Source organism: Canis lupus, chromosome 20 (assembly GCF_011100685.1).
Source record: "Canis lupus familiaris isolate Mischka breed German Shepherd chromosome 20, alternate assembly UU_Cfam_GSD_1.0, whole genome shotgun sequence".
Classification (NCBI taxonomy): Eukaryota; Metazoa; Chordata; class Mammalia; order Carnivora; family Canidae; genus Canis; species Canis lupus.
In genome coordinates this window covers 10,277,909-11,431,341 of record NC_049241.1, presented here as the reverse complement: position 1 = coordinate 11,431,341, position 1,153,433 = coordinate 10,277,909, and the positions used below count along the sequence as shown (strand labels likewise).

Below are 1,153,433 nucleotides of genomic sequence, written 5' to 3'. Positions count from 1 at the left end.
CTCCCTGGGCAGAAGGCAGGCGCTAAACCGCTGAGCCACCCAGGGATCCCCCCTCCTACACTTTTAATTATAGATCTCTGTTGCTTTTAGCCAGTAGCTTTTGTGATTTTGTTTCCTTACCTGTAAATCATGACAGTGATTACAACAGTATCATAAGAATAGAATAGGTAATTTTTAAAGGAATGACAAAATTAAAAGGACTGATAAAGTATTTGGCACTCAGTAAGGAAAATGCACCAATCTCTCTCCCCTTCTCTCTGATAGTCACGTTTAAAACCACTTAAGGAACAATTAAAATGGTGCAATGGACACATATGCTTTTTTGATAGAGGGGAATGGTATCTTTCCACTATTACCCAACTCATATACTACAGTGTAAGGAAATGACATTGTAACTCCAAATACCATATATATATATTTAAAGCACTTACTTTATTTAATCATTTGAGTTTTGTAGGTGCTCCTACTTTATCATTCTGTCCTCATGGCAGTTTCTTAGCCCTCTTCATGTGCCAGGTGGATACTATCAGCTTCAGGTATGATACACTGTCTATTTTCAGTGACAATAAATTCCTGCATATGATGCCATCTGCAGATGAGAACTAAATAACTTCAAAAGCTGTCCATTTATTTTGGTTTCCTCCTTTGAATTCCCATGGCATATTCTTCATAGCTCTAGGACACTTTGCATATTGTATTCCTTAAAAATAATGATAATTGGTGTTTCTGAACCAGGAAATAATACAAAGCCTCAGTAAAATAAGATGTAGAGAATATAAGAACATAAATATGTATGTAAAAGTGTGTTTATTATAGAGCTGTAGAGGCAAAACAAAAAGAAAATTTTGGAAACAAGTTAAATATCCATGTTTAGGAGAATTACTGAATAAATTATGGTTCATTCATACAGTGGGACAGGATAAGCATCATCATGGCAGCAACTTACTTCTTTTGTTCATGCTATATGTAGCCTCAAGGCTACAAGAGTTCCCAGTGTATAGTAGACACTAAATAAATACTTCCTGGGATTATTAAATGTAATGAATTAAATCTATATCTTTTGGTTTGGAATAATGTTCATAAAAAGTGAGGTATGTGAGGTGAATAAAAACATGAAGATAAGTCAAGAAATCATGTATACTTCATAACTGTACCTGTCTGGAGAGTGAAAGGTACAGAAGAGTATGTACTAGCATAGTAGGTCATTTGGTGGGGTTGGGGTGGCAATGGCAATGATACAAAGATACATGTAGAAGAAAAAATGTTTAGAGAAAACAAAGCTCAAGTTCTATGTTAAATAAAAATGAGGAATGTAAAGCTCCCTTTCTAATTTTTTTATATATGTAAAAATTAAATATTCATATGGAAAAGGACAAGAGATAAAAAACAGAAACTACAGATTTTGTTTGGAAAATGGATTGTAAACAATATTTGTCTAGAATTTATTATTTAATTTACTTTTGTAATAATGTTATGCATTATTTATAAAGACAATAAAGTACAAAGAATAAATAAAAATACATGTAAGTTCACAATTCAGTTATAAACACTGCTAACATTGCTTCCTTCTTTCCAGCTGCCTCTTTTCTTTCTCTCTGCTTTTTTTTTCTCTCCTATTTTTCTTCCCTTTTCATTCCTTTTTTTCTTCTTCCTTCCCTTTTCTCTTCTTCCCTCCCTCTTTTCTCTGCTTATTTTCCTACCTATCTAATAGAACTGGGCTCACACTGGGCATACAGTTTTGTGTTACTATAATGGTATTATAGTGGAAATACTTTTACGTAATTTTAACGTCCTTTAATGCATGATTTTGTGTTAGCTGCTGTGTTGTCATATGGAGATTCCATAATCTCTTAACTTTTTAATCTTCTAAGGTTTAAGCATTTGACTTCTACCACGTTGTGTTGAATTTCTACTGTTTTGCACATGGCCAAGATCCTCCTCAAGACGGGGGGAGTCTGATTCATCATGAATGTTTTGTGTCTTCTGAATAGTAACCGTATACTTTAGTGCTCACTATTCCTTTGTTTAAATACAGAAATAAGTTGGCATATTGTCCTGCCTTGAATTTCAACTGTGTCAAACATGAAGATTTATGGAATTCACAATTCACAGTTGTGTTTGCATGTCTATCAACTGCAGTGCTTTTTTGGAAGAAAACGCTATTGGTTAAAGTTATACATGCTTTTTAGTAAAAAATAATATTTGCATTTCTTCATTGATGTTTTAATTTCATACATCCTGTATTTCATCAGGAAGATCTGGTTTAAGGCAACAGTTGAATTTCTGTCATTTATAATCAACAAACATAGTCTGTCAAAATAGCAAAATATGTAAAAAATAGCAAAATGTAATTTCCTTTTCTATCAATATATAAATGTTTGTGATTTATGAAATATATATTTATGCTATCAACATGAGCTCGTATCTACCCTTTGTCTTCTCTGTGTATATGTAAGCATGTATAATATTTATTCCACCATCTTTACTGAGCGGCAAGTGGCTGCTATTATTTACGAAGAACAGACAATAAAGACAAGAAATGTTTTCACATTGTAACAAAGGGGGAACTTAGACTGTCAGAAAGTTATTAAGTGAGGAAAGAAATATGTTACAAAAACTGTATTGAGTCATGGTTTTACTGTTAAAGCAAAGGGTTGAAAATAATTATTTGAAAACTTTCAAGAGGAATAAACCATTTACATGTATTTACAGGACTTGAATTACTCAGATTACTTACCTACATAGTGCTTATTCTCTGGATATTGGTTCAACTTTCTACTCTGCTTGATAACCATTTCATTCTCAGCCTGACTATATTGAACTGGATACTGAGAATTCAAAAGATTGTCACATCTCAATTTTTGTCAAAAGAGAATAAAATAATGGAAAGCTTATTCAAATACATAAGAGGTTCGTTCATACCAGAGACTATATACAATCTATTATTATGTAAGAATTCATTGTCCTGAGGGAAATGAGAATGGGATACAGACCCTCAGGGCAAGGGACCAGTAAATATATATTCAGCTCTGTAACATTTAGCTGCACTTGGACAAAAAAAAAATTTTTTTAAGTTGTATTGCCAGTTTTTGTTAAAATTGTCAGTGAAATGAGTTAGTTATCCAAGCTTCTCTGTTACTCAGAACTTTTGAATTATGTATTCATTTCTATTCTTTATTGTTTTGTATTTTTTCGGCAGATTGATGAATCATAATATCTAAATTTCTAAGACTGGTTTAACTGAAATTGAATAATGTATATGTTCATACTAAAATGCAAAGTGTAGTAAATATTTAGGCATCCTTACTTCTTATCAATGTGTGTACTTTATAAACAAGTGTATAATTCAAATACTGTAGCCAGTCCATAGCCAATATCTGTAGTTATTTTAAATGCTACATAGAAAATATTAACACTCCAAACAGAATACCCTTGTCTATGAGATGCAGATCAATGGCAAAGAATCAGTGGCTAGCCAATGCCTACAACAAAGAAAGACAATGAGAAAAATCTGCCTTCTGTGCATTTGTCTACTATTCTGTTGCCAAGGTTAATAAAAATATCCTCAAAAGCATAGTTTTATATACTGACTTGTTGCTCTCACACTATAAATGTGACCCAACATATTTGTTTAAGCATTAAGTGTTTTATCCCATCCAATAATAATTTAAATTGTAATTGATTCAGAAAATACATGGAGAAGCAGAAAAATTATTCAAGAATTTAAATTATTTCCATTTCTGTGAACCTTAGCCATGTTCAGATTTAGCTGTCCAGAAGGTGTCCATTTTTGTGCTCATTGTCTTCCAGTAGGTTTCTTGACATTCAGATCTTATCAGTCTCCTACAATTATTGACTCATATGGGTCAGATACAATTTTAAACTTTTAATAAATTTTAAAAATTGGAACTTGCTGTGAAAGACAGAAATAATGCATTCTACATTTACATTTTACTTATTTTCTGTTTGGAAAAATATGAAGAACCATTTAGAAACAATTGTCAGCTATTTGTGTAAACATCCAAGTTCTCAAAATAAAGCCTACTTATGAAAGAAAAAAAATTAAGAAACCAAATCAGATAAACATATAGAATTTTATATACATATCTTTAATTGTGTTATTTCTCTATATATCATATCTCTGTTGGTGTTTTTTTTTTTTTTTTTTTTTTTGGAAACCGGACGTAAAGTACACAACATTAAGATGAATTGTTGCCACTATGTCTTCAGTGAAAACTATGGGAAAGCAGATAATCCTGTGTTGATTTACAGAGCAGCAGCTATCTTTGCAACCAGAGGGCTAGAAGTAAAAACTTTATCTTATCTTAAGTAATAAAAATTCCTACATATTTACAGAATAAATCAAAACAAAGCATCTGAAGAGAGGACCTAAGCTCCCAGCCATAATATCCTTCTTGTTGGCCAGAATTCCCACTGTTGATAACGAGCTAGAGTCTTTCCACACTTGCCTGGCAGGTTATCAATTTTCTTCACTGGTTTGAAATCTGCTTCAGATACCAGCGGATACCAATGGAGGCAAAATGACTGCACGTGAAGGGTCAGATTATGAATACTGGAAGGAGACATCAAATACCACCCAGGGCAGAAACCATCAATTATATCTTTTATAGTTATGAGTAAGGTAGATAGTGCCCAATTAGCAATGAACATAACTTTGATTTTGTGTATATAATGCAAGATTCCTAGGTGTGTTGTATTTTGTAATTCTTTTCAGGACTAGAATGCAAAGAAGAGGAAGCCAGATAATTTCCCCCTTTCACCCATGGTAATCCTAAATGTAATTTGACAGCTTCCCTACCATTCCTCCACTTAGAAAAGGGAAGAACTCAAGAAAGATCAAAGGAGAAAAGAAGGAAGGAGTGTTCAAGTCAAATACCCTGAAGTAGATTTCACTCGCTTAGCATCCCAAGAGGTTTTGAGAGATTTTTGTACCCATCACTTACTTTTAGGTAGCTGGCAAAGCCAATGTGTAGAATGAATTTAAAATGCTCACAAGCCTTGGAGTCAAGCTGTTGTGCAACGTGGGGTGGGTATGGACACACACAGCACAGTGCCATGGGGTATACATATAAAACAGAATTTATTGTGAGGAAAACCTAGAAGCGGGAAAACAATACACAAGTTCCCCTGAGATCTCATTATTTCACACAAGGATGTGCTTAGGCTGGGTGTGGCTGAGCTGAATGCAACAAGAAAAAGGGCTCCAACAGATGGATCTTGCCCAATAGTGCTCCTCATATTTAAAAGAAAATAGGATAGTAGGACACATTTATTCAATTCTGTAACAGTGGGAGTTACCTGGGTAAAGAAGTGTCCTCATTAGTGAGAAGAAACCTTGGGAAAACTGGCTGGTACCAGTCTGATCTTCTGTTAATCTAGTTTAGCTATGCTGAGCCCGCTTTTTGCTTGACCACCGAAATGGGGAGGAATTGAAGTTTCAATGCCATATGGATTTGTCTCTCCTCAATGTCCTCACACCTTGGCACATTCTAGTGTAATGAAAAAAGCTTTAATTTGGAGCACATCTCAGTCAACAAGGCAGCTGTGAAAACAGCTCCCTGCTTAAAAGGATGCTGTCTGTATTCTATCCACAAGTCCTCAGAAGCCCTGGCCAGCAATGGAAAGCTACCCTGTACAGTTTGGAAGACAGCTCTTGAAAACCCATTCTCTGTGTCACAGTGATACATCACCTTATCTCAGGGATGGAGTCCTGCCAGGACAACCAGTTGCTGAGAGGCAAAGCTCATCATTTTTGAAGGGCTAGGTAAAGGCAAATTTAATTTCCTCCAGGAGAAAAATGTCACTACCACCATTGGTAAGCACTGAGGATTCAGAGGGAAATTTGGCTACATCTTCACATAAAGTTGCTTCTGCAAGAGAGAGACAGGAGTTATGCCCAAAGAGCCAACACATTTCCCAAAGGGGTTTATTTCATTTATGAAGAAAAAGCAAGGATATTTAAACAAGATATTTTCTAGTTTTGTTGATTATCAGAAAATCTCCCCTGCCATTTTGGCTGTAATAAAAAAAAGAAACAATTAAAAAACAACTTTTGATTTCTATGCCAGTGACTGAGAGGCAGCTGATTAACATCTCCCCAAACAAGATCCACTAATAATGCTTCCTTCCCCAAACCAGAGAACAGTCCTTGGTTTCTAGATACCAGATTTTATTTCAAATATCTTAATGAACAGTGAGTTGCAGGTCAACACACACACAGACACACACACACACACACACATTCACACACACACTAATCTTGCATGTGGTTAGAATTATTAAACAAGTGCCCTTAAGTCAAGGAGCACTTCAAAAAATTTTATTTGGAAAGTCAAAAATCTGTTATTTTATGTAGGGTATCTTTTAGAATAAACAGATGTTTTTGAATTAAACAAATTCAATAAGGCAAATGGAAAATAAATAGGAACATCTTTTTTCTTTAGTTATGATTTGATTAGACATTTACGATGTTTTATAAAAATGCATTGGTTAAGTGTGCTCTTAATTTGATAAAGCATCATGTAAGCTCTGCTTTCATCAAGGAGACATTTTTCTTCAAGTCAGTTCCCACAGATATGCAGTCAGCATGCATATGTAAAATGTAGAAATATAAGCCCTATACTCTTCTCACTGTGTTGTTACAAAGGTTAATACATTTGCATTTGCTTAAGTGATAGTACCTGCTATTATTACTACTCATTTTTTCTGGAAGTTCAACGTATTGTTCCTCAATTAAGTGTCATCTTATTGTATTTTTCTCATTTATTCCAGTTTGCACAATCTGATTTTAATTCTTATTTCCAATCTGTTAGCATGTCTCCTGGATTTATGCTGTTTTCCCTTTCAATGAGAACTGCAAAAAGGTCATGTTGTACAGACAGTACTAAGATAGTGCTTTGTTAAGTTGAGGAGGCTCCTTTATCCTTACCTGCTAATCAGCATTACTTTGATATATTCATTCAACATGTTTTAATTCACCTACCTATCTGCATTCTTCTCCATGCCATATCATTATGAAAACACCATCAAATTCATGTACATTGGGACTTGACATTCTTCTACTCTGCCATTTTAATAACTCCTTATACACACAGACGAACAACACTAAACTAAAAACAACCAAACAAAGGTCGGGAGGGACTTGCTTGAAGCAAGATATGCAAAAACTATTTAAATAGTATTCAGTTCACAAATTTAAATTCAGTTCAATAAATATTCATTGCATTCTAGAAGGTGGGGAACCTCAAAAAAAAAGAAAAAAAAAGGTGAGCCCACCCAAGAGTCTAAATCCTTCTGAGCCTCTCCTTCTGGGCCTAGCTCCATCTGTCCTACTTTCTGTGCAGTATCTGGCACCAGCTTGTTTTTGGCCATGTTATTTCCTGTTTGTATTCCTTGTACATCACTTCCTGTTGTTATCCAGTGACACTTGAGGCAAATGTCTTGGCAGCTCCCACTGTATTTTCTTAGCACCTTCTTCACTGTCTTATATAGTTAATGGCCTTAACAGACATGGGAAGTAGCCCATTTCCCAAGGGATTGTATTACACAGTGGATGGATGGGCTCTCTCTGAATTCTGATTTGAAATCTTGCTGAGCCTGTTTTCAACAAGTTGATAATATTTTGTATTATTCAGACTGGTATAATCAAGCCATGATAACAATGTAAATACTTGGAAAATGTGGAATAGGTAAATTTAGCACCAGACTCAGTTATATTTTGTGCAGGTGGTAAGTAGCCCTTTTGAAATAAGGCAAAACCAATCACTTCATTATTTGATTAGGTTGTTCTACATATATACAGTTGATCAATTAATTCTCTGCTGAGTCTGAAACACATTTAGAAAATCAAACTAGGACGCAAAGAATAGAAACCAAACAACACTTGCCTATTTTGTACGTAGAGTGCTAATCGACCTTTCTCTTGTTACATTCAAGATAATTAAGGAAGATAATTGTATCTTAAGAAACTTATAATAAACTAGAGGGACAAGTAACAGAACAGATGGGGACAGAGATATATTTTTTCCTTGAGCAAGTGGAGTTATATAATTTGTGAATGGGCCCCCACAATGCTGGGAGTGGCAGGTAATTTTTACAAGTACAGTGGCCTACACGACATTTTATATAGGTTATAGGAAGTTCAGATTTCTCCCACTGTGTGGGAGAACTTTTATCATAAAAGCTAGATCCATGATCCCCTTTTATTTATTTCAAAGACCAGAAATGTGGCCCCTGTCATGGAATATTTCTGAGGGGCAAACTACACATTCTTCTGAATTGAGGCCATGGCAGACAAATCATCCTATTTTTAAGGGAAAATGATAGATGTTTCCTTTAGGTACTATGGTATTTACCTCGTGCACTTCACGGTCTTGGGTCTTGAACACTGAGAATCTGCACAACACTTGGTTTCAGAGTGCAGTGGACTGAATCACACTGACAGGAAACCGTATTCACATATTCCTTTGTGTTTAATCTTGAAACAGGCAAAGTGACTCAAGTTGTTTTGGTGCTTTTGGATAGAGGGCTTTTTTCTCCCTTCAGGCCTGGGATGATGTGGTAAGTCTTCCCTGGCTTTAGAGAACTGTAAAGTTCTGTCATGCTTCTAGTCTTTCCAGATAATGCTAATTTGGGAAGATCAGCAAATTTTTGGTATATATTTCTTAAGTGAATGGAGATAATAAACTCAAGAGTTTTATGAGTGTGAGGATGGGTGGGATAGGCAGGCACATTAAAAAGAAGGAAGATCAGGGATGCCTGGGTGGCTCAGCAGTTAAGCTCTGCCTTGGGCCCAGGGCATGATCCTGGAGTCCTGGGATCGAGTCCCACATCAGGCTCCCTGCATGGAGCCTGCTTCTCCCTCTGTCTGTGTCTTTGCCTCTCTCTCTCTCTCTCGAATAAATAAATACAATCTTTAAAAAATATATTCAAAAGACTGTTAAAATGAAGGGCACCTGGGTGGCTTAGTGGTTGAGTGCCTGCTTTTGGCTCAGGTCATGATCCCAGGGTCCTAGGATCGAGTTCCGCATCAAGCTCCCCACAGGGAGCCTGCTTTTCCCTCTGCCTATCTCTCTGTGTCTCTCATGAATAAATAAATAAATAAAATCTTTAAAAAAAAAGGAAGATCAGAAACAAAATGATGCTGGGGGATGTGGTATCTACTGAGAGACAAGCAAGGAGAGGTTTGTAATTGGAAACTTCATTAACAAGAAATAAGCAATGACAGCTTCCTTGAATTCCTCCCCCTTCTTTTAATACCTCACTGGAGAAATGTTCAGACTAAGAAATATAGCCCCAGAGAGCTGTGGATAAGAAAGAAAGGCCTTTTTTAAAAAAATGACTTCATAAATTATTTGGAAATCAAATTTGCAAAACAAGTGCCCATTGAAGAGGTATCCTTTGTTGCGCCAGGTGCTATTGTGGAACTTAGCTAAGTTGCCAAATGTCTCTGTGACTCAGTTTCTTCATCTGAAAAAGGGGCTTATATTAGCTCCCTCACATGATTGTTGATGTCCACCTAACACTAAACTCATAATATGCATGCATTTTAAATACTTATTATTACGGTTAATTTCTCTCATTTATGTGATAATGTTATGGGGTGCCTAGGTGGCTCAGTCAGTTAACCATCTGCTTTTGGCTCGAGGTCATGATCCCAGGGTCCTGATATTTTGCCCCACATCAGGCTCCCTATTCAGTGGGAAGTCTGCTTCTCCCTCTCCCTCTGCCTATTGTTCCCTCTGTTTGTGCTCTCTCTCTTTCTCTCTCTCTCTGTCAAATAAAAAAAAATAAGATCTTAAAAAATAATAAAGCAAAATAAAATAAAATGTTATAAATAAATCTTGATAAAATATATACAACCATTAATAATAGTTTAAAAAGTACTTCAACTGATAATTGCTGAGCATCTAATATTTGCTAAGCATGGCCATCTGCTGCAGTTGCAAATAAAAATGAGTCATGGCCCTCTTCTTAAGAAAGACATGGCCTAGTAACATATGTTAGCATTTGTCATTTCCTTCGTTTTCCTTCTTCTTATCAATTTTTTAATATAGTACTGAACATTCTGTGCAGATATTTTTTCTTTGCTTTTATAACTTTCTATTCCTCCTTTACCTCCTACCTATTCTTTGAACAAAGGTAGCTTCTTCCTCCTTGCTAATCACCTGATGTTCCAATTCTGAGTGTTCCAAGTGTTAACAACAAGGTACAATCCTTGATCAACCCAAAATATCAAGAGATACAAAATTATTAATTTGGTATTTGAAATTTTATCAAGATGAAATAATTATATTTTTTTAAAGATTTATTTATTTATTTATTCATGAGAGACACACAGAGAGAGACAGAGATAGGCAGAGGGATAAGCTGGCTCTAATGTACGACTTGATCCTGGGATCACGCCGTGAGCCTAAGACAGAAGCTCAACCACTAAGCTACCCAGGCATCCCAATATTTCTATTCCTTTAGGAAAAAACTATTCCAAGATGAGTTGTGAAACAGAATGATACAGAAAATGTTTTTAGTTTTCACTTCATTTGTCCTCTCACATGCTAAGATAGCATAACCAATTGGCCCAAACATGAGAATTAAAAGCAAAAATTATTTGGAATAATTTCAGGTTTTTAAGAAAACAAATATGGGAATTTTTGAAATAAAAAAATTAATAAACATTTGTCTTGGCATGCCAGATTCCAAGCATTAGGTAATTCATAAATGTTTTAATGCCTAAAGTTATTTTACAAACTAAAATCAGTACACAATAAACTTTCTGAAAGAGCCTTATTATTTACCTGGCAGACTTAGTCTCTTATTATGATAGATAAGCCTTAGTCTCACAATATGAACAAATCATTTCTATTGTTTTTATTAAAAGTCAATTGGCCTTCTAAATGACATAAGACCACCTTCTAATTCCTTTCCATTTTCTCTCTAGGAGGACCAAACACAGACAGAAATCAGAACTTCTTCAAATATTCCAATGGCCATTATGAGTTCTGCTAGTATAGAAATATTTACTTTGTATCATTCCTGATCATTCAATTTGGAAAATAATGCAATGATTACATCACTACTTATAAAATTACAATAAAAGTATTCATCATGAAAAATTTCTGGAGATCATTAAATATGGAGTTTTCAGCCACCACATACATGGGCTCTAATAAATTGCATGAGTTTAGTACCCATTGTGTATAATTTAAATCTATTGTGTGGCACTTTTTTCCCCAAAAAATGTAGACCGACTCAATCTTAAGTTTGTGAGGTCTTGTTAACCTTTTGCCTGCAGAGTAAAATAGGATAGTCATGATTCTTGCTCATTATCATATCTGAGGCCCAGGGTGGGTTTTTTATTCTCAGTTGAGTGTAGAATTATTGTTGAAAAATCCAGCTGATAGTTCAGGCAACCCCAGCTCTGCCATTACCTATCTGAGTGCATTGGGCATGATACTCAACCTCTCTGAGTCTAATCTTCTCATTGGTAATAATGGTTTTTAACTCATGATTTTGTTAGAAGGATGGCATGAGACAAGAGCATAATTCTTAGATCAAAATAATGTTTCTGGCTACCTTTGTAAAAATTGTATTCTTACAATTCCTATGCACAGGAAAAACATGGAATTCAGAAAATGAGATCAACTTGAACAGATGAATATCCAGAATTAATTTTATATTTATGTCTAAAAATATGTGTTTAATGGAAAAAGAAAAATCTCTACCATCAAGTCAACTTGCTCCTTTAATTCTATATAAGGTGGCGTGGGTCATATAAGATCTTTGAGTTAGAATTTTCTGATCAGGAAAATGTGACTAATAACTTGTGTCTCATGGATTTGTTACAATGACTAAATGAGGCAATGCATGTAAAGTGGGTAGTATGGTATCTGATGTATGATATGCACATAATATGTTCTTTTGAAGGGTTGTAGTATAGTCACATGCATGGCTCCAGCACTCTTAAAATGAAGGCTGGACTTCAGATGAGGGACCAGCCTTTGAAGACATAAATTTGGGAAACTAGGAAGGAAGGCATTAATAAGAAAACTGTGATAGGGATCACAGTTAGCTGTGGTTAGCTAAGTGGGTAGCTCAGTGGTTTAGCAACTGCCTTCGGCTGAGAGCATGATCCTGGAGTCCTGGGATTGAGTCCTGCATTGGATTCCCTGCATGGAGTCTGCTTCTTCCTCTGCCTGTGTCTCTGCCTCTCTCTCTCTCTCTCTCTCTCTGTGTGTGTATGTGTTTGTTTCTCATGAATAAATAAATAAAAGAAAAGAAAAAGAAAAAGAAAAGAAAACTGTGATAACATGTAAGTCTTTGAGAGAGGGGAAAAGTGGTTCCCAATCCATGGTTCCCAATGGTGGCTATGTATCTTCATCTCACACAGAATCCACAAAAATGAAGATTCTTAGGTTCTTTCTCAAACCCATTGAATTGAAGTCTCCAAGGTGAAGATCATAGACAATGCCTATATAGTTTTGTATTTGGACATTAAGGGAGAGTTTCAAGGATGATCTCTAAATTCAGTAGAAATCCTAAGAAGAATGCTCAGGAGGCTAAAAGTGTCCAGATGTTTTTGGGGCAGACAGCAAGAGAGATGAAGTTCAATTACAAAATGGACAGCAAAATTATATTTTGTTTTAAAAAGGGCCAAAAATGACTAAAATGAAGCAGAAGATTTAACTAGATTTTATATGACACAACATTTAAAAAATAGTGTAAATAAATCAAACGTGTGGATGAGTTTCCCATGCCAACACAAGGGGGGAATTCGATAGAAGAAAATGTGTTTGCCAAAAAGATGCTTTAAAAAATCTCCCTTTTTTAGGATTGGGCCATGAAAACCACTTGATAAAGAAGATGGGATATGCAGTGACCCTTAAATGCATCTGAATTGTGAATTCATATATCAAAAAAGGGAAACTATCAGAAAGTCCATATAACTGTATCACATAACAGCTAAGCAGTGACTGTTGATAAAGTATGGAAGAAATAGAAGTATATATTTTTTTGTAGTGCCACACAGGATATTTATTCTCCTGGCTATTTGAAGCACACAGGGTTAGAATACCAATAACTCCTATTTTGTTATTTGCACATGTTCAAAGAAGGATAGAATGAAATGACCCATTCAAAAATGCAAGAATCAGAAATCCATTTGATGGTCTGACTTTAAGAAAATAATTTAAAGGGATGAGGTTTTAAGCATAAAACCCCCTATAAGAGGGAGATTAAAAACGATTAACTTTCGTCACTGTTCCTCTTCTTTTCTAGGAGGATGCATATACACTCACATTCTATCATTGATTTATCCATCTGTGGAAACATAGTGCTGACTCCAGTACAGGCCTCTCTGTGACCAGAATGCTCAACCAGCACCTTGACAGTTTCCATGTTTCAAGGTGGATCATCTAGGACCCTTGGGAGAATGTTTAGTTTTCTTAAAATTAGCATGAATTTTCACAGAGATTACTATCATGCCAACCAAAAACAAATATCACAGAGAGCACTAGCTTGCGTAAAAAGTTAATCCTTTAAACCTGTCATTGTTCTGATAATGCTGATTCAGTATATAGGCTGTGAGAAAATACTGTTATTAGTTCTGGAAAAATATCGGCAATGCTCCCTAGAATGTGAATTCTAAATGATCTCTGGAGCATAGTTCAGCTTTTTAAAGTTAAAAGGGGTCTGGATGGAGCTCATAACCATCATTTGATTGGTCAAGTTGTAGATTATCTGATTTATGAAATACATTTCGGGGGTTATGAATTGTTCAGTACCAACACAGGGTGCTCTGAGGCTGTAGATATGTTGGAGGTTTGACTGACTAGCTGTATTTTTCCCTCTTGTCAAGGGGAAGGTGACATAGTAGAGCCTGCTCTAGATGGAACTTCTTTCTGGACAGCCCTTTTGCTCTTGCCAGAAATTGTGTTACCAAAGTCAAACCTTGCTTTTTAAGACATTGAGGTTTTTGCTGCCATGTTTGTTGGCAAAGGTTGGGGTTGAGTATCAAAATGGTTTCGATGAGAAAAAGAATAAGAATTAAACATAATAGATCAATTAGGATTATGTCTTCTGTGAATTTATATATCTTTCTATTGGAACATACCAAATTATGTTTTGACTTTTGTTTAAGGCTGCTGCCTGAGCACATTTTTGTAACCTGTAAGTGCTTTGTATGAAGTAGGCACTTAATAACACTTGATACATTTATCAATTTGTTATTCATTTTATTCTATCATTTAAAAATATTTGGTACATACCTATATATTGGAAATCTAGCAACAAAATATATAGCCCTGAACTAATCTGACAATGTTCCTGTTTTCTTGAATTTTCCATTCAGTGGTAGTGAGGTGGAAGTAGAGGAATACAGAGTGACAAATAAACAAAATAAATATGATAAATTCAGGCAGTATAAGAATTAGAAAGAAAATATGGACTGAATGTGAATAAATAAATGAGTATACGCACGAGTGAGTGATCTGAAATGGTCTGATGGACACTTTTAATACAAATTGCCTCCTTGAGTGAGGGTAAAAACAAGTGAAACAAGATGAAAAGAAAAAGCTAAGCTTAAGTTAGAGATTGTTTTCTTTCTTTCTCTTTTTTGAGCTCATTTTCTTTTTTATTTACTTTTAAAAAATAATATTCACATTCTTGTTCTCCTTCTAGTTATTATTTTATATTATGTTAAAGTTAGGCATAGGGACAGCGTGGTAAACATTAAACTGGGTTACCAAAGTGGTTACATAATGCTGATTCTTGAGCTATTTAAAAATAGACAGTACTTTTCTAAGTTGCTTGGTTTAGGTGCTAATCTGCCTGGAGGCAGGGAGATAGGCAGGGTGACCTCAGAAGGACTCCTCCAGCCAAGGCTTCTCATTTCTGCACTCACCATTCAACCCAATTGCAAACTTAGATGATCTAGTAGCACCACGTGACCAAGGAGGCAAAGGATTCACATACCAGGTAGAGTGAAATCCTCTGACATCAATGTGTGTGATAAGGGGCAGCACCCTTTCTTTCTATACACCATGCAAAAATCAATTAATTTGGGGGCCTTTTCACTTTTTTTTTGCCAATGTACATTTTGTTTAGAAGAAGATTCTGCAGCATAGAGCAATAATCCTTAAGATTAGTAGGAAAGGGTCTTCAAGGAACTAAGCTTTAAACTTTGACTTTCTTGATAAACCTCACTGATAATAAAATCCAAAGACCATAAAAATGTGAAGGGATGTTCTATAGGCAAATGTTGGCTGACTTTGTTTACAACAAAGGCCGCAGGGTTTCCCTCCTTTCATGATCTTTAACAATAGTTAAAGAATCATCATGAATACATCATGATCATCTACAAACAGGAAGATGTGGCCAACTCAAATCATAGTCTATAGTCTCAGATGTTCCAAAACATCTTTTATTCATTTTTTTAAAATGAAAAAAAATGAAAATCATTCTGACCCCATGGTTCCCTACCATCAGCTAGTGTGAAAAGTAATATTAAGTATTATTGGAATTGGCTTGCCCAGAGGTGTGCAACTGTCCTAGAGATTCTTTAGTGTCATGGCACTCGACATGTCCATAGGACCATTGGCCATTGGCATCCATCCACAGTGCCAATAAGATGCACTTATAAGATATGTCCCATTGAACCATAGGACTTATCTTTCATGCCTTGGTTCTTTGCTTGGGGAAAAAAATAATTTTGGGAAAGCTGAAAATCCCTGTTTCTGGTCTCTTAGCTTTTTAGAAACACCATAAAACCATTGCTTTTCAGTTTTTGTTGATCAACTGAGATATTGATACCATGACCTAAAAGTACCCATTTCTTTTGTAGTATAGCTGGAAGGTATTTCTTCAGTCTTCAATGTCTTTATAGCCTTAGTAAAATCTCTTTATCTTTCTTCTTCCTGTCCTTGAAGACATTCACTTACATAATTATTTAAAAGTTTTTATAAGTGACAGGAAAGGGATTTTAACTCTAAATGGCTTCTGATTTCCACTCTGTAAACATCTGTGACTAAGGACCTGTCTTCTAGCTTGTAATGAAGGAATCAGAAAAGAGAGGAAGAGCCAGTACAAGTTAACCTCTCAGTAAATTATTCTTGCACAAAAACATTGTGTCAGGAAAGGAAAAGAAAGAGAAAGAAAGAACATTTGGTTCAGTTTAAAAGGACTAAGAGAATATAATAACAGCATCTTAATAGTTCATATTCCCCTTCTTGACTGTTTTCAACTATATTATCCAGCCAAATCAGAACTGCACACAACTCACCTTTTCTTTTGTAGGTATGCTTTAAAAAGTACTAGGACAGGAAAAACCTAATGCAGGTTTTCATTGAGGTAAATCACCCAAAAATATCTATTTGCAGTGGAGTGAAAAGCCCTTCTATGCTGAAAGCAGGCATGTTTCCAGCCAGTCTTCTTTAGCTGCAATGCAGTGGACCATTTTCTCAATACTTTATACCAAAATGTTGGGATTGGCCGTGATGGTTTGGCTGCTGAGACAGAACCACCCATGGATGGGTACCCATCTGTTAGCAGCAGAAGTAGCTGGGGAAAGCTTGGTGGTGGCCAGGATCCTGTGCTTGATGAGCTTTGTCTATACCTGGGAAAAGAAGTTACCACTAAGCAGGTAAGTGCAAAAAGAAGTACAGCTGCCAACACTCAGGTTTGCACTCTAGTCATGTGAGCTGGGTCAAAGAAGTCTTCTGATTATATTTCTTGAAGGTTTTCAATGTAATGTGGACCAACAGGCACAACAGAAAGAGATAAATCTTTGGCTGCCATGAGCAGAATGCTTTTTAGGAGAGAAGAGGAGGGAAAAGAGAGAAAATACGATGAAAGCAAGAGATTACAAGCAGCCTACTATTTACCACTGACTGACTGAGGCTGAGATCGAAGGAGAGGTAGTCAAGGTTGAATGAAGGTCAGAAAGGAATGCAGGTCTGAACGGAGTCTTGCTCTGAGGTGAGGGTAATGTAGTCCTGACTCTCCAAGATCAAGACATCAGCCTGACAGAGTTCTTAAGACCCTACTGCGCTTTGTTAATAGTGAGTCTAGATGTTAAAAAGGTAAGGACACTAACTTTAAGATACTCTAATAATTGTTCTTTGTCAGGAAGACTCTGAAGAATATATTTCTCTAAAAATGGTTGAACCTATCCAGACCAGGGATTGGCATACTTTTTTTCTATAAATGTCTAGACACTAAACATTTTAGGATTTGCAGGGTACATATATATTAGCAAAAACCCGCCACACTGCCCCCCTTCTCGCTTACCTCCCTGCTCCCTCCCCCTGCCCTCCCCCTTACCACTGGTTGCATATTCTGTGTTTATTTTTATTTATTTTGTTTACAACTCTTTTAAAAATGTGAAAACCATTCTTAATTTGAGAGCTTTACAAAACCAGGCCCTGGACAGAGTTTTTCAGCCCCTAATCTAGAGCATTTCAAACCTAGACTGTATGAGGCCTTAAAAATACACATGGTTAGGAGGATACAGTGAGGAATGAGAATGGAAGGAAAGCCAGAAAATTCTGGAAGGCCACACTTCAGGGGCAAGTGGGGCACAACTAGTGCTATGCCAGCTCCTTTCAAATGCACAGAGCATCTTGGTTTTCATAGCATGAAAGACAGCACAGAAGCAACAGCCCCAAACTGAGGAGACAACTCTATGCACATTGATGAAGGGAAGGTCAGATGTTGTAATAGACATACAACATCAGGTTGGCTGTAGGTCTCTTATTCACAGGGTGATCTAGTTAATTTCAATTCTCATCTTTTCATTTAAAATTCCCATCACATATTTTTGCTGGCATCTCATCAGGCACAGATAAACCTGAGTCTGGGTGGACCCTACATTTCCTACTCGAAAAATGAGCATCCTGACAGAAATTATCCTCCTGGAATTAGCCCATTTTCCTTCTTTTTGTCACTCAAATCACATTTTTCCCACTGTTCAATTAAAGACCCAACAAAATTCCATATTTTCTTTTCCTTCTCTAGACAAGTCAACTAACTTTTTTACCTGAATTTGAAGATGACTCCTCTCTGTATCTTTTCTTGTCTGCCATATGCAACTGTAGTTTGTGAGGCCCAGTACAAAATAAAGACTCTGTTCAAATATTATCAAGAATTTCAGGGTAACATCAAAGCATTAAACTAAGCCTAGGACCATTCTAAGCCTGGGGCCACATGCCACTGCACACATACCATGTCCTTGAACCTGGCCCTGAATGGAACTCATGACACCTATCTGCTCTAATAAGCATCAAATAGAAAGATGTATATGAAAATAGTAAAGCACAATGTGAAAAAGTATTTTAGCAGCCTTTGTTAAATCTCTCAATAAAGAATTTGTTGTTCAACCTCTTTAAATGTTTTCACAATTTTTTTGAAACTATTTTTATCTCCCAGTTTTGTAGATAAACTAAAAATTAGGAAACCAACCTTTCATTTCTTCTAATCCTCCTTCCTCTAGGCTCATGTCTAACACGTTGTCATCTGACAAGTATTCAATAAATGGGCTATCTAATATCTAAATGGTCAGAGAAAAAAATTCTCTTGTGATGTGTTTAGATTCAGGCAATATGGAAATGCACTCAACTTTTTATGTTTTTGATCATAAAATTTTTATAACCTTTTCTAGAATTAAATTAATATAAACACCTCTGTTTATATTTGACTTAATTTTTTACAGTAGTGTAAATATTAAACAAGTTCTTCTCAACAGTCAGAGGGAATTACTGTAGTTCATTTATTGTGTTATTTAGATGAAATAAAACTCAATGACTAATGAAATTACTGGCCCCATTAAAGCAGGTATTTGGTGTGGGTTTCTGTGAAAGTGATTCCTATCCAAACACCACAAGTCTATTTGAGAGGTTGAGGAAGGAACTAAATAAACCAAAGTAACTTTCAGTTCGTTTAAATCAGTTATGTGCAAATAAGAATGTAGCTAGTGTCAAAGGTCTATGTTTGTCAGGAGAAAATTGCTTTTTCCCTTTTAATGCTTGTCGGCAGAATTGCTGAAGCACACAATAACCATTCAAAGTCTAATTTGCTATTAAATACAAATGAGCTATAAATATAGACTAGCAATTCCTTTTCAATAATCCTATCGGCTTTCCTGATTCTGTTATTGCTTTATTATTATTATTACTATTATTATTATTATTATTCTGTAGCCTGCCTCAGGAATAATTTCAAACGGGTATCTGCAAACACAGGAATTTTAACGCAGTGTAGACTAGTTGGAGGTGCTGTTAAAAGCAAGTACTGGTAATCATTTCCATATTGCTAATGCTTTGAAGAAATAAGGCAGTTGTATGTATCAGAGACCTGCAGGATTTATATCAATTTAGAATGTTCAGGTTCTTAAATTAATAAAACTCTTTTGTGAGGTCTTTTTAAAATACAACATGAGTGTGCTTTCCACATTTAAAGATTAATATCAATAATTTAGAGTGTGGAAAATTCCTTCCTTAACATAGATTAAGAAATAAAAATACAAACACCTGAAGACCTTAATTTTTTTATTTTTTGTTTTTTTTTTTTATCTTGGTCTCTAGAACTCAAGGGATATAAAGGTAGTGAAAGTGCTTTCCTCCCAATATATTTATTGAGCATTTTAAAAGTATAGAACTGTATGGTGCATTTCCATAATGTCACAGAAGTAAAAGAGATGGTGCTTGTCTTCATAGAGTTTAAAATCTCACTGGAGTGACAAAACAGGCCAAATAAAAGCTAAATAACCTTTTCAAGTGGTGGAAAAATTTAAATGTCAAATAAGTGAGTCAGTCATATTTGTGACAATTCTGAAGTAGATGCTTTCCAATTTACCTTAAGCAGTTAGCAAAGTGGCCATTTGCATCTGTTATTGGATACAAATTCATCTCTTTTCATTTTTTGTACTTCACTTTTAGATACTCATATTTTTTGGACATATGGACATTTTCCAGACATATGGGCAATTTACTTAAAAAATATTATGTGTCCATTACTCCGGCCCCCCCTTTCATAATGTCTGTCTATTGCATTACCAGTCAGGTTAGATAAGTTTGTAGGAAGCAAGAATAATATTTACCGAGTTTCTTTCCTGTAAAATCTAGCCTAGAGACTTTTGAATTCCTGACATTTTTCCTCCCTCTCCTTTTGGAGTAGGCATCACGACAGTGACCATGAAGAACTGTTAAAACGAATTCAGCCTAACTCCCAAAACAACTGCTCCAAAACCCAGCTTTCCCATGGGTTGTGCTTATTTTGTAATGGTCATAGGACACACACACACACACACACACACACACACACACAGAATGGCATCAGAGGCTATCTGGGAGGAATTTTTCAGGGCAGTCCTCTCAAGTGACAGAACTCGAGGAACTGACTCGTGAGCTTGACGCCTTTTCCTCCAGGACAGGTGGTGCGTGGGGCGGGAAACAGCGCCTCGCAGGAGCCCAGCACTCTTACCGGGGGATCCTGGGAGTTCCCACGTGACGTGACGTTCCCTTTCCGTGGGATCTTGGGAGTTCCCACGTGATGTGGCATTCTCTTCCCACGGGATCTTGGGAGTTCCCACGTTACATGGCATTCTCTTCCTGCGGGATCTTGGGAGTTCACGTGAGGTGGCATTCTCTTCCCACGGGATCTTGGGAGTTCCCACGTTACATGGCATTCTCTTCCCGCGGGATCTTGGGAGTTCCCACGTGACGTGGCGTTCTCTTCCCGTGGGATCTTGGGAGTTCCCACGTGACGTGGCGTTCTCTTCCCGTGGGATCCTGGGAGTTCCCACGTGACGTGCCGTTCATAGCCTTCCAGGCAGCTGCTGGGGCAGCAGGACGGTATTGGCTGCAGTTGCCGGTCTGACCTTGTTTCGAAAGCTTGAGGAATGAGGAACCTGGACTGTGGAACCTGGAGTTGGATGGCGCTTGGAGGGCTGGCTGCCCGGTTATTCCGCGGTTCCAGCTCCGAGTAAAAGAACCCCGGAAGTGAGGTGTGCTGAGGCGGCAGTCAGCGGCGGCCCCGTCCTGGGCTTACGGGTTTATTTGAGCGGTTCCCTCAAACTTTTATTCACATATTCCACGTGCATCTGTGGGAGACTCACTGGCTGGGTCTGCGGGGACGATGCGGAGCTGGACAGTTTCGGGCAGCTGCGGGGGCGGGGGGTGCCTTCAGTCCTGTCCTGGAGACAGACATGTAACCAATTAACTGTAACACAGAGGCAAGTCCATCCGGCGATGAAGAATGTACTTCGGAGGCTCAGGAGCAGGACTGATGAATTCTTCATGGAGAGGTCAGGAAAATCATTACAGAGGAGGTAATATTTTGAAATAGGTTTGGAAGAAGGAGTGGAATTTCACCTAGCAAAGATTAATGGCATTTCAGTTCCGACTGAATCATGCGGGGCACAGGCAGGAGACCTGAAACGACGTGATCTTTTTCTTGATTCTAAGTCTGAAAGTTTCCTTTATTGATAATCTGGGCTTTCTAAGCCTAGGAGAAAAGGATTTAAGAAAAATGGGTGGGTCTGGGAGGGGGCGGTCAGAGAGGAAGTAAAGGTCTGTGTCCACCCGGGATGTCCCATTCTGGTTCCGGGTGGGACGCACTTGCACTTTTGCCTTCTGCTGCCTAGACTTCTTCCAGAGGGGTGGGCCAGGTGGCAGCAAAGTAGGATGAGAAGGTACTGGCTCCTAGAAACCCAGCCCTTGAGTGTGACACCAGAAGGAGGCACAGGGAGGAGATCATTCATCAGGTCGGTTGTATCATCAAAAAGACCATCCGTTTCTGCTTCCTAGAAGGTCGGAGCCCTCAGGCTTTTTCTACTCTTTTGGAGCCTCATTTCACCTTTTCCTAACAAATTGTGTTGTTTGCTGGAGTTAGCCAGAGTTGCTTTTTGTTGTTTGCAATTCTGGTAGAGTGAGGAATGAGAGAACTTCCTCCAGCAAGCTAGAAGGAGGTGAGGACAAGTTATGACTAGTTATGTGTAGAAGCTTAGAAGGGATGAGGTTATGGCTAAGTCAACCTTAAGGTGAAGGCTTGAAGCAAAATCGTGGCCAACCAAGGTGGTAGTTGCTGTTTACTGGAGTCTCCTGTTTAATTTTCCTTTTGTCTATTATAAAGCCCGTTTAGTGGCTCCTGATTAGAGCTGTGGAACTGTATATGAGGCTCAGGTATGCATTAGATGCCTCTATTGAATAACTCAACATGCAGCCTTGATGAATGCTGATAGTCTTTACATAAAAAAAAAAAATCGTCTCTAAGTTTTGGTGCAGTTTAGCATAACTCGCTGAAATAATTTCAAAATAAAGCTAGAGATTATGAATTAAATGTGTAATTTCTCTCAAAACTTTAGCACTTACTGGCTTTCATTTTTCCTCTGACTCTTCCAGACAGACTAAATGAGTCTAAATGTGACTTTCATCACTGTTAATTTGTCTTAAATCAATTTTTGATTGAGTCATTAGTTATTAATGTCATTGTAATTTTTTTCCTTCTGTTGGGATTCCAGTTTGGAACAAAAATCTCTATTATGTTTGTCTTAAATTGTTTGGGTGGCTTTTGAGTAAATGCATGCATACAAAGGGGTGGAACTTTTAAACATATACAAGTAACAAGCAAAGCTAGCCATTTGAAAGTAACCTGCTAACTGCTATGTATTTGCCAGTTTAGAGAATAATTTACCTTAGTTTATACAAATATGCTTTGTTTTCCAACAAAATTTATTAAAAAGGTAGCTGTAGGAAATTCCCAGTGTAGAGTGGGTCTTTATAAAGGCAATTCCTTTGTTGATTAAATGTGTTCCTTTCATAGACAGTTATTTTTCACTTAAAGAGACCGAATTGTTTTTACCACATAGATTTAAGTTAATTTTGGGGGCATACTTTTTATTTATTGCATGATGTGATGCATCAACGTTTCGCTGAATGCCTACTCATTATGAAATGCTTTTGCAGATGTAAAAATTGAACAAGGCACAATCTTGTCCTCAGGATACTGTGTAGTAGGAAAAAAATATGAATCAATTGATTATAACACATGAGAATGTGACATCTCATAAGACAGCTGAGCATATACAGTAGTGACTCAGAAAAGGCTAAAAAACATTGGATTGAGGTAATTAGAAATGACTTATTGAAAGGAATCACATTTGAAATTGTCCTTAAAGGAATGGTAGGTTTTCCTCTAGTAGAGAAAGGAGAATAGACAGTCTAAAAGGAGAGCACTAAACAGGCTCTCTTTTGGTAGTTATAACCTGACAGGTATTGGTAAGGTAAGAGAGAAGTTGAGACATTTAATGTGTATCTCAGGCAAGCTTTCTTTGCCATGGGTCCCAGCATTTGTAAGGGAATAGAATAGTGTCATAACACGATCACCATCAATACCTCCCTGTCATCTCTCCTAATTCTATCCACAACATCTGTGCACACTGGATTTAGCATATAAGAATAAGCAGATTTTTCCTAGCCTTGCCACAGACCAAATCCTAACAAGTTGGATTCAATTTGAGGATACTGCTTAGGGACAAAGAATGTACAACATTTGGATTGAGGACCGCCGGGGTGGTTCAGCGATTTAGCGCAGGCTTCAGCCCAGGGGCTGACCCTGGAGACCTGGGATTGAGTCCCACGTGGGCTTCCTGCATGGAGCCTGCTTCTGCCTCTGCCTGTGTCTCTGCCTCTCTCTTTCTGTATCTCTCATGAATAAATAAATAAAATCTTAAAAAAAAACAAAACACTTGGATTGAAAATACAGAGTGTTTTAAAAAATTATTAAAGGGAAGCTTGTTTTGTTGTTTATTTTTAATTGGGCAGGGTCACTATGAGCCTGGAAAGTCAAATGCATGACATATCTCAGGATTTTGTAGGCAGATTCATGTTAAGATTTGTGATTCAGAAAGACTCATTCATCAACAAAACGTTGGTTGTATTGGAGGGGAACAATAATAGGAGTGGTTAATATTTGATGTGTTTCCATTTAGACAATATCAAAACACTAAGCATCAAAGCTCTATAATACAGATCTCATTTTGTCTAGCATATTATAGTTCATAATGGATCTTTCTGTGCATTTCCTTATTTCATCCTTATAATATTATAAGGTGGGAAAGATAGCTTGCTCTCCTTTAAGATAAATACTGAGACTTGAAAATAAGAATTGAACTAGTTACTGAACTAGTTAATGGTGGAGACAAATTGCTAAATTGCAAATCTAGCTCCATTTTTCCTATTCTCTTTCCTCCAGAAATATTCTATGTGTTTACAATCATATTTATGTGTCTTTTCCACACAAAGTATCTTGTTTTCACTTAACAGCACTTGGGAGGGCATTCCATAATATTACATCCTTTTAAATGACAGAGTAATTTGCCTTGGTACAGATGTAGCATGATTTATGTAGCCAATCCCTTGTAATCACATTTAGAGTTTTGCTGGCCTTTTGCTAATATAATCAATGATGAAATGAATGTTTATTCACACTGTCATTTGTGTACATGAACTAGTCTATCTGCAGGTGAAAATTATTTTTAAAACGCAAGTTCTGCGATCCTTTTTAGTTAATGGCTTTCAGCTAAGTGAGTTAGTAGTTCGTTTTTATGCTGTGTTTTAGTAGCAATAAATACATGGCTGGTAGAACATTTTTAGCTCAAAATTGCTATTTTTCCTGTCTTCCGTATGAAACCAATAAACTCTTGTGTTCAGCTTGAAGCATAAGACTGACAGCGAGCATCACATAGTTATTTTGGCCATCCTAGCCTCCTTATACAACAGGTTGAAAGTATATTACTTCGTGCTTCTCAAACTTCAATGTATAAAGAAATTATTTAGAGATGTTGTTAAAGTGCAGGCAGTGCATCAATGGAGCTGGTATGGGGCCTGAGTCCCATATTTCTAACAAGCTATAGTGTCGACTAGACCACAGGGTACTGAGCAAAAAGGATCTATGGTGAACTGTGGGTGTTGGAAGGATTTGGTGGGACAGTGGGCCAGAAACAAAAAGCTGGGTTTTAGATTTAACTTTCCTACCCATTTGAACTATAGCTTTTCCAACTGGCCAGTGAAGTCTCTACCCATCTGTTAAATCGGTATAAAAATTCCAGTGTGCTCAACATGTATCAGAGAGTTGAATTGAGACTTACTAGGAATACACACACATTTGATTTGTGACATGCTGGAGAGTTAAACAAACGTGCAGAGACAATAATAGTGATTTTGTATGGCACCTTCTGAAAAAAGATTATATATGTTAAATCTTAACATGAAAAAAATGTAACCGCATACAAAAGTATGAAAGTAGAGTTCAACCCTATGGATATTATTGCATAGAAAAAAAAAAAAAGAAACTAGAGGAAAGGAATTGCTATTAGCAATTATCTGTGGGAGAAAGAATTATAGTTGCAGATTTTCCTCATATTTATGATAGTTATAGTTTTATGGATTCTATAAATGAGTATGTATGACTTTTATAATAAAGAAAATCAATTAAAACTTAAATAGAAAATGTGATCATTCTTCTTTGGGATTTGAGATACATTGTTTGGGATTATAGATTTGGGATGCATTGTTGTTGCAAGTCATCATAACAAAAAGAGATAATGATGAGCTAATATTTATTGAATTTTAACTATGTACCCAACATTGAGTGTAGACCTTAAGTATGTGAACTCTTTAGTATAGCTCTGTAAGTTAGCCCCATGATAGCATCCCTAAGCTTCAGAACGAGGTCTTTTTAATGTACAAATAAATTCTCATTTCCCTGTGTGAAACACTCCATCATCTCTCACCTTTTCATCGTCTGTAAAGTCTGGTGGAAAGCTAGCCTCAGCCTGTCACCTACCACATACCTTCTTAACAGTTCTGGTCCAGCTACAGTGTCCTTTGTTTCTGTTCCTAAAATCCCATTAACTTCATTCTCATCTTGGAGCCCTTGAACCAGCTACTGCATCTGCCAGGATACTTTACCTCCCCAGCATGTACAATTTAGATACCTGTTCACTTGTGGCCTTGTCAAAAATAGTTTGATGGGGTTCAGAATATGCTATTCCAGAATATGGCTCCTTGGCATATTGAATATTTGAAGCTGAAGGAATCTGAGAAATAGTAGTACCAGTGAGGACTCTCTGGCCTCCCCTTTCTCTCCTGAAGCAGGTCATAAGATCACATGTGAGAGGTGTCTTTCTTATACCTGGAGAAAAGGAGCATTGTCTCCAAAGACAGTAATGCCAAGGAGAATCTGAACTAGGAGGCCTTGCTAAGTTTTCCCCAGTTTACTATCCTTAGCTTATACCCTTTTGCCTTATCACATCTTTGCATGACTTTTCCATTCTTCATCAAACACGGTATAAAAATGTTCAGGTTTAACTGTCTCTTTAGGTCTTCATTTCCTTTTGAAGGCTCTTGTGTCATGCAGAACTCACATTAAATAAATATGTATGCTCATCTCTTGCTAATCTGGTTTTTTGTTGTTGTTGTTGTTTTATGTTTTTTTTTTTTTGGCCAGTCCTATTTACAAGGTTCCATCCTTGGTTCCCAGGGAACCTTAGAATAGGAAAAAGAATCTCTTCTTTCCTTCATGGCCTTACTTTTGAAGATAACATTCCGTTCTCCTTAGTGCTCTTATAGTGTGTGTGTATGCATGCGTGCGTGCTTATCTAAGTTATAGGAGTTAGAGCCATTTAAAATGGAGTGATTTGTTTGCTTTGATATCTTTACACTCCACAAAAATGCGAACTTCTGGAGATCTCAGGGACTTTATTTGCCTAATAAAGTCTGGATTTGCTGGACTCAGAACCTGTGCTGGCCTTTGCTTATCATGGCTTCCAGTCAGTGTAGGACCCAGCTTACCATGCATGTGTGCATTTGGTGCAGTCCTTGGGAAAGCTCAAATGTGCTATGTTTCCAATGGAAGTGTATTGTCAGGATCAAGAAGGTAGGGTAATAGAGAATAACTTACTTGATCATCTCAAATGTTGTATTTCAACATTACTGGGGTGTAGAGAAATAAAGGTGGTGGAGAGAAGAGCATAGAGTCTGAACATTTGTAATACCTCCTTGCATTCACCTTGCCATGTTGGTGTCAGGAATATACGTGCTCTGCATACTTCTGGATAAAAACAATTTTAAAAATTGCTTATTCTTAACATTTGAAATACTTTCAGGCAGAATTAGTAAATCCAGTTGCCTTTAAATTTGGAATATCCTCCTCTTACCCTTTGGTGTGTTCTGAGTACTATACAGCATGAAAATGGATAGCTGAATATAATAAAAATTCTACTTAGGTTGTTTAGGGAAAGAGTTGACAAAACTCCAGTGAAAAAACTATCGTAATTGCGACTCTTGTATTCAGAAAACACATTGCTCGTTGGGTTTTCTGGGGCCTCTGGGATGCTCTAGAATAGAAATAATTCCTTCTAAACCTTATGGTGTACACACTAGGGATACTGATGAAATTTTAATATAAAAAGAGCTTTGTAGATATATTTAGGAGGTGATTCTTATATTTATAGGTCTTGAAGTGAGTTGATCAGGGGAAGAATTTTTTTTACCTATATTTAAATCTGTGGTTTGTAGTAGAATAGAGGAAAGAAACTTTAAGGTAAAAAAAAAGGAGAGGAAAATTGATGGCTATAGGACTGTTTCCTTGAAACTCAGAAATCTCCAAACAAAAAGTTTCAAGCAGTGGAAGGTACCTTTGCCTTTCTGCAGTGGACATCACTTCAGATTTCATTCAAAAATGAGTTTCAACCAGCCTGTTTCCTTTAATTAGCAGCATAAGAAAAATGAAGAGTGCTAACATTAATTTAACAAGAATCGATAGACCGGCTCTCCAAAGTATACCAGATAGTGGACTCCCATATTTCAGAGCTGAATGATAAATTTAGTATCTATCACAATATCAGTTTCCCTTGGCTTAGTAAATTGCCTTAAGAATTATGGGTTATTATTTTAAAGATTTTATTTATTTATTCATGAGAGACAGAAACATAGAGGGAGAAGCAGGTTCCCTGCAGGGATCCTGATGTGGAATTCGATTCCAGGACCTCAGGATCATTGCCTGAGCTGAAGGCAGATGCTCAACCACTGAGCCACCCAGGTGCCTCAGCATTATGGATTTTTTTTTAAATCATGATGGGATGTATCTTCTAGACAGTTCTTAAAGCCTTCACAATCCATAAGACACAATAAAATTCTCAGGTTTTTTTTTTTTTTTCTGCAAATCCTCCATTAAATTCAATAAACCTTTCTCATAGTCTTTAAACATCTAATAAGACATTGGTGGTTGTAATTGCCTTGAAGATAAGTCATTTGTATTAACCCACTTCAATTTGCTGCTGGTACAGTTTCTGTTGAAGAGTATACAAATTAGAATGCAAGATAATCATCTCCTAACCTATTCAGCAAAATAAAGTTTTAAACCTTAATGAAAGTTGTAGATAGACTCAGTCTTTGCAGCTTTTTTCAAAACAAGGCTTTTAAAGAATGTATTTACTACATGTGTCAAACAGATAATAATCTTGCCTCCCTATTACTGTTTTTACGACATTGAATGAAATAGAATAAGTATATAGGTTGGGATTGTCTTCAGTGGCAAGCAATTATAAAACCAGATAAATTGTGGTTTAAACACATAGAACTTACTTTTCTCATACAACAAGAAGTCTAGTAGGCTGACTGCTGTAGGTGCTCAGTGGTGCCATCAGAGACCCAGCTCTTATCTCTGTCTACTCTGCTGTCCAAAAGACTGTGGCTTTTGAGTTCACATTCTCAACATGGATGCTTCACTTCCTGATGCTGTATGTGTCTTTCAGATAGAAAGAATGGTGAAGAGTGGAGGACAAAAGCAGTGATGCCAGCTGAGTTTATCCCTTTCAAAAGTTTTGCTAGATGCTTCATTAGTTGATTTCCAATAACTTCTCATAGCAAGAAGTATGCTACTTAGTTTTCTCTTGCTGTAAGGTAGTTTTATGTCTCTGAATAGAAAAGTAAAAAGAAGGGGGTTGAAAATGGCTTTCAGATGTCAAATCAGCCTAGAGCCCGGCTCAGTTTTCACTAATGTGTCAAATGCCTATTAAGACAAGCGTGTTGACAATGGTGTTTGTAACTCTACTGTATAATTGATACCAGCAGTGTCTTAATTCAGATCCCATGTCTAATAAAATATAAATGATTTTAAATAAGAATGTAAGTAAACAATATAATAATGTATGCTGAATATTTACTGTGCAATACTCATTTTTTCTAAGTATTTTATATGCATTAACTGAATAAATCTTCACTATAACCTATGATATAGGTAAGGTAATTCCAGTATCTCCATTTTGTGGATCAATGGGCTGAGGCTTTCAGAGGATATGACAGGTGCAGAGCTTGGATTTTACATGGAGACAGTCTGGATCTGAAGTCCTTACTCTTAACCACTACACTAAACTGTATTATAAGACCATATCCTGTGACTTAAAAATTCATAGAACTTTGAATAATGTGAGAAATAAATTACTGAAACTTACCATATCAGTGGAAAAACTGGGCTCTGAGAAGAAATTGTGATAGACAGTGTCACTGAGCTTTTTCAATTACACATGGTTTGAATATGTAAGTGTGGATCCTTAGGTATAGTTAGTTCCCTATCCTTTTTCTCTCCAGTATGCAGCTTCCTCAGTTAAACCAGCTTAGCTGTGGATGGTCACACCCATTCCTAGAATGATTAATCACTGTTTCAAGTTTACTTACAACCTAAAAAGATCTATTTTTATCAAGTTGTAATTATGAGATTATTTCATCAAGCACCTAATTAGAATAATTCTTTATGTAAAAGAAAAAAATGTTTGGCAAGATCCTTTCATTTGAGATACATGTATTTTACATTGTGTCCTACCAAAAGGGCATGAAATCAGGCTGCTTCAGTATTAGTGGTGCTAAGTTTGATCATATGAATTAAGGTGGGCCAATTTTTTTTTCTAATTTTTATTTTTTAGAGAGAATGCAGGTGCACAGGGGTGGGGAGGGGCAAAGGGAGAGGGAGAGAGAAAATTTTAAGCAGGCTCCAAGCCCAGTGAAGAGCCCAATGGGAGATCATGACCTGAGCTGCAATCAAGAGTCAGATGCTTAAAGGGCTGAGTCACCCAGGTGCCCACACCAGATTTTTCTATTTCAAACTGTATTTTTTCCTTTGTAATGAATAAGTACCCTGGAAGAGGGTGAGAGATTTCCTTGGTACTAGACTGCTGGCTCTCTAACAACTTTTCATCTAATCTTTTTAGCATCTGTAGGTTGTCTTTTCCTTGATCAGTGATTCATTGGGCACTGTAGAATGGTGATTTTCTAATTCTTTCTTTCCATCTACAGTTATTGACTGGAAATTCCTATGAAGAAGCACTTTTTCTCATCAACCTGGCATAAAATACAGTTCTTTCTTTAAAAAAACAGGCTGAATGCTTATTTTCCTTTAATTAGAAGTTTTCAAAGTAAAATATTGATGTAATAATCACCTCCAGTGATCTGAAGAGTCTTAGTTTGTTTTTTGCTTTTGCTGTCCTCCCCCCCCCCGACATTATTATGGGCCTATGAGATTTTATTTATTAAATATGTTCCAATCAATTAAATTTCCAGGAAATACAAGAAAGAATGAACACAATAAAAGACACAGAATGAGACAATTCCAGGTATAGAATGTTTTTCACAACACTGTCTTGGTCTGTCCAGAAAGTCAATATAATAAAAGAAGCAAACAAGTATAATACTTACCATAATAAAAAACAGAGGGACATAAAGAAATTCAGTGCATGAGTTTGAGAGTTGTAATTCAAATGGGTAAAATTTGAATGTGCACTATATATTAGGTATTAGAGAAAATTGTTGCTAATTATTTTTGTGATGTGGTGATGGTATTGTGGTTATGTAAGAGAACAACTTTAAGAGAGGCATGCTAAAGAACTTGAGGATGAAGGAGCCTGTTGCCTTCAGATTAGATAGAATTAATTATGTAAAAGAAAAGTTTATAAACATACAATTGCACTATTAAAAAGCAAATATGGCAAAATGTTAAATGTTGAATTTATTTGTAGAACATATTGGTCAGCATTATATTATTAATGCAAACTTTCTGCATAGAAACTTTATAAAAAAGTTTTAGGGGGAAAATAAATGGCCATGACTCCTTTGGAAATGTAGAATGTCATTTTATTCTTGAATTCTAGAGCAGTGTTTTCCAAAATATTTGTTCTGCCTAGAAGGATTGGTTCAGTATTTAGGCAGAGATCTGGGCCTCTTTTCTTCACTTTAAATAGGGCACTCTATTTCATTCTGATACATATTTTGGGAGTCTGCCTTAAATTTTATTTGAACAAAGTCATCAGGTGACCTTCAAAAAATTGTAATATCTTAGGAAAGAAGTCTCAACATCAATCACAAGTTCCTTCATGAAATTTGTCCAAAAGTGCCCAAGATTTTGCAAAATTTGGCAATTTCATTAAAGCAATGTTTTTTATACCTGATTAAAAATCTATTAACAGGATTTGGAAGGGCCAGATGGGAAATATTTTAGTCTCTGTAATTGTACAGTTTTGGTCACAGTTACCCAGCTCTGCCTTCTTAGTGGGTGGAGCAGCTACAGAAAGTATGTCAATGATGGCTGTGGTTGTGTTCTCATAAAACTTTATTTACAAAAACATTGGGAAGTTCTAATTAAATTTGGAAAAATAGTCTGCAGACCCTCTCAATCATATCAAATGTATTAGTTCTATTATGAAAAATATAAGGAGGTGTTTTTTGATGTGATACAGTGACCTCTCTCTCCTCAGGACCTATGCACATTATTAAAGTAAAAACAGACTGATAGGAGTTAAAGCAGTAAAAACAGATTGCAACAGGGGAAGAGAGACTTAGGATAGAATTCATCTCTACCTGGGTGGCTCAGGGGTTGGGCGCCTGCCTTTAGTTCAGGGTTGTGATCCTGGGTCTGGGATCAAGTGCCGCATCAGGCTCCCCTTGAGGAGCCTGCTTCTCTGTCTACCTGTGTTTCTGCCTCTCTCTCAGTCTGTCTCTCATGAATAAATAAATAAATCTTTAAAAAAATTCACCTCAATTCTGAATTTAATGTGGAAAAGTGGGAATTTACAAACATGAAGCAGGTTTGGGATCAGTGGTTGGAAAATTAGTAAGTAGAAATGTGGGTAAGGGAGGATTCTGGAAAAACCATTTTAACAGGATTCTGACTGAAGCCATGTGAGGGTGAGCAGACATTACCTGAAGGATGGTGGATAATGAGGAGTTTTATTAGGTACCAAGGTGGGGTTCTAACTAAACTGACTTAGTTGGATCTTTGTTAAAACTGGGGTCTTGAGGACATACCCAAAGGCTGGTGCTAGTCAGGCTTAGAAGAGCCTATCGAGATTTTAGTCAAGGAGAGTGTCAGTATACTGTTTTCTTTCTGTGGAAATTTCCCTCCTCCTCCTCCTCCTCCTCTTTATTATTATTATTATTATTATTATTATTATTATTATTATTTTGGAGAGAGAGAGAGGTTTGAGCACCTGAGCTGGGGGAATGGAGAAAGGACAGAAGAGGGAGACAGAGAATCCTAACCAGGGTCCATGCTCAGCACAGAGCCTGACACATATAGGTTTGATCTCATGACTCTGAGATCATGATCTGAGCCAAAATCAAGAATTGAACACTTAACTGACTGAGCTACCCAGGTGTCCCTTAATTATTTATTTTTAATTTCTCTCTTTAAGCATCACGTTCTCAGCAAATATTCCTTAAGGTCACATTCTGAACTGCAAGATGCATTTCTTATTTCTAATAATTATGTGTTTACATGATTAGATTGTTAATTGTTAAAGTTGTTGACTAATGATCATCTTAGAATATGAGTCATTGAGGACAGGAACAATTTCTGTTTTATTGTGGTGGCATTGATTTGTTTTTGCCTTCTTTCTCACTATTTTATCCCTAATCTAGCAAGGTACCTGATATTTAGTAAGCACTTATGTATTCGTTGAATGGATTAATCAGTTACCATTTAGACTTAGTTGTTATTATAACATCAATATGAAGAATAAGACAAGTTCAAAAAATATGGTTAATGAACACATTAATTTATAAGCTGGGATGTTATTTTTCTTTTCTAATCCATTGCTTTTAAGTGCTGGTAAAACCAGATCATAAGAAATAAGATATAAAGAATATTATTAGCGTCTTAAGCATTTAGCTTTATGTCTTTGGGAATGTTCTAATTTCTCACCATTTTTGAAAGTAGTTTATAAGCACAAGTAATGAAATAGCCAGATGAATTTTTGTGACTGACATGTAACTTAACTCATTTGAGTCCCCTTTTTTGAGAACTTTTTTGAGAATCTAAATTCTACAGAGCAGTTTATCAGGCCCCCTAATATCTTGTTCCAGTATTTCTAGTTTTTAACTATTTATTTTGTTATCCTACTACTTTTGTGAAAATGATTTATTTTGGATTTTGGATCTCATTTTTGTTTTTTTCTGTTAGTTTCTATACTCTTAATTTTTTAAGGAATTTATTACCTTAATTACTTTACACTTTCTACATTAATTATACTGTTCCTTTTTACTGCGAATATTTTTCAACCAAAACATAAATTGATTTCATATTATTATTTTATATTTCCCACAGTCTCCCATGTAATATATGCTATGTAGTGAACACTTAATGAAAATATTTTGGATATTGAGATGCTTTGGGAGGGAGATCTAGATGACAAAGAGAATTTTTAATTGCTCCCATCTACAATATGTGTAATAAATGTGCCTCACTGATACGGGCCACCCTACAATGAAATCGTAATTTGGTCAGAGGTTTCCATTTAGTTTAACTTACATAAATATCTATCAACTGATTTTTATATTTTTAAATAAAGTTAACTAAGATTTTGTGTTGGTACATTCTAGGGCAGTGAACATACAAAAAGGTAGCATTCTACAGTTTATCTGCTTAGATTTGGTGTTCCAGATGAGGGATGATTAAGATATTTCCTCAGAATAAAGTTTGTATTTGTTTCAAAACAAGATACCTATCAAAATGAAGGAAAAAGGTCAGCCTCATTAAACTGAACTCAGTTCAAATGAGCTAAATTTCATTTTCTACCACACTTATTCTTTAGTGAACAGAAAAATAAAAATGTATTTCTTGCTGTATCCTAATGGGGCATGAAAAAGAAAGGGAGACAAAAATCCAGAGCAGTTTATTTTCATATTCCTTCACTGAGATGAGGTGATCCATCTCTGATTTAAGCTACTTTACTGATTGGGGTTGGGTTTGGTGCTAGAGCCAGGGAACAGGGGGAGGGGAGTGTTGGTTGTAGATAGGTGCTTTTGTTGAGTTTTCTGAAATGACTTGATTGAATTCTGGTTTTAGAAGAGCATTTTGTATTTGTTGACTCAGATTCTGTATCTAAGAAGAAATTATGGCAATAATTTGAGGTGATTTTCTGAATAATTCAAGCCAAAGCACCAGCTAGTGAGAATAGTATAGTATTAAGGTAATTGATAACTCTTCGATCCTTGTTTTTCAAGAGAAACTTTAATAAGGTGTGTGTGTGTGTGAATTCATTACCATAAATCTGTATGTTATTCTGTGGGTTTTAGTTTTCTCTCTTAAAACAGATGTCATTGCGGGCAGCCCGGGTGGCTCAGCGGTTTAGCGCCACCTTCAGCCCAGGGCATGATCTGGAGACCTGGGATGGAGTCCCACATCGGGCTCCCGGCATGGAGCCTGCTCTCCCTCTGCCTGTGTCTCTGCCTCTCTCTCTCTCTCTCTCTCTCTCGAATAAAAAATAAATAAAATAAAATAAAATAATAAATAAATAAAATAAAATATAAAATAAAAATAAATAAAATAAAAAAATAAAAAATAAAATAATAAAATAGATGTCATTGCAAATTGCTTTAAGGAATGGTAAACAAAGGCTTGAACTTGGGATTTATAAGGTTTGATTTTAGGATATGGTGATAAAAATGGCCTAGTAAGGGGCACCTGGGTGGCTCATTCAGTTGAATGGTTGAGCATCTACCCTCAGCTTAGGTCATGATCTTGGGGTGCTGGGATTGAGCCCTGGGTCTGGCTCCCTGCTCAGCAGAGTTGGGGGGGCCTCAGGGATGGTGTCAGCTTCTCCCTCTGCCCCTCGCCCTGCTCCTGTGTGTGTTCACTCTCTGTCACTTTCTCTCTGAAATAAATAAAATCTTGAAAACAGTGGCCTAGTAAGAGTTTAGTATATGAAATCTGAGGTAGAGGGAGATAAACTTGAACAAATAAAGTAAACTTGTTCAGTCAGAGCTCTCTGACACCAACACAGACCCTAAAGTCAACACGATTCTGTCTCCACTCTTCCACATCTCTAGGCAATTCAACCCCAAAACAAACTTTTCCCAAACTCCATGTAATATCATTAGTTATGCTAAATGAGACAATTCCCAACTGCTGTATTTAATCCTTAAGTAAGCCATAAATATGGTTTTATAGTTTCAGATTTTGAGTGGTACTCTTTCTTGACAGAAGTTTCCCTATTTTATCAATGCCTTCTCTCATTCCTCCTTTGTCCTTTGAATTTTCATCTTAACCATTCCTTTTAATCACTGAACTTCTCAAAAGACTGTTGTGTAGTTGATGCCTTTGTTTTCTTAGAGTTTATTTCCTTCTCTTTTATGGAGTGGAGGGAGCTGCCTAAGTCAATCTAAAAGTTTAATTCTTGATGGTTTGCATTAAAAATCTTCTAAACCAACTTGGATCTACTCTTCACCAACTTTAAAGCTCACTATATCCTTTAGTCAAGCTAAACTAGGCTCATCTTTTGTGTTTTAAGATTCCATACAGACTAGCCTGTTTGTTTTCTACCAGCATTCTTTATATCTAGAATGCTCTCTACCTGATTTAAAACCAGTCCATCTTATTTACTCCTTTCCTTGAGGCTGCCTCTGACTCCCCAGATCCAAATAACTGTTACTTCCTAAGAAGTAGAACACTGTTGTTTTTTTGTTTTTGTTTTGTTTTGTTTTGGAGCCTCCTATATTCCCATCCTGGGCTATTGGTACTCTCCATTTTTAATTTTTGAAACTGAGGGACAAAGGTGGAATGCTTATTTTTGAACACTCTCTGCTTCTTTCCTTTTTCTTCTTCCATGGAATAAAAATGGTATCAAAACATCAAGGAATAAAATCACATTTTTTAAGAAGGAAAATATATTGGGAGATATTTTTAAAACATTATTCCTGTTATTTAATTTTAGATTTGTGTATTGTTAATTATTTTATGTTCCAAGAAAAGTTTACATTCATTATCTTTGTTGTTTATCACTAGAAACCATAAATAATGATTTGTGCTTCTTCATACTCATCCATGTCACTATGGTACCTTGGATGAAGAAGGAGCTCAGCTAATGTGGGTTGAGATTAGGGTGCTAATAATGATTGTAAAGTAATGACATCTGACTTTTTGGGTCAAAAATCTGAAATATAGTGTCTGTGTAACTATATGCTGTGTGAGGAAATAAATTCCCATTTTCCTTATCTTTATAATGGGAATAACAACTATTCACAAAATTTCATATCAGAGAAATGAAATAAATATATGAAAGTTCTTTTAAGCTACACTTGACATTCAAAGTATATATAACAATGTAAATGAAATAAAGCAAATATTAAGGAACTACACTAATGAATCATATTAATATTTTTAATGATTTTTATTTGGGCAATCACATAGTGCTTTTCAGTTTACAAAGCAGTTGTTTCAAAGGAAAATGGTTTTATTTTGTATCCACTCCATAATATGGTTTCCATTTGAATTTTGCATATTTTTAGCAGTTTTCAGAAAGCTAAACTGGTATGTTTTGTTATTGCCATAGCCCGGGAAAACTGGACCTATGTCGAGTGACCAAAAGGAAAAAGATATTGGGATAAGAATAAAATACCAGTGCCTCCTTTTTTATTTGTTCATTGAAGCTTTTTTTTTTTTTTTTTTTTTAAATTCCACAAGCCATTTTTCAGATGTCGCGAAAATTTAAACTGCTACTCGGTATAGAACTTAAGATAATTGGCCTTTGGAAAATTCAAAATAGTGTAGTATACCTTAGATGGATCCAAAAATAGGTTTCAAAACATTGGTTGAAAAATTGACTTTGAATCCAGGGATGTGGTTGCATGTGTCTTTTAATAACTTATTTTAAAAATTTCCTTTGAAATAATGTTTCTTAATCTTTCACACTGCAAATGTTCTTGTTGTGGTGTTGGTGATGATGATTTTGGTATCTGCCTATGATCCAGATTTGTTAGAATTAATAGATTTGTTAGTTATGGTTCTTCTGAGAAACAGAACCAATGTAGTGTTCACACGACCAAACAGTTAACTCAGTTCTAACACTACTGGGAGAAGTGTCAGATCCCACAGGTTAAGGGCTCAGTTCCACAAAACAGTCCCACTCAGACACAGTTTAGGAATCAATTGCAAGTCTAGGCTGTTACTAGAGCTTCTAATTGACCAGATTTAGGTCTGGGATTCCAGTGACGACCTCCTTGGGGTCATTTAATTTGCTAGAGCAGTTCACAGAACTCACGGGAACATTTTACCTACTAGGTTGCTGGTTTATTATAAAAGGATATAACTCAGGAGTAGACATAAGGAAAAGATGCATAGAGCAAGAAATGTGGAAAGAGGTGTAGAGCTTCCATGCTCTTTGAGTGTGTCCCTCTCCTCAAATTTGCATGAGCAAACCAGACCGGATGCTCTCCAAACTTCTAGTCTTTGGGGTTTTAATGGAGCTTCATTACATAAGCATGATTGAATAAATCATAGCCATTTGTGATTGATTCAACCTCCAGTCCCTCTCCTTGCCAAGGAGCTCAGGAAGGTGAGACTCAAAGTTCCAGTTTTCCACTCACATGGTTTGTTTCCCTGGCAACCAGCCCTCATCCTTAGGTGTTTTCTAAAGTCACCTCATTAACATAAGCTCAGGTGTGATTGAAAGAGGTTTGTTAGTATCAAGACACTTTAATCACTCTTATCATGCAGAAATTCCAAGGGTTTTAGGAGTTTTGTGCCAGAAACTGGGGTAAATATAAAATATATTTCTTATAAATAACAGTATCACAGTGGTTATCCTACATGTAAAGAGGCTTACGCTAAGGAATTGGCTCAGGTGATTATGGAGGCTGGAAAGTCTAGATTCCTACAGTCTGGGCCAATACGCTGGAGACCAATGAGTGCTAATGCTTCAGTTCCAAACTGAAAACTGTCAGGCTGGAGGCCTGGGAGAGCTAATATTCCCATTTGAGTCTGTAGACAGGCTGCTGTAGAACCAGTAAGAGCCATGTTGCAAGTGAAGTTTGAAGACAGTCTTCTGAGAATTGTCTCTATCCTAGGGCAAGCAGGTCTTTTTGTTCTTTTCAGGACTTCAGCTGATTGGACAAAGCTCTCCTACATTATGTTGGGTGAGGGGCTTTATTCCATGTTCACCAACTTAACTGTTAACCTCCTCTAAAACACCTTCACAGAAATACCCAGAATGATATTTGACAAAATATCTGGGTACCACATAGTCCAGCCAAGTAGACACATAAAATTAACCATCATAGTAACTAATATATGATTTCGCAGGTACATGTTACATGTCTGTCAGAAAGCAATGAAATATTTTATTTTCCAGCACCACAATTCATAAGGTCAGTTCCAGATGACACAAAATCATGTTTTGAATGACTCTCTGGTCTTTGGAAGAGTAGATTTGTTTTGAAGAGACAGTGATGGCAATTTTGTCTATATTGCATTTTACAGTTTGCAAGGCATTTTTACATACATTAGCACTTTTGATCAATCGGCACCATTCTTTTCAAAGCTTTGGCTGCAGATCCTGCCACCAAGTTATTTACAATGTCTAATACAAGCAAAGTGAAGCCAAGGGTCAAATAATTATGCAGTGAATCTGATCAATACTATAAGCCAGTATGAGCAATTTAGCCAAATGCAATCCTGTCTTTAATTGAAACTCCTTTTGTCTGAATTATGTGGACAAATGCTTCATTTTAATGTGCTGTTGTGCTGTTTTGCAGAAGACTGTGATATCCACATTGTAAGAGCTTCTTATTCACCTTGGAATTTCCAACATCTAGAATCATTACTGGAACATAGTAGCTAAATAAAAGTATTTTTGATGATAGTGAATCAATCCATAATCAAATCAAATTCTCCTTAAATAAGCTCTAGACCTAAAATAATACTAGTTCAAGGTGTGTGGGAGCACCTGTTCTCTTATTAAATTGCTAAGTAGTGAATCCTTTGCCTCCCATTTGATTTCTTTTATAATTTTTTTCCATTTTGGGTTTGAAACATCTACTTTTCTTTTAAAGATTTTATTTATTTTTTTATGAGAGACACAGAAAGAGAGACAGAAACATAGGCAGGGGAAGTAGCAGACTTCCTGCAGGGAGCCTGACGTAGGACTCAATCCCAGGACCCCAGGATCACGGCCTGAGCCAAAGGCAGACGCTCATCTACTAAACCACACAGATGCCCCTGAAATAGCTGCTATTTTAGAATGAGCCATGATCTCTCAGTGTCCACTTAAGTGGCTTCTTTTTACTCAGTGTCTCTCTGACCAACTCACCTCACCTGTCTTCCTGTCTTGTAGCATATGTACTGATATATATACCTTATGTTTTTGCTTTAGTCCTTCCCAGTAGCCTGTCTCTAGCATTCCTGTGTTTAATTCATTCTACACGCTGCTTTCATGAATATCTTTCTGAAGCACGAGAATTATCATTACTCTCCTACTCAAAATACTTAACAGATTAAAAAAATAATAATATTACTTCATTATGAAGTAGGGACAAATTTGTAGAAATAGAGTAACACTTCTGTTACCAGTAGTGGACACACAAAACATATTTCATAAGATGACAAGGCCCTAAACTTTTGACCTTACTTAGATCAATAAGTTGTATCTGGCTAGAGGTATTCCACAACCCAAGTTAATACTGATCTAGAAATAAAGGGGTAACTCACCTCTACAATGAAGTGTATAAGAATTATGGGTCAAGAATAAAGAATGACATCATGTTGTTGTATGAGCTGATACACTAAATGATCTACCATAATATGGTAGTGATGATCCAACATACTAAAGTATACTGTTGATTCAAATGTGAATCTGAAACTGTTTGAGTTTCACCTGCTTTGCCATATCCTAACTGTAGTTTCTTGAGTTCATATAAATCTTAAATGATTTTAATTGAACTTTTGATTATACTTCAGAAATGTAATCAGATATTGTCCAAAGCCAAAACTAATTTAATGAAGAATTTAAAGTCACCAAAATCAGTATTACTTCTCAATGGGATTCTTAATTTTGCTCTATTCTCCACCTTTTAATAGAACCATGAAATAAGAATTTCACTTGTATCAGCTACTCTTTATCCTATAGTATTTATCCTTCTAAATTCTTCCTACTTATAGTATTTGCTACCTGTTATGATCACTAAGGAATATTCATTTTAGCTGAAGAATCCCGGTGTTCTCTAAGCCCACTCCTGTCCAGCCTCACTAAAAATTCTCTGTGTCCACTGAGTAAAAAGCCAAGAGCTGATCATTTTGTGCCTTTGCTGCTAGGTGAGAAAATGCAACTTCAAGAACAGCATTGCCTGGTCTTAAACTACCTATAGCATAAATAAGAGCCTGGAATATCTGCTCAACTCCACTGGAGTCATTCTTACATTAAAACTAGATTTTCACAATTCTAGCTGTCTCACTTAGCTCCATTTTATAGCAATTAAAAAGTTAACGATCTTATTTGTCACAAAATATAGCATGAAATGTAAATAAGCCAAACACCAGATCAAGGCAGAAATAAGAATATGACATGGCAACCAAAAGAAAAAAAAAATGTTTTTTTAAGAGATGCTACAGTTGTCTCCCAAGTTTATTATTGCCATTGATCACACTTATGAAAATAACAGTTATAACACAAGTAAGAAGGTTACAATATAATGTAAAGAATTCTTTCCATATACTATTTGACAACTTTATTTCCACTACAAACTGGTGTTATGGTACACATAAGTTATCCTGCAGCAGGATACCACTGGTGGGTTATGTTACTATATGTTATTTGTTATAAGAATAACAATAATGTTGCAGACTATTTATTGAAATATCTAAACTTAACTGGAAAAAAATGACTTCTGCTAGGCCAGCTCTATTTTCCATACTCATCTTGACCATTACTTCTCACTATTAGGTTTCTGGGAAGATTATTCTCCAGCTGACAGGATTTCAGAACTGTAATTTGGAGGAATAAAACTAGATGACAAATGACTACGTTTAAATGTTGTAGCACATAGTCCATTCTCTTCATTTCACATGGTAAACATTCTCTTTCAATAAAAAGGATTCTTCTGGGCCTGAAATGTTTCTTTGTTCCTGATGTATTAGACCTCTTAAGAGTATAACACTATTTAAATTTTAAAATGTAAATGCTACTTGATGATGCTGAAGACCATTACTGAGTTTTGAGTTTTCATTACATCTACTTTTGTGTATTTCTTTATCTAATTTTCATAACAGCCAGAGGAGCAGAGACTTAGAGACTTACCTACAATCACAGTGAGCAATGTATGAGCATGATGTGTCTAAATTTAGAGATCCTTCATTGAACCCCCGTCCCTCCCTCCCTTCCTCTCCCTCCCTCCCTCCCTCCCTTCCCCTCCCTCTCTCCCTCCCCTCCCTCCCTTCTCCTCCTTCCCTCCCTCCCTCCCTCCCTCCCTCCCTCCCTCCCTCCCTCCCTCCCTCCCTCCCTCCCTTCCTTCCTTCCTTCCTTCCTTCCTTCCTTCCTTCCTTCCTTCCTTCCTTCCTCTTGGTATAATTGCCATGGAACATTATATTAGTTTTAGGAATACAACATAATGATTTTATATTTTATATATATTGAAACATGGTTACTGTAATAAGTCTAGTTAACATCTGTCATTGTACATTTTTTTTTATCTTGAGAACTTTTAGGATTTACTCTTTTTGTGACTTTAATATATGCAATACAATATCAGCAAATATAGTTGCCATGCTCTATGTTACATCCTCATAGCTTGTTTGTTTTATAACTGAAAGTTCATACCTCTTGATTCTACCCATTTGACATAACCTCCACCCTCTGCTTCTGGTAACCATCAATCTATTTATAGCTGTGACGTGGTTGTTATTGTTGTTGTTTTGGATCCCACATTTAAGTGAGATTACATGGTATTTTTTTTTCTCTTTCTGACTTATTTCATTTAGCATAATCCCTTCAGGATCCACCCATGTAGATGCAAATGGCAAGATTTCATTGATTTATGGATGAATAACATTCCATTGTGTGTGTATGTGTGTGTGTGCATGTGTGCACACGTGCACATATGTAAACCACATTTCCTTTATCCATTCATTCATCAATGTTTACTTAGGTTGCTCCCATAGTTTGTCTATTGTAAACAATGCGGCAATGAGTTTGAGAGTGCATATATTTTTCTTAGTGTTTTTGTTTTCTTCAGATAATAGTCAGAAGTGGAACTGCTGGATGATATGGTAATTCTATTTTTAATTTTTTGAGGACCCTACAACTGTTTTCCACGGTGACTGAATCAATTTATTCTTTGACCAGCAGTGCACAGGGTTTCCTTTTCTTCACAGCTTTGCTAACACTTTCTTTTTTTTTTGTCTGTTTGGTGTACTATATAATAGTATATAATAGTATATAATACTATATTAGTAATATAGTATATAATACTGTATTATAGTATATTATATATATATTATATATACTATATAGCCGTACTATAGGTATGGACATAATAGCTCATCATTGTTTTAGTTTGCATTTTGCTGATAATTACTGATGTTGAGCATCTTTTCTTTTCTTTTTTTTTCTTATTTATTTATTTATTTATTTATTTATTTATTTATTTATTATTTTTTGAGCATCTTTTCATGTACCTGTTGGTCATCTGTATATCTTTGGAGAACTATCTGTGCAGATCTGCTTATTTTGAGTTGGATTGTTTGTATTTTGCCATTGAGTTGTAGGAGTTCTTTATGTATTTTGAATATTAACTTCTTGTCAGATCAATGATATTTAAATATTTTCTCCCACTCAGTAGGTTGCCTTTTCATTTTGAGGATGGTTTCCTTTGCTGTGCAAAAGCTTTTTAGTTTGATGTAGTCCCACTTGTTTCTTTTTGCTTTTATTGCCTTTGGTTTTGGCATCAAATCCAAAAAACTTTGCCAAAACAGATGTCAAGGACCTTAGCTTACTGCCTGTTTTTTTTCTAGAAATTTTATGGATTCAAGTCTTACTTTCAAGTGTTTAATCTATTTTGACTTAACTTTTTATTTTTTTTTATTTTTTATTTTTTATTTTTAAATATTTTTTTTCAATTTTTATTTATTTATGATAGTCATAGAGAGAGAGAGAGAGAGAGAGGCAGAGACATAGGCCGAGGGAGAAGCAGGCTCCATGCACCGGGAGCCCGATGTGGGATTCGATCCCGGGTCTCCAGGATCGCGCCCTGGGCCAAAGGCAGGCGCCAAACCGCTGCGCCACCCAGGGATCCCTTGACTTAACTTTTTAAATAATTTCCATTCTTTTTTGGTTTGTCCAAGTGAGTGAGACTATCCTCTGCATAGGTTTATTTATCAGAAGTTCTGAAGCCTACGCCTACCATTTTGTTATGCACTGAGAGAGAGGACTTTAAAAGTGGGTTAGCTATAGGTAGCGTTACTTGGAAACTGTTCATTAGCAAGTGTAAATTACCGTTTGTACATCTGGGTGAGTAGAGTAAGCCACCACATGCCACTAAGACTTCTTTCAGTGATGGCATGCCATAACTGCTTCATGCCATGGTACATTCATATATATAAATTATATATAAATTATATATATTATATATTTATTATTTATATAATTTATTATTATATATTTATTTATATATAATTATATATAATTATATATAAATATATATTATATATAAATTAATATTATTATTATTTATATATAAATTAACATGATTATGGAAGCCAGTAAGGAGCCAACCAAACCTACACGACATGCATGTAAGAGCAACTGTACATTAACATTTTATGTCAGTCATATTTAAGGACAATTTTACATTTAGTTCTGATCTTCATCTGCCTCTTCTTTCTATGAAAATATGATTTTGATGCTCAGTAACACTTTACTATCTAGTCTGATTTTGTACATTCTCTATTTTCTACATTCAACATACTTGTTTTCTGGATCAGTATCTGCAGCTTACAAAAACATATTGTTACATATAATTAAAGATCACTAATTATGTAAAACAATACTGTATGTGTAATAAAGCTCTGCATGTGTGACAGAAATCTAGAAGCTTAAAGTCTATAAAAGTGCCTTGAGAAAGATGTACTATTACTATTTGCATTTTTAAACTGTAGGTGTCATGCAGATTCTTACTGATATTTTGAGTAGTTTGGAAAAAGCATGTAGAAATGAGGACACACAAAAATAAAATTGAAGCCAAAGAAGAAAAGAAACACATACTGGATAAGAGAAATTCTATTTCATTTTGATGAAGTGTTTTCGAAGTCCTAGGGAGACTTTTTCTTCTAACCTCCTATGTTATATTTATCTCCTGGGTTTCTGAGGTAACCAAGAAGAAAAAGAAGATAGAGGAGAGAACAGAGAGATGTATTTTCTTTTCTCCTTGAAGTCTGTTTCTTGGTTACATATAAATGCAGCACAATAGCCAAAAGAATCATCACATTTTAAGGGGAAGTAGATTTTAAAAGAAAAGATAGATTCTTTCCCAAGCTCTATTTCTGTCTCATCAATAGTAAAGTAGGTTTCTAAAAGGAGATTTTTTAAAAACAGAAGATAGTAATAATAATAACAGTTATTAGTAGTAGTAGTAGTATTTTTAGAGAGGGAGAGAGAGGTGTGCAGAGGCAAAGAGACAGAGAGGGAGAAAGAGAATCCTAAGGAGGCTCTCCACCCAACATGGAACCCAACTCCATGCTCAGTCTCACAACACTGAGACTGTGACCTGAGCCAAAATCCAGAATCAGATGCTTGACTGTCGGGGCCGCTGTTGGGGCCACTCAGGCACTCCTAAATAGGAAGTTATTAATACGTTGCTTTGGATACTTTTGTGAATGTATACTATTGTTATATTTTGAGACCTCAATATTTAAAGTGTGTCTGTGTTTCATTAGTTCTTTGCTTGAGAACATATAAATTAAAATAACCATTTGACATTATATAATTAAAAGAAGTTCATTTTCATGGCAAAAATGACTTTCATTTTTGTGATTTGAGTTCTCTCACAGGTCATTTCACATTTTAAGTAATGCTTATTTAATGTACTACAGCTGTATTTATGGACCCCTTCACTATTTGTTCATCAGCCATTCAGCAATCGTTTGGTAAATCACTTCCAGGAACCTGATATTTTGTTCAATGCTGGGAATATAATATAATATTTTCCTTTCCTCTAAAAACTTATGGCTTTATAGAAGGTGCTTATTGGAATTAGGAAAGTGAAGATCTTCTCTTTGATATACACCAAGGATTATATATGTGTGGAGAATGACTCCTTCCTTTAATAATCAAATCTAGACCCAACTTGGTCTTTCTAAAGCCCATTCTCCCTGGCTTATTTGGGATTAATGTTAATGCTCTGATTTTTGTGGGCCAGTAGAGAATATTCAAATCTTATACTCAGGTACTCTCATTTTTTTTAGCATAAATTTTATCTCAAATTTGATCTCCAACACAATTTGTCATCAAATTGTTGAAATGAGGTTGGCAAAGAAGAAGAAATTCAGCTAGTTTCTCAGTCCTCCATTTTTAATTGCCAGGGTTAAAATTTGGCATAGTTTTATACAAGATTTTAGATTTTTTTCTTTTTGTGTCTCTGTTATTCTATGTTTCTTGAAATAAATTTTTATTAAAAATTGGAAACTTGGCAAGCCTTCATCAAGAAAGCTTTTACCAAGTTTGAAAATTATTTTTTGGAAAAATAAATGTTACAGGCACACAAAATAGTTCAGCCAACTAAGCCAACTAAGCTTTGCATTGAAGTGCAAAACACCTTGTGTATGTGTGTATATGTATGTAAATAAAACTAAAACTCTTTGATAGAGGAGTAAATATAAACTTAGCAGTTTAAGAGAAAGTGTTCTAGTTTATGAGTTTAATGTATTTGGTTCTGCTATGTTGCCGTAACTCCAGTTTGGTGACTATAGTGGTTTGAAAAATTTAAAGTTCTTAATATTGTTTAAACATCTGCTCTTGAGGAAATATATCCTTTCCTTTTTCAGATATAATACATATAAAATACCCCATCTGGGCTGAATGCCAGGGAGGCACCATGCTTAAGTAATAAGCCCAATTATCTCACTAATAAACAGCAACTAGAAATTGAACTCTTGTTGGCAGATATACAGGATACTTAAACACTAAATGGGATTAATTAAACCCTAAAAGGACTTACATTACAAACAAATATAATAATAAATCATCATATAAATATTAAGTATGGCAATTATCTCATTTTCTCCTCTTTTTTAGTTAATGGAGTTTATGCTTTTGAACTATCATGAAAAAAGGTTTTAAAAAATAGTAGAGAGGTTACCTTCAAGGATCTGCTGAGATCTAAATTTTCAATTCCAAACCAATGAAAGATGAATGTGATGATAAATATTTCACTCCCAATGCCAAACGATATGATTTCTTTTTTATTTTTTAATTTTTATTTATTTATGATAGTCACACACAGAGAGAGAGAGAGAGAGAGGCAGAGACATAGGCAGAGGGAGAAGCAGGCTCCATGCACTGGGAGCCTGACGTGGGATTCGATCCCGGCTCTCCAGGATCGCACCCTGGGCCAAAGGCAGGCGCTAAACCGCTGCACCACCCAGGGATCCCCTGCCAAAGGATATGAATGTAATAATGTGTCAAGTAAAGTTTTGGGGGGACATGGTAGAGGCAATTGAGATGGTTGAAGTCAAGCACATACAAAAGTGGATTTATGATCAGTATAACATATTTTACTTAGAAAGGTATTGTTGACTTTCCTATAATTTCCTTTCTAATCATTTCAGAGCAAATAATTTTTTTAATAAATTAATTTTTTATTGGGGTTCAATTTACCAACATACAGAATAACACCCAGTGCTCATCCTGTCAAGTGCCCCCCTCAGTGCCCGTCACCCATTCACCCTCACCCCCCGCCCTCCTCCCCTTCCACCACCCCTAGTTCGTTTCCCAGTTAGGAGTCTTCATGTTCTGTCTCCCTTTCTGATATTTCCCACACATTTCTTCTCCCTTCCCTTATATTCCCTTTCAGTATTATTTATATTCCCCAAATGAATGAGAACATATAATGTTTGTCCTTCTCCGACTGACTTACTTCACTCAGCATAATAGCCTCCAGTTCCATCCACGTTGAAGCAAATGGTGGGTATTTGTCATTTCTAATGGCTGAGTAATATTCCATTGTATACATAAACCACATCTTCTTTATCCATTCATCTTTCGATGGACACCGAGGCTCCTTCCACAGTTTGGCTATTGTGGACATTACTGCTAGAAACATCGGGGTGCAGGTGTCCCAGCGTTTCATTGCATCTGAATCTTTGGGGTAAATCCCCAACAGTGCAATTGCTGGGTCGTAGGGCAGGTCTATTTTTAACTCTTTGAGGAACCTCCACACAGTTTTCCGGAGTGGCTGCACCAGTTCACATTCCCACCAACAGTGTAAGAGGGTTCCCTTTTCTCCGCATCCTCTCCAACATTTGTGGTTTCCTGCCTTGTTAATTTTCCCCATTCTCACTGGTGTGAGGTGGTATCTCATTGTGGTTTTGATTTGTATTTCCCTGATGGCAAGTGATGCAGAGCATTTTCTCATGTGCATGTTGGCCATGTCTATGTCTTCCTCTGTGAGATTTCTGTTCATGTCTTTTGCCCATTTCATGATTGGATTGTTTGTTTCTTTGGTGTTGAGTTTAATAAGTTCTTTATAGATCTTGGAAACTAGCCCTTTATCTGATAGGTCATTTGCAAATATCTTCTCCCATTCTGTAGGTTGTCTTTGAGTTTTGTTGACTGTATCCTTTGCTGTGCAAAAGCTTCTTATCTTGATGAAGTCCCAATAGTTCATTTTTGCTTTTGTTTCTTTTGCCTTTGTGGATGTATCTTGAAAGAAATTACTGTGGCCGAGTTCAAAAAGGGTGTTGCCTGTGTTCTCCTCTAGGATTTTGATGGAATCTTGTCTCACATTTAGATCTTTCATCCATTTTGAGTTTATCTTTGTGTATGGTGAAAGAGAGTGGTCTAGTTTCATTCTTCTGCATGTGGATGTCCAGTTTTCCCAGCACCGTTTATTGAAGAGACTTTCTTCCAATGGATAGTCTTTCCTCCTTTATCGAATATTAGTTGACCATAAAGTTCAGGGTCCACTTCTGGGTTCTCTACTCTGTTCCATTGATCTATGTGTCTGTTTTTGTGCCAGTACCACACTGTCTTGATGACCACAGCTTTGTAGTACAACCTGAAATCTGGCATTGTGATGCCCCCAGCTATGGTTTTCTTTTTTAAAATTCCCTGGCTATTCGGGGTCTTCTCTGATTCCACACAAATCTTAAAATAATTTGTTCTAACTCTCTGAAGAAAGTCCATGGTATTTTGATAGGGATTGCATTAAACGTGTAAATTGCCCTGGGTAACATTGACATTTTCACAATATTAATTCTGCCAATCCATGAGCATGGAATATTTTTCCATCTCTTTGTGTCTTCCTCAGTTTCTTTCAGAAGTGTTCTATAGTTTTTAGAACTATAAAACTATAGTTTTACCTTATAAACTTACCTCTTTGGTTAAGTTTATCCCTAGGTATCTTATGCTTTTGGGTGCAATTGTAAATGGGATTGACTCCTTAATTTCTCTTTCTTCAGTCTCATTGTTAGTGTATAGAAATGCCACTGATTTCTGGGCATTGATTTTGTATCCTGCCACGCTACCAAATTGCTGTATGAGTTCTAGCAATCTTGGGGTGGAGGCTTTTGGGTTTTCTATGTAGAGTATCATGTCATCGGTGAAGAGGGAGAGTTTGACTTCTTTGCCAATTTGAATGCCTTTAATGTCTTTTTGTTGTCTGATTGCTGAGGCTAGGACTTCCAGTACTATGTTGAATAGCAGTGGTGAGAGTGGACATCCCTGTCTTGTTCCTGATCTTAGGGGAAAGGCTCTCAGTGCTTCCCCTTTGAGAATGATATTTGCTGTGGGCTTTTCATAGATGGCTCATAAGATGCTGAGGAATGTTCCCTCTATCCCTACACTCTGAAGAGTTTTGATCAGGAATGGATGCTGTATTTTGTCAAATGCTTTCTCTACATCTAATGAGAGGATCATATGGTTTTTGGTTTTTCTCTTGCTGATATGATGAATCACGTTGATTGTTTTACGAGTGTTGAACCAGCCTTGTGTCCCGGGGATAAATCCTACTTGGTCATGGTGAATAATTTTCTTAATGTACCTTTGGATCCTATTGGCTAGTATCTTGTTGAGAATTTTTGCATCCATGTTCGTCAGGGATATTGGTCTGTAATTCTCCTTTTTGGTGTGGGTCTTTGTCTGGTTTTGGAATTAAGGTGATGCTGGCCTCATAGAACGAATTTGGAAGTACTCCATCTCATTCTATCTTTCCAAACAGCTTTAGAAGAATAGGTATGATTTCTTCTTTAAACGTTTGATAGAATTCCCCTGGGAAGCCATCTGGCCCTGGACTCTTGTGTCTTGGGAGGTTTTTGATGACTGCTTCAATTTCCTCCCTGGTTATTGGCCTGTTAAGGTTTTCTATTTCTTCCTGTTCCAATTTTGGTAGTTTGTGGCTTTCCAGGAATGTGTCCATTTCTTCTAGATTGCCTAATTTATTGGCGTATAGCTGTTCATAATATGTTTTTAAAATCGTTTGTATTTCCTTGGTGTTGGTAGTGATCTCTCCTTTCTCATTCATGATTTTATTAATTTGAGTCTTCTCTCTCTTCTTTTTAATAAGGCTGGCTAATGGTTTATGTATCTTATTAATTCTTTCAAAGAATCAACTCCTGGTTTTGTTGATCTGTTCCACAGTTCTTCTGGTCTCGATTTCATTGAGTTCTGCTCGAATCTTAATTAACTCTCTTCTTCTGCTGGGTGTAGGATCTATTTGCTGTTTTTTCTCTAGCTCCTTTATGTGTAAGGTTAGCTTTTGTATTTGAGTTCTTTCCAGTTTTTGAATGGATGCTTGTATTGTGATGTATGTCCCCCTCAGGACTGCTTTTGCTGCATCCCAAAGATTTTGATCGCTTGTATCTTCATTCTCATTAGTTCTATGAATCTTTTTAATTCTTCCTTAATTTCCTGGTTGACCCTTTCATCTTTTAGCAGGATGGTCCTTAACCTCCACGTGTTTGAAGTCCTTCCAAACTTCTTGGTGTGATTTAGTTCTAATTTCAAGGCATTATGGTCTGAGAATATGCAGGGGACGATCCCAATCTTTTGGTATCGGTTCAGACCCGATTTGTGACCCAGTATGTGGTCTATTCTGGAGAAAGTTCCATGTGCGCTTGAGAAGAATGTGTATTCAGTTGAGTTTGGATGTAAAGTTCTGTAGATATCTGTGAAATCCATCTGGTCCAGTGTATCATTTAAAGCTCTCATTTCTTTGGAGATGTTGTGTTTAGAAGACCTATCAAGGGTAGAAAGAGCTAGATTGAAGTCACCAAGTATAAGTGTATTATTATCTAAGTATTTCTTCACTTTGGTTTTTAATGGGTTTAAATATTTGGCAGCTCCCACATTCAGGGCATATATCTTGAGGATTGTTAAGTCCTCTTGTTGGATAGATCCTTTAATTATGAGATAGTGTCCCTCTTCATCTCTCACTACAGTCTTCGGGGTAAATTTTAGTTTGTCTGATATAAGGATGGCTACCCCTGCTTTCTTTTGAGGACCCAAATGGTTTTAATGTCTTTTTGTTGTCTGATTGCTGAGGCTAGGACTTCCAGTACTATGTTGAATAGCAGTGGTGAGAGTGGATATCCCTGTCTTGTTCCTGGTCTTAGGGGAAAGGCTCCCAGTGCTTCCCCTGGGAATGGTAAATGGTTCTCCAACCTTTTATTTTCAGGTTGTAGGTGTCCTTCTGTCTAAAATGAGTCTCTTCTAGACAGCAAATAGATGGGTCCTGCTTTTTTATCCAGGTGACACCCTGCGCCTTCTGATGGGGTCATTAAGCCCGTTCATGTTCAGAGTTACTATTGAAAGATATGAGTTTAGTGTCATCATGATATCTATTCAGTCCTTGTTTTTGTGAACTTCTTTTTAACGGGGAATTTTAAGAGTCCCCCTTAATATTTCTTGCAGAGCTGGTTTGGAGGTCACATATTCTTTCAGTGCCTGCCTGTCTTGGAAGCTCTTTATCTCTCCTTCCATTTTGAATGAGAGCCTTGCTGGGTAAAGTATTTTTGGTTGCATGTTCTTCTCATTTAGGACCCTGAATATATCCTGCCAGCCCTTTCTGGCCTGCCAGGTCTCTGTGGAGAGGTCTGCTGTTACCCTAATACTCCTCCCCATAAAAGTCAGGGATTTCTTGTCTCTTGCTGCTTTAAGGATCTTCTCTTTATCTTTGGAATTTGCAAGCTTAACTATTAAATGTCGAGGTGTTGAATGGTTTTTATTGATTTTAGGGGGGGGATCTCTCTATTTCCTGGATCTGAATGCCTGTTTCCCTTCCCAGATTAGGAAAGTTTTCAGCTATGATTTGTTCAAATACATATTCTGGCCCTCTGGCCCTTTCGGCGCCCTCGGGAACCCCAATTAAAGGTAGGTTTTTCTTCCTCAAGCTGTAGTTTATTTCCCTTAATCTGTCTTCATGGTCTTTTAATTGTTTGTCTCTTTTTTCCTCAGTTTCCCTCTTTGCCATCAACTTGTCTTCTATGTCACTCACTTGTTCTTCCACCTCGTTAATCCTCATTGTTAGGACTTCTAGTTGCATTGCATCTCATTCAATTGATTTTTAATTTCTGCCTGATTGGATCTAAATTCTGCAGTCATGAAGTCTCTTTAGTCCTTTATGCTTTTTTCTAGAGCCACCAGTAGCTTAATAATGGTGCTTCTGAATTGGCTTTCTGACATTGAATTGTAATCCAGATTTTGTAACTCTGTGGGAGAGAGGACTGTTTCTGATTCTTTCTTTTGAGGTGAGGTTTTCCTTCTAGTCATTTTGCTCAGTGCAGAGTGGCCAAAAACAAGTTGTATTGGGAAAAGGAGAAAAAGAGAGGAGAGAAAGAAGGAAAGAAAAGAGAAAAAAAAAAAAAGGAAGCAAAAGAAAAAAAGAAGAAAAAGAGAAAGAGAAAGAAGGGGATAAAAGGGTGGGGGAAGCAATCAGAAATCAAAAAAAAAAAAAAAAAAAAAAAAAAGGAAAGAAAGAAAGAAAGAAAAAAAGAACCACGGGGGAGTATCTGATTCTGTATACTTTAAGTCCCTTGCCTTCCCCTGGAACTTGTCCGTCCAGCTGGTCTTCTGGGGTAGGGGCCTGTTGTGCCGATTTTCAGGTGTTAGCACTTGGGGGAGCTGCTGTGCCCCTGCCTGGTGCAGGGCTCAGGGGGGGTTGTTTACCCCGTGAGGCCGCAGGAGGAACAACCGCAGTGGAGGCTCCGGGGCGGCGCCGCTGATCTGCTCAGCTGGGGCTGGAGCGTCCTTGAGGTCCTGGGCCCTCCCGGCCTCTGCCTGCCCGGGGGGGGAGGCCGGATCCTGGGTTGTGTCCCGGCGCCCTGTGCTCCCGGTCTGTGCTGTTGGATTCGCGCTCCCGCCCCACAGCCCCCTCCGCGGAGCCTCTTCCTTCGCCCGAGCCCCCCGAGCTGCTCCGGGTCCTGCCGTGCGCGCTGCAGCCCTTAGGGAGCTCGGCGCACTCTCCCGGGGCGCAGGTGTCTGTTACTGTCCCTGGGAGCCCGAGGGCATCCTCGCCCTCCTGGGTCCTGCTCCAGCTCCCTGCGAGCCCCTTTCTGCCCGGGAAGGTTGGTGCAGCTCCTGCGTCTCCGGGGCGGGGCTCTCCTGTCCTGGGGACACTCGCCCCGGCCTCAGCCCGGCTCCTCCTGGGCCCTTCCCCCTTGGAGGCCTTTTGTTTCTTTATTTCTTTTTCCCCCGTCTTCCTACCTTTGTAGAAGCGCGAACTCTTCTCACTGTAGCGTTTCAGCTGGTCTCTCTTTAAATCTCAGGCCGAATTCGTAGATTTTCAGGATGATTTGAAGGTTATCTAGGTAATTTGGTGGGGACAGGTGATTTGGGGACCCTATTCTTCCGTCATCTTGCCCCTCCCCTCCAGAGCAAATAATTACCAAGGTGAAAAGTTGTTTTTTTAAAAAAAGATTTTTTTTATTTTTTATTTTTTCATGAGAGACTGAGAGAGAGGCAGAGACACAGGCAGAGAGAGAAGCACGCTCCATGCAGGGAGCCCGATGTGGGACTAGATCCCGGGACTCCAGGATCAGCCCTGGGCTCTGTGAGGTCTCTATTAAAAACACTAACGCCATTCATGAGAACTCCAACCTCATGATTTAAGCAGTTCCCATATGCCCCACCTCTCAGTATCATCACATTGGGCATTAGGATTTCAACATAAGAATTTTGGGAGGACACAGTCAGACCATAGTAGTGGCCAAGGAAATATAGGAAATTTCAGGGCAGAATTGTGCTATATTTAGTCATGATACCATATTTTGCATCTGCATTGATGAATTGACAAAATCCTCAAAATTCTAATAACCTTAAATCTAAAGAGAAGGAAGTATTTCCCTCCCTCTTATTATATAGAATGTTGCGGGGCTCATATTAACTGATGATGGGTAGGGAAATGTAAACATCAATATCAACAAGTAGATCTGAATATTTCTGAAAAAGTATAAGTTCTTAAATTAGTTACAGCTTTGATGTTGATGATGGTGGGTGAGGTGGGAGCAACATTCAGTTAGAACAAATGTCAGAGGTTATCTAAGTCATCCGAATATATGAGACATCTAGTCTTCCCACAAAGAATATCCAAGATGCCAGTGCGGATCTTATCTCTTCCTTATGCCCTATCCACACTACATACTATGGAAGAGTGGAGTGTCTGCAATACTCATCTATTAAATTATAACTCAGAAAAGACAAGTAACTGCCAGGTAAATTATAAATGTAATAAATTAATCTCCACTGTATCAGAATAGGTATAAACTCTGGACAAAGTTGTACATGTTGGGTAAGAAAAAATGAAATATCATGAAAACTAAGCCAACATGCCAGAGGAGAAGGAGAGTAAAAGCAGAACATAGTATGCAAAGATTTGTAAAGTTTTCAATCTGGAATAAAATATAACTCAAGTACTTAAATAACTTCCATGTGAAAGATTTACACAAGGATAGAACTTAAACAGGAAATATTTTCAGTAAAATGACTTTCACAAATGAGGTGACATAATAACTAACACAGTGGTTATTGTGTTTCTCTTCTAAGCATTCATATGTGTTGACTTTATTCTCTTTTTTTTTTTTTTTTTTTTTTTTTTTAATTTTTATTTATTTATGATAGTCACAGAGAGAGAGAGAGAGAGAGAGAGAGAGAGAGAGAGAGAGGCAGAGGGAGAAGCAGGCTCCATGCACCGGGAGCCCGACGTGGGATTCGATCCCGGGTCTCCAGGATCGCGCCCTGGGCCAAAGGCAGGCGCCAAACCGCTGCGCCACCCAGGGATCCCGACTTTATTCTCATGACAGCCCTACAAGGTAGGCTGTATTCTCATTTTACAGATGAAAAAACTGAGTAACAGGTAGTTTTAGCATGAGGCACAGAGCTTTACAGGGAGTAAGTGGTGGAGCTGGAATTTTAATTTAAACAGTCTGGCTCCAGGGTCTGTGCTCTTAGATATAATGCCTATTAACAAAATTACACAGACAAAAAAGATACATTGAAGATGTCAGAAAATAAAAATGTTGAGTAAGAGGAACTAAGACACAAAGTTGAAACAGCAAGTAGGAGCTAATCACCCTGAAGCTGAAGAATAAAAGGTAGAGACAATTTTGGTCATCTCTTCCTACATAATGAACCACTCTGCAAAGCATAGTAGTTTAAAATCATAATCATTTTAAAGCATGCGGTTCTGTTAAAGAGTAGTTCAGAGATGGCTCTGTGATTTTTGGCTTGTCTCAGTTCTGCCTTGGTGTCAGCTGGGAAAGTTCAGTGGGGGATGGAAGATACTGAGTGGCCTTATTTACATGAGTTGGACCTTGATGGCTTCTTCATGACCCCTCTCTCTCTTCATATTGTTTCCCATAAATCAGCAACTAGATACTAACAGAGTGAAGCTTAAAGCTGAGGCAAAGAATTAAATCCTGTCACTTATATTCTGTTGCTCAGAGTTAGCAGGGGGTAAGTCAGATTCAAGAGAAGAAGCAGACACTGCCTCTTGATTGAAGGAGTGGAAAAGTGGCATTGAAAAATTGATGCAGAATGACTGGTATTGTTCATCAGTCTTTGAAATAACTCAGCAGATAGTTAATAGCTAGCACTCAGTAAATGTTAGTTAGCTCTTATTTTCCAAACTCTGTGAAACATGGCATTTATGAATTCATTTGATCCTCACTAGAACCTTAACAGGTTGATAATGTAATGTCTATTTCCATTTTGCACTTTAAAAAAAAATTTATAAGGAACACGAAACTTGTAAGTGATGGTGGAGATGTAAAACCAAAGCCTTCTGACACCAGAGTCTCCACTATTAATCTGTCCTATTGCTGCACTTCATAAGACATTCTTCCTGAAATATAGAAAGAACTGAATCTATGCATTGAAAAAACACACTAATTCTATTCATTAGTACAGTGGCTAGTGAGACATAATCTAGTAAAATGAATTAGCCTAAAAGTTGAAGAGGGAGTTATTTAGTTTTCCAGGCAACAAAAGCAGACCTATAAGGAGAAACATCAGGTTGGCCTAAGGAATTTGCGAAAGAATATCCATGCCAGCAGACAATGGAATAAGGTCAATAATATTATAGGCAATTCAAAGTGCAATGAAAAAAAACCCCATTATATCAGTTTAAATAAAGTATAAGTGGCCAATTAGCCATGAAAAAATACTTAACATCACTAATCACTAGAGAGATAAAAATCAAAACCACAGTGACATTTTTATCTTACCCCTATTACAATGGCCACTATAAAAGAGCAGGCAATAAGAAGTAGTGGTGAGGATGCAGAGAAGTTGGAAACCCTGTGCATTGCTGGTGGGACTGCAAAATGATGCAGGCATTAATTAAGGAAAATAGTAAGAAGTTCCTAAACAAGTTAAAATATAATTATCATATGATCCAACTATCCCACTTCTAGGTATATATGCCAAAGAATTAAAAAAAAAAAAAAAACACACTCTTGAAGAGATCTTGGCATATCAGTATTACAGCAGCATTATTCATAATAGCCAAAAGGTAGAAACAACCCAAACAGCTATTAACAGATGAATAAATAAAGAAAGTATATCAGAATAATTTTTGCAGGAATTTATGATGGCAAATATTAAAAAGAAAGTATAAGCTTTATTAACTAATCTTTTATAGCAACCATTTATATATAGAAATATATATAATAAGCATTACTTTTAGGTGTGAAATATAAGAAGCAGGAGTTGGTACTATAAGAGGAAGTTGTTGTTTGGGGTCACAGGGATCTCTCCGAGCCTATATGCTAATACTGATTTGTTTTGTTTTGTTTTTCAACTGCTGCGACATAGGTTGTCTTATTTCAGGAAAGTTACCTCTTGGGTGTACATAGAAATCCAGAAGTGACTTGTGAAAGAAAAAAACAAGTATTTTTCATTATTTGCCAAATTCTTTAAGTTTTATTTACATTAGTTCATCTACTTTATACAGTAGTCCTCAGGCAAATAATAATATTCCCAGTAATTATGTAATTTGTTAATGGAATATTACACTTTTTTCTCAAGTTTTTGTTTTTTAAATGTAAGCTTTTTTTTTTTTATTTTAAAGATCTTATTTATTTACTTGAGAGAGAGAGAGAGAGGGCAAGTGGTGAGGAGGGGCAGAGGGAGAAAGCAACAGAAGCAGACTCCCTGCTGAGTAAAGAAGGAGCCTGATGCTGGGCTCAATCCAAAACCTAGAGATCATGACCTGAGCTGAAGGCACACACTTAACTGACTGAGCCACCCAGGTGCCATGTAAATGAACTTTTAAAAATACCAAGAGACAGCTTATATAACTCCCCAAATTTTCCCGTACTTTAAAATTTGTATTTTTTTTTTTTTTTTTTTTTTACATTTCAAACTTTATTTTTTCTGAATTTGATAAGTTTTATGGCATGGGGAAAGAATTGAGATGTTCTTGTGTCTGTATGTTTACATTTTTTTTTTGTTTGTTTGTTTGTTTTTCCAGAATGGACAACCAATTGTTCATTTACTATGTATTGAATAACTGTTCTTCCTCACTGGTTGAAAAGTTAACTTACATTTTGTAAGATTAAACTATTTGGATGAATAGATGGATATCTAGATTCAGTGTCTCAATATGCAGCAGATACTTAATAGATATTTAAACCTTTTTTTAAAAACTGAACTTCATGTCTGTGGGTCTACACAATCTCATCCTTAATTATTATAGCTTTATGGGGTTTTTTTGGTTACTTTATTGGACATAATTGCTTTTTGATATTCTTTATTATTCTGGTATGTTCATTTTTGAGATGTCAACTTTAAATTGGCTGTATTTTCCTTCAAATAATTCCTTTGGGAGTTTGATCAAAAGATTGTTAAATTCTTAAATAAATATGAGGAGAAATAACATTCCTACAGTATTAACACTTCCACTTAGGGATTATGGTATATCTAACAAAAATGACTTATCCTTTGCTTTATATTAGTTTGAATATTTTGAGGTAAATTTTAATTCTTTGTATTTTGAAGTTCTGTGTACTATTTGGATCATACTTTGTTTCTAATGCATCACTTTGCATTTTTTATTGCTGCTCTCTATAAAAAATACTGCTTTAGTGAATGCTTTTCAAAATATCTTATTAAATTCTTACCAATATTAATGCTTTCTTCAGTTATTCTCAGGAATTTAATGGACCTAATCTGAAAATACTTATACGTTCTTACATTGTTTACCCAATTTCTTACTCTTTGGCATCATAGTTGCTAGACATGACAAATAATGTTGAATAATAATAATTTGATCTTTGTCTTGTCTACTACCTTTAGCTTAATGTTTTCCCTTTGAACTTTATATATTCTATTGGTTTTGTATTAATAATTTTAATTACAGTTTTACCTGGTATTTAGCCAAACTAATAATAAATACTAAATTTTATAAATTATTTTACTCTTTTAAAAAAGTCTCAGATTTTTTTTCTCTTTTAATTTAATTTGATTGGCCTTATCGACTTCTTAATGTGAATTTGTCTTCACATTCCTGGAACAAACATTTCTTTTGCATGGCATATTATTCTTTAGTGTTCAATTTATTTACTATATTTATATGTGATTTTTATTCATACTCCTAGATTAAACCAATGTTACTTGGTTATATGATTTCCTTTAGGTATATATGCATTTAGAATTGTTATCTTGTTAATAATTTGACATATCTATCATTACGAAATATCCCTCTTTCTGATAATATTCTTTGTCTTGATATCTATTTTGTTTGATTACACATAGCCCCTTAATTGCATGGTGTATCTTTTGTACAATACAGTTCTCTGTGTTACTAAGATGCCTTTCTTGGAGACAATACACAGTTCTTTCTTATTCTTTTATCTAGTTGGATACTCTGTCTTTTCTTTGGAACTACTTAAATGTAACCATTGATGTGGTTGGTTTAAAGTCTCACACTATACAATAATAAACTGATGGATTGTTGACATAAATTTAAGAGCTAAAAGTAGAAAATTTCTGGCAGTAAACATAGGAGCAAATCTTAGTGACCTTGAATTTGGCAAAGATTTCTTAAGATAGGACATAAATAGTAAGAAGAATAATAGACTGTAAATTAGTAGGTTGAGCTTCAATAGAATGAAAAACATGTTATTCAAGTTATTGTTAAAAAAATGAAAAGGTTGTTGGCAAATTGAACTCCAATTAAAAATAAATAAATAAATAAAAATAAAAATAAAATAAAAAAATGAAAAGGCAAGTCATGGACTGAGAGAAACAAATTATAACAGATATTTTTAAAACAAATATCTGGCAAAGTACTTACATTTAGATTATAGAAAATCTTTTAAACTTCAATACAAGACAAGTCAATTAAAAATGGGTGAAACATATGAATACACATTTCATCCAAGATAATATGTGAATGGTACATAAGCAAATGAAAATATGCTCAACGTTGTTAAGAAATTACTAATTAAAATCCAATGAGGAACTCCTGTAACCCTCTTAGAATGTCTAGAACTTTAAGAAGCCAACCAAACTAAGTGTTGGGCAAGATATAGGGCAAGTAGAATTCTCTTGGACTGCTGGTGGATACAGTAAACCTTAAAACCATACTGGAATCAGTTTGACTTTTTTTTTTTCTTTTTAAGAGAGAGAGACAGAGTGAGCAGGGGCAGGTTGGGGAGAGGCAGAGGGAGAGAATTTCATGTGGGCTGCATGCCCAACACAGAGTCTGATACAGGCTCAGTGTCATGACTCACATCGTAACTGAGCCAAAATCAAGAGTCCAGTGTGTAACCAACTGAGCTGTCCAGGTACCCCTTAGTTTGACAGTTTCTTAAGTTAAATTTACCTCTGCTTTATGATTTAGCCATTACATTTTTAGATATTTACCTTGAGTAAAGAAAATATGTATTCATATAAAAACATTCATGAACGTAAGTGTTCATCATAGCTTTATTTATAGTAACACAAATTGGAAACAACCCAAATGTCAATCAATAGACAAATGAATAAACCTATTATTATATATTCATGTAATGAAATTCTAATCAGCAATTATAAATCATGTTGAAGTAATGCACACAATAACATAGAAGAGTACATATCATACAACTACATGCTCCAAACTACTAAATTTTAGGGTGTTTTGTTACATAGTAGCTAGATGTCAGTTGCATCTCTGGAAAAAATTTCTTTATGTAAATGGGCATGAGGAAAATTGTACACCTGTATATACTGCTTGATTTTGGATTTTTGTAACAAATGAAGTAACATGAATGTCCTCCAAAAATTATAAGATTGAAAAAATACTTTGTAAATTTATTTTGTTTACTTTTTTATTATAAAACCCTACAGGAATACCTGTCAGTAGTGTGGTTACAACATATTAGAGTTTAGGTTCTGAAATTTGGGAATCACATTTCATCAGGTTTACCTTGAGCCCTTGATATAATGATGCCAGTGATAAGATAAATACAGCAAGCTAGCATGATCAAAGTAATGTTAAATTGTAAAGAGAAACAAAACTATTGTGTTATTCTATTTCAGAGATGCTAATAATAATACAGCCAATTAAAGTGTTGTATTAATAGAAGATAATTCAGTAATTAAAACCCTTCTCGGATTAAAAAGTATGGTATGAAAACTATGCTTGTCATTGGGGGAACTGAACACTGAGAATTTTCATTAAATTTATTTTAAATGAAGCAAGAAACTTGCCTGAAAAAGTTCTTACATGTGAACACATATAAAATAATAGTTTCAATTTTAAAGCACAAATATAGTTTTTCATTTGTTATTCTATATATAAGAAAACCTTATGCAAGCTTCAATCACTGTTTTTCTATATAAATAATGAATACAACATAGAAGTACAGTCTCTCAGCTTTTGTTCAAAGATAAAAGGTTTATGGGTCCTGGTTCTAAATTAAGCTTGTCAGGATACTTGGGCATCACATAGTATGTAATGCTTACAAATGTATTTTAAGTTATTAAAATCCATTAATTTGCTGTGATATAGTAATAATATAAGTACCTTTTAACAGGGAAAAAATGAGCTTCAGGCAAATTTACTTTCTCAATGTTATGTAGCAAGTAGGATTTACTCAAAGAAGTAATTTAATTTAGACTCAGGTATATTGATTACTCCAGAATTCTGTCTTTGCCAGCAAGCTGAGTATGTATTCATTCTTTTTATGCTCATTTTGATCACTTAATCAACAAAATGTATTAGGTTTTTAATAGAAACAGTATTCATTTTTAGCCTAAATGGTAAATACAGGACAGAATAAGGATCCGGATGTCAAGAAGATCCACATCTCAATGGAGATAGAGGATACAAACATAAGCAGTCAAATAACATGGTACAGAGTAGGAGAAGATGGCCAGATGTTTGGTAAATCTATAATTTCTTCCTGGATATGGGGCTAAGTGATGTTTCCATAGCCCCTTGCATCCATCTGGGGCTAGGCTATGTAACCAGAATGTTCATGTTAGAATATGATCATGAGTAGCGTGCACCACTTATGCCTAGAGAGTTTAAGAGAAGGCATACATTTACCTCTCTTTTTCTTCCTCTTTTTCTCCCTCTCTGTTTCCCATCTGCCAACTGCATGTCATTTCCTAAAAAAATTGGCAGGTACATGTTGAAGATGATGGAGTTTCTAACATCTCCACTGATCTACCTTGGGCTGTTACATGAGCCAGGAATAAAACCATTTTTGCATTAAGCAATTGAAGTGTGGGGATGATTTGTTATTTTGGCCTATTCTGACCAATTCTTAAACACATTTACTTCATGCACTTAACAAATATTTACTACATATCTACTAGGTGACAGGGACTATACTAAAAACCCAGGGGGACAAGTGAAAACAAGACAGAATTCTACATTCACAGAGCATGCATTTTAGTGTCAGAGACACAATTAAACATATGTTTATATAATGGAAATGGTATTGATTATGACTTGAACTATGAAATAAGTAAACTAGATTATGTGACTGAGAGTAAATGAGGGCTATTTCAGGGGGAAGTGGTCAGGACCTACTTATAGAAGGAGGTAGTAATGAAGCTAGACTTAAAGGATTATTTACGAAAAAACAGTAAGGCAAGGAATCTGGGGAAAAGACTTCTAGTAGAGGAAATATAGGACACAGACAACTGTGTCTGGAAGAACTTGGCAGGTTCTGAAAATTGAGAAACGTGCATGAATTGAGAATAAGAAGAGAGGGCTTATTGATTTGAGACTGGTGAGGCAGGCACTGGCTTCTTCACGTAGGATACTGTCTTCATGTAGGATTTTGAGGGGGCATTTATTCACTTTTATGTTTATTCTAGGTGCCATTGAAATACATGGAAGAGTTGTACTCAGGAGCATGCATGGGTTAGGGTAATTTACATGAGTTAACATGGAAAGTGTACAGATATGTTAAATGCTATATACATGTTAGTGATGGTGGTGGTAGCTATTGTTATCTCTTAAATTATAACATTGGGTACTGTGGAAATACAAATGGAGTATGGAAGTTAAAAGGAAACTAGAAAGACCAGTTAAGTTAGTCTGGTGTTGCAGGTGATGACAGAAGCTTGATGTAAGGTGGTGGGAGAAATGGTGAAAAGTCAGTGGATTGCAGATAGAGCATGGCAGTGAATGTGGGAGCAAGGGAAAGGGAGAAATGAGGAAATGTTTTCTAGACTTCTGTTGTTATTGTCGAGAGGTGATGCTATCCTTTTTTTGGAGAGGGAGTCATAGATTCTATTTTAGATGTTTTTTAAAGGTGCCAGTGTGACGTCCAAATGGAGAGGTCAGAAATATTTCAATATTTGCTCAGAAGGGCAATCTGGGATGGAGATCAGTATTTGAAAAGTCTTAATGAAAGCATAAGCTTAAAGCCCTGAGACAAATTGAAATCTCTAAGAAAAGACTATGGACAGTAAAGAAATGTAAGCCAAGAACTAGTTCTAAAGGAAGTCACGATTCAGAGGTCTTGAATAAAAGGAAAAGGAAATACTGAAACTTTGTCCTTCAGTTTGTGCCTACACAAGATCTAATTACTGTTAAGTTTCTGAAGCAAGCTAAGCAGCTCCATGGCTTTTGAATATACCATTCCATCTGTCCACGGTTCTTTACCCATCCATGCCTCTTCCTTCTCAGTCATTCCCTGTGGGTTTACAAATCTCTTTTTCACCTTTCTTTTGTTTCTCAATATCTTCTTCTTTCTTGTTAAGTTTGCCTGTCTGGTGTTCTCTGTTCTCCAGACAAGATCCCAGAGGTAACCAGTATATTTATTTAGTCAAGATAATTACCATCATTCTGATTCCCAGGGAGAGCTTTTTGTGGCAGTCCGCCTTGTCAATCACCTAACTAGTGTGTGAACACTAACTATGTAATAATCAGTTCTTGTTTCTGCATTGAGTAGCCCAGTATTTTATTTAAAGATTTTATTTATTTATTCGAGCGTGGGGAGGAGCAGAGGGAGAGGCACAAGTAGATTCCATGCTGAGTGCAGAGCCCCTATACAGGGCTCTATCCTAGGACCCTGAGATCATGACCTGAACTGAAATCAAGAGCCACATGCTCAACTGACTGAACCCTCAGAGACCCCTCAATATCTTTTGCTTAAACAAATTGATTCTTTAGCTACAGAAACTTTGAAAATGGCATTTATGTGACAAGTCTAGGAAAATAAATATTTACTGAATTGAAATAAGTTCATCCCACCTTTTCATTTGTACCGAGTTACATCTTTCAGACTTTTCCTCACTTTCTCTTTTCATCTATATCACCATTCTGAGAAGTGATTAGTGATTATTTTCAGAAGTTTTGCAGAAATTTAAAAAGAAGTGATAGGTAAAATGTAAGTGTCCAGTATGGGACACATTAGAAAAATGTTGAAATTTGGCCATTTTTGCCAAACTTCCCCAGTTCCTCAGATATTTCTGTTTGAAATCCTGGGCTTAGCTAAAATGGTGAAAGGAAGGCAGGAGGGTATAATTTTGTGGTTACAGAGGTAAAATAAATGCAGTCCCGTTTGTGAAGTGTGAGAATTTGCCCTCACTTTTATTTTTAACTATATAATTTTCATTTAATTTTGTTTATTTTTATTTCTATTATATTCTTACCACTTTGAACTGCCATTTTGGGGACTTTCATATGAAATGTTTGGAACAGAAAGATTTTAGTTACAGATGGGAATGATTTGTTTTCCTTATCCTGGAGAGATTATTACTTAAAATATTATCTTATATTTGGACCATCATGTTTGTAAAGCCAATGACCATTGTTATAGAACTTTGACATTTGGATACAGGTTTTATTTTTAAATGCTATTTTATGGAAAGAATAAGAAACATATTATTGCATTGCTGATTAGAATTTGTGGTCTTCCAGGACTCCTGGTGGCTCAGCAGTTGAGCATCTGCCTTCAGCTCAGGACGTGATCCCAGAGTTCTGGGATCAAGTCCTGCATCGGACTCCTGCATGGAGCTTTGCTTCTCCTCCCTTTGCCTATATCTCTACCTCTCTCTGTGTCTCTCATGAATAAATATATAAAATCTTTAAAAAAAAAAAAAAAGGAAAATCATTTTACCAGTTAGCTCAAAACCAAGTCTTAGCCTTGTTGCCAATAAGTAATACACTCTATAAGAATTTTTAAAATATTTTTTAACCTGACAAAAGTGTTATATTAAGTATAAAAAGTTGTTTTAAATCAGTTTTTATCCTTGCAATATTGAGATGAACACTATAGTCCTCCCAGCAAAGAATATTGCCTTTCTTGGCAAATATGTTCTATTTTTCTGGTAGTGTATGAATATTTATTCATGAATATTTGATAGTTACAGTGTATTTAGAATGCTCATTAAATATTCATATATTATCCATTCATCATATGATAAATGTACTACAGGTACATGTTAAAATCAATACAACTTTCAACTGAAATAAACTACCTGCGGGTCTTATCCAGAAGCTTTCGTTTTATAGATTGCCAATTTAAGAGGAAAAATCTCAGACTGCTTGTGGATTCATGAATGTCATAAATTTCACTGTGAAGAACTATTCAAGCCTCTGCCTGTGGAGTTAATGGTTGGCCTACTCCTCAGCTCCTGCAGTGCTAACTCCTCCAGCCCCCAGGCTACTGTGTTCACAGAGTGGGTCTTTATGGAACATGTAAGTAGACCTTGAGCTCTTGCTGTGGGCAGCCTTGTAACACAAAAGCTTTTCCTCAGACCCAACAAAAGACACTGGTATGAGGAAAGGTGTTAAGAGGTAGGAGATCTTGGAGTTTGATAGGGTAGTACAGCTCTTTGGATGATGGTCATGGGGTTTTCTTGTTTTTATTGTTTGCCTTTTCTTATATAATAATTGAATTCCTTATTTTCTTTTAGGAACCACTCTTCCACCCATGCATCATGTGGTTTGTTTGGCAGTCCCCTGCTCCTATGGCTCATAAGTAGAAATGTGACTCAGGCCTGGCCAATCAGCTCACGAAACTACAATGTCCATGGTGATTAGTCTTGGGTATTCAATCAGAGCAATATCATTGAAAATCTAGAGAATAGTTGTCTTTTTTTTTCTTTTTTCCTTCCTTCCTTCCTTCCTTCCTTCCTTCCTTCCTTCCTTCCTTCCTTCCTTCCTTCCTTCCTTCCTTCCTTCCTTCCTTCCTTCCTTCTTTCCTTCCTTCCTTCCTTCCTTTCTTTTTTTTTTTTTAAAGTAGGCTCTATGCCCACCATGGGGCCCAGTGCAGGGCTTGAACTCATGACTCTGAGACCAAGATCTGAGCTAAGATCAAGAGTCAGATGCTAACCAACTGAACCACCCAGGTGCCCCTAGTTTGTTTGCTTTTTAAATTTCAATCACAAAAAAAAAATTATTTCTGTATCTCTCCATTCAGTCTTGGCTGTCACAATCAGAACGTGTGAGGACACTTCTTTCCTTGACACTTTTTTCCTTGCTCTCTAGTGAAAACCTTAGCAGCAGACAGTAACTGCTCCTTGTCTATCAGATGCATTTTAATTTTTATTTTTTTCTAGAATTATTAGGAGACACTCTGAATCTCTTCACTAATATCACTAGCTGTAAGGATCCCTTAAATCTAGGAGGCAGTGGGCACTTTGTTACTGCAGGGGTTGTAAGTATCTGAAAGGATGAAGATAACACAGAGAAAAACAGATTCAAGAAAGAGACAAAGATGAAGTTCTGTGACATAGTTGGAATCCATAGATCCAAAGTACCTGAAATTGCTCCTGTTCCCTATCATTTCTGTTTAGTGTATGTGCTCTATTACCTGCAATTGAAGCAGAATTGTTTTGTTGCCTCTTCTTGAAACGAGATTAGAAATAGAGCAGTGTTTTCTCTTCAGTTTTAGATTATTATTTTACTATTTCAGAACACTTTCAAATTTACCAAATTTGCAATAATAAAAATAGTATGAAGAAAAATCATGCAGTTTACCCAGATACACCTACGTTAATACTAGCTAATTTGCTTTGTCATCTGTTCTCTCTCTCTCTTTCTCTAATATATATGCATGTGTATATATGTAAATAATTCTACATATAACTTTATATGTGTAAATAATTACTTTAGAGCTATTTTAGGGTAACTTACATATATAGTTGTGGTCTTTACCCCTAGATATATCAGTATATATTTCCTAAGAATAGTGATATCCTCTTACCACATCACAGTACAGTTATCAATCTTGCAAATTTGAATGGGTATAATTTCTTAAATTACAGTGCATTTTCCAATTTTTAAAAAAGATTTTATTCATTTTTTTTTTTTAGAAAGAGTGAGTGGGAGGAGGGGCAAAGGGAGTGGAGGAGAGAATCTCAAGTCGACTCAGCACTGAGTACAGAACTTGGTGCAGGGCTTGATCTCAGAACCCTGAGATCATGATCTGAGCTGAAATCAAGAGTCCAATGCTTAACCGACTGAGCACCCCAGGCACCCCTGTATATTTTCCAATTTTGTCAGTTACTCAGTAGTATCCTTTATAGAATCCACCCCCTACCCTCTCTTGCCAAGAGCCAGTCCAGAATCAGGTATTACATTTCTTTGCCTTGTTTCCTTAGCCTCCCTCAGTCTGAAACATTTCCATGCCCTTTGTTTTTTTTATAACACTGACATTTTGAACAGCACAGTTCCCTTTCTTTTCTTGTAACAGAACATTTTTTGTTGTTGTTTTTTGTTTGTTTCTCATGGTTAGATTGAGTTTTCATTCTCAGCTGGAATACCACATCAGGGATGCTGTGTCCTTCTCAGGTACACAGTATCCATCTGAGATTCATTTTTGATGATAATTTTGATCACACAGTCAAGGTGTTTCCTGGTTTTTCCAATATGTAGTTACTGTTTTTCACCTTGACTTGCAATTGCAAGTCAGTCTGTGAGGAGACACTTTAAGACAATGAAGCTATCCTGCTCCTCGTTAACATTTCCCAGTAAACTTAACATCTTGATCTTTTCCGGATCTAATTTTTATCATGATGAGTGCATACTGACAATTTTGTAGTTCTAGGCCTACATTCATGTTTACTAATCAGATTTCTGGAAGTAAATAATTTATTTCACTTAAACTTTTTTTTTTTTTTTTTGGACATCATTGTAGATTAACATGCAGTTGTAAGAAATAATATAAAGAGAGCCCATATATCCTTTATCCAGGCTCTCCATTGGTAACATCATTCAATATAATATAACAAATAGGATGCTTACATTATACAGTCAAGATACAGAATACTTCCATCACTTCAAGGACCCCTGATGTTGTCTTTCTATAGGCACACCCATTCTGTTCACATTTCCTTACTGTACTTAACTCTTAGAAATCATGAATCTGCTCTCCATTTTTAGAATTTGCTCATTTCTAGAATGTTATGTAAATAAAATCATGCAGTTTGTAACTTTTTTGGATTGACATAGTCCTTAAACCTAACTTATGTGGTGAAGTAGTATTCCACGACATGAATGCACCATGGACATTTGGGTTGTTGCCAGCATTTTTATTATGAAGAAAGCTACTATAAACATGCATGTACAGGTATCTGTGTGAACATGCCTTTATTTTAATGAGATAAATGCTCAGAAATACAATTATTGGATCATATGGTAGTTGCATGTTTGTTTTTCTAATAAATGGCCAAACTCTTTTAAAACATCTCCACCAATGTGTGAGTTCTAGCCTTTATATAGCCACTATTTTTAGTGAGCTATGCTCACAGGTGTGGAGGGGCAACTCATTATAGTTTTAATTTGCATTTCCTCTATGTACATTTAGAATTATATCAGGCAGAGTTTTAATTTTGCTTCAACCATGAAATGTAACTAGAAACTCAGTAGGAAAAGGAAATTTTTTTTATTTAACCCCTGTTTTTGCTTACAGTGTTCTTTCATCCTTTCTGATGTCCCAAGCTTTCTCCTTTATTTCTTTTCTGTTTGGAGAATTGTTTCTTTTCTGTTTGGGGCTATTTTTGTAGAGTATGTTGGCTGGCAACAAATTCGTTCAATTTTCTTTCATCTGAGAATGTCTTGGTTTCCCCTTCCATCCTGAAGGATATTTTTACTGAGTATAAGATTCTGGATTGAGTGTCCTTTTCTCTTAGCATTTGAAAAATATTGTCCCACTTCCCGCTGGCATCCATGTTTTCTGATGAGAAATTCAAGTTATTTAAATTTTTTTCCTCCTAGAGTATGATGGTTTTTTTCTAGGTGATTTCAAGTGTTTTTTTCTTTGTCTTTAATTTTCAGAAGTTTAATTATGACGTGTTCTGTGTGTATTTATTAGGTTCATCCTCTTTGGGCTTTGCTCAGCTTTTTGAATCTATAGTTTTATGTCTTTTACTACATTTAGGAATTTCTCAGCCATTATTTCTTACAATATTTTTTCAATGTCAGCCTCTTTTTGTTATCCTTCTGGAACCCTGATGACATGAATATTAGATCTTTTGTTATAGTCTCCGTGTCCCTGAGACACTGTTCATTTTTTTTCAATCTACTTTTTTCTCTGTTGTTCAGATTGGGTTGTTTTATCCCCCAGTTTATGGATTCTTTCTTATCAATGTCTTTTACATTCTGTTCTGAGCCCATTCACTGAGCTTTTCATTTCAGTTATTAAGAAATTCTAATATTTTTACTTGTTTTTCCTTAATATCACCTTTTTTTATTTCCTGAGATTTTCTGTTTCTTTGCTGTTTTTCTGTTTATTTCAGGTGTGTCTTTTGCACATTGAAGCATTTTATCACAGCTACTTTAAATGCACTGTCAGATAATTCTCTGTCATCTTGGTGTTTGCATCTATCAATTTTTTTTTGGCATTGAGCTTTAGATTTTTCTGTTTCTTGGTATGATGAATGACTTTTTTTTTAAGCTGGGATATTTTTATATTATGTTATGAGTCTCTGGATCTTATTTACACCTTCTGCTTCCATTGGCTTTTTTGACACAGCTTCACTGAGAGAAAGGGGAGAGGGCACTGTTTCATTACTGTCATGTTGAGGTAGTAGTCCAGGTTTCTAATTTCAGGTTTCTCAGTTTCTGTTGATACATGAAAAGTGTGCTTATTATTACTGCTTAGGTGCAAGTTGGAGTTGGGCAGCCCCTATGGTCTCCACTCACTTTGTGTTGAAGGTCACTCTGTTAGTGCTGGGTGGTTATCAGCATGCAGTAGAGAATTTGCTGATTGGCCTTTGGGTGTATATATATATATTCCATTTCATAGAATAAGGAGGGAATAAATGGATAGTAGGGCAGGATTTGTTCAGAGTGCAGTGTTTGCTATTAAGTTCCAAGAGAGCAGAGGAATTTTGTTTACATTTCTGCTAGGTTTTTACCTCCTAGTGAAGTTCCTAACATACAGTAGAAACTCAGTAAATGTTTTTGGAGAAGTTACTTGTCTTAGAAATATCTAAGGACAGAGACATGCAATTCCTATTTGTTTTTTTTTTACTTGACCCCCAGCTATCAGTATTGGATTGTGGACCTCAAATACTTCTAAAATGTTATAAACTTAAATTTGGTTATACTGATATTGCCTTTAAGGGGTAAGTTATATGATTAAATTGCTTATTACAATTTAAAATGAAGGATTATTATTGAAACACAAACCTATTTTTTTTTGTTCTGAGGATATTTTAATAGTTCTCTCCAAAAGACATGAAGATGCACACTATGTGATGATCTGCACTACTGGGTAACTTAACAGCAGTTTTGGGCAGAACCTTTTTGGCTGTGGGTCTTATTACCTTGTTGCTGGTGCCTTCCTGACTTTACAAAGTAGTGGGAGCAATTGGATATGTATGATAAGACATGCTGTGTTTAAACCAAATTCTAACCTTGTATAAACCACCCTTGGAGACTTTTCATACAATAATATAGGAAGTACTTAAGAAATAGTTAATTTTTTTCCACAGTGAATCTTGCTAGTAATAGTAAGGGAAGTGCTACTAAAAAGAACAGCACACTGAAAAATGATTCAAACAAATGTGCTATTAAAAACATGCAATTAAAATAAATTAAAGTGGTGAGTAAAGATGTGATGGTTTATTTCTTATAATCCATCTATGAACATCCATACTTTGGAACCCATAAAAAGGATAAATGAGTTTTCTTTCTATTTTGTTAAATATGTAAGTCATTGGAAAATACACAGACCCACACTTTTTTGCTTGTATCCCTTTCATCTATGAGAGAGGCTAAAAGTAATGGCTCAAAAATATTTCCATCTTTGTCAGAGTCATATAAGGTTATGTATCGATTGCTTGTTTCTAACAAATGGTGATGAGCCAACAACTCTGAAGCATTCCACCTTCTATCTCCACACCACTCTCCTTTTTATAACTCACAAAAGCAGATCCATTCTATCTGCTTTTGTGTTTTCTATCATTAGTTTGTAACCTTAATACCACCCATTTAGCTCTCAACAAGGTATGTAAGGGATTTTTTTTGAGAAAGAAAAGTGAACAGTTTATATTCTGAAATCATGTTTAATAATTTAGAACCACACATGGGTTTCTGTTCTTAGAAACTGCAACCAAATCCCATATCAGTAGATTTGATTATTGAAAGCACAGGATAAAAGTCACATTGCAATGTATAAAAATGCTGATGAAGAGCAACTAAATGCTGTGTGGCACAGCTTTGATTTACACATGAACTTGGGTGGCTTGTTTTTGATCATTACCTGTGAATTATTGATACCCTTAGATCAATGAATTGGTTTCCTTTCAGCTTGTTCAATTTGCATTTCTTTCAAAGAATGATATTTTATTGGTTGCACCTTTGTTTGACCTCCCTGAAGCCTAATGGTTCAAAATCCATGAGAAGTTTCCATTGCATCTTGATATTTTAGATAAATAAAAATACCTCCTTGGAAGGTTAGGCTTTCCCTTTAATGCAGTGGTATTGTCCATTTGTATTAGATTCTTGTAAACACCTGGTTTTTTAAAATAAGAATGTGCCTTTATCCTGTAACTGTCTTTCCTGTTTTCCTTGACTATTTGACATTAGGGCTATTCAGGTAAAAGCATTTTTTTCCTTTTTTCCCCCTCCTTCCCTCCCTCCCTTCCTCCCTCCTTTCCTCCCTCCCTCCCTCCCTCCCTCCCTCCCTTCCTTCCTTCCTTCCTTCCTTCCTTCCTTCCTTCCTTCCTTCCTTCCCTCCTTCCTTCCTTCCTTCCTCCCTCTCTCCCTCCCTCCTTGCTTCCCTTCTTTCCTTCCTTCTCTCTCTCTTTCTTTAACTCTTATATGACAGAGTTGTCAAGTGATAATTAAAACCAACATTATTTCCCCTAATATCAAAACCTTGGTGTCATTTTTGAATATACGCTCCCCTTACTCTTCATGTGCAATCAGTTATCAAATTGTGTTGATAGTTTTCCTATGATATCTCATCAACCTGTTTCCCCTATTCTAATTGTTGCTACCATAATTAAACACTTGTAATAATCACCTATTTTCACTGCCTCCAATCTTGACTGTCTATAATCCAAAGCATTCTTTACTTATAAATGTCAGGGGTTCAGCTGCAGAAGTTGAATGTAAAATGGTACAGTTTTCCAGGAAGAAAGTACACGTGTTTTGATCTGATTTTCAGAGGGAATCTATGATTTAAAAAAATGAAGAAAAGTTAAGGATTCCTGTTATAAACTGTCATCTGGAGTATAACTTTAAAATTTTTAATGTTGTTCTATTCAAGTCTGTATGAATGTCCAGTGGGGACAGTTCATTTGTGCAAAAGGATATTTTTTTCCTAGATCAATTACACACTAGTTACCACTCTTGGAGATATTTTAACATTATATCTCAACAGTTGTTTTCTTTAAAATTTTTGTTGCTTGTCTATGCAGAATCTTCAGTGAAACCAAATGCCAATCATTAATGTACTGGTTGAATCCATAATGCTATATCTACAAAATAGAAGACTATGTAACGATATAAAGCAAATCTACTTGGCTTAACATAGTAAAATGGCCAACATGGAATTGTTTAAAAAATAAAGAACTGTGGAAAGGATTTAGAGTAGATACACAGTTTTGTTGAGGAAATAATTATATATATAATGTTAAAAAACAAAATTCAACTTAGTAAATTTTAAAGGTCTTACTGGTTTTATTCAATGATTCAGGAATTGACAGGATCCCATCTAACAGAACAGAGCTTTGAGAAGCTGTACAAAGTGAAGTAGTTTCATGGGCAAATGGGAACAGGGACAAGGGAGTTACACTGGCAAAAGTGGATTGGTTGGAGCAAGGTAACTTTCCTTTAAGAGATAGCAGGGGTCTATCGGGCAGATTACCTCACCAGTGCTGAGTAGTTACTGATAAACAGGTTTAAGAATTTATTTCTAGAAGACAAAGTTGTAATTAAATCTTAGTTTGGTGACTTGGTCGTAGCATAAGTGGTCTATTTTGGGCCATTTGTCTTGTTTTTAACAATATATACATATATGTCTTTGAATAGAAAATGCCTGGAAGGCTTTACCTCAAACTTTTAGTTTTCCTTTAGAAGTAAATGTAAAAAACAGAGGTGCCTGGGTGGCTCAATCGATTAAGTGTCTGCTTCTGGCTCCAGTCATGATCTTGGGGTCCTGGGATCAAGCTGGTATGTTGGTGTTGGGCTCTCAGCTCAGTGGGGAGTCTGCTCCTTCCTCTCCCTCTGCCCCTCCTCCCTGCTCCTGTGTGCATTCTCTCTCAAATAAAATCTTGAAAAAAAGAAGTAAATGTAAAAAACAAATCTAAAAAATTATGCATTAATTACTGATTGCAGTCTTCATTAAGAGTTTAAGAGTATACAACACTTTAACATGCAAAATTGAAATTTGAAAAATGTTATCTATAAGTAAAATATATAAACAAGTCCAAAATTAATATGCAGGCTCCTCACAATTGGCCTCAGCCAATATTTCTACCATTATTGCTCACTTTGTTAGGTTGAGTGTGAGATAAAATGATCTCCAAGGTTATTTGCAACTTGCTTTTATAGCTTACTAGTTCTGTTTTGACCAATGTGCTCTTGCCTTTTCCTGAATGTACTTCATGTGAATGTGTGGTGATGTCTCTGAAGACCTCTACTTACAAGGGGGAGTCTCAGTTTCCTTTAAACACCAGAATGTGTCCTGTATCTTCCATCATATTTTGCAGGTCCCAACACTTCTACCTATCAATACTGAGTGGAGTTTTCTGACCTTTAGAGATTGTTGTCGCATAGTCACAGTTTTTGCAACCTTTAATATTACATTATTTATTTAGATTGGCCCTTATTTTCATTAATGAGGATAACTTTGTACAATTAGCAGTGAAACCACTGACATGATGAATCAGTTTTGTATTTACTCTAGTGGGCATTAGTAAAAAATAACTTTAAATATTTCACATACTTTTTCTCAAAAAAATATAAATATTTCACATACTAAAAGTAATTTTTTAAAAAGATTTTATTTATTCATTTTGAGAAAGAGTGAGAAATTAAGAGAGCACAAACCAGGGGTAAGAGCAGAGACAAAGGGAGAAGCAGTCTCCCCACTGTGGAGGGAGCCTAACACTAACACCAGGCTTGATCTGAGGACTTTGAGAACATGACCATAGCTGAAAGCACATGCTTACCCAAACACTTAACAGACTGAGCCACCCAGAAGCCTAACTAGTTGTCTCCTAATCTGATAACATATTAATGATTCTGATACCAATTCAAATGTGTTAATTTTTTCCCAACACCAGGAAATTCTGTGACACTAGCTGGGAGTCCTGTAATTCACCTCAGTTCTGACACTTTGTACTTGAAAATAGCATGGTATCCCATATGTTAAGGGCTCAGTCCTATAAGACCTCCCTCCTGCCATTCAGATGCCAAACCCAAGTCCAGGTTGTCACCTATGCTTCTGACCCACTGCCTATATAGATCAGAGGTTGCAATGACAATTTCCTTGTATTCAGTTTGCTAGAGAGGCTCACAGAACTCAAGAAAACATTTCCTTACTGTATCGCCAGTTTATTGCAAAAGAATAAAATTGAGGAACAACCAGAAGGAAGAAGTACACTGGGTAAGGTATGGGAAGTAGCAGGAGCTTCCATGCTCTCTGGGCATACAATTATCTCTGAATTTTCTTGTGTTCACCAATCCAGAACTCTCTTCTAAACCCTGTTCTTCAAGTTTTTATGGAACCTTCATTGCATAGGCACTATTGATTAAATCATTTCTCATTGAGGATTTACTCAACCTCCAGCCCCTCTTGTACTTCCTGGAGGCCAAGGTAACCCTCTGACCTTCTAATTGGTTCTCCTGGAAACAGCTCTTACATACTTTCCAAAAGTCATCCTATTACCATAAACTCAGGTGAGATTGAACAAAAGCCTTGTTATGAGTATCAAGACACCTTTGATGCTCTTATCGCTTAGGAAATACCAAGGGTTCTAGGAGCTCTATGTCAGAAACTGGGACAAAGACCAAATATATATTTCTTATTATAAATCACAGTATCGCACATAGCCTTTTGCACAGATGAGCTGTCCACTTTGGACACTCATATAGCCATGTATAAAATAACTTTAACCATCTTTTAAAAAAATATCCTTTATCCTTTGTTAGTTTCTAAGAGCTGAAGGTCAATGGCATATTAAAAAAATACTTCATATAAGTCTACAGATAACTTTTCAACACTTCATCTTTATATGTCTCAGTTCTTCATCAGGCCATAATAGTATTTCCTACCTGATAAAATTGTTAAGGGATTATATGAGAGAATGGTATTTAAAATGAGCTTAGAATAGTGCTTTGCATATATTAGTGTTATTTGATTTAATCCTCACTGAGTCACTGGGGACTCATCTTGAGAGTTTAGTGAAATCATTTAAATACAGCCCTTAAAACAGTGCCTAGCACTCGGTAAGTATTCAGATATTATAGAGATGGTGGTGATTATGTGACGATGATGATTACTACTAAATCTAGAAAGGCAGTGTTGAATGTTTGGACAAGTAAGCATGACTCAGAGCTGGAAACCAACCCACTTTAGCTCATCAAACCATAAGCCTTTGGGTAGAGTTGTGCCTCGCCTAAGAAAAAGCAACTAATTTTATTTTTCAATCCATATAGTGCCTCTTGTACTTTTGTCTACCCAAAGAAAACCTTTTCCATTAAATTTATAAGAAATTGGCATCTAAGTTAGCGGTAACCTTAGAAGCACAGTATTTGTAGCCCATGTAAACATGTTTGAAGAATAACTTAGGGAAATATTCCTTTTTTCTTTCTTTTTTCCCCCTCTTTAAATCTTCCCCTGCCACATTTCACAAAAGTATCTAGGCATCTTTTATGCGTTTCTGTCTCAGGGACTATAGATTTTCCTACAGAATTTTCCTATAAGAAATTTTCCCCACTGGATTTTGGTTTCTAAAGGCTGAGCATCCTAAGTGTCTGTGTTGAAGACTGGGGTTTTAGACCCTGTCAAAATGGGACATGAACCTAATAATCTAGAAGGATGGTTTAATATTTAATAATCTGAGCTCCCAGATTTATTATTCATCTTATAGCCACTCTGGAGGAAATGTGAATGGATTTTTACTAATCTTCATTCAAGAATGAGATTTAAAAAGTTCTGGAAACAGTATGAGCTCCACTGAGAATAATGCAGAGCAAACACACACTAAATAGTAAACTAGAAGTAATCTGAAAAAGTAAATTGTGCTCATTTTGAAGTGAAAATTCTAAACCTAGTGATGGGCAGTAGAACAACAAATGAAACATCATCTGGTCACTGTAGACTCCCTGATGAAGCATAAACCTTAGCTTTGTTGCAAGGATGAGAGCAAAAATATCCTCCCATAATGGGAGCAGCAGACCAGTGGTGGTTAATCACCTCTTCCAAGTGTAAAATCACTGGTGATAAAATCACCTCATCATCCTTATGGAAGTGAGGATCATTTACACAAACTTAAAGTTACCCTTGACAAACAGGCTCTTTGTTGATTTCATTAAGTGCCAGACTTTGCTCACCCAGCTTGCCTCTGGATACACACATTTCATTTCCACGAGTATTCTGGGAGTATAGTTCATGTCATTTGCCAACGTCTGGGCCAACATCCACATAATAAAATGCAAGCACCATGGAATGTGGACTGACAAACAATCCATCCAGTCTTTAATGAGTAACATTAGCATGCTCTTAAAAACCCTAATAACAAGTTTAATTACTGTTCATTTTAGTATGGATGGCAGCTATCCAAAATCCAACTTCTTTATTCATTTTAATAAAAGCATAAAACAATAAATTTTTTTAAAAATTGCAATTGCAAGTTATTTCCAGAACTTAGACTTATTTTAACATGACATTAACTCAGAAAATAAACGTTTACTTTTTTTCCCCCCAGATTATAGATTTTTAGAGAACCTTCCTCTTCTACTCTTTCAATCTGATATTGTTTTCAAGTTAATTTTCATTGTTTTATTTTAGAAGTGTTTAAGTGTTCTGGACTCAATTCCAGCATGTGTGTGTTGGATTGGGGTGAGGAATTCCCAAATAGCCAAATAGTTCTCAGATACCAGTTAAATTTGACTCAACTCAAATGCTATCTACCTGGAAATAGTATCAGATCCCCTAGGTTAAGAGTTCAATTCTACAAGACTGCCCTCCAGCCCCTAATTAAGATGCCAGTAGCAAGCCCATGTTGAATCCTTATTGTCACCTGTGCTTCTGGCCGACCAGCTATATATATTGTAGATTTCTAGGACCCCCTTCTTGGATTCAATTAAATTTGTTAGAGTGGCTCAGAGAAATCAGAGAAACATTTTACTTACTAGATCATGAGTTTGTTATAAAAAGATATAATTCAAGAATAGCCAGATGGAAGAGTTGCAGCAGGCACAGCATGGATAAAGGGCAAGGATCTTTCATGCCCTCTCCAAGTATGCCACTGTCCCCAAATTTCCATGTGTTCACTAATCCGGAAGTTCTCCAAACCCTGCCCTTTGGATTTTAATGGAGGCTTCATTACATACCCATGACTGAGTAAATCATTGGCCACTGATGGTTGATTCAACCTCAAGCCCCCTTCTCCTCCCTAGAGGCTGGGGATGGGATTGAATATTCCAACCCTTTAATCACTTGGTTGGTTCCACTGCAACTAGGCCTCATCCTTAGGTGCTTTCCCAAAGGTACTTCATTAATATTACAAAAGACACATTTATCACTCTTAACACTTAGGAGATTCCAAGGGTCTAGGAAGCTATGACCCAACCAGAAAACCAAATATATATGATAAATATATTTTGGTTATCTAAATTATCAAATATATATTCTTCTTAAAAATCACAGTATTGCAGTGATGTTATGCCTTTTAGAGTTTGTTCCCAAAAGATAAAATATAGTTTAAAAAGCATTTTTAACTTTGTAAAAGTTATTGAAATATATAAAAAGTGCCTGATCTATAAAGTGATTGTGGTAAGTTTTAAGCTTTTGCTATAATATTTCAACTGCCTTTCTGTACATTTTACCTTTCCAGCATTTAGAGTAAATTCTCTGCTCCCTGGTTCTGCAGATCACATACACTGTATTATTTGGGACTTGGATTTGGAACTTGAATTGTTTTTCTGGTGCAGATTCTGGCAGAAGTGGCTCAGTTGATTCTGGAACTAGCAGCTATGGTGAGGTTTCCTGATTTGAGGAGCTGCTTCCTCACCGTTGCAGAGTCAGTCCCTGAGGTGGCAGCCAGGAATGGCCAGAACCTCTTTCTAGAATCTATCACTTCATCTCTCTGATTATAAGCTTTTTCTTCTTCAGGTATAAAGGAAAGATTCTATTCTCTACAGGTGAACCTTGAATAAAACTATGTTCATGTCTACTTCATACATTGCAATCATTTTGGTGATTAAATGGAATCATCAATTACAGGAATTAAATGGAATACTTCCATATAGATTGCATAGCCAAATATTTGGCACAAAGTAGGTAATGGTAAGAAATGTTATCTTTTCTTCCCTCCTGACTGTGATTCTTAGGGAAATTCGGTGCGAACCTGCTTGATAGAGAAATTAAATCACCTCAATATACTTTTTAGTTGTGTGGTGGCTATGTATAGCTCAATACAGAAAGCTGTAGAGACCATGTTTTATAATGGTTGGGGCAAAGAATAGTAAACAATATTTAGAGTCAAATGATCTAGGTTCAGCTCTCAGAACTACTTATCATTTGGCCTTGTGCACAGTTTTCTAGGATTTCTTTTTTTTTCATCAATAATGGGAGGTAGACTGGGTCATCTCTAATGGTCCCCAAGTCTTTACAATTCTGAGACTCATATTCCAGCTTCTTTTGCTTCTAATTTTTCACTAATGATTTGAAACACCAGGAAAATTTTCTTCTTTAGAAGACTAATTGTTTTAGGGGTGTGATATCAAATGATGAAAATATTTTCTTTTTAAAGTCTTGCCTATTGCTTGTAGTCATAAAAGGCGAATGAAGCTATGCAAGGAAGAAAACAAAGTGGAGGTGAGTGAGGTTGGTACATTGAGTGTGTTTTGAAGGGTAATAGAACAAAGTCCAGTTGGCTTAGTTTGTCAGATTAATGGGATTTTTCATGGTGGCATCTGGTTATTATTCTAAAATATGAACTTGAGGCCTATTTAGTTTTGTTTTGGGATCTTTGTTTAGTTTTGTTTTTTACAATTAGTAACCTTGATTATAATGCTACAAGTTAGAAAATTTAGAAAAGATACTCTGGGGGACTGAAAATATAGAAGATAATAGAATCCTTTAAATATGTAGGAGATGGATACAATCTTAGAAGAGAAAAGAAGATTTCACTAAAATGCAGTGGAAGAGGATAGTCAAGTGAACTTATTATAAATGCACCTAACTAAAAGGGAAGAAAAATCATTGGAGGAAAGGAAATTATCTCCTGGTCTTACAACTATTTAAGGTCTTGGTGGATGTTAGGAAAGATGTAGAATATTATGTATGATATTCATTCTCTCTCCAAGATGCTTTAAAAATACATAAGAAAATCAAGACTGTCTTTAGATATTAAAATTGAATTTAGGGATCCCTGGGTGGCACAGCGGTTTGGCGCCTACCTTTGGCCCAGGGCGCGATCCTGGAGACCTGGGATCGAATCCCACGTTGGGCTCCCGGTGCATGGAGCCTGCTTTTCCCTCTGCCTGTGTCTCTGCGCCTCTCTCTCTCTCTCTCTCTCTCTGTGTGACTATCATAAATAAATAAAAATTTAAAAAAATAAAATAAATAAAATTGAGTTTAAAAAAATGACATGAATTCAGATGTAGATTGACATTATTGACTAGATATTTTTCTTTCAAAACAAATTATAGCAGTATTGGTGTTTGAATCTGGCCCATTGGTTGTAAGAAAAAAGAATTCAGTTGGATTATTTCAGGGAACAAATAATTTTGTTATATGGTTTTGATAATACGGACTTTGATTTGAACTGGACAATTAGGCATAGAGGTCAATATTTTCCTGCCTCTCTCTTTCTCTGTGTTGCCCCACTCTATTCCCCATTCCAACCTATGGAACTTGTCTGCTCACTCTGACTTTCTGCATCTTCATTGTCCAGCTTGTCTGCATGCATATTTTACTTCCTCTAGATTATCTTTCCTTTCTAGAGCATCTTCCCCCCACCCAATTTATGTTTTTATCTCATTTGTTAAAGTGAGAACTCTTGCCTTTTCTTGGGGAAAGGAAAGCACTTTAGTCTTCTTTCCTCAGATCGGCTCCTTAACTTGGCAATATGTGACTAATATGATTTAGGAAATGGAGACCGGGGCTGTGGAGCATTTACCATTCAGTCGTAGTCTCATTTTTGTGTTTTATCTACTTCTCTGTAGTTTCAGTTCTGAGGCAAAGAAAGAAATCTTGATTTTCAATTTCAAGTTATATTTGGTTTCACTAGACTGAAAGCATTAAATTTTTCCTTTCCATGTCTGTGTATACTCATCTGGTTCAAGATCCATGGGGCAGTGGTTCTCATCTGGGAGTGTTTTTGATGGGGGATGTTTGATGATGTCTTAAACATTTTGGATTATCAGGACTAGAGAAGGAGATCTACTGACTGGCTTCTAGTTGGTAAAGTCCAGGGATGCCACTAAGCATCATATGATGTATAAGATGAAACCCACATTAAACAAAACAAAAACTGGTCCAAAATGTCAGTAGTGCAGAGGTTAAAAAATCCTATCATAGGGGAAGTGAAAAGTTTGAGGTTAATTACTGCCTTTATGTTTAAACTCTCTTTGATTACCTTTTCTATCTAATCTCTCAGTTACATTCTTCCAGATTACCATGATGAGATATGATTGACAAAGATTTTTTCATTTGTTTTTTATTATTTAAAAAAAATTAAATTTCAGTATAGTTAACATTTAGTATTATATTCGTTTCAAGTGTACAATATAGTTATTCAACAGTTCTATACATTACTCAGTGCTCAGCATGATAAGTGTACTCTTAATCCCCTTCATCTATTTCACCCATCCTTCCACCCACCTCCCTTCTGGTAACCATAAGTTTGTTCTCTGTAGTTAAGGATCTGTTTTTTCGTTTGTCCCTTTTTTCTTGGTTCATTTGTTTTCTTTCTTAATTTCCACATTGAATGAAATTACATGATATTTGTCCTTCTATAACTAACTTATTTCACATAGCATTATTCTCTCTAGTTCCACCTATGGCTCAGTAATATTAAATTTTATATGTATACCACATCTTTATCCATTCCTCTGCTGAAGGACAGTTGGGCTGCTTCCATAATTAGGCTATTGTAAATAATGCTGCAGTACACATAGAGGTGCATACATCCTTTCGAATTACTGTTTTCATATTATTTGGGTAAATACCCCATAATGGAATTACTGAATCATATGGTAATGCTATTTTTAATTTTTTGAGGAACCTCCATGATGTTTTCCACTGTGGTTACATCAGTTTGCATTCCCACCATCAATGCACAAGGGTTCCTTTTTCTCCATATACTTGCCAACACTTGTTTCTTGTTTTCTTGATTTTAGGCATGCTGACAGATGTGAAGTGATATCTCACTGTGGTTTTGATTTGCATTTCTCTGATGATGAGTGATGTTGAGCACCTTTTCATGTGTTTGTTGGTCATCTGTATGTTTGCTTTGGGGAAATGTGTCATCTGTCCATTTCTTAGATTGTTTGTCATCTGTCCATTTCTTAGATTGTTTGGGTTTTTGGTTTTGAGTTGTATAAATTCTTTGTATATTTTGGATAATGACTCTTTATTGAATGTCTTTTGCAAATATCTAATACTATTCAGTAAGTTGTCTTTTGGTTTTGTTGTTTGCTTTACTGTACTGACACTTTTTTTTTTAATTTTAATGTAGTCCCAGTAGTTTGTTTTTGCTTTTGTTTCCCCTGCCTCAGGAGACATTAAAAAAAAAAATGTTGCTGTGTCCAATGTCAGAGAAAGTACTGCCTGTATTCTCTTGTAGGGTTTTTATGGTTTCAGGTCTCACATTTAAATCCTTAATCCATTTTGACTTTATTTTTGTGTATGGTGTAAGACAATGGTCCAGGTTTATTCTTTTGCATGTATTGTCTAGTTTCCCCAACACCATTTGTTGAAGAGACTTTTTCTCATTGCATATTCTTGCATTCTTTGTCAAAGATTAACTGACCATATAATCCTGGGCTTATTTCTGGGTTCTCTCTTCTCTTCCATTGATCTCTGTGTCCATTTTTGTGCCAGTACCATACTGTTTATTGTCGCTTTGTAGTATATCTCAAAATATGTGATCATGATACCTCCAGTATTGCTTTTCTTTTTCAGTATTGCTCTGGCTATTCAGACTTTTAAATGGTTCCATACAAATTGTAGGATTATTTGTTGTAGTTCTTTGAAAAAATACTTTGATATTTTAAATCTGTAGATTGCTTTGAGTAGAATGGCCACTTTAACAATATTTGTTCTTCCAGTGCCTGAACATGAATATCTTCCCATTTGTTTGTATTGTCTTCAATTCCTTTCTTTGGTGTATTGTAGTTTTCAGAGTATAGGTCTTTGGCTTCCTTGGTTAAGTTTATTCCTAGGTATTTTATTATTTTTGGTGCAATTGTAAATGAGTTTTCCTAATTTCTTTTTCTGTTACTTCATTATTAGTGTATAGAAATGTACCAGATTCTTTATATCGATTTTGTATCTTGTGACTTTATTGAACTAACTTATCAATTCTAGAATTTTTTTGGAGAAGTCTTTAGGGTTTCTATATATTGTATCATGTCATCTGCAAATGTTGAAATTTTTACTTCTTTCTTACCAATTTGGATGCCTTTTATTTTTCTTGTCTGCTCTGTCTAGGACCTCTAGTCTTATGTCGAATAAAAGCAGTGAAAGTGGATACCCGTGTCTTGTTCCTGACCTTAGGGGAAAAGCTGTTTTTCCCCATTGAGTTTAAATATTAGCTGTGGGTTTTTCATATATAGCCCTTATTATGTGGAAGTGTATTCCTTCTAAACCCACTTTGTTGAGGGTTTTATCAGGAGTATATGTTGAACTTTGCAAATGTTTTTTCTGCATCTATTGAAATGATTATATGGTTTTTATCTCTTCTCTTGTTCATGTAATTTATCACATTGGCTGATTTCTGAATATTGAAACATCTTTGCATTCCAGGAATAAATCCCACTTGATCATGGTGAGTGATTTTTTAAAAATGTATTGTTGGCCTTGGTTTGCTGGTATTTTGTTGAGGATTTTTGCATTTATGTTTTTTAGAGATACTGGCCAGTAGTTCTCTTTTCTTGTAGTGTTTTTATTTGCTTTTGGTATCATGGTAATACTGGCCTCATAGAATGGGTGTAGTAGCTTTCGTTCCTCTTTTTTTTAGAATGGTTTGAGAAAAATAAAAGAAAAATAAATATTAACTGGCCATTAAATGCTTGGTATAATTCACTTGCGAAGCCATGTGTTCCTGGACTTTTGTTTGTTGGGAGTTTCTTGAATACTGATTCAGTTTCACTGCTGGTAATGGGTATGTTCACATTTTCTGTTTCTTCCTGATTCCATTTTGGGAGGTTATATGTTTCTGGGAACTTATTCATTTATTCTAGGTTGTCCAATTTGTTGCCATGGAATTTTTCATAATATTCTGTTGTATAATCCTTTGTATTTCTATGGTGTTGGTTGTTACTTCTCTTTCATTTCTCTCTTTCTCTCTCTCTCTCTGAGTTCTTTTTCTTTCTCTACGAGTCTAGCTAAGTTTTATTAATTTTGTTGATTTTTCAAAGAACCAGCTCCTGGTTTCATTGTTCTGTTTTTGTTTTAGTTTCTATTTTGTTTATTTCTGCCCTAAAGTTTATTATTTTCTTCCTTCTACTGGCTTTGGATTTTGTTTGTTCTTTTTTTTCTAGATTCCTTATATGTAAGTTTAGGCTATTCATTTGAAATTTTTCTTGCTTCTTGAAGTAGGCCTTTATTACTATAAACTTCCCTCTTAGAACAGTTTTTGCTGCGTCTCAAAGATTTTGGATCATTGTGTTTTCATTTTTTCCATGTATTTTTTAATTTCCTATTTAATTTCTTGGTTGGCCCATTCATTTTTCAATAGCATGTTGTATAGCCTCCATGTGTGGCTCTTTCCAGATTTTTTCATGTGGTTAATTTTTAGTTTCATAGTGTTGTGGTTAGAAAAGATACATTGTATGACTTTGATCTTTTTGAGTTTGTTGAGACTTGTTTTGTGTTCTAATATATGATTTATTCTGGAGAATGTTCTGTGTGCACTTGAAAGGAATAATTATTCTACTGTTTTAGGACAGAATATTCTGAATATATCTGTTAAATCCATCTGGTCCAATATGTCATTCAAAAGCATTTTTTGTTGTTGTTGTTGTTGTTGATTTTCTCTTTGGATGATTTGTTCATTGATGTAAGTTGGGTGTTAAAGCCTCCTAATATTGTATCACTATCAATTAGCTCCTTTATGTTTGTTATTATTTGCTTTATGTATTTAGATACATAAACAATTACAATTGTCATATCTCCTTGTTGGATTATTTCATTTGATTATATACTGTCTTTCTTTGTCTCTTGTTATGTCTTTTTTTTTTTAAGATTTATTTATTTATTCAGAGAGAGAGAGAGAAAGGCAGAGACACAGGCAGAGAGAGAAGCAGGCTCCATGCGAAGCCCGACGTGGGACTCGATCCCGGGTCTCCAGGATCACACCCCCGGCTGCAGGAGGCGCCAAACCGCTGCGCCACCGGGGCTGCCCTGTCTTTGTTTTTTTAAAGAGATTTTATTTATTTATTTATTTAAAAGAGACAGAGATAGTGACAGAGATGGTGAGAGAGCACACATAGGAAGGAGAGATAGTGAGAGAGAGCACAAGGGGGAAGGAGAGAGCCTTGATGCAGAGTTCTATCCCAGGACCCTGTGATCATGACCTGAGCTGAAAGTAGACACTTAACCAACTGAGCCACCCAGGTGCCCTAGTCTTTGTTTTATAGTCTGCTTTATCTAGGGGTGCCTGAGTGGCTCAGTCAATTAAATGTTTGACTCTTGATTTCAGGTCAAGTCATGATCTCAGGGTCATGCAATCAAGGCCTGCATCAGGCTCTGAGTATAGCAGGGAGTCTGCTTGAGATTCTCCCCTTCTCCATCTGTCCTTCTCCCCATGTGCACTCTCTTTCTCTCAAATAAATAAATCAGTCTTTAAAGTCTGTTTTGAGATGTCCATTGAGAGAAGAATGGATAAGGAAGATATGGTATATATATGCAAACACAGTATGGAATATTACTAGGCCATCAAAAAGAAATCTTGCCATTTTCAATGACATGGATAGAACTAGAGGGTATTATGCTAAGCAAAATAAGTCAATCAGAGAAAGATTCATATATAGAATTTAAGAAACGAAACAGAGGATCATAGGGGAAGGGAGGGAAAAATAAAATAAGACCAAATCAGATAGGGAGACAAACCATGAGACTCTTAACTCTAGAAATAAAACTGAAGGTTGCTGGAGATGGGTAACTGGGTGATGGGCATTAAGGAGGGCACATGATGTAATGAACACTGGGTGTTATATGCAACTGATGAATCGCTGACCTCTACCTCTGAAACCAATAATATACTGTGTTAATTAATTGAATTTAAATAAGATAAAGTTAAGCAAGCAAACCAAACCAAAACAAAAAGTCTGTTTTGTCCAATGTAAGTATTGCTACCCTGGCTCTCTTTTCACTTGGATTTGCATGATGAATGCTTTTCCCTCCTTTACTTTCAATCTACATGTGTCTTTAGGTCTGAAATGAGTCTCTTATAGGAAGCATATGTAGAGAGAGTCTTGCTTTTTTATCCATTCCTTTACCCTGTCTTTTGATTGAAGTATTTTGTTCATTTACATTCAAATTATTATTAATAGGTATGTATTTATTACCATTTTGTTTTATGGTTGTTTTTGTAGTTATTCTCTGTTCCTTTCTTTTCTTGCACTCTCATAGTTTTCTGGCTTTCTTAAGTGATGTACTTAGATTTCTTTCTCTTTATTTTTTGTATATTTATTACTAGTTTTTGATTTGTGCTTATTAGTTTTGTATATATGATATCATCTGCATATAGCAGTCTATATTAAGTTGATATTTAGTTTTGAACCCATTCTTTACTTCTCCACCCTCTCTACATTTTAGATATATGTTTTCATACTTGACATCCTCTTATTTGGTTAATCCCTTGACTTATTTGTGTAGATATACATAATTATACTGATTTTGTGCCTTATATCTTTCTTACTCCTATTTATGGTATTTCTTTTTCTATTCAGAGTCCCATTTAACATTTCCTGTAGGGCTGGCTTAGTGGTGATAAATTCTTTTAACTAGTGCTTGTCTGGGAAACTCTTTATTTCATCTTCTATTCTGGATGCTAGCCCTACTGGATAAAGTATTCTTGGCCACAGATTTTTTTTGTTTGAGCACTGAATATATCATGCTACTCTCTTCTGGCCTGCAGAAGTTCTGCTAAAAATGTAATTAATAACCTTATGGGATTTCTTTTGTATTTAGCTATTTTTTTTTCTCTTGCTACTTCTAAAGTTCTCTCATTACCTCATCTCTTTGTCATTTTAATTAGTATGTGTCTTGGTTCAGATCTCCTTGGGTTGATTCTGTTGGAGTCTCTGTGTACCTGCCGGATCAGGACTTTTCTTTCTCTTCCCCACATTCAGGAAGTTTTCAGCTATTATTTTTTTCACATAATTTTTTTTGTCCCCCTTTCTCTCTCTCTTCTCTTTATGGGATCCTTATAATGCAAACGTTATTACTCTCAATGGAGTCACTGAGCGCCCTAAGTCTATGATCATTTTTTATTATGTTTTCTCTCTCCTGTGAACTTGATTGCTTTCCGTTACTCTCATGTCCTTCTGCTTCCTCTAGTCTACTACCATCTAGTCTATTTTTAATTTCAGTTAGTGAGTTCTTCATCTCTGCTTGGTTCTTTTAAATGTTTTCTATCTTTTTTTTAAGGGTCTCACTGAGGTCCTCCATTCTTTTTGCAAGTCCAAGTGTATCATTATGATCATTACTTTATTTTTTAAAATAAATTTATTTTTTATTGGTGTTCAATTTGCCAACATACAGAATAACACCCAGTGCTCATCCCATCAAGTGCCACCCCAGTACCCATCACCCATTCACCCCCACCTGCCCGCCCTCCTCCCATTCCACCATCCCTAGTTCGTTTCCCAGAGTTAGAAGTCTTTATGTTCTGTCTCCCTTTCTGATATTTCCCACACATTTCTTCTCCCTTCCCTTATATTCCCTTTCACTATTATTTATATTCCCCAAATGAATGAGAACATATAATGTTTGTCCTTCTCCGACTGACTTCCTTCACTCAGCATAATGCCCTCCAGTTCCATCCACATTGAAGCAAATGGTGGGTATTTGTCATTTCTAATGCCTGAGTAATATTCCATTGTATACAGAAACCACATCTTCTTTATCCATTCATCTTTCGATGGACACCGAGGCTCCTTCCACAGTTTGGCTATTGTGGACATTACTGCTAGAAACATCGGGGTGCAGGTGTCCCGGTGTTTCATTGCATCTGAATCTTTGGGGTAAATCCCCAACAGTGCAATTGCTGGGTCGTAGGGCGGTCTATTTTTAACTCTTTGAGGAACCTCCACACAGTTTTCCGGAGTGGCTGCACCAGTTCACATTCCCACCAACAGTGTAAGAGGGTTCCCTTTTCTCCGCATCCTCTCCAACATTTGTTGTTTCCTGCCTTGTTAATTTTCCCCATTCTCACTGGTGTGAGGTGGTATCTCATTGTGGTTTTGATTTGTATTTCCCTGATGGCAAGTGATGCAGAGCATTTTCTCATGTGCATGTTGGCCATGTCTATGTCTTCCTCTGTGAGATTTCTGTTCATGTCTTTTGCCCATTTCATGATTGGATTGTTTGTTTCTTTGGTGTTGAGTTTAAGAAGTTCTTTAAAGATCTTGGAAACTAGCCCTTTATCTGATACATCATTTGCAAATATCTTCTCCCATTCGGTAGGTTGTCTTTTAGTTTTGTTGACTGTATCCTTTGCTGTACAAAAGCTTCTTATCTTGATGAAATCCCAATAGTTCATTTTCCTTTTGTTTCTTTTGCCTTCATGGATGTATCTTGCAAGAAGTTACTGTGGCCGAGTTCAAAAAGGGTGTTGCCTGTGTTCTCCTCTAGGATTTTGATGGAATCTTGTCTCACATTTAGATCTTTCATCCATTTTGAGTTTATCTTTGTGTATGGTGAAAGAGAGTGGTCTAGTTTCATTCTTCTGCATGTGGATGTCCAGTTTTCCCAGCACCATTTATTGAAGAGACTGTCTTTCTTCCAAAGGATAGTCTTTCCTCCTTTATCGAATATTAGTTGACCATAAAGTTCAGGGTCCACTTCTGAGTTCTCTACTCTGTTCCATTGATCTATGTGTCTGTTTTTGTGCCAGTACCACACTGTCTTGATGACCACAGCTTTGTAGTACAACCTGAAAACTGGCATTGTGATGTCCCCAGATATGGTTTTCTTTTTTAAAATTCCCCTGGCTATTCGGGGTCTTCTCTGATTCCACACAAATCTTAAAATAATTTGTTCTAACTCTGAAGAAAGTCCATGTATTTTGATAAGGATTGCATTAAACGTGTAAATTGCCCTGGGTAACATTGACATTTTCACAATATTAATTCTGCCAATCCATGAGCATGGAATATTTTTCCATCTCTTTGTGTCTTCCTCAGTTTCTTTCAGAAGTGTTCTATAGGTTTTAGAACTATAAAACTATAGTTTTACCTTATAAACTTACCTCTTTGGTTAAGTTTATTCCTAGGTATCTTATGCTTTTGGGTGCAATTGTAAATGGGACTGACTCCTTAATTTCTCTTTCTTCAGTCTCATTGTTAGTGTATAGAAATGCCACTGATTTCTGGGCATTGATTTTGTATCCTGCCACGCTACCAAATTGCTATATGAGTTCTAGCAATCTTGGGGTGGAGGCTTTTGGGTTTTCTATGTAGAGTATCATGTCATTGGCGAAGAGGGAGAGTTTGACTTCTTCTTTGCCAATTTGAATGCCTTTAATGTCTTTTTGGTGTCTGATTGCTGAGGCCAGGACTTCCAGTACTATGTTGAATAGCAGTGGTGAGAGTGGACATCCCTGTCTTGTTCCTGATCTTAGGGGAAAGGCTCCCAGTGCTTCCCCATTGAGAATATTTGCTGTGGGCTTTTCATAGATGGCTTTTAAGATGTTGAGGAATGTTCCCTCTATCCCTACACTCTGAAGAGTTTTGATCAGAAATGGATGCTGTATTTTGTCAAATGCTTTCTCTGCATCTAATGAGAGGATCATATGGTTCTTGGTTTTTCTCTTGCTGATATGATGAGTCACATTGATTGTTTTACGAGTGTTGAACCAGCCTTGTGTCCCGGGAATAAATCCTACTTGGTCATGGTGAATAATTTTCTTAAGGTACCTTTGGATCCTATTGGCTAGTATCTTGTTGAGAATTTTTGCATCCATGTTCATCAGGGATATTGGTCTGTAATTCTCCTTTTTGGTGGGGTCTTTGTCTGGTTTTGGAATTAAGGTGATGCTGGCCTCATAGAACGAATTTGGAAGTACTCCATCTCTTTCTATCTTTCCAAACAGCTTTAGGAGAATAGGTATAGTTTCTTCTTTAAACGTTTGATAGAATTCCCCTGGGAAGCCATCTGGCCCTGGACTCTTGTGTCTTGGGAGGTTTTTGATGAGTGCTTCAATTTCCTCCCTGGTTATTGGCCTGTTAAGGTTTTCTATTTCTTCCTGTTCCAGTTTTGGTAGTTTGTGGCTTTCCAGGAATGCGTCCATTTCTTCTAGATTGCCTAATTTATTGGCGTATAGCTGTTCATAATATGTTTTTAAAATTGTTCGTATTTCCTTGGTGTTGGTAGTGATCTCTCCTTACTCATTCATGATTTTATTAATTTGAGTCTTCTATCTCTTCTTTTTAATAAGGCTGGCTAATGGTTTATGTATCTTATTAATTCTTTCAAAGAACCAACTCCTGGTTTTGTTGATCTGTTCCACAGTTCTTCTGGTCTTGATTTCCTTGAGTTCTGCTCGAATCTTAATTAACTCTCTTCTTCTGCTGGGTGTAGGATTGTTTGCTGTTTTTTTCTCTAGCTCTTTTATGTGTAAGGTTAGCTTTTGTATTTGAGTTCTTTCCAGTTTTTGAATGGATGCTTGTATTGCTATGTATTTCCTCCTTAGGACTGCTTTTACTGCATCCCAAAGATTTTGAACGCTTGTATCTTCATTGTCATAGGTTCCATGAATCTTTTTAATTCTTCTTTAATTTCCTGGTTGACCCTTTCATCTTTTAGCAGGATAGTCCTTAACCTCCACGTGTTTGAAGTCCTTCCAAACTTCTTGTTGTGATTTAGTTCTAATTTCAAGGCATTATGGTCTGAGAATATGCAGGGGACGATCCCAATCTTTTGGTATCGGTTCGGACCCGATTTGTGACCCAGTATGTGGTCTATTCTGGAGAAAGTTCCATGTGCACTTGAGAAGAATGTGTATTCAGTTGAGTTTGGATGTAAAGTTCTGTAGATATCTGTGAAATCCATCTGGTCCAGTGTATCATTTAAATCTCTCATTTCTTTGGAGATATTGTGTTTAGAAGACCTATCGAGTATAGAAAGCACTAGATTGAAGTCACCAAGTATAAGTGTATTATTATCTAAGTATTTCTTCACTTTGGTTATTAATTAATTGATATATTTGGCAGCTCCCACATTTGGGGCATATATATTGAGGATTGTTAAGTCCTCTTGTTGTATAGATCCTTTAAGTATGATATAGTGTCCCTCTTCATCTCTCAGTACAGTCTTTGGGGTAAATTTTAGTTTATCTGATATGATGATGGCTACCCCTGCTTTCTTTTGAGGACCATTTGAATGGTAAATGGTTCTCCAACATTTTATTTTCAGGTTGTAGGTGTCCTTCTGTCTAAAATGAGTCTCTTGTAGACAGCAAATAGATGGGTCCTGCTTTTTTATCCAGTCTGAAACCCTACGCCTTTTGATGAGGTCATTAAGTCCGTTCACGTTCAGAGTTACTATTGAAAGATATGAGTTTAGTGTCATCATGATATCTATTCAGTCCTTGTTTTTGTGGATTGTTCCACTGGACTTCTTCTTAAAGGGGAATTTTAAGAGTCCCCCTTAAAATTTCTTGCAGAGCTGGTCACATATCTTGCAGAATATGGTCACATATTCTTTCAGTGCCTGCCTGTCTTGGAAGCTCTTTATCTCTCCTTCCATTTTGAATGAGAGCCTTGCTGGATAAAGTATTCTTGGTTGCATGTTCTTCTCATTTAGGACCCTGAATATATCCTGCCAGCCCTTTCTGGCCTGCCAGGTCTCTGTGGAGAGGTCTGCTGTTACCCTAATACTCCTCCCCATAAAAGTCAGGGATTTCTTGTCTCTTGCTGCTTTAAGGATCTTCTCTTTATCTTTGGAATTTGCAAGCTTCACTATTAAATGTCAAGGTGTTGAACGGTTTTTATTGATTTTAGGGGGGGGGGTCTCTCTATTTCCTGGATCTGAATGCCTGTTTCCCTTCCCAGATTAGGAAAGTTTTCAGCTATGATTTGTTCAAATATGTATTCTGGCCTTCTGGCCCTTTCGGCGCCCTCGGGAACCCCAATTAAAGGTAGGTTTTTCTTCCTCAGGCTGTCGTTTATTTCCCTTAATCTATCTTCATGGACTTTTAATTGTTTGTCCTTTTTTCCTCAGTTTTCCTCCTTGCCATCAACTTGTCTTCTATGTCACTCACTCGTTCTTCCACCTCATTAACCCTTGTCGTTAGGACTTCTAGTTTGGATTGCACCTCATTCAATTGATTTTTAATTTCTGCCTGATTGGATCTAAATTCTGCAGTCATGAAGTCTCTTTAGTCCTTTATGCTTTTTTCTAGAGCCACCAGTAGCTTTATAATGGTGCTTCTGAATTGGCTTTCTGACATTGAATTGTAATCCAGATTTTGTAACTCTGTGGGAGAGAGGACTGTTTCTCTCTTTTGAGGTGAGGTTTTCCTTCTAGTCATTTTGCTCAGTGTAGAGTGGCCAAAAACAAGTTGTATTGGGAAAAGGAGAAAAAGAGAGGAGAGAAAGAAGGAAAGAAAAGAGAAAAAGAAAAAAGAAAAGAAAAAAAGAAAAAAAGAAAAAGAGAAAGAGAAAGAAAGAAAAAAAAGGGTGGGGGAAGCAAACAAATCAAAATGCAAAAGCAAAAAAAAAAAAAAAAAAACCCACGGTGGGAGTATCTTCTGATTTTGTATACTTCAAGTCCCTTGGCTTCCCCTGGAACTTGTCCGTCTAGCTGGTCTTCTGGGGGAGGGGCCTGTTGTGCTGATTTTCAGGTGTTAGCACTTGGGGGAGCTGCTCTGCCCCCCGCCTGGTGCAGGGCTCAGTGGGGGTTGCTTACCCCGTGAGGCCGCAGGAGGAACAACTGCAGTGGCGGGGCCAGCTCTGGAGCCCTGGAGTCAGCTCCCGCAGTAGCTCCAGAGCTCTCCGTCTGCAGGGCCTGGATGCTCCGGGGCGGGACCTCTGATCTGCTCAGCTCGGGGCAGGAGCGTCCTTGCTGTCCTGGGCCCTCCCGGCCTCTGCCTGTCCCGGGCGGATCCTGGGCTGTGTCCCGGCGCCCTGTGCTCCGGAGCCTGCGCTGTTGGATTCCCGCTCCCGCCCTGCAGCCCCCTCCGCAGAGCCGCCGCCCGAGCCCCACCCCCCCCCAGCTGCTCCTGGAACCGCGCAGCCCCCTCCGCAAGGAGCCTCTTCCTCCGCCCAAGCCCCCGGAGCTGCTCCCGGCCCGCAGCCCCCTCCGCGGAGCCGCCCCCGAGCCCCCCCGAGCTGCTCCGGGTCCCGCGGTGCCCGCTGCAGCCCTTAGGGAGCTCGGCGCACTCCCCCGGGGCGCAGGTGTCTGTTAGTGTCCCCGGGAGCCCGAGGGCATCCCCGCCCTCCTGGGTCCTGCTCCACCTCCCCGCGATCCCCTTTCCGCCGGGGAAGGTCGGTGCAGCTCCTGCTCCGGGACGGGGCTCTCCTGTCCTGGGGACACTCGCCCCCGCCTCAGCCTGGCTCCTCCTGGGCCCCTCCCCCTTGGAGGCCTTTTGTTTCTTTATTTCTTTTTCCCCGTGTTCCTACCTTGATAGAAGCGCGAACTCTTCTCACTGTAGCATTCCAGCTGGTCTCTCTTTAAATCTCAGGCCGAATTTGTAGATTTTCAGGATCATTTGAAGGCTATCTAGGTAATTTGGTGGGGACAGGTGATTTGGGGACCCTACTCTTCTGCCATCTTGCCCCTCCCCTCCTGATCATTACTTTAAATTGTCGATCAGACATATTACTTACTTCAGTTTCATTTAGGTATCTTGCTCTATCTAATTTTGTCTTGTTCTTTTATTTGGATTATATTCCTCTGTCTCCTATTTTTTTCTGATTCTCTGTGTTTGTTTCTGTTTGTTAGGAAAGTCAGCTACATCTCCTGCTGTTAAAAGTAGTGGGCTTGGGACGCCTGGATGGCTCAGCAGTTGAGCCTTTGCCTTTGGCTCAGGGCGTGATCCCGGGGTCTGGAAGCAAGTCCCACGTCAGGCTTCCTGCACGGAGCCTGCTTCTCCCTCTGCCTATGTCTCTACCTCTCTCTCTGTCTCTCCTGAATAAATAAATAAAATCTTAAAAAAAAAGTAATGGCCTTATGAAGAAGATATCCTTTATTGCCTTGCAATGCCATGTGCCTGTTCACCAGAATCTAGTGTTTCCAGAGTGTCTCCTGTGTGTGTTGCATGCACCTTATTGTGGCTGGGTGACTTTTGCCTTCAACCCTATCATTTGGAATGGCTCTTTTTGCCTGTTATTATCAGGGTTTGGACCAATCTGAGGCCACCTTGGTTTTGAGGTGAGTCAGATCAGCTATAGTAGTGCTTAACTACAGGGCACTTACCCTGTATTGTCTTCTGAGAGGCTTTTGTTGGTGGGCAAAGCCTGCAGACCAAATGTCTGACCCCAGTGCACTCCTGGGGCCACAGTCAGAGTGGTATGAGTTGTTATCTTCCCCTCTCCCCAGAATAGGAGTCACTTTGGAGTGATGCTGGCTCCTGTTGAGGGTGCTTGCATGCTGCCATTATTCTGGCATTGCTTTGGAGGGGCTCTGACCAAGGGTGTATTGGGGCGGGGTCAGGTTCACCGCAGAATATGGGAGTGGGGCATATAGTGCCAGTAAGGTCTGTATTTGTCTGCTGTGGGAAGGGACCTGCAGCTGCTGGGGACCGAGGCAAGCAGGGATGGAAGGGGCAAATCTGCAGAAGTGCTCAGGAAGGGCACATAGTGTTAGCAAAGTTTGCACAGATCTGCTATGACAGGGGACCTGGAACAGAGGCCTGGCTGGAGAGGGCATGTCCACAGGTGAATGCAGGGGACAGGATCCGCTGTGAGCAAGTTAGGTAGCTAGTGTTGGTGCTGTGCTGGATCCCCCAGCTGTCATGTGTCCATTCAGGGGAGAGAAATGGTGCCTGCCAGCCCTTTTGCTTCTGGAGAAGTCTGCCAAGGATCCTTGCCCCTTTAGGGCTTGCACTTAGGTTAGTAAACAAATTTCCCTTCCCAGCAGTTTTCAAACTGCTGCTTCTATGCTGTATCTCTGTGAAGTGTTTGTTGTCCTGCCTCCTTAAGGGCAGGGACCCAGTTTCCTTTCACTCTCCTGGGTCTATCAGAGCCCAGCCTCTGATTTTTAAGATTCCAGGTGGTAAGCTCTGCTGATTGTACCAACTCTCGAAATATGACCTCTCTGGTTTTCAAAGCCACATGTTATGGGGATTCGTGTTTCACATGTGGGCTCTCTAGTGTGATGCTATCTTTTTTTTTTTTTTTTTTTCCCCTCTGCTCCTGTGGTGTCCCTCTCTCCTGTTGATAGTTATGCACATTGACGTAACTCCCAACTGTCTCCTCCCTCCCTACCCTCATCATTGTAGCCTGCATTCATTGTCTCTTCATTCAGCTGTGGAGAGACTGTTCTACCAGTCTTCAGGTCTTTTTCTGGGTTGTTTATACTGACGTGGATACTGATATAGATATATGGTTGTATCTATGGGGCCAGGTGATCTTAGGGTCCTCCTCCTCTGCCATCTTCCCTGGAAGTCAAGACTATTTTCGAGCTGGGCTCCACAGAGCATAGATATTTGCCAGTCTATGGATTCAAGTTCCTTAGTCCAGCAAGGACTAATAAGTATGACCCAGCAAGGTACCAGCTATGATGTGTAAAACATAGACATGTTAGTATTCATCTCTAAAAAAGGCAGAGCAAGTTTTATAAAGGGGTATGGTTAGGCAGGTATCATAAGACATCTTAGAAAATCAATAAAATATTAACTACCTTAATATTTAATAACTTTATTGATGACAAAAACACAAGTGGGTTTTCTGACATATATTTTAAGGCAATGTGATTGAAGAATAATTTTTCAGATAATTAGTTTTCATATCTGTGAAAACTCTTAAATTTCATTAGCTCTGAGAAAAAGGAAAAAAAATACATAATAGATTAATTTGTGAGTTTCTAGTTCCTTGGGTACCCTAGGTGTCCATGATCCTTATCCTAGGAACTCTTAGTAAGCTTTTTTTCTAGAAACAAGTTTCAGAACAGGCATGCAGAAGCAAAGCAGAGCAAACATCTTAGATGCTGATATTCAGTAAAAGAGGAGCAGGGGACCTATTTTCCAGGGAGTGAGAAGGTGTTTCCCACACAAATCCTTTTAAGACTTGAACAGAGCTATTGTGTGTCACTTCCAGACAGCTTGTTGAGTACTTGCCCTTGAGAATATAGTGATTAAAATGGATGATGAGCTAGAATGAAAAACCCTTCTGTTTGTTACTGTGTGCTGGGAAACACTTGCTGGTTCTAGCCCTGGTTTCTCTTATGATTAGACAGAAAGCAGCCACTTTACTGAGGAGACAGTGGTAGTGATAATCTCACGATAAATACAAAGCTCCTGAAGTATGTGGAAGAGCCCTGAATGTGAATTGGGAAAGAATCACCTTAGAGTTGTTAAAAGAAAATTTCTCACAATTTACTCATCTATTAGGTTTTTATTCAGCGATTCATGAATCAGGCAGCATCTAGTAGATGGAAAGAAGCTCTGAAGATACGTACAAAGTGAAAGATTTTTATAAACCAAAGTGAGCAAGATCAAGGAAGTTATACTGGGCTTTTGCTAATTGGTTAAAGCAGGGCTCCATTTCTTATAAGGAGGAAAGGGAAATCCTGGAGCCATATTAGGGTAGGGAACTTGTGCTCAGCAGGCAAGCACTGATTAGTTGACCTAGGCCTTTCTTTTCTGGGAGAGCCCAGGAGAATAATTTAGTTATGTTTTGGTTTCCCAAAGAGTAGCTTAGCATGAGGGACTTCATCTTGGGCCTACTCAGTTTACTTTAAGAGAGAGTCCTTGGTCTCTCATAATAGTCTTGGGCTATGCAAATAGGCCACTCGCTCTGAAGCATTTTGAACCTTAATCTTGCTATCTTCATACTGAAAGCAAACCTGCTTTTCAACATTGTGGCAGGACTTTTAAGACCTTCTGTCACAGCTTCACTGCTTCCAATTACAAAAACTGGTAGCAGTAAAGCTATGAAGGCTATTATGCTGTGTATACTGTTTAGTTCTAGAATATTATTGTGCCTCAGTTTTCTCATTTGTAGATTGGAGAAGGTTGTATCTGCCTCACAGAGTTTTTGAGAAGTAAATGAGTTGATGCCTGCAAAGCACTTGTAATAGCATCTGTCATAAATATTATCTATCATTATTAATGCATGTTGAGCTTTTAGTACAGTGCTTGACACCTGGCAATCATTCAATCAGCGGTACTATTTTTATACAAAGTCAGACATTATTATTGCTAGAAACAAAGAAAAATAAGGATTTATGGCAAAGTAGAACTTTTTTTTTTTTTTTTCCAAAGGAGAACTTAATAAATGAGTGTGAAGTTCTGCTATTGCCTAAGCCAGTATACATTTTGGGATGGTGGTTAGGCTGCATAGGGAGCCATCAGTCAAGCAGGAAGAATGAGGCAAAGGAAGAAACCTTTTTAGTAGACATCTGAATGATTTGATGAATCTGATGATGTTTTGGCTGGAGATGTAACTTGACAATAATTGAGCACTTTCCAAATACCATTTGTAAGGTAAACTTACCTTATTGCTGTTAATTGGCAGCATAAATTTCCTCTCTGTGGATGTTCTGCACATTTGTGGATCTCATTGCAGGATAAAACCAAATCAACAGAATCCTTCCATCTCATTAATTTCTAATGCAGCCTCTATAGAACAAAATAGAAAGCTGATATTTCTCTCTCCATGTATACTCAGCCTACAGTCAGTGATTCTAGCTCTCATTGCTGGGTATTCTTAATATTATCATGAAACCTAGAGTATTCCCCCAGTAAGGGCTTTAATCTTCCCCCTTTAAAATAAACTGCTTCGGGATCCCTGGGTGGCGCAGTGGTTTGGCGCCTGCCTTTGGCCCAGGGCGCGATCCTGGAGACCCGGGATCGAATCCCACATCGGGCTCCCAGTGCATGGAGCCTGCTTCTCCCTCTGCCTGTGTCTCTGCCTCTCTCTCTCTCTCTCTCTCTGTGACTATCATAAGTAGATAAATTAAAAAAAAAAAGTGTAAAATAAACTGCTTCTGGTCATTCTTGGATTAGATACTGATAGACCCAAAACAATAATTCAAGTTATTCTTCCCTATTTTAGATCTAAAGCTAATTGTACCTACAGATCTTTGGAGTTATTCTTTAAATAAAACTTACCCTCAACATATCTAATCTGTCTATCATGAATTCTAGATCTTTTAACTCATAGTCTCCAGAAAAATATAATTTATCTACTTCCCAGGGTGGTGGTGGTGGTGGGGGGGAGCAGATAGCCTTCATTCATTCAACTAAAATTGACTGATGACCAATAGTATGAAAGTCTTTTCTGTGTGTTTATGTGCAACCATGAACAAAAAGATAAGATCCCTGGGATCCCTGGGTGGCACAGCGGTTTGGCGCCTGCCTTTGGCCCAGGGCGTAATCCTGGAGACCCGGGTTCGAATCCCACATCCGGCTCCCAGAGCATGGAGCCTGCTTCTCCCTCTGCCTGTGTCTCTGCCTCTCTCTCTCTCTGTGACTATCATAAATAAATAAAAATTAAAAAAAAAAAGATAAGATCCCTGGTCTTAGGTAATTTGTATATTAAGGCAAAGGAAATAAGTGATAGTTAAGAAATTAAATAATTTTACTTTATTCAACAATAAGTTTCCATAAAAAGAGGATTTAAAATAAAATAAAGAGAATTTCCTAGAGAATTATATCATATTGAATGGGGCAAGAATTCCTCACTGAGGAAGTTGCCTTGGAATGACAAAATAAAACAAAACAAAACAAAAACAAACTAGATATTTAAAAATCTAGGGCAGGGGAGAGGGGAAAATAAAGGAAATAGCTAGGGTAAAGGTAGGAGCCAAGCTGGTGTGCTCAAAAAATAAAGAGAATTTCAATAAATGTGGACTAAGTGGATCAAGGGGTAAATGACAAGAATGAAATTAAAGATGTGAGTTGGGGGACAGATTATATGGGTCCTTATAGTGCATAGTTAAGGATTTACATTTTATTCTAAATATTAATGATTTAGAATATTGGTTTTATTCATGGAAGGACTTGATCAGAAAAACAGTTTTTAAAATATTAAATTGGCTGCTTTCTGGACAATGGATTGTAGGAAAGCAAGAATAGAGGTTGGAAACTAGTAATTTATCCAATGAACAAAAATAAAAGGAAAGAGAAGAGGTTATACTTTTCACACTGAGGTTGATATAGTGGACATTGAAATAGATCAATTTGGGGTGCCCGGGTGGCTTAGTCAGTTGGGTGACTGACTGTTGATTTTGGTTTGGGTCCTGATCTCAGGGTCCTGGGATCAGCCCTATATCAGGCTCCGTGCTCAGGAGTCTACTTGGGATTCTCTCCCTCTCTCTCTGCTCCTCCCCACCTCATAATCACATGCTCTCTTTTTCTCTCTCTCTCAAATAAATAAATGAATCTTTAAAAAAAAATAGGTCAATTCAGATAAGTTATTTAGCTGCCAGGACTCGATAATGCATTTCTTTATCTTAGAGCTGGGGTTGGTAGTAATTGAAAGAGAAAAAAAATAGATGCTACCTTGTTGGTGGATTTGAGTAGCTGGGTGTTCATTATTGTCCTTACCAGAAATAATGAAGACTCAGGGTGAGAGACGGTCTTGAAGCTGGAGTAAGAATGGATATTTCTGTTTTAAAAAATTTTACTTCTAGAATTCATGTTTTAGGTGTGTCCTTAGGAACTTGAGCCCTTATTTTTATTATGTCAGTTTCAGTTGTAGTTTAGCAATGTGTGTAGAAAAAATATATTCATTGGGAAAATATGTATCCTATTTAGATTACCCTTCCTAATTTTAGTTTTATTCATTGTCTTTCAGCTATTTTGTAACTCTTTGTAAGTTGTAGGTGGCTGAGAGTTTTATACATTCCTCTCTATCCAGTAGTGATATTAACTGATTCCTTCTCTCCTTCAGAAAAAAACAGTTTTGTCCCCATTTGCAATTCATCTTTGACATTGCTTTACTCCATATGAATTTTTGCTCTTTTGACTCAGTCATAACATGTGCTTGGTTTTCTTATATTATGTGAATAAAATAAAATCTTTAACGCATGTTCATTTCTGTATCCCTATGAGAGTCATGGTTTTATGTTTTCCTGAAAATTATGTATTAACACATCTCATCAATGGTGCATACAGCTCTCATGGTCAAATGAACATGCCTTTTTCACATGAACTGCTTTCAGGTTGTGTCTCCCAAATCCTGTGTTTAATAATGTGATCTTTAACACATTTCATTTCTTATGACGCTAATTTCTCTGGCAAATTCTGGACTTTCATGTGCAAAGCTAGAATAATTTTCACTAGTACAATGACAAATTCAAAAGTCAAATGATTTATATTATGCCTCAGCACCAAAAACATTACATCTTCCAGGTGGAAGGAAGAATGGTTTTAGCCGTTCTTTTTTTTTTTTTAAGATTCTATTTATTTACTCATGAGAGACACAGGCAGAGATATAGGCAGAAGGAGAAGCAGGATCCTTGCAGGAAAACTGATGTGGGCCTCGATTCTCAGACCCCACTCAACCAAAGACCGGCACTCAACTGCTGAGCCCCCCAGGCATCCCTTTAATCATTCTGATCATCAAACTTTGTCTTTCCACAAGCCTTTTCATAAAATTTCAGATATTGGTGCACAACAGAATTAGTTTGCCAATAATGAAAACTATCACTTGAGTGTTTTCAAGCAAATTCACATGTTGCTTCTGTTCTCAGAAGTATATACTTTAGTGACTAATGTTCTGAGAGATTGTAACTCATTTTTTAGAAGAATTCTACCTTAAGCTATAATCTTAAACTATCTTTTAAAAATGATGAGCTTCTGACTCATAAATTGGAATGGTTCAGTTTTTTCATGTTGTCAAGTAAGAAAAAAACAGACTTCACTGACAAAAAAAAATATTGCATTATTGGCACAATAAAGTTTAAATATTTAGAAACGTGATTCATAACTAAAAAAGGTAAGATCTAATATGATTTTCAGACCAGTATCTGGGCAGTTTTTCCACTTATATAACATTAATTGATTTTATGGTATCCTTTAGTTATTATATTTAAAATATTAAATCATGACCAATAAATAAGAGACACTTAATTAACAAAGACTAATCAATGATTTATTTTATAATGCCTTTTTAAAAATATTATGCCAAGCCTGGCAAATTTTAACAGGTGTTTTAATATCTTATAAATCAATTTTTGAATGTGACTCTTTGAGAGGAACTATAGATGAAAACAGAATTTTATTATAAAATGGAAATCTTAATCATAGATTTAATGATAATATATCTAATGTACTTGTGGCATTTATGAGAACCATATACCAAATATCGTGTGAAATGAATCAGTGGTTGCCAATTTTGTTCTGACCTTGTAAAAATGCAAACTCAAATATTTCACAAAACTTATTCTTAGCATTAGGATGGGTGGTGATTGAAAGAGAGGATTAGATGCTCCCTAGTTTGGGGATTTGAGTAGCTGGATCAGCACTATTGTTCTTACCTGAGATAGGAAGGACTCGGGGGAGAGAAAAGGTCTTGGGGCTGGGATAAGAAGGACTATTTATTTATTTTTAGAGCTCACATGTTGTTTTAGGTGTGTTCTTAGGTGTATGCACTACAGGGTGACTATAGTCTCTCTTGAACTTGAGCCTTTCTATTTGTCAGGCTCGGGTTGTAGTTGTTTGTTTAGCAACATATGTAGTAAAAAAAAAAAAAAAAAGAATCATTCATTGCAAAACTATGCATCTTCCTTAAGTTACCAACTGCAAAATACATACTTTAAAAAATCTTAAATATGATTTTTCAGAATGGGTTGACATTTTTGGCTATATATATTTTAAAGATTTTATTTATTTATTCATGAGAGACACAGAGAGGCAGAGACAGGCAGAGGGAGAAGCAGGCTCCATTCAGGAAGCCCGACATGGGACTGGATCCTGGAACTTCAGGATCATGCCCTGAGCCAAAGACAGATGCTCAACCACTGAGTTGCCCAGGCTTCCCTCGCTATATTTTAAACAATTACAAAACAAAGGATTTCATTTGTCATTGTGATATTATACACCAGACCTGGGGAGATGTGGAGGCTATCCTGGCAAGGCCTCTCGTTTCTTCTTCTTATCTGTAAAAGATAAAGTAATAAGTTTCTGGAAACTTGGAGCTCTCTACTTCCATTATGTTAGACTATGCTTTGTATTGACTTTATATTTCCTTCAATGAAACACCAGTCAATAAATAGGTATTTTTCATACTTCTGTAAGCTCTCTACTTGAAGGAGAGATCTCTTATAATATATTCATTTTGGCTCCAGAACGTACATTGTTCTTATGATTATAGGTAGATACCACAGAAGTGTCTGCCTTAAAGAGGAGTCTTTATATATCTTATGGATTACAGTTCCAAGCTCAAAGGGAAAGAGGTAGGACCCCATTCCTAACATTTCTCAAGGTCCTATGGTGATAAAGAATCATAACTCTCTTAACACATTTTGTATCCTAAGAGGCAGATTTTTCTTTATTCTGCATGAGAAATATTTTAAAAAGAAGCAAGCATCATTTCTAATCACAGAGAGATTTTTCAAAGGAATTCTTCAAAACTTACATGTTCTTTTCCTTTGGGACAGTATATAAGAACTATATTTTGGAAATATGCATCCACATCAAATCATGTAGTTCTTCCTTAAGGAAAAAAAAAGTCATGTTTGGTCAATCCTGTTTGCTTTCCAGAGGAAAAATTAAATCATTACTTGTAATGTCCAGAGAGCCTTAGTACCATAATGAGTATTTTATGGAAAATTTCTTATAGTTGAAGATTGAACTGAAGTCTGGTTTATGATTCAATTTCAATAATCTCTAACATATTTATTTTTAACCTGTCCCATAAATGGGGATGATATAAGTTGACTGAAATAATATAAGAAAGATTTTATATTTGAAGGATTTGGGAAAAGGGAGGAATATAAAGTTCTGTTGTAGAAATGATTAAATCTATACCAATCTTGATATAGATCTTTTCTCTTCTACTCAGCAGTCAAATTCCAGGAGAGGCTATAGGTGGGGACAAGGAAGAAAGAGAGAAGCATAGTTTCCCTGGAGGCTACTAGGATTCCTAGAGCCTCTTGCCCCGTTGGAAGTAAAGTAGCTTATATATAGCCTAAACTTTTGAGACTGTATGGAAAGAAACTGGTACAAGATTTCTGCAAAATAAACCCCTTGTTGCTATTGTTGGAACAAAATACATGCCTAATCTGTATTATTATATATCTCTTATCTTCATATGCCTTTTACTAGGAAAGGCATTTAATTTCAGTTTGCCTGATTCCTAGCAAATGGCTGTGGGTCAATTACTAATCTATTTAATATTTTTAAAACAGTATTTTCCATTAACTCAATATTTTCCATTGGCATTATTTAGGGCATAAATGGTTTGAAAATTAGAATTAAAATAATAGTGATGTTTCATAAATGTAAAAAAAAGTCAGTGATTTTGTCTGTTAGGTAAATTTAGAAAATACTTAATGAGTGTATTCAAAAGTAATTTTAATCTTCACAGAAATGAAGTGACCCAGGGTTGATTTTAGCAATGAGAAAATTAGACAATGAGCTGTATCAATCCAGATGGTATTGAGCAAATGATTGAATACCAGTGTTTCCTTCAAGACTGGTATAGATTTTATCATTTTGTGTTAGCATATGAGACAGAGACCAACAAAATCAAAGAATAGTTACCAAAAGCATATATACCTCATCTTTAAATTTTAGCTGGACTGAGAAAAACTGTTTCCCTTGGTAATGAATGCCCAAATAGCAACTCTAGAAGATATTGGAATGATCCATTGTATTATAGGCACAGTTATTTTTCAGAGTAACTTAAATCCAGAAATCTTTGCTTATCAAACCCAGATTTTTTGGATCTTATAACCTAATATTTTACTAATTTTTGGAGGAAGGGAACTAGAAAGTTTCTTGTATCAAAATCCTTTCCAGCTTAATTGATTTTAAAAGCAAAATCATACATTTTCAAAGTATTGTTTTAATCTTTGAAAAAGACTGTCAGTAGCACTTTGCTATTATCTGAAGAAGAAAAAGTCAATATGATTTTTGGCATCATTTTCAGTTTTGAATTTTAAAAAACTGACAACATTCTGAAACAAATTATTTTTTTCTGTATTATTTTAAAAATATGTATTTAATAATTAAACATTTTTGGTTGGAAATTGTTGCTGTAATTCTATAAATGGACATCATTTAATCATATTTTTCTATTTGGGTTTAGGAAAATTAACCTCTTCTAAATTTTCACGTCTATGATAGTAGCAGTTAATATTAAAATACTCCTTTAACTGTGCTGGTATATTATAATTCTGAAGTATGAGAGGAAAGTAAAGTTAAATACATATATATATGTTATATATCCTATATAAGTATGTATATATATATGCTATATATAAATATATAAACTTATACAAATATATAAAATATATATAATGCCCATTTTTATTGATAGTACATATTTATTTCAAAAGTAATAATAATGATATAATAAGTAATAATACAAAATACGTTGTCAGACAAAAGTGTGGTAGCCATGAGAAATCTAAAAATGATTTTTTGGTATATAATATTGCTTAAAGTATTAGAAATGGTATGAATTGGAACGTGGAATTTTGTAGGTACTCCCTGGTGATGATAGAACTCTTATAACTTAGTAAGTTTTTTTAAATGATCATTTTAAAATACATATGTGCACCCTAAGTATCAGTTTTCTATTTTATCACTATTTAAGAAAGCCTTTCCACTAGTTTTCCTTTGGGTTGTCATTTTCCAAGGGCAGAAACTGTGACAAATTATCCAATTCAACACAACTGAAGCTATTGCACTGTTCTCTATTCAGTCGAAGGCACAATTCATCTATAAAGTGTTCTCACTGTGTGTTTCATGTAGAGAAAGAAACTTCTGTGTTGGAAACATGCTGCAGTTATTTTCCATTTCTTCTTGTTTCTGCAGCGATAAAAGGAGAAAGAGAGTTAAACATTTATTTACTTGTCAGAGTGGACAAAATTCTTCAAAAAGAAAAATTATATGCTACCTTAACCACTTTAGCAATTTTAGCAATCTAAAAGGAAAAAAAAAAAAAAAGATTGATTTCTGTTTAGCCACTTTAGTTTTGTATTCTGTAACAGTTTTTTTTTTTTTTACTTTTGTTTTTCGGTTTATTTCTTCGTTTTTGTTTTTTCCTAGACATTTCCCTCCCTCAAAATTAAAGGGTTATTTTAAAACCATTTTATAGTGTTTCTTGAAAAACTAAAGTTCTCTAAGAGACTGACTATTCTGTATTTGAAACACACAACTACTGGCTATGTCTGGAGGTATTGAGGTGATAGATATATTTTATTGAGGTGCTTTTAGTAACTTGATGTTCTTAAGCCTGTAAGATGCTGCTACAAAGAACATGCAAATGGATAATTCAGTCAATAAGCTGCAAAGAGGGGAGGTGTATTGTTTTTGGCATTTATAAGGTATAATAACATTGTGTTAACTTTTTAAAGATCTGGTAATCATACATTGTTTGGAGAATAATACACTAATTCTAGACGTGGAAAAAAAGAAGAGGCACATTGCCTTCCTTTCAAAGTATTCACTTTTCTGTTGTGGAGAATAACTAATTCAAAAAATCCCCACAAAATTTGTACATGAGGTATGATACCTTCCATAGCTAGCAATAGTGTGAGACTTTCTAGAGAAAGATTCTTCTAGTTCATTGAGGTTCCTAGGGCCTATCAAAAAGCATCCTGCAGACAATTTGCATCTTTAGATAGTTTCGACATTCTATGGTATGTGGGTTCCTGGTATTATCAAATGTCAGGCCTTATTAATCAGAGCGTTTCTTGCAGACTGACATCTGCCAACACAACAGGTCTATAACTGCGTCAGCATTGTTCTGATTAAATTATCCTATTTTCCTTTTCCAGCATGGAGTGTGAAGACTCAGGTTTATGCGAGTATCTGAATTCTAGATCAATATTACTGAAAATGGCATTTCCAAACTGATTCTGAAATATAATTGGCCATTGGTTTCTTACATAGAATTTCAGATGCAAAAACATATAAATTATATGTGCCAGTTTTTCTTTTTTGAGGCAAAGAATAACAAATCATTTAATGTTCACATAATAATGTTAATCCACTCTGTCAGGAGTAGGCAATCTATGATCTGTGAGCCAAATCAAGACTGCAGCCTATTTTCCTATAACTTGTAAACTCAGAATTATTACAAAAAAAAAAAAAGAACATGTGGCAGAGATATAATGCACCAAGTATTTATTATCTTGCCATTTAAGAAAAAGTTCAGCAGACCCTTGTTGTACATGAATTTATAAAAAATAGATTTTAAAAAAGTATATACACAAACATACAAGTGTTCCTCTTTTGTAAATCTCTAATTTTCAGCTCACACATTTTTGCCATAGGCTTGCATCTTATTACCTCTTTCTTGTTTTTGAGCTCTCCTTTTTGAGTTCATATACATAATCACACTCTTCTAGGGTATAAATTAAGAGGTATTTAAAAGGAGATATGGTATGAGCACTAGAGAGGAATGTGTTGTTTATGTTGCTTATGTATATGATCACATGAATTTAAATACAATAATATATTCCCTTTATTTTTTTAGTTCTTTGTGTTTCTTACTGATCTTTGTGACTTATTTCATTTTGTCTAGACAGCAAATATTAATAGACTATGTGTACAGTGAATAAGAGATAGTCTGTGACCTCATATGTTTATAGTTTGTGAAAAAGACAGAAAATAAGATGGGCATTATAGTATAGAATCATTACTACTTCATACTACTCCATAACATAGGTCATAGTAGTGAGACAAAATTAAATGATAAATATTATGGAAGTGCCTTGGGAGACTTGTGCTCTGCATCCTGGAGACCTACTTAAAATTGTCCAAATGTAGGAGAATTTAGAGAGGGGAAGCAGCTTATATGATTCCAGGGGTAATAGAGAGATGGTCCATTCTAGAGCAAAAATGATATAATGTATGATTGGAAAGCTGGCCATTGATAACCAAATTTATAGCTTCATGGAGCCCTAAGCAGAGATGCTGTGATTATCATCTCAATATTTTCAAGAAAAATTGAGTAACTTTCTGGTAGTTGTAGCCTGTTACTGCTTGAGAGAGAGAGAGAGAGAGAGAGAGAGAGAGGGACAGGCAAAACATATATTTTCATGACAGCAAATCTTTAGACCTTTTGAAAAGCCCCTTTAACCAGAAAGCAATTGTTCGATTTGAAAGTAAAAGCTTGCTAGCAGTGTCATTTTGAACTTAAAAGCAATGTCAGTTTTCTTTTCTCAAGCGTGAAGGGTCAGTCATGTAGGCCTTATGAGCAGTAACAAGGCACTTCAGACTGGAGTACCTAAGGACCAGAGTGGAATTTGTTTCATTTTTTTTAAGTAGGTATAATTTTATTAACTTGAAAATTAACTCAACACATACTAGCCACATATGACTAAATTAAATTAAATTGAAAACTCAGCTGCTTCATTTCACCAGCCACATTTCAAATGCTCAATAGCTTTATACATGTGGCTGGTAGCTACTGTATTGGACAATAGATGTGTAAGACATTTCCATCATCACAGGAAGTTCTATTAGAAGGACTGACAATTAGATTAATCACTGTAAAGTCATAGATGTTAAGTTCTCTAAAGGGCAGTTGTCATATACTCATTTTTTTTTTTTTTTTTTTTAGTAATTACACTTTTAAGGATAAATCTTTGAACTTGACTCTTCTTGTCTTAGCTACATATTAACTTTTCTGAAGTTTTCTTCAAATGGAATCCCTATCATGCAAAGCACTTGCAATCCTATTTACTTTTTAATATTTAGATTTTGAATTTTTTTATCACAGTTAACATGAATACAGAAAAGTACATGTAGCTCAGTAAATCATCTTGAAATGAACACACTCATGATCCCTCACCAAAGTCAAGATGTTACAACATCATTTATTATAATTTAACTTACTGAGTAATTAATGCATTTGAAATAATAGATTTTTAGGAATAGATTTTTCTTTCTATTTTTAGGTGATTAAATGTTTCATAGAGAAAATTTTGAGTTCTTTAATAAATAGACAACTTATAAATTATCACTTTACATTTTCTTCTTTTTCTTCTTCATGATATTCATGATTTTGGCCTCTCATTAATTAAATTAACTCTCCCATCTCAGCCATATTTGTAGATATGTCGAAATTGAGGGGGAAATAGCCAAGGGACAAATAATAAAAAATGAAGTAACCATATTTTGCTACTTGATGCTTTGACTGCCATTTTTTTATTGGCATCCCATATTCTGAAAATCTGAACTACACGTCTAAGTGATAAACTAGACGTTTATTATATATACTAGAAACTAGATGTTTCTGTATATCCCACACCCAATTTCTTCTATTAACATTTCACATTAGTGTAACACATTTGTCACAATTAATAAGCCAATACTGAAATGTTATTATTACATACTTCATCCAGATTTCTTTAGTTTTTATCTAATGTCCTTCTGTCCCAGGATCCTGTTGAGGATACCATATTACATTAAATTGTCATGTCTCCTTGAGATCCTCTTGGCTGTGGTGAGTTTTCAGACTTTCGTAGTCTTTGATGACTTTGACAGTTTTGGAGAGTACTGGTCAGAAATTCTGTAGAATATCCCTCAAATGCAGTTTATATGATATTTTTTATTTATTCTTTTTATTGAGATACAATTGACATAAAACATTGTATTAGTTTTAGAACATAATAATTTAACATATATATTTATTCTGAAATGATTACCACAATAAGTTTAGTTAACATCTATTACCACACATAGTTACAGACTTTTTTCTTATGATGAGAGGTTTTAAGATCTACTTTTTAAAGCAACTTTCAAATATACAATATTGTTAACTATAGTCACCATGCATCCGACATACTTCTTACACCTGAAAGTTTGTAAGTTTGACCACCTTCACCCATTTCACCCACCTCCAACCCCTGCTTCTGACAGCCACCAATCAATTCTCTGTATCTGTGAGTTCATTTCTTTGTTTTTGTTTTGTTTTTAGACTCTTTTTGGTTTGTTTGTTTTGGCTATTGCAAATAATGTGAACACAGGGAGTATATATACCTTTCCTTTATTTTTTTAAAAAGATTTTATTTATTTATTCATGAGAGACACAGAGACAGAGAGAGGCAGAGACACAGGCAGAGGTAGTAGGCTCTATGCAGGGAACCCGATGTGGGACTCGATCCTGGGACTTAAGAATCACGCCCTCAGCCCAAGGCAGATTCTCAACCGCTGAGCCACCCAGGCATCCCAGATACCTTTCTGAGATAGTGATTTTATTTCTTTTAGATAAATACCCAGAAGTAAAATTGCTGGATCATATTGAAGTTCTATTTTAAGTCTTTTTAGAAACCTTCATACTGTTTTCCATAGTGCCTGCACCAATATATATACCCAGCAGTACTGCACAAGGCTTTACTTTTCTCTACATCCTCACCTGGATTATTATTATTTTTTCTTTCTTTAATTTCTACATCATTGCTATTTAACAATAAATGGTCAACATGGCTTTGAATATATTTTTGAGTTTGGATGTAATAAAATTTATAAATAGATATATTTTGTGTTATTTGTAAAAGTTTTTCATAAAATTGACACACATGACTCAGAATTTAAAATATCTCTGTCTGCAGACTCAGGTACATAAGTTTCCTATTGCAGATCTTCAGTTAACTAGGCATTAAAGACAGGTCATTGACTAGATGGCCTAGATCTACTCCATTTAGCTTTTTCATGAATCAGTTATGTGTTTTGTTTTGTATTTTATGAAAGGCAAGCTGCTGTGTTCCTTGTGAGGATGTCATAATGAGTGATAATCTTTGTTCAATAAGAAAAAAATATACTTCTATTTCTAAGAAACTATATCTGAGTCAGTTTGAGAATTAAGTCAGTTTTCGTTATTAGGTGTTCAAGACCTAATAGGTGTTCAAGAGCAGCACTAGTTTAATAATTTCAAGTCAAAATTAATTACAACTGACTCCCACAGGTATTCATCACAGTTTAACTTAGTATAGACAAAGGATCTTTAATTGGGTATTCATAGACTCTTAGGATGAGCTTTAAAATATTTAAACTTCCTGAAATAGTATGCAAAACTTTATGGTTGTATATATATTGGGATGGCTTGTATCTTTCATCATGTGGATTAATATTATTATCTTTTCAATTTTTTCATTATATTTGATCTCTGCTACATACTGTCCTTATTTAGGGCCTCAGCATCTTTTATACAAACTATTCTGTTGGGTAATAATTTGTTCCACTAAAGCCATGTCATATGACTATTAAGCTCTAGCACCTTTCAAAAATAAAAGATGGAGATGAATAGAAGCATTTGATTTGATTACCTTGTCAATTCTTTCTAGTAGGTCACATCTGAACTCTTTAGCAGGTGAAAACAGGTTAACTATCGTCTGTTCCAGCTGGCAAAATTAATGTCTTGCCTGTCTTTACTTTGAACTCAGAGTCTTCCTGCTTATTGGAATGTTCTTGCTTTTCCCTGTTCACCTAGGTGACTCTATTTATACTATATAATCTAATTAAGGCCATTCTTTTTCCTCCTTTAGGAACCCTTTGCATGTTGCATATATTACTTTTCTTTTTTTGCCTAATACCTGGGCATATCATCATTGTAATTATCACAACATAGGTGTGTAACTTCAGTGAATGTGTGTGTGTGCCTGTGTGTGATGTTTCACTTGATGGTGATCTTATCAAAAATAGGGCTTATTTTATCTATTCATAGCATCAAGCACAGAGCCTAGGGCACCAAGAGTCCTCAATAAATGCATGGCAAGTAAGTGAATGAATGACTAAAATGAAGAATTTTCAGGTCTGCTTGTTAATTAAAACTGATTTATTTTAATGAGAACTTAGCACACACACACACATTAAATACTTGATTATTTTAATTACAATAAGATGAATTCTAATAATAAAATTAAATAAAATAAATTTAAAAAGATATTTAAGTAATAATAACTAGTTCACAGAAAACCTCTTTTATCATTTTGGTAAATTTCCTAGGATACTTGCTCCAGTATTGTTTTTGGTTTTGTTTTTTTGAATTAAAATGGGGAAGAAAAGGAAAGGAAACTGAAGAGGTGGGGAAAAAAAGAATTAAAACTACAAAAAATTACAAAAATAGTTGAATATAGTATTTAATGTTTTCTGTTGTACTGTTTTCTCTTTTTAAGTGTGGTATGGACTGCATAGTATTCCTTCACATCTATGTACCAAATTTATTTAACTGCATCCCGTTTTGGGGCATTAAGAAGTTTCCATTTTTATCCAACTACATGCAATGTGGCCTTGTATCCCCTTCCTGTGTTTGGAGTCATTTCCTTGCTAAGTTGATTTCCAGGAATGGAAGTTTCTGATCACATTCTCAGGGCTCTATTTGCTGTCATCAGCAGCATATTGCCCTCTCTTCCACCACAATTCTAACAATTTATCACATTTTAGAGTAGCCATCTTCTAAGAGTGAAGCTTCAGCACCCTTCCTAGACTATTTGGACCTTCTTGTCATTGTGAGGAGTTTTCAATAACTATATCTATCGATAGTATATCTATCAATATACTCCTGAAGGGGATCCAGTTAGCTGGCATTTCTGACATCCAACCAGGAAACAGCTATATTTGAAATGATGAAGCTCATGGCTGAGACAGATGCTCTCTGGAAATGACTCAAGTTCTTTGAGAACTCGAGCAGTGGCAGTCATATATAGTAGACAAGTTTATGTGTAAATTGATATGTGGTTATCTTTCCCATACACTCAAAATCTTATTTATTTTGACTATGTTATACAGATGCTGCTATCCACAGGGTGCGGAAAGGATGCTATGTAATATGTCAGCCTCGACACCTTAATGGAAATAACTTATTTGTTCCCCATGTTATACATATTGGGCCACATTTCTCCATAATATGAGTTACTTCCTTCCAGAGAATTTCCCACTTGGGAGAATCATTAACTCTTTCAGGGTGCCAGCACAGCAAATCACCTCTTTAGTGAACTAAGTATTAAATTCAAAAAGGATAGTGAAAATTCTATATTCCATCTCTCCCATCCTTTGTAGGGATTATCTCAGAAGGTATGATTAAGGGTATGAATTCTAAGGAGGAAATTCCTGAATTCAAATACTTAATCAACAAGGTATAAAACTTTTCTATGACTCAGTTTCTTCATAGGTAAATAGTATGTAATAAATTTTATTGTGAGGATAAAATGAGTTTATATGTATTAGGTACTTAGAACTTAAACTAATAAAATAAGTGTTAGCTATTTTATTATTATTATTATTATTGTCATTTTTATTTTGATGAGATTCAGAAGAAATTATGTATCTGTCTTTCATGCTTTTGAGTCTTGAGTTCCTCTAAAATCTGCTACTCTCTCAAATAGTAACTAATTCAGTTAATAAATAAGAATTATGTCAATTGTATTTTTTTAAGGTAAAAATGCCATTGAGTACCTAGGAACATAAAGTTTTAGATGTTTCATCTAAAATAGTAAATTGTTTAAGCAAGAAAATGGCTGCATTGCTCAGGTCCTGATTAGCTTATTGGCATTTGGCTTTGTGGATGCAAATGCTGACCTAAGATTTAGGAAAACTGTATTCAAGATCACCTGTGTCTCTTAGTAGGGTGACTTTGGAATACTTGATGCCTCTATTTTTCAGGTTCTTATCTGTATTATAGGACTCAGGAATCTCTGAGGAGATGCTCATTAGAGTTAATATTCTGTTATTGATTCTGAAAGGAATCATGCCTCAAAAAATGGGGAATGGGTTCTGCTCTCAGCTCTTCAGGTAAACAGAGCATTATGATATAATAAATTGTCAGGAAAATTATCCTAATTGTATTTGCCTTTGAAGAGATATGCCACTGAAGCATTTTGGATGGGGTATGGATTGTCTGGACAGTACCTTAAACCCATCACTGGCTAAATTAAGTTCCTGAAGTATATTAAGCTAATAACACAAAATTTTATCAGAAGTGATTTAGCCACACAAAGAATTGGCAGATGCAATCAGTATCAGTAAGTTTTGTTTGATAAATAGTGTTTCTAAAGGAATCACCCAGTCGGGTTGCCTTTGTTCCTGAAAAGTCAGTCTCTCTATAGCTTTGGGAAACTCACTTCTTGGTATAGCCAAACTTTTTTATATTCAGTGTGTCTGCCTTCATTTGAGAAGAGCTTACACCATGACTTCTCATGTCCATTTCTATGACTTTATAATATTTTGCACTTTCTGAGTCTTGGAACAAGCATTGTGTCAACAAAGCCATTTCTTCATCCAGGAAAAAAAAGGAGTTGCCCAGCTATTGCTGGTGAGCAGTGCCTCTGCTTTCAGTTTTTCAGTATCCTGGCATGCCTACATTTACCTTGGGAACTAAGACATGCAGCTTTAATCTCAGAGATCACTCTTAACCTTGCATCTCTTCATTCACTATTGCTTATGAGTGAAGACTAAAAGTTACTTTTTATCTGAATCTCTTGTTTAAAGTAAATAGTATCGTGATGTTCCAATGACACATGGAGTACAATGGAACCATGTCTGACTCAGCAATTAGGGTTTAGAGTCAGCACTTAGGGTGAAATCCATGTCTAGTAAAAAATTGCGCTTAGGAATCCATTAATCCATTAAGTTAGACATAAAGTGCAGTGTTTTAAATAGATTTGTGTACAGCTTTTTGCATTAAAATATGTATATGGAAAAATGTGTATCTGTAAACTAGAATCACACTTTGCACAGACTGTAAGATGGCTGGACTAAGAGAGGTTCCCTGGAGCTGATACCCATTATAGACACAGTTAATTTGTGTCTACCTGTTCATGACTCTTGGTTATATTCAGTGCATGGAAGAATAATCAGACTTACTCAAACTCCTTAAATTCTGGTTTCTCTTCTTCTCTCTGTCTCTTCAAATGTATAAAGGTAGAATATTGTAAGCCAAATGCCCAAATGGTGTGGCTTTTCTATAAACTCTGTAAGTTTCTGTTAGGTCTGTATTCACAGAAGGACAAGATAGTTGAAAGATGTTTCAATAATAAGTTGCGGTAGAGAATCAGTTTAAATTACTTTTTGACACATTAGAGAACATTTACTGAATACCTATGTTATGGACTGAATGTATCCTCCCTCCAAATTTATATTTTCAATCAGCCAGTTCTAGCTGTGATTCAAGAAAACTCCCAAATATATGAGCAAAGAAACATTACAGACTTAATTGTGGATACACACACACACACACACACAAACACATATTATATATATATATATATATATATATATATATATATATATATATATATATATTTTTTTTTTTTTTTTTTTTTTTTTTTTTTACTGATGGCTTTTAATGTTTTGGTATAGGAAGTTTCTCTCCAAATTATTTAAGGAGGAGGTTCTAGAGACTAGATACTATGGAGAAGAGTGTTTCCACATACAACAGGTGTTAGCAAACGCTATAGACATAATTCATTTCCCACATAATTTGGACTAAATTGGATTCTTCCCAAATCAGAGAGCAAAACTCTAACATCTCTCTCCCCACTCACATGGGAGTTATTTATATTTAAAAAAATTAAATACAGTAGATAAGCTTATTTGAAGGTTTTCCTTTTATTCTTTCATTTATATATGTATTTTGTTATTCTTTTATTCATTCATTTATTTGGTTTATATAGTCTGCATATTTTATCACTTTGAGACCACAAACATTATATCATGTCTGTTAAATAGAACCAACACTGCTGGTCATCTTTAAATTACAAGAAAAAAAAGCACCTTTTCCAACCCAATATTTTACAAAACCAGTAAGCAAGCCATGGGGAATCGTCATAGAGGCTGCACCCTGGAGGTATAGCTGGATGCTGGGACTTGCTAAGGGAAGAGAAAGAAAAAGGTGATTTGAGGTAGGAGGAGCTTGATTGTCTTTGTGTCATACTTATATGGTAGAGCCTAATAGCAGAGCTAAAGTGAATTAATCAGAACTACAGGTATCAATATTATAAATTTATTTATTTGTTAAAGATTTTATTTATTTATTCGTGAGAGACACAGAGAGAGAAAGGCAGAGACACAGGCAAAGGGAGAAGCAGGCTCCATGCAGGGAGCCCAACGTGGGACTCGATCCCTGGACCTGGAGATTACACCCTGAGCTAAAGGCAGATGTTCAACCACTGAGCCACCCAGGCATCTGACATTATAAATTTAAAATGTATTGTCAAAAGAAAAAAAAAAAAAAACATGTGGTATGGCAAAAAATTTTATTGATTATTTATTCTATGCTGGGCATATTGTAAGTTTGGTTTATATAAAGTTTAAAGAAGTAAGCAAAATGTTACTATATATTATTTAGGGAAAACCTTTGTAAAAAAAATAAGATACACATGGGAATGATAAGCACAAAATTCAGGAGAGTGGGCACCTGGGATAAGGATGATGGGGCTAGGGAAGAGTTGTGAGATTGGGCAGTAATTCACAGAAAACTTTAGCTATATCTGTAAAGATCTAGTCATTTTAAAAAAGTTTGAAGCAAAAAATAAAGCTATGATGTATTGAATATATGAATATACATTACTTTTTTCCCTAGATAACTTTTGATATATTTGGAATATTCCAAATGTTTAGAAATTTAAAAATTGCCATTGCAGTTATTTTTGCAATATATTAACTTAGCATCTCTATGAAATATATGACAACGACAGAGTAAAATATGCTATACTTAATATCTCAAATGGCAACAATGCATAATTTAAAATTTTCATGCAGAATTTACCTCCATAAACTCTGTAGTAGCCACATAGTTAAGTTCAGGACTTTTATATTGATCAGCATTACTTTGAATGTAATCAAAGATTCATGGTAGAGGAAAAACGCATCTCTGGGAATGCTAAGTAAAAGGACTCAGATCCTGTATGGATTCACTGCATATTTACATTGTTATATATTTACAGTAAAAAAGAAATTAAGCTACACAATAGAAGCATTAAGAAATATGCTTAAAACTTCCTTTTCAATAAAAAGCACTACAAACTTAGTTAAGTCACACATTGATCTTAAAATCAATAAAGCTGAAGACATTCTCTCCATCTTTTGAGTTTAGTTAAGACAAGCCTGCTTCATATAAATTTCGAGATTTAAAATGGAATAAAGGGAATTAATGGAGAATATGTACAAAAAAATTAATAGGTATATACAAATTTTATTTTTCTGCTTTTTTTGTAGTTACACATAGGTACCATCTTAGGAAAAAAAGAAGCAAATATTTAGAATGGAAAACAAATATTTTTTCAAATGAGAGAACTCACAACTTTATGATCAAATAAATATTCATTCAAGCAGTAGTTCATTTATGGAACATCTGCAACGTGCCAGGTATAGATCAAAATGCTGAGAAAGTAGCAGTGAACATAATAGAAAAGACCCTGCCCTTCTAGAGTTTATATTATAAAGGGAAAGGGAGGAGCTTACTTTCTTATAATCTAGTATCATATAGTAGGATGACCTCCTAAAAGGTAATTATGAATCTTTTTGGCTTTAGGAAGAAAAGAAGGGTCCATTGAATGGATTCTTTGATAACCTTAATGGAAGTTAAAATTTTTAGAAAGAAAACACTTAACTGGCTTTTCATTTTATATAAATAGAAATGTTTATAGTAATTTTACTGGGAACAGCAGCCTCAAGTGTTTTTTTTTTTTAAGTGTTTCAAATGCAGAAGAAAAATAAAGGGGGATCCCTGGGTGGCTCAGCGGTTTACTGCCTGCCTTTGGCCCAGGGTGCGATCCTGGAGTCCCGGGATCGAGTCCCACGTTGGGCTTCCAGCATGGAGCCTGCTTCTCCCTCCTCTTGTGTCTCTGCTTCTCTCTCTCTCTCTATGTCTATCATAAATACTCTCTCTATGTCTATCATAAATAAATAAATAAATCTTTAAAAAAAAAAGAAAAATAAAGGGTGGAGTCTGCTTTTCAGCTTTGCTAAGAGTGACTATTTAACTGTTTTCTTTGCCAAGTCTTTTGAGCTTATTACTTAATTGATGGTTTTCTTCTTTTCTTCTAAAAAAGCAAATTATTAGTATCTTTATTCAGTAAAGAATCCAAATAAAATTTAAAGCACTCTTTTCTTTAATGGACTCTTTACTTTTTTATTAAAACCTTCTGTGTCAGGCATGGCCTTGGGATCTGTGTATTCAGAAATACACACCTCCTTCTCTAGAGAGTACAGGATCTCACAGAGTCAACTGCCAATACCAATTGTCATGTAATAGGGTAGGTGTTCTTACAGAATATAAACAGTTCTGAATAGGATTTTTCTACCTAGGATTAGAGAAGTTGGAAGATTTTTAAAAATATTTTTGAGGGGCAGAGATGGGAAGGGAAGGCTTAAAAAATAACCAAGTTTTTGCCAAATGATGAAATATGAGGCAGGCATCTCAAGTAGCTATTAACCTAATGATTTCTGTTAATTACCCAATACATTTTTTTGTCTTTATGTTAACTTCTGCGTGCCATTCATTCTCTTGGTCACTTGTTTATCCATTGATATGGATCATCAAAATTATTGTATTTATTAAACACCCTGTGTTGGCACTTTGCTAAGCAATGGTAAAAAGAATGAGCAAGACAGATGCCATACTTACCTTCATTTTATATGTCAGCCCCAATGGCTGGAGTTATAGACATGCAACTGTTTCAATCCAGAGGTTATTAAATTGCAGAATAGTTGAGTTATTATAGTTGGGTGGGTAACATGATTTGGTTTTGAACAAAAGTACAAGTCTTATTCTAAAGTGATTGGAAGCACTGGGGGTTATACAAGTCATTGGATCACAGTGTATATAAAAACCGGTTAGAAAAGCAAAGCAGAATTCTTCAGGAGCTTGATTTATGTACTTGTTTCCACACCATCTAAAAAAATTCCCTTTAACTACAACTTTGGAAGAACATAATAACACTATACAGAACACTTTTAGATATGGTATCTTGTTTGATCCTGACAGCATCCCTATGAATCATGAATATAGATTCCATGACCTTCCTAAAATACAGCAGTAGTATTTGCAAAATTTGGTATTCATTCCAGCAACTGTGATACACCTTGAGAAAGCTCTGGAATTCTTAGATGCCTCCCAGACCCATTTTTTAATAATTGTTTCTCTGATATATGTTTTTATTATTTCAAAACGACCTTTTCTTATTTAGCTTTCCCTTAACTAGAAGGCAAAGGTTTTCTTTCTTCCTTCCTTCCTCCCTCCCTCCTTTCTTTCTTTTTTTCGGGGGGAGTGGAGGGAGGTGATGTGCAGGGGAGTGAGGAGTGGAGGTGAGGGGAGGGGGGAAGGACGGAGTGGAGGGAGCGGAGGGAGGATGGAGTGTAGGATGATGGAGTGCGGTGAGGAGGTGAGTAGGGAGGGGTGTGGGTTGTACAGGACGTCATTCTTTTCATTCTTTTTCTGTCGTTCTTTCTTCTTTCTTTCTTCTTTCTTTCTTTCTTTCTTTCTTTCTTTCTTTTTTCTTTTTCTCTTTCTTTCTTTCTCTTTTTTCCAGTAAAATACGTAAAACAGTGGTATAATGGTGCTACCAACATAGAAAGGTTTATTCTCCCCAAATAAAGTTGATTTAGGATGCCTGGGTGGCCCAGTCTTTTGTGTTCCATTCTTGATTTTGGCTCAGGTTGTGATCTCAGGGTTCTGGGATTGAGTTCTGCATTGGGCTCTGTCTGCACTCAGTGGGGAATCTGCTTGAGAATTCTCTCTCTGCCTCTCCGCCTGCTCATGTGCGCACGTGCATGCTCTCTCAAATAAATTTAAAAAACAACAAAATAAGGTAGATTTAGGCAATATAAGTGTATTTTTTTTTGTCCTGGAAACAGAACTTCAATAAATTAGATGTAGTCACAAATGTAAAATTATATTTCTAAACATTGATATTTCACTTCATTATATGCTGTAAATGAGTGCTAAAAATGAAAACAAATTTGGGATTTCAAAGATACACAAAAACATAATCAATCAGTGGTCTGAATTCATCCTTCTGGTGAATCTCTTCCTTTTTTAGGATATTTGCTTTTTCTAAATCTGTGGACTTAAGGGATGTCAATGCAAAACCTAAGTGAAGAATTTAGAGCAACTTAGTTTCACTAGTGGAATAGATGGGGAGTAGAGATTAAGGAGGCAAGGAGCCTTTGACAAAGTTAGGCAGAGCTGGGGAGGGGCTTAATGTAGCTTAAGGGACATGGACTTTCAAGAGAAGTCTGAAGTCTGATGAGTGGAAACAAGAATATTGTAAAGAACTGTGATGAAGGGTTAGCAATTATTTATTAAACCTGTGTTCCTGCAAGACGCATTGCTTGATCTTATGAACTCAGTGGTGTTCTTGTGATTTCTTGAGGTTTGGAAAAACACAATTGCCAAAGGAGATAAGATGAGCTTGAAAGGAGGTAGAAAAGAGACCCTGAGAGGTGGGTAGAAATTTGAGGTTTAGGACTATTATTGTTAATGCCAGACTGTGGGCAACCTTTTTGAGCAAAAATAAACTCTAGCTTTTTCAGAAAAACTACTATAAATTAAAAAATAACTGATCATAAATTCAGACCCAAGCATAAGTCTTATCAGAATGACCATAAAATGAAGAGAAGGGAGAGCAATGATGCTAATCTTGTCGACTTCAAAATGCCACAGAGCTGGCAAACAGCAATAGTGCTGTGTGTCAGTATTTTAGAAAACCATCTTAATTGTCTTGCCAGCATAATCTCAGGATTTTCACTTTAAGGCAGCGCATGTATTCCTTTGTGAATGAAGAACAGTTTATTTAATTCAAGTAGCTTTTGTTGAGCATGTACTAAGTGAAAAAACAGTATCTAGTCTGGAAATCCTAGAGTTCTCCACCCCATAACCACTAGAGGCTGCTGATGTTTCAGCACACTGACTGAGGCAATAAATCTTCAGCAGCAAAAGGATTCAGACCAAAATGAATTGGTAAAAGATTTCTGGGACTAAGTTTTTTGTTGTTGTTGACATATGATTTGTACCCAATGAAATGCACAGTTGAGTACTCTCTTCTCTATGAGTTTTTTTTTTTTTTTCCCTGAATTCCTTGAGATCATATTATCCCTGGTCTTCCTCCTGCATCTCTGACTGTTCTGTCTCCAGTATGAGTACCTATCACTTCCCTAAATGTTGTTGCTCCTATATCATCTGCCTGATCATTTCTTCTCTTTTCAGGTTACACATTCTCTTTGTATTACGTTGTTTACAGTAAGCATTTGTATGCTCATTTATCACCACATCCATGTATCTAGACTCTGGTCTCCCATCTGCCTCATTCCTATGTATCCAACAAGCAATGGAACATCTTCACTTAGTGTTTCCATCAGAACTTTGAATTTTTCAGGTATACAACTGAACTTCTTGCCTTTCACTGCAAATATGCTTTTAATCGTGTTTTCATTATTTGTGCTAGTACAAACTATTCAAAACAATTCAAGCAATTGAGCACCTTTGTGTGACTAGAGATATGCCTAACATTATAGATCGGGTGACCCTGCTTTTGAGGAACTAATAGATTAGCCATTTATTCAAGACAAACCTGAACATCATTCTGGAGTTTTATTTCATCCTCACTGTACCCATCCAAAATCCCCCCCAAAATGCTACACCCCCCACATCATCAGGAGCCCTTCATTCTTCCTCTGGAACCTCTCAATTCCGTGCCTTTCTTCAACCACTACCTTGGCAAAATCTTTCTACTTTGTTTCCAGGATTCCCGTGCAGAAGGTAGTGTTATAATAGATTCAGACTCTGTACCTTGGGCATACAGGTAAGGAAAATATGAATTCTGATTGGCAGATCTTAGACTTTACTCATCAACTACTTATTGCTTTTCTTTAGGCATAAAGTAAATATATTAAAGTAGTAGAACATAGGGGGTAGGAGCAAGATGGCGGAAGAGTAGGGTCTCCAAATCACCTGTCTCCACCAAATTACCTAGAAAACCTTCAAATTATCCTGAAAATCTATCAATTCGGCCTGAGATTTAAAGAGAGACCAGCTGGAATGCAACAGTGAGAAGAGTTCGCGCTTCTATCAAGGTAGGAACACGGGGAAAAAGAAATAAAGAAACAAAGGCCTCCAAGGGGGAGGGGCCCAGGAGGAGCCGGGCTGAGGCCGGGGCGAGTGTCCCCAGGACAGGAGAGCCCTGTCCCGGAGACGCAGGAGCTGCACCGACCTTCCCGGGCGGAAAGGGGCTCGCAGGGACTTGGAGCAGGACCCAGGAGGGCGAGGATGCCCTCCGGCTCCCTGGGACAGTAACAGATACCTGCGCCCCGGGAGAGTGCGCTGAGCTCCCTAAGGGCTGCAGCGCGCACGGCGGGACCCGGAGCAGCTCGGGAGGCTCGGGCAGAGGAAGAGGCTCCGTGCGGAGGGGGCTGCGCGGTTCCAGCAGCAGCTCGGAGGGGCTCGGGCGGCTCCGCGGAGGGGGCTGCGCGGCCCGGGAGCGCGAATCCACATGGAACTTTCTCCAGAATAGACCACATATTGGGTCACAAATCGGGTCTGAACCGATACCAAAAGATTGGGATCGTCCCCTGCATATTCTCAGACCATAATGCCTTGAAATTAGAACTAAATCACAACAAGAAGTTTGGAAGGACCTCAAACACGTGGAGGTTAAGGACCATCCTGCTAAAAGATAAAAGGGTCAACCAGGAAATTAAGGAAGAATTAAAAAGATTCATGGAAACTAATGAGAATGAAGATACAACCGTTCAAAATCTTTGGGATGCAGCAAAAGCAGTCCTAAGGGGGAAATACATCGCAATACAAGCATCCATTCAAAAACTGGAAAGAACTCAAATACAAAAGCTAACCTTACACATAAAGAAGCTAGAGAAAAAACAGCAAATAGATCCTACACCCAAGAGAAGAAGGGAGTTAATAAAGATTCGAGCAGAACTCAACGAAATCGAGACCAGAAGAACTGTGGAACAGATCAACAGAACCAGGAGTTGGTTCTTTGAAAGAATTAATAAGATAGATAAACCATTAGCCAGCCTTATTAAAAAGAAGAGAGAGAAGACTCAAATTAATAAAATCATGAATGAGAAAGGAGAGATCACTACCAACACCAAGGAAATACAAACGATTTTAAAAACATATTATGAACAGCTATACGCCAATAAATTAGGCAATCTAGAAGAAATGGACGCATTCCTGGAAAGCCACAAACTACCAAAACTGGAACAGGAAGAAATAGAAAACCTTAACAGGGAGGAAATTGAAGCAGTCATCAAAAACCTCCCAAGACACAAGAGTCCAGGGCCAGATGGCTTCCCAGGGGAATTCTGTCAAACGTTTAAAGAAGAAACCATACCTATTCTCCTAAAGCTGTTTGGAAAGATAGAAAGAGATGGAGTACTTCCAAATTCGTTCTATGAGGCCAGCATCACCTTAATTCCAAAACCAGACAAAGACCCCACCAAAAAGGAGAATTACAGACCAATATTCCTGATGAACATGGATGCAAAAATTCTCAACAAGATACTGGCCAATAGGATCCAACAATACATTAAGAAAATTATTCACCATGACCAAGTAGGATTTATCCCCGGGACACAAGGCTGGTTCAACACTCGTAAAACAATCAATGTGATTCACCTTATCAGCAAGAGAAAAATCAAGAACCATATGATCATCTCATTAGATGCAGAGAAAGCATTTGACAAAATACAGCATCCATTCCTGATCAAAATTCTTCAGAGTGTAGGGATAGAGGGAACATTCCTCGACATCTTATGAGCCATCTATGAAAAGCCCACAGCAAATATCATTCTCAATGGGGAAGCACTGGGAGCCTTTCCCCTAAGATCAGGAACAAGACAGGGATGTCCACTCTCACCACTGCTGTTCAACATAGTACTGGAAGTCCTAGCCTCAGCAATCAGACAACAAAAAGACATTAAAGGCATTCAAATTGGCAAAGAAGAAGTCAAACTCTCCCTCTTCGCCGATGACATGATACTCTACGTAGAAAACCCAAAAGTCTCCACCCCAAGATTGCTAGAACTCATACAGCAATTTGGTAGCGTGGCAGGATACAAAATCAATGCCCAGAAATCAGTGGCATTTCTATACACTAACAATGAGACTGAAGAAAGAGAAATTAAGGAGTCAATCCCATTTACAATTGCACCCAAAAGCATAAGATACCTAGGAATAAACCTAACCAAAGATGTAAAGGATCTATACCCTAAAAACTATAGAACACTTCTGAAAGAAATTGAGGAAGACACAAAGAGATGGAAAAATATTCCATGCTCATGGATTGGCAGAATTAATATTGTGAAAATGTCAATGTTACCCAGGGCAATATACACGTTTAATGCAATCCCTATCAAAATACCATGGACTTTCTTCAGAGAGTTAGAACAAATTATTTTAAGATTTGTGTGGAATCAGAGAAGACCCCGAATAGCCAGGGGAATTTTAAAAAAGAAAACCATAGCTGGGGGCATCACAATGCCAGATTTCAGGTTGTACTACAAAGCTGTGGTCATCAAGACACAGCACAGTACTGGCACAAAAACAGACACATAGATCAATGGAACAGAATAGAGATTCCAGAAGTGGACCCTGAACTTTATGGGCAACTAATATTCGATAAAGGAGGAAAGACTATCCATTGGAAGAAAGACAGTCTCTTCAATAAATGGTGCTGGGAAAACTGGACATCCACATGCAGAAGAATGAAACTAGACCACTCTCTTTCACCATACACAAAGATAAACTCAAAATGGATGAAAGATCTAAATGTGAGACAAGATTCCATCAAAATCCTAGAGAAGAACACAGGCAACACCCTTTTTGAACTCGGCCATAGTAACTTCTTGCAAGATACATCCACGAAGGCAAAAGAAACAAAAGCAAAAATGAACTATTGGGACTTCATCAAGATAAGAAGCTTTTGCACAGCAAAGGATACAGTCAACAAAACTCAAAGACAACCTACAGAATGGGAGAAGATTTTTGCAAATGACCTATCAGATAAAGGGCTAGTTTCCAAGATCTATAAAGAACTTATTAAACTCAACACCAAGAAACAAACAATCCAATCATGAAATGGGCAAAAGACATGAACAGAAATCTCACAGAGGAAGACATAGACATGGCCAACATGCATATGAGAAAATGCTCTGCATCACTTGCCATCAGGGAAATACAAATCAAAACTACAATGAGATACCACCTCACACCAGTGAGAATGGGGCAAATTAACAAGGCAGGAAACAACAAATGTTGGAGAGGATGCAGAGAAAAGGGAACCCTCTTACACTGTTGGTGGGAATGTGAACTGGTGCAGCCACTCTGGAAAACTGTGTGGAGGTTCTTCAAAGAGTTAAAAATAGACCTGCCCTATGACCCAGCAATTGCACTGTTGGGGATTTACCCCAAAGATACAAATGCAATGAAACGCTGGGACACCTGCACCCCGATGTTTATAGCAGCAATGGCCACGATAGCCAAACTGTGGAAGGAGCCTCGGTGTCCAACGAAAGATGAATGGATAAAGAAGATGTGGTTTATGTATACAATGGAATATTACTCAGCTATTAGAAATGACAAATCCCCACCATTTGCTTCAACGTGGATAGAACTGGAGGGTATTATGCTGAGTGAAGTAAGTCAGTCGGAGAAGGACAAACATTATATGTTCTCATTCATTTGGGGAATATAAATAATAGTGAAAGGGAATATAAGGGAAGGGAGAAGAAATGTGTGGGAAATATCAGAAAGGGAGACAGAACGTAAAGACTGCTAACTCTGGGAAACGAACTAGGGGTGGTAGAAGGGGAGGAGGGCGGGGGGTGGGAGTGAATGGGTGACGGGCACTGGGGGTTATTCTGTATGTTAGTAAATTGAACACCAATAAAAAATAAATTAAAAAAAGTAGTAGAACATAAATATAATTAATAAAGTAGATAATTCATTATGAGGAAATCTGCTAAGTAATGCCTATTTATAATCCATGGATTTTCCTTTTATTAGTTAAGTCTATGCTAATCTTCTCAATAGATTGTTATTTGAATATTCACTTCTGGTTCACCTTGGATTCCACCTCAGGTTTAGACTCTCTTGATACTGTTATTTTCCTGAGTTTAGGCTACTTTGACAGAGACATTCTCTAGGCTGCTTTTTCCAGTTGTTCTCATCTTACCTCTGTGTTTCTCTCATGGTGCCTGCCTGCCCACAGGCCCAAATTGCTGCACTTGAAAATGTTCACTCTACTTAGTTTAAATTAAAGGGATTGCTTTATTTTTTTGCTTTTCAAGCTCATTGCATCACAAAAATCTTAGTTAACTGGAAATTTTGAAAACACCTAGTTAAATTTCCCAATCAGTACTGGAGATGCTCTGAGCTCTGAGTTGCTGTCTTTTTGCTCACATGGCAAAAGAGGCAAAAACAGCTGAATGATACAGCTGAGAAACATGTGTACATCACCTAGCTATAAAAGGCATTCAAAATAAGCCTTATGCTTTCTCTGGTGTTCTCTTTCCCACTTTGTTCATTTCCACTGTTTCTCATCTCATATCCCTGTGGACAGTGATGCTTAGAACATCCCTCCGTGCATTTTCATGAAGGGATAGGATTTTTACTCTTTCCCTTTGAAGAGAAGGCATTTGTCTGCTCCCTGAATTCTACCCCTTACATTTTTTCCCTCTTGGAAGAGGAATGGATAATACTGGTGAGAAACATTCAGTAGTCTCTCTGAAGACACTTTCATTGGTTTCTTCTGTCTCTTCTTGCCTTCCCTTTTCTTGGCACCAAAGTACCTAACAGTAGACTCAGTTCAGCCTCAAGGCCTTTCTTGCTAATAAAGACAGGCCAGAGTCTTCTAGTAGCCTTTAGATCCACTCCTCCACAAAGGAATACCAGGATTCTAGGTTTGAGGGTAAAGAAAAAAGGACCAAGCCAAATTTGGGCCATGCTTCAAGGTACATTCTAAAATACAGCTTTACAGGTAGTAAAGTTCCTGTTTTGGCAATGGGGCACTCCTCCCTATTACTCTTTGTTTCACTTAGGTTGGGATTTCAGGGAAGACTAAATATTGTTCCTTCTTCCAGATTCTGAACCAATTAGGCCTGTAGGCAGCTAAGCAAATAGGAAAGAGAGACAGAGAGAAAGAGAGAAATCAGTCAATCAAGGTTAAGATCCATACATGCAATATTGCATCAAACCCATTAACCATTCCCAACTGGGAGCTGTGGATATGACATATCCTCAGTGGTTTATATTTATTTAATATGCATTTAGCTGGGCCATAACTCTATGATAAACATTGTGCTAAGCATCAGAATTTCAACAATGAATACAGGAATACATTCCTAGTTTCATGGGACCTACATATTTACAATCTAAATGGGAGGATAAAATGAGTAATTTAGAATGAGCTTTATAATCAGCCAGACCTGAAATCAAATTCTGACTGCATAAAGTATTAACTGTGATAAAATACATTTGGTTGGTTATTTTCTTAACTCTTTATTATAATGCGTAGCCCTGGGCATTTTATCATTTCCTATTATGGAGTCAGAATGAATTAGTAGGAAGAAGATTGGATTAGGAGTCAAAAGACTTGAATGCTGGGGCATTTGGCTGGCTCAGTCAGTAGAGCGTGAAATTCTCAATCTTGCGGTAATGGGTTCAAGCCACACTTTGGATATAGAGATTACTTAAAAATAGAATCTTTAAAGAAAAAAAAAATTCAGTGCCAATTCAGGCCCATGAACTACTTGTCTTTTGCCTTTGCAAAAGTCATTAATTTTTCTGAAGTTCTCTTTCCTTGTCTGCATTTTGGAGAAATTCAGAGTGTTTTGGTGAAGATTATAGGAGATCGTGAAGTTAAGAACCAAACTTTGGCACATCTTAGCTGTGTAGTGATTGTCAGCTCCAGCCTGTTGCACTGGTTAAGTGTCTCCATTCTTACACAACTAGCCCTAGACTCCTTTGGACTTTTCCAGAGGTGATGATTTGAAGTTTTATATTTTTTGATCTTTTAAATTTTTATGTCTTTATATGAGTTGCCATTAGGGAAGAAAATAGAGCCCTTCTTCCAGAGGGAAATAGATCTTGTGACATCTTCTACTTATATCCATCAGCCTGACAATGTTTTCACATATATAGCTTCTACAGTTGGAAAATAAAAGCTTTCTCTAGACTGTTAAGGTACTTTAACTGTAACTTACATTTAAACTAAATATACCAGGTCTTTACAGAATGTGGGAAGTGTAATTTCATAACCAAACTATTTGATATTCTAAATAAAAGAAGATATTTCTAACATGCAAATTGCTGACATTTGCCAATATATTTGCAAAATACCAGTGTAGCCAGAGGGAATTTGTCTATAAATGTTCCACATGATGTTCAAGTAATGAATTCCTTGTATTAAGCCACTCTAAAACATAGTTACTTCCCAGTTATGATCCCAAGGTTTTGCCTGTTTTAACAAATATTTTTTAATCCCCAATGTGGAAAGAGAAATTAATCTATTTCAGTTGGAATTATTCATGATACTCACCCAATTTATAATTCAAAAAGCCTATTAGAAGCCTATACTTTCAGATATAATAGAACTTTATTTTAAGGTATTTCATAGATTAAGTTATAAAGATTTATAGTTGTTCAGATCATCCCTAACACACTTTTAAAATTATAGTTTTTGAGAATATTTTATATTCCAGACCTTGTTGTAGGGTCTGTAACATAATTTAGTTTTTCCTAATCATATGTGTATAAATTTGCAAACTTTTTCTGCCCTCCTTATCATCTAGTTAGTTATGAACAATAATGGACTCTTAAGGTAAGTCAGTCCTAGAGGTCAGCTTAAGTGTAGAATTTCAATTTACCAAAACTATATAGTTTATAATAGTCTCTTCTCTCTAATTAACAGTTGCTCATTGATTTATTCTACGAGTTCTCAGTGCCCACTATGTGCGAGGAAGAGAAAGAAAGCATACACTTGAGACACAGGTAAGCAATATTGTTTTGATCTATAGCACTTACCGTTCTTTTTTTCTTTCTTAAGATTTTTATTTTTTCGTGAGAGAGAGAGAGAGAGAGAGGCAGAGTTATAAGCAATTGATTCAAGTTTATACAAACTTGAAAATTGAACAAGAGCAGTCCTGAAGCCGGTGTTTGCCCTCGCTCTAATCTATTCCTATTTCCAAAAAAAAATATGATACTCTCCTAAGACTGTGTGTTGGCTAAACTTTATGTGTCAACATGGCTAAGCTGTGGGGCCTAGTGGTTTGGTCAAATGAAAGTCTAAATATGTCAAGATGTTTTATAGATGTGATCAGTTGTTTTTAAGTAAATCAGTTGTCTTTAAGTAAACAGATTATCCTTTAGAATGTGAGTGGGCTTCATTCAGTCAGAGACCATAGGAACAAAAACTGAGGTTTCCAGAGAAGGAATTCTGCTTTAAGATTGTAATAAAAATCCTCACTTAATATCCAGCCTGCCAGCCAGCCCTACAAGCTTCAAACTCAGCACTATATAGTATCAACCTCTGTATGAGTTTCTAGCCTGCTGGCCTGCCCTATGAATTTTAGACTTGTTATCTCCACCATGTATGAGCCAGTTTCTGTTGGTTCTGTTTCTCTGGAGAACCCTGTTAGAGTGTACACAATATCTTTTTATTAAGCTTAGCTTAGCTTAACTTCCTTCCTTTATCATTTTATTAATTGGTCAAAAATAACTAATATGGAGACGTCTGGGTGGTTTAGTGGTTGAGCATCCACCTTCGGCTCAGATTGTGATCCTAGGGTCCTGGGATGGAGTTCCACATCGGGCTTCCCGTGGGGAGCCTGCTTCTCTCTCTGCCTGTCTCTCTGCCTCTCTCCCTGTGTGTCACTCATGAATAAATAAATAATCTTTTTAAAAATAACTAATATATTTTCTTTGTGGTTGGCATATTTGTACTAAGTGCTAGGTCTTATTTTTTTTGTCAAAAGTAGGTATAGTTAACTCTAATGAATGGTTATAAGTGGGAAAGAAGTATAGGAAACATTACTGTCCCTCATTCAAAATATAAATATTTTGCTTATTTTGGTTGTATACCTGAAGCTAGCTTCTGAACAGTTTTTCACATCTATTTTGTTGCTAATTTAATTGTGTTATATATTATTTAAGTTGGAAATTTTTGTGTGCTGGGACCAATAGAAATATTTCTTACCACCCCCATACCTATAGGACACTATACCACACTTTGAGCTATACAGTTGCAGAATAAGCTAATCCATTTATAATCTAGTTCAGCATTTTGCAAACTTTACTATTTGAATACTATGTTACTTTTTTGCCATAATTTTTGCCACCTATGCTCTCATTTACTTAATATTTTAATATAATTTCACATTTTATGCAAATAAACTTATTTAAAAAGTAAACTTTAGATCACTATCATAAATGAAAATCTAATATTTTCCTTAAGTAAAATGTAAGGATGAAAAATGAGTATGAACATAACAAAACAATATACAAGTATACCTTGTTTTGTTGTGCTTTCTAGAATATAGTGTTTTTTACAAATTAAAGTTTTGTGACAACACTGTATTGAGCAAGTATATTGGTACCATTTTTCTAACAGCATTTACTCATTCTGTATCTCCGTGTCACATTATGGTAATTCTTGCAATATTTCATACTTTTTCATTATTATTATTATATGTTACACTGTTTTGTGTTCAGTGATACGACTCTCTGAAAGCTCATGTGATTAGCATTTTGGCAGTATTTTAAAATTAAGGTATGTACATTGATTTTTTTATTTTTTATTTTTATTTATTTATTTATCTATTTACTTATTTATTTATTTATTCATGACAGATATATAGAGACAGAGACAGAGACACAGGCAGAGGGAGAAGTAGGCTCCATGCAGGGAGCCTGACGTGGGACTCGATCCCGGGTCTCTAGGATCAGGCCCTGCGCTGAAGGCGGTGCTAAACTGCTGAGCCACCAGGGCTGCCCCTGTACATTGATTTTTTTTTTGACATAATGCTATTGCATACTTAATAGACTACCATATAGTGTAAACATAACTTTTATATATGCATTAGGAAACCAGAATATTTATTTGACTGACTTTTTTGTAATATTCACTTTATTGCAGTAGTCTAGAACTAAATCTGCAGTAACTCTGAGGTATGCCCAGTGGATTATGGTTGTCCCTTAAATACTGAGTCTGAGGCCTGTATTCTTCTGGTTAAAAAGAAGATTATGAAGTGTTAGTCATACTAACTCTGAGCTGAATTTTTCTCACAATGGAACTCAAGAATGAAGAATACCTTTGTTATTATTATTATTATTAATATTATTGTTTATTATTATTATTATTATTGTTAATATTATTATTAATATTATTATTATTATTATTATTATTGTTATTATTATTTAGTTGAAGTTATTTAATGCTACCAACTAAAATTATCTCACACTTTAATAAAAAGAAACCTAATCCGCTTCTCTTCCCCGTTGTTGACTTTCACTTGAATGTACTTGGTAAATGGCTAGTCTGTCAAACAGACTTCATGAGAAATCACATTCTCATTTACTAAATACTTTAGTTGAGAGAACACTTCGTCTTCCAGTGAAGTAACATCTATTCCTTTAGCCATTGGTCTTGGATCAGCCATCTCTACCTAGACCATAAAGTCTAATCTCTCATTCATAAAATATTTTTCTCTTCATTATCATCTTCATTTCCTATCTTAGGCTTTGTCATATTGACATATGACACTGCTTTTACTGAATTCACATGCACATGTATCACAACATTCACAGTGGTTAAGAGGACAAAGAAGAGCAATTTCTTGCAAAGAGAAATTCTTTTAGGAGGAAAAAGTCAAAGAAGTTTTACTTTGTTGTTTTCCTGTAGCAGAGATACTATTTTTATTGTTTTTGTAGCATTATTTGTGAACTACACATAACCCTAAAACACTCATCAAATGAGTTCGGTTTTATTTAATGAAGAATTTTAGAATTTCCCTGTGTGAAATACTCTTAAAGTTATCTGTTAAAAACAAACAGAAAGTCTAAAGTAAATCATATATATTTGTTTACTGTAGAAAACATGGACACAATGGGACAGGTAATTCACGGATATAAGACAAAAATTCAGTTTGGGATCATTATTGGTCAAGAGTTCTTATAGTCTTCTTGGGAAAGGGAAGGAAAGAGGGATAGATCTTGATATTAGTGGATGCTAGGAAGTTGATAGAGATGAAGTTGCATGGCTATTTGAAGATAATTTCTGAAACAAATCTCTGAGTAACAATTTGTTTATGGTTTCAAGTGCCCTTGTCAAAATATGTGATTTAAAAAATTAGAGTTGTGATGATTTTTAGGCACAACACCAAAGGTACAATACTTGAAAGAAATAATTGATGGGCTGGACTTCATTAAAAAACAAAACCACCAAACTTCTGCTCTGCAAAAGACAATGTCAAGGAATAAGAAGCTACATATTGGGAGAAAATATTTCCAAAAGCCACAAATAGAAAGATGTCCTATCATATGTAATCAGGGAAATGCAAATGAAAACAACAATGAGATACTACTGTACACCTATTACAATGGCCATATCCAGAATACTAGACAACACAAAAGGCTGGTGAAGATGTGGAGCAACAGGAATTTTCATTCAGTTTTGGTAGGAATGCAAAATGCTACAGCCACTTTCAAAGACAGTTTGGAAGTTTTTTATAAAACTAAACACACTCTCATCATATGGTCCAGCACTGACACTCCTTGGTATTTACTTAAAAGAGTTAAAAGCTTATGTCCACACAAAAACCTGCACACAGATATTTATAGTAGCTTTACTCATAATTGCCAAAGCTTGAAGGCGACCAAGATGTTCTTCAGTAGGTGAATGAATATGTAAGCTGTAGTACAGGCAGACAATTGAATATTATTCAGTGCTAAAAAGAAACAAACTATCAAGGCATGAAAAAACATGGAAGAACCCAAAATGCGTATTACAAAATGAAAAAAGCTGATCTGAAAAATCTACAAATAGTATGATATTCTGGAAAAGGTAAAAGTACAGAGACAGTAAAAAGGTCAGTGGTTCCAGGGGTGAGGGTGAGGAGAAGGATGAATAACTGGAGCACAGAGAATTTTAGGGCAATGAAAATACTCTGTATGATCCTGTAATGATGGCACATGTCATTATATATTTCTCCAAACCCATGGAAAGTACAACACCCAAGGTGAACTGTAATGTGGACTTTGGGGTAGACAGTGATGTTCCATGTAGGTTCACCAGTTCCAACAAATGTACTACCCCAGTAGGGGTTGTTAATAGTGGGGAATGCTGTGCATTTGTGGAGGCAGAATAATCTATGTTCTCAATTTCTCTGTGGACCTAAAACTGCTCTAAGATTTTTTTTTCTTTAAAAAAATTAAGGGAGCTTTATAATTTGAGTTACAACCTAATATTTTTGTCTTGGTTTTACTCTATTTGGGTCAAATAAAAACTTGGTTTATTAATCTATTTGCTACCTAGTGAATATAGCAGTACGGACTTGATACAAAGCCTCTTGTCATAGAGTAGAGGATGCTAATCACTTACTCTGTGATCCCTTTGAGTCCTAAACAATTGTGATATCAGCATAAGGAGTTTTAGAAAGTACAATTGGTATCTGTGGCTAAAACAAGGTTTCTTATAACTCTTTTTGAGTTTAGGATATTCAGGGCCCCAGAGAACTCTCTGTAAAAATCTATGCAGTCACAGGTAGAGACTAGCTGTGCTTTAAGACACTCCCTAACACAGACCTCTTTACTTCCCATGGGGTAGAGTGCTCTTCCACTTGGAGAGGAGATCTGCTGTTTTGGTTTTAGTTCATCACAGTTCTTATGTCATGAAACCCCTCTTGCACTACCAATGTGTCTTAGAAGTGCAATACAAACCCTGATCATAGTAATTTGCATACTATTAATCTGTGATGCAGACATATGGAGGAAAAGTAGTGTTCTTAATAGCAAGACTGGTTTCCATGAAGAATATCGATTTTCAAATCTGATGTCAAAAGATTTTTCTAAAGGGTTTCTAATATCTGTGTAACTTTTAAAGAATCTTACTATGGCTTCACAAGTGGGAGGTCAGCATCAAATTTTGAGGGTTTTGATGTCTCTATGCAAGTAGCATAAGGCAAGTTTTTCAAGGTGGAAAACTGATTAGGAGAGGATAAAGTTCATAATGTAAGAGTTTATCATTGGTAATCATCACAGCCCAAGTTGAGAGTCTTGAAGTGAGTTTGACGAATGAGCTGTTTGCCCATATGAGCAATCTAAGGTCCCAATAGGAAATCTGTTTACCCAGGTGAGCAATGTGTTTGTTCACATGTATTGCTTTATAGGAATTTATAGAAGCAACCAGGGAAGATACCTGTTGGTTTACAATCTTATCTTTCTAGGCAAGATTTCCCCAGAACAAATAGTTATGTTGGTGAAAGTGTTCTCATTTCTCAGTCATATTAGTTAAACTGTGGATGCAGATGGCCCCAATTCTCATAACTGTAATTTCGTATCTGTCACTGTTCCTCATTCTGATAAAACATTTCTTGTGTTGGGAGATGACTCTTTCCTTTGTAAAAAGTTTATCTTCTCTTTTGTAGTTACTTACATGTCAAGCATAGGTACACTTAGATTGTGTCTTCTTAGAGGTTAGGGATAATGATTTTTTTTTTTTTTGATTTCCACCTTTTAGATCAAAGTTTAACCTAATCCATAGAAGATCCTTCAGAATTTTCCTTTTGCATTTAAACTTGGTTATTTGTTTGCTTCTTATCAGTCCCTGATCTTGTGGTTATCTCTTATTCTTTTGTGGTGAGTTCTTCTTTGTAGTCATTTTGCTCAGTGCGGAGTGGCTAAAAACAAGTTGTACTTGTTAGAAGCGCAAACTCTTCTCTCTGTAGCATTCCAGCTGTTCTCTCTTTAAATTTCAGGCTGAATTTCTGGTTTTCAGGATGATTTGAAAGTTATCTAGGTAAGTTGGTGGGGACAGGTGACTTGGGGACTATCTTCTGCCATCTTACCCCGCCCCCTCAATTCTTAAGCTAGTCTTCCTTTGATACAACAAATGCTTCTTGAGCATCTATTTATATCTAATATTAACCTTGAATAACATTTGAAACATGAAAGCTTTAAAAATAAGGTATTAGGAAGGGGTTTTTTTATGTCTTTGTTTTTCTTTGTTTTTTAAGGTCTCAGTGAGTTAAAGGAGAGAACACATATGTGAGTGAAATGAAGTGGAATAAGGAGATGATCGATGGTAGTATAATGCTTATAGTAAGTAAGCAGGGGCTAACTCATTTGGGGAGTTGTGGGGCAGTGAATGATTTTTGACTATATTTTAAGGGTAATGGGAAACTGAAGGTGGATACTTGATTAGAAATATATTTTATAAAGCTCCCATAATCAGCAAACTATAGACGTGATAAGTTTTGGTGAGGGGTGTTGGACCAGGAGCGGCTGTGGGAGCTAAGATCTAAGGATTGGAAGCTATTATAGAGCAAGTGGGAACTTCCAAATTTTGGCAGGTGGAAGTGGTTATGGAGACAAATGGGAAGATTTGAGCTGTTCTTTGGTGATATAATCAGGACTTCTCGATATCTTGGGTATGGCTATCCAGTAATAACTGGACTGATAGTGTGAGCACCACTAATTCTAGCACTCTTATTCTATAATTATATCATTTAAAAAAAAATTATATCATTTTAGTTCGTTCAAAAAATCTTGAGTTGGACATACTAAGGCATGACTTAGGTTCATTTAAAAGTTCTTGAGAATTCCAGATATTCCAGTCACTGGGTCAGTAAGTCAATAGAATTTTTTGAATGTATTCGGGGGGAAAAGGGAGCTTGAGAAGCTAAAACTCTTTATGAATATCTGATATAATTCTGAATTTTTCTTTTTAATGCAAGCCAGTGCCAAGAAAGTTGTCTCTTTTGCTACATTCATATATTCAAAGTGAGCTCACCATTGTGAGCATACTAGGTTGCTTAGATGCCTGAGTGGTCTATCACAAGAGATTTTAGATTAATAAAGATCATTTTGCTACAAATTAATCTCTTTAGTTGAACAATTTTATTTTTTAAAAGAAAGCATAATGAAAAGGTCATTCTCCCATTTGAAATAAATGCAAAATTTAATCTTTACCTTGCTACATTAATGCTCACAGGTTTGTAGTGAACAAATAATATTTACTAAAACAAATTAATATCTAGCATAGGAACAGTTTAGATTCACTGTTGACTCCCATGAAAAATTCATTATTTATATGTTTAAGTATGTTTACTTAATATTGGAACATTGTATACATTTCCTGAAGCAGATCTTAAAATAATATTTAGAAATCTAGTGAAGGTAGTCAAAGCTATACTTTTGGTTAGTACTGACTGTTTTTACACATTTTTATGAATTTCTTCTGAAACATTTCATTAACTCTATTTGGCCCAAGATTTTGTACCATGGTAGATGCACTATCTTCTAAGGCAAATTCTAGTCAGATTTGCATTTGCTAACACAAAAATAGAATATATATGTGAGCAATAACTATAATGATGCATATGTGCCATTATTTATTTGTCGAAATCCACAGAATGTACGATATGAATGAACTCTCATGTGAACTGTGGACTTTGGGTGATAATGATGTGTCACTGTTGGTTCCTCAGTCATAACAAATGTACCATTCTGGTGGGGGATAGTGGAGGAGGCTGTGAGAGTGGATATATGTAAAATGTCTGTACTCTGTACTTTCTGATTAATTTTGCCATGAACTTAAACTTCTCTAAGAGGTAAAATCTATTAAAAATGCAGGAAATTCAAACTCAAGTGCTCTATTGAAAAGTTTGCTAATGAGGTAGAAGTCGGAACTAAGAAACACATAATGGAATACAGGTATCCCAATCAAGAAGTTACAGGCCAGCCTTGGCATTATGCTATGGTATTGAAGCCTGATATATATCTGTGTGAGAATGATATTCCTAGACTATCTCTAATTGCTTATTTTTGTCTTGGCACTGGATTTTTATTTAAAAATCCATAATTCCATAAAAAGGAATGAAATCTTGCCATTTGCAACATGGATGGAGCTAGAAAGTATAATGCTAAGCAAAATAAGCTTAAGACTTTAAGAGAGACAAATACCATATGATTTCACTTATATGTGGAATTTAAGAAACAAAATAAATGAACAAAGGAATAAGAGAGAGACAAACCAAGAAATAGACTTAACTATAGAGAACAAACTGATGGTTACCAGAGGGGATGCAGATAAGGGGATGGCTGAAATAGGTGAAGAGGATTAAGAGTACATTTATTTTATTTTATTTTATTTTATTTTATTTTATTTTATTTTATTTTATTTTATTTTATTTTATTTTTTTTTAAGATTTTATTTATTTATTCATAGAGATGCAGAGAGAGAGAGAGAGGCAGAGACACAGGCAGAGGGAGAAGCAGACTCCATGCAGAGAGCCTGACGTGGGACTTGATCCAGGGTCTCCAGATCACGCCCTGGGCTGCAGGCGGCGCTAAACCGCTGCGCCACCGGGGCTGCCCTACATTTATTTTAATGAGCACTGAGTGAACATATAGAATTGTTGCATCACTGTATTGTACACCTAAAACTAACACTGTATGTTAGCTCTACTGGAATTAAAATTTAAAAAATAAATGCTCAGCCAAGATAAATCTATAATTCTTTTGACCCCTTCAATGATGTACTATGCAATAGAACTATATTATGTTCTTGGAGAGGTTGACATGGTGTATGTGTGTGTGTGCGTGTATGTGTGTGTGTGCATGTATGCGTGTGTGTGTATGTGTAAGAGAGATTTTGTAAAGATTAAAAGAGAATGGACTCAGAATTTAGATAGTTTCATTTTAAATCGTAGCTCTGCTATTTTCTGCCTGCTTCCTCAAGCAAAATTAGTTAACTTCACTTAGATGCTTTTCTTATAGATAAGATTGTGATAATATCACTACTTCTCAGGGTTGTGTTGAAAATTAAGTGATAACTGATTATATTTGACTTAGCATAGTGGGTGGTATAGAATCAGTGTCATTCACTGAGTGACCTTTGATAAGCCCCTTCACTACTTGAGGCTTCCATTTCTTATTCTGAAAAGAAGGTCATTGTATGAAATTATGGTTTGATCCCTTACAGCTGTAAAATGTCATGATTCTTTTCAGTACTAACTAGAACTTCTGGGAAACAGTCCTGTAACCTACTTTCTCATTAATACCATTCAATAGGGCTAAATATTCTACTAGGCTGGAAAAATCAAAACATCATTATTTTACAGGTAGGTTTTCGTTCCACTCCTGAAAGTCTGGCAGATATTGGAATACTGGGAATATAGAGAAGGCAATTTTTGTTACATTTCCTGTGGGGTAAGAAAGGGAGAGCTTATTTTACTCTCAGATAATTGTACAAGTGTAGCTTCCCAAGTCTCAAATTAAGACATAGTCCAAGACATGGACTTCCAGATAAAATTCAGTAGGCTCAGTTAAATTTGTATTCCAGATAAACAATAAGTAATTTCTTAGTATAAATATTTTCCAAATAGTGTATGGGATATATATTAAAAATTACTATTTGCAGGGCAACCCAGGTGGCTCAGCAGTTTAGCACCTGCCTTCGGCCCAGGGCCTGACCTGAAGACCCGAGATCAAGTCCCACATCAGGCTCCCTACGTGGAGCCTGCTTCTCCCTCTGCCTGTGTCTCTGCCTCAGTCTCTCTCTTTCTCTCTGTGTGTCTCTCATGAATAAATAAATAAAATCCTAAAAAAAAAAAAACAAAGAAAATTACTATTTGCTTATCTGATATAAAAATATAATGGGGGAGCATCTGAGTGGTCCAGTTGGGTAAGCGTCAGACTCTTGATCTCAGCTCAGGTCTTGATCTCAGGGTCCTGAGTTCAAGCTCTGCATTGGGCTCCACACTGGGTGTGGAGCCTACTTCAAACCAAACCAAACCAAAACAACTGAGACTTCTGTATTAGTTTTACTAAATCTGACAGCATTGTAACAACATAATTCACATGACTATTATATTAAATCTTTGCCAGAAGTAAAAAATTCACAACGACCCTCAAATCTGTCTCCTCCTCAGTATCCCTACTACTGCCCCATGGTTAAGACTGTGTTATGGACTGAATGTTTGTGCCCTACCCCCATTCGTATGTTGAAACAGTCCCCACTTTCCACCCCCCCCCCCACTATCCCACTTCCCCTGCTGATTGTAATGGTATTTGGAAATGGGACCTTTCGGAGATAATTAGGGATAGATCAGGTCATGAAGTTGGGCTCTTCATGATGAGATTAGTACTTTATAAGAAGAGACCATAGAGTTCTCTCTCTTTCCTGCTTGTGAAACTCCAAGAAAGAAGGTTATCTGCAAGACAGAGGATACTCACCATTAACTGAATCAACTGGTATACTGATCTTAGACTTCCAGCTTTCAAAACTATGAAAAACAAATACCTGTTGTTGAAACCACATTGTTGTGGTATTTTGTTACAGCAACTGAAACAGACTAAAACTCACTGTATCATCTCTGAGACTAAAATCAGTAATAGCTTCCTAGTCTTTTTACTTTCATTTTGTTTTCTGTTTTGTTTGATGGAAGTTTTTAATAAAAAACAGTATGAGGATGAATATTTCAAGCCTTAATAAAATCATATAATTTTACTCCTTTATATCCTTCAGTTCTTCCTCATTGTCTGCCAAATTCATTAACATAGCATAAAGGTGGTAAATGGTTATGGGAGACAGTCACCTTTCAGAGTTTTGTAATAGAGTCTTTGAAATAACAATATTTTTATCTAGGGTCTGCCATTTCCTATCCCTGGGAACTCTTAATTTTTTTGAGCCTCGGTTTCCTTATTTGTAAAATAAAAACAATAGTATTTCCTAACATATATTCCTGTTATCATGGTTGAATACATGAAACATTATTGGTATAGATAGGAAATACTGAATACAGGGCTTGACACCAAGTAAAGAGTTAAAAAATATTATCTGGGATGTCATTTTCATGGTGCCCCTGCCTCTCCTCCTACCACATCACTGTCCTTTCCAAGTTCATCTGTCATCTTATCTCTCTGCTCCTAGAACAGTACACTGCTGCTATGCTTCTCATCCTTTTCAGATGCTGTTATTGCTATCTGACATGCCCTTTCTCCTAGAATTGTTTTCCAGACACTAAAATATCATATTTGGGAGATCTTTTCTTGACCTTCCATGAATATTAGTCTCTGTCTAGAAGTGCACTGCTAAAATGTCTTACCTCTAAAATCATGAGAAAAAAATTATTAAGTCTTCTAGAATGCTCATTCTGATAAGTCATCAGCAAGATATAGCATCTGAGTTCTTAGATGCAGAGCCGAGGCAGATATTTGGGTGCATTATAACCATTGAAGAAGTTCTTTTCAGGAAGTGAGGAGTGAAGGAAGCAGGATAGGTAAGAAGTAAATCCAAGAAATTATGTGGACTCACATAAAGTCTGGACTTAGTCTGATGCCCTGGGAGTAAGGAGGTATTTTGGAACATAATTTGTACCTGAGTTATCTCACCATAAGGCAAGAGGCTCAGTTGTTGGTGCAGCCATCACAAACTGTCTGAATAGGTGAGGACCAGGATATGGGACTTGTGTAACCTCCCAAGGAGTGTCTCCCCTCTTTGGCAAAGGGTGATTTTCCAAAGAAGGTTATGGAATTATTTGCAGGTTATCTGGAGGATGAGTACACCAGCCTCAAAAGAGGATGTGGGCAAGGCACCAGATATCTACTAGAGTCTTTTGACTGGATAAAACTTAAAGCCCTCCAATCTAATAGCTTTATTTTACTACCAAGAAATGAAAATCTAGAATGACTAAATGGTTTGCTCAGCTCCAACTGTATATTAAATCTGAGCTGGGGCTAGAGTTTGGGTCCCCTATTTTCAAAATCAGAGCTCTTTCCACTACACAAAAGAACATTTACTTCTAGGGTGTTTTCTATTAATGAATGGGACTGCATATCCATTTATGTACTGATGTATTTTTACTCAGACTCTGGGTTCCCAAGGCATACTAGCTGACCTGTTGAAAGGTATAGCTTTTGACCAAGGAAAGGAAACTAAACTACCTGCCTGAAATATGAGTTAAGTTCACAATGCTTGTGGAGGATAGTTTCAACTTGTTATTATTCCAAGGTTAATACCAACCAGGTTAATGAGGTCAAAATTGCATTTGTTGGGTCAGAGAATGAAGTGGTGTTTAGATGAAAAGAAAATTGTTAAAACTGACAAAGAGCTAATGATAATGAGATGCTTAATGGTGTGATGGAGGAGAGAGACAGCTGTAACACTCTCTTAATGGAAGTTCAAATGATTTTTGCTGAACTTTCTCTTAATTCCTTTGCTCTTGCATAATGTATGATTTATCACAACTGAAACCCTGAGCACAGTGGATAAGCCAGGATTTTGAGATATGCCTTCAGACACTCTTTAATCAGTTTCAAGGTTTTGTTATTCTTGAGCTCCCTTTTCTCTTGAAAGTAAATTTAGGTAGTACTTATCAGTAAGTACTGAGGGAAATTATATTAGTGAATGATATAGTGGAAAATGACAAATATTCATTGTTAGGCAAATTATTAGATTCACTGAAAAAATATTTTTATAAATTATTGCATTGCTGGAAGGAAATATCAAAAAACAAACAATATAATACTCTTTAAGATTTAATTGATCTGACAGTGTCTCTTTTCTTCATAAAATGGCACAACCTATCACTTATTCCCATTCACCACCACCTCAATCTCATAAATTTATTCTTCTGACTGTGTCCTTTTCAGGAAACTAACATCTTTTTTTAAGATTTTTTATATATTTATTAGAGACACACACACACATACACACACAGAGACAGACAGAGAGAGACAGAGAGAGAGGGAGAAGGAGGTTCCATGCAGGGAGCCTGATGCAGGACTCCATCCTTGGTCTCCAGGATCACTCCCTGGGCTGAAGGTGGCGCTAAACCGCTAAGCCACCAGGGCTGCCCAGGAAACCAACATCTTAATGCATTTAGAACTCCAGAATCAGAGATAGGTTGCTACTTAATAACTGTTTGACGTTGTGTTGCTTACCTTCTCTGACCCTCAATTTCCCTTTTTATACATCTATAGATAATGTGTATACAATCTGCAGCTCAGTATGTAGTAAGGACTTCGTGGGTTGTTTGCATACAATTCTTAGTGCATAGTAAATTTCCATTATTTTGAAAGAAAATAATTGTTAGTTTAGGGTTAAATGTGTAATATAAAATAATACTAGTATTAGAAAAAAATGGGTAAATTCTGCTGTAATCTTGAGGAGGGAAAAGCTGTCTTATTATGGCTGAAAATGAAAAACAAGAGACTGGTAAGTTACACTTAAAAACAAAACCTTTGCTTGGCAACAATCAGCATAATGAAAAAAACAAACAAATGAAAAACTGTCAAACTTGAAAAAATACCAGTTTTAGTCAGGGAATACCTCTAGCCACATGTTTCATTTCCTTCTTCAGGCTTTGACCTACCACCCACATGCTTCCCTCTTTCTTGTTCCATCTGCCTGGAACAGTCCTGTGCATTGTATCCTTCTCTTTCGAGAAGTGAGTTATATCCACCCCTCTTTCTCCCATCCTAAACCTCGTCAGAATATATCCCTCAATCCCAAAGGAAAAAGAAAAATCTAAATGGGAAGGTATGCATTTTATAAATAGCATATGCTTTGTCCTTGGCTCAGGAAATTTCCAAGAATATGGCCAATTTGTGTCAGAGTTATCAGGTGTTATGTGTTTTTCTTCTAATTCTGACCCATATTTGCAGAGAAATAAGAAAATAGAGGAAAAGGGAGACATGTTTAGTACTTCTCCTGGAAGTCCCAAGAATCTTTCTGTTTCCAGAAATGGAATGTCCTTAGATGAAAGCATGCTCAGAGAGCTCCCCAGATTGGATTCTAACAACCAGTTCCTCAATCTGAGTTGTTCATCTGTTGTTGTCTTTGTACCTCAGAGGTAATAAGTACTGGGGACTTAGCTTAAATGCTGGTCAAGAAGCATTTGTATTACATCTCATTTTAGCTTTCCTTTTTTTAAAGTCAATCTCCCCATTTAGCACCCGCATTTTATATTCATACTCTACCATGATGATGATGATCCCTTGGAGTAATTATGTGCTGACTGTTCCCAAGAACTCAGACTTGCCCTTTACCTGATCATATGGGATTTTGATTGCACAAACACCAAAGATGGCAGAGAATGAAGAATCTAACTTCTAAAATATAATTAATATCCACCTGTTAAATCGCCATTTAGGTGCTTGGAGATAATAGGGAAAAAAACGCTTAATAATCAACTATATTGGTAAATATTTTTAGGCAAATAAAAATGTTGTTTTTAGTATGTAGACAACTTGGTGAGGACATATTTTTTGTCTTATTTTCAGATTAAAAACATTAATTTTTTGATTTTACAAATCAAATAATTTTTTGCTATTATTTAGTTTCTCTTATGTGCTGCAGGCACTCTTCTAAATGATGAGAATATGTCAGAGAACCAAACAGATTAAGCTCTCCTATTTCTGCAGAGTTCATAATACAGTGGGGAGAGTTACAGTATCTGTATTATATTAATATCATATAATATGTGAATGTAATATATACTAAGGATAAAAAAAAAGAGAAAGAAAGAAAGGAAAAAGTTAGAATAGTATGACACAGGGGAGTAGGACCAGATTGCTGTATTTTTTTTAAAGATTTATTTATTTATTTATTTATTTATTTATTTGGGACACACACAGAGAGAGAGAGAGGCACAGAGACACAGGCAGAGAGAGCAGTAGGCTCCATGCAGGGAGCCTGATATGGGACCCAATCCCGGGTCTCTAGGTACACGTTCTGGGCCAAGGCAGTGCTAAATCACTGAGCCACCCGGAATTCCCAGATTGTAGTATTAAATATGGAAGTTGGAGAGATCTTAATAAAAATGAGAGATCTAAGAAAACACTTGAAGAAAGTAGAGGAGCAAGCCCTATGTTTGTCTGGAGATTAAGCAGAGTCCATTAGGGAAGAATGTGCTAGCACATTTGGGCATGGCTGGAGAAGTGTGGGCAAGGAGGAGGAATTGAGAACAGACTGTAGAGTGAGAGCAAGGATAGTGGTTGTAAATCAGTTAGGTGCATTCTCCATGTCACATGGCAAGAAGGTAACAAAATGGGAATTCAAATCAAAATTTCCCTCTCTAAAGGCAGTTCTTTCTACAAGGTTGAATTGTATGTATAATGTTGTTCTTCTGTGTCAAGGATTTTGCTGAGTCAAGCTTTGTAATATTTGAGATGGAAAAAGGATGGAAATACTCCTCACCAGACTGAACCTACTTCCACATTCCTTTTCTTTTATCTTCCTGCCACCCTCTCCTGTTTCTAGCTTGATTCAAAGACAGGGCTAATGAAATCTCTGGAGTTGCTTCTAAATGGATATAAAATTACACCATAAGTAAGATCTTGAGTTCAATTATCTTAGTCTTTTCTATTTCAATCTGTGCTTCAGATGCCTGTCAGAAACTTCCCCACCTTGCTCTCCGTGATTATATTTTATATTAAAATATTGAACTTTATATCAATCCAAATGATTTTGTGGAGCCAAATCCATAGATTACTCCCAGTGAGAGAAAAGTAGTCTGGTACCAGGGTCACTTCCTTTTCTGTTATCCTTAGTATTATGAAATAATTTAAAGAAAAATTTAAATGAAGTTTGAAGGAAAGCATGGAACTTCAAGAGAATATCTCTAATTATGGCAGTAATTGTAATGAATCTTTGGCTGGATTCTAATGTAGGTTAGATGTGGGAGTATCCTAATAGGATATATTAGTAGAGGAATGCCCAGAGCTCACTGGTGCTTAACATAGTATGTAGTTCTTAACTTCCTTGGTAACTCATGGGCCCATGGACCACAAATTAAGAAACAATCCTAGGAGATCAACCCTGGAGAGATCATAAATGTCTTGTGCAGTTTGTTTATTATCTCTTTGAAATTATGTGAAAATTGCATGCATGTGTATATTCATTATTTTGGGGAATAAGGTCTACAGATTTTATTAGTTTCTTGACCTCAAATAAAGGAAGAATCACAGACCAAATAGTTTCCTACCACTTGCTGCTTTGTAAAAAATTTTAGATTTTTGTGGTAGTTTACAAAACATAGATATATTTATTTACCCCAGTGTTCAAAGATCCCTGTTCAGACACCACATGCATAGTGTTTTGGAGTGGGGCAAATTATGAGTAGTATAAGAAAACCATATGACAACATGAATACTTAGAAGTTTTATGGAGACTGGAATGTTTCTATTACTATGATTAGGCTTCCTGAAATAGAAAATCAGACTCAAACTAGTTTAAGAAATAGAATTGGCTTAGATAACTGAAAACTACAGAGATAATATTGCATTTACGTGTAACTTTATCCAGAAGTTTATTTTGTTATTAGGGCTTCAGCTTAACCACTCTTTCAGCTTTGCCACCTCACTGGGTCAGCTCTGTCTTCAAGTTGGCTTCTGTTTATGGAAGCAAGTGTACATAGCAGGTCTGTACATTGTGTTGTCTCAGCACAGTGAAAAGGAAGAGACCTCTTGATTGCAGCATTCCCTGGATAGCCCCAAGACTCTCACTCTCTTGGGCTAGCTCATTAGTTCACATGCCAACTACTGAACCTACTCATGATGAACAGAGGGCTACACACACACACACATACGCACGCACACCTGTGCACACTCCTTGGTTTAGGTTGCTCACAGACTATTCTGGAGATGCTGGGAGTAGAATAATTTTCCCTGGGGCCTCCTAGACACCAGAAGGGAAAACTAGTGGTCTTAGAAGAGAGAGGGAGATGTATGAATGCTGTGGGGTATGGGAAGGTGCTCACTAACTGAGGCTATGGGCACATGGAGGAGACAAAACATCAATAGCAAGGACAAGGAAAAAAAATCTGGTGACATAAGTAGTAGCATGGCTATTTTAAATGAAAAAATGGAAGCCCAGAGAATTAGAATAGTAGCCAGAAAGCATACAGCTGTTAAGTAGAGGACCTGGGGCTCAACCCCTGAACCTCTATCCTCAAATCTATTGCACTCTCTAATATATACTGTTACTTTTACAGTAACCCTCAAAGCAGCTTTGGCTATAATCCTGTGAATAAACTGTGGGGTAATGTATGGCATAGACCAATGGCAGCTGCTAATTTTAGTTTCAGTTCCAAATACAGAGAGAGTTCAGGCAGTGGTGTGGATTTCACTTGCAGGGCACAGTAATACTCTGCACTTCTCGGAGGCTTTTCAGCTGAGACTGTCAAAGGTCTCCATAGAGATGAATCATCTCCTACTCAGTAATTGAGGAGCCAGAGGCAAAGGGTGGTGAATTAGCCAAGCCACCCCTCGAGCTACCCAGATGGCCTTCGTCTCCAATGAACGTTTTACTGTTGTTTTCTACTATAAATAAGTACATGCACTCAGGAGCCTGAGAGTCCAAAGACCAGGGGTGACCCAGGGAAACTGTGATTAACTTTTCTCTGGCTGGAGAGAGAAAATAGAAACATTCAGTAGCAAAGTATATCTTTGCTAACATGAAAGTGCCCATGACTTGGGCAAATTGAGTTCTGCTCCTAGCTCAAGAAGAATCTGACCTTAAGCATATTACTGTTCCCCTCACTTTAAGATGAGGTGTTTGGATTAGACCACCAGAGAGGCCCTTTTTAGCTTTAATAGCTTCTGTTCCTCATTGTGGATCTTTATTCCTATCTTAGCAATTGGAGTTTGGAACAAAATATCATTCAAAGGATAGTTCAGTGGCATTGGATCAGTGCTGCTCATACTTAAGGTTGAAAGGGGTCAATCAGAAATCTTGTAAAAATGCAGAGTGCGATTGATTGATCAGGGTTCAGGGGAAGCCCAGGAGTCTGCATTCCTAACCAACTTCTGGTTGATACCACTAGGGCCCATTCCTAGCCTATATTGTGCACACTAGGAGTAAAAATGGTTTAGAGTTCAGTATGCTTCCAGCAAATGCATCCAGAGAAAAGAACAGAAGATGAGGATGGGTACAGAAAAAGTGGGACCGTCAACACAAAATTACAGCATTTATGAGTTGAGACCTGTAGATTAAAAAACAAAACTATAGTTTGATAAAAGCATTAATCCAAACCAAAAGACTATAGAAATTAAATGAATTATTAATGTCTTCGCAGCTGCTTGTAGTGATAGCTTACAAGGAGAACCACATCTGCTTCTCTCTTTAATTGGTACAACACTGTTTGAGAAATATGAGATAGGCTTTAAAGGCTTCCTGCACTGGGCAGATGAGGGCACTCCCCAGTGCAAAGATTTTATTTCTTAAGTGGTCTGGGATTGTACTGCCAGTTAAAGATGTATTAAAACTCCCACCAGGATCCCTAATTCCTGGTCCAGGATGGTTCCTATTACATGGCACTGCCCCACAAACTGAGTCCTCCCCTCTATGACCTACATTATTTTTTTTTGTTTGTGTTAATGGAATTGTTATATCCCTGCAATGAAATGCAAATAATTTTCTTTTAAGTAATAACCATGGTGTTCCTGCAACTATTTGTATGGGCACCCTTCATTTATCTTTCACTATAATTTCAGTAATGAGCATGAAAAGATCTGGAGAAAAAATTGTGTGAAAATACCCAACATAAGATCTAGCAGTGACTCATTTCACAAGCCATCTTTATTTTCTACTATTCTTATTCTCTGGGTCATTGATGATCTCACAATGAAGTTGCAACCTTTGCTTCATATGTTCCCTCTTGCATGTGTCTCAGTATTAATAATTAGAGCTTAAAATAAATGCATATCCTAGAATGAATGGTCTGTTCTTTATTCATTAGACCAAAGTATGATTCAGGACTCTCAATTTTTTTATCACCATTTTTATTCTGCACATCCCCTTTGTTCTCTGCAATGTTTTATCGACCCCTGTCAGGTTGAAAAGAAACAGATAAGACAGTCAGCCAATCAGGATCTGGGAAGCATGTGCTGTGTGAATGCCACCTGGTTCTGAAGGAGCAGTAAGCTGCAAGCCTGGGCATTGCTTTCTCCCTTGTTTCAGTAGATTGCAGAAGTACATTAAGTTACATATTGACTTATAATATCACACTCACCCCCTTAATTTGAAAGGACACTGGGAGGAATATCATTTTTTGGCCACTTTCAGGTATCCTGGTTACTAATTCTATGTCAGTTTGATTCCAGGGGAATATTTTCAGTCTTTTAAAACTATTATATTTATGTCATAGGAAGATGGTTGGTAGTTCTCAAATACAACTGAACTCCTTAAGCATACATATAATATTTAGTCCTGCCCCTAATAATAGCAGTTGTTATAATAATAGTTGTTAATATAAATGTAGTTGTTAATAATAATAAAATTATAGCAGCTAACATTTATTGAGATTTTATAATATCCAGTTATGTAGTTAAAAGTATTATCTCAAATAGTTTTCTTGATGAAAGTATAAAGCAGTTCATATTATTATTATTACCACCATTATTATTATTATTATTTTTTACCACCATTATTATTATTACTATCCCTTGTCTGTAGATGAAAGATACATAGCCTCAAGGAGATTAACTCATCAAAATTCAGACACTTATTGGTTCTAAAGCCAATATTGAAATTGAGCGCCAGAATTCATGCTCTTAAATCCTATAGTTGGGCTTCCCTAGTTAAAGCCTAGTATTGCTTGTTCTATTAAATATTCTTCCTCATTATAGGGACCTCCTGAGAGTGGAGGCCCTGACTGTTCTGTTCCTTGTAGTGATTCCAACACTTAGAATTGCACTTACTACATAGCAAGGACTTAATCTCTAAGTGGAGACACACACACACACACACACACACACGCAGAGGCGGGAGGAGGGGGAAAGAGAAGGAGGAGAAGAAGAAACCAAACAAGGAAATATATGAAGTATTGAAAGGCAGGTTTCATTGTTTTTTGATTGTATATCCCAGGAAGCCACTAAAGGAAGGGCAGAAAGAGGACATGATAATGATAATACTTGAAAATAAAATCAACCTGGCAAACTTATTGTAATATTAAGTTAAAGCAAAATATTTTATAAAATATTCATTTAAAATCTGTCACCTAGGGATCCCTGGGTGGCGCAGCGGTTTAGCGCCTGCCTTTGGCCCAGGGCGCGATCCTGGAGACCCGGGATCGAATCCCACGTCGGGCTCCCGGTGCATGGAGCCTGCTTCTCCCTCTGCCTATGTCTCTGCCTCTCTCTCTCTCTCCCTCTCTGTGTGACTATCATAAATAAATAAAAATTAAAAAAAAAATAAAATCTGTCACCTAAATTGGGAAGATATTTCAGAATGCTTTATATTTTAGATATATATATAAATACATATATATTTATATATATACACACATACCTATTATATATATTATATATATACAATATATACATATATATAAATATACAATATACATATTATATACTATATATATATATAAAACCAAGGGATTTTTGATTAGTTGGTATTTTAAAAGGATAGATGAATAAGTTTATATTATCAGTAGTTTAATTTTTCTTTTAAAAATACAATTAAGATGAGAACTAAATAAAGTTATTTTATATGACATAAATGTACTTTTATTATTTTACTTATGTTACTTTCTCTCTCTCTGTAAATTTGACAATACATATTATATTTCATTAAGGTATAATGACCTCACTTCCTGTTCCTCTTAATAACTAGTCTAGGAATAAAGATTTGGATTTATCCATCACCCAAAGCGAAGTGCAGTGAGACTGTCTGCAATGATCCAGGAGCTTGGAAAAAGGAAAGGAGAGGAAGGATGTATATATATATCTATATATAGATATATAGATATAGATATATAAAACTCTTCCCTTCTTTATACCATTAAAATGTAATCTTTTATGTTTCTAAATTCACCAGAGAGGATAATATTAGCTTAGCTCCTCTCCATATGGGAATGTGATATCCAGCTGTGTTTTCATGATGAACTTTCATCACAGCAAACATTCCAGATGCCCTAAAGGTTTAGATGTAATGGGATTTGATCTATATCAATTTTTCACAGTGTATCCCATATTGAATTTTTAATCCCTCCCCCCTAAAAAACATTGGGATGTACTCCACCCTGTCTGACTTTCATCTGAGCCACTGTTTTGATACAGTTATAGAAAGAAATTACTCATCATGTTTTCAATAATATAAATCTATTTGTTTTGATTACCATAATCAAGTGAAAGTTGTCAGCAGTAAGCATATAGGTAAATTAAAACCTTTAAAGACCTCCAAAAACTATAAGCATTGTTAATTCTGAGTTACGAGTCACATACAAAGTCAGCTTGAGATAATTTGATATAAAAAAACTAAAGAATTAGATGTAGCTGGAGAGTTTGAGCTCAAAAGACACTTAGTGCTGCTAACTCAGAATGGACAGAGTATAATCTATGTTTTTATTCAATTTAATCTTTCATTGTTCAACAAATATTCATTGTTCTGAGTGCTGGGAACCTAAGAGTGAACAGGAAAAACAAAAAACAACTCCTGCCCCCATAGAGCTTGTGTTAATATTAGACATTGTATAAGAAGAATGTGTGTATACATGTAATCAGTAGAGAAGTGTTTGTGCTCACTCATACACATGCATGCACACACAAGTCCAGTTGATGTAAAAATCTCCTTTGTATCTTCAGAAGATTTTTGAAGTACAATTCTTAGTAGGAATATGGTTTCCAAAACTAACTCTAGAAAATCTATTTTCTCATTATTTGTCAGTTAGGTCAAAGAGTGATAGGGTTATAAGAAAGGGAATGAAAAGGATATTTTGATGAAGCTATACAAGTGAACATGATTTGAGGAACTCTTATTTGGAGGCTCTATTGGTTTTTTTATTATTATTATTATTGATGCTCCAACAAATTGCCACAAATGTAGTGGCTTGAAAGAAGATAAATCTATTATCTTAACATTTCTGGAGGTCAGATATTCTAAAATCAAGGTGTTGGCAAGGTTGTGTTCCTTCTAAGGATGCTAGGGAAAATCTATTTGCCTTTCCAGCATATAGAGGCTACCTGCCTTCCTTGGCTTGTGATCCCTCCCTCATACTACACCTGTCCTGCTTCTGTCATATCTTTTGTGACTCTGACCCTCCAGTATCCCGCTTGTGATTACATTGGCCCCACCCAGAGAAGCTAGGCTAATCTCTCTATATCAGAATCTTTAACATAACCATGTGTGCAAAGTCCCTTTTGCCATGTAAGATAACATACAGATTTGGGGGGTGAGCATGTAGACATCCTTTGGGACCCATTTATTCAACCTGGTACAGAGTCTGATGCATTCTATGAAATATGCAGGTTTTGACTTGAATATTTGTTTGTTAATGTGGTGCAAGTTTCTAGGGTCATGAATGCCACCTCTGAAGCCTCAGGCTCCCTGGAGCTATATATCCTCTTTTAAACAAAACCACCCTTTGTTTGCATTGCTGCAGATGACATGACAATTAGAGAACTTCCTTGTTTCATCATAAGCAAGAATGCCATTACATCCATCAGTTAAAAACAACAAATGCATGTCATCCTTTACATTTGCTATGAGGAATTGTATCCCTATATATACACAAACACATATACACAGATGCACACATTTTTTTTCATAAATTGTTTTTATTTTTCTATATAGTCCTTTCTAGTAATGCTCTCAAATGAGATTTGTTAGGTTGCTTAGCTCTGACCATCTTTTAGACTCAATTAAAATTGCTAGTAATATAGTAATTAATTATATTGTATGTTGTATGTCATATTAACTTATTACACAAATTCATGTTTTCTTCTTTTGTCTGAATTTATTGCCTCACTCATCTGGGAGAATAAAATGCTGAGTTACATAATAACAAAGTTAACTGCTTTTTGTAAAGAACTTTAAGATTCTTCATTGTGAACTTAATTATATAAACGGCCCTTTCTCTTGACAACTCTAAAATATGATGGAAATGAGTGGGAAAAGCTGATGCTGTATGGTTTTTCCTATCCAGCTTACATATCATGTTTACAGACATTCAATTTTAAAGACTGAGAACAGTTTTCAGACTGGAAAAAGCGTTTTCAAAATGTATTATGGACTTACTAAGATCAGGACGAGATGGTATAGAACCATTTCTTCCTGCTTCTCTCGTAATTTAGAAATTTTAGGGACAACTAAATACAATTATAAATCCTGACATAGCACAAGAAGCAACCAACAGAGACCTCTGAAAGATGGTAAGAAGGCGAACTAAAATTAGGGACCCTAGGCCTGAAAGATAAACACAGCTACAGAGTATTATTATGACTCCCCTATTCAACAAAAGAAGGGAGCTTAGATTCAGCATTTCCTGACCCCCAAACTAACAACAGAAAGTAGCTCAGGTAGCCCTCTCCCCTATCCAAACTGAACCAGAGCCCCATGGGAAACACAGAACCTGCAGGATTGGAAAGGGGATCAATTTGGAGGTCCACTAAGAATAAGCAACCAGAGAAACACTCCTTCTCACCACACCAGAGACTCTCTCCTTCACAAAGAGATGCTAAAGCTGCAGTTGCTCATTTGCAAGAGAAACATAACAAGCAGACTAAATTGAGGAGCATTCTTGTCAAAATGGGCCTGAGATACCATCTCTTCCAGTGACATCAGGAAAAGTGAGGGGCACATCTCACCACCTAATCCAGGAAGCAAAGCACTCCCCAGATTCCTGCAGGCAGGAGGTCCTGCTATAGCAACCTTCCAACTAGGATGTCCTCTGTAGGCCTAGGAATGCCGACCTGCCCAGGCAGACACCAGTACAGACAGACTGAGAGGAAAGACATAGCTATAGAAGGTGTCCTGACCCACAAGGCCTCTTTTTTCCTGTAGGCCTGAGACTCTTCTTTTCCACTCAGAGTAGCTGGAGGTGGGGAGCACCAATAGAGCGATCCAACCACAAATGGGCATCTGGCCAGGGAACATATCCTTTGCTGAGCTGGTAATCCTCTCCTCTATCAAGGGATACCTAGTGGTCCCACCTGAGTAAACCTCCTAAATTCTCCTCAGGCAGCACCAGTAAGAGCCAGTGGGATCCTCAGGGCATCCGATGAAAATAACAATAAAACCAAGATAACACCACAATGGCTGTGAAAATTAAACTATTTAGGAACTCCAGTCCACAAAATAGACTAGGATTAGTGTGTTACAGCTAGACAGGGTGACTGCCTACTCAAATGAAAGATTTAAACAGGAGCCAGAGTCTCCTAACCCAGTAGACAACATGTCTAAGATATAACCGAAGATCACCCATCATGCTAGGAACCAAGAAAATGGAAACTTGAATGAGAAAAGACAAATGACAGACATCATCATTGAGATGAATCAGATGTTACACAGAAAAAACATTTGACAAAATTCAACACTCTATTCATGTTAAGGAGTCCAGCATGTAAGTGGTAGAGGAGAATTACCTCAACTTTATAAAGAGCTTTACCTTAAAATACCTACAGCTCACATTATATTTAATTGTGAAAGACTGAATGTTTCTCCCTTAAGATTGAGAACAAGGCAAACATTTTTCTCTATCATCATTCTTGTTTTTAAAGATTTTATTTATTTAGCCATGAGAGAGAGAGAGGGAGAGACACAGACAGAGGGAGAAGTAGGCTCCTTGCTGGGAGCCCAATGTAGGACTTGATCTCAGGACCCGGGATCACAACCTGAGCCAAAGGTAGACGCTCAACCGCTGAGCCATCCGGGTGTCCCACTCTATCACCATTCTTATTCAATATACTACTGGAACTTCTAGCCATTATAGTAAGGTATACAGATAGAAAGGAGTATATAATAATACCTCTATTTACAGATGACATTATTGTTTTGTGAAAATCCCAAATAACCTACAAACAAAGGAGCCCCTCTATAAATAATAGTGACTTCAGCAAGGTTTCAGGATACAGTGTCAACTCAAAAACTAATCATTTTTGTATACTAACAATGAACATGCAGAAACTGAAATTTTTAAAAAGTAATACTATTTACAATCACTCAAAGATAAGGAAATAGGTATACCCTAAAACAGGTTCAGGTTCTGTATGCCGGTTATTATGAAATATTTCTAAAAGAAATTAAAGAAGACCTAAACAAATAAGTGGAGAAACACTAAGGATTGGAAGATTCAACATAGTAAAGATGACAGTTATCCCTAAGTTTAGATACAGGCTTAATACAATCCCAAGAAGATTTTGTTGTTGTTTGGTTTTGTTTTTATAGGTATGGAGAAGCTTGTTCTAACATATATATGGGAAGGTATAGATCCCAGAATAGCTTAAATAATCTTAACAAAGAAGAAAATGGTACCTGATATATAGGGCTATTATGTTGTTACAGTAGGCAAAGCAATGTGCTATTGGCAGAGGGATTGATGTATAGATCAATAGAACAGAATAGAGATTCCAGAAATAGTTCCATACAAATTTGCCCAGCTGATTTTTGACACAAGTGCAAAAGCAAATCAATGGAGGATAGATAACCTTTTAAACAAATGATGTTAGTGTAATTGGACATCCATAGAGAAAATAATAAACCTCAACCTAAGTATTACATCTTATACAAAAGTTAACAAAAAATGGATTGCATACTTAAATACAAAACATAAAATACAGATCTCTTTGGAAAAAAAATATAGGAGAAAATATTCAAGATTTGAGTCCAGGGAAAGACTTCATAGACTTGGTAACAGAATTACAGTCAATCAAAGGAAAAATTTACACATTTTATCCCATAAAAATGAAAAGCTTTTGCTCTATGAAGGTTCATGTGAAGAGGATGAAAAGCTACAGACAGGAAGGACATATTTGTAAAACACATTTGGCAGAGGACTAGTATCTAGAATATATAAAGAACACTTGCAACTCAACATTAAGAAACAACAGAACCACCACAACAAAACAATTCAATTAAAAAAGAAAATATCCAGTCATTTCACTGAAGAGTACATGAAGGTAGAAAATAAGAATATGAAAAGATGGCCAACACCACTAGCCATGCAAACTGAAACTACAATGAAATATTACCAACCTAAAAAAAAAAGACTAAATTTAAAGAAAAATGACAATAAGTGTTGGCAATAATGCAGAGGAATCATTATATTGCTAGTGGGAAGGCAAAATGGTACAGCCATTTTGGAAAACAGTTTATCAATTTGTTATAAAACCAAACATATAACCATATAATCCAATAATTGTACTCTTGGTGTTTATCACAGAGAAATAAAAATTCATGTTCACACCAAAGCTTATACACAGTTTAATTTGTAATAGCCCCAAATTGAAAACAGCTCAGATGTCCTTCAACACATGAGTGGTTTAAAAAAAATGTGGTACATATATTCCATGCAATACTACTTAGCAATGAGCAAAAAACAGATATACTGACTTAAGTAACAACTTAGATGATTCTCTAGGGAATTACACTGAATGAAAAAGGCTAATTCCTAAAGGTTACAAGATCATATACTATGATTTTATTTATATTTAAGATTTTTGAAATGACAATTTTTTAAAATGAATTAAAAAGTGAGTTATATTAAAGGAGAGTCAAGAGAGAGGCTGGTGTTATACATGAACAATATTAAGGATCCTTGTGGTGATGAAACTCTTCATTGTCTTGACTTTGATTGTGGACAGACCTAAATTAGTGATAACATTGTATAGAATTAAACATACATGACTATAAGTAACACTGGAGATCTGAATAAGATTGGTGAATTATATTAATGTGATAGTATACTGTAGTTTTGCAAAATGTATCATTAGGGAACATCAGGAGTAGTAGGCAGACAAATGCCTCCTGCCCTATCTGTGTCCTAATCCCTGAAACCTGAATATGTCAAGAGGTTGAATGACAAAAGGGACTTTGTTTATGTGATTAAGGATGTAGGACAGGGAGATTTTGTAAATTATTTAAGTAAGCCCAATGTAATTACAATAATCCCTATTAGGGAAGGAGGGAGACAGAAGAGTCAGAGAAGGGGATATGAGGATGTAAGCAGAGAGTAGTGATGTAATTACTGTCTAAGAAATGTGGACAGCCTCTAGAAGCTAGAAAATTTAAGGAAGCAGTTTCTCCCCCAGTCTCCAGAAGGAATGCAATCATACCATCACTTTGGATTTTTAGCCCAGTGAAACCAGTTTTAGACTTCTGACCTCCAGAATTATCAGGTAGTAAATCTGTTCTGCTTTAAGCCATAAGTATGTGATCATTTTTTACAACAGCAGTAGGAAAATCATATACTGGTTAAGTCCATATGTGCCCATGTTAGTCCTCTGTATTATTTGTTATAATTTCATGTAAATCTACAATTACCTGAGTGCAGTTTTCAATTAAAATATTATGAATCTCATCTGTCATATGAGCAATGCCAATTTGAGTTTTCTTGAAGCATGAAACCAAGAAAAAAAGATAATGAAGAGGCAGAAAAGAAATCTCTTGTTTAATAAGATTTATAATACCTAAGCATTTTTTTAATCTGTATATTGGCAGTTGAATAGTTACCTTTCTACAATACTTCCTTGTTTCTTCCTTCTAGTATACTAGTATGGCAATAACATAAGGGTCATTGGTTTCAAATGCCTCTGTTCATAGGCCAGCATCACTCAAAGCTTCTGAACTCTTAGACAAATTCTAGGTTTTTTCATTGTAAATTGGAAATGATAAGAGTATCTCCTTCAAAGGGAAATTCTAAACAAATATTTCTGGGAATGTGACGGTGGTATCCAGTTCTATGTATTTTTCTAAATTCTTCACCCAGACTCCTCAACTCTTCCCTCTCTAGCTCCTCATCCCCCAAAATGTGTCCACCTCTACTAGAAGGCTCTGAAATGGCTCTCAGTGATCCTATCTCCTGGTATTCATGTTTTTTTAAATAATCTGCTGCCTTAGAGCATATGTGAGAGTTATTACATTTTATTGAATGGAATAGCAAAATAATAGGATGTCACTTCAAATGTTAAGTTACAAAACAAAACAAAACTAATGGCTTAAATCATGGGTGCCCTCTTCCTGGATTTTTTTCACCTGCTTGATGTCAAAAGTCTAAATAAGCATTTATGGTAAGTATGAATATGTGAATAAATTCCTGATAAAACTGCTAGAAGCATTTTTCAAGAAACAGTTTATTAACTCAGATTAATCTATTTTTTTGTGGGTATTTATTCATAATAACAAAATGAAATGAAATATTTTAGGCAAGGTTGATGATAAGGGTTTAGGAGTAAATAAGGAGAGTGCTATACATTCACAGATCTTCCCAGAATAAGTCTCTTTAAACTATATTCCTTCACATTCTCTACTTTTTTAATAAACTTAAGAAACCACAGATTTTTCAAAAGGATAAGTAGATAACTTATCTTTGTATGTGGTAGTAGTGTCTATACTGGGTGTAGAGTATGGGAAGTAACCATTGGCTATCTTGTTTGTAAAATGCATGCTGAAGTTAAATATTAGATAAAAATATGCATTCTTTCCTCTTTTTTTGCTGTATAACAAGATTTGTCTCTGAAATACCTGTTCCATTTGTCCTACCTAGGGCCCCACAGATTTAAGTCTGAGAACTTGCACCATTCTAAATTCATACTCTATTTCTTTCTGGAAAATTTTTTTAAAAAGTAAAATAAGGTTATTCACCCAAGATCCTTCTTTCTTCTTTGTTGTTGTTACTGTAGCACTGATACCACTCAGCAAGGTCTCCTTTGAAAATAATAATGCCTACCAGTGCAGCAAACACTGATGCTCTGACTGCAAATACAGAGATGAAGATTTTGAAATAGGCTTTAATGTTAATAATAATTTCAGTTAGCATTCAAATATGGTTCTATATGCCAATGGCAAGAAATATGCAAGGATTGAAAAACAGCCATTGGTTGGATCTCTTCCCTCATCTGTTTTCAGTGTTTCGCGAGAGCCCGGTCAAGTCTCCAGCCTCTGACCAGTTCCATGCTTGGTATAGTGCATCTGTGGCCTTATGTTACTGGATGCCATCATGAAATTTTGTGGTTGAAAGAAGAGTGTCTAAGGGGAGACAGGCAATTTCTTAGTATTTATAACACTATCTAAAGGAGATATTTACAAACTGTTAATTAGCAAACTGAGCAATTGTTAAGTGAATTTAGTAATAAAAGATCTCTGTAAAATACCTCCAGTGGCTGAGGATTGTAATTAACATACTGTCTTTTCTGGCCAAGGACCATTGGCCAAGTCAGATCTTAGGCATAGGGCAGTCTGAATCCTGAATCTGGAGAACAGAAGCTAAAACTTACCTTTCCTCCTTATTTGATGGTTGAATTTATAGGAGTGTGAAATATTTACACAACTGTATCAACTATTCACCACTCACTTGCAGGAACCATAAAGAAAGAAAGATAAAATTGACAATACTGGCCAAAATGACATTTGAAATTATCTACGAATTTTATTTACACCTTGTCACAAATAAAGAGAATGCTGCTTCAAACTCCCAAATCTGATAGCTGCCTGAATGTGTAGAGAACATTTTCTAAATTGCCTAATTAATTTACTTTCAGTGCACAGTCTGTATACAGGAAGATCTGAGGCCTTGTTTGAACAGCATTCTTATTAAAGGTGTTATATCACACAAATAAAGTATTGTGCTAATTATGTTATAAAATATACTGCAACTTGGGATGCCTGGGAGGCTCAGCAGTTGAGCATCTGCCTTCGGCCCAGGGTATGGTCCTGGAGTCCTGGGATCGAGTCCCGAATCGGGATCCCCACATGGAGCCTGCTTCTCCCTCTGCCTATGTCTCTGCCTCTCTCTGTGTCTCGAATGAATGAATGAATGAATGAATAAATAAATACTGCAACTTAAAGCTAGTGAACTTTGTGTAGTCATTTTGTCAATAAAATTAAGCTAATGAAAATGAAAACAGATCAAATGCACATTAATTGAAAGTTATTTATAAAAATAGTTTTGGTTTCCCCTAATTTAGTGTTACTGTTCTCATCATATTTATCTTAATGATGAAACTATACATAAATTGTTTAGATAATTCTGTGAACTCTTAGTGACATGTGTTATCAAGCTGTAAAAGAGGACTCAGTGCTCTGTTACATGTCTTATATTAAGTTTTAGTAACAATAATTACTTACAAAAATCTTTAACAGCTTTATTAAAGGATAATTGACGAGCAAACTGCATATAACTAGTGTACAACTTGATAATTTTGATCTATGTATAAGTCTGTGAAACCATCATCAAAATTAAGAGAGTGAACATGGTCATCATCCGCAATAGTTTCTGCAGTCCTTCACCCTGCTTGGAAATAACTGTGTATCTGCTTTCTGTCCCTACTGTTTATATATTTTAGTGTTTCATCTAGATGAAATTATGAAGTATATTGTCTTAATTGTCTGGCTTCTTGCGTTCTGCATAATAATTTTTAGAGTCATCGAGGTTGTTGCTTGTATCAACTGTGGTCCATTCATTTTTATTGTTGAATAGTCTTTGTCTGGACATGTGCTTTCATTCATTTTGGGTGAATAAATAATAGTGGAATGGCAAAAAAAAAAAAAAGAAAAAAAAATATTTCTCCATATAGACCAATGAACTGGTGAATGATAGCCAATCTTATAGCCTCTACAAAATATTTTATAAATTGATTTTTGTCACCATCTTAATACCATGTTTGTATGATGTTAATTATATTAGTGTCCTAATACCTCATTAGTATATAATATGTGAGAGACTTTCTTTCATTATCACAACTCTACAACTTAATCTTAGAACCATCCATTTCTCCTTTTCCAGCCAGCCAGGACACAATTCAAGTCCCATTGAAATGAATGAATGGACAAACCACCATTCTAGGCTATTAGGGCAAGAGAAAAGAGGGAAAATTTATCCCAGATCTTTCTCAATTGTCTTCTTCTTCCAGCCTCATTTTATAAGCTTGAATAAGGATGCCAACACAACATCTGGAGGCCAGAGAATTATGCTGAAATGTGTTATTCCCAGATTGCTTTGTGTTTTCAAAAGCATAGATACCCTATTTCCCATGTGTTTTCTTACATACTCCTCTTTATTTTTTAAAAAAGATTATTTATTTATTCATAGACACACACACACACACACACACACACACACACACACACACAGAGGCAGAGACACAGGCAGAGGGAGAAGCAGGCTCCATGCAGAGAGCCTGACATGGGACTTGATCCTGGGTCTCCAGGATCACGCCCTGGGCTACAGGCAGCGCTAAATCGCTGCACCACCAGGGCTGCCCACATACTCTTCTTTAAACATGAAGCACCATCTTCAACATTTTCAAATGGACAGATTCTGTTTATCTATCATTAAAAGCAAAGCCACCTGCAGTCCCCTCCCAAGGTGGTTGTAACTGTTTTCTAAATGTCTGTGTAATTTATGTGTGTGTGCTATATTGGTTAGATTTTATAAAGATAATATTGCATAACAAATTTCTCTAATAGTGAATTAAAACAATAATTATTTATTATTGCTTATGTATTTATGGGCCTATTGGATTTCAGCTGGTGGAGACAGCATTTTATTTTTTTTAAAGATTTTATTTATTTATCCATGAGAGACACACAAAGAGAGGCAGAGACATAGGCAGAGGGAGAAGCAGGCTCCCTGCAAGGAGCCCAATGCTGGACTCAATCCCAGACCCCGGGATCACTCCCTGAGCCAAAGGCAGATGCTCAACCACTGAGCCACTCAGGCGTCCTGAGACAGCATTTTTCTTACTGCAAATGTATAGGTTAGCACATGTTGTTCTTGTCTTCCTCCTTCTGGGACTATTGGATTAACTATTACGTATAATCCATGTGATAATTACTGAGTGGCCATCCAAGTATGGTTCTAAATGAGGCACAAGAGGACAAGTAGAAACATAAAAGACCTCCTGAAGCCTATTCTCAGAATTGTCATGCTCTCATGTCTGCCCATACACTTAAGCAGATCACAGGCCAAGTGCAAAGTAAAGAACCCAAAGTTACTTGGCTCCAAGGCTATGATGAGGCAATGGCAAGGCATGGATTCAGAAACAAGTGACATTTTGGTGCCATTAATATAACTTACCACTGGCCTCTCTTAAGCAGTTTGATAATTATGATAGTTATTTGGATACTTATTTTTCTCTAAGTTAGTACCTATTTCTATTGCTTATTTTATTTGCATAGTGTCTTCCACATAGTATGCTCTCAACACTAAAGAAATACACAAATCTACTGACTTTATTCTCTTTACACATAAGGTCATATAACCTATTCTTTCTACAAAGACAATAACGGAAGACCCTGAAGTTTTTGCATAGTGTTGCTCTTCAATCTCACTTCTGGGAATCATTGTGTGGAATTCAGGAAAATTAAAATGTAAGTGAGTCTTGTAATAAATATTTATTTTCTGAATTAACGAAGTTACACCACAAAGCTTGTGAATTTTTAATGACTAATTTCTACCTCTTATGTATACTTTAGCTCAATTACTGTATATTAACGAATTTTGGTGGTGGAGAGAGGAGGACAGCTGCCAACACTGAACTCATTTAAAGTTACTGATTCATGGCCATACTCGGGACTTTATTCTCATTAACATTAACTGATCTGTTTCTGTTTATATACCTCTTACTTTTACCTCTCTTTCCCCCTTGATAGGTTGTTCAGAGTTCTATGTCAAAAGTGATATATAATTTTATCAGACTCATAGAGAGGTATCTGGGTGAAATATCCACTGAGAGAAACTTCAACTAATTTTCTGTGTATTCATCCAACAACAGAAGAAAAATTTTTAAAAAATACTTATGGAAGTTGAGGTCAGTATTACTTTTCTTGATCTTTTCTGAAAGAACTCTACATTATCTTTCCCTGGCCTAATATTTTATTTTTGGCATGCTTATAATTGTTAACAAATTTGAGGAGCTATGCTAATACATTGGAAAGCTTTAGAAACAACAAAAAGAATGTTAAATTTAAGGAGAAAACTTATTCTTTGTATTGGATGGTTTGCAGTAATTGAATAACTTTTTAAATTAATAGGAGGAGATTAAAAATTAACTTCTGTCCATAAAGTATTTGTTAGTCTAATGGCCAAACAATGAGTATTTTATGAGGCTAAATAAAACATTAACAACACAGACTATCCTAAGCTGTGAATTTTAATTCTTTTTTCAATTTTAGTGTCATGGTGGTATATACTAGTCAATAAAGACATAGATGTATAAGTGCTGGAAAACTGCATAGTGTATTATTCTTCAAATTCTTTCCTTTTTCTCTCCTATAAACCTATTTCCACTAAGTATATTATTTACCCTGCATTACCATAAGATTAGACTCAATATCATTAGGACAAACTGATTACTGAACAAAAATAAACTTCATATAAATTACAGATACAGGGAATCCCAGGGTGGCTCAGCGGTTTAGCACCTGCCTTCGGCAGTGATCCTGGAGTCCAGGGATCGAGTCCCATATCAGGCTCCCCACATGTAGTCTGCTTCTCCCTCTGCCTGTGTCTCTGCCTCTCTCTCTCTGTGTCTCTCATGAATAAATAAATAAAATCTTCTAAAAAAATTACAGATACAGATCTTCAAATTAAATTCCACTGTCTACAAATACTATACGTGGTGAGTAATATAACCAAAGGGAAATTTCCACCTGATTGTACTGTCTTCCAAATCAAAAATGTAAAAGGCTGGCTTGCTGGTTAAAATAATGTTCTCAGATAAAGTTCTGTACTATTTGAACAAATTCATTTCCGTGCCATAATATTCTTGATAAAATAAGCAGGTTGGACTTTTGCTACTTGGTCTTCAGTTTCATCATTTTATGCACACTTCTGTATCTAAAACCGTGGACACTGAAATGGCATGGATTGTGCCTTACTTATCTTTGTGTTTCCACACATTCAGGAGCACCCGGCATTTAAGAGAAATCCAAATAATATCTGTATAAAGAATATGTTCTGTGGTCTCTTGTTACTTTCTTTTTTGCCTGTTGTGTATCATTTAATCCTTCTGACCATCTTAGCAGACACTCTTGGTTCTTACCTAAAACCTTGCTTTGCTCCCACCTTATTTTTGAAAGAATACTAGTTTGGTTCATTTCTGCCAGACCGTGTGACCAAGAAAATGGATAATCTTTCTCAAGTTTAAAGTGAATCAGAGGTGAAATCTGTTCTCTTTACCTCTGATTGGTTTGGGAATAAGCATGGACTACGAGCATGGCCAGTATGAGGTGAAACAGTATGAGGTGAGCAGTTGAACCATGGGCAGTTGCCAGGAGAGGGTTGTGTGGGGAAGATTTTCTGTGGATAATAAGAGATATAAATGAAACATGCCTCTCTTTTCCCTGGGCATTGTGATGTAGACATGTTACATCTGGAACTGGGGCATCTGAAAGGCACTTACGTGCTGAAGTTGGCAGAGTAGAAATTTCACAGAACTTGAATCACTCCCATTTTTAAGTTTTTTTAAGTATAATCAATTACAGAACTGATCTATGTGCAATTTCTATAAAATTCCTCATGACTAAACTAATTTAAGTTGAATTCTGTTTTCTTATAGTCTGATGTATAACCATGCGCCTTTCTGAACTCTTCATTCTTCAAGTTTATATGACATTGAGTTTGCTCCTTGTAATTCTTTAGTTGAAGCTTTTCTCTTTGTGTCTAATATTTTGTTTTTAGGCTTATCCCAAAGTTTCCTTCTTGGTCCCCATCTCTGCTGAATGTTCTTGGTGACTTCATCCCACTATTTTATTTACCAGCTCTATTTTGATAATTACTAAATCTTTTCTAAAGTTTTACTTCTCAACTTAGCCTCAGGGCTCCAACGTCTTATAAGACAAATTTACTTGAAGTTTTGCAGATATTCTCACATTCCTGAGTTCATTTAAGAACTCATGATCTTCCGGGGATGCCTGGGTAGCTCAGCAGGTTAAATATCTAAATGTTGGTTTCAGCTCATGTCATGATTTTGCAGTTGTGGGACTGACCACCACGTTGGGCTCTGCATTCGGAGTGAGGCATTTCTTCCTCTCCTTAGGCCCCTCCTCTCTTGCAGGTGCCTCTCTCTCTCTCAAATAAATAAATAAAATCTTAAAAAAATAATAACTCACAATCTTTCCAACCTCATGCTGTTTCTGCTCTTGCCTTAAACAAGAGCTTCCTGAGTATGTTTGCTCAAAACTCGGTGGTCATTTTTGGTGACTTATTATTTCTGTTTTCACTCTCTTTAGGTAATGAGCCACCAAATGCTGATATTTCATCTGAACTGTTTTCTGAATCATTCTCTTCATTTTCATTGTTACTATACTACCAAGTAAGTGTTGCAGATACACAGTATCTGGGATAGTTGTACAAAGCAATCTAATATGGGTTTAGTTTTCTTGCCTTTGAAATTCAACTCTTATTTTCTCTGATTGTTTTTATGATCTGTGAGGTATTCTGAAGTTTCTCTGTAATATAGAGTCTAGATTTGAATTACTTTTTGTTTTTCATGCTTGGAATGTGTTTTACACCCTGAATCATAAAATACATATCTTCACCTCCATATGATTCCTTAATATTTGCTCATCAGATTCTTCTTACCCTTCATTCTATTATTTTCTTTTTGAACAAGATAGCACTTGACATTTTTTTCATTTCTACATATCACTGTATGAGTGTCCTTTTAACATTTTTCTCACAATAATATTTACTTAAGTGAAGTAACTTTATAAAAACCTACCACAAATGGAAATGTAATATCAGAAGCCAAATAAACAATAGCTGTACCAGGTAGTGCTCTAAGTATTTTTATAAGTTAATGCAGTGTATTCTCATAACAGATCTTTGTAACACTATTGTTGTGCCTCTTGTTTTATATTTTTAAAAAAAGGAAATGTGATACAGAGGGATGAAATGACTTGTCTTTGGTCATACAGCTCATAAGTAGTAGAATCAATATTTGGAAATAGGCTTCAGAATTTACTATTTTTAAGGACTGCATTCAGTGATAACACTTTTCACTATTCCAGTGTGTTCATCCTTCAGGGTTCTAAAATATTTCTTTATGAACTAAATAACTAATTTAGTAACCAGAATTCAGTTTTACTTAATTAAAAAATATAAATGGAATGCATAGCAATGAACTAATGAAGAGACTTGGAGATAAATTGTGTCAGTATAAATAAATAAAAATAAAAATCTGCATCTAAAATTAGGAAAAGAGATACTTCCAGTTAATACATCGTTTTGTCTTTAACAGTGTTTTAGGAAGTTTGTACTATGGTGTCATTAGTATCCAGGCACTCAGAAAAATAAGTATTTCTTGTCCTCTTGCTACATGGTACAACTCAGTCAAGCAAGGAATACATTTTAGTATTTTTATATCTAAAATGTAAACATTACTTTGAAGTACAAATGAAGTGTATTTTTAAGCTTATTAAAAGTAATGATCATTACTGAATCTGTTATGTAATGTTAACATGATGCTACATCCTACTTTGAAAATACAAAATCCTTTCCCTGCTTGGAGAAGGTGCATTTGGAGTCCTGGTTGGCCTTTATGTAATTTTTAGAAGATTGGGCACTTCTGCTTCTTCCATTCATGATAAGAGAGGTAGTAAGCTGACAGAAACAATTTCTTTTTATTTACTGGCCATTATGGTTATAAAATACTGCAGACACAAGCTTAACATAAATCAGTTTCCCTCAGATGAATGTGCCTTCAGAGAGGCTTTCTGCCAAGGTTCCTCACCTCGACCATATCTCTCTGGAGTACTCTTGCTCTGTCTTTGGCAGCCCTTTTGAATTTATTTTGCTTTTAATTCTGAATAATCCTCAATCAGAAGACAAACAGAGGCTTGAAACTTTAGAGTTGAAAGGGACTTTAGAGGTTATATCAGTTAGATCATTTGTCTCAGGACTCTTTCTGCTTCAAACGACAGAATACATGACTCAAACTCACGTAAGTAAAAAGGGGATTTATGGTCTCTGGAAATTAATGATCTGAATATAAGGTAAGCATCAGGGAAGGCTTGATATAGTGGCTCAAAAATCTCATCAAGAACTGTATCACTTTCCATTTCTCCACTCTTTGTTTACAGTATGTACTTCATTCTCAAGTTTTTTCATGATTTCCTTCATAAGGAGTTGGAATGCACTGATTTACTTTAGTCAGAGCCCACCCTTTCACTTGGAGTGTAGAGCCAATACTCCCCAAACGATAGGACTTCTCTACAAATGGAGATTCACAATGCTAAAAGAACTGGGAAAAAAATGGATGTTAGGAAGGAAGTCAAAAGATATATATATTATCAACCCTGTTATTTTATAGATGAGGAAGAGAGGTCTCTGAGCCACAAAATGGGGAAAGAAAAACATTTATTAGACAAACTAAATTTCTGTGACCAGAAATAAACATTAATTTTATTAAGCCAGTGAGATGTCAGGGTTAACTCCCAATTGTGGGGAAATACAGATTTAGTCCATTTGGTCATCTTTTCAACATTAATTTTGAGTTTCAGTCATTAAGCTAGGTACTGGGGATGAACATACTCTCCAGGCTGTCACTCATCCAGAACACATGCTTTGAATCTTAATCTCTGGTGTTTAGACTTCTGAGTGATCAAGGTTTTTCCCTCAGCAAAATAAGGACAATGATCAATGTATATAATGATGAAACAAACCATTCATTGGTTAGTTGGATAGCACATGAAGATATAGAGCTCCAGCCGCATTTCCTCCTGTGTTGGGTACATTACTTCTCATGTACTCCTTGAAGTAGTACAAAGAAGCTTGTTTGTTTATTTGTTTTTACAGATGAATAATAGACTGACATGCATTTTCAGATGTTAGGTTACCCTTTCAGGAGATACCTTGTTCAACTAATGTCTGAAGCTGTCAGCTCTTTTGTATGGGACTCATTTATTCAATAATATTTATTGATGGTCTGTTATATGTCAGGCAGTCATCTGGGCAATTGGAGATATATGTGAACAAAATGCAGATAAATTCTGCCCTTTCTTATATTTACATAACATTATAATGATATGGTACAGAAAGAACATAAACACAGAACACAGAAAGTGTTAATATGTGTCTAGGTAACCTTGTTTTTTAAGAAGATACCTTCATGACCTCGCTCCCCCTTCAAGTCTTTTTAAGATGTCATTATTTCAAGATGTGTATGATGACCAGTTCATTTACAGTGGTATTACATTACCTGCCCTCATTCTCCTCAACCCCCTCCCCTGCTCCAATTTTATTCCATAGTGCTTATTACTTTCTAACATACTATATAACTTATACATTTATTACATTTCATGGGTATTTTCTCTCTCTCCATATAAGAATTTAAGTTCCACAAGATAGGGACAATAAATTCCTTTTTATTGCTGCATCTCCTATACCTAGAACATAATATGCACTCAATAAATACTTATGAAAGGAAGACCAGGAGAGACAGAGGCAGTGGAGTATAATAGTAGAAGCACATGTTTTGGAGATTCACATTATTGGTTCAGGCATGCCCTTAGTTAGTCAATACAACCTCCTTAAGCTTTAGTTTATTGATACAATGTAATTTTTTCCTGAAAAAAAATCATTATAGGAATGACACAAAATAAGTATGTAAAGCTTGTAACTTATTTCTTACCCTAAATAAATAATAGATGTGGCTGTTGCTGTTGATCATATTGTGCTAATGCAATTGTTTTATTATTTGACAGATATTTGTTGGATACCTAATAATGTTCTAGGCACAGTGCTAGGCAAATGCTAAGATCAGCATATGGTGAGAACCTCTCTTCTAGCCCTGTAGTTCTGGAGCTCTCCCTGTTCCAGAGTTCTGTTTCCAGTTGTGTTATCATCTAAAGCAATGAATCTAGGGCACCTGAGTGGCTTAGTCTGTTAAGCAGTCAACTCTTAGTGTTGGCTCAGGTCATGATCTCAGGGTTGTGAGATTGAGCCCAGCATCGGGCTCCAAGTTCAGTGACGAGTCTGTTTAATATTCTTTCTCCCTCACCCCTAGCCCCTCCCCCACATTCATGTGCATGTGTGCATGTGTACACACACTCTCTCTAAAATAAATATAAAAAAATAAAGCAACAAATCTTATATCTGGCTATGAATTTCAAGACCTCAGAGGATTTGCTAAATACATAGATCTGTGGGATGGAGAAGCCCACCTGGTAATTCTAACACATCAGGTCCAAAATGGAGAAGGGTAAAAGTGTGTTTTCAGCAGTTTAGGGATGCTCTGTTTTCGAATGTAGCTGATCTTTAAAACAAAGTTTTAGGAAATCTAAACCTACCCTAAAACATACCTAATGATTGTTTTAAAATTGTTTCAGAAAGTTGTATTTTCACTCTGACCGTGAGCTTCTGGATTTTGATGCTTATTTGAAGCAAGGAATCAATCTTAAAGATTCGTGGAAATAGGGGAAGTCTTTAAGAAGATTTGAAGTAGGGAGAAGCAAGGTATAGAAGACTTTCTAAACCTTTCAAGTAATATTTGATAAAAGATCACCTTCTTCTATCTGGGTGTTAGTTAACTATCCATATCTTTTCCAATTTTAAGGGTTTTTGAACACGGGGAAAAAAAGAGAGAGAGAGGGGCAAACCAAGAAACAGACTCTTAACTATAGAGAACAAACTGATGGTTACCAGAAGGGAGGTGGGTGAGGGGATGGGTCAAATATATGATGGGGATTAGGGAGTACCCTTGTGATGATCACCTGGTGTTGTATGGAAGTACTGAATCACTATATTGTACACCTGAAACTAATATTACATTGTTTGTTAACTGGAGTTTATATAAAAACTTAAAAAAAAAAAGAAAAGAATCTATGATACCTCTGAAAATAATTCTGCAAAGAATTTGAAAAAAAAAAAAAAACAACAACAAACCTTCCTGTTATGCCAAGTGGTAATCTTTCATGCTTACTTAGGCAATTTGTCTCTAGGGCTGCAGACACTATGGGCCCTCCTGGAAACTGCTAAGAGCCAGAGAACTGAAGGGTGTTTACTTTTCATATCTTGGACTTGGCACAGTGCAGCCTTGGGGCAAATACATCACAAGTCAACCTAAAAGTTTTGTCTTAACTTTGGTGTCTTCCAAAATTCTATTTCAAAAGAGACTCTACAAGATATTTCTACTCAATTAAAACTTTTATCAAAGGGGATACTTCTGGGTAGCTCAGTCAGTTAAGCATCTGCCTTCGGCTCAGGTGTGAACCTGGAGTATCAGGATCAAGCACCACATCAGTCTCCCTGCTCAACTGGGAGTATGCTTTGCCCTCTGTTCCCCACCCTAATTGCACTCTCTCTGTCACTGCTCTCTTTCTCTCAAATAAATAAATAAAATCTTTAAAAAATTTATATCTAGGGAAACTACATGGAAGGAAATGTCAGCTGAGAATTCTTTTTTAAAATTATTTTAAGAATAAGTTCTCTATCATCTGTCTACCTATAGATACAGATATTAAGATGGGTTATTACGTCATGAGAGAAGTTAGTAATTGGGCATTCAGTTTTGTCATAGTAAGAAAAAGGTAATTTTTTGGTGGAGCAAGAACCTATGAGCAGAAAAACAAAATGAATATGGGAATTTTGTCTCCACAGAAGAAATGGGAACTTTATAAAGAAAGAATAAGATGATGCAGGTGATAAGGAAATTAGGGAAACTGACTTGTAATGTAATTACAGAACCAAGAGAATTCCCACTATTGAGAGAAGAATCTATGGAACAAAAATTTGGCTAACATTTAGAAGATTTTTTTAAAAAATGCCAGAAAGATAAAAATCTAATTATCATCATTGTGTTAGAAGGATTTAATAACGATGAAGAAACTTGATGCCAGTTTGGAAAATGCCACATACTCTGGGACCTTATTACACTGTGGAGCTCCAATTATAATGTTGTGCTGTATATCCAGAGATGAAATTACAGGCCCACCATCTGTTTTACTGGTGATGGGGATTCATTTGGAGATTTTAGTTTATGCCAATGCTGCATATTTGCAAGGCAAGAGCTGGTGGCTCCTGTCTGTTTCCATGACCCATGCCAAGTCATTTGCACTAGCTGGTTTCACCAATAAGAGATAACGTATCATGTGATAAAGATGGTGGCTTTTTAGGAAGGGCTTAGCAATTGATGATACATGATAAGTCTTAAACCATAAAGGCATTATATTTGAGAAGCATCTATGTCTAGATAGAAAACTGAAAACACTAACTTTTAGCACTTTATATGCTGTGTGGGTTTCCATCAGTAGTTCTCAACAGGGTACTTTTGTCCCATAGAGGATATTTGGCAATGTATGTAGATATTTTTATTTTTGCAGCTTAGAAGAAAGATATGCTACTGTATTATAGCATGTGGAGGCTATGGGTGCTGCTAAACATCTTACAAAACACAGGTCAGGCCCCACACAGCAAAGAATTATTTGGCCAAAAATATATGTAGTGTCAAGGTCAAGAACCCTAGTTTAGACTAACAGTTTTTCTGAGTCCTCCCCCCTTTCCTTATATGAGAATAATTTCTTACAGTTAATCAAAGAATTAATGAGATGACACATATACAAATGCCTGAGAAATGGTAGATAATTACTGAATTTTGAATATGAACATTTAAAACTAACTAAAAAGTGATTCTAAAACTTTATGAAGTTGTTTGGAATAGGATTCTGAGTGTAGACAATGGGCATCATGTTGTAAGTGACACTGACCTACACCAATTGGAGCAGAAGTGTATGAGGTATTTATTTTATGTATTTTATGTCTCTTTATTATAATTATGTAATTACTTCCTATTGTGTAGCAGAATTTTTATAAGAACTGTGTAGTTTTTATAAAGAGAGGGCTGCTCCCATTACAGTTCAAAGTGGTTTTTTTAGTCTTATGTTTATGGACAATTTAATATAAATAGAATTATGACATTTTAGGGTGGATACTTGACACTGTGCATTTCTCAAAACTCACAAAATTTTACAGCTCAAACTCTGAACTCTACTGTATGCAAACTTAAAATACTGAGTAAGATATCAGAGTCACAAGATAGGATGATGACTGTAAACAAAGACTCTAACTGTATAATGAACATATAATCTTACTGAATAAGGTGGTGGGAAAGGTGCTACACTAAAGTAACTTTGGAATTGAGAGACTAAGGACTAAAGACAATACAAACTGTACAGAAACACTGCATTCTAGTTGGTAAAGTTAGTTTCTACAGAGGCGCAGGTTAATAATACTGAAATTGCTATACGTATATAGTCTGAACCATTAAGTAAATAGATGGGGAATGATTAGAGCCAATTTTTTCATTACTGTAGGGAGGGTTTTAGATAAGGAGGGGGAGAAGGCTGGAATGATCCATGGGGTAAGGAGTTAATGCTGAAGACATCTGCATGAACTCATGTTTAGTTTAGTATAGATATATGCATATTTGTGGGTTAGTAATGCACACATGTAATTTCTAGCTCTGTCCTCTGAGATGTCCTAGAAGCAACACCACCTCAGAAGCAGTGGACACACTGTACTCCCGGTTGTTGATTTCTAATACCATGTGCTCCACTAAAAGGAACCGGAGCTTCTTAGAGAAATAGTTGACTATTATAAAAAACAAAATGACAGGGATGTGTAAAGGGGACAGAGGAGCCAAATGAAAGAGCTCTCAATAGCTTATCTTGCAACAATTAGAACAGTAAAGTAACATAATATTGGAGTATAAAGTAAATGTCCTTGAGTCAGTACTGACAGAATTAAATAGCTACATGACTAAATGAATAAATACATACATACATAAATAAAAAGGGACAAACTTCCTGAGCAGAAGAATTCAAAATAACTTATGTATATTCCACCTTTCAGAAGGTAGAACATAACTACTTTCTCTGTGTGGGCTGTACATAATGACTTTCTTCTGAAGAGTGTGGCAACAAAAGTGGAAGAAGTTGTACTTTTATAGCATGAAATCTGATAAACAGTTATTTCACTCAAATGAATCAAGGTCAGTGTCAACAGTAATGTCATGTTGATGACATATACTCATGATGAGAATGGCACTTTACTTCTGTGGTTTTTCTCTCAAAAGCCTGTAACTTCAGTTCATTCTCAGAAAAAAAAAAATTAGGCAAATCTCAAATGTGGGGCATTCTACAAAGTACCTGATCACTATTCCTCAAAACTGTCAAAATCATCAAAAACAAGGAAAATTTGAGAAACTGTCATAGCTGAGAGAAGCCTAAGGAGACATGATGACAAAATGTAATGTGGTTTCCTGGATGGGATCCTGGAACAGGAAAAAGGACATACGGTAAAAATCAGAAAAATCTGATTCAGGTATGGGCTTCAATTAATAGCCATAAATCACTTTTGGTATACTAATTATAACAAATGTATCATGTTAGTGTTAATGTAATATGATAATAGAGAATAGTGGAAATATATCCATTATTATAGATAATAAGAAGAGAAAGTGGGTGTGGGATATAGGGAGATTCTAAATTATCTTTGAAACTTTTGTTTTAAAATTATCTTTTGTAAATGTACAACTATTTTAAAGTTAAAAGTTATGTAAAGAAAACAAAACACCTATGTCTTAGGACATCTCTATAGACTCAGATTTAATTTGTTGGGGTGGAGCTTGAGTTTATGTATGTTTTAAAAGAGCCCGGGGTAGATTCTACTAAGCATCAAATGAGGATTAAAATCCATCAATTTAAAAAAAAAATGTATCAAATCAGTACTGTGGCACAAATTTCCTTTCCAATAGATCCTAAAATTTGCCTTTTCAGTTCAGAGGTCTGCCCTCTTCCCTAAAGATTCTTTCACAGTGATCAGTAAAAACATCTCTTTTTTTTTGAGTCAGAGTTTGAGCATCCAAGCCTGAGCACTCTGAGAAAACTCCAATGATATTTCTAAATTTAGCAGTATGTCCTATGTCACTTAACAACAACAACAACAAAATGTAGTCTCTAAATTATAAAAAAAACAAGATTTAAAATTTATTAACTGAGGTCATGGTTCAGAAGGATGAGTTAGTACCAGATTATGGTGCCTCCAAAGTGGCAACTGAAATGACTACCTGTTTTCCTTTGAGTTACATGTGGAAAACTTGTTTTTTTCTGTGCATAAGTTTGGTTCCGAAGTCACAGCAGGTCAGTATAACAGACATCAGTTAAAGGGATAGGATCATAAACCTTTGAGATTATCTAGTCTAGTGGTTTTCCTCTGGGCCACATATTTCTTGGGAGGCTTCCATGGTGTTTATGTAGGATAAGTTCCAACCGCTCCTCTGTATCAATCAGATCAGCTCTAGTATAACCAACTTTATTTTTTTCTGGTGTCTACACATAGTATTCCGTTTTTAAAAAGATTTTTGATGCTAAGGAAAAATTAATCACCAAACTAGTCCAGGCACTTGCAGGTAAGTTATCTAAAATCCAAAAGTGTCAAGGTTACATGGTTCTAGTACCCAGTTATGTCTACAATATGTATGTAATTATGTCTAACCTTGATCTCAACGTGACAGTGATGGCAGCAAATCCAAACTTTGTAAGGTCTGGTATCTATAGCTTTCTGATAACCAGGTGAGTTCAGTTCATAAGCTCAAAAATATTCAAGCACTGATAACAAATTATGTTATTTATGACAATCTCCCTTCCTTCTCAGGTATCAGATGATGTTTTTGGTCTTCCTTTTAAAGGGCAGGTTCCATTTTGTTTCTTTGGCTGTAGATACCTGTTTCAGTTGGATCTTGAACCCATTTGAAGTGAGACCTACCTTTATGTGACTCCTGCATATCTGACTTTGCTGATTCCCAGTAAAACATGGCTTACTATCTTCCTAGCAGTGCCTGGGAATTGTTAGCAAGTGCTGAGCTCAGGTTATGTTCTTCATAGGGAAGTCTTTTCAGCACCACTTTTTTTTTAAGATATTTAGACTAGACTTAAGCCAATTGGCTGCAAAATTGTCAGACTGTATTGCAGGAAACTCCAGGCAAATGGCATCCTAGAAATATAACGTATTCAGCACAATAAAGTTTGAAGCTAATCAACTCCAACAAGATGATTCAACTACTTTTAAGTGTCACCTTGTCTTAACTTTCAACAAACATACCATTGCACACAGAGCTTTGGCCTGTCTGGCGGGTATACTTCAAAAAGCTTTAATGCTTGAAAAACTCAACTGCACAAACACAGGTATGCTTTTATTATTACCAGTTTCTGAATATGGCCACAAAAAGAAAATGCCACTGTTATTTTCTTTTAAAAGCCTGTAATAAGATAGAACTAGCAGATAGAGTATGGCCCTGAGGTGACTTAACTGTATAACTCTTTTAAAAGTTCTCAAGACTAAATTACGCTTAGTGTCTGACTCAGCATTTTACAAGCTAATATCAGAACATCTACTTAGACCTTATTAAAAACCCTTGAGAGAAGTGTAACCGTGTTTCTGGAAATTTTTTAAAGAATTTAAAGTGGAAAGAAAAATACTGGGTTGTGTAAGTACGTTTTGTTGAAAATCTCATTCAGTTTTATTTGACATGAATTGTGTTTCAACTTAGAAGTAAAAATTAGTGATCTAGTGGAGAGAAATAGCATTTTATTGATTAGAAAACATGTACCCACATATGTAGGTTTTCTGGCTAACTCAACCTTATGTCCTTATGCATTACCTCTTTTACCTCTTTTTAACACAAATAATTTTGTAAAGACTCTGCATACTTTCTGGTACAAAAGATATTAATTAATCACAGTTATTCCATTAATATGTTGAACACAGCTGTCTGGATGTCTGAATTTGAATTCTAGTTCTGTAACTTGCTAACTCTCTGACTTTTGGTACATTGTTTACCTTCTCTGAGCATTAAAGTCCTCATATAAAAAAGGGGTAATAATTATACACATTTTACAAGTTTGAGAATCAGAATAAAATAATCCATGCAATCCTTACTGACTTGTATATAGTATAAAGGATAAAAGAAACATGTAGTAAATATTAGATATTATTGTTTGCTATTTTTTATGGTGATAATTTAGTACACAGCCCATTTCTATTTTTACCTGTCTTTCAAACTGTCAACTATTGCTTTTCTTTTATTTTCACCACTTCCCTCCCCACACCTCATATCCTTTCCCCAAATCCTTCTATCCTCTACTTTTAATCTTCTGTGGACTGGAAAACTAGATAAGAAAGTTTATAGAGTATAATAAGCTACCAAAAAGTTAATAGACTGTAAAGTAATAGTTAAACCTTTGGCTTTAGCATAGGAGTTTGGAGCAAGATTTGGCTCTGAGTCAATTTCAGAATTTGAGGATCTGTTATATGGAAGTAGAAATCTGATAGACATCTATAAATATATAGATATATATTTCTAATATAGAAATATGTTTCTAATATAGAAATATAGAAATCTGATACATTGTTAAACATGGTTAAATTGTACATATTCAACTTAATTCTATATGCTTTCTCATACACATAGCCTACATGTTTTATTTTAGTAATATAGAATAGCTATCATTTTCTTTTAATATATAATAATTACTTAATTATTGTTTTAAGGCAACTATTATACATTTGTATAACATTACATACACATAAATGTTTAGGAATGAACATTTTTAGACTTTTGAGTAATATGACAAATAGAGTTTGTTTTTCATATAAAATCAATATTCCAACAACTTTTAAAATGGTCTGACAAAAGAAGGGGAAGACCTCACTAATTTCAGCATTCAAAGACATGGGTTATTTCCAGTTTTGTGCATTCCCATTTATTTATGTATTTATTTTATTTTTTAAGAGAGAGTTACTGGGGTGCACAAAGTGGGGGGTTGTGTGGAAGGAGGAGGTGAGGGAGGAACCCACTGAGGGAGAGAGGAAAGAGAGCATCTTAAGCAAGTTCCTTGCTCAGCATGGAGCCCAACACAGGGCATGATCTCATTACCTTGATTTCATGACCCTGAGATCATGACCTAAGCTGAAATCAGGAGTTGGTCACTTAACAGACTGAGCCACCTAGGCATCCATGTGTATTCACTTTTAGTTCTTAATTATAAACACATATACTCTTATATCATTATGATAAAAGAATAAATTTATAAAGATTAAGAATATCATGCTTCAGTTGTTATGTCTGCAAAACTTTAACCTGGGCATAATAGATTTAAAAATAAAGAATTCTTATCAATCATGAACTCAATATTTAACCAGCAAAGAAACCAAGATATTCCCTTCACAGTAGATGTATTAGTAAATTACAAAAAAAGAAAAAAAAAAGAAAAAAAAGTAAGAGTGGGAAAGATATATATTAATTTATAGAGGATGATGATGACAAGTATTTCAAATGAAAGCATGTTCAGAACTTTTTCCTTTCCAATCATCTCCTCCCTGATTATGCATATTTTAATCACATACTACAACCCATTATCCGATAAAGAACCAGAAAATCATTTTTCTTGAAGGTTATCAGCATCAAGCAGTGTTTAACCAAACTATGAAATAAATTAAGATTCTAGGAAGTGATTATAGTCAGCACATATACACACATGAACTGCAACCCTAAAATTTTAAATTATTTAAAGATTTTTTTAACCTAATAGAATTTTTCCATGACCCTTTTTTCCCCAGTAATCATAGTTTATTGTCACTGAGTTGGAAATGGATTTGACTTGAGTAATTGTGTTAATAACATTTTCTCTGGAATACTAAATATTCTAGAAGAACAAGGTCCTGAGCTAGAAATTCTCATATATGCATTAAATGGGAAGAGATTGAGTCATACTGTTGTTTTAGTGTTACAGGCATGTTGTTTATAAGAACAAACAATGGAGGAAGTCTCATTTTTCTTCAGATATTGAGGCTTTCTTAAATATTTTATGGTTATTAAACAAAAAGGTATATGATAATTTTATACAAAAACTGTGAATGATTAAGAAGAGTTATTAAGTAAAGTTTGTTTCATATTATTGTTAATAAGCCCTAAATATTTTTACACGTTGTATCATCTATATATTGAGTATCATTTATTCTTGATTTAAATGTTTGTACCTTTAACAGTTGACATTTAGGTGGCTAATATGGATCATTGATAAGATCCGTAATTCTACGAATTGTGAATGTCTTTACTATTAGTGCTAAAGATTTCAGGGTAGGTGCCTTGTCTGCCCTGACTCTTAGGGACCACAGAGAGTTTGGGACTGAGAAGTGCTTGTTTGTATTAGAAATCTATGAAGCACATTTTTTCCTAGGCCTCTTCTTCCAGGTTCTACTTTTGCCCTTTTCCTTCTTGACGTCCATCTGTCTTGACTACGGCCAAACTACATTATCATGACCATCTTGATTCCTGACTGGGTCTTCAGTTAGTAGTTTTACTTCTCTGTTTCTGACTCTGAGTCGTTACCAAGTTACCCACTCATCACTGTTCAAAAAGAAAAAGCTTCAGCTCCTCTCTAGCAAATTTCTTCTTTAAGTTATTGGTCATAAATCTGTTTTCTTCTTTGGATAATAAAAGACATAAAATTCACTTGTATCCCTGAAGTTCACATCAATGATTTGCCAGTCCAGCTGAAAACGACTCTCTGGTTCACCATGATAAATCCATTAAGCAGGCATATTTCAGGTCACAAGTTTCTGATAAAGTGAGTTCACAATGAAAATATAATTAGATCTGAATTGTTCAGATTCCTGAGCCGTCCATAAATTTAAAGTGGCTGCTTTCCCAGCTCCCAGTCTTCTACCTTTCTATATTGGAATTGACAGCTGCTATACAATCCACAAATGAAATAACCAGGTTTTGGTAACACCTATTCTTTTGAACTTTGTCCTAAGAAAGACTGCATTAAGCATTATCATTGGCTTGGCACTTAAAAAAGCTAATTTGATTCTTTCTTCCAGGTTACTCTGCATCATCTTATCTCAGCCTTGACTTGGGGTTTACTAAAGGGATCATACTACAAGGTTCCTCTCCCCTTACATTTTATTTTAGAAATCATGGTTGTCAGTGGTGTCGTCAGCACACCTATGTCATGATTTCTTTCCATCTTAGGGACTTACTGCATATTCTACTGGATTTTACTCTGTTGTCACTATCAAGCCATTAGTTTTATTTTCCATCTAACTTAGCTGCCTACCTCTTCGCTGCATTCTTCATGTTAAGGTCATTTTAGAATCATTTATTGTATGTATGGTTGTGCTCATGCCAAGATGGAAGCTCATCCAATGGCAGAAAGGGGAATGCAATACATGACTAAAACTTAGAGGATAATGAAGCTACTATTATTTGATCTTGTTCATTCAGGCTTAGAGACCAAATAGGTAGGTGGTGCCCAGTTGGTAGAAAATGCAAAAGTGAGAAATAATCAGAGGAAAATCTCACATCAAAAAGGTCCAGCATGACCATAACAAGCAAATCACAGAGGCCGGATTTGGAGGGTAGACTTTTGTATTTGGACTGAGCAATGGCAACTTTGCAGGAGAAACTAGTCTCTCAGAATAAAGTGTCAAGATAGAATCATAGGCATGAAATAAAATAAGGTGTCATGTGGAAATTGATTGAAAAAACTCACCACAGTTGTTTTCTTCCATGTTTACCCCATCAAGAAGTGGAGTCTATCTCTCTATCTCTTGAAGCTAGGCTAGCTTTGTGGTTTGGAACTTACTTTGGCCAACAGAATATGGCTGAAGTGATCCATGGAGCTGTTTTAAACCAAAGTATCAAAAGACCTTCCATGTTTCCTCTAAATTTCTTGGATCCCTGCATGCTCAGGTACACAAGTACACTGGAGAGTGAAAGGCCATATGGAACAAGGGCAGCTGCGCCTGCTGAAATCATCATAGACCAGCTAGTTTTTAGCTGACCTGTAAGCTGATAACCTGCCCATCGGTGTAAATCTAATGAGAACTAGATGAAGCACCTATTCCAAATTACCAACTTACAAAATCATATGCTTAATAAATGTTGCCTTTTCATATACTTAACAAATGTCCAGTAAACCACTAAATATGAAGATGATTTGATACACATAAATAGCCAACCACTATAACTCCATTTACTGAAATGGGTTGTACAGAGTTTGGATTTCATGTTATAAGACAAGATGCATTCAAGCTCACTATAAGACTAAATTAATATTGACCAACAAAGGTACTATTCCAGAAGTCCATTTCTTTTTGCATAACATGGGACTTATTATAAATTTGGTATGGGCTTTAGAGCCATAACTCTAGATTCTAACGTGTAGAAGAAAAAGAGGTTATTACTGGAAGAAATATTTTGAAAAAATCAAGTCAATTAAACTACTTTCATTTATTAAACACTATGTATTAAAAAGGGAAGACAGCCCAAAAGAAGAAGTGAAATAGAAAATTTTTTCCAAAATTGTTAAAATTAATTAAGGATTTTGCTAATTAAAAATTCTTAGAAAACAAAAGATAGCAAGTTTTAACAATGATGTGGAGAAATTGGGATGCTCTCATAGTGTTGGGAATGTAAAATAGTGCAACCATTATAGAAGACTGTATGGGGAGTCCTCAAAAAATTAAAAATAGAATTATCATATGATCTAGCAATCCCACTTCTTGGATTATATCCAAAAGATCTGATACCAGGATCTTAAAGAGATATCTGCCCTACCAGTTCATTGCAGTATTATTCATAATAGCCAACATATGGAAACAACCTAAGTGTCTAGTGGCAGAGGAATGGATAAAGAAAATGTGACCTATACATATTGTGGAATATTATTTAGCCTTTAAAAAAGAAGGAAATATTGCCATATGCAATGACATGGATGAACTAGGAGGACATGCTGAATGAAATAAAGCCAGTTACAGAAAGAAAGGATAGCATGATTCCACTTATACTAGGTATCTAAAATAGTCAAGCTGATAGAAACAGAATGGGATTGTGGTTGTCAGAGATTGAGGAGAAGGGGAAATGGGGAGTTACTATTCAATGGCTGTATAGTTTTATTTATGCAAGATGAGTAAGTTCTAGAGATCTGCTGTACAATATTATGCCTACAGTTAACAGTACCGCATTGTGCACTTAAAAATTTGTCAAGAGGATAAAGTTATATATTAAGGGTTCTAACCACAATAAAAAAAATTCAAAGGAATATAATACAAACTATAGTATAATTTTCAGTTGAATTTTTTTCCAGATAAATTTAGATAGATGAGATTTAACAGAACTATTTAATCGTTAAATTTCAGAAGAGAAAAGATAGATTATGTAGTGCAGTTTTGTCATTTTTGTAGTTGCTAAAAAGGGTCTTGGATAGGTCCTATAAATAGTAAGCAGCAGAACTTACTACGTAACATTCATTCATTTCTTCTCATCTGGTGCTTTGCCTATTTAATGAGTTCTTTCAAAAGTTATACTAGTAGAAAATATCTATCTTCAGGGCCAATGTAAAAACAGATACAGCTTTAATTTTATAAAAATTGTCTACCTTGAAAATTTTTGCATTTTTCCTTAAGCACCATTATTATTGGTATTCTGATGGCATATTCCATTGCTAAGACATTTTTTCCCTACAATAAATTTAAGAGCCTGAGGATCTATTGCCTACTAATTGGTAAGAAAGCCACATTTAGATTAATCTTGGAAAGAAAGAACTAGGTAAAAATGTCATCAAACTTTTTATTTTCAACCTAAAGATGAGAAAGTTGATGGAGAAATTTAATAATGTTCTTACAAATCATAAAGAATTTCTACATTAGCACTGGTGATCAAATTTTGCTCATTTTTTTGGTGGACATTAGCACAGTCTTAGGCACAAAGAGCCTAAGAAAGGAAAATAAGTATGAGACTTATTTACTGTCCTCTGGTATTTTGTAAGTCAGTTACTGGCAGCATGAAGACAAACACAGGAAAACGTATGCTGCTGTCATCAGCAGTTCAGACTGATACAACAGAATACCATAGACAGCAAACATTTATTTCTTACTGTTTCAGACTCTAAGATGTCAGAGATCAGAGTGCCAGCAGATATGATATCTGGTGAAGGCTTGCCTCCTGGTTTGCAGATGGCTGTCTCTTCCTTGTGTCCTCATGATGAAGAGCAGAGAGAAGGGAAGCAAGCTCTCTTACCTTCTTTTTAGGGCAAATCCCATCCATGAAGATTCCACTCTCATTACCTAATCATCTCCCAAAGACCCCACCTCCCAACTAGGGGAGGAGGGTTAGGATCTCAGCATGTGAATTTTGAGGATTCAAACATTCATTCCATAGCAGCTACTATATACAACTTTATGTATGGAACATTTATAGAGACAAAACAGTGCCCCAAGATAACATGGGATTGATATAACCTAGAGTGGCTTGTGAAATCTTTTTTTTTTTTAAAGATTTTTAATTTATTTATTCATGAGAGACACACAGAGCAGAGACATAGGCAGAGGGAGAAGCAGGCTTCCCTCAGGGAACCTGATGTGAGACTTGATCCCAGGACCTCAGAATCACAACCTGAGCCAAAGGCAGACACTTCACCACTGAGCCACCCAGGTGCCTGGAAAATCCCGTTTAAAAATGTGAGATTTGAGCTTGAAGGAAGGATGGAGAGGAATGCTAATTAAGGAATAAAGACCAGAATGCAATTCCAGGAGAAGGGAAAAATAAATACAAAAGTTTGGTCTGTCACTGCTGAATATTCAGTGAGGTAATATGGAGATCTGTGTGATTAGAGCAGTATAAGGAGAAATAAAGTCAAATTAGCTAGAATAGACAAGATTAATGGGACTATTTCTATGCTAGCATGAAGAAATTAGAATATTATTCTGTAAGCAAACATGATCCAACCAAATGGGACTATAAACCAAATTAATCTCATCATTGGCAGACAACTATCTTCTCATCACCTCTGACATACCCCAAGCTTCACTGATATTTTAGTCTCTAACTGTGAAAGACTATGGCATATGATTTTTTCACTCTCATCAAACCTATTCAGTCTAAATATATTAACTCAATAGGAAGGTCACAGCTCCGAGGATAATTGGCTGAACCATTTCCCATAGTGGACCATGATACTTGCTGAGAAAGAGAGAACCCCTTATTTCTAAAAGGCCCCTGCTGGAATTCCCTTAATTTGGATAAGCTCTTAGCTTTGTCAGCCTAGGAAACCAGGAAACTCACTTTAGACTTTCCGGTATTTCATTGGCACTTCATATATTTCACTGTCCTGTCAGTTCTTACTTCTTTAAACTCTAGTTTTGCTCTAAACTGTATCATTGCAGGACACTTGGCTGGCTCAGTCCATTAAGCATCTACTTTAGGCTTGGGTCAGGATCCCAGAGTCCCAGGATCAAGCTAGCCCTGCAGAGGGATTCTGCTCCTCCCTATGACTCTTCGCCCCCCTTTCATGCTCACTCACTCTCTCTTTCTCAAATAAAAAAAACACACACAAACCCCCCCCAAAAACTGTAGCATTGTATTTGGTACAAAGGAGATACTTACTAACCTCCCCCCTTTCATATTCTATCTCACTATCTCTCCCTCAAATAAAACATACACACACACAAAAAACTCCAAAAAAAACTGTAGCATTGTATTTGGTACAAAGGGGATACTAACTGTTAATCAATGAATAAATGCATGGACTCTTTTGATGGTGCTTTACTAAGAGTAGCTGTAGTAGTAGTAGCTGTGGTCTAATGTAAGCTTTTTGAGGCAGGCATGGTGTATCTACTTTTGCATTTTCCTGGGCACTTAACATACTGCTGCATAGATGGTAGGGACTTATCTGATACTTGTTGAACTGAATTGGCTTAGTGACCACAGGATGTTAAATTGGAAAGAAAATAAGGTTCTGACCTTTCCCTTAATGAGCTTTAAGAATAATATGACACACAGGAGCATCATTATATATTTATCTAAGTAAAGTCCTATTATTAGAGAAGTACTGATGAAATTATCTGGTTTATCATGGATGCTTATTTCCTGGCATTCTTTGTCTTAGCTCTTTAAAAACACTCTGCATTAATTCATAAAGCTATAGAAACAACCTATGAGATAAAAATGCAGGTTTTATTGTAAAGACAAAGAAGTCCAGTGTTTTTGTTGATCACTGGTTTTCCTCAGTCTCTTCACTGTGCTCTGCACTTCTTATTGCTCTCTCTAGACTCATGATTCAAATGTTCTATGTGATTTAGGCTACCCAGTGACTCTGAGTTTCTGAGACTGCTTAGGGGAAGCTGAGCCATCTTGTCATGTATTAACATTGTATCCCACAAACCATAAGTGCCAGCCTATAAATAACACCACCAAACTAGGTTCACTGGTCACTTAGTAGTTAATAATCACTCTTAATCTCAGAAAAATAGCCAAATTATACAAAGAAAGCTTTCCCTGATACTGCTGTGTGGCTACTGCAGTCGTATATAATTATCACACTACTTTTTTTGTGTCAAACTTTTTAGAAGCCACATTATAAGTATTATCTGATAATGAGGGCAGTATAGTGTCACAGTTAAAAATGGTAGTTCAAGAGTTAGGATCCCAGATGTCATTAAAACTGGACTTCAAAATATATTAGTTGTGTGACCTTGAGTAGGTTGTTCAAATTTTCAGTTTTTTCATATCTATCACAGGTACAATAATAATTGTTGTAAAGACTAAATGAAGTGTTTGGTACATATTAAGTATTCAGTAAATTCCAGCTAGTACTGTTTTTATAATCTAATCTTCAAAAAGAATTATATAACTTAGAAGTCAAAGAATCCTGCTGCTACTTTTGAACCTTATGATCATTTTTGCATTGATGGCAAAGGCAAAGGTGAGCACAGGGCGATTTGTATAATATTGCCAACTCTCTTTAGAGAAACATATTACATGGAGTTACCAGGGTGAATATTTTAGCTAGGCTGCTCAATATATGAGTAGTAGATATTTACATTTAGCATTATTCATTTTGGTTGGTCATTGCTCTTATTGTACTGATTATTTAATAGAATGTTACACCAAGACATAAAGTATCGAATTATTTGTTATTGTTGCTGTTTTTATATGGATATAAACAGAGATATTCAAGAAACTTCAGAGGAAGAATAAAGTTACTGTGAATAAAGTTACCGTGTTACCTATACATGAAGTTTCAGAAACTGGCAATTCTGTGAATCAGCTATTCTCATTTTTTCTTGGACCATATGTGGATTCTTTCCATGGAGTTCTTCCGTCTTGTTTACACACTACCTATGTGTCACAGCTTCCTCAGAGTTTTTCTTTCTTGTGTGTGTGTGTGTGTGTGTGTGTGTGATAGAGAAAGAGAGAGTGAGAGAGTAAGTTTTGGGGGGCATTTTCTGCTCTCTTGTCTCCTTTTATGCCTTTCTGTTACTATTAATTGTTCCTATTTCTTTGTGTGTCCTAGTTCAAACCCCTGAGGAGATGATCAGATTACCCACCTCATTTCTTCTAGATGCTGACTGATCTACAGAAAGCTCATCTTTTGCTAACTACGCACCTCAATTCTATAGTTGAGGCACGGAGTGGACTGTGTCACAAGCTATAAAACATGGCTCAGATATGATGAGGGTAGGCATGTGCAGTTCCCCTTAAAATCTGTGTGACTGGAACAAGCATGATGACCCCTGTCAATTGGTGATAATGCCCATAGATGCCATAACTTACTTTTGTTTGACATTTCAGTAGTTTACTTATTGCAGCAGTTCTGCTGAAGACCATGGTTTCTGATTCGTGTTGCAGCAAGGATATTAGAACCTAAAATAAATTAAATCACGTACAGTATAAATGATCAAGTGAGAGGAAACATCTAAGGAGGATTTGGGCCACTTCTTTTAAAACACTGTTATGTGTAATTAAAAGAAAACATCAGTCTAAGAATGAGCCTTCTTTAAATTTATTTTTTATTGGTGTTCAATTTACCAACATACAGAATAACCCCCAGTGCCCGTCATCCATTCACTCCCACCCCCCGCCCTCCTCCCCTTCCACCACCCCTAGTTCCTTTCCCAGTTAGGAGTCTTTACGTTCTGTCTCCCTTTCTGATATTTCCCACACATTTCTTCTCCCCTCCCTTCTATTCCCTTCCACTATTTATTCCCCAAATGAATGAGAACATATAATGTTTGTCCTTCTCCGACTGACTTACTTCACTCAGCATAATACCCTCCAGTTCCATCCACGTTGAAGCAAATGGTGGGTATTTGTCATTTCTAATGGCTGAGTAATATTCCATTGTATACATAAACCACATCTTCTTTATCCATTCATCTTTCGATGGACACCGAGGCTCCTTCCACAGTTTGGCTATTGTGGACATTGCTGCTAGAAACATCAGGGTGCAGGTGTCCCGGCGTTTCATTGCATCTGAATCTTTGGGGTAAAAATCCCCAACAGTGCAATTGCTGGGTCGTAGGGCAGGTCTATTTTTAACTCTTTGAGGAACCTCCACACAGTTTTCCAGAGTGGCTGCACCAGTTCACATTCCCACCAACAGTGTAAGAGGGTTCCCTTTTCTCCTCATCCTCCTCTCCAACATATGTTATTTCCTGCCTTGTTAATTTGCCCCATTCTAACTGGTGTGAGGTGGTATCTCATTGTGGTTTTGATTTGTATTTCCCTGATGGCAAGTGATGCAGAGCATTTTCTCATGTGCATGTTGGCCATGTCTATGTCTTCCTCTGTGAGATTTCTCTTTATGTCTTTTGCCCATTTCATGATTGGATTGTTTGTTTCTTTGGTGTTGAGTTTAAGAAGTTCTTTATAGATCTTGGAAACTAGCCCTTTATCTGATATGTCATTTGCAAATATCTTCTCCCATTCTGTAGGATGTCTTTAGTTTTGTTGACTGTATCCTTTGCTGTGCAAAAGCTTCTTATCTTGATGAAGTCCCAATAGTTCATTTTTGCTTTTGTTTCTTTTGCCTTCGTGAATGTATCTTGCAAGAAGTTACTGTGGCCGAGTTCAAAAAGGGTGTTGCCTGTGTTCTTCTCTAGGATTTTGATGGAATCTTGTCTCACATTTAGATCTTTCATCCATTTTGAGTTTATCTTTGTGTATGGTGCAAGAGAGTGGTCTAGTTTCATTCTTCTGCGTGTGGATGTCCAGTTTTCCCAGCACCATTTATTAAAGAGACTTTCTTCCAATGGATAGTCTTTCCTCCTTTATCGAATATTAGTTGACCATAAAGTTCAGGGTCCACTTCTGCGTTCTCTATTCTGTTCCATTGATCTATGTGTCTGTTTTTGTGCCAGTGCCACGCTGTCTTGATGACCACAGCTTTGTAGTACAACCTGAAATCTGGCATTGTGATGCCCCCAGCTATGGTTTTCTTTTTTAAAATTCCCCTGGCTATTCGGGGTCTTTTCTGATTCCACACAAATCTTAAAATAAATCAAATAATAACCAAAGTGAAGAAATACTTAGATAATAATACACTTATACTTGGTGACTTCAATCTAGCTCTTTCTATACTCGATAAGTCTTCTAAGCACAATATCTCCAAAGAAACGAGAGCTTTATGATACACTGGACCAGATGGATTTCACAGATATCTACAGAACTTTACATCCAAACTCAACTGAATACACATTCTTCTCAAGTGCACATGGAACTTTCTCCAGAATAGACCACATACTGGGTCACAAATCGGGTCTGACGGATACCAAAAGATTGGGATCGTCCCCTGCATATTCTCAGACCATAATGCCTTGATGAAATTAGAACTAAATCACAACAAGAAGTTTGGAAGGACCTCAAACACGTGGAGGTTAAGGACCATCCTGCTAAAAGATGAAAGGGTCAACCAGGAAATTAAGGAAGAATTAAAAAGATTCATGGAAACTAATGAGAATGAAGACACAACCGTTCAAAATCTTTGGGATGCAGCAAAAGCAGTCCTAAGGGGGAAATACATCGCAATACAAGCATCCATTCAAAAACTGGAAAGAACTCAAATACAAAAGCTAACCTTACACATAAAGGAGCTAGAGAAAAAACAGCAAATAGATCCTACACCCAGCAGAAGAAGAGAGTTAATAAAGATTCGAGCAGAACTCAACAAAATCGAGACCAGAAGAACTGTGGAACAGATCAACAAAACCAGGAGTTGATTCTTTGAAAGAATTAATAAGATAGATAAACCATTAGCCAGCCTTATTAAAAAGAAGAGAGAGAAGACTCAAATTAATAAAATCATGAATGAGAAAGGAGAGATCACTACCAACACCAAGGAAATATGAACGATTTTAAAAACATTATGAACAGCTATACGCCAATAAATTAGGCAATCTAGGAGAAATGGACGCATTTCTGGAAAGCCACAATCTACCAAAACTGGAACAGGAAGAAATAGAAAACCTGAACAGGCCAATAACCAGGGAGGAAATTGAAGCACTCATCAAAAACCTCCCAAGACACAAGAGTCCAGGGCCAGATGGCTTCCCAGGGGAATTCTATCAAACGTTTAAAGAAGAAACCATACCTATTCTCCTAAAGCTGTTTGGAAAGATAGAAAGAGATGGAGTACTTCCAAATTCGTTCTATGAGGCCAGCATCACCTTAATTCCAAAACCCGACAAAGACCCCACCAAAAAGGAGAATTACAGACCAATATCCCTGATGAACATGGATGCAAAAATTCTCAACAAGATACTGGCCAATAGGATCCAACAATACATTAAGAAAATTATTCACCATGACCAAGTAGGATTTATCCCTGGGACACAAGGCTGGTTCAACACCCGTAAAACAATCAATGTGATTCATCATATCAGCAAGAGAAAAACCAAGAACCATATGATCCTCTCATTAGATGCAGAGAAAGCATTTGACAAAATACAGCATCCATTCCTGATCAAAACTCTTCAGAGTGTAGGGATAGAGGGAACATTCCTCGACATCTTATGAGCCATCTATGAAAAGCCCACAGCAAATATCATTCTCAATGGGGAAGCACTGGGAGCCTTTCCCCTAAGATCAGGAACAAGACAGGGATGTCCACTCTCACCACTGCTATTCAACATAGTACTGGAAGTCCTAGCCTCAGCAATCAGACAACAAAAAGACATTAAAGGCATTCAAATTGGCAAAGAAGAAGTCAAACTCTCCCTCTTCACCGATGACATGATACTCTACATAGAAAACCCAAAAGTCTCCACCCCAAGATTGCTAGAACTCATACAGCAATTCGGTAGCATGGCAGGATACAAAATCAATGCCCAGAAATCAGTGGCATTTCTATACACTAACAATGAGACTGAAGAAAGAGAAATTAAGGAGTCAATCCCATTTACAATTGCACCCAAAAGCATAAGATACCTAGGAATAAACCTAACCAAAGATGTAAAGGATCTATACCCTCAAAACTATAGAACACTTCTGAAAGAAATTGAGGAAGACACAAAGAGATGGAAAAATATTCCATGCTCATGGATTGGCAGAATTAATATTGTGAAAATGTCAATGTTACCAGGGCAATATACACGTTTAATGCAATCCCTATCAAAATACCATGGACTTTCTTCAGAGAGTTAGAAGAATGAGCCTTTTAAGCTACAATGGTGCAGTGACTGTACTGTTTACGGTATAGTGAATGAAATATAATAGAATGAACATGCAAAAAATTATTAGGATGTGCCATTAGATGCTACAGTTTTGACCTGTGTATGTTTATTTACTGATTATTAAAGGATATTTTCAACTGTCCAGTAAAATTTAGCTATAGGTTTTCAGCATCTCTGAAAGATTATTGTTCTTCAATCATAGAAAAGTAACACTGCTATAGTCATATGCTAATGCAGCACAGGATAATTAAATACTTAAATACTTAAACCGTAGAAGAATGAGAATCAATTATTTCATTCCTGTATAGTTCCTTGGGCAAGGCATTTGAGTTTTTTAAGAGATTTACCTCAATCTTTTTTAGCTTTAAATAATCTTTAGTCACCAAAGTGGATTTTGGAGAACCATCACAATACCAAACTTCCCTGTTTGACTTTCTAATATTCAACAAAGCACCAAGCCAGCCCCATGTTTTTAAGTTAATAAATGAATAAATAGCTCCATAAGGCAGATGGAAGAAAATAATAGGTTCTGTTCATTGTGTCAATTTGTATAGGTCTTGGCCATCACTGATCTTGTTATAAAGATTTTTTTGCCTTTTTAGAATTTGATTTTCCCTTATTCTAACTACAATAGTAATTACTTCATAACATCAGTATTTAAGATGAGCTTCTGTGGTGTCAAAGACCGACTTAGGCTGTGTCGGACAGCCTTAGAAAAACAGCAGACTATGAGTAGACTTGCTTTACCCACTAGAGAATAGCTGATTGTAGGTGACACTTGGTTGGTTAGTAGTTTTTGTGCTTCACACACTGACCTACAAAAATAGGGGTTTTCTTACACATATTAATTTTGAGAAAAAATGAAACTAAAAAACACAACCAAAAGTTTCAAGCTAGTCTTGTTTTTGCATCTTAAAAACAAAGTTTTAGATACTTTTCTTATTTCATCATAAGTGACTTGGGTTATTTAATATGCACTTGGCATTTTGCCAATTTAACTTCTTAAAATATTATTTTAATACTGTTTGTGTTGCTTAAACAAAAAAATAATATGTAAATCATTCTTAATCTTATAATCTACTCATTGAAATATGAGATATTTAGGTGTTTTCAAATGTTTTAAGCAAAGAAAACATCTGGATTGTGCCAGGAGGATCACATGAAATTGCTGTGTGTTAATAGTAGCAGGGCATAGCACGGATAGGTTTCAGCAGAGTTAAGAAGAGTAGAAGCATAAAATACGACCATGAGAATTTTCCAGACATGATTTATTTGAGGTTTGAAACAGAGTGAAGACCTATGAATGGGGAAAAAATGTGGTTTCTAAGTCTCTGTGCAGAAAATTTAGCATTATTTGCTGATGGATAGAGTGACCAAAGGACATATAAAGATTGCAGTTACTTCCAAGATACCAGGTTAAGAGAATCTCAAGCAATACCCATTAAGCATTTAGGGTAAATGTGTCATGTGTGTGTCTGTGCATGTTTGTCTGTGTGTATGTTTTATAAGATACGATAACTGATGAGAAGTATCACTATAGGTAAATGCTTAGTTCTGCCTTATCTGGACTCTGGTGTCTGGCAATCAAAAAGAGAAGGTTATGACCTGAGCTTGACTTTGAAGAAAATAGGATGTGCATACTTTGGGAAATGCTCCATAAGGCACCCCCCAATGAGTCACTCCTGTGTGATCCTATCCCTTGAGTGTGAGCAGACCTGTGACTCACTTGCTTCTAACACACATATACAAATATATCTCTCCACTGAGCAAAATGGAGTGAGATGTGAGGTGAGCATCCTCCCTTGCTGGATCTGAAGAAGTGGGCTATCATGTTGTCAGAGGAACTGTCACTGCCCCCTTGGAACTGAGAGTAGCCCCCAGCACATGGGCAGCAAGGATATGGCCACCTCGGCTCCACAGTTGCAAGGAACTGAATCCCACCACCAACAACATGAGCTTGGAAGAGGATCCAGAAAGGAGTACAGCCCAGCTGACACTGTTGTTGCCTTTTGAAACCCTGAGCAGAAATTGCAGCTCAGCTGTGTTTGGACTTCTAGCCCATGGAAACTGAGATAATGTGTTGCTTTAAACCACTAAATCTGTGAAAATCTGTAAAGTAGCCGTAGAAACTAATACAGATGGATAAGAAAAAAAGGTGAATATATTCTAGATGTGTAGAGCCACATGCACTAAGATTCAGAGATCAAAATGGGGTTGATATATTCTTTTATTTACTCATACATTGAACAAGTATTTTCTCAGTGCTGAGTATGTGCTAAAGCCCTATCAGGGAATAAATAGGGAAACTGAAGTTCAGAGAGTTTGAGTGACTTGCCCAGGGCTACAAGGAGAGAAGTATAAGAATATAAGAATACTATTGGGAAAATAGTATTCATGTAGCGTGTTCATGTAGCATCACGACTAGTAGGGTCTCTGAGCCCTTACTTTCCATCTCTGGGTATGCATTGTTTTATTTCCTTTACACTATAATTGAAATTTTGTATACAGGCTGCCTGAAAGCACTTGGTTTTCCCTAGTGTCTAGGGAAACATTAGAATAATTAAAGAATAAATAACTGGGATTATCTCTGTGAAATATTTGGAGTTTTCTAAAACAAAAATACACTGTTTCTCTACTAAGTTTCCCAGAGGATAGAATAGAATATTGAAAATTGAGAAAATAAATAGATCCTGAAGAACAGTAGGAATAGGAGCTAAATCATTGTTTTGATCTTATAACTAAAAAGCTTAAATCCATAAAATATTAAGAACTTTGAACTTTGACTGAATTTGAAGCTGTTAAATTGTTTGCCTTTCTGGGAATTCTTAGAAACCTCTCTAAACTAGAGCTGTTGCTTCTTCAGCTTTGTTGACTTGTAATTTAAAAAAAAAATGTTTTTGGCCTATTGTGCAAGAACAGGAAAAGTCCTTTGTGCAATTCAATATTTTGAACAAATGAAGAAGTATTTGTAAGTAAAATAAAATCTAAGGGGCCCAGATACCTTCTTAAGTGCTTGCTGAAATAGTAAATTTATCAATTCAGAGTTACCTAAGTAATAGGCATAAAAAAAAAAGATGTTTTAAAATAGGTAGTTGACTTGAATTTTTGTCATTTTAATAGCATTTTTTTCTGGATAATAAAAGTAGTCACATCAGATGTTGAGTTAGAAATAAAATGAAGTGAATTAAATTATCCATACTTGGGGATGCCTGGCGGGCTCAGTTGGTTAAACATCCTACTCTTGGTTTTGGCTCAGGTCATGATCAGGGTCATGAGATGGAGCCCTGCATGGGCTCTGTGCTGGGCATGGAATCTGCTGGGTATTATCTCCCTCTGCTCTTCACCCTACTCAGTGCTCTCTCAAATAAATAAATAATTTTTTTAATTTTTATTTATTTATGATAGTCACAGAGAGAGAGAGAGAGGCAGAGACACAGGCAGAGGGAGAAGCAGGCTCCTTGCACCGGGAGCCCGACTGGGATTCGATCCCGGGTCTCCAGGATTGTGCCCTGGGCCAAAGGCAGGAGCTAAACCGCTGCGCCACCCAGGGATCCCAATAATTAAAATTTTTAAAAAGAAATTGTCCATAGCTGTTGTTCATATCTTGGTAAAGGTGAATTTAGAAAAAAATCTGCCTCTTGTGTGTGCAAAGCCCTAGTTTCTCACAAATCCCTCCCTCCCTAACATCCTTACTTCTCTCTCAAAATATTGTCTTGGTATAAGTGAATGGGGCAGATTATGTATCCTTATTTAAAATGTTCATTATTATAGCCAGATTGTCCTACAGCAAGTTGCACTAGCAAATATTCAATCTAACAGTTTAGATATTTAGATTTTTTTAGATAGCACTGAGTACGTCAATTTTTATATTTGTAAATAATTAACCAGCTCATCTTTAATTTTATAGTGCTATTTGCCATATAGGAGTTTAATCCCTTTTCCTAAAAAATACTGTTTTTTTAATTAAATTGAATTTTAATATTATTTAATTTTATTTGATTCTCTTATCACTTCTGGCTTTTATTTCATTCTTGAAGAAGTGTGCTTTCTCCAAATAATATATATTTTTTCTTTCAATATTTTATTTTATTTATTTATATATTTATTTTGAGAGAGAGAAAGTGCACCTGCTGGTGCACATGATCCCTGGGGGAAGGGCAGAAGGAGAGGGAGAAAGAGAATCTTTTTTAAAAAGATTTATTTATTTATTTATTTATTTATTTATTTACTTATTTATTTTAGAGAGAGTGAGAGTGAGGGGCAGAAGGAGGGGGAGAGAGAAACTCAAGCTGACTCTCCACTGAGCATGAATCCCAAGGCAGGGCTCAATCTCATGACCCAAGATCACGACCTGAGCCAAAACCAGAGTTGATGCTTAACTGACTGAGCCACCCAGACTTCCCATATTTCAGTATTTTAAATTTTATTTTCCCTCATAAATTCATCTGGAATTATATATGCGGAGGAGGGGGATGCAAGGTAGTCATCTAACATTTTTTTCCCCACAAGATGACACTCTACTATAGATAATAACTCATGCTACTGGATGGTCCATCTTCCACCTGATTCAGAATCAAATATTTTCATTTAAGAATGTGTATGTATGTGGATATTCATATATATGTATGTCTATTCCAGACTCTTCTCTGTTGCCCTGATGTCTCATTTCCACTTCAGCACTGTACTGATGTTGCAACTTTAGGATACATTCGCAAATGCAGTAGGACAAAATCTCAGGCATTATTCTCTCACTTCAAAAGTATTATAACTAACTTCCTCCATTTATTTTTCCTTCCTGTTTCTGTTGCTCTATGTATCCCAGACCTCTTGGAGAAATCCATGTTTTCTATCTTGATAATCTGATTCTAAACTCAATATATTTGGAGATGTTTTGTAAGGTCTAGGAAACATGCAAATGTAAACAATGCACAGCTTATGAGTAGTAACATTTCTCAGATAATTCTTTTTTAATTCAGCTATAGAGAGAAAAATGCAACTTTCATGTTGTCTGTAACTATATTTGCCTCCTCCAACTTGATCTGCAAGTTATTAATAAAAATTTATTCAATATGTAAACTAAGGCATTTTGAAATTGTTTAGATTATTTAAACATAATCCCCTACTCTGTCTCAAAGACTGTTCTACTTCCAATATCCCTGGTTCTTTCCTAAAGATGATGTTTGGGTACAGGGAGGGATTGCTTTTGTTTCGTCTTGCCACTCTTCTCTTGCCCTGGCTTCCAGAGTGATGTTCTTTGTCCATCCTGGAGCTATCAGTCCTGTTGGCTTTTAGGTCTATAGTCAACATCTTTTCTCTGGTTGTAGATAGGGCCCTGTGATACTTTCTGGCTACCTCAGCAACATGTGAGCTCTTGCTGGTGCTTACCCATGCCCTGATTGTCTGACTGTGAATCCCGCTTGGTCTCTAGCCTTGGGAGCAGAACCCTAATGTGAACTCATCTGCTCAGCATCCCAGCCACATGTTCAAGTGCTCCACATATACCTTAGCCATATCAGATCGAAGGGCCACCCAAGAATAGTTTCTCTGCAGCCCTCTGCTTTTATGTGCCTGTCCTCCACATGGTTGTGAGAGCAGCCTACAAATCAGTCTCCTTCCAGATTAATAGGTGGGTGAAAAACCAGAATTCCCATCACCCATAATTTCTTAAACTATTGAATGTGCTTCCCCAACTGGGACACCTGTATCTCCCCCTTTATGAACTCCTCTGCCCTGACTTTCTCTCCTTTTCATCATCTAAGTGGACAGGAGAAATTGTTTTCCTTGTATTTCCCTTCCATCTTCTTGATTCCATCTGTCTGACTCCACCTGACTTTAATGTGAAATAGAAGTATCTCCTTGAATGTTATTCAGATTGTATTCTATATAATGGCATCCTCTGGAGAAAATCTTTGAATATAGTGAGGATAGTACCTTCTTGATCTCTACACAATGGAGGGATTTTTGCAGTGAGTCCAACAAGGTCAGTCATGTGAAGTGAAAACAAGAGAGACAATAATTCAGCAAATCTCTTATGAAGACAGTAACATGTTTTTCAAGGCTGTTATCCTTCTGAATTTTGACTGTCAGTGATAGTGTTTCCTTTTGGCATTTTTTCTGTAGTAAATTGTGTCAGGCAGACTACTTAGAAAAGACTGGCAATAAGATGAAAAGACTGGCATGTGGGTGGCTCAATCTAAGTGGCTGTCTCTGGCTCAGGTCCTGACCTCAGAGTCCTGAGATCTAGCCCCACATGGGGCTTCCTATTCACAAAGACTGCTTCTCCTTCTCCTCCCCACCTATGTTCTCTCTGTCTCTCTCTCAGATAGATAGATAGATAGATAGATAGATAGATAGATAGATAAATGAATAAATAAAATCTTTTTTAAAAAGATGAAAACTGGGTATGATAAAAAGTGTAAGAAAAATTAAAACAATTTTTAAACATCGCCCTCATTATTCATACAGAATATGTAAGACAGTATCAGTATGAGAAGGAAAACATTGATCTCAAAGTCATTGTCACCCCAAGCCTCAGGTTTTATATATAGAAGAGAGTATAACATTACCTTTTCTAACTGTTCATTAGATTTTGAGATGAGCCTTCAAAGCACCATGTAAACTATAAAAAGCCTGTAATCGTATTTCTCATCACCTCCCCCTCCCTTTTGCATTTCATCTCAGAGACTGTTTTTTAAACTCAAAGGCAACAACAGTTCAATTAAAATCAATTCATATTTGTGCAGCCTCTAGAAGTTACAGTGTAACAGGAGAAAAAGAGAAATTAACAGTTTTTGGAAAGTTAACGGATGTGCTTATATTTTAGCTTAGTTACATTCACAAGACTCATCTCCATTTTACAGATGAGGAAACTGAGGTTCAGGGGAGTCTGGAAGTCGTTCCAGCTCACGAACTAGCAAGCAACAAAGAGCTGAAATCCAGCCATGACAAGCTATAAAGGTATTCATTCCTCTTTCCAAGGCACTTTTTACTATCAAGAGAATATGTTTCAAAAAATTTTAAAAAAAGGTGACTTTGTGCTTGTTAAAGAGCTATGTGAGTAAGTCAGAGGTCTGTGTGGGATAAATGTCATGCTGCTCTGTGATTCGATGTCAGTAGGTTTTTGGCAATTTCAATTCCTTTGGGTTTTGCCCTTATAATTTCAAGGTGAGATGTAAGAGTAGGCCAGTAAGTAAGTCAGACTGTGTTTTACAAGAATAAGTATCTATCGTTCTTTTAGCCCTGTTTTACTGCTGCCAGATGCCCCATCTTATCTCTTTCCTCTCAAATATACACAATGCCAGTGTTTCAATTTAATCATGTCCATGTTCTCACTTTATTTTTCATTTAACCTTGGATTAGATCTAAGTTATTTCCAGAGAAAAGGTGGCCCACATTTTAGGAATACCTAGATAGATTTAGGAATGATATATGGTACACTCAGCCATGTTTAATATTCAGCTTTACTTGCCAGTTAATTCCCCTGTCATTTCCAAACACTTTGGGTGACTGGGACTATGCAATTTGTGTGTTCGTTTCACATTTTATATTGATCCTTCTGACCTTCTGTATCATGCTTCATGTTTTTATTTCATCTTATCAGACCCAGTCTTATCATCAGACGTTTCATTTTCCTCTATAACTAAGATTTACTGTGTCCACAGGTTCTCAAATTCTAGAGGCTATTTCATTTTAATTTTGTGTCATTTTTTGAAATTAGCTCCATAATATATATGTAGCTTTAACCTGCCTCAAATTGAAGTTTATTATTAATTTCCTTTTGAAATTGGGGCCAGCTTATCTGATACCAGGTAAATGGTTACTTGAACAGTAAATTGGAATGTCTTATTTGTGTCCTAAAAAGCAAAACCTTTGTTGTAAAAAAAAAAAAAAAAAAAAAAAAAAAAAAAAAATTTGCAGGTACCAAAGGTCATAATGGTATTAACTGGTGTCGTGGTCCTTATATGCAATAGATATTCTATTTTTATCTGCATTAATTTTTAACAGGTTGTTTTTTTGTTTGTTTTGTATTGTTTTCTGTTTTGTTTTTTAATAGGATAAGCCTTCTCATTGACCTCTGAGCTACCCTAAACCAGATCATGGCTGTTCCAACATTTAGGAGTTGCTGAAATGAGACTACTTATAAATTTAATAGATAAACTTATAGGTCTATTTTTAAAGTTCTGGTGGAAATAATTTCCAGTGAAGTTTCTGCATTTTAACTAGCTGAAGGAACCCTGAGAGTACCCTGCTTTAAAAACAATGGCAGACTTTAAAAATAGATAAATCAGGAGGAGAGATAATCATGTTCAGAATGGACCTTTGTTCCTATAACCTCAAAGTCTCATTTCTAGGAATTTAACTGAAAGGAATAATCAGACATAACTTAAGGATTTATTAAGGATATTTCTGTGGTCTTTTTTTATAGTAGCAAAAGGGTGAAACACAAAATACCCAATAATAAGAAACTAATAAAATATGGATTTTCCATAATAAGCTCCACAGTCTTTAAAAATTATGAGTTTGATGACAAGTAGTGACATGGGAAAAGTTGCACAAAGTGAAGTTAAAAAATAAAAGAACAGTAACATATGAAAAACTATTAAAATTATCTACAGATAGGATACCAGTAAAAATACTATTTTTATACAGAGATAAAGAGATTAAAAGGTTCACCCCAAAATTATAGTAGTGCAGAGGACATGTTGGTAGAATTAGGGCAATTTTTATTTACTTTTTATAAAATTATGAGAAAAAGAATCTGTAAGTTTTTTTTAACATGAGAAGCATACTATGCACTTTCCAAAAATAGGATGATTCTATCATCCAGAATAGTCCTAATTCTTGGTTTAAAATTTTTTTTAAAAGGCAGAAAACAAAGGCTAAGAGAACACCAAAAGGTTGCTATATTATACCATTGTTGTCTACTCAAAATAATACTTGTTTCATCTCCTGTGAGATGCCCTTACCACACACACACACACACACACACACACACACACTTCCTCTCTGTCTCACTCTTGTCTCACTCTCTTTCTCTCTCTCAGGTCTGAATTTCTCTTTGCCTAAGTAGAATCCTGTAGTGCTCACCATAAGAGTCATTTGGTGAAAGAGGGGAAAAACTTGAGATTTTAAAAAAATCATTATTTGGGCTCAAGGATAAGTAGTGATGGCATTCAACCATTAGTACATTTAAGATGGCTCCACTAAATGACGCCTGAGTGGCTCAGTAGTTGAACGTCTGCCTTTGGCTCAGGGTGTGGTCCTGGAGTCCCGGGATCAAATCTTGCATCAGGCTCCCTGCATGGAACCTGCTTCTCCCTCTGCCTGTGTCTCTGTCTGTGTCTCTTTCTGTGTCTCTCATGAATAAATAAATAAAATCTTTAAATTTTTTTTTAAAAGATGACTCCACTAGGCAGGTCCTCCCCTGTTCCTTGGTAGCATTAATAAGCAGTGAAGTGGCATCGTTTGTGAACTCAGAATTCTTCCAGAAACCTTGGATGATTTATTTTTAATTGAATTTGTTGTATAGAGTGAAATTTATATATTTAGGAAAATATGCACCATTCCTGATGCAACTTCCTTGAGAAACTTTGTTAGTTGCCAGTGGTTAATATTGTTCAGATCCAGTCTGCCACCCCTTTGGAGCCCCCTAGTCTTTCCACTGTGCCCACTGGTGCTCACTGTCCATTGTTGATAAACTTGCCTATTTAGTTAGTCACATTTACTCTTACTGAAACCTGATGTCCCTGGGTCTCCCTGCTTTCTCTGTATTCCTCTACAGTGGCCTTCATTCTTCAAAGAACAGGACCTAGGAGTGGGATGGATAGGCTCCTTTCCTCTAATTGCAGCTGGACCGTCTCAAAGCCACTGTTCCTTCTCCCTTTTTGTTTGTTTGGTGGGTTAAGGGCATGTAATCTGTCTACAACACCTGCTTCACCTGCACAATGTTTCATCAAAGGCTTTAGCAATTGTCCCTCATACTTTTCTTCCCCTTCCCCTTTCCAGTACAGATTTCATGGCCCTCAGAATACCCATTTGTTTGCACACACCTGCAATTCCCTTGAACCTTTCTTTCTCTATTGTATTCTCTTAGCAAGATGCCAACCCTCCCTGCATCTAGATTTCTACTTATACTGCGTGTACATCTGAGGAGTGAACAACTTGGGTGACTGATACCATTTAAATTTCTATCCATAGACGTCAACTAGGTCCTTAGCTGTCTTGTCATATTTTTTTGGTGATCTGTTCTTTCAGAGGACACACTTATATTTTCTCTTTTTCTGACTCATTTTTATAGAGAAACAGCATTTTATTTCATCTTCTGTGTCACTGCCTCCTCTTCTTCCACACCGTCCCTTTACCAAATCTGCCCCTGCACCTGCCTCCCCTCCCATTATAATGAATGGATTTCTCTATGCTCCAAGTACAGCCAACATTAATACATTGCCCCGGTCCACTGTGCTTGTTCACAGAAAGCTGCAGACTCTCATTCTCTACTCCTTTTTCATTGCCATCAACATGCAATCACAAAAAAACTAACTCTTATATTTAAAAATAAATCCCATTCTAGACCCCACAACTTCTTCCAACTATTATCCCATTTCCCTGTTTTGATTGATAAAAAAAAAATCTTGAAAATATTGTCTGTACCTGCTGTCTCTACTCATTTCTCCCCTTTTTTATTTCTCAGTCTCCTCCAGAAATGTTTTGGGATTCCCCATGCTACTGAAACCACTTTTGACAAGGCTAACAAATTTCCTTATTGCTGCAATTATTTCATTTTTAATTTTAGTGCTACTCCATTTTGTAGAAGTTATATATTGCCAAATAGGATGTTTCATTTAAATTTTACCCAGATTAGGGATGCTCAGCAGTTGAGTGTCTGCCTTTGGTCCAGGGTGTGATCCTGGAGTCCTGCGATCGAGTCCCGTCTCAGATTCCCTGCATGAAACCTGGTTCTCTCTCTGCCTGTGTCTCTGCCTCTCTCTCTCTCCCTCTGCCTCTCTCATGAATAAATAAATGGAATCATTAAAAAAAAAATTTTACTTTTACTCGTTATGCCATTTGACCTGACGAATGGACACATGGCCCAAGGCAAAGGCCAGAAGAGTTTTTCATATCAGAATAAGCACAGGAAATTTAGTTCTGTTTTGCACAATGAGTTCTTAATATGGGAGCCTATAGTTCTTGCCACGTGGAGATCATGGGAACAGGAAGTCTGAGAGGCAAAATCCAGAGTTAGCAAGAAGCAGTGAAAGAAGAGAGCAGTCAGGGGGCAGTGGGATGACAAAATAGAGACAGAAAAGTCTGATGGTGTTTTGTCTCTGAATCTAGTTTCCCTTTGTTCTTTCAGTAGTCTAGTACATTAACCAGTAAATACTCATAAAAGCCAGTTCCAGTTGGGTTCATGTTTTTTGTACAAATAGAATACCCTGACTAATGCAAGCTTCTTTATAAGGATCTATATGATAACATTACAACTATTTATAGTACAACATTAAATATGAAAATCATGATGTAACATCCTATATTGAACACTATTATAAGTGGCCTAGAAGAGACAATTAAAAATATATACTTATACATAAAAAGAAAGAAACATATCAAAAAATGAAAAATAGCTATCTTTGTGTGGTGGGGTTAAAGGGAATAATTTTTTTGAATTTATTTTTTATTTTCTGTCTTGTTTTATATATATATATATTTTTAAAGATTTTATTTGTCTATTCATGAGAGACACAGAGAGAGAGGCAGAGACAGGCAGAGAGAGAAGCAGGCTCCATGCAGGGAGTCCGATGTGGGACTCGATCCCGGGACCCCAGAACCATGCCCTGAGCCAAAGACAGACACTTAATCACTGAGCCACCCAGGTCCCTTGTTTTATATTTTAAAGACTATTTTAAAACTGAAAAATGAAATCATTAGTAGAAAAAATATGAAACTTTTTAATTTATAGTGTTGCTTTTAATAAAGAGATATCCTAAAGCAATGATACAGAAGAAAATTACCTGGAAGTCACAGATCACTGGGCTCCATCCCTAGCCTGCTCCGTTACAGACCCTGGAAATGGGGCCCAAGGATTCACATTTCTTCCCAGTTTCCAGAATGAGAATATCTGGACCTAGAACAAAGATTGTATAACGTGAAGGCTGGGAGTATCGAGGTGGACATTTGACAGACCTAGATTTGAACTTCGGTCTGCCATTAGTAACTAACAATAACTTTGAAGAAGTTATTTGTTCCCTCTAAGCCTTGACTTTTTTTATCTCTAAAATGAGGCTAATTATTTTGATTACGAGCCATAGATAAAACAATGTTTATATGTCATATAACACAATAATCACTAAGCATTCAAAAAAACAAAGTATTATTTAAAAACAAAAATGAAGGCAGCCCGGGTGGCTCAGTGGTTTAGCGCTGCCTTTAGCCCAGGGCCTGATCCTGGAGACCTGGGATCGAGTCCCACGTCGGGCTCCCTGCATGGAGCCTGCTTCTCCCTCTACCTGTGTCTCTGCCTCTGTGTGTGTGTGTTTGTGTGTGTGTGTGTGTGTGTGTGTGTGTGTGTCAGGAATAAATAAATAAATAAATAAATAAATCTTTAAAATGAATAAATAATTTTAAAAAACAAAAATGAAATATATAAATAAAAAATTTTAAACACAATAAAAAATAATAAGCCCATTAGCACTATTATTATTATCCTCTTATTAGCCTAGCATGATGATAATGCAAGTCAATAGAAAAAAAAATAATTCAATTACCTGAAATCATTTTATATAAAGTTTTCAGGTTCATTCTGGGTGAAAATATTCTGTCATCTACTCTCCAGGGCATACTCCCAAATGGCATCATTTTCTGTCAAAAATCACCTCCTCATTTAAAAAGAAAAATTAGTAGAAAGGGAATTGAATTTCAAGAGTCAGTGCTGATGTACTAGTCTCAGAAACAAAAGTAAACAAACAAAAATCACCTCCGGTGTTCTTTGAAAGTGAAAAAAAAAAAATAGCAAGAGGACATTACTAAAGTTGAATTGCTAGGGACATGTACTTGCATCCCAGAGCTACAAGGACATTTCTAGATGAAGCCAGGTAGTCCAACACACAATCTGAGTTCCAGCCAGCCCTTTAATTGGCAGGAAAATTAAAATAATAGGCAAATAAACCCAAGTAAAGTCATCTTAAGGAAATCTAGGTTTTTGTATCCTGGAGATTTGACAGCTGACAAATCAAAATGCATTAATATCTGATACGAAAAAAATTATTATTCATATTATAGCTATTTGAATATAGGATACTTGAATATATTTCTTTTTTTAAGATTTTATTTTATTTTTTTTGACAGAGAAATAGCATGAGCAGAGGGGAGGGGCAAAGGGAGAGGGAGAAGCAGAATCCCCATCCCCACTGATCAGGGAGCTGATGCAAGGCTCAATCCCAGGACCCTGAGATCATGACCTGAGTCTGAAGGCAGACACTTAACCGACTGAGCCACCCAGGCACCCTTTTATTTCTTTTCTTTTTTTTTTTAATCCCATACATTATTTGCTGTTCATCTCCTACTCTATGATTATTCCCTCTGGAAAAAATAACACAATTTTCAAAATTATTTTAAATGTACTTTTAAACAGAGAAATGAGTTGCATGCTAATATATTTCTGACTGTTATTTCAAAGATAGATTTTTGGGAGATTAAATTGGAGTCAGGGATATTAATTAGAAGTCTATTACAGTATTTTTGCTGGACTAGTCTTTGTATGGGTGTGTTTGTAAATTTTCCTTTACTGAAACTATTTTATACAAGCCGAGTAAAATACATGGAGAGCAGAGGGCATCATGTAATTAAATGATTTATTTATGTTAATTAGCCATTCTTAGTTCATAAGGGCAGAGATACGGGATATATGTCAGTTTCATTGGTTTGTTGCTTTGTTTTTTCCTACTGCTCTGCTGTCAGCCACTAAAGAAGTGCCTGGCTTAGAGTGGTATTCAGTAGATGTGTTGGGCATTTTACGTAGGGATATCAATAAGATAATGTATACAGTGACAGACTGAGGATAACTGTTTTGTTTTTTTTTAATTTTTTATTTATTTATGATAGTCAGAGAGAGAGAGAGAGAGAGAGAGGGGCAGAGACACAGGCAGCGGGAGAAGCAGGCTCCATGCACTGGGAGCCCGACGTGGGATTCGATCCCGGGTCTCCAGGATGGCACCCTGGGCCAAAGGCAGGCGCTAAACCGCCAAGCCACCCAGGGATCCCCCTCTGTTTTTTTGTTTGTTTGTTTGTTTTTATCTGAAACGACTCTGAAAACAAAAGAGACTAAAAAAGAACAAACTAACAGATACCTGAACATTTCAAATCACAAAATCATAGGTGATTAGAAAGAAGTGCCATGGGAAGAAAGGATCTGGTGAGATGCCAAAAAGCACTGAAGAAAACCACTCTTTAAAAAAAATCATTAATTTATTTGAGAGAGAGAGAGAGAGCAGAGCTAGGGGTAGGGTCAAGAGAGACAGAAGCAAACTCCCCACTGATCAGGGAACTCTACTGATAAAGTGGGGCTCAGTCTCAGGACCCTGGGATCATGTCCTGAGCAAAAGGCAGATGCTTAACCAGTTGAGCCACCCAGGTACCTCTTGAAGAAAATCACTCTTGCAGCAGAATGCAGCAAAAATTAAGAAGATATCAAATTCCCAAAGCTTGTGCAGACCAAGGGGCCTGAGCAGCAGTAGTTTGTAACAAAAGATCAAAATGCACAGTCTGCTACAAAGACTCATCTAATTAAAAGTAAATAATATTGCAAAAGGAACCAGCATATTTATGTAAAGGTAAAGGACAGAGGTTGGGGGGCGAGGAGGGGGGGAGGTAGGGGGTGGGGAGAAAAGGAGAAATGGATCCAGAAAAGCAAAGGCAAAGAGGGAACATACTTCAGAAAAATGTTGCTATGGGGTGGGTAAATATTGCAAGCAAACTTATTGCCATGGACTTAAATAATTTAAAGAAAATCCTAAAGTTAAAAAAATTGATGCATAGATATGATATCTAGTAAGAAATTATAATTATCTTCAACAGAAATAGGGGGAACTAAGTTGACAGAGCTCAGGAAATAAGTGAACAATAAAATTATCACATAAATGAAGACACTATCTGAAAGCAAAACAACATCAAGCAAACAAAACCTTGGGGACTATTTAAAACACAATAAAAATATAGAAGAGAAGACAGATTGAATAAAGTAAACACATAGACTAGAAACTGATAATGGATTTAATAGAGTTACTGAAAACAAGTAAAGGAATATCAATTTACGTTTAGCATCCTTGAATAAAATAACCTCCCACCAACCACCAACATGGAAACTGAAAACATTCTAAAATACCATTTAAGAATACATTCTAGAAATTAAAATGTGAAATCATATCAGGACTAAAGAAAAATCAGTAAGGTAGGTTTAAAATCAAAACACAGCCTAGTAATATTATGTTTTAAAAGTAAGTATATAATTATTTGAGCATTCCAGCCAGAGGTCAGATAACTTACGAGGGGAAATACCAGGCTATGCTTAAAAATTCCCAACAGTATATATCATTAGAAAACAGTGCTGGGATAAACACACAATCATCCAGAAAATAAAATGTTAGCAAAATGTTTTATCTAGGCAAGTTGTTGAAGTAGAAAGAGAAGAGTAAGGGACACCTGGGTGGCTCAGTCAGTTAAATGTCTGACTCTTAATCTCAGTTTAGGTCTTGATCTCAAGCTAATGAGTTCAAGCCCCATGTTGAGTACTATCCTGGGTGTGGAGCCTACCTTAAAAAAGGCAGAGGGGCAAGAGCAGGTACTTTTGATTATGCAAGTACTATGAGAAGTTACTTCTTATAAATCCACAATGGCAAACAACAACAACAAAACAGAGGTGAACATAAAATGCAATTAACTTTAAACTAAGGAAAGAACAACTCTTGGAATCACAATTTCAGTACATAATGTGAATAGAATGACAACAAAGAAATAATATAACTGGTTAAAGTTGGGAGGGGAATCAAACAGTTGTCTAAGAATATAGATTATTTCATGTAGTATAATCAGAAGTTTAAAAATATCATTTAGCAGGTTCTCTTCCATCGACCACCTGAGTCTCACTGTAAGAAGCAACAAATTCTCCTCTTCCTTTCTGCCATCTGCTTGACAACCAAAAAGCAGCACCACGAGTGAATGAATCTCCATACATGTTGGCCAGTCTGGTGTTCATATTAACAATGCCTGCTGAGAGCTCTATTTCCTAGAACACAGCATCCAGCCCAATGGTCAGATGTCAGGAGACAAGACTGTTGGGGAAGATAACTCTTTGAACACCTTCTTCGATGAGATAGGTGCTGGCAAGCATGTATGCAGGGCAGTGTTTATAGACCTGGAACCACAGTCACTGATGAAGTTCACACTGGCACTTCCTGCCAGCTCTTCTACCCTTAGCAGCTTATCACAGGCAAGGAAGATGCTGCCAGTAACTACACTCAGGGGCACTACACCATTGGCAAGAAGGTCATTGGCCTTGTCTTGGACCAAATTCAGAAACTGGCTGACCAGTGCATAGTTCTTCAGGGTTTCTTGGTTTTCCATAGCTTTGTAGGGACAGCTAGTTCCAGATTCACCTCCCTGCTGAGGGAACATCTCTCTGTCTATTATAGTAAGAAGTCCAAGCTGGAGTTCTCCCATTTACCCAGCCCCTCTGGTTTCTACAGCTGTAGTTGACCCCTACAACTTCATCCTCACTACCCATACCACCCTAGAACACTCTAATTGTGTCTCCATGGTAGACAACAAGGCTATCTATGACATCTGTTGTAGAAACTTCGATATTAAACACATAGCCTACATTAACCTGAATAGGTTGATAAGTCAGATTGTATTCTCCATAACTGCTTCTGATGGAGTTCTGAATGCTGATCTGACAATTATAGAACAACCTGGTGCCCTATCCTCCCATCCACTTCCCTCTGACTACATATGCTCCTGTCATCTCTGCTGAGAAAGCCTACCATGAACAGCTTTCACTGATGCCTGGGCTCACCTGGAACACAAGTTTGACCTGATATATACCAAGTGTGCCTTTGTTTAATAGTATGTGGGTGAGAGTATGGAGGAAGGAGAGTTTTCTGAGGCTGTGAGAATATGGCTTCTCTTGAGAAGGCTTATGAGGAGGTTGATGTGGATTCTGCTGAAAGAGAAGGTGAAGAAGAAAGAGAGAAAGACTAAAGTTAAAATGAATAACAGTGCTGCTTTTACAGGGAAGCTTATTCTGTTGTAAACATTGGAAAATTGTGCTCTGATCATTTAATTTGTGTGTAGCAGTGTATACTCTCATATACAATTACTGACCTGTGATTTAAAACATACTTTGTAACAGACTCAAGCTGTCCATTTCTCTGATGGGTTTGAAGTATTCCCTGTCTTAAAGAAATCATTTATAGCTAATAATTAGAACAGTTGGTGTTTGAGTATAGTTTAAGGTATAGAGTAAGCATTAGGACAACTAATGACTATAGCAATACCTACTAAACTGGTATTGGAGAAAAGGAATTGGAGATACCAGTCCATTATTGTTCCTAGTGTCTACAAAATAGAAGATCAAGTGTACAAAAAATGTTTTAGACATAAAATAAAACATTAAAATGACCCAAAAGAGAAAAGAAAGTTTCCAGAGCATAGTAAGCTACCCAAGTCATGCATGACAAAGTAAAGAAATATACAGAATACAGAAAAAATAAAGCAATAAAAGAGAAAACTTAAAATATGATAGTGGAATGAATATAAATAATATATTTTAATATAAATGGGATACACTTATTGAAAGAAAAGTATCTCAGACTGTATTAGAAAGCACAAGTAAAGTGGTACTGTATGTATGTGATAAATCCAAAGCAGAAAGATTAAAAATAAAAGGACTGTAACAGCATACTGAGCTCACACATAAAAGAAAACAAGACCTATGCTCTTATTATAGACAGATATAAGTAAGGGCAAAATGCATTGAATGTGAATAAAGGTATTGTGGGTTCAATCATGTCCTCCAGGAAGACATGTTAAGTCCTGACCCCTGTACCTGTGAATGTGACTTTACTCACTGGAAGTAAGGTGTTTTTGGTGTAATCAAGTTAGGATGAGGTCATAATCAATTAGGGTGTGCTCTAATCCAATGATTGGTGTCCCTGGAAGAAAGAATAGAGAGGAGATGGATATGCGAAGATGGAGGGCAGAGATTGGGTGATGCTGCCACAAACCAAGGAACACAAAAATTTGCCAGCAACCACCAGAATTTGTAACTAGGCAAGGATGAACCCTCTCCTGGAGTCTTCAGAGAAAGTGTGGCGTTGTTGACACCTTGATTTTGGACTTCTAAACTCCCAAACTGAAAGGCAATATACTTATTTTGTTCTAAATGACCATATTTGTGGTACTTTGTTAAGGCACCACTAAAAATACACCAGGGAAACAATATTACAATTAATACAATTCATAAACAAAAAGTAGAGTAAATAAAATGAGGCTAAACACATCGGTCATAGGGAAGTCATTTACTCCTCTCAGGCCATGGAAGATCCAGTATATGAAAGGTACCACAGAAGGCTAAAGGGCAAATTGAAGTAGATGGAGTAGATGTAATGTACCCTGAAAGAGAATGAACATAATTTCCTGTGCCAATTAAATATTTACTAAAATAATAAATAACAAAATATAGAAGTATTAGACAACTATATCTAATCCCAATGCAACAAAACCAAAAATTAAGATCAAAATTGTAAACCATGCCTGACTGACTACTAAAGTAAATGAGAGAGAGCAAAGGAAATAGAGAAGGAAAAAAAAATATAGCTGGCAAAGATATGATAGATGGAAATGAATGAACAGAAAAAGAGATCAGGTGAGCATGTTACCTGAATGTTGGTTTAGCAAAAAAAATCAAAGTAAAAATTTCAGGATATATAAAAAAAGTGATAAAGAAAATAATGGAGTATATGAGATTCAACTAAAGTGCTCAGGGAAAATAATCTTAAAACATTTACGTTGTAAACAGGTGGAATGAAAATCAATGCTTTGAACATGCAATTCAAAGTATAGAATTAGTATATGCAAATGTATCTTCCTCCAAAGTCTATATTTGTCCTAATTGGAAAATATTGTAATTTTCCAATGAACTTATGATCAAAAACAAGGATGGTGCCTATTAGAAATATAAATATGTCATTAAAGATTGGAAAGAAGAGGACACAGTATTATTATTTGCAAGGACTACAGTATGCCTGAAAAGCGTAAGATAATCAGCTGGGAACTTATACCAAATGAGATAATGCAGTAAAATGAGAACAAAATTAATATTAAAAACCTGTTTGTGTCCAAACAGCTGTACTTTAAAGTGGCAGAAGAGATTCCATTTCTGTTAGAAACAAAGATAAAATACTATGGCTAAACTAAAAAATATACATATATTGAAGGCATATTTACTGAAGAAACTGTAAATGTTATTGATACCTAAAAGGAAACATGAATAGAGAGAAAAGCATACTGATTCCAGATAGATAGACTCCGTGCAAGGAAGATTTCAGTTTGCCCTAAATTGGTATATACATTTAATGCAATTCCAATAAAAATACCAAAAAGCTATTTTTCTCTCTGGAATTAGAGAATCAGATTCTAAAGATCACATGGAAAAAAAGTCATGAGGTAACAGAAAAGTTCTAAAACTGACGACTAGAAATAGATGAAAATCAACTCTCCAAATCACACTGGAGATATTATCTAACTGATGTAATGTCAAATGCATTATTGAAACAGAACAGAGTCCATATATAGAACCAAACAAATAGGGAATCTTTTATATATAAAAAATGGAGTGAATATTAAGGAAGAAAGGATAAATCAGTTGATAAACAACATGGAGAAAGTTGGATGAAATATAAAAAAGATAAAAATGAAACCATAAAAATACTTGATGAAACCATGGAAGTGCTACTGTTTTGGAGTGAGGTAGACTTTTCTTGGAATGGCTTAAGTCATAAAAACCATACCAAAGAATTGATCCATTCAACTATATAAACATTTTGACTGGAAAAACACAAAGAAGCCCTATTAGCAGTGTTAAAAAAAAAAGAATACAAACTAAGAAAAAGATATTTCCAACAAATAGCATAAATATAACTAATTTTCATTTTTACTACCTAAAGATCTTTGTATGTATCAGAAAATAAACCAATGGGGAAAAATAGGCATAAGATAAAAAAATTTAGAGAAAAATGAAATATGGCTTTTAAATACTTAAAAACATGCTAAGCTCTACTTATAGAAATGTATATAAAACTATATTGAGATACCATTTTCCATTCATCCATAAAGGGCATAGAAAAAGAAACATTCTTTTTCATTGTTACAACAGTTTCAATTGTAAAGCTTCTGCAGGAGGTCAGATTGATAATAAATTCAGTAATAGGTACCAAAGTTTAAAATGTACTTATGTTTTGATTTAACAAATTCTAAGTATTTTTTCTTCAAGCACTCTAAAATTTAATAGGTACTACAGAAAGGCATATGTATAAGAATAGTCACTCAAACGTTGGTTGCGGTACTTAGAACTATTTTAAGTGTTGAATAATAAGATACAGAATTCAATCTTCTGCTATAGCTTGATTATATCACCATTGTGCACTGGTGTAGGCTTAGATTGTATTTAGAAGAATTCATACAAAAATGATAATAGTGTTTGTATATTGGGAATGATACACGAAAATAAAGAAGACGGAAAGACTTACTCTCCCTGGATGCACATTTGTAACTTTTGATGTATACTGTGTGCATGTTATTAGCCATTCAAAAGAAGTAGAAAAAATAAAACGGGGTGGGTGGGGCAAGATGGCAGAGGAGTAGGGTCCCCAAGGGGTCACCTGTCCCCACCAACTCACCTAGATAACTTTCAAATCATCCTGAAAACCTACTAATTCTACCTGAGATTTAAAGAGAGAACAGCTGGAATGCTACAGAGAGAAGAGCTTGCGCTTCTAGCAAGTACAACTTGTTTTTAGCCACTCTGCACTGAGCAAAATGACTAGAAAGAAGAACTCACCACAAAAGAATCAGAAACAGTACCCTCTGCCACAGAGTTACATAATTTGGATTACAATTCGATGTCAGAAAGCCAATTCAGAAGCACAATTATAAAGCTACTGGTGGCTCTGGAAAAAAGCATAAAGGATTCAAGAGACTTCATGACTGCAGAATTTAGATCTAATCAGGCTGAAATAAAAAATCAATTAAATGAGGTGCAATCCAAACTGGAGGTCCTAACAATGAGAGCTAATGAGGTAGAAGAAAGAGGGAGTGACATAGAAGACAAATTGATGGCAAGGATGGAAGCTGAGGAAAAAAGAGAAAAACAAAAGACCAGGAGGAAAGGTTAAGAGAAATAAATGACAGCCTCAGAAGGAAAAATCTACATTTAATTGGGGTTCCAAAGGACGCTGAAAGGGACAGAGGACCAGAAAGCATATTTAAACAAATCATAATTTCCCTAATTTGGGGAGGGAAACAGGCATTCAGATCCAGGAGATAGAGATAACCCCCTAAAATCAATAAAAAGCATTCAACACCTCAACATTTATTTGTTTTAAAGATTTTACTTATTTATTCATGAGAGACACAGAGAGAGAGGCAGAGATACAGGCAGAGGGAGAAGCAGTCTTCATGTAGGGAGCCTGATGTGGGACTCAATCCCAGGTCTCCAGGATCACACCCTGAGGTGGAGGCAGCGCTAAACTGCTGAACCACCTGGACTGTCCCAACACCTTGACATTTAATAGTGAAACTTGCAGATTCCAAAGATAAAGAGAAAATTCTTAAAGCAGTAAGAGACAAGAGATGCCTAACTTATAGGGGGAGAAATATTAGATTAACAGCAGACCTCTCTACGGAGACCTGGCAGGCCAGAAAGGGCTGGCAGGATATATTCAGGGTCCTAAATGAGAAGAACATGCAGCCAAGAATACTTTATCCAGCAAGGCTCTCATTCAGAATAGAAGGAGAGATAAAAAGCTTCCAAGATAGGCAGAAACTGAAAGAATATGTGACCACCAAACCAGCTCTGCAAGAAATATTAAGGGTGACTCTGTAAAAGAAAGAGGATGCCTAAAGAAATAATCCACAAAAACAAGGACTGAATAGATATCATGATAACACTAAACTCATATCTTTCAATAGTAACTCTGAACATGAATGGGCTTAATTATCCCATCAAAAGATGCAGGGTTTCAGACTGGATAAAAAAGCAAGATCCATCTATTAGCTGTCTATGAGAGACTCATTTTAGACCTAAAGACACCTACAGCCTAAAAATGAAAGGTTAGAGAACCATTTATCAATCAAATGGTCCTCAAAAGAAAGCAGGGGTAGCAATCCTCATATCAGATAAATTAAAGTTTATCCCAAAGACTGTAGTAAGAGATGAAGAGTGACACTATATCATACTTAAAGGATCTGTCCGACAAGAAGACCTAACAATCATGAATATTTATGCCCTTAATGTGGAAGCTGCCAAGTATATCAATCAATTAATAACCAAAGTAAAGACATACTTAGATAATAATACACTAATACTGGGAGACTTCAACACGACACTTTCTGCAAATGACAGATATTCTAAGCACAACATCTCCAAAGAAACGAGCTTTAAATGATACACTGGACCAGAGAGATTTCACAGATATTTACAGAACTTTACATCCAAACACAACTGAATACACATTCTTCTCAAGTGCACATGGAACTTTCTCCAGAATAGACCACATAGTGGGTCACAAATCAGGTCTTAACCGAAACCAAAAGATTGTGATTGTCCCCTGCATATTTTCAGGCCATAATGCTTTGAAACTTAAACTCAATCACAAGAAGAAATTCAAACACGTGGAGATTAAGTAGCATCCTGCTAAAAGACAAAAGGGTCAACCAGGAAATTAGAGGAGAATTAAAAAGATTCATGGAAACTAATGAGAATGGAGATACAACCATTCAAAATCTCTGGGATACAGCAAAAGCAGTCCTGAGAGGGAATACATCACAATACAAGCATCCCTCAAAAAATTGGAAAAAAACTCAAAAACACAAGCTAACCTTGCACCAAAAGGAACTGGAGAAAGAACAGCAAATAAAACCTACACCAGGCAGAAGAGAGTTAATAAAGATTTGAGCAGAACTCAATGAAATAGAGACCAGAAGAACTGTAGAACAGATAAACAAAACCAGGAGTTGGTTCTTTGAAAGAATTAATAAGATAGATAAACCATCAGCCAGCCTTATTAAAAACAAAAGAGATGGGATCCCTGGGTGGCTCAGCAGTTTAGCGCCTGCTTTTGGCCCAGGGCGTGATCCTGGAGTACCAGGATCGAGTCCCACATCAGGCTTCCTGCATGGAGCCTGCTTCTCCCTCTGCCTGTGTCTCTGCCTCTCTCTTTGTGTGTCTCTCATGAATAAATAAAATCTTAAAAATAAATAAATAAATAAATAAATAAATAAATAAATAAATAAATAAAAAGAGGAAAGGCTAATTAATAAAATCACGAATGAAAATGGAGAGATCACCACCAATACCAAAGAAATACAAATGATTTTAAAAACATATTATGAGGAGCTATACGCCAATAAATTAGGCAATCTAGAAGAAATGGATGCATTTCTGAAAAGCCACAAACTACCAAAAGTTGGAAAAGGAAGAAATAGAAAACCTGAACAGTCCAATAACCAGGGAGGAAATTGAAGCAGTCATCAAAAACCTCCCAAGACACAAAAGTCCAGGGCCAGATGGCTTCCCAGGGGAATTCTATCAAATGTTTAAAGAAGAAACAATACCTGTTCTACAAAAGCTGTTCTGAAAGATAGAAAGGGATGAAATACTTCCAAACTCATTCTATGAGCCAGCTTCACCTTAATTCCAAAACCAGACAAAGACCCCACCAAAAAGGAGAATTATAGACCAATATCCCTGATGAACACAGATGTAAAAATTTTCAACAAGATACTAGCCAATAGGATCCAACAATACTTTAAGAAGATTATTCACCATGACCAAGTGGGATTTATCCCCGGGATGCAAGGCTGGTTCAACACTCATAAAGCAATTAATGTGATAGATCATATCAACAAGAGAAAAAACAAGAACCATATGATCCTCTCATTAGATGCAGAGAAAGCATTTGACAAAATACAGCATCCATTCCTGATCAAAACTCTTCAGAATGTAGGGATAGAAGGAACATTCCTCAGCATCTTAAAAGCTGTATATGAAAAGCCCACAGCAAATATCATTCTCAATGGGGAAATACTGGGAGCCTTTCCCCTAAGATCAGGAACACGACAGGGATGTCCACTCTCACCACCGCTATTCAACATAGTATTGGAAGTCCTAGCCTCAGCAATCAGACAACAAAAAGAAATAAAAGACATTCGAATTGGCAAAGAAGTCCAACTCTCCCTCTTCGCAGATGACATGATACTCTACATAGAAAACCCAAAAGACTCCACCCCAAGATTGCTAGAACTCATACAGCAATTTGGCAGTGTGGCAGGATACAAAATCAATGCCCAGAAATCAGTGGCATTTCTATACACTAACAATGAGACTGAAGAAAGAGAAATTAAGGAGTCAATCCCATTTACAATTGCACCCCAAAGCATAAGATACCTAGAAATAAACCTAACCAAAGAGGTAAAGGATCTCTACCCTAAAAACTACCAAACACTTCTGAAAGAAATTGAGGAAGACACAAAGAGATGGAAATATATTCCATGCTCATGGATTGGCAGAATTAATATTGTGAAAATGTCAATGCTACCCAGAGCAATTTACATGTTCAATGCAATCCCTATCAAAATATCATGGACTTTTTTCAGAGTTGGAACAAATCATCTTAAGATTTGTGTGGAATCAGAAAAGACCCCAAATAACCAGGGGAATATTGAAAAAGAAAACCAGAGCTGGGGGCATCACAATGCCAGATTTCAGGTTGTATTACAAAGCTGTGATCATCAAGACAGTGTGGTACTGGCACAAAAACAGACACATAGATCAATGGAACAGAATACAGAACCTAGAAATGGGCCCTCAACTCTATGGCCAACTAATATTCGACAAAGCAAGATACATCTATGAAGGCAAGGAAACAAAAGCAAAATGAATTATTGGGACTTGATCAAGATAAGAACCTTTTGCACAGCAAAGGATACAGTCAACAAAACTAAAAGACAACCTAGAATGGGAGAAGATATTTGCAAATGACATAGCAGATTAAGGGCTAGTATCCAAAATCTATAAAGAACTTATTAAACTCAACAGCAAAGAAACAAACAATCCAATCATGAAATGGGCAAAAGACATGAAGAGAAATTTCACAGAGAAAGACATAGACACAGCCAACAAGCACATGAGAAAATGCACCACATCAGGGAAATACAAATCAAAATCACAATGAGATACCACTTCACCAGTGAGAATGGTGAAAACTAACAAAACAGGAAACAACAAATGTTGGAGAGGTTGTGGAGAAAGGGGAACCCTCTTTCACTGTTGGTGGGAATGTGAACTGGTACAGCCACCATGGAAAACTGTGTGGAGGTTCCTCAAAGACTTACAAATAGAGCTACCCTGTGGCCGGCAATTGCACTGCTGGGGATTTACCCTAAAGATACAGATGCAGTGAAAAGGCAGGACACCCGCACCCCGATGTTTCTAGCAGCAATGTCCACAATAGCCAAACTGTGGGAGGATCCTTGGTGTCCATTGACAGATGAATGGATAAAGAAGCTGTGGTCTATGTATACAATGGAATATTACTCAGCCATTAGAAATGACAAATACCCACCGTTTGCTTCCACGTGGATGGAACTGGAGGGTATTATGCTGAATGAAGTCAGTCAATTGGAGGACAAACATATGGTCTCATTCATTTGGAGAATAGAAAAAATAGTGAAAGGGAATAAAGGGGAAAGAAAAGAATATGAATGGGAAATATCAGTGACGGCGACAGAACATGAGAGACTCCTAACTCTGGGAAACAAACAAGGGGTAGTGGAAGGGGAGGTGGGTGGGGGGTTGGGGTGACTGGGTGACAGGCACCGAGGGGGGCACTTGACGGGATGAGCACTGGGTTTTATGCTATATGTTGGCAAGTTGAACTCCAATAAAAAAATACAAAAAAAAATGTATATAATGGGAGTGAAAGTGTTGTAGGAGGTATTTCATAAGTATTTTTATACTGACTTATACTTGGTGTGAAGTTTTCCTTTAAAACTTTAATATTATACTATTTTGTGTATTAGAATAGTTCTGCTTAATTTTTGGAGGCGATTATACATACTGGATTGTTTGACTACACACAAGCTTCCAAATATTTACACTAAGTTAGAAGTTACCAGTTTTTTCCACCATTGATCTGGTGGCCCATTTATGCTCAGTAAGGTAGGAAAAAATTAGAAATTATTTTTCCCCAAACTAGAGTTATCAAATCACCATTTCCTGCAAGCTTATGTATTTAATATTTGACTCAGAGCTGTTGAATGCTGCCCATTTGCATAGGCCAGTTAATAGGTCCTCCAAATATTTAATTTGTATGTGAGATACATCTAACCCAGAGGCTCTCATCTGTCTTGATTTAATTTGATACTCTATTTCTTTATTTTAGAAGTCTTAATATTTACTACAAAGATTTTAGTTTCCACTAAAATTCCGTCATGGACCTTTTTATTCACTTTGCAAATATTTACTTAAGTTGTGAGAGTATAAAATACGAGGGGTATGTGTATAGAAGATAGTGGAACAGAAAATTACATGTAAACATCATATTCTGAAGTGCCTTAATAAGCCTCTGATATTTTGCTGTAATGTGAAATATTTATTTACATTTGCATTCAACTTACATTAATTGGATGGCAAGCACCGGAATATAAAAATAAATGAGCCATGGTCACTGATAATCTAGAAGTGTAGAGATATATATGAATGATTAATTATAATACAATGTGGCAGATGAAGTACAGAAAGATATACATGAGCCAAGAGGAAAAACATATACCCCAAGGTGGAGAATGGAAAAGTAGAAATCTTGCTGGATTTGGTGACTCTGAGTCTGAAGCAAACAGTTGCCCTCAACAAGGGAAAATACAGAGAATATTGCCTAGTGGTGAAGCAGTAGTTTTGAATCCTAGAATCTAAAACATACTAACTGCATGACCACAGGAAAGTTATTTAATCTCTTTAAAATGGTGATCATAATAGTCCATTTCTGTCAGCATTGACTGACAATTAAATGAAATAATTAGAACAGTAGTACCTGGAGTATAGTAAGAATAGTATAGATATAAACTACTACTTTTTTAAATTATTAATTGGAGGAGAAAGGGAGGAGGAAGAAAAGAGCCTTGCAGACAAGAAGGAGAAGGAGAAGAAATAAAAGTGTACTGAGGCAGGAGAAGAAATAAAAGCTCTGTTACAGGATGAAATTCAAGGGAAGAATGGCAAATGATGTTGCTGGAGGCATAGGCAGAGACCGAAGCACTGTGGCCTTGAATATGATCTTTAGGCACTTGGAAATCATGCTGATGTGGGGATAGATAGTCTTTGCAGGGGAATATTGTGGAGATGTGATCCATGGGTCTCATGGATTCCATCTTGGAACCAGGTTATTGGCAAAGAAGAAAGCATCTGTATAGCAGGGAGATGATAATTTAGGAGGTGAGGCATTATTCACAACCCCTTTTCCCATTTTTTGAAATCCAGAACCTCTCCTTTTAAATAGTTAAACCTTTCAATTTGCTAAAATGTCAGCTCAGTTGAACATTATGGAGAATAAGGAAGTATAAGAGTCTCTCCTGACAAATCATGCCTTTTCTCTGTTGATGTAAATGCTCCCTTAAATCACCCTTAAATTCTCCTCTATTCCTGAGGAACTGGTTGGGAACCGAAGCAGGTTATAATAATTTAATCTCTACATAAATTCATAAAATGGAAGTGACAGGACAAAGTTTCACCCTACTATATTCTGAATGTTCACATCTCATTTCTGGGTGCCATTGAATCTTTATCCATTAAAAGAACATCAGATTCTTAAAAGTCTAGTAACTTTCTTCTTATTTGATTCGATGTGGCATTCTGAAGAGATTCAGGACATTTTCCATTTTTGCTTTTACACATTTGAATTCTGTGTAGATGCTTCCAAGGTCTTAGTTGCTGAATCTGCATTGTTGAGATGAAATCATGAGCCTTTTGATTTAATGTAAGAGCTTCATTATTCTCAGCTGTGTCATTTGGTGCCTGTATCTCTGCTGCCTGAAAATGCCATTAGGATTCATCTAAATAAACAAAACTCTCCTAAAATTTACTTTCCATCTGAGAACAATAGGAAAAATAGCAGGAAGGGTACAAAGAAGCTTAAAGAGGATGCACAATATAAGTGGGGGATTTGAATGAGAATAAAATATGTACATATTTTTTGTCTCATGCCAACATTTTGAAAATTTATGATAAATTCAGAGAACAAAACCCCATTTCCTTCCCGTAGAAAAGTTAAGATTAAAGATGTTAGGATATTTTCTCTTTTAGGTCATGGTTATTTTGTATTTCACAAAGCTGAAATGGATGCTTAATCCTATGACATTCATGTTTATATTAATTATGTACTTTCTACAGACAGATTAAATTTAGTGTATCAGAGAAGGTGGAAAAAGTATCCTGTACAACCTTATCTGTGAAATCAGGCTTTGAAATAAACAATTACCTTTTCCAAAGCAAGACCTTACTACTAAAGTGCCAATTAAAGGGAAAAAAATGAGAGGTAGAGCCTGGGAGATCACCTAAGACTTATGTTTTCCAAAGTGGGGGACATATAGCACAGTGATAAGGTAATATAGTTTTGGACATAATACTACAATGGAATTAAATTACATGGAAACAAGTAATGAGGAACATGTTGCTGTTTCAGTTCTCTTTTTGGTGCTTCTGATTACTTCAGGGCTGTGTTGTGTTGAAGCTGAAGTTACCAGAGCTGATGTTTTGCCTCTTCTCTCAGTATGTTCAATAACGTCACCTTAAGACCTTGAAATTATCCATGGTATGAGTATTTACACCACAGAAATCATAAAATACTACAAGTCATCCTCCCTCAGTGGTTAGGCATTGACCAGTACCTGTCTCTTTAAAGACCAGGGCCTGAGGCTCTGAGCCCTCTGCACACACATAGACTCTCTTAACATAATTTTCCTTTCATTGTCTTTGATTTTAGAGTTGCCTTTAATTTATACCAGAATTATGCTGGCTTTGCCCTTAAAGTAATGAGGTGTATGAATATATGAAGTATCTTTCTTTAAATATATTCATTTAAATCAATCCAATAAAAAGTATGAGCCAGTTTTTAAAAATGGTAATAATATAGATGATATGTAAAGAAAACCAAATAAGAAAGTGGTACCGGTAAATCTAAATTTGGAGGCACACTGCTCTGGACAATTTTCCATTATTTATTACTGTACATTCAATGGCTTTTAGTTTCCAGTCATAATTTCTACCCTGATAAACTAACCTGGAGGAGTAGGGCCAGGGTATCAAAGAAATATGCTTGCTTTCTCTTTTTATCTTTTGTTTTCTCTTTATCTTCACCCAATTCAAGGTTCTGTGAAAGCTAAAAGCTTTAAATGAGGATTTCTCTTTAGCTGAGCCTGGCCCTCTTTTGAACGGTCCTATTTGAATGTTTGAAGTGATTCTGTAGTTTTCTATCTAAAACATAAAACTCTTGCCTCTTGGTTCTTCTGTTAGGTCTTGGATGTCTTCCCAGGACTTATGTTGTGAATATTGGGGGAAGGATTAATGGCTGAGGTGGGGGCGGGGAGAGACAAGTAGAAAACTTTGTGGCTTCAGAGACTTTATTTGTGGTTTGTTTTCCTATGTGTTTGAGAAGAAAGGGGAACAGATAGTATGGAGGTCGGAAGAGACTGTGGCAAGTATATTATCACTGTAATGTTGACTTTGATGGCCTTCTTTTGGCCATTTTACTGATATCTAAGATATATAAACAAGACCAATTCCTTCCCATAACTCAAACCAACAGCTGATTTATACAGCTCTATATAGTCTCTTGCTGACATGAACATCAGTAGTCAGAAAGAAATGTGCTCTTTAATCCCTTTTCTGACTGTCATTCTCTTCAAAGACAGTATTGCCAGGAAAATATAAAGGTGAAAATGTAAGAAAATGTGGAAAACAGTTTTAAAATTTGTCATTGTTCAATATTTAGAAGTCAGGAATTAGTTATTTCTTTTTCTCCTTGCTGAGGAATTTTTTTTCTTCTGTGTTCAGTCTCCTAGACAAGCCCAGGATGGAGACAAAATATTTTAGAAGATTTTAAATACAGGATAAGATTAAACCATTGTTCAAATGGTTTTTTAAAAGCAATAAGGTTTACTCAAACATTTGATCTTGATTTCCATTTGCTCCTTATATAAAAATAAATCCAGGTAGATAGAAGCTGAGTCACCACTCAGGCAAAAGACATTTTATGTTGTCTTTCAAATACGAATGCTATTATAGTGACAATTACACATGTAGAAAATGCCTACGTTGCCTTTTGTTCCTGTGTAGCAGACAGCTGTTATGTGCATGCATGTGAATGTGTGTGTATGTGCCTATGTGAATATAGTACAGCATCATAACGTCCATTTGTTTTTCCACTATACCATGTTCTGTGAACCTCTGTCTTTAAACAGAACAACTTCCATTTCAAGATAAATATTTTGTTAGGGATAGCTCTCTGGACTGGAGAGCCTGTGGGGGGTCTCTGGAGAGACCCATGGAGGAGGCTTCCATGGTAAAGCCATCCTGTGCCTTTATTTACCAGCAAAATAAGATGCCAGTCTCAGCGAGAGAAACACCTGGGCCTGTAGGAGAAGGTTGATAGGTGGGCAGGAGGCAGGCCTAAGCCTGTGGGTGCAAGACAGTAGTTTGGGCATGAGGACAACAATGGGTAAAAGAGAGAATTTCTGGGAAGAAGACCTCTGCCCCTTATGGGGCAGCCCCTTTGTATACTAACACAAGTAGCATATACATAGATAAAAATGTAATTGAAAGACCTAGAGTTCTGTCAATAACCAAGCTTCAGGGACTTACAGCTGTATGAATGAATGAATGAATGAATGATATATATATATTATATATATATATATATACAATCAAAATATTTTTTAAAGATTTTATTTATTCATGAGAGACAGAGAGAGAAAGAGAGAGAGAGGCAGAGACACAGGCAGAGGGAGAAGCAGGCTCCATGCAGGGAGCCTGATGCAGGACTCGATTCCAGGACTCCAGGATCACGCCCTGGGCTGAAGGCAGGCACTAAACCGCTGAGCCACCCAGGGATCCCTACAATCAAAATATTTTATAAATGAATGTAGAGAAGTTATAAGTGGGCATAATTTCCAGACACTCAATGTTTTTTCCTAAAGCATTGTCCAAAAATTCATATGCTTGGATGAAAATGTTATTTAGGAAAGGGAGAATGGAAACTGAGCAAGAGGGAAGAAAAGAAAAGGAATTAACTCTGTTTCTAGGATCATAAAATGTTACATCTGACTTCACAAATAATTACATATTGCTGAAGTCATAGGTTCTTCTTTTTATAGAACAGGACACTGGGACCCAGAGCAGGATTTGAATAAGGCCACACAGTTCTTCTAGGCCCTAGACTAGAATCCAGTTTCCCTGTATCCTCTCCTTGTGGGCATTTTGCTATTCCTATATGTAAAAAAATACAATAAAAAAATACAAATTGACCACAACCAACAGCAGTTATATATATTACTTAGTCATCAACAAAATATATTTACCATGAGTATTTATATGCTAAGGCATAAATTTACTTGATTTTATTTTACAAACCTTTGCATAAATGAATAGCATTCAGAACGTATACTAAAATCTGTGTGTACTGACTCTACACATATTTTAAATATATTAAATGTTTAAATGAATTCATACACAAGGGTGGCCTTTCTGCCTTTTACTTCCCAGAGACTGTAGTTAGTGTGGTCTTGAAGGGATGTTTCCAACCTATGCAAATTTGGGCTCATATTCTCCTTCTGTTCATCTTAGAGAAGTGGACAGAAAAACACTAAAGATGAGATGGGTCTAAACAGAATCTTTCTACAGCCACACACCACTTCATCATGTAACTACCTCTTTCCCAAGCTCAACTGTAATTTCCATGGGACACCATTTCTGACCAGGTGGATACCTTCAGGCAGGTTAGATGATTAGATGACCCTTCCCCATTCTACAGTATCTTGGTCTAAGTCTGTATTGAACTAGACTCCAAATTCCTTGAGTATACCCAACTAGCCACTATAGCTCCAGACACAAGGTAAAACTCAGGTAGTGTTGATAAAATGATTATATCTAAACAATATCCCCCAATATAAAGTTTCCCCATGCCCTGTCATCTTTTTGTCATCTTTGGAGAGACACTTGCACTTTCTAGCTTGATTTCTCAATATGTAGTCTTTAATTAAATGATATAATGCAAAGCTACTTGAGATCCAAATCTTTAAAATAAGTATTTTGAAATATAGTAACAAATATAAGGCCATGATAGTGCAGACACTTCATGGTTGCTGAAATAGATGTGTAGCTGAATCTTTAGTTAAGCAAGACAAGAGCTAACATGGTAAAATCCAAGATATATTGTCCCTGTGGAAGGAGGAGGAAAAGTGGCTGAGAAACATATATGAAGGGGGTATGGTGAGGAGGTGTGCTTGGCTAACAGAGTTAGAATTACATCCTTTGCTACTTACCTGGTTTTACTTCAGGGGTATTTTTCAACCTAGAATTCCCATTCTAACCTCTGATTCTTCCATTCTCTGCACATTCACCTCCTACTACCTTCTCTTACTAGGTAGAAATCGGCTCCTTTGAGGTTTAGTCTAAGAACCACCTCCTGATTTATCCTTGGGTTTCTGAATTACTGCCTTCCAAATTAATCATTTCTTCTCTGATCCCACAACCCCTTGCTGTACCACTATTTCAAGGTGTCTTAGTATGGCATTCTTGATATTTTTGACTAGAAACTCTTTGGTTTTGAAGACCGCTCTTCATTATAGGATGTTGAACAGCGTCTCTGGCCTCTACTCTTTGGAGGCGGTAGCACTTCCTTCCCTAGTAGTGGCAATCAAAAACGTCTCCAGACATTGTCAAACATCCCCGAGGTGGCAAAATCACCTTTATTTGAAAGTTATCAGTCTTTTAACTATTGTCACCCAATTTCTGAGAGGAGTCCCATACCTAAGCATATTGTTCCAGTTTTTACTTTGGAAAATATTCTTCTGTAACTCAGTATTTCTTAGATTTTATGAGCATTGTAGTCATCTTAGGGGCTTATTAAAACCCAAGTCACTGGCATCCTCCTACTCTTCCTCTTGTTTCTGATTCAGGTAGGGTCCTTGTGTTGGGTCCCAAGATACTCCCTTTCTAACACATTTCTTAAAATGATGTGTATGCTCCTTTTCTGGGGACCACACTTTGAGAATCATTGTCAGTACCATTGCTCAGCACTTCTGCTTCGGCTTTTGCTGGTTAGATTCCCATTAAGGAGGACCATACTTTCTATGTGGTTTCTCTCTGCTCCAACCCTATGCTTTGCACATAGTAAGCCTACATTGAATTGAACAAATAAATCAATGAATCTGAAAGTACTTTGCCAAAGATTAAAAGGATCTACAGATATAAAATGTCATTAGTAAGGTAATGGGATATGCAACAATTTGGGGTCAGGTGAAGACAGTTCTGTTTCCAGAAGTGTTTTGACAGAGTGCTAAATGAAATGCCTCCAGTGAATTTGAATTCATTGTGAGTCAGACAAAGGATTGCTGTAAATTATTCTGTTGTCATGGCATATCAAGGAAGTTGATGGATAAAGGGACATGCTAATGAGACTCTAAGTGACAATGTGAAATGAAATCAATGGTCTCTGAGAGACTTCTTTTGAACAAGAGTTGGGAAAGCATCTATTCTCATCATTGCCAATTATCAGGATCACTAAGCTTTTTAGGAGGTGCATTAACTTGCAAAGAATCTGTTCTTCTGGACCATATCTGCCCAGATATTAGGAGAAAAGTGATGAGAAATGGTCTTGAGGAGTGTAAAAAGGGAGAAGAGTTATTATGCTTCATGATATATTTCATTTCTATGCATTCTATAGCCATGCTTACATTTTCCAAATATATTCACAACTAATACCTTCTGCAATCCCATATAACCCCTTGAAGGTAAGTAAGACAAACATTTTTTTCCAAGTTTAAAAAGAGAGGTTGAGTCACATAAACTTTACTGAAATATAGAAACTCTTCTAGGTGAAAAAGAGAAACAGAGGCATAGGATCTTTAAGGGCAAAAATAAACTTATAAATGAAATACAATGTTTAAAACAGAGCTGAGAAAATAAGTATCTTGAATCTTAGAAGGGGGTCCTTCAAAAAAGACTATACCATGCACATTGAATACACCTGCATTTTTTCAGCTAAATCTTTTATTCCTTCTTTCATTTGTTCCTGCTTTCTTTTCCTCGGGAATGCCCTTGTTTAAAGCCTGGAATCCTTTTGTCCAATTGTTACAAGACTACATTTTTACTCTTCAGGTGTTAGTCAAATGTTACTTCTTCCAAGAGGCCATTTCTCAGTACTCTCTTTTAAGTTATCCCCAACCCTTCAGACATAGCACCCTGCTGATTTCATTCATAGAGCTCATCACAATCTGATACTAGCTTGTGAAATTGTTTCTCTATCTCTTATTGGTCTTCTCTCACTGGAATGTAAACTCCTTAAAGGTAGGGGCGTTGTTTGGCTTATCTATCCTTATATTGAAAGCACCTTAACACAGTGGTTGAAAATAACAGACACTTAGTGCATATTTGTTGACTGAATGGATTCATCGTTCATTGAGTTCCTGTCATGGTCCATGTGCCAATAACAATAATAAACACAGTTTTTGCCTCAAAGAAACTAATCCCTGATGCCTTGAGATCATTTGAAGCAGGGCCAATCTCTGTTTTCCCTTGGCTGCACATTATGAGTCTTTTATTACTGTTGCATTAATAGTCTTACAGTAGCTAAAAGATACCAATGATCAATAGATCATTTAATAAGAAGAAATAGAGCATAATTATTAACAGACTAGGTGTTGCAGCCAGATTTCATGGTTCTGCCATTTACTGACTGTATGGCTTTGGGCAAGTTACTTAACCTCTCTGAGGTTCAGCTTCCTCATCTGAAATACAGATAAAAATATCACCTTTGTTCTAAGGACTTAGTAAGTAGTATGTGTAAAGTGCTTAAAGTAGTGTCTCATCAATACTAGGTATATTATTAATGTAAGTTATAATTATATATAGCCAAGGTGAGAATGCCACTCAAAATCAGATTCCATATAGATCAAGTTAGTGCAGTTCAAGAGATAACCCTCAAAAGCCATGATCACCAGTTGAGAATATTAAGGGATGCAGGGCAAAGTTATCTTAGACATATACATGTTAAGCTAATATATTTTACCTTTACCCTCAAACCTATTTAAATTTCACATGGAGAGTATATTTAAATTTCTTTTTTAAAAAAGATTTTATTTATTTATTCATTCATGAGGCACAGAGAGAGAGAGAGAGAGAGAGAGACACGCAGAGGGAGAAGCAGGCTCCATGCAGGGAGCCCGATGTGGAACTCGATCCGGGGACTCCAGGATCATGCTCTGGGCTGAAGGCAGGCCTAAACCGCTGAGCTACCCAGGAATTCCCCAATATATTTCAATTTCAAGGAAAACAGAATGAACTTAAGAAAATTAATAGCTCTCATAAGATGTCATGTGATAAAGCATTAAAGCCACCTGTGATAGTCTGTGCTGAAAAGGGTGACATATGGTTCCACACATTCTAAGCATGCTTTCATTTAAAGGGACTTAAAATGTTTCCATACAGATCCAACAGCAAAGGGAGGAATAAGTAAAGAGAAGAGCTACATCTCAAATAGGAGTTATACATATATCATAAGTGCTGCCTTAGCAGCAATAGCTTTTGGCTCAAAGGATTACATTAGAATCACTAGAATCACAACTGAACAGAGATGAAATCAAGTTAGAAATTCAACGTGTGAGAAGAAAGCAACAAGATTGGTCAGTTTAAAGACTAATAACCCCACACAAGCCAGAAATGAATCCATGTAAACAACTCCCTTTTAAAACAATAGCAAAGATCTTTTTACATTATTTTATTAATGTATCATTTCTGTTGTGTGAAAATGTTTGACATCTCTAAAAATTAAGGATCTTAAGAAAAGGTAACAGCAGTAATAATTTAAGTTATACAATGCAATAACAGTGCACTTGAGATGTGTATGTTCATGTTAACCAGAAAGTAAATTTTCTGAAAACCTTAATTTTGCACATAAAGTATGTGTCTTTGGTTAAATGTCCCCAAAACCTTTTCCAGATTGTTTAAAGAAGTCATCATGCTATCACTTGAGCTATTTAATCTCGTTTATGTTCTCTTTATATAGCAGCCACTAGCTGTTTCCGCTTTCTCATTTTCAGACCTTTCACAATTATTGCCAAAAAGCATATCCATTTGACTGCTCTGTTGTAATTTTGCTAGTTCTTTTATTATACCGCTCAATCTTATTCCTACTTCTGTAGAATTCATACTGTTAATCTGTGTCTTTTAGATAGTCTGTTAACCTACAGATGACATTATTTTTTCAGCTTTATGTCTAGACTTCACCATCCTACCTATTGACTCCCAAATGTCATCTTATCTAGCTCACTGAAAAATCCCATGCTGTCACTTCTACAATAATTTAATATATAAGTATCCTAATGAATGACACTTTTATTTTCCTTGTTTATTTTTCAAAAGCAAAAATATCAAATTATAATTTCTTGGCATGAAAATATATCAGAGACCTAGTGTTAACAACAGTGACAACAGAAAGGCATTATGAGGAATATGATCCTGTTTTTTATTGAAGTAAAAGATGTATTTTGTGCATAGAATAGCACTAAAGGGCTAGATCAATCCATTCACTGATTATCTCTTAAGACTGAGATTTTAGGAAGATTTCAATTTGTATCTATTTTCTTTCTGTACTTTTTCTTGATGGTCAACATCCACTAGCTTTATTATCAGAAAAAAAAAAAAAACAATAAAGTCTTGTTTTCTTATTGACCAAAGAAAAATATCTATTTTACTGAAAGAAAGGAGATAGCTGTGATATAAGCTTGATGGGTTTAATGGTAATAAATGTTTAGTACCAATTATGTGTAAGTCATAAGAGTAACAGAATAGAAAAAAGTGAAAGATGAGCCTCAAACCTTAAGGTGCTTCACATTAACCTAGACATTGCAATAAATGATTAAAAAATCATGACACTCTATTTATTTTTTATTAAAAAATATTGAAGCCCTTTTTAATCAGTGTCAGGAATTCTTGCATGGAGATATCTTTAAACTATCAAACCCTTGTATTTTTGTAGCTAACATTTTAGTGGAAGAGACAGGCTACCAGCAAATGAACATCCTGCATGGCAGTAGTAAGTGTGAAGTAATACAATACAGGCTAAGCATAGAGAGAGTGACAGAGCGATGACATTTCAGATAGGGCATTAAGGAGCATCTTCTCTTAGGAAGAAAGATTTTAGCAGAGACAGACCTAAGGTGTCTCTCTCAGAGGACAGCAGAGGGAACTACCAGTGCAAAGGCCCTGAGGTAGAACATGTGAACAGCATTTGAAGTAACTCAAGAACCACTGTGGCTGCAGAATGAAATCAAGAGGCAATGTGATAGAAAATGAAATCAAAGAGTTGGGGTGAGGTGGGAAACAAATCAATACAACCTTACAGGTCAGACTAAAGATTTTTAACAACTTGTAAGAAGCAATTGAAAGGTTGAGGGAAATAGAGTGATATAATCTTATTTATAGTATAAAAGAATCATCTGGCTCTCCTATAAAGAATAGTTTTGGAAATTGAAAAGGAGGAAACATGACCTCTTTCTTGAGAGATGATAGTTTAGGCCAGTGGCTGGCAAACTACAACCCATGACCAAATCCATTCCATTGACTGCTTTGTGATTTAGTCTGAGAGCTAATAATAGTTACTGCATTTCTTAAAGATTTTATTTATTTATTTATTTGTTTGTTTATTTATTTATTTATTTATTTATTTATTTAAGAGAGAATGAGAACATGCACAGGGGGCAGGGCAGTGGGAGAGGGAGAGGGACAAGCAGACTCCCCGCTGAGCAAGGAGCCTGGTTCAGGGCTCAATTCCAGGACCTTAAGATCATGACCTGAGCTGAAGTAGACACCCAACTGACTGGGCCACCCAGGTGCCTCTCTGCATTTTTAAGTGGTTATATAAGTACCAACATAAAATCCTTGGTTTTGCCTCTTGACTACAAAGTTTAGGATATTTACTCTCCAACTTTTTAAGAAAAAAATTGCCCATTTCTGACATCAGTAACAATGTTCAGCCTTAGGCCCATGCAGTATAATCATTTATTATTTCTCCATGCAAATTTTTATTCTGGAAATAAGATGACAGATGGAATGAAGGACAGGGCATGGGGAAGAAATACATAGTTGAATTTGGGAGGTCAAGTGACAAGATTTGCTTTTGACTCAGATGATGTGAGAGGAGTCAAGATGATTCTAGGAGTTTTGGTTTGAACAACTAGGTTGGATGATGATGTCCACTTTTGAGCTGGCAATAAATGGGAAGGAAGATGTTGCCAGGTAGAGGGAATTGAGAGTGTTGTTTTGGACATGTTAATTTCAGGGTTCCTATTAGATGTCCTCATAGAGATGTCTAATGAATGCCAAGAGGTGATGCAAGCAATATGTGCCATAGAATTTCAGAAGAGGGCTGGGGACATGGGGGCTGCTACATAGTGTATTTGGCATATGAAAAAGACTAGTAATTATAATGAAGATAGTAATAATTATTTTTAATAATAATAAGGCCTTAATCTTTTTGAAACATTGTGTATAGTACATGGCAGCCATGAACATGAATCTGGCAGACCTCCAACTATGAGGAACATAACTGATCAAGGGCCCCAGCTGGTGAGCTCTGAAATCCATTGCGTGGGAGCACTGAAGCTGCACCTCCCATGGATGACTCCTAGTGGAGGACTGAGCACAGCAGGGATTCTAAAGCAGGTGGGACTCCTTTAATGACTAACTATAACTCCAGGACACCCCCTCAGCCTTGCTGAAACTTTGTGAGACTGTATGGCAGTTAAGGGCACTTCCACCCAACATTTCTTCTAGAGTCAGGCTGGCATCACAGTCCTATAGCTCCATTTTTTGAGTCTTGTCCCTTTATCTGTCACATGGCCATTTCCCATATCAAATCCATGCAAGTTTAATCTTCTCTGATTTCTGTTTTAGATACCTGAACTAAACCCAGTCACTGATATATGCCATTGAACTTTGAGTGATATAGGCATCAGGGACACTGATCCCTGTGCAGCTGAAAATCTACATATAACTTTTGACTTCCACAAAACTAAGTTGCTAATGCCACCTGTTGTCCAGAAGACTCATCAATTATGTAAACAGTTAATGAATATTCTGTTTGTTATACATACTATATACTGTATTCTTATAATAGAGTAAGCTAGAGAAAAGAAAATGTTATTAAAAAAATCATAAGAGAAAATATATTTATAGAACTGTACTGTATTTATTTTAAAAATCCACAAAAAGGTAGAACTGTACAGTTCAAATACATGCTGTTTGAGGATCAAGTATATTATCTCACTTAAATCTCCTCAAGCATTGTTCAAAAACTCTTTAAAATAAAATAAGTTCTTTTATTATTCTCATATTAGAGACCAGGTAAAGAGGTAAAGTGTTTTTTTATAGTTTTCAGCCATTATGTTCACAAGTTATTTTTGTATGCCTGCTGTTGTCAAAACCCAGAGATGGAGGTGATTTTCCTATTCTAAAGCTTGTGGTTAACCAATATGTTATAGTAGTCTTCTCAGTTGGGAGCAGTTTTTCCGGGAGATATTTAACAGTGTCTGTAGACATTCACACAAGTGGGTGGGGTGCTGCTTAGCATCTAGTTGGTGAAGGCCAGGAGTGATGCTAACCATCCTGTAATGCACAGGACAGCCGAATCAACAAAGGATTATCCAGCATCAAATAACAGTAGTTCTGAGGCTGAGAAACTCTACATGACACCAATCAAAACTGCTACAGATGAAAAAGTAGTCAGATCCCCGAGATTTATATGAGTATTAGGACAAGCAGGGCAGTGAAGGGTAGAAAAGTAAAAATAAATAAATGAATAAGCTCACTCTTCGTATCTAAATAAAGAAGAAGTAGCAAAAATAACTTTAATTAATTAAATTGTAAATGTCTACTGTGTGAAAAATCTCACACTCTGCATGGCTAAGGAGAATGGGAGCCAGAAAAAAAATAACTGGTTTGGGCTAATTTTAAAATAAGTTGACTTTTGCTGAGCAAGTACCATTTGAGCATTGCCTAGAAAAACAAAAACAGTTTATATGTAACATATATATTTGCATACTTAGTTATGGGCCAGGCATTTATGCTAAGCATTTTATAAGATATATATTATTATTGAGCTGACTTTAAAGATGAGAAAACTGAGACTTTTAAGTAATTGAACTACAGGTGGAACCTAGAGCCTGAACCTGGAACCCTGTGCTCTAAAACTTTATTCTGAATGAGAGACATGATGTGGTTATTAATAAGAACACTCTTCAAATTTCAAGAGAGTTGATGTTAATAAATCATAAGGCAGCTGTCATTTAACTGATGACTATCCATTAATTTGATTTTTTTTTTACTACCATTTTCTTTTACTTTTTTTTGTATGTAATCCTTGGTAGCTCTAGTACTTGAATGCAGGGTTTTATTAAAAACAAACAAGCAAACAAAAAAAGCAACAAGGAACAAACAACCCCTGTAGGTTTCTTTATTTTGACATGTATATGTGTTGTGTTGTATATACTAAATATGGATAATAATATGTTGTGGGTTGAGCAGGTGGTGCTAACGAATGGTAAAAGCACATTATGTTGATTACTTTTTTGTATCACATGGACAATACAGATTGGCAGTTATTTTCATTTGCATTTTGGATATCAGTTGGTTAGCAGCAGCTTCACTTTTAATTTATACTTTTGTAGAGATAGGTATTTTATTGATTGGATCCATACTTAAGAGTTTCATAAAACCATCACTTTCTGCAGGAAAGAGTTTCCCTAGAGAATTTTAAAATTCTGCTTTTCAGAACAATAAACAATGGCTTTGTCATTTCTTGTTATAGCATTTATATAGTATTCCATTGTAGAGAGAACTTAATAATCATTAATAAAGATATTTGCTAAGATTTTTCTAGAGAACTGAGCTGCTTGATAAAAATCAATATCAAGTAGCGAGGGAAATATTTTGGTCATTTTTTTTCTGGGTACATTTTCCCTATTACATTGGTACTTAATTCTCTTGCATGAGTTTTATTGGATGTTGGAAATATTTCTTGGAAAATACACTGGAAAAAATATACAAACACACACCTGGAAAATACACTTGGAAAAAATATGTATATATTCATTCTGGAGAAGAAATGAAAGAAATGAAGACTGGCAGTTTGCACAGAGAACAGAAAACATTTTGAAGAAAGTTCTATTATAGGCTATTTATTTATTTAGAAATAGACTCGACTGATAAGGATACTATTAATCACAGTGGCTAAAATTTATTAAGCATTATCTATGCTAAACATTTCATCTTTAGTGAGTCTTCACATCACACATCCTGAGAGGTTGCTTCTAAATTTCCCATTTTACAAATAAGGAAAGAAATATATAGTTAGGTTAAGTAACTTGTTCATTTAGTAAGTGGCAGAGCTTACTAACCCAGGTGATCTGCTTCCAGGTAGGAAAATCTTAGCCAAAAGAATTGCAAACAAGGTTGTCCTTTGCTGCATCTCTCATTGAACCCCATACAATGACCATTCAGTAAATAAGCATTGAGCAGAATGACCCACTGCACCAACTATATGGAGTTAAGGACCCAGTAGACCGGGTGCTAACTTACAGTATTAAAAGTTTTGGAGAACAATTAAGTCTACCTCTTTGTGTTCATTGTAAAATTTAATGGACCACATTATATAATCTCTGCCGCCCTTCTTTACAAGCTCAATAAATACTCCAAAGGAAAATGTCATTGGGTTCAGTATTGTTCATGTCTCTTTTAGGTGCATTCTGAATGCACAGAACTAAAGCCATTTCTTGAAACAGAAGTATGAAGATATAAAGATCTTCTTTCATAGATGGGATGCTCTTCTATGCCTTCTATTTAGAAGCACAGAAATAAAAGTAGGTATCCACTCTGTGGGTCTCACATAATTGACCTGATACCAAAAGAATATATTAAATATGAGTTAGTAGGAGCAAGTTCAATAAGTATAATTTATTATACTTATAGTATATACTTATAGTATACTTATAGTATAAACTATTCCTGCATCTTCAGGATTAGTGCCACAGAACATGAATGAGGATGGCCATAGTAGAAGGTCAGGTTTATCATGTGAGAGAATCTTCCACATGCTGGACACCTGAATGTGTCTTATGGTGCATCTACATTTTCCTAAATTGAGCCATACAATAATTTAATATAGTGAGCTAATAAGGACATCAACATAGTCTTATTATTTATAACATTTGGATAAGGAAAATTCCCCCTCAATGAAAAATAGTTAGAATCTTATCATTCAAAAACTGGTGAGTCAAATACCCTGGAAACTGATTTTACACTCCAAATGGTGGAGTTGGTTGCACTGGTGAGAAGAAGTACTCATCTCTCTGCCTCACAGTTAGTCTTAATTTTTTGACATTGTCTGGACCACATCCCTCTTACAAAGGTAACAGTCTCAGATTTCATCCAATTACAGCATGAGCTCCTGACTTGTTGCCCTGACCTGTTGCCTAGGAATTCTCTTATAAATACAAGGTTACTGTTTCTATCTACCTGATAAAGTACTAATGTAAATCTGTAAATGAAAATGTGTTTGAAATTGTGTATTTGTGCATGAGGTTCATATATGTAGGACTAGAACCCAACACTTGACATAGTCCAAACTGACTGCTTGAAGCTCCTTTTGAGGCTTGCACAAAGAAGCTTAAAGGCTAAAATCTTATAGGTAAAAAGTGAGCTACAGTGTAAGATTATTTTTTTAAGAATAATGGTGCACACCATATTCAAAATCACATAAAATTGCTAAGAAAGAAATCTTGTAGCAACATTCTTATATAGTTTAATTTATCAGAAACTTTTCTCTGTAGGATGTGTGTTTGTCAAAGTATACATGCTTCTATAAAAACTACATCGTCCTTTAAAGGTGGCTAATTAAAAAGAAAGTAGAGCCTTAATTTGTTATTTTTTCCATCTTCAATATTATTGACATAAAGTTAGGATGCTCATAAAAATTGCTTTCCATGTTTCTTATGACTAAAAACAGTTTTTCAGCAATTGGATTAATCCTCATTCTCTGAAATGTTTTCCAGAATTCTGAGATAAAAGGAAAAACATTCTTGTTATGTACACTTCTTGAGAGAGCAGTAGAGGCAAGATTGGAGTCCAAAATTATTCATTTCTGCTTCAAATCTTTCTTGAAACATTTTCCATGACTGTGATGTGCAACAAATAGCTGGAGAATTTTTATCTCCACCCCCTCAAGTAACACAAATCATCTGCTCTCCTTTTTCATACAAATATGAAAGAGGGAAACTGTCCATGATGATTTGTGGAGAGTAGGTGTGTGTGAGATCTGCTATTTCCATGGTTGGTTCTGAAGCTGATGTCACGATTGCTTCCTACACAACAATATGGGAAACCACATTAGCAGCAGGAATCCCAGTTGGCAGAATTGCCAATTGTACCTGTTAAGTAGACAGTTTTTTGGGGGTGGAATCCTCAGGACACCTTACAGAAGTCAGTCATTGTTTTATTTAGAAATTAGAAGCTCCTAAAATGGGATTATATATTTCAAAGTCTTTGAGAAGTGAGTACAGTATGACACAACAGTAAGTGATTACTATTAATATTACAGTGTTTATTACTTTCTTTTTTTTTAAAATGCAGTTTTATTTTATTTTATTTTTTTTTTATTTTATTTTATTAATTTTTTTATCCATGAGAGACACAGAGAGAGAGAGAGGCAGAGACACAGGCAGAGGGAGAAGCAGGCTCCATGCAGGGAGCCCAACATGGAACTCGATCCTAGGTCCCCAGGATCATGCCCTGGGCTGAAAGCAGCCCTAAAACTGCTGAGCCACCCGGGCTGCCCTTGTTATTACTTTCTTACAGCTATGTGCAAGCCTTTCCTCAGACACAGAATAAGTTTGTTAGAGAGCAAGAGTTTTGTTAATAACCTCAATGTTAATGAACTTCAGTATTAAAAATTTAACATTTCAGAAGTTGCCTGGAAGAAATTTGGGGTAGGAAATGACAATTTGAAGGTAGATTAGGACATGACGGTCTGGATTCTGAGGGAACCAAGGTAACTGTGAACCAGTAAGGCATTAAGACTAAAATACTCATCTGAAATAGCTGGTACTATGTAGATGAATAATGGGTGTTAGTGTGATAGTAGCAGAGCTTGGCTTTGAAAAACTCCAGGGGCTTGTTCATTCATCTATTCATTTATTCCCCAAAGTACCATGGAATCGAAGATACTGCAAAGAAACAGTAATTTGGAAAGACCATCTTAAGAGATCCTTCATAAAATCAGAGTCCTGGTTTATAAGGTATGCATTGAAATCAGTGTCATTTGGTTCTTGTTCTCAGCACTTCTGCACTGATGTCTTTTCTCCCTTTTTCTCCTATATCATAATGACATCAAAGTGGATTTTCCAAGGTATCAAGCTTCTCTATTCCTGTGGAGGCAGATTTTCTCTTCTTAGAAAGATGGCAGTTGTTCTTATCCAGTCAGTGTACCTGTTATAACAATAATTTGTTACTAATTTCACTTCCTATCTTATTATTCTAGTGGTTCCTTGGAGGTGTCCCCTGAAACTAAACATGGGCTGAACTTGGGAACTACTCAGGTTCCAAATATAATGGCTTCCAGACTTCACCTTGACTGAACAATTCTTTGCTCAAAGAGGAACTTACAAAGATGCCCAGTAAATGAAGTAAAGAAGAGGAGCTGTTCTTGCTGAGATTGGGAACCTTGTCTGCTCATTGCCTACTGCTTGTTCCACAGTAGCCACTGAGATGATTCCAAGGACCATCTAAGGTTCTGTCCTATCCAATGTGAAAAACACTGCTTGGGAAAATGTATTCCATTGTCTTCACCTCAATTTCTGGAGGACTATCATCATGTTATTTGAAGATATTCTCTTCCTCACTCTAAAAGTAATCTTGGATTCTAACTCAAAATCTATAACAAGCAGTACAATATTGATCTCTATCTGTAGAACTGTATATTCCAGGGGTCTTTTGGTTACAAGTGGCAGAAAATCCAACTCACTGTGACTTAACAGGGTTCTGTTGGCCGACATTATTGAGAGGCCTAGGGTTAGGGCTGAGTTTAAGCACAGCTGCCCTCCAGAATGCTGATAAGATACAAATTTCCATCTCATTCTCTGTCTCTTTTCTTATCATTCTCCTCATTTTACTGATACTGGCTTTATTTATGTGCAGGCTTTCTTCGTGCAGTAGCCCCCACATAGTCTTTAATGTACTTCTCTTTTCCAGTAATTCTAACACAGTTTTTGGGATTGTGATTCATTGTACCAGTTGTTGTTTTTAATGAATAAACTTTATTTTTTTTTTAGAGCAGTTTAGGTTAACAGATAAGTTGAACAGAAAGTACAGAGTTCTCATACTATTTCTCATACATGAACAGTTTTCCTATTAACATCTTGCATTGGGGATCCTGGATGGCTCAGCGGTTTAGCGCCTGCCTTCAGCTCAGGGCATGATCCTGGGGTCCCGGGATCGAGTCCCACATCGGGCTCCCTGCATGGAGCCTGCTTCTCCCTCTGCCTGTGTCTCTGCCTCTCTCTCTCTCTGTGTCTCTCATGAATAAATAAATAAAATCTTAAAAAAAAACCATCTTGCATTAATGTGGTAGATTTATTACAATTGATGAGTTAGTATTTTTATATTATTATTAAAGTCCACAGTTTGTTTATATTACAATTCGCTTTTTGTGTTATAGGGTTGCATGGGTTTTGACCAATGCAGTGTCACATATGTGACATTACAGTATCACGTGGACTAGTTTCACTGCCCTAAAAATTCCCTGTGCTCCACTTATTTACCCTTCCTTCCCTCCTGTTAGACCTCTGGCAACCAGTGATAGCTTCACTTTTTACAGAATGCCGTATAGTTGGAATCATAGATTATTTAGTCTGTTCAGACTTGTTTATTTCACATAGCTATGTATATCTAAGGTTCTTCCGTGTGTTTTTGTGGCTTGACTGCCCATTTCTTTTTATTGCTAAATTAGTATTCTATTGTATATACCAGTTTGTTTATCCATTCACCTATTGAAGGACATCTTGCCAAGTTTTGGCAGTTTTGAGTAAAGTTATTATAAACATTTGTGTGCAGTTCTGTGTAGACATAAGTTTTCATTTGGATAAATACCAAGGAGTGTAATTGCTAGATCATATTGTAAGACTATGTTTAGCTTTGTAAGGAGCTGCTAGACTATTTTCCCAAGTGGCCATACCTTTTTGTGTTCCCACCCTCAATGAATGAGAGTTCCTGTTTATCCATGTACTAGTGAGTATTTGTTGTTTCAGTGTTTGAGATTTTAGCCATCCTAAAAAAAAACAAAACAAAAAAAACCAAAAACAAACAAACAAAAAACGTATAGTGGTATTGTTGTTTTAATTGTCAGTGCCCTAATGAGATTGGATCAATTTGAATTGGTCATCTCTGAACCAGTCTCTGCAGTCAGAGAGAGTCAGAATATGTTGATTATATAGGTTTATGTCCTTGGTCTATCAGTCAAGGGTTGATAGTGATTTGCACTTACCAAATTCACAAAGGAGAGATGATTTGCAGTTATCTAAGAAAGTGAATCAGATTCCACACTAATAATCACGTCAGATAGTACACACACATATAAATCTCCTGACAAAAATATAATAATATTAGAAGAAATGTTCATGTTTAAATAATTATCAGATGAAATATACATAGTGAATTTCAAAGGTCAAGGAAAGAGGCGGTGTCCATTTGCAACAGAGGTTGGGATAAGTGGTAGTTGGAGTATTGGGCTCAATTTCTACAATTTAAAGCAAAATAGAATAAAATACATGTATTTTCAACATTAATTCTTGGTTATACATATTGATTCATGAGTATGTATAACTCCTTTCTGTGTGAAACATATCACATAGTGGAGAAGAAATAAACAATCCACCAGAGGTCTTTTATGATTTAAATTAAGCTATTATTCACTGTAATTACTAGTCTGAATGTTTTAAAGTTTCCTAAATAAGAAATATAGAGGTTGTTTACATGATGGTTCATTGCACAATTATGAATAATCAGCAATGACTGTGAGTTGATGATCATAGCCTATGTTTTACTTGAGAACATATTTTTTGGCAATGAATATATAATGGCTATTAATTCAGTCATAGAGCTTTTTACATATGTTGATTCAATAAGCGTTCTTTGAAAATTACTGTATTGGCCAAATAACAGGTTTCCAGTCTAAATCCAATTGATGAGATGTAATCTTGCAGTAGGAAGGACTGAGCATGGGTTATATGTACATAAGTATTGGCACAAGTTAGTGATGTGACTTCAAGAGAAAATAAGGGAGTTAGTGTAAACATTTCATAGTTTTATAATATTTGTCCAATGATTGATTTAATCCTGGGATTGATCATTAGCAAAAATGTGAGCCATATGGCAACTGACGTTTATAAATGTGCTTTTGTCTATTAGTTTTATTCATTGAAGACAACAATTTAATGATTCAACATTCTGTACATTTTTAATGCAGTGTTCTGAAGACTTAATTCAGTAATAAATACATTGTTGGAAAGATTCTACTATGTACTATGTAAGATCCTTGTAGTATCATGGAAAAACAGTGTTAGAAAATAATTTAAGTTGATAGATTGTTTTTATTTCATTCAAAGACTTGTTTTTATTTCATCCAAAGTTCTTGTAACATAAGCAGTTAGTGTTTTCAGGAAATGCATTGGCAAAAAAAAAAAAAAAAAAAAGAAAGAAAGAAAGAAAGAAAGAAAAAAGAAAAGAAAAAGAAAGAAAAGAAGAATATATTTAAATGGGGAATATAGATTTTTATATACTCCATGAAAAACTATATTCAACTTAAATGGCCAAGAAATGATGAGATTTGCTAAAGAGATAAAAATCTTATGTATTTCTATAAATTTAGTCAATTCTTGTCTTTGGTTTTTGATCTATTGAGGTGATAGGATGTGGAAAAGAAGGTAACTGATTAACCATTCATTCCACTAAAATCTGTCACTATTTGCATAGGCCTATTCAGCCCACCTTTGTATTAGCGAAGAGACTAGCTATTTTTGCCTCTATAACAGCACGTATAAGACCAAGGGCCATATTTCCTGACTATGAAATGGAGAAGTAGGTTCTAAGTTCAGTCATTTATTCAAGTGGTTTAAGATTAAATCTAACTGTAATTTATCATTTAACTATCAACTTCTGATAATGTAGTACTTTACCATAACATTGTATTTCATTATTATTTTCCTGATCATAACTATTATTGTTGTCATTTTCATCATCATCAACATTTAATTTCCATAGCATTTTATAATTGTCAGGTGAGTGGCACACTGCCCAAGATAATCAAATCAAACATGATGCCCTATTTTGGTCACAGTTATTTTTGGTTTTGAATTTACAGGAGAAGAGAGAAAAAGAGAGTCTAGATTGAAATGAATGGATTTAAAGATGAAGTCCATCAAATAGACAAAACTACCAGAATAGTTATTTGGATCACTGTGTTTTACTGTAGGTACAACACTGGATTGAGGATAGTAAGATATGGCTCAATTATTAAGTGATTTTCCAAAACCCACATATTGATTCTGAGCCTTCATTTCCTCAGCTGCAAAACTGAGAGAGGAGAGTAGAACTTGAGGTCAATGCAAATACTTAGTTTGTATAGCCATTGTCTTTCAAAATATTTGGATTGTGTCAGTGGAATGTCACTTCACTTCTTGCTGACATCTTTGTCACTATTTCAGTTGCCAAAGGAGTTGCCATCTCTCTACCCAACTTATTCTGGGTTGTGTAGCAAACTGGCTTTGGTTTTCTGTTCAGAGTAAGATCAAACTTTATTCTTGGGTGCTTTATTTTAGAAGATTTCTCCTGTGGAAAAAGAAATTTAAAAAGACATATCATCAGAACTTTTCTTTTAATGCTTCCAATCTTGAATGTTTCTAGAAAAGAGTGCTCTTAAAACTTGCTGCTCGTATTTGCCCAGATTCATTTATTCAGCTTGGTCCAGAAAGAAGGGAGGTAGCTATTTTAAGAACAAATATAGGACTCAATATTTCATTTATTCAGAAGGGGGCACACTTGTGCTTTTAATAGCAGACATATTTAGATTTGCTAGTATATGAAATTTATACATAAACCTTTAGGAAATGAGAGAACCATTACTGTCAGTTTCTTAAATATATATGTATATGTATATATATATGTATATATGTATATATGTATATATATATACACACACACCAATTTAACACTTTAAAAATTCTTAGATATGGATAGAATTCAACATGCAGATTTCTTTTGGGAAAAGAACTGGTTTTTAATAAATCTAGACTCCTATTAAGTTGAAAACTTTGCAATTTGGTCTGATGATTATTCAAAGTAATTAGGTTTGTTTTTCATAAATGCCTCTGTGACCATGGAAATAACATGCTTTTGACAAACTCTGAGAAATTTTAGTTTAGTTTCTGAATTTTGGCAAACATATAGCTCTAAAAATATTTTCCCCACTGGTCTTTATTAATAGTGTGTCATATTTTATACGTGAAGATGACACAAGCTCACTTGGCTGAAGAAGACTTTATGCAATGAGGTATCTTTCTACAGCTGGGCTTGCTTGTTTGGACTCATAATCATCTTTTTTGACACAAGGTGGTCCTTGGGATGGTGTTTGCCTAAGATTAGGAGCTTCCTCTGAGGTTTTTGAAAATCATGTCTAGCACCCAAAACTTTGACCTCATGACTGGTACTCTCTACCTAATTTAAGCATTTGGTCAAGAGCCATAAAGCCCAAACACTTGGGATCCCTGGGTGGTGCAGCGGTTTAGCGCCTGCCTTTGGCCCAGGGCGCGATCCTGGAGACCCGGGATCGAATCCCATGTCAGGCTCCTGGTGCATGGAGCCTGCTTCTCCCTCTGCCTATGTCTCTGCCTCTCTCTCTCTCTGTGTGTGACTACCATAAATAAATTTAAAAAAATTAAAAAAAAAAAAACTGTTCAAAGAGAAAAATCCTTTAAAAAAAAAAAAAAAAAGCCCAAACACTTTAAATCATACAGGAATATCTGTGATACATAGAGAGAATACCAGAAGATAGGATATAATTAAATTTTGCTTTGAGATTTTGTTAAAAATTATGTTGCTTGTATCTTGATGACAATATATATGACAAAGGAAAGTCTATTTAAAATGTAAAGAGTTTTTACAAATTATAAAGAATATCTAAAATAGTTCACTACAAAAACTGAGCAAGAATAAAAATTGTTGTTAGACAATTTATGGTCAAGGATGAATGGGAAATTATTGTTATATATTTAATATCTATAGGAGAATTGAGTTAGTCTATATTGTAATCTAAAAACTGCATGCCAAACAATGAGATTGAGTTTTGGAACTGTGTGAATATCTAAGATTATTTTAATATTAATAACCAGTGTTGATTTATATGTGATAAAGAGGTATATATGTAAATATATACACTTATACATAAATACATATTATAAGGTAAAAATATTTCTCTTTAGTGTATGTCACAATCAAGACTTTTTAATTATGTGACCAAAAAGAGAGAGAGAGAGAAAGAAGAATGAGATTGCTTAGCTTTTGGTTCCTAGCTGAGTAGGAGTTGTGCATAAGTAACCCCTCTTTCTCAATTCCCAAGGCTGGTATTTATTACCTCTCTCCTTCCTTCAACATTTTCTCAATCTTCTGTGTTCACAAATACTTCTCTCTAAGACTGATAATGTAGATGCAGGTGTAAATTGGAACTATCTTCCTAGATGGCAATCTGGCAGTATATATCACCAATTTGAATGAGTATAACCCTTGACTACCATTCAACATCTCTCTCAAGGAAATAATTGAGCATTTTAAAGAGGTAACTGCACACATGTTTATTTCTGTGGTTCTTAAAGTAGTGAGCAGTTGGCAACCACATAAGTGCCCATCAAAGTGAATGACCTAAGCAAATTGTGGTGAAATCCTTCAAATAAATATTTTGTAACTATGAACTCCAAAATTATTTTAATAATGATTCCCTTGGTGGGAACATATATTCTTTATAATCTATTTTATAATATCTGATATTTGAAAATCATGTTAACTTACATTCAGAAACTCACAAAAATGTTACTTAAAACACAACTAGTCTTAAACTCAAATTACTTAAAGTTTCATTTAGTGAAAAACAAACCAAAAAAAAATAACTTTGTAGTGATAGGAGAGATGAAGAGAATAGCAGTAAGACATATGAGGAGAAATATAAGTAGGTAAGAATTTAAAGACCCTGATTCTAAACCTTTCTCTTCCATCAGATGGTCTTCAATTTCCTCTAAACTCCCAACAAAATGAGAAGGTTGAATTGTAATGATCTCTAGGTTCCCTTCTAAGTTTGACTTCTGATGACTCCATGTATAGAAATTAGTTTAGTTCATGCATATTCAACATCTGTAATGAGGTCTTTTATCTGTAAGAAAAGTAGTAAAGATTCTTTGTGGGTGAGCATTGGTGTCTTCCATAGCCATAAAATATAAGATACATCTCAATCTTTTAAGTTTCCTTCTTAAATCATTATAGGCTTAAATATATCTTCTTTTCAGGGTCCTTAGGTGGCTCAATTGGCTAAGTAAGCATCTGCCTTGGGCTCAGGTCATCATTCCAGAGACCTGGGATTGAGTTTCAGGTCAGGTTCCCTGTGTAACAGGCACCCTGCTTCTCCCTCTCCCTCTGCTCCTCCCCCAACTCGTGCTCTCTTTCTTGCTATCTCTATTACTATCTCTCTCTCTCAAATAAATAAATAAAATCTTTAAAAAAAATAAATATTTCCTCTTTTCCTACATAAAGTCATAGGGAACAGCCTCAGCTGAGGTTAAGGAGGATTGGGAAAGTATCCATAGGTGGCATGATAGAATCTTCTGATACACCTTTTGAAAGAGTCCGTTAATATGAAATATTGAAAGTCTTATGGTCAGCATGGACTAGATCAACAAGATTCTAGATACTGGCCTACTTTATCTTTTCTAACCAGACTACAAGGTCCTTAAAGAGAATGACAGTCCCATATGCAACAGGTTATCTGTCACCCTCACCCTCCAGTACTCAGCAAAGTAATTATTCAGTGAATGTTTATTGAATGAATAAATAAGTGAAAGATTGAATGTGTAAATTAGTGACTGATTTGTTGAACCAATGGTCACATGCATATATAGATGGATAAGGGGATGCTTTAAATTGGTGTGTGACAAACAAATCTAATTCTGGTTATGGCATATACTGCTTGTATGTTGCAAATGAAGTCACTTTCTGCTCCTGAACTTCAGGTTCTTCAGATGCAATATAGATTGGTAGGACTACATAATTTCTAAGCTCTTTTTCAATTCTAAGATGGCAAGATTCTATAAATATATGTACACCAGGCAGTTTTTCTGATATATTTTCTCTCATTCCTCACAACTAGTCCATCGATCATTTCTGTTTTGTAAATGGGACCTGAACATTTCCTACTACTGCCACCATCTTGGTCTGCACCATCATCTTTCACCTGAACTCCTGTAGTTCACCTGCATGGTTTCTCTGCTTTATTACATTTGCTTCCGCAGAGTCCATTCTTTACATACATAGCCAACAGAGTAACAAGTTTTAGAAAATAACTTGGATCATGTTTTTCTCATGTTCAAAACCTTCCAATATTGACCATAGCAATTTTAGTAAAATCTATATCTTGCCCTGGTTTATAAGGTCCTAGATGGGGATCCCTGGGTGGTGCAGCGGTTTGGCGCCTGCCTTTGGCCCAGGGCGCGATCCTGGAGACCCGGGATCAAATCCCACATCGGGCTCCCGGTGCATGGAGCCTGCTTCTCCCTCTGCCTGTGTCTCTGCCTCTCTCTCTCTCTCTCTGTGACTATCATAAATAAATAAAAAACTATAAAAAAATAAGGTCCTAGATGATCTAGATCCTGTTTAATTCTCTTTTATATCATGCTCTTCTGTTGGTTATCATAGATCTTTCTGACCACTGGACATAGCAAACTAACTCCCACCTTTGGGTTTTATAATTGATCACTCTATTCTTCAAGTCACCTTTCTTAGAACTGTGCATTCCTCCTTCCTTTAGTCACTTAGAACAGAACATAAATATTACCTAAAAAAAGATTTTCTTGATCATCCTAGTGTTGTTTCTCTAAGACATCCTCATTTCTTCTGTCTCATTAAGCTGTTTTATTGCCTTCATGGTGCCATTTCCCTCTCCTAATGACCTAGTTTATTATTTAGATGACGTGTGGTCTTTCTCCACTTTCACTCACATGTAAGTTTGCTAAGTACAGGAATGTGTTCTCTTTTGTTCATTGCTCTATGCTTCTTGTGTACAGAATGTTGATAACATATAGTAGGTGCTCAAGAAATGTTTATTGCATATTAACAGATAATTTTTTCTCCAAATATAACCAGTCTTAAATGAGAGTTTTTGATGGTGCAGTGATTCATATTCACCTCCCTAGGGTATTTGTATAACACCATTATAAAATTCTGGTGAGTGTGTTATCTGCCTCACAGGGATAGAGAATGTAAGAAGGATTAAAAATGAAATGTTTATGAAAGTTACTTTGTTAGAGAAAAAAAAAAAGAAACAACCTTCTAATAGTATTTATTATCACTATCCTGATTTCACAGTGAGGAACCTAAAGCCCTAGTTGGTATACAACTACCCACAATCATAGATATGAGTTCTTCTGTTTTCTACAGAACACCACAGAGGCACTTTTACATAGTTTTTTGTTTTTTCTTTCTTCTTTTTATTTATTTTAGGCTGAACATCCCTTACAAAAAGGTCACAAAGATCACAAGGATGTCTCCTGAAAATTAGGAAGAGCAAAATAAAGCTACTCTTGATGAGGAATGGCATATAAATCAGTAAAAACAGCCAAAGGGAATATAGGAATAAAAGAATCAGGGCAGAATTTGGCCTACTGGCCCAGATGATACAGGAATAAACTGCTTGTGATGTTTAATGTGAAACTATAGAAAAGATAATAGGTTTGTGAACAAATGTCCCAAACTCTCAGTTCAGGGTATTAGTTCCCAATTCAAGAAACTTTTCTACCTTGAGGATAACAATTTTTAACTCTGCTTTTGTGCAAAAGCAACTATCACTATTTCATATTTTCTTTTCTTTTCCTGTTTCCTTAATAAAAGTGTTGAGTATTACTTGGTGGAATTCTTCCCCATTGTTTGATATCATGACACTTTCTTCCAGGCAGTAAATGTGTTAGAATCATTGGTGCTAACCAGAAAAGTGTGTGATACCAGGAAGTATACTAGTATATTAAGTTACGTCCTGTATTCTTATATAATTCGCAAACCATGAAATCTGTTTCAGAGCTGTGAGATTTCATTTGTAGCATACTTAAGTCACATTTCATTGTCCATTAAAAATGTGCATTATTTTACGTGCTTTTACATCATACAACTAGTAAGTGAAGGAACTCATTTTCCAGTCTGCATTATTTGAATTTTTAAATTATTCAGCATTTATAGTAGGACAAAACTTTATTTTGCAGCTATCTCATCAATTTCCATATCCAAATGGATATACCAGTGTATTCTGAAATTGTGCAGCTCTGATTTGCCAGTATGTGGCAATGTAACAACACCTTGATTGGGATTTACTGCTCATTGTAATGATGGACAGTCTGATGGAGCTGTCCAGAGCTGAACTTGCCACCAGATGGCCACTGAGGGAAGAAGGAAGAGAACAGGCTCATAGGCTTTGAATATTTGATTTTATGCATATCCAATCCAAGTTTCTAATTAAAGAGGCATCATGTAGCTTCCTAAGGAACTTGCTCTCTTGATTCCAAATACAAAAAGGTTCAGAGGGGTCTAGTTCCATTTTAAAAGTCTGCATGAAAAAATAAGTGAAGTACCTTGAAATTGCCAGTGAGAGGTCACCCTGAAAACTACAGAATAAAAAGCATAAGCTTTCCAGGAGGAAAATCTGTTTTCAAATAAGAAAATGGATATTACAGCTTCTTAAATTCCATTCATTCAGAGAAGGTGAATCAACAAGTATAAAAGACCTTGAACAAGACACTTTTTTCATGTCTATTTAAACAAGAATTTTATTCAATTTGTGATACTATTAAATAGCTTAATATTTATATGGCATTTCTTGTTTCCACATATGTCAAGATGATTTTTTATATAATGTTTCATGGTTCATGCTGAGGTGGCTCTGAAATTGTGAACACTTTATAATAGTTTTACCTAAAATATCAGCAAACTTATTCATTCTTAAATATTCAGATATTACATTAAAATAATAACCATACTATAATCCAAAAATCTAGAATGTAAATGTGCAATCTTGATTTTTATTCCAATTAAATAGGAGCTACAAATATGAGATTGTAACACTTTATTTTTTAGATAGTAGTTTTATTTAAGTTATTCACCTGTTGAATCCTTAAGGATTGGCACATTCAATAGATATATATTGGCACCTTCAAAGTTCTGGCCACTTGATTCCAGCCTCCGTTAAACCTACAGTCTACTGGAGGAAAAGTTAAGTAACCAAAGAGTTTAAATGCAGTCTAATAAAGTGCTCTAATGGCATCAGTGCAGCATATTATAATTACATATTGCAGGATCCTCTTATTTGAACTTGGAGCATCAGGGAGAGTTTCCAGGGAAAGTGACATAGAAGGTGATACCTGATATATTAGTAGGAGTCAGCCAAGTAAAGCAATGGAAAAGAATACTTTAGTTGCAGTGAGCATCATATGTGAAGGTATGAAGGCAAAAGAGGATTGATAATGTTCTTTGAAGAAGCAACAGAGTTTAATGTGACTAGAAGTTATAATTCTTGAACAAATGAAATAAGAACTGGGCATTATAAGTAAGGCTGAAATGATAACTGATGTTGCATCATGGAGGTCCATTATCATCATTTTAAGCAATCTGACTTTCCTTTTAAGAGCAGTGGGATTCTTAGATATTTTTTTTTTTTTAAAGAAAGCAAAGGTTCAGATTCACATTGTAGAAACATTATAGTGTGAAGCAAAGACCATGGGCATATGAGCGCAGAGAAACTGGATACTGAAGGTCTTATTTAGAGTCTGCTTTAGAATTCCTGGCAAGAGACACTGTTGGCCTCAACTAGAATACCACTAAGGAAGGATGCAGAGAAGTAGATGGTATCATCAGATTTTTTAGAAGATTAAATTGAAAGGGCTTTGGAGTTGTTTGTAAGTGGAGGAGGGTGAGGGTGAGGGGGCAGGGAACCTAACTTAGATTTCTGGAATCTACAACAGTGGTTACTGGTTCCATTTCCAAAGATAGAAAACACAGGAGAAGCTTACAAGTGAAGGCCATGCGATTGCTTATGGGCATAAAAAGTTTTGTGTTTCTGTAGTATTCCAAATGAGATGGCCAGCAGAAATTTGGGTCTATGGATTTTGAAGCTCAGGAATGAGATCTGAACTTGAGATATAAATTTTAGACTTTTTAGCAAGTAGGTGGTAAGTGAACATATAGAAATAGATATTACTCAGGGAAGATATTTAAAAGGGTGATTCTCACTCAAATTTAATTCACTTCAGGTGAATTACCCAGGAGACCTGATAGAATTCAAGGTACCAACTCCGGAGTGTCTTACTGAGTAGGTTTCGGATGTAGTTTACAAATCTATGTTTCTGACAAGTAGAGTCCCATCCCCGATTTTGATCAGATGATCCTCTGACCCCACTCTGAAATAAGGTCTTAGTAGGATTAGCACATAAGAGATGGGCAAAATAGCAGGAATCCAGAAAGAAGACTGTGAAGAAGTAACCAGAGGCATTGAAGAGAAACCCAGGAGAAACAAATGACACAAATTCTATGGAAAGATAGTGGGTACAAGAGAAGGAATGGTCAACAGGGTCAAAAGTGTTGACAGATTAAGTAAAGATGAAGGCTGAAATACACCCACTATATGTAACAAAAAGGAGGTCGTAACAAAGTTGGCAAGAACAGCTTCAGTAGAATGTGGGCTGAAGCCAGATTGCAGTGGGTTGAGGGCTGAATATAAGATGAGGATTCAGAGACATGAAGCAGAGACAAAGTCTTTTAAAAGAAGTTAGTCTTAGAAAAGGGAAGGAGGTTGATGCAGCAGAGCACAGGGTGGAGGCTGAATGATTTAGGAAAGAAACAACTTGAGTAAAAGTCTTATCTCACACCTGACATGATCCATTCCTAATTTCTTGGAATTTTTTTAACAGATTCACTGAAGTATAATTTACATTTTATAGAATTGATTTAAAGTATACATTTCATTGGCATTAGTAAAATTACAAAGTTGTGTAATCATTGCCATAATCTAGTGTTAAATAATTCCATTGCCCCAAAGATATCCCTCATGCCCAATTAATCCCAAATCCCACATCCAGCTCAAGGCATACACTAATGTACTTCTTGTCTCTATAGGTTTACGTATTTCAGACATTCTGTATGAATTGTACAATATGTAGTCTTTTATGTCTGGTTTCTTTGACTTAGTATGTTGTTAATGATGTTCACTCATATTGTTGCATGCAATTAGTATTTCACTCCTTTTTATTGCTGGATCATATTCCACTTATGGATATACCAATTATTATATATCCATACATAAATTGATGGACATCTGGATTGTCTCTACATTTTGACCATCATCCATGAATGGTGCTACTGTAAACTTTCACATGCAAGTCTTTTTTGAAAACCTATGTTTTCATTTCTCTCGGCTACGTATCTAGGAATGAGATTCCTGGATTGTATATTAAGTTTATGTTGAACTTTCTAAAACACTGCCAAACACTTTCCTGATGTGCCTCCACCATTTTAGATCTCCACATTTCTTTTTTTTTTTTTTTTTTTTTTTTTTTTTTTTTTTTTTTTTTTAGATCTCCACATTTCTATAAGCTGATATTTCATTTACATTTGTAACTGGATTCGTTTACTTAGCCTAGAAGGAAAAAGAGCTGTGTTCCTTTAAAAGTCTTAGAAATGACTTTTTTTACTCCTTCCATCACATGCTCTGTCACTCTACCTCTGTCCTTTCCTGCAAACACATGACAGTGGACAGCTGGTTTAACTACACCCAAGCAAAACTAGATGGTATATTCTGGGATCTAGTGGGGCAGGAGGATGAAGTCCCTACATCCTGCCATCACAGCTTAAGCATCACATGCAAGGGATTTTGGGAATGACACTGAATTTCATTTAAGCTCAATGTCTTCATCTTTACAATCAAGATTATAATAATACCTACCTTATAGGGACACTATAATGGATTAAAAGAGGTTGTATATGTAAGCACCTAACACGGCTCAACCTAGAGTTGGCATTCAAAAAATGCAGGTGTTTGTATTTCATAGTGATAAAAATGATCAAAAAGGTAGTCAGATACTACTATGCAGTTATGTTTACGAAATTTATTTGTTTTATATGGTTCTCATTTGCTCATATCTTATGTTAATATTACCTATTTCAAATGGAAATCTTAAATTTAGAACTAGATTGTTTTTACTTGATATAGATAAAAATCATAATAGTAACAACCATAATGCCCTTCATTATTTTAGAGTATTGATATATCAGGACATTTGCTAAAATCTTCCTTATGTAAAATTTAATGCTGAAACGGTTTTATGAGGTAGGCAAAGATCCCAGATGGTCTGTGTTGGAGAAAAGATTTTCAGCTATATCTTTTTTCACCATGACTCTATATCTTGACTACTTGCTATGTGCTGGCCCAGCCAGTGGGAATGACCATATCATTTTAACTGGTCAATATTGAGAAGTACGAAGACCAGAAAAGTTTGTGAGATGTAGCTCAGGCTCATCTCATGCATGTTTTTTTGCTCTGACAAAGTGGCAAAGACCAGAAATCACCTATATCCGATGATTATAATCAGCTATTTGGCAACATAAGATAACTCGATTCTCCTTCTCACCTCAGTTCAACACTATCTACTTTGTTTTTCACCTTAATAAGCTGAATTATGCCCTAAAATAGCCAAAGTTAACTTTTAACAGTTTGTCTATGTAGATTGAATGCTTATTCTTTTTATCTCTTAAAATTACTGCAGACTATATTTGTTTAGGACTTATTCTCCGATGGCAGTTACTAAGTTGCTCATTTTACTGGGCTGTTTTATAACTTGAAAGGGAAAGCTCTCCCTTAAGCAAAGAGCATGCCTCTAATATGGAAATCAGGTGTTGGGAGAGAAGAACTATTAATAAAACACTTTGGATAGCCTACCACAGTGTTCAGACACATAGTTCCTATGTGGAAAATATGAAAGCACCTCCCTGGCCAGATGTGATCGGCACCATTGAGGCACATCACATACCTTGGGAGGTGTGGATTTCTTCAGTATTCAGTTGTCTTGTGAGGGAAATGTGTAAATTAAAGTCACAGCCATCATGTTGACATGTATGCTAGGCAGCAAAATAGATGGCATTGATACAGATGGTGTCATTAGTTGTTGTTTTCAATGTGGGTCCACATTTGGAAAATAATTTTTCTTTCAGTGTCATCAGTTTTAATGTCATCTATTCCATCTAATTTTTAAATTTGTAAATATATTCCAATATTTGAAGAGAAGATCAAAGTGACCCTAATGATGGCAACTAAAACTAATTTAGAATGCCAGCAAAATTAGTCTTCAGTTTATATGTATCTAAATGCTCAACTAGAGGTTCACAAATATACCCACCCATAATTTAGGCTAGAATTTATCAGTTAATAGAAGCCAATGTAAGAATAAATTTGTTTCTCTGATATGATTTTTTAAAAGTCTATAGATACAAATTTAAATATCAGGGGATTCCATATAAATATTTTCACGTGGGCTTCTTTGATAAAGATTTGGATGTCTTTCTTTAAACCTGAGTAGGACTATGGACAAGTGATACACACTTAAACTCTCCTATTTGTCCAAGTGCCCTTGCATACTTTTGACTTTTAATTAGTATAAATTCATATTTAATCTACTAAAATATTTTAATCCATCTTTTCCCATAGGAATTTGAACCTAAATTTAAAATGCTCTTTCTTTTTTTTATGCACTTCAAGCAAAGCTATATTAATTTAAAGGTAGTTTGGGGACTAATTTAAAAGTGTATAGATGGCATGGCAAACATTTATTTAATTTTCTGTACTGCTATAGAAATGATAATACCTAAGAAATATTAAATATTGTGTCACTTGCTGTGGTTTACATATATTACCTCATTTAATTCTTGCAACAAGCCCTAAAGTGGATGCTAAATGCTATTATTAGTTTAACAACAGCCTGAACCTTAGAGAAATATGCACATTGCCCAAGGTCACAAAGCTTGTAAGGAGTTCAGCTGAGAAAATCTTTTCTCTAAAAACCTTGTTTTTAACCACTCACTTTCTACTTTATCTTACTGTGACATTTATATCCTAAACTATTTTCAAAGGTATCTTTAAATTTTTAAATATTTTAAATATAGATACTTAAAAACATGACTATATAAATACTTTTCCTCATACTAAACCACGTGCTCCAGATACTCTGCATCCTATGTCCCCTTTAGGTCACAGGAGGCCCTCTCTTTAGGAATCACTCATCAAAGGGGTCAGGGTTGTGTAGCGTTCTCCCTCAGTATTTTCCTTTTTTCCCCTATTGTAAATGAATTATGTATACACCCTGAAGTAATTAGCAAAGACGCTGTTGTTTAGCTGAATTTTAAACTAATTAATCTGACCTAATTCCTGTCAAAAATAATTAGGATGAAATATGTCCTCCCTAAGCAACTCTTTTAAGCTAAGTTGCTAAAGCACAGTATCTCCTGTGTATTCACTTTGCTAAAATTAAGACGGCTATTTATTCAATGGTTTTAGAGGAAATGCTAAAATGCTACTCATGAAATGCCACCTGAGCATCACCTCCTCAGTTTCTGTATGTAAATAATAAACAAGAAGCTGAACTAACAATGAAGATTGTGCCATGCACAATATCAGTGACCTCTTATTTTTTTTTTTGTGGTTTTAGTTTGCATTTTATTTTATTTTATTTTATTTTTTAATTTATTTTTTATTGGTGTTCAATTTACTAACATACAGAATAACACCCAGTGCCCGTCACCCATTCACTCCCACCCCCCGCCCTCCTCCCCTTCTACCACCCCTAGTTCGTTTCCCAGAGTTAGCAGTCTTTACGTTCTGTCTCCCTTTCTGATATTTCCCACACATTTCTTCTCCCTTCCCTTATATTCCCTTTCACTATTATTTATATTCCCCAAATGAATGAGAACATATAATGTTTGTCCTTCTCTGACTGACTTACTTCACTCAGCATAATACCCTCCAGTTCCATCCACGTTGAAGCAAATGGTGGGTATTTGTCATTTCTAATAGCTGAGTAATATTCCATTGTATACATAAACCACATCTTCTTTATCCATTCATCTTTCGTTGGACACCGAGGCTCCTTCCACAGTTTGGCTATCGTGGCCATTGCTGCTAGAAACATCGGGGTGCAGGTGTCCCGGCGTTTCATTGCATTTGTATCTTTGGGGTAAATCCCCAACAGTGCAATTGCTGGGTCGTAGGGCAGGTATATTTTTAACTGTTTGAGGAACCTCCATACAGTTTTCCAGAGTGGCTGCACCAGTTCACATTCCCACCAACAGTGTAAGAGGGTTCCCTTTTCTCTGCATCCTCTCCAACATTTGTTGTTTCCTGCCTTGTTAATTTTCCCCATTCTCACTGGTGTGAGGTGGTATCTCATTGTAGTTTTGATTTGTATTTCCCTGATGGCAAGTGATGCAGAACATTTTCTCATATGCATGTTGGCCATGTCTATGTCAGTGACCTCTTAATATGCTATGTTTGCAGTTAAAACTTAAAAACTAATTCCTCCTTTTCCAAAAGGCTTTTGGATGAAGACGTGTGTCCCATTCCTCAGCCCATTCAACTTTCCAAATCTAAAAGCTATTCGATTGTCTTCTAACTCTCCCATTCCTTACCTGTCCATTTTTATTTTTTAACATCCTAAGTGTTCTAATGAAATGGGGAAATGTCTCCTGTAGGAAGCAAGTCCTGAGCTGTATGTAGGAAGATAATTTAGGAAAAGTAAATAAGCAAGCTTTACTGACAGATGCAGTTTGTCAACATTTGAGATGATCTCTGGTTACAGTGACTGCAGGTTTGAATGTGATGATGGTGTTTGCTATTTACTGGTTGCCTGAAGCCTTAACTGCTGTCCTGTCATTCTATAGCAGCTTCTTCTGCATGCCCTCTAACCCGGCTCTCTGATACATTGAGGAGCTCTCAGGAGAAGAGAGCACTGTCGAACATATATATCATATCGCCAAGCAGTTCAGAGTTAATAATCTCCTTATTAAACCTATGAACCCTTCATGTTTTGTAGTCTTCCCTCCCCAACCCCCTTCCAAGTTAGTTTCTAGGCAACCAATATGCACTGAATTACATTAAGCTCTTTATTTCAAGGCTGCAGTTCAGGATTTTGCTGCATATTTGTTGGATCATTTATGGAGACTGCAGCATAAAATTCATTAATTCTATTTAATCTTCAGTACTTCAGTGATTTGGTTCTAAACCACATTGCCTGTACCTGTTCTTCATGTTTAAATCACCCCATGCTGTGATGCTGTTTTATATGTTGGTGATGTCAGAGGTTCTGCAAGTTCTAATTTGGCACCCCAGAAGCAGAATTCCCAAAATTTCCAGTTCTTGGTGATCATTCATCATTTTAGGTAGCCTAATAGGAATGTAAAATTTTCAAAATCTCCTGTCTTGAATGGCAAAAGTGTCTACTGACTTCTAATAACAAAGAACATACAGTTTAGGAAATGCCTGAAAATGTAGTAAGCTTTTACGAAAGAGAAAGTATTTGTTTTAATGCACTAAGATTTTGATGTGGAACAGAGGTTCTTGGAAATATTCTCTTGTTGGTGTGAATCAAGAAATCAAGGTTATACTTTCAAATTTCACCCAGAACTGTGTGAGAATGAAGATTAATCTCTCAGCATAACTGTTCTGTTTTGGATGTTGAATGTTTTGAGAGTCTCTCAAAAACTCTAAGCAAGGCTTCTGCATGTGTGTGTGCGCGCATGTGCACATGCATGTGCGTGCACGTGAGCATGTGGGCACCTACATTTACATCCTCACAATTGAGCAAAAATATAAATGCTTGTTTAGTCTGGTTTCTTAAAACACAAAGTAATCATCTGCATTTGTCACCCTAAAGGATGGCTTGAAGAGGAGAAAAGTCAAATTCAAACTCTGATCCAGTCCTTTTCCCTTCATCTGCTTAGAGTCTAGCTAGTGGAATAGAAGGCTGGTTGAAAAAAATGAATTGAATAGTTTAATAGTAGGCTCTGCAAGTTGTCCACCTCAAGTTCATGATGAACAAACCTTCCAGAGAACCTTTTTGCCAAGATGGAGCTTTTGAGACAAGATGTACATTGCCCAGTTCCCTTTGCATGTATAAGGTGCCATGTTACTGGATTTTCCTCAGAAAATGTGAGAAGTGATGTATGCCTTCTCAGGCTTGTGTCCCAAAAATCTTCCTCCATATACTTCTGTGTATCTTTCTTATCCCCCTCTGCCAACTGGATATCAGTAGCTACTCAACCTGAGGCACAATTAAATATCTTGGCAGACTCTATCATCAGTGACCACAGGTGAACACCACCTCTCTAGACCTTGCTAGTAAGACTGTTACTAATCGCTGAGAATCTGGGTGTATCTGTTCCAACAGCTATTATTACTTTAATTTATAAAAGTACCATGAGCCCTGAGATAGTAGGACCTTAGTCAATAGAACCACACTCTTCATTGCCTGTTATGTGCCATATACCACAGATGTCAAGGATGCAACAGTAACCATGTCGAGAATGGCCTCTAATCCCATTCATTTGTTACTAGCAGACTATTCAAATTATTGCATTATCCATTAATTATATGCATGTAGAGAAGTAGAAAAGAGAAATCAAATAGCTATAGAGCACATAAGATAATAAGATCTAACTGACTTAGCACTGACAACTTTCTTTCTTTCTTTCTTTCTTTCTTTCTTTCTTTCTTTCTTTCTTTCTTTCTTTCTTTCTTTCTTTCTTTCTTTCTTTCTTTCATTTCCGAAGAGTGTGGACGAAGACACATCTGGATTTAATGTTATATTCAGGGAACTGAATCCAGAGTAAAGTAATAGACTTAGTAATTTAAACTCTTTCTTAAAATAGTTTTTTTTTTCTTTCCTCCAAGTTGTAAGGGCACTTAGAAAATATTTCACTTACTCCTTCCTTTCACAAATGAAGAGAAACGTTTTTTCCAAACTAATAATACCATTTGCTTTAATAAATGGGATATTTACTGTGTGCCAGGAACTATGTTATTCTCTTTTTAACAATTTTTTTATTGTTAAATACTGTATCCATATAGATGAGTCTGCCTTAAAAGCATAGGTCAGTAATTTACCATAAAAAGGGCTCCCATGTAATGCCACTCAGGCCTTAAATTGATAACTGCCTGCTCCCCAGAATCGCTAAACAGCCCACCCTGATGAGGGAGCAGAAGGCAAGCTAAGGGCAAAGCACAAGCTGACACCCCATAACCTACCACCCTCCCAGATGGGATATGTGTAACATTCCTCAGGCACTCCTGGCTGCCCTAAAACTAAGGGAAGGGGAAAAACAAATGGTTAATAGAGATCACAGTCCTGCCAGACAGGAGTCTCTTTCAGTTTACCAATGTCTTAGTGATTTACAAGGAAAAAGCATTCTCATCAATAGCCTAACTTTAAAAGACCCATAACTCAATTTTCTGGCACAACATGAGCTTGACAATAGCAAGGCTTCAGGTATCCTGAGAGTCGTCTTTAGCAAGTGAGAGTTCTTTTAGACACCTCCCTTTGTTCTTACCTTCTCCAATTCCCAAGTATGTAATCAGCCACCCCTCACAATCCCAGTGCAGAAGCTCTTTCTGCCCATGAGTCCTGGCCTGTGTTTTAATAAAATCATCTTTTTTGCACAAAGACATCTCAAGAATTCTTTCTTGGCTGTGGGTTCCAGAACTTACCAACATTCCAAAACTCCATCAATTCCCATTCCAATTCCAATTCCTTTCCTTCTCACCTCTTTACTACCATTCCTTGTAAGGTCATGACTATTACTTTGCTTTTCTTTATAGTTTGAGCACAGTCACATGCATCTAGAAATGATGGTTTATTTAGTCTGTTTTTAAGTTCAGGTAACCTGAATCATAATACTGTGTATGCTTTTATGTCTGGTTCCTTTCATGCAACTCTACATTTGTGATATTCATTCATGTTCTTGTTTGTAACATTACTTGGGTCATTTTCATCCTATTGTATAAATATGCCACAATTTATTCTACTGTATAAATATCCTAAAATGTCTCCATTTTAGAAAGAATAGCGTTTGGTTGTTTGTTATGAATAGCACAGTACTCTTGTACCTGTTTCATGGCACACATGTACATATATTTCTATCTCTTAATTCTCAAACTTTGTTTGGTGTGGTGTTGTATCAGGCAAGCATGCTTCTGTAGAATTTGAAGATACTGTCTTATGAAAAGAGGTGGGAAGGAAAGGCTGAGGTAAAATAATAGAACCAGATATACTGAGTTAGTTCCCTAATGGCAGTCTCACAGATTTTTTATTTCAGTGATGAATGAATTAAGATGAGTTCTGTGTATATTGAAAAATGAATAGAGAAAATAGATGATCATTGTCTTCTTTAGAATGTCATTACTCATTGTCTGGTAACATGGGTGAGATGCAGGGCCAAACTCTTAAATTTGGCTTTTACCATTTTTATTGTATTATTTCTGTCCTTTTATCAAGCCAAATTTTTCGCCCCACCTCATGACATATGTTGATCCATTGGACTGAAATGTTCTTATTGTAAAATTTTGCATGACTGATTTTTTGTCTTATTGTGATCATTCCAACTCAACTTAGAAGTCTTCTCAACTCAGAAGTCCCTTGTAACTCTGTTACATTACCCTTTATAATTGCTGTTAGAGTTCATCAATGTTGATGGTTATCCTGTTCATGATATCTTTTTCTTCTTCCTCTCTCTCTGCCATCTCTTCCTTTTTCCTTTCCCTTCCTTCCCTACCCTTTCCTTTCTTGTGATGTCCTTTCCTTTCCTTCCCTCCTTTCCTTCCTTCCTTTTTCCCCCTCTCTTCCCTGCCTTTCTGAAATATAAGCACTAGACATCGCATCTCTTTTGCTGAGCAAGCCCAAGTGTCTGGGACAATACCTGATTCATAATAGGTGTTCAATAAATGTCTAATAAATAAATGGAAGGAAGTAAGGAATAGGGAGGGAGGGAAGGAGGGAGGGAGGCCAAGCAGTAAAGAGACCATCCATATTTATAAAAATTCTGTAATTCTGCATTACAGGTATAAACAAGAGGAGATTTGTGGGCTCAGATCTTATTAGGAGGCTATAAGCAACCTGAAATGTACCAAAAAATGAAGCATTAGAAAGACACAGTGAGCCCAATGCTTCCACACAATGAAGCAGACTAAATGCAACAAGGGAAACCAAAGACACAGGACAGTGTGTGACCATGATTCCAATTTTCTGTGTATATCTCTCTGCCAAGTTGTATATGTATGAATTCCTAATGGTCTGACTAATGTTCATCTCAAAGAAAGAATCTGAGTCTAAAATGACCTCGAGGTTACTAGCCATGGAAACAGAAAAGAGAGAGTGTATCATTAGATGCTGTTGTCAAAGAACAAAAAGGGACAAAAATAATAATAATAAAATAAAGGAAAAAAAGAACTCAGTAAGCAAGGGTTTGGTAGTCTCTCACATTCATTTGGAATAAATTGGCTGATATCCAAAGTTTAATGTTAGTAAGGCAATTGGGTAACCCTGGGAGAAAAAGTCTTGGAAGGCTTCACAAAATTGCTTGTCTTACAGTCTTGTGATAACAGACACAAAAGGTCAATATTTACAAAGGTCCATAAGGACTGGCCTCTATGAAATCACAGAGCAATAAAGCTCATAGCAGAGGTATAAATTCAAGGAATTTACCAAACTTTTAGCGATAAAGTAAATGTGTATTTGACACCATAAGGAAAAGAGAAGCACATGCTACTGGAAGTAGACTTAGCAAGAATGTAATATAATACTTGTGCTTCTGGACAGGGAAAATGTTTAAATATCTATAGTGTCATAGTGCCATATATTAACCCTTTAATTAAAAAAAAAGTTTTCTTCTCATTTAGGCTATTTTCTTCCCACCCAAAGGTGACAACTGTAATTTTACCATGTTAATGAGCAAAAGAAATAACTCATTTTACAGACAACTTGACAAGAATATGAAGTAAGAAAAGGAGGGCATATGAACTGTGTCCTATAGATAACAAATTCCTTTTCTAAAGTCATTGCTGAGAAAATAGTAGAATGGAACAACCCAGGAAACTCAGGGAAATTACATAAGAGAGTAGTCAATAGATTGCAGAGGGGGAGAAATATGAACATTTCTAAGAAAAAAAATGACTTTGATGAGATGGCTATGACACCTAAATGGAGCAGAGAATCTGGGACATAGATCCCCGTCTCTCATTTAAGAGAGCTCAACAGGGGAATTCTATGCTGAGTAATTCTGCTTGGCAATGAACTTAATACAGCCCTATCCTTCCCCCAATTAAAAAAAAATGCAAAATTAGACCAAGTTTAGCCGAGCTAGATCATCTCCCTTCTAAAGCTGACTAAGCATTCCATAGAATCTATATATCAAATTCCAAGAACTAGAATATAAAAAGTAGAGTTCATTTTGCTACCTTGCAAGAGGAGCTTTGGCTTCCCATTTCTCCTACTTGTGGTTCACATGGTGAGGAGTCCTACGTGGGTTGTTCCTTAGGACCAAAGAGACCCAAAAGAGTGATAATGGCATCCCAACTCTGACCTCTTTCTGCCCTTACTGTAAACTGCCAAGTGCTGTGGGCACTGAGGACTTTTATATTTTCCCACCAATCTCTAAGAACAAAGGTATGACTCTTTCACCTAGATGTCTCTCAAGGATCCAGAGTGTATGATCTGTTTCACTAAAGTAGTACAGGAAATCCCCAATGCTAAGAAAAAAAGGCAGTCTCAGTACAATCCTATGAAATTTTATTATTTTCTAGTCTGGGGATAGGTAAAATTGAATGAAAATTCTTGGTTCCAGCTTTACTTAGAGGTGGTTCAGGTCAGAGAATCATACAATTTCAGAGCTGAAAAAGATATTTCTGACCATCAAGATAAACTGCTTATCTTCCCAATGAGGATATTATAGATTAGGGAGGAGAAAGTGACTTATATACTTCATTCTTTCATGTCTTTAGGTAATAATTATTTACTGGGCACCAAGCACACATGTGCCAGGCACTTCATTAGTGGTTACACACATAAAATGGCGACTAAGACTCAATTTTTGCCCTCAGGAACTTGCAAGAAACTGGGAAGTTAAGATGAGTAAACCGGTGAATAGTAGCCATCACCACTGCTCACCACAGCACAAAAGATGACAAGATATGCAGTCTTTAAGAATGTATGCTGTGGATTGAGGCTATCTGAATTTACATATAACACTATTATTCACATGTTGTATGGACTTGGGCAATTGAGTTCACTTAATTATGCTTCAGTTTCCTTTTCCATGAAAATCCTATAGGATTGCTTGATGATTACATGAGAAAAAATATATATTATATATAATTATTATGTTATATAATTATATTATATATTATATATTATGTTATATAATTATATATAATGCTTAGTAAAATATTTTATAATTAGTAACTGATCAATAAATGTATCAGTAATAATTGTTGAAGTAGCATAGTAGTATCATTATTATTATTAGAATCCAGACTTGGAAGTTAAAAAGAACTCTTCCCAGCAGTAGGATTTGTCAGTCATGATTACATGAAGGCTTAGGAAGAGTGTTCTGTCAAAAGGCATTAAATTATTTTCTGGGGTTCTGGTTCTGGTTTCCTGGACTTTATTCCTGACTTTTTGGGGCTTTTTGAATGCCATATTTCTGCCTGGGCGTAACTACACTACACATATAAATTTAGGGGTGCCTCTCATGTTCCTGATGATACTAGATTAGTATCTTGTATGCCCCAGTAAGTAACAGTGAAGTTCATGAAGAAGGAGTAGCTATTTCTAATTCACACAAACTTATTGTTTCAGTTGGAAGTGTGACTTCCAGGAGTCTAAGTTCTTATCCACTAACCCAAATATGGTACACTATATGGAAACATTATGTATATCATAGAATGTATTATAAATGAAAGTTGGTAACATTTTCTGTCTTCCATTATAGGCTGTAAATGAAGTCTAAGATGTATCTATTACCTACCTCTGAGTAACAAAGTGCTCCAAAACTCAGCTACTAAAACAAAAATAATTATTAAATCTACTATTTGGTCAGAGGCCAACCAGGATGACTTGCTCTGCTCCATGAAGCATCGGCTAGGGTGGTTTGATTTGAGACTGGGGATGCATTTACGAGATGGCTCACTCACTTGTCTGGTGAATTGGTGAGAGCTATTGTAGTGAACTCAACCAAAACTGGAGGCCTCATTTCCTCCTGGCTGCTTATTTGGACTTCCTCACAGTATGGCTGCCTCAGGACAGATTGCTTACCTAGTAGCTAGCGTATGGCTTCTAAGTGAGTGTCACAAAAAAAAATCCAGGCAGTTAAAAATAAAAATCCAGGCAGAAACTGTAACTTTTTTGGTTTAGCTTCAGGAGTCAAATGACATTAGTTCTGGCACAGTGGCAAGCCCATGCAGATTTTGGGGAAAGAATATAGACCATCATTTCTATATAGGGAAAGTACCAAAATTACATAATGAGAAGGGCATGTGAGCGCAACCACATTGAAAATATACAGTCTTCAAAAAAAAATTGCTATTTCTGCTTTGCCAGCATAGGGTCTGACACAGTATTGGTACTTTAATAAATATTTGCTTATTGAATGAATAAATTCAGTGAATGAAAATAAATTAAGAAACCCATGTGATTATCCTAGTTCCTGCTTTTTTCTGACAGAGATTTTTTATATTAGACTTGGCTACCTGCTTGAAATTTACTTTTTTAATCTGGGAATTTACTTTTGTATGGCTTCAGTTGATATTGGAGTCTTAAACTCCTTTGGGGAATAAGGAAATGATTACAAAGAAAGATTGGTAGTGCCTTTGAAGAATAGTAATTTGAGTAAACGAGGTGGAATTTAATTGTAAAGATTTATCAAGTCATAAAAGAATATTATAAGAGAGGAATATAATTTTGAAGGAGGGAAATAATTGATGGTAAACCAATGTGGTTGAGATGAAGGACACAATCTGATGACAAGCTATTGGCAGCTTCTGGGAGAACAGCAGCCAAGAGAAGTATCAGCAGAACTATGTTTAATTAATGAACGGCGGCAGAAGAGGGTGCTCTAAAAAAGATTAGAGATAGCAATTGAGGCTGTGCCTCCTGGGAAATATTGGATGACTGAAGTACTTCTCTGTGTGATGTGATTAAAATAATCAACGAGAATGTTGAACATCGAATCATGAATTTAAAAGATTTAGTGCCCTATCTAAAGCTGTAGGAAACATCAAACAGTAATTTCTGATTAATCTTGGAGTATGGGGAAGACCACCGATACAACGGCTGTTTTCAGATTTAGTGGAAATGTCTTATCCTTTGTCCATAACAACCTGGTATATTATTTGTCCATCAAGATTTTAGTTCTGTGTCCTTATTATGAAACATATTCAGAGCTGGAAATTGCAACTTGAACTCTGTCACTTAGTTTACCTTACAGGATAAGTTATAGGTTGTAGATTCCTCACCTGTATCATCTATAATTATTTCTATTTTTAATGAAAATAAAGCAAATAGTTTGTCCAATCTTCTTAATAAGTGGAAACCCTCAAATTTTGGAATAGGAAAAAAAAATGCTGCTGACCATGTCACTCTTGATTGTTTTGCATCAAGTGTTTCTTGAATTCTCCTATAATGGTTGACATTTTACCAACTTTGATTGAAATTAAAGGAAAAGGAATCTGATTTTTTAATTACCATTTTATCATCCTTTTCTAAATTTTGTTATAGGAGAATAACACACACACACAGGGATTTGGATATCAGGTTTCTGACTATCATGAATTAATATGAGAGCAGTATCATTCCCATATCTTTTGACTGAACCAATCTGCCAGAATCCTATATTGTAGGAATGACTAATAATTACATTGTTATTTTTTACCATTATTTCACTGTACTTCAATAAATACCTGTGTTGCTGAATGTGGTTGATGTAAAATGTGCTTTCAATATGTGACGAAATTTACATTTATTTACATATTAATGAATAGGATTTGGACATGATAATGTTATCACTGGCTTTAAAAATCCTTAGAATATTCTTGATTTAGCTTCATATTAATGGGTAGGATTTGGACATTATAATGTTATCACTGGCTTTTAAAAATCCTTAGAATATTCTTGATTTAGCTTCATTTTAATGAATAGGATTTGGACATCATAATGTTATCACTGGCCTTAAAAAATACTCAGAATATTCCTGATTAATTTCAGATTTACTATGAGAGATTTAAAATATAGTATTTCTAAATTCAAGGGCTGAGTAAAGACATTATACTGTATATCGTGCTTTCATTGACATTGCTTGCTAAGTAGAAAGTTAATTTATGTTTTGTCGTATGTAAACACATTAGAATTTAAAAGTAAATATATATATTTTCTTTGGCATCATTCAAACTCTCAAATTAAGGTATCTCAAGCAGGCTAGTCATGAATCTAGTGATGGAGATTCCAGATATGGTAAACACTTACAACAGAAAAAAAATATTGCATACAAATACACTGGCTAAATCTTCAAAATGACATCAAATGTCACCACATAGTTTGTGAAGAAGATCTTATATGAGGGAGAAAAACATTCAGATGGGACTATGGCTACACAATGAGACACTGGCCCACCACTCTGAAGTAGTTTATCTTAGTGATTCTCACTAGCTCCTCATTTACCACATCCACCTTTGATTATAGTCCTAGTCATCACTTATAATTAGATTTTTATTTGTGCATTAATATGCTTTAACATGTGTCTTCCTCACTACTCTGGGATCTTCTTATGGAAGACTATGGATAAGTTGTGTTTCCCTTTGGATCCCTGGTTAGTATAGGATACTGCATGTAGTGGGCACTTCCATTAGGTTTTATTGAAAGATTAAAGTTACCATTTTGGGAAAGACATTTCTCATTTAATTTTAAAAAGCATCACCAAGATCAGTCCCAAGCATAGTTTCAAGGCCTCAACTTAGGCTTAAATATATGTTAAGTCACCTGCATTGCCTTCTGTCTGGCAGCAGAGTCAGAGTTCAATTCAGGATCTGTGTTCATCTTTACATTTTCTCTCTACATGTCCCATAGAGATTCTGTTCCTCTGGACAGCCTCAATATATCAAGGCATGCTATAAAGTTTTTGATAGGGTCCTGAGGCATCTGGTAGAAAGCTATGACTAAAATCTAGCAATAAAATAAAATAAAATAATAAAATCTAGGAAATAGTTTCATCTTTCTGTTAGTGGCATGGCCCTCCAGGGCAAAGAGTAAACATTTGGCTGGACCAGGTTGTCAGTCAAAAAAAGGAGAATGGCTATCTCTGTTGATTTATATTCCTCTCGTTGGAGACTTCTGACTAATGTAAGACTAGCTCCACCATTATTTGATTGTGCATTTCTTTTTTTATCCCCTGTTCATGTTCATAGCATCTGACACTTAATCCATGGAAGCCTCTCAACAATATCTATTGACTTGAATTCAATCACTCTATTTAGTCATATGGTGGCTGAGGATGGCAGAGGTAGGCTAAAAAACAAAACAAAACAAAACAAAAAACCAACCAAATAAACAAAAAGGAATAAAGGAATTAGAATTTCCCACCATTCAACCATGAGAATTTAATGTTGACACTAGCACTTTTAGAGCTATGTAATCTTGGTTTAGTTGCTTGAACTCTCAAAATCTTAGTTTCTTATTGTATTTGATAAAATGGTGCAATTTTTGTGAAGCTATTGAAATAGTACTAGTGTAGTGTGTGAATATACCTTCCCAGAAAAAAGAAAAGAATATTTATTAGCCAATACAAAGTAAAACTTAACCCTGCAATATAATCCCCTAAACCTTCACAAACTGCCAAAACCAATAGAGTCATAGTACACTAAACTCCTCCATAACTTCAGCATAAAAAGAAGATCAGATCTGGTTTGAACTAAATCATGGAAGATTTGCCAATGACATAAAGAGAAGGATTCAAATCAGAGCCCTTTGTTTCCTATAATGTAGTCTTACTTATCCTGAACAGCATTATAGAAAGACACTAACATATTTGTACCTCTCAGTACTTATTTAAAGGATGCCTTAAAAATGTCTTTTTTTTTTTTGCAATAGCCATAACACAAAGAAGGTGAGACTCTCACAAGCTTAACAAGAGAAATAGATCAGAAACTTTTTTTTTCTAAATAAAGATCTTATTTTCATGGTGTCTGGTCTCTCTGACCTAAATTGCAGTAATTCAGTATGTGTGAAATTACCTTTTCTAGGACAGGAAGATCACAGCAAAAAAAAAAAAAAAAAAGGAAAAACGGTGGGAGAAAAGAGAATATACAATATAGGCAAGAGTTCAGGCTGTCTGACAAAGAGTCTGAGACTAACAAGAAACTAAATAGTTTTAAGAAAAACTCAGAAAATGTAACTACTAATAAGGACTAGCAATTATCTCCATTCCTCAGCCATGTTTAGGGGGGTGAGAAGATCTTTTAAGAACTAAAATAAAATGATGTTCAGGCCAAAGAATGGCATCTAATTGAGTTTTATATTTTTGTGGCTTATTTTATTAAACTTTTTTATCACTTTCAAGTTCATGGTGATGGCATAGCAGATTTATTTCTGTAATTAAATGGATGGTTATTTACCAGGAGAAATAAAGCTGGCATAAAAAGACACATGATCAGTAACATAGTTTAGACTTTATGAATTATTACTTAGGGGTGATGAATGGGATCATTATTTCTTTCTGAACAGGTTAGCGTGCTGTGTCCCAGGTCTGAACACTGGAAGCAAATCAGAAAAGCCCAGTAACCAGCAACTGGTGATCAACCATGTTTCTTTTTTTCACTGCCTCCTTTGTGTCAGAATAAGTCATAAAAATATCACAAAATAAAATCTTTTCATAATGCTGTGGTCAGCATTTGAACAACGTGAGTTACAGTCATAATAGTATTGCTGGCAGGTGTTATATTGTGGGTTGGATTTTGTAAACCAGGATTTGATATGTGGGAGCCTCCAATTTGGTGTTGGAGTCCCATATGTTAGGGGTGTATGGTATATGAACAGACAGGTTCTAAATGAGTCAGCATGATACAAGCTGGGCAGTTTTACATGCTTGAGGAAACTTCTAGAAGAATATAATGACTTGATAAGTCTAACACTCAAGGACCTGGGGATCATTACATCTAGAAGGATCTCTAATTGGGCTAAAGAATATTATAAAGGTGTGATTCAGTCTTCATGGCCAGAAGCAGGGATAAAAACAGGGGTTCTGGTCCAGGATCTACAATAAATTTCTGCTGAGTTTTTACAAGCCATGCTGGACCTTCAGAGTATATATTTAAATGATACTACTCATGAAGTCTACCCAAATTGACCAAATTCAGTTTAAGAATGGAAGATAAAAGAACATTCAATTTTCAGTTTGAGAAGTTTACTAAACCTCTGGCAAGCTGTATATATCATAAGATCAAATATCTTTTTTGTAATAGTCATGGACTTGTAGGAGTCAACCTTTTGAACTTACATACAAAGGAGAGAGAAAACAAGACAAGATTTATGGGTAATACAGTTTAGGCAGGGTGATATCAATCAAGGTGGATATGTTTATGCTGTGTTAACAAACACAGAGGCTCAAAACAGTAGTCTTTCTCAGGTCATATGTCCATCTCAGGTCAGCACGAGCCTCTGCTTTTCACTATCTCCACTCAAGCTACGCAGGTACCCTGTGGGCCTAACTTCAGGTGCAATCTGACCATACTTCCAGAATGAGACAAAAAACAAGCAAACATGGAAATACTTGGTAAACAGCTATAGTGACTACCACAGCACCCATCTTTCCTTAATTAACATTGTTCCTCTGAAAATATGTATTTTACTATTATGCATTGCTCTCCTTCCCTCCCTTACTGTTTGAAGTTATACCAACAAACATCCCTGGAGTAGATGAAGACTGTAGTTTCAGAAATGCTGAGTTTTGGTGTTAGAGAGATATTAAAGAATATATGATTTGTCCTCTCATTTTACAGTTAAAATTGATGAAGAAAATATGACCTAGCTATGTTAAATTACCTACGTAACTTATAAACTAAGTTAATGTCAAAGGTACACTCTGATTCTCAGTTGGCATCTCTTCTGTTACATTATGCAATATCCTTTGGGATACTATAACAATAACTGAAGTTGTTGAATTTCAATTGGGATTTCAATAATATTCTACATAGAAAGCAAAGCATTTTCATTTTTTAAATTATGCACTGCATATGTTTCTCTTCTAGCACCTCATACCTTCTTTGATAGAAGTACACGAGAGTAGAACATTTGTATTTTATTAGCTGTTAGATTACCAGTACCCATAAGGGTATCTGGCACGTGGGAGGTATTGAATTAATATTTGCCATTTTTTTAATCATCTGTTTTTCTTTTGCATATCCACCTACCCAGCTATCCAGTGAGTTGAAGAGGAAATATTTCAATTTCATTGGTTTGTGTAGTTTCAGTGCTTAGCAAAATACGTAATGATCAGTAACATATAGTTAAATTTTATGCTGAATGGATAAATAAAATAAATGGTAATGTCATTAATTGTGCTAATTATGAGGACTACAGGGCAAATTTGAATTAGGGGAAGGGCTGAACTGCAATTTATTTTTTGAAAAAATCTGGTTTTATTTAAGTTCACATAAAAGATAAGAGAGCTAACAATATCACTCAAAGGATTCTCTTTCTCAAAGTTATAGCTTACATGTAGAAATTTACCTGCCCACTTGTGAATTAGAATGAAGATTTCATAGATTTTCCAGTAAATCTGCTTTTTAAAAGTTATTGTCCTTATCTTCATTCTGAAATAACTGCCATGTACCCCATTTTAAATGTTTTTTAAAAGTTTGGAATGTTGCACCAAATTGATCATTGTCTAGCAAATATGGCAAGTGGACTTGATTTGAATTTATCATATTATCCTAGTAATGTCTGTCTTTAAGCTGCTGACTTACACATGCTTAAATGTAGCATTCTTAAGAAGTTACTACAATTCCCTTTTAAAGGAAATTTTATTTTCAAATGATATAAATTGCTCATTTCTTCAGCAAAACATTCAGACCCTAAGTCAAATAGCTGAAGTATTAGGTTGATGCATATACAAAAGATTAAAATATAATTGCAGGTATCAAAACACACACTCCTTTTGGATGAGTTTCCTCCACCCCACCTCATTTTATTTAAAGTTTCTTGGACATCCAGCAGATTTTTTGTGAAAACTCTGCTTGTGTTCTCTGACCAGCTGGTCCCTCTATAGGAATATGTTGGTTTAGTATTATGGTGTACTGAGATTTCTGTGTGTGTGGTGGGGTGGAGGGGCCCCAAGGAAGGGTGATTTAGTACTTTTTATTTCCCTATTGAAGAATGCTAAAAATCAAAAGAGCTGATATAAAAGGCACATGAGCTTGGCTTCTGCGGGATTGCCTGGAGCAAATAGCACTGTTAGCATCTATAAGCAGGATGTGACAAGCTCCTCACTCACCACCTTCAGAGAAGCAAAGCTCAGCATTTTGACATATCCTAGGAGCAACCAACTCTACATTTTATTAAAGAGAAATTAGTATTTTTACTGTTTCATGAAGACCCATGAAAAACAGTCTATATCAGACACCGCGTGACCAAACTTTAAGAAAGCATCCAAATTTCCTTCCAATTTCTTATTTTACCTCCCCTCTACACAGACAGTCCTTTTCTCCCACTCTTTCTCTGAGCCTTTTCAGTCAAGCTGGTTTCCACTTTCATTACCCTCCCATCTCTCTCCCAACACACACACACAAACACACACCTGTGTGCACATACAAATGCAAGCACATATCACACTCTATTTATTCTTATCTGAAACAAATGATCTCTCTTGGCTTCCTTAGTAAGGATTTTGGTTCTCATTCTATTCAGAAATATAAAAGGTAAAAAAAAAAAAAAAAAAGAAATATAAAAGGTCTCTTTAGGAAGCAAGACTGTCTACAGCAAAGAATTTTTCTCCTGTCTCTCATACGGGAATTAGTCCACTGTTCTGTGTTCAACTTTTTCCTACAGTTGAATCAACATATTCATTCATTTAGTAAACAAATATTTATTGAGTGACTACAGGTGCCAGACATTTTCCAAAAGACGAGCTCAATATTTAATAATGACTCTCATATTCTTGTTTTGTTTTACTAAAACCTTCCTGTCATTCTCAGTAAATATTTACTGTGTAGTAATGGTCACAGAGCATTACTGTAGGTGGTATTTAGAAAGAGAGAATGTTCATGATGCTAAGAAAAGGCAGCCAGCTCTTGGACCTGTGCAAATGATAGAAGGAACTTTATTTTATTTATTTATATATTTATTTATGTATTTATTTATTTTTAAAGATTTCATTTATTCATATGAAAGAGAGGGAGAAGGAAAGAGAGAGAGAAAGCATGAGCGGGGGAGGGGAGGCAGAGGGAGAAGCAGGCTCACTGCTGAGCAGGGAGCTTAATGTGGGGCTTGATCCCAGGACCCTGAGATCATGACCTAAGCCAAAGGCAGATGCTTAACTTGCTGAGCCACCCAGGGACCCCATAGAAGGAACTTTAGAAAAATGAAAACAAAGCCTAGGAAATGCACATCAAAACACAATGAAGTATATCACCTCACACTTCTCAAAATGGCCATTATCAAAAAGGCAAGGAATAACAAACTTTGGTGAGGATGTAGAGAAAGGAATCCTTCTACACTGGTAATGAGGTACAACCACTGTGGATAACAGTAAGTTCCTCAAAAAATGAAAATGAAACTATCATATGAGTCAGTAATTCCACTTCTGGGTACTTACCCAAAGAAAAGAAAAACATTTATCCAAAAAGGATATATGTACCCCTATATTTACTGCAGCATTATTTACAATAGCCAAGATATAGAAGTAACCCAAGTATTCATCAGTAGATGAGTGGTTAAAGAAGATGTTTGTGTGTATATATAATATAATATATATATATATATATATATATATATATATATATATATATATTACTCAGCCATAATGAAGAAAGATATCTTACCATTTGTGACAACATGGGTAGACCTAGAAGGTATAATGCTAAGTGAAATAAATCAGTCATGGAAGGACAGATATATGATTTCACTTATATGTGGAATCTAAAAAACAAAAGAAAAGAACAAACAAAATAAGCAGAAAGAGACCCATAAATATAGAGAATAGAGGGAAGGGAGATGGGAGGATAGGTAAAATGGGTGAAGGTGAGTGAGAAGTATGAGCTGCCAGTTATTAATTGAATAAACAATAGCTACAGCATAGAAATCTATTCAATGGCATTGTAATAGCATTGTATGGTGACAAAAGGTAGGTACACCTGTGGTGAGTGAGCATAGATAACATACACAATTGTTGAAATTTATGTGTTGTACATCTAAAACTGATGTAACATTGTGTCAATTATACATCATTTTAAAAGATTTATTTATTTATTTATTTATTTATTTATTTATTTATTAGAAGAGAGAGAGAGAAGTCAAGGGAGGAGGAGAGGAGGGGAAAGAGAATCCCAAGTAGACTTCCTGTTGAGCACAGAGCCTGATGTGGGACTTGATCTCACGACCCTAAGATCACAACCTGAGCTGAAAACAAGAGTTGGACACACAACCAACTGAGTCACCCAAGTACCTCAATTATACTTCAGTTTTTTAAAAAAATCCTAAATGGCCACTTTGCCACTGGATACTTACTTCTGGCTGGAAAGTAAAGTTTTACAGATCCAAGGGTAGATATCAAAGAGTAAGTGAGCTAAAGCATCAGACTAAATAGGAATGACAGGAGGTCAGAGTTGGAATGGAGCTAGAAATATAATGTCCAGTGTCCTTATTTCATGTTGGTGAGAACTAGAGAGTAATACAAAGCAAAGACAGTATTCTAAATTTGGTTAGGTCTTTCCAGGTTTAGAACATGCAATCATGGCTTCTCTTTGGTTATTTGAAGATCTATTAACAATGTTACCTATCACCTTTCCAGGTTGAGCACAACTATCAACTTGCTTTTTCAGTAAAGCCTTTTGTGATCTTTCCCAAGTCTCACAAAACATTTTGAATATGGTGGAATTTCAGTGATTTTTATTACATTATATTATATATTAGGTATTTGTCAGCCTAGAACAAAAACACATCATCCTGCTTGGCTTTATAATTTTAAGCTGCTAAATGTCCAACACTTTATGTATTAAGCATTGTAATGTTGTACTTGTATACAACCACATGTACTACTGTTGATGTAAGCATTTACATTTCCATCTTATAAGTGAAAAAGGACTCTCAGAAAAGTTTAGGATCACATAGCAAGTAGAGATGTCAGTACTCAAACCTAAGTTCTTCTATTGCCAATGTTGGTTTACTTTGTCATAATCTATACTTGTTTATACAATAATGGTGAGATCACTGGGCATTAATCTTTCATATATATGCAGTTATACATATATACACAGGCACAAGTATTCACAAGTATTATATACATATAAGTAATTATATACAAACGACTCAGTATTTATACGTAGAAAAATAATTTATTAATGTAAATAACTTGTATTAATTTGTTTCATCTTTCCACATACTCTTCAGTTTTAAACAGGGTATATGGGAGTCTTATCATTCTTTTTGGACATCCAGCATCTCTCCTTCCTTGCTAGATTTAGAGAGGCCACCCAGGTGAAGAAGTAGAACCTACTTTCTACTGTTTGCAGCTAAAATGTCTAAATACAAGCTTTGCCAGCTTAATTTTCAGCCAGTGGGTGGCAGACTGATTTTAGGTGTCATTTCTAGTGTTACAGTCACTGGCCTGGATTGCCAACGTTCTAGAAGTCCTAGAAGACTCCTAACATTCTCGTAATAAATCTAATTAACCAGAAAGGTTTCTGTGGTATGGACATCAGAACTCCCAAGTGTATAATATAGTTGAAAGGTTTTGGAATTTTTTTGAGGTCTGAAAGTGACTTTTCTTTCTGAATCTTAGCTTTTAAACTATGGAAATTGGGAAAGTAATAATTAGCTCACAAGGTAATAGTGAGAATTAAGTCATGTGATAATTGTCAAGTTTGAAGTGCTATCTGGTAACAGAAATAGAGTTGCATATAGTTGTAGGATCTGGTAACAGAAGTAGATTTGCATACAGTTCCTACAACCCAAGGAATTCTTGGCGAAAAAAAATAGGAAAGTCTTCACAAATTTTCAGAGAAAATAAAAATTAAACACTGACTTTATTTTGTAAGAAATGGATTACAAATCTCTTTCTTACAGACGAAAATCTGCTTTTGGTAAATGATCTTCCTTGGGAGACAATATGCCATTCTTAAAGTAATTTTCTCTACTCTTAAAAGATCATTTTTAGTGAATAGAATCCTAGAGTAGAAATCAGCATTAAGAAGTATTTATTGTACATAAGTTTGGTTAACAGATATTTTACATGTTATTTTAATCAATCCCTAAAACTAGTATAAACTTGCTGAAAATACCCATTTATGAGATCCAAAGAGATAAAAATCTACCAGCTGAAGTTTTAAAATCTGACACACAAGCCTACTGGAAGCCATATCTTTTAATTTCTTTTTTTTAAGTCTTTTTTTTTTTTTAAAGATTTTATTTATTCATAAGAGACACAGAAAGAGAGAGGCAGAGACACAGGTAGAGGGAGAAGCAAGCTCCAAGCAGGGAGCCCAATGCGGGACTGCAAACCCAGGAATCCAGGATCATGCCCTGAGCCAAAGGCAGTAAGCTCAACCACTGAGCCACCCAGGTATTCCTACCTTTCCTTACAATAACAAAATACTCCCTCTTCCTCCCACTTCTTTCCCTGTGTGAGAGGCAAAGACCAAGCTTGCTGAATTCCTGAGAAATTAAAAAAGAAAAAAGAAAGAAATGGGTGTTATTTCATTGATCTTTGAAATGCAGTGTAGGTTTAGTAGTTTGTTGTTGTTCCTATGTAGTAGCACGATAAACTCAACATAAGTCAAATGGGAAAGGGGAAATTCATTTCAATTTTAAGTGACCCTCAGGTAGAAATGTTTTTGATACATGTAGTTTTCCTTCTTTACTATAACTTTTTACATTTTCTTGGCACTTCATTAGGCACATGTAAACACCATTTTATTCCTAATAGTTAAGCAGATCACCTTAAATTTCAACTCATCCAATATCTAGCTTTCTAAGCCTAGGCAAATCATTTAAACTTTCTGTGTGTTGATGTCCTCATCTATAAAATGAGGATTAATGTCAGCACAGACTTCATAGGGCTGTTGTAAGAATTAAATACTAGAAACTTTATATATAATGCAAAATGTCTGTAAAGCATGTAGTGCTCAGATCATATTAACTTGTGTTTCTAAAAAGAAAATATTAACTGCTTTCAACAAATAAATATAGTATGAAATATAAATATATTAAGTATGTAATTTGTATGTATATTAAATATATTTACATAGTTGATTAAATATTATATAAGAACATGTCTTATAAAAGGTAATATGTATATAAAGGTAAGATTTATATAAATATATATCTTATAAAAGGTAAGATATATATATATATATAAAGGTAAGATAAGATATATATATATAAAAGTAAGATATAGATAGATAGAGAAATATACATAGCACCCATGACATCTTTCTAGACATCTTTCTAAGGTCTACAATAAATTTGCCTCTGTGAGTCACAAAGTTTGACTTTGGGGTAGGGCTGTCTGTGTGAGTACAGTCTCTTTCCATCACTATCAGATACAATTGACTCTTATTAAGCCGATTCTAGGCCTCAACCACATGTACCAAATTGGAATTCCTCAAGATAAATCTTGGAATTTGCATTTTTCATAAGAACCAGGTGATTGCTATACACACTTGAGTTTGACATCTCGAGATTTTTTTCTTGTCCTTGCTTTGCCAGTTGCCTTAAGCAAGTCATATAACCCTTCTGTGTCTTAGGATTTGATGGGAAAAAACTTTGGTCGTGGAGACAGAGACTCAAAGCCAACTCAAAGTTGAATCTGCCAATTTTTCATTATATGCCTTAAAGAGCACTCTAACAAATTTAGTCTCCTTCTTATCATATGTAAAATGTAAATATTAATGCCTGTTCAGCCTCACATGCAGGTGTTATGAAGATAAAATTAGATAATAGGAGTAAAATTTGCAAACTCTAAGAGCTATAGAGATGAGAATGTTTTCCTTTTCTGTAAAATAGAAGATAAAGATTTCACAGATGTGAGGTGAGGGCAAATAAGATTATTTTGAAAGCATTTTGAATTTTTTCAAAGTTATGTGTTTTTAAAAGATTATGACTTGGATGAGTTACCTATAATCCTATTAGGTTGTATTATTTTACATTGGACAATGGCAATAATGTAGAAAGTAGCTCAGAATTCTCAAATGAAGAATATTATAAATATTCCTATGTTTCCCTTATAATTATGTTCATAATTACTAACTACATAATAGTATAAATAAATGGTAGTGGGTTTTTTCTTTTTTGGATATAATTGCCTGTTAATGGACTGCAGTTTTTATGTACTGAAATAAAGGACAACCTATATATTATTACAACAAATAATAGCTTGTGCTCATTGAATGATAAATCCCATTTGCACATTATTCTGCTCCCATTACTGTCTAAGCTTGGTACAGGACTAGAGGATTATGGGTTCATTTATCAGAATGAGATCCAATCTAGCAACTAATTCTAATGATTTTTTTAACTAAAAAGGATTGTCCCTTCTATTGTTCTGATGATTAAGCCAGATTAGATAAACATTCCTCTAAATCTATTGTTTATACCAGGAACTGGACTCTTGATTCACAAAAATCCATTAGAAAGCACTGAAAATTGGAGTTGTTGTCCTTGCTATATGAATATAATCACCTGGACCTCTAATTCTATACCTTTTTTTCTCATTAATAGTTTTTTACATGAAAACATATTGAAATGATATTTCAGATATATTAGGTTATTAAAACTTTTCTTTTATTTATTTTTTCTTTTTATTTATTTTTTATTGAAGTATAGGTGACAATACAATATTATATTGGTTTCAGGTGTACAACATCATGATTTGACAATTCTATGCATAATGAAATACCACATTAAGTGTAGTAACAATCTGTCACCATATAATGTTATTACAATAATATTAACTATATTTCCTGTGCTCTGCTTTTCATCTCGATGACTTTCATTTTATAAAAGAAGTTTGTGCCTTTTAATCCTCTTTGCCAGTTTCACCCATTTTCCACACCCTGACCTAGGGCAACCACTAGTTTGTCTCTGTATCTATGGGTCTATTTTTGTGTTTTGTGTTTTTATTTTTTAGATTCCACATGGTATTTGTCTTTCTCTGTCTGATTTCACTTAGCATAATATCTTTTGCTGATTGATGCTAATGGTGAGGAATACCATCACAAGGAAATTCAGGGTAAGGAAATCCCACCTCATTCTCAAAATGCATCTGAGATACTAACTGTGGTTGAGAAACTAAATGGAATTAGGACATGAAAGTTAATAGCATCCCACTTGTCACTTATTTCATGCTTAAATTTTGTTTTATTTTGTTTTTCTCTCACTGAATTCTCTTTCTCTTCCCCTCCTCACTCTATTCTTTTTTTCTTTCCATTTCCCTTTTATATTCCACTACCTCCTTTCCATTCTCTATGCTTTCTTTCATTAGAAATTAGAAGACAGATTCTTAAATGCGTTCTTAATACAAGCATATATTCCCTTGGCTGAGAAGACATAATGACTTTATATTACTGAATGATTAATAGCAACTCCTTTTCAGAGGGAAGATTTTTTAGGGTATTTAGCAAGTTAAAGGGCTTTAAAACCAGCTTAGAATTAAGACAACTTCAGAAAAAAACATATTCTTCTAGACACCTTTCTTGCAAACAAATCTTTTTGAAGTTTATCTCTAAGTGACTATGAATGAGGTCTCTACCTCAAATACACTTGGGTTTATATTTTTGGACCCAAATTGTCATTATCTTTGCAGCACCCAAGGCAGAAGTTCTAATGATATTGTGTACGTTATTTCATCTTATAAAATTAGAATGGCAGCCTGTTTCTGGTGAATAGTGAAATTTTCCAGTTTCTAGTGGAAAACCACCCACAGAAACTGGGCTACTACTCCTTTCAACAAATGGAAGGGAATTTCTTAAACTTTTAGCTCATCTCAGGGTTCATGACAGAACTAGGAATCAGAGATCAGAGTTTTGCCCAACACAGCCATTAAATGTTGCTCTACTCTCAGTGTCATATACCATGACACCTAGATCTCTGCTTCTCCTGATTCCAGCCAATAGGAATAGGACTTGCTATAGTCAAGCCTAGGTGTGGAATACGCATTGACTTCCTATTGGGACCCATACTCCAAGAGAGTTACCAATGCCAACTTTGCTTCTAATGTGGTGGATTTGGGTTTTTTATTTTGTTTTGCTATTAATTCTTGACATGAATTATTCCTCACCCCTTACGATTTTTGGAATAACAAGAATCCATGATACAATTTATTTGGAACCTTCTTTAGAGATACATATAGATTGTGGAACAGACAAAAGCAACACATGCAAAGGACAGGCATGCTTGCTGAGGCTCAGCATACTATTTGCTCAGTTTTTATTTAATGTATTACTAATTGTAATTTCAAGAATATATTCCTCGCTGCATATCTGAAATGAAATTAGCTTGGCTGAACTCATTCTAAGAGCTTGAAAAAGTTTATCTTCTGTTGGATTAAAACTTAAGCAATGTGCTTGAAGGAAAAGGAGGGAAGAGAGCATGTCTCCCAAAATGAAATGTCTCCATTAGTAAAAGTTTGAGCTACCTCACTCATCCTTTTAGTATGTTGTAATCTGACCTAACAAAAAATAAATAAATAATTTAGTGAAATATTACTAAACTCTCATGATTATTAACTGCAAATATAATTAATGAATACAAAGGTCTTTTGAAGCACATTCTATTTTATAATTATTTATAATTAGAATAAAGATAATAAAAACTTTGGATGATTGAACTTTTATTAATTGTAAGATTTTATAGGCCTTGCAGTTATTAGATATTGTTTTATTTTTCTCAGAAACAGCTTGATACCTCTCATTTATTTTATAAAATGCCAAATTTTACAGAAGGTTATGAAATCATGATTTGCCCCCCACCAGAATTTTATGTATTTCTCAGAAATGAATTCCACTTAAAACTTTCTGAATTAACACAATTACTTCTGAGTGTTCTTGGAAGTAATTTAATAATTTCTGCTTCGGAAAAATGAGATTTGGAAAAATTTTAATAGTTAAAATCATTAAGTGTATAAAATAGGTTTGTTAGTGTACTTCAAAGGGTGTGGGAGATTGAACCATGGACTCAGAGTTTGTAACAGAGGAGGAAAAGAGTAATGGAAACAGGCATTATAACTACAGGGGTACACAGTTGTTAGAACCCATGGCCTGTGGCTATTATGGTCCACAATTAGGATAATAAGAAGAGATCTGGGAGGTAGACCAGGTGTGTGTCCCAAAGTAAATTTGTTCAACGGTATGTGCCCACACTCTTGGACCTCAAAAAATTCTTATTCCTATTGTATAAAACTATTATGGCTGGAAAAAATACATACTCTACAGTGCTTGTACAATTGTCATCTTTGCATTACTAGGAATTGATGTTACGGACAGAGCAAAGCCAGACAGCTAGGGAAGTGTTTTATGATGGTAAGGATTTCAATAGTTTAGAATGCAGCTGCCGTCACAGAATTCTTAAATCATCACAAAGAACTCATTACTTTCTGCCCTGTTGGGCATTTGATATTTCAAAAATGAACAGCACTTATACTTTTGCAGTGACAACAAGGCCTTCCCATGGCTATGATGTCCTGGCTACTGACCAACACTCCAACTTTGTCTAGTGTCACTTTATACCTTGCTTACTGTGTCATAGATACACTGTTTTTATGTTAGATTTTCTATGCTCCATACTCTTTCCAACTCCTAGTCTCACATTTTCCTTCAGAGAGAAGTGTCTTTCTTTCCTTCCTTCCTTCCTTCCTTCCTTCCTTCCTTCCTTCCTTCCTTCTTCTTCTCTCTTTTCCTGTTTTGTAATTAGTCACTTCTGGCTTTAAGGCTCTGCCTGACATGTTGCTTATTTAGAGTATGACCTCCCTGCCCACCTCATCTAAATTAGGTTTCTCCATCTCATCTTCAGGTATATCTGCCTCAATATCCCATTTTCATCAAAGATCTTTTAAAGTAAGAAATTATTATTATTTATTGTATACTTCTTTTTGCCCTTCTCCTCCATTTGAATGTAAATTCAATAAGGACCAGAATGGTTCTCATTTCATTCAAGAATGAATTGGCACATAGTAGAATTAGAAAGCCTAACTTTGGGGGTGGGGCGGGGAGGGGGCGTTGGTGATGGTGGAAAAAAAGTTATGATTGGATTTAACAGCTTTAATGAGAAGCAAGTCAATACAACAAAGCTATACTTTTGTGCTATTCTAGTGACCTCACAAGAAATCATGACTACCTGAGAAATATTGGTGAAAAAGTAAACCTTTATTTTCACATTAGATCAGGGAATAAACTGTGTGTGGGAAGAAAATAAAATTCAACAAGAGAATATTCTATCTACTATTGTCTAGAAAGATTGATAAAAACATAAAAGAGTGAATGAGCAAATCCTTCTAGCAAAATTAACTTTGTTAGAAGAACTTTACTCTCTTTGGATTTTTCTGGAATTAATCTTGGATATTCACTTATGTTTGATAGGGTGGGCAAAATTAGGAATTTTGAGATTCTGTTATTGTTGTTGACATAGTAAAGGTATGAAGATAAGTTTTACCCATGGGGGTAAAACAAGTCCACGGCAAAGTCTTGAAATTACACAGTGACTGTGTTATTCTGGGCTGAACTTGTCCTATTTTTACCTGAGGTGATAAGCTTCATGGTCAAACCTTCATTGTAGAAATGGATACAAAGAAAGTAATCAGTTTAGGAATAAGGAGAGGTAATAGACTTCTCTAGCATACATTGTTTCTGAATTTATTTCAAATTCACTGCTGCATTTCTCTGATGGCATTGTATGGGAGATTTGCTTTAGAAAACAATGGGCAATTTTAGAAAAAAAAAAAAGAAAGAAAGTAAAGTTGGAAACTTGAGCATTGAAGTTCCACTACTATGACTCTAGAATAGAATTTGCCATTTTTTGCTTTCAGATAATCAAGAAAAATTTATTTTTTGGGAAAAAGTCAAATTGTTTTGTACCATAATGATAGAGCTATTGTCTTGCTAAACATTTGGTTCTTTAAAATGTACTTTAGTGTTCTTGTGAAGACAGACTCTGATTCATTAACAATATGTTATACATTTCATCAAAAACAGAACTTTTCAATAAAATGCCTCCCTATAATATGGTGTTATTCTTATTAAATGTATTGGTCTGATTCATCAGCCATGAGTTTTAAAAATGAGAAAACAAGGCTACAATTAATCTCATACATAAAATAATTCTCCACAGCTCTAGGGCTGCCATATGTTTTTAGGCTACTGATATTTGCATATATCAGAATAATTAACTCTGGTACATGAATTCTTATGACTGTCTAAAAACATTTTGAGGGTGTATACTAAAGAGTTTCTATTTTCTAAAACTGCCCATGAATCATTTTAATAAGTAAAATAAAGATGAAAACTACACACTTTCATTCATTTCAATTTTCATTAGAATCAATGGAACAAATCTTGCTTTCTCTGCAAAAAGACCAACATGGTTTCTTCTTAGGCAATTTCATTTTCTATTTTTAGATTTGTGTGTACATATGTTTGAGTGTGTATATATGTGTATAAGTTAAAATGTATATATAGACTTCTCGTAGCATACATTATGTTTGGTTTGGATAGAAGTCTTCTATTTACCATGATTGATCTGATTGGTCAATTAATGACAAAAATAACTTAAAGGAGTCATTTAAAAATGCTTAACATTTTTAATGCACTGCTTTAATTGCCATTCATTTTCCAATACTTTGAAGTAGGGTTACATTTTTGTTGTTTTTTGTTTTGCTTTTTTAACATGAGTTTGCTGATTGAAAGACTATCTGTTCCTTATCTTTTATAAACTATAGCTGTAATGCATTGTCTTTAATTTCCTGGTTGTCTTTTTTAAGTGAAATGAGAACTCAAACATATTTGCAAAACAATCTGAGACAAAAACCTTATAGATTTTACAGTCTCCTTCCCAATCTTTTACATTTGTGTTTTTCTGTACATAATTCAGAGCTTTTCTTTTTTTTTTTTTAACAACTTGCTTTAAGTATTTTGAAACCATTAAGTATAGTTTTCTAAAGAACTGTTCTCTTCCCATGCTCATATTCCATTAGTTGTATAAATAATGAAAGAAGTAACAAAAAGTACACCTGGAAAAAAACAGATTTGGGAAAAAATACAAATTATTGTAAGTAAGCATGAAGCTTATCTGGTAGTAGCAGAATTCAGAGAATATTAGACCATAATTTAGTAGCCTTGAGCAGTGCTTGGGTGATGAGCATAAATTCTGAGTTTTGCAAAGGAAACTGGGATTCTTAGTTAATCCAGTAGGTTAGTTAAGTAGAGGCCAGTCAAAAGGGTTTCTGCATTTACACACTTTTTTTGTATAGTAATATCAATCACGCATATATTATATATTTATTTCCTTTTTTCTCATAGCTTAGTTGAATTCAAGCACTTTCTTGTGGACGCATACTCAGTTACATATTGGGAATATAAAGATGAATGAGGACTGGACCCTGAACGCAAAAAATCATCCAAAGGAGGATAGAAACGTTCATCCATCTTTTCCACCAAGTGAGAAAACAAATAATGTATGGCTTTACCTATTAGAAATAGGCTCCCATGCAACTTATTTTTATATCAGCTTTTTTCCCCAGTATTTTCTGGAATGTTTTACTGTATAATTTAGAGCAAATGTTAAAGACATAAGAGCAACTAGATGAAAGGGTGTGCCCTCATCACTAATTGTTAGTCTATATTAGTTAAAATTCTTTTAAATATTCTTCATACCAGTGTGAGGAGGGTTAAATTTAAATCTTTTTCAATCTCCTGAGATTTCTGAATCATATATGTAGCTCTGAAAAACTGAGCAGGATAGCATCCAGTGCTTTAGCAGATGGCTTTTTACTTATGAACTTCTATATGCCATATGCCCTATTCATAACCTCTTTTAACTGATAATGATTAGATACCATTATTTGGCCTGCCAGTACTTCTGAGCAATATTTGGCCAATGTTATTTTTTTCTTATTTTCCTTCATCTTTTTGAAATTTGTAGTAAACACAAAATGGAATAATTATTTGATAGTTAACATAGCACAATTTTTAAGTCTTTGCAACTAGATTCAATTTTATTACATTTCAAAATTAGGAAAGTATTTTACCATTACAGATTTTTTTTTAAAGATTTTATTTATTTATGTATTTACTAGAGAAAGAGAAAGAGCATGAGAGGGAGGTGGGAGAAGGAGGGAGAAATAATCTCAAGCAGAATCCTTGCTGAGTGTAGGGCTCATTCAGGGCTCAACTCTAATCTCATGACCTGAGTGGAAGGCCAACCCTTACCCAACTGAGCCACCCAGGTGCCCCAAGAGAACATAAGACTTTAAAAGGAAATATAAATCACATTCGTTAGCATCCTCATTCTGCTTATACGTAGGATTTTTTTTTTCTTAATAAAATTGTGAGTCCATTGCCTGACATATACTTGGAACTCAGAAAAGTTTGTTACATGAATGTAAGTAAAGTTACAATTGCTTATGTAAGATTTCTCTTGGTTTAAGTGGCTTTTTAAATAAGATGTTTTCCATTTTTAAAGAGACATAATAGAGAATTTTAGAAACAAAAAAGCTTTGTGGTTTTTTAAAGATTTTATTTACTTATTCATGAGAGACACAGAGAGAAAGAGACACAGGCAGAGAGAGAAGCAGGCTTCCCACAGAAGCCCCATAAGGGACCAATCCCTGGACCTGAGGATCATGCCCTGAGCCAAAGGCAGAGACACCCAACTGCTGACTACCCAGGCAGGCATCTCAGGAACAACAAAGTAATGCTAATAGGAACGGCAGCAATTATCTAGTCCATCTTTTCCAATTTTCAGATGAAACTGACAGCCAAAGAAATTAAGTAATTTAACCAGTGGCAAGTTAAACTGATTTCAAATTTTTAGATATATTACTAAGCCACATGGTTTATTTAGTTCAAAGTTTTGTTTCAGTCAAGATGTATGAAGTATGTATAGTGATGAAAGCACTCCATTTAAAGTCCTGAGCCTTAAAACCAAACCAAAACAAAACAAAAAAAAACAAACAAAAAAGGGAGTGAAATACAAAATTCCTACCCACAAAGAGTTTGTAAACTCTGGACTATTTATTTGGGAACTACGAAAATTTAATTCTCAGACTCAGGACTGGAGTCTGGGTTAGAGATATACTGATTTGAGAGTTGCTAACATCCAGTTGTTATAACTGAAGGCATGTGGTAAATACAATCACACAAAAAAAGGAAATAAAAGAAAAGAAATAATTGAGCTAAGGGTAGAGTCCTAGTGAAGATTTATTTATAAGATGATACAGAATCAAGGGGGGGGCCACTTAGGAGGAGGAGAATCAGGAGATAATAATAATTCTTTGAAAATCAAGGGACTCAGAAAATCAAGGAGTGAGGGATGACAATGGGTTGTCACATTGCAGGAAAGCTAATCAGGATGGAGACTTAAAGACAACATTGAAATCAGAAATTTGGAGTTCTCGAAGATTCTTGGAGAAGTGCTTCTACTACTGAGGGTATACAATGCAGGCCTGAAGGGCTACAATGCAGATTAAAAAGAATTTTTAAAAGAAGAGAGGGAAAGGAAGATACAAGTCAAAGATCAACATTTTCTAGAATTTGTTCTGCTAGCTTTATAGGTTTGTTAGTTTTTAAAAAGATTTTATTTATTTATTTGAGAGCGAGAGAGAGTGAGAGCACAAGCCAGGGGGGGGAGGGCAGAGGGAGAGAGAGAGAAGCAGACTGCCTGCTGAGGAGGGAGCCAGACTCAGGACTCAATCCCAGGACCCTGGGATCATGACCAGAGCCCAAAGCAGACCCTTAACCAGCTGAGCCACCTAAGTACCCTGCTTCATAGGTTTTCATAGCTATTACTTGAAAAATATAAAAGAGAAGGTTGGGGCAGAGTTTAGTTGTGAAATATCTTAAGGAAATAATTTTAAAAATTAATTTTGCTGCAAGATTTTTCAGAAAATTTACTTGGCAGTGGATAATATCCACAAGAGGGTGTATTTGATTATGTACTTTCTTATATAAAAAAGAAAAAAATAATACTTTTTGATATTAATATTCTACATTAGTCACTTGGGAAATTTTGTTTGGTTATGAAAAGAAAAAAAACAAAATGTTTAACACTAAACGAGAGGGAAGGGAAGGAAAGAGCAGGACTTAGAACAAACTTTTCCTCAGTTTTATTGAGATATAGTTGTGCAGCATTTAAGGTATACAGTGTTGATTTGATACATTTATATCTTGCAAAATGATGATCCATAGTGTGAGCTAACACTTCCTTCACATCACATAACTACCATTTCTTTTTTGTGGTGAGAATATTCAAGTATGCTAAACAGTGTTATTAACTATAATCAGCATGCTGTACATGAGATCCTCAAACAATTTTCATTTTATTTTGTTTTGGCTTTAATATTTTATTTATTTATTTATTTATTTATTTATCTATCTATTTATTTATTTATTCATTCATTCATGACAGACATAGAGAAAGGCAGAGATATAGGCAGAGGGAGAAGCAGGCTCCCTATGGAGAGCCTGATGCAGGACTCGATCCCAGAACCCCAGGATCACAACCTAAGCCAAAGGCAGACAGTCAACCACTGAGCCACCCAGATGCCCGAACATTTTCATTTTAAAACTGGAAGTTTGTACTCTGGTTATAATCTCCCCTACCCCCTACCTCTGGTAACCACCATTGTAGTCTCCGTTTCTGTAAGTTGTTTGTTTGTTAAGTTGCACATATGAATGAGATAATACCATATTTGTCTTTCTGTGTCTGGCTTACTGCATTTAGCATTATGTCCTTAAGGTCTATGCATGTTGTCACAAACTCTGGGATGTCCGTCTCTCATGACTGATTAATATTCATATGTATCCACCGCACATCTTCTTTCTCCATTATCTGTGGAAGGACACTAGGCTATTTTCATGTCTTGGCTATTATGAATAATGCTACATTGAACATGAGAGTGTTGACATCTCTTCAAGATCCTGTTTTCATTTCTTTTATGTATATATACTGAGAAGTAGTATTGCTGGATCATATGGTAGTTCTATTTTTAATTTTTTGAGGAACTTTCATATATTTTCAATAGCAGCTACACAATTTATGTTCCTGCCAACAGTGCACAGGACTTCCCTTTTCTCCACATCCTCTCCAACACTTGTGATCTCTTGTCTTTTCAATATAACCATTCTAATGTGCAAGGTGATATCTTGTAGTTTTGATTTGCAATTTTCTGATGATTAGTGATGTTGAGTACATTTTCATGTGCTGTTGCCCATCTGTGTCTTCTTCAGAAAAATTTAAGATTGAAATCATATAAAGCACCTTTACTGATGATAATAGTATAAAACTAGAAATCAATTATAAGGAGAAAACTGGAAAATTTGCAAATATTTGGAGATTAAACAACATGCTACAGAACAACCAGTGGGTCAAAGAAGATACAAAAGAGAAACAAAGGAAAATCTTCAGACAAATGAAATTACAAAATACCAAAACATGGAATATAGTAAAATGCAACATATTATAACTTATAGTATGCAGTTCTAAGAAAGAAGTTTATATATTGGGAGATACCCACAATAAGAAAAAGGAAAGATCTCAAATAAAAAACAACTTTACACCTTAAGGAACTAGAAAAAGAAGAACAAACTATGCTCAAAGTTAAAAGAATAAGAGAAGTAATAAAGATAAAAATAGAAAGAAATGAAGAAGAGACTAAAGAAAGTAGAAAAGATCAATGAAACTAATAGCTGGCATTTTGAAAAGAAAAGAAAATACGCAAACCTTTAGCTAGTCTTACGAAGAAAAAAAGAGAGAGGATTCAAATAAACAAAGTTATAAATGAAAGAGGAGACATGAGAACTGATACCACACAAATACAAGGGAACTTCACTACTGAGAACAGTTATACACCAACAAATTGGGATAACTAGAAGAGATGGATAAATTCTTAATAAGTGCCTTTGCTTGTCTTATATCCTTGCTCATTTTCTGGTTCTCTAAAAGCTTATTTGCAAATTTTAGTTTAAACATTGTTAGAAAAATCCTGTTAACAGTGAAAATATTGTTTTGTACTTTTTTCCTTTTTTTAAAAAAAATCAGAAGTATTTTTCTGTTTATGAGACTTTTTTTTTTTTTTCTATATCAAGTGGTTGCTCTAGGGAGTGACCTTCCATCACTTGTCTTTGTCTCTGGAACATCGTTTGCTCTGTGGCCTATCATTTTAGAGCTGTCCTTTTGAGGCAAGTCTTGAAAAAGCTATCTTTTCACATTATTTGACAGAAATAAAATGGTACCCTCACCTAAAATGTCACCTGCACTAGATGGGCATTATGCTTGAGATTATAAGTATTAGAATAATTCTCAGAGACCTCTCTGTATTTATCTCTAAAATATTTCTACATGATGGTACCTAAAAGGATAGATGTGGTTATTTTATTAGGTCAAACTTTAATCCCTGATAGAGAGCAAAAAATATAAAAATGGGGCCTAGGACAGATAAATTTTGCTTTGTCATTCAACATTAGTGCTGGAAAGGAAAATAAAGTTAATTGAATTCTGTGGTGAGTAGAATGAATTTAGAAGAATCCACCTTCTGGTACCATTGTGGAGGAAGGAGGTGACCTAAATTAGCAGGGCTCTTGGTTCTTCAATTTTCTTCCCCCATGGCATTTGTTTGAGTTTCTTTTTACATTGTGATCTTCTTTATAAGATGAAAAATTTGTTTGAAACCAATGATTTAATCTAAATATTTTATACTGAAAAGGTAGAAAATTAGTTTCTAAGGGACTAAATGATTTTCCCAAGTCATAAGCCTAATAAAAGACATAATTGGAACTAGGACCATGGTTTTTTGAGTTTTAGTGCATTGTATTTTTATTTAATTTTTTTATTAAGGATCTAAGAACCCAATTGGAATGTCATGATGTATTGGACATGATGCCTTGAAAAAGAAAAAAAGAATAGAAAGAAAAAAGGAAAAGAATTATAAAGAAGATTGACATTCTTTCTCCATCTGTTTGAGTATATTATAGATATTGAAAGTGACAAAAATTTAAATAATAAAATTTTGTCCAAAATCCATAGGCTATTAATCCAGATCAAGATTTCTCAACCTCAGCACTACTGAAATTTCAGGCTATATCATTTTTTATTTTTTGTTTTCCTGTGCATTGTAGGATGTTTCGTACCATCCTTGGCCTCAACCAACCAGATACCAGAAGAGATCTCTCAGTTATGACAATTGAAATTGTCTCTAGACAATGACAAACAGCCACTGGGGGGCAACATCACCTATACGTGAGAACCACTGATCTAGATTATCTAGATCCAAGTTGAGAGACTTAATTGAAATATGTTACCATATGTTAATTATTGTGTATGGACATTTGTTCCATGATTTTAAACGGTACTGTCCAATATTTTGGAAATTCTAGGGAAAATAATTGGGGCAATAAGAAGTGAGGTAGATGTGAGTGTCAAGGCTAAATGTAAACAGATGAAGAAGGCTGCATGTGAGTTGACTATATGCTTGGTGAGTATGGTGAGTCAACAAAAATATTTAATAGAACTCAGTTACCACTAACATTTGTGTGGCCCCACCTGGCAAGGCAGTCAAACTTGAGAGCATGGTGATGGTGATGGGATTTCCTTAAGTTTGCCATTTTGATGCAAGGGTGTGTTTCAGAGTGGAAAATGGAAAAAGTCATGAAGAAGGTCGGTCTTGAGGAACGGACTTCGATATTCTATGTAACTTCTGTCTAGAACTTACTCCTTTACTACCTAAAAACAAGATCTGTAAATTGGCTTCCCAGAATTACAGTAAAAAAGGAGTTATATGTTGGTTTCTCTTCTTCTGCTTCCTGTTTGTATTTAGTGAGCAACTCTTATTTCCAGTTTAATTTTGCTTTTCTGTTATCTACATAGTTCTATTGAGTTTTTCAATCACAGTGGCTGATCACTTCCTGCCTGATCTAAAACATGACTCAGTTTTGCTCAACATTATTACTTTCATGATATTTTTTGTATTTGTTTTATGGACATTAGCATAGTGATCTCTCTATTACTTCTGGATTTTGACCTTTAACAATCCTGTAGGGTGGCTGGATCTGTGATTGTCTTATCTGCCAATGCAAGAAGCCTGGCCCCAAAAGGAGAGAATAAAGCCAACAAGCAGAGAGATGCAAAGGCAAACAAACCCTGAAAGATGAACAGCCCCAAGACATTTTTAAGTACCTGGATCCAGCCATATCTGAAGCTAGTTTTTCCCTTTGGACATCCAACAATATGGCTTAACAAAATTACCTCTTTTTGCTTCATCTAGTTTGTGTGGTTTCCATCACTTAACAGTTGAAAGAGGTTATTTATTATAGTGAATATTCTCGATTAGCAAATGTGGGCAAGGAATTGCAAATACAGAGACAGCTGAGTAGCAGCTGAAAAGATGAAAGATCAACGGCATAACAGCAAAGGGTAGAAAGCCCCTTGAACTTTAATGTAGGAATAATGAACACATAAAGAGTGAGTATGTGAGTTATCTTGCAAGCTTCTTCCTCAAGGACAAGCAAAGCATCAGAGAAAAATGACCTCATAACAGATTGAAATAGAGACGATAATGGAAGAGGAAAATGTCCAGAATCAAACCAGCAACTTTGTCCTTCTATTCACCTATTCTCTGTAAATTCTAGTGATGGAGGACAAATAATTCAACTCACCTGTGTAAGAACTGTAAAATTTATTTATTCAACCAACATTTCCAAGTCAACAACCAAGACGGAGGGATTCTAACTTGATAAAGATTGAGTCTCTGGGCTACAGTCTTTATCAGAGATTTCGGCTAGGGAGGAAAAGAAGACAATTCAAGAAGTCATGCAAAGTATGATAGCTACTGCAGTATAGGCAAGCACAGAATGTATGGGAAATTAGCTCTATGGTTTGTGGCTTCTTTGGTTGTATGTGACAGAAAACAATTCAAATCAGCTTAAGTAGGAAAAAAACTCTTGTGTGGGGGATGCATTCAGGTACAACAGAACTCAGGAGTTCAAACCACGACACTAGAACTCTGTCTCCTCTCTGTCTCTCAGTTTTGTTTACTTCTGCATTGGCTTTACCCTCAAGAAATGTCTTTTCATGTTGTGGAAAGGACCATTTGTAGCTCTGGAATGACATCATTAGAGGTCATAAATCCAAAGGTAAAAGTTACCTCTCTTCCTCAAATGACATTAGGTGACTCTGCTTTAGTCTAAGACCCATTTCTGGACCAATCGCTGTATCTAAGAGAATGTGTGGCAGCCTTGTCCATGTTCTGTTTCTGCAGTTGGTTGCTGGGGCCATGAGACTAAAAGACCCTCCAAGATAAGAAGTGAGAGAGTTATCTAAAGAAAAAGAAGCTGTAGAGTCAATATCATTTATTTTTGTTTTAATGTTACCATGTTAATTATCATCACTATTGTACATGTGCTTCAGTCTTAACACATCTTGGGTGGGACCTAGGAGATATTAGGTGACATCTGACCTAACTATTAAGCAGTATAATACTTATATGAACACCATTGGATTAGGGTGAAAAACAAAAGGACACATTAATGTAGAAGATGCAGTGTAATTAGGTAGGCATGTTTTGGAAAAATTCACTGATGTCTACATATGCACAAATAGTATCTACAATTTACTATTGTAGGAATTTACTAAGTAAGCTCTTTAATTTGATCATCTCATTCAATTCTTCCAAATTTTATTAGGTAAATATTCCTTTCCTTCTCAAATTGCAAATGAAGCTCAGTGAGGTTAAATTTACCCAACGAGTAAGTGGTATAGAATGGATTGAAACATGGGAAGCATGAAATAAGTTATTAATAGTTAATAAATTAATTAATTAATTAATTAATAAATTAATTAATTAATTAATTAATAAATAAATTAATTAATAAATAGTTATTAATAATAACTTGAATATTTAATATGACTTTGTACTTAGGGTGACCATATATCTTAGTGCATGCCTCTTCATATAACTATTAATAGCCTCCCCTTCTACTCAAAAAAAAAAAAAAAGTCCAGATTTGGACAGTAAATTATATGATCACCCTAATACTGCCTCCCCTATTGATATGTATGAACTCCCATATATTTTTATATACACATCTTTTATTAAAAATGATTTTGGTAAACTTTTATTTTAGGAAAAGAGCTTCAGATCTGCAGAGAAGTTGCAATGATAGTACGGAGAGTTCTAATGGACCCCACATCCAGTTTCCCCTATTATAAGCATCTTATGTAATTTTTCACAACTAATGACCAGTATTGACATATTTTTATTAAGTAAAGTCCATTTTCATTCATTTTTTCTTAGTTTTCACCTAATGTTTTTTGTTGTTCTTCTTCTTGTTGTTATTACAAGATTCCATCCACGATCCTGCATTATATTGAGTTACAATGTCTCCTTAGGGTCTTCTTAATTTTGACAGTTTCTCGGGATTTCCTTGTTGTTGTTGTTTTAAATATGTATTTATTTGAGAGAGGGAGTGGGCTGGGGAGGGGCAAAGGAGAGAGAATCTCCAGCAGACTCTCCTCTGAGCTGAGTTCAGAGTCTGATGCAGGGCTCTATCTCAGGAACCTGAGATCATGACCTGAGCTAAAATCAAAAGTAAGATGCTTAACCAACTGAGCCATCCAGGTACCCTGGGCTGTTCTTGTTTTTGATGACATTGACAATTTTGACTCCTCAGGTATTTTGTAGACTATCTCTTAATTGGGATTTTTTAAAATATATTTTTGACACTATTAGAACGGGACTGTGAGTTTTGGGGAGGAAACCACAGGGGTTAAATGCCAATTTTATTACATCAAATCTAGGGTATCTACAATCCACATGGCTTACCACTATTGATGTTAACCTGGATTACCTGGTTGAGGTGGTGTTGGACATGTTTTTCTACTGTAAAGTTACTCTTTTAAAATTATTATTAAGCTTTTCAAGGTATATGGAGAAAATGCACACATTTTAAGTGTATGAATCCATTATTTTTGACAAATATATGAACCCATGTAACCACTATCACAATCGAGGTGTGGAACATTTCCATTGACTCTAAAATTATCTTAACTTCGCTTAATTCAAGAATCCTTTCAGTTATAATTGAGCCAGAAATGTTCCAACTGTAGCAGACATATCACACAATTTTGAATTGCTCTGGAAACAAATAGCTGGGTTGTTAACTATATTTGATTTTTACCAGGTTACTTTTTATAGACTGGCTATCTCTCCATGTATCTTTTCTGAATGGATAACTAGGACATGCAGATTTACCATTCCATGGTCTTAAAACTTTATTCCATAGTAGAAACATGAGTATGAACACATCTCATAAGAACAGGAGATTAAAAAAAAAAAAGAAAAACCATAAGGAACCAACAGCTTCCTTTATAACTGCTGAGTGTATGACAAGATATGAAGTCTGATATGACTTTGACATCTCTAGCATAGAGAAGACTATTTTGGATAAAAATATGGGATACCACTTCCTGAAAAGCGAGGATGTCAGGCAAGAGAATCAGATGATATTTTATACTTAAAAAATTTCTAACAGTAAACAGGTCCACTCCACTCCACAAGTAGAAGTGAGACTGTCAGTGTTGGAAAGATAATTTTCATTTTCTAAAACACTTTTATCAATGCCTTTTTGAAAGTGTTAGTTATAACATTAACCAGTGTTTAATTTATGGGAAAATAATTTTTTACAAACAACACAAATATAAGTATAAAAATTCATGAGGAAACATTATGCAAGTTTATATTTTACCAATAATTATAAAAATAATGGGATATACTTAGAGCTGAGAGAAATGTTAAAATTCAAAGAGTAAAAAGACTCCTCAGTTTATACATGCTAAAAATAGATAAGAGAAGAGCTGAATCTAGATCATAGGATCTGAATCTGTCCAGATCATAGGATTTTTTAACCTTTTATATAAACTTTATTGGGGTATAATTGAGATAAACAAAAATGCACACGTATTTAACATATATGTTGATGAGTTTATAAACATATAGACTAGGTAAAATTTTATATAGGAAACACCACCACAATCAACATTTCATTCACCCTGGAAATATCCCTTATTCCTCTGTATTCTGAATCTAGTCCCTGTTGCCAGACCCAGGCTGATCTATTACTATACTTTGATTTTAACTCTTCTATAAATCAATATAAAAGTATATGGAATGCACTCTTTTTTTTTTTTTTAAATCTTTCTTTTTTTTTACTTGGTATAATATTTTTAAGATTTGTTTGTGTAATCTGTTTCAACGGTTTGTTTCTTTTTATAGCCAAATAGTATTCCATTGTATGGAAATTCCGTATTATATCTTTTTTTTTTTAAGATTTTATTTATTTATTCATGAGAGACACAGAGAGAGAGAGAGAGAGAGAGAGGCAGAGACACAGGCAGAGGGAGAAGCAGGCTCCCCTCAGGGCGCCTGACATGGGACTGGATTCTGGGTCTCCAGGATCACGCCCTGGGCTGTAGGTGGCGCCAACCGCTGAGCCACCCAGGCTGCCACATAGTATATCTTTTGATGGTCATTTGGGTTGTTTCCATTTTATAATTTTTTTGGAAAACACCATCACAAATGTAAATTTCTGTGGACATACATATTTCAGTTCCTTGGGTGGAAGTGGAAATGTAGGACTGCATATTGAACTAAGAAACTGAGAAAGACTTTTCTAAAGTAAGTTACACCATTTTACATCCTGACTAGCAGTGGATGAACCTAGATGAACCTACCTCTGTGTCTTTGCCAACACTCAAACATCCAGTCTTTTTAAATTTTAGCTATTTTAATAGGTAGTAGGATCTCATTATGGTTTTAATTTTGCTTTTCCCTGATAACTGATGCTGTTGAGCATCTTTTTGTATGCCTGCTGCTTTCTGTATATCTTCTTTGGTGAATATTTGTATTTCTTATCCTGTGTGTTCATGTAATCTTCTTTGTGTATAAGTTATTTATCAAATACGTGTTTTGTGAAACATTTCTGCTCTCTTCTTTTCTGTTTTCTGAAAAAGTCTGTGTAAGATTGATATTTTTCCTTAAATTATTGGTTAAATTCACTAGGAAAGCCATACAAATCTTGGATTTTCATTGTGTGAAATAATTTTTACATATTATTTTATTAATCTTACACAGAGTTTTCGAGATATATTTTACTTGTAAATTCACTAATTTCAAGTATATAATTTAATCATTCCTGGTAACTATACCATCAACATAATTGTACAGCCATCAACATAAATCAGTCTTAGAACATTTTCATTTCCCTTATAAGATCCTTCATACACATTTCCAGTTAATCTTCATTTCTACCACCTGCCCCAGGCAATCATGGGAAGGTTTTAATCATTAAGAAAATTTAAAAGACACAAGCTTTTTTAGGTTTGCTCCTTCTTTTTGAGTCAGTTTTGTTGTTTCTTAAAACGCATTTATCCATTAAACTATCAATTATTTTATATAAAATTTTCATGACATTTCCCTATTCTTTTCATGAGTCTAGGATCTAGAGTAATCTTTTTATTTTTATATTAATCATTTCTTTCTTCTTTTTTTTTTTTTATCTGCCCACCTAGACACGTAATTTTTCTGATCTTTACAAGAACAGCTGTGGTATTATTGATTTTTCTCTTTTTGCCCTTTTCTATTTAATTGATTTATGCTCTTTATTCTTTATTTCTTTCTACTTACTGTGGCCTTAATTTATTTTATTTTTCCAGTTTCTAATGCAAAATCTGATGGTTGAATTTAAAATATATATGTATTTTCTAATATAAGTATTTAAGTATTTAAATCTCTCCCAAAGGCCTGCTTTAGCTACACTCAATAAATTTTGACAGGATGTTTTTGTTATCAGTTGTTTAAAAATATTTTCTAATTTACCTGGATATTTATGTTTTATTTATTTATTTTTTTTTATTTTTTTTTTAAGGTATTTATTTATTTATTTTATGATAGTCACAGAGAGAGAGAGAGGCAGAGACACAGGCAGAGGGAGAAGCAGGCTCCATGCACCGGGAGCCGGATGTGGGATTCGATCCCGGGTCTACAGGATCGCGCCCTGGGCCAAAGGCAGGCGCCAAACCGCTGCGCCATCCAGGGATCCCGATATTTATGTTTTAATTATTATTTGGAAGTGTATGGTTATTTTTCAAATATTAGGGGATTTCAAGATATTTTGTCCGTTATTTTTAAGTTAAGGCTAATTAGAATGAATTCAATACTCTACATGTACTGTGACTTGTTTGTGGAACAATATATGGTCTATCTTGATTGATGCTTTGTGTTTCTTCAAGTCCATCTCTCCTGTCTCATACAGTGTGCACCTGCTGTTACCCACATGCAGTGAAGTTCAGATAATGTATTCCTCAGCTCTAGACATTCCATTCGGCTCATTTTATATTTTTTCTATCTGTCTCCTCATTGCTTTCATGTTTCTCTCAAATTCTTGAACATATTCACACTAGCTGTTCATATTTATTTCTATTGGTGTGTCACAAACTACCACAAATTCAGTGGCTTAAAACAGCACTCATTTATTTCACAGCTCTGTAGATATGGGTGAGCTCAGCTAGGTTGTTTCCTGAGGCTATCACAAATCTGAAGTCAGAGCATCAGTCAGTGGGGCTGGTTAGTCACCTAGAGGCCAGGGGGAAGAATCCACTTCCAGGCTTATTCAGGTTATTAAGAGAAATCAGTTCCTTGCAACTGTAGGGCTAATGTCTCTCTCTTCTTGTTGGCGATCATCCAGTGGCCAGACAGCTGCTAGGGCCACTCTCAAGTCTCTATGTGGCTTCCTCCGTTTTAGCAGCAGAAAACCTCCATCATATTGAAGCCCTCCCACACTTACAGTCTCTGTGATTTAATCTTTTACAAGCGATCAGATAAAATTCTCTACCTTTAAAGGACTTGTGTGATTAAATTAGGCTCACCTGGATAATATTCAAGGGCACAAAAGTTCATTTAGATGGCTATGTTCTGGGATTGTGAAAATAGAGCTGTTATAAAAAATAAAACACTCAGTTAATATTTACTGGAACATAGTATACCTTGGTAGATTGGGTTAAAGAGTACAATAATACCATAATAAAAGGGGTACTTGGGAACCAGAAAGGAGGACTCTTTTATAGGTTTTGCACAGAGTTTAAATGAGTCACTGCACATGTACTGCCCATTCTAACACCTAACATTCTGCTTAATAAAACAGCATAAACCTCACACATTGGTCATGGTTGAGTCAAGAAATCCAGGAGATTCAACTGTTAGGTTCAAATGCACCATTGCTCATAGATAAGCAGTTGGGAATATAAGGATGTGATTCTTCCAAATAAGCAAACTCTACTACTTTAAAATTACTACTAGCTATAGATAGGTAAAATAACACACCCTATATGTTCAACACACATGCAAAAACTTGTACTGTTGCTATACATTTTATCATGAGATGAACATTAAATTGTTTTTTGAAGATAATTTAAAAACCCATTAGTTATACTCAAGCCTTCTTAAATTTTAATTTTACTTTTCATTCAATAGGTCATTAGAAATCACTGTCATTTGGAGTTTGGTATCATATGGTCAAGGTCTGGATTCCCATCAAGAGCTAACTCTAAAATTAATATACTTTCATATCAGAGTTCAAAACTTTCTATAGATTATTCTTATGGGTATTTAAGAATCAGTAGCTGTTTTTCTTTTAATTATGTGCTTACCTTTAAGCAGTAATGATTTAAATTAGCATCCTCAATTTTGAGATACCCAACTAAGTTGAATTATTAGCCTAAGCAGAGAATGGGATAAATTGGGTGACTAATCCAGACATTGCTGGATTTAGGGTTCCAAATGATCTCATCATGGTTCTACCTTTTTCCCTATATCTTTAATCTGCTTCCCTGCATGAACTGGTTTATTCTCAGAGAGAGAATTCTTTGTTCATATGGTAGGAAAAACTGAGAATCCCCACTTTCTATCTTCATGGATAAGAAGTTAAAAGGAACAGAATTGACTTCTTTAAATATTATTCATCAAATCTCTGGTTCTTTACCTATCTTTGAATTTTTTGACCTCATCAGGGGAAGGGAGAGCTCACCTCTGTCAACACTAGATGTGTGCCACATCTGAGTTTGAGTAGGTAAGGCATTATGATTGATAGTTCCATCTTGATTCATAGAGGCTGAAAGGGGTTCTTGTCCAAAGAAATGGCTGTGGATGTTACCAAAGGAACAGCAGGAATCTCTCCCCCTACCAACGTAGGGGGTGTACAAAATTAGAATTTCTTAAAGGATGGGATCAGGAAATAGATGCTGGGTGGCATAAGACATCTACTACAAATAAATATGACAGGAAAGTATAACAGATGAAAGAGAAAACTTTCTCTTTCTCTCTCCATTAAAAAGTGTCCTCCACTCAGTAGTGCAATGCAGATGTAAGATTGTATTAAAGAAACAAACAAAGAAAACAACAAAAACAAAAACACAACTGTGGATGGAGATTTAGATGAAGGATGGAAACTGAGCCAGAATATCTTAGCAGCAGCAGCAGCAGCAGGAATAGCAGCAGGTAAGGGGAACAACTTTGTAAATTACAAATTCGGTTTAAATAGGGAGGGAATTAATTGGAAGTGGAGAAAGTGGAGAGACATTATTTTCTGCAGAAATACAATGAGCAAAGGAAAATAATAAAGCAAATAAAACTAAGATGATTAAGAAAACACAGTGTTAAAAAGATAAAATTAGGACTGAACCCTTAACTTGAGTTACACATTTTTTTTATTAATCCTTGGGTGAGGACAGGTTAAGGACTACAAAAACCAAGCCTGTGAAAACACTTTATAATGTATGATCTTTGGGCCTAAAACTAGATTCTCTTCCCATTAAATATGGCGCTAGAATGATGACTGGTCCGGTTTTAAATCAACTAGTCTTACACAGAGATTTTTGGTTCATATAACCTCAAAAAAGCACATACTGTGTCACGTGTTAGGTTCCAGATCCTGTGCTCTGTAGCTAAAGATATAAAGATGAATTAGATACTGTAAGGCTTGGATGTCTGTAGATTTGGCAAGCTTAGCATCACTTCCCTGTTTCTCTGGTAACAGATCACTCTTTCCACTCAGTTCAAGTGGTGCTAGTGTCTGGCTTCTGCCCTTCCTCAATCAGCCTATGAGAAGGACCCAAGAATTAACACTTAACTCAGGAAGAACCGATGGAAGCCTCCCTTTATAGTTGATCAAGAGTTTTAAGATTAGAGTATTTCAGTCCTAGGCAGTTTTTGTAAGACACAATTATTTCAAAATCTACTAATTATCTTTGAAGTTCTAGAAACTGCACAGTGTGACTAAGAGGGCAGCAACTTATCTGATACTGTTTCTGCTCTGCCCACTTTATGTTTCAGTCATTGTCAAATAAAGGCAGTGGGAAATGGCAAGACCAGTTTTGATTCATTCAACACATGAGTGCTTCCTAGGTACAAAACACCATTCCAAACATTGCCCAGGAGAAAAAGATAAATAATACCAGCCCTTGCCCTCAAGGATCTTACAACTTGGCAAGGGAAATAAGACATGAACACAGATGACTGCAATAAAAAGAAGACAATGATTGCTACCAGATGTTTGGGGAGAATGAGCAGAGCAAAGAGAGAGCATAGAGTAAGGCAACATTTAGTAGTCAGCCAAGAAATATTTATTGAGCAATCACAGGATATGAAATGGACATGGCAAAGTACAACACGGACTAGGACTTGGGCAGGTGAAAAATCAGGCGACATTACTTGTTACCCAACTTTCTAAATATTTTTTTTTGTCACCAAGTTCCTAATAAATATTCTTAAATTAAAAACTATATAAGGATATAATCTCTGAAATACAGCCTGGGGCACCAATGCCTCCAAACTAGGATTGTAGTACTTGTATTCCCAAGTATGCCTTCCTATTGCTTTGCTTCTCTCTCCCTTTCCAAATTAGCTGATGGTAACTTAAGATACCCATTTCAGGCCTTCCACCCTTTTTGAGCTGGTGTTTTACAGCAGGTGAATTAGAAAGGATCCTTTTGGCTTCAAACAACAGAAGGAAAATAGTATAAAACTGAAAAAAATAATCCAGAGGCAATCTTGCTGGCATGTCTGGATCTAAGAGTCCAGATGTTTAAGTCAGGCCCCTATCTCTCTCTACCCCCACCCCAATTTCTCCTTTCCCTTTCCCCTCTTTTGTCTTTTATGATAGGATTCAAATGTCTCTCTGTTTATGTGGAAGCTCCTGGCACAGCTACACACTTATATCCTTACAGCTCCAGAATGCCAGGAAAGAGTGGGGGCCATAACAGTGTAAGATTGTAGCATAGTCCCATCTAGATTGATTGATACTCACATTGTACATGGAGGCAGTATTAGTACATTAATTATAGCACTGTTCTCTTGAAACAGACTGTGCAATGTGTTCTTAGATAATAAGAATAGTATATTTTCTAAAAGATACACATGAAGTATTTTGAGGAAGAGGTAGTGTTTTTTTTTTTTTTGTTTTTTTTTTTTTTGTCTTTTTGTTTTTTTGTTTTTTGGTTCTAACTCATTCACATATCGTCTGTTGGATAGTGGTAACCTTGTGTCACTGTCCTGCATACCACAACAAAAGTCCAGGGATTGGTCCTGGATGGCTCTGGCTGGGCTCTATTCCCATCCTTTAACTCATCATTGTAGCCAGTCATCAGCACTAACTTATAAGAAGTGGGTTCCATTCTCAAATCATAGGTAATGAAACATGGAGGAGGAGCTTATCTAAAAAGAATTTGATGGACTGTACTATCCCTAGAAGGAAGAGGAATAGATGATGGACAAGAAAAAAAAAAAAGAAAAGAAAAAGAAAAAGTCCTGTGTACTAGAATATGTTTGTAATGTACTTTGGAGTTAAAAAAAAAAAAAAAGGTCTCTTACACATAAAGAAATAGAGGATATTGGCCTAAAAGAGAGATCCATGGCCAAAGGGACATGGCTTGTTTTAAGAGGATTTGAGAGTTAACAGATGCCATGGAGAGCACCCAGTTCAATCTCATCATTTTACAGAGGGAAACTAAAATCCAGATAGGAAAACAGAAATGACAAGAGCAAACAGGTAGTTGATGGCAGAGACAAACCACTATCTTCTGACTTTGTTTTGTGTGTGTGTATGTGTGTGTGTGTGGTTTTTTTTGTTTGTTTGTTTGCTTGCTTTTTGTCCAAGGACATTTTTCTTTAGTACATCAACAACAACAACAACAACAAAAAGCCTTGTTTCTGGTTTTCGTCACTCTCAAATCTGTATAATATAGTTTTGCTGCCCTCCAACAGAAAACCTCAGCAAGAGTTAACCAGCCTGAAACCACCCTGGTACCAAGGACAGAGACATTATCCTTCTTTTATATAAGAACCAGGGCCACCTGTTGCTTTAATAGCTCAAGTTTGGTCTCAGCCTGCAGGAGGGGACACCTTTGAAAATCAGCTTCCTAACCGCACTGCATCCTGATTTAGCTACCAAATCTCCAGCCAGAAAAAAAAAAAAAAAAAAAAAAAAGATAGAAAGGCATCTGGATCACTGGGGAGTCTTCTACCTGCCTCTCTTTCTTCCTCCTACTGTCACCTCTTTTCTGCTGCTTCCTGCCCGCGGAAACCTGTCACCAGCCCAGAAGCATCGCTGGAAATGGGTAGGAGGGAGCCTTGCACCTGTCAGCGCCAGAGCAAAAAGTGTGCTCTGCAGAGTTCTCGGGTGTTACATCTCTGGCGACGAACGGAGGGAGAGAGAGGAGTCCGAGCTTTCAGCCACAGACTTGCTAGAGACCGCGGTCAGCCCGAGCCATCCGCCCTGGCCCCAGGACCCGGTGAGGACCCAGGGTGCGCTTACGTTCCTAGCGTTTCTCGGCGTGTTTTCCTAGGAGCCGGTTCAGTGCCTCGCCCCGGACAAGTCTCCGGGTAAAGGCTCTTTAAGTCATGAATCAGGTTCCCGTGTATATGCGTGTTTTTCTTACGGAAGCCTGGCACAGATCTACGAGGAGTAGGCAGCGGGTCCCCCGGCATCCCCGCCTCACCGCGCCTCCCTCGCGCCCTCGGGCTCGGCCAGCCGGGGCTCGCGACGGGAGGGTGAGAGCAGGAGGCGGCATCGCGCCCTCCCGACCTGGCCGCCGCCCGTGCCCGGCGGGTGCGCGTGGGTGCAGGCGCGCGCCGGAGGCTGCCAGCGTGGGAGCGGAGAAGCAGCTCACGCCTGGCCTGCGACCTGCAATCCCTAGATTCCCCGGGGACCGCGAAACTCCCAGTCGGAGGCACTCCCGGCTTAGCCGCCCACCCATCCCCCCACCTCAGCACGCAACCCCTCCCTGCGTGATGATGCAAACCAGTGGGGAGGGCGGGCGCTGGGAAGGGTGGGGAGAGTCGGGGAGCTCGCGAGGGAGGGGGGAGGGAGTGGGAGGAGGAGGAGAGGGAGCCGAGCGACCATTTAAAGCGATAGCAATCCTTGCCCTCTCCCCAGTGCTGGGCTGTTGGAGAGCGCGAGCGGCAAGCCGGGGAGCGCGAGCGCGGCGCGCCGGCCGGCGAACCCGGGAGCGCACGGAGCCCCGATCCGGCAGGCGCCGCGGGACCCCCGGTCCTCTCCCGCCGCCCCTCCCCGGGGGCCCCCACCCTCCGCGCCTGCAGGAGCCTCGGGGCTTCCCGGGAGGACCTCACCCCGAGGGGCCCGGACCCCGGCGAGCCCGCCACCGTCCCCTCCAGCGCCGCCGCCGCCGCGGGAGCAGCATGGTCCAGCTGGGGAAGCTGCTCCGCGTCCTGACTTTGATGAAGTTCCCCTGCTGCGTGCTGGAGGTGCTCCTGTGCGCGCTGGCGGCGGCGGCGCGCGGCCAGGAGATGTACGCCCCGCACTCCATCCGGATCGAGGGGGACGTCACCCTCGGGGGGCTGTTCCCGGTGCACGCCAAGGGTCCTAGCGGAGTGCCCTGCGGCGACATCAAGAGGGAGAACGGGATCCACAGGCTGGAAGCGATGCTCTACGCCCTGGACCAGATCAACAGCGATCCCAACCTGCTGCCCAACGTGACGCTGGGCGCGCGGATCCTGGACACTTGTTCCAGGGACACTTACGCGCTCGAACAGTCGCTCACTTTCGTCCAGGCGCTCATCCAGAAGGACACCTCCGACGTGCGCTGCACCAACGGCGAGCCTCCGGTTTTCGTCAAGCCGGAGAAAGTAGTTGGAGTGATTGGGGCTTCGGGGAGTTCGGTCTCCATCATGGTAGCCAACATCCTGAGGCTCTTTCAGGTAGGGAGGCGCTCCCCCCGGGGCAGAGCGCGCCTTAGCTCCCCGAGCACTTGATCCTAAAAGCTGGCTGGGACTCCAGGGGTGCGGGGTCAGGTCAGCCTTCGCGCATTTCCACCCTGGAGATCCGGCGAATCCCTCCCACCCCACCCGAGGAGGTGCCTTCCCCGCTTGGTTCATTTCCCTTCCGTCTCTCCCCTGTCCGCGCTCCACTCCATCCGGCTTGGCATCCTGGATTTATGGCCCCATTTACAAGAAGCAATCTGCGAAAAACAAGGCGATGATTTAAATGGGTTTGCATTAGAGTGAAATATGGTCCAAAAAACCAGGCTTGTAAAAGTGCCAGGCTCCTGTGAGAGCCGGCTGGGCTCATGGAATATGAAAGATGAGAAGACGCCTCGAAACTGGGCATTTCTCAACTCCCCAGCTTCCCAGCCCCAAGCCGCCCCGCAAGCCGCAGCTCCCTTGGAAAATTTCGAGAAGAGCTTAGGGAGGCACAGCTTAAACCGAGGGCTAGGTCTTCGCCTTCGTGTGTGGATGCTAATTGCCCATCTCCCTCGGGTTGGATCCCCCGACCTGTGTAGCCCGTCTCCGCGAGGGCGCGGGGCGAAAGGCACGGGGACGCTCCCCAAGCGGGGAGGTGCCACCGCAGCCGTGACCCCCGGGGGATTTGCTCTGGGCACTTGTTTGCACCGTCTAAATTGCATTTGCAGTCCGGCCGCCGGCAGGAGCTGGGCGATCAGCTTTCTACTCCTGCCACTTCAGAGCCCAGAGATGAGCTCATGCTAACTGCGAAACAAAATCGCTTTCGCTGCCTCCAGCCCCCGCCCATCCTTTCCCACGACCTCCCGAACGCAGCCCCCCAGCCCCCAAACGCCGCTCCGCGGACGATTCCCGGAGCCTGGCGAGAAGGCGCCCGGAGGGAGGCTCTGGGGTGCGCGGAGCAATGCCGGCGGCCCCCCGGCTCCGGGCGCCAGAGGGCAACGGCGAAAATGGGAGGAAGGCGGATCCGGGGCGGCTGAGCGGTGGGTTCTACTGCAGTGCTCGCTCTCCGCCTGCTCCTGCCTTCCGAGCCCCGGGGCTCCTCTGCTGCATTGGGTACAAAGGGGCGGATTTGGGATTTTAAGAAATCGAGTCACAGGGTCTGTGTGATCGTGGGTTCCCTTGTCCTTATTTCTCCCGTCTTTCTCGTTCTTCCTTGTTTTTCTCTTTTTCTCTCCCTCTCTTTCAATTTCTGCTTCTTTTCTCCCTGTCTCCCCCCCCCCCCCTCGCACCCTCAAGTTTTTTGTTCATCTGTGGCTTGAGATGGTCTTTTCCTAATGCACAGCTCTCCCCTTTCCTGATCGTGCCCAAACTCGATTAATCCCTTCTTCAGATGGGCTAGCTAACCCTGGTGCCCTGATGCTCCCCACATCTAAAGAACTGGCTCCCTTCTGGTTGCTTTCCCTAAGGGTGTTGGGTTTCTGCAGGGGATTCCTTGCGAGATTCGGGCTGTCACCACCTCAGCCCCCAGGAGTGTGAAGTTTGTGTGTGCACCAAGAGAGGTGTCTGCTCAAGGCTGCAGCCTGGTATGGCCCCTCTGATCTGAGCACCCCTAACCCTTCTTAAGTGTGCCATCCTGGGACTCGCTAGATATTTGCAAACCCGCAAATGCTTTGGGGGCACCCTTAATTCCGAGATGATGCTTTGGGAAGAGGCTGGATTAATGTAAGCAAAACCCAGAAGCGTTTCCTTCTTGTCTGTGCTTAAAGCGAGGCAACTTCAGAGGGCAGTGCTGCAGGAGAAAGTGGGAGCAGAGATGACCTGAGAACCACTGGGGTGACTCACAGCCCTGTGAGCCCTGAGCCCTGGGGGTTGAAGGCACATTTGGTGTTTCACATTTTTAAATTATTTTGGTGTGGGTTTCTCCTTCACTCAGCACACAGGCAGTGCTGCAGATGGGCCTGTTGGAAAAAAGAGTGAAATGCTAAAGTCAGGAGGGGAGGGATCGCAAGCTCGGCTGAAGGACTGAGTTTGCTGGAAAAGATTCCAGGGGGAGCTGATTCTTCCTCTGGTGTGTGAACCTGAGGCTCTTGTGAGAAGAACGGGAAATGGCTTGCCTTATGCTTAGTTCCCCCGTTCCCTGGGCTGGGAAGGAAAGGAAGCGAATGCCAGTGTTAGCAGTGTGGGTTGGGACCAAAACCATTCAGAGAAAACACTGTCATTTTCCTCTAATTTGCAAATTGCAGCTATTCATGTTGGATTGAACAGCTGAGGGAAAAAGAGCCCCCAGTTCTCACCTGCATTTATGGAGAAGAGGCTGGTGGCAGGAGGAATGCACCAACTTGTAGCTTGTGCTGTGAGCTGGGTAAAACTGTTGGTGTGGGCATCCTGCTCAACCATTGCCCAGATAGATAGATAGATAGATAGATAGATAGACAGATAGAGATTCCAATAGCCTCAACCTTTTTTTTTTTTTTTGCACGTGATGATAGGAGCTCCTGGCATGCCAGTCTAATCCCCAGTTTCCAAGCCTCTATAAGCCTGCAAAATGAATAGAGAGAATAGTGGTACACAGACCCATTGTTCAAAGGCACAATCAATTTAGAGAGAAAGCGGGAAAGAACGGTAGGTGACTCTTCTCTGGGATTGCAGGGTTCAGCTCAATTAAGATTGTCCTATATAAAAGAAGCTTCTCTAAATGATTGAATTCTGAGCTCTCCAGAGAATTGAGTTTTCTTTTCCCAGGCCCTGTAGGTTGCTGCGGGGACCATGCCAAAGCTATCATTTGAGATAAAAATTTATTGTGAGATAAGCTTCTAGGCTGGGTGAAGGAATACTTGGTGACTTAAATGGGGGAGTGCTCCACACTTTGATGGGGTGGGACAGCAAAGAGTAAAGAAACAGTGATAAATGTAGCTTATGCTGTTGTAGCCAGCACAAACTGAAATGAAGTTCTTTCCTGAGAATTAGGATCTGGGCAAGAATGACTCCTCAGATGTAAATAGTGCCTATGACTTTGAATTTTCATTTGCCTGCTGGCGTAGAAGACCAAAGCTATGAACTGAGCAAGTCCTCTCCACCCACCCCCCCTTCTTCTGTATCACACTGAATTGATTAGTAAGTGACATGTCAGAGGATAGGAATGATGTCCATTGGGTCTTTCAAATCTAGGAATTTGAGGCTAATGAAATTAGTGTGTGGCCAGGGCTCTGCCAACTAGAATTAAGTCACTGCAACCACCCTGCAATGCATTTTTAGCCTCAAAGAAGCATCAGGGAGAATTTCTGGAGATTTGTTTCTGAGCCTGTACAAAATAATACTCTCCTAATGCTAAGAAAGATTAAATGTAAATTAATTTTGACTATGAGTAACGTATTTAAAAAATAATCACAGAGTGGGGATGGCTTAAAGTGGAGAGCTTATATAATGTGGTGTCCAAAGGATAAATCTCCCCTGACCACGGTTTTATGAGCTATAAGTAAGATATATTAGAGTGGAAAGTAATGGTCATGTTTTTATTCAGGGCTTCTCTGTTACTGACTTGAGAGCAAACACTCTGAGCGTATAAATTACTCTTGCTACATCCTGACTCTGAATGAACAATATTTCATGGCCAGTGACATGGTGTAAGCTATGGACTTGGAATTGAATGGTGTCTGTTTCAGTTGCTTTGTTTCTTCAAAAGCAACTAGATGGGAAAAGTAGCCAACTTGACTCTTGTTGGGGCATATTGCAAATCTACACCTGTGGACCTTGTACCATCAGTGAAATACATTTGTAAATTTCTAAATGTTGTCCTTCTGTTCATTGAAGCTTGAATATAATCTCCAACTTTGGGGGCATTTTAGATATATGGGCCTAGTTTTTTTTCTATCTTTCTTTTGCTCCTTCTCTTCTCTCCTTTTATCTTATGTAATTGGATAGAACTGGGCACCTAGAATGGTGTGGTATTACTATAGTGGGGCCTTTTTTTAAAAAAACCACTCTAACCTACTCTTTTCAAAATTTCATAAATACAGGTGTCAGTGCCATTTGGAATAGGCTCTATAACAATCTCTGCCTCCACATTTACTGTGTTTCAGGAAATTTACCTAACAGATGGTGAGTGGGCAATTTTTAAAGGGGCATTTTTGAAAAGAGCAGAGAGGGAAGGAATAGAGACAGGCACATACTATATTTGAAGATACCTCTACATGTATATTTTATGATACTTGCCCATGATATAAAGATGTCTTTAGGGATTTTTCTCTTCAAATATAATAATGGATGCCTTTGCTTCAATTCCATAAGCATTGAGAGGATATTGAATCATAAATGCACCATTTCCTGCATATATGGGTTGTGTCATGGGCTTAAAAGCCCATAGCTGAATGACACAAAGTACACGCCAATCTCAATCCTGCCATTAGTTAGCTCTGTTACCCTGCATAAGTCACTTAATTTTTCCATGTCTCAATTACCTCACCTGATTTTTTTTTCTTTAAAAACAAATGTAGTTTCTAAGTCTTTAACCTTTTTGGGTCATAATTTGCTTGGAGAAAACCCGCTGTTGTCCAAAATCCATTTCCAGCTGCCACTTTGAACTTTGAGTGAGTTTGAGGTACTTTTAAAGAATGTTTTCACACAGGTATCTTAGTTAATACCAGTGTAGCTGATTTCCCATATTCAGATTTTTTCCCCTTGTTGTTTTGCCAGTGTGTTCCTTAGTCATGTATATCAAGGCTGGTATGGAGAAAAATGACCTCCTGGGTTAGCTTACTACATGGTCATAAGACACCAGGCAGGGAGCTAGAACTGTGGTGTTTATAGTAGCAGACCTTAACTTTCATTATCCAGTGTTCTGTCCCATTTCATCTTGCAAAAACACCAGACCTTCCCTTGGAAAACTGCCAGATAATGACTTTTGCCTCCTCCCTGGCCCCAGGGATGAAATTCCTGACTGAACTCAAGCAAAGCAGGTGATGACTTCAGGTGTACACTTTTGACTTTGATTAGACCTATCAGAATCTTCCCCAGGACTTTTTGTCAGAGGAAAATGGGAAAATTGACTCTTCTCTCTGGAATTTCAAAGCTGGGGTGATATGACTCTGGGACTCCCAGTGGCCATCCAACCTAAGACTTTCTGTAGAATAAACTCATACAGAGACAAGCAAGGTTGAGTGATGGAGACAAAGCCAGAGCCCTGATGATAAGTCTCAAATCCAGCTATATCTGAATATAGCTGTGTCCCTGAATTTCCAGTACTTGTTCTTAATATAAAGTAATTAATAAAAATTTCTTCTACTATTTTGAGTTTTGTTTCAAGCCACGTGCAATTAAAAGCCTCCTAGCAGATCAAGTGATTTCTTCTGTTAATGTAAGATTTGCTGATTGGTATTCATTAAGTAAAAAATTAAACATGATACTTCCTTTACTTTAAATATAATCCTTCTAGCCTAGGTCTGGGATATTCAGAACTCTGCATTCTTCTCCACTCTTCCCAACATTTGCTGTATTAACTTTAAGCATTCATTATCACAACCTGATGCGGTTGAGAGATAAGGTGAACACTTCTGACGTAGAGTGCAGCATAGAGGCCTCCTATTTGGAAGCTTTAGAACCATACTTGGTTCCCTTCATTAAAGCAAATCTTTTGTTGATGTCTCCAGGGCAGAGAAGCATTTTGCTGGCATAATGGAGTTCAAAGTACATTAAGCTCCCAGGTCACTCTACAGTAAGCATCAAGCCTAACTACTTATCTCCTTATACTTCAAGTAGGCAAAAAAGAACAGTCGGAAACACATTTTCCCAGCAACTAAATTGCATATGTGATTACTGTTTAGAGGACAGTTATGCAACCTATAGTCACTCTAATTAATTCATGGACCTTTTGTCATTCAGCACAGTAAATATATGTGTTTTATGCACTTAATAAAAGCAAACCCAAATCTTTCTATGGGTAAATATCTGAGAAAAACATTGCGCCAGCCCTTACTATAATGGCATTTCCATGTTTGACAAGTAACCTCCTTTCAATTATCCTTACTGCTACATGTTTGCTGGATCAAGTTATTAGATTATAAGGTCAAAAATAAAATAATATGAAGTTACAATAATATAGGATACATATCTCGTTTTGTGAGAACAGAAGTCCTCATTTCTTTTCAATAACAGTAGTGACCACAGTAATAACGTGATCTTTGCTATGAGCCATTATGCCAAGCACTATAAATATTTCATCTTATTTACTTCTTAAAGTAGTTCTGTAAAGGGCATGTTATCATCCCCACGTATAACTGAAGAAAGTGATTCTCATAGCCCCAAGTCACATAGCTGGTAAGTGGTAAAGTCTAGATTCATGCAGAGATTTGCCTGAGAGTACCCTGTGTTGTTAACCACTATGCATGCATGCTCAGTTATTGCACAAATGCAGAAATACTTAAAATAATTACAGATTTGCCTGCCCTTGAAATTGTAGTGGTTTGAGGACGTCAGAGTTGCTGATTCCTTAGCCACATCTATTTCCAGAAAGAAATAATATTTTATTTTGGTTCTGCAATGAGATTAATTCTGTAGGTGTGTTGAAACTTGAGCACACAAATCCTCACCTCCAAGTAAAAGATACTTGTTTTCTGTTATTCAACAGGTAGCCCCAAATGTAGGCAATAAATACATAGTAGGCTTTTCTCTCAAATAAATAAGAAAATATGCTTCTTCTTGTCTTGATTCAGTATCCATCATTATGGATTATGATGGCTCTTCTTCCTGAACTTTATTTCATTCACTCCACATTTTCTACAAACCTCAAGTGGGGAAATCCATCATTCAAATATATGTGCAAAGTGAGAGGACTATATTAATACAATTGCTGAAAGTCAAGTTGATAGAGCACGGGAAATACATCCTAATAAAGCAACATTAATGTTTGTGTGGGCCGTGGAGTGAGGGGTAGGAGAATTTTCAGTTTAATGGATTATTTTGCCTCTTGCTATAAAAGTGCTGCAGCTAAATAGTTTTATAATTGGTCATTTACAGAACTCTCCATCTCTGGGTGTTGTGCTCTCTCCATTCTGCGGCTGCCAATTCTTTCTCTTGTTCCAGTTGGAAGATAGAAACGAAGCCACTTCAAAGGCTCAGCCTGCTTTTCTGCATTATTGTTTAGATGAAAATATTTCCATTTGTTAAAGTACTACTTAAACATTTTTGTCATGTTTTAAACTTGACTGTGTTCTGAATGTATTAGCACAGGCAGACAAAATGTGGGATGTTTTCTTGGAGAAAACATACTTTTATCAAAGGAATCATCAGAATTTTCATGTAGGGGTTAAGAATAAGATTCTCGAGTTAGGTCTGAATTTAAATTCATACTTGCCACTTATTACCAGTCTCACCTTGATCAAACAGGTACTACACCTCTCATCGATTTTGTTATGTTTGAAATGGGAATGATACAAGTGTACTTGTCTGATAAAGTAATTATAAAGATTGCACAAAATATGCATGGAAATATTTTAGCACTGAGTTTAGCAAGTGGTGAGTGTTCGATACATTTAAAAGATCTTATTTTATTAGCATTATGTTATTATTAAGTAACACTATTCTTAACGTCACTATTGCTAAATTTACTGTAAAATTACCATAATAATCTGTGCTGAACTTCACTCTTTCTGTTTTTGTTTAAATGGATAATATTAGGAGCACCTGGGTGGCTCAGTAGGTTGAGCATCGGACTCGATTTCAGCTGGGGTCATGATCTCAGGGTCCTGGCACCCCTGGGTGGTAGGATCCAGCCCCATGTTAGACAGTCTGCTCAGACTGGAGTCCTCTGGTCCTTTTCCCTCCCTCTCGGCTCCTCCCCCAGGCACTTGAGTTCAGCGTGCTTGAGCTCTCTAAAATAAATAAACAAAATCTTGTTTTAAAAAATGGAAACTGTCACACAGATTGAGAGAGAATGCTTTAATGATAGTATTCAGTGAAATGAGAATTTCTATGGCACTGATTAAGGTGAATCAGGAATGCCATGGACTTTGTGACATGAAGATACCAGACAGGCTCAGAGCAGTGGGCTTTGAGGTTAGCCAGCCCCAAGTTTGAAGTCCACTGTGACCCTTCTCTAGCTGTAGAACATTGAGGAACTTAAACTTTTTGAACTTGACTACTTGTTTCCTCAGAAATACTTATTAAACATCCTTCTTCTGCATTATTCTACGTGGTTGGACATATCAGTGATGAAAATAGGCAAAGCTTTCTCTCTCCCTTTCTCTCCCCACTCTGTCCTTCCTCCTCTAGCCTCTTCCCCTCCTCCTATCTTTACTATTCTCTCAGCTTATACTCTCGTGTGGAAACAGAAGGATGGTATTAATGAGTCCTAGAGTATGTTAGAAGTTGAGGAGCCCTACGAGATAAGGAAAAGAATGGGAAGCATGCTGAAGAGTGTTGGTTTGGCAAAGTGTTGGTTTGGGAGTGCTGAGGAGTGTACAGGTGGTTCTATTTTTAACTACAGTAGTTGGGGTGGATTTCATAAGGTAGCATTTGAGCAGAGACTTGAAGTGAGGGAATTGTCAGAATGGATTAGGGGGAGATCACTCCCTGCAAGCGGGAACAACCAGTGCCAGAACTCTAAGGCAGAAATATGCCTGGCAGGTTAGAGAAATATCAAGGATGCTACTATGGCTGAGTAAGTCAGGAAGAGAAAGGGTCGGGGCAGTGGGAGGGCTTGAGGTCAGAGATAGGTTGGGGCTGACAGATAAGTCCTTGGAAGCCATCACATGCGTTTTGTCTTACCTTAAGTGTAGGCAGTGTGCTAGGATTCTAGCAGAGGTTGGGCATGATCTGTCTCTTGGTTTAAAAGAATTAATTTTCGGGGCATCTGGGTGGCTCAGTGGTTGATCCCAGGGTCCTGGGATTGAGTTCTGCATCAGGCTCCCCAACGGGGAGCCTGCTTCTCCCTCTGCCTATGTCTCTGGCTCTCTCTATGTGTCTCTCATGAATAAATAAATGAAATCTTTTTAAAAATAATTAATTTTCTCTGTAGTATTAAGGATGAGGGAAAGAGAGGAATCAGGAATGATCTCAGAGAGTGATTACAGGTGTCTCTGAGATGGTTGTTGATAGCTTGTGCAGCAGATGCTTCAAGAAGTGATACATTTGGAAGCTTGTGACAGTATTTCCAGGTGAATTGAATGGGAGATGTGAAAGGAAGAAAGGAGATAAGGTGAATTCAAGATGCGGGGCCTGAGCAACTGAAAAGATGGGCTTACTATCATTCCAGATGGAAAAGGTTTGGAGTGGAGCACATCTGGGGAATTAAATATCAGATTTGGAGGTATAGGGTTTGAGAATTTTTTTTGACATCCAAGCAGAGATGTTGAGTGCACAGTTGGAAATATAAGTCTGCAGTTATGAAGAAAGGTCTAGAGTAGTGATATATTTTTATAAAATGGAGATATTAAGAATAATTATATGCAAGTGTTCTTTTAAGGTGCAATGAGATAATACAATTAATGTTGTGTATTCCAAAAACATGTAATAATTACTAGCTAAAGACAATTATCTGAAATGAAAGTAAATCCTATAGTTTGTTTTCACAGTAAAACTGAACAAAATGATGTCACAATTATTTTAACAGTATTTGTGACAATTATGTTAAGTCAAGACACCATAACTACAAACATCCTGATACTGTAGTGGTAACTATATTTTGTAAGGTGTAAGTTAGCTGTGATAGAGTATTTCTTTAATTAAAAGTAATTTTGAAGTACCTAGTTCAGTGCAATTTTATATATAATATAAAACTCAGTTGAGAATTTGCATCACTGATACACATTTGTCCCTTGAACAATGTGGGGTTAAAGGCACCGACCCCTGCACAATAGTAAATCCACATATAGCTTTTGAGTTCCCCAAAACTTAACTAATAGTCTACCATTGACCTGAAGACTGATAACGTTGACATTTGGTTAACACGTGTTTTATATGTCATATGGATTATATACTATACTCTTACAATAAAGTAAACTAAAGAAAATGAAATATAGTGAATATCATAAGAAAGAAAAAAGACATTTACAGTACTATGCTGTGTTTACTGACAAACTCCACGTATAAGTGGACCCAGATATTCACACCTGTGTTGTTCAAGGGTCAATTATACATGAGAGTTTCAGCAATGGCCCAGGTATTCAGGGAAAAATAATGGGCTTGTCTTATAATGTCCTTTTGGGTACCTACTTTGAACAATGTCACCAGGTATTTCACATCTTCCATTCACTTTGCAATCGAAAACATGGAGGGGAAATTTTTATCTTACTGATTTCGAGGTCCCTGTAGGCTTTTGGCAAATCCTTTAACAGCCTTTGTAGCTTAACCAAAATTCTGTTCCTTATTCATTTGACTGATCTAAGCATGTCCTTTTACTAAAAAATGCATGGCCATGTTGTCTCTACACATCTATAATTGTATTTTAACACTGTCATTATGTAAGCTATATTTTAATTGTAATTATAACAAATTTTATATAAACACACATCCGTTTCTAGTGTTCAGGGGGAGAGCAGCATGTAGTAAATTTTATCAAAATATAGCATCTGAAGAACAGAACAGAGGGTAATTGTGTAATTCTGTATTCACTATAATTAAGTTCAGTGGAGTTGGCATAATAGAATTAAGATGAAAAAAAAAAAAACAAAACAAAACATTGAGGCACCATGGCTCCCTGTCATAACACACCCTTTTCACATCAGAGAACATACACTAAGCATCTTTCTCTACAGAAATGGAGAGAGTAAGAGGTTAAAAGATGAATGGCAGACACTAAAGCGTAGGATTATGAAAAGCAACATGGAAACAACATATTGCTTGTAGATTTGGTAGGGGGGAAAATCTACTAGTGTGTATGTCTACTGAGACCACATTTTCTGGAACAATTAAACCCTATGTCAAATATGCAGTCTTACCTTCCTTGTACATTGGGATGTACACTCAAATCTTTGTGTCCTGTTTTTTGAATGGTTGAGAAGATCTTCACAAGAACTGTATCTCATGAGCAAAATACATTGTTTTGAAATGACTGTCAGCTGTCACATTCCAGGTTTGCTGGCTCTTTGTCTCTGTCTTACTCAAGTTTGCAGTTTGGAAGTGAGTTATGGGAAAGATCATTGGAATTTTTATATCTTCAGGAGGCTGTATAGCATAATGGTTAAAATTGCAGGCACTGGATATAGTTCACATTCCTGCTTTCCGCTTGCTAACTGTATATACTTGGTCAGTTAACCTGATTACCTGCACCTCAGTATACCCATCTACTGATGGGTGATGTTAATACTCTATCCTCTTAGGACTGTTTCCAAGATTAAATGAAGTTACCCACGCCAAGCACTTAACACAATGCCTAGAGCACAGCAAAGTCTATTTATCACCATCATCATCACCGTCACCACCAGGCCAGGTACTATCTCTTCTATGCATTATTCCATTATCTCCTGATCCCCACCATTCCTGTCATGTTTCCGTACAAGTGTAGGGTTGTGACAGAGCATTTGTTTCCAATGGTATCTGACCCTTAGTCATCAAGGTGGCTGGACTTGGAGATAGCATTCATTGCTGCTCGTTGAAACAATTCCTGTTTTTGAAAAGGAAAGCTGGATGCTGAGGCCAAGAATTTTCTCTTTTCTTCATCCAGGAGACTGAGAGAAATTTTCAGGCCTAGAAGAGGAAACATGCAAAAGGCAAAATGTTTAATTTCACACTTCAATAATAATAAGTTAAACAGACTGAATTTGAACTCATTTCCCTTATGTACTAACTATGAGAATTTGGTGTTTTTGTAACTCCTGTGAGTTTACAGCTGATAAATATGTGACCTGCTGCATAGAGTTGTTGTAATAAACGAGTAAGGCGTGTAAACACATTGTTTGGCATATAGTGATCACTTAATGCATTCTAATTTCCGTGGTTAAGATAGTACTATCACTATTATTACTGTTGAGTGGTTGAGCAAATCTAATGTCTTTCCTTTTCTCAAATTGCATATAATCATTTGAATAATCAGCTCATATTTATTAAGGATTGTTATAAAGCCTAATGATCACAGAGGTCCTTCAACTCTGCTTCTCTTCAGAGCCCACCATGGGAGGGAAGGTGGAATCAATACCACCACTACCACCACCATTAATGCCATCATTGCCACTTAACTGACTGTAGTGAGCACTTCCTGTGTGCCAGGCACCAAACTTGGCCCTGTATATGCACTATATCATGTTTGCACATTGAGGTGGGGGACCTGATTATCATCATCCTCAATTTACAGGTAAAGACACTGAGGTGTCGAAAAAATAGGCATCTTGGCCCACAGCAAGAGATTGAGCCAGGATATTTAAACCTCTGTCTCTCTGATCTCAACAGCTCTTAAGTATTATTTTACTATATCCTGGTAAGAAAATCTGCTGCCAGCCACTTAGGGAAGAAAAGATTCTCAATTCGCATATTCCTGTATTCCCCATGCTCCCCTAGCCTTGGTACTAGTACAGAGAGAAAGAGACTGTATCAAAGACCAGTCAAAGGGAAATTACTCCCTTTTGCCTTTCCTGAATCAATTAACTAGTATTTTATTTCCTTAAGGATCCCCATATGTTACTTTTGGCACTTACCTTGGCCTTTTAGTATTCTTACATTCAGTACATGACTCATCCACTCTATCACATGTTCATTTATTTGAGGTTAAGTTTAGGATCTTATCCTGAAACATGGTTTTAGGCCTGTAGCATCTAACTGCGCTTTTCTTCTTATAGTACATCTGCACATATTTATTTGAGTTTTGTTGAATTGTGTTCATCAGTTGTGCATTAAAAGTTATATAAAGCTTTCTTGTAAAGAAAACCCTCTAAATAATTTCTAGCTGGTTATTTTTATGGGATTATTGTAGAAGTTATAGATCTTCAGGGCTTTGTTTTATTTCATTTTTAGATTAAGTACTTCATATTACCTCATTTTAACATATAACAATATATCTATATTGTCTCTATCAAACCTATGAGTCTTCGCTGGCTTGTAACTTAGCTTGTTGCATGTGTGTTGTTGACTTTTCCATTTACAGTGACATTATGTGATCCTGGCAGGGGTAGGGCTGGGTGGGAAGAAACATCTCCAAGCCACAAATTGGTTTTCTAGAGAACTAACATAGAGCTTGAGAGTTCCTTTCATATTTCTGGAGAGCTCAAGAATTTTAAGCATGTTTTCTATAGTCTTAATGGGAAGAAAGTAAGCCGAATGGAAGGTCATTATGACCATTGGGACCAGTGGGATCAGAGTCAGTCACTGAGTTTTGTTTTGTTTTCATCTCTCCTCCATGAGTTTGTGTCTTGATAGCTTACTAGGTGCAAGGTACTTAGCTAACCATTGTAAGTGGGTTGTGTCATTTAATCCCCTGATAGTCACATAGTAAGGATGTGTATTATTATGTCCCCCCCCTCCCCATAATGCACACATGGAACAGATCCTCAGAGGTAGTTATTTGCTTACTAAAATATGGTAGAAATAGAACTTTGGATTCAAGTCTGTTTAATTCCCAAATCAGTGGTTTTCACCACTAAATTAAAGTTATATGACCTTGTGAACATGGACTAGATTGTTTCTAAAATTTTCTCAGCTCTAACTTTATATAATTGTTTGATTGCAAGCTTAATAGGGGATGAGAAGGGGAGAGAGGAATTCCAACTCATGAATGGAATTTTCCTCATGTAGGTATGGGGTTTGTTTTATGGTACCAATTCACTTATTAATTCGTTCAACATATATATATATCTTTAAAGATTTTATTTATTTATTCATGAGAGACACAGAGAGAGGCAGAAACATAGGTAGAGGGAGAAGCAGGCTCCCTGTGGGGAGCCCAATGTGGGACTCACTCCTCGGACATTGGGATCAAGACCTGAGTCAAAGGCAGACACTCAATCACTGGGCCACCTGGTGTCCCTTATTCAACATATATTGAATGCCTACTATGTACAAAGGTATTTGAGAATATACCTATCATAGTAGAGTGAGCACTCCTTCCATAGACTCTCCCAAGACAGTTAGAGGAGTCTTGGACAGCTTTGCCTACTCTGGGGTGGTAGTTGGTGCTAGGACCCTAGTTTGCACCACTGACAAAACCAAGACATGCTTATATTAGTTCACAGGCATCTTGATGTCATGATAGAGCAGGCACATGAATCTTACTATTTTTGCCTGGGATTAATGATATAAGGGCTTTGTATTTGGATATAGAAAGGCTTGTTAGTTATACAAATATATGGGTATCATGTATCATTAGCCTGAGGCTACCTGTCATCCCCTACTACAACTACTTTTTACAAACTCAATAAGTACCTTCTTATCTTTCCTATGGATAAGCTCTTCACAATGGCACTAGGGCCTATCATCCCCCAGTAAGTACTTCATTGGTTAAACCAATGGTTTTTCAAATACACTAACTAAATTACCCTTGAGGTTGGGTCACCTGGGTGGCTCAATTGGTTAAGCACCTGACTCTTAATTTCAGCTCAGATCATGATCTCATGATCTCGATCCATGAGATTGAGTCTCACATGGGGCTCTGTGCTAAGCATTGAGCCTGTTTGGTATTCTCTCTCTCTCTCTGTCTCTCTAAATAAATAAATAAATAATAAATAAATAAATAAACTTTAAATTATCCTTGAAGTAGACTGATATTTTACTACTAAGAGCAGAAAATGTAATGCCTTTAGAATTCATAGGGAAAAGAATAGGACTCTAGGTATACTTCCTCAATTTAGAATTATTCATTTATATCCATTTATACACACACACACACACACACACATATACACACACATATAAAATTACTCATATATGGGGAACAGTTTTAAATTGAGGAAATATATATTTATATTTAAATTTTGTCTTCTGCTAAACAGTAACAAATGTATTATTAGCAGATACACACACAAAGCAGAGAAAGAGCCAATCGAATTTGATTCAGTAGCTTGCTTTTTTTCCTATAGATTTGTGGTTGATTTTCTATCTGCAGATATATTTGTTGAAGAAAATATTTCTACCACTTTTCACTAAATTAAATTCATTTAACAATAATATAGCATGTCTCAAATGTCTTAGTACATTTTTAATCTTTAATGCCATCAGACATATGAATTACAAACATATCCCAAATAATTAATTTTATGGTTTATGGCTTACATTTCCCTTATACTTATTTAGTTTTGTGAATTTAAAAATATAAATATTTAATTCTATTTATCTGTTTCTATTTCTCTGATTGAAGGTGGAAAATACTGACAGAAACACAAAAAGTTAAAATTAAAGAATGTATTATCCAAAAGGATGAATACTAAGAAAATGACAAAGAAAGTCAAAGAATTAAATTTCTAAATGATGTTTTTTTGTGAGTGTGTAGTATTTCTTCTTCTGAAGGAATTAATCTTGAAGCTCTACTAAGACTTTTCAGAAACCTGTTTAATGAGCAACTATTTTGTGTTTGAGACTGCACTATGCACTAGAGATTCTAGAATAATAATAATAATAATAATAATAACAATAATAAAAATACAAATCTTCAGACCTTCCTTGCAAGGAAGTCTGACAGTCCACTGGGAAAACATAGTGAGCCTCACATTAAAAATGACAGTGATTCTCAAACATTAATAAGTTGAAGAATCATGATAGACCTGCTAACCATGTCAATTCCTGATCCCCTTCTCCAATTGGTCAGGTGTGAGGTCCAGCAAACTCTTTTTGACAAGCACATCCAGGAAAGTCTGAGATGGATGTTTTCAGTTGCCCTCAACCTTTTTTTTATATATATATATTTTTTATTTTTATTTATTTATGATTGTCACACAGAGAGAGAGAGAGAGGCAGAGACACAGGCAGAGGGAGAAGCAGGCTCCATGCACCAGGAGCCCGACGTGGGATTCGATCCCAGGTCTCCAGGATCGCGCCCTGGGCCAAAGGCAGGCACCAAACCGCTGCGCCACCCAGGGATCCCTGCCCTCAACCTTTAGTGAGCATCAGATTTGCTGGGCTCTACCCCCAGACTTTTTGGATCAATAAGTTTATATTTCTAATCAGTCCCTAAGTGTTGCTGACATTGCAACAGTTAGAACTACTTTACCACCTGTTCATGGAAAACATCTTCAAAATTCTGCAGTATAGGATCCTGTGTGCCAAGGAAGAGACATGCACAGAGACCCATGGAGGCAAGGGGACTCTACCCTAATTGGTCAAAAGTTACAACAATAGCTAGAATTGATTGACTCAGAAAGTGCTGTAAGAATTTTACTTGCTCATATAATCCTTTCAATAAAGTATGTAGGTGCTACTTCATGTCCCCAGAGGAAGTAATTAATTTGCATAAATCTTAAACCAGTAAGTAGCAGTGTAAGAGTTCAAATCTAGAAAGTCTGATTCTAGAACCCACATTCTTAACCATTCTGAGAGGAGTAAAGGTCATCAGTGGAGGCCTCCTTAGCCTCCACATGTAGATAGAAGGATGGGTGGACACAAATATGTTACTTATTCGGTGTGTGTGTTATGGGAAAGGGAGAGTGTCCGGGCTTCCAGACGAACCAGCCCTCCCCACATCCCTACCCTAAGCACATCTGATAATTCGGAGCGTAAAACAAGAGTATAACTATGGGATGCTGGAAAGTATTCTAGAAACTTGGGCTTAAAATTCTGTATCTTTTAGTAATGACTTTTGCCGAACTAACAGAAAGTAAGAGTGACTTAACCTTACTTCTGGCATGTAACAAGACGTTTGGAGATTGTCCCTCTAGTGTTAATTCTGCTGCTGAGAATGTCAGCAGGGGACTGGGTTCTGTCCATCTTTTAGCTCCCTCTAGGGATCCCCATTGTTGCAAGGTGACTATTGAATTTCTAACAGTGTTCTAACCATTCAGGCAGGAAGAAAGAAGAGGGAAAAAAAGGGGGAAAAAAAGGGACAAAGGCAGATAAAAAGAGTGTGTTGTGTGTGTGTTGTGGGAGGGGAAGAGTATCAGGGTGACTGAAAGGCAGTGTCTAAATCAGAGAGCAAATTGTCTCCTACAGATCTTCAGCAGATGTCCGTTTAGGTCTCAAGCAGTTACAGCTTTACCCTTAAGAATAATGAGGTCCCCTAAACCAGGGCTCTGATAGTAAGGAATAGGGAGAGCGTGATTACTGATTAGAAAACAAGCAGTCTGCACAGAGTTCCTCCCCACTATCTCAAACAAATATCCAGCAACTCTATTTTATTTCATATATTTTACTTTAAAGAATGGTGGGAAACTATACTTATCTGTAAATAACTCTTAGAAAGGGTACAGTTATATAATTATGCAACCCTCTAGAGACCTCCCTTCTTCTAAAACTCTTTGAAAATTGTTCAAGGTTGAGGACATTTTGGTCTTAATTTAGTAACTTGCAGTTTATTATCCTGGAATGACATCCTTTCTTTGCAGATGTCTGTCAGTCTTTAGAAAATTCTGGAAGAAATGGACGGAGAAGTTTTACAGTACATATATAAGTGATACGGATCTCTTCAAAAGAAAATTCATTTAGGATCCAAAAAGCACTTCATGTCTGCTCTTTTTTTTCTTCTTTATATTTTCACAAAATTTCCTTTCCAAAGTGCTTTTGAACAAATCTGTTAGATATCATGCATCCATTTCTCCTGATTGAATTCTTCATTACTGAACTTTCCTTGGCCTGCTATCTCTCACTCTTCTTTGTCAAAAGCATTTCTCTGGGTCCTCAATGCTTCTTCTTATCCCATATTTGGACTCACATCTCAAACTAAAGCGACAATCTGTTATGACTTCTCCATAGCACGAAGACCCTGCTTCTCTGAAAAAAAAAAAAAAAAGAAAGAAAGAAAAGAAAAGAAAAGAAAAGAAAAGAAAAGAAAAGAAAAGAAAAGAAAAGAAAAGAAAAGAAAAAGAAAAAAGTAGACTTACTGGTTAACTGGGAAGGTAAACAATATGTGGAATGTTTCTGAGAATTAAAAAGTAAGAAAAATGAAAGCACTGAAAGAAACTGAGAGTTGGTCTTGTTCAAATACTTTATCTTACAAATGAGAAAATTGAGGTCCAAGAGAAAAAATGTTATTAAACTCTAAGTGATAAAAAAAAAAAAAACTCTAAGTGATAAACCATGAATCTCAGTAGTGTGATTCATCGGAGGTTTATTACCCACTCACTTGGAAATTCAGTATGGACTTTTGTTCTTCCTAAGTCTTTTTTCTGCTCAATGATTGAGGAAACCACCACATTCATCACATGGATTTACATTTGTCTCAAAAGGGAAAGGGGAGAGGAAGTTGCATGCTCAATTATTAATTCATTATCCTTCAGATGTAACCCCTTCATATAACTTTCGGCCACATTCTTTGGGAAAGAACTAGTAATATGGCCATACACCGTTGCAAGTGGGGGATGGACAATATTGTCCCCATGTTGGTTTTAGTGATGCTTCTATAATCTGGAGGAGCTAATTACAAGTTTCTAGTCTACAGCTGGTTATTTCTGCCACTGTGAGTGATCAGCCTAAGGCAGTGGAGTAAGGTGTGTGTGTGTGTATATACATACACTTGAGTACGAGCTGACACTTGAGGGCTTGTATCAAAAGAGTACAGATCAAATTGCTTCTCTTTCCTAGTTCAAGATGACTATTCTCTATTTTCTTTGATCCTGCTATTTCTCCCCCACTTCAGTATCAGATGAAAGCTGTGACCATCACCCATTCACTCCCACCCCCTGCCCTCCTCCCCTTCCACCACCCCTAGTTCGTTTCCCAGAGTTAGGAGCACTGGGTGTTATTCTGTCTGTTGGCAAATTGAACACCAATAAAAAATAAATTTATTATTTAAAAAAAAAAGCTGTGAAAGAAATTATTCCAAAGTCTCCAATGCTTTAAAAGATAATAGAATCCCCAACCCCTAAAAGTCTTACTCTGCAATTTTTACCAATTTCAAATGATAAATTTGTGGAAGGTAAATTGAGATTGACCAAAAGAAAGGGAGGGGGAGTAGTTTTTCTTTTACACATATACCCTGAGCCATGATGCAAAATGAATGGAAAATTAGAGAACTCTTCTTTTTGAAAATTAAAATAGTTTTAGTTGTTAAAGTAATACTCAGTGCAAAAACTGCAAAAATGAAAAAGATACAAAGAAAAAAGTTAAAAAACCCCTCAAATTCCCATTTCTGATAAATCTTCTAGATAACATTTTTTAAATCTTTTTTTAAATTTATTTTATTTATTTATGATAGTCACATAGAGAGAGAGAGAGAGAGGCAGAGACACAGGCAGAGGGAGAAGCAGGCTCCATGCACCGGGAGCCTGACGTGGGATTTGATCCCGGATCTCCAGGATCGCGCCCTGGGCCAAAGGCAGGCGCCAAACCGCTGCGCCACCCAGGGATCCCCTAGATAACATTTTTAAAGGTTTCTTTTGAGACTTTTTTGTGAGGGAAGGTGCACAGAAACACAATGCTAATGTATTTTTACTTAATACTATATTATGAACTACATGAGATTATGAACTATATTATGATTCCATATCACTTAATACAAACCTGTATCATAATTTTTAATGGTTGAACAGCACTCCATGATTTATCTACCAGTCCCCTACTGATTAACATTTTGATTATCTCTGTTTTGCTTCTCTAAACAATGAAAGAAGCATCCTTCTTCCCATTTCTTTGAGCAGTTGTAAATTTATTTCCTTCGAATGGATTTCTGGAAGTTGAATGGTTTTTTTTTTTTTTTTTTGGAACTTGAATGGTTGATTGTCAACTTTAATACATACTGACTTACACTACCCTACTTTTCTGCTAGCAATTTTACATCTTGTGTGGTTTTCACACTCTCACCAATACTACTATTATCGATATTTTAAGTTTTTGTCATTCTGATAAGTAAAATATGGCAATTATTTTAATTATATTTCTTTGATAATAGTAAAGTTGAACATATGTTCATATTTTAATTGGCTGTCTTTCTTCTTGTGACTTTATGACCTTTACCCATGTTTCTTCATTTGATTTATAACACTTTTGGATATATTAATGTGTTATTTGTTACATATTATATGATGCAGTTTGATTTCATTTACTAATTTTTATTTTATGTGTATAGAAATGTAATACTCTCAAGACTATTAAAAAACCCTTTAACCAACACAGACATGTAGAAAATCATCAGTCACCCTCTTGAATCTTTTAATGAATTTATTTCCTTTTGGGCAGTAGAGGACTTATGGTAGGAAAGAATCTACCCCTCTGAAGAATCTTGCCTTATTTATAAAAATGGTATTTGAAGTTGTGTGCTTGCCATCAGATAAAACAGTATTAATTTTTGTTTATTTTATTTTTTTAAAGATTTTATTTATTTATTTGACAGAGAGATAGAGCCAAAGAGTACAAGCAGGGAAATGGCAGAAGGAGAGGGAGAAGCAGACTCTCTACTGATCAGGGAGCCCAATGTGAGGCTAGATCCCAGACCCTGAGATCATGACCTGAGACCAAGGCAGATGCTTAACTGACTAAGCCACCCAGGCACCCCAAGCTGTATTAATTTTTAGGGTGAAATGGTGATTATCAAGAACAGACTAAAATAGGACTAGCATCAAGAAGTGAGGGGTTTTGGGATTGTGGGGCCATCCTCTGTTCCCTCCAAAAACAACTAGGAGTTTAAACTCTGGGACTCCTGCTTGGGATGTCTTGATCCAATCAACTTAGCTATTGTGTGCTGTCAGGTTGAGAAGTTGAAGCACTTATCCATGGCCCTTTCAGGAAATGAGCAGAGAGTATTGTCAAGCAGAGGTGGTCAAACAATGATCTGCAGACTTGGGCCCCCCTCCCCCCATAGTCCTTAAAGTCAGTGTGAGACAAAAATGTCAATATAAGTTATATTGATAACATTATCAATGAGGTGACATTTAGTCCTTTAAATGACCTAACATGTTTTTGTAGTATAATATCCATTGGTAAATAGGCAAAGCTATCTGACAGATCTATTTGTTATAATGAATGAATCAGACACTTACATTTTGAAAAACTGAAATTGTATCCATTTGTCAAGAATAGTGGCTACTTGTTCTGTTTTATTCCCCCAGGTGGAACTAGATGACATTGGGAGCAGTAAGATGTTATTGTGTTTCACCCCTAGAGATGTCTAAAAGTTGAAGAAGGTGCCTTATTAGGTAGTTAGCTTTTTTGTCACCAAGAATAGTAAAGTAGATATGTATGATCAGCTAATTAAAGAAACTATAATCTCTAGAACTATCATATTCACTAGGGCATCCAAGTTACTCTAAAGAAATCCTATCAATGAGTTAGGATAGTTTTGAATATTTGATTAGGTGTACTCTCCTAATGATACGATCCATCACTATTTTGAACATTAAAGCATGCCTTTCTTCTCTTGTAACCCAGTTATGTGGTCTTGGGGAAGTCACTAACCTGCTTGAACACAATTTTGTAATGTGATATATAATATATGATTTGAAGGACTAGAGAAAAATAAGCAATACTGTTTGTGAAATGACTAGTATATAGCCAGGCCCATAATACGTCCTTGTTTAATTATAATTATTGTTGATTTTATTTTTAATTTTATTTCCAAACATTAATCTTTATATGTGGAACTCTAAAATTTGTTTTGAGAGTAGAGGACCTTGGCAACTCAGAAAGCTATTTGGATTCCTCCAATACGCCACATATATAGCTCAATTCTATTCCTAGAATCTTTGTATTAATATTAATTTATTAATAGAATATACGATAACTCCAAGGTGATGAGAAACTAAGGTTTAATATATACCTGGAAGTATGGATGGATTTCCATGCCCGATGCTAATGTGAGAAAGGCATTATTTCCATATCTTAAGGAGATGGTGTGAAGAACAATCAACCTGAGGAGACTCTAGGGTGGGAAATGAGAGACCTCATGCCCAGCTGTGTTCACCTCACAGCTGCCCACAAGGGCTTTTAAGTCATACAACAGAAATTCTCACCTTATAGCCTTGTAGTTAGAAGTAAATTATAACACATAATTGATACCTAATAAGTGTTATAATAAAACCATTTAATGTTTCCTTTGTGTTAAGCCCTTTACAGTCATAACATCTTGAGGGATATATTGTAATGGTTAAGAGTACAGGCTTTTGAGCTAGATAATGCTGGGTTGAAATCTTACCCTCATTACCTCTTCTTTTTTCAGTTTTATTGAGGTATAATTGACAAACAAGAGTATAAGATATTTAAAGTATACATTGTGATGAGTTAGTACAGGTATACATTGTGAAAGGATTTTCTTCACTGAGTTAATTAGTGCATCCAACACCTCATATATTTACCTTTTCTGTGTAAGAAACATTCATGTTCTACTCTCTTAGCAAATTTCAATTATATAATATAATATCATCAACTATAATACAATATCTTCAACATCAACATCAACCACCATGTTATAATACATTAAATTATCAGACTGTATTTATCTTATAGATAAGCGTGTACCCTTTTAGCCACCTCTCCCTATTTCACCAAAATCCCCCAGCCCCAGCAACCACTTTTCTATTCATCTGTTTCTATGAATTTGACTTTCTTTCTTTCTTTCTTTCTTTCTTTCTTTCTTTCTTTCTTTCCTTTCCTTTCCTTTCCTTTCCTTTCCTTTCCTTTCCTTTCCTTTCCTTTCCTTTCCTTTCCTTTCCTTTCCTTTCCTTTCCTTTCTTTCCTCTACCTCCTCTCCTCTCCTCTCCTCTCCTCTCCTCTCCTCTCCTCTCCTCTCCTCTCCTCTCCTCTCCTTTCCTTCTTCCCATTCTTTTCTTTCTTTTTCTCACATTTAAATTATTCTATGCAGTATTTCTCTTTATCTAGCTTATTTCACTTAGCACAATGTCCTCCAGGTTTATTTATGTTGTCACGAATGATTTATGTTGTCACCAAAAAAGGATCTCATTTTTTAAAGGTTGAACAATATTCCATTATCTCTTAACTTAGTGACTTTTGATACATTTTTAAATTCTCTAGGCCTTTTTTTCTATAAAAAACCTATACTAAGTTAATTTCTGGTATGTGGAATATTTGCTGAAGCAGCACATATTTAGTTGAAATGATGAAAGTGACCCTTAGCACTGTGTTGACACTTATTATTACTCTTCTTGTTAATTTTATAATAATAATAATAATAGATACTGCCATCCACGATTTTTCCTTCAGAGGAATTTGAAGCTCTGAAAAGATAACTTGCTCCAGATACGAACTCAGGTCTGAATCACTATAAAAATGTGTTCTTAACTACTCTGTGTGTATAATTCCATGTCTGAATTTGTTGGATGTTGTTTTTAACTTCCAAGTGTTTGATCTGAAATTCCTTTCTTTATTTGGGGAATCTTCCACTTTCTGAGTCTTGGTGAGGAACAGAGCCTCCCACTATACAAGCTGAAAATACCAGATACATTGTTTACTCTCTTAACCACAGTCTCCTTTACAGCTGGAAAACAGTCAAGTGAGCTAGAGTTGGCCAATTACACCCATGTCCTAGATTTTGAGTTAGAAATAAATGATGTGAAGAATCAAGGACACCAGTGCCTGTGTCAGCCTCCTGTATCCTATTCCTGCTGGGTCAGCAAGGCAAGTGGGGAAATATAATATTGCTTTGCATGATTATTTCAGTAGTATAGACTTGACTTCTGATTGCTTAATCTGCTTCTAGTTACTGAGACCTAACCAATAACTTTTCAAAAATTTCCTTTTCTTCTCAAATCAGCCATATCTGGTTCCTGTTGCTTACAAATAAGAACTTTCATGATATGCAACGGTGACCTGCTTTTCCAGTTGGTGGTAACATATTCCTGTTGGGAGCACAGGGTAGGAAAGTTCCCTGGACATCTGAAAGTGGGAAAAACAACCTAAGAAGGAAGAATTGAATCCTCTGCTTGTGCTATAATTTATCTGCCACTGCCTTTGTTGCACAGATCACACGCCTAAATACCATGTCCCTCACCTGTCACACACAGGTGAAGTGAACCCAGTGCTGCCAAGTCAGAGGTTCGTGGAGCTGAACCATGTACAGTCTAAGATGGAAAGACTTCACTCAATATCTTTGCCACTTGACACCACATTGGTCCTTTGTTTTGGAAGCAGCTTCTTCTGTGTGTGACAAGAATATGCTTAACCAAAACATAAATGGATAGAGGTGGAAGATGCCAAAACTAGCTACAGGGAAAAAAAAACATCATAGGGACTTATGTTTTTGATATTCGATGATGTTAGGACCCAGCATAGAATATGAATCCTTGAAAGGACAGATATGCATTGCCCAGGGAATGTTGAATGTCCATGCACAATGTGTCCTTGATTTGCTATGATGATGATGATGATGGCCTCAGTAACACTTATCCATGTTTCCTCGGTGACAAGCACATCATTCTAATGACTTTTTACCCCCACTATATCCCTGTGAAGTAGGAGAAATTATTCAAGGTTTTTCAAAGTTCAAAAAAATTAGGAAATATATCCTAGATCACAATCGAGTAGTGGAACAACCAGAATTGAACACTAGCCTGTGACCTCAGCAATTATATGGCCTGAGACAGCGTCATTTAGGTGCAGCCACAGCAAAGAACCATGTACCAGCTTTTGAGATTCTTTTTTTTTAAATTTTTATTTATTTATGATAGTCACAGAGAGAGACAGAGAGAGAGAGAGGCAGAGAAATAGGCAGAAGGAGAAGCAGGCTCCATGCACTGGGAGCCCGACGTGGGATTTGATCCCGGGTCTCCAGGATCGCGCCCTGGGCCAAAGGCAGGTGCTAAACTGTTGCTCCACCCAGGGATCCCAGCTTTTGAGATTCTAACCCAGAAGCTGTAGAATTAAGTGGAGAGCAGTTGAGGATGATTGAACTAAGATGTCTGTATAGACAATAGAGAATATAAAGGAAGTTGTTTAAAAGTGTATTTACATATTGCACTGCACTCTCGTACTGCGATTGCTCACCTTTAGAGTAACTCACTAACACACAGTCCTCTCTTGCATAATATTTGACCAAATTGAGGTAACTGTCTTTGTTCATTCCCATAAACACCAATTGAATGTCCAAAACATGCTCACCATCTTATGAATATATTCCTTTACTTATTCAGGGCTGAAGAAGAGCAAGAGAGAAAAAAGACACACAGGTAAATCTCCCACCACATGAAATATGGTTGTTTTTTATATCCTTTATATTGTTAATCTCTCTTAGCCTTTACTAACTTTCATTAATTTGGTTTTTTTTTTCATTTTTTTCATATACAAATCTCATTCACTGCATTTTTACACATGGTTTATTATTTATATTCTGTTTTAATAACACTAATAATTATAGACTATTGAGAAACTCATCAGGTCTTATATTTTCATTCCAAAATCAGAAAATAAGGTAGAAAATAAGGTAGAGAGTGAAAAATCTACATGTATCTTTTCATTGGTGGGATGAGGGACTAATCTAAATATCACTCTTCTAGCATTCCTTTTAAAGTGTGCATTCTTTCCTTGGTACATAATGAATGACTTACAGGACAAATAGCAGTCTTAAGGGCAAACTTTAAGCAAATGGAAAGCTTTTAGGTTATGGCAAAATCAGGCACATTTCTTTTCAGCAATGAAAGAATATTCTTCTTGAAATTTCAACTACCATTAAGTTCCATATTTCTACTTATAAATACAACTTCCCACGAAATTCTGGGACATTTCATTAGTAGAGACTCCTGCTAAGTACCCCTATTTCATCTCTCTGCCCTTTTCCTCCATCTAGCTGTATTGACATTAAATCTACAGTAGAATCACATAGTAAGCAGTTTAAGAAATTGATATGGCATTTGATCTAAATCTCCCAAGTAAATTGTAGATGGAGATGCTATGAAAGTCACATGAGGGAAAAAACCTAGGAATATTCTTATGTTATCTAATACACTAAAATAACAGAAGCAAATCTTATTTCTAGCTAGTAAAGTATCATCCCATAAGTAGTGTTATATTATGGTAGAAATGAAATGTATACATCTATCCTCTCTATCCTGAAAATGCTGAGGACAAAGAAACAAAATTAATTGTTTTGGGTTCAAGTTGTAGCTTTTAGTGCTACCCCTTTTAGTGAGTTTTTTGAAGCAAATGTAGTTCAGTTACCATCACTAAATATGCTATTATGTAAATTTACCACAAATAGTATACTGTATATTATTTTAAATCATTTTCATAAATCTATCTATCATTGTTATTATTTTCACTAATATATTATACACTATGTTTGTCTTATATGGTTTAAAAAGGGAATGTATGTTCAAGCTCATTCAAATATTTATTTGGTATCTACTAAGTGCCAGGCACTCTGCTAGGCAGTAGAGTTATTGCATTAGAGATGGAAAATGTCCTTGTCCTTCAGAACCGATATTGTTCTAAGAGAAATACTAGGTCAAACTAAGTGAAATAGTCTCTTTATTACAGAGCTTACTAAGAGTCTTGTGAAATATACGTTTCTGAGGAGATGTAGTGGGCAGCCAGTCACAAATTTGTTTGAAATGAACCCTTTCCTTCATGGACTTTCTCATAGGATTTGTGATTCACTGAACACACTTGAAGACATACTAGTATTCTAGTTTTGATTATTTAATTACTTTTTGCTAAGCAACTCTAAACTGAATCTATAGCATTACTCTGGATTTTTGGAGGATGCAATAATGTATAATGATGAACACCGGCATTGTAAGAGTCAGGTTTTGTTGGAAGGCACAGCAGTTTTAACTCAACAAAGACACACACACACACACACACACACACACACGTATTGATATGTAAGATACATTTTTATATAGTCCATAATGTTTTCTGAAGAAGATAAAATCATTTTCAACTCAGAAGCTCACAAAAGTTGCTGAGCAGAATTTCAGGAAGTTATTTGATCTGAACTATAAGATAAAATCAGGCATTTTCACTGATCAGTTTGACCTTAATGGAACAACATTCCTTCTGGAGGGAATTGTATGATCAAACATGTAGTTGTGGAGATTGCCAGATTGTAATATTCTAGGGCTTAGAAAGTATCCAAACATCTGCTTTCTCCATGCTCTGGAAAGTCAAATCTCAAGCAAAATGCAAGTGTAACAGAGGCCAGTGCTGTTGGTTTTGCATAGTGCTTTGATTCTTTAGTGTGATCCAAGCTGGTTCTTAGCCACAGGAGTGGAAAAGAGAAACTTCTCTTCCTCTGTTTCTGCCCTCTGCCCATGAGGCAGAGAAGCTGCCAACATTGCTGATCTTGCCACAGATATCTACAGGGGAGATGTCAAGGCTCACTCTAGTGAAAGGTAATTAGAAGTCCAAAGAACTGCAAAGATATGCTACAATTTTTTGTACGCCTTCAATACCTGTTACAATAAATATATCACCTCAGAGGTCCCCTTCCCTAGAAATGCCAGAATGGTTTTGTTTTGTTTTGTTTTCCCTCTATGGGGCAGAACTTTAGAGGTAAAACTGAAATAAGATTGGAGAACAGTCTTAAAATTCCAGTGCCTTGAACAGAGTCTAATACACAACAAGTTTTCAGTAATCTCAACAACCATACTCATACTAATGACTATCAAATTAACTGCTGTTTTGTGCCAAAATACATTACTACATTTATTTTTTTGTTTTCAGATTTACAACTTGGGTTCTATAATTTCCATTTTACAGATTAGGAAAGCAAGGCTTGGAGATGTAGTCACTTGGCCAGGATTACACAGCTAGTAAAATATAAATTTGCACCCTTTCTGTTGGATCCTATTGTTCTTCAAAGTATACCTAAGAACACCTGAATGAATTAATAAGTAAATCTTCATAGTCACACTGACCAGATCATTAAGGTCAGCAAAGTGGGGAAATGGCATAATAATAGTTGGATAGTTAACACCTGAATTTATTTGCATTGAATTTTCTAAATGATATTTAACTGATGGCTTCTTGAGCACCACATTTAATAGAAAAGGGTATATTTTGGTGTTTGGGATAAGATCTCACACTGAGTAAAGGTCTGTTTATTTCTAGACCAATATGATATGAATAACAGATGACATTGAGGTGCCATCTAGATGTACTCCTGTGTAGTTCATCATGTCAGCCCAGCCAATAATTTTCAGATGTTCAGAGTTGATAATATATGCAGCCATAAAGCATATTTCTAATCAATGCAAATAATATTTTTCCTATGCTAAACCCAGAGTTAAATTATAACACACAGCATAAGATTAATGGGCCATTTTTTTCATCATCACTTTGTTAAATTACATAGTTTGGAAACCATTCAGAAGGATGTGAATTGGAGCTGTGCTGAGCAGTTGCTATGAGGTTTTGTCTGTAATGAAAGTATTCTCAACTTTGACCCCTACTTTCAGCTTCTCAGGAAAGAATGGAAAATTTCTTCTAGAAAAAGTCACATGCTTAGAAGCTGGCTCTTATAATATATAAAGAAGAGTATTATGTCTTCTAAGCAAAGCCTATCTTGGTATATAAAATATTTTTTACCTTCCATTTATAAAATGAACACTGCTTCTGAGGTGAGATCTTTTGCTATTTGACTCCTGGATCACTTTTGTGTATATATATTGCTTGAGACTAACTTTGAATCCAGTATATTTCCATAATGCAGTATATCTAACTGATATACATTATCTAAAATTCAAGCTCCTTGAGTGCAAGCACTGTATCTATATCACTGGTATAGTCATGATGCTGAGCTCAGTGTCTAGCGTTTAGGAAATGCTAAGTATGTGTGCTGAATAATGTGTGGATCTAATAAGCAAAGTTTGGCTTCCCATTTTAGAGAGGCAGAGTATCTGCACTTGTATTCTGTGAACACAGAGTACAAGAATCTTGCAATGTTATTCTTTAGTTCTCTTTATGAGTTTCCTGAAAGGACATATCCTGTCCTTAGAATGCCCATCTCCTCCTGTTTTCCTGGAGGATAATTCTTCTTTTTAAAAGTACTTAGTCCCATTACTGAATATGATGGAATTTATTACCTCCCTATGAAGGAATTTATTTCTCCCTGAACTGTACTCCTCCCCTGGTATATATACATACACACACACACACGCACACACACACACAAACACACGAGCACCTATCATACTCTATTACAATAGTTATCATTGCATCATACTTCCTTACTTACATTTTGCTTGCTCAGAACAAATCCTTAAGTGTGGTGCATTTCTCTTTGCATACATTTATCACCAGCTAATTATCCTAATATGTAAAATGGTGGCTGAATTGTATCACATTGTAATGATAGTATATAGACAATAATCCTTCTTTGTTCTTCTGATTTCTGGCTAGGAATTTAGCTGGAAACTGCTCTTAAAATTTCTGTACTTCATACTGTCCAACAGCTTCTTAAGTCATTTTGTATGGGAAAGTAGTATTTCTTAGACTAGTGGCTCTCAAAGTATGATACCCAGACTAGCACATCAGCTTGTCTGGGGAATTTGTTAAATACGAAATTCTTAGGTCTCCTCCAGACCTACAGAATCAGACAGTCTGGGAGTGGGGCCCAAGGTCTGTGTTTTAATAAGCCTTCAAATGATGTTGATGCATTCTCAAGTTTGGGAACCCCTGGCTTAGATTCAGAACTTATGGTTTAGGCTTTGGACAGATCTGAGTCCTAAGCTCCACTAAGCCAGGGGAGTGACCATGAACTAGTTACTTCTGATACCTTATTACTATTTTTATTCCTTACTTAGCTTATAGTGATATAATTAAATTAAACTAATATATGCAATGCATTCAGAAGAGTGAACAAAACAGTATTTATTCAGTGAATTCTAGCTGTTATCATTTATCATTAATCAGAATTTTTGGACTCATCTTGTAGACACTCTTCTAATAAGTGTAATCATTCAGTTTGAAAAATTAACAGCTTAGTAAAGCATATTAAATTTTTCTGACAAGGTCCCAGCAGGAAATCAGGGGTACACCAAAAAAATAATTATTTGAGCAGAATATAGAGAAGTAAGATAGTGCAACATCTTGGGTTTGGTAGAGGCTTGATGACTTTATCACTTCAGGCCAAGGAGAGGAAGAGAAAGAGAGGCATTGCTAGAGAGAGAGGGCTCCCTATAGAAGTTGTGTACCCCTCATAGAAGCTGTACGTTAGCTGGCGGTTGTAATCAATGCTCAGGAACTTGGCAGGATGGAAGCTAGAGGAATTAACATCTTGACCTCACTCTCCTCCTTCCCTACAATCTTCTTTGGTGCTTTTCACTGGTAAACTCAAAGAGAGGCCAGAGCAAGGACACTTATTAAGGCAAGTCATGCACATATCACAGAGTTGGAGAGAAAAAGAATCTAGAAAGGCAAATGGTATATATTTGCCACAGGTGGTGACTAAGCTATAAAATCGCTTGCCATTTTAACATAACTACCATTGTAGAAGCATTGCAGAAAAAAATGGTTGGTTCTGAACTGGAAAATCCAGGATACTTCATTGCAGAACTCATATTTGAGTTGGACTGTAAAGGAAGATCTGAACTTTAATGGAGAATGCAGAGTAAGAATTGGTGAAGAACCAAGGGAAAGGGAGAGATTCGTTGCAAGTAGAGACAAAGCAATGGTATAAAGACAAGGAAAAGCAAGATATGCTAGAAACAGCAAATACTCTGGAGCAGGGAATGGGTTGGCAATGGCTGGAAGTTAAGATGAAGTCAATACTTGAATAACATGAAAGTTCCTCTTTTATTTTTTTTTAAAGATTTTATTTATTTATTCATGATAGTCACACACAGAGAGAGACAGAGAGGCAGAGACACAGGCAGAGGGAGAAGCAGGCTCCATGCAGGGAGCCCGATGGGGGATTCGATCCCGGGTCTCCAGGATCGCACCCCAGGCCAAAGGCAGGCGCCAAACCGCTGCACCACCCAGGGATCCCAAAGTTCCTCTTTTAATCTCACTTTGTATCTTTTACTCCCTTCCCTAAGATTGGGGGAGTGAAACTTGAGTGGGGGAGGCATCAATGGCAGGATAAAGAAAATAGAGAGGAATAAGAGTAGGAAATTCAGTAATACCTTAGTGCAGTACCTATAGCTTTCTCAAGAGTTGCTGTATCTAATGAGAAATGGAATTAAGAGGTGAGACTAGTAGTGAGTTCTTAGTACATATAAACTAATATGATGATGATGATGATGATAATGATGATGATAAGAATTATAGCTACCGTCTATTGGACACTTGTTGTGTGCCTGATACTGTACCAATTCATTTACATATCTTGTCTCATGTAGTTTTCTTCTCTCTTAGCTCTCTTTCTATAGACAAGAGACCATTGCTGGCTCAATCATGAGGAAAGTATCAGAGGGAATACATAACAGAAAATTAATTCTTGGAGCACCTGGGTAGCTCAGTGGTTGAGCATCTGCCCTCTGCTTGGGTCCTGATCCCAGGATTCCTGATCCTGGGATCCTGGCATCGAGTTCCATATCAGGCTCCCTGGGAGGAGCCTGCTTCTCCCTCTGCCTAGGTCTCTGCCTCTCTCATGAATAAATAAATAAATAAATAAATAAATAAATAAATAAATAAATCAGATCTTAAAAAGAAAAGAAAAGAAAAGAAAATTCTTAATGAACCTGAGAGCTTTACAACACAGAGAATGTAAAATATCTGACAAAGACCTGTAGTTAAAGAACTCAATTAGCAAACTTTTGATAAAGTATTAACTTAATACATAGCCACAAACAGATTGGGGCTTTTTGGAGAGTATAGTAATTTAGTATTAGTTTGATTTCTTTTGAAAAGTCTACGACCAAGAAAGGGTGAGAAGCTCTGAAAGCTACTGGGGAAGGCAAGTCACTAAGACTGCTCAGGGGAAATCAGTATGAGGCCAAGTTATTCATTGGCCTTCTAAGAATGAGTCCATGGAAATATTTACAATGATCAGGTGCAAGAATAAAGGAAAACATTTGCTTCATAAATGGTGATTTATTTTAAACATAGGCTAGGGCTAAAAATAATGACAATCTGATGTACTTTTGAGCATATCAGTAACCAAACTGAAACTAAAGAGCATAAACAGCAAGATATTCAGACTTTTAATCAACTCTCTTTGGAGTTGAGCAAAGAGAGCACCTGACACATTAAGGTGCTTTTATGCAGGGTGACACAGTTATCTAGTGGTGCATTCAGGACATAAATCCATTGCTAAAATTCTCAGTCTAGTATTCTTTGAGAAGTCAAATATTTGCTTGTCAAAAATAGCTTGAATTTACTTCCAGGAAAAATGTCTAAGAACAAAATAATTTGGGCAGTACAACATACTGTTGTCACAGCTAATTTAAGAATCCAAAAGTAGAAGTAAAAGGTGTGCTCACTTCAGCAGCACATATACCAAAAGTAGAGGTAAAAGGTGAAGCAATTATTAGTTAAAAGAATGCACAAATTCAACTGGAAGAGGATATGGTCAGAGATGGCAGTTTGAAACAGTGAGTCACCAAAAGTAGAAGTTTAAATTATAAGCAGTTTCAGACCCTTCAAGAGAGATTTTATAGATTGAACAACAACAGCAACAAGTTAAGAATACAATATGAGGCTGACATGTGGACTGCAGCCTAGAAAGAAAGCATTACAGAAAAGCCACATCAGTCTAGACTTAATATTTCTGTATATTTGAACTGGTAGGAGAGCAGTAAAGCAGTGGTTTTAAAAGCTTATAATTTAATTCAATCAGCTGATGAGTAATATAAGGTATTTTTGTATTTACGTTAATTAATGTCCATAAATGCCACTTTAAAAAATGAACAAAATCCATAATCCTGATAGTACCACAAGGAATGGAAAGATAACCTTTACCCTGAGAAGACATGTTAAGGTTGAGGGGATAGAAGTTTCACATTTTTGGAAAAAGTATATTAACATTTATTGCCTGCTACAGTTTTGAAATGTGATGATTAAAAAAAAAAGAGAGAGAGAAGTAGACTATTGATTTGTAAAAGGTAATGTGTTGGCTGAAGAGAAGAGAAACTTGTAGAGACCTAAAATGTTCTTTAAGAGATATATTTCAATGTCATTTCAAAAAATAAACACATTTCCCATAACAGTGCAGTGAGGTTAATGTAATAATGCAGGTGAAAGCTTTTTGGCCCAAAGAAGTACCATCAGAGCAAGGTATTATATTTAACGTACCACGACCCAGACCTACAAGTGCCAGAACTGTGGCTATTTTTACACGATCTAGTCCAACATTCATAGTATTTCTGGCATTAGCACGGAAAAAGGATTGTTCCACTTGTGTCTTTGTGATTGCCTCCTCCACTGAAACTGGATAATCTGTCCTCTCCTAAACTAGAAAGTAGATTTCTTTATTCAGTAAAACTCGTTATTCTCCAGGGTGAGCTTCTCCAACTCTTGGAAGTCTAAAATTAATAATGTGAAGCACACTATATAATTGCTTTCATTTTTATTTAGGAGTGATTTAAGGTTATTTAAATTAATGTAATTAAGTATGAAGTTGCGTGGCAGTTGCCTAAACAAATAAATAATCAACAGATTTTCTTTTAAGATCATACATATTATATGGCAAAATCCACCTAAGAGCCAAAAATATGGATAAGTATAAAATCCAATTGTTTAAAGGGAATTTGTCTTCCTACCGCTTTAGCAGAATACAGTTCATAAGACAGTTTGGGGGGGGGGAGCTTCTGATTTTTGTGTTTTTTTTTACTGTAATTTGTCATATTTATGAGAACTTTTCTGAAGCCTTCAGTAATACAGCAAGATTAATGAGTTTTCAACTTTGTATCAACTGATATTTTTGTTATTTTAAATATTCTCTTTTGGCTCTTAATCTTTGCTATATCCATTTACTTTTTCATTTAGAAATAAATTGTTCTCAGGACTGAAATCTCTTAACTTTCTATTTGTTGGACTTTCCCGTAGACTACATCAGCATCTTTGTCTAGTCTATACATTTCTAGCTTTCTACATACTTTATAGGAACTTTTCCATCTTAAGAACTCTTTATAGGGGTGCCTGGCTGGCTCCCTTGGTAGAGCATGTGACTATTGATTTCAGGGGTTGTGAGTTTGATCCCAAGGTTGGGTGTGGAGATTATTTAATAAATAAAAGTTTTTTTTTTTTTTTTAAGAACTCTTTATGTTTGCCCCTTAGAGATGGAATTATGGGACTTTCCTTGGGTTTAAAGTAGGAAGAAAAAATAATTTTTGGATGAGAAAGTAAAGGCTTTGTTACAAAGTGAGTTAACATTATATCTATGTTTGAAATAACTTATGGACTTCAACCAGACCACGGAGCTCTTAATCTTAGTGTCTACCTCAAAACACTTACTTTTAATACACTGCACTGTCTTGTATCACTGCACGTCCAGGAAAATTGTTTTGTCTTCTAGCAAAAGGCATTAAATTTTGCATATTTTTTAAATGACAGCTATCCAAAAATCAAGCTGAATATTTGTATGTGAGAACACAAAAGGAAAATTTCTAGGCAGGTCCAATGTCTTGGTTACAGCATTTAGTCATTTACAGAGAAAATTTAAACCACAAGGTCAGAAGTTTTTAGGGTTTTTATAGTATATACCTCTAGTATATTTGAGTTGTAGAAAATCCAAGTTAAATTAGCTAAACTCTAGAAATAAATTTTACTGCCCTGAATGCTTGGGCATTATTGTTTTGTAAAATCTTGGTTATTATTATGGTATCCATTCTATTAATTGCAAAACTGAGTTTACTGAACACACACACACACACACACACACACACACACACACACACCAGCATGTACCTACTCTAGAGCTTGGAATTTTAAGAGTAATAACTTTTTTGTGTGCTTCTGGATTAAATGGACTGTGTATTTAGTTGGCATGCTAATTAGAAACTCTGTAAACAGTTCAAACCAGCTTCTTAAAATTCTATCTTAAAGAAATATTGTTAAATATTATCCCAAAGCAGTTCTACTCTGACTTTTCAAATTGATTTTTCTCCCTTTGGAGGGGTAAGCAGTTGGGATTTTTTTGTTTCTTTGCTTACCTTTCATTGTAAAAAAAAAAAAAAAAAATTCTCTTAAAAGCTGAGTTCCTTTTGCTTCTTTAGCATGAATGCCATAGGAACAATGGTGATATTTCATCAGTCTTTTGTTGTTGTTTAAATCGAAAGGTTATATGTTTCTACTATGTACTGCAATAATGCTATTTTGGAATACTTTAGGTCTTGTGATATTTTCTGTTTGTTTTTAAGGCACCTAGACAAAATGGACTGTGTACATCAACTCATGTTACTCTATCATCAATGCATATGGCCCCCTACCTTCTAATATTTTATTATTTTTTTTTAGTCTTGACATTCTTCTACCGGGTTTGATTCCTTTCTTCATCCATACTTAGCACCACTTTGGTCTTTTAGTATGTAATTTCCCAACTTACCTTTCATACTTACATATGTATGTCTATGTGTGTATATATATGAAAAAATACATTGAATTGTTTTGTTTCCTAATTTTTACAAAAGTAGTATTGACTGAAAATCACATTTTATGTTTTAATTTTCTCCATAGAGTTATAGTTTTAAAATCATCTATATTGCTTTATATAAATTTATTGCTTATTGCTTCTAATACTTAACCATATGTCAGTACCATGTTTTGCTTCTCTATTACCCTTGTGATCCATACTTAGGTTGTTTTCAATGTTTTATGTCCACAATAAGGCATTAATAACCTATTTTTGCATGTCACCTTGAGGCACAGCTCAGTTTCTCTGGGGATTACACTCAGAAAAACAGAGACCAAGGTAGAAGCCACATATGTATCTTATGTGGTAGATAGCTCCCCAGAAGAGCTGCATCATTTACCTCTCACCCGAAGTACTTGAAATTTCTTTCTCACTGTATTTTTGCCACTATGATATATTAATTTGCTTTTTAACTTTTGGAAATCTGACATGTAATTCTGAAGTTTTCTGACATTAATAAGATTGACTCTTCATATACATTCCTGCTATTCATATTTTTATTCTGTCAATTGCCTATTCATGACCATTGCCCATTTTTCTGCTGACTGTCCCATGTCTATTTAGATTTGTAGGAGTTCTTTGTGTTTAAATATGAATCTATTATTGATTTTTAGGTATTGTACATGCCTTCTATTCATCAATTATTTTTAACTCTTTTATGTCCTTTATTGTACGTAAACCTCTAATTTTAATTTAGTCAAATTCATCAGTTTTGCTTTGTACAATACACTTTCTTTAAAGATCTATTTTATTCCTTTCTCTGATTTCACAAAAATATTGTCTTATTTCTTTTATTTTATCTAGGTTGTATTTCTCACATTTCAATATTAAATCTTTTCTATTTTAGATTTACACATGGTATGGATTATACAATATAGCAGTTAATACAGGGAGCTCTAGGACAGACTGTATGGGTTTACCTTCCAGCTCTGCCATGCACTTGTTATGTAGTCACTTTGTCTCTTGTGTTTCAATTCTCTCACCTGTAAAGTGAGGAAAACAGTTTATGCCACATGGGACTATTTGTGAAGATTAAGAGGGCTATGTAAGACTGAGCACAGTAGGTATGATATCATTAGGTTATGATCCAGTTCTCTCTCTTTATATAATGAGCCTGTTTCTCCAAAAGCTATAATTCAGCTTTTTCTGCAGACTGTGATGGCATTTCTTTTGTGTGCCAACTTCCTATCTGTATATGGCTCTCTTTCTAGACAGCTGGTCTGGTTGAGTTTTCTGGTTTGCCACTTCTTGTAAAGGCATTGCACTCTTTTCACCATCATGACGTCCCCGTGTATTTTAACATCTGGTAGGGCAAGATCTTCATTTTGGTCTTCTCTTCCAAAACTTCCTTAACTGTATGAAGAACTTTATTCTTCCAGATAAATATTAGAACCACTTTTTTGTGTTGTCTCTAGAGGAAAGTATTGGATTTTTATTTTATTTTCATTGAATTTTTAGATTAACACAAGGAGATTGTTATTATTATTGTAAGTCATCTCACTGTAACTATTGTATATATTTCTTTTACTTATGTGACCTCTTATAGAGAGTTAAAGATTTCATTAAGAATATTTTCTGCATTATTTACTAGATGAAGCTGTATACACTCTAGTTGCTGTTGCTGTGGCAAATGTATCTTATATGTTATCTGGTTATTAATGCTATTTGGGAATACAATTGACTTAGGCATATTGATTTTTTCCTAGCACTTTGTTGAGCACTTTTCTTAGATTTAATACCTTATTGCAATTTCCTGTGTTTCCAAATAAATGATCAAAACGATCTATAAATATGACATTTTAATCTATATTCTTCTAGACCTTCTCTTTCTCTTTCTCTCGATACACGCCTTGTTATTTTGGTCAGTTGTAATAGGTCATGTTAAGTGGAGGTGGTAATGTTAGAAATCTTTATCTCAGTTCTCTCCTTAAGGGAAATGCTAACTTTTAAAAAAAAAATATTAAGTATGATCATTTTTATTACTGTATACATGTGTCCTGACCTGTATTTTTCATATATACCCTTCTTCAAGGAAAGATAGTTCTTATCTGGATATATTTATATAAAATTTGCTTCACTTAATAGGTTTTGAACTTTATGGGGTACTTTTTAGTCCGTATATCTAATTAAATGATCATATGATTTTCTTTATTTAATTAATACAGTGAATTACATTGATTGATTTTCTGATGTTTAACCATTCTAAATTCTCTAGGATAAAAACCAATTGATCATGTTGTATTTTCATACAAATTAGTTTTTGCTATGTTACTGACTTAGTGGCTTAAAATACCAATCACTTGGCAATTTAGGATTCATCTGGGTGGTTTTTTACTTCTGGTTTCATCTGGGCTCACTCACAGCTTTATTCAGTTGATGAATCAGTTGAGTGAGAGCTGATCAGAGAAAGCCTCATTCACATGTTTGATGGTTGGCTTGAGCAATGGAAGAATATGGTGTACTTATCTTCAAAATCTAGTAGGCTAGTCTGTGGCAGCTGAGATGTCAGGCTCCTTCACTATTTTCTCACTGTTTAGAGCAAGATAATATGCAAAAGCCCAGAGTCCTGTTGAAGTGGGTGATCCAGGGATGAAGCTGCAGGAAGGGGGTTATACCATCATTTTGAAACATTTTATCACAATATTGGTAAAACATTTTAAAAGTGTGGAATAATATTACATTCAGGTTTTGGTTTTCATTTTATAAAGCAAATCTGATTCTTTTTTTGTATTGCCTCTCCTTGTAACAATATTCTTATACCTCCAGTGTTATCATTCTAGCTTGAAGTGTTGAAGAGAATAGAAATGAATATTATATTTTAAATCACATTATCTTGGACAGGTGGTTCTCTGCATGTTGAGAATATTCAGAAGGCTCTGCTCTCATCATGGATTCTTGAACCTATATTTCACTAGGAATTTTCAAGGGACATAACCACAGAGTATATCTCATTTGTACCTTACTAGCATTTTCTTCTATATTTTTAGCTACTGTAATCAGTACCTATAAAAGTACACTAAAGATGTGCACCCTTCTTGTACTGGGTTCTTTTTCTTTTTTTAATAAAACAAAAAGTAATAAATGTTTTGAAAAAAACAAAATAAGAAGGAAAAACTCATCATCACCCTAGTCTTCCACCCTCAAAGGAAAACTACTATAAAGTTAAGATATCACTTTAAAAATATTTACAAGATGAAAACAGTTCTCAAATGTACTTATTTCAAAGGGTATATTGAAGAAGGTAAGTAATAGTTTGATCTCTAATCCAAAAGTTACTAGCAAAAAGTAGAAATAGTGCTCTAACAAGATGGTCCAGAGAATTGCATTTAGATTCAAAGAAGTTTGGGTCATTGGGTCCAGTTTCATAGTTTTCATACAAGGAACCTTGGAAATTAAGAATCATTGAATAATCTATAATTACTTCTAAGTAATTCCAAAACACTATTTTCTATTACAAAGAATGAGAGGGAATAAGACCATTTTGGTTTTAAGAAATCATGGAAAAATGAAGATTTTCATTTCATAAAGTCCTGGTGGATAGAGAACAAGATGACTCATTAAATTAGGAAAATACAGGACATTATCCAGAAAATCATATCAATCTAATTCCAGTGAACCCTCTTCTGGGAAAACATATCTTTAACTTCATTTGTATTACATAGCATTTTATTTTAAAGTTTATTTGTGGGACACCTGGGTGGCACAGCGGTTGAGCGTCTGCCTTTGGCTCAGGGTGTGATCCCGGAGTCCCAGGATCGAGTCCCACATCAGGCTCCCTGCATGGAGCCTGCTTCTCCCTCTGCCTGTGACTGCCTCTCTCTCTCTCTCTTTCATGAATTAATAAAATAAAATCTTAAAAAAAAAGATTATTATTTTTTTATTTTTGAGGGAGTGGAGTGCAGGAGAGCAGAGGGAGAAGGAGAGAGAGAGAATTCCAAGTAGGCTCCATGCCCAGCCAAGAGTTTGACATAAGGCTCAGACTCACAACCCTGAGATCATGACCTGAGTTGAAATCAGGAGATGGACACTTAACTGACTGAGGCAGCAGACACCCCATGTATTACATAGTATTTTAGTTAATGAAGTTGTTTTTGTCTTTTTAGGTCAGTTTCTTTTATCCATATAAGCTTGTTCTCTGTTTCTCCCTCCTTCCCTCTCTTTCTCCCTCTCCCCTTCTTCCTTTCTGTTGGTGAATTTGAAAGAATTTTACCTTATATATGCTGAAATATGCAACAGCAAAACCCCAAAATATATTTTCTAAAGAAAGAAATATATATATAACTAAAATATATATAAACATATTTATAAACATATAAACATATATGTGTGTGTGTGTGTATAATACAACAGAAGAATCTTAGGGAAGTAGAAGGAAATTTTGTTTCCTTTTTTATCTTAAAGTAGGTTTGGAAAATAAATTCCACGTTCTTTTTCTAATGCAGGGATTCAAGATGAGCCTTTAATTTGTTTCTGAAAAACACAATCAGCTTTCAGAATTCTTTTACAAGGTTATCTTTACCTTTAGACATTCGTAATGGTAAAAAGAATATGATGCACTTAGGTGATGTCTTCCTTTTTCTCATGGGCTCAATGTACTTCAGTGTATGGTACTGACCTGTTTAATTCTCCATCAATCCTGAGAGAGAGCAAAGGAGCAGATGTTCTTTCCCTCATTTCACAGATGAGAAAACTGAGGTTCAAAGAGGTTAAATGATTTCACCAAGGTCATTCTTGAGGTGATGCCAGAGCCAGGAATAGCACCCCTGTTCTCTTCTCCTCTCTCATGTGATTCTCTGTCTGCTGGTCCACTCTGACTATAAGAATGCAATGTACCTGTCCTCACAGTCCCTGAGATGTCCTTTTGTTAGGACACTAAGACAATGACAACACTGACCAGACACAAAGAATGCTGTAAAAAAGGTAGTCTTTTTTGTTGACTCCATACCATAAAATTCCACAGCCCCACTGCATGAGAAACATGAGACATCCATTAAGATCAAGTTCCCATTAGTTCTAGCTAGCACTAGATTTTGCAGAAATTAAAGATACATCTTGTGGCCTGACTGCTAAAATGAGTGTCTCGGGAATCAGAGATGCATTGCTGCTCAGGTAAGTCAAGAATGCCCTTTGCTAATTGTTTCTCCTCCATTTCTTAGAGAATTTAAATTTCATAATCAGTATCATCTATTATACTTCAATACTATTCATCATTCATCCTGCACATATTTGCAGAAAAGAAAGTTGCCCAAGTCATTAAATCCTCCCATGATTCAAAATCTTAAGACCTCAGTGGCAGCCCAGCAGGTAGCTTACTAGATGCATTAAATCATCTCTGTTACGGACATTCAAGAACATGACCTTCAACTTATCAAGCTGACTCTTCATGACATGAAAATGGAACTAAGAAATTAAGGAAAACTTTTGAAAGTGTCTGGCTCTTGTAGTCACCTAATGAGGTCTTCATTTCTAGCTGCTAATCCTGCCCCTTGCTTGGTGGTTTCCCAAAAATCAATGGTAATGAAACTGCCCAACTCTTTGGAGATATTTTTCTCTCTGTTTTCTATTTCTCAAGAGTGCAATAAAGGAAACCACTGATTCAGCCCATTATCTTGTGTCAGTTACTATTCAGGCATAACTTAAGTCTTCCTCTTTGAGCTTCATCAGGAAAAACCTAAGGCATTATTTTTCACCGCCTCTCAGAAAGGCAGATAGCAGTATCCTGAGCTACCTTAAGTTCTCAAAAACGTTAGTTAGATGCATAGATGGGTTGTCAGTGTCATGCAGCTCACCAACAACTAAACTAATATTGTGATTTTACTGTAAATAACAAGGAAATTACTTTGGTCATGGAAATGTATGTCTAGCACATATGCTAATACTTTTCACTCTTATGTTCATTATCATATTTGTTAATCTATCATAAGATTCTTCTTTTTCGGGACACCTGGGTGGCTTAGTGGTTGAGCGCCTGCCTTGGTCCCAGGCTGTGATTCTGGAGTCCCGGGATCGAGTCCCACGTCAGGTTCTCAGTATGGAGCCTGTTTCTGTCTCTGCCTACGTCTCTGCCTCTCTCTGTATATATATCTCTCATGAATAAATAAATACAATCTTTTAAAAAAGATTCTTCTTTTTGGGTCTAGATATGACTTTAGGATCCTTGTACAATATAACCTACCTGTACAATATAAACAATCCTACACTATTTGATTTGAGGTGAGACACAAGAAGAATCCTATTTTCTATCAATGACACATACATGGTGAATAATAACTAATTTTTATGTAAAAAGATAGATTTGCAGAATAACTGAAAAATAAATTTCAAGAAGTGACCTAGTATAGACTTTGGGGGAAAATATATTTGTACCTGATTATAGAAATTTCATTCAGCCATTTAGCTTCCTCCTTCAAAAGTCATACCACTTTCGATTTTAAGTCAACCTATGAAGCCAGAGTATATCAAAACAAACCATAAAGCTTGCAGAGCAGAGCCCTTCTAGGTATGATCTCTTTGTGACCTGATCCTCCGTGATTATATCTCTATAGAAGGATAATGCCAGCTTCCCTATGGGGAAGTTGGGATGGAGAAAGAGACAGGGAGGTACAGGGGATAATTCTAGACTGACGTAGTCATCAAGAAGTAGTATGAAGAATAATTTTTGGTAGATAGAATAAGTAGGCAATAAGAAATGGACATGGTTTGTACTGAATATACTCATCTCTGTTCCACTTGTTATTACCAACCAGTGTACCAATTTAGCAATGAATTAGTCAAGGTGAATAATGCTAGGTATTATAACAAACGCTCCTTTAAGTCAAATGTCTTGACTCAGTAAATGTTGATTTGTCATGTCAGAGACCAGTGTGGATCAGATAGTTCTTTCTTAGCAGATTGCCTTCAAGTAGTAAATCAAGAACCCACACCTTCTCCATCTTGTAATGTCGTTGTCTTAAGTACATGACCTCCTAAATTATAGCAGAGGGGAACAAGGACAGTAATGTATAAGTTTTCTTGACCAGACCTCAGAGTGCTAGACCCACATAATTTTAGCCAGAATGAAAAAACATGACTTCTATCCAGCTATAAGGGAGCTTGGAAAAGGTAATTATTCTTTGCGTGTCCAGGAACAGGAAAATAAAATGCATCTCACTATTTAAGTCACAGTCGAAGACGAGTAATCTGTGGCAGAGGGCAATGTTTGCAGATGGTGATGCATGAAGGTTGAGGAAGATTGATTTCTTAATCATTGAGGAACCCTATCCCATCTAACTGAGTTCTGAATGGTAATAAATTAAATCATCCACTGAAAACTACCAATTTAGTTTGTGTAATAGATAGTAGAAATTATAGTCTTATCATTTATTTCATAAACCAACAAATATTTGCATCCATTAAGTACTGTATTGGCAACTGCAATCTACCTTTTTAAATTTTTTTTTTTTTTTGAGCCCCGGATGATTTCTAGTAGTTGGTATCAGGATCTCAGTAATTCACTTGATGTGGACACTAGCCCCCTACAGCCCCCTTGTGAGAGCTTCTAACTATCCTTGACCAAAAAGAAAGATTTACTGCTCTTCTTACTAGAAAATTCCTCTTAAATTCTAGCATTTTCCTGGCCACATTCTAATAATTCCTTCTTACTTCATATTTTTCGGCCTACCGAACATATTATCAAATTCTCCCTCAGTTTTCTTTTTGCCAAAGTGTATACAACCACATTTCTTTTTTTTTTTTTTAATTTTTATTTATTTATGATAGTCACAGAGAGAGAGAGAGAGAAAGAGGCAGAGACATAGGCAGAGGGAGAAGCAGGCTCCATGCACCGGGAGCCCGACGTGGGATTCGATCCTGGGTCTCCAGGATCACACCCCGGGCCAAAGGCAGGCGCTAAACCGCTGCGCCACCCAGGGATCCCTACAACCACATTTCTATAGCCTTTTTATGTTATATGATTTTGGATTATCTCATTAGATATTCTGAAATATAAATAAATAAAACAATTATCCTTAAAAATGATAGTGAAAATTCCTTATGGGATTTTGTGCCCTCATGCAACCAGTTTCAGAGCTCTGTTCCCCTTTCTTTTTTTTTTTTTTTAAGATATATTTATTTATTCATGAGAGACACACGGAGAGGCAGAGACGTAGGCAGAGGGAGAAGCAGGCTCCCTGCAAGGAGCCTGATGCTGGACTCAATCCCACAACCCCAGGATCACAACCTGAGCCAAAGGCAGATGCTCAACCACTGAGCCACCCGGGCATCCCTCTTTTCCCCTTTCTTAATCACTGTAATAATTTCTTATGTGTCCATCAGAAAATTTTTGTGGACACTGGCAAGTGTACATTTATGTATATATGTTTCAAAGATTTTTAAATCAGGCAAGTGTACATATATGTATACATGTTTCAAAGATTTTTAAATCAAAAAGAAGAGATTTTTTTCAGAGTTAATGGAAACATCTTCTCTTTTAATTCTTGTTTCCATCTCTAATTCATTTTTTTAATTTTTGAAGATTGTCTTTAAGTTTGTTTAGGTTAGAACTAAACCTCCAAAGCAAAGAAAAAAAAAGCATTTCTTAAAAGAGAGATTAGTTTAGACTTAGATCAATGGCTATGATGTGAGGGAGCATGTGACAATCATATATAAGACTTTTATGAAATGATTTGCATCATGTCAGCTACATGCAAGTACAACAGCTGGAAGCAAAAAAAAAATCTGATTATTAAAGCAACTTTGTAGACTGATGACACTGGATTATTAAATAAGATCTCAATTTTAACCCCAAATTCCCCCATCCCCAGCTATGATCCAAAGAACACTAGTTTATAGTCATTCTACGTAGATAGCTATCTGATTGTTTAGTGTCTTCGCCCCAAGATTGTTAAGCATTGTGAATATCATTTATGCTTCCATGAGACATTAGTTGATATAAAGCAGACAAAAAATAAGAAAAAGGATTTTGGACTAAAATAAATTTGTGAAATGCTGAATTCAATAAAATTAAACATGTTTTTTGACTGGAAGCCTTTTGACATGTAATGAGCTATAATGTGAATTTCCATATTAAGCAGGGTTTGGTGTGAAGTGTTTGTTCTTTGTTTTGTTTCTGTTTTTTTAGTATAGTTCACACATTGTTACATTAGTTTCAGGTGTACAGCATGGTGATTTGACAAGTTTATGCATTATGCTAGCCTCACCACAAGGGTAGCTACCATCTGTCTCCCTATATGGCTCTCAGAATACCATTGACTATACTCTTTTGCTGTGCCTTTTATTCCTGTGAGTTATTCATTCCATAACTTGAAGACTGTATCTCCCACTCTCCTTTACCCAGTTTGCCATATGAAGTGTTTTTAAACTTCACTTGGCTACTCAACTCTTTGTCGATGGAACATTTTAAAGGACTCTTGTTTCTAGCAACTTTGGAAAATGCTGTTCTAGTCTCAGTTATGCTGTTGAAATCTTAGCATTTGGAAGGAGGCCCACAGGCAAGCTCATCCAATTTCCAATATAGAAATCTACACTATATCTATGTACAGACTCATTTGGCTGTGGATGCATATTTTGATAACAAAATGCTCACTACCTCAAATCTGATGATTCTATAGTTGGAATGCTCTTCTGTTAGGAAGTTTTAGCTTTTGAAGTGCCTTTTACTATTAGAAAATTCTGACTTTTAATTTTTTTTTCTTTTGGACCTGCGTCTGATCTCTGGATTAAGGCAATTTCTACTCAGGTAAAAAACATTTCTTTTTTACGCATGAAAAAACAAACAAATGCTTATATTTGTCTATGAGTAGTGACCATAGATTAACTGAAAATGCATATAAAAATAATTTTGACTTGAAATTTATGTTGAAAGATCTCATTACATAAATAAAGTCAGTAAATTTTCTCTTATATTTAATGAAGTTTTGGCAAGGTTATGATTATGCACAGTTGCTAGAATGAAAAAAATACATATAATTTTGAGCTATTATTTCAAACTGGCTTATAGAACAGTACCCTGTCCTTCACCATATGTTCAGTGTTAGCATCTCAATCGAATAGGATAATTCTGGTGAAAAGTCCTCTAAGGAGTTCATCAGTTTTCCAAAAGCCTTCTTTTAATCATTTGATACTCAAATAAATTTCTCTTTCTTTTTCTTGTATGGTGTCTCTTTCTCTTTTAAAATTGCTAGCCATATATCTTTGCCAGATCCGCTTTTAGCAATGGCTTTGAATGCTTATTCTAGAAAATCTCTGGAATTATTTACAAAGGCTTTATGATATTCTATCTTAAAATTTAGGATTTCACTTTGAAGTTGATTTGAATTTTATTTCTCTACTCTTCTCTATGATATTATGTTTATTCATGTATGTGTCAGTTACTTATTGAAATAAGATGGGTAGGTTACCAACTTAGAAAAGTTGGAAACGGGACACCTGGGTGGCTCAGCAGTTGAGCATCTGCCTTCGGCCCAGGGCGTGGTCCTGAGGTCCTCGGATGGAGTCCCACATCGGGCTTCTTGCGTGGAGCCTGCTTCTCCCTCTTCCTGTGTCTCTGCCTCTCTCTCTCTCTCTCTCTCTTATGAATAAATAAATAAAATCTTTTAAAAAAAAGAAAGAAACAAAAGCTGGAATCTATGGACAACTTAAAACGTAGGATGTAGATAATGAATACATGAATGACAAGAAACTCCTCCTATGTGAAAATAAGTAAAATGAATTCCCTAAATCTTAACTTCTCTGTTTCTGTATTTCTTCAATCTTTAGTTCTGGGGGCCATAGTTGCCTAGTCAATATTGAATTATTGGCTATTTGCAGGCCACTTCATCATCCTCCCTATTTCTAGTTCCAAGTTTGATGAGCCTTTTGGTTTCATTCCTTGATTTGTGAAGTGGTGTTCCTAGTCAAGCTAAAGTGTTGGTCCATTCAGTATCTAAGAGTTTTGGTAGTATCGGTAGTAAGGGAAAGAATGAGTTGTTCTCAACCAATCACAGTCTTCTCCTCAACCCACCTTCTGATCAACTTTCTGTGATAGAAAAATAGATAACCAGAGTGAATGATTGAGTACCTAACTCTGACTAGCAGTTTACTTCTCAACCCCCAGGCTCCTGGTCATGACATTCTTTTGCTCAAAAATGATATCCAGGTATTCAAGATATTGCATATTTTAATCCCCCAAAACCCACTTCAAGTTTTGCTGCGCACTTTTTTCATACACTGAATATCCATTCACCTGACTGATTTCAGTTATCTGGAATACAAGCTCTTTTCCTTCTCTTGCATTCCAATGTATGCCTGTTTCCTCTGCCTAGAAAGTCCCTTCAGATTCTTTAGAGTCCTAAATCCTACTTGGCCTTTACTCTACTACATTTGCTACTTGGCCTTAAGAAAACAATCCTTTCCAGAATCAGTAAGTCAATCACTCATTAAACTGTTAATAGGTTCATAGTTTGTTTCAATGAAGTCCTCCTCCTCAATCCAAATAAAGTGAATTTTTATTAATAATAGCTATATTGCTCCCATAGAAATGTGTTTGAACTCACTTATTTGACTGTATGCTATCTAAAACAATAGTATCATTTTCTTCATCAGAATGCTTATTTTCACATGGTTTTATGTCCCAATGACGGTATCAACTCCTTGAAGTCTTGAAGTACACATTATCCTATTTTTAATTCATTAGTATCCTGCCCTGTTTCACACTTAGCATTTAGTAAATTTGACTTTGACAATTTAGAGAATGAAGGGAACTTCCCCCAATTCTGCCCATTTCTATTCACAACAAATGTGAGCCCTCTCTTTCTTTCCACAGCATTACTCGTTTTTAGCAGTTCAGCAGATGCGTTTGACAGAAATGTAAGAAAAAGTCTGCATGTTCCAAGATCTAAGCCAATATGCACAGCCATATGAGGCTCTTATTCATCATCATGAATATTCTTAAACACATACAATGGAGAATTGCACTTTTATGATTTTGTGATGAATCACATGTTAAATAGCCATTAATATTTTACATACTCTTTAGAATGCAGTTTATAGTTTTATTTTTTTATTCATCTGAAGATAACAATCATTTCACAATTAAGAGAAGCCAAAATATTACAGTTGATTTTTCTCATTCTGTTTTATTCTGTACAGTATCTTAGAAATATTAGGGAGATTCCTTATATCTTATAAAGTTATGATCTTATATATAATATATATTTTATATATATCTTATATGTTCTATATATTTTTTCTGTACATATGTGTATAATGTTTTAAGAATCACACGTATAAATATTGAATTTTACTGTCACTGCATGACAGGTATGAAGAAATGTGATTCATTAAAATATTTCCAATTTCATGATTTAAAAATAGGAAGTACTTTCTCAACGTTCATCACCTCATAAAGTTTCTTACTTTAACAGAAGTTACTTAGTTCTATGCATGCCAATGAACTTGAATGTTAAATTTACAAGTTCATGCTAATATGTTCTCTGCTAAATTTGGAAAATTTCTTTCTGTGTATCTATTGATATTTCATTATTCATCAAGGTAGTGTAAATGCTTGGGTGAGTTCGACCTAAAGACATCCAAATTCGTGGAAATGGATGTGGAAAATGTACAATAGAAATAAATATCACAACTAATGGGTTTGATACTTCTATTTCATTCTTTACCCAAACATATTAAAAGTAGAATTTTTTTAACCTAAAACTCTGTTCTATAGTTCAGCCAGCAGCAGAATTATTCTAAAGCATCCTTTCAAAATACAACTCATCAGTTTCACTCTATATACATAATGACAAAGTCATTGATTGGTTTTTCTTTCTTCTAATTGGTAGTATAGACAGCAAACAGGAACCCAGTTTGAGAAGAGTTCTGGTTGTAGACCCAGAGTAAAAATTTTAACATGGCACTGCTGTTATTTATGTTATGATCAATTGAATTTATTGATTCAGTCATTTATTATTCATTCATTCAACACTTTTCCTGGATACTTACCACGTGTCAAATAGTGAAGCTGCAGTGTTGAGCAAAATAGACATAGCCCATGTAGTTATGGATCTTATATTTTGGAAAGCACGACTGGACTGAAGTTTCCCATAGGAAGAAAGGGTTTAGGCATTAAATAATGACACAGATATATGTGAAGTAAATAATAATTATGATGCTGGGAAAGCGAGTAAATGGAAAACCAATATTTTCAAGAGGTTTGAGAAAGACTTCTCCCTGTGTCAGTGCCATTAGAACTGATATCAGAGGGATGAATTAACTAAATGATGTCAGTGATGAGAAGTGTTGGAGAAGAGCAATGCAGAGAGATAAAACTTAATTAATTAATTAATTAATTTATTCATTCAGAACCTCCTATGTGTCTATACCATTCTCAGCTGTGACATGTCCAAGGGAAAAAAAACACTTCAGTTTTGGGGGGAAGCAGGGAGGGATGCAAGATGAGGCTGATTCAAGGTAACCACTATAAGTAACCCGTAGGACTTTTCCCAATTCAGACATGGTTGTCCCCTTTTGACTAGGAAAGAGGGGTTTCAGATACTCCTAGTGACTATTCAGAAGAATACCAGCTATGCCAGTCACTAGCTGTGTGACCTCAGGAAGGTTACTTACCACTTTAGGCCTTAGTTTTCTCATCTGTGAAATGATAAGGTTAATAGCACCAAACTTAAAGGTTTGGGTGAGGATTTCATAAGCCTTTAGGACTATGTCTCTATATAAATTTTAGCTAACATATGGTATTTTCACCCATAGTCTGCTGAGGAGCAGGTTAAAGAAAAGAAACATAATTAAATAATGGTGAATTTTGACATTGGATTCAGTCAAAGTCATTGCAAGTGATAAACAGAATGTTCTATATAATGTCAAAATTCAGATAGGGACATGGGGAAAATGTTGAAAGACAAATATGATGTGAACCTATTAAAATATATGCATTATAAAACGACACCTATGAAAATTGGAAATCAATGAAGTTTTGTTAATTGCCATTTTTTGGAAAGGGAAGATGGATGTTTGTAATAAACTTAAATGAAAGATTTTTAAAAATGGTTCCTTGGGAACACGGAGGCACAAACAAATGCTCATGATTTTGTGGCTTGGGCTGAAGCATTTCTCAAATGTCCTTGAAAGTTCCCAAAGACAATCTTTCCACAGGAAAGTATTTCTCCTGTGAGTAAATAATGTTCTTGCCTAGAAATGAAATGCAGTAATATATTATATTGCAATGGAACTGATAGCAAGACTGGCAGCAGAAGTTTAGGGAAAAAAAAATGTCACATTGCAATCTAGAGTTTGAGGCTCTGTGTCTAACCTTCCATAGCTTCTGAAGGGATACCTTTCATATTAAATCAAAGTAGAGCAGAAAAGAATTTTGACTACTGTTTACTTAACCATCTATTTGAAATTATTATTGTATCAAAATGCCCTGCCTAAAATTTTGTATAGTTCAGCTGTGCTGTTGATAAACTAAGGTTTCTTTTTACCATAAAAAGCTCATCTTAAGGGGTCCTATAGCAATGACATTTATAATCTCTGCTTGCTTTTGAAGAAAGCTTCATACTTTCCAAAGTGCTTTATATATGCGTCTCTGTGAGGCAGGTAGGACAAGTCCTGTCAACAGGATTTTTCAGAAGAAGAAACAGTTGCTGTAGAGGGAAGCTGCTGGTGCAAGGTCATTCAGTGAGTTAAATGAGGATTTCATCACAGCATTTCTCAAAGTTCATCAAGGAAGCCAGCAGGGGAAGCTTCAGCCTTCAGTCCATTCTTACACAGTATTTTCGTGTGAATGAAAATTTATGCAAGATGAAGTTCATTAAGGTACCTGGAACCCTCTTTATGTTACTTAGAGTCTCGTGAGGGATTTAGACTGGACATATTCTATCCTGATGAAGATACCTTCAGTTATTCTCACAGCTGATCACATTAGAATTTGGATTCCAGCTCTGTTACTTACACAAAGGAAGTTACCTGATTATTCAGAGCCCGTTTCTCCTTCCATTAAGTGGCAATTTGAATGCGGTCTTATATGTTTATTAATTCATTCAGTTCACAAAGCACCTGCTCCATGTCAAGTACTCCGAATAGCTAAACTTCTCTAGAAGGCCAGAGAGCATCTTTCAGTGGATATCAGAGGTCAGGAGAGGTCAAGACGTGGATCAGGATCAGGTGATGAAGAGCTTCGACAGCAGAGACAACAGAAAGGACCGGTTCGAAGGTTAAAGAGATAAGCCTGGAGACATTTAGAGTGACAATATTGGTGACCCTGGATGCACCGCGCTTCCAGCCTGCTTCCACTCTTGAAAATGGGAATAATGATAAAGCATGTCTCACAGAGCTTATTCGGTAAGGATTAAATGAGGATTAAGTAAGCATGGAAATTGGCACAGGAAGAAAGTGAGAAACCATTATATATGGCAGTGTGTAGAAGTAAATCGATCTCCATGACCTCTTTCCACACCAAGTGGTCACGGCACTCTTTAATTTTCCAGCTGAGTCTGGATATGGACTTGTAATTTTATTCAGCCAGCACATAAAGCAGCCCTTTTGATTGGTGGGAAATTCTCACCCTTCTGCTGTAAAATAACTTATATTTTAAATTTCGGTTCTAAAGGTATGTGGGTATCGGTAGAGGGAATCTTCAAGAAATATACTTCAGATTTTTTATTTAAAATGTATAAAAAACATTATTTCATTATTTGTCATTTTCCTTCTGGAAGCACTGCTCAGCTACTGTACTTTCTGCACCCAGGCAAAGGAGATTCTGAAGAAAACATTTTAAAACTTTGTTCAGATATATGATAATGGGGAGCCTCTCCCTACTTGATTTAGGTTTTTGTTTTAGGGGTATAATATAGAGGAAGGCACTTTTGAGAAGATTCCAAATTATTTCATTCCTGATTTATCAGCGATAGGAAGTTAGAATTTTACTAAAACATCCCTCTTTCCTCTCTTTGCATCCTACCTTGTTCACAGAGGGCTTGTGCTTCTTTGCCTTGAGATTTTCACCTGGATAAGTTGCTAAAATCATAGGTGAAGCTTAGTTTCTGCTGCTTTAGTTGACCCAAATGAAATGGTGCTTAATCAGCAAATGTTTCTGTGCCTTTTTTAAAAAAAGGTTTACAACATACATGATCTTATTTCCTCATGTTGCTTGGAATTTGTATTATATTTATATATTATTATAAATTATGTTATTATATATTATATTTATATTAATTAATTAATATTAATATATTATATTATTTATATATTTATATATAGACATATATAAATGTTTACATATACATAAATATATATACACGTATTTATTTATTTAGGGTAGTTTAGGTTCAGTAAAATTGAGTAGAAGGTATGCAGATTTATTTCCCACATACCCATTGCCCCCACATAGGCACAGCCTCCTCAGTTAACCTCCTCCAGAGTGTTACATTTGTTGCCATCAATAAATCTACACTAATACAACATTAGCACCAAGGATCCACAGTTTACATTAGGGTTCATTGTTTGTGTTGTGCATTCTGTAGATTCAGACAAATTTATAATGGCATGTATCCAAGTTCTTACAGAATAGCTTCACCTCCCAATAACTGTTATTTTTTTCTAGTATCTCCATAGTTTTACCTTTCCCATAATGTCATATAGTTGGAATCCTACAACATTTAGCCTTTTCAGATTGGCTTCTTTCATTTAATATTATGCATTTAAGTTCCCTCCAGGCCTTTTCATACCATATACTTTTTATAGAGGGGAGTGCAACATAGTGGTAAAGAGTCTGTTAGACAAAGCTATGTTCTATTCCTTGACTCTACCAATTAATATATAATACATACAACTAAAAGCTGTAGAGCATGATTAATAAATGCAAGGCATAAGTTTCTTATTTGTTTTACTTTAAATATATTCATACTTTTCATAATTTAGAAATTTGAGATTGTTTAACTATAATTAATGATATCACAATGATACATTTTTATCAATCCCCAAATCAAGAAAAATAGACATGGATGAGTTTTCTCACAAATATGGAAGATCATGTCTTTACAGGTATTATGAAACCAGTTTACTATAGCCTCTTATGAGTTGTTGGCTTTATTCAGCAGCTTACTTTTATTGACTCTACTACCCATGATTGCCATCATTTGGGGCTGGGCCTACCTTTCCCTTTAGGTTTCCAGACCCAGTTGAGTTGTTCTTCATGTGCTGCTGATAGGTGAAAGCCCTATTCCTGAGGAGTGGTCTCTACACAAGTTTCTATTTCATTTTGCCTGAGTGATCAGACATGATCTCAGAATCCTACCTTCCCGAGGATACTATCAGTATGTTTCTATCCAATAGATAAAGTCTGATCTAAAGGTACTTCTTAGCTGATGGCAGCTTTAGAAAAGCCTAAAGAGGCAGGTAATTTTTAAATTATGGCTTAATTATGGCTTATAACTGCTAGAGACTGACATTCTCAGGTAAGCCAATGTGAAAATCACTTCCTCAGGTATTCATCACCTTCGCTTTGAGGAGTCTGTTCCTTCAGCAAGGGTATCAAGCCCATGCTGTGTCCTTACTTTGGCTTATCTGTGTGGTTCAGTTCTAGCCCCCAGCAGGAACAAAGACTGCCGAGAGGCAGCTTGTTTGGCTTGGGAACCTGCCCAGTGTGAAAAGTTTGCAGGCAGAATCAGAAAGAGCAGCTGCAGGAGGAGAAATGGGGGTAGATGACAGCTAATGATTTAGAAAGCAATTTGCATGAGAGCCTTCTGCTTACCAGGAAGTGACATGTGCCCGGGTGATGGTTTACCATCCACTGCCAACCTGGTTTCTATACCCTGAGCCCTCATTCAGTCAATTCCAGTGTCCTGAGGGGATGCCCAGCCAATAGGTTCTACTACTTACCTGAGTTAGCACAACCTGCCATCTAGAATTTCAAAGAGCTTTTCATTTATTAGAACATATGGATCCTTTTAATCCTGAGACTGAGGATGCTCAGTCCCACACAAACTGATTTAACAACAAAAGTTTAAATATAAATCCAAGGCTATGTAGATAATATTCTTTGTGTGCCAGGCACAGCACTGTACAGTTTATGTGCTGTATCTTATTTAATACCAGACCTCTGAAGTGGATGTTTAAGGTTCCTGCCAATGGCTCTGTATATAAGGAATAAGGCAAGAAAAGACCAAAGTTTTATTTATTAATAGTGACCTAGACCCAGGTTACCTCATTTTGGAATTCTAAATTGGGCCCATTCTTTCTCCCTCTTTCTTCTCCCCAAATCATACTAGATCACAGGACAACTCCAAGCTGACATACCTTACTTTCTAAATCATAGGCTGATATCCTAACACATTTGTCACTTTTCAGTGTGATAACTTTACTCATTGTCCAGTTAGTTTTTCTGGTTACTGACCAATAATATTAACAATTCCTATTCCAGGAGTAGGAAGAAAGGAGAAGGCATCAGATCTCCTCTTTCCTCTCAAACCTGTGGAAGGCCTAAGCATGGCAGGAGGATAAGCATATCTCTTTGTCACATGTTTTATTCCCTGTTTTATATAGAAGTTTGGAAAGGCTGAGTAACTTGTCCATGTCACGTAGTCCATGCTTTTTTTTAACCTGTTATTCCATATATCCTTCTCACCTATCAATTTGCCTTTTATACTGATGTCCTGAGAATTGGATCAACTGTTCAGGGTAGAAATGAACAATCATAAATAAGATAGAAATGCACTTATATTTTCATTAGCTAAGGTGGTCATTCATTTCCTCTAAGTGAGTTTTTCCATCTTTTTAATGACCTGAGTGACTAATGATGTGTTTCAATTGATTAAATAGACAAGAATTCTCCCAGTGTAATACTCCATAGAAGAATTATATTCCTTTAAGCCCTATATATGCTCTTAGAGTTTAGATTCTAAATCATATAGGTTTCTGTTTTTCATAAAGGAAAAGAACAGAGGATTCACTTATAAATTTAGCAACCTTTTTCCCCCAGTTACAAGGAGTGACTATTGTTGGGTTGTTGGACGTGGTAGATATAGCCATATCCTTCAGAAAATCCCATTTTAGAAACTCTAGCATGCATATAGCTCAGAACTGCAGGAGACCAGAGGAAGACTAATATGCTAGAAAGTATATTACAAATCAATATTGAAGTAGAGCTTAGCACATAATTTACCTGGAAAGAAACTCAGAAAATGATTGCCAAGTTATTTAATATTCTGTTCAAAGACAATGGAAACACTGTTGAAATATGGTATTTTGACTGTCATTGGAATGGTCAGGTTTCAAACAGCAGTGCATTAGTTGTGCTCAAATGGGTAAAGAATGCTGAATAATTAAGTGAAAAGGAAATAGGAGACTTGCATTCTAATCTTGTCTTGGTCACTGACAAAAATAATGTTGACTTTAAGTCCATCATACCTTCATTTACTACCTTAGTTTTTTTGTTTTTGTTTTTTTTTTTTTGTTGTTTTGTTTTGTTTTGACCTGTCAGATGAGGGTGGGACTAGAGTTCTTTAACAATCCTTGATGATCTTCAATTGTGTGAATATAGAAGCATCTTGATTTAATACAGTTTGAGGATTTATGTGCCTAAACTCTGGCAAGAAGACAAATGTTCCTTTACTTCTAAAATGGCCTTGACATTGCATTAACATAGCAACTGAAATCTTTTGAGGGTTGTTCAAAGAATCACCAATTTAGAATTCATCTCCACTGTTGATTTTTATTGTCTGTTTAACTTTTACTAGATCTATAGCAGTTTTATTTTTTTCCTCTGCACCTGGACTGGCAGACTGGGTGATTGGAGAAGTACATAACACTTATTTTAGATACTTTGTTATCAGAGCCAACTCTGTGATCTTTGCTCTATGAATTATTTATTTAATTTGATGTGTTTGTCCCTGGATTCATAGAATTTCCTTTTGTCCTGATGTTTTTCCCCATTTATGGGGCTGTAAATACAGCTGACTAAACCTTCCTAATGGCTGAACACATACCAGGTCTTTTGTGTGAAGGATGCTAGCGATCTTCCTATTGAGAAGCCTGCTGCATTCTCACTTACTCACTATTTTCCTGCTCACTCATGACAGTAGTGTCTGTGGAATAAAATAAAATGACACCTAATACTTAAATTGAAGTCAGAAAACCCTTATCTTTTCCTAAACTTTTAAAATTTGCTAACTTCATGGTAATATGTACCTCTCTTTCCGAATCTCAGTTCACCTTCTGTGTGGGGATAATTATGCGTACCACACAATGTGGTAAACATAAAAGAAATTCTACCCATCTGCTAACATTTTGGGGAAAAATAATTGGATTGATTTTCACCAGCTTTGGAAGCACATGTTTCCAATGGTCTGTTTGAAAATATTGACTACATGGAATACAGAGGTGCACTCTGAACGCACCTCAACAACTAAGATAAAGTGAGAAGCATTTTGACTTCTCATCAGAAGAGAGGTCATCTATGATATTAGTGGTTCTTAGCTTTAGCTATGATTTAAAATCTTCTGAGGAGCTTTTAAAAATCGTAAAGACCAGGCTGTAACTTACACTAATTAAATATGAATTGCTAGAGAATTGGGCAGATTTATTTCTGGGTGGGTCTGTGAGGATGTTTTCAGATAAGTTTAGCATTGGAATTGGTAAATGGAGTAGATTGCCCTTCCCAATGCAGGTGGGCCTCATCCAATTTATTGAGGGCCTGAATAGAATAAAAAGGCAGAGAAAGGGAGAATTTACTCTTTCTACCTGACAGCTGGAGCTGGAACATCAGTGCTCTCCCCTTTTCTGGTGACCTACACCATGGGCTATCCAGTTCTCAGGCTTTCTTGGTCTCCAGTTTACATTTAATATGCATTGATATTTAACATTTAATAAAAATTTAATATTATATGGTAATATACATATGTATCTGTATATGCATGTATATCCCATTGGTATTATTTTTCTGGAGAGCCCCAATACTCAAGGTGATTCCAATACACAGTGAAGATTAAGAACTACTATATATCTTAAAATACTGTGGCTAATGTATCACAAAAGTAGATGCTCTGTCAGGGTAGCTCTGCTTCTTACATGAGCAACTCTATGAGAATGAGTAGCAATGTGTATTTTTTTTACTCATGGCCAATCAGATATATGGAACTACTTTGGGAGGCTACCAGGCACTAAGTAAAGGAACTTGCAGTATGTTAGCATTAAAACCATATTTCTGGGAATTTTAGGGATTCCAGGCCTGTGCTATGGAAGTCTCCACACCTGGGTCATTGGGAGAAATGTAGGGAAAACCCCCAAATGATTGCAATTTTCAGCAAACTTTTGTTACCCTTTTGGGGGTCATGATATCAGAACTCATTGGCCCCTGGATCTTATTTCATAATATAAAGAGGGACCCACAATTATATCAAATTGATACCTGAGACTTCTTTTCATCTAGAATTGTAAAGGGCAATTACGCTGAAGTCAGAAAAAGAGATATAAGTGGGGCAGACAGTGGAAAGAAAAGCAAAAGCAATCTATTTAGAGAAGACTTGCTCTTGGGGAAAGCCCTGGACATAAAATCATCAAAATTTACTATTTCAGGATACATTGCGTGCTTTACTATATATAATCATTTCATGATTTGTTTTCGTATTTTAAGTTCCATTAAAGACATTCACTTTTGCTGGAAGTTTGTTCTGTGAGATCCCAGGCACTTAGAGCAGTCCCTCAATAAGTATCTGTTGAATGAATGAATGAATGAATGAATGAATGAGTCAGTCAGTCAATATGACTTCAAATTCAGTACCCTTCCCAAATCAGTTATTTGCTTTATACAGTGTCTGAGAACACTATACTGTAATATTGTTAGTATCAAAGGGAAATATGATTTGATTTCAGAAGTTGAGATCATTGCTTCTATCATATCACCCAAGGTAGAAATACAGACAGCCAGGTACTGGTCATCCAGCCTTGGGTTGAGCACTTCTAGTGATTTAAATGCTCTACGTGGTGAGCTAAATCATCCTATATATGAACAGTGTAATTCCGATAAAGTACTTCCTTATATTCACCCCCCTGAAGTATCCCACCCTTTGGTCTTGGCTTGATCTGATGGACCTACAGAGAAAAGTATTACAGTTTTGAATATCACATTGACACTTCAGATATTTGTAGTCTATTATCACACCATTGAAGACTTCTCTTTAGGACAAACACTAGTATTTCTTTTTTTTAAATAATCCTGTGAAAGTATGTCTGGGCATTCCATCATCTCGTTTACTAATGTTTACACTTGCTTTTGTTTTCAAAAACTTCTTCAAAAAAGGTAGTGCTCAGAACTGGATCTAGTGCTCCTGATGTGGTCGATGTGGTCCATCTGACAAATGAGACAAAGTATACACACACATATACACACGAGGAAAACTACTTTTTTATTTTAAAGATTTTATTTATTTATTTGAGAGAGAGAGTGGGAGAGAGCACAAGCAGAGGAGAAAAGCAGAGGGAGAGGGAGAAGCAAACTCCCTGCTGATCAGGGTTCCTGACTGAGGGCTCTGTCCCAGGACCCTGGGATCATGACCTGAGCTACAGGCAGACACTTAACTGACTGAGTCACCCAGGTGCCCTGGAAAACTATATTTCCATTAAGTATAATTCTCATATCATTAAATATACATGTTTATTTCAAAAGTTAAAATACAGAATAGCATAAAATATGCAATATTGTATATAACAGAAGATAGAGATAGAGTAGTATAAAAAAGAGAACACTGGAATCATTTAAGATAACCCATTGCCCAAAGAAAAACTCTTACAAATTCTTTCAGATTCTTTCATCTATTTGCTTTTTCTCTACATTTCTATGAACATCATACAAACATACATACATACATTTTTACCAAAATAAAAATGGTACTTTAAACTCATCCTTTAAAATTTAACATACATATCGGATATTATTATATGGCTGTAGATTTAGTCCTACATCAAAGTTTGCAAATTCTTGGCTGATGGGTTAAATTCAGTCTACAAATATTTCACTTCCTCCCTGAGACTGCACAACATTTGAAAAACCTGGACATTTTGCAGCTTCTCTTGAAAATTGAACAATCTGCTGATATTGGGTGTACAGCTTTATGTGGATGTGATGAAATCTGAGTGGCAGATGCTTGCTTTTTCCCTGGGCAGGCGTTCTCCAGTGGGCATAGCCATCAGCATTGCCTATTTCATAGAAACTGGGACACCCCCTCTAGGATTGAGTTTGTGTTCCCTGCACATCATCTTTTTAATAGCTTTCAAACTATTTACAATGGATATGCCACATTTTGGTAGGCTTTAATGTTGGTTCCATGTTTCTCTCATTATAAATAGTGTTGCAGAACACATCTTTGTACAGTGTGTTTACCCAGTTGCTTGATAATCTTATGATGAACTCCTAGAATAGATGAGTAATTGTTTGGCCAAAATAGACTTAGAGGTTTTAGAACTTGTTTTAGTCCTTTAGACATCATCAGAACCACAAAAACAATGCATTTAAAAAAAAATTTTTAGGGTAGCCCTGGTGGCTCAGCGGTTTAGCGCTGCCTTCGGCCCAGGGCGTGATCCTGGAGACCCGGGATCGAGTCCCACGTCGGGCTCCCTGCATGGAGCCTGGTTCCCTCTGCCTCTCTCTCTCTCTGTGTGTGTGTGTCTCTCATGAATAAATAAATAAAATCTTTAAAAACTTTTTTAAAATTATAGTATAGTTAACAGTGTTATATTAGTTTCAGGTGTACAATATAGTGATTCAACAATTCTATACATCACTCAGTGCTCATTATGATAAGTGTACTCTTAATCCCCATCACCCATCACCCACCTGCCTCCTCTCTCATAACCACCAGTTTTTTCTCTTTCTCTATATATATGTATGCAAATATATATATTTTAAGTAGGCTTACAACCAGCATGAAGCTCAACACGGGCCTTGAACTCACAATCCTGAGGTCAAGACCTAACCTGAGATCAGAGTTGGATGTTTAGCCAACTGAGGCATCCAGGGGCCCCTGTTCTCTATATTTAAGAGCCAAACAGCCTGCATTTTTCACTTAGCACTGTGTTAAGCAAAACCTTGATCACTATATGTAAAAAAAATTTAAGAAATGGAAGTGTTGAAAAATATATAGTAATTACATTAATTTTATAATATATAATATAATAAATTAATATTTTATTGTAGAAAAATTGTAAAATAGGGGTGCCTGAATGGTTCAGTCAGTTAAGTCTCTGCCTTTGGCTCAGATCACGATCTCTGGGTCTTGGGATGTAGCCTTGCTTTGAGCTTCCTGCTCAATAGGGAGTCTGCTTCTCTCTCTCTCTCTCTCCCTCTGCTCTTCCCACTATTTGTTCTCTCTCTCTCTCTCACTCAAATAAATAGATAAAATGATTAAGAAATAAATAAAATATTTCTCCAAATATTTGGGATGGCTGGGTGGCTCAGTGGTTGTGTCTGCCTTTGGCTCAGGGTGTGATCCTATCTATGGTCCTGGGATCAAGTCCTACATGAGGCTCCCCACTGGGAGCCTGCTTCTCCCTCTGCCTAGTCTCTGCCTCTCTGTGTGTGTCTCTCATGAATAAATAAAACCTTTGAAAAATTGTAAAATATATAAAAATATAAAGGAAAAAATAAACAGAACTTTCACATAATAGTTATCTTTTTCATTTTTACTTTTTTCCACATATATGCATATACATTTATATACACATATATTTACATAGTCATATTTTATGCACATATTATTTCATAACATTAAGATACACTGTTTATATAATTTTTATTTCTGTTATATTTTTACCTAACACTATACCATGACTATTTCCCATCTGATTTAATATTCCTCATTTAAGTAATTTGCAAATTGTTTAATATTTCAACATAAGGGATCACATATTTAAATGATCCTCTATTGTCTAACGTTTAAATTATTTTTACATCATTCTTTTTATACATAATGTTCCAATTAATGCTATTGTGTACAGATTTCTGTGACTTCTATTTATACCCTCTGAATAAATTTCTATAAATGTAGTCATTAGGTCAAAAATCCAACTTGCCCTCATACAAGTTTTAAGAGAATCTAAATCAGGCTTTTGCATTCACAATTACATCAACTATATTTATTTGTTGCACTTCTTTGTTTTATCCTATTGATAGATAAGAGATAGATAGATGATAGGTAATTTTAATTTAACACACTCCTCACTGATCTTGTGGCCTCACACCTGTACCACGTCTAGCCTCATTTGCACAGTCTAGGTATTAACTAAGCATTTTGGCCAAAAATCAGTTCAACTTTTTTTCAAAGATAGTTGCTCAGTAGTGTCCCTCTGCTCAGGTACTGAAAATGCAATTCCAATGATTTGTTAACATGGATACGAGTAATCCCCACACTGTTTCTGGTGAGAGCTTAGTATTTGGGGCTGGATCCACAGGAATATCACAGCATTACTTGCACAGTGAAGTTGTATTGATATTTCATGTATAGCTCATGCATCTGAGGAAGCAACATCTGTGAAAGTATTTATATATGAAAATAATTATGTAAATGATAAATACTATTTATTAGTAAGTATAATTAATAGTTGTCAAGCAGATACTTTTATGCCAAAGTGCCACGTACCTTTCAAAATGAATGCTTGTAATGAATAATATTTAGATAAGGGGAAAAAAGAGTTTTCACAACTTTTTCATCATAGCCCAGATATTGCCAGGCAAACAACTTTATAGAATCAATAGAAGCATAGTTAAGCAGGTGATCATCTCCTCTTGGCCTCCAATTTATCACTAAATGGCTTTTTCATGGATAGCAGTCATTGAAAGGTTGTAATTGTAGCCTTCTGCTATATTTATCATTAGAAAGTTTCCTTTTAAATGGAGCATACTGTGCTAATAAGTAGTGGATTTGTGAGCACTTGTTTGTCATTCACAATTATTGGGTTCCCCCATATTTGAACTGGCACCTAAAATGCCAGTTATAGTATTTTGAAGTGTTTTTTCTATCTGCTTTGTGGGTTAGAAGCCCTACTCAGGTGTGTCGGTAATGTGTTGCACCACTTGTCCCTGCTAGCAAATGAGAGAGCTGCACAGGATACCCACAGCCTGCTTGGAAAGCTAAGAAAACATTAGAAAGAGATGGTGGTATCTATACCACTGTCAATCTGTTCTGTTCTGTTCTGTGTGATATTGTTATTATAGCACATGCTGACTCGTCAATAAAAATCAGAGTCAAAGTAGTCCAGTAGGGAGGTGTGGGAAAGAGGTCGTTTCAATTTTCTGAAGATGCTACATCTGGTTGGCAAGAGGGCTCATATTCATCTTGAGTAATACACAGAGCTTCCATTCTCTTTCTTGTCCCTATTCCTAATCTGTTTAGGTCTCCGTGCCTTCCTGACCGCCTCCCCCATCTTGCCAGCTGCTCCTCTCTGTACTTGCTTTGAAATATCTGCTGGAGACAGCACTGAGAGCACAGGGCCTGATCTCTGCAAAAATGAATCAGTCTTTTATGAGCTGCACAAAATAAAAAGAGAATCAGGAAATTAGTGAAAGGGTATATGAGCTAATGTTGAATAATTATACCACAGTACCCTGCTTGTAAAGATGATACAGCAGACTCCTAGCTGCATTATCACTCAGCGGGTATTCGTTTTCTTTCTTTCTTTCTTTCTTTCTTTCTTTCTTTCTTTCTTTCTTTCTTTCTTTCTTTCTTTCTTTCTTTCTTTCTTTCTTTCTTTCTTTTTCTTTGTTTCTTCTTTGTTTCTTTCTTCTTTCTTTCTTTCTTTCTTTCTTTCTTCTTCTTTCTTCTTTCTTTCTTCTTTCTTTTTTATCTTTCTTTTTTTCTTTCTTTCTTGGAAGAGAGATTGGTTGGATTCATATCTATCTATTCATGTTTAGGACTCACAGTGCATATTGTCCATAATTGTGAAATAAAGCTAAAGAAGAATACAGATGGAGTATTTGGCACCAAGAAGGTGGGTGGAACAAAAAACAGGCTTTACACCTGTCCCTGTTTACAAAGAGAGACTTGTTAAAAGGAACATCTATAAGAAGATTGAAAAAAAATTATTAGCACCATAAGCAGCCATAAAGAAGGTAAAAGTTGCTGATCACACACATTTGTTTAGGTGCTGTCAGTGATTTCAGGGTTGATGGAGAGTATATGAGTCCTAGATCTTTCTAGCATCAGATGGGGACAACTCTCTCCCTCACAGCTAACCCACTCTTACCCCTTCTATAAGACAGGCCCCTATAAATGTGAAATATAATTTTCTCTAACCCATGTGTGGCTGTAGAATAAAATAAAGCTAATGTGCAGACAAACAAAGGGTAATGAAAGTCGTTGGAACTCTGCAGTGGGACAGAACTACATTAAAACTCCAATATTACCATTCATTTAGTTGTGTAGATAAACGAGTTCCTTAAATTCTCTGAACTGCACTTACCTGTAGAATGGAAATAGAGTCAGTGTTTGCTGAGTTATTGTACATATTAGAAATAATATATGTAAAATGCACAGTACTGACTTGCAATAGACCCTAAAAGCAGCGACTATTACTCTAACCCAAGAAAAGTACTCTACCCAACTAAGGCAGTCCAAAAGCAAAATAATATGTAAAAAAAAACCTTACAAGAACTTATAAGTAAGCAAGGGTTAGCTGATTGTGTGACTGGATCCTGTGGCTAGGTCTCGGTACATGAATTTATATCCAAGGAGATTCTCAGCATGGAGTGTAGGCAACATATTTCCAATTCATGTCATCATAAGAACTAAACCTTTGTATTTCTTTGGTTTCTAAATGTTTGATTTTTCATCCTTAATAATGCATTAGAGTACTTCTGAGTTTAGCTCTTACTAAATTATAAATGCTATCATTTTATACCTAACATGCATGGTTTGCTCAGTGTAGGTAGAGAAAAAATAAACATTTTGGTCATACTGACTCTGACTTCCTGGGTTCTGGTCCTGGTATGCAGATGAAGGGGTGGAGTCAGCAAAGCTGAGGGGATGGTCATTTCTAACTGTACTAGGATTAGATCAAGTTGCTAATTTCCAACTGCATATCCTTTCAGATGGTCCCCTTTGTTTTAGTATAAGGATATTTCTTTCTCTGTATTTTTGAGAATACATTAGCTCAGTTGTCCCAAGTGAAAACTATGAAGTCATTAAAGGGCACTTAGTGGTTCATTCCCAGCTGGTCATCTCTCTCATCCTCAGGAGCAGCCTCAGATGCTAACTCCTATCAGTTACTGGGATGCCCCATATTTTGCCAATTTCATTGCCTTTACTACTACTGTTATTATAATCACTCCTAACAATTCAGCATCTATAATGAGCCAGACTTCACATCCATTGACTTTGCTCACTGCTTTATATATATTAGCTCGGTTTGCTAGCTCTTATCTTCCTCAAAAGGCTATCAAATCCTTTATTCTTTAGGTAAAAAATGATATTAGTGACTTAAATCAGGGCAAAACAATATCATTCTAAGTATCCATTTTGAATGATCTGTAGTGGCTGCCAAAGCACTGATTTAAGAAAAATTTCAAGAGCGTAGTCCTAGTGGGTTAAGAATACCATGAATGGAGGCAACTCAGGTGGCTCAGCGGTTTAGCGCCACCTTCAGCCCAGGGTGTGATCCTGAAGACCTGGGATGGAGTCCCAAGTCAAGCTCCCTGCGTGGAGCCTGCTTCTCCCTCTGCCTCTCTCTCTCTCTTTCTGTGTGTCTCTCATGAATAAATAAATAAAATCTTAAAAAAAAAAAAGAATACCATGATTAATTAGCAATGTCTGCCTTGGAGAAAAGAAGAAATAATAGACATAGGATATATGACACACAGGGCTGAAAGGTTGGTGATTTTCAGGCTCCATTTATTAATATTTATTATTTTTTTCCTTTCTACCATAAAACTTATATGAATTTGTAATTATTTATTGGAATATTTGTCTGTTTATTGTTTCCCTCACTGAACTCTAAACCCTATGAGCTCAAGAACTAAATCTCTCTTTTTTTTTTAAAGATTTATTTTGGAGACACAGAGAGTGAGAGAGAGAGTAGGTGGAGGCACAGAGGGAGAGAATCTAAAACAGACTCCCTGTCAAGCCCAGAGCCTGATGGGGGCTCAATCCCACAACTCATGAGATCATGACCTGAGATGAAACCAAGAGTCATACACTCAACTGACTGAGTACTCAGGCACGCCCTCCAAATCTCTTTTTGACCAGACACCTTGTACCTAGCACACAACTGGGATAGTAGACAGACATTTAATATGTATTTGTAGAAACAATGAATGCACTAAATTTTGGAGATTCAAACTTCATAAAACTGGAATCCTAGCTTCACAGAACTCATATCATAGTAAAGGAGAAAGCCAATTAAGTAAATAATTATGGTGTGATGTGATAAAAGAAATATAGATGTCAGGGAATATCACTGCCCCAGGGTCAGGGACACATGTTGGAGAAACATTCCAGAGGTGATGTTGAGATGGATTTTGAAGAGTAAGGAGTAAAAATGGACCTCAATAAATCTGTTAAGAAAAATTGAACACTTCGATTTGTGCTGTTTGAATGATACATTCCACCATTCGAGGTTTTTTTTTTTTTTTTTTTTCAAATAAATGCTAGCTATATCAGCAAATACCTATTGTATGGCTCTGAAAGCATTTAAAAATAAAGATAATGACTATTTTACCTTCAGAGGACAAACAGTTATGCTTTTTCCTCAAGGCTATTCTTTTTTTCTTTTCTTAAGATTTTATTTATTTATTCATGAGAGACACAGAGACAGAGAGAGAGGCAGAGACACAGGCAGAGGGAGAAGCAGGTTCCATGCAGGGAGCCTGATATGGGACTCGATCCCAGGACCCCAGGATCACGCCCGGGCTGAAGGGGGTGCTAAACCGCTGAGCCACCCAGGCTGCCCCCTCAATGATATCCTTGATATTAACTCTTTATTCTGCTTTTCCTGGCATATCCATGAATTAATATGATGGTCCTTTTGCAAAGGGTCAGTGAGGATTATGTGACCACAAGTCTCGAGCATCTTCTACAATTAGGGGGCATGGGGTTATAGTGGAATAATTTAGGGGAATGAAATTGCATTTAGCTTTTTAAATTTAAATATATGACTTGGGGGTAATAAAGGAAAAATAATGACTAGTACAGCACAGGATATTTAATATAAAAGATGGCTTTAGGTATGCCACTAACTTTCTTACAGCTTCAGTGATAAATTGTTAGGTGTATTGATTGTAGCAAGAGGTAACACATCCCTTTGCTGGTTGAAGCCTTTTTCGAAATAAGCTAGAATTTTCTGACTTGATGATTTGTTTATTTCTTTACTTATTTTTACCTATGAGCAGAGGTGAAAGAAGGGAGGGATAAATTAGGAAAAACATGAAGCAAAAACATTTCTTTAAATCACATTTAACATGATATGGAGCTTAACAAAATAGAGGAAGTAAAGCAGAAAGGCAAGAGTCACTTAAAAAAAATGCTTTTTATAATTATATTACAGCACTTAAGAGAGCTGTAGTGCTTTGCATGGGCCTCTAAAATTTCCCCAAAACATGCTCATTCACCTCCAGTCAATCAGGTGCAGAGAAGAGTTTCATTGTTGGGTTGGTAAATCAGGAGCACATCCAGGCTCTAATTGGATCCTAACACTATATGCAGCTCTGTATGAATCCATATGTCATGTACAGATAGAAGCAGAAATAGTGTTTAAATCAAATGGATGCTGCTTACTTTAAGATGAAAGCTATCCAATGAATTTTAAATTAAAGTGGAAGAATTTATGCAAAGTCAGTGCTGTATTCAGCCCCTATTTTATTTGGAGTATAGGAGGCAACTGATGTAAAATGCATCTTGCAACTTGCTTCAGATCCAACTAAAATAGGAGCAGGGGGAAACAAAGTAACTGTAAGTCTTGGCTTACAAGATCAAACCAGAAGTGTTAGTCTTCTTCTTAAAATAATAATGATTAATTCTGTGCCTAATACCTATTTTGTAATCAAACAGGCTACACTTTAGCAAACGTGTCATTTCAGAAAAAAAAAGTCAATAAACAAAAACATTGTTAGTCATCTCAAAGTCAGGTACAAAACTGCCAAAAAGGTAATATTATTCAGAAAAGATTAAGCCAAAATAGTAACTATTTTATTTATCAGCCAATATAAATGACAGGAAACATAGACTTACAAACCTTTTTTAGCTGAGGAAGTATATATAGAAAAAGCCAATAAGATCAAGGTGCAGAGTTAAATAAGCACAAGGTTGGGGCTAAATGGGTAAAGTAAAGAGTTTTCAGAGGTTAGCCAGTGCCAGTGAGTGGCTGGCAAACTCACTCTGACTATAGGGAGAACCCTTCCTCCTGTCTGCCAGTAGACACCATGGTACATTCTACAAAAACCAGGATAGGGTTGCCCACCGATTATGTCCTAGCCTGGTTGCAATCTATTATTCATTCACTCGGATGCTAGGTATTAAAAAACTTACAGCATGGAACATAGAACATATTAGGCACTCAATAAATATCTGTTGAGTGAATAAATGAATGAATGAACCATAAGAAAGTCTGTTTACAAAGAGACACACAGTGACATTTGTTCACTCATTTCTTCTTATTTACCATTCAACATTTTTTTTTTTAATGCCATTTCTGTGTCAGGATCATGCTGAGGAAAGATATAACAGTAAGCAACAATGGCAACTGTCTCCTGCCCTCCTGGAATTAAACGATATTGAAAAAGAAAATTACCTAGAGAATGAAGTATTACAATCCAAGTTTAGTTCATGTTAGAGACTGTGATACTTACCCTAAGGTTGATATGAAGAATGTTGAAGGGTTTCAAGGAAGTGTCTGTGAGTATTCATAGGTCTCTGTAGAGGGTATATGACTAATTTTATCTTTGTGTTGTTTGTTTGTTTGCTTGTTTTTGTCTGGTTATATCTTTGGAAGAAATTTGACTGATGGTATTGTGGAGAAGAGAGATGGGGAGGAATGTGTAGATGAAGAGATTATAGGTTATTGCAATGCAGGTGAAAGATGATCTAGTCTAGATGGGGATCGTGGCTAGTCAAAAGTGAGATATACAAGATTCGAGAAATATTTAGGGTATATTAGAGCAATCAGACTTGGTGAAGTTTGATTTAGTGAAGAGTTTTCAAGGAGGACTCCTAGATTTTAGCCTTACACAATGTTTATATCGTGCTCCGAGAAAAAGGACTATTGAAAGTTGACAAAACTTTTTAGGGTGGAAGAGTTGATATAATTGGTTTTATCATAGACATGTTGAGTTTGATGTGTGCTTCAGACATTCCAAAGCTTTAAGATACTGAGTAAGTAAATGGGGAGATAGATGATAGATAGATAGATAGATAGATAGATAGATAGATAGATAGATAGATATAGATGAGATTGCTATGAAGACAAAAGTTGAGTCTTTGACATATAGATGGACATTAAAGTTCTGGCCATGAGTAAGACTACTCAAGGACAGAAAGAAAAGGCCTAGAGATGCATTTTAATGACCTCCAACAGTTAATAATTGGGCTACTGAATTGGGCTCCCCAAGAAAGAACTTTAGAATAATTGGAAAAATAGAAGGAAAGCTGGAAGGAAGATAACTCTGGGGATGGCGTACTTCTTGAAGAAAGAAGATATCAGCAATACCACACACTGTTCTGATCCAGGAATAAGTCTAGAAACCAGATAGAGAAAATGGGAGAGTGAGTGAGAAGTAATTAAAGAGAGTCAATAAATAGAGAGAAGGCATGTTCTTTGTATGAGTTAGGCCTCTTTTGGCTTTACTTTTGATCAAAAGAGAAGCTCAAATATGAGGATACAGGCGGTGTTTCAAACCCCAGGGCAAAGATGCATGCACATCTCAGGAACTTACAGAACCCCGGAATAGAAGCCTACTTGGAGACCAGGAAGTCCCCTCTCTCCTCACTAATCTGTCTACATATCTGCTTCATCTCTGGGGTGAATTTCTTTTTCTTGTTCATGCACAAGCTAGAAAGTAAAACTGACATCACTTACAAGTTTATCTCTCCTTTCAAAAGGACAATCAGACTGCTAGAGGAAACTCTCAGCCTTACTGTCACATACCCCAGGGCTTCTTGTCATTGGCTGAGCTGGATCATCCCTTAAACCCCTGACATTCTTGCCTCTAAGTAGAGTTACATTGAAAAGGGTTAATAGGGGATCCCTGGGTGGCGCAGCGGTTTAGCGCCTGCCTTTGGCCCAGGGCATGATCCTGGAGACCCGGGATCGAATCCCACATCGGGCTCCTGGTGCATGGAGCCTGCTTCTCCCTCTGCCTGTGTCTCTGCCTCTCTCTCTCTCTGTGACTATCATAAATAAATAAATTAAAAAAAAAAAAAAAAGAAAAGGGTTAATAGGCTAACCACCACTTTTCAGGTTCTCAAGGCACATCAGCATTTTACATACCTTGAGAAGCTCAGTAATATGTAAGCTTATCCCCTATAGCTTACTGATCATTTCCCAAAAGTATTTCACCTTGTACCCAGCTTTCCATCACCCACAACACACTAACCAATATACCTAGAGCATACGTTAAGCATAGATTATTTGGAGAACTAGAACTTGATCCATATTATTCCTCCTGTTAGATGGAGTATTTTAGGTAGGAGAATGGGGGACAAGTTGATAGACAATTCAGTGATCCTTTTTTCTTGATTCCATAAAATGAGTAAGACTGAGTAATCTGCCCCTAAATACGCAGCTTCCACACTGTACTTTGTACTTATGCTTTATGCTGTGAGTAATTAAGTAAAAAGTCAACATTATTAAATGACGAGTAAGTTCACTGAGTAGCTGAGTTGGTAATTTTACTATTTTTTTTGCAAAGGAAATCTATTTATTTACATTTACATTGCAGGAATTTGGCAATGCTCCAAGAAAAATGTGAAATTAACCTATCATCTCACACTCAAAGAGATCCATTGTTAGCAATTTAATATATACTGTTTGTGCCAGTTTTTAAAATTTATTACCTCTCAGTTCTAAATCCACTCTTTTTTATCTGCTCTGTGAAAATAGATGATAGGCCCTTTAAATAGTTTTTCCTTTGCCAACTGACGCGATTTTAGCCTTTACTAATAGATGGCACTGAAGAGACATTGCAGAAAAAGGTTTTGCTTTGTGATGCTGATGTTGTGTTTCCTTGGAAGTCTCCTGGTGGCTTCTCCAGCCTCCCGCATCTATGAGTCACGTCATTTTCCCAGTACCCAGCTCTGCAATGCAAGCAGTTTCCTCTAGCATTCCAGATTTCTCCAGCACCCAGCTCCTACAACACCAACGGCCTCCTGCGTGTTCAGCAACCACAGTGCACGCGACGTCTCCAGTAGCTGACTTCAGCAGTATCTGGCAGCCAGCAGCTTCCCCCAGCACCTCCTAAGGACAAGTTTTGTAGCCCTGTGCTTCTGGTGAGAAATCTCACGATGAATAGCTTTCCCTGGAACTATAGAAAGTGGATTTCCAGCAAGTTACAGAGGGCATATTTCCAGAAGGTTCCTCCATGAGGCCTCATAGCAACTTCACTATTATCCAGTAATCCATGGACATGCTGATGTAGTTTTCGAATATATGTAGGTAAAGTTGGTGGGGTCCAGAGCAGATGGCCAAGAAAGAATTGTTGAGACATCTTCAGTGTAGAATGGTGGTTTTATTAAAGCTTGGGCCAGACCAGGGCCTAAAGAGCTGCTGCTCCTCCCTGCTGCTCCTGCTGCTCCTGCTGGCCTAGATTGGGAGGGACAACTGATTACATACTTTGCGGGGATGGAGGAAGCAAAGATAAAGAGAAGTTCCAAAAGGATTTTCATATGCTAAAGAAGACTCAGTGACTATCGGAGGCCTTGCTATTGTCAAAACCTCCAGCAAGACTTTACATTAAGACCATTGGGAGCTTCCTGGAATAACATTATATTCTACTTGCCTCAAGTATTTATCAATGGACTGCAGGTTAGATGGCCATTTAATTTTATGTACATTTCCTGCCTTTATTTCCCACATCAGTGCTGAATCTAACCTAGCCTGGACCTTAGTCCTGTGAGGAGGGAGGAGAGCTTCCTTCTCAGTGGGAGGGTCAGTGGCTATTCCTTCAATCTGCTATCTGTATTTATTTGAGAGTTCTCTTTACTCATCATTAGCCATGCCCTTATTATGATAATTCTGTCACAATTAATACCGTATTATTGTTATTATTATTATTAAACTTTCCCTGCTCAAATTACTATGTGGCTTTTCTCTCCTGGTTGAACCCAGAATAATGACTGGCTTACTATAATTTATTATATATATTATAATGAACCCAGAATAAGTTGCCCAATCTAATACTGGTATGCGTATTATTTTAATTTTTAAAAGAATTGTGAACCTCTGTGTTCACAACATTCTTTGAGCTTCTACATAATGGTTGCATAAAGTAGTCTATATATAGTAGGAAATATTTGTAATTTTTTTTCTTTCATCTATTTATTTAATATACACACAGATATACATACCCACACTGTTTTCGTTTTCAAAATTGTAAACGGTCCTCCAGTAGACACCTTTCGACACATCGTTTGCACATATCCATAATGATTTTATTACAATTAACTCTTGGTTATTTGGACATTTTAGTCAGAAGCAAATGATAACTATATCACATAAAATGCTTTATATATTTCCAGGAGAATACTGAACATATTATTTAGTGCTATAATAAAACATGAGAAAAAAGTGTGGAAGTCATGGTTTTTATTGTCTTCTGCTAAGCATTTGTAGCAAGAATCTGAAAAATCTCTCATGTAGCACAAGAACTCATACTAGATATGAGATTGAGCCATTAAATATCAATTATCACAAATCACTTCTAGCTGCTTCTCTGATTAAATATTTTCCTGTGTTATACAATTGGGGAATGCACCTCATCAAATGATGAAGTAAATGATTCAGAGTATCTTGGTGATTCTTGGAGTGGTTTGAAAAAGCAAAGTGTTAACCTGCATAACCTTAAACGAAATGAACTTGACTGATTTTCAGTGTTTACAGAAAAGAAACCCTATAGCCTCAGCTGGAAACCCCAAATCTCTGGCTCCATTTTTGGTTTCTTTTGACATGACTACGTCCCAGGTATAAATAATTTTGAACACTGAGCTAAACATATCTAAGCTTTTGAGGATCTTTCAGGTTAATTGTAATTAAGGGAATGATCATGACTGGCAACCGTTTTAAGTTTCCTCCCACCAGGAAGTATATGGAAGCAATGCCTTCTAGAACCAGACATGTTTCAGATACTTAATTCAGTGCTTGCTTTCAATTTGACACAGATGTTTTCTGAATGAGCAGACAGAAATACTGGTACGTGGTGAGCCATTCAATGGTTTGCAAGTGAGCTTGTGCTAATCTCAGAACATGGAAGTGTAACATGTATTATTGTATAATCACAATGTAAACATTAAAATAGATAGACACATGGCATCATTGTTGTCATGGTCAACAAAACAACACAAGCACTGTATAGAGCACCTACTGTGTAGACGATATACCTCCCATCCATGAGTTAGTTTAGGTCATCCTCACGAAGCTCTTATAAGTAAGTACCAATAATATTCCCATTTTACAGATGAAGATACTGAGGAAGTGAACAGTTAGAAATTTGCCTCTGATCACACAGTTATCCATCCGTTCAGCCAGTGCACAAATTAGACTGTCTGACTCCAAGATCAGGTGAGTATGACGCAAGCAGTATGCTTTACTGCTTCCCGTGTGTTTAGAGCTAAGAGAAATCAAATAGTAGACTTTAAAGAGAATCTTTTTCCACTTTTATTCAATCCCTTTCAGCTTTCATTTCAATGGAGTCTCTGTTGGACTTAATGTTCATGTAGAATTATCAAGTTAAATGACTGCATTTTCCCCCTTAATTGACCATTTTAAACTGAATTGCTTGGATTTATCAGATGTTTTATAGTGCAATATGGTCTAGCATAGCTATTACCAACTTCTTTCCCACCATCACCACACCTGACAAATAAAATTCAAGTATGACATTCTATCATGTGCTTATCCAGAATTAATACACAAAGCTGTGTGAGTAAAAGTCTGTGTAGCTTATGCCAGGCCAGCTGCAACTCCATTCCTTTGTCTCCCACTTGTCCTAGAGTCTGTAGTTAAGGACCTATAGTCTAGAGAAATTGAAAGAGATGTGATGGCTTGACAAATATATCTTAAGCACCTATAATGTGTAAAGAGCTAGATCACTGTAGTAGGTTTGTCAAGGACTTAAAAATAATGACAGCCAAGGAAAGACAGGTGTTGACACCATGGCCAAAAATCCCTTCAATCACAAGGCACTGAAGAAAGGAGCAAGATGGGGAGAAGAACATGTCAGCAGGGAGTGTTGAGTGTGGTCCATTCATGAGTTTCTTAATTGGAATTCTGCTTTTCAAATGTGAGTTACTTCTGGGAAATTCTGTACCATGAAGTTTTTTCTCAGTGTTTTGAAAAAAAAGTCTGGCAGAAAAAGGAAGGGACTGGCGATCATAGGAGACAGTGCAGGTAACAAATCAGAAAATTGTGTCTCACAAACAGGAAGAGGTCAATCCAAGCTCTCAATCACAAAATATATTCACATCCCATAATATTATACAATTACTATCAGGACACTTGGTGTTCATTTATTAGTAGGTAGCATGGCATAAAATCAAAAGAACTCAGTGTATAAACTAAACTCCCCCAGTCCATGTTTGAATTTATAATGAGAACAAATACTTCTAAGATTCTATACTTGCATTTATTTTTCCACAACAAGTCATACAAGATCACAAAAATCACAGGGTGCTCAAGGAAGCTCAATAAATATTTAACATAAACCATCATTCTAGAGATGAGGAAACTCCAGGTCAAATTAAAAAAGTGACTAGATCCATGTATAACCAAAAAAATCTGAAAAAAGAATTTTAATCAGAAATGTTTAGTTGTCCTACCTCCTCATTGTATGATTCATCTGCATCACCATCAATCAAGAAATCTGATCCTTCAAATACAGAATACTTTGGCTTGGCTTCATAGAGTAAGTTAAAAAAAAAAAAAAAGTGGGCAAAGGAACAAATAGCAGCAATAATTAACTCTGGAATTTTTTAAAACCAGAGTTATTTGCATTGTTATTTTCAGCTCAAAGTGATAGATTGATACCACATTTAAATGGAAAACATTATCTATTCCATATTTATAAATCTTAAATTCTGCATGTGTCATGAAAAATGTAAGTTTTATGATACTGAGCTATATGAAATTAGTTTCTATCCTGTGTCAAAAAGCTCCATGGTAAGCAATTAATGCATCAAACACTGGTGATTGCTGCCCTAAGGGCTACATTGCCAGATGAAATTACAGATCTCAAATACCATCATTATCCTAGTATTTATTTTTTGTTTGTGTCATCTAGGGAATATATAGTCTAAAATTGAGTGTTTACCTAATCAACAGGCTAAAAGTGTTGTCTGATTTCTGCCCTCTTCAAATCTAGAACACAGTGTCTAGTTGTGAATATTAATACATTGCTCATACACCAGGGTATTAATGCCTACTGTTTCACTTCATGGCACACATAAAATGATAGTTATATGGCCACACTAGGATAAACTGGAGGGAATCAAAATGGAGCTTGGAAAAAATTATATATCCTTCTTTAAATTAAACAATGGCAATAAAAATAAAATAACTATAATATAAATAAAAATTTTAAAAAATAAACAGCTACAATAAAATGCAAAGTATTTGGGTAGATATTAAATACTTAATTTACATAAAACCTTCAAATGTTTTTTACTAAGAAATTTGTGCTTACTTCCACAAATGTAGGATTTTCCATCAGATTTTACACTTTAAGTGATGACTGTAATTCTAATTAAGATGTTTTAATATTATCTTCCAATTTTTGATAATCACATTCAACAAGAAAATTTTAATCATTTTTACAACTATTCAAAGAAAATTTTTAAGAGTTCATTTTTTTTTTTTTTTTTGGAAGAATCTAGTTTTTCTCAGAGCACCTGGGTGGCTCGGTTGGTTAAGCATTAGACTCTTGGTTTTTAGCTCAGATCATGATCTCAGGGTCCTGGGATTGGGCTCCACACTCAGTGCAGAGTCCGCTTGTCACTCTACCTCACTCTCTGCTCCTTGCCCCTGCTCAGATCTCTCTCAAATAAATACATAAAATCTTAAAAAAAGAATCTAGTTTTTTTGTTTCAAGTGCAAAAATTATTGAAATATCATCTTATAGTGTGTATAAGATTGAATTCAATACAACTTGTTATTGCTTCTATGTCACAATAATTATGGTGAGAGGCCCTGCTGTGCTAAAGCCTTTGCATCTGGGAGGCAGTCATATCATTTTTATGAAAAGGCAGAGAAATAGAGCAACTACCTAAAACCATGCTGACAAGTTCTCCCTGAACTTCCACCCTTGACATGATGTACCCATGCCCTGACACATGAGTTCTTCCAGCAATCCTACATTTGTTTTTTCACTATGAACATTGGCATACTGTGCCACTGTTGCAGAAATTGTTGCCTAGTTGGTTGAATGTTGAACAAAAACTGTGGTGGAACCATAAGTGTGGATAATTCTCATTGTGCCTGCCATCTGTGATCACTCTGACCCTCTTTCAGACTCTGCCTCTCTAGGGACACCTTCTTAAGAGACCCCAGAGAGGCTACTCATGGCTGAATGTGAAGAGTTCCAGGATTTTGAGTAACTCAGGCTTTACCTGGCAGCCCCAAAGGTTAAAGGGATCATTGCCTCATGTCCCACTTACAAGCATTAGATTCACAACTATATACCTGAGCAGAATGGTTGGGCCCTCTGCTTAAGTATGTAACTTTAAATAGCTTTGAAAAACTTTCAAAGTAATACTCCAAATGGCAGATTTCTCTATTTTATCTTTTCTTTATCTAGACTAAACCTATAGCTGAAAAGGAGCTGAAAACAGACTTTTCATACTGAGGACACCCATTTATTCTTTGTCTACCACTTAAGACAATCACCAGGCAGGTAACCTACTTTCAACAAAAAGTGGCAATTTGAGTTAGGTTGATGTTTTGCCTCAGCTGGGAAGGTTTATGGAAAGAAAGTGAGGAACGAGCAAAATAAACAAGCTCTTTCTGTTGGGATTTAAACTCAAAGCATTTGACTTAACTCTATTATTAATGATTTTGAACCAATTTACACCCACATTTCAATATAACTTCAAAAAGGCTTTCTAAAGTCAATGGAGTCTTTTGTTTTTTTTAAATATTTTATTTATTTATTCATGAGAGACACAGGCAGAGGGAGAAGCAGGCTCTCAGCAAGGAGGCCAATGTGGGACTCGATCCCCGATCTTGGGATTACACCCTCAGGCTGAAGGCAGACGCTCAACCACTGAGCTACCCAGGGGTCTCTCATTGGAGTCTTTTAAGTGGTTTTGACATAGAAATAACGGCTTTCTTACCTCTGTATATTCCATCCTTTTATTTCATTTGTTCATACTTGTATTCATCCATTAATATATTCATTCATATATTCACCAAGTATTTGTTTAGACTTTACCTGGTATTGATCTAGGTGCTGGACGAGAAAGGTAAAAAAAACAAAAACAAAAACAAAAACGCATTCTCATCACCTTGAAGGCTCTCCTAGCCTTGAAGGGAGTCATAGTGGTTAACAAATAATTGTTATCCAATTGGGCAGTACTACTATAGTCTTATGAACAGAATATTGGAAGAGAAAGGTTTCATTCAGTCTCATTATATATTTGACTATTTACCTGTCCCAGATGGAAATCCACCGAATAAAGGTTGTGTTTTTATGGGTACTACCCTTGTCTTACTTTTATCTTACCAGCATTGCATGCGATGCTTTGCATACAAGTAACTATATTCCTATGTTTCTCATGCAAGAAACTGTATTTTTATTGAATATATTTTCAGCTATTTCTTACAGTCACTTCCTATGTTTCCCAGAAGGATGGATCTTGTTTTTGTAGAGTGGCAATACTACCACAATTCTTGCCAGTAAGAAAATGTGAAGATTAAAAGAAATAATGCATTTAAAGGCCTGATGTTTAACAGCTTTCTGAAGTATAATTGGCATAAAATAAACATGATTAGAATGCACAATATGGTAAATTTTGATGCAAGTATACATTTGTGAAACCTGTCACCACATTATCCAACACTCATAAAATGTTGTTCATGCATTTTTTTTTGCTAGTATAGATTTGTTTGTATTGTCTAAAATGTTATAAGAATGGACTTATATAGTCAGTATTTATCTGGCTTCTTTCACTCAGGATAATTGAGATTTATTCATGTTATTGCATGTACCAATAATTTATGTTTTTTAACTGCTAAGTAGTATTCCATTGTTTGGATATACCATAATTTGTTTATCCATTCACTTATCAATGGGAATTTTTGTTATTTCCTGTTAATTCAGCTTTTAAAAATAAAGCTGCTATGAATATTTATGTACAAATTTTTGTAGGAGTGTATATTTTCACTTCTCTAAGGTAGATATATAGGAGTGAAATGGTGGACCATATGGTAAAAGTATGTTTAATTTTTAATGAAATGGACAAACTGCTTTCCAAAGTGGTTGTACCATGTTACATTTCCACCAGCAATGTAAGTTATAATTCTTTTACATTCCCCCCATAATTTTGTATAGTCAGTCTAATTTCTGCCATTCTAACATGGGTGTAGTGATATCTCATTGTTCTGATTTGTATTTCCCTTGTGACTAATGATTTTGAGTAGATTACTTTTTGTTATCCATACATCTTTGTTTCATAATGTATCTCTTCAGGTCTTTGTTCAATTGTTTTCTTGAGTTTTTGAGAATACTTCATATATCCTAAAGATAAATTCTTTATCAAATATATGCTTTGCAATTTTTTTTTTAGGCTGAGGTTTATCTTTTCATTTTCTTAGCAAGACTTTAAAAAAAGCAGAAGTGGGGCAGCCCCGGTGGCACAGCAGTTTAGCACCGCCTGCAGCCCAGGGTGTGATCCTGGAGACCCTGGATCGAGTCCCACGTCAGGCTCTCTGTATGGTACCCGCTTCTCCTTCTGCCTGTGTCTCTGCCTCTCTCTCTCTCTCTCTCTCTCTCTCTGTCTATGAATAAATAAATAATCTTTAAAAAAAAAAAAAAAAGCAGGAGTGTTTTATTTTAAGTCCAAATTAGGATTTTTTTTTTCCAATGGATCATGTTTTTGGATAGTGTCTAAGAAATCTTTGCCTGACCCAAAGTCCCAAGATTTTCTCCAATGTTTTGATCTAAATGCTTTGTAGTTTTATGACTTGCAGTTACTTCTGCAGCCTATTGTGAGTGAATTTTTATGTGATGTTAGGTATGGATCAAAGTTCACCATTTTGCATATGGAAATACATTTTTTCCAGCACAAATTTGAAAAGACTTTCCTGTTTCTGTTAAATTGCATATGTCAAAAACCTGTTGTGAGTTTTACAGAGAATTACAGACTCTGTAAAGTGGTTCATTTGGTTATCTTTATGTCAATACCACACTTCTCAGTTACTGTAGCTTTATAATAAGTATTGAAGTTGCATTATAACAACCATTTAACTTTGTTCTTTAAGATTATTTTGCCTATCCTGAGTACTATTCATGTCCACTTGAAATTTGGAATCAGTTTGTTAATTTTGACAAGATCACCTGCTGTATTTTGCTTGGGATTGCACTGAATTTCCTGATCACTTTGGGCCTTCTGTGGGCCAGAACCCTTACTGATTACATAAATAGTTAACACACATTTTATACGTTATATGCATTATATATGGTATTCTTACAGTCAAGTAAGCTACGGAAAAGAAAATGTAATTAAGAAAATCATAGGGAAGAGAAAATACATTTAGAGTACTATGCTGTATTTATTTATTTTTTTAAAATCCACATATAGGGGCACCTGGATTGCTCAGTGATTGAGTTTCTGCCTTTGGCTCAGGTCATGATCCTAGGGTCCTGGGATTGAGTCCTGACTCAGGCTCCCCATGGGGAGCCTGCTTCTCCCTCTGCCTCTCTCTCTCTGTGTCTCTCATGAATGAATACATAAAAATCTTAAAAAAAAAAAATCCATGTATAAGTGGACCCATACAGTTCATACCCATGTTGTTCAAGGGTCAGCTATATATGGCTTTTCTTTTTTAGTATTTTAATATATTAAATTCCATTGATTAATTTCCAAATGCTATACCAGCTTGTATTTTCTGAATAAACCTATTTGGGGATGATATATAATGCTTTTTATATATTGTTAGATTTTATTTTATGAAACTTGGCTTAGAATTTTTCATCTGTATTCATGAGAGATACTGATGTGTAGTTTTATTTTCTTATAGTGCCCTTTCCCCCCCTCATTTTAATATCAGAGTAATGCTGGTTTCACAGAATAGGTTAGGAAGTATTACCTCTTCTTCAATTTCTTGGAATTTATTTAGAATTGGTATTGATTCTGGATAAATACTTGGTCGAATTTGCCAATAAAGTCATCTCCCCTGTAGTTTTTATTGTGAGATTTTTTTTTCTCCATTTGATTTCTTTAATAGATACCGTTTCTTAAGTGAGCTTCGGGAACTTATGTCTTTCTCCTAAGGTTTCAGTTTGCTGGCAAAAACACTATTCCTAGTATTATTTTATCGCATAGTTAATATGTATAGAATCTGTCATTATGCTACCTCTCTCCTTTCTGATCTTGGTAATTTATTTCTTGTCTCTTTTTTTTTCCTGATTCATGTGACTAGAAATTTATCAATTTCATTTATTTTAAACAACTTTTGGTCTCATGGGTTTTATGTATTATTTTTTCTGTGTTATTGATTTCAGTCTGGTTTTTATTATTTCTTTCTAAAGCTGATGTTAGGTATAATTTTCTCTTTTCTAGCCTCTTAATGTAGTACTTGAGGTCATTGATTTGAGATATTTTTTTCCCGATAGAAGTATTTGCTACTATAAATTTCTTAAGTACTGCTTTAGTGGCCTTCCACAAATACTAGTGGGTTGTGTTTTCATTGATATTTAGTTCAGAACAGTTTTTAATTTCCCTTTTGATTTATTCTTTGACCTATGGGTTATTTAGAAGTCTTTAAGTTTATAAATATTTGGAGATTTTTTTCAGAGACCTTTCTCTTATTGATTTCTAATTTGTGGAATTTGAATCCTTTTAACTTTCTTGAGGCTTATTTTTGGCCCAGACTATGGCTTATGTTGATGAATGTTCCAAATGCACTTCAGTGTGAATGTGTGTGTCTTCCACTATTGTTGGATGAAGAAGTCTATGAATAAATGTTAATTAGCAAGTTAGTTGACAATGTTGTAAAAGTCTAATACATCCTTACTGATTTTTCCGTCTACTTCTTCTTTTGACTATTTTGCTTCATGCATTTTGTAGCTCTGTCTGTTTGCATAGATATTTAGGACTATTATGTCCTTTTGATGAATTACCCCTTTATCATTATGAAATGATTTTTTTTTGTTTCCAGTAATATTCTGTGCTGTAAAAATCACTTTGACTGGTCTTAACATAACCCCTCAACTTTCTTTTATAAGCAGTATTGATACCGTTAGGTTTAAGCCTATTATCTTGCTACATCCTTTCAATTATTCTAATCTGTTCTGAATCTTAGGTTTCAAATATTCTAGAGCTTTGTCCTGGGATGAAGTTGTGTTCCATGAGACAGTTTCATTCTTTCTGGTCTTGCTTTTAGGCATCATTAGGAAGGACTGGATTCACATTTAGTGTCTAATTATTTCACACATCAAGGCTAGACTCTTTCAGGTCACCTGTCCAATATCTCATGGATTATGAGATTATCTAAGCTGGGTAGTAGGAGAATTGGTACTCTTCCATGCCCTGGTGCTATTACCTTTAATCCCTTTGAAATATTCTTTTCCTGCTTTCTGATGGTTTTTTCACATGCATGTACTAATCACTTAAGGAAGACCCTTTAGAGTTATATGCAGCTCTCTACTTTCTGGCAATCTGTTATGTCAACTCTAGTGGCCTTGATTTCTCCAGGCTCTCATTTCCGTGTCCTCAACTCAAGGAGTCAGCCAGGCTCTGCTTTATTTCCCCTCCCTGCCTTGTGGTCTGAAAATTCTCTTAATGCAGTAATCTGGGGCAATCATGGGGTTTGCCCCATTCGTTCTGTCTCTTAGGGATCTTCATTGCCTAATAGATACCTAGTTTCCTAAAAATTTGCTTCATATGTTCTACCTTTTTTTTTTTTTTTTTGAGCCTTTCAGATGGAAGAGTAAATGTCATTCTTGTATTACATCTTAACTGGAAATTGGGAGTTTGTAAGCATACCAAATTGAATTAATGGTACCAAATGACTTTCCTTCCTGTGTTACTCTACTACCAACATCCTCATGGAGAAAATGAAGTTTCACAGTTCCCTGTGGATTTCTCCAATGTAGTCATGATGCAAAATTCCAATGACAATGGATAATTGACTGCACAATACAACATCTGTTCTTAATGAAATAAAAAAGATTCACATTTCTATATTATATTAGGGTAATATGAGTTAGTACAACAACATATCTCTATTTGTTAGTAACTTGACATAAAAGAAGGTTTATTTCTTGTTCACATAATAATCCAATATGGTGTCTCAGATTTGCTGAGGGCTTTTCTCCATGAAATGAATTAGGGACCCACACTTATTCTGTGTCCTGACTCTGTCATTTCCTAGGGCCTCAAAGACTTTGAAATATAGCTTGAAGACAAAGGAGAAGAGAATATTGAAGGCTCTGTTTTTAATCATCCCAACCCAGAAGTGACATTCATTACCTCAGTCCTCATTTTGTTGGCAAGATCTGGATGCAGGAGATGCTGGGACATGGAATCCTGGCAGGCCAACATTTAGCAACAACTTTATGCAAAGGAATCATCTCTTGATAAACTTAAGAAACCTTGTGGCCTCTTGCCTCCTTTTAAAATGTGTGTTTTATTATTTTTTTCATCTCCCAAACTCTGATGATGGGCAATAGCCTATTTCTTTATTGTTTTATCTACCCATGCTGTCAAGGGAATCTTCTTTTGCACAAGGACAGTACACTGGGTATCTTTCCATACTACATTTCCCACGTTTGGATAAAAAAAATCATGCATTACATTTATTGACTACTGAATAATCTCAAAACAGTGGTGTATATATAAAGGAAAAGGCAATTAGTTTCCAAGGCATGGGCCACAATTGTTTTGTTCCCCATCAACAGTTAGGTTAGTACCTGTTGGAGGTTTTTGGGCTTTGTAGACTGCTTCTTCGATTCACATAAATATATCATAGGTTGAATAGGCTTAAGTCATTAATTGGGATTAAATGAGATATTTTATATAAAGTGCTAAGCATGGTCTAAGACACATACAGAAAGCAATCCATAATTGAGACTCTTATAATTATGAATTAAGGATAAAATGTTAAGCAAAATTTTAAGTGCCTTTGCTGTGGATGGTGGTAATATATAGAAAAATTTAAACTTATATTATTTTCTGCAACTAATAATAATGTTCCAGTGTGTGCTTGCTGTCTGATTTCTCAAGAGAATGGATTTTCCCCATCACCTTATCAGATAGATATTACCTGAAAAAGGGCTGAATACCTTAAATCGGCTTTTAGAATTTCACCACCCTGTAAAAGGCAGCAAAGTATACTAACAAAGAACTTTGGTTCTAAAGTCAGTTTTTAAACCCTAGTTCCATTGTCTATCAACTGTATGACCTCGAACATCCTATGTTCTGAATTTGTGAATGTTAGCCAGTGGTGCTACCTTCATAGGGACATTACAGTGGGAGTAAGATAAATATATATATATATATATATATATATATATATATATATATCACTTAGACAACAAAAGGGCATATAGTTAGTGCCTAATAAATGTTATTATAATTACTATGATAATAAAGAAGGGATAGTCTAATCCAGTAAGCATAGGAATATTGGGTTTAGGGTCGGATAATTTAAATTTACATGCATGCTTTGTTGCTTACTCTTTTCGAACCCTGGTCTCCTGATCTATAAAATACGGCTAATAATATTGCCCTCACAGGGTTGATAGAGTGATTATAAGGCATAGGAAAGTACATAGAACCCTGTTTAGAACCTGCGCAGTGCTAAATATCTGTGAAAATTCTTTTGTTTACATTATATGTGGCCTTAAGCACATTGATCTTCCTCTCACATAAATTATTCCTTCTACTTGGCCTGTTATAGTTAGTTTAAAAAAAACAAACAAACCTCAAGCAACTGTAAGGAATAGTGCTATTAATATTTATTAACATTATTATTTAAAAATAGAATGGCACCCTTTTCCTGAAGGATTTGGCTACTGGCATTATGGATGAAAACCATCACTGGATTTGTGTGGCAATATTTCTTTCTTTCTTTCTTTCTTTCTTTCTTTCTTTCTTTCTTTCTTTCTTTCTTTCTTTCTTTCAGATTTTATTTATTCATGAGAGACACACAGAGAGAGAGAGAGAGAGAGAGAGGCAGAGACACAGGCAGAGGGAGGAGCAGGCTCCATGCAGGGAGCTCAACATGGGACTCGATCCCAAGTCTCTAGGATCACACCCTGGGCCGAAGGCAGGTGCTAAACTGCTGAGCCACCTGGACTGCCCTTGTGTAGCAGCATTTCTTAAACACCTGGCATGGCGTGGGTTGCTTTCATTACAGAGTAGGGGAATGTTAATATCTATGATTTTATAAGCCCTACCACCCCAGGTTAATTAGTGAAGGCTAATATCACGTAGAAATTTCATCTCCTGCTAGAGGCTCTCTTACTACAAATGTTATAGAAAACATAAAAAATAAATTCAGAAACAGATAACTGTAGCTTGTGCCATTGAATACCGTATTCCTAGACAGTTCAACTCTGAGGTCCATAGTCAAAAAAGGGTTTCAATCTATGAGTAATGCCTTCAATGGGCATTGGTGGGAGGAGGTGGGAACATTGCCTGTTCACCCTCCCTCTGTTCTGAGGTCATGCAGGTTAGATAATTAAGTCATTGGGACACCTCAGTGGCTTGGTGTTGAGTGTCTGCCTTTGGCTCAGATCATGATCCCAGGGTCCTGGGATCAAGTCCTGCATCGGGCTACCCTTGGGGTGCCTGCTTCTCCCTCTGCCTGTGTCTGCTTCTCTCTCTGTGTCTGTCATGAATAAATAAATAAAATCTTAAAATTAATTAATTAATTAATTAATTAATTAAAATTTTACAAAGATAATTAAGTCATTGAGGAGAAGCCCTGCTCTCTTGGATACTTTTCTTTGAGACTTGGACAAACTCAAGCACCAGAACATTTTTTAACAAAGAGGAAAATCTGAGAGCTTTCTCTGGTATCTCTCTTATGCTCTTTATCCTGTTCTGTGTGGATGCCCTTCCTCGATCTGATATCACTTCCCCCAGCTAAGAACCCTTCAAGAGTAACCTCAAAGCCCCTCCCTTCTATGAAAAGTTACCTGTTTAGTACTGCTCATGTAGACCTCTCTTGTCTCTGAAGCCCTAGAAACAGTGTTCATATCTTTCAGTTGTGTATAATTGTGGAATTTCTTTCATATTATTCAAATATTTTACTATGTCTTGTTCATGGAGCAAATTGGGGCAGGGGATGTCATTTGAAGGGAGGGGCTAATCCTTGAAGGCAGGCATCGATTATGTCTTAAATTACAATTTGCAAGCCAGTGATACTGAACACACAGGCTAAATAAATATAAATTCAATTAAAATGACATCCAGTGATGGCTTTGCAAAGATGCTGTTGGGAATAACGTCAAGTTTGCATCAAATTGAATATCTAAAAATAGCTGGATGACTACTTAACCTTCCATTTGTAGGCATAGATATAGTACAAGGATTTGCCCACTAGAATTTTATTTTCCATGGTAGGTCATTTCAGATGCCTTAAGTGACCCTACAAGCATCTTTTTAAGATTACCTTAGGACCCTGGTATTTCATCTTAGGACTGCCACCATGTGCATTCCTAAAATTTTTCATAAAGTCCCACTCTTGCTTTCATTTCATGTGCTGTTTCCATTTAGTTAAAATTAATCTCTTGGCTGCAGAAATATCTCCCAGGCCTCAGAGCTTTCCATTCTCGATTAAGGTGTCTAACCTGCCAACTTGCTCAGGGCAGTGAGCTCTGAAGGTAGCTGTATGGCATTGGAACCCCAAAAGTGCTGCATGATATTACTTCATTTCAAAACAGGTGATCCCTGAGGGTTGCATCTAACATCTGGACAGAAGGCTCCCTTTGTACTTGCATTTCCAACACCAGTTGTAAAATGTAAGTATTATTCCTTGGTGTCCTATAAATAGCACATTTTCCAAGGGATTTTTTTTTAAGATTTATTTATTTATTTGAGAGAGAGAGAAAGCACATGTGTTGTGAGTGGGGGAAGGGAAACAGAGAGGGAGAGAGAGAGGGAGAGAATCACAAGCAGACTCCCCACTAAGCAAGGAAGGAGCCCTACATGGGGCTGGATCCCACAAACCTGAGATCATGACCTGAGTTAGAATCAAGAGTTGGTGCTTAACCAACTGAGCCACCCAGGCACCCCTCCATGGGATTTTTTTTTTTATTCTGTTTACCTCTGGGTAGGTTTTTGGGTCCCCCTGCCCCTGGTTTCTGTGTATATCTCAAGTTAAAGCATTGTTTCTGCCCTATGTCATATTCACCATTGTTCACTCTCCATCTCTCACTTGCATACCATATCACCGTAAGTGGACACTTTTCCTCACATTCACCACTGATCCATCTCCTGTTGCCCTGTCCTTAGAGCATCTGATTTAACAGGAAAGGAGACTCATTCCCAGGTAGGTCCCAGCACAAGCGAGACTATCAATGATTCAATAAATAATGAGACTATCTATTTATTTAACATGTCAGGTATGTAGGAAACAGATCAAATAAGAGGGGCATATAATCTACCCACATGCAACTGACAATTTATTGAGGAAGAAAGATATTAAGTAAAGTGAAAGTTGTTAATGGTGGGACATAGACTGGGGAACAAGTACTCACCCAATTTGGAAGTAAGTGATCAAGGATAACAGATGGACTTTTTAAAAAACTCAATCAAGGTATAATTTATATCCAATACATTATTCTTATTTAAAGTATACTAAATAGTATGAGATTTGACATATGTACACACACAGAAATTATCATCACAATCAAGATACCAAATAAGGGAGTGGCTGGGTGGTTCAGTTGGTTGAAGATCTGCCTTCAGCTCAGGTCATGATCTTATGGTCCTGGGATCAAGCCCAGTGTTAGGCTCCCCGCTCAGCAGGGAGTCTGCTTCTGCCTCTCCCTCTGCCTCTCGCCCTGCTCCTGCTCTCTCTCTCTCAAATAAATAAAATCTTTAAACAAATACAAAATATGTTACCACCCTTCCATGTTTTCTTGTGCTCCTTTGCCATCTCTTCTCTTGTCTATGTATTACTCACTATATATTCGTTTACATTTTCTAGAATTTTATAAAACTGGCATCATGCTCTTTTTTTCTTTGTTTTTCTTTGGCTGGCTTTGTTTATTGTCTGGTTTGTTTTATTCAGTGTAATGATATTGAGATCCATCCATGCTGTGACATGTATCTCTATTTACTCCTTTATTGCTGAATAGTATTCCATTATAAGAATATAGCACAATTTGTTTATTTGTCACCTGCTGATGGGCATTTGTGTTCTTTCCAGTCTCATCTGTTATAACTAAAGCTGCTATGAATGCCTGTTTACAAGTCTTTGTGTGGACATTGTACTTTCATTTCCCTTGCGTAAATATTTAGGAGTGTAATTGCTGGGTATAATATCAGAACTTTTGCCTGATGCAAGAAAACAGTACAAAAAGTTGGAGGACACACAGAAGTGGATTTTTGAAGGTGGAGAAATGGGACATCTGTTGGTCCCTGTCCAACTGAGTGACTGTATATTTCAAAGATACCTCAAATTTGGCAAATTTTGAAACTCCGTTCTTGATCTTATTTTTCATATGATCTCCTGTCAGTATCCCTTGGTTTAATAAATAATACCACCAACTGTAGAGTAAGGCAACACAGAAAACCAGCCTTGACTTGACACCTGTTCCTCTTTTACCCCCTTTATTCTATTGGTCTTCAAGTCATACAGTTTTCTTCATGAAAATCTTTACCATCTGTAGTGCTAGTGCTCTTGTAGGTCAGTGTGATCTGCCTCCTGGACCACTGGGACAACATCCTCACTGGTTCCCCATCCCTTGACTTGTATGCTTCATCCATATCTGCAGCTAAGACAAAATGGTCTTCAAAAATTGTGTACTCAATATAAATCTGAGTATATCACCCCACTGATTAAACCTTTCACTAGCTTGCCATAATTCCTGCGGAAAAGCCCCCAAACTTTTACCATGATTTACGCAGTCTTCATATCCATGTTCCTGTTTAATGTACACTCTAACATTATGACTCAGTATTATCTTCCTGTTCCATTTTGTTGTACCTATAATGAGCTTTTTTCAGGTCACATCAAATTTTTCAAATTCTTCCTTACCTCTGAACCTTTGTACTCTCAATGTCTCTGCCTTTCTGTCCATTTATTTGTTTAATTCTTACTTAACCAACTTAAATATTATTTCAACTGAAAAGCTCACATCTAGGCAAAATAACTTTTTTAGCCTGACACTCTATGCCAATCTTAAGCTATTATAATGTCCAAGATTCTGGTCCACCTCCCTAATTAAAGGTAGGGCATAACTCATTATGATTGCATCCCTAATACTTAGTACAGCACCACCTCTGGAATATATAGAGTACTAACACATTCTTTTTTTTTTTTTTTTTTTTTTAAAGAGAGAGAGAGCCAGCATGCGCAAGCAGGGTTGGGGCAGGGGCAGAGGGAGAAAGAGAGGGAGAGAGAGAATCTTAGACTCCATGCCCAGCGCTGAGCCTGACCCGACATAGGGTGTGATCTCACAACCATGATATCATGACTTCAGCTGAAATCAAGAGTCAGATGCTTAACTGACTGAGCCACCCAGGCACTCCAAGTCCTCTAATACATCTGATAATTCAATAAATGGCTGTGACATTGATATAGACCTTTATGTAACAGATGCCTGACAAATATTTGAGAAGAAAAGTTGAGATAAATTAAATCCAAGAACTGTTTCCCAATAACCAATATGGATGTCACCAATTTTATGCATTAAAATCCATGATTTTGCTTTTAAGAGAGGTTCTCTAGCTCTCATTCAAAATCTATTTTATACCTTATATAGTTATAGTAAATTCAGGCATCAAGTTTCTTATATCAGAAGCAGAAAATCTGATGGCAAAGAGAATTAATTCAGATATGGGGACATATTCAGATATGGGCACAGTCTTCAGCAAAGAGTGAAGACTGACATGAGATTATAATTCAAAACCACAGTAGTCTTGGGCCATTTTGTCCAGAGTCCTATGATTTGATGACATCCTCTGATTAAAGTAGAAGCAAATTTTGTTGTTACCAATTAAAATACTGATCTGATGAAGCTACTGATAATGATAGGAAACCTTGATTGTGTTTTATATGCCAGAATTGAAGCTAAGCCCTCTATTCATTATCTCATTAAATTATCATAATGACCCTATAAAATAGATATTGATTTATTTTATAAAAGAGGGAAAGAAAGTTGAGAGAAGTTAAATATCCTGACCTTAGTGACATAGCTTTTAACTATGACTTCAGCTTGCTTAGTCTAAGTAATCAAGAAAGGATTAAATGATGTTCTTTTACCCCATTTAAAGAAACAACAAATTTTTTAAAAACTCCATCAAAAACAGAATTTTTTCCTTAAATTTCACATTATTGAGGAGAGTGTTTAGGTCATCTAAAATAGTACTTATGGCGGAAACATTTATTTCCCAGTTATGCCAAATAAATGAAGTTTTTTGTAAATGCTTTCCAATGATTATTTTATACTTCACAATTATCGATGAAACTATGAAAAGACTCTAGTGAACAGGGAATAGTGCTTCCTGAAAAGTTGCAAGAACATGATGCTAATACTAGACAATGTATTACCCCATATGGGCTCATTAAGAGCATCGGTTATCATCTTTAATTGCAAAGAGCATATATCCCTCAAATGAGTTTATAGTCTTTTTTAATAAGAGGTACCAGAAGTGTAAATAGAATCTATCACCAGATCCATTTAAAATCCATTTATCTTTATGACTATATGTGTTATGGATCATCAGCCTTTGATCATACAGGCCCCTTCAACGTTCATCTTCCTTATGGTGAGTTTAAAATGCAGTGTCTGTAATAGGAAATTAATTTTTTTCATACTTGTGACTGATAGACTCCTACATTCCTGAATGCATTTTGCTTGAAGTAATTAATTCTCGTGTTGCGTTAGGCAAATATATACTCACCAGACCAGCTCTCTTTTTTAAGGTGAGCTCCAGCTTCAGACTATGACTCAAGGTCAGTGTGTCCTTAGTACATTCCTCTGCTGTCCCCAACTTCTTCATAATGGCCGATTCCCAACCCTCCCTCCTTCTAATATCTTGCACTCCTCGCATTCAAGAAGAACCTGAAGAATTGTCTGTGCTTCTGGTATAGACTTTCCTTTCTCCAAGCATGACTTCATTTTGAGCACCTTGGAAGCCCCATGGTGGGTTATACCCACAACCCTTTATATCTCTTAATCTGGCACAGTCTCAAAAAAAACTCAAATTGTTTGAAGTACATGCCAACAGTCTGTGCTATTCTGGTTGTCATAATCTTCTATTAAATCTCATTTATATCTTTTCATTTCCTGAATATTTTTGCTTTCAGCCTTCTGTTGCTCTGTCACTATTCTTTCCCTTATTTTTGGAGACTTCAAAAGTCACATGAATAATCTGCCCCAAATCCCAGTTCTTGACCTCTGTGCATTTGTTGATCTTTTCCACCTGACACTAGTTGCTCATTCCTTTGGATGTATCCTAGAACTTATCTATAAGAGTGACATTTCCCAAATCTCAGTTGTTAGCATCTCACATTCTCACAGCTGCCTTCTGTCTTTCCAAATCACAAAAATAATCTCACTCTTACAATTTGCGTAACCCTTTCAGATCTTCAGTAGCCCTATGCAAGCCAATTCCTCCTTCCCCAGCTACAGTCCTTGTCATAGTCACTTCCATGCTCATGCTTCATCTCTTGCCTCTTTTCCATCTGTTCCACTTCTGATAATTCCATTCTAACTCTCCACCTATTAGACCCCTGCACCTAAGCAGCAGGATATGGCTCGAGAAAAACACATAGGTGTTCTAACTGGTCTCATACTAGTTCTCAATGGAAAGGAAAAATAGCTTAAAACCGCAAAGATAAAAACTGAGGAACATGAATATATTACACCTCCTTCAGTAGGAGTGATGCATTTAATGCAAACAAGAAGAGGTTAAATATGACAAGGATCAGTTAACACAAATAATTTGACTAGGGTTATTCAAATGAGTGGTAGTATTAGGACACGGATTCAAACCCACAACCGACTGGAATGCTTGCTTTTAACCACTGTGCCACACTGCAGTAAGAATTACATTACCAAGGTGGTAAAGGGGAATAGTTCAGGTTTCATCAAGAAGACTAACAACCCCATAGGAGAACAGAGAGGATTTCTTCCAACAAAACAAAACAAAACAAAACAAAACAAAACAAAACAAAACAAAACAAAACAAAGCAGGGATCCCTGGGTAGCTCAGCGGTTTGGCTCCTGCCTTCGGCCCAGGGCGTGATCCTGGAGTCCCGGGATCGAGTCCCACATCGGGCTCCCAGCATGGGGCCTGCTTCTCTCATGAAAAAATAAATAAATAATCTTTAAACAAAAAAAAACAAAGCAAAACAAAAACAAACAAAACCCCGGCAAACATCGTAATCATTTTACTTTTTAAATTTAAGCTGCTTACTTGTCTCTAGCTATTATCAATCATGCAGTGATTGTGAGGAAGTATTCTTCAAGGTTAAATGCAGGGGGGAAACTAGCTTCATCTCTGGAAAACCGCCAAAGGACCCATGTTCAGTTTATTCCTCTGTAGTATGTAATTGCAGTTTTTCTAAATAAGATTAAAAAGAGCCTTCATAGTCTATGGGAGCCCTTATTTTCTTCGGGGATGTTTTTCAGGTGGCCAGTGTTCTGTACAGTGGGTATAGCTGCTGCTTCAGCATAAACATAAAGCTTTGCAATTTTTCCAGGAGAGAAGTAAATTATTTGCCAAAATAAGGCCATGGAGAAAACTCAGAAGTTGAAGGTTCCTAAGAACTTTTATTGACTGATATTCCCACTTTCTTGAGCCCTGCAACTCCAAATACCTACTCTATAATTGAAACAATATCCATGTAATAAACCTGCCGGAATCCAGATGCTTCTGGGGCTATATCATGCATGAGAATGTATGGGTAGACTACTGAATAAAAAATATACCCCTGCTAGTGATTTACAGCAACATAGACTAGAGAATAAAGGTGGTGAACCTAACACTAACGTTATTTATCTATACACACATTTTAGCATTTCTGAAATCAGGGTAGAACTTAAAATTGATGTGAGTTGTATTTTAATTAGAAGCTTTTTTTCCTTATGTAAAAAGAATGATGTGGTTTATGTGATGGCATCCAGACTTCAGTGAAATAAACACTAATATTAAGGATATTCTTAGTATTAATTAGAGAATACAGGCTTTTTTTTTTTTTCATTTCTATCGTGCGTATTAGATTTTGCCTAGCTTAAGTTCTATTGGAGTTTTCTCAATAAACATTTGTTTTTGACACTTCATTGCCTTTATTTTTGACTTCATTGCCTTTAGGCAATTGCCTTCATTTCACCACTTGGTTTCCTTCCTTAATCTACATTTGCTGCCCCCGTGTTGTCACCACTGATTTCCCAGACCCACCCCCATGTTCTTACATAATACTGAAGTGTACCTGCACTTTTCAAGGTCAGCCACAACATCTTAATCACCAAATTTAAAAGTCTCTTGATAGCTTTTGACACCATTAAGCACCCCCTTCCTTTTCAGACTCTCTTGCTTTCCATGGTGACTTGCTCTACTACTCCAACATTTCTGATCCCTTCTTTACCTTCTTTTACATCCCTCCATAACCTAAACATACCTTAAGATTCAGTCTTCAGGGGATCTCTGGGTGGCGCAGCGGTTTAGCGCCTGCCTTTGGCTCAGGGCAGGATCCTGGAGACCCGGGATCGAATCCCACGTTGGGCTCCCGGTGCATGGAGCCTGCTTCTCCTTCTGCCTGTGTCTCTGCCTCTCTCTCTCTCTCTCTCTCTCTCTCTCTCTCTCTGTGTGACTATCGTAAATAAAATTAAAAAAAAAAAAGAGATTCAGTCTTCAACCCTCTGTTCTTCCCACCAAATTCCCCACCTTTCCAGGTATTCTCTATGTTAATAATCCTTAAAGATTTATTTCTATCACTTCTCTCTCCTAAACCCAGATCTCTGATGACCATTTTCATGTGTTTTTTTTTTTTTTTTCTTTCTGCTGTTATATCATCTGCAAACCAAACTCATTAGAGTTCTTTTATATCAGCAGTCCCTTCAGACTTCTTGGTATCAGACAGCAATATCATCATCATTTTCCTTGTCTACTGTGTTCAGTACCTTGGTGTCAATTTTGATGTTTGCTTTTTCTTTTCTTTTACCCTATGTTGGATTATTCCCTGGATGCTGTGGATGCTGTCTTCCAAATGTAGTTTATTTGGGCTTAATTTTCTCCACTAATTGCTGCCATCTGAGCAATTTATCACTGAGGGAAATGTGAGTACTGGAGAAGCAACATGGCCCCCTCCACCCTTGACCTTTGCTAGCCAGTTTTTGCACCCATTTGGGCCCCAGCCCAAACTCCATGTTTAGCATATAGGAGTCAGTATGCCATTTGTCTCACTGAATTGAATTGTGTCATGACAACCAAAAAAGAGGTAAGGAAACCTGGACTGGGGGAGGACGGTGGTAGGGCAGACAGATAAACCTCCAGAAGTTTGGAGGCTGGGCTAGTGTGAAAGAACCATGATTTTAGGTGCAGGTGAAAGCAGTAAAACAGCTGAAAATGGTCATCAGACATCAATTTTGAGTCAGAGAAGGATTGGACTCTAAATTCTGCAAGAATTTCACCCCTTTCTTTTGCTTTCTCAATTGTGCTAATATCATTTCCTTTTTAACTTTCTAGATGCCAAACATGATTCTTTAAAAATTTCAAGTGTTTCATTTCGAGCCCTTTCAGTTTGCAGACAACTTTAAAGAAATTTTAAGACAAATTTATGACAAGAACTCTATATTTGTAGTCAAAGATGTGAGATTTCACTGTCACTCACAAGCTAGATTTTATTTTATTTATATATTTTTAGTAGGTTTCATGCCCAGCATGAAGCCCAGCATGAGGCCCAAACTCACAACCCCAAGATCAAGCAAGACCTGAGATGAAATCAAAAGTCGGACACCCAACCAACTGATCCACTCTGGCACCCCACAAGCTGGATTTTTAATGTTATTTCAGCTGAAAGTCATTTAATTTTGCCCCAGCTTTTTTGAGGTATAATTGACAAGAACAAATTTTATGTATTTAGAAGTACAATATGATGTTGTAATATATATATATATAGATTGCGGAATGATTACTACAACCAAGCTGATTAACATATCCATTACCTCACATAATTACCTTTTTTTTTTTTAATAGTGAGAATACTGAAGATGTACTCTCAGAACGTTTCAAGTAAAATGGTGCATTATTATTAGCTTGTGTCACCATGCCACACATTAAGTCTCCAGAATGTATTCATCTTATAAGTAAAAGTTTGTGCCCTTTAACTAACATCTCTCCATTTCTCCCATTTCTCAGCCTCTGGTAACCATTGTTCTATTCTCTCTCTCTCTCTCTCTCTCTCTCTCTCTCTCTCCTTTTTTATGGGTTTGATTATGTTAGATTCCAAATATAAGTAAAATCATGCAGTATTTGTCTTTTCATTCCTCACTAATTTCGTTAGGCCTAATGTCTTCCAGTTTCAACCATGTTGTTGCATATAGCAGAACTTCTTTTTTTTTAAAGGGTGAACAATATTCTGTTATATGTGTATATACCACATTTTCTCAACCTCCCTTAATTTATCTTAAAATGAAGATTACAAAGTCTACCATGCCTACTTTATAAGGTTGTTGTAAAGCTCTTCTCAGTTAATAAACGTAAAAACATTAATGTGATTTCTAATTTTATCTTTTCTAATTCAGAGCCCTGTCATATGAGAATTGTGAAGCAGAGAAAGTTTATTGTTCATTTCTTTACCTGTTTTTCAAGAACCATATGAAAACACATGATGTTGACATTTTCTTTAAATCAAAATCCTGGGACACCTAGGTGGCTCGGCAGTTAAGCGTCTGCCTTCAGCTCAGGGTGTGATCCTGGAGTCCCAGGATTGAGTCTCACATCGGGCTCCCTGCATGGAGGGAGCTCCTCATGGGGAGCCCAATGTGGGACTCCATTCTGAATTCCGGGATCATGCCCTGAGCTGAAGACACACTCAACCACTGAGCCACCCAGGCATCCCTGTTTGTGAATATTATTATTAAAATCATAAAAATACTGTAACATTACATAATATGATTTTGTTTTGTCTATGTAAATGTGCATGTGTTCATCTTAAAAGAATGCACAAACATTAATAATTGTTATTTAAAGTGGTAAAATTACTTTTATTTGTTATTTTTCTTCTCTGGATTTATAAATTTTCATATAGTAATCATTTAAGGTTATAATATTTAAATAAGTTAAATGCCACATATTATCAGAAAGAAATGCTTCACAAATGAAGAGAGAGATTTCATACATGATGACAAGAGGGCACAGGAAATACTTAGAAGGAGAGATTTTATGTTTTTAAATGAATGAATGAGTTCATTCATCCAGCTGGTAAGTTTATTGAGCATCTGCCATATGCTGGGTCCTGTGGTAGGAACTGAGGAAATGTTGAGCAAATAGACCCTGTTCCTACTTTTGTGCATGCCATTATTTAATGGAGGAGACCAACATAAATCACATTACTAGGCACAGTACAAGCACAAACAGTAAGAGCTATGAGGGAAGTGTAAGAGATCTTCTACTTAGGGCTCTGAAATATGCTAGTGTGTTTTTAAAGAAAGCTCCATTGACAAGTGTCATTTTGGCTGGGATCAGAGGGATATGAGTAGCATTGACTGGTGGAGAGGAAGGACATCCGTAACTGTGGGAACCTCCTGTCCAAAGACCTTGGTTAGGAGGGAGCATGCCACTTGCCACTTGACAGGAAGTGGTCAGAGCCAATGTGGCTGATGCACACAGAGGACTAGAATAAGCTGCTTAAGAACAACCCAGGTCTCCTTGTCATGATAACCGGGTTGTAGACAGCATCTTCTTACCGAGATAGTTTTGTTAGCTGTACCTTCTACTCTCACTTCCTCTCTGTACTTGATAGCTCACGTACGTATTCTGAGGAGATTGCTTTGAAATTTAAAATCCTAGGCTGCTCTTACTCCTCCTCAGCCCAAATTCTGCCTACGTAGGAACAATCACTTTTCAGTGCATTCTGGGGGATAAGTGAGCACTGTTCTGCTTGCATCAGTCAAAGGTTCTGCTGATAATAAACAGGCAGGAGAAGGAAGTTCAGCAGCTCTTCAGAATATCCACAGATAGGTCACCCTCAAGTTGAGAAATACTGTCCATACTGAACAGAAATGATGTTTTGATTATCCATGTTACCACACCCTATGATTTGCAGAGTTATCAGAAAGATTTTCAAACCTGGCAGGAGAATTATTTTATAGGGATGTTTTAAAGGGAACTTAAATATCATTGGTGGTTGTATTAAAAATGCCCTTTAGGTTCTCCCTCAAACCAGGTTCCTGTGATAGTAATAATAATTTACTCTGATTCCACCAGTACTGGTTAGATTCAGGGAATTTTTTTGTATTTCTGGAATTTATGTATTTGGGTGGCATCATTTTAATCTCCTTCTCTACCAGACCACATAATTAGAGTAGGCAGGAGGTGAAAGAGTTGTGACAAAATAATCCTCTTTCATAATTGATTGTTTTCTTCTACCGATTAAAATAAAATAACCTTAAATAGAAGGGGAAAATGTAAAGATGCAAGCTTGAATGAGTAACACAGAGCCCTTCTAAGCTGGGGATTTCCTGGGGTCTCCAGCTATAAATGAAAAGTGTAAAAAAAAAAAAAAAAAAAAAAAAAAAGAAAAGTGTACTATTTTTGAAGTTTACGTTTCTTGCAATGAATACATATTCTTAGAAAGCAGAATCAGATTTTGCCGACTAGTGAATGTTCTAAAGACTGCTCATTAGCTTTGAGTTGGGCAAGAGTTTGTACAACCATAGCCCTGTCTTCCTATCCTCACCCTGCAAAGACACTTTTAAAAACTGAACCTTCTGTTTAAGCTCAGTAAATGTGATGAATAAGTGCATCTATTAGAAAGTTCCAAGCTTTCCCATAATGAAAAAAATGGGTCAGAGTGAAGGGAGATGTTCTTAAAGTTGGATATGGAAACTGTGGCAGTGGCTGGTCCGTAAAACAAGAGAGTTCCTGTAATTGCTAATAGGTGAAATAGATGGAGCCCAGATGCTCTACTGAGAGAAACAATTTTGGAGCAGAGGTGTGAGGGTGTAAAATTTGGCTTTGCCATTTATAATTTATGTGATCTTTTGCCACGAGGCTTAACCCCTTTTATCTTCAGGTGCTTCATAAGGAGGAATAATAATACTAGTTTACAGAATTACAATGAGGATTAAAGTTGATTAAGTGCTATTGGGCACATGTATGTGAAAGCACAGCAACTGGGGAATTTGACTCTCAAACAATATTATTAACCACAATTGGCATTACTTTAGGTGGTGAAACTAGAATAAGACCTTACCAAGCTCTCTGTGAGTTCCTGTAATTAAGTGACCTTTTGCACACGAAAGTCTTTTCACATCATTTACAGAAGTTGAAATGACTTTATGTTACCGTACATTATAAATTATCATCTTGTTCAGTCTTCATGGAGAGGGTAGTAACATTTTGGGAGGAGTATTTTATCTTCATAATCAGTTGGAATGGATACTGTCAGGTACTGATGTAGAACAAATATAAAAGAGAAACTCTTGTGTCCTATGTGAAATGTGGGATGTCCATGCATTATCTTGAAGCTTGGCTGAGGGGCCATGTGGGCCTGGCCTGGAATCTTCATTCTGTCTCTTCATGCAGTGCTTCTCAAACCTGGCTGCACAACAGAATCCTCTGTTAGTGTCACATCAGGCCAATTAAATCAGTGTTTGAGTAGGGAAGGAGGGAGAGTAAGAAGATCTGGGCATTGGTATTCGCTAAAAAAACAAAACAAAACAAAACAAATTCATTGCAGTCAATTTGAGAATTTAATAGGTATTTGAGTTAAGGCCATTTCTTTAATCCTCTGTGAAACTTAGTCAGTTGGGGCTGCTATCACAAAGCACTACTAACTGTTCGGGTTAGAATAACAGAAATGTATTGTCTCACATTCTGGAGGCCAGAAATCTGAAACTGAGATGCTGGCAAGCAGGGCCAAACTCCCTCTGAAGGGTCGAAGGACGAATCAGCTTCATGCTTCTCTCCTGGCTTCTGGTAGCCTTAGACATCCCTTAGCGTTCAGATGGTCATCATCTGCTCCTTGTCCTTCTTTAATTATCATCCTTCTGTACCTGTCTCTGTATCTCAGAGTCATTTATTGTGATATTTTGTTTTATTATTATTTACTTTGTCCTCCCTTATTTTTCTTTTCCCTGTTGAAAGAAATAGCCAATACTTTGGGGTTCCTTTGGCTTAGGGGTGGTTTTGATTACAAAGTCAAGAAGTAGAAGCTGACTGAAGAGAGTTCTCCTCTTCTTTTGAGATGTAGTAAAAAGTACCCCATAATAAGAAGCTACACATACTCCACATTCACCAGGAAACAACTGCTGTTAATCTAACAAGATTAACAAGGGCCCAGATCATCTGATTTTCTAGAGCACACCAGAAATTCAAATTGTATGTGAAATCTACCAAATATTAAATGTTGGCAACTAACTTGACCTCTGCTCAACTCTAACATCAATGATATCATGTGGGTAGCTTGAAATTGGCCATGGTGGAAGTATTTACATCACTGAAATCAGCAAATACTATACATCAGAGTTTTTAATTTGTGTATCTCTGGTTTCTAGTGAGCCAATAATTAAAAGTTTTAAGAACACCCCTTTTATTGCTGTGGTTGATATTTTTCTTTAATTTATTAAACTTATAGCTTTAAAAGTTGGCCCCATAGGGTGGGGTAGGTAGTTATAATAATGTCAGAAGAATTATATATCCCTGCCTGACTAAAGAAGGTCATTATATATAACTATAGCCCCTTGGCAGTTCATAGAAATATTTGTATGTACATAATCTGTTTTCATTTTCAAAATAACAATAGGAAGTAGTCACCATTATCTCCCTTATATAGATAAAAGCAGTAACTACTCAGAGAGGTTTATTAAACTTCCTGAGGTCACACAGTTAATGAATGGTTAGTGACTTCATGAATATATACTTGAGCCCTAGACTTCTAGCTCTATACCAGTGTTCTGTCCACTGCGGCTCACTTCATATTTAGGGGAGCAATGGGAATATCGTAGACTGTGAGACCTCTTTTTCTGACCTAACACAGTAGATCATGAATGAATAAATGAATGGCTTGGAGAAAAGCAAATATATCAGTTCTTAGGAGTTCATGGGAAATCTGTGTAACATCACCATGGTTTCACCCTGAGCACTTGTTCTTTTGGAAAATTGATACTTCTAACCCATACTGAGCTCTTCAGAGATATAGGATAGTGGTGGTTGGTTGAGGGCATGGTAGGTCTTCATCCCCAAATATATTTGACACGTTGTATCTTTCTAGGCTACAAGAATGTTAGCAGGAAAAGTGAGTACTAGACAGGATTGGAATTGTCAGCTCTTGTTTCCTCAATGCCAACTTTAGAATGTGTAAAGCAGAAATGCAAATATCCTTTCCTACAGAGTCTAAGGAATTTCCTCCTGCCTGAGGTTAGAAGGAACACAACTGATACTCCTCTTACCTCTTCCCAAAATGGAGAAGAGAACTAGGCTGGAAGGTACTTCTTCTGGCAAAAATATAATTCTATATATATCTTTCAAAAGAGAAATTTCCTCTGTTCCACCTGGTTCTTAGCCAACAATGACTCAGGACCTCTTTCAGCTCAGAAAGTCAGTGTCCTTTTCTGAAACCAGCTCCAAGACTTTTCCTTTTAATCTACAGGTTGTAACAAATGTCTAAATAACTGCAGTTTAATTAGGGGATGTTAACTTAGCAAACTAGAGTTAGCTAGGCCTCCCAGCTAAATGACTGCCTTCAAACTGAATATTCTGTCTTCAAAGCTAATTGCTTGTGTTTAAAACAGACATCGAAAATAACAATAAGACACCATGTTAATTGGTCCTAATTTGGATGCATATGTAAAAAACATTTGCTTAAAACCATATGTATTGTCAAAAGAAAAGTAAAAAAATTTGATGGTATTTTAGCCTTTTTTTTTTTATCATTTTGAAACAATTGCAAGCTTATAGAAGTTTACAGGAAGAACTTTTCTTCCTATTCTTTTCAAATAAGTTTGAGAATGAGTTTGCCCACCTCATGCCCATCATCCCTGAATAGTTTAGTCTGCATTTCCTACAAACAAGGACATTTCTTTTACAAAACCTCAATACAACCATCAAAATCAAGAGATTGACAGTGGTACATTACTACTGTTCCCATTCAAATTTCACTGATTGCTTCAGAGGTATGTTTTATGGGAAAAAAATCTAGTTCAGGATCATGCATTGCAAAATGTTTGGCTTCATACACTTTAGCCAGATGAATACCAGCTTTCATATACATATTTGCAGGTAATATATTTAGCCCCAAATTCTGTTTTTTTTTTTCTTGCCACACATTTCAATTCATTCATTTTCTTCATTGAGACAAAGATAATATGGGCTAAGAAACAGCTTAAAGCAATGAGAGAAAAAATCCCATTGAATAAAATAAAAGCAATAATAATTTTCTACAAGGTTCATCACAGATATTTTACTAAACTAAAAATACAACTTAGAAATAAATATGATATTTAAAGGACAGTTTTTATTGCATTTTTAAGAGTAGAAATAATAATAATAATAATAATAATAATAATAAGTGATGTTCATTGAACATTATACGAATCTCTACAACGTATTATATCATTTAATCTCACACAACCTAACAAGTAGGCCTTATTATTATTACTGTCTCCATTTTATAGTTGAAGTGTGTGAGTGTCTGTCTGCCATTATCTGTGGCTTATTTGTAAAGGGGAAATTTGTAGTATCAGCACAAACTTCTGAGAGATATGTAAGTTGTATTAGATAGTGTTTCCTCACCTCATGGATATCAGAACACTCAGGGCCTTTCCCTTTTGAAATGTGTTGGCTTCCTAGGGCAGGAAGGCATTCAATTATAAAAAAGGCTCCTAAAAAAATAAAAAAAAAAAAAAAAAAAAAAAAAATTAAAAAAGGCTCCTGAGATTTTCTCTGAATTAGATTTTGAGTACACAGGTCTCTTTCTTTCTTTCTTTCTTTCTTTCTTTCTTTCTTTCTTTCTTTCTTTCTTTCTTTCTTTCTTCTTTCTTTCTTTCTTCTTTCTTTTTTTTCTTTTCTTTTTTAAAGATTTTATTTATTTATTTATTCATGAGACAGAGAGGGAACACTCCCCACCCAGGGAACCCCCACAGATCCTTTCTTAAACTTCTGCAGTCCTCAGGTTTTTCATATTGAGAGTGTTCTGATTTTCTGTGTTCCTGAGTTTTTGGATAGAAAGTGGAAGATGAAGATGAAGAAGAAAAAAATATATATATATCCTTGTTTCACTGTTGGGAGAAATATATGATAAAGTATATCTGGTGAAGTCTCTCACCTTTCCTTGCTTTTGGTCCAGTGCCTTCCCTGGGGTGCCTTAGGTATCATCTGTCCATGTGTGCTGGTTTGGATTTTCTGGCAAGTGGATGCTGAGATAAAGACAGTAGTTTAAAGGGTTTATTACAGGGGATCCCTGGGTGGCTCAGTGGTTTAGTGCTGCCTTCGGCCTAGGGCCTGATCCTGGAGTCCCAGGGTCGAGTCCCATATCAGGCTCCCTGCATGGAGCCTGCTTCTCCCTCTACCTGTGTTTCTCTGTGTGTGTGCGTGTGTGTTTCTCATGAATAAATAAATAAAATCTTTTTTAAAAAATAAATGTTTATTACAGAGGAACCTATAAGAAGAAAAGAGAGGAAGCAGGAATGGGCAGAGAGACCCCTTATACTGTGGCTTAGATCTGAGAAAGTCTTTGCCAGGAGTGGGTAGCTCTAAAGCATAAGTGATTGCCTAAAAGCAAATATGTCCAGCAGAAATGGTTAGGACTTTGCATTACCACTTTGTTCAGTGATTGGCTCCCAAAACTGTTTGACCTCAGATCAGAAGCTGAGGGGGATTCCAATGAAGCCACCAGCAAGGCTGTTAGCCATTCATACTCCTTCTGATTAGGCAGCAAGCCATTCCTTGAGGGGCAATCTCAGTGGCAAGCTTGTGTGTCTGCAACAAAGAAATATGAAATATAATTAGGAGCTATTTCATGGGAAACCGGAACGTGAAGGAGAGCCAGATAATATGGATGTCAGTTTGGATGTCACTGTGTACTGGCTTTGGCATGTTGAGCCTACTTTGATCTTCTGTAAAATGGGAACATAATGTATATCAACTATAAGGAGAGATAGGAAGGCAAAAATGAGATAATGCACATGCAGAGGCTATTGTGGGTTATATAAATGCTTTAAATTTGTATATAGTTATTATTATTACCACAAATAGAATAAATAATTTATTCATTCATTAGTTGAATAGCTCCTAATTGTGGACTTACTATGCAGCATGCTCCTTTTTAGCATTGAGATTATAGTAGTGAAAAAGTCAGACAAAACTCCTGTTCACAAAGAGCTTACATGCCAGCAGTAATAAAAGTGGACAATAAAAAATAATAAATATATAATATCTCAGGTGGTAATAACTGCTTAGAAGGAAATAAAGCAAGTTACAGGAGGAGAAATGAGGGTAAGGATAACATACTACATATGATGGTAAAGGCAGACCTCAATGATATGGTGATATCTGAGCCAGATAGAAAGGAAGTGAAAGTGAGTCAGGAGTATTTGGGAAAGGAACCTTTCGGTAGAATAGCAGGTGCAGAGTCCCTGAGGTGGAAACGTGCTTAGAAGTTTCTAGGGCAACAAGGCATCACATGTTGTTGGAGTGAGTGAACAAAGGGAATGTAAAAAGGGAACAAAGTCAGTGAGGTAGACACTGTGGAGACTTATCAATGTCATAAAGACTTTGGTATTGATTGAGGAGACAGTAAGCTACTTTTGAGCAGAGTTGGCATGTATGTTGGGCTGTTGTGTTAAGAATGGAGTGTATGAGAAGTGCTGAATGGGAAGAACAGTTATATGGCCCTACGATAATCCACATGAAAGATGATAGCCAACTCTGTTAAGAGCCACAGCTATGTCAGGAAAGATGGAGACTGAGACCGGCCTATCAGATGTATCACAGTGAAGTTATGTTATAACCACGATGAAGTATCTTTTGGAAGAGTAGAAGATAGAGGTGGAAACCTGATTGAACATGGTTTCTGGTGTTTGGTTTGTTTTCTTTTCAGAAGAGGGGAGGAAAAGAATTGGGAATTGTGTAACAGAGTTATTCAAGGATTTCTTCTGGAAAGGGGAGGCGGGAAAGAGGTCATGGCAGAGGGAGAGGTAGAAAAGATTGTGCTTTGGGGACATATTAGGGGATATAAGTGCATGCTTACATATTAGTGTATTTGATCTGTAGAGACAGATAACCATGATGCCCAAGAAAATGGAGACAGTTTTAGTAGAGGAATTATCAAATAAGCAAGGGGGCAGGATTTAATGCACAAAGAATGGTTGCCATTAGGAGCGAAGGCAATTCATTTGCTGGAACACATAGTTGAGGGTATAAATGCCTGTTGATGAGTTGCTGCAATGGAACAATATGTGGAGAATCTCCAGATTTCTTCTGCCTTCTGAGTAAAAATTAATGAGTAGAGAATGGAGTGGTGGAATAAGTACTTGAGGTTTGAGAAGAGAGAATAATGGTCAGAATAAAATCTACCAGATGATCTCAGGTCCTTGTCTGAGTGATCTCAAGGCAACAGCTCTGATTATAGTTCCTTTCTGAAAAAAGATTCTGTTAGGTGATTTTAAAGGAGATGCATATGAATTTCAACTTGAGTTACAATTCTCTCCTTTTCTAGCGGCGTGAGATTTGGGAAATCGCTTCACCTCTTTTGGCCTCTGACTATACCACGTAGGCCTCAGACCAAAAAAATCAGGGCTTTCATGTTTATTTGAACAGAACTCTCTCTTTACGACATTTTATATCGGACTCACTAAAGACACATGCTGATGTAGACATGTGTACTTACAAAACCAAAGTTTAAAAAAGGATTGTTTAATTCACATGTATATGGTACTGTCTGATATTTTCTATTCTGTGTTAATCTATTTTGTCCTAATGTGTTATTTGTGATATACTTTAATTTTCATTGGTTTGTATATTTGTTTTTAAACCTGGCTAATCTGACTGTGATAAAGGTTTAATAAGCCACTAATGGATCATGATCCACAGTTTGAAAAGAACAGTTTTAAAAGACACTCCTGTAAGTGCCTCCCAATCTGAAATTATGAAATTCTGTGAACTCTTAAAGAGATCATGAGGGATAAAATCATCTCAGTCACAGCAAGCATATTAAAAATACGTGGTCAGAAAGTAAAACTGGACCCTAGGCTGATTTTATTTAAAAAAAAAAATAGTTATTGAGATTTTTAAATGGGATAATTCTACAGTTTAAATTTCTACATCCAAATTAGAAAACAAACAAAAAATAGAAAAATTCATGTGCCTGTCCTTACTTACTTAGTCTCTCCTTGAGTTCTGCAGTCTGTTTTTTCTCTCTCCACTTGAATCAAGTTACTCACTTAGGCCACAACTCTTCAGGCTATAGGCATATGAGTTTGTCACCCCTGCTGGAGTTTAAGGACAATACCAACTGAGGCATTTTCTTGACTACATTTCAAGAATTATAGATGTTTATTAGGCACCGAAAATATGCCTAGCATTTTGCTAGAAGTTATATAGAAAAAGAGGAGTTTTAAGTGAATTCCTTCAGGGAGATGATAATCCACTTAAGATATTTTAATGAGTGCATAAACTTCTCATAGATAAATAGGAAATCAGGTACCCTGTTGACTCCGATGCCAGAGAACAAAAATAAAACCAAAACAACTGAGGAGGCCACACGTCATATAAATGAGGAAGCCGTACATCTCACTTTTCTAGGAACACTCTCACTTTGCACCTATTGTTCAAGTGTAATTGTTAGTAATAAGTCTCCTTTCACTCTTAAAAGTCTGGTTTGGATAACAATTTATATGGTCATTTTAACTATAGATTATTATTTTATTTAATTTTTCTAGAGTCAGAGGAGGCTGCCAGTTCTGAAATCAGCAGTCATTGATTTGTTCCCTCTGTTGGACAGAACATAAGAAGTCCCTCATGTTCACCATCAATTCTCCATTTCTGTTCTAATTGCTAAAAATCTGTGGTCCTAAGTTTATTAATTTACCAGTATTTTCTTTTTTTTAATTTTTTTTAATTTTTTTTTAAATTTTTATTTATTTACTTATGATAGTCACAGAGAGAGAGAGAGGCAGAGACACAGGCAGAGGGAGAAGCAGGCTCCATGCACCGGGAGCCTGATATGGGATTCGATCCCGGGTCTCCAGGATCACGCCCTGGGCCAAAGGCAGGTGCCAAACCGCTGCGCCACCCAGGGATCCCAGTATTTTCTTTTTTTAAAGATTGTATTTATTTATTCAGGAGAGACACAGAAAGAGAGAGAGAGAGAGAGAGAGAGAGAGGCCTCAGAGACTCAGGCAGAGGGAGAAGCAGGCTCCATGCAGGGAGCCCAACATGGGACTGGATCCCTGGTCTCCAGTATCAGGCCCTGGGCTGAAGGTGGCGCTAAACCGCTGAGCCACTCAGGCTGCCCTCTTCTAAGAGTTTTATAGTTTTAGCACTTATACCATTTAAAGCTTTTACTTTTTTTTCTTTTTTCTTTTTTTTTAAGATTTTATTTGTTTATTCATAAGAGACACAGATTGAGAGGCAGAGACACAGGCAGAGGGAGAAACAGGTTCCCTGCAGGGAGCCGGATGTGGGAACTGATCCCAGGACCCCAGGATCATGCACTGAGCCAAAGGTAGACACTCATCCACTGAGCCACCCAGGTGCCTTTAACCAGCATTTTCATCTTCATATCCCATGGATTCACTTTTCTTCCTACAGGAGTTCTGAAATAAAATCTCCTGTCCCCACCAACCTATACACAGTTGAGATTAGTTGCAGTATCATTGATAATAGCACAAATAAATTCCTTTTGTGGGATCACATAAGACTCTTTGGGATCAGTCCTCTACCTCATACTTCTTCTTCTTTGTCCCTTTCAAAGGCAGATAACCTCACCCCTAGAATACAGCCAAGAGATAATCTAGCTCCGTGCAGAGGCTGAGGCTATGATATGAACTGATTGTGAGCAAATTTATAGTCACTAATTAGGCAGCTGCTACATGGCATGATTCCTGGACATTTATTCATTGATCTATCCAAGCAATGCAATACATTTCCTCCTCCCCTTGGTGGCCAGCCAGGAAGGAGTGGTAAAACCAACTGCTGGCCAAGCAGTAGGCTATAGGGATAGCTAGCATCATAAGCAAGCAAAGGAGACTAGAAGTTAATTACCAAAACAAGAGGGCTTTCAGGTTGCAATGTACATTATTTTTTGTGTTGTGTTGAGATACATCTCCCATACCTATAATGGCAGATGCTGAATTGGTGTGTGTTTGTGTATACGTATAGTTTATATGGGATGAATTATATAGGTCTTTAAGATTATTCTATAATGAAAATTAGAACCCCCTAATTTGTTCTTCTCTTCAATGTCAGGGGTTGCTGAAGGTTAGAAACTAGATCTAACAATACCAACCCACCATTAAATAGAGGGAATCAAACAAATCCACAAACAGAAGTAAAAACAAGCAAGCAAACCAACAAATGAGCCATAAATATGTTTAAGATCCAATCCAATATTCATTCCTTATGTCATAGATGAGTACTTTGGTAGATTTTACTAGCAGGGGCCAAGGTATAGACTGAAGGAGATATTAAGTGCACTGAAATATATGAGTGTTGCCAAATGCTGGGCTCAAATACAACTTTGGTGAATTAAGGACTTATAAATTCTTGGAAAAGTGCCCTTTAATATCGTCCTATCTGTATTCTACCAGATAGTATTTGGTAAATCGCTGAGTGATTCCAGGAAGATAAAATACTTTTCTTGAAAAAAAGAATTGGGAAAATAAAGTTTTGCTTTCACCCTATGTTAATAAACTTATTAGATTTATTTGAAAAGCTGTAGGTGAGCAAGAATAGTGGGTTGAATGGTAGCTCCTCCCACAATATATTCATGTCCTAACCCTCAGAACCCATGAATGCAAGCTTGATGGAAAACAAACAAAGAAAAACTTTACAGACATAATTAAAGATCTTAAAATAAAATAACCCTAGATTACCTAGGTGGGCCTGGATCCAATAATGAAAAAGAAGCATCTTCTAAGAAAAATACGGAGATTCAACACAGACAGCAAAAGAGACATACAGAGAAGAGGAGAATCCAAGTGAAAATGGAGAAGAGATGCAGTGATATGTCCAGAAGCCAAAGAACTTCTGGAGCCACCCCAAATATACTCAAGGAAATATTCTCCCATAGAGACTTGGACAGATTACAGTTATGCCAACATCTTGATTCTGGATTTTTTGTCTTAAGATCGATGAGATAATAATTTTCTATTGTCTTAAATTACCGAGTTTTGATTTTTTTAAAATAGCTATATCAGTCAGAAACATTTGTTTCAGGAAAGACAGTGAAGGGATCCCTGGGTGGCGCAGCGGTTTGGCGCCTGCCTTTGGCCCAGGGCACGGTCCTGGATATCCGGGATCGAATCCCACGTCGGGCTCCCGGTGCATGGAGCCTGCTTCTCCCTCTGCCTGTGTCTCTGCCTCTCTCTCTCTCTCTCTCTCTCACTGTGTGCCTATCATAAAAAAAAAAAAAAAAAAAAAAAAAGAAAGAAAAAAAAAAGTTTAGGAAAGACAGTGAGAATTATCGTTTTCTCTCTTATTAGATCCAGTGATTAACTTGCTGTTGGGCACTGAACTCTATTGTTTTCCAGAATAATTTTCTACAAGCAGAGACTTTAGTCAGATGAGTGCTGGGTGTGATAAAAGTGCAAAATGTGGATGTTGTATCTATTGCTTCCCTTGATGAGGGTGAGTGGGAGTAAGGATAACTTATCTACATTATTTTCATTAGAGGAGAGCACTGTAGCATGACAGAAAATGAAAAGACCTCTGGGAACAGTTTTCTTAAAAAAAAAAAAAAGAACAGTTTTTTTCTTTATTAAGAATAATAGGACTTTGTTAACAAGTGGAAATTTAGTAACTCAAAGTTCATGTGTCTGTTAAGCATTTGTTAAGTATTGTTCTCCCAAGTTGGAAGGCAGACATCCAAACACTTCCAGAATAAACATTCATCCTTGATAGTGGCTTAAAATAAAGGAAGACCTAAAAAGAAGAGTTCACACATATCTTCTCACCCTGCTCAAGTTCTTTATAGGAAGAGCTGCTGGGAGGGTTTATACATGTTTCAGAGTTGCCTCTCTGCCAAGTGTTAAGGAGATAAAACAGATTATTTCAATATAGCCATTGCGTTCTTGAAAATGACTAATTGAATAGCAAGTATATACACTAAAATGTTTCCCAGGATAGGCAACCAAAAAGAGCCATCGTTTGACTTAAAATTTTTAAACTAAGTAACTAATTAATTAATTAATTAATTAAGTAGGTTCCATGCCCAATGAGGCTTAAAGTCATGGCCCTGAGATCAAGAGTCATACACTTTAATGACTGAGCCAACCAAGCATCCCAAAACATTTTAATAGGGAATTTTCTAATGTTTCCTATGAATGATAATAAGGGAATGAATCTAAACTTTAGCAGGGGAGATGTTTCTACAGCAGGGCATGTGAGTAGTCATGATCTTAAGTTACATTATGTTCAATAAGATGTTCAAGGGGAGAAGAACTGTCTGGACTACACTGAGAGCCAAGGTTTTCCTGCCAATGAGTAGAGGAAAACACTTGGTGTCTCTGATATTCACATGAGTCTTAGGCAAACATATCAATATCATGTTCTTTGCAAACTTTCTGATCCAACAGCCATATTTCCTGGTGTTGGGGAGGAAAAGTTTTTTTTTTTTTTTCCACCCTTCAAAATTCTTTTGGGTGTTCTTAAGAATTAATTTGACATAAGAAAGATTAACAGGAGAAAATAAAATTTAGTCATGTACATATGGGGAATCTCTGTAAACATGAGGTTCCAAAGGCAGTCAGGCAAAATTAGGTATATATGTCATTCTGGACTGAGGAGAAGGGAGTAGGGATCTGGGGCTTTAAAGAGAAGGGAGACAATTCACAGGAGTAATGGAGAGAATCAATGTTTAGTAAACAAATGTGTGCTGGGTTTTCCAGCAACAATGAGAAACAGAGAGGAATTTTAATAAAAAGACTTTAAATTCTTCCCTGTTGACCACACCTAGTTAGCAATATATTGTAGTTATCTATGGTAATATAGCTCTCTTTCAGGATCAAGTCCTCTATCTAGATAAATTCTTTTAGGTAGTTGGGGAAGGTCAGATTTTCTTCCTGAACCTGTTTCTTAAGTATAATCAGCCTAAAATAATCCACACGGCAAAGAGACACATTTTCAGGTGGCAGATACTGCTCTCCTACAGAGGACTAATGGTAAACATGTTGATCCATGCAGATTTATCTACAAGGATGTTCAGCTATTCACTAATAGCTGAAAAGTCTAAACAACTTAACATCTGATAGAGTAACTAAATAATTGCCTGTCTAGATTACAGAATTATCAATCAATTTTTAAGAATTACAATATTTATTGAAAGGGCAGATTGAAAAGTATTAATTACAGCATCATCTCACTTTTGTTAAAAATATATACATGCATGAAAAATAAACTAGACAGTTTTATACTAGGTGGGATATTGTGACTTATAATACATATATTTTTGGTCTTTGACCCAGTTCCTGGCACAAATTTTTGAAAACCCTCTGAATTTCCTGTGATAAAGACCACGAAGGTGTCTTTTGATATGTTAATGAGGGACTTTGGAAAAGCCTTTAGATAAGCTAAGGATGCTGACTGGTTGCTAGGTGAATCAACCACCTGATTAAAGAGTTGAAGCTTTGGGTACCCACCCTTCCCTCCAGGAGCAGACAGGGGCTGGAAGCAGAATCAGTCACCAATCAATGGCCATTGATTTAATTAACCATGCTTCTTTAATGAAACCTCCATAAAACCCCAATGGACAGTGTTCAGAGAGCTTTTGGGTTGGTGAGTACACAGGGGTTTAGGAGAATCGTGCACTTGGAGAGGGAATGGAACTCCAGTACTTTTTCCCATGCCTTGCTCTATGTACCAGTTCCATCTGCCTTTTCCTGGTTATAGCCTTTTAAAATGAACCAGTTATCTAGTAAGTGAAATGTTTATGTGAGTTCTTTGAGCCTCTCTAGCAAATTAATTGAACTTAACTAGGGAAATCTCTGATTTATAGCCAGTTGGTCAGAAGTACAGGTAAACAATCTGGACTTGTAACTGGTGCTGAAGTGGGACAATCTTGTAGGACTGAGCCCCCAACCTGTGGAAGCTGGTTATCTCTGGGTAGATGGTGTCAGAACTAAGTTAAACAGAAGGACATCCAGTTGGTGTCCGGAGAATTGTTGTTATGGGGATACTCTTCCTTCCCTCAATATATATATATATATATATATTGATGTGCATGTGGCTCTGTGAGAAGTAGCAAGTTCTGCTTGGTAAAGACATGGGAATGATACATATAATTAATCATTATTATTGAACAACCCTGAATCTCAACATCTTTTATTTACCATCCAGCTTCTGGCATTTTGTAATTAATGCTCTGTAGGACCAAATGTTAAAAAGGAATATATTTTGCTAACCTTAACTTCATTTCATGTTTGTTCCCTTGTTTGTTTATTTAAGTTCTAATGAAGAAGAAACCTTGGGAAGGAAAAGCAAATAAAATCCTTTCCTGAATAATCATGTTATAATATTAATGTTGAATTAATTTATATGCATCACAGACCCATACCTAATCTGAATTAAAACTATTCATCTTTTCTCCAGAAAAATGCACATACACAAAACTTCATATCCAATTTTGAGGAGAAGGTTGTATTCATGAACTATTTGAAGCCCATCACAAATCATTCTCTTTAGTTAGGGTTAGAAACTCCTAGACTGAATAATCTTTGGGATCCTTTCTAGTTGTGTCCTAGACTAAGACAAGTGTCAGTCTTGTATCTCTACCTGTTTATGGCCCTGATCACCTTTTTATCTTTGCAAGAAATCCTTATAACGAAGAAAAAAACTGAATTGCAATTCTTCCTATTTCATACTCTGGGAGCTTGGATATATACTCTATCTCCAGGGGATACAACTAACTAGCTCATAAAAGAAAGAAATTCTTCAATTTTTCTTTAAAGATTTTATTTATTTATTTATTTATGAGACACACACACAGAGAGAGAGAGAGAGAGAGAGAGAGAGAGGCAGAGACAGTAGAGGGAGAAGCAGGCTCCATGCAGGGAGCCCAATTGGGGAACTCGATCCGGGGTCTCCAGGATCACACCCTGGGCCAAAGGCAGGCCCTAAACCACAGAGCCACCCAGGGATCCCCAAAGAAATTCTTCATATCTGAGAACTTCCATTGTTTGATTACGAAGATATGTATTAAATGAGTGATACATGTCTACATATCTATATCCACCTATCTATCACATGTATATGTGACCACTTTCAGGGTTAATTAAACAAGCATACACCCAATATACATGTAATGACATGTCTAAAATTCTCTTGGCCAACCATATCTAAATTTCTATTAGACAAGTTAGAGAAACTTACTCAGGAGGGCATTGGGTGAGCTTCCCTGCTGGAGAAAGAAAAAAGAATTTGCTTACTATCCTAAAGAAGGAGTAGGAATACAAGAGGGGAAAAGTGTAAAGATAGAAGGCTAGGAAAGGCTACAGACTGGGGGGAAATGACCCCTGTCCATGATCCAGCTGATGTAAACTGATGAAATTAGTGAAGTTACAAAATGCTAGGTTAGAAGGGAATTCCTTTTCCCTGATACATAGACTCAAAGGAGCTAACTTTTTATCTTTAGCCTGTCTTGGGAAGAAGTAAGTTAGAGAGAATGGGCACAGAGGTGAAAACAGGAAATCCCGGCAAGAATTTACAGAAATTTTTGTAGGGCCTGGAATGGAATTCAAAGTTCCATCAAAACTCCGAAGGGTGTTGAGAACTAACTGATTTCTGGATTGCATATTTTTGATATTTAAATTATAAATGTTTAATTCATTTATAATTCAGATGTGTTCTTTTAAAGGAAAAATATCTTGGCTTTGAGAACTCTAATATAGTTACATGTTCTATCTAAATTTAGGCATATTATGTAATACACCACAACTTCTGGGTTTTCTTTGCTGTGGGTGTTTTTCTCCAGTAGTTGAAGGTGAACAAGGCACTTGGAAGAAGGCAATGGAAGCTCTCCATCCTTGTTCAAAGTTAGTTAAATGAGGCTTCAGGAGTGTCCTTGGTTCTTTTTATAAATAATTGTCTCTATTCAGAGGCTAATGTTGGCTAAGGCCTATCCTTCTTGAATGTAAAAATTGTATTGCAGAATAATTACTTAGTGTCCATTCCCTTGGCGGGGAGGTGGGGGGTTCATTTCCCTCACAGATGAATTTCTAGCCACTGATCATCCTTAAATTGATAGCCCCTGATTCTGGGTTTTCTAGCTTGCAGGGAAGGACTGCCTTGGTTTCCACATTTTGGTTTGTCAGAGGATGCTACAAGGAAGTCAGTGGGGAAAAATAGAATGTATAATATAAAAACAAACTACAAGATACTTATGACTTCTTTCTCTAATTTTACTGTTTAAATTCTCACACAATAAAGCCACCTTTGGTATAAAGTTCTCCAAATTTTAACACATGTATAGATCTGTAGAAATATTACCATAATCAGGATACAGAACAGTTCCATTATCTATCCCTCCCCTGCTCCCCCAAAAGTCCCCATGCTATTTATCCCTTTATAGTTAAATTCTCACCCAGCTGCTAACCAGGCAACCACTGATCTATTTGCCATCAGTGCAGTCTTGCTCGTTGAATACTATACATCTGGAATAATATAGTATGAAACTCAGCATTTTTCACCTAACGTGCCTTTGAGATTCATACAAATCATTATGTTTATTTATAGCTCATTCTTTATTACTGCTGAGTAGTATTCCATTGTAAGGATTTACCACAGTTCATTTATTCATTGACCCAATAAAGGGCATTTGTGTTGCTTCCAGTTAGGGAATATTACAAATAAAACTATTAGAAACACTCATGTCAGGATTTTTTTTAAAGATTTTATTTATTTATGAATGAGAGACACAGATAGAGGCAGAGACACAAGCGGAGGGAGAAGCAGGCTCAGTGTAGTACTCCATCCAGAGACCCTGAGGTCATGAACTGAGCCAAAGGCAGACGCTCAACCACTGAACCAACAGGTACCCCCATGTACAGGATTTTGTATGAATGTACATTTTTGTTTTTCTAGAGTAAATAGCCAAGAATGGAATCATTCATCTAAGGCTTTTGTGGAGGAAAAATGTAATGGTTGAAGATATTCACAAATTATCTGTAACAAATCTCCACTTTTCTTCTAGAAATTCTACTTTTATTGATTTTTTATCTTTGCGCTCAATATGCAAAAATGAAAGATTGCAAAAACAAATGGAGAATTTAGGCACTATCACAAATCACTAAAAAGTCACACATATCTCTGATTATCCAAGAATATTTAGGGGGAAAATTGCCAATTTAATTACTGCAGAGGAGAATCAATAAATCAATAATAATGAATGGTAAATAGTTTATTCTCAAGACAATAGATAAACAGTTTTGTTCATTTTCAAGAAAAAATTAGGTCTGCTATTTCCAGCCTAGAGGAGAGAAGGAACTGTTATAAATCAACTAAAGAAAATTTCTGGGGGCAGCCCCGGTGGCTTAGTGGTTTAGCGCCGCCGTCAGCCGCGGGTGTGATCCTGGAGACCCAGATAGAGTCCTATGTCAGGCTCCCTGCATGGAGCCTGCTTCTCCCTCTGCCTGTGTCTCTGCCTCTCTCTCTCTCTCTCTCTCTGAATAAATAAATAAAATCTTTAAAAAAAAAAAAAGAAAATTTCTCAGGTTTCTGTGGTTAAGAATTTTTAGAGATTGGATAGAAGAAATGTTTACTCTACTTAAAGGTTTCAAGAAATTGATTTTTTTTCAAGAGCAATGAAGGGATACATCAATGATGTGTGAATTGGATGTTTTCTGAGGGTCTTTTTATTGTTTATCATAATTCTCATACATAAAATGAACTCAAGGTTTATTAAAAAGACATAACATTTCAGGGGCTCCTAGATAGCTCAGTAGGTTAAGTGTCAGAATCTTAATTTTAGCTCAGGTCATGATTTCAGGATTGTGAGATCAAACTCCATGTTGGGCTGCATGCTGTGTGTGGAGCCTGCTTAAGATATTCTCTCTCTCTCCCTCTGTCCCTCCCTCACCTTGAAAAGAAAAGAATAAAAATAAAAAGACAAAATTTCATGTTTGACCACAGCATGACAAACTTATAAATTATTCTGGGATATTTCTGTTTTCTGGCTTGACATTATATAATGCAATTCATCTGCAAAATAAACATTGTTGAAGAACCCAACTTTTACAAAAATTCCTATTTATATACTTATGTGCATTAAACTTTTTCCTGCAATCTTACCTTCCAATGACCTTTTCCTTCTTCCTTCTCTGCTCTTTTCTTCTCTTTCAGTTTTCTGAAAGCCAAAAAAAATTGATAGATTTCACTGAAAAGACCATCTTATTTAACCTGTAAAATAACCAAAATAAGCCTCGCATGCATTGTTTTCTTCTGTCATCATAAAACAAAGGCTTATGTTAGATATAGGACACTGATGAGTCATTTCCATGGAATAACCTGAAGGACAAATCAGAGTTTACCTGCTGAAAACGATTTCTCCTACTACTCTGCCACATTTTAAACATTCTTTAAATGCAGACAGTACCCTTGGTTAATCCCTACTAAAATATATATGAGTTCCCTGGAACATCTTCTTAGAGACAGTGGGGCCTTATGGTTAAGAAAGAGAACTGTGACATCACGAATGAAATGACTATAACTGTATTATAATTATTATCATCCTTATTCTCTCATCAATTAGTACCTATTTCATAACACAAGGCAGAGCACAGAAGAGTTTAAAAGGGACAATACTTCATCAGTGAAGTTAAAGCATCTTGCGTTGATAATCCTGCTAAAATGGATCCCCCAACTCTTTTGCAGGCTGATACATGACAACAGTCCTTAATAAGAAATACCAGATTTCATTCCATCAACGTTTACCGGATTCAGTAATCTCTTTTTTTCATTAATGCTTGTTTGCCAGGTATTTCATAGTAATCTAGTAATCACACTAGAGAGCTCCATATCTATGCAACAGCAGTTTATTTTTTCTTCTGTGAACATTGTAGAAGAATTTGTCATAACATGACTAGTATCTATATGTGTCTTTTGGTGGATCAACTGTTTCTGTAGATATTGCAGTCACACTGAATTCTACCTTAAACATTTATGGAGGGAAATTGTCAGACCACCCTTCTGATACACTGACATATCCCAGTGACTGCTATAAGGTCTGTATTTGCCAGAAAGTGAACTGCAAGAAAAGTAAGGTCATAGACTGTTGAGAAAGTGTTCCTAGAGTATAATAATACCATTTCCTCTTGGGACCTAGAAAGTAGGTTGCAGGCTTAATGCATTTCATTATGATAAGCATTCATGTACCAAAACAAAAGTTTGTATATATGCTTCAAGTGAAGAGGCAATCCATTTCAGTGCCTCTCTTCTTTCTTCAGCTTCAGACAGATTAAAAAGGGTGCAGCAGCTAGTGAGGGCACGGCCTCACTGTGTTTCTGTCATTTATCACATTTGCAATGTGTTGTTTCCAAACCATTTTCACAAGCATCACGTTGTTTAACCCCCACAACACAGTTGAAGGTATAACTTATGAATCCCATGATACAGATGAAGAAATTGAGGCTTGAAGAACTTAAATGACTTGGCCAATGTCACATGGTTAATATTAGGTAGACCTTGGATGCGAATCTCTATTTTCCAACTGAATTCTGTTTATCTTTCCACTATTGCACTGCTAGTGCTGAGCTGGTAAGAAAGGGATGCAGATAATGACAGAAGCAATGTGGTCTCTAAGTAGCAAGGGTGTATTATGAATACTCAAAATCAGCTTGATTACAGAGGCAGTAAATGATAAAGGCATATATAGTACCTTAATATTTTTTTCTAAAATAATGTGTAAGAAGATAGCCTGATAATGTTATCAAGACTCAAATTCATCTGTTCGGGAGCTTTCCAAACTCCCAGTAATTTCACTACAAGCAGTAATTTAGTTCCTGAAACTTATTCCTAATTTTTCTAACTTATTATGATCACCCTCTTGAGGTTCATACTTGGCTTCTGCCTTATATCCTAACTTGTTATTTCATGATCTTGGAATGAATCATGATGATTTTCTAAGCTATCTTTGCCTCTTCCCCTCTATGCCCTCTGCTTGTAATAGACTTGCCATTTTTCACTTGGCTAACTTCTGCTTGTTCATGAGAATGCCACTTTTCCAGGAAACCTGCCCTGACTTCACCCATATATGAGAGTAGTGGCTTTTCTTCTGAGTCCCACTGCCATTCTTTGCATATTTCCATCTTAGCGTTCAGCAGAATTTAGTATATGCTATATAAGTGAATCAATGAATAAATGAATGATATATTTTTCCAAAATTTGATCTCAGTCTCTGTTATTCAGTTATTTCTTAACCCATTCAACAATAGTTCTGTCTACTGCACTTCTCTCATAAACTTTTTCTTTTCTAGTTCATGTCAAGTGTTTCTTGAACACTTACTTTGTAGCAGGAACAGATAGGAGTTCCAAGAGCAAAATGGAAAAAAAAAAAAAAAAAGCAATCAATTTCCCTGCATTTAGGGTACTAACATTCTAGTATTGGAGAGGAGATAAAAAATAAACAAGGAGTAAACTTATTAGTGTAAAAAAAAAAAAAGAAAGAAAATGTGATAAATTTATGGCAAAGTGACTGGCACTATTTTAAATAAGGTAGTCAGGGAATACATCTTTAAGAAAGAGCCATTTATGTTGTGGCTTGAATGATAAGAGGAAACTGTCTTGCCTGGAAGGGGAAAGTGCAAAGGTTCTGAGTCAGAAGTGAGGTTGATGTCTTCAAGGGGCAGAATGAAAGGGAGCAGAACTCTTGAGATGAAATTCAAGAGCTTTTCAAAGCCAGATTGTGCTAGTTGCCTCTAGACCACTGTTTTCTGAGTGCAATGGGAAGCCAATAGAGGGATTTTGACGGGAAAGTGGAATGATCAAACTCCCATATTAAAAAAATCACAGTGGTGTCTCTATGAAGAATCAAGTATTGGGTCCCAATACTGGAAGATTTCTGGAAACAGAGAAAGATCTGACAGTGGTCTGGACCAGGTTGGTAGTGATGGAAGCAGACTCATCTCCTTGACTTGTGCTTATCCCAAAAGAACAACATATCATTAAAGAATAAACTCAGGCCCACAGAGTGAAGCTCTCTCCCTGCATGAATTATCCTGGGAGTCAGTCCAGCATTTAGGGAAACTGTGTCAGCTCCAGCTTTTGCTGGTCATCATGGAATACTCTTTCAGGAATTAACACCTGGACCTCTTGGGTGGCCATCAGAAATTCCAGCAGGCACCAGATGGAACCAATATTCTCCAAGAATGCTGGTCAATCACTGAGGGAATAATCTTTCTAAAAACACTATATTTATTTTCCTACTGACTAAGTCTCATAATGGAAAGTCTTACTGTTATTCTTGTAATGATTAACTCTAAAGGCTTAGAATCAACACTCAAAACCCTAGCTCAGGTGTACACTGTGAAATATGCTTACTTTTGCTTTTTTTTTCTCCCATGCCAGAACTTCATAGTATTTTATATCATATTTCCCAATTTCACAAGGTAGCACTAGAGATTGAGATCTTAAAATTTAATGTTTATTTGCAAATCTTCCAAGCAGGTACTTCCACTGTGCCAAATTTTTCATTGGACCAAAAGTTCCAAATCATTTCTATTTTCTATTTTTTAATTACAAACCATCATGAAAGTTGGCAATTTCTTTATTCCATACACACCAAAGGTAGGATTTTCCTTAGGTCCTGTAAGTAAATCTTCCTAAGACAATGTTTTCTAAAAGCTCAAGTTGATTCTTGAGATATTAATGGTATTGTCAGGATAAACTCCTGCTCCCCTATTTTTTTTTTAATGATAAGTTAACAAAATCAATTTTCTTTAGGATGGGATTTTGAAAATCCTTCAGGATGCAAATAAGCCTTCAGGTTCTCTAACTGAACAGGAGTGAATAGAATGTACCAGTTCTCAAATCAAATTGGCAAGAGACTCTTATTATGCAAAGCTTCTAGATATAGTGGTCTGTGAATTACACATCAAGAGATATCACTTGAAGGTGCTTCTATGTTCAAATAGAAACTTGAAAGGTTATTTTTGGTCCAAAAGACATAATATGCTCTAATGCTTTCATTGATGTCAAATACTTTAATACATTAGCTAATACTATTAGCATTGTAGAGGTGAACATAGATTAACAAATCCATGATATCTGGAATGTTTAAAAGGCTGCTCTCAACTTAGAAACAAGAAAATTCAGATCCATTAGGGTTAGTTGAATTGCCTGTAGTAACATAGCTGGTTAGGAGAGAAATCTGATATTCTGTTTCTTATCCCATATTTTTAATTGTGATGTTCATAGCTACCATTTTTGAGTGGAAAACCTACTCTTATCTCAGATTTCCTTTCAACTCTTACAACCCATCTTCTTTTTTTCCAAATTCTCATTCTGGTGCATACAAGGATGAACAACCATGATGGCAAATACATGAGACATCTGAATCTAGAACCAAAAAGTGTTTTAAGAGAAATTGACCAAACCTAAGAAGTAAAAAATGGTTGTAGGTGAAGGAAAGTTCCAGCTTTTGGGTTCAAAAAGTTGATAGCTTAGATGACCTGAGGGTGTTGCAGGTTAGAAGGAATTGACCACTCGCTGAACATGAATTTATCAGTGTAACATAGCCATGAAAAGAGCTAATGTTATCTTTGGATGCATGGACAGAAATAGAGTTTCCAAAATAAAAGAGGAAGACCCACATATGCTAATTAGTCTTCTCCTGGAGCATTGGCTAAGCATTCAGAAATGTAGACAATTGCTTCCACTTATTTTCAGACCTTCTCTTCTCTTCCTTAAGTTGTTCAGATCCTGTGACTTTCAAGAGCACATTATGCCAACTGACTCTCCATATCCTCTTTGAGTTACCTTTATCCATTTCTCCATTTCTAAAAGGCCATGTCTAGTAGAGTTGTTTATTGTTCATGTCAATCCAGGCCTTTCTGTGGACCTTCTGGATGTTAGATATAGGCAGCCTGCTCCAACTTCCCCTTTTATCTTGAACTACTTGAAAAGTGAAGACTAGTGGTAGTATTTTGAATCTGATCATTATTTTGCCAAAATTTCTGAAAGATACTGGTCCTCTGGTCATATATTTTAATCCATAGCTTCCTTAACATTTAGAAGTTCCATGAGAAGAAAATAAAAACTTTAGAAGCAAGCAAATAAAACCTAGTGGGAAAACTTCATGGACTCTTTTGGAGGTTCAGAAAATCTCTTTACTTCTGAAGGTCCATTAATCCTGGATTAGGAATCTGTGATTAGGAATTACATATAAATAGAAAAGAAACCTTTTTTTTTTTCTTTATTTTTCTTTCTTAGTGAAACACCAGGCATTCAAGGCATTTAAAAGTTACAACTATTATCCTTGTTAATAAAGTTATTAGTGGGGAACGTAGAAATGTTAATTAACATTTGGTTTTCAAAAAAAAAATTTTTGGTTTTCATAATTGTGCCATGTCCTGAGAAACTAGAAGAGGATTCAGAGGTAATAAAGCAGAAAGGTGGAGGTAGAGCCACAGGAAGAAACACAAGTGAGAAGACAGAAGTATGGGAGGATAGAGGCACAACCACAGAGTGAGGGATAAAATAGTTTTGAAAATGGGCATTCACTGAGGAAAATTGCTCTTAGTATTCTTCTTCTGCTCTATTATGCTGTGTGCACTTTGACATAATTTACTACTATTCCATAGACTCAATTCAACAAGTATTTATTGAGTCTCTACACGTGACAGACTGGGTATTGATTATCTGGAGTCTGCAAAGATAAATATGTAACCTGAAACTACTTGCAGTCAAGTGGAAGAGATGATATGCACATACAAATAACAATGCAGAATTGGACATGGGTCACAAAAAAACAGAAACAAATTGTGTTTGGGGGCTCATAAGTGGTAATGTCACCTTTTCATATTCATAAGACTACCAACAAGGACAGAATCTAATTTGAGTGGTTCAGAAACCTTTAATGAAATACTATGTACACAGATGTGGCTAAGTTCCAAGGAACTAACAAGGGATGTTGAAGTTACAGAGGCTGACAATCATGGGAAACTGTTCCCTTCAGCCCCAAAGAGGCCAGGAGAGGAAAGAGTTTACTGAGCCTGGTAAGGAGTAGAGGCATGGGTGAGAGCTGCCCCACAGGAGCTATAGTCATTGAGAAAAGTGACCACTACCAGAAAATATAGCCTTGAATAAGAAGAGAGTGAGGAAGAAATACCTCCAACTTTCTCTTTCTGAACCTCTTATCTCTTGCTATTGCTTCCTATTGGTCAAGCCAAACTCAAAGTCAACTGGTGGGAGGCTGAGTAATGCAGTCAATGGGGTCAGCTTTCTGGGACACAGATCAGGAGGGAGGATAAAAGACAGAACTGAGGATGAGGAAGCAAATATAGATCCCTTGTTGGAGGTATCAAAAAGGAGCAGGTCACATAATGGTACAAGATTTGGAGCATAAATGATATGATTAATATCAGGGGAGGGCATTCCCAGGAGTGTGAACAGATTGAGAAGAGGCAAGGAAATGGAAAATCAAAGATGATAATTCAGATTGGCTAATAGAGGGCATGTATTAGACATGTGGTCTTGAGAGAGCTATAAAGGGAAGTGGTAGATGCCTAGTGGGATGGTTTGTTCTGTGGTGGGTAGTTGAATGGTTTTGATTTAAAAAGAATAGCATGCTGAAACAATTAACCTATCAGAAAGGATACGTTGGATGTGATAGAAACTATGCAGAGAAACTACTCAGGAGCACATTGTAGTGTTCAAAGTAAGCAACAATGCTGGCCTGAAAGGATGTTGGCCCTGGGGAGAAAACAGGAAATTCTGGTTCTACAGGGCTTAGCAATGGAGTAATTATGAAAAGAAATATAAGAATAAAGGCTTTGAATAATCTCTGTTATAGTGGAGCACAATGAAGGAAGCGGGCAAGATGTAGAACTGAAGGAGAAAGTTGTTTTTAGTTACTTGTACTGGAGGGGGTGTGAAGATTTGGGAATGGATTATGGGCTCAAGTTGTAGATTTGGGAGTCAACTGCATGAAGATGGTAGTTGCCTAAAAGTGAATAGAGTTGCCAAGAACAGAAAATAGGTTTGTTAGTGGAAATTTGGTGAATAAGATCTTAGTAGATGTGATTCTATAAAGAGGTTAATACAAGATTTATAGAAATAGGGAAAGAAAGGCAGAAAATACTGAAACATTAGAGTCCGTGGAAAGAGGCATTTTTAAGGTAAAATATTTAAAAATATTTCAAATCAGGGCAAAGAAGAGATTGTTGGATTGCTTAATTATGTAAATTACTCTTGCGGACTCTGATGGTCAAGGAACAGAATGAGTGGAGACCATATGCAGGGAGGTGGTTGGGCAGGAATGTGATTTTTTGTTTCTCTAGAGTGAAGACCTGAGCATCTTTGCAAGGAAAGGGGAAACAATTTTCTCATATTTTTTACCTGGTTTTATATAAATGAAACAGTACTTGTCCTTTTTTTTGTTTTTTTAACAGTACTTGTCCTTAAACAAAATTTAGTAACAATATGCTAAGAGTCCACAGGATGGATGAGCTATTCTTTTCTAAGAGTGACCCAATGAGTAATTAAATTGCTATAATGTCCCAATACTTAAAGCAGAAAGATAAAACCCCCTTTTTTTCCTGTTGAAAATCTTTAAAAGAAAAAATTTAAATAACACTAGTGGTTCTTTTATCCTGAACTTGCTAATTCTTTAATCTAAAATATAATTTTTTTCTTTTTTAAGGACAATTTACTATTTGCTAGTATGATTTCTTACATTTGTAGATTTTAGCCAGTGATAGTAACATAAAATAGTTTTGCTATTTTTTTTACTAGTCATATTCCCATATGGTCCTACGATAGATGCTTAAAAGTATTTTTTAGTGGTTTTCTGAAGTCTTCCATGGTAGAATTGTATTATCTGAATGCCTGGAGTAAGTTGAATTTTATACTTTTATGTTTGGAAGGAGATTTTATTTGAGGATATAGTGTTGCTATTTCTGGTCCTTCCCACCCAGAGCACACTGGTTACACTCCCTGTCTCCTTGACACTTGTTGGGGTCATGTGACTTGTTTAGCTCATAAAAAGTAAGCAGAAGCAATGTTTCTGAGTCATTATACAGATCTCTCCATGCTCTTTTCCTCCTTTGCTAAATCTGTGTTGTATCCTAAAGGGATAGAGATTCATTCTTCTGGAATCCTGGGTGACCCTGATGAGCATAGTCTCTCTCAGCCAACCTACATTCTTCATGAGGTATGGGTGGAAGTAAAATTTATTGCTATAAGCAGAGGTCACCAAACTTTTTCTGAAAAGGAAAGGATAATAAATATTTTTGGCTTTGCAGGTGATATGGTCTCTGTCACAATTACTCACCTTTGCCATTGTAGTGCCAAAGCAGTCATAGATAATAAATGAATAAGTGAGCATGGCTGTGTTCCAATAAAATGTTATTTATAGAAGCAGGCAGCAGCTATATTCAGCCCATGGGCCATAATTTATTGGCATCTCCTTTAAGCCACTGAGTTGTTGAGGTTGTTATGGCAGCATCACCCAGCCTATACTGTCTTATGTAGCTATTACTACACTTTACAAAGAGACTGTGAGAACTGAAGCATCAATGGCATCTCATGCTTCTCTGGGAGAACCTTTGTTAAAATGAGACCATGTAAAATCACTTGGGGTTCAGATCTTTAATCTGAGTCAGTCATATCAGGAATTAAAGAAATAAGGACCTGAAATCTAATTGACAGATATTTAAGGAAAAAAAAATGGGCCAAACATCTCCAATTTGAACACAGGGATAAAAAAAAAGAAAGAAAGAAAAAAGGAAAAAGAAAAAAAAAGCCACTTTGAGAGTCTATAATGGCGGCCTGAGAAATAGGATATCTCAGAAAGGGTCTGTGGGAAGAGGTTTTCTGCTTCCTCCATAGCACTTAACCCTAATACAAATGGAAATTGCATTTAAATTATCATTATCCAGGTTTAAAAAGAGACAAAATTAGACTTTTGAGATACTCATAATTTTCTATTTCTCAAGTTCAGTACTGGTTGCATAGACATGCTCTTTGTGAGGAACACTTTGCAAAAATGTGTCCTGCTGTACATCTGCAACATGTGGCCTTTTCTCGATATATGTTCTACTTCAATAAAAAGATTTCAAAACTAATTGTTTAAAAAACTAGAGTGAGGGAAATCGGTTTGAAATGCTACATAATAAATGCACAATCTGGTTTTAAGGGTGATTTGTAAAGTGTGATTGTTATGTCAGTAAACTTCAGCTTTCTATGAAACAGGAATGGCTCAGGCAATGCTGTCTTCGTGATTTGGCTCCTGATCTCCCTTATTTTCTAAATAATAATTGCTTCTCTTGGTAAACTTCATAACTATTGGATGTCTCTTTGGTGAGAAAACAGACCAAATTTTCTCCTCCCGTTAGAAGTGAGGGGCCACCTCAGACAAATTTATTACATCCCTCACATTTTCTGTCACAAAGGCAGAGGATATCTTCCTTCCCTTGAGCCTTTATGTCTTATCTCCCGTCATTCATGTGGCTGATTTCCTGTTCTGTGTAAACAGAAACCTGAGCCAAGGATTCCATATGGGAGCTGAGAGGATCTTATTCACCATAAACTCGTGGCAAATAAATCTGGGGAAGAGGAGAGCAGAGAGGCAGTCTGGAAGGAAAAACTATCCACCCAATTCCCTGACCCACAAACACAGATGAAACCCTTCAGAATGAAAAATTACCATGTAGCGGCAACATAGTAAGAAGTAGTGATTAAAAACAAAAATAGATATGTTAATAACTTTAGAATCCTGCTTTTAGTTATTATTATCCACTTACTGTATATAAGGGTAAAAAATCAAATATGGGTATATTTAATTCTTTACTCTATAGCTCTTGGGTTCTCTTGTTTCTTTCTCTTTTTATGGTTTCTCTTTTTAAAGTTGGTTTTATTAGCTAATTGGACATTCATATTTTCTTGGTCAAGTGTCATGACTGGGGTTGCCTTTCTACAGGGATAACTTACTTTATCTGCTTTTAATTGAAACTTTGGCTTAAAAACTTAATAGCTTAAGTGAATATGATTACTGTATTTGAAATAAAAGGTGTATTAATTTTATTTTCAAATTAAACTTCACAACCTAATATGTACTTTCAATAATAAGCAGTATTAGATTAATTATGTGCTATATGTACATAGTAGAGTGGCTTACATAATATTTTTCAAGACTTACCTCTCTTAAGTTCAAGTATTCTGTAACCGTATTTTCATTAACATGAATGCAGCTGCAATGATAATGATACAGGGCCGGACATTTTACAAAGTGTATTCTGAGGTTTCCAGGTATAAAAGGAAAAGCGTGGACTCAAGTAGAGCCCTTTAGAATGAAGTTTAATTTCCTTCTCTCCACTTGTTTGCTCTGTGATTTGCAACATTTTAATTTCTACAAACCTTGATATCCATATCTCACCTTGCACTGTCTGAATTAAATGGGTCAGTAGGCAGTTCATCGGTGGTCATATCTGTTGCCTTTTAAGGATAGACTGTCTCATTCAACTAAGATAATATTGAAAGATGAGCATTTCAGTCAACAGCTTTAATGAACAGTCCTCAAATCTCCGTGGATTACAACCACAAGCATATGTCAAATGTATCAGCAGCCGTGGACAGACTGCTGATGCAATTCCCTGTTTCTTCTCTTTCTGGGTCTCAAGCTCAAGGGTTGGCCACTATTTAGAACAGTCATTCTCATGAAGTGAGAAAAGCAAGAGAGAGCCAATCTTTTGCTCCAGCATGGCTTTATGTACCCCTGCTCATATGCCATTGGCCAGAACAGGTCACATAATAGAGCATAACAATTGTGCAGGGATATGCACTCTGACTACAAGAGTCCTTGAAGGCATACTTCAATATGTCTCTGGGGCTGAAATGGGGCAATTGTGATTAGAAATTGTGTAACATGCCTCAGTGCTAGTACCAATTGGGGGATACTCTGTGCAGTAATTCTTCAGAAAGTCCTGAAGTCAGATGATGGTGATAACTGGTGATCTAGCTTTCCAACGTAACCCAAAATGAAGTAAAGAACAATAATATCTTTTAAACCAGACTATTGGACAATTTATATTCATGCAAACTTTATAAAGCTATTATTTTTTTGCATGTGAATATGCTCTATTTTAGGAGAACATGCATATTAACTTTATGTATATGTAATTTATAGGTGAACTAGTGAATTATGAACTTATTTGTAGATCTGTTAAGACCAAATGAAAAACATATCTATTTGTAAACTGGAAAAAAGGCTCTTCCCCACATACAAAGAACAGCTTGTTTTAGAGTTTAAAATATAATAAGGTTAACTTTTAAATTGAGTTGAAAAAAAGTAAGTTACCGATAAATTGAGTTACTAGAGTGGTTTCACTTTTTAAAACTGAATTAAGGGCTTTGAAATTAATTTATTTTTGAACAAAATGTGCTCAACGTAAGCTTTATTAATTTGTCTTTGGACTGACTCTTTTGAATGAAAAACAAACTTATTTTAAAATTTTATTTTTCACATTTGTAGCCCTGCATCAAACTTTTCTCTGCAATAAACATGAATTATATACCATTCGCAGGTGGAAGTCCCATCTGTACATTGATTGACATTGCATGATCTGTGTCTACAGTATGCACTAAGTGCTCCATACCAATTACCAACCTAAGACATTTAATTCACTTTAATCTTTAACTATATACTTTGTATTAATGGTGGAAATAATCTTAAATTATAGCATCAACATCTCATTTCAATGGAAATATTCCAGACAAATAGAGAGACTTCCTTATATATCTACTGTTTCAACTTAAAAAAAAAAATCAGAAGTATAAAATGACACATAATTTGATTTGAAGATTGACTCATTAAGAATGATGAAGAGAGGCTAATACCTTGAGAATGCAATGATTAAGAGCAGGGGCCCTGAGTCGGACACATCTGCCTTATTCCTAATCTCATTCCACAACTTTCCTTATGAGTGTTTGGGGGAAATTAGATAGTCTTTAGTACACTTTATTTTTCCTCATCTGAAAAATGGGATAATGATAGGGTTGTACTGATTGTGACATTAGCACTAATGTGCCTAGCAGAAAGGGTTTCCTTAAGTATAGCTTTCCTATTAGGCACCATTCAAGAGATTACACGATATTCAAACACTCAGTCTACTGACAAAGGATCACGCATACATACATGTAAGATGCCTATTTTGAATACAAAAATGAAAGGATATTATTGAATATCTACTGTATTCTGAGCACTGTGCTAGCCACTGAGCATACAGAGATGTGCCAGAAAGGAATGGTTCCTAGCTTAGGAGTAAGAGGATAGTGCACTGCAATAAACTTATATGATAGTTGCAGTATAATGATTTAAAATTTTTAGATGCTCCTCAAAGGATTATACTGTACAAAACTCATAGATATTGCTGGCGGAACCATGAGTTTTGTTCACTCTAAGACTGATATGTGGAGATGAGTCATTGAGCTAGTAAATGAGTCTAGATCTATGTCAAGCACATGCTCCAATTTTGTTTTGTTTTGCAATTTTAGCTAAGTGCTGGGTGATTGCTACTATAGTAGTAATTAATGCAGTGTAGTGCTATCCTAGTGATATACCTCAATGGTACATGTATCTATTCCGTGTAATAATTTAAATGTAACAGCTTAAAGCAACAATAACCATTTATTGGTTTTGTTATTTATTTATTTATTTTTAGATTAAAAAAATAGTTTATTCATGAGAGACACACAGAGAGGCAGAGGGAGAAGCAGGCTCCCTGTGGGAAGCCCAATGCAGGACTCCGTCCTAGGACCCTGGGATCACAACCTGAGCCAAAGGCTGATGTTCAACCACTGACCCACCCAAGGTGGCCCTGTTTTTATTATTACTTCATGTAGTGTCTGTGAGTCAGAAATAATTGGAGCTGCTTAACTGCCTCAGGGTCTGACATGGGATTTTAATGAAGGTGTCAACTAGAGCTGAAGGTTCAACTAGAATTGGAGGATCTGCTTCCTAGATGGTGCATTCAAGCAGTTGGCAATTTAGCTTCGGTTGTAGGAGAGAGGACCCAGTTCGTTGCATATGGGCCACCACATAGGGAAGCTTGAGTGTCTTCACATGGTGGCAGCTGGCTTCCCCCAGAGTAAGTGATCCCAAGCAGCTTAAGGCAGAAGCCACATAGACTTTTGTGTTTTAATCTTAGAAGTCACACTCCAGGGATCCCTGGGTGGCGCAGCGGTTTGGCGCCTGCCTTTGGCCTAGGGCGCGATCCTGGAGATCCAGGATCGATTCCCACGTCGGGCTCCCGGTGCATGGAGCCTGCTTCTCTCTGCCTGTGTCTCTGCCTCTCTTTCTCTCTCTGTGACTATCATAAATAAATAAAAATTTATTTAAAAAAAAAAAAAAAGAAGTCACACTCCATCATTTATGCAATATCTCATGGTAATATATGTTACCTCTATGCCATGAAGGAGGTGATTAAGTAGGTGAGTGAATAAAAGAATGTGAGAATAATTGGAACACATCTTAGAAACTGACTACAAGAGTTAAATTAAAAACAGGAGTTACATGTTTATAGTGAACTGAGATAAACTGGAAGAATTTGAAGGTATACAAATGAGGTTTGAGAAAATATTTATTTTTTAATATATTATATAATTTTGGTTAGATTTATAAAAGTAATGGAACAAATATGAAATATTGAATTGGGTAAAACGTTTAAATAAAATCAATTTAAGTTATTAATGAGAATCGAATTTTCTTTGAGGACAAAATTGTTTGAGAACAATTTTATGCTTGAAATGGTTACATGCAATTTCTGATCGAGCCTTTTTTCTATAATGATCTCTTCAAATTTTTGATTGGCATCTTTAACAAGAAACTTCATTCATATAAGTAGATACTAAAAGAATTAAAACCATTTTATACCCATTTGAAATTTATATAAAATTATATTTTGAGATTGTAACAGGTCTTTCTTTTTAATTTATTGTGATAATGTGAATGGATTTCAAATCTAATCAAAATTTTTCCATGTCAAGTGTTTCAAAGTAATGACGAAACCCTAATTTATGAAATGCACTGTGTTATTGGATTAGGAATCCGACAACAAGCTTGGATGCCTGTTAAAAAAGAAAAAAAAAAAAAGACAAATACCTCGAAAAAAACATGGTGACAACAGACAGACAAAATCCAAGAGAGCTTAGATTTCAGGCTGCTGCCTGGAGTTGTGTACATCAGGAGTCCTGCTTGCCATCCCCTGCACAGTCCCCTCTATAGATTGACCTTTGTCTATGCAGCAGGATTTGTAAAAAGCTTGATAGTGTATTTTGTCCACATGGAAAGGCTCATTTTCAGTAGCCAGCCAGCTGATGAGATCGATGCCCAGGTGGTACTTCATGTCCCTGACCAAGCATATCGTGGAGGGTGTTATATTGTTCATTTTCACTGCCAGTTAGAACCATGATGGGCTTTATGCTCTTACTCAGGGCTACCTTCTACAGATGCTTAGACTATCCTCACAGGTGGAAAGTGACCATCCCAGTGGCTCTGTCCAATTGGACATTGGTTGGCTCTAATTCCACCCCCAAGTACACGGGATCCCTATCTCTTGCCAAAACAAAACTCATTCATAGCACAGGGGTAATATATTTTAAGAGTCTGATAAATCATTTTAGATTACATATAGGATTACAGAATTCTGTAATCTAATCTTGGCATCTTTAAAGTTGAGAAAGCATCTCAAGCTTTTCAGTAATACTGCATTTTATGAATGAATTTATATTTGTTAATAATGTACACCGATTTGAGTATGTGCAGATATACTAAGATGTGCATCTTGAAAACACTCCATGCACTGTTTATCTAACTTGGTTGATCATGAGACTCACCTGGGAAGGTTTGTTTGTATGATTTAAAAATAATGATGATTAGGCATTGTTGGTTATTACCCTTGCAATAGCAAGCATCGGTAATTTAATTTAAATGTAAACATCCAGGATTATTTCAGCACCCAAATCCAGGAACACCAAAAATGGCATCAGAATATTCCTTGGCACTCTGAGTTTCTCTTTGCTGGCTCTATGTATGGGTAGCAGCAGGCTTACTTCCTATCTTCATGTTATGCCTAGCGTATAAAAGTTGCCTCTTTCCTAACAGCTCTCACAAAGGACTTAGTATTGAGTCCCCTTTCCCTCTTGCTAAGCCAAGCAGTATGGTCAGCGGAGAGGACTGCTCTAACTGGCCAGAATTGTGTCACATGCCTACTTATGTAATGAAGGGTGTAGAGCCAACTGCATTCAAATCCACATTGCTGAGATATAGGAGAGGCCCAACTTCTCAAAGGAAAACTGAGATGCTATAAGCAGAAGGAGAAATAGATCCTTGGCAGCACTTTTGGTCTCTCCACTCCCAAATACATTTCATCTGCTAACCTGAATTTCAAAAGAGTAGGGCTTTGAATTTTTATTTTTAAAGAGTTCCCTAGGAATTTAGGAACTACTGGTTTGTTACGTGCCATAGCTTTTTTCTAAATAGGATAACAGGAAACTAATTGGATCATTAATCCTTACTGAAATTCAGTAGATACTCTCAGCTTCAGTCATACCAATTAGATCACCAGGAAGTGTGTGAAGAATATCTCTATTTGTCAAGAACTGTAGTCTGAGAAATCCATAGTGTCATTCAGGGTGAATGGACATGGATAAATTCCTGTTAATATCAATTCTTGATAAGTTCATGTGCTTCTTTCCATCAGATCATAGAGATTGCTTATCCAATTATCTTTATCTTTTTACTCTGGATGCAAGGAAGCTCAAAGGAAAAGGTATTGTTTTGCCATAGTCAGAATAGTAGTTTTGGTGGCTATTACATATTTTCTCCTTCCCTCATGACTATTTTCCAGTGCTTGATTTTACAATAATAATATGAGCCATACTAAATCATATTGGGAGGAGAAGCTAGAAAAAAATCTTTAATTTTCATAATTAGAAAAATATTTTATGAAAGTATAATATTACATATAACTGTGTGTGTGAATGTATGTATATGTATGTGTGCTTGTATATATAGATCTGAAAGAGCATAAGAGATACCGATTTTAATTTACAAACTGGAAATTTTCTTAATGAATTAAGTTAAATAATCACTGCTGAGCACCTCCTGTGTGTTAGGATCTGAAGGAAATTAAAGATAAAAAAAGAGGTGACTCTCTTTCAAAGACTTGACAAATAATACTGTTAAGAATTTGAATAACTTCAAACAGCTTGAATAACTCTAATATCTCTAGTATAAGGTCTGTTTGTTAAGAGTAACAAACTTTGACAGGCAACTTGACTGAGCTAATTCGACTATTATTTCTAGATAGACTGAATATACTGGTCAGAGGTACTTCTACTTGTGTCTCCAGCTTAAAGTAAATTTCTCAAATAATTAGTGACAGTGAGGCTTATGAAGATAAAGCACAGGTGACCTTCTCTCAACTTCTTGTTCTGCCATTTAACAGCTGCTGTGTGTCCCTCATCAACTTACTTTGGCACTTTATATTTCTGTTTCCCCATCAATCAAATGGAAATGAAGGCTGCATCTAACCTAGGTAGCGGTTACAAAGATTAAATGGCACAGTTTATATAAAGCAATAGAAACACCAATACAAATATTAGCTCTTGATATTAATGGTCTTGGAGATCTTCTCTGCAATCTTAACTTTCCTGTAGCAGATACTATATCCCCCAAAATAGAGATAATATCTGTCATATTGTCAACAACAAAGATTCAAGTGAGTCTATGAACAAGTATGTCTCAATACTGGGATAGTTCAAGATCTCTAAGCACAGATTATCTCATGCTCTCATTACTTTCCCAATTCCGAGTAACACCTATGCCTAGATGTGGCCTCATGGCCTAAAATGAGAAGTTTTGAATTATCAACTTCTGTCTGAGTTTTCTCTACCCTGAAAAATTTGGCTTGTATTTCCCTTTGATATAATTATAAATTATTTTAAGTTATCTGATGCTCCACAAAAAGTTCAGATTCATTCATAGGTTATTTCTTTTTTGAAACAGAAAACACTAAATGTTTTTATGTATGGTAGTTGTCAATGGCTTCAAATTAAATCCAAACTGAAATTGCACATAGGTTTGACAGATTTTAATATTGGGATATAGGCTTTTACCCATTAACTGACTATTGACGTCAAGGACATTTGGTCCTTTGCTCAACTGTTCCTGCAGAACTAGAAATACAAGTGTTGTCCAGAACACTCTTCTCTTTCTGTCCCACATTGAAATGAAGGTAAGTCATAATTTTTTCCAAGGGAAAAGTCCAACATGTCACAAGGAAATGAAAGATGGTACAGACTTGCTTGCAAGATGGCACAATGTTCATCTGGATGATGTCTATAAATAATAATTAGAAGGCAATTTTTAAAAAGTAAATATAAAGTGCTCACCTATAGTTATTCCTTGGCCTTTTTATTGAGGTCACTTTCAATGGATGGATTCTCTCCTTGAGATGAGATGGATCTTTGATATGAGGTATAAAGCTAATTGACTCTGAAACATCTGTGAAATATCTGGTGCATCTGTGGGAGTTGTCTTTCCCCTTGTCTGTTGTCTATATTGTTGAAGATTCAAGCTCATCCTTTATTTAAGGCCTGGTCGTTAAGGAAATTACGTGGTTGATTTGGTCCCAAGCAAACACTCATAACTAATGGGGATTCTGGTGATGACTCACATCATCTTGGGAGCCCTGGGAACACTTACTACCCTATTAACAATTACTATATGGAGGATTTTGTTTCTCTCAAATACAAGTTAATATCTAAAATTTTAAATGAAGTACTTAGTTGTTTTTACATCGTTTTAGGGCTAGAGGTATACTTCAATGCTTGAGTAGGCTTACCTAAAATCTCTTCGATGGCCCAGTCTTCCCTTCCTCCTCTTCTCCCTCCTTCCCTCTCCACCCTCCTTCTTTCCTTCTTTCTTGCTTGCAGTGAGCTTAGAACCAAGGAATTATATTCAAATTGTGTTTGCACTGAATATTAATAGCATGAATTTAAGTAAAACACTTCACTTATCTGAAACTCAGCTTTTCTTATCTGAAAAATGCAGGTGATAATAATTACTATCTCAGAAAATTTGTGTGAGAATTGGATGAAATGATGAATGTGAAAGATCTGCAAAATTGTCTTTATTATTAGGATCTAGCAACTTTTTTAAAGAAATAACTTTATTTTTTTTTAATTCTTGTGTCATGAAGGCCTTGTTTATCTCAAGGCAAATAGATTCTGCTTTATTCAGTTAAACCAGTTTCCTATTATTCTGTGCTCAGAAATAAACAACTGGTGCCTAAACCCCTCCTCATCCTTATTTCTGTTTTTTAAGTTTTATTATGTCATAGTGATAATGGTACCTATATCACTGTATATAATCACCATTTTGATAACATGTACTGAGCATTTACTGTGTGTTAAACATCAAACCACATTACATAATTAATTCTCCACAACCATGACACAGGAACTATAAACAAACTCACTTTAGAAATGAGGAAATTGGAGTTTGTAGAATTATCCAAGGTCATATAGGTGATAAGTGACAGAGAAGGTTCCATGTCCAGTTCTGTTTGCCTGACCTGTGCACACTGTCTGCTTTTTGTGGTTAGAAATGACTGTCATCTTTTTTAACACTCTGTGTTGAGTAGTCATAAGAGAAGGAGTTCTTAACCAATGATCCATGGCCATCTCCTAGATGGGCTTTGGGAGTCTGAGGAAATCTCTGAAATTTAATGCAACATGTAGTTGGCAGATAGTTTACAGATTCTCAGATTGGATTCCAAAATGCCAGCGCACAAGAAGGCACTCTAAATTACATCCAGCAACTTTGATTTTCCTCAAAGGGACCCTTTCTCTAGACTCAGCATTTAAAACAATTTGCTTTCCAGCTATACCTACAATCCCAGCTTGAGTCGAAGAGCAGCAACCATCTTTAAAGGGTCAGTCCCCTATGTAGGGAATTTATTGGGAAAGACTGTGGATATTGGAGACCATAGAACTTCCAGAAAATGCAAAAGCACTTTCTGTGACATTGAACATTCAAGAAAATGATTATAGAAGCAAAGTGGGGGAAGAAGCGTCTCCCAGATCCTTCAAATTATATTCTTGATACCTAGTTTAAGGAAAATGTGCAATGGGTAAGACCAGGACTGTCAGCGTGCTTAGAAAGTCAAGTCAGATTTCTTAGCTTAGTATCCTGTTTCCCTCTGGATTAACTCTACAGTTTGTAAGGCTTTAGCCTCCATAGACTTCATTCTCTTATGTGGGAAATATGCTAAGCAAGGGTGGGTAATCACTATAATTAATTTGTAGGATTGTTATGTGAATTAAAGGAGATGATCTGCAGACACGGCTAGAATGGTACCTGGCACATATATTAACGTTATCAAGGAGAATAATAATTAAGAATACTATTAACATAGACATAATTGAAACCCTATACATAAAAGAGCTATTAATAAATGGAAGAAAATAGGGACACCTGGGTGGCTCAGGCGTTGAGCGCCTGCCTTCAGCCCAGGATATGATCCTGGGATCCTGGATAGAGTCCTGCATCAGGCTCCCTGCATGGAGCCTGCTTCTCCCTCTGCCTGTGTCTCTGCCTCTCTCTCTCTCTCTCTCTCTCTTGCTGTGTCTCTCATGAATAAATAAATAAATCTTAAAAAAATTAAAAAATAAATAAATAGAAGAAAATAACCTTTATTACTGTTAGTTTATTGATAAGCTTCTGATGTTCTTAGTGCCAAGTTTTCTCTTTAAACGCATTTATAAGTTGTTTCATTAAATGCCTTAATTTTAAAATGAGTGTTTTATATTTCTTTGGTGGCATGTGACCACCATGTGGTGCTTTTTAGGGCCATTTTTAGTTTTTGTATGTTCCACCTCTCACCTCCCACCCCTAGTTTAATGTAGAGAACAAAGCCAGAGTAATTATCTCCTATTTTTCATTTACATAGCTATCACTCAATGCCAGTGGTTTTAGCAGGGCAAAATCTGCTTAATCTAAAATGGAATCCATTTAATAACACCAAGAACTTATTCCTATAATTGACTAACAAGTGAAAGCAAACCTAGAAACAGAAAAAAAGGCAGTTACCTCTACTGAGAGCCGTGTGTGTGATAATGGGACTCTCTTTTCTTCATTCTTGAAGGATTAAAAAGAGATTTTAAAATGTTAAGTGAATTTGTAATAGAAACAGTAGGAAAGGTATCATTTTACATGTGAGCTTCTACAAAAGCCTTAGGAAATAGCATATCAGCCATTTTGGTGTACAAGGCTCATTTTTATTCTGTCCTTTGTCTTGCAAATGAAGATTCCTAGAAGAGAGCTTTCCTCTAAGATAAAGCTTTTGAATTAACCTTAGAAGGAGGTTAAATTGCTGAATCAGATTAACCCTGCCTCTGAGTTCTGTTGCTTGAGCTGCATTTTCTTTGCCTGCCACTAGAGTACCGAAGCACACTTGCTTTCCAACCTGGTGCTGCAGAGAAGCCTAGTTTCCCCAGAGGTCAAAAGCGCTGAGTGCACAGGAGAACAGTGTACATGGATGAAGCTGGTCAAATAAAGATGCTAGGAAGTAGAGTGGGTCATGGTCAGGGTAAGGTAAGCATGGCTTCTCTAGGGAAGAGGTGCCCCTCTCAGTGCTCAGTAACAATTCCTGTTGCCTGATACCTGGATATTTTAAGATTATTTGAAAACCTGGGATTTTATCTGAAATCCCCTAATTAAAAAAAAAATCATTATCTATCAGATACAGATAAAGGCAGAAAATAGTTGTGGATTTTTTTTTTAAGATTTTATTTATTTATTCACGAGAGACACAGAGAGAGAGAGAGGCAGAGACACAGGCAGAGGGAGAAGCAGGCTCCATGCAGGGAGCCCAATGTGGGACTTGATCCCAGTCTCCAGGATCAGGTCCTAGGCTGAAGGCGGCGCTAAACCGCTGAGCCACCCGGCCCGCCCAGAAAATAGTTTTTAACAAAATTCCAAATACTGAGCTTCCAAATTGATCAATTCATGGTCATTCTTGTCCCTCTCGTCCCCTCTGCTTTGATTGTTTGAAGCATATTATTTCATCCAAAATAATTTCAGTGGATTTCTCTAAATGTCCTGGACTTAAAAAAATATGTAATCAAAACATCATAATCCCTAACAATCAGTGAATATATAGTCAGTGTTTAAGTTCTGATATTTTCATAATTTCTTGAATGTTTTAAGTGCTTCTCTATTTTTGTTTCTTCATCTCATCTAAAAGTTTTCCATTGAGAGCTAAGTAAAAGTAATGCATTATAATTGATCCCTGAGCCTTTTAAATATTTTATTTGTTCATCTATTAATATGTCAGTTATTTATTTAGGTATTTAATTTATTTTTGTTGTAAAGAATTTGTAGAAGAAACTTACTTGCTTCTCCTGTGTAGTTTTCCACAACTTGGATTTTGTTCTTTGTGGTGTTAACATGTGTGTCCTTTCCTTGAATTCTCGGTATATTTATAAGTATATTTAAAGATTTAAACAAATTCTGGTAGTTTGTTTTAAGAGTATGTACACATACTCTTTGTGTGCTTTTGAGTACTTTCCTTTGGATGTTATGATTTCTGGATGCCAGGTTGCTTTTGAGTACTTTCCTTTGGAAGTTATGATTTCTGGATGCCTGTCTTTTAGTAATGTTGCATCTCTTGGTAATCAATGCTTACATCTATTAATCTACTAAGGGATTAAAATAAACAAAGACTAGATACTATCATCACCAGTTTATGACGCTGCTCTAGAATTTCTTGCTTGTCTTGAACTTGGGGAGTATGTAGTTTGACTCAGTGTGATTAAATTTGCAAGATTAGCATATCTTTAAAACATTTAACATTAACTAAGGTTTTATTTACTATATTCTACCTCAAGTTATTTATCCTATATCTAGTGAATATTAATCTCTCTTCTTGCCTTAATTATAAACTCCTGAAGGAAAGGATCTGTACCGTGTTCAACCATTGTATCCCCAACATCCAGAAGTGATACTTGATAAATATTTGTGGGTAAATGGATGGTTATGATAGTGAATGAGTGATTCAGTGAATAAATGGATTAATACATGCTGTTCCAGGCACTGTGCTTTCAATCTATTATAGAACATAGACAAGTAAATAATGTACCTATCATCTCTTTAATTGTTGTTGCACAACAAATTAACACAAAAACTTGGCATCTTAAAATGAAAAAAGTTATTATCTCATGGTTTCTACGGGTAAGGGATTCAGGAGAAACTTAGCTGGCTTCTGGCTTAGAATGTATCAGAGGTTGCAGTTCAGCTGTTGTTTGGGGCTGCATTCATCTGGAGGTTGGATGGGAGCCAGAGGATATGTTTCCAACATGGCTTCCTCATGGAGTAGTTGGCAGATATCATCATTTCCCTGCAGCTGTTGGTTGGAAGGAGCCCTCTGTTCCTTGACATGTGGGCCTTTCCATTATAGCTGCTTGGGTGTCCTCCCAACATGGGAGCTGACTTGTCCCAGAATGAGTCCCAGAAACAAGTCACAAATTCCGGCCCTCACTCAATGATTAGGGTATACCTTTTGAAGAAAGTGCCAAAGGAGGGGCATCTGGGTGGCTCAGTGGTTGAGTGTCTGTCTTCAGCTTAGGTCATGATCCAAGGGATCTTGAGATCAAGTCTTACATCAGGCTCCCTGCAGGGAGCCTCCTTCTCCCTCTGCCTATGTCTCTGCCTAATTAAAGAGTACCATGATGTATAGGAAAGCTATAACAGAGAGGTGTCCAAAGTGATCTAGAAGCATTGAGAGGCCACTGCAGAGGAATAAGCATTAAAGTAAGGGTTTGGAAATCTGAGTTGAAATCCTGGATAGCTCTATTACAAGCTAAACAGGTAACTTTGAGCAAATTATTATTATTATTATTTTCTTTTGGGTCACCTTTTGGTAACTGAAAAAAGTTGGGAATTGAACTTCATTATGATTATAACAACAGTGAAATGAAGTAACATTATGAGGTACATCCTATAGCACTGAAATTCCAAGTGCTATACATGAAGTACTACCACTTTCAGTCATCATGGTAACCATTACAGTTCTGTTTTAGAGATGAGGAAATGCAGCCTGGGGAGATTGAGTAACTTGACCTATATCACCCACTGGTAGAGACAATTCAGACTGCAGTTTAGATTTCAGCTTATACCCTGGACTTTAAACCTGCCTCTTAATTTATTGTTTGTGGCTCTGTAGCATCAGCATCATTTAGAAGCTTATTGGAAAAGCAAAATCTCAGGCCATATTCCAGACCTATTGAAGCAGTATCTGCATTTCTAACAAGAGCCCCGACTGATTTAGATGCACGTTAAAATTTGAGACTCATTTTTTAAAAGGACTATGCTAGTGATATCTCTAAGGAAACTTAAAACCATAAAAATAACTTTAAATTCTATACATTTAATAACTACGTGGAAGATATCTACATAAAAGAAAATGAAACTTTTGACTTGATACTATATTGAGATTTTTGGTGTTACCACATCACTCCTTTCCTGACAGTTTTCAATGAAATTAAGAACCATTCAGGGGCACCCGAGTGGCATAGTTGGTGAAGTATCTGATTTTTGGTTTTGGGTCAGGTCTGATCTCAGGGTTGTGAGTTGGGCTCCATGCTCAGTGGGGAGTCTGCCTGAGATTCTCTATCTCTTTCTCCCTCTGCCCCTTCCCTCTGCACATGCACTCTCCCACTCTCTAAAATAAATAAATCTTAAAAAAAAAAAAAGAACCATTCCGAGTTTATAAAGAGGGAGCAATTTGATACTGTACTTTTAATAATTATAATGATTAATAATACAGGGACTTGGGAAAATTTTCTCCATACCCAAGAGAGAATGAAATTTATTGAATCCACGGAGTATCAACTCCTATAAGCACCAAGTGTATTTTGCTAATCAATATTGAATGGAATCCATCATACAGGAATTGAGGAAAATTTCATCTCCTTTAGTGCTCAAAAGTAACTATCTGGAAGGTAATGATACTCTCACAGTCTGTCAGTAATAGTCATTTTCCCCCTAATCTGAAGTAGATGAGATGTGCTGTCTAGACAGGCTTTTCTAGTGATTCTCCACCTGCTACACATTATAACCACACAGGAAGTTCCTGAAACAATATTGATGCCTGGGCCTCTTCCCTAGTGATCCTGACTTACTCAGTCTTCCATGAGGCTCCGTTATTAGAAGTTTTTAAAAAGCTGCCCACATAGATCTAATTTGAAATCTGATTTGAGAACTATTGACCTAGAGAATTCCTGTGAGCTCTAATCTGTCTTTGTACTTCTAGATTGTTCGGTTAGTGCTAGTTGAATGAGCATAAGTGGAGGTAGAATGAAAAGTTACATAATAACATTTTATCTATTGTCCTACTAGAGTTACTGGTTAGGTCCTTAGGTTCCAATCACATATAAGTTTAATAAAAGAGAAGGGGAATTTTCTGGAAGGATGTGAGTAAGTCCACCAAGGTGATGATGGTGCTGTCCAACACAAATGTGAGCCACATACCTGATTTTATATTTTGAGCAGAACTTTTTATAAGTAAACACATAATGCAGGCAAGATTTTAATTTCAATAATATATTTAACAGCTGAAAGGAAAAAAGAACACCTCCACTTTTTCCATATTTTTACTCCCTTCTCAGTACATTGGATATCAGATGTGTGTGGGTTTTTCACACGTTAAGTAATTTTCTAACACATTAAGTACCGGGAATTTAAAGTGTAGACCCCACAGGTTAAAGACCCTGTCCCACAAGACTGCTTTGCCCATGTACACACACTGAGATGCCATTCAGAATCCACATTGTTGTCTATGCTTCTGATCTCTAGCTATATATCAGAGGCTACCAAACCCCCTCCTCAGGTTTGACAGTTTGTCAGAGTAGCTCACCAAACTCTGGAAAAAAATTTACTTATTAGATTACCAGTTGATTAAACAATGATATAACTCAGGAACAGCTAGATGGAAAGGATGGATAGGGCAAGGTATGGGGAAAGAGTGTGGGACTTCCATGTCCTCTTCAGGCCTGCTACCTTCCCAACCTCCAAGTGTTCGCTTGCTAACCTAGCAACTCTCTAAACCCTGTAGCTCAGGGATTTTTATGGAGGCTTCATTACATAGGCATGATTGATAAAAATCACGAGCCATTGGTGATTGAACCCAATCTGCAGCCCATCCCTCTGCCCAGGAGAGTGGGGAAAAGGGGAGGAAGGCTGAAATGTCCAACTCTCTAATTAGGTGGTTGGTTCCCCTGGCAACCAGCTCCCTTTGGAAGCTCTCCAGGGTCATGTTATTAACATAAACTCCATTGTAGTTAGCAGAGGCTTGTTATGAATAACAAAAGACACACCTTTCACTTTTATCATTCTTATTACTTAAAGGATACCAAGGTTTTTAGGAGCTCTAGGTCCGGAATGGGGATGAAGACCAGATACATGTTTCTTGTATCAATCACAGTATCACAACTGAATATATTCAAAATTTTATTTTCATATGTAATCAACATAATTAAGAATATATTTTTTTATACAAAGGCTATGAAATCAAGCATATATTTTATAGTTATAGTACAACTAAATTCAGAGTAATAACCATTTCATGTTAGTTTATTTGGGAAATAATACCAGAGAGTTGGAATAAGGGAAAGAGTAGACATACAAAGAAGACAGCAAAGATGTGTTTCGATGTTGGCCACCCCTACAGGTGTCTGGTGTTTAACACTTTCTGAGGAGTCTTATTAAATATATTTGAGAATTGTTCATCTGGGATGAAAGAAGAAAGTTTGATCCATCGCTCTTTGGAGAAGGGTGGCCCCACAGCACTAAATGCCTCTCGTTTCTGTGTTGTCAATGCCTGTGGGCCACGCAGGTTCTAAGGTAGGAAATGTTGGGGTCTGAAGGCCAAGAAAGAATTCTTGAGACATCTTTGGTGCAAAAATGTGGTTTTATTAAAGCACAGAGACAGGATCCCAGGGTAGAAAGAGCTGCACTGGGGTCATGAGGAGTGGCCCATTATATACTTTTAAGTTACGAGGGGGTTAGGGATGGCACAAGCCTCCAAGGTATTTGGAAGCAAGGTTTCCAGGACCTTGAGGGGGCTAGCTGTTGTTAGAAAAGGTCATTTAGTGTTGGGGAATATAAATAATAGTGAAAGGGAATATAAGGGAAGGGAGAAGAATTGTGTGGGAAATATCAGAAAGGGAGACAGAACGTAAAGACTGCTAACTCTGGGAAACGAACTAGGGGTGGTAGAAGGGGAGGAGGGCGGGGGGTGGGAGTGAATGGGTGATGGGCACTGGGTGTTATTCTGTATGTTAGTAAATTGAACACCAATTAAAAAAAAATCTTCTAAAAAAAAAAAAAAAGAAAAGAAAAGGTCATTTATTACTGTTTAGTAAAAACTCAGTCCTGAGACCCTTAGATGTATGTCAGTGGGTCACATGCTTGGGGGATGATTGCCAACATATATCCTGAGGGGGTAAAGATAAAAGAAGTTTCCAAAGCAATATTTATATATTAAAGTAGACTCACAGGATCCAGAAAGTCGGACTAAGATTGTCTTTTGCCCTTAGGAAAGTATTAACGCAAAGACAGTTGAGTTCCTATAAGAATGTGATGATGCCTATTTCACAGATTTGTCAATGGGCTTTAAGTAGTAAGGAAATTTATTTTGTGTATTTATTTTGCCTTTTTTTCCCACATTAGGTTCCATCAAGTTCTTGCTGTCAGGGCACTCCAGAGGTAGGTAGAGCCAAGAATACTCACTCTATCAGGGGCTGGAGTGGCGGTGGGGCTGAGAGGCTCTGAGTGGCACAAGAGATGTCCTTATACACTGATAATACCAGTTCCCCCAGGAAGTTAATAGTATTGCTTAAAAATAAATTTTTGTGAATTTAAAATTGTGGCAGTGTTGTATGACTTGCCACAACTTCTAATATATTATATTCCCATGTATTGTGATATTTTATTTTTTTAAAAGATTTTATTTATTTATTTATTTATTTATTTATTTATTTGAGAGAGAGAGAAAGAGGGAGGGGAGAGCATGAGTGGGGTAAAGGGTAGAGGGAGAAGCAGACTCCCCACTGAACAGGAAGTCCAAGGTGGGGCTCCATCCCAGGACCCTGAGATCAGGACCTGAGCTGAATAGCAGATGTTTACCAGACTGAGCCACCCAGGCACCCCTACTGTGTTATTTTCAAGAGCATGCTGTAGCATATATCATTGGGAATGTTTGTTTGTAGCCAAACCAAAGTGAGTTCGCTTTGCTTCGTGATGAGTCAGAAATTGCACAGGGTTGATTTGTCCCAGAAAGAAACGTAATTGTAGTAAATAAGGAGATAATGGGGAATGGCTTCCAAAGCCACCTGAGAGAGGGTGAATGGATTCCTTTTGTTTAGGTTTAGGATGAATATTTAGATCAGGAAGCCTTTGTTGGTATAAAGTAGAGGCAGGCATTAGGTCACACATGTGCCTTTAGGAAATATGCCTATACATACATAGTATGTTATGTAAATGAGGCTGAGGCCCTTCCTTGGGCAGAGATTTTAGTATTATAAAGAGGTAAAGGTGATTGTACCATTCTCGAGGGCAATCCACAGTCCATCTGCAGGGGTGTGAGTCAGGTTTAGCTCAAAGAGTCTGGGTGGTTTGAGCCAACAGGTGGTCTTGTGAGGGCAGTTGCCATCACCTGAGGTGTGGTTTCAGGCTTCATTTACCTGAGTTAAGAGGAAAGCCAGAAAGAAAAGCTGAGGGAAAAACATGTAAGAGAAAGGTTAGTGAGTACTAGCAGGTGAGTAGTAAAGGCCAGGTCTTGGGATCTAGCTGGTGACACAAGGAACACTTTTAGTGAGGTCTATCTTATGAGTGCATCATATATCACATTTTACAGAAATGCTGTACATCTTTGCTACTCAAGGTGTGTTTTGTGGACCAGCAGCCTCCACATGCATTCATATACATTGCCTAACTGCCTCTGGAAACATAAGGGAGATAGAGAAGTCATCATCCGAAGGGCCATAACTGGAGGTTTTTAGAATGCAGAGTCCCAGGCCCACCTCAGAATCACTGAGAGTCTGTATTTTAACAAGGTGTTCAGCAATTCATCAGCACACTAGTTTTAAGAATAATGCATTGCACTAGGATATACTCAATTCAATGGTCTGTTTAAGACATGTGAGTATTTCTCTGTATAAAATAGGAATATTCCTAAAAAGTGAATTATGACCTTCAGTCAAATGTATCACAGGAGATCTCACTGTTGAGAACAGTGTTTCTCAAATTGTTTATCAGAGATTGGGCTTCATTGTTCAAGTAGTGGCACACCTCATACCTACTACAATTTCAATATCTGAAAGTAGGATCAAGACCCTGAATTTTAAAGAAGCTACCTATACAACAAGCATACCCATTAAGCTTGAAAACCACAGTTCAGAGGGGTGTGACTATAAAATCTGGTTTATATAAATCTCTCTTTTATAGGTTGAATGGAAAACTATAAAAATCATCCCAATGATCTTGCATATAAATATGAAATTTTAGTTTATTCATGCTTCATTTATGCACTGGTTTATTTATCTAATCTTTTTTGAGCATCTACTATGTATGTGCAAGACTGTTTAGATGCTAGGAAATTTATAATAAAATAAGATACTATCTCTCTCTAAAAATGTTCAGTGTGGTTGACAGAACATAGATTATCATTTCAGCTTGATGAATGTCAAGTCACATAATGGGAAACATGTTCTGAGAGTCCAGAAGTGGACATACTCAGCTATGATAGGGCCTTTTAGGAAGGAAGGAGACCAGATCTGTTTTTAAAATGCTGCATGTGAGGTATTTAGAGCAAATAATTTTAATAAACTGCAAGATTGTGTGTTTCCTAGACACAATTTTTTAAAGATTCATTGATAATATGAATATGAAAATAATGACCAAATCATTATTTTAAAGCTATCAACTAAATGCATTTTCCCTTTCTTCCCAAATAACTCTATCAGGCCTTAAGCTGATGCAATCTCTATTTCCCCTATATGTTCACAGGGGCATTAGGGCAATATATATAAATGCATGCATTATCCAACTGACTCAAGAATAAATTCCTATAAAATGCACTAGAGCAACTTCATCTTAATTGAGGAGAAGCCATTAATTTAACCTGACTTTTCCCCCGTGGGGTGGGAATAGGTGTAACCTGCTCATAATTGTCCACTTACTGCATCAAAAAGAACACTAAGTGAATGAACTTTAAGTTATCCTAGACCTCTGAGTGATAGAAGTGCCTCCCTTACCTAGGAAAGGTCACTTATGTGATAATTGCTAGCGGATCAAGAACCTGAACATCCAGAAGCACTATGGGACACCATCCTCAAGTGCCCCTCCCCCATAGCTACACAGGTTCCTTGGGAGGAAGAACATATCTGATGAATGAACTAAAGAGGTGAACCCTTGTTTTAAGACAAAGTATGTTTGAATTTCTGAAGTTTTCTTTTTCTTTTTCTTTCTTTCTTTTTTTTGCTTGTTAACATGGTGGACAAATATTTGTGGAATGGCTACAATTCACCGTAGATCATTTCTGTAGCAATTAGCACCACTTGGCATTTGGTATGACCTCGGCGTTGCCAGATGCATTACAATACTGAGGGTTTTTCATAAAGGAATACATGATATACAATGCTAACTACATAATTAGCCAAATGTAATATGACCTAAGAGAAAACTATAAAATTATATATGTATATACATACATACATACACAAGATGTCTGTGTGGAGATATATTTCTCCTTGCACTGTCCTATCTCAGTGAGTTTCTGTCTTTTCAGGTGTAGCAGAGTCCACATACTTCTAGGGACCCAATAAAATGTTTTAATTTATTTTAAAATCAGAAGAAAAAAACTAAACTTTTCAGTTATAGAAAATGTTTGAATATATATTAATACATTAATGTACATATCAATGCAGTTGTAAAATATAATTTTATATAATATAATAAAGAGATTTTAATTTAATTAATTAATTTTTTTTTTTAATGCAGGCAGACCATGAAAGCAAAAGTGCCTTGAGCCCAAGAATGTCATAATGCAACCATGGCAGCAGAAATGGCGGGTTTTCCCATCCTTACCCTACTAGGTGTCCTGGGGCTTCCTTTTCTTTTTTTGGCTTATAAGCTTCCTTCTGAAGGATTGTGTGTTAGTTTCTTAGGACTACTGGAGAAAGTATGCAACCATGGGTGGCTCAAAACAACAGAAACTTGTTCTCTCACTGTTCTGGTGGCTGGAAGTCCAAAATCAATGTGTGGGTAGTTGGTTCCTTCTGAGGGAGAACCTATTCATGCCTCTCTCCCAGCTTCTTGTGACAAACAGCTATTCCTGCTGTCCCTTGGCTTGCATCTGCTTTGTTTCAATCCTCTATCATCACATGGCATTCTCCCTATATGTCTTTGTCCAGATTTTCCTCTTAGAGGACCAGTCATGTTGGATTAAGACCCACTTTAATGACGCCATCTTAACCTGATTACATCTACAAAGATCCTATTTGCACATCAGGCCATATTCATGGGTTGTGGGGATTAGGAGTTCAACACATCTTTTTGGGGGACACAATTCAACCATAACAGATTGTTTACATGAGAGTATCAGAAGGGGACCAAACAAAATTTGGTGGCATCCCTCCTGAGGGCAGATGAGATGCTGAGTAAAGTCTTCATACGTACTGTTGATGATGGAGTCCCAACCTGTTATCTGCTGGCAAGCTGTGTTAATTTAGCAAAGGGAACCCAAATTATGCTTTTATCCCATGGCTGTAGGCCCACTTCCTTGCTACACAAATTGCTTTAATAATCTTTTCTTTTCTTTTTTTTAAGATTTTATTTATTTAGGGATCCCTGGGTGGTGCAGCGGTTTGGCGCCTGCCTTTGGCCCGGGGCGTGATCCTGGAGACCCAGGATCGAATCCCACGTCAGGCTCCCGGTGCATGGAGCCTGCTTCTCCCTTTGCCTATGTCTCTGCCTCTCTCCCTCTCTCTCTCTGTGACTATCATAAAAAATAAATGATTTTATTTATTTATTCATGAGAGACACAGAGAGAAAGATAGGCAGAGACATGAGCAGAGGGAAAGGCAGGCTCCATGCAGGGAGCCCAACATGGGACTGGATTCTGGATCTCCAGGATCATGCCCTGGGCTGAAGGTGGTGCTAGACTGCTGAGCCACCTGGGCTGCCCAAATAACTTCTTTCAGTATCCTTTTAATTCTTTAATTATGGAGAAATCATATCACCTTCTTTGGTTTCTGTTAAGGGATGATTTCTCCTTAGATTTTCCTTTTATCTTATTTGCAACAGACATATTTAATTCCAAGTCTAAAACTTTAGTAATGGAAAAACTAGTTTCCTCTCATTTAGGCCAAGAAGGTTTAAACATTAGACCCAAGAGGGAAGGGGACTATATCCTCCTCTGTGGCAAAGAAGCCAACTCCATCCCACTAAACCAAATGCAACCTCTATGGTTCCAAGGTAAGGCAATCTGGCCATGTATATCCTGGCATCAGCATCACACCACAGAGGAGAGAAAAATTAATATTTCTTAAGAGAGAAGATGGTGAACATAGAAAGCCTCAAAGAGGAAGTGGTGTTGGGACTGGGGCTTAATGGACAAATAGAAGATCACTGGATACAGAGAGATAGCCTTTGCGATAAGTGGGTGGGGCGAGCGTTCCAGGTAGAGACCACAGCATGAACAGAGACCCCAACTGTGACAATAGGTGACATGTTCACAAAATAACTGTCCAGTGTGGGTACCGGCCTAGAGAGTGTGTAGTGGCAGAACAAGATTGACCCTACAAAGAGCTGTTGGTTTGACATCATATCACTGGGACTTTGCGTGGGGAGTTATTGAAAAGCTACAACTGCCTCTGCCCCAGGAATCTCACCACATGAAGGTGGCATTCTAGTGCAGATGCTCCTGAGTAGAAGTAGGAATTGTTAGTTTTCCATGACAGCTAAAAGCAATTACCACAAACTTATCTGCTTTAGAACAGAATATATTTATTATCTTATGGTCTGAACATCAGAAGTTGAAATGAATCTTAGTGGGCTAAATCAAGGTATTGGCAGGGCTGTTTTTTTTTTGTTGTTGTTGTTGTTTTTTCCCCAGGAGGCTCTAGGAAAAAGTCTGTTTTCTTACCTTTTCCAACCTCTAGAGGCTGGTCCATGGCTCTCCCCTTCTATCATCAAAGCCAGCAATGACCAATCCAGTCTTTTTCATGTTCCATTACTCTGACACTCTCTTCTGTCTTGCATTTCCACTTATGATGACCATTGTGATTACATTGTACCCACTAGGATCATCCAGGATAATCATCTCCCTTCCTCAAGTTCAGCTGATTAATAATCTTAATTCCATTTACAATCTTTTCCCCTTGCCTTATAATAGACATATCTAGGTTCCAGAGGTTAGGTTATGGACACCTTTGGGAGAGGGTCCTACCACTAGGAGATGCTAAAATACAGACTTTGGTCCTGCTATGTGAAGAAGTTAAAGGGTAGTTAGTTCATTTTAGGATTTAATATATAGCAGAGTGGATGTCAGCATTTCTCTGTTTATATAGAGCTAGGGGTTTAGATCTTAAGAAACGTCTTATGATATGACATTTCAGTATCTCCAGAACTCTCCTCTCAATCATCTCTGTAAAGCCTGGGATGCCAACTCCCCGAGTCATGCCCCTGCACACATGACTTTATTTCAAGAACAGAATTCCTGGAACATTCCCCTGCCCTATTTTTCTCTTTCTTGTGTCTTTGCTGGTTTTTCGGTTTTTGGCCTTCCTACATGTATATTTTGCTCTGCCTGCCTCTTGTTCTAACACTGACCTCCTGTGCTCTTTTGGAAGCCTCATTGCCCAAAAATGTAGTTAAAGGGGATTAGCAAATGACCATGATGGAAGGAATGACATTTGTAACATCTGCATTTGAAAGGCAGAACCTATTCTGTATGAGATCTATCATTTGGTTATAAGTCGTAGGAGTCTCCAGCACCAGAATTATTGTACCAATGTATTTATATCCATTATATCTCATGACACATACCTTGCAAAGCCTTACATGGCTAAGAAAATGTAGCTAGGTGACTACCTGTGACTATTTATCATCCCCCCACCCCCTGACAATGACTAAATTGTAGCTTCTCCGCGCTGATCACTTGCTTTATACATTAAGCAAAAGGGTGCGAAGGTGGAGGGAGTGGATCCTGGCAGCGTCCTATCAGTCATATCAGAGAACATGATGGGCCCTGCCATAACCCGGTGAGTTTGGGAACATGACTCATGCAACCTCACCAGGACGAGCTGGATTGCACTGTAGACAGCGGCCAAGGTTGTTATTTATCAGGACCACCTCCAAGTTGTCAGGAATTCTGTGGCCAGTAGGACCAGGAATGACAACTCAGTGCTGGACTGATCTATGCTGTTTAGCAGAAATACCATCATATGAATTGCTTTAGTCATTGCATTCAGAGGAGGATGACTGAATCCTGAATAGAATGTCTGTTTTAGGACCCTATTTTTTATTTCTGCTTATAGGAGACTCATGACATTGAAAGTTCAAGGGCTTCTTTCACATTGGGAGTTTTCTCTGCTGTTTTTGAAAATGAGGTTAAATTTACCTTTACTGAAGCACTTTGGAATATTTATCACCATGACACCTATATAAAAGAGAAATATCCTCCTGGCACTCAGGAGAAGGTGGGGGGAATGCTCATTTATGATAATGCGTGCCCAGAAATTATACCCATGTAAGAATAATCGCTGATGATACCAACTCAATTTTTCTCTAGTCAGTTCTCTCTTGCCCTTTATTTAACTAGTTTTAACACCCAATATACTAGTTGCTAAAGCACAATTGTTGAGTCATTACTCCCTAACTGTAGTTCTTTAGAAAATGTGGGATTTATTGTGACATTTTGGGATTGAATTCCAAAGCTGCCCAAATTAATGTATTTGACCCCAATCTACCTTTACAGCTGGATTTACTTTGGCACCGTTTCCAAACTCTGGTGCTGGTCAGTTGACTCACCTTCCCCTGGACATCTATTATGCTCTTCAAAACTCATTGCCTTAGTTCATACCACAGGTTCTCTCGAAAATGCCTCCACCTTTCCCATGAAGCCATTCCTGACCTCCATCATCTATCTTGTGGTGAGCCCTTTATGTGAAGAAATCACAAAACTTAATATTCAGTCTTTCTCTTCCTAGGTATTGACATCCTGCCTTTAAACTTTTGTATTATCAGTTGATAACAAGGACCGAAAACTTGGTCCTCTGTAACCATTTATCTCGCAGACATTTTGGGGCATTCCATACAGTAATGAGAATATCTTAAACTTTTGGATGTCTGGACTCTTGAAAAATTACAATGGCTGGCAATACTGGGTCTGTATTTAAAGTGGCAACAATCAAATAGAATTGAGTGGTAGCCATTCTCCGTGCATACAGATATTTATTTCAGTTTGCTAGACACTATTCCCTTTTGATTTTATCTGGCCAACTTTACTCATTTTTGTCATTTCATTATTATTTCTCCCAGGACCATGACATAGCACACGCATTGACCTTTACCCTTTTTTTCCCCCTCATATTTGTTTTGCCTCAGACTGCTCACTCTCTATGTGGGAGCTGGAATGATCTTTTAAAAAGGAAGATAAAACAAAACAAAAAGTATGTAAGTGATTGTTCTCTTTCCATTAACCTACCTCCCCCAATTATTTTCCACTGAATTTAGATAAATTGCATATTCCTATGATACTGTCCCTCACCTAAGACCCCTATCCCAGTTACTCATTATTCATCAACCACATTGCCCTTTTTTCTCTTCCTCGAATGAATATGTCAAGTTGGTCAGTCTGTATACATTTGTTTTTCTTCCAAATCTTTTTTCCTACTTTTATTGAAATATAATTGACACACAGCACTGCATACATTTAAGGTGTGCAGTGTCATGACTTGACTTACATGTGTAATGTAATGATCACCACAATAAATTTAGTTAACATCTGTCATCTCATATAGACACAAACAAAAACCATGTTTTTTTTCCTTGTGATGAGAACTTATAGGACTTAGTCTCTTTCATATTTCAAATATACCATCCAGCCATGTTAACTATAGTCATCATGTTGTTGTACATTATATCCCTAGTACTTACTTATCTTGTAACTGGAAGTTTGTACCTTTTGACCATCTTCATCGACCAACCCCACAGTCCCACGTTCTTCCTCTAGTAATCATTTATTTAATCTCCTTTTTCTGTGAGTTTTTATTTGTTTGTTTTTTAGATTTCACATATAAATGAGGTCATGCAGTATTTGTCTTTGGCTTATTTCACTTAACATTATACCCTCAAGGTCCATCTATATTGTAGCAAATGGCAGGATTTCCTTGTATTTTATGGCTGAATACTATTCCATTGTGTGTGTGCATGTGTATGCTTCTTTATCCATTCATCTGTTGATGGGCACAGGTTATTTCCATGTCTTAGCTATTGTAAATAAATCTACAGTAAATATAGGGGTCCAGATAACTCCTTGGGAAAGTAGTTTTGTTTCCTTTGGGTATATACCCAGAAGTAGAATTGCTAGGTTGTATGGTAGTTTTTTATTGTTGATTTTTTGGGAACCTACATACTGCTTTCTACAGTTTCGGTGCCAGTTCATATTCCCACCAACAGTACACAAGAGTTCCTTTTTCTCCACATCCTCACCAATGCATATTATTCGCTCTTATCCTATTGGTGATAGCCATTCTAAAAGGTGTGAGGTAATATCTCATGGTGGCTTTGATTGGCATTTCTGTAATGATAAGTAATGTTGAGGGTTTTCTTCCAAATCTTTAAATGGCTGGCTTCTTCTCATTATTTAGGTCCTAGGAATTGTTTGATCACCCATATGAAGTCACCCTCAGTCTTCCTCCCAAATCATATTTACCCTCTTATCCTATCTTATTTTCTTTGATTACTTATCTAACATAATCCTATTTCTGTATTTCAATTCTTATTTTCTCTACTTCCTAACGCTAGAATATAAGCTCCAGGACATCAGAAATCGTGTCTACCTTTTTCATTACAGTTTTCCCAATGCTTACCACAGTGTTTAGCAATTATAGGTGGACGCTTACTGAATATTTGTGCCTACCTGACTCCTGGTTTATGTCATAAGATAGATACTTGTGCTTTTATTGCCAAATGAGTTTTGTAAGCATCTTATAAGTGGACATCTGTCTGCTAATTTCTTGAAAAGTACAACGTAGTTAGCTCTTTACAGTTGTTTAGTAGACATTTGACAATATGTTAATAGATTGATTCAAGAACAGATTTAAAGGGCCAGGGTGCAAAAATGTGCTAATTATGTTAGTTTTAAAGTTTTCAGATAATAACAACTGTGCCTCAAAAATAGTCTATCTAGACTTCCACTTATGGTCAAGATTGAAGTAACAGGTACCATATTTATCCTCTTATTTGAAAAAACAATTTTTAAACAAAAACAAACCGAAACACTTAGGAAATAATGTCTTTTTTTCTTTTTTATTGAATTATGTTTACATACAGTGTTATATTAGTTTCAGGTGTAGTATATAATGATTCAACAATTCTATACATTACACAGTGCTCATTACAAGTGTGTTCTTAATCCCCTTCAGGTATTTCACTGATCCCCTGATGATGCACCACCCTTCTGGCAACCACTAGTTTGTTCCATTTAAGAGAGTTTTAGAGTGCCTATTTAGTCTATTAAGCATCCAACTCTTGATTTTGGCTCAGGTCATGATCTCAGGATCCTGGGATGGAATCCTGAGTTGGGCTCTGTGTTCTGTGGAGAGTCTGCTTGAGGATTTTCTCTTCCTCTGCTTCTGTCCCTCCCTCCAAATATGGTATTTGTCTTTTGATGACTGACTTATTTCACTTACCATTATACTATCTGGGTCTATTCCACGTGGGAATGTCTCATTCTCTTTATGGCTGAGTAATATATATAGTATATCACAGCTTCTCTATCCATTCCTCTACAGATAGATATCAATTGTGGTGCTTCCATAATTTGGCTATTGCAAATAATGCTGCAGTAAACCTAGGGGTACATATATCTTTTCAGATTAGTGTTTTTGTTTTCTTTGGTTAAATACTGAGTAGTAGAATTACTGGATTGTATGATATTTCTATTTTTAATTTTTTGAGGAACCTCAATACTGCTTTCCACAGTGGCTACACCAGCTTGCATTGCCACCAGCAGTGCACAGAGTTTCCTTTTTCTCTACATTCTTGGAAATAGTATTTTTCACGTTTTTTATTTTAGCCATCTTGATGGGTAGGGTGATATCTCTGTGGTTTTGATTTCCATTTCCATGATGATTAGTGATCTTGAGTATCTTTTCATGTTTCTGTTGGCCATCTGAATGTTTTTTTTTAAAGATTTTTTATTTTAGAGAAATAGAGAACATAAGTGGGGGAGGGGTAGAGGGAAAGAATCTCAAGCAGATTCCCTGCTGAGCATGGAGCCCAACTTGGAGCTCAATCCCATGACCCATGAGATCATGACCTGAGCCAAAACCAAGAGTCCAATGCTTAACTGACTGAGCCACCCAGGTGCCCCCTATATGTCTTTTTAAGACAGTGAAAATCAAGCAACTAAGGACAAAGATTCCTGAGGGATGGGAAACAAGTAAGGTGTGACACCTATGTTTGTGTCAGTTTATTGCACAAATAAATGCATGGAAAGGTGCTCAACAGAATTAGCCATTTAGAGAACTGCAAATTAAAACCACCATAAAAATACCACTACACAATTATTAGAATCATTAAAATGAAAAAAAAAAATCTAACCATACCATGTATTTGCATTGATACAGAGAAACTGGAAGTGCCAGTGAGAATGTAAAATAATGTAATCATTTGCAAAACAGTTTGGCAGTTTCTTAGAAAATTGGACAGTCAGAAGAAATTGGAACTCTTGTATATTGCTTGCAGGAATGTAAAAATGGTACAGCCTCTGTGGAAAACAATATGGTTTTTCTTCAAAAATTGGAACATAGAATTACCATATAATCCATCAATTCCACTTCTGGGCATATACGCTGAAGAGCTGACAGCCAGGACTTGAACAGGTATTTGTATACCAATGTCAATAGCAGCAGTACTTCAGAATAGTTTTTCATGATATGGGTAACATCCCAAATATCTACTGACAGATGAATGGGTGAACAAAATGTGGCATGTGAAATTCTGACATTTGCAGTTACAGCATGGATAAAACTTGAAACATTATGTTAAGTGAAATAAATGTGACACAAAAGGACAAATATTTTATTATTCTAGTTGTATGAGGTACCTAGAATAGTCAAATTCATAGAGAAAGAAAGTAGAATGGTGGTTGCCCAGGGCTTGGGAATGGGGAAATAGTTCTAATGGGTACAGAATTTTAGTTGAGAAGATGAAAATGTTAGTAATGGCTGATGGTGATAGTTGTAAAACAATATGAATGTGCTCAATGCCACTGAAATTAGAAGTAAATTTGATCTTATTTATATATTGCCAGAATAAAAAAAAAGTCAGAAATTTCCTTATAATGTGATCTGGCCATTCTACTCCTAGGTTCTTACCTAAGAAAAAAGCAAAACAAGCATCTATACAAAGACTTGTATGTGAATGTTCATAGCAGTTTTCTCATAATAACCAAATATCGAGGACATTCTAAACATCCATTAGCAGGTAAGTGAATAAACAAATTGTGGTACATCTACACAACAAAATAATGATCAGTAATAAAAAAATGAACTAATAAGGCACACATCAAGTTTGATGAATATCAAAATAATTATGTGGAGTGAAGGAAGACAGGTGTACACTCTATGATGCCATTTATAGAAAACATTAGAAAATGCAATCTAATCTATAGTGACAGAAAGAAGAGTGGTGATGGCCTGCAGATCTGTGTGTGGGTGGGGGAAAGCAAGGGTGACAGCAAGACAAGGTGAGGTGGAGGCGTTTCAAAGAGCCACTAAAAGTTTTGGAGGAGGATATGTTCATTAACTTGATTGTAGTGACATTCTAATAAATATATACTTATGTTAAAACTCACAAAATTTAACACTTTAAATATGTGACATTTGCTGAAGTTTGCTGTATTTTAATTATACCCAAATAAAAGGTGTTAAATTATCATAATATCTACATGCATAGGCTGACCCTCTGATCCAAAAGCTATTGTTATTTATGAAGGGCAGAAGCCAAGACCTGGCTCATATTCACAATAATTTAATCAGATGGATCCTGGAAACCATTGACTTTAAGAGATGGAATGCATTTGTTGTCCATGCATCTTAATGAAAATTAATGATAATGATTTAGAATTTAATGGATTCCTTGCAGGCTTATTGAAATGTAATAGAAAATGATATAGTATAATTTGAAATCAATTTAAATTATCCAAATGAATAATTAATATGTCTGTCATAAAATTGTCTAGCATCTATTATTTAGAAGCAAATGATTCAGAATCAAGTTCACCAAAAGCTTGAGGTCTTTTGAAGTGTAATGTTAAACTTCCTCCTTAACTGGCCTCTTTGGACAATTTTTGAAACAGATGAAAGAATAGATTCTATGGTGTACTTATTGAAAAATATGTAGTAAGACGGACCTTATTTTGTATGACACTTGTATAAGGCATATTCATGAACACTATCACTTCTTCCTTAGGTAGAAAAAAAATATGTAGTAAATACCACTGTCCTTATTTTAGAGATTTTAAAATTTTATTATCTGCAAAATAAACTCAGGATAAAAAATGCAACCACTTCATCCCATGCCCCTGTCCTCCTTGTATACTCCGGTATGCTAGCTTTCTTTAGAAAATTCTACATAAATTTACCAAATTAACTCTCATAGCACTCTTTGAAATGCTAAATTCCTTCCCACCTAATACTCCTAGGATACTTTTCCCTTGTTTGGATGTTACTTTCATGTCTTCAGAGTGACTGTCTTTGAATTCCACTGAAATTTGTACCCTCTTTTATAATGTTACCCTGGATACTTTTTCTGTATAGACATTGCTGATATCTTGTGTTAATTACTGTGTTGATTTGTTAATATTAACACTTTAATATCTGACTTTGCTTCATTTCCATCTCTCTATTGGACCAAATGCTCTGTTTCCATTGCATTCAGTAATTTATCCCTAGAATATAGAACAAGACCTAGCACACATAGGCTTCTAGTAACTCGCCATAGTGAAAATAAAGCGACTAATCAAACTGAAACATGAACTGGTGGTGCCCTGGCTAAGGAAACAGCTAAGTATACTACCATGATCTGCTAACCGGTGCCCTCTCCATTAACTCTCCCAGTCTCTAGCATTTGAAGGAAATGATAATCAATGTCTCTATGTCTAAGAGAAGGAATTGCAGATGAATATTACATTTGAAGCATCTGATCTCCTAAAATATGTAAAAGACATCTCACATAGTTGTCAGCCACTCTGGGAGTTAATTTGGTAAGCCAGCTTGTGAAACAATATGTTCTTATACTTTAAGTGATGATTTTGCTCTTAGAAATGTATGTAGGCCTTCTGCTGGAGAGGAATGTAGAATCTATACTTCATCCCCAAATGTAGGACTGATTCAGGAGCTGTGGGAAAATGTGGCTCTTAGCCCAAACTGTGCTTGTATGCACTGGAATTTATCCTGTGAGTTATTCGGTTAGATGTGAACAGTACAGGTAGGCATTTCTATCATACTTTATTTCAATTTCATAAGGTTCTATAAGAGTTTCAGGGGATAATAGTTACAAATACTGTCATTCAATATTATGCATATATTATTATTATTATACTCATGCTTCATAGTGTTTCCCCATAATTTTTCAAATCCATTTCCCAGGGCATTTTTTAGAACAGGGGCTGGTAGATCTTTGGGGTTTCAAATTGTTTGCTCAGAGATACTGTTGAATGAGTTATGAGTAGGAAGTGACTTGTAAACCCATGTACAAATGATATAATGATGATACAACAAAAATGATAAAAAAATTCACTATACTCAGATCACAGATTTTTGGGGGGGTTGGGGGGAGCACTTTGAAAATCATCTAATTTTCATCCATTCTTTCATTTTGCAAAAGACAAAATTAGAGTCCAGTGATGTGTTCAAAGTAACAAAGTGAATCAGAGACAATCCTGAGACTAGAACCTAGACTCTGTTCTCGTTCCAGGGGAGTACCCTTTAATATACTCATTTCTTCAGTGGATTCCTTCTCAAGGGCTACCATAACAGATCACCACTAATTGGGTGGAAATTTATCCTCACAATTCCAGAGGCTAGAAGCCTGATATTAAGGTGTTAGCAGAGGTTGTTCCTTCTGGAGGGTCTGAGGGATGATCTGTTCAATGGCTTTCTCCCAGCATCTAGCAGTTGCTGGCAACCTTTGGCATTCATTGCCTTGTAGACACCTCACTCCAGTCTCTGTGTCATCACATGGTCTTCTCCTCACTGTGTTTCTGTATGTCTGTGTTTCTCCTAAAGACACAGCCACTGGAGATAGGGTCCGTTCTAATCCGCTAGGAACTTAACTAATCATATCTGCAAAGACTATATTTCCAAAAGGGTCCCATTCTGAGGTTCCATGGGACTATCAATGTTAAACTCAGGACATCCTGGGAAAATTGGAATGGCTGGTCCCCCTCCTGTGCTCATGGTTTCTTAGGCATAAAGAAAGAATACTAAGAGACCTGAGGAAGAAGGAGAAGGTAAGGGGGACACTGAGACTAAATAGTATTCATTAGTGAATTTATTATATTTTTTAGAGTGTATTCTTCTGGGAATTGCTTTAGTTTACTTGTATGATAGAATAATGATTAAAATATTCAGGTGTGATTATCTGCAACCATGCCTCAGCATCATTATAGGACATGAGGTTTGAATCTGTTATCTAGCAGTCGCCTTCAATTTGATTAATACTTTGTTCCCCCTTAAGCTGAAGAGACATACAGCATGATACAAGAGCTAGCCAAGGGTAGGCTCAGGGGAGGATTTTCCTCTGGATTAGACCAAGTTTCTTGGTGTCATTCCATCATTGCTAGTTTGTTCCAAATTTGGGCTCATTACCCAAATCACTTAGGGGTAATTTTGGGAAAAAAAAAAAAAAATCTTTCTGGTCCAATCACCAGAGAAGTTTAATAGGTCTCTGGTGGGGCTTAGGAATTTGTTGTTGTTGTTTTTTTTTTTTTGGGTGGGGGGGCTTAGGAATTTGTACTTATCAACAGCCATTCCAGGTGATTCTGATAATGAACAAGTTCAGGAAGAACAGTTAAATACTGAAATATTTGGCTTAGATTTGAATTATCAATAAAAGAACCAGCACCAAACCATTGACTGGACAAATAACTCTCACCACTAGAAGCATCACAGCATTGCTACTTGATTTGTAGCTACTCTAGAATAAAGCATAAAAATAATAATAGAACTCAAATCTTGTGACTTCCTTCTAGACTTTATTAGTCATGTAATTTGAGAACTCTCAGTCCATCACAAATTTTGCTCTGTTCTAAGCATTGGCAAATATAAACCAGCAGCCAGGGACAGATATTTGTGATGAAGAGCAATAAAAAGTCAAATGATCTGTGTACAGTAGCTGGGACCTCAAACAATTAGAGGGTGCTTGTCTGAGTCCATTTCAGCCTGACAGTTGAAGTCTGTTGATTTCCCTAGCTCATGAAGGAAGGTGTTGGGATGGTGGCTAGGGGACAGTATGGCAGTATAGAGGGAGATCTCTTAGACATTCATAAAGGATAACAGCAGATAAAATAAAAGAAGCTAGAGATTACAGGTCTAAATGAGTCACCTTGTACAGAGCACATGGCTTCATAGGTGGTTGATCTTTGCTAGGTTCTGAGGAGGTCTGTGGATATGGGGTTGGCCAGGACTAGAAGAGCAAGTAGAAGTATAAGTGTTAGCACTGGTCAACCTTTTTGGGACTGAGCAGATGTACCCTCTGAGGGACTGTGGGTGTACCCTCAGGAGGTGGAAGGTTACCTGTTGAAAGAAGATTCTTCTTTGACCTGGGAGACATGTAGTGCCTGAGACTCCAGAGTCTTGGACTACTGAAATGGCTGCAGAAAAAAATGGAAGCCAAAGGGCCTTGTTAGGGTTTCTTGCTTCTTATTAGGGATGAAGATGTTTCAGATACTTTAGCCAGTAACTTAGAAAGAATCCCACTGGAATAAAATGTAGTCACATTAAGGGTGGGGAAAGCATGAATGCCACAGAGGAAAAGACACAATAGAGAATGCTGTTTCAAAGCCCATACAGAGTTGCATAAAGATGGTGCCACTTGTAAGAAACAACCTGAATATCACATATCCTCTTAGAAATCATTTAAAAGAAGCTATCAGGGGCCCCTGGATGGCTCAGTTGGTTAAGTGTCTGCCTTTGGCTCAGGTCATGATGGTAGGGCTTCCTGCTCAGCCAGGGAACCGGCTTGTCTTTTTACCCCTCCCCCTACTCATGCTCTCTCTCTCTCTCTCTTTCTCTCTCTCTCTCTCTCTCTCTCTCTCTCTCTCTCTCTCTCACACATACACACACACACACACACACTCTCTCTCTCTCTGTCAAATAATAAATAAAATCAGTAAAAAGAGAAAAAAGAGATTCCACATCATAAAAATGATCTGGCCTCCCATGAACCTATAGAAACGTGAAAGTGAGGAAACATCAAGGATGTGGGGATATTCCAGAGACTAGTCTCAGAACCACCTTCTCAGCTCTCTTGCCTTGAAAATATTCGTGGGTTGTTTTTGCCTAGGTAAAACACATGTGGCTTAAGCTTGCATCAGTATTCTATGTTTGCTAACACTTTATTGAGTATGTACAATGTACCAGGCTCTGTTGCTATAGTTATGACTTTGTGGGGGAAGAAAAAGAATTTTTCCTCTCTCCTTCTGAGCTTTTAGCTGAAATTTCTGTAATAAAAGATGTATTAATGAAAAAACACAGAGATGTTGTTAGCATGCATCCTTCATGTGTACATGGTCCATCCAGGAAAAGTAAGTGACTCTCAGAGAGGCAGCTTTAGAATTCAGGATTAAATACTGTAATAGGGAAAAGGTAGGCCGTGGTGTAGGCCCCTCAGGGGAGAGGAAATGATTTTTAGGAAAGCTTGAATGAGCCCTTAAAAGAATAGGTGGAAAATTTGATAGTTTGTGACAAAGGTTGTCTGGGTGTGTGTTGTATGCATTACTAGTCTCCTCTACTGTGATGAGTTGACCCTCTCTGGTTGATAAAATTTCTGGAGGGAGAATTTATGGCGATTGATTTTCTTTTGGAGGATTTGTCTTTTTAGGTAGTTAAGAGGAGTTCAGAGAATGCCTTTTCCCACATATGTTGTTTTTGTAGTGCCTAGAGCTTAAAATAATCAGTATACCAAAGTGGCATATGTGAGGGTGGTATGTTCTGAATTTCTACATTCATATATTGGGGTGGGATGTTCTGCTCCCTTAAGTGTGCATCATTTTGTTTATCCTTGACAACAAATATAGTATTTTTATTACTCCCATTTTACAGATAAGGAGACAGAGAGGTGAATTAAATTGTCTAAGGTCAGGGATCCAGAGGACAGAACTGGGACACGAATCCAGGTCTATCAAACTTCAATTGTGTAACCCATGCTTTTTTTTACTAACAGAGGTTAGTATACTATGATTGTATAATAAATATTCCTGAAAAGGGCAGATAAAGAAGAGGCCGAGAACTGAGTTGTGGCCATTGGTTTGGAGTAAGGTTGAGAAGAAGAGGGAAGAGTAAGATGCATACTACAGCATTATGACATTACAGTGCAATTTCCATAGCTAATTTTATTTATGGGAGCGAATTTACTTTACTTGCTTTGTGGGGTGAGAATACCTTGTGTTGCTTGACCACTGCCTGAATGATGGTTTTGAACATGGGAAGAGCCCTGGAGGTTATAATCTTCAGAATAATATCCAGATAACCAAGCTCAGAGATGATTATGGAATCTCTAACTTGTACATCTAATTGATTAAAAATATCATCTGGGAGACGGGAGAATGTGGAGTATAATCCAATTAGTGTTCAATGAAGAGCTAATTGAACTATAAAATAGACATTTTATTTGGTTGACTTTTTTTCTTTAAAATCTTATATACTTTAATTTCACTGAATGACTAGAAAGGGTTCCCTATTTAATACAGAAATTACATTAAACTCCAATTTCTTTGTTATTGCCCCACAATTTTTTTTTTTTTGGCAGTTTAAATCACTATTCTTCTAAAGATCTAAGACCATCTTTATTGCTTTTGAGTATGCTCGATAGCAGTTAAAAAAAACTCAGTCACAAGTTTTGAGTAAGATTCAGACAAATCATGAACTGTCCTGTGTTTCAAATTGCTCCATCCACAGATGGTCTGGCCAAAATATTTCTCCAAATTTGTGAAATGAAGAGGGTGTGGCAAAATGAGTGATCCGTGGATGGGCGGCGTGTCTTGATTCTCAGGGGTCTCTATCCATGAAACAGTGTAACCATTATAACCTCTCTTACCTGTAATGCAGATGGCATGGTGGGGTGGGTAATCAGTAGAAGCGTGTCTTAGGTGTTGAAATGTTTATTGATGCTTCTAACGATGTTGCACTAAGTACCAAAGAAAACCTTTGGCCTTGGGTAAATACCTAGAAATATTGAAACAGCTGTATGAGGTTTTTCCCAAAGCAGGAGGAAAGACAGCAGTGTTTTACGTGCAGTTTGCTCGTTGACTCAATGGACGGGATGCTAGTGGGCTTTCCATTACCTTCATTTAGAACAAAATTATCCTTATCAAGTGGGAAGAAATACACTCTATACAATACTAAGTTATGAAGGAATCTGGATACCATACTGTGTGGGTTTTAGAAACTGGGTTTGCCACTTAATAGCAGTGCATCTTTGGACAAATTATTTAACCTGCTCTTGTCTCACGTTTCCTCATCTTAAAAATAAGAATAATGAAACTACGTCCTAGGCTTGTTTTAGGGATTAAGTAGACTTGTTTTAAGGATTAAGTACGTTCGTGTACAGAAAGGTTTAGAATAGTGCCTGGCACACAGAAAGTGCTACATAAGCACTGCTATTACTTTTCTCACCTTAGTTGGAGCTGAGGTGCCTTTCTGCAGAGACATGCAATATTTTCCCACACTTCTTGAGGAACTGAAAAGAACTTTAAATATACCATGTCTGACTGAATGAAGGAACCAACAAGAATGTGATATATTTAATATTGTGCTAAATGCCTTTAGGAACAGGGAAAATACAGTTGGTACAAATTTTTTAATTTCTTCAAGAAATAGAACCTGTTACTGAAGCAACAGCTGTACATTTAACTACAATGAGTTCATAAAATAAAAGGGAGAGTAGTCATAGAAACCACAAAGGGGAAATTAGACTCTAAGCAGATTTCCAAGACTCTATTTATTATATAAGAAACTGAGACCTCATAAGCATGGAAATGTATTCTAAACATAAAGTATTCAAGCTCTGCCATATTAATTTAACCAAAGTCTAATTGCTTTCCATATTAAACAGATAGCCACTATTTTATTTTCACCTTGCCACTTTTTTCTTCTGCTGATGAATTATAATAAATAGTATAATTTCAGTCAATAAAAAAGATATTTAAACTAAGAAAAGTTTTCTTTTCATATATATAAACTCCTCTGTTGACTGAAGATGGGTTTATCCAAAGTGACTTCATCATAGCACCATCCTTGAATAGGAACGAGGTTGTCCCTGCCTAGTGCCCCCATAACATGGGGCACATATTACTATTTTTTTTAATCTTAAACTCTTTTGGATCATATTTAGTTAAGATCTTTGCTTGGCCAACTTACACTCAACAACCACCCAAGAAGGGAGGCTCTAACGTATTCATTAGCACATAGTCTTACAGACTGGTCTTAAGAATGTCTACCTCTGGGACATCTGGGTGGCTCAGCGGTCAAGTGTCTGCCTTCAGCTCAGTGTGTGATCCGAGGGTCCCAGGATCAAATCCCATATCAGACTCCCTGCATGGAGCCTGCTTCTCATCCCTCTGTGTATGTCTCTGCCTCTCTCTATGTCTCTCATGAATAAATAAATAAAATCTTTAAAGAAAAAAAAAGAATCTCTACCCCCAAATCCTTGCTACTCTGTAAACTATTGACAGACTTGCTCAATTCTCCTTTACGTAGCTTTTGGCACTAAACTTAAGCAGATTTTATCAACAGGTAAGAGAAAGCAGAAACAAAGCTCACTTTAGCTGATGCCCAAGAAAATCCTTCACTTTGAGGGTCAGAAGGGAAAAGCTTTATAGAGTGAAGAGATAGGAAATACTCACCTATTACGAGACTGAAAGTACTCTCCCCAAAAAGCTGCCTACCTCTATGATTCACTGCAAATAATGATGGTGAGTTGACTAACTTGCTTATGCCTGGAGCCTGCCATACAATCATAGGTTTGTTATAGGCATTATTCTATATAATTCTCTTATCTGTAAAAGGACACTGATTCAATTATTATTTTTATTTTATTGATAAAAAAGCCCAGACTAAGAGGATTTTAATAAGTTGTTCAAGGGTGCTGTAGACAGATCATAAGGTAACTAATAAAGACTCAACCCCCTTTTTTGATACCAACCCCCATGTTCTTAACCTTTCTGCCAGTGATTCTTGAAATGCTGCCAGGAGGCAGCAACAGGATGTCTTGGGAATTAGTAATGCAAAATCTCAGGCTCTATCCCGGAGGTACTGAGAGTTAGAAACCGAGGATTGGCAGAGCCCTCCGATCTTTGCCTCCACAGTACTCCCAGGAATTCTGATGCACGTTCCAGTTTGAGGACCACTGCTTTGTGCTGTTCTCCCCCATGTTCCAAAAGAGAAGTCTCTTAGTTAAATGTCTGAAAATGACCTCATAGACCCGGCTAATCTTGCTGGTTTTTTTTATAAACCTGAGATAGTGGAATTTGTGTGGTTCCTTTGAAGAAAGAGTAAGTTGTCAAGAAAAATTTAGAAAAAACACAAACCTTCCAAATTTTTCAAATTACTGTCACCCTGTAGCATAATACTTATGATCCTAACTATGTAGGAAGGCAGATGACGTGGAGAAAATTGGCTTAGTCTTAAATGAGAAAGTGTTTTTTATGTTTTGTGACAGGTATTATATGGATTAAGAAATTACATTTATGTCTTTATTTCTCTAATGAAGTGCACTGAAGTAAAAAGTAACCTCCTTTATCCTGAACATTTGTGACAGTTTATTCCCTTTCAAGGGATTAGAGCAATGCATATGCTAATCAATCTATACTGGCATCATTTGCTTGCAAAGATGACAATATAGCAAATGCTTGTTACATGTATAATACTGAAGGTGCCATGATAGGAGAAAGCCATAATTTCCACCCAGGAAACGTCAATCAATACAAAGTTGAAATTCAGTTCAGGCAAAGTGTCATTCTTGTAATACTCCGGCAGAATAACTGAGAAAAAATTCTTTGAGAATTCCTCGATAAACTAGAATCTGTTCCACTGACAGTGGATTTGATTGGCTGTTGCTACTCTGTCTTTCCTGACAAGTGTCTCTTGTGAATGTGTAAACTGATTGTTGCCTATTTTACTCAATGTTTTGGAATGTTTACGAGTAGGAAAGCGTATCTGGCTTCTCTGGTCCTATCCATGTCATTTTTAAAACAATGGTTTTGCCAAGTTCAGGAATGCCAGTCTTGCTTATCCACTGTATCCTCTGTATGAGGCACAGAGCAAGAGCTTAATAAATATCTGTTGGAGAGGTGGACAATGCTGCCCCCACTAAGGTAATTCCTCAGCCCCACTGCCCTTGTGTTATTTTCATGAAGCCAGTATATCCTGTCTATGGCCATATTCCAAGATGGCCAGTTTATGAAATGTACTTACTTGAAGTTCAAGCTTGTGAATCATCTTATTTTAGCATTGGAAGGAAGCTCAGAAATGTCCTGATTCCAGCCTCTCTACAACATGGATGAATGCTGATGACTTTCAACACTTCTAACAAACCTCACTGCTCTGTGGTGGGAAATGTTTCATAACTTGACCTTCTATTCTCCTTCCCTAAAATCTTAACCTAATTTCTTAGTTCTGTTGTTTGAGGTCTCAAGTAAGACCCTGGTCCCTTGCTACTTAGAAGATTGCCCTGGGATCAGCAGTGTGGCCCTCACTGGCCAGGATGTGAACTATTCTTTCAGGCACATGTCAAACCTTTTAAAAATCTTCAAATTCATAAAATTTTCTCTACCAATCTCTAATCTGCTTTTAATCCTATCCAGAGTATTTTTCAAATTAGATATTAAAGTTTCATCTCTAGAATATCTATTTGAATTTTCTTTGATCTTCCAAGTCTCCACTTAACATGTAATGTGTTCTTCTGGCTACTTGAACATGTAGAATACATTTATAATACTTGTTTTAATGTACGTGTCTATTAATTTTATCATTTCTGCCATCCTTGTGTTAATTTTATTGGACTGATATTTCTCCTCACTAGGTCATATTTTCCTTCTTTTTGCCTGTCTGATAATTTTTGTCCCATTTATTTTTGTTTTCACTGTTGGTATCAGATTTGAAAAATCATTGCCAAGTTTGATGTCAAGAAACTTACCCCTTTTGTTTTCTCCTAGGACTTTTGTGATTTCAGTCTTAAGCTCAAGTCTTTAATCCATTTTGAGTCGATTCTTATGTATGATATATGATAGTGATACAGTTTGATTCTTTTAATGTTTTCCCAATGTTACTTATTGAAGAATATGTTCTTTCCTTTCCTATTGTGTATTCTTGGCTCCTTTTGGTAAAGTAATTAAATATATATATATTCATATATATGAATATACCACATATGTAAATATATATATATGGTTTCTCTGGCCTCTGTACTATATTCTATATATCTTTTTGTCTGATTTTATGCTGATATCATACTGTTTTGATTACTATGGCTTTAGAAGAGAGTTTGAAATCAGGAAGTATCATGCCTCCTACTTTATTCTTCTTTCTCAAGGTTGTTTTGGCTATTCAGGGTCTTTTTTTTTTTAATTTTTTATTCCACACAAATTTTAGGACGTTGTTCTATTTATCTGAAAAATACCTTTGGACTTTTGGTAGGAATTACATCCATAGATTGCTTTGAGTATTGTGGACATGCTAACAATACTAATTCTTCCAATCCTTGAGCACAGAATATCTTTCCATTTTATTTATATCTTGCTCAATTTCTTTCATAAATGTCTTATAGTTTTCAGTGTATAGGCCTTTTTCCTCTTTGGTTAAATATCTTGCTAGATATTTTATTCATTCATTCATTCATTCATTCATGGATGCAGTTATAAATCAAGTTGTTATCTGAATTTCTTTTCTGATAGTTTATTAATGTATACAAACACAACTAATTTTTATATATTGATTTTATACCTTGCAGCTTTATTGAATTCATTTATTAGTTTTATCAAATTAGAGATAGAGTCTTTAAGGTTTTTTGTTTATAATATAATGTCATCTGCAAAAAGAGACAGTTTTACTTCCTCCTTCTCAATTTGCATGCCTTTTTTTCCCCCTAGTTCTGGCTAGGAATTCCAGTATGATGTTGAATAAAAGTGGCAAGAATGGGCATCTTTGTCTTGTCTTGATCTTAGCTTTCAGCTTTACACCATTGAGCTTGATGTTAACTATGGTTTGTCATCTATGACCTTTACCTGGTAATTTTTTATTGGTTGTCAAAAATTGTGAATTTATTTGCTGAATACTGGACATTTTTATATTTTTACAAGTATTCTTATGCTTTGTTCTAGGATGCATTTCAGTTACTTGAAGCCAGTTTGATCTTTTCGCATTTTTCTTTTAAGCTTTGACATATGGGACCAGATTGGTGTTAAGTAAAGAGCTAATTTTTGCTTCACTGCTGGGGAAAACACACTTCTTAGTACTCTATCTGATGCCCATGAGTTGTGAGATTTTCCAATTTGGATAGTGGGAATGAAACTAGTTTTAGCTTTGCGAGACCTGCTATTATTCTCTAAAATACTTTCAAGTGGTTCTTCTTTTGGCTTCAGAAAATGACCTCATATTAATGAGATGAGTAGTTCTTAGCTATGTACTGCAGTTGGGAAGTGCTCTGAAGATCTTCAGAGTTCTCTCTCTGGGTTTTCTCTTTTCTCTATGATACTCTGACCTGGGAACCCTAAGAGTCTTTGTCCCCCTAAACTCTTAGCTTTGTCTCTTCACTTGATGAAGTCTCCTGGGCTCTGTCTACATTTCTCCCCTGTATCACAGCTTGGAAACTCTTTCCATCCAGTAAGCTGGGGCAATTGTTGGACTTAACCTCATGTTTTTCCCGTCTTTAAAAGTTCACTGTCTTTCATTACCAGACATCCAAATTCTTGGGGGAAAAAATAGTCCATGTAAATAAATACTCCAAAGACAAATATAAAAATGAATAAACAAAAAACAAAGATTGCCTCTCATCTCACTGCCAGGAAAAAAAACTACAACTAGCCTTTTCCTTAAATCCGTATTTTGATGTATTAAAAATACAAAATATTTCTGATGTCATTTAGGTTTTTGGTAAAAACTCAAGATACCTCTTGACATTTAATTGTCTCCTGGCAGTAAGATGGATCTTATCTGGTAAAGATCACCCACACTCATGAAGATCCTGATTCTTTCCATCTTTTCACTGAACTTTCATTGACATTTATTTTACTCAGCCCAATTTGCAGGTCATTTAAAAAATTATTATTATTATTATTACTATTATTTTTATTACTTCTTGTCAAACTTTTTGTGGTGGAATCAGTGGAAGCATTTCATTTCCATTCTGTTGATATTTATCATTGAAGCATCATCACAAAGGCCTATTTTTCTTTTTCTTTCTTGTTTTTAATATAGAAACTCAATTGCATACAAATAGATGAAGTTTTCTAAAAGCTATTCTCAGATGTGAATGTGACTACTGAAACAACGTGTTAGTGTGAGGAAAGGTGGTATGCTTTTGGTGTGTAGCCTCCCTTGTTCATAACTGTGAAGTGTTAGGAGTTTGAATAGCACAAGTTGTTGTGTTAGGTCTGTTAGCAGTGTCTGTAATAAACTGTACAAAATCTTCATAGTGTAGCATCAAAGAACATACAGTCTAATCAGATGTTTGGCAGTCAGGCTTCCACACAAAGTTCCTTCCATCCCATCCAACTTAGGACCTATTTCTGAATCTTCTGCTTTGTCAGGACAATAGGCAAAGAGAATGGAAGAAGCATCAAATTTCAAGGTCCCACATTGCATGAAAGAGAGGCTGTGACTTCTCACTTTAACGCTATGAGGGAGAAAAAGGAATCAGTTTTCAGCTACTGGAGAGGGCCTTCTTGCACACCTTCTAGCCCACTGCTAAGAGTTTCTAACATGTTTATATTCTTTGGTCATAATTGTATGACTCCATCTTTTGTTCATCTCTCCACTTCATCCTGACACTACCATCAGAAGTCACTAGTACTTCTGATGCGGGTAGGCACAGACCTCTTGGGCCTCCCCTCAACTGTCTGGCACTGTTCTCTTCCAGTTTGGTAGCTGGACAAACCAGTGTGTTACCCTCCTATTCAGATTCTAAGGCTACTGTGAGCCAGGAATGCTGAATTTCACCTCATGCTGTGGAAATGCTATAACATCAACACAAACACACACACACTGCATTTGTGCATATTGCTGCTAGCAGGGTGACCATGCTTTGCTCATGGTTTTTGATCATTTTGTTCATAATTTTTCATAAACTTGCTTCTTGATGGGAAGATAGCTGGGAAAGCATTCTCTCTTCTAATGAGCCTCATATGTGTTTCTTAGGATAAAATCCTTATAACTGAAACAAATTAATCCAAGTGTTTGATGAAAAACTCCCTAAAAAAATGAGTAAATTCCCTCTTTCTTCTTTTCCTTTCTGTTGCCCCTTATGAGTGATAGCACTGCAGGGTTATTTTGTTCTTGAGATACTAGAATTTGGGAGTACTGCCTTTGGCACTGTTAGTAGACATTTCTTGATCAGACAGTAAGGTGAGTTTAAATGAGTGAGGGTGAGCTGTTGGCAGTATTGGGGATCTGGTGAGCTGGAGCTAGGCTCATTCCGAAGAACTTAACTAACACAGTGTCTATGCCTTCTGTACAAATATCAACATGTCTTCAACATGGTAAACCACACAAAGTTGTTTGCAATTTGTTTGCCATTGGCAGCTGATATGGTAGGAAGGAGACTACCTTTTTTAGAATTTGTCCTTGCTTACTATCTTTTTCAGAATCCAGCAACAATCACATTGTTGCATTTTCTGGTTCACAGCTTTGTCATTTTCAGGTTGTTTACACAAGGCACTCCTGTCCAAGGGACATAGACAGTGTATGTGGGTAACTAGGTGTTTTCCCTGAGGGGTTAATTTGGAGAGATAGAGTCAGATAAATAACAGAAACTAGAAGCAGTCAGACAATAACGAGAGGGACAAAGGATACCTTCACAAGGGTCCTTTAAAAACTGTTATTTTGATTGATAAAACTTTAGTTTTTGGAAAGGAGAATCTGGTGTAAAGTCATTGCCAGAACTGGTATCCGCATTTTTGCCATGAACTGTGTTCAAAGTTCTGGGAAGTAGCAACTGTGGGGATAATTAAGTAGTTCTTATAAAGAAAGAGGAAGGCAGAAGGATAAGAAGAATGGAATTATTCATTAAATCAGTCCAAACCATTTGGGCAGGTCTAGGGAAAGAATTAAGAAGGTTTTTTTTAATCTTAATTCCATAGTTGCAATTGCTGTGATATATACCAGGGGCTGGCAAAATTTAGTCTATGGAACAAATCTGGCCCACTACCCATTTTTGTAAATAACGTTTTTTGGAAAACAATTCTTTTATGTATTCCCTATGGCTACTTTTGCTGTACATTGGCAGAATTGAGTAGTTGCAACACAGAGATTGTATGGCCTAAAAAAGTGACCATATTTATTTACTATCTAGCCCTTTACAGATAAATTTTGTCAATACCTGATATACATAGTAAATGCATAAGCACTAGATAATGGTTTTTACCAAAATCCCATGTGAATGGCTACAGATACCTTGGCACTGGGAAATCATGTCTGACTTTAAAGTTGAGTCTGAGGGTTCATTCAAATCATCCAGTTTAACACCTACTTCTCCTGCCAGTAGAAAACCAAGACCAATGGGATCCCTGGGTGGCGCAGCGGTTTGGCGCCTGCCTTTGGCCCAGGGTGTGATCCTGGAGACCTGGGATCAAATCCCACATCGGGCTCCTGGTGCATGGAGCCTGCTTCTCCCTCTGCCTATGTCTCTGCCTCTCTCTCTCTCCCTCTGTGACTATCATAAATAAATATAAATTAAAAAAAAAAAAAAAGAAAAGAAAAGAAAACCAAGACCAAGAAAGGTGGAAGGTGAAATGGCTTGCTCTTACTTGCAGAGCAAGTAAGAAGCAGGGTCAAGATAAACCACCAGGCTGCTGTAATTCCAGCCAATACAATTTCTAGAAATTGATAAAGAAGGCTTACATTATAAATATTAATAGATAAGTGGTCCCTTTTGGTTAGTATTTGACACGAATCACTCACAGTTTGAGAAGCTCCTGCATAGTGGAATGTATGTTCAGGTCTCCTGGATATTACCTAAAGACAATTCAATCCTTAGTAATAACAGAAAGACTTTACTATAATATAGACTTGTTTAATGAAGATCCTAGGAGAAATTTTGGGTCAGAATTATCATAAAGCTTGAGTGATCCTTCAAAGATTATTTTTATTGATTCAAAGATGATTTTGTTCTCAAAAATCTCTATATTTTGAAAATTTCTATGAAACCTCAAATTCCCAGTTCTATTAATGTCATTCAGACCAGGGTGCTTAATTATCTTTCTTTTCAGCTGCACTTTCTTGATGAGAAGTATTGGCAATGTGAAGATTTTGATGTTAAATAACTTCCTCCAACATGAACATAATTAATGATCTTTATTCGGAGTTCAACATTGCAGTGAAATGGAACACAGCCAAATTTATGCATTAAATTCTTGGATTATTAAAGTCCTCCATGAAAGTTTGATTTCCTATATTTTTAATTATCTCTGACTTACATTGTCAAGCATATGAGATAAGCAAAGTAACAGATTACATTCAAAGTTTTCTCTTCCTGATCCAAGCATAACTGAGTTATTGTCTTTTTATATGCCAGAGCACATAACTCAGAGTTTGGTCAGCATCTGATGTGAGAGAACTGAATAGATTTTTCATTCTTGTTTGTTGTGATTTTGTCTGCACTGAGGTGTACACGTACAATCAATACTTTGTCATTAAAATCAGTGTCTGAAGTTTCATTTTAAATAATAGTTAATTGAATTTTATGCTAAATTGATGTATGTATTTTTGTTTTGCTGACCAAAGGAAGTACAGGTTATCATGTTTAAAGAAAAAGAAAGGAAAAAAAAAAAAAAAACATTGGGGAGAATTAACTTAATTAGAATTAAATGAGGCTCATAGGTTTAGGAAGACAATCCTTACTCTCTCCATGTTTTATACAATATCTTTCTTTCCCTTAATGATTCTGTTCTTCAGCTAGATAAAGGAATATGCATCTCTGGAATTTAAAGAGTGAATTGTCATAGCGTTATTACTCAGGTATTAAATAAACTTTAAAATCTTAAAGCTTCTTATTCATCCATGCCCATTTGTTCTTCTCATCCTTGTTCATTAAACCAGTGTTTATTGACAGTTCACTATGCTCCCCTCTTTTAGGCCCTTGAAATAACTGGTGAACCAAACCACCCACTTGTCTTGTTCTCCTGAGGTATATAGTATTATATAGTGAGAGAGGCAGCTATTAATAAAATAGTCCCACAAAAGTAATGTAGAGTTGCTCTTTGATAAAAATGTTATGGAGAAAAAGATAATACTTCTATGGTTCTATGAAAAACTATACAAAGGAAACCGGTTATAAACTGGGGATTCAGGGTCCCTTCTTATTTTCAGAGTTTATTTGAGCTAAAAGCTGATAGGTAAGTCTTAATTCAGGTGGGTGGAGGACAGAGGGATGATGCTCCAAGCAAGCGAGCTGCCTGTACAAAGGTTGTGTGTGTTATGGAAGAGGAAGGATGACAGCTTGTTTACAAAATGAAGAACACCAACCTAATTCAGTATAAGAGGAAATGGACGTGGGAAGTAAAGATCACACCACACCGAAGAGTTTGGCTTCACCATAGGAACATAAGTGAAGAGTTCACCAGGGAGATTATGTGGCTGTCTTTGAGAATTGAAAATATCACTCCTGTTGCTAGGCTGGTAATGAATTGGAGCAGGGGTAAGAAGGAAAAATACAAGGCTGTGCAGAGGTCCATATTAAGGGACTTGTGTGATGGGATGTCTCTTCATGCTCCACACTTTCCTAACTATGGAATTTTCCATGGAATCCACTGTTATAACCTTGCGTGAGATAGAAAATTTCTTTGTTAATGAAGGAGGAGGAATTTTTTTTTAAGATTTTATTTATTTACTCATGAAAGACACAGAAACATAGGCAGAGGGAGATGCAGGCTCCCCATAGGGAGCTCAATGCAGGACTCGATCCCAGGACCCTGCGACCATGCCCTGAGTCAAAGGCAGATACTCAACCACTGAGCCACTCAGGTGCCTGAAGGAGGAGGAATATTAATATGAAAGTCTGCTCTGAATCAAAAGCCTTACATACACCAAACTGTTCAACATCAACTTCACAAATATAAGACAATCTTATTCTATACATGCAGAAATCAAGCTTTACAAAGTTCGAGTGACTCTTAAAGTCACCATAGCTTCCTAGCATCAGAACAAAATTTAAATCCATGATAGTTTCACCACTAAACCCATGTTTTATCCATATGATCACCTCAGAATCCTCTTTTAATGTAAATATTTCAATAGGGATCAATGCCCAAGCAGATAATTTAATAAAATGTAATGAAGTGAAACTTCAGAAAGTAAATCCATGTTTCTTTTCAGAGGTAGAGCTGAGAACCTAAACACTAAATTAAATCCTGAACTATGCCAATGCAGGGGATAAATCCCAAACATTCATTCCAGTTGACTATCCAGGTGTGTAGAAAAATGTTTTTGTTTTGAATATTGCTTATGTAATATGGTCATCTACTAGGATTTGGAATTGTGTGTATTGAGAAACACCCATATTCTCTTACTGTGACGTAGGATTCAAATTACAAATTCTCCTCCTTTCCATATAGTGTTTGATTGACCATGAATTAGATGCCAGTTGGAAGAAAATTTAGCCGATCTGAATTAGAATTCTGTTTCTTTTATATTTGATTAAATGTGTTCACATGTGAAAACTTTTCAGGAAAGTGTGGTAAAAAGTATTAGAACTTTATTTTCCCCAATCAAAAAAATTCTCACGTATATGTACACACACACACAACACACACGCACGCGCGTGCGCGCATAGATATACACACATTTTTTTGGAGTTTGGAGATCGGTATTTTAACTTAAGGTAAAAATCTGACATGTATTTGCAAATGAGGAAACATGGGTTTACACTGTAAGGTCCAGAATCAGAAGCTTTGTCTTGTACAGGAAAGCTAATAAAAGCTTCTTTCAACTTAAAAAAAAAAAAAAAAAAGAATTCTCAAACTCTTTTCTCATGTAATCTTCCCTCCAACCCTATGAGATGGATTAGTTAATTGAAAACATGAACTTGAGATAGTTCATGTACAGTGACTGCAAGAATATAAATTTCTGCTCAGCAAGATGAGATTGTGGAGTTCCTAATGAATCGTAAGGGCAAATAATTGTGAAACTGAACCCAAGTGGCTGTGTGTGAGAACCTTCACTTCTATCTTTCTATCTCTTGGGTATCCTTTCTCCACTCTGAAGAGATTCTAGCTGCAGAACATATAAGCATTGAGTCTTGGGCAAGTTTTTTTGTTTTAACTGAAATAAGTTTTTCCTTTTAACATTTCCTTTGAAGAGTTTGAAAAAGTTCATCCAATCCCACTTAACTAAAAAGTGTCCAAAGGTATTATTAGGTAAATAAGAAGCTCTCTCCTTTTTGCCGTCCCTGTGCCTAGTATTTAAAAGATTGGTTTCAGTGTCTTAGAGATTTAAATGAAGTCAGCAATTTAAAATGCCTTTTAAGGTGCAAGTGCATTTCTTGTATTCTGCAATAGCTTCTATTGATTTCAACCAGAGCAATATTTTTAGAAGGATTCAATGTAGATAATGAAAACAGGAAGAGAGGCTGACCTGTCAGATCAACTATAATCTCTACATCAATGGACAACTTTATTTAATAGTTTAGGAACTAAATAAATCTGATCTAATTAACTTGCTTAGCTGTAAAAGATATTTATGTAAATTAATTTTTAATTCTTTGTGCCAGAAGGCAAGATGATACCAGCCTTCCCTCTCTTTATATAAGTACAGTCAGTTTTAACCTATAAATTAATAAATCATGTTAGCCAAGTCATCTCATTGCTTTAGAAATTCTCTTTTTTCTCATACTTTGCTCCAGGGGTCTACTTTTAGAGCTTCCAGATTACAAAGAAATAGCATGATATTTGGGCCAAAAAATGTATTTATGAATTAATGATTGTCTTTGAGTTTCATTATCTTGATTTTTAATCTGGGAACTTCATTACCTAAGAGATACCACACTGGTCTAAACTGTTTATCCATCCTGCTCAGTTTTATGGTAACAATAATATCAAAAAAAGTTTTCCTGTACCTGTTTATTGGACTCTTTGAGAATTATCCAAATCTAAGCATTTAAGAAAAATTGACTTGTAATTTTTTTCTATTTTTATTAGTTTAACTGAAATATAATTTAGATACAAAGTCACCAACATGCATGTACGATTCTGTAAGTTTTGAAAACTGAAATCACCACCACCACAATCAAAATATTGAACTTTTCTACCATCCCCCAAATTTCTTTATGTTGTTGTACTCCCTTTGAATTCAGGCTTCTTCCCCATCCACAGACCCTAGTAACCACTAGTGTGCTTTCTATTGCCTTCCAGCAAATTGTAGGTAATATTTCGTGTCTGGTTTCTTTCCTTCAGTTTAAAGCTTTGGACATTCATTCTTGTTATTGCAAATATCAGAAGATTGTTTCTTCCTATCACTGAATAGCTTAGATATACCACCATTTGTGCATTCCCTAGTTGATGGGTATTTGGGTTCTTTCTAGTTTGGGGCTATTAAGAATAAAGCTGTTATAAACACTTTTGAACACGTCTTTCTGTGGACATATGTCTTGATTTCTCTTGGGTAAATACCTAGTTGTGTTTTGCTGGGTTTTATATTAAGTGTATGTTTAATTTTATAAGAAACTGCTAACTACTTTTCCAAGTGTTATTTAAGAGTATCAACTATTCTATATCCTCAATGACATTTGCTTTTTCTCTTTTTAATTTTAGTCATTCTATTTGGTGTGTGATGGTATTTCATTGTGATTTTAATTTGCATTTTCCTGAGGTTTCATGATATTAAGAATCTTCTCATGTGCTTATTTTCCATTCATATGTCTTTTTACTCTCTCCATAGTTTTATCTTTTCCAGAATGTCATATAGTGGGAATTACATAGCATGCAGCCTTTTAAGATTTGCTTCTTTCATTTAGTAATATGCATTTAAAGTTTCTCCATATCTTATCATGGCCTGAGAGCTCATTTTGTTTTAGAGTTGAATAATATTCTATTGTCTGAATGTACCACAATTTATTTATCCATTCACCTATTGAGGGGCATCTTGGCTGCTTCCAAATTTGGGCAATTATGAATAAAACTGCTATAAACACCCTTGTGCAGGATTTTATGTGGAAGTAAATTTTCAACTTTTTTTGTGTAAATACCAAGAAATGTAATTGCTGGATTCTACGGTAAAAAGTATGTTTTTTCTTTTTTTCTCTTTTTTTTCTTGAAGTATATATAGTTAACATACAAGTGTTACATCAGTTTCAGGAATACAATATAATGATTCCACAATTCTATATATTACTCATTGCTCACCAGCCTTAAGTCACTTGGCAGAGTTCACTTTTCTAAGAAACCACCAAACCATCTTCCAAGGTATTCCTACCATTTTGCATGTCCAGCAGTAATGAATAAAAGTTCCTGTTACTCCTCATCTTAGCAGCATTAAGTGCCATCAGTGTTCCAGATTTTGGATCCCTACTAATAGGTGTGTAATGATACTCATTTTGTATTAATTTGTACTTCCCTGAGGACATATGATGTGCAACATCTTTTCATATGCTAGTTTGCCATCTATATATCTTCTCTGGTGGGATATGTGCTAAGTAAGGTCTTTGGTTCATTTTAAAATCAGGTTTATTTTATTTTTATTTTTATGATTTCAACTTTACTGAGGTCTGATTGACAAATAGAATCATAAAATATTTAAAGTGTACATCCGGGTGATTTGATATATGTATACATGGTGAATAGATTTCCCCCTTCTATTTAACACATATATTATCTCTTATATTTACCTTTGGGGGTGGGGATGTGTGGGGGAACATTTAAGTTTCATTCTCCCAGCAAATTTTTTTTTTAATATACATATATTTTAAGATTTCATTTATTTACTTGAGAAAGAGAGAACGAGAGGGAGGGTGGGAGGGAGAGGGGGAGAGAGAGAGAGAGAGAGAGAGAGAGAGAGAGAGAGAGAAAGCTGACTCCCTGAGGAGCAAGGAGCCCAACTCAGGGTTCAATCCTAGGATCCTGAGCTGAAGGCAGACACTTAACCAGCTGAGCCAACCAGATGCCCCTCTCCCAGTAAATTTCAACAACAAAATACAATGTTATTAACTATTGTCACCATGTTTTACATAATTTCCTCTGACCATATTCATTTTGTAACTGAAAGTTTATATCCCTTTATCAACCTCTCCCTATATCCCCCACCCCCCAGGCCGTATTAACCCCTTTTCTACTTTCTGTTCCTTTGAGCTTGAGGTGTTGTGTTTTGTCTTTCAGATTCCACATAAAATGAATGAATTAAACTACCCAGTGTTTGTCTTTCTCCATCCAGCTGATTTCACTTAGCATAATGCCCTCAAATTCCATTCATATTGTAGCAAATGGCAGGATACAGTTCTTTCTAGTGACTAGATTAGATCTCATTATTTTAGTGAGCCTCCACCTCTGGACTGTGAGTTTAAGAATTCTCATGGTTTTGTTTGTTTGTTTGCTTGTTTGCTTTTGTTTTTCCTTTTTTCTTCTCTCTGCTTTAGGTGGAATGGGATAGTTAGAATGGGCTGGGTTTTTTTCCCTTCTCCCAGGTGAGTTGGGTTCTAATCACACCCCAACCGGTCAGTCTCTCTCTGGTTAATCAGTTTTCTCTGGAGTCCAGGCCTTGTTAAGGAACGAACCAGTGCCCTGTTAGATTTCAGAGTGGCTCCTTTCCTCCTCTCCTGCTGGGATTACTAGGGGATTTTTTTTTCTTTTGATATTTATTGTGATGCTATTTACTGATATTTAACGTAATGAAGCTCCAGAGGTAAATCTCACCATATTGTGGGCTTTCTCTTCCTCATCCCTGGGTTCCCTAGAGCTTCTGTTTCTGAGTTGTTTGCCTTGATATTCCAGCACTTCTTTCGCTACTGCCTAGGTTTTCCTATCCCTGGTACTAGTTCCCCCGGCAGTTACGTTTTAGGAGCCTCTGCTCTGGTAAGTCATGACTATCTGTGTTGTCTGTCTGTCTAATCTTGGGGGGCTGGAGGCTGTCTGTGTTCTTCCTTCTCTTAAGGATCCGAGAAGAATTGCTGACTGTTCAGATGTTCTGCTTTGTGAGGCCAGAATGGTGACTTCCAGGTTCCTTACATGTGGAACTGGAAACTGGCTGAGGGTAGGTTTATTTTCTTTTCTTTTCTTTTTTTTTTTTTTTTTTTTTTTTTTTTTGGAGTAGAGATATTCAGATGGTTTACTTCTTGAGTGAGTTTTGGTAGTTTGGAGTCTTTAAGGAATGTGTCCATTTAATCTAAGTTTTCTGAGCTATTATAAAGTTTTTACTGTTTCCTTCTTAGACTTATTTTAATGAAATTTAATTCATAAAGGATAAAACTCTTAAAGTTCAGTGGATTTTGTGTATATCTCACTGCTCTTTTAAAGTCTGTAGAATCTGTACTGACTGTCATCTGTTTGATTCCTAATATTGGTAATTTTTGTCTTTTTTATCCCTCCTGTTCAGTTTGGCTAAGGGTTTATCCATTTTATCTTTTCAGTGAACAAATATTTAATTTCATTAATTTTCTCTATTTAAATTTATTGATTTCATATTTTATTATTGTCTTCCTATTTTTTTGAGAGGGAAGGGCTAATTTGTTTTTTTAGTTTTTTCTTTTTTCAGTTTCTTCTGATTAAGACATAAATGCCATATTTGATACTTTTTGTCTTTTCTAAATTAAGTGTTTAATGCCATAAAATTTCCCTCTGGGCATTCATTTATTTGCATGTATCCTGCAAATCATAAATACTAGAGTTTTACTTTCATTTGATTGAAGGAATTTTAAATTCTCCTTACGATACCTTGGTTGGCCTTAGTATCTTTTTATAATGTATTGTTTAATTTCCAAATATTTATATTTTTTCATTTATCTCTTTGATTTTTGTTCCAATTTCTTATATATTCACAGTACATGTTTTGTATAACTTTGATCTTTTCAAATATATCAAGAGTTGTCATTTTACATTAACCATACGATTACAATTTTTAAAGAAGCTTAAACTATGAAAAGCCCAGAAGGACAATTCACTCAGCTAATGACATTGCCCAAAACCTTACAGTGACAAATAAATCATATTATGCACCCTCCTGGAAAAAACAGAGATGTGGAAGAAACTTTATTACAAGTTGCTCATGATCCCGACTGTGGAGAAGTGGTGAGACTAGGGCTTTCAGCAATTGTGAGACCTTCTAGTATGAAACAGAACACCAAAGGCATTTTCACTGCTGGCATGAAGAAATCAGTGGTTTATAGTTCACTAAAACTACACAAAATGTGGAAAGGATGGCTGAGGAAAACATCCTGATTGTGCTTGCTTTTATATGTGTTATGTATAGATTAATAAAGTGATCCTTTTTTTTTTTTCTTTTTAAAGTGATCCTTTTTGATGGAAAAATATATATATATTTTCACATATATATATGTGAATACACACATATATATGAGATATATACACATATATATAAATTTATATATATATAACTTAAAGAGCACATTTTCTGGTGCTTTTTATTATTTAATGTATATACAGAGTTCCATTTGGTCTCATTTTTCTTCTGGCTGGGTTCTTGACCTTAACCATTTTTGAAGTTTAGATATGGAAAATTAAATATCAAGTTTAGTATGTTTGAAAAAGTCTTTGTTTCACTGTTAGTTTTGTAATATTTTTTCTGGGTGTAAAATCTCTGCTCTCTCCCCTCAACACATGCTTATGTGCTTTAAAGATTTCACTCACTGACCATCTGATTACACTGTTTGTAAAGAGAAGTCTTTTGTCATTCTTATTTTTTTCTGTACATAATATACATTTTTTTCTATTGCTGCTCTAAAATTTATTGATCAGTAGTTTTCCACATTTTGCTGATGACATGCCTTTCTTTTCTTTATGTTCTGCTTTGGAGTTTTTGAAATTTCCATTTTATAGCTTTTATCAAATCTAAACAAATTTAATCATTTTTATCAATTTTTTTTTTTTTTTTTTTTTTTTTTTAATGAACTGGGTCTCCTCCTGAAGGAGGTAAAACATCACTCAAAACCTATAGATTTGTATTTGGTCCAAGCAAAAAAACAAAGAAACGAAAAAAACAGAAAAAGACAAAAAAATATACAAAATCAATAAATAAACTTTGACTTTGAAGTCATGCTGGGATAAGAAAGGCCAGATTTATAGTTTATATACTCACTTTAAACAAAGGAAAAGGGGATCCCTGGGTAGCGCAGAGGTTGGGCCCCTGCCTTTGGCTCAGGGCATGATCCTGGAGTCCTGAGATCAAGTCCCACATTAGACTTCCTGCTTGGAGCCTGATTCTCCCTCTGCCTGTGTCTCTGCCTCTCTTTCTGTGTGTCTCTCATGAATAAATAAATAAAATCTTTAAAAAAAAAAAAGGAAAAGTAGAATATGTATACAATTCTTATGAATATATATGAATATGTACACATATAATACATATGTGTACACATGTTTAATATGAATGTGTACATATATATATATTTTCAGACATTAAATAGAGGCAGAAAGAGGACAGTGATCCCTGAGAGATGGAAAACAAATTAGATAAACCCTATAGTCATCCCAGCTAGTTGTCTAGACAACAATGCTAGGATATAGCATATGGAAGAGTAATGTAAACAGAGCCTGGTGGGTTTTCTGAGTTGAAGAGTCAGACTTTGGTCTTCAGGGATCCCAAAATGGCTAGAAATTTAAGAACAGATGAGAGGAGTTGGCACAAAGAGGAGGGAGATGTACAGAGAGGCAAGTTGTTGACAAAGACAAAGGAGTCCCCTTGAGTCTGGCCAAATAATGATGTGTGCATGAATGTGTGGCAGCTAGCAAGATTGTGGAAAGTACCACTGGAAAGAATAGATGGGACAGTATTCCAAGGTTACAATAGGACTGAGGTTATTTGTGTTCCCATCTGCACAGGGCATCAAGTAGCATCCTCAGACAAGTATTACTTTAGTAGTGGGGTCAAATTAGACCTAGTCTGAAGGCTACACAGGATCTGACCTAATAAAGCTTAAAAGCAAAGCTTAAGAGAATAAAACTCCTTTTCAAGTAACTTAACTGTGCATCAGAACAAAATCAGATCAGAACAAAATCCTACCATAATGAAAAGGATACAACAAATCTAGCAACCAACAAAAGTAAAATGTACAATGTCTAGCATCCAATCAAAATTGGAGAAAAAAAATAAGGAAAGCTTACCCAAAACTAGGAGGAAAAACCTTAACAGAAACAAATTGAGAAATTATGGATCTAGAAGACAGGGAGGGGCTTGTTATACAGACAAGGACATATCTATTACAAATATTCTCCCCATATTCAAGAAGATAGAGGAGAGGAAAGAATGAATGCCCTTATCTTGGGTTCTAGTTAATATATCAAACAATACATTAGGATTGTCTTTCTTTCATTCTGTCAGCTGGTGAGGGTTATTACTTGTTATTAGCTATTTCTCAGAACTGTTTTTAAAACCAGTAACTAGGGATGCCTGGGTGGTTCAGTGGTTAGGCATCTACCTTTGGCTCAGGGTGTGATACTAAGGCCCTGGGATCCAGTCCCTTATCAAGTTATCTGCAGGGAGCCTGCTTATCCCTCTGCCAATGTCTGACTCTCTTTCTCTCATTAATTTAAATAAATAAATAAATAAATAAATAAATAAATAAATAAATAAATAAATAAATATTAAAACAAAACAAAACACAAAAACAGTAGCCAGTCTTAGGTTGCCAAACAAACTAGGTGCATCATTATTCAAATTATTTACTTTATAGGTAGTGAACCATTTTGTTGAATTCATGCTAATGATCTTATCTCTTATGCATTTAAATAAAAAACTTAAACATGGTCCATTCGCTATTGATCTGGAGAATCATTAGACTTTGTTAAGTAAATCCCCACTGATACTCACCTCAGAATAAGTGTGTCCAGCTATTCAAGTGAGAAGCAGCTCTGGAGTTTATCAGTTTTTGAAGCTCTATGGAAAATAACAGCTTCTTTCTTTGAGGTCTGTTTATTACCCCAACATAATCATAATGAGGTCCTCAAAGGAAACTGTGTGTGTATAATATTACCTATATTTATTAGATATACAATCCAAATATACTTAAAATTTTGTATCTATTTTCAGAGTGGGACAACAAAGAGACAAAAATCTTAAAGATTTTCCTCCCAAAATTAGTATTATATTTCATCACATCATTAATGTGAATTTGAATTGTTATATTACATTAATATTATAATTTAGTGCTTGATTTTACTGTAGACCTCATAGATGTCCTTATTAGTTATAGGTTTTAAAAATGGCATTTTCGTTTTCTTATGTGATTAAATTTTCTAAGTCATTCTGCAGTACAATTAAACTTATTAATTTGGAATTTGTAGGGACAGCCTGTATAAATGTGATGTGAATTAATGAAAATATTAAAAGAAATTCAATTAAGTTCATTTCAAGACCATTTGGTGGGAAAAGCTAGGCTGACAAAGCAAGTGTTGTCAGAGATAGATCCCTAGGAAACTTGTTTGAATTGGTAGATTGGAATGATTTTCAATTAACATATGGGTTGTTTCTATGCAAATAAGGGTTTCTCAGGCACTTAAAGGAATGTTGGAGAAATTCATTTAATTAACAATAGATGTGAGTATTACCTCTGAAATCTGTTTACCCCTGTATTTATACATATCTTTTGTTTGTAGATGATCCCTTATTTCAAGTGGCCTATTCTAAATTGGTATAGTACAAAAATCATGCAGTGGTTATCACTAGGTGTTAGGAATATGGGTCATTTACTATTTTTAAATTATATTTAATAACCTTTTCCCTAAAAACAATTAATTCAGATCCACCTTGCAGATAAAAATATCCAAGAACTTCCTTTCTAATTGAACATTTTCTTTTTCATAATTGAGTTGTGATAAGTCATTGCATTTTATAAAGAAAAAATAGTATAACCTACAGCAAGCATATCTGCTTTAGAATGCTAGAATGTTTGAGTCAGATGAACTGGTCTCTAAAATCTTTTCCAATTTGAATTTTCCAGATGGAGAAATTGAGGCTCAACAAGATTTTAGGATGGGCAGCGTGTAGTTTGCAGTTTAATGGTTCACTATATCATGAGTTAGGGTCACTTCCACCTCTACTGCATACTTCATTGGTTAATATCTTGTTAGACAATTGACCTGCATAGGTAAATGAATGACACATAGTAAGGCCATGGATTCATCAAGTTTCTAGATAGGATATGTTTTATGTAATATGTGACTTTTAGTTCCTAGACATTCCATTAGTATCTGGTCAGTCCTCCCTCTGTGACCTAATTAAATTTCCTGGGGATATTGTGATAGCCTCATTTGAACTGTGTGTGAATCACTCTGACTTTAACTTCTATGAGAATAAACAAGTGAAGCATTCTACATTTTGTAAATTCAGATGCCCTTTTATTGAAAATCAGAAGTTGAGATTTTTGGCCTTTATGAGTTGATTATATCAAATTTTCTTTCTTTAGGCTACCTGTAGTGCTAGGTAACTAGCTCTATGGAAGCCCATAAACGAATTCTAAACAGTGTGAATGAAATTATTTTCTGTTTGCATATTTAGGTTTTTATGCTTTTTATAATTGAAAAGTGTTCAGTGCAAACATTACATTAAAGCTTTCTCTTCCATGTTAATAGGTTAATTTGGAATGTCACACAAATTACTATTAAATATGTAGATTTGGAAAGAATTGGCTCAATTTTGTTTCACTGACTTTTTTCTGTTTTTTCATGTGCTTATGATTCCAGGTGCCAGTTGCACTGAAATTTTGATTGTTGGTAATAATGTCATTTATTTGGTTAGATTTTTATCTTTAATTATTACTGTTTCAGTGATATCTATTTTAAGTAAAACAAAGTGAATCTATATAGGACTGAGAGACTTTTATTTTTTTAATGTTCCAAAGCAAAATTTTCATACCAATGAACTAGACCTAAAGAGCCAGTATAGAATTCCTCTCTTTACACTGTTTCTTCTTCATTCCCTGCCATTGTTTAATTCACAGATTATTATGACTTGTAAAGGTCTTTGGAAAAGTTCCGACTCAATCTTTATCTTTTTATAAGAGAAGAAAAAGAACATCTCCAAAGACTAAAGGATTTGTCTCTATTAGCTCTGTTGATCAATTCTAGTCCTAAATTTTCCCCAGAAGATTGTTAGATTCTTGAAAGGAAGCTTAAACCTTCCAAAAATAGTATATTTTTCATTCTTAGAAGGGGAGAGAAAGTATATATGTTTAGAGAAATTCAGACTCCGTTCCCTCCCTGTATCCTGTAATTGTTTGAGAAAGGAGGAGGAGGAAAGGGAACTTTTAAGAAGTTGGATGAAGCTTTTTAGGGGTTCCTTCCCATTGACCTTTATTTCTGTCTTTTAGAGTGAGGCCTTAAGATGATTGTCAAGGCCCTTAGGTTCATAATTTCAAGTATCTCCTTCAGTTTATCTATCTGATGTGATTGTGGCAGAGAGACCAGTGTTTACCAAGATTTAGGCTCTCTTTGCTGTGGTTTGGTATGAAGCTGCTGGAAATGACTATCCAGGAGGGTACTGACTTTACAGCTACCACCACAACCACCATCATAGCAACCCTGCCTTCGAGTGGGACAGTATGACTAGTTTTTGTGAACTGACAAGAGCAGAAAGGATATATCATGGTCAGGGCAAGATGTGCCTTTTCTTCCTTCCCTTTCTCTCTTTATTGACTGAGGCACAGAAGAATCTGTGGCTGTAGGAGTCATCAGTGCACAGAGTAGAAGGAATCATTTTGGGGAAGAAAGCTGCCTACGAATCAGGAACATCCTTAATAAACTGTTACAGGGATGATAAATGAACCTTTGTTATGTTAAGCCACTCCAGTTTTGGTGTTTATTAGATACAGCCACCAACATTACAGTGACTCAAATGGCTTTCTGGATTAATCATGTCAAATAAAAATAATATGCTTATTCCTTTTACTGCCTAGATATTTCCCTGTGTCTATAAAAGAAGAAATAGCCTTATTTTTATTGTGAAAAGTAGGAAAGAAAAAAAATGTTATGAAGAAAGATAAAGGCTGTGTCTTTGAAGCATATGTTTATATTTATAAGGCATATCATTGTTTATCTCTCAAGCAATTTTCCCATCTCACATGAGATGTATCATCCCCTTTCACATGCCTACTGTCATACTGGGTGACTGATTTATAGAACACATTGCCATTGAATCTGTAAGCCTTTTCCCAAGCTATTTCTGTGAATGTAATATAATGCCCTTTAAGCTTTATTTAGAATTCACTGTCGTGTTAGTACAGGCATTTCGTGACACGCTTTCATAAAAATATTAAGATTTATATGCAGGGAAGACTCCTGAAAAGCGCATCCCTCGTGCTAGGATTTGGGGTAAGATAAATCACATACGGCTGTGCATGAAAATTCCACATAATGTGAATGCGTCACTTTTATATTGCTTGAATTGCTCTTAGGTACTTGCTGAACGATTTTGGTTGTAAAATATGGCAATATGCTATTAGTAATAGTAACAATAATAGTAGCCTGCATTTTTTGAGGCTTTATTATATATTATATACTATTCAAAGTTTATAACATATTAATTCATTTAATCTTCATAGAAAATGGGTGAGGTATGTATGTTACTAACATTATCCTCATTTACTGATGAATAAAAAAAAGATGTTAGCTAACTTGTCTAAGTTTCCACAGAGAGTAAGCTGGAATTCATACTTGAAGCTGATCTTGGTTAGCCACTAACAGAAACCCTTAGAGAAATTAACATAGTGAGAATCAGGTATCTTGAGTTGTTCAGAGTATGAGGATCTTAGCAAATAAGGGAGAAAGGCATGGGAATAAGGAGATGGGCTGGTTAATGGATGGGGGAAAACATTGTACTGAAGAGTTTATGTTCAGTGGACATGAAAGAGATGCTGTAGCATTTTAGGCAGGGAGTATGGCTGTGAATTAAATATTTGAGCACCCATCCACAAATAAAGGAAGGAATGAAGAGTCAAGAAAAAAGAGGCAATTTCATTCTAAGAGGAGAATCCAAACAAATTAAGAAATAGACTACCTATGGTGGGCCTGGGTGGTAGAGTCAGTTAAGTATCTGACTCTTGGTTTTGATTCAAGTCATGATCTTTGGGTCATGAGATAAGCACCAGGCCAGGCTGCTCAATGCAGAGTCTGCTTGAGATTCTCCTTCTCCCTCTGCCCCACCCACTTGCACTTGCTCTCTCTTTCTCTCTCTCATAATAAATAATCTTTTTAAAAAGAAACAGAGTACCTATTATATGTACAACATTAAGCTAAATTATTTATTTATTTATTTATTTATTTAAAAATATTTATTTATTCATGAGAGACACTGAGAGGCAGAGACATAGGCAGAGGGAGAAGTAGGTTCCTTGTAGGATGCCCAATGTGGGACTTAATTGTGGATCCTGGGATCATGCCCTGAGCCCAAGGCATATGCTCAACCACTGAGCCACCCAGGCATCGCTAAGCTAAATTTTAGAATCAATATGAAGCAATATAAAATAGTTTCTATAATTCAGCACTTTATGCCAGTCAATCCAGGATGTTTGACATTTTGAACAAATGTGCCCTAGATAACGGGTCAGCCCATCATTTGGTAATGATAATGAGCAATGGAAAATTCCAAGTAAACAGTTGACTTTTAGCATAGTTGTCTAATCATTTCTTTTCACATCTAAATTCAATTAAATTACAGATTTGTAAAAATTGTATCAACAGTAGATGTTTGTCATCAACAAACTAAAAAATCTGGGTAATTTCTGTCAAACGTGGTGTCTAAGAGATTGAATTTCAACAAGTATTTATTTTATCTGTGCCTCTTCCTAGATAGTTCTAAACAGAAATAGTTCTAGAAGAAAGATAGTTCATGATTGGCAATATGACTAGAACTATCCTAAAAGTCATAATTGAAAGAAGTAACAATTGTCTGAGAGATCATCTGTTTCCTACTGGTATTTTGGAGAGGCATGATAAACACCAGAAAGTCATGAGAAAAGAGAACTTGGAAACATTTGATTCCTGCCTCCCCTCACAAAATAACACAGATAGTTACTTCATCTGGCTGCCATTTTGTTCTGAACATGTTTGCTGTTATCTTTCTTAAACAGAAAGATACTGTTTAAGAAACAGTATCTCCCTGATGCATGACTATGGATCTTGTAGCCCAGCCCTCTTTGGTCATGACTAATCAATCTAGACAGTAACACATTACTAATCTAAGGACAATTAAGACATAAGTAAGATATAGTTTGTAAGATTCATTGAATGAATGTTTATTTTAGTTTATCAGCTCCATCCATATTCATTAGTTTGCCTTCTGTCAAGAATTTGAACTCAGAGACTGTTGAGTGATGTTGGTAAATGCTGGGTTGGTGGCCATGTTGAGCCATGAACCTAATGAGTGAGCAGATAGAGTGCCTGGTTGAAAAGCAGAAACTCAATACTAGCTACACTTCAGAGGCAGTAGGTTCCTCAGTTTCTGACATATCTTAACTTCTTTGCACAAACTTCATTCTCCATGAATTCAATAAGACTCTATACCTTAAAATCATCCCTTTGTGAAACAGTTTTGATTGGTGTATAATCCTTGCACCAAAAGCATCTTAAAACATACCAACTGAAAAGAGAAACTGCTTGGTGTATAGGTGAAACTTGCTGCTAGAACAGCCCCCAGATTGTTCCGTATGCACTTTAGTGCTGGATTACATGCAAAGTAACCCAAAAATTTAAAAAAAAAACTCTTTCTTCCTCCATCTCTCTGGTTTTTTGAATACGAACCTAGATGATGTCCAACAGAAGGTTCACATGTTAGCTAAAACACAAGCTGCTGTTACAGATGAATCTGGAAGTCCCTGTGACTTAACACAATGAATTTGTTTCTTTTTCATGTAGAGTGGTGGATGTGTAGGGTGGAAGCCTCTGATATACCCAGTCATTCAGGGGCCTAAACTGGTAGAAGGACTGCCATTTTTAGTGCATGACTCCAAAGAATGCTCTGGTGATTGGTAAACAGTCAAGAGACAAGAGGAAGAGAGAAGCAGGAGACCAGAAGGGAGCTCCATGGTTAGGTTTGGAAAGATAATATATTAGTCATGCCTAAAGTCCATTGGCCAGAATTTAATGATAAGGCCACACCTGATTGCAAATAAACTTGGGGAGCATAGTTTAGTTGTGTGTGTAGAAGGAGAGGAAATAAGTTTGGTGAATAACCAGCCAGTTTTTGCCACAATATCTCAACTTTCAGTGTTTTATTGCCTGAAAAAATACCTGCTCTGTCAAACTGCAATATAATGCTGATCATATAAATACTGAGTGATTAACCCACATCCAGCTTATTCAGACTGCCACCCTATGATGTGGGTATTGAAAATATAGAACATTTTAGATATGTTTTAATTTATAGTGTATAAAGATATTGAATCTAGATACTGAAAGAAGTCTTTATAACAAGTCATCTGAGACTTGGAAATTGCACGGAAATGGAAAATGGATTTTTTTTTTTTTTCTGAACCAAGAGATTGTTTTTATTATTTTTTTTGTTTTTTTGTTTTTTGTTTGTTTGTTTGTTTGTTTTAATTTATTTTTTATTGGTGTTCAATTTACTAACATACAGAATAACCCCCAGTGCCCGTCACCCATTCATTCCCACCCCCCGCCCTTCTCCCCTTCCACCACCCCTAGTTCGTTTCCCAGAGTTAGCAGTCTTTACGTTCTGTCTCCCTTTCTGATATTTCCCACACATTTCTTCCCCCTTCCCTTATATTCCCTTTCACTATTATTTATATTCCCCAAATGAATGAGACCATATAATGTTTGTCCTTCACAGACTGACTTACTTCACTCAGCATAATACCCTCCAGTTCCATCCACGTTGAAGCAAATGGTGGGTATTTGTCATTTCTAATAGCTGAGTAATATTCCATTGTATACATAAACCACATCTTCTTTATCCATTCATCTTTCGTTGGACACCGAGGCTCCTTCCACAGTTTGGCTATCGTGGCCATTGCTGCTATAAACATCGGGGTGCAGGTGTCCCGGCGTTTCATTGCATTTGTATCTTTGGGGTAAATCCCCAACAGTGCAATTGCTGGGTCGTAGGGCAGGTATATTTTTAACTGTTTGAGGAACCTCCACACAGTTTTCCAGAGTGGCTGCTGCACCAGTTCACATTCCCACCAACAGTGTAAGAGGGTTCCCTTTTCTCCACATCCTCTCCAACATTTGTTGTTTCCTGCCTTGTTAATTTGCCCCATTCTCACTGGTGTGAGGTGGTATCTCATTGTGGTTTTGATTTGTATTTCCCTGAAGAAAGACAGTCTCTTCAATAAATGGTGCTGGGAAAATTGGACATCCACATGCAGAAGAATGAAACTAGACCACTCTCTTTCACCATACACAAAGATAAACTCAAAATGGATGAAAGATCTAAATGTGAGACAAGATTCCATCAAAATCCAGAGAAGAACACAGGCAACACCCTTTTTGAACTCGGCCATAGTAACTTTTTGCAAGATACATCCACGAAGGCAAAAGAAACAAAAGCAAAAATGAACTATTGGGACTTCATCAAGATAAGAAGCTTTTGCACAGCAAAGGATACAGTCAACAAAACTCAAAGACAACCTATAGAATGGGAGAAGATATTTGCAAATGACATATCAGATAAAGGGCTAGTTTCCAAGATCTATAAAGAACTTATTAAACTCAACACCAAAGAAACAAGCAATCCAATCATGGAATGGGCAAAAGACATGAACAGAAATCTCACAGAGGAAGACATAGACATGGCCAATATGCATATGAGAAAATGCTCTGCATCACTTGCCATCAGGGAAAATGGATTTAGATGTGTTTTTAGAAAACTTAGAGATAATTACCAATGAAACAAATGCAACATGTGCATCTTTCTAAATCACCAGTAGAACAACTGAGCAAAGGAAAAAAATATAGTTGTATAGGCCTATTGTCTATTCTGGGATGATGCATGCATGCTTCTGTAGTGTGAATCAACCCATTTGTTATTTGTTTTTGTTTTTGTTTTTTTTTAAGATTATTTATTTATTTATTCATGAGGACCGAGAGAGAGAAAGAGAGAAGAGAGAGAGAGAGGCAGAGGGAGAAGCAGGCTCCATGCAGGGAGCCCGATGCAGGACCTGATCCTGGGACTTCAGGATCAAGCCCCAGGCCAAAGGCAGGTACCAAACCGCTGAGTGACCCAGGGATCCGCACCCCCCACACACCCAATTTGTTATTTGTAAATAGGATAATGATATCAGCATAATATGGAAGTCACACTGATTTCTATACTTTTTCCCCCAGCCCATTAAGGGTTTTTGTTACCAAGTAATAGTAGTTAAACACCAAGTATGTTAATACAGCTGATTGCGGTAAACTGTGGAGCAATATTCTGCTGTCCAAGACACCCATGTACTTCACCATCTTCTGCAAGGACTGTTTTTGACCATGTACTCTATTTTCTGTGTTGTGCAACATTCTTTACTATGGCTGATTTTACTGGAAATGTAGGATGTCTTTTAAAAATAACAAAGTATTTTTATTAGGATAATTTGATCTAGTGAGTGAGATACAGACTTGTAGTTGTGGAATTTTTGAAAGCTCTCTCAAACCTGCTTTTCTCTGTAAATTGTATTATTTTTACTGATGTTGCAGAATGTGAAGTTCTCAGCACTGCATATCCTCACCTGCAGAAAGTACACTTGTCTTTTCAGTTGCAAATGTCAAAGACCAAGTCAAAACTACCTCCAAGGAAACAGAGATGTATTAATTCATGTAACTGGAATGCTCAGGGGTTTTGCTGGCTTCAAGTACACCTTTAGCTATGACTTACAATAGAACAAAACAAAACAAAAATGAAACAGGTTTTTAGATATTCATCTCTTTTTCTTTATCTCTTAGCTGGACTTCTCTCAATGGACTTTAATTTGAATGCAGGCTTTCTCTATAAGGCAGATCAAGGGGGCTTATGCAGACTAAGGCTCACTCGTGGTGTGTGTGTGTGTGTATATATATACATATACATATATATATATATCAGTCTTAGCAAGAAAAAATACCATAGTCAAAGGGATGATCAAAGTGAATTTAATATGAAAGCTATTTGCAAGTTTCAGGGAGGTCTAGAGAGAGGCTACAAGGGATGGTGGAATGCTGGGCTGACATGCAGGAGAATGTTTGCACTCCTAGGCTGAAGAAATAAATGGAAGGATGAGTTAGTTATCAGAAACAATGACTGCTGTAGTTGTAAGGGAGGGCCACCCAGTGGGAGCTCTGGCCTTCAGTAGAAAAACTATAGCTAATGCCAAACTGCAGCCCAGAGAGAATGAACTAGAATAGTAAATATATCAAGCTTTCTCTCCTCTCTCTCTCTCTCTCCCTCTCTCCCTCTCTCCCTCCCTCCCTCCCTCTCTCCCTCTCTCCCTTGTCGTTACATACCTCCCATGAGCCAAACCTATCTAAATGTAAGAGAAGCCCGTTGTTGCAGTCCATAGCGGTTAGCTTCCAAGGGTACAGAGCAAGGTGGGCATTTAGTATTCAAAGGAGAATGGGGAGCATCTAACATGCCCAATTTAGCCCCTCTAGTAAATAGATAGGGTTTCTTCCTGTGGCTAGATGTAATTTTTAATGAAAATTCTCATTGGCCCTGCATGGACCATACATCCACACGTGTAGCCAAGGAAATTTGGTGTTCTGGTTATACAGTTTTGTGAGTATGAGTGTCTAGATAATATGATTAACAGCTGGACCAATAATTCATATACAGGGAGGGGTTTTCAAACAAAGCACTTCATTTAGGTGCAAGAAGCTGGCAAAATATGACAGCAGCATAGAGGGCCCTGTGTCTGGTTTAGAGACCCTCATTTTTTCCTAAAGATAAGATAGCCCAGTAGATCCCAACTACTTTGTACTTTACAACAATTTAAAAAATGAACTTTTCTGCAGGAAAGAAGGAAGAAGAAATACTGAGAGTGAAACAATGTTTCTCAACCATAATATTTTCCTTTGGAATGATGAACTCAGTTATTTTTAGGGAAATATATGGAAGAAGGAAGGCGAGAGTAATTCCTCATACTTCAAAATATATTTATATTCTCAAAGTGTAACCCATCACTTGAGACTGACTAGTCAATAAATGTTTTATAAAATGGCTAATTGTTAGAACAACAGTTTCTGAGCTATATTATGTTTGCAATCCCCCAGGTAGCTGAGGAAAATGAAAGTTACCTTGCTGTTGACCACGTAAGATCCAAATCCACACTCTAAATGCTGAACACTTTTTTCCTTATGGAATGAAGATTCACATTTATTCCAAATTAATGCTCAACACAGAAATAGTGTTCTGCTACTATGTTTAATAGTTAACAGCACAGAAAAATGCAGTCATTTGTAAATCCTCTTGCAGTATAAGGACTTAAACTGTTTTTCAAGTGGGATTGCTCCTTTGGTTTGGTGAAAATAGCCAGTCATATAACAAAACAAAAAAGAAAGAAAACAAAGCAACCAAACAGTCACTGTGAGAATATAATGCACATCAGGCTGGTTTCTCTCCCTGTCCATTCTGTTTATCACAGTAATTTGTACCTTGAGAGCTTTTGACTAGATATAGTCAATTGCTCATAAGTTCTTTTTAGTATTGTGAGAATGCAAGTTTAAATGATCGATTAAGTGGAAAAACTAAGAAATACAAGCAGGGCTAATGAAAATTATGTATATCCAGTAAATAAAAGCCTATGATTTATATATATATATATATTCAAAGAGTCCTACTGAAAGAACCAGTTCCTGAATGGTCATCTGGTTCAACCTCATTGAAATGACCTTTTATTCTTTACTTTGCTTTTTAAAAATTGTTGTCCAAGACTTCCATTTCGAGAGTGCTGGGCATTTTCCCATTTGAGACCCTCTGGTGAGATACACTGTTTATTTTCCATACAAGAAAGTAGTGACTGTGTTCATTTGAAAAACTCAGCCTCCCATTGTGAGGGGCACAAAACTCACAGGCCCCACTTGAGTGAAGCTTAGCAAGGGATGGTTGGCTTTGTTCTGTTTGACTCTGCCTACACCAGTTTGTCTGTGCATGGATATTCGTTTTTATGGTGCTTTCCACTTTAGACTATCTCAGTCATAAAAAGAGTCTAGAAAGAGTTGATAGAAATGAAATAGGTGGCATTTTTTAAAGTCGCTGTTAGAATAATTTTTCACCTCTTTCAAAGAACCATTTAAGACTAAGATACCCAACTAGTTTCATCTGCATGAAACTTTCAGGTTCTGTCCCTGTAATTAAGGAAGAGCATACTTTAAACATTCCAGAGACGAGGACATAATTTCCTCTACTTTCTAGACATTTTTTACTCAGCTTCTTTGTTTTCTCCTCAGTTATTGGCATACTCTAGTGACTTATTGTCTTTGCATTAGACTGATCGATGTCTAAGAAATAAATGAAAAACTACTGTTCCCCACACTGAGGAAAGACGTGTCATAAAACGAACCGCAGAACAAAAATAGAAAGGCCCTTTTAGTGAGGCTAGGTGCTTTGCAATAAGTTTATAAAATACTTACAAATTCAAAGTCACCCGGTATTTACTTTCTTGACAATTATTTTATCATTTTTTGTACCAATTAGTGACTAAAGAAAATTCCTCTACGATCAGCTGATTTGTCAAGTTAGTGTCAAAATCATGTGGGGATGAACTCCATTTGGTCATGTTAAAACCACAATAACATTACCACTGATTTGTCATAACATTTAATATTTACTAAATATTTCTTAATCTCAGATAACTGTCTAACCAAAAAGAATGCTTGAGTAAAATGTTAAATTTGGTCCCACTGTTACCATGACAACTGCAAAGAAAGGAAGAAGTCTGTCTTCCCCTTTCATGGATGAATTCACATTATGTCTCAGTATTTGTCCCCCTAGTAGTCCTGGATAACTCCAGGTGACAGTTTCTATTGAGGAGAGATTTCTGTGTAGGAATAACCTGTAACATCCCTTGTAGGAGACTGTGGCATAGGTGTATAATCCCTTCCCCCCAGGCAATTGCTGTTTCAAACTCTCACAACAGAGTTGGAAAGGACATCTGTCATAGATGGGTTTCTGTGAGCTCATGAATCCTGAAATATTTTTAAGGTATTGTCTCTATATTTATTTATCTGCCGAATTATAACATATCTAAAGTTGTTACCTCAAGTTAACTGAAGTTGTAAAATTTCCCCTGTGTGTCTAGAAATTCTGTGAAAGAATATTGATGCTTTTAGGATTTTAAAATATGTTTCTTTGTATGAAGGATTGCTATTTTCCTGAATCATACTATCTTGACTAAAGTCTGACTAAATTTAGTTGGTGATATTGAACACTCCTCAATGTAAATGCTGTCATATTGCTTTTGTGCAGGACCTATAAGAAGGATTTGAGGGTTCAAAAGTGGAGATTGGTGGTCCCTCTGTTAAGTAATCTTTATGGTAGTTAACTTAAAGGAGAGGTATATTTTTATATGATACCAAGGACTACAGATTTTTTTTTATATTATATGTTTATTTCCATATAAGAAATGGTCAAGTGCTACTAGTTTTTATTCTAATTTCAAACTTACAAAAGACATGACCAATGTAGTAAACCCTTTCAGACTGATATGGTGATAAAATAGTTAAATAGGTTTAAGATATGGAAAAAGCACTCAGAATACTTTGTCTCAAACACAAAATAATACCTCTTTGCGCCACACTTCATGCCTTGTCAAAATGGATGCTGATTAGCTAATGGCAATGCAGTTTGAAAATAATGGTTCAGGTACTCCATGAAATTTTTGGAGTTGAAAGGAATTCATAAAAAAAGTCTGATTAATCCCCTTGTTTCCAGACAACGCTTGTATCTTAGTATTACTGACAAGTAGACCATCTTCTTTTTTATTTGAAGGTAAAAACAATTGTAATCTTCCACTAATAGCTGACTGTCAGGTCAATTTTCGAGACCTCTTTGAGTCCCTGGTGACTGTTGCATAAGCTAATAGTTCATCGGAGACCAAGAAACAGGCTGTGTTCATCTAATGTAAAAATAATTGTTGCTATGGATGAGTTTTGTCAAGCTTACATGATAGTCATTGTAGATAGTTTATGTTACAACTTCCAGGTTTGACTGGTTATTGGGACTTGAGTTCAGTAAGTATGTATTGAGCTCTAAGTTCAGGGTATATTAGGTTCTTCTGAGGAAGGTGAAGACATCATGGTTTCCTTGCCCTTTTCGACAAAGGACTGGAGCAATAAATAATGTGTATGTGCTTCCTTAGACACCAAAGTGCCCTGAGGGAGATGGAAAGGAAATGTCATTGAGATGAAACATTCCATAGATATTTTCTCATTGTGAGATTTTTAGAAAAAAACCTCACAGATAGGCTTAAGGACACAAAGTGTGGGGACTGAAAGAGATCACCAGATAGTGTTGACATGTTAAACAGCACCCACGCAGGCTGTACAAGTGGCAAGAAAGGAAGGATGGAGACAAAGGTTATGTTTATTATTAAGAGTAGCAACAACACATGTCTGAGTGTTTCCACTGAACTTAATATATCCTAAGCACTTTGCATGCATTGACTCAGTCCCCAAAGTAGCACTATGGAGTTGGTTCTATCATTGTTCCAATTTTGTAGCCGAAGGAAGGTGAGACTGAACAGTTCAAGCACTTGACTAAGGTCACTCTATTGGTGAGTGGGAGAGCTCACCTTCAGATCCAATAAATCCTATGAACATCAGCCCACAATCAAATCTATTTTGCCTAAATCACAGGATACAGAGAGGTTACCCATAGGAGCTAAGGGTGAAAACATTCTTTGTGGTGTTGAGTGTAAAACACTGTTCTCATATCTGTGTGATGTAGAGGGCACAGGTGTGGTCAGAGGATTTCTGCCAGTTGTAGTTGTTACTGTGATATGGCAATATACAAAATTGAAGAATCACTATTTCAAAACTCTTTGACAGTAATTTTATATGTATTGAATCTAATAATAATAAATCAAGCTTGCATCTTATACTTTTTAATTTCATATTTCTAGGACTTTATTTTTAGTGGATTCTATAAGTAACAATCAACAACAGATTGGGAATTTTAAAATAAGAACAAGACAAACTGGTATTTTGTTGTATGTAGTTTGAGAACCTCCAATGTGGAATAAGGGCCATCCTAGTTTCTATTCATTTCTATTATTCTTTCAGTGGGTTCAGTACCTGCCTAGTAAGACTGCTGCCAAATTTAAAAGCAGGAACATAGTAGCTAGCATCTTGCAGTGTGTTTAGCACATGGTAGATGTTCAGTCACAGCCAGCTAAGCATGTTACCGTGAGAAATAAAAACCAAGAGTTGCTTAACAGCTTTTTCATTGCATCTCGCTCAAATGAACATTTTGGTCAGAGGAGGAGTCTTGAAGCAGAGCCTCCTTTTCCAGCAGAGCCTCCTTAGGCTGGTCTCTTTCTGTGATTCCATCCTAGGGGAGAGGGGCAGATGGGAAGAAAAAGGTCTATGTGAGGGATTTATGCAAACAAAAGAATTTGTGAAGAATTTAGAATCTGGTTGGACTCCGATCAATCCTCTGCAGTTTGCAGTGAGAATGGATCCTTTAGAATGATGACTCGGGCACTCGGGCACTCAACTGTTCAAGGGAAGTCCCTGGTGCCCCATTGTCCAGACTCTTCCCACCAGAGGCAAATAGGAAGATTTGGAGCAGCAAGGAGGCAGCATTAGTGAGCCTCTGCCTTCAGGGATTTCAGCCTGAGATGCTGTTTTGTCAGGTTCACCTTAAAGGGCCCTTCTCTGTAATTTCTGTGCCTCCGAGACCTGCCTCTCCCCTCTCTCAAGTCCGCAGGGATGGTGTCCTCTTAATCTCTTGCCCCTCTACCAAACTTCCTTCTTCTTAAGACTTGAATTTCCACATATCTTTCATAGAATACTGTAGAGTCTTTCATAGAATCTTTGGGTCCAAATGCCAGCCTGTGTGAGCAGTCTTTTGTGCCACATGCCTGGAAGATTGAAGATTTTTTCCCATGCTTCAAAAATGAGTTTTTATTTTCTGGCTATTGCCCTCTGTCCCAGATTTTGAAACTATATAAAAGTAATCACATCCAAGATTTTAAAGTAAAAACAAAAAACAAAAAACAAAAACAAAAAAAACTAAATAAATGAGTACTTTGTAAAGACCTACTGTGTGCCTGCTGTGTACGGGGCACTCTCTTGGACATGAAGAGAGTACAAATAGGTCACTGAGTCTTTCAGTATCTACTGGGAATGTCATTATAATATGCATTAGGAAGAATTCTAAAACATACACAAAAGCAGTAAGACAAAATAAATATGAATAGAAGTTCTACTGTTTTCTTCTTGCACCCCAGTGGGTCATCTGGAATATTCCTCAGGCAAGTGTACTAGTATAAAGACCACTGTTCAAAGGCGAGATCATACAGGTATTATGTACATACATCCCAAAGTAGAAAATAATGTATTATAAGAGTTATAAATGTAATAATAATAATAATAATAATAAATGTAATGATAGATTAGCGCTATTACTGCAAACTAAGTGGATTCTAAGCATTTATTTCACAGTTCTCTCTATGCACCCAGTTCTGATAATTTTTTTTTCATGTATATGACAACATAGTAAAATGAGTAAAAGCAGAGCTCAGCATACTTCATACTTTCTCTTAAAAAAAGGTCAGAAAGCAAATACTTGAGGCTTGCAGAGCTGATTGTCTTGGTCACAACCAGCTCAACTTTGCCATCGGTAGTTTTTTTGGTTTTTTTTTTAAGATTTTATTTATTTATTCATGAGAGACACAGAGAGAGAGAGAGAGGCAGAGACACAGGCAGAGGGAGGAGCAGGCTCCATGCAGGAGCCCGATGTGGGACTGGATCCCAGGACTCCAGGTTCACGCCCTGAGCCAAAGGCAGACACTAAACTGCTAAGCCACCCAGGGATCCCCTGCCATCAGTAGTTTGAAGGAATTCAGCCACAAGTGGCAGTAAAACCACTTAGCCTGGCTGTGTCCCAGTGCTGCCTGCAGCCTGTCACTTGCTGAACCCAGATGAAGAGCACAGGCTTTGGAATCACACCAAGTGAAGAATTCTGGTATCAGTGCCAGGTGTGTAGTGATGTGCTGGTTCTACCAACTCTCTGAGTCTTGGCTTCTTCTGTGAGATCCCAGTAGGTGTCACCTGGGAGTGAGGCAAAAATGCAGAATCACAGGTCTTGCGCAAGGAGTGTAGACTTGGAATCTGCTTTTTAACAAGCTCCTCAGAGTACTTTATTTTTGCATCTTACAGTTGGAGAAGCACTGTGGTAGAGGATGCTGATGGTATAACACCTGCTACATAGGGTTGTTTGGGTTGTATGATTAATTGAGATGATACTCTTGAAGTACTTACCATAATGCTAGAACTAATATAATCACTCCCTCAATTTTATACTCACTTATAGCTCTGCTACGATTTCTCAGAGAGCTCGGAATCTAGTGGGGTTTAGAAAGGTATTACATGAAATTGCCCTTGAATGATAAGTGGGATTTAGTCATGGGGTGGTAGAGGCTATAGCATTATTAGTGCCACTGTTTAATCATTAAGTTATGACTGTATTCTCAGTAATGAATTAGTAAGTTATTTTGGGGAAATCAATTAGTGGGAGGAAGATAGGTGCTTACCTCCTGTTGGCATTTTCTTGGTCCTCTTGGAATCCTGATGTATTTTTTCCCCATTACTTGGCTGTGGTAATTAAGATTAATAGATGTCATCAGAATGAGGTAACTGTCATCTTTGAATTGAAAAAGGTAGTAGAGATATATTATTATGTTTGAGAAACTTTGCTTTAAAGACTTAAGCCAAAGTATTGTTAATCAGAATTTAAGTAAACATGAACACTGCATTGTTTTAATTTTGTTATATGATGTATGGGAGTAGTAATAAAGTGACTTAGGCTTTACATATGAATTTAACTTTGTGGTTTATGTTACAGTAATGATCCAGATCATAGCTTGAATGCCTTTTTTTCCTGAAAAGCATACATTCTATAAAGACCTTTACATGGTTAGTTCACTGCTAAGTCAGCGTGTGAGGGAACACAGTCAAACAGTACTTACACCTGCTCAGTGGCTTTGTCAGCCTTTAAATGAGAATAATGCCTTCCACAGATATGGTTGAGGACAGATGATAAAGGTCACTATGCCCTCTGAAAGAACAGCATTATATAAATCCAACATAACATTAAAATTGAAATATCCGATTTTAACCTTTTAAGCAGGCAGCGATGACTGTTAGAAGCAAAAATGGGAACTTGTCTAAATGGGAGTCTGAAACAGTTCACATTTTTTTCTTTAAAAAATTAATACAGAGTGACAGGGGAGAATTTTCCCATCAGAGTCAGGTGATTAAACATTCACCTGGTGGGCATTTAGTCAGTGATTGAGTGTGAGTACCAAGGAAAAGGCCGTGAGGGGACAGGAGAAGAATGTAACTGGTGTAGAGATGTGGATTAGGATAAAACCAGCCTGTGATTGTGGAGTTGATGGAGCAGGAGTTTGGAGATACATGTTAAATAGATGCTCTGGAAAGCAATTTTTTCAAGAGTCACCACAATTAAGTTAAGTAATGGTTTTGATAAAAGTGTCCATGTCGGTGAGGGGTTGTGAAAATCCCAGGTAGTCATGAACAAGCGAGAAGCTTCACATAATTCCTGATAGGGAACAAGTGTTCAAAGGTGTTTATTCATTTGTTCTTACAGTTGGAAAGTCTGATACTAGGATTCATTGAATGAGTGGCATTTGTGTGAAACAAAGAGGCATGGGTTTCCTTAGAAGAGCCATTTTAATTCTTTCTGCTTATTCCAGTGAAGTTTCAGAAGACCTGTGCAGCACATCCCTCAGCTCTCCCTCTATCACCTGTTTTGTGGTGTCTCTGTTCTTCCCCTCCCATTCACTCTGCAAACTTCTCCAGACTGCCTTCTTCTCCACAGAACTCCAAAAAGTGGGATCACCAATGATTTGGTGCTTTGAGGTCAAAAGACATTTTTTTGAAGTCTAATCATATCAAGTCACCCAGTATTTTTGACACTGTTAAAAGTGTTCCCTTCTTCACGGAACACTATTCCCAAGGACCCTGAAATATCAGAGTCTCCCTTGGTCATGTTTGGTCTCCTGCCTCCTCACTGTGTATGCTTTGCCTGGGTAATAGCATTCATAGTCATGAAGTTACTGACCAGCTATCCTTCAACAGTCCAAAATGTGGACCTCACTTAGATTTTCATCCTGAGCTTCACACTGATGGGCAGTACTACTTACTTGGCCTCTTTTCTCAGCTGTTTCCTAGGCAACTGAAATATAACAAGTCCAGTCTAAATTCTTGGATATAACAGAATGCTCTTTGTTATAAACTGGACTTTCCTAAGACTCTAAATTCCATTTTAGCTTCATCTCCTCTTATAACTAGACATTAAAATATATGGTGATTATATTATGTTTCCCCTTTTCCAGACTATAAAATGGAGACTTCTTTGCAGCCACTGCCCGCCCCTCCCTTCCTTCCTTCCTTCCTTCCTTCCTTCCTTCCTTCCTTCCTTCCTTCCTTCCTTCCTTCCTTCCTTCCTTCCTGTCTTCCTTCATCTTAAACTATCCTGACAAACCCTATACCTAGATAAAAGACTAGCATGTAATTTCACTCAAAATATTTAGCAAATTAATTAAGCTAGTTCAATTACAAAAGCGTAGGCAGCTAGAGTCACAAAAACTTGAGTTAGATTCCTAGACATTCACTCATACATTTAATATCTAGTTATGTATCTTCTCTGAACCCCTTCTTGTCACCTTACTACTGTGTATAAAAAACTCCTCTTGTCATCTTCCTGTATATAAAAAACAGCTATAGTACAGACTCTTTATAAGGCTATAAATGATGCTATATAGCACCTGATACAAAAGCTTGGTATATAATCTTGTGTTAATCTATCACTCCTTTTCTAGGCTTATATTCATTTTTTTTTTCACTTATTGATCCAATATTGTGTAAGCAGTCACTGTGTGTAAGGTACTATTCCAGAAGCTGAGAATCCAGTGATGAACAAAATAGGCTCTTGTGATTACTTATATTTTCACAGTGGGAGATAGATACAAAATAAGTAAATACATTTACTAAACTTTAACTATATTCTCTGTGAGTGCTAAGAGGAAATAAAAAGCAGCTCAGTTAAGGTGCATTTGAACATGTTGAAGGAATATATCATGCCACAATGTGGAGGGTGAGTAGTGCATGCAGGCATCACCCACAGCAACCTAAACAGCATTGAGGTAAGGAATGCATTTGGATGTTCTTGGTGCATCCCCAGTACAACTGGAGAAGAGTTAGTGATTTTCTAGAGGTTAAAGGGAATATCAATGTTATAAGTCCTTTCAGGTCATTACAGAGACACTAGATTCTCTCAAGGGTGTTTCCTGGAGCAACATGAACATTACCTAGGTCCCATCCCAGACTTTCTAAATTAGAGACCTTAGAAGTAGGTGGATTCCAGAAACCTGTGTTGTAACAAGCTTCTCAGCAAATACTGATGCTCATCAACATTTGAGAACTACCCATCTTGGGTATTAATAGCTTCGGAAGTAATAAGTGGTCCTATTCCTGACATGTGTTGAAGCTAGAGCTAACTGGATTGACTGATGCTTATATGTGAGGTATGTGTGAGAAATGGATAATTGTGAGGTTTTTGGACTAAGAAACAGGTGAAATCAAGTTACCATATGCTGAGAGAAATCCTGAGAGGACCTTTGGAATGGGGATCGCTTTCATTTGGATATATTCTTTTCAATGTGTCCATCAGCTATCCAAGTGAAGTTATGAATAGGCAGTTGGGTATTAATGTTTGGAATCTTATTTCTCTTTTAAGTCTATTTCAGTTATAAGGAAAAATTAATTGCTATTCTGAATTTTTTTGTTGTTGTTCAAGAAGTAAAACTAGTTGAGGTCCTATAGAGATTAAAGAACTATGTAGGGCAGCGTTTTTAAAATTAGCTCCAAAAGAAAAGTGAATTCTTAAATTTTTCCTGAGACTAATTCCTTTAACCTGTCATATGCTGGGGATCCACTAATGGAATCTCTTAAATGACTACGTATTTTTTTTTAACAAACCCAGAAATTAAAATTGTTCAGTTTTTACTTCGAAAGACAAAAGTGTCATGAGCATTTCATATCCTCAGGTAGTACTCTGTATCTGATTGAACAGCTTGCTCAAGGGCTGAGTTGCTTTAGAAGTTCATAGAGTTGCATTTTTGTGGGGATACAACTAAAGATCCTGATTGTCTGTAAAATCTGTTTTACATCAGATATTTTCAGGATCTGATAGGCCTAACTTGCACCAATCAATTTAATTTTGAACAGCATAGGCTCAAAGTTGTATTGACTGCTGATACATAATTTATTATTTTGTAAAATTTGGATGTCTGAATTATGTATCATGTTATCCAATCTCCCCTTGGAAGTTTAACGCATTTTTTCTACTTAAAGAATCAAATGTTTGCTATTTTTCAACTAACAATATACCTGAATTATAATGGGATAATTAGTTATATTTAGACCTGTTACAGAATTAAGAATCTGAAGTAATAGCAGTATTCTCTACCTAATTGTAAACAACAGTGGTTGCAAGGTTCTGTGCTTAATTATGGTTTTGATATATTTTGATGCTTTAGAATTTCAGTGTGGCAAACTTAGAAGAAAGTGTTGGAAAATAGAGTAAACTTTCAAGCTAATTATTCAAAGCGTCTTAAAGATTGAACACAGATTTGTTCAGTTCATCTAGTATTTTTTTCTGAGTACCCAAGTAAGAGTTGAATGGTTGGCATAATAGGTGGAAACTATTAAGTTAAAAATCCTGGAATGACTTCCAAGGCCCCTTTAAGCCTCTTACTAAGAAGACAGATAGCTGGACAAAATATCTACCTTCTCATCTAGATGTGGAACTTACCCAGTCCACTGAAATATGGCTCTTATTCAGTTGTTTAAAGTCATTAAAGGCTATTCAAATCCAATAGAAATGTCAGCATATTTTACTGATGCAAATTTATGAATCAGGCATAAAAACAATGTGTGTTATGCATAATTAAATAAAATAAAGCCTACAATAAAAGCTGTTCTGACAAACTTTGAGCTGTAATGACTTAACTTTGAGTTGGTCAGGATAAAGTTGCCTCCTGGGTGGAAAACCTGCAAAAATTACTTATTTGAAGAGAGATCCATTGAATCTAGTATGTCTAAAAATTGGCAGGGGTGTGTGTTCATGGGTGTTCACAGATCCTGGTTATCTTCATGTGTTCTGCAGTTGTGTTTCACAGTGTCCCATTACATTACCATTCAGGTCCAGCTTAGCTCAGAGCTTCTCCAACTTGACATTAGCTGCTTGGACATGTAGCTGGCATTCTGGTTCATGTGGTGCAGAAATGATTGCTGCTGATCTGGCTCTGTTAGATGACTCTGTCTTGTCATTCAGTGTGCGGTGAGACTCAGAAGTGATGTTTGTGGAAAATGCTTCAGGTGATGGATATGCCTTCCATACCTCTTCCATGCTCTCTACTTCTGTGGACACGCAAAGGCTCAGTTTTAAGTTCGGTTGGAAATGTGAACAAGGGCTATGGCAGGAGTGTTTTATTTTAGAAGGGACATGTCAAGATATTAACTTCCACTGTTTCGGATGTGGTCTAGCACACACAAGGGACCATGGAAATTTTTTTTGCTGTTTTATAAACATCATAGTGTCCACATGTCAGAAGTTTTAAAATAATAACAGTACTAATAGTAAGTCAGCCAAAAAAGATAAGTATCCTATTTTAGATTTCTTACAAATCCCCATAATGTAAAGCTCTCTTTATTTATTTGAAGGAACAAAGCACTGCTTAAAGAATACACCATAGCCTGAAATTACCCAAATCAATGCTTATTTTGGATGCTTGAGGAGGTTGTATAACACGAACAAAAAAAAATTAGAAAAATTAAGATAGATTTGACATGTACACATGAAAATATTGCTTCAGAATTAGAAGTATTTGGTGTCATTCAAAGAATGTCTTTAAATTCACTTTACAAAGTAGTAAGTAGTTATCTTATAGAAATCATGGTTATGTGCTTCTGGGGTGGATACAAAAAATGATATATTCTAATATCATGGAATTCCATGTTTTAGTTTGGGATACAATTTTTTAGGAATAGTATTATACTCAAATTGAATAAAAATTGTATTTCAAAACATGAAAAAAAGAAAATTTACTTCAGAAAAATGTATTACGACACATTGCTCTGGTGAAGATAAAGAGGCTAATGTTAAGGCACAAATATATATTTAAAATAAGATCATTTCATGAATCTCAAAGTATTAAGTATATATATATATAAATAAATCTACACATAGATCTATAATAAAAATATGTATTATATACTTTTATATATGTTTTAAATATGCAGCCTTACATAAATAAGTACAAACAAGTATATATGTATGTAGCATATATTGTGTGTGTGTTTATGGTATATATAGTTGAGGTGGCTAAACATATTTTTTTTTATTTTATTAAATTTGAACTCTTAAGGAAAAGAGATGATCAGTTTGAATTTTGGGTGATTTCTTTTTTGTCACAGATGGTGCTTCCTTACTGCTTTCCACATTTTATCTATCAGTATGTATAGTTTACACTGCTGTGTTCCTTTTTAAAAATACATGTGTCCCTTGGGAGGACAAACATAGAAGAGGTTATCCTTAAAAGCAATGTGTTTTCTTTCTAACATTCGGTCGAACAGTGAATATGTTAGTTTTTGCTGGGCAAAGCAGTAAGGGGATACATGATATTTTTGGAGAAACATAAGGGATTAGAACTGAATATTAGCTTGACCACTATAGACTTTGAACCTTTCAATATTACTATTGAACTCTTTCTTAAAATGCTAAATAGGAATGAAAATCCTCGTTCTCATTTGCCTTAGTTGTTAGAAAAATCCAAATTAATACACAATTCCAGAATCCTAGGAATGTAAGAAACCCTACAAGATTATCTCCGCCAATCCTCTCCCAATACCTTCAACACTCCTGATAAGTAGTTGGTAAGACTACTTCTTTACTGTTTTCAATGTTGGGGAAATCTTTCCCCTAAGCATCTTATTTACTACATTTATATTTTTCAGCTACTTGGATTTTGAATTTGCCTAGAATGATCCTTCAAGTGACACTTTATCAGGATAAATAAAAAATATGGGTGTGAGGGACTGTGTGTGTGTATGTAAATCTAATGTGTTTCTAAATACATGTCTTAAAATTTAAAAAGCCCTTTAGGGACACAAGTTCTCTTATATTCTCTTGTATACATGTATTCTCTTTTTGACTATAGCTCAGTCAAATTAGGTTACCTTTGAGCATTCAGAAGTTTGGTTAAAGTAGAGGAATACATGAGAGCATGGGGTTTTTAGAAAGCAGAAGTGAGGGATATGAAGGAAAGAAAATATTTCCAAAGAAATATTTCACATACTTCGTGATAGTTGCCTAATACCTTGGTGACTTCTATGCAGATATCTGTTGATATGAAGGCCTAGGGGTTGGCAACTAGGTATTATTCTCTTGTTCGGCAATTTGTTCATTTTTTAAAAGGAGAAGTGGCCAAGGAACCTGGCCACTAGGCCTTCACAAGTGTCAGTGAATGAAGGACATAAAGAAGTAGTCTCATTTTTGTCCTTTCTTGTTGCGTTTGTGTAAGAAAAAGATAAAAGAGTGGGAAGAGGAAAGATCCAGGCTCAAGAACTCAGGAGTGGAAATTTTGCTTCACCTAGAGGTGACTCTCTGGCTGCTGGCTGTGGTCAGAAGACAGAGCCCATGCTACTATTTCTGAGGCTAATGAGGATTTCAGTCTCTGTAACTGCCATTCTGGTGCTTCTTTCCAAAAGTAAATAAGAACATGAAACAGACACATTTCCTGGATGAGGCAATGAGTGCTAAATAAAGGAAGACATTTCAGGAGGCCAAAAAGAAAGTAAATATAAGAAAGTAAAAAGCTCTCACTTTGAAGTTTAGGGACCATTTTTAAAATGCCCTCAAACATCTGATTGATAGCCATGCTGTTTCTTCTTATGATTAAGAAATCTATTTATTCTGGTGAAGTCCCAATAGTTTATTTTTTGTTTCTGTGTCCCTTGCCTCAGGAGACATACCTAGTAAAGTGGGTCATCGAGGGGAGGTGGATGGGTTAACCAGGTGATGGGGATTAAGGATGACACTTGGGATGAGCACCAGGTGTTGTATGTGTTAAATAACCAAACTGTACACCTGAAACGAATATAACACTGTATATTACCTACCTAGAGTTTAAATACAAACTTAAAAAATAAGAGATCTATTTAATTATCAAAATATTTAGTTTAGGGTTCCCTGGGTGGCACAGCGGTTTGGCGCCTGCCTTTGGCCCAGGGCGCAATCCTGGAGACCTGGGATCAAGTCCCACCTCGGGCTCCCGGTGCATGGAGCCTGCTTCTCCCTCTGCCTATGTCTCTGCCTCTCTCTCTCTCTCTGTGTGACTACCATAAATAAATAAAAATTTAAAAAATTAGTTTATTAAGAGAGTTATTCTAAGTATGCTAGATGCATTAAACTTCCTGGGAGCTTAAACGTTGTAGAACACATCCTTCCCTTTCTACAAGTTAATGATTATCTTAATTTCATTAAGTTTTTGGGTACAGTTGATGGTTGTATCTGATGTGTGCCAAATTCTCTGCTTAGTGATTGTATATCTTCTAGTTTGGAGTAGACTCATTTTTCTCTACCCCAACTAAACAATTATTTATAGTTATTATGACCTTTTTCTAATTGATGGACAAAAAGAAGCTTATTTATAGCTGAGAAAAAGAAAACTTAAAGGGTATATGGACTTGAGAGGGACAGCTGAGGGATGAGCAAGAAATAGACTTTTCAATATCTGTATTTTCTGATTGTGTTGATTCAAATAATCAAAATTTTAAATGCTATTATGAGTCAGGTTTCTGTTCTAAAATCTTGAATATACATATGAAAGAGATTAAGTAAGTGAATGAATGATCTCAGAGCTGAAAAGCTCCCCAGAGATAGTGTTTTGTAGCTGTGGTACAAGGAAAATATAACATAGAGTTTATAAAATTAATTTCTCTAACAAACAAATGATACCTTGCCCACCTATTTCAAAGGTAGTGAGAATTAAATAATATATAAATGTGAAATGAGGGGTGCCTGGGTGGCTCAGTCAGTTAAGCGGCTGCCTTTGGCTGAGGTCATGACCCCAGCGTCCTGGGATCCAGCCTGTGTTGGGCTCCCTGCTCAGTGGGGACTCTGCTTTCCTTTTCTCTCTGCACCTCCCCCTGCTTGTGTGTTTGCTCTCTTGCTCTATCTCAAGTAAATAAAATGTTAAAAAAATAAATGTGAGATAACTTTATTAGTATTGATATGAAAACATTCTACTAGTTGGCCAGCACTGGCTAATACTTACACGAGAGATAATAGGGCATAGTGGACAAAACAATGGCATAAACCGTAAGTTTTGAGTTCAGACAGGAGTAGGTTTAACATCTCTGATCCTCACTTTTTCTATCTATTAAAATAATAGTGACAACCCCTAGTTAACAGTCATACTGGGAAGATTAATGTGGAGACTCTAACAATAAACCTGTTCTTGATCCATGAAAAGTAGCTGCTATTGTCATTCATTACTCAGTTCAGTTTCCAAGGGTTCAGCATCCTTTCCCCACTCTTCGGGCATAGACCTGGGTTGCCCCAGAGAGGGGACTCATATTGGAAGAAAAAATCAGCTCTCCCTTTCTTGATGGTTGCCAAAATCTGGGACATGTGTAGAACTGATAGCCAAGAGAGATGTTGACTCAAATATATCTTGAAGATGAAGTTGAGAGAGTCTTCAAAGCATCTGTAAAATAAAGTCATTAATTTAAGATTTACATGGAATCAAAAAATGGCAAAAATAACACATTGATTATAAATAGGTGTTTAGCTAGAATAAGTGTTTTTGTTCATTTGTTTTTTAATGGCTATGATATACCAATGAAGATGGAGGTCAGTGATCATCTAAATGGCTTCAGAAAATTCTTGATTATAACTTCCACATTGAAAAACTAAATGTGGGTTGTTGAATGATCATTTGGTTCATTTTTCCCTTAAAAGTCACCCAAAGCCTTGGTGGATCCCAGAAGTTTACTGATTTCTCATTCTATAGGAGGACCAATGTGCTAAGCAAGAATGCTATAAAGCAGACGGTTCCAGTGACAACCCCTTTCATGACCCTATCCTTTTGAGTCCAAAATTGAAGGATTGGAAACTACTTTTAGAGCAGCGTGTAGAATATGGAACAAGATTTTTTCAAAAGAACTTTTTTCAGACTTCTCAAAACTCTGAACTTATTATTTGGTGAAGGTGATATCCTGAGGAGATGTATTTCAGTGTCCATGGACAGCCGTTCTTTTAAAAGCAGGATCCTATACTATTGCCAGTTTGTTATTGGCCTCTCTCAGAAAGAAGGAGCCAGCTTTCCCCATCTAAAATCAAATGTTAATGACAAAAATCATATGTGAACTTTTCATTACTTCCAGTTTAACCTCCCAATTCTCTCATGGTTTTGGCAAAAAAGTGTATCTTTTGAGAAATTCCAATTTCACTTGGTGCAGTTACTTTATCTCAAAGTATTTACCCAGGGTCTCACAGAATTCAGCAGTACCAGGGATAGCATAAAATCTATAAGAGAGACAATAGGATAAGGGAATATTATAAATAAAACATCAAGTCAGAAAATCAATGAGAAAGGTATATAAGGTTATGATAATATGCAGCTTTCTTGCAGCAGCAGTGGATTCCACATAGGAGTGTTTTGTATATCCAGTTATTTTTATGGCTGTTTGTTTATTTTTCCATCATAATTCTCCAAACATATATTTCTCCTCATTTAATAGTATATAGCCCACCAGAATGCTGACTGTGGGCTGTGAGAGAATCAGAAGTATTGTGTATATTATGTCTGTTCCTTAAGTACTATTTTTTTTTAGGAGGAGGGGTTGGTTTATGTATAGGAAAATTAAAACCGAAGGCAATAAATAATAAAAGCCCTGAATCATATAGACATTCAGGAAGGAGGTTGTCAATATGTATTCACTTATAAACTTTGTTCAAGAGTTTAGAACCTAAGCTACATCTTTGAAGACCTTTGTTTCAGTTGTTAGGGAAAGAGGAAGACACAAATAAAGAAGTAGTTATTAGAAAATAACTACATTTCAAGGGATGCTGAGATGTGGGCATGACCAGAGTAATGATGGAAAACATAGCTAAATATAATACTGAAATAAAAAGAGATGGATTGCAAGGTATGTAGAGTTTGGGGATTTTTTTTATGGATAAGTAGAATTTGAGAATGATAATGTTGTAATGAGGATTTGCGATGGTGTGTGTGTGTGTGTGTGTGTGTGTGTTCAGATGGTTATGTGTGAACAATGGGCAGCCACTGAGGAAGATTATTCTGGAAAATGCAACTGTGGACTGAAAACAGATCAGTCTGGAAATGCAGACCAGTGAAGAGGTTGTATGAGTGTAATATTGGCTTGAGTGAAGTGGCATTAGGAATGGGGCAGAGAGTGGATATATGAAATAAGGAATGGTTTCCAGAATATGATGTTCATTCAAAATGCAAGAATGTTCACAACAGTGATGCTCTACTTTCTTCTTTCCAAATTGAAGATTTGATCAATTGTCACTCTACTCTGATAACTGCCTAATTCATTGATAATGCCTATTTATTCTTATAATATCAACAGGCAATTAAAACTTCTGATTAGTGTGGCCACAGATAGTCAATAGTATTCCAAACCAAATATAAACAATTAGATTTAATTACCTTGTATGCAGAGAACTCTTGTGTCTGCTAGTTATTATTTTTAAGGAACTCAGGCTAGGAACCAGTGATAGGTAATAAGTTAAAAGGGGAGAGAGAGAGAGAGAGAGAGAGAGAGAGAGAGAGATCAAGAAACCTCTAAGACTGAGAAAGTGATTTCTTGCTTCACCTGAGTGAGTAGCTAACTCAAGGTCAGCAATGAGTCTTTGAAGTTCTTAAGAAGATGCATTTGCTTCTTAAAGAATCTTAAACTATCATGAGATCCCATTACAGAGCTTTTTCAAACAACGACTTAAGAAAATTACATGGAGTTTAAAAAATAGAATAGTAAAGACATACTGAGCTGAACTGTAAGAATTTGACTCTAAATGATTAGCATATTAAACGTACCTGTAATTATTTATTTGTCCCAAGATACTGACCTTGTATGTTTCCTATTTGAGAACATCCTTTGGAATGTGCGTGATGTACAAATTAATTGATGCAAATTCTCCAGCTCTGCAGAGGGTACAGAGATTTTACAGGTTAATGGGTATCAGAAGGATTTGTGTGTGGGTCCAGCAGTGACCTGTCAAAACGACCTACGATGGAACAGCCCGTGCATTTGTTAAATGTTGAGGATTCACAGCACTCTCTTGGGGCTGAAACATCTTCTAGGTTTCCCCAGCCATATAAAGAAATACTACAGCAGGGAGCAGAAATACACAGCATCATTTCCACCTTTGGATATAAGATGTTTATTATTTTCATCAGACACAACACCTAAAATACCTTATAAATGGCTGCAGAGCACACTGTGCAGTACCTCCTGGTGCGTTTATGTTTACACTCGTCCATTTTGAACATTTTCCTTTGCCACAGGCATCAAAAAATGACCTTTTTGGCAGGGTCTGTTCCCTTTTGGATTTGCGCTCTCATCTAGAGTCCCATTATCTCATTAAGTCATTTATGTGCAGGAGGGGAGATGCAGTAATGAATAGCAAAATCTCACAATTTGTTTTTGATATGTTCTGCCTTTTTGACAAACACATTTGGTATAAAACCTACATAAATAACTTAATTAAAGCCAACTATTTAAAGTCAGTAATGAATATTTTTGACAGGATGATGCAGACTGAGTTTAAAATTCAGAATAATTTTAGCGGCTGAAGTGATACAGTGGCCACTTTATGCTGTCTTATACTTGTGAAGTTTTTGCCTTTGCACAATGTAGGAAAGCTCTTTCTTGATCAGTATTGCAGTTACCTAATTCAAAGCAGTCACGTGGTGTCACTTTGCTACCTGGAACTTCAATTTCCTTATTTGTAAGGTGGAAGAATGTATTGAATAAAATAAAAGTTCTTTTAAGCCATAAAGCAAAGGAAGCAATGATACAGTGATATAGCAAACCGGAATCTAGTTAGGAGTCCCTGAATTAATTTTTTTCCCGCTGTTAATTAGACACCTTCAGGAGAGAGATTCTTAACAGATTTAATGACTTATTTGATCTTAACTTAGGTACATTTGTTGATCTATCTACAATGTTAACAGCAGAGATTTTAGTTATAATTTCTTGGTTTAATCTGGAATCCACTACTTCCTAGTTTCATGCTTTCGGATAATTGATAATTATTTTGCACCTCTGTTTTTCTGTAAAATGGCATATTGAAGGTTTACATAAGATAATTTACATTAGGGGCAGCACCGGTGGCGCAGCGATTTAGCGCCGCCTGCAGCCCAGGATGTGATACTGGAGACCCGGAATCGAGTCCCACATCGGGCTCCTTGCATGGAGCCTGCTTCTCCCTCTGCCTGTGTCTCTGCCTCTCTCTCTCTCTCTCTGTGTTTCTCATGAATAAATAAATAAATTAGTCTTTAAAAAAAAAGATAATTTACATTAGATGATTGAAGCTTACTGACACCTTATGAACAATCAAATATTAGGTCCTGTTGCTTCTTTGTGTTGTTTTCAGTTGCAATAATATTCCTTGAATGTGGGGATCTGTTATGTCATTAATTACTTGGGGTCCTGAAGAAGCTTTGTAGGTTCTGATGATTAGTACAACTGGGTGAGAAGAACTGGTAATGTTTGTGATAAAGGAGGCTGTTGTGTTGATAAAAGCCCCCTAGAATATGTAAGGCTGGCCAGAAAGGTGGACCTTCTCCTACCATCAATATTAAACTTCAAAGAAATTTACTGAAGTTTTAAACTATGATTTAGGAGTGACACAGAGAACATTGGTAATCACTGTCCTTTGCTTGGAGACTTAAGGCAGTTAAAATATTTTTAATTTTCCAGTGAAGCAACTATTACATTTGGTTAATTGGTTGTCCAAAGTCACACAGACAGACAGTTACAGAGAAGGTAAGTATTACTGAGTGGAGAATAGGTGTGTGTGTGTGTGTGTGTGTGTGTGTGTGTGTGTTAGAGGAAAAGAGGGAATTCTTTTGTATCTATATATATAAAAGAGTATGGACTAATTAGCTTATGTCACCATCTTTACATTTTGTCATTGAATTCTTTGGCCATTTTATTTTATTCATTTTTTTTCTGGGAGTCTGGGCCCATCCCTGTTGTTTAATTTCTTGTCCATCTCCTGTAATATGTTCTTGGGTTGCAATAGTAGAATCTCTTGGTCTTTAGTATTGATTTATAGTTATGCCCAACCTAGTAAATATAAGGAAGAGACTTGCTAAAAATAAAGGGGAGTTTTCACCTCCAAACTACTTTAAGAAATTAATTAACTGTTCCTAAATCTCTCAAAATTAAATAAGTTTAATTATTTGACAGTTGGATAAATACAAGCAATGAGTACTCAGATTCTGTTCTTTTGCTAAGATTACTAAATGGCTTGACCTCGTCTATAAACTCATTAATTTGATACTTTGTACTTTCTATTTTTAAGGAATTCCTTAATGAGAAAAATTAATCACCAAATTGATGCCTCTTTAAGACATTTTCAAGCTTGGGCTTGGATTTAGCCCTGCCTTCGGCCCAAGGCGTGATCCTGGAATCCCAGGATCGAGTCCCACATCGGGCTCCTTGCATGGAGCCCGCTTCTCCCTCTGCCAATGTCTCTGCCTCTCTCTCTCTCTCTCTCTCTCTCTCTCTGTCTCTTATGAATAAATAAAGAAAATCTTAAAAAAAAGAAAATTTCAAGCTTAGTGTATGTCATTGCTTTGAATCTTTCTTTCTTTCTTTCTTTCTTTCTTTCTTTCTTTCTTTCTTTCTTTCTTTCTTTCTAGAACTAATTCACATTGAGTGCATTCTGGAGAACTTGGGACTTTGGGAGATGTAAAGCAACATTCTTTTTTCGCTGGTTGCCTGAAGAATAAGTCCATGTTTCTAATTTATGTGATATGGACATTTTTCATATTTCATTTGGAATGTGTTCTATATTATCTTCAGTATGGAATACTGAGGTGAGATAAAATGCAAAATATCATAAAAATGGGGTCAGCAATTTGGTTTCAGAGGAAGTTATTACTTCTTTACTCATTTATCCATATTTCTTTTTTGCTAAGAGTTGAATTTCTTCACTTCTCTTTGATCCTTTAAGATGCTCAATTTCTCAAGGAAAAATCGCAGACTTACTAAAGAAGTCTTGTGAAAGAAGACTTACCTAAAAATAATAAATAGCATGTAATTCTTTTTATACAAAATTCTAGAGTAGGTAAAACTAATGTATGCTGGATGAAAATCAGAATAGTTGTTACTTCTGGGACTTTGAAGAGAGAATTAGGACGTTGGTGTGATTGTAAGATTATGTATTTTTTGGATCATGCAGGTGTGCTCATTTGTCAAAACCTAACTGTCACTTAAGATTTCTGTCTTCTGGTGTATATGACCCTACATAAATTTTGAAATTATTGAACATTAGTTAATTATATGCACTTTGAAATATTTAGAGAAAAATGCACAGATATTTATGGGTTACGTTGAAATGCATTAGAAATACTTTAGACTGAGGGACACCGGAGTGGCATAGTCAGTTGAGCTCTCGGGGTTTTGGAATCAAGCCCTGCATTGGGGATTGAGCCCTGCGTTTGGCATGGAGTCTGCTTGAGATCCTCTCTCCTTCTCCCTCTGCCCCTCATGCTTATGCTTTCTCATTCTAAATAAATAAATGAATCTTAAAAAAAAAAAAAACACTTTAGACTGAGGGATAGGTCTGTAATAAGCAGTATAATAAAATGCCAATAGTAGAATCTAGATAGTAGCTATATGAGTATTCACTGTGAAATTTCTTCTACTTTGCTACATGTTTAAAAACATCCATAATAAAATATTGGTTGTTTGTGAAATAAGCTGAAGAATGAGGGATTTACAAGGGTTGGATTTCAAGAGGACTTAGGATTCAGAAGCTATCTACTCTGACCATTTTATTTAACTTAAAAAATTGCTTGATAACTGAAATACAGATTTGCAAATTTTTGATTGCTTAGCAAAGAAATACTCATTATGTATAGGAAATTCTAAACCACATGAATCTTGCTGGAAGGCAAAGCCTAACTTACAATGAAGAAGCTAAAAGAGCTTCCCTGCAGTTTGGTTGAAGACCCTTGCAGTTTCAAAATAAGAATTCAAGTCTCAGCCAATCAGACTCATCCAATCTTAGGCTTTGAATTTCAAGCTCATAAATCAAAAATACACTACCGAGAACTCACTTTTAGCAGGAACAACCAGTTTTCAAAGACAATGTGGTCATAGTGATAGACAGCTGTGTCTTATGATGGTCATCACACTGGTGTAAGATATTATTTGCAGGTGTTGGTAGCTTTCCCATGAAATAGATCTGTAAAATAATTTTGACATGATTTTGACTGTCCATTTTCTAAGTCTTGCTCTCTGACTTTCCTGGCATTCCTGGAACTACTTAATATCCTATGCCCTTTGAGAATAGATGTGTGTGCTTGTATGAGTACGTGTGCATATGTATATGAATATTGTATGTATGTGTATAGAGTTATGTGCATTTACATAGGGATGTGTGAATATATATGCATATTTTATACACACATATACATGTTAAATATAGTAAAATATAGTAATATATATACTATATATACTTTTCACATATATAAGATATTTGTGCATACACTTACTTGTTTCTGTTGCTTGAAACTAAGAATCTTGAAAACAATATATAAACTTTATTGTGTGAATTAGTTATTTTGGGGGATCTCTTTCAAGTAGCTTCCCTATAAACTTCTGTCATGCCTGAAAAAATATTCTGGTCTTCCCTATCCTAACGGTACTTCAAGCCAGCTGGCTCCTTAAGGTTCTATTCTGTACTACCCCACTGGCCAACATCAACTGGGTGTACAGCAATGCAATTATGATGCCAACCACCTGGACAAACCCCATAAGCTACGGGCCTGGTGTTCCACAAGACTGCTCTTACTTCACATGCCAGCAGCACTTGAACAGCCTCCGTGCCACCCATATTTCCCATGTATTGGCTATAAATTTGTGGATAACCTAACTCTGTTAGGTTCAATAATTTGTGAAGATGACTCATATAACTCAACGCAGTGCTATATTTAAGAGTACAGTTTTATGTTAACTATTTTTTTAAATATTTTTTTTTATTTATTCATGAGAGACAGAGAGAGAGAGAGGCAGAGACACAGGCAGAGGGAGAAGCAGGCTCCATGCAGGGAGCCCGACATGGGACTCGATCCTGGGTCTCCAGGATCATACCCTGGGCTGCAGGGTGCGCTAAACCACTGAACCACCCGGGCTGCCCAAGAGTACAGTTTTATTATAGAGGGTACACATAGGGTAGAATCAGGAAAAGAGAGGATCCCTGGGTGGCTCAGCAGTTTGGCGCCTACCTTCAACCCAGGGCATGATCCTGGAGTCCCGGGATTGAGTCCCACATTGGGTTCCCTGATGGAGCCTGCTTCTCCCTCTGCCTGTGTCTCTGCTTCTGTCTCTCTCTCTGTGTCTCTCATGAATAAATAAATAAAATTAAAAAAAAAAAGAAAGAAAAAAGAATCAGGAAAGGAGCACAAAACTTTCATGCTATTTTCCATGAAGTCAGAGTATATCATCCTCCAGGCACATCAACATGTTCATTAACCAGGAGTTCCCCTGAACCTTGATGTCCAAAAATTTTATTGGGGTTTCATTGCTTAGGTATAATTGAGTAAATCACTGACCACAAGATTGAGCTCAGTCTTTAGCCCCCATAGTTTTCGCAGGAGGTTGGGATGGTCCAGAGTTTCAATGTCTTAATCACATTGTTAGTCTTTCTGTTGACCAACCTTTATTCTGAAGCTGTCCAGGGGCCTACCGTGAGTCATCTCATTAGCATAACAGAGGCACTGCTATCTTTCAGGAAATGCCAAGAAGTTTTAATACTCTTGCTAGGAACCAGGGACAAATACCAGATATAAAGAAGTATTATATCGAGAACTATAAATAGTCCTTAAAATATTTCTTTCTCCTATGGAGTAGTGACCAAGTTCCCTCTACTCAATGAAACCTGGATATAGGACTGAACTCATCTACTAAGAATTATCGGTAGAGTGGCATGAAATATAAAAGATTTAGGATTATTAAAATGATTAATGGAATAAGGAATCTTCCACTCACTTTACGAGTTATAGATAAGTAGAATCCTCTCCTTTGCTTCCTTTTGTTCATCATGTTGCTGGAGCTTGGTCTCTATACTCTTGACACTCCATACTCGAGTTCCGTGAGAGGTCTTTAGTACTTCCCAGTTGGCAGATTCCATGGTCTGGTCACACACTCCCAAATCCTTTACTCCTCTGATTTATTTAACATTTGCAACCACCCTCATTGTATGGAAGGTTTTTCTCTTGTAATTATTACCTAGCACTGAATTTGCCAAGCCTATGACTTATAGAAATCAATAGGGAGCCTTTGATTCTCTTTAAAGAGATGGGTAACTGATGAAAATCCAATATATTGTATATTCTCAGCTGTTATATCCTGATGACAAACATTAAAGCAGCAAAGGGACAAAAGCAAAATAAAGCCTGAAGTGTATAGATTTTGTGTTTTCAAAGCAGCTGTTAATTTCCAAAATTGAAACCGATTACCCAGAATAATTTTTAAATCCTTTATAGAGTTCCCTTATTTCCCCAGTAACAGCTGTTTCTGTCTTCTAGTGATTCAACTTTGTGTGTCATGAATGTTGAAATGGTATGCCAGAAAATGGAATCCATGGCCACTTTGAATGGATTGATAAATGAGTTAACAATTTCACAAAGATCTAGTATATTTGTTGGGTCTTTTTCATGTTAAAATAACAACAGTAAAAGCTACATTTGTAAATCCAGAAGGATGCGTTAGACTACCTTGAAAATCTAATTCACCGTTTATATTATGTAAAATAATTCCTTGGATCAACTAGTGGTTTCTAGGGTCATTTTGGGCTATCTAACAAATGAAGATGAGATCATTAAAAAATGTCTAAAACTCTAAAATTTAGAATCAGATATGACTTTTTTCTCATCTGTGAATTAATTTCATACATTATATTTCCCACATATTTATGCAGTCAACTAGATAGCAAGGATTACATTAGCTAAAGAAGAGCTTCAAGGGAAAAATACATGTCCTTAATTTTTGGTTTTATTGTTAGTAAGACTACAATTATAGCTCCAGTGGAGAAAGCTTTAGGAAATATTTTTAGGTGCCATTAAAAAAAGAAAAAAAAAACACAAAGACGTTTAAGATGGATAATACCTTCATTGGACTTCATTTGTTAGTACTGTAAGATGTCACCATCTGGGCTCCTTAGGTATGGGCTATGTTTATGATGAATTTTTCCATATAAGGAAGAAATGACACTTGCTGTACATACATGTTAGATGAACAATGCCTTCTTTCTCTCATTGAGACATAGTACACATGCACAGATGTATTTAAATAGCTGTGAAAAATGTCCCTGATGCTCATGGGCCTTTCTTTATTCCAGCATTCATTATGCAGTTTTAACATTATCTGTTTAATTATCCTTCATTTCTATGATACTTTGAGTTTCTTAAGGCCTGGACCTGTATATTATTTGCCCTTGAACTTGTCTCAGACCTAATATTCTTTTATAGAAATAGTTTAGTAATTGTTATGATTGATAGAATGAATGGACGAATGCATGCATGCATGAACAAAGAATGGAGAAAGACATTGGGCCTAGAAAAGTTCACAGATTTAATTGTAAAAGAAAAAAGTCTTTGTCCACAGAAAGCCATAGGCACTGACTCACTTAAATCTTCAATGTAGATATAAAAATGCAATAGAAAAATGGGACAGAGCTAAAAACCTAAACTTTTACAGAGTTAAAAACCTAAACTTTTATGACATATTGGGTTCATGAACTTTTAGGTTTTGTGTACCTATTGTTTCCTTTAGACGACTGTTGAAATATCAGCTTTGGGAAATAATACGGTGTTTCATGGACTCTGTACTCAGTAATATAGAAATATCTCTCTGGGATTTAAGTTCAGATACTTCCTGAAACTGTGTTAATTGGCACCCCTGCAGTTTTAGAGTTTGATGCAACCTCCCAAGAGGATCAATTGTTTGTTTGGTTTTTTTTTTCTCCCACAGAAAGAAAATTGTACAAAAGGAAGATGTTGCTATTAAAAAAACAAAAATAGGATAGTTTTCATAAGCCAAAAATACCAACCGAAATCATAGTCTAAAATCCCCGACACAGTTTAATGTTAATGAGTGCAGTGTGGAATAGTGAAAAAAACCATGAGACTTGTATTTAGATGAGCTTTACAATTCCAGTTCTGTTATTATTTGGAAATGTGAGTTTTCTCATTGAAAAAAAATTGTATGCAGTGAAATTCTCAAATCTTAAAAATACAGTTATATGAGTTTTGATAAATATGTATACCCACAGAACCATTTCTTCTATCAAGATAGAGAACCACTACTCCCTCCCCCAAGATAAATAACTCATCTTTCTACTGCAAAAAGCTTTGTGTCCTTTTCTGACCAATTTCCACCCCAAAGACAAATCATGTTCTCATTTTTAGCAGAATAGATTTATTTTACTTGTTCTTGAAATTTACATAAAGGTAATAATGCATTATGTACTCTTTTCTGTCTTATTTGGTTTAACCTATTTTTTAAACATATGTTTTTGAGATTCATTTATATTTTTGCTTATTGGTAATTTGTTTTCAGTGCTGAGTTGTATTCCATCTTCTAAGTAGATCCTCAATTTGTTAGTTCATTATGTAGTTGATGGACTTTTAAGTTGTTTCCATATTTTGGTTATGGTGAAAAAAGCCATTACAAATGTTCCTTTTTTAAAGTTTTATTTATTTATTTTGAGAGAGAGAGAGAGAAAGTGAACATGAGTTGGGGGGAGAGCAATGGGAGAGAATCTTTCAAGGAGACATCCCCCATTCCTGACTGAGTGAGGAGCCCGACGCAGGGCTCAGTCTCACAGCCTACCAGATTATGACCTGAGCCAAAATCAAGAGGTGGACACTTAACTGACTGAGCCACCCAGGCATCCCATGAATGTTCTTGGTATGTCTTTTTGTAGATAGTTGTTAATTTATTTGGGGGTAAATACTTAGGAGTAGAATTGCTAGGTCATAGGGCAGCTTTATGTTTAACTTTACATATATATATATACACACACACACACACACACACACATATATATATCTTTATATATATAACATTGTATATATAAATGTGTATATATATATATATATATATAAAGTGTATATGTATAATATACCCTCCCAAACTATTACCTGAAGTCATTATTCCATTTTTCATTCCAACAAGCAATGCATAAGAGTTCCAATTGCTCCATAACTTCTCAACTTTTGATGTTGCCAGTCTTTACAATTTTAGCTTTTCTGAATGGTGTATATTTGTATCTCATTTTGGTTTTAATTTGCATTTCTCTGTTTGAGAACTTGTCAGATATTAATATAGCCTACCAGCTTTTATATGCTTAAGGTTTGCCTGATTTATCTTTTTCCTTTTCTTATTGTGTCTTTAAATTGCAGGCCTTGTAGACAACAAACAATTGTGTCTTTATTTTGTACTCCGTTCATTTGAGTGTTAAGGATAGTTACATGTAGTATAATCACTGATAAGTTTGATTTTACTGTTCTTTTATGAATCTGTGCAATGTTTTATTTTTTATTTAATTTCATTTTCCTCTTTTCAGTACCTTTTCTTGGGTTAATGAAATATATTTTTAGATTGTTGGATTTAGCTAAACTGTTTTCATGGCTTTTGCCTATAACTTTTTGTATGTGTTTCAATGATTTTTTTTCTAGAAATAGGCATATGTATCCTTAATTTATCACAGTCCATTTAGAGATAGTATTGTACCACTTCACATAAAATGTGAGAGACTTGCAAACTTATAAATTTATTTAACCTGCTCCCATCCTTTGTGATGTTTTTGTCAACTACTTAATAACTACATATATTATATATCCCATAATACGTTATGAACATTTTTGCATTAAACATTCAGTTCTCATTTGCAGCAACTAAAAAAAAAATCTTTATCCACTTATTTACAATTTCTGTTTCTATTCAATCCTTGTTGCTTTCAGCCTGAGAAATTTTTATTTTAGCATTTACTGAATGCAGTTCTGCTACTAACCAACTGTTTTGATTTTTATTTGTCTGGTAAAGTTTTATTTTGGTCATTGTTGCTGGTTTTATGTATTTTTTTTTTACTTCTTATAAATATATTTTTTTTCACTGGATGTATAATTTTAGTTAAAAGTTGATCTTTTCTGCACTTTAAAAATGCTGATCCATTGTACTCTGGCTGCCATTGTTTCTGAAGAGAAGTAAGGTTTGTTTATTTGTTTTTTTTCAAATCAGTGTTCATTTGTGTATAGTGTGATATTTTTCTCTAGCTGCTTTTCAGGATTTCCTTTTTATCATTGATTTTCACACTTTTGACTATGATGTGCATAGATATCTAGTTCACTTTATATTCTTCCTCCTTGGAATTTGTTGAGCTTCCTGGATCTGCAAGTGAGAGCATCTTCCTTGAATTGGGGAATATTTAGAAAGTATTTCTTCAAATATATTTTTCTAGACAATTCTCTCCCTCCTTTATTTTTGAGACTAATTATACATGTGCTTGGCTGTTTTGGATTATCTCATGGCTGATAAGGGTTTAATCATTTTGTTTTTTCAATGTTTTGATCTCTCCCATATTTACATTGTAGAAAGTCTATTTATCTGTTTTCCAGTTCAATGATTTTTTTTTTTTTTAACCTGGATGCAGTGTTCTGTTAAGCCACTCCAGTAAGTAAAAATTTATTTCACATACTGTGTGTGTCTGTGTGGGTGTGTATGTTAATTCTAGAATAGTTCTAGCTATTTCATATAGCTTTCTTTTTTTTTGCCTGACTATTCTTTTTTCCTTCATTTGACCATCTTTTCCCTTCAGTTTCAAGTAGATTTATAATAACTTCTCTAAAACTTTACTTGGTAATTTCACAACTGAGTAATTTGGGGGCCTATTTCTATTGATTTTTTTTCTTTTGACTTTAGATCACATTTCATATTTTTGCATATTTTTTTATAATTGTAAACAGAAATAAAGAAGAGTATCTTGTAGGAATTTAGGATTTTATTATCCTTCTTTTAAGAATGTTGTGGGTTTTTCTTTTTTTTAATATGCAGTTAAAAATCCTGGGCAATTAATTTGAATTTAAAGAGGCTTTACTTCATCCATTATTTCATTTTTGTCTTTCAGTCTGCTGATGAGCCCTTAACCTTGTGCCTGAGGTATAATTCTGAAGCTTTTATCAAGCTTTTTGTATTTGGTAGGATTCAAACTCTAAATTTTGCCTGCCCTATAATGGGTTGAAACTGAAATCTCTCTTCAGCTGTTTTAAATGACCAGCTATTGCTTTCTGTTGTGATCTTTCAGGATTACTCCACATTATGCTTAGCCCAGGGTTCAGTAAGGATTTGGGTTTCCAAAATAGGATGATTGTGGCCAATGTTCCCAACACACCTGGACCATTCTGGTTTCGTTACTACTGGCTTTTGTGCTTCAACAATGGGTTCTTATGTTTGTCTAGTTTCTCTTTATTTTTTCTTATCTTCACTTTTATGATCTCGTTTCTTTCTCCTTTCCATATGTTTATAAACTTATATGGACATAGGGGCTTCCTAAATGGTTATTCAGTCCCTCCTTTGCAAGAATCCTCCTCTCCATTCATTTTTCAGCCATTCTATGACCCTTGACTTCTATTTTCTGACCCTCTAGCTGTTATTCAGTGCAGACTGGGGAGTGTCCTCACGTAGTAAGCCATGTCAAATGGTCTTTACCAGTAGAGTTTTCTTCTTTCAGTGGTTTAATGCTCTCTAGTTTCTGTCTGGTTTTGGTCACTCCAGTATGGCCAGATAGTTTTTTTGCTTAATATTTTGTCCAGAATTTTTTTTTAAAGAGGGAGAGAACAAGTATATGCATGTGGGGGAAGGAGGGGCAGTGGGGGAGGGAGAGAGAATCTTAAGCCAGCTCCATGCCAGCACCAAGCCCATCATGGGGCCTAAGTCTCAGGCCCCTGAGATGTGACCTGAGCAGAAATCAAGAGTAGGACACTTAACTGACTGAGCCACCCCTTATAATTTTGACTATGGAGAACGTAGTCCAACATAAGCTACTCTGCCCTTACTGGGATAGTATTTTTGAAAAAGCAAAGCTTCAGCTTTGTCATCTGACAAATCCTTAACAACTGGTAAGGATTAAATTATATAATTCTATTTTAATTAATGTTATTACGCAGGCCTTTCCTGAGATGACCTATTTACTTAGAGACTGAACTTTTCAACGTGTGACACATCCCTAACTAACCTCATTCTAATTCTAGCTTTTTGAGATTTTTTTAAGGCATTTTTTTCTTCAAGTCCCTCCCATTATCGTGGATACTTCAAACATTGTATGCATGTAGTTTTAAACGAAGGAAATGAATTTTGCTCATATAATTGCAACTGAACCAGCCTTATGAGGGTCATTATAACTTAGTTCTTCTAGAGATTAGTTGCTGACTAATCTAATTACTAACATGTGCAATACAATTAGCCTGTTAGCCTGTATCTTTTTCTTCTTAACATTTTTAAAGTTCTCTTGTGGGGGATATAGTTAAACTCAGAGCACAGTCCTATAGTTGATGCCTGCCAGCTCAAGCTTCATTCAGCTTTGTGCTTTAACAAGTAAAATAATCCAATATTCACTTGTCCTTTAAAAGAAAATCAAAGTATTTGTTGAGAATGAAAAGACCTCAGCCAGGGAGAAAAAAAAAAAGATGTTAATAAATCAAAAGGAGATCAAGACCAAGCTTAAGAAATTAAACACACACATACACACACACACACACACACACACACACACACACACACACAAAACAGAGTAGAGAGGCAAAGTTTCAAACAGAGGCAAGCCCATTATTTCCTATGGGCATTCAGGGGCTTGGAGTACCAATAGCCTATCCTTCTTGAGTCTATGATAAACAGTTCTGTATCAAGGCACTCCTGTAGGGAACAGGGATAATTCCGTGCCTCTTCAATCAAGTATGTACTAACATTTAATTGCCTGGTGTTTTCACACCATGTCTGTATAAGCCTTAGACTTTGGTCTTTTTTTTTTCCTTTCCTTTTTTTTTTTTTTTTAAAGATTTATTTATTTATTTATGATAGACAGAGAGAGAGAGAGAGAGAGGCAGAGACACAGAGGAGGGAGAAGCAGGCTCCATGCTGGGAGCCCAATGCGGGACTCGATCCTGGGACTCCAGGATTGCGCCCTGGGCCAAAGGCAGGCGCTAAACTGCTGAGCCACCCAGGGATCCCGATTTCCTGAGAGGTGACTATCATGATAATTAGGTCTAAGAATCCAGAACCCACCAAATTAAAATTGTTTATGGCCGGTGTTTTTAATATACTTGGTTATTGTATCATTGTGATTTGTTGTTCCAGGTTTTTTGATTTCTAACATTGAGTTCTTAACCTTTGTTTAACTTCACAGATTCTATGTCCATGCAATGCACTGAATTCATATGTTGAGGTCCTAAATCCAATAGGATGGTATTGAATATGGGGCCCTTTGGGAAATAATTAGGTTTAGATGGGGTCATGAGAGTGGGTTCTTTATGATGGAATAAGTGCCCTTATAAGAAATACAGCAGAGAGCTAGCTCACTCTCTCACTCTTTTTCTCTGCCATGTGAGGATACAGTGAGACAGTGCTTGGCTACAACCCAGAAAGATAGTTTTCATCGGAACCCAAACATGCTGGCACCCTGATTTCAGACTTCTAGACTCCAGAACTGAGAGAAAAGAAATTTCTGTTGTTTAAGCCATCCAGTGTATGGTATTTTGTTATGGTAGCTAGAGTTGACTACTAATCACTTCCATAATGTTTGCTTATCAATTTCTTTTTTCTGTTTATAAAAGTGTTACTCTAGCAGGTTCCATTGACCTACCTGTACTGCCAAAATTAATATCAAATTTTGGTGACTTCACAAAGCTACTTGATTTACTTCTTGTCCATTCAATGCACACAAATGAGATCAAAAGATCAAACCTTTTCTAAAAGGAAAGAGTAAAGAAACAATATTTTGCCATTCTTTGATTTCTAGTTTTTATTTAATTCTGTATTTCCATCTAATAATGTATGGTTTCGTAGTGTATTATCTGAACATAAAGACATTATTCTCCTTAAGTAGTAGACACAAATGATTCTCTATAAATAAATACTTATGTACTTAATTTTACTCAGGCCCATATTACTGAAATATCCAGATTTCAGAACATATTATTTAATTCAGGCTTAATATTAATCATAATGTCATAATGACAATAAGAAGCTTAACATATACAGAAAGTGAAGACTTTTCCTAGTTTAGGATGGCTAGAAAATTAGCTGTTGGCTTAGAATTTGTGGGCAAATTTGTCTCAGGGCTCTGGTTATCCAAAATGAATGAAGAACACTGGTATCTTTCATCTGTTGCCATCTTTCCAGAGATCTAGCTACAAAGTTGAAAATCCTGGTAGCAGCTTTGCCTACTTTGGGTTTACCCACTGGCTCTTACTTCTTTCCCACATTTTGCAGTACAATTGTTGCAACATGCCCCAAGTTAATATTTTAGTACGCCCTCCATAGTTCTCAGGGGTTTGCCTTGTCTGATTTAATTGACTAAATTGACCTAACGTTTAGAGTTGTAGGAACTAATAAGCTCCTCTTAAATCTTTCTAAGATTTCTTTTGGAGAAACTATTCCCTCTCTTAATTATTTAAAAATTTTAAAAAAGTCTTAGAAATATTGATTTTTTTTTTCAAGCACAGGAGGGTTTACTAACAAGCTCAAGCTTAGGTCCAAGTATAGCTGACACAGTGGAGCAGGGACTTGGACCCCGAGGTGTGTTGCAACTGGGTTTTTATGGACTGATCTAGGGGACCTCCAAAAGGGGTGGAGGAATTTCTTAAGCTCTGTTCTCATTCTGATATGGGGCTTTCAAGGGTGTTATCCAGAAGGGGTGGTTTGTGTCTGCCCCATTATGTCCCCAGTCCACACCAAGATACAGACAAATATGACGATTGACAAGGACACAGTAACACAGACAAACATTCCGATGCGGCAGCGGAGACAAAACAAAAGTAAACCGAAGGGCTGGCAGTTGGCCCTCCTTCCAGATGAGGACCCCGTCCTCCTGGTGGGGGCAAGGGACGTCTCCTTAAGACCCCCCGTAGATGGCCCGCCAGTGCATCCACCTAAGCCAATGTTGACCCAATACAGATTGGAATTCCTACAGGTAAAAGTACAGTTTAGAGCTCTCAGAGAATATGCGGGCAAAAGGTAGAAAAAGTCGAATGCACTTTCCATGCGTGGAACCCTCCGGATGGGGTCCTGGGGGTCTCTTGGATCCTGGACGAGCCCCCAAATGTTGTGCCCAAGATTGCAAATCTGAGAAACCACCGAGGAGTCGACACCAATGCAAGTACATGAGGGTTTATTCACAAGCTTGAGCTTGGGTCCAAGTATACTCCACACAGTGGAGCAGGGACTTGGACCAGAAATGTTGATAATTCTCATTCACTGATTCTATCATCTACTACATCTATTTTACCTTCATTTTCTTTGTTACCTTTGAATTCCATCAAGTATTTTGCAAAAAAAGTGGAATTATAAAGTTAGGACAAATTAAACTTAAATTATTTTCTATTTATAGTATTTGGGATTTTTTAAATAGAAGGTTTTGGTTACTGTTAAATATGCACTAATACTATTTAAAGGACATTATTATAAATGTTTTTCTACTCAATAATAATATTGGTATATGTTAAATTTGCTTTCAAAGGCACCCATTTGGAATTTATAGTGGTATTTATTGGTGCTTTTCTCACAATTCAAATTATATAGTACAATCCTGCCTGGAATATCATTAACTTCTCAAAAACTCTATTTGGAAAATGTTTATAGCCTTTATGTTTCCCACTCAACTAATTCCTACTTAATTCAGTTCATTTGCTTCTTTGTCCATTCATTAATCCAACTAACGTTCACTTCCAACTAATGCTTTTAAATTAAAAATCACAATGTATATCTAAATAAAAGTATTAGGTATTTTTTTTTCAAAATTCAATTTTCTGAGAAAATTAAATTAGAAGAGAAGTTGGAGAAGGTCAGTAACAGCTTTAATAAAGTAATTAAGATTTTTTTCTTCTTTTGTCCTTTTTTGGCACCATTCTGCTTCCTTATTGACCCCATTGGTGGTCTAATTCTTTTTTCATCAAATGTCTGAGTTTTCAAACTTCTTAGACATTGCTATGTTAGGCAACTACCAAAAAAAAAAAAAAATTCAAATGTAGATGATAATTTTCAATAAAACAAAGCTCCAAATGAATGGGATGCCTATGTATTTCCAAGAATGGGGCAGCAATCAACAAATGAATAATGGCAACAGCTGAGTTGGAACAAATGCGGGATGATCCAGCTGAAGCAGAGGCTACAATTGGATTAATTTGGCACTACATCCATTTTTGTTCTGGCATTTGGACATTTGATTTCTGCTAGTGACCTAATTCCACCTGCATTTGTCACTGTTGCTTTCAGACACTTGACAAACTATTTGTGTGCTGAAGTTGGAATGGTGAACTGGACTAAAGCAAACCCATACTGTTTTTTGTTTTGTTTTGTTTTGTTTTGTTTTGTTTTTTACCCATTTACTGAATGGCTACAGGCAGATTCCGTATGTCTGAGAGGGGAGGAAGTCTTATCCACTATTGCAACCCCAAGACCCTATTCCAACCAATGGAAGAGAAAGTTACTCCATTCACTGAACAAATGATTGAATGTCAAGTCTAATCTCAGGTGGTAAGCTAGGGATATAATGATGACCAAAACAAACCATTGTCAATGTACTGAGCTTGAAAGAAATAACCCTTTCAAACTCAACTAAGACCCATGGGACATGAGGCTTGAGGTTGGCCTGAGTTGAGACTGGTAGAACATGAAAGGCTCAGATCATACATTTGCTTTCTTTCATTTAACAAACTATTATTGGGCATTGAACAAATAGTGGAGAATATAACTCACAAACATGGTTCCTACTAATTCCTGGAGTCTACATTCTAGTTCTCTCACCAGTTAGATAGGTGCCCAGTACCTAGCAGGAGCTTGGTAAATGTTTGCTGAATGAATATTCATGTAATATATTCTATAGTAAAGTCTGTACCAATTTTCTCAGGTGGTCATATCCCATAAACCTATAATATGGATGAACATTCTTTAAAGGGGAGCTTCTCAAGGATAATATACATAACAGTTGTCATGTACTTGGCCATAGATGATGTAAGGAAGGTATGTACCAGGCAGGATATTTGCCAAAGCAGGGGCCCTGGAAAAACATCATGTGGACTAGTACTAATCACACATACATATTATGAAATAGGTGCTGGACTCAAAGTTCCAGCAAAGCCAGTGAGTTTAAAGTTTTAAATTTTAAGAAGATATGCCAGTAAAATCAGTTGTCAGTGTAATTTTAGTTCATGATACACTTACTTGCAAATAGATTGGCAAGAAAGGTTTGCAAGAAGATAACTATTCTTTGGAGAGTTTCAAAGAAAGGATAGTCATTTTTACCATGCTACCTAAAGGTCAGTCAAGATGGGAGCTGAAGAGATAAAAATTAGGTTTGAGAAATGAGGAGTTACTTGGCCTTTTACTATGCCATGTAAGTGTCAGGATATTGCCAAAAATTCAATATCAGAAAATTAGAATAAAAGATACAGACGAAATAGGACAGGTGCTGCATATTCATAAAATGCTTGTTAATGAAAGCAAGGTGAGCAGAGAGAACAATTTATGTGCAGGTAGAAAAGGGACGAATACATGCAAGCCTTTAAGAAATAGTAATTTTCTAATTGCTATTCACTGTACCAAGCAATAGGGATGTTTGCTTGGATAGTGTGCCATTTTAGTGGAAATGATGTTTGTGCTATGATTGGGGCTTGTTTAACTTTATTTAGTAAGTGCTCCTTGATACAGTGTTCAGCAAACATACAGTCTTCTACAATCTGTATTTTAGAAATAAAATTGACTGTCAGACTGTCAGCAGCCATGTAAGGGGCCTGGTTAGCTCTGTCTGATTGTAAGAAGAAGCAATATGGTCACGTGGCCTTAGGTGATGGAAGTTATCAAAGACTATGGGCAAATATATGGCCAGGTTCTGTGGAGAACTGACAAATCATTGATTTGTTATTGAGTATAGACCCACTTATGTGACTCTGAAGACCCAATGATTTTGTATTTCATTAGAAGCAGGCATGATTCTACTGTGATTTTGCTTAGCCATTATTGTGTTTTTCTTTGTTTCCTGTCTTCTTGACATCCCTACAATCTCTATGATTGTACTGTTGTTGTTTTTTTCTCTGTATTTTAAGTTCAAGATAATTCAGGAGAAAATATTGATGTAGTCAGTGTCCATCCCTTATGGACTAGTTCTTTTTTATTTCTTTTACAGGGCCAGATTAGAGGCTTTTGCATTTTGATAGCTATTTTGGGCAAGGGAGTAACTTACTGGCCCACTTCATTATGGCCAAAATGATCAAATCACATGCTGTACAGAAAAGCCCACTTCTGCAGAAGGGATATCCAGGGTTGCTTTTCTCACAAGGAGGTAGCAGTCCTGTCAGGGACTTGGTTTCAATGCAGATAAGGTTCCAAGTTTCTACAGAGTGATAAGATTCAATGTAATAATAGAACTCATAAGCAAATTTGTCTCAGAAGTAGCATGTAATTGGGGATTTCATAATGTATTCTTTTACCACAGAGTAATTTTGTTATTCATTTTTTTAATTTATGAAATTCAGAGATTGGATAAGTGATAAAGGTCTGAGTTGACAAAACCCTCAGCAAGTGTGTTCAGCAAGCATTGAACACAAGAGAGGCTGATATGGAATGGAAAGGGAGCTACACAAATGTTGCAATTGATTTTACTAAATTTTGTGCCAAATCTGATGAATATTTTGTGCCTCTCCCTCCATTTTACCCAACTGTGGTCCACAATATAGGTTTAAACTAAATCTCACAAGTTTTTATGTGTAGCTATTTTTTTTTTCTGAGACATGTGATCATCTATAGGAAAAGTAATCTTTGCCAATAGGCTTATTGTCCAGGAATTGTCTAACAGTGGCCCAGATATTGCTATTGCTTGGCCTGGGGTTCTCTAGCATTTTCCTCTGCCGTTCCAGTTCATTATGGAGGAGGTTGGGCTCTTTTCCATTTCTTCTGCTTTATTCAACTTTACATGCTAAAAATAAAGACTTAATATACAAATGAAACAATTCATTTGCCAGTAAAAGGAAACTTTCATATGTATCTTTCTTTGATTATTTTTGAAATAGTATGCAGGTAATTTCAATTTAGAGAAAAGCAATACCACTGCAAGCAATTATTACAATTTCCCCATTCTACCCACCATTGTGAAGAGCATGTCTGTGATTCTATTATAAATGTAATCTTCTCATCTAGAATTGATTTTTCTTTTTTTATGTTTTTATCTCCCACTTTTAAATTAAACCTGTTTAGCTTCCCTTAAATTAGATGAACAAAAATCAAAGCCAAACTGTTCTAGCTACAAATGTACTTCAATCCTTCTCTGACTGTAAATAACAATATTTTTTAAAAAATTACATGGAATGTGAGGTTCTTCCACCCTGGAGACGAAGTCTCATTTATTTTAAACATTGAAGCTATGAAACTGGAATCCATTGACTGTGTAAAATTATTTACTGACCAAGTAATTTAACACACTACCTAAATCTAAATCAATAGGTTTTGATTGGGGTGAAAACTTTTCAAAGACTTTAATAACAGATGTTTACCCACTTCATGTTACATGAGTATTGATTATGTATTATTCCTTATAGAAACTATAATGTAAAATGTAATGCTAATTATTAGAAATGAATAAGAAGCATGCCAAAAATCTCACAAATACACAAAGTGAAGTTAATTATATTAGCTTATTTAGCCTCAGGTTAGTTGCTACAATTTGATTCTTGCTAATTGTGCCCTCCCATTTCAATGACTCCTTTGGCATTTATTTCAGCTCATAAAATATTAGTGGATTGCCTACTAAGTGCCAGATGTTAGGTTAAGAGTGCCAGAATGAATAAGATGTGTAGAAATATCCCTGGAATAGTCTGGAGGGGAGAACATGTAGCTAAGCAGTAACAAGGTATAACAAGATCTGCAGGTGAAGTGACTACACTGAAAATGTAGGGAAATTCAATGTCGCAGGGATGGAGGGAATTCTGGAAAGATTCTTCCAGAAATTAAGTCTGAGATACAAATGGAAGTAGCAGTAGGAAGCCTGGAGAAGAGATCTGGAATGGAGAAGAGGCAGGCAGAAGAGCTTCAATGAAGGAAGGAACTGTAGTAGCATAGGAAGTAGCAAGGAGTCAAGAAATGTTCTGATATAGGGGAACCACATGTGTCAGGAGTTTGAGTGCAAGGCAGGGAGTGATGTTCACATAGGCTGTAGGGATTGGTCAAAGCCCCCTTTTAGAAGGCCTTATACTTCATATTCAGGTGCTGATCCTGTCTTGTGGATGGGGCACTGAACTAAGCTTTTACTCAGGAAGACACATGGCCTGACATGTACCCCATGATACATGGTGACAAAGTAGACTGACAATAGGCAAGACCAGAAGCCAGAGTTGCTCTAAATGTTATTATATTGCAGAGGCCCAGGCAGGGAGTTATGAGGGCCTGATACTAGGAAAAGATAGATATAAGGACACTGAGTCAAGACGCCTGTACAAAGTGAAATCTGTATGACTTAGCCATTGATCAAAGATCTGGAAGTGGGGGGAGAATGGAAGAAAGAAACAGGAACCCATTTGTAATACGGGTGGCTAAAAAATGGTCCTGCCTGTAATCGACAGATTTGGAGAAGTAGAAGTTCCACTTAAAGAATCAATGTAGTTGCGACTATATTTATGATTAGTACAGGCATAACTTGTTTTATTGCACTTCACTTTCTGTATTTTGTAGTTATTGTGTGTTTTTGTTTTTGTTTTACAAATTAAAAGTTTTATGGCAATGCTGCATTAAACAAGCCTATAGGCACCATTTTTACAACAGTATTTACTCACCTTGTGTCTCTGTGTCATATTTTGGCAATTCTAGCCAAATTTCAAACTTTCTCTCATTATTATTATGTGTTATGATCTCTGATCGGTGAACTTTGATGTTACTATTGTAATTTTTTTGTGGCACCACAAACTATACCTATATGATAGTAAACTTGATCAATAAATGTTGTGTGTGTGTGTGTGTGTGTGTGTGTGTGTGTACTCATTAGTCATATCTCTCCTTGTCTCTCTCCCTCTCATTAGCCTCCCCAGACCCTGGGACACAGAAATATTTAAATTAGCCCAGTTAATAACTCTCTGGTGGTATTTAATTGTTAAAGTGAAGGAGTCCTATGTCTCTCATTTTAAAACAAAAGCTAAAAATGATTAAACTTAATGAAGAAGGCATGTCTGAAGACAAGACAAACTGGGAGTTAGGCCTCTTGCACCAATCAGCCAAAGAAAAGGTTTTCAAGAAAACAAAAAGTGCTACCCCAGTGAACTCTTAAATGATAAGAAAGTAAAGCAGTCTTATTGCTGATATGAAGAAAGTTTTAGTGGTCTAGAGAGAAGATAACACCAGCCAGAACATTCCCTTATGGCAAAGCTTAATGGAGAGCAGGGCCCGAACTCTCTTCAGTTCTGTGAAGGCTGAAAGAGGTGAGCAAGGTGCAGAAGAGAGGTCTGAAGCTAGCAGAGGTGGGTCATGAAGCATAAGGAAAGAAACTGTCTCCATTACATAAAAAAGCAAGGTGAAGCAGCAAGTGCTGATACAGAAGCTACAGCAAGTCATCCAGAAGATCCAGCTGAGATCATTAATGAAGGTGGGTGGTTAAACTACACAACAGATTTTAAGTGTAGATGAAACAGCCTTCTATTGGAAGATGCCATCTAGGACTTTCATAGCTAGAGAGAAGTTCATATTTGGCTTCAAAGGACAGACTGACTCTCTTAGGGGCAAATGTAGCTGGTGACTTAATATAGTGTACTTAATATATTAAACCCACTGTTGAGGGCTGCAGCTTGGGACAAAGAAAAAAAATCCCTTTCAAAATATTATTGCTCACTGGCAATGCACATGGTCACCCAAGAGCTCTGATGGAGATGTATAATAAGATTAATCCTGTTTCCATGCCTGCTAACAGAATATTCATTCTCCAGCCCATGGATCAAGGGGTACTTTTGACTTTCAAGTCTTATTATTTAAAAATGCATTTTGTGGGGTGCCTGGCTGGCTCAGTCAGAAGAGTATGCAACTCTTGATCTTAGAGTTGTGAGTTCAAGTCCCACGGTATGTGTAAAGGTTATTTAAAATAAAGCAAACAAACTTAAAAAAATGATTTTATAGGGCTATAGCTGCCATAGATAGTGATTCCTTTGATGGATCTGGGCAAAGTCAATTGAAAACCTTCTGGAAAGGATTCACCATTCTAGATGCCATTAAGAACAGTCATGATTCTTGGAAAGAATTAAAAGTAGCAACATGAATACGAATTTGGAAAAAATTGATTCCCACCCTCATGGATGACTTTGAGGAGTTCAAAACTTCAGGGGAGGAAGTAACTACAGTTGTGGTGGAAATAACAAGAGAACTCAAATCAGAAGTGGAGACTGAGACGTGACTGAATTTCTACAATCTCATGATCAAACTTGAACAGATGAGGAATTGCTTCTTATGGATGAGCAAAGAAAGTGATTTCTTGAGATGGAATCTAGTCCTGGTGGAGATGATGTGAAGATTGTTGAAATAACAACAAAGTATCTACAATATGACATAAACTTAGTTGATGAAGAAGCAGCAGGATTTGAGGGGATTAATTCCAGTTTTGAAAGAAGCTCTGCTGTGGGTAAAATGCTATCAAACAGCATTGCAGGCTACATAGAAATCATTTGTGAAAGGAAGAGTCCATCATACATCAGACTTCATTGTTGCCTTATTTTAAGAAATTGCCACCACCACCCCAGCCTTTAGCAACCACCACCCTGATGAGTCAGCAGCCATCAACATCAAAATGGGACTCTCTTCCAGCAAAAATATTACGACTCAGATGAGAATTCAGATAATAGTGAGCCTTTTTTAGCAATACTTTTAAAAATTAAAGTATGAACATTGATTTTTTAAAATATAATGCTGTTGTATACCTAATACACTATAGTGTGAACATAACTTTTATGTGTACTGGGAAACTGAAAAATTAATTTGACTTGCTTTATTGCAATATTTGCCTTATTGTGGTGGTCTGAAATAAGACCTGCAGCATCTCTAGATGTATTGCTTGTAATAGGGTAATAAAATAAACTTATTATTGAATTTTTGCCTTATATTTTCACCTGTATTTTTCTTCAGAATATTTCAAGGTCTTTTTGTTTATATTTGTTTTATTTTTTTATCTTTTAAGTGAATTATACTATGCATGCAGAAAAGTGCACATGTCATAGCTACCTAGTTGTTTTCACTTTGCAAACAACCACTGTGCTATAAACTTAAGATTATACACAGCCTCAGTTCTTATCCAAAATGAACACACCTATATAAACAGCACCTCAGATCAAAAAGAATATATCACTAGTTCCCTAGAAAGCCCCAATTCAGGGCCCTTTAAATTTAAGCCTGAGATTGACTTTCCATAAAAGTTGTATTTCTCAGGCTGCAGGGTAAGGGGTAAAAATTGATGAAGTTGAAATTTAAGTTGGCAAGGGTTCAAAAGGCAGGGGATTCATCAGAGCTGTGAATACCATATATGGCAAGATCAGCACTCAAAAAAGGAAGGGTTATGCTGTTAGTCTAGGAATTGATAACAGTAGGGACCTGGATAGCCATTTTTATGGAAGGAGGTATATTTCTCTCTAATAGTTTGCCAACCAAAATCCCATATTTTATCATTTTTAAAATGTGTTTTTTCCACATTATTATATCTTGGACACTGAGCTAAACACTACAGTTGGTCCTGAATTATAGCCACCATCAACTTTGTATGTGGCAACTCCCACCCAGTTGCCTTTGTACCGGTCTGAGCTATGGGTGTCATCACGTCAGTGGAGTTATGTGCATTGCCACTGCTACATGTGTTGGTGCCATACACTAAGCAGGACCACCAGAGGCAGGAGAAATTAACCTATCCCTCATACTAGAAGAAGAATTGCTAAAGTCACAAGTGATTGGGGTGACTGATTCAGCAGGACCGTCGTTCATACAATGGGAATAAAACTTCCTGTTGACTTTGAATTGAAGCTCCTTTGCTTCCAGTGGCCTGCAACTCGACAGAGGAAGAAGAGACCAGACCAAGTCTGATCAGGTAGGGGAGTGCTAGCCTCGACAAGGGCAAGATGCTCTTGGAAGAACATTCTGCAGAAAATAATGGGGAAGAGATATCAATGGATCCTGGATGGAAGAGTGATTGAGAAAAGTTAGATCCTGAATGGGATGAAGTTTTAGGAATACCTTAACCACTTCTTTGGTTTGGTTTTGATTACATTATCAAGCACAGACAAAAAATTATGTGATTAAAATGTTTGTTTTGATATGTGTAAATGAGTTCTTTATATAAATGCAAAGCAATTCTACATAATAGGAATACATTGTATCATAGTTGCACTGTTTTATTTTGTTGTTTTATAGTTATGATTGTTCCTAGTGGTATATTAAGTACAATGAATGGTGTTAGATGTGATGAAACACAGTATGTCTCCCCACCCTCAACTCATGAGACATCTCTGGAATTCTGTGCAGTCTTCAACAGATGAAGGCTAAAGGGAATATTAATAGCAGTTGACATTTGAGTACTTATTAGTCATCTAGTATTCTGAGAAGTGATTTATGTGTATTATTTTGTAATGTTAATATCTCTATAAATTGTTTTCTGATCTTCATTTTATAGACTAAGTCACTTTCCAAAGATTTGATAGAACCCTAGTGCCCAAGTTGGATTTTTAACCCTCATCTGTCTTATTCCATGTGCCTGAATTTAACTAATATGTCTGAATTTAACTTGCTATGCTTGTTGCGTCTTAGACGGTAGATGTCAGAATCTTTTTTAAAAATATTTATTTATTTATTTATTTATTTATTTTACATTATTTTTAAAATTTAAGTTCAATTTGCCAACATATAGCAAATAACTGAAGAGGGCACTTGATGGGATGAGCACTGGGTGTTATACTATATGTTGCCAGAATCTTTTCTAATCAGTTATGTCATATTAAGCCAAGCCTCCCACCTAATGGAGAGAAAGCTTAAGACTTTGGGAAAGCATTCCAAAGTTTGAGGCCTTTCATAATGCCCTGGTTACTCTAGCTCAGATGTGAACATTAGCACATGCTCACTAGGAGTGGTACTCAGTGTCTGGCAGCTAAACTTTTAATAGTTTAGTGAAGAACAAGGTCACCACAGAAGTGCAGTCCATTCTGACGATGCCCAGTTCCTTCACATAGCTTACTTCAAAGCCTACTCTGTTAGTAACAAAAACAACAACAGCAACAGTAATAATACTATCAGTATTGTACTAAAACCTATTCTCCAGTGTGTGGCTAGAGTTCTTAAACTCTGGTTTATACATTAATATAAGTAATTAGTGAACCACTAATTAAATCACTTGTGAGGATAAGACCAAGGGTCTGGAGAGAAAGAATCAGGTTTGGATCAAGTTTTATGTTTCTAAAGATTGCATCAGAGTGATTTCTTTTTTGCTGATCTCAGGCTTGATTGGAGATCATTACGGCCCCAATCCATGCTTTGTCCTCACCTGGTGGCAGCATGCTGTATGTGGAGGTTCATGAGAAGAAAGTTGGATGAGATCATGAAAACCACCATTTGATGAGTATTTGCTGCATGCCAAGCACTGAAGGAAGGTGATGTGTATGCATCATCTTTGTTATTCTGTGATTTAGTCTATTGTCCTAATTTACAGATGTGGATTCAAAGTCAGAGAGGCTGTGCCTTTTATCCAGGATCACATAGCCAGGACATGGCCCAGGGGTGACCTGACTTCAACTCTTTCAGACTTCAAAGCACATGTTGTTGTTAAGATTTTATTTATTCATCTGATAGCAAGCACAAGCAGGGGAAGCAGCAGAGGGAGAGGGTGAAATAGGCACCAACTGAGCAGGGATCCTGACATGGGGCTTGATCCCAGGACCTTGGAATCATGACCTGAGCTGAAGGCAGACACTTAACTGAATACCCAGTTGCCCCGAAAGCATGTGATCTTAACCACTATGTTATATTTTTAAAAGCTTGGACTTTAGAATAGGGAAGTCTTGGTTTATAGTCTGCTTTAGCTTCTTACTATGCTTCCTTGTACAAGCTGCTTAACCGTTCTGTGCTACAACTTCCTTATCTGTAAAACTAGCAATAATAGATTTGCTGAACTTTTGTAAGGAACTTTCAAGACAACATACACCAAGCAACCAAACAAGTGCCTAAGAAATCCTAGATTCTCAGGCCATGTTAGCTTCTTTCCCAACTCTCTTTTCTCCTGTGGTTCTGAGAGAAACTTACCCCTCAAGCCAGCAATGAACTTTTGTAGATGAATGCTAAAAAATATTTCTGAGATTTTTTTTCTCATGGTAGAGCCAATAAAAGGCCAGTAGATGATAACCTCATGCCTGTTTTCCAACCCTAGGAAAGGGCTGATCTATTACAAATTTTAGTCTACCTGGAGACTGTATGGGAAGTTGTTCAGGAAAGGTAGCTATAACAGAGTTATTCAGATCATCTCATTAAATGGTGTCTGCCCCAACTACTCATGGAGAGAGCCCAGAAGAGAATGCAATATATTCATCCTACTCCAGAAAAATTCCTAATAATCTGAAAAAGTGGAAGGGTTGATAAGAGAACTTGAATCAATGGCTATAGGTGTGTCAGAGGGTTGAATAAATTTTTCAATCTCCAGAACCACCTAGCTATGGCAAATTAATAGCCTGGTTTTGGTTTGCTTAAGTTGAAAACAGGGACCAGAAAATTACTTTTTTTATGCATTGCCTTTTAAATGTCATGGCCATTCCTGATACTTAGATTATCCCAGAAGACGATTACACGAGGCTCCTGGCAGTAAAATGCAGACTTTACAAGTAAGGATTTAAAGATGTTGTAAGTCATGGGGTGTATTCACATGGATTTGTTATTGTCATCTTCTGAGGGGGTGTGTTTGTTGTGTTTGATAAGACTGTGCCAACATAGTGTGCTGATGGTGGTCAGATGTCCTGTTTCTTGTAGAGTTGGTCACTGTTCTCCTGATGAACACTAAAACAATTGCCCACTCAATTGTTACTCTTGAGGGGCTGCTGGTTTTCCCATAAGCTAAAAATCCTGAGTCACAACAACAAGGGCAATGCCGCTGAAATTGATGTAAGGCCATTTTATGAGCCAGGCACTATTCTAGAAACGTAGCTTGTATCTGCTCTTTGACTACATATAACAACCTGCCATCGTGCCCTTATGCAGATGAAGGAACTGAGGCACAGGGAGATGCGGGAAGCCACAAATTTGAATCTAGGTGCTCTTCCTCTGGAGCGTTAGGTGCTTTACCATGATCCCTTTCTATTTCTGTTTATATACCCTTTTTAAAAAAGTGGACCACCATTGCATTTGTTAAGAAGCGATATGGTTCCTTTCCTAATATAAGAAAGCAATACCTTCCGGAGCAAATAGAAAAGTGATGACTTGGAATGGTGCCAAGAAAAAAATAATTCTACCACAGGTTATTGTACTTTGCAGACTTTGGTCATTGGGAGCAAAATCCAAATCTTCTCTTTTCAGATAAGCTCTATTTTATTTCCTCCCTTAAAAAATGTCAAGGTTTATTTTGCTGTAAAATAACATCATCAACACAGCATAAGACTCCTACCTTGGGTACCTTTTGAAAAAGGAATTGGACCATAAATGGGTTCTTCCTAAGTGTTTAAAATTTCAATTGCTTGTGATTGTGGAAATGGATAATTTGCCTTACCCAGCAACATTTGACCACTTTATAAGTTCAAGGCTTCAACCCATATTGGGGAATAAAGCTTTGGCTCAAGCAATTTGATTCTTTGCACGTAAAGGGAAATCTGTAAGAAGGGATTAGGAGTAGGTAGGATAGTAATGGGGGACGGACACTTTTATTTTCACATGCCAGGCAGCCTGATCAGCTCTGGGAATACAGGGAGAGATAAGCCCCTGTCCTGAAAAACCTTGAAATCCAGTAGGGAATGGGGAAGAACACCACAATGATAGCCTCGCAAGGAAAAGAATCACGTGTTTCAAGATGACGCTGTGGTGGACGCTTCCCCTGAGATCTTCACCATCACATAGCTCAGATGTGGAAGGAACAAGTTCAAGTCAAAGTGCCCGATCTTTTCCCCTTCCCTGTCTTTTCTAACAATATCTGGAAAGAGCAAATAACATCACAATTCTTGGCCTGAGAATCACTGGTCTCAGTAAAATTCTGAACCAAGACTTTGACCTTCTGTTCCTCAGAACCAAGTGATAACCCACTTGCATCTCTGCATCCATGGACCACATAAGAAAACATCCTTTTCTTGTAGCACTTGCTCTAGGTGGAAGGTGGTATCTGATTCCTTCATCAGGGTGGCCTAAGCCAGACTCTAATGCTACAGGCTTTCCAGGCATCCAAGGACTTGATACTGAGTCCAGTGCCACTACCAGTTGTCCTCATGTTCCCTTAGGCAGTTATTTCACCATTTCAGAGCCAAAAGAGGAAAGACAAGGGCACCTGGGTGGCTCAGTTGGTTGAGCATCTGCCTTTGGATCAGGTCATGACCTCAGGGTCCTGGAATCAAGCCGTGCATCATCCTTCCTGCTCAGTGGGGAATCTGCTTCTCCCTCTACCTCTGCTACTTCTCCTGCTTGTGCTCTCTCTCTCTGTCAAATAAATAAAATCATAAAAAAAGAGGAAAGACAATAGTTCATATAAGAAATCCTAGTTTCACCCTTACAGCTGTTGTGAAGTTGGACATATCCTGGGTTACTCCGGACCTCAGTGATGAAATGTTAAACTAAAGCCTTGTCATTACTTACATGTTTGTGCTAGAAAGAAAATGAGTTTCTCAAAGTGCCAGACTCATAGAAATTACCCAGGAATAACTTCTTTCTTTCCTAAAGCTAAAACTTCAGTTTCTTGTCATCTACAGAGCTGTAGGATGGTTCTGAATCTCCCTCAGTCAGATCCCAGAAAATCCTGGACCTCATAATAACCATCCAGTATGGGAAAGAAACTTAACTATCACCATGGATTGCAAACAAGAGGAAATGTTTCTGTCAAAGGGAAAAATATTTTCCTTATGCATAATTATCTATAAAGAAACTTTTTGAGATAAGGAATAAATTTTAATCTCCCATAAAATATAAACTACAGAGAACAATAGTTTGCTTTTGATATAGCATTGAGTGACATTCTATATAATTTTGATATCGGACCAGTTGAATCCTTACAATTCCTATTTAAAAAATAAATGAAAACAGAATGAAGAAAAGCTGATTCTTCTCTTCTAATGGTGATATTTAAAAATCCCATCTTCCCAAGTGGTTTCTGTGCTACCCTACCTGAAGGTAATGAGCCAGTTCCTTTGGAACTTCCTAGAGGTAGTTTTTGTCTTTTTTGATTTTAAAACACAATTAAAAAGTAAATGAGGTGGGTTGTTTGTTTGTTTGTTTGATTTAAATCACAAGAATATTATCCACATGCCTGACTCCCCAAATCTGTGCACATGTACATTGCATCCTACCTAGGAATTTATACTCATATCTTGGAAGTATCAAATTTATGATAATATTTAATCTCTCCTCTTTTCTCCCCAAATAACAATTAACATTGCAATTTCTCAGCCTTAAAACCTAGAAGCAACTTTCCTACTAAATTCTCATTAAAAAATGTTAAATTTTCCACTTTTTCCTTAGTGTTTCTCTGTAACTAGAAACTGTGTGTGTGCATGTGTGTGTGCACTTGACCGAATAGATTATTCTGGCAGTCCAGAGCTGTGTATAAGTTTGCATAACATCCTCTCACATGTTCTTACAAATCCCCAAATCATTTTTCCATATGATGTATTCTCATTTTTAGGGATGAATTTTCTCCATAATTTCTTTTTATCTCCCTAAAACCTTTCAAAACTGGCCTCTTGAAAGACATCACATGATGATTTTCCTAAACATGTTTGACTTGAAATTGTGTACTTACTGGGTAATAGTAGCTCTTCTTGCCTGGATGACTGCAGTCACTGGTATTTCACATACATGATGACACTGGTGGCAACTTTAAAACCTCACAAAGTGCTCTACCAAAACAAAAAAGTATTAGTTCTCAAATATATACTTTGCAGTTTTCCCCATTATTAGATAGTTGAGCTACAAAGCGAATATTTTGGGTCAGTTGAAATATGCCCTCATCGAGCCCTCATCAGACATCTAACGTCTATAATCCAGGATTGGATACTTCCTTGTAGTCACACATCTTATGCCAAATCCTGTATATTAAAGGATTAGCCTAATTGTTTGTTTGAGCTTTTCCTCTATTTCAGAATCAGGAATTAGGTAACTATACACAAACACAGTTTCATTATTTTGTAGATTAATTCAGATTAGATTTATTCCAAGTAGAACACAATCAGGTCAGTATCCGAGAAGGTGACTTCAGCTCACATTTCAAAATTATGGGTGCACCTGATTTACATTGCTCATTTCCTTCCATTGTAAAATGTGTTTATATGACATTTGTCTTCTTTTCATTTAGCATCTTTTTTTTCCTTGTGAGTTTATCTAGAGAGGACAGTCTTTAATTAAGGTAGCGAATGATGACTTTTATTATCCTTCCCACCCCCAGTTTTGTAAATAAATCCCAGGCACATAAGATATGAAATAAATAAGCACAAAAAATCTGTGATAATGTTTAAGAACACTGAAGACCTCTGAGTTACTTAGCACTGGAGGAAAATAGGAAGAAAGGGAGAAGCAAACCATGAGAGCTGCAGAAAGCTGATACACGCAGTGACTGAAATATTCATGTGCCAGAGAAACTGTAACAAAAACAAAAACCTCTGAGTGAAATGTTGAAAAATTGAGATTTTCATACAGACTTGAGTTCTGCATTTCTAAGATCTTAAGCTCCCACATCTTGTATTGGAATATAGTTGTCCAACTCTATCTTAATTGGCAGAGCATGTTTAGGGAGTAAAAAGCTGGAAAGATTTTGATACTCATTCTTCATCATAATGATAGTCAATATTAATTTTAATGTTTCCCAGATGATTGCACAATATACATATCTTGCTATAGAAGTGACTAATACCCTTTGATACTAAACATTTTCTAGGGGATCCCTGGGTGGCTCAGAGGTTAAGTGCCTGCCTTCGGCCCAGGACATAATCCTGGAGTCCTGGGATCGAGTCCCACATCCGGCTCCCTGCATGGAGCCTGCTTCTCCCTCTGCCTGTGTCTCTGCCATTCTCTCTCTCTCTCTCTCTCTCTCTCTCTCTCTCTGTGTGTGTGTGTGTTTCTCATGAATAAATAAAATCTTAAAAAAAATAAACATTTTCTATTACGCATTTGTAGTATTGTGGAAACATAAGATCTATGCAACAATCAACTCCATGGGCAAATTTACAAGTTTATATCAGGATTCCACTGTATGTATTTAGATGTATTGCAAAAAAAAAAAAAGTTACATTAAATATATGAAAAATTTCAACAACATATGTGGACTAAAGGCTATTTCCCATTGCTAAAATCAACCAAAATCTCAAATCCATAAACTTTTTGGAATGAAACTATTTATTTGATCCATGACATTGAAATTCTGGTAGGGGCATTGGGTTGGTTAGTTGGTTACACACCTGACTCTTGATTTTGGCTCCAGTCATGATCTCAGGGTTGTGGGATTGAGCTCCACATTAGGCTCCCTGCTGACTGTGGGACCTGTTTAATATTCTTTCCATTCTTTCTTTCTCCTCCTCCCTCTGCCCCCACTCCTTGCCCTTCACGATCTACCTTCTCAAAAAAAAAAAAAAAAGAAAGAAAATAAGAAAAAAAGAAAGAAAGAAAGAAAGAAAGAAAGAAAGAAAGAAAGAAAGAAAGAAAAAGAAAAAACACTTATAACACCCTGCATTTCTAGAGCTAGTTTTACCCATAGGCCACAGTAAGACTACCTATATAACTTTCTAGAATATATTTTTTATTTGTTGAAACAGTTGGAATTATAAAACTTAAATAGAAGAAAATCTTACATTGTTGTCAAGCTGTGTCACAGCTTATGTACTCTTCACTCTGCCTCCATTGACATCCTGCCCTTTACTGAATCACAACACTTATCATGCTTTTTTATTGTGACTTTTTTGTCTCTCCAAAGCTACATATTAAGCCCCTTAGCCATCACATGCTCCAAGCCCTAGCAGGGTTCCTGCCACATACAGATCTCAAAAAGTATTTACTGAGTTAAGCCATAAGTAGAGAGTATTATCATCAGGTCTTTCTGCTACTGCCATAATACTTATTTGGGCTCAGTCCCAAAATTCATTGTACACTATGGCAGATTTCACTAAAAGGAAGTGACTAATGATAGTCACTATCATTGGCACGTATTTCTGCAATATGATGTTATATTTACTGCCTTTTGCCCAAAACTTAAAGTTCTTTATCCTGACTAAAAAAGTAAAAAGGCATAAACACAAATTACATAAATTTTGAAGGCTAACTAATGACTTAAAGTGTGCTGAATACTGTATATAGTAAACTTATAAGTTGTCAAAACACAGATTAAAAAAAAGAAATCTTTTTTTCCTGAAAGATAAAATGACTGTTAAGACACATATTAAGAATTAATCAAAATATTATCTTTATTTTAATGTAATTAGCTCTTTGAATTATGTAAACTGATTTTGTAAAACTAAATATTTTACCAATATGACTTTTATAGAAAATGGTAGTAAAATGCTTTGAAAACCATTGCTGACTTGCCTATACAATAATTATTTAACTTTTATTCTACATTGAAAGTGCTCGTGAGCAAAAGATATTTTGGTGCTAACATTTTAAATCATTGAAAATAGTAAGAGAACATTTTATGCATCTAGCACATGTTATTTAGCAAACATCTGCCGGGGTAGATACCTGCCATTAGGTACACATTACTGTTCAAAAATAATAGTTAGCTTTTAAGTCTAAGTAAATCAAATACTGAAAGCAACTAATAAGCTCTTAGCAAGGATTTTATCGTGAGGAGGGGCATCTATTTAACCTTGAATATCAGCAGTAGAAACAACTTAGTAGCTATAAAAAAAAAAAAGCATCCCTGGGAATTTTTGAAAAGGTTCCATTTTCCCTGTTGGGACACATATGGAAATTATGCACCCTGGCTCAAAGTGAATTGGTAAATCAGAATCACTATAATCAGAAACATCTCATCTTTGAATATGTCAGTGGTGAATGTACGATTCGCACAAATGATTTGCCCATCTTGTGTTCTTTTCATTTCTTTCCTCTTCCACCTCCGTTAAAATGAGTAGTGAGTAATGTATAGAGTTATTCAATCATTGTACACCTGAAACTGAAAATAATAATAGTTAATTTTTTTTCTTCTGTTTATCATTATAGTAATGTTTGCCAGGAATGCTTATACAGATTTTTCTGTTCTTTCTTCTAGCTGCTTAGATGAGGACGACCAATGACTTAGGGGAGTTGGCATATTTGAAGAGTGGTGTGCCAATTACCATAACTGAATGACTGTCATACACTCTTCTTAAGGAAGTAAGATGCTTCATTGTAGAATACACAACAGTAGAGATTATCTTTCTGATTCATCCACTGCCCACTGCTATGGGACTTTTCAGTAATTCATCATCAACTTTGGGGATCAGTGCTTCCTGGATCTCCCTGTGCCTCTAAAACAATAGAAATGCCTTTGTACTGAAGCCTCCTTTGCTCCCTTGATAAAATCTATCTATCTTGGCCACTTAAATCTTATTTGCTGGTCCTTTGATCTAGTCACCAATTCTTGCAGATCAATGTGTTATCCTTGCCCCACTGGCCTCAAGTTTGGGGGTCTCCATTTCACTCAGTTCTACTCTGAGTATATTCATGGTCCATTCAGAATGGATTGTATCCTGGGCCCAGTCTTCTCCCTAGTGCCCTGCCCTTATCTTGACCTATTGCCTGTTCCAATCCAGTAAGTTTTGTCACTTTTTCCCTTTCCCCATACCCCAATTCTGCTACAGCTCATCCCATTGTAGTACATAATCACTTGCGACGGAGCTGCCATGGATACTATTGTTTTTATGGCGTTTTAAGGGTTTAATTGAAGAAAAAGATACTATTAAATCAGGAGTTATAGACTAACCAGTAACAGTATTCTCTGATTCTGACAACTTCATGATTGACAAAACATTTCAACTTCAGGAAAATTAAAATGTAAGGTATAGAAGCCTTAGATTTGAAGAAATGTGGTAGGTAGTGCATAGCCTTTTGCTCTATAGAGGAGAGCTATAGTAATCTAGACTTAAATGGATAACCCCAGACTGGGATGGGAAGTGATGGGTACCAGATTTGGAACCTGGTAAACCCAGAAAAATTTTGTTTAAAATTATCTAGTAATTGATAAGCTATTGATTACTTTGCCACAGAAGACACTAGCAATATTAAGCTTCTCCAATTACTCAATCACACCAACTATACTTTCCCTTAATAACAGGAAAGTGGTGCAGTCATTTGTTAGTAGCCCCACTTTTCTTCAGGGCTCTTTCCCCTCAGAATGAAAGACTTGTGAAGAGAAAGCAAAATGGGTCCAAGAGAAAGATAATATTTTAAGATAATAATAAGATATACCCATGTTTCAGTCCCATAGACTAACAATGGCTTTTGTATCTGAGACTTATCATGCAAGCCTAAGGTTAATGTCCTTCTTTTACTTCTAATATTTCCTTCATTTTTGGTCTCATCCTACCCTTGGCATATGTGTTTCACTTTCTGGGTTGATTTTCGTGGAGCATGTGTAAAATGAAGATAGCCTGTTGTAGGAAAAATTAATCTGAGATTAAAAAAAATCCATTTGGCTAACAGATTTTTAGAGCTTGCATCCACATGATTAAAGATAAGGTTATAACATCTCCTTAATCCATTCTGAGCTAAAATCTCACATGAGGCTGGGTTGAATAAATATTCCCACCGCAAGCTACACATTTGCTTATTTTCTGCCTTTCGAACACTTGCACTCATTTATCTCCGAGTGCTCTGTTGGGCTGCATTCAACATGCTGATAGGAGAGCTTTTAGTTAGCCTTCTAAGGGGTGCTTTGCAACACGGCTGTTTCGCGTCACTCCATACCACATTATGAAACTTGTTGGCAGTGAAAATATTTATAGTGAGAGGGTACTTTTTTTTGTTCACATCTCTGTTGTTGTTGTAGTTGCTGTCATCTTTGTGATTGCTTCCTTCTCAGGGCAGTGAACCATCTAACAGCAGCATCCCCTAAGTATCTATTTTGAGGGTGAGAGGCTTGCCTTCTTTGTGTTGTTAGAAATGGGATTTATCCATGAAAATTGACAACTGAATTGTCACCTTCCCCTCAGGTGGTTTCCTAATTATAATTTGTTCTGTGCAGTGTCAGGAAATAGGAGAAGGGAAAAACAGAATCTCTTTTACTGCCGCCAAGCAGACAGGATCAGGACAGCCTAGGAGCCGAGGAAAGAAAGTCACGCTGGAAATAGCTCAAAGGTGCTGGCCGGTGGTGAAGATGTGCTAGCTGGGAAGGTTACGCAGGTGCTTCAAATTGCCTCTAGCCTTAAGTGAACTTGACTAATGATGGGTTCGATGATTTCTATCCCAGAATAGGCTGGTGCTCTGGTACTTTGTTAAGATTTGAAATTACCTTTCTGAAAGCGCCATCTATTACTGTAACTCTGCACTCAAACTCCCATTTTTAAGTAGCCAGTGGAGGTCAAAAGTGTGACACTCAGATGGAGAGCAATGAATTAAAATTGCCCTGATGTTTTAATTACCATGCTCTAGACAGCATAGCTTACTTTAAATTGCTGTGGGAAACCACTAGTCACATATGAAACCCTGGTAGTTAGTCAACTTTGATGGGTGTGTGGTTTGGTGGTTGAAAAATGATCAGGCTTAGTTAGACATGCCTGGCCATCTGGCTTGTCAGTGTTTTGTTTCACACATAACCTTCCACTTTTTCCAGGATTATGTGGAGTTTGGAGGGAAACTGAGGTAATTACTGTTTGCATCATGGGGAACTTCGAAGAGTCCTTAATTCACAAAAAGTTCAACATTCCAATAAAAAGTGCTGTCTGTTTAAAACAAATTTTGAGCTACTGCCTCCTCTGTCTCTCCCCCTCCTCTACCTCTCTTTTCTTCTGTCTTGTTTATTATCTGTCAATCTCTTCATTTCCCACCATCAGCATATCTCTTTCTGTCTCTCACCTCTGCAACTTTCTTTCATTTTTTCTCATAGCCAGGCTACTTGTACTTTGTCAAAAAAAAAAAAAAAAAAAAAAAAAAAAAAAAGCAGCACTGGGCACCTGCGTGGCTCATTGGGTTAGGTACCAGACTCTTGGCTTCGACTCAATTCATGATCTCCTTGGTATTGAGATCAAGCCCCTCCTTGGGTTCCACGCTCAGCAGAGAGTCTGCCTGAGATTCTTTCTTTCTGTCCCTGCCCCCACTCATTTTTTCTCTCTCGTTCTTTCCCTCCCTCCCACTCTCTCTCTCTCCCTAAGATAAATAAAAATCTTTTAAATAATGCACCGGGACACTGTTTCTCAGATACTGGGAGCAAGATGCACACCATTCTCTTTTAATAATTAAGTAAACCTCAATTATCTAAACGTGCTACTTCAAAGAAGCTATGTGAAGGTGGACAGTGGTCAGCAGCCACAAGCTATGCTAAATTGGCTTCATACTAATCTTAGAAGGAGTTATCACTTCACTGGGAAAAAAAGTGATGTCACTTGGGAAATTACCCAACACTGTCATTTTACTGAGTAGGTGGAAGGTGATATTTGGGAAAGATACTCTTTTATTTGCATTTCTAGAGAGCAGCCTCCTTTACTGTATATTTATAAGGTCACAGTTGTCTCCCCACTAAATGCCTGAAGAGAGATTATATCTCTTTGCATCCCTGACATCTTCCACAGGATGGCTTTGATGAAGTGTTAGGTGAACACAACCGATCAAGAAACCATCACTACAAAGAAAATAGATCAGAGCATCTAGCTCTAATAACAGTGTGGCATCTCCTCAGACAAATTAGAGTCACTGCTGCATTCTACTCCGGTGTTAGTGGTCTTTGGAAAAGCCTCTGGTTAGAATATCCCCTTGGATAGATGTAGGATTTTAGTTTTAATTTTCTTAATACTAACTAGAACGATGTATTCTTAAATCATAGGTGATATGTAGTATTTGTAATTAGTAATATCTACAGAGTAATGATAGTAAACATTATTTATACTACACATACGTGGGCACATACATAAATGGGAAATATACAAGTAATTTATTCTAAAACCTAAGAGAAACTATCTTGCAATTTTCTCACATTTTTGGTACTTCCTATATCATTTGCCTAATCCAAATGACCAATTTTCAAATCTGTAAAGTTTTCTACCAGATGTGGAGAAGCCAGAGCTCCTTAATATGCTTATTGATTTTGCTGTGGAGCTAGATTAGATCAGAATGAAAACAGAACTTTTTCTTTGAGGTATAATAATGCCAGCCTGGGTAAAGAGGATTCTTTTAAGTAGGAGCACACACAATGTAATTTTAGAGAGATAAAGGTGAAAGATGGCTAGGGGACGACTAGAAGAAGTCAAAATTAAATACAGGTATGGGATTCTTTGCTTTCAACAAATCTGGCAGACATAAAACAAAATGATCACTATCGGATAGAAAGTAGAAGAAATTTTCTACTTGGCATAGTAGTTCTTCAACTTTCAAAAATGACTTACTTGAGTTTCATTTAAAATTTGATTGCGACTTTTAAAAAAAGTATATTTATTCACTATAAGAAATGAAATGCATCTTCATAGCTTTGCTTGAAGTTTGAAGCTTTACTTTCAGCTGGGAAATTATCTTTTTTATTAATTTTATTTTGCTTTCTATGTATGAATATGAACATGTGTGAGAGTCTGACTGCTGAAAACCTGACACCTAATATCTGTAACTCATTGCTCCAAGATGCACGGGCTGAAAATGATGACACTGAATCTCATGGTTTCTTCATTTGGGAAGATGGTTTACAGCTATAGCTGTTTTCCTGCCCTTGGTAGCACAGAAATCAAGAATTATAACTTATTAATTACTCAAAGCACAATAGGTTAAAGGAGCTATCTTTGCAATCCATGGAGGATCATTATGGCAAAAAAGAGCCCATAAATAAGCACAAAGTTGCCTTTAAGCTGAAAAGAAAACAAAATGAAATTTTTCTTTGAATGAATGTTACACTTGCTTATATTAAAAACATTTAAAAAGAGTCTTGGGTAGGAGAAGATTGGAAATTTTCGATGAACTTTCAGGGATGTTTCTAGTAGGAAAATTGGGAAATTATAAAGGCCATGCCATTAAAACACATCAGTTTAGTGTCTGGAATGTTTTCATGGAAATAGTAATACTATTTGGAGGTCATTGTAGGATAATGTTAGTAGAAATGTACTCCCAACATTTTTTATAACCTCTGGTCCATATATGGTTAATTAATTTTGACTACGACTTTGTCTTGTCCACAATTGTTTTGAAAATCAATTTAATCAGACCTAAATTGTCAACTGTATCTACTTATCTATTTCTGGCCTAGAAATGCAGATGGCTGACTCATCCATCCTTCAAGATTCAAGAATATAGACTCTGTCTATATTCCTTCTTCTTCCTTAGTAATAAACCTCAGTATTATTTGAGATGACAATGTACATGGCTGAAAGACTACATTAAAAGAATATTTTCTTGCAACTAGATGTGACCATGAGACTATTTTGGACAAAAACATATAACTGGAGATGTTATGTGCAAGACTGGGAAGGTGCCTTAGAAGGACTTCATCCCCCTGGAAAATGTGCCCCTTTGTCTTTTTCCAGATCTCCCATATTGTTGTCTCAAGTGAGTCTATCCTTGCTAGAGCTTTGATAGCATTTGAAATCATAGGTGATGTTGAAGATAGAATTGACATGCTAGTATGGTAGACCTCGTGACAATGGGACCGTCATTCCAGCTCTGGGCTGTTTACCTAGCAACTTATTTTATATGAGAGAGAAATAAACATGTTTTTGAGTATTATTTTGAATTTTCCATTTTTGGAACAAACCAATTCATAACTGGCATTGCATAAAAGCCAAACAGAGGGACTGAACACTTAAAACAGTATGGATTTTTGAAACATCACTTGTAGGAACTAGTCAAAAGATGTGATTCTAATAATTTCTCATAACCCTGTGACAGGGTGACTTTTCATAAATTACATTGCTGGAATAGCATTTTTTTTTTAAAGTAGAGATCTGATTCCATTAGTTCTAGCATCATATCCTTGGCCATTTGGAACCTGGCATCTGAAGAACAAGATCGGGAAGAGGATATGATGCCCACATCCAGCCAAGACTTGCCTCTAATAGGAATCCATGCATTATGGAGGGATGTCAAATCTTTCCTGAAGCAACTTTGTTAAAATCCACCTGTGGTGCTGCCATTGGTGATATTCTCTTTCTTTCTCAATCTCCACAGGAAGCAGTCAACCTAAAATATAATTACATGTAAGAATATATGTAATCATGGTAATTGGATGATGATATGGTGGCAGGTGATGTGATAGCAGAAGTTCCAGGGAAGGAATATTAAAAATGGTAAATTCTGGAACAAATCAATATTTCCAACAATGTGCAGTGAAGAGAACTTACCAGGCTATTTCAGCCTGTAAAATATTTTGGAAATTTTGCAGAAGGTATTTTATCACACATGCTTAACCAAGAAATAGGCTCCTGGTTCCAGGTCCCCAAAACTGAAGATAACATAAAGATGGATGCGGTAATTTTCTTTCCAGAGGGAGATGTCTGGGTCAAAGAAAGATATTAGTGCAGAAACCAGTACAAGCTCCACTTATTTATAGCTTACAGTCCTATTCAATATAAATTCAAATATTTAAAAATCATATTGAGACCTATTAACCCTGGATGAACTTCACCAACATTTTGGACCTCTGGCTGAACTTTACCCTTTCAGAATCTTTACCATTTGTTTTCCCTTTTCTATTCTTCCATGTCGATCCAGGAACCAGGAGGAAGGACTAGAAAGAAAAAAATAGACAAATGCTTACCTTGGCTGCTTCTACCAACCCTTGAGATCTATAGCTAGGAGAGATACCTATTAACAAAGTGACCAAATTCCTCATTTCTCTGAACAACAGGGAATAGGTGTTAGGTGAAACCATGAAAAACTCTTGTCACAGAGACCTTGTTGAAGAATCAATGACACTTTCTCTATCTGACTCATTGTTGATTAAAGGAACATCTCAGTTACTACATTGCAGGTACCTGAGACTTGGTAACACTGGATTTCTCCTTTTGTATCACCCTATTCTTCCAAGAGTGCAATAATAGTTGTTAGAAAGATTCTGTATATTTTATTAGTGTGTAAGAGTTATTGTTAGAAGAAACAAGATAAATTTAGATAGGTATTCATTTTATCTCATCCTTATGCCCTATCTTTTCTTCAGCTGTAAAGCAAGTGGAATTATGAATTCTGCCCTCAAGCCATACAAATTCCTTTGCTTTCTTATAAAAAAACAAAAACAAAAACAAAAACATGTCTTACTCTATGCATTGTTTTCACCACTCTTTTTCCCAGGAAACCCTTCTTTTGCTCCATTGCTGGGGGGTATCTGCCTCTTGTCCTCCAATTAGTTTAAACAACAGGTCTTGGTCATATCTTCTCCAAATTTCCAATTTATTTATTTATTTATTTATTTTTTAATTTATTTTTTATTGGTGTTCAATTTACTAACATACAGAATAACCCCCAGTGCCCGTCACCCATTCACTCCCACCCCCCGCCCTCCTCCCCTTCTACCACCCCTAGTCAAATTTCCAATTTAAATAGATGTGTTCTCCTCAGTGACCTTTCAGTATTTCATTTAGACCAGTTTCCCCCACCAAAGTGGTTTCAAGTATATTTACATATTAAATCATCATACCTCTAAAGCTGGTCTATCTCATTAATCCTTTTATCTACAGTTCCTAAATTTACAAATTAAAAAAAAAAAAAGATCTGGTCATATAGTACCAGTATAGTATCATATTACCTGAATTAAATGATATTTATTTATCTCACAGGAATCTTATGAATCACCCTATTTGTGTTAATAAATTCTTGTTTATTCAAAATATGAAAGCTAAAATAAACAGCAAAACAGCATAGCTTTTCCTCCTTTGTAGAAGAGAAAAAAAGTAAATAAGGAATTTTTGTCAAGTAAGCCTCTTTCAGGGAATCAAAGTATCAGCACAGATTTAACTTCACCTTCTGGAACATCTACATCTGTAGTCTTATACAATGAGAATTAATATACCTACAGCACTGCCAGAGCCTGAAAGTGGCTTCTGAATCATTAAGCAAAGATGGTATCTTGTTCAGTAGCATTTCTGTTTAGTGCACTTCATTGTGCCCTAACTTTTTGAAAACTGAAATTCATATAGACCGTGGCACATAGTGTGCTATAATATTTAATTAACCATGATACTCTATTTTCAATACTCTATTTTGTTGAACTATAAAATAATTATAAAGATAGCAATGGTTCTCAGAGAGAAAATAAGTTTGGATTTTGTCTTATTTTCTTCTTCACATTTTTTAAAAAAGATTTTATTTATTTATTTGACAGAGAGAGAGAGACAGAGAGAAAGAGACTGAGAGAGAGCCTGCACACACAAGCAAGGAGAGTGGCAGGCACAGGGAGAGGGAGAAGAGGGTTTTCCACAGAGGAGTGAGACCAGTGTGGGACTTAATCTCAGGACTATGGGATCATGACTTGAACTCAAGGCAGATGCTTAACTGACTGAGCCTCCAGGTGCCCCTCTTGTTCACTTTAAGAAGTTCCTGGCTGTGTCCATGTGAAGGACTGAGCATTTCAGTAGCTTGTCTCTGTGCATTCTATTAAGAGACCAGATAATTGACGGTGACAGGGAAATGCACAGAGCTTTGATAATTGGGAAAGCTTGGCAAGTAGAAGGGAAAATATGTAAAGCTGAGTTTACAAGACATTAAAAGTATCTCTTCGTTTTTATTGTGCGACCATAGTGCTATAACTGCAGTTGTCCTTTTCCACAGACAAACCTCACCTGGTTCAACTGAAGCAATTTTGCACCCCTTGTGCCCCCTCCCCCGTACTCACCAGCACACACATACACAGACTGGGATATTTTCTGTTGTCTGCAGTCATTTTTGACTGTGACAAATGCAGGTTGTGCTACTGGCACTTAGTGACAGAGGTCAGAGATGCTACTAACCATTTTACACTGCATAGGACATTCCCTCCCCCTACCACACCCGAGGATTATCTGATCCCAGAAGTCAATAGCAGCAAGGTCAAGGAACCCTGTCTTACAGAGATTTGACATTTATATTGCTAGCGAAATACCTCAAAAGTCGGCCTCTGGTGTTTGGTAAACCAAACTCTAGGCATGAGACTGGCTCTCATGGCCTGAAAGAGATCTAGGATCATATCTAGTAAACATGGAAAATGTTAAAGTAACACTTAACTTTGGTTATCTTTTTTTTTTTTTAAGATTTTATTTATTTATTCATGAGAGACAGAGAGAGAGAGAGAGAGGCAGAAACATAGGCAGAAGAAGCAGGCTCCATGCAAGGAGCCCAATGTGGGACTTGATTCTGGGACTCCAGGATCACGCCCTGGGCTAAAGGTGGCACTAAACCGCTGAGCCACCCAGGGAGCCCCACCTTTTTTTTTTTTTTTTTTTTTTAAATTCATAGAGACACATAGAGAGGCAGAGACATAGGCAGAGGGGGAGAAGCAGGCTTGCTGTGGGGAGCCCAATGTGGGACCAGATCTTGGGACCCCGGGGTCATGCCCTGAGGCAGATGCTTAATCACTGAGCCTCCCATGCATCCTTGTTTTTTCTTAATATATGGTTGTTTACAGGAATATTGGCCAGAGGTAACTCATAGACATGTAAAATCAGGAAGAACCCTGAAAGGTTATAAAAATCACTCCTCCTGCCCCCATTTTCTTCTATTTCTCTAGTAAAGTATGCTGATGATTTCTATGGTGCCAGGTCAGGGATAGCAGGCAGGTCTCCACTGTACTTTGTCATTGAATGCTATGGAGATATGGGTGGAGATGTTTCTCTGATCTGCAGGCATCCTCAGAGAGCCTATCTGTATATTACCTACACATACATCTCCAGACACACTTGTAAGTAAGATGCTTCTTTAAGCAAATACCAGCAGACAAAACAGCATTGTGTGCCAAGTATGACATGTAAAATTTTTGTTTTGTAAATAATTTCACCTTTACCTTGTGATGTAATTTGGGCTCATTTGATTAACCCTATTTTATGGATACAAGAATAACCATGGAGAGCTTATCTAGCTTGATGGGAATTACATGTATTATTGCTATTTTGGTTGCTATTAACTGTCTAAAACTCCCAGTTTACTCTTGATTTTTTAATAATATTTATTTATTTATTTTAGACGGGGGAAAGGGCAGAGGGAGATGGACTGAGAGAATCTCAGGCAGACTCCCCCACTGAGCTTGGAGTCTGATATGGGGCTCCATCTCAGGACCCTGAGATCACGACCTGAGCTAAAATGAAATGCTGGTTGCTTAGTCGACTGAGCCACCAGGTGCCCCACTCTTGAATTTTTATGGTTCATAAGAAATGTGGATAGACTTGTTTTGTTTCCCTCCTGCCCCGGCACTTTATACACCCATTTTTGAATCAGGATGTCAAGAATGTGACTTGACAAAATTATGATGGTCTCAGGACCCCTAAGAAAACATCACCGCCTTGTTGCATTTGCGTACATCCATGGTAGTGCAGTGAAGGCAGTGAATATAGAAAATAGGTAGAAAAATAAGGAGAGGCTCCGATCTAAATCCTATTCCTCCCCTACTTTGATGCTTTCATGTGTATATAAAATAGGGTTCCCACTCAGAACATGGCTGGGAAGGTGGTTGGATGACTTGAAGATCAGAGTGGAAAAGACTCAGGAATTACTAAATCAATAAACATTTTCTAGATTTAGATGATTTTAAAATGAAAGTCCATCATAGAACCAAACACTGAGTCCTATGAAAATGTAGACCAGCTTGGTCCAGAGTTACTTAAAACTTCAAGGCATTATCTGAAGGAAAAAGAGCATGAACTGCCTTACAAAAATCTTGAATGTTGGAGGAACTTGTGTCAAGATAGAGTTTGAATATTATTCAAACACTTGAATTTAAAATGCGGTGGAAAAGCATGTTCTAAATGACATAGAAAAGTTTCAAGGGCATCTCATAACCACTCCTAACATCTGCCAACTATGAGAGGTGTAAAATATTAGGTCGCCCCACTTTGCCTTGATATTGCATCTCACTTATTCACATTGGTCTAGACTGGATCATGTTGTTCCCCTTCAGTCAACTTTGTGGCTATAAGAATCCTATATTCTGTTTGGTCACATGTGTCAACATCTGGATTCTGAAATACAGTCATTTTTACATCAACTTTAGAAAGTTAGAGATAAGAAGGCAAAACAATGTTTATGATGGTAATATTTTACGTATTAAAGGTTGTTGCAAAAATTCATGAGCTTATATATGTAAAGTATCACACATCTAAAAGCCCAGTATATAAAGAGATTTAATAAAGCAATAGTAATAAAATCAATAACAGATACATTTTTTGGAACATATATTATACAAATTTGACTTGCAATCCACACATTGAACTCCACAGTTCTCAAGATGGTTATTACCACTCACAGAATGTTGAAGGTGTTTGGTTTTATGCAATTAAAGAAATGAAAGATGAAGGAAAAAAGAGCTGCAATACTTGATGATAATCTCTGTCATGAGTAATTTAAAGTTGAATGAAACTCCAGATTTTAGACAAATTGAAAGTTTTTAATCATTATTCAGTACTTTGAAATAAATAAATACTATTAAAAATCAGTATTGAAGTCCAGCCATCCTAATTCAAGCTGAGATATTATCAAGGGAAGAAATAAGTATAAATTGAAGAGAATGATGCTTCAAAGAATGAACCTGAAAGGGTTATTCATTCCTTTTCCCTTTTTTGGGGATCCATATCAATAAAGCTTAATAAGAACTAAGAGTGAAATTACTGCTAACTGTGAACTTAATAATGCCCCACTGGGAGTTCATTAATATCTCAACAGGTACACTGAAGCATTATCTTAATTGCACATGATACTTTCAAAAACTGCATTTTACAAGTTTTGTGGAAAATGCCCTCTGGAATTAATACATTTTGAATTTCCTTTCCTATCTGTGCAGATTCCCAGGAACATGGAACCATACACTTCATTCACTTTTACAAAAATAAGAAGTTCCCAGTCAGAGGCACTTTCCTTCTAATATAAAGACGAAGGAATTCAAAATGCATTAAACCAAGTTCAGGGCTTCCATTTTTTTCTAAATAAGTGAAATGGTTCTTCTATTTTTGTAAATATTGAATAGGAATAAGAATAGGAATCTATTTTGAAGAGAATCAAGTTTGTGTTGGAGTAGTGGTAACAATTTGGATTTAAAAATTATTTATATTAATGTAATCTAGTCCGAATCTGGACTTGGGTCTTCAGTTATTTTGGCAGATACAGACACTAAAGTGATGCTTAAAGGAGTGTTGATTCTAAGCCCAAGAGATCCCTTGCCTAGAAGTATTTGACTTTGTAGTAATTATGGAATGAAATTAAATGTGGAGTTCAATCTTGTCAACACTTGAAAAGTGAAAGTGCATCACACACTCATTTGATTTTCTATTAAACATGACATAGAATTATTTTCTGTAGACTTGTTTAATATATTCCTTCTTTTTCCCTCTATTTTAATTTGATAATGGCAATGTTAACATAAAGCAAAGGCATTTAACTAGAACCAAGGGCCTGGGATGCCAAACACTAATTGCTTCTTGCATCTGACATCCAAGCCTGGTTGTGGAAAGGAGAGAAGCTAAGGAGACAGCAGGGCAGAATGACCCTATTTAAAATGATAAATTTAAGTGTATTTTGCAGAGTTAGATTGAACTCTGGGCACTGCCAGAGGTGCCCAGAGTTATCAAATCTTGGGCCTAAGAGAAAAAAAAAAAACAGAATGAACAGTTCTAAATGATTCCTGAGGTCCCTTTACCTCTGAAACCCCAACCAATGTCAGCTTGTCCTACATTCCAGTGATGAGGAAGGAAATCTTAGAGAATAGTGTGCCAAGGGAGAAAAAAAAAAAAAAAAGTGCAAAAGAAAGCATTTGCTTCCATGCCTAAAACTGCCAATCACGGGTCCCCAAGGGAGGTATGATTTCCAATTCCTATGGGTCCCTCGGACCATACCAACCAAGAAGATAAGGGTTTCTGTTTTCTTGAGATTATTCTATTTCATTCATTTGCTGGCTTACTCATTCACAGTGCTATCCAGTGGGGATAAAATGAGGAACAAGGTCCTTGCTCTCCATGGGGTTAAGTTCTCCTCGAGAAAGGAGAGAAGGGATAAACAGAATGATGGGTTTATTGCTGTTTTTATTCTGTTTGCTTTGTAATATTTAAAAAAGGTCAAGAAAGTTAGCTTCTACATAGCTTTCCAATGACAATTTTCAGGTGTGAACTGCTCAAAAACTTGATTACTTGAAACTAGTTGCTATCTTGTGATTATTGTCACCTGATTCATACCTTGGGTGAAATAATTGGAGAAACTGAGATTTTCTTTGAAAATCTTGGTGGAGGGTCTTTTTCAACTCTTTGAAGACAGAATACTATTAGTTCTAGCTAAAGACTTCTTTCTTTCTTTCTTTCTTTCTTTCTTTCTTTCTTTCTTTCTTTCTTTCTTTCTTTTGTTGCAAAATAAGATTTTAACTGATAGTCTGAATTCTTCATTTGACTATACATTTTTCAAGATAAGAAATAAGAATAAGTACTAGTTGACTTTAAATGCTCACTGTTGAGAAATGTGAAAAAGGAAAGCTATTTTCGCCACTATCATTTTTGTTTTCCTGGATATTCTAGCTGATGTAATTAGAAAATAAAACTAAATTAATTTTTATAATATGACTTCCTTACCTGAAAATCCCAAGGAAATAAACTGAAAGCTATTAAAACTAATAAGAATTTTAACAGGGGTGTAAGTCACAAAGTAAATATACAAAATTAATAGATTCTCATATACCAGCAATAAATAGAAAACAAAATAAAATGTTATATCATTCATAATGCAATAAAAATAACAATTATCTAGAAATAAAGTTAATACCAATTATCTAGAAATAAAGTTAACAGTGTGCAAGGCCTACATGGAAGCAATCATAAAATTTTACTAAGAGAAAAGAATGAACAATAGAATGGATGAAGATAATTATTTTCCCATAGGAGAAAATAAAATATTGTAAATGTATCAATTCTTCCCAAATTAATTTATAAATATAATTCTCATCAAAACCTTAATGGAACTTTATTAGAAACTTCAAAAAATTATGCTAAAATTTCAGCTAGAAAATTAAATATGTGTGATTGCCTATGGCCGTTTTTAAAAGAAAAACTATGAAGAGAGGATACATTCCAACTAATACAGCCCTAAATACTCTACACTTATAAGAAATAAAATAGTAACTCTCCCTAGACTTGGAAGATAGAAAGTGAGATAGTAGAGAATACACCCCAAAGATCCAAGGATATTTAAAAATTTAATATGTGACAAGAGATGGTCTTTCCCATCAGTAAAGAATGATTAATTATTTAACATATGGTGCTGGGGCAAGTAGTTAACCATTTGAGAGAAGTCACTGTAGATTGTTGGTCTACTTTCATAATAATCCCAACTAATTTCCATATAGGGAAATATTTAAATGTAAACCTCAAATATTCCTGTCACATTGGTGGGGATAGAGGCTTGAACAAAATTCTAAGAAAATACTCAGGGACATCTACACAGAATTAGCTTTGAATATTCTTCTTCTTCTTCTTTTTTTTTTTTTCTAGTGGCAAAAAGTTGGAAAATGTTTAAACATTTAACAATGAACATTAGGTTTAGGTTAGGTTTAGCTAGGCATATTATACAATATGAGAGAGAGAGAAAGTGAAATGAAAGGACAGGGAAGGGTGGGAGGAGAAGAAATTGAGATTCACAATTGCATAGTTTTTAATATATATGTGCATACCCACATGCACACACAAAAACGATAAAGAGAAAAAAATGTTAACAGGGATGAAGGCATTAAAGTTATTTTCTTCTTTTTGTTTCTCTGTTTTTCACAAAGAAATACACATTTCTAAGGAAAAGTACAGACTCATTCTAAACAATTACAATGGATTATAAATGTCTTTAATCCTATTTGAGACTCATCATTAACAAAAACCATGTTTATGTGATAGGCAAATTTTTATGAATAGTAGAGAGTAATAAAAGAAGATGAAAATTAAGTCCTGTGATAAAGATTAAAAATGCTCAGGGTGCCTGGATGGCTCAGTTGATTAAACCTCTGCTTTTGGCTTAGGTCGTGATCTTGGGGTCCTGGGACCTAGCCCAAAGTCCTGGCTCCCTGCTCAGTGGGGAACCTGCTTGTCCCTTTTTCCTCTGCTCCTCACCCACCCCCTCCTTATTATTTATCCAAATAAATAAGTAGAGTTTTTTAAAAAAAGATTGTATTTATTTATTTTGGAGAGAGTGAATGAGAGATAGCATAGACACAGAAGCCAGGGGAAAGACAGAGGGAGAGGGAGAAGCAGACTCCCCACTGAGCAGGGAGCCTGAAGAGGGGCTTGATCCCAGGACCCTGGCTGGGACCATAACCTGAGCCCAAGGCAGATGCTTAACCAACTGAGCCACCCAGGTGCCCCAATAAATAAAATCTTTAAAAAATGCTTATTATTATTATTATTTAATCAGAGAAGGGAATTCTCAAAGAGAGACGAAATATCTACTATTCTACAGCCAAAGTATTACTACACTAAATTTTCTTCATCAAAGGATCAATTCTGCATTTCCATCGAAGACTGGCAAGAAGAGAGGATTTCAGTAGCAGGAAGAGAAATTATTGCTAGGCTATCAAGGAGAATGTGGAGACTAATCGCTGAAGATGACTAATAATAATTTTGCCAGTTGTAGGCACCAGGTACAACACACACTTCAAAATAATTACGTGGTGTGCTTAAACACTGTTTTAAAAACAAGTAACTAAATATGCAACGTGATACTTAAATAAGTAGCATCATATTTCATAGGTTACATAAATTCCTGCAGTCTTTCTTCTCTTACTGCAAGGAGGCATGTCCTTATGCAGCTATATTTTTATCACAGAAATGAAATTCATTTGTTCTTTCCTTCCTTATTCTAACATATGCATAATGTAGAAATAAGTACACTGTATATAAGATATGTGCATGATCCTAAAGATACACATGAGTCTTAAACCAGGAGATATGTCTTATTTATAATGAAAAGACAGACCACAGATAATGACCACTTTTAAAGGATGCATGGTAGTGAGGGAAGAAATCTATTTTACCAAGATTTGCATCACTGAATTTGGAGCACAGTATAGAAAATCCACTTGCTTTGGGAGGGCTTCACAATTCTGATATTTTATCTCAGCTACATAAATGCAAATTCAAGTAGAGGGCTGGAAGTATCTTCATTAGCACAGTTTCAAAGGTAGAAAGGGATTTAGGCAGCAAAGGCATCTGTGCAACAGCATGCAGCTTTTACACTTCCACAAGTTGAAATTGATGGAAATGTATTGACATGCTTGGCTTCTTTCCTTTTTATTTCTTATATGAAAAAGTCTCTCTCTCCCCACTCCTCACCTCTCTCTCTCTTCATTCCTCCCTTAATCCCTTCCTTTTTTTTTCTGCCTGAAGTCTTTATTCAGTTGATGTTTTCCTTACCTAAAATTTATAACCTTGGAACTATAAATGAAACATAGGGAGCTCATTCTGTTAAGATATTTGTATAAGCTTCAACAAGGCATTTACATACAATGTTTGAATAACAGTCTAGGAATGATCACTAAAAATACTTTTAGTGGCTCTGTAGTTAATGCTGTGGGACTCCAGTAATCTACTTTCCTTCCTTGTTTTATTCTTATTAAAATGTTTTACCAGCAATTCAGCAAAGTGTCATAGTTAAGAGTTCAGAAGTTCGCACTGGGCAGTTTCAGGTGTGAGTACTGCTCTCTGTCTTACAATTTTGGATTTGAGGCACGGTCATATCCTACTTTCAAGTCTCAATTTCCTCTTATGTAAAATGAGATAGTAATAGTTTAATATAATAAAGAATATTTACTGATGGTTAGATAAATTCCTGCATATGAAACTTTTATTTATTTATTTTTAAAATTTTTTTATTTATTTATGATACTCACAGAGAGAGAGAGAGAGAGAGGCAGAGACACAGGCAGAGGGAGAAGCAGGCTCCATGCACCGGGAGCCTGATATGGGATTCTATCCCGGGTCTCCAGGATCGTGCCCTGGGCCAAAGGCAGGCGCCAAACCGCTGCGTCACCCAGGGATCCCCGCATATGAAACTTTTAGAACATAACTGACAGCAAGAAAAAGTTGGATAAATAATAGGCATTATGCCTAAAGCAATGATGACAGAAATATATAAAAATATGTTCTTCCCTTAGGACAGTAAAGGGAATGTTTGCAATAATGTGTCTTGGGAATTCAAATATGAGGAATGGGTAAACTTTGTAAGGAAACACACACTGTTCTCTGTTTTGATTATCATTACCTCCATGTGTGAATCAAGCAGTCTGTCCCAGCATTATGCTAAGCAAAGTGTAATCATTATTCTTATCCCTCAAAACAAACTTTTATTAATGATATTTCATTGAGGCAAAATAACTTTACCAAAGTAAACATTCATGAAGAGAAGCATCAGGCTTTGATTCCAGATCTTGTCAATACTAAATCCCATTTTATCTCCACTACACCTCATGACCCCTATCACAAAGAGTTTCTCCTGATAGGGAGACTGAGGCTTTCTCACACTGGTTTTGGGCATTGAATCAGTGACGGTGCCCCCAGGGTCATGGAAGAAAGTGCATCAAGGATGGGCTTCATGGTAGGTAATCAATCTACTCTCAGGGCCGTCTGACTTGAGAGTAATGTTGACAAGAAAGGTTGATAGAGAAATGAGCTTTACAGAGGTGGTAACCAGCTTCAAACAACAGTAAATAGGTTTATTTTGGGCAAACTGCACTGGAAGGAAAGGAATAGGTAAACATTGAGTAGGATTTTTCAGGGCTCAAAGAATCAACGTGAGTGGAACTTTGGCATCTTTGGAGCAGAGTTGACAGGCTTGGCTTGAGCAAAGATCAAAACTGGCTTTTAGACACTTGAGAAATCTGTATGATAAAGCAAGTGTAAAGCCTGGGAGAGTGCGCAAGCAGAGTTTTGTGAAATTGCTCATTCTTACAGCTGATTAATGGTACCAATCATAGGCTGTTGCATGCTAGTGTTAGGAGAACTATGGTAATAGTAACTGTGTAGAGGTCTTGAGGTTAGGACCTAAGGCAGTATCCTAACTAGTGGCTACTTTGGGGCTTCCTCTTGGGTATTTGGAATCCCAAGCAAACATTTTTTCTGGAGCATCTTTATGTGTACATAATTTGATTGAGCTAAAATCAGCATGCCAGGCCTCTTTAGGTAAGCCTAATCTCATATAGTCTTAAGAAACAAGTACTATACTAGGTAAAGGGAGCAATCTACATGTTAGGCTACTCTCCTGGAATCAAGGCCCTGCTATTGGGCCCTAGGATGATCCTCACAGGCATAAGTTCTAGAGCTCCTTGGGACATCTGCTGAATCCCATGAAGGGTAGAGGACAGCCCTGCATCTCTCACCACCCAAAGAGGAGCTTAGGAAATTTTGAGAAAGACTCTCCAAAGTGCAGGGACTGCTGAAGTGAAGGCTTTATGGCAAGAAACCCCCTGGCCTGGTTCTAAAGTGTTATTTCATAATATTCTTGTGAAGAATATATGAAATGATGGATGCAGCTTGTTTAGACACTTCCTCACAGATGATCAGTACTCAAACAATGTTAGATGACTAATGATATCCACCAATATTCATGAACCATGTCAACCAATCTCTATACAAACTCCAGCTAGGTAATTGTTTTTGTTGTGGTTTCTAATTGCTTTTGAGAAATAAAGCATGGGGGTAACTGGTTGGCTCAGTTCGTTAAGTGTCTGCCTATGGCTCATGGTCATGATCCCAGGGTCCTGGGCTGCCCACTCAGCAGGGAGCCTGCTTTTCCCTTTCCTTCTGCCCTTCCCTCCTATTTGTGCTCCCTTGCTCTCTTAAATAAATAAATAAATAAATAAATAAATAAATAAATAAATTCATTCATTCATTCATTCATTCATTCTTTTTTTAAAAAAAGAAGTAAAACATGATTCTGTTTATCAGAATGGTTACAAATTCTTTTCTCCTAACCACCATGACTCATGTGATTCCCTACCATCTTCATTACCTCTGAAGAGGAAATGAGAGGCCAAGGCACAAAAGCACATCTTTCGGTGCTATCTGAAAGTAGTTGGTTGCATTTAGGTAGTTTAGAGTTGCAGTGGGTTGTTTACTAAAACGTGCATCCTCTTTGGAGCTCGAGCCCTGTATTGTGAGTGAATTATCATCAGTATAAGTGAATCTCTTACATCCTGGTGGTGTGCTCTCTCATGTGGTGTTTTCTTTTCTTTCCAGATCCCCCAGATCAGTTATGCATCAACGGCACCTGAGTTAAGTGATGACCGGCGCTATGACTTCTTCTCCCGTGTGGTCCCACCTGACTCCTTCCAAGCTCAGGCTATGGTGGATATTGTAAAGGCCCTAGGCTGGAATTATGTGTCTACCCTGGCATCTGAAGGGAGTTACGGAGAGAAAGGTGTGGAATCCTTCACACAGATTTCCAAAGAGGCAGGTAGGAAGAGATTGCAATGGTCAAGATGACTTTCTTCGCTTGTCTGTGGCTTGTAGTGTTCTTTCCAATCTTCATTAAACCAACACTGTAGATAATCACTATATCCCTACTCTCATATTCCCTACTGCCTGTAAAGTAAATCTGTAAAGCCTTCATTTACAACACTTTGCCAGTTTTGAAGAGAATATTTTCAAAAGTGTGAAACAGCAGTCCTCTAAAGTATTAGTAGCAGAAAGGGAAATAAGAGAATATGTACTAAATTTGGTATCTTACTTCTGTGTAGTGAGTAATAGTGTGGATTGCAGCCTGCACACAGGAACCTGAGACACTATTGATAAATGTGCCTCTCCACACATGCCCTTCTTCTCTGCCCTGCTCCAAAGTGAGCAAATTGTTTAAAATTATGAGACCCTAGGGATCCCTGGGTGGCGCATCGGTTTAGCGCCTGCCTTTGGCCCGGGGCGCGATCCTGGAGACCCCGGATCGAATTCCCACGTCGGGCTCCCGGTGCATGGAGCCTGCTTTTCCCTCTGCCTGTGTCTCTGCCTCTCTCTCTCTCTCTCTGTGTGTGACTATCATAAATAAATAAAAATTAAAAAAAATTATGAGACCCTAATCACGGTGGCTCTTTGCTTTGAAAAGGAATGACAGTGACACTCTGACTGACTTATCTAAAACCAAGGTAAATAAATTATCTAGACAGTAGACTGTATTTAGACAAATAGTCTTTGGAACTTTATTTTGACAAAGATAGTTCAATTAAGTAGCACTTGTAATAGATTATTTTGTAAGTTTCTTTAGCTCGAAATGGAATTAATGAGTTCAAATGTTTGGCCAGCTGGTTTCCATTGGACAGACTTTGAGAAATGAGATTAAAATCTTCACACTTAGGAATTCTGGCAATAAATATTTAGGCTTCCCCATATGGAAATATCGGTACAGTAAACATACATTTAAAAAATGCATGCTTGGATATTCCTGTAAAGTTCTTAATGCTAAAGTTAGGTTCTCAGTTTGGTTTGTAAGAATTTCATCTAATCTGAATGGTTATTGACTGGAATAGTTAGCTGACCATAAAGGTAAATACACAAGCAAGGTAATAGAAACAGAGGTCCTTTTCATGAGGAAACATGTCATAAATCCTGAAGACATGGTTTTGAATATTTGACTGTCATTCTAGAGATACACCTAGACATGTAATGCATCAGGGTATAGATGGTATATCTGCAAATGGCTACTAAAAGAAGGGAGCCAGGGCTTATATATATCCCATGATTTTAACTCAGTCCCTTATCATTAGTTTAAATTTGAATAATTCACTTGAGAGCTGGGTCATTTTTATACTTTTCCATCTGACTGAAATATTCTTACTCTTCATCCCTTTGACTAGATAACTCTTGATCGTTGACAGGTCTCATCCTAAATGCCATTTTTAAATGTATAAATGTACTTCAAACTTTCTTCGGTCTATTCGCTTGGCCTTGTATTTAGTATCTCCTCCCATGGCACTTGTCACATACTGGTATAATTTTTGTTGTTGATGTTTTCTGTCTTGTCCCCTAGACTCTGAGAGGAGATTGTGTCGATCTCATTCACTACTATAGTCCCAGAATCTGTGTTTCTAAGGGAAATATACTTAGTATAATTCAGTTAGAAATTTTCTGATTCGGAAAGAAACCTTAACTCTGGGCTTGTGTCAGGCGTACTAAAATATAAGAGTCATTAATAATGGACTTTGTGAATCTTCAATGAAATACCTTATAAGTTTTGATAACTACATTTTTATTTATTTCTTTGTTTCTTTGACTCCTGCTTTGACCCAAATACTAGAAGCCAATTTAGAGCAATAACTAAAATATGAGCATAACAGCCAATAGATAAGATAAAGAGAAAATATGGGTAAAATAGAAGATAAAATTCAGAGATACAGTTCAGATACCATCTTATTCTATGTAACTGCTGCAAGTGGGTCTCAAATTTAATACTGGACAAAGCAAAGATCACTACCCAATTCATTACAAAATTTACAGTGTCCATAAGGTCAAAATCATGTTGATTATTCAGTAAAGGACAGGGAAAAGACAAATGTTTGCTTTGAAACTTTTCTAACACTATATTTTATAGACAGGTCAGCGGTGAGTTTCATATGGTTATTTATTCCTGGTGCTACTTGGTGAAAACTTAAGATATAATATCAGAGTCTGCTGTATAATGACACTGCAGAAAGGAAACGCCCTTGCAATATGGTATTAAACTCCTAGCTCATAATTTTAGCTAAACATATGTTGAAATGGCCCAGCGCAGAAATAAAGATTTTATCATTGGCAGCCATTTCAGATGAGGTTCTTTAGTCTGAGAGCTTTTGAATTTGAGGACAAGAGTAACTAAAAAGACAGTTGCAGAATTGCAGGAAAACATTGAGGGTTCAGGCAATGGCTTGCAGATTAGTTCTTTTCCTGTAAGTATTATGATATTCATCATGTACTTATAATAAATTTCATTGAAACCACAGCATTTGTGCAATTAATATAAGTGAATTTACTCATATGCTTAACAAATACCCTGCTCCACCCCCAAAGAAAAAAAAAAGAGGAGAGAATATTGCAATTTAAATGACATGCAGGACCTTTATTCACCAGTGTGTACATTACTTAGAGAAAACTTGGACGTGGGAAACATGATTGCATTGCTTCTTCAACTGTTTTCACTTCTCTGGCCTCATAATATGAGCATCTTGCTACCCCAAGCCTGACTTCAGTAGACAGAGATACATATTCATATGCCACAATCTCTAAAATAACCCCACTATTTTCTGATATTCATTCAAAAAAACAGCAATATGTTCTAGTTAAGAAACATGAAAAAAGAGAAGAAAAAATTGCTTTATTGGAATTTCTTGGCAGTATACATGCTTAAGGAAATTTTAAGGGTAATTTTAAATGTCTGCTTTTTTCTCTTGCCTGATGACTGTAGACTCTGGTCCTCAAAGAAAGATACAAGTCCACATGCATTTGTAGAAGGGATGGAGGGGCACAGAGATAAGCACTAGGGTGCCAGGAGGAGGTGGATTTGAGGAACAGGCACTATTCTTTTCATGTTGTAAAACTTTGGATACATGATTTAACTTTTCAGGTCTCAGGTTCCTCATGTAGAGAATGAGATTAATACCTGCTTTGTCAGGTTAGTAATGTAAGTAATATCATATGTTGGGAATCGCCTAACACTCAACAATACCAAGTTATTATTAGTGTATCACACCAGTTGAGTTCCCCATAGAGGAGTGTTGCAAGGTTGCAGAGTTTTTGTCTCACAGAATTGAAGAATGAATCTCTTGGACAATAGGGTAAAGTGAAGTGAAAGTTTATTAAGAGAAGGTGAGAACAAAAAAGAAAAAGAAAAAGGTCTCTAGAGTGAGAAGGGTCCCAAATGCATTGCCACTGAGCCCTTTTATGGTCTTTTATAGAAAACTGACCAGGGAACTTGGTAAATATCTTTTCTATAATATTTATGACAAACATGGTAGACTTGTAAATATTATGAAAATATCTCACCTGTATTTAGAACAAACAAGGTGGATTTGTTATGTTCCCTTCTCTCTGGTTAATATCTTGTCTGTAACATTTTTCCACATCTGGGATTTCTGTGAGCCTGGTTGGGTAGCCCCTTACCTGTCTCTCCCTACCTAGCCTTGCCTATCCCTTACTCATTAGTAGAGTTATTGTTTGAGTTTTAAAAATTTGAAAATAATGCAAGTGATGGATGACACTTGCCTTTAGATATAACTACAAGGTTTTATATATTATATGTAGTTATATAAATTATGTATTATAGGTATATAATAGCTGAGTTGCTATTTTTGCTAATATGCCTTCATTATATTAGAAGCATAAGAAGAAAAAGAGGTTAGCTATTCATATTTTCCTATGTATGTACTGAGAGAGAGAGAGAGAGAGAGAGAGAGAATGAGAGTGAGAGAGCATAAGGTCATTGATGTTTCTATGTACTGTTAGCAGGCTTGAAGGAGTTACTTCCATGCTTTCTGAACAGTTTGACTTTGAAGATTATGATTCTTATCTTATTATCTTTATCTTTTTTCTTTATCTTTTTTTTTTAATTTTTTATTTATTTATGATAGTCACACACAGAGAGAGAGAGAGGCAGAGACACAGGCAGAGGGAGAAGCAGGCTCCATGCACCGGGAGCCCGACGTGGGATTCGATCCCGGGTCTCCAGGATCGTGCCCTGGGCCAAAGGCAGGCGCCAAACAGCTGCACCACCCAGGGATCCCTTTTTTTTTATCTTTTTCTTTATCTTATCTTATCTTATCTTATCTTATCTTATCTTATCTTATCTTTATTAGTATCTTTAAGCCTTTCAGTGCCAGGGTAACTCAGTCAGTTAAGCCCTGAACTTTGGCTCAGATCATGATCTCAGGGTCATGGGATGGAGCTGGGCATCCTTGGCTCTGTGCTCAGCAGGGAGTCTGCTTGAGATTCTCTCTCTCCCTTTTCCTCTGCACCCCCCACAGTCTCACCCCTCCCCCAGAATAAATAATAAATACATCTTTTTTTTTTTCTTTAAAGTTGTGCCCTTTAAGATTACTTCTAAAATTTACTTTAGACCTTTAGACTTAAGTCCTGAAGCAGAGGCTGCTTAAGAACTAGAGCATGAGGTGTATCCACCATGCACATAGTCAAGAACATGAGTGAGCTCTCCTTTATCATGCTGTGGTAGAAGAAATCAAGACAATGATGTCTGAGGAAAGAAACCATGCTTCATCAGGAGACCATATAATTTGTTTGGAACATGGAAACATAGGCACACTTTCTCTAAGCTCTCAAAGAAAACCTCAGTAGTCATGGGAGATTTAAATATGCATGGATGCTGCTCCTTGTTGAAGAGTCCTTCAAAGAGGACTGTAACATGATTTTCTCAAATGATGAGATTTTTGTAAAACAGTTATATTTGCATAAATTGCCGTTTATTTGAATGAATGCACATGCAGTATCAACAAAAGCAATTTATTGCTTAATATCACAAGGAATAAGAGATTATTCACTCCCAATGTGCTTTAATATTCAAGTCAACATAGTAACCTAACTAGCCTAAATTAGACATATAGTCTCCTCTTTCTAAAGTGAAGGTAAAAACTAAATGCTTATGATAGTATATACAACCTTAATATATTTCAGACTTTTGAATCAAATTTCGTTCAAGGATTATGGGAGTAAGGGCATATGACTTTTGAGTTTGCCAGACAATTTTCAGGAGAATCACATGACCAATGTTTCACAATATAGCACAAATAGTAATGATTTGCTACTGCGTATGGTATCATGACAGATGTCCACTTTTCAAAATCTGAAATAACAGTTGAATTATCTTTTTGGTATTTTGTGCCAGTTACTTAGTACAGATATTTTAATTGGTCTTATAAAGCAATTATCATTATTAGATAAACTATAGAACTTAATTTTATTTAATACTTTGTCTTAATCTAGAATATTCTTTCCTAGAGTAATTAGGTGAGACTTAATCAACTATTAATAACTTTTTTTGCAAATCTCAGTCTCTTTTAGATCTCAAGAACTAGTTAGATTTGCTTATTATGGGATTCTGTTTTCCTTATTGGATTCTGCGCTTCTCCCTGTTTCAGAGATGCAATGTTTACTTTCATTTGTGTGGGAATTATCAGTCTTCCCCACCGTACTGTAACCTCTATGAGGTCAAGGACTTTGCCTTAGGACCCCATCATCTACCACAGTATTTGACATATAGAAGGCATTCAATAAGTATTTAAAAGAAGATGAGAAGAGAGAGAGGAGTTGCATGTCTTCCTTTGCCTTTTAGAAAAAGCCTGTAGATGAAACATTTATGATATATAATTTTGTAATATGTAATTTTGTGACTTGTGGGTCACAAAAAATTATATCCTACACCTGTTTGCTGTGGTTTAATACAGATGCCCTCATTCTGACTCTACTGTCTTCTTCTCTCTTATGATCCCCTCATAAAACTTAAAGCAGTGTGATGTAACATGTCTTTAATTCCATCTAGGTTGAATTGCAGATTCTTTTCCTTTTATTTTTTTGTCTCTGCCTGTGTCATGGTGAATATAGAAAACTCAGAGGCATTTTCGAGCCTAACTGCAGTGTTTCCCAAATGAAGTGTTCAGTGGTCCTAGTTTAAATACAGGTATTAAACATTCAAAGGCTAACTTTCAAAATGTAAAATCACAAGAACTCCCATGATATCATTTATCTTCAGTTGTTCTTAAAACTAAACTGTAAATTCCCAAGAAGAGGAATTATATTTTGTATTTTATTTTTTAGATTCTCAGTGGTTAGCACAGCATTTTATATTTTTACCCTGACTCCATTTACTAGCACATCTTGAGGGTGACCCCTTACCCACACCATCATTGCCATTTACTTCTGGGCAGTGAGCTCCATTCATAGCTATATCTGTTCATACCTCCAGATTAGCCCCTCTGATGTAGTATTCATTCAGTTATGATGATAATCTTTCTAAAATAGAAAGAAGGCTATTTCATTATTTATCTCTGGTCTCTCTTTCCCCAGAGGAATAAGTAAACAATATCTAGCATGGCATATAAGTCCTTTCTGATCTAGTGTTTGCTTCAGTCATGAGTCTCATTCCCATACTATCCCTATCCTCTTTTATTCTCACCTCAGGCCCCCATACACTCTTTTTACCCTACCAATTCAACCTTCTGTAAGTATCAGGATACTCTGTTCCTTTGTCAACACTATGCTTCTGCCTGGACCACCAGCTAACTCTAGTTTATTTTTTTCAAAATACGACACCTTGGGAAAAGCCATCCTTGACTTAATCGTCCTTTGTGATCCTATTTTGGGTTGCTGTGTATACATTTGTTTATTTTAACAGCACTCCATTTTAAGTCTACATCCCTGAATAAATTCATGGAGAATGACCAATGACACAAGTCTTGAGGAGAAAACAAGCCTGCATATCACTATAGAGCTAAAATGGCCAGATGTTCATGTTCCCAGCCTTCCTTGAAGCTAAGGTACAACCATGTAACCCAGTCTTGGCTAATCAGACATACCCATCATAGATGATCCAAGAGCTGGGGGTACAGAGAAGCAGGAACAACAGAGAACCCATATTGTTGACAGTAGCTGCAGTGATATCCATGTTCTAGGGCTGGAGATGGCAATCAGCATGAGCTGGCAGCGGTAGTACAATCTCCAACTTCCATTCCAAGAGTAGCAGCAACAGTGCCCCAGTTAACTTGGTTCTGTGGCACATGTTTTGGCTTTGATACCGATAGCTTAGTCATCCTTTGTTTTGGTTCATTTTCTGACTTTGGTTCCCAGGCTTCCCCAGTGATTCTGTGGATTGTCCAGCATAATTTAAATAATAATTTAAAGGGGGTGCCTGGGTGGCTCAGTTGGTTGAGGGTCTGACTCTTGATTTCAGCTCAGGTCGTGAGATAGAGACCTGCATCAGGCTCCCCACCAGGAGTGAAGCCTGCTTAAGATTCTCTCCCTGCCTCTGCTCTGTCTGCCTGCTTGCATGCACACACATGGACTCAATCTCTCTCTCTCTCTCTCTCTAAAAAATAAATAAATAAAAAACAAAAACAAAATCCCCCAAAACGACACACACTACAAAACAAAACACTTTAAAGTAGTAATTTAAATTTATAATTTATTTTCTACTTGATCTAGACAGGCTTTACTTTAGTTGTTTGGCTTCTACTTTCATTAATATAATCGAGAGTGTCTCTTCTGTAAGTTCCATAACACTTTTTATATAACTCTGTTGTAGAATTGATAGCATGTTATTGTAATCTGTCTAATTATCCTCTCCCATTAATGTAAGCCTATTGGGATGAGGCATTATGTTGTATTTGTCTTTCAACACTCTATATCCAGGATAATGTCCAACATAGATTAAGCTCAACAAATGCACATTTAATTTAAAAATAGTCTTTTAATAATGGAAGAGGTGATGATTTCATGGCTGTAGTTGGCACAATAAAACTGCTAGAGGTTTTTCCAATTTGGCTTTCTAAACTTATCATTAATCTCTTATAGTAAGCTGACTTTATAGAAGGAAAAAGATGGCATAAAATATCTGCTGATATGCCTTACATTCATATAGTACATGTCTGAGTACTTTCTTTGTGTCAGATGCAGTTCCAGAATAATAGTCATAAATAATGATTATAGTAGTAACAACCACAAGACAAAAATAATAATTATCTTTGCTTTAAAAAAATTTTTTTTTAAGATTTTATTTATTTGAGAGAGCTCTCTCTCAAAGATAGCAACCAGGAGAGCATGAGGTAAAGGGAGAGGCAGGCTCCATGCTGAGCAGGGTGCCTGACATGGGGCTCGATCCCAGGACCCTGAGATCATGACCTGAGCCAAACGCAGATACTTAATCGACTGAGCCACCCAGGCATCCCTAATCTTTGCTTTCTAAAGGTAGAAACACATAAAACACATGAAAACAGCCTCATTGGGGGCATGCTGTAAGGGAGAACTCAGGAAGAAAACAGATGCCTAGCTAAGCCTCAAAGGAGTTCACAGACAAGGTTGACCTATCTGGGGTAGTGAATGACATTTTAGGAAGAGAGGGTCATAGTAAAAACCCAAAAGAAAATTATTTAATGATATTTTAATTTGTAAATGGTATAGGAAATAGCATCACTTTGAAAAAAATTATGCACGTTGAATTACTATGATGTAAAATGTTCTTCCACACAACATGGAAACTACTGCAGAAAATGCTCTGGCTTTCGAGCCAAGAACTTCTAATTCTGGCCTTAAGTCCTATAGTAAGTGACTGGGAGTCAGCCTACTGCTCCTTTGCATTGTAAAGTCATCACATACTTACTGAGAAAAACTAGTCTTTCCTGGTTCTGATGATTCTCAGATGCATATCACCCTGATTGCAAAGGATGGGCTTTTTCCAGGCAATAATAGACTGTCATTGTGGATGTGAGACTGGAAATAGAAGATGACAGAGTGGTTTTGCTGCATGAAGGAATAGGCACTAGAAAAGACATCTCAGCAATTCCTCTTCACCCCTTCTACCTTCCTTCATTGCAGTTGAGCATCGTGAAGGAATATGAAAGGACCTGAAGATAAGGTGAACTCCTCCTTTTCTCACCTACTTGGTATCATTACCATATGTTGCACATGCTTAAGAGAGGAAGGACATGGGATTGTGGCCCTGAGGTTAAAGATGTAGTGAAAAGGAACATAGCTCAACTTTAAATATAGAAAGAGAGACTCAAATTTCGAGGATTCCATTGAGCAATAGAATTTCTTGGTCAGTTGGGTAGGGGAGAAGAACATTGCTTTTATGGCATAGTTTACACTGGAAAATGTAAACCATGCTTTTATAATATACCCACTAAATTTCAGAGGCAGATGGTTTGATTAATTCTCTGATTTTGTAACACTGCCTTCAGCTTTTAGCTGAGGCTTTCTTTTCTCAGTCTTTACAAAAGTGTTTATTGGAAGAGACTCAGTTTGAATAGGTTTTGATGGATGTCAGCAAGAGAGAGAAATTACAGTAGAAAAAAAATAGAACAACAGCTTATAGAACTAGAAGGAAACATATCGAGTTCAAGTGTTTCTTAGGCGTGTGTACGTTTTGGTTGTGGCAAAGTAGGAACCTAGTGTGTGAGTCCCACTAAGGCCATGCACAGCGAGGAAGAGACATTTCTCAATGTAATTTCAGTGCTCCAGCCAAAAATTGGAAGTGGTCACAATCCCAAATGTGTCCTCTTTTTGGTTGCCTTTGCCAGAGGCTTCCCGGAGTTTCATTCCACTGGAATAGGCAAGTAAAGGGGGAGGGGAAGCTTGAACAGAATCCACACAGAAAAGTGCAATATTCATCACAATAGTGCGGAGGGGTGGGCATAGAATTAGTCAAATGGATCGTCCTAAAAGATAGATACTCTAGTATAAGAAACCTTAAATTAATAATTGGCAGCTTGCGAAATATCTATTTACTGGACTCCAGCTCCTTCCTAAATAATTTTGTATTTGGAACAACTTGATGTGTGTAAATGTAGCCTCTTTGAGACCTGCACAGAAGGATCTGTTTTCCTTTTATTTGGCAAATGGATCCCTGCTGTTAAATCTTTCAAGAGATTATAGGAAATTCTACAAAGCCTTACATCAGTTGCATTAGCACTCTCAGGCGAACTGAAGGATCAGTAGCCAACCTGAACACATACTCCATTAAGACTTTGAAATACTTTGACCTTGGGTAGCTCCAAATTTGCCTATTCCTAATGCTTCACATTTTGTGTTACTCTTTTGGCGGGGTATCTTAAATAACAAGCACTTTAAACATACTGCCAATAATCATTAAGTTGCATTATTCTATTACATTAATATTTTAGAGTTGACATTAACTGCCGAGCTAACTCCTTTTTGGATAGGTATCAATGGGTTGTCATCACTTTTAACAAGTCATACTGTTTGGGTGACCCTTTGAGAAACTAGTATAGAGTTACAACATAGATATTTACATACAAGGGAATATATTAAAAGTAAAGTCATCATGATAATGATCCAGGTCTTAAGAGAAAACTTTGAAGTATATATTAGATGCGCCTAAGTAAAAAGGTGCTTACTAAAAGTATCCACTTATGAAAAAGGTTTATTTTTCTTAGGCTGTTGTTAGTGATCCTTTTGATTTAAATTAAAAAAAAATTAAACAGTCAATATTACAAATATAAACCTGGTATATTTTTTATCAAAAAAAGATATGTTTCCTTGGAAATGCAAAGTTGTAGGATTATGACTACAGAAATTTCGACGAGTGATGACTAATTATATAGAAGTTTGTTGTTTTCAAACTCAATACTGGAGAGTAGAGAAATTACATATTCTTCTGGTCAAAGTTTTTTGGCACTAATGTTGTTAATACTTAGTTTTATATCAGGATGATGAGTTATTTTCTAAAATCGTGGTATATGGTAATGCACTTAGTACACATTCCACTCTCCACACTTTTGAGTAATTAATGTAAATTTTGTTATCAGTCTGTTCTTATGGGTATTTTGTTCAACAGTAACCAGTGAGTAGTTAAGATAGGAAGTAGAAACGGGTTGCTTGCATTAGACTCAGATTGAATTCTTCTCGAGAGTTTGCCTCATTTATTTATGGGGCTCCCACTATATTTTTCTCAGTTTTATTAAGATAGAATTGACACCTACAACACCGGGAAAGTTTAAGGCATACAATGTGATGATTTGATATACTTATATATTGCAAAGTAATTACCACAATAGGGTTAGTTACCACCTATTACCTCACATGATTACTGTTTCATTTTGTGATTAGAACATTTAAAATTTACTCTCTTAGCAACGTTTAAGTATGTAAGACGGTGTTGTTAATTATAATCACTATGTAGTACCTTAGATTTCTTGCACTTACTCATCTTCTAACTGTAAGTTTGTGCCATTTGACTGACATCTCCTGGTTACCTATACTTCCTATAACCTCTGGCAACTACAATTCTACTCTCTGTTGCTATGATTTATAGATTCCACATATAAGTAATATCATACAGTATTTGTCTTTCTTTGTCTGACTTATTTCACTTAGTATGATGTCTCCAAGGTCCATCCATGGCAGCATTTCCTTCATTTTAATGACTGAATAATAGTTCAGTGTTTGTATATATAGATATATGTGTATGTGTATGTTATAATTTATATATATATGTAAATTATATGTATTATATATACAAATATATATATATATATATATATAAATTTTCTTTATCCATTCATCCATTGACACTTAGGTTGTTTCCTTATCTTGACTATTGTGAATAATGCTACAAGGAGCATGGGAGTGTAGACATCTCTTTGCAATCCTGATTTTATTTCATTTGGATATATATCCAGAGGTCTATTTGCTGGATCATATGGTAGTTGTAGTTTTAAGTTTTTGAGGATCCTCCATACTATTTCCTTTGGTGGCTGTACCAATTTACATTCCCACCAGCAGTGAACAGGATTCCCTTTGCACCACATTCTCACCATGTGTCTTTTGTCTTTTTGATCATGCCATTACAATAGATATGAGGTGATATCTCACTGCAGTTTTGATTTGCTTTCCTCCGATATTAGTATCTTTTCACATACGTGTTGGCCATCTATTGTAAGTAATTTGTTTTAGGTAAGGACTAATGCCATTGTTTTCTGGCTGTTTTATAGTTTCCCTTGTTCCTTTCTCCCTCTCATGATGCCTCCCTTTGTGAATCGATGGTTTTCCATAGTGATATGCTTTGATTCGCTTTTGGTTATCTTTTGTGTATCTACTATGCTTTGTGACTACAATGAGGCTTACATAAAACATCTTACAGATATAACAGCCTGTTTAAAGCTGATAACAGCTTAACTTTGCACACACAAACTCTACTCTTTTATTCCCCCTCACTCTTTTATGTTTTTGATGTCACAATTTACCTCTTTTTGTATTGTATATTCATTAGCCTACTATTGTAAATGTAGTTTTTAAAATATTTTTCTTAAAGCCTTTACACTAGAGTCAAGTGGCTAACACACCACATTACACTGTTAGAATATTCTGACTTTGATGCATCCTTACTTTTACCAGTGTGTTGTATATTTTCATACATTCTGTTACTAATCAGCTGTTGTTCATTTTCAGTTGAAAAACTTTCAGAATTTCTTGTAAAGAAAGCCTAATGATGATGAACTCTCTCAGCTTTTGGTTTTCTGGCAGTCTTTATCTCTTCTTTATTTCTGAAGGGCAACTTTGCTGGATAGAACTTTCTTGCTTGACTTTTTAATTATTTTCTCTCATCACTTTGAGTGTATTATCTCACCATCTCCTGGCCTTTAAAATTTCTACTGAGAAATTTGCTGATTGTTTTATGAGAGTTCCTTTGATTTTCATAATGGGTCTTAGAGAAAATCGCTTTGAGTTTGGTGACCTATGAGCTTTACAAACTTGGATACCTAAATCTCTTCCTAGATTTGGGAAGTTCTCAGGCATTACTTTTTTTAAACAAGTTTTCTGACCTCTTCTCCATCTTTTCCCCCTTTGATTCTCCCATAATGCAGAAATTGCTACTTTTGATGGTATCTGATAGATCACATAGGCTTTCTTCCCTTTCTTCATTCTTTTTCATTTCCTTCAGACTAGATACTTTCTTCTTCTTTTTATTTAATTTTGATTAGCCATTAGTTTCAGACTTCAATTAGCCATTAGTTCAGGTGTAGTGTTCAACAATTTATCAGTTATGTATAATATCCAGTACCTATCACATCACGTGCCCTCCTTTATGCCTATCACCTAATTACCCCATCCTAACACCCATCTCCCCTCCAGGAATCCTCAGTTTGTTTCATATAGTTAAGAGTCTCTCATGGTTTCTTCTCCCTCTCTGATGACTTCTCAGTCAGTTTTCCCTCCCTTCCCCAATGATCCTCTGTGCTATTTCTTATTTTCCACATATGAGTGAAACTATATGATAATTGTCTTTCTCTTATTGACTTATTTTGCTCAGGATAATACCCTCTAGTTCCATGCATATTGATGTAAATGGTAAGTATTTATCCTTTCTGATAGTTGAGTAATATACCACTATTAATATATAATATATTAATATTATATATATATATATATATATATATATATATATTATATAAAGAAGAAGGGGCTTACATATATATATATATGGACAAATGTCAATGGACATTTGGGCTCCATTCATCTGTCGATGGACATTTGGGCTCTTTCCACAGTTTGGCTCTTTTGGACATTGTTGCTATGAACACTGAGGTGCAGCTGCCCCTTCAGATCACTATGTTTGTATCTTTTGGATGAATACCTAGTAGTGCCATTGCTGGGTCATAGGGTAGGTTTATTTTTAACTGCTTGGGGAACCTTCACACTGTTTTCCAGAGTGTCTATACCAGCTTGCATTCCCATCAATAGTGTAAGAGTGTTCTCCTTTCTCTGTATCCTTGCCAACATTTGTTAGTTCCTGTCTTGTTAATTTTAGCCATTCTGACCAGTGTGACCAGTGTATCTCATTGTGGTTTTGATTTTTATTTCCCTGATACCAAGTGAGATGAAGCATTTTTCATGTCAGACTGGATAATTTCAAAGTTCCTGTCTTTTAATTTATAGATTCTTTCTTCTGCTTGATCCATTCTGATATTAATACTCTCCATTTCATTTCTTGATTCTTTGGTTGTATTCTTTTGCTCCAGAATTTCTATTTGGCTCTTTCTTATGATTTCTGTCTCTTTGTTAAACCTGTCATTTTGTTTGTGTGTTGTTTTCTGATTTCATTGAATTATCTTTGTGTTTTCTTGTAGCTCATTGAGTTTCCTCAAAACACCCATTTTGACTTCTTTGTTGGGTAAGTTGTAGATCTCCATATCTTTAGGATTATTATGGAAAGATTATTGTGATTCTTTAGTGTCTTGTTTCCTTGATTTTCCATGTGCTTTGAAATATTGTGTTGCTATCTTTGAATTTGCAGTAGCAGTCACGTTTCTAGTCATTACTGAGAGAGACACAGAGAGAGGCAGAGACATAGGCAGAGGGAGAGGCAGGCTCCTCGTGGGGAGCCCTATGCGGAACTCCATCCCGGGATACCAGAATCATGCCCTGAGGCCGTCGGCAGATGCTCAACTGTTGAGCCACCCAGGCATCCCTATTTCCATTACTCCTGATAGGGAGTCTGAGGCTTTCTTAGTCTTTCTATGGATGTGTCTGCTTTATGTTTCTTGCTTCCTCTTGTGGCAGGATTCTTAAGCTTGTATGTCATTTCTTGATCTTTCAATGCACCATGTCCGGTGGTCATAGCTTGCCTTTTGCTTTCCCCCGGGGGTGGAGCTAAAGCTCAAGTTTGTGGTCTTTTCCTAGCCCACAGATTCATGATGGCTTTCTGTGCATTTTCACTAAATGTCTGCCAAAGCTGACGCTTGCCATCTTTCAGAGCATGCATAGAGAACCAATCACAGGTTAGGAGAGTATATGGGTGAAGTGTACATAGCACTGGGGATACTTGTGGGCCATATGAGGGGATATGTGGGCAAGGTGTCTCCAGCAGTACACAGTCGTGTTTTTTGATGGAGTCCATGATGCGGTTAGTAGGATCTACATCTCTTTAATATCTTCTGAGGGTCCTATCTGCCTCTCTCATAGTCTCCCCCTGCTGCCCCGCCCCATGAATCATGACTCCATACTCTGGATGGGGTGAGATTGGACTGAGACTCTTTAGTAATGTCCAACATAGTGAAGACAAATATTCACTCCCATGCTCTCATTTAACCCTTGGGAGAAATCATGTGCTGAGAAGATCTTATCTGACACTGAATTGTGCCTACTTGGAGGAGAAGTGATGCAAGTAAATTAAAGCTCTTCTTCTTAACCCTCTCAATACATCCAAACCCATACTTTTTTTTGGTTCCTATTATATGCTGGGACTTCTCCACTGGAAACCTGAACTACCACAATAGCTCACTTGTCTGTGGGTGATTGCCTAAGAGAGTATTCTCCAACGACTTGTGAACCATGGTCAAGAGGATCAAGTTCACAGGCCACTGCAGGCACCACATTCAAGGTCTGTATGCCTGTTGCCTAATATATGGCAATATATTGGTGTATGGTATTCAATCCTGTAGATCCTACAAAGGCACTTTTGTCTGTGAATGGATTCCAGTTATTTACTGAAGGGAGATAAAACAAAGGATGTCTTTCTTATTCAACCATGTTGCTGTTGTCACTCCATCCAGTGTATTTTTAAAAGACAGAATATGAGTTATACTTGGGCATACAAAATCTAAATTGGAAAGGAAAAAGATAGAACAAGCATATTTTGTAATGAAAATATATGTGTTAACTAAGTAATTGCCTTTTTAAAGAACTGGACTGGATCAGATTTAATATATTTTACTATTATTCTATATGTTTTGTTCTAAATCAGTCTAAGGCACTCAACCAAATGATAATACTAAATGGCAAACATTTAAAAATTTCTAAATAAACTTTCTTGTTGAGAAGACAAAAAAGCTGACAGAAGATGCTGGTTGGAGGCCAAGCATTAGTGGTGAAGATTGTTGGAGTAATGTCAAGTTCACAGGATGCTCAGAATGAAGTTATGGGACAGAGAATAATAAGGAGATGAGGGTCTCTGAATATAAACTCCTTTACAAGTTTTCTTTGGGTTGCAGTTTCCCAGGGTACTCCCTTAATGTTACTGAGAAAAGGAAAGTTTCCACTTTCTTATAGTGTGAATTTAAGTTTAACAGTGGCTTATTTTCTCTGAACAAATTCACTCAGCCTTAGATTACTGCATCTATATTAGAGTAATGGCTTTGGTGGCAAACTGCATCGATAACACAGCAACACTTCTGCAGAGGTGTCTGATTCCTAGTTTGACTGGCTTTTGGCTGATAATGATTATTTGTTACCTTGCTTGTATCCATTCCTTTTAAAGGGGGAAGTCATCCTCATATCTATTATGTGAAAGCATAAAAACTTGTTTACAATTGAGTGTGTATAAAAAACAACTTCAGCCTTAGAGTCAGCATTCTATGTACAATATGACTGGTTTAGTTCACAGAAAAATGAGTATATACATTTTTATATCCTGACCTTGTCTTATCCTCCAGAAGAGCAGAACTGGTACCATGAGACATGACAGTAGACTTTCTAGTTACTTTAAAAGTTCTTTTGTTGGTGTTTTTATTTGTTTAATCTTATTAGATATGTAAATCATTTGGTCAAAAGTTTTTGATAATTACTGAAAAAGAAGGAAAAAAGCATGCAAGCAACATAAATTAACTATGGGTGGTTAAGGAAAAAAAAAAAAAAGATTGTTTGGAAAGTTTATGAGCTATCTCAAGGAAATAGACGAAAAACCAAAGAACTAAGCTTGGAACAGGCAGGAAAAAAAGGCTACTCTAAAAAGTCAGGTAGCAGGAGATAAAGAACTGTCTTCAGGAGACCACCAACAGCATGCATCAGTTCCAATACCATTTAGACCTTCAGGTTTGTGCTCCAAACTCAGAATCTAGTAGGAAGCATCGCAATACTCTGCCATATGCCCATCCTTTGACAATTGATTAACAATTATACCAGCTAGGTTTTGGAATTACTGTAGACATCTAAGATAAACATCAGATCCTAATATCCAAACAGGTGCTGGTGACAAATGTGTACCTCCAGATGTGATATAATAGATTTTCTTCTCAGTCCCTGTAATGTCTTTCCTTGGACATTTGAAAGAAAAAGAAGAATTCATAGCAATGTAAAATGTTCTAGTTGAAGCAGTTCTGTTGAATTTCTAAAATAAAAGTAGTCTTCTTTTTTCCTTTAAAGAGATTCTCAAAAGAAACCATTATGACTTTAAATACCTGCAGAACATTCCCCAAACCACTGGCTCTCTAAAAAGATAGGGAATACAATTTTACAAGCTTTACACCTGTGACAGGATTCATTAAGAACCAGATTTAAATTGTCAGGTGATCCAATTAGTTTTACCTTACCCCATGACTTGAGATAAAAAGAATGAGAGTAGGGGGGAGATTTATCACCATCACTAGAAAATTTCACACATTCTGAGCACTCATTCTAATGACAGAAGGTCAAGAGGAGCATTTTTACATGATAAGAATGGCTTTTGCTCATTTGTATTGAGCAGTTTAGAAAAAGAAATGTGATTTCATTTTTGTACATCCCAGAATTCCAGCCAACCTCTGTGGCTGTGAGTTTTTGATAATAGGAGTAAACAAACCTCCTTTGAAATGTAGAAGTGACAGTAGACAGGCCATGTTCCTGAGTTCTTCCCTGCAGGGGCATGAGTAGAATAAGGTGACTGAACATTCTGTGTTGAAGCCCAGGAGAAACAAAACTTGTTGAGAAGGAAAATGATGGGGGCCCATTGCATGCTGGGATAGGGATGAGAAGCTTCTGGCTGTGTTTGCCATAGAGCCCAAGAAAAACGCTTTTCAAACACCATGACTGAAACATTTCCAGTAAAGCTAGCTTTAGAGAGCCTGCAGTTAATTGTTTGGGAAAATTCTGTGTGAAAGAAGAGTATTTAACACCTATATCCACTTTTCCAAGATATGAATAATTATAACCATGTATAGAACTGAGATGCAAATAAAATGTAGGTTATTACTCTGTTATGAAGCAAAGTCCAATACATAGACTAATAGAGAGAAAGAGGATTAAGGACCCTTCATTCTGCTTTCAATCTATTTTCCTTTCTCTCAGTTTCTGTTTGACCCCTTGGTTAGTTTCCACTTTCTGTTTTTTTTTTTTTTTTTCCTTTGGCAAACTAGACTCCAAATACCAAAAATTGCATCTCTCCAGGCTTTCATTTAACTAGTTTCCTCTGCCTGTTATCACCTCCCAAGCTCAGTTGATCAGTATTTATCTCCCTCAGGAAAGTTAGAGTATGTTCTTTTCTCCTCATCTCTACCCCTGTCTACTGTTCCTTGCACTTCTACATCTCTCTGTGGTGATATTTATTTTGTTTTGTCATTGTTATGACATGAAAGATTATGAACTCCATAAGGGCAGCTACAGATATTAAAAATGGTGAGGAGGTATTGAAAATTCTTGGACACCTCCCCCAGTTCAGATGCTGGCCAGAACTTATAACATGCTCCTATGGAAATATGAAATACTAAATAAACATTTGTTTATGTAGTGAAATGCTGGCATCTAAAATCCATAAATCTGCTTGCCCTTTTCATTCAAATCCTTCTGTAAATCTCACCTCTCCAGAGAGAGCCTTTCATCCCACCTTGTGTAGTACTGGCGACAAGCTGCTATGGCAAATCTGGTAAAGAAACCTGTATCCCCCAATTTCCTAAGGTTGGTTTAGTTGCAGGTTTATGATGGATTAGGAAACTTACACAATGTTAACACTATTAGTACGCTATTAGTGCTTTTCTTTTTGTCAGTGCCATTGAGTTTAACTAAGACCTAATCACATTCTTAAATCTTCAATTCATTCTGCACATAGATTAAAGGGTTTATTTTATGCATTTGACACATTAAGTGGTTTTTCTTAGATGTGTGTGTGTGTGTGCATGAGAAAGATTAAAATTAAAATAGAGACAACTGATAAATACTGGGAACCAGAAAATTAAAGGCAAGTTGGTTTTGTTGAGTTGGGAGATGGAAAAAAAAAAAAGAATGAGTTTTTTTTTTCTTTTCTAAATTAAGAAGAGCTATATGTAAAATAAACAAATAATAAACCACTAAATTTCAGAAGAAATATATTTCCTATAGTGCAGGACTACTACCTGGTTCAAAATAAACTTGCTATAGTTTTTGTAGCAATCAAGGTCTGAGTACATTTATTACAGAAGAAAATAAAAGATTATACTGACTTCCTTTTTCATATTTCCCTCCCATTTAAATGGGGTCAGTCTGAAAGATCCAGCTTCCTTCTAGTTTTTTTGGAGGAAGACAAGGAAGACAGAGATTACCACCAGGAAGTGGGCAAATCCTCAATACTGGACACTCAGGCTTCCTTCCTTCTCTCTCTTTTTTCTTCTTTCCATTTTTCATCCTTTCCCCAAACATCCACAGAACATTTGAATGATGATTTAGATTTAATGATGATTAAGAGCATGTTTGGAAGTTAGTAGTACCTAGATTTAATATTTAGTTCTGCTCATTATAGAAATGTGTGGTCGCTTATCCTCCCAAAGTTTCCATGTCCTTATATATAAAACAGAAATAATACTAGATCCTTCTTTAAAAGAATTTCGTGCAAAATAAATGAACTAATCCAATGCATAAGACTACTTAGCATGGTGCCCATCACAGACTAAATACTTTATAAACATTAACTGTTGTAATGATTTTTACCTTAATGATAGGTACTACTACAATTTCTAATAATAATCCTTCCTTTCTTATTACTTCTATTGTTTTCATTTACTCTACAAATATCTATTGAGGGTCTACTGGTTTTTCAGCACAATTCTGGATGCCAGGGATGAACAAAATAGATCTAGACCTTTCCTGTATATTCTAAAGAGATAAGGAGATAGTAAACAATCAGATAGTGTTGAGAATGTATCAGTGAAGGGATCCCTGGGTGGCGCAGCGGTTTGGCGCCTGCCTTTGGCCCAGGGCGCGATCCTGGAGACTCAGGATCGAATCCCACGTCAGGCTCCCGGTGCATGGAGCCTGCTTCTCCCTCTGCCTGTGTCTCTGCCTCATTCTCTCTCTCTCTCTGTGACTATCACAAATAAATAAAAAAAAATTAAAAAAAAAGAATGTATCAGTGAAAAACAAAGTATTTTTAAAAAATTAAATTATTTTTTTTTTGCTTTTTAAGTTTTTATTTCAATTTCAGTTAGTTAACATATAGTGTTGTATTAGTTTCAGGTGTACAGTATAGTGATTCCACAGTTCCATACATTACTCTATACTCATCACAATAAGTGCGCTCCTTAATCCTGTTATTTATATCATCCATCTTACCACCTACCTATCCTCTGATAATCATCAGTTTTTTCTATATAGTCAAGAGTATGTTTCCTAGCTTGTCTCTCTCTCTCTCTTTTAGTAAAACAAAGTCTTTTCATTTTTCTTATACATCTTTGTTTTCAAAAATGTCTAACTGAAATTCAGAATTTCACTGGATTATACATGTAGAACATGAACCATAGTAATAAAAACAGTTCTGGTAACTTTGTAAATGATAAAAGTCACAAATACTTTCATATCACAATGCAGTTATTGCACATACTAAAATATATCATGTATATTGGTATTACTACTTTGGAATTCTGAGTTATTTTATACAAAAATGAATTTTGTTAAATTCCTTTTATTTTGGAACTTACATTATAGTGGGGACTTACATAGATTGAAACAGGGTGAAGGGGAGTGAAGGGTGACAAACGCTTAGTTATATATATGAGGTGGAGCCAATACTGAGGAGGAATTTGAGGAGTAGAGTGGAAATCAAGATCCCTATTTTGTCCTTGCGATGTTTGAAATGCATACAGTATACTCAAGTGGAAGGGTTGACCTAGCAGTTGAGAGGTCCACAACAGAGATCTAATTCTGAAGATTCATGAACATATAGATGGTAGGTAATGCTTTGAGATGGGATGTAATCAGTTTAGCAGAGAAGGCATGGGAGGGCTGACCCAACAGAATATTTAGAAGCTCAGAATTGGAAATGGTTCCAGCAAGATTAATTAAGAAGTGCCTGAAAAGGTAGAAAGAAAACCAGGAAGTATTGTGTCCCAGACACCAAGTGAAAAAAGTGTAAAGTGTTTCATCATCAGGGATGATGAATGGAAAATCCAGTGAGATGAGACCTAAGAATTGACCACTGGATTTTGTTACATGGAGGTCATTAATGGCTTTGAAAGAGATATTTAGTGGGAAGGTGAAGCCAAAACCTGAACAGAGGAAATTGAAGAAAGAATGGGGACAGAGAACAAAGTGAGTGGGGAACTTAAAAGGGGAGAATCATAATAGAGATAAGAGAAATGGCTGTCAGAATTGGGAAGGGTCAAGGACAGCATTTTGGGGAGTCTGTTTTTCACACTCACTTCACTTCCTGTTGCTCCCATTTTTCTTTTTTTTTTCTTTTGCTCCCATTTTTCTTCTTTCAACCTTTCTACTTCCTCCACTCCTTTCACTTCTGTTCTTCCTCTTTTTTTCTCATCTTCTTCCTTTTCCATATGTTTGCTGCTCTAGACTATAGTGGGCTAAGGATGCAAATATGAGACTACCTAGGCCTGTCTCTTGGAAAGTTCATTGTGTAGGTCCTGGCCAGGTAAGTGGTATAGCAGGTACACTGTTCTAGGATAGGCTCAGGTTGTCAGCAGAGGTTCCTAGACCTCTTACTAGATCTTTTAGGTCTCCCAAATTTGCAGCCAAGTTGTTGGAATCACTATTGAAGAACCCTTGCTTTCTGATCCAGAGTTATATGGAAATGTATAAGAATTGTGCTCAGAAATTATAACCAGCAGCTCTTCCTATCTCCTGAAGTAACAATTGCAGAACTCAAAAAGTAGAGAGAGATTTTCATTTTATTTATTCATTCACCAAATGTTTAATGAGTGTATATTCTGTGCTCATCACTGTTAGAGTGTTTGAGTAATCAATGGTAAATAGTTCTTGCCCTGAAATGGAGTTTATACCAGTGAGTGAAGACAACAATAAGCAAATAAAGCAGAGTAATGGGAGAGAGTGAAAGGGTGTGTTTCATGTTATTTTACATAGATGGTTGGGAAAGCCTCTCTGAGGATTTGATACTTGAACAGTAAGATGAATGAAATGAGGTATTGAATCATTTGAAGATTTTTGAGGGATTATTCTAGACAAAAGGAAGAGCAGTGTTCAAAGAGCTTGAGGTAGGAATGTCAGATTACCTTCAAAGAAAGAATGTCATTATATGGAATGACTTAGTGGAGATCATGCCTATATTGTACTTCATACTTTAAATAAGTTCCTTTATTCCCTTTTGTTTATAGAATTTTTGAAAAAGAGACTAAATTCTGGGGTGCTAGTACAACCTCCCTTTTAACTCAGAAATCATTTTAACAGCTTCCCTGTCAGATGACTTCCTTATAGCCCTGTGGTAAACATTAAAATGGCCACCCCTCAGATCATCTTACTTTGCTGTTTATCAGAAAATAAAATCTCAACCTAGACTCCAATTAGTCTCTTTAGACCTCTGGACACTTGTAGAAGTAAGCAACAAAGAATGTCGAGACTTTTTCTCAAAGCTGCATTTCTATAATTAGTTATCACCTGTGCCCCAAGCCATGTGTCACATGACATCCCTAATTCTGTCTCCAGCATCATCATTAACAGAGTCACATTTTCACCTCTCCCTTTCAAGTCCCATTAGTTGCTAGACCATATCCTGTTCCACTGATGTTGCCATAGAAATCAGACAGAATTCTTAAGGTTGCAAGCAGCAAAACCAAACTATCACTAATTTAGCTGTAAAGAAAGGTGTTAGAGTCAACAGGAGGGAAGTAGCTTGTAAGAACCTAATGCAGGGGGCACCTGGGTGGCTCAATGGGTTAAGCGTCTGCCTTGGGCTTGGGTCATGAATCTGGGGTCCTGGGATCCAGCCTTGGTTAGGCTCTCTGCTCAGTGGAGAGTCTGCTTCTCCCTCTCCCTCTGCACTTCCCCCTGCTTGTATGCTCTCTCTCTCAAATAGATAAAATCTTAAAAAAAAAAAAAAAGAACCAAACATATTAGTAAGAGTCACCCACATATTACTGGCCTTGCTATTGCAATGAATAAATTCAAAGATATCTTCAGTCCTTTTAACACTTGACCCCAAGACAAAATCTGGAAGAGAGGATCCAGTTGGGCCCACTGGGTTCCTTGACCATCACAAGATGATAACAGTGTGATATGAGAACAAGCTAAAAAAGAAAAAAGAAAATAAAGAACAAAGTCATATTGTTCCCATAGCAAGAAGAGAGATGTCTATATTTATTGCCCCACCAACACCATACATTTTCCCATGGATGTATCAGGATGTTACGCTGTTAGAGATAGGGAATGTATGCAGGAGCAAACATAACTAATATCTACTGTAGGCTTTTGTCATCTCTCCCATGAGATACTAAGGTAGCATTTTCCACATTTCATTTTTTTTAAAGATTTTATTTATTTATGAGAGACATAGGCAGAGGGAAAAGCAGACTCCCCACAAGGAGCCTGGTGTGAGACTCCATCCCAGGACTCCAGGATTATGACCTGAGCCAAAGGCAGACACTCAACCACCGAGCCACCCGGTGCCCCATTTTCCACATTTCTGTGTTTCTATTCTTCCTAATTTCCTTACCACCCTAACTCTGCTATCTGATGAGCCACCTCATGGCACATCCCAGCAACTACATTTCTTTATTAGATACCTTCAGTGATTCCATCAGTGAGGATACTATACATCCTCATAAGCCATCATGAGCTAGATTTGGTCATAAAAGGCCAATGTCTGGCTCCCTGGTGGTACTATGTATGATAAAGAAGAAAATAGAAAAGGTTTTTTCTATTTAGTAATTTAGAATCAAATGTTTTGTTTTCTATGGTCCATTCACTCTACTGTTTGAGTATATAAATGTATTTTAATGTTTGTTTTTAGTTGGACCATAAGTGGTTTACATTTTGGTTCAAAATTCCATATTATTTTCTGTAATAATGGACTCAATAGACATCAGAAAAGAAGAAAATCTTTTGCTAAAACAAAATAACATTAGAATTGCCAGTATTTACTGAATAATTTTAATACAGTATACTTAGTAAATTCAGTATCTTACAGCTTGTCAAAATACAAGGACTTAAATACTTGTGATCATGATATTAGGGGAAAAATACTGGTTACCACAAGTCCCTTCAGGAAACTTTACTTAAAAACATTTACTTAAAAATATGTATTAATGGTAAACTCTTCAAAGTTCTATTTAAATATTTAAAACTTCAATTGAGCCATCTGGCTTTCCAAAATTACATGCTAATACCAACATTTGTATCATATATTTGGCATTGCCAGTTAATTTTTTATTCTCAATGAATTTTTTAGTAATTGCAAATTTAGTTTTGCTTTTAAAGTAGTTTTAAATTTCCAAATACTTGGAAATATATTCTCAATCTAATGTCAAAGAGGAAAAGTTGATTTTCATCAATGTGAATGTTAACTTTTCTTAATCTTACTGTTATTTATAGTATGTTATCTGGAAAGTTTGTTGAGTTGGCTAAGGGTTATCAGTACCAATTTTAGAATTAGAGAAACTGAGACAGAGAGCTCTTGCATTATTTTGTACTTAGTAGTCTCTCTACATGGAAGGCGAAATACTGGAGCTGGTATTTAAATTCTGAACTTTGTTCTTTTGAAGAAAGGAGTTTTCACTGAGTTTAAAGATTTTATTTATTTGTTTGTTTGTTTGTTTGTTTGTTTAGAGGGTGCATAACACTTGAGCAGGGTGAGGGGCAGAAGGAGAAGGAGTGAGGATGAGAGAGAATCTCAAACAGATTCTGCAAACTAGGTGTGGAAACTGACATGGGGCTTGATCCCATAATAACCCTGAGATCATGACCTAAGCCAAAATCAAGAGTTGGATGCTTAACCAACTGAGCCACCCAGGTGCCCTTTCACTGGGTTTAAATAGGGAAATATATATTTTTTTAATTTCTAGTAGTGGCATAGGTGAATTATTCTTTCTATTCTTATGTCTGTAATATTGTAATGTTTTTTCATGACAGAGGAATTATGTATCCACCTGGCCAATAGCCTAAATGAGCATTTTGGATAATAGCCATTGGTGTATTTCATATTAGAACTGTCCCCCACATTGGCTGATGAATGAATTATCTGATAGTTACTAGAGGATGTTTTCTCTCAGACGACAAATTGGTATGAACCCTCCCCTACCCCTCCCAACCACTGCCTCCACCCAAATTAGGAGATTGTTTTAGTGCCATATAGATTGAATTTCATTCCAAGGCAGCCTGAAGTGACAGTAACAGAGCTGGGATTGTCGCCCAGAAATGTGCACTCTCAGCCTGCTGTTCTAACCACTAGACCATGTACATTGAATCCCAGCATTTTCTAAGCCAATTCCAGGGCAGCTGCTTATTAACAAACAGATGTCACTCTATGGCATTGACATCCATCAGAGAAATTGATTCTGCTTGAATCAGTCGCTAGCCAGTGCAAAAGTCACCATTGTAAGCATTGCCCCAGGATTTTTGCTTACTGCTTTATCCATAATAAACACCCATGTTGCCTAGGATTTAGGAAATGAATAAAATTTGACTATTTGTGTTTAAATGAAATGTCTTGCAAATCATGGAAACCTTTGTGTTTTATTATATTTCAGTTATTATGAAATAAGGTAAGCTTTGCCTAGCTGAATGGGATACTGCAAATGAAGTGATAAAAGATAGAATAGGATTTTAATAATGCAGATATTATGGCTCTTTGCATTTTAATATTCACTATTTTATTAGTAATGGAACCTTAAGAAGGTGATTTTGTTTTCAATCAATCAAATATTTCCTCATTAGCACTCAAAGCAAAAATACTATAGCAGTTTTTCTTTGTTTAAATTATTGCCCCAATAGAAACACCAAACCTAATAAGTATAATTCACATTAGCCATACACAGTAAGCATTCAGTTTTGAGACGTTAGTTGCTTATGCAGCCTGTGACACACTATTTCTAATCATTATATTGTAACGATAAGTTCACTCTCCTTACCCCTATTTAGATTGAGGATCAATAGTTTTTCACACATCCCTACATGTGCTTTTGCAGAGGGCTGTTTTGGGGTTAGCTAAAAGTCTTTTGGTTGCAAATAATAGAGATTTATTCTTACTAGCTTAAGGAAAATGATGAATTTACTGAAAGGATATTTGCCTATGTCATGGCATTCAAGGCAGACTAGAATAAGCAGCATCTGAAAAGATCGGAACAGATCATACCCTTTCATGGTGGTTCCTCACGAATCTTCTTTGTAGAAATTGCCATATCAACTACAGTGACTCCAAAAGTCTCCATATCTTATTTAAAGTAATAATAATAATAATAATAATAATAATAATCCAAATGCCTGGGATAATCTGGCCCAAATTATAACTAATATTCATTCTTAGATTGGGATCACAACATGGCAGCTCTGAGAGAGGGGGGATCATTGTGAGAGCAAAGTAATCTGCCTAGGAATGCCTCCTATACTCTGCCTTTTTAGTTTCTCAGAATATACAAACATTCCCTTTTATAGAAAAACACTTAGCTCAGTGCCTGGTACTTTATAAATGTGTAGTTGTTTCCATTATTATTTTGGTGATTGTTATATAATTGTTTCATCGTTGTTAATTATTTGAACCATTTAAATATATTCCTCTGAGCATGATCCAAATATCTGATACAGCACTAAACATTTATTTGACTTTCTCCAGTGTGAGAAAATGCATGGTTATACCCGGAGGGTGCATTCAGAAGTGATGTTATAGAGTAACATTCCCTAGGGGGGAATGACTAGCCTCTCTTTGGTAGAATTTTATCTTGTCCTGATAATCAGCATGTAGTAGACAAGTTTCCCATCTTACTACTGTAAGACATTTTTAGTAACTTTTCAAATATTACAAATAGAGGTATATATGGGGAAATGTTTTTCAAACTTTAGGCTGCATCAGAATCACTTAAAGAACATGTTAAAACATATTGCTTGGCCCCATGCCTTCAATGGATCTGGGACAGAGGTGGAGAACTTGTGTTTCCCATTCCCAGGTGTTGCTGGTCTAAGGACCAAGCTTTAGGAATCAATGACATAGGAACCTGTGAAGGCATGATTGATGACTGCTCTCTCCACCCCTGGGGGTTAGTAGAGCAGCAAGTCAGTTATTAGTATCCTTAGCTATAAAAAACAGATTTTAGCTATTTAAGTAAAAACATTATATTAAAAATAGATATTAAGCAGTTTAAGTGGAATCACCTCGGAGGCCAATTTTCCAGAAGCGATAACTCGAACAACACCAAGCAAATGGCTTAAAGACTAAGTGGCCTGTAAGACCTGAACAAGTTTCAGAACTTCCAGGAACTGCACTTTCCTGTAGTTGTGATTTTGCCAGCATCGGTGCTACTTCTGAAAACTACTATCATCTCCAGAGTGTCGTATATGTTTTCCCTACTCTTGGATTCTTTGTGGAGCCTTCTTCCTCAACTTGTTTGATTTTTGTTGCATATTGTCATGAGCTCAAATCTGATTGGTGGTTGCCTGTCACATAGGAATGCTTTAGATGTGAAGGAAGCCAGGGAGTGACACTAACAAGCCTTGTCATATCTTCATACACAGCAAGATTATTCACAAGGGACTGAGCATGGAGAAAACAGGCACATACACCGCAGGGAAATTTTACAGATATTTGGCTGCTTCCACTCAGAAGAAAAGAAAAGGATAAAGGTGGACTGTCTTTTTATCTGGGAGAAGATGTGAGAAAAAGAAAGAATATCTGTAATGACACATACATGGCCCTTTGCGATCAGGCTTCAACATCCATTTGCAGCCTCATCTAGTCTTTCACTTCCTCCTGGTTATTCATCTCCATGTGTGTCAGTGGTCTTTCAGTCTCATATGTGCTGAAGTATGTCTTGTATCATGCTGTCCCCTTCACCTGGACTGCTTCAATAATTTATTTTTGCTTGGTTCACATCTAGCTTTCAGCTCAACTGTCTCCCTCTCTTGTGACCCTCCACAATCTCCTTCACTCCCATGACAAAAGACCAAAGATTGAGTGGCTTAAACAACAAAAATGTATTATCTCACAGTTCTGGGGGCGTGAAGTCTGAAATTGAGATGCTGGCAGGGTTCCTTCTGAGGCTGTGAGAAAAGGATCTGTTCTGGGCCCCTGTCCATCGTTTGCAGACATGAGGCTTTTCCCCGTCTGTGTGTATCATTGTCCCTATATGTGTGTCTGTCTCTGTGTCCCAAATTCTCCTTTCTATAAGGACACCAGTTAGATTAGATTAGGGTTCACCCTAATTGCCTCTTGTTAACTTGATGCCCCCTATAAAGATCCTATCTCCAAATAATGTCACATTTTGAGGAACTAGGGGTTAGGACTTCACCATGAATTTATTTGGGGAACTCGATTCAACCCATAACAATAGGTTTCATAGCACCATGGATTTCTAATTTTAGAATAGATCATAGTTATCATGGTACTATTATTTATGCAATAATGCGATTGTCTATCCCCTTAGATCATATTTCCTAAGGAGGCAAGTTCAGGATCTTAGAGTTGCCAGCATGTATGTGTTGAATACATAAAAACTAAGAGCCCTAAATACCCATCTAAGTTGTTTGGTCTTTCTCATGTGGGCCATGAAATACAAGGCATGACTTGTTGAGAATTCAGATTTAGAAAATGAGAACACCACCTCCTTCCTAAACACCAGCACCAAGTAAATACCAAGTGCATTACATGTTTTCAGGCGAGGGTTATGGGCCATCAGGAAAACTTCACAGTTTAAAACATTCTCTCAACAACTTCCCCTAGGAAAATAATACATCAGCAATGAAGTGAAAACAGCATAGAGGGCTCCCAATGCACTTATTCCCTGGCTGCAGAAGTAGCTTTAGAATACATTCTTACTAGAAATAAGTGTGTCTTTCAGCACTTCTGTGGGATAAGGACTTCCATGCTGACATTTGAAATTGTCAGTGTGTTCCATTTCCACATGCATTCTTTTAGCATAGGATTTTCAAAATAATGCAATATTGGTATGACATAAATTGCTGCACATCCAGAGGATTTGCCAGAGAAACATATGAGATGCTCACTGGGCTTGAAATGATAGAGCTCTACTTTTTTTTTTTTTTTTTAAGTAACAAAATTGAGAGCTAAATCTAGGGGTAGAATTAGAAAGAATTACAAGAGTGATGTGGTGGACACTCAAAATTCTTAAATAAAATAGCTATTCTTATCCCCCCTATCACTTAAGTATTAGCTGTAGTACTTTTGAAGATAAATAAATGAACTAGATGATTTTCCAGGCATGTTTGTATAACATTGTGGTCTTAATTCAGACAATAGCAATTTCAGTAATCTGTACCCATTTTCAATAGTTGAGCTGGTCTGTTTCTTCTTGCTAAAAGCTTCAAAAACAATGCTCACATCTTTCACAGCTCACAATCCCCAGGACTCCCGTGAAAGTCAATACATACTCTTCTACACACAGTATATAATATAATGTTGCATATTAATATTAAGATTACATCTTTTACATCTTTGGGCCTGTGTCAGTGGCTATAAACATAATTTCTGATGTTTTATTTTGGGAAAGAACAACAAGTTCTGAGCATTTGGTAGCATGATAGTAAGCATTTGGAGTTCTACTTGAAAACTGATACTTCTTTTGAAGGATTACACCCAGTGGCACTATTATACTGAATTTAAACAAAAATGATATATGTATTAAACTATGGATCTTTAACAGACATGTATTGATTCTCTAATAGGTGCGGGTACTATGCTGTGTGTCAGTCCCACCTTTAAAAAATAGTTGTTTACTAGAGGAGGATAAATCATCTCTAATAACAATAATAAAACCCCAGCAATAAATACACACACACACACATATATAATGTTATCCTCATAACTGTTTTCTAGATGAAGCTACTGAGGTAAAGTCACTTTCCAGAGCTCGGAAGTGACAGAGCCACTATTTGAACACTATTAGTTAGTTTGGCTTCCTAGCTCCTGTCTTATGCTTCCCAAAAGAAAGACTAAGCACTTGAAGAATATAGCCAACTACATTAAGGATCAAATTCTCTTGCCTTTATTACTCATGGTCTTCTTGGATTCAGCCACTTCTTTCCATTTCCACTGCTACTACCCTGGTCCAGATCAATGTAATGTCTCACATTACACTGGGCCATGACAATGGATGACAGCTACTTTTCCCACCTCCTCTCTTACTTCAATTCATTCTCCATATGGTGGCCATAATGATCTTATACTATGCATTGCATATATACTTCCTTCCTAAACTTGCCCAGTGGTGTACCATTTCTTACTGGGTGAGGACCAGAATTCTCAACATGTTCTCAAGGTTTTAAATCATCTGGCTCCTATATGGCGCAACAAGGTGTCTTGTGCCCCTCTCTTTTTTTGCTTATTTTTTTGTCCTAGTCATACTGGCCCTTTCTATTCCTTAAACATGCCATGATGCTCTAAACACATCTTGTCTCCTCTGCCTACATACTCTCCTTAGATTACTTCAACACTATCACCCATGCATTTTAGTTCAAATTTCACCACCTATGGTAGTCTGGCTTCTCCCCTCGGAGGTAAACAGATCTCCTTTTAATAACTTGACTTGAAAACCTATATCTCTTTGTTAGTCTTCCTCCCAGTTGCTATTCAACCATTTATTTATTTTGTCTTTGATTGTCTTTCTCCTCTAAAATGTGAATTCATGAAAGTAGGATATATTGTTTTGCTTTTGTTTTTGTTTTTTTTTCTGTTGTTTCCTGGTGTAACCCTTATGCCCAGTACAAAATCTTGTGTGGTTGAATTTCTGTTGAATGACCAGAGGGGAGAAATATTTTTGTTGAGGCAGGCAGAGAAAGCAGCATTGAGAAGATGGCATTTAATCTCCATTTTAAAGGATGACAAGAATATAGATTACACTAGGTCTGGAAGTAGGGGAAAATTACTTACAGGTAGCAGAAATCTTGTGAAAACCTTAGTAATGGAAAAGCATAGTGTAAAAAGGTGGTGAATAATGTAGATTTATTCAAATACAGAAGAAGAAAAGGGGATTATCAGAAAATGATTTTGAAAAATTAGTCTCAGATAAAATTGAGTAGCCAAGAGTCAGACATTTATTCTTCAAATAATGAAAAGGACTCAAAATATTAGGGATGAGGATGAATAAACAGTGACTTAGGAAGAATTATTTGATATGAATGTACTTAAAATCCAGTGCTTGAGAGTCAGACATGTTGGGTTTTAATCCCAGCTGGTATCCTTACTTACTGTTTGACCTTGGAAATTATATTTAAGCCCTGTATTAGTTAGGGCAATGCTTTCTACATCAAACAAATTCTGAAGTTTCAGTAGCTCAATACAGTAAGTTTATGTCTAGCTATTGTTACATATGGGAATACTTGGTCAGTAAGTAGTCCTTGGTCTTTATTCCTATATACAGTGGTTCTGTAGTTCCCTGTAAGCCTCAGCGTTTGCTATGTTCAGATGGCAAATAGGATATGAGGTCTACTTGCTTCTTTAAAGTTCTAGCTCCATCTTTCTGGGTGAAAACTATCAGATGATCACACCTCAATGTAAGGGGTATGGTGAACTATACTTGCTGACTGGGTAGAGCCTCCCAGGACTACTTTACACTATGGAAAGAGCAATTTGAAATTTTGGCAGGCATCCCACCAATTCTGTTGCACAGACTAAGCCACAACTTCTTTTTCAGTAAAGCAACGATGGCAATAACAGCTAACATACAGATTTTTAAAGAGGAATAGTGACATGTAAAATGTCCCAGCATAGTGTCAAAAACATAAGTGACCCATTCCTTTGGATTAAAGAGAAAGATTAGGAAGGAAACTGCACTGAGGGCAGAGAAAAAGGAAAGGAATAAGAGAAACCAAGAAAAGTGTGTGTTAAACTTGGTTCTAAATTGATGTTTTCAGTTTTGCTTTTGAAACATGTATTTAAACTCTTGAGAACATGAATGAAAATGATAACTTTCCCATATTCAGCTAGAGACAACTGTGTAATGCAGCCAACAGCTGCTCCTAGCAGTCCTATTCTATGCAAATATCGTAGTCCTTCATCTTGCAAGTTAGCAGAGTATTCAAAGATTGCCACGATTTTATAATCTTCAGCAATTTTAAATCCTGAGTTATTTTTTTAAGGTTGACTTTGTTGTAGTGTCTCAATGAAACAAACATTGGGCTTTACTTGTGTAGAAAAATTAATCGAGTACTTAACACATTGTACTGAACAAATATAAAAACAATTTAATGATGAAGAACAACTTGAATCAACTTGAAATCATGCATTTTACCAATAAACATCATCAAAAGGAATACAAATATGCTGCCAGAGAAATCAGCACAAAACCATCAAAAGTAGAAGTAGTATCTTCATTGTCTGCCTGTCTGTATCTATCCATCCGTCCATCCATCCTTGCATCCATATATATACATTTGAAAGAAGTTATACTTGCCTTACTAGGTAAAACATTTTTAGCATAATTTATAATTTTGACTTTGACTTAACTAGGATGATAGTTTCATGTGCCATGAAAAACTTAACTAAGATGATAGTTATCATGTGCCATGAAAAACTTAGAGATGGATCTGCATTTGTAAATTAGATTAAAAAATCAAATAAATCCATAAAACCTGACATTTCATGTTATAATTGTGCAAGCTTATCCTTTCATCGTTATTTTTTCAAAGAAAACAAATGCAATTGACCTATTAAACTGTCCAAAAATTAAATAATATGTCTCTTTTTTCTAAAGATACTAAATATGTAGTTTTTAATGACTCCTAGAGAAATAAGGTAAAGAATTAAAAATTACCCTACCAGGAGCTCAAACTGGAAACCTTGTAATTTTTCTCCACTTGTGTCTCTTCCTTGTTTCTTTGAGCTATTTTATTGGTTGCAGCTTTGACCAATTATTATATTGGTCAAATATTTCATTATATTTCGGTCACACCCTATTCTTCTGGCCTCAAACTCTGTCTTCTTACCTCAACTATTATAAAATAGCCAATTAACCTAACCAGTCTTTCATTTTACTACTCTTCCTCTGATTTAATGAATCATCTTCATTCATGTCACTCAAAGTTCTGTAACTATTACCTACAGAAGAACAGAAGCTATATTTGTGATTAAGCATTACTCTTATCCTTAACTTTTCAGCTAGTGCCATTCAGTGAGATCTAAGTTCAAGCAAGAGTAAGTTTGTCACTCTTTTCTACCCAGACCCCAAATTTTCCTGAATTGCTCTCTTTGCTTAATCTGTTCTCTTCTCTCTTAACTTCTAAACTCTACAAGTCACAATTCAACCAATTCTTCAAGAGTATGTATTCTTAAGATAAAGTCCCAGAGTTATGATTCCAGTATTGTTTTTGGTTTTCAGCAGAACATTGAACAAGCCATTTAAACTTCTGAGGCCTTGGCTTTCTCATTGTTAAAATATGCCCCCAAATGTATAGCCTCTAGAGCTTTTTTGACATTGAAATATCAACATGAGAGTAAAAATCTCTTCCCTCTTCCTACTTTTTCTGTTTTTCTATAATGACAGGTAACACTTTACTTATGTTATGTACTGGTGTTATTTCTACTACCTGAATATGAGCTGTTGGGATATATAGTAATTAGGTTTAAGTCATCTTGGTATGTCTTTTGCCCCCACATTTTTAAAAAAGATTTTTATTGATTTATTCATGAGAGGCACAGAGAGAGAGAGAGAGAGAGAGAGAGAGAGACAGGGACACAGGCAGAGGCAGAAGCAGGCTCCATGCAGGGAGCCCGACGTGGGACTCGATCCCGGGACTCTGGGATCACGCCCTGAACCAAAGGCAGATGCTCCGCCACTGAGCCACCCAGGTGTCCCTGCCCCCACATGTAATGATGGAAAGGTAGTGTCTGATTCATCTAGGTATCCAGTTGGTATCTTGTTTTTATTGACATAAATGGAAGGAAAGACGAATGGAAGGAAGGAAAAAATATGATTTTTGTTTTTAAACCTTGAGACTGTGGACATATACTATGTTTTTAATACTACTGCTTACTAAACCCTTTGTCTTTGTGTATGCTCTTAGGACTCAAGAGTGACATTTTTTCATTGTTACCTATAATTCACTATTACTTAGTCCTCAAGTTTGATTAAATCCTATCACAAATGAGAGTACTTTTAAAACAGAAATTTTTCATCCCAATAGTAATGTCCTTTGCCTCCCAGAATAACTCTTTTTAATCTTGTTCAAAATATATAGTCCCATGTTAAATGTTCAAGTAGCTTGCTTTTTTACTTAATTTCTTTCTTGCTTTTGCTCAGGTTGCTGATTAATTGCCTTCATTATTAACAGATGACTCTTTAATGAATTTAACATTTTGGTTGAGCATATCTTTCAGCTAATATAAAAGCAAGATTTCTTAGAGAATGTTTTTTCTGTATTTTTATTGAAGCCAGAGTCATATCATGGCATCAGAAAGTCTAGACAGAATGTCTAAGGACATTTAGTAGTTAATTGAAATTACTCTAAAGGCAACACCTCTGATGTATTGGGCATTAAGACCAAGATAAAAATTGATTTAGAAATCTTCTTTTTACTCTTCTTCACTGCCTTAGTTGTGCCATTCTCTTCCTGACTTACTACGTATTATTTGTTTTATACTATGTAATTAGATTTTACCTTCTTTTCTGCCCTTTGATTTTTAAATGGCCCAATGATCTTGTTCTTCTGTTAGGTACATCACATTCATGTAGATCTCCATCTACATGGAAGCTGTATAATGAGAAGAGCTCAGTGAGCCCCTGTGCACACTGCAGCCCCCACTCTGATTCTTCTCTTCTAAGCCTTTAGGTTTGTACATGCATATAAAATGAGTTTAATGGTTAGGTTCAAGAGTTAGCCCATAATGCAGGAATTGCATATTCCTGAATTTATCCTTGAGAATCCCATACAAAAGGTACAGATGAACATATCTTTCAACTGGTCTGACACAGTGGGTTTTTTTCCTTAACTTTGAAACAGATATCCAAATCTTCAGCTGAATACCAAATAAATGTGTTGTGCTTTGTTTCAGGGATATTATATTTTAAACAACAGCAAGAACAACAACACAGCATACTTCTTTTTTTAAAAATTGAAGTATAGTTGACATACACCATTCCTCAAAAAACATAATATTCCTCAACAGCATAGCATCCTTCTTTTTTTTTAATTGAAGTATAGCTGACATGCACCATTCCTCAAAAAACTCTAGAATTAATAGTGCATGCAGTTTAAACTTCTCTATACAAAGAACTTCATATCTAAAGTCAGTGGAAGGAATGCCATATTCATGTCTCCACTCCTCAATCCATACCAACATTCGTGAAAACATTTACCACAGGGCATAAGAAAGTAGAAATATCTGTAATATTTAATTAAATTAATTGCTATTACAAACCCCAAACATAGACAAGCTGTGACAATCCAAATAGAAAACCGGGATCTAGTCTTTATTTTTCAGATATAATAGAGTTGCTTGGGGGTTGTAATATATCTAGTGCTGAATAAGAAATGTAGGGTTCATGTTAAACTTTTTACAGGACCCTACCTGTGTCATATTTAAGGGAGAATACACCTAGCTAGAGATTAAGTTCACTTTGTGCAGAAATAACCAAGTAACAATGTGAAAAACATCATTTACCTCTGCTTTTTATTTTCACTCACACAAAATGAAAGTTTGGGTAATTTTTCATACCTTATTCTCTATTCAGAGATTCACTACATGTTAGCATATTAGTAGCTCTGTGAAGTCCTGAGTAGAAACCCTTTAACTTGGATAACAAGGCAATTTCCAAACTTAATCGACTTTGGAATTCCTTTTCTCCTTTGTTTTGTTTTTGTTTTTGTTTTTTTTTTTGCCCTGTACATGTTAAAAATCTCTTGACACTTAACAGAAAGTGGTTTTTAAAATGGTAGTCTACAAACACTAAAAAAAAAAAAAAAAATCAATGTTTCAAATTTTTATTGTGGCAGGAAAACCTTACCATCTTAATTATTTCTAAGTGTACAGTTCAGTACTGTTAAGTATAACTACAGTGTTGTACAATCTTCATAACTTTTTCATCTTGCAAAATTGAAACTGGTTATTCACTAAACACCAACTCCTCATTTCCCCTTCTTCTCTCACTTGGGATCCAACATCCTACTTTCTATTTCTATGAATTTGCTTACTACAGGTATTTTATATGAGTGGAATCATGTAGTATTTGTCTTTTTGCAACCAGCTTATTTCACTTAGCACAGTGTCCTTGAGGTTCAACCATGTTGTACACTATGTCAGAATTCTCTTCTTTTTCAAGACTAATATTCCATTGTATGTATAAACCACATTTTGTTTGTCCATTTATTCCTTGATGGGTGCTTGAGTTGCCTCTGCCTCTTGGCTATTGTGAATAGTGCTGCTATGACATCATGAACAAATGTCTCTTCGAGATCCTGCTCTCAGTTCTTTTGGAAATATACCTAGAAGTAGAATTGCAGGATCATATGATAGTTACATTTTTAATTTTTTTGAGGAGCCACCATACTGATCACTATAGTGCCTTTACCATTTTACATCCTCACCAGCAGTGTCCAAGCATTCCAATTCTGCACATCCTTGCTAATCCTTGTTACTTTTTCTTTTCTTTTTTTTCATTTCGTTCTTTTTCCTTCCTTCCTTCCTTCCTTCCTTCCTTCCTTCCTTCCTTCCTTCCTTCCTTCCTTCCTTCCTTCCTTCCTTCTTTCCTTCCTTCTTTCTTTTGTTTTTTAGCTAGCCTAATGGGTATAAATAGATTTCTTACTGTGGTTTTGAATTACACTTCCTTAATGATTAGTGATGTTGAGCATCTTTCCATATGCTTCTTGTCCATTTGTATATCATCTTTGGAGAAGTATCTATTCAAGCCCTTTGCCCATTTAAAAAATTGAGTTATTTTGTTTTTGTTGAATTGTGGGAGTTCTTTATATATTCTGGTCTTAGCAGTTGTATGATTCTCAAATATATACTCCTATTCTGTAGGTTGCCTTTACACTCTGTTGACTGCGATCTTTGATGCACAGATTTGTCTCTTTTACTTTTGTCTGCTCTTTGGTATCCTATCTCAGAATTCCTGGCCAAACCCAGTGTTACATAGTTTTCCCCAGATTTTCTTCTCAGTGTTTTATAGTTTTAGGTCTTGGGTTGAGGTCTTTGTTACTTTGGGAGTTAGTTTTATACATATTATAAAATAAAGATCCAATTTCATTGAAAAGCATGTAGATATTTCATTTTTCCATATTTCTATTTTCAAAACACCATTTTTTGGGAGATAATCAATTGATCTTAAAACACATTATCAGAGAAATTAGTTTGGAACTACTTGCTGATATTAAAGAAGACTAGAATCTGGTTATAACCACTTTATTTTCAAAATATTTACAAATCATTTTGTTTATTTGTACTAGAGTCTTGCCTGCAATTATCAGTAAACAGATTCCATGTCACTATCTGCAAAGAAAATGATGGAATCAGTGTGCATTGTGCTCTTATGTGCAGGAAGCTTGTACATCTTAATATCTTTTACTGCTCATTTTTAAAAAGATTTCATTTATTTATTCATGAGAGACACAGGGAGAGAGAGAGGTAGAAACATAGGCAGAGGGAGGAGAAGCAGGCTCCATGCAGGGAGCCCAATGTGGGACTTGATCTTGGGACTCTGGGATCACGCCCTGAGCCAAAGGCAGACACTCAACCACTGAGCCACCCAGGCATCTCTCTTTTACTGCTTATAATAGCAGAGTGAATCTCAAACAGTAGTCTGTGGACCTGCACTGACTGGCTACATATGAGTATAAGCCAGGTTGGCATTCAGGGTGATCTCTTTTAACGTACCCCAGCAGTTGAAATGCAGTTCAGACACATGACCCAGTCACCTCTGGCAGGTGTAACTCAGTCACATCATAGCTTCTAATTTGAAGAACTGGAGTTCAAAACCAGAGCCCAAAGTTCTGACCCTGAAGTTCACACTCTTTTCCTAAGAGAGGATTAGGATTTACTAGATAGTTCTTTCTAGCAAGGAAGCACATTAGAAGATGGTTGGCAAACTTACATCTTCCATTACTCTTAAGTCTGGTTTCTGTTCCAGTTACAGAGTAACAGCATATTCCATTTGACTTGGACTCTGTATCTAACACCTTTTGGCTCCTATTATTTTTATTGAACTTTGATATCATATTTACTACCCTGTAGGTTTTTAAATTTTAAGCCAGTCCATTTTATCCTTAATGCATCCACTAGTTGACCTTCATTTCTAACAAGTCATTTTTATTTGAACTGAGCAAAACATCCCATGATAATTTTTTTAAAAAAGTAAGTCCCATGTGGCAAAGTATTGATGATTGCTGAGATTATTTTCCTCTCTTGTGTCGTTCTCCACTTATTACCGATGTTTTGAGCATGGATATACAATTACAGAACATCTCCAATGTTATTTCACATTTCTTCCCAATCTTCCAGTATAAATTACCATAAAGATCTTAAATTAGTACCCTTTTCCTGTTGCCATACTTCATGGCCTCCATAATGATTGGGTATGTGGCATTCTGCATTTATCATGCTGTATTTGTCCCCAAGCCTTTTCTCCAGGTTTAATTTAGAGACTCTTCAATTGGATTTGTCTCTTTTCAGTGTAGATCCATTTTCCCCAGTCTTCTCCTTTATTAGAACCCATCACTTTTGAGCCTTAGCCAAGGTTTGGAAATCTAGATTCTGTTTATTGACCCTAAATGCCTGTACAATTAGTAATTTCCTATATTCTCATGTTTCTTAAAAACCCCTGAAAGTAGCTTTATAAAAGTAAAAGCCTGCACTTTATAGACTATGCTCTGCCATTTCTTATAAGGGAAGTACCTTTTCCTCCAACTTTTAAATAATATTAAATTACACAAAACTTAAGAGATGTAAGAATTTAGCTATATATATATATATAATATATATAGCTTAATTATATATATATATAATATACATATATAATATATATGTATAATTAGCAATGGCCTTGATACAATGTCAATCTGTTATTTTCTTTTCCAAGCTCATGGCAGAAGAATAGCACAGGCCAAAAATAGTCTTGTTCCACTTATACCTGTTTTCTACTTTTGTACTTTTGACATCTTTTTTTTTCTTCCATTGTTCTTGTTCTTATATACCTTCAACATTCACATTCATTGAATTATACAGGTAATAAAAACCTTCTCTCAGAATTTCCTGATAATGCAAAAAAAACCTCTACTTAAATAAAAGAGAATCCTAATATATTTTAACCTTTAGATAGCCTCAAGCTTTTCACCCTTTAATGTGCCATTATCCAAGTATTGTATAAAACTGAGCTGTAATCAGCTATTTTGTGTAGTTTGCAGATTTTCCTCCCTTTGCATCTTTTCTTATACCTTTTAAACATTATTGCTTCAGTAAAAATCTTTTGGAAGGGATTGCTTTTGTTTTGTGTATTGTATTTTTTTTTTTTTTTTTTTTACCTTTTGTTCCCCAATAAAGGAAGAAAGACCTCAGAGGAGAAAAAAATAAAGTTACAACATGGTAAATCTAGCAGTTTCTGTTCTGTTCTTAGTTCTTGCTATAAAGGTCAAGTTCAGAGAGTTGGCATCAACTCCATCAAAGGGTCTTTGCATGTTTTATTTCTTTCCCCAAAATTCTCATGTAGAAAGGTTCAATTAATTGGAACAAGCATTTCTTCTGAAGAAAAACTTTCCCTAATCTCACCAATAGTAAAAAGCTGTGTCAGGGTGCTTGGATGGCTCAGCTGGTTGTGTTGGATTCTTGATTTTGGCTCAGGTCATGATCTCAGAGTCCTGGGATCAAGCCCCCATGTCAGGTTCTGAGCTCGGCAGGGAGTCTGCTTAAGGATTCTCTCTCTCTTCTTCCCTTCCTCCTGTGTACACATGTGCTTTCTTGTGTTCTTTCTCTCTCTTTCTAAAATAAATAAATGAACCTTAAAAAAAAATCCTGTCCAGGGTAAAGGAATTTTCACTGAAATCAATAGGAATCCTTTCATTGATAACATCTTCCATTCCTGAAGCCCATAGGAAAATAAAATTATTTTATGCAAACATATATGATTTTATTAGTTTTTTTGTGACCCTCATATGTGCCAGGTATTAGGTATGGGATGAAGGGGGAAATGGTAAAAATATTTTAAACAAAGACAATGATCTTGAATTTTCAAACAAAATACAGTGCAACTCATCACATCATGATGAGGATAGCAGTATTCTGCACAGCAGGGTTAAGTTTTGAATAGCTTGGATGTCAAAGTGAATTATAAATCTTTTTGAAAAATATATTTTGTTGGGGCACTTAGGTGGCTCAGTCAATTGAGTGTTGGATTCTTGATTTTGGCTCAGATCACGATATCAGAGTTCTGAGTTTGAGCCCCACGTTGGGCTTTTTGCTCCCTGGAGAGTCTGCTGTAGGTTCTCTCCCTCTCTCTCTCTGCCTCTCCCCTTACTTTTGAATACTCTCTCTCTCCCTCTAAAAAAATAAATAAATCTTTAACATTATATATATATGGATGGGAGGGATGAATAAGTGGAATAGAGAGAATTTTTAGGACAGTGAAAATACTTTGTATGTTACCATAAGGATGGATATACGTTGTTATATATTTGTCCAAACCCATAGAATATACAACATCAGCAGTGAACTCTCTTGTAAGCCTATGGCCTTTGGGTGATTATGATGTGTCAAAGTGAGTCCATCAGTTGTAACGAATGTACCACTGTATTAGTGAATATTGATAATGGTTGTGCATGTGTGAGGATCTGGATGTATATGGGAAATCTCTCCCTCTACCCCTCAATTTGGTTATAAGCCTAAAATGCCTTTTAAAAGGTAAAATCTTTTTTTTTTTTAAAGGTAAAATCTTAATACCAAATAAAAATAAAAATAAAAATGCTAGGCTTAGTTCAATGGGGAAAGTATAAGTGATACAAATCATCTGATTCTTGATAAATTCTAATTAGTCAAATAGAGCTTTTAAAATGTTTCAATAACTTCACACACACACACACATATTCTTGCCCTTGCCTTATTTTAAGAGATGCTGGTTCTGCAGTTATTGGTTATACCTGAGCATCCGTATTTCTGAAAGTTCTTTCCATAAACCCAGTGAGCTTTCAAGGATAGTTATCAATGTTATGGTCATTAATGTTAAAGACTCCAAGTTAAGATAAAACATAATTAAGTTCTATCTATTACACTTCCCATTTGTGCACCAGGGAGAAAAATACTTTTAACACGTGGAAACTTATATTGTAATGGGGAACTGAAAATGTGATTTGTGGAAAGCTCTTGTCATAGGCTTGGCATTAAGTAAGTACTCACTAAATATTAACTTCTATTTGTACAATTGTATTCATTGTGGTTGCTGTTGATGCTATTAGCAAAGCAGACTAACCCAAATGTTACACCAAATGTATGCACACATATACATATACAGTTGTAAAAACTCAAAAACAAAACAATTCAGGGTGGAGAAATTAAGGAAATCTTAAGAAGATAAATTTAAGAGATTGCATGAAGAGTCGACTGGCAGTCTTTCAAAAGAAACCCTGACACCTTCACAGAGAGTTTGGAGAGTTTGGTTATATGTCACAATGACACTATCCATAGGGATTTGAAAAATGATTTTTTGGGCTTCCCCTGTATTATTTATTATGTCCAGGAGTTCATCTGAGCCTCCTAACTAATTAAAAACTTCAGAGAAAACGTGAAGACAATTTATTCCCAAAAGAAAATAATCATTTGGCCAGTTTTCCTCAATTTTCAGATGGTCTCCTACTATGTAACTCGATTTGGGCATTTTAATTAGTTTTCTGTGGCTGTTTTGCAGCTAACCAGTAGGAGTGAGCCCATTTAAAAGGCATACTGTTCAATATGAGATGCTCTCTAGATATGGCCTTCTGTCTCAACAAAGATACAAGTCAAGATCTTTAAGGTTCCTAACAAAATGCCAACATTGCCATGGGCATGTCTGGCTGCTGTAGTAGAGATGCATATAAAACTGCATACTCTGCAGTTCCACAATGACCTTTAGCCTGTCTTTCTGGAATAATTGCAGTCTCTCTTGTACTACATTACTTTTCCATTTTTATTTTTATTTTAATGATCCTGATACTAGTCTTCTATGGTTAGTAATTTCAAAACTTTCCTAAAACTAGCATAATTACAAATGATGTTTTATTTTCTTCTAGTATACCTGAGAATATGAGATGCTTTTCTGCCCTTCATATAAGTATGCCAAAATTAATAATTGATTTGATCTGAATTCTTGTATCTCCATCAACTGAATGCTCTTCTGAAATATGCTCACCACTCAGCAAAAGGGAAGAACACACGCACACACACATACACATACATACACACACGTGCACATATACACAATCTTTTCTTGAGCTAGCAACAGGATGTGCCTTTGAAACAAAATAAAAAAGGCATAAGGCAAACTATTCACTATGTACTTTTCATAATGCTCTCTGATTCCAATTGGTAGCACTTACAACCTTGTATTGTCATCGTTTGCTGGTCTGTTTAGTCCTCCATAAATTTCTCAAGGGCAAGGGCTATGACATATACATTATTACAGTCTTAGTGCTTAGGATGATACTGACGCATAGTTAATTCTCAAGAATATGATTAAGTGCCAGATAGTATAGCACAGGATTCCTCTTTCAGGAGCTCAGAAGAAAAAGAAAACCAGAAGGACTGGACTTTACTAATGAAGATTTATTGAGGAGGAAAGATGTGGAGTGGACATTGTTGACTGGTCTTATACTTGGCATTGATTTTTGGGCAAGAGCATGGATAAGTGCTATACAAGGGAGGTCTACACATGTGACAGGGCTGTGTGTAAGTGGGGAATGAGGAGATGGATTTGTTTTGGAGAGTAGTTTGGAAGATGGGAAGTCAGCATAACCAGCCTGAGAAAGTGTCTAGAATCAAGGGGGAAAACTTCATAGCTGATAAAATAGGAAGCATAGATCCAAAGAACTTTGCTAGTGGGTATGTGATATAATATAGTTTGTAATTAAAATTTTAGTCTGACAAAATATTCCTAAGTCAGGGATTGGTAAACTATGGCCCACATGCCACATCCATCTCACAGCCTGTTTCTATATAGCCCTCAAGTAAGGACCTAAATTTTTTTTTTAATTTTATTTATTTTCAGAGAGCTGAGGGAACAGTTGAGGGAGAGAGAGAGAAAGAGAGTATCCCAAGCAGGCTTCATGCCCAGCATGAGGGCTCGATCTTACAACCCTGAGACCATGACCTGAGCTGAAGTCAAGTAAGATATATAACTGACTGAGCCATCCAGGCACGCCAAGACTTTTTTAAAAAACATTTTTAGGGAAACCTGGGTGGCTCAGTGGTTGAGCATCTGCCTTCGGCTCAGAGTGTGATCCTGGAGTTCCGGGATTGAGTCCCACTTTGGGCTCCCTGCATGGAGCCTGCTTCTCCCTCTGCCTGTGTCTCTGCCTCTCTCTGTGTGTCTCTTGTGAATAAATAAATGAAATCTTAAAAAAAATTTTTTAAGAGTCATTAAAAATAAAGTAAAATATGCCACAGTGACTTTTTGTGGTCCTGCAGGTGAAAGTGATAGGAAATAATGAGTAAAGTTATTGGAATAAAGGATTTTCTTGAATGTGTAGGGAAGGAAAGACAGTGGTTACAAGTAGATCTCTCCAAAGAAAATGCAGCCAAGAATACTTTATCCAGCAAGGCTTTCATTCAGAATAGAAGGAGAGATAAAGAGCTTCCAAGATAGGCAGGAACTGAAAGAATATGTGACCACCAAACCAGCTCTGCAAGTAATTTTAAGGGGGACTCTTAAAATTCCTCTTTAAGAGGAAGTCCAATGGAACAATCCACAAAAACAGGGACTGAATAGGTATCATGTTGACACTAAACTCATATCTTTCCATAGTAACTCTGAACCTGAATGGGCTTAATGACCCCATCAAAAGGCTCAGGGTTTCAGACTGGATAAAAAAGCAGGACCCATCTATTTGCTGTCTACAAGAGACTCATTTTAGACAGAAGGACACCTACAGCCTGAAAATAAAAGGTTGGAGAACCATTTACCATTCAAATGATCCTCAAAATAAAGCATGGGTAGCCATCCTTATATCAGATAAACTAAAGTTTATCCTGAAGACTGTAGTGAGAGATGAAGAGGGACACTATATCATAGTTAAAGGATCTATCCAAGAAGAGGACTTAGCAATCATCAATATATATGCCCTGAATATGGGAGCTGCCAAATATATCAATCAATTAATAACCAAAGTTAAGACATACTTAGGTAATAATACACTTATACTTGGTGACTTCAATGTAGCGCTTTCTACAATCGAAAGGTCTTCTAAGCACAACATCTCCAAAGAAACAAGAGCTTTAAATGATACACTGGACCAGATGATTTCACAGATATCTACAGAACTTTACATCCAAATTCAACTGAATACACATTCTTCTCAAGTGCACATGGAACTTTCTCCAGATTAGACCACATACTGGGTCACAAATCAGGTCTTAACTGATACCAAAAGATTGGGATCATCCCCTGCGTGTTCTCAGACCATAATGCCTTGAAATTAGAACTAAATCACAACAAGAAGTTTGGAAGGATTTCAAACATGTGGAGGTTAAGGACCATCCTGCTAAAAGATGAAAGGGTCAACCAGGAAATTAAGGAAGAATTAAAAAGATTCATGGAAACTAATGAGAATGAAGATACAACCATTCAAAATCTTTGGGATGCAGCAAAAGCAGTCCTAAGGGGGAAATACATCCCAATATGAGCAGCCATCCAAAAACTGGAAAGAACTCAAATACAAAAGCCAACCTTACACCTAAAGGAGTGAGAGGAAAAACAGCAAATAGATCCTACACCCAGCAGAAGAAGAGAGTTAATAAAGATTTGAGCAGAACTCAACGAAATCGAGACCAGAAGAACTGTGGAACAGATCAACAAAACCAGGACTTAGTTCTTTGAAAGAATTAATAAGATAGATAAACCATTAGCCAGCCTTATTAAAAAGAAGAGAGAGAAGACTCAAATTAATAAAATCATGAATGAGAAAGGAGAGATCACCACCAATACCAAGGAAATACAAATGATTTTAAAAACATATTATGAACAGCTATACGCCAATAAATTAGGCAATCTAGAAGAAACGGATGCATTTCTGGAAAACCACAAACTACTAAAACTGGAACTGGAAGAAATAGAAAATCTGAACAGGCCAATAACCAGGGAGGAAATTGAAGCAGTCATCAAAAACCTCCCAAGACACAAAAGTCCAGGGGAATTCTATCAAACGTTTAAAGAAGAAACCATACCTATTCTCCTAAAGCTGTTTGGAAAGATAGAAAGAGATGGAGTACTTCCAAACTCATTCTATGAGGCCAGCATCACCTTAATTCCAAAGCCAGACAAAGACCCCACCAAAAAGGAGAAATATAGACCAATATCCCTGATGAACATGGATGCAAAAATTCTCAACAAGATACTGGCCAATAGGATCCAACAATACATTAAGAAAATTATTCACCATGACCAAGTAGGATTTATCCCCGGGATGCAAGGCTGGTTCAACACTCGTAAAACAATCAATATGATTCATCATATCAGCAAGAGAAAAAAACAAGAACCATATGATCCTCTCAATAGATGCAGAGAAAGCATTTGACAAAATACAGCATCCATTCCTGATCAAAACTCTTCAGAGTGTAGGGATAGAGGGAACATTCCTCAACATCTTAAAAGCCATCTACGAAAAGCCCACAGCAAATATCATTCTCAATGGGGAAGCACTGGGAGCCTTTCCCCTAAGATCAGGAACAAGACAGGGATGTCCACTCTCACCACTGCTATTCAACATAGTACTAGAAGTCCTAGCCTCAGCAATCAGACACCAAAAAGACATTAAAGGCATTCAAATTGGCAAAGAAGAAGTCAAACTCTCCCTCTTCGCCGATGATATGATACTCTACATAGAAAACCCAAAAGCCTCCAGCTCAAGATTGCTAGAAGTCATAGAGCAATTTGGCAGTGTGGCAGGATAAAAATCAATGCCCAGAAGTCAGTGGCATTTCTATACACTAACAATGAGACTGAAGAAAGAGAAATTAAGGAGTCAATCCCATTTACAATTGCACCCAAAAGCATAAGATACCTAGGAATAAACCTAACCAAAGAGGTAAAGGATCTCTACCCTAAAAACTACAGAACATGCCTGAAAGAAATTGAGGAAGACACAAAGAGATGGAAAAATATTCCATGCTCATGGATTGGCAGAATTAATATTGTGAAAATGTCAATGTTACCCAGGGCAATTTACATGTTCAATGAAATCCCTATCAAAATACCATGGACTTTCTTCAGAGAGTTGGAACAAATTATTTTAAGATTTGTGTGGAAAAGACCCCGAATAGCCAGGGGAATATTGAAAAAGAAAACCATAGCTGGGGGCATCACAATGCCAGATTTCAGGTTGTACTACAAAGCTGTGGTCATCAAGACAGTGTGGTACTGGCACAAAAGCAGACACATAGATCAATGGAACAGAATAGAGAATCCAGAAGTGGATCCTCAACTTTATGGTCAACTAATATTTGACAAAGGAGGAAAGACTATCCACTGGAAGAAAGACAGTCTCTTCAATAAGTGGTGCTGGGAAAATTGGACAGCCACATGCAGAAGAATGAAACTAGACCACTCTCTTTCACCATACACAAAGATAAACTCAAAATGGATGAAAGATCTAAATGTGAGACAAGATTCCATCAAAATCCTAGAGGAGAACACAGACAACACCCTTTTTGAACTTGGCCACAGTAACTTCTTGCAAGATACATCCATGAAGGCAAGAGAACCAAAGCAAAAATGAACTATTGGGACTTCATCAAGATAAGAAGCTTTTGCACAGCAAAGGATACAGTCAACAAAACTAAAAGACAACCTACAGAATGGGAGAAGATATTTGCAAATGACCTATCAGATAAAGGGCTAGTATCCAAGATCTATAAATAACTTATTAAACTCAACTGCAAAGAAACAAACAATCTAATCATGTAATGGGCAAAAGACATGAAGAGAAATCTCACAGAGGAAGACATAGACATGGCCAACAAGCACATGAGAAAATGCTCTGCATCACTTGCCATCAGGGAAATACAAATCAAAACCACAATGAGATACCACCTCACACAAGGCAGGAAAACACAAATGTTGGAGAGGATGTGGAGAAAGGGGAGCACTCCTGCACTGTTGGTGGGAATGTGAACTGGTGCAGCTACTCTGGAAAACTGTGTGGAGGTTCCTCAAAGAGTTAAAAATAGACCTGCCCTACGACTCAGCAATTGCACTGCTGGGGATTTATCCCAAAGATACAGATGCAGTGAAACGCCGGGACACCTGCACCCCGATGTTTCTAGCAGCAATGTCCACAATAGCCAAACTGGAAGGAGCCTCGGTGTCCATCGAAAGATGAATGGATAAAGAAGCTGTGGTCTATGTATACAATGGAATATGACTCAGCCATTAGAAACGACAAATATCCACCATTTGCTTCGACGTGCATGGAACTGAAGGGTATAATGTTGAGTGAAATATGTCAATCGGAGAAGGACAAACATTATATGGTCTCATTCATTTGGGGAAATAAAAAAAATAGTAAAAGGTAATAAAGAGGGAAAGGAGAAAAAATGAGTGGGAAATCTCAGAAAGGGAGACAGAACATGAGAGACTCCTAACTCTGGGAAATGAACTAGGGGTGGTGGAAGGGGAGGTGGGCAGGGGGTGGGGGTGACTGGGTGACGGGCACTGAGGTGGGCACTTGATGGGATGAGCACTGGGTGTTATTCTATATGTTGGCAAATTGAACACAAATAAAAAATAAATTTATAAAAAAACCAAGTAGATCTCTCCCTTTGAGCAGCTAAATACAGTTTATTTCTCACTTGAACAAAAAAACCAGTTTATTGTTTTTGTTGTTGGTGATGATGGTGGTATATAGCTTTCTCCTGTGTGGTGATTTTGAAACTCAGGCTCTTATCATCCCAAGTCCCTTACATTCCATATGATCCCATCATTACTGCATCCAAATAGTGAAAAAAGAAATAGAATGACAGACATACCTCCTTCTTAAAAACCTTGGTTTTTAAGTGATTCCCATCCCTTCCATTTACTTTCTATTGACAATAGCTCTTTATGTGGTCTCATCTAAAATTGAATTTTTTTGGAATTTGGACTGCCTGGCTGAGTGGCCCCTTTCCGGGTGTAGATCTGTGGTATGGCCACTAGCTCCATGTTAACCATTTCTGCCAGAGTGATAATGAACCCAGCTGCCAGGTGTTTGTTTTTCCATAACAGTGAAACCAGAAACCATATAGTGATACACAGAGCTTACATATATAGATATACATGATGCATATGTATGCATGTGTATATACTCACTTATCAACATCCATATCTCCAATACACACGCATGCGTATGAGGAGGCTGTGAATCAAGGGAGGTTGGAGATGAAAGACTGATCTTTGCTACTTGCTACTTTCTAGATTTTTCAACTTTCTCTGACAACTACTGGCTCTCTTTTGTTCCAGGTATGATTTTAAACAAGGTGTTATCCTTTCCAATGTACTTTTATTTTCTCATCTGTCAAATGAGGATTAGCTTTGTAGAGAGCGTTAGTGCTATGAAGTCTTTAGGTCCTTGTCTGACATATTCTAAATGCTCAATAAAAGATGTCTGCTATTGCTGTTGCTATCACTTAGGATATTTCTAGAGAATAACAACACTAAGAAATGTTTATAGAGCTTAGCAACAGCTGACTCTGGATAGATGGAAGAGAGGCATGAAACACAATAACCTCAAACTTTTGTCTTCTGTAATGAGACAAAGCATACAGGGAAGATGCAAAGAGCTGGTTTGCAGGGTAAATTAAAATATGTGTCCATCAACGAATGAAAGCAGCGATAAAAATAATTCCTGCACCTATATGCTCCTCAGGGACTCAGGAATTTAATGGTTGCAAATCAAACATAAAGTATCATAGAAAAACATTGCAGAATGAGGAAAAAATACTGATTCCTCCAGCGGCATATTAGAATGACTAAACATTGTCTCTTTTGCTGAGACTGTTGCACTGCATGCTTTATACACAGACATACACATGTACTTGTGGACATGCACACACACACAGGTGCACACATTGTCCACAAACAACTTTCATGATAAGCAAATTGTTCTTTTATGAGAGGTTATTGAACAATGATAGAGTCCTCATGTAAGTATCGTTCCTGACTCATGTCCTACACCAGGAGCCATGGTCATTACTATGATTATCCTATAGTCAAGTACCATGTCCTTGATGCTTTTTGTAAATATCCTCTCTCGGTGCTTTCTTGATTGTTTTGTTTAATATGCAGTTTTAGAAATATGTTGATCAGAGGAAAACAGGCATTTGACCTTCATTTCATATAAGTAAGCCAGGATATTCCTTGACCAATTTAAGGCTGTCAATTAGTTACCTTCCACATACAGTGTCTCTTCTGGTAATGTTCCTTAAATGGATGTTGTATTAGTCAAAAATAAAGATTCAGAAGTGGATTTCAAAACATATGATTACTGGTTTTATACAAATGGCCTTCCTGGGCCTATTTTTAAAACCAAGGAAGACTACAAGTCTCTTCTTTGCTTATTTTGGAAGCAAGATTGGATATCCCTTGATCCTTTCCTGCTTACTTCCTGGACAACTTTCCTTTCTTCTATAAACTTTTTCATAAAGAGTTCAATTCATACTAATGTGATGCTTTCTTTTTGCCAGTTCTGATTTCTGGCATAGGCCAAGGTTCTAGAGACCATCATTTTACAAGCTTGTTAGTATGCTGTGTCTGCCTCTCCTTCAAGTAGTTTACTCTTGAGTGTTTTTCACTGCAGGGTCTCCTGTGTAGAGCATCTAGATACAGCTGAACCCTCAGTTAACACATGCCATTGAGTGGAGTATTCTGCTAGACTCGGAAGACAAGTATAGCCACTGGACTACCTCAGCTGGAGGTAATGCAGACATCCTACAAAAGCTGTACCAGTATATGGGAATCTATTTCCCATCATCCACAAACAGTGATTTCACAATATAAACAATTATTTAAATGCATCTAGTCTCATTTCCTACAGTACTAACAACTTGTACTCTTACCCACCTCTTCTGAAATAGTCATGCCCTCTGGCCCCCAGCATACGTATGTATGCACGACTCATCTTTCTTTACCAAGCATTCAGTGATTGCATACTACATGCTAATCTTTTGATATAGTGGTGGGGAAAAAAAATCAATGAAAGTTTTTTTGTTGTTGTTGTTTTTTTTTTTACTTGCTTTAGATTTGTTATAGCTTTCAAGCCCACAGGGTTCTATAATATTAGCTACGGCAATGAGAGGAGAGAGTGGTCCTTCCATCTTCATAACAATCTTGAGGTTGCATATGTTGCTGTTCAACCCACAGTCATTGCTTCCCCCCATGAGTCCTTGCCCCTTACCCCATAGTTCATCCCTTTGAATAACAATGTGTATGTCTATTTCTTCTACTTCATGTTGAAACTCATTCTGCATCTTATTCAACATTGTGATAATTCTTCTACACCTAGACTGTTAAAACTTTAATTTAATATAATGACTGCTTGATAACTATTTGTTAATGAATTAAGATTTCATTTTGTAGAAATCTTATTCCTGGATCTTTACACTAAAAAAAAAATGAAGGCTTATGTCAATGCAAAAATTTGTACACAATCTTCACTACAGAATTTTTCATAATTATAAAAACAAAACAACCTGAATGTCTTTTAATGGGTACATGTATAAATAAATTGTAGTACACCTGTATATTGGAATACTATTCAGCTATAAAAAGGAACAAAATATTGATAAAAGGAACAATTTGGATGAATCTCAGGGCATTATGCTGAATGAAACCAAGTCAGTCTCAAAAGGTTACACACTTTATGGTAATATATGACAGTGTTGAAAGGACAAGACTGATGGAAAATAGGTCATTTTTTTTGCCAGTGACTAGGGGAGAATTTGACTATAATACATAAGCAAGTTTTTTGCTTGATTCAATGTTTTGATTGTGGTGATGATTACACAAATGTATAAATGTGCTAAAATTCTTACAACTGGACACAAATATGTTAAATTTACTTTTAAAAATCACAAATCATCTTTTGTGAAGTCATGCACCATTATTTTTTAATTTTTTAAAAGATTTTTATTTATTTATTTAAGAGAGAGAGCATGAGTGAGGAGAGAGGCAGAGGGAGAGAGAGAAACAGACTCCCCACTGAGCAGGGAGCCTGACATGGGGCTCAGTCTCAGGAATCCAGGATCATGACTTGAGCTGGAGGCAGATGCTTAACCGACTGAGCCACCCAGGCAGGCACTCCCATACACCATTATTAATACTCCTTACCAACTTCCATCACATGTGAACTTTCAGATCAGCGTTCTTAAACTTGACTGATTCTCAAAAACATCCAGCCTTCTCATTAACAATTCAGACCCCCAGAACTTTCTGCAGAGAATATTGATTCAATAGATATGGTCAAAGTCTAAGAATCTGTTCAAGAGCTTAAGTGATTTTGGGGACTGAAAAAGTTTAAGAAACTGTCCAGATCGGTGGTTATACTTCAGCGAGCACTAGAATCAATTGAGAAGATGTAGAAGGGTCTGGAGTGGAATCACAAATTGGCATTATTAGCAGAGACCTCAGGAAAATCTAATTCAGGTGGTCTATGGGAGAGACTTTAAGAAATGCCACTGTAGCTCAATGCTATGTAGTGAATGTCAAACTCAGATGACTCTTTTGTGTCCACTCAGTATTTCTAAATATCCTTCCCTTCCCTTCTCCAGAATAAGTATTTCATCCAACACTGGCCTCCTCAAATTCTCTATCTCACTCTCCCAGTAGTTAGTTCAACCTTGCTTTTGTCACCTAGAAAAGCAACATTTTTAGATGTGTTCTCCTTCAACTTCCTCTTATACTTTGAAAATATAGAATTACATCTAATTTCATCTCTTTTTTAGTGCCTGAGGAAGAGGTGTGTCTTATCTTCAAAGGTTACATATCTCCTCTTCTGCGCTCTTGATCTGAGTGCCTCTTGACCCTTTGTTCTCTCCTGCATTTCCAATTTTTCTTTCTGCCCTGGTTCCTTCCACACAGCCTGTGAATGGACTTGTCACCTCCATTTTATACTAGAAATTCTCCTTAGACTTAGAATATCCTTTTATTGCTCACCCTTTCTGTTTTTCTTCACAGCCAGTCTCAAGTAGATAATCTCCAATTACAGTTTCCACTCAATGCCTATCTTTCACTTGTCAATTCAGAGTAATAAGGCTTTTACCTCCAACCTTGCACTAAGATGTCACAGTGAAAATCTGCCAGTAACCTCCTAGATACCTATGCCTCTGGGCTAATCTCGTCTTTATCTGATTTGATTTTGTCAACCATCGTTTTCTCTTCTCCTAATTTTCTGACCATTTCATCTAGGTTCCTTCCTAACTCATAATTATTTAGGCTCCACTGTCTGCTTTATCCAGGTGGAGGGGTCTGTCCCTGGCCCTCATTTTTTTTTTCACTGATTTTTCCCCCTCTGGGAAATCTCTTCCATGCCTATGACTTTAGTCATCACATATAGGCTCATGATTCCTATAACTGTACCTCTGGTTAAGATCCTAGGCCTGTAATTAATAGGTGCTTATTAATGTTTATTGAGAGGATAAATGTGTGACTGCTAGGATGAATAACTGAATTAATATCTGTGAACTAGAGAAACACCACAGTTGAAGTGACAATTGAAGGTCACTGATTTCTGATTGTGTGGATTGGTTTATAAGCAGAGACAGACTCTAAGTTGTTTATTTGCTTTCACTACTCCTTTTTTCATCACTTGGGAATGATCAGAATATGAAATTGTGTTTAGCTTACAAGTTCCATGATGGAACATGAAATCTTATTGACCACTGGGCCACTTTGGGAAGGCCAAGGATTCAGTGAACCTTTTACTTCCTCTACTTCCAGGGACCTGACTTCTGTTGTGCAAATTAATAACAAACAAAGTTTGAATTATGTTAAGGTAATGAATGGCAGTATGTGGGCACCACTTCTTTGAAGTATCTATGACAGCTAAGATGTTTTGCGACATGCCCATTTCTATTTATCTCTTTATCTCTCTCTCTCTCTCTCTCTCTGATTCTTGCTTTCATTCTTGTTTTCTCTCTCTCTTATTCTTTATTGCTCTCTCTTTCATTTACTCACATACACTCACATAACTTAAGATGTTGTAGTACTTCATTAAATTAACAGGTAATAAGAGATTTGTTTAAAATATGAGATCCAGCTACAACAAAGTACAGAAATTTTGGCACATAAATATACAATTAGAGACCAGACTTCTGACTTCATGGCATCACGCACTAGTGAGGTAGTGTACATCCAAACCTAATACCTTGAGCTGCTGGTATTAAGCGATCTTGATTACTTCAAGTTTAAAAGTTGTAATTCACAGGCTCCAGAAAGCACTGAATACAGGGGCTAATATGTAACTGATAATCAATAAATATCAGTTCTGTTATCCTCCATTTCTTTTCAAAAAGAGGTGTTTTCTCTGCTTGAGACATCCTCTCTCGTAAGCCACATAGTTCATCTCCACTTAATGAATAGAAAAATAAACTCTGTACATAAAATATATTGTCTATTCACTGAAGTCACTCTTCTTTCCTCTTTCAGTTTGTGGTTTCCAATTTACTTTCCTTTACGATCACCAAAATTGTTCCTAGGCTTTGTACAATCACTAAATGTTTCACTCCTGGTCTCTTGCAGACTCAAGGCAAGCTGTCTATTATCTCTGAATTCCTGTTTTCCTCATTGAAATGGGGATGCATAGTTCTACCATATAGGAACATCAGGAGGACTAACTGGGATGGAACTGGTAGTACACTTAATACAATTTGACAACTAAGGAATATCCCCAAAATGTTAGATGCTACTGTTGTCTTATTTTAGATGTCATATTTCTACTTATGGTTTAAGTCATTTGAGTCCTAGAATGTTTTGAGTCCTTGGGTTTTGGGGTTCTGGAATGTTTTGAATCCTTAATTATTCTCAGAGCTACATCAATCCTCAGGGAAGCCTTTTCTGACTATTTCTTCTAAGTGGACCCCAGTGCCTTCTTATCATAGCCACCTGCCTATCATGGAAATCAGAGACCCAGAGTTAGTTTCAGCCAAATTCATTAACCTCCTGATGACTACAGGTCCTAATCTGTTAAACAGATAATAACAGTACTTGTCTCGTAGAGTTGTTGTGAGGGTAAAGTTAGTTCATGTGAGTAAAATGCTTAGTGCAGTTTCTGGCACAAAATATATGTTAAGTGTTTGTTCTTTTTATGATTATAGTCATAGCACTTATTGGATTCTGAAATTATCTTGCTTAATTATCATTTTATAGTCTATTTCACCCCTCCAGAATAAAAAAAAAAAGGATTCAATAGAAGAGGGAAGATTCATGCTTCATGTTTCCTTGTTTACTGCTGCATCCGCAGAGGCTTGAACAGGGGTTGGCATTCATCACGTTTTTGTTGAATGGAGAGTGTGTGCTACCAGTCATCCAATTCCTAATACCTGACATAGTGCATAGTAGGTTATAAAATATATATTTGATGATGAAAGCCCAAATATCATTTATGATCTTTTTTTTTTTAAAGTCATGCAGGCATTGCTTAGTGAGAAAATTGAGAGCTATAATTGCTATCTGAATAGTGTGAACTCTTCAAGAAGAATTCTGCTACCCCTCCATGCTTTAGTGAGTCAGTAACTTGATTTAGTTTGATGACTTCCCTTGGATGGAAGCTACGAAAATAAATTATAAGAAGACCTCCTTACTCTGTACCCCAATTCAAAAGAAGTTCTTAACAGATTTACTTCTAGAAAGGAAAATAAATTGTCACTTGTTTTAACTTGGAGATCTGGGCTGAATTTTTTTTGCCATTCATTGGTATACACTCTGCATGCAAATTCTAGAGAAAGAATATTGGGATTTTGGAACTATATATAGTTGATATGCTGGGAGCAATGGAGTTAAATTGATTTCAAAGCTGCTTTATTTCACTGATTTCCCCAGTAAAATCTGGGAAAATAAAATAAAACAGAGAGTTGCAGAACTTTTGAGATTGGACTTTATGAAATAATGGGGGGATAAAGGAAAGATATAAAATGCATGGGAGAAAATATTAAAGAGATAATGAGGCTAAGGGGAGACTATGAATCTGGTTAGCCCTTTTAAGAAGTCTATATATTGAGCTACTAGGACAAAAATGTATCTACAAAAATTAAATATGTGATGACCAATATTTGCTAAAGCTGCTTCTCAGCAGTGGCTTCCCATTCTAATGTTTGCCAAAATAAAATATGCATTATAAGTTTTCCAACATTTGTTGTATTAGTCAGGGTTCTCCAGAGAAACAGACACAAGAGGAGATATGTGTATATATGAAAGTCTGGCAAGCCACAGATTTGAAGGGTGAGCCAGCAGACTGGAAACTCAGGGAAGGGATAGTATTGCAGTTTAAGTCATAAAGCTGTCTTCTCAAAGAATTCCCTCTTGTTTGATGAGGTCATTCTTTTGCTCTGTTTAGGCCTTCAAATCGTTGGATGAGGCTCACCCACATTATGAAGGGTAATCTGCATTATATAAAGTCCACCTACTTAAATGTTAATCTCATTCAAATCACCAACATAGAAACATCCAGGATAATGTTTTTTTTTTTTTTTTTTTTTTTTAAGATTTTTATTCATGAGAAACACAGAGAGAGGGGCAGAGATACAGGCAGAGGGAGAAGCAGGCTCCAAGCAAGGAGCCCAATGTGGGACTCGATCCTGGGACTCCAGGATCACGCCCTGGGCCAAAGGCAGGCACTAAACCACTGAGCTACCCAGGGATCCCCCAGGATAATGTTTGACCACATATCTGAGAACTATGGTTCAGACAAGTTGACACATAAAATCAGTCAACACACTGAGTATGATCTAGCCCTTGTCTAATTATCAACTTCATCGTGGACCATATGTCTGCTTCAAATACACAGGCCTTCTTTCAGTTCCTCACAAACACAAATTCCTTCCTTCCACTTCTAGGTCTTCATAGGTGCTATTCCCTCTGCCTGGAATACCCTTCTACTTGTTCATGGCCTGAAAAATCACATCCTTTAGCTTCAGCTTAAATGCCCTTTTTGTTAGTGGGGATGTTTCTGACCTCCAGTCTCAATCAGGCTTCCTTATTAGCATCTATGCATCAAGCCATAGTTTCTCTTATTATACTCATCACAGTTATATGGCTTGACATATTAGTAATTATAAATTTGTTTTCTGTATCTGTTAGTTTCATGTCTTTTTTCCCATTCAATTTAGATACTCAGTGAATTGAGGGACCTGACTGGTTGTGTTAACTCCATGTCAGTATACATGGTAGTAGCTACCCAATGAATATAGAATAAAGAAATCAATAGATGGAACTTCAGGTAATCAAAAAAAAAAATAGTTTTCCATATTAAGCTTAGAAATCCAAAGAATCCTTTGAATCAAGAACAATTTGAAACACTCTTCTTGTACCTTTTGCTATCAAAGGCAAATATTTCTTGAGTTAAAGGAGTTCTTAAAGCTTGATAGGCACTTACTTAAAAATACATGTTCTTAGGCACTATGGCCTATGTGATTCAATAGGTTAGGAAGTAGGACGAGCAGACTTTGCCTTGTAAAAAGTGCTCCAATGACTCTTCTGCTTCTAGTTTATATACCAACAACTGGGACTACCTACATTAGACCAAACTTTAACCTAAGTCAGGGCTCCCACCTCTGATGATGGGAGCTATTGTGTGCTGATGTTTTTTATGCCATATTGACACACACAGATGAGACACAATTCTAGACTAAATGGAAGCACAAATAATGTTCTTTCAAATAATTAAGAACATCTTTCATCTCTACTATCACTTCGTGTTCAAAAAAATTACAATTCTGTCAGGTCAGTGATAATTACTTTTTCCTAGACTCTTAGCCTTCTCTGATGCCTTTAATTCTTTAGTAGATGGCCCCTCCAAAGCTATGTTTATTAGAATCAACCAGTACCCTTTCTCTTAACATATTTGTCGTTTAGAGGATGATAAATTCTTCAAGATAATGTGGTTCTATTTATATAAATCTCTGTTGATTTATTTCTCTGAACCTCTTCTATTTTATGTATGGTCCTGATCATGTTATTTTTTGAAATATAAGTCAAATTTTATAGTTTGAGAATTTCTGCTTCTAACTGAGGTGATATCTCAAAGAAGAAATACTTTCTACCTCAAGGTTTTTCCAGGCCAGAAATAATCTCAATTTTCTTATGTTATTAGATCTCAACTGACCAGTTACTGGAGTGTATAGTTACTCCAGTGCTTAAAATTCAAAATTGAAAGCCCTGCCAACTCAAGTGAGTAAGGAAAAAACAAAAATGACAGAACCCTGAAAGAAGGTCCATTTCTCCATCTGGACCCTAGTAAAAGGCTGAGTGAAAACATGATGGACAGGGATCCCTGGGTGGCTCAGGGGTTTAGCACATGCCTTCAGCCCAGGGCATGATTGTGGAGTCCTGGGATCGAGTCCCACGTCAGGCTCCCTGAATGGAGCCTGCTTCTCCCTCTGCCTGTGTCTCTGCCTCTCATGCTCTCTGTGTCTCTCATGAGTAAATAAATAAAATCTTAAAAGAAAAGAAAGAAAACATGATGGACATCAAAGATTCGGTGGAATCCAGTTGGGTATTCTGGTTAGTAAGCAATATAAGATTTGAAAAATAGATTGACAGGAGATTGAGAATGCTAAGCATTTAGATTTTATTTCAAAAGTAGTAGAGATCCAGAGTTTGATGTGAGTTTTTATCAGAAGAGCTGTAGAATCACCTTTTAAAAAATATTAATGCAGCTGAGGAATATAGGGTGAAAGAGAAGAAAAGAGATGGAGGGTAAATATACCACTCCAGAGGAGGTAAGAAGGGTCAGGCTTTCCATACAATAACACAAATGAATCTTCCAGCTACGATATTGAGCAAAATAAGCCAAACACAAAAGGATGATATTCTACAACTCCATTTGTATGAAACTGAAAAGTAGGCAAAACTAATTCACAGTGATTGAATTCAGTGGTTACTTTTGGAAGGAGGTAATGACTGGGAAGCTCTGGGGGTGCTGATAACCTATATCGTGGTGCAGAATATAAAAACTCATCTAGCTCTACAATTTAGTTATGTATACTTTACAGTATGTAATAATTCAAAAAGTCTACTTCCCAAAATAGGAATGAGGTTGGAACGAAGGCAATGGAATTGGAAAGGCAAAAGAAATCCTTTCTACAATGTATCTTTTAGGAGAAAAATAAAAGTCTAATGGAATGTACAGACATAGTATGAAAAGATGCTCAGCATCACTCATCATCAGGGAAATGCAAATCAAAACCACAATGAGGTATCACCTCATACCTGTCAGAATGGCTACAGTCAAAAACTCAAGAAATAAATGTTGGTAAGGATGTGGAGAAATCATGCACTGTTGATGGGAATGCAAACTAGTGCAGCCACTGTGGAAGACATTATGGAGGTTCCTCAAAAAATTAAAAAATAGAGGTACCCTATGATCCAATAATCAGACTATTGGGTGTTCATAAAAAATGCAAAAACACTAGTTCAAAGGGGTACATGCACCCCTATGTTTACTGCAGTGTTATTTACAATAGCCAAATTATGAAAGCAGACCAAATGTCAATCAATAGATGAATAAAGAAGACACACACACACACACACACACACACACACACACTGAATTATTATCCAGGCATCAAAAAGAATGAAATCTTGCCATTTGCAACAACATGGATGGGTCTAGAGAGTATGATGCTAAGTGAAAGAAGTCAGTCAGAAAGGCAAATACTTTATGATTTCACTCATATGTGGAATTTAAGAAACAAAACAAATTAACCAAGGATCCTGTAAGTTCATAGGGTCCCTGTGCCTCCCCTAGGATCTGGGCTGCCTTTGAGATTCACTTTGATCCATAAAATATGGAAAAATGACACTGTGACAATTATTTGCCTAGCCATTAGGAGACCTAGAAGCATTTGCTTTCTCTCTTGGGAATCTGTCCACCATGTTTAAAAGAGCCTTGGGTTGGGCTGCCAAATGCTGAGCCATCATGTGGACAAAGAAAGCTCTAAATGACAGATATTAGGTATTTGTGGATCATCCAGTTCAGCTGCTAATAGAAGGCAACCAAGGGAGTATCAGGGGATGATGGCACATGAAGCAGAAGAACCATTCAGCCAACCCTGCCCTGAATTCTTGGCTTTTGAGAAAAACCATATGGTTATTGTTTCAAGCTCCTAAGCTTCAGAGTAGTATATTATAAAATAATAGATAACAGTTGCCTTCTAGACTGGTGGCTCTCAATGGAGAATGGGGGGACCCCCCCCCCCCCAGGGGACATTTACCAATGTTTGGAGATTTTCTTTTTTTTATCATGAGTGGAGAGACTGCTACTGACATCTAGTGGGGAGAGGCCAAGGACATTGTCGAACAACCTACACTGCACAGAACAGCCCTTACCACAAAGAATTATCTGGCCTGTAATGTTTATAATGCCAAAATTGAGAAATCTAATATAGAGGAGTGACTCATAACTTAGGTAGTCCCTAGCAATTTATCTCCAAAGCCATAGTTCCTAAACTTTGTTGATAATATTAATTACCTAGGATTCATGTTATTACATATAAAACCTTAAAATCATTCCAGACCCTCAAAGTCAGAATCTCCAGGGAAGGAGCTTAGGAAGTTATGTTTTCACTTTCACAGAAGTTTGAAAAACACTGGCTTAGCCCAACATTTCTCAGATTTTAATGTGCATAGAAATAATCTGGCCATCTTTTTTAAAATTTAAAATCAGATTTACTTGGACAAGGGTGAAGCCCCACATAGATAAAGCCATCTTGGGAAAAAACAAATCTGATGGTATTGCAATTTCTGATTTCTAACAAGCTCCCAGGTGATGCCTAAGCATTGCTTCTTGGACTGCACTTTATATAGCAAGACTCTAAAGCAGTAGTTCTCAAACTTTTGCATGCATCAGAATCACTTAGAAGGCACATGCTCAGGTTTGATTCCGCAGGTCTGGGGTGGAGCCTGAGATTCTGTATATCCGACAAATTCCTAGGTGACGCTAATGCTACTAGTCTGAATCACACTTTGAGAACCAATGCCCTAGATTATTATTTTGCACATCTAAGTGTACATAAAAATTTACCTCCGGCGACTGCAGGAATTGAAGGTTCTCAGAACCTCTCCCCACTCACCACTACATTTCTTCCCTCAGTCTGAGCTGGGAACCAAATAATTTGCATTTTAATAAATCACCTCGCCTGGGGTGACTCTAATATTGGTGGTATAGGACCATGGTTTATGAAACTCTGTCCTAGGGGAATGTGTTAGAATATCTAGTGTTTGTGGGAGGGGCATGGGCAAATCATAGAAAAACAGATTTAATATAATAATTGATTTGTTTCTGATTCTCATTTTTAATTTATTTTGAAATTTCAGGTAGCATTGAAAGAGTAGAGAAAATTTTTCAGACAGTCATGGGTTGGATACTAGAAGCAGAAGTATTGTATTAGAAAGGGTATTTTCTTCCTGTGTCAATTACTCAGTTCTTCTTGAGTCCTGCACTTACCTTCTCTGCAGCAGCTACAAGTTATATGCTGCTGCCAATTTAGAGAGAAGATGTTAATAGCAATGGCCACAGTTTAACTTTTTTGGATTTTTGCCATGTACCAGGCATTATGTAAATACTTTGCAAAAGCTATCTAGTATATACGCTAGATAATCTCTTCATAAGCGGCTACTATTCTCTCTAATGCATAAATTGGGAAATTAAGGCATACCAAGGTTAAAATACTTGCCCAAGATCATATAACTTATTAATATCAAAGCCAAAGTTTTTACATTGTCTCATAGGATAACTGATAGGTGAATAAGAGGCAGGATATGGGCATCTGTGTTTAAATATAATTTTTTAAAAAGAACAATTCTTATGTAAAGCAATAGTTAAAATGGAATGACCTCTCTGTATAACATGTAAAGGAATTTTGGGACAAAATTTAACATATTGCCTCAACAGGATGTGTCAATAGCTTAAGTTTGTACAATTGTCTACTATTAATTACATTACCAGGTATTTTTAAAAACCCTATTGGAACTTTAATGTATGCTTCTTAACTTTCTACTAGGATCTGATGGTTTTGGAGCTATATAATCCCTAGTAGTGTCTTTTAACCTGTTGGCTTGGTTAATGAAGAAAGTCTGTAGTCATCTTGTCTCAAATCAAATGTATTTCTAAGAGTTGTCTTGTTCACTCTTCTGGGATACATGTGGGAGATAAGTGTGTTCCCCATTATGTTATCTTCTTTCATTAAATACCTGCATTCGGGTAAAGTTTCAAGTAGCCTTTTGCTGTTGCCATTACTCAGTTTCCCACTCCTGAGTCAAATATATATTTTTCCCCCCACCTGCTGTGTCCCAGGCTTCTTTATTTATGAACAAAGTGATGAGTAATGTAGGATTAAAAACAAGAACATCCTTGAACTTCACCTTCCCTCCAACCAATTCCCCCAAACTCTTTGCCCCTACAGCCTTTGTGCTCCAAAATCCTTTCTTAGAGAATGAAGAACTTTATCCCAAAGTCCTGGTACAAACCTCAGGTTCTCTTTCCTTACCTCCCCGCTTTCCTCTGCAGCAGCCCCCCCCCCGCCCCGCCCTGCATTTGGGAAGCGTGGGAGAGCCCAGAGTGGCGACAGACACAGAGGGAAAGGGTTCACCATCTGGGAATGGGACTGAGGAGTAGGGCCTAGTGAGGTGAGGGCCTCCATTGCTGGGAGTACCAAAGTGGGGCCCTGGGGCCAGAAGAAAGTTTTCTGGTGCCCCTGAAAGAGGAGACCCAGTGGCCTCAAAATCCTCTCCTTGCTCTGCTGGCAGCGACTACAGACCCACCCTTGGGCTACATCCTTCTGACACCCAAGCTGCTGGGCCGTGTGGCTGATCTGCTGCAGGGTGGGTTTCGGGCCTTACAGGGACACGTTCTCTAGGTTGCCTTTCACTAGTTCTCCATGCTTGTTCGCTTTCTCTTCCAGGCCTGCCCAGGGAAGGGTCTTTGCTTTGCACATCTGTAGATTTTCATTGTTGTCAGCTTCCTCCACCCCCTTCTGCAGCAGGGGCCCCAGCTTATACATGTTCTTGAAACCGAGCTGCAAAGCCTCAAAAGGGCAGATGGTCATTGGACTGAACACCTTCCCAAAGAGAACCCTCAGCGGATGCCCCACTGTGACCTGAGTATATTCCAGGGTGACCCTCTTCTGCTTCAGGAGCTTGTTCCAGATTGTTCAGACAGTTTGTTCCAGGTCTTTCTGCAGAACTTTGATGTTCTGGGACTCCCCTGGGATTTACTCCAGCTTCTCCTTGATGGCTTCACAGCCCCTGGTGACAGCGCAGGCCTACAGGGAAGACCCCTCAGAATTGCTCTCTGTCTCTGCTCCCAGCTCGCCTTTCAGCTGAGAGATCTAAAGGCCGCCTTGGGGCACTAGCCCCATTCCAACCTGAGATCCACAGTATGAAATTCCCCCAACTGAACTCAAACTGCGGGGGCATGAAGGAATCCCTACATGCCTCAGCACCTGCCCCAAGCCCACCCCTCCATCCTACCCCCCCAACACACACCGGCCTGATCCTGATCTGCCAGGAGGGCCTTGGAAAGCCAGCAAGGCTCCAGCCTTCCTGGCCTATCACCTTCACCCCGAGTGGGAGCAAGAAGGCCAGGTCTGGAGGCAGTTCTCTCACCATGGGTAACAGAGACTCCCCAAGCTAGGGGCATTGAAAAGTATACAAAATGTTTTTAAAACAACAGCAAGCACACAAAGTTTCTTTCTTTCTTTTTTATTTATCTTTTTATTTAAATTCAATTTTCCAACATAGAGTATAACATCCAGTGTTCATCCCATCAAATGCCCTCCTCAGTGCCCATCACCCAGTTACCCCATCCCCCCACACACCTCCCCTTCTGCAACCCTTTGTTTGTTTCCTGGAGTTAAGAGTCTCACAAACTTTCTTTTACTACTTTTAAAAATACCATTCCTGATTCTCAACTCTGTCAAAGATATACTTGCCTATCTTAAATACATCCCAGACCTTCTGAGTTTGAAATCTCCTGTTTAAGAGACTGCTTTTTTTTTTTTTTTTTTAACCTTTCTGGTAATATGAGCATCTGCATTTATCTCTATTTTCATAATCTAGACATTGAGCTACAGTAGTTTAGAAGGCCACTGGTATTTTAGAAACTGATTCTTATTGGAGGCTTCTATCATAAGGTGTGTTTTGTTGTTGTTTTTGAGTCCAGACTATTTTTTAAATTGTGAAACTTCTGAGTGTATTAGGCATGATGTAGTATACAAACATATCTTGTCCTGGGACACCTGGGTGGCTTAGTGGTTGAGCATCTGCCTTTGGCTCAGGACAAGTCCCACATCAGGTTCATCGCAGGGAGCCTGCTTCTCCCTCTGCCTATGTCTCTGCCTCTCTCTTTCTCTGTGTCTCAAATAAATAAATAAAATCTTTTAAAAAAGCATATTTTGTCCTGAGATGTACAGAAAATACTCATTTATGTTCATAACTATACCCCGTGTTGCCCTCCCACCCCCATTAAATTTAGATATTTGAAATTAGATTGATTTCAGGTAAAGCAGGAAAGACTTGCTGGAAAAAATGACTTTAAGCTGTTAGAAGAACAGAAATAGGTAGTTGTAAGTTGACAGGCCTGTTAATGTGTGGAGGAAGCTAGGATATAATACTTGAGGAAGTATTATGATTATGACTGAAGAATCTGTCAAAGCGTTTTTGGTTATAGGGAACCACTATTCTGCAGACTTCTACAAACATGGATGAGTTTGTCTGTTTTTGAACTTAATATAAATGTAATGATAGGAAATGGACTCCATTGTATTTGGCCTTTTTAAATCAAGGTCTGTGAGATTTATACCCATTGTTTCATGTTGCAATACTTTGTTCTGTTTCATTGCCATACAGCATTCCATCATTTGAATTTTATAGTTTACCCATTCTACAATTTGTGAACATTTGGGTTGTTTTTCACTCTTTGTGTATGAGGAAGAGTCCTGTAAAAAACATTCTTGTGGCCACCTGGGTGACTCAGTGGTTAGCATCTACCTTTGACTCAGGTCTTGATGCCAGGAGTCCTGGGATTGAGTCCCACGTCGGGCCTCCCCCAGGGAGCCTACTCCTCCCTCTGCCTATGTTTCTGCCTTTCTCTGTGTGTCTCATGAATGAATGAATGAATCAATCAATCAATTAATCTTAGCAAAAAAATTCTTGGACAGGCCAAAAAAAAAAAAAAAAGGGGTTTTGGGTCATATATAATAGGAAGGAAGAAAATTCAAATTAACAAAATATGTAATCTGTATTATTCACTTAAAGGAAATAGTTCAGATGTGGGACAGGAGTCAGAGCTTGTTTGCTCAGGTCTCCTGCCCTGTTCCCTGAATCAGTCACTACTCTGTGCTGTGGCAGTTTCATCCTTAGAGAGGAGGAGGGCATGGCTGTGGTATTTTTAAGCCTCATGTCACTATTTGAAGTTCAGAAAAGGAGAGATGATCTCTTCCAGTGGTTCTCTATTAAAAGCAAAGGTATCTCTTTTTCAGTGCCCTGATCAATAATTAATTATGTTTTACTGGCCAGTAATGGGTTACCTGCCAACTGTTTAATGAATCCCTTTAGTCAAGAACATTTCATGAAAGTGATTGACTTAGCCCTGCATTATTGAGTTCATCAGTGACGAAGAGAAAAAGGGTCCACTTAATCTAATCAGGTCTGGAGGTTATATCAGCTCCCCCTGAAGCACATGGGCTACCTCATAGTGAAGGGTGAACACACACATGAAAACACTGGGAAATGGGTAGGGTGTGCAAAGAACCACTATAGAGATAGAAAGAGGGTCTTGTCCTAGTGTTAGAAGTGTTCTTGACTGCACCAAATGTCATATCCTCACTTCTCTGTTGTGAGTGCTGGGCAGTCTGCTGCTTTTGAACAGAAATGGAAAAATACTGGACCAAACACTACATTAATTGTAGAGCAGTGTTTTTACCCTCCATTTGGAAATGAACACATTAATAATTGCTCATATTAAAAATAGCTTTGTAAGAGGAAAAAGATGTGCAATTTATGTTCTAGGTCAATATGTTGGGAATTTCTGAGCTGTTTTTCATTTGTAAATAAGTAATTTAGTGAAAACTAAAAATGTTTGGCTCCAAATAAGTAAATAATTAATAATCATCTTGCTTTCTGGGTGATTTATTTAAGTACTACCTCTAAAAATAAATAAGGAAAAAGGCTAGCAGTGTGGCAGAGTGACTATGTTTTTACATTTAAATTGAATCATATTCTTATGAGGACTAGGGTTTTAGACTCCCAGATATGTCATTTATCTTTATTTATTTATTTATTTATTTATTTATTTATTTATTTATTTATTTATTTATTTAACAGTGTAAGACAGCTTTCTCCAAACATCATGTTATGCCTTTATAAATTAACATCAATGTTCTTCTGAATTGGGTGAATTGGTTTTGGTTTTTAGTAACACATTTTTAAAATAACAATAACAATTTCAAAAAAGCTGAAGATCTGGGGACTCTTGCATTATGGATGTACGTTATATTTAGTGTTACCCTTTTCTTATAACTTTGAATTAATAATTTGGAAAGATCTTTAGGTATGACCATAAAATTGTTCCCTTCATTGTTTTTTTGAAGATTTATTTATTGATTCATGAGAGACACAGAGAGGCAGAGGGAGAAGCAGTCTCCCTGTGGGGAGCCCAATGTGGGACTCCATCCCAGGACCCCGGGATCAAGGCCTGAGCCGGAAGGCAAGCTCAACCGCTCAACCGCTCAACCGCTGAAGCACCCAGGCATCTCAAGTTATTCTCTTCAACTCCATAGCTCCATCAACTGAGTAACACATATTCCTCGTGTACCAGGAAATGGAAAGTCTGCCTTTCAAGGCTGTCCTTAGTTCAGAGGCAGGTAATCCACCCAGAATCATACACAAAGCAAGATTTTCAAGCTATTTTTATTTAATAGTCTTACATCATGTTTCCTTTTGGAATTACTTTCCAATATCAAGACTCATTGACTTTAATATTCTCAGAGATAGTAAGTCTTTATTTGAAGATAGATTCAATATTTGGAAATACAACAAAACCATTCAGAATAGTGGCAGGTTAAGGTTATGTGACTACGGTGACCCATCATGTGCAGGTAGCGAAGACAAAAGCAAGATATGACTATGGAGTTGACAGTAGTAATTTTTACATGCTGCTGATAAACTGGACAAAAAGATGATTTTTAAAAATATAAATGTATGTTGATCATCTGCTCATTTCTACCACATGGAAGAAAGATTCATTTGAACAGCCTTAACTTTGATATTTATTCAAACACCCTGGCTAAATAAAATTGGAATGAATAGAGTTGTGTTGTGTCTTTAGATCATTATTGAATTTCCCCAAGGTACTCAGTGTACTGGACATGATTGTCTTTGTTTGTGACATTGTATTAGCACTCTAGTTCTAACTCAGACATATGATGAAGTCTTATAATAAAGAGAGGAGATTCTTAAATAGTGAGTAGGGAAGGAAATGCACTTAGGTCTATATTTCTTAGTCCTTTTGCTTTTACTTTCTCTCTTTTTCACTGCCTCCTCCTGGCCAGTTCTTTGCTCATTAGATCTCTCATTAGAAGGCAGATAGGGAAATCAAAAGGTAATGAAACTTAAATCTGCTAATTTTGCAACTTGTTAGCAGCTCCTCTTAAATGTTCAGTGGTGGAAGAAGCTATCATTTTTAGCTAAAAGGAAGCTTAGGGATAATCTATGGAATTTATTTATCTGTTACTAATTCATTAATAATTGATCATTAAATTAAGCCAGCCAATTTATTGCACAACTAAATTATAGCAAATGTGCTTTTTCTTTGCCCACAGTTAAAAATTTTTACTGGAAAAGAAATCAAGTCTTATATATTTAATAAAATTCAAAGTTAATAAAGCAAGGGCCATGACCTCACAAAGCCAACCTCCTTTATTCTCTAGGATGTATAACAGCACTAATAATGGCTATATTGAATCATCTTGGACAAAGCAAAAATAACCCTGTTGTTTCTGAGGTGCAAGACAAGAGAGTCTATCTATATATCTGCTAAACCTTGGCAAGAAAAGCAAAAGGAGAGATAGCATCTGAGAATATTCAGAGGTGTTGGTAGCTCTTGGGGCCCAGCTTGTGATAGTGTGACTATAATTGGTTTAAAGAACAAGGTGATGTAAAGGAAATTTGAAGCCATTTCAGCCTTCTTTTATTATTTGAAGTGTTCTAGTGCATGCAATGGCTTCCAAACAGCTGGCTTTGTGATAGAATCTGATCCCCAGGTGCTGAGAATGCTCAAGTGAGGGAGTGCCAAGGAAGGTTTTGGGTTAAAACTATGGACAAGATGTATACACGTAAAATGAAGTAGGGGTTTTGGTTAAAAATAATTTCCACATGGACTGTTTGGATGGAGAGAAGGTACCGTGGAGAAAGAAAGCTAGCATGGGAAATTAAATGTATCCTGAAAGAGCAATAGAAGAAAATACAAAGGAACAAAAGGCTTGCTGGGGAGCCCATAGAGGATGGAGGAATACAGTTGACCTTGTTCAGATGGGTGGTTGTGACCTCCGCTTCTGAACGGCTGTGTCTGCACTAGAGACACTGGAACAGTGTTTCTCAAGCTTGGTTGGACTTTGGAATTACCTTGGGAGTTTGAAACTGTGCTGATGCCTGTGTCCCACTCCTGGAGATTCTGACTGAATAATTGGTCTAGGACAGGGCTTATACATCTGGTGATTCTAATGTAGTCCACTTAGCCAGCTACTGCTCTGGAATATGAAGATATCATTTAATGCCATCTTCTCTCATGGTTCTTTCCTTCCCATCTGCAGGCTCACTTTTCATATCCTGCCCATCACCCTCTCCCCTCTGCATACAGAGTCTCAGCCATGACAGAAATCTGTATAAACTGATAAAATAACCTAACACTCAAGCTGTAGAAGTGAATTCTTTATAGCAGTGTCTCTTTAAATGAAGGTTTCTCTTTCAAGCTGAGGATCTCCTCTCCTTGTCTTCGGCTTTGGACACTAAATTGGTAAGATGTTAAAATCTGTAATAGGAAACAGTAGAATTACAGTAGATACTTAACATTTTTAAGATACTCCTAGCATGCATTTCAGAACATGTTGCTATCTTTTGCAAATCATGCTGGCTGCTATATCTGTTCAAAAATGTGATGAAAATGGCACATTTTATCTTTCAGATGCCTCTGCAATTATAACCATGAAAACGATTTATTTACTAAAAAATAAATTTCTGTTTTTCTTTTTTAAATAAATGTATGAAGCACCAAAGAGAAACGTCATTAAATAGGTCAGTTAGAGATCTTGGGTCTTCTCTATTTAGTTCTGCTGCCTTAAACCCAACTGTGGAGAGAGAAATCCAGAAGGCATTTTGGAAAGGCAGTGGTACTTTTGACAACAGCATATTCAGCCACAGTTACTCCTCACAATCAGATAAAATAAACATTTCACCCCCTCCCCATTTGATCTCTCTTTCTGAAGATACATTCATTCATTCACTCATTCTTTTTTTTTTTTAATCTTTTTTCAAATGTCAGTGATACTGGAAGAGAGCAAAGTAGACATGGCCCTAGCCCTTGCTGGGTTTAGCCTTCCTAAATTATGAGTTGATACAAACAGTATGCATTCAAGGTGATAGTCTGGGACTGCTGGGTGTCTGTCCAGAGCTGCAGCTCTCATATTGGCATTGCTGGCTTGTACCTGCTAGTGTATGACCTTGGGCAAGTTACTGAGCTGCTTTCAACCTCAGTTTTTTCATCTGTGGGATACTCATTTATTTGCCAGATCTACCTTAGCAGCTTCTGTGTGTTGGGCATGGTGCCAGGTGATGGAGGTGCAAAAGGGCATGAGACAGGAAGGAGCTTAGTCAACCAGGTTTGTTTTTTACATAGCACCCACTACAATAAACACTAGTGGTCATCGTTTTATTATTACAGGACTGTATTGGGCTCTATAGGGGATTCAGAATGACGGATGATTATTAATACATCTGATTTATAAAACATGTTTTCATTTCATTTTGCTTGACCAAATTTGTGGCATCACTTCCTACAGCTCTGCAATTTGTCTTTGTTAGCAGCCTCTAGGAATCTGGGTGTAAAAGCAAAGATGATAAATATTTAACGCGATCCTGGACAGAATTTTCCAGGAGGATGTGATAGATAAGAGATGAAGTGAGTCAGGGTTCAGCAAGAGCATGGTTGGATGTAACTTTGACAAGGTCAGGTATCTTGTCTTTGCTATTTACTGCTATATTCTCAGGGATGAGTAATGCAAACACCAGGAAATCAAGAATTAGTTGAATGAATAAATGAATCGAGTGAAGGATCTAAGTTGGCAAGATAAAGGAATAAGGACATGAGAGGAGGGGCCCTGTGGAGGGAGAGAAAATAGGGAGGTGAAACATCCAGAAACAGAGTGCTCTGAGTGAGGGAGTGTGAGAGTTAGAAGAACAGGAGGTCATTGCCAGAGGGCCAGGCATTTGATTTAAAGCTTTAAAAGATGGCGCAATTCAGAAAAGAGTCAAGAGCCAGGTAAAGACTGCCCTGTGGCAGGTAGAGCTAATGTGGAATATACAGGGAAAACAAAGGGACCTGAGGAACTGTTTGTTGACTATGGAGTTCAAAGGCCTGTAGAAATCATCCTGGAGCCAGAGGGTAAGATGAAAGAAAAGAGTCACCCAGAAGCAAGGTGTTGAGTGAGTGTAGAGCTGACGTGGGGCTTAGCTGACAGCCCTGTACTATGGGGCAGGAGGGGAGATGGTAAAAGTAGAGGAAGGTGTAGCCAGCCAGTATATGCCTGGAAGGATAATTTTTCTGTTTATTTTTTACAGGAGGGTAGAAGAGTAATGATTTGAACTCAGCAGGTGAGATTCCTATGTTACCTCTCAGGAACAAAGGGCAGAGGAGTGAAGAAGGGAAGTGAAAAGACCCAGGCAGTAAAACTTTTAAGCCAGATGGACGCACAACTCGTACTAACTCATTATCATCCTTGCAGAGAGGATACTTTAAGCATGATAATTAAGTGTTTCCTTTCGGTCTACTTAGGAGCCTAATCTTCATCAGCTGTTCACAGTCTGATCACATAAAATACCTCTTTGCATTCAACTATTGCCACATTCTTCAAGGTAATTGGAAGTGGCTTGGGTGCTGAGTCAAGGAATCCTTGCTAAGGAACTTCACACACAGCTTTTGCTGTACAGAGCTAGCAGAAGTATTATCAGCTTAAACAAATGGAGGATTTATTCAGTTCTCATCTATTAGCTGCAGTGGCTTCACAGCCATTAGAAATGCACGGAAGAAGTGAAGAAGCGCTCCCACCACTTCCTTATAAAACCTTAGCATGCCATTCAGCATATGAATGAGGCTTGGGTATCTTTGGAGGATTTGTTATCCTGAAAGTAGAGACTTATTATTTTTTTAACTGATAAGCTCTAAGGAGTGCAGGGATGTGGAAGTATAGGACCAGGTGTTACGGAAGGAATGTTTTTAAGAATCAAGTCAAGAACAGAAATGCTAGAAGCACCACAGATGGGATTTTAATGGAAGTTTCCTTCTAATTTAAGATCTTGGCTGTATCCAAAATAAAGGTAATATTCAAGAAAGGTTGTATAAAGGAAATATCTGAATATCTCAGTGTCCAAGTGGAAACTAAAGATGGGGGATGCCTGGGTGGCTCAGCGGTTGAGCATCTGCCTTCGGCCCAGGGCGTGATCCTGCAGTCCTGGAATCAAGTCCCACATTGGGCTCCCACACTGGGAGCCTGCTTCTCCATCTGCCTGTGTCTCTGCCTCCCTCTCTCTCTGTGTCTCTCATGAATAAATAAAATCTATATATATATAAAAAAAAAGAAACTGAGGACAGTGTTCATCATGAAAGACTTCAATGACCACTCTGCCTTCTGCTCACACACTCTAGGTATACAGTGTGAAAACACAAAATTACACAGCAGTAAGGATAATTATGCACATGTTGTGTAGCAGGTTTTTGAGGAATTACAGTGTCCTGTTTGTGCCTTATAAAATTTAAAGTGATGTTACTTCCGGAGGAGGGATTGGTATGATGAATAACTGTATAAATAATAAATAAGGAGGTTGCACAATATTAGAAATGGAAACCACTTTATTATTAAGTGGAGAAGTTTCTGCTTCCTGGTGGTACTAAATCATGTGACGTAATATCTACCAGTTTTAATCCTAAGTGAAAAAGCAACTGCACAGATAAAAAAAAAAATAAGCCACAAGGTTTTTATTATTGTGTTTATTACTGAGGTTGTCAGACTCTTTGACATGATGGTATTTATCATAAGTAAGAAAAAAAGTAGACATTTCTACTTCACCTTAGATTAAAGCATTGTACCTTTGTTTAAAATATATGTATAATTTTATCACATATTCTAAAAGACAAATGCACAAAGATGAATTCTGCATAAACTCCAGTGTAGTTTTGCAAACTATGGTATGCATCCAGAATTCCTCAGCTGCTCGTTACATTTGTAGAAGCTCCTTTTTGGACTTCCAAATCAGATGCCTTACAGGTAAGGCTAAGTACCTCTGGGAATCTGATTCAGGTAGGAAGAGAAACAGACATTGAGAGAAACTAGGATTGGGGTCATGGTTATCTCAGGGTCCTGAGTGAGAGCTCTGTAGCCTTGAAAATCTAAGTGGCAAAGCCTTGCTCTAGTTCTTGCTGGGTAGAATAAGGTAAACCCATCGTCTATTAAGTATCAGCAGATGAGATCTATTTTGGGGATTTAATTTTATGTAAACCTATAAAAGGAGCCAATAAATTCCCAGTATTCCTTCTGTACATCCAGAAAAAAAATGGCATCCCCAATGGGAAACACCTTCATTGTGCATGTCAACTAGGAATACCTGTCAAAGACAAGTATAAGCAGAAATTCATCTGTACTTCAGAATTTATGTTGGATTTAATAGCACAAATTATTAATGAGGATTGTAAGGGAGCCAGCTCTCTTCCCTGAACCCTTTGCTACATTTGACCTGACCAATGGTGGTTGCTTTTATTAAAACTTTACCAGGTCCCACTCTTGACTTCTCTGACTTAGAATTTTTTAGTCCTACTGCTGGCTCTGTGACCACTTTTTGGCTGGCTGCTTCTTCTTGTCTTTTTTTTTTTTTTTTTTTGGCTGACACTTCTTTCCCAATTAACAAATGTTATGTTATTCCCTCAGGCTCAACACCTTCCTTAAATAGGATCAACTGTTAACAGGACTGCACAGCCCCTCCTAAACTACTTTCTCAGTCTTGACTTCACCAGAAGTCAACATTCTATACAATTTCTAGTCAAAATACCTTGTTCATATGTCAAACCATGGAATTCCTTAATGAAGCATAGTTTCCCCAACTTCTCTACAGCTTCTGTCATTCCCTTGGATTTTTTTTTTTTTGTTTTTGGGGGTCTTTTTGCACTGAGATTTAGATCTTCCCCTACTTTTTCATTTCCATTAAATGGTAGGAAAACAAATATCTACATGTTTTCTGTGATTCCCCTATCTCTTTCTCTTTCCTTTAAGTTTCTGTCTCTATCTCCTTTTCTGTTCATTTACTAAATATCTACCTATCCACTCATTCATCCATCCATCCACCTATACAAATATGTATTAAGTGTCATCTATGTGTCAAGCATTGTGCTAATTTCCAGAGATACAATAAAGGAGGGAAAGAGAATCAGTCTAGCATATATGGAGCATTAATGATTAAAGATTAATGAAGTAATCACACAAATATATAATTACAAACAATGATCAACATTGGGAAGGAAATGTTTAGATTCTCTCTGGAGAACCTGATCTCATGAATGGGCAGGAAAGGGATGGGGGAGGTTATTTCTGAGAAAGATAATTTCCTCCTAAAAGATAGGAGAGGACATATGTGGCTAAAGCTGGGTGAGAGTCAGAAAAGAACATTCTTAAGGTTTATTTATTTTTTTATTTCTTCATTCATTCCTTCATGTTCCAGCTAATAATATTTGAGTGAATATTTGGTGCCTGGTCCTGTCCTCAAAACAAGAGATTGGCTGGTAAACAATACCTTTAACAATTCAACAGATTTTGATCACATATCTTTTAGGTGCAGCCACTTACAAGATACTGTGTATTGAGTTTCCATTCCTCAAGCATGCCTGTGTGTCCCTGCAAAGGCACATACCTTCTCTCTGATGGAGATCTTACAGAGTCTTCCTTGTATAACCAATCTAAACTTTCTGAAAGAGCCTTTTTGGGCTACACCAACCATACCATGTTTGATTACCTACTTTTAAGTAAAGTGAATCAGTTTATGATCCTTCATGACACACATTAAGTCAGTCTTTGTACAAGTCTTTGATACATACTTGTTTCTTGGTGTGTTTCCGTGCCTTGGAGACTTCTCCCTCTAGGACACAGCAACCCAGAGAGAAAGAACAAAAGCTCTGGTGACAGAATCAACTTAAAACCTAGCTCAGGCAGTGACTAGTCATGGAATCCTGTGCTGGTGGCTTCACCTCTCTGACCTCTGACTCCATTTTTATCACCAGCAAGAAAGGAGAAGATAATATATGTGCCAAGGAATAGTTCATGTGAAGTAGAACTAAATATAATGTCTGGCATGCAGCATATGTCCAGGGAATGATGGTTGGGAGGACGTAGGTGAAGGTTGAGGAGGCTGCTGAAGCATTATAGTAACAATGATTTTTATTATATCACAAAACTTGGTACAAAACTATTTGGAAGCCTCAGAGTTTCACCATCCAGATTCTGCTCCATTTGCATGTTTACTTCCCTGTGTCGCCATTGAACTGCAAGTAAGATACTTACTAGCTAGTTCTATCAATCCCTGCTCAAGACATCAAAGACTCTTTTAGATACCAGCTCAACAAGTCAGGAACAAAATTCTTAGACTGTTCTTTCCCAGAGGAGAAAAAATAAAGTATTGTTGTGTCATTTTGATATGAAAATTTGTTTTGAATAGTATTATCTGAATTCTGCTCTAAAACATTGATAATAATTATGCGTTTCTTTTCCCCCCCAACATCTATACAATTTACCACTTATTTATCTCATAGTAGTATCATTGGATAGTAGAAGCATATAACTTTTCAGGTAGGAAGGATGGCCCTTGAAACTCACTGGGTTCAGTATCTTAGTGTTGCAGATAGAATAAAAATGAAGCCCAGGGATGTTAAGGGAGTTGATCATAGTTATGCAAATACTGTACATACTGTAATAATAAGGTATCTGAAGATGAGTTATCTGGAATATAGGTCGTGAAAGATGTGTGAGCAGGTTTACTGGGGAGGACTCTTGGGAACACCTGTACACCTGTGAGGGAGTAGAGGGATGAGGAGGAATTGAATTGAATGCATTGAATTGCATTGATGCATTGAATTTCCATGCAGTCACAATAAAGGCCTCAAATGATCCCACAGTGGACTCTAGGCTGGGATGACCAGTTACAGTTGTCCTGCCTGGAGGCACATAAATACGTTTTTGAATATGGGCTACCCCCCCGGGGAGGGTCTATGACTTTGGACAAGGGCAATTCTAGGAAAGCCATCACCTTCCAACACTCCCAGCACCTGATGGAATGAAGGCCTTGTTCCCGATGGGGATCTGAGCAGCTCACAACAGCAACCATCACATAGGATGAAGATGATCTCATAAAAATATCTCCCAAGTAAAGATAGACAAAGAGCTTTATATTTGATTCCTTACTAGGTTTCTCATTCCTGGGTGATGTTTCAATTCCTTATTTTATATAAAAAGTGCTATTTGGAGAAGTTACATTCACCTGAAAAACCTCATTCAAAGTTAATTTCAGATGTCCATAAAGTTCATCTGAGCTAATTGTCAGAAGAGGAGGATGTACCCAGTGATGATTCTTGGAGACAAAACCTTACAATTAAAAGCATCAGATACTGTTTATTTTTTTAAATTTCCTTTTATTAACCATTTATAACACTTCCATCCAGATCACTACAGCTGGAAATAGATCACTACTGTTTTGCAGCTATTTAGTAGCCAAGAGCAATGGATAAGATCCATACAACAGTTCCGAAAAGTTCACACCGTCAGTTCAGAACATCTGCTTCACCAAGCCTAGCTATTTAAAAAGAATGATAAGAAATTAAACATCACAAATAAGATATTTTTTATTTGTCACCATTAAATGTCTGAATTTTATTTTATTTATTTTATTTTATTTTATTATTTTATTTTATTTTATTTTATTTATTTTATTTTTAAATGTCTGAATTTTAAACAGATTCTTAGACTGGTGGTTCATATCCATCAGCTTGTTCAACTTTAGCACCCGTCTCATCCCCGGTAGCTTTTCCAAAACTACTACCTTCACCATGAAGTTCCATGAGTTTTCCCAATTCAAACTTGGGCTGCTTCAGCATTTTTACTTTTCTAATGAAGACATCATGGAGTGGACAAATAGACTGACAAGCTTTTTCTATATCTTTCCCAATGCTGTCTGGAATCAATTTATTGACCACTTCTTTCAAGTCATCTGTCTCCGCCTCTCGGGTCATGATTTCCATCATCTTTTTCTGGATTTGACGGACCTGTTGGTGCTGAACATAAGAGGTCTTCCGGATCTGATTATTGCATTTTTTAGTAAAACCAACACAAAATAGATGAAGCAAATAATCATCAGTTGTCTTTACATCAACATGAGCTTCAATCATGGTCTGCCATTTTTTGACCATGGAGCACATTTTGTCATGAGTAAGATCCATGCCATGGAAATTAGGCAGTTTTTGCCCTGCACATCCTCAGTAATTAGCTTGAATTTTCTAAATAAAACTTCATCATTCTACAGATCAGCAAGGCTAACTTCAAAAATGTGACCCTTGAGACCATCAGATGCATTTTTGGTTCCTTGAGTTCTTGTGACTAGTGTTTTTCCGATATTTCTTATATTGAGCATAGCTGGTGCTTTCACATCATACCAATCTTCCTTAGAAAATGGATCAACCACTTTCTTCTTGGCTCTTTTTTTGCTGCCTTTGGTAAGACGCTTGTTCTTTCCGACTGCCATGGTACTGCTCTGGGTGCCAAAAGGGTGGAAGTGCATCAGATACTGTTTAAACCAAGATTTTTAAGGTCATTTATGGTTCAGTACAATAAATATGGAGGTCATAAATATGCACCTACAGAAAAGTAAGAAAATAAATTTTAGTAACTGCCTGATAATTGGATTAAAAAAACATTGTTTTTCAAATTCCTAATTCAGCAGATATTTCTTGTGCCCCTGTCTGTCCCAGGTGATATTTTAGGCCTGGAGATTGAGAAGCAAATGTGTCTTATAAACCTGAAAAGCTAGACAAATGTCTCTGTGAATGAAGTTTTAAAGAACTAGACATTATGCCTTTTTCAGAGTCACTACCCTTAACACAGCTTTTAGAAAATTAGACAAAACTCAGCTTTCCCACCAAGAGAATGCTTGGTGTCTCCATGGCAATCCCGTCCAATTGTTTCACTTTGTTTTTTTGTTTCTTTAAAGATTTATTTATTCATGAGAAACACAGAGAGAGGCGGAGACACAGGCAGAGGGAGAAGCAGGCTCCTCGCAGGGAGCCTGATGTGGAACTCGATCCCAGATCCTGGGATCAGGCCCTGAGCCGAAGGCAGATGCTCAATCGCTGAGCCACCCAGGCATCCCAATTGTCTCTCTTTGAAAACCCTCTTGGCAAAGATATGCCATGTCAAAGGACAGGAATATGAATTGTCAAATATTCACCAATTAAAAAGACAATTAGCCCTAGCTCTACATAAAGGCTTTTTAATTTTCTAATCTTTTTAAAATAATAAGGTGAATGTTTTCCCAGGTCTGGTTCTGCTTTTATTTCCAAAAGGTTTTAGAAATGCCTTGGAAGTTACCTCTCTCTGCTAGTCCTTTCACTTCAAAAGATCATACCTGGCTATATGCCTATACTTTTATAATTTGGAAGCTGAGGAAAGCCAAAGTGTGAATTTTCTATAGAAAACATGTCTTTGCCTTATTATCCTATGTTAATATAATCATAAGCAACAACAATACTTGATTATGAATTGATAGGAAACAATTATGTGTGTGTGCATTTGGGTACATATAATGTCTGTGATAGGCTTTGGGTGTAGCATTTGTAATGTATTTTGTAATTTCTGTTCCCTTAGAATAATAAAAATACATGCTAAAATTGATGACAGGGTATTTTAATACTATCTTTACCAACCCTGTGAAATGATGAGATTGTCTCAGTTCTACAAAATACAGAAGGATTTGAAATTGCTTTAGATGCTTATTTGCAATTGGAAAATAACAAATCTTTTGTGCCCACATCCTTATATGTGCACATTACTAATATCACTGCCCTTGAAGTCCCTAAAAATACCTGAAAATCCAACTCTTGATTTCAGCTCAGATTATGATTTCAGAGTCCTGAGATCCAGCCCTGCGTCTCTCAGCATGGAGTCTGCTTAAGACTTTCTCTCCTTCTCCCTTTGCCTCCCTCTCCTCCTCAAGTCAATCAATCTAAAAAAATTACCTGAAATACTCTGTTCTCTATTACTGCAGAAATTTATTAGCAAATATTTTTATTACTCAGATTGAAAGGGCACATCTGAAGAATGTTTAGGATTTTGTTTGTTTCATTTTGTGTGTGTATGTATTGTCCTCTCTGCTGGCTTATTTTTGAGACACAAGTGACCCAACTTGACAGCTTTATAGGGGGTGTTGAATATGCCAATATTAAACTCTGCTGTATCAACCAATTTTCAGGTAGTCGTGTAAGTGCAAACCTCTGTCTTTAATATGTGATTCAGGCATCTCTGTAACCAGCCAAATGGAAAGATTTCTAGTAATTTATGTAATCACATCATTGGTTTTTGCATCTTGAGGAAGCGGTTCCTTTTTTTTAGGCAAGCTGGTGTGTCTCTGAGGTCATTTATCTGCTTAACTGTTGCTGAAATTGAAAGAAGGGGAAAAATAAACAAAATGACAAGATATCTTTCTTAACAGAAGGGAGCTAATTTGAGAGAGGAATGAGGGATTATGATGGCCAGATTGAGGAAGGATGTGATGAAGTACAAGTGAATTACAAATGGGCCACCAGTGACCCCGATGATGGGATTCAAGTAAATTATAATTTTGCTCCAATGGTTGACTTAAGTGTGTGTTGACTGACCTAATTCCCACTCAACTGGAAGACTGTGGAGCTGTTATTGTTTCCCTGTGGCTTCCTAGCTGTCCTCTTCAGCTTTATTACCTACAATTGATTTTTCCACTCCTGTTCAGATTCTTACTATAGACTTTTTAAATGGTAATGATTATCCAGTCCTAAAATCTGAAGAAAAAATATTACAAATTACCAAGGCTGTCTTACTTTTTATTTCATTTAAAAGACATTTCAATAATAATAAAGAAAAATTAGAGGAAAACAATAACCCATGGTCCTTTGTTCATGTTTTTTGAGTTTTTCTCATCTACACACCCATATACACTAATTGAAAAAGTAGTATGTGCACATTTTGAAACCTTTAAAATTTCTACAAGAAATTATCTATAAGATACAAATATTTTGTAGCAAAGATTATATGTAGTATTTTAACTATTTAAAAATTCCTAAACACAGAAATAATCATTGTTCATATATACATAGGGATATGAACAACAGCTATGAGCATGTAACAATGGGGGTGTGACTAACACTGTAGCAGTTTTACAGCTAAACCTCCAGAAATCTCAGATTATTTCCTTAGCATGAATTACTAGCAGTTCAGTTGTTGATTAAAAAGTATGTATGTGGGGTGCCTGGGTGGGTCAGACATTTAAGCATCTGCCTTTGGCTCCGGTCCTGATCTTAGGGTCCTGGGGACCAAACCCATGTGGGACTCCCTACCCAGCAGGGAGTTAGCTTCTCCCTCTGCCACCTCCCCCTTCCTCACTCATGCTATCCCCGTCTCTCTCAAACAAATAAATAAATTCTTTAAAGAAATAAAAAAAGTATGTGTATGTTTAAATATTTGATAGATATTTTCAAATTCCTGCAGAAAGCTCTTATTGACTTCAGATCTAAATAGTACAGGATTATCAATATTTTTATCACTGAAAATTCCTTAGGTGATGCAAGATACTGCCTTAATTAATAATACTTTGATTTCTAGTAAAATTAAAAATGTCTCATTGTTTATTTTCAATTTGCATTTTTTCTTTGAATTGCCTATTCCTACATGGTATTCCTATTTCTGTTTTTTTTTTTTAATAAAAATACCTTTGCTTGTCTGATTATGTAAATAACGCATATTTGTTGTGGGGGAGGATCAAACAATATGTACAAGTTTAAGAGAAAAAATATCAATATTTCAGTTTCTATCCATTCATTGGCACCCAGGGACATGTAATTTTTAATGCATTTTCCTGATTACTTGGGAAGGTAGAGAATATTTTCAGATATGTTCGACCATTTGAATTTGCTCTTCTGCTAATCGTCTATTTATACTCTGTATCTACATTTCTTTTGTGTTGTTTGTCTTTTTATGTCAATCTTAAGCTCTTTTTGAATATTACAGTTATTGATTTGTCATGTACATTACTAACTATAAAATTGTTTTTCAAAGTACCTTTTGTCTATTGACATTGTACTTGCAATTTTTGCCATTAAAGTAAATTAATGATGTTTATGCTATTGATTACATGGTATTTTTGGCATTAGTGCTATGAATTAGGTTGTATTTTGATCATTAAACAAACATATATGGTCACAATAGGTTTTCTTTTCCCACTGAAAAGTGTTTAATCCTCTTGAGGTCAATTATTACATACAGATTGAGGAGAAACTGTATTTTTTTTTTCCTGGCTCTTGAATTTCCTTCTTTAGTTAAAAAGGTCTCCTATATATAGGTTTTTCAGATAATGTCTAATGATTTTTTCTTCAATTTCTGTTATTCATCTTTTATTTGCTCATCCATTTGTTCATTAATTTATTGAAACCTATCACTTGGGGAACTTTTCCAATCAGACAGTATAGCACTTATATAAAATCTACAGGTGGAATAAGTTTATTTAATTGATTACCTATTTATGGTTTAGTTATTTTCATATCTTGACTTACAAACTGTGCTAGAGTGAGTGTATTTATACATGTCACATTGCAGATGTATGAGTTGGTCTGTATAATTGAAAGCGTTGGATATGTGTCTTTAAAAGACATTGTCTTAACTGATGGGATAGGTTACAGTAAATAATAGGAAGGGGTTATATTGATTTGTGTGGTTATGGATTAGAGATGGAGGCATCAGTATGAATTCATGTTTAGTTTGCTATAGGTATGCATGGTTAGATATAGAAATATTGATAGATATTTGTATTTACATGGATTAGTGTATACAAATATACAACAAGTACACTTGGCACCTAGGTCTTCTGTTCCTGTTCCTAGTAAATGGAACCAGGGCTTCTTAGAGAAATGGTTGCTTTTATGATTGGGAGAAGAAATATGCAAAATGAGCCTGGAACATCTTATAGCTCTAGAAAATAAAGAAGTACTCAAAGAAAAAAGAAAGCCATGATGATGAAAATAACTCAAAGGTACACAAATACCAACTGAAAGAGTTCTCAATAGCCAAAGCTAAACAATTTTTTTGATCAACAAAATAATGTGTTATCAGATTATACCCTAAAGTATAAAATAAATATCCATGAGTCCATACTGATATAAATAAATGACTAAATAAATAAATAGGAGAGACTAGACTCTCTCCCATAGGAGAGAGTTGCAAATAATTTCTGTAGATATTCCCTCTTCAAGAGGATAGAGAATCATTTGCCATTCCTTAAATACAGGCTATGTAGAGTGATTTCCTTTTAAAGGGTATACTATGGAAGGAGGAAGGTAACTTTCCAGTGGAGAAACCTGGCAAACACTACCTCAACCAGGTGATCAAGGCAAACATCAATAGTAGTAAGTTATGTTGATAGTACGTACCCTTGATATGATTTGGGGAGACTGGCAATTTACTTTTGTGGCCTTCCTTTCAAAAATACAGACTGAACCTAATCATGAGAAAAATATCAGACAAATCTTAATTGAAGGATGCTCTATAAAATATCTGGCTATCCTCTTCAAACCTTCCGAAGTCATAAAAAACAAGGAAAATTTAAAAATGCAATAGCCAGGAGGAGCCTAAGGAGGCTTGATGACTAAATGTAAAGTTGTTACCTCGATGCATTCTGGAACAGATAAAAGACATTAGGGGAAAAAAAACCTTAATAATGTATGGATTTTAATAATATATCAACATTGGTTCATTAATTGTGACAAATGTACCATACTAAGGCTAGATGCTAATAACAGGGAAAATTAGGTGTGAGGTCTCAGCAGTTGTCTTCGCAATTCTTGTCAGTCTAAAACTCTAAAATAAAGTTTCTTTAAAAAGGGATATATTACCCAATTATATTTGGTACAAATATTACTCAATATAATTATTGAGGTTATATCCATCTAAACTTCTACTAACATTTTAAGAGATGTTTCCTTTGCAAAATATTTACCAGAAATTCTGTATGTTGCTACTCTGAATAAAGGTAGAATCTCAGTGGTTTTTTCTTTTTAAAATGTATTATTGATGTATAGTTAACACACAATATTATATTCGTTTCAGGTATACAACCCAGTGATTCAACAGTTCTGTACATTACTGCTCACTATGATAAATGTAGTCATCATCTGTCAGTGTATTAATTTTAATTTTTCTTGTGATAAAGTTGAACAGCTGTTCAGATGTTCAAAAATATTTGTGTGTGTTTTTTTGTCAACTTTCAATCATAATTTCTGCTTATTTTTCCATTGGGTTGTTCTCTTTCTTTGATTTTAGAAACCATGCAACCAATAGTTTTCTACCTTTTTATTTAATTGTCTTTTGATTTGTTGCTTGGTGGTATGTGAAAATATCTGTTCTTTATTTAGTTGGCATAGCCAATCTCTTCTTCCATGGATTCCACATCTTATAAACATAAGGGTTTCTCCCTCTCAGGTTGTATAAATAATCTTCCACATTTTCATCTACTACTTTCTGGGTTGTTTTTTTTTTTTTTTTTGCATTTATTTTCACCTTTTATCTTTACTAATGTAATTATTAATTTTATTTCTTTTTAATATTTTATTTTACTTGTTTCCTTCCTTCTACTTTCCTTTGCTTTATATATTTTACTACATAAGTTTTCTTTTCTCTTTTCTCTTGAGTGACTTGGAGGAGATACATCCTATTTTTACATTTCCTAATAATTACATTTCAGTTTTAAAATAATCATATTTGAAGTTGTATTTATGAGTCATCACCAACAATATGACAGTGTTTCTGAATGCTTCCTTTGCTAAGTATGTATGGTAGGCAGATTTTCAAGTTATCCTCCCTAGGCCCCCTGCTGAAGATTCATGTCTCCTGGTTACTTAGTCAAACAATAATCTATGTAATGCTATAAAGAGATTTTGCAGATGTCATAAGATATTAAAATATATTATCCTAGATTATCTTAGTAGGTCCCTTGTAATCATAGGAGCCCTTAGAAGTGGAGGAATAAGGTAGAAGAATTAGAGAGACAAGAAGGAAGAAGGAGAGGAGATGAGGCAAGAGGGAATGTCACAGATTTCAAGTGTGGGGGACACATCCCATGATAACTGGTTTTGAAAATGGAGGAAGGGGTCCATAAGGTAAGTAATGCAAAAGGCTCCAGAAGCTGAGAAAGACTCCTATCTGACACAGCAAGGAAACAGGACCTTGGTCTTACAACTCCATAGAACTGAATCCTGCCAAGAGCCTGATTGAGTTTGAAGTGGAATCACTCCCAGAGTCCCCAGAAAGGAATACAGTCATGCTGACACATTGATGTGAGCCTGTGAGACTCAAGCAGAGAAGCACTAAGCCCACCAGGCTTCTAACTTGCAGAGCTGTGAGATAATAAATGCATATTTTTTAAGTCACTACATTTGTGATAGCTTGTCATGGTGGCAACAGCAAACTAATACAGCAGGCAGTGAAATTAGCTCAATCTCAGTTTTTCTTTACACACCATTCTATCATAGATTTATTGGTGTGATCTTGAGATTTGCATTACATTTCACAAATGTTAATTAGAATTAATTTTATCTTTAAATTATTTTTTTTGTTCAATGCCAGTCTCTTAGTAATTTTATCCAGTTTGTTTTCTTAGCGCTTGAATATGTAAGAGTATTTATCTTTGCCATCAACATAAATGACAGCATATCTGGAAAGTGAATTTTGGAATCACACATTTTTTTCTCATAATTTTATTCACATTACTAAACTAATGTTGGAGAGGAAACAGAATGTTTTCCCCCTTTTCCCATGCTGTTTTCCTATCTAGATAATTGTTCTTGTAATTTGTATAATTGTTCTTGTAATTTGTATATTGACTGAACTATGTATATATATGTGTGTGTGTGACTATGTGACATATATATACATGTGACATATATATGTGACATATATATGTGACTATATATATGTTATTAATTTTGTCAATTAATTGGTAAAGTCTTCACATCAGGTGCTCAGGAATTTTTCATGTATTTGACTTTAAGCATTGATCGGTTTCCTTGTATTCTGGTCTTTGAGGATTCTAATTTTCTCAGTTCATTTTATTGTAGTGATATCCTATAAACTATTTTTAGGAGAGATTCTGAATTTCTGAAACCCAAACACTGGTTTGTGGATGGACCTGGAATATCAACCTCATCTGATAATTCACTTATGATGATGATTTATCTGTATGAAAATTAAAAATAAGTTGTGAGAAATTTAGGTTTATATCATATCCTCAGATCTTCATGGCTTTTTGGAAATACATAGTACCAGTGTCTTTTATTGGTAAGACAGTAGTCCCAGTTCTGGCTTTAAAAAAATGATTTTCACATCTATAGTCAACACATATTTACTATGTACTTAGTATATGACAGGTCCTGAGGTTCATCAAAAATAGAGAAAAACATGAATTTCAAAGCAGAAAGTATATTGATTTTTCTATTACTGTTTCACGAATTACCACAAACTTAGCAACCTAAAATAGTACTCATTTATTATGTCATAGTTATTATAGGTCAGAAGTCAGGGCTATGCTACAAGTCAGCAATTACTGTACCAGCCTGAGCTGCAGTGTCATCTGAAGCTTGACTGGAGAAAATCGACTTTCAAGCTCATTCAATTTCTTACTAGAATTCATTTGCTTATGGCCTATAACTGAGTGTCCCAGCTTCTTACTGTGGGGCTAAAGGCCACCCTAGGTCCTGGAGGCCTCCTATGGTTCCCTGCCATGTTGCTCACTGTATGGCTGTTGCTTTTTCAGGGTCAGCAAAAACATTTCTCACTCCAGTTGGCTAAGATAGGGGTCCTACATAACATAACAGGAGCAATATTCCATTAGCTTTGTCATACTCTATCATTTAGAAGCAAGTCACAGGATTCACCTGCACTCAGGGGGAAGGAATATACAAGGGTATGGATCATTCAAGGTGTGTCTACTGAAGAAAGTAATCTGAAAAGTGAATTTCCTATTTGAAATTGTACAAAACAAGCTTTCTGCCCTGTTCTTCATTGTGTTCAATTGATTCTCTCGTTTATCTACTTTGTAACTGTGAATTTCCTCATGTTGTGTGATACTCTATAGTCAGCTCCTAGGGAATTTGCATGATAATAAAACTCTATTTTAAGGGGTTTTATTATTTCATCACAAACATTTGTTTCAGGATCAAATCATACAAAGCTTAAAAGTGGCATTACTTTAATTTGCTTCCATAAATAAACTTCACTTACCATTAAGCATATTCAGAAAGCACTCTCAAGGGCATTCTGATTTAGCTAAGACTTGATAGAGGTTAAGGAGTCACCTAGAGATTAGAAGAAAATAGATTTCAACTGAAATATGTGATATAATTTTTATTTAAATTGTTTTAATATTAATTAAGGTATTTCTTCAGTATTCTGTCTATTTAACTGTAGAAGTCTTACTCGGTCATATATTAATCATTTTTTATATTAGATATAATCTCTTTTTGGATTGCCTCTTGCCATTTGTAATTTTACCATTTTTATGAATCCATGAGAAATCACAAGGATTCAATTCACATTGAACGAATGTTTACAGTTTAGACATTTAGAAAATAAGGGCAATCATTTATTTGAGAATAATTGGGCAACTCTGTACAATATGGTTTTTAGAGTTCTAGCAGATAATAGAATAACTATTGCCTCTGCAATACTTATACTACTGTGTTTGACATCTTTTTCTTTTTTTTTTAAGATTTTATTTATTTATTCATGAGAGGCACACACACACACACAGAGAGAGAGAGAGAGAGAGAGAGAGAGAGAGAAAGAGAGAGAGAGAGAGGCAGAGACACAGGCAGAGGGAGAAGCAGGCTCCATGCAGGGAGCCTGACGTGGGACTCCATCCCAGGATCCCAGGATCACGCCCCGGGCTGAAGGTGGCGCTGAGCCACCAGGGCTGCCCTGACATCTCTTTTTCAATAAATGTACTATATTGTCCCAAAGAATGTAGCACATTGACTTCTCAGACCTAGAATAGTGTCCTTTGCCTACCTTCCAGCACGACTTTGGATAAAGTACTAAACCATTCTCTCCTTTGATTTCCCCATCTGCCAAATGGGAATAATACCACTTACCTTCCTTGTGTGGCTCTTACTGTTAAAATGAAATGACAAACATTAAATATTTATCAAATGAAAAAAAAACCCACCCATAATAAGAAATCAACAAGTAGAAGGTTTTATAAAATTATAGTTAGTTCTAAAAAGCATGAAGGGGCAGTATTACTACCATGTGTTGGTTAGCATCAGAATAAAATTGTGAGAGGAATTTTTGCTGGTTGTCGTTTTGGATGACACCTTTAATTGCAACTGAAAGAAATACGATTCCTACAAACAGAGAGATAAGCAACATAGTGGCTTAGGTGATTTAGAAGTCCGGGACGGTTCCTAGCTTTAGGGATAGTTGGGCCTTTGGGCTCAAAAACTTTGAGAATTAGGTTTCCTTCACTATCTGCTGCCTACTTTAGTATGAAAATCTTCACTGAGTCACTGATTCTCTGAAAGCAACCTGGAAGGTATTCTTTCATAATTTGTTTCACAGAAATACCTGTGGTTAGTTCTGATGTTATGAATTTGTGTCATGAATCTGTCACTGAGCCTGGAATTGTGATGAGGTGAATTTAGTGATAGGGTTGCCCAATCTCAGCACCTGTAGGTAAGGCCAACCTAAACTGAGGCACATGTGCTATGAATTGCCGAGGGGGATTATTGCTATCGTAAGGTGGGAAGGGTCGGTGCTAGCTATTATATCAAAAAATTAAAAAGGAGATGTCAATACGACTAGTTTAAGGTGAATGCCTATATTTGTATAAGTTAAAACATTTTGGTAGCGAGAATTAGATCTTGATCCTGGGAAACAGTAACAGAACACATCTATTAGAAGGATAGAGTATCAGAAATAAAACCCAAGAAAATAGGTGGGGAAAGAGGATTCAGGAATTTCAGGACACAGCATCTTTAGGAATTCAATTTCAGGCTGTTGCTTAAGGAAACTTTGAGAATTTGCTCCAAATTTTTTCAAAAGATGAATCAAATTCTAGAGCAAGAATGAATTATTCTCTTAGCTTGGTTCATGTCTTCATCCTTTTAGTTGGATTAGGGGGATTATGGAAGTATATTGTACAGCAGCCCTACTAGTAATGTGTCCAGTGGGAGAAGGACAGCTTCCCAAATAAAAATCTGAGAAGCTGTTACTGACAGACATGGAAATAGATGTTTGGCACATGAGAATAACAGAGGGCTCTACAGCTATATTCTTCATTCTCATGGTAAAGTCCCTTCTGATAGAGGTTTATGGAACTTGGAATCAAATGTACTAGGTTTTAACCATGGCTCTACTCCCATGTGTGTGATATTAGGTACATTACTTACCATTTCCATTCCATGGCTTTCTCAGTGTGGATAGTGTTGATACCTGTATTTTAGATGTCTAGAATGGGAAAGGATAGTAACTTTAATAGTAATTTCATGAAGATATGATCAACTACCTATTGATTAGCTAATGTATTAATAGTTTTTTAAAATAATATGACAAATGTTGACATAGTAATGAATATTTTCACACAAAAGGGAAAAAAACCAGGCTTTTTCTTTAAAGACCTCATGGTGTCATGCAATGGAAAGAATCATTGAGTAAGAAAAAGTAGACTTGAGTATTTTTCACTGATGTCCACTGTGATTGATTAGAGAACCATTTAAAAGTGACTTAATCTTTCTGGCTGTAGCTGAAAGATGGTGTGGAGGAGAACTCATGGATCTTATATTTACCTTTCAGTATCAACACTCATGACAATAGAACAGAAAAAAAAAAAAGAGAGAAGGACAAAATGGTTACTCTCACAGAAACATTTTTATCATTAGATAACTTTTTGAGCATTGATTATAGAACAGGTACCAATTTAAGCACTTCTTTGTATTAACTCATCTCCTACTCACAGCAACCTCATAAGGTAGGCTTTTTAAATTATTTCCTTCTTATAGCTGAAGGAACTGAGGTACAGAGAACTAAGAAACTTGTCCAGTGTCTAATACCGACAAGTGCTGGAACTAGGATTGAAACCAACTACTGTGTGCATATTTTGTTACACGGCTTCTCACTGCACATGAAGATATTACTCATTTATCCATTATCCTGTTTAGTAGACTGTAGGTGTTTGAAAATTTTGAGACAGTTTGAATATTGTATGAAAAAAATTGAAAAGTAGATGGATTTTAATGTGAAATATTCTCTGGAGAGTGCAAAAAAAAAAAAAAAAAAAAAACCACAAAAAACAGCAAAACCAAAAAACCCAACAATGTGAAAGAAAACAAATGAGCTTCTTCCTTTTCCTAATTCAGCTCACCCTAGACACATTTTCTTTGTTGTTGTCAGATTTTTTTTTTAGATTTACACATTTATTTTAGAGAGGGAGGAGGGGCAGAGGGAGAGAGAGAGAAAGACAAAGAGAGTCTCAAGCAAACTCTTCACTGAGCATGGAGCCCAACATGGGGGCTCTATCTCTCCACCGTGAGATCATGACCTGAGCTGAAACCAAGAGTTGGATGCTTAATAGACTGTACCACTCAGGTGCCTCTTGTTGCCAGATGTTTAATGCTCCTTTACATTTATAGACTTTGTGGATTTGCAATTCCCCATCTTCTGCTTGAACTCTTGTGTAGGAAAAAAAAATTATCTACTTTAATTGATTAATTAATAGTGGAATAAATATATGTTTACAAATGTTTTACAATAGAAACTAATGAAATTTTATACCCAGCATTTGGAGGAATTAAAAGCTAAAATAGAAAAGGCACCATGCAGATGCTTATCATTTTGAAGGAATTATGTATCTTTTTTTTTTTAAGATTTTATTTATTTATTCATGAAAGACACACAGAGAGAGAGACAGAGACAGAGACATAGGCAGAGGGAGAAGCCGGCTCCATGCAGGGAGCCTGATGCAGGACTTGATCCCAGGCCCCCAGGACCATGCCCTGGGCTGAAGGCCACGCTAAACCTCTCAGCCACCCGAGCTGCCCGGATTGTGTATCTTAAGAGTAAATTGGATCACATGGTATTAGACTTTCATACCATCTGTTATGGGTCAACTGTTGCTATTATGTGTAAGTGACTTGAATTCTAGTCATCTGATTAAGCATGTACCAGCAACTGTTTCTTAGTGTTCAGTTCTGAGTAAAGGTTCATTTTTTAGTGTCATTTGGTGTAACTTTGATTCTTCTCTTGGAAATGTCCAAGATTCATCTGAATTCAGTGAGACAGTGTGAAAGGTAAGGAGAAACTTGGACATAGATTACAGCTTGGATGTAGGCCAGTAATTGAAGAAAGCTTTCGAAGAGATTTTATTTGTGTAAGAACAGATTTTTTTTTTTTCTGAACAGCATTTGTGAATGGAGAATGACATAAGCTTAAAATCTATGTGTTAAGGATTTTTTTGCAAACAGTATTAAGTGTGCTGCAGGGAAGAAATAATGGAGCAAACCAGAGTTGTTCATGTCAGAGCACTTCTGGGAATCAGCTGTTGCATAAGACCCTGTTATATATTTATGAATTTTGTAGTGGTGGAATAGTGATATAGGTCATTACTGCCTCAATTGGACCACCAGAAACAGCATTCACACCTACCCATCCATTGACTTATTCACAGAAGCATTGAAAGACTACCCACTCAATAGGCTTAAACTCTCAAACCTGGAGCTATTACAAAAAGTGTGTATATGAGTTTGTATATGTGTGTGTGTGTTATGGAGAAGATAGAAAGACAGCTAGAGGAGAAGAGGAGGGCTCTGTGCATCAGCTCTGTCTGGTCCAGATGTCACTTTCCCTTGAAAGGCTCTGTGAGTGAGCCCCGAACACTGAATTAGGCACTAACTGAAGCAGGATATGAGTTGGTGATCCCTAGACACTAGTCGATTTCTTATTGTTACGTATAATCCATTTTATGAACATGTGCCTTACAAAGATGACCTGAATACGCTTGGTGCTCAATCAAAAGGTGTCTAATACCACAATGTCAAACACTTAAATATGTTACTTTAGGATTTCATCCAATTGGCCATCTCTAACAAATGAACAGATGGCATTCTATAATATTTTTATCTGAAATATTTTTTAATTGGGAGCATACAATTTTTTTTTCTCAGAAATACTGTTTATATTGATAAAGTTCCAAGGCTAACCAATAAAATCATGTTTGCTGGGAGGATGATGTGACAAGTCTATGGACAAATCACTATAACAACACAATAACAGTGAAAATCATCACAATACCTAGCATCTACAGAATACTTAACTCTGTAGTACATACTGATGTGAGGAATTCCATGCACTGATTTTTCTTAATCTTCACAACAGCTCTATGAAATATATATGATTATTTAGAGACGAGGAAACTAAAGCATTTGATATTTGAATAATTGCCCAAGGACCCCCGATTAGGAAGAGGTAGATCTGGGTTCAAGCAGGTAGTCCAGCTCTAAATCTGTCCCCTTAACTACTGACCTCTAGTGGGGCTTCAGTTCAACATGTATCAAGACTTAGTTCATACTGGGGACTGAAGGAGGTGCTGATGATGCACAAGGAGTCCCAGCCATGGGAGCTGCTAAGAGAGCAGGATGTGAACAAATACTTATGTACAGAACAGTGAACATAAGTGTGTCAAGGATAACAAATAGGAGAGAGAAATAAGTGATTAATTTTGAAGAGTCAAGAAAGTATTCCATGTTTATGGCAATGTCTGAGATACCTTTTGATGCATGAGTAGCAGTTTTGACAAATGAATGGAAGGGATATAACAGGGGAAGTAGCACATGTTCACAGTATGGAGTCATGAGACAGCTTTATTCTGTACATGGGAAGACTCTTCTCCAACATCTTTTCTTACTCAAATCTTGTAAAAAAAAAAAAAAAAAAGTCCAATTCACAGTTGGATTGACTCAAAACATAGATCAGTTCTTTTCCAAAATGTAGGTCAACTTTTTAAAGTCAGACTGAGCTTTTTAAAATTCTTATAATGCTTTATTTAAGACTTTGTTAGAACAGTTTAAGGAATGTACAGAGATTGAAAGGAAAATCCAGAGATTTCCCATATACTCCCCCCATTCCACACATGCCTAGCCTCCCCAGTGATTAAACCCCCCCACTAGAATGGTACCATTATTAATAATCACCACCCAGAATCCATAGTTGATGTTAAGGTTCAACCTTAGTGTTATACAGTCTATGGGTTTGGACAAATGTATAATGACATGTGTCTATCATTACAGACTGAGTTGGGTCAGAGATATGATTAAAAAAAAAAAAAAAAAAAAAAAAAAAAAAAAAAAAAACGGGATCCCTGGGTGGTGCAGCGGTTTAGCGCCTGTCTTTGGCCCAGGGCGCGATCCTGGAGACCTGGGATCGAATCCCATGTCGGGCTCCCGGTGCATGGAGCCTGCTTCTCCCTCTGCCTGTGTCTCTGCCTCTCTCTCTCTCTGTGACTATCATAAAAAAAAAAAAAAAAAAAAACAGGGGGATAGACTCTGAACCTTCGTTTTCTCTTATGTCCATCATAGACTCCCTTCTAGACCAGTCCAGGTAACAAAAAGCTGCATGGAAGTGGGGGGAAATGGACTGAAATATCATCTGATAGGTGGAGAAATGTAAAACAAGGAAAAGTTTTCTTGGGATTGGTTCGTAAGGCAGGATATAACTCAATCCACATCTTTTTGAACTTCTTATAATTCCTAAGGGATAGATGAAGGGCATTTACAGTATATAGTGAGAGACTATTTAAGATTTTGGGCCATATTTTCCATGTCCAAGCACTGTGCTGAATGCTTTGCAAGCTTGAATTCAAGTGATCTACTCAACAACCTCACTGCAGTAGCTGCTTTTCTTCGAAATATTTGGCAGATGCAGATAATGCACTTGCTAGGAAGCAGAGCTAAGATTCCAACTCAGGTCTGATAGACTCAGTTACAAGTTGCTAAAGAAAGATGTACTTGAAGTCTCCTGACATAGCCTTCTCATGACCCCTTCTAGATGGCTTTCTTCTGTGGATCTTCAGGTGGTAGTGAAGGATGGATATTTATGGATACTTATAAGTGCCCTGTTGGGAATGCTTGGTACATTGAGAGCCCATCTGAAAACAGACTCTGTTTTATTTGTACAACCATAGAGAGAGTGATATTAAAATAGTTCTTTGTGTTGAATGAACTTAAAGCTGTTAACAAGTTTTGATTTGGACTTTTTTATTTTCAAAGGATTTTTTTTTCTTTTGCTTCAAAGACTGATTATATGTTCTTGAAATAGAGAATGGAATATATATGTCCTGGTTTAGAATTCTGAAAAACTTTGTAAGTAATTGAAGTTACAGAATTACATTTTGAATTGAAAAAGCCCAATTTATTTAATCTGCTTACTGCAGCTTTCCAAGATAAGATCTGTCAGAAGCTAAAAAGTCTTCCTGACCACTGGCAAGTTCTTCTAAATGGGTACTTTGATTAATTATGATCCTTTCACTGATTAAACATCAGTGACTAATCCTCTAATATAGTGGGAAATAACCACTGCCATAATTGTTAGGAAATACAGGAAAAAGGATGCAGAGAATAACATAAAGTTCTGATTATGATATCAGATTGCACCAGCTATTGTAACTGATGTTTCTGAAAGTCTTGCAGTTTATTTAATCTGAGCCGTGAGAATACATGTCTATAAGAGCTATTGTGAAAAACCATATAGTCTTTATAATTGTACCAACCCTAAGCAATATAGCAATAAGCATTTATGGAATATCTACTCCACATGGGACACGCTGCTGGGGGAAAAAAGGTGTCAGATGACTGGAACTGCTCTATTTAGTTTATTTAGTTTTCGTATAGACCACGACTTTTGAACAGGTCAGAACTTTTTTTTTTTTTTTTTTTTTTAAACAAAATGACTCCAAATTGCAGTGAGTAAACCCAATTACTGGATTCTCTAGGTTGGAAGAGAGACCATCTAATCCTCCCTTCCATAACTGTTGTTAATACCCTTCACCTGCAGCATTCCTTCTGCGTGACTACCTCGTTTTGAGTACTCCCTGCTGTGAGTGTTAATATCCTGAAGCAGCTCAGAGCATTTTCAAGTACTTTGGAACATTCAATTTTCTTCCTGCAACTTCTACCCATTTATCCTAATTTTAGTTGTTCCCTACTCTACTATCTTTAACACAGTTTTAGATGTTTAAAATATAACCTGTATGGTAGTCAAAGAAAAGGGATTCTTAAGCAAATTGAATGGGATTGAAAAACACGAAATTATGCCCAGCATTTATGCAGAAACAATGCTTTGATAAAATACTAAAATATAAGGTAACTTTCAGAAATGGAAACCAGATTTGACATTTTGACTTGGATTCTGAGGTTTTTTTTAGAAAATGTGTACCCCCACCTCTTCAGTGTTAATTATTACTTCATCTGGGGAAAGGAAGATAGTAGTTAATATGGATTCCAACTGCATGGTTTGGATTCCCATATCTACCACTTAGTAACCATACCACTTTTGACAAGTTGCTTACCTCTGTGGGCCTCGGTTTCCAAACCAATAGTAATAGTCCCTACATCATAAGATAGTTGTATGGTTATGATACGACAATGTTTATAAAATAGTTAGCGATGGGCCTGCTCCATAAAAACACACTAGATAAAATTGTCATTTAAAAAATATCCATTGATGACAAATAGATCAAGTATCTTATCTAAGGAGTGATTTTTTCCCCAAGTTTTTATTTAAACTCTAGCTAGTTAACATACAATGCAATATTTGCTTCAAATGTAGAATTTAATGATTCATCACTTACATACATCACCCGGTGCTCATCATCACCATTTGCACTCCTTAATCCCTATCATCTATTTCACCCACTTCCCCTCCAGCAGTCATCAGTTTGTTCTCTGTAGTTAACAGTCTGTTTCCTGGTTTGCCTCTCTTTCTTTTTTTTCCCTATGCCCGTTTGTTTTATTTCTTAAATTCCACGTATGAATGAAACCATATGGCATCTGTCCTTCTCTGACTTATTTTGCTTAGCAGAATACTCTCTAGCTCCATCCACATCACTGCAAATGGCAAGATTTCATTTTTTTAAAGATTTCATTTTTAATGGCCAAGTAATATTCCATTGTATATGTACGCCACATCTTCTGTATCCATTTATAAGTCGATGAACATTTGGGCTTTTTCCATAATTTGGCTATTGTTGATAATGCTGCTGTAAACATTGGGATGCAAGTATCCCTTTGAATCAGCATTTTTGTATCCTTTGGATAAATAGCTAGTAGTGCAATTGCAGGATCATTGGTTAGTTCTATTTTTAACTTCATGAGGAACTCCATCCTGTTTTAAGGAGTGATTCTAAAGATAACACTGTGTGATAAAACTCTCAGAAAATATTTTTTAAAACTTGCAGTTTTCCACATATTTTTCTAGCAAGTTTTTTTGTGTTTTAGAATAAAGGTCATTAGTTTACAAATCACTATTTCATTGCAAAATACTCTTATTGAGAGAGAATTTGTTAACTAAGGGAAAGATTTGTGACTTTTTTTGTAAAATATACTCTCCAGTAGACATGCTGTTTTGCTTTTACTATTTAATATTCTTGATAGGTGCCAGATTAAAGATTCCTTCATTATACTCATTAAAGTTTTTTTTTTTTCCTTTTGAACTATATTAGGATAGGACTCTGTAATATGACATTCATCTATCTTTTTGTTGGCTTTTGTGAGTCTGAAATCTTTATAATATTTATTTATATTACCCTTCTGTAGACTCATTTGGTATCTAATTATTATCTAAGCACTTCCCACCTTAGAATAAAGTTTCCAGGCTTAAAGTTAGAAAACTAGTTTTAACGCTTTTTGACTTAAACATGCATTACCTTGCTTGTTATCCCTAATTCATTAGATAATAAACAACAGAAATGGTCAGTGCTTCCTATCCTTTCTATTTGCATTTTCTGTGTCCTGGTATTTGTATATAGTCCTTCATGCATTGTGCCTCTGCAATTTTCTGCTCCTGTAAATAGCATTTTTCAGCTCTCAGTATGTAAGTCAAGTTATTCATTGTATTTGGTACAGCGATTTTTGTGCATGGGTAAGTACAGTCCTTTGCTTCTTAACCTTTTCTGAAGAGATCTGTTTATCCTTATAACTTGACCACCATTTGTGTAAAATTCTACAGTACTGAGAAATACTCCTAGGTTCTCCATTATGCTCTAATATTGACCAGCCTTTGTCTCCAACCTTCAAGGACTATGTTCATGCAGAGTAACAGCAACACCTCCATGCATTTGGCCTAGGCCACTGAGCAGATCCTCCATAGCAAGTGATAGCACAACCCTTACTTGGCATTTATATCTCACTTCTTTATTTAACACATCCCAGAAAAGATGCAAATTCATTCAATGCACAACGGAAACACATCCTATTTTTGAGCTGCCTACACAGATAATATTTTTCATTTCTAAACTAGATGTAAAGAATATAATGTAAAAAAAAAAGAATATAATGTACATGTAATTTGTTTTTCATCCACAATTAAGTCTATTTGGAGTTTACTTTTTCTTTGAAAGAAAAACACAAGCTGTGGATAAAATGATTGAATTATGGTGCATAAAGTAGATTGACACAGCAAAAGCTGTATCAGATGCCTAGGATGGGACATTGTTCTAGGTCTTTTAAATACTTTGTCTCATTTTATCTTTACCACAAACACGGGCAAACATTGTTTTCTCTCTCTCTCTCTCTCTCTGTTTTTTGGAACAAGATGTGGTAGATTGGTTGTGATCTTAGTTTTTTAATGCCTTCCTATATCCATGCTCTATGCAGTACTATTAGATAGCAACCTTTTTAAAAATTTAAATCCAACTAATTAACATATAGGTATTATTAGTTTCATAGGTAGAGTTCAGTGATTCAGCAGTTGCATATAACACCCAGTGCTCATTACATCACGTGCCTTCCTTAATGCCTGTCATCCAATTACCCGATCCCTCCACCCACGTCCACTCTAGCAACCCTTAGTTGTTTCCTATGACTAAGAGTCTCTTATCGTTTGCCTCCCTCTCTGCTTTCATCTTGTTTTATCTTTCCCTCCCTTCACTGTGCTCCTCTGTTTTGTTTCTTAAATTCCACGTAAGAGTGAAATCATATAATTGTCTTTCTCTCATTGACTTATTTTGCTTAGGATAAAATCCTCTAGTTCCATCCATGTCATTGCAAATGGCAAGATTTGATTTTTTTGATGTTTGTGTAATATCCACTGTATACGTATACCACATCTTCTTTATCCATTCATCTGTTGATGGACATCTGGGCTCTTTCCATAGTTTGGCTCTTGTGGACGTTGCTGCTATAAACATTAGGGTGCAGGTGCCCCTTTGAATCACTGCATTTGTATATTTTGGGGCAAATACCTAGTAGGGCAATTGCTGGGTCGTAGGATAGCTCTATTTTTAACTTCTTGAGAAACCTCCATACTGTTTTCCAGGGTGGCTGCACCAGCTTGCATTCCCACTAACAGTGTAAGAGGGTTCCTCTTTCTGGCCAACATCTTTGACAGCAACTCTTAACAAGAAACAGTTTTCTCCTACTGCTTGAATAGGGACTATACTTATGACTTGCTTTGACCATTAGAATGTGCCAGAAATTGGCCTGCCTCCTTTTGTTTTCTGTTTTTAAACTCTGCCCACATACCATGGCATAAGCCCAGGCTAGCCTAATGAGTGATAAGAGATCTAGGACCCAGTTTCTATCCTTGCCATAGCCAAGAGCCAGCCAGCTAACCCCTAGACACTCAAGTGATATCTTTCCTAGAACCCCTGGCCTCCGACCCAGCTGACCAGAGTCATAAGATCCAGCTATTAAAGGTCAGCCAATTCTGGCCCAGACAGGCAGAACAACTCATACATTCTGAGCAACAATAAATTCATACTCTTTCCAACCACTGTGCCTTGGGGCAGTTTGTCATACAACAATAGCTACCTGATATAGCAGGCCTTCTTCCTTTTATTACTCTTTCTTCAGTGACCCAGTACACTGATGCTGCTAATGAAAAAAAAAAGGGAATAAAATTATTATTAGATGCTTCTTGATGTGCCACTCTGTGAGAACAAAAGTAAACTCATTTGGTCTTCAGCAAATTTCTTGTCTCCAGAAGTATCTTATTTCCATTCACAGATGGAGTTGTTCAGAAGAGGTGCCTTGCACCAAGTCGGTTGGCCATTAAGTGGCAGTGCCAGCATTTGAGCACAAGACTGTTCTTTTTCTTTTGGCCTTTCTCTTGCCCCCATCCCTTTTTTGATGATGATGTTTGCCTTAAGAAAGCCTCAACTCCAAGTAGTCACTATTAGGTGCTCTGGGAAGCCTACAGAATATCTTGTAGATAATTATTATGTTTTTGTACTTCTCACATATGGGCCTAGCCCAGGTAGTAAAAGCGGTAAGTGGTCTGTGGGTCATGGTTTGTTGAACGGCTGATCTAGAGTTCAATATGTTGCTGACTGTTGTGTATTAGTTTTTCCTTTCTTCTGGCTTCTTAGTGCTTTGGCTGGATTTCTAAATACTGAAGAGCTCAACCTGAGGTGTCTTCCTGAGATTTCCCCTTGCAATTCAATTCAGGCAGGCTTTCTTCCCTTTCTGCCCCTTGCAGTTCCTGCAGAGACCCTTGTGACTGTCCCTAAATCGCCACTACCATCTCTTAAGAATGTATTTTAGGGGCTGGCCATGATGGATAGTGTGAGATATTTTTGGCCTGGAAAATTTCCTAAAGACTCTCAAAAAATCTGCTTGTTTAACTGGTTTCCTGAAAGCAGAGTTCTGGGAGCAAGAGATGTAGGGGTTAAGGCTTTGTGTTCCTTCTTCCAGCATCAGGGTTTTCTCACAAGGCTTTAATTCACAAGTTAGTTCTGCCCTTCTTCTAAAATCGGAGCATCACACACTGTACCAAGTGGTCTGGCTGTAACTTTTGATCACAGTTTCAATTACTTTTGGCTGCAAGCAATCCTTCAGATTTTAACAAGCATTCTAAGAGTAACGGCACTCTATCATTTTATCAATTAATTTTCCATACCTGAGCAGAGATAATGCCCAACAATAACAGATATCCACTTTCCTCAGTTATTTCCCATCAAAAATCCATGAGTTAGGAGTGGCAGCAATTTTTTAGCATGTGTAGGTTTTGGCTTGGGTTTTGTTTTTTTCTCATGGTTGTATTTTCATTTTAGTTTGACAATCTTTTAGAGATTGCAGAGGCAGATCCAGGTGGTATGGGACTGAAGCTTACTGAAACTTAGAAGGTACCTAAATGTGTAAAATTTTTTTTTTAAATGTGTAAAATTAAGTAAGGATTTGTGCAAGTGAGGGGCCCCTGAGCTCATTAACTTTGCAGGACATTGAGACTGTCTAGAAGTATATTAGAAATCAATGGATATAGAGTGCCTGAAAGGACTGAGCAAGTCATATAAAGCAGTGGAGTGAGGTAAGTGATTGCTCACTTATCCTGGAGTGAATAGTGGGACCCTGACACCCTGAGGAAGACAAACCTTTTTTTTTCAAAGAAAGCAGCTACTATTCCTCTTTAGCTGATCATGGTCCTGTAGAAATGAAGGCCCTACACTGCAACAGCCTGCACTTGTTTAAAGCATCTAGGCATATGGTATATATTTTAAACCTGAAAGCTCACAATTTTAAAATGCTCCAAATAAACATGTCTGTTGTAAATTCAGCCCACTAACTTAGAATTTGTGACGTATAAAATAGTTTATTTATTTATGTTAGCAAGAAGACACTGAAAGTCATTTGAAATATGAATGAGGGAATTATATAACTACTAATATATGGTTAGATGTTAGCATAATTTGAAGATCTGGTTGATAAGAAGAGCCACGTATCTCACTCAGCCCTCAGCCCTGGAAGATCCATCAGCTACCTAAGTCTCCCATTTGTCACATTGATATGGGAATAAAAAGTCTGGTTTTTACATTGCTTTTCAGGAAAATTTTGGTCCTGCTTCCAATAGCTTAGTCCTTCGCTCACTCTCTCACACAATATTCTTCACACAGCGCCTGGCACATAAATGAGCAGCCAGTATATAGTTATTACATTAATTAAGTAAAATATAATTTAGCCAAAACTTACTTCAATGTTGATGTTCTTTGCTTGATCTCAAATTTTGTTCTTAATCAATGAACAGAATGGCACATGAGTTCATTTGCTCAAAAATTTTGGCTTTTGGTTTCTATGGGGCTTGTGAATAAAGGTGTCTATATGGATTACAAGCATCTAAGTGGTTACAATATTATTACTACTAGTGGTAGTATTAACAACAATAACAACAACAAAGATAACAACAGTTAATGTTTATATATGTGCCATGCACTGTGTTGAGTGCTTTACACATACCAGTTCACTTCATATTCATAGTTGGCATTATTTACTATCTATAGAGGAACTTACTTTTTAAAGTCTAAATTAGGAACTTAAAAACAATTGTAAAATAACTGAATAAAACCCCATAAACCTGAGATCAAGAGAAGAAAAGGATAGGGCACCTGGGTAGCTGTCAGTTAAGTGTCTGGCCTTTGCTTGCAGCTCAGGTCAGGATCTCAGAGTCCTGAGATCTAGTCACTTTCCGTGAGTGGGGTGCCTGCTTGAGATTCTCTCCTTCTGCCCATCTCCCAACTTCCCTGCCCCCCCACCCTCCTGCTGTGCACATGCACACATGTCTTCTCTCCCTCTTTCTTTCTCTCTATAAATAAATAAATCTTTTTTTAAAAAGAAAGGGAAAGGAAAACTTAAAAGGAAAGATTATTTACTTTTCTGTTAAACATATTCAATCAAGATATATTGGTTATCCAAAAAAAAAAAAAAAAAAAAGATATATTGGTTATCCACTCTGAGCTAAATGCTTGGCTAAATGCCAGGCTGCAGGCTTGGGTGAGCTAGCAAGTGAAGGCATGAACACTGATTCTGAATTTCCAAAACCATTCCAATCTTGTATCAGCATGGAAAATAGGGGACTTAGGAAGCTGATGGAACTTCAGGTTTTCCAACTGAGTAAGTCACACGGTTCCTCTAACCAGCTTTCCAGGGCACCCCTCCAGATTTCTATTTATGCACAGATGCATGCATTGGTTGTTAGAACCTTCCAGAGATGTGCCAGCTTTCGAAGGTCCCAGCTTCGTCATCATGCCCCAGGAGTAAGTTTCTCAGCAATGCTAGCCCATAGTGACAATAACTACACCTGTTTTTCCTGTATCCCCTGCTGAAATTCTTGGTTTCCACCCATGGAACTTTTATACAGCTTCAATGACGTGGAATGGAGGCAGCATCTTTATCTCTGAGAAAGCACAAGAGCAAGTACCACCAACTGAGCCATTAACTTATAATCCTTTCTGTGCTAGATAGTTTTATCTGATTCTCTGCAGGATATATCTTAGCATCAGGAGAAGCTTAAACAAAAATGTCAACTTAAATAATGATTCTCTGACTGGCAAGAGCTAAATGGTCCAGAGGGATAGAACATGCTGTTTACTTAGCAGGAAAGGAACCCTATGGGTTCATAATATGGGATCTCTTACAGGGTGCACACCTCAAATTAGATGATCATGGTTGAATGCAACGTGGCAGGAGAACCTACTTGGTTTATCAGAAAAGATCAGATTGGGCATAGTTTTTCTCATTTTTAAAATGATGCAGTTGTCCTAGAGGATGAGTGAGATCTCTTCCAGCATAATGTGTGCATCTTTCTTTGCGAAACTTGATGTATGCATGTTCAACCTATGTCTTGTTTTCTGCTATAGACTGTTAGAATGCCATTGCTTTTTTGTTTGCAAATTCAGGCAATTTTGTTGCACATGTGAATGCAATTATTGAATATTGAGTAGTAGTCAAATGATGGAAACTTTAATGTTAATAGGGCCTTTAGACTCAACTATCTGTTTCTATTTTGACATGTTTGCAGTTTTATTTGTTTATTTTTTAAAAAATTATTTATTTATTCATGGGAGAGAGAGAGAAGGAGAGAGAGAGAGGCAGAGACATAGGCAGAGAGAGAAGCAGGTTCCACTCAGGGAACCTGATGTGGGACTCAATCCCTGGACCCGGGATCACACCCTGAGCCAAAGGAAGTTGCTTACCCACTGGACCACCCAGGCATCCTGACATGTTTGCAGTTTTAGATGTAGGATTCACTTAAAACTGGGTGCTGCCATAAACCATGTACGTTAAAGATGAAATGATCTGATCTGTTTTACTACTCTATTTTACTTTTATGCACACTCATCTCTAATGACCCTATATATCCCAGGTTTGTGCATTAAGTATCTCTCCATTTGTTAGTTATGCCTTTCCTTTTGTTTATTTCAGTTTTGGCATAACCCATTTCCATCATGATTGTACAATATGGTTTTGGACTTGGCAACTGGAATTTTGCAGCCAAAATTGACAATGTGGATTCATAAAATGGTATAGATTAAAAATCCCTTAAGTAGCCTTTTACAGCTTTCTTATTTTCCATATGGTAAAAAATGAAGTTTAGAAATATTAAATAGTTTGCTTAAGGCAATGCTTTCCAGACATTTTCATAGCATTGCACAGATGGAAGATAATGATATGCCCATGACAAGCTGGGATAACCTTTTGAGGTTATTAGTGGATATGTTGACCATCCCAATGGCTCCAGTGGCTACAGACCTTTCTGCCTTCCTAAAGACTGAAAAATTAAGATTTTGCATATTTTGTACTCATTTATAGCACAATGCATAATTCACCATTTTCAAAGCTCTGACCTAAATTCAGCTGGTATTAGAGTTATCCAGTCTCTATTCCCTTTAAGGTAAAATGCCATGGTTTCTCATGCAATATAGGCAAAATTGAAGCTTGATGTACTAGATCAGACTTCACCTGAAACATCTTCAATTCTTTAGCTCAAGTTGTCTCCGGTCTCATTGTATGTTGACCCCATCTTCAGGAGGTTGATCATCTTATGATGTCAAAATGGTTTCAGCGGTTCTGGACTCTTTTCAGAGTCCTGGGATAAAATCCTACAAGAATGAGAAGTTCTTCCCCAGGATTCCTGTAGAAATCCTTCTGATATCTCATCAGTTATGAATGAAACATGAACCTATACCTAAACCAATGAGTTTGCTCAGGAGACTGTAAATCACTGATTACATTAAAGCAAAGATCATGCACTTTACTATTGAGTCAGTGTGAGTGTACATAAAATCCACACCCCTTAAAGTACAAGTAGTTACCCAAAAAGGGAGAATGGATGGCTAATAAAATAATAGATGTACTTTGTATTCTGAAATCTACATTTTCTGGTTTCTATATCACGATGATTTTTATTACATTATATTCAAGAGAATTGTAAAAATACTTTAAAAATGACCAAATGGTGATCCAGAACTGAAAAATACAGTAAAGTCATGTATTTATTACATGAGAGTAACAGCTTATTGAAAATAATGGATTCTTTGATCAATCAGCTTAAAGAAAGGTAAATAGCAATCATCTAACTGAAACTCAGATTGACTGAAAAAACAAAACCTCAATTACCTGTGGCAACATCCAATGGCATACACACACACATATATATACACATACATGCAAACACACATATGTATATGTACATATATATTTATATTCTCAATAAGAGGATGAGATATAAAAAGGGACAAAAAATTTATTAGAATAAATAATGGCAAAAATACCTTAAAATGATAAAAAACTATAACTTCTAAATCATGGCATCATATTGAACCTCAGGCAGGATAATAAAAAGAAAACCATATATTGGCACACCATAGTCACATTGCTGAAAACCAAAGAAAATGAAATTTATTCAACGTGGGCAAGGAGAAGAGAAACATTAGAAAAATAAAAAGAAGAATAAACAATGTCTTACTTCTTTTAAGAAACAATGAAAAACTCCTTAAAATGCTGAATTAGGGAAAAAAAGAAAGAAAAGAGATAAGAAAAGCCATAAATCTAGAGTTCTCTATCCAGGGAAAATATCTGTGATGAATAATTTTATGTGTCAACTTGACTGGGCTAAAGGATGCCCAGATAGCTGGTAAAGCATGATTTCGGGGCACATCAGTGAGGGTGTAGATAGAAGAGATTTAGCTTTTGAATCAGCAGACTGAGTAGAATACTGCCCTCAACAATGGGGGTTGGAACTGTACAGTCCATTGAGAACCTAAATTCAACAAAAAGATGGAGAAGGGAAAATTTGTTCTCTTCTTGAGCTGAGATAATCGTATTCTCCTACCCTTAAAACATTGATGCTCCTGGTTCTCTGGCCTTTGGCCTTGAACTAGGACTTATACCATTGGCTCCCCTGGTTGTTAGGCCTTCAGGTTTAGAGTGGAGTTACACCAAGCGTTTTCCTGGGCCTGGCAGGTCATGAGACTTCTCAGCCTCCATAAGCATATAAGGTAATTCTCTCTCAATCAATCTTCTCTCTCTTTACACACATACACACAAACATTCCTCAATGCTCATTTAGACATAGAGAAGAAGGGAGGAAGAGAGGGAGAGTGGAAGAGAAAAAGAAAGAGAAAGATGTATGTCTCCTGTTGGTCTTGTTCTGTTTCTCTAGGGAACCCTAATACAATATACTTTAAAAATGAAGATAAAATAAAACCATTCTCAAATATGAAAGTTGGGAGAATTAATCTCAACAATCCTATACAGGAGGAACTAATGAAAGGAATTCTGTATGTATAAGGACAATGATACGTAATGGAAATTTGGCTCTTTGGAAAGAAATGAAGAACACTAGAAATGTAAATATGTGGAAATAGAAATCATTATTTTTTCCTACTCTTAAATTCTTTCAATTACAATTGAGTATTTAAGCCAAAATAATAGCAATGTGTATAGGGGCTTATAACACAGAGAAAAGAAAAATTATAGTGGTAGTAAATCAATTACTTATTTGTACATTTCTTAAATTGCAAGTGCTTTTTGAGATGGCATCAAAATAATAAAAAAAACTTAGTAATAAATTGAAAAACTATGTATGTGACTTTTACACTGAAAATTTCAAGACATTGCTATAAGAAATTTGAAACGTATAAAACTAGAGACTTATAACTTGTTTATGGTTAGAAAGACTTGATATTACTAGTTCATCCTAAGTGCATCTTTAACAAAAGCCCTTCTCTTTCTACATGAGAACTTGAACTTGGTATCAAAATGGAGTATGGCATTGGGCTGCAGAGAAACTTCATTAGATATAAAAAAATTATTAGATTTCTATAGAATTTTCTAGCTCTGCTCTCCTAGAAATGTGAAAAAGATACAACATTAACTATATGGGAAATGCGATCCCAGAATAGCATCTACCTGGAAAGCAATATAAATTCCTGATGGAAAGACTTAACTTTTGATTTCCCTTAGTGAATTGAATCCTATATATTGACATATCTCTTGCAGGAGTCCTGGAAACTAGATCTATGATGTTGTAACAAGAGATATTGGCTCCTGTGCATAGGGCTAAGAAAGGTAGGCCTCACGTCCACAGTGGGGATCCTGTTCCTTTTCCCTCAGCTGCCATTACTTGGTAGATAAAAGACAGTCATTCCTGGATGGTCATTTGTACAGAAATAAGGACTACATTCATCATTAATACCTGAGTTCTTACTTGATCTGAATTCTTGTGAATAAACTGGTACCAGCTGTGGTCTCTGGGCCTTGGGAGTCTGAATAAGGCATGAATAGATCCAAGACAGCTCCCTGGTAAATATCACTGTGTCATTTCCCCCATTTGATCTGTAGATTCAATTCAATTCCAGTCAAACTCCCAGAAGGATTTTCTTATGTAGAGATTATAAAAGCTAATTCTAAAATTTATATGAAAATGCAAGTGATATGGAACAGCCAATAGCCAAAACAGTCTTGAAAAATGAAAACATGGTTGGAGGTTTAACAATGACAGATTTCAAGACCTATTATAAAACTATAGTAATCAAAACAATATCGCATTGGCATAAAAATAGAAAAATAGACCAATGCAATATAATAGAGTCCAGAAATAGACCCATACATGTCAACTGATTTTCTACAAAGGTGACAAAATAATTCAATAGGGTTAGGAAAGATTTTTCTTAACCTAGGTTGTTTGAACAACTATACATTTATATTAAAAAAAATCAGCCCTATCTCTCAACATACATAAAACTTAATCAGAATCATAAAGATAATTGTAAAAGTTAAGGCTATCAAGCTTTCAGGAAAAACAAAAATGTGTAAGAGTATATAATTAAGCCTTGAACAACATGGGCTTGAACTGTGTGAGTTCACTTATATGTGAATTTTTTTTCCAATAAGTACTACTACATAGTACTGTAAATGTCTTTCCTCTTCCCCATGATTTTTAAATAATATTTTCTTTTCTATAGCTTACTTTATTATGATAATGCAGTACATAATATATAATATACAAAATAAGTATTAATTGACTGTTTATATTATTGGTAAGGCTTCTAGTCAACAGTAGGCCAGGAGCAGAAGGCATACGCAGATTTTCAACTTTGTAGGGAGTCAGAACTCCTAATCCGGGTGTTGTTCAAAGGTCAGCTGTGTATATGCATCATCTTAGTGTAAGAAAAGATTTCATATGGCATAAAAAGCACTAATTAGAAAGGGAAAAAATGGGTAAGTTAAACTTTGTCAAAACTAAAAGTTCTGCTCAACCGAAAGGTAAACTACAAACTAGAAGGAAAAAAATATAATACATATACCTTGTATATTTGTTTTTTTAATATATAAAGAATGTCTACACACCTGCAAATCAATATTAAAAAGACAAAGAATCCAGTGAGAAAAGGTCAAAGACATAGTAAAAACTTCATAAAAAGGAAATAAGCATTTGAAAAAGTACTCAATGCCATTATCATTGAGGGAATGCTAAATAAAACTGCAATGAGATACTACCACGCAGCCACTAGAATGACTACAACTAAAACTAAAAACAAAAACAAAAACAAAAACAAAAATAATACTGACAGTATCAATGTAGTCCACAAGCTAGCTCTTGGGAACACAAAATGGCAGTCATTTTAGAAATACATTTGGTAGTTTCTAATACATTTAAATTCATACCTGGACTGTAACCTAGCAATCTCACTCCTAGTTTCTATTAAGAAAAAAAAAAGAAAGAAAGAAAGCATAAGTGTACTTAAGGACTTGTGCATAGATACTCACTGCAGCTTTATTCATTATGGCCCAGACTAGAAGTTACTCAGCTGTTCCTGAAGAGCAAAATGGATATTACAAATTGTGCTGTATTGGGATCCCTGGGTGGCGCAGCGGTTTGGCGCCTGCCTTTGGCCCAGGGCGCGATCCTGGAGACCCGGGATCGAATCCCACGTCGGGCTCCCGGTGCATGGAGCCTGCTTCTCCTTCTGCCTATGTCTCTGCCTCTCTCTCTCTCTCTCTCTCTCTCTCTCTGTGTGTGACTATCATAAATAAATAAAAATTAAAAAAAAAACAAAAAAAAAAACCAAATTGTGCTGTATTCATATGAAGGAATACTATTCAGCAGTAGAAAGGAATGAATGGCTAATACACACAGCAGTATAGATGGATCTTAAAAACTTGTCCAGTAAAGAAGGGCAGACACAAAAAAAGAACATAGTGAATAATTTCATTTCTATGACATTCTTGAAAAGTCAAAGCTGATATGTGGTGCTGAAAATCAGAACAGCGCTTATATTTGGAGGAAGTGGGTTAACTGAAAAAGGAATTTGAGAGGTAATAGAAAGGCTCCTTTATGATTATGTTGGTGGTTACATATTTGTCAAAGCTTGTTGAAACTCTAAAATCTGTGCATTTTGTGACATGTAAATTATTCTTTAACTTTAAAAAGTTGATTGGGAATGAAATTAATCTGTATTGGTTGGTCATATCCAGCATGATAAGGTGGTTTTGAGTTCTGGCTTCATATAAACAGTTTTAGCGTCAGATAATAGCTCTGCCACTTTCTATGGGAGGCCTTTGACCAGTGATACAAACATTCAATGTTCCAGATATGCCATCTAGAGTAAATCACCTATGTAAGAGACTTACTTTGAAGATTAAATGATAGAAAAAGTGCTTAGTACTTGAGGCATGGGAGATCATCAATACAAGCTCCTCTTATTGTTTTCGTTATCCACTTTATCATTATTTCTAAGTAGAGATCACAGCAGTTTATTAAACACTAAATCTATTAAAAATCCGGGATGTAAGGGATAGACAGATAGACATAGATACAAATACAGATATGGGTATGGGTAGATGGATATCAGTCTTATGTCTAGGATTTTACTCTGGAATTCATATATAGTCTTCTAGAAGTCTTTGAAGTGACTTTACTGAATTATGTGTTAAATATTCATGTATATTTATATGTATGTTGCTTGGGATAACTTTCTGGAGATTCTCAAAGCTACTTTGTGACCTCCCCAAAAGATTAATTACACCTATTCATGGAATTATCTTTCCTGACATGCTCTTATTCCAGGCAGTTACCTAGCTTATGAAAGTAAAAGCAAAAGGTCCCTAGAGCATACATGTGAATGTGAGTGTGCCATCTGTAGATCTCTTTGCATTTTTTCCCTTGGGCTTTGTTTAGCTTTTACAGTTCCCCATCATTTCTTAGAGTGAAGGTAAATGAGCAGGGAAAGGAAAAGAATTCTTAGTATTATTTTGGACAGAATAATTTTGTGTGCTACCAGCCATATACTGAGAGACAATTAGAAAATGTGGGTAGGAAGCATTTTGAATGCTTATTTTCAAAACCATTGTGTTATACAATTTTAAAAATTAAATATGGGTCAATAATGTAGAAACTGACTCTGACAAGGGAAATGAAATTATATTTAGAGGTAAAAAAGAACATGACTAAACAAATCACTTTTTAATCACCAAAATGAAACTTATTGGCATAGACAAATCACCACATTAGAATGAGGTTGCTTCCTGAATTTGCCATGTGAAAAATCTGTGGGAATATGCAAGGATTTTGTGTTTCTGTATTTGTTATAATACAGTTATGGCTGTATGTGAGAGACAGCAAAAATAACACAATCAACACAAGAGAGAAGCATATGTCTGTTTGACTAATGTGACTCTATCTGCAAGTCATCAGGTGCCCAAATTAATTCTGTCTTCTCTACCATGCCCGGGCATTTCCCATACCTGCAAGAATCAAAATGTCATACCACTATGTCTGCACAGAGAGAAGGAAGGAAGAAATGGGAAGACGAGGAAATGCTCTTTCCCTTTAAGCCATGGGCAGAGGTTGTTGGCACTCTTGTGCTCATAGCTTTTGGTAAGATATTAGTCACAGTATTCTTTTAGGCCAAATGCCTCACTAAATATTTTGCAGTAAAAGAAGAGAGTAGATATCAATGGAAAAAAAATATCTGAAACTAGGTATCCCTAAAGAATCAGCTACAAAGAGGGAAAAACACCTGAAGATTCCTTTTCCTTTATGCAGTTTTTTCCAAAGGATTGTATCATTCCTTGTAATTGGTAGTGAACATTATGGGGAACCATAGGATATCATCTTTTTCTCTTCTATTTTGGCAAGAAGTACTTAGAAGTGGGGCAGCCCGGGTGGCTCAGCGGTTTAGCACCGCCTTCGGCCCACGTCCTAATCCTGGAGACCCTGGATCAAGTCCCATGTCGGGCTCCCTGCATGGAGCCTTCTTCTCCCTCTGCCTGTGTCTCTGCCTCTATCTGTGTGTGTGTGTGTGTGTGTGTGTGTGTGTGTGTGTGTGTGTCTCATGAATAAATAAATAAAATCTTTAAAAAATATATAACAAACCCTATCTTTGTTTAAAAATAGTACTTAGAAGTAGATGCAAGAATGAACTTATTTTATAATATAGAAATAGAAATATTTCTATATTATAATAGAAGTAACTCGTGCTGATAAGTAAGGATCTTTGTAAAAACTAAACATTCACTAATATTTAAAAACTTAAAAATAATTGGCAGCCTGGAAAATATCTTTAAAACTTGCATGGTAGGCACTCAGAAAGTTGGGAGTAAGTCTAGTTCATTTATGAATGCATTAGATAATGTACTTGATTACGAGTGAGAGAAACCAATTAAGGAAACTTAAGAAAAAGAAAGATGGAGAGAAGATTAATTTGGCTAACACGGAAATACAGAGTAAAGGTGGAATATTATAATGGCGGAGAGGTTGACTCGGGTTAGATTGTGAAATGCCTTCTAAAGCTTGGTAAGGAGTTTGAATATTATTGTGTAGGCAATTGGGAGACATAAGGTGAATGTTATGTTATTAAGTCTTCACTAATGATATACTGAAAGAAATGTAGCCATAGTTGATGTAGTTCAACAAGGGCTGCTAAAAGTATGAACAACCAGGAAGAATGTTAATGCTTTGAAAGCAAGAAAAAGGGAGTGGTTCATTTCCTGAGAAAAGTATACTTGGCTAGAAGTCAAGAGAATTAAGTTATTCTCTAAAATGCCTGACCTTACAGTATCAGCATTACTGAGAGGCTATCTTTTTCACAGAGATAGCATAGGAGTATAATGAAAATATATGAAAAAATACTAAATGCTGTTCAAGTCCCATTTACGTAAATAATTTGAACCATTGCTCTGAATCACTATAATACAGCAAACAATAGAGGATAATATTAAAGTTTTGCATTGGGCTATTACGATCCTTGTCTTTTAATACTTGTTATAAGACAGGTACCATTATAGGTGACTGTTTGGTTCAGGTGGTAGCAGTACAAAAATATCCAAAGCACGTTGGTCACCATGCAGTTCAGTTCCAAAACATTCAATCCTTCCAGTGAACTCAATCTGTGTACCCAATCACTGTAAAATAAATTACAAATATAGTGATTCCCTCAAAATATTCCCGGGCAACTAAGATTTGTATGCAAAATATTCCCTAGCAACTATGACTTCTATGCATTAAAAGTTATACAGATAACCTGCAGTCAAATGCAAATTATCAAAGTTATTACTATTCCATTTCTGCTGCTTGAGTGAGAGGCCCAGAATGGATGAGTAAACTCCATTAGCCAGAGGACAAAGGCCCCCTCTTGTTTTGTTTTGTTTTTTTTTTTAGCTACCAGAAATAATATGGTTAAATTGTTGGGAACATGGAGAATCCATTCTACGTGTAGCCTCCTATGCTAAGATCCATGGGAAATGGAAGATATCTGACTTCCATTCACATTAAATTATAACTCTTCCCTGGGTTGACTTTTGATAGTGAAAGAGGGAAGAGAGATCCTAGATAGGAAACCAGACAGGGAGACTAGAATTCACTCTAAAAGGCAGGTGCATGAACTCCAAGCCCCCTGTGTGGTGAGGATACTTGGAGATGGTTCTGGTGTTGGCAGGAGAAATGGCTGCCTCAAAGAAGGTAAGTTTTATTTTCCTGTTCACTTCTTCTTTCCCTTGCCATTGAGTCTGTTTGGACACACAGCTATACAACTTCTCAGAAGATCTTCCTAAACAGAATGGTCTGCTCTGGGCTAAGATATGGGGATGGTCTGTTGATTCTCTAGAATGGGAATTCTTATCCTTCGGGGGAGGCTCACACTTCTGTGAGAATCTGATGAATGCTGCAGAGCTAAGTGTGCAAAACATTTGGTTGGAGGATGATCTTAGGTGTTGTTCAAGCTACTCATTCATTGTCAACACTGAAAATTTGTGAGATTTCTTGTAAATATTCAAATTTCTGTTTGTTTTTCTTCCTTGGGGAAAAAAAAAGAGAGTCAACTGCACTGGAATGGTGCTGGCAGCAACCGGCTCAACCTGAGTGGTAGATGGCTCTTCTGATAGGCATGCATTCCTCATTTCAAATGTTGCCCAACACTGTTTTAAAATACCAACTTCATTCATTTACATTAATCCCTTGTTAACACTTGCTTGCCTAGGTAGATATTTTAATGTGTGATTTCTTGCTTATAGCTCCACAAAGGAAATAATAATAATAATAATAATATTCAAACTTACATAGTATTCAACATTGCCAGATGTTCTTCTTAGTATTTTATACATTTTGACTAATTTCATCTGCACAGCATTCCATTTCTATTCTTACTCAGGAAACTGAGTCACAGAGAAGTTAGGGAACGTGTCCCAGGTTACAGTGTGTAGATGTGATGGAGTAAGGATTCAGGTGTAGGCATTCAGAATCTGAAGGTGGGGACTTTATACTATCCCTATCCTGAATGACCTCCTGAACATATATTCATGGATTCACCCACCATTACAGACTACATTGATGACTACCTCTTTAAGGAACCCCACAAAGATTTCTTGGACACTGGCTTACAGCTTTCTCAAAGACTGCTTTATAAATGCTCACTTCAAGTTCATCACGAAATAGGTATTTATGGAAACTAAAAAGTGAGTTGTTTCATAATCCTATTGTATGATGTGTGATTAAATCAGAAAGTGAAACCTGAAATTGTTTGGCATTTATGCAATCTAACAAATGCTTGATGCATAAGTATTGCTTGAAAGGAGGATGAACAGTAAGTTTGTGCTAAGTATAAGGAACACAGCTTTGTGTACTGTTAACCCCTGTGGGATGTGACCCATTTAGATAACTACGCAGCCCTCCCCACCATCCCCAGAGGTCAACTAGGTGCAAGAAGTAGTACAGTGTTCCTTCCTTATGCATCAAGATTATTTTGTCAGGCTCTCTTGGGCACAACTATATCATAGCCCACGCCAGCAAGGCTATATAAGGAACAGGGCTAGCTTCATGGGCACGTGACCTGTACACTCCCACAAGACCCCATACCTAGAAAAGGCTCTTTACTTGGTGTAATGCTCTGCTATTGCCATCCAGAAAGAAGTATTATTGTTGTTGTTATTATTATTATTATTAATTATTATTTTAATTAAGGTCCCCCATTTTCATTTTTCATTGAGCCCCAGCCTATGTTAGGGTAGAGCTGCAGAAGGGCAAAGATCTTCATCTGTTCTCTTTACTGGACCTTCAAAATACCCAGAGCAGGGATCCCTGGGTGGCGCAGCGGTTTGGCGCCTGCCTTTGGCTCAGGGCGCGATCCTGGAGACCCGGGATCGAATCCCACTTCGGGCTCCCGGTGCATGGAGCCTGCTTCTCCCTCTGCCTGTGTCTCTGCCTCTCTCTCTCTCTCTGTGACTATCATGAATAAATAAAATCTTAAAAAAAAAAAAATACCCAGAGCAGTGCCCCTGACATTGTAAGCACTCAGTAAACATTCTTGAAGAATGTTAAGAGTACAGGATCTAGGTCAGTATACTTTTTGAGAGCCAGATAGTAGATATTTTTGGCTTTGCTAACTGTATGATCCCTGCTGTAGTTACTTAACTATGCCACTATTGCATGGAAATAGCGATGGCAATAGAAGGGAAAATGAGTGTTGTATTCTGATACAATTTTATCTGTATTTGGGCCTCTGGGTGGCTCAGTTGGTTAAGCATGGGACTCTTGATTTTAGCTCAGGTGGTTGATCTCAGAATCGTGAGATGGAGCCCCACCTTGGGCTCTGTGCTCAGTGGATTTTCTGTTGGGGATTCTCTCTTCCTCTCCCTTTACCCCTCCCTGCACTCATACTCGCTCTTTTTCTCAAATAAATTTTAGAAAAATAAAAAAGCAAAACAAAAACCTTTATATAGTTAAGTAATGGGCTTGATTTGACCAAAAGGCTATATAGTTCACTGATCCTTGCTTGTAGTCAGATTGCTCAGATTCAGACCCTGACTATTTAGTCTGTGACTTTGGACAAGATGCTTAATATCTCTGAACTTCAGTTTATTTTTCTGTAAAACTGAGATAATACAAGTGCTTTGTTCATGGGGTGATTGTGAGTACTAAATGAGTCAATGCGTATAAAACACTTAGCATGGTTCAACATGTGATAACTCTTTGAACTACTACATATACTATTTTTATAATCATTGCTTTGGCTGCTTGATTCTCAGAGCTCTATGCATTCCACAGATAATAAACACAAAAGAGACAATTTCATCAAATCCTTTGCTGGATAAATCTTGAGAAAAGAGCAGATATTCCCTTAAATATCTCAAATAAACAATCTTTCTCTGCCTTTCTTTGCAAGTCTTCATGGTAAGGAAGTAACAATTTGGTCTTCATTAGAGGATCCATGTTCACTGGAACTAATCCTCTAAGAGGCAAAGGCCCAGTTTATTCTTTCAAGGGAACTACCATCTTCAAACCTCTGTTTCTCATCTACAGAATGAAGGAGCTGCTCTGGAATCACGCCCAATACCCTTTTTAAACTGGAACAGTTCTGCTATGTAGGTAATCAGCACTTAAACTCTGAGACTGCATTTGGCTTTAACTCCTGTCTCCATTGGTCTCCAGCTTATGATATTCATTTGAGACTCAGAGGGGCCACTGTTTTTCCAGGTCCCAGAGTAAATGGTCTACCCACTTCCTTCTTAGTTGCTGGGTTCTTCATGCATAAAATAAGGAATCAACATACTTACTTGTCAATCTAATCTGACTCTGAATTAAAGCTGATGCATTATAAAAGCACACTCAGAAATGTTTCCATTTTATTTACGTGCTTTAGCAATACCATATATTTGCTTCAATTTTTTTATATAAGAATAAAACCCAAAGTGGCCTAAAAACAATCATTCTACTGATTCAAGATGTTTAAACCATCTTTTTTTTTTTTTTTTAATAAAAGAGATGGTGCAGAGGTTGTTGGGTGAAAGTCTAAACCATAATATTTTGCCTTCTCCCTTCAAGACACTGTTGGTGACAACTGTGTGATTTTCTTATAATTAACAGAGATTCTATCTGGGTTCCACACAGCACACCAACCAGCAATGAAATGTCATCCCCAAGTGGATTACCACAATAGCCTCCCAAGGGGTCCTGTGTTTCCACTCTTGCTCCCCTGCCATCTGTTTCCCCACAGAGCTGCACAAGTCATCTTTTAAACCTAGAAACCAAACTCTGCTACTCCCCACCTCAAATTACTCCATTAGTACTTGGATAAAATGCACATCTCTCAACAGGTCGCAGGCCTGATACAGATGTTCCTGCCTTGTACACTCTGCCCCTCATTCACAATGCTGGCCTTTTCTCTATTTCACCAATGTACCATGCTTAATTCACATTGAGACCCCCTGCTCGGCCATTTCCTTCATCTAGAACAACACTCCTCCAGAATTTTGCTTGCTTGTCTGCTTGTTATTCTTCAGGGAACAGCTCAAACATCAAATAACACTTGACCTATAGGCTATAGTTCTATTATTGGGAAATTATTTGTTTTATTCATTAGTTTATTGTTTCCCCTGCCAGAAGGAAATCACTTTGAAATAGAGGATTGTCATGTTTTGTCCAGTCCCTAGACTCCTGCTGATGCTGTTAGATGTTCAGTAAATAAGTATTTATTGAATGAATAAATGAACGGATGAATAAGAATGACTTTTGTGTGTAGTTTGTTTGAAAGAACATATTTCAATAAGCAGAACAGCTTTCCTGCTCACCATTTTAGTGTCAGAGAAAATGCTGGATGGTTATTGGTGTGTCTCCATGCATTTCTGTTGTTACACTCACAGTTTTTATAATTAGGTGATCCCTTTGAAGTAGTATGCTGGCTAATTTATCTGTGAAACTATAGACTCCCTCTGCCACACACAATGTAAGTAATGGCAAATCCCTAAAGGAAGGTGCTCAGGTTCCATTAACTGAGCACCTACTATATCCCAAGGAATATTCTAGGCACTGGAAATGAAAAAAAAATGATATAATTATGGCACTTACCCTTGAGGAGTTTTTTGTCTAGCAGAGGATAAAGATAGTTCAATAAATGTTTTAGTAGAAATTCTTAAAAATTGCTGAGAAGACTTAAGATAGAGTGATGACATTTCTCACAGGTATATGAGAAGCCTCGACTAGGTAGCTAGGTCTCCAAAGGGAATAGAATTTGCCAAGCTGGGAAGACAACGTCATTTCAGCCGAGGGATGTGCTTAAGCAAAGATATGAAGGTGGGGTGGACGTGGAATTTTCTTTTCCATACTGAATGGTTGCCCACTCTGATTCTGCCTTTTTTGGAAGTCCTAAACAAGGGAGGCTTTGAAGTAGGCTCATGTTTTGTGAGAGACCTTGTAAAGTGTACTGTGGACGGCAACTCTACCAGTAAGTGATTGACTCAAGAAAGCCATACCTCCCCCCCTACTTTTTAAAAATCATTGTTTCCATGTTGGCCATTATATCCCCCTTTGCGACCAACAAAGGCATTCTCTGGGGTTATCTTGATCACTTAAGATCAAAAGAGTCTTTTTGATAAAGAACAACTTAGCATTTTAAGTAGCAAAGGGAACCTCTCTGAATGGCCCTTAAAATCTGCTTACCCCATGCCAATTAACTAAGGAAGCTCAGTGCCTCAGGGATGGAGGTGTCTAGAGAGCTCTGATTTAGCTTCAACTCATTTCTCTTTCTCCCACAAACATATCATAAAGATTGAGCCAGGAGTATAGCTTGCTCATATCTATTATATGTGTTTATTTATTCTGTCCAGATGATCTTGGTCCTAGCAATGGCAAGCAAATTTATTTCTCACCCATGCTTAACTAAGATAATGATTGCTTTTGCAAAACCATTCCTGTTAGTAGTGTTTAGGCTTTCAGCACCTCACATGTCCACCTCTTCCATAAATCCTATCCCAGTCTTGGAAACTTTTACTTAAGTTTCATTCATTGGCCTCATAAGAGATTCCCACAGTGAATGGTTAATGTCTGTAACATGTTCATGATCTGTTTCCCCTTCTTTTCCTAATTTGCTGACTTGCCATAAGGAATTATGGGGACTATTTTCCAGTTACCTTCTCATGCATACTTAGGAGTTTCCAGTGACTAAACCATCCATGTGTTGAGCACTGTACTAAGCATTTCATTTGATCTTTACACTCCAATCCTAAAAGTAAGGTAATATTTGCAACATGTTTTTTTGTTTTTGTTTTTCCTATTGAGAGTACTCAGACCCAGAGAAGTACAATAGTTCACAAATTACATCCAATAGATGACAATACCCTGATTCAAATTTTATTGTTTAACCACTATGTTATAGTGTGCAGTATCCTTCTCTAAGCTTAAAACTTATTCTCCCTCTGCCTTCTTATCACCCTGTTTCTTGGCTAGATTTTTTTCTCCTCATTCCACTTGTACCCATGTCTTCAAGGGTCATTGGAGGTTGGAGAGAGCACACTTAAATCTAGATCACAGGGGACTGAGGAATGGGTGATTGGGTTGAGAAAGTAGGCTTTATGTCAAGATTCAAAACCCTGAAGGCTTAGGTTCTAAGTATGTAACATTATCAAAAAAGCAGACAAGATATGAAAGCAGAAAGAGGTAGTGTGATCAAAGGTGACAGAAGAGTACACATCCTTGTGAAAAAGGAAGCTGTTATTTAGCCCTGGACACATGGGTCCATTGTGGCTAAATCCTCTGATTCTCCAAGGAAAGCCAGAAATGCAGATCCTAATAAGAAAATTCCAAGTTTTTAAATGGTGGCTACTAGCTTAAATCTTTTAAAACAACATGTAAACAAAAGATTCCTTCAGTCTGTGTTTGGACCAGGAGCCACAACTTTATTCTCTTGGTTCAAACTATAGGCCTACGAATGTTTGCCACAATCCATCATATCCTTCTGATTTATTTCAAGGACATCTGTGCTATAAATTCTCAGTATACTGTTGCCATCCCAGTAGCTTGTGAAGAATCAGAAGGAAAAGAAAATGACAAAAGGGTAGTTGGGGGAAGGTGGTAGACTTGAGCATACACACGGGTACTGAAGAAACAGTACCAAAACAGTAGCAAAAAAAGAAAGGAAAGGATATCTAGATGTGGCAATCTAAAGTGAGTACGGAAAAGTCCAAAAGTTTGATAAAACTACTTTATCAGAGTCACTTAAGGTATGTGTGCAAAATGTGTGCACCCCGCAGGACGTTCCAAATGAATGCATTGGCTTTGGTCTATTGCTAGCTTGGAGCCAGATGGAGCAGTCAAAGCTGACAGTGTAAATGATCCGTTTGTGGTCACAGCTTTTCATACACTCATGTGAAATCTCTTTCCTATCTCTTTTCTGCTATACACCATTTGGCAAGCAAGCCAACACTGATTAATTAGAATTGTAAAGCCCATATTGGCTGCTTGATAAATTTTGAAAATTTTAAAGAATGTTGCTTAATATGTAAAGTAGAGGTCTTGAAAACACTCAAGCCACGTAGAAGAGCCCTATGCCTCATTAAATGATTATAAATAAAGTGGATATCATGGAAACATGTGGGCCAGGAATCTGTAGGGAAGTTGGTGGTGGAGGTACTCAACAGCACTGCTCACTGCTTCACTGTTACTCAGGAAAGGTTCTGGTCAGAGATTTTGATTTCCAGCAGTTACAGAACATTAGTCCCACAAAGGCCCCTTGAGGTCCTTGGTGCGTTAATCTCATTTTGCTGATGAAGGGCTGAGACTCCAAGAGATTAACTGAGTTGCTGTGAGCAAAGGCTGAATCTGTTTCTTTGCATTCCTAGGGCAGTGGTTAAGTGCATGCTCTGGTTATAAATACCATAATCATTGGAGTCTCCAGGACTAAAATGCAGACTCTACCAGTTATTAGTTAAGTGACTTCTTGGAGTTAAAGAGTACACTGTTCTGTAAACTAAGGATTGCTGTGAAGACTAAGTGTGTGAATAAGCAAAAAGCACTTTTAACCTCAGGGATGTGTCAAAAACATAATAAGCTCACTCTTCTGGAGTCAGTTTCCTCACCTTTGAAATGAAGATGGACCAAATAAGCAACGGTATTTAAAGCGGCTTGCATTAAAGTTGCCATTGAATTGAGAATCAATGAGTAATTAATTGATTTTTAGTTAACTTTTAATAAGTTTATTTTCATTGGATTTCTTATGCACCTTGCTCCATGAGGATCTATGGTTAGTGGTTAGTGGAAACACAAATATTTATATTTAACTTTCAAATCACAGGTACACTTTTAATGGATACCTTTTCTGGTTGAGTGAGCAGCAGGATATTTATGAATTCCTTCCCAGGGACTGGGGCTGCATTCAAATTTAGCCTATGCTAGGAGAATATCAGAAATGATACAGCCCAGCTCCCTCTCTACTAGTATCTAACATTCTAACTATCTCTGAGCATATTTTGGGTAGAAATTTTTTCAGCTTAGAATTTTGATCCATTAAACTTTAAATTAAGGGCAGACATTTGGAGAAAATATCTATGTAATTTAGGTATTTAAAAAATAGGTATAGAGCTTACCATGTGCCATATTCTTTTTCTATGAGCTTTACAGATTATAACTCATAGCAATCCTATGAGATGATGAGATAAATATTCTTCACATTTTACCATTAGCATTAGTAGCAAAAAAAGATTAAGTAACTGTGTGTGTGTGTGTGTGTGTGTGTGTGTGTGTGTGTGTAATGGAGCAAAGCAGTTTTGTGACCTTGAGAGAGAGTTATAGATGAAGGTCACAATTCTCCTCTCTAGAGGTGTTTGATCCAAAGACAAAGGGGCGATATGTAATTTAAAGTTATATCCACAAGAACACAAAGGCACTGGAGAGAGATAACACTTCAAGTGCAGATTTCACCAATTTGGGTACCGTACAAAATGTTTTCTGGAAATGGGGAGGGTGGGCAGAGCTTAAGGAGGGTGAGGGGAGCTTCTCTTCTTGTTTCCTGAAGTCCTGTTAGAACTGTGCTTTGTTTTCTGTCTGCCTCAGTACGAAGCATACCAGGCTATCTCTCCTTTCTTAGCTGCCTGAATTTTCTTTTTTCATTTTCTAAAGATACCTGATGAGAAGGTACAAGTCTTATGATGGTGTTATCTCCTTAATCCTCCTAAGTGCTCTGGAAGGCCAGGTAGGGCTGTACAGAAGGGTATATGGCCATCTGATGCTTCTTTAGGACTGTTCAGCAAGTGGTCTCGCTGAGCATCTAGCAGTGTCTTCATCCTAACTCCAGGGGAGCTAGATGAACCCCAGAGTTCCTTGGTCTCCCAACAGTGTTGAAAGAAATGGCTTTAAAAAGAGAAAGAGATTTCATTTCAGCATTTTACCATGATGAAAGGAACCAAATGAAGGTATCGTAAATATAATAATATACCAGAAGAAAAAAAAATCCTAGTCTATTGTATTAGAAAGGAAAAAAGAAATCAAAATATAGGTTAAAGCAGGTACTCAGTGTTTCTGGCTAGAAATGGAAAGATTCAGTATATCAGAATGTTACTTTTCAAAAGAAAGCATTTAGCTTTAATACATATGCTTGACAATCACCTAAATTACTGAATGAAATGATAAGAAATGGTCTTGGAAAGTAAAATCATGTCATGCAATCTGGAGCTTCTCATTGTAGGTAGAGATTGCTGGAGATTGCTTCTTGTAAGGTAGCCCAAGTGACATCAGAAAGGATTGTTTCTGTGTGGCCAGGGTTGTACACAGAATTATATGCAAACAACAAATATCTGTGTGTTAGCAGTGCTTAAACTCTGATGCTTACTCACCCTTAAAAACCTCACGTAGAAAAATAAATAAATATAAATAAATAAATAAATAAACTTCACATAGAGAAAACATTGTGCCTACTTGTTTGTTTGTTTTTCTTTTTAACCAAACAGAATTATTTTGATTTTATTTTTCAACCTAGCAAAAACATCTAGCTTGGGATTTTTGGTATAAATCCAATATAACCCAGAAAAAAATGTATTTATTTTATGACAATCTATATAGAAACTGTGTGTTGTATCATATTTCAAGTTGCTGAATGTACTTGAACCTACAATCATCAAATCACATTCACTTTTTAAACTTGGAGAACGTATTTATTTTTCAACAGAGATAGCTAACCATGTATTCTAATATAAGTTTTATTCTGTATTTAGATGTGACTTTAACTTATTTTATGTCCACTCAACTGGCCCTTGACTTTGCAGTTGCTTGGAGGCCCTGTTAAGGTTTTCATTGGCCATTTATTTGATTTTGTAACAGCATTTGGTAGTTTTCTATAAAGAGGGGGGATATTTGCTGATATGAATCTCTGGCACTGTTGTCTGTTGTTTTGGAGAAACTCTCTGTAAGTATTTTTGCACATTTGGAATTGTGGTTGACGGTCTTCATTTTTTATTAATTACTTATTTGTTTAGTAAGAAAAAAATAATTTTCTTACTAAACAATTTTCCTTCTTTGGGGAAAATTGAAATGCACTGATTGATACTGATTATAGAAACTCAAAAGCCCCAAGTTGAAGGTGTTATATATTTTGGCAACTATTGATTAGGCCCAAACTCATTCTCTCTGGTTGGCAAGGAGAAAGGAACGCTGAGGTTTGGGGGTTGATTTTTCTTTTTGTTTTTTGTTTTGTTTTACTTTTCCCTGCTCTATTAGTGAAAAGATGTTCAATAAGAGGAAGAGTATTCTATGTTCTTAATGAAAGCATGTTGCTACCATAAGACTTTCTTGAAATGCTATTGATTTAATTTACTGGAATAGGTTGAGAAAAATTGTATCATTTGGTATTCTAATGAGAAGTTGGGAGGCAGGGTGTTAGAACTGTACTTTTGTGATAGTTTAATTTTGCAGACCCAGGGAAAGAATGGAGTAAATGCCCAGTTAGTGACTATTATAAATACCCCTTGCTGCTCTTCATTAGCCCTAATAGAGAAACCCTATCATACTTCCACATTTCTCAAGTGTCTTCAGCACTAATTCAGAGTCAAGGTTGTGTCAAAATATAATTCTTCAAGAGAGGTAAAATTATGACTCTCATACAGATATAAAATGAACTCATTAAAATTTTTATTTAACTAATTGTTAATGGAGGAACCAAGGAGATATTATCACCAGTTCAGAGGAAAATCCAAAGAACAGACACATTTGTAGGTCAAGAATATTGAAATGTACTGTAAATGGATGCAAAATTGGCTCAGGGGAAGGGTAGGCAGTTGAACCTCCATCAGAATATATTTGCATGTCTTCAGCCAAGAATTCTTTCCCATTGCTATCAGTTATCTACAACTTATGGAGTTGTTATATAGCTCAGAGGTAATGAAAGGACAGGATCCTCACAAAATCAGATATCCTAGAAGGAAGAGTGTTCTTTAAATAAGGCATAGTTTTTCATGGAAGCACAGAATTCACATTACCATATGTGGTGAGATCCATAATTCATTCTGCTCATGAAAATGAATCTATAGTTTAACAGAAAACCTTTCTAGTGTGAATACAAGGGGTTTGAACTAGTAAACCAAAGGGTCATTCTTATCCTCTTTCCTTTTTTTTTCTTTAAGATTTATTTCTTTATTTATGAGAGACACAGAGAGAGAGGCAGAGACATAGGCAGAGGGAGAAACAGGCTCTTCACAGGAGCCGGATGGAGGACTTGATCCCAGATCCTGGGAATGTGACCTGAGCCACCCAGGTGTCCCTCCTATGATCTTTCCTGCCTTAAGTATCATCGGAGAAAATCTACCAGAACCAAGATTTTGCTGACTTTTTTTTTTTTTTTTTTTTTTCCCCTCAAACAGAGTAGTGCTCAATCAACTCTTGCTGTATGTTAGAACAGCCTGGGGAACTTTAAAAATCTGATGCCTGGACCTATCCCCAGACATCCAATTTAATTGTTCTGGGTTTACCACCTGCATCTTATATTGTTAGAGCTCCTTGGGTAATTCTAATAGGTAGCCATGCTAAGAACTACTGCACTAAAGAGCTGGGTATGACGTCTCAACTACTTTTCCTGTGATGATTTAGCCAAGGTTGCAAAACTTAAGGCCTTTGGAGGCCAGGCTAATGGTGTAAATGGAGGAAGATCCTGCTCCTCTTACTCATTCAAATTAAACTTGTTTTTATCTGCTAGGTAAGGAAGATAAGACTGTGAACAAATTCATTCTCTGGGCTGCCATTTCATGACCCACCACCTCTTGCTGTTTCTCAAACTAAGAACACCTCCTCACCTCTCTCATTATTAACCTCATTACCCTCAATCTTCTGCGTGGTAACTTCAACACTTCCTTTAGATTACTGTTTCTCAAACTTTAGTATGCATTCAGATTGCATGGAGGACTTGTCAATGCACCCAGTGGTGGGTCCCACCCCTAGACCTTTTGGGTCTAGTAGACATGGGGAAAGGCCAGGGAATTTACATTTCTGACAGGTTCTCATGTGATGCGGGTGTTGCTCACCATCAAAGTGGCCCACACTTTGAGAACCACTGCTTTAAATCTTAGCTTGCTATCCTTTCTTCTCTGGTGGTTTTAAATACTGATTAGCTCTCCACTAGGCTCTAGGTAGGCTGCACTTCACAGAGGGCAAATCTGTGTGTGCAATTAAGTATTGAATGGTGGGTAAACTTTTTCTTGTTAAGCATTCAGCTTAAAATGTAATTTTTTTCTCAGTACTCCCCCTTTTGAGTTTTTCCCCCCAATTTCTAATGTATTAAGACCAGGCACTTGGGGGTCTTCTCTGTGACACCTCAGCTTGGCTTAAGAATGGATCCTTCTCCAAGTTGCATATTCTTTATCTTCAAAACATGATTTGGGAACCAGCAGCGTCAGCATCACTCAGAGCTTAAGAAATTCAGAATCTCAGGCCCCTCCCTTTGACTCACTGAATCAGAAACACATTTTAACAAGGTCCCTAGCTGATTCCTCTGCACATTAAAGTTCAATAACCACTCTTCTCTCCATCAGCCTAAGTGCATCTCAGTCTGTCCCATCTTTTGTTTTGTTTTGCTTTGTTTTATTTATTTATTTATTTATTTATTTATTTATTTTTTGTTTTGTTTTATTTTTTAAAAAAACACCTGCCAGTTGAGATAGCTGCTTCCTGTTTTCTCAGGGCCTTCTTAGCTGAGTGCCTGTCGAATCTTGTCAACACATTTGTGTTGTACTCTTGGCAGCTGGTAACTGCTTCATGTACCCTTCCTCAGAGATCAACAATTCTGTTTTAACAGGGTCTTTCCAAGTCCCATCTAAAAGGATGAAGGAAACAGAAATCATAAATATTGTGACAGATTTGTGGAGGAGAAAGACCTAAGAGGGAACTTTAAATCATATACACATTTCATGGGAGAAATCCATTTCCATGTAGTTAGGATACTATCACTTATTCTCACGTCCAGTCTTCATATTATTTCTCCATTGTCATATTTTTGATGGCTCATCCTCATGTATTTCCTTCTTTCCTTCAATGACCCTTTCTCCTCCTCCACTCATATTGTTAGACATTTGTATAGCATCATTTTATAATGTAAACGATCTCATTTGGAGTCTCAACTTCCATATAATGCAGGCCAAAGGACATGCACTCTCATTTTCCTCATGAGTAACAGAGGATAGAATCATGCAGGCTTCTGATGCCCAATCCAGTGATCTTTCCTCTATGAATAGTTTGACCTAACATAATCTCTACTGAGCATGTGTCCCTATGAAATAGGACTGTATGCGGGAATATGTTGTAGGTGATAGCAGAAGTTTACACACCACCACACTGTGTGTGAAATGTTTCTCATTATAACTGCTACTTCTATAATGAAATACATGTGTGAAATTATTTCTTTATTGTGAAAACATTGCCTCAATCTAAGAGAAAATGAAAAATCTCTAAATTTTAGTGCTTTTCTTCCAAAATCATGACTTCTATCCCTAACGCAGTTGATAGCAAAAGTATAATTTGTTTAATATTCTTATAATAACCTGCTAAGATACACAGTGGTTGCTTAGAGAGGCATTGCATGGCATTCTCTTCTAGGCAAGAGAGAATAAAGGAACAAACTGGATTTATTCCTTAGAGTTTTTCCCATTCTTGATCTAGCCCGGTACTTAGTATTATTACATGCTCCATAACTATCTTAGATAAAAATTATTGCAGGTTCAATGACTAATATAGAGGACTAGAATATACCCTTAGAATTCTGAGGTCTTCATGGGTAATATTTCAGACTATTCCAAGCCATGCATGATGCCAGGTGATTACTAATTCATCTTTTTGGCCCAATGAATTATACACCCCTAGCCCTTGGCATCAGTAACACCTAAATTTCCTTTGCCATTTGTTTTTTGTTTGTTTGTTTGTTTGCTTGCTTGTTTGCTTATTGTACAGTGAGAACCATGTGCGCAATATCATGATATAGGAAAATGCTCTGTTAGTACAGTAATATATTAGTTATTATTGTTGTCATTATATGTTCAGTGACGATTGATATATTGTGAAAGTTCAGTTACTTCCCAACTTTGTTAAGTTTGTTTTAAGAGTTGGTTATTTTCAACTTGAAATAATGAAAAGCAATGCTATAATTGGTAATTAGTCCAGTCAAGGAAAGGGCACTTAATCTATCACATGACCAAACTTGTCACTGATGGTTTGTTATCCATTTTACCCTTGTGTTAGTCAGGGTTTCCACTGAAATAGAGTGAATTCAAAAGCAATTGGCTCATGAAATTATGGAGGGCATAAGAAGGCCCAAGATCTACCCTCTGAAAGCTGGAGGTTTAGAAAAGCTTGTGGCATAGTTCTAGCCTAAGGCCAAAGGCCTGAGAACCTGAAAACATAAGGAACTGATAATGTAAATTCTAGTCCGAGTGTAATGGTATGAGAGAAACAATGTCCCAGCCCTGTTGTCAAGCAGAGAGAATGAATTCTCTGTTTCTCTGCCTTTTTGTTTTATTCAAGCCCTCAGTGGATTGGATGAACCCTATCCACATGGGATGCTTTGGGGAGGGGTATCTGCTTTCCTTAGTCTATTGATTCAAACGTTAATCTAACCAGAGACACCCTCAGGAAGAATGTTTAATCTGGCCCAGTCAAGTTGATGCATAAATGTAACTATCACAATCCTAGGGCCAGTTTTAACCTTCTATTTTCTCTCTCCTAAAGACATTGTCCCTCCACACTGAACTAGATAGGTGATTTCTATAATGTTGGATTTCATAGACCAGTTTTTGAGTTTTCTAAGAAAACAACAATCTATGGGCATAAGATTACCAATACTTTATTTTCACATTATTTTATAAAATATGAGTGTCTCATATTGGCTACACTTGATCACCATTACCATTCTGAACCAATCACTAGTGGTCTAGGGTACAGGTACATATGGTACTAATCTAGGTGTGCTGACCTACATTAAGAAGAAATACTTGTTCCTATACATTTGCAATATTTTCGTTGTGTTGTCTATACTCATAGTTTTGTGGGTTTTTTTTTTTTTTTTTGCCTATAGCATGTTAAAAAGGAAGAGAATTATAGAAAATAAGATGAAGGCAAAAGAAAATGGACAAGAAGGTGTACTATTGGGATATATTACATTTTCCATAGTTATTAGCTAAGAAAGATGGTTGTGGTACCTATATGTATTATATTTGAATCTATTTCTTCCTTAGGCCACTATGAAACTAAGTAATAATTGATGATTTTTCCAGATGTTAAAAATTCTAAGTCATATTTTATTGCTAAGAACAAATACTTCTAGCTTTGATATCTTATCTTTTCAATATTTGCCTTTCAATTGCTTTATCATTTTGATTTTTAAATTAAGTTTACAGTAGCATTTCTATATCATAGAGTTTAATCTAGTTAATATGATAAAGTATTCCTAGCAGTGATGAAATGTGTGAAAACCATATTTAAGATACACTCAAAACTGTAAGACCATGTTTCATAGAAGGTACATTAAAAGCAATTTCTGGTTACAAAAATCTTAATTTATTAAGGATTAGTATTGGGCTCTCAGTTTTATTTTGTCTTTGACTTTAATTTTATTAGGGCTTAACTAAATCTAAGGTAAAAATAAAAATTTGATAAAGCTGAAACTCTGTGATTTGTCTTATTTAAGCAAATGAATACTCAGGTAAGTGAAAACATGTATTTAATTAACAACTGCATAGTATGTCCATATTTTAAAGAAGTGATGTCATTGTTTTAATTCACTTGTTAAGCTTTCTAAGAGAAAAGAATATCTGGTTCCCTTTCTTCTACTCTTCTTTCTTCTTAACTTATTCACTGATAACTTAATGTATACATTTTTGATGTATTTATGTATTGATATGACAAATGTTTATTGAGCACCTATGTTATATAGGTATTTTCTTGGTATTAAGGATAATAATGATAAGATGTGATTCCTGGTATCAACTACTCACTATGTAGTTGGTAAAATAAGTACATAAGCAAGCTTAGAAAGTATGACAAAGTATAGGATTGAATCTGCAAGAGGATTAAGATAGAAGGACTGAGATATAATCAGAATACAGAAACTTCTTAGGTCCTTGCTGAATGTGTTAGGTACAGACTAAATCTTTTCAAAGCAAATAAGAAATATCAAACACAATTATCATTTAGCTTTTTCATAGGCCTAAGATTAGAAATTTCAATATTTTTGAAACCTCACTGTGAAAATAATATCACACCCAATATAGATAATTTCTATAGTTCCTTTTCAAACCTGACAACTTATAATTCTAATATCTACTTTGATGCAAACATTAAATATTGCATGATAATGTTTTAGTTTTTCAACATAGATAAGAAAACATTACAGATTTACTCACAACTGAGTTGATATAATGGATTTGTTGAGTTTCATCAAATATTAGAGTGATTTGTTAAATCATTTTATCTAAAAGCCTTTTATTATAAGCAAAACTCCATTTATTCTAAATGACAAAGGTGAGGCCATACCCGAATTGGTTTTAACATGATGAGAGTAGGCAAATTTTGGCTTGACCACACTGCCAATATTTCTTTCAACTTCAACCATTGTCCCAACTGGAGGAAACTTGAAAAACTGTACACATATGCGAACTACGTATTTATATATGTATGTATATAATATATATAGTATGTTGCAAAAAATCCTCCTTTCCCTCTCTGCACAAAACCGATTTGGACATTTGACCAAACCATATGGTGCAGTACTAAGAGATGGAGCCAATTAGTTTTGGTGTTGGCTCTAAGCACTCCAGCCACCAGTAGATGTGTGCAGGCTAATGTTGTGAAGGGGTAGAAACCATGTGGAAGCAGAAGTTCTCTGTGGGAAGTAGGGTACAACAGATGAATGGAAGTAAGAAGATAAGAAATCAAGAAACTGTAAAAAGAAAGAGTAGATGAGGAATAGTTGAGACCTTCATGCCTTTCAGCTCTACTACCATAAGACCCGGCTGAACAGTTTTCATGGTGTACGTGCTTCCCTGGGAGCCCATACTAGTGCGTGTCTGTGTTTGTATGTCTGTGTCTGTCTGTGTTAGAGACAAAGAAGACTTGAGTTGGTTTGTAGTCCTTGAAATCAAAATAACTGCTATTCTAAAGTGAAAGTCAGGTTGTGATTATGATTTTTCCTACTGGGAGACAGTTTTGCCAAGTACATGGTCATATTTGGACTATTTCTTTTGCTTCTGAGAACAGTGTCCCATGCCCTTCCTTATAAAATTTCACTGTAGGCTGGATGTCAGGAAGGGAGGCTAGTGACCACAAAGGAAACTTACCAGCCTGAGTTTTTGTCCTAAGGCCTGTCACATATTTCCATCAGAAATGGGTGTTCTTGCTTTGTTAAAATAAAAGATAAATTATTGTTTAATTTGAAAGCCAGAAATATTTAACATTTTATATCCTCATTAATCATGAAAAGATTTACCTATCCATTGTTCTTATGGGCAAAATTGAATCTACACTACCAAAACTTACTGAAAGGTAGCACTTTGAGCCAGTATATCAGGACAAGTTGGAAAGTACTTCATCTCTGAAAGCAGTGCTGCCTTCAAATATGACTTTGCATACTTTCTGTGTGATCTTTGGCATATCATGCTCCCTAGGTGTTGGTTTCATCACTTGGTAAGTGCAATTTTCTATTTCTTGGAATTGTGATAGTTACGTCCTATAATTATTAAATGAGTGTGCTCTGGGGCCAGTCTCCTAGATTCAAATCCTGACCTCTCTACTGATTAGCTTTGTGACCATAGGCAACATATGTGATGTATTGGAAGATGTGTGCTGCAGCTCATGCATTTGCAAATTGAAATAGCAGTACCTATTTATAGGCTGTTGTGAGAGGTAAATACAATAAAACATATAAAGCACTGATAAAAGCCTGGTAGTACCCAGCACATACTAAGAGCTCAGAAAACTGCTTATAATATGTGTTTACAATTACAAAATGCTTTATAAATTCTGCAGTACTGTACATCATGTGATGATATTTAAAGAAAGGTTTCTTGAGGTACAAAATGATGTATTTTGGATTAATCTTCAACTGGCCACTTGCTAATAGGTTAGTCTGTAATTTCTATCTCCTGTATAAAGACCAGTTAAGTAGAAATGGTCTAGAAATGAGCTCTTCTGCAGGACTGAGCAGGTATATGAAAATGCTTTTATCATCATTGCCAGACTTGCAGGTACGGAGAATGCATTTGTTTCTAGGGACTTTAACTTGGCACCTTTCATTAACACTAAATTTACTCTGAAAAGAGAAAAAGCATCTGTTCTTTTTGTGCTGCCAGAGCTAGTGGAGAATGGTTCTCTTTGGCACCCTCAAATTTACTTAAGGTCTTTTTTCCTCCCCCCAAGCAGGTAACAGGTAAGATAATTGATGATGCTTCCTGGTTCCATGCACTCAGATGCTTCTAGAACAAGTATGAAACATTGGAAATAAAATTTGTTTTAGAATATAGTTTTTAAAAGAGAACAAGTCAGAACTCTCCAGATTTTTTTTAATTTATCATTTTATTCTATAAATCTAGTTCTTTTTATAATACTAAACCAGGTACTTTATATGACTTTGCTGTCACATCAGGAATGTTTTATAAAACCTCCTATTGTGCCTTTTACTTCTTCTGTCTTATTAGGGAGGCAGGTTGTTTCTAAACTGTCAGAGAAGGGAGACCTCAATGAATTGTGTGTGACTTTTCTCCTCTATCCCCCTTTCCTTAGAAATTTTTCTTTGTCATAAATACTGATGGATGGGGATATACTTACAAACCTATTTCCATGATCATTTTTAAAGATTTTATTTATTTGAGAGAAAGAGAGAGCAGGAAAAAGAGACACAGAGAGAGAGAGAGAGAGAGAGAGAGCAAGAGTGGGAGGAAGTAGAGAGGCACAGGGAGAAGGAGACTCCTCACTGAGCACAGAGCCTGATGCAGGGTTTAATCCCAGGACTTTGAGATCATGACCTGAGCTGAATTCAGACACTTAAGCCACTGAGCCATCCAGGCACCTCTATTTCCATGATCATTTATGCGATATTTCATGGGATTCCTTTAACCAAAGTTTTCCTAAGAAGCCTAAGTTTTCCTAAGAAGTTTTTTTTTTCAGCTATTCTTTAAACGTTACTACTCTAAATGTGAACATCTGACTAGTATCAGCAGCAGGATCACCTTGGACGTTGTTGGAAAAACAGAATTTGGGCCCCCCCCCCCAAGATGTACTGAATCAGAATCTGCATTTTATAAATGTACCTACACAATGGCTATTCATATTAAAATTTGAGAAGTACTATATTAAAACCATCATGATTTCATGACCCCTAAGCTTTCAAGATGTGTCTCTCTTCAAGCCAGGATTGTAGACTAGATCAGTATTTCCAAAATGACAATAGATGTTAGAAGAAAAAATTGCGTATTAGTTTCATAAATTGGTGTTATAATAAATTACCTTAAAATTATTGGCTTAACAATACAATACAAGATGTATTTTTATACTCCTGGAAGTCTGAAGTTCAAAATGGGTCTCAGTTATCTAAAATCAAGGTGTCGGGCAGCCTGGGTGGCTCAGCAGTTTAGCGCTGCCTTCAGCCCAGGGCGTGATCCTGGAGACCCGGGAGAGTCCCACGTCGGGCTCCCTGCATGGAGCCTGCTTCTCCCTCTGCCTGTGTCTCTGCCTCTCTCTCTCTCTCTCTCTCTCTCTCTGTGTGTGTCTCTCATGAATAAATAAATAAAGTCTTAAAATAAAATAAAGTAAAATCAAGGTGTCAACAAAACTATATTCCTTTTGAGCATTCAGGAAGAATCTACTCCTGCATCTTCCAGATTCTAGAGACTAACCCCATTTCTTGGCTCATGGCCACTTTACATCTTCAAATCCAGTAATCTAGCATCTTCACATCTCTGTCTGACTGAAGACTCTGCTTGCTTTTTTCATTTATAATAACCATGTGAATAATATAGTCCCACTAGATAACCCAAGACAATGTCCACATCTCAAGATCAGTTGGTTAGCCACCTTAATTCTATCTACAGCTTAATTTCCCTTGCCATAAAACATAACTTAATCATAGGTCATAGAGATTAAAAATTGGACATCTCTGGGGTGTCATTATTCTGCTTTCACAAATAGGATCTTTGGCCTAGTAAATTTGGGCAACATTGATTAAATATAATTTAGAAAATGTCTTTCCTGTAGGACTTCTCAAGATCTTTAATATACTAAAGTCACATTAGGAAGCCCTGAGAATGAGATATACTGTGTAATAATCCCCAATGTATTAGGCCACATTGCTATTTTATTGACATCTCCTAGAAGAGGGAACTTTGGGAAATATGGATTAGAGGAAGGTATATCCTCTCTATTCTTTCCAAGGCTTGTCCTACACATTACAGAGCCCCGAGCTTGGAGATTTGGGGTTAGGTTTTCCTTATTGGACCTAATCTCAAATTACTTTAATATAGGCAGATTACTCTTCTATTTCAATTCTGATTGGTTTGGTGGGAAATTTACATTCATATTTTGGACCAACCACTTATTCTTTATGTGGCCTCGATTTTAATCTCTCTAATTCCAAGTTCTGAGTTTTGGGAAATGTTAATAATATGGATCCTAGAGTCAGACTGTGGGGGTTAGACTGCTGATGCTATAACCACGTGACCCAGAAAAAAGTATTTGACCTCTTTGTGCTTTAGCTTTCACATATGTTAGGCTAGAGTGAACCTCATAAAATTGTGAATTTATTTTTTTTTATTTTTTTAAATAATCATTGTTCTTTTTTTTAATTTTTTTAAAATTTTTATTTATTTATGATAGTCACAGAGAGAGAGAGAGTGAGAGAGGCAAAGACACAGGCAGAAGGAGAAGCAGGCTCCATGCACCAGGAGCCCGACGTGGGATTCAATCCCAGGTCTCCAGGATCGCGCCCTGGGCCAAAGGCAGGCGCCAAACCGCTGTGCCACCGAGGGATCCCAAAATTGTGAATTTAAATTAGACACTGCACTTAAGATACTTGACACAAAGCCTAGCACACACTGAGCACTCAATAAAAATTTTGACCAGAGTTTTATTTTTTAGTTATTACTATCATCATCATTATTATCAATAGAAAATAAATATAAACACTAATGTCCTATGCAAATAAATAAATACTATTTATTTAGTATAAGAAGGATAAGTCCTGTTCTTCATGGGGATGTTGGTTTAATGGGTATGAAAGAGTACTTTAGACTCTAAAAAAAAACATTGAGGGAAATTCTAAGATTTACTTTTAAGTGCAAACCAGAGAAAAGAGTTTAGAGGCCATTTGGTTGAATAAATAATATTTCGGTTTAAAGGCTTTCGTACATTATATGGCAGAAATATTTTTATCATATTTTATCAGTTAATAATCTACACATTTGTAGCCTAACTTGAGCCAAATCACTGAAATATTGTTTCAAGTTCTACACATGGATTTGTAAAATCTTCACAAAGAAGAATTATCGACACACATAAAATACTTCAGCAGGTTTCTTTAAAAAAATAAATGGGGTTCCTGACCTGGTATTTTATTTTAAAATTCTAACAAAATCCATTTATATGAAAGCTGATTCCAGCAGCATATTAATCAAACCAATTCAGAAGATTAGGTCTTGTAATTAAAAGTGTTATCTATACCTTTCTAAAGTGACAGTTCAAATATAACTGGAACTACAGTGTCAATATCTTCCCTGAGAGAGAAAAACATAATCGGGAATCTTAATTTGTCTCTATTGCAGCCTAATAACTCAATTAGATTGTGATAGAAAAATGAGCTTTGAAGGAAATTGAGAGAAACACACTGATTTCCCCAGGTTTAATTAGCTAAGTTGAAATCACAATACTTGCAATCACAGATACACATAGTTACAAAACGCTGATTACCAAAGTACCAGAGTGGTTAGGTTCAGGAGTGAGGAGTGTGTGGTGTATGATGTGTGTGGTATATGGGGTGTGTGTGTGTGTGTGTGTGTGTGTGTGTGTGTGGTGTATTTGTGGTGTGTGCTGTGTGTCATCTTTGTGCATGTGTGAAGTAAATGTGTGTGTGATGTATGTATATGGTGTATGTGTGTCTATGTGTGTACATTTTCTCTCAGATCTTCACACTAGTTCAGAGAACCAATGCTAACTGTCAATATGGATATGTTAACAGATATATTAACAGATATAATAACAAATATAAGATATATTACCAAAATATCAGCCCTACCTCACATAATTAATAGATGGAATAAATCATCTCTTAGAATAGGGAGATCTAGTTTGGAAGAGGTTGGAGCAGGTGAATTTAAAAGGTTTGACCCCTTCTGCCTCTTTATTACAATCTAGATGTAATCAGCTCTCAGTCGAGCACTGATTTAGAATTCTAGGGTAGCTTTTCATCTTCTAAGTCGGGTTTACTCTAAGCCATGGTCATTGTTATATGTTGTTTATAATGAGGTAATGGGATAATTTTGTTATGTAATTAAGCCTAGTTTTGAAATAAGGCTTAGTTTACCTCCTGGCTGGTCTTGGGCAAATCACTTTCTCACCTTCTCTTCCATTTATGAAACAAAACTACTGTTTACCAGGGGACTCCTATTTGAGTCTCAAAGTAAGTAATTTTTTTAGGAACTTCTTTCTCTGCATGGCAAAGTTATTTTCTAATAATAATCATGAAATGAAAAATAACAATACCAATAAGGAGAAAAATGCAAATGGTAGAAATTTTATTGCATTTCATATGTATGTTCATGATGGTAATAAGATTATACATAAATATATAAAAAATTTCAGGATAGGAAAATAGGAAGAGATACATTTTAAATAGATGATCTTTTTTAAAAAGGAAAAAATTATACCTCCAATTAGTTGTCCTGTTGCAATGACAAGTAATACCACAGTTTTTGTTTGTAGGATTTGACTTCTGTAAATTTGTCAACTACTTTGTAGAAATTGATCTTTGCATATTGCATGTTCAGTGGAAAACTTAGCCAGATTTGTCAATTTATATTTGTTCAGAGATGATCAAAGAACATTTTTTATTAATTTTATTTCAAGGGCACCTGGATGGCTTAGTTGGTTAAGCGGCTGACTTTAGCTAAGGTCATGATCCCAAGGTCCTGGGATTGAGTCCTGCATCAGGTTCCCTTCTTTGGGAGGAGCCTGCTTCTATTATTTCTCCCACTGCAGGCCACTCTTCCTGCTTGTGCTCTCTCTTTCTCTATCTGTCAAATAAATAAAATCTTTTGAAAAAATTTATTTCAAAAAAATTATTTTTTTATAAGAAGCAATAGCAATACACAACTTGGAAAATTCTTGAAGATAGGCATAAGTTTGACCAAAATTCAGGAAATTCCTAGTTCATTATAAATTTCGGTAATTGTCATAGCATCTATGCCTTTATTTCTTTGGAAATGATTTTTCAAATGTCTCCATATTGGGAAAAATTTCTCCTTTGTCAGTAATTTCATCTTATATGCCTATTATATTTTGTAACATAAATGCCGATTATTCACATTAATCCACGGCTTTAATGCAACAGAATCAAAGTATTCGGTATTGTTTCTTCATCTTTGCAATCATTGTGCTATTCTTGATTACTGCAAATGCACTGTTTAAATGCAGGCATATGCAATACTGTAGGAGATGGAAGGATGCACTATGCCTGATGTGAGCATGAATGACTTCTAGGCATTATGAACTTACTCTTGAAATGAGAGTGTGTACTGAATCTGCACGGTCAGAGGCCAACTGCATAATTTGGGTCTCTGAGTTCACTTACATGTTGAGTACAATGCTCGTTAAAGGATAAGTCATACAAATGGTGGTAATTTAGAACATACACATACACACGTATCTACATGTGTATAAAACTAAAAGTCAATAGTAACTATAGCCTTTGTTTAGAATTTGGACCAGGATTCAGGAAACTTTGACCTTCAGGCCAGATTTGTTCAGCTGCCTGTTTTTATAGATATATATTTTTTTAACTTTTTTTTTTTTTAATTCATGAGAGAGAGAGAGAGAGAGAGGCAGAGACACAGGCAGAGGGAGAAGCAGGCTCCATGCAGGGAGCCCGAAGTGGGACTCAATCCCAGGACTCCTGGATCATGCCCTGGGCCAAAGGCAGACGCTCAACCACTGAGCCACCCAGGCATCCCTATATTTTTTTAAATGACCATTTAAAAATATGTATTGTCCAGGGAAGTTGGTTGCTTTCCTGCTACAACAGAGTTGAGTAGTTGTGACAGAGACCATGTGGCTTGCAAAGTCTGAAACGTTTACAATCTGCCCCTTTACAGAAAGAGTTTGCCAAGACCTGACGTAGATCAACCAAAGATTTGGGGGAGAAGAGTACTTTTTTTTTTTTACCTGCCATTTTTTAGAATTGCTGTCATATGGCTATAATAAAAACCAGATGACTTTTAGTTATTTCTTTCTAAAATTCCCACTACAGATATTGCATGCCTTATTGCCTATTCCCACTATCTCATCTTGGTTTATCTCTGATTCAACCTATAGTGTTTTTGTGTCATCTTACTGAATAAAGATTATACATGAGTACCAAATAGAGTCTAATATACATAAACCTGCCATGATTTTCAGTGTGCTTTCCTTTCAAGAGCACAACACCATAACTTATAAGGGTTGGGGTGGTGGTCCAAAAACGTTCAGGTAGTAGAACTGAGGATAAAATGTCATATGGCACAATGTGCATATACTGGCAACATCTATATAAACTCCTATTCCCAGAAGGCCAGACTGGATTGAGTGTAATTCCAGGGCCTGCTGAAATTCTAGATGCCTCTAGTTTCTAGATAGTGCTTTACCTTTTTAAATTGTAGTGTGATATCAATCTCTTCTTGGTAAGACAGTACTAACTTTGGACTGAGAGGAAAGAGCTATTGATTCTTTATATATGACTACCTTTCTAGTTAGCATCTTGCCTTATAGATTTTTCTTCTTTCCTTTTACCTCCTGGAGTAATTCCTGAAGCCCAAGAGTGATTTTAGTGGGATACAGCTTTTGGAACCTAAGTCCATTATGATGTTTTTTGGGGGTAACATTGGTTGAATCCACACCATGCGTGAATATACCATATCCTCTGATGTGATTTCCTTTGGCTCCTTTAAGTCACAACACTGTCAAAAAGGTAGCAACCTAGATCTGATCCTAACCTCTAATTAAATAAGGTATTTGAATGAGACAAAATATGTACCTTCCCCTCTAGGGAAGATAATTTGCCAGAGCTAGCTTAATGCTCAGAGCTCATAAAATCACAAAGGTGATTGCTTGATTGCTTGATTCAACCTAAATTAAGACCCATATTCACTGTTGCAAGATTACATGTGTTTTCTTAATATTTTACTCTAAATATTTGATATTCAGTTTATTAGACTATATTTTGCGTAATAACATTTCAAGATCTAATTTGGCATTTGTCAGACCAGTTGATAATGCTAAGGGTCATGTCACTGCAGACTTCTCAATCATGTGATGTCTATAAATATTCATTCTATACCACCTTTCCCATGGGCATTGCTCTGATACCAGCCTGAAACTAACTTTACCAGAAACAATTAATTTACAGGCCCAGCTTCTTCAAAAGCATTGGTTCTATTTTTGTGCATAGAACATAACCTGCTTGTTAATTTTTATTTATTTTATTCACTCTCAATAACCCTTTAAGAATATACATTAACAAAGGTGAAAATGATACATTTTTTTGTGTGTGACCCAAAACATAAAGCCTTAAAAAATGGTCATGTTTTATTTAATTATTCCTGTCTCCTTTTAGGATTTGAGGATCTGCGTACATGCCTTCTTTTCTTTCATACTTGCAAATGGTTGAGCAAATTTATATTGAGGTCATTAAAGGTGTGATTTTTAAATTTATTTCTCTTTTGAATATACTCTGTGTCTGAGAATGAAAAATTTTTCGTTGCTAATATCAAATTACAATAAATATGACTATGTCACAAAAGACAAATATATTTGCAAATACAGTAAGAAAAAAAAATGTCATTTTGGTTTAAGAGTAATAGCACCTTCTCGGAATAGCACCTTTTGGATGAATCACGTGGAAGATGATTGTAGAGAAATCTGTTGTCTGATTTCTAGATAGAGGGCTTATACCCCTTCTAGAGCCAGCATGGTTGATGCTGTAGAAGGAGTTGAGTAAGGTCGATTTCCAGAAAAATCCTGTCAGTAAAGTCTTATTTGCAAATGATACACAAACATTTCTGGAGGATAAATTCCTCAAACTCCTAAGTGACCTAAGAATTCAGAAAGTACTGAATTTTCAAACGATGGATTATTTTGTGGTATAACCTCTTGTGGGAATTCTCTAAAGAAAACATAACACAAGGGAATAAGACTTCTCCAAAGGCAGACCAATTGAAAGATGAGAGAATCTACAAATGTGTTGTTCTATCCAAGTCCCTTGGAAAACTCAATGAACTCATTGCTCCTTACTGTCAATGACTCACTTGATCTCCTGGGCCTTGGGAAGCATTTATATATCCAGCTACCTGCTTTGGTCACATAGATGAAGACTGTGCTATTAACCAGCATCTTCATTTACTTCTTGTGATTAAAGAAGTGTCAGCTGGCATAAAGCTTTAACTACTACACTTCTTAGTAAGGAGGGGAAATAATTTTTTTCTGAGGTTTGTGAAAAATAGTGAGGGTGGCACATTTCTAAAATCATTAAATGTCAGATTGTGTTTCCACTTCTTTGCTTTGGACATAAATATTAATAAATAGCAAGAATTATTTAACAGCGATAGATGCTCAGATTCTTTAGAAATGTATTTTGTTGATATGTGTACTCTTCCAAGCCTTAAAAGAATAACAGTTTGCTGCAGTACTGATCTATCTTAGCAGAGACACTAAGGGGCAGAGGGAAGAGAGCTGCAGAAAAAGATGAGAAAAATAGTACAATTCTTAAAGTTTAATTTGTCTTTCAGCATGCAGAGGTCACTATTTCAATGACAGATAATCATATCATATAATTGTAATTTTGTCATCCAGTGTGGCAAACTGTTATCCAAATTGATAGTGTTACTCATATCAAAGTAATGCTTTCTTTATATTTCTTTACAAAGTTGAATTATGTGTATTTAAACATTTCATCGACCATGAAGAACAAGCCTAGAGATTGGAGTACAAATTATTCTTTGAGCCTATTGACAGGATGAAGGCTCAATCATTTTTTTATCCTCTAAGGATATACAAAAAGAGATATATTGGTTTGTTTGAAGATGTTGAGTTAAAATATCTGCCACTAATTCATTAAATGAAGAGACACTATTATAAAAAGAGTTAACAAAAATGTTTAATATTCAGGAGAGTTTGATAGGCTAAAAGGTCACAGGAGCTATAAGCATTCCATTTCTTCTATTTGATTGATTCATTGAGAGAAATGTAACAGAGGAGAGAGTGAAGGACCAGAGGTGGAAGAAATCTCATCAGAATTCCCGAGAACAGGTAGGGAAATAGTTCTGGATTAAGGGTCAGGAATTCTCATTTTTACCCCCAGTACTGTATTTAGCTATATAGTATGCAAATCAGCTTCATTTCCAAGTTCCTGTCCCCTCATCTATACAAGGGACCGGTACTCCTACTTCTCCCTATGTCTTGTAGTACTTGGTGGTATTCAAATAAGAATGGATGAATTAAAAAAGCTTTGGACCAAAGGATCATTCCAGGGTAAGACCATAACCAGTTAGTGAAATAACCAGTGAAGAATAACAGAAATCACTTATTAATTTATTCATGGAACACAATAGAATGGAAATGATTCTTTTTACATTACTATAGTGTAGTACTGCAAGAAATGCACACACAAATGACTGAAAAATTCACAAAGCTAAGAGTATATCTTTAGAACCACTGCCCTGAGAACATAATGAAATAGTCTGTATGTGTGTGTATGTGTGTGTCTATACCTGCTCTAAATTTCCACTAAATTTGAATTCTCTGGATGGGTTCCCACACAGACACGATATCCTATTACCTCCTTATTTTCAAGATTTAAAATGAATCGTAAAATCGGCCTGCTCCATTTCGAACACACACATCCAAGTGAGAACTGAATAAATGCAAACAGTAGTTTAGAAATATCAGTCATGTTTTAGACTCATGAGTTGACCTCCTTTTTTTATTGTCTGGGGATGCATAGTGGGACATCCTTACAGAGTTGCTGCTTGGAGACAAGTGACAATTGATTCTGACTGCTGAGGCTGCTCAAGCCACAGGGAAAAGCAGTCACTGTAAAAAATCAGCCAATTTCTTAGTTCTTGTTCAGGGAAAGGAACAGCTTGCCTTCTAAAAGCTTCCTGAATCAGAGCACTTTCTTGATTAACCCACTCACGACCTGCCAAGACACCAGCTGTTGAGAAAAACTTGATGTTCCGAATTGGGATTTTGGTTGTAAGCTAAACTCAGAGCATTCTCAGAGGCCAGCACAGTTCTGAAAGAGAATTAGAATGAAAAGTTGTCTTATTAGCATGTATCCCCATGGAGTGAGTAGGATATTAGTCTTTTGTTTTTATTCTGTATCATCAGCAACTGAAAGAGTACTTGAGACACGGCAGATGCTTAGTAAATATTTTTTTAATTGAGTGAATGAATACATGGCTGTGAAAAAGGCAAAGAAAGCAACTCACAGAGTGGCATCACCAGCCAGAAGAGTATCAAATCAGGAATCAAAAGACTTAATTGCAGAGCATCAGGTTTGGTGCTAAGTTGGTTGGTCATTTCCTGTTTCTACACTATTTTCACCATCTTTACAAAGGGAGGGTTGTTCTGAGATCAAGTCAGCTAGAATATACATGGTTCCGATCAAGATTGCTTCCATCTCCACTTATCCCAATATAAGATGCAAATTCTTCTCAGACAAAATGTAGACATTGAAATTCCTGTGCATATTTAACTAAGTAAGACTTGCTGTCCGACATTGCTTGGCTGAAAGATGTGATGGAACACACTCGAATTAGTGTGTGTAGATAGTGCATGAGTCCTGCTCTCTCCTCACTGGCAAGCATAAGCGGAACATTTCTTGCCCAGCCTCTACTTTCTGTTATAAAGTCTTCGGCATATAACTCCAGCCCCACCAGTTTACTGCATTTTATGGTATTTTGCTTCAGGCAAGTTCATCTCTCCATGCTCCCCAAAATGCTATTTATACTCTGGTAGCTGAGCATTTTCTTGAGGTGTTCATCTGTCCTCGCTTCCTGCCTTTGTCCTTTCCTCCCTCTCCCTTCTCAATCCTGAAAAAGGACAGGGATATCTAAAATATTAAATACAGAAAAAAAGATTAAATAGAGAATAGATGAGTAAGAAAAACAAGAACCCTGAAGTCCTAACTCTCAGGCTTCCACAAGATACGTTTCCATCACCAAAATCCTTGCTAAGCCCTCCCCCAATTTCCACGTGACTTTTCACTCTTTCACTTTGTCTCCCTCTCCTACTCAAATATTTGGTCTGCAAATCCATGCAGGTGCTTAGCAGTCCCTTTTCCCCAGCTTCTCTGCTGCAGTGGTGATCCTTGGTCTCTCTTCTCCTTTATATGTTTCCTTGAAATTCTTTCACTCTCAGGAATTTTCTCCCCTTTCTATATTGGGATGAGAATTTTTGGAAGGCAAGGATAAAGTAAGAATGTATTCAATTGCAAATAACATAAAACTGATTGCTGGTAATTCCAATAAAAAGTGGTTTGTTTTCTCACATATCAGGGAGTCCTTAAGTAAGTGACTACTTACACTCACATGACTTCGGGGACTCTGGTTCTAGCTTTCTGTTTTACCATTTTTAGTGTATTTTTAGTTTTCATCATTTTTTTTGTGTGTCCCAATGATGCCAGAAGTACAATAAATGCTCTAGACCTGACATCCAAAATGCTGGAAGAAGCACAGGGTCCCTCTCTCTCTCACCTCCTCTATCCCCATAGCCCCCCCAATTATAGTTTTTCAGAACTATCCCCAGAAAATTTATGACTGTTTCATGAGTAACAAGGTCATTCCTATTTAGAAAAGAGGCTGGAGATTTCAAAACAGAATTGGTCCTTTTGATGGTGATCAATGATGAGTGTTGCTTGGGAATGGCCAGCTGACCTCCCTTAACACCAGGTATCTGTCAGTAAAGAAAGACGGGGTAATGGAGAGTCCAACAGTCTTATCCAAAATAACCTTACCAGTTGATCTCCCTCTTCCCTTCATTACATATTCTTCCACTGATGCCCACCACCCCCAGATGTGAAACAATCCATGTGAGATTAAAGTTCTCCCATAAAGCCTTTGGTGATTCCTCTAACAAGATAATAACATTTGTCCTCCTCTTCTCTCTATTTGAAAAAGAATGTTGCATTATCAATTAGCATGAAGGTTAGGAATATAAAAATCTTAGTACTTCTCTGCCATTAAATATATGATCTGGGGTAAGTTACTGAACTTCAGAATACCTCCATTTCCTCCAGTCTAAATGGGGATGTTAGCATATGTACCTCTAGGGTTGTATGACCATGGACTCCATCAGTGATGTAAAGCACTTGGAATGGTATCTGACATATAGAATCCAGTGATTGCCAACTCTTCTACTATGATTAATATTATCACTGTTAAACCCTCTGGACTTTAGTTTCCCCCCTCATATTGGGGAATTAGATGAGGTTATTTCTCAGGCTCCTTTTGCTTTCATATATTATTCCTTTTAAAAAACCTAGAGAGCCTTTCACATAAGAGTCTCAATAAATATTTTCTAAATTGAATTGGCAGTTCTAAATAATAGAGCAAATCATCAATAGAACTGTATCATGTATAACCCCGACAGGATTGAGCTGCAAATGCTAAACGGTTTCCTATTGCTTTTGCTTATTAGATGGAAAAGTATCCACTCTCATTTGAGAGAGAAAAGTATTTTTAATGGAAACAATTTGTGATCTAACTCCTGACATTCTTCTTGCTGTTACAGATTACTAGCTACCATGGGCAGACAGAGAACTGACCAGTTTTCAGCTTCAAATTGAGAAGCAGATTGATTTCTGGGACTCTGAAATTCTTTCCATTACCTCCATAGCTTGTATCTCCCCCCTCAAGCCACTGAGAATGGGCTTTCTTAGATACAGCTGACATGTCATGAATGGCGTTACCCTGTCTGTGACATGCCTCTTCATTTGGAACATTTATGATGATACTGTTCAGTTTTTTCTATATATTACACCCCACAGAAGTGAAAATTAATTTGGCAGTTGCAATGCCAACCTGCACCATAAAACTCCAGTTGGTTTCCATGTGCAAATGAAATGCCCTCAAAAGTGATATGCTTAAGCTCTTGACATTGAACAAGTTATTTTTCTTGATATAGGTTGCTTGTACACAGGGGTGACCAAATTGCATCAGAGATGTAACAGCAGGCAGGCTGAATCCATTGTGAGGGTCTAAGCTGAAACACAAACCATAGAGAGAAAGTTAGTGTTCAATAGGGCAGCGGTTTAGGATGAAAAGATGGTTACAGGTCAGAGGAGACTGTAGTGTGCGGTGTCACCACCATTGTTGAAAAATAAGCTAACTGCTATCAGGACACCTCAACTGTGTGGGCGTGTTTGTGCATCTGTGTGGACCATTCCATACCTTGCTGGAATAGAAATAAGACTTGCATTATTTTCTCACACAGACACATTTCTACTGTGATACACTTTGGGTTGAATGCTTGAGGCAAAGTCATCTATGTACAACATATGTAAATTTTTCAACCTACCACTTTCTCTTAGGAACCTGAAGCAAATGAAATGACCGTCCTTCCGGGAGACACCACTCAAGACTTCCAAGAGCAGAAGATCAAAGCAGTTTGTTTATCTCTTATCCTTTGTTTTCCAATCTTCTCTCTCTCTCTCTCTCTTTCTTTTTTTAAGATTTTAGCTTTATGAAGATGTTCATTCCCATTAACATGTTAATAGCCAGTTTCTCTCTTCTGTTGAGTTGTTTGATTTTGCACACCTGTGGACTGTTCTCTGTGAGAGGGGGCGAGAAACTCATTTCTGCAATCATAAAACTCCATGCATGGATTCCTCCAGTGTGCACTGGGTGGGCCCTAAATCTGTGAGTGCAGACCGCCCCTCCACTAATCACATCGCCAAATGGAGTTTGCTCTAATTTGCTTAATCACTCAGCTGTAATTGAATCCTGATGGGAAGCTGGGTTTCCATCCAGAATTATTCCCCGTCTCCTGCCGAGAAGGTGGTAAAGTAGCCATTTCGTCTCCCCAGCAGTCCCAGGACAGTTTGCAGATGGTTTCATTCCTCCATACTCCATGTTGTTTTCCTAGAGTTGGAGGAGTTATGGCATGGAGGCTGTAGTCCCTATTCCCAGGGATATTTCTCCTGTTGTTGTCTCTTTGTATCATTGTAAACCTTATAACAAAGCATAGTGATCCATCTCTTCCTTCCTTCTCCCTATCTCACCCTCCTAAGAGTCTTTTAAAAAGTTTAACTGGAATGTGTGTACAAGTATGCTACTTCTGAATGAGCTGGCTACAACCAATTTGGAGTGCCCAAGCAAATGCTTCTCAAAATCTGCTTCTCTAGCCACCTGCAGCCATATCACCTAGAACAGTGGTCTTGGAGTGTGGTGCCCAGACCAGCAGTACCAGAATCACTTGGGAAGTTGTTTGAAATGCAAATTCACAAACCTTACCAAACCCACTGAACGAGAATCTCTTGAAGTGGGGCCAGAAATGGGTGTTTTAACAAGTCCTCTAGGTAAACTAATGCCTAAGAATCACTGACCTCGAGATCTTGCTAAAAACTCAAATTCCTGGGCCTGCTCCACTACTTACTAAATAAGTGTTCATGGGAGGTAAGACCTGGGCAGGGATGTGGGGAGTTAGGTAGAGTGCATAAGTAGATGATAGACAGTTAGATAACTAGATAACTATACACACACACACACACACACACACACACACACATAGACATTTTTTTAAAATCTAGATGTATAAAGGAGTTGCAAAGATAGAATTCCCCTATACCCAAGTTAGCCCAAATGTTAATATCTAAAATAGCCAGTGTACAATGTCTCAATGTATACATGTCTCAATGGAAAAATACTACTACCTCAAGTACAGATTTTATTCAGATGCTGCTAGCTTTTACACAAATGTCTTTCTGTCCCAGGCTCCAATCTACTTTTCAGTTCTCAGTCTTTTATTTCATGATCTTCAGAGTTTTTGAAGAACACAGGTCAGGTGTTTTGCAGTGTCCTTCAGTTTGGATTTTTATGATATTTTATCATGATTAGATGATGGTTAGAGATTTGGGGGAAGAATAAAACACAAACGGAGTGCCCTTATCATCACATCATATCAGGCAGGACAACCAACGTGACTTAATAGTAGTGATATTAACTTAGTGACCCAGTTACAGCAGTGTCTGCCAGGTGTCTCTACACCTAAGTTACTCTTTTTCCTTTTATATATTCTTTAGAAGCAAATCACCAAGCATGGATTTAACTTAAAGGTAGATAACTTAATCTCAACCTCTTTGAAGGAAGAGTATCAAAGAAGTTGTAGGCATATGTTAAAACCACCAAAGTAATTAATAAATATTTTGGGAGAAATAACTTTTAAGCCATATAAATGTTCAGTGTCTCCTGAAGCTATATAAATGTCACTGTTTCCCACACTAATGTTAGCATGGATCGGTGGCTCTTATGAGCAGCAATTATTACTATCATGTTCTAATGGTGATATTTCATTTTTCTCTTTCCTTCTACATTTATTATTTGGAGTTCTGTACAGAAAATTAATTACTTCTCTCATTAATTTAGTCTTTTGTTTCAGTATGGGTTCATAAGTATGTATAGTATTCTTTGGATAATCATTTAATACCATCATTACTTATTTTGTTGTTCATATGGTTCTAACTTTATTCACTGGACACACATTTAGGTGGCTTCTGTATCCTGTTGACATGCCCCTTCGTGTACTTCTGACTTCCTGACACTGCAGGCTTGTCTTGTATATGCCTGGCCCCAGGCATAGAATCAGCCATTTCTTCAAAGAGAACTGATTCTTTTTTGTTGAAAGATGGTATTTTGAAACTAACACCTGGGTAGTAGGAGTCCTGGTTGCTCTGGGGTGTCATTGTTTTTAGGCTCCCTCAGCGGATAGTGTGTAGTAACCCATGCATACAAGCATCCTTCTAAAATGTGACTTTATACTGATATTTCTGACCCTTTCTGGCACCACATGATTCATTCTAGCCTTATTTTTCTGCTTACTCATAAATTATTTGAAGGTGAGAATCTTGGTTCCCATTATCTACAATTTATTTGCTGTTTTGTTCAACTCAAGTATGGAAAGCAGTTCGAGAATTGCTAACTCACATTACTTTGAAAAATATACAAATCAGAGTACCGTTTTATGTTCAGTTCTTTTAGTCTCTAACTTTAGAGTTTCCTGGCAAAACACAATTTTAAAAATTACTTAGGTCAACTTATTTTCTACTCATCTCCATCAGTAAAATTTACTCATACATTAATAATACAGTTAGATTCATTTATCACAGTCTGCATTATATTCTAGGATCCCCTGACAATCTGGTTGATTTTTTTAAGTTTTGCTTACAGTAAGTCCAGGGTGGCATGTTGTTCTTAAGGTTTTGACAAGCGTGTGGAGTCATGTTTCTACTACCAGAGTACCATACAGAACATTTCCATCACTTCCAAATTTCCCTGTGGAGTCCTTTTGTATTCAACCCCTCCTCTGAATCCCTAGCATCCATGGATCTATTTTCCACCCCTGAAGTCCTGCTTTCTCTAGAATGTTGTATGAACAGAATTATACAATATATAGTCTTTTTGGTTGGGCTTCTTTGACTTAGCAAAATGCTTTTAAAATTTATTCATGCTCATCCACAAATCAGCAGTTCCTTTTTGTTGCTGAGTAGGATTCAGCTATATGCATGTACAATTTGTTTATCTATTCACCTGTTGACAGATGTCTTAGTTGTTTCCAGTTTTAGTGATTATGAATAAAGTTGCTCTAAACATTTGTGTGCACATTTGTGTGAGCACAAGCTTTCAGTTCATCTGGATAAATACCTAGGATTGGAACTGACTGGCTGCTTGTTATGTTTTCTCTATATTTAACTTTGAGCGCCAGACTGGTTTCCAAAGTGGCTGTATTGTTCTGTATTCCTCCCAGCAATGAGCAGAGATTCCTAATGCTCCACATCTTCTCTAGATTTTGATATTACTGGTTTTTGAAAAGCTGTTTTAATAGCTATTGTAGTGATATAACTTTGTGGTTTTAATTAACATTTCCCTAATGACTGATGTTGAGCATTTTTTCCTGTGCTTATTTGACATCTGTTTTTCTCTGTCTATTCAGATGTTTTGCCCATTTCTTTTCTTTTTTTATTGCTGAGTTTCAAATCTTTATATATTGTAGGTACAAGTCTTCTATTAGACATTTGGTTATCCCCAGTCCTTGGCTTGTACTTTTATTTTCTTAATGCTATCTTTCATAGAACGAAAGTTTTAATTTGCATAAAATTTGATTTATTAATTTTTTCTTTATGTTTTGGGCTTTTTTTAAACAGATTTTATTTATTCATGCGAGACATAGAGAGACAGGCAGAGACATAGACAGAGGGAGAAGCAGGCTCCATGCAGGGAGCCCTGATGTAGAACTCGGTTGCTGAACCCTGGGATCACGCCCTGAGCCCAAGGCAGACCACTGAGCCACCCAGGCGTTCTTGTTTTGGGCTTTTGATCTTATATCCAAAAACTCTTTGCAAAACCTAAAGCCAGTAAGATTTCCCTTTGTCTCCATCTAAATGTTTTTTAGTTTCTTATTTTAGACTTAGGTCTATTGATCCATTTGAAGTTAATTTTTACATGCAGTATGAGGTATATGTCAAGATTCATTATTTCTATGTATAAATATCCATTTGTTTCAGCATCGTTTGTTGAAAACTCTAGCCTGTCTCTGCTTATTGCCTTTGCACCTTTGCCAACCATCAGTTGGCTATATTTGTATTGGCCTATTTCTGGACCTCTTTTCTGTTCCATTGATCTAAGTGTCTATTTTTTTCCAATCCCACACTGTCTTGACTACTGCAGTTTGGGGTAAGTCTTGAATAGTAGTAAGTCTTGAATTTAGGTAGTTCAAGTTCACCAATGTTGTTTCTCTTACTCAATTATTTTGACTAGTCTAGTTCTTTTGACTTTTGGTACAAGTATTAGAATTAGCTAGTGATACAGATTTCAAAAGGCTTTCTGAGATTTTGATTGAGATTGCACGGAATCTATATATGAAATTGGGGAGAGTTTATTTATTTGGGGGGTATTTACATGATTAAAAAATTCTTTCAGCCATGTTTTATAATTTTTAGAATATAGCTCCTATACATATTTTGTGAGATTTATAAATAAGGACCACATTTTTGGTGAATTTATTGCTGGCATTATTTTAATTTAAAATTCCAGTTCATTGTGACTTGTAGATATATGATTGACCTTTGTGTTTTGAGTTTATATCCCACAATTTTTCTTAACTCTCCTTTTAGTTCTAGAATATTCTATATAGACAATCACATCATCTGCAAATAGAGACTTTTTTTTTCTTTTGCCAACTGTTGGCCTTTTGTTTCTTTTCTTTTCTTTTTTTGCTCTTTATTCCTCTGACAAGGACATCCAGTACAATGTTGAATTGGAGTTTTAAGAGAGGACAAAATTGCCTTGTCATTTCTTACTATTAAGTGTGATGCTTATTGTAGGCTTTTTGTAGATGCCTGTTATTAGGCTTAGAAAGGTCTTATCTAATCCTAGTTTATAGTGTTTATCATGAATGTTTATTGAATTTTGTTTAGTGCCTTTTTCCACATGTATAAAGATGATCACATGACTTTGTTGTTTAATTTGATCATATATAAATTATAATGATTGATTTTCAAATAATAAATAAGCTTTGCTTTCCTTACATGAAATCCACTTGATTATAATGTATTACTATTTCATATATATTGCTAGATTTATTTTGTTAGTATTTTTTAGGAGTTTTGCAAGGATGTTCATAAATGATACTGGTCTTTTTAAAAATAATATCTTCATCTGATTTGGGCATTAGGTTAATATTAACCTTATGAAATGAATTACTTTCTCTCCTTTTCTATTTTCAGTAAAAGATTATATATAGATCATATTTTATTTCTTCCTTAACTGTTTGGTAGAATTTATCAGTGAAACCTCGATCTTTCTTTTTTTGGAAGTGTGTATGTGTGTGTGTGTGTGTGTGTGTGTACGAATTTGATATCTTTGATATATAAAACTATTCAGATTATCTACTCTGCCCTCAGTTTGGATAGTTTGTGTCTTTCAAGGGATTCACTCATTTAATTTAAGTTGCTGAGTTTATTGGCATAAAATTTTTTATAATATTTCCTTACTACCTTTTGCTATCTGTGGGGTCTATCAATATGATTAGCCCCTCTTAATTCTGATATGACCATTTGTGATTTCTTTCTTTTTGGTCAGCTTTGCCTAGAGATTTATCAATTTTATTAATCTTTTCAAAGAAGCAACTTTTGATATTATTGATTTTTTCTCATATTTTCTGATTTCAGGTTCATTGATTTTGCTCTTTTATTATGTCTCTCTGCTTTTTTGCAAGGATGGTTAGTTAGCTCTTTTCTACCTTCTTTCTTAAATAGTGGCTTAGGTTGCCATTTTGGCTATTCCCTCTTTTCTAACATAAGTGATGATTACATATTTCCTGCCAAATACCACTTTAGAGGATGCCTGGGTGGCTCAGTGGTTGAGCATCTGCCTTTGGCTCAGGTCTTGATCCTGGGGTCCTGCATCAGGCTCCCCATAGGAAGTCTGCATCTTCCTCTGCATATGTCTTGGCCTCTCGTGGATAAATAAATAAAATCTTTAAAAATAATAATAAATATCATGTTAGTCATAATCTATACATTTTGATGTGTTCCACTTTCATTTTCATTTAGTTTAAAGTATTTTAGAATTTCCCTTGACACTTCCTCTTTGACCCATGGGTTATTTAGAAATATGTTTTTAAATTTCTAAGTGTTATTGATTTCTAGTTTGATTCTGTTAGGCATGATAATGTACTTTGTACAGTTTCTATGCACTTAAATTTGTTATTTTTTTAATGGCCAAGAATATGAACTGGCTTAATGAATGTTCCATTTACACTTGAAGAGAATGTGTGCTGTTCTATTGTCCTGTGGATTGTTCTATAAATGTCAATTAGGTCAAGTTGGTGATAATGTGATTGAAACTCTACATTTTGAAAAAGGATCATCAGTGATTTTATGTACACTGAAAATTAAGAGCCACTTATAGAGAGATTACACTGGTTGGGATAAAAGTGTAATGGAGCTCAACTTTGGAATAAAGTTGATATTTTTTCTGTTTGTGGAAGCCTTGTACCCTTCACCCAATTGTCAGGCTCAAGGTATAAGCTTGATAATAGCTGTTTCCCAAGCACATTACAAGAACAAGCTTATCCTTTTTTCTTGGCCTCTATGTCTTCTGCCCATTGGATGGCCTTTGTTGCCTTTCCTATAAATGTTCTCTCTACCCCTTTCACCTACACCAGCCTTTCTTAAAGTGTGTTATATAAAATACCAGATCCAGAGGCTACTATGAAGCAAGAGGTAAGATAGTGAGGAGTGTATCAGTTGCTTAGTAAACTGCTGCATATTTTCCTGTCTTGAAATGCATAATGAGAATTAATATCATCACAGCTCTGACAAGTCTGGAGTCACAAATCTATTTTTTCTATTTAATCCCCATCCCTTCTAGCAAAAAAAAAAAATGTGTATTACTAACTATCTTTTAAAGTTTTTAAGATGGAATAACATACATAAAACATATTTGAGAGTTGGGCACGAGTATGAGGTTATTGCTGTGATTTATAGTAGTTGGTGTTCTTGCTGTTGTTTTGTTTTCAGATTTATTCCATTGGTTCTGACCTTTAAAAGTTGGGATGGATATGAAGTTGAAAAGAATCCTGGGAATGCAAATACCAGAAAAGCCACAGAAATTAACCTGAGCTTTATGTGTTTTAATATGTTTTACTGTAGATTATTGATTGCAGTTTTCTTATTATTATTATATTATTATTGATTGCATTCATTTTAAAGACCTTATCCCACCCAATTTGTGAACCTGTCTACCTCCCCAGGATCAGTATCATTGGTGTTCTGGGCATCATTAGCCATTTACAAGTGCAGTGCTAAGAAAATCAGGTTGTGCAATGTCATGGAAGATGCACCAAGTATGAACAACAGTTTAGGACTTAGCATAATGTCTTAAGCCTTTCTCATTCAGGGATATCACCAAGGAAGTGCTGTGCACTCAGAATTCAAAATTCCACCCTCTCTAGCTACTCACCCTGGTTCCTTTGGTATCTCTGAGGGAACTTTATTGACACTCTTCTTTCTTTCTTAAACAGGTGGGCTCTGCATTGCGCAGTCTGTGAGAATCCCCCAAGAGCGCAAAGACAGAACCATTGACTTTGATAGAATTATCAAACAGCTCCTGGACACCCCGAACTCCAGGGCCGTCGTGATTTTTGCCAACGATGAGGATATAAAGTAAGGATAACTGGTAAAATTCATTAATATGCATGCTGCAACTCTAGGAGATCAGAAAGATCAGGATACCTGCAGAGAGGGGAAAAGAAAGCACAGAAGCAAATCTATAATTACATAGTGGCAAAGTCTGTACATGCTTTCTCCCCTACATGACTAGTTATAGCGAACCATGGAAGCAGCGCTGTGTTGCTGTCATGTCTTCCCCTTCTATTAGCAAAATAAATGTATTCAATTACTTGTAAAAAGAGAAAACCACTAGACCTTTTAAAGGTTCTTTTATTAAAAATATATCCAAGTGTAACAGACTTTTATCCAAAGAATGGTTCCTCCTAATGTAAAAGAAAAAAAAATTCATACAATTCTGGCTGTATTGCTACCGCTTTAGTCTCAGTATATTCCAAACCAAGCTTGTCTACCAATATGCCTCTAATCCCTTTCTTCTTCTCCTGTCTTACCTTGATCCTCCTTGGAGTAAAAAATCCAGTAGGAATCTTAACTTCTTATTTTTCCTCATTCCTTGCATTCTTGGCCAAACTATATAGAGTTAACCTTTGTTTCTAGAACATAATATGCCCAAAATGAGTTTCTAAGACACAAATGTGTCCTGATTTCTTCTCTGACCACTACCACTTTGCTCCAGAATAATTATTTATTTAGAATATATAGTAATTATACCTGCTTAAAAAAACTATTTAAAGTATCTAGGTTTATAAAAAAAAAAAAGTTCCATTCATCCTGCCCTTAGCTAACAAGTTCTCCTCTTCAGATGCAATGGCTAATGACCAGTTTCTTAAATACTCTTCTAGAGACAGTCTGCATACTTTTGTACAATGGTGGCATACTGTGTGTACAGCTTGTTCCATTCCCTGCTAGCCTTTGCTTACCATTTTATCATGGATGTCTATGAATGTCAGTACCTATCTCTTCAGTCTTTTTAATAACTGTGCAGAATTTTATATCTGTGCTGTCATTTATCTAAACGCTCCCTTATTGACATCTGATTACACACTTTTGCAGTTATAAATAACACTGCAATAAACTTCCTTTTCCACAAATCTGTGCACGCAAATATATAGAAATATAAATATTAATATAAACATATTATGCAACAGGTGGATACATATTAATATAGCACAAATATATAATAGTATGCAATTATATTATTTTATAAATTTACCTTTCAAGTGTTTTTAACATAAATTCCTGGAAAAGAAGTTTCCAGGACGAGATATGTCCCAATATGATTATTGTTTTCCAAATAGATTGTGCTTGTTAACATCTCCATTGATGTGAAAGAGCTGTATGGGGTTTTTTAGTCCTTGTTTTAGATAAAATATATCACTTAATTTGAAGGTGAGTCTCCTTTATTAAGAAAAGCTTAAGGGCCTGGGCCATTATTACACCCTGCTTGGAATACTGTGCTGTCATCATCATGAGCCTCCCAGTTTTCTCTCCCCTCTACCTGCACTCTGAATGCTGCCTTTGAGTCCATCCATCATTTTCCCAATAGTCAACTCTGATCACGGTGGCAGGACTATTAAACAGAAAGCATATGAAACCTGACATTGAGATACCTGAAGTGTTTCCCTAATGACTATTGTGTCACCTTGGGAAGTTGCCCCACTGTTGCCCCCTTTCTGCTTCCCAACTCCCAGGCCTTGGTCCTCCCATCAATAAAATGAAAATCCTTCTTGAGCTCTTTTTGTGGTTATCCACCCTCGTCCTTCCTTTCTAGTCTTATTTCATTCTCTGCTCCTTTATCCTTTGTTTCCTCACTCCCTGGTCTTTGTGTGTTCTCATGCGCCTGAAATGCTTTTCCTTCCTTGCTTTTTCATTCCCATGCCATCTTTAGCGTGGTCTTCTGAGGGAAGATATCTCTAAACATTGCAGCATTGGCAATTTCTTCTTCATAGTTGAGGTCAATGATGTTATTATACATTGCTTGATGATTTGATTAGTCCACATTCTCCACTAATCTATCAGCATCACCGGGGCAGAGGTGATGCCTCATTTGACTTCCTTTTGTATCCTCCATCCCTATTGCGGTATTTTGTATAGAGGAAATGCTCAAGGAACAGTGCCAAATAAATGAATGATTAAAATCACTATGCCAATTCACACTATTTAATAATTCAAATATAAGCTTCTCTGTCTGGGGAAGCCCTGGTAGCTTAGCGGTTTAGCGCCGCCTTCAGCCCAGGGTGTGATCCCAGGGACCCTGGATTGAGTCCCACGTGGGGCTCCTTGCATAGAGCCTGCTTCTCCCTCTGTCTGTGTCTCTGCCTCTCTCTCTCTCTCTCTCTCTGTATCTCTCATGAATAAATAAATAAAAATCTATAAAAAAAATAAGCTTCTCTGTCTGGACTTCAGAATGCTTTTAAGTGTGTTCCTAATTTAACATGTAGACCTCACCTCCGCTTACCCCTTCTATATGCAAAATGCATGGCTCTGGTCCTCCAGCACTCCTGGTTGCTCCTCCTAATGGCCTTTATTCATAGTGTCTTTTTCTCTCCTTCTCTATTTGCTGAAATTATCTGTTTTTCAAAGTTTATCTCAAACATGCCCTTCTTGATGAAACTTTCTGGTCACCCCTTTAATGTATTATTTATCTCCTTAAAAATACTTGAGTATTGCTCTTAAGGCATGTTTCTTCTACACTTTGTGTTGTAGTTATTTTAAAAATTGTGTTTTAATACTATTACTCTTGGTGGGTTTTTTTTTTTTTTTGGCTTATCTCTTATTCATCTTTGTTGATATCTTTCCTAATTGTCCCATAAATGTTTTTATACATATTTTCCAAATACATAATACATTGATAAAATGTGGCTTTGGGTTTATTTCTAAATACACTGTACATGTCACATACAACATTACTGCAAATTGCCATGGTGACTAATTCATTATAGTACTCCTGCTTGTAGGTAATGTGAGGTTTTAATTTGAGATGTAAAAATGCATACAGTTTGCTCAATAACTAGGCTCATTCTTTTTGCTTTGGGGTTTGTTTGTGTGCTGAATATTATTGTATACTGTGATTCATAGCAGTGATAGCAGGAGTAGTTCTTTAACATAATAATAAAATTTAGGTGCATATAGAAGTTTCTTCCAAAACATGATCTTAAATACACTGATATCTGAAGAGTACCCTTAACTCACAATATGATGTTATTTCTTTCTTCAGAAGATTTACACTGTAAATGGGAAATTTTGAGATTTCTTAGAACATTAACTTCAAATACTTTGTCAGAGAATGGCAATGAGAAAACAGTAATACCTAGATTTTAAAGCTAAAATAAATGAAAAGTAAGTCATGGGTACCAATAATTTGGATTTTAGACAAGAGTGGATCCTTTTTCTGGAACACTTTATTCTGATTATAAAAATAATACATGACTAATATAAGTCCACTGGAAAAGGTGGAAAAGTTTTTTGTGGTTGTTACTCTTTATTGAAGGAAGTCCTTAAGTTTTCTTTGTCCCTTGATTATCTAGAAAAAATAAAGGTTTGAGAGACTTGTCTAGAAAAAAAAAAGGTTAAATGATTTCTTATAAAATTTGCAATTCCAAAACTCAGACGTAGCCTAAAATTCTGGTTTAATGTTTGCCAGCACTTTTTTTCGAAACGTACATAGGTTTTCCTCAAAAGAATCTCCTGGTTTTTATCTCCTGCTTTTTGTAATTCACATGTCACTTTGGATGCCATAAGTTTTTTTTAAATGGTTTAATCTTGTTTATCACAGTTAATAAGCCCACACTTTTACATTTATATTAAAGTGAAAATCTACTTTTTGCATTTATGTAGTTTTGTCTTTTTCCTCTTGTTTTACTTGGCTTCTGCCCACCTTTGCAACCTCTTCAACCTCAGTAGTATCTTCTCAATGAATGATTAGATTAACAATACATGGTGTATTATCCTTATCTTGCTGTGCTTTCAGATGGCCCTATACTTCTAACTGTGTGTATATACACATGCCCAAGCAATGTTTAGCCGACTTTCCTCATATATGAGTTGAACAGTCTTTTGCAGTTCTTTTAATTGATTTTTCTTTTAACAAGTACTTGTGGAAATCTAAGTATATTCTGAATTGCTTTCTAATCCATCCTCTAAATCTTTTTTTTTTAATTTTTATTTATTTATGATAGTCACAGAGAGAGAGAGAGAGAGAGAGAGAGAGAGAGAGGCACAGGCACAGGCAGAGGGAGAAGCGGGCTCCATGCACCGGGAGCCCGACGTGGGATTCGATCCCGGGTCTCCAGGATCGCGCCCTGGGCCAAAGGCAGGCGCTAAACCGCTGCGCCACCCAGGGATCCCCTAATCCATCCTCTACATGCACGGTCATTTGTTCAGACAGTTCCCTATTGTTCTGCATATAGGTTATCTGAAGTCATGAATGTATGTTTTTGGCAGTGTATTTGATCATTTCCTTTGCACAGATGATTAGAAATAGTATCTCTAGGCCAAGAGTATAAGTAATTGATTGTTTATTTTTATTAAAATAATAAATGCACATGTTAAAAAATTAAAGTATGACTGAAAAACTTTGATGCAAGCAGTGGTGTCCTATCCCTTCAGACTTCAGGCTCTTGGTGGACTTGCCAGGATATCCAAGTTGCCATTCCATTAGAGGGTCTCTCTATGTAGGTATATAGAATTATTTTCCTAAGGTGGTCCAGATTTTTCCAGGAAAGCTATTTTCTGCCTAGGGTGACACTCCCTTAGTTTCTAGCATTCTGTAAGCAGAAGTGTAAGTTTCCTAGAGGGCATTACCATTTCAATACTTATTGGTAAATTTAGCTTATCTTCCTCTCCCTCATTTTTAACTCACCATCGCTCACTCATAACTCTCTGCTTTTTGGATGTTTATGATATGCAGAACGTAGTCCTTAAAATTTTATTAGAAAATTACCATTCCATTTTCTGCCTGAAAGAAAAAGAAAGAAACCTGAGTTTTTGCGATTTTATATACAACCTTTCAACCACTTCTCCTTTATTTATCCAAGTACCTATGTGATACTTGGTACCTCCAAGTCTTGAGAAACAAACAAATCACTTTTCCTACGGTATAACCCACCAAAGGAGTTATAGTTGTAGCTTTCTCTCTTCTACAAATGCAGTTACCTCTTATCTATTTCTTCTTTCAAAAATATACTTAATAACTTTACTATGAATAATTAGTTTTCCTTTTGTTTTATTTGCCTTGTTACCCTCGTTATTTATATGCTATTTTTATATATAAGCATGGGCTGTAAAATTTTCAAGTATAACATACTTGTTCATTTTAATAAATAACTTAAGACACTTAATTTAGATTGACATATTGCTTCCCAGGAATTATACATACCACCAGCAGTGAATGTGAGCACTCATTTTTCCAGCCACACACCCAAACTCACAAAACAAATCTTTTGGCCAACATGAGAAGCAAATGTGATATCTTCCCCTAATTGACATTTTCAATCCTTTTAGTCTGTATGAATATGCATCTCTAGTTTACTGGTTTTTTATATTTCTCCTTTTCTCTTTTGACTTTTAATGTTTCTTGCCTATTTTCCTCAAGCTGCTTTGATAATTTTTCTTAGTGATTTATAAAATCTCTTTATATATGCAGGATATAAATCATTTGACATACTTTTTTTTTGGCATTGATAACTTACTTTTTGAGAACTGGTAGCTTGCTTTCCTTCTGCTTCATTCCTAATATATATGTTCAGCAGCTGCTCCTTATCACTAATATAACTTTTCATGTTCTTTTTCACAGGCAGATCCTTGCAGCAGCCAAAAGAGCTGACCAAGTGGGCCATTTTCTTTGGGTCGGCTCAGACAGTTGGGGATCCAAAATCAACCCACTGCACCAGCATGAAGACATTGCAGAAGGAGCCATTACCATTCAGCCCAAGCGAGCAACTGTGGAAGGTATGGGTTTTATCCATTGTAAAATAGGCTAAGGGAGTGGTTTGTGCCATGTGGGATGACTAAATCATGTGTCCCAGTGAGGGCTCAGTGTTTTTACATAATTTCTGCAGTATCATTTCAAACATGTAGCCGTGAAATGCAAATTAGGCCATATACCTGCCCTCTTCTCTTAGTTGATATTCCTCTTTTGAAGAGATCATGTATTTTCATAATAATTAGCATATTTTTTTTCATTATGGTACCAGAGCTCCCTGCAAGAAGTGCATTATCATTAATAAGTGAAATAGTAACACGATCCAAGTGTGCTTAAGTGAACTGTGTTTTCTGAGAGAGTATTTTCCCTTTGCAATTTATCCATTACTTCTACAGCAGGATAACTACAGAGATCCTTTCCCTCGTTACCTTGTGGGGTTTCTTCCAGCCCCCACGATGGCACAGCACACCACTTCTCCCAGGCACCAACATCGCTTTGCCTTTGCTAGCCTCTTTTGTTCTTGTTCTCTGTCTCTTGCCTTCCTAAATTACTGCCCCCTTTCTTTTCCTTTGCCTTCCTTGCTGCTACGAAGATACTTTAAGAGGAAGAAGGAGGAGAGGGTGTTTATTGGCATGCTTCTGATCTAACAAAAGTTGCTGATTACAATTTACGTTCTCTTTTATTTTGAAAAGAAAAGTTATTTCTAAAAGAAGATACTGTAAAGAAAAGGAACTCCTCCGCTGGTATCCTACTTTGTCTTTCTTTTCTGATGGGCCAGGTCTCCAGATTCCCTAAAACATGCTTGCTTTGCACATTAAAAAAGCCTCTTTCCTCTCACTCAAAAGGGGATCAAATATTTGCATTTCTTTCCATTCTGTCTCCACTCCAGTATAATTAGTTATTCTCCCCAGAAGGCTGCATGGTCTATGGAGACCTTTTTAAACATGCCAGGTTGTGGTTCTGTCACAGTTGCCTTTCTATGTTATCTGGGGGAGATAAAGATCCCATGAGTCACCCATGTGTTCCTTGGGAGTCTTTGAATTCATTTCATTCCCCAGTATGTGTCCTGAGAAGATCGCTTATCTTACAACACAGACCAATGCATTTGCAGATGGGTTGCAGAAATAAAAGACAAGGTTTTAACTATTTCCTCTACTTTTTACTTAAAATTTTGAATATCCACTGTGTATCTTGCTCTAAGAGTAGAAAAAAATAAGATAAGGACAAAATCCTTATCTACAAAGCATGCAGAGCTGAGAGGTGTCAAAAATAGCCAATGACTATGTAACATCAGAAACTGTTTAAGTGCAATATGGAATAGATACCCCAGGGCACAAAGGAAACACTGTGGATGTTTCTTTTGGATGGTGAGGGTGTGTTTGGAGGATACATCAGAGAGGAGGTAAAGTAATAACTTAAAGTTCATCAGGCAGCCGATGAGAAGACCATCTTATACTCTCAACTCAGAGGATGGGAATAGAAGAGTGAAGGGCACATTGGGGTAACAGTAAATAATTCATTCTGCATAATAGCCCTGCATTATGATTCTGAAATTCTTACAGTTCTTTGAAAATGTTCCCATTTATAGCATGTTGGGAGAACTCTTTTCTCTCCTGGAGTTCCAGTCACTACACCACTGGCCCGACTGACTCCTGTCTGCTCTTTAGGTCTCTGCTTAGATACTAATTTTCCCTGGAAGCTATATGTGACCATTCAACCCCAGCCCAGTTTGCATTAGAAGCCCTTTATATTGCTTCTGCAGTGTCCTACATGACCTCTACCATTGTAGCACCTCTTTACTTGTGTCTGTCTGAAAACATATCTGTTATGAACCCCCTGCATGTATCCTTAGCACCTAGAACTTGGCCTACACGTGTCCGGTCCTCAAACAGATTGTTAAGTGGTTGGACGCTAGGATGGATAGAGGAGTCACAGACTACCTGAGGTCCTGGCACAAAATACGGCAGCAAAATGGGTCTGGGTTGGATTCTGAAGGGTCTTGAAATTACACTAAGGAACATGTTCTTTATTCTGAAAGTTTGAGCAGCAGCTGAAAAGTGGAATGTGATCAAAGTGGGTTAGAAAGTTCACTCAGGTGACTTTATGGAGAGGTGAAATGTTAGATTTGGGTGAGAGCCAAAGAAAGCAAGAAAAGACTGGGGTCCTTTTTCCTTAGCTGTATATGCCACATAGACATAGATGCCCATACTCCATGGGTACTAGCTCCAGTTTGGTGATATTTAAGAAAATATACTAAGTATCTTGAAGTTTTTATAAATTCTTGAAAAAAAAAATTCCTGCTATACATTTATGTATTTAAGGATACATAAAGTTCTTTTTTTTTTTTTTGAATGTACAAAGTTCTTAAATCAGACACAAAACAGGCTCCCTGCATGGAGCCTGCTTCCCCCTCTGCCTGTGTCTCTGCTTCTCTCTCTCTCTCTCTCTGTGTGTGTCTCTCATGTATACTCATGTATAAATAAATAAAATCTTAAAAAAAAAAAAACTCTCCATCCCTAACCAGATAGAAATGAGGATATTTTGGTGGCTGGTGTGTGTGGCTTCTGTCTAACCATACTGTCTATGTGCTTTGCTACAAAGAACAGCCTAGATTTGTTCATGCAGTAGATGAAACATCAAGATTGTGGCTATGCATTTACAGTGACACACTCCTGAAGAAGGGAAAAAAGAAATGCATTCACTTGCACTAAGTTTTCTGAACCAAGCTATGAAATATCACAAATGAAACTAATAATTGAGCATATCCTGCATTGGCAAATAAGTTTTCCTCTGCAGTCTAATTTTTTTTTCTTGCTGATGCATGTTCCATATTGATTTCTACTGCCGTAGAATATCCTCCAATTATTTATAATACTGCTATATCCCTGTATCTTTGTGTTTTATAATGCTGTATGTACAAATATAAACAGGAAAAAGCCAAGCAATAATCAACCTGTTTCATTTCTTTAGATTTATATTTTGAACATGTTCAGCAAAGATCTAAATTTTTGGCTGGTCTTTTCTCTATCTGCATGAATAATTAACAATAAATTGCTTTAGGCCAGATTGCTAGCAAGCACATGGCCTCTGTGAAAGTAGTGCTCATCTTCTTTTATCTTTTATCTGTATCTATTCTCCATTTGTAGAATAAAGGGCCTCCATGTTTGCTAGCCAAGTGTGTTGTTCTTCCCCCTTTCAATTTGGTGATGATAGGAATTGTGCCCGAGAAAGGTCAGCCATGGCCCCGATGGCTGCCCGACATTCACAGGATATCTGGAGAATGTCTCCACAACTTGGCAGCTCTCCTCCAGCTCCTGAGCCAAAATACTTCTGTAATTTTCAGTTTCTCTGAATTGTCTGATGAGCCAAGGGATCCCTGGCATTTTCCTCTCTTCTGTTGTCCCATTAACTAGGATTCTCTGTCATCCTCTCTAGCCCCCAACAAGTCCTTGGAGCAAATAATGCCCACGTTGCCTTCAACTCTTTGCCCTACAAAGTGCTCTGCTTCTCTAGGAATAGGCTGTCCAAGGCATCCTCTAATTATAGTCAACAGGGATCGTGGACCAGCATCTTTTCATCTCTGCTATAATCATTAACATTAGGGAGCTAGTGTAATGAAGGGTGGATTTTCAAAGCTACCTATAATGGCTTTGAATATTGGTGATGTTTTCTAATGGGTCTGTAGAGCAGCTTGGTTCTTGAATTAAATCTGTGTTTATGTAGGAGAGGCAAAAAGTGCTCTGGACCTGGCATTAAAAAGTTGGTTATTTCATGCCTTATTAAGTCAAGATTGAAATGAATTCTTTATTTTTCCTAAAACCAGAGATCAAAGCTATGAAGAGCTGAACTAAAATATTTCTGACTCCTATTTAGATGTGTCCTACTTTAGCCTTCCTTGAGTACCTGGAATGTTTCACACATATCACAAGGTTTTGTAAGGAGAATGGGAGGAAAACGACAAGGAAGAAAGCATTTCCTTAAACCACAGTGCAATTTCTGAGCAATGCACCTACTTTTTAGAAAAAGCTATGACCTGTGTAGTAAGAGCAGTGCAAGTATTGTCTGTTCAGTGTCATGACAATTTCGTCATTGAAGCTTTTACAAATGTTTATAAACTCTAGCAGGGTATAGGGCACCAACCTGTTTAGTGAGAGATAGCAAGTGGCAGACTAGACTAGGTCCCTGCTTTCATGGAATTGCCTACTTAATTTAGAGGTGACAGGTGATGAAGAAAAATATAAACAAGAAAATATCATATTAGAATAATTTTCATATTTTTTCCCGTAAAGACCAGCTTGTAAATTATGGAGAGTCAAAGAAAGGACACAGTATAGGCCAAAACAAAGATTGGGCGGATGTGGGTACAGACCTGTGGCTCAAGCCTTTCTAGCCTATGCTAGATTCCTGGCTCACATTCATATCAGATTCTTTCATTGCTTAAAATCCACCAGGGTTTCCCATTTCCCTATTTCTTACTGATCTGGAAACTAATTTTTTCTTCAATATAGATCAAATCATTAATCTTTTCAAAGGACTGCCTGCTTTTCCCAGACAGAGTTAGTCTACCCTGCAGAACCAAGCTCATTGCTCCCCAAGTCCAAAATGTGCTACATGTCTCCTGTACAGCAAGCCCCAAACACACCAAGCTCGCCTGTGGCATTTAGAACTAGAATCTGAACCTTAAGGGCAGTGCCTACTGCCCCTGGGTTCCCTGAGATTAGCCATCTTTGCTTCTATTCCCTTAGCGTTTACTGGAGGACCTAACTCTATTACTATTTAATAGTAAATTTTTTAAAAGCTAAATTTGTATTTTTATCCCTTACATCTGAAACTATCTATAATACCTGAATATGCAAACAACTGCATTTTGGTATGAATGTGGAGTTCTCTTGGGATGGGGAAGAATTAATCCAAAATGGTTTCTCTTTGAGTTTTTATTCTAAGACAGTTAGTAGAAAGGCCACATTCAAGAACTCCCACGGTTCTCATTCAGGATCGCTCCAGGAATTTCAGTGTGGTTTTACACACTTTTCCTTTTGCTTGCTTTTGAAGCACCTTTTGCCTTCTTTGTCATCTTCCCTTTCTTTTCTGGGAGAGTCTCTGGAGAAACTTTCTGGGCAGGACTGGCACCATGGCTCAATCAGGTGACTTGGTTCAATATTCTAAATACACAAGGGAAGCCTCAGCTCTGACTCCGCAGAAAGGAGGAAGCACAGATAAGGCTATCTCTGTTCGTCTTAGACATTCCAGTGGGAACTTCCTTTTAGACCCTCCTGTTTCTACTAATAGAACAGACTGACAGAGGGTGAGCAGGTCACAGGCGTGAGAATAGATATGTGAAGAGAAATACTATCTTATTTTTCATCTTGTATTGCTTAAACTAGAGATTATTGACCTTGAGCAAGTGGTTAGAAATGTAAACAGAGGAATCTGTAACTGAAGTAACTAAGGAGAGCTGAAAACAATTCACTTTATGTGTATAAAGGCCAGGTATTGAGTCATGCTGTCTCTTGTCTCATAGGATAGATGCTTTCCTAACAGACTCTATTTAACTAGCCACCCATCATTTCCTACCTATCAAATATGTAAATCAACAAGAAAATATCCACTTGTTTGCACAATATGCTATCTGATGCCCCCAACACCCTGTACACTCATAGTTAATAGTTAGATCTCTAGTATGTCCCACTGGGTTGAATTTTTGGCTAGAAGAACTAACTACTTTTGATTATAAATGTATTTACTGCAGTGATATGTGTTACCATAATTGTTTCATGTAATTAAAATTGTATAAACCAATGAAGTGCAGAGAGAGTGAAAGAGAGAGAGAGATGCTGTTTCAAAGAAGATAATTTGAATTCTTTGGAAAGATTTCTTAAGCTTGTCACTGTTAGTTGTGGGATAAATTTGGTGGGGATTTTGGAGGGAAATAATAAATACTAGAAACATACTACACTTAATTACAGTGTAATTACTTTAAGATTTTATTTCATTTTAAAGACCATGATACTGGGCAGCCTGGGTGGCTCAGCGGTTTATCGCCACCTTCAGCCCAGGGCGTGATCCTGGAGACTCGGGATGGAGTCCCATGTCAGGCCCCTTGCATGGAGCCTGCTTCTCCCTCTGCCTGTGTCTTTGCCTCTCTCTCTCTGTGTCTCTCATGAATAAAAAAAAAAAAAAAAAAAAAAGACCATGATACTGAAATTTATTATAGTTGATACTTTTTCAAGATTATGTCTGGGATGCCAACCGTGTGATGCATATTGACAACAAATATCTTGATCATACATCAGAAGATTGACAAGTGAGTGTGTGTATGTGCATGTGTGTGCATATGGTTGGATGGATTTTGAGTTAAGACATTTAATATATTTATGTATTTTCAGTGATTCATTGTCAAGATCAAGATTTTTGATTAATTGGCCAATCTGGTGTCCAAATTATATTTAATTCCAAAGTTTCTAGTGTACTTTAATTTGACCTTTCCCTCTCTAGAACTAAAGTTTTTCACTTGTAGATGAAATTATATCACCCCAAAGGTTTCTTCTAAAGGAGTATTGTGGAAGTGGTTGTTTATTATTTCTGCCTACCCCACATCCATTTTCTCTTCTCATTTCGCTCCTCTCATTCTCACGGGGACTCCCAAACCCTACTGTCAGCACATGTGACTCAAGTGACACTGATTGAAACCCTTGACTCTGAGATAGGGCACAGAGGTCATATTACACCGCTGGTTCCAAGTCTGGATCAGGACTTCCATCTTTATCAACTACAGATTCCTGTTATTTGTATAAGATCCTTCAAAATGGGTTTCTGTAACTTACAACTCAAATGACTTAACAAATATGATTGCATATTAGGACAGCCTTCTGCTAGGCCTTTCATTAAATCTTGTGTCTGCTCTGAGTTACATCCTTTCCAAGTGCTATTTACCTCATCTGGATGTCCCTGTCTGCCTTTTCTCCCCTTCTTTATTTCCCTCCTGTGAAATCTGTACATTCTTTTCTATGAGACCATTTGTCTTATCAACCCCATGGTGTTTTCCTTCCTTTGTCACCTCAGCCTTATTCCTACTCTCATACTCTCAGATATGTAGTGGTTCTTCTGCTTGTGAAGCATCTTAGCACATTATCAGTTATTCTATGTATGTATCAGGAGAATGCTAACTGGAATCTAAGTGTGGCTTCCGATATTCCTGGGAAATACAGATGAACTATCAGATCACTTTCCAGAAATATAACTGTTTCAGAATTCAGGAGACCCTTGAGAGAGAATCCTTTCTAAAGGAAGAATGACAAAATGAGTCTGACCCAGTAAGAAATCTTAATTGTCAGAAGAAAGACACATATTTCCTCTTCCTAGGCCAGAACTCGGTGAGTTCATACGCAATTTCCACAGGGGATAAGCAGGCTATACAAAAAAATAGCTCTCATTTGGATGGACGAAGCCATGCTGTGGTACAAATAAACTCTCAATGACTAGCACAACAAACAATTACTGCTCACCTATGTGAAATCTGCTGTGACTCTAAGAGACATTCCAGGGCAGTTGTCCTCAGTGTATTTGTTTAGCCTTCTAGACTGTTTCTATCTTATGGCACATCCATATCAACATAATTTGTGCAGCACCGCTAAACAGAAAGAGAGTGACACACTCACAAGCTATTCTTAAATGTTTTTATTTGGAAGGGATGCACATTATTTCTCCCTTAGTTTCATTGGCCAAAGCAAGTTTTCTCCTCAAGGGAAATTCTGCATGGAACTAAAAGAAAGCTGAATATTACTGAAACTAATTTGTGTCTATCTCAAGTTCCATTTGACTAAAAACTATGTCAGCTATTAGGACACTCATAACAATATGTTAGTATGTCCTAACAACAGTGCAACATGTGAAGAGAATAGCATTTTCTGCTACTTTGCCCTAGACCTCTGTATAACTTTGACATCACAAGCATTGCCTTGGCAGCAGTGCAAAGCAGGGGGTCCTGGTGTCAGTGGAAAACATGGTGCTTGGCAGAGCCCTGGAAGTTCCACTGAACCCAATAGATACCCAGAGGAAATAGTAAGATACTTGGCATATTTGTTCATGAGAATGTATGTGACACTCTTGAACAGATATTGTGCATGAACCCCATAGGAAAATGTTGGTGGGACTTGTGAGGGCATAGATAATGTGACTCCATTTATTCCTACAGGCTGTGAGGCTTGGGGAAATCCCAGTTACCTCTGGGAATGCAAATCTGTCATGGATGACTGATGCTCTTGACTGTTTACCCAGCAGTCATTTTTTCACCCATCTTTTTTGGCCAGTGGAAGCCTCCTCAGGCTATGAAATTTTAAAATGCCAAATACCCACTGACCCAACTTCCCCTGCAGTTAGGGGATGAACAGGTGACCTAACACTACCATTGGGACCCATGAAAACATTTTCTGAAGGAACCACTCAGAAATATTTTTCTGTGTTGAAAAAAAAAAAAAAGAAAAAAGCATGTTATACAGCAACTATCCAACTTATTATCCAATCCAGGACAAATTAGAAGGAAAAGAAGGCATAAAATGTGATTGTCCTAGGCAAAGCAAAGTATGTGATCACCCTCTCACAAGAAGAAAAACCCCTGCCTTCTTCTCTTCTTGTGTTTGTCATGTTATCTTGTGAGGACAGGATACTTAGAATGATGGCAATCATCTTAATGAGGGGAGCACATGACAACAAAGGAAAGCACAGAAGACATATGGAGAAACCACTGTTGAGGTAGATATTCTGTTACATGCAGCCTAAGGTACCCTTAATCATGCATCTGTCTTACTCACTCTGTATACCCAGCACTTGAAAAAGTCCTGTAAAATAATCAACTCTCATAAAATATTTGTTGAATGAATGGATTTTACAAATTAATGCTTTTTGCAAAGACTTTATGTTGTTAGAGCAGTTTTAGGTTTATACCAAAATCGAGAAAGAGATGAGGGATTTCCCAGTTTCCCCTGTCCCCACACATGTGTAGCCTTCCCCATTATCAATATCACTTACCAAAGTGGTACATTTTTTCCTAGTGATGAACCTACATTGACTCAGAATAGTTACCCAAAGTCCATCATTTACCTTAGGCTTCACCTTTGGTGTCATATATTCTTTGGGTCTGGAAAAATGTATAATGAAATAATTTATCATTATAATATCAAACAGAATATTTTCACTGCCCTTAATATACTCTGGGCTCTGTCTATTAACCCTCCTAACACACACACAAGCAACCACAGATCTTTTATTGTCTCCATAGTTTTGCCTTTTCTAGAATGTCTTATCACTGGAATCATAGTACTAAGTACCCTTTTTAGATTGGCTTCTTTAACTTAGTAATATGTATTTAAGGTTCCTCCATGCCTTTCATATCTTGATAGCTCATTTCTCATTATCTGACTAATATTTCGTTCTCTGGATGTATCAGTTTATGTATCCATTTAACTACTGAAGAACTTCTTGATTGCTTCTAAGTTTTGGCAATTATGAACAAAGCTGCTATAAATATCCATGTGCAGGATTCTATGTGGACATGTTTCCAGCCACTTTGGGTAAATACCAAAAGCACAATTGTTGGAATATATGGTAAGACTAGATTGTTTTATAAAAAACTGTTGAGCTATCTCTCAAAGTGCCTATACCATTTTACATGCCCTCCACCCATGAATGAGTGGTCTATTGTTCTACATCCCTCCCAGCATTTGGTGTTGTCTGTCCAAGAGTTGGCTATTCTAACTGTGGTGTCCCATTGTTGTTTTAATTTTCATTTCCCTGATGACATATATGATATGGAGCATCTTTTCATGCACCTATTTACCATCTGTGTATATTATTTGGTGAGGTGTCTACTTAGGTTTTTGACCCATTTTTAAAATCAGGGTTTGGGATCCCTGGGTGGCGCAGCGGTTTGGCGCCTGCCTTTGGCCCAGGGCGCGATCCTGGAGACCCGGGATCGAGTCCCACATCGGGCTCCCGGTGCATGGAGCCTGCTTCTCCCTCTGCCTGTGTCTCTGCCTTTCTCTCTCTCTCTGTGACTATCATAAATAAATAAAAATTTTTTAAAAAAATTAAAATCAGGGTTTTTTTGTTAATTGTTGAGTTTTAACTGTTCCTTGTAAACTCTTGGTAAGAGCCTTGTATCAGATGTATCTTTTGCAAATATTTTCTCATCTGTGGCTTATCTTCTAATTCTCTTGATATTGTCTTTTGTAGAGATGAAATTTTTCATTTTAATGAAGCTTAATGAAGTCCACTTATCAGTTTTCTCTTTCATGTATTATTACCTTCATGTTTTATCTTAAAAGCCACCAACATACCCAAGGGCATCTAGATTTTCTCCCTATGTTATCTTCTAAGAGTTTTATAATTTTGTGTTTTACATTTAAGCCTATTATCCATTTTTGAGTTAATTTTTGTGAAGGGTATAAATTTGTACCTAGATGTGATTTTTTTTTTTTTTGCACATAGATGTCCAATTGTTCTAGTACCATTTATTGAAGAAACTATCTTTGCTTCCTTGTGTTGCCTTTGCTCTTTTGCAAAGATTAGTTGATTATATTTATGAGGGACTATTTCTGGGCTCCCTATTCTGTTCCACTGATCTTTTTGTGTATTATTTTATAGATACCAGATTATCTCAATTACTATAGGTTAGTAGGGAGTCTTGAAGTTGGGTAAAGTCAGTCCTCCAGCTTTGTTCTTCTCCTTCAATATTGTGTCAGCTTCTCTGTGTCTTTTGCCTCCCTGTGTCAATTTTAGAATTGGTTTGTCAGTATCCATAAAATAACTTGCTCAGATTTTTATTTAGATTGAGTTTCATTGGGATTACATATCTGTAAAGTTGTGAAGAATTGGTATCTTGCTAATATTAAATCTTCCTAACTATAAATATGGAATATCTCTCCATTTTTGTAGATTTTTTATTTCATTTTTCAGAGTTTTATGGTTTTCTTCATATAGAACTTATTTAATAGATTTATACCTAATTATTTCTTTTTGGGGGGCGCTAATATAAATGTTACTGTTTTTAATTTCAAATTTCACTTGTTCATTGCTGTTATGTAGGGAAGAAATTGATTTCTATATATAACTATTTATCCTGCAAATTTCTTGTAATTGCTTATTAGTTCCAAGAATTTTTTGTTGTGGTGGTTGTTGTCAATTCTTTTTATTTTTCTACATAGATGATTATATCATCTGTGAATAAGGAAAGTTTTATGTCTTTATTCCAAATCTATATAACTTTTATTTCCTTTTCTTGCCTAATTGCATTAGCAAGGAGTAGCATGAGGCATCCCTCTGCTTTCTACCTGGTCTTTGTGGGAAAGTCTTGAATTTCACAACATTAAATATGTTGTTAGCTATAGGTTTTTTGTAGATATAATGTCTTTTAAATATATATATATAGATTATATATACATAGTCTATAAGGCAAATCATATTACTGCAGAGTGAAAGTTTATATAGTTTCAAGAAAGTGTTACATTAACTATATATAACTCTATGTATATTACCACAGGTAATACTATTATGTTAAATTTTATTATGAAGTGAAATCAGTTAATAAACCTTTTTGTAAGAATTATAAATTACATGAAAATATCCATGTAAGAATTGTCCTTGAAGGAAAAATGTAAGCTAGGGAATGATCTTATAATTGTGAAATCAGTACACCTTCTGGTCATTGATTGACAGCAAAATTGTAGAATGGGGGGAAGAAGGTAGAATTAGTATTGCAAACACCCTTCCATGTTGAAATTATAAATATATAAATATTGATAGCCTAATTTTAATTTTAATTGGAAAAGCAGAATGTGAAACCATACTAATAAATACTTTTTCAGGTCAACCAAATATGACACTGATGATATTTGGGGGTTTCATTAAATTAGCACCTACTGCATGTTAGAGAGTATTTCCTTAAAATAAATCATGACAGTTACATAATCTTTGCCTGGCTGAGAACTTACTATTATGTATTCTCAGGGCTACAGACAATTTATCCAACTATATAACTATCAGGTTTCCCCCCTAAGTTATCATATGTAGGAACTTTCACTTTATAAATACACCTTTTTTTTTTCATATCCACTCCAAAATTGTTATCTCTGTCATCACATAATCACTAATGTTTCTTTATCACAAAACTATAGTTGTATGTGGAAAAGACCATTAATTGTCAGTTAATAAATCTTGGCTCTCTATTATCCTCCAGGTACAGATTAGTTAGGTGCTGGTAACCAGAAAAAAATGACCCTTGCCCTCATGGATTATGCACTAGTAGAGGGAAATAGATAATAAATAACAGACACAATAAATAAACAAACAAACAAATAAGTAAATACAGGTGGTGAATGGTCTAAGCTCTTTTTTTTTTTTTTTTAATTGATGTTCTCATTTTGTTCATTCATCATTCTCCTGGTTTTTCGTAGTTCTCTGTCCATGGTTTCCTCTAGCTCTTTGAGTATATTTAAGATATTTCATGTAAAAGATTTTTCTAGTAAGTTTAATATGTAGGCTTCCTAACAGATAATTTTAGTCCTTTTTTTTTTTTTACCTTTGACTGGCCTGTATTTTACTTTTTTTTTTTTTTTTGTATGCTTTGTGATTTTGTCATTGTTGAAAACTGAAAATTTGAGTATTATAAAGTGGTAACTCTGGCAATGAGATTCTGCATCTTTCCTATGGTTTGGTGTTCCTGATTGTTGAAGGCTGCAGCTGTTTGTTTGCTTAGTGACTTTTCCAAATATGAATAGACTGTATTCCTTGTCATGTGTGGTCAATGAAGTGCCTGCTCTGTTGGCCTATATTTAGCTAGTGTTTTGACAGAGAGTTCCTTGAATGCCAGGACCTAAAACAAACAAACACTCAAAAAATACCTTTCATGTCAATTGGAGAAGGACAATCATCATATGGTTTCATTCATACAGGGAATATAAGAAATAGTAAAAGAGATTATAAGGGAAAAGAGGGAAAATGAATGAGAAAAATTAGAGAGGGTGACAAAACATTAGAGACTCCTAACCCTGGGAAACAAACAAAGATTAGTGGAAGGGGACATGGGTGGGGGATGGGGTAACTCGGGTGACAGGCACTGAGGAGGGCACTTGATGGGATGAGCACTGGGTGTCATATTATATGCTGGCAAATCGAACTTAAATAAAAAAAAATATCTTTCATGGTAAATTAGTTTGTTAGGGCTCTGATAGCAAAGTGCTACCAAACAGGTGGCTTAAGCAACAGCAGTTTATTATCCCACAGTTCTGGAGGCTGGAAGTCCAAGATCCAGGTGTTGGCAGGTTGTTTCTTTTCAGAGGTATGAAATAAAATCTGTTTCATGCCCCCTTGTGTAGGTTCTGATAATTTGCTGAGAATGTTTGGCATTTCTTGGCTTGCCTTCATTTTTCACATAATGTTCTCCATGTCTCTCTCTATCCCATTTTTTTCTTTGTGTAAGGATATGTGTCATATTGGATTATGGCTCACCCTAAATACCTCATCTTGACTAATTATATCTGTAATGGCCCTATTTTCAAATACATTCACATTTGAGATGCTGATTAGGACCTCAAGAGAGCCCAAATAGGATGTATTACCCAGTCTTTATGGATTGACTCTATCCTGGTGCACTCCTTCATGGCTTGACCAGGCCATGTACAGTTTTGCCTTAGCCTTTACTTCCTGCCCACATTGATCTTAGAAATTAGCCAAGGATGAGAGATTAAGGTCTCAGGTCTTTCCTGAACACCCATCCTGCCCTGGGTTTTTATGTGGTTTTCTAAATTCCCCAGTGTAGACATTTGTGAATGTCCTAATTTCCCAAGGAGACTATATTTTCAGATTTTTCTCCCAGGATTTAGGCTGCCTATTACATTTTCAATCGTACTCTTTTGCTCCAGATGGGTATGGGTTTTCCATTCACCTTATATTGTTTATAAACAACATTTACCTCTTTTCCACCCTGCATAATTTCCAAGTTAGGCAAAACAGAGATGAGTATGTTGTTTTAATCCTTCCAGAAAAGTTAAAATAAAGAAACACCATACTTTTCTAATAAGATCTGCACTGCTTTCTCCCCAGAACCAAGTTTGAGAGTATCACTCTAGGAATGCAGGCTGTGGTCTTCAGGTTTTCTTTTCTTTTCTTTTCTTTTTTTAAGATTGTATTTATTTATTCATAGAGATGCAGAGAGAGAAAGAGAGGCATACAGGCAGAGGGAGAGGTCTTCAGGTTTTCAAGACTGCCATTGAGACAGGGAGTGGGTGGGATGAAAGCAAATAAAAAAGTCACAAAGCTTTTCTTACATTTTCAAGTTACTTTTTTCTTAATTTAGCATTAACTTGGTAGCTATAAACCTTTTAGCATCTTCAAATTTCTGACAAAGTTGGTTTTGATATTTTTTGCTTGTTTTTGATATTTTTTTCGAGGGACAAGAGTTTATAGCTGCCTACAGAAAACAGTGCACTTGTCCTGGGGGAGGAGCCTGCCTGGTGTATGTGAGGAATAAGGAATCTGATGAGCCTGGAACAGGGTGAGAAAGAAGGAGATGAAGTAAAGAGATAATGGGAAGGTCAGATCATATAGGATCTTGCAAGCTATTGTAAAGATTTTGCTATTTATTATAAGTAGAAGAGCTTTGAAGGTCTTGAGCCCAGGAATAGAATGATACTTCCTGCACATTAAAGGATAGTGCTCTTCAGTTGAATATAGAATGTAGAGAAACAAGGATAAAGTTTAAAAGTCTGATTATGATGCTCTTATAGTAGATTAAGTGAGAGATAATAGTAGGGTGAGGGATCCCTGGGTGGCAGTGGTTTAGCGCCTGCCTTTGGCCCAGGGCGCGATCCTGGAGACCCGGGATCGAATCCCACTTCGGGCTCCCGGTGCATGGAGCCTGCTTCTCCCTCTGCCTGTGTCTCTGCCTCTCTCCCTCTCTCTCTCTCTCTCTCTATCTATCATAAATAAATAAAAATTAAAAAAAAAATAGTAGGGTGAGCCAGTGGGTAACAGTGACGGTAAGAAGTGTTGTGATTTAAAATATAATTTGAGAGTGAAAGCCAATAGGATTTTGGGCAGAAAAAAAAAAAGTCAAGAATGATTTGTTCTTTATTTGAGCAGCAAGAGAGATGGAATTGTCATCAGCTGAGATGGGAAGAACTATAAATAGAGCAGGTTTTAGGGAAACAAACAACAATATCAATTTTGGATGTGCTGAATTAGAGGTACTTAGACATCCAGGTAGAGATATGAAATGAAAAATTCATTATAAAAGTCTGAATTTTAAGTGAGACTTCTGGAAACTTCCTAATTTCTTGGACTCATTAAAATATAGATGACACTTAAGGAAGTATTTTAGAGAATAATAAGGTACCAAATAGTGATTGCTAGAATATCCTAGCATTAAGAGGCTGGAAAGAGAAGAAATTAGATTGACCAATGAGGAAGGATAAAAATAACATGGATATGGTTTATTTGGAAACCAGGTCAAGAAAATATTTTAGAATAGAGGAATGTCATTAGCTTCATCAAAATAGGACTCTTTAGTCATTTTTGACCATTCAGTTTGGCAAAGTGGAATTCATTGGTGATTTCTGAAAAATTGTTACATGTGAGTGGCGTTTACAAAAACCTGGATGAAACAGGTTCAGCACAGTATTGTAGGAGTGTGTCAATAGTTAATACTATCCTGTAGAATCCCCAGCAACTTCTCCCCAAATTTATTGCCACAAACCTAAATGAAGGAGAGTATGGTCACCTAGACATTTGGAGTATCTTCAAAGGATATGCCATTATAAATGGCAAAAGGGCATCCATGTTTAAGATAAGCAATAATCCTGCCACCAGGATATCAAGCTAATTTTGTATCTGAGACCATGTCATAACATGCAGATAGAACAAAAACCTTTGAGGAACTTAACAAGGTAGGTATTTATTATCTTAACAACATGATGCATTTACTTGTAGGTATCTTATAGTTATATTTTGGCAAATAGAATATTGTGTGTGTGTGTGTGCATGTGCATATACATCTTATAATCACTACTGCCTGTATTGCTAAATGCATACACAATGGGTTTGAGTACAGAACTAATCAACATCAGTTCCTGTGTTGTGCCACCAACTAGCTTAGGTGCTGAGTAAGCACAGCAAAAAATTTTTTTTTCACCACTTTAGTGTTCTCATATAGAAAATCAGAGGATAGGATTAAGTGATTATTGAGAACTGCTAAAGCCCTACTGTTCTCTGATTATCCACTGCAAAAAAATAAAAAGTAAATGTGTGTGTGTGTGTGTGTGAGTGTGTGTGTGTGTGTATAATGTAGACAGAAAGAATCGGGACTCCTGCTATGAATAAGCACCCATGGGAGACAATAAAGAGATGAAATCACAAGTATAGCAAAGTTTTTGAACAGTTGTAAATTGTAAAATAGGTTGAAAACATTTGTTTAAAAATACCCATCTTGATTTTACTCATGTTAGAAGATAGAAAACAATGAAATTATTAGAGGAGACACTGAAGAAAAATAGCAAGAAAGGGAATCTGAGATAAATGAAGTCTAATATCAGAAGTTGAAAGGAAGGAAGAAATGTATATATTGAGTCAGGAGAGGAAAAATCACAAATATTGTAATTCTTTGAAAATCCCTTTCTTCGAAATTGAGGTGTCCAAAACTGACTTTTCTTCTCCTTCCAGAACAATACCTATTTAGTTCCTTAACAGAAGGAAAGGGAAACAGTTTGTCTGTTTTCACCATGTAGGAGAGAATTGACTTGGTGCACTGCCTAGAAGACAGTTAAATCAAGACTGAGACTAAGGCTTCCCTTCTTTTCTGGCAGTGGGTCATCACAGGATTCCACTAACGGCTCTGAAGAGCTGCACCGACTGGAGTTAAAAAGTGTCGTGCTTTTGGATTGCGTGTGAGTGGAAACTCTTGAAACTATTAAACTCAGAGCTGACTATGAAAGCAAAGCAGTAGTAAGAATTTAAAGGGTCATTAAGTTAGCCAAATGGATGGCAGGAAGAAAAATCATTTACAAAAATTGAGAAGTTTAAGGGGTTTCTTTAATGTTCTTAACAAGAATTAGATATTTGTTAATCTCTCCTCATTTGGAGAAGAATCAGATAAGGGCTTTTTCAGGCTCAGTATGTATGACATTAGGTGTGTGCTATTAGGTTAATTGGAATTTTCAAGTTAAAATGACCTTCTTCTAACTTTAAATAGAAACTTTTTTTTTTCTCAGTCAGGTGTTAAAGGGGATGCTTTGCAGTTTCCTAAGCACTGAGTCTACTGTCCTATTTGTAATTTGACTTGGAAAATTACCTCCCTAACCTCTAATGCTTAAACCTTTTTAATATTGCTAAAATTGCTGACTACTTTCTCTTAGAATTCACAACTCAGAAAAAATACCACTTTGTCTTGTTGAATTTTAGGAAGTTTCAGCAAGAGACATGGGTGGGTAGGGACACCCTGTGAGGTATTTTGAAGTCCCCTCATTAAACTTATCTTCAACAGCCCAGAAATTCTGATAGGCTTCAGGGATAAGAGCTAGGATGCTGTCCCTAGAATATACTCAGTGTATTTGAGGAATCAGCCAAAAGATATCTGACTATCATCATGGGAGAGGATGAATTGTGATTGTGAGATAAGCCTGGAGTGTGTGTGAACACCACCTGGTAGTGGGCATAAGCTGACAAAAGTAGGTGTCAAAAGGCAATCATTAAAGAACAAATAGTAGTTGACCTAGTAAATGAGGGGTGCAGGGGTTCCATTTAGTGACAACAGAATTTACAAGGAGCCAAAAGTAGCAAATAGTATTTCAATGTGTTTGAATAAACTGAAGACCATGAGGGGTTTGGATTGATGGTAAAGAGACTGGCAGGGACTAAATCATAAACAGCACCCTGGGCATGCTTTCTTGAAGACCTGCAACAAAATAGACCAATCTGAACCTTTGAGATTTTGGTTCCAGAATCTGATGTCAACATAGAGCTCAGACTGATCTTTCTTAAATTTCTTACAGACACCAAAATTGATCCCTGAAGAACCAGAATGCCCATGGTGGAGCAAATTTTGGTCCACATCTCACTAGCTATTGGGTATTTAGTTTCAGCCTGCCTGAAGCTACTAGTGAACTTTTTTTTTTTTTAAAGATTTTATTTATTTATTCATGAAAGACACAGAAAGAGAGAGGCAGAGACATAGGCAGAAAGAGAAGCAGGCTCCAAGCAGGGAGCCCAATGTGGGACTTGATCCGGGTCTCCAGGACCATGCCCTGGGCTGAAGGCAGGCACAAAATCACTGAGCCATCCAAGGATCCCCACTACTAGTGAACTTTACACAAAAATCAACAAGCTTGTTTAACTTAGTATGACTAATGAAAAAACCTGTAATACAGCATTCTTGTTTTCTCACTATTCTTTTAGATGCATTTCCTGTTCCAAACCTGATTTACTTTTGTATTCTATTGCTTTTAAAAAAATTATTTCAAAATATTTTTATTGGAGTATAGTTTGCATTGGCTTGAATATGTAAATCTTAAATGTACCATTCAGTGACTTTTTACCCATGTATACACCAAGGTGAATCAAGGCATAGAATATTCTCATCACCCCAGATGAATTCCCTTGGTTCCATTTCCTGTCACTAATTCTCCCGTCTTCAAAAGGATTAATGTTGTCTGCTCTTTCACTTCCTATAAATAGATTTTTTTTTTATCTCACAGATCAGTTTTGCCTCTGTGCATTTCATAGAATCTTACATGTAAGAATGGAATCATACTGTGTGTATGTTTGTGGGTGTCTGATTTCTTCATTCAATATAGTGTTTTAGGGATGGAACCCTATTGTTACATATAACATTGTTATTTTTTGGGGATCCCTGGGTGGCGCAGCGGTTTGGCGCCTGCCTTTGGCCCAGGGCGCGATCCTGGAGACCCGGGATCGAATCCCACATCGGGCTTCCAGTGCATGGAGCCTGCTTCTCCCTCTGCCTATGTCTCTGCCTCTCTCTCTTTCTCTCTCTGTGACTATCATAAATAAATAAAAATTTAAAAAAAAAAAATTAAAAAAAAAAACATTGTTATTTTTATTGTTATGTAATATTCTATTGTATAAAACACTGCAATGTATTTATCTACTGATCCATCATAAACATTTGTCTTATGGTGCTCTGCCAGTGTAATTTCTGATCCTTCCAATTTCTAGCTGAAAGACTGTATTAAAATACAAATATCCCTGTTATCTCTTATTACTTTTTGAAGAAAAATTTTCTGGGTAAATTCATATTCCTGCACATTTTTTAGCTAATGTCCCATTTTAACAAAGTATCTTAGTGCTTTTTTCCATCATCTGTTTCACTGTCATTGAACCCCCTTGATGAGCTTTTGATGCAGTCATAAAGTCCCAAAGAAAAACAATATATATTGATGGAAGGGAAAGTCAGAGAATGCAGAAATATATGGCTTATAATGTGGGAAGTATTAGGGTTATTTATGATCTAGGCCTCAGTTGTCATACAAATATTACAGAGTTCATGAGGTTCTGAAATTAATATTGATACTAACATGTTTTAAATTTAAATGAGATTTCTATTTGCAGTTCTACTTTTAGACTCAAGTGCTTCACGCCCTGTGTATATTCATACCAATATGTAGGTAGAGAGTTCAATTCTTCAGTGAATTTGATGAATATAGAAACCAACCTCTGACTAGTCCTAAAAAAGTAGAATGATTAATCACATAATTTTGTTTATTAGGAAACAGATATTATGTTAGCTTTTTATGATATCTCTGCTATATTTTATTATCTGTTTTTACACAACAACTCATGGTGGAGCAAAATTCTTTTTTTTTCTTATTCACATTTTACATAGTTTAACACTCTTGGGTTTGTGTCAGTTTTTGTTTTTGTTTTGTTTTTTTTTTTTAAATCAAATACCAGTTTGCCAAAAGCCAATCACTCTGACACTGACATTTGGAACACTAATTTATTCTAACCTCAGGGAATTTACTTTTTAGGAATAAATTGAGCATTAAAAATTTCTGTCTGATGTTTTTAAAAAGGTTTTATTTCTTATACATAAGCCAAGTGAAGCACAGCATGTTGGCACATACCCAATACTTTTGGGTACCATGGGATTCCAAAAAAATGTTCTTGCCTTGAATTGATTATTTCAACTCTCAGCATCATTCATGCAGATGTCAGTGACTTATGCTGTGCTTAGATTATATCTGGCCTCCATATGTCAATGTCAGTGTGAGTGGCCTCTAGTAAATTAGTATTTGAGTCCATGAAAGAACCCAAGAATATTAAAAGCATAATCAAGAGTGAAATAAAAACAGGATTTCCTTGAAATTAGCCATATAATTAGAAAACAAAAAAGAGGCACATGGAAGTTTTGTTTTCTTTTTCTCCATAGATAGTGGGAATATATATAATTATATGGAGATATTTACCATAACAATGATCATGATGTGTTGGTGTTGACAGGAATGACATTAGTAATGAACTTCTGTTAAACACTTATAATATGCAGGAATTATGAATACAATCTTGAAAGTAAGAACTATTTTTATCCACATCTTATAGATGAAGAAATGGATGTTTGGATTAGATAACTTGCTGAGAGTTACACGAGATAACATCTGCAGAAACTGGGATTTTACAACAGCAGCTATTCAATTCCTAACACTTTTTTCTTAGCTACTATTTTATATTCTATTTATTGAAGGATAGATTGACCAGTTGGTGTATAAAATTTATTATTATTTTCAAATGAAGCTTGGGAAAATATTGAAAGTGTCCTTTGGATGTTAGAAATGTGCCCATTTTTTTAAAGCCCCCCCCCCCCAAAAAAAAAATGTGCCCATTTTAATGGCATCAGTGTCTTAGGTTAAGTTCCTTAGAATCAGAGTCTGAGTCAGGGATCCTGATGCATATGTTTTATTGTGGGAATGCTCATGGGAGAAAGGGAATGAAGAAAGCAAGGCAGGGCGGAGGAAGAAACTAAGTAAGGACATGACAGCCACTGGAGCATAGCTTCAGCCTGATTCCAAAGAGATCTCCAAAGTATGAATTTATCCAGAGAATCAGTCCCACTATAAGGCAAGAGGAAGGGACATTTGTATTCCCAGGTTAGTTATTCATTAGCTGCAGGCTGCCCCTAGGATTGGATATAAATAACTTCATAGAATCAGTCCCTGGTTAGCCAAAGAAGAAGGAAATAAGCTGTCCAGCTTATCATGTGTCTTAGTCCATCTGGGATGCTGTAACAAAATACATTATATTAGGAATTATAAATGACATAAATTTATTTTTTGTAGCTCTAAATGCTGGGAAATCCGAGATCAAGGCATTGGAGGGATTCAGTGTCTGGCAAGAACCTACTTTCTGGTTCATAGTCAGCCGTTTTTTTACTGTGTTCTCATGTGAAGGAAGGGAAGAAGAAGCTCCCTGGGGTCTCTATCATAAAGACACTAATCCAATCCATAAGGGCTTTGCCCTCATGACCTGATCACATCCCAAAGTCCCATCTCCAAATATAATCACAATGGGCATTTGGATTTAACATATGAAATTGGGAGGGGGAGGCCACAAATACTCAGTCATATATCATGAATCATTTTTAGGAGTAAGATGAATTAAGGCACAGACTTTTTTCTTACTTTGAGGGGTTAGTCTCAACATGTCTCAAACTAGTAAGCCCCTCCAAAATTTTACTGACATAACATAATCCTAAATCTTCATAATATGCATTCCCTACCATCTGGTGCACATCTGTCTTACTAAGACATCTGCAGAACTTGCTAGTTATTGCCCAACATGTCTGATGAACATGATATTAGTATTGTGGGCACATTTTATTTTCTACAGAATGTCTATAATATTGAAATAAACTGTGGTAGGGTAAGAAGCTTCTAATCCTGCGGCAGTGTTAATGTATACTATTTGTTTCTCTCATTTAAAAGCAAACTGCTTCTGACTGTCTTGCTTTTTAGGTATTGGTAGCAACTTCTGTTAGAAAGATTGGGGTATCTAACTTTTGTTAGATCAATAGCCATGACCACATATCACTTTTTGCTGTGGCACTTTGGTATATCTACTTCTAAGAGCCATTCCAATACTGTAAGGATGGAACCCATAGGATCCTTGTCAAGATGCCAAATAGGTGTCCTCTATAAATAAGTCTTCTTATGTACCTTCATATTCTGGCCGCTTCTCCTTTGACCTAACACCCTGAGGTCCTATTTCCAAATACACTCTTCTAGTTCCTAACAGTCCTGCAGCTTTTCCAACATATAATTTCTCCCATCACTTAGCAGGCCAGCACTTCTCTGGCCAGGCTATGCTGAGGTTGCTTCTGGTTATTTTTTCAATGAACAGGAAGGGAGGGGAGGTAGAACATGAGGCCAAGCATTGTCTTATAAGCCACCTGCCTCAGTTTATGCTTTTTCAGAATCTTCAAACAAGAATCCTGCACTATCCTCTAAAAAGGAGTGGGCCAGAGCATTCAGGGGAATCTTGGTATTGAAGGTGCTTAAATATACCTACCGAAGATACCATCATGTCAGGTTCCTTGATGGGAGGAAAGAGGTGGTTACTTCTTTTGATAGGCCTTGTTGTTTTTTTTTTTTTTTTAAGATTTTACTTATTTATTCATGAGAGAGAGAGAGAGAGAGAGAGACAGAGGCAGAGACACAGGCAGAGGGAGAAGCAGGCTCCATGCAGAGAACCTGACATAGGACTTCATCCTAGGACCCCGGGATCACGCCCTGGGCCGAAGGCAGTGCTAAACTGCTGAGCCACTGGGCTGCCCAGGCCTTGTTTTGACCTAAAGGGAATTTTCTGGAGCAGTGTTTCTCAAACTTCAAGTGTTTATCAGAATTACCTGGAAGGCTTATTAAAATACAGATGTCTAGGTCTCAACCTGAGTTTCTGATCTGCCAGGCAGGTCTGAGGTAGTGTTGAAGTTTTTGCAATTCAAGTTCCCAAGTGATGCAGATACCCTGGTCCAGGGTCACATTTTGAGAAGCACTGCTATGGGGAAAGAGTCAGCTCTGAACCATGATCAGCCAATTGATGGATAGATACACCAGCCTGCTAAAGGGAAACTGGGGGGTGCCAAATCATCCAGGACACCTGATGCTACATGAATCTAAATAGTGTTGAACCCACCATTATAATCAGATGTGACTTCAGAACAGAATTTCTATAAGAATCTCTAAATATCGAGTCATTAAAATATTTGTAGTGTTAAAAAATAATATACTTACTTTTATTCTTCTAAATGATGCAGCAGTGAAAACTTTGGTGGATTCTGGGCTTTCTTCCCACTTAATTAATTCATAATGTTTCTCTCTCTCTCTCTCTCTCTCTCTCTCAGCAATGAAGGAGTATTTTCCTAAACCCATTTTTAGGTAAGAAACAGCACAAAAAACATGCTTCAGCATGTGTTTCATCCTAATGAGCCATTGCTTAAAGGAACATCATAGTAAAATGAAATCCAACTTCTCTAAAGAAAGTAAATGAGCCCTTCTATCCTCCCAAAAGCATGAGTACCACCTCATTCTTAGCAAAGAGAAAAGAGCTTTGAAATTAGATTTAAGTGACAACCATAGTAATTAAGAGTGCCAACATCTGTTGAACAAGAGTAGGAAAAAAATTACTTTTTTTTTTGAGGGGAAAACAACAACCTAATCATTTGGTTTCATACAAGAAGACCTACTTAAAAGTTCACATAATTACTGGATAGCAGTTTGCTTTCTGTCACTGTTGAGCTAATTCGGTCTTGAGAACTCATTAGATGCAACTGCAGGTGAGTTACTATGATCTTCTTTAGAACTGTAGATGACGATGCATCTTAGTGACTCTAGCATTTCTCCTGTAGAGAGCTCAACATTAAAGAGCATTTTCAGGCAATATTTTTGTCAGTTAGTGGTCATACCACTAGATAATGAAGTTGAATTAAGCACTCTGTGTCAAGGAGAAAGGAAGACACACTGGGGAGAAGTAGAGGACATTTAGAGGGAGAGATTGGAACTGATGTCAGGGAGGCAGAATGACTGGGGAGTTGAGAGAGCAGGGTGAGGACCTGGAGGTGTGGGGCTGTGGAGACAGCTACCAAAGGGAATATGGAGAGATAGAGGGGGAGAGGAGGATGAGAAAAGAAAGAAGGAGAGCGATGCATGGAGTAAGAAACAGAGAGAGAGAGACAGAGAAAGAAAAGAAAGAGGCATAGAGACAGATGGAAAAAGGTAGTGTGGGGTGGAGATAGAGGAAGAAGTGTGTGTATCTGTGTATGTATATGTGCTTTGAAAGATTGAGGAACTTTTCTAGATGAAATATGCATTATGAACCCAGTTGCAGAGCAACATAATCGTCACATGCAAACCACCCTTGTGGAGAAAGAATAACATTTATTTTTATCTTTACATGTTGGACTCAGTCTTTCCTGGTTAGCATGAAACTACCCTTGGGAGGCTGAGACCTTATGAACCTCTCCTCTCTTGTAGTTGCCTTACCTTACAAGACAATCATGCAGCTTGGTCCTGCTGCTTCACAGTGGCCTCCAAAGATGGCAGTGTCATTGTGCAGCCAAGAGGGGCCCAGTCCTCATTTACGCAGAGAAATGGTTTCCTCTAGGCAGCTTTATAGAAACATTACTGTGATCAGCTCTATTTGGGGGATAGAGGGGACCTGGGAAGTAATAGGTTAGTAGTTTGTTGTTGTTTTTTACCTGTCTGTAGTAGTAACCTGCTTGTTGTAGCTTATCAGCTTAATATGCACCCAGCTTATACATGTAAAGTGTGCAGGAAAAGTGCCTCGCACATAGTAAATACTCGAATGTTATTTTTATTGGTGCAGCTACCACCGTTATCACTGTTATAACTGCATCATTTTATTTCTGCAGCTACTCACCCACACACCTGTGCATCCATCGAGTTTTTCATCATTCTTCATCTCTCTGGAGGTTTGCACAGCACTCTCAATATCCTTCTTTTGTCTTTGTCTTCTTTGTCTCTCGCTGGTGTTTGAGCGCATATCCTTCTATGCATACATAACAATTAGTATTTGAGATAAACTTTACACATTTACTGTTGTGAAATCTTTACCAGTCTTTTGCTTTCTGAAAAGGAGACATATTTTTTTTTTCCTTCCTTTCTACAATTTTTATGACATTTGATTTGGGACATGAAAGTCACTGAGAAGAGAGTTGTCAGAATTTGACTCCTCTCCTGAGGCCAAAGGAGCCTTACAATGTTTGACCTGCCTCCCCTCTGCCCCAAATATGGCCCTTTTAGTTATTGAGCTCCAGATACATTGGCCTTCCCTGGAGTTTGTAAGTGTCTCTCTGGTTCCAAGATGGTACACCTTCATATTTACTCATTTACATTTTAGCATTGGTCTATATTGTTCCTGTAGCCTTCGGGGTTTCTCCTACCATTTTTTGCCCATCCCTCCTTGTTATGATTTATCAAAGGGACTTACGTTTTTTTCCCCAATACAATTATTACATTTAAATATCTGTTTGCACAAACATTTGTAGAATGTCTGTCTGTGTCCCTAGAGTTTAAGCTCCCTGAGAACACATAGTGTGTCTCTCGAGTTTATTCCTAACATGGTGCTAGGAATATATTAGGTATTGAAGAAATTGTCAGAAAAATTGATCAGTTAATTAAAGTACTTTGCTATACCAGCCAATATATCAGAATATAAAACTAATCCTGAGAATACTTGTGAACTCATTGTTAATTGTTCAAATTACCTTTTATCTAATAAGGATAAACTTATTGGGAGGAATTATCTTATTGTGAGTATTTTAAAAATGGGCTTGGAGTAAATAAATTTATTCCTTCCGTGCCAGTTCTTAGGGATTCTTCTCCTCATTATTATTTACCATTCAAAAATACTGATAACTCCCCTCTGCCTATTACAAGAAGGAGAGAGAATGAGAGAGAGAGAGGGAGAGAGAGGGGAAGGAAGAAAGGAAGGAGAGAAGGAAGGAGGGAAGGAAGGAAGTGGTATTCTAGGTTATTTTTCCTCAGATTGAATATCATTCAGTAATACAGAATTCAGTTGGGGCATACGAGGGAAAAATGATTATAAATCTCAAGATGACATATACATCTTTATATTTACTTATATATTTAAATTTAAATTTTTGACCTTAATATTATCTAAGTGCAAAAGTATTTTTTTCTATTTAGCCTCAAAAAGTCATCTTGATATTCTCCTGTAGAAAACATTCTTACAATAGAAAAGCAGTTGGACCTCTTTGATTTTTCACACCAAACTTTGTGCTTGAACCTCCAATGAAGCCTATTAAAAAATAAAGATTCCTGATTGCTATCACCTGAAATTTGGATTGACCAAGTCTAAAATGTCATCATAATAACTTTTTAAGAACTCTCTCAGGTCGGGGATCCCTGGGTGGTGCAGTGGTTTAGCGCCTGCCTTTGGCCCAGGGTGTGATCCTGGAGACCCGGGATCGAGTCTCACATCAGGCTTCCTGCATGGAGCCTGTTTCTCCCTCAGCCTGTGTTTCTGCCTCTCTCTCTCTCTATGTCTTTCATGAATAAATAAATAAAATCTTTTTAAAAAAAAAGAAAGAAATCTCTCAGGTAACCCTGATGTGTAACTCAACCTGATGTTAAAAGCAGAATTCCAGAGGCAACTATTTATTGATCTGTTTGGAGCCAGACACTATTCCAAATAATATACGAAAATATTATAACTCCTACAAGAAACCTATGGAAAGGTGATATTTTGTAGACGGGGAAAGCAAGGCTTTGAGAGGGTGTGATTAGGGTCAGGGCTATTAGCTAACAAATGCCAAGACAGGATTAGAACCCAGGGCTCTCCAGTGCTGAAAACCCTCCTTTGCTATCACATCATCGAGCTATCTACTAAGACACAGTCTTTGTGGCTCATCTACACTCTACGGTTCACAAAGATTTGCTTCTGAATAGCCTTATAGATTGTTGATTTACTGAGGATGACAGATTGGGAAAAATTTACTAACTCCCTGTCAAAATTGTTGTATCCTGTGCTACTTAATAAAAAAAAAAATTACTGATACTGGGCACACCCTGATCACATGGCCTAGTTCAGAATTCTCTGAAGAAAGATTTGGTGTAACAGAAACTTGATTTGTATGCCCCTGAATCATTTCTAATTCCTTACTGGTAGGCTACCTTTTACTTAACAGTTTAGCTTCTCTGCTGTATAAGGGTGGCCAGGTAGCTGGGTTTTGGTCCTTAAAATACAAGCAAGAGCACAGCCCTTTGCACCTTGACCACTCTCTGTGCCCTACATGCAGATGTGGTTCTTGGAGCCACCATCTTTCATCTTTGAGTCAAATAAGCCAGCTTCGTAAAGAGAGCACAGTGGTCATTTAAAATAGACCTGGGTCTTGGATGACATTGTTGAGCTTTGACACTGACTCTAGACTTCAGCTTTCAGAGTACTTGTTAGGAAACAAAATTGCACCCTGTTTATGGTCCTTCAAGACATTAATGCTATTACTTTATGCTAAATGCATTCCTTTCTTGACATGAATTGTGCTAGATACAGAAAACTACATGGTAAACTCCTCACAGATTAGATTTATTACTTATAAACCTATGGTGCCTAGAATTGAGTTTTTCATATGGGAGAAACATGGGGAAGTTTATGTGGGGATGGGTATGTGTGAGGTCTGTTTTAAAGTTTCAGGATATCTACCTCCTGTGGTACAGACCCTCTTGGTCTTTTTGCAGATGTTCTTCCTTCTGAACGTAAATTAAAGTTCTGTAAGAGTTAACTTTGATAAAGAACCTAAAATAAAACCAGATCCCAGGCCCTCTGATTTTTATAACCTGGCCTGTATTAAGAACGTTAGCTCTGGGGCAGCCCCGGTGGTTCAGCGGTTTAGTGCCGCCTTCAGCCCAGGGCGTGATCCTGGAGTCTTGGGATGGAGTCCCACGTCGGGCTCCCTGTGCGGAGCCTGCTTCTCCCTCTGCCTATGTTTCTGCCTCTCTGTATCTTCGATAAATAAATAAAAAATCTTAAAAAAAAAAAGAACGTTAGCTCTGTGACATTAGTATTAATCATAACTTGCCTTCTGCTGCAAAAGACATCATCAAAGTATTCAAACCAGGGCCACAAGTCACCAGAGGAACATTCTGATGACAAATTCTCTCCTAAACTTTGTTACTTTGCTATGATTTCCACGAGGAGAAAGACAGGTTCCCAAGAGGCCCATTCTAAGAGAGACAGCTATACTGAAAACTGCTCTATCCATCATTCAGCAAGCAGGTCCCTTCAACCATGCTTCACCAGAAGTTACTTTACCTTGCCATTCACTCACATTGGACCTTGGAGAAGCTACTTGACCCATGATGGACTAGACTGTGTTGCCAGTAATTGGGAAGTTGCAGCTTGATTTATCCTCTGACTGGGTACTTGTAGCCAACTGCCAATTAGCTACTCTTCTCCTTGCCCCATTTTGAGGAGTTGAAACTCAGGATATTCAGAATAAAGCCAAGTGGCTTCATTAGACTATAGTTTCTAAAAAAATGATATGTACACCATCAATGAAATGATTTGGGGTATATATAAATGAACATTTAAATTTTGTTTAATAATCATGCATTTTAATGTAATTTAAAATCATATTTAGTCTATCACATCCATGATTTCATGGAAACTCAGTAGTGTTATGTGTGCATATATGTGTGTGTTATTTTCTCTTTAACATGTTTATCTGTGTGTATTCATGTATGTATCTACAAATAGATGTATACTTCTCTTTAAAATAGGCTTATTTAATTTATTCAAAGTATTTTGTTTTAGAGAAATATATTAATTATTCAGTGGTACAGATGGTACATGGATTTAGCAAAAAATCTGAAGGTGCATGAATGACTAGTGTTTTGTAAACACTGGGTAGTACTAATTACTAAACTCTAAGAATACCACCGGGAAAAAGAAGATGTAATTTTGCAACACAGAGGATAATGTTAATGTTAGTCAGTTGAGAGTCTGTGACATGGAGTATCAACTTCAGATAAATGGAATCCTCCCTAAATGAACTCGAAACATCTCAGTTGCACTTCATAGCCTGTCAAATATATGCTGAATTCTTGCTATTTGTAAGATATTGTCTTAGTCCTGCTAAAGGCACAGAAATGTCTAAGAAATGCTTGATGGTTTCAGTGATTCTCTACTGATATATGGAGGAGCCTCACTTGAAACCCTCCACCAACTTCTGTCCCAGTTGAAGGAAAACCCAACTTTCTGTGCTGGCTTAGGAGGATTACAAGCTGACCTCCATCCTCATTTTCTAGACTTCTGCTCTCTGCCACTTTGTACCTGTCATGCTGGCTTCACTTCCTTTCCTCCAGTGCTCTATGTTCGTTCCCACTTCAGGACCTGGAGACAGGGTGGTTCATCTACTTGGTATCTTGTTTCTTCCATTTCTATAGGTCTGATTTCTCCCAGTCATTCAGCTCTGACCTGAATTGTCACCTCTTCAGAGATGTCTCTCTTTGTTGAGCCCCTGTAAAAACTTACTCTCTGTCTTGCTTACTTTCTGTATAACACTTACTACTGTCAGAAAATCACCTCTCTATTCACTTGCTTATTACCTGTCTCCCCTTGTAGAACACAAACTCCACAAGATTAGGAACTATGTCTCTCTTAGTTAGCACTATCTTCCCTCTGAGCTGAAATTTGAAAAATTAGGTCTAAACACATTAGGTGTTCAATAAACATTTTAAAATAAATGCATACAAAACAGTTATGACGGCCCAACTACAAAAATACATAGTGGAGTAAGCACGTCTGTTGAGGCAACCAAGAATTTAATGATGGACTTGGCAGAATTTTGACAGGCAGAGTTGGAAAAATGGAGGATTTTCTTGAAGAGGTGGATCATAGTATCAAAAGACTAGGAGAAGGAATAGGACAAATTGGGGAAGATTCTGAAAATGTAGCAGAAGCAGGGAGTGTGTCTACTTAAGCTAATGGGTTAGGAAAAACATCACACTCAAAGTATCATACATTTCTCTTCCTGTAAATACTTAACCAGGCTCTGTGAGACTGTGGCATGGACTCTATAGCTGAAAGTCCCAGAAGCCCTGCAGCTTGAGTCATAGATGTATGGTCCTCATCACTCCCCAGTCTTCTAGGGGCTTTTCCCTGCATAGAATAAGGTCCTCCTGTTGTGGTCCTGTCTTGTGCCTCATAATTATTGTATGACATAAAAAGAAGTCTCTTGTCTTAATGAGCCTCAGTTTCCCCAAATGTAAAAAAGTCAGAAGTAGCTCTCTAAGGTCTCCACCAATTCTGCCATTCAAAAATTAGGTAAGAATCTTGAGCACTCGGGTGACTCTTTGGGTTCAGCATCTAGCTCCTGATTTCAGCTCAGGTCATTGTCTCAGGGTCATGGGACTGAGCCCTGTATCAGGCTCCCCAGTCAGTGTAGAGTCTGCTTTGGATTCTCTTCCTCTTTCTTTCCCTCTTCCTCTCCCTCTTTTCCTTGGCATGGGCTTGCACACACATACACACACACTCTCTCTCTCAAATGAATAAATAAAAATCTTTTTAAAAAGAATTAGGTAAGAATCAAGGTATTAAATTTCAAGAATATTTTGTGAAGCTTTCTATGTAATACCACACTGACAAGTGGACTGACCCAAAGCAATCCCATTGGGTATGCCTGGAAAAGGATGTTAAAACTTAAAGGAGGTAAGAGATGATGGTGACTCAGACTAGGTTGGTAGCAGAGGTAATGGTGAAAAGTCATCAGATTATATTTTGAACGTGTAGCCAACAGGAATTTCCCTTTTGTCTAAATCCTGGTAGCATAAATTCAATGACACCATTACATGATAAAAGTGAAAATCAACCCAACATTTCATTAATTACTGCTGTGCTGAGTTTGTATAATGTTTGGAACTTACATAACTCTTTCCTATTTGTTATCAAATGTGGTCTGCCCAACAATTCTGTGTGGGGAGAGGAGATGGAGAGAGTATATATAGTTCCTCTAATTTAAAGGAAAATAAATAAAACTAAGTATACTTAGAGTCAATAGTGAGAATAAGGGGTACCTGGATGGCTCAGTTGGTTAAAGCATCCAACTCTTGATTTCAATTTAGGTCATGATCTTGGGATCATGGGATCGAACCCCATATCAGGCTCCGTGCTCAGCACAAAGTTTGCAAGAGATTATCTTTGTCTCCCCCTGCCCCCTTCCTAGCCATATAAGTAAGTAAGTAAGTAAGTAAGTAAGTAAATAAATAAATAAATACATAAATAAATAAAATATTTTTTTAAAAAATAGAGTCAGACTAGAACTGAAGCCTCCTGTTCCATACAGTCTCTTGGGACCAAAGGAGGTAAGCTATGCTCAAAGAAAATCCATATTGAGACAGGCAATAAACTACCTTCACTGTATCAAATAGTCTTTCTAAGTCTTTCTTTTTAAGTAAACTTTAAAATCAGGTATTTATGTCTTTGTCCAATTCCCCTCTGGATCATATATGAATCTACAACACAATCAATAATAACCAAGTCTTCAAAGATCTCTTCCTTCAATTAAGCACACATTTCCCTCACATGAATCTTTAAATGCATTAAGAACCTATAGCTGGTATTTAGGGAATCTGAATAGCATTTCATGATTACATGGAGAATATTTGCCTTTTGAATTTCAGTATCATGAATGCTGTGTGAAAATGTCTATATTGCTTCAAATCACTGGACCATGGGCATTAAAACTAGTAAACTCTCTTCATTTGATATCATGATTGTAGAAATAACAGTTGATCATTGTCCCTGAATAAGCTCAGTATTGAAGCCAGCAAATTATCTCTTTGATTTTATAATTGTAGAAATAAGTTATGGCCTATAGTGTAGCTTGGCATTCTATTGTACCTGTCATAACTTCATAAAAAGAGACTTCTGTCTAGGTCAGAAAATCTCCTGATATCAAATGTCCATAATATTATCTTTTCACATCTACTTAGTTCAGAAGAACATCAGAATTTATAAAATAACATATTATTTATTTTTTAAGATTTTATTTATTCATTTTTGTGAGAGAGTGCAAGAGCATGAGCAGAGGAGGGGCAAAGGGAAAAAGAGAGAAGCAAACTCCTTGCTGAGCACAGAGCCTGATGTGGGGCTCAATCCCATGACCCTGAGACCTTGACCTGAGCTGAAACCAAGAGTCGGATGCTTAATCCACTGAGCCACCCAGGCATCCCTCAAAATGATATGTTAAAAATCAAAAATCTTCAAGCCACAGAAAATTGTATTTAGCAATAATTTGATAATATAAATTGGATTATAAGAGTCATATCTCAAAGATGTGCTAGGCAGGGATACAGTTAAATATTTGGAATCTCTCTGATGAAAAGCTCTGGAAAAATCCATTCATCTTTTGTAAACTGCCAAAGTGACTGTTCCAAGGCCACTTGGGTTGGCATATACTATAACAGATTGGACAGCAATCAAAAGAATAAAGATTAAAGCAGTTAGTGGGTGCCAACTCCTACACTCCATTTCTAGCTTCCTAACTTTTCCTTTTATCAAGTAGGTTCAACTCATATGAGGAATACGTTTTTTCTGTAATCACAGTAATTGGCCACAAGGTATAACCTTTAGCTGACCTGGCATTTTATGTGAATACAATACTTTAGATTTGCTGGTCTCTGATAGAATCTATAACACCCCCTGTTGAGTTAGGAGATTGTTAGTTTCCCTATGTCACTGTCAGAATTTCACAATGGCCTCCTAGAGCCTTTGAACTCCAGCATCTTTGCCTTTTAGAGTCAGCTGAAACAATAGTTATCCAGACAGCACCTAGAAGATGAGTGTGCTTGCTGTGCAGTTTTCTTGTTTTAAGGGAATTGACTTAAAGGAGAAACAGGCTACTTTGTGTCAAGAAGCAAAGTGAGTCTTACCTCATTAAGGATGGGAGGAATGAATTAAAGAGCTTTGCCGAGTACTCCCTAGGTGTTTGGAAGGACAAGCTATGGGACTATTTTCCCTAAATAACTGGCTAGTTGAGTTTATTCTACTATGTCAAAGAACACTTTCTACCAAATATGAAATGCTGAAGTGACTGTCCCAAGGCCAAATGGGTATAGTCAGTGACTGCTATACCCTAACCTGGACACTCAGTGTCTGCTGACTATACCCATTTGGAAAGCAGGAGAGGAAAAATATTAGCCAGGGAACAATAAATGTTTTGGCTCTAAAGATCATTATCTAGAAGTCCAGATCTTTGTGAAACTGAGAAATAACTTTCCTAAAAATAATTTTAAATATTTAGGGATAATTTGTAATATTTGTCTTCTAACACTCAAACATTTAACATGTTGGGATGCCTGGGTGGCTCAGCAGTTGAGTGTCTGCCTTCAGGGAGTGATTCCACAGTCCCGGGATTGAGTCCCACATCGGGCTCCCTGCATAGAGCCTGCTTCTCCCTTTGCTTATGTCTCTGCCTTCTCTCTGTGTCTCTCATGAATAAATAAATAAAATCTTAAAAAAATAGACACATTATATGTTGAATAAGTGGTCTCACATTACAGTCGCTGGGATAGTTTTTGATCTTCCTTCTCTACAATAATCTTCTTCTGAGCAAGAATGGTATCACATCTTTTTTTTTTTTTTTTTTTGCATGCTTTACAGTGTCCAGGGTCAGACTTCCATGAAAGTACAACATTTTCTGTCAACTTCTCATATTTCATTCTCATATTTCTTCCTGGTGAGAAGGAAGGCATCCCAGAAGTGAGAGCTCTTGCCTTCAACCATGGTATTATCTCAGTATTAGATCAATCATGTATGCTATTTTATTCTGGAGAAGTAAAAAAATAAAATAATAAAATAAAAAATAAACATCCATAATGAGCAATAGAATTAGTAACTGCCAATTTCTGACCAAGAGGCTTAAGTGAAATAAAGGTTTTTCATGAAAGATTTTTTTCATAAATCTCAGTTGTGTTTACAGTGAACTCAGACAGCTCAAGGATGAGAGCTGTGTGGTTGCATTAAGCTTCGCACAGGGCCGAGGGCCAATACTGTATCAGCAAAGGCAGTCTGAAGCTCCCACAGCTTTCTGCAACAAGAAAAAACAAAAAAACAAAACATAATCAAACACAACCAAATGCTAGAAATAAACTCAACACTGATGGATGATTCTCTTTATTCTTCAGCATTGTTAATTTTGGCAAAACTTTCGGCTAGAGAAGAATCACTTACCAAAAGATATCCAATATCTCTGTGAAAGCCAAAGGCAAAGAACGTTTCCTCAGATTTGAGAGCATTTCTAGAGATCACGTTAGGGTAAAAATTCAATTGATTTAACTTCATGCATCAATAGGAGAATATAATTTAAAGGAGTTTGTGGTTTTGTACAGGGGCTATAGAGATATTACTGCATATAAAGGTAAAATTCAAAGCATGTTTTCCTTGTTTAGTTAACATTTATTCAGCATTTACTATGAGTTAGACCATTGCACAAACTGAAAAAAATATTGTCTCTCTTTTATAGGAGCTTACAATCTAGCAGATAGAAATAAACTTTAGTAAATAATAGACTCTGCACATTGATTAGATTAGCAAAACTACCTTGGGCAGAAGATTTTGTCTTTTCATTCTAAGAGCACATGGCAGGATATTTGATTTGTCTGTCCCAGCAATGAACTCATTGTCCCAGCAATGAACTCATTGTCTAATTTTAGAGGGCTAATATTTATTGAGTGTTTACTATGTATTTTGCATGTGTTTAACTTTGGATAAAACCTTATGGATAGGACTTCATATTTCCTCAAACTGAAGCTTGGAACTAACTAAAATTAGAAATAACTTAAGGGATTATAGGGGAAAGGAGAGAAAATGAGTGGGAAACATCAGAGAGGGTGACAAACCATGAGAGACTCCTAACTCTGGGAAATGAACAAGGGATAGTGGAAGGGGAGGTGGGCGGGGGGTTGGTGTGACTGGGTGACGGGCCCTGAGGGGGTACTTGATGGGATGGGCACTGGGTGTTATACTATATGTTGGCAAATCGAACTCCAATAAAAATATACATATAAAAAAAGAACTAATTAAACTTAGAACTAACTAAAGCTTAGAAGTTTAAAACCTTGTTCAAGTTTTATAACAAGTTAAAAAGAAGAGCTAGGATTTAAACTCAGGCTGTCTGAATTCAGAGCCAGTACTCTGAACTATTAATTTATTGCTTCTGTCCTTGAGGAGACAAGGCTATACTCACGAATATGAAGGTGAGAGTGAAAATCATGTGGATATGAGGATCATTTAGGAGAGGTAGATGATACCAGGCACCAAGCTTCCCTAAATAATAAATATGTGAGAATATGAGACATAAGAGAAACAGTGTTCCTTTATTTATTGTACCCTTTTTCTCTTTAATTCACAGTCCTCTAAATAAAGTAGGGCAGGATCTGTGCCCTACCTCCCTGTGGAACACTGAAATCAATTGTTTGCTTTAAGTGACATAGCGATGAAAAAAAAAAAGTGACATAGTGATGACTTGGGGAGCCAGAGATGGTATTTTCCCTGACTCCCTTGCATGGTGATTTATAAGACAAACTCTAGGTTTATTCACTCTGCCTTCAGTTGCTTTTCATAGATGGACCCTCAGTTCAGACCTCTAAAGTTGCCAACAAATATCAAAAGTGTCTACACATTCCTTACTGATGCTACAGAGTGGAAAGGATGCAGTCTGCGTACTACTCATCCATCCTCCCATGTCCAAGTCTAGGATACCATCATTTTTGTTATTGGCATAAGAAATGTAATTTTATTTTCTACCTCAAGGGTTTATTGAGAGCATAATGTGCTGTGCTCAAGTCTGATCACCCTCTATACTAGTCATTTTCAACCTTTCACCTGACTGCAAATTACCTGCTGAATGTTATTATAGCAGATTCTGGGACTCAACCCCAGAGCACTCAACTCCTTATGTTTGCACTGGGACCAAAGAATTTCTGTTTCTAACAAGTTATCAGGTGATGCTGATGCTGCTGGGCCAAGTGCTACACTTTAAGAAGCACTGCTGTTTAATTAGTAGCATCCCATGATTGGGATCATAGGGCTCTTGAGCCAGTTTGCCGGCTTAAATGCCAGCCCTACCACTTACAAGGTCTGTAGCTTTGGACAGATTATTAAAGTTCAAGGTGCCTATAATCCCTCATATGTAAAATGTAGTAATAGCAATACCCCCATGGGGTTTTTGGCAAAGATTGAGTTTAAACATGTTAAGTGCTTTAAAGGGTACTGGAACTTAGTGGGTTCATCAAAATGTGTTAGCCAGTATTATTTATTCATTGTATTTACTTGTTTAGAGCTCTGTACATTTCAGGTATTCAAATGCTCAGTTTATTGGCATTCAACATCCAGATCTATCTGACATGGGATTGCTGTAAGCATCAGGAGGCACTAGATGTAAGAGGTTAGAGCAGTTCACAGCTCTTTTTGGAGGCCATTTTCAGTTGGAATACTTATTCATAGACTATGTCACCCATGGATTGAGTTTTTTGATTATCAAATTGATGAACAAACGGGCCGATTTTTGCACAGATTGATCCTCAGAACAAAAGCAAACACTTGTTATAGAAAAGAAAGACTAAATCACTGAAACGTCCTAAGTACTGCCTCTTGGTAAAGGTAGAACAGGACACCTCTTTCCTGAAACTCCAAGAGCTCGGAAATTATTGTGTTGTCACCAGGCCATGGCCTGGTTTTATGACTGTCATTTCCTATAATGATGATTGAAATCTGTCATCTGAATGATATTGCTCTTTTTTAGCAGTCCTTCATACGTCTACAGCCATGCATTGCCATGAAATTCCTTCATAGCCTCTCAGCTACATACAGCAGCTGGAGGCTACAGCTAAAGGGTTGACTGTCTGGGTCTAAAATCAGAACACTCATATTAGCAAAGCCTTCTGTCCTCTGACTTATCAGGTTATCTATATATCTATATGAAGTTATATATACGTATATAACTTTAGTTGTATATTTATCAAATTGTGTTTAATGAAAATAAAATGCATAAAATGGGGAGTGATGAAAAATCTAGAATATGTGATTGTTATAGAGATATACTGATCTACTATTGAAGTGGCATTTGAATTTTCCATTATAAATATTCAAGTCTGAACTTGATCTGAACTCATATCACATGCGGTTGCCTATCAAATAATGATTTGCACTTGTGACTATGTTCAGGTCTTCATGATTGCTCTTTCTGATGACCAGCAGGACTTTTTGCAGCCTATTTTAGATGCAGCGTCTAGAATATAATAAGCACTTGAATAAATGTCAACTATTATAGTATATGGTTAGTCACTATAATGGGTGAAGATCAACCCGGATTTCAGATGCTTCCCATTTTTCATTTTTATAGCTATTGGGAGAAATTGAGACTTGCAGGAGGCTGAAATAAGATGTATTTATGCACAGAGAGTTGCAAAAACTAAATCAAGTTCAATTTGGAAGATGTTTATCAACCCTAAGAATGCTGATGTATTAACACAAGGTACAGTTGCAGCTTTTAAGCAGAGTATACAGATGTTATGATCAGCAATACCATTATAGAGAAATAATTATACACTATGAATCAAACCATACCCCTTTACCTCAAATATATTGATCACACATTGCGATAGCTACAAATTAATAGCCACCAAACTTGCCATTTATGCACCTAGCATACATGTGACAAAGACTCTCATTGTTTCATTTGAATTGGATGACAGTTACCATAGGTGGGTGAGGACCTGCTTATAATGTGGTTTTTATCATCTATGCTCTGTGTGCCTGTGTGATTTCAATAATGTGAAACCACAGATTTCAGGTTTTAACAACATATTTGTCTGCAAATGGTACATACCATATCAACTCTGATATTTTCCAGAATTAACTGTAGCAATTCTAATAGCCCACTTCAATTTTCTGAATGCTGCATTTGGTGAATTTCAGGAGCCAGCTGAAGGTCTCCATGTTTTCAGTCTGGAGAAGAGATGACACGACTTCTTTAGAACTAGGCAACAATTGAAATACTAATAAAAATTCCATGAATTTCATTGGGATTGCTTGTTTGATTACTCCAGTGAATCATTTCCTTGTGAGAAAAACCATATTCTGTGGGGGGGATGCTAAGAGAACAGTTACTCCCAGGAATGTCTAGATGCAAGTGTGACAGTGTGGGAGAAAAAGAGAGAAATGTTGTTCATTTATTTTTCCTCTGGAAGTGAGTAATTATAAGATTCATATTTCCCTTACTCTCCTTACTCTCATTCTATTATCAAGTGAATATTAAAAGCCCCCACTGGTACATGCATCCCTGTGAACTAAGGGCACATACTATTATTACTCTTTATAAAATATCTTTCCCAATTATTTGTGATTTCATCATGTAAGTCATATCCATCATATCTAATCTGATACTTTCTAGTAATATAGGAATTCTAGGTGAGCTCTCTGGCACCAAGAAAGGCCATAGGTCTAAAACATGAAGTCTTAAACCTGTATGACAGCCCCTATCATCTGCTTTGGAATTTTTGACTTAGGTCAGAACTAGTGAGATCTCATGCTATGCCTAAACTTTCTGAAAGAAACCAGACACATAAAATGGTCAGACAGATGGGTTAGGAAGGGAAAATACTATAATGAAAATAAACAGGACAACCACCAGGGAAAAACGCCCTTGAGGAACTTTTAGTATTTTAAGCTTCCCTAAGTTTTCAATCAATCCAGGTTACTTAGCAAAATCGATAAAATGTCATCGCAGTTCCAAAAAAAGCCTTCAACTATGTTTAGAGAGAAGAATGGCTCTGAAATTTAAATGTAGTGTTATTGCTGGAGTGCTATCACAACATGCTTAAAAATATTTCAAGGCTGATCCTTACAATGCCTTTGAGTCTAAGACAACATGCCGACACCTTTGACACACCTTCCCTTTCCTTGCGTAAATGGATTATTTGAAGCTTACTGGACATCAATAGATGACTCCCCAAGTGGATACTTCCCCCTTCTGAACTCTTCTTGGGTCACCTGCAATATTTGCAGGTATACCAAGAAGATATTTTTGGGAATGAGTCATTTAACTTGGAAAAATCTTCTCTCCAGTGCTGCAAATGCAATTTGAAGTAAATCTTTCAATCACAGAACCATCCAGACTGTCATTCAATGAGCTCTTTCAAGTAAGTAGGCCAACCATGCCATATTTTGTCCATATAATTGTTTGGATATCTGCAGTATTCAAACATCCCAACAGTCTATTTTTTTCAAGGGCTTCCACAAATCTGCTTTTGACCGAACATGAATCAGATATAAAGGAGTAAAATCTAAAACAAAAAGATACAACACTTCATTGTCTTGTATCTGCCTCTCTTCAGTGTTTTTCTTTATCCCACTCTTTAAGGGTGTCCTAGGTTGAAATAATAATCTGAGTCCTATCCATCCCTTCTTCAACACATGATAATTCGTTACAAAGTCCTCAAAGTGCTTCTTTGATATTGTCCTTTGGGTTTATTATTTCCTTTCATTTATTTCATCTTAATTCTGGCCTTATAGTTCATAGTTATTGTGGGTTTACAGCAAAGCATTGTACTTTCCACGCACACGTGCATGTACTCCTTATAATAACCCTGAATGCCATCATTCTGTTTCACAGAGGCTTTGATTGATCAAGTGATGTCATTATAAGGTCACCCTGCTAGTAAATTTGTATGATTTTGAGGGATGGTAATAGGCTTCTACATTGCTCCCTGAGCTCCACATCCTCAGCCCTTTAATCTAAACTTCAGGCAATCATTCTTTTGTAAGCTGTGACGTTGACAGCCTGGTTAATCTATTTGCTTAAGAACTTCCTTTTGTTCTCTCCTTTTTACTTAAATTTTCTACTCAGTCTAGTATTCTAGGACATATTACCAGGGACTCTATTTTATATCTTGAGAGTTAGATCCCCATTTTTTGTTAATGTAAATTCTTTACTCCAACTAAGTCATTTTCCTTATTGATATGCCCTGACCACACAAGGATCTCCACACTCAACTTTAATTCACTCCTATTCCCCCCATACTAGTTCCTATAACATTCTTTATTCATTTACTCCCAAGCAAATAGACTGCCAAATATATAAAGTTGCAAATATAATAGAATAATATATTGATGATCAGCAAGTGGCTCTTGTTCACATAGCTATTCAAAGCCTCAGATACCTCTCATCACATGGCTCCTCCCTCCCTCACAGACTGGTCCTCCTGCCAGGAACATCACCATCACCTGAGAGTTAATTGGAGATGCAATTTATAAGGCACTCTAGCGCCATTCCCAGAGGCACTAAATCAGCAACCAAAGGGAAAGGGATGAGAAATATAGTTACACAAGACCACCAGGTGATTCCAATGCACACCAGGCCTGAGAATCACTATTCCACAGCCTCACAGTCATATGCATCCATTCTGTGGAAATTCAGAGACTGTGGACTAGATAAACCTGCTCCTTAAAGCAGTATCATAGAAGAGTGCACATCACTGCCATCCATGTCTTATTGGTAAGTGCTAATTAAGCAGCTATGCCTCCTTGCAGGGGCGGCTATGACCTGTGGTCTCTTCAGCCCTCTTCTCAGTAATGTATTGCATAGACAAATGTGAGCATGGTTCTTTTAAGAAATTATCTTCTGTCCCTGGTTTCCATATAGCATGCTTTAGAATGTAGCCTGACAGGTTCTTAAAGTCTGTTTCAATGGCTCTGTCAATTTAGTTCCTCACAATGAACATTTTTATTCCTTTCCCCTCTTTATTGTACTTTGATTTTCTTCATCATTTTGCTTGGCTACAGCCTGACATACGTTTCTTTCTCTATTCATTAAGAGACTGGCCATTGCAAACTTGCAGTTGCAGGTTGCTATAACATGTCAGATTATTTCCTATTAGCATAGAGTGGCCCAGCTGACGGACTTGTCATGCAGAACTTAGAACGTAATGCCTAGCTGTTCTTCAAGCACAGTATGAGCATTTCTACTTTTGAGTTTGTCTTCTCCACATGTATTCTGCACTGATATTCATTGGCACTCAAGTCCTGAGGTTTTCCCTGAACTGGAGTTGTGTTTTTTTGTTTGTTTGTTTTAAACTCTTGGAATCAAAGTAGGTGAACTGAAACTTCTCTGTCTGCCTCAGCCCTGTGCAACTTAAGAAGCCAAGATCATTACCATGACTGGGCTCAGTACCTGGGAACATTCAATAGAATAGGGAACGACCAAATCAATATGGAACCAGATATATTATTTATTCCCTAATTTAAAGCAACTTTCCATTTTCCTTATAACAAGATTCAAAAAGTTTATTTTTGACCAATTGTATGTGTAACTGCTAAGGACATAGATGAAATAATCAAGTATCTATTTATGCACTATTTATAAATAATCAAATATCCATATACTTTATGCACTTCAAATAATCAAATATCTCTTAGTCTACTAATTTTATATGCACATTTTTAATTCACATGAGAATGACATATTAGTTTAGAATTATTCTTTTTTTTCACAAAATAATTATGCTCAAATGTTTCATAAGCATGTTTCAGTCCAATTCCTTTATCATCTCTAGAGCTACTTTTTGAGTCATCTTATAGTTTTTCAGAGCATATCATCTTGACTCTCCCTTACGTTTTTGGAAATACAGTCCTTGTTCCATGTAGGCATGAAGCCATAGAGGAAGTTGTTGGTTCTAGTCTTGTAAGTGTTTAATCACAAAACATAAGAACAATGTTTTGGATCATTTAAAGTTTACTTCACTCTTTAAGCATTCGGGGTGTACTTCTACAATATAGTCATGTATTGTACTGCTTTCTAAAATGACTTAGAAAAGCTTATTTGTAGGGTTGCTAATCCCATTTAGCTCATACCACCTAAGGTAATTCATAGCTATGTGCTACATTTATTTGCCTTTTTTTTCTTTTAGTGGAACTTGGTAATGCCCTAAACTAGCATTGATTGAGATCGTTACAGGTTAGTCTTTTCTGATGCTGTCCTGACATTCCAAAGACAGTAAGCCAGAGCATGCTCAGTTACATGGACGATTTTATGTGAATTCAATTATAAGCAAATTCCCTTTGGTATAAGACATAGAAGTAAAAGACAATAGATGATCAAATGATAAAGTTTGGGGGATCCCTGGGTGGCTCGGCAGTTTGGCGCCTGTATGTCATGAGGATGCAGAAACTCTTGAGATTTAAGTGATCTTCACAGAGTTCCCAGTTAGTAAAGGATGAAGCCAGGATTAAAATCCAGGTTGATCTCGCTGTATAGCCCATGACACTTAATCCCTTCTTCAGCCCATGATACTTAATCCCTTCTTCTCACGAAAGAGATCTTAATGCAAGGAGTCTCCTTTCCATCGGAGGAAAGTGATTTCTCTCTGATTGCCGTTGGGTATCAGATGGAAAACATTCACCTTGTGTCCCAGAAAACTAAAAAACATAACCGGGATTTCATGCTATCCTCTCACCACCTTCAGGTCCCTTTTCTCCAACATCCCGTTGGCTGCCTTATAAGCTAAACCAGCCACCTCTCCATCTTCCTAAGAATAGCACCTTTAGGGCAGCCCAGGTGGCTTAGTGGGTTAGCACTGCCTTCAGCCCAGCATGTGATCCTGGAGACCTGGGATCGAGTCCCATGTCGGGCTCCCTGCATGGAGCCTGCTTCTCCCTCTGCCTGTGTCTCTGCCTCTCTCTCTCTCTTTCTGTGTCTCTCATGAATAAATAAATAAAATCTTTTTTTTTTTTTAAAGAATAGGACCTTTATATTCTTGCAACCAACGTGATACTGTGGTTCAGTGCTGCTGAACTGTCCAAATAGGCAAAAATAAACAAGGAATTTTACTTTTGTACATGTGCCCTTAAGTTCATGAAGCCCTGTGGCATTACTCTCCCTCCATTTTTGCCACTTTTCTTTTGCCAAAAGCTCTTCAGAACTGAATTACAACAACTTTATCAGGATCATCCTTGCCATAAGATTTTCATTTCTCCTCTCACCTTCTTCACCTGAATTCTCCAGGTTGCGGTCCCTGCAGACATGTTTTCTTTCGCAGGGTGCTATACAAAGATTGAGACAATATTTCAAAACCAGAGATTTCCCATAACATCTCTATATTTGGCATCTTTTAAAATAAAATCAGGATGTTGTGCTACACTGCCTCTTTTCTCAGCAGGTGATAGTCACAGCTGAATAGCTTTCTGCAGCAGAGAATACCATCTTTTGTCAGGATATACATCGTCTCATCTACCTCATGCATCAGTGTCCTTATCCTTGTGGTCTTTCTGATGTTCAACCCGACTGGTTACACATATCCTAGCTTTTACACCTTTGTTCTACCCATAATGAGGGAGTCTTTCTTTGTACTCATCTCTTTTTTTAAAAAAAGGGGGGGACATCAAAAGGCTAACCAAGAGGATTGCAGTCAATAAGAAAATTAGTTATTCATGACTATGAAAAATACTGCTTTCAACCCAATAAGCCAGTACTCAGACTACTTAACTCATGTCAGCTACCTATATGGCCCCAGTAGACACGTGAACTTATGACCTCAATATAGATCTATGTAATGTTGTGGTACATCCTTCCCCCCTCCCTTTCTTTTCCTCTTTTGCCCTAATCCTCCCCCAACCTCTTCTGAGATTTCACATTACAAACAACTCTCTTGAGAGGTTTGGAAGTTGAAAATCAGATTCATAATTTAGGGATGCTATTTGGAGACCTAGGGGAAGGAGACAGATCTATAAAGATCCCCCCTACACACACATCAAGAGTAAAAAGAAGAGATATTTCATATGTGGGGATTATTACTCTGGAGTCCAAGTGATGGTCAGGCAAGAAAGGACAGACATCAGCTTATTATCAGAAATCTAGTTAATTAAGTCCACAAACAGGAATACATTAATCAAGTCCCAGGAGGTCACCTCCCAGTCTTTCAACTAACAACATTCTTAAAAGTTAAAGGAATGTGAGGTACCTGGGTGGCTTAGTTGATTAGGTGTCCACCTCTTGGTTTCAGCTTAGATCATGATCTTGGGGTCCTGAGATAGAGCCCCAAGTGGAGCCACACTGGGCTCTGTGCTCAGAGTACAATCTCTTGTCCCTCTCACTCTGCTCCTTTGCTCCCTCCATCCCCTGGAATGAATAAATAAAGTCTTAAAAAAAAGTTGAAGGAATACAATAATTGTATGGACCAGAATTTGTGAAGTATCTTTCATAGAACACTATTCTTGAAAAGCTCTGGACTGAAAGGATCCTGTGGACAAACATATTGGAAAATGTATTTTATTTTTGTTTTTTTTCTGGAAGATTAAAGGTATATTTTAATACTATAAAGGCTCTGATAAGTTCTGCAATAAAGAGAAAACAATTTAACTTGAACCTAGTGCTTCCAAAATTTATTTCTCCATTATTTGCACTCTTCTTGCAAATAATAATTTTTAACTTCTTGTGGAATTAAAGTTCCACCTAATGCCTTTTGTGATAAGCTTCTTTATTGAATACAGATTATTTTTATAGGTGATTGCCTTTTTTATCATTTCTTTTTCTTTTAAGATTTTATTTATTTATTCATGAAAGACACAGAGAGAGAGAGGCAAAGACATAGGCAGAGGGAGAAGCAGGCTCCATTCCATGCAGGGAGCCTGATATGGGACTCGATCCCAGGATCCAGGACCATATCCTGGGCTGAAGGTGGTGCTAAACTACTGAGCTACCAGGGCTGCCCTATCATTTATTTTTATTTATGAGCCTGTTCTTCACTCTACTGTATAAGTACTTTATAAACTTGAACTTAGAGAATTTCTTTAGATCTATTTTATTTCAAAGTGACTTTGCCTTTATCATTTTACAGGATGTGTGTGTGTTGCAGTTTTATAGTCAAAGTTTCCTTTTTATTAGACACTAAAAAATAACAAGCATATCCTTTTGAATGTCTCCATCTAAGAATTATATTTTCTATTCTCTGACTTTCTTTTTGTAACCCAATTTCTTTTAGTTGACTTGTATCTTTATAAATGAGCTTGGCACGTGGCATATGATAGCTGTAAAGAAAATATTTGTGGAATTCTACTGAACTGAATATAAACTTCATGCTAAGTGAGGCACTTACTCTGTAATTCTTGTTATTTACCCAATATTTATCATTTTTCCTTTTTTTTTAGAATTAAATCTCAAACAGGGATTCTCCTCAAGGTTTCTTCTAATCTCTGATAAGTGAGTTAGTCAGCTAGACAAGTAAGGTCTTTATCAGTTACTGAGTTTTTTTAGCAGACATAAATTGCCAGCAAAAATCTGGCTGTTGATAGAGAACTATTTCACAATGATTGTTATTCTTCTTTGATGTTGGGGAAAACTTGTTTTTATCCTGAAATTTCAATTATGTAATGTTGGCAAGCATGAAGATGACTTTATATTTGTGTGTGTGTGCACACACACGTGCTCACTTGTAAAAAGAGAATAAATGAATGAATGAATATATCTTTGGATCAGCTTGCATGTGTTTATTCACAAGCCATTTTTATCTGAGAAGAAGGTGAAAGCTTAGAGTTTACATTTAAAAATCTGTATGCATTTAGATTATTCATAACAAAAGGCAATTAAAATTAATTAAAAGTTATAAAAATATGCAAGTACACTCTTTGGGGAAATAAAACATGACAAAGTATGAACTTTTTAAATTACACTTTAATACATCAGATAAGAAGCATTTGGGATTACCATAAAAATTCTAGTTATGTAAATGTTTCCAAAGTTTTACAGAGCTGTATTTTTTGGTCATATATACTAAATATTTTCCTAACATTACTTATCACCACATCTCTATTATTCACTTCCTTTGCTTAGTTCAACTACAGGAATTCCAGTCCATCTGTGACAAATATTGTAGCCAAACAAATAGGGTTTGCTAAACTATTTGTCTGCATAAATGAGTGCATGCTGTTTTACCAATCTGTGAAGTTTCCTGGTGGGCCAAAATGTCATGTGGATGTCATGATGATTAGCACGGCTAGAAGTATGTAGGCTGATTAAGGGTAAATAATCATCAAAATGTAATAGATAGAATTCATGCACAGCATGCTGGATTGAACTAATATCACTAGTCTCCAAAGATTTTCTTTACTTTTCTTTTTAAATTTTCATTTCTCAGAAGTTCCTATATTTTGAAACATCAGACATTCTCTACAGTTATGTAGAAAGACAATTCTGTCCTAAGCATGCTTTTTGAGGAGTTCTTGGATTATGTCTGACATGTGGTCTTTGTCAGGGCTTTTAATGCCAAAATTCTATTCTAAAAAAAATCTCCTTTGATGATTTCAGTAATTAGTTAGAATGCCCAAGTACCGTGATATAACTAGTGTTACTGGCTATTTATTTAAGTATTTTATTATCCACTTGTTTTATTTGTTATCTATCCTCTGACCCAAGCAGAAATTTGGTATTCTAAATAGCCACTTCAGACTTATAAATAATAAGTGTATACTTTTTCCATTAAAAATTTTTTGAAAATAACTTTTAGAATTCATCAAGCCACCTCTACCCTATGCATTTTTGTTATCCTGAATTCTGAACACCAACCAGCTAAAAACTCCAAGCCTAGATCCAAAGTCACTCAAGGTCATCCTTGCTTTATTTACTAACCATATGTGATTACAGGCTAGTTTCTCTTGACCCCAATTCTTTGGCTGCTTCCTGTGCATGATTTCATCCCTATTCTTTGCAATTGACAAGACTATTTGGTCATTTGAAATTGATACTGATTTCCTTATTCTTATTGGTTAACTTTTCCTTTAATAACTTCTTTACTATTGTTAAGGATTTTGTCTTAAATGTTGTTTTGTTTCATATATGAGGGTCTCTCAATTTTAGTTGATACATTTCTCAGGGTTTTTTTAGTTATTAAAATAGGGCTGCCTGGGTGGCTCAGTCATTTAAGCATCTGCATTTGGCTCAGGTCATGACCCCAGGGTCCAGGTCTTGAGTCCTTTCTGAGCAGGGAGCCTGATTCTCCCTCTCCCCTGCTCATGTTCTCTCTCTCTCTTTCTCTCTCTCTCTCTCAAATAAATTTTAAAAATCCTTTTTAAAAAAGTTTAAGATAAATTTCTTATATGCAGCAGCTATCTAGATTTCTAACAATGCATTTGAGAATAGTAGTAACTTTACTTGTGTTCTCTTTATTATGATTACTTGATTTATTTCTACTTTCTTTTGTGTTTTCTACATTCTAGAATCTTTATTTGCCATTTGATCCCTTTTTCCTCCTAGTATATTTAACTTTTTCATTCACTTTTCTTCCTTATGTTAGGAAACTATGCATTTTATTTTTCTAAAATTATAGCATTCACTTTGACAAAAAAAAAAAAAACTGTGTCTTTTCTCCACTCAATCAATACTAGGTTTTTTTGAAGAGCTTAATTCTGCTCATCTAGTTCCATATTCCATGGGTATATCCACTTCTATTAAATTTCAGGGCTTATAGATTACTTAATCCTTTGACTTACCATGGCTAATGTTGTTTATAGCTGAAATTTTATTTAGATTAACTCACATGATAACATATTTCCTTACTCATCATTTCTTTTTGCATCCTACCTGCTTGTTTTTCTCTGAAGAATAGCTTTTAGTGTTTATTTTGATAAAGATGCATGAGTAGTAATCTTTGTCTAAAATTGCCCTTACTTTGCCTATATTCTTGATGGACAGTTTAGTTAGGTATAGAAATATGAATTAACAGTTGACAGTTTTTGCCTCTCAGCACCTTTGAAGATACTATTTCACAATTCTGGATCGTCTATTGCTAGTATCTTTATATTTTAATGTGATTTACTATTCTTTCTGATTATTTTTTTAAAAATATTTTATTTATTCATGATAGACATAGAGAAGAGAGAGGCAGAGACACAGGCAGAGGGAGAAGCAGGCTCCATGCAGGGAGCCCAAAGTGGGGCTCTATCCCAGGTCTCTAGGATTACACCCCGGGCCAAAGGCGGCACTAAACTGCTGAACCACCCAGGGATCCCCTCTTTCTGTTTATTTTTAAAGCAGCTGCACTCCCCACCCCCTCCTTTTTTTCCTGGTCTGTTATTTCTCCATGATAAACAACAAGGTAATTTATATGTATGAATTAGTATGCTTTTTAAACTGAAAGTGATTGGTAAATCCAAGAAAAATACCAGCCATGTTCTCTTTGAATGTTGACTTCTCTCTAATTTCTTCTTCTGGAAGTCCTTCAAAAGTTCTCCTCTCTATGCTATTTTCCTTTTCTCCTCTATTCATCTCTTTATGCTGAAGTCTGTGAAATTTTCTCAATTTTCTCTTTATCTCTTTGTCTCTATGTCTTTGATAAAAAATTATCTCTGTATCTAATCTAATATTTAACTCTTTGTTATGAGCTGCTTTGTTAAGTATATTTGATTTTCTATATTTGTCATTTCAGATTATCTTATTTTCCCCTTAATATCTCTTTCTTCATCCCCACAGATTTTATTGTTGTACCAATACTTTAATTAATCTCCTTAATCATCTAGGTCCAGTATATTACTCCCTCCTTTACATGGATTTATTACCCAATTCACTGCAGGTTAGTTTTCTCTGTTTGATCTCCCCATTATCTCTCAATCTCACTTAGATGTTGATAATTTTTGTTTTCAAATTTCCCTTTTGTAGGGACTGCTCTTTGTGTATAGGGTTGAGATGACTTGCTTTGTGGAAATGTGACTACAGAAGTCTAGGACCATTTTTTTTTTTTAATTAAGTAAGTTTTCAGTGTAAGACTCTTACACTACACTAGTAGAGTGAATTGTGACCACAAAACAGTATGGGCTACAAGCTGGAGATGTTTTTCTTTTCTGGACTGGAAGGGCCATTTCATTTTGTGTTACTGTAATAGAGGGAACTGTCTATCCTGAGTTCTAGTCTATACAGTGGTCCCATTGACTCCCATGGACCTAAAGTTGTATCTTCCATTCCCAAAAGGACTTCAACAGTTCTGGCCAATGTCTGGATAATAGTACATTTTCTAACTCTCCCTACTGGCCTCTGTGGCATTATAGGTCTTTCTTTAATTTTCATTGGTAATTTTGACCCTCTCTTTACACTCTCAAATTATCTATATGTCTAAAAATGTTAAGTTTTATGCCATCCACATTTTCTAAGTGTCTTTTTTTAAAAAAATAAACCATCAGAAATTTTGCATATTCTCAGTCCACCATGTTGCTAGAAATAGAAATATAGTTCTTTTCAATGTTTTTACACTTTTTTTGAGTAAAGAACATGCTTAATTAAGTAATGTTTAATTGATGAATTTGGGAAATGATACTTTCTTACTCATTTTTTATGTTAACTCTGATCGGAAATTATCTAAAATTGCTCTCCATATTTTTCTCTAAGTGCATACCACTTAATAACCCTAATCTTTCTTTAGTGTAAAGATTCTTACAGTGTCTCAAAGATGCCATTTACAACATCATCTCTCACTGTATAAAAAGAAGACTGAGTGAGCTATTTGAGAGATGGCTGCATGAATTCTGAATCACAGTAACTAGAATTCTCTATATAATACATAGCATCACCCAACTCTTATCATTTTTTGAGTCTTCTAAAATAGAGAGATGTGTTAGCAAAACCCATGGGCAATTGAGATTTCTATTAACCAAAATAAATTTTAATAGGAATTGGTTGGATGAGTTACACTGGTTGATTATGACATACTTATTAATGTTTTTTTTAATTAATGTTAATATTAAGTTGGAAGTATATTTTCTTACTTTTGTCATGAATCTCCCTAAGGATACTTATAGGAACATAATCAAATTATATCCTAAGTGGCAACCAGGTCATCTCTGCAATTCCTGGAGTTGGTCCATCTATTTTTATATCATATGGCTCTATCCTTACTCCACGAGTGCTGACACTTTTTTTCTATATGCTTTTTCAATAAAAATTCTAAAATTTTGTGGGAGAAGGATCAGAAATATATTATATTGCTTTTTCCCCTTTTTATTGCTCTATTTTTGTTTTTAACTCTTTTGTCTGCATGTATATAGCATCATTGCTATATATCTAATGTTTATTGCCCATAGTTCATCTTGAAAATCGATTTTTTTTTGGAAGCTTTTTGTTATTGTTGTTGCTGTTGTTTTGTTTTGTTTTGTTTTGCTTTGCTTTGTAAGCATCGTAATGGTCTAAAATCTAAATGCAACAATGATCAATTGACTTTATATACAAATCCCATTGTTAAAATATGTTAGGGATTACTGACAATATACTAGAAAGGGTGCTTTTAGGATTTTAGTAGAATATGAATATTATTTATCCTACTCTATCTTTCCCTCCTCCCTTTAGGAAGAAGGCCCTGAACAATAATCACATCTGAACAAAAAGCAACCAAATAAACAAACAAGCAAAAAACAAAAGCCCTGCAGTCCAAGCGTATCTTAAAAATATTGTGTGGAATACCACAGAGACTAAAAGGGAAAAAAAATTAGTACTCACAGTTGTAAAGAGTCTAGGTAATAAAATCTTCTTGTGATCTTTCTGTCATCCATCTAGATGAGGCCCTGTAGACAGTTCATCCAAACATTTCTCCAAAGCTTCACATTCTACATTGCTCCCTTTGCAGTAATTACTTCCCAAACCTGACCATTAAGGGAAAAGGAACATAAATCCTTAAAAAAAAGAAATAAGCAATAAATAAAATAAGAATTCTAACAGGGCTTAAGAGAATCCAAGAAATAATGTCTATTTGGAAAAAATAAAACAAATGTAAGAGATGCACATAAAATACAAGACCATCATCTTAGAATTTGTGCATTAACAACAGGTAAAAATGAGACTCAAATGGTTTTATTGGTAGTAATGGATAATTTACTTTGCATACTTTTCCATTCAAAATGTAACTCAGACCTTTGGATTGCATCAGAATTTACTTTGAAAATAGAAAGGATATATTTCCTACTTTATTTTCTGGTATTCCACAGGGAGTTGCATGATCTAGTTGAGAAACTATGGGCTGTAGCAATAGAAAAAAGCTATATTTGGATCACATTATCTAAAAATCCTCTGAGCTTCCTCTTTCCCATCAGTAAGTGTATGATGATTATGATGATGATAATAAACATCACAGTTTGCCTGTAGTGGGGATCATATGGACAATACAAAGGACAGAACTGCTTTTTGGTATAGCTTTATGGTGTCAGAGACTATGTTTCTTCTTTATTTTCATTATATTTGTTACATAAACATAGTGCTTGGCACAAAATAGTCTGGTAAAAAAAATGTGTTGAATAAGAAAATGAATAATAGTAATCAGTGTTTTCCATGCTTACTCTGAATCCACCAACGTGTTCCCATTGCTTTTAAAATTTTGACTAAGTTCCAGCCATGTTTACTTCTCACTTATTTTGACTTATCTTTCCTAGTGTTCCCTCTCCATATTGCACAGTACAACCAGAGGGATCTTTCTAAATAACAGTATTAAACATATTATACATTAATCTCAATAAAAAGTTCAAATTTCTTGCTTAGCTTCCCAACCCAAGATGGCACATTTATACTCCAATTTTCTCTTTAGCCACAAGCTTCTGCATACTCTGTTATCTTTTACACTGAATGTACCCAGAACCCAGTCAGGTGCCCAAGCTAAACTGTATTAGTTAAGGTATATGTAAGCTGCTGTAACAAAGAGACTCTAGAATGAAGTAGCTTAAACAGTATAAGCATTCATTTCTGTTATGGAGCTGAATGGAGGTAAGTGGTCAGGTCTGGTGGGATGACTCAATGTCATCAACATGTATCTTCCATGTCTGGACAGTGGTTATGTTGAGTCAGGAGAAGGGAGTTAAAAGAGGTCCAGGAAAGGGGAACACACATGGATTCCTTCCCAGAATGGCAGTCTTTACTTCTCTTAGTAAATATTATTGGCCAGAATTTTGAAACATGGCCACAACCAATTACAGGGAAGCTGAGTTCCCATACTGATAGCTAAAATATGATTATTTTATTACTAAAGGTGGGGGGATAGATGTCAGGATATGATTACCAGTCATTCCCATGTGAATGTTCATAATTCCCTCTTACATTACTATTTTCCCTGAATAGTAATTGTCATTTCATTTTGCTCTGTTTTTCCCACTGCTATCTAGAGCTCTTGAAGATAGGAAATGCATTTTATCCACAATTTTGACATTGATGCGGATCATAATCCCTGAGATATAATATATGCTCAGTTAATATTTGTTAAATAGGTGAACAACCCCCAAATCAAGACAAAATTCTTGGAAATACATGGTAAAAGTTTTTGGTTTTCTATTCATTTATTTGTTTTAATAACATCATTGTGCTCTGATTTTAATATTTTTTCTTGTATTTTCCTTATCTTTATTCTGAACTAATTGAGGATCCTAAAGATAAAGGAAATACCTGAAAAAATATGAGCATCCTGTACAGGAAATTTCTCTGAGAAAAACAACAGCAAGACAAACTTTGATCATAGTCACTCTGCTGGACATAGGCTATGGGGTTGCTGCATAATGAATGAAATGATTTCTGTCAAGAGCTCCTACTTTTCTGGGTGAAAAATAAAAATTTCAAGTTATCTCTCTAAAAGAATGAAAAGATTTCCTGGTATCTGCAGCCAAGACTTAGTAGTTCATAATGAAGGAGTTTTTTCTTCAAATTAGTCAATTAAAAGTGCTTTAATAAGTTTCCCATAGTCTATCAGTATCAAATGTAGATATAACAGCTCTCTAGATCCATTCCTTATGTCCACATACCTTGAAGGTTGGTTGATCTGAATTCAGGTTAGAGGAAGGGAAAGGGCTAAGAATGTCTTCAGAAAGATCCAAAAACTGAAAGGCAGATTGTAGAATGTCTGCAAATATGACCAGAAATGCCCCACCTCCCCTTATGCTGTGCCTATCTACCTACCTTTCCTTGTGGAAGAAATCATGAGCATCAGCCTTACGGTTGACATTTCAGCTGATGTGTTTAGTGTTAGAAAAATTAGAATCAGAGCTCACATCTCCCCTTCCATTCTTTAGGCATTGGTGCAATAGTGTACTTTACCCATGGTAGAAGAGGTTTTAAAATTAATTTTTTTTAAGTTTGAAATCAGACCTCAATAAGTTAGTCTATTTTAAATCTCAACTATTGAATTTTATTTCAGAACCTGATTCATGGGAGATCCATATATGCTGCTAACTTGAACAAGAGCAGAAGTCCCAAGTAAAACATCATTTTGAATATTTTTTTCTTCATTCAGAGCATGTTAAATCTCCAGTGAGCATCTAGTATAGGTCATTTCATGAACTACACAGTCTAGGACAGTGTAACTCAAAATCTTTAGCAAAGAACTTTTTATTAAAAAAAATTAACAGATTACAGAGCAAAACTTCTTTAAAATAGAATTAAAATGTTGTTGCTGTGGCATATTGCTAAAAAAAAATTCCTAGAAGCTGACTCAAGTTCTGGAGCCATTTTGCTGTGAATCTCAGTAGCAAGCAGTTTGCAGAGACCACACTTAGAAAGCACTGATCTAGGAGATGTAAAAAAAAAAATTGTATTTATGTTCTTAAGTAGCTAAGAACTTAGGAGACTTAAGCATAATTAATTCACAACTAAAATAGGTAATAATTGCAGTAAATGTTTTATAACACTTGACCTGAAGATGAGAGAAGCCACCAAAATGGAGTTTGGTTAAGCTAGATGTTTTTAATACCAGTAGTTAGTAATTCTTCATTGCTCCTGCTGAATTAGGAGGTATACTAAATGCTTTCTACATGTACCAGATTATTTATTTATTAACTGTGCACAAGGAGGTAGATATTATTGAATTGGTAAATGAGTACTATAGAGGGGAGATAGACATGTCTCTGTCTTTCTATGTCCCTATCTCTTTCTGTCTCTGTCTCCTCTTGTATCTTCTGCACCACCACCACCCCCCCCACACACACACACACACATACACTAGTAATAAGTAGATCTAGGATTTGTACCCAGGCAAGTTTGTCTGACTCAAGCAAACAGCCCACAGGCCCAACCTCTTTGGTATAATGCTTAGAAGGAAGAATTGAATTTTGAAAAGGGAAGAGGTTTAGGTTATAGGAATAGCAAACAATGAGCAAAAGTATGAATCAGGGAGTTAGTGAGCTTGGTGAGTGTAGACTGGAGTTCTAGAACAGAAGACACTGAAGATATAGTTGGAGATAATTCTAAAGAAGTAGAAGATGCTCAGGAATGAGAAGCAGTGGAATCTCCTAGGAAGGCAGATATAGGGAGGTGTAAGAGTCTGAAAGAAGAGATATCCAGTCAGATATTCTGTAGCTGTAGGTAAGGGCTTCACCTAATACTACAGAAGCTATAGAAGTAGGATGGAAAGGTGGGCAGGAGCATGGGCACTGTGCTAGGAAGCTGCTGGCACTAACTGAAGTAAGGGATGGCTAGGTAAAGAGCAGTGGGGCAGGAGATAGTGTACAGGTTAGGAATTGGTGGGTTTCAAGTGTTGGCAAGGCAATCACATGGAGATATATACACGGGTTTGCTCAAGCTCCTCATATGCATCAAACACTCTTGGATGCTAGAATATTCATCTTGTGTTCTCAGGTTGCATACAACCTAATAATGTTCAACAAACATTGAGAAATTCAGGGGAAGAGTCTAAAGTGAGTCTTATCTTTAAGGCTAACTGGTCCTTAGGAATCAGAATTGTAGAGGGTGTTCTGCATGCATAGGATTTGCTCCCAGTTAGCCCTGGGCCTATAAGCATAGAGAATACCACGTAACCCCTAACTGTATGCCATTCACTTTGGTCACAGCTTAGACTCTTTAATATTTCAGCGACTAATCATCCTTCCCACATGTAGCAGGATGACTCAGAATAAAAGCTCCCAAGAGGTAGCAGGTATTTTTGAATCCTGCACTTTGGTACAAAACAGGTAACTGCTAATACTTAAAATCTTCATCAAGGACAGTGAAGATACCATCATTTATTTTAAGCTACATTATATCTTACACAGCAATTTTTGCCTGCGTCAAATTTTATGTTTTGTGTGTATGAGAGGAGTGTGTTAAGGAGGGCGGGGGATAGAGGAGAAAGAAAACAGCAGAAAGGCTTTAAAAAAATTACAAGAAAATGTGTCCTTGGCAATGAAGGACTTGTATGAGATATGTTCTCTTTTTATTTTATTTATTTATTTTTAAAGAAAAGCCTTATATAATGTACCACTAAGGCAACACAATTCAAATTGCCATTTGGAAAGCATAATTTGAGCAGTATATTTGAAATCTTCCTGGATTTTGGAATTATGATCCAGCCATTTAAGAAATCTAAAGGCACTCAAACTGCTTTATTCTCTCTCAAGGACACTCACATAAGGACTCATAGTTCCAAGGAAAGCTACCACTGTCTGCTTAATACCTTAATTATTTGTGGTACCTTATCTTTGTTACCACTGATATCCTGCTTTCTAAATCCTGTTTGCCAAGTCTGTCTTTCAGAACCACAAACTGCTTTTATACTCGGTACCCAAGAAGTTGGGTCATCCATTTTTTTCCGGAGCTGCCCAGTTTGGTTAACTCAAGTTTATTTGTGGTATTATCCCAAATGATGCTAGTTTGGCCTATTTTATTTTCTATACACATGGAAATAGAAATAAATCATATTATGAGGCTGCTTAAACTGAGCTCTAATCCCCCATATCGAGTCTATTAGGTAGACCTTACTTATCAGCCTCCTTTAGTTAATCTGGAGTTTCCATTAAATTGAATTAAGAAACAAAGCAGCAAGAAGCCAGTCCTTTACAAGAAAAACTTAGAGCATCAAAAACCAAAGCTCTTCTTTATTACTCACGTCATGCTTTCTTCTTGTTTATGGTGGAACTCTTGTGTCCACAATGGGTCTCTGCTACTGAGGGATGAAGAGAAAATAAATAAAATGGAAGCCATTCCCCTTGTCCCTGGATTGTGACATCAAATGCCTGCTCTGAGTTTTCTACTTGGACAGTTTTGAGAGGTGGCATACACCTTTGGGATTTTGTATTCTGAAGTAGCCCCACTATTTAATAGAGCTTCCCACCATGATGAAAGGCACTCCCTGTGCTGTGTAATATGGTAGCCACTAGTCACGTGTGGTTATAGAACACTTGAAATTTGTGTGACTGAGGAACTGCATTTTTAATTTTATTTATATTAAGTAATTTAGTTATTTATTTATTTTAAAGATTTTATTTATTCATGAGAGGCAGAGAGAGAGAGAGGCAGAGACACAGGCAGAGGGAGAAGCAGGCTCCATGTAGGGAGCCCAACGTGGGACTCCATCCTGGGTCTCCAGGATCACGCCCTGGGCTGAAGGTAGCGCTAAACCACTGGGCCACTGGGGCTGCCCTATATTAAGTAATTTAAATTGAAATACCCCAAGTGACTAGTGACCTATGTCAAGGAAGTACAGTTCTGAAGATTGGTCACCTCAGTGCCACCTTCTTTAGGAGACATAACACAGTGTAGTGGAAATCCAGCCTCTTTCGTTAATCTCTCTGGGCCCTTAAGCATGCTGAAATGTTACTTCTGTCCCTGAACCTCAGTTTCCCCACTAGAAAAAATTCAAAGCAAAAACTCTCTCTTGCATTAGGCATTAATAAGATATAGCATGAGTGAAACAGATGTTCTTTTTTTTTAAGATTTTATTTATTTATTCTGAGAGACACACAGAGAGAGGCAGAGACATAGACAGAGTCCCCACCAGAAGCCTGTTGCAGGACTTGATCCTGGGACCTGGGGATCACACCCTGAGCTGAAGGTAGGGTGAAGGTAGACGTTTATCCACTGAGCCACCCAGGAGTCCCATGAAACAGGCTTTCTTGAGGTGTAGCACATGTAGTCACTTTTTAAATATTAATTAAAAATTATAAGACAGAGAGCGTGATATAGAGGGCTTGGATGAAACCTGATCATCCATATCTGAAACAGTGAACCAATAACTTAAGATTTCTGATTTGTCAAAGGAAATAATTCTTGCTCTGCCTATTTGAGGAGACTTTGAAGTTCTGAAACTCTTACCCCCTCATGTTTCTTGAGTCCATTTCCTTTCCTCCTTACTCAGTCATAACCTAATCTCTTGTGTGGATGACACAGCAGCCTCCTACCGTGTCTCATTCCCTCCACTCTCCTCAAATATGGACTTTGTATCACGACTTGAGTTTTGAAAATCTCCATCACCTAAAGGATCAAGTCCATACCCCTCCTTGACAACCAAAGACAAACCATGAACCAGCTCTCACCTATTTATTCTTTACTTGTTTTCTTATCCAAATAATAAATTATTATTAATTTCAATTTATTAATAATAAATATACAATATATTAATAAATATGATTTATTTATATTATATATTATATTATATTATATTATATTATATTATATTATATTCCAGATATAATTCCCCACAGGGGAAATCCTCTGGCTTCCCCCAAACTCTCTCCCATGCCCCTGTGACATGCTCTCTGCCCTGCTGTTTTTTACCTCTGTGGCTTTGCTTTCTGTGCCTGCAGTGTCCTCTTCCCCTCCATCTCATTTCAGCCCATCCCTGGATTGACTAACTCTTCATACACTCCTTCCCTTTTTACCTTCCTCCTCATCCCAATATCTAGCTTGACTTCTCTTTATTTTAGCACTCAATTCAAGCAAGACAACCTGAAAAAATCTCCCTGACCACATCTACCCTTAGCTTTACCTCAAAGCCAGGCTGGGTCACCATCCTCTTCCAGATGAAGATCTCTTTCCTTTAAAGACATGATGGTGTTCTGTGTCTCCCCCTGTCTTTGTTTCCCTTTATTACACTAAGATCTTGAAAGAAAAAGCTCAAATCTCACTTGCCTCTGTAACCCAAATACCTGTTATTTATACTTCAGAAAGGCTTACTAAGGAGATGAGACTGTCCCAGGGATCCCATGAACTAACGCAGGTGAAAGCATTTTCAAAATGGCAAAGCACTCCAAAGATATAAGGCGATACTGTTTTAATTAAACTTTCCTGCTGACTTGGTGTCTGTATCATGCTGACCAGCTTTATGACAGGCGAACTGCTCACACCCCATGGTTCTAGCTGTCTGGATGTTTCTCACCATGTGAGCCAGACAACTCTATTTCAAATAGGATGCTTCCTCTCCCTTCTGATTCTCACTTGTTAGTTCATGGCCCATTGCTACCAGCACTCTGCTGTTGGTCTCTTCTAAATGCTATAATCTTCAGACCGGGTAGTTTTCCTAATAAATGCCATGTGCATATTTTCCCCCTTCTTTTGCAAAATGTCTTTAAGTTCTTTAATGAGAACATAATGGGGGATTTCAAACAAGCTAGAATTCCTTGATACCCTGAGACAGGATGATTACTTACATTAAAATAGAGTCTTCCTCAGAATATCATCATAGAGCCTTCAGCTACCTTTGGGCTGAGGTAGGCAGTTCCAGGGACACTCCAGTCCAAGGTTTGGCAAATATATGTCCCTCAGGAAAAACCTCACTGCCTTGTATATCTGCATATGTTAATAAAGTTTTATTGGAACACAGCCTTGCCTATTTGCTTAAGGATTTTCTATGTTTGCTTTTCCACTACAACAGCAGAGTTGCTAGTTGCATCAGAGACCATATGGCTTGCAAGGCCTAGAATATTTACTATATTGCCCTTTACGGAAAAACTTTTTTCTAACTTCTGTTCTAAAGCAAAGTTTCTTAACCTCAGAATTATTGCATTTGAGGAAGGGTAAGTGATGTGGGGGCAGGGAAGTCCTGTACAATGTGGGATATTTAACAGCATCTTTGGCCTCTACCCACTAGATGCTAGTGTGATGTCTTCCCCATTTGTGACAAGCAAAGATGTCTCTAACTATTGCCAAATGTTCCCTATGGGTCAAAATCACTCACAGTTGAGAACTACTCTTTACACACAGTAGACACAAATACATTTTAGAAGAAAGCAAGAGCAAATCAGATAATGACAAATGTAAAGAAGTCCAATGTAACACCTACTTTCTTTCTTCTGGCAAACTTGTTACACAAGCTTCACTGACCTAAAAACAATACAGCTCTATCTGTGTGGTTAGGAGGGGGAAAATATTAAGATTCTTCTAGCCACACTCCTATTATCTTTCCACCAGAAGTTCAAGTCACTTAGTATGTGTGGATTGGCAGTATGACCATAGGGTATTGAGCACATCCTGTGGCATCTGGGAGAAGTGAGTTTAAATCTGAGCCTTGTCAACATACAAACTCTACAAATTTGGGCAACCATTTTTTTTCTCTGATTCTGAATATCCTCATTTGTAAAATGTGGTTAAGATTAATATGAAATCATGTTTTTATAAAGTATTTAAGAGAGTGCCTGACACCTAGTGAGCACTCAGGGATGACAGTGATGGGAATGGTGGTGGTAGAAATGGGAGGGAAGGAGGAGAGAGAAGTGGAAGGGAGAGGGAAAGGAGGGAGAAACTGATATGTGCAAAGCACTACCTGAAGTAATAAAAAGAAATATTAATACCATAATATGTCAAGGTTGATGCAGCATTAAAGGGACATAGAAATCGCTGCCATACTTATGTGTTTGAAGACAATGCTTGCATCCCCTAAAGATGTGAACTAGGTCTTTTGATGAAAGACACAGTGCAGTTCTTCAAGCAGCTTCTCTATGAGACCAAATAGAAATACTTACATAACAAGAAATTATATAAGAAGAGACAAAAATACTGGATACTAGTTGTGTTAATAGAACATGAAAATCTTGCATATAGAGTCTCAAAGACATCGGAAGTTGTTGCTTAGTGCTAAAATTTCTTTGCAAAAAAAAAAATCTCTGGTTTCTCTCTCTGTGTGTGTGTGTGTGTGTGTGTGTGTGTGTGTGTAGAACAAAATGGTGGTTCTCAGTTTTATGGAATCATTGTTGCTTTCATTTCTCAGAATCTAGTCATCTACTTTTATCTCCTTCTAGAAGCCTCCCATCCCATCCGAATCCATGTTGTTTTAATTTCAATTCTAGGTAAAAAGCACCTGATGTCAAGCCTAAGCATTCTACACAGCCTCCTGGTACCTGGGTATGGAATATCAGCACAACCTAGGTAGAGCCAATACACTCATGAATTTCTAGATAAAGAGACTCTCCCTAGTATCTTCTTGTCCTGAAACTTGAGAAGTTATGGAGGTTGGAGTCATTACCACCATCTTGCTACCATAGATGTCTGAATCCAAGAATCCAGAATAAAAGGCAGAGAGGAGAAATAGAGAGAAATTGATCCTGTATGATATTTTGTGTCCTGACTCCATCAAGCCAAAAGGTAATTGGAACACGTGGACATGTAAATTTACATGAAGTAAAAATTTTCTATGGGCTTAAGCCAGACCAGGCTGGATTGTCTACCCCTCAAAAGAAAAAAGTTTTGAGTTTTATATCAGATACTGGAATAAGGGGTCTTCTCCCTTTAGATGGATCAACTGCTAGGATGAATCTTTCATCCCCTGTGCTTCTCTTTGTAGAAAATGTCATGTTAGAATACATGCTACATTAGAATCCTATTTGTGACAAGAGGGACAGTTAAGATTTTAGAGGCACTTAAAAGCTAGTTATATATTTGATAATATCATATTAGCTAATATTAACTAAATATTAATGTAATAAAATACCGCAATATAACACAATATAATATATTAACTAATAATGATTAAACTTATTTTTGCTATGAAAAGTTACACCAAGTCAAAGTAGATAAAATAATGCAATGAATTCCCACATTTAAATTACCTACTTTTGGGATCCCTGGGTGGCGTAGCAGTTTGGCGCCTGCCTTTGGCCCAGGGCGGGATCCTGGAGACCGGGGATCAAATCCCATGTCGGGCTCCCTGTGCATGGAGCCTGCTTCTCCCTCTGCCTGTGTCTCTGCCTCTCTCTCTCTCTCTCTTTGTGTGACTATCATAAATTTAAAAATAAATGTAAAAAAAAAATTACCTACTTTTAACAATTACAGGATTTTGCCATATATGATTCATCTCTCTGTGTTTTTATGCCTTACTTAAGCATGTCAAAGAAAATCTGAGCCATCACACATTTTCTCCCTTAACTGTTTCAATATGCTTCTCTAAAAATCAGGAATATTCTATTACATAAATGCAATGCTATTCTCACATCTAACAGAAATAATATATAGTCCATTATCAAATCAAATATCAAATTTCCTGATTGGCTAAAAGATATCTTTATAACACAGCTTTTGGATAAATTATACTTATTAAACACATATTATGCCTCGGACATCTGGGCATTTGATATGCATTGTCATTGCAACCTCTACAGATTAGAGATGTTCCATGACTTGCCTTCACACTGTCAAACTCAATATCCTGAGCCCTGTGCAGCTAACAGTACCACCACCTCCTTTGTTTTCCTAAACTTTTATTAGCATCTTTTTTTTCTTTTTTAATTTCTTAAAAATTACAAAAGAGTGGGTTATTCTGTTTCTCTCAGATATTTTTACTCCTCTTTTTGGTGTGAAATTGACCAAATGTTTTATAAATCTGTAAAAAAATGCAAGTATGTTAATTTTCAGGAGGAAATGTATCCTTGGTGGAGATTTAAAATTTAAAGCAAACCCTTTTTGGGAATCTATTTTACATATGTTCCTTCCGTACCTAGGAATATGAGGTCGCCCTACATTCTTGTTCGGCATCTCCCAGCTGGCTCCTTCTTGCTCTCTGAATCTTTATTGCACCGAGGGCACAATTTCCAGAGAGACTAAAGCTGATTTTTCCCCCGTTACCTGTTTCCTAAGTACAACCTCCAGCACTGTAGCCTTCTCTTTGGTCCTCTCCCCAGGTCTCCAACTCTGTCAACCTTCTTCTCACCCTGCTTTCTTTTTCACTGAGAGATGACCCTGTACAACAGCAGCTTATACCTAACTTGTGTCTACTTTAGCTCTAAATAGTATTTCAAAACTAATCAAAGCAACTTGAGAGACAAGCAGGGAAGGCTGGCGTGACTTGAGATGTGGGAGTCCATATTCACTTATAACAAATGAATGCTGGTAACACTTCAAGAGAAACAAAGAATTGCTCAGAGATGTCTTATGTGTCCCATGTGAATGCAGTCAGTGGTCTGAATGACCTAGTTTGGACACAGCCTTAAGAAGTTTTAATATTCCACTGTGGAAGATCTATGCTATCGAGGCTAGGAGTTTAGTTTAGAACAAGAGGAAAAGAATGAATCTGTACCCTGCATATTATATTCTGTTCAGAACACATGTTCAGAAGATATTTTGTGTCCACGAGAGTTGAAATATTGGATGGATGAAAGTCCTGATTGGGAATGAATTAGAGCATCATCAGATTGGTTCTGTACACATACATTCTCTCTCAACCTCTCTGTTCCTTTTTTTCTGTCTTGAGATGTAAGCACATGTTGACAGTATAAACATGTGCTTTATAAATCAGTGGATCATTAACTATTTGGCTCTGAAGATGTTGCATCAGAGTTAGAAGGAGGTGTTGAGGACCCTAGGCCCCTTCTAACCTAGAGTGGTCGTGAAATTCAATCTTTCAAAGCTTGCTCAACTTTGAACATACTAACTTACCTGGAGGTAGCAGAGTTTAGCATATCTCTGCACAGTTCCAGCTTAGGAAGATTCAGCATCAGAAGTCAGGATTTCACCATGCCCACTGGACCTGTTCAGCCAGATCCATTTCTGTTCCCCCTGTTTACATTATTCTTTCCAGGATACAACCCTGGGGAAACTGGTGTTTTTCCATTGTAATATCCATGGGCTCTGTGAAAATTTTGTATTAAGGTGAAGAATATGAAAGCAAGGCTGTGTGTTTTGAGGTCATAAGACAAGGTGTACAAAAATGGCAAATTATAATGCAGGAGGTATAAGGTGATGGAAAAACTCAAATTTGGAAGTAGAAGTAATTCATCATTTTTTGTTTCTTAGCTCTGGGCTAGAGGAAAGCTCAGAGCCAATTTTACTTTCCCCACATACATATCTGTGGTCCAGCTGTATCTACTTTCCTTGCTTCATTCTATTATTTAGTATATTTCTTTTTGATGCTCAAATTCATTACTCTTAAAATATGTTTTTCATTTTTTTAATATGTTTTAACACTTCATTTACAACGTATAGCACTCTGGGGTTGTGCAGATCTGGACAGGACTTCAGGCTTTCCTACTCAAAATCTATGCAAATTTGGACAGGTTCATTCTTCATTCATTCATTCATTTTTTGACCTATTCATTAATTTATTCTGCCAATATTTGTTGAGTGAAAACTAAGTCCTAGATAATGTTACAGTGGTGAACAAAACTAATAAAGGTTTCTATTCTTGGAGTTTATGGTCCCATGGGGGAAGTAAGCATTAAATAATCATACAGAGGGGTATATAAATATAAATTGAGATAAGTTCTCTAGAAAAAGGAAAAACCAGTGATAAATCAGTTAGTTTTTTGAGAAGCTATGTCCGAAGAGCCTGACCACATTGAAGTGTGCTATTCTTCATCCATAAGATAGAAATAGTAATAGTGACTACAGCACAGATACACTGTAAGGATTAAATGTTATATTGCAGATTACGTGCTTAGCACACTGCCTAGAAAGAGTAGGATCTCATTAATTCAAATATTCATTGCTGTTGTGATTTTTGTTGTATTCTCTTAATATTGTCTTAGAACAATAATAATGAGATAAACAATAATTTTAGAGTTGGTGGGGCATTTGAGATTACACAGTTGAGAATAAGTGCACATCAGAGGCTGGTCAAACACTCAAACACATTTTCCATTGGTACATTCATTTCCAGGATGATAAACCACAAGCTATATTAAAAAAAATTAAGTCTGTGTCTCAAAATAAGTTAAGATTACTAACCATCAAACCCTTCACCAGACAGATGAAACAAAATGGGTGTAAAGCAGGAGGATGTTGTCTCCTACTTTCTAATCCATATGTCTGTTTCTTTTTCTTCTTTTGTTATGTTAGGGAAGTTCCCCATTATAGTACAGGAGAGGGCAGTGGTGGTACTTATCTTTGCCTTATTCTAAAACTTTACTGGGAATCCTCCTTTAACCATCAGAATTTTACTACCGCAAGCAACAGAATCTACTGGCATCCTTTAGGAATGTGAGCTCTACAGAGCAGAAATTTTCACCTGTTCTGTTCACTAAAGTCTGAGTTTTGAACGATAATTAGCTTATAAAAGACACTCGAGTTTGTTGAATAAAAAGAAAAACAAAAAGCAAGAGCAGAGATTGATATCTAAAAATAAGTTAGTCTGAATGTTTGTTTATAGTTTAGAGGTGAGTAAAATGACATTTGATGAATGTTGGCAGACTAACAGACCACTTGCTCAGTTACATTAAGGAAGCAGACCTTAAAGATGGCTGGATTTCACAAGTCCAAGTAACCATACTACAATGCACCATTTCAATTCACTCATCTTTGGAGCAGATCATTTAATCTTCACTTCACATATATTCATTCCATCATAACACAGAGATACCCTGTCTTTACCACTCACAGACTATGACTTTAAAGAAAGGAATTTGCCTTTGGTTTTTAATCAAGGCAAATCAATACTGTTTGCATTGATCTTATGCTATTCATGAGTGGTCTTCAATATCAGCACAAACCAGATTCAATGTCAAGAACTTCCTGTCCAAATTTCAGATGGAAGCCATTGGTTACCAAAGCATTGATCCTCAAGGAGATATCATATCCTCTTTTTTTTTCCCCTATGGGTTTCCATGGAAAATGGTTTAAGGTGTTTCATTTAGATATATTAAAAACTGCTGGGTGTGTTTTATCCATCTGGATCCTTGTTTGGTTTGTGGAACTGCAGTAGTTCAAGGGACATAGTGCAAATAGAAATGGGTGTAAAAATGGTTTATGGAGAAGTGGAAACTATAAACTTTGTGATCCAAAACGATAAGGAGGAAAATGAACTTTTATTTTATTTTTTAAGATTTTTTTATTTATTCATTCATGAGAGACACAGAGAAAGAGAAGCAGAGGCACAGGCAGAGGAAGAAGCAGGCTCCATGCAGGAAGCCCAATGTGGGATTCAATCCTGGGGCCCCAGGATGATGTCCTGAGCCAAAGTCAGACACTCAATGACTGAGTGACCCAGGCATCCTGGAAAATGAACTTTTAGACCATTCTCATGGTATTAGGAAATAACTCTCATGTATGTAACCATGCAAAAAAGGATATACACATTTAGTCACTGCTTGCATACATACTTAACTATTGAATTATTACAGTGTAGTATTTACCTGTTAAATAAGATGCTCTGAAGATGAACAGATTTTGGTAGATAGTTTTAAGACCCACTGTCAAGAAACAGGTCACTGTGAAATATCATAGACTCCCCCAAAGACTTCTTAAACTAATCTTTTGGCTTTGTCTACTACATTGGAAGATAAAGATACACAAACAGAAACACATCTGCTTTTAAGTCATCCAAATATTAACCCAATGAAATATACATAAGTGTACCCCTGGCACAGTGGGAATAGAGGAAGTCTACTTCAAGATTTATTTTAATTAGCATTAATGTTTACCTTTTTAAGTAGAACTATAATTTCCCTAGTGTCTCTCGTGACGTTTAATTTTTACAACTAATTATATTAATAATTCTCACTAGGAATAAACTAGCCACCTAGTGGCTACTCTACATGTAAAAGTGAACTTTTTATGACATTATAGACCAAAAAAAATTACATGCATATCTGTTTGAGGAGTATCATGAAATAAATTCATGAATCTGAACAAATCTATGAACTTTTGGAATATTTTATTTTGTTAAGGATCAATACCAGTGCTGTCCAATAAATATATAATGCAAACATATATTTATTTTAAATTTTCTAATATTAAGGAAAGTAAAAAGAAATAGGTGAAATTAATATAATATATTTTATTTAACCCAATATATTCAAAATAGTATCATCTCCACATATAATGAATATAAAAATTATGAATGAAACCTTTTACATAATTTTTTTGTACCAAGTCTTCAAAATCCTAGATGTATTTTCAATTTAGAGAATATCTAAGTTGCCCTAGCCACATTTTAATTGCTCAATAGCTGCATCTGGCTGGTGGCTGCCAACCTGGACAGTATGAGTGTATATAATCACAAAATAGCTAAACTCTAACCACCCTGTAGAGTATCAGGGATATTTAGGAAGGTATGATCTTTGCGTGTTTCAAATTTTTGATTGTCCATTCCTTCCCTTCTCTGTTTTCTCTAGTAAGTGTCAGAAACTTGAGGAATGTACCATGAAGATCAAATGTCTTACCAATAGATTATATACAATATATGTGACTGATAATTTAAAAAATAATAATATATTTCCTTCCTTTGTAAACTGCCTTTAAATAGAGAATATTTCATCTGTAAAACTTCTAAACAATATTCAGAGCTCACCACCTTAGGGATAAAGAAAGAAATTAAAACCTCCCTTTAAAAAATGCATATGGTATCTTAAAAATCCTTTCTCATCAAGATAAAGGAAAATGTATTTCTAAGAAATCAAATCAAGTTATATTTGACCATATTGAATGTGGCTTTTATTTATTTTAATAAGTTTATGTTTTTCTGAAAGGAATATGTTAAACATATTGATATAAAAAGCACTTTTTTGTGGTCAAGATATATCTCTGAACCTTAATTCATAGAAACTATGTTCAACTATTATTATAACTTTTCTCAAATGTTGTTTCTACATATATTTTTATGTGCAAAAGTGTCAAAAGAAGAGACTTAACTTACATTAATTAAATTGTACATGTTTAGTAATGGAAAATAGAAAAATAAATAGTAACTTTAATATAATTTTCATGAATACTTTTCTATGTGCACACAAATGTACTCAAGACATGAACAAAAATATTCATAGCATGCTTTTGCCAAAAGCCAAACATTGGAGGCAACTTAATTCTCCATCAATGATAGAAAGGATAAGATACTGTGATGTATTCATATCCTGGAAACTATACAACAATGAAAATGAATGCATCAATAGGAATGACTGTTCATATTGAAACAAAATGTTGAACAAAAGATGTAAAGCACAAAGCATATGCAACATGATTTCATTTATGTTAAGTTCAAAATAGTATTCTGTACTCTTTAGTTGGGTGTATAATGTGCTAACACTAAAAAGAAAAAAATATAGAACTGATTCTAATAAAAACCAAGATAATGATCAACTCATGAGAGGCAGGGAATGTGATAGTAAAGGGGAGAGCTTCTGGGTGCTAACAGCTTTCTGTTTCTTAACTTGGTTGTTGGTTGCATGGTTACTTGCCTTATAATTATTCATTTTATGAGTGGGAAATATCAGAAAGGGAGACAGAACATGAAAGACTCCTAACTCTGGGAAACGAATTAGGGGTGGTGGAAGGGGAGGTGGGCGGGGGATGGGAGTGAATGGGTGCCGGGCACTGAGGGGGGCACTTGACAGGCTGAGCACTGGGTGTTATTCTATATGTTGGCAAATTGAACACCAATAAAAAATAAATTTATAATAACTATTCATTTTACCATGCAACTAAGTTTCATGTAATTTTATTTATGTGAATTATAGCTCACAATTAAAATGATTTTGTATGTATGCACATTTGCTTCACTAAATTCCATTTCATCTATTACAGACTATTGTGTGTCTCCTGTCACACTATTAACTTTCTTCTACATTTCAAGCTGAGTAGGAATGTGGTATTTATAATGACTAAGTCTCCATTGAGCAAAGTGTTGATTAAAACCATAAAAAGTTCAGCAGTAAGAAGAGTCCCTGTTAGCACACTACTTAGATACCTCCCATTAGATTATCGTAATAGCGGTGGTGGTAGTAATATTGGTGGTTATAACAATAATCAGACAGTAACATTTTTTCAGCTTAGACACTCTGCATATCTTTTACATATATCATTTTATATAATGTTACACAGCATTATTATTTTAAATCCTTTCTAAGTCATTATTGATATCCTCCCATCTTAGAGCTAAATGAACCATGATTAGAACATTTGAATAGCATGTCCAAGGGTGTACAGCTATAAGGAAATAGAACCTAAATGTGAACCCCAATATATCTGATTCGAAAACTGTACTTCTTTGTCTTTCTCGCCTTCTTTCTGTCTGAAGTCATTGTTCAACAATCTTATTTCAGTCAACTATAAATCTACTGGACTCACATTTCTCCAAATGATGAAACAGCATTTTTTCTTTGTTTGTTCATAGGATTTGTAAAAGATGATAATTAAATAAACCTGCCCAATAAGTACATGTAAAGTTTTCTAGATTTTTTTTGTCTGTTCATGTAGCCTGGTCACTGAAAGAGAGACTTGATGTCACCTTGTTTTTGTCAAGACACATTAGCAATCTCTCAATGATCATTGAATTCATTTCTTGTATTTGCTAACTCTTGTTATATAAGTACATGGAAATCTTCCAGAGAGTGGCTTCAATGTTTATCATAAATCATTTCCCTTTGTCCTCCCCTTCTTAAGATGGGGAAAACATGAGACCTGATAACACTTTCATTTTTATAATTTTCATCAATTTCTGACTGTTTTCCTTTAGTCTTGCAAGAATCTTCATAGTAGAGTTGGTTGGACCTGAACTGAACTCATTAAGAATGACAAGATGCTCTCTTTCTCTATCTATCCTAATTTGGTTGAATTTTTTGTTCCCATTTTATGATTTTTCTTCTTCTTTCACCTTATGTATATTCTCCTTTGAACAAAAATAGTCAAAATAGATCTTAAACAGCCTGATTTATTTTTCTGCCATCCATGTGAGTTACATCACATTCACCAAATAGGGTACATATTAGTTCTCATAATAAATTAAAATTAATTCTCTTGCTTACCATTTCTTCTCTTTCCAGTCTTGTATAGACTTTAATTTCAGATATCATCCCTTCTCTACATTTTCCACCCAATGAAAATAAAAATTAAACTCCAAATATTACAGTTCCTTTTTATCTATGATTCTCATCTCTGGATCCATCTTGGCCAAAATTATTTAAGTCATTAGTGAGACACAAGTAAGCTCTAGAGGAATTGGGGGATAAAATGAAAAATTTCCCAGTAATAGCTTTTTATAAAATCCTTATAACCACACATTGGATTTAATACATTTATTTGTGGTCCAATAACACTTTTTGGGGGGCTTTGTAAGTTTTTATTTTAATTCTAATAACATACAGTGTTGTATTAGCTTTAGAGGTACAATATAGTGATTCGACACTTTCATACAACACCCGGTGCTCATCAGGATAAGTGCCCTCCTTAATCTCTGTCACCCATTTAATCCATCCCTTAGCCCCTCCACTCTGGTAACCATCAGTTTGTTTTCTATAGTTAAGAGTCTGTTTCTTGCTTTCTCTCTCTCTCTCTCTCTCTCTCTCTCTCTCTCGTTTCCCTTTCTCAGTGAAAATTTTTCACACGCACACATGTGCACACCTGTGTTTCTTGAATTCCACATATGAAATCGTATGGTACTGTCTTCCTCTGACCAACTTACTTCACTTAGCATTATACCCTCTAGCTCCATCCATGTCATTGCAAATGGCAAGATTTCATTCTTTTTCTGGCTGAATAATATTCCATTTGATATATATATAAAGATATATTTAAATCCTCACCATTTAACCTGACATTATTTTTTTAATTCTCATCTTTTGCATTATGAATGAGCATATTGGAGATTTTCTGATTATCTGTATTTTTTAAAATTAATTGTTATTATTTTGGTATGAATGCCTATGTCATGTTTTGGGAAATGCAAGAGTAGTGTTTCAGGCTCTATCTATCTACATGTATATCTATATCTATTTATATCATCAAGATAAAAGTTAGGAGTTATTAAAGAAATATATTTTAGATGCATGGGTATGTGAATGTATAAAAGGAATTCAATCAGGGGCCTATTTCTCAAGAAATTCTCAAGCCCCCCTTGTGCATGGCATCTGATGCCAATGGCACCATTTTTCTTTTCCTTAGGAGCAACTGTGTTTAGGTGTGGCTAATTCTTCATTCTAAAGTACTATCCCTGACTTATTGTATCAGCCTGTTTTTCCTGTGTGTTTATAAAATAGCTTTGAGTAATAAAGTAGAACTTTATGGACTCTATTATTATTATTCCCATTTCCTATAAACTCTAGGATATGGGTTCTTGGGAAACAAAGTAGGGAATGTCTGTCTTATGAATTTTCCTTATATGTGTCTATACCTACAGGCTCCATTTCCTTACTACCCACATGTTCCTTATTTGATTTCAAAAGGAAAACACTATTCTTCTCTGATTATAAAAAAGCACTCATTCTAATTGTTAGCAATTTAAAGAGTGTGCAAAGTGAAGAGGTAATTAAACCACAAAAAATACATATATATAAAGAAGAAACTAAGGTCCATTCTCTAGGGAAGTTTACCATAATGAAATTTTCATTACTCTCTTTTTAAGCATCATAATATTAATAAACAACATAAATAGGGGCACCTGGGTAGCTCAGTTGGCTGAGCATCTAATTCTTGGTTTTGGCTCTGGTCATGATCTCAGAGTTGTGGAACAGAGCCCTGCAATGGACTCTGCTGAGTATGAAGCCAGCTTAAATTCTTTCTCTCTTTTCCTGTGCCCCTCCAACCCCTCTACCCCACCCAACCCTACCCCTGCTTATGTACATGTGTGCTCTCTCTCTCCCTCTCAATAAATAAATAAATAAATAAATAAATAAATAAATAAATAAATAAACAACTGTGCCATATACTACACACTAATTTTACATTCATTTTTCAATGTCATTAAAAGAAAACCCTGTAATTTGCTGGAACAAATAACATGCACCCAGTTAGAGCCGTCATGTAAAGTTACTATACTTTAAGTCAGTGATTTTCACAGGAGTGTGATTATCCCCCTCCGTAAACATTTAACAATGTCTAGAGACATTGGTTTGTCACAATATGGAGTGGAGACGATTATAGTGGCAAGTGGGTAAAAATCAGATGCTGCTAAATATTCAACAATGCACAGGATAGTCCCACAACAAAGAATTACCTGGCTTATTGTGTTAATAGGGCCAATGTTGAGAAACCCTGCTTTAAAGTGACCTACAACATCTGCAAAATTGGACATATTCCAAGTTACAGTTGACCCAAGTGATGAAGAAACTCGTCTAAATTTTGGGAAGGTTGAAAGAGAGAAGATTCTGTGTGAATATGAACATTGCTTTCTAAAGTTTTCTGAAATTACCATCTGGGAATTAATTTAAATTTTAAATTACATATTCAGAAATCTTAAATCGGGTGGCTTGGCCCATAAGTACATTTAATATCTTTTCTGAAAGTGAACTACTACCTGGGATATATGATTCCGAACCACTGTAATTCATTAGTAGTTACTGAGTGCCTACCATGTGCTAACCACATTCTTGGCAATTGGCAGTAGGCTTTTTGGGATGAAACATTTGAAATCTAGTAAATCACGAAAGTTAAATATAAAATGGCAGCACAATTATACTGAATCTTTGTTTCCTTCTTATCTGAGAAGGCAACAGGCTATCCCTGAGTTCTTTGTGACTGGATAATTTATAGAGAAATTTGATATATGGTTGCCAAAATTTGAAAGGAAATGTTATCATTGAATGAAGAATTGAAAGGATGACCCTTGAGATCTCCCTAGAACTGGCTATATATTTTCTTGAGGCCCAGTGCAAAATAAAAATTTGAAGGCCGTTGTTCAAAACTTAAGAATTTCAGAATGGTGACATGAGAGCTTTAAACCAAAGCATGAGGCCCTTCCACAGTTGAAGTCCTGTGTAAATGAGATTCATTCAAATGAGGAGCTCTGAGACCATATGCCAATAAAGCCAAATTTAGGACTTAAAGAACTATGGGATTTTACAAATATCCTGTGGCCTCTTTCTATTTCTCTGACAATCCCCCTACCATTTCCATTGATGGCTTCTTTGTTTCTCTTTGATATCCTTAAATGTGGGCATTTCTCATGACTCATCTCTTTATATGCCTTTCTCCTTTATATGCTTTCTTTGTTTCTCTTCCTGCTTCTCCTCTTTCTCCTCCTTCTTTTGATTTATCCTTTTTCTTAGTTCCAAGTATCACATGCATTTCTTTGACTTTTGAATATATAGTTTTATACTTGAGAGCATTCTCCTTCATGGTTCAACCATCACCTAAAGTTAAGTGATTGGGAGATCACACCATCTTTCTATTTAAAAAGAAAAACAAACAAAACCACAAAATTATTCCTTCAATTTTTTCCCCCAAACTCTAGATGACCAAATCTCCTTTTTTCTCCATCAAGGTCCTTGTTTTCAACCTGTCCTTATAAAACTTTCTACTCTAGTTAGCATGCATATTATTTCTTAGTCACCTACTGTTGTAATTGAGAGGCTCTAGGAAGAACCATGAACACAGGCTGCAGAGCCAGAAAAATCTGGATACAATCTCATCTCCCTCAGGAATGACAGAATGACTTTTCCATCTCCATGGACAAATGTTCCATGCTATGTCTGCTTTACTTTTCTCATCTGAAAAATGGGAATAGTACAGTACCTATCTCAGGGGTATTGGAAGGTATAAACTGCTTATTTGCTGTAAATCAGCAAATAGAAATAGTAATTGCTTAATAATGTTAATTATTATTACTCTTATAGCTTTGAAATGTCTCTTTGCTTAGAGTTTTTCATATTGAATTGTTAAGAGTATGGGATTTAAACAGACAAGACTAAAATACTATGTCTATTTTTTCACTTGGTGACCTTGAGAGGGGCATTTTCCCTGACAAGCAAGCATGGACATGGCAGTTTCTATATTTCAGAATGTTATAAGAACCACATTAGACCACACAGATGAATGCTTCTCTCACCATGTCAGTCAGCAAATGTGAACCTTCCTTCCAGTCTTTCTAGTGTATTCTTACTCAAGTACTTCTGTTACTAGGCATTCTTAACCGACTCTCAAAGACTTCACAATGCCCATGAAATAATATGGAAACTTCTTATACTTGAGACATTCTGCAGTTCCATCATATCTTTCCATAAGATTCTTCTGTGCATAAAGCATCCCATCTAGTCAACACCCAGAAACACATGATACGATCATGTCACTCCTTTATTCTTGCTATCATCTTCTACTCTGTTTAGTTCTTCCTGTCTGTATGAACTCTGCATTTTCAAGGCTAAATTCAGATCATAGCTCTGCCATGGAATAAATGCATGTAACTACAGACTGCCATTTCCTTTCATCCCCTGAATTCCTGTAACATTTAGAGTACCTTTGAAATTTTTATATGGCTTTGTTCTCTTATTTCTTTTCGCATTGTGGTTAAAAGCTTACCCTTTGGAATCAGGCAAACTTTGTTCAGGTTCCACCAATTAGGAATGAGCCTTTGGGCAAGTTATATATACTGCTAAGTTTCAGTTCATTCAGTCACCGAATGGAAATAATAATGATGGCTAACTCACAGGATGTTTGTGAAAATTGTATTAATACATTTAACACCCTTACCCCAGTATAATAATTTAAATTTTTTCAATAAACATTAGTCAATTTTACTGTTGTTATTTATATTTTCTCATCTACCCTTAAAAACTGACAGTGCTTTGGAGATAGTGATTGTGTATTATGTTTTCATAATCTCACTACCATGAGGCCTTTTGCTTTAGTTACTTTAATTAATTTTGCTGTGATTAATTGTTCTGTTGTTTTGTTTTTTTTTTTTAATTTCATCCAAGACACTTGAAATTTGTGTGACAAAGAAGCAGTCCCTGGTGAATGAAATGGGACTCTATTTCTTTGGATAATCCAGTGACCTAGGTAGCAAGCACAGGCTCTGCTAGTTACTACCACAAGATTCTCCTCTGGTACTCTGTATTGCCTGCTGTAAAAGAGAATGTTATCAGTAAGGCTCTGGTACAAACAATGCTGACTATCTTTTGTTGTTGGAAATAGCACGTCCAGGACAAAACCATATTTATTATGCTGCTATATGGTTTGAATAGCAAGTCCATCCCAATGTTTATGCTAAAATACACAGAGCATGAAGTCCCCCTATGAGGTATTCCACATTGGCAGGGAAAAAAAAGGATTTCTGTGTCTGAACCAAATGGAATAAAATTGAATGTGTACTCCTGTAACATCAATTACCTACAAAAAATATTGTTGGTCATCATTCTAGACCTTTTCAAATGCATTGATTATCATTGCTCTGAAAAACTTTTTTGTCTGATCCACCTTCAGAGCCAAGAAAGTTTGCTTCTTCTTTAGAAAAGATTTATTTGTCATCTCTATAACATCTAAAACTCTCCCCTTTAAAAAATATCTTTGTATATTCTACTTTTGAGCAATTTCCTTGAGAACAAGATCCATATCTGACATGACCCCACATCAATATTAGTTACAACCCTTATAGTTACCAATTAATAGCAGACACCCATTGGGATTTGCCTAGGCACAAAGGAGGGGGATAACTTATTAGAGAATTAAAGAAATGTCTTATAAAGTCCAAAGGCAAGGAATATAACCAAATCTTAGAAAAAGACTGGAACTTGATTCCTGTAGGAAATGCAAGACATTTCTTTTTTTTCCCCCTCTATGTCTCTTCTCTCTTGGCCTGATTAACTCATTCTTTGCTCTCAATGCAAACTGACCTTTTCTACCTCCCAGTCTACATGACAGCAGCCAACAACTCCTAGGTTCATGTCTCTACTCTTAAAGTGAGCAGTTTCAGTTGATTCAGGAATTTCATTAGTTCCAATTTCAGGTTCCCAAGAACAGGAATTTGGTTGACACAGATGGAGTTAGGTGCTTACCCCTAACTTAATCAGTCATACTTGGTACAACCATATAAATGTGTAAGTGGATTCCTAGAGGATAGGATATAGTTGCCCAAAGTGAAAGATAGAAGAGTTCAGAGCAAATTATCATTCCTATTACAGCACCTAATGCAATATTCTCAATTCCAAAAATAGCTTGGTAACGTGGGTGGTAAAATAATTAAATAATCTGAATTTGCTTCTTGAACTTGGTCTTTGTATGAAGACATTGGGGGCATTTATTTCAGTTTGGTTTTACATTTCTGAAATGTAAATGTAAATGTAAATGTAAATGTAAATGTATGATGTCTTCATTAATATGTCAAATAATACACAGAGAAATAATATACATCAAAATAGCATGCTTTAGGAATTGCTGGAATAGGGATCAAAAATCCAGGTTGTTAGTTCTAGTCAAATCTAAAAATACCCTAAGAAGAGATATTTGTTATGCCATTGTTAGGTGCTATTTTAAACGTCTATTTAAGATTTTCAGAGTCTCTAAATTTTTTTTTCTTGATTTATATTTCCTTGAAATTGAAATAGTACATGGCCAAACATTTGGGATACTGGTATTATTTTTTAAGGTTTTTTTGTTTGTCCCTTTTTCTTTTCTTCTTCCTCTCAGATCTGAATAAGAAAAGTCCTTCCTTCAAAATTTTATTTTATTTTACTTTTTATCCAATCTTTAGGCAGTCGCTGAATCTGTGATTAGGAAGAAAATGAAATATCATTTTGGTAAAATTCCTTCTGGGTTGTTATAGATGTTTGATTATATAAGTTTAGGTATTGAGCTCACTGAAAACTTCTGGCTGCTGAGACATTTTTAGATCAGGGTACAAAATGAAGATGGTAACCAGGCAACGTGGTTTTGTACTGTTATTAAAAATAAAACGTGAAGTTTCCACAATGCAGAATAATTCTCTGACAAGCTTGTCTGGTTTTCACTCTGTTGGTGGCTGGAAACACGGTTAAGTTCCAGTAGGTAAAGTTCAATACCTACTATTATGAGTTAAATTCTTTACTTTGTAATGTTATGGTTGGAAAATTATAGGCACACATGAATGTAATCATAATATGATCTTAAAAATTCTTAAACATTTCTACATAAAAATCATATATTACAAGTGCTCACAATATTTACTATGGAAGCATAAATCTGACCCTGCATTAATTAGGATGATATCAAGCTTGAATGAATATATGTACACTCTCTATATGGCAGAGTTTATTAATTAAAATTTTGAGAAGCTTTCGTATAATATATAACAATTTTAAAAGAATGGCACTGAGATGCAATCAATTATGACAACACACTCAATCTTTATTTGATGTTTCGAAAGACATTTGAGCAAATGATATTATCAGAATAATCGTGATATATATATCAAGAATAGATATCTTCAAGTTAAGAGGCCTGGTCTTCTGTGTTTCTGGTGTTCTTGGACAACTCTTCTAGGATGATGTGTAAAATGTACATGTGAGTGATAAAATCACATAATATTCTAGAGCAATATTCTAGACTACACAGCAGAATATAACCTGAGAAGTTAAAATGCTAATGCCTAGGCCCACCAACAGAAACTCTGATTTAGCTATTCTGGCCTGGAGTCCAGGCATAGGGGTATGTGTCTGCATCTGTGTGTGTGTGTGTGTGTATTTATTAATGTTTCATACATGATTCTGGTATATAGCCAGGGATATGAACGACTGTTGCAGAGATAGATATTCTGCAAATACCTCATGTAGAATAGAGCCTGGGATTCCTGGAAAGAGGAACTGTACACATGAGTATTTGTGAGCCATTAGAGCATAGTCCTTAGGGAGATGCATCAGGTCTTGGCAAGTGTTCCTCTTCTTATCTAAAGGTTGTCTCTTATGAAAGGCAGATCTCAGCTGGGGAATTTCCTGGCAGATCCTCAGTGATTGTTTTGGATTTAACATGACCTTCTCCAGCAAGGTAATTGGGCCAACAGCCTGTCTGGAAACTTACTATCATGTTCCTTCCTGGATATTGAGAAAGTAATAGAAGCTAAGATGGGTCTTGGAGTTCAGGAGACAGAGAAGAGTTCCTCTTCTCTGATGGATTCTCAAAGGCATGATTATTTTAAAAATAAAGGAACTTCCCTGGAATCTACTGATCATAAGGTAGGTTTTCAACCCTGATGGCAGCAGAAAGGTAGTACCAGGATGTGTGTTCTATGGAATATAGGATATGCTCCCTTTCATCCTTGCTTTTCTCTCCCATGAGGAAGCCTCTTGGTGGCCTAGTATAAAGTCATAGAGAATTCTAAACTCTTTTGAGTCTTACAGAAAAAAAGAAAAAAAGTCTTTGTAATACAAACACCAATATTAAGCCACAGACACTGACCAATCAATAAACAATGTTTGCAGCACACCCTACTATTCTTGTTTTCTACAAAGACAATCCCTAACATATACCATATTTCCTTTTATGAAAATGTGAACAAAAATACCATATGTTTTTCCATGTTTTAACTATTCCTTCTAAACTTTTATGGTGAATGGACATTTCAGATGAAATCCCAGACATAAGGATTTCTCACCTTTTTCAGAATGTATTTCTAACTGGCAAAAACCTATTTACATATCATGCCATTATCACATCTGATAAAATTAATGATTTCTTAATACCATCTAGTACTTCATCTTTTCTAAAAAATGCATATACTTATTTTATTAGGTAGGTATCATGAAGTAAAATCACTACATCAAAGAATGTGTACTTTTTAAATGACTTTTGACACAAAGTGCTGATATGTGTTGCAGTCAAGATTGCACAAATTTACTACCACAATTCTTAGGTTCATTGTTACCGGAGAGGAAAGAAAAACACGGAAATAAGAGATATCTTGAAAATAACATAGTATGGAAGGATGAAGGGAAAGATGAGAGAGGCAGGAGGGGAGGAAGGAAAGAAATGATAGGACTGAAAATAAAAATCCAAGGCCAAGTTAATGCTGTAACCTACCTGAGTGATTGGTGAGTCAGGCTCTTGACCAATGCTCTGTATAGAACATTTAACCAGCTAACACAAAGGTTTAAGCTGAACATCGTTATGAAGGTAGGGTAGAAGAAAGAAGAGCAATAATCTTCTACCCCACCTTGTGGCCTCCAGGAAGTTGGCTTTAAATCTCACCTCCTAAACCCTCACTTGAGGGATGGCCTTCTATCTTTCTTCTCTACTGACCTTATGCATCCTGAGCTGCCACAAAGTAGCATCTATTCCAGCTGTTAAGTTCACAGATAATGCACATGGCATAAGAAATCAAGGAGGGGCTTTCTCAGTGAGAAGGCAGTTGATTATTTTATACTGTCTGGAGCTGCTACTATAATTGCTTATATTAATGAGAGAAAGGAACCTCCAGGTATTGAGCAACTTTAAGATATTAGCTGGGGTAGCCTTCATATTTTAAATCTTTCCATCCATCTCTAAGGTAGGCACAAGCACTCATTTAATAGATAAAACATAGACATATCTTTAAATTTCTTCTGGAATAAATGAGAAAATGAATGCATGCATGTGTATAAATGAATAGAGAAGCAAATGAATGAATAGAGAAGCAAATGAATGAATATCCAGTTCAACAACAAAACATAAACAGTAAGTAATCCACTTAGCAAAAGAGAAGCTAAATAAAATAGGTGGTGGTTGGCAAAGTCAGGATTCAAACTCATGTCTCTCTGACTCCAACACCAGGACCTTCATAGATGACTATTTTATTTTATTTTTTTCATAGATGACTATTTTATCAAGAGTTTCTGGTGTTCAATTTCAAAGTTTTCCAAATTTCCTTTTCTTGTATTCTCTTTCTTGTTTTTTTTTTCTCACTTTACATGTGTGTCTGTGTTCACTTTCTTTTAATTCAGTTAACATCTATACTCTTATTATGTGCCATGCATATTCTCAACACTGCATATATTCTCACATGGAAGCTTCTTAACAATCTTATGGAGTAGGTATTATCATCATCCTCATTTTATAAACTGAGAAATTTAGCCTGGTTAGGTCATTTGTTCAAGGTCATCTAGCTAGCAAGTGACTAGAATTGAACCTTAGAATTCCAGTTTAGGAGTCTGCTTTTTAACCATTCTAATGCTAAAACTATCAATTTAATATGTATTGTTTATACCCATATTTTTTCCTATGTTAAGTGTACCCAGATTACATAAAATGCCCTTCTGCGTCCCAGACAGTTTAAGAGAGTGAAAAATGGCAGGCATTCTGGCATTATATAATATACAACAGCCCTTTGGAGGCATTTTGTGGAATACTATTGCAAACATTATTCCTTCTATCTCATCCATAAACACTTCCCATGGGATTTTTGTTCTTTGTGGGATAATTTCCATTGCAGTAATTCTTATTTTTTTCTCAAAAGGAGTGGCAGATTTCCAGCACTCTCATCAATAGATACAGCCAGCAAATTTGGGGGTGCATCCAAGAGCCTAACTTATCCCACTGTATCAGTAATGATTTTCTTGCCAAACTGATTTATATGTCTCCAGTTTCAATTTACTTCAATAAATGTTTACAGGCACTTGGGCAGTCTTTGCCCACTAGGAGCTCAGAGTCTTCAGAGAGAGAGAGGCAGACAAGGACATGATCTCTGACAGCACTGGGCAAGTGCAGTCAGGGCCACATGCTCAGGGTATGGGGAGTATGCCACATGCCCTGGATCCTACAATGGATGTCCTTCAGCAGGTGGTATCACACCAAGGGTGGAGAATCTCCAGTTCCTGCAATTGTATAAAATCCATTCTCTTACAGAGATGGGAAACCCCAAATTCACTTACTATTGTTAAATCCACGCAGTGCTTCCCATATTTTTTTGTGGGTTAATGCAATGTTAGTTTCTGAATTGGGATGCAATTTGATCATCATCCAATTATCCGATGAGTTGGTGTGTATTAATAGGATTATTAAAAGGTTAACATGACTCTAGTGATTTGAAACACTATCTTTATTCTCTATTATGTTAAATTTACACGTGCAGTTAAGTCTTACTGGACTTGCTATTGTATTCCAACTGCCCACTGATCACTTTATTCTTGTATCAGGACTCTTGCATTAATCATAGAGAATTTATAATCTGTTGTTATAATATCTTACCTGATAGAGTTTGCCCTCCTCATCTTCACCTTCAGTCCTCAGCACCACCAAACACTCATGCTTCATTGTTCTTCTTTTTCAGAAGTTTCCGCATTCTGATACTTTTTCCATATGAACTTTGAAGGTAACTTGTCTAGCTTTAGGGTGGAAAGATGTTAACATTTTTATTAAAACAATGTAGAATATAAAACTTAGCTTCAAGAGAATTGACATAAGGAGAACTATAAAAAAATAATTAAAAGAAAACTGAAGGACAAAAGTCAGCTCGATTACATAGAAGGATATAGCTGATTCTTTAATAGGTAGTCTTTGTTGTTGTTATTCTTTTAATTCTGGTCTTCTCTTCTGCTACATCTTTTAAGTGATTATTGTTTGTGTATATGACGATATATTTCTCTGCGCTAATATTTTTATAGAGTGTGGGACAGAGGGAGAGGGAGAGAATCTTAAGCAGTCTCCATGCCCCACACAAAGCTTGAGGTGGGGCTCCAATTCACAGTCCTGAGAACATGACCTGAGCCAAAATCAAGAGTTGGATGCTTAACTGACTGAGCCACTCAGGCACACTCTGTGTTAATTTTAAATCCTGCTTCTTTCCTAACTTCCCTCTGTTCTTAGTAGCTTTTTCATGTATACATTCTTAAGGGCCTGAGATACTCAAGAGATTATACATGTTGCAGCAAAGGTGTATTGAAGTAAGGGGAAATGCATTTCCTGGGGGTAGAAACTTCAGTGTCAACCATGACGACATGCATCTTACAAATGCAAAAGAGGCCCAGTTGAAGCCATCAGAGGTGGTGGGGAAATACTGAGCTGGAGAATGCAGGCTACCTGAAGGGAATAGCCATTCTTCAGTATCCTATTGCTGTCATGTGAGAATGGGGTCTGTGTTAAAGGATCTTCTGACTTTACAAGTGAAGCCAAAAATTTGAACTTACAAGTGAAATCTTCTGATTTTTAAATTAGTTTTAAAATACTCTTGGGAAAAAAAATAAAATGAAATACTCTTAGGAGAAATAGAAAGGACAAGTCCATAGGTTAAATGTGTTCTACAAGACATGAGTTTGCAACATCTGACAACCAAATATTGTCATTCAGGTCAGAGAGAAGCCGTAGAAAGGTATCAACCAATAATACTTTTTACTTATCATGAGTGCGTTAGTTTACCAAAGGTTCCATAAAACTGACCACAAATTTAGTGGCTTAAAAACAATAGAACTTGATAATCTTACAATTCTGGAGTCCAGGTGTCTAAAGTGAAGATGTCAGTAGGAAGCTGCTTCTGAAGGCTCTTGGGAAGGATGCTTCCTGCCTCTTCCTTCTTCAGGTGGTTCCAGGTGTTCCTTGGCTTGTGGCTCTGTTACTCTAGTCTGTGCCTGCATCTACTCATGACCTCCCCCACGGCTCCTGCTCCCTTTGTCTCTTATAAGGATACTTGTCATTGGATTTAGGGCCCATACAGACAATACAAGGTGATCTCGTTCAGAATTTAATTTAATTCCATTTGCTATATAATTTCTTGTTATGTATTATCAAAATATTTTTCAAATAAGGCCAAGTTCAGGGGGTTGGGATATGGACATATCTTTTTGAGGACCATAATTTAACCCACTGTGAGTTACATCATAGACATAGAAAAAGTGGGTAAAACAAATAAGCAAATAAAATTTTGTGCTCAAAATTTGTTTTTCAGATTTACCCTCTTGGTAGCAGACAATGTGAGTTCCCCTGGTTCTTATTCTATTCTGTTCTTGCCTCTCCTCTGCTTATACCTAGTCCCGTCTCGTCTCGTCTCTTCTCTTCTCTTCTCTTCTCTTCTCTTCTCTTCTCTTCTCTTCTCTTCTCTTCTCTTCTCTTCTCTTCTCCTCTCCTCTCCTCTCCTCTCCTCTCCTCTCCTCTCCTCTCCTCTCCTCTCCTCTCCTCTCCTCTTCTCTTCTCTTCTCTCCCCCTCCTCTCCTTCTCACTGTCATTCTCTCTCATTATCTGTCTTTTTATTCATTGATTCATATATTTATTCTGTTAGCATCACATCTCTATGATGTGCCAGGCAGGGCCTCTGTGCTTCTAAATTATTAACCCATCCTTCCTTAGTGGAATGTAGAATGTAGGTGGCTCAGGAGGAGCTAAGAGCCTCTCCATTAGGGCTGGTAGAAGGAGGCCTTTGGTGCTCCCTGCCATTTAGGCTGACAGTGATCTTCTAACCCGCAATGCATGACTTGTGTGGTTAAAGCAGCAATCAGGGCTACTTACTGCTCACTCTCTTATGCTGCATGAAGCCACATTAGTATCTGTCAGCATCCCTTCACCCTGGCTGAACAGGCAGCTGTGTCCTCTAACCCCCTCTTGACACTCTGATAGCTTTCCTCTCATGCCACACACTTGTGAGAGCTTCTTCCTCCTCAGCTGGAAAGGTCACCTCCCAAACATCCTGCCCTGGAAGAATTATGTGTCTATTGATTTGCACACTCTTGTCTCCGCCACATACTTCAGGGGGCATTTGAGGGCAGCACCCCAGTTAAAGAAGGAAGAACCATATAAATGTGGTTGTAATGCCAGCTAAAACCCTGCTTATTATTTCCATGTTGTTTTAAGTTTACTTCCAAGGTTATGTGAATTTTGTTCAACATGTACCCAGTGAGACATTTGCCATAGAACCACCTGTAGATTAATTTCTGAAATTAAAATAATCTGTTCAACAAAAGGAATAATTTAATACTAAGAATTTCATCAGCTCTACATACAAGAATGACCTTTCTCTTTTAACATAATTCTTATTCTGTTTTCTGTCAGCTGAAACCTTGGTCTTGGTGCCTTTGGGTTAAATTTTAAAACTCTGATAATTTAACCAATATAAAGGCATGTGTGTCCAGATCACTTTTTTTCTGAACTCCTGTAAGAATAGGAATAAAGTCTCAATTCGCTGAAATACACCTATACAAGCCTGTATACATATATTATTAGATGAGAATTATTCTACATTCTGCTTCTACCCTTGATCCTGTTGTACCTTGGTGATTAATTGCACATCTTGTATTAAATACTTTATTCCTTAAAACAACAACAACAACCAGTTAGGGCTCCTGGGTGGCTCAGTCGATTGTGTATCTAACTCTTGATCTAGACTCAGGTCTTGATTTCAGGGTTGTGAGTTCAGACCCCATGTTGGGATCCACACTGGGTGTGGAGCCTACTTAAAAAAAAAAAAAAAAAAAAAGGTAAAATCACTAGGCTAGAGCAACTTTAATGACAGATAAAGAGTGTCAGGTTAGTGCCTGCAGCTAGATGGAAAGCTTTGGACCACCCCATAGCAGAAACTCCTTATCTATTAATAAAGCAGAGGTATGGGGCACCTGAGTGGCTCAGTGGTTGAGCGTCTGCCTTTGGCTCAGGTCATGATCCCAGGATCCTGGGATTGAGTCCCATATGAGGCTCCCTGCTGGGAACCTGCTTCTCCCTCTGCTTATGTCTCTGCCTCTCTCTCTGTGTCTCTCATGAATAAATAAATAGAATCTTTAAAAAAAATTTGTTTTACTCTTCCACCTATTGAACTGTCCAGTTGCCTAGTGGAATTGATGTTTGATGTAGTAGTTTGGTGATAGGACATTTGTTACAGAGAAGAGGTGGGGTAATAAGTGGACCACAGCAATGCACTATAGTCATGGTTCTCGATCTTTGGAATATGAGAATCTCCTGGGAAACTTAAGGGGAAAACAATAGGGCTAATCTGCCTCCATGATCTGTTTTCTTCATCAGCTCTCTAATGACTGTGATTCCCACCAAAGTGTGTGAATCACTGCTCGATGTATGGGCCTAAAAACCAGGGTCTCAAAGCAGGCTGATTTGGGTCCAAATTTCTTTCTCAGCCTTAGTTTTTAACTCAAAAGTGTTGATATGATTAGTACCTACTTCTTAGGATTTATGTGACACTCATTGAGAAAATGGATCTGTTATCTTTGTAATTGTAACTATTAGTGCAATTTTTTTTGTATGACCAAATGGAAATCTGACAAAGATTTTGACATCTGCTCACAAGAATATCTTATTTATACATTTATTCATTCATTAACATTACCATTTATGCCATTGATTTATTAGAATTCTAGGAGAAAGTCTAGATTATGTATACATAGGAGATGCTCAGTGACTTCAATATTCTTTTTTTTTTTTTTTTTTTTTGACTTCAATATTCTTAAGACAAAGCACATGCTATTCCATCTGAATAAATGCCCGGTGTCTTTACTTCCCCCACTTCCAGTTAAAACCCGTTTTTTCCTTTTCTCATCTGTATTTACTCCCTCCAGGAAGCCCTCTCTGGCACTCTAAGACAGTTATTTCTCTTTGTGTGCTCCCTAAACATTAGGTATCCCTCCTCCATAGAAACCATTACAGGTATAATTTTATATTTATTTAGGGATCCCTGGGTGGCGCAGCGGTTTGGCGCCTGCCTTTGGCCCAGGGCGCGATCCTGGAGACCCGGGATCGAATCCCACATTGGGCTCCCGGTGCATGGAGCCTGCTTCTCCCTCTGCCTATGTCTCTGCCTCTCTCTCTTTCTCTCTCTGTGACTATCATAAATAAATAAAAATTAAAAAAAAATTTATATTTATTTAAATGATACTTGCCAAAATCTATCTTCTTCACCAGGGTACCTATCAATCTGCTGAGGGGCCATCTGTTTTAACCCAAGATTAGTGAGTATAGAGAATAGTGCCTGTCACAGGGTAAGTGCTCAAGAAATATTTAATGGATGAATGTGGTTATTTTACAACTAACAGTATTTTACTTCATCAGATACAATGCTGAGTACTTTACAAATAATGGCTCATTTAATCCTTCTAACAACACTAAGGTAGATATTAATATTAATCCTCTTTTACAGATGAGGAAACTGAGACACAAAATAGCTGAGTAATCTGCTCAAAGTTATACAGGTAGAAAATGCGAATGTTGGAGTCAGACCCAGACAGTGTCTGATGTCTGTGTTCACCAGTACACTATGTGGCTTCCTTACTGACAGGAAGGAAGTACAGCTCTCAACAAACTGTTGAGGTGTCCAGGAAACCACTCAAAAGCAAATATATGCTGCATTACTACTTGACTAAGAGTTTTGAGTTTTCCCCTCAGGGTCCGTGGACCTTCAGTGGAGGAAGTGAAGACACAGGGCTATTTCAGGTTACCTTTTCAGCAACATTAATAAAACACAGCAACTAGATTAAAATACCAGGCTGGAGAGCCCAGAATGATCACAGGGCATACAGATGAGAAACAGCTTTGGAGGCTGCAAAGGGACCCAGAGCAGCAATGCTTAGGAGTACACAGACAAGCAAGCACATCAGGAAAATTCACCGGCAAGTTCTGCAGCATGTTCTATCTTCCCGGGCCATCTACAGGCAATAGGATGGGAAGGCAAAGCTCCTGCCATACTGAGCCAGGTGCCAAGTAAATGTCTCAACTATAGAAGCAAAGCAAAGGTCCTCTCGTCTGAACCAAGGTATAAATTTGAGGCTGAGAGGGTGATAATACTGAGATCTTACAAATCGGGCTGGAATTGCTCAAGTCCCACCTACTGAAATTTAGAATTTGTTCTAGAATCCTGCTTCTCAAGTATGGACAGTAGAGTATCACGTGTTAAAATGCAAGATTCACCCTGGAGCCCTGCTTCTTAAAGTAGAAGCAGCATGATCATCACCTGGGGTTTGTTAAAAAACGTGGCATATTTGCCCCTACCCCAGACCTCAGAATCTGCCTCTTAGGAGATACTCAGGAAATTTATATATATATATATATATATATATATATATATATATATATATAAGCACTTGGGAAGCAAGAGCCATTCCGGCTTATAGATGAAGGTAGCCACCAGGCCCACAGGGAGGAGGATGAGGAGGCCACTAAGCACCAGCTATATATATGAGTGAAAAGGACAGGGGTGGTGGTTCAGAGATCCTGCTCCTTTTCTGCATTTTGCTGTAGTGCATACAGCCTTCCCAGTGCCTGCTTGCTTTCTCAAAATCTGTTTGTTCTCATTTAGAATGGAAGAAAATTCTGACTGCTGCTTTCCTTTCTTTTAAATGTTCCATGGTCACCTACCTACATGTTAGCTCAAACTAATCCTTACTTCCTCACCAGGCTTTTGCATTTCCAGCAGACACAGGATGGAGAGAGGTGTTTTGAAGTGATAGACATTTTTCAATAATGAGGTTTTCTTTAAAGATATTTTCTTCTGAGCTGGGGCATGTATATATCCTTGCTACAATTTGATCCATTTTGGTAGTTCCTATTCTGAGGAGGTTTGGAATTCAGACCTGTGGCATGTGGCAGAAGAGTTTACTTCTGAAACTTCGACTGTTCTGTTGAGGGCACTTCTTCCTGAAGGGTATGTTGTTTGGGGTGTTGGGCAGAGAGAGGCTCAAGGTGCTGTGATAAAGGAGTGTTTCAGTTGTCTAGCCACTTTAAAAATTACCTCAAATGTTACTGGCTTCATAAACAACCACCGCTGAGTGACTCAAGCTGGTCTCAGCTAAGTGGTTCACCTGCAGTCTGCTGGAAGGCTGCAGTGTCCAAAGAAATTTTGCAGAAACTGACTGGGCTTTTTCCACATGATCTGCCATCCTCCTGTCAGTCATCTTAGAGTGTGGCAGCTGGATTCCAAGAAAGAGAATTCCACAAAAACAAGCCACAGTGAGCCCAGCGCTTCTCAGCCTCTGCATGTATCACTGCTGTCAATACCCCATGGAGAAGGGCACGGTTCATAAAGCGGGATTTGGGTATAAAGCCCTGTAAGCATGGTCTAATCAGGGACCATTGTCACAATCTACCACTGTTGATTAATTTGTGTTTTGGGGGGGCCAGATGGGAGGGGAGAACATGAGGCAAAATGGTGAAGAGAGAAAGCTCATCACCAGTCACCATGTTTGGGTGTACGTATATACATGACTGAATGCATGCATTTAGTGTTCATGGAAACAGGGGGACTCATCCATATTTCCCCCCCAGAAGTTTCCTTTGCTTAGGAATATTATGTTATGCATACTTCGAGCCAGATTACTTTCAAATCCATTAAGGTAGTCATATACAAGGACAATTGGCCCACATGTACTGACAAAAGCCTGGAAAATGACCTAAAAGATGCCAAATACTTCTATTTTCCCTAAAACATTATGTAATGCCTTGTGCTTTATGTTTCTTTTTCTTTTTACTCTATCTCATTTACTTATTTCATATTTTCCATTTATAGTAGGTTTAATATATGTCGGGCCATGAATTTAGTATTGGCCACTTAGTGATGAATAGAGCTAATCTGATATGCCCTTCTCATGAAGTTTAGAGTCTGCAGCTATTTTTTATGGCCTTAAAATGAAGGGAAAACTGGGTAATTTAAATAATGTGAAACCAAGTCCATCTCCTATTGTGGTTAACCCTGAACTCTGTAAGTTTCCAGCATCTTTTCACAAGCCTCAAGGTGCTGTGAGGGAAGGGGAAGGAGGTAGCGCTGACTTCATTTCTGCAGAAAGATGAAAGGAAGATGAGGGAAATGTGCACTTGCTCATGTTCCCCTGACTTAGGGAGATGAGTGAAGCTAGGCCTCAGGCCCAGCCTCATGTTACCGACTCCTGTCTGATTCTCCTAAGACCTTGTGACTCCATTGGAACCTTGAAGGCTGCACTCCTGAATACATAGCAAGGAATTTCCTGGAGACTTGGCCTCTTGAGTTTCTCATCCATGCACTCAGTGAGCAGCAGTGAGCTTTATGTTAGACTCTGATTTACTTGTGGCTGTTTCAGAAACTTCCATTTTGATTAGAATATCAATTACAAAATAGGATGTTCTAAATGAAAAGGAGGTGTTAAAATGATATTCACAGGTCAGTAGCTCACATAGAAATACAGAATCGGCCTAAGGGTTGACTTTGAGCATGCTTCTATTTCATTGAGCCTCTATTTCCTCAATGGCACAGTAGGAATGATAGAGGTTGCTGTATAGGTTGTTGAGATGAATAAAAGAATCCGTGTGAAGCACAGAATCTTATCCATAGTAAGCACCAAAATGATCAATTATTATCTTGAGGAGGAGGAGGAAGACACTTTGTCCCTGGTCTAGCATCACTAGAGATGCAAGACATGTTGTGATCATCATGTCATCTCTAAGGTCATTGTGACTATGTCATTTGTAGGTCACATCTTTGCCTGACCTATTGAAATAGGGATTTAGCCATAGGATAGTGCACTAGAATATTTTTTTCTTCTTCTTCTTTCTTTTTTTTTTTTTTTTTTTTTTTGATGCCACAAAAGAGCATCTAGTCTACTAAAATAAAGAAAACCCAGTCACTGGTATTTTTATTTCTAAACATTCCAGCAATGCCCCACAAGCAATGACCTTTTCATTTAACTCTGTTTAGGGTTTGATGCCTATTTTACATCCCGCACACTTGAAAACAACAGAAGAAATGTATGGTTTGCCGAATACTGGGAGGAAAACTTCAACTGCAAGTTGACGATTAGTGGGTCAAAGAAGGAAGACACAGATCGCAAATGCACAGGTAATTTCGTTCTAGTTGTCCTTCTCCTGTTACTCTACGTGGCCAGCATTGAAATGTCTGCATAGCTGACAGAAGGAAGCTTGGCTGGAGACAAATTGAAAAAGTAAATTGAATTTTACTAGATTGTTCAGAAAATGGAACAGGAGCATAAGTCTTATAGGACAAGAGAGGAACGGACAAAATTGTATTCTTTTCTGCCTGTCCATCTATCAGTAATTGACATTTTCATTGATTCTTGGAATTCAAAAGGGTCATGTTGCTTTGAATGCTCTCAGTGATAAATATTAGTTCATGTTTTAGCTACGAGTATGAATTCATTTTCACATAGACAAAAATCTGGCAAATCCCCTATCAGCACCAGATTTGACTGTTATCATGGACCATACCGTCTATTTGATTAAAGAAACAAAATACTTGGGTTTAGAGTAATGAGAATTCCAGTGGATTTCCATAACATGCAAGTTAATGAGTCATCTGCTATTTAAAATATGCTTAGAAATACTTAAGGGGCACTTGGCTGGCTCAGTCATTAGATCATGTGACTCTTGATATCAGGGTCATGAGTGGAGTTAGAGTTTACTTAAAAAAAATATGTAGGCAGCCACATAGGTAAACTTGCATAATTATTACAAATTAAAAGACATGTGTAAGCCAATACATATATATGTGCATATATGAAGTAGTCAGAAGACAAAATTAAACATTCACTGGTGCATTTACAAGTATTTATTGAGCAACTCCTTCCTTTTCAGAACAATTCTAGGTCCATGATCTGATGGTAAGCAAGCCAGGTCAAAACCCAGCTTTCATGCTGCTCAGTGGGGGAAAACTGACATTATTTTTGTGATCTCTCGATGAATACATAATTATAAACTGTTATAAGTGTCCTGAGGGATATATGCATATATAACCAAGAAATTTCACTTATATTGGAGGCAGAACTGTCTCAAAAGACCTCCATGAGGTGCAAGTAGGCATTGGCTAGTTTGTAAGGGAGAGAAGGACAGACAGGAGAATTTCTCATGGAGGAATAACATGGCAAAGGGCTTATAGCAGGAGCAATTATGGTACCTCTGAGGATATAAAAAACAGAACTACCTGACTGAAGTACAGTGGCTAGGATGAATGTGTGAGCTGAGGCTACTGGTGCAGAGATGTGGACAGGGAATAAGCTGTATGGGTACATATGTGGAATTTGGTCTTTACCCTAAGCATACTGGAACCAGGGCTGGGGGTGGTGGTGGTGATGGTGGTAGTTCTAGAAGCATGTGATGTGTTCTACTATCATATCACCTAGCCCTAGATTATATAGCAGTACCCAACTTCATACTACAGTAGTCTTTATCATTTGTAGTGATGACCTTGAAATACCACAGAACCCTAAAATATTATTCTGAATGATCCAGAAGAGGGACTCATGTCAAATATACTGATACATAGTTTATCTTTGCAGTGTGGATCTTTAAATATTAGTCATCCAGATACACTAGATTGACCCATTTGACAAACACTTATTACTGAGGAATACATGCAAACTATGGTCCTAAAAACATCACAAATGGTATAAAGATGCTTAAGTTTAAGGCTTTTTCTCAAGGTGTTTTTGTGAATGAGAAATAAGCTAGGAACAGAGCTATGACTAAAAGTAATGATACAAAATCGATGTTACATGATTAGGTTAATAACTCAGTACATTACAATACCAGAGAACTCTATTCTCTATGACATGGTATATAGCAGCAGTGTTTTCAAGGATGTGATGTTTATAATATTGAAAGGAGGGATGAAAAAAAAATATTTCAATGTTGACTAGGCCTGGGTGAAACAAAGCTCTCAAGAGGAAACTGAAAAAAATTAGTTTGACATCTGGATAATTTGTCTATATGACAAGGAACATCCAGGTATACTAGAAGTATCTATATGATTGATGACAACAGTTTTTTGATTCCTTCTGACATTTTGTGTTTTGTAGAGTCTAGAAGCTGGAATGGGTTGTCTTGTGGCCATTAGGATTGTCCTAAGACAAAGCCCCCACCCTTTTAACGTTTTAACACCATGGTTTTACCTGTATTTGCATTTTCATGCTGATCATCATGAATTGGGGTTCATAAAAACTCAAGTTCATTATCCAAATCATTATCTTTCAAAAATATACAAAGGGTTTTTTTTTCGTATCCCACTCCTTCCATGTGAAAAATCTGTAATCATATTTACTAAATTATCTGTGACCCAAAATCATTTAAACATTGCCTCTGCCCTCTTTCCTTCCTTAACACTTTCACAGTTGTTAAGATGTGCCATACTGAGTGGAGATAAATAATATTACTATGATTGTGTCTCTTATTCCTGTTACTGGGTTTGAGTACATGAATGGTCATATATTTGTTTCTTGTATTGCCATTTCCCAAATCCAATTAAATGTATATTCTGATGTGGAAGTATTCACAAAATGCTATTTTAAAGACTCTGACCCTTAAGAACAGTTGACCACTGAACAACATGGATTGGAGTTGGTCCACTTAGACCAATTGTTTTTGATAAATTTAGCACTATAAATGTATTATCTCATGATTTTCTTAAGATTTTTCTTTAGCTTATTTTATTAGAATACAGTGAATAATACCTATAACATATAAAATATGTTAATTAACTGTGTTATTGGTAAGACCCCCTTTCAACAGTAGACAGTAAAATTATGGGGAGTCAAAAGTTACAGGTGAATTTTTGACTATGAGGGGATTGACAACCCTGACCCCTCCCCCACCACGTTGTTCAAGAGTCAACTATGTGCTTCAACTTGGAAGTGGAATAATCAGAGAAAAAGCATGCTGAGATTTGTTAGATTAGAGTGAAGGAAGAGATAGAGAAGTTACAGAATGAATTGTATTGATAAGAGTTCTTGAAACCATGGTGAGAAATTAAGTTTTAATAATGGAAAAGAATGGATGGGAAGAGGAAAGTGTTGATGGGCTTAAGGATATAGATGATAAACAGGAAAGATGCTTTGGTAACCGGGGTTTTTTTTTTAAGATTTTATTTATTTATTCATGAGACACAGAGAGGCAAAGACATAGGCAGAGGGAGAAGCAGGCTCCACGCAGGGAGCCTGATGTGGGACTCAATCCTGGGACTGCGAGATCACACCCTGAGCCAAAGACAGAAGCTTAACCGCTGAGCCAACCAGGCATCCCAAGTAACCAGGTATTGAAACATAAAAATAACAGTCACATTGGAAAGAAATTTCCAGATGAGGAATCAGGCTAAGTCTGGCATTACAAACAGCAAGTCTGGCTCTAGACAGCATAGATAGTGGATATTCTGAAGACTGCAGAGAGCCTCCCACCTTACAAATCTCTCTCTGACTGGGCTTTGCTAAAAAATAAGAAAAGTCTTAAAACTCCTAGGATTTGGGCATAAAATAAAATGCCAACTTGTTTTTCTATATTTTTTTTACATAACCTTTTTAGCCATAATGAGGTATTTATTATATATTAGCTCCAAGTAGACGGCTGATGAGTCAATCACCTGGCCAGACAAGCTTTGAAGATGAGGTGTGGGTTCCATACTATTTAGAGAGAGCAAATTTCTGCAGTTAGGGAACAGCAGTGAGTTCTGAGAAGCTAAGGTGGTAAAAGGTCATAGAAGGAAGAATAACTGATGAAAAACATGATATATTATTAAACTATGTATACTTCATAATTTAGCTTGGAGCTTGATCTGCCTGAATTCTTATAGAAACTTACCTGAACAACCAGGCAATTCTTATTCATATATAAATTACCCATAACATTTAAACGCATGTGTTCATCTCCTTCAAACAAGGAAAGCTGCCATAGTCTTTAGCATTTTAAGAACGTCCAACTTTGCTTGATACCCAATTCCTAGTTCTTTTAACCTTTAGAGCTAGTCATTCTTTATCCTACCTTCCCTGGTGTTTCACCAATTTTCACTAATACAGCCTAAGACTTGCCTTTGACTCATCCTGTTCATGGGTTATCTTGACTGCCATCCCCCAAGAGGACATGTAGTTAAGTTCTTTGGTGGTTTAAGTTTTTTCTTTTTTCTTTTTTTAAGATTTTATTTATTTATTCATGAGAGACACAGAGAGAGAGACAGAGACACAGGAAGAGGGAGAAGCAGGCTCCATGCAGAGAGCCCGATGTAGAACTCGATCCTGGGACTCCAGCATCAGGCCCTGGGCTGAAGGTGGTGCTAAACTGCTGAGCCACCCAGGGATCCCCTGTTTAAGTTTTCATAGAAAACACAAACTCTGACAGATACTATACTGTTTCATATTAGACCTACATTTTGTCAGGGACATAGTGGTACTTACATACACAATAAAGTAAGTTCTTCTAGATACTTCCGGAATAAAGTAAATTCTAGATACGTTACAAAATAAAGTAAGTCCCTCTTGATACTTCTAAAAGTATATACTTTCAGACTATTTGTTGTTTGGGGGCAGAAAGATCAGAAGTGATTTTCTTTTTTGTGCTTCCCTGCTCCCATCCCACTGGCTAAATATGTTTAGTTTATTCCTAATGTTTACTAGTATATTGTTGACACAAGGACCAGTTGCAAATATGATCTTTTTGGGAATGACACATTTTTAGGGCAGTACCAAGGTTAAGGAAAGAAGGAAAAGTACACAGGTGGTGATATCCCTGAAAAAGGCATTTGAGGCCATCTTGGAGTCCAGAAAATCACTCTACCAAAATGTTTAAGAAACCAGTTTTTGGCATGAAAGAGGCCTGGGTTTGTGTTTTAGAGCTATCCCTGAATGCTCCTGTGAGAGACCAGACTTTATTTAACATTTCAAAGCCTTTTCTCATCTTTGAAATGGGAGTAATAAGTCTTTCCACTTTAAGTTTTTGTTGGGATTGTATTAGATAACTTACAGAGGATCTAAAATGACACTGGTGTATTAAAGCTCAGTAATGGTGGGATGCCTGGGTGGCTCGGTTGGTTAAGTGCCTGCCTTCTCCCTTTGGTGTGCTCTCTCTCAAACAAATAAATAAAATCTTTAAAATAATAAATACTCAGTAATGCAGCAATCACCTGCTGTTTGGAGCTGAATGCAGTTGCCCGTGAGGGTTTCATGAAGATCCTATTGTCACATGTTTGTGCTTAGAAAATCAGGGTATATATCAAATTCTAACAGGAAAAATAAAGCTATGAAATTGAGTAGGCATAAAGTATAGACAGGAGCTTTTCATTGGAGTATACATTGCACAGTGATAATGAGGCATCAAAAATTATAGACAGCATGCAACTTCATGCTATGATGGAATATGAAACTCAAGGCTTAAAGAATTTCAGTGCCAAGATGTAGAGTATGTATCCAAGCACCCATGAGCCTTGGACTTGACTGACACCTCATGTGCCAACTTTTGTACAATTTATCTCTGACATGCTGTATCTTTATGTGGTTGGTAGCATCCCTAAGGTCTTTGCTCTCAAACCGATCTTTTAAACTTCGAAGGATGTTCTGAAAATCTGAATGTGCTTGCCTCTTGCAGCTCATAAAAATTACCACTCTGTCATATCTTACGACTTACATAGAACATTTGTCTAACTAACATTACTCTTCCGCCAAATGCCATTTTGTGGATACTGGTTCATCAGAGTTACCTCTTCACTGAACAGAAGGAACTCAGTATTTAGAAATCTATCATCCCATGAAGGGACAATTTGACTTTCAAAGATTTGTTTTCCTTTTGAGATGACAGAGGATGAATAAATTGATGACATTTTTAAAAATAAAAACAAAACAAAACATTGTTTTCTGTTGCTAGTGCTTGCAAGTCACACAATAAGCAAATTTGATTTTTATTTGAGCCTTAATCAATCAGTGTGTACTGTGGAAAGAAATCAGAGGCTTAAGAGCATACTCTGGTAAATGTTCACATTTTGGGGGAATCCTTAAACTGTCTTTTTCTTTTCACCTCACTTCTCAAAGCTAATAGTTTAAGTAAAGGTCACTTTAGGGTGGAGCCGAAAAAGTCTTTTAAGAAATGCTGTTAATGAATAAACCAAATAATAATAATCATAATCATAATCATAAAATAAAATAAAAATAAAATTACAAATAAAAAATTAAAAAAATGAATAAACCATGTATTTCTCAAGTTTTCTTCCATTTCACATAGGACCCAGGCCCAGGTGCATTGGAGCCTATATAATTTAACAAGTCTATCAAAACAAAGGAAGAACACTTAAGTCAAGTGCTTTGAGAATATATGTGCAAAAAGCATTTATGACTATACTAATTAATTTTTCCTGCCATTTTACTTTATTCTGAATTGACATTTAATTGTTATATAGATGTTCTGTTGCAGCACCTAATTTACTCAGCATAATTGAGGAATCCACATCAAAATGTTACAGATAATGTCTAACCCTTTGGTACTCTGACTTTTTGAAGTCCTTTTGATGAGAAGCAATGTAAAATACCATTTTTATACCTTTGTGCTTTTTTACATACAAATTCAAGGCTGATTCATTGTGATTTAGTCTGCATGTAGCAACCACTATGGAATTCTGTGTTAATATGTTCTTTGTTAAAATTTTATTCTGACTTACCTCTGGAAATCAAGATATTGGTTGTTGTTTCTCTTGCTACCATCACCCTTATGTCTGCCCCTACCTCCTTTCTAAATGGCTGGTTTCTGTCTATATGGGAAGTGGAACCATATCAATTAAAACAATATTTTTTAATTCATTAAAAAATAATAGTAAGTAAGTATTAAATGTCTCAGAATCATGACAGAAAGGCTAGGGTATTACTGTTTTTGCCCTGGTTTCAACCAGTGTTATGAATGGACAAGTCCTTGTGTTTTTTTATTTTTTGGAAGACCTTCTGCAACAATCATCAGGAAACCTTGAAAAAGGTTTATTACTTACAAGACCTTGAGATTACACACCTGGGGCCAACTAGCGGGGTGGTGGGTAAAAAAGAGAACATGCTCATGGCCTTGTGGTTCTATTTTAATTGAGAGCCAAGGTGGGGCTCTGGTTTCACCTGCTTATTCTTGATGAGATTGAAAACACAGTAGTGGGAATTTAAAGTGCAGAAAGAGAAAAGGGAAGCGGCCCAAATTGTCCATTATTGACATCTATCAAGATCTAAAATAAAAGGCTCTCACTGGGGAAAGGTCCGCAGAACTCTTTATGTGTTCCTATGGCTGGCAATATGTTAAAAGATAGCCCTCTCCATAAAGGATGCCTCTGCAATCAAAGCTTAAGGTAGGTACTTGCATTACAAAAACAAAAACAAAAAACTATTAGGGCTTATACTACAATCTACCCTATGATGCCAAGGGATCAAAGTCAATGAAAAGGAAATTAACTTCCTGAGTAGCTGATAAGCTGAAAGTCAGGGATAGAGTACATTGTAACCCAGAGGGGTACACACCCAAGTAGGATTATTGTAGCAAAGCCTTTAATAATTACAGAGCAAGAGTCTGAAATCCGATATGTAACCATTGTCCTCAAACAGGAAAGGTCAGCCATGAAAATAGGTCCATGATCTCAGGGGCTCACCCTGGTAATTTGAAGGATTTGAGTAATACTGGGAAATGTTTTATCACCTTGGGCCACCTGGTATAAGTAGGTTTGAATCTGTCCTGAGTTAGTAGATGTTTCTATAAATCAACACATGAGTTTCTTAGTCCTAAGAATAGGTCAATTCAATTAAAGGAGGGAACAATGCAGTTGGGTTACCCACATCAGGCATATATGATTTAATAAGCAGCATTTCTATGAAAACAAAAGAAAACAGTGACAGTTAAGAATTGGGTATACCAGAACTCTAGTTTTTGAGTTCTGAATGCACTTAGTTGAGAAAATTTCATAGATGTCAGGCTCAAAGCAACTTTAGATGGAGTAAGGGCACACAGTGGCAGTCTGATAGATTTTGCCAATTTGTGGTTTGTATGTCTCCACTGATTTTTCTAAGTGGCTCATGTGATACCATGTGTGAAGACTGTTCATATATGAGCTATTGTGATTGCTCTGAAGTTGGTTATCAGATTGTTCCACTTCAGTTTTAGTTCTCAACGATTCCAAGTCAGAAGGTTCGGCAAAAATTGGAAACCTTAGTTTGAAAAATTGTGATTAGATATTGGACAAGACAATGACAAGAGTTTGGTATTATGGTCCAGTATACAGGTAAAAAGCAAAACCTCAGTGATAATTAAAAGAACCAGAATCTAATATCCACAGGTGTATATTATAGTTCCTACTGACCTATCTTTCCACCTACAATTATCCCAGTATCTATCAAAGATAAGCATAATAAGACTAATTTGTTTGCAAATTAAGTCCAGTTTCATTCAGTAAACTTGGCTTGATGATGTAAGTGCATGTAAGAATAATGATTGACCATGTAAGGCTTTTATTTTTTTTCATTTTTTTATAAAGATACTTTTTTATTTCTTTTTAAGTTTTATTTTTTTTAATTTTTATTTATTTATGATAGTCACACAGAGAGAGAGAGGCAGAGACATAGAGAGAAGCAGGCTCCATGCCCCAGGAGCCCAATGTGGGATTCGATCCCAGGTCTCCAGGATCGCGCCCTGGGCCAAAGGCAGGCACCAAACCGCTGCGCCACCCAGGGATCCCGATGTAAGGCTTTTAAAAGCTAGCCTTATTGGAATCTATTATAGTGAATTTCAGACAGAACTTTTAACAGCCTCTTTACAGAATACCTATAGATGTGAGTGGATTACTATCTTTTTGAGGTCCCCAAATATCCTGAGGTTCCTGGGTCTGTCAGGAAGTGGCCTGCCTTTCTCACCTGGTAAGGCTGAAATGAAAGCAAGGTACCAGCCTATTTTTCCAAGGGGCCTTATTGGCTTCTTCATGTCAACTTTAGTTCCTTAGAGCTATCTGGTCATACCTGAATCTCTGCAGGTCTCTCTCAAATAAGATTTTCTGATCAAAGCCTTGGTAATACAACCAGTGTTTCCAATGTGTCCTATTACAAGGAGAGCAGATTCTTATTGAACTAATGCAAATAACTATATTACCATGAAAATAAGAATACTCACTGAGAGTTCCCAAATTCTGGAGGGATCAGGGGAGAGAAGGACATCAGTGTTTCATCTTCACTCACAAAGATGTGTTCTAAATCACTGTAAGTTATAAATAGCTTAGGAGGAAAGGTCTCTTTCCTCCTAATTAAGTAAGGTTAATTGTTGAGCTATCTTTTATATCTGGAAAACAAAAGATTAAAGAACCAGCAATATTTCATACAAAAATATTTTCATGAAAGTTATAATCATCCTTAGTTCATTCAGTCCCATATAATTCTTGTTGCTCTTTTGTTAACAGTTATGAATGTAGTTGTTTCCTTAGAATTTTGTATAATTCTTCGCCAATTCTACTGGTATGGTCCACAAGTAATAAGAAATTTACACTCTAGGGTACATGTCGAATTCTTTCCATGAACTTCTCTTAAGAGGAAACGAAAGCTTTTGCCAAAGCATCACACTGTAACAATGATGGTAAATGATGAAGTCTTAAAAATGGCCATGGTTAATGAGGAGAGTTCATTAACAAGGAAATAAGGCTATTTCTGGGACACAAATTTAAAGGTGATAACTAGAATTATAAGTGATAAAAATATACCAGGATATGTCAGATTTTTAGGAATTTTGTATGATTTCTGGGATACTTACATTAATATCAATAACATTTGCTCATATAATACAACTTAAGGTTTATCATCCCTTATTTGACAACTTCCCATATAATTTAACATATCAAATAAGCCTAATTAGCGTAACATTCATCTCTGTCTTTCTCTCTCTTTCAATTCTGATAAGGAGAAGACATTGTGACACATTCCAGGGATTCTCTGGAAAACCCCAAATTCAGTTGAAGGTCAAAATGATTTAAGTTAGAATTTGATTTGAGTGACGTTTGTCAAAAACATCAAAAGGTTTGGACACTTGGTCAAACAGGATCATAGCTCACTCTGAGACAACACTTAGTTATCCATTTAACCAAAGTGACAATAGAAGGCTTTGCAGGCAAATACAGAAAGTTACATTGTTGTGTGTGTGTGTGTGTGTGTGTGTGTGTGTGTTTTAAAACAACATAGTTCTTCTGATAAAAAGGGCCAGCCTTCTTAAATAATCAAAGACCTGTTAAGAAACACAGGAAAGTAAAAAAAAAAAAAAAACCAAACACACACACACACACACAGCAAAGTATTTTGACAAGATAAAAATATTGTTTTACAGGCAGGTACTTTGAAGGTAAAGAAAAACCTTCCTCGCACAATATCTTATCAAGAGCAGATCAGTAGTCTAAGAAAACTTGTCCTTTTAGCAGAAGAAAATTTTACATGAATATATTTGGTATTAAAGCTTAATTTTATTTTTTTAAGATTTTATTTATTTATTCATGAGAGATACAGAGAAAGAGAGACAGAGGTATAGGCAGAGGGAGAAACAGGTTCCTTACAGGGAGCCTGATGTGGGACTGGATCCCAGGATCCTGGGATCATGCCCTGAGCCAAAGGCAGACGCTCAAGGGCTGAGCCAACCAGGCGTCCCAAAGACCTTCATAATAACAATATAGTTTTTAGCCAATTTGACCACACAAGGTGATTTTTTTTCTTCCTAACTTTCTATTCCATTTTGTCCTTTGTTTCCCTATTTCCCATTGTAAAATAATGTTTTCTTTTAGGACAAATTTACTTTTCTTTCTTCATAACAAAAATGTACCTTCATATCTTTTCTTTTTTTCCTTTTTTTTCTACACCTGTTCTCAGCCAAAAATATATCCTACTTTCCTTGCGTACAACAGTATCCCTTATTTCCAGTAGCTTTAATGATGTATTGGAATTTTTAACACTCAAAAATCCTTTATTTCTAATGAAAACTAATTGTGTTGAGAACTGCCTATTAAACCAACATTCTCTGGATTGACGAATATATGAGTACACTCATAAGTTCTAAAGACTTACAACATGAACTTGAAAAACATTTGGGTTAGTTTCTCTTACATAACTGGGGTTTAGAAAGATTTAATCCATAAGCACTTATTTTTAAGCCATTAAATAGAGCTCTTTTACAAATTTGGGAAATACTTCCCAGAGGTAGGAAAATACCATATGTGTAACATACATACATGGATCTATAGAAGCAGACAGACACCGGTCTCTTGCTTTCATTCCAAAATTGTAGCCATGAAGTAGGCATCACCCAAAACTCACCAGTTTCTAAGAAATTGTGTCTCTGGCAGACTGAAGGAGTTAAAGTTATCTGCTTAAAAGCTTTTGTTAATGTTTGTGGAGAAGACTTTTAAGTTTTTAATTTATCCTTGACAAGTAATCTTGAGGAAACTGTGATCAAGAGCCATTTTATCAATTTGCATTTTTAAAACTTTTATTTAAATTCAAGTTATTTAGCAGAGAGAGTACAATATTGGTTTCAGGAAAATTCAGTGATTCATCACTTACATTCAACACCCAGTGCTCATCTGGGCAAGTGCCCTCCTTAATACCATAACTCCTCTAGGCCATTGCCCACCCACATCCCTCCATCAACCCTCAGTTGGTTCTCTCTGACTGAGTCTCTTAGGGCTGTTTCCTTCTCTCTTTTCTTTCCTTCTTCTCATATGTTCATCTGTTTTGTTTCTTAAATTCCACATTGGAGTGAAATCATATGGCATTTGTCTTTCTCTGATTTATTATCAGTTTGTATTTTTATTTTTTTAATAATAAATTTATTTTTTATTGGTGTTCAATTTGCCAACATACAGAATAACACCCAGTGCTCATCCGGTCAAGTGCCCCCCTCAGTGCCTGTCACCCATTCACCCCCCCCCTCCCCTTCCACCACCCCTAGTTCGTTTCCCAGAATTAGGAGTCTTTATGTTCTCAGTTTGTACTTTTAAAAGGCCTCTTTGTTTCTGTTTCTTTTTCAAACCCCAACAAGCTTTAGTTCCCTCCTGGGGTGTTAACATTCCAAAGACAAGGTAAGATTTTTATCTTCAAGAACCAGAGAAAGGAAGTGTAAGTTTTCTCCTAGGAGTTTGAGTGACTTTTGAATAGTTTTGGAAGTCCCAATTGAAAGGTAGTAGCTGGGTGATCCCCGGATGGCTCAGCCATTTGGCGCCTGCCTTTGGCCAAGGGCTCGATCCTGGAGTCCCGGGATCGAGTCCCGCGTCGGGCTCCCGGCATGGAGCCTGCTTCTCCCTCCTCCTGTGTCTCTGCCTCTCTGTCTCACTCTCTTTCTCTCTGTCTATCATGAATAATAAATTAAAAATATTTTTAAAAAAAGTAAGAAAGGTAGTAGCCTTGTAATTAGGAGGAGTACACTATAGAGAGTAACTCTCTGGATTGAGGGTCAGGTGGGACCTCTTCAGGGTGGGAAACAATAAGGGGTTCTTTTGGATCACTCTAGTCATGAAAATGATAAATCTCTTGGACCACAACAGTTCTGCACAGCAGGACATAGCCACTTTATTAATGTTTTTCATTCACTGTAAGTCATACCAGTGATCCCTCTTTTGGAAGGATTGACAAGAGGCCAGACAGTAAATATCCCAGTGAGGAGAGGGAGGGCCCTGCTATGACTATCAGTGGCCCCAGACACCTTTGTGTTCCATTTCCCTTCTTCCTTTCTAGAGGCGTCCCTAACCTGCTCAGATTTTCCTTTGGTAGCAGGAATGATTCATGAGGTGTGTTTCTTAGTTCTGCCTTGATCAGGGGAAAGCCAAGGGGATTCAGAATGTGCTGTATCTTGGTGGAAATGAGCAGTTAGTCCTGATGAATCTTTAAGAAAGTTACAGGGGTGCCTGAGTTGCTCAGTTCGTTAAGGATTTGATTTGATTTTGGCTCAGGTCATGATCTCAGGGATGTGAGGTCAAGCCTTGCATGGAACTCCATGCTAAGCAGGGAGTCTGCTTGAGATTCTCTCTCTCAGGCAGCCCGGGTGTCTCAGCGGTTTAGCGCCAAATTCAGCCCAGGGTGTGATCCTGGGGACCTGGGATGGAGTCCCACATCAGGCTCCCTGCATGGAGCCTGCTTCTCCCTCTGCCTGTGTCTCTGCCTCTCTCTCTCTCTCTCTCTCATGAATAAGTAAAATTAAAAAATCTTAAAAAAAAAGAGATTCTCTCTCTCTCCTCCTCCCTCACTTATGCACTCTCTAAATAAATACATACATACATACATACATAAATACATAAATAATAAAATCTGAAAAAAAGATTATTCTAAAAAACAAAGAAAAAAAGTTACAGATTTTAGGGTCTTAGGAGATACTAGTCAGTTGATACATTTTGGCAGCCATACCATTCAGAGCCTATTCCAAACAAATAAGAAAAACTGAACACCAAATTAGTTCCCCTCTCTTCTTGTTGCCAAATCTTTAAGAGAAATTTGAATTTTGCTTCAGATACAGTTTGTGTATGTGGGTTTTTTTTATTTCTTATTCTCTACTTCTTGACTTTTCTCCTATCTTAATCTTACATGTTATTACTGGATCATTTTAGATAATGTCAATGTGAGATCTTTCTGTAGGTAACTGCTTTCTTTCCCAGGGTGTCCTGAGAGACTTCTCTGGGACTGAGATTTTCTTCACTACTGTAATATGCACAGGGTCTTTGGGAAAAGCCCCCAGGGCCTCTGGAGCATAAACCAGGGTCCCAGCATGTTTGTATGCATGGCATTGAGTGACACCCAGGAAGTGTCCCTTGGGTTTTGCATTTATCAAAGAACTGGTGTATCTCCTGGTGGTTCTTAGAAGCCACTGGCACCAGATGTTCAGGATGTTTATATTTGACTATTAGGTTTTTTGGATTGTCATGCCCTGGGTGGATTTAGACTCTGTCATCTGGTCAGAGGACAAAGAGCAATAAATAGTAGTTAGTAAAGCAGTGACATAGAGACCATGAGGCCTTTGTTAGGTTTTCCCTTCTGTGGTGCCATTGCATTCTGGATGGCCATTTCACGCTTCTGGGTTAGGATACATAGTTTGGGCATGAACCACAAAGTCAGTGGTTGCAGGTCGAGGTCTCCTGTCCTCCATCTAGGGGAATCTTTTCCTCATGCCTTTAGCCCAGCGCCTCTCTCTGGGTGGTGACAAAACCCTTGCAATCCAATCCACCCTCCTTAGCTCTCCTTGGCCTTCAGACTTCGATGACCTCTACACACATTAATAGTTGATTAAGTCCTTCTAATTAGTAGTATAACAGTCTCGTTAGACCATATGGCCTTGATCACAGTGCTCTGCGGAGATCATTGGATTTCTATGACAGCTGTAACCTCTTGGGTTGGATATTGCAGGTAACACATGACATAGGCAATATGCAAGAGCACACAGCAGCAAAACAGACCCCAAGCAAATGGTGCTCCTTTCCCAGATGGCAGTAACCACCTGAGTTAGGTGGTTAGTAAGCAAGTTGCAGGTACAGGGCATTTCCCTCCATCAACTACAAGAGCAATCATGCAATCCTGCCAATTATACCAACTGTTTTTGTGCTGCTATCAGACTGCCAATAACCAATGTTATGATTGGACTGGACTTTGGGGTTCTTACTATAATTTCATTACACCCTTCATCAACAACCATCAGGAAACTTTGAATAGATACGTGTTTATGACTTAAAAGACTGGAGATTATGCAACATATCTGAAGCTACACAGCAAGGTTTCAGGAAGAGAGCAAGAGAAAGAACATGCATACATGGGCCCAAAGTTCTGCTTTTATTAAGGCTGAGGGTGGGGGCCTAAGGTTTTATAGGTTCACTCTTTATTGTTGAGTTTAAAACATAAGAGTGATCATTTAAAGCATGAATAAAGACAAGTGGCCTAAATGCTCCCTTCCCTAATCAACCGAGATCTCTAAAACAAAGGAGCCTCAGTATAGGTGGCCAGGCTCTTTATATAGTTATGTGGCTGGCAATGTGTTTATTGCAGATAGTGGCTGTCGAAGTGGGTACCTCTGCAGACCTTATATCAGGAAGCTTCTGTTTTGAATTACAAAACAAAAAACCAAAATGTCAAGACTTATACTGTAGGTATATAACTTTGTATGGCATTTTATAGCATCTATTTGAGTGAATTTACTAAAAGAATTTAGCTAGTTGAAACAATAATTAATATAGAATTCCCCAAATTAGAATTATCTGCATGTTACATCTGAAGTCCTCACTATTCTTGGAAAACTTCTTTTAATTCTTTCTGGAACAGGAGTATTGGATAAAAATACGTGTCCGTAAAAGATGATTACATTTCTAGACATTTGGTTCCCATAATGTAATAGTAAAAAAAAGGTGGGGGGTAGTGGGTGGAGGGGAAGGCTTAAGTGTAACACTAAATGCCATGTTAGTTCTATGGCTTTGCCTTTAATGTGCTTAGATGTGAAACTTTATTTTCTTATATTAAAATCAATAGTTATCTTTTTAAAGGAATTTAAGAACAAAAATATGGTTTCTTTTTGATGAGCAGTATCTCACTAACTATGTCAATTATTTCACCAGGTAAATTTGAGAGAAGATGAGCAAGATGGTGGCAGTGCTTGATTCTGAGCAATGATTAGTGTAGCCTTTCCTATGGTTACCTTTTTTTTTCCTAAGGTTTTATTTATTTGAAAGAGAGAGAGAGAGAGAGAGAACAAAGCAGGGGGAACAACAAATAGAGGAAGAGGGAGAAGCAGGCTCTCTGCTTAGCAGGAAGTGGGGCTCCATCCCAGGACCCTAGGATCATGACCTGAGCTGAAGGTAGATGCTTAGCTGACTGAGCCACCCAGGTGCCCCCTATGGTTATTCTGTTAAAGTAGGTACAACTCTCAGGCCACAAAACTGATAGTGTAGAAATACTGTAACTTCTGATTGTTTTCTATAGTTTCACTTAGTTTTCAAGACTCTATTCTAATGGTTTATCAAATTTAATCCATATTTTTAGAGGCCCTCATTCCACCCAATCACTAAGGTTAAACCCTAGTTACAGAGGGCTTTTCAAAGTCAAAACATAGGAGTTGCTTGCAAGGTCCTTTTACTCTGTGCCTTTGGCATCTCTCCATGACTTCTTACTGTGCGTGAACCCACGTCTAGGAATGTACCTTGCCCATGCTGGCCCATAATAGAGGAGATGTCAGCTGACTACAGCTGATTCTTGATCCTGGCCTCAGCACCCTAGGTTCAGTTCTGGTTTTAATTACTTCTGTAACCCTCCTGTGACCAGGATGGAAGAGATTACAAGCTTGGGACCCTTTCCAGGTGCACGGCCCAGCGTTCAACTCTGTGCTTCCCTTTAGTCTCTTCCTTCTCCTCTTCTATTTCTGAGTGTCTTTGTTAGAGGTTGAGGGAGGAGGCTACCTTAGATCCAGTCTAATCCCTCCAGTCCTCTTGTATATCGTGTACACTGTATATACTGAATCCTTCAGGACTTCAACTTTTAAAGCGGAGCCTAGTACCACATGATATTGGCTTCTAAAACCCAAAAGTCAGTCTTTTTTTTTTTTTTTTCCTGTTCTCCTGTGTTATATTATGAAGTGAGTAAAAATAGTGAATAAGAGCTATCGCTTCCACGGCTGAGAGATAGTCACAAGAAAAGCAGGAAGGAAAAAAAGAAGGAAGAAGGAAAGAAGGAAAAAAGACAGGAAAAAATTAAAAGCACATTAAAAATAGCATTAACATAGAAGAATATTATCATACAACAGTAGATTAGCACAACCCAAGTAGAAGAGGTATGGATGGCAGGCCAGGTCCTTGTCTCCACTAAACAGTGTAAATGTAGCACTAAACTCCTAAAGCTCATTTTCCTAAATCGTTATCAGACATGCAAGATGTGGGGGCTGGCTATCCTCAGCCTTCTGAAGTAGATGTTTACAGGACCCTGTGGTAAATGAATTCTTCTTTTTTGCCACATGCCCTTCAAAGCATACAAAAGGGGCTCTACCACATACCATTTTACTTCAGGCCATGTTCCCTCAAAGTCCTCTTGCCAGACAGCACACCAAAGCCTCTCTGGGAATTGTGCTTAGTTCTGTGCAGAATGAAGCCAGGCAGTGGAACACCAAATTGAAAGCCCAGGGGTATGCAGGAAAAATGGGTCCCATAAATGTTAGAAACCACAATTATTTGAGCTGTGTGTCATTTCTTTCTCATTAGCTCTAATAGGCAATGGCTTTAAAAAATGGTAGTTATGGCCTTTCCAGATTCAGAAAGTCTGTCAGGCTAAGCCGTTAATGAGAAGGAGTTCCTGAACTAGGGGAATTGATGTGTACGTGTCTTCTCAGCATCAGTCCTTGTAAACAAAGTGCCTCTTCTGAGCAATAAAAGTATTATAAATTGGATGCTTAGGGTTATTTTAGTAGATATGAGAAAGGGCTGTTGAATGACTTATCAAGTATCATCAAGCAACTTAGAATGGAATATAGCTATCTTTAGGAAGAGTTTCTAATAATACAGGTTTTCTTCTTTTTTCTTTTTTTCCTCTTTTCCTTCTTCCAAAGAGAAACATGGATACTAAAAGCATTTTTATAGCATGTGCAGCATCATATTCTTTTTTTTCAAGAATAAAAATGTGTTCCCCGGATAAATCCCTACCATATATATAAACCCAGATAAAAACTTGGAAGAGCAACTTCTAACTTTGTCTCACTATTTCCAGTAACAGTAGATCAGATATGTGGATGAACACATGGGGAGGCTTCCCATTTCTTCAACCTCAAATAGTATTTATTTTTCCCCTTCCTGGGCACAGGTAGCTGTATGCTAACTGGAAGGATAATGACTATTAGGTAGAAACATGCTAGTCAGGCTGCCTGCTGAAGTCCTACAAGATGACTCATTGTGTCACTATGGGCTGGTGACTCAAACATCCTGAGCCTCTCCTTTCCTCACGTGTAAAATCAGGGTAAAAATAGTCCCTACTACACAGGATGATGTATAAGGTTAAGCAGAATGGTGCCATCTCAATTTGCATGCTCAGTGGGTTGAGCTGCCATTGTTGTGCTGGTTGGTGGTGATGACGGACGCTATCTTTGGCCTAAAAAAAAAAAAAGAAAGATTGAAAATCCTCCATGAGTTATAACTGCCTGTCCTTTCTTTATTTTTATGCCCAGACTTTGTTCTTCCTTTACATGTCCTTTGCCTTATATATCATTATACACAAATTAAAACACCTTTATGTGCTTTTTATCATCCAATATGATCCCCGTATTGATCTTGTAAAATAGACAATGTATGTATGTATCATCCCCTTTTTACACATGGTAAAACAAAACAAAACTGAAGGTTGGAGAAATCCTGTGATGTCCGAGTGAGCATGATTGCTAGTAAGAAAAATCTAATAATTCCAGCAGCATACATTGATTTTCTCATGAATTCAATCACTCCTTCACTTAGCAAACGTGTATGGAGTAGCTGCATGGGGCCAGGCCTCTGCTGGAGGTGAGGACACAGGCTTTGCTTTCAGGGGCATCTATTCTGGTACAGGAGGCAGACAGAAAGCCAAAAGCAAATGAATAAAATGATTATAGATTGTGACTAATATGTGAAAGAAACAAATAGGTAGCCAAACCAGAAGCTCACAGTAAAGAGTTATTGCAGGAAAGTGGGGTTGGCAAAGATCACCGCAACGGCACTGGCTGTCCTTGAAGGATTATTATGCCCATTTCACAGGTGAAGACATTGTGTCTCACTTGGAGCAACTAAGCAATGGAGGCAGCTGATTTCTCCCAGTGACCTTTGTCCTTTGTCCTAAGACCTTTCCTTCCAGGCCTCCTGGAAAACATAATTGTGAATGGGCACTTGCTCATTTGGGGTAACTTCATGGTTTTGTTTATAGAGCAATTTCCTTGCATTGAGATACCCAGCCACATAAGGACTCTTAGTAAAACTTATTTGAAAACGATCCTGGATTGATCTGTTTGTCCTCCCTTATAAACAGGACAATGCAGTGGAGAAGCAAGTTGACCTCATTTCTTTTCTCCTCTCTTGAACTCAAAATAGGGCAATATTTTCCAGTTTATGTTCAAACTTTGTTATATTGATGAACAAGCTAGTGGTAGAAGCTCACCAATCTAGGGAGGGCTTAGCTTAATTAAAGTGTTTGATTTGCATTCAATTGATGTAAGATAGATTCTTGCAGCCCTTAGAGGTGAATTGGTCAGGGGTTAAGTGTATAGCACTTGCTTAGAGCTTTGAAGGCTCTTGGTCTGGTCTAACCTAAACTCCTAGTCCAAGACTGATAATATAGGTGTTAGTGGGAGTAGTATAGTTGAGGTAATAATTAAGGGGGGTAGTAAGGTTGCCTTTTTTGTGTATTCGAATTGTCATTTTATTTTTATGTTATTTGTGGATGGGAATATGGTAAGTGCGGTGCTATATGTGAGTCGCAGGTAGAAATATAGGTTAAGTAGAGCGGTGATGGCCATTAGTGTTGGGATAATAATTATGTTATTTTTTGTTAATTCTTGAATAATTATTCATTTAGGGATGAAGCCAGATAGTGGGGGTAGTCCTCCTAGGGATAGTATTAAGATTAAGATTATGGAGGTGACTAGGGGAAATTTATTTCATATGTGGGATAAAGATAAGGTTGTGGTGGATGAGTTTAATATAAATAGTATGAAGGTAGATAGTGTTATTAGAATATATAAAGTTAAGTTTAGAATTATTATTGTAGGGTTGTAAGTAATGATAGCGGCTATCCAGCCTATGTGGGCAATGGAGGAGTATGCTATGATTTTTCGTAGTTGAGTTTGATTTAGTCCGCCTCAGCCTCCTACTAGAACGGATGCAAGGGCTATTAGTATAAGAAGGTTGGTGTTAATTGATGGAGAGATTTGATAGAGGATGGACATAGGTGCGATTTTTTGTCATGTTAGTAGGATTATTCCTGATATAAGTGTAATTCCTTGTGTTACTTCGGGGACTCAGAAATGGAATGGAGATAGGCCTAGTTTTATTGTTAGGGCAGTAGTTACCATGGTGGATGCAATGGGGTTTGAGATTTTTGAGATTACTCATTGGCCGGAGTAAAGGAGGTTGATAGTGACTCCTATTATTAGTAATATTGAGGCAGTAGCTTGTGTAAGAAAATATTTTGTAGAGGCCTCTATGGCTCGTGGGTTATACTTTTTTATGAGAATAGGGATGATGGCTAGCATGTTTATTTCGAATCCAATTCAGATCAGTAATCAGTGCGAGCTTAGTATGACGATTATGGTCCCTGTCATGATAGTTGCTATAATGATAATGAGAATAGGGGGTTTTATTAGTACGGGAAGGGTATAAACCAACATTTTCGGGGTATGGGCCCGATAGCTTAATTTAGCTGACCTTACTGTAGAATATAGTGTAAGTTTGGTAGCACGAAGAACTTTGAATTCTTAAGATTAGGTTCGAAGCCTATTATTCTAGAAATAAGAGGATTTAAACCTCTATTATTTACTCTATCAAAGTAACTCTTTTGTCAGACATATTTCTTATGTTTGGGGTGGGATACTTGCGGTAATAATGGGTAAGGCAACATGTCATATGCATAGGGCTAAAGTTAGGGGTAGAAAATTTTTTCATAATAAGTGTATTAATTGATCATAGCGGAATCGAGGGTATGATGCTCGAATTCATAGGAAGCAGATAGTTAATAAGAGGGTTTTTATAGTGAAGTTGATGGAGTAGAGTTCTGGTATGAATGGGTTGTGGAATGCGCCGAAGAATAGAATCGTTGTAAGGATGTTTATTATAATAATATTTGCGTACTCTGCCAGAAAAAATAGGGCAAAAGGACCTGCTGCATATTCTACGTTAAATCCAGAAACTAGTTCGGATTCTCCTTCAGTTAGGTCGAAGGGGGCTCGATTAGTCTCTGCTAGAGTGGAAATGAATCATATCATGGCTAGGGGTCAGGCTGGAAAGATTAATCATATGTGTTCTTGGGTAATAATTAGCGTGGATAGTGTAAATGACCCGTTTATTAGAAGGACTGATAGGAGAATAATTGCTAGTGTTACTTCATATGAGATTGTTTGAGCTACTGCTCGAAGGGCTCCAATTAGGGCGTATTTGGAGTTTGAGGCTCATCCTGATCAGAGGATGGAGTATACGGCGAGGCTTGATATTGCTAGTATGAATAGGACTCCCAAGTTTATATTAATGAGTGGGTAGGGTATTGGGAGGGGAATTCACATAGTTAGGGCCAGTGATAGAGCTAGAATGGGGGCTAGAATGAATATTGATATAGAGGATGTAAGTGGTCGTAGAGGTTCTTTTGTGAAGAGTTTTACTGCGTCTGCGATTGGTTGAAGGAGGCCGTAGGGGCCTACGATATTAGGCCCTTTTCGAAGTTGCATGTAGCCTAAGACTTTTCGTTCAACGAGGGTGAGGAAGGCTACGGCAAGAAGGATTGGGATAATAAGAGAGACAATGTTGATAAAGAACATTTTGTTAGGGAGAGGAATTGAACCTCTGACAATAAAGGTTTAAGTTTTACGCAGTTACCGGGCTCTGCCACCCTAACAAAGCCCTTTTTCTCGGGCTTATGGGGAGATAAACTGGTTAGATTGAGTTGACTTCATCTATTAGTTTTGAGGCGCCTTTGTGAGGTAGGCCTTACATCCCTTGTCCTTTCGTACTGGGGGAAGTTATATAATAGATAGAAACCGACCTGGATTACTCCGGTCTGAACTCAGATCACGTAGGACTTTAATCGTTGAACAAACGAACCCTTAATAGCTGCTGCACCATTAGGATGTCCTGATCCAACATCGAGGTCGTAAACCCTATTGTCGATATGGACTCTTGAATAGGATTGCGCTGTTATCCCTAGGGTAACTTGTTCCGTTGATCAAAATTATTGGATCAATAAGTGATGTTGTATTTTGACTTGTGGGTCTAATTTTAATCACTCGGGAGTTTTTTTATATTCCGAGGTCACCCCAACCTAAATTGCTAACCCACAATAATGGTGTTATGTTATGCCTTATAGGTATGTAGTATCCATAAGTTTGGGTTAGTTAATTAAAGCTCCATAGGGTCTTCTCGTCTTATTGTGGTATTCCCGCCTCTTCACGGGAAGGTCAATTTCACTGATTGGGAGTAAGAGACAGTTAAACCCTCGTGTGGCCATTCATACAAGTCCCTATTTAGAGAACAAATGATTATGCTACCTTTGCACGGTCAGGATACCGCGGCCGTTAAACAAGTGTCACCGGGCAGGCAGTGCCTCCAATACTAGAAATGCTGGAGGTGATGTTTTTGGTAAACAGGCGGGGTTTGTGTTTGCCGAGTTCCTTTTACTCCTTTTAATCTTTCCTTAAATGCATACCTGTGTTGGGTTAACAATGGGGTAGATAAGTATTTCATTTTTGGGTTAATATTATCGGATTGTTAACTATCAGTGGATTATCCGTTCCTGATATAAGCTTATGCGGGGAGAAAATAGTTCTTGTTACTCATACTAGCATTGTTGCTTCTATATTTAAATAGAATGACCCAGGAGGTATAATTAGGAGTTGATGTAATGTGGTTGGGATTAAGTTGTATTGTTTGTTGAGCTGGAACGCTTTCTCAATTGGTGGCTGCTTTTAAGCCAACTATGGTGGTATTAGTATATACTCTCTAATAAAGGTTGTATCCTTATTCTAAGAAGCTGTACCTTCTTAGACTATATTTTAAATTTACATTAAAATTTTATTTTTTTTAGGTAAATTTAAAGTTGAACTAAAATTCTGTTTGTGGGTAACCAGCTATCACCAGGCTCGTTAGGCTTTTCACCTCTACCCACAAATCTTCTCACTATTTTGCTACATAGATGAGTTGATCCTTTTAGATTGTTTATGGGTAGCTCGTCTGGTTTCGGGGAGCTTAGCTTAAGTTCTCTTTGTTAAGTTGTTTCTGGCTAGTTCATTATGCAAAAGGTAAAAGGGGTAATCTTTGCTGTTTAATACTGTTAAGATGTCTTTCATCATTCCCTTACGGTACTATCTCTATCGCTCCAATTAAAATTTCTATCTCCTATACTCTTATTGTTTAACTAAATGTTTTATTTTATATGTCTATAATACTTAAGTTTGGGGTTAGTTGGGCTAGCTTTTGTTCAAAGTGGTCATAAGTAATGAAATCTTCTGGGTGTAGGCCAGACGCTTTAGTTAAGCTACACTTTGATTAATCCAAGCACACCTTCCGGTATGCTTACCTTGTTACGACTTGTCTCCTCTTGTGTTTTAGTTAAGTTAATATGGTTGTGGTTGTGTTTTATTACTTGAGGAGGGTGACGGGCGGTGTGTGCGTGCTTCATGGCCCTATTCAATTAAGCTCTCTATTCTTAATTTACTACTAAATCCTCCTTCAGTTTTTAATTTCATAAAAACATTCGTGAAATGTTCTTGGGATAGAAAATGTAGCCCATTTCTTCCCACCTCATAAGTTACACCTTGACCTAACTTTTTTATGTAAAATGATTGTGCTTACTGTTCTACCTTTTGAGGGTTTGCTGAAGATGGCGGTATATAGACTGAATTAGCAAAGGGTGGTGAGGTTTATCGGGGTTTATCGATTATAGAACAGGCTCCTCTAGAGGGATATAAAGCACCGCCAAGTCCTTTGAGTTTTAAGCTATTGCTAGTAGTCCTCTGGCGAATTATTTTGTTGTAAAATTATCCATGTTTAGGGCTAAGCATAGTGGGGTATCTAATCCCAGTTTGGGTCTTAGCTATCGTGTAGTCAGATTATTATAAAGTCACTTTCGTGGTTTATTTTATGGTAACTGCAGCTTTTTACGGCTTAGTTAAGTTTTAACTTTAGTGCAAAGGTATCTTAAACACGCTTTACGCCGTAGGCCTATTAGTTTGGGTTAATCGTATGACCGCGGTGGCTGGCACGAAATTTACCAACCCTTTTTAGTATGGCTTAGTCAAACTTTCGTTTATGGCTTAATTTTTATCACTGCTGTATCCCGTGGGGGTGTGGCTTAGCAAGGTGTTATGAGCTACTTAAGAGTGTGCTTGATACCTGCTCCTTTAGATCGCTGATGATTTTAAGGGCATTCTCACTGGGGCGTGGAGACTTGCATGTGTAAGTCTACTAAAAACTAATAGGAAGGCTAGGACCAAACCTTTGTGTTTATGGAGTCGTGCGACTCATCTTGGCATTTTCAGTGCCTTGCTTTATTAATTAAGCTACATTAACCTATACTGAAATTGTAGTGTGCGTAATAAATAAAATACATAGTAAATATGAGAGGAGGAAAAAAGGGGATGCTATCTATAGATAGACTACGAGATTAAATGCGTGTAAGACCGTTGTGTTAAGTTAACTAGAGTAGCAATACATTTGTGTACAATTTAAATAAAGCTTGTGAGTATTGTATGCACTTAGTCCTGTTTTTGGGGTTTGGCGGGACATAAATAAGTGTATAATAGATGACATGAGTTTATGGGGGGTAAGGGGGGTTTGTATAAGTTAACTTAATGTCTTGCGCGCGTACACACGTGTACGTACGTGTACACACGTGTGTCCTAGAACTATATGTCCTGAAACCATTGACTGAATAGCACCTTGATTTTATGCGTGAGTTGATAAATGATAATGAATAAGTCCAGCTACAAGTTACTTGACTGCGTTAGGGCCGCGACGGGCATATTCCCTGAGAGCAGAAGATAAGTTAGAGTTAGTGCCGTTGCGGTCGTAGATGAGTGATAGCAGATTTTTTTTTTTTTTTTTTTTTTAACCCACAAACAAATAACTTTAATTTTTTTCTTTTTTTTTTTTTTTTTTGAGCAGGAGCCGGGCCTGGAGGGCCCCTACCCCAGCCCTGCGCCACATTTACGATATAACCCATCACAGCTGGATTTAAAAAATACACAAAAAAATATAATATACATTATAAAACCTAGGTTGAGTTTGGAAGTGGCCTGAGCGATATGCAAACTGTGAAGACCTGCAGGAAGCTCGGGGGTGGGCAGTGCAAGGAAGGGAAGGGGCACAGTACTTCATACGACACTCATGAATGCCCAGAGGCGGCCAGTGGATGGACAAGCCACGCTGGCCAAGGGGCTTGGTGGTCGGGAAGGGGTAGCAGGGAAAGGGTTGACCTTCAGTCCCAGAACTGGGTTTGGGGAGCTGCTGCTCCAGGTCTGGGAGTTGGAGGCGGAGACAGACATAAGGGAGTGGAAAAAAGACACAGGATTCAAACTTCTTGTCCCATAATTATACAACAGGGAATTGCAGCCACAACCATAAAATTCTCTCTAAATATATCTCACCCCTGTGGGATTCCCTGTCATTCTAGGGTGGGACAAAGGGACCTGCAGCCTTATCAGAGCAGATGGTAGAGACTGAAGGTGGGAAATGGAGTAAGTATAAAATAATATCTTGAAGAGGATGCGTACCAGGATTGGAGAAGCAGTTACAAATTGAACTACCAAAGTTGTCCCATACTCTGACAGAAGCAGGCAATTTGCTATGGAAGGAAAATGTTGAATTACAATATGATATTGCTTTTTCATTTGAGAAAAATGCAACTGTCATGAGCAAGTTTCAGGCAAGTTTGTAACAAATGGCTACATTTTAGAACCAAATTTAAAAAAAAAGAGAGAGAAAAAGAAAAATATGCCAAGAGCCAATCTGGAGCAGTTCTCCTGGGGATACAAGTGTACACAAATCATTAGGACACATAGTTATTGGACTTGTAATGTCTGACAGCCTGGCTGTTAACATGACTACATAAATCATGCTTCCACCACAGACTATATTTTAAGAGATTCTTTCTTTCCTTGGATAAGTTTTGAGGTTGCAGAGAAAGTGTTAACTGAATTTTAAGAAGTGCTCACAAACTAAATTGGTGCTATTTTTAGCATGTAGTAATCATGTTACATCAATATCTATGACATTTCAATGTCCATATTTTTTCATTGAAAGAAGACTAAAGCTCTAAGCCTGGTCTTCAGGGCACCCTCTAGCCGGGTGCCATCTCCTATTTCTGCAGCTCCGAACTTCTTATAGTTCTGTAAAGGCACCTGGATTTTCTGTACCACAGGGCCTTTGTATGTACTGTTGCATCTGCCTGGAATTCTCTTTCTTCTGTACAATGGACTAGTTTGACTAGTTAACCCTCATTCATGCTTCATATCTCAGAGTGTCACTTCTGTGAGAAGCTTCCACTGATTCTCCTACCACAATGCCTGTCAGGTTCTTCATCTTCTTCCCCATTTCTTTCGTTTGAACTGTATTGTATACGTTTGATGGTGTCCACCTTAGGTGGAGTATGTGGTGAATGTCTCTGTCTTGTACTCAGCAGCAAGCTCAGTCATGTACTCATGACTTCCTTTACACTGCCAGCTCTAGTTCACTCAGGGATGGAGTAGGAGTTGTCAAAGAATTAACTTTGCTTCCCATCCTTAAAACAAAAATCTGCTTTGTATAAAACATGTCCATGCAGTTGATCAAATAGGGAGGGGGTAGGGTCAGGTGGCATGTGCCTGTGTGGCCCTAAAAGTGCCCAGCTTTTTGCACTTAAAGAACTGAAGCACAATCTCTGATTTGTGGAGTCAACTTGGGCAAATGGATTGAATCAAGGGCTTTGTAGGATTTATTGGCCTGCACGTTTTAAATGTTTTATAAACCTATTATGTTGTTTTTTACAAGACACAAAAAGGAAATAGCAAGATCTGCATTTATTTGAGTTGACAAGTGTTCCATTTTAAGTAAAAATGTGAAAACTCCAAAATCCAATAGACTGTAATATATAAACCATTACTTCCTTAAAAAAAAGAATCGCAGGAGCAGAGAAATAGGAACACATCAGCCTCTCAGCTTTGATCATGTCCTTCCATCTATTGATTATTGCTATTCTCATAACTGAAGAATTGCTGCATTTTTATATGCTAGGAGGAAGAAATTAGATTCTACTCTAAAACCATAGTAATAAAAAGAATAAAATAGACAATTCTTCTTAGATCTTTATATGAGAATCTCTCATCCTGCCAAACACATCAGTGAATACATAGCAAAATGTACAAACTCTTTAGCTTTTAGCAAGTTTTACACTTAAGATCTTAATTTTGAGCATATTTTTAAAAATAATAAGCAGAAATACTATTTATTGTGTACATGCCACATGTGAGCTAGTAGCTCAAGCACTTTTCATAGACAATGGTAATCCTCAAAATGAGCATTGTATTTTTGTCCTCAGTTTTTGGTTGAGGCAAATGAAACCAATATTAACTCTTTTTATCCCCAGGACAACCCTCTGAGATAGTTATTTCACTGTTTTGGGAAGGAAAGGATGGAAGCACAAGAAGCCACAGTGACTTGCCCAAGCTCACAAGGCACAGGATGGCAGCTAAGCCTTCAGAGAGCTTCATTATGCCACGTTCTCACGGTCATTCAGTTCGAAGGTGGCAGAGGCAGAATCCAAAGCCAGGTCTGGCCACCACCACAGGCTTATGTCACTATTTGTTTTTGTTTTTGTTTTGTTTTGTATTCTGTTCCAAGCTGTCCTTCTGAATAGAGACACTTCCTAGTAAAAATGCTATAATGCCAAGACATTCAGGATCTAGCAGTAGCCACTACTATGACTAAAGAGAAATGGAGTGCTGTGTGTGACCACATGCTTCTGGGTCTTTTGAACAAGTGCTTTAAACTTGGGTGTCCAACAGGAGCTCTGTACTTTGGGCTTGTCTACTATTGAGTTGGCCCACCAAAGGAGTATGTGTCTATCTTCTAATAATGGAGTTCCTTTTCTATCCAGGGCTAGAGAAAGGACATGCACAAAGGAAAAGCAATTGTCCTTGAAAGGAGTTTCGCTTCTCTAATGGAGAAGATTGTAACATAATAAACTCCAGGCAAGTGTTCCATGAAGACTATTTCCCTTCTCCTGGGACAGCCTCTTGGAATGTTCATCTGTATCTAATTTTCTTCTGATTTTAACACCAGAATGTGTGTTCTTTCCTTAAAATAGTATATTACATCTCATTGGTTCTTTCCTGTTGACTAGAGCTCATGGAAACACAGAATTCCTAATGATGTCACTGGGATTTGTGACTCTGGTCTTGTCGTAGAAGGGAGACCATTTTGTGCTACTTTATAGTTCTTGAGAAAAGTTACAATGCTAGCGTGGGCAGGCCAAAAATTCTGGCAATCCAATAATCCTAATATGGTGACAAGAAATCAAGATTAAAATTCATCTTGTTTTTAAAATTTCTAGATCATAAATACTGTACTTATGGCTTTCTTGATTATTTTAAGTGTTCTGTGATAGTTCTATGAAATGACTTGATATGCCATCACTTGCTGAATCTTTACGTACATTGCTCCCAATATTTGCGGGTATATACAAATACATTAGAAAATATATTAAAACAAAAAAGAAAATATATTTAGACCTTTGCTTTTCCTTCTTTTGGACTACTTTCTTAAGATGAATTTCTAGAAGTTGTCTCATGGAATAGTAAAGAACAAGGACTTTGAAGCCAAATCACCTAAAATCACTTTCCATCCCTGCTCCATAATTGCATGAAGCGTAGCCTAAATGATGTTGCATTTCTGTGCCCATTTGCTACTTTGCAGAATGTAGATGATAATAAAACCTGATAGAGTTTGGTTTTGTTTTATGTTTTAAGCAGAAGCACTAAGTAAGTTAACATGAATAAAGTTGTGAAGTGCTTGGTACAGTGGGCAACAAATAGAAAGCATTTGGTAAACAGTAAAATAGTAAAATACACATTACTTTTTTATCATAACAGACTCAAAGTATAAATATTTTTGGACACTTGAAATATATTGCCAAAGTGTTTTCTTTTTCTTTCTTTCTTTCTTTTTTTTTTTTTTTTTTTAGTTATTTATGATAGTCACAGAGAGAGAGAGAGAGAGAGAGGCAGAGACACAAGCAGAGGGAGAAGCAGGCTCCATGCACCGGGAGCCCGACGTGGGATTCGATCCCGGGTCTCCAGGATCGCGCCCTGGGCCAAAGGCAGGCCCCAAACCGCTGCGCCACCCAGGGATCCTGCCAAAGTGTTTTTTGAAAGGATTTATGCTAACTTATTCAGCCACTGGAATGACTACTAAAAAGTTACTTACCTCTGTTTTTGTACTTCTTGGAAAACTTGCAAGATTGAATATTTTTTCCATATGTTTGGCTCCTGATTTATCTTTTTATATGAGAGCACTTTAGAGTCTTTAAGTTGTTTTAATATCCCCTGTGTCATATGATAATCCCTGCAACTCAGCACAGTTGGCAGAGCTGATGATATATATTTACAGTATACAGAAGAGAAGGATAAAAGCTAAGTTCCTAGAGATTTATTAAGAGGCTAGTCCAGTCACTTGGCTAGCATCTGGCAAAGCTGTGATTTGAACCAAAGCATTTTGCTTTACTCAAGTAAACAATGACTCATGGAAATGGCACCTCCTGGCATGAATGGGTTAATGCCACATTGAGAAAAAACAGCAACAATAAACAATGCCTAACTTTTCCTAATTAAAAGCTTATTTAAGCTTATAGGGGAATATGATTTAGACATCTGATAGCTGCTACCGGTAGCTTACTAGAAAACCAGTAAAGAGACTATATGTTCTGACCTTGAAAAATGTACTAAATGACAAAGGATTAGCTACAAATTACAACTCAGAGTTAGTTATCTTGTGAAGTATTATTTGGTCACTGCAGCCAAGAGGATAGTTTTAAGATAAATATAATTCAACCATAATCCAGATATTAAACCTGTGGTCTCTTGGACTGTTGAACTAGCCTATTAGAGAATTTGCACAGTGTGGGATGCTGAGCTGCTAAGATGCTTGGCAAAAGAGGCTATGAGATCTGATACAAATGGCCATTAGGCATGTGAAAAAGAAGCCCCTAATCATAATTCACCCATAAAATGCAAATGGTAACCACAGTGAGAGTACACATGGATAACATGAAGAGATAGATAAAATCAAGTGTTGAAGAAGATAGGGAGAAGCCTGTACTTTATACATGCTGTTAGAATATAAAAATATAGGATTACCTGGGTGGCACAGTCAATTGAGCCTCCAACTCTTGGTTTTGGCTCAGGTTTGATCTCAAGGTTTTGAAACTGGGCTCTGCCATCAGTGGAGTCTGCCTGAGATTTTCTTTCCCTTTCCCTCTGCCCCTCCCACTTGTGTGTACTCTCTTGTGTTCTCTCTTTCATTTTTTCTCCCCCCCTCCCTCCCTCCCTCTTGCCCTCTCTTTTTTTCTCTCTCCCTCCTTCCTTCCCTTTCTCTCAAATAAATAAATGAATCTTTAAAAGAGATGTAAAATGGTATAACTGCTTTGGAGCCGGGTAACTTCTTTAAAAGTTAAACATTCATGAGCCTATGAACTATTTACCCAAGAGGAAGAAAAACACATATCCACAAAACATTTATGAAGAAATGCTCATAGTAGCTTTATTCATGATTGCCCTATTGAGGGACAGTCCTCTGTGGGTCTGTTATGTTTCTGTTTATCTTGAGAACAGAAGCACTGGTACCTTTTCAAGATCATTAGCACTGTGATGGAGAAACACTACACATAGACTACTTTTTGCAAGAACCTATCTCCTCTTCTGGGTTACCATCCCTACCTAACAATGTGTTGCCCACCAGCTAGTGTGGTAACTGGATCTTTAATAAGGTAGTATGACACTTTATTAGACCACAACTTCTAGTGTAAGGGTATGTGGTAAGATAAGTGAATCCCGTCCTGTTGTCATATTATGTTGCTGTCAGGAGTTTTTTAGCGAAAGTAATGTGAGTGATAGTATGAAAGTGAATGACATTTAAGTCCAAGGATGATCCAAGTGTGTTTTCAAGTATCTTCCTAAGGTTTACAACAGATAGTATTATTATTTTTTTATAATTTTTTAAATTGAAGTTCAATTTGCCAACATATAGTAGAACACCCAGTGCTCATTCCATCAGGTGCCCTCCTCAGTGCCTATCACCCATTTGCCCCATCCCCCCACCTGCCTTCCCTTCTGCAACCCTTTGTTTCTTTCCCAGAGTTAGGAGTCTCTCATGGTTTGTCTCCCGCTCTGGTTTTTCCCACTCAGTTCCCCTCCTTTCCCTTATAATCTCTTTCACTATTTCTTATATTCCCCGTTATGACTGAAACCATATGATGATTGTCCTTCTCCAATTAACTTACCTCACTCAGCATAATACCCTCCACTTCCATCCACGTCAAAGCAAATGGTGGGTATTTGTCTCTTCTGATGGCTGAGTAATATTCCATTGTATATATAGACCACAGCTTCTTTATCCATTCATCTGTTGAAGGACATCATGGCTCCTTCCGCAGTTTGGCTACTGTGGCCATTGCTGCTATAAACATCGGGGTGCAGGTGTCCCGGCGTTTCACTGCATCTGTATCTTTGGGTTAAATCCCCAGCAATGCAATTGCTGGGTAAAAGCGTAGCTCTATTTTTAACTCTTTGAGGAACCTCTACACAGTTTTCCAGAGAGGCTGTACCAGTTCATATTCCCACCAACAGTGCAAGAGGGTTCCCCTTTCTCCACATCCTCTCCAACATTTATTATTTCCTGTCTTGTTAGTTTTCACCATTCTCACTGGTATGAGGTGGTATATAATTGTGATTTTGATTTGTATTTCCCTGATGGCCAGTGATGCAAAGCACTTTCTCATGTGCTTGTTGGCCATGTCTATGTCTTCTTTGGCGAAATTTCTGTTCATGTCTTTTGCCCATTTCCTGATTGGATTGTTTCTTGAGTGTTGAGTCTAATTAAGTTCTTTATAGATCTTGGATACTAGTCCTTTTATCTGATATGTCATTTGCAAATACCTTCTCCCATTCTGTAGGTTGTCCTTTAGTTTTGTTGACTGTTTCTTTTGCTGTGCAGAAGCTTTTTATCTTGATTAAATCCTAATAGTTCATTTTTGGTTTTGTTTCCCTTGCCTTCATAGATGTATCTTGCAAGAATTTGCTGTGGCCAAGTTCAAAAAGGGTGTTGCCTGTGTTCTCCTCTAGGATTTTGATGGATTCTTGTCTCACATTTAGATCTTTTACCCATTTTGAGTTTATCTTTGTTTATGATGTAAGAGAATGGTCTAGTTTCCTTCTTCTGCATGTGGCTGTCCAATTTTCCCAGCAGCATTTATTGAAGAGACCGCCCTTTTGCCAGTGGATATTCTTTCCTGTTTTGTTGAATATTAGTTGGCCATAGAGTTGAGGGTCCATTTCTGGGTTCTCTATTCTGTTCCATTGATCTATGTGTCTGTTTTTGTGCCAGTACTGTGCTGTGTCTTGATGACCACAGCTTTGTAGTACGACCTGAAATCTGGCATTGTGATGCCCCCGGCTCTGGTTTTCTTTTTCAATATTCCCCTGGCTATTCAGGGTCTTTTCTGATTCCACACAAATCTTAAGATTATTTGTTCCAACTCTCTTAAGAAAGCCCATGGTATTTTGATAGGGATTGCATTGAACGTGTACATTGTCCTGAGCAGCATTGACATTTTCACAATATTAATTCTTCCAATCCATGAGCATGGAATATTTTTCCATCTCTTTGTGTCTTCCTCAATTTCTTTCAGACATGTTCTATAGTTTTTAGGGTATAGATCCTTTACCTCTTTGGTTAGGTTTATTCCTAGGTACATTATGGTTTAGGGTGCAATTGTAAATGGGATTGACTCCTTAATTTTTCTTTCTTCAGTCTCATTGTTAGTGTATAGAAATGCCACTGATTTCTGGGCATTGATTTTGTATCCTGCCACACTGCTGCATTGCTGTATGAGTTCTAGCAATCTTGCGGTGGAGTTTTTTGGGTTTTCTATGTACAGTATCATGTCATCTGCAAAGAGGGAGAGTTTGACTTCTTCTTTGCCAATTTGAATGCCTTTTATTTCTTTTAGTTGCCTGATTGCTGAGGCTAGGATTTCTAGTACTATATTGAATATCAGTGGTGAGAGTAGGCATCCCTGTCGTGTTCCTGATCTTAGGGGAAAGGCTTTCAGTGTTTCCCCATTGAGAATGATATTTGCTGTGGGCTTTTCGTAGATGGCTTTAAAGATGCTGAGGAATGTTCCCTCTATCCCTACACTCTGAAGAGTTTTGATCAGAAATGGATGCTGTATTTTGTCAAATAATTTCTCTGCATCTGTTGAGAGAATCATATGGTTCCTGTTTTTTCTCTTGTTGATATGATCTATTACATTGATTATTTTATGAGTGTTGAACCAACTTTGCATCCCAGGGATAAATCCCACTTGGTCATGGTGAATAATCTTCCTAGTGTACTGTTGGATCCTATTGGCTAGTATCTTGTTAGAATTTTTATATCTGAGTTTATCAGGGATATTGGTCTATAATTCTCCTTTTTGGTGGGGTCTTTGTCTGGTTTGGGAATCAAGGTGGCCTCATAAAACGAGTTTGGAAGTATTCCAACCCTTTTTATCCCGTGGAACAGCTTTAGTAGAACAGGTATTATATCTTCTTTAAACGTTTGATAGAATTCCCCTGAGAAGCCATCTGGCCCTGGACGTTTGTGTCTTGGGACATTTTTGATGACCGCTTTAATTTCCTCCCTGGTTATTGGCCTGTTCAGGTTTTCTATTTCTTCCTGTTCCAGTTTTGGTAATTTGTGGTTTTCCAGAAATGCATCCATTTCTTCTAGATTGCCTAATTTGTTGGCGTATAGCTGCTCATAATATGTTTTTAAGATCATTTGTATTTCATTGGTGTTGGTGGTGATCTCTCCTCTTTCATTCTGATTTTATTAATTTGAGTCTTTTTCTTTTTAATAAGGCTAGCTAGTGGTTTATCTGTCTTATTAATTCTTTCAAAGAACCAACTCCTGGTTTTGTTCATCTGTTCTACGTTTCTTCTGGTCTCTATTTCATTGAGTTCTGTTCTAATCTTTATTATCTCCCTTCCTCTGCCTGGTGTAGGCTTTACTTGCTGTTCTGTCTCCAATTCCTTTAGCTACAAGGTCAGCTTCCGTATTTGAGTTTTTTCAATTTTTTGAGGGAGGCTTGTATTGCTATATATTTCTGTCTTAGGACCACTTTTGCTTTATCCCAAAGATTTTGAAAGATTCTATCTTCATTTTCATTAGTTTCCATGAATCTTTTTAATTCTTCTCTAATTTCCTGGTTGACCCATTCATTTTAGTAGGATGCTGTTTAACCTCTATGTGTTTGAGTTTCTTCCAAATTTCTTCTTGTGATTGAGTTCTAGTTTCAAAGCATTGTGGTCTGAAAATATGCAGGGGACAATCCCAATCTTTGGGTATTGGTTGAGACCTGATTTGTGACCCGGTATGTGGTCTATTCTGGAGAAAGTTCCATGTGCACTTGAGAAGAATGTGTATTCAGGTGTGTTCAGATGGAAAGTTCTGCATATATCTATGAAATCCATCTGATCCAGTGTCTCATGTAAGGCCCTTGTTTCTTTGGTGATGTTCTGCTTAGAAGATCTGTTATTTGCAAAAAGTGCCATGTTAAAATCTCCTACTTTTAGTGTATTATTATCTAAGTGTCTCTTTACTTTGACTATTAATTGATTGATATAGTTGGCAGATACCACACTAGGGGCATAAATATTCATGATAGTTAGGTCTTCTTGGGGATAGACCCTTTAAGTATGATATTTGTGTCCCTCTTTGTCTCTTACTACAGTCCTTGGTATAAACTTTAATTTATCTGATATGAGGATTGCTACCCCAGCTTTCTTTTGAGGAGCATTTGAATGATAAATGGTTCTCTCCCCTTCCATTTTTAGGCTGGAAGTGTCATTAGTTCTCTTGTAGGGACACCTGGGTGGCTCAGTGGTTGAGTGTCTGCCTTTGGCCCGGGACATGATCCTGGGATCCAGGACTGAGTCCCACATCAGGATCCTTGCAGGGACCTGCTTCTCTCTTAGCCAGTGTCTCTGCCTCTCTCTTTCTGTGGCTCTCATTAATAAATAAATAAAAATCTTTAAAAAATATATAAAAAAATAAACTGTGCTTCTTTAGACAGCATATTGTAGACAGCAAGATGGATCTTGCTTTTTTATCTAGTATGATACCCTGTGTCTTTTGATGGGATCATTTGTCCCATTCACATTCAGAGTTACTATTGAAAGATATGAATTTAGTGTCATCATAATACCTATTCAGTCCCTGTTTTTGTGGATTATTTCTTTGGGCTTCCTCTTTCATTTACAGGGTCCCCCTTAATATTTCTTGCAGAGCTGATTTGGTGGTCACATATTCTTTCAGTTTCTGCCTATCCTGGAAGCTCTTTATCTCTCCTTCTATTCTGAATGAGAGCCTTGCTGGATATAGTATTCTTGATTGCATGTTCTTCTCATTTAGGACACTGAGTTTCTTCCAAATTTCTTCTTGTGCTTGAGTTCTAGTTTCAAAGCATGGTGGTCTGAAAATATGCAGAGGACAATCCCAATCTTTGGGTATTGGTTGAGACCTGATTTGTGACCCAGTATGTGGTCTATTCTGAAGAAAGTTCAGGACACTGAATATATCCTGCCAGCCCTTTCTGGCCTGCCAGGCTCTGTGGAGAGGTCTGCTGTTAATCTGATATTTCTCCCTATATAAGTTAAGAATCTCTTGTCTCTCACTGCTTTAAGGATTTTCTCTTTATCTTTGGAATTGCAAGTTTCACTACTAAATGTTGAGATGTTGAATGGTTTTTATTGATTTTTTGAGGGGGTTCTCTCTATCTTCTGGATCTTAATGCCTGTTTCCCTCCCCAAATTAGGGATGTTCTCAGCCATGATTTGTTCAAGTATACTTTGTGGCCCTCTCTTCCTCTTGGCGTCTTCTAGGACACCAATTATACATAGATTTTTCCTTCTCAGGCTATCATTTATCCTCCTTAACCTTTCCTCAGGGTCTCTTAATTGTTTTTCTCTTTTTTCCTCAGATTCCTTTCTTATCATCAACTTGTCTTCTATGTCAATCACTCTTTCTCCTACCTCATTAACCCTAGCAGTTAGGACATCCAGTTTGGATTGCATCATCTCATTTAATTTATTTTTAATTTTGGCGTGATTAGATCTAAATTATGCAGTAACAAAGTCCCTAGTGTCCTTGTGCTTTTTTCCAGAACCACCAGTAGCTTTATAATTGTGCTTCTGAATCGGCCTTCTGACATTGAATTGTAATCCAAAATCTGTAACTCTGTGGCAGAGAGTACTCTTTCTGATTCTTTCTTTTGTGGTGAGTTCTTTTTTCTAGTCATTTTGCTCAGTGCAGAGTGGCTGTATGAGTGGGCTGAGTCAAGAATATCAACCACAACCTAAGTAAATTTCACCCTAGATAATTCTGATGAGGTCAGAGACCAGAAATTGAAAACAAAGATCAGAACAAATAAAACAAATGGACCACTAAAGTGAAAAACAAATTTTAAAATAAAGTAGTAAAAAATAAAAGACCAAGAATCCCAAAGAAGAAGGGAAAGAAAAAAGAAAAAAAAGGAGAAGAAAAAAGGGGAGACTGGGAGTGATGGTGGTGATGAAGTTGTAGTGGAGGAAGAATGTAGTCTACCTGAGGGGTTTTATTTTTTTTATTTTTTATTTTTAAAAGATCATTTTCTTTTTTTTTTAATTTTTATTTATTTATGATAGTCACACACAGAGAGAGAGAGAGAGAGAGAGAGAGGCAGAGACATAGGCAGAGGGAGAAGCAAGCTCCATGCACCGGGAGCCCAACGTGGGATTCGATCCCGGGTCTCCAGGATCGCGCCCTGGGTCGAAGGCAGGCGCCAAACCACTGCGCCACCCAGGGATCCCCCTGAGGGGTTTTAGAGGGTGATCCTCTTGGTTCTAAGTATATTAAGTACTGTATGTTAGAAGATGCTCAGTCCCAAATTTATATAAACCAGCAATGCTTATAGAAAGCCCCAATATTGACCACCAAAACATATACAAGATAAAAGAAGAGGGCAGAATGAAAATGAAGAAAGAATATAATCACACAGAATGAACAAGCATGGTATTCCACTTGGTTCTGGGTGCATGCTGGTTTTAGAAAGTATGCTTCCACTACTATGGAACAAAATGAGGCAGGGAAAACAAAAAACACAAAATAAAAACCCATATCTTATATATCTCTCCAAATTAAATTGAATATGTTGAATGGAATCCAGAAGTGAAAAATATATCTAAAACATGTAATTGTAGAAATATGAAAGTCAAAAGGAAAAATCTTAAAAATTAAGAGCTGATATAATATTGTAGTTACAGTGGGAAAAGAGAAAAAATATTGGAAATTTTTAGTATGGTATAAAAAAGAGTGGTAATGGAAAAAAGGAAAAAAATTAAACAAGGGGAGCCTATATTTCTATATACTATATTCCCTCAATTTTCCCTTGGTCCTGGAGCTTTGCAGTGCTGCTTGGTTAAGAACTTGCTCTTCCCCTGTTCTTCCAGCTGGTCTTCTGGGGGAGGAGTCTGCTGTGCTGATTCTCAGGCATCTGTGCCTGGGTGGAATTGTCCCACCCCTTGCCTGGTGCGGGGCTCAGTGGGAACTATTTATCCTGTGAGGCCTCTGTTCCCTGGCAGCCCCACCTCTCCCAGGCACAAGGTGAAACAGGGAGGAAAAACAACAATGCAGCGGCCAGATCTCCAGCTCTGCAGTCACCTCCCCACGAGTAACTAATGTAGTCTCCCAGTCTGCACTGGCCTAGATGCCTCCTGGGGGCTGGTGTGGGTGCGCTGATCTGCACAGCTTGCGGGGTGCCCAGCGGTAGGAGAGTACTCACTGTCCTGTGCCCTCCCAGGTTCCACCTGTCCCAGGGGGAATGCAGGATTGTGGGCTTTGTTGTTGCTTGAGTTCCCTGGGATTCAGGGCCCTGTGCTGCTGGAACTGCACTCCTGGGGGTGCTGCTCTCCCTCAGGGAAAGGGGCATAGACACCTCCATCTAAAGCCGGCCCGCCTAACTGACTGGCTTCTCCCAAATGCCCCTGAGTACTGAGGCCCTCCAGCCCTTTACTGAGATCAGCCTGTGGTTTGTAGTGAGTTTTCCCCCCAGGCTCCCCTCCTCTAATAGTGACTCCGGGAATCTCGAGTCTTCACTGTCCCTCCTGGGATTTTGCCCAATTTCCCTGCTAAGCACTTTTCCATCTGGGAAAAATCCGGCATGGATTTTTAAACTTCCTGCTTCTCCAGGGCTGGGCTTTCCTGTACTGGAGGTTCTTGCCACTCTGCTTTAGCTCTGCTAGTCTCTGTTCCCCTCCCGCACTTTATTCTTTTTTATTTACTTATTTTTTTTCTGCCTTCCTACCTTGTTAGAAGTAAAAACTTTCTCTCTGTAGTGTTCCAGCTGTTCTCTTTTTAATTCTCAGGTCAAATTCATAGGTGTTCAGGATGTTTTTGAAAGTTATCTAGGTAAGTTGGTGGGACCAAATGAGTTGAGGACTTCTACTCTTCTGCCATCTTGCCCCTCATCCAACAAATAGTATTAAAAATAGAATTTTGTTATATCGTGATGAAACTGCTCTCATCCTGTCACATCTGTTGTTTTGGGTATACCTTCAAATGAGACCAGCAACAGAGATTCATTGCAATTACACTGATTCTGTACATCAATTTGACTGGACATTTTAATAATATTGAGTCTTTTCATCCACCAACATCCTATGCTTCTCTATTTAACTGTTTTCTTTCTGTATTTTGTATATATGTTTGTTTAACCTTGAGATTTCATATTTTTATGCTACTGAAAAATAATAACTTTGTACTTTTTTCCAATTTTTAGTGCTACCATTCTGAAATAAAGTTGACTTCTGTATACAGACCTTGAATACTGCAAATTTGCTGCTTCCTTACTAGGTGTAGTGGCTCCCTTGTAGATTTTTTTTAGGATTTCCTATGTAGATGATTATGTCATCTGTAACATGATACTTTCTGATCTCAGGGAATTTTGTTAGTCTTATTGTAGTGCACTGATTAGAACTTCCAATACAATTTTGAGTAGAAGTAATAATGAAAGTACCTTACCTTGTTCCCAGTCTTATGGTAAAGCAGTCTTACATGAGTGAATATGATCATAGCTCTAGGGCTTTTTGCCAATGTTTGTAGACCTACTTGAAAAGGTTGAATAAGTCCCCTTCATTCTAGTTTTCTGAGATTCATTATCACTAATAAATTCTTCAAATGCTATTTTTGCATCTATTGAGACAATGTAATGCTATTTTATAAAGTTATCATGAATTATATTGACTTTTTTTTTAATTTTTTTTTTATTTTATTTATTTATGATAGTCACAGAGAGAGAGATAGAGGCAGAGACACAGGCAGAGGGAGAAGCAGGCTCCATGCACCGGGAGCCTGATGTGGGATTCGATCCCGGGTCTCCAGGATCGTGCCCTGGGCCAAAGGCGCCAAACCACTGCACCACCCAGGGATCCCTATATTGACTTTTAAATTATTAAATCAAGCTTGCAATCCTAGGATAAACATGCTTAATCATGATGTATTTTTTAATGTACTGATGCACTAAATTTGCTGATATTTTGTTGAAGAGTTTTATATTTCTTGTCATCATGGATTTTGGTTTGTAGTTTGCTTCTCTTGTAGTGTCTTTTTATGGTAGAGGTACCAGAGTAATGTTGGTCTTACAAAATAAGTTGGGAAATGTATTCAGTTCTACTCTCTATAGGACCACACCATCCTCCTGTCCTCCATTCTCCTGCTTGTGATCCCCATTTGCAAAATCAACTGGATCTCAAGAGGCAAGAGAGCTCTTTGATTCTGTCTGTCAAAGTGAGCTTTTCAGAGTATAGAGAATGGTGCTGATTGAATCTTGGGAGAAAAACAATATATTCCAGTGTAGGAATTCTCATGTATTTAGGTGGGAAACATCTGGAAGGTGGGAAAGGCAAGAGTTTATTTCATTTTTGAACATGTTGAGTTCAGTACAGCAATAAGGCATCCAACTGGAAAGGCTAGGAAGGCAATTCAGTGCATATGTGTAGAACTCAAAAGTCTGTGCTGGAGGTACACAGCATGGATTTGTCACTAGATGATAATTAATGTCACTTGAATGAATATTACTTCCCAGGAAAGAGTGAGGGTGAGGAGAAAGGAAATGTGAGTCTCAAACCCAGAGACTGATAGTATGATGAGAAGAGCAAATATGGTCAGGAAGAGATTCTCTCTGGGTTTCTCCTGTTTCTGCACATTGTACAAGCAGAGATACTAAGTACCTTTATTCCAGACTACTTTTTGAAAGGATGTTTATTTAACAAACCATCTTGGAAGGTGGAGGTAGCAACTCAATTCTGACAAAAGTTGGGCATGTTTTATGGCCTGGTATAAAAGACCAGGTTCCTTTCCTGTAACACAGCCCACTGTGTCACTTGCTCTCTTTCTGTCATCCTGTGTGTGTGAATCTGAGGTTGGAGAACCAGAGCCAGCAAATGCTGATGCTCCAATTACTACTCATGCAATGAATAATAAAGACCTTTGTCTCTGACCCACGAGTGTCCTGCCAACATCTGTGTAACTTGTAGGCTTGCAGGTATTGTAAAATCTCAGACCCTTCCCAGTTCTTGACAAATAAATCAAGACATATAGGGGGTAAGACTCAAAGGAGCAGGAGGTTATTTGTTTGTTTGTTTTTACAAAAGGAGAAATGTTAGAGGATGCAAGTGGTATTGGGGAGCAAGAAAGACAACAGGATACATGGGTTATGTAAGAGGAAAAAGCTGATCTCCACTTAATAGAGCCACAGGGGCAGCAGTGTTCTCAGGAAACAGGCAGATTTTAGTTAAGGAAGTATTTGAAAACTTGCATAAGATTACAAAGAAGAGTGATCAATATGGATTAAAAAATCCAGAGAGCACAGTCAAAGATGTGAAGATGGAAGGAACTGGTCATTGAAGAAGGGACAGAACATCATATGAGGGTGAATAAAGGATCAAGGGCAAGTAAAGCCATCAGAGAGGCTTGTCCCATGGGCAGTGCCCAGTAAACCTTAGATGAACACATGAAAAATTTAATTCTGAAAATATTCTGGAGGAGGGGGATCATTTGACCCTATGAAGACTCAGGTGAACTTTGGAACCATCAATCCCAATTAGGGTTAAGGTAAATCGTGATCTCTATTTTGGTAGCTTATTTCTGGCTGCAAGCTTGGAGGTCTTGGAAGTGATATAAGATTTCTCACATTATCAAGTCACATGGAGAATGTAACCAGTTTTTCTTTCATAATGACTACCTTTTTATAGACTATGAAACAAGCTTGAAGAGGTTGTATAACTTCACTTTAGTCACAACTATAATACATAGAGAGGAAGAACTTCAACCCAGGTTTGTCTGATGCCAGCCTACCTAACTCTTGTGCAGTTGTTGGGCTGGTTGGAGGAAAGATGGAAATGCCATCACATACTGGTTTCAAAATGTCAGTGTTTTGTCTTTGCTGCAAGTAAGTTAAACTGGCAACATGTGTGTTTCAAACTAAGTATGGACTTGGATATTTTGCATCAAGAACTTCGTTGTACTACTCTGTGAAGAGGTCCACTCCATTACCACTGACTGACTTTCCTTCTACAGGTAGCAATGGATGTGGCTAGTTGCTCCTCAGGCAAATTACCCAGTGTGTCTGGACTGGCAAACTGTCAGTACTAGCCTTCTGGTTAGCAGTAGATGTTTTCTTTGTCAGGTTAGTTGTTTGATTTTTCTTAACACAGATGCAATGTGGCATTGCTAAGCAGTGCAGTGTCTTCAGAACATCTAAGTTCGGAATCCTATGACTATTTCTCATCACTTAGAAATATTGTTAAGGCTCAGCATGAAGAAACTGGTCTTATTTATGACTTATAATAGCTAACAGGTTAAAAGTTTGTGTGAAGAAGTATATGTAAACATATATATTTTTTGCTTAGTGTAAAATTAATCTTCAAGAAAAAAAAGCTAGCAGTATTTTTTTAATTAACTTTACTTAAATAATTGAAACCAGTGAAAGCAATAAGTGAAAGCAATAATATCTTTGACCACATAAAAACCCAGTTTTAGAAAAGATCCCAAATATCAGGGATCTACTAGCAATGCTACTTTCTTACCCTTTTCATCTTTAATCCTCTTGCAACAAATTAAACTTTCCATCTCCACCATCAGCTGCCCAGAGTGAAGGATCATTACCTTCCTTTTCTACTCTTTTACAGAAGGTACTTGCTCATTATTTTATTTCCATTTCCAACATATTCATTCATTGTTTCATCCTTTATTCAACACACATGTAGTGGCTATCCATTCTATCCAGGCCCTGTTTTGGTTCTAGGCATATAGCAATGTTTAGGTCCCTAGCCTTGCTTCTGAGGAGTTGAGACTATATGTAGGTATACTTGTTCATTTTGTTTAGAGTCACTTAATACTGGATGTGGAGTACAAATCTAGTTAAACAATAGCTTTTTCTTTTTATATAAGCTTTCACTTGGACTGATGACTTTGAGAAGTTTTCTTAAACCCTACAGTGGGACGAATTCCCTTAGGACTTATCTCTGTGTCCACAAAGTGGAGGGTCAAGGTGCCATTGAGGTTGAACCACTCCATCTCATCCCCGGAACATGGCCATTGTTCTTCCAGGAAGAAACTTTAGACAGGGGTAATCGGGTAACCTTGCTCAGATGCTTGAGTATCTGTGGTGTGCTCCTGAACAAACACCTGGGAAGCAGAATCATTCTGTAAGACCTGAGATGAGAGGGACTCCTGCATGGAGTCAAGCAGCTAAGCGCCTGCCTTCAGCCCAGGGCATGATCCTGGAGTTCTGGGATCAAGTCCCACATCAGGCTCCCTGCATGGAGCCTGCTTCTCCCTCTGCCTCTGCTCTGCCTCTCTCTCTCTCTCTCTCTCTCTCTCTCCTCATGAATAAATAAATAAAATCTTTACAAAAAAAGACCTGATATGAGAGATGGAGACTCTGCCTTTCAGCAGGAGCATTTGAGTGGGGCTGTGAAAAGTACCAGCAGGAAAGGGTTATTTCTGTATTTATATCTATATCCCTTGTCTCTGGTAGGCTGTGTGGCATGCAGTAGGTGCCACTTAAATGCAACTAATCTGCTTTCCTGCCTAGCCCCATTTTTCTTCATCCCAATATTCTTTTCATTCTTTTTCCTCTTTTTCCTATCCCTCCTCCACCCCCTCACCTGCCCCTGCCACCACTGCTGTTCTTCTTCTTCCTTCATACTCTTTCTCTTCTCCTTTCATATTTATTTTCATTAGCAGGTGATCATTCAGACAAATGCAAAAGCAGAGACAATAGTATAATGAATCCCTGTAGCATCCATCTCTGCACCTCAATAGTAGTCCATGTGTACCAGTGTATTTTATTTTCATATACTCTCACATGCCTTTTCACTGGCCAATTTAAAGTAAACTCAGGCATTTAATTTATTTTAAATACTCAAGTGCACATCTCTGAAAAAAAAAGGTCTTAAAAATATGTAATAAATGCTTGTACACAACAAGTAAAAAAAACACTAGTTCCTTATCAAATAGCCTCCTCCTTCTCTCATGAATGTCTTTATGCTATTGATTCAGCCACCTGGGTCTCTAAACAAAGTCCATATACTCCACTTTAATGTATCTTTTTTTCTTAAATCTAAAAATGTTCCTCTCCATGGGCACCTGGGTAGCTCAGTCAGTTAAGCATCCAACTCTTGATTTCAGCACAGGTCATGATTTCAGAGTCCTGGGATGCAGCCCCTCATTGAGCTCTGTGCTGAATGTTGGAATCTGCTTGGGATTCTCTGTCTCTCTCTCCCTCTTCTCCTACCTCCACTCGCACTCTCTCTATCTCTAAAATAAACAAATAAAATCTTTTTTAATAAAATGTTCCTCTCCGTTATTTTACTTCTTGTCCATTTACTTGTTGAATAAAACTACTTAATTACTATTTCTGTAAAAGTTCTCACATTTGGATCTTGATCTTTGCCACTCTGCAATGTCAATGTCACCTGTTGCTCTATTTTCTGTATTTTCCTTAAATTAGTCAGTAGATCAGATTAAGATCTTTCCCTCTTTCTCTCTGTCCTTCTCTGCTCTTCTCTTTCCCTCTTACTCTTTTTCTTTCTTTCTCTATGCAGAAGCCTTTTCATATATTTGACTAAATGTTTACCAAGCAGTACATTTATTATTGCATCATTCAGAGGACATGTAATATGTTTTTTTTAATTATTATTAATGTATATGATGTTAAGATGAGAAGTGAGAGTGGAAAAATAGAAATTTTGGAAAGGGGACAGAGGAGATAAGTTGACATTTTTTACCCTAAAATTTGTTTTTTGTGAAGTTTTTAGTTTTACATGTTCGATCTCTTCTCACACATACATATACAATGCCATTTTCTAAATTAAAACAATAGATTGTGAATGTCTAAAGCCAAAAAGAATAAGGAGGAGGAAGGTTGGGAAGGAGAAGAAAGGAAAAGATTAAGCAGTGTACCATTGTCACCAGATTTATTCATTATAAAATTCTCATCAGGCTTTCAACTCATCTTTTCAGCAGCTTTCGAGGATTGTTGCAGATTGCATCTGGTACCTAAATGTATTTTTAATAAATCAGGTTAATTAATATTCTAAAGGTTCAACTAGAGTACAGTTCTTGGAATGACATAAACAAAATTTCAGAGGGGCTGAACCCCATTACTGCAGCAGCCCTGCCTAAAGAAGGGGTTAAGAAGATAGGAGCATATATTTTGTTGATCTTTAAGTCCATTCTGGAAAGGAAACATCACCAGTGTTTTTACAGTGTGCATGAAGAAACAGTGAAAAGTGTATAAACAGAAATTCAGCTTAAGAAATCAGAGGAGAGGAAACCTGCGTGAGGAACTGAAACTGGATCCATGCTCATCTTTAAGACACTACATCTTATTCTTGTTTGGTATAGCAAGTTGCCCAGTGTGAGTTTCAGAAGCAGTGTTCTTAACTTTGCTGAATAGGCTCACATTATGTACAACAGGCTGCTCTTGGCAGTGAGGAAAGTCCTTGATTGAATCTCTTGGAACACCACTTACACATTTGGGTGAAGGGACTGAAACACCCCTCCCTTTTAATCCTGTGCCCCAGTGCATCATATGAAAACTCTCCCCCACCCGGCACTGCCCTGTCCCCTGCGCACATTTATTCACTGCATGTATCCTTATTTGCACTTACCTGGAAACTGGAAATGAAATTGCAGAAGAAAACTCAGTTTTAATTGTCAATTAAATAGCCCTCCAGGAAGCATCCTACTCGGAAAATGATTAGAAATGAGCATTTGTGGCTAGACATTGTGTATTTCCCTTGCTGGAGCTCTTTATGAATCTATAAGAAAGTACTCTGTGTGTATCCACTGCAGGACATTAAGATGTTAATGGTTCATTTGTAATCAAATTTTGGTCATCTAAGGAATCAGTTGCTAAGTTGTGTGCCATTTCTTCTTCGTTTTCTTTGTTCCTTTGCCAGCATGTTGGCCATTTCTCTGAATGCTAACTTTTTCCACTCAAGGAGGTATCAGGGAAGGATAGGATGATGTTGTCAAAATCAGCCATTTCTTCCTTGCAGGAAACTTCTATAGCGAAATATTCAGTGGGAATAAGAGGATGTAAAGTCACGGGTAGCAGAAACTTTGAGAATTATTTGTGATTCTAAAGTTAAAAATGAAAAGAAATAAAGAAAAATTCTGATTCCTTACTTGACATGTGCATGTATGGAAGGAACCAGGTAACTAATCATCCATAATATTTAGTAAAGTCACAGAGGGGCAGGAAGTGGATGGTAAATGGGAAAGATAATAGTACCTACCACAGAAAGTGTGTGGGAGTTAAAAACTAAGCTATGGAAATGCTCAGACTAGAGCCCGATGTATAGGAAGTGTACATGATGCCTGTAGGACTATGAACCCCCATTCCTATCAGGAGTTGCTTCTCCCATTCTGTTGTCATTCAGCCTCACCTACAAATGGAAGCAGAACCACGATGAAGGCGTTTTGATTCAAATTAAACCTTCTGACTTTCCTTCTACTAATCTGTCTTGTAGGCTACGGGTTTTCACTTCTGAGCTTCTGTAAACGTGATCACTCAAAAAGATGGCAACAAAGTAAATCTCAAACCAGAATCTTATTTTGCCATTAGCATTCGTCATATAAGGAGAAATGTATAACCATAAGGGGGAAAATATCCAGTAAGTCAAGTTCTTTATTTAATTTTAAATTATGGAAGCGATGGCAGACTTGTTTTAATAAGGCTTGCTGGGGACTGTAGCATTTTTCAGAATGCTGTAACATTTTCTATCATTCCAGGAGACCCACCCTGGTGCCTCTGCATCCTCTTTACCCAGAATCCAGCAGCTTTGTTATAAACAAAATCTGCCCTGACTCTATTTTGAGTTCCTGTGATAAGCTCTTTTCCTGTTGATTAGGGTATTTGTCATTTGCAATAAATCCAAGCATTAGTATTATAGTTAATTATGTAGCATATTACTCAGGACTTCAGCCTCAAGAAATACTTAAGTTTGAGGCTCTGTATTCAATAAAATAAATTTGTGTAATGCATGGTTTAAAAGCATGGTCAGCACAAGCATGTATTACTTTTGAGAGGTCTTTTCAAAGTAAATAACTTCAATCAATATTTGAAATCAAAATAAAGATGACAATTTTTCGCTCTTTTAGAAACATATGGTAAACATTAGACCAGTTGTTCAAAGCTGCTGAAATTTTCTCGTAAATTTTCAGACTACATTTATAAACATTTTCTGTATCCTATCTTCTCTCCACCTTCCCCCCACCCCAATCTTGTGTATTTCTTTTGGTTTCCCCATTGAAATTGGATTGTTTATATTACATAATTTCAAATATATAATTTCTTGCATTTTCAGTTGCTTTTTCCTTCTCCTAATTTGTTTATGCATATTAACTAAGACATACATTCTGAGAGAGAAGTATGCTTAAATGGGTAATTTAAGCAGGTCTTTCAAAGAAATGACTTCACCAGCAGAATGAGCACTAGAAATTTTAATAGTGGAAGAGTTTATGGATTATTTTTGTGTAGAGCAGCTGAGGATTCATTCAATGGAAGGTTAAAAGATGTGCATTTTGAAGATAAATACTGGACTCTTAGGGGAAAATACCAATATCAGTAGACTTTATTATTTTCATTTAAGCATTTTTAATATAGTTGACACACAATGTTACATTAGTCTCAGTTGCACAACATAGTGATTCCACAAGTTTGTATGTTATGTGTGTTCATCATAGCTACTGTGTCACTATACATCACTATTAGGATATCATTGACTGTATTCCCCTATGTTCTATCTTTTATTCCCATGACTGATTCAGTCCATAACTGGAAGCCTGTAACTCCCACTCCCCTTCACCCATTTTGTCCAACCCCCTCCTCACCTCTTCTCTAGCAACCACTAGTTTGTTTTCTATGTTTATAAGTTTGATTCTGCTTTTTGTTCATTTCTTATTTTAGAATGTACATATGAGTGAAATCATATGCCATTTTTTCTCAGTCTGATTTATTTCATTTGCCATAATGTTCTCTAGGCTCTTCCATGTTGTCACAAATAGCACAATCTCATCCTTTTTTGTCTCCTCATTCATCCTATGGCTCTATAATATTCCTCTGTGTGTGTGTGTGTGTGTGTATGTGTATGTGTATGTACACACTATGCATCCCTATCCATTTATCTGTTGAAGGAGACTTCAATTACTTATATAATTTGGCTATTATAAATAATGCCACAGTAAACATAGGGGTGCATATATCTTTTCAAATTACTGTTTTCAGTATTGGGGGAGCAGTATATACCCAGTAGTGGAATTATTGGATCATATGGTATTTCTATTGTTAATTTTTTGAGGAATTTCCATACTGTTTTTCACAGTGGCTCTACCCGTTACCATTCCTACCAATAGTGCACATCCTCACCAACACTTATTTCTTGTCTTTTTGATTTTAGCCATTCTGACAGGTGTAAGTTGCTATCTCATTGTGGTTTTGATTTGCACTTCCTGCTAATTAGAGATGTTAAAGATCTTTTCATGTGTCAGCCATCTGTGAGTCATTTTTAGAAAAATGTCTATACGGGTTCTCTACCCATATTTTTTAAGTCAAATTGTTTTGTTGGTGTTGTTGTATACATCCCTTACATATTTTGCATATTAGCCTGATATACATATTTGGATATATCACTGATAAGTCCCATATATCACTTACAAATATCTTCTCTCATTCAATAGGTTGCATCTCTTTGTTGATGATTTCCTTTGCTTTGCAAATGCTTGTCACTTTCATATAGTCCCAATAGTTTATTTTTGCTCTTCTTTCCCTTGCCTTAGGAGACCTATCTAGGAAAATGTTGTTATGGCTGATGTCAGAAAAATTACTGCCTGTGTTTTCTTCTAGAATATTTATGATTTTAGGTCTCACATTTAGGTGTCTAATGCATTTCAAATTCCTTTTGTATATGGTGTAAGAAAGTGCTTCAATTTCATTCTTTTGCATATAGCTGTCCGGTATTCCCAGCACAGTGTATTGAAGAGATTGTCTTTTCCTCATTGTATATTCTTGTCTCTTGTCACAGGTTATTGACTGTATAAGCGAGCATTTATTTCTGGGCTTTCTGTTGTGTTGTATTGATCTTGTGTGCCTCTTTTTGTGCCAGTACCATACTGTTCTGATTGATACAGCTTTGTAGTATATCTTGAAATCTAGGATTTTGATACCTCCAGCTTCGTTGTTCTTTCTCAAGATTGCTTTGGCTATTAGAGGTCTTTTGGGGTTGCATACAAATTTAGTATTACTACTTCTAGTTTTTTGAAAAGTTCTGTTGGTATTTTGATAGGGATTGCATTAAATCTGTAGATTGCTAAGGGCATTGTAACAATATCCATCCAATTCATCAGCATGGAATATCTTTCCAATGGTTTATGTCATCTTGAATTTCTTTCATCAGTGGTTTCAGAGTATAGGTCTTTTACCTTTTTGGCTAAGTTTATTACCAAGTGTTTCATTCTTTTTGGTGCAATTGTAAATGGCATTATCAAGCTCTCTTTTTGCTACTTCATTATTAGTGAATAGAAGTGCTACCAATTTCTCAGTGTTAATTCAGTATCCTGCACTTTTACTTAATTCATTTGTTACCTCTAGTAGTTTTTGGATGGAGTCTTTAGGATTTTCTCTATATAATATCATGTCATCTGCAAATAACAACAGGTTAGCATCTCTTTACCTATATGTATACTTTTTATTTCGTTTTCTTCTCTAATTACTATGGCTAGGACTTCTAGTACCATATTGAATAAAATGATGAAAGGTGATATCTTTGCTTTGTTTCTGATAGTAGAGGAAAATCTGTCAGTTTTTCACCATTGAGTATGATCTTAGCTGTGGTTTTTTTTTTTTTTTTTTTTGTTTTGTTTTTGGTGGGTTTTTCACATATGGCCTTTATTACACTGAGGTATGTTCCATCTAAGCCCACTTTGTGGAGAGTTTTTAATATAAACAGATATTGAATTTTGTCAAATGCTTTTTCTGTATATAATGAGATGATCATGTGATTTTTATCCTTCATTTTTTTGGTGAGGTGTGTCACATTGATTGGTTTGTGAATATTGAAAACATTTTTACATCTCCAAAATTAATACTACTTGAGTATGGTGAAAAATCCTTTTAATATTGTTGAATATAGTTTGCTAATATTTTGTCAAGGATATTTTTACCTATGTTCATCAAAGACATTGGCCTGTAGTTTATTTTATTTTTTAAAAATATTTTATTTATTTATTCACGAGAGACCCAGAGAGAGAGAGAGGGCAGGGACACAGATAGAGGGAGAAGCAGGCTCCATGCAGGGAACCCGACGTGAGACTCGATTCTGGGTCTCCAGGATCAGGCCCTGGGCCAAAGGTGAGGCTAAACCACCGAGCCACCTGGGCTGCCCTAGTTTCATTTATTATTTTGTTGCTGTTGTCTCCTTGTCTTGTTTTGTTATCAGAATAATGCTGGCCTCCTGGGATGTATTTGGAATCTTTTCTTCCTCTTCAGTTTTTTTGGAAGAGTTTGAGAAAAGTAATTAACTTTAATATTGACTATTCTTTAAATCTTTGGTAGAATTCACTGGACTTTATTTTTTGATAGTTTTAAAACTAGCAATTTAATTTCATTACTGGTAATTAATCTGCTCAGATTTTCTATTTCATTCTGATTCCATTTTGGAAGATTCCACTGCTAGGAAATTGTCCATTTCCAGAAAAATCACAAGACTTTAAAAGATAAGCTTCTTTGCATGCTGGAGAAATAAAAGATAGTACTTCAGAGTTTTCCTCATTTAGCTAAACCAGAGGCCCTTTTCTGGGAACATGTTGAGAAGGATAAACTCCATCCGAGAAAAGAGTATGACAACATCTCAGCTCATCAGAAAGATCGGAGGGATGAGCTGTTAACTAACAATTAACTGAAAATGTTCTTATTTTCAGGACACCTAGGTGGCTTAGTTGATGTTTGACTCTTGGTTTCGGCTCAGGTCTTCATTTCATAGGTTGTGGGATCAAGACTCAAGTTGGGCTCTGTGTTTGGCAGGGAGTCTGCTTAAAGATCTCCCCCACCCTCCTCACTGGAAAATGTGCACTCAAGCTTGCTTTCTCTCTCTCTAAAATAAATAAATCTTTAAAAAGCTGCATTTCATGGTGGTTTTGGGGGAGGATGATTAATGCTAGGATATTATAAAGTGCTATATGAATAATAAATGTAGCATTCATATGAACATGAAAAATATTGAGTATTAAGCTTCAGTTAAGTAGACAAACTACTTAATATGTCACATGGAGAAAACATAGGGTGACTTCAGGCTTGACTAACTCAAAACTGATTTATATTTTCATATATCTACCACATTTTTATGCTGTTATTTGTTTGCTGTGTAATTTCCTTAGGACCACAAAATGACCAGAGTAAATACAGGGTATGTATTCGGGCTTGCTTTTGATGAAATTGAGTACATCTCTTTCTAAGAGCAAATAAACTTTCTCAAGACTTCCCGATCAAATTCCTCTTATATCTCACTGGCTAGAATTATGCACCATGCCTGTTCTAAATCAGTCCTTGCAGAGGAAATTCTGCTTGGCTTAGGTAAATCAGAACCAATTCAAAAAGGCTCAGAGAATGTCTAGAATACATGGCTCTCTTTTTCTCTCCCTTTTTTTCTCCCTCTCCTTCTCTTTATCCCTGTCTCTCTCCTTCCCTCCATTCCCCCTCCTCCCACACACACATGTTACTGGTGTCAATATCTGAAGAGAACAGATTTCACTTAAAGAAGGAGAGGAGATAGTTGGCAAATACTTGTGTCTGTGACATTAGAGAAAATAAATTTTTTAATGAACTTTACATTTCTGATACTCTTGATTTATGGTTATATTTTTCAAGTCCTGGTAGCCTGAAAGAAAAATTTATCTCTTAAATCTTCTTAGAGCCTTGAATAAGCTAATGCGCCTGGTGTCTCTCCAAGAAAGACATAAAGCCTACAGTGTTCCACAAATAATATTATTTAAAATACTGCTATTATTTTTCAAGATATTCTTTCTGGGACAAATGTCTCTATGAATGCAATATTGAAATGATCTCCTGAATTATTAGTCTGAAACAGTTCCATAGTACACATTTTATAGTGGTCATAAGGCTTTCATGACTGCCTTTTTTAAGTACTATAAAAAATAACAAATTTGTGAAGTAGCAGGTTATAAAGTTAATATGAGAAAATGAATTGCATTGTAAAATAAGTATTGTAAAATATTAATGTAAGAACCTAGTTGGTGGGTTCACTGTAAAGTTCTTTCAACTTTGCACTATGTTTAAAATTTTTCATGATAAAAAGTTGAAAAGTAATAAAACCACAACAAATCAAAGAATAGCTTTTACATATACAACCAAAAACCAATGAGAAATACACAGCACAGAAAACTGTATTTAGAATAGCAAAAATAAGTGAAATATCTAGGTTAACTTTTCAAGAAACACTCAAAACTTTTGAGAAATAGTTAAACACTCAAGGAAGCAAAGTAGACTTGACCAAGAGGAAAAAGAAAGAGACTCACCTTCAAAAGATTTCTGTTCTAGTTTATTTATAAATACAGCATAAACACAATACATATACCATCAAAGGTTTTTTTTTCTCAAGTTATGTAAGTGATTAATAAGCTCATTTCAGTAAATAAAAACTACTGGGAAATTTGGGGTAATTATGTGTAGAAATATCTAACTCTACCAGTTATTCAAATATTATCCTTTATAATTGGTGCATGAATAAACAAACCAAGCAATGAAATAGATTTTTAAAATCTAGAGATAGAACTAATTACATATGGAAATTTAGTGTAGAATGAAGGCACCATCTCAAATCTATGACAGAAGATAAGCTGTTGTATGTTGAATGATATAACAAGTGAATGGCTATACTGAAAAAGATAAAATTTTGACTTATTCCTCACCCCATACACCAGAATACATTCAAAATAGGTCAAATCTCTCTTTTTTTTTTAAGGGAGAGAGAGAAAGAGCATGCATTTAAGCAGAAGTCGGGGAGAAAGGGCAAAGGGAGAGAGAAAATCTTAAGCAGGCTTCACACTCAGCAGAGAGCCCAACATGGGGCTCAATTTCACAACCCTGAGATTATGGCTTGAGCCAAAATCAAGAGTCAAATGCTTAACCAATTGATCCAACTAGGCACCCCTCAAATATCTAACTTTTAAGAGCAAAGTTATATAAGTACTAGAAGAAGACATGGGTGGAATCTTCTTTACTCTGAGAGCGGGAATTCATAATCTAAATGTTTAAAAAAAGCATAGAATAATATGTTTAGAAAAAAAATTTACATCTACAAAATTTCATTTGGAAAATAAGTATGTAAAGAAAGTAAATGAAAAATGACCAACTGGGAATAAGATTTGAAACTTAATCTCAAGGAGTTCAAATCTCTAATTAATAAAAAACTTTTAAAAATAGACAAGAAGAATGCCTGGATGGCTCAATGGTTGAGGGTCTGTCTTTGGCTCAGGTCCCACATTGGGCTCCCCGCAGGGCACCTGCTTTTCCCTCTGCCTCTCTCTCTCTCTCTCTGTGTCTCTCATGAATAAATAAATAAATAATCTTAAAAAAAAGGAAATGACCAACTTATTATAAAAGTTGGCTGGATAATAAACAGTTTACGGAAAAAAAAATACAATGGCTCTTAATCATATGCACAGATATTCAACCTCCCCTATAGTAAGAAAAATGCAAATGAAAATACACTATAGAGGTATTTCTCGTATATCTAGCTGATTGACAAAATCAACTTTCATAATACACTTTGGTTGAGATCCTTAGGGAATGAACACTCTTACCCTTTGTTGGTAGGAGAGCAAATTAGTGCAGTCTCACTCTAGCAGAGAATGTGTTAATATTTAGAAAAAAATACGTATATCATTTAACAAAATCCCTCTTCTCTGATTCTACCACCAAAATAGGCAAAAAATTGAAAAACAATTTTCAAAAGTCTATTCATATACTTCTTAGACTGTTAGGCAAGATATTCTAAGAATGTTATCAGTATTATGGAACATAAGGCAAATGAATCATTACAATAGTATCAGTAAGAACCAGGTATTTCCTCATAAAAGAAAGGAGATAGGAGTGAAAGTGTGCCAACTTTAATAAAAAAATTATAGTCCTGAATTTCAATTGGAAGTAGCAATATGAATTTTTAATGAATTTTGTCTTACTCAAAGAAGAGAAATCCTGTACACACACTGAAAAGACCTAGATCCAATAATAGACAGTAAGCGTATATAAAACAGAAGTATCTGCCCTGTGAGATACTAATGTGTTCTCCGAAAAGGAAAAATACAAATTGAAGCAAATTTGGAAAATTGTGAAATTTTTTCTTATAGATTATAATTTTTTTTCATAACATTAAATGCTTTGGAAAAGTCTCTCAGTAAAGAAATCTAAAAATATTTAAGCAGTGTCTATAAGGAACCTTGTATTTTGCAGGGGAAAGGTTTGGGGTTGTATAATTCCTCTTTTTTTTTTTTTTCACTGTAGAAATGTACCATAGAAAACAATTTGAGAAATACAGCTATGAAAGTGAAATGCAATTTGTGGATAATTATTCCTCCTAAAGGATCAAGAGGTCTAAAGAGAGTTCTTGGTGTTATGTACTTAATGAATGCATAACTTAATACGAATATTGTTTAGAATCTACTAAATACTAAATGCTGTGTTTGCTGTTGGGGATATAAAGGGGAAGAAATAAAAGAAAAGATTCTGGTAAACTGGTAGAGCATTAAAATATAGTGCTACTATTTTATAATACTTGAATTTTTCATGAAAATCCTTAAATGGGACTGAGGGACTGGAGTGAAGGCAACCATTGCTTTAACCATGAAGAAAGAATGAGCTTGTGATGAGTGACAGCAAGGAGGCAGGATGTTTCTGGCAAAGTCAAGAGCATGAGTAAATATAACTTAACATTAGAGTTAATGGTGTATTCAGGAAAACACACACACACACACACACACACCATATCTGTCTGGAACAACAACAAAATATAGGGAATGCTTTGTGTAGGGCCAATGTAGTAAGAATGTGAGCTTTGGACTTGGACAAACCTGAGCTACCATCATCAGTCTACTTGTAAATGGTCTTGGGAAGTAATTTAATCTCTATTAAGGCTGACCTTTCCTATGTGTATAGTGAGGATAAATAATATTCAACTCACAAAGTAAGAATGAAATAAAAATAATATATGCAAAGTTTCTAACACAATGAAGGGCACTTAATGTCAGTTTTTATTATTAGGCAGATGTGGGCAAAGTGATACATACTCTCATTTGTCAAGGGAAAGAATTTGATTTTTATTTTATAGGCAAAGGAGAACCATGGAAGAATTCTGAGCATGAGGGTGAGGTGATAAGCTCTGTTACTTGGAAATATGAATATGGAAGAAAGAATAGATGAAGTGGGGCATCTAGCATCGCATCCCGATGGAAGATGAGAAGGGCATAAATGGGGCATTGATAGTGTGGCTGCAACTGTTCAGTGTTTACAGAGCTAGAATTGATAGAACTTGGCTCCTCATTAGATAAATGTGAGGGTGGGGAATAAGAAAGGAAGGAAGGAAAAGATGACAAAATTTCTAGCCTGAAAACCTAAGTTGCCAATAATACCAGCCATTGAGCCAGACAAAAGATGGAGTAGGTATATAGAAGTGTATTGAAATCAGGTGTAGAATTCAGTTTGTTTTCTATCATTTTCCTTTTGGTCTATCACCTCTTTAGAGTGAGTAAGCTCTGAAAATTTGAATATTACAGTCCAGCCTCTAATCCCAGCAACCCCTTTATTCCATGGAACCACTATATTTGAACAGTATGTTTATTGGCTTTACACAAGCCATCATTGTGATCTTTTGGAGTGTCATTCTGAAGTTTGTCTAATACATGAGACAGGTTAGTCCTACCAAGTCAAACACGAAACACTATTAAAACAACTTAATATGGTAGCCAAATGTAGATATGTAGTTTGCACTCTTGTATTCCCCCAGAACATTGTTTGCTTTAAGCATAGTTGAAAGTTAATGCAAATTTAGATGTTTACTCAACACCAGTCTTTGTGTGTGTGTGTTTCTTGTTTTAATGTGCAGGACAGGAGAGAATTGGAAAAGATTCCAACTATGAACAGGAAGGTAAAGTTCAGTTTGTGATTGACGCAGTCTATGCGATGGCTCATGCCCTCCATCACATGAACAAAGATCTTTGTGCTGACTACCGAGGCGTCTGTCCAGAGATGGAACAAGCTGGGGGCAAGAAGTTGTTGAAGTATATCCGCAATGTTAATTTCAATGGTGAGTATCCAAATATACATGATTTTTCGAATTCTAAGTGTTGATATTCTGGGTGTCTTAAGTAAGTAGTTAAATTATTGATTGCAAAGACCTGGTCGTTTTTATGATTTCAAATGGTGGAATCAACATATGAATGATGAGTAAATGAATGAATGAGTAAATGAATATTGGAAAGTTATGGTTTGTCTTCCTTTTCCCAAAATAGAGAGATACTTGCAGAAAGCCAGATTCTTCCTCAGTATATATTAGGAGTGAGAGGGGAAAGAGGAAAGAGAAGGGACAGTTTCTCCAGGTGTCTAAGTCAATTGAAGTAATGAATATAAGTTGCTACAACAACCACATCCTAGATTATGCAAATTTCTATTAGAAATTAATTGTTTACCTAAAAAAGGTAGTTAAAGATGGGTGGGGAAAATGGGCAAATAGAGTAAAAGGCATGAAGGAGAAATACTACTTCTCTGATAATACCTTTCATACAGTGTTGACTCTTACAAACTTTTGAACATTTCACGTATCAAAAGCTAAAGAAATATTTAAAATAAACTTGAATGTGGGTTGAATTAGTCAGTTTTCCAGAGAGACAGAACCAATCAGATATATATGGATATACAGAAGATATTAATTTATAGGAATTGGCTCACACCTTTATGGAGAGAGAGAAGTCCCTCTGTCTTCAGTCTACAACCTGGAGAACTAGGGAAGTTGGTATTGTAACTCAGTCTGAGTGTAAAGACCTAAGAATTGGAAGGCTTCTGCTACAAGTCCTGATCTGAGTCCAAAAGCCAGACAACTGAGAGCACTAGTATCTGAGGGCCAGAGAAGGCACCCCTCTGTCAAGTAGAGACAATGAATTGGCCCTTCCCCTGCATTTTCACTCTAGTCATGCCCTCAAGAGACTGAATGATTGCCCCCCTCACCTTGAGGGCCACCTGCTTTATTCAGTTTACCAATTTGAATACTAGTCTTTTTCAGATACAGCCTCACAGACACACCCAGAAGTAGTATTTTATAGGCTATCTGGGCATCCCCAGTCAAGACAACATGGAAAATTCACCATCACATAGGTATAACACAAAATTCAATATAGACAGTAATAAATAAACTTCACTGTGTTACAAATAAGCAATGTAACCACCCTGAGGGGTTTGAGGAACAAAAATTGAGCTCAGGTAGGTTTGAAAGATGGTTTTTGACTATATGCCATATAAGACTAAAGATAAAAATAACTATACACAATTATTGTACAATAGCTAGTAAACTTGTGGGTTCACAATTAGGAAACTAATATATGTGAGAGGACTCAGAGAATAATGAAGTATATTATGGATAATTAGAGCCAGGTTTTTACTGCCAGAGAAAGAAGTTACTGGTAAGAATAAGAGAAAACTAGAAGAAACCTTGTGTTATGTTTGGGTAGGAGGTACCTGCATGAACTCATAGCTGCTTTTTTAAAAATATATATTTATTTAGAGAAAGAGAAAGTGCTTGAATAAGGGGAAATGGGCAATGGGGGACTGGCAGAGGGAGAGAATTCTCAAGCAGATTTTCCACTGAGCTCAGAGCCTGATACAGGGCTCTATCCCAGGACCCTGAGATCATGACCTGAACTAAAATCAAGTTGGATATTCAACTGACTGAGCCACCCAGGTGCATCAGAACTCATAGCTTTTAATATGCATGCAGATAGGTAGATACAGGAATAGATATGTGTATGTTATATATGTGTACATACCTATGTTGCCTAGTACTCTCCGCTGAAAGGGCTAGGAGCATTGACACCCTGATAGAAAAGATGACACCTAGTATCCACATCTTATTTATATATATACATTTTCCAGTAAAAAAAAAAAAAAAACCTCTTTAGAGTAACTTGATTTAAGGACCAGGGCAGCAAAAGTACAAGATGAGTTTGAAGCATCATGGTGTGCCAGAAAGTAAGAAAGTGCTCAAAAACTGATGGGATCATGTTGAAAGAGCACTGGAACCAACTTGAGGGAGACCACACTTGCCAATTTGAGGGCAATAATGGATTAAACTTACAGAATGAAGCAAACATCAGTGAGTCTATACTAATATAAATAAGTGATTGAATTGAATACATAAATGCAGAATAAGAAATATAATGTCATGACAGGCAGCGGTACAATGTTACCATTAATATGGACCTCCAAAAAAAAAATTATGGACCTCCGTATTAATTGTTCCAAGCAGGAATCATCAATGGATACTAAAATTATTAAGATAAATTACGATAAGAAACAAGATATCTGCATGCTCTCAAAGTATCTTCCATCAAGAAACATTAATTACAAAGGGGAAAAGAATAACTCAAAAGTGGAGAAACTTGGAAGACAGCACCTTAACCAAGTAATCAAAGTTAACATCACACAAAAAAAAAAAAAATCCCACAAAGTTAATATCACCAATAATGAAATTTAGTGACATCACTTACCTTTCATACCCTACGGAGGTTACAGCATCATTTCTAAGGTCTTATTGCCAAAAATACATAGCCTCAGTCTATTCACCAGGGAGCATCAGACAAATCCAAATTGAAGGATGTTTTCCAGAATAAATGGCTGGTACTCTTTAAAACTGTCCAAGTCATGACAAAGTCAGAAGGAGGAATTATTCCAGACTGGAGGAAATTAAGGAATATTACTATTAATGTAATGTGGGAACACTGATAGATCCTATACCAAAGGACACTAATGAGACAATGAAGAATTTTTAATATCATTTTATTTTATTATTTTAATCATGATAGGTATACTTTTTAATTCCCATCACTTATTTAACCCATTCCCCTTGTCACCTTGTTTCTGGTAGCCATCACTTGGTTTGTGTCTCTTTTTTCTTCCTCTGCTCATTTATTTTGTTTCTTACATTCCACATGAGTGAAATCGTGTCAGAGAAAATTGAAAATAGCAAGATTTCATTCTTTTTTATGGCTGAAAAGTATTCCATTGTATATACATACCACATCTTTTTTAACCATTCATTTATCAATGAGCACTTGGGCTGTTTCCATAATTTGGCTATTGTAAATAATGCTGCTATAAGCATCGGGGTGCATTATCTCTTTAAATTAGTATTTTTGTATTTTGGAATAAATACCCAATATTGCTGGATCATAGACTATTTCTATTTTTAATTTTTTTTGCTGGACCTTCATAGTGTTTTCCACAGAGCCTGCACCAATTTGCATTCCTATCAACAGTGCAAGAGTGTTCCCTTTTTTCCACACCCTCACCAATACATGTTATTTCTTGAGGTTTTTGGGTTTTGCTTTGTTTTGTTGTTGTTTTTAAGGCCATTCTGATGGGTGTGAGAAGTTTTGATTTGCATTTCTCTGATGATGAGTGATGTTGAGCATCTTTTCCTGTGTCTTTTAGTCACCTGTATGTCTTATTTGGAGGAATGTCTAGAGTTCATGTCTTCTGCTCATTTTTTAATTGGAATATTTTTGGGGTCTTGAGTTTTAGTGGTTCTTTATATATTTTGGGTTCTAATCCTTTATCAAATGTGATATTTGCAACTATCTTCTCCCATTCCATAGGTTACCTTTTAGTTTTGTCGATTGTGAGAATTTTTTAAATTGCATATATTTCAAATAGTATTTAATCAATGTTAATTTCCTGAATTAGATCATTACATTTTGATTTGAAAAATCATCTTCTCTTCTTGTAAATAATAATCCATTTAAACCCACATTACTGCATCAGTCATTTAGGAGTTACCTCATAGCTAGATGGGGGGAATCATAGCCAATTTTGAAACTAATAGTTTCTTAGTTAATATGGAGACAAAAATGACTATATATAAAACCAGAAAAACAGTTTAACTACAAATAATCTTTTTTAATACTTTCTTCTGATTCTACAGAATCTCCTAGAATCCATAATTAAATTCCCCAGAACTAAATGCATATAAATTTTATGATTTATCAAGCAGTACTGTTTATCATATGTGTTATGGTCAGTTTGGGCTTTGCATTCTGGTCTGTGGATATGCATAGCCATTCTTACCCTAGTAACAAAAAAAAAAATGATTTTGAAAATGTCTTTGGTGACTTTGCCCTGACTCTTCTTCCAGATAATGTCTGTGGACTCATTTGGCCAAGATGATCTTTCCCACTGATGAGCCAGAGTTGCTGAGCTTATGACTGGATGCAGGGTTCATTTTTATCAAATGATTTTTTTTATCAAATGATTACTATGTGTCAGAACCTCTGCTAAGTATTTCACTTGCGTTGGCTTCCTTAATATTCAAAACTCCAAATTGTTTAGGTTCTCTTATTTTCCCTAATTTTTTTAAAGATTTTTATTTATTTATTCATAGAGACAGAGAGAGAGAGGCAGAGACACAGGCAGAGGGAGCAGCAGGCTCCATGCAGGGAGCTTGACGTGGGACTCGATCCAGGGTCTCCAGGATCATGCCCCGGGCTGCAGGTGGCGCTAAACCGCTGCGCCACCGGGGCTGCCCTAATTTTTTTTTTATAGATAAGGAAGTGATTCATAGGGAAATCAAGAACCATGATGTTTTAAGGCATATAGGTAGTGATGATGCTACATACCTGGTACCTGGGGTACCTAACTCCATAACTTGCTCCCTAGACTACTGTTTAAGTATCTGAGAAGAAGGGTTTAGTGCATCATTCCTGCTGACATCTTAGAATGGAGACTTTTTTTGCATGTTTTAGGGAGGATTTTTATTTTTCTTTGTCTCAATAAGTTTAATTGTCCTCTTATATTATTTTAGTTCAAAGTTTTTTGAACCTCTGGGAGTTTTGTTCCAGACCAGTAGAGTACAATTTAATAACTCTGAAATTCACATTTACCGAAGCATCATTTAGGAAATAAGAAAATGCCCTAAAAGTATTGTTATAGGTTCATCAGGTACTTAACCTCCTTTTATGCACCAAGAGAAAAGGTGGCTAATTTTGTCTTCATCACTTACAGCCATTTTTTCCTACATCCCAATGAGTGCAATGACCTGAGCCTAAATTTGGTTTAGTTATCTCTGTGTTGGCCCATCCAACTAGATGTCACTACTTGCTGATGTATATTTAACAAATTTGTAATTTCACATATCTAATCTTAGAGAATTGCTACATAGTGAAGTAGTTAAGTGTATCTGTATCAAGATTGGTTAGTTTTCAGAGAACAAATTGGAGTGGGGTATGTTTTGTAAGGAAGACACATCTCATGTGTTATTCTTGAAAAATGAAGTTAGCTTTCCTGTGTTGAGAGGTGAGATCTAGGTTCCCTCCCCCTTAATTGTATGTAAGCCTGTGATTAATGCCAAAGTGACATTACATGACTTATAAGGCATGAAAGTAATAGGGCCTCTGCCTGGTACTCTGGGGACATTAGTATTATGGAAACAGCTACCATGTTGGGAGGAAGCCAAGAACTGAAACAGGCCATGTGAGGGTATTCCAGCCATAGCCCCAGCTGAGATCCCAGCTGACAGCCAGCATCAATTATCAGGCATGTGAGCTTCAGGCTGCCCCCACTGACGTGAATGGACCAGAGAGGTGATGTCCCTGCCGAGCCCAGCTCAAATTTCAAAATACAGGTCGTCATTATTTTGAGCACTAATTTTGAGGGTGGTTTGTTGAGCAGCAATAGATGATTAAACACAAATCAATGCTGTGTTTCTGGACTCTGTTTATGGAGTGCTAAAATGAGAGAAAAATACTTCTAAATACCTTGATGCAAAGGACTCTTTTGTCATCTGGGCAGTCTAGATCCCAAATCCTTCTCTGCCCTGGAAAAAAGGAATTTCATTCAGATACTCTAATTCAGTAGAGTATATTGAAGACAAATGCCTTCTGGCATCTGGCTTCCTCTCAGTACCCCAGCTTGGAAGGTGGCTTTATTTCCTTCACGATGATACACTAGTGTTCTGGCCCCGAGACCTGTGGAAATTTCTGCAGGGGATCACTTCTCTCTCTCTCTCTCTTTTTTTTTTTTAAGATTTATTTATTTATTTATTTATTTATTTATTTATTTATTTATTTATGAGAGATACAGAGAGAGAGAGAGAGGCAGAGACACAGGCAGAGGGAGAAACTGGCTCCATGCAGGGAGCCCGATGTGGAACTCGATCTCAGGTCTCTAGGATCAGGCCCTGGGCTGAAGGCAGCGCTAAACTGCTGAGCCACCCCTGCTGCACTAACTTCTCTTTTGATAACTTTTTTTCTCTTCTCTGGACTTCTTTGATTTTTTTTTTAAATATAGTCTTCAAGTCTTTGTTGAACATAATCCCCTTTATTCTCTTTCAAGAAGTTGAGGGATGCTGTTAAATAGGAGCTATGGCAAAAAAAAAAAAAAAAAAAAAAAAAAAACACGCAAAAAAACCATGGAAATAATAAGCCAGTTGCATTATAGAATTTATCAAAAAGGTCAAAGCCACACAATATGCTATTACAAGCCATCACTTAGATAAAGTATTCAGCTCTTCTGCCTTAATTTTTTTTTTTAAGCATGAACTTTAATGAGAATGGAAAGGGCATGGCAAGAATCATTTCTCCTAACAAAGATTGTAAGAAGAGAGAAAGATTAGGCAGTGTGTCCCATTTTGATGAATATTTAGCTGGTAAGCTAGAGATCCTTTGGAGCCTCAGGCCTCCAATATTCTTGCTCTCTCCTCTCAAAGACTAAGAAAAGCTTAAGTCATGTTATTTAATGAATAGAAGCTGTAGAATTACAGCAAAGCATAACATGAATCCTAGTATCCAATGTGAAAGAAAAGAAAGGTGAGCATATGAATGTTAATATCTTCCTGCAAAATGATAGGATTCTCATTTTCTTGCTAATAACCTGTGGAATCCAGATTTCGTTTCTTCTCCTTATACAGAGAAGGCTCATTGAAAACAGAAAGCCAGTATTAAAAAGCTGTTTTTGTTATTGATGTTGTATGTGGTTGACTTTTTTTTTCTTTCTCCCTCTCTATACTGGAAAAGCTTGTGTTGATTAGCATACAGAGAGGGCTTAAGAGCTTTCTGTTGTGATAAAATTGGGTACCTTTCTGGGCTCTGGGGATAGGGTTCAGGTAAGACGTAGGAGGAACAAATTGAAATGGTGCCCTTGGCCACACAAAGATGCACCCACTCACTCGAATTAGTGGGACCACAGCAATGTTCTTCATTGATCAGTGCTTATCCTCAGAATGGGCTCTAGGCTATTCTTTAGAAAATGAAAAAAAAAAGAAAATTACACTGATGGAGAAATTCAAGATACCAGTTAGGAGAGACAACTTTGGTGAATTAAAAGACAGTCTGAATATCTGAAGGCAGATGTTCTGGTCTTGAGATATCAGCAAATAAAACAATGATAAAAAGGAAAGTCTTTCCTTTCTCACTCTCAGCCATCTTGGCATCTACTCTTGGTTGGGGCCGCCTCTAATCTAAGGCAGAAGGATGGTGGCTACGAAGAAGATGAAAAGATCACTGGAGTCGATCAACCTAGGCTCCAATTTGTTATGAAAAGTGGAAAGTGCATGCTGGAGTACAAGCAGACTCTGAAAATGATCAGAAATGGCAAAACAAAACTAACCATCCTCACCAACAACTGCCAGTCTCTGAGGAAATCTGAAAGGAAGTACTATGCCCTGTTGGCCAAAACTGGTGTCTATCATCACTACAGCAGTAATAACATTGAGATGGGCACAGCATGTGGGAAATACTCCAGACTATACACACTGGTTATCATTAATGCAGGTGATTCTCGTATCATTAGAAGCATGCCAGGACAGACTGGTGAAAAGAAAATGACACAAAATTTCTCTTTAATAAAACTGGTCAGAGCTTGTTTTAAAAACAAAAACATTAAAAAAAATCATTACTATCTATTGAGCATTTGTTACATAAAACCCATGGAACTCTGCGGTTTATATACTGTATTACTATTACATTTAATCCTCCCTAACCTTATTAGAAAGGTGTCCTTAGGGACAGTCAGAAGCTGAAGGAGAGGGACACCTAGGTGGCGCAGTGGTTGAGCATTTGCCTTTGGGTCAGGTCATGATCCCAGGGTCCTGGGATTGAGTCCTACATCAGGCTCCCCACAGAAGGTCTGTTTCTCCCTCTGTCTATATCTCTGCCTCTCTCTGTGTGTGTCTCATGAATAAATAATTAAAATCTTAAAAAAAAAAAAAAAGCTGAAGGAGAATGAATAATGTGATAAAGGTCACACATAAAAGGCAGTTCCTGGAATTTAAACCCCTTCTTGGGGATTCCAAAGCCAGTTACTAAGCACTACTCTAGTTAGCTGAGTCACTCAGGCAAGGAACTTCCCCTTTTGAACCTCAGTATACTTTGTCACCTGTAAAATTAGGAAGTTTGATGTTCTGTGTCCTCCAGCTCTTTATTAGATTCATATTGCTACCTTTAAAAATGCCATAAATTTAGTGGTTTAAACGACATAAATTTATGATTTTAAAATTCTCTGGTTTGAGAACCACAGCTCTCACTGGGCTTTATTAAGGTGGAGACAGGGCTAGTTCCTTCTGTAGGTTCTGGGAAAGAATCTGTTTCCTTGTTCTTTCTAGCTCATGAGGGTCACTTGTCCTCCTGGGGTCATGAACCCTTCCTCACATCACTCTAATGTCTCATCCTTTGATTCCTGTTCCCTCTTTCCTATAGGGACCATTGTGATTGTACTGGGCTCACCCAGATAACCCAAGATAACTCTTCCCCCATCTCATGATCCCTAGTCACATCTACAAAAATCTTTCATTCTGTAAGGTAACATTCACAGGTTTTGAGGATTAGGACATGGAAATATTTGGGGAGCTGTTATTGAACCTACCATGAGCTCCATTTTTTTTTTTTTCATTTTCAATACCAAAGAGTCATAAAATCTTGTGCTCGATTATTGTAGGATAGTATGGAGTTCTTTAGCTGTTCCTGTATCCTGCCTATATGTTGGACTCCCTTTTCCACTAGAGGTAACTATATCTCTAGTTTGTAATTTTGTATGTCTCGGATGACCTAATATATTGTCACTCTGTCGGGACCCATTTCCAACTTTGTTATTGTGTTGAGTGTGTGGCCATTCAGCATCACACCTGCTTCCTTAAGTATAGGTGCCCTTTTTGTAAATACTGTTTTTAGCATGTTTTCTCTCTTTCAGTTAACATGCCTTTTTTTTTCTATCCATGTTATTAATGTAAATAACATGTTGGCCCAGCTTCTACAGAAGCTAATGACTTTGCTAACCAAATGCACAATTTTGCCATCATTAGGATCTTAAATTTATAATGAGGATTCTCAACAGGGCTTCATGCTCATTACCTGACTTTACCCTACCCTCTCCAACAAAAAACAGCAAAATGAACTTCTGTTCTTAGTGATTCTGTTTCAGCTTATAAATGATCCTTAACTTCCTTGTGAAAGATGGGAAATAGATCATTGTTTTCTCTGGAAAATATCAATCCAGTATTAGAGAGCAGATACCAGTCACATACCCTGAGGCCAGGTATTTATCCTATTTCCAAGGGATCAGGAGAGAAACAGCACTCAGCTTGCCAACTTTTGATGAATCCTTTGTCACTGTTGCTGAAAGTAACCCAAACCCACATCTTTCAGTCGCTGTGTACGATCTGTCCGTTCTTCCATTTGGCTAATAGTAAGGAGCTTCTCACACACATCTTTCAAAGGATACACTCTCTCTCTCTCTCTCTCAATAAATGTATTAGTCCTTTAAGTTGACTTCAATGTCCAAATCTGCCAAAATAATGGGTTTCATCTAAGACCCTCATTTTAAAGAAGACCCACATAGCAGATTAAGAAAAAAAAGTAACATCTACTAAATCCTTTCCAGGTATGTTGCTATGCATTTTGGACTAGTTAACATATAAATGAGAAATAATCAGCAACAAATATGTTTAAATGCAATCAATAGCCAAGTACATATTTAAGTAAACTTTTTCCTTTGGTTGTTTTTTAATTCTCTTAGATTTCCTTTTTAAAATGTATTATCTTTGAAATGGTTCTTTACTAACCACAATTGATAATTAGGTGGAAACTAAAATAATAACACAACTTAGGATGGCCTCATTTAACACATTTAATGTTCTTCACAAGGAGAAAAGATTAGCATGAAATACTACAAAATATTGAGAAATAGAACTGTTCAAAGCAGGGAGCAGCTCACCTTTCAACCTTCCCTAGGAAGCATCCACTGGCCATAGTTACACATTGCCCATTTAGGGGGAACCTATTAAATAATGGGGTATCTACTAGGTACCCTGCTCATCAGCAGGTCTCCAGACCATCACCCACGGCATAAGAGGTAGAAGGAATCTCTATTATAGAAGCTGGCATTTTTTTTTTGTCTTCCTCAGGGAGTGCAGGCACCCCAGTAATGTTTAACAAAAATGGGGATGCACCTGGGCGTTATGACATCTTTCAGTACCAGACCACAAACACCACCAATCCCGGTTACCGTCTGATCGGACAGTGGACAGACGAACTTCAGCTCAATGTGAGTATTACTTGTTCCTCTTCCTTTGCTGACGTGATGAGTGAACAGGCTTCTAATATGCTCAATTAGCCAAATGTTCTTGTTTTTAGGTTTGTGTGGATATACAATTGCATATTCATCCTGTTACAATCATGTGTAGGGCTTGATAATCCATAATAATAAAAGAATGATAGTGATGATGATTGTGATGATAAAAACATACTTTGAATTTGTGCTGGGCATTATACTCAGCATTTAGATGAATTGTCTCATTTGACCTGAGGCTTGAATTGTGTAATAAACAAGTTACCTGCTAGTACTTTAAAATATCTTTCTCTTTAATGTCTGTAACCAACCCCTCTTCCTGTCAAATGTGACCTTGAGTAAGCAGCCACTTCCTTGTGCAAAGTTAGATAAAAGTGCACCAGCCAGAGATCATCAGGAGCTCTTCTGTAGTCAGACACAAGTTTTACACTCACTCTCTCTCTCTTTCTCTCTCTCCCTCTCTCACTCTCAATAAATGTATTCGTCCTTTTAAGTTGACTTAAAAGTGTCCAATTTTGCCAAAATAATGGGTTTCATCTAAGACCCTCATTTTAAAGGTTGTCATTTATTTTATGTTGGGGGCTGAGGTGGGTGATTTTAAGGAGGTTTAGGGAAATGAGAGCTACTTTTGGTTTTGGGTCCTCTTAGGAAATAGACACAAGTTGATAGTAGTATGTCTTGATGATTTTTGCATAGGGGATGAGTCACTTAAAACAGAAACAATGGACACTTTAGAGAACTGAAGAAGGGAGATGCTATTTTTGTGGTTGCCGAGTATCTTTGTTTCTGTCTAATTTCAGACCCAGTTGTGGATTGACCTTGCTTTTGTCTCATTCCACCATATTTAGTCATTGAATGGCTTTGTCTGATTATCATTTATATTCTGCTGAAGTTGTTTATGTTCTGTTTAGAATGTGTCTGCTTCCATGTTAGCTAATAGCCTTCTGGCCATTTAAAAAAATGTTTTAGTTTCTTAATATTTCAGGTTCAACATTTAACGGTGTGCTTCTCGTAATATTTGTGCCCTACTTGAAATCATTATTAATTTAAATAAATACATCAATCTTCACAGAGAGTAAAGAACATGAGCTATGGCATCTCCGCTCTTGCTGAGCCAGACATAGCTGGGGCTCAGCACACTATGCATCCCATGATTTTCCTCTCCTGGAAGGGATCCAGGACCCCAACCACCTCCCCAGCCTGGTGGTTGGGGTCCTGGACCCTAGTGCAGCAGAAGTCAGAGAAGGAAGGGTGTTGCAGGACCTCTGTGCTGAGGTGTACATGATAGGGTTACACTTCCAGAGGTTCTGCATCAAGTCCCTTCCTGCAGTGGCATCATGGCTGATTATACTGGGCAAGGCTTATAAATGAGTAGAACATCCCTGCTTCATAAATATTATAGTCTATACAGACACATGATTTTCTTTTGTCCAGAAGGTTCCTGAGTTACTCTGGGTTCTTCAGAGAAATGGGACCAATAGGATAGATGATAGATAGATAGACTATAAGGAAATGGCTTCTTTAGTTACAAAGGAGGAGAAATCCCAAGATGTATAATTGGCAAGCCAGAGACCCAGGAGAGCCAGTTGTGTAAGTTCCAGTCTGAGTATGAAGTTGGGAAGACTGATGTCCCAATGGGAAGATAGGCAGAGAAGATTCTTTCTGACTCAGCCTTTTTGTTGTATTTCAGCTTTCATGGTTGTTGAGGTTGTTGCCTACTTACACAGAGGAGGGCAATCTGTTTTATTCACTGTACCAGCTTAAATATTCATCTCATTCAGAAACACCCTCACAGACACACCTAGAATACTGCTTAACCAGATGGTTGGGTACCCACCCAATGCACATAAAATGAACCATCCCAGGCCCTATCCCAGGAAATTCCTTCTAATACCTCTTACAAAGCTGAGAATTAGGCTGTTAGCTTTTATCAGTGTATATCTTGAGAAGGCACTTTGGAAATTATTGAGAGCAGGGCTTCTTGAGAGTGTAATACAGAATTAATGTCATAGTGGTAGGGAGTTTGGGCCATGGTTTCTCAGAGAGCATTGTTCATAAGTGGGGGATGAAGAGAGGGTTGTTGAGGCCACGGCAGGCCGGCTACCTCATTTGCGCATTGCTCTGGCCTAGCAACATTTATACCTGTCCAGTTCTCCCTCTCCTGAGATCTCCCATCCAAGTGAGCTCACATAATGATTAGGTCCAAATGATTGTGATCTGGCATCCAAGAATGGATGGAGCCAGACAGCAAGTACCAGCCATGGCTGGGATGAATGCTGAGTACTAGAGGCAAAGAAAAAGCTAAAATTATCCTGAGCTTAAAGCATACCAAACTTGTGAGCAAAAAGAGGAAATGAAAGCAAAACAAGCAAACAAAATTCAACAGGTAAACTCAAGGGGGTAGTAATCAAGGGGGTAGTAATCAAAAGCAGAATCAAAATAGCAGAGCCCAGCTTACATACACAGAGTGTGCTTTGAATGGGTGTTGCCTGTGGGGTACAAAGATGGATCAACCAGAAGTAAAGAGAATCAAGGTCTGTCGTATACATGTGAACTGCTCAAGGCTAATTGTAAGACACACAAGATTATATAGGTGTGCTAATCTTTGCTAGCCTAACCCCCTGCACCAGTGTTAAAATCCTGGCATGTGTGATTTGTCCACGTGCAAAAGAATCCCAACCAGGCTTCACCAACTTCAGATATTACCTGGGGAATTCTTAAGCCCACAGTTTTTAAGAACCAACATCAACACCAATTTTATTTTTCTTTACTTGGTTTGCATTGTTTCCTTCATAATAATTGCATTTGATTAGTCATTTAGCAGGTTTTTGTCTCTTTGTATGTATGTATGTATGTATTTAAGGTTTTATTTATTCATTAGAGACACACAGAGAGAGGCAGAGACATAGAGGGAGAAGCAGGCTCCATGCAGAGAGCCCCATGCAGGACTTGTCCCAGGATCCCAGGATCACACCCTGAGCTGAAGGCAGAGGCTTAACTTTAGCCTCTGAGACACCCAGGCGTCCCTCATCTCTTTGTTTTTAATGCATCTCTGATGTGATAAGCATTTTAAGTGGCAGTGGGTACACAGAGGGGGGAAGAAAACAAATGGGGTCCCTGTTCTCAAAAATTGATGATCTAGGATTGGAAGTGCACGATACACAAGTAAACAGATGTGTATACAGAAATTTGAAAGTGTGAGAAGAGGCATGGAGCAAGGAGTATAATGGGGGTTGGAGAGAAACCTCCCGGATGAGAGGCCAGCCTTGTGGAGTGATCCACCAAGCAGGTCAGGAGGCTGCAATGGCAAAGGCATGACTAAGGGAGAGGAGGAGGTGTGGTAGGAGAGGTCAGTCATTGATAAGACACAGAGTGTGAAGTCCCTTGCAGGCTATGCTCAAACATTTTTCAATTTCATTCTGAGTGCATTTAAAAGCCATTGAGAAGTATTAAACAAAGGAATGACTCAATCAAATTTAGGAATAAAAAATTATTTTGTCTGCTAGGAAGGTGATGAATCGGGAGGGGCAAGACTGGCAGAAGAAAACCAAGTGTGAATTGATTTCAGCTGGCCAGTAAAATATGGGGACTAGTGAAGGCATTCTTAAACTGCAGCAAATAGCAGGATCATCTGGAGCCTTTGTGAATACACAATTTCTGGGCCCCACAGTCAGGATTTCTGGTTCATGTGATGTCTTTCTTGATCGAATGGGGGTAGTGATGGAGGGGAAGCCGGTGCTGCCTGCTGGGGGAAAGGATTCCCCAGAGGCAAAACAAAGGAGATAGAAGTTTATTGCATACACCACAAGGGAGTGGTGGTTAGGCCAGCAAAGGAAAGCCTGTCTGCAACCAGCAAAAAAAGTGGGTAGGTGGGAGTTGTTTTTAAAGGGGAAAGGTGAGGGGGTATGGGGACATATGGAACCATGCCTGGTTGTTAAGTAACCCATTGATCAGGTAGGGCCTATGGATATCTTGAGGTGGGTCCCCTGATAGGCCTGTCTCTATTCCACCAGGGACTTGTTGGGGGCCCTTTTGCCTTGATGGAGTTTCGATCTTCTGAAAAGCATCCTCTACTCAGAAGGTCTCCGAGTGGGAGGAGGCTCACATACTTGCTTTTCTAAGAGTCCGTGTGTGATGCTGATGGCACTTTGGGATCCACTGGCTTAGAGTATGGTAATGGCAGTGCTATGAAATGAGTAGAAACATGTGAGGGTTGCACATATAATGTATGTGTGTATATATTTATATATATGTATCTTAGAAGAAGAAGAATGTAATGTCGTGATGCATTCGGTGTTGGGATTGAAGGAAAAATAAGAATCAAAAGTGAACCCCATGCTTACAGCTGAAGTGGCTGTGTAGATGGTAGCCACATAAGATTAGGAAGGCTGCCCAGAGTGGGCGGGAGAAGGGGATAAAATTGAGAAGCCTAAATTAGTGTTCTTAAGTGTATGAGAGCTAAAATGAGCTGGATAAGTCTGAAGCTCAGAAAAGAGTTCTCCTTTACAGTTAATTAAAAAAAAAAAAAAAAAACCCAACCAGTTGTTAACCTATAAATAACATTTAAATCCATTAAAGAAAGAGAAAAGAGAATAGTCAAGAACCTAAGGTCTTGAAAGCCTCATAGGAAATGGTACAGTTCCATTCCAACTACTCATTCAAATGTTACCCAACTTAAAATACTATTTCATTAGCCTGGAAAGTTAGAGCAAACATACACTTTGGCTTTTGTTTTTGTTCATGGAAGCTAGATATAGCATTAGGGGGGAACGTTTTTTTATTCTACTTTTTCATGCAGAAAGTGCTGTGTTCTGAAGAGCAGACGAGACATCTGAATTCTCACATGGATCCAGTAGTGTATGCTTGATCCTACATGCATTTGAAGGTATAGATGACTAAGCCAGGAACCTGGGGTTTTCAGAATGAGAGGCTGGGTTAATTTAATTTAGGATGGCTGCTAAGATAACTGGCCTTGACAGGCAATTGAATACCCTCTTGATGCCTTTTATAGGATCCTTAGGATATCAGTAAGTTGAAGTTACATCACAAAGGAAAGACAGAAGAGGAGATAAGTACCCAGAGGGCACTCCTACACCCTATCCCGGACAGCTGGACAGCCGGAGCCTGGGCCCAGGCAGCCTAGGCAATGCTTGGTGTCTTACCCAACATCACCCTGTCCATAAAGTTCCTTTCATTATAATCATTCTGACTCAGTTAAAAATTCTATTAAGAGTGTAATTCAGGCAAACATAGTTTTGTAGGTTTGCTTTCTTCCAGTCAACAGAACAAAACAAAGCATTTCAAGTGACAAGTGTACTTCTCCTCATTTACAAAGACTCAGGGGTACTCTTTCAATCCCCAGTTAGATCATCTCTAGCAAATGAAATTTTCACAAGCGCTTTCTCTGTGGTCAGTAATTGCAAATGAATTTCTGAGCCAAGAAATCAGAGTTTTAAGAAACCAGCCTATCGACCAGACTGCTCTGCTGTTCTGTATCCAATCCTCCAGAGTTCAGGTGCCTAAGACTGTGCGTCTGTTAGAGAATGCCATCGTGCACCCTCCAGCCTGCCAGACTATAGCCCCAGGGTCTATCTCCTCTGTGGGCTAAGAGATGACGGCACAGTTTGCTATTAGGATATTTCTACATGAACAAGAACTCATTGGAAGGAATTCATAAAGAGCAAAGCCATTTACTCCCCCCATGTGACCTCCACTGAAATAATCCACTTATTTTCTCAGGTTTGTACTCTACCACACTAGAGATTCTGTGAAACATTATGCCCGGTGGAAAAGCAGGAAAAGGGATAATGCAACAAATAGACATCTGCAGTGTGTCAGAAAGGATGAGAGCTAATGGATATGCTAAGATAAAGGAGGGGCAGGCCCTGCAGCTGGTGTTCCCTGAGTAGGATAAAGGGTCCGTAATGAATATATTGCATTTAAAGGGCTTAAATATTATATAATTTAATTTTTATATTTACGTTTGATTTATATTTGAATTGGACTTTGAAAGATAAATCATGTTCCCAGGATGAAGAAGAAAACAAAATGCTTTAAAATGCATAATGCATCACCATTTAAAAATTGGCATTTTGGGGGACACCTAGGTGGCTCCGTGGTTGAGTGTCTGCCTTCCACTCAGGTCTCGATCCTAGGGTCCTGGGATCGAGTCCTGCATCAGGCTCCCTGCATGGAGCCTGCTTCTCCCTCTGCCTGTGTCTCTGCCTCTCTCTCACTGTGTCTCCCATGAATAAATAAATAAAATCCTTAAAAAAAATTGGCATAGGGGAATATGTCAGGAACAAGGCAAAAATGAAAATAGGTGCTTTTACAAATTCTAAATATATGATATGAGGTAAACTCTACATTTGTTATGTGTATTAGAAATAAAGGTAACTTTTGTCATTTTTCATTTATTTGCAATAAGTAGGGAATTACATGTGCCCAAAATATTAAATTTTCAAGTAACTGAAATGATTTCAAATCCCAAAATGTTAGAGTCTAAAAACAACAAGCATTCTTAGTAGGCATCTTCCTACAGGCAATTGCACTTCTTTTGCATAAAAGGCTCTGAATGGATATACTTAAACCTTTCTGGATCCACAGTCATCTGCCGTTCTGTAAAGTAGTCCAGTTTGGTGATCTTGTGAGGTATGTGAGACTTGTGAGCTTTTTTAGTGATTTGTTCGTTGTTGAACTTATTTTCCACCTAGAGACTAAAAGCTCCTGGAAGGTAGAATCCAAAATTTAGTCATTGTTTTACATATCTCCTAGCAAAGTACCTGCCACATGGTAGGCATTTGGGGTCTTCGTTGACAAATAAAACCATGTCAAATGAGTATGACTCTTTTTAATGATGGACATTACGTATAGCAACCAGCAACTTCCTCCTTATGGGAGGAGCACCCAAGTTTCCTTTTAGCCATGTGGTTTGTCCTGGAGAGTTCCCAACACCAGGGGTGGGATCTGATTCTGTTTAAGCCAATTGCCAGGGCCATCATAATGGGACGGGTGCCAAACTAAGCCTGTCCAATAGAATGAACCACTAGACATCTGCTGACTAATCTGGAATACCAAGAAGCTCTTGTCTATGTGGGTGTGACCCTCCAAAGCCACAGGGAGCCATTTGGAGGCCACAGTGCAGGAGCTCTAGGGAAAGAGTCAAAACTTGGACAGAAAAACTAGGTCTAGCTCACAACATTTGAGCCCTAGGAAATCATTTATAATGTTCTCTGACTTGTTTCATTATCAAGACATTAAGGGAATTTAAGTATGATACTTTTTACTTCCAATCTCATTCAATGTAGCCATAAAAAATTTTTTAATACTTTTTTTTATAAATATGCCCAGATCAGAAAAGAAAAAGGGCCTACCCTCAATAAGCAGAATTTTTTCACATTTCATTAAATTGAGGTGATCAAAATGTAATTTTAAATGTTGAGCTTTTGTTAAATATTGAATCTTCCATAGCGCTTAGAATTTTGGCTCTCAGAGGCATCTGAAGACATGAAAAGTACGGTTGATTACAGAAATTATTGTTTAATCAAATTATATATGCTACAATCAATACTTACTTACACCTGCCTATAAAAGTACTAATCACACTATTGTTTCATAATTGCAACAGTAAAAATGTTTTAAAAATCTAATCACACTGATAATTTAGAGTATTGCATGAGCTGTGAGGTAATGGATAACCATAATCAAAGCAATGTTAACAAGGTAAAAAATATATATATAAGTTGTCAAAACTTAGAACTTCTTCAGCTTCAGTTTACAGTCTTCTTTTATAGAATCACCTTATTGCTCATCATAATTAATAGCACTCATCTTACAATTTTTAGTTTTCCTGTTAGGACTATAGGTTTCAAAGCAGACCTGATTAAATGGATCTGAGTGTCTGTTCCACTACTTACTAGCTATAAAGCAGGGTTATAGTAGCATGAATTTCATAAGAATTAAATGTGTGATATATGTAACATACTTAAAACAGTACCTGGCACTTAGTAAATATTCAGCAAATGTTAGCCACAGCAGCAACAATAATTTAATATCCTTAGTTTATGACATCATCTGTAACTGCTCAAAATGTCAGTTTCTAGTGCATAGCTACATTATTTTTTATACCCCAGCAGCCAACATAATGGTTGACATATAAAAATGGCTTGTTCTATATTAACTAGATGAGGAGATGAACAGACCATTGAATTACACTATAAAGTACCTAAGAATGAGGATTATCAATTTAAATGTAGAATTTCCAGTGTCTGTTGGATGAATGGGTAAGAGGATTTATCCAAAGTTCTACCCTAGTCAGCAATCCCATATGATTTAGGGATCCATCCAAGAACTTGATTTACCAGACAGGTTCCAGGTTCCATTTTATAAGTGGTATGTCGGCTTGTTCAAATTGCGAAGATAGACTATTTTCCTCTCTTTGGAGAAAGGGAGATAGAAGATGGTTTTAGATTTCTTTCAGTTGATCTTTAGTTTTGAAACCTACCAGTGGCTATTGAGAACATGGGGTGACATTACTATCCTGAGGTATGAGGTGAGAGAGTCACCAACTACTTTTGTATTGCTGAAAGTAACTTAAAAATCAAGCCGTTGATGCTGGTCCCATCTGCCACCTGCTTCTCTACCCTTTAATGCTACCTTAGTGAAGGAGTCATAACAGCAAAGGATTTGGGATCAGAGGATCTAGTTTATAATCATACTCTTTGCAGTTACTAGATCTGTGACCAAGACACAGAAGGCTTCCCCGAAAAGGTGACCTTTAACCTGAGACCAGGGTGATGAGGGTTCTTTGCATTTGTGAGCATCTCTGAATCTTACAATAAACTATAGTTGTCAGCTAGCTTAAGACAAGAAACCCCAAACTGAGTACAGATAGCATATATGTTTAAAAAATTTATCACTTGGCAATATTTTAGAAATCAAGAAATGTCATAAGAACTATATTTGGGGCTGTTCTTTTAAAAATCCGAAAGTCTGGCAATACATGCCCTTATCCCATGCTGTAACAGGTGTCTGGACCAAAGCAGCAGCTGCCCACTTCAGACAAGGAATATAGTCTCCTAGGTTCCCACAGAGCCCACCACTACCTTACTGCCATTGGCATTGTGCTTCATTCACCTAATCTAGATTTAGAGTAGATTCTGAGTTATTTCCACTAATTGGGTTTGAGCATATGCTTGCCTTTTTTCTCTGGAAATTGGTTTGTTTAAAAATCAACAATGATATGTCAATAGTATCAATGACCCAAAACACCTGTAAGTATGTAAAAACACCTTATATAAAGGATTAGGAAATGCAGCTTTCAAGAGAAGGTGCCTCAGGAAAGACAGAGCTTCTGTTTGGAAATGTGTATTTGTATATATTCTGAAACATATTGAAAATTAAAGAAACAGATCATCGTTGTTTTGTCAGCATTTTTCTAGTAGTCGATGGTGTATAACTGTGTTCAGTCTATGAACGTCTGGAAGATTAATAGTATTTATAAATATCAATATGGCTCCACAAACATGTAAATAGAGAACTCTAAACCCCTATTTTTTTTCATTTGGCATTGTAGGCATTCATGCAAATGACTTCATGTTTCTGGATATACAACTCTGTTCTATAGGGAAATTGTGGAATTTCATTAGTATGTGCATTTTGAACTCAGGCATCATACATAGGCAAGAAGAAGTAATCAGGAGAAGTGGAGATGGTTCAACTGTTATAACGGGGGTGGGGTGCGGGGTGGGGGGCTCTCAGAAATTGCTATCAATCCAAAAGTACAAAAAGGAAAGAGCTGAGTTTATATATGGTCTGCCCAGCTTTCTACCCTATGAAGCCAAAAATTCTAGAATGACCTGATTATGTTAAAATTAAAATATAGGAATTAGATTTGAAATGTTTTCCAACAAATGGGAGATAGTCTTATAAAGGGAGGCAGTGTCAGAGGGCCTGAGCTAGAGTCCTGCCTTTGCCACTTATTGCTTAAGCAAATCATTTAACATCTCTGAATCTCAGTTCCCTTATGTATTTAAAATAAAGTGAAGTCAAGCAAAACAGCTACTTCACAAGAACACTTTGAGAATAAATTGCAATAATTTCCCTGATATAAGAAAGCCTGTGACATTTGTGGTTGTGCTTCTTTTATTAGTTTTTTTTTTATCAGTGCCATTAATAATAACCAGAAATTTAGTGGCTGAAAACAACACAAAAGAATCCTCTTAGAGGTCAGAGGTCAACACAGGTCTCACTGGGCTAAAATCAACATGTCACCAGGGCTGTGTTTCCTTCTGGAAGCTCTAGGTGATAACATGTTTCTTGCTCATTCATATTGTTGGCAGTAATCAGTTCTTTGTGTTATGGGACTGAGGTCTCTTTCTTCACCAGCAGCTGGGGGTTGATCCCACCTTCTAGAGGGTGTCTTGATGCATTGGTGTATGGCCCTCTCCTTCCTCAAAGCCCACTAGGGCTGCTCGAGCCTCCCTCCCTCAGGAGCTTCCAGTCTTTCCTGCCTTCTCTATCAGAGTTCTATGTCTCTCACTGATCCTTGTGCCTTCCTCTTCCACTTTGAAGGGCCAATGTGGGGCCCATCCAGATAATCCAGAATAATCTATTTTGAAGGTCTGGAATCCTATTTCATCTATAAGAGCCCCTTTTGTCAGGTAAGGTAACATATTCACAGGCTTAAGAAATTAGGTTGTAGAAACCTTTGGGTTATGGGGCAGATAATTTGCCTAACCACAGTTCTTTAACTGCATAACTCTTTCTATGAAGTCTATAACATCCATATTAAATTCCCATTATTCATAAATAGGGAGTTAATGTAGTTGTGTATAGGAGTTTTATGGATAGGAGTTTTATGCAGTTCTGTATACTTCAGCACCTTTGGTTTCTAATTGAGCTTATCTGTTTGATTGATAATTTTTCTCATCATAATTCTGGAAAAGTCTGGGAAAGAACCCTGAATTAAGAACCCTGAATTAATGGGTAGAAGACCGAATCATCCTCAAGTGAGGAGGCAAAATCAAAGATTAACAGGAAGGGTGAGTAATGGCAGCACAACAAGAGACTTAGCTCAGCTCCAAGAGGGAATTCTGTGACCTCTAACTTTTTCTTAAGCAGATGACATGGCCCAACCTGCTGAAATTAAGTGGAACTCCCAAAAGGGTAATGAGAGAGGAGGCTTCATCTTACATCAACCCACTTTCTTTTACATTTGTCGGGAGGTAATAATTTGACAATACTGATGTTTCCTGGCCATCCTACCCCCAATTAATTCATCTTTTAATTCTCAGTGTTAACCTAGAAGATTAATCCTTTTAACCTTTTATTCTTATTTTAGCTCCTAAATTCCTGGGCATTTTGTTTTGATCGCATTAGTTCTCTTTAAGTGGTAGAGCAGAAATGCAGAGAAATAATAGATGGGCAGTTCTTTATGATGCTAAACGTAAAGTTGCCATATGAACTAGCAATTCCACTCCTAGGTATATATCTCTGATTTTCTTTGGCCCATGAAAGACCATGAGGCAGTAGATATACAGTAGTAGCCTGGTATGTGGGGTACTAATTGCCAACTCCCTCACAGAGTTACCAACATAGCCTGTTGATACAACAAGGTCACATTTACCATTTACTGCAATAAGGAGGCCACCACATTTCTAGAGTCTTTGTAGCCTCTCAAGAGAGAAAGGGCAAGGGCAGATCTTTCTATAATTTGGGTGTCTGAATCAAGGTACTTCTTTCAGAATTGAGCAAAGTGTGTGATATTATAGCTTCGTGTTGGTGGACACAGCGAGGAGGGTTGAGGAGTGTGTCTCTTTGAGTAAACAGTCGTTTAAAGGGAGGATTTGAGCCCATAGAGTGATATGTGATCCCCAAATAGGACAACTTTCCCTATGGCAATTTATTTTCCTGGTAATAGGATGATCAATCTTATGTTCAAATAGATGGATTTTTAGGAAGTTCCTGAAATAGACTACAAAAATATCTGCAATTTTATCTTCCTGATCAAGATTTTTTGGAATTACAGAACCATTATTAGTGTAGACAGTTGGAGTGTCCTTGATCCTTGCATGCAAGATGTTCTAAAGAGGTGGACTAAGTTAAGATGTTTTCATCTGCAATAAGCCAGCTGTGTGCAGTTATCCTCAGTGGAGTTCGGTGACACCTAGCAAGGGGCTGTTTGATGGCATCACTTCTGCCCACAGGTAGGGATAATTCTTGCTCAAATGTCATAGGCCATGCTAGAAAGTCTGCCTTTCCCATTCTCTCCCAGTCTTCAGAACCAGAATAGCACAGACACTAAGCTATGTCATCCCAACCTACTCCACTTGCTTAAGGAAACCACCTCCATAACTGATGCTATTAAAGTCATCCTCTGTTTAAATTAGTGTCTGTGTCCTACAGAAGGGCTATAGTCTGAAAGAGTTCACTTTCCTGGTTACTGCCCTGGAAGCCCCCACCCCCAGTGTGCTCAGGTAAGCACTGCCATCCATAGGGATGTGTTGCTAAAGCCATATTTCTTTCTAGCACTTTATGTGGCAGCATGTCTACAAATAGCTTCTGCAAAAATTCTACAGTTGGGAGTCACAAACCCTCCCCACACAAAATGTGAATGAGCAAAGACCCTCCCAAGCCCTCAGTAATTTTGTGCATGTTTACAAATGTGTTTCCCATGCCTGGGAACAGCTTCTAGTTAGTCTTTCCATGGCTGCACAGATTATTTCCCATTGTTAAGAATAAAGTGACTTCGGTGGGTTTTTGACCGCAGAGCTTACCCTCTTTCGTTCGATTCATTGTGGAGCTCGTGAGAAATCTCTGTTCTTCTTGGAAAATGAGGTGTGGAGAGCCTGGAAGTGGTGGTCTTCCAGCTGCACCCTTTGTCCTCTTTCTTCAAAGTTATCTTGCCTGCCACTCAGACACAGTTCTCTAGCCAATAGGTGTTCATTCTTTCCAACCTCTTCAACAAACACTCAACTATTCAGATGTGGGTGGTGTTTTCAATTGCCCTACTTAATAATCCTCCCCAATATGACAGTGAGAAAGAAGTAACAAGCTCAGAACAAGGAGGACAGAAAAGATGCGGGAGGAAAATACAAAGAACTCTAAACTTCTCATAAATAACAAATGCATTCTTGATTTATTGTGTGGTGATACTGTAACAGAGCCTTCACAATGACTGAATAGGACATGAGGGCCTTTATCTTAGCAGGGAACATGATGCCTGCCATTTGAAATCACGCTCTGAAAGCCGACTTTAACACATTGATGGATATGCGTTGGAAAGGTAAGTGGCTCTTTGAAATTGCCCTGAAATCATTTATGCTTCAATAAGAGGCTAGCAGCGAAGTTGGTAAATAGTCGGTTACATGATTTGTGCGCGTATTTCCCAATAGTTAATTTTTGCCATTAAAGGTATAGATCACTTTGGCTATAAATGCCAGTTTACAGGATTCAATCAAGAGTGGCAGATTAGACTGTCAGGAGTCTGGCAAGAAGGGGTGGAACCAATAGCTCTTCTTTCTCATCACTGTTATTGTTGCACAAATGAGTGTCATCGCCACTTGAGGTGACTGCCTATAATGAAAAGAAGCTCCAGAGGAAGACTAACTGATTTGCCTTATACCCATTAACTTGCAGCATTGTTGGAAAACTGTTGAAGATTTCCTGGATGCCTTGCAAATGTCACTGTCAAGCATCTTATTAGGCATATCCAGTATTGTGAGTGTTTTTTATAAAGGAGTAGTCAAGATTTAGGGACTCCTGCTGAAATCAGCCTACTTTTACTGGTCTCTGCTCTACCTTTAATTTTCTTAAAAAAACACCTGGAGCTAAAGTGACTGATAGGATTATTTTTAAATGGAATATATAACTGATGCCTCTGGGTGACCTTTCCTGAAACAGATTTGTGTTACCTGCCTTAATTTTCGCTGCTGAAAAATGGAGAGGAGTAGGCCAACATGAATGGGAATGCTAGCAAGGATCATTTATGAAGAGGCAATATGGCATAGTGTTAGCAAGCATGGGCCATGGAGGACTGTAGGTTTAAACCTGAGCTTCCCCCCTTCCTAGCACTACTTGCATCATCTCACTTGACTTACTCACTCTATCTATAAGATGGGACTGATAAGGGGGATCCACTGCTGAGGATTGTTGGGAGGATTGCCTACATGAAAAGTGCTTATGATGGTTGCTGGTACGTTCAATATTTGCTAGGACTACTGTTGTCATTGCAGCTTTTCTTTTCTTTTTAAGATTGTTTATTTATTTATTGATGAGAGACACAGAGAGAGAGGCAGAGACATAGGCAGAGGGAGAAGCAAGCTCCCTGTGGAAAGCTTGATGCAGGACTTGATCCCAGGGCCCTGGGATTACAATCTGAGCCAAAGGCAGACTCTCAACCACTGAGCCACCCAGGTGACCCTGCAGCTTTTCTTAAAACCCCATTTGACCTTGTCATTCCTCTGTCCCAGACCTTTACCCTATCCTCTCCTTCACCTGGAATTAGGTTAGGCACTCCTCTCAGCTTGTACCTTCTCCTTGGTAACCTGGGTTCTAGCTCCGGCCTGTCCTCCTGTCACCTAGACTTCCCTGACATGTCCTGAATCTGCCACATTCTCTCTGACATTTCTGTGTCTTACAAAGTCACTTGAAATGCCATAGTCCACCATGGAACTGAAACACTGGCCCCTGAACATATTCCAACTTCTTTGGGAAGACCCTGCATCAAGCATTTTCTCTTTCTTCCCCCCCACTTCCCCCAGGTGGGACTATCCCTCTGCCCATGGCAGCTTCCTTTCTCTAACCAAATCCACGAAGTCCTCAGTGGCACCGGACCTTCCTGGGCCCTGCACAGTGTTAGGAACCAAACTGCTACTTAAGAATGAAACTATTGAGCAACCCAGTGGCTCAGCGGTTTAGCGCCGCCTTCAGCCCAGGGTGTGATCCTGGAGACCTGAGATAGAGTCCTGCATCGGGCTCCCTGCATGAAGCCTGCTTCTCCCTCTGCCTGTGTCTCTGACTCTCTCTCTGTGTCTCTCATGAATAAATAAATAAAATCTTAAAAAAAGAGTTTGATCATTTAAAAAAAAAAAACGAATGAAACTATTAGCAGTAAAATATGGAAAATTCGAATCTCTTCTCTGCTACCAACTTCCTTTTTGTCAGAGAGCTCTGCAGTCGCGGTATAGATGGAAGGGTCATTATTGAAGCTGGCAAAAACACCTCTGGCCAGAGTTCATAGAATGCACTCAACAGAGCAGGATGCCCAGCTGCTGAGCACAGTGTATCACCCAGACCCTCGGAGTTCAGCCTCACCCCAAGAGAAGTCTTCTGTAGACAGAGACTAAGGAAGCATTAGCCACTCCTCTACCACCCTTCCTAACTCTGGTGGATACTTCAAACATCTTACCTTTTTTAACTCCCAAATACCAGCTGGCTTTCAGAATGAATAGATGGAGACCAATTACTGTCCAAGATGGTTATTTTCAAAAAGGCATCCATGGGTACGTGGCCAGAGATAACAGATTGAGCTGTGTTAGGTAACTCCTTTAAGAAAGAACCCTTCAAGGACATGGAATTGGGGCTATTATTAGCTTGCCCCTCATTTTGGTTGTTTCATTCTGAGATGTGGATCTTTATTACTTTTGTTTTCTTCCTCTTTGCTGTGATCACGACAAAGAAAAATCATCATATATTCCCTTTTAAAATAAGCCTTTTGAAATCTAATTTGAATGTTTTTGAATCCCTTCTTCCAGCCATCTCTCATGGGATTGCTAATTTTCTCCCTCTCCTGCAAACTCTGTATCCTCCAATTAAAAAGTAAAATTACATACAAATATATTCAGAACCTTAGTGCATATCAATTTCTAATCTAGAGCATGGTACAAAAGGGCATCTCATGTCCATTTGTTAAGTTGTAAAATCTTTGTCTTTAATCATGACCCCTTGTTCCTTCCCCTTGGAAGATGGAGTTCAGAGTGTCAGAAGAGATGACTTCATTCATGAGAAGTCAGCTTTCCAACTTGAAACATGGCCTTGGCAGTCCTTTGTCTGTTGTTCTTGTTCTCTTGTAGTTATTTTCCTTTCCTCAGCTCACCGAACCTCACACTGACAGCATTCTTTGGTAACCATTAACATGCAAGTTTAGTCTTCCCAAGCCAACTGGAGGGAAGTCTGGGGAATTACTGGCCTGTTCAAAGACCATATGTTTCTGACATCATAAGTGGAAGTCTTCACAGTTAAGCTCTGGGCTCTGTTTCATCAGCTTATGTGCTTGGGGAAGATACTGACTGGGTAATTTCTCATGGCATTAAAATTTTATGTTGTCCAACGTATCAAGTAGACATTTATTTTTAAGCTGTGAGATGAATGGGGCACTTGGAAAGGAAGAGGGGAGAAGGAACATTGGATTTGAAAAGTAAATATCTTTGCTAGTGTTCTTCCTTCTGCCAAGTGGGTTTATTACAAATATTTAATAACCAATAAGATCTGAGACCAACTAGTCAGTACAGTCACCAGCCCTTGCTAGACTAGAGTCCTGGAAACCCCCTACTGTGTTATTCCATAAGTTTCTGGATCATGGGCAGTCATCCCAGGGTCTCTCAGGGAAAGGCCTGGGAATGTAGAGAATACCAGAGGGAGGGAACAGTCCTATTCACCAAGCTGTATGAAAGCCTTTTAGTATTTTAACAACTGACAAGATTATTCCTGTGTAGGAATACTGTCTTAACTGCCTGTTAAGACATCTTTGACCACCTCCCCCAGGCATGCAATTGCCAACTTAGCTTTGTAGGTAGTTCAAATGTCACTTTCTCTGCAGAACCTTCCCTAATTTCCAACTGATTCCAAATCAGTGTCCCCAGAGCACTGTTAACCATGACTTTAGGCAACTTGAAGTCCTATGCTAAGGACTGGAAGACAATTACATCATAGAAGAGAAAAGAGGATGGTCTCTGGAGTGCAATGAACTTCTCTGGCTTCAATGTATCCGTGTGTAAAGTGAGGACATTTGTATTGTCCTAGTCTACTACATTCCTCCAAAGGCAGCTTATGACACAAGGATTTGGATGCAGGCATTTGGGAGATGATCCCAGCAAACATGTAAGGGAGTAGGGGAATGAGGCAAGAAGGGGCCAGTACAGAGTGTGTTGACAGGCAGGTTATCACTGAGAGCATCTGGAGCTAAGTCCCACTAGAGACTCCAAGTGAGTGTCCAGAATAGCCTCAGAATCATGGCAAGGAAGCTGGGGGGTTTATCTACAACTGCATAGGCTCATAGGTTGAGGGCTGTCCCTTGGGCGTTATCTCCCCAGTGCTTCAACCTAAAAATGACCAGAAGTCACTCTCCGACAGGGCAGCAAAGAATGTTATGTTAGCATGTTGGGAAATAATCAGCATGTACTGAAACAATCCACAAGGGAGCCTCTGAAGTGGGCCAAGTTGGTATGAGTAGAGCACAGACAACACCTACTACAGATACCTCCTTCACAGAGTTTTTGTGATAAAGTATACAGAGGAACTAGCTCCTTGTCTACCCCACAGGGCTGTCACAATAAAGATTTCATTAATAATAATAATTAGGTAACATTTTTGATCACCTATAGTGACTATATGCCAGTCACTATATACATGCAAACTCATTTAACTCTCATAGTTAACTAATGAGGATATTTTCATTCCCACTCTGCAGATGAAAACCCAAGGTTCCCACCATTTGTCAGGGTTCCATAGGTACTAAGTGGTAGTGATAAACAAACCCAGGCGATCTGGCTTCATGGTTCCCACTGCTAACCACTATGTGTTACTCCTCTCTCTGAGTAAAAGAAACAAAAAAATAGCTGAAAACATCTTTAGAGTCACAGAAATGTTAACTAATTCTAACCCTTACTTTACTTTGTCACTCAGGCAATTTATATGACCCCAGAAACAGACCTTTGGGATAAAAGGACTTGACACTTTGCTTAATTTAGACCAGGCCCATTCATTTGCTGCACACAATGGATGCTGTGCTTGTCAGACACAGATGCCATCATTAGTCAAGAGCATTTACAGAAGGTTTCTCATGTGCAGAGCTTTGTTCTCAGAGCTGTTGGGAGTTGGAGAGGAAGTAGGGGAGACAGTCTCATCCATCACTGAATCTAGCCAGGTAGTACAGATGCCCAGAATGCCCTGCCTAAGAGGCAGAAATGAAAACTAAGCGTGCAAAACTCTGCCAGGTCCCTTAAGTTAGCAGAGACAGCTTCTTCTTCCCCCTCTGTAATATGTTCTCCAGATACCAGCTGGTAAAAATGCAGATTTAGAGCAACATAATAAGAAAAAAGTCACAAGGGGGAGGGACCAACCTCTTCACTTATGGCAGGGAAAGTGGGTAATATATAAACATACCTCAAAGCAATTCAGACCAAACTGGGCTTTGGGTTTGGAGCTGTGTTAACAATGACTTACACATTCTAAGATTGAACTTCAAAGTATGAAGTAGGCCCCATAATATCCACTTCACCAGTGTGTTGCAAGGTTAACTAGAAAGCAAACTAGCAAAATGATGCTCCATAAGTGTTATTTTTTTTTTCTTTGCTTGCACTTTGGGAACAGTAATTCATTGTGAGTATTGCAGGCTTACAGCTAGTAAGGAATAGGGAATGTGAAATGTACAGTTTAGAGCTGTGAGTTTCAAACTTTGCCATACATTCCCATTACTGGCATGAATGTTGAAATGGAGATTACTATAGGCCGCCACCACCTCTGAAATTCTGATTCCACTAAAACAACATTGTTTAATGTTAGAGGTAATTCTGGTATACTTGGGGAATAGAACACATATCAGAAAGACTGGCCCATTAGCCATATTTAACGAGGGATCCAAGATTAAGCTGCATAAAATTTAATAAAATGATCAATTAATTGCTTACCCATGTAATTACAAAGTACATTTCAAAAAGGAGATATTAAAAAAAAAAAAGATGAGATTATGTTACAGTCCAGAATGGTTATTTAGATAGTAGCAGTGCAAAAGTGTGTAAGTGGGTGGGTCTGAGTGAAGGTGTCAGACTACAGGATGCATTGGTCTTCATATTTTTCAAGGCCAGTTGAAACTCATTCTTTAATTCAATGCAAATGTAGGCAGCTAGTAAGAAAAATACGGAGTTGAATCTCAGGTATGTGAAATAATGGCTATAAGGCTTTGAGCAACTTACATGGCTTCAATTTCCACAGTAGAGAACGGGGGGATAATAATTGCCAGCTAGCTGAGTTGTTTCAAGGAAAAATGATAATTGTTATCACTATGTGTGGCATACCCTCAATATATGTTATAATGACTTGGTAGAAAGAACTTGTCTCAGGGAGGCAAAAGGACTTATTCATGTGGATATTGAATCTGCACAATGCCTCCCCAAGGTTCTTAGAGAATATGGAGGAAGTATTCTCAATGTTGTTGATCTGAGCATCTGGCTGCAACCATGCAGAAGCCCTGCCGTGAGCTACAGAAAGCATTGAAGGTGTGAATGCACTTCAGAGGTCAAAGCATTTTGCTAATTAGAAATTAGTATCTCACACCGTGGCAGGCAAGTTGCGTCCTATAAACCCGATGATTTTGATTAAACGTGTCTCAATCCCATAGACAGTGCTCTAGACAAAAAAAATCTGTCACTTGATTGATTTCAAGTAAACTCACAAGTCCTGAAGAAAAGTAGCCACCTCATTTAACTGCAGATAGGAAGAGAAATGGATATATAGGTACCTAGTTTCTATTAATGTGCCAGCAATTTGACTCTGCCTGAGAGAACTGGGGAAGGTCAATGATAAGTCAGTCCATAAGGTCCTGAAGGGAGACGTAGCTAGGATGGAACGTGTCCTTCAGTCATGAAATGAGAGGCTGGAATGATACAAAGGTGATGCCATACACAAGCCAACTTTTAGGTCCAGTTGTAAAAGACTCTCCCTACCAAGTTAGGGTAGCTGGATTCTTTTTTGGAAGAAAGTAGATCATACAGGTTTTTGTAGAAGTTTAAGGAGAGAATGTGGGAGAATGAGCAGTCTTTACTAATGAGAGGTTAAGCAAAGAGCTTTCAGAAGTATTCTAGGAAAAGGTTGAAGATGTGGTTCCTCTGATTCTGAGGATTCATGTGCTCTGTTGTGTCATGTGATGATTTTTTTAAATAAGTGACATTAAGAGAATTATATGGTTTTGAAGAGAGAGAAGGAGAAGAACAAACATTTATTTTATGCCTCCTGTGTCATCCTTACTACTGAAAATTTACTTTTTTCATCTATAATGTTCCTAACAAACTTAAGAAGTGTGTAATTCTTGAATTGCCCTTTTTCAAAAAGGAAATGAGCAAGAACATGAGTAACACAACTGTCTTCCTAGCTTATTCATTGATTCATCCAGTACATAGGCAATGAGTGGCTATTGTGTACCAAATGCTTTTCTAAATACTGAGGATTCAGCCTTGGGCAAGAGGGAGTAGGTTTATGCTTATACGGAGCATGATGTGCAAGTGCAGGAGATGGCAATAAACTAGTAAATAAAGAGCTAGCAAGAGGTGCTATGTAAGAATAAAATAAGGTGATGTGACACACAGGGATACTTTAAACTGGAAGGCAAAGCCCCTTTGAGGAAGTAGCAGTCAAGTTGACATGGGACTGACAAGCAACCAGGGATACTAATCTGGAGACAGAATGGATTTGATAGATAGAACAGAGAGGAGCCAAGGAATAGATCCCTCAGGAAGAGAGGACACTAGTGTATCTTGGAAACTTAAGAAGTCATTGGGATTGTAGAAGGTAAACAAGAGTTAGGGTGACAGGGACGGAGGTCAGTGGTAGGCATGGGCCAGTGGATCTTGGATCTTGAGAAGAGCTTGGGTTTTCTTCAGAGTACTAGAAGTCATTTGAGGATTTTACTTAGGGAAATGATATGATCTGAGTTATATCTGCAGTTTGGGGACTGAAATTTGTAGGGGACAGGAGCAGTGGGAAGCTAATTAGGCTGATTGGTTTTACTATTCCAGTTGAGCGGTCCCATTTATAAAGTCCTTCAAATGGAAATTCCAAAGAGTAAAAATAAATTTCAGCATTCCCAATCTCTCTTTCTGTACATAAATAGATACAAATATGTGCTTATATCTATATGTACATATAGTTATAGATATATAAAAATATATAAAAATATATGCATTACGATGGACCAAATATGGACTACTGTACTATTTAGGAGTATTATAAAACATAAAAGAGACATTAAAATCTGCTAAAGAGAAAAAATCTGCTACAGAGGAAAGAAACTTTAAAAATAATTTATTGTATTAAAAGTAATAAAAGTTAAAAATTGCTCTCACTAAATGTTATTATTAAAAACACAATTAATATTTTAGTGAAAGTAATATAATTAAGTATAATTTATTATTTTTTTAAATGTGGTTTAGCAAATGCTGACACTAAGATTCAAAGATCTGGCTCTAAAATCAGTTTATTTCCTGAATTGTTTTAAATAGTTGTCACAACTGAGAAAGCACCTCATAAGGGAACAAAATGTAAATATAAAATAAAGACATGGTAAGGTATGTTCTTAACAAGAGTGGAGCAATCTTTATTTCTAGTTGTCTTTCTGATGTAGTTCATTGTATGTGTGGACTTTGTCAGACCTAATTGGATCAGAACATTTTACATTCTTGAATTGCACTGTAGGACAAGAGAAGTGAGAGCTCTGCCATTTTCTTAATGTTCACTGGCACCAGTGAACATTGTTATTTTCATCAATTCAAGGTTCCGTTAAATCCGTTTGTCCATATTGTGAGGATTGCTTTACACTGGATGATATCAATATACTGTAAGTGGCAGTCCCCGTGATGTGTGAAAATAATGTCTCCGTCAGTGTCCAGAGCTGGAAGGATCATAGAGTGGAGATTACACACTCCAAACCTCTGATTGTGAAGATGTATAAATGGAGGCCCAGGCAGGGGGGATGACTTGTGCATCCTCTGCATCTGACTTCATTCAGCTGTGTGCCAGGTACTGGTCTCAGAACTGGAATGCAATTGGAACAAAACAAACAAAAACTATTAGTATTAGTATGTTTGTATGATTCCCTTATAATTCTACTTTTCTGATTTGTCTTATTTTGAAAGATTTATTCATTTACCTTGAGAGAGAGAGTGGGGGAGGGGCAGATGAAGAGAATCTCAAGCCAACTTCCTATTGAGCACAGAGCCCAACTCAAGGCTGGATCCCATGACCCATGAAATCAGGACCTGAGCTGAAACCAAGAGTCAGAAGCTGACTAAGCAACTGACTGAGCCACCCAAACACCCCCACTTTTCTGATTTTTAATGTTGGGAAATATATGATTAAATAGAACCTTTTAATTTCTTGTGATACAATCTCTAAAATGGCCCCAAGTGCTCCTCAGCTCTTGCTTTCATACTCTTGTGACCTTCTTCTGTGTGTGTGTGTCATCCAAAGCTAGAGATTCAACCTGTAACAGATAAAATAAGCAAAGGTGGTGAGGTGTTAATAGCTTAGAAGGGGATAGTCCCTCTTTTGAGCTTTGAAATTAGACTCTGTCCCAGTTGGCACCTTGGTTATAGCAGTATGAGAGACTGTGAGCAACAGGACCAATTAAGTTGTATCTAGATTTCTAATCCACAGAATAAACAAGAAAATAAATGTTTATTTTTTGAAATCTTCTTCTTCACAATCTTCTTCTTCCTCTTCCTCTTCCTCTTCTTTTTTTTCCAAATGTGTTCATTCTCCAGGGAATTAGAACTCACAGTGAAATGTTCCTTAATGAGCTTCTCAGCACACCTACTGAGACTGGTCGGACACATCACGTAGAATCACCTAGTTAGGAAAGTGTTCAGTATATCACCTGAGTTCTAAGATGATTATTTCTCAAGTTTCTGGAATATAAATCTGTTCATAATAGTGCCACATGTCTTTAGTTTGTACTTAACTTTTCCTGTTTGAATGGTTGAAAAAAAAATTTTCAAGACATGTAAACACAAAAGATTTTAAATTTGAACTGTAGGATAAACATTAAATCCTCCCAAAGTATCAGAAAGTATTAAGAAAGTTTAGGAATTGCTGATTCTTTAACAAGTGTGACAACAGTTCTTATTTTCCCAGAAAGCCTCTTTGCTGTCTTAATTTTTGCTTTTTCAAAGATTACAAAAAATTATTTATTTAAGTAGTCATTTCCTACTTTGTCTCTTGTCACATCACCAAGAAAATTGCTGGTGCCACTGTATAGGAAGGTAAGGGTACAGATTATTAATCTGTGTTTACAAACTGTGCCCACATGTACAAATGAAAGTGAAAACTGGAAGAACTTAAGTGTTTGTCTTTTTCCAGCAATCCATGAGTAGATAATAGTAGAAACAGTAACTTCAGGCACCTTTAACAGGTAAAGACTTAAGTGAATGCATAAGTTAAGTGTATACCTATAGAAACAGATATGTTATATGTGATTATATCCTCCAGAAATAAGCACCAAATCTCACAGAAGTTAAGGGTATAGCTTTGAAGTATGAGTCCAGGGATTAGGAAAAATGCAGACCTCAAATGCTGCCTCTTGTACTGACTCTGATTTAGGAATATGTTTCACTTTGCTCTAAGGAGGTACAAGTAAAATATCCTAAGATTTTCCATAAATTTACATTTGTGTGATTAACTTTTTTCTGGGATTTTTTTTTTTGTTTTATTTGTTAAGTATTTAAATGTTTGTGGTTTTAAGGGATGGTGGTGGTGGTAATAATGATAAAATGTAGGAAGATTTTGTTGTTGTTCTTACGTCCTTGACAAAATTAGAAGTTGTCTTATTTTAAACTTCTCTCCACTGTTTGCTTTTGTTCCATGTTCTAGAAACTAGTGATGCAGAATGGTTTTCCTATGCTCTTCTAGCAGAAGGCATGGCATAGTAGACAAAAAGTTAAAGTACATATCAAATTACACTCTTAACATGGATGGAGACAGAGTGACCAGATTACTGATACCAATTGTAACTATAGCAACTAGTTATATTTGCTAACACTTACCAGTTGTTTACTTTGTGTAAGTGTTGCTTCAAGTACTTTGTCTGCTTAAACTCATTAAATAACAACCCTATGAGGGGATCCCTGGGTGGCTCAGGGGTTGAGTGTCCACCTTTGGCCCAGAGTGTGATCCTGGAGTCCCACATTGGGCTCCTTGCATGGAGCCTGTTTCTCCCAGTGCCTATGTCTGCCTCTCTCTGTCTCTGTGTCTCTCATGAATAAATAAAATCTTAAAAAAAAAAACAACACACACATTTCATATGATAACACATACACACACACACACACACAAACACACCAAAAGAAAAATATTTGAATTCTTTTTCCTTTTTTTATTTTTTTGAAAGATTTTGGTTTTAAACTCATAAATGCTGTGCCCTTCCTCCTCTTCCTTCTCTTCCTCCTTTACCATGACCACCATCGGTTGAACATCTTTATACAGTGGAATTTACTTTACATAATATAATTTAGTAACCACAACAGCCATTTTTAAATGCATGTGCTGTTTCTTTTGCAAATGTAGCTCAGAAAATTAAATCTTAAATTAATACTTACAACCTAATAGAAAGCAGAGTCAGGATTTGAACCCAGATATGTTGCTTTCAAAACACAAGCTCTCCCCATACTATATTATAAAGCTATGGCAAACATGATATCCATTTATCAAGGTTGATTTTTTGGGTGATGGTGTAGACTGCTATTGGTTCATAGCCCCCTCAAGAACTTCCCCAGGTATAATCTGAAATTGGCCTTCATACATGGATTGTAGGGAAAGACTGAAGAAAGAGGTAGGGTATTCCAGATACATAGGTGGCAGGTTTAGTGAGGAAGAGAGCTGACATATGACCCCTGTCTTAGGCAGCCACAAGAAGAGTTGATCTCTTCACCTGCCCACGAAATATTAAAAGCTTGTATAGAAGCCTTCACTGGGTTCCATCATGTATACTGTCCAGATGTTCTCAACATCACAACACTGTCTCAAGGCGCTGTCCTTGCAGCAGTTTCTGGGAACAAGGAAGGCAAGCACAATGCACATTCCAAAAACAGGGGAGGGGTGCAGAGCCTCTGATTGTTGAGTTCTAGCCCAGGGAGCAGCCTGCAGCAATGTCCTTTTAGTGACCTCCCATCAATAACTACTATGCATTGTTCCTGTGATTTAGCCAGCTTCTTTAGGTGTAATGCACTATAGCACCAGAATCCTCCGATTGTGTGTGTGTTTGTGTGTATGTATATATGTATGTAATTATCATTAGAAGTAAAATGTATAACACATATTATTCTCTATAATATAAATTATATACATAAATGCACACATAATACTATGTTCCCTATAGTACGAAAAATATGCTGAAATCAATCCAAATCACAGGTTCTTAAATGATAACAGAAAGATACTAAATGAACAATAAAAACAAATTTGTATAAACAGCCATCTGAAAATCAATATAAAAATAAAATACAATGAAAATCTATTCATTATTTTTCTCTTTTTCTGAACCATTTTCTTTCCGAATATTTTTTTTTAATCTTGGAATCACATAGTTACTTTACACTTAAACTTGAAACATATGGAAGTAGAATAAGTGCTGAATGAACTCAACTCAAAAGACTTTTCCTCAGGGCACCTGGGTGTCTCATTTGGTTGAGTGGCCCATTCTTGATTTTGGCTCAGGTCAAGAGCTCAGGATCAGGAAATCCTGCCTCAGGGCTTCTTCAAGTGCCCTGCTCAGCAGGGAGTCGTGATCTCCCTCTGCCCCTCCCCTAGTCCTGCCAGCTCTTTGTCTCTCTCTCTCTTTCTCTCTCTCTCTCTCTCTCTCTCTCTCACTCTCTCACTCAAATAAATAAATAAATCTAAAAAAAAATTTTCCGTCTCTAAACCTTCCCCTTGGCATAAATATGCAAAGCTACATTTTGGGTTCACCCAGATGTAGCATGCAATTCAAATTTTCTCTATGTGATATTCTCTAACTAGAAACTGACTTATTGAGGAAATGTTTGGATTCATCTTACCCTGAAACTATAACTTGAAATATCACTTGTAGCAATTTATGTAGGGGATGTTGGGTGAAAAAAAATAACTCTCTCCCAACCCCACTCCAATAAAAGAAATACTTCCAAAAAATGGTATGTAATTGTTGAAATGAGTATCTTAAAAGTCTCATTAAAAATGTTTTTAAGAATCTCAGTACCTAGGGGCACCTGGGTGGCTCAGTTGGTTAAGTGTCCAACTCTTGGTTTTTGGCTCAGGTCCTGATCTCAAGCGTTGTGAGATCGAACCCCATATCAGGCTCCATGCTCAGAGCTTAACACTTTCTCTCCCTCTCCCTCTGCCCCTCCCCACCATGCTTACTTGTACTTTCTCTCAAATAAATAAACTTTTTTTTTAACTCAATACTTAAGTTTGCTACCTATATGATAAAACTCAATGTATCTTCCTGATAGTTGAGTATAGACAGCTGTTTTAGAAATAAACTTGGAAATACATTTGAACACCATAAAGATATGCATATTCTTGTAGCCCTACAGTCCCACTTTATGAAGTCTAAGGGAAAGAAATAATGTAAAGCAAAAGGAAAACAAACAAAAAACTGTATTATTACCTAAAATAGTAAACATTGGGAAACAGTTAAAATATTCTACATTTAAAATAAGCAAATTATATTTCACCTAAATAGAATATGCTTTGATAGCTCAGAATAAAATTATATGGACATGTAAGAACATCACTTTGATAAAATAATAAAAATGGATTCATCACTAAACGTCATGAGGATGGAAAGACTTCTTTTGCTTTTCATTACATCCCCAAAGTCCAGCAAATTTCTTACCTGATATGAGGTGCCTAATTAAAAGTATGAAATGACTGGGAAAAAATTTTATAAATATGACATTGACATATAAACAGGGACTGGAGAGAAATATGCAAAAATGACTTTTTAAAAAGGCAGTTTTTAGAGATTTGTGTGTTGTACTCCAAGTGAATTATTTTACATGTTTTGGCTTCTTTTGTTTTTATAGTTATGTGTGAAATAAAATATTAAAGAAAATTATTGAGATAGTATGTGCAGTCTGTAGAAAAGTTAGAGTTCCTCTAGTTTGTAATTTGTATGAAATATTTGTTTACTGTGTGCATATGATGTTGCCTTGGGATCCCAGGAAGGAAACCCTGAGACTATCCCTCCACTTCTCATTGATAAGGTGAGGAAGTTGGACCTGTTTCTAGGCGCTACCTACTTTGCTTCCAATTTTTAAAATGACCAGATTTTGTGATAGCCTTCTTCTAGTCACCAGTGGAAGGTATAATGAACATAAGTGTTGGATTTAGACATAAGTTCCTCTATAAAATAGCTGAAGGACCCTAGGCAAATCTTTTTTATCTCTTTGAATCTGCTTTCTCATTTGAAAAGTGAAGACAATAAGGATTAAACAATATAAAATATGGAAACACTAGATAAAAAGCTCATACCTGGTAGATGTTCAATAAGCACCTAAATTACAAAGAAACTTTCATAAAGACTCTAGTGTTAAAAGGATATGCCCCTTTTCCAGAGAACCTCTTGAGTAGCCCTGGTCAATCTGGCCAGGACTCTGGCACTAGGACAAAGGCAGTGGGGAACAGACATAAGATCATATATCATCTTTATTCTTCAGCTTGTTGATATGGTGGATTACTCTGATTTATTTTCTAATGTTGGACCAGCCTTACATACGTAGAATAAATCCCGCTTAGTTATGATGTATAATTCTTTCTATACATTGTTAAATTTTATTTCTAATAATTTGTTGAGGACTTGCATTTGAGTGAATGAAAGATACTGGTCTGTTTTGTATTTTGGTTTTTTTTTTTTATGTGCTGTTTTTTCTAGGTTTTGGTATCATAGCAATATTGGCTTCATAAGATGAGTTGAGAAGTATTTCCTTCTCTTCTGTTTTTTAGAAGACATTGGATAAAATTGGTGCTAGTTCTCATTTATGTGTTTGATAGAATTGCTCAGTAAATTCCTCTGGACCTAGAGATTACTTTTTCAAGAGATTTTACTTTTTTAAAAAAAATTTTATTATTTTTTAATTTATGATAGAGAGAGAGAGAGAGGCAGAGACACGGGAGGAGGGAGAAGCAGGCTCCATGCCGGGAGCCTGACGTGGGACTCGATCCCGGGACTCCAGGATTGTGCCCTGGGCCAAAGGCAGGCACCAAACTGCTGAGCCACCCAGGGATCCCCTTTCAGGAGATTTTAAATTATAGATTTGATTTACTTGATTATTATAGGACTATTTATATGGTCTATTTCATCTTTTTATTGTTAAAGATTTATTTATTTTAGAAAGAGAGCACATGCTGTGCTGGTGGGGAAAGGAGTAGGGTGAGAGAATCTTCAGGCACATTTCTTGCTGAACTGAGAGTCACCAGACCCTCAGTATTTTCTCACTACCATGAGATCATGACCTGAGCTGAAACCAAGGGTCAAACACTTAACTGATTGATCCACCTAGGGACCTCTAGATTTTTAAAAACATTTTAAAAAACATTTTTAATGAGACTTTTAAAACATAAAAAAAAAAAAATAGAGAGATAGGCACCTGTCTATTTCATCTTTAATTGAGGCTAGGAAGTTTTTAGTTTTCAGGGAATTGGTTTATTTCTTTTACATACCTGAATCTAGGAATATAAAGTTGTTAGGAATATAAAATACTCACCATTTTAATGATGGCAGGAATCCTAGTAATAAATCTTATTTTATTCCATGTTGGTGGCTTATGACTTCTCTCTTAATTTTCATCAGTCTTACTAGAAGTTTATAAATTTTATTGATTTTTTAATTGATTCTTTTTTGCATTGATTTTTTTTTCCTCCTATCCACTCCCTGTTTTCAATTTCAATGGTTTCTCCTTTTATTATTTCCTTTGTTCTACTTGCTTTAGGTTTATTTTGTTCTTTTTCCAATTTTTGAGGTAAAAATTTAAGTTATCAATTTGAGAACTTTCCTCATTCCTAAAGTAAGCATTTAGTAAGCAATTTCCCTCTTGAAAGTGTTTTAGCTGAGTCCCACAAGTGTTGATATGAAATTCTTATGTCCATTCACTTTTATAACTATGATTTCTTTTGAGATTTCCTCATTAGCCCATGAATTATTTAGAAATGAATTGTTTAAATTTTATATATGTAGAGATTTTCCTGTTGTCTCTTTGTTACTGATTTCTAAGTTGATTCCTTTGGTATTCTAAAACACTTTGAGTGATTTCAATTCTTTTAAATTTGTTCCAGTTTGCTTTATATAGCCCACTAAATGATCTAAATTGGCAAATGTTTGGGTGCACTTGAAAAAAAAAGTGTATGTTTTTCTCTTGTTGGTTTGAGTGTTCTATTTATGTCAATTAGATCCTGGTTGATTGTTCATATCTCAGTACCCTTGCTGATTTTCTGTCTAGTTGTTTATCCAGTTGCTGAGAAGGGAGTGGTGAAGCCCCCAGCTATAACTGTGGATCTGTCCACAATGGGTTTCAACTGTATCAGGTTTTGCTTCATTTATCTTGAGGATCTGTTTTTTGGTGATTATATATGTCAGATCATTATATCTTCCTGGTAAATTGATCCTTTTATCATTATTGTAACATTTTGCTTCATCTCTAGTAATTGTCTCTACTCTGAAGTCTACTTTATGAGATAATAAATAGCCATTCCTGCTTTTTAAAAATAATTAATATTTGCATGGTACATCTTTTTCTATCTTTTTTATTTCAACCTATCTATGTAGCTAAATTTGAAATGAATTTCTTGTAAGCAGCATATATTTTGGTCATTTTTAAAATCTATTCTGTGAATCTCTGTCTTTTCTTATTAATTAATTAATTAAAGAGCAGGAGAGAGTGAGTATGAGTGGGGGGTATAGTCAGAGGGAGAAGGAGAAATAGACTCTCTGCTGAGCAGGGAGCCTGATGCAGGGCTCCATCCCAAGACCCTGGGATCATGACCTGAGTTGAAGGCAGACACTTAACTGACTGAGCCACCCAGTCATCCCCCAGTCCCTGTCTTTTCATTAGCACATTTAGACCACTTACATTTAGGGTAATTACTGATATTTTAATTCTTCAATCTGACATTTTATTAATGTTTTCTCTAGTTCTGTTTTTCTTTTCTTGTCTTTCTTTGGATTATTTAAACATTTCTGATGATTCCAACTCAAATTAGTTAGTATTCATGAGTGTATCTCTTTGTATATTTTTCGTAGTCATTGTTCAGGGGGTTAAAATATATGTACATGACTTGTAACAATTTACTGGAAACAAGAATTTACCACTTTGAGTGAATTATTGAATCCTCACTTTCATTTAGGTCCCTTTACCTTTCCCCAGTTTTAAAAATCATTATCTTGGGTAACAGACAGTGTTCAAATTTTTGTTTGTTTTAATCATCAATGATGTTTATGAAGCTTATGAATTATTGCATATACTAATATTTCTACTCCATCTCTTCTTTTTTAAAAAAAAGATTTTATTTATTCATAAGAGACACAGAGAAAGAGAGAGAGAGAGAGAGAGAGGCAGAGACACAGGCAGAGGGAGAAGCAATATCCATGCAGGGAGCTGATGTGGGACTCGATCCCAGGTCTCCAGGATCACACCCTGGGCTGAAGGTGGTGCTAAACCACTGAGCCACCTGGGCTGCCCTACTCCATCTGTTATTAATCAATTACTGATGTTCTAAGTTTCCTTCTTCCATCATTTCTGTATGAAGAACTTCTTTTCAGGGTAGCTCTTCTAGCAAAGAACCTTTTTTTTTCTTCATCTTAGAAATTTCTATTTCGCCCTTATAAGTATAATTTCACTGGATAAAGAATTCACAGTTGACAGTTCTTTCCTTTTCACACTGGTAAAGTATGTCCTTCTGGCCTTCATCATTTCCATAAGAAAGTTCCTGTCATTCAAACTGATATTCTCCTACAGATAATGCTCCTTTTAGGAATTTTTTTTTCCTTCATCTTTAGTTTTCAGAAATTTAATTACAGTGTGTCTTGGCATGTGTTTCTCTTGGGTTATCCTGTTTGAGATCAGTTCATTTTCTAGATCTGTAGGTTTGTGTCTTTTTTTTTTTTTTTTAAGATTTATTTATTTATTTATTCATAGAGAGAGAGAGAGAGAGGCAGAGACACAGGCAGAGGGAGAAGCAGGCTCCATGCAGGGAGCCCAAAGTGGGACTCGATCCTAGGTCTCCAGGATCACGCCCTGGGCTGCAGGCGGCGCTAAACCGCTGTACCACCGGGGCTGCCCGGTTTGTGTCTTTCATCCAAACTGGGAAGCTTTCAGCCATGATTTATTTTAATGTTCTTTAATCTCATTCTCCTTCTCTCCTCCACTGGGACTCTGAAATACAAACATTGTATCCTTTATTATTATCCTACAGGTGACTGAGGCTCTCTTCATTGTTTTCCAGTCTATTGTCTTTTGTTCATATAGGGTGAACTGTAGAAATACATCCTCAAAGTTACTGATTGTATTCTCTATCATCTCCATTCTTTTCCTGAGCTAACCCAATGAGTATTTTTTATTATTATAAACTTAAGTTCTATCATTTCCTTTTTTATTTTTTAATAGCTAATTATTTTCCTTGATGAAGCTTTAATTTTTTTCATTTGTTTCAGGAGAATCTATTAGTAATCACTGAATATTTTTTATAATGACAGCTTTAAAATCTTTGTCAGATAATTCCAACATCTGATTGACTCAGTGTTAGCATCATTTGGTTATGATTGTCTTGTTTCTTGGCATGACGGGTAATTTTGACTTCTATCCTGCATATATTATTTATTGTATTAGTAGACTATGGGACCTACTTGAATCTTTAATTTTGGCAGGAAGTCATTGTATTAAACTTTAGCAAGTGAGTCTTGGCCTACTTCTGTGAACTGTGGTTTCAATGATTGCTTAATTTTTGTTGTCTTTGAAGTGTTCTTTTGATCTGCTTGGTTTATCAGGTGTTATTTCAACTCCCATTGCTCCCTGATAGTGCTTCCTGAATGAGTAGAACAGGTTTCCAGAGGCCAGGTTGTGGGTGTCTTGGTGGAAGAGAGCTATGGTGAGCTCCTTCTACTGCTCCCCACTCCTCTTGATTTTTCTGTGTAGGGGAAGAAGGAGGAAAGTAATGAGTCTGCAGGACCAAAGAGGTTCCTTGGATCAGGATGCTTGGTATAGCTGGGTCCCTCCATTCCCCAGTTCTGTGTGTCTGGATGGGAGGAAATAGTCTCAGGCCTATAAGGGCAAACTTGCTTCCTGGTTACAAATCCTTGTTGGTTTGATCTGTTCTGACCACCTTAGTGGAGTGCAAACTATATCTCTCTAGCAAAAGGAGAATCTCAGGCTTAGTAAGGAAAGAAAGGATTTCACCTCATTGCTAGTTTCTGATGGGAGTCCTAATAGATCTCCCTTGTCAGTGATGTCAGAGACACTCCTGTTTTCTTGAGAGGAATAAAGCTACTTGGAAATTTATTACTAGATCATTATAGGGCAACAATGGGTCTGGATTGACTTCAATTGCACAGGGGATTGCAGATCACCTTTTTCTGAACACTTTAAAAGCTCTCTCTTAATTATCACTTAAGCTACTTCCAGAGTTGATAGTTGAAAGAGCAAGGAAAAATGGGCCTATGTCAGCTCATTTGGAGAGGAAGTATAAAATATGTTTTTATTGCTACCCTTTCTTATATCAAGCAATGCCCAAATGTTTGTTCTGACAATCATTTGCACCCTTCTTATCAGTAGAGGGATGTGGAAATTTGGGGGCAGAAATTTATAGGCAGCTGGGGGTCTGACCCTTAATCATGGACTCAAAAGGGAGTACTACCAAAGTGTTTCCCCCACAGATCACTTATTCATGGCAAGAAAGACAACAACATCTATCCAGAGGAGAAACCCAGTATCTTGACTGAGTGATCATTAATATCATTAATAAATGCAGATGGACACCATGACTCTTTGGATACAATACAGTGAGAAAAGATATATCATTTATCTGTATTCTGGTTAGAAATGCCTAGCCAGAGTTTTATCATGAGGACACATCAGAAACACTGAAAATGTGGGACATTTTCATTTAAAAAAGAAAAAAAAAAAAACTGGCCCTTATTCTTCAAAAATGACAGACATGAAAGACATTGATGTTGAATTTCCAGATTTGGTAACTTACCTGTAGTTATGTAGGATAATGTCCTCATGCTTAGGAAATAGACACTGACATATAAAGAGATTCACATACACAAACATACCTCTATGCATGTGTACACATAAAGGAGAGAGAGGATGAGATAAAGATGTAACAAAACGTTAAAATTGTGAGAATGTATGAAGTTTTCTGTACTGTTCCTGGAACTTTTCCATAAGTTTGATAGTGTGGTGTGAGCTGATTTCAGTCATGTGTGGAATGTATGTCACCTCAATAGATAAACCCTGCAGTGCTTCAGAGGTGTCCAAGACACAGCAAATCATGGCCATACCATGACATGAAGCTATAAATGGTAAATATGACAGAGTGTCTCACAGAGTGTTGCCAACCACATATAGGTCTCTCATGAAGCATAATCCCACCTGTTGAGATCTGTTTATGCCTCATGAATCCTTCTTTCTTACCAATTGGTTTTGATCCTAGATTTCTTTCCATATAGCCACTGCTCAAACAACGTATAGATTTCAGTGTTTGTCTGGATTTATCTTTTTTGTCTCAGAGTCATGTTTTCTTGAAGATTACATGATAGTGATTTCCAGTTTACAGAGCATGTCCACATAATCCATTTCATGTAATTTTTTTCTTGTATCCTTTTAAAGAAGAGATAGAGAGTCAGGTGTTTGATATAGCTATTTATCCACATATATATAGATACATATAAGTCAGGTGTTTGATATATCTATATTTATACATATATGTATATGTATTATATATATATAAGAGTCAGGTGTGTGTGTGTCCATGTCTTTGTGTGTGTGATATCTATATGTAGAGATATAGCTATATCAAACACCTGACTTTTCAATCTCTTATATATATACATAGATATAGATATAGATATAGATATGCCTTCTGTGTATAATTAAAGGGAGATAATTTCACCCCCACGATACCGCTTATGTCTCTAAGGAAATAGCATAGATCAAGGTTAGTCATTGAATCTCAGATTTAAATTCTGTCTTTTCCATTTATTAGTTATTTCTATGGCCCAGGCAAGTGTTAAACCCATCTGATCTTCATTTCCTTATAAGCACAATGCAAATACTAATGATAAGATGATTGTAATAACTACATATAATATTTTTAAGTTATTATATGTTGGGGACTTAATAAATAGTGTTAACTATAAATCATATTGTTAATGACTATTCTTCTGGTAAGGATGATCCTTTGGAGAGATTCAATTAAGAAATATAGATCTTCATTTGAGGACCTCTTCTAATTCTGTTAATGTCAGATTTCCTCAGGCTGTTCTTCATCTGAATTCCTCTACCACTCATTGTCTCTGCCCATACACATGAAACAGCCCTTTTGGGTTCTATACCTTGCTTGGAAAAAAAATTTTTTTTCATGGCATTTCCACCAATAAACTTCACCTCTCTTCTCTTATTTCTGAGTCCTCATAGATCACTGCTTGTCCACTGGAGAAATTAATGTATGTAGATAACTTAATTAATTATTTCTCCCAAGTGGCAAAGCCTTTATCCAAAAGAATGTGTAGTTGGGGTCAATGATTTGGATTGGCAATATTTTAGAAGCTGATTGTGCCATGTAGCAGACACACAACTTACAAGTAGATGGGGCCCTCATTCACAACTTTCCTTAAGAAGCATGAGGACTGTTCCTTGTTAAACAATATAGCTCAACTTAGTACTTGTGATCTAATTAGAAGTATAGGACCTGAGATTAGAATGCCTGGGTTCACATTCTGCCTGTGCTGTTTCACAGCTGTTTGACCTTGGGCCGGTGAGCATGATGAGCATTTAATGACTGAGTGCATATAAAGCACTTGCACAGTATATGTCACTAATAGTACATATGCAGACATTGTTATTATTTAATATGAACTTATTTGAAACTGTGGATCTAGAAGACATTTGAGATAGTAACTAGTCCCATGGTTTTCAAACTCTTTTCTTTTACCAGTAAAAGTCTCTTTTTCCTTTAAAATTAAAATAGAAACAAAACATATATTTAAATATCTAGTATGTGAAGGAGAGTTATTCTGATTGACATAGAAAGGGTGAGCCATGGAAAACTCAAAAAAAAAAAAAAAAAGAAAGAAAAGAAAGGGTGAGCCAGAGCCCCACTTTCTCTGGCATATGGAGATGAGGCTGAAATTTTTCTCATCCCAAGGTTTTTTTCAGCTAGACTAAGAATTAAATTGACATGAGACAGCTGAATAGAAAAAAAAAGACAGTTTTATTATGTGTGCATGGAGGCCCAATAATGAAATTGATACCTGAAGAAATGACCATGGCAGGCAGTTTTTTATACTTCTTAGACAAAGCCACGGTAAATCTAAGAGGACAAAGCAAACTTCACTTTGGGAACTTCATTTAGTAAGGAATTCTAAACAGAATTTGGGCTAGGTCAAGAAATTATAAAAAGTAACAAGAGCTGTTTATATGGTGTTTTCAGCTCTAAATGTCCCATCTCTGGTGATAAGGATGTCTCTTTACCTCCTCGTACAGGGAGGGTACCCTTCCCATTGGATATGTATTTCCTGATTTCAGGGAGGAGGGAGGAAGTTCTGAGAATCCTTCTTGCACGGGTTGTCTCTTAAGGAATGTTTTATTGAAAATAACCAATATACCAAAGTGGCACATTTTGGGCGCACCCTTCCCTGAGTCTCTTCACATTATTGGTTCTCTCCTTCCACTGGGGCACTGCAGGATTACTATAATCTGGGTATCTACTGACACATGAAAACTCGTGGGAAAGTAGTGACCGAAAAAAGTAATAGTCTATGATTTTGCCCCTGACTCTGAGATTGACAAGGCCCAGTGAGGCAGTTGTCACTCAGATTCCACCATGCAATTGCAGTTACTTGGTGGTGGCTGGGGCTGGGAGATCTTGAAGGCTTCTCTGGCTGGGTCTGGGTGGACAAGCTGAAGCACCTCAGGCATTTCTCATTCTCCATGGGGTCTTGGGGTATGGTCTTGCCACATGGCAGCCTCAAGATGACTGGACTTGTTACATGGCACCTCAAGGCTCCCAGATAGAAGGTCCCCGGAGCAGAAGCAGCAGGCCTTGTCCTCACCTAGCCTCAGGGGTCACCTGGAGTTTCTGTAATGTTGTTTCTCCAAGTCATAAAGACAGGCTCAATTTCAAAGAGGGATGGCATAGAAAATGCATCTTGATAGTCAATGAATTTGCACTCCTCTTAGAAACTCTAGCATTCTGTAACATAGTGATCTTGTTTTGAAGGTCCTTGGTAGAATAAATTCATATATACTCTCATTATGTATATAATGATGAAAATGCTACTTATATCTGTAAAAGCTAATATTGGGTAAGTGATTACTCTCCAGCATTTACAAATGCCCATAAAAGTAGAAACTTATTTCCAAATGAGGAAACCACTTTAGAGACAGACTGACCAAGATTGCACAGATAGTAAGGTTAGGAATTAAAGTTCAGCTCTTGACCACTCTCGAGATAAAACTGCTCAGGCTAAGAAAACCTGGTTTCAACCATCACAGCACAGATGAATTGTAGAGGTGGGTCTGGATACCATGCTTTCTCACTTCGCTACACCATACACCTTTCAATTCTAATTCCCACATTATTCCTTATGAGCTATTTTTACAAGCCTATTTTGACAAACTAGGGTAAGGTGTCCCTTTAAATTCACTATGAAGCTCATATGAGCTCTTGTCTCTGGTTTTAAGCCTCTTTTCGGTCCACTGTATACGAAGTAGTCTATTGCATCAAATGCATAGCATTCATATATCAGCTGTCATCTGATTTGGAAGGAAATCATTTTTCTTTTGAGATAGATTGAAGGTGTCATCCCCTCTGATAGTAATAAGAGTTCAGAGTTGGTGTATGCTTCACTATGCAGTGCCTTGAGCTCTAGCTTTTCTTATTTGGAATTCCAAATGCTGCCTTGCTGCCAGAGGGCCAGTTTTCTTCAACTGAGTCTGCAGGAAAGGATCATGGGATAAAATTAACCTGATCTTATCCAGTCACCTACATCCTTAGGTGTGAGTGTCCAGAGGTCAGAGGCCAGGAGGGAAGTTTATTTGATAATCAATGATCCTGATTAAATTGGTCTAACTCATAAATATTTGGAATCTAACTGTGATGGATTTGATTATTATTTATCAAATTTTCTTTTCTGTCCTTCAATTTTTGGGGCAGATACACTTCCCTTCCTCACTAACTTGGGCTAGGTCATGTGACTTGCTTTGGTCAGGGAGGTATTAACAAGCATGATTGCAGCAGAGGCATGATTTGGCTTATGCCTATACCCCTGACATTCAAGTGAATACAACGTGCCCTGGGGATCCACTATTACAAGGAGGTGAGAAAAAACATTGATCAGTTTCAGACTCAACCTCAGCCTGCATCCACATCCAGCTATCCCATTTGATGAAGCAGAGTTGCCCAGCTCTGCCCAACCTACTTCAGCCAAATCAGTCAACCTGCAAATTTGTGAGAATGAGAAATACTTGGCCTTGCAAGCCACTGAATGTAGGCTTTTGTTTCACAGCATTAATGAAACAAAACATAACAAAGGTAACAACTAACATTTATTAACTACATAATTGTGATATTGTGATTTATTTTTTTTTAATTTTTATTTATTTATGATAGTCAGAGAGAGAGAGAGAGAGAGAGAGAGACATAGGCAGAGGGAGAAGCAGGCTCCATGCACCGGGAGCCCGATGTGGGATTCGATCCCGGGTCTCCAGGATCACGCCCTGGGCCAAAGGCAGGCGCTAAACCGCTGCACCACCCAGGGATCCCTGTGATTTATAATAACAAATTTATATTTGGTCTTTATCCTGCTTCTGACACAGAACTTCTAAAACCCTTGAAATTTCCTAAGTGATTAGAGCCATAAAGGTATCTCTTGGTATATTAATGAGGTGGTTTTAGGATGGGGGGGGGCGGGGAGGTTGCCAGTGCAGCCAATCCAATCCTAAGATTAGAGGGTTGGAATTTTTAGTATGACCTCCATCCTCCTGAGAGAGGAGAGAAGCAGAGACTGAGTTTAATCACCAGTGACCAATGAACTAATCAATCATGTTTATGTAAATAAGCCTCCATAAAACTCAAAAAGACATGGTTTGGAGAGCTTCTGGATTGGTGCATATGTGGAGGTGTTAAGAGAGTGTTCCACTCAGAGAGCATGGCAGCTCTATCCCATATTCACAAACCTTGCACTGTGTATCTCTTCCATTGGGCTATTTCTTGAGTTCTATCCATTATAATGAACAAGTAAAATAGTAAGCAAAATGTCTCACTGAGTCCTGTGAAACTAACAAATTAATTGAATCTAAGGAGAAGGTCATGGGAACCTCTGATCCATCGCAGTTTGGTCTGAAGCACAGGGAGCTACCTGGACCTGGCCTCTTCAGGTTAGGGGAGCAGTTTTATAGAACTAAGTCCTTGATCTGTGCTGATCCCATGCTATCTTCTACTAGATAGTGTCACAATCAAATTGAACGGTAGGCACTGGCTGGTGTTGGAGAATTGCTCGGTGGTTTGGGGGAAGAAAAAACCCACACCTTTGAATTGGTATGTCAGAATCGTAATAGTGTTGATTGTTTTAAAATTATTAAGTATCTGATCTGTGGTATCAGGCATGGTCTAAGCATATTTCATGCATTAACTTTTCATTCTAAAACAAGCCTAGGAAATATATAATATTATCTCTATTTTTGAGTCTTAGAAAGGCTTTTAACTTTGATGAAAATGATTAGAATAATTCATCAAACTTACCCCTTTGAACAAGGCACCAAAGTGGATTTTGAAAATCCTTATTAAGATCAGAAAAGCAGATGCTTCTGAAATTCTCGGGGAACACTGACAACTTCTGCTTTTTAAGAACAGGTCTTGGCAAAATCATGCTGGAAACCACTGTCACACGCATAGTTGGTAACAGCAATGATCAAGGGTGTCATTAATTGACTACTGTGTCAGACTCTATGCTTTGATCATATCACTTAGTGCGCAATAGCCATGTGAGGTTGCTGTTTGTTTTATCTTCCTGTATTATAGATGAACAACTAAAGTTGAGAGAGGTTAGGTAAAGTACTTAAAGTCACCCAGCTTGTAGGTGACTAAACTGGAATTCAGATGCAGCACCTGACTTCTAATCTACTACACTAAGCCACCTTCTATTCAGAATGCAGACTTTCTTTGCTGCATATTTTACTACTTTGTTCACAAGCATTTTCTTTGTAGAGAAATATTTGATATTTGATTGATTCACCATTTTTTGCAATTGTTCCTCTAACTAGTATTGCTTAAGACTATATGTGCCAAACACTGCAATGAAATGGAAGTGAATAAAGGAAAGAGCTTGGGACTGGGTATCAGAAAACATCGTTTCTGTTGCATATAATCATAGAACCTAAGGGTAGATTGGGATCCACATGCAACTTCCTTTGAGACTTTTGTCCTCTGGAACTTGTTGCCTGATTTGATGGACAATGAAGCATGGCATAGCGGTAAAGACCACTTGGTTTTGGGGGCTCTTGGGTGACTCAGTGGTTTGAACATCCATCCAACTTTTGATTTCCACTCAGGTCATGATCTCAGAGTCCTGGGGTGCAGCCTGCATCAGGCTCTGGGCTCAGTGGGGAGTCTGCTTCTCCCCCTCTTTCTTTCCCTGTATTCCTTCCCCTGCTTGTTATCTCTCAAATAAATAAATCTTTAAAAAAAAAAAAGAGCACTTGGTTTTGGAGTCAAATAAAATTGGACATAAATTCTGGCTCTGCTGCCTGCTACCTAAGAGCTTGGCTAAGCTATGTCAGTCACCTCACTAAGCCTCACTATCTTTATCTATACAATTGTAAGTGTAGAGTTTGCCTTACATTGTTGTATAGAGTCAAGAATGAACATGTATTAAAGCCCTTAGTTCAATGACTACCCCCAATAAACAATTAATAAATCATAAAATAACAGTCACTGTTGTCTTATAAGGAATTGGCCTTGTTCACTCACCATCTGGATCATTCTAATTTGCATATATTCTCATTTGAAGACATTAACTTAACTCTTTAAAACATCACAGAATTGAACACCTTCCTCTAGTTGACTTACAACACTAATTGGGTAGATATGAGAAACTAAGTAAGTCTCTTCCTCTGCCTGGGCCTCAATTCCTTAATATTAAAATAAGTTGGATTAGATCAATTTTTGTTCCTTCCAGATATAAAACAAAACAAAACCAACTAGTAAACTGAAGTGCATGATTCAAGAGTAAATAATCTGAATAAATATTAGTAAATATGAGTTTTGTGTATATGTATATATATGGCTGAATGCTCCCAATTGGCTATATTGAATAGGCTCATGGTTACCTGTCCCATGGAATGTTGTATGTCCTAAGAAGCTCTGAGAAAATGTATGATATGCTGGTATTTATCCAGAAAAATTATTCTCTTCTAGTCAATAAATAGTTACTGCTATCCAAGTAGGTGAGGATATTGGTTGTAATAAACCACAGACAGAATGTAAGGTCATTATATTTACTGTAGTAGTAAGTGAATATTCAACAATATTCATTTTGATTCCAATGCAGTTCTTGATATGTGATAAATCCCATTTTACAGATGAAACTCTGAGAGTTCACATAACTAGATACAGTCCATTCAGTGTTACAGTAAATTATGATTTGTGATACTCAGTTTAAATTTCTGCCCCACTTCTGTGCCCATACAAAAGTAATAACTAATATATGTAATTTGTTCTATGGAGGATATTACTATGCTTAAAACAATGCTGTATCTAATTAGCATCAGAGGGAGTGTCTAGAAAGCAGGGCAGGATAAAACCATTCAGGGCTACCAGTTGCTCTTTAGGGACAAGTAAATCTCCCATATCGTTATTTTTTTTTATTCTTTCTAAATATTTTTATTTATTTATTTAGAGAGTGGGGAAGGTGAGAAGAGGGATAGAAGGAGAGAGAGAGAGAGAGAATCTCAAGCAGACTACGCACTGAGCCTGGAGCCTAGGTGGGGCTCAGTCTCATGACCCTGACATTGTGACTTGACTCTAAATCAAGAGTCCTATGCTTAACTGACTGTGGCACTCAGACGTCCCTCCCATATCATTATTTTGGACAAAATCAAACAGCCTAAAGAATTCTAAAATTCATTAGCAAATGAAGACTTCCTACTGAAAGACAGAGATGAGATAAAGTTCATCTTCCTTATTTGCCTCTATCATCTCCCCACTATGTAGCTTCTCATTGCCATGGGAACAAATGGAAAGTACAGCAACTTGTTAGATGACAAAGGCCTCCCCACCAAGAACAAAAAAATAATTATTTCCTCCAATTTTCCTGAAACATCTCTGCACATCAACATCAAATGTAATACATTTCAGTTCTTTCCACTTCCAGAAACATTCTAGACAAATCACTCACCATTTGGCACATCTCTGGTAATTATTCCTTTTTTTTTTTTTTTTAACCAATTATGCTGGAAACATCTTTTAATCATCCACTACAGAGTGGATCCTCCACTTGGTAGTATACCGCATATACTCTCTGTATATGGTGTTAATACAGTGTATTAAAGATGATTATTTTTGTGTGTTAGCAGGGATTGGAAATGTCCGCATGTTTGTCATTGTTTGCTAAATCCTCTAAGTCAATTGCTAATTATAAGAGCTTGTAACTTTAGGGACTTAGCTGATGAATCCAATTGAACTGTCAGCTTTTTCAGGCTAGACTGGATATATGAAGAATCTCCATCCTAATTGCTTTAATTAATGAATGCTGAAATAAGGCAGCCCATAGAGAGAATGCTGCAAGATCTTTACAGCATGATTGCCACACATGGTAACAGACTAACAATAATCTGCTCTTGATGAGCACTTGGAATGTCAATTGCTGCACTTTTATGGGATACCTATCATTCCATAATGCATGGGGATAAAAAGAAAGTGCCTGACATGTCCCCAATTCTGGAAGGGCTTATAATTTTATTGAGAAACAAGCCTCAAATGTATGAAACAAGTTGCGAATAAATAGAATTTTATGGTAAAATAATTTTAGTGAAAAGAGATATCATTTTCAGAGTAGGGTTGCTTCATAAGCATTTTATAGCCACAGGGGCTTGGGAGGGCATTTAAGGAGAGACCAGGGCCCTTTTACCTGAATCAGATGGTTCACCCTGTTCTTGGTAGTTTTAAGTAAGCACCTTTGCCACAAACATTTTTACCTCATAACTAACCGGCTATAAGGCAATTTTGCTGTAAAATATAAAATAACACAAAAAAAGAGCATTGACTAAAAAGGGCATAGTGAAACATAAAAGGTGAATAGTTTATGGCAAAATACAAAATGCTTGAATACATTTATAATGTATAGTATAGTTTCATGGCACTTCTGCACAAATAACTGATTTTATTTTATGGATTATACCTAAGTGCTCATCTTCACAGTTGTTTGTTCATAGTAGTATACTTTTTTTTTTTTTTTTTTTTTTTTGGTAATTGATTTGTCTCCTTATTCAGCATTGTACTTTTTGTTTTTCCACTAAAATGTCTTCCCTTGTTAAGAGAGTTACCAGTGTCCAGATACTGATGTGTACTTGTCACTGGGCTTTATACTGTATCATGAAAGCCTTACTCACTGTGGTTTTTTCCTTGGCATACTGTCACATGTCCACTGATGGACATTGCAACATTCTATCGGAAATGTGGGTTCAAACCTGTGCACCACAGTGAAGATCATTATGGGAGCTAGGATAAATATAACATTAAAAAGTGGAGAAATGAAACCAAACTCAACCAGTGATTTTTTTTTTTTTCTCTTTTATGGCAAAATTACCATACGGCCTGTTAGTCATGCAACAAAAGTATTTGTGGTGAAAATGCTTGCGGCAAAGATGTCTATGGGAAAGATGCTTGTGATGAAAATACCCAACAGAGGTTCAGCCACTCTGCTTAAAACTGCCAAGTTCTTGTATATGAAGGTGACCCAGCAGTGACATGTCACCCCATTGATTGCCAAGGTTGATTTGAGTGATCTGACTGGCTAGGCAGGTGTCCTCTTTCTCCCTCACTGCTCTAAGTGTGTCCCTCCCAAAGCTGCAGGCTCAGGCAAAGAGGACAACCATCACCAAAAGAGGAGGACTATTCTTCAGTCAAGGGAATGTGAGTAGCTGTGCTCTCCTGCTAGAACCTCCAAACAAGCTCTCAAGGAAGGTCCATTTGTAGAACACAAGGTAGTCAAGCTTCCAAGACTCCAGACACATCCAAGTGAGGCACTGCATGCGGCAGTCTGCCTTTCTTTAAAACAAAACAAAACAAAACAAAACAAAACAAAAACTGCCAAGTTCTTTCCTCCATCATTGTACTTATCCTTCTCTATGTGAGGAATGTTCTTTCCCTAGATCTTCAAACATCTGCCTTCTTCTCTCCACTTTAGATCTGAGCTCTAAAATTAGGCTCAGAAAGTCATCTCTCTATCAGCGTATCTAAAGGGACACACCATCCCTCTCATACATTGTACGTTTTTCATTGCTATTCTTCGAAACCCCCTTCTATGGTGTGAGCTTCTATGAGCAGAGACTTGTTTTACCCATCATTGAAGCACAAGAGCCTGACAGTTCATGGGCATTTTAAAAACATCAGTTGAATAAATGATTTGTCAGATAAGGATATTTTACTGGTAGCAGCAGGGATTGACTCTGGTTAATTTAACCAAAGGGGAGTTACATGAAGTTTTCTTTTGTAAGGTTGGAGAACCAGGCTGGGGAACAGGCAGGAAACAGTCTAGTCTAGAGACCTTGGAGATGAGAACTGCAGCAGAGAGCTCATGACGGGAGCATCTGGTCAAGACACAGCTGTGGGGTCAGTTAACACAAACTGCATATGGTCCTTGAACACTTAGGGGACCTTTATTTCCACAAAGAAATATGAGCAGATACGAATCAAACAAAATTCTGACAGAGAAAGCAGATACAATACCATGTGTTTGTATTATGGGGGAAGCAGCTTCTGGGAAAACATGCACCATTCTCCAAAGATTGGTCACCTGAAGGACAGCCATGGTTCTGATAAGGCGTGTAAACTAATTGAAGCCAATGAAACTATCAACAGATAAAGGCTGAGGCCAAGTTCCCTTATAAGGCATAATGCAATTGGAGAACTGGTGTAGTTCCACTAACTTTAGATACTCGGGACAGATGAAGCAAACCTGCATTGACTATTACCATATAGTTAATTACGATTGACAAAGCACTATGTTATTGCAGTTGTTTTGATTCTTTTTTTTTTTTTTAAAAAAATACTTATTTTCAGTCTTCTGTGTATTTTGTTTTCTTAAAGAACTCATAGTGTACAAGGTAGGGTTCAGTTTTCTTTCAAACAAGGTAGTAATTTCTAATATACTTATGCCTCAAGTTGGTCAGGAAAGATACACAATTTCTGGTTAACATTTGCTTGCTCAATACTTATTTCCATTCTTCTAGTGACAGCTCTTTGATTTTTCCTTTGGGAAAATCACTCCTCTTCCCATATCCTCATCCACGAATAGATTTTAGTATCTGAGAACAGAAACAGACCATATGTATTATTTTCTTACATACAGTATTCAAAACTAAGGCACTATTTTGAGAGACTAGGGGCTGAAAGCTGTGGCTTGCATTTTTTTTCCCTCTCAGATACTTGTTAAGCAATTAATCCTGGCCAATCTGGTGGTTAGAGGTGGGGAGGCCTCTAGCTGTAGTGAGACCTTCAAAACCAGAATATGTGGGCTAGCCTTTCAGTGATAAAATAGCATTAGAAGTGGAGATCACATTTACAATTAGCCCTGTGGGAAAAATATAAAGAAAGTGAGGCTTAAACCTGGAAATAATCAATAACAATTGAGATATTGGGGAGAAGGCAGTGATCTGTGCCATGAAGTTATATTTCTTTAAATATTCAAGTGATGCCTTATTTTTAAATGTGAACACAAAGAACTTATGTTCAACAAATATTTCTACACTAAAGAATATTAGTATATAATTTTACATGCATATATATATATATTTACACATACACAGAGAATTATAAAAAGGGGTTAATTTGTTATATACTACTCTAAATACTTATAAATGAATTCCTTACAGCTGTTTACTCTTGATAATGAGCAATATGATGGTGAGGCTGGAATGTATTTCTAAGGGTATTCTTAGGCATCTATGTTTGGCCAGTTTTCATTTTCATGGATTGAAAAGTTGTTTTTGGAAAAGTGGCATTTCCCTTGAGAGAATTAGGAAAATGAAACAAATTCAGAATTTACAAAATCTTGGGAAGGCAGCAGTAACGTCATATTAAAGTCAGCTCAGAATATTTCTGTGAATTTGCAATGCATTTATTGAGCTCTTGCTACATGCCCCGTTCCACCTCCACTTGACAGTATATCTGCATTGGCATGCCAAGTCTGAAAGAGGCACTACATTGGACTTCTCTCTTCCATATTAGGCAGATTGAACCTGTGCTCTGATAAACCATTTCATAATGGGCTTGGACTATAATCTCTTCTCCCTTTGGAGGGAAGAATATTTACCCAAATTAATTAAGCCCAGGAAATGATGGTCTTAAGACCAACCTAACAAAATCTTAGTAGCACTTCAGAAAACCTTAACTGAGAAGGCAACCACAGTTCACTTCTGAGTATATGACAAGTAGGGCCAGGCATACATGTTCAACTGCAGAGATTTTCCTTAATATTAAGAGAGACCTCCTGAACTTGCTTATCAGGGGATAAGAACAAGATCAGGTGAAAGGAAAGCGTATGGAATCATGGAGGATTTGAAAAGCCAAAACCCCAGTTGGGCTCATGGATTACAAACCATTTTGGAAGAAGAGAGCTAGACTAGATTACTTTTTTGTATGATTCCATCCATACTGGACAAATTATGAAAGAATGCCGGTATCATCTCTACTATTTATTGTTTCCTTTTTTAGCCACAATAAATCCACAATAAAAAAAAATGTGTTAAATATATCTTGCTTACATTGATTTTCTGAGACTTTCTTTGATTGCTTATTCTTCTTCCGTCTCTCTAAATGAGAGCTATAAATTATTTTGATGACCTTAACTTGTTTTCCCCTCCAAGAATCATTTCAGAGTTCAGTCATCCTGACCCTCTCTCTCTTACCATCTTGGATTTTGTAATTCCTCCTCCCCGCAGCCCTCCCCACCTTCCTATCCCCTGAATATGCCTTTTGAACATCCAGGCTCGCCAGGGACTATCCTGTGCAGCCAATGTGATTCTTTTAAATCCCCACCTTTATTTCTCATCAGGGTTGTCCATACCATTTACACAGGAAAGCTCCCTCAGGAAGGCAAAATGGTGTTGGCCTAAATTATAGCTGTATTCTCAGTGCCTGTTACATTCCCTGCAGCATAAAAGGTGCTCAACGCAGATTGAATTCGTGAATGAGCAAATAAGTAACTGAATAGTGTTGGCTGGGGAACCTTGTAGCCAGTGTCTCTTGGATACAAATGAATTCAGTGCCATTGTGGTCAGTCTTCTTCCCTTGCAGACAACAGAAACAGACTCAGGTTAGATTAGGTAAAATAAAGGAAGTTATAGGGAGGAGATGGGTTGTCAGGGATAGTTAGGGGACAGGTCAGTTTGGTTCTGCTACATGTTTTTGTGCAGCTCATGCACTAAGAATTTTTACATTTAAAAATAGTTGAAAAAATCAAAAGAATAGTATTTCATGACATGGGAAAACTATGAAATTCAAGTTTCAGTGTTCCTAAATAAAGTTTTATTGAACACAGCCATGCCCATTTGTTTATGTATTTCCTATGGCTGTATTTGCATCACAACAGCACAATGGAGGACTTGTGACTGACACATTAGCCAGCAAAGCTTAAAAAATTCACTACCTGGCCCTTTACAGGAAAAAGTTTGCCAGTTCCTAACTTAGCTCATGATATCCAAGCTGGGCAACCAGAGCTTAGAAAATTCAGAAACCAGGGAACTATTGGGGATCCAGATAGCAGAAAGAAAGAGACTGGCATTTAGGGTGCCACCATCAGACTAAATCTGTTCCCCCTCATCATGATTTCATTGAGCTCTATTTTCAAATTCTAGAAAAAGTGAGCCTAAAGGGCCTTGCTTAGGTTACATGCCCACTCGTTGACTGTAGGGATGGGAATGGAGGAAACCTTGATTAATGTCTCCATCATATAGAAACTTAGCAAAAAGAGCAGATGTTCACTACAGTACTTGAAAGCGATGCCAAGATAAAATCATAGCTGAACCTGTTCCCATATCCTTCCAAAGATAAACAAGCTGTTTGCTACCTGGTCACATTCAGAGGCTGCTGAGCAGTGGTAGGCACACACATGACACTGTGACCTCTTGTCATTAAGATTGAGTGGCCTCCTCATTACCTAGTGTGTTCTCATTCATCATAAGTGTCAACTTTCATCCCTTCAGCTGCATTTTGCCTAAGATGATCGTACCTACTGATGCACCATCTCATGCCAAAGTAGCAGAGCACCAAAGGAAGCAGGGGTACTTAAAAAAAAAAATTACTTTTATTTTTCCAATCAAGTTTTAGAACTGCTGTAAATCACCTTTTAATGAAGCTAAACTGGAGATGTCTAAATAAGGCTTCAAAGGAATCAGTGCCTGTCTGCAGAGGTGAAAGAAGGTGGCCCTGGGGAGAATGAGGCTTATCAGCATCATGTCTTCAGTGTGTGTCCAGCTTCCACCCTCACGAGTTATTGCCATGAAATTAAGAGCACCAATCAGTGACCACAGAAAGGCCTATGAACAGCAGTTTTCAGCACAAAAACCATTTTACTCTTGTTCTTGTGAGAAGCTCATGTTAAGCAAAGTTAGAAGATGTAGGCAGTGCCCAAACCTGAAAAATGTGAAATTCAATTTTACTAAAAAAGTTAAGTGTAATAAAAAGTTAAGAGGTTGGTAAATTACCTTTCAGTGTGAGGGTCAGTTTCTCCCCCCATTCCTCCCAAAAAGATACAACTTCTCTAAAGCTCATATGCAATAGTTGGAGAGAATGAGTCTGCATGTATATGTGTGAGCAAGCACATGTGTGTCTTGTACATAATGATGTAAAACATGTGGCATTTGATGTGAATGTACCATAACTCATCCTTTGTTTTCTTTGTTTCTGAATTCCTGAAGAAGAGAAACACTTCCAGTATCTTTTTATGGGAGGAAGTGAATATACATCTGTATGAGGGGGTATCTTTTTGTCTTGGATTTTCTTGTTTATTGATTTATTTGTTGTTGTTTTCATTTGGATGTTTTTGAACAGAGGAGGATCTTTTGAAAATTCGAGGGATTGATGCAAGAGTGTTTTTAGATATCATTCCGTCAAATCAAGGATATGAAAGGAAGTATAAAGCTCTTTCAAAGCTAGCAATTGAGACTGAGGGAAATATTTTTACCCAGCTTAGAGCACACTTGGAAGAGGCTTCAGCAGCTACTACTCTGAAGAGAAGCTAAGTTAGACATTCCAGAAAAGGTTGGGAGACAAGAAGGGAGCCATGTGACTGTTAAGTCTGGACTCAGAGGATGTCCTTCCCCTCCCAGACACTAGAAGGAGTCGCTGTGTTTAAAAAACTCATCAATGTGACAAAGGCAGGAATACTAATTAAGTGTTTTTAGCATAATAGAAAATCAATTTTAATTGTCCCAAATGGAACTATTGTTTACAGTTACAGATGGCTGCCAGGCAGTACCTGGAGAAAATAAATGAGTCTAGGGAGTAGGGAATTGCTTTTAATTCCTAGGAGCATTTCAGGGAAGGCGTTAGAGAATTCAACTTGAGGGTTGTTGTACAGAAAACAGATTACCTATAGAGTCTGCAAAGTGGTGTTTTTCATTAGGACAATGAAGCCAGGGGCGTCATCTGTTTCCACATTCTCTTCTCCCTCCTGGTGTTTCCCCAGGATGAGTGCATACTCAGAAGAGTTGTTACCACATGGATCAAAAGCAAAACCATTATATAAATATAATGAATCACTCTCTTATATACCTCTGCCAAATAAAATAAAGTCTTAAAAAAAAAAGAATAATGAAATGGATGCCCAGCTATCTTGCACCTACCTTTGCAAATTAACATTGCCTTCTTTTAGTGAGCCTGTGAAGACCACACTCAGTCCTCAAGGCATACCTCAAAGAGTACCTCTGTCCTGATCCCTTCCTTTACTGGATATTCTTTTGATTCTCTGAATTTCCAGAGCATAGCGGGTCTATAGTAAAAGAAAGCTTTTACTTCAGGTCTTCATCCTTCCTATCTATAGTTGTATGCATATTTATCTCTCAACTAGTCTAGAAATTTCTCAAAAACAATACTTCATTTTAGTAATGAGCTAAGCCCAGCTCTTCACTCCTTATTGTGTGCCTTGAGTGACTGACTTAGTTTCCTCAGCAATAGCATGGGGTTAGTGAGACTGTCTGGGGTGAGTATTAATAAGTTATTCTAAATGAAGCTTCTAGCAAAAGCTTTCATGTATACTTTGAACTCAAAGCAGTTGCTAATACTATTTTATATTGGATTATAATTGACATATAAATTACTTTCAGGTATATAAGAGAGTGATTCATTATATTTATATATTATGAAATGTAAAAATATATCTAGTTAACCTGTATCACCACTGAAAGTTATTTCATTATCATTGACTATATTCCCTCTACTATACATTACATCCTAGTGAGTTGTTTATTTTATAACTGGAACTTTGTACCTTTTAATCCCCTTCACTTGTTTTGCTTATCCCCCAGCCACCTTCCCCTACCTCCTTTCTGGCAACCACTAGTTTCTTCTCTGTATCTAGAAGCTGGTTTTTGTTCTATTTGTTTGTTTTGTGTTAAAGATTCCACCTGTAAGTGTAACAATACAGCATTTGTCTTTCTCTGACTTAATCTCACTTAGCATAATAACCTGTAGGCATATCCATTTGCCAAAAATGGCAACGTTTCATTCTTTTTGTCTTGCTATAGAATATCCCCCGTGTGTGTGTGTGTGTGTGTGTCCCCTTCTTGCCTCTTTTCCACCTTCTTCAAGAATGTCTATCTTAGCTTTTCCTCCTCAAAACACACACATACCACATCTTATTTTTAGACTCATCTATTGATAAGCCCTTAGCTTGCTTCCATATCTTAGCTTAGCTATTGTGAATAATGCTGCAATGAACATAGTGGTACATAAATCTTTTCAAATTAGTGTTTCCATTTTCTTAGGGTATATACCCAATATTAGAATTAAAGGATCATATGGTAGTTTTTTTTTTTTTTTTGAAGAATCTCCATATTGTTTTTCCACAGTGGTTGCATCAATTTACATTCCCACCAACAGTTTATGAAGGTTCCTTTTTTTCACATCCTCACCAACACCTCTTATTTTTTTTTAATTTATTTTAGCCATTCTGACAAGTGTGAGGTAATATCTCATTGTGATTTTGATTTGCATTTCCCTGATGATTAGTGATATTGAGCATCTTTTCATGGGTCTATTGGCCATCTTTATATATTCTTTAAGAAAAAAATGTTTATTTAGATCCTCTGCCCATTTTTTAATCAGTTTTTTTGTCCTTGCATTTTGTGAGTTCTTTATATATTTTGGATATCAACACCTTATTGGATATATCATTTGCAAGCATCTTCTTCCATTCAGTGTCTCTTTATTTTGTTGATGGTTTCTTTCATTTGCTGTGCATAAGGTTTTTTAGTTTGATGTACTTCCATCTGTTGACTTTTGCTTTTGTTGCCCTTGCTTGAGGAGATAGATTGAAAAGAAAATGTTGCTTAGATTGGCATCACAGAACTTACTGTCTATGTTTTCTTCTAGGAATTTTATGATTTTAGGTATTACATTTAAGTTTGTAATCCTGAGTTTATTTTTGTATGAGGTATAAGAAAGTGTCCAGTTCATTCTGTTGCATGTAGTTGTCCAGTTATCCTCGTATCATTTATTGAATAGACTGTTTCCATTTTATGTTCTTGAGTCCTGTGTAGTAGATTAATTGACCATATAAGTGTGAATTTATTTCTGGACTCTGTTCTGTTGTGTCTGTCTTTGTGCCAGTACCATACTCTTTTGATTTTGATTATTACAGCTTTGCAGTATGTCTTGAAATCTGGGAATGTGATACCTCCAGGTTTGTTCTTCTTTCTCAAGTTTGGTTTTGATTGGTTTTGCTGTTTGGGGTCTTTTGTGGTTCCACAAAAATTTTAGCACTATTTGTTCTCATTTTGTGAAAAATGATACTGTTTTTTTGCTAGGATTGCACTGAATCTATAGATTGCTTTGGGTAGTGTGGACATTTTACAATATCAATTCTTCTAACCTATGAGCATGAAATATCTTTTCATCTGCTTGTGTCATCTTCAATTTCTTTTATCAGTGTTTTACAACTTTTCGAGTACAGGTCTTTCACCTCTTTGGTTAAATTTATTCATAGGTATTTTATTCTTTTTAATACAATGGAAGTGGAAATGTTTTCTTAATTTCTCTTTCTGATAGTTTGCTATTAATGTGTAGCTGCAGTGCAACAGACCTCTGTATGTTAATTTGTATCCTGCAAATTTACTGTATTTATTAGTTCTATTTCATTTTTTGAGGAGTCTTCAGGGTTTTCTGTATACTATGATGTCATCTGCAAATAGTGACAGTTTTACTTCTTCCTTTTCAATTTGGATGCCTTTTATTTCTTTTTCTTATCTAATTGCTGTGGCTAGGACTTCCTATATTATGTTAAATAGAAGTGTTTAGAGTGAATATCTTTGTATTATTTCTGATCTTAAAGGAAAATCTTTCAGTTCTTCATCATTGAGTAAGGTGTTAGGTGTGGGTTTGTCATATATAGCCTTATTTTGTTGAGGTATGATCCCTCTGTATCCATTTTGTTGAGAGTTTTTTATCATTAAAGGATGTTGAATTTTGTCAAATGATGGGGGGCTGTTGCATTCATGTAGATGATTATATGATTTTCTATCCTTTGGTTCATTAGTGGTATATCATGTTGATTGGTTTATGGATGTTAAAGCATCCTTGCATTCTTGAGTTGAATCTCACTTTAATGTATTGTTGAATTTAGTTTGCTACTGTTTTTATTATATTTTTGTCTCTTTTCTATGAAGAAATAATTTTAGCATATCACATACAAAAATATATAATACTAATGCAAAATCCTAGGGAGGGACAAAAATGAGTTGAAGATAGAGGCTCACTCTAGATTACTTTCAATATAGGTTGGCTTAAAGCAGTAATTAGAAGGATCTCTTGCATCAGAACTTGTATATATTGCAGATTCTTACTGAATGGTATTTTCTGGAATCTGCCTCTTTAATAAACTTTGCAGGTAACTCTGGTGAAAGCTAAATTTTGAGAATTTTGGTCAAAGAAAAATGATCAGTCCTGAATTTACTAAGTGGTGAAGCCCAGCTATTGTCTCTGATATGCCAATGTGTGATGTTTCACTTCTTTCCTCATCAGAGTTTTCTTGGTTGGTTTGCCTATGGCCAGTCAGTGCCCCATTACTATTTCTGTACATTACAGTAAGGATAATTGATTTTTCAGAGTGTGTTCTGAAGTTCTTGAATGCTGCTCTCAGGACTCCCCTGAAAGTCCTATAGGGCCGTCTTATTTGCAGAATTTATTAATTAATATAAATCACTGTGTGGTACAACCTAAATCCAGAGTGAGCCTGACTTTGATGTAAGTACAGACCATGATTAAAGGAGCCAGTGAGACCTTTTGCCCAATGTGCCACTCACTCAGTGGAATACTTACCATAAGACATAAGCACTTAATATTATTCTCCAGAGTCCTTTTCAGTGAAACTTTGCTTTGTTTGAGGATATCTACTGTATCAGACAGACCTGGGTCTGTTTTTGTGGAGCTTAGGGAAGTTATTCAACGTTTCTGATCCTTATTCTCCATATGTGTAAAATAGGGATACTGATCAATAGTTCAAAGGGTGTTGTGAAAATTAAGAGTAGATGTGAAAGCAAAACATTCAAGAGATGTTAGTTCCTGTTCCTTTGAAACACAAGTGCAGTATTAGATGGAGAAGAAAAAAGGAAACACATTTTCTCCTAACTAAGGGTTTCTCAACTTAAGGACTATTGAGTCAGCTCATTCTTGGGGGGGGGGTGGGGATGGGGAGACCGAGATTTGTTCTCTGTATTGTAGGAGGTTTAGCAGTATCCCTAACCTCTACCCAGTAGATGCCAGTAGTGCCCTTTCCCCTGGTTGTAACAATAAAAATGCCTCCAGGGGATCCCTGGGTGGCACAGCGGTTTGGCGCCTGCCTTTGGCCCAGGGCGCGATCCTGGAGACCCGGGATCGAATCCCACGTCGGGCTCCCGGTGCATGGAGCCTGCCTCTCCCTCTGCCTGTGTCTCTGCCTCTCTCTCTCTCTCTCTCAGTACGTGCCTATCATAAATAAATTTAAAAAAAATTAAAAAAAAATGCCTCCAGATGTTTCCTGGGAGGCAGAAATCACTAAGAAGTTCTGTCTTAGCTCTTTATCTGTGATTTTAAGACATTAAAGGATAAAATAAGACTAAGAAATCAATACTTGCTAATACTTTATCAAACTAGCATCAAAATGGACACAAAATATTACCTAGTCATAATGGTTATCTGTTTTGATAATTCCTCAGAATTATGAAGAAGTCTCATAGTGCTATTAGGCACTAGCAAGGGAAGCTGGCACACCACCTGAAGAAGTCACATGCAATGGATAATTTAGCTACATGAAAGGATTAGATTCTCAGGCTTGAAAGACCATATGCTCTCAGGCTTACTTATCTTCTAGATCTTACTGAACTAGGGCCAGATGTTCCCTGTTGCATAAACTGGGAGGCAGTGACTCTTTCATGAGACAGATATAAAAATTAGATGGTTAGTTCATTCATTTGTAGAGAGAAATAAAATCATCAATGCCACCTTCATTCAAATTGGTGTGACTAGTACAGTTGATCCTTAAAACAATAGTAGGGGACGCCAGATTTCTGAAGTTATCTAGTGAGTATGCAATGAGAACAAAAGGCATGCACTGCAGAACTGGAGCATTGGATGACATCAAGCCACCTGATCCCCATGTATGAACCCAACAGTAGGGATGTGAGGGGTGTGTACTAGAGAGGCACTTGTGAGTTCTTTGATGGGTATTGCCAACATTTGTCTCAGCAATCTCTTTTCTTTGTTTCTATTGATGACTAAGCCTCCTTTGTAGTGACACGACATTTTAACATTTTTCCATTCAGATTTAACCTGGTCATATTTAACTTAGAGCTTTGGTATTTGCATTGAGATGCCTTAGTGAATTTCCTGTTTTATAAGAGGACCTTAATTTTAGGTTACTGCAAGGCACCTCTTTGCAGACCCCATTCCCTACCCACCACCTCTATGTGACCAGCCTCACTGGATTATACTGATTCTGCCCAAAATTTCTTTCCCAGGCACAGCTATGGCAACTTTCTCACTCTGTGATTCTCTTGGCAACATGGTCACAAGGCATAAGACAAGAGACAGTGGACATGTCAGGGCTGCATAAATCACACTGAGACTCCAACTCTCCTGTTTCCTTTACTTTTGGTAAAACTGAGGCAGAGCCTACAAGAGTTTCGTTGTCGTTTTATGTTTGTTTTAATTTCACAGAAGTTGCTTTGCACTTGCTTTACATGTAGTTAGTAAACATTAATAAACATATATAGAATGGAGAACAAATTGTATAAATTAATGCTTTGTTTTGTTACAACAGTAGTTATTTATTGATACTAGTGCTGCCTATTTTTAGGGCTTTTATGGGTCAGGAATTAGCATTTTGCATGAATTATCCTAATTCATCTTAACAGTGGTTCAATAATTCAGAATTTCTTTTATCTTCAGATTTTAAGTTAAGTAGCTGTCCCAAGCTTACCTAGCTGACATGTGACAGAGGTGGGGTCTGAACAGGTGCCCAAATGCAAATTTAAGATGATTCAGGACCTTTGCAGCTAAGAAAAGAACAGCTTGGTGTGGTCCTTTCTTCAGAAAGAGGTCTCACAGTCTTCCCCTGGGAGAGCCTTTGCAGCATTTCCAAGGAGTGAGGGAATCCTTACTATGCCAGTGGAAGTTATACAAGATCAAACCCTGGGTGGAGATAACTCTAGGTTATTATGGATCCATATATTATATGAATATGATATATAAGTGGATAGTTCCATTTGATAGCACCTGTGTAAAGTACATCAGAAAGCATCATGAAAAAGCTTTCTCATTCTTCCTGGAATGGCCGGGGTGCTCCCTGTAACCTTATGTAATTCAGGCATGGTAGGCTTTAAGCAGGAACATAAAGGTGCCAGCCACAGTGTTCTTTCCTGTCTCCCTAGGAAAAGACTGCACATCTAAGATTCCTCTTCCTGACTTTACCTTGCTCCTGTCATGAAGCCATTAACTCATTGACATTAAAATGCTAAGAAAAATACCTCAGAAAAGTCCAACCTCAGAACCAGTTGGACTTTTCAAACGTCAAAATTATAATATTGCAGCTGCCAGCTCTGGTTTCCTATAGCTTATGTTTTGGCTAAAAGACCCACATCAGCCAATAAAACCCTGAGAAGCCAGGAGAATTCAAAATTATAGCTGTCCAAGTATAAATTAGTAAGATGATTTTCAGTATATGGAAAATAAGTTTCATGTAATACCTCTGAATGTAAGTTAATGAAATAGTTTTTAATTTTCCCTAGTGAAAAATGGACCTCTGATTAATGTTAAGATTTAGATGACTATTTTTAACATTAGTCCTTTTTTTAAAAAATCATTAAAAAAACTGCCATTCATGACTCTCATTCATGTAATAATTTTGAGCACTTTCCCTCTATTAACCCACTTAATTGAATCTTCACAGAACTTTGCTAAGGAGACATTATTCTCAGCCCAGTTTTTCACTTAAGGAAACTAAGGTCTGGAGAAATTAAGTGCCTCCCTCAGCTAAAAAATGACAATCTGAATACTTCAACCCAGTTTTTTTCTTGCTATAGATATGCTACTCTTCATGAAACCAAGCTACTTCTCAGAGTGTAAAAGTGTTTAATAATGAAACTGATATTTCGCCATTATATTTCCCTTCCTTTTGAAAATTGATATACTTATTTGTAACCTGGGCTGAGTCTAGAGCCTTTGTTGTTACATAAAATGTATAATATTACTTTAATATCCAACTCAAATAACAGCATTCATTTACTCTGGGTTACCTGGGATAGGGATCAGAGAGGCCATAGATAACTCCAATTACCAGTGAAGCAAAATTAGGATCATTTCTTGATGGCCCAGGAATCATTCGATTATTTTGTGCTTGAGTAATATTGGCATTTGTATTTGTTGGCATGTGCTGCCATAACAAAATTTCACAGAACATATGCTTTACACAACAGGAATTTATTTCTCATAGTTTAGGAAAGTGAGAAGTACAAGATAAAGGTGCTGGCCCACTTTCTCCTGGTGAGAGTCTTCTTCCTGGCTTGCACATGGCTACCTTCATGCAGTATCCTCACATGGCAGAGAGAAAGCACGCTGGTGTCATTTCCTCTTCTTATAAGGACACTGATCCCATTATGAGGCTTTGCCCTCATAATCTCCTCTAGTCCTAATTATCTACAAAAGGCCCACCTCTAAATGCTTTCACACTGAGTGTTAGGACTTAAACATATGAATTGGTAGGGGTGTTGTTTGAGGGGGCAAATTCCAATCTATAGTTGCACTTGAAACATATTCATCAGTAACAATTACCTATAAGCAGTATACAACCTACTCTGCAACTTAATGGCTCAAAACAAGCTACATTTATTATGCCCATGAATCTGTAACTTAGGCAAGGTTAGGGGCAGAAAGCTCAACTCTGCTTTACTTTTGTTATCAGCTGGAGCAGCTCAATGACTGAACCTTGGAATCATCTGAAGCCTCATTCATTGACTTAGCTGGTAATCTTCTGGCTAGAGACCAAAGTTCTACTCCATGTGAGCATATCTATATCCCTACCTGTGGGCTAGGTTGTGCTTCCTCAAAGTATGGCTGCTGGCTGCTAAGGGGCAAGCATCCTAAGAGTAAAACTGAGAGAGACAAGTGGAAATGATATTGGGCCTAAGGCTACGCTTGAGGAAAAAGCATAGCATCATTTCCACCAAACTCTGTTGGCTGTCGCAATCCTAATCCCCACCCAGATCCAAGAAGAGGAAACACAGGCCTTATGTCTCATAAGGGATACACGTCTTATGTCTCATAAGAGGAGTACATGACATGGATCATCTTTGGAACATATCATCTTCCCATAAGAGCTTGGTAATCTGATTATTCATGGTTGCTAGAACCCTGAAGGAAAGGTAAGAACACAAGAAGGAGGCAGGCAAATACCTGTTGAACTAATAGGTTTAAGAGCCACTTTTGTGGTTAGCCATGCATGTGTCTGGTTTAGGCACAGAAGAGTCCCATTTTACTTTATTAATCCACTTAATTTCTGATCTTCCTCACATCACTTAGTTCTAAATGCTGTCTTCTTTATGTCCCATATTCAAATGACTCTCTGGATGTAATAAAACACCACCATGGGACTCTTAACATTTGTCCATTCAGATAAAATGCATCTAAAGCCCAGAATCAACTGAGACTGACCCCAATGCAAATTCACGTTCTATGGATTATTTCCCAGGGTGGATGAGGGTGTGAAAAACATGTTTCCTGGGCCCAATTCATAGCTTGCCCTTGTCTGAGGCTTTTGCTGTTACATAGACAATTGAGCTATAATTGTAGCGTTCAGATTCCCATTTTAAATAGATTTCATTCCCTGGGGGAAATCATCCCAATGGCCTACTTTCCAGAGTGGGACATCAGAAATGTTCCTGTCAGCACATAATATTGCACTTGATTGTAAAGGCAACTTGAGTTTCCACATCTTTGCTTCTCATCTCTCCAGTATGTTTAAAACTTGGGGATTTCCCTTCCTAACATATTCCAGATTCTGTTTTTCTCTCACCCCTGTGCCCCTCCACATTCTGAGTAGTAGGTGGGTTCTGACCCTGGTTTCATTTTTCCTGAAGAAGACAGGAGGAGGTGGGAGGGTTACATTGATAATAGGATGATTATCCAGCTGTGGTGGGTGGAAGGAAGTATCCGGCCAAAAATTCAGGTGTGCAAAAAATTATTTTTGAATTAATAAACTTATATACTCCTAGTTTGGGTCCCATTTCACTGGGTGTTAGAACCTGATGTCAAGCAGGCAAAAGTCTCTCTGCTTCCCATATTTTCCTAGATTTCCAGTGACATATGGACAATGACCTCAGAGCAGTGGTGGTGGTTGGGTGTGGCCTCAGTCCTTGATCATCATCCCTGTACAGAGGATACTCTTCCCATCTGTGGGTTCATGCCTGAGGAACCTTACCATGAGATATACTTAGGCCTACCCTCCTTTAGATACTGCTATTTTGGGGGATCCCTGGGTGGCTCAGTGGTTCAGTGCCTGCCTTCAGCCCAAGGCGTGATCCTGGAGACCCAGGATCAAGTCCCACATCGGGCTCCCAGCATGGAGCCTGCTTCTCCCTCTGCCTGTGTCTCTGCCTCTCTCTCTATCTCTCTATGTCTATCATGAATAAATAAATAAAATCTTTGAAAAAAAAGATACTGCTATTTCCCCTTAGAGATAAAAGCACTGAGCTGCCCTCGAGCCATTTGAAATACCTAGGAACTCAATGGGGATAATGCTATTCATCACTTTCCTGAATAAAAGTAATTTAAGGCTCCCTAATTCTCAATGAATCAGTGGAGCTGGATGAAGCCCTCCAGAATCCCACCGGCTTCCATAGGTGACATGGACATTTATGTTCTCTGATTCCCTCTTCACACTGGAGTGTGGAACCCACTGTCTCACCCTTGGACTTTATTCAGGGAAGCCGTTTATACGGGGTTATTACTGCCTTTCCCCTCTAGATCATCTTGGAGGTCCATAAACCTATTCAGGTTTGACTTGGAATCAAAGCTTCTGGAATCTTCATCGAGCCTAGTGATAAATAGAAGAGGGTGGGATAGACTGGCTCTTTCTGATCAAATTCATTTTTACATGACTTGTCCTTAGCTTTTGAAACCCAGAAAATTTAAATCTCCTGTAATGTTGTACCCTTCCTTCCTTATGTACGAATAAAATCAACTTAAAAAAAAAAAATCTAAGGTTTGGAAACAGAAACAGGCCAAAAAACAGCAGTTACAATTTCTTGTGCTACTTTCTCCACTTAACCCATCCTCCCAGGATCCTGAAGTGTCCTTGGCCTTGTATTCCCATGTATAGCATCTTATCTGCTCCTCTGTCTCTATCTGGAGACCCAAAGCTGCTGGCCCTCAGTGCTATAAAACCTATCCTCCTCTCCATCTTCTTTGGATCATTTTACTGAGTCCCCACCAACAACTATATACACATGCATGTACTTGGCAGTCAGAAATTTCCTTTTCAAACATTTCTGGGCTATGGTCACATTCAGTACTTGTAAAATGTTTTTAGTTCTCAATTTCCATTCTTTGGATTTATAGAAAATGACTCAGAGAGTTCTTGTAATGTGTCAAGTTTACAAGCCAATAAATGAGAGGATGGCCTCTGAAGTTCATTGCTATAGACTGAACTGTATCCCTCTAAAATTCATATCTCAAAGTCCCAGATGCCGAGTATTTGAAGATGGAGCCTTTGGGTGGTAATTAGGGTTAGATGAGGTCGTGAAGTTGTGGTTCTCAAGATGGGATTAGTGCCCTTGTAAGAAGAGAAAGAGAGACCAGGCCTCTCTTCCTGCCATGTGAGGACACAGCACAAAGGCAGATGTCTGTAAGCCAGGAAAAAGACTCTCACCAGAAGTCAATGGGCCAGAACCTTGATCTTAGATTTCTCAGGTTCCCTAAGTGTGAGAAAATACATTTCTGTTGTTTAAACCACAGTCATTGACACTTTGTTATGGCAGATGGAGCTGACTAATACCCAAATTCTTCTCTGCTGAATGCTCTGGAATCTTAATTCAAATGCAGTGAGAATCCTGTATAGCTTTAAAGGAGAGATTCTGAGTGGGAAGGGACTCTCATCCTTTTGCATTAGTATAGAGTATACCTTTTAGTAAATGTTAAAGCTCATAATGCCTACACTTGTGTATTCTCCAGGTAAAGATTACATATAGAGTTATTAATGAGAGTTATTACAAATAAAATATATTTTTTAAAATAGGAAAAATGTTTCTATGTTCACGTTTTTTTTTTTGTTTTTTGTTTTGTTTTGTTTTGTTTTCCGCTTATCACATTTTCTTCCCATATTTTCTCATGAGAGAGCTATTTGTCATCAATTATTTCCTGGAGTGCCTTTAAACAAAGAGGTAGGTCAGAGAAGGGAAAGGAATAGTTGACATATAGAAGGTGTTTTTTTCCAATATGAAATTGTCCCATTCTCTCTCCTCCCCTATATCCTAATTAAACCTTGAAACCACCTGAGCAATTTCCTTAGTTACCTGTAACAGGTAGAGCCTAAGAGAACCTGAAGTGTTATTCTGGTCTTGTGTACTCCATTCTGCTGTACTGGACTTTATAAGAACAATGTGGTGAGCAAAGCATTTTTGAGCTGATAGCAGGGTGCACTCCTGCTGTATTCTCTTGTGTGCATGAAAAACCAGAAGCTAATAGCACTTAAATAATAAATGTGCCATTTGACAGCATTTGTCATTGAAATTTGAGGGAAATAAGCAAATCTGGAAAAACTGCAGGGGGACTCCTTTCCTGACCATGGAACCATTGGAAAAAAGTATTGGGGAAAAGGGAGGAATTTTTTTAGGATCCCCCAATTTTTTTAGGAACCATTGGAAAAAAGTATTGGGGGAAAGGGAGGAATTTTTTTAGGATCCCCCAAGGATTAGAAAGGTATGTTATGTAATTCTGGCCTTTCTGGCTGTCATAATCACATTGTCACATTAGCAGGTGATTGGATTGGGGAGATACTGGGGAATAAAGGACTTAGTCATGGAAATGCAACGATGGGGAGACAGAGGTTTCTAGGAATTTTTCTGGCTTTCAGAACAATAAAGGATAGCTAGGGGTGATTATCTTAGCACAGTGTTCTGGGTTCTACTGCCAATGCTTTTCCAGGGCAGTAAACTCTAGGTGTCTCTCTTCTTCCATCCTGCTCTCATGGAGGTCAATGAAATGCCAGTAGGCTATATGGAGTTTAGTTTGGATCTTAAGTGAATTCAGGCAATGCTTTGAAGCACTGCTCACTGTTTCTCAGAAGTAATCATGAGCTGTGGGTTATTAAGTCTTTTGGTGTTATTCAAAATGCAGCTTCATAATCCCAGCCAAAGTGGATTGAATCAGAATCTTTAGGAATGGAGTTTGGGAAACTGAATTTTTAGGGAGAGTTGGAAAATTGCTATGTACTAAGATTGAAAAAAAAATCCTGGGCATTTCAATGTCTAGTACAGTGCCTATTTCTTAGTAGTCACAAAAATAACTAGTGCAGTGAATTAACACATCCGATTATGTAGCATAGTTTGTTACTCAGGATAGTATTAAATTAATCTTGTTAAGTAAATGTTTAAGAGAGCTTCTGAATGAAAGAATCTATCTATCCACTCAAATAGCTAGCCGTCTATCTACACACATTCATTCAACTTCTAGGATTTGGTAAGGCAGAAAAACCACTGGAAGGAGAGTCAGTAATATGAATTACAGCTGAAAGACAAAGACCTGAGTTATAAGAAAAGGGATGCAGGACAAAAGTGGCAGCAGAGAAATGAGGTAGAAACTAGACTTGCCTTACGGCCCTCCATGTGCCCTGCATGAATAGCCAGAGCAGTCACTTAATCAGCAATAGCAGAGAGGATATTGCTGGAGCTGTTGGGGCTGAGTTGGAGTGACACTGAAGTACAAATGTGAACATGAGCCAGATATGGTCATCCAGAGTATTCATGGCAGGAATAGTAGTAGATGGGGCTGAATGAGCAGTAGAAGTAGGTCCTATAATTAAGACTTGCTCTCTTCTATCAAAGCTTCTGACCATTCCCCCTCATCCAGATCTCCAAGAGTTTTAGGAGTGTACTTACAGCACTATTTGAAATTTAGGGGATACAGGAGAGAAAGCAAGACAATGACAACAAAGATGATAAAGAAAATCTGCAATGTTGTTGAGTACTTCTTTACCTCACGCTCTCGAGCCAATCTGGAGGTAGAATAAGATCCAAGACCTTGGGATGCCTGGGTGGCTCAGTAATTGAGCATCTGCCTTTGGCTCAGGTCGTGATCCCAGGTCCCAGGATTGAGTCTCACATCAGGCTCCCTGCAGGGAGCCTGCTTCTCCCTCTACCTATGTGTCTTTCTCTCTCTGTGTCTCTCATGAATAAATAGATAAAATCTCAAAAAAAAAAAAAAATTCCAAGACCTCTTCTGATCCCAATAGTGGAATTTATAAAGAGGCTTTACCTTGGAATCTTATTGCTGAAAATCAAGTAAAAGCTTTCTCAGCACATTTTTGCCATTTTAATTGTAATCCATGCTTATTCTGGGAAATTTAAAAAAGTAAACAAAAAGAAACTTTTAAAATAATGCCTGACTCTACCTCAGTGTGCATTTTGGCATTTTTTTCTTTGGTCTGCTTGCTGTATACATCCTAGATGGCTATTGCCATTGTGTATGCATGGTTTCCCATTTCACCATTTTGTTTCATCTAACTTTGCACAGTAATCTGTTACTGCATGGTTTTGATAAACAGTATAGCAGAGGTTTAGAGCATGACCTCTCTCTTGGTATGAGTCACATGTCCACAGCTCAACCCAATAAATCTAGGGATTATTTCTTTAGGACAGAGCAGAGTTACTCTGAGTGGATTCCATTCTAGAGCAGAATCACTGTCAAGGTCATTAACATTATAGAGACTCTCAGTATATACATATTGCCCAATTTTCTTGCTCCATGACTTTCTGCAGACTTTCCTCGAGTTCTCATACCTTGGTTAGCCCACTGTCAGAGTGATGCTCTGGACTTCAAACACCTCTGCCTGATGCTCAGGATTGATCTTCCTGCCTTCATGTGTGCTCCCACCCTCCTTTGTATGTTTCTAATCAGACTCTGGATCCTGATACTTCTGCTCAGTGCTATCCTTAGGATGTCAAATTCTGGCATGACAAGAATAATTATGGTCATTCTCAAAACCTTAATCTAGGGAATAAATAGACTGAGTTTTACAATTAGGATCAGTAGGAATTAGGTTCTTGAGAGCAATGAGAATGGTTGATTTACCTCTACCACGTAAACCATACAGCCTCACAAAAGCTCTCAAAATCTAGAGGGAGTCCCAATCCTGAAGGGAGAACAAAGTTTCCTGATATTTATCGAGTGTCTGTTTAGTGATTGACTGCCATCTTCTACTCTGCCTGTTTGGAATCAATAGGAGACTTAATGAAGTGAAAATGAAATCAATATTTAATTCCCCCAGGGAAGAGATACTTCCATGGCCTAAGTCACCTGCCAACTTCTCCCAATTCCAAAGGGTAATAAGAGCTGGGCCATCTCAGTCTCACAAGGAAGACTTAAACCTATAATTTCTTCCCTAGTGATTTCCTGCATTCCTACTATGCATCAAGTGCTGTGAGTAGTACATTTTATCACATTCACACAATGATCCCAACAAGTGATTTGCTAACTAAATGTTAAATGTGGGGCATATAGAGTGCTAAATACGTTAAATATACTATATTGTTTAAGCCTTATTGCCACACTTTGAGATATGTCACTGATTCTACAGATCAAGGAACAAAAGCACACAGATATGAAGAAACTTGCCCTGTTCCAATATTACAGAGGTAGGATTTGAACCCATATCTGGCTAATTCCACATTTTAGGTGTTTTACCACTGTTTATTATCATCTCCCATTTCACAGATGTGGAAATGGAGGCTCAGAAATAACATGACAGGCCACACACAGCTAATCAATGGCCCCTTGTACTTTCTTTCACCTTCAAAAGTTCCTTTGATGTATGAGGTAGAATTTCAACTGTCTCATTTGTCCTATTTATTAAGGAGCTACAGTGAATAAGACACCATAGTCAGTCTCTAGGGAATCTGTACTTCAAGACAGAATCCTCATCCTTACAGAATGTATGACCTAGTTAATGGAAGTATGACAAGGGCACACACAGCATAACATGTGGGAATCCAGACATAGCTTATGTGGTGAAACCCCTGAGCTACCTTTGGCTAATAGGAACAGAAATCCAAGATTCAGATTGACAGAAACCATAGGAAATGTATTTCCTTACATATTGTGAAGACTGCAGACAGGGTGGTTTGGGGGCTGGTTCATTCAGCATCTCAACATCTGCATAAAGATGCAGATGTAGATCATTCTTTCCCTGTTTCCACTCTTCCACTTTTGTCTTTCTAAGAGTGAGAAACATTTCCCAGATGTTCCCCCACAGATCCCTGAGCATCTTTGGCCAGAATTGCATAATATTCATCCCCCAGATTATTTATGTCTAGTAAATGGAGCAAACATAACTGATTTAGAGGATTCCTGGGACAGGCATGCAGGAGCTCGAGGAGGATGGATATCTATTATTAAATCTATTATTAAATATATATAGTGCTTTACTAATGAATCAGACCCAAGTAGTTCTAGGGGCCAGCTCATGTGACCACTGTTGGATGTGGGAATGCCTTGGAAGCCACAGGCAGCACATAGGAAGCTCAGAAACATGAGAACAAAAAGCACTTATATAACTATCTCTTTTGGGACTCACCTGGACTCACCTAGAACAGTTCAAATGACGCCTCTGCTATTTCTCCCTGTGTGCTCTTGGGAAAATTGCTTAACCTCCATGCATTCTATTTCTTTGATTGCATAGTAAGATTCTTTATCACACATTAAAGATTTGAACTCTCTACTCTCCATGTCCAAGGAGCCCAACAATAAATATCCCTCTAAGCATCAAATAGAACAGAAGACATCCATTCGGAAATTTTTCTCAATAAAGATATTGTATAAGATTATCCAAACTGCAGAGGGTCAAAGGGAGTTTAAATCCAGTCAGGTTTCACTCACCCAGCTGTGCATCTTGGCAGATGCTTGTACCATCCCAAGAAAGGCATCATCCCACAGGGATATCATCACTTGCCATGTGAAAAGTCTAGGCGTCAGCATCTGCACAGGGAGAGTAATATCTTTTAAAAATTGGCACCAAGCGCTATGTGGCTTAGCAGCAGCCCAGCAAATCAAGATGCTCACAGTGAGAAACTGGTGCTTCTCTGCTGGGCCTTCATGGGAGACAACGTGCAGAAATGGTAGGCACATGGTTTTAATCCTTCTTTGCAGCCCAGAACCTAGTACCAAGAAGGTATGACAGCTATGAGCATGGACTGGGGAAATTTAATGTTGGGGCTTTCACCCCAAGTTGGCTTCTTTGTTATTGTTTTAGTTTGTGCTTCTGAGCTGAGGGTTTGAGGGCAGGTGGCTTTTTGGTAGATGATCCTGGGAAGCATGGTAAGGTGATAGGGAACAGAAGAAAGCTGATACTGATTATCACTGTTGGCAACTTGGCCTTCATTCTACCAGGGATCATATGAAGGACTTTACAGGAAACAACTTAGAATTGTCTCACTAAGGAACAAAAACTTGGGTATTTAATCTAATGACTCCTACTTCCCATAGATGATGGTTGATCTGGGGAATGTGGTAGTCAACTAGAAAACCTCCTAGTTATTATCCCTGCATTCTAGCATTTGTGTCCTTGTGTGGTCTCTTCTCATGGTGTGTCAGGATCAGTCTGTGTGACCAGTAGAATATGGCTGAATGATGGCTTGCTAATTCTGATGGTAGATTATTAAAGACATTATGTCTTTTGCTTTGTTTTCTCTCTTGCGTCACTCACTTGGGGAAAGCCAGATGTCACTCAGGAAGCCAGGTGCAGAGGCTCATGTGGTTCCTGTTGGCTTCCTGCCCAGAGCCATGTGAGTCAGTAATCTTGGAAGTGGATCCTCCAGCCCAAGTCAAACCTCCAGATGACTGTAACCCTGGCCAACACCTTGATGCAGTCTCATGAAAGAATCTGAGACCATATCAATAAGCTTTTCCCAGGTTCCTGACTCTCAGAAATTGTGTGAGATAATAGAGTACCTAAGTTCAGGGTAATTTGCTGTGTAACAGTAGTAACCCATACGTGGCATCAACTACCTAACACTTCTGAGCTGTTTCTTGCGTGGGCCAGGCAAGCTCCTGTGGCCTGAAAAAGTCATCAGGAAGAGGGGCACAGGTGACTGAGGAAGGAAGTTTATAGCATGTACTGCAACTGTCCATGGAAGCTGCAGGTGACCTCTATAGAGGATGTGTCAGGACAGGTCACAGCCATGCCAGCTGTGCAAATGAGCAGGATCATTCATGCCTCTGAGCTTCAGTTTTCTCTCCTCTTTCTGCCCACTTCTCTTCTCCACTTTCCCATTTTTTCTCCTTTCTTCCTATTCCCTGATGGACTGATCTTTGAAGACATCTATCTTCTTGTTTAAAACCAGGGTTCTGGGGCGCCTGGGTGGCTCAGTAGAGTAAGTATCTGACTTTGGCTCTGGGCATGATCTCAGGGTCTTGGGATGGAGCCAGTGTCAGGCTCTTGCTTAGTGGGCCATTTGCTTCTCCCTCTCCTTCTGCTCCTCCCTCTCCCCGCTCCTTCATGTGCATGCATGTAGTCTCTTTCTGTCAAATAAATAAATAAAATCTTTAAAAATAAATAAAACCAGGGTTTTTACCTAATCTGTCCCACCTTTGTTACTTTCTTCTTTTTGTCCATTCATTTCCAGTTATATTGACCTCTCTGCTGTTCCAAGCACACACAAGATATGCTTTTCACTCAGCTCTTAGTACTAATTGTTGTCTTGCTTGGAACACTTTCCACCTGTAACTCCCTCACATTCTTCAAGTCTTTGTTCAAATATAGTCTCAGTAAGGTGTATCCTGATCATCCTTTTTTTGCAGAGAATCTATGCTTCACTTTGCTACTGAAATGGAAGATACCGTAAGTTCAGTAGAATTTTTAGAAAAGCCAGATATTCGGTTTTTTTTTTAACATAATTGAATTCCCTGTTAGTCACCACAAAGGGATATTGAATATTTAATTGTATTTATAAATCTGAAGTTCAGGAAAAGTTAATCAGAACATACACATTTTGGAGTAGTATGTTTGAAGGATATTTGAATCATTGGGATCATGATGTTACTGAGGGACAAGGGTGGGGGACTGGGGGGATGAACAAATATAGAGAAGAAGACCAAGAACTGAACACTGAGGTAAGCCAATTTCAAGAAGCTAAGAAGAAGAGAGAGAAGTCAACAAAGAAACTGAGAAGAATAAAACTAATGGGCAGGAGAAAAACCAAACTCTCATGTTGACCTGGAAACCAGTGTACTAAAATGCATGAAGAAGAGAGTGACAAGCTGTGGAAGATCCTGCTTAAAGTTAGTGGGAATATATGATTTGTTATCAAAACTAAGACACTTGGAAAAATAAACATAAGCCCCAGGTTGGGAAGCAGTTTTAAAATAGAACTATGTTGGGAAGCCATGGCCATGTGGTCATAAGTTAAGTAAGATGAGGAATGAGAATTGACAGATTTAGCAATGTGAAGGCTGGTGTGGAAATGCAGATAGCGCAGGGTAGGGAGTTGGGAGAGTGGAGTGAATTGGATAGTGTCCCCCCAAATTCATGTCTGCTGGAACATGAGAATGAAACCTCATTTGGAAATAAAGTCTTGGCAAATATATTAAGTGAAGGATTGAGGTGAAATCAGACTGGAGCTTAAATCTAACAAGATGAGAGGATGCAGAAAAAGGCACTCATGTGAAGACAAAGATGTCTTGATGTGAAGATGATCACGTGAAGACAAAGGCAGAGATGGGAGTTAGGCTGCTCCAAGCCAAGTAATGCCTGGGATGGCAAGAAGCTGTCAAGGAAGTCAAGGAAGGATTCTCCTCCAGAGCCTACAGAGAGAGCCTGGCCCTACCAATATCTTAATATTACATTTTTGGTCTCAAGAACTGTGAGTGAACAACATTCTGTTGTTTTAGGTTGCATTGTGTTTTGAGACAGTGTTTTGCAGCCCTGGAGATTAATAGAGGAGGTAAAAAGCAAACTGCAAATGAGTTTAAGAAAGAATAGGAGGTGAGAAATTGGAGGTAGATGGTATGGAAGATTGCTCCTAAACTGTCTTATGAACTGATTACCTATGTTGAAGGGCAAGGGTTTTTTTTTTTTTTTTAATATTTTGATCTATTGCATAATGTTATTTCTATAAAATGGAAATAGACAAATTACTCTAAAAATGAAATAAAGAACCCAAAACATGCAGCAACAAAAAATGAAAAATTTTAAAAAGGATAATAAAACCAGAGTTCTTGACAGTCAGCCCAGGTGAACCCTGAAGGACTGATGAATCTTTGATTTTTATAAGAAGCTGTTTTCAGAATTGAGTGTTGGAGTCTCTGGCTTGAGGTGAACAACAGGGTCAATTCCAGTAGATTCATGAGACTTGGGAGAGTAACTCAAAATAATGAAATAAATGAAATGAATAAAATAATAAAATAAAATAAAAAATAGTAAATAAATACACGGAAAGGCAAATGGGTTGGTTCAGTTTAAACCCTAGTCTCAATGCAAGAGGCCCCAGGCACTTGCTTTTCATGTCAAGTAGCCCACCCCCCCAATAGCTTCAGACTTGAGGTCAGTTGCAGGAAATGCATTGGAGATCTGATCATGCAGGCCCTGTGCTATCAGAGGTTATTCCTCAAAGAATTCCTCAAAGAATGCTTATTCCTCAAAAGGTTATTCCTCAAAGAATGCTTAAGCTTCCTTTCCTCTAGAACTCAGGCAGGAGGGGAAAGTGGCCCAGGGAGGGATCATTTTCCTGTAAATGCTTCAACCAAGTGTGCAGATGTCCATTGTTAGAGGAGAAAGTCTGTTGCTTTTGACAGATTCTTAGAGGCCCCCCAAGTGTGAGAACTACTGATCAAGGCTGGTATGCTATGCAATTTGTATCAACAGGGCAGAAAATAGAGCTTTAGCTAATGGGTTTTTTTTTTCCCCAAAACTAGTCTTGGCAAGATGAAAATAGTATTTGGAAGGAATATGCTTGGAGGCAGTGTCTAAAATTTAACTGCATTTAAGCTTATCTTCTTGATCCTACTGGTTCCATGACTTTAACAGGAGTTTCTGCCCATGTCATTAATGCATTTTGATACCTGGGCTTCTCCGTGGCCCTCCTTGGCTGTTACTGCCCCTGAGCCAGAGCGCCCTGCCCCCTCCCTGGCTGGAGAAAGTATATTAGTAAATGTACAGGCTGAAAAATGCCAAGGTTTAATTTAATAAGCTCTGTTGGTTGATGAAAGTGTAAGCATATTAGCAGTTTTTGTAGTATTGGCAAAATTATATTCAATTCAGTAAATATTACTGAGTACCAGCTAGATGTCAGATTCAGGGCTTATAAAGCATTGCAATGCTCCAAAGCAACCAAAAAAAGAATTTAATGTGATGAAAGGAATGTACGATTAAATACAGCTTAATCGTGTTTTGAGGATTCAGAAGGAATATCAGCTGTTCTTAGGAACATTATTTATCATAGATCTTGTTTTTCTTCTTTTTTTTTTTTTGTTCTTTTTCTAACAAAATCAAGTAAATAGATGCTAGGTAAACCTGGGTTACTAAGCAGGTTATCAGAAGAGGGACTTGGCAAATAGGATGTGATTTTAGGCTTGACTGCAGCTAATAAAAGAAAAAGTGAATTTTTGCTCCACTGTGCCTTTGTATTTCAGAGAGGAACTCACAGCAGCCTCCACCCCCAAACTAACTGTCCATTTGCCAAATGATGCAAAATCTGGTTCCTCTTCATGGACCTCTAAAATTAACTTTCAGATGGTTGATTCTTATAGATGAGAACTGGGATTCTAAATACTCAAAGGCCATAGAACATGTCTGTTGAGGTGATTTATTGTGTCCAGATCAACAGGAAACTGGGGGTGCACGGTAGCTGGGTAGACCACACCACTCTTCCCCAAGCCTTTTACCCTAACATTTATTTCTCTGGTCTCTGGCAAAGTTTTATGCAAGTTGTGACCAAAAAAAGTCCCTACTACAATCAGCACGTGTCACGCCCTAAAAAAGAAAATTTGCTTTTTGCCTTCAAATCAGGAAGTTCTTCTAAATGTCTTGATGAAGTTTTTCTTGCTTTCTTTAAAGCTAGTCTCTCATCTGTCACTGACAGCCTGGTCAAGGCAAACCACTGGAATGCAAGAGACATTCAATGTTTCCAACTCTAGGGTTTTTTTTCTGCTTAAGAGTTCATTAGAATTGCAAATGGAATTGGCACTGAGTTGAATTTCAAAGATGGCTTGTCTGACTTAATCATTAAAATAAAATATCTTGTGTGTCTCTGTGGCACACTAAAGAAGTACTATCTGTAGCTCTTTATTTTCCTTGATTCCATCAGGTTATAGGGACACCTAGCAATTTAAATAGCATTCGCATACCTAATATCATATTTGTTTCTCTTAATAGCTTTGCAAATGGGTTTTTGTATTATATCCCTATTTTTAAAATGAGTAATTATCTGTAATCAAAAGGCAAATGATAATAGATATTAGCATCTCTATGGAAAAAATGGAACCCTCTTCATTGCTCATGGGGATATGAACTGGAGTGGCTGCTGTGGAAAACAGTTTAGCATTTCTCAAAAGGTTAAAAATAGGGTTATGTGATGACCTAGCACCTTGGCTTCTATGTGTGTGCTGAGGAGAATTAAAAATGTATGGCCACACGGAAACTTGTACGTGACTGTTCATAGTAGCATTGTTCATAATAGTGACACAACCCAATTGTCAGCTGATGCGTGAGTAAACACAATGTGGTATATCCACCCAGCGGGATATTATTTCACAAAAAGATGAAGTCCTGATTCATATTACAATAGTGACGGAACTTGAGAACATTATGCTGAGTGAAAGATGCTACATGCACACACACACACACACACACATACACACACACACTCTGCATGATTCCATTCATGTGAAATGTCCAGAAATAGCAAATCCATAGAGACAGAAAGTAGAAGAGTAATGACCAGAAATGGAGTAAAAGCTGCATGAGGAGTGACTGCTAATGGGTATGAGGCTTGCTTTAGGAAGATGAAAATCTTCTAGAACTAGTCTGTGGAACAAGTTGGTGAATATATTTAATACATTAAAATATATTTAAAGCCACTGAATGTTCAACTTTAAAATGGCAGATTTTATGACATGCAGATTATATCTCCATTACAAAAAATGTATGAGAAAAGAAAATTAGGAAGCAAGATTACCGAAAAGTGATTTAATTTATCCAGCAAGTGATGCCCATTGGTGGAAGAATGGATTATTTAAAACATTTGCAGCATATTCAGCTTAGAATATTACACAGCACTGAATGAAGCAACTATAACTAGGCGAGGACATGGATAGATCTTAAGAACATATGCAGGTGGAAAGAAAAAGCAAGTTGAGGAAAAATACAGATTGTTCAATATGTTTATAAGACTTAAAAACACATACAATTCACTGTGTTAAATAAGAATTTCAACTGAATAAATCTGAAGATCTAATTGGCTTTATTTAATGATTCATGAATCAGCCAGCCAGCATCCCATCTAGAAAATAGAAAGGAGTTCTGCTGAGCTACAATCTGGGAAAGGTTTTTAGAGGCAAAGAAAGAATGGGAAAGGGAAATTATTAGCAAATTATGTAATCTTTTAGGGAAGGTGGCCCTTCTACAGGAACAGAGGGACTCTATCAATAAATTCACTACTGTTGCCCAGAAAATTCCATGTTGTTTGATTAAAGGTAATGTTCCTGGTGGGAGGGGAAAGTAGGGACTTCAGTTATGTTAGGTATTAAGTCTTGGTTTGCTAACATAAGGCCTTCACATACATGCCTCCATTTTGAGCTTGTGGTTCTCATTTTAATGGTTGATATATTTATAAGAGAAAAAAATATATTTAGAATTAAACCAAATGATAGTCATCATAGTGATATGGGTTCAGAGAAAGACAAGAGTCTATCAATATTCCGGTTCTTGAATGACAATATGCTAGAGGTCAATACTTATTACATTATTATGTATTGTAAATCTTCTTTTGTGTATGAATATGATATTTGGGTATACCATCAGAAATTGACATTTTTCTTAGTCAAAAACAGTGAAATATCAGACATTTCCTATTCAAATATTTTTTTTTTAAAGTAAGTAGAAGAATGGAAATTTGGACACACATTTTCTGACACTAAATTTAATATGGTACACACTTTTGGGGCCAGGTTTTGTACCAGCCTTGTTTCTGATATAGTAATATTAACAGTAGCAATAGTGGCCAGCTCTGATTAGATGTCTATTATGGGCTGGGCACTGTGTAAATCTTCACAGCAAGTCAATGATTCATACTTTACAGAATAAATAATGCATTTGTTTTAAGAACTTACCCCTGAGTGACTTAAGACACTTTCTGTGTCTTTTCTACAGTCCTGCATAAAAATACTAGCTTCAATATCAAAACATAGCTAGCCCTTCGTCTTCATTTTCATCATGACAATCTTAGCCCACACAGCCACCAATTTTTCTCTTGGCTACTGCAAGTCTCCAGCGTTACCCAGCTGCCTGTTTGTCCTGCTTTTGGTCACTTGGAATGAAGTCTGGAGTCCTTACTGGCATCTACAAGGTTGTATTAGTTCCCCAGTCTTGCTGTAACAAAGTATCACCTACCTGGGAGCTTGAAACAAAAACAGAAATTCGAACAAAATAGTTCTGGAGGTTTGAAGTCCTAAATCAAGCCATCAGCAAGGCCATGCTCCTTCTGAGTCTCTGGGTAGAATCTTTCTTTGCTTCTTTTTAGCTTCCAGTGGTAACTGGAAACCCTTCGCTGTGCCTTTTTTTTTTTTCCTGCCTTACAACTGCATCATTCTAATCTCTTGCCTCTGTCATCACTTGGCATTCTTCCCATGTGTGCCTCTATTTTCTTTTTCTTACAGGATTGTATTGGAACAGGACTCACCCTAATTGAGTATGACCTTCTTCTAAATTGATTGCATTTGCAAAAACCTTATTTCTAAATAAGATCACATTGGAAAATACTGGTGGTTAGGACTTCTACATATCTTTAGGGGTGATATAATTCAACCCATAATAAAGGTCTTTCAAGACCTGCCAGCTGTCTATTATCCATTGCCTGTCTCCCACTATGCTTCTATGCATCCTACTTAGTTTCTACCACAGACTCTTTGCATATACTGCTCTCTGCCTAGAATATACTCTTACAAATTGCTCTGCCTAGAATCTACTCCCCTGATTTTTCTACAGCTTTCTCCATCTCTGTTTTTAGGTCTTAGTTTTAAATAATAGCTCCTCTAAGATGTATTGCCTCTCCCAACCTCTCTTAAACAAGACCTTATCTCTCTATTGTTCTCTTTTTTCTTTGATAGTTTCCTTCATAGCAATTTGTAGATAGTTATAATTAAGTTACAAATAAAAACAATCTGTAAATATGTAACTACTGACTTTCTTGGTCTTTGCTCCTTGTCCCACTCTCCCTAAATAATACTCTGTGAGGGCAGGCGTCTTGACTGGTTCTGAATTGTGGCACACTGCTTGATACACAGAAAGTATCCTAAGTTTTTGTTCAAATGAATAATTGAATGAACAAATGAGTGAATGAATAAACCAGAAGCAATTACGGAAACACACATCTCTGTCGAGAAGTCAGTCTCACATAAAAGGTTCAGAGCAGAGAGGTTAATAGGAGACAGACCTTTCAGTTTTACCACTTATCATATGACCTTTGAACTTGATGTCTCTAAGTCTCTGTTATGTAGTCTGGAAAACAGGGGTGACTACTCTACCCACTTGTCTCAATCAATGAGAAGGAGACAAAATACACAGGCATAGGTGTTAGTAAAGGCAACAATGGAAGGAGAATTGGGGAGTTTATCAAAAAGCAGTGATATAAGTTGGGACCAGCCAGGAAGTTCCCAAGGAACCAATCTTGTCTCACTCAGCCAGTGGGCCAGCTCCAAGAAAACACAGAGGACAGTACTATCGTGAGGCCACTTTGTGTATGCTTTTTTTGCATTAAGCTAATTGATTTGGCAGCAATTTTGCCACTAGGCTACAGGCCTGGGAAACTGCCCATTACGCTTAATGGTTCAAATCCTTGAAGTAAGATGGCAGTGCAGGAATTTGGAAATTTGGAATCTCCATACTTGTGACTTTATGGAGGAAGATTTTAGTAAGAAACTGTGAAGAGAGAATTGGCTAGAATAAAATAGAAAAAGAAAATCCTATGAATATATTTTTAGGAAGCCATAAATCAACACCAACTCTGCAGCCACAGTGAGCACTTGCTGCAAGGGACAGGAGACAAAATACAGATCTGGGAATGGCACTTGAGTTAGCTTTAAATGAGAGGCACAGATTCATCCCTGGGCTTATGCTGACCCAGTGAAAGCTGAAGCTTGCTGCTCTTTGGGCAAAGACATTACATTTTCTTTAAATCAGAGGTTTTCACTATTAAAAGCCAGTTGTATGGATTCCACAGTTGCATTAAGAAGAAATCTAGACATGAAGCTCTTAGTTGATTAGTTAGAAGGCAGCAAGTTCACAGCTTGATGTCCAGAATAGACAGACCTAATATAGAATCTCAGTTCTGTCATTTATAGGACCAGAAAGCATATGTGTACTTGGCTTGGAATCAGGTGGAAAGGGCCCTGGATCTGAAATCACCTCTGCCTCTCAGTTACAAGGTGGGATATCTCAGATAGCTGTCAACCTACCTAAACCCCATATCTCATTTGTAAATTCAAGATTGCAGTTGTTCTAAGAATCCCTTCAGGTAGTACCCTGAGGTTACTTCCAAGTCATCACCTACAAGAACTCATAACTACCTGTTCTCAAAGATCCCTGTATTTCTATACTTCTACTACTCATGATCTATTATGCTGTAGTTCTTCCCTCTAGACAAGCACATCTTATATGTGTTTCCTTACTGTCCCTTCAGGATTATTTTTGACATTTTTTCCCCTTCTAATTGTACTCTCCTCTCCCCATTGTATTTTAATATCACAGATATTCTATCAGTTAGTGTACTGTGATCCCTTAGAGGGCCATAAAACGTTGTCACACTTAATATTTTTTGCCCCCGTCCCACAAGAAATTCTTGGCCTGTTGGGGGCATTGTGGCCCTCTGTTGAGAATGTGTGCCCCAGACTATAATAAGTTATAGGCTAGCAAAAAGTATGTGTCTTATTTACAACAGTATCCTTAGTACATAGCACATAAGAAATGCACAATATTTATTGGATGGGGGTGGTGGTGAATGGTTGAGGATTAACTGAGAACAATGTAAAGAAATTGCTTAGTCTTATGCCTGCTACACAACAAGTAGGAAATATATCTGTTCCCACTTATGAAAATCAGTCCAAACCTTCCAACAGCACTGTATGAAATTACTTCAGATCTTTGTTTTCATCTCTAACCTAATTGTTGACACATTGAGGACACATGTCAATTTACTATTGCTCTGTGTCACTAACCACGTGTTAACTTTTTAAGGAACAAACATATGAAAAGAGGAATTAAAATATAGCTTTCAACTCATCTTGGGTTGAAATAATTCCAAGACTGTAGAGATCTCTCCACTAGTGAAGGAGTGAAACATGATACCTTTGCTCATAACCACCATTTCTGTCTCACTGAAGTGATTTGTTTCTGCAACCTGGAAACCCTCTGGAGGCAGAGGAAAAAGAAAACCTTGCACTTTAGAGCATGTTCAGCTCACTTTTAAACCAGAAATCTTTGGGATGAGAATGCTATAACTTGCAAAAAGAGAACTTTGCCCTGAGAATTTGGACACACCAAGAAAAAGGACAAGCAAATTGAATCTAGGGCATTAGAAGTTAGGAGAGGGGGTAATTTGAGGCCTAGGGGCACTGATGGGGAGGGAGAAAGAGGGAGTTTTGAGGGCTCTGGGAGCTTCTGTTTCCTAATCTGGGTGCTAATTACATGGATATGTTCAAGTGGTGATAATTCACAGCTTGACACTTATGATTTGTGTATTTCTATGGATGTGCATTATAATTCAACCAAAAGACAGAATAATAAAACCAAAGAATGAGGTAGGTCTGAGCCTTCTAAAGGTTACTTGCTTAGGCAAGTAACTTTTCTTCCCTGAGCTTTGAGTTCCTTTTTTGCAAACCAAAATAATACTAGCATCTACCTCAAGGGTTTGATAGTAGGATTGAATGAAATAGAGTATACAAATGGCTTAGCACAGTGTCTGGTTCATTGATTATTAATAATTATGAATTAGTTCTTAATGTTTAACATTATTTACTTGGCTCAAATTTACTGAGATAGAGTTAGAAGTGTCCATCACTTTCAACTCATGAGCAATGGGGGTCCAAGTATAGGAAAGTAAGATGTAGACTCCCCCTGACCCTAACATTTCATCATGAAAATTTTCAAACACACAGAAAAATGGAAAGAACTGTACAGTGAATTCTTTTAGGCCTAACCTCCTGCATTCTACACTCAACATTTTGGTAGATTTGCTGTATAGTGAATCCATTCCTCAGATCCTGGTTAGATCTTTTGTTAAAAGAGACCTGAAAATGGCCCTGGGTTGAAGCTGGTTAGGGAAACTTAGTAAGGAAAGCAATAGACCAGTATCAGAAAGATATCTCAGGTGAATTTACCTGAATGTTGCTGTCTCATGTTGAATAATTCAGGTCTTTGTATTTATACCTCTCAGCAGTCCATAAACAAAAGAGCTTGCTGTGGGAAATGGAGGTAATATAGCTTCAAGGCTGCTGTGTCCTATGCAAAAGCAAATGAAAAACAAAGCCTTTGGGTGACCTTGGCTTGGCCAAAGGCATACGCAGCAGAAGATGTAAATTCTTCCCAAGAGCTTGTGAATTCATGAATTAACACTGACCTTGAATTAGTCATATTTTCCACTGGATGGATACTGAAAAGCCTAGAGATATTTTTCTCTTACATACATGCTGAGTTTTTATATTCTAAATTTTCTATAATGACTATGGATCATTTGTACAATAAGAGCATTTGTTTTGGTTCCTGCTTTAATAAATCATGATTCTGCTTTAATGAACAAAAACAAATAATTTATAATTTGTCCATTAATTATTTGCATGTAAATGCGTCTGTTAGAGTAACTTAATAAGCCATTGAAAAACATTCTCTACTGCCAGCTGAGTTACACTCTGTTTAGTAAGCATCTCTTTTGGGGGAGAGGTTGTTTTGTTTTATTTTGTTTGAAAGCAAGGAGATGCTGGGAAACGAAATCAGATTGCATCTCATGAATTTGAAATATCGTGAATTCACCAGGCCTAAGGTAGAAAGAGAGGGCTCATTGAAAATTTAGTTAATTGAATTGTTAATTAATGGACTTGTCCTATACCAGATTGAAGAGAAAGCCCTTTGGGAGAGTGGCCTTTCTCAGCACAGCCACCCATAGGGTGAATTTTGAATAGCTAGTGTTTGCCAAATTGTGCTGCACATAAGAATCAAAAAGCCACTTCAAAAAATCCCAATGCCCAGGCCCCACCCCTTACCAGTTAAGACATTCCAAGATGGGACACTTATGTCAGTATTTTTTTTAAGATCTCCCGATGGTTCCAATGTGTAGCAAGTTTGGTAAACACCAGCCTAAGAAAGATCCTCCTACCCTATCCACAGCTACTAGTACCCAAAGGGGGGTGGGGGGGGACTGAACAAGAAGACAAAAACAAATAAACAAATATAGGATCTAAACTGCTCCTTAGCCACATACATACTATAAGAAGTGTCATTCCTTTGGCTTTTGAAAATGCAGTTGAGGGGCGCCTGGGTGACTCAGTTGGCTAAGTGTCTGCCTTCAGCTCAGGACATGTTCCCACGGTCCTGGGATTGGTCCCTAGTTGGGCTCCCTGCTTAGTGGGGAGTCTGTTTCTCCCTCTCCCTTCCCCCTCTCCACTTACTTGAACTTTCTGTCTCCCTCAAATAAATAAAATCTTTTAAAAAAGAAAGAAAAAAGATACAGTTGACTTGAAGTCAGGTGAGTCATTTGGCTAACAACATCATTTCCTTAGGAGCTAGTTGGAAAAGAGAATGATTAGACTGTAGATCCCAAAAGGAAGCCCAAGGAAGGCAGAGTGTTGGAGATGCATAGAAGAAAGATGAAGGGATGGGTGGCAAGGACAAGGAAGAAAAGCAGAATTAAAGGTATATCAAGTTTGGATTCAAAGAATTTCCAGAGCATGAGGTGAGAAAAATAACTACTGTGGGAGAAATCCAGACTACATTTAAATGGAAAACCTAATGAAAAAAAAATCTTCAAAAATAGGAACAATGTGTTTGCTTGGAGGGTGGGAGGCAGAGCCACTTATTACTCAGTCTAAATATCTATTCAGTTCTCGTAACCTTGACCACTAGGTTCATTTGTCCAACTCAGTTTAAATCCTCTCTTGAGGCTGTTTCCAAGGAGTGGAGTATGTATTCAAGAACAGGCATGGGTCTGGCTTGGTTGCAGTGCTAGGCATGCCTCCTTTCTAAAATCCTCTTTCTCCATTTCTTAATGGGAAATGATATTTGAAACTTTGTAAAGTTAAGGTGAAGATGAAATAGAATCATGATTGAAAGCATTTCCCATAGTATCTGGAACTTTGTAGGGCTCAATATTTTACAGTGATTGTCAGTAGCCCATCGACCAGCATGGGTTGTCTTATTCAATTTCCCCAGAGTTTGCTTCATAAGCACAGTGTGGAAAGAGTACATATCCTTGAAGAGAGCTTTGGGGTATGGCAGTGGCATGCCAGACCTGGTTCTCACCATTGTGTTGGCTCATAAGAGCTGACTTAAATTTTTAAGAAATGTGTGAGGTAGTTTTTAAACAAACATTAAAATTAAGTGTCATAAACTGACAACTCAATAAACTGAAAACAAAAGTAATAAATACTTGAAACTTATACTTCCTAATTATTTTACTGCATTTTACTGTTATCCCCATGCTTGAGGTCATGTAACATCTATTGAATCTCTGTAGTGGAAATGCTCTATAATTATGTGTGGTGCTGCTCCATGACATAATATTGCTGACTTGTTATCAGCCACTGTGAGTATTCATAGCATGGAAATCATCAACTGATAAAAATTAAGGCTTTTCCCCCCCTCATCTACCTAATTGTGAACCTTTCCCTGCATACTTCTGGGGTAGGGTGAGTATTAGGGGAGAAGGAATGGGTGCAGCTGAAGCACCTCGATTATTATAATGAAGGACAATAATGGGTAGAATCTGGAACTTTTTCCCAAAAGGTCTTAGGAAACTGGGTGGGGAGAAAGAGCTTTCAGTATTTTATACAAACCAGGCAAGATATTGAGAAAAGACATCCAGGAGCTAGCAGTAGAATCCATGCTCTGCTTTCTGATGGTGAAATCAATCCTGTTTTCACAAGTGACAATGATGCCAACAGCTTATGAAACTGCCTGGTGAAATCCAAGAAGACCAACTTTCCCAATCCTGATCTTGCAGAAGAGCTAATCCTTGATCATAAATTTGTAGTGTTTGCATTTTAATTGAGTTTTCAAAGTATAGTGAAGTGGTCCAAACAACCAGAAGGTATAGAAACTCATGAAGTGAACATAACACCATCTTTCTAACACCCCACACCTTCTGTACCCCTACTGCTCTTTTATACATTCCCTTTGTTTCTTTCTTATGTGCACATCCCAGTAAATAGAAATTATTTTTATTTATTTTTTTACCACCATTCTCCCCTTCATTGCACAAAATGTGACATAATATACTCACTTGCTTTTTCTTTCTTTTTTTTTTTAAACCATTAATGATAGATTTCGGTTATCTTCCCATATGAGTGCATAAAGATCTCCTTCATTTTTTTTTTTTTTTTAGATAATAGATGAAGAGTGTTCCATTATATGAATGGACTCTAATTTATTTAATCAGTCACTTCCTTGACCCCTTGATTGTAGCCAATTCTTTTTGCTATCACATAAAGCCATAACGAGTAACTCTGTAATAGGAGCAACATAGGGAGTGGCTGCTTCCTGGCAGCCTAGCACACTGAAGGAGTGGTCAGAGTGTTGGATTTTGCCAGACTGACAGCTGAGCAATGGTGTCTCCATGGGATTTTAATTTGTGTTTAATTTATTCACCTACACTCCCAGGATGAATACATCTCCCATGACTGGTGAGATGTATTTGTTGTTGCCATGTCACACTAAGCTTTCAGGTAGCTGGGACAAACATAATGTGATATGGTGCAGCAGGTGAGCTCATTTGAAAAGGAGAGGTAGGTCTGTCCCCAAAATATCTGCCTATCAAACACAGTACCCACAACCTTCATTTGAATTACATGGCTGCCCAGAACCTACACACTGTAAAGTAGAAGCCAACCTTCACACTCAAGTCCAATCATACCTTCTTAACTCCTTTTTCTTTCTCTCCCCCTCCCCCTTCCTCTGTCCCTTTTTCTCTTCTCTCTTCCTCACCTCTCTCTTTTTATTCCTCCCTCTCCTTTACCCTCCCTCTCTCTACCTCCTCTCTCTCTCTCTCTCTCTCTCTCCCTTAACCATGATGAGGCCACCCCACCTCACCTGAGTAAGCTGTGCTTCCCTTTCTCTTCACATCTTTCCTTGCTTTGTTCGTTTTGCCTGGATTGCCCTGAGTCCCTAGCAAACTCATGTGTGCTGGTGTCTGTTTGGTCAGTAGCTATGGGGTAGTGGGAAGACTACTGGATATTGTCCACTCAAATCCCAGATTCCTCACCTCCTTCAGCATTAAGGGATTTAATCCTTAATTCTCTAAACCCTGGTCTCCTGCTTAAGAAAATCTGGTGGTAATGTTGCATAGTAGCTAGGAATGTGGCTTTTAGAGTTAGAGGAGAGTTGGAATCCTTGCGTATCTTCTTCCCAGTTATGTTAGTTAATTGAGGAAATTACTCTAAGACTCTAGACCTGTTACTCTATTCGTAAAATGGCAAGCAAATCTCCATGGATCTGTCACATTTCTGCAGGTTTTGTGAACAAATGAATTCAGCTTTTCTATACTGTTTTTTTTCCAAAGATATTTATATACTGCACACTGTGGAAGATATAAATTACTCCTTATAGAGGAGAGGACAGATTTGTTTTCTATCCAGGAAAATAAAAATAATGTCTGTCTGTGTCAGAGCTTAGAACATGTATGTGCAGGCCCTGTGAGTTGCTAGAATTTCTTAAACTCAAGGTCCTTCACTTGTAATGCAAATTACAGTGTTTATGGAATCTATCTGGCCCCTTTTCACATTACTCTGTGGAAATTGGGACTCTAGAAACCAGTACAAATAATGTGACTCTGGGTATAGGTATTGCTGTGAACAGTAATTGGTCCTTTGTCACTGACCCAGAACTTGCATATCTCTGACCCAGGCCAGCATCCACGAGACCATGACAAGCTAACTTGCTGGTCCGAAAGTAGGGTAAATATCAGAACTTTGACATTACTTCCATATACTTCATAGATTTGTAGCAATTATTAAATGTAATAATGGGGCACCTGAGTGGCTCAGTCAGTTAAGCATCCAACTCTTGGTTTTGGCTCAGGTAGTGATCTCAGGGTGATGAGATTGAGCCCCATGTCAGGCTCCAGGCTCAGAGAGTCTGCTTGAATTTCTCTTCCTCTGCCTGCTTGCAGAGTTCTCTCTCTCTAGGTCTCTCAAAATAAATAAACAAACAAACAAATAAATAAATAAATAAATAAATAAATAAATAAAATCTTAAAAACATAAAAATAATGAAATGTACTTAAGTCTAAGGCATATATGACATTGCTATGCCTAGTCCATGATAGTTTGAAAGTGGTAGAAACTAGAATTATTATTATTATGGTTATAGTTTATTTCATTACTTGCTCTAGAGGATTGATGTAGGATTAGGCAAATCATATTAGTGCCTGGTCCATGGTGGGCTCTCATGCAATTTTTTTTTTTCCATTCATTTAGTGTATCATCCTGGGGAGGCTGTGATAGCATGGAGGAACCACAGACCCTCCTCTTTGTTTTCCCCTCTCAATCTATAAGTCAGCTAAGCAGGGAGGGGGGGAGGGGCTCATGCCTCAGTGCAGGTTTCTAGGTGCTACATTCTAATTTTATACTAATACCTCTCTTGGGGAAGAATATATACAATCTTTGAATCTAAAGCTTTCATTTAAGAATATGCTTAAAGATACTAGCACAGTTCCCATATCACTGGCAGTGGGAGCAGTTTGTGACCATGTGCCCCTGATCACTTAGCTGCTTTCACTCCCCACCCTTCCAGGACTCCTTTAACAAATATTACCATATTTGTTATGGTGATATTGATGTGATGGCTGCAGGCTGGGCATTTGCTACTAGCTATGTTGGTGAATGAAACAGACTTGGTTGCTGCTCTCAGGGAGTTTACCATCCAGCAAAGAAGACAGAAGTAAATGAATAACATACAAATAAAATTGTAACTGTGATCAGTGGAGGACACCAACACTGTTGAATTAGTTAGGGTAAGTCAGCCACTCCCAAACTTCAAATGCTTAGCATAATAATAGTTTCTTTCCTCTCTTAGTCACAGGTCAGTGTGGCTGGACAGTGGGGACTGGGGCTGGTGCAGTGATGGAAAGACCTAGGCTCCATTCAGTCTTTCAAGTGCCCAGACTGTCCATTCATCTTTGTGGCCATTTCTAGCACCTTCTCCCTTATTCCTCAGGCAGACAACACACAGGCAGTTTTGGAGTTCTTACACTGCTCTGCTTACAGCATAAATGCAAGGTAGACTAAGCATGGAGTAGCTGGGTATCTGTAAGAATCTTCCATTGTTTTCTGCCTCAAGGGAGAAGTAGAGAAACAGGGTGGTCAGGTACAGTGTCACCCAATAAATGACTTTGGTTAGAAACTCTGGCTCTGGAGTCAGCCTGCCCAGGTCTCCTCCTGCCTCTGCCACTTGCCAGCTTGGCAAGTGATCCAGGCTTTCCACACCTCACTCTTCTCAAATCTAAAACATGGATGACATAACACAGCACTGTCTTGTGAACAGCGAAATGAAATAGCTGATGCACTCTATAAATAACATTTAGTACAGGGTCTGATTAGTTTATTCCAGGCATATCATTACAGTGAAATTATTAGGATTGTCATTAGTGATGGTAAGACAAGACAGACAAGACCTGAAGGAACTAGAATTTTAAGTCAGAGAGGCAGAAAACACTACCCTACCTTTGTTGCCATATGTCCACTCCCATGTCAGTGTGAAATTTCACCTGGTCCTTGGCTAATCAGCACTGGAGTAGCACTTCATGTCCTACCATCCCTTTATATCAGGTTCCTCGTGCCTGCCTCCTAACCAGAAGTCTAACAGGAGAGATGCATAGTTTTCATTTTTACTCAAATTTTGCAAATAGCTGTTGTGGCTTTTCTCTCTTATAAAATGATAGGTACAACTAGCTTTTCTCCAAGGTTTCTCTTAGTCCTGACAATCTGTATAGTTTTAATGGAAAAATAAAACATTAATATGACTGCCTGAATCCCAGGTCTTCTGTTTGGCAGGAAGAATCTAGAATTGGCAAGTATTTGCACTTATTGGTACTCATGTCCAAGGCAGACAACTGTAGTGAAGGAGCAGAATCCTTGCTCAACACAGTGAAAGAACTAACAGCCCCTCACTCTATCAGTATGAAATGTTTAAAGGGGAATCAACATTTGAGATAATTAACATAGATTAAGCTGTATGTTTGAGTTATCTTCACCTCTTTATTTTTTTTAATTTTTATTTATTTATGATAGTCACAGAGAGAGAGAGAGAGAGGCAGAGACACAGGCAGAGGGAGAAGCAAGCTCCATGCACCGGAAGCCCGACGTGGGATTCGATCCCGGGTCTCCAGGATCGCGCCCTGGGCCAAAGGCAGGCGCCAAACCGCTGCGCCACCCAGGGATCCCTATCTTCACCTCTTTAAAGTAGGGTTCAAGAGGTATAATACTTTTATAAAAATCTATTATGATCCAGTCAAAGTGCCTGGCACATAGTAAGCACTGAGTTATTCCTACCTGCGGTTATATATAGTGATAGTTTATATACTGATTTGATGGATATGTATTGCTTGTCTGTGTTATGCCAGGCCTTGTGCTGACTGATAAGGACACAGTGGTGAACCAATACACTGCCCTTACTCTCACTGAATGTGCTACTTGGTAGGGGGGACAGATGATGATCAAATGCTCACTCATATACCATATTAAACTACATTTGTGGCAATGCATATTGCTCTAAGTCCATTAAAAGGAAATTTCCCCAAAAAGGAAGATGAAGAATGGGTTCCTTGAAGAAGTGATCTGGGAGCTAAGGGCTGGAGGGTGGAGCAGAAGCTAGCCTAGGCGAGAGGAATCTATCAGAGGGAGCCAAATGTGCTTGAAGAACTCAGATATGCATAAGCCTTTGAAGAAAGCTAAGGGGATCATGTGGGATGAGGCCAACAAAGCATGTCTTGAAGGCCACAGTTAGAATTAGGGTCTTTTGCTTAAGAGCATTGAAAGCACACCCTTTTATGAGTTTTAAGCAGAGAAGAGTGGGATTGCTGTGACTATATTAGACTTGCCTTTTGAAACATCTCTCTGTATCTGGTGGGTAGAGTTGAGCATATGTGTACCAACCAACACAGGGTTCCTTCTAAGAATCTAGGGTTTCATGAGAAATGAAGAGAGCTTACTCGCTAGGGATAAAGATGGAGAGTGAGAAATGTAAGTGGCTAGAATGGGCATTTAGAAGTTAAAATCAACAGGATTTGGAGATAGATTAGATAACGGAAGGATAATACGGAGGGTGGCTCCCCAAGGATTCTTGTTTCCTCAACTGCATGGATAGCCATACCATTCAGGGAGACACAGGTGGATCCAGACAGATCCTAAATTAGTTTTGAAGGTTGAGGATGTATTCTATAATTAATTTATAATATAAATTAGAATGGCAATATTTTTCAACTCAAAAGAAAAATAACATGTATTGGAGGAGGAGGAAAAAAGGATATAAATTACCATGTATTCATCACCTTTTATATTTTTCGCAACTTTATCTTCATTCCTCTTTCTAGAAATTTCTATGGGAGACACTTTCTTCACTGATTGAATCAGATAAAGATTCTGAAAGACCTGGTGACTTGCCTAAGAATACAAAATTAAAGATAAGGAAAATATGTGTTGGGTCTCAGATTTATATGATACCAAAATATACTGCAAGCTTTCCACCACAAAATATTTCCTCTGTACCTACTTTATGTTGGATTCCAGGCCTAGGAGAATTTATAGGAAGATATAAATGAAAATCTCAGAGAGATAATGGTAATTCCACAGTGGAGGGTTAAGCAAGACATCCTGTGTCCATAGAGGAGAAGTTCTGAGATTTCTCTGCCTTCTGGCAAAGACAGGCCCTGAGCTGGGTCAGAGAAAGAGATGTACTTCGGCCAGGGTCAAGGATGCACAGAAGGGTAGATGTGGCTGGCCTCTATACAATGGAGAGATTCGTAAATGGAGAGAAAGAAGAAAGAGGGTGTGGAAAGACATGTTAGAGCTATTAGAACTCTTGGACATCTTTATAGACCCAAGTTTGCTCATGAAAATAGTAACCAAAGATCACATTAAACACTTGATAACAGTAAAGGACTTAAGCTCATTAACCATCTTCAAATAATTTGTTACTATTACTAAAAATAATTTTGAATGGGGCATGAATATACAAAGTTCCTTTCTGTTCCCTTAAGCTATCCATTTACAAATAAGGCAGCTGTCTTTATAACTGAGCATAACCTCAGCCATAGAGTCCAGTGAGGAAGGAGCAATGCTTAGAAATAAGCAGGATCAATAATTAATGATTAGTGTTTTGAACCCCTTGGAGCTTTTCTTTCTTTCTTTCTTTTTTTTCTCCTGAGGGGGTGTGGGAAACACATGACAATTAACATAGGCACTGCAATTAGTGACGATATTTTTACAGATTCCCTGAAACATGTGCAAGAAACTGGTAAGCGTGATTGCCTCTGGGAAGTTGGCTGCAAGAATAGAAAGGAAACCATCCTTTAATAGAATGTGATTATGGGGGATTCCCGGGTGGCTCAGTGGTTGAGCATCTGCCTTCAGCCCAGGGCCTGATCCTGGAGACCCAGGATTGAGTCCCACATCAGGCTCCCTGCATGGAGCCTGCTTCTCCCTCTGCCTGTGTCTCTGCCTCTCTCTCTCTCTGTGTCTCTCATAAATAAATAAATAAATAAATAAATAAATAAATAAATAAACAAACAAATAAATAAATAAATATTTGTATGTGATTCTGTACCTCTTGAATTTTTAAAAGATTTGTAACTACATTTTTGTGTCCTGATAGCTACCAGGGTGTAAATAGAAACATTGTAGACTGGGACCCTTAACACCTGAGCCCCAGGTTCCTCATTCACCAAGTCTAGGCACTAATTCTTAGCTTGAATGGTTTATAATGAGGATTGGAGACAGTGTATACTTAATGCCTAGCATTCAGTGGATGTTCAACACCAATAATTATATTATTGAAGAGTAGAAAAGCCTTTATGATAGGTCATACATAGCTAAATAAATTTTTTTCTGGCTAAGTTTTAGGTCTGAGGAGGTTTTGTAAGTAAAAATATTGACCTGGTATTTAAAAAAGCAAAAGAAAAGATGTGAAGGCCTCCAGGACTGATAGAGTACTCCTGGGACATAGGAGAATTCCACAATTCTAGCACCACTCCTAATGGGATGGAAGAGAATAGTAATCAACAACAACAACAGCAGCAGCAATGAATTTATTATTATTATGCTCAGGTCCAAGCTAACTTCATCTTCATCTCGGATATTTCTTAAGAGAATTTAAAGTTTATCTATTTCAGGGGATTACATTGCCTAAATGTTACTGACTTAGTCTGGGCACTAAACTATTATCATTTTCAGGTTCTGGATTAAGAAACTAATTACAAGGCTTTAATAGTTAAATCCTAGCTGCCAAGTTTTATGAATATTACAGTGCTATCTATAAGGCTGAATAAGTGTTTGATCTGTCGACATGGTAACTGTTTTGTAAAAGCAATCTGTAAGGTTTTTTCAATCTTCTGAGCAGTCCTTAAGAACTGTGTTCAGATATGGCCATTGAAATCTGGGAAGCTTGTTGTTAAAAGCATGACCAACAAAGTAGTTAATTTTCCTCGGAGAAGATGTCAATTAACCCTAATAGAATTATTTTGGTACTGATTTTGTTTAATCAAACATCACAAAATAATTGAGCTCTGGACAAATGGCTTATTATAGAAATGTGCAGGTTGGCAAGAAAGATTGGAGAGTGCATTTCAATAATGTATATATATTAACAGTTACTTTTTTCATTAAAATGGGCAATTACTGAGGGGCCTGATGTTCCAGGCATTGATAGGATGTGTGGCCCTTACAGAACTGCTTGGCTTCTCATCCCACAGAAAATCAGGTGCTCTGACAGAGGGGAGCAGTTAGAGGTTTGAAAGGAAGGGAAATTGTGCTGTATTTTTTTTTTTCACCTATCAGGTCTGAGGAGGACAAAATCCAAGGTTTGTGACCCACATTTATTTATAGATATCTTACATACAATCCCTATGTCCAGGATCTCCAGAAACATCTTTAAAAATATAATTTAAGCCACTCTTTCAAACCTTTGGCTGCATAGAAGAATCATATGGGGAGCTTTTAAAACCTACTGATGTATAGGCCCTGAACAATTCAATCAGAACCCTTCTGGCTAGGGCCTTGACATGGTACGTTTCAAAAGCTCCCAACATATCCTGAGCAGAGTACGACTGCTTTGAGCCATCATTCTATCTATAGGGTTATTTTGCAACTTTTCTACAATGATGAGTGAACAGAAAGGATTAGATTGTCAAACTGGATTTGCACGCATCAGTGATTTTACCCGTTGTATTAGTAGGCTCAGGCTGCCGCAAGAAAACACCACACTTTGGGTAGCTTTGAGCTCAGAAATGTCTTACCTCACAGTTCTGGAGGCTAAAAGTCCAAGATTAAGGTGCCAGCAGGCTTGGTGTCTGGTGAGTCCTCTCTTTCTGGCTTGTAGACCCCACTTCCTTGCTGTGTCCTCACATGGCCTTTTCTGTGTATCTGCATACACTCCTGGTGACTCTTCACTTCTTACAAGGCCAATGATACCGTCAGATTAGGAACCTGTATTTATGACTTTATCCAATCTTAATAATCTCTTTTAGGGCCCATCTCAAAATAGAAGAGTCATTTGACAGTGAGGTTAGGGCTTTAACTTATGAACTTGAAGGAGAACATTATTCAGTCCGTAAAACCCACTAACAGGCTTTTTACTCAGAATCCCAGAGTCACTAATAATTATGAGACACAGGTAAAGTAGGGAGAGATCTGGAAGTCCCAATGCCACTCCCTGGGTCCTTTCTTACCTTCAGGTCATACTTTTGACTCAGGGCAATAAATTAAGTCTGTAAATAATTTATGTGGCTACATAGAGAAAGCCATTTTGGACATGAGATATCATTATTTTGAACCTAGATGGGTATGGAGCTTACAAGATGTTTTCTAGGAAATCATACCATATAAGTTGATAGATGCCAGCAGGTTTGTTGAATATAAGTAATGTCACACAGGTTAGGTACATCCTGCTACAAACATTCCATAGATAATGGAACTAGATAGATAAACTACATTGGTTTGTTTGCAAGGGATTATGTTGTTAGAAAAAGGAAATTTGACTCAGTAATTTTTCTTTTCTTTTTTATTTTTTTCGTGGAAGATGCCCTCACATTCACCCTCCCCCACCACTCTCTTACAGGAGAGAAAAAATTGTAGTCCTGCTGGTAACCATAGCCTTCCCAATGGGACCTGTGATAGACCTGAGCGGACCTCCTTCTTCCTCTCCACTCTTATGGACAGTGTTAATCTCACCACGAAGCTTTGGGCACAGTCTTGACTTCAGTTTCTTAACATTTTGTTTCCCCAGACCAGCACTGTCACCCAGGTGGTTGTTAAAAATGCAAAATCTCAGGCCCACTGCATGAAGACTGAATCAAAATTTGCCTTGTAATAAGATTCCCAGGGGACTTGTTGGCACATTCAAGTTTGAGGGCCACCGCCGTAACATGCCAGTCTTGTCAGCCTCAGGATCTTTGCAGTTGCCCTGTTATTTCCCATGCTGTGTCCTCACCTTTCAGGTCATAGCTTAAAAATCCACCTTTTCTGTTTCATCTGTTGAGAGGAGCTGCCCCCATGTTACTCTTGCATTGGCATATTATTTATTTCCTGCTTAACACTTATAGTATATATTTTAATTGTTGTATTATTGCTTTGTGTGTCTTCCTAACTTAAGCTCCTTGAGGTAAGGAATCTTACCCGACTTGATCATCAGCCATATCCTATCGAACATCACTCTGTGCATACTGGGTAGCCAGTAAATAGTTGTTGAATCACTTAGGAGCAAACTGATTTTCCATGATCTGATGCCTGCCTGTGTCTATCTCTAACATTATCTTCTCTCTTCTTTCCTTGCACTCTAGATTTCAGCTCAACTTAAACTACTTATAGCCCTTCATCCTCATCCCCATCCCTCAATCAAATGTTTTCATGTTTTCTTGCATTTCCTCAAGCTGTTTACTCTTCCTGAATGCTTTCTCCCCATCTTGTCCCACTAAAGAGCACATATTCATCCAAAGACTCTGCTTCAATATTCTAGAAAAGGCACCTAAAGAACCACTTGGGCTACAGTTGTATCTTGAGTTACATTGGATTTTAGTGACACTTAGGTCCAATTTTCCAGCATGACACCAAAATCCAACTGAGAAAAAGGAAATAGATGTTTCTCATATCTGTATAGTCATTGCTTAATGCAGTGCATGAGCACAGGAACATCTCAGTGAATGGCCTTGGAGTTCTGAGACAGGAGGAATATGGGATGATGTCTGGAAGAGGATTTAAAGACCACTCATGTCTACATCAAAATGTTTCTATGAAAGATCCTTCCCAGACATCATAGTTTCTTTGGTCTTGTATTTGCTTCTCATGATGAAAAAGTACTTTTCATATCCCTTTATTTTGTGGTCTAGCAGTCCTGGAAAGATAAGCTGAATCATATAAACACTTCATTTGTTGCACTTTCTGAAGATAACCTAACTTCTCAATGTAAAAATAAACAAATATGCTGTCTTCGTCTGTGCAGGCTATTATAACCAAATATCATTCACTGGGTAGCTTGTAAACAACAGAAATTGATTTCTCACAGTTCTGGAGGCTGGTAAGTCCAAACTCAAAGCATCAGCAGATTCGTGCCTGGTGACAGCCTGCTTTCTGGTTCAGGGATCTCTGTCTTCTCACTGTGTCCTCATAGGGCTGAAGGGATGAGAGAGCACTCTGGGATCTCTTTTATAAGGATGCTAATCCCATCCATGATGGCTCAGCTTAAGGACATAATTACCTCCCAGAGCCCACTTCCTAATATCATCCCATTAGGATTGGGCTTCAACGTAGGAATTTAGGAGAGAACAACATATCCTATTTGGTTTAGAGGCCACTTGTCTCTCAGCTTTGTGGACTTGACTTTTGTGACATCATAGACTCCATTTCTCAAATAGTCTAACATCTCAACAGCCTTCTGCAAAACTCCTTATGGGACAGAATTCAGTAGCAATAGGTGGCTACTTACTTAGATGTAGTACAAAGGATACCAAAAGGCTTTTTTACCCAGTTATGTCACTTCCATATCTTCTGAGCTACCAACTGGGCCTGTAATTCCAATTATTTGAGTTGTTGCCTTGGATTATTGTGGGGGTGTCTGTTAAAGAGATAAATTTCCAATTTATCATTGGAAAGTATATGCTTTAAAAGCAATACTAACTGAAGCTCAGTTTGTAGGGAGCTGTAACTCATTTCCTTGTAATAGGGAGGCTAACTTTTTAGTTTGGCTTGCCTGGTGTTCGCCAGGAATTCGTATTTGTCTCAGTCTTGCTAAGCTGCATAGGGAAGAGGACATGCCAGTTAGCAGGGCTATGTGGTCAAAGGTGTGAAGGCATTGAAAAAGAGAAAACTAAAGACTGCATGAAATAATAGCTTATTCTCTTTCTAATGAAAAAAAATTAGAAGAAATAAAATTACTTACCTTAATTCAATATTAAGTCTTTTAAAACACTCTCCTGTGTACAGTCTTACTTGATTCTCCAGTACCTAACTCCATTTTACTGGTGAGGAAATGAAGCTTCACAGAAGCCAAAGATGATCTAGCTAACATCCTTACAGTTGATAATCCAGTTCATGTTCTCTGACTTGCCATGACCAAGAAGGGGAAAAGATGTGAAAAGTGATGCTAGAATCCCAAAGTATTAGCCAGGAAAACAGTATCACTGTCTTCCATAGTGTTATGGACACTGTGTGTTATTGGACAGATACAGATTCTGCAGGATGTTGAGATAATCAGTGTTACAGAGGAGTAAAGAATGTTTGTTCTGTACTCAAACGAATTAGAAGCCATTGGCTTAAATCAAAACATAGTCTCTCTTTAATAGCAAAACTTCTCAGGGTCCTTAATAAACTGTACTATGACTCCTCCTGACATGTCAGTGTTTAATGAGAGGCAGTGGGGGTGGGGGACCGGTGTTCCTATGTTCAAAAGAATATATTACAAGGCTAGTATTCATCAGAGTGAAATGTGGGATAACTATCCTTAAAAATCTGTATAAAAAGTTTCTTTCCTCTCCTTTAGAAAAGGGAAGCAAGAGATTCAGAGGCTAACAAAAATAGAAAGGAGAGAAAAGGAAAGAAAAAAAAAAGGAAAATCAAAAGCCCCTTTTGTGTCAGATGGTAAACTGAGTGATCAGCATCCTTCCTCACTTACCTGGCAGAGAGCATGACTCACTCCAGGTGAGTGGGTGAAAAGCAATTTGCAAGCTGTCTGGTTAGAAAAGAAGATTTAGTAGCAGTGATATGAGGACTTCTATTGTTCTTGCTTGTATACTTTGTCATATTTAAGCAAGTCAGAGCTGGGAGGCTCAAACAGAAAGGAAGAACACAGAGCGTTCAAGGGCATAACAAGAAGCCATTTCCCTCCTTCCCCCAAGGACTCATCTCTTTACATCCTAATCCTGGGAATTCTTTCTTGGGACAGAATTTACTCTGGTTCTGATCCACCCTTTGGGCTCTGGAGGGTTTAAAAAAAAGATGTGGTGGCTCTGGTTTTCAAAGTGTAAGAGGTAGAAGAACAGTACAGGTCAAAATGCTAAGCTATGAGATGTCAACAAAGGGAGAGGGTATTTATAGCGCAGAGGCATCAGGGAATATTTGGGGTATTTAAGCCAGTTGTTGAAGAATTAGGAGAAAGCATGACAGCTAAAGGACAGGTGTGAACTGGATAATGCAAATAGGGAATCAGAGGGTATTCAAGGGAAGCATAAGCAAGAAAAAAAAATTAAAAAAAAAAGAAGAGGAATTTAGGATGTTGGGGTGGTGAATGCTGATGAGGCTGGAGAGGGTAAGGTCAGGGGTCTGCTTGGGAGGGACTTGATGGCCAAAATGGGGTGTTTGCACTGCCTTCAATGGGCAGTGGATTTGGATCCACTGTGCCTAGTCCCACACTCACCTTCCAAGAAGGCACTCTGGCCCTGACATGACAAATAGTCTCTTTGGGCCACCCTTCTAGGTACAAGGCAAGCATAAGGAAACAACTTAGATGTACTCTCTTTGAGCAGAAGGAGACAGAGAAGTAAATACCTAGTTGTTTCACTGCAGATTGTAACTGCTATAAAGAGAAATACCAGTGTAAAAGAATAAGAAATGAAAGGGATGGCCTAAAATCAGAGAGAGCAGTTAGGAGAACACAGTAATGGTAATTTTAGTGGATCCTTGTCATTGAGGACAAAGACAAAAAGGGGTTCACAGAAGACTGAAACAAGCTTTGCAACTGTTATTTTTTGAGGGATGCAAGGTGGAGAGGGGTATCAAAAATGAAGACTATTGTTAATCATAATGATTTGAATGGATATAACTCATTTAGTTTTACCATGTGTAAAACAATGTGTGTCACATGTATTAATTTTCTCAGTAAGTCAAGGAGGTACTCTTACTGTCTAAATTTCAAAGATTAAGAAAAATAAAGTTTGGAGAATATAAATGACTTGGCCAAGATTCCTCTTAGTATTTGAGCACATGTCCCTCTGAGTCCAACACTCACATTAACTACTCTGGTATACCAAGACAAGCCAGAGGGTGTGGGTGACATCAAAAAAGGGAAGGAGAATGATGTGTTCAGGTTTTGATGCTGAGTCTGAAATGGTCCAGTGGCATTAATCACTGGTGATACTCCATTGGAAGAATCAGTGCTCAAGAGTGTAGGGAGAATTGGGAATGGCCATCCTCGGGTTGTTTACGTGGATTAAGTGGCTCATTGAAGGCATAAAATATTCTAATGACAATTATTCAGGCAGCTATGATGTGTCAGGCACCATGCTAATTCCTTAGACATGTTATCTCATTTAGTCTTCAGAACAGATAAGCTTGGCAGACGCTCGGATTGCCTATTTGCCTTTGCCTTTGGGTACAATGTCTGGAGGTGATGAGGTCTGTCTTTGAACCCAGGAAAGTCTGACTTCCCAGATCATGCCCTTTCTATTTTGAGCTGTAGGTAAGCTTACTAATGCAGAAAGTGGTATTCAGAGAAAATTTATTACCTGAAACTGGGTTTGACTCTTGGGAGATGTCGAAGCAAAGAATAGGAAAAGGTAGGGTTTTTACCTGCAAGAAAAAGGAGCACACTGGGGATCTTTCCCAAAGCAGTGTCTTCCTGAACAATAGAATTGGGGAGGTTTTAAACTAAGGGTGCTTGCACGATAGGCAGTTCAGCATAGAATTGGGGTAAAAGTCATCTTAAGGTGACAAAGTCCAAGTCAAGGTCACAGGATCCAGGTCACATCATCAATTCTCTGGCTTTAGTTGGTTTGGTATTTGAGTGCTCAAAAGGGTTTAAATCTTACAAAGATAAAAAAAAATGAATCTTACAAAGATAATTCAAGAATGTACATCAGGTCAATCTTTACTTTTGAACCAAACTGGGACTTTTACCACTGATTTATTGTCCCTGATATGATTAGGTTATCTCCTAGCCTGATAGTGGCTGTTCTAACATTCTGTTGTTCCCTTAAAATCATTATCTACTGGGCTCTATCATTCCACAATTTCAATGTATCCCAGGAAGTTCTGCAAGAAATGTGCTTTGGGCAAATAGTACTGATCAGGGATAGATTACAGGATGGCTGGGAGTCTAAAATGATTTTTTTTTTTTGAAAAGGAGAGAGTGAGCATATATGGGAGCAGAGGGAGAAAGAGAATCTTAAGCCAGCTCCCCACTCAGTGCAGAGCCTGATGAGGGCCTCGATCTCATGATCTTGAGCTGGCTCAAGAGACCAAATCAAGAGATGGATACTTAACTGACTGAGTCACCCAGGCGACCCCTAAAATGGCTTTTCTTACGTCAAGAAACCTATGCCTTGTCTTCACTTTCCCAGGGACCCCTAACTCTTTCTGTTTATAGAGTCAAGTGCAAATGAAACAGGAGTTTTCTCCTTGGTGGTGAGTCAGAAACTGCACTAGGTTAAGTTGTCCCACAAAAAAACCTTTCATTTGCAGCAAATAAGGAGGTCACAGGGAATAGCTTCCAAAGTGATAGCTTCCTGAGAGACAATGAATAAGTTCCTTTTGTTTAGTGTTAGGATGAATATTTAGATCAGGAAGCCCTGTCATCCTATGTAGAGGTGGACATAAGGTCACACAGGTGCCTCAAGGAAACATGCCTATGCATATACAGTATGTTATGTGATTGAGGCTGAGGCTCTTCACTGGGCAGAGATTTTAGTATTATAATGAGGTAAAGGGAATTATAGGTCATTCAGGAGGTCACTAGGTGGTCCATCTGTGCAGGCATGGGTCAGGTTTAGGTCAGAAAGTCTAGGTGGTCTGGATCCAAGGTAGATCTCGTCAGGGCAGTTGCCATCACCTGGTGGTTTTGAGTTTCACTGGTCTGAGTTACAGTGAAAGCCTAAAAGAAGAGCTTAGGGAAAATGTTAAGATAAAGGTTTGTGATTACAAACAGATGCAGTCAAGGCCATGTCTTGGGGTCTAACTGGTGATACAGGATCTATTCAATTCAAGTTCTGTCCTTGGCTGCTGATCATACATGACTTATTTTTCTTCCTTTCTGTGATGTGTTTGTTGTGTTCATTTCCCCTCTACCCAGGAGTTCAGTGCTGCATATTTAACTCCCTTTCTTCCCTGAAGAAAATGCCAAGGACTTTTCCACTGTAAATTTTCACTCTATAGATATATAGTAAATGACCAGAAAACAAATGAGACTCATAAGTAGTTAGGGATCCTTTCTTTTTTTTTTTTTTTAAAGGTTTTATTTCTTTATTTGAGAGAGAGAGAGAGTGGAAGTAGGAAGTGGAGGAGGGGAGGGGCAGAGAGAAAGGGAGAAGTAGACTCCCTGCTGAGCAGGGAGCCTAACTCAGGGCTCCATCCTGAACCCTGAGATCATGACCTGAGCAAAAGGCAGACACTTAATTGACTAAGCCACCCAGGCACACCCCAATTAGGGATCTCTCATTTCTAGTTACAATTAAACTCAAATTTTGGCTAAGGAAAATCACTTCTAGAGGATTGGTCAATCTTTTCTGTCCTTCACACTGTCGTTCACCCATTCAATCTAACAATGCTATGGAGCCTCCTCCCAGAGTTTGAGTTTCCAACAAATGAATAAAGTGGACAGAAGCTCTGATCTCAAGGAGCTAACATAGAAACTGGAAATTGAGACCTTAATGAAGTAATGTATTTGCATAATGACAAATTGGGTTAAGTTCTTTAAAGGGAGATCTTTAGAGTTTATTAAAGGAGGATCCATTCTGGTTGGGTAGGGAACTCCTGAGCAAGAATTCAGTGAACTGAAGAATCATAGAGCAGCATATTGCAGCCCCATACTCACTGAGGATAGTGAGTAGGAACCTAGCTAAAGCCAATTGATGTGTGTCCCTGCTGGATTATGCAGGATCATCTAGGATGTCTTGTGGCAAGATGTCACTGACACTGAGGTGCTTAAGCATAAAGGTGCCATGATCAAGTCTGCATGCTAAAGGATCCTTCTGGCTTTAGTATAGCTAGTGGGGTTGGGAAGTGGCCAGGAGGAAAGAGAGGTGGGGAAATTCCACAGGAAGATTTCACAGAAGAGCTGTGATCCAAAGATGAGAAAAGAGGATTCATTTTTCTGAGGCACTTTTTTTTTTCTGTTTTGTTCCCAACAACTAAAACAGGGTGTAGCACCCAATAAGTTAGCAAGTGTACCTCAGAGATAGTGCAGGTTCAGTTCCAGACCACCACAATAAATCAAATATCACAATTAAGATTGTCAGGTGAACTTTTTGGTTTCCCAGTGCATATAAAAGCTATGTTTACACTGTGCCATAGTCTGTTAAGCATGCAGTATAGCACTATGTCTTTAAAAATGGTACATACCTTAATTAAAAAGTACTTTATTGCTAGAAAGTATTAAGCATCAGCAATTTCCACAGTAGCCAAAGTATGGAAAGGGCTCAGATGTCTATCTACAGATGAATGGATAAAGAAGACAGTATATATACACAATGGAATATTACTTAGCCATCTAAAAGAATGAAATCTTGTCATTTGCAACAACATGGATGGAACTAGAGGGTATTATGATAAGCAGAATAAGACAGAGACAAACACCATATGATTTCACTTATATGTGGAATTTAAGAAACAGATGAACATAGGGAAAAGGAAGGAAAAAATAGAATAAGATAAAAACAGAGGGAGACAAGCCATAAGAGACTCTTAACTATAGGGAACAAATGGAGAATTGCTGGAGGGGAGATGGGTGGGGGGATGGGGTAATTGGGTCATGGGCATTAGGGAGGGCACTTGATATAATGAGCACTGGGTGTTATATATAATTGCTGAATCACTGAATTCTACCCCTGAAACTAGTAATACACTATGTTGTATTATACAGTGTGCTATACAGTGTATAATATGCACTTACAAAAAACAGTTGTATTATATAGTGTATTATAAACACTAAATTGAATTTAAATACAATTTAAAAAATGTTAAATATTAACATGTTCATTGAGTTGTATTTTTTTTTTCTGCTGATGGGGAGGGTCTTGCCTTACAGTGGCTGCTGACTCATCAGGGTAGTGGTTGCTGAAGGCTGGGTGGCTGGCAATTTCTTAAAATAAGACTACAATGAAGTTTGCCACATTGATCTTCCTTTCACTCGAACACTTAGAGGCCATCATAGAGTAATTACCTAATTTCAGTGTTGTTGTATCTCAGGAAATAGGGAGGCCTGAGGAGAGGGAGAAACATGGGGAAACGGCTGATGTGGCAGTCAGAACACACACAAGATTTATTTATCAATGATAATTTATAAGTAAATTATCAATTAAATAAAGCCATTTGCCATTTTGTATGGCACTGGTTGATGGTACTCCCCGAACAATTACAATAGTAGGATCAAAGATCATGGATCACAGATAATAACAGATAAAATAATGTGGAAAAATATAAAGTATTGTGAAAATTACCAAAATATGATAGAGAGACATGAAGTGAAAAATGCTCTTGGGAAAATGGTACCCACAGCCTTGCTCGGTGTATGGTTGCCACAGACTTTCAATTTGTAAAAATGCAATACCTGCAAAGGGTCATAAAATAAAGAACAATAAATCAAGGTATGCCTGTATTTAATATGTAGTTTGCCATATGAAATAATTAATTTCAACCTCATTTCAAGAGGTAAAACCTACGTGAGTTGTTGGTAGAGGGGCCAAAGGAAGGAAAGTCCAAGGACACAGAAGGTGTGGCAGATGACAAAACTTGTGGTTTATGGGCAGATAAGGTTGCCATGCAGGAGGGCTTTGTCCTTTTGTTTTCTTTGGATCTGAGTCAATCAATATTTTCTATCTTTGACCAGATAGTATATAGTTTAGGCTTTGTGGTACATGCATCCACAGCTACTCAACTTTTGCCATTTAAACATAAAATGGGCCATAGACAAAAAGTAAATGAACAAGTGCCAAGATGTTCTGATCCAGCCTCTATTTGCAAAACAGTCAGTGGGCAGGATTCAGCCCATGGGCAGTAGTTTGTCAATCCCTGAGCAGATCATGACTTCAGTTTTAAACAAGTGTAATTGGTGGTATTTTTTGAGACATCCATATGAATATGTTTACATTATTAATTATTGTTAAATATGGGTGTTAAAAAATATTCCAAATGTATTTAGTAATTAGGGATGCCTGGGTGGCTCAGCAGTTGACCATCTGCCTTTGGCCCAGGGCGTGATCTTGGAGTCCCGGGATCGAGTCCCACATCAGGCTCCCAGCATGGAGCCTGCTTTTCCCTCTGCCTGTGTCTCTGCCTCTCTCTCTCTCTCTCTCCATGTCTCTCATGAATAAATAAATAAAATCTTTTAAAAAAAACCCACAAATACATTTAGTAATTAGAACAAGATGAAATTTATAACCTTTGATTGGTAAGCATCTTCTAGTGAATTGTGTTCCAGAGGGCTATTAGATAAGTGGTCATTTGTAGTTAACATATACATTTTAAGGAGATGGCTCCTCTTGTGATGATATTGTTTCAGAAAGTGACAGCTAGCTAATGTCAGCAGATGTGCATTGTTTGGTCCTCAGAAAACACAGGATATCTTTTGAAAGGCGTCAACTTTAAAAAAATCAGAGGGTTCCACATAAGGCTGGTGGGGGGGGTGTGGGGGAAGGAAGTGCTGAGACCAAGTATAGTCATCCCTTTTACTTAGAGTAGAGTTTCAAGAGTACTTACTTGTAGTAGAGTTTCATAAAGAATAAGAAACCTAGATTGACCTTAGGAGCAAACTGTTCAGTTAATCTTGGAGGTTTTAATTATATACATTTAAAAACAAGCACTCACCCCACTGTTTGTATTTGAGGGAAATGCAGGCATTGAAACAGTGAATGCAGATCATTTAGGCAGAACTATTATGAAATCTGTTCTTGATGTATAATTTAACACATATTTATAAGTATGCATAGTTGTACCGTGTTCCTTTAAACTTGGTTGTTTTGGGAGCAGAAATGTCTTACTCTCACCCACGTCATTTGTTTACTTTATATGTTCTGCTGTCATAGGTATTTTAAGTTGTTTGGGCAATAGCATTATAAGACATAGTCTAGAGACTTTACTGGCTGTGCAAATATGTAATACATGTAATTTCACTACAACTTCATACTTTCCCATGAAATCATAATAGAGTATCACTGAACATTTCTGTCACTCATTCAGACTCATCAGAGATACTACGTCATCAGGTTGAGAATAGTAGTCCAGGTAAGCAATTCTCTGTGGTCAATAGCTTCTGTGAACAACACAAAGATTTTTTTCCAAACCTCAGCCCTTCAGAAAGTATAGTTCAATAGTCCCCCAATCTGTCTACATTTCACCTGAGGAGCTCTAAAACACACTGATGCCTATTTGAAAAATTTAGAGGATTCCCAAGTGATTCATATCTACAGGCAAGTCTGGCAACCACTGGCCTAAGTCAAAGTAAAGTCTAAAAACAGCATAAATGTATCTACATCCTGGACTTTACGGTGAGATGAAGCTCTGGGTCCTTCCATGGATGCCCAGGGTTGGCCATAGTAAAAAAAGCCATTCCTAACAATATTGGGGAGCCACTTTCTTCCTAGGGTACATTTAAAAAGTGATTCTTACAAAGTTTGAATAGATAGAATCTGAATTAGTAAGTGGATTTTTTTTAGAGATTTTATTTATATGACAGAGAGAGAGAGAGAGAGAGAGAGAGAGAGAGAGAGAGCGTAAGTACATAGAATGGGAGAAGGAGAGGGAAAAGCAGGCTTCCCGCTGAGCAGGGAGCCTGATCCAGAGCTGGATCTCAGGACTCTGGGATCACGACCTGAGCTGAAGGCAGACGCTTAACTGACTGTGTCATCCAGGCACCCCTGAATAAGTGTTTTTGCAGCACTGAGTGCTGCTACAGAATTCCTTGTGAAGCTCTTGGTAACCCCTCCACCTTGCCCACTCCACCTCCCTCCTACAACTGAAACCTGGCTCTTCTGTAGTATCAAAAACTCAACATTTCTGTGCATTTTTTCTAAAACCCCTTTTCCATAAATTAAGACAAATGTATTTTAATGAACAAATGGTGTTTTAATAAGAAAGCTCTTTTTAAAATTAGCTCATTCTATTAGGGTTTTAATAAGTTAAAAAATAATAACAATACTGTAGAGAATTATGCAACAAAAGCACCAGCCAGCTTGATCTGCAGAGTAAGCTTTGGAAGCATGCAAATGGATTTTCACTAAAGAAAATATCCCTGGAGTGACAAAATTTTCTTTTAGATAGAAAATGTCTGTGTGGGGAAAAGAACAGATCTCTTCTAGATAAAAATGATGCACCAAACCATGTTTATAAAAAATTTATCTCTGTTTGAGTTCTGCATTTGGCAGTAAGACAGCAACTAGTCTGGTTTTATTTTAAAATTCCAGTGATTATAAGGCCTGCACATTCCCTGTGGAGTAGCTAACTCTCTACTAGAGCCAGACCCCAATTTTTCTTTGCCAATCACATGTGCTAGAGAACTTTAGCTGACAGGTGCTTTTCCATTGTTTCTCTCTGAGCCAGAAGCAACGGAGTCACAGTTGATGTTTGGAGTCTAGGGCTTTACTTCTCTCTTTTAGGAGCATTCCCAGGAGACAAAATAAGTGCTTCCGATCACCCGTGTTTCAAAAGTCCCTTTTCTTTCTGGAGCTACCTACTTTCCCTGTTGGAATTTGAATTATTGGCTAATTGTCTAATAGTCTCAGAAGATCTTCACATACCAGATGCGGAATTAAGAAAAAGTGTATTTGTTAGAATGTTTCATTGCAAGTAGTAGACCGTCCAGGAAATATTGGTCACCCACTAAGGAAAGTTCATCATTTCATGTTCGAATTTCAGGAATACAGTGGTACATGTGATGGTTAATTTGCTGACATCATTATGCCACGGTTAAAGAATGGTTAATGATGACAATTTCGATGCTACAAACTGACTTATAGCACTTCATGAACTAGACAGTCTTCTCTCAGAGAACCACAGAATGGGGTGGAAGGCAGAGAGCTTTTTATAGGATGAAGAATTAAACAACAAGGAAAAGATAAACAGAAAATACCTGATTGGCAGGGGCCATATAATCAATCTTGTTTGAGGTGAGAAGGCTTAGAGTTGAGTTGGCATTTGGGGGACTGGCTGACTGAATACAGTCTGTGTCTGGCCAAGTGGAGCCTGTTTACAGGGACACCTATCCAAGTATGGTTTGCTACATGGCACCTTGGGAAGGAAAGGCTCCATCTTGGGCCTAGAAGTTATTTCAACATCATCAACGACACAAATTCTTTTTTATCTTTTTTCTATCCTCAGTATATTGGCTTTTTCCAATTTCTTGTCTCTTCACGGTTAAAGATTGGCTGCTGCAGCTCCATATATTACATTTGCACACATCAAAGTTCAAAGGCTAAATATAGTATATCTCTTTTTTGTGTCTCTTTTAAGAATGGAGAATATTTTGCTAGTACTCTACATCAGACTTACCTTTGCTTTCATTGGCTAGAACTATATATTATCTCTTTCCTAAACCATTGATCTACCTATCAACATAATCTATGTGCCACACACGGTGTTAATTGGCAGTACCATCGATACAGTTCTCTTGCTAACAGCTAGGATTTCAACATCTCTTCCCCATGAGCCAGCTACTGAGCAGATCCAGTATCTAGTACCCATAAACATTGGTGTCCGGGTAGGAAATTCATCCTTATCAGAGAATTTAGAACTGTATCTTCTAAAGAAGATTATAGTAAACATCCTAGCCCTTTTTTCTAATCTTTCTGCATCTTAACTTTGGCTTTCCACCTAACTGAAACATGGTTTTGTTGCAGCATTCAAAAGAAAATTGAAATTTACATTCCTACTAGCCTCTAGCAAAGAAAATTGACATTATACTTGAGTTTTCATAACCCTAAATGATTATTCTCCCTTCAATAAGTACCCATGGGTGTTTGTAGCTGACTATTTCTTATGAAACAAGTCACTGAGTTTGTGTGGATGGGTATAAGATAAATCAAATGTATCATTTAAAAAAAATTCTCACTAGAACTTTTAAAGTTTATTTATTTATTTTTTTAGAACTTTTAAAGTTTAGTTGGTATCTTTATTCAACAGTGTATTTTCAATAATGATTTTTGTTGAAAAACAAGTAAATTAGACATTTGTTCATTTGTTGCAAGATGCAACTTTGTTGCTGTAATATATACAATTAAACTGAGTTGAGATGTACTTTAAATGAAAATTGAAAACAAATTAAGTAATCAGTCAATGTAATGTTTGTGGTTACAGCTCTTATATATATTTGGATAAGTTAAGGAGGGGAGGGGAAAGCTATTCAGCATTGCTGGGTATTTTATTTTATTCCTAGGATAGAAAAATAGTGAGCTGACAACACTTAACATAGGCTATAAAATGTTAGATAATGATAATTTCTTTTTATATTTGTATGAGCCCACAACTATTCCCATAGATCAAGTTTAATCACATGGTATATTACTATCTACTAGTGTTGGAATCAGGCAGTTTCAAGTTTAGCTAATGAAATTTATTTATAGGGTTTTTTTTTTTTTTTTTGGTTAATCTTTCTTATTAACCATGAGTAGGACCTTTTAATTTGACATTTGGAAACATTTGTATTAATAATAGCATTTTTTTAGGTTCCAACTTCTTGCAATTTGACATTTGTAAAGCTAATGCATATCTTTTTCTCTCTTATTACAAATTATTTCCTTAATTTTATGACTTTGGGATGGCTGCCAGTGACTTACTGCCTCAAAAATGATGATGTTGAGAAAGAGATGATTGTGTTTTATATTTAGTAAGATTTATTAGTGCTGACTTGGGCTTTGTGTTCAGGCAAATGAGTTTACACGAGTCATCTAAAGATTCTTGGGTCTCTGCTTAGAGTTTAAATTCAACAATTAGAAGGTTATATTTTATGAAGCTTAATCCCTGAGCCATTTCCCCCAACAGTTTTACCTACATTTGATTTAGGTTTTGAATATAGTTTTCACTGAAGTTTTGATGGAAGTATCACACCCTGCTACACATTGCATCACGTTTTAATATAGTGCTAAACTTCCAAGAGCAATAAATTAATTTTCCTTTCCCTTTATCTCTTAAAATTATACATGTTTTTAAAAGCCTCAGATTTTCCAGTATTTTTCTAACCAGTTTTTGGTCCAACTGTATTAAAGAGGTATTGGGAATGTCACTTAAATGTGTTCATTGGAATTTATTATGTAAGTTAATTTGCTGACTTAAGTACACCTTTTACAACTTGTAGATACTGCAATTATTTATTTAGTAAATATGTTTTTCAAGACTGTTGATTGCAAGTAATAGAAATGCCACTGAAAGTGTGTCAGCATAGCAGAATTTCCTGTCTTGCATAAGGGAGAGGTCTAGGGAATCATGCTTCAGGCATGCCTATATCAAGTAGCTCATGCAGTTTCCTCAGTAATCATTCTCTTCTCCTTCTCTTTTTCAGTAACCTTTTCCTCTGTGTTGACTTCTCTCTCTTACAAATCCCTTCCTTCTTATAGCCATGAGCACTGACATCCTTACATCCTACAAACTGCCAGGCAAAAAAAAAAAAAAAAAAAAAAGATGTTTATTTTATGTAATCTTAGTAAAAGTAAACTTAAATTTCTTTCCATTCCATAATTATTCCATCCCTGACCTATATTTTGTGCCTAGGAGTTTGGAATGTATCTGTTTATGATAAAGTATGGTCCCTAGAGAACCACCAGCAACATCACCTACAATTTTGTTAGAACTACATACTCTCAGATCCCGTCCCAACCCAAACAATCAAGAGATCCTACTGTCAGGCCCAGCATACGGGGTGATAAGGAATCTTCCTAGTGATCCTGATGAGTGCTCAAGCTTGAGTAATGGTGCAATACACAATAATTGGCCGTGACTGGGTCATGTAAACAAACCTCTCCTCCACCGCTCCCCAGGAACTTTCTCATCTTACAGCAAACACATAGGAAATAGATCTGAGGAGCTGATGTCAGGAAGGAGGAAGAGTAGATGCTGTGCTGGCAAATGAGAGATCTCTGCTACAGTGCAATTTCAGCCCAATAGTACCTTTTCTTTGTTTCTAGTGATATTATTTCTCAGAACACGGTTGACTATGAATTGCCAAACCAGTATTTTCATTAAGCAAATCCACATTCATCCTCCTCTAGGATATAGTATTTTATTTTTAAATTTCATCTCCAAATAGGTACATGGCCAATATTGAAATGTTCCAGGCCATATTATTTTCTTTTTTTATCAAATGCTTCCTAATCACTTAGAGTTGACTACCATTATAGCCTTCAATAATGAACCTTGTCATTTCTAAATGATAAATAATAGACTGAATTTGCTTCAAAAATTCTCTTTGACCATGGGAGTGATGCCTACAGAATTTTAGAGAAGATGGTCACCATTGTAATATTATCCACAATAATTTTAAAACAATTTTTTTCGAAGCTAATAAGGGAGATGCATGAAACTTTTCACATTACTTAAGATTTTTATTTCTATTTATCTAATCATAAGACTCCTCTGGGCATTTGTTAAAGATCCAAAGGTCTTTTTACTAATTTTTATTTTAATTATTAATTTTTAAGTTATTTAAAAAATTATTTATTTATTTATTTATTTATTTATTTATTTATTCATGAGAGACACACACAGAGAGAGAGAGAGAGGTAGAGACACAGGCAGAGGGAGAAGCAGGCTCCATGCAGGGAGCCTGACATGACTCTTGATCCCAGGTTTCCAGGATCATGCCCTGGGCTGAAGGCGGCACTAAACCACTGAGCCACCCGGGCTGCCCCTACTTTTTATTTTTCGTCATATTCTTATTTGGCAGGTCTAAGGTAGGAATGGGAATTTGTATTTTTAATAGTTGCCACGGGAATCCTTAGAACCAGGCAGGTTTGGCACATTCCATAGTGGTGAGAGGTAAGGATGCTAGGATGGAATGGTTGGGGTCAAATCTTAGTTACAGTTCATACTGACTGGGGGATGGAAGAGGTGGATAGTTCCTTAATTGTCAAGTCTTAAATGCCGCTATCACTGTTATTCTATTCTTTCCTTTTTCTCTGAACTAACCTGCCAGTTATACCTTCTCATTTCTCATGCTGCAGATAGAGGACATGCAGTGGGGTAAAGGAGTCCGGGAGATTCCCCCCTCAGTGTGTACGCTGCCTTGTAAGCCCGGGCAAAGAAAGAAGACACAGAAGGGAACTCCATGCTGCTGGACCTGTGAACCTTGCGACGGCTACCAGTACCAGTTTGATGAGATGACATGTCAACATTGCCCCTACGACCAGAGGCCCAATGAAAACCGAACTGGCTGCCAGGATATCCCCATCATCAAACTAGAGTGGCATTCCCCCTGGGCCGTCATCCCTGTCTTCCTAGCAATGTTGGGGATCATTGCCACCATATTTGTCATGGCCACTTTCATCCGCTACAATGACACGCCCATTGTCCGGGCATCTGGGCGGGAACTGAGCTACGTTCTGTTGACTGGCATCTTTCTTTGCTACATTATCACTTTCCTGATGATAGCCAAACCAGATGTGGCAGTGTGTTCTTTCCGGAGAGTTTTCTTGGGCTTGGGTATGTGCATCAGTTATGCAGCCCTCTTGACAAAAACCAATCGGATTTATCGCATATTTGAGCAAGGCAAGAAATCAGTGACAGCTCCCAGACTCATAAGCCCGACGTCACAGCTGGCAATCACTTCCAGTTTGATATCAGTTCAGCTTCTAGGTGTATTCATTTGGTTTGGTGTTGATCCACCCAACATCATCATAGACTATGATGAACATAAGACAATGAACCCTGAGCAGGCCAGGGGAGTTCTCAAATGTGACATTACAGATCTCCAAATCATTTGTTCCTTGGGATATAGCATTCTTCTCATGGTCACATGTACTGTGTATGCCATCAAGACTCGGGGTGTCCCAGAAAATTTTAACGAAGCCAAACCCATTGGATTCACTATGTACACGACATGTATAGTGTGGCTTGCCTTCATTCCCATTTTTTTTGGCACTGCTCAGTCAGCGGAAAAGGTAAGTGAAAATGCACACCACAACATGCATTTCAAAAATATGTTTGTTTTTGTAAATACTGAAACCAAATTGATTGTATATAGAGAGAAGGTTTATTTTCTGAATTATTAGACAACAATGCTACAGAAATCTAAAACCTGCAGGGAACTGTTCTATGTTCCTTTCACTGGAAACCAACCAGAGGCAGCTTTTTCAAGTTAATTTATGATAGAATTATTCAATATAACAAGAGATTGGGATGCCTGGGTGGCCCAGCGGTTAGGCGGCTGCCTTCAGCTCAGGTCGTGATTCTGGGATTGAGTCTCGCATCAGGCTCCTGCGAGGAGCCTGCTTCTCCCTCTTCCTATGTCTCTGTCTCTCTCTATATATCTCTCTCTCATGAATAAATAAATAAATCTTTAAAAAATATAGAGAAAGATATTATCCAGTAAAAAATTGTGTAGTCTATCCAAATTAAACTTTCCTGTACATTCATTACCCACCCTCCCTTCTTACACATATGTTTCCTTGGGATAGGAAGAAAAGGCCATAGTCCTTCATTAGGATGAGGATGGTCTCTTACCTTTCTTAGTGACAGTCTTGGCTATCACTATGGATTGGATCTACATGTGAGTGACACAACATATTAGAGTTTCCCGTTTGCATATTTTATTTATTTATTTATTTATTTATTATTATTTTTTTTTAATGGATAAATATAGGAGGGTTTTGGTTATCATTCCACCCTAGGCTTTCTAAAGCTAGATGTACCTTAATCACATCAAGTGATTCAGAGTGATACCAGAGATTCAACTTTCTAGCAGTGGGAGGGACAGTATGCAGTAGAGCAAGTGTCATCAAGCTATGGAAATTCAAGATTAGTGGGCCTTAACATGTTGTCCTAGATATGGTTAGTATAGATGCTCCCCTCATAGTTATGCATTTTTACAAATCTGTAAATTAGGCAGCCCTAATGTGTTGCTTTGTGTGCCACTTAGGTGACACTAAAACACTGATAAAACATGAAATTTATATACATCTGACTTTTATATTCACTTGGATATGGTTTGTGTATATGCAAATTAGGCAGTTCTAATATATTGATCTTAATAAGCTGTGTTGTCCTTCATCCGGTGAAGTCAGCTTGGACAGGGTGGTACAGCTAAAGCCAGAACTGAGACCTAGAGCCCTAACTGGCATGCTGTATGGGAGAGAATGGTGTTATGGCTTGATTAGAAGTTAGAACACAGGGAGTCTAACCTGATTCCATGTTACTTTGAACAAGTCTCTAAAACATTCAAGGGCTTAGTGCCGTAAATGAGGAAAACAAAGATTGAGGTAGGAATCTCTACAAATTCATAAGTCTGTGCCTCTAAGAATTAGTCAAATCTGAATTTTTCATTGTTACTTTTATTCTCATATAATCATATAAATAATTAATGACATTTGACTGGTGTTTTGAGAAGATGCCTTTCACCTAAATTGTTTGATTCAGAAGCTATTAGTTTAGACTGTGTGGGTTTGGGGGCTTTTTTGTTTCTTTCTTTTTTATTTTCTTAAATGAGTATCTCATAAGACCATGGAGAATTCTGAAACCAAGGACAGTGAGTGGTTCCAGATATGGTTTTAGTAATAAAATGTCTTAGAGGAAGTTCTAAAATACATGCTCAACAAGCATAGTATGTTTCCAACAGTATGTTTCAAATTCATAATGCATGTTTACTGTCTGTGAAACCAACTTGAATTGCATTTTATTGCTTCTATCTATCCCTGGGCCAGGGGAATAGTAAAATATGAGTTAGGGTAGTGAAATGCAATAGAGAGAAAAAGAAAAAGAATTTCCCAAATGTATGCTGGTAAGTTGATAACCATTGAACTTTTTATGGGAAATGATGTGTATCATCAAAGCCTATGAAGATAATAATTATTTTTTTATTAAAACACAATTCCCCTTGTAACTGGTTAAAAACATTAAATCCTTTTCTTGTAAATTTATTCTTGGGGAATGTAGTTTTATAGAACAGCCTGCAATTGTTTTATAGATGGGCCTTGTAATGGTGTTTGATAATATAAGTGTCTTCCATTTCATTTGTCATTTCCAGCCATTTCTAGTCATGATTATGAATCTTTTCAGTAAGGTCAATAGTATAATTGATTCACTGAAAAACCTGAAAATGAGGGGCACCTGGATAGCTTAGTGGTTGAGCACCTGCCTTTGATTCAGGTTGTGATCCCAGGATTGAGTCCTGCATCGGGCTCACTGCAGGGAGCCTGCTTCTCCCTCTGCCTATGTCTCTGCCTCTCTCTGCATGTCTATCATGAATAAATAAATAAAATCTTAAAAAAAAAAACCCTGAAAATGGTACAGGGTTTCAAGAATTGAATTCACTGATTCCAGTTGTTCTAGAAGACTTTGAGCTGATAGAACTGAACTACAGGAAAAATTAAGCTGTTTTCAAGCAGTGTGGTTTGTATCATAGAGTTTAGAAGACATGTATTTTTTCTTTGTATACTCTCAATGAGTTGTGATGTTTTACATGCTTGATTGGCACAATTAAAGGTACTAAATTGCCAAACGGGAATAGTGAATTTTATATGGAAATTCACATACCTTAAAGATAGGCATATGGTTAGAGAAGCATGAGTGATAAATTAAAAATAGCTTTTGTACATGAAGCCATGGAATTTAAATTGTGGAAGGAGGCAGATTGCCAAATGCAACAGAAATCACAGAAAAAGGCATCACTGCCAAGCTAGCAATATTCAGAATCACAGCCTTCCACTTTTGTTTAGATCAAACAATTTAAGTATTTTAAGTGGAAGAATTCCATTGTAACAGGAAAAAAAAAAAAAGATCTGGCAGTGAGTTCAGTAATAACTATTTACTGTCTTAGGAAATTGAATTCATTCTGATTATGTTAGGGATATCTTCATGAAATTTCTTATCACTTGAGTTCGTTAGCACAGAATAAAGGGTGAGAAATGTTTATTTTCTTGTGAAACATCAGCCCTCATATATTTTTGCTTTTGTGAAGAAAGATGCAGGAAATTACGGTTATCTTGTTTTATCATTGCTAATCCTGTGATTATTGGAATGAGAATCATGCACCATGGTCAAGGATGGAAGAAGTAAACTTGAGCTGTAAGAGAACAATCCCTGGTTTTAGGAATTCTATTTAGATGGCTGAAATGATTCAAGGAAACACTGCAAATAGTAGAGTAGTATCACAGTAGGAGTTAGCTTGTCTAGTGAAGTGTGTTAATGTCTCATTGCTATATATTGGCAATAGCTATTAGAGGACTAGATTGTTTTCCACAAAAACAAAGGCTTGGCCTGTGGCTTATCTATCTTTTTTGCATGCAACCAGGAAAAGAGCATGCATCAGGTAGGGAGGTTATAATCTACCCTGCCAAAATCTGAGAAACACTGTAGATCCTTTGCTTATCCAGATCTTTTTAGCCAGTTGTTGTCAGGAGAACTTTCTAGGTAAGCCAGTATATAATTTTGTTGTTGTTGTTTTTATGCATTGATGAGGAGACAAGCTTTACACCACTTGGCTCTCTGCAAAGGCAAAGTAGACTTTGATATATAAAGTAGGGTCAGAGGGTCTCATAGGTCTTCCTCTCTGTGTATATGTGTGTATTTTGGTAGGAGGTTGGTGACAAGAAGAGAAAGAAAAGAATTGAAGCATTTTCTTTGGAAAAAATGCTGGAAAAAGAGTAGTGGCTTAGAGAAAGGCATATGTCTTCTATAATGCTACCCATAGGCCATTCCTCTGCACATATCCAAAGAGAACAGCATGAATTACAATACTTAAATAATAGGATTATTTGGTTTTCATTGAAGAATTACTCCACTATATGACAGAAGTAGAGCTACTACTAGCAATCTCTGAACCATGGTCCTTAACTCTTCTCAAAATTATGTACATGATAATCCCAATTGGAACTTCTTTTTTAAAATATTGCATATCTGTCCCTCCCAGCTGGTTCAATAGGACACTAGAATGGGCATAGAACTTTAGACATTGTAATGAGCATGCTGGAAATATGTCAGTGCAAACCAAGCATACTTCTTAAAACTACCTGAGCATTTTTTTTCCTAATCCACAGAACACGTTGTACAAATATTTCCTGATCTATAATTTTAGAGCCTTTAGGAGTAAAATAATTCTCATCTCAAGCAAATAGGAGTTCCACAGATTGAGAAACCAGGCAATCAGAAACACATTATTCACAATCAAAGACAAAGTCTAGATTCAGAAGGTCTGAATGAAGTTTCAACTCCAAAGTTATGAACAGAGACCTCATGGCAGGACCAAAGCATTGACCCTGCAGCCAGAGGTAACAAGAGGACAGACAGAAAGGAAGGTTTCCCGGGAGTATTTCTAGAAGGGTTTGGACTATAAGTCAACATTTTGATCTTCCACATGTAGCAGATAGCTCTCCAATATCTGAACACAAAGCAAACTAATCTAGGCCTGATATTAGGGATCAGAAATATTTGGCAGGTGGGTAAACATTTCCTAATCCATGCCCTAGGCAGATCTTGGTAATCAATTATAGTGAGCTTCCCCTGAACCCAGGTGTGGTCTTAAAATCCTTACCAACACAGTCTTTAGGCAGCCACTACCAATGAGTCAGAACTGGAAGGAATTTGAAATACGGATGTCCTTTCTGATTAATTCTGGGCACTGACAGATGACCTTTGATCTCTCTTCCCATTCCCCTATTTGTTGTCCTTGTGCAAGAGCCACTGGGTGGCTTTCACTGAAATTAATCTGCTTAAATATAAAGAATAGTCATGGAAATGGGAGTGTGCTTGAATTAGTCTGTGTTTTGTTTCTGATTACACATCTCTTCTTTTAAATTTTCAAATGCCATACAGAAAAGAGCAGTCCTGGCTTTCTTTGGGAATAATATATTAGTTTATGCCTCTGCACTACTTGATTTGATTAACATTTTCTCATGGTCTTTCAGCGTTTTAACAATTGTGAAAACCTATTATGTCCCTAGTATTCTCTGAAGGACTGGGGTGAAGGAGAGGTGAAGAAGGCATCATTTTTGTCCGTCAGGAATTCATAAGCTAGTGGTCAGTGCAGGCTTTCAAACCAACTTTGAATAGTGTGAGGCATGTTAAGTTGTCACACAAGGAAAGTAGGACAGGCACCCAGAGACAGGAACTCCACTTCCACTTCATGGAAAAGTGATAAGCGGACTGAAGTTACCAGGCAGAGGAAGCACTATGACAACCAGTGAGAAATTACACCCCATGCCCAAAAGTAGAGGGTGGCATTCTCAACACATGGTATGGAGAGTGAAGAGACAGATTGCAATTAATGCGACTTTGACTCTTGCAAATATGGAGGTGTAAGAATAAAATGTAATAAAACTGCATTTTATGGGGAAACTTTAAAACAACATGAGCCCCATCATGTCATCCCCAAATTAAACTTTTGGCAAGAATCCCATTTTTTCAAAGTGATGAGCCACATTAATTTTAAATACGATAGCTTGTAAGCCAGAAATACCTGTTTTCCTTTCCCGGGATGATATTCTCCCTTGGGCATATGTTGAATTATGCAAGGTCTTCCCTCTGATGCAATCCCCCCTGTCTGATTTTGGGGGCCTGGGCCCTGTGACAGATATAACAATGTAGTGAAGAGCAGCAAATCCAAATTATGGGGGACTGTGTTTGGACTTTATTCCTGTAAGCTGTAGAGAGCCAGCAAAAGTTTATATAGGTGGGAGGAATATCAACACAGGATATTTTGGAATGTGAATTCCAGGAACAGTGCTTGAGGATAAGCAAAGGTGAAGCAGCCAGAGTTAAGAAAACTTCATTAAGTAGCTCTTGTAATAGATGGAGAAAAGATAGCCCTGGTTTAAAGAAGGCCTGAGGAACCAGAAAAGATAAAGGAGGTTTGAAAGCTGCTTTGAACATTAAAAGAATATGTGAATGTAATATGCCTTATCTTCCCTTTTGTGTTCTGCTGCTTTGTTACTGAAATAGAGATATGCTTATAGATACTTTTTTCTTTTTTGAATTTTGCAAGTAGCATTGCCCACTATTTAACATGCCCACTAAGTGAGGCAAGAGGAAGGACTCCCTCCCGTCCTCTGTATAACTGTATAGTCATTGCCAATAGGCTGATGACTCTGTTTCTAGATACATAAATACACACATATTCATACACAAATGCAAATGTCTTTTCAGACAAAAATCCTTACTTTCTTTGCTGGGATGCTTAGTAGAACCTCCACCTTGCTTTTAAACACAATTGAGAGAAGTGTCCCAGGGCATAGCTTAGGCTGAGGCCATTTGTGCCCTGACGCTATGACGGGCAAGCATACTGGTGTTTGAGGTCTTGCTTCTGTTGTTTAGTTTTGTCTGTTCAAATTTATATCAGAAGCATATGAAACCATCTCCTTTCTGCTTCCTGCTGTGACCTTGATGATAACTGAGCTTCTCTCCAAACAGCGCTCTGAAACCAGCTGTTTGCACATCTGGTGTTAGTCTGTGGCTTGGTATAGTGCCGGTCCTGTACTCCCCTCATGATGTATCAGCTAATTTCAGGTGCAGTCACCTAGAATAATTGGAGTCTTCACCATCTTAGTCCCTTCCTTTGGCCAGAATAGCTAGTTCAGCAGGTAAAATCCAAGAGCCTGTGTAAAACTGAACTGAGTGAGCACTAATAAGGAAATAGCTTACTATATTAAGACAAGAGTCCCCACCATTAAAGATTTGAACAGAGAGGTTTTTCAACAAAAAGAAATTGCTGCCAAAGGGAAAAACTCAGCAAGTCTTGTATCAGTCCCTCATGGGGTATCCCCAAGAGTCCCACCTTTCCCATGAAGTGCCTTTCACTTTGAGATCTTAGCCTCTGAAGGACACAGTCACAAGGACCCAGGCTTCACCTTCATAACTAGTACCAGGATATTCAGACAAATCTCTGTTCTTTGGCATTTCTGAGAGCAGCACAGGCCACTTATCATTTTCAGAAACAACTCTTCTCAAAGCACAGGAAATTATAACAGGATACAGTTGGCCAATAAGCAGCCAGAGGGCTGCCAAATCCAGGTTTGGGGTCCTGAGATACCCACAGTACAGACCATAAAACAGGTCTACTTAGTATTTTGCCAGATGCCTTGTGGTCCTAGAACACCATTCCTCCATACCCCATCGTGCTGTGTTGCTCTGAATCTCATCAGTGTGCATGATGGATATGTGTCATTTAACCTTTTTGGTCCTACGTTCTTCCATCTGCACAATGGGTATAATCTTTCCAACTTCTGGGTTTGCGTAAGAGAAAATTAGATCTTTACATTGTTTAGTACACAGCTTCTTTATCCATTCATCTTTCGATGGACACCAAGGCTCCTTCCACAGTTTGGCTATTGTGGACATTGCTGCTAGAAACATTGGGGTGCAGGTATCCCAGCGTTTCACTGCATCTGTATCTTTGGGGTAAATCCCCAGCAGTGCAATTGCTGGGTCATAGGGTAGCTCTATTTTTAACTCTTTGAGGAACCTCCACACAGTTTTGCAGAGGGGCTGTACCAGTTCACAGTCCCACCAATAGTGCAAGACAGTTCCCCTTTCTCCACATTCTCTCCAGAAGCTGTGGTCTATGTATACAATGGAATATTACTCAGCCATCAGAAGAGACGAATACCTACCATTTGCTTCGATGTGGATGGAACTGGAGGGTATTATGCTGAGTGAAGTAAGTCAATCAGAGAAGGACAATCATTATATGGTTTCACTCATACGAGGAATGTAAAAAACAGTGAAAGGGATTATAGGGGAAAGGAGAGGAAATGAATGGGAAAAATCAGAGAGGGTGACAAAACATGAGACTCCTAACTCTGTGAAACAAACAAGGGGTAGTGGAAGGGGAGGTGTGCGGGGGGTTGGGTGACTGGGTGACAGGCACTGACGGGGGCACTTGATGGGATGAGCACTGGGTGTTTTACTATATGTTGGCAAATCGAACTCCAATAAAAAAATGTAAATATAAAAAATAAATTGCTTAGTATAGTTTTTATAAAACGATTTCAGGTGCTGGTAAGGGTGTGGAACAACTGGAACTCTCACATAATGCTAGTGGGAATGTAAAAGTTAATCAGCCACTTGGAAAAAATGGTTTGGCAGGTTCTTGAAATGTTAAGCATCTACCTTATGTTCTGCTCTAGCCATTCCTCCTATCTCTTTACCCACACAAAATGAAAGAATATGTCCACATACAACTGCACATAATTTTTTTGGTAGATTCATTTTTAATAGTCCGAAACTGAAAACAACCCAAATGCCCATCAATAGCTGAGTAGATAAACAAGGTGTAGTGTAGCCATAGAATGGAATACTACTCTGCAGTAAAAAGCATTGGATTATTGATATATCCAACGGCATGGTTAAATCCCAGATGATATGGCTCACTGAAAGAATACAGGCAGGGTATGTACTGTATAATTCCACTTTGACCAAAATATTTTTAAGATTGAAATTACTCTCTAGGGAGAGAAAGCAAATCATTTGTTCACTGGAGATGGATGGGAGGCTAAGAATTACAAAGAAGCACAAGGAAATTTGGAGGGTGATGTATGTGTTCACTCTCTTGATTGTAGTGGTGGCTTCACAGGTGCATGCATATGTCAGAGCTGATCAGATTTCATACTTCAAATATGTGCAGTTTATCATACGTCAGTTATATATTGAGAAAGCCATTAAAATCTCTCTGCCAGAAACTCTTCCTTCTCTGCTCTTCTTCTATTTTCTTGAAACTTAATCATAAGTGTTCTTACACCTGCAGGCCTACGTGCCCAGTACTGAAACTATAAATTGTATCAGTAATGAAACTAGAATTACGTAAATGAGTTAACAGTATAAGAGGGTTTCAAATACTCTATAGCACATGGTAAATGCTCAGTAAAGTGAACTGCATCCTTCCACCCTCAGTTCCCCTTAGCAAAAATTGCTTTCTAGGTCAAGCAACAGAGTCTACAGAAAGTAAAATAGTCCTATATCTGAGGACACTGAAAGCAGAAGAGTTAGTATAGATTAGGGGGATGACAGAAACTATCTCTGAAGAGGCAGGTAGAGGTGAAATCTTGGAGGACCCTGTATGCTTGATTTTATTTTTTGGCAAGCAGGGGGAAATGTTCTGCAATGAATTTTAGGGCAGGGATGTGTGGGACATTGTTAGATTTATGTTTTCAAAAGATTCCTCTTTGCTTATGTGTAATGGTTTGCGTGATAGTTGTGATATTGTGATTTATAGTAAGATATGTTTGGGCTTTGTCCCATTTCTGGTAGTGAGCTCCTAGAACCCCTGAAATTTCTGAAGAGATGAAAGCCAGAAAGGTATCTTTTGTTATGTTAATGAGGTGACTCTGGGACCCTACTGAAGGATGGGGCATGGTCACCAGGAGATCCAACCGTGTAATTAGAGAGTTGGAACTTTCAATCTCACTCCCTGACCTCTGGGAAGGAGCTGGAGGTTGAATGGATTGTCACTGACCAGCAATTTAATCAATAATGCCTAAAAAATAAAACAAAATGAAATCAGAGAGGGAGACAAACCCTAAGAGACTCTGAATCTTAGGAAACAAATTGAGGGTCACTGGAAGGGAGTGGGGGGATGGGATGACAGGATGAAAAGCATTTAGGAGGGCATGTGATGTAATGAGCACTGGGTATTATATAAGACTGATGGATCACTGACCTCTACCTCTGAAACCAATAATACATTATATGTTAATTAATTGAATTTAAATAAAATAAAAAAATAATTCCTATAATGAAGCCTCCATAAAAACTTAAGGGGACAGGATTTGGAGAGCCTCTAGGTTGATGAATACTTTGAGATTTGGAGAGAATGGCATGATCTGAGGGGAGGGAATCTCTGTGCCCTTTCCTCATACCTACGCACTATGCATCTCTTCCATCAGGCTGTTCTAAGTTATATCCTTAAAAACAAAACAAAAACAAGGATCCCATGGGTGGCTCAGTTGGTTAAGTATCTGACTTGTGGTTTCAGCTCAAGTCAAGATCTCAGGGGTTATGGGATCGAGCCCTGTGTCAATCAGGCTCCCCACTCAGCAAGGAGTCAGCCTAAAGATTCTCACCTCTCCCCCTCCCCACACTTGTGAGCATGTGCATGCTCTGCCTCTCAAATAGATAAATAAGTCTTAAAAAAAAAAAAAAAACGGGATACCTGGGTGGCATAGCGGTTTGGCGCCTGCCTTGGCCAGGGCGCGATCCTGGAGACCCAGGATCGAATCCCACATCGGGCTTCCGGTGCATGGAGCCTGCTTCTCCCTCTGCCTGTGTCTCTGCCTCTCTCTCTCTCTCTCTGTGTGACTATCATAAATAAATAAAAATTTACAAAAAAAAAAAAAAACAGAAAGAAAACAAACCAAAAAACTCAGTAATGTAGTAAGTAAAATGTTTCTCAGTTCTATTAACACTCTAGCAAATTAATCAAACCTAAGGAAGATGTTGTTAGAACCTCTAATCTATAGCCTATAGGTCAGAAGCACAGGTGACAACCTGGGCTTGAGATAGCATCTAAAGTAGGGGTGGAACGGTGCAGTCTTATGGGACTGAGCCCTTAACCTGTGGAGTCAGTTGCAGTCTCCAAGTAGAAAATGTCAGAATTGAGTTGAATTGTAGGATACCCAGCAGGTCTCAAAGCCTTGCTTGGTAATGGGTGTGGGGGTGGAAATCCACATATCAGAATTGAGTGCAGAACCTTTTATAATTAATATGTGAAATTTTATCCTGGAGTGACAGACAGTGGTTACCAGTGATGATTTAAGTGGATTTTCCTGTATTTAGACTTTTAGATCCATGATGTTATATAACCCAAAGGATGAAGAAGACAGAGACCAGTCTCTTGGAGAAAAACATTGAATCAGACCTGGTATCCAGCTGTCCCCCCTCCCCTTTACTTCCCTTTCAGTAAAGGAGCCAAACAAATCTCCCATACCAGGAAGTGTTAGCTGGGATCTGAGAATTGGGATCCTGCTCCCTTCCCTGTTCCATAGGATGGTTGGTGAGGAGGAGACCTGGGAACACTGCCTCCAGTCTACACCCTCTGTCTCCGGGTAGGGAGAAACCTACAGGAGAGACTACAACACAGTAGCTGTTGATTTTTATTATGGGTATTGGTAAGAATGGCTTTGAAGGGTATATACTACAAATATTGTCTGTACACAATTTCCCTGGTTTTGTGTATCCTTGGTGTGTTGCTGCCCCTCCGGTTTCTTCCAAGGATAATAATGGGTTTCTGGCTTTTGAATTGTAAGCATTTCCCACTGAATAAAGCTGTCCTCAGCTGACTGGCTCTTGGATCTTAGAATCATGGTGTATGCCATCTGCTGTGGAATTGTGCAATCTCAGATAGCCAAGTTTGTTCACCTGTGCCTTTGGTAGCTTTCTACCCTAATTTAGTACCACATTTAGCTCTCTAGGTATGACTGAGTTTGACCATAAAGTTGTTAGGAAGTCAGTGCATCAAGAAGTGAGCAACCTGGGGTACCTGGCTCAATGGATGAGCATCTGCCTTTGGCTCAGGTGGTGGTCCCAGGGTCCTGGGATCAGTCCTGCATCAGGCTTCCCAAAGGGAGCCTGCTTCTCCCTCTCCTTATGTTTCTGCCTCTCTCTATCTATCATGAATAAATAAATAAAATTGAAAAAAAAAAGAAGTGAGCAACCTCGAAAAAAAATAAAAGAAAAAGATCTAATTACAGACTTTAAAGAGGGATCATGTGGAATTTCTCAACTCTGATTGAACAAAAGTCACACTGTTGTGTGATTCATGCACATGGGATGGTAAGGAAGAGAAGGATATACAGCAGACAACAAAGAAATTACAGGGCAAAACTGAGAGTACACCACGGCAAGGAATGTAAAGGACAAGTCAGTACCACTAAATTAACAATTCCTTGAGATTCTCAAATATCCATGCACTTGAAGGAGGAACCTCAATCAGGCACAGTTCCAGCTGATTGGGTTACCAATAAAAATCTGTTGATGGCCAACTGAAACAGGAAGTCCTATTTTCTTTCTTATACTGCAGGCTCTCCAGCTTCACATTAGATTTTAACGTGAATAAAAAAAAAGATTTTAATGTGATAACACTTTTCTGATTTATCACTTTCAGGAAGCTAATTTGTTTCCAATGAGGCTTGATTTATATATAATAAGTCAGTTGTTCACACCTGGAATATTCTGGCCAACCTCCCCAAAGCCCCAGATCAGCTTGTAGTGATTGAGTCTTCACATCAAAGACTAGATATTTAAACTGGCTAAATCTTCCAATTCGATCAAGTCCATTGTGTTTCTCTGGTAACCTTCCCAGTGTCCTGTCAAAGTGACTAGGTTGGGCCACCACAGCCAAATTGCATTGTTGTTGAGCAAGGGCCACTGTCTGATGCTGGACCAAATGCCAGCTGAATGGAGTGCTTAGTGCTTAGTTTTAACCCAGAAATTAAGATAATTAATTATCTCTTTGTTTAATGTTCCAGATCTTGAGTTATAAAAGTATCCTGTGCATTTTTTTTTAAAGAAATTTAATCAAGAGGCAAGGAACCACATAGATAATACCAATTTGCATAGTGAAATTCAATCTAATTCTTCATTTCTTTTTCCCAGAATCCTTGCTGGGTACACAGGAGTAGGAATAAGTGTTTTATCTGAATTTGGCACTTGTGTGTTAATTTCAAAATTGGGACATTACCCAGTTAGATTGTAGTGGGGAACAGGCTCAGAATCTTCAGATTTTCCACTGTTGAATATATGGCACAAAAGCTAACAAACAACAAGCAGAGGAAAACAGCTGACAGGAAATGAACCCGATACTGTAGGAATGCTTATGGCAGAGGAAACTCACCATCTGATTCTAGGGTTAGAGCTGTGTGGATGATTGGTAAGTGAGCTCGTTAAATTTTAGATACTAATAAAGAGCTTTGGGAAATGGAAGGGGCTATTGTTTCATTTTGTCATAGAAATCCAGTTTCCCACTACAGCTGTTAGGAAAGGAAAATGTGAGGGAATGATTCCTTAACAGTGATGCTGGCAATCAGTTGGCCTGATACAAAAGTACTGGTTTCTGTAATGGGTCCTCAGGTGCCTACAATTGAAAATTGTCTCTCTAACATGTCTGTGTACTCCCATTCAGCTTTATGTTCCAACTGATTGCTTGGCTTATAATCAACTGTCAATTTTTTGATCCAATGCTTCCCATTGCACAGGTCTAAAAATACCAGGTTAGTAGATGTACCTACACAGCAAATGTGAAAGATTTTTGTCCCCCATAACAACACTATCTTTTTTCTTGCAATGCCTACTACCCCTGAGCTAGATATTCTCAGAAAGAACGTTTTTATATAGTTTCTTAATCTTTTAGAGTGACCCTTGTTACTTAGGAGTTGATTTTTAAGTGCCTGTAATATGTCAGGCCCTGAGACCCCAACAACTGGGAATCATATCCCTCTCTCTCTCTCTCTCTTTTTTTTTTTTAAAAGGAATTCTCCGGTGGCTTTCCATTGACATCAGTAGTAGTAGTATTAGTATGAATATTAGTATTGCCTCTCTGTCACCATCTAAATTATAGCATTTAAACTCTTCCTTAGAGTCTATGAGATCTAGAACAAGGGTCACCAACTACGGCTGGTGGGCCAAATCCAACCAGCTGCTTGTTTTCATAAATAAAGTTTTATTGGAACACAGCCATGTTCATTCATTTACATGCTGCCAATGGCTGCTTTCATGCTACAAGGACAGAGCTGAGCAGTTGTGGCAGGTTGTATGGCCCGCAAGGCAGGAAATACTTACAATCTGGACTTTTACCAAAAAGTGTGTTGTTCCTGCCTTAGATGATGGGGTGCCTTCTCATCTTTCTGACTCATTTCCTATGTTTCTCATGCTTGCTGATTTCTCTTCATCTTGCTGATATTAACTCCTGCCCCTGAATATACTGTGACCATTTTCTTCCCAGGACCTTTATACAGGATGTGCCATGTGTCAAGGATGCTATCACTGAAAACTTTTCTTTCTCATCATTCAGATTTCAACTTCTAGACTTATCTTGGAGGGGTTCCATTTCAGCTTCTCTCTGAGCTCAAGTTCTCTCCAACTCAGTTACATCCTATTTCTTCCTGCCTTCCATCAATAACTAGTGTCAGTAATTGTTTTGTTTACATACTTTTTACCTGCATCTCTTCATAAACATAAGTACCTTATGTGTAAGAACTTGTTTTTTCTCGTTCTACTCTGGATTCCTGAGGCCCCAAATAGTGACTGGCATTTGTAAATACCCAGTAAATTTCAATGTGTGGGATAAATGAATTAATCTATTTTGGAGTAAGATGCAACCCCTGCCTTCAATAAAAACCATCAGAAAGTAGCTCTATTGCAAAAAATGAGGGAGATTGGTCTTGCTAGAGCAGTATGTTCATGAAGACTGCACAGACAAGGCAAATTTTCAGAGATGATAAGCACTCTCAGAGAGGCTTTCTAAACTGCAGGAACTGATTGTGGAAGCCATTTATGGAAATTAATTACCAATTCATATATAAATATATCCAACCTCAAACCATTTTTTTAGTCTTCAGGATACTAGAGATGAAAAAAATCCAGTAATATACATAGTGGTGAAGGAAAGTGGACATTATTATTAACTATCATTAATGGATGATTAAATCTGTTTTTCTTTTTTCTAATTGAAATATGTAAAAAAAAAAAGAAATATGTAAACATGAACATATAATGTATGTTCATTATAAACTTGAACATACAAGTTTATAATATGATATACAAGTTTATAATATAATATAATATAATATAATATAATATATGTTTTACATATAAACTTGAACATACAAGGAACATGTAAACTTGAACATTGTGTAAAGTTAAGATACACCACATGTTAATTTGATATACTATATGTTATGATTGCAATTTTAGCAATATTTAAGACCTCTATAACATCACTAAACTGATCAAGTCATAAGGAGGGCCTGTTTAATGCTATGCACCAAGAGCTTTTATAATATAAATGACTTTTGACCTAGTAGTTCCATTTCTAAGGAGTTTAGGATAAGGAAGAAATTGGAAACATTTTCAAAGATGGAGGTAACAGAATGTTCATCAGAATCTAAACGTCTGGCTATCGGGAAGTTGTTAAATGCATTGTAGATCTTCCATACAATGTACTTCTGGGGAGTGTTAAAAATTATGATGCAAATTATTAAGTCTGGAATACCAAAGGTTGAGCATTCTCTATGCATCAATATCTAGACTGAACACTTTGTATATATTTTCCCATTAAAACTCTATACCAAACCCTAAATAGATGTCAACATCCACCCATTTACAAATGAGAAAACAGAGGCTTATAGAGGGTAAGTGACTCTGGTCCCAGAGATGGGAAAGGACAAAGAAATTTATTGATCAAGGCCTGTTTCACATAACCACCATATTCAGGGTGTGGACACTGACAGCAGATATAGTCATTTCTGATACCCTGGACAAATTACTTGATCTTTTCGCTCCTAGTTTCCTTTGTTGTAAAATGAGAATGACTAATATTTATCTCAAAAGGTTACCATGAGGATTGAATGAGTTAAATAATCACATATGTGCACATGTGTCAGGCACTATTGTATATGCTGAGGAGGCAGCAGGAAATGAAGGAGATGTATTTCCCAGTCTATACTCCAGTAATGCAGTGGAGGGAGGAAAGACTTTAAATAGATGAAAAAGAAAAAGAATGTTAGACTATGGCAAATAAGATGAAGAAAGCAAAGGGAAATGGAAGTGCCAGGATGGGGGAGATGGTGTTTGCAATTTTGAATTGGTGTTCAGAGAAGTCTCCAATGAGAAGATAACCTTTGGGCAGAAATTTAAAGAAGCAAACCATGAGGCGCTCTAGAAGAGCATTCTAAGTAAAGGGAACAGCAAGTGCAAAGATCCTAAGGCAGAAATATCTCAGGAATAGCTGAGAAATAATAAGGAGGACAATATAAATAAGGAGAGACATAGTAGTTGATGGGGATACAAGAATAGAAAACAAGTCACCAGTTCATGTAGAATCAGATTGCATGAAGTAGGAAGGCTCTAGAGAGTTATGTATGGAGGCAAAATGATCTGACATCAGTTTTGAAAGGTTCAGCATAACATACGTTTATTTCATATAAAGTACTCAGAACAGTGCCTGGTACATGTTAAATGTTCAATAAAGAGTATACATTTTTATTTGTGTAATTAGCATTATCATCTATCTACTAGTTTCAATATGTTTTCCAAAATTTCTTTAGGACTACTATATGTTGTAAAAGAATCAGAAAAACTTCATCTTCACATATCCCCTTATATACCTGTGTACATGCCATTTCCTCATTGCTCAAGAGGGGTAGTTAGTGCTAGAAAATACAAGGAAACCAAAGTCTTGTACCAACCCTGTCCTGATTGGTGCCTAGGAGCATGTAAATTTGAATAGACCTCAGCAGGCTAGTAACTTCATTCCTGGGACCAGCCATTAGGGTTGCCATATGTAATTATGCAACAATGCAAATATAGGATCTAGGAAAACCACAGAAGAACTTTTAAAATGGGTATATCTTCCAGATCTGATTCAACAACAACAATTTTGCGTTCAAAATACAATTTTGATGAGATCCTTGTTTGTGGCAACTGTTCCACAAGATTCCTCCTTTGGAATTTATAAAGTACAACTTACGTGGCAGCTCATGAAAGAATGGTTCCATATTTATAGACTTCTTTTCTCCTGACTTTCTGTCTTTGTCCAGTTTGCTGTTTCTGACAGTTTCCAATTTCAAACATTCATTGTTTGGATGTTCATTCATCCATCCACAAATATTTATTGAATGTCTAACATATGTCAGATACTTTTCTAGATGTCAGGGATGGAACAGTAAGAATAAGACAATTCTGTGACCTCAGGGAAATTCTACTCTGATGGAAAAGTGAGACAGTATTCAGATAAATACATAACAACAGGAAGAAATGGAGGAAATAAAAGCATGCCCAGAATAGACCTTGCAGGGGCTCTTGTTTAAGATAGGAATAGTCAGTGAGGACTTCTTGGAAGAGGCACTGTTCAAGCAGAAATCTGCATGAAATGAGATTAGCAGAGGCCAAGTTGCCAAGGAACAGCATGGGCAAAGTTGCTCAGAGTATGATGGCTGGAGAAATAGAAGCTGGAGTGTAGAGAATGGAAGTAGGAAGTGGGGTCAGGGAGGGAGACGAGGATGTTCAGGCAGGGCTGTAGAATCCATTCAGAGCAAAATGGAAAACAACAGGAGACTTGAGAGTCTGAATGATGTTTTAGAAAGACCACTTGGGCTGCTTGTAATGAAAAAAACTGTAGAGGGATAGAAGCAGGGTCAGAGAGGCAGATAGAAGTTTGAGAAGCACATGTACATTTGATAGAACTTTTGCAACTATGTTCTTGACATAATTCATGGAATAAAAAGTTGAAATGAAAGTGGTTTATAGCATAAGTGTCTCCATTTCCTCCCTTTGGGGAACCCGCTTTATCAGATCAGTTCAGTAGGCAAGGTTCTGTAACTTCCCTGAAGTAGGCAAATTCTATAGGTAATGACCCAGGGTTAAGAACCTTAACTCCTAATCTTTTTCTTCTGAAAAGAGGTGAGTTTTTAGGCCCCACACACCTGCCCAGTGGCCATCTGAGATAGTTTCTGACAGCAAATGAGCCTCCCATGTATGTCCTCCTCCCCCATTCATTCATATTTTACAGAGAACCTTGATGTTCCACATGCCACATATCAGGATCACAATATTGGGTCATGCACAGTGCCAGGGCTCTGCTATTTGTACAGACTATGATGGAAATGTCACTCCATGCAGTTGTACAGTGTGTAGCCTGCACAGCTGTACCTTGTAGCTTGCCACTGTGCTAGCCATTGGAAATAAAAATGACCAAGAGGTAATATTTTCGGTTTATTGAGAGCCTATGTTATAGTGATTATCCTTGTCTTGGCTTTCTAATGAGTCCATTTGCTTATTAGCACCTTTTCTGTAAAGACAAAAGTGGCTATACTGACAGCAGGGTGCATTTTCAAAAGGCAAAACCTCTAAGCCTGTCTCTTAGACAGGCCTCCAGCAGTATTCATTCTGAAAACCCATCAGAAACATTTCAGATCAAAGCAGGTAACAGAGTTGAGTTGCAGCCAGGGCTGATCTGAGATTCTAGACACATCCCTGAGCACCATCTGGGCCTCTGCTGAAACATCTGCAGGCTCTTCTCAAAGCTCAGGGCCCTCACACCATGAGCAAGATGAGATACACAATCTAGGAGAAACCAGCAGATGGTGAGTTGCCTGACCTCTCACGGGGCTAAAAGTGTCAACACAACATCATTGTAGAAGGAAGGGTAGAGTCATTTTCTATACCCTGACCTTTCTTTCTCTCCCTTTATCTTTCTCTCTCTGTGTTTCTGTTGCTGTCCACATTTTCTTATTTTATGTTCTGTGGTGTCTTCTGCAAAGGAATGATTTATTTAGTCATTTGGCTTATTGATTGATTGATTCATTCAATATATATTTAGGACTATCAACACTATGCCTGGCATTATCTAGGCCTTGAAGGGGGAACAAAATTGACAAGGTTAGAGCTTTCATTTTAGTGAGAAAAATACAGTTGACAGATAATTTCAGATAGTCCTATGTGCTCTGAAGAAACTAAAACAGGCGAATGAGAATTAAGAGTGGCTGGGGAAAGCAGTTCTCCTTCAGGTTGGTAGTCATAGAAGGCTTCAGTAAGGAGGTGACAGTTGCACTGACTTAGCGATGAGAAAAATCCAGATAGCAAACATAATCTGTTAAACTCATTCACACTGAGGTGCCCAGATACTTCCTCTCCTTTCTTCCTATTCCTCCCCCTCTGCCTTTTTTTGGTCAAATACTTGTTGAGCATCCACTTTAGGAAATAAAAAAATTAAAGAGTCAAATTTTCTCTTTTTATGGCACTTTCATGCTGGTGCAGAGGCCGATATTTCACTAGCAAATGAACAAGTAGTATCAATCGCTTAAATGTTGTAACATGATGGGTTGGAGAGAGAGCAGGTGATCAGGGAAGGCTTCTGTGGGCAGTGTCATTTGTGCAGAGAACAAGAAGAGAGCAAGAAACTGTGAATACATTTGGGAGTAGGGGTGGACAGTGGGGAGGAGGGCTCCAGACAAAGGGATAACCAAATGCAAGGGCAGGCGCTGAGGCAGAGGAATGATTGGCAAGAGAAAGAGCCAGGAGGCTCATGTGTCTACTATGCAGCAGGTAGGAGGGGATCATAGAGGGGCAGGAACCTGATAATTTAGCCATGGGCCATAGTGAGGAATTCCAATTTTACTCTACATTTTATGGGGAGTTATTGGAATGTTTGAGCAAGAGAATGACATGATCTGATCCATGGTTTACAAAGACTACCTGCCTGTTATGAGTAGAACAGACTCTAGGTGTAAAAGTAGAAGCAGAGAGGTGAGTCAGCGACAATGACTGCAATCCAGACATGAGTTGATGATCTCCTGGGCTGGACAAATACAGGTTGAGGTGTTGAATGTGGCTTGACTGGAGACGAGAAGATGGCCTGGACAGAATTTGTTGACTGCCTTTATAGGGGGTATAAACAAGAGAGAAATCCAAATGAGTCCCATGGTTGTGTTGTGAACAGCTAGGTGGGTGGCAATGTCATTTCCTATAAAGGAAGAGACTATGGAAGAGGCAGATTTGGTGCAGGGATGGTTTGATTTTGGACATGTTAACTTTAAGATGGCTGTGAAAGATGGTGAATATGTCAGTTAGGAGTTGTATTTCCAATTCTGGAATTCAGGAGAGATGCTGGGAGTTAGCAGGTTACAAATGATACATTAAGCCTGAAGACTCAGTGAGGTCCTTTAGGCATGATGGTAGGCAGGGAAGGCAGAGGAATGATACTGAGGATGATCCCATATTTAGAACTAGGGAAGGAGGGAGAAGTGGCAAAAAGCCGCAGGAGAACCTGCAGGTAGAGAGGATGAGAACCATTTCCCATATACCCAGAAAAGAAAGGGTTGGGAGGAGGAGGGAATCACTGAATGCTACTGAAAAGTTGAGAAAGATGCACACCGAGAGGTGAACATGGGCTTTGGGCAATGAGATCATCACAGAAAGCCTTGGAGCAGGGTTGGCTGGAGTGGCAGATGTGAAAGCTTGGTTAGAGTAGATGTGAGACAGGATGGGAGGGGAGAAAGTTGTGTCAGCGAGTATAGTAATGGCTTTCAAGGGGTTGACTATAATGATTCTATAAACAACCCAAAAGTAGCTGCAAAGACCCAAGTGGTAGGTAGTGGTTAGAAGCTTAAGGGACAGTATTTTCAAATGTTTGGATGGTAAAGACAAATGATCTTGCAGAGAGAAAACTTAACCCTTAGTAGAGTGGAAAAAAACAAAACAAAAAAACCCTTAGTAGAGTGGAATGTATTCATTTGCTTACTTGTTTTATACAATCTTTCAAAAACGTAAAGACCATTCTTAGCTTGTGAGCAATACAAAAATATGCAGATATGGCCCACAGGCCATAGTTTGCTGAGCCCTGCAATCCAGCTGACTGCTAGGCTATCTTCCTTGACTGGAATTGGATACTGTTGCTATTAGCACATCAATTCCTGGGACTGTTGTGTATGTGGAGGTAGGATGCCTCCAACCATTAGGTGGGATATTTTGTAGGGCTTCTGATCTAGGATCCCTTTGTGTCATGGTGGAGGATGAGAATTTTAAAAATGTGTTATCTGCTTCGGGCCACGGATAGTGTGAGAAGTTAGAACTGCAACTGTCATCGAACAGATCCAATAGTGCTTGCAGATACTAGGAAAGGAGGAAAGCTAGCACAGGAAGCAGCATAATCTCCAGTCAATCAGGACACATCACAGGTGAACAATGAGGCAGTCTGGGGATAGAAAACACTCTGAGACAGCAAGGCTCTCCCTTCTGTTTCTACTTCCTACTCCCCTGAACAGACAGAGTGAGGGGGAGTTCACTTTCAGCAAGTCTAGAGGACAAATTCCCCTGAACTGTGGGATGCATGTGTTTGAAGTTTGAACCTTGTTCAGCCATGAAATTTGCCTGCAAATCGGAACCTTCTCTGAATCTCACAAGGCTGTTCTTTAGTTCTCGGTATTTAACGTATCACAGATAAAGAACACAAAGCTGGGGGATTGAGGGAGGATCAGTGACCACAAAACTCTTGGCTAAATGTCAGTGTTGGCTTGTATTAGTTAGTGTAGGCTGGGATATGATGCAGTAAATGATGAATCGCCATATTCTAGTGGCTGTTGACGAGGTAAGGTGTGAAGAAAGGTTGGGCAGCCCTTCTCCATCTTCCAGGGCTGCTATCTGTAACCTACAATTTCTGAGATTGCAATAGCATGGGAGGGGCGAGAGAATATCTGAGGGATGTGATGTCACAATAATGTGTCCTTTGGTAACACAGGCACACTCCACTTACAAGCTCCACCCATTTATCTAGCATTCTCCCTTACAAAGACACAATGTTCCCAACCCCTACAGTAGAGGAAATAAACTTTCTTTAAATCATTCTTATCAGTTATGTATGGGGTCTCATGTTCATGAGCTTTGATCACAAGGGTATTGAAGTTGTCCTTCATATGATATTAAATCAAATAGGGCTTTTTAATCCTTGAAACAATTGTAAAATTAATCTTAAAAGTTGTGACCTTTACTCAAGCTTCTGAAAATCCTATTGGCAATTCTGCATTTAATGAGTCACACTTCAAAGTGGGCTAGACACAGATAATTTTTGACAGAGCAGAAGAGTTTCTCCATGATGAAAAAATAATCATTTGCGTCAGTAGTGAAATAATCAATAATTGACTTTGGTGGATTAAATATGGAGAAGTGACGACTTGAAACATGAATTTGTCTTTTCAGAAGGATTCTAAGATTGGATGTAATAAAGATATCTAGAGTTAATCAGAGCAAAGGGCAAGGGGGCAGGGACTTAATTTTTTTTCCTTAAATTTTATGTATAAGCGTCTTAGAAGAGACCTCCCCACTCACAAGATATTTGACCTGGAGGAACTGTAGATAGATCTGATTCAGCTCTTTTATTCTACAGATCTGAGAATAGAGGTTCATATTTGAAGGGCCTGCCTAGGTGCCCATCATCAGTGGCAGCATTGATTTCATCTAATGGGACACATGCAAATTATGTTTTTCACAATGCACTGAGATATGCTACAATGCCACAATATCTTTTCATATGGGCTTTTTCTTTACTCTGAGATGTCCTTCTTGACGTTTTTATTATAAAATTAATGTTTGCCATACAAAATTAAACACTGAGAATTTTTATTCTTTTGTGCTTTCTTCTTTTTTTTAAACCATGAAACTAAAATACATTTACTTCCTACTGGTTATTGTACATACCCAGAGAGGTTCAGAGCATCACTTAATGATATATTATGGACATCTTTTGAAACTTTAGTTCCTGTATTCTGAGTGATGAGACATCCTGGTCCTCAAAACATTAGCTTCAATTTTTGCACTGACATCTGGTGTGCCAAGCTTTAGTACAGGGAGTCTGTGCTCTTATATCCAGAGGTGGACACACAGACATGTATGCTTACTTAAGTATCAAAAGAAATACAACCTCAATGGCTAGCAAAGCACTGCATTGAGAAGCAGTCTTTGTGTAACTCTGAAAGCATTTTACAGGTTCTTTATGGAGGAGGGGTTGTCAGAAGTTGAGATGAGAATAACCAACAAATGATCTTGGTCTCCCAATGTTCAAGGGATTAGTGACAACCTCAACTCACGTAGCCCTAGGTATCTGCTATTGTTTCTGGAACACACTATGGGTTCTGGGTTTTAAGGCCCTGAAATACATGGTTGGAGGGTTTCTAGTGAGGACATAAAAGTTGTTGAGACACATTTTAAAGTCATTCTCTTTTACTGAGTGATAAGAGTGCTATATTCCATTAACTGTCTTATCACCTTGGCAACATGTCAAGCCAACAGGTCATTTAGCATCATTCATGCAAATATATCTTAAAGACTGAAGTTTTTACCAAATCTCCTGAACTGCCCTGAAATGTTGCCATCATAGAGATAGAATGGCTGTCTCCAGTAAAGGAATCCATTTTCATAGCTAAATTGTTCAAAAGGCATACAATGGCACCATGGTTTTTATGCTTCTTATTGTTATTTTTTTTTCCAGTGGATACTTAAAAATCAATTTATTTTTATTCTGGTGTGTACCAGGGGTATAGTGTTTGTTAGGATGAAAAAGCAATTTTAATTTAATGGGAAATGGATTTTCTTTATCACAGAGAAATGTTGACTAGATGAGAGACACATCAAATAAAACTCTCATTCTCAATCCCAGGGGTTGAGGTGGGGAGATGGGGCTGGCAGGAGGACAAGTTTAGATTTTGATAATTCTGTTTGAATTTCTCCTTAGAGGCCTTAGTTGTCAATAAAAGCTCTTGGTAAGCAACACAAATGACCTCGTTATGCCTGTTGTGTTGAACTGGGGTGTTCCAAGGCAACAGAGTAACATGAATTTGAGTGAAAGGACCAGAGCTTGCATCCAGCTCTGCCACCGTCCACCCATGTAACCTCGAGTGTGTGTCACTTTGTCCACTCTGGGCATCAATTTCCCTATCCACAAAATGGATTTTAAAGTCACCTCAAGTCTGTGATTCTTAACTGTAGAAATGTCTTATAATTTGCCCATATCCTCTCAATGAAGGTGTTCTTTTCATTATAATTGACTACAGATTATAGTATCTCTGGGAAAATTCACGTTTCACTGAATTGATGAATGGGCCCATTCATTTCAAAAGCTACATCTGCAGGTCCTTTCTATAGTTACTCCATTGCCATTTTGTGTGCTATTTCAGGCAATTCATGTGCTATTTCCTTACCATACTTGGGTATGTGAGTGCACGCACGTGTGTGTGTACAAGCGACAGGAAAGGAGAGAGAAAAGGAGAGACAGAAAAGCAACCCATATTCAACTAAGCAACCTTATTTATATCATTTTTTTGCTAACTCTCTCAATGTGACCCAGTCACACTGTCCTGAATCCCCCATAGTTAGCATACTTTGTCCTGCCAGAGGGTCTTTGCACACATTAAAAATCACACACATAATCAAATAACATTATAGTTGTATCTATCTTAAAATATCCTTTATGCTCATCATTACTTTTAAATTAAGCTGACTGTTAAACCCTGCTGCCTTGACCTTGTTATTTAAAGCATCAATAGAGAAGCATGTGTGTGCGAGTATGTCACAATTTTTAAAAGCATTTTGATAACTGTATGTATACATATGTGGCTTCCTTTGTAGAGTGATTTTTTTTTTTTTTGGTCCTGTGCACCTAAAGGCAAAATGCTGAGAAGGGGTCCAAGGTTTCACTGGACTATCAAGAGGTCTTAGGCCTCTAAGAGCTTAAGATAATCTACATTAGTTGATAAATTAAGAGCAGGGGCTATCACTGGATTGGTATATTCAAGTTTTTGGCAGACTGCAGATGTTAAATGTATGCTGAGTGAATAAGTGAAAAAATAGAAGGCTGGAGAAGATAACCCTTCAGGGATCTAGCTACTTGATATAGACTGCTCAAGTTTAATTCTTAGGAAAAAGATGCATAAAAAGTTCAATCTTTTAAAAATGATTTGGGCTGCAAAAAACACAAACCTGACTCAAGGCGGTTTGAATACCAAGGAGATGTGTGCTTTTGAAGTCCAAAGGTGGTCAGTTGTAGTGTACAATGTGGTCAGTGTCCCCGAAACCTGGAAAACCGAGGCTCTTTCTACACTTCTATTCTTCTGGCTGCAGTGAAGCTTACAGGACGCTGCTAGTAGCAACTGGGACCGTATGCTGGGGCTCTGTGTAATAAAAAGGAAGAGACCCTTACCCTCAACCACTGGAGATGTATTCTTCCCTTCAGTTTCAGTGGGCCAAATTAGAATGAATACCATTCCCTAGACCAAGAATAGATGCCAGCATAATATCATGTATTGATGGGGTAAGACTGACCAGCATCCTTGTCAGCAGATGAAAGGGACTGATTGAAAAATAAACAAACAAGAAGCCACACTACAAATAAGAGGGAAGAAATGCAAGGTGTGGGACCAGCAGAGTCAACGACACACTTCTCTTCAGGGAGGCTCATCAAAGGTCACATCTCTCATCACATGAAAAAATGTTCATTCTATGTTTGTTAAACACTTATCCTCAGTAAAAAAAGGTATGAGAGCAAGTCTATGAAGCCATGTTTATAAGCAGCCCACTTTTTTCTGATGCCTTCAGAGTAGAATTTCATACAAGAATATGGAGATATAGAAGCATCTCAGTCTTGTTAATAATCAAACCCCCTTCCCCACAAATCAGGTGGCATATTGTGAATTAGGCTTTACACACTGTGAAAGAAAGGATACAAAATGAACATCAAAATTTAACACAGTTCTTTTCTGTTGTCATATTTTATACTCATATTCATTCAGTATCCGTCTCTCTGATTACCATCTACAGAAGAGATTAAAAAAGAAAGAACGGAAAGTCGTCTTCTCCCTATAATTATGTACAGATTCATATGCCTACCACCAGAAGGAGAGATACTATCTCAGAGAGGTAACAATTCATGTCTCTCCAGTACTGTCCCTTGTGTCTCCGCTTTCAGCATCAGGGACTACTCATGCATAATTAGCTCTCCATTGATTTCCTGAAATGTTAGCTCTTGGAATGGAAATCTTTATGAAGATGCAATTGCGGTTAATTTGCCTGCTACTGTTTCATAATAAAGAAAGTTATTTCAGAAGAAATTACTTTTTTATAAGTTATATTCTCTAAGGTAGGCTGGTAGTCAATGTGGAATTCTTTGAAGACTTGCAAGTTTGGTCTTTGATGTTCTTGTAGAAAATCGAGGTAGTCTACAATCACTACCACCTATGAGTAAGTATTATAGACACTTGTACTATTTCCAGAGGCTGGTATATTGAGTATGAGTTAGTAAGTTCAGTTTTTCAGTGTTGTTGGTTATGACTGGTAAGCAAAGCATCTACTGTCAAAAATGGGGGCAATCTCATAACTCATTGTATTAGGGAATCAGACATAAAATTGTCACCATCTGATTTCCTACAAATCTGTGGTGTAGACTGTACCTCATAAAGTCTGTCTAGTTCAAGCTGCTATTGAATATTGCACTAATGCGTAGTTACGTGCCTTTCAGTCAAACTTGTCTATTTTCAGTTGGTACAACAGAGCTTATATTTCTTTCCCAAAGACCTGACATACATGGTCAAGTGCAAATCTTATTTAATGGAAACAAAAATCAATCTCTCTGTCAAATCAGCACTCTAATTCACATGCTTGAGGCTGCCTTTTGTAAACTAGGGGAAAGAAGGTGGTGACTGGTTAATACAGCGTGTCACTTATTCAAAGCTGTTATTTTTTTTCTAAGTGCCCCCAGCCCAAAAATTTCTGCTTTTTGATTGTATATGTCACAAAAGTCAAGACCCCAATATGCCAAAAATTGCACTAGAATCCCAAGATTTATCGTTCTAGGTTTTGTTAACTACTGGAGAAAAACTGTACCACTGAGTTAAATATCCAGAATAACAGCTCATACCAATGGTGTCTTGTATTTTTTTCATAACACTGTCACTTTCAAATGTACTAATTTATGGACTCATTTTATTTGTTGCTATCCCCTTTTGGTATTCATTTTGTATCCATTCTTTCAGAGTGTCAGGTCTAGGATGATAGGATTTTTGTCTGTTTTATCTTCATTATTATATTTATCATAGGTTTCAGCTATGGGGGGAGGGGGGATGCAAGGTATTTTGATACTATTTTTAAAAATCCTGCTTTGCAAGTAATTTTGAAAAAATGTTAATAAATACATGTTTAAGATTTTTTGAATAACTCATAGCAGTTATTAATGAGGACATCAAGTAGATATTACAGCTAATTCATAGGAGAAATTAAACAAGGACAAATTTATATGGAATAAAGAAAAGCTGAAATGAATGTTTAAGTAAACACAAAATTGGCTTTTGCTACTAGGTTGGGACAGAGAAATTAGTTTGACTCCTAGACATACTGAACAAAGTTGATATCTATAGACAAGAATTATTTAGCATTACTATGAATTAACTACAAATTATAGAGTACAAAAGAGCTCAAAGTCAATGAAAGTTCAAATCAAATATTCTAGAAGGGCTTGCTCTAAAAAAAATGCCTAGTTTTCCAATAGAGACACTTATTAATTATGCACTTATTCCCAATTTTCTTATAATCCTACCTCCTTCTGACCATAAGTAATCTCAAAAATAAGATCATTCTTGATTGTAAAATAAGACTGGTCTCATGAGGCTTGGCCTAGTTATTTATATAGGTGCAGCAAGTGTTAATTTGTTATCTAGGACAGCCTAACTTTGCTTTGCTGGAAATTTTCATAAGAAATCTCATATCAGACTTTTGAAGGCTATCATTTGGCATTCAGAGGCTAGGAAGTCAAGCCCAAGAAACTCTTCCAGATTTCCCCTGCAGTATCTAGATATTTGGTTAAGTTTTTCTCTTCTCAGATTTTTCAAATTACTTCAATATTCTTGGCTTCCCAGGGTATGGCATTCCTTACCACCTGTTACCTGAGACCCCATAAATCCAGGTGCCAGAAGAGTTTTCTATAAAAGTCATTCTCAAATGTGGTTTGCTATACCTGATTAGATGAATATCATCCTCAAATATGATACACCAGGCAAGTCTTCTGTTACATAACCAATATTTCCTATTCTGGTTTTAAAAAAAAGGGAGGGGGGATGGACTCTTATTGAATCTATGCAAATAACTACACAGCCATATTAAGTAAGGAGATTCAAAAGAGTTTCTGAGTGGGGGGGGTGAAGGGGGGCAGGAGAGTCAGTAAAAAAATGAAGAGGATAGCATTTGTAAATATTTTATTTCAGTTTTAAAAAGCAGAACCTACCAAATAGTTATGAGTTACAGATAGGTTAGAAGGAGAAGAGTCTCCTTATCTATTCATACTAGGATATTAAGCCACATCAACAGTATTGCTAACAAATAAATAAAATTACCCTCATTAGTTCATTGAGCCCTACATAATTAATTCTTGTTCCATTTGGACTCTTGGGAGCAGTTTCATGAAGCTGTCTTTTTTTGACTAAAAAGAGTGTGGGAAATCCTGGTATGGTCTAAAAGTTGTCCAAACCATGCCATCTAAATTGGCTACAATCCTTTATGTTAGGGCTCTGAGAGGGTCTGTATCTGATTGCAAAGCCTTGAGGGAAGAGACAGAGTAAAACAGAGAGAGTTATGGTGGCTGCGTTTAATTTATTACTGGCCATTTTCAAATGTGAAATGTCTGATGAGAGTTCACATCAAGTATAATTCAATGACAAGGAAATTTGGTTGTTTCTGTGGCATGCAAAACCAGATAACAAAGACAATCCAAAAAATGTTTTAGACAAAATGTCTCTAAGAATAATGATTAACACTTCTTTCAAAGGTAGGGGATGTTATATAAAATTTATAGAACTTCATGACCAACAGCTTTACATACAAGTGAAATCTTAGTGAATAACATATAATAATCTAGAGGCATAGCATATATAGTATACCAATAGCATACCAAGAATATGGCAAAAATGTCTTAAGTCATTGTATAGGCTCTAGATATCTGCATCTTTATAAAACTGCATAGGTAAGGCTGATGTGTACCCCTATTTGAAATCCGTTGTCCTAGAAAATTGTAGATTTAAGTAAAAGGAGTGGTTTTGGCCAAGTACATTTTACATTTTAATAATTTAAAATTATGGCTAATGCTCTACCAGGCTTCAGCAAACTTATTTTGTAAAAGGCCAATTGGTACATCTTTTTGGTTGATAGGAAGTAAGGTCTCTGCCACAACTACTCAACTCTGCTATTGCAGTGTAAAACAACCATAGACAATACATAAACTAATGGGCTTGTCTGTGTTCCAATAAAGCTTTATTTATAGAAACAGGTAGTGGGCCATATTGGGCTGGTGTGCTCACCATATGGCTGCACTATACTATTATTGTCTGCTATCATCAGAGCAAGCATAACCAGGAGTCTGAGAAACAGAAACACACCATGCACAGTGAGGACACTGACAAATTTCTAGGAATTTTCCATATAGCATATAATTTCTTAATATTTATAACATCTACCATATAAAAATTTAATCTAGAGAAGGCTCAGCACCTCTTCTATTTTGACTTTTCCCATGCAACCCCATAAATAGAAACATAGCAAATGAAATTAATCACTTCTAGTTTCTCTCTTTCTGTAAGGTCTAAGAACAAATCTATGATTCCAGGGGTCCTCTCTGTGAAATCTTTTTTTTTTTTTTTTAATTTTATTTATTTATGATAGTCACAGAGAGAGAGAGAGAGAGAGACAGAGAGAGAGAGAGACAGAGACACAGGCAGAGGGAGAAGCAGGCTCCATGCACCGGGAGCCCGACGTGGGATTCGATCCCGGGTCTCCAGGATCGCGCCCTGGGCCAAAGGCAGGCGCCAAACCGCTGCGCCACCCAGGGTTCCCCTCTCTCTGTGAAATCTTAATGAGAGTTTTAGCGATAAAAGATATCCTGAATGTTTTCTTTTTTTTAAGATTTTATTTATTTATTCATGATAGACACAGAGAGGAGAGAGAGAGAGTCAGAGACACAGGCAGAGGGAGAAGCAGGCTCCATGCAGGGAGCCCAATGTGGGACTCGATCCGGGGTCTCCAAGATCACACCCTGGGCTGAAGGCAGTGCCACCCAGGCTGCCCCTGAATGTTTTATTATTTCTTATTAATTAAGAATTTAATTAAGAATTTCCGTTGAGAAAGGCAAAAAAAAAAAAAATCAAAGGTGATTTAGACTCAAGATGTGACAGTAGGACATAAGAATAAGCATAAGAAGTAATACAATTGTAAAGAACTTTGGCCTTTTAATAAGTGATTCTTCTTAAGGGCATAATAACATTAAACCGAAGTTTATCTGGTAAAGCAATACCTTTGTTACCTAAACAGATTACACAGGAAAATTTAATTCTTCATATTGCAGCTGAGGTAATTAATTAGTAAATTAATATAATAAGTCCATCAATATTGAAGCTTGGCTGATACTTGCTCACATTTTACAGTTTCTCAGATTCAGGTATTCTAACCAAGACAAGTAAATTTCATTCTCAGAGTTGTGTCTGTCATGCTCTTTGATGTTCTGGAACAAATTGACTATTTTAGAACAGATCTCAGGGGTCTACAAGGTCAGAATTAACTTTATACTCTTACTAAAATGTTTTAACGTACAATGTGTTCATTTTTGTCATCTTCATATGAATCATTACATAAGCATTGTAAAACTAGTTCCCTTTACCTTTCCACTATGGTAAATACTGATCGTTACAACTTACAAATAAACTCTCCTTGGAGTCCTTAATAGGTTCTAAGAATGTAGGAATGTAAGGTGTGTAAAGAGCAGAAAGGAGGCAAATACAAGAGGAACAAAAGAAACCTAATTGCCCACTGCTTTGGTATAAAATATTCTTTTCCTTGAAAAAACACAGAAGCATACACATGGTTTTATTTCCCTGAAACTACTGGTCCTGAGTATAATCTCAAACACTTATAATTTTTAATGGAAATAAGTAGCCAGTATTTCATGGAGAAAACTGGGGTGTAGGTAATTGAGGACTGCCAGCATTTCAACAAGCTCACAGAAATTATTAGCAAACTTAATTCTCTACCACCCCATCCACCCCTCATACAAGTTCTCAAAGTGGCAAAAATGAATACGTATATTTACATGGTCCAAAGATAGAGCTTCTAAGTAAGAAACAAATGTATATGTCAAAAGTACACTATTCTGTTTTAATTAGAAATGATCTAGATATCCGAAACTATGGAGAGGCTAGGAAACAACGTTTTAGTTAGATCGGTAAACAAAATTGAATGTTGGGTGAAACAATACCACACATGTATATAGATGAAGATCTAGTAAACAGGGAGACAGGGAGAAACTGATGACGCGTGGTGGGGGGCTAGAGATTGCTGGAATCATTTGCTTGAGTAGAGGAGAGTAGATGAGCTCTAGAGAGCCAGTGGAAAAGGGGACTGAAGGGGACTGATGTTTCATCTGTATCACCAGGAGGAGGCAGAGTGCATGACAAAGATGTGGGCAGGTGGGTGAATGTGGCCTGGGAGTTGGTGGAAACTTCTTTCTGTTGGCTTCTTGTCTATTAAACAGAAAGCAAGGGCATTGAATGAGTATTGGGAGTAGAGATCTTGAGAATGTAAGGAGAGGGGACAGTGTATGACACAGTCATCTAGAGAGTTGGAATAGATAGGACTAGCAATACGATCTGATATTTAGGTGACATCAGAAAGCCACTTGAAGCTAGAAGCAGTGAATTTAAAGTGAAACCAGCCAACCTGAAAAACCCACTTGAAGAACCTTAACCAAGAAAACTAAAACAAGTGATACCAGGAAGAAATTGGTTCTAAATGTAGCTGTCCCACTTATACCTGGGTATTCATGTCAAATAGATTCCTAGTCCTTTAACTCTTTCTTAGTTGACTTGGTTTTACTTAAAACAGACTCAACTATTGCTGTCCTATGCTTGATGTTTATGTTTTAATTTTTTGGAAAGAGGGGTGGTATGAGTAAACATCTACCTTGCCAAATATAAGGCACTTGCAAGATTTCTTAGCTAACTGTGTTACGCTAAAAGTTTCTTGGATTTTAAGTCTCAATTCTTATAGGATTTTAGTCCCTAGTGGTGGTAGTTATCTTCAGGGATCATTTCTTTAAAAATGTGTAAAGCCGTTCATGAATTGTCTACTGAATAAAGAATTAGCCGTAATAGAGATGCTTTTCAAAGTAATTTGAACCACCACCCCCCGCCTCCAACACACACACCAATTGACATGACAGTCCATTACAAGAATTTCCAATAACCTGCTGACAGTGGTTTCAGCCCAGTCAAATGAAGCAATTACCCTGCAGATGAAACAACCAGATAGGATTTTTTTAATTTCTGCAATGTCATAAGACATTTTCATTTATGTTCTCATTTCTATTAAAACACTGGACTATGGCCATGAAACTACTATTTAGGATTAAATGACCTGCAATATATTTGGGGGGAAATTTTCAGAGTTCAGTGGGTAATTGGCCTAACAAAAAGAAGTACACCAGAAAAATACAAGTCAGCTATTGCAAAGGTGGCAAAATTAATTAGGTAGAAGATATGTCCAAAAGAACCATCTTGGGATTTTGTTTCTTATTTTCATGACTCAGGTCATTACATCTGGCCTATTCTATGGTCCCTATAGCAGTTGAGATTGTAATCTTTCACAGCCTCCAGATAATCCCGAAGGCCACATTTTCCTTAGAGGCTAAAGATATTTTTGTTTTTGTATTTTGGGTTGCCCCTGTAGTTATCACACTATGCATTGGAGTGGAAGATTATAAGCAAAGGAATATGATTAGCTCAGACTTTACATGGATCATCTTTGGTCCACTAAGAAACAAACATCAATAAGAAGATATTTAATATATAGTAGTAGTTTTTTGTTCACTAGATACAGTTGAGCCCATGGAGTGTATTATCAAGCCTCAAATATCTATACACAAAGCAGTCTTAGAGAATATGTAGAATTGACTTATACATTCCCTCATAAGTCATAATCAATTTAATTCTACAAATGTATGTGAACACACCGAGCCTTGCACACTAAAGTTTGCTGAGCCTCATATTTCTCATTTATGAAGTAGAGATGCTAATACTACTTATCTTAGATCGTTTTGAGGATTAAATGAAACACATCATGTCCTGGGAACAGTACTTGACCAATAGTGATCAGTAATTATTATTAAAATACTATTGCCTTATTGTATATATCAGGATCCCTGACATTTGATAGAGAATGGTGGGAATGAGAACAATGAGCTATGATACATTGATGAATGAGTTACTGGTGGTGAGGAGGAAACATGGAATTTAGGAAGGAAACATGAGGATGAAAAAAATCCCAATAGGAAGAGGAAATGGCCTCCTCCAAAGTATGTTTGTAATCCCTCTTTCCTTCTGGTCTCCATTGCTAGCATCTCCATCCTTCCTTGCCATTATGACTGTCTCCGGATTGTTTTTTTTTTTTTTTTAAACTTCTGTTCTTTTTTAATGTGAAGGATTATGTTTTTACCCAATTCAAACTTTCAACAGTTTGCATCCACTACTCTGTATAGGAACCTTAAAATGTAAAAGAACCACATGGTATAGTCCTTGCCTCTATTCTGACCAAGCTCATCTATTGTATTGTCTTTCTTGCCAAGCTTCTTCTTCCTATTCTTAGAACACATGATGCTCAACCCTATTGTACTTTACTTCTGTATGACCTCCTGAACAGTACAGAATCCTCTTTCTTCACCTCTCAGACCTCTGGCCTGAGCACAAAAGCCACCTCCTCAGAGAAGCCCTCCATGAATGGCTCTCCTTCCATGGTCATTGCCTCCCAGGTCCCTGTAGATACATTGTTATGGTTAGTCAGTTGCATAGGATTCATCAGTGGATGAAATTGTGTTTGGTTATGTGGACTCTGGCCATCGGACTCAATTACCACCTATATAATAGGTCCACTTGAATCATCCAAGCTCAGGAGACTGATGTACAGCAAATGAAATAGCAGACTATTAGTTCGCAATGTCAAACAGAACTGCCATTGGAGCCAGCATATCTAGTTCAGCATAGCTAATATGTCCCTCTCTCCTATGGTTAGCTAAATAATGGTGGGAGTCATATGGATAAGTGGTTAAGGGCTTTAGGAAAATTAATTTAGTAACTCTCTCCTCAGGATGCTCTTGCCAGAAGAACCAGATATATCAGCATCGGGCAATTAGAAGGTACTTTGCCTAAGTGCTTTGCCTGACAGACCAAACCTCTTTCTCATTCTTACTTTGGTCTTGTAAGACTTCTTGAACTTTAATTTTCTGGGAAAGGGGCACTCTATTTAAAGGTGCCTTTGCATCTTCTGACCCCCTATTATTGACTTACAGATGAAAGAGAAGCACCTTTTTTTTTAGGTATAGTAATGAGAGAGGGCTCTATATCCCCCCAGATAATGATAATGTTTGGATAATGGAAAATGCTAATAACCTATAAGAAGAGGTTTTTGAGAAGGCAAGTGATGTGATTGAATGTGTAACATACTTGAGAGTGGTGGTGGTGAAGCAGAGGAATAGAAAGAAAGGTCTGTTGATTGCCACACCAGGGCAGTGTAAACAACAACTAACCTCTTCCCCCACTCCAGCACTCCTTGTAACCACTCTGTAGGTAAAGGGGTTGTAGGCATTTTGCAGATGAGGAAACTGAGCCTTAGGGAGGTGTTCCAAGGTTCCAAAGCCAGGATTTGGAGAAACAGGTCTGTTGAGAACAGTTTTTCAACCTAACCTACATATTGTAATCACAGCTAATAAGCTGGCAAGTCAGCCAAGAGGATAGAGAAATTAGGAAAGAGGCCAGAGAGAAATAAAAGTTGCTATATACTTAATGCAGTTGGAAGGGGTCTTTGTGATTATCAAGGCCAAGCCTTCCAATGACTGGAAATGGAAATCGAATCTCAAAGGACTAGAACAGTTGCGTTCTTGCTTGTGAATTCACAGCCATGTACTGAAAACACTGGCATCATGTGGGAGCACTGCAGAAATATAGAATCTCAGACCTAGTGAATCAGAATCTGCATTCTAACAAGATACGCAGGGGATATGCATATACTCATTAAAGGTAGAAGACTATAGCTCTGTGAGGCTACTCTTGCAAAGAGAAGTCTGGAGATGTGGAACATTGAAGTTAATTCAAAGTTTGATGGTGCATATCATAAATTAGTAAAAACAACAACAACAGGGATCCCTGGGTGGTGCAGCGGTTTAGCGCCTGCCTTTGGCCCAGGGCGCGATCCTGGAGACCCGGGATTGAATCCCACGTCGGGCTCTCGGTGCATGGAGCCTGCTTCTCCCTCTGCCTATGTCTCTGCCTCTCTCTCTCTGTGACTATCATAAATAAATAAAAATTTAAAAAAAAAAAAACAACAACAACAACAACAACAAAACCCACTATGGACAATTTTTTAATAGAAATTCACAGTGCTCATGAGGAATATTGTGGAAAGAACTTTGGACTGAAAAGTAATAGTCTGGAATTTTAGTCCTAATTTTGTCATCTTAAAGTGCCTTGCCCTATTTTGGATGCACTCCTTTTTCTGTGTGGCTTTTCTAGATCTCATCATAGATCCTTCTGAAAATCTTGAATTGTAGTTCTATATTGATGGCATTAATAATACAGCATGGTAAAATGGTTAAAGACTAGCATTACAGAGCCTGGACTCCAGAGCCAGAATTCACAGGCCCTTGCTAACTCCACACCTTTGGGCTATATACCCTTAGTTAGGTTTCTTTAACCTCTTCTCAGTTTCTTCATCTCTAAAATAGGCATAAAAACAACAGTAGCTACTTTCTTGAGTTTATTTTCAGAATTAAATTGAGATAATATTTGTAAAGTGTTTAAAACCACTGAACAATATGCATTTCATATGTCAGGCCCTGGGCTAAGATATGCAGCAAAGAAGAATCCCTGCTTTTGAGAAGAGAAATGTGGATTGAAACTGCTGGCAACTGTTGGAATCAGGGTGGGTCTGGATTTAAGTGAGTGGCCAAGTTCAAAAGGATCATAGAAAAACTAAGCTCTAATTCAGGGAGGAAATGGGATATATTTAACTTGGAGAAAATAAGACAGCTACATTGGACATAACAGCCATCTTAAAATATACAGTGGGGCTGTCCTGGAGTAAAGGCTCAGATGTCTCCATGTGGCATCAAAAGGCAAAATTAAGAGGGAAGATAGAAGAGATTTTGGATGGATGACTACTAAAGATTGGGGAAATAGCCATTCGTATTTGCTGATACCTGGACAGGCTTGGGTTTAGAGGAGAGATTAATTTATTGGGTAGCAAGAAAGAATTCTTAAAGACAACTTCTGTAAAACTGCATGAATTTGAATTAGTTTGTGGAGAGGCCCAATTAGATGCAGTAGAAGATCCATTGCTTATCTTTAAGGAGACAGATTTCATTTCTTTCAAATATGCACAGTAACTTGAACCAATTACTCTTTCAGAGTAAATTAATGAGCTGCTTTAATGAACAGATAATATGAACATATAATTATCAGCAACGTGAATATATAATTAGTGTTTCTAAGTCTTTAACATATTTATGTGATGTAAAGACCTTAAAAACAATCTCCCAGTGTATTTACCCTCTCAGTTCGCCTGGGAAATACTCTTCATCTGCTGAGTTAAATTCTTCCGGTTTCACTTAATCTGAACAAATGGGGATTTGGAATCTGTAACTACCAGATTAATGAGATCTCGCTTAGATAGTAAAGGTAGAGATAGTGAAGTGTTGTGTTGACCAATAAAAGATTTGTTTCCACTGTTGCCCTATAACTGCTGGATAAGGCTCAGTCTATGCATTCAGCATTCCAACCATAACATACATATGTCCAGCATATTTCAACAAGATTCAATTATAGCTGACAAAACATTTGTAAAAGCGGCTAAATTTCAGCCCAGATGGTGATGGGCATTTGAGGAAAACTCTAAATATGTGGCATTATTCATCCCTGACACTCAGAATATAAACATGAGGCAACCACCTCTCAGGGCAGAGACGTGGAGAAGGAAATGTCCACATCTTCTGAATGTACAAACAGAGTTGCTGTTTTTCCCTGGAAGTTGAAGAATATTTACAATTTAACAAGAGATAACATCTTTCAGCATTCCCCCAAACACATAGGGCATGTGTTTGGGAAAAAGGTGATCTGGGCCCTGGTTTGCTTTCTATAACCACTTCTAAATGAGCTATCATGCAATAGCATGATCTAAGCTAATTCAAAAGACAGTGATAGTAGGTCTCAACTTCTGACATCAGGGCCTCATGTTTGGTATTTTTACTGATATTCCTAGTATGCATAATTAAGTCCTGGAAGAGGGAAAGCTGGGGGAAACTTATTATTATATTAGAAGTTCTGGTAATACTGCTATTCAACTTGTGGAAACATGTATTAAATCAACTAGTTGATGAATTAATTTAAATAAAGTACCTGAATAATACAAGGATATCTCAGTGAATTTTTCCCCATTCTCACTTTCAGTTTATACTGAGACTCAAGTTTAAATAACTAAAATGTCTCAGTGAATCTCTTATTTTATTTTTAATTTTCTCTTTTTGGTTATTTTCTTCTGACACATCTTCTAATCTTTTGAGCTCTGCCCTAATCTGCCATTAAATCTATGCATTAAATTCTGAATTACTTTTTTTTAACCATCATTTTCAATCTTGTTACCTTGAATACCTAATAATGAATACCTGCTGACTATTATATAGGAGAAACTGAACAGATAATTTGATGTAATAGAAAAGATTGACTTTTGCTTCTAAGCGAGTCTAAGCCAATCTCTGTGAGGACTGGTATATTTCTAGATAGTCCTTATTCCTAGCTTATGACCCTTTGAGGTCTCAAACCAAAGCTTGGATGAATATGAAGTTTTCTAGAATAAGCAGGTGGCTTTGGAGAAATACAAAATAAAAAAGAAGGCAAAACAAAACAAAACAAAAAATCCTTACAAAGTACAAGGATTACTTTTTATCTTCTTTCTTAGGATCTTCTTCCTACAATTCTTCAAGGTCTTCTTTTAAGACCTTGAAATAGATTAGAGAGAGAGAGAGAGAGAGAGAGATTTTCAATTTTCCTCAGTTTTTCCAGGTGTTCTTATTGGGAAGTTGATCTGAAATACCTACTATGCCATTAACAGAAGTGTCTTGAAATCCAATTTTTAATGATATTTTATTCAGATACTACTTTACTTAAAAGTCAAACACAAAATATTTATTATGATAAAATGCAATGTCTTATGCTAACAGACTTTGGCAACATTTTGCACAATATTTGAAGCTTCTAAAATGAGAAGCATTGGGCTCTTTCAACGCTAGATGCACCCCTTCACCACCAAAATAAAATGTATGTTGCATCTGATTTAAGCACACTACGATAATATCGCTACTCAGCAAAACTTTCAATAGGTGTATCAGGAACCAGCTAATGTCCCCATCCTCTATGTAGATACCCTTCATGACTCCATATATACTGAGTTTTCCTGCTATCATACTCCAGTGCTCATTATCTTCTAAGCTATGTGTTTATTTTCTGTATGACATGCTTTCCTTACCACATGTGGAGAGTTGGTTTCTCCTATGTATTTATAATAAGCTTCTTAAGCAAGGAACCCAAAATCTGTGGATTCTAACAATGGAAAACCCTGAAGTTACTGAAGAAAAGCACCAATTAATTTAGAAGCCCTGCCATAGGCAATAGGTTTACTTCTGTTTTAATTGCTGTAATTAATGACTTCAGAAAGAAAAACTTAAAGGATGCCTTAATGAATCAAGAGATAGGCTTTGGAGAGGAAGAAGATTATCAGTCCCAAATTAATGTATGTAATTCTGGTAGGATTGTTTAAACCAATTCTAAAGGTAATACAGGAGAAAAATAAATAATAAAGACAAGTTTAGAAAAGTAGTATTGGTGGCTTACCCTATCACATGGCAAGATATCTATCAAGGCTAACATAATTAAAGTATTGTGGTATTGTTATAAGGGTGGATAAATAACTCAGTAGAACATAATAAAGAGTACAGAAACAAACTCCTGTATATGGGAATTTGCTTTATAATACAAGTGTCATTGCAAATCATGAACTTAAGATGTTCTGCTCAATGCATAATGTGAAATGAGCTGGATATTCTTCACGGAAGGAAAAAATATTTCAACCTATATTTCACATCTTGCACAAAAAGGAAACCGTAGATAAAGAAAATAGCTAAAATTAAAAAGAAAAACATCTATAAATATAAATTCAAAAAATATTAGAATTGGAAGAGCTTTCTAAGATTGGTAACCCAGAAACAATAAAGCAAAAGAATGATAGAATGGATGAAAACTTTATTAGCAAACAAAAGAACAAGAAAATATAAAGGATTCCTGCAAGTAAGGAAAACAAAATAAGTCAAGGAGAAAGAAAAAAGTAAATCAGAAAAACAATGTCTATGACTTAGACAGGGCTGATAAAGTCATGTGAAGAAATGACAGAGGAAAAACAACAAGACACTATATTACCAGAGATAGGAAAACGTTTAGAAGAGATTTTGGGGAGTCTCCATGGCAAGCAATTCCAGATGTTCACCCTTGATTAGAGAATAAGGATTTGTTTTTCAGTAAATCAAACTACTTCAATCCAGTGATAAATACCTTAGGACAACATGTTGGATGCAGGGGGAGAGAGGGTTCCAAATGCCTGTCCTGTGTTGTTGTCCCTGGATATAACTCCTGGGCAAATCATTTAACCCATCTTGTACCTTAGTATTCTTACATGCGAAGTGAGGGTGGCAGGGTAGGAATGCCTATAGCACAGAATTGTTAAAGAGAAGAATAGATAATGCCTAGCTCAGTGGCAGGCACACAGCAAATGCATAATAACTATTGCCTGATACAGTTTTTACTTTCATTCCTTCATTTTGAGTCAGGAATCAAAACCCATATCAAGGAGCTGGAGGTGATCTTGGGTAATTCACTAACCTTTCTGGCCTCAGTTTCCTCATTTGTAAATTGGAGAAATAATAGTGCTTACATGGTAGGGTTGGTATGGCTATTCAATGAATTAATACGTAGAATGCACATTTGCCTTTGGAACTTGTGTGGTATACATTAAGTGCCATTTAAGTGTTTGTTAAAAGGGTACTACTGGGTCTACCTCACCAAAAATACCTTTGGCAATCAACGCTGTTCTTAAATGTCAGAAGGAACATTTGGGAAATGTGACCACTTTTAAAGTGATCTGAAAATAATGTGGTGTTTTTTGTTTCCTCTTCCTTTAGTTCATGTAAGCCTAAATAGTTAATTTTCTCTTGCCAACTGTGACTTAATTTTCTTTTATTTTTTAAATATTTTATTTATTTATTCATGAAAGACATAGAGAGATAAAGGTAGAGATATAGGCAGAGGGAGAAGCAGGCTCCAGGCAGGGAGCCTGATGTGGGACTTGATCCTGAGACCGCGGGATCACACCTTAACCAGGGGCAGGTGCTTAACCGCTGAGCTAGCCAGGTGTCCCGCCAACTATGACTTTAAAGAACCCAGTTAAATATCACACATAGAGTAAGAGCAGACTCTATTGAATTGTGTTCGGATGAACATGGCTTTAAAAAGCCTATTTTGACTGTATGTAAATCAGAATCCCCTGCATGACAAACCAGCACAAAGACATATCTCTTTCACAGAAGCTGTCAGGCAACTGATCAACCCACTTACTCGTTTAAGAAAACACACCTTGAAGGGTACTAATTACAGTGGGCTGGACATGTCAGCAATGGCTTCCTAATAATAATGCAGAAAAGCCATTTGAAGATCCAGTTCTCTTGGCCATAGGTATCCATCTGCAAGCAGAAATTGTCCACTTCCACTCCCTCAGGAAAATGCAAATCTGTAGTGAGTATTGCTTTATCAAAGTCTTTATCAGCTGAGGTCCAGGGATCAAAAAAAAAAGGAATCATTTTTAGAAGACAGCCATATCTTTGTCTTGAGAGTATGTGGGCAATTTTGCCTTTGACCATAATGCTAGAGAAGACAATAACTAGACACAGATGAGAGAGGTGGAAAAAACCCTGGGATGTTCAGGAAATGAGATGCGCCAGGCTTATTTTAGTCTGCCCACTTTGCAAATATGTGTCACTGAATGCTATCATCCTTAATGAAGATAATTAAATGTAATTTGAAGACAAGTTTCTCCTCACTAGTGGTGGCACAGCTTCTGCTAATAATTTAGGTTATCAAGGTAATGTGAAGACTAAATTGGCCCTAAATGATGAAATTGAGGAATTGGGATATTACTCAAATGTCAGGTGTCAATAAAAGTCTACACTGGAGAATATAATGGCTCTAAGTCATTGTGTGGGCACCTATGTGAGAAAAATGCATGGATCTCAGGAAAATATTGGCCTTTGCATAGAAAGATCTGCCTCATCTCAGTAGGTTGAGTGAAGCCCAAAAGCAAAACATGAAGGATCTATTTACTAAACAGTATGACTTGAGTTAGTTCAGTTTTGGAATCAAATAAAAGTTTCAGAGATGCTTTCAAAAGTTGCTGAGAGGGGGATCCCTGGGTGGCTCAGCAGTTTAGCATCTGCCTTCGGCCCATGGTGTGGTCTTGGAGGCCCAGGATCGAATCCCACGTCGGGATCCGTACATGGAGCCTACTCTCTCTCTCTCTCTCTCTCTCTCTCTCTCTCTCTCTCTCTCCTTCATGGATAAATAAATAAAATCTTTAAAAAAAAGTTGCTGAGAAAGGGTCCTCAAGGATCATTGTCATCTGCTGTGTTGTCCATATGTCCTCTGAGAAGTACAGTAAAACATGGAAATTATCCAGGAAGCTCTTTTTAAGGAAGCATAACTAACCATGGAACATGTGTCTACATATGGCAGGATTGGGTATGTGGAGGGATTACTCAAGCTAGATTTAAAGAGTACAACTTCTAATCAGAAAGTTCTCCCTCAGAACAGGTGGCCTGGAGTCCTAGGCTAATGCTGTGTTTTGTAAACAGTCTCATGACATTTTATGTCTTCTGTTCTAAAAGTTCACCTTGCTCAGCATTCATCACTTCTGGCTTCTGGTGGTCCATGATGAGTGAGACAGCCACTGGCAAAATGTCTCAGCCATCCAATGCCATTTATTTTTAATTCTGCCTTTACCCTCTTCTAGAAATGGCAGCCAACTGAATATAAACCACAAAGACCTCCTACTGTAGAGGCTTTCTTCTAATCTCATTCCCCACTCCCCTTACTTGCCTGGCCTCTGCAGGGAGCTGAGTATTTATCACTAGAAGGAAGAAATGCAAAAGGAGAGAGACTTTTGACATCATTAAGAGAGTTTAGGACTGAAAAAAAAAAAATTACAAGCCTGTTGCTTCTAGAGTTGCCAGGTTTAGCAAATAAAAATACATGACACCCAGTTAAATATGAATATTAGTTAAATTGAATCATTTTTGGTATAAAATATGTATTATTTGGGAACACTCATATTAAAAATGCCTCTGTTGTTTATCTGGAATTTAAATCTAAGTAGATGGCTTCTGTTTCTTCATCTGGCAACTCTGTTTGCCCAGCTAAATACAACACCTTTGGGGGAAAGAAGGTGATGTTCAGGATTTCAGACACATGAGGTATTAAGTGACTGTCTCAATGAACTATTACGACTTAAAACTACAGTTTGTTTTCAGAAACAAAACTGCAGGAAATGAATAGAATGGCAAATACTCTTGGTTTATATTTACAGCATACCAGGCAGTACAGTGGCATTTAGGCCCAGTGCTCATATTACATATATATGCTACACATAAATATATATATATATGTGGTTTTATTTCAAAAACGACTTTGATATGCTGGTGGAGGAATGTAGCATGTTACCCTTCTCTTCATTTTTATAGCCAGTTACAGAGTACAGAAATTGCTTTAAAATGACCCAAATTGCAACTTACCATTTAGCAACTCCTATTCGGGAATAGCAGAGTCCATGTCCTTGCCTGTTAGGTTCTGGCAGCCTTGTCCAGAATTTCAATGGTGTACTTTTGTTTTTTTCCCAGGAGCGGATCAGATCCTAGTAGCAAAATTACAGAAAGTAATATTCTGACACAAGGGGGTGGGGAGAAAGCCCATATTAAAAGAGGAGGTGAACATTAATTTCAAGACTGTCACAGTTTTAGCCCAACACACAATTTTTATCTCCCCCTTCTTATATTGTAGAAAAAGAGACATGTTTCCCCACCCCCACAGTGAATTCATATCTATTTTTATGGACTGCAATAACTCCCTAATTGAACATAAATATGAGGGATCTGGGAATGATTGGAACTTGGCAAACATTAAGTGAAATGACAGACTTCTTATAATGACATTAGTTTGGAACGAGGAGCTCCACATTGCATTCTGGAGTGACCACATCCCCATTTAGCAATAATCATAAATGTATACTGCAGAGAGCTGTGAATTTGATGGGCTCAAAAGTAAAGCTATCCTTGTTTTAGGAATTATGACAAAGCCATTGGTTTCCATGGCTACTATTTGTTCTAATTGTGATACATTAGTAACAACAAGAATTGGATGGTTCAAGTCATTTAGTTAATTAAACAGAAACTTGGACTCTGCCAAAAGAATTATGGATGAAATTAGCATCCACTGGAATGCACCTGTAAAATGTGTATTGCATGAGTTTCATCAGCTTAGGGTGAGAGGGAACGGAAGTGCTTGTGTATTTTAAATATGTCTTTCTTAGCCTTATCCCATTACAAGACTCATAATTTATTTTTAAAATATGTTCTCAAATGAAATACAACAGCATTGATCAATGAAACGTGTTTTTTGTTGCTGTTCATATCAGGAAAATATGTGAGATGTCACATGGAGGGAGGCAGTAGCTCACAGCAATTACAGAAAATGATGAAACCACAGAGTCTCCACTAACACACTGAGCTCCTGAAAATAAGAGTCTGTAATGGAAAAAGCTGACATAAGAGTAACTGTGGCATCCTGGCTATGTTTTGATATCACTGAAAGCCTGGCAGGCTCTTCGCAAAGAGAAGCAAGAACATGATAGATTGGACTGAGATAAAGTAGGATGGGGTTGTTAAATTCTGCTTATGAATCTGGGGAAATGCTAGAACAACAGCTCTCTCCTCATCAGACATCGTAAATATTTGTCTGTATCGCTCTTACTATTCTCTGTCCTGGAAAGAAGGTGATATGATCTCCATTTTTCAGTTAGAATTAAAGTTTGGAGAGGTAAAATGATTTGCCCCAAATCACTAAGCCAGGGCCATTCTTGTCCTAAAGACTGTAGAACAGAGCTTCATAAATAGCTCAGGGATGGATTTTTAGTGTGTCAGTTTGTTAAGTCATTCAGCAAACATAATTATTAAGCACCCACTCTGTGGTAGGCATGTGGGATAAAAAAGTGAGTAAAATCTTGCCATGAAACTTCCCTTCCCATATCATCCTACCTATGCCATGTTGCCCTTTCTTTCAAAATGCATCAGACCACCTTGACTTTAAACAAACGTGTTCACTGCCTGTACATTGCAAAGATATCAGTTGAATGGATATACATAGTGAAAAAGATATGCCAATGAATGAAATAGTTTTTAAAACTGTGGTCTGGTGAGGGAGACAGCCATTCCTTTTTTTTTTTTTTAAGATTTATTTATTTTAGAAATAGAGACTGGGGGAAGAACAGAGGGAGAGAATCCTCAAGCAGACTCCCCCACTGAGCATGGAGATTGATGGGGAGCTTGATCACAGTACCCTGAGATCAAGACCTGAGCTGAAATCAAGAGTCGGACACTTGACTGAGCTACCCAGATGCACCAGGAGGCAACCATTATTTAAGTAATCTCACAAATAAGTGGGAAATTGCAACAATGATTAGTGCTTTGGGAAAGGATATTGTGCTATGGGGCACAGACTAGGGTGAAAATGCTCCTGTTTCAAGCAAGGATGGAGCTGATATCTGAAGAAGACTTGGCCAGGGTTCAGTATGACAGGCAGTATTACAACTACTACAGGCATTATGGGAGCCTGCAGCACAGAGTCTATAAGACTATCATCCTGGTGTTTGATGCTAGAACTGGGAGCCCACAAAGCAGGAACTTGAAGAGGGAAGAAGGATGTAAAATGGGAGAGAACAAGGACAAGCTAGAGCCTTTAAAGGCCAACTGAAACCTGTGTCAGTGTGTGCTGTCTCTGACCTGATGCTGCATCATCCGAGCTAAAAATACAAACACACCTGCCCATGGGTCAAAGAAGCTAAAGAAGGATCCAGGAAAAAGTGGGGTGGGTGTAGGTTCAGAAGATAATTTTGGACAGTTAGGAATGGTGTCGTTTCACTTCTGTCTGCCAGCGTTTGGCAGACAAAAGTGAATCAGGCTCCCACATAGAAAGTTGATCAATTTCAATCAAGACTGGTTTGGCTAGAATTTGACTTTGTCAGACTGTCTTAGGGGACAGTGGAAGGAGCATCCATGGGCCCAGTTTATCAGATTGCGGTTAGAATCTTGGCACAAGTCACTACCACCCTTTGGGCTTCAGTCCTTTATAATATAGAGGTGATGTTAGTAGCTGGAGAGTCCGAGTTGTTTGAAGGGAGGCCTGTCTTGGATTCCCCACATATTTACATGAGTATTCAAACACAAAGCATTTCATCAAGAATGGTACACTCTCAAGGTAGGAGAGTGGGCAGGCCCAGAGGTGGCAACTGCATTGGGGTTAGGGGTGTTTTTCTTTTTATGTTTGCATAGGTTATGGGTTATAGCTAGGGCCGACTCGAACGGAGGTTGTTTCCAGTCATTGAAGGGACTCCTCCCAACAGTTGGGAAGCCGAGTTTTGGGACTTAGGAGGTTCTTTCAGACCTGTCTTGGCCATCTTCCCACATGGGGGTGTGCACTGGGGGTTGAAAGTACAGTGTAAATCTGATATAATGAACTTATAGGTTATTGCAGGACACAGGCTGGAGAGTGTATGCTTGGCACCTGTTGTTCTGGGTCTGATAGCCCCAGGAGATGAAAAACCACAAAACCACTGTTGGCTACCACCCTTGCCTCCAGCTCATATATCTAGCTAACCACCTGCTCTATCACTACTACTCTCTACTTGACGAAGGTTGTTTTGGTGACAGGTATAATAATGATCTAAACAAAGTAACTAGTCTTAGAGGTTACACCCAAACTAAGATATAGAAAGTAAACTATTGATGATTGGTAAGAAGAGAAATAAAGCAAAGTGAGGGATCAGAGTAAAGTTATTGGTGTCTCATATATGGGATGAAGAAGACCTCTCCCAGAAGAAGCTATCTTAGTGGGAGAGATACCATGTGGGCTTAAGGAATTGAGGATTATGACTCTACATAGGAAATCATAATTGTACGAATTTAATACACTCAGGAACTGCGAAACTACAGATTACTTACATTTGGCTTTGTAATAACTATACAGTTACATTTGGATATTAGCACTGTAGCATCTGGTAACACACACATTTCTAATGACATTTTTAAAAAGATTTTTATTTATTTGAGAGAGAGAGAGAGAATGAGAATGGGCAGGGAGAGGGACAGAGGAAGAAGTAGACTCTCCATTGTGCACGGAGCCTGATGCAGAGCTTGCTCTATCCCAGGACCCTGAGTTCATGACCCAAGCTGAAGTCAGATGCCTGACTGAGGTTCCCAAGTGCCCCTCTAATGACACTTCTTAATGAAACCTCTACACTGAGTTCATCAATAATGTTTCTCAAAACTATAGAATCTTAATGTATGGAAAGTTCTAGAACAGATCGTGAACGTTGATACTAAAACTGTCAATTATTTTACCAGTGAGAGTGGGTTCATTCAAAAATAACAGAATTGTAATTGAGCCATATGCAAGGTCTGGCAAAACCATTGATGAATCCAGCAAACAAAGGAGAGGAACATTATTTTATGGAGAAGGATCAAGTTGGAAGAGGTTGTTTTGAATGAAAGTCTACTGGAGAACACAAGAGTTCATGGTGATGATGGTTTCTCACTGGCTGAGTTGTGGGGGTAGTCAATTTCTTGCAGGAGATGCAATGTACATCTTCTTCCTGCTGGGACCTATAATTATGTAATGATTTTTCCCTCTTTTGTTCTGTTGGGTCTGTAATTGATGGTTCTTCCTACAATTGACACTGGGTGGTAAGCATTCCAACTCTGTGTTAGTGAGGTTTCCCTTGACTAATTTTCACAGTGGGTTCTATGAATTTAGCTATTAACAATTATCTCTACTAACTGTGATATAATCTATTGTTTCTGAATCCTTATAAAAATTTAATGAGAAAATGTACACAAAATACCTAACTCAGGTTCTAAAGAGTTTTAGAGCCTCAGTAAACATTAATTTGCCTTAGAAATTTCCCTATAGATGAGATTAGTGACAATCTCATGGTGGCTCCACTTTGTCTTTCCTAAGTTTGAACTACACCTTGGGAGGATTTGAGCAGAAAAGGAAAGCAAAGCTTTAGGAAGGCTGGTTTATAGACAACATTGAATACAGTGGGCAATGGGAATAGGTTTCCAGAACAGAGAAACTCTTTAGAGGCCTCTTGCAGCTGTCAGACTGTGATAAGGACCAGCTCTGACATGGTACATTTAGAATGTTGAATCAGATGCCTGCAAAAGACCTAGCAAAGAAAAAACAAACAAGATTTGTTGGAGAAAGCAGGAATGAAAAGAATCCAAAGTCTATAGTCTGGAGAAGAAGAAAATGTAATGGAACTCTAACAAGAAGCATGGCAAGTAGTACAGGAGCTAGATTTTTTTTTTTTTTAAATCTCTGAATTTTATACCTAAACAAGCACTTATACATCATTTGCTTCTTTTGTGGATGGGAAAATTTAGGCTTGGAAATGGTTAAGTGTTATAAAACTCATGTGGTAAAAAAATAAGAACAGGAAGATACCCTCCCCCCATCTGCTCGTGTTGTATACAGGCTGCCTTTATAGGTTCAGATTGAAATAATGACTGGACATCCAAATGGAAATGTGCTATAGATATTTCAGATATTAGGACTGTCAAAGAGAGGTCAGGTCTGGACAGAGGCATTTTATTGACAATATTCACAAAGGGAGAAAGTAGACAAAAAGATTACCGAAGACACAGAGTTAAAAGAGAGCAAGGAATGGCCTAAGAAGGGAGAAGACATGCAGGTTTCAACAACATGGAAAGTATGTTATTAAGCATCATGGAGCTATTTTTTAAAGGAGAAAAGGAGCGTTTTAAGGCAATGGAAGGTCCAGAGGTTAGAGCACAAGAGGTAAAGGGGGTCCATATCAAGAGCTGGTGTCCCAGGCAGCCAACTTTGAATAAGGCTCCTCTATGGGGGATTCCTGGGCTCAGCGGTTTAGCACCTACCTTTGGCCCATGGCGTGATCTTGGAGTCCTGGGACCGAGTCCCACATCGGGCTCCCTGCCTGGAGCCTGCTTCTCCCTCTGTCTGTGTCTGTGTCTGTGTCTGTGTCTCTCTCTCTCTGTCTCTCATTAATAAATAAATAAATCTTAAAAAAAAAAAAAAAAAAAGAATAAGGCTCCTCTAGTCTGAGCCCTGGTCTATTCCTCCCAGGGTCTTTCTTTGACAGCATAGCTGACAAATTGGTGGTTAGTAGAAGCTAACCATTCTACTTGGTAGGAAATAACAGCTTTATGGTATAAATGGATAAATTGGATCCTTAAGGATAATATGTCCAGAAGGCCACTGGAGTTCCTGGGCCAGACACCGGCAGATCCTCTCCTGGCTCAAAAAACATCACATTAGAAGTGTTGGTAACAGAACTGTATTAGTTTGCTGGGGCAGCTATAACAAAGAACAGAAAATTTTTAACAACAGAAATTTATCATCTCACATTTCTAGAGGCTAGAAGTCTGAAATCCAGGTGTCATCAGGGTTGGTTCCTTTTGAAGCCTGTGAGGAAATAAAGGTATTTTCCATACCTTTCCAAAGCTTCTGGTGGTTTGCTGATAATCTTAGGCATTCCTTTTTGTACCATTATTCCAACCTTTGCCTTCATCTTCTTCACATGGCATTTCCTCTGTATCCAAATTTCCCCTCCTTATAAGGACACTAGTAACATTGGATTGAGGCCCACCCTGCTCCATCCAGTTAAGACTTCATTTTAGCTAATTATTAGATTTACAATGACTTTATTTACAAATAACATTACTTTCTGAAGTAGTGGGGGTTAGGACGTCAATATATGAATTTGTGGTGAGGGAGACACAATTCAGAAGTACCAAAGTATTTCTCATGTCAGAATCTGCCATTATCATGGTCTTAGTTACAACAGCTCAGGTCTAGAAGCCTACACAAATACCTCCTTTCATTTTTACTTTTTAGAAATTCTGAAATAACAACTATGTTCCCTTTGGCTGCCTCAAAAGTGTCAGTAGCTGGGTAGGGGGGCAGGATCCTTGGACCTGCAGTCCTGCCTCAACTGTTATGAGGCTATGTTCAGCTTGGTGTAAGTCAGTGAGCCTCGGCTTGCTTGTCTACAAATTAGAAATTCATCCTTCCAAGCCAGGATACTGCAGTTCAAATTAAATAAAATACAAAAAGAGATTAGAGAAGCTGTAAAGCACACTCAACATTATTTTTATCATTCCAAGTTTATAAATACAAAACCAAGAAGAAACCTAGTCATTTTTATTTTTCCTCTTATTGATCAACAAATCGTTGAAATCAAGCACATGGCCTTAGGTGGCAAATTAGTCTCAAAAACTGTACCTGGAGTACAAATTAGCACTCCAGCTTTCTGTGGATGTAGAACAGAGATCATGTCCCTGTTTCAGATGTTCTTGTTAGCTTATTAAGGTTCAATATCTCAGAAATAATTATTCTCCATTGGAAGAGTAGCATCTCATATTCATAAAGACAATAAAAAATTTTCCTTTATAGGCGTAGAAAGGTCAGCATGACAGGTATTTGCATAGCATTAGAACTACAAAATCTCAACTAGTTAGAGTTCAAAGCTTGTCACTGTAACTTGCTGGAAAATCCTTGTATTTCAAGGTATGTATTTTCTACTCTAGGACTTTGTTCAGTTGCCACAAAGTCAATACCACAGACTGGGGGGTTTAAACAACAGAAATTTATTGTTTCACAAGTATGGAGGCTAGAAGTCCAAGACTAAGGTATCAAGGGGCTGACTTGATTTCCCTCTTTGGCCTACAGACAGCCTCCCTCCTTGGCCTACAGACAGTCATCTTCTCCTTTTGTCTTTTCATGGTCTTCCCTCTGTGCAGACACATATCATGCCCAAATTTCCATCTCTTATAAAGATACCAGTCATCGGGATGAAGGCTCACACTAATGACCTCATTTCAACTTAATGAACTCTTCAGAGACCTTATCTCCAAATATAGTCACACATTCTAAGGCAGTGAGGGTTGAGACTTGAATATATGAATTTTGGGGCACACCATTCAGCCCGTAACATTCTGCATATTGATCACTCCAGATTCACACCTTCCTCACAAGCAAAATATATCTACCATTTTACTTTAGAATTCCAAAGCATAGCTCCCAAGATTTTTACTAAAATTGTGGCAATTTGTTTCTAGAAATCATAAGATATTAGGGCCATATTTCCTTCCTCTTACAATAGGTGGTGTATACTTCAGTTATGTTATAGATATCAGCTCATTCACTCACCACCCTTCTCCTGAAGGCCTACTGTGTGCCAGGCATAGGAATGTATATTGTGCACCTTCATCTATTATTGTAAGCTTACAATAAATTGTAATTTGTAAGCAAAAAATTGTAAGCAATAAATTGTAATTTATAAATTACAATAAATTGTAAGCTTACAATAATAGATGAAGGTGCACAATATATATTCCCAAAGCTTACAATAATCTAGGAAAAGCAAGATGATCCTAGTGGGCCAGTGGATATTATTTGTAAAGGCTCTGTTAGGGAAGCAAGTGACCTATCACAGTTCAAAATACATGGACTCTGGGATAGCTCTTTTCATTACTTAATACTGGGTTCAAAAAAAAAAAAAATACTGGGTTCACCAGTTAGATGTAATTACACAAGAAATGGCTCTCCTTGTGAGACTTTACAGTAACACAAAGTACTGGATGACCAAAGCAGAGAATTAGGTAGAATTGTATAGAAGCTAGCAGGATGGATTTTGGTGTAGTCTCTCTCTCTCCTTAGTTTGCATATGCCCTCTCATGGTGTCCTCATGTGGTCTTAAGGCTGAATGTGCATAGAAAGAAAGAATTGCTCAGTCTCTCTCTCTCTCTCTCTCTCTCTCTCTTCTTTTTAAACAAACATTTCCATCTGATTAGAGCCCATCCTGATGACTTCACTTAGCCTTAATTACCTCCTCGAAGGCCCTATTTGCAAATACAATCACAGTGGGGGTTAAGGCGGCAGCATGTGAATTTGGGGGTACAGAATTCAATCTTTAATAAGTTGCCACAGAGCTTTAAGTACTTCCTTTTGCTAAGCATCATATGGACCAACCAACCAGAGCTTGTCATCTGAACTCTAAAATAGTACCTCAAAAGCCAGCACAATTCTGAAAAGATAACCAAGTTTAATTCTGTCGCAAAGATAAGATTATTCTACATTCCATTTTTTTTTCTCTCAGCCCAGCACATTTTAAAATAGATTTGAAACCCAGGAAATTAACACCTTCAATTTATTCCCAGAACAGATAGCTAATAAGTAGGGAAAATTAAAAATTTTCAGCCAGTTTGCATCGTGTTTTATAACACATAACACTTTGGCTGTGGAGTAGTTTAATTTGAATTAATCATTAGATTCTCTTCAGAGCTAGAAATGAGGTGGTATTTAAAGTAAGTTACATTGTTAGTACAATCTGACAGCTAAAATTTAGCCTGAGGTGCAATCAGTTGTATGTATGCTTGATACTTTGTACTTTTTTGTCCTCAAATCTTTAATAACAAGGATGATTTCCAATATAAAGATTAAATGATTTGAGGGTAAGGGAAGATCCATGAAAGAAAGTTCCCTTAGGAACACAGATTACAGGGTAGGGGGATAAGAATTTTCACCTGCTCTAACAGACTAAATAATCTTCCCTGAGATGTTTGATCAGACAAAAACAACTATGACAATAGAATCACTGAGCTACCTCAATATTTTTAGCACATGGCCAATGTTGTGCAAATTTACAAAAGACTGTTGATTGCCAAATCAGATTTCACTGGTGACCTGCACCGCTATTGAGCTCACTCGCCACACTGACAGCATCGCCAGATGTACTTCCTCCTGACCAGATGGAGGAAAGATAATGAGGGGACAGGGATGGATGGTTACTATCCAAAAATGTATTATATCACTTTATTTTTTTAATCTCGCTTTTAGAAATAACTTGGAACTAAGAAGACCAGGTTTGGCTGGTCCCTTACAGTTCATTCATATCCTCACCCTACCTCTGTGCTCTGCTAAGCTGATGACCTCTGTTTCCAGTGACAACATTTGACATTAGCAGTGAAGTCAAACAATTCCTTTATAGGAGAAAACCATAACACTTTGCCAAGAACAGTTATGCTTATGTCATATTTCTCAATTTCATAGACATATGAATTTGGGATGAAACTCTTGACCCTCAGGGACTGAGCTGCATATTTGACATTATTTGGCGTTCAGGGCCATTTGATGTATGTTATATGCTTTTAAATTTTTGTCTTATTATCTATGGAACCACCAAGTGTCTAGTCCAATAGGTGAAGGAGGAATTCTTATTTGTGACTTTTCCAGAAATGCCAAATATGATCATCACTGCAACACGTAGATGCTATAAAAGGGGAAGTTACTGTGAAGCTCTCATTTTAGTCTCCTGTGGATCTGTAGTCTGTTTCATGGCCGACTGCTTGCTGTACAGTTAGACCTCTGGGTCAGAGGCCATCCATTTTTTTAACTCTGGGGACCAGACAACAGGAATACAATTGGCCCCTCCTATGACCCATGTAGTGTAGAAGGTGGATGATGCTCTGCTGCACCAGACCACCAGTGGATAATCAGCTGGCTAGGACCCATTGTGCTTTCTCTTTGTGCCCTGTGATCCCCTTTGGGGAAGTCTGTCTCTTTTGCAAATCTCTGGCTTTATACATGACAAAGATTCCAACAGAGGGATACTTGTGCCTCAGGTAGAAGTAACCTGCAATGATGAGTGTTGAAGAATACAGCTGAGGATACTTATTTCAATGGAATCATCACAATGGAATGGGATTCCTGGTGGAATCTGAGATCTCTGCATTGTAGAGCCTCTGGGTATTAGGAATTTGACTCACTTTTCTTCCCTTCTAATCCATCAAGTAGGATGATATGCTAGGTTGTGCGACCACAGTGATGAACAAGCCAGAGTAGGGATAGCTTTCATGAAGATTTCAGTATAATGGGGGAACTAGACCTGGGTTTTTCAACTTTAGTATTACTGACATTTCATGCTGGATAGTTCTTCTGGGAGGTGGGGAAGAGTAAAACTATCATATACATTATAGGATGTTTAGCAAGATCCCTGGCCTCTACACCCTAGATGGCAGGAGTAACCTGCTTACTTGATTGGAACAATACTTGGTCTCCAGACTTGGCCAAATATCTCCTGGATAAGAGGAGAGACAAAATCGCCCTTGGTTGATGTAGGCTAACATATAAGGAAACTAAGAAATAAAAAAATATATATGTTTAAGTTATAAGTATCACAAAGGAGACAAATATGGCACTAGTTAAGAGAAATTCATAGAATGGGATTTAATTTAGGTTAAAGGGTTAGAGACAGTATCTTTAAGGGGGTGGTATTTAAGATCAGACCTAAAGAAAGATCATAGTGAATTCAGGAGTCTTCCAGACAGAGTAAAGAGCAATCCCTAGGCCCTGCTTGAAGTGGATGTTGATCTATTCATGGAACTGAAGCAGGCCAGTGTCAGTGGAGGGACTAGAGAGGGCAAAAGTCGCATCATAGAGGACCTTGGGGGCTGTGAGAGGAATATGGATTTTATTATAAGTGTGGTGGAAAGACTTTGGAGAATTTCAGGCCTGGAAGATACATTACTTGACTTACATTTTAGGAGAAACAGATTTCCCCTTATGGTATAGAAAATGTATTTGGTAGGGATAAAGTAGAGTAGAGGGTAAGTCAGCATTATTAATCATACTATTGTGTGAAGGCCCTCTGAATGTTCGACTTGTGCTTATAAGGGATAGAAAGTTAAGGGACAGAGTCCTATGGACGATCTGGCAAGAACTTCATCAATATGGCAAAATTAATTTACAGCCATACCTGATCTTAGATTCTATTTTATTTACAAAGAAATGATGACGGTATAAAATCAAAATGGCTAAGTGATAAGATGTGTGTGAAATGTATTGAAGACTATTTTCCAATCTGTAAGATGGGGATCAAAATAGAATGTATTAAATACCTATTAATGAAGATTAGATAGTTAACTAAAACCTTATTCTATATGAACATAATTATTTTAATTACTGTTATCAAAAGCAATAACATTTACTTCATTAAAAATAAAATTCAACTGAGTAAATTTTAAAGGTCTTTTTGGCTTTATTCAGTGATTCATGGGTTGAGAAGCATACCATATTGCAGATGGAAAGGTGCTCCAAGGAGCTGTACATAAGCAGAAGGGAGTGGGGATAAAGAAGTTATACTAGCAAAAAGTGGATTAGTTATAGTATAGTCACTTTCCTTTAGGGGATGTCAGGGTTCTATCATACTGATTAACTGGGAGAGCTGAAACTGCAACTGAATCTCAGTTTGGTGACATGGAGATCAGCATAAGTCACTCCATTTTGGAGTTTGTCTTGTTTTTAACAACTTCTTCCATGTTAAATATTGTGTTTTATATACTATGCGTATCTCAAATTCATCTGCTCTTCCTGACCACTGTCAGTCTATAATCTATTGCCCAGCCTGAACTTAGTTAGAAAAGTTTGCATTTAACTTGTGTTAAACTTATGTTTTAAAAAAGATCTTAGTGAATCTGTTTTTAAATAATGATAGAGCAAGAAAAGTCTGCAGTGGAACAATTTTATTCCTTAATGTCATGTATAGTGTTGAATAGCCAATTGAGTTTTACAGAATAACCCTAAGAACCATAAATAGAAAATAAGATGATTATGCTTTGATAGAAAGAGAAGCAAAGTGGGGGCACATGGGTGGTGTAGTCAATTAAAGTGCCTGACTCTTGGTTTCAGCTCAGGTCATGGGCTCAGGGTCATAAAATTGAGCCCTGAGTTGGGATTCAGGCTCAGTGTGGAGTCTGCTTAAGACTTTCTCTCCCTTTCCCTCTGCCCTCCTGCCTGCATGCTCTCTCTCTCTCTAAAATAAATAAACATATCTTTAAAAGAGAGAGAGAGAGAAGAAAAGCATACTCGAATTCTGATTTATCACCCAGAGATGGTGGAATCAAGCAATCATTCATCCATAAATCTGGATTGAACCTACTATGAAGAAGGAACATACTAGGTGCTGGGATACAAAAATCTAGAATAGTCCCAGCCAATGCAAGAATAGAGGACACATGCCTTCTTATAATGATCATGTGACTAAAATGTGGATTTGGGGATAAGAGCCCTCAAGCTTTCCTGAAGACAGCACATTTTGCTAATGATGGCACACATGCATTTCTTATGTGGTGGGAACTATTCATGATTATTCTGATATTCATTTATTACTTTTATCAACTTGATATAGTAGGTATTAATAGCCTCATTTTGTAGACGAGGAAACAGAGGACTTAGGATTAGTAACTTAGCCAAAAATACATGGCTAGCAAGTGTTGGAGCCACCTTCATTCCAGAGTCTATGTCTTAATCAATAAAATATATTGCCATAAATTAGGAAAACTGGCATGCAGAGCCGGGTGCATATGAATAAGGATGAGGCGGTTAGGAGGAAAGAGGAATAAAATAGGAATTACTGTAGTCCTCAATACTGAAGCCTTTTGTGATTCTCCACTATTCCTGGCAGCTTCTACAAACCACGCTAGTTTCATTTCTTTGTGGTATGCATAATAGCCTACTAGATGGTGCAACCAAAAATTCCCAAATGGTCATTGATGTTCTTTCCCTGCAAGGCATACCCATTATTTTATTTTTTTGTATATACCCTACAATTTATCAACAAGACCCTTTCAAGCTGACCTTTTCCTTTTAATTATTTTTTTGCGCCTTTTTTTATAGTTCATTCTTATCAACTTAATTACATTCCAATAAATAGGGCAATTTCTTAATTAGCGATGTCCTACTCCTTGATCTTGGGAGGTGTGTATGACAATAGACATTACCAGCAGCCTAAGAGAAAATATCCCAATTTGTCCTATGCATTATGCTTTCTTTTTGTTCACAAAGCTGCTGCTATTAATTTAGTATTCAAAAAGCATGGTAAATCTCATTCCACGGATATGTGGAAACTCCAACATTGTGCTTAGCACATGGTATCATACCAAATGGCCACTTCCTGTTTCCCTTCCTTCTATGTATAGAGGGACATTTAGATGACTTGGCTGATAACTTAATAGTAATCTGAAAGAAGCATAGGTTTCAGCTCAGAACTGTATAACTAATTTTATTCTATACTAAGATTACCAGTTTACCAAACTTCTGATCTGTTCACCACTACCAACTGGTTATAATCAAGTAATTTGTTACATATTGTCTTACTCTATCCTGGGTCAATTAGGAAACTATTTCCTAAGCAAACAGCAACAAAAATATCTACATATCTTTTTCCCATTGCAGACTGAAAGAATATGCTATTAAACACATTGTCAAATTTTGATTAAAGGTGGGAATGGTTGGTTTGGATTTTGTGCTTAAAAAATATAAAACAATTGTAGATCTTTCAAGGTTAATAATAAATGATCCAGATTTTGGATATCCTATTCACAAAAAATAATAGTTTGTAAGAAGTACAAAAGATTTCTTGAAGAGTATTACCGAATACTCTTACAATATGGCTAAGTGGGATTAATCGTGGGTATTCATTGATCAACACTGCCCAATAGAATTTTCTGTGATGATGGAAATGTACTATATGAGCATTGCTGAGTATAATAGTCAGAATCTCAGATGGCTATTAAATACTTGAAATGTGATTGGTATAACTGAGGAATGAAAAGTATTTCATTATTTAATGAATTTTATTTATTTTTTCATTTATTACTCAATTATTTTTAATTAAATTTAAGTAGCACATCTGACTCCTAGCTACTATGTAGCATAGCACAACTATAGTTTCCTGAAATAAAAGTGAAAGGAAGAAGCCAGAAATTTGTAACTCCTAAAACAACTGTCAGTGAGTAGATGGGACTCAAAAATTCTGAAAAGTGGACACAGCAGATGTACATGGCTTAAATCTCCAGTGACCAGAGGAAAAAGAAGACTTTGGCTGAAGTCAAGCAGAACTTGAGGGATGTTAAACACCATGTCTGTTTCATCAAGAACTTTGAGGCATGGGGCTGTCACACCAGCCTAATTCTTTAATGAAATGGCATCTTTAATTAACTTTTCTAGATGATATCGTCACTAGTGTTTAAGATGAAATTCATTATTTTTCAACTGAAAGCTATAGACTGCCCTGCTGCGTGTGCATGTAGCATCTTCAGTAGATAATTACTTCAAACCTTGTTGGGAGTTAACTGATCCAAGGACCAGAGTCCTCTGTGTAACACTATCATGGTCCAAAGCCAAATTTGCTGCAAACCTGTACAAGCTAATTTACCCTGCCACAAAAAGTACATCTGACTTATTCATCACTCTAAATATATGCTATGTTATCACAACCCCCAAATTTTAGAAAGGGAATTTCTTCAAAATCTGTTTAGGGCAAATTTTAATTATACATGGTTTATCCTCCTGTGTTGCCAGAAATACCCTTTTTTATCTTGTCTACTTGGGTAACTCCTATTCATCCTTCAAGATTTAACTTGAGCCTCACTTCCTTTATAATGTCTTTTTCTTTTCCACTTCCCAGGTCCTACACTTTGTGTCAATCATATTAACAGGATGTGGGAGTGAGTGTTCTTGCCTTTCTCTAACACTGGACTTCAACCAAATGAAGACAGACTCAGTCCTAGTCATCTTTATTTTTCTGAATGTCTGATGGGGCCTGGGCATAGTAAAGACATTGCAAATGTTTCGTAAGTTAATGCATATTCATTATCAAAGTTATGAGAACACTTCCATGAAGTAACGGTAGGACATCCAAGGGTCAGGTCTCAGTGAAGTTAATAAGCAGAGATCTGCTTATCTATATCAGGACAGCAACCGGAGACATAGACTATACTGATTCTTATAAAAATTCATTGCTAAAAGGGTATATGTGATTGCATCTGGACCTATGTATCTTAAATGCCAGGGATCTAATGTACATAAAGAATATTTGCACACATAGTAGGTTTGTGTAGATGCAGAGAGAAGCCCAGATTCATGGTGATATGAGTGCCAGTTAATCACTTCACTCATGTACAAACTGATGGGATTGTGTACAAACATCCAAGTGCCTGAGGCTCACCATGGTACTAGGGCAAAGTGCCAAACCCTTACCCCAAGTTGCAAAGCCTGTTAGAGTTTCTGCCAAATCATGAACACATTAAGCATTCTATCTACTAAATGGAATGGTTTCTCAAAGAGAGATAATAATTTCCTCAAAGACCATACTCCAAAATGATTTTTTCCCTTGATTGGAAATTGTCATTTTCCAGATTGAGATATCCCAAAGTGTAGGACTTTAGGTCCATGTTTTGTTTTGTTTTCAAATGGCTTCAAAAGAATCTTTAGCAGAAATACATGTATGGAGCCAGGGAGGATGCAGAGCATAGAAAGAGGAATAGTTGCAGGCATGCCCTCTCCAAACAAGAGGATCTCAACTTCTAGAAGAGATGTATCAGGTTTGTTTATCAGGATATGTTCCTTTGCAAAAGACTCGATCACATTCATCCAACCATTTAAGTAAAAAACAAACAAACAAACAAACAAAAGCAAAAAAAACCACATGGTTTTCTTTTACTGTTACTGTGTACATATCCCTGAGAATGGCAATTCTGACATTCCAGGTGCCATCCCCAATTAAAGAATCAGCCAGACACAAGCCGCTTTGCAGAAATTCTCTCTGCTAGCACTAAGGCAGAAGCATGCCACCTATTGGGTACAAAGGGGGCACACTAGGATTTGAAATAGAGCTTGAAGTCATTTGACACAAAGGCACCTAACTGAGGCAGCCCTCATAACAGACCACTCTCTGTGGTGACAGGGTTGGTCAACCTAAACAGTGGTGTTGCTCTGTCACTACAGCATGTAAACCTGATGCAACAGTGACAGCAACAGCTCATGCAAAGTCAGCAGTGAGACTTAGAGGCACATACTGACAGGCTGTGGTGCTGCGCATCCTCTCCCATGGGAGCCTTTGCAGCACTCTTCTATCACCAGCCACTGTCACAGAACCTGCTCTGACAATTCTGACATAGGTCTCTGAAGACTCCAAAATCTGTGTTTGCCCACCATCGGCACTGCAGTGTCCAGGGACTGAATGTCCCCTTGAGCAAACTGGATAACTTCTCTCTGGCATATCTGAGAGAATTGAGACACAGGATAAGAAAACAAGAAAAAGAAAATTGCCCTGAAAGTGTATTTGGTTTTGAGTTCCACACTTCCTCACTCTAACAGACCCATACCCTTTTGGCAGGGTAAAAGGTCAAGTTATAAAATCACAAATTCATTTTTACAAAGACTAATCTGCCTTCAAAGTATCCTAGGGATGCATACAATGATGGAGAGAGTAGAGGCTCCACAAAATATAGGGACTTCACCATTATGAAATGGAATGATGGCTACTCAATTTTCTTCAATGATTTGCAGTTTATAATGCATTTTGACACCAATTAATTGGGTTGATACTCAAAATAACTCCCTAAGGCAGACATCATTATCATTTTCAGAAGAAGAAGCTAAAGCTCAGATTAAAAGATTGCCTCAGGACCACCAGTTCTTCGGAAACTGTCCCACACAACCCATGTCCCACACAACCCATGCAGGGAGGCCTCCCAGAGAAATAACCCCATTTTCTTTGAGTAAAAAATGGATACAGTGTTTGGATATCTTATTCTTCTGATATTCTGGTACAGCACTATTTTTTAATTTTATACACATACACACACATATAACTGTTCAATAACAAAGTGAAATTCACAGGTCTTATGTGTATTTGGGATGAATTCTGACAAATATGGACCCTTTTATAACCATCATTCACATCAAGATAAAGATTTCTAGGAACACCTGGGTGGCTCAGTGGGCAAGCATTTGCCTTTGGCACAGCGCATGATCCCGGGGTCCTGGGATCGAGTCCAGGGAGCCCGCTTCTCTCTCTGCCTATGTCTCTACCTCTCTCTGTCTCCATGAATAAATAAATAATCTAAAAAAAAAAAAAAGATTTGCATTACCCAGAAAGTACTCTATCTCTTTCCAGTTAGTACCAATTTCTAAAGAACCATGATTCTGACTCAGTTATCATAAAGTATGTCTGCCTGTTCTTGAACATCATATAGATGAATTTATATAATATCTACTCTTTTGTGTCTAGATTGTTTTACTCAAAACTTTCCTTAAGACTCAGTCTTGTCTGTATACACTTCTGAACTCCTGGAGCACTTTGTTGCCACATCTTATAAAAAATCCTTGCCTTTATCAAATTTTTTTGTCCCACCCCTAACAAGTCATCTCTTATAGGCATAGAGCACAACCAATTTATCTCTTGTCTCCCACAATATTCTACAAGAGGTTTGAAGTATATTTGATACAGGATACATATTTGTTGAATTAAGTGAAGCAAATGATCAATTCTTTCCTTGAGTCATTAGATGACTTCAGTGAAAAAGGTCAGATGTAAGCAGGATAGCATGTCCTGTGTGAAACTATAGGCCACCGGGACAGGTATTTTATAGAGGTGATGGTTTTACTGGGCATGATGGAAAGCAGAAGGTAGAGCAATACTTATGGCACCTTATTATATTTTGTGAGAACTGATCAAATATGTAATGTCTTGGGAAGTAAAATTCTGCATTTTGACATGACCATATGCCTGGGACAGGTTACCATGCCCTGGATTCTGTGGACTCTATGACCATAAATTTCAAATGAAAATGTCAAAAATTTTGCTTGTTCTCAAATAATGGAATGTGATGAAGTTGAAAATGTCAAAAATTCCACTTGTTCTCAAATAATAACATGTGATGAAGTTGAAGAATTCAAAGTCCGAATGCCAGTCAAGCAAGTATTTTGAGGGAATATGTATTCTGTTTGCCCTTTTAATTTATGTACAAAGTGAGTCTAAAGAGAGACAGAGATATTATTTATAGCAATGACAAGAGCCTGGTACTCCAAGCTTCTAAAGTCTTAGGACTGAGTGCCAATTTAATGGGGCAGAGAAAAAAAAATATGGAACAAGGGGAAAATTATGTGGAGGCTATAAAGCCTTCTGCAGTGATGTCAGCTGGCTTTTATGCAGAAAAGGCATATTATTTTCTCTCCAAGCTGAAGTGAGGACTATCCAATGCAATGTTAAGACCTTTGACTTTTCAGCTAAGCCATGAAAATGACTATCATAAGATGTGTCTGCCTCTGACAGAGGCAATGCCTTTGTCCATTCAAAAACCACCTTAGACTCAGTAGAGGAATCCTATTTGTAGATCAACTGTTCAAGAGTATAATTTTAGAGCCTCTGGAATGACAGAGAAGGAATCACTGCTGGGCCTTTCTGGTGATTATTGACAAGACTGTGCTTGAGATTTTCTCAATCATTAACCAGTTTAGTCAGTGAAGAACTAAGTTTCCATTAGTGACTATTCACAAATGAAGCAATAAACCGAATTCCTTTCTGCTTCTTCCTAAAACTCTTCGGGACCAGAACTTTCTTGGACATATTATTTCTTTGATGTTACTTGCTCACCCTTTACTACTGCAGTAATAAGTCCTCTCCAGTTTGACTTTGAGGCCAATTATATGTTGGAATGGAAAGGAAAAAAAATTAAGAGGAATTAGATACAGAAAAGAGAACTGAGAGTATTGAAAGAGTGAGACTATGTCCTGGGTTGGCCCCAAAATCATACTATATAACTATCTGAAGAGAGAAATAAGAATAAAAAGTACTCACGGGTGAATGTTATCTATTCTTGCTATATGGAAGGACTTGTAGGCAATAGTTCTCAACCCTGACTGCACAATAGAAGCACCAGGGGAGCTTTTGAAAATCTTGATGCCCATCAAATCGAGACATCAGGGGTAAAGGGGAGAATACATATTACAGTAGTTTTCAAAGCTTCCCAGGTGATTCCACTATGCAACCATGGTTGAAATCCATGTTTCTCAACATAATAATAAATAATGAAATAATGTCCACTTATTTGACTACATAAAACAAAGTGTTTGATAAACATTATAAATATCAGCAACATGTATAAAACATACAGTATTAATGTCCTCAATGCATAAGGAATACAAAATTATAAGGAAGTATTTTTCCGCATTGTCCTTTAATTTTCCTTGTGCCCACACTCTCTCAAAAATGTTAACTTGATATCACAATGATAAAAAAAAAAGTCCTTAAAAACATGAACATTTTCTAGAAAGGGCAGTGTGTAGTTACCCCATAAGACTTTCTACTTCTTATTGCCTAGCTTTCTGTATCTAAAAAGGCATTATATAAATGCACATACCAAAATATCTACATCTTGAGAACTGTAGTTTTTGTTTCATTCTTCCAGCTTTGGAAGATATAACTCTGAGATATAACTGACCTATAACATTGTGTAATATTAAGGTGTATAATGTGATGATTTGATATATGTATATGTTTTAATATATATATCAAATATGTTATGCATAAATAATATATAAAGCATATGATGATATATGTATAAATGAAATGATTACCACAATGAGGTTAATTGGAAAAGCTAACAAGGAATCTAACTCAGCACTTACCAGACTTTAATGTACATAGAAGTAATCCAGGGATCTTATTAAATGTAAATTTAGGCCTAAGAAATTGCATTTGGAGCAAAATCCCAGTAGGTACTAATACAGTGGATTCTGGAACCACATTTTCAGTAGCGAGTACTTAGTCAACTTTCAGAATTTTAGAGAGGGCTAGAGCTTATATTCATCTTTAGCTTCTCTAACGATCTCAAAAAAATGGCCAAGGGTGTGTAAAATATAACTTAGGTATACACATCTATATATTCTCCTACACAAGAGCAAATATTACAGCTGTTCTCAATCTCATGCAAACAAGTGAAATATTTACAGTTAAAACTTGGCATTTGAGCAATTGCCTACCTTTTTTAATGCATTGTCTAGATAATGAAATCCTGGAGTTGCTTTTGAAAAAGAAGACTTTTAGTTCAGTGAATCTGAATATTTGAGGGCCACTACAAAAGGATTGGGGTCATAGAAATGTATTAACCATGTGAGTTCAGTGTGGACTTGGATAAAGATTATGCCTACCAACATGAGTTAAATACTGAATTACCTTCTGTATAATACACATACAGAGCTCAGCCTCACTTGGGTTTAACAATTAGAAAGCTCAACTAAATAACCACTTCTAAACTGTGATGTTGGATCCCCACAACCAAACACAGTTCATATAAGAAGGAAGGCATTCAGTAAATAGTTGATGAATGGGTAAGTATGGAAAATATCAATACCCAAATGGCAGAGAGAAGGCAAATATTATCAACCCATTTTATAAGTAATTAGTGAAGCTAAGGTCCTAAAAGAATGACATCATCCAGAGCCAGAGAACACAGCGCTCTGTGGGTATCCAAAGATTTAATGATTCAATGACAGGCAGATTAGTCAGAGGACCAAGGAGATCTCCAGGTCTTCAGATTCCTAAGGAATCTGAAGTTGCTTCCTAAGTTGCTTCTTGCATTCAGTCACATCACATCCCAGATGCTTATTCAAAATTCAGATTCTTGGGCCCCATACCTGGGATTCCAAAATCTAAATCAGGTCATTATGTTTGAGAGGAACTCCATAGAAACGGAAGCCAAGATAGACTTAGTATGAGAACTCTGATTTCAGTTTTCACTTCTACCATTTGATCTTAAACACATTTCTTAGCCTTCTGGAGAACTGGTTGCCAACTATAGTATCTACAGGGACGGGCTACGGAGCGTACTGAAAAAACAAGGCAGTCATAGGCGACAGGGCACTGTGGGGACAGGATGGTCATCCCTACCAAATTCTATTTAAAAAGTGGCCAGATCTTGAGATTTTAAAACAGAAATTGGAAATCTAGTGTTTTATATGAAAATCTGTGACTTTTAAATGTGATTCTTTCATGAATTTTAAACATGCTGTGCATACTGCCACATAGGTCAGGAGCTGTCCAGTGGCTGCCAGGTTATGGACTCTGTCTTAAAGCTTTGTCTTTTTAAAAAAAAACAAAACAAAACTGTCAAATGAAGCTAATAACACCATGCAGGATTGTGTGGCAGGGGTCAGAGATAATATAAGTAAAAAGCACTTTATAAATCATAAAGCATAATAGAGGTTATTAATATCATTATCATCATCATAAGCATTGTACCCCAGTGCCTAAGTGTTTTTCATGTCGATGAGGAGAGACAGTAGGCTATTTCTTTTTAAAGTCCATTTACCCATTGATAGCAGATGCAGTACATCCATCCTTCCTATATGAGAAGTGACTGGATGGTCATCTAAGGGGCAGGGCCACTGTATGGTCTGGTCTTTCTATATTGTGGCCTTGAAGAGAAATGTGGCCGATTTTAAATATGCCAATTATGACCTTTATTATGAGGGCTCAAATACTAATAGAACACAAGAAAGAAGACATATGAAACTGTAGATGTACTTGAACATGTTTCTGTGACTACAGATCTTCCGATAATGTAATTTGCAGAAATGGTTAGTTTTTATAGCACAGAACTAATCCCTCAGTTATCTCCTGGCCACCATTTGATATACATTATATCAGAAAGTAACATGAGTTTTTTTTGTTCATTTTGTCAAGTTACCTAAATAATTCAATTGCCTTCTATACAAGTTCCCAGAATATTAAAAGTTATGGAAACTGAGGAACAGTTCTTTATTCTTAAGCCTTTATTCCTCACCACGCTAAATACTGCAACATGGTATCTCATTTAAGAGTCTTTGAAACAGTATTCCTGGGAATGCCAGCTGGGGAAAATGACAGCATGAACCCTTTATCCTGATAATTTACCACAGAAACTTAATTGGTCTCAATTATCTGGATTTTTCCAAGTAGTTTTAGATCTATATGATCTGGAAAATTGCTCCCATCAGTTCTCCATTCTATATGCAGTCTACACAGTTTTGTTGGTTTACAAGGACAATGATTTCTTTATCCCAGAGGAATTCACATGGGCTTCACTCTCCCTTCTGGGTCAGGTCTAGAGGGTAGAAGTCTCTTCTTGGTCCTTGCTCACTTTCTTACTGATCCACATCCTGCCTGGATTTCCATTCCTCTAGTACTATCTTCAGCCTCATTTGCACCAGATGTACCTTTCTGCAGAAGCCCTGTTCAACTATAGATTCAGCCAGGAAGAGAAGGATGAAAAAGAGCAAGGTTCCATGTCCCTAAAGTTGCATCCTCCCCAAGGCTGCCTCTCCCTGCCAAGTTTCACCCAAATGAGTCCTGTAAATAGCATTAGGTGAGAAGAATAACTCATATCTTGCCTCAAGAACTAGTGACTACTTCTGAACTGAGATAGATGGATCAAAAAAGTCTACAGAAAGTGAATTCCTTGCTTCCAACCCCTAAAATTATAAAATAATAATTAGGAAGTCTACATTTTCTTTCTTCTAGACCCATGAAAACCAACTGACCAGCCAGTCTCTACAAGGCTTCAAGTCTTAAAATATGCAATCTTAACTTGGCTCCTATTAAGTGTAATGCTGGAAAAAGCAGCCATGGCTCTGGGTGCTGTTGGGAAGGAGAATTGAAAATGAGCCCTGTGGCCCCATTTATGACAGAGCTATCAGACTTTGCATTTAGCCTCTGCAGGTGGTAATCTTCCCCAGTCTGACCCCAATTTTCCTTTCAGTGTCCAAAACCTCCTGCTATTTAGGAGTACGTTGAAACAATTTATCACACCCAGTCCCTGCATAAATAAGCTGCTTTATTTTATTATCATCTTGGGAGCATCTGGTTGGTTGATTTAAATCAGAAGGTCTTTTGGCTAAGATCTCATAAACACATTTAAAAATCTATCAGAACATTATATCTCTTTCTCTTTCTCTCTTGGTTTTGAACTTAAATCTAATGAGCAGGTTCCCAATCTAATGAAAAAGAAAAATCGTTGTGTCAATGTAGGGTCCATGTTTCAGAGCTGTCACAGTGGTTGCTTTTTCCCTTCTTCCAATGTATGTGGTTGGGTGGGCCACAGTCTCTTTTTAAGCTATCAGAGGGCACTTTGTCCTGTCAGATGCAATATTCAACTTTTTGAAGGGTCTTGTTAGTGTCACATAGTATACATCGGGCCAAAGACATGCTTGTAATTTGTTTTCATGAACAACCTTTGCCTGGTTCCACATGCCCAACAAAACCAGCTGCACATCTCTCTCTGCTTCATAATTGTGTGTGTGTGTGTGTGTGTGTGTGTGTGTGTGTGTGTGAGGGGGTTGGATATGTTTCTATGTGTCCATATAAGGGGGAGGGTGGGCTTAGAATCTCTGATGAAAGTAAATGGTTTGAGATTGAACCCCCCCCCCGTTTTTAGTAGTCAAAAAAGACCCTTTCCTAGGCTAAAGAAGTTTCAGTCTACAGCTCTTTAATCAGGGAGTCATGGGAAGTCTGTATTTTTGATTTCATTTTCAAGGGCTGAGACAGGGAAAGGGCCTAAGTCTTGGTGCCACATCACCAGCATATGCTTTAAGATAAGGTAGGTCCAGCCAGAGTGCTGTCCATTTGCATTCTTCTTTGGTCCTAATGTTTCCTTGGCTTCTCTTTCTGTCTAACCATAGTTAGTGCCCCATGAAAAGTTTGCTAAATGGAGAGAGGTGTGATTACATAAATGGAGTAGAAGAAAACCCCCAAGTAGGTATGATGAGGTGGATATGGACACCTGTCTTCTAAGAATCAGCCTAGAAAACCTCTTTATATTCCCCCACTCTTGCTTCCAAGTCAGAATGTCTCTGCCTGACTCTAGCCTCCTACTTGATCACCTTTGAACCACCTCTTTTCTTGCTCTTAGGAAAAACAAGTGCATAATCTTCTCTTATCTTTCTCTTCCCCGTGTCTCGAAAACAATTTTTTCATAACACACCCATCTGAACCTCCTTGACCAACTCATTCTACCAGAGGAGAGATGGAATTTTTAGAGAAACTGCAAGGAGGCTAGGGCCAGATTGTGCAGAAGCAGTGTAGACTATGTTGCAGAGTCTGGAATTTATTGCAGTTATAAGAGAAAGCCAATTGAAGTTTTTAAGCATGAGAGTTACATAAATTAATTTAAAGTAAAAAAAAAATGTCCTCTTTGCATTATATAGTGGGAGCAAGAGTGCAAATGACGACCACTTAGGAACCTTCTAGGTGAGAAATGATGGTGGCTATCAAGATAGAGTTAATAGACAGACATAGGTTTGGAATCAACAGACATGACATGCTACAGGTTGAAGGTGAGAAGGGGAGGAAGGGAGGGTAGAAAGACCATCACTGGCTTAAGCAAATGACCTTGCTATTGAAGGAAATGGGGTAGATCAAGGAAGAAATGGATTTGTGAGATAGCAGGAAAGAGGACAAATTCAAAGTACTCAAGTCTACTTGAAATTATTATTATATTTGTTGCTTTTTGTTTATTTAGCTCTACAAAAAGAGAATTTCAGCGCAAGGGGAGTTATTTGGCTCCTGAAGCTCACTAGGCATAACTGTCATTTCGTAATGATGCCCCAGTAGCTCACTAACCAACCTAGAAATAAACTGGGACAAAGCTTAATTGTATGGCAGGATCTCCAAAGCAATAAATCATCTTTCTCTATCCTTTGAGTGTGTTTTTGGACTCACAAAGGAGGTTTTGAGAAAGAAAGAAAGAAATGAGAGAATCCTTTAACTTCCTTTTTAAATGTGGCTATGATTTTAAATTATTAACTGTGTCTAGTTTATTTTTGATGTTTGTAATAGGAAAATAGTTGGCGGGTTTTGTGGAGAAGGGGGTAGAAAAGAGGGAAAATGCTTAATAGAGAAAATAAATATGTAGAGATCTGGAACACAATGAGAATCAAGAAGAAGCTGATTTCCCTTAACAGCCAAAGCACAAAAGTTTCATGCTGCAAAGGTAACAAAAGTTCTTCAGATTTGGTTAAACTAAGCTTCATAAAAAGTGTGCTTTCCTGCAAGGTGACAAGTTTAGCAACATTAGAAAAAATAGGTCTTCTGGGAGTTGGTGAGAATCAGAGTGTGGTGTTCATGGGGTTTTTGCTTAGCCTCATGCCAGAGTCCCCTACAATTCAAAGTCAGAGAGGCCTGCTCTTTGGTTAATGGAACAAACCAGAAGTGGCACTTATTCTCCTCAGCCCAGCCATGGGGCACTGTGTATTCAGTTGATCAGGCCAAGCTCACTTGGCAAGGAAAGGGACTGCTGGTGAAAGTTTCATTTGGCCCAGGGGGGTAAAACCAATCTTTTAGATACAGTTTTTCACAAAAGACAAATTCCCTGCTTCCTGGTTGAGAGGCAGGTGTTTCTTCTGTTTTGCTAAGTGGTTCAAGGTAGCAGAGATACATGAACAAAGTGGGTGAATGGGCAGTGCAGTATCATCACCACCCCTCGCACCCTCAACCCCCACCTGTCTTGCTTGCTTGCATGAGACGATTTTTACACCAGCCCATTTTTAACAGATATATGTGCCTTTCTTTTGGGAAGATGAGCAGCGTTGACATTTAGGTGAAAAATGATTGCTGAGTGAATCCAACTGTTTACCATCCTCCTTCCCAAAACTCTTCCTCATTATATAATATGGCCTATATAATTTTCCGCACAAATTTATTTCTACTACAGTCAAAAAAGTGGGGAATGGGGGGCACTACTTTAACATGGAGAGATGTTCCCAAGCCAATATGAATTCTGTAATAATTGGTAATTTCATAGCGGTAATAATAGATTGTTATTTTTATAATAATTACACCACATCATTATCTAGGCTTCAAATGGAAAATTTGAGAACTTAATTAGAGGGTGAATTATTTGTTTTTATGTTCTTTCCTGCATTATTTTTATTTGAATGCTTACGTCTGCCAATCCAGTTTATTCAGTAAAGGGAAGGAACCGTTTATTCTACATAAGAAAAAGAGGGCAATTTGAAAAATGATTTAATGATATTTTGAAGTCTGTGACATTAAGTAACATTAGTGTTTCTCAAGGCCTTGTGTGCTATAAATACATGAGCTATGGAGTGAAGACTCTCCCAGGTATGGATTCTGGCTCTGCCATTCCCTGGCTATGTGACTTTGAATAAGGATAGGAGTTCTCTGAGCCTTCCTTTCTTACTGGACATCTGGTGGTATTGATGGTACCCATCTGCCCAGCACCTATGGTGTTCAGGGACTAAGTGAGACATTGCATATAAAGCACTGAGCAGAGAGCCTACCATTAGTTATTATACGAAAAAGATGACAGTTCTTCACATCGGTCCCTATGGAAATTTCTGAATAATTCTTTCTGCTGGTAAAGAAAGTATCCCTTTCACCTTGCAGAAGGCATCCTGCTTGTCACCTATGAAGGCTCTGGCCCTAACTTGGTTTCAGATGTGTAAAATTATTAATTACTGTAGCACTGAGTGTGAAGTATGGCATTCATTTCTGTCTTACTGGGAGGAAGCAGAGGTCATTTTCTTAGAAGGGAATGAGAAAACTCCAAGTTCATAGTAATTTCTCCTCATCAAAAAGACAGAGTCAGAGGGTCCTTAAAACATTATAGCAAGGGTGCTAATGAAAATTCATGAAAACAGTCTCCTGATCACACCCCAGCCGCCAAATCTGGCTTTAGATCCTGGTGTTTGAAAGAAAACTGAAGGGAACCAAAAACACCTTCTTTATCATTCAACACATGCAACTTCATAGCACAGGGCGCTCACGTCTGCTCCTGATAAATGACAGGGTCCCCTAGTTCAGGGACCCAAAGGGTTTCTTTCTTCTTCCTAAAGTTTAGCTTCAGCATATGAAATGGAGATGCTAGCCATGGACCTTATGCTGGGGAAGGAGTTAAAGCCACACACTGAAGCAGGATGGGCAGAGGGAAGGGGGTTGCCTTTTGTTCCTCAAAACAAAAACAAAAACAAAAACAACCCAAACTGCTGCTTGCTTCCAAATACATCACACAAGCCTTAACCCCCTAAATGTTCATTTGCATTGTCTATGAACTGCCAATTTATTTGTTTGCAGCACCAGCCTCTCTGCTATTGCAGAGATGTGGGAATAAGATGATTATTTATAGGCTTCTTAATGCCTGTTTTGCTGGACCGGAGAGGTGAATTTCTAGAAGTCGGGTGAATTGGCAAAGCTCCGGTTCTGTAATTGAGGAGGCTGGTGGCAGGGAGAGCTATTTACATACATCTCATTAGACCTTCTGGGGAATGAATCCCCAGTCCTAGCTCTGTGCATGCAGAAAATCAGTGTTTGGTTCCATGGGGAGGGGGAGGGAATTTCAACCAAGGACATTTGGTCCAAAGATGTGCTCATTCTGTGTGGTTTCAAATACAGATATGCTGGGCGGTGGCGTTTAGAGATAACAGAGTCCAACTCTTTATTTTACAGAAGCAGCAGCAACTCAGAGATAGGAAGAAGCTTATGTTAAGTTCATGGCGGAAGCAAAGCTCCAGCCAGCAGAACTAAGAGCAGAGGTAGGGAGAGGAATTTCATTTCTTTGCCCAAGCAAACCTACATGGCATACGGTCCAACCCATGGGCCCCTGCCTACAACGGTAAATAGTTTGTGCATGGCATCTGCCTCCTGCCTCATCCCTTTGGAACTGGATCAGATCTTAATAGGATATGTTGACCGTTTGAGCAAAAGAATACAAAATCATGGAGGGCAGCGCATTTACCTGGGGCAGTGGAGGTCTAGGTCAGAGTACCAAATCAGTGCATGAGAGCTGACTTACTCTGAATATATATATCAGTAGACAAAAGCTGCATCTAAAAGATAGGGTCAGGGCTATAAGAGAAGTGTGGCTTCCAGGTACTCTTAGCTCTGAGAGGGCTCCCCAACCACCTTCCTTAAATCATCCTGATGTGACATTGCTTCTGTCTGCCTTCATTCCCTGCCAGGAAACTCAGAATCATGCTCTGAAAGCTGATGAGTAGGAGCTGTTATCTCTTAGATCCCTCTTCAAACCATCTCTTCCCTTCCTCTAAGTTTGCTGTTCTCTGATTTTTTTCTCTGACCTCACCTAGTTTTATGGCAAGTCCCTTAAAAATGTCTGTGAAAAAAGCCTTTGGGGAAGTATAAGGGACACATAAATAAGTTGCAAGGTAACTGCTACTGTGAGAATGCCCCAGAACCTGCACTTCAGTACATCCTTTACACGAATCTGCCCACTTAACAAAATAAAGGGAGGTGGAATGAGCTTCATCTATCACTCCCACATGTGTTGGGTGACATCTTTAGCCTTTGTGTGATCACTACAATTAAAGCATCACCAACTCAAATCAAGATTTCTATTTTACTCTTTCGCTTATGACTCAAAGACCCCAGAAACTTTTTTTTTCTTCTTAATATGGTATTTAATACAACCAGAAGCTGCCTTTCCTGGATTAGTTACTGGAGTGGCACTGTTTAATAAAGAATACCCACATTTTATTACTTAGGCTTGCTCTCAGGTCAGTGAAGAGGTGGAGACCTCGGTTTCAATCACACTCTTCCATAGACAACAGTGTGAGATCACCTCTATGGGCCTCATCTGAGGAAATAGGGATTACCTGAAATGAGTGTGAATGAGCTAATGTATAAATCACATTACACAGAGCACAGTGCTGGGCTTATAGTAAATGCTCAAACATGGTAGCCATGAGTTATTTGTTGTTCCTATGAAGAACTGTCAATTACTTGACTACTAACTCTGTGTCAGAAAACAATCCCCCCCCAAAAAAAATAAATAAATAAAATTAAAAAAAAAAGAAAACAATCCCACAGGGTTGCCCACATATACGTTCTATTTATGGTCATCGCTATTATGTATAGAAGACTAGAAATTTGCCTCATTTACCCACCTTTGTCTCTCTCTCTCTTCTTACAGTGTAGTAGGATGTCAATGAACATGCATAGGGAACCTCTTACCAGCTGCCTCAATTGTCCTGAGTTCCAGATCTGTGCATTGACCCATTTAAACAAAATAGCAGGTAGACTGATGTTAGATTATTGTCCCAAAAAATATAGTAGCTTTGCTTTGCCTAAGTTTGACACAGAGGAGCAGGAAGTTTAATGTAAAATCCCTAAAGCTGAGAAAAGCAGGTCTATTCCTTCAGCTTCTCAAATAAATCACCCTCATGTTAGCTGAAAATTTGTTTCCAAAGCCTCCAAGGAGTAAGTCTCAGAGCCCCAAGTCTATGGCATCACAGTTCAACCCTAGCTGTGTTAGTTTCCTCCCCTTCTGTATTCTCAAAGCCTTGGCCCTCAACAGACTAAATTGGGTCATCTCTTTTGTCTGTTTCTAATCCTTGCAGGAGGGCATGAGGGGAAGTGCAGAAGCCAGCTTTTACAGCTCAGAAGAGAGAGACACCATCATTTTGTCTGAATAATAGTAACCAAAACAACAATATCTATTATGTATTGGCCATTTTCTAAATGCCAAATGCTATATTCAGTCTTCCATCTGTATTATTTAAATTATTTCACAACCAACAATCCTTGAGGGTTCTCCCCACAGCCATTTACAATGAGGAAACAAACTCAGAGAAATAAAGCACTTGGCCACAGCCCAACAAAAAGAAAGTGGTAGAGTAGGGTTAAAGATAGCAGGTGGAAATCAGAGAGCTCACTGAAAAGAAATGATAACCTTTCTTTTCTGGACACTTGGGAATGGCTGCTCCAAACTACGGGAAGCAATAATTTAATTACTAAAACTGATTTCCCATCACTGATTTTTATCTGCCTTGATTTATCAAGCACTTACTGTTTACAAAGTATTTTTCATAACCTTAAGGAAAGGCCTGAGTAACAGATCAGATTTATCTCCTGTTCTGCATAAGATTTCAAAGTTAGAAGAAACCTGGGAGCATCTAAGCAAGCTTCTTTCAAAATTCAGTTAAAGATCTACCAGTCTAGAAATTAGACATTTAAAAGTACAAAATTCCAAGTCTTGTTCCAGACCTGCTAAACTAAAGAGAGGCTAGGAGTAGATCTTTTTTAGTTTAGTTGACTTGTAACTTGTAGTTAGTGACTTGTATGCATGCAGATTTAAGAACCACCATTGTGAACCACAATTTTCATGTTCAGGACACTAAGAACACTAAGGCATATTACCTGGTATCCCCTATTCATGAGAATCAAAAGCATACATTAAGGTTGACTTGAACAAATATGAAAAAAAAAAAACTGCTCACAAGATGTCTATGTGGACAAGCACTAATAAGCACAAGGACCTTGGATGGATGATTGGTATGTCCATTTTCTTACGCTGTGTTGGTCCAAAGGTCCCAAGTTATCAACTCTTAATCCAAGAATGAAATTAAGCATGCAGCTCTGGTCTTTGGGGTAACTGAAGGAAGAAGCTGTGCAGGATTAGAAATATAAAATCAGTCCCAGAAATGGAAATTAAGATCATAATGAGATACTATTACACACCCACCAGAATGGCCAAAGTTAAAAACAATGATAATCCCAATGTTGGCAGGAACATGGAACAACTAATACATTCATGCATTACTAATGGGTATGCACTTAATTAAAGAGTTTGGTGGTTTCTTATAAAAATTAAATACTACATGACAGCTATTCCACCCCTAGGTATTTATTCATGAGAAATTAAAACATATGTCCTCACAAAGTTGTACATAGTTATCCATAGCAGCTTTATGTATAATACCACAAACTGTAAACAACCCAACTGTTCAATGGATAAACAGATGGTAGTATATCCATACATTGGAATGCTAATCTACAATCGAAGGAAGAAACTATTGACTACATACAAGAACATGGATGAATCTCAAAAGCATCATGTTAAATAAGGAGTAAGACGCTAAAAACATACTGCATGATTCCATTTATATGTTATTGTAGAAAAGGCAAAACTGTAGTGATTAAAATAAGCAAATCAGTGTTGGCCACAATGTAGGGAGAAAGGCTTGACTGCAAAGGGGCATCGAGGAACTTTGTAGGATGATGGAAATACTCTGTACTATGATTGTAGTGGCAACTACGGGACTGCAAGCATTTAAAATCGCTGATTTCTATGGTTTATCATTCTACCTCAATAAGGCTGACCTAGAAGAGGAAGAGAGCAATGATGGGCTGTGGACTAAATGTTTGGACTCTCCTCCCAAATTCACATGTTGAAGCTGTAACCCTCAATGTGCTGGTATTTGAAGACGGGGCCTTTGGGAGGTGATAAGGGCTAAATGAGGTTACCAAGGTAGGGCTATACTGATGGGATTAGTGTCCTATAAGAAGATGCACAGAGAGCTTGCTGTTTCTCCCTGCATGCAAAGAACAGTTCATGTAAATACACAGTGAGAGGGAGGCCACACTATGCCACCTTGATCTTAGAGTTCCCAGACTATGAAAAGGAAATTTCTGTTGTTTGAGCCACTAAAGCTATGATATTTTGTGATGATACCTGACAAAGAAGGAAAAGGGAAGAGGGATAAGAAGGAGGAAGATAAAACTGGTTTCCACTAGCCCCCAGACTGGCTGTATTACTTTCCAAGGGCTGCCAAATTATCAGAAACTTGGTGGCTTCAAACAACAGGAATGTATTCTCTCACGGTTCTGGAAGCCATAAATTCTGAATGCAGGCATTGGCAGGGTTGGCTTTTTGTAGAGGCTCTGGGAAGGGCTATTTTAAGACTCTCCCCAAAGTTCTAGTGGCTGCCAGCAATCCTTGGCTTCTGTGGCTAGTAAACATATCACTCCATTCTCGGCTATCTCGGTCACAGCACCTTCTCTACTCTTCGCTTCTCGTTAGATGTGAGGCACCCTGATCCAAGGTATTCTCAACTCAAGTTCCTTAATGTTAACCTCTGCAAAGATGTTTATTCCAAAGAAGGTCACTTTCACAAGCTCCAGACAGACATTATATGTATGCGTATGTGTGTATATGTGTGTGTTTTGTGTGTATATATATATACACACACACATATTCAATTCACAATTCCTTCTTGACTTTTTGGTGGTTTTAAAATGTACCTTTGTGTCTTGGAGTCTCATTGAAAAAGGGCAATAGCCACTGAATAGGATTTAGGGATGAGACTTCCCCCTTATTATCACCTCAGTTTAGGTTTGCTAGTTTTCATGGCTATTAGATACTGGAGATTTCAGAACAAGAAAGAGACTAGGAATGAACTTCTGCTTTCCCATTGCAGCATATGGATTCTAAGAGTGGGAACAACTTCTCACCCTGAATAGAAATCTGCTCATCCTTGCCCTCTTCAAAAATTTTGGACATGTGGAAAAATCCAAAAATAAATGCATCTGTTTTCAGGGTTTCTTTATAAAGGAACCATATGTAAGACAGATCTGGGTTCCACCACTTACGTGCTATGTGACCATATTTATGTTACATAAAGTACTTGGCTTGTAGTCTATAATATGGGAATAACATAAAAGCTCCTAGCACCATGCTCCTAGCTTGGCATATGACAGCAACTTAAAGAGATCATTTGGTGGTTCACCAGTGATGGGTACATGTTTTTACTTTTCTGGATAGAATAAAATGCATGCCTGATTGTGCATTTCCTAGAACATAAAAAATTATATAAACAGTGTGTGGCGATAGAGAAGCAGCAGGATACCCTGTGACAGCCAGGTTAAACTCCATCTCTCTGAGCATCAGTAATCATTCATACTTGAGTCAGGCTCTTTGATGCCTACACTTAAAAGTGTAAATTATACCCTACCTCAGAAATGTCATTTGAAAAATAAAGCATCCAAAAAGAAAAAAAAAAAGAAAGAAAAACCCAAATGGTCAAGAAGAGATCCTAGAAAAACAAATGAAATAATTGGGGCTTTCAGACTTTGCCTTAAAATATCAGGACATCCCTATCAACTGAAGTATTAGGTCACCTAAAATGGGCATTCTCTACCAATTGAGCTGGTGAGTGAATTCACATTACCTAATGCCACTTGAACATTTAGGCTACTGAACACGTAATAAGTGTTTACTTTGGGTGAAGTACTAAGACCTTTTGAAATCAGCAGGTGAAAATCTTCAGTGTTTTTATAAGAACTAATGAAGCTACCCAGGTAATGAGTGCCAAAGGAATGGCACATTTGTGCTCTGGAAAGTAAAGCCTGTTTTCTACACTTCCTGCATATGTCAATAGAAACAATGACCTGAATATGTGGTTATAGAGTTCACAATTCCCTAGTAGGAACAGTGCTATTCTGAAGTCCCCCATATAAGAAAAATGTTAAAGTTGGAAAAAATAACAAGAATTAGGGGATAAATAGGTTATTCAAAGGATAGTAATTACTTGAACCATACCTTTTGGTGTCAGAACGTTTGGGGTAGAAACTAACAGAAATGATAAATCTTTTATCAGATATAAACATCTAGGCAGGGCTTATTTGTGATGGGCTTGTGTTGTTGTGTACCCAGTCCACGGAATAAGAAAAGTACTAAAGCAGCTAGAACATGCCTCTGAAGAGGAGAACAGGTGTCATTTGATGTTCATTTCCATCAAGGCAGAGTTTGTGAAATATCAAGACAAAGAAAGAGGTCATAAGAATTTCATTCCCTCTCCTTCCCCAATTATACATTTAGTGAGTGTCCATCACTTTGAAAATCCATTCCCTCTTATTAATGGCTAGCAGAGTAAATGATATATACTTCAGAAAACTCCAAAGTCCAGTGTGGTAGTGTCTGGGATGGGGGAGACAGATACATAAGCTATTAATTATACTAATTATAGTAGAAGGAACACCTTACTCTGCCAGGGAAAGTTAGGAAATCTTGAGGGACACACTTGCCCAGGGAGAGCAGGAGCACTGGTCACAATATACAGAGCAGGCTAGAAGTTACAGCAAACATAAATGAATGTTTATCCAGAGAGCTCTCCAACTAAACAACTAAGTGAGGCCTGGGGAAAACATTTTGCTCCCAGGTACATATCTCTGCTAGGTCATTGAGGACTTTAACCAAAAAATAATGATGGAGCCAGAGTTGTTAAGGATGAAAAACATTATTTACATTTCTCTAAAATACCCAGGTTCATGTGCATCCAAAAGCATCCCTTATGAATGCTTGAAGGAAGAATGAATATGTGTGTACCTATCCATATAATCACACCCTAAGATATAAACTGATCTTGGAGGTGTTAAATCTTGCCAGGTGTCATGGTGAATTTTATAAACCTAGTTCAGTAAATTTCTAATGAATTTAGAGAGCACAGTAGCAAAACCCCCAAGAAACACTCTCTATGTATCATTTCAATAGAGACTATACCAAAAAGTAGGGGAGGAAAGCCATTTACGTGAAACTTGAACTGTTTGGTTTGGGGAAATGCAGACTAGTTCTATTGTCATTATTTTGTAGCCTTTTGTCTAGACAGAAGTTGCTTGTCATGCCAACTCATTCTCAGTCTATGACATTCAATAAAAGCTCTCCACAATAAGAGGTCTCAGCAAAAAAATGTCTGAAATCCAGTGCAACTGACCCATCGTCAATTTTTAGAGAGCTGCCTGGTGTAGAGCAAGTTACTGATGCCCTTTGTGATAAATGCTGTATAAACAGTTTAAAAAGAATATTTTTTGGGGTGAGAGAGTATCCTGTTAACAGTAATGACATGTCTTAGAATTATCCCTATCATTGTTTATAATATAGTTCACAGAATAGCAAATCCCAACTAAATGAAATCAGCAAAGTTATTTAAAAGGAGTCTTTCAATTCTAACAATCTCCCATCCGTTTTGTTGTTGTTGTTGTTGTTTGCTTGTTTATAGGCATTTCAGCTTTTTTCCTTTTGCTACATTTTTTTTTAATTTATGAAAATATAATACTGGATGAAGGTTTTAAAAGACCTAACATTCATATTTTAAATAAATACAATGTTGGGGGTATTCCATGTCAGATGTGTCTTTGCATTTTAGGCATAGATATAAAAACCCTGGTTTGCAGAAATTTTAAAATAGTAAAAGTAATTACTATTTTCCAGCCCAGTAACTGAATGCTCTTTTGTCTGAGTTGCTCATATTTCTGTCTAGCCATCTCCCTTCAAGACCTACTCTGATCCAAGCCAAATGAGGTGAACATTAACTGTAACTTGCTGAATCTTGGCAATTTTCCCCATGAGCAAAAATAAATATTGCTGCTTGCCCATAAATCTCAGTACACCTGTTTACTCAGGTTTTCATGGATGCAAAGGAATGAGGAAACATCACATAGTACAGTATACTGTGTATTTTAGAGAAATATATTTTCCAGCTAGGGGAAATGATGTCTTTTGAGGAAGAAAGAGAGATGCATTGGATTTAAGCAGAGTCCAATGTCCATTTAAAGGTAATATCCCTATCTGTGACTCCAATAATGGTTCGCTTGTGACTATTTTAAAGCAATCACACATGTAATGTCCCATAGCACCAAGCCTGATGTAAAGTAGAATATCAGTACACAGGAATTCTCCTCACAGAATATAAAATATACCCTGCCTGAAAGAAAGCGATCGCCTACTGGAATCCCCATCTGTTTACATGTAATGCACACCATTATGGCAAGACACCTGTTTTTGTTTAATGTTGATTGAGAGTCTATATAATTGGTTTAGAGCTTATGAACCTACAGAATTGATCAAAACCCGGCTGGCTTCCATAGTGACAAGATCTCACTGAGATAGGACCTGAACTTGTATTGTCAACACTTTGAGAAAGATTTTCTTTTGCCATATCCTCTTGTCTTAAGGGCTCATCTCTGATTTCATACAGACTAACCTCACCCATCAGTCATTGGGGTTAGGCAAACCTTTCCTAGTAGCCCATTATTTTTAGTAGTAAATTATTTTAGAATGAGGATAAGAAAAGTATTAGCATCTCCTTTCTAATAGCTTTCCTAGAGAGAAAATTGGAATTTGGCTCACTGAAAAGGAATATTAGATAAAAACTATCACATGTCAGGAGTGACCGGGTGGCTCAGTTGGTTAAATGTCTGCCTTTGGCTTAGGTCATGATCTCAGGGTACTGGGATCAAGTCCTGAGTCAGACTTCCCTGCTCAGTGGGGAGTCTGCTTCTCCTTCTCCTTCTCTCACATAAAAACATAAATAAATAAAATCTTTAAAAAACAAAACAAAACTATCAAGTCAGAGTAGAAGTATTAAATAAAACTTATATTTTAACTTTTTTAAATGATTTTATTCCCATGTACTTCTCCTAAATGATTTTCCAAAAACAAAGGTAAATTGTACCTTTATAATGGTGAGATCTGGTGGTCGCTACCTTAACCACATGATCAAACAGCATCACAGTAGTAGAACACCCTAACATTATGACTTCAATTGAATCATGAGAAAATACACAAATCAGAATGTGGGGCATTTTATAAGATGTTGGCGTGGGCCTGGGATCTTCTAAAAAGTCAATGTCTTCAAAAATAACAAAATTTGACAGACATGTCTATTGAAAACTACACAATATTGCTGAGAGAAATTAAAGTACACCTAAAACATGGAGTGATATATAGTGTTGATGTGATGGAAGACTCAATATTGTTAAGATGTCAGTTCTCCACAAATTATTCTATAAATTCAACCCAATGTCAATCAAAATTCTAAAAAGCTTCTTATAGAAATTGACAAATTGATTCTAAAATTCATATGGAAATACAAAGAACCTGTAACTGCTAAAATAACTCTGAAAAAGAACAAAATTGGAGGGGTGGCACCATCTGATATTAAGAGTTATGATAAAGCTATAATATGATATTAGTGTAAAGAAAGGCAAATAGATCAATGATACTGAATAGAGTCCATTAAAAAGAAAACACACATGTATAGACAACTAATTTTTGACACAGGTACAAGGGTAATGCAGTAGAGAAAGATAGCCTTTTAAACAAATTGTGCTAGAAGGATATTCATATCCCCCCAAAATGAACTTAGATCTATACCTAGTACCATATTTTAAAATTAATGCAAAGTGTATTATAGATCTAAATATAAAACCCCAAACTCTAAAACTTCTAGAATAGAGAGGAGAGAGTCTCTGTGGCCTTGGATTAGGCTAAGATTTCTTAGATATCGCATCAAAAGCACAATCTATAAAAGAACAAATTAAAAAATTATACTTTACCCAAAATAAAAACTTCTACTTTTCAAAATATAGTATAAGATAATGAAAAAGACAAGCTATGGACTAGGAGAAAAATCTTTGCAAAGCACATATCTGGTAAAGGTCCTATATCTAGAATCCAAAACTCTCAGATTTTAGCAGTAGGAAAAAACCCAATAACAAACAAATAGCCAAAAGATTTGAACAAAGCATGTCACCAAAGGAGACGCACAAAAAGCAAATGACCCTATGAAATCTGCTGAATATTACTAGCTACTAGGAAATTGCAAATTAAATTGACAATGAGATTTTACTAAACCCCTATTAGAATGGCTATAATTAAAAAAGACTGACCATACCAGGTGTTGGAGAGGATTTTGAGGAACTGCAATTCTCATACACTGCTGGCAAGAACATAAAATGGTACTATCTTTTCAGAAAGTAGTTTGGCAATTTTTAAAAAAGTTAATCATATACTTACTCTATGGTCCAGACATTCCTCTCTTGGTTGTATACCCCAAATAAAGTGGAAAAATATATTCACACAAAATCTTTGGTATGATGTTCCTAACAGCCTTATTATAATAGCCAAAACTGCAAATACCCAGTTGTCCATTCACAGATGAATGATTAAATAAAAGTGATGTAAAAAAAAAAAAAAAAAAAAAGTGATGCAACCATACAGTGGAATACTGCTTAGCAATATAAACAAGTGAACTATTGAAACATTCAACAATTTGGTTGAATTTCACAATAAGTATGCTGAATTTAAAAAGCCTGACAGAAGACAGTACACACTATATGATCCTATTTATATAAAACTATAAAATGCAAATTAATTTACAATGACAAAAAGCAAATCAGTGGTTGCTTGGAGATGGAAGGGTGGGTATGGAGGCGTATGGAGGCGTGAAGGGGAAAGATTAGGGGGAGGAGGACACTTTTGGAGCTGATGCATATGTTTACTACCTTGATTGTAGTAATGATTTCACTGGTGTACATGTGTCAAAACATCAAATTTTACTCTTTAAATATGTCAGTTTATTGTTTATATCAACAAAACAATTTTAAAAACAAAGACAAAAAGGCTGCTCTAATTTATAAGAATCTAGAGAAACATACTCAAAAGCAGTGCATGAAGCTTGACTGAATTTTGGACTAGGGAAAAATCTTAGGAGACTTTTTCATGAAGAATGGGGGAAACTGGCTTTGTTATCATGTATTACATGATACAGTGTATTTGCTAAATATATTAGATGTGATAACACTATCGTGGTTATGTAGCAAAAACCCATTTCCTTAGGTGATACATATGGAAATAAGTGTCTGGCAGAAAAGAGAAAACAATGCAGTGGAGTATTAACAAGTGGTAGACCTCAATGAGAACTGTACAGATATCCTTTGTCCTCTGTCAAAGTTTCTGAAAATTTCGAAGTTTTTAAAATAAAATTTGGGTGGGGGGGAACATATGTAGTCTATGTACTTACATGTATCTGCATGTGAAAAGTAAGAGAGGGCAACGTTTCCATTCATAGATACACAACAGAAGTGGAGGAACAAGTTCTGGGGAGGAGCTACATTTTGTCTGAGATCTGCTGGTTTTGCTTCGTGCATGCTATAAATATTGTAGGTAAACACTGCAAAACGGGCTGTAGAATAAATTGTTTTGAGGAAATTCTTAATTGTGATTGTAACTGAGATGCCCAGAATTCCAACTGATATGCCAGTCCTCAGGTTGGCTTCCTTGGGAGCCCAAGTGCAGGCTTATTTTGGAGTGCCCCTAGTATCAACAACAATAGGTAGAAGGAAGAGAAATGGGTTTAGGATAAAGGGAAAACTTGGGCCATGATGCAGAATCAAGGTCTCAGCTGATGCGTCTTGAGAAGCTCTGAAGCTGCCCCTTCAGAACCGTCCCTTCCTGGGCCAAGATGGATGAGCTTTTATACCCCGGCATCTCCCAGTGATGCAGGACAGAACCTTAGGCAACAGGAGCCTCTTCCACCCCCAGCATCTTGGGAAATAAGTCCCTCACTCCTGAAGGGGACTTCTGTTGGGTGGTGTGACATGGCATCCACAATACCCTGCTTTGTGTGGTTCTTTGAAAAGTTCTTCATAGTTTCTGTACAAGTCATGCATGACTGTTTATAATGCTTCTAAAGTAACTGGCATATTGTCATTTATCACTTTTATAAATTGTGAGTGTAGAAATGATCTCAAAATTCTAATTTTAGTCAAAGGATGGCTTAGCTTTCCCAAGTCATGGCATGATATGGAGACTATGGGTTTCGTATTGTTTTGTTTTAAATGTAGTTAGCTTAAGAGAACACTTTTCTGAGGCTAAAGGTGACAATGACAATACACTGTCACAAATATATTTACAAATGGCTTTTTCCAAATCCTGTAACTATTAGGTGGCAGAGCAGAATCCAGGTCTGCTGACACCTGAAGTCCAATGACTTCATCCCTACACCATTAATAACCTAGTTGCTCTAAGTCTTAACACAAAGAGTAACAGTTTTCTGACCACAAGGGCAAGACGCTTATCCCAAAACATCTCCAACATATGTAAGACTCACACTTACAGCTTCATCATAGTAGAAGGAATAGGTGGGATAGTTCATTTTTAAACACCATATATTCAGCCAGTCAAATATCCCAGAGTCCAGAGAGATGTACATATAGTCCATACCTTAAGGTTACAGCCGTATTTCCTTTCCCAGCCCAAGGAAAGTCTCCTTTCTCCTAGTCAGCTTCTTGACATGGGGAGGTCTTTCCTTTGGAGGTCACCCCCGACACTGCCTCTTTCTTGTAGTCATCGGGGAATAAATCCCCTTTAGTGCCCTTCCTAATTCCTTGGCTCATTTTTACCGAGGTGCTGCTTCCTGGTTCCTATCCTCTAGTATGGGTACTCCATGTTTCAGATCCATCCCATATGTTCATAAAGGGATCAGACCTATCCCACTGCAGGGCCCTTTAAGCATTAGCTCTTTATGTGTTTTTATTCACAGAATCTCTTCCTGGAGGGAAATTGCTAAGTGCCCTTTATTTATTCCATCTTATGTATATGCGAAATAGTTAGAAAGTGAAGGGAGGGAGAAGGAGTCCTGTCCCATCACTAAAGGAAAAAACAAAGATATTGCTTGAAAATCAAAGAATACGGGGTCCTGGGTGGCTCAGTCAGATAAGTATCTGCCTTCCCTCAGGTTATGATCCCAGGGTCCTGGGATTTAGCCCCATGTCTGGCTCTCTGCTCAGAGGGGAGTCTGCTTTTCCCTCTGCCCCTTCCCCCTGGCCCCATTCATGCTGTCTCTCTGTCTGAAATAAATAAATAAAACCTTAAAAAAAAAGAAAAAGAAAAAGAATTCCAGTTTACCTTCCTGATAATTCCCTTCCTCTCCTCCCTGCAGTTTCCTTGGTCTACTCTAGCCCTTCTCAAATCAGCCAGTCATCACATAATAAACACATGTCAGCAGAACCATTAGACATTGCAACCTGTTCATGCTTCAGATAATATTTACATGACATTTGCATATTACTTATTTTTCATTTCTTTTTTTCCTGCCTGCTCAAGCACACCTTTTATAATTTGGGCCATCTCCCTGAGTGTAAGCATCTGCACAATTGAGGGGAAGACAGTAATGCTGCATCCTCTTGACAAGAAGCCGGATTTGGCATGGAAATTGGACATAGTTTCAATCACATGCTGATGATATTCACACATTATTCTTAGTAGGGAATATGGACTTAAATATAAAACACACTTATACAAATATGGAATCTATGGTAAAGAATGGGAAATTTGTCAGTTTCTTTAGAAATACTTAGAGCTGTTTGTTTTTCTATGCATTGGCAATTAAAGCCTTGGGGAATAAAAAACTAAACAGTTCTATGATTCATTCTTTTATTAAATAAGCTTTTTAGTTGAATGTGAATATAGTAGAGTGAACTTTGGTGAGGCCAAAAGACCTCAATTTACATCTTAGCTTTGCTCCTCATCACTGTGATACCCTGAACATAAATATAAGACCTTTCTGGAAACTTGGGATTTTGACTTAATGTCTTCTGACTATATTCACTCTAAGAACAAATATCTACCCAAAATATATTTGTAGCACCACTAGGTTTTACTCATTAGGATGTTTATATTTGCACCTTACTTTAGAATTACATTTTTTAACTGCTATCCTTCTTCACTAATTAAAAAATATATATACTTGTGAAGTCCTTTTTTCGTGACAGGTGTATTCCTGCCACTATAAAGCTTAAATTCTAGTAGGAGATCAAGAGTTGGGATAAATGAATCCATAATTATGTTGACCATTACTGATTATAATATGTACAATGAATAAAAAGAATAGACTGCAGTGAGAGAACATCATTGAAGTAGAAAACTCAAGTTCGTAGAGCAGCAGGTAATCACAGAAAGTCTGTCAGAGATAAATGCATGGAAGTTGAACCTAAAAGATGAGTTAAGAGTTATCTGGGTGAAGAACTCAGGGAAAAAAAAATTCTGGGCAGGGAGAATGGTGTGTGCTCAGTCCCTTTGCTGGAAATGAGCTCAGAGCATTCAAGAATGCCAGTGTAGATTAATCATATTCAAGAGAGACTAGTTAACAAGTTGGAAATGTAGCCAGGCCAGGTACCAAAAAGCAATGGAAAGTCTTTGAAAGATGTTTTACTGGGGACTGTGTGATCTGATTTTCAGTCTTTATAAAGACATTCTGGTTACTCTGTACAGACTTGGTCAAAGGGAGCCAAAAAATGAGTGTAGTAAAACCAGTTGGGATGGTACTATAGCACCCCAGGAACACTGTGAAAGTGCATCATCATATCCTCATTACCATCATCATCGTTGCTAAATTTGAGAACTTACAAATGGCAACCACTGTTCTCTGTACTTAGATGTGTTAATTGATTAAACATTTAAGATGGGGTAGGGAGTGCAGGGGGAAGAGAAAGGAAAAGATTCTAGAAATATTTTATAGATAATATTAGCCAACTAGCTAATGGCCTTAATATAAAGGGTACAAAGTGAGGGAACTGCAAGTATTTGAGAATAACCTAATTTATGCAACCAGGTAGATGGAAGTAACACTTCCTGAGATGAGGAAAATTAGGGCAGAAACAGGTTTGGCAGAGAAAGCTCTGCTTTCAGTGTTACATGAGATGTCTGTTTAATTGTGTCAGCAGCCCCATGAGGATGGCAAAGGTGATGATCCCTACATTAAAGATAATAAACATCTAGTGGCATATAAATGAGAATAACCTTCTCAGAACCCTCTGCTGCAGGGTACTCTGACATGTGGGCCTGAAATCTCTGTATATATCAATGAATAAGCTATGGAGGAGACCTTTCATGTCTTACTTCCTTCCCATAGCATATGGTGATTCCATAAGCTAAGACTGAAGAGAGAATTTCCTTTAAAAGTATGTTTTAAGATTTCATTCATCCATCTTTCTTAGAATTATAATCAAACTGTGACACAGTTTCAAGACTTAGATGAAACAGTAGACCTTTAAGAATTTTTTTCTTAAATTATTATACATGAACCTAGATATTTTGGAGAGTGTGGAGAGACAGGAATCCACTCAGATGCTTGTTGCTTAACCGTTTTATGGAACTCTTTTGTGGTTTCTAAAGAAGAAAAAAATTTTTAAGGAGTGATTTAGGAATTCCGAGTAGGAATAAATGCAGGCTAGAGGCTTGGAGAGGAAATCTTAACCACAAAAATAAATGAGGGTGAAGGACTGGCTTTTGTGTGGTCAGCTAGATTAAAATCAGAGCTCATTGGCATTGAGAATGATGAAGCTAGTAAAAATAAATGCCTGTGTCCTAGCACTCCCAAAGGGGTTCTGGGATCTAAATAAGCTAATATCACTTCAATCTCTTAGAAAAATTTTTTAGTCAGTCTACCTTTTTTTTTTTTTTTTTTTTTTTTTTTTTAGGAGACTTCAAACTCACTCTAGGATTTATGCATTTTTGATGTTATTCAGAGTGGTACTCTCCTGGGGTTTTCTTAAAATGAGGTAAAATGTAAAAAATGATCCCTTGGTTCCTCATTCCTCTTATTTCCTCCCACCCAACCCATCCCATGTCCTTTCATTTCTCCTTACTAATATTATCTCTCAACTGTCCTTTTTTTGTCTGTTCATTGCTATTACACTTTCTAAAGAAGGTGGATTCATTAAGTGATCTTTAGTGATACTTCTGAAAAATCCCAGGAAAGATCAAAATTGCAAAACTAAAATGCACATATGGTCTGAGTTAAGTCAAAGTCATCAGGTTTTGCCAAATAAAAACAAAAACAAAATGCATGCTTCACTGCGTTGTCATAGCAACCATTTCTTTTTTCTTTTTTCATTAGAAAGAGACAATTAGATGTTAACCTGGTGTTAGGGCAGCCCCTGTGGCTCAGCGGTTTAGTGCTGCCTTTAGCCCAGCACATGATCCTGGAGACCCAGGATTGAGTCCCAGGTTAGGCTCCCAGCATGGAGCCTGCTTCTCCCTCTGCCTGTCTCTGCCTGTCTCTGCCTCTCTCTCTGTGTCTCTCATGAATAAATTAACAAAATCTTTAAAAAAAAAAATAACCTGGTGTTAGTGCAAGCTTTTTAAAAGAAAAAATCTTTCAAAAGGGACGGTGTTGCTGATTTTCATTGCTACTTCTGGCTCCAATGGAGTCATTATTGGCAATTATTTTACTTACTCACTTATTTATTGGTGAACACATGAAAAAGGGTTTAAGAAATGTAGGTGGCAACCTCCAGGACAACATAGTCCTTTCCTCCCTTGGGCCAATTTGGAAAGTACATTTTATAGTCAGTGTAAGTTCATGAGAATGTCACATTTGCTCCTTCCTGCCAGGTACCCTCTTGACTCTCTGCTCTAGGGAAGAAGGACAAGAGATGGAGCCAAAGACTGCAAATACAATGTTTACTTCCTTATCACTAAGACATACTTTCCTAACAATATCATTACCAATTAAGTCATTTGTATTGCCCACCCATTCCCCCCCACGCACACACCACAGTGCCAGGCAAGGATAAAATATAAACAGACATGCTTCTTGGTGGAGGAGACAGATATTTATCACACACACACACACACACACACACACACACACACAAATATGAATCTTATGGTTGCTTTGAGAGTTTATAACATGATGCTATTACCTAGTTCTGATTAGAAAAAACTTGGCTTAAGAAGTGATACTTGCATGAATCTTTAAAAAATAAATAAAACTAGGTAAGTGGGGGTGGGGAAACATTCCAGGGAAAGGAGAAAGCATATGCAAAGGCCCTGTGGCAGACTAGAGCAGGCATCTTAGGAATATGAAAGCGGCTAGGAGGCAGAGAGATGATGAGCTGTGAAATAAAGATGAATAAATTCCTTTGAATTTGGCTTCAGTTTGTCAAATGAATGAAGACCATCTCATTCATCAAACATATATTGAACCTGTTCCTTATGCCAGGCATGATGGTGCAAAGATAAATGAACCATGGTTCCTGCCTTTGATTTGCTCACTTCTGACTATTCTTTTTCCTCCTTGATTTCCACAAAATATTCTGGTTCTCTCCCTATTATATGAGACAATTTATCTCTATGTTTTACCTCCTCTATTTATTAGCTCTGAAATGCCATGTCTAGGCCAGAGGAGTGCCCCAGGTCCAGGGCTAGAGAAAGAAGTGAAACCACTGAAATTGCTAGAGGAAAAAGTATTTGAAAAAATGGAAAGCAATTATGATTGTTCAGAGACAAAGAGCCTCTGGACATGGTTACATTATCCTGTGCTACACAGACATAAATTTTACCAGCACAACACTCCGACTGGAGCTTTAGCGTTGAAGAAGTATGACCACTTACAAGTCATTTCTTCCTTGTTATAGCTGGGGTAGATGCCATTACTCACCTCATATTGTAAATAGCAATATTTAAGCTTAGAAAGGCTAAGGGAGGTGGTCAAGATCTCCCTGGTATTAGTAAGCAGCAGAGCCTGCATCCAAATCCAGACAGAATTCCTGACTGTAATTCCAGTGCACTAGTCACACATTTTACTGCTCTTGGCTGCACAGTATCTATCTCCTGCCCTGTATTTATTCATTTGTTCAGCTGTTATGAACTGGACACTTGCTATGTTCCAGGACCTATAGACCTATTGAAGGGTATGGTTCATGCCTTCATTGGCGGGGGGAGGGGGGATGGTTGGGGTGGGTGGAGGGAGGATAGTCTAGTGAAAGGATACCTATGAAATAAATACTTGAATGAATAATCACAAATTGTGATTAATGTAATGAAGGGGCATGATACGTGCTATGAGCAAGCAAGATAAGAAGGTCACCATTTACATCTGAGAGTCAGAGGAGTAAGACTGAGACCTGAAAGGCAGGTAGGAGGCAGTCAGGTAAAGATGAGTGGGAATAGCATCTGAGGCAAATGGAATAGCATGTTCAAAAGCTTTGAGGATGGACAGAGCATTGCACATTTGAAGGATGTAGAGAAGATGAAAGAAGGCAGAAGGGGTACTTGCAGATTTCCTTAGACCATGCTAAGGATTTTATCTTTATTCCAAGTATGATGGGAAATTAAGCAAATGTAGCAGGATAGCTGAAGCCACTGAAAGTACTGTCCTCAGCATTGAGCTGTAAAAAGAAATGACACCTGGGAAAAAAACCTCTCATGTCTGACAAGGAGCCTAGGAAGGTTAAGAGGACAAACTTGGAGCAGGTGATGATAGAGGCCAGACTATAAGCTCTAAGAGTGAGTAGAAAATAGCAGTTTTGAGATCTATGACACAAGACTTTGCAAGTAGAAGCAAAGCAAAAGGGGTCTTGTGAAGTCAGGATTAAAATCATGAACCACCCAGTTCATACCCCTTAGCCAGGCTCACTCCCTTTCACTATATTTCTCTTGACAGAATGGTTATTATTTCCCTGCCCAATTTCTGAGCCTTCACTGTTCCAGTTAGGGCCATAGGGTGAGCAAATATTTGTTGACAATTTTGAGTAAAGTTTCATTGCAGTTATTTGGCTCCTTTGGGGCATAAACCATGACAAAGCTAAGGGCCCTGATGAGGAATTCAGAGCATAAGATACCCTTGGATGGGCCATTCAGCTGGCCTAGGTTCCAGCTATTGAAGTGTTTTGTCCATCAGCCAAGGGCAACACTTGGCACATTCTCTAATGGGTGCCACAACATGCTACACAACATGGCACTGGTTTGGAGGCCTGCATTCACCCACATGCCCATCACCACACTGGTACTGTGCAAAAGCAGGGAGCTAAAGATGGTACATGTTAAACTATGAGTGAATGGAAGGGGAAATGAATTTCAAAAGCAGAAAGAAAAGTTCCACAGCCCAGTCCAAAAGGAACAGAGGAAGAGCAACAAAAATAACAGCCAGCACTAGAAAGAGAAAAGAGAAAGCTGTATGATTAAGATAATCAAAACTTGTCAAAGTTCAACAGAAAGCCATTGTCAATGGCTTTGAAAACTGAGATAAGAATGCATTTTATTTTAGTTAAGAGCCTGACTTTGTCTTCTTGTCAATGACATTCTTGGGTCCAGTTTCAACAAACACTTCACAAATCCAACTTAAAACACATTGACTATGCCAAAGTAATGCAAAGATTATATCTTTCTTTTAGCTATTAATTTGACATCATTTTTTTTCATTTGATTTCTATCTCATGTTCATTAGAACTATAAAGATGACTTTGAAAGTTGGCAAGATGAGACAGCCATGCGCTCACAGAAATGGGAGTATTCCAAATGACAACATTAGAAACAGAATACTTTAGGGGCACCTGGGTGACTCAGTCAGTTGAACATCTAACTCTTGATTTCACCTTAAGTCATAATCTCAGGGTCATGAGATCAAGTCCCTCATCTGGATCTGTGCTCAGCAGGGAATCTACTTTAGATTCTCCTCTCCGTCTTCCTCTGCCCCTCATCCCCTCACAAAATGGAATAAATCTTTTTTTTTAAATAAAGCAACAGAATAGTTTAAATACAAACAACTTTTTAAAAGTCTACTTGGTTTATTTGCAAAGTAATATAGAACATCATCATATTTTACCTAATGTATTCCCCAGCAAGGTGCAAACATGTTCACATTGTAAGAAAGAATTTGAGGTTGCCTCCTACAAAAAGGCTGTTAGATTTACTCTTGATGAATGTGGCCAAAGGTTCAAGGGAGCCAATGGAATTTGGCAGAAGTGTGTCTCTCCAGGCTGACTGTGGAAAAAACACTTTGCCTTTGTATGTTAAATCACTGCAAGGTAGTGACCTAACAATTGTAGGGCTCTCATCCCAGCAGGAATGGTAAATATCCTTCTAGATAACACAACAGGGTGAACAACGTTAGTATTGGCTTTATATAAAAGAGCAAATCTTCTGCCTTGTAGTTATAGGGGGAAAATATCTTGAAATCAAAATTGAGGAGTCAGATGGCCGGTGGAGGAAAGAAATTCATATGCCCAGCAAAATCATAAGTGACTGCCTGGAAGAACTGGCTATTGAGGTGGCCTGGACCTCTTGAGGATTTTATAGGGAGCAAAGCAATGAACTTCCCAAGCATGTGGTCAGTTTTGTTAACAGCATCTCACTGGAATAGACACAGCACCAGGCTTCTCCTCAAAAGAGCAAAGAACTGAGATGTAGGTGATTTCAAGCATGATATCTTATCTTATACTCTAGAAACTGATTCACATTCACCTGAAGTGCATGTCTTATGTCTATCCAAATAAAGAATGTAATTGTGTATAGATATGATACCAAGTCTGCCTATAAATACTAAATGACAAAAAATACAATAAAACTAGGTCTTGTCTAATAATCACCTGGTTGCCTTCATTATTTATAATTCTATGCCAGACATCTATCTACAAAGTGTGGCCTATAGTATTTGGTGTGTATATCTCTTTATATATATCCTACTTCCCTCTATCCTTCCTTCCCTCTCTCCCTCCCTCTCTATTAGCTAATTACAGATACGAGGTCTAAATAGAAGAGCATGAAAATTATCTACAGATGAGGGAGCCATCTACTTTAAAAAATACACTTATATTTCCTGAGCACCCACCATATGCTAGGCACTGTGAACTACTTTTCACACACAATACCCTTTAAACTTCAAATGGTGAGATGATCTCCATAGTAGTGGTAGAGTGAAGTGGGTTTATATATCAGAGACTCTGGTAACAAACTGCTAGGGTCTGAATTTTGAATCTGTCACTTGCCAGAGGTGAAGTAGCTTGCCCAACATCACCAACCAACCATCAGAGACCAAGATTTGAAATCAATTCTAAAACAACATTTTTCTAGAAGATTCAGCTCTCTCCACCCCAAAAAACAATAATTTTTCCCTCATAATTATAATGAATCCTTTTGTCATCATGCATTACTTGATAACTAAGCCAAGAGTCTTCAATGTCTCAACCCTCCAGATGTCTGAGGAAGTCCTAATTGCAAACATTCTGTCCCATTCCCAAATATATGCCATTATTTTTTTCCATCAAAAACATGGTTACTCTAATTAGAAAGCAAGGGGTACAGGTGGTAAAGATAGAAAATATTGGTCTTACCTGCCAGGAACTTTCATTTCAATTCAGTCATATGAATGTTGCAAGCATCTGTCAGGTAATAATGTACCCTTCCTCTTTTCTGGGACTCATCAGACATACTTTTCATTTTTATTACCCAGACTTTGGGATGTCATGAGGATTATGAAACGTTCCCTCCCCACCTGAAGATTCCATAAAGGCCTTCTTGTCCCAATTCTCAACTGTCACTTGGGGATGCACAAAATTTATTATTTCTCATAAAAGAGTCAATGACATATAAAATGGGAGTTTTAGAATCCTTTCAAACAAAAGAGAAGCAAATTTAATGAAATGCCTCTTCTTCAAAAGGGCTATGATTCAGATTTCATAAGAAAGATCATCATTTTAAAATGTACTATGATAATATGAAGGAAAATGGCATAGAACATTATTTTATGTTATAGCCAATTAATAAATCAGTGGTACTAATACACTTGATCGAGTAGTTGCTACGTGCTATACACCCTTCTGTGTCTTTCACAATGGTCAACCCATTTGGTCCCAAAAACCTGCTAAGAGAGGTACTATTATTATCTCTACTCTAGAAATAAGGAAATAGGGGCACACAAATAATCACAAAAATAATAGTGATAATACAGACTACAAATAATAGCTTTTCTTAAGATAATGTTGAATTCCAAGGGTATTTATGGTACCTAATACTTGCTTAAAGTGCAGAACTTTTTATTCAACCAGAATTTAGTAAGTGTACAATTTGTAGCAGATACTGTGTTTATTATACAGTTGATTCTACTATAATGTGACATAAGTGTTCTCAAAAATCACCATGCTATACAAAATTGTGCAATAAAAACACAAAACTTATGGAAAAATTGAGTTATGGACACAACACTCAAAAACATCACCAGTGATATTTTTTAAAAATCTAATAAAAATGGTGGCATGGTTTTCCACAAGTTAAATGGCTAAGCAGTGCATAAATGTTACAATAAATATGGCATTTTACCTTAAGAAAAAGGAGGTAAAGTTTGCTTGTGGAAACAGGTGCCAGAAGTATTGCTCCTTGTGATTTATTGTGAAATTGTACAAGGAGAACAAAGGCAGATGTTTGGGGGTGGGATGCATGCATTTTGTGTGTTCCCACATGGCTTGGAACAGCCAGATGTAGTTTACTGTGCTCATCTTGGGGAAGAAATCACACATGTGCAAACATGAACTTTGGGTTGGACTTAAATTGTTCCCTAACATATCATTCTGCTAGGGATGTATTTGCATTTTCAAAGCAAGTATTAAAGCACAAGTAACTGGTGTACTCTTCCAAGCAGACCAAGTGAAATGCTCTTTGGAGCTGTACCTATGAGAAGGGCCAATAGGAAAACTTCCCTGACAGGGGACATAGGGAATGCTTTACGTAGAAGGGACCTCTGGATTAAGCATCAAATATAAACAAGGTGTCAGAGGTAAAACAGATCAGCAAAGGAAATGACAAGAAGAGGGGAAAACATGGGCCAATATACATTGTGTGAAAAAGGACATGGTGAGCAGTTGATGCATGAAGAATTAGTTAGTCCTTGATTGCCACTAGAATCTGGCTCCCTGAGGGAGGGAAACTGCCTCTCATCTTCACAATGGTGTACTTAGTGTTTGGGCCAATGCAGGCATTTGGTAGTATCTCCATAAAAATGGAGAACCAATATGTGGATGAATGCACTAACAGTGGAAAAGTAAGTCTTTCACATAGCCTATCTGGAAAATACAACAGTGAATTCACAGCATGTGGTCATGAGTGGGTCTGACACTATTAGATAGTCCCAGGATTCTTCTTCTTCTTCTTCTTTTTTTTTTTTTTTTTAGATTTTGTTTGTTTGTTTGTTTGTTTATTTATTTATGAAAGAATGAATGAGCAGAGGGAACAGCAAGCAGAGGGAGAGGGAGAAGAAGGTTCCCACTGAACAGGGAGTCCTGTGCATGGCTCTATCCCACGACCCCGGGATTATGACCCAAACCAAAGGCAGCCACTTAACTGACTGAGCCACCCAGGTGTCTCCCCAGGACTCTTCTAATACAGTATTTTTACAGATAAAGATGGTAATTCATTAGTATAAATACATTATTAGGTCACTTGTGTACTTCTAAAGACATCAGTGGTGATGTTGAGAGTATTCTGATGAACTCAAAAATCTGAAATTAAGCTTTTCTTGATCCATTTTTGTATCTGCCTCTATGCCGTATAACTTTTTTTCTTTACTTCTTTTTCTCATAATTCTTTGGACAGTATCTCAAATACTATGATGTTCAAAGCCTGAAGCCTGTCACTATTACAACTATTAACAGCTTGCCTTGAAATCTTTCAAAATAGTGTTTAATTACACTGATTCTGAAATTTATGCAGAAGAGTTGACAAATTTCAAAGTTTCTCAAGAGCACTATCTAACCACTTTTCCAATTTCTAACTACCTTAGCAGTAAAAAATTAGACAAGGAGAGCTCAAGTAATCGTAGTTGCTACACCATCTTACAGAACAATAATGGCATCTCACAATAGGGTTAGCATTTTACCCGATAATAAACTTAGACCAAGATGAGGAAGATTCAGGTAGGCTTTGTCTGGCATTAAATTAAGCATATACTTGTATACTCAACAATTGCTTGCTGGTACATTTCAGTCAGACCAGAGGTGAATAGGCCTGGTGTTTTAGACACTACAACGTAATTAATCAATAAGACATGAAAATGTTTAAAATATATGAAAATGGTTACAGAGGAAGTCTCATCTTGAGATGTACTCCCCCAACAACCTAATCTAAATAAATATTAAGCAGAGTATAAATAGTTACAATAATAGTTAACATTTCATGGGTACATATTTCCTAGGCATTATGCTAAGCATTTTCCATATATTAGATCATAAAAACAACTATATGAGGTAGGAATCATTATTGTCTTCATTTTATAGGTGAGGAAACCGAGGGGCAGAGAAAAGAGCTATAGCCTTAAATTCTATGGATTAGAATTTAAAATAACCACTGTTCTATAATATATGCAAAGCTCTTTGTTGGCTTGTCTGTGAATTCCTTGCCTGAATGCTTTTTGGCTGTATAAGCTGAATTGTATATGATGGGTGTTAGAAAAGCCACATTCAGTCAAGGAACAGACACTAGATTTTGGAAATTCACTTAGGATGATATGAAGTTAAGGCTTAATTTATCAAAACACATGGAAATTCCAAGGTAATCTGCGTCCTTCGCACAGGCCTGAGTCATTGAGGATTGGCCAAGGTGGGGAGACTTAACTCCACTAGGGATGGTCCTCAGAGAGCCAGAATAGAATGAGGGTTAGTTGAATGCCAGCCCTTGGGAGAGGCTTGATCTCAGTAAAACTATGTATCAAGGGCCTCTATCTCTTGATGGAAAGGGACCAACAAGGATAACCAATGCTTTGACATTGCTAAAGAAATTATAAAGAAGATAAAATATTTTCAAATACCCACGGTTAAATAAACAGGGTAATGTATTTTACAATAAGCATCAGGTAAAACAGAAACAGCTTTAAGACTAAAATAAATACATTATAATTTGTTAAAAGAATGTACTATAAGTTGATGGTGGAATAAACACAGTCAAAAGGTGAGCCTCCCACCAAAAGCCAGAGAGACAGTGACTTAAATCCTCTCCTAGGGCTTGGTGGCATCAAATCCTTGTGGACCAATACCTGTGTGATCCCTATAGACTAAAGCCTTCATATCTTCATACCTATATACTTATTCCAAAATACTTTTATTGTATTGCTGGGTCTGATCCTAAGTACTTTACCAACCCTTACTCATTCAATTGTCAAAGCAACATTATAAGTAGCTACTGTTATTATCATTCCCATTTATAGATGCAAAAGCTGAGGCATAGATACCCAGATTATTTGCCCTAGGTCACAGAACTAGCAAATGGAAATTGAACTCAGACTAGCTTCAGAACACTCATTCTTAAACACTATGGAGTATAAAGAGGAAATGTGGGAGTAGGAATTTGGTCAGTGGCATTCATGTTGGTTTTCACATATTTCTGAAGTGTCACTAGAGACTGCAAAACTTTCAAAACAAAATATCAAGTCTCTATGGGCTCTAGTTTGAGAATAATGGAATCAAACACTCCATAAAATGAACATCATAGCTTTTGAGGTCTTAAGTTGCTAAGTAGTCTTGTTAAGAAAAAGTGTATACACACACGTACATAAGCATATGTACATACATAATTTACAGTTATGTTTAAATAGTAAACAAACTATGGATGATTTCTTCAACTGTAAAATTTGCTCATGAGCAGAGAAACAAAACTGAAGGTCACATAAGTCAAATTATATTATTTTCTTTTTTGGACTGCTAAACCATGGTTTGCAAAGTCCTCATTAGTAGGATGACAGCAGGGATCATGAAGGAAGGAAGGAACATTGCCTAGCTCCATAAAGCCGTGTGACCATGATAAGCCTTTCTTAAATACCATAGGTTAGCATAGTGGAATGGAGCTCAAAGTCTAAAAGTATTCCAATAGGAAAAGATGAGCTTTTAAAATATGGTCTGATTCACAACTGAAAGGATCATTAATTCAATATTGTTTTGTCTTTCTATTTTACATTCATTATGTATTATACAGTTAGCCGCTGGCAGCTCCTTAAAACCATTCAAAGACATGCACATTCAAATTAATGTTTGTTGGAAAACTGTATTCCTTCCACACAAGATGGCAAAGTCTCTTTTAATTTCTTTACCAGAGCCTCAGTTTGAAAAATAATACAGAAATATCCAGGCAGCTAAGAGGTCTGATAGAAATTCTCGTATGTTTAGAGAAAGACTATATAACCACTGAGTCACAGGTAGGAAAAAGGCACCCATTATACAAACAAATGAGCTCATCTATCATGTTTATTTAAGTCCTACTGTTTGTCAGTACTGTAGGCACAACCATGCACCACAGACACTTATTCCTGCTTTCATGGTCAGAGAGAGATGGGTAGTCAAATGGTTAGGGCAAAGCATATAAAATTACAAGTGGAGACCAATGATATAGAGAAAACAGTTCTTTGAGTGTATAAGTAAAGAAGCTGGACTAGACTGGGGGCTATTGGTGAGGGCAGCCTAGGATGGATGTTCTAAGAAGCAGAGAAAAATCATTCCATACAGAAGAAAACAAGAATAAAGAAATATCACATGTACGAAAGGGTCTATGGTTGAATGAATACATCTTTAAGACGTAAAGGAGTGCCCATATGGATGGTGGCCTGGGGAGAAGAGTAGGAGGGAAAAGTGGTGGCAAATTAGTCTGAACAAATTGCCAGGGGACAGACCACATGGGGCCTTGTAGACTCCATCAAGGATGGGGATTTTATCCTCTGATCAGTGAGAAGGCATAGTTATGGAATACCATGATTGAATAAATGTATCATCAGCTTTCCACTGACACAAAAGGCCATGGTATCTATTCATTTTTTAATGTAATAGAAGTTCTATTAATGAATGAATGTATCCATTTATTTATTGCATTACTAGGGTACGATTAACAAAAACTATATATGTTTAGGTTCATACAACATGATCCTTTTTAAAGCATACAATGTGATGTTTTAATGTTTGTATAGTTGAGAAATGACTACCACATCAAGTTAATTAACACATCCATCACCTCACATTTAATCTAGCCTTTAGAAATCATGTAAAAGGCCCTACCTAAATATATAGAGGTGGGGCTCCAGATCACAAAAGAAGGCACTTCATAAACACAACTGGACCAGGCAAGTTGTCTATAGCTTTCTCCTTACTGATCTTACAACTCCTCATACCCTTCAACCAACATCTTTTGAAGTTTATAACCAAGGTAGTGATTTAACACACTGCACAGTAAGTGAATTGTTGTTTACTGATTTTTTAAGGGAGCAAAAAGAGACAAGGACAGTTATGGAGACACCATCCAACCCACAAATAACACAGTGTCAGGAGAGTTGTCCACCCTATTGGCAATTTGTCAACCTAAAGAGACTGGACAAGCCAGCATCACCAGATCTTGGGCCCTTGCTATCAGTGTTTTGTAAATCAGAACTGAGCAAGAAGGGCTTACTTTTCAGGGCAACCTAACTCACTATTTTGTAGGTATGGTGAAGGTAAACAGTTAAAAAAAATACAAGAAGGGATATATACTAACATAATTTTCAAAGGTCCCAGAGTGTGTAGCAAGAAATCACGTGGTAGCTAATTCTTTTATGTATATATGGAGGATAAAAAATAAGCAGCCTTACTTAAGATTACACACTTCTGTGATTTTCATGTCTTTATATTCATCAGCCATTCTGATTGAAAATACTTCAAGTCTGCTTACTACTATGAACTTCTATGTAGGAGACTTCCCCAGGGCAAGCATGCACACAGATTCACCCAAAGGCATTCAATCAATTAATACATGTAAACACTCTCAGATAAATCTGCCCAGTCATTCTGATTTCCTTTAATGAGAAGGCTCTAGAAAGGGCTATGATTTCTCTCCTAGCCAAAGTCATTCTTGATGTCATGTTAAGTATTCAGACTTCCTTTGCAGTCATTTTATTTGTAATAGTGTCTTGTGTGTTGTGTCTCCTAGCTCTACATACAAACTACCACACTTACAATCTCCATGAACCTAAGTGCATCAGTGGCTCTGGGGATGCTATACATGCCGAAAGTGTACATCATCATTTTCCACCCTGAACTCAATGTCCAGAAGCGGAAGCGAAGCTTCAAGGCGGTAGTCACAGCAGCCACCATGTCATCGCGGCTGTCACACAAACCCAGTGACAGACCCAACGGTGAGGCAAAGACAGAACTCTGTGAAAACGTAGACCCAAACAGTAAGTAACTTTCCTTTCCTTTCAAATTGCCCTCCTACATCAGGTAACTCTAGGAACTGTGGTATGAGCTTGCCTTTCTTTGAAGAAATATGGCGTCCATTCTTGTCTTTATGGAGTGGGTTCCTGGGTGAATGCTAACTTTTGCTCTTAAGAGTTTGTCTTATTCTTGCCCCCATTTCATTTTTGCTGCCTTTTAGGGGAAAAAAAAAAACTTTCAGAGGCTCTGCTTCTAAAGTATGAAATCTCCCTCTTCCCTTCCTTCTTGTTCATTGGTACCAAACTGTCCACTTGGCATAAACATACCTGTCAGGTTGTGAACAACCTTTCTTGCTCTCTTCATGTCAGGGGAACAACTTCCCAGTAGGGAAACTTTAACATCTGATTGAACTGTAGCAGTGGGAATAAAACTAGAATATTTAATAACTTAGAAAGTAAAACTTCTTTTTACTGGAACATGAATGTGGAGAAAAATTATGATTCTATCCTAAGCAAGCTTTCTAGAAACAAGAAAAACCCCAAGTATATAGATTGTAACATCCCCACATGGGAAAAACCTTTACAGCAGAATTTCATCGCATGAAAGACAAAATATTAGGGAGGGGATTAAGGGTGAAATGTTACATATAATATGCTATATCACAATATGTTGCATATCTGCAACCCCAGAGTAGCCTCTAGTCACCCCTGAAAATGACTCCAAAAAGATACAGATATCACTTTGTAAGAAATCAAGACAGTTTAACTAGAGGTTAAACACAGAGAAGGAACAAGGAACAAGTTGAACAGTTCCAAATAGAATGGCAGATTCAAGTGTTCATAATACTTTCTGTTTTAAAAAGTAGAGGAGGATTCAGGTTGTCCATCAAATCCTGAAAAAAAAAAAATCCTGTAAGACATTTTTCAGTTGTTATGAACTGATTTTGTCACAGCAAAAGCTTCTCGCCAAGCAGAAAGCAATCCCTACTCTAAATACTCTGAGGTAATCTTTTATGCTCTGCAAGTAAGAGAGAGATCTTTGAAGAGCAAGAGGTAACAGAGTTTGTTCCCAACAAACACTGTGCAAAGATCCATGATCTTGACTCATCTCCATTTCTAAACAGTTGGCTGAGTGACTATTGTGAAACTCTTTGAGAATATGTAGACAGGGGTACAAAGTTGACAATATTGTGGGCTTCAGTTTGAACTTTTAATAGAAGAAATTCTGGGACAAGGCAAGAGGAAGGACAAAGACTATACAAGACAAAGGAGAAGCAGAATGAATGTGTAGGGTCTCTTCCTGTGTTTTCAAAGAAAATGGTCAATTGAGAGGAAGGAAAATGGATGGTGAATCCCATGATATTTGATGTGATGTCAGAAGAGGCTTTGGGTTAAGACAGACCTGGGTTCAAATCCCAACCACTCCACTTCCCAGCTGTGTGGCTTTGAGAATCATTGAGCTATCCTAAAGCTCAGCATCTTCATGTTTAAAATAGAGATACTAATATTTATGTCATAAGTGTGTCATAACATTATGCATCTAGAAAATAATACATCAACCGTTATTTCCCTTTTATTCTTTAAAAGGTAGAAAATTACATTTTAAGGTGATTGATTATGTAGATGTGATGGTACATTTAGAAGCTGTATGGAGGTAGATGGAACTGATGCCCAAAAAGAAATATTTCCATGATTATTTTATGCATAAGCATCTATTTTTATGCATACTTTTGTTGATAAATATACCTGCACATTTATACTTCTCTAATGTTTTATCCTAGGGCCCCTTACCAGACTTGTATTTTATAGAACCTTTATCCTAGAGACATTCCTTTAAGTGTTTTACATTTATATCTGAACACACACACACACACACACACACACACACACAGTTTAGCTAGATATGCCCAAGAATCAATAAGCAGAAAATACAGTCAAAAGTCAGTATGTATTGCAAAGAATGACCAAATTAGAAGTTTTGAATTTGGAAAATTCAATACTTTGCTACTTAAAAATAGTTTTCAAACAACATTTCTACTATTATTAACTTTTAATGATTAGGTCCTATCCTTGTTGAGGCTGTTTTGGATATAATAATGGTTGTAAAATGCTAATACTGACACTAGTACTAATAGTAACACCAAATCTACTAATAATACTTGCATAAGCTACTCTGAAATAGGCATTATCCAAAATGCTTTGTGTGAAAGATCTCTTACCACTCACGGTACCTCTGTAGAAGGAGAATAGAAACCCAGGTTCAGTGAGATTGAGTGTCATTACCAAAGTCACACATCTACTTAGCAGCAAAGGTTGGACTGAATGAAACCCAGGTCTGACTCCCAAATCCGTACCTGCTTCTCTTTGCTACTCTGTTCCTTAGAATGTGTCATGTCATAATTCCAAAGCAGAAATTACACTTTTGGCTTCCTCCACTGCTGATTCAGGTTGCGTATGAAGAATATAATGATATGTGTGGTAGACTCTTTAATTAAATGTGTTGGGAAATGTATTATTGCTGCTGTGTTGTCTATAAGATAGGAGAAACTTGAGCTCAAAGAAGGCTGCCCAGGTAGAGGCCTCATCTTACTTACTCCCAAATTTAAATAACTTATTGTCTGTGTGAATCATGACAATTACTCCATTTGGAATTCATTTGGTGCCTTTCATGAAAAAATTTTGTTGGTTTTTGTCAATGATGTTTTGGTGTCTACACAGAGCAAAAATAAACATTTCAGGGGAAAAATGAAATCAAACAGAGTCCCTATCTTATAAGCAGTCCAAAATAATTTAAAAATTGTTTTGGTTCTTTTGATTTTGTGTAGACACTCCTTAAAACACCATAAGTAATTTGAATAGATATTTGCCTAACCATAGGAGGAGATTCATGTACCTCCAAACATTGGTGTTTCTGATGATCCAGCTCCCAAAGGTCCCCTCCAAAAAATCAAAAGACTTTATCCACGCAAAATCTGTCCAATAGAACCTTCTATAGTGGTAGAAATGTTCTTGTCACATGTAGCCAATCAGCACTTGAAATATGGCTACTTAACTGGGGATAAAATGCTCTTTATTTTAAATAATTTATATTTAAATATCCGTGTTTGTGGCTACTATACTAGAGAGCTCATCTCTAGAAATTGATATGTCTTAATAGGCAAGGATTTTATCTAGGACACATATTGGAAATGTCTCCCAAAGTTTTAGTAGTGATGTTTACCTGGGATAAAGTCAACTTAAAGGGATGAAATATTTGAGATGAGACAAAAATGCAACCAATTAGTTATTTTAAATGATCCAAAAGGAGCCATTAATCTGGAAATAGTGGTATCATAGTTAGTAATTATATTCAGAAAGCCAGTCCTGAGCAATCCAAAAATGTATGTCTGTAGGGAAAGAACAGTAATGAAAAATTTAACTCATGAAAATAAACAGTAAGATTATGTGATGTGAGAGAATATTACTATATTCTATTTAATACCAAACATAGCTCAAATATTCTCATATTTCTGAGCTTTGGTAGCAGAGACAAAGGAATTATTTGTTGAAATTAAGCTGTCTAGTTAAAAAGAAACAAAAGTGCAGACCATGTACTTGAAAAAGGAACACATCTTTCTAAAGGGGAAATTCTGTACACTATTTTCAGAGGGAGGGTATCAGAGAGGAAGTCGGGTTTATAGTATGAGCTATAAAATAAATAATGAAACAGAAATGTCCCCTTATTCATTGTTGCTCTAAACACTTAGTCTCAATGTATTTCAATCTTGAGTGTTTTCATTCTTAACAGCTCTGCTCCATCATTGCAGCTTGCCATCTGGTGCATGCACGCTTCTACTCATCCAACTGCACACTGCAACTACATGTCTACATAAATATGAATTTGCTTCTTGGCTTACTATAAGCAGAAATTAAAACTGCCCCAGAACTGCCTGAGTTTTCCCCAAGAAGCTCAGTTTTCCTCTTAGGTTGCTCCTTCAGTTAAAATTTTCTTGTTTAAAAGAAGAACTTCTGTGTGGAATGCACAAAAAGTAAATCTTCTTAAAATTTTAATGTATCTATACACTACCGGCATTAGATATTCAGAGTTGGGCAAGCACTAGTTGGCTTCTGCATGGGATTGAAAAGCAGTAGGGGGTAGAGGGGATATAGCTCAGCTACTTGTTCAATTATTATTTATACAAACAAGATTTCTGTTGCTAGAGGATCAGAAGAGCTATACTTCGGATAGCTTTAGGTCTGGCCAAGATGATGCCTTCTCAACATTTCTTTCTGAGAAGAAGGGCACCTCAAGCTCTGGTTCTCACATCTGCAGTCTGAATTCAGCATGTTTCCCTGTACTTAGCTGACTTGGCAGATGTTTGTTCATGGCAAATGTGTAGATGCCAAATTAACAAGAGGACCTGGTTGTACTTGGGACATGGCTTATCGATGGCCGCTAGGATTCTTTTCCAGTTGGATGAATAATATTAACTGAGGTAGCATGGCTTTATTAGGATGGGTGAATAAGAACTGCTGCCTTCCTTACCTGGACTGGTTAGAACCAGAAGATGCTCTGCAAATTATCTTCTGGTCAGATGCTCTCTTTGTAAAGGATTGCAGTACACAGTGATAAACAGCCCTACGCTACCTTTGTCCTAAACTACCATCCATTTTCTAAGCCAATGTCCCCAGGTAGTGCAGGGAAAGTACCTGCATGGATTAAAGATAGTTTAGATTCCAGAAGGTCAGTAGCAAACGTTATCAGTCAGGTGGACAGCTACTCCCCCTTCTTGGATGTGGGAATGTGTGACTGATTAACTGACTACCATAGAGGCTAGACATATACTAGACCAATGAGTACATTGTCTGATGAAGCATATTTTAGAAAAATAAAAATTTGTACCTAAAATAGAAAATCTAAAATAAGATATTTTAAATATAAGTTTGTATTCTGATGCTGGGTTTTTTTTTTAATTTTTTACTACCATTTTCGCACCTACTTTAAGGAAAACACATACCTGAAATCTTGTGCTGTTCTCAAAGAAGGTGATTATTACATAAAATAAGCTGTCAATATAATGAGGCGTTTGATTAAGAAAAGAAAACTGCTCGAAAATGGATGTGGGCACCAAACCCTACTTAAGTAATGATACCTAGACAATTCTGGAACATGCTCCTGTGCTGTGTTAATTTGTTATGGTTTTTGTTTTGTTTTGCTTCTTCATTTGTTTGGATCTCTAACATTCTCAACATTATGTTATTTGTTTCATCCTGCTGGACTAACCATACAGGCTGGTCAGCATGGCTGGACTAGGCTGAGAAAAAAAAAGGGATGATAAAAGGAAGAAAAGAAAGCTCTGACCAGATAGATAACTTATCTGGGAGCTGGTTCCCTCAACTGCAACAGCTCAAGCAACTAAAACCCGACTGCCTTAAATCAAGAGGCACCAGCACTCCCATGTTCAGAGGTACCTGAATTGTGAACTGGTCTACCAAAGGCTATTGAATCCACTGAAAGAGTGGGCATAATGTCTATGGTCTCTATCGCAGCCTCTTCTCCAAAAGGGAAAAAAAAGAATAAAAGGAATATTGTGTGCACATTTATTTTATACATACCTATATATTTACTTTTCCTGTAGACTGTATACCACCAGTAAGAAAGAGTGTACAAAAGTCTGTTACTTGGTACACTATCCCACCAACAGTATAGCTTTTGCCTGCTTTCTAAAAGGTAAGAAACAATCTAATTTTTACTTGTTTGTATGTTCTTGTCTCTACTGAGAAAAGAAGTGTTTCCATGAAAACTGTGCATGATTACCTGTAAATCTGTTTATATGATGAAACATGTTTTCAAAATGATCTGTTTGCTAAGCATAGTGCAGACAGCGGCTGTGGGTCATATGCTTGGTCTCTTTGTTCTGGAGAACATGTGTGTGGGTGTGTGTACAGTGCCTTTCCTAAGCAAGTAAACAACAATGGTCTGGTCACTCTGTATATGGCCTACTTTAAAATTACCGATGGCGAGAGATTATTTTTAAATGTGTATTGTCATGCTCTGGTTTTAGAATGTAATGTGGAAACTTACAGGGAAGAAAGGGAGATATTTTACAAGCCTAGCAAAAATGTTTGTTCTGGTTTATTTTTAGTAAATTCATTCCCAGAAATGTATTCATTCAAAAAACAATGAATGGCCTTACCATCTCAAACCCAAAATAGTCTTGGTTCCTTCTTTACAGCAAAGGAAGAGAAAAGGCTTTGCTAGATGAGCTTGATAGTGTGCTGAAGATGATCTGTGGCTCATAGTTCTGCCTTAGAGAAACACCGAACCAACTTCAGTCATGTCACTGAGCAAAGAAAGCATCAATAAAAGACCTCAAGAATCTATAATGAGTTTAACATTAGTCAAACCCAGGAATTGCCAATAAACACCAAAGGTATTCAAACTAATAGCTTAGGTGAAATGGTGAATGATGTGATATGTGAACTAGATATGGGAATGAGCAGACATAAGAATAATGATTGATTCTTTACTGATGTTTAGTATTTGGGGCTCTCAGTAAAAGATATATGCTATGTATGAATGTATTATTATTGTTATTCATTATTATTTCACTACCTCCCTCCTTTAGCCTACACAATAGTATAACGTAGTGGAAAAGAACCCCTCTATCGACAAGCATCCTTATCCAGCTGAAAATCAAAGTATTCCCAACTGTGGGAAAACAGACAGTGGGAAACATGGTGTAGAGTTATTAAAATCATGTGGTGGAGGGCAGCCCTGGTGGCTCAACAGTTTAGCACCGCCTTCAGCCCAGGGCATGATCCTGGAGACCCAGGATCTAGTCCCATGTCCGGCTCCCTGCATGGAGCCTGCTTCTCCCTCTGCCTCTCTCTCTGTGTGTGTGTGTGTGTGTCTCTCATGAATAAATAAATAAAATCTTAAAAAAAAAATCATGTGGTGCCGGTGAATAAAAGGTTGCCTTTAGATTTCCCTTAAACTTGCTACTATTCTTTCAAAATAGAGAAGCCTATCTGTAGAAAGATTCCAAGAGAGAGCAGACAGGTCCTGTCATGGGAGGGAGAAATATTGCTTCGTAGTGTGGGCTAGTCTTCCTGTTTTCTATGTTGCTAAAGTGGAACTTGTATCAGATCATTGCTAGGTGCCTAATCCACTTAGCACTGTAAGACAGGACAAGAGTACTTTCAGAGTAATTATATTTTTTGTTGATTTTAGATGGGCCTACAACAATGTCTTTAATTTGGGATATATTGTTCACACATTTATTTCCCTTTTCCGTATCAACATGATCTGTCCTAGTTTTTTAAATAGGGCATTCTTTTCTCCCAGTGAATATATAATGGTATTCCAGTGAGATTTTTTTAAGTTTTTATACTCCAAGGCCTTGTCAAAACACTGCAGCTCATCACTTGAATCGTCCTTTTACATGAGACTCTCTGAGAATAAAAGAGAAGGAATTTTCCCTGGGTAAAGATGATAGATTTAATCTCAATGCATTAAAAATTCTCTTTAGTTTCATTCTAAGTTGATTCCTTTTGGGTTAAAGAATGCAAGATGAAAATGTTCTAAGTCAATTTTTCAGTTAAAAAAATACTTTCAGGATGTGCTGTTTCAAAATAAAGTTTTGGCTAGGATTTTCTTGTTTCAAAGATTTTGATTGTTTCATGCTCTCCTTTTCTGCCAATGTGAAGATGGCTTTACAAATTAATTATAATGATCTTAAACTGCTGCTTAAAAAATAATTGGGAAGTTGACCTAAGTTACATTTATTCTAAGAGGGTAGTGATTTACCTTGTTCAGGTTACAATAAGACAAGAAAGCTTGGTAGAACAGTGAAGGATGGTACGTAAAGTTGGGTGTTCAAATCCCTTTGTATATTGTTTTTAGGCAGACAAAATAGTAACAGAAAATTTGTAGATTTGACTAAACTTTTGTGCTTCTGGGCTAGTACGACTTCAGTTTCATCCACCACACCCCAACAAAGGTGGAATGTACAAAGGATATCAAGTACCCACTTGTAAGGGGTTGAAGGAAGCAGATTCAAATTCAGACAGACCAGAACCTAACTTGCTTTAAAAATGCATTCCATCCCCTGCCTCTGTTGAACAGCATTCTCTGACAGACACCAAAGGCCAGACATGAGCTGAATCAGCACTGCCTGCCATCTCTTGTCTGAATGTTTGTAGATTTTACAACTCTGCAGAGGGTTATCAATCTAACGACATTTGTTTTAAAATGCAATTAAGCAACAAAAACACAATCAATCTGGCATCATTACCATCATTCTTGGGCAGGAAATAGGCTGTTTTGTTACGAGGTAAATTTTCACACCACAGGATGGTGTTCTCATTTTTTAAAACTTGAACAGTTTAATTCAGCCTTGCAAGTCATAGTCCTGAGTCTTGTTTTTACAAGGTATGTTCTTCTTACAAGCACATTGGTTATACTATTATTGACATTTCACTAATTTATTAAATGGTATTGTAAAAAAAATCAATAATCTCTTGTCTTTTATAATTACTATAATGGGGTTATCTTATATTTTAAAGCTTTGCATAACTGTGTAAGCCAAGTTTTCGTATCATGTTGAGACTCTCTCTCCTCTTTAACATTCAATGTGATATGTCTAACTGGAGACTCTGTCAATTTAAAATCCATCTTGAAAAACTCTGTAAGTATAGCATAGCACAGAATATATGTTATGTGACCTTTGGCATAGAATCACCTTAGAAATAAATGCAGCTGTAAATCTTGTTGGCCTATTTCTTTCCACCTAAGAGCTCTGTGAAACACCATTATTTCTCTCATCAGGGTTTGATATCTCAGCATCTTCAGAAAACAGTATTTGCTACCTCGGTTCGACAACTTCAGTTCCACTTACAGAAAGAGATGAAAGTTCACATGTCTGGAATTTATAATCTTTTTTAGCATAAAAGAAACATATACATCATGCCCCAAAGCCATCATCATTATGTCAAGTTTTACATTTTATCATGACACCACTGCATCGGGCCAGGATTTATGAACTCTAAGGGTATTCTTAAATTGTATCCATCAAAGACATGTTTGTCAAGCACCACTCTTCTGGGCCAGCCCTGAAATGACCAGAAATGGGGACAGAAGTGAGCAATACCCATAGAGAGCCCCAACCCTATGGAAGACTCAAAGGGAAGCCATTATAATTCAAGGTGACAGGAATAGGTCTTAGGAGAGGTCTTTACCAAGTGCTAGCAAGCTACAGGTGGACAGCATCACCCAGCAGTTTTTGTTTGGGCTGGTCTTAAAAGATGAAGGACTCCGGGCAACCATAAAGGAAAGACACTCAAGGAAGAAAACAAGTATGCACAAAGAACCAGAAGTACAAAAGAATATGGGATATGCTGAGATTAGAAAGGAGTTCTATGAGGCTGAAGTATTGTGTTTTGAGGCATAGTTGCAGAGGATGACATGCAGGAAAGCAGCCTGTGTGTAGAGGGACTGAGTCACCTTTATTTTTGTGCCTTTAGCACAGGGTGTGGCAAATACTAGGTTCTCAGAAAACCTGCATGGAATGATTGGAGTATATATAATACCTCACGTACCAGAGCCCCCAAGAACCTAGAACAGAACATACTATGTACACATTAAATAATAAGTATTTATTAATAATAACAAAATACTGCATCTACAGACTGAGCAAGTAGAGTTGCATTCTTCCAGATAAAACCTCTGAAAACTACAGACAGCTTTGAAAAGGCAATTTTTTGACCATGGTATCACAAGCTTCAAACTATGTTGTGGTTATTACATAAGACTCTTAAAACTGATGGTCAATGCTACATCTGGACATAGGCAATTAACCAAGTCTCTCTTGGTGAGCTACCCTGTGTAAAAACCAACAAAGTTTTATGCCTATTTCTTCCCTTCTGTGGCCCTTAGATATCTGCTCTATTTTTCTTTCAAAGGGCATGTGAACTTCAAAATTACCACTGGAAATGGATCCACTTGATCTAAATGGTTAGAGCTTCTAATTTGATAAAAACAAAAACATAATCTATTTGGTAGTTTACTGATTGTTAAGTACTCTTTTTTTTTTTTTTTTTTTTTTTTTTTTAAGAAACTGATATTTAGAACAGATTTTGTCTTTTAGGCCCCATGTATCATTTGCATTTAAAAGGAAAACAGTGTGTATCCTAAACCAAAGTCAGTTAATCTCTACAATCTTTCTTCTTCCCAATTACTATGAATGAGCATCCTCTCAGGACGCAAGTGATGGTGACTCTTATTTCTGCCTCCTAAAGACATGTCTCAGCTTCGCAGAGTTTTTCGGTTTTTTGTTTTTTTTTTTTTTTTTTTCTTTTCCTTTTTGGCTGTACAATGGAACTTGGATGCATTTTAAATTAACTTTCTCTAGGAATCAAAGGTAATCATTATTTCTCTTTATGATCCACATGAATATTCTCATTATTTTTTTTCTTTTCAAGTTTAAGATTAGTTTTGAATTCCCTTTATATCTCTGCCTTCTTTCAGAATAACCTCCAAGGACGTGAGCTCGCACTAAGAGGATTGAGGAAATGTGTCCACAGCCTGTTCTTGCTGAGCTGACCCAAACACTTAGAAGAACACGATATGAATCAGCAGCCTCGCTTTCCGTAAGTGTTGGTCCAAGTATTAGTTAATGACCTTGTGTGTGCTCTTTCTTTTCTCTGGCCAAGAATAAGGAAAACTGCACTAAGGTCCTAATGCTAGCTCTGATATTTGAGGTAGCATAAACTTTATCACCTCACAGACCGCTAGGAGCCTGGATAAGTCATATCCTATGTGATCTTCAGTCTCCCTTGTATAGAGGGGAGCGTGCTTTTCTCCATGGGATACCACAAAAATGGTATGGAATCATGTAAATAAAAGCCTTCCTTTGCAAAGGCTGTGCATATATGAGGTAGCATTGTTAGCCCCTGCTCATCTTTCTGTCTTATTTTAATTGGCTTTGCTTTCTCCTCCTTTTCATGGTTACATTTTTTTATTTCCATAAACCATCAAAGTTTGAAGGAATGACATCTAGATTGCCAGTGAAGTCAGGCTACCTTTTCTCTAGGTACAACAAACTCTGTTTCCAAGATGGGTCACTTTGGTCTTTTGATGGTCAATAATAGTCGTTCAGCTTGGTGAAATTGATAGAGAAGGCTATCAGTCACTCAGCAAGGATGCTGTGGGACAGATAGGCTCATACTGCCTGATACATGAACCACTCCATATGATTAACTTCGACAGGTAGCTCCACGCTGGCTGGCAAGCTGAAGAGCATTTTAAGTACAAATAATCGTTCTAGAGTATGTCTTGAGTGACAGAATAATGAATGAGTGGAACAGAGTCCCTTAATCTTTGCTTGTGAAAACACATTTTGCTTCCTTTCAAGGCCAGGATACGACCACAAAATCAATTAACAAAACCCCTCAGAGATCTTTGTTGATGCTTTGAAGTTTGGTATTTATCAAGCTTATATCAAATACAGAACTTGCTTGAAGGGCTGAGCTCATTTATCTCAGTCTTGAAAGGGCCTCACTTGGTGCTTTATAGCAATATAATTAATAATAATAATAATATTTATGATGAGGATAATAATTGGACCATATTATCGCTATTGCTAAAGACTTACAAAGTGCTCAACCATCCATTGAGATAGGACTCACTGTCCCCACATATCATATGGAGAAACTGAGGCTCAGAGCAGTGCAGCAACTTCCCAGTGACCCACAGAACTGCCCAGTGGCACAATGCATGTCTGAACACAGGCTTCTGGCCAGAGTCCTATTTAATCGACTTTTCTGAAATTAAATAGGATGGGACACAACATTTCAGTCTACATAATCTATTTCATCACATTTATTGCTCCCATTGGTTGATTGTAGAGGTCCTCAAAGGCTTCAAGGCAGAAAGCATAATCTGAGTTCAGGGACGTTTTGAAATGAGATGGGCCCTCTTTGGTTTTTTCCTTCCTGGATGGTACTGCAAATGACAAGACTATTTGGTGTTCTTTCACCTATTTTTGGATTCTTTTGGTGGTCTGAAAAATTAAAGAATGTAATTCTTCCAGAGTTGAACATGGTCTTCCAGAGTTGAAAATGTTTAACTCTTGAGAACTCATTGAAATCCACTGAATAGCACACTCAAGGCCTACTGGTCATCCTGAGCTCTGGGCAACCTGTTCAGAGTTGAAATCCCAAGTCATCAGATATCGATGGCTGCAAGCAGACTCTGCCTCTATATTCGGTGGCATGAGAACCTCAGCAAATGAAATTAAGCTCAGAAAAGGATTTGCTCACCTTAAAAAATGGCACTTCCCTGTAACAAAAATGTGGAAAGCTAATTCCTACCAGTTTCATCACCTCTTCCTTCTTTCTCTCTCTGCTTTTGCCAGAGTGAAGCTCTATAAAGAAACTGGCCACCAGAGTCATTATCATCTGTGTTAGCTAAAAATTTGATTAAGCTGGCCTCTCAGGGTTAGCATGAAAAATTCTAGATTTTTGTTTTAGGAACTTAATTTCCCTTTTCCTCATTTTGGTCATGTTTGCAAATTTCATTTGCATTTTAATTTGCGGTGGTTTGCCAAAGTCCAGACTGAGACTTTAGCTGTTGTTTCTATTCAGGTGAAAAGTGCAACCACAACTGGCCATCTGCACTGGCATACAGTCAGGCAATTGTCCAAGGCAAGTATCATTTTGCATTCTTCTGAGTATCCTAAGGAAGCTTTGCTACCCAGCCCACCAAGGAATGTGATGAAGAGACCCGGTCCAATTTCTAGAACAAGATTAGCCCTAGGTGGTCCTCCACATACCAGCAATGTCCTCTTAATATTCCAAAATCAGGAAAAATTACACTAAAGAGTCTTTAGACTTTAGCCCATTAGAACCTTTTCTGGGGGTCTTATTTAGGAAAGACATTGATACTAGCAAATGGGGAAAGAGATCTCTACTGTGATCTACTTTGATATGACTCTTTTAAAGCCAGCCTCTCCATGAGTATTGGGCTCTCAGTCCATCCTAGGAAAAGTGGGAGGTATAGTAGCGTTGGTGGGGACTCCTACTTGACTCCTTTACAAAGTAAAAGAAAGTAAAATAGGATCAGCCTGTGAGATCCTGCTGTTTGTGCCACGTGGGCAAAATGCTGACCCTTTAATTTAGAAAAGGTCATCTCTCTGTGCCTCAGTTTCTTCATTTATAAGATATAACCTCATAGTTTTCATAGTTGTGAAAACTACATAAAAGTAAAGCACTTAGAAAAGAGTTTGGGGGCATCCAGGTGCCTCAGTCAGTGAAGCGTCCAACTCTTGATCTCAGCTTAGTTCTTCATCTCAGGGTTGTGAATTCAAGCCCCTACTAAAAAACAAAACAAGCAAACAAACCAAAAAAACAGAAGAGTTTGGGACAGTAGTTATTCAAATGTTAGCCATCAGTGTTGTTATTAGGTCACCTAATATTAACTGAATTTTTCTATTTGTGTTTCCTCTAGGAAAGAATTTGGAGATTCCAATCTGATCCTTTTCCATGTGATCTTTTGTACCCATTCTATTTCTGTACCACACATAATAAAGTTTGAGTGTCAAGTAATCCATCTGTATCTGATTTTTGTCTGGAAAGGCTTGAAGGATTTTCAGATTGAAATATCAATACATCTCCCATCTTGTCTTTCACTTGTTTAGTATTGATCATTTCTGGTGCAATGGTGTCTTAAAGCCAAAAGTTCACTGCACTATCAAGAGAGAGACCTGGGAAACCACATTTAAACACACTTTGCTTCCATTTAATTTCATAACACAGCACATATTTTCTTTCCATAAATACATTCAACACGGTCACCACTATGGCAATGTTACATTAAAATATTACTGTTTGTACTCAGATATTTAAGGAAACACCAAGATCAGTTTTAAAATTCTATTTATGGCAGAAAATCTGCCAAGGAGAAATCTTTTGAAATGCATTTCAGTTTATACTTCGTCTAATTTACATCTTTTGTTTTCTACCCTGATGCTCATCAAAATATCACGGAGTTCCTCAGGGTTCTGATACACATCCAGGTTTAAGATCTTTCTTTTTATTTTTTCCCTTTAAAACCTTCCTGATAATCGACACAGACAATATGATTTTGATGTGATGGTGATCATTTATACAGCGGGATGTTTTCCAGGATATTAAAATGACTGATTTAAAAAAATTATTCAGGTTTATCATACACATAGCATCGACCATATCCCCAGGAACTCATCTCTAGCTGTCTGCTAGCAATGTGAGAGCTATTTCAGGGTCTCCTCTCAAGAGAGTCTTCCAGACTGGTGTTGCAAACTAAATAAAGATGAAGCTAATTGCCGAGCTCTATTACTGGAGTCAGAAAACATAGCGCCATCTTTGTTTTAGGCTGAATCTCCATGACAACCCCAGAGAAGAAGCTGGGTTAGTGTTTCTGGTTCCTGCACAGGGCCACAGGTCATGGCCTTCTGTAGGCACAGTGAGTTGACACATCTTTATGCAATGATTCTAAGCTACTCGGTAGGTCACCTCTAAAATTAATTAGTCCAGAAGTCTATAAAGAGATGAAATATTTTTTTAAATTTTCATTGATGTTTCTTCTGCCCAACCTGGTAACAAAAAAGGTCGGGATAACCATTGTTTCAATTACCACTGCTGTTAATGAATTCAATGTGATCTTAGAGTGAGGCAACCTGGTGTACAGGTTAAGGCTGAGGGTGCCCAAACACTTATTCCTGGATGCTAAATCCAGCTTTGCTCTGCACTAGATTGCAATGTGGGTGACTTGCTTACTCTCTGTGCATTGATTTCTCATCTACAAAAAGGGTATAATATTAGTAACTACCTCATCAGGTTGTGATTAGGATTAATGTACATAATATGCTTAACACAATACTTTGTATATAAGATAATGCCCCATAATTACTTGTTATTCTTCTTATGAATATCACCAACTAAGCTGTAGCTGCTCAGTTCATATGGTAACCACTAACCACACAGAACTATTTACACCAGTTAGAATTAAATAATATTATTTTGTTCTTCAGTTGTACTAGCCACTTTCCAAGTGCTCAGTGGGCATACCATATTGGACAGCAAAGATACAAAACACTGCCATCATCACTAAAAGTTCTGCTGGATAGTGCTCTGAGCCATAGCCCAGAGAAAGTAAAAAGGAGGTTTGGAACATCCTTTGAAGAAGTGATATCATTTGTTCTTAGTACTCTCCATTGACTGTGAAAATAGTCTAAAGACTCTCTGAAAGCATTGGAATCCATTTCTTTTGTAGCATCTAGTAAAGAGTGGTTTACACTGTGGAATATACAATAAATACTGTGAATAACAACAACAACAAAATTTCCATAAAAGTTTTTTTTCTCATTTGGGAAAGTTCCCCATTCTTTTCTTATACTATTTACAATGTTCTATATTTATTGATTCTCTAGTTACACATAATTCTTGAAAATCAAGCAAAGTGGCAACTCTGTAGTAATCACATGTCTTACAGTAGAACCCTGTCGTTAGTGGAGAGAATGATTTTCTTAATCACCACCCAAATGGAAGCAACGTACATATTCATTTGCCACACCAGTGTTGCTCAACAGCAGAAAAACCTACTTAAATATTCAAGGATGTGAGCACAAGCCTTCACCCAATCCCAAACAGCACATTTCCAGACACTTGTGATTACTCAACTTTGCAATTCTGGTGTTGGCTGAAAAATGATTGGTCTTCCCCAACAGAGTCAAATTGATATGGCCTACGATTGATTTGTCCCATGCACTGATAATTGATTTGTCCTATGCATTGGGTAGTCCTTGGAAACAGTGTCTGACAGGTGCTTTTTAAGTGTTTGAGAGTAAGGAAAAAAAATACAAGCAAAAAACAAAAGATGTCTATCATTTTCAACAAGCAGAAATGTTATATGAATGAGGAATAGGGATGTGATGCATTATATAAGGGAGTCTGCTATCAATTTATATTCTACAGAACTTTTACTGCAAAACTAGCATATAAATCTAAGAACAAGAGCCCATGTAATACACTAAATCCCAGAGCAGCTCTACCAACTGGTTTAGTATGTATACTACAGCTGAAGAGAGACTTCTCCTAGCTTCTAGGATGCTCATTCCAAAACTCACGATGTCAAATGGCTGCATAAGGGAGAGGAAAAATAAAAACTGCCTCTTTCTGTTTTTGAATTTTCCAGACAATCTATATATTGTCTAATGGAAAAATATCACAATTGATTATATTGACTGCTAAATATTTGCTGCAGAACAGTATCAATGAGTCAATGTTCCAGAAGTGCAGAAAAAGTTAAAAAGAAAATCCACAGAATTTTTTAAAAACTGCATCATCATCAATTAACTGTCACAATCAACTACCCCTTATATAATATTTTATAGTTTTGTTTTGTCGGGTGCTTGCATATACAGCATCTCATTTCATACTCAGGCCATCACACTGAGGTAGGTGGCATCATCTTCATCTATAGATGTACAACCTACAGCTCATGGTCGTTAAGAACATCATCTTTGCTATTAGTGGCAAGGTAGCTTTAAAAGCCACTCTGACCCCATTTTACACACACCTGTGTGTCTCTTTAAAGAGCGAAAATATCTTTAACAAGTTTATTTTTAAGCTGGGAGTCAAGGAGGAGCAAAAATCCCTCATTATGGAAGATTCAGATTTACAGCACGGTCTGGACAAGACAAACAACAACAAAAACCTCTTTTCCCTTTTACCTGTAGATGATCATCAGCAATGAGTAGCCACTGGTCACCTTATTTAGGGAAAAGTAAACAGCTCAAGCCATAATGGGAAATAAAGATAGACAGCTACAGTGGAAGTAATGAATTATTAATAACAGATAATGACTTATGCTGCATATCTCCCCAAGGCCAGGAGGCTGGCATGGCTGGAGATGAGTGTGTTGTGTCTGATGGGAGGGAAGAGGATTCTGTGTTACATTTCATTTAGCTTCTATTAAGTGGGTTATAAAGAGGAATATGCCATATTTAAATCCAGACTTATTTGAAAGCTTGCAAATCTTACTAAAGAGGTTAAACCAAGTCTGCAAAGAAAGATAAGTTTACTGTTTCTTTTGTCTACTAGTCTTCTTGTCAACAAAGCCTGACCTCAAACCAGCCAACATGATTTATGGAGTATTTACTAAATAGTATTTACTATTTTAGGGCCTGGACATATAACGCTGAGATAGAACAAGCTACAGCTCATCCAGGAGGTCACAACTCAGAGAAGAAGGAAAAACAACTCTTTGTCAGGCATGATTCATTGATGCATTACTAGAATTATAAGATTAGGACTGAAAGTAGCCATTTGCTCTCATGGATGGCAAGGGGACATTCTAAATGTATCTTAAACAACGAACCAACATGGAAGAGGGACCATCCTAAGTAAAATTCAAGTACATGAAGTGGTGGCAACATTATTGACAGTGCTGGGTAGCCAGTATTGATTACCTCTCATGCACAAGCCACTATTCCAAGTACTTAATATTTAATTATTATTTAAGCATAATCATCTTATGTATATTATACAATATGTCCATATTTCAGATGAGGAAAATGAGGCACAGAGATTTTAAGTAACTTTCCCAAAAGCACACAGCTGACAACCAGAGGAACTTGCATATATGCTCAGTCATCTGGGCTCAGACGTCCTGTTCTGACCACTGTAATACCTTTCAGTGATAGGTATACTGAGGAAGATTCATTTTCCAGCACAGCTAGACCACAAGGTTTCTCAACAATGGCACTAGTGAATAAATCTTTGTTGCAGGGGACTGTCCTATGCACTGTAGAATGTTTAGCAGCATCCCTGACCTCTACCCAGTAGCACCTCCATCCTACAGTTGAGCACATCTACCAGAAATATCTCTAGACATTACCAAGTGTTCTCTGAGGCCACAATTTTCCCAGGTGGAAACCACTGGACAATCATATGATGTGTGAAAATGAAGAAAGGCAATAAAATATATTAGAACTGTGAATATTGTCAAATTCTATTCTGAAGGCTGTGGGAATGTACCTTTAGAAAGGAAGATGCCATTTGGGGTTTATAAATTGAGGCGCAGCAGAAGAAATAACTTGCAGAAGCATTACAGCAGTAGGTTCTGTGAGCTACAATATACACTGAGTTCTCAGTTTAGGAACAGAATGTAGTCTCTGATTTTATGATCTGTATGTTAAATAATCTTGAAGTTAAAGATACCAAAGGATAATCTATAAGAACAATCCAAAAATTGAGGCAATCATTTGACCTGGTGAAATGGAATGCAGCCAATCCCTAATCTGAAAACTCAAAACTCAGTTTTATTTTAGGTAAGAAAACTCCTGGATTTGGGGGAAAAAACTGACCATTCAGCTTTCTTAAGAAGCTCCAATGTCAGATTCCATGTCATTGTGTTAAGTGTGAACATAGTTATGTCAACTTCAGAGAGGCCTTTTCCACAACAAGATTTACTGGACACTTGGCAACAATGGAAAAAAAAGGAAGTATTCTCCTTGCAAGTCTCTATATGCACAAATTTTCAAACCAACGGGTTATGTGTTCAGAGCAGCTCTTTTATTAGCAGGAAGAAAGATTACACATTTTCTAAGTATCTACAATAAACATATTATCAAACAAAAGATGGTTTTCAAATGATCAAATTCAGAATTGTGCCTCAGGCAGTGAATAAACATTGGCCTAATTGTACAATTTAATCTATTCTTCAAACATCAGCTTACTTTTCTATTCCCTGTTTTGACTCTCAGTGCATTATGTCACTGGGAAGGATTAGAAAGGAATATTTCCTGAGCTTTCTTTATAAGACTACCATGGCCATCTTGAATCTAGTACAACTTCAAGTTTCTAACAAACTTCATAGTGTCAAAGATGGATTTCTCTTAAGAAGAATAACTTGATTGCCTGTGAGAAGTTATCCAATCCCAGAGGAAGCAAACAATGCATCTATGACAGAAAAAGCCAGCCTTCTGGTCAGAGTCAAAACTTTGGAATTAGACATAGTGTTACTTTGACAAAAGCATCTTCCCACCCCAGCTGTCGTGTCTGGCAATAGGAGGATTTGAGTGCCATCATTAATGAGGCTCTTTTGAGGTTGGGTAAGATGACACAAGCTAAGGTCCCAGGCTATGGTTTGATCTATCTATGACAGAGGTTCAGTAATTAATATTCCTCTGCATCCAGAATTTAAGGCAATCAATCATTTAGGACTTTGGCAAGATCAGACCCTCTTTGGAACCTCCTGGAGATTCTTCTGTTCGCATGGGGGAATGACCTGGCTTCTGCAAGAGCACATCCCAGCCACTTTGTGAATCTCCTTCAACTCAAGGCAGGAAGCTGCCCCCACAACCCATCTCACTGTGGTGTTAATGCTAGCTGGGAGAGGTAGGAGGCTGGAAACTGGAACCCCAGCCTCTCTGTATCAGCAGTTCCCTTGGGAATAACACCAGGCCCTCAGCTTGCATTATAGTGGGGAAAAGACGTAATAGTATTGTCTTTAACAGCTTTGTTTTAAAAGTGGTACTCAAATAGAATGTTCAAGTCTAGATAGGCATTCAACTAATGATTTGAAATTTTAAGCAGCTGTAGTTTCTTCAAGCTTTACCATTTGTATTTGAAGGAGATTGCTAAGCTTTTAGATTCTTCATAAATAGTAAATAAAGTTAGACATAAATATCCTGTAACATGTGCTTTGTTCCTTTTATTCGGAGGCAAGTTACAAATTCTCATTAAACATGATAAATCATTACACAGCAGCCCTTACGTGGGAAGAACAGCCAACAAGAAGTACAGTTTCTGTACTGATGAAAGGCATGTAAAGACATCAAATCCAAAACATCTGCCAGCCATTGTTGGGAAAATAGAACACTGAGCAATGCCTTGTGGCATTTTAAGGACGGCCAACATCTGGCATGAATGTAAGTAGCTTTAAGATCATGGGAAGAAATTCAGATCACAGGATTAGGTGATCAGCCCTCATCTCACAGGTGACTCCTTCCTTCCCTTCAGAAGCCAAAAAAGCATTCTTCTCCAAGAAAGATGTTAACAACAGAAGGCAAGCAGCCAGAAAGTGCAATTGATAAAATCCCAAGAGAGCAGGGAAAATGAAGCATTTTCCCCCTCTTTCCTCTAGAGAGCAGGAGCATGAAATGGTTTAGAGTGCTTGGGGACCACTGATAGAGGGTGCAGAGTGGGTGCTGACAGCAGCCCAAGACGTTTTCAGGACTGCAATAATGAGAGGCACTGACAGAGTGACAGATGGGACCGTTGCTAGTGTGCTGCCCAGCCTCTCTTAGAGGATTTTTTTCACAATGCCATTGATTCTCCTTGACCACGAGAGGCCTGGGTCTGGAAGCTCATATGCGCAGTTGCCTTTACATCAAGCCATCCCTTCTGGCTTTTGTATGAGTTGTAGAAGGAGTCTAATTAAACTGGTGGTAGGTGCCTCACTGAGAAAATGCCCTCTCAGCCTAAAGAGTGGATGGTCAGTTAACAGGGACTCCTAACAGGAGAGAGTCTTCATTAAAACTATTTGGAAACCAAACACTGAATTGAAGAGAACACAGTCATGTATTATTCATGTAATAAGACCTGCTAATTGTATCTCTAACTGGACAGTTTCAGACACTAAGGTCTGTTAAGATGAGAGCTGATTCTTCCCTCCTTGCCATAGTAGCTTCAGTAGCTAGCATGGTTCCTGGTGCATGCTAAATGGGCACTTCACTTTTTGATTTAATGTATAAAATACAATGAAAGTTGCAATACATGTATTTTCAAGTAGCATTAATTCAATTGCATAGATTCTATAGAAAAAAAAAGGGGGGTAGGAGGAGAGGAGGAGGAGAAGAAAAGAATAATTGCTCTCCTTGCTTTTCTTGTGCAGTCTAGAGGCAGGCGCTCCTCCCAGGGAAAAGTGAAGCCTCAGCAAAAATGCAAAGAGAATCCAAATAAGTAATTCTGGACTTTTCAGCTTCTGCAGTCCCAGGCCTTAGTGATTAATGAATAATTTAAGGCAGTGCTCCTCAAATTTTAATGTCCATGTGATCATCCAAGGATCTTGTTAAAATGCTGGTGTGGACTCTAAAGGTTGCTTAGACTCTGTGTTTCTAACAAGCTCCTGGGTGATACCCATGCTGATAGACGTTGGTCCACACTCTGGGTAACATGGATTCAAGGAACTAGGCAGGAAAATTTTGGCTAAGCCAATCTTTTACTTGGCATGCTGACTTTAAAACCTAACTCCTGTAAAATATGTGAGTCAACTAGATGCAAACATTTTAAGCTAACCTCACACAGTCACTAAATCATCAGTGAGTGTGAAAACCTGACCTGATTCAACTGACTATTGCTATTTGAAGGTGTTTCCATCTCTCTGAGCAGAAAACATAAAAATATGGTGAGTTATCATCTCACTTGTGAGTCATTTTAGGTTATTCTTGCAAGTACAATGGTTGAAAGCACCTCAAGTAATAAAAAGATAAATAGTAAAATATTCAAATCCAGTTTGCACTGTCATATATATTGATCTTAATTACAGACTGTAGATTTTCATCTAATTGCTAACAGTTGAGTTGGCTGTTGAATAATTAGGAGGAAGGGGTGTGACTTATGGTTGAGAACAGCCTCAGAGTACAAAACATTTGTTTTTCAAATGTCACTATGACATTTCAAAAAAAAATTCAAAAGAGAAAGATAGTAATAACAAAAACAGTGCAAATACTAACCCAACATGGAGGTCTAGTGAAAGGGGCCTTGTGATTACCCACTGAAATACAGTCTGACTCTATGCTTCTTGGTGCTGACTGCCCTTTGGAGTTAGCTGGAGTGCCTGTGCCTAGGCCCCACCATCCAGCACTCTATCAAATTACATCGGCTTGGGTCTAGGCAGCTGTGCTCCAAATATCTCCCCAGGTGAGTCTAATGGCAGCCAGGGCTGAGAACCCTTGCTCTACTACAGAGATTCTCAACTCTGATCCCAGGACCAGCAGGAATAGCATTACATGAGAATTTATTAAAAATACAGATTCTCACCCCTGTCCTCTGACATGTTGAATCAGAAACTCTGGATAGGGGTCTATCACCATATGTTTTAACAAGCCCTCTAGGTAGACTCATGCACGCTACTGGAAGTTCTTTCCTGAGAAGAATGAGGCTCCTCGTCAATGTTCTTACTCAAGAGATCCTTATGAGGGACCATTGCAAGAACTCACTTTGGGACTTCTCTGTTGGATAGCCTACAACCTGGGCTATAGTGTTAATTCTGGAGTTGGTTCTGGTATTTCCAGTCTGTGAGTCTCAGCAATGGAAGGAAACTTGATGTCATTTAATTAAAGATCTAATTGTCACTATGCCATTTAAAGAATGTGTATAATATGCTCTAATACCTCTAGTAATATGAATTCACTACAGCATGGCCCAATCTTTTCCATCTTCAGATGCTTACTAGGTAAAGATTCTAAGTATTTTAAAAGATGATTCATTCATTTATTTATGTGTGTCAGTGACCCGTGGGATGGGTGCTATAATCTGCATTTGACCCCTGCACAAACTGAGGCTTATAGAAGTTTCACAGTTGGCCAAGGTCACGCAGTTTCTTACAAAATTTATGCCAAGTTCTTTGTCTTGAGGCCCTATAGAGAATTCATTTTCAGAAATGATAATCAATAATCTGTTGTTAAGAAAACTGAACTGTTGCTTTACATTCTCTTATCTCTAAAATAAATATTCTTTGTTCTTCACAGCCAATATCTAGCCCCTTCATCATCCCTGCTGGGTCCTATTGATCAGCACACTAAATAGCAAGGCTATTAATAGACTGTTTATGCATTCCATCTATCCATTAGAACAGTGTTTTTTCATGTCTTGGCAAATGTAAAAAATGATAATACTGGTAAGTTGGTAAGTCATACTCGATAAACTGGAGAGGATTTGGGGGGAAATCTATGTAAGACTTGATGGAAAAAAATGTGCATGTTATTTATAAGGATATTACCAAATAATTAAAAGTTTCAGAGAAGAGACTGAATATCTAACTTCAAAACCTAGTATTTTCCTTTTTTTCATAATAATTTGGACTTAATTCCATGAACAGATATTTCATATTCACTTATATGCATGAAATGAGTACAAACATCCCTGGTCAAGACTATTTGATGATGATCTCTTCAAATTCTTGATAGAAAACGTAAGTGAAAAACTTTGTATAAGTAGGTGATAAAAAGTTTGAAAGCTTTTTTACAATAATTCAAAACTGTGTAGAATTTGAATTTATATTTAGAGTCCAGTAGCTTCTCCTTTATTGAAAAAAGTAGTATTAAAATGTCTTCTGATAATGTGAATGGATTTTGAATCCAAAGCAAGCTTTTTCTCTCAAGGGTTTGCATAATGATAATGCTTTAATTTGCTGATGCACATGTGCTGTTAGAGCATTTATCATGCAGATAGACAGGTTGCCACCAACAGGGTACCTCAATCACAAATGGATAAAAGTATCCACTTTATGTGAGTGCAAATAAATGGAGTCACCAGTTGGATGTGGACCTGCCAGGAGGCCTACCCAGCCATCTTGTCCTGCTATCCTCAACTCCCTGGTTTTCTAAGCACATGAGTGAAGTCTGCTTAAAACTCGTGGGGCTCTTTGTCCATCATGGCAGTGGAACACACTATAATGAACCTTATATCCAGACTTCCAAATTCACCACGGAAGAATGCCAAGAGCTGGATCTCATTCATTGTGCCCTTCACCTACAGAAATAGACAAGTCACCAGTTTCTTCTCTGTTTAAGAAGATTTCAAGGGAGTCCTAAACCCCCCAACAGTGTTCCTGATGGCTGGACATGGTTGTCCCAAGCTTTAAATAGCTGCCCCAAGGTCTAAAGGGATCAGCATCTTATAACACTCTACATTACTGGACACCAAGATGGCAACAAGTTGGCCAACTGTCATACCCATGCATATTTGGACATCAAAGGCGTTTTCTTAAAAGAGAGGAAAAATTCACTAAGGAAAAACATCTGCAAGCACCTCCTACAGGCAAATGAGGATCTTGAGTGCCTATATTTTTTCTACAGTCACTCATTCCAACCAACATTCAGTCCCAAAAGGACAACTGCCAGCATCCTGTCAGATAATTGTTATCTGAGCAAAGTTCAGTCTGAAACCCACCTACCCCAAAATGATCTGGGGCTCTTGGGAAAAGTACAATACCATGGATCTCCCCAAATTCAAGGAACTCAGTCTACTAGAGATAGAGATTATAAAATAATAGCTAACAGAAATGAAACTGCAACTGTAAAAACACTCTGTGAACAAGAAGTACAGGAAACATGAAATTTATCTATGGAGACCTAGAATTACTTTCTTAAGAAAGATTTACTTGTGTGTGTGGACATTAACAGACAGAAAGTGGTAGGCAAACCACCTAGGCAAGGACATGTACAAAGGCCCTGTTATATGCATGGAAAACAAGAAAGGTTGAGCAAAGGCCAGAGTGACCAGAGGGAAGAGAATCAGGGGGAAGTGCTGTTCAAGAGAGCCTGGGAAATAAATCAGTGTCAAGTCCCACAGATACTTGTAGAACAAATGAGACATTTTGCCCTTGTTCTAAAAGCAGCAGGAAGCCATTGAAGAGCTTTAAGCAAAGGAGGTGAAAAATAAGGAGCAAAACGATCTGATTTACAGTTTTTAAAAGAAATCACTAACTGTATAGAGGAATGGCTATTCCTCCTCTATACATCTAGAATTCATTTTGGAGATATTTCATTAGTTGAGGTGATAACATTGGCTTTGGCTACATAGCGGGTAGCAGAGGCAGAGAAAAGTGGAAGTAATAAACTGTGTTAGAAGTAAGAGCAACAAGATCTGGTGATGAGTTGGTTTTCCACTCTGAAGAAAATTCTAGTGACTTGGACTGCAGTGCTTGTCTAAGTACCCACTGACTTCTGTGTCCCCAGACATGGCAATACGAAGTAGTTTGGTTCATCTTAACAGAGCTGTTTTATTTAAATTCTGTTGTTTTATTCCAGATCATTTATCTGTAGTGTGAAGTAAAGGGCAATTTCTCCAATGCAAAAAGCCAATTAACTTTGAGATCTTTATGAAGAGATCTCTGTGTCCATATATATTATATTCATGACTCTATGCCAGAAGTCAAAAGTAGTTTATATGTGTTTAGTTTAGGTCAGCTACAAAGTTCAGAGGGAGCAGTCCTCAAGATTGTCCCAGTTCTGACACCATCTACAAGCTTAGAAAGGTTCCCCAAACTACCCTTGGATTCAACAATTTGCTAGAAAGACTCACTGAAAGCATTTATACTGAAAGTACAGTTTATCAAAGGGAAAGGGTACAAATAAAAGCCAAGAGAAGAGGTGCATAAAACAGAGTCTAGGAGAAAGACCCAGACATGGAGATTTCACTATCCTTTCCCCCAAGGAGCCAAGATGCATTACTTTTCTGGCACTGATATGTGAGAATACACACAGAGTATAGTCAACTAAGGAAGCTCACTCAAGCCTTAGTGTTCAGAGATTTACTGGGGCTCCATTATATCCGCAAGATCGAGTGATTGACTGTGCATGTGAATGAACTCAGTCTCTAGGTCAACCAAACATACCAAAGCCCCCACCCTAAATCACTATGTTACTTTAGCTGGAAGCATCAAGACAAACAAATATTACATCCCAGGGGCAAGAGCAAAAGGTCACACTTCTTTTTGGACAAGGTTAAACTTATTACAGCATAATATGCCAATGACATCAAAAATTGTTGATTGGGACACCTGGGTGGCTAAGTGGTTTAGCACCTGCCTTTGGCCCAGGGCTCCCCAAGGGGTCCTGCTTCTTCCTCTGCCTATGTCTCCGCCTCTCTGTCTCTCATAAATAAATAAATAAATAAATAAACAAACAAACAAACAAACAAATATTTTTTTAAAATTGATAATTTATGTCACGAGCAGTAGAAATGGAGTTAAAGTCAATATTGCGTTGAAGTAGAATATGGGCTTGTAGAAACAGGCAATTTTGCTCAGAAGCAGCAGATTAAATGAACTAAGGGTAGATTCTATCTTGCCCAAAACTAGTTTTATATTTGTTAGTTAGAAAGCTTATTTTACGGACTTCTCTATCTGTTCCTCCTTACTGCACTCACAATCCTACTCCCCTATGGTCTACTGGGGGAAAAATGCATGTTTTGACATTGCCTAAAAAGGAAGTTGGTTCCCATTTCAACATTTTAGTCTTTCTCCAAGTCCTGAGTTTCTTGGTTGAATCATTTCTGGCTGAGTCAGTTAATGGGCCAGATCCTAAGATCTTCGCCTCATATACCTGAGGAAAATCCGCAAGAAATTGAAGAGGGAGGACAGTTTCCTGTCCAGCATACTGTATATACTTTGCCATTCAATAAAATTGAGCAGTTTCCATGGAGGTGATACTTGACCTAATGTATAAATATGAGTATGATTATCAAGAGCACTATGTTAAGTTAGCTCTACGTCAAGTTGGCATCATCGCTGACATACCATATAATTAATAATAATTATAATTAATTGCCATTTAATTGAAGACATCTATTTTATTTTTTTATTTTTTAAAGATCTTATTTATTTGAGAGAGAGAGGAAGAGAGCACAAGCAGAGGGAGTGGCAGAGGGAGAAGGAGAAACAGGCTGCCCACTGAGCAACCTGATGTGAGGCTCAATCCTATGACTCTGAGACCATGACCTGAGGTGAAGGCAGCTGCTTAACCAACTGAGCCACCCAGGTGCCCCTGAAGCCATCTATTTTAAAGGAAGATGAAAATATTACTTACAAGACATCAGCAGATGGTAGAGCCATTATGGTCAGTAGAAATTTCTAAAATCACTTAGGCCAGATGCCTCCAAAGCATTCCCAGGAACTAATTTGACATTTGCTATCTCTGTTGCAGAAATTCTGAGTCCCTTTATCTTTTCTATTCCCATGGGCTCTCTCTCCAAGATAGAGCCATTTTAAGTGGCTTCTGACAGTAGGCTCCTGTGCTGTCTGTTCCTGGTTTGGCCCTCTTGCCATTTAACTTTATTCTTGGCAGAATCTGGTCTTTATAGCACTGCAATAGAACATCATCACTATAAAAGTTTTAATTTTCCTGATTTTCCATGCTCTGTAAAGCAAGCTTGTTATTGACTTCCTAATTCAGGAAATGGAAGTTTGGGGGATATATAAAATTGGGAATCTCATGGAGCACTTGTCTGGGCTAATTTCACATAATTAGAGGATTTTACAGGACATTAACAAGTCTCTTCTGTCATTTCCCTCACCAAATCCCTTTCTTTTATGTTTACTTCTAAACACATATATCTAAAAACATATATCTAGTTTTTATTTCAGTGATTTTTGGTTTCTTTGCTTTTCAATGTTTTCATGTATACTGTTATCTAGAATGAGGCCTAGTTTTTTTTAAGTGAATTGATATAATATTTATGTACAGAAAGCAATGAACAAATACCACAGCTACTAAGCAAATATGGCAAAAAATGAAAAAGGTGGAAGAATGGCTGATTGTGTGGAAAATACAGAGTGCTATAGGAGCAGAGAGAAGAAATCTAATTGTGCCTGGAGAAATCAGGGAAAGCTTCCTGGGGGAAGTGACAGCAATTCAAGTCTCAAAGGCCGATGAGGTATAAACAGGGTAGAGTGCACGAGTGCTCAGTCTATTGAATAAGATGGAAGGAAGGAGCTAAGTACAGTACATTTTTGTTTATAGATATAGGAACGGGTACTTTTAGAGTATGGAGACCTAGCCCAAACTTTCAGTCATAGGAAGAAAGGCATTTATCAGGAAGAAGGACGATTGGGATGGAAGTTATGATGTCAGTAATGGAGGCTAGAAACCATTCATTTTCAATAGTATGATGCCTGACAGCCTGTGGTTAGATATATCTCCCATCTCACTCAGCAACCTGTTATGGATCCAAAAAATTACCTGAGGCCAGGTGTGAATTAGTTTGGGGTCAGGTGTGAGTTAGGTTGGACTTATTTTCTCATAAAAACACATATAGTTGATATATAAATGTAAAATATAAGTATTATACATGTATAAAAATTGTATCTAACTTGAAATCATATGTGTATGTATGTGTATCCGGTTTACAAACCAAGCTCTAAAAATGGCACAGGGACACCAGGAGGTGGCCCAGAGATTAAAGGTGTGGGAGTGACTGTGTGGACCCAAGCAAAGCAACCTCTCCATCACCTGGTATCTACTTGGACTTCCCAAGCAGAATTCATTTAAGTTAGGGTTCCAAACAAAGTTTCAACAAACAGCTCAGTGTTTCTCCAATTCCCTGCATCTGGAAAAACTTAGGTTAAGGATGTCTGCCCATGATTTCTGGAACCCCTTTTCTCCAGAACAGGGAGCCAGCATCCACAAAGGGCAGTAAATGTGTTGATGCAGATGGGCCATTGGACTGTCCTGGGTCCTACTCGCATTCCCCATATTCCAGCATTAGGAGGCACATTGGCTGTTTCTCCATATCCACCTGTCCTAAGCTCCCTTTTTCCCCGTGACCTATAGATGTTCTAAGAACTCAGACAGGCCCTGGGATGGGATCTCTGGAATCTAATTTCTGACCCATTCCACCATAGTATAAGGATTTATACTTTTGCATTCATTCTAAATTGGATTTACATTTTTAAAAGAGGTTTGGAAAAAAAATAAATAAAAGAGGTTTGGTGTATCTCCTCATATAGTATATTAAATATCTATAATCAGCCTCATTATCTGGGTAATGTGACGCTAAAGTTCTGAAGCTATTTTCATTTTGGGAAAAAAAAAAAAAAGCAACTCTCCGACTTGAAAACCCCACAGGACCCATTTTTCCTGCAGCAAAAGGTTTTGCAGAAAGTGCAACCCTGTCACTCATACACACAGTAATCGCTGGAGATTACCAGTCATTTTCATTATAGGTAATTTCAGGGTGCCTTTTTTTTTTGCCTTGTCACTCACATTCCTGGGACCTTGCCAGAAGGTGCCACAAGGAGTAAATTAGGAAGGTAACCAGGGCTGTAGCCCCACAAGATAAACCCAAGGCTTAACTGAATTTTCCAGGCCAGAAGGCATCTACATAAGTAAAGACAAGGTAGGGGAATGGTGGGACATTGGTCCTGCCTAGATAAGCAACACACAGGAGATCCTCAGCTCTTGTCTTTACATATTTCAGGCTTCTGTCACACTGTGTAGGATCTGTTTGTCCAGACTCATCAGCATGGGGAAACAAAGCTCCTGAAAGATCTTGCCCTAGTCTCATCTCTCCCAAACCCCAGTGTCATAATCTACCCCACATTCATGCTGATCAACATTTAGTTCCTCAGATGCCCTGCTCTCTACGAAAAACTTTTCCCCCTCTTCCCTTATCTCTATATCAACCTTATCTTGGCTCCAGTACTCTACTGATCCTCACCTTTCCTGAGAATTTCTCTAAGACTGGAATGACCCTCCTGTGTACCCCATAGCCCTGTACTGGACTCTCTCACACTTTTATGTGGTTGCCCAGTTTCATTCACTCACAAACCCATCCTGGTGAATGATTCCTAAGTTTCAAGCACAACGGTACCCATGATAATTCCTTACCCATGCAGAGTTTACATTTCAGTGGAAAAGAAAGGCAAAATCAAAAACAAAAACAAAACGGTTATGTTTAAAGAAAATCATCATGGCACTTTAATAAGATAGAGGATTGCTATTTTAGATAAAATATCCCGGGATCCCTGGGTGGCGCAGCGGTTTGGCGCCTGCCTTTGGCCCAGGGCGCGATCCTGGAGACCCAGGATCGAATCCCACGTCGGGCTCCCGGTGCATGGAGCCTGCTTCTCCCTCTGCCTGTGTCTCTGCCTCTCTCTAGCTCTCTCTCTGTGTAACTATCGTAAATAAATAAAAATAAAAAAAAAATTAGATAAAATATCCCTACTAGAGGTGATACTGAGATAGGAATGTATGATGAGAAGTCATAGGCCATGCAAAGATCTCTGGGAAGGTATTCAAGACAGAAAGTCAGAAATGGCACAGCGAGTATAGCAACTGTAAAGGCCCTGAGGTAGGTACAGATTTGGCAGGCACCAGAATGGCAAGAAGGGTAGTGTAATAACTGAGCGGGAGAGTGGAGGGAATAAAGTCAGAGTTGCAGGTAGCAACAGAGCATGTGGCAGTCTCTAAGGGTATCATCAGCCATGTGATATGACCTGAAGTACCTCTGACTCTGCATTCAGAATAAGATTTATCAAAAAGAAGATGCCTCAAAGACACAGAAGGCATTCAGGAAGCATTCTGCTCATTTGCTAAAGGGACAACACTTCCCTTCCTGGATTCTCTTGACACCTCATCTGTGTGTCACATATCTGAGGCCATTATCACCCTCACAGGTGACTATGAAATCACATTGCTTTCCAAAAATCAACTCCATCTAAATAGCTATGACTGTGAAAAGCATAAACTGACAAGCCATTCTCAGACTTTTAAATATTTTATTAAAACAGTGAGAACAAAAACTGTCTATGTACTTCCTGCTCTTTCTGCACCTACTTAAGTTACATAACTAAACATTGAACAGGTGCATGAGAATATTTCAAGCCTTTGACAGCCACTTTCCTAAAATGAGCATTTCTGTATGCTGACATATGATCAAGCCCCAGGAGACTGCACTGTACCCATAGCTCCTCGGCCTCCAACTTGTGGGCTCTCCAGGAGAGCCTCAGTCTCCCCAAATAGTGCAGGCCTTCTTGACCATCATGCTGTAGACAGGAGATGGGACCAGACAGATGGGACTCTGGGCTCCACCTTTTATGACCAGGGTGACTTTTGGTAAGTTAATCTCCTTAGACCTTAACTTTTACATTTATAAAATGAAAACAATGGAAGTTATTTTTCTTATAGATTCTCTGTGTGTGTACATATATGTGTGTGTGTATTATCTGAAAGAGTACTTATGCAGTATTTAGACTTGACACCATTTATTTATTTATTGGATACATTATGCTGGTGCCCCAAGTAGGTGACCCCTTGGGCTGAACTCTGCATGAAGGTCTATTTTGTTAGGACAACACAGTCTCCCTCTCCCCCTTTCTCCCTCATCATTTCTTTGTTCCTCCCTCACCAAGACCCTATTTCCATAAGGTCACATTTACAGGTACTGGGATTAAAGGCTTCAATATATCTTTTGGTGAGGGACACAATTTAACTATAACATGTCCCTTATGAAACCCCAACTGGTTACAAGATTAAGAGTTAAAAGCTCTGGAGCATTTAAAAGTGTGATTTCTAAATAATACCAATAGTAATAATAATAACATTACAATTTTAAAAAGTGTGAGTTCCAGTTCTACTTCTGATTACTACTGTGACTTTGAATAAATTATCTTCATTGTTATTTTCTCATATGTATAATAGGAAAATAATACCTGGATCAGAGAATAGTGTAGGCATTAGTACCAAGTAAAGTTCTTAGAATAATGCATGTTAAGGGATATTGATCATTAAAACTGTTTTTTTTTTAATTTTTTTATTTATTTATGATAGTCACAGAGAGAGAGAGAGAGAGGCAGAGACATAGGCAGAGGGAGAAGCAGGCTCCATGCACCGGGAGCCTGATGTGGGATTCGATCCCGGGTCTCCAGGATCGCGCCCTGGGCCAAAGGCAGGCGCCAAACCGCTGCGCCACCCAGGGATCCCTGATCATTAAAACTGTTAAAGAAAGCTGTCAACACGGAGTTTGTCCCTGGGCTGTGGGGGTAGCACCAGCCATGGATGCTGTTTCCCTGGCAGTGATGTGAGTTAGCCTTCTACCAGCCTGACCCAATGCCTAATTTCTGCAAAGCAAGCTGAGAACTTGGTAAAGAAGCCTATCTGGACAAATGGAAGGGCATTTCTAAAAACCATTCCCAATGTCTCTATTTTTTTTTTCTGGAATTAAGCAGAGGGGGACCCTGTTGTCAGTACTGTGATATAGAATTTGAAGTCAGAAAAAAAAAAAAAAGAATTTGAAGTCAGGAAAATCAATCTCAGCTAAGCATGCAGATCTTTGTTTCTGAATCTCATTTCCATGAGTATGTGTTGCCAACCTTATTTAGTGAATGAAGCCAGAATACAAAACAAAACACACAACTGATCTGTACCATCCAGAAAGCTTAGAATTATTTTGAATGCCTTATTAAACAACCAGACTTGGTGAGAAGATGTTTGCATAGGCCATCTTTAAATATATGCAGTATAGAACAGAAAACTGAGACAACCATTTCAGTATCTCAAACTGAAAAACAAATCCAACTCAGGTCTATTTCGGTTATCTCAACTTTTATAACTTGAATAGTCTTGTAGAAAGTGCCAGTATTCCTTTTAACCGTGTGTGCCAAGAAGTCCAGGAGTGATAAACAGAACATGACAGGGATGTAAATTTCTAGAACTGCTCCCAATGCCTTGCTCAACTCAGTGTTTGGTGTGTGAGCCAGCAACAGCAGCATCACCTGGGGCTTATCAGAAATGCATCAATTTAGGCTCCATCGCACATTAACGGACTCAGACTCTACATTATAACAGGATCTCCAGGTGATTCATAGGCACATTATAGTTTGAAAACGGCTCTTTGGCAACAATCTGCTCTCCTAGTCTATCTCATGCTGATTCACGTGTGCACATATCTACTCAGCAGCCTGGTTGTACCAGCCAAGGACCACCAACACATACTTCCCTCTGCGAAACTCCTCTACTAAAGAACTGGTTGGATCTTGAGAGACTATACCTAAGTCCATCTATTCCTAAATCCAAAGAGACACCGTCACAAGCCACAGCTAACCTCACTCATTGGTGGCAGTGATGTTGAAGAGCATCTGAACTGAAGTATGGCTTTGTTCCCACCTATGAAGATTTGCAGGTGTAAAATGCTAAATCAGTCTTGTTCCCAGGCCAGTGGCAAATCAACAGCCACCCAGCTGGTGGCTTCTCTTCTCAGCCAAACAGCAGCTGAACCTAGGCTTCTCCCTGCCAAAAACATGGCATTCAAGGCTTCCAGAGGACAATGAACATGGCTTTCGATTTCAGAGAGAAATAGCCCATTTCTCTTACCTTCTGCCTTTGTGGGTTTTAAAAGGATTCTCACTGAAGGGCCAGCAGGGAATTTTGCAACCTCAGCTGCCAATATCTAAGTCAAGTTTGAACTGGTTGCTCAAGGGTCAAAGTGCTTCCCATCCACTCCACTGAGACTGGACACTTTTTCCATTGAACAGGTTGACACTATGTTGTAGAACTTTAAATAAACATGTCTACAAATACAGATAAACTAAGAATTAAAGGCAGTCTGAAAGGCAGTCTGATTTCCAACATGCTGGTCCTTTGCTCCATTCCACTGGTGGGGGAGGGGGTGAAGGGGAGGAGGTCTTGCTCTAATCACAAATGATCTATGGTAACTAAATGGATGTCAAATATTGCCCCTCCCCAAATGCAGTATTTTGAACTACCTAAGGACTGTATCAGTTGAACATGTACGTTCTGTATTTAAACCCTGACATCTAGCTGAGGCATTTATCTTTGATCATAATTCATACTATCCATGCATTACTGACTGTGCCTTCAAGCACTGGATGTGCTTTTTATTCATTTATTTTGTTGTCCATCCTGCAGTTGTGATCTTCTATTTTTCTTCCTGAGCTATGCAATCTTTTGGAAAAAAACAATTAGCAAATCAAAACGTGTTTATAAGAAGATTGTTTCTTTAAAAAAAGTCCCTTGCAAACTAAAAGGAACAGTGCATTGCAACAAATTTCCATGTAAGGGGATTAGCAAAATACTGCATATCCTTTTTGGGGAATATCTAAGGAATTTTGGGGGGGAGTATCTAAGGAATTCTGGATACAAATAAAGTGCTTCAGCTGTAAGTGTTACTTGTGACCTAATTGCTCTGTATGGCAGTAAATAGTTCCTTAGGTGTAAGAGTCTCAAGGAGAGCCATTATATAATTTACTAAAGTAGGTAAGCAGCTATATCTGCAGAGTGATTACAGCCCATTAAATATGATCAATATTCATTTCCAAGGAGGCATCTTAAGGGTCTCAGAACCTGATATACCACCTATTCAATGTCAGTTCTACTTGTACTCAGAGATGGTATTGTGTGCTATGCAACTTTAGGGACTGTAACAAGGAAATACTATTTCCTCTATAGGAATAATTACCTAGTTGACCGTGATTAAATAAGAATGATGAAAGATCACTGCCAGACCATAACATCTTTTAGAGCAAGGAGAATATTTTGTCTGAGAATTAAAATGAGGTAATGGCTAGTGAGAGAGATGAAGGCATCATGATGATCATCTGGACTCCCTGCAAGGTCCCTAAGGGAAATGTGTTTGTATAGATTACCAAAACAGCAGGAAAACAGAATTATTTACTCTTAGCTGGATCTTTATCACCAACCCATATGTTAGGACTGATGTAAAAGCACATGAGATGTTTCTTTTGTCAAAGCTAGAGGTGAGGAACACACAATGATACGAGGTATTTCTTCTTAGACCTAAGATAGAACTAGCTCTCTTGTCCTTCCTGGGCAGCAGCTCTTGGTCTACCTTTTCTGGATGACATGAAGGAAGAGTAAGAAAAGCCAAAGGCAGAAGAAGAGGGCTATGGGCTCTTGGGAAGAGAAAAATAGGAAATGCCACATTCCTAGAGCATGATGATCTTTCTGACAACCTCTGGAAGCTCCACCTCTTGGGTTTGTGATTCCGGGGGATGTAGAAAAATAATACAAATCTTTATTGGGAGGTGGCAGACATTAAGATGGGGTGGAGAGGAGCCTTAGGATATATTCACAGAGTATCAAAACCAAAAGCTAGATGCTCAATAAATGTTTCCTGTTGAATCTGAGTAGCTCTAGCAACACACAGCCTGCAGAGCACCTGCTTCTGTAGGGAAGATGCTTAAGAGGCCCTCTTCAGCTGCCTAGGCAGAAAAGCCAATACCACATTGTGGCATAATTTACAAAATGAAACACCGCACATGCCAAAGTCAGGAATACAAGAACAACATCCCAGACCTAAACGGTCCAGTCCCTTAATATGCAGACCTGGATTCTGGAATCCCTTATGACTCCAAAAGAAATTTATAGAGGATTTTATCACACAATTCCGATTAAATGGGTGGCTAATCTCTTATAATTAAAATAGTGTATTTCTATACCATGTCTGCAACTGTTTCTCTGACAAAGATAAAGCAATAGAAGAGACAGGAGGGAACCAAGAAATGCTCAGCAGACCTGGGGACATGATAGCAAGTACATATTCAATGTTTAGTAAGTACTTTACTGACACAATCTTTGGAACCACACAATGAGTAGGTTGTATCATCATTCTTAATAAAGAGTTAAGGAAATTGATGTACAGAGAGTATCATCAGCCTGCCCAAGGTCACACAGTAAGTGTCAGAACAGGGATTCAGATTCCCACAGTCTGGCTCCAGAGACTCACTCATATTCTACTCATCCATATTCTGCATATACACAGAGAAGTAAGAGAACTTAAAGGTCACAAATTCAGCCTTGTTCATTTTTAAAAGACATTTGTTTCTCTCTCATTCCTTCTTCATCTCCTTCCTTATTCCTTATTCCTATCCTTATCTCCTCTCTTATTCCTTCTTCATCTACATTGTGTGTGAGTGTGTCTCCTGTCTTCCTTTGCTTGTTTCCACCTCCTCCTGTAAAAAGATTACGTGAACTCAGCAGCCCTTCCCTAGATCCCATCCAGAGTAGCCTTTCTCTTCTCTGATCCCTGATAATATCCTCTCTGGTACCACCAGGCAGTCCCCTTCCAGGGGACCCATAACATGCCCTGGAAGCAGGAGCATCTGAGAAAACCCAGGTCTATCTAGTTCAAAGGTCTGGAGATTTGGCCAATATAGAGCTTTTCAATACACTGTGAGGGGTGTTTTCTGAGTTCAGAGACACATGAGATGGACTGATAAATATACATTTGCATCCCACTCCTGGCACACAAGCTGCCTCCTTCTTGGGATACATTCTGAAATGACTACTCCTTTGGCCAGCAATTCCCCCATGCTCATTGCATAACTACCCAAGGGCTGGGATGCATTTATTGCCCTCATGATCATTTCTTTTGCCTACAGAGAAAATAATAGTTTTCAGAATACAGATTAGAGTCTGTAAATTGACCATTATCCAATTCCATTTCCAGCAAAAATGATACCAATGTTTACCACTTTACATGTCAACATCTCAAAGCCTAGGGCATATATTAAGAAGAGGAAAACATCTGTAGGCTTTTATGAAAAAGGAAATATATGGTGTGGACAGAGCAGTGATTGCCTGAGTTTGCTCACAGAGTGCCATGGAAGACACAGAAATGGAATGACATTAATGGCCCCAGTCCAACTTGAATACATAATACGGTTCATTTGAACATCCTAATCCTGTGGCTTAAATGATGCTGCTGATTGATTTTATTTTTGTGGTTGGCTTTATTACAGAAATTGATATTTGGGCTGTATTTACAGGATATCAAAACAGCCAGTTGAAAAGTAAGTGGATCCATTCAAACGGATTCCAGTAACACTGATTAGGTAGTGAGCAAGGGAAACAGGATGCTTGAGGTTTATTGAATTTTCTGGTTGACTTGGGGTTACCTGATAACCTCTCTTTGTTTCATCCTTACAGTTGAAATTCTTATTTTCAAAATATAGCACTCCACTGTTTATTTGGTGAAGTATGTTGAGATTATTTCATCTTTTCTTGCTCAGGTAGGAGTTCTGAGATGGCCGTGAGTTCATATTTCTGATTGTTGGCATTAACTATAGAAAGACTTGTAAATGTGAAGGTCTAGAATGCTGGACATCTTCCTGGGATTGTCTTACTTTTCTAAATACAGGTTGTTCTTTTCCATTACTCTTCAAAATGGTGATGGGTGACCTGATTTCTTCTCCCTCGTATAAAAATGGATGAATTATAGATGGGTCAAATTGAGTGTTTATTTTGAGATCATCAAAAAATGGATAGAAAATACTCTAAAACTTTGATCTTAAAAAATATCAAAATCAAACTAATGTCTTTGCCAGTAGACAGAGGCAAAGCATAGCCCACTAGCATGACTGTAGTCTTGAAAAGGTGAACACATGTTGACTGGAAAATTATATAAGTAGCTATAGAAGGTCTGGAAACTACTGGTGCTTTTTTTTTCTCCTTCAGAGACCAAGAAGAGTTAGGCATTCAGCCATAGGACTTTCTTACAATGTATGTTTCAATCTATCACCTGCTTTGGTCTTTAAAGAGCAATGGATATATCAATGGATATATTGTCCAAAGGAAGAAATGATAGCAAGTTAAATGCAAATGTAGATTCAAGCACAAGAGCCCAAGATAAATCATTTCTGTCCTATCAAAAACGGATACATCTTTGTTTCTGGATGCCTGTTAGCAATCTGCAGCTCATCAGGTATAATGGCCCATCAGCAGCAGGAGGGGAAGGGCTTAAGTGCTAGACAGAAATGAGATTCTATTTCCAGGTATGAGCTTTTTCAGAAACAAGAAGGAAAGAGAAGAGTACTCACGACAGTAAATTCTACCCAAGATGCTTACTATGGGTGTAACTGCTCTCGCTTTTCACAATCCACTACTACATTTTATTAGTCTTCTGCATGGCCCCCGAGTATGCTAGAGCATGCCGGCAGAATGAACCTACATGTTGTCACACCCTCCTCATTCACTTTCTCCACTCTCCTGATTTGCAGTAATTCCATTTTCTAAGATGAAGTAGATGAGCAAGAGCAAAGTTTTCCATTTATTTATTTTTCTTTTTTTTAAATTTTTATTTATTTATGATAGTCACACAGAGAGAGAGAGAGAGAGAGGCAGAGACACAGGCAGAGGGAGAAGCAGGCTCCATGCACCAGGAGCCCGACGTGGGATTCGAACTCGGGTCTCCAGGATCGCGCCCTGGGCCAAAGACAGGCGCTAAACCGCTGCGCCACCCAGGGATCCCCAAAGTTTCCCATTTAAAGAAGAGGTTCATAGTGGGTCACACATGAGTTTCCAGATCAAGCGACCTGGCTCTCTTAGCTCAATGGTCTTGGGAGTTAGGTGTAACCTCTTCTCTTTAATCAGCATTTCAAATTATTCCCTTACTTTGCATTTTCTAACAGCTTTTGAGACATGCTCACCCTCTACCTCTCTCCTCTGTACATTTTTTCTTACAATAGACAAAAGATCCATTGAACATCATAAGAGGGTGGAAGGTAACCAAAGAGAAGGCCTTAGAACAAGGGGACACCAAAAAGAATAGAGAACAATTATCCCCAACCTCCAGAAGAACTCAGACCTGAGAAGATGGCGTTAATGGAAGGTAGCTAACACAGAAAATGATGAACTTAGATACCAGTTGGAAAGTGAAGCAGTTCATCAATAGCACACCAAGAGTATGACTGGAAATGGAAATGAAAAAAGCCAGATATCTGCCCACACAGAAGACCTAGGGAGGATACCTGCCATTGGTCAATAGTCCAGACTACCTACTTAGGAGAGTGGCATGAACATCTGTTCCAGAAAACAATTCCCTGGGGACAAGGTCATGTAAAACTGACCGATGGGAAATGACTGACTTTAGAGTAGTAGTCTTTGGTGACAGCTCTGTTAAAGTTGGCAACCTTGGTGTGCGTATGAGTAATGTAGGTTTTCTGCCAAGTCGGAAGTTCTTTGAGGGTTAAGGGTGATACCTTATATGTTTGTATGCCCATCACAACCCTAGAATCTGGAATGGAAGATGGTTCATGTTAGGGACTTGGTAAGTATTTACTGACTGTTCTATCCTCTCTCAATGAGACAGGTAGTTGTGATGGATGGAATGGTGTGAGCGTTATGGCAGCCTGAGGTAACATATCCCTGGGGACTGTAATTACCTTAGAGAATAATAATTGTTTGGAAACATTCATCAGAACCAAAGAGTGCTATTCTCCATAGCAACACAATAACCCAGATTTTCAAGACAGCTCTGATATTAAGAATTTCCTTAAATTAAATTTATTTAAGATATTTAAATATTTTTTAAGTAAAATTATTTCTTTAGCCAAACTCTATTGGCTAAATTAAAATTAAAGTATTTCTTTAGCCAAACTCTATTATCTAGAGACCACTCTTATTTTCTGAAGTGATACAAAAATCTACCTTTTAATTATGCACCCACGTTTTCTTCGCAAAAAATATAATCTCCTTACACACTATACATAGACTGGGAAAGCTCCTCACCAAGGGCCTAACAGATTGCACTGAAGAAAGAATTGAGAGTTGAACACTCTCCAGTATATAATAGTAAAACTGGTAGTTTCAAGTCTCACGTCCACTTTTTGTTTAAATCACATCCGGGCAGCCCGGGTGGCTCAGTGGTTTAGTGCCACCTTTAGCCCAGGGCATGATCCTGGAGACCCAGGATCGAGTCCCATGTCAGGCTCCCTGCATGGAGCCTGCTTCTCCCTCTGTCTGTGCCTCTGCCTCTCTGTGCGTGTCTCTCATGAATAAAAAAATTAAAATCTTAAAAAAATAAAAATATAAATAAATCACATCCTATGAGACATATTCATCCTGCGAAATGAGTCACCAGCTAGGTTTAGATATGACCGTTCTTCTGAATTCCACTGACTTGTATAGATGACTAGTTTTCAGTGATGATAATTATGATGGTCAGGCAGTGAAAGAGATGGAGGTGATTGTGGTGGGGGAAGGGTGGGGGTCAGGGGGGATGGTGATGATAACAGTATCTTCCTAGGTGTCCTGTACTGGGTGTGCATCACATACATCATTACGTGGGATCCTCCCCACATCCCTATTATCATCCTGATTTCACCAACAATTTAAAGGCAAGGAAGCTGAGGCTTAGAGGTATCTCACAATATCCTAGTTTATAGAGCAAACCTCAGATTTAAATCCCTCAAGTATGACATGAGAGACCTCTCCTTAACCACAAATTCACGTGTCCCCCACATCACTCACTTAGATGATACCACCTTTCTCTTCTTTTGGGGAGGCAAAATCTGGACATTTGTCAACTTTTTTTTCCTTCTAGCAGCAGCCTTTTCTCTGAATTTAAGATGGACTGGGATCGCATTGTCCATTTTGGATCTACTCTTCAAGTCACTACAAACACTGCATTTCTTTCTCAAAGTATTTATTCTGCACTGGTTCCCTGGGGAGAAGGAAGGTGATTCTGAACAAAGGAATATTTATTGCCTGCCAAGTTTTGCTGTTAGGGCATATCACTGTCTATAAGAGTGCTTCTCAGTCTCCTGAAACCTAAGCATCCATGGTGCCAATTCAGTCACTCAGACTTTTAAGCACTTCATGGGATTCAATGCCTCCTACAATAAGCTGGACATTCATGAGGATTGGGGAATGGGATTCTGGGGAAGCAACCAAGGCAGGACAGATGCTAAACATAAAATGGAGTGAGCAACAGAGATGTCTGGACTTACTGAAGCTGGCTATCCAGCCCTGCCTGGTACATGGTAGATACTTGGAAAATGTCTGTTGAATAAGAAATATCTGTGGCCTCTGACATTAATCTCACCTCTCTTACTCCTTTCATGCTTTATCAAAACCCATAGTTAGGAAAAGGTGGGGATATCTGATATGACATTGGATGTGTTTGTTAATCCATCTAATCCTCAAATGTCCTTTGGTAAAGTAGGAATGATACTGGTATCAGTCTCACAGGGCTTGCTGGATGTATTAAAAGGGTTTGTAAATACCAAATGCTCAGCAGGGTTCCAGAACACTTTTAAGTGTCCAACAAATACTACTACTGTCAGAGTACAAGCGTTTGTACTTTTTGATGCCTCATCCAGGATCCATATGTTTCTTAACTTCAGGGAAAGAAGAACTATCGAGAATTTTTAAAAATTTAGTGTTTCATCATCTCAGCAATGTTAACTGAGATTAAGGATTCACCCTACACAGTTTGTGATCAAGTTGTATGACTACCCTTTGGGATGCAACAGGTGGTTTTGAGTATGGAGTACATGAATGCTCTCTGGGAAACATAGAATTTTGAGTGGTCACAGCTAAGTCTATTTGCTAACCCACCTGGATCATATGGACCCAGTGTGCCTATATATTCATGTATCATAGACATGCAGCCTCAGTCTTTTGGATAGAATTGATTTGGCAGTTGCCCCAGTCTTCAATTTGCTTTATCAGTGTAGACAAAGCTCGATTCTTGACTGCAAAGTTGAGGAGTGAATAAATAGAGAATAACTCATCAGCTCATCTAACTGACATTCATATGGCTCTCATCAGTAGATATCCAATTACTAAATCAAAATAGATAAAAGCACTACATAAGTAAATGCACATTTACAGGCTCTACTAGTTGATTTTGCCAATAATATAATGGTACTACAGTAAAGATTCCTGGAATCGATGAGTAGCAGTTCTATATTGCACAAAAATGACAGGGACTATATGTAGGAGTAGAAACAGCTATTGATTATGTGTACAAGTCTGTCCATACAGTAAGAAAACTGTCATTTTTGCCATAATAGAACCTGCCAAACTCCTGCCTCCCCCCTTGGCTCCAGTGATAACACAATCTCTCAAAGTACAAGAGTTCAGTGTTACACTTTTACAGAGATGAAGCAGTGGCTAATGATGGCAGTATAGCTGGATGGAAGTGGAAACATGCTGACAGTAACTTGACAGATTTCCTTTTCCAATGAATGGATGAAATGCACTAGGTGCTCTGATAACGCCTTAAGCCTCTTCAAGGAAATTTGTTGGCACCCTAAGGGTATCCAAAAACCAAACAACTAATTTGTTTTTATTTTACAGGCAGCCTTATTGCTGTGGAAGGATCCCTTTCTTTCACAGGAAAGGCAATACACACACAATGAGTCAGTGGTGTGTGTGTGTGTGTGTGTGTGTGTGTGTGTGTGTGTGACATTCTCCAAGTATATCCAGTTAAAAGCCTGATCATAGCTAAAATACACGGATTAAAATCATACCAAATCCCATTCTAAGTGTGTTTCATGTATTAACACCTTTAATCCCCATAACACCATACTACTGTTATGTCCATTTTTCAGGTAGGAGACAGAGGCACAGAAGATAAAGTAACTCACTCACGGTCATACAACTGAGTGGTGGCTATCCTTCTGTGTCTGCCAGTCCATCCTCTCCACTGCTCTACTTTTTATTCTGGTGACTGTTTTGATAATCACTCTTGAAGGAGTTCATTGGGGTTCTACACCCGGCCACAGAAACAATTGCGATTTGTTTTCTTCTCTTCTCTGAGATATAAAACTGTCTTGAGGGCGCTGCTTCCTGATGGCAAATGGTATGATACAAAGGCAGGAATCGCTCTCAGCAAAGTTGTGAAGCATAAATTTTGTTTTGGAGATGATGAGTCTCATGCTTTTTAATCATAAACTTCTCAAACATTCAGAAAAGTAGAAGGAAGAGTAGCATAATCCACCGCTGAGGCTGAATGACTAATATTTTCCCCTACTTGCTTCATCTGTACCTATGTATTTTTGCCTTGAACCACTTTAAAGTTAACTATAGATACCATGATTATATACTCTGATATATTTTAGCTCATCATAAAATGTAGACATTCTCCAACCTTACCATCATATCATTATCCTATCTAACCAAGGTCACAGTAATTCTCTAATATCATTTGGCACCCAGTCTCTGGTCTCCTATCTTCAGAGTCTCTCAGTCTTTCCGGATAGAAGGCATTCTTCTGCTTCCTCCATCCAGTCTCTCCAAACCCAATCCCTTGAATCCAGCTAAGTACTCATTTCCACAAGACCTTGCTGAAATCTAGGGATGGGAATTCCAGTCTCCTGTCTGAACCCCTCAGGTTACATAACAAGTGGTCTGACCTTCAGTACAAAAAGGAACAGGTAGTGTGGACAGGTCCATTAGGCATTAGTGTGGCAAAGAAAATATGTTTAAGTGAAGACTGTAAACCATCAATTTAAAATTAGGAATTACGTAGGTATCTCTCAGGATTGTTAAACCATCTTAAAGTCCTTGAGCCTAATCTATACGCTGAAGGGCCATTATCAATCCACCCATTCAAAGTAACACATTGGTGATGTGTGAGACGAAAGAAGAGAAGAGAAACACTTCTAGACAGAACACTGAATGTGGAAAGTATGGAACTATGAGGCGCCTGCTGTGGTTGAGAACAGGCTGTGTTGCTTGGCCATAAGGCCCAGAGTTTTAAGGCCAAGTTTGCTAATATTTGTCCTAAGCCATAACCAATTTCCAGTGTACTTCTCCAGTGTCTCTAATAGAAGCCATTATCACTACTCATGCATGGTGTGATTAGGGGTCTATTCCATGCACCTTTTACCTGAATACAAATTCTCTTGTCTGTTCCCTCAACTAATAATGTGAGGACTCTGTCCTACATAATCTTAATACCATTTCATGTCCAATAACTTTAATATTGATGCAATGTTACCACTTACTATAAAGGCAAAATTCAAATGTTCCCACTTTCCCCAATACAGCTACTATTTTTGGATTTTGTTTGTTTTTAATTCACGGTCCAGTCAAGGATCGAGCATTGCATTTAGTGTTTTTGTCTCTCTAGACTCCTCTAATCTGACAGTCCTACACCTTATTTTTGTCCATTACAATATTGACATACTTGAAAAGTTTACCAGCCTTCTTTTAGCTTTTAATAATTTGATACATTTCTTTCCAACTTTCCAGTACACAGTTTTAATTATAGAGCACTCACAATTCTGTAACCTATTCTTTGTGCTAAAGATTATTAATGCTATGGCATAAGCATTTCCCAAATTGCTCCATCATCTTAATAACCATTACCTTTGATAGATTTAAATGTCCTGCATTAAAGAATGCTTTAGAATTGATTTAACCTCTGTCTAGTTTTAGAGATTTAGATTCTTCAAACCTTCAAATAATATTATACCTCTTCATGAACATCTTTATGCGTATAACTCGGTCCTTTTTATTTTCTTTCAATATTATTAATACATTTTTTTGTCTGAATACATATCATTTACCTAATACTAATTCATAGGATTTACTATTTTACTTTTTAAAAAGTTTGTTATCTTGAAAAAAAAAAAAAAAAAAAGGAACACCTGGGTCGCTCAGTGGTTGAGCATCTGCCTTTGGCTCAGGTTGTGATCTCGGGGTCCTGGGATCGAGTCCCACATTGTGCTCCCTGCATGGAGAAGTCCCTGCTTCTCCCTCTGCCTATGTCTCTGTCTATTTTAAAATATTTAAAAACAAAAACAAAAAAAGAAAGATAAAGTACCTTGAAATTCACTATTGTTTATTATTAGTGTCTTTGGTCATAAAAAAGTTACTATTGTTAAATAAAGGAGCAAATTAATATGCAAACTTTATAATAATAAAAAAGGAACTTTCCATCATCACAAAGTTCTGATGTTGAAACTGACATAATAGGTTCAGATCTGAGTGTGAGCTGGTCAGTATCATACATAGTGGAAGCTGATGTATAAAACCTATTATATACTCAATCAAGCTTTACAATCAATACCCAATTTAGCCACAAGGGAATCTGGTTCTATTAGACTGAGACCTCTTTGAGGTCCCCAGCAACCAGTGTTTTACACTTGGCAGACATCTGCTTCACATTTGCTTCAAACTGAAGTTTGGGCTAACTTCTGTTACCTGTAGTGGATTCCAATCCTTCCATCTTACAAAGCCAGTATCCCAAAATATACAGCCTATGGGAAACTGCATCTTTATTCCTGGACAGAGCTTCAGTTCTCAGGCTCTGTCTTTTTCTTGCCAGGTTAAGATGAGTTGGATTCCAAGAAGGAAAGGAAAGCTAAGGTTTCCTTCATCCCTTTTCTTTGTCTTGGCAAAGTCTTCTCTGGTTTCCTCTCCTTGAGCCTCTTGGATTCTCTAAGACCTAGAGTTACATTAAAAAGCACCTAACTGCACTTAGTAACACTTAACTGCCATGTCACATACACCACCAACCCCCCCAAATTAAATATCAATCAGTCAATCAAACAAACAACACAGCTCTGGTTTCAAGACACTTCCCTATGACAATGGCCCCAAAGGCTCTTTCCCATGCTCTCATGCCTAAGAGAACAAAATGTTAGCATGGGCATTGCTGGTACTATGAAATGCTTCCTCATCCAGAACCCCACTGCAGTACTGTTTTGGAATTCCAGTTACCACAGTCACAATCCTAATCACTTCATGCTGATCTCTCTGCCTGCACTTACTACCCACCTCTCCTCCATTTCCAGTTCATCTTTCAAGTTGCTGTTGGAACATTCTCTCCTTTCAAATATTGATGATTTTTTCAGTTCTTCTTCATAACCAGAACCCTATACATAACATAAAATGTCCTTGCCAATCTGAGATTACTCTCCCTAACCATTTTCCCCAGGATTCTTTATTCTCTTCATGAACCCTGTCCTCCTTAAACACTCCACTTTTTGCCCTTCTCTTGTCCAAACCCTCAGGTTTTCCACAAAATATGCCTTTGCCAATATCATGTCCTTCACGTGGAATCTTCCTCAATACCTGTACCCTTGACTCCTGGGTCCCCTGGCAAAGAAATGTCCACAATTACTGCTCAAGATATAGTTCCATACTCCTTCCACTTTGAAACCTTCCCTGAGTTTATTATGGCACATTTAGCCACTCTGGAATTCATGCATACCACAATTTCTGCTCACTCTCTTTATTCCATCCATCCTGGCTTTTCAGATGCCAACCTCAGGGCTTTACACCTGCTGTTCACTCTATGATCCAAGAATTTTCATAGTTTTTCTCTCATCTACAAACCTCTGCTCAAATGGCCTCCTCTCTGAACCTTAACTGTCACCTTTCCTAGGACAGCAACCTCAGCCTAATCCCTGTCTAGCCCCTTAGTTAACTTTTTTTCATAGTGTTTTGGATTGTCCGACATCAGCTTAGAGTTGAATCTCATTACTCATGGTTTCCCTATTTACAAACTCCTTTACTTGCTGAAATTGATGTGTAACTCCAAAACTGTTACTTGTACTTTTGTAGTCATTTGCAGATAGATATATATGCAGAATAGGGAAATATTTGAGTCATTCGATACACACAATCTCAGCTAAGGCTGAACAAGGTGATGCTCTGCCTTGTTTGAGTTTGAGTTTGAAGGGTGAATTTGCAATCTGTTTAATATCTAAGTTTTTCATTTTTGCGTTTTTGTCAGTGATTTTGCTTTTTAAAACAGTCCCCAAACTTAGTGCTGAAGTGATGCCTAGTGTTCTTGAGTTCAGAATGCATGTATTTTAAACTTTGTTCAGGCATGCGTTATAATCTGTTGGCCGTGAGTTCAATTATAACCAATCAACAATATATGTTAAATAAGGCATCTTCAAACAGAAACAAACATAAATCAAGGTTATGCCTTGATTGGTTGATAAAATGTGCTCAGAGTCTTTAGGAACCTAACCCTGTATTCTCCCTAGGAACAATGGTTCAGTATTTACTAACTCAGTGTTTATGGCAACTCTATAGAATATAACAACGAATAAGGAGAATTGGCTGATTTTACCTTTTAAAAAAGTGACCTTTCTCCCCAACAGGATGTAAGCACCATACAATCAGGGGCTATAATACTCTGTAATATGGCTAAATTTTCCTGCCTATAACAGTGATTGACACATAGTAGGTGGTCAATAAATATGTGTTGAATTGCACCAAGCCAGGAGTTGTTCAAAGAGACTATTTTTCCCTACCTCTGTACCACTGATTTTTAACTAAACTACTATTAGCACACTGTAAGCTCTTAGTGATAGTGGAATAAAGAAAATAGAAATGAATGAATGGACGGTGAATTTCCTACCTCAAAATAGCAAGGCCCAGATTTTAGCTAGAGCTCTTCATCCAGGAATACTAAGTACTACTCTGCTACTATTTTGTCACTACTGCCTTATTTGTAACATTATCCTTAAGACAGGCTTTCATGCACAGCTTCATTCTTGGATGCACCATTGCACTGCATCTATAATATGCTCCAGAATGCTCGCATCTGTAATAGGATTGAAATTGCAAAATACACAAAAGCTTTTCAATAACCAGGCAAAGTGCATAACAAGAAAACATAGAAATCTTTGATGCAGTAATTTAGTGCATCCTTTTTGTTTCTAGGGCAAAACATATACAGCCTCAATCAAAGCACCCAGATTTTAAGTTGGCCAAGATTAAAGATGTTTCCTCACAGAGACTTAGTCTATTTGCTTCCAATATATCTTCTAAGAACCATGTAAACCTCTGCTTGATGCTTTACATCTTAAAAACAAATTAGATTTTTTTAAAGAAATACTAGAATGTTCATTGACTATTTTCATGGCAGAATTGAAAATTGATTTCTCAATTTTAGCCAGGCTGTTTTGGGCCTCTGTGGATGCTAAAAGGGGAAAAAAGAATGTTGTGATTTAAAAATTACAAATGAAATCTAAAGAGTTACAGCAATTGTTAGCTTTGTGTACAATAGTACCAAGTGGACACTGAGGGGGAAAAAAAAGGTTGGCAAAGCCAATGAAGTTCCCCTATATTCCGGGTGGGGAGGGGGCTTTCCTCCTCTCCTACAACACTCCAGGATCTGACAATGACTTCAGAGAGCAGAAGCCCCTCTACTGTGATTCATTCAGTAAGTATTGAGAACTGACTTTGTATTACACACTAAGCGCTAGGAAAAATAAGGGTCTCTTCCATTCTTACACCTGCACCCCTAATATCTGAAACACTCAGGAGCAATGAGCAATATGTGATCCACCCTGGCTGTGCTAAGTATGCCAAAGGAAAAGTAGAGAAGCCACAAGAGAATAGAGCAGGGACACCTAACTAGTCTGGAGGAGGTCAGGAAAGGCTCCCTGAATCAAGTGACTTTGAAAACTATAAAGAGAACAAGGAGTAGGAGGTAAGAAGTCTAGGAAAAAGCTAATTAACATTGTAGGGTGGGAACTACAAGTTGAATATTCTGCTTCAAAATCACTGATGGCCTCTCCATGGCTTCTCAACTACCATTGCCTTACCTTGGCATTCAAGGCCTTTGACAAGAGACTCCATTAGGAAGCTAAATAACCCTAAGGGACTATGTGTTGTTCATTACTATTTCAAGTATGTTGAATTTAGTATGGGAGCATGCATATTTATTTAATTATCTGGACCCTTCTACTCTGTCAGCCTTCAGTTCTAGAACTTTCTGATTCCCCTCTCCATGTATCTCAATAGGAACATGGTACACTTTTAGATTACCTGCATCCTTCCTATATTCTCACATTCATCATCCAGATGAAGTGCCCATTTCACTGAGAAACATTCTTGGGCTTAGTGCAAAACACCCCCATCTAAGACATTCTTGGGCTTAGTGCAAAACACCCCTATCTAAACATTCTTGGGCTTAGTGCAAAACACCCCCATCTAAGCCCAAGAAACATTCTTGGGCTTAGTGCAAAACACCCCCATCTAATTAGCTTTTGTCAAATACCTTCAAGCACTTATCACAGGCACTGGAATCATTTCCCCAACCATGAAACAATTCCTTAACAAAAGGGACTATACCTGAATCATCTTTGTCCCTGATGAAAATGGGGCAAATACTTTGCACATTTTTTCTAAGGATTTCTAGGATGCTGCTTCTCTGTTTTCTTGAACTGGGATACTATTGCCTGTAAATAGGGTAGACTGGTTCCAGCAGCTTCAATGCCCCATCATTCATTGAAAGGCTTCCCTCATTCCTTCACATTGGTGAAGGTGCCAATTTGCTGTGGGGATTCCTCCCAGTGTGAGTCTGACCTATGATCTCCTGCCTTATGCCAATCATGTTACATAGGAAAAAAAAAAAAAAGGAAATTCCTAGCCCTTCTGATGGCACATGGAAGCCCTCTCTAAATAATCAAATTGTCAAATAATCCAAATTTACAATGAATGAGAACAAACATCTTGCAAACTTCCAAGCCCTGTTTGCAAGATTACCACACATTAAAGTGACTGTTATTTAACAGGTGCTAATAATATTTTGTTAGATGGATGGTTGGCTATATGGACAGAAATTCATATTTTTGGATCTTTGGTGACTAGATTAGAATTCCTGGTGATGTGGAACCCTGACATATTTAGCTGATTGTACTTTGACCCCCACCAAGCCCTTTGTGTCAAGAAGTCCTGCTAACTAACATAAAGACAAATACTTCAACATACTTCTGGTAAATTGTTGCAACAGAACTGGGGGTGGGACAGAAAAGATGTATAAAAGTCTCATATTTTCTTAGATCAGAGTTCAACTTGCACAACTGACAATGCCTCATTTTTCTTTTCTTTTTTTGGCAATCATATTCTCCATTCTGAGGTTTTCCATCTTTTTGGATGAGTAATGTGCTACTTATAGATGACAATCAATTAAAAAAAAGATTTAGGGAAAATCATTAGAAAATGATTTTTCAATAAAGTATAGTAAGTTTGCTAGCTTCTTTGAAATTCTGAGTGGAAATTAACAATTGAAGGTAACATATACTCATTTGCTATTAAGTGATGGGGCTAAGGCCATTTACTGATGAAACCAACAGGCAGGAAATCAGGCCGATGACCACAGAACTAATTACTAAAAGTATTTTCTTTTAGTAACAGTGAACTATAATATGAAGAATCACTCCCATTTAAAGTATTTTTTAACTAAATAACTGTGAATTGTGGTTGACAGGGAAGCAAATGGCAGGGAAGGCACAGATGTCATTTAGAATAGGTTCATAGAAAAGTCAATTTGTGCCACGTTCATCAGGCAATAAACCAGTATTCCAGAGTTTGTAAGCTTTACAAGGGATAGAAGTAATAGGCAGGACCAACATTTAAGAAATAACCGAAAGTATTTCCAAAAGTATGTTCTTGTATAGTGCAAAGAACCACTAAAAGGTATGGGGAGAGGGCTAGGCAATCAAATAAATTTCGAAAAGAGTATAGATAGCATCACAGAGTCACAAAGTGGCTGCCCAGAGACTCAATCTATCCCCTAGTTACTTTCCTTTGACTTCCTCAAGGTTTTAATATGATTTTGAACTTGGTACTAAAAAACAGGCATTTATAATGCCTGGAATAGAGCCCAAGACATAATATGTGCTCAATAAATTAAAAATGAATTTTGAAAGAGATTTCAAATGAATAAAAAGTGAAATTTTACCTAACAACACAGAAGTACAGCTCCTCTTTAAGAAATGAAATATATGGGGGATCCCTGGGTGGCTCAGCAGTTTGGCGCCTGCCTTTGGCCCAGGGTGCGATCCTGGGACCTGGGATCCAGTCCCACGCCGGGCTCCCGGCATGGAGTCTGCTTCTCCCTCCTCCTGTGTCTCTGCCTCTGTCTCTCTGTCTCTCTCTCTCTCTCTCTCTATGTCTATCATGAATAAATAAATAATCTTTAAAAATAAATAAATAAATAAATAAATAAATAAATAAATAAATAAATAAAATAAAAAATGAAATATATGACTAAATTAAGCTAACACCCTACGGATAATTATGCTCTCACATGGAGCAAGTGTTCATATCGTTCCTTAATATCTTACACTTGACCCACTTTTCTCATTTGTTTTATATGCTAAGCCCCTGAGAATTCTCTCTTAAAGAATCACAAAACACAACATTATATTAATGGCTTTAAGAAGCCCCACACATATCCAGGTGCACATGTGAAAACATGAATCAGATATATATGTAGAAATAAAATTCCTGAGTTAATGCTGTGTATATCCTCTGTTTTTCTAGGTACTTCCAGATGATTGTCTCATGCAATTACACCAATTTCCATTCTTACCAGACTAGTCTAAGAATCCTCACTTCTTCACACCCTTACTAGTTTGTGGTATCAGTGCAAATAACCTCTTTTTGTAATGACTGGGCATGAAATGCCATATTATTATTTTAATTTGTATTTTTCTAAGTGAGAAGGTTGAGCAGTTTTCATGTGCTTTTTTTATCTACAAATTACTTTTTGATATCTTTAGTTCATTTAAAAAAATAGATCTTATTTATTAATTTGTATATGTTAAAAAATTTGTATAACAATCTATCAGTTACATACACTGCAAATAAATTATCCTAGTTTATAGACTTTTTCTCATTTAACTTTATAAATGGTATTGTTTTTCAGATCCTATTTATTCCAGCATTGTTTGCTATTGGTAATAATTATAAAGTAAGTAGAGTCCATGAATTAAAAAGAATTAGAAATGCTTGCTATATCCATACAGGAAACTATATAGTAACTATGATTACCAAATCGACATAAATATTAAAACCACAATGTTATATGAAAAACAGGTTGCAAATGGATACAAACAGAATGATATATTTGTACAATTTAAAAAACACAAAGCAAAACTCTTTATATTTATGGGCAGCTACACATGCTGTAGCAGCATGAACCTCTTTGGGAAAAATGCATCTCCACCCACATCAGACTAATAGTTTTGGTTGGGAAGAAGAAAAGCACTGGCAGTGGGGTTGGGGAGGTAGGGAAGGCTTTGACCGTGTTTTATTTCTTATGAGTGGATGGAGGGGCACCTAAAGCAAAGAGGTAAATATATTAATGCTCTATTTTCAAGGCTGAGATATTGTCTATACTTTCTCTGGATATCTGAATCACTTCATACATACACTGATATGTATATATATCTACATACACATTCTTATTAAAAACAAGAGCTCACAGAAATATATGGAATATTGTCAATGAGCTACACGATTCCTTACTATTTAAAAAACAAATATGGAATAGAGAAAAGATCCCTATTAATGTTATTCATTCAAAATTTTATATTTATTTATGTTTCCCATAATTCAGTGTTCCTTATACTATCCATGAGACTCTTTCTTCTTTATCATTTTTTTCTTTCTTTCTTCACTTCTATAGTCTAGGTTATATGTGTTCCATGGAACACACTTGAGAAATGAAACTTTCATGAGACAAAAAGGCTCATGAGAAATTAAAGAAAAACAAGTAGTTCATTGAAGTTAATGCCAAATCTAGTTTGATTTTGACAAAACACCAAGAGTAAGATGGAATGTCTTAACATTTTTAAATAGCAAAGTAATTCATTCCAAAAACCAGGATCCATTATACTGCCTCATTATAAACATCAACTCTGCAAGATACTTTGCTTTGAAAACTACTGATGTAGGTAGGTAACTTTTAAAAATTCTATAGGGACCATGGCATATACCTCAAATGTTACTTAAAACTTGTAGCTTTAAAGAGAAAAAATTCTATTTTAAAATACAATAAGTTTATTTCCTTAAAAAGTATTTCACTGCACAACTATTTTGAGCTAAGCAATTTTCTTTTCTAGGCCATAAACTACATTGCTATTCAAATAAATGGAATTATCAGACACCACTGGTACTTATCTTATTTACTCATAAGGCTAGAATATTTTAAAAATAAACATTTTAATACATTGGGCATTGCTCTGAAAAGCATATAAATCACCATTCTAGGACTGGCATAACTCCATTACCATTTTGCTGCAATGTTCCCCAGATATTCTGTCAAGAAAGCATGGATTGAGGCTAATCATTTGTATAGAACTTTTAATTTAAAAATACCTTTATGCATTACGTTATCAGATGAGAAAACTGGAATAGTTCATACATTTATGCCATCAACAGGCCACAGAGTGACAATTATTCTACCAATTTCACAAAGGCTTAGAGAAGTTCAATGTCATTGGACTGGTCTAGGCCACACTTCAAGTAAGTGATCGAGTTGGATCAGAGCCTGGGTCAGGTGAATCCAAAGCAGCATGGTCTTCCTACTGTGGTATGGAGAATGAACTGTGTAGATTCAAATGTTAGCCTCATTTTGGAATGTTGGTCCCTCTGATACTCAGACCCCTCCTATGTAAGGTGGAGGTTATGAACAGCATTCATCTCAAAGCTTACAAACACAAGAAGATAATCCATGCCAAGCATTAGTTAATTTCTTTTTTTTTAAATATTTTATTTATTTATTCATGAGAAACACAGAAAGAGAGAGAGAGGCAGAGACACAGGCAGAGAGAGAGAAGTAAGCTCCATGCAGGGAGCCCGAAGTGGGACTCCATCCTGGGGCCCCAGGATCACACCCTGAGCCAAAGGCAGACACTCAACCACTGAACCACTAGGGCGTCCCCATTAGTTAATTTCTATTACTATTATCATTTTGAATATTTTACAACATAACCTCATGTTAATGATTGTTTAATACAAACCAACACTCAGCTTTACGATATATGGACAATATTTTCTAACTTACTTATTCTTTGGGTGAAGGCTCTTCCAGAGAAATTGGTGTTTTCAAGTAACCTGTTTGAGGAATTTCGAATATGTTTTGCTTTTTATTTTCCACTAGACAGCTATGCTTATATGGAAAACAGTTACATAATAATCACACAATAGAGGTAAACTCAGATATTTTTGTCATTATAAACCTCTGGGTTGTTTCTTTGATTCTGCCCCGCTTTTTTGTCCTGAGAATAATTAATACATTGGCATTTGACAAGGCAGGCTATGATTATTTCTTGCAACTATCTCCTGGAGTTTTCTAGCTATGACACTATAAATAGGCTTCAGAGTAAAGAAAACATTCCTAGAATATTTTTCTCTTTATACTCAAACCAAACATATCAGTGGAGGCTATGTTAACAATGGGAACCTTCTTAGAAGTCTGGGGCATTATTGACACCATGTATTTATCAAGGAGGATGCAGCATGACCCAGCTCATGACCAGATTTTCCAGAGGACCCTTAATGTCATATAACTATATTTTCTCCTCTAATTTCAGTTAATAAATGCAATGTGATTTAATAAAGAAATGAGTCTGAGTCTTCAAATCAGAATTTCCAGAAGGAGTGTCTGAATTTTTAATCCAGAAAATGAAATCTGCTTTTTTATATACTATACATGAATGTGTGTGTGTGTGTGTGTGTAATATACTGGCTGCATTACATACTCAAAGTTCAAATACAAACTCTCTCTCAGTATTATTGTAGCTTTTCCATTCCTCTAAATTCCCATATGAATCCCTACTCAAGAAGTCTGGAAGAATTCTTGTTATTTGTGTATGTTAATTGAACAATACTACTTAGCATAAAAAAAACCGTGAGTAAAATAAGCCGTCAGTAAATGCTATGTGACAGTTACTTTGTGTCCAACAGAAGCTGATGCAAAACTACTAAGGTTTAATGAATAAAGAACATGTCACATCACAGCAATTGTATTACTTGGTATTGAGAACTAGAGTATAATATAAATCAGTCATACTTTGGGATCTTGGTGTCTTTGTTTCCATCATGAGGACAAGAAAGGGTCTGATCTGCTCATCGGCTGCTCATCAGTGCCTAGCCCCATGTGTGGCATATGATAGGCAACTGACACATATTTGCTAAATGAATGAATGAATGAATGAATGAATGAATAAGTAGAGCTGGGCTCTAGAATCACTGTACCAAATAGAAAAGTAATTTACTCTATCTTTAAAGAAAACAAATACAGGGTATGTATGTAAGATTTAAGTGAGCCTCAAACTTTGATGCAAATAGTTCCACAAATTACCATTTACAACTTACTGATCACAATGCCGTGCAAGTCAATCACTAGTAATTTGATGGTGTGAATCCTAACTGAAGAAGGTGCTCTGGTTGACCTACTCTGTAGTCAATCTGAAATTAATCACAATGAACCAGGACAGACCCGTCCCAAGCAACAGCCCATTTATTATGAGAAGGTCTCAGAGATCACACAACAAAATATACTGCAGCATGGATAGGCCCTTTAAGCTTAGGGTCGGCTAATTAAAAAGCATGGCATCCACTAATTAATTTGCTAACCATTGCAAACCATAAAGAGGGAGGTTGGAGACATCTCAGAATAGAGAGTACAGATGGTATGAGAATTGCTGGGCACTGCAGATATTAGTAGACAAAACCTTAGAAAGGATCCTAGGAATCCAAAGTGATTTGTGTGTTCCTCAGTGGTGCACTGTTCCCTCTTGACTTCATGATTTGCCCCCAAATCATCCCAGATCTGATTCCGTTTCTACCTTTACAAATAAGGTCACTGCTACAATGGACTCTTTTGCTTTTTTTTTCAGGCCCTGCTGCAAAAAAGAAGTATGTCAGTTATAATAACCTGGTTATCTAACCTGTTTCATTCCATGGAACCAAGGAGGAGGAAGACCCTCAGTTATTTTGTCACCCAACCTGGCATAGGACTCTTTTGGTCCTGCCCGCTGCCCATCACTGGAGGAGCATCCCCGGCCAGGAGACCAACGTTAGAGGATCCAAGTGTCCTACACAGCTGCTTTATGAAATATTCTTACTTTATCTTGGCTTAATAAGTCACTGGCATCAGCACTGCCAACTTGGCTGCAATTTCGGACCTTCCCTACCACAGGGAGTGTTGAGACTCAAGTCCCACCCAGGCTCTTTAGGATGAACCATCGAGAGCCACAGTGAACGTTTTGGGGCTGACTTGTCTTTCTACGTATGTACTTCCAGACTGCAAGGTTTTGAAATTTTCTGTACAGTTTGTGAGGACTTTTGCACTTTGCCATCTGATGTTGTACCTCGGTTCACTGTTTGTTTTCGAATGCCTTGTTTCCATAGAGCCCTATTCTCTCAGACAGCAGAATATGTGGAAAAAAATTTGAAACAGTTCAAATGTTAAAAAGATCTTGGCAGACTAAAAAAAAAAAAAAAAAAAAGGAAATTAAAACCACAAATGTAATGACTGTATAATTATGATTATTGTACCACTGCAAATCATGTTATTTTTTTTAAGACAAAAAAGATAATTAAAGACCAAAAACTGTGCTGAGAAAGTATGCCCTGCCTATCTTTGGTATAAGGATAGGTCCCATGAAAGGAAAGTATTGGCTGAACTGAATAGAGGTCTTGATCTTTGGAATGCATGCCAGTAATGTATTTTACAGTACATGTTAATAATTTATGTTCAATATTTGTATTTGTGTTCTCTTTTGTTATTTTAATTAAGGTATATGGATATTTTGCAATAATTTTAATAATGATTAAGCTATTTGAAGAAAAGAATATGGATTTTTCATGTCTTGAGGTTTTGTTCATGCCCCCCTATGACTGACCAGTGTGATAAGGACTTTAAAAAAAAAGCATGTATGTTTTTTACTGTTTGTAATAAGTACTTTCGTTAATCTTGCTGCTTATGTGCCAATTTAGTGGAAAAACACCCTTGCTGAAAATTTCCCCCTTTCCATTCTTTCAATTCTGTGATATTGTCCAAGAATGTACCAATAAAATACTTTGGTTAACTTTTTTATTTCCTGAAATAAATATTTTTAGTTGTTTATCCCCTTTTAGTTACAGCTTATTTTATAAAATCTTAAGTTAGGGAACAATGAAAACAACTCAGCTTGTTAAAAGAAACAAGTCTTAGCTCACAAGTAAAGCTCTATCTGAAATGTAAATGATAAACCCAGAGGTACTAAATGCTCTCACAAACAAAAGAGTATCCCAAAATCCATGCAGTTAGTTTCCTTAAAATCAGAGGCCTGACAACCCTCAGACATGGACTCAGTAAGTTACTCATCAAAAATAGTCAAAGTGTTAGAGGGAAGAGAAAATAAAGAAATACTAGTTTCAGTGAACAATCTGGGCGCAAGTGAGTACAAAGACAAATGTCTCTGTGAAACTTAACCTAAGGACCTAAGTAAAGATTACCAAAATAGCACATTTATCTATACTTTCAAACAAATATGGTGGCTATGTTGACAGCAACATTAAGACTTGGGATTCCCCAAACACTCAAATATAGGAAATACCCTCATGGATAAACTCACACTAAGTTGGGTGTCAGGAACACAAAAGAATGTCTGTTTACAGAGGGTGACACTGGTGTTTAGCACTCAGGGAAAGACCCCAAAATCCATTTAAGTGAATTTAAATGGCCCATTGTAGATCTACTTGTGACTAATTTTCTACTATCTCTAGAATCCACCAACGTCTTGCCCAGAAAATGTGTATACAAAGACTAGAAATCTCTTTTCAGTATCACACTGAGGAAAATTAAAATATCTCCCACCTTTCTTATCCCTTAACCATCCTTCAAACAACAGACCAATAAGATAAAGAGCTAATCACAGCACATGTGAGTGCTCTCACATTTTCAAGTGGTAGAGCCAGACAACTGAATGTGAGACCTGGCTCCCCTCCTGCTAGCTATCCTGGGGGAAGTTACAGAAACATTCTGAATACTCCATTTCCTCCACTGGAAAACAAACTAATACTACTACATATCACATAGAGTTAGGAGGATTAGAAGAAAAAAATCCACGTAAGGGGCTCAGAACACTGCTTGGCACTTGGTTAACTCGCCACATGTGTCAGCTACCATCAGCACCACCATGGATGTTAATCTTGTCTTAAAAACAAAATGAAGTGCACAGTGCTTTCTCATTCCAGACATGCAAACACAATCTGTAAAATAGCACACGGACAAGCCAGGCTGACTTCCGGCCATGTAGGAGAAACAATTTGTTTCACAAAGAAATCATGTAAGAGCCTTTCCCGATGATTCCAATGTACAAACAAGAGTGCAAGAGAAATAACAAAAGCAATTTCATTTAGGATTGGAAAGAGATACTGCCAAGGACTTTTGCTCTGCTTCCTGGATCCTCAGGCTAGGATTGAGATAACAGTGATCAAGATAATGACAAGGATAAAAATTAAAGCTTCTGTAGCCCTATATAAGGAACCATTTACATATATTATCTATACATTATGTAGATTATATATACATATATAGACTATATATGCATATATACATTTAATATATATTGTATACTTTATATGTATTATCCCCATGCTCCTGGGACCCTTCATGTCTTCATCTTACAACATCAATAGGACATGGATTCAGGTCTTTTCATCCATCAGGCCACTCTATATGAACTTGCTCCAAATATTAACTTTGTGATCAAAATGTGCTAACCAAGTCTAAACACAATAACCTACAACACTGCTCCGGGTGGAGTGGCTGGGGTCCAAGTAGGGAAGAAGTACCACTTCTTTGCTGTCAGAATGATTAATGCCTAAGGTATCCAGCAGCACTTTTGGCCACCACTTCACACAAATAAAAACAATTAGGCTCCAATGGACTAAAATCCCTCAATCCCTCCTCCTCTAGTTGCTGCTGCTATATTATTTCCCATTTGACATTTTTCTTCTATAAATTATCCTTTTGTAAAATTTGCTTTATCATGCCCTCAATTGAATGTCTGTTTAGATGCTGATATTTGTATCTGTTCTCTATCCTTCCAACTGTCATGGTAGTGATAAATCTGCTTTACTAACTCTCAGTGAAGGTAGTGCTAATATTCTGGAAAATGATAAAGCCTAGAGCAGGGCCTTGGAGGCTTCTACCAGAGACCCATGACGAGGCTGACTTTGGTGCATTAATCAGCATTAGGTAGCTATAGGTATGGCTATTGCTCTAATGAGAAAGCCGCCAAAACAGCAGGAACAATCACCCTGTGTTATTTTCTTGTGCCTAATAAAAAATAATAAGAAATGAACCAAAGCAAAGGACATTTGTCATGTCTTAGGAAAATCAACACATCAACACACCTACGTTCACACTGTTTCTCTGACTATCACAAAACCTAAGACAGACCAATAATCCTATTACTTCATGAACCATGAATGGCTTCTAAGGCTGTCTTTTTTCCTCAGTATTAAGAAATAAGACACTGGCTTGATCATCTTCCCTGCAATCCTACCACAGAATCAAATCAAGTTCTTAACTTATTCCTAAGGTCTTCCTCATTTGAAGTTCTGGCCATGTTGCACCATCTCCAGACTCTGGGCACACTCCCATTCTGCAGAAGTCCTCCAGGTGAGAGGGGAGGACAGGGCACACCTTGGAACCTATGGAATAATTCTGATATCTTTACACTCCCAAACTCATCACCACACCCTGGGATTACGCAGTGGTTGCCAACCGGATTTTGTCCTAATGTATTTATTTTGTTGGGCTATTTTGCTGGGTAATGAATAACCCAAGTATTGTTTTTTTTGTTTTTGTTTGTTTTTTATTCATGAGAGACACAGAGAGAGAGGCAGAGACACAGGCAGAGGGAGAAGCAAGCTCCATGCAGGGAACCTGATGTGGGACTCCATCTCAAAACTCCTGGACCACGCCCTGAGCCAAAGGCAGACGCTCAATCACTGAGCCACCCAGGTGTCCCCACCCAAGTATGGTTGAAAGTGGTATATGGGCAATTCAAGCACTCAAGGCTTACAGAATACCTGTTTCTCTCTCACAAGGTCTTCCTGGCGTCTGCCTTTCTCTGACCCCAAACCTTTACTAAGCATCATGTCTCATGTGTCAATGTGTTTATCCTTTTTTTTTTTTGTCTTTTTTTTTTTTACCTCTTTAAAAGAAATTAGTAAATCAATAAAGTGGAGGCAAGATACAAATTCTGATTTCTTTCCTTTGTCTAATATAATGCTTCCCCAACATTAATGTGCCTATCAATCACCTGGGGATCTTTTTAAAACTGTAGATTCTCATTCAGCAGGAGGGCCTAGGGCTCTGCATTTCTAATAAACTCCTTGGGGATATGATGGTTATCTGGTATCTGAACTGGAGTTTGGTTCTCAACTCTGATTGTACATTCACTTCACCAAGAGGCTTTAAAATATATCCATGGCCAGAGCCCACCACAGAGAGGCCATTTTAATTGGTCTAGGGTAAAGCTTGGTCATTATTTTTTCTCCACAAGCTTCCCATGTGTAGAGTGGAGGATTAATGTTCTAGTCTAGTGTGTCTTGAGATTTAGTGAGCATCAGAATTCCCTGGTGGCTTTACTGAAACACACAATGCTGAGCCATTCCCTCACCCCTGCCCAAGTTTTAACTCTGTAGTCCAGGGTGGGAGCTGGTAATTTATATTTGTAACACTTTTCCAGGTGATGCTGGTGCTGGTGGTCCAAAGAACATACTTTGAGAACCACTGGTCAAATCTAAGTGATGATACTACTATTCCCATGTTCTGGTTTTGCACAGACAGAAGGTTAAAACAAAGCAAAAGATACTTTTATTGGCTCTAATTAATTTTGCACACCACTCATTCTGGACTTTAGGGCTTCAAACACTACTCTTATAGGTTACTGTTTTGTGGTAGTTTGCATTTGCTCATTTGCTCACCTTCCACCTTTTGCATAAATTTGTTGCAAACCAACTCAATGGAAAGTTTTCTGTACACCCACATTTGTCTCTTTAAATCATTTTTTTCTCCTTTCCTGAGATCATGACCAGAGATTCAGAATTCTAAGTGTCTTCTCCTGCTCTTGGGTCTGCCCATCCTATTTCTGATCTTGGGCTCATTACCATATTCTGACATTTTGAAATCTATTTCTCCCAAGACTCATCTGCTCATTTGGCTATGGGCAGGCTACCATCCCCTGGCTCAGGAACTCAGATGATATTAACACTTTCCCCTGTCCTCTTCACCAGGCCTTCCTTCCTTGCTGATCTGAATTTGGTTCAGAAAAGCAATTCTTTTCTCTTCATTGTCTCTTGTGAGTTATAATAGGCAGTGCTAGAACATTTAATCAAAAAATAATTTGAGCACCTGTTATATACTGGGCACTGCTCTAAATTCCTAGGGACATAGTGGTAAGAAGCCAAATCTTCTGTCCTCAAGAAGTTTGCATTCTAGATAAGGTGCCAAGCATTTTGCGGATGCTGTACTTCTATCCAGAGATGACCTCTTCAGGATGTGCAACCAGATATACTGTAGAACACTCCAACCCGAATCTACACTTCTTTCACTGTCACTGCATTTCTTCTTTTCCTCCACTGCCCCCCCTCTTCTACTTAGAAAATTTGGACATGCTGACTCTTTATTTTGCTTGCCGTTACTTTATGTTTTATGTTCCTGTGGGCTCCAAGAGTATATGGACATCCAAGCAGGCAAATCCCCAGCTGTGTACACGCCTGGTTCCATAGCTAAGAAATTGCATTTGTCTCACAACTGCAGGGACCTATTCGCTACAATAAAAGGAAATCCGAGGGAGAAATTATTCTAACTTTGAGTCAGCTAGCCATCTAGTAGCAACATCCATTGTTAGATTAACTGGCATTTTTTTTTTTTTTTTTTTTTTTTTTTTTACCTTCTCCTTTGAACATGGCTTTCCAGCCAGCTCTGCACCTGGTTATTGAGCTGGACAATGACAAAGACTATCTTGGTGACTGTCATCCTCCCAGTCGGCATTTACTACCAGAGAGATTAGGTCAGGCAAATCACACTGGTTCTTGAGCCAAGGTGGCAGGGCTGCCCCTGCTACTACTCAGACATTGTTTGCATAGAGCTAGCACAAAGTTCTAGCACTTAGGCTCACACCATGTTAAGCAATTCATATTCACCTCATTTAATCTTAAAAACAGCTCTATGTGGGAGGGGTTGATATCTTCATGTTAATGTGTAGTAAAAGGAAAGAGAGAGTAGTAGAATAATTTCCCTAAAATCATGCAATTGGTAAATGACAAAACTGAGATTTGAACCCAAGTTTCACTGACTCTGGAACCAGTACTATTAAACACTAAATTTCAATGCCTAAAGTATGCTTTCTTTTCACCCCAACATAACAATTACAATCACCATAACAAAATAAATCCCTAACCAGAATGAAATAATATTTTTATGGGATAAATGTATGAACAATTCATAATAATTACAATAAGAGAGACTATTAAGCAGTTTTAAAAGTGATTCAGAAGAATGTTGTAGAAAAATACTCTTAAGGGCACCTGCATGGTTCAGAGGTTGAGTGTCTGCCTTTGGCTCAGGTCGTGATCCCAGGGTCCTGGAATCCTCATGGGGAGTCTGCTCCTCCCTCTGCCTATATTTCTGCCTCTGTCTGTGTGGCTCAACCACTGAGCCACCCAGGTACCTGATACTGATTTATTTTTAACTCCCTCCCTCCACAGTATAGTTTTTATTTTTTTCAGTTTATTTATTTATTTATTTATTTATTTATTTATTTATTATTTATTCATGAGAAGCACAGAGAGAGTCAGAGACATAGGCAGAGGGAGAAGCAGGCAACTTGCAGAGAGCCCGATCCAGGACTGGATCCCGGAACCGGGGATCACGCACTGAGCGGAATGCAGATGCTCAACTGCTGAGCCACTCAGGTGTCTCTCCCTGACAGTATAGTTTTGACAGAAACACAGATGCCAGGGATTAGGACTTGCAGGGATACTAGGAATTAGGAATGATGAACCATCCCACCTACCACAGCACCAGCCTCCCACTTGTCCCCAGCACACACTACCAAACTGAGAGACCATACTTCCAAATGTCCCGAATGAGAGCCTAGAAATGAAAGACATGGGTCTTTTCCAAAGAGATGAAAAAAGCATTGTCTATGGAATAAAACTGAAACATTTGTTCATATTATACACAACATAATCAATTCCAGATGGATTAAGGATATAAATGTCAGAAGTAAAAAAGGACTTTATGTGAAAATATAGGGAAATATCTTTCTAACCTTGAATGTAAGGAACAGTTTCTTAAGAACAGAGGCCTAAGGACACCTGGGTAGCTCAGTGGTTGAGTGTCTGCCTTTGTCTCAGGTCATGATCCTGGGGTCTTGGGATGGAGTCCCACATCAGGCTCCCGGAGAGTAGCCTGCTTCTCCCTCTGCCTATGTCTCTGCCTCTCTCTCTGTCTCTCATGAATAAATAAATAAACTCTTAAAAAAGAAAAAAAAGAACAGAGGCCTAACCATAAAGAAACAATTGATGTTTTTTTATTATATTAAAATTAAGACTACTGTTAACCAAAAGATTCTTGAAAGAAAATGGAGGTAAAACTATAATCTGCAAGAAGATATTTACAATGCATACCCCCAACAAAGGATTCATGTTAGAAATAGGAATAAATGTACACACATGCATATTATGTGAAATACACATAAATATAAATAAAATGACACGTATATCCTGTAAGTAAGATAAAGAAAAACAACTCACTATTGGAAAGAACAGACATTGCACAGGAGAGGAAATCACATGACTAATAAACATAGAAAGAGATGTTCAATTTCATTAATAATCAGAAAAAAGCAAATTGAGATCACAGTGAGAGAGCATTTTATACCCCACACTATTCAACTAGCAATGCCAGAAAAAAATGTGAGTAAAAGAGATCTCATATAATGCTGATTTGAATGTTAATTGTACAACCACATGGACAAACAATTTCCATTTGATAAAGCTGAATATCTATGTTCCTTATCACCCGGAAGCTCTACTACCCCATAATGACTCAAAAAGCATTTTTCTGCAGGTGCCCCAGGAGACATGTAGAGGATGTTTATAGGAGTTCTGTTTGCAATTACAAAAACCTGGAAATACTGCAGTGTCCGCTGGCAGAAAAAAGGACAAACAAACCACAGCATAGTTGTACAATGGAATATTAAGCAGCAATAAAATCCACAAAATTACTTTGATAGATATTAATAACATAATATTGAGTGAAAAAATTAAGTTCTAGAAGACAATTTACAAAATTCAGGATCATGATTACCTCTAGGGGAAAACAGGGGAACAAGATAAGGAAGAAGGCCACAGAAGTGAATTATTGGTAATGGTGAATTCTTAGGTGACATATAGGTTAGCAAGTGCTCATTATATTATTAAACATAAAGAATGGTGTGTGCATGGATGAATGATGATGGTGCTTCATGTATCAAGGATGACAAGTACCTTTATGGCTACATACAAAATATGCACACTACAATCTCAACTAAGATCCTAATCTTCCTACTATATGTCTAAAAATGACCTGATTAGTGTGCTGCTTAGCCTATGTGATGAGCCACACTCCTCTAATAACACCAGAGTTAGCAAAACTCCATTGTATAATCATTTTCTCAGATCAACAATTTTGTTAGATAGGTGGCTCTACTCCCATTTCAGGAGGACAAAACTAAGGAGTTATAGAGCTAATTAAGTCAATTGCACTAGTCTTATTTCCATCCTCGTGGATCAAGAATCCATGAAGAGTCAAAGCTACAGCTTTTCTTCATGGAAGAGATACCACTTTGCTCCTTCATAAGATTCAGAACTTGGTTTCATTAGCCTAATGTTCTGCTAAGTCCCCACTTAGAAACATGAATCTTGTGCTTCTATCTGGTAATGACAAAAAGTTAAGGTCAGGGGAGCTTTCATCACTGTTGTCGCTGCCATGAGTCACAGGTATAATGATGAACTACAGTTCTTGGAAAAGATCAATAAAAACTGCTGAAGAATCAAGAAGGGCTTCATACCCAACATGCAGGTGGAAGGCATTTTCTATGTGAATGACGCTTTGGAAAAATTAATGTTTGAGGAATTAAGAAATGCCTGTCAAGGTGGTGGTGTTGGTGGCTTCCTACCAGCCAGGAAACAAATTGGCAATGTGGCAGCCCTGCCTGGGATTGTTCATAGATCTGTTGGGCTTCCTGATGTCCATTCAGATTATGGGTTTGCTATTGGGAATATGGCAGCCTTTGATATGAAAGACCCCGATGCAGTGGTATCCCCAGGTGGTGTCAGATTTGACATCAACTGTGGTGTCCGCTTGCTAAGAACCTATTTGGATGAAAGCGATGTCTAGCCTGTGAAGGAGCAGCTTGCCCAAGCTATGTTTGACTATATTCCTGTCGGAGTGAGTTCAAAAGGTGTCATCTCCATGAGTGCCAAAGACTTGGATGAGGCCTTGGAGATGGGTGTGGGTTGGTCCCTGAGGGAAGGCTATGCCTGGGCTGAGAACAAGGAGCACTATGAGGAGTACGGCAGGATGTTGCAGGCCAACCCCAATAAGGTCTCTGCAAAGGCTAAGAAAAGAGGCCTTCCTCAGTTAGGGACCCTGGGAGCAGGCAACCACTATGCAGAAATCCAAGTTGTGGATGAGATTTTCAATGAGTATGCTGCTAAGAAAATGGGCATCGACCATAAGGGACAAGTATATGTGATGATCCACATTGGAAGCAGAGGCTTGGGCCACCAAGTAGCCACACTGGTAGCTATGGAAAAAGCCATGAAAAGAGACAAGATTATAGTCAACAACCATCAGTTAACTGGCTTGTGCTTGGATTGCTTCCCCAGAGGGTCAGGACTACCTGCAGGGGATGGCAGCTGCTGGGAACTATGCCTGGGTCAACCACTCTTCCATGACCTTCTTAATCCATCAGGCCTTTGCCAAGGTCTTCAAAACAACCCCTGATGACTTGGACCTACGTGTGATCTACAACGTTTCTCACAATATTGCCAAAGTAGAACAGCATGTTGTGGACGGAAAGGAACGGACAGTGTTGGTACACAGGAAGGGATCCACTTGAGCTTTCTCTCCTCACCATCCCCTCATTGCTGTGGATTACCAACTCATTGATGGCACCATGGGCACCTGCAGTTGCATTCTTACTGGCACGGAGCAGGGCATGACAGAGACCTTTGGGACAACTTGCCATGGATTAGGCCATGCATTGTCCTGAGCAAAATCTCATTGTAATTTAGATTTCCAGGATATCTTGGACAAACTGGCAGATATGGAAATCACAATCCAAGTTGCCTCACCCAAACTGGTTATGGAAGAGGCTCCTGAGTCCTATAAGAATGTGACGGATGTGGTGAACACCTGCTATGATGCTGGAATCAGCAAGAGGTCCAATAACTGTGACCAATTGCTGTGATCAAAGGATAGAATGCTGACTGCAGCCACCAAACTCCAATGACCCTCATGGGATGGAGGTGGACTGAAACTCCTCAGACATCAAACTCAAGACCCGACAGGTTCCAAAGTGCACAGCTGTAACTGCCCATTCCAAAGTGGCTGGCAGGCAGCTGCTGCCTTCAGGAGCCAGTGGTGTAACATTATTTTTTGGGAAGAGTAACATTGCCCTCATTTGGAAAGGGATGTATGTACTTCCTCTCTGTCCCATGTGTTTTAGGAAAATCTGTTAGGGGGTAGGGATAGATCAAGATACTGCCTAACTCCTTATAGAAGTCTTAGTCATCACAGTGAGATTCTTTACACCAAGCTCTGTTTATATTCTGAGGTATCATGGAGAGCTTTCTATTAAATAAGAAGGTTTTGAAATGTTTTCTTTCCCTCCTCTTTTTGTCAGTTTGTCCATTCATCCATCCATCCACCCTCTTCCCCTGAACCCAGCAAAACCCTAAACACCACTCTCACTTGGAAAGTAGCCACAAAGTCCTATCCAGACACTAGAGGAAAGGACAATGGGACACGTTGAAGAGGGAATGTGTATGGAGGTGTAGAAATAGGGGCCCAAAAGAGAGCAGTTTTTCATAGACTTAGGCCTTTCATAGGCCTCATCTGATAAACTGATTTGTTTTTGGATGATGTCTTGCACAGCAGGAACAAAGAACCTGCACATGATACTGAATATTTTTATGTTTATGATTGAATTATAAAAACATGCAATGACCACAGCTGTGATGTTAACAGTTGCACAGGCTGACTGCTCTTGTGCCATCTAATCACATTTTGTGTTCTGTACTATGACACCTGAAGATGTTAAAGTTACAGGTTTCCTAAGGCCTTTGTTGAGTCCAAACAGCCAGTAAAATAGAAAAATCTAATAAAGTTGCATATGTTGTTTAAAAAAAAAAAAAGTTAAGGTCAGCTATCTTGGCTTCTGGGAACCTCTTGCTCAGAGTAAGAACCCATTATAGAGAAGATTTTAGAAACCACCCATTTTTATACAGTTTTCTCATTTGACAGTGACTGGCCATTCTGGTTTTTCCTGGGATTTTGCTGGTTTTAGCACATAAAATCCAGCTTCCTGGAAAACCCTCCAATCTCAGGAAAATTGAAATTGTTGGTCCCACTAACCTGACTTACTGAATCATCTCATTCTGATATCATTGGCTTTCTGCTCATTCTCTCTTAAATGGAAGAAATTTAGAATAGGTCAAAACAAAGTATAAGGATTTCCTATCTGGATGAATCCATATCTATCTCTCCAAAGGGAACTTGGCAGAGTTGTGCATGAATCTTTCTCAAAGATTCCTTAATACTTCCCATGTTCCCATTTTCCAACTGAAGACTCTGATTCCACATTAAGAATGACTTGTATGACCCACTGGGGTATATGTGCACTTATTTTGAACAAAAGATTCCAGACTAAAGCTTCCGACATTATAAGAATTGGAATATAAATATTATTGAATCCTACAATTACACACAGATCATTTCCTCATTCTTCTTGGGGAGAAACTTGAAAGTAAAAAACAAAGACAGGTCAGCAAGAATTCCCCTCAATTGTCATGACAGGAGAGAAGTGTCACATCTATCCTCAGTTCTTCAACAATGAAGGCAGTTTAAATATTAATTTGTTCATCTGTTGCTTTACATTTTATCAGATCAATTATACTAATGAAGGTAATCAATATCCACAAAGACCTGACAGTCGAGGTAAACTTGATCTACAACAGATCCACTGGCCCTGGTAAGATTGTACACATTTACCCATATTATGGTTAAAAATTTTCCCATGTGATGGTGTTTTAAGGAAAAAAAAAGGGGGGGGGGAGGTGGTATATCTCAAAGAAGATGAACTATAAGAAGGAATGTGTAATAACAAGCCCTCAACCACCACCACCTAACACTGTATAGCTGATTTCTGGAAAATACTAGTTCTCAAACTTTAATGACAAAGCTTGTTTCTAGCAACTCTCATTTAGAAGCACTGAAACAGAACCAAAGAATCTGTATTTCCAGCCATGTCTTATTCCTGATCCTGCCCAGGACAGGCTATACTTCAAAAACTGTGCAAAAAACAAAAACAAAAACAAAAACAAAACAAAACAAAACAAACAAACAAACAAACAAACAAAACCTGTGTGTAGAAGGCCCCTGAACCAAAGGTAAATTGAGAATATAGGGAAGTAATGTTCTTCCCTAAGCTTAGCAGTCTCACATCTAGACATCTCCAAGTCTGTATCTCTGGAGGAAAATTGGCAGAGCTGCACACAATTCTTTCTCAAAGATTCCTTAATAGTTATAAACACAGAATTTTACCTAATTATTAGAAATCACAAATAAATGATCTCAGATCCCAGGGTTAACAAACAGAGTTATGTGATGAAGTAAATACAACAAAATGAAAACTGCTGAATTTATGTAATGTATAGGAGCTCACTATATAATTCTTCCACATGTGTATGCATGAAAATGATTATACTGAAATTTTTAAAAATCTAATTTCTAATTTTTCAGTCATATTAGGGATCACATGGAAACTCCTTAATTTTAAATGCATTGTAATTTCCCCCAGTATTTTAAGTGATTACATATAACAAATAAAATAGGTCTGACACACAAAAATGCTTTGAATTTTTAAATTTTCAAATTAAAATTAAATTAAATTAAAATTTTAATTAGTGTATTCATCAGTGGGTTCAAGTGGAGGCAGGATGTGTTAGGGAGAAGTGGATGAGGCGCTATGTCACTGAAGGGTATCCACATGAGAAAAGAAGAATCTGGGGGGGGGGAATTAAAAATTCAACAAACAGAAAACTACCATTAGGGATTTATTTTTCTTTTTTAAAAATTTTTTAAAATATTTTTAAAGATTTTGTTTATTATTAATTTATTCATGAGAGAGAGAGAGAGAGAGGCAGAGACACAAGCAGAGGGAGAAGCAGACTCCATGCAGGGAGCCTGACATGGGATTCGATCCTGGGTTTCCAGGATCAGGCCCTGGGCTGAAGGCAGCGCTAAACTGCTGAGCCACCTGGGCTGCCCAGGATTTATTTTTCTTAAGAAACAAAGTCCGTAGGCAGACAGTTGTGGCCTATTGTAGCTGATCAAGGATGATATGAAGAACTTGAGTTGTCTTCTCCTACATTGCCTCCCAACCTTGATGTATGATATTCATCCTCACATTAACAAAATGGCTGCCATATCTCCAGGCATTACATCCACACTTTAAGCAGTAAAAATAAAAAAGCTACAGATCTTCTCCTGAAGCTTTGTCTTTTTATTGTGGAATAGAAACCCTTCTCCAAGAATCCTTAGAGTTTTTTGGCCAGAAGCTTGTCATTTGGCCCCCTCTGAAAAGTAGCCTCTTCAACAGAGAGTAGAGAATAGGAGTAATATACTGGGAAGGTATCCTGGCTGAGAAAGCAGAATCTCTCAAACTAGTGTTTCAGGAGATGTCATATAAACTCTTTCTACTTCTAGCACCTTCTTTCTAAATAGTGACAACTGTTGAGGACATAAAATCACTACTACCAACAAGACCAATCCAGGAGACCTTCCAATAACATTAAATTCTGGAAAATCTGTCCCAAATGTTCAAAGTAAGGGTAAAGAGAGACCCGTGTCCTGATTCTGGGGGAAATCACCTGGCTTACTATTCCAAACAACTGTCTCTGGAAGGCTACGTAAATGTGCACCATCATGAAGGTTGCTTAACTAAAACTCACCATAGCAAACATCAAGGCTGGCAAGGGCCACTTCAATCCATTTTACATAGATCATTAGGTTGTTGCAGAAGCCTGTTTGCTCTCTGGGTAGCAGCAACTGTCCCCACTTTCACTCCCATTCTGGATTGTATTTTAAGGCAAATTATCTATTCAGCCTCTGTATGCTAGCACATGAGGAATCATAATGAGACATTCCATTTCAGGCTGTAATTTCTGTGCCAAACTGACTTGGAATAGACCCAAACCTGTATCTAATTCTGCCCCTCCTTGCTTTATTACATTCTCATTTGCTTTATACCCAAACTAAAAGTACGTGTAATTCCAAATTGCAGGGATATGTTTCTCCCCACAATGCAGGCAGAACTAATCAGAGACGCAATAAAAAAAAAAGTATTTTCTCTACACCTTCCATCAGCCTTTGCCGATAGCACCAACTGATTGAATTTTTTTTTCAGATTTCTTTTACTGATTCTCATTCTCTATTCCCATTTATTAATCACCTTATTAGATTTATGACAGCCCTTCAAAATCAAGACAGAAGCCATGAAATCATTTCTTCAGTTTAGCCCACTCAGCAAACTACTAAAATGTTATGAAAATATAAAGGTATCAGGATGTTTATGTTTATGGCCAGATTCAGTTGCCATGTTTATATTCATCTACCCATTCCCTCCAAGCTCCATGTTTGTTCTGGAAAGCCTATGAACACATAGAGTGATTCATGCTGTATAATGAAGATAAAGAAAAGTGGGGAAAGTATCACAGCTGTGTTAACTCACTATGTGTGCTAGACACTGGCCTTTCTCTCTCAAAGACCTTGCATGCTTCTTCTGAACAGAAGAGTGGAAGAGCTGAAAGATACATTTCCCAAATGCCTTTGCAACTAAAATTCTGGGTGCAATTTTTTTGTGCTATTTAAACGCACATGCATGAGATTAGCAAGGAAATCCAACAGATAATAAGAAATATTTTGTCCATCCAGAAGGTAAGAAAGAAGAGGGAAAAAAAGAGTAGGACAAATAGAAGACAACTAGGAGGATGGTTGTTTGAAACCTAAATAAATCAGCATTTTTGTTAAATGTAAACAAGCATGCAAATTAAAAGATGGAGAGTGTCAGATATTTTAAACTGAATTGTTTAAAAGAGACATACCTTAAATACACAGAAAGATTACAAGTAAAAGAATAGTGTAGTGGACTGAATGGTGGCCTCAAAGAGAACAAGTCCTGATCTCTGGAATCTATAAATGTTACCTTATTTGGAAAAAAAAAAAAAAGAGTCTTTACAAATGTAAATTAAAGATTTTGAGATAAAGAATAAGTGGGTAGCCAGAAAGTGCCACTATAAGCCTCCTTATAAAAGGAAGGCTAATGGAAAGGCGGGGGGGGGGGGGGGGGGGGCGGGGCTTGGGTGGCTCAGTCAGTTAAGTGTCTGACTCTTAATGTCAGCTAAGATCATGATCTCAAGGTCATGAGATCAAACCCTGCATTGGGCTCTACACTCAGCATGGAGTCTGCTTAAGATTTTCTCTCTCTCTCTCTCTATCTCAAATAAATAAAACCTTAGGGATGCCTGGGTGGCTCAGCAGTTGAGCATCTGCCTTTGGCCCAGGGAGTGATCCCAGGATCTGGGATCGAGTCCCACACCAGACTCCTTGCAGGGAGCCTACTTCTCCCTCAGTCTATGTCTCTGCCTCTCTTTTGTGCTTTGTCTCCCATAAAGTAAATAAATAAATAAATAGATAAATAAATATCTTTTAAAAATAATAAAAATAAAAATAAAATCTCAAAAGGAATGCTAAGGGACATTTGATATACAGTAGGAGAAATCCATGTGATCGAGGAGATATGGGGGTGATGCAGCCAAGAGCCAAGGAATGCTGGTGACCATCAGGAGCTGGAAGAGGGAAAGAAAGGATTCTCCCCCAAGGGTCTCTGAAAGGAGAGCAGCCCTATAGATACCTTGATTTCAGCCTGGTGATTTCAGATTGCTGGACTCAAGAACTGTGAGCCAATGAACTCTATTGGTTCAAGCCATCCAATTTGTGATGACTTGTTATAGTTGCTTAGGAAATGAATACACATGATACGCCTTATAAAACTAACACAAAGAAAGCTGATGTACCTATACTAATACCACGAGTACTGCTTCTTGCCATAAAGGGGAACATTTCATAGAGGCAAAATGAAAAGAAAATGAAGCTATCTTTCTGCTCTATTTGCCTTTTCTCCTGGAAAGTAAGGTTATAGAATCACAAAGTTTTCTATAAATGACCTTTCAGTGGCTGTTCTTATTCCTGGGTGCCAAGAGCCTCTACTCTTCACGATGGTAGAGGCCACTTCACAATTCTGGCTAGTTCATTCTTGCTTTGTGATCTTTGTGACTGTGGAAGAAAGATCTTAAGCTCCCAACTCCAGTAGTGGCTCCATAGGTAGGAGCAAGATTACTGGTCCTTATTGTTCTGGGACAGGGACCAATCCGTGCTTTGCTTGGCTGATGCCTACTTTTATTATAAAAAGGGCCCTTTAAGAAAAAGAATACACATTTTCAATATAAAATTGCTGGAACTCCTTCCAGAGCCTAGGTCATGGAAGTGAAGGGTCCCATACCTATAGTAACTCACAGTGAGGGAGCCATTCCTGGGGCACAGTCTAGAACCATAACTTCAACCCCAGCCAATGAGTTTGTGCCCCCAGAGTAAGGTTTTTTTTCTACCAAAACACAGGGATTTCAATACCAAACCTACAGCTTTAAAATCCTCTTCCCTTCCCCAGGTCTTGGCCTCTTTCCACCAAAGAACACTGCCATTTTAAACATTCTAAGGGATCCCTGGGTGGCGCAGCGGTTTGGCGCCTGCCTTTGGCCCGGGGCGCAATCCTGGAGGCCTGGGATCGAATCCCACGTCGGGCTCCCGGTGCATGGAGCCTGCTTCTCCCTCTGCCTGTGTCTCTGCCTCTCTGTCTCTCTCTGTGTAACTATCATGAATAAATAAATAAAATCTTTAAAAAAAAATAAATAAATAAACATTCTAAGACCACCATTTAAGAAAAATCCATCCAGACAGCTCATCTTTGGGTTCTTGGGTGCCCCTAGCTGTGTTTTTTCTTGTCTTGGCTCCCACTAGCTCCTGCTATTGGAGGCTGTGGAATTCCCCAAAAGAGTCATTCATATCACAAATTCATATTTCAGGGGTGCCTAGGTGGCTCAGTCAGTTAAGTGTCTGCCTTCAGCTCAGGTTATGATCCTGAGGTCATGAGATCAAGCCCCATGTTGGGCTCTCTGCTCAGCAGGGAGCCTGCTTTTCCCTCTCCCTCTGCCTGCTGCTCCCCCTGCTTGTATTCTTTCTCTGTGTCAAATAAATAAGAACTTAAAAAAAAAAAAGGGAAAAGAAGAAACACAGCTAGATAGCTTTACATGGGAGAGAGGTAAGAGAAAAGGGGAATAGGGAAGAAAAGAACATTAAGCAATCGGGTGGAGAACTGAATCCTGTGTGTAGAAATGACTTAGGAATGGTTAAAAATAGGAATATCTAACACTGAACTTTAAAATTTTTTTAAATGCTGTGGTTTAAATATTTTCACCTTTCTAAACCTTTAGTCAAGTCTTTATGAACATAAAAGCCTTGTAAGTATACAGTCTGGGACCATCCAAAAGGGATCACACAAATTTGGGGAGAACATTATGTTTTGACAGGCAGGGGAACAAGTTTCTAATAACCTGAATTGGCAGGAAAATCTTAGTTCATATATGGGTCACATTTAAATGGTGTATTCTATGGGGCACCTGGGTGACTCACTCAGTTAAGTATCTGCCTCCAGCTCAGGTCATGATTGAGCCCCACATTGGGCTCTCTGCTCAGTGAGGAGTCTGCTTATCCCTCTCCCTCTGCCATTGCCCCTGCTTGTGCTCTCTCTTCCTCTCTATCTCAAATAAATAAATAAAATCTAAAAACACACACACAAATAACCAACAAAAAAAAACAAATCCTGTTTTCTAAACTAAAACCTGCCTTATTACATTATCTGCTATGGATCCTAGTTCTTCTGTACAGATCCATCCAAAAACAAACTGTGTTCTCTGACCTATGGCCATTCATCAGACAGTCTTCTCGTTTCCAAGCCAAGCTGCCCTTTCTCAGAAGACCAATTTTTTCTCTGCCATTCAGCATGTTCCCCAGTAAACATGCTCCAGTTTTTCAATTGTTTCTCATAAGGAATAAGAAAGAAAACTGAACAAAATACTCTAGAAACCACTCATCAGTTCTGGAAACACCAAGGATGTCTCAGATAATATTTACATTTCTGCTGCCATCACACTGATGAATCAACATTGGTAGACCAACAGCAAATTGGAACCCCCTGTCATTGTCCAATGGGCTGCTTCTAAATGATGCCCTCATCCTTATCTGGGTTTGGTATTTAGAGTATTTTGGGGGTCTATCTCATGAAATTATACTCATCCTTTTATATTTAACCTTCCTAGATTAGGCCCATTATTCCAGCTAGCTGAAATTATTTACAACCTAATTCTAATATCTAATATTTTTGTATTTCCTTCAAAATTGATGGCATTCATTAATTTATGATTCATGAAGTCGATAATATTACTCAAGACCCTGTGACCCAAGCCTAAAGCAGGTCCCTTCAGGTTAAAAAGTAAATGCTACACACTACAGTGCACCTGACCTCAATATTTGCTTCCTATTCTCATTTTGCTCTGAGCTGGCTCTGAGCGCTGGGACACTCAGAAGGTTCTGGAATACCTACTGTGCATTCAATCCCTGGACTTGACAGTTGTTACATCAGTGTATCAAGTATCCGAGCTTCCCCAGTGATTAGCACCATGCCTTGTAAGGAGAAAATGCTCAAACAACCACCAGATTAATGCTCCATACATGCCTCTATTTTCAGCCTCTGGAAAATTAGCAGGATTGATATATGAATCAAGCTTAATATTATCTCCACCCCAAAATAATTCACTATCATATGTAAGGAGACAACATAAGTCTAACAATTCCCAACATGTCCTTTACTAACCCAAAAAGCTTTTGGATTTTGCCCAATTTGTTTCTTGCAATGCAGAACTGATACTTATGTTCCTGCCATTGTCAGAATGAACCTTTATGAGTTTGATATGCAGAATCTGAAGAATCAAAAGCAAGTAGCAAACTGAAAGGCTGGGAGAAGAGGACAGGAGGCATTAGGCAAACTCCTGGAGAGAATGAAATTGTGGAATTTGAAAGATAAGGAACAGGGAGCTAGGTCATGAAGGAAATGAATGGAAAATGAAAGAAAATTCTAAGAATTAATACAATGGACTATTTCCCTCCATCATGGTAATTTAGAAAATACTCAGGTGAAAAGTTTAAACTATTTGGGCATCATTTTTTGATTATTGGACTGTTTCCTTGACAATGGTAGTACCCTTAAGCTATATCACATGAGTCCCTAGCTTGTACATACCTCCCCCTTCCGGAATGCCCATGTAAACATTTCATAATGTGGTAAAAGAAACTCATCCCCAACTTTGCTTTTCATCTTTTTAATTTTGCCAAGAAAATTACTAAAGAAGAGAAATGGGCTTGCAGTCCAATACATACAGTGCCTTAAATTAATTAAATTGAAGAGAAGACCAAATAGGCAATGGCCTTCCTAGTATAATTTACATTTTAATGGGACACAAAAGGCTCTGTGCCCAAAATCCGTTTCCACAATGGCAGGCCACCTTGCTTCTAATTTATATATTTTGAATATATGTTTTGGATTTATGAATTATCTCCTAAAATCATCTTATTGGGAAAATGAGAAATTCCTGGGGTCTACTATATGCCAGGTGTAGCATATTTATTACTCCATTTCTTTCTCATGACAACCCTGCAAGCATTCATTTCAACACTGTAATGATTACAGGCTGACGTCCTAACCTTCAGTACCTTAGAATGAGATCTTATTTGGAAATAGGGTAATTGCAAATGTAATTAATTAAGATGAGATCCCACATAGAGCAGGGTATAGGAGTAGGATGGGCCCTTAATCCAATAGGCCTGGTGTCCTTATAATAGAAGGGCTCTTTGGACAGAGATGCAGAAACAGCAGACAGACTGTAACAACATTAGAAGACACGTATATGGAGTGATACATCTGTAATGCAAGGAACACCAAGGATTGCCAGCACACACCAGAGGCTGGAAAAGCAAGGCAGGATTAGCCCTACAGGTTTAAGGAGGAGCATGGCCCTGCTGACATCTTGATTTTGGATGTCTAGCCCTCAGAAGGGAGAGAGGATAAATTTTTTCTAAGCTACCCAGTGTGTGGTTCTTTCCTATAGCAGCCATCAGAAATTAAAACAATAAGAGGTCAGGTGGTAAAACCCAGCAGAGCTGGGTTTCAATCTTAGCTTTTCCATCATTTGAATAACTTTGTAAAAATTGTCTCAAGTTTAGTACACCTCACATTTCCTCATTTGTAACATGCAGGTAATGCTGTCCACTGCCACACAGATTCAAGTAATTAAATGGTTACCTCTGTGCTCTGCTTACCCTAAATCCTTGCATTAGGTAGGCATTTTAAAAACAGCATTTTGTGCTAGGATCATCCTAATAATCAGCCTTTCTTCCTCTTTGTGAATGAAGAAACCAAGAAATGGGTTAAAAAATATGCCAAATGGCAGAGCTGCAGTTCAAAATGAGGTCTGCCTGCCTCCAAAGAGGATGTTAGATTCCAAAAGAGCCCTTAGGAAAGAGATTATGTTTGCTCAAGAGTCTGTGGTGTGTGCTGAGGAGCTGGATAGTGAGAAGTAAGCCCTTGAACATGAGGGAAGAGGAGAGACAGAATACAGCACACAGGGTGATGTCTGGGGTGTGGCGGGCGGGGGGATCTCTTGAAGGTAGTTGGGGAAATCAGGAATGTGAACATCACTACTACATCCTCCCAGCTCCAGCCAGCACTATCTCTTACACTGTCCCTCACTGCCCAAGTTCATATTAAAACTGCCATTTCTTACATGAAATGATGTTTCATCCTTTCAGCATAGCCTAGCTCCTTGGAGGTTTCCAAATTCACAAGACTATCCCTGTTACTTGGGAAGACCAGAGGGCTGGCTTCTTTTCATTCATGTGTATGCAGTCCCTGTCTAGGCAGTACAAAAGGAGGCTCTCAGGGCAACAATAGTCTGCAAACCCAACCACATGTGGCCACTTCCGCTTTACCTGCAAAAGCAGTCTTTATCTCCAAGCCAAGAGTACAGCAATGCTAGATATGATCTAAGAAATCTTTATTTATTTTAAGATTCTATTAATTTATTCATGAGAGACAGAGAGAGAGAGAGAGAGAGAGAGACAGACAGACACAGCAGAGCAGGCTCCATGCAGAGAGCCCGATGTGGGACTTGATCCTGGGTCTCCAGGATCGCACTCTGGGCTGAAGGCGGCACTAAACCATTGAGCCACCTGGACTGCCCAGAAATCTTTTTTTTTTTTTTTTTTTTAAGTAATCTCTACACCCAATGTGGGGCTCAAACCCACGATCGTGAGATCAAGAGTCATGTGCTCTACCAACTGAGCTAGCCAGGTACACATAAAATTTAAAAAAAAGATAGATGACTGAATTTCATGACTATTATTGCACAGATTCTCATGAAGTAAGGATGAGTTAAAAAAAAAAAAAAGAAGAGATTAAAGACAGAGAAACAAAAGCTACATTAAGAAATCAAAACCCCTGTCTAGTTCAATGCCTACATTACAGAATTTTCTATGTAAGAAAAATGAGTCTGAGACAGAATCTGGTTCTGGCTCTGTCACTATTAAGTTGTGTGTGCCTGAGCCCAGAGCATGCACAACTAGTTAATGACAAACCACATGTAAGAATCAGTCTCCCGCCTGTCCCTTCAGCATATGCCCATTCTTCCATAGCAGAAGAAGGCACATAAAAATGAACATATGCTGTGAAAAAGAAAACAATTTTGAAATTGCATCAGTAAACATAAAAAATTTATAGACTTCTGCTCTTTGTTCTCTCCTTAATTCCAGTTTAGTCAATGGGATCTTGTGCTTACCTAAGAGGAGGTCTTACTCTCATGAATATTGCATCCTTTTAGGTGCACTCCTTGCAAAGCAAAACCATAGGTTTTTAAAGAATAGAACAATTTAATCTCTCCCTTTATGCCATAAATTCCAGTTAATGAAATTTCTGAGGCAAATTTTAAATACTGCAAATTCTTTGCATATTCTTTGACACGGGAAATACCAATAGGCTTTGAGTAAGCAACACTGCATTGGCACATCTCCATCTCCAAACGGGGTACACAGAGTGCCCTGCACATCCTACTATGCCATGAAAAATAGAACAAGCTGTGTAGATGATGACTAAATTTGCACGTAAATTCAAGGACAGTTGAAATAAACTAAAAGAAAAACATCTTTTAAAAATCTGACTTCTTATATTTAAAAAATAGAAAAAAATGTTCTCAAAGTTGCCTATTATAGAGGAGATTTAGAATTTAAATGCAAATAAATCTTTTATGACAGACCCAAGGCAAAGTTCTCTCTCTAGACTCAAACAGGAGGAGCTTGCTGCCTGATATCTTAAGGCAAAATTTGCTCCCTAGTCTACTTTTGTTCTTTTTCTTTATTCCCCTCTCTCCTGGTCATTTCTTTTCTGTATTCACAATGCTTCATGTCATATACAGGGCTTCTCTAAGGAGAGCTAGGAGGCTCGTGCCTAGACTATATACCCACCTCTCACTTCTGGCTAAGTCTGCTCTAACATCCAATAATTCTCATATGTCTCACAGAACATGATCTGACACATTGAGGTGTGGAGACCATGAAGAACCAGACATATCTGAAAGTCTCTGCTGGGATGGAGGTGGCAGCCCCTGGGTCAGTGGATCCAGGATCCAGGAGGCACAGCAGGGTTAGAGAGAGAGGAAGCTATCTTTGAACTTCACAGTTGCATGACATAGTGACAAAGATGACAGGAGGCACTTCAGTGGGGTTTCTGTGGAGTCAGAGAAAATAATATGAAAATAATACAAGTTGAAGCAACACGGATAGAAGAGCCCTGGACCTAGAAATCTAGGGCTTCAATTAAAAATGTCTCTCTCTCCATTTAGGGCCCTTCAGAAAGGGACCTATTACATGAGGTTTTTGGAAAAATCAAATATT

General features: G+C 37.1%; 1 protein-coding gene, 6 long non-coding RNA genes and 4 pseudogenes across 16 annotated transcripts; 5 read left to right on the top strand and 6 right to left on the bottom strand.

Moving 5' to 3' along the window:
• The first annotated feature begins 20,834 nt into the window (after positions 1–20,834).
• Positions 20,835–130,160, top strand: LOC111091427. 2 transcript variants are annotated; one of them, XR_005374405.1, is made up of 4 exons: positions 20,835–21,013; positions 21,240–21,337; positions 127,774–127,853; positions 129,997–130,160. It is a non-coding gene; the product is annotated as an uncharacterized LOC111091427 (long non-coding RNA). The 2 variants fall into 2 exon arrangements; XR_005374404.1 differs by having other exon boundaries at positions 20,835–21,337.
• A 106,461-nt stretch (positions 130,161–236,621) lies between these two features.
• On the bottom strand, positions 236,622–253,193 carry LOC111091251. The gene is made up of 2 exons (XR_005374640.1): positions 253,062–253,193; positions 236,622–237,005 (listed from the first exon to the last, which is right to left on the bottom strand). It is a non-coding gene; the product is annotated as an uncharacterized LOC111091251 (long non-coding RNA).
• Positions 253,194–296,642: 43,449 nt separating this feature from the next.
• On the top strand, positions 296,643–1,131,083 carry GRM7 (glutamate metabotropic receptor 7). Of its 4 annotated transcripts, none has more exons than XM_038565780.1 (11): positions 296,643–297,230; positions 558,229–558,445; positions 708,512–708,653; positions 714,412–714,566; positions 803,010–803,150; positions 858,746–858,946; positions 869,300–869,439; positions 975,135–976,070; positions 1,074,485–1,074,731; positions 1,080,326–1,080,417; positions 1,129,882–1,131,083. In XM_038565780.1, the coding sequence occupies exons 1-10, from the start codon at positions 296,712–296,714 to the stop codon at positions 1,080,394–1,080,396; spliced, it is 2,769 nt and encodes a 922-aa protein (XP_038421708.1). In that variant the 5' UTR covers positions 296,643–296,711; the 3' UTR covers positions 1,080,397–1,080,417; positions 1,129,882–1,131,083. The 4 variants fall into 4 exon arrangements, with proteins under 4 accessions (XP_038421708.1, XP_038421709.1, XP_038421710.1 ...); XM_038565781.1 differs by lacking the exon at positions 1,129,882–1,131,083 and adding an exon at positions 1,080,923–1,083,457; XM_038565782.1 differs by lacking the exon at positions 1,080,326–1,080,417.
• LOC102157380 lies at positions 490,898–495,187 on the bottom strand. 2 transcript variants are annotated; one of them, XR_005374631.1, is made up of 4 exons: positions 495,124–495,187; positions 493,492–493,601; positions 492,908–493,009; positions 490,898–491,285 (listed from the first exon to the last, which is right to left on the bottom strand). It is a non-coding gene; the product is annotated as an uncharacterized LOC102157380 (long non-coding RNA). The 2 variants fall into 2 exon arrangements; XR_005374632.1 differs by lacking the exon at positions 495,124–495,187 and adding an exon at positions 495,042–495,102.
• Positions 620,619–626,881, bottom strand: LOC102151655 (annotated as a pseudogene).
• LOC100685175 lies at positions 634,441–635,219 on the bottom strand (annotated as a pseudogene).
• On the top strand, positions 866,373–867,608 carry LOC102151594 (annotated as a pseudogene).
• LOC119864637 lies at positions 913,639–942,615 on the bottom strand. The gene is made up of 3 exons (XR_005374637.1): positions 942,485–942,615; positions 934,759–934,857; positions 913,639–914,225 (listed from the first exon to the last, which is right to left on the bottom strand). It is a non-coding gene; the product is annotated as an uncharacterized LOC119864637 (long non-coding RNA).
• Positions 994,536–1,055,502, bottom strand: LOC111091249. 4 transcript variants are annotated; one of them, XR_005374634.1, is made up of 7 exons: positions 1,055,442–1,055,502; positions 1,049,469–1,049,597; positions 1,048,098–1,048,194; positions 1,024,702–1,024,760; positions 1,018,778–1,018,896; positions 1,000,798–1,000,988; positions 994,536–995,705 (listed from the first exon to the last, which is right to left on the bottom strand). It is a non-coding gene; the product is annotated as an uncharacterized LOC111091249 (long non-coding RNA). The 4 variants fall into 4 exon arrangements; XR_005374635.1 differs by lacking the exon at positions 1,024,702–1,024,760 and adding an exon at positions 1,016,571–1,016,760; XR_005374636.1 differs by lacking the exon at positions 1,024,702–1,024,760 and having other exon boundaries at positions 1,049,430–1,049,597.
• On the top strand, positions 1,084,793–1,088,264 carry LOC111091250. Of its 2 annotated transcripts, none has more exons than XR_005374639.1 (3): positions 1,084,793–1,085,107; positions 1,085,215–1,085,336; positions 1,088,194–1,088,264. It is a non-coding gene; the product is annotated as an uncharacterized LOC111091250 (long non-coding RNA). The 2 variants fall into 2 exon arrangements; XR_005374638.1 differs by lacking the exon at positions 1,088,194–1,088,264 and adding an exon at positions 1,087,332–1,087,479.
• Positions 1,131,084–1,139,021: 7,938 nt separating the features above from the next.
• On the top strand, positions 1,139,022–1,140,518 carry LOC100684959 (annotated as a pseudogene).
• The last annotated feature ends 12,915 nt before the right edge of the window (positions 1,140,519–1,153,433 follow it).

Excerpts from the sequence above, each read along its gene's own strand:
- GRM7 (XM_038565780.1), top strand. The coding sequence starts at position 296,712 with ATGGTCCAGCTGGGGAAGCTGCTCCGCGTCCTGACTTTGATGAAGTTC. Across the intron at positions 558,446-708,511 it reads ACAGATTTCCAAAGAGGCAG|GTGGGCTCTGCATTGCGCAG; the intron begins GTAGGAAGAGAT and ends TTTCTTAAACAG. Across the intron at positions 803,151-858,745 it reads CACAGATCGCAAATGCACAG|GACAGGAGAGAATTGGAAAA; the intron begins GTAATTTCGTTC and ends TTTAATGTGCAG.